General features: G+C 42.3%; 7 protein-coding genes and 3 long non-coding RNA genes across 43 annotated transcripts; 5 read left to right on the top strand and 5 right to left on the bottom strand.

Annotated features, from left to right (window-relative positions):
• Positions 1 to 2,718: 2,718 nt before the first annotated feature.
• Positions 2,719 to 42,629, bottom strand: DENND3 (DENN domain containing 3). Of its 7 annotated transcripts, none has more exons than XM_065054483.1 (23): positions 42,436 to 42,629; positions 37,301 to 37,577; positions 36,560 to 36,675; positions 35,924 to 36,063; positions 29,645 to 29,756; positions 26,959 to 27,078; positions 24,761 to 24,979; positions 23,429 to 23,550; positions 22,813 to 22,968; positions 20,834 to 20,930; positions 17,899 to 18,002; positions 17,404 to 17,585; positions 15,713 to 16,234; positions 14,554 to 14,816; positions 13,894 to 14,064; positions 13,336 to 13,465; positions 12,986 to 13,093; positions 11,725 to 11,864; positions 10,032 to 10,192; positions 8,519 to 8,652; positions 6,492 to 6,607; positions 6,227 to 6,364; positions 2,719 to 4,152 (listed from the first exon to the last, which is right to left on the bottom strand). In XM_065054483.1, the coding sequence occupies exons 1-23, from the start codon at positions 42,517 to 42,519 to the stop codon at positions 3,952 to 3,954; spliced, it is 3,813 nt and encodes a 1,270-aa protein (XP_064910555.1). In that variant the 5' UTR covers positions 42,520 to 42,629; the 3' UTR covers positions 2,719 to 3,951. The 7 variants fall into 7 exon arrangements, with proteins under 7 accessions (XP_064910555.1, XP_064910556.1, XP_064910557.1 ...); XM_065054484.1 differs by having other exon boundaries at positions 17,410 to 17,585; XM_065054485.1 differs by having other exon boundaries at positions 42,454 to 42,612.
• A 139-nt stretch (positions 42,630 to 42,768) lies between these two features.
• On the top strand, positions 42,769 to 55,252 carry LOC110360332 (uncharacterized). Its single transcript, XR_002416145.2, has 3 exons — positions 42,769 to 42,937; positions 54,933 to 55,034; positions 55,135 to 55,252. It is a non-coding gene; the product is annotated as an uncharacterized LOC110360332 (long non-coding RNA).
• LOC135578714 (uncharacterized) lies at positions 46,744 to 58,237 on the bottom strand. Of its 2 annotated transcripts, none has more exons than XR_010470812.1 (3): positions 57,821 to 58,237; positions 57,251 to 57,441; positions 46,744 to 56,722 (listed from the first exon to the last, which is right to left on the bottom strand). It is a non-coding gene; the product is annotated as an uncharacterized LOC135578714 (long non-coding RNA). The 2 variants fall into 2 exon arrangements; XR_010470813.1 differs by having other exon boundaries at positions 57,251 to 57,376.
• Positions 58,238 to 126,966: 68,729 nt separating this feature from the next.
• Positions 126,967 to 335,525, top strand: PTK2 (protein tyrosine kinase 2). Of its 19 annotated transcripts, XM_065054514.1 has the most exons (36): positions 126,969 to 127,133; positions 141,623 to 141,681; positions 166,476 to 166,502; positions 204,042 to 204,268; positions 220,731 to 220,897; positions 227,555 to 227,642; positions 246,478 to 246,557; positions 247,772 to 247,834; positions 253,922 to 253,976; positions 257,832 to 257,972; positions 259,508 to 259,585; positions 260,526 to 260,633; positions 262,909 to 263,026; positions 268,665 to 268,695; positions 271,894 to 271,946; positions 281,233 to 281,316; positions 282,356 to 282,373; positions 285,016 to 285,072; positions 286,273 to 286,293; positions 287,234 to 287,331; positions 290,535 to 290,619; positions 294,468 to 294,568; positions 296,148 to 296,263; positions 298,051 to 298,151; positions 299,353 to 299,442; positions 300,522 to 300,726; positions 308,291 to 308,402; positions 310,238 to 310,324; positions 311,441 to 311,578; positions 312,914 to 313,045; positions 322,926 to 322,988; positions 328,253 to 328,292; positions 328,898 to 329,004; positions 332,074 to 332,229; positions 332,692 to 332,772; positions 334,286 to 335,525. In XM_065054514.1, exons 4-36 carry the CDS (start codon positions 204,074 to 204,076, stop codon positions 334,496 to 334,498), a joined length of 3,282 nt encoding a protein of 1,093 aa, XP_064910586.1. In that variant the 5' UTR covers positions 126,969 to 127,133; positions 141,623 to 141,681; positions 166,476 to 166,502; positions 204,042 to 204,073; the 3' UTR covers positions 334,499 to 335,525. The 19 variants fall into 19 exon arrangements, with proteins under 19 accessions (XP_064910592.1, XP_064910586.1, XP_064910587.1 ...); XM_065054515.1 differs by lacking the exon at positions 166,476 to 166,502; XM_065054506.1 differs by lacking the exons at positions 126,969 to 127,133; positions 141,623 to 141,681; positions 166,476 to 166,502 and adding an exon at positions 180,790 to 181,055.
• Positions 335,526 to 337,194: 1,669 nt separating this feature from the next.
• RPLP1 (ribosomal protein lateral stalk subunit P1) lies at positions 337,195 to 338,956 on the bottom strand. Its single transcript, XM_065054527.1, has 4 exons — positions 338,737 to 338,956; positions 338,565 to 338,639; positions 338,299 to 338,416; positions 337,195 to 337,315 (listed from the first exon to the last, which is right to left on the bottom strand). Exons 1-4 carry the CDS (start codon positions 338,806 to 338,808, stop codon positions 337,236 to 337,238), a joined length of 345 nt encoding a protein of 114 aa, XP_064910599.1. The 5' UTR covers positions 338,809 to 338,956; the 3' UTR covers positions 337,195 to 337,235.
• A 3,327-nt stretch (positions 338,957 to 342,283) lies between these two features.
• LOC135578716 (uncharacterized) lies at positions 342,284 to 352,491 on the bottom strand. Its single transcript, XR_010470815.1, has 3 exons — positions 352,154 to 352,491; positions 348,570 to 348,626; positions 342,284 to 342,564 (listed from the first exon to the last, which is right to left on the bottom strand). It is a non-coding gene; the product is annotated as an uncharacterized LOC135578716 (long non-coding RNA).
• Positions 352,041 to 411,817, top strand: AGO2 (argonaute RISC catalytic component 2). 2 transcript variants are annotated; one of them, XM_065054526.1, is made up of 19 exons: positions 352,041 to 352,223; positions 371,384 to 371,579; positions 375,009 to 375,129; positions 380,306 to 380,487; positions 381,968 to 382,104; positions 382,231 to 382,365; positions 383,955 to 384,042; positions 385,771 to 385,918; positions 386,076 to 386,195; positions 386,544 to 386,666; positions 387,855 to 387,988; positions 390,913 to 391,097; positions 392,797 to 392,956; positions 395,283 to 395,373; positions 396,973 to 397,167; positions 398,238 to 398,372; positions 399,260 to 399,361; positions 400,724 to 400,923; positions 401,254 to 411,817. In XM_065054526.1, the coding sequence occupies exons 1-19, from the start codon at positions 352,193 to 352,195 to the stop codon at positions 401,360 to 401,362; spliced, it is 2,592 nt and encodes an 863-aa protein (XP_064910598.1). In that variant the 5' UTR covers positions 352,041 to 352,192; the 3' UTR covers positions 401,363 to 411,817. The 2 variants fall into 2 exon arrangements, with proteins under 2 accessions (XP_064910598.1, XP_064910597.1); XM_065054525.1 differs by having other exon boundaries at positions 380,303 to 380,487.
• A 3,197-nt stretch (positions 411,818 to 415,014) lies between these two features.
• Positions 415,015 to 418,276, bottom strand: CHRAC1 (chromatin accessibility complex subunit 1). The gene is made up of 3 exons (XM_013370477.3): positions 418,043 to 418,276; positions 416,992 to 417,118; positions 415,015 to 416,022 (listed from the first exon to the last, which is right to left on the bottom strand). Exons 1-3 carry the CDS (start codon positions 418,208 to 418,210, stop codon positions 415,877 to 415,879), a joined length of 441 nt encoding a protein of 146 aa, XP_013225931.2. The 5' UTR covers positions 418,211 to 418,276; the 3' UTR covers positions 415,015 to 415,876.
• A 6,523-nt stretch (positions 418,277 to 424,799) lies between these two features.
• Positions 424,800 to 950,035, top strand: TRAPPC9 (trafficking protein particle complex subunit 9). Of its 8 annotated transcripts, none has more exons than XM_065054498.1 (24): positions 424,801 to 424,904; positions 427,082 to 427,682; positions 431,393 to 431,413; positions 437,434 to 437,579; positions 440,082 to 440,210; positions 443,930 to 443,956; positions 445,328 to 445,449; positions 447,308 to 447,433; positions 453,217 to 453,433; positions 456,600 to 456,743; positions 475,997 to 476,123; positions 479,683 to 479,828; positions 487,196 to 487,281; positions 499,976 to 500,102; positions 502,024 to 502,156; positions 507,687 to 507,850; positions 514,269 to 514,421; positions 526,090 to 526,214; positions 591,582 to 591,724; positions 607,339 to 607,449; positions 661,962 to 662,115; positions 674,712 to 674,802; positions 939,193 to 939,416; positions 946,766 to 950,035. In XM_065054498.1, exons 2-24 carry the CDS (start codon positions 427,099 to 427,101, stop codon positions 946,943 to 946,945), a joined length of 3,480 nt encoding a protein of 1,159 aa, XP_064910570.1. In that variant the 5' UTR covers positions 424,801 to 424,904; positions 427,082 to 427,098; the 3' UTR covers positions 946,946 to 950,035. The 8 variants fall into 8 exon arrangements, with proteins under 8 accessions (XP_064910572.1, XP_064910570.1, XP_064910574.1 ...); XM_065054499.1 differs by having other exon boundaries at positions 424,803 to 424,880; XM_065054500.1 differs by lacking the exon at positions 431,393 to 431,413 and having other exon boundaries at positions 424,800 to 424,904.
• A 56,648-nt stretch (positions 950,036 to 1,006,683) lies between these two features.
• Positions 1,006,684 to 1,105,843, top strand: KCNK9 (potassium two pore domain channel subfamily K member 9). The gene is made up of 2 exons (XM_005510813.4): positions 1,006,684 to 1,008,564; positions 1,093,808 to 1,105,843. The coding sequence occupies exons 1-2, from the start codon at positions 1,007,979 to 1,007,981 to the stop codon at positions 1,094,647 to 1,094,649; spliced, it is 1,428 nt and encodes a 475-aa protein (XP_005510870.2). The 5' UTR covers positions 1,006,684 to 1,007,978; the 3' UTR covers positions 1,094,650 to 1,105,843.
• The last annotated feature ends 47,590 nt before the right edge of the window (positions 1,105,844 to 1,153,433 follow it).

Here is a 1,153,433-nt window from a genome sequence, read left to right as displayed (position 1 = left end):
GTGGGATTTGCAGGGTCTGCAGAGCCCTTGGGTGGGTGAGCAGTGAACACTGGTCTTTGTTGGGCTGTTTAGGACCTTCAGAAGCGAACTTTAAGCCCCTGAGAACTAATCAGTTACACACTCAGGTCAGAAACACAACAGTGATACGGCCAGGGAAAATCCAAACTTGTTGATTATGATTTTCCTTACTTCTCACTTCTCTCTTTACACCCAAATAAAGGGGCAGGGGTACAGCTATGTGGTGGGCAACCAGCCCTGGAGGGGCACAGCGATGAGTTAGCAATAGGACAAGGGGGCATGGGCTTAAACTCTACCAGGGGAAATTTAGGCTGGATATTAGAAAGAAATTCTTTGCAGAGAGAGTGATCAGGCATTGGAATGGCTGCCCAGGGAGGTAGTGGACTCGCCATCCCTAGAGGTTTTTAAACTGAGATTGGACATGGCACTTAGTGCCATGATCTAGTAAACGGACTAGAGTTGGACCAAGGGTTGGACTCGATGATCTCTGAGGTCTTTTCCAACCCAGTCGATTCTGTGATTCTGTGGGAGTTGCAGGAGGATGGTGGCTAAAATCCTGGGCTCAAGCTCCCAGCCCTAAGCGGGCAGCGTTTTCCTCCTTTTCTGGTCCAGTGCCAAGTGGCATTTGTGCATCATCCTCCGTGTCCTGACACCAGGGGTGGCACTAAAGCCACCCACCCCTGCTGAGAGCAGGGGACCTGTGGGGTAGCCAGACATTGGGGAGGATCCTGCAGCTCACACCCTAACTTCTCCTCAGCCCCCAAACTGCAGCTGACCCCTTCACAGCCAGGACCCACATGTGCCAGCCCTGCCATGGGGTGTGCTGTGTCCCAGGGCAGTTGTGGGGAGAAAGCTGAGAAGGCAGCAGCTGAAATGGGTGTAGAAAGAACAAGAGGTAAGTAACTCGTGACGGGGGGGGAGGATGGGGTCTTGCTTCATTCACTCAAAAAAAGCTGACGGCGAACAGCTCGATTCCTGGAGAAACGAGCCTCTTCCTCCAAACTGGCGCCGATGGGAAGGCAGAGGACAGGGATGTCTTGTACCTCACCACGTGGCCCCACTGAGATCACAGCAAACCTGAATTTCCAAGCAGCTCCTGCCTGTGCCGCTGGGTTTTCTTCTCAAAGCAAACACTGCCATCCCTTGGTTTGAATGGTAAAATGACAGACAATCTCAAACTGGAAGGGATGCATAAGGATTAGCGAGTCCAACTCCCTGCTTCCCGCCATAAAACTAAAAGCATCATCCAGACGCTCCTTGAACTTGACAGTGCTGGTGCCCCAACCACATCCCTGGGGAGCCTGTTCCAGTGACCAACCACTTCTGATCACAGAATGTCAGGGGTTGGAAGGGCCCTGGAAAGCTCATCCAGTGCAATCCCCCCATGGAGCAGGAACACCCAGATGAGGTTACACAGGAAGGTGTCCAGGCGGGTTGGAATGTCTGCACAGGAGACTCCACAACCCCCTGGGCAGCCTGGGCCAGGTTCTGCCACCCTCACCAGGAACAAGTTTCTTCTCAGATTTAAGTGGAACCTTTTGTGTTCCAGTTTGAACCCATTACCCCTTGTCCTATCATTGGTTGTCACCGAGAAGAGCCTGGCTCCATCCTCCTGACACTCACTCTTTACATATTTATAAACACTAATGAGGTCACCCCTCAGTCTTCTCTTCTTATTACAGCTTCATCGCTGCCTACATGAAAAAAAATCAATAAAGGACAAAAATCCAAGGGCCACACCAGGGTAGGACGTTTTCTCATCACATGTTTAACTCAGACTTTCCTCAGAAGTGGGTCCAGTCACCACACTGGGCCTTTTGTTCCCCACAGAAGAGTCTCCTGTGACAATGACCCATCTTTTGTTTTGACACCGAGCGCAGAGTGACTCAACCTTGGTGATACCTCCCACCCAAAGGAACCATCGTCCCCATCGCTGTTTGGTTCCTCTTGCAGAGCCTCGTACCTGTTAATCGAGGCCACCTGCGAAGGTGGGTGGTCACAGAGGAGAAGCCCCCACCGCACTGGGCAGGAACTTGTCACCATTGTCCCCACAGGCAGTGTCCCAACACGACCTTGTGCTCCTCAGGTCAGTTGAGTTGGTATCACCAGCGCTCCTGCTCTTGGCGATGGGTTTGTTCTGTTCAAGGATCTTTACACCTCATGGTTTGGTCTGACGTGGTTTAACTCTTCTCCTATATACTGGTGGTCAGCCTGGTATTAAAGAAAGCAAAGTATTTAAGAAGGAGACATCTACTCAATAAATCACATTCCGATTCAATAAATTACTTTGGAGTTGCTTATCAATAAAATAATTTACAAGCATGAAAATGTCCATTTCCTAGTTTTGCCATCTGACATTTTCACAAGCTGGGTACGAAGCATTTAAGACAAAACCAGGAATTAAAATCACTGCGGTGGCAGGTTGGTGCCATTGGGTTCATCTCTGCAGCAAGCGGAAGTTCATTAATGGCACTTCCATGTCTCTGTAGAGAGAAATATTTTAATTCAGTAAATAATTCATATCACTTACCAGCACCAGCTGGAAGTTGCAGACAAGGGGCTCAAAGGAGGACACGTTACTGGCAGGGATAACCCCAGGGAATGACTCTCCATAGTACACAGGCAGGATGCAAATCAGCGCTAAAAACCATCATTCTTGTATTGAGTTACACAGGAAAAAGAACAAGGTACAAAGAGAGGTCAGAGTATCAATACAGTGTTTAATATTCTTAAACTGATTTAAAAAACAACTAAAAAAAGGTAAAATTTCAGTTACCAACATATGATAAAACCTTTCATCGGCACATTGAAAGAGTTAGAAATATAACAGGGAGTATATTTCCAGTAGTTGACACTTCTATTAGTCCTACACTCTTATATATTTGTTAACAAAAGTAGCAGCCCCTTTTTTCATCTATTTACAATATTTTAAATATCATATTCCACTTTATTCAGCACTGACACACATAAAACTCTTCTGCATAGATTGTTTTACTTGTAGAGAACTGTCATCAATGGAAAATCCAAAGTACATCAGGAAGTGATTAGAGAATCTTCTAGACCGCAATCCGATGGTGCTCACTTCGGTAATTAAGGAGTGATTGGATGACTTTGCAGAACATCATAACTTAAAAATTAAGCAGGTTCTAGACAAAATAACAGCAGTTCCTCTGATTATGGACATGATGACTGAAGGGAGGAGCGGCACAGGTTTGTGTGCACAGTAACAAATACGTGGAAGTGAAATAAATTAAGTGCTTCTGATGAAACAAAAGTGGGATTCACGAATTGTTACAAACGCCAAGTGCTGTGCATTGTTTTTAAAGGAAGAAACAAGCTTAAAACCAGTCACTAAGAACACCCAAGTGTCTTGTTTCACCAGCAGGGAGCTCTCAGTGTTGTCGAGAGAGCCTGTGTCTAGATTTTAATTAATACATCACCATAAATATCCATACGGGGTAACGGACAGTCTTCCCAGCTAAATCCAGCTGCTAGTTCAGAACGATACTCAGCATTTACAGTAGTTCTGCATATCCAATAAATGTGCTTGGCTCCTTTCTTTTTATAGGATTACAGAATGATTTTGGTCGGAAGAGATGCTCCAGACTGAGCCCAACCGTTAATCCAACACTGGCACTAACCCATGTCCCCGAGAACCTCATCTCCGTGTCTTTTAAACCCTCCAGGGACGGCGACTCCACCACTGCTCTGTGCAGCCTGTTCCAAAGCCCAACGACTCTTTCTGTGACGAAACTTTCAGTGACTTCTAGTCCCTTCTACTTTGATTTTCCACAACAATGTAGGGACTAAAATAATAAATACAAAACAATAACACTGACAGGTGGTTGAAATACATGCAAAACGCTGGAGTGAATGCAGCCCGGGGTCTTCGCTTATTTTCCAGCACGGGTAGATGTGTTTTGACCAGCTGAACTATTCAGCTTTCCAAATAGCGATCTTCCCTTCGTCCTTCCCGGAGCCGCTGAGGACGTATCTGTCCTCAGCCGAGCACAAGGCCTTGACCGTATCGGTGTGACCAACCAGCTCCTTCTCCACTGTCTTCTTCTCAGCACTGACCACGTAGATCTTCCCTTTGCTTTTGCCTTGCGATTTTCCATTGCTGCCGACCCACAGCTGAAGGAAAAACAAAACAAATCGAACCCACGATCATTTTCAATACTTTACGTTTCAGCCTAGGACACAGTCGAGGGGGTTTTACGTGTCACATCGATACAATTAGGGTTCTCTATGGGTGGAAAAGGGAAACACTGATATATATATATATATATATATCTGTTAGGAATTCATGTCTATCTCCCTCTCAGACTCCCTGATACTCCTCACCCCTTCTCACCTCCTCCTGAAGTTCTGTCACCAAGCAGAAGTTCTGCTCTTTGCACTGTGAGAGAAGATCCAGGGAAGAGAAACTAAAAGGAGATGCTGTCATATGAGCAAAGATGGAAAAATGGAGGACTCCTTAGGCTGGAGAGAAAGCAGCTAAGGAGGGATCACATTCAGGTTTACAAAAATCACACAAGTGCAGATAAGAAGGATGTAGAATCACCGTTCCAAACATCCCACAATTAGAGAAGTAAGAGAAGCGTGTGGGAAGGAGTAAGAGTTCGGTTTCCCTTCTAAAAAAGTATTTCTCTGTTCACAGCTGCAGTGAGCTGCTGCTACAGGAAACAGCAGCACCGGCAAATTCAAAATGAAATCAGACCCACAGAGATTTGGTCCAAAAATAGATAATAAAAGACTGAAACAGAGGTGTACCCTCTGGTACCCCTGAACAAGAACCAAGGACAGGGAGGGAGCTCCAGAGGAACGGGCTGCAGACACAGGCCAGGCTCACACGCTCTACTGTCACCGTTCGAGGCAGAATACGGAGTTCACCTACATCTGGTCCAACCGGAAGAAAACTGTGGTCTTCTTGTGCAAGGTTTTGCACTCACCATTATGTATTTGTAATGCTTAGCAGCCAGAACACATCCTATTTTGATTAGACACATTGTGTGATCGGTTTTGCCTCAGGTTTCTCAAAGGCAACGGTCTGATTTTAATTAAAGCACTTTAAAAGCAAGCCCGTGGCACACATCCCTACCGATGATGTTCTTAAGCCTTCACCAGGGTGCAAGTTCATGCTCGGTAACTGCAACGCTGTGTAGAAGAGTAGGAGTAGGGATGCTCCAGCTATTACAACGGGCTCCAGACTCCCCCTCGGACCACTGAGTCATTGGGAGGCTGAACACTCAGTTTTAGGAGACTGATCGCACAGGGATATTTTCCAGTTGTTCCTTTTGTGTCAATGAGTTGGACTAGAACGTTAGCTAAGGTGGAGCTAAGTGAGGAATAAGTGGAAAAGCAAAGGAGCAAAGTTCTTAAGTAGAACAGAAGAGAGCTTAATGCCTTGGGGTTTCCAAACAATGCCCTAATTCCCTTAGAACAGGGGTTAAATACATTCATCTCTGCCTTGGGGAAGGGTATCTCAACAGGTTTTTCCATTTCGGTTTACAAATCTAACTGAATACACAGAACACTTCCCTATTTCACAAAAAAAAATCATTTTTGATGAAGGAAGGAAAATCTGGGCAAAGGATCCCCAAAATTGCCTTCCCAATAGGTACAAATTAGCTATTTATTTGCAAATTAGCCCTAAACTGGTCCATGTGGTATCACAACAACAACCATTTGCACAGCACCATGCAGAAAGAGCAGGTTCACAGCCCAAGGCCAATAATGACACAGACACGAGATATTAAGGAGCTGTTGGCGCCTTTGGTCTCTGCTGAGTTAGGAATGTGGTAACTAAACAAGAAAAAGGTCATCTATAAAAATAGGCATCTAATTGGCATTTGTTGTTTGTCTATTAACCTTTCCCAAGGCTTACTCTTAGGAGCCTTGAGATTAAATATCAAGGGACCTAAACTTTCAGTTTCTATGGTTCCCTGAAAATGTCAATGGCTAATGAAAGTCATCACGCTTTTAATTACTGATGAGGCTTTTGGCTTGACGTGTGTTTTGGGGCACACCTGTAACAGCCACTTGTGTTGGGCAGTCATTAGCTATTCCGATTCCAAAGAGGAATCAAAGTTTCAAACCAGCAAACATCCAGCGAGGAAGCCAATGCCAGCCCGTGAGAGCTGCAAACAAACACAACTTTATAGTAAAAAATCCCACAAGAGGTAAAAAGAGCCCAAATGTCTCTCACCTGATTTTTAACTCTTATCATACAAGTAATCTCGGAGCAATCCTGTAGATGAATCTTTTGAGGTGCACTTGTAAAGTCTTTGGTGTTCCAGATATACAGGTCGCTACTCCCTGAATAAGACGCCCACATTTCATGTCTCTAAAGCACAGAAAAATACATGTAACGTGAGCACTGCTGACAGGAGTTATATTGCAATAAGTAAGTATGGCTTGTAATGCCACATAGTCACACTTCCTTTAAAATCTATTTAGGTTAAATGGAATACCTCGGGAAAAAGCTGGAAGCAGAGAAAGTAGGAACACACATCCTTCAGGTGATGCTCAATTTTCATCTGTAGTCGAAATTCGTGAGTCGACACTACAAGTATGCAACTTCCAGTACCTTCAATATTCAAGATAAAGAGTTAGTAACAGAAGCACTAACTTCTTCCACCTCTATAAACTATGAAGGTAAAAAAAAAGGCAAAATAAAATGGATGCATCTAACAACTGTCTCGTTTCTCAATCAACAGTGAAATCTTTGAGGTACTTCTTGCAGTTTTGACAGTATCTGTTTCTTTAGATCTGTTGCTTCCCCAAGCACTAGTTGCTATTCTGCAGCACATACACCTGTTAGTTTACAATCCAAAAATGATGAGAGGAGAAGAAACAAACTCCTTAAAATTAGGATCTCTCATACTTAGATTAATCTAGAACTGAGACCAAGTGTGCTGCAAAGTGAACAGGGCTGAATCCTCACCCCCCACAGCAGGACCAGGGATTTCACAAGGTTTAACTGCTGTTGTGTTAAGATCCATTTGGACCCAGGCTCTAGCGTATGGCCATACTGAGAATCAGTGCAAAATTCTTGAATCGGTCACCAGCTGTGAAACAATCTCAAGATGACCTTTACTTTATTCATCTCAAGTCTTACAGAGGGGATGACAAATTTCTAGAAGGTCTGGGGATTACCAAGTCAGGCCGGTACCATAAAGCCTGGCTGAAATACCAAATGCAATTTGCAACCACTGTTGCCACTCTAGACTTTATTTTCTCAGAGTTTTCCATTCCGATTTACAGGCATTGGCAGGGGAGGTCAGACAGATACAGCATAGCTAGAAGTCTCACCCTGCAGCAGGGGCAAGACTTTCAGGAGTGATCCAAGCCAACCACCTATGGAAGTGTTTTCATAAAAATCACAGAACAATTCGGGTTGAAGGGACTTTCAAAGTTCATCCATTCCCACCCCTGCCATGAGGGAAAATAAAGCCGGTCTCTGTCCTCTGACTCCTACACGGAAGGATAAGCCTCCCTAATTGTAAGTTGGGGAAAACCCCTCTTTTCCTTTCTTTTACAAACCCGAATGCAGGACTTAATCTGATTTGGAGTTATTACAAGGCTGACCTTCAAAGTACTGAAGTAATGCTGCCTGTAAAAATCACTGTGTTTTTTAATAATCTTAGGATATTTCTATGACAGTTCGTTAACTGTGGCTATAAAGCATTAAAAAAGCCCTGTTTGTTTGTCTCAGTGTATGTCGGAATATTAAAATCAGGTCACTTCATTGGATCCATTTTATTTACATCTATCTATTTAAGGCTGTTTATTCATATAAAATAGGATGATGCTTTTAATGCTACTACCAGAGCTCTCGGCAGCCTAAAGCCCTTGTGTTTATGTAAAACAACTGGATGATTTACTACAAAACCTTCCCAACATCTCTCAAGTGTTTACTGATGGATGAACTCGATCGAGATGTCCCAGCTCATAATTCACAACTCACAACATCATTCAGAAGAGAAACTTGTGTTCCCTGGCAGTGATACGACATCAAATGATTTTGGATGTTGGTGACAGCTGCAGTAAAGATCAGTGACGTTGGTTAAGATAGATCTGTGTTTAAACAACACTCACGACAGGGAGTTGGCATCGTAGAGCAGTTTGGGTTGGAAGGGACCTTCAACGCTCATCCAGTGCCACCCCTGCCATGAGCAGGGACATCTTCACCAGCTCAGGTTGCTCAGAGCCCCGTCCAGCCTGGCCTGGGATGTCTCCAGGGATGGGGCATCTACCACCTCTCTGGGCAACCTGGGCCAGGCTCTCACCACCCTCAGTGTACAAAATTTCTTCCTCACGTCACGTTTTAGAGGCCTTATCTATAGAAGGCTGGTTAAACAAGCTACGTGGAGAATGAGTAAAGAACATCATGTACAGATAAATCTGGGTTTGAGATTAACATATTGTTCTGTCTAATAAAACAGCGTATTAAGTGAAGATGTAGTTTGTTTTTTTTTAATTTGAGGAATGAACTTACAGCACCACAGTTGGTCATTATGAAGCTGGATGGAAGTGAGATTTTGGCAGGGCAGCTGAAAGACACGATTAACTTTCAGAGTGCTGATGTTCCAAGCAATCACTGTGCCGTCTAAACTGCTTGAGTACGCTTCACTGTTGGTACAGATTAAAATAGAAATAAAAACAATAGAGTCTACATTCATGCTCAGAATAGAGTGCATCCGTAGGAGAGACTTGCAAAATAACCAATTTTACACTAATGTTCTTCATTTCAGAGACATCTGCCTTTCAGGCTGCTTGTGTCTCCTATTGGAACAACAGTACTCTAGTACAGATATTCTTTTCTTCTTAAGATTATCCTTTACACACTCTGTATCATTAGAAACACCGTAGGCTAATTCAGGGCTCTAAGAGAACTAGAGCACACATTACATCACACACAAGGAGTTAAGTGCAACAAAAACTTTCTCTATAATTCTCCTGAACATTGTTGCCTGTTGGATTTTCTCTCTTTTTCTCTCAAGTTAGGACAAAAATACCATATTTCCCCAAAAATAAGGCCTACTCTGAAAATAAGCCCTAGCATGATTTTTCAGGATGCTCGAAATATAAGCTCTACTCCAAAAATAAGCCCTAGTTACAGTTCATTTTAAAAGTCAATTTAAATAGTGTCCAGGCAGCTATATATGTAAAAAAGTAATATTAATTTCCAATAGAATGCAGCAGGACAGATATGGTTTAAAGAGTTATGATGATGTTCCAGAAGACAATGACGCGACTGTATTTGAATAAATGTTGATTTTTGTTCATGAATACTGGTAAATGTAGATTGTTGTACACGGAAAAAGGAAATAGAGTCACAAGAAATTCATGATGGAATTCAGGGAAGACAGAAGGTTGAGGCCTCCAGCCAACAGTCTTCCCCGTGCTACCAAAAGATCAAAAAGGTACAAAACAATAAACGTATTCTTTGTTTTACGAACAGGCAGGAAAAGTCCAGAAGCAGGCTGTAAACATCTAGTCGATGATGTGCACAAAGCAAAAAATGAAGTGGTCTTTAAATTGCATCTGCGTTGATTCATCGCTGGGTGCTGCCAGTTCCTGGCTGCTCTCATCCTTGTCCAAAAAAGTGTTTTCATCCTCTTTGTTTTGAAGTACATAATGCTCTTTCTTTAACAAGGAAATTCTTCCTTTACTATATACACTATGGGAGCCACAAAAATGGGCTAAATGAAAGCCCAGTCACTGGTTTCCTATATGGGCTCTTTTTCCTTGAGCTCAAGTTCACTTTTTGCCTTTGTTTCAGTCAAATAACTAAAGCACAATAGTATATCATTTGGATCTTAAACTAGTTTTCTGCTCACTGCTGGTCAAATTCTCTAGGCTAATAAATACTGTTCTAGCTATATAAAATGGCTTTTTATTTAATGACAGGAGGATTCTGCACACATCCAGGACTCTTCTGGTGGTACAGACATTCTACACATCTGCTTTTATATGTATTTTTAAGGAGAAAATGTCATTAAATATACCTGGGTATTCCGTTCTTCTTCTCCACAATGATGTCTGTAACATCAGAACGATGATCATTTAGTTGCTTATTACAGGACATACTGTGGGTGTTGATTATATAAATTATGGAGTCTTGAGAACCGATCCACACTTGACTCTGTTCTACCATTATCATACACGTCTGGGGAGAAAAAGCAGGATTAAATAAAAAGTAGAAGAAAAAACACTCTTTAATGTAAGATGGAAAAAGGCTTATATTAAGATGCTACAGCAGCAAGAGATCAAGAATCAGTGCACCAGTGTTCTATCCTCTGTAAATAATGAGAGATCTCTTTGCTGAGTTTATCTTTCAGTAAATAGGATTAATAATGTCTTGGTAACCGACTCAAAGCTGTTTCCTGGCCCAAAGTTACAAAGAGCATCAGGGGAAACCACAGACGTTCGTGCACTTCTCTCTTCTGGACTGGAAGCCATCCTAACCACCTGCCATAAATATACTAATTCAGTTAGAAGTGGTGCCTAAGAAAATACTTTCTTCTACTGTCCTTGGAACATACTGCCCCCTTTCAGAAGCTCTTCATTTCTCTCCCTGCTGAGTCCCATCAGTTCCAACTTTCCTCCTCTTTTCTTTCTCTTCTTTAGAATAGGTCGGTATCAGGCTCTTCTCCTGGATTTCCATCTTCCCTCCACCCAGCCCTTCACCATCAGTTTTACCTCTCCCTTTTTGACTTTCATCCCCACTGATGTTTCTGGCTTTCCCACAGTCTGCAGCTCTGGGTCACCTTCCCCTTTCATGGAGAGAATTATTCTTTTCAACTGGTCTTTCACAAGCAACTCTCTTTAACCTGCTGGTTGAATCATGTTTTAGAGCACTCTAGCTCTTTCAATATCATCCACCTGGTTTCCTTACACCTTTCCCAAATTTCCAGTTCTTCAGCACAGGTGACTTTTCATCCATTCTTGAAGTTCGTCCCATCTCAGCCTGGAGAACAGGAGGCTGAGGGGAGACCTTCTGATCTCTATAACTACATAAAAGGAGGCTGGAGCATGGAGGGGGTTGGTCTCTTCTCCCAGGGAACAAGCAATAAGACAAGAGGAAATGGCCTCAAGTTGCACCACAGAAGGTTCAGATTGGATATTAGGAAAAAATGTTTTCATGGAAAGGGCTGTCAGGCATTGGAACAGGCTGCCCAGGGCAGTGCTGGAGTCACCATCCCTGGAGGGGTTTAAAAAACATGTAGATGTGGCATTTAGGGACATGGTTTAGAGGTGGACTTGACAGCGTTGGGTTAATGGTTGGACTGAATGACCTTAAAGGTCTTTTCCAATCAAAACGACTCTATGATTCTATCTTCTCTTTAGACTGATTCTCTCTATTATTCTTTCTCTTCAACTGTTTCAAACCCACCCTCCTGCTCCAAGAAGCAATGCCGTTAGGCCAGCAGGCTCTCCTGAGATCCAATCCTTCACGTCCCACCCGTTGACTTGTTTCATTATGAATCCATTTTCTCTCTTTTTATTTTCCCCTCAAAAAAACCTCTAGTTCTCCAAGTTAACAGCAGCCCAAACAACTCAAGTGCCTTTCTATAACTGTTAAGGAACAACAGTACAGCCTTCCTTAAACAGATCTGGCGGTCTGGGGTCATATATATTTTGCCATAGCAAAAAAACACCAAGCTAAAGGAGCATTAGTGATACATGCGTCAGTCTTACCAGTTTAGAGCGGCCCATTTTGAAACAGTGCTGTTGAATAGACCAGGTAGACGCATCAAAAACCACCACTTTCCCCTCATTTAAAGCACACCATAGTTTTGGATGAGCGTTGCCAGGTCTTTCTGAAGGGTCAAGATGTCCTAGAAATGAAGCAGAGAAGATGAGAGAGAAACCATTATTAGGCAGAGCAGCTTTCTAATGAAACACACCTGTGCTCTGGAACTTAAGACCACCAGTTAATGAACAACACAGTTCTCACAATGAATTTGTGCTCGTTCTCATCTATTCCTTAAGCTCAACTGATGGTTTAACCTTACGCTCCAAAGTTATTCAGAGCAGAGAGAATCTTTTCCAAGCTGACTGGGACTGCAGGAAGGCTTTTAAGCCCTATGATATATTAGTACAACTAATAAATCCACTCATTCTATCTGCTCCATTAGATCTCCACTTAGAAGCCTCGTACTACAAAGAAAGAAAAGCACCACTGAACCCACCACCACCCACCCAAATACAGCTGCTCCTGCCCACTTTCTTAACCTTGGAATTTCACTAACTTTCCTGGTTTGTCTCAAATTGTGCAAATACTGGGAGTTACAAATGAACTTAGATCAGAAGACTAGTAAGGTTATAAAGTTAAGAGTTCGGAACTTGCAGAATTAACATATTTGCTACCTAAATTCATGCCTGTTGCACACAGTCCTTAACTTTATTTTCCCCTCCAATGCTTTTTGAATTAGGTATAAATGTCGAAGTATCAGATAAAAGCCCACATGGAAATTGATAATGCTTTCTTTAGGCATTAAATCACGTAATATACAGCAGGAGTTAAAGGCATATAGGTCTGGCTGGGATTTCAAGAGGTGGATTTCACTGCTCTGTGGGTCAACCAAACACCCCCATATGACTTAACTGAAACAATAAAAAAATAACAATGAATATTGATCAATGGCAGAGCACCATTCATCCACCCCGCTCAATAAATGAGGCAGAAATCTTAATGAGAAATCAGCACATTAACACATCATTGAAGTCTATTATAATGCATATACACACAGGGAGACAAATTAAGATTGTGGAAGCTGTGCCTTGTATCTTAATATGCAATATCCCTCTTCTTTTTTAATGATTTTCTCTTTTAGTATTCAACGCACAACCAAGGCACGTCAGAACGTGAACAAAATCAGGCAGGTGTTATGAGATAACATGCTTTATAGGCTAATTAAAGTTGGGCTAACGTAAAGAAAGCAATACATCACCTTACCTGGCGTATAAAGTAAGACATCTATTGCCTGTGGAAATGTCTCACCAGCTGAGGGGTTGATCTTGTGCTTTAATGTCTCTGAAGTTGTTTTGGGGACCATCATAGGCACTGAAATAGATTTGTAAAAGGTTATTAAGTGCATGCTTAAGCCTGAAATAGATCTATATTTCTTATAAGAAATCTGCACCATTTATTCACATCTTGCTTTTTCTCCCCTCTAGCTTTAGCTGACTGGGGAGCCCAAACACCATTTGTATGAATTCTGGTAACACCCGAGTACCCAAAACCACCAAAAGAAAAACACAGCAGCCAAAAGAGAGATGCAACAACAGCATCGCTCTGTGACTGACCTTCATTCTTCATCCTGTCAAAATACGACAGTTTGGAGGCTGCGTAGATGGCTTTGGGGGACTGCAGGGCACCCACCACAGCGTCCATCAGGAGAACATTTGTCAGCGCTTGCTGGATATACTGAGGATCCTAAAGACAAAACAGCTTTGCTGTAGGTTATACATTGCTCATTTTTCTCAAGGTTTCTGCAGCAGAAAAATACATCTTGCTCTATTCACTGAAAGGATCCAAGGTTCCAGCTCAGCAAAACTCCTTGTGTGCATCATATTTTGAAGCAAGGTGGAGAATACTCTGTTAGGATCACTATTCTGATATGTTGTGGACTTAAGAAACTATTTCACAGAACAGATGAGAAAAAATAACGTACATTTTTAAATCTTAGTGCTCTTTTTTGTATTGTTCCAGAAGTAGTATATTTAAAAGTAACAACAACATAAAAGGTTTATTACATATAGAATTTCTATGCTTCAGGAAACTAAGACTGATGCATGAATTAAGAACAGAGACAGAAAGCACATACTTCATACTTATTTGGTTAGAAATTCCCATATTTCTACCTTGTGATCATCGGCCATTTTCTTTCCAGCCCACATTTCCTTCACTATCAGGTACCAGAGATCACACTCGGTCTTAAGGTTTGCCTCGAAGACTTCCTTTTTAGATAACGTTTTAATCCTCAGAGTAGGTATTCTCAAAAGAAGGAAAGCTACAGTCGTGCTCTTAACATCCTGGAAATGTAGGGAAAACAAGGAAGATACATCAGGCAACCACAGGTAAGGTGCAGTGCTCATCCTACAGGGCAACTTTATATATAAACTACAGCAAATTATTTCAATTGTCCACACAAAATGTTTTATGAAAATATAGGTTTCAAGCAACATCATAGAGACTGGCTGGCACCACAAATAAGCATATTTAATGTTCATGTTACTAAACTTCTCTAGTTCTAAACCCCACGTGCTGCGCTTTACGCCTTTGTACATCTAAATGTCACAATCACTAAAATGTATTCTACATCATCCTAGCACCCAGCAAACTACATCAACCCCAAAATTCTTGGTTCAAAGACCCAGAATTTTATCTAATCACCCATAATTCACTGACTTCAGAGGTGTTGCCTACACTCCTTCCTGCAACTTTAAGTTGAGAGATAGATATTTCTGCAGAACGGAACATCCAGATGCACACAACAGAAATACAAGTTATTTGATGCTCACCTCGATATCCCTGAAAGCAGCGATCTGGACGTAGCCAGGACGTCCTCCTTCAGTTAAAAGGAACAAACGCTTTTGGGTCAGAGCTATTTTCCCTACACCGCAGTTAGTTTTAACCGAGCAGGATAACTTGTAGACACATTCATTTTTATCTAGATGTTCTATTACTGTTGGCGGCAAATTCACCTCTTGAGCTTCGGCTTCAGTTTCTTTCCAGTAGTTGTAGAAATCTCTGAATGTTTCGGGATCGATTTGTTTCTGATGTCCTAAAACAATTTTAAAGCTTGTTTACTATGAGAAACATTTACACAGATTTGCACAGAAAGCCAGTTTTAAAAGACACTAAAGTTCAAATTGTGCCCATAATAGCAAAATGGGTAAGCGAGGTGCAAAAACTACATGAAACAGGCCTATTCTACTGAATGCTACTATATCACATATTTACCAACCTGGGATAAAAGCTGAAGTTATAACAGTTAAAGACTTCAGCAATAGGTATTCTAAGTAATTAATTATCCTAATTCAAGCGTTTGGACAGCAATGCAAATTCTTGTTAAATGTGTGTTACCTCTGGCTTCAGAAAATCTTGCTCCAGTTTTGCTATTTTGAGCAATGTTTAATTTTGAGGCCACAAAATATTTTACAAAAGCACCCTCAAACTATGCTTTTGAAATCAATCACAGGATTCAGATCTCATTCAGGAGGGACGTTCTCTCAAATATGAACGTAACCTTTCCTTTTGCTATGATGGTTTTATAAAAACAGAGGTATTTTTCCATTAGCAATTAGGACAGTCTTTATTCACGTTTCTCACAATCGAAGCCCAAAGCAGAACTGCACACTATCAGATCACAAAACTGCCTCACCTACACAACCTGGAAAACTGTAAATTGTGTGCCCAAATATAAGTAGATTCCTTGTTTTTATTGTGGATGTAATTACAGACATTGATGTATACATTAAATCTATTCTCCCTAATTAACCTATTTAAATAAAATTGTCCATAAAGTTCACATATTGGGAGTTTTTAGAGGCCCAGAAAATATTGAATAATAATTAAAAAGAAAAACAGACAAATTTTATTTTGGTCCATTAAAAAAAAGAGTTTGAAATTGTCATTGCAAAATTGTTGATGGTCACTAAAAACGCATCTTACACTCACCTACTGTTAGGGCATCAAATAACCGATGTATAGTGTCTATATCTTTGACAATCCCAGATTCCTGGATCCTCTTCACAAAATCATCCAGTTGCATGTGTGTTTTTGGCAATTCAAAATTTTTCACGTGGTCATCGACTTTGAGAACTTCTCTTTGTTTTTCCATCACTCTACTTATCAGCTTCTTCAGCTCGGGTTTGCGATCTGCTTGAGAACGCTCTGAAGGAGGCATGGTTTCCACTATTTTCCTTACGAGATCAGTGGGGAAAATTCTTAAATCTGTTTTATCTAGGTTCTGAAAGTCAGAAAGTGCATTTAGTAGTTTCCCTTGCATCAAGCAAATAAGGCCCCGGAGGTAGAAGTACCTTGCCAGCAACGCTGAGTTATCAGGTGGTGAGGTATTTATAGCTTTGCTGAGGTGGTTGAAGAAGTCTGTGTAGTAGGAATGAACACACTGGAACATCAGAGGAAAGTGAATTTCTGGGATTTTGAATGTGCTCACTGATTTGGAGGGCGCTTTAACAGCTAAAACCAAAACAAAAGCGTAGTGATTAGTAGTGTTAAGCAGTAAAAGTGCGAGTATTTTCACAACTACAAAAAAGACAGCAACGAGCAATTACATCGCATGAAATTCAAGTAAGATTACAGCTGTGCTAGGGATATAAATATATTTTTATGTCCACCCTTCTTATTATCAGAATGTTGATAAAACCAATTCTGGGAAAGAACAAAAGAAAAAAAGGGACCCCAAACATGCAGTTTCTATAGGATTTGCTTTGTTAAACAAGGATAAGCCTAAGCCTATATTTAAACGTAGTCGGGAACTCACAGGATCACAGAATGCCAGGGATTGGAAGGGACCTGGAAAGCTCATCCAGTGCAATCCCCCCATGGAGCAGGAACACCCAGATGAGGTTACACAGGAAGGTGTCCAGGCGGGTTGGAATGTCTGCACAGAAGGAGACTCCACAACCTCCCTGGGCAGCCTGGGCCAGGCTCTGCCACCCTCACCAGGAACAAGTTTCTTCTCAAATTTAAGTGCAACCTCTTGTGTTCCAGTTTGAACCCATTGCCCCTTGTCCTATCATTGGTTGTCACCGAGAAGAGCCTGGCTCCATCCTCCTGACACTCACCCTTTACATATTTATAACCATGAATGAGGTCACCCCTCAGTCTCCTCTTGTCCAGCTCCAGAGCCCCAGCTCCCTCAGCCTTTCCTCACACGGGAGATGCTCCACTCCCTTCAGCATCTTTGTTGCCCTGCGCTGGACTCTCTCCAGCAGTTCCCTGTCCTGCTGGAACTGAGGGGCCACAACTGGACACAATATTCCAGGTGTGGTCTCCCCAGGGCAGAGTAGAGGGGCAGGAGAACCTCCCTCGACCTACTAACCACCCCCTTCTCATCCACCCCAGGTACCATTGGCCTTCCTGGCCACAAGGACATAAGGTGGACATAAGGTTGGTGAGGATTGAACGTGGTTACCGATGCAGGAAGCAAATCTACATTATCAGTCCTGTTGTGACCAATCAGTCTTTTGTGGCAGAGCAAAACTTACAGCAGGCTCAGCTCAAAACGACCCTGCTCACCATTTCTTTTCAGCATGTAACACTATTTCGGTGAAAATTATTCAGCAATGTCACCCATAAAGATAAGAAAAAAGACGCTGTATTTGTTCAACACGTTCTTCCCTTACCGACACCTGTTTCTATTCGTCGAAGCGAGGAATTTCTGGTTGGGCCCTCTGGCAGTTTGATATCTTGCAGATTAGGCATACTGATTACCATGCGCCTGCTCATCTTGTATTGTGAATTAAACAGTTTCGAAGCCATTTTCTCCATAGTCATTCTTCTCGGGGTATGAAACATCAAGTTGAACCTAAGAAAAATGTTAAAAATATATAACTAGTTTTAAAATTCAGTATATATACACACACTAAATCACTACCTGATTTTATTTTTTTCTGTATAATGCTATTAAATTACAACTATAGTACCAATTTACAATGTCAACAGCCACAGCTGGATATGTTCGTGTCACTCTTTTGCAATAATCTTAATAAAATGGCCTATCAATTAGTCATAATCTTATTCATAGACAACCTGATCTCATACCAATAGATTCAAATGGACTTTTAGCAGTGATATCAACAGAAGATTCAAAATCAGCATAAAGAATGAGAAAACTTCACCTGTCCTCTTCAGACTGGGTACTCAAGTCAAGCCGAGCAAACGCGTCCATCTTTCTGTTCAGACGAGCTTTGAGAAAAGAGTGAAACATGTAGGTCTCTAAAACCTGCGAGACACAAACTGGTTAAGTGTGGATCATTTCCAAGCTCCATTTTTATCACTGGTACATATGCAGAGCTGAGAGCTTCTAATTTAGCAATCAAAAAAGCAAAACATTTGAAAGGTTCAATAACAAAAAACTGACTCTGTTTCCATTCACATTCTTTACCTTCACTGTATTAGTGGCAACCAAGAATCTCAGACCACCTTCCAAACAAAATCAAGAAACACTGATCAAAACAGAGTTTTAGCTACTGAAGTTTAACAGTATATTTTCTGCTAACTAAGTGCTGACAATACTCTCTGTGGTTTGGAATATGAAGTTCGTGACACTCGAGATTCTGTTATCAAATTGAACAGAAGAGTGAGCCACCTTCTCTCTGGTAACCCCCAAAATTGTGCCCTGCTCAAGGTAATTATCATGGAGTCAACCAGAAATAATTTCTAAAAAGTCAAATTGCTACTTTTAGGAGCGAGGGCATCATCAAAAATGCCAAGTGTGAATTTAAATCTCCCACCACTGGAAATTTATACAAGATAAAAAGTAATCTGTTCAGAAAATCCAAACTGCATCAGGAGACAATATTGCTATAACCAGGAATACTGTCTTTATGTTCATACAACCTCCAGCTTTTATAAACTTACTAACAAAAAGACAGTTGTGTCTTTGATTGTCACTATGAAAACACTTTGATTAATTATGTAGTTCAGCAGTTTGCCTAAGGTACCTTTCTTAGTCTTGGAATTGAACACAGGAAAAAATAAACAACATGACACTGATCAGACGTCAGTGTATTCCTGTGATGTATTTTAAAAAACGAATGAGCAAGATTCAAAAGTAATTAATGGAAATATTTCACCAACAAATAGGTCGTTCCAATTCAAGATGCCTCTTATCAATGCATTTGCAACGTAATCTGTAAAATGGCATCTACAAAAGCATTAAGATTTCTGCTTTCAGGTATTTCTCCAGTAGATGGCATCTGTTGTTGGCAATTGTGCGTACAGCGGATGACAAACTGCAGGAACTGCATGAGTCCTTTCTAATGATTTTTGGAGTTCTGGTCAGAACATTTCTAATTAATTTCTCTCCTGATGACATATTAATAGGTTCTTTTTAATTTTTCCTTTTTGCTTGTTTTTAAGTATGTTTCTTAGCAGTGCAAGTTTGAGCCAACAAACATTATTTCCTATTTAGGATTCAGTTTGTTATCTTCGAATTGCCAGATATTCTGCCAAGCGCAATCACTACCACTTAGGTAAAATCAGATATTTTTCTGATCATTTCCTTCACATACCAACATCTCCTTTAAACAGATGTTCAGAAATTATTCTTATCATATGTTTGAAGTAGGAAACAAAAGAGTTATCAGCTGTGGTACATTGATGTTAATGAAGAGATCTTTTCACCAGGTGTAAACCAGTTACACCAGAGAGCAAACCGCCAAGTTCCAGTGGCAAAGGAAACCTCCGTAACTTTCATATGGAGCATAATTAAAAGGAGATGCACTTCCTTACATTCCTTGTTAAACATTTGCTTTGACCCACAAGATGGTTAAACAACCTACAGTATCACCAAAAAAAGTGCAATAATATTTTACTTTTGAGAAGCTGAAATGGCAGCACGTTTTACAGTAGGGTATAATAAGAAACTACTTAATAAAGTATCTGTTAAAAACTATAATGTAAATGTAAATACCAAAGGGTGCAAGAAGCTGAGAAAGACATCTTGCATCCCTTCAGAACTCAGGTATTGACCACAGAACCACAGAATCATTTAGTGGGCAAAGACACTTAAGATCATCAAGTCCAACCAAAAGCTAATTCTGGCACTAAATCATGTCCCTAAGAACCTCATCTACACATTTTTTAAACCCCTCCAGGGATGGTGACTCCAGCACTGCCCTGGGCAGCCTGTTCCAGTGCCTGACAATCCTTTCCATAAAGAAGTTTTTCCTAATATCCAATTTAAACATCCCCTGGTGCAACTTGAGGCCATTTCCTCTCATCCTGTCCCTTGTTCCTTGGGAGAAGAGACCAACCCCCTCCATGCTCCAAGCTCCTTTCAGGCAGTTCAGAGATCAGAAGGTCTCCCCTCAGCTCCTGTTCTCCAGGCTGAATCAGAGAAGTATCTAATAAGCTGAATTAGCAGAAGGTTTAAGAAAAAGCAAGCGGGGATTCCAGGTTGTCCTTTAGCCTCCAGCACTGTTGGACCTGGCCTGAGGCTGCACACTGAATATCACTTTATAGTTTTCTCCAGCACGTCAAAGTAAGCTACGGTTATACTACGTGGTAAAGCACGTCAGCTAAATCAATTTATGTCCCGTGTGCCCTGTCACTCTGCAAGCCCTGAGGACACCAGTGTCACATATTGTGGGAAACAGGCACACGGCCTGGGGCCACCCGACAGCAGAGGCCCCACGCGCTATTGCGGATAAAGCAGGTTTTAATACCTCCATTTGTGTCATCTGAGCTCCTTTCTACTGTGCTCACAGGCTCGCTGAAAACTCCTGTCTACATACAGGCTTTGCTCCAAACAGTTTGGACAGATGCCTGTGCTTAAAATACAGTTTAGACGTAGCTTTACTGACCATCTGCTGTAGGTTAATCTCACCCCTAAGGAATTACGTTTAATTTGCTCTGGAATTACATAGTACCTTGCTCTCCAAAATGTTTCCTAATATCTGTTTACAGTAAATAAATTAAATTTGGTAAAGCATTCTGTGAAAGTTCATGGTTCAACACCACCATACTGTGACCATTCTGTTAATTTTTGGCGTTAATCCTAAAATACAGATTAACAACAAAGAATCACAACACATTTAACACTGAATTTACCTTTTTGTAAAATGGCTGGTCTCCGACTGCCCTTGTTTTCAGAAATTCTTCACTGTTAAACACTCTATGTTCATAATTTAGATGGTCTTTTACCTCCCTGGAGACAAAAATAAACAAATAGATAAATACGCTTGGAGATTTGTAAGTAGGTTACACTTTTGCAGTAGCAACAGCCCACTGGTACAACTAGAAATAAGCTGCAGCATGAGAAGGCAAAACAGAAATACACTGCAGTATCAGAAGGCAAACTCAGTTTTAATGAACAAGTCTAAGTTACTGAATCATAAGAGTTTGCATTCTTTTTCTATTAGAAAGACAGGCCACCTGCTGCCACAGGCATTTCAAATCAGCAAATTCACTTAGAGTCTGCGGGATCAATTTTACTGACCCACAGGGAAGAATCTATATATTTAAGTCATGACTTGGGCTTCAATCCTGGTTTTACATTTACATACACAGTTCTTGAACCACATAAACCCATCTGGAGCACTAAAAAGACAAGTGTACCCATCCACATCAGCAATTTGAAAGATGAAGGCCTATAAATCAGTGATAAAAACCCATTACCAGTTTACCAAGCTATAGGAGTTCAGAGAAAAAGATTAGTGAAAGTACGGAGTTCAATAATTCTACATAATTTAGCATTGTTTGCTTTAAACACAGGACCTCCACACACACAAAAACACTACAGTGCTTCACTGAGGATGGTAGCAACTGGCAGCACAATTGCATCAGAGATTTACTTTCCTTCGATTCCTGGCCGCTGGTAGATAGAGCATTAGGAGACAGAAGAAACAAGGCTGAAAAAAAGAACAAAGAAAGCAAGTTTGAAGGAAAAGAGAAAGAAAGCAAGAAAAGATTCACCCCCATTGCAAAACATATTCTCTCTTAGAGAGCAAAGCATCTGTTCATTTCTGTAGCCGAGCGTTCAGTGCGTTAAAGAGTTCAAGCTGTTAGCAGCAAAATGCCTTTCTCCGCGTCTTTATTTGGAATTTATTGTTGCCAAACACCATAATCCACCAAATCCCACAGTGGTAGCGCATCAGGTTGTAAACGGATTTCATTTTCCTTATCCAGCTGTTGTGGCTGCAAGGTCTGTTCATTTTCATGGTCTAGTACGTTAGAATCTACATGAAAATAAATGAAGCATATGCAAACCAGCCATCCATTTGCTGCATTTTTTGTACAAATCACCTACCACGCTTCCCTCTCCAAATACTAGTACGTTATATAATAGCAGGATTTACAACCAGTACCCAGACTGATATGACAAAGCAAGTGTGGGTATCAACACATTACATTAGATTAAGAACAAGGAAAATTAGCATAGCTCGACCTTTTTCTAGAGAAAAAGAAAAATACAACACAAACAAACTACTTCACACCGTTATTAAAAAGTCAGTCCCAACTGCACCCAAGACGCGTCTTTGCTGTGCCAGCACTCTCTCCCTGAGCTCCTCTTGCTCCTTCATCCTCATGTGGTTGCGCTCTCCAGGTATCTCTCCCATTCGCAGCATTAGTTCATTTAACCTAAACACACCCAAGTGTTCTCAACTCCTGATTCCTGCTTTCAGCTCTTCTACCCTGTCCCAGTTCAAATTCATTTTCCTCTAACAGGAGTGACTGTTTTCCTGTAACAAATTAATATCCATACTGGGCCTTAGGCTTTTCCTAATCACGAAATATGAAGACTGCACTTCTCTTCCTGGAATCTTCATACAGAAGACATACAAGTCCAAATAAGGACAATTTTATCTAAGATGTCCTAGCGATGTATATGTACCCAAATACATTAATTATTGCTATTCCAGCAGGCTAGTAGGACCTCCTTTTCATATTCCCTCACAAAACGTAAGATATTCACTAAATATCTATCCAGTAAGACAAAATAAGAATATTTTCAGTGACAGTGGAAGTGTCTTAACCAGTACTATATGCTCTTATAATAAAAAATAATAATAATAATAATATCTGCCCACCTGAAGATATTAACAATTAACTGCAAAGCTGTTTGCTGAACTTCTGTATTCAGCTTCTGCTGCCAAGCCCTTCTGCGCATTTGGAGCTCACCAAGATCCACACTGGCCCGGAGATGGCAAAGCTCTAGGTCATAATGCAGCTGAAGACTCTCCACTCTACACAGGGAAGAGAATTAGCAAGTTACATTGTAACACCAAGCATTTTTTTTCATGCCTTTTAAAGAAAAAGTCATTTAGGCCTCGTGCATCTTCCAGCTAGAGAAAGTGCAAGATTGATTTGCAAGTGTTGACAAGCTAAGAAGGTTCCTGGAAGTCCTACTAGTACGTGTAAATCACAGCGTGCTCAGTCTGCTGTGTAAAGGACAGTAAAGTTCAGAGAATAATCCCTATCAGCAATAAAAAAGAAGCAAGAACTCCAAGTAAAATAATATGGTTATAATTATAACTGCTTAAAGATACCTGCATGTTAATTAGTTGGAATTTTCAGTTTGCCCTTACCAAAAGGAATTTATATGAATAAATTAATATAATAATAAATAATACAAATGTACAATTTAAAAAGAGCACGAAGCATGATTTATACACTAAGATAAACACAACTTCGACATCTTTTCACCTTTTTATGAAAGTTTCCGCTGCTTGTGCTGGAACATCTGGAATTTCAGGTTCCTCTTCAACCATTTTTGAATGTGTAATATCTCCATTATCTATATTAATTAGAATTAAATCTTCAGTTTCCTTTTAACAAAAGAAAATAGAATGACTGTAAATATACGTATATTGTTAAAACATTTACTCTTCCTTTGTGTACTCCTCAGACAGTGAATTGTTTCACCAAAGAGGTAAACTAGAAAGTGATTGACTTGTTTTCCCCAAGTAGAAGACTGTGTGGATAACTAAATAATTACTTTCAATAAAAACAAATGTCATTAAATTGAGATTAATCTCAGTACATAAACATTTATTAACCTAATAAGCTCTCCATGGAGAATTAAATTCATACTGGATGTCTAAGTGCATCCTTGAAAAGCTATAAATTATAAGGATATGATGTACAAAACTATATATCTGTACACCAAGAAGCTCCCAGAAAGATTTCTCTATTGAGTATTTACTCTAATCTCTACTTATTTCTGGTAGTGACATCATCTTACCACTAACTAAAATAAGTATTTATCTGCTTCATTTTAACTTAATTCTTTGTTCATTTTGGACTTGCCTGGATGGACCAGTTTCACTTTGGCTTATAATCAGATGGATTCATCTAATATAAATTCATATAATTTTTCTCTGTTTGATTGCTCAAACTCACAGAAACTCTATGTAACACCTTCAAAAAAGTATATTCACATTAGCCCTCCACTATGAAACTGAGCTTTCCTTAAACCTTTTTAGGTGACCAGGATTAACGTTACCCACTGAGAAAGGCTTAGTTAACTAAGAATCTAAAAAAAGAATACAAAAAGCCTCCAGAAAAATTGTGAAATTCTATTCTTTACATTGCTTTTTCCTTTTTAATTGTATTAAATACTTAACATCACTATGGGGAACAGCAGCATTATCAGAGTATTTCCAAGTGCATGCTCAGTACTTAACCCAGATGCTTGGAAAAGGTACCTAATTGATCCCACACAACTCCAAGCAAAAAATAACCTCGCCAATCTGAAGGGAAACTCTTTATACTATACAAATGACATGTTGGTAGAATATTTCCCCAAATGAACTCACAAAAATAATTATCCTGCAAAGAAAAGAAAGGTAAGGGATACAATAATAAGGTTTTTTTTCCAGTAAATCAGTGGTCACATCACTATGTTCCATTACTTTTAATTTCTTCTTGTCTCACACATCTAGAGAAAAAAAGCAAGTTTTGAAATGCATCTGAAAGAAGTTAGGGGACAAATGCACTGAAAGTGAATAGCGAGAGTGGTAATTGTCTAAAACATACCGTGCTAACTACTTCAAAATGATCAGTATGACATCCCATAAGAAAAGATGTTGGGGCCATGACAAAATCCAGCATTTGACGGGACAGAATAGGCACAAACGTGTGTTGCCACTGAAGAGGGTGGAGGTACAACATAAAGCATTCAGCAATGAGTGTCAGCAGAGCCCAATCCGAAGAGAAGAAAACTATTCTCCGTTCAGTTAAAATACAGGTCATAATCTGGAAAAAAAAAAAAAAAAAACCATCCAAAATGTTAAATGTTTACTGAGTTGTATTAGACTGTAAAACACCTGTAAAACACACCCAGATGAAGAATATAAACAAACCAACCTTTGGTGGTGAACACAAAGACTACTGAGGTTTTAGCCGTCTCAGCCTAACATTTATTCAAGACTAACTGGTCAAATTCCTCATGGTGCCACTGGAGAGCAGTGTTTCCACAGAGCAATTTGGGAAGGTACCAGGAGATGCCCACCCTCTTCCACTGAGAGAAGGGGCCCCATCTAAGCACCAAACTCAGATGCTACAAGTTAGGTGGGATGAATTCAAGCCAAGAAGCCTTGAAGACACACGGGACATCTCACAGAGGTGCTAACAGATAAAACTCCATGCTCAATATGCACTAGATCAAACAATCACAGAATGGTTGGGGTTGGAAGGGACCTCTGGAGATCATCCAGTCCAACCCACCTGCTAAAGCAGGTTCACCAGAGCAGATCACACAGGAAGGTGTCCAGGTGGGTTTGAATGTCTCCAGAGAAGGAGACTCCACAACCTCTCTGGGCAGCCTGTTCCAGGGCTCTGGCATCTCAAAGGAAAGAAGTTTGTCCTCATACTCAGATGGAACCTCCTGTGCTTCAGTCTGTGCCCATTGCCCCTCATCATATCATTGGGCACCACTGAACAGAGTCTGGTCCATCCTCTTGACACCCACCCTGGAGATAATTATAAACATTGATGAGATCCCCTCTCAGCTTCTCTTCTCCAGCTGAACAGCCTCAGCTCCCTCAGTCTCTCCTCATACAAAAGACACTCCAAATCCCTCAGCAACTTCGTAGCTCTCCACTGGACACTCTCCAATAATTCCTTGACTTTCTTAAACTGGGGAGCACAGAACTGGACAGAGAACTCCAGATGTGGCCTCACCAGAGCAGAAGGGGAGGAACAACTTCCCTCAACCTGCTGCTCACACTCCTCCTGATGCACCCCAGGTACCATTGGCCTCTTGGCCACAAGGGCACATTGCTCATTGCTGGCTCATGGTCAACCTGTTGTCCACCAGAACTCCCAGGTCCTTCTCTGCAGAGCTGCTTTTCAGCAGCTCCACCCCAACCTGCATTGGTGCCTGGGGTTGTTCCTCCCCACTTACAGAACCCTACACTTGCCCTTGTTGAACTTCATCAGGTTCTTCTCTGCCTAGTCCAGCCTGTCCAGGTCTCACTGAATGGCAGTTGCAGAGGACCATTTAGGATTTGATATAGTTTTATTCATAACATGCACACATGGCAGAATTAAAACCAAAAAAACTAAGCCAGGGCTGCCTGCTCTCAGGACTAAGGAGGTTTGCAAGCATCCCTTGAAAGAGGACTCCAACCTGCTCTTTTTAGAAGCATCAATAATACTGATGACCTTGAGCAACCTAATTTACCTTCACAGTTGGCCTTTAGCAGGGAATCAGACCAGGAAACCTACAAAGGACACTCCACACCAAAATTATTGTGAGATTCTATGAAGCACTGAAAAAATTCTTTGTAAATAGCTTTTTGTATTTTTTTGTCTTTCTACAGCATTTACACTTTATCTATATGAGAGTGTCAACTGCTACCAATCCATCCTACAAGTCCCTTTCTTATACACAAAAAAAGTTCTTATGAATCTTGTAGAATTGCATGTAATGAGAATTCAAAATAAAATCTGTCAATCAGCTTGGGTATTTATATCTTAAAATATACTCTTAAGAAATTCAGCACCTACCGCTAAGCCACAGGAGAAAGAATTCCAACATGCTTTAATCTAATCCCGTCTATAAATAAAGTATCTTAGGGAGAAGTATATTTTATTGTCCCAGAGCTCTAATATGCAGAACTAACACTATTCTGAATTTCTGGGTTTATAACTAAACATCTTGTTTTTTTCTAAACCACAAATAACCATTACTGTCAATCTCTAATACATTTTAAAGCATCAGTTAGCTTTACCTGCAGCACTTGCTCTGGCTTGAAACACAGCAATGGAAGGTGAAGATCCAAGTCAATAATTGGACCGTCTGGATCCTCTCGCGAAGGAATAATTATTTGAAGAGGTTTCATATTAAATACCTGTAACAGCAGATGTTTCCCATTTACTTCTTAAAGAAAATGTTCCCACAACACACATAATTCAGGATTTTAGTTCCAACTACAAAATATTAAGATCGAAAGCAAAAAAGATATTCATGTACTGCAGAAAACTGAAATAGCGAGGGAAATATTAAAAGACATAATCAGCTTGAAAGATTAACATGGACTTTGTCTCTTTTCATTCTCATAGGTTATTTAGTCAATAAAATTTTATATATATATATATATATATATACATATATTGCTTTAACAGAATTAAACTTGTTTTAGAGTCATAGAATCAAAGAATCGTTTCGCTTCAAAGAGACCGTCAGGATCACCGAGTCCAACCACATAGGCATAACAAAATAATAGAATTTATATTCATATTTGTAGATACATCTGGAAAATCAGAAGTACTGATAAAATTCAGACAGGAAACAGAAAAAATATGAACAGAAGAACCAAGCATGGGTGCTCACGTTAGAAAATAGAACAAGCCAAAATGAGTGAGCTCATCCAGTTTTTCAAATTATCCAGCCACATCCTGCACGTGCTCCACATTTCAGCACTCAGCAGCTGGGTCAGCCAATCATTCAGACAATTTTCCAGCTGTGATATTTTTTCCTAACCCATCATTCCAAGGTCAAGGAAAGCAGCTAAGGAAAAGTCCGTGGCTCAAACATTGCTTCCCTAAAATCCATTTCTGTAGATAAAAGGGAGAGTCTGCTGCAATCACTGACTAAGCTAACATACAGTTTGACTTGGGAAGGGTTATGAAGAACAAAATACAGTCCACACACCTCAGCTTCTACAATGAATACAAATATTTATGTGAGTTTCTCTTCTCAGCAAGGTTTTATCCAGGCAGCAGCCAACCCAGAATATTTGATCCACTTCACACTGTTCTGCTTCGCCAGTCATTCAGATACAAAAAAATAACAAGTCCAGAGCTTTATGTGTTGTTCTAGCAAATTATTTCTTTGGCCTCTTTCCTCTCACAGGGACTACACTGATTCTTAGTCACACCACTGCACATCCACCCATCACACAATCAAGATGACAGGCACGAGCATCCACAAGCTGTGATTCATCTCAGTCACACAAGGTTTGCTGTAGGAAAATCTGGAATACACTGAGCTCCACTGACTCTCCTCACAAACTTTCTACAGCTGTACACAATGAAGAGTATCGGAGTTGCAATCATAGAAATCATAGAATCATTTCAGTTAGAAGAGACCCTCAGGATCATTGAGTCCAACTATAACCTAACTCTGGCACTAAACCATGTCCCTAAGAATCTCGTCTAAATGCCTTTTAAACCCCTCCAGGGATGGTGACTCCACCACTGCCCTGGGCAGCCTGTTCCAATACCTGACAAACCTTTCCAGGAAGAAATCATTCCAAATATCCAATCTAAACCTCCCCTGGTGCAACTTGAGGCCATTTCTCTCATCCTGTCACTTGTTCCTTGGGAGAAGAGACCAACCCCCTCCATGCTCCAAGCTCCTTTCAGGCAGTTCAGAGATCAGAAGGTCTCCCCTCAGCTCCTATTCTCCAGCTGAACCCCCCAGGACCCTCAGCCGCTCCATCCATCCTGTCACTTGTTCCTTGGGAGAAGAGACCAACCCCCTCCATGCTCCAAGCTCCTTTCAGGCAGTTCAGAGATCAGAAGGTCTCCCCTCAGCTCCTATTCTCCAGCTGAACCCCCCAGGACCCTCAGCCGCTCCATCACACTTGTGCTCCAGCCCCTTCCCCAGCTCCGTTCCCTCCTCTCAACTCGCTCCAGCACCTCAAGGGCTTTCTTGGCATGAGGGGCCCAAAACCGAACCCAGGATTCAAGGTTTGGTCTCCCCAGTGTCCAGGACAGGGGGATGGTCATTGCCCTGGTCCTGCTGGCCACACCAGTGCTGATACAAGCCAGGATGCTGGTGGCTTCTTTGGTCACCTGACATACTGCTGGCCCACGTTCAGCCACTGTCACCAACAACCCCAGGTCCTTCTCCTCCAGGCAGCTTTCCAGCCACTCTTCCCCGAGCCTGTAGCAGACATAAGACATGGAACTCCCACACTTTGGTTGAGTAATACTTACTGGAGTTTATACAGATTTATTCAATGAGAAGGCAATGCCATTTCAGGTGAAAAGTAAGCTTTCATTCTTATAGAGCAGTTGCAGACTAGTTCCAACCAGTTCTAGCAGATGATATGTGGGGTGCCCCTCTAGAAACCAAAAACTAGATAATGCTGTCCCCAGACCTACTCAGGCATCATCTCAAGACAGTAAATAGTTGCGATGTGCTAAATCCTTCCCAGGAGTGTGTTGAAAATTAAACAGCATGACTAACTGGTATGGCAGTGCTCACACCTGCACCCTGGTCACACTGTTATTTTATGTACAAATAATGCATAGCCTTATTTTCAAAGCACAGGTACTGACATTAGTTTTCTATCAGCAATATATCTGACCTGACACTGAAGAATGTCCCCAGATTTATAGAAAACAACATCTTCATGCTTTGTAAGACATAACGTTACAGTAATTATGAAATTCAGCATCAGTAATTACCAAGTGGAGTGGTCCTGGTGGCGGGCTGGGTATTAAAAATAACTTTGCCGCAAATTCTTTTATGTGCTCCTCAACATCTAAATCCTTGAAAGGCCGCAGTTGCACTAGTAAGCTGAAATTAAATTATAGCAAATTAGTTATAAATAGTAACATGCAAACAGAAAAAAAGCCTTTTTGCTGATAACCTCAAGCTACAAAAAATTATTAGGAGCAACGAAGCTATTATTCCAGCTAATTAAATTCTAATTTATTAGATACTTTAGCAGCTCCATTTAATTTTAATGATGCTGCTGTGTCAGAAGCATTTTTTTTATTATTTCCATGCATCAATAGTGCTCCATCATATAAATCAGAGGATTCGGACAGCACACTGGGTGTCATGATGGCAAAGAAAACCTAGAGGTGAGACGCACCTACAAAAAGTGTCTTCTAGATATTGCTTGAGGAACAAAACACCCACGAGTTGTAACATAGCGCCACGGTGTTTCTCCCACCCCAAGCATCAGACATCAGCTCTGGGATAAAAAACAACATCAAAGGAAAAGGGAGGGTTTAGACGTGGGCTTAACTGTAGAGGAATGTGAAGCAAGAGCCGTATTTAGCGTAAGGCCTCGGCCCGCATGAACTTTGCTCGTTGCTATTGTTCCTACCCTTACAAAGAACAAATACAGTTGTGCAAACCTGCCAAATATTTCCATTTTAGACCTGTATTACCCTAGCTGTGGCAAAGCCACAAAGGTCACGTGGTTTATATTATACGTCAGATCAATTCATGAACATTTAAACATACACGATATTAAGACTGCAAACCATTAAGTCCAACAGCATTTCTGAAATGTAAATTAAGTTAAATATTTGTAGTCAGAAAGGGGATTTTGTTCAATATAAGATTCACATGCATGTTTATAGAAAAACAACAGACCCCAAGCCTTTACAAAATCAGAAATTTAAGCCTGAAAATCTACACATACAGAAACTAGGAACTTAATATGTTTATATCCCCCCTTGAGGTTTTATTTCAGTTTGCAGTTTTATTGGTTTCCTGCTGCAAAATACTTGTTCTTCAGAAAGAAAGGGGATTAGAAAGCAACTGAATGGGTCAGGAGATTTATTAGAATCCAGGACATCATATGTGCGTATGGCATTTAGATTCCCAAATAAAAATATTGTCATATATTACTGAGCTTTTAACTGGATTAATGAGACAATTCAGTTTGCTAAAGCCACATTTGGACTGTGTACTATGCTGTTAAACATATTCCCAAAAAGTCCATCAGCTATTTAAGAGTGCAAAATGGGTGAGGGGGGCAGAATTCAAGAATTATCGAAGAAAACCAGACAGTAGAGTCATCAGTTTAAACAACTATGTTGTCACACTTAGTAATGCCTTGGATGTGACCTAACAGCATAGGTAGACCTGCTGGGTTTTTGTTTTGTTTTGGGACAAAAAAGCACATAGCAACACATCCAGTAAATGTTTCAACAGAAACAACCTGACCCCCATGCTGAAAAAGCAGCAGATGTACAGAAAGGACATAATCTGATCACTGTGCCCAAAACGCAACGTAGCAGCAGCTGACAGCTCCGCACTACAAACGCCTGTTGAAATAAATGAAGTAATCTCTGAAACACTAAAGCAGAGAGCTAAGGAGTTTATGAACCTTCCATTACCTCTATTAACTGTCCACAGACAGATTTTTTCAGAAAGGTCCTTTGTACTTCCTCAGTGCTGTGAGCTATTTGCAAACTTCCACCGTTTTTCAAGGCAGCTGAAAGGATGAACGCACAGCTTGGAAGATTTACTGTTTGAATGGAGTCTATTCATCCAACCAAGGTGGGAGTTCATCCAGAAAGAGATTACTGCCAGGAATATTTCACTTTTCATGTAGCTTAATAGATTGAGGTAAAACTACCTGTGCAAAGTGCCCAAACCTCTCAATTTCAAACTGAACCTCTTCAAATAATGTTGTAAAATAATCCAACAGTTGTGAAACAGTCTAGATGCACATCTGCTTGCTTTGGAGAGAGGCAGACACATTCCATTCAAATTGTTCTGGATTTGGAAGCGCTGTATGCTAGTAATGTGAATTAGTTATAAAATTAATTACAGAGAATACAAAGACCTACGTTACTATGATGAAAGTTTGCAAGTTCCCCTGGCAGTTCAAAGCACCTACAGGGATTTATATTTAGACGTTGCCTTTGTATCTCAGTTTAGTCTCAGTTTTTAGCTGTGATTTCTTCTATGACATTTGAAAAAGTTTAAGAACCTGGATTTTATCTGGGAAGGCTTATAAAAATAACAGACTTTTGAGGACTCTTCTGAACGAAAACAAGTACCACCCCACTTATGAACAACCCTGTGCACTGCAGGTCCTGGAGAGCAGAATTCTGGAGGAAAATGAAATATCTTGCTGCAAAAAGCTCCTGAATGGAAATAGAACTCCTTTAGACACTACTTCAACATCAGGCCCTTACTAGCAATTACAAATAGTGTTTTTTCACTAGTTCTCACAAGGGAAGGGCTATGCACTAGAAATAGGTGGTTTGAGGTCCACCAGCAAGTGTTTTGAAATCTCCAGACTTGCAGAATGATTCAGCAGCTGAAACATCCTGCAAAATACCAGTGACGCATTCCAAGGATACAAGTGCACTGCTGAACAAGTTATTATTTGTTAAGTATAGGAGGCACTACTACTTGAGTGCACTCGGTCAAGGAAAACATTTAATTAGATTTGTAACCCATCAGCCACCTGATTACAGCCTAAGGCACCCAAACTGAAAATAACTCCCTTTCTGGTTTACAGGAAAACTATGTCAATGTTTTGTAGCGCTACAAAAAACTGCAACATCTCCATCTTTACAGCTGCTCAAAATATATCACTGAGGTCTTTAGTGTAATTGCTTGTATTCCATTCAGAACAGCCACACATCCCAGCAGTTGTTTCATGCCATATGGAAAAATTTCAGTAACCCAACCAAGATAAGGAAAAATGGTACCTCTCCACCCCTTCCTTTCCTCCCACTCAAGTATACTCTGGCACAGTAAAATACGTAAAAAAAAAAACCATAAAGTAGGGCAGACATTCTGCAATTATCTATCAAATAGTATCAAGGAAAATACGTGGTGATAATGAGCTTTAAATGAATAAATAAAATCCAGCAGAAAATACCATGGAAACTTAATCAGTGAGTTCCCAGTACAGGGGGGAATGCAGGTTTGTCACTTGCTTACCCCTTGCCTGCCAGTTACACACATTTGCATGTTACATGCAGATGCAGCAGCAAAAATGAGTGAGAAGAGCTGAAATTCCCCTGCTAAATGGCCAGAACAACACATGCTACTCACATGGAAGGCTATTGAGCTGTTGATAACTCCATTTTAATTTAATTTATTTATATATTTACAAATGACTTAAAGCTTAGATAGTAGGTTACTGATAAATCTGAACTCCCCTTAGAAACCAGTACAGCCTCAACTTACAGGGAAAAGCCATTCATAGTAGTTAGCTTGGACATTAATGCTTTAAATAGGTGCAAAAACCTACTACACATGATCAAGGCAGAAACATTTAATTATAATGTTTAAAAAACACCCACAGAGGTGTAAGCTTTTATCTCTAGAGAATTAACTCCACCTGGTTCCTGTCTGCTCTAAACAAATAGAAGCAACATTTTTGTAACCTCTGGAATTTTCCTTGGTTTTCCTGAACACTTTCCCACCTCTCCCTTAGTGGGCTAATTAAAAAAATCCGTTTGAAAACTGACTGCTTCTTCCAGCTCAGAAACGTCTCACTTGAGAAGAGATTACTCACTGATGAATATAGTGTATAAACCACTGATGAACACCATAACCGTAAAGCTGAGCCTATATTCTTTTCCACCCAGTGGAGGACTAGTGTGTTCACAGTATAAAAAAAAAGAATGAATGCTATTTTCAAGACTGGATATAAACAGTAGAGCACCACAGCTCAGGTATTCAGCTGTAAGAGTTAGAGTTTACTTTGGATTTGAGACTATAAAAAGGCAGCAATGAATCAGTTCCTGCAATACCAACAGCTGAGGTAATTGGCTTAAACATAAGGAGTGGAAAAAGTGATCTAGGCAGGAAAGGAGAAAGGGAAACAAACATTCCCTTTTTATTAATATTTTACAGATCACCTTGATTTCATACTAACCTGGGAATACCTAGTTTCCATCATGTCCCTTGTGCACATTAAACCAATTTTAAAATGACCGAGCAGAGGTAGCATGAACAGCGTCAGTGGTGTTTGCTCATACTTAAGGGCTGCCAGAGTGTCTCACTTTTGATATCACAGCTTTTTTGGAGGCAACATCTGAATTGGCCAAGAAGGCACTGCTTTGCTCCTCCAGGGCTCCCTCTTCATCTAAACCAGGGCAAGGCTGTTGGTGCTCCAACCAGATCCAAGCCCACAGCACAGAATCATAGAATAGTTCGTGTTGGAAGGGACCTTCAAATCTCATCCAGTGCCATTCCTGCCATGAGCAGGGACACCTTCACCAGCTCAGGTTGCTCAGAGCCCCATCCAGCCTGGTCTGGGATGTCTCCAGGGATGGGGCATCCACCACCTCTCTGGGCAACCTGGGCCAGTGTTTCACCACCTTCAGTGTCAAAAATGTCTTCCTCATGTCCAGCCTGGATCTCTCCTCCTTTACCATCACCCCTTCTCCTATCACAACAGGCCCTGCTAAAAAAGTCCGTCCCCACATTTCTTACAGGCCCCTTTTAAGCACTGAAAGGCCGCAATAAGGTCTCCCCAGAGCCTTCTCTCCTCCAGGCTGAACACCCCAACCCTCTCAGCCCGATCTCCCAGCAGAGCTGTTCCAGCCTCTGATCATTTCTGTGGTTCCTCTGGCCCCTCTCCAGCAGGTCCATGTGTGTCCTGTGCTGAGGACCCCAGAGCTGGACCAGCACTGCAGGGGGTCTCACCAGAGCGGAGCAGAGGGGCAGAATCTCCTCCCTGACCTGCTGTCCACGCTCCTGGTGATGCAGCCCAGGATACAATTGGCTTCTGGGCTGCAAGTTCACATCTCCAGCTCACGTCCAACCTTTCACCCACCAGTGTACCCAAGTTCTTCTCTGCAGGGCTGCTCTCCAGCCCTTCATCCCCAGTTTGGGTTGATACCAGGGGCCGCCCAGTTGAAGAATCTTATGCTTGGCCTTGTTGAACCTCAGGCGGAAGGTTCATGGGGAAGAAGAGCTGCACAGGGCGTGGAAATGAAAGCTCATGTCTTCTCCTGGTACAGAGTCAGGTTAGGGACTAGTGATGCACCTCAGCTTGTACCAAGGACACACACCCTCGCTTACTCATCTGCTCAGCATACCGACCGCTGGCAGTACAAACTGGAAGATCCAAGTTCCAACCTAAAACTCTTAACATCTTTCAGCTTACAGGTAAGAAGCAAATACCTGCAAAAGCAAAACACCTCACTTCAAATTTGACTCTAGAAAGCTTGACTGGGATTCAGTGAAAAAATGAGTCTGCTACCTTTGGACTACAGGTCTACAAGTGAAGATTACCCAGGAATGTCCAACAGAGACAGGCTCCCTGATGCAAGGACTTTTTAATCCACTTCAGAATAGAAGTGCATAAATGTTAACAATTTAACCATAAAGCAACACACAACCTGAAGTAGGTTAAATTACTAAATAACAGGAGAGACCCATGTTCACTTATCTTTTCACTCATCTACACTGCAGAGTATTTGACTGTTTCTAACCCCTGAAGTACTCGGTATCTTAGGACTTTCTCTCCTAGTTCTACAACAGTCAAGTAACCATTGTACTCACCTCAAGTAACTTGCATTATTTAGCTGAAGTGTCATTAACAGTTTATTACTACATACATTCATGTTCTTATGACATTTATTTGGTGCATTATGAAAAGGTTTTTGTGCTTTCAAAGTGATTTTCACCAGTGTGGCAAAATTATAGTGAACCCTCTTCCAAAAAAATAGCAAAATCTTTGAGAAATCTGTTCCCTGCAAATTAGTATTTTCTAGACTCACCAAAAACCTTGAAAAAAAACAAAGACAACATCATAACTAATTTGTTTGATATTCAGAACTTTCACTTACTGTCTGGGTAACATTCACATCACATTCATTCTTTTCCTCTCCGACAGTCTCACACTACCATAATTTAAAGCTAACGCCTGTTTTTGCATTAAGCAGCTATCCCAATCACATCATGTAAATTCATGTATTAAAACCTGCACAGCTATTTCCAGAAGAAACAGACAGGAAAGCAAATCTTACCAAGAGAGACAATCCTTGAGGGCATTGAAATATGGATATCTGGATATAACACAAATAGCAAATGGTACAAAACAGACAGGCATCTTCCCAGTCTGCACAGATTCCCAGTGGGCCTGTCCATTCAGGGAAATACAGCCATCCTGCAAGAAAACTACAGATTAATGTGTTTATGTTAATCATGAATATATAGCTGATATTTTCTTGAGAACTCTAGAGATACAATACCAAATTCCCTCTAAATTTCAAGGGAATTTGGATACCTATATCCCTTAAGCCCTTCAGAAAAACATCAGCTCGCAAGACAAGCATATGTATTAAAACCAATTTCAGCGCAAAAGACATTTAGAAAGAACGCAGGATACAATCTTCACCAAAAACATGTCCAAGGGACAAAGTCTGCTCCTAAATATTCAAAACTCCTAATTGAAATCCATAACAGTTTTTCCTAATACAATAAAGCTCCAATGTACTTAATTTACAATGGCAATATAAAGTAGGATTTGTTCTGTATTCCTACAAACATTAAAAAAAAAAAAAATCTGTTAACTCACTTCATAAATCAAACCTGACATTATTCTCAGAGTGTTTTGTTTGATTTTATATATTTTAATATATTTTAATAAAAGCATAACATACTTGCATAGGCTGGTAGTACTGTGCAACAACACCATACGTTCTGTTACCACAGACATCTGTGAAGACCAGGAAATGAATGTGGTCTTCTTTTGATTCAGAAGTTACAGAAAGTCCTCCTGCAGTGAAGACAGAAACCTCTTTTTTAAACTACATATTTAATTACAACTGCTTGAAAAGTAATTCATGACAAATACTGCACATTTCCACTTAATTTCAAGAGAAATTTCTCATTTTAAGAGATTAAAATACACATCCATTTGATCTTAGGGTTGTTGCAAAGGCTGTAAGCTGCACACTAGAAAAGAAACAAAAATATTATATGAACTATTGAGTATTTTAAGGGGCAAAATAAAATAGATGGGGCTTGTTCACTTTTTTCTTTCAAGGTATTTATAAGCTCTGCAACAGCAAGATGCATATTAAAACTTCTGCAATTAAACCTGGAGCAACAAGTCACTATTTTGGGTATATCTTAATACCAAATGAAAAGTGAAAGAGTACTCAATCATTTTGGAAGGAAAAAAAAGAAATTAACAGCTACTACTGTTCTTAGATGCATTACACACAACATAGCCACAGAGTAAGAGCACCTCATTCAGGTAACAGCTGCTTTCATCACTGACCTGCTCACAAACACTAATTTTTTAGATTGTGGAACATAAAGAGATAGAGAAGACAATCATTTAAAAAAATGGCTGTACTATGGATCAACAAATATATATTAAAACAGTTCTCCTGTACCTGGGAAGCAGAGCTGTGGCAAACCAATAAGATCAATGTCCTTTGGAACTGTAATATCTTCGGTGTCAGGTGCTTTCTGCTCCCCATTGAGACTCTTGAGATTTTCAATCTTTGGTCTCTCTTTCTTCTTTCGGAAAGACCGGCGTTTGCTTTTATTCAAGTGATTACCACTTGTGTTAGTCACCTGAAAGTCATCTCGGCTGATAAATGGAGGCACAAACACAGAAAGAACTTCTGGATCAAGAGGAGGAACATTTTTGGGTTTTCTTTGAGTACCCTATAAAAACAAAACAAAATCTAAATTGACACTCATCCTGATAATTTATTTCAAACCATTTTTAGCCCTGTTTTCTCTTTACTCCTAAACTGTGGGTTTAGAATATATTTTTCCCTCTTCCTAAATAGTTCCTTCTAATTTCTTGCTTTACCTATGTTAATGCAAGGGGAATACTCTCAGCATTTTCAGTAGGCAAAGAATCATTCTTCATCACTCAAAATGTACCATATCAATATTATGCCTTTGGCACAAGAAAACTAACATATCAAATACGATATATGCTACTTCAAAGTGTCAGGATCAAGCATAAGCCATACTTAAAATATACACTGGCAGTAAGAGAAACCAGGCAACAAATACACAAAAACAAAGACAGACAGCTGAACTCTCTAGATAAGTCTTTGTTTAACTTGAGGAAAAGCTACATTTTTAACTCAGAATAAGTGCTACAAAAAAGAAAACAAAAGACACACACACAAACTTTCACAAGACAACTTTTAAGTTTATAAGGCAATCAAGAAAGTACACTGTTACAATAAACACAATTTTAAGACACTGTACCACATGAAGTCATAAAAATTTCTCCACATACTGATGACAAAGTGGAACAGGCATTCCAAGAACATGTACGAAATTACAGCACCTTTTAGTAGGCAGCTTTGTAAAAGTACTACTGCACTGAAAGCCCTCGGTGCCCCGCTATGAAAAAACTTGTGGAGGAAGTCATCAGAAAAGGAGATTTCCTTGTACTTGGGAGCACTCTTTGTATTCTTGACCACATAGTAAAGACAAGCAGCTGCATTTTCAATTACTTCACTGCAATTATAGTTCTTCCTGTAAGGTCAAAACAGCAAGTAAAAGCTTTGTTTGGTCAGCGGATATTTGGAAACAGGAAAGGCAAACCTCACTGTGGCTGAAAAGCTGTTTCGTTTTCAACTTTGTGCTGATTCAAAGATCAACGAAGCATATATGTTGCTTTTACCTTCAGACATGATGCATTGGTAATACTTGTATTTAAGATATTCCTTGAGAACCAAGGCCTCTCTCACAATTTCCCTAATTTTTAAAATAGCTACAACATACAAAACTCTATTGCTTCACTAAAGCAAATCCTCCACCATCCAAGTTTTGGAGCAGAAAGCCTCAGCTAATTTGTCCTAGTAGATGAGTCCACCAGTAGTTTTCTTCTCATTTGAGCATCATAGGAAAAATAGTTATTGCATCTTAAGCTCTATATTCTATACTAAGATGCTTGCAAGTACTTCAATAAATATAAGAAGTGAAAAAACAGTCTTCTAATGATCACACAGAGTCTGAACTAGAAAGAAGAGTAGAAAAGATAAAAGTTCAGATAAGTATTCACTGGCATACTCAAAAGATAGCAATGGCTCTGAAAAGCATGTTATAAATTGGGTACTGAGTGCTATATCCTGCCGTGCTAAAATCTTCAAGTGTCCTTTTCCTTAGTTGGCAGCTGAGATCCATTTCAAGCAAAGAAACTGGAAATGCAGATAAATCCAACATGATCGTGCACAAAATAACACGCAGCTAAACATTTCAGAAGGAAATTAAGAATTAAGACTCAGCCCTGAGGCTGTTCTGCAAAAAACAAAGCACAGACCTACTCAAACACCAGCAATCTTAACTTGGCAGATTTGCCCTGCAGAGGTTTTCATACAAAGTTGCTTTGACAGGGCAACTCCCAATTTACATTGAAGGCATCTCAGGGCTACCAAGCGCTGGATGACAGCCAGTGATTTAAGAGCCTCACAGTCTAACAGCTTCTGAAATGGCAGGTCCTTGATGTCTTGAACTACAACATAGGAATTAAACACCACTTTTTTTTCCCACAGAACAGCACTGTCGCTGACTCAGTGACTCAGTCGTAGCATTCAAGTCAGCTCCTATTAACATCTATGGCCAAAGTCGTATTTTCTTACCCTTTCAGTTCAACGAGAATGAATGGCAGCAACAGAACAATACTAACTTGTTTCTACTGTTCTTCAAACATTTTATATTCTCTGCTTCTACTCTTACTTCTTCATTTTTGAAGTGCTTCTCTTTTACTATCAAATGTCCTTGCATCATACACAGCTTCTTATAAACATTAATGCCTTTTCTTTCCTGCAAGATTCCAGAAGTCAGGGATTTTATTGCATCCCCATTTACTGATTGTGTTCCTGTAACAACAGTGCCATATCAGACACAGGTGAGAGACAGACTTTTTACAATGACCACACTATTTTAGACAAAAACAAGAAGCAGTATATTGAAACCACAGCTTGTAGTGTGATCTCAGCTATTTGGTGTTTCCTTGATCTCATTCTCCTCTTCCCATCACTAAAGAAGTTAATTTCATTTTGAATGTCATGAAAGAACTAGGTTCTTTAAGGAATAATTGGGCAGGAAAAAGTATGAAGCTGTAGAAAAATGAGGTTGGAAGCAGCCCCTGGAGGTTCTAGTGCAACACTTTGCTCAAAGCAATGGTAACTTTGACATTAGACCACCTTGCTCTGAGTCATCCAGTCAAGTTTCAGAAATCCCATCAGAAGGAGATTCTTTCCCCATTGTCCTCCAGCCCTCTTACAGCCCCTGGTCAGCAGTTCCCTGGTATCACAGTACCCAAATGTCAGTGAGATGTGACCTCAAGAGCGTTGAGTAATAACAATAATAGCAATAATCCCTTCCCTTCACCTGAGAGCTTTGGTCATAGAATCATGGAAATCACTTCAGTTGGAAGAGACCCTCAGGATCATGATGCAGTCTTTATACCGTTACTTTTCGCTGCCAGAACCTCATGCTGTTGACTAATGCTCAACTTGATGACACCTGATTTCTTTTGCACAACGTGACACCCAGGAGGGCATCACAAGACAACAAAAAGTCGTTTGGTAGTTATGTCTACATTAGCAGGGCCAGAAAGCACGATGCAAACACTCCAAGAGACAAGATCTGCACCACTGACTGTGGTGGGTAGATGCGTAACCCAGTGCTGGGATAATAGGAAGATCTGTGGCATCTCGCAGGCAGCTCGTACATCATGCTTGCCATATCAAAATCCAGCTTTATAGCTGAAGATAACTTGGGGGAAAGAAGTCTTGTCAAAGACACTGTATAATCTTCACTATTGTACATCTCATTCTTACAAAATACATGCTTCCAACACCTTTAGCTGCAAAGAGCAGCCTCTGATCTCTTCAAATTCAAATCTTAGGGTGACAATTATCTTGGCAATAAGCACAACTGATGGATGACAGCCCAAAAACTTCAGTTTCATGATCTTCAGTGCAAAACTGTATCTTTCTTCCTGGAATCCCCATGGACAACAGGTCAGTCATATAAGAGTTTTTTACTTTGGGAGTGGTTTATATCATGCTCCAACTGACTTCATTGACTTTATTACCCTGTATTGCAATAAAGAGTGCACAAACACACGTTCAAGACCAAGATTTGAAGCACTCTCAAGATTTTTACTGAGCTGTTTCATCTGTAAATATCAGAGGTCCACTACTTTCCATTGAAATGTTATTTTTTCCTGTGAATAAGATCTCTTTTTTTCTACCCTCTCTGAAGTTAGACACAAAACATATTCCACCATTTCCTCCTGTAGATAGTGCTACAAAAGGAACAGGAAGAAGAGTAAATCTATTAACTTGTCCTAAGACAGTGACTGAAATCCCTGGGGTGTAACAGCTTCCAGGGGCACCACTATAGTTAATATTGACAAGCATAGGGAGTACTTTCCTTTCTGACACTCCATTTTATACCTTGAGCAAAGAAATAATTCAAATCTGCCATGCAATTGGAATATCAGGATGGCTGCTACTATTTGTAGCCAGTTTATTTGCTATTCTACAGATTTTTTGGAAGCAATGAGACCAAACTGAGCCGATTGAAGGAAAAGATAAATTCCCCTTCTTTTGGGTTTCCTTGTGTAGATGCCGAAACAACACATAAACAACGATTTCAACAGTCTGGTGGCAACACGGCACAATTACTTCCCCAGTTTGCATGTATACGTGAATGAGATCGTGGAATTTGAACTTGGCTGATATCACCTAAGAAGCTGACATCAGCAAAAGCCGTCTCCCGAGTGAGTAAGCAGCAACCAATTTAACAAAGACTTCTTTATCTAATGCTATTAGAGCACACAATCAAATTTAATTTGAAGCAAAACACCCAAAAACCCTGGGAGCAGCTTGGCTGTTCGGCACGTGCTGGCACCGCAGCTACTCCCACTCATTGGTATCTAACAAAACCATCGGAATATTTTAACAAAGTAAAATCAAGAGAAGGACTTTAATTATTAACTCACATGGGACATGGCTACAGTCATAAACAAATTACAAACCACATATTCAAAGCAGAAACCAACTGATCAGCTTCTGCTCTGTCTGATTTGGCCGGGTTGTGCCGAATTCAGAGCATTAATTTCACAGGGATTCAAACCTCATGTTGTCCTAAGGATACAAGTTACCAGGCTTTATTTTTCTATCTTTGGCTTTTATCTCCAACGGAAGATGGGAAATGGGATGTCATCCAATAAAGGATATGCATTGTTCAAGAGTTTTGCTGTTCCTGCTTATACAAAGCTACATTGCATCCTTCATCTAAGCTCAGACCTTTGAAAAGTGTAATTACTTAACGCTGCTACAAAATTATCCCTACTTTGATCTTCCGTCAAAACAAGTTTTCTTTCAAGTGTTTCTGCTCTCTCCGATGGTAACAGCAACGAGGCAACCCCTTGGTTTTAGTCAAATTCCTGTGAGGGAGAGAGGCCCGGCCAGGGAGGAGCTGACCCGGCTGGGACTCCCAGCCCCGCGCTGACAGAACCTCACCTCACCGAACCCCCCCTCACCTGCAGCAGCGCTCTCACCCGCTCCCTGGGCACTCCGACCAGCAGACAGATCTCCAGCAGGCCCGGGGGCAGCACGTCCTCCATGGTACGGTGGCACACAGGGGCCGCCGGCACCGCGGGTTGCGGCGCCTCCTTCCCGCTGGGCCGCTCGCTCCCGCCCCGCGGGCCGGCCCGGGCTGGGGCGGAGCTGCGCCCTCACACAGCTGCCCTCCCGCCCTCAATTCAACCGTGTCTTGATTGGCTGCTTCTCCTGTCGCTCTGAGGAAAATGACCAATCAGAGCGGCAGGACGTTGGTGGGCGGGACGCGGAGGCTGAGGTACCCTCTGCCCAGTTGTCTTTCTCTCCTCTCTCTTCTCCCTCACATCATCTCTAACTTTTACTGGTAGAACCGCTTCCCGACCCCAAGGGGAGTTTATTTTAATCCCGTTCAGCAGCGGGCTGGTTTCCCGGTGGGGCCGTTGGCCCGGAGGAGCTGAGGTGCCTCAGGGCTGCCCTTCAGAGGTGGGTGAAGTCATGACCTGGTGCTTTGATAAGCGGTGCCATTCCCTCCTGTTTGCTGCAGGTGACTCAGCAGGTGACAGTATATCATTGCAACTAAATAAAGAGTCTTATTTTTATCACGGGTCATAGTTTCAGTGAACTGTAAGCACAGAGCTGGTTGCAGACTGTGTGGTGCTTTTCTTTGTGGGAGCTGCCTGCACAACAGAGAAACAACATAGGGGACTCCTGGACTTCTAATTGAGCTGTTTAATCTAAACAGGCAATGAGTCACTCTGTATGTATTGGCTCTGTGTAGATTTTTCACTGAGAGAAATGTGTTTTCCCCTGGGACCTGAGACTGTAGACGACAGTTTCTCTGAAACTGAAGGTATGAGACATAGTTTCATCACAGCCACAAACTTTTTCTGTGGACAAGAGATCACGTAATTAAAAAAAAAAAACAAAACAAACCCAATATAAATGGCTCCAGGCTTTCACGAGTCTGTTTTCAGTTCGGGGTTCAGAAGAGACTTCTGCAAAAAGTATGAAGAACGTCAGAAACACGAGGTGTGTTCTTCATGGGGATTTTATGCATTCTTGTGGTGGTAAAGCTCAGGACTATATGGCTTCTGGTGTTCTCAAATAACTTACTTAGAGGAAATCACAAATGCAGAATATAGGAAAGTATGTTTATATAACACCGACTACAAGAAGGAAGCTCTTGAAAACCTGGAAGTTCAAGGATCACTTCTTCAAAGTGACAGAAGACAATCATAGCCTCAGAGATTTATGTTAATGAACTTTAAGGCCATGAGGGATTGTTAAAATCATCTTGTTTAATTTGTTTAGCCCCATCCATAGAATTGGAGTGATTCCTGTATTAAATTTGTAACTCCTGGGTGATGCCAGGAGTTCCTGCAATAGGAATTACTGTCACTGATAAAAGTTTGGCGTCTCATTTTCTGTTTAACTGTTCAGCTTAGCTTTTTGCCACTGGCTCATGTTATGGTTTGCCTGCTGCTTGAACAGAATCTTTACTACTAAAAGACTGCAGACTTCAAGATAATTAATTCCAATTTATTTTTTAGAGGTTATAGAACTCATATTTTTAATTTTCTTTTTCCTAATCACTTGTGTGCATCTTTTCTCAACCTTTTCAAAATTTTCCCAATATTCTTTTTGGATTATGAACACCAAAAATAAGTTTTACTATTGCTGAATATGCAGTGGGAAGTCAATTTGCTATTTCTAACTTATTTCTCCACCTAATTAAAACAGAGAAAGACCAATACAAGAATCATTCAAAAAGGGTGTAATGTTTAATGGGTTATCCACTGTAACCCTGTACGGTTTTGTTAGGGTTATTACTTCCAACATGACAGTCCTGCACCTTATGTTCATTGATCTATGACTACGACCTAGCATTTGACCACATTAAAAGAAAATTACAAATGAAGCGAAGCTATTAAGCAATCCAGGTCACCCTGTAGTTAATTAATCTGTATCATTAGTTTCCGATTTCTCTGCTATCTGCAATGATAAATACTGGATGATTTCTGTTCATAATTAATGCAGCCCCCGAAGCAATAGTATGCTGAACTTACTATTGAAACAGAACTACAAGATGAAAGGTACTAATGTGAATCTGATACAATTTCAAGAACTCTGGGGGTAGGAAATCTGCTATGGGGTCACTGATAAGAGACAAAATAACTCACATAGAGAATAATCCCTCTGTTCTGCGAAAAAATCAATGTAGTTAAATCAATCTTTTCCTAAGAAAATTTATGAGCTGAGGAAGCAATGCTGGCTTCTATCATGTGTTTTCTTTTTGTGAGGTCACAAATACAATACAAGTTTGTTTGTTTGTCAACTGTCTGCTGTGGTTCTCAGCTCCTTAGAGCTATATGCAGAAAAAAACTGCTGATCTTGATATATCCTGAACATGGATAAGGCGTTTTCAGACCTGAGGGCCTTACCTCAATAATTAACTATTCCCTTGACATAGAAATCTGCTTCAGCTTCCAAATAGAATCACAGAATAGTTGGGGTTGGAACAGACCTTCCAAGGTCATCTTTTATATTTTAGCCAGACTGCCTCTGTTAAGAGGAGAAAATAATTGTACAAGTCATGTGTTTCTTTGATGCCATCTTGCTTATAAAATATAACCTACCTAGTTAGATGAGAAGCCTTGAGTTGGCTCAAGGTTTAACAAGGTCACTCTTGAAATCTCATGAGTGATAATAATACAGCCTTTCAAAATCATCTCTAAACTTCTTCCCTGACCTCTTTCAAATTAGTGCTGTAAATTAGGAACTGCCAATGGCAATCGTGCTGTAGACTGCATGGGAATGGTTGAGTTGCTCTCCATCAGCCCTGAAGGTTGCTCAGAGTGACTTGTTGAGTTACAGACACATATATTATGAATATCTCAGTCTTCAGGGATATGGGCCAGGTGAAGAGCAGAGTCAGGACCCTGAATTTGAGGAGAGCAAACTTTCAGTTGTGAAATTAGTGAATTAGTGAATGGGACCCCTGAGAAACTGCTCTCAGGGATGAAGGAGCTGAAAAGAGTCCCCGCCTGTGTAATAGTGAAGCCATTCAATGTATCTTCATCACATCATCTTCCCTCACGCCTATGTCTTCTTTTATCTTTGGTGTCCATGATATAGGACTGAGTCCTCAACTCTTTAATGTTCCCTCCCAAATGACATGATAAGACCACTTGATAACAACAGCTTTGAGGTAAAGCTGAGAAAGGAATTTGGCCTCCAGAAGCTCTAGGACTGTAAGCTGTAAAGGGCCTGAGTGACTTAGGGAGTTTCAAAATATTGTGATTATTTGACATGTTATTTGGGTGCTGATTTTTATTGATATAGCTTTTCCAATAGCGCTAAGAACTATACGCAGTCTAACTCAGGACTTCGTACATGAATTCTTGCAGAGTTTCATTGTCATGTGTATAAGGACTGCAGGAATTTCCTTTTGAAACTGAATATAGACATCATATGTATTGTGCAGGTTTATTGATACATTGCTGAGTTCAATATCCTCTCTTTCGCTTACGATGAAGGTTGTTGCACAGCAGTATCTTTAGGTGAGAACTGAAACTTAGATCACTGCTTCCTTCCACTGCATGGGTCACAGGAATATACATTTTTGTGTCTCTGCTAAGTGAGATTGCATAGATAAGAAGTATTTATTCTGTCTGGTAAGAACTGTATGCTCTAGCCAAAGAGAAGACAGGGACTACAGAATGAAGTATGATGCTCTAATATGTATCTTCGCAGTTTAGAAGTCCATGAAATATCACCACACCTCAGGATTTTGAACCCTTTGCCTCTAAGATCAGTTCTTATCAACAAGGTCATTCATAGGGGGAAGGATTTGTTTTGAACAAAACTCAAGGAGGTCAGTGTAATGTATTCTCTGCAACTTCAGCATTTCTCATTTTATATTCCTGCTTCCAAAATCATGAAGCAGGAGAATTCCCTGAATCTGCAGAGAAAGATCTTTATTGGCAGATACAACATTTATTTCATTGCAGAAAAAGACAAATTCTAAATTTACACTGATATAAGCAACGAAGCAACCACTTGGTAACTGACTATGCAAATTGAAACATCATTTTCAAACTAGAGCCCTGCACAGACTTAAAATTCCTCTCTCGGTGTCTCAGACATTTATTCCCTTTCTTAATAATGCTACAAAAACCTGCTATGAGAGTTCTTTATTGTTCAACTGAGTACAATGACTCTGACTCCAATATTATTCTGTAAAAAGTCACCAGGTCCAGCATAAATGTTTTAAAGGGGAAGGAGGACAGTTCATGGATCTTTGCATCTATTAACGGTTCCATTTGCATCTTCTTTCTTTTTTACTTGGCTTGTCTGGTTTGTGCTGCCATCGTTTGTGGTATAACAGAAGACCATTTTTTTTGCAACATTGACTGTAATTTAGCATGTATGCCTTTAATAATACATAAATATAGTTGAAATACTTTAGTCTATTGTTTTGTTGTCAGAGGACATCTATACCATGAGTTATATCAGTTTCCATCCCAACTTGGATTTCCAAATTTTGTAATAATTTTTGATAGGCCTTTATTTGTAAATTAAGTTCTTTTCTGAGATAAAAATTATTTTTAGAACACTTAAAACTGGTTATTTTGTGAATCTCAGAGACTGAACATAGACATATTTCACTAACATTACAGAAAAACAGTAGCAAAGGACCAGTTCTTACAACCTATCACCAGATGGGATTTGTTGTCTCCACAGGAGGAAAATCCTCAGCCAGTTGTACAGTCAATGACCTTTCAATTTAACTCTAATAATTGTTTTGTGATGGGATAACTGAGGCCCAAGGAAATAGCTTTGGGTGTTAATGCAACACTTATTCCTCATAGTCTTTATATTTCTGATAGGCTGTAGTTCTATTTTTCTGAAGAAAAAAAAGTCTGTTGAAAGTCCTGGGAGGGGCAAAAAAAAAAGAAGCTGAACTTTATCACAGCCCCTGCATCTAGAGAAATGTACCAACATTAAGCTGTCAGGTCTTGGCAAAGAACCAGACCAATGTGAGTGCTCTGAATATTAGAAACACTTTGCATTGTAGATATTGTGAGATATTCCTGAGGCTACAGAAGAGCTTATTCCTGAATCTAGTCACTCGAGGCTCAGTTTTAGCATTTAGATATGCGGGATGCATAACAAGTCCCTCAAATCTGACTTGCTTGATATGACATTTATTATACTTCCATCTGGCACACTCTCAGGCAGCCAAAGAGATTTTGCAGCTGCTTTTATAGTAGCATCAAGACTTCGTACCATATTTCTTTTTATTGCAGTGCTGGCAAGTGGTGCAGATTCAGAATTACTGAAGTGGTGAGACGAGAGAGGAAAGGTCAATTAGTGAGCAAAGATAGTCAGATACAAAAAACAAAATTTCAGGTCAAACAGTTTTTGTGTAATAATTTATTGTACATGTCAATGTAAGAAACTTTAAAGTACATAAACACAGATGTAATAGTTCACAACTATGAACTGCCTTTTTTTTAATAATAAAGTAAACTTGGTTTTGCCACTGGAATCTGAAGAATCTCTTGAGATGCTCCACTGTGTTGGAAAAGACCTATCAGCAGTTCATAGCTCAACAAAAGTACGATATGGTAAACTTCACCAGTATTTAATGTTAGCTTAGTGAAACATATTAAAAGCCAAACACTTTCCCTCTTGATCTTTTTGTAGCTGCCCTTATATCACTCACTGTATGAAAAAAAACAGCATATATAAATAAAATTAACTTAGTTATATAAACCCCAATCTTCTCTAAGCTTGGGAACTGTTTAAATATGATAAGATTGTTCATTTTTAAATATTCACATTACAAGGCTGTTGAAGAAGATTAATTCAGCTTTGGATCCAACCAGAATACCAAGCAGTTGTATTTTCCGTATAAAATGTTTACCTTCCAAGCGACCTTGGTTTACCCCCAGATAAAAAATGCATCAAGAAGAGCAGCATACGGCGAGTATCCTTTATAGCAGCCTAATGTAAACACAAAAAGAAAAGAAACCATAGACACGGGACAGTATAGTTATGTATAATGTGAGGCCATTCTAACTTGACAGCAGTTCATGCTGATGCTTCTCGTTCTCTAGCAGGCAGTGCAACATTGTGGAGCCAAGAGCTCAAGAAAATCATTTCTAAGCACAGAAGGGACAGAAGGTGCCTGGAAGTGGTGCGCATAGGTTCACCGAGGGCAATCGCCTTACTGACCTGCGTGCCGACCCTGTGGAGGAGTGGGTTGAAACAGATGTCATTTACCTTCTCACAAGGTGCAACACAGACTCCCATCCTTGTAGGCAAACTAGGAAGATACGGACTAGATAGGTGGACCACAAGTTGGTTGAAAACTGCTGGTTCAGAGACAGCATAATCTTGTTCTTCAGAAATTTTTGAAATTTGGCTGCATAAGAAGCGGGGCAGCCAGATCTAACTTTAAAGTTATCACTGCTTTGAGCAAAGGGTTGGACTAAAGACCACCAAAGGTCCCTTCTAAACAACATTTGTCTTTTAGTCTATAATTAATTAGGCCTATATTGTCTTATTTGCATCCAAGGGGCCTTGGAGATCTAAAAGTGCAGCAGACAGTGAACAAAGTTCAACCATTTGCATGGCTAAATATATAATGTATTTTAGGTGTATTTCTGTATCGCTATAAAAGAAGTACATTTAGATGTTGCCCGACACGTCAAATATACCAATTAGGCACATGTTGCTGTATCACGTATGACTGAAACTGGACAGAACATAACTTCTCGTAAATAAGTAACTCCCGTTTACTGCTTCAAAATCCCTGATTTGCATGAGGACATCATGAGGCAACTTCGATCATGAAAGCGGTTATGCTGTGCTGCCACACGGCCAAGGGGGATTCTGCACAGCTGGCTCTATAAAGAAAACTCGCAGCAGTACAAACACCACTCAATAGCCTGTGCTTGTTTTCTGTGTTGCACTTTTCCTAATATTAAAAAAAAAAAAAACGATTTGCCAAATTTGGGGTTGGAAAACTTAATTGACAGCGTGTCCCCACTGTCTTGTTTTTTATACTTCTTGATTATCCCTCCTTTCCGTTTTCTGGAGGGTGTCCAGTTAGTTGAAAAGCAGAGAGAATACTTCATCTCCAAATGCGAATTATTCATCAAAGTTATTTTAAGAAATAATTTTTAGAGCCATTTAGGTGGTTTTTGGTTTGGTTGGTTGGTTGGTTTGGTTTAGTTTTGTTTGTTTTGTTTTGTTTTTCTGGTACAGCTGAATCTAATGCTGTCTTTCCTTATTTCAATTGATCTTTTTTTGGTGTTTGGAGAATTTTACAGAGTTGATTTACCTCAAATCTTCTAGTGGAGAAAGCCGCCAAAATACAACATTTGAATTTGGTGAAGTAACGTAACCTGACAAAATGGCAAAGACTGAAAATTATAAAAGTAGGTTCATGATCCACAAAGATTAACTGCAAGTGTCAGAAAGTGCAAACTGTTGATGACAACTCTGGCCTTCTCAGCATAAGATGATCTTTCTGAAGGTGGCTCTTGGTTTTCTGTGTTTGCAGAGCACACACAGTGTCAGCTGGCAAGTACTTCTGTAATATGTTACAAGAGTCCTCATGGTGGTTGTCCAAAACGAGAGTTTTGTAACTTACCCAGAGTTATTGTGAATGCAAAGGCAATTATTGAGTTTTAGACCGGAAAAATAGTTTGTCATGTGAGCTGAGAAAGCGTCAAGAGAAGCAGTGACTCAGAAAACACTGCTTATAGCTTCTTTAATATTGTCACCAAAACTGTTAACGTCCTGAGGGTAAATTATGTAATATAAAAATACAGAGTATTTTCAGAGCTTGTATTAAGTACATTTGTATTAAAAACTAAAAATAGATACAACCCAAGCTAGGGCTGGAAACAAATTTATTAGCTCTTTCACAGAGGCCAGTGTTTATTTTAAAGTCCTGGCTAAAAGAGACAGAATTTTGGAGTTTTCAGGTTATGCAGACCAAAGGCTTAAAAAACTTTTGTTCTCATCCACGTGTTATGTATTGACAAGTTCACTTGCTGCATCCTTTCTAAAATTAAGCTTTCAGCCCTCAATTTCTTCCTCAGGATCAAGCCCACACAACTCTTTATTGCATTGCAACCTTAGACCGTAAGTGCCTCAGGGTAGGAGCCATTTCTCCCAGTGTGGTAATAACATCTTGTATACATCAGTGTAAGGAACTTGAAAATACTTAAGCACATAACTATGAACTGCTTTTCTTCTCTTTAATCCTACAGAGCAGGGCACTGATCCAAGGCATGCAGATAACTGCACGGCAACAACAACTCATTGCTTTCTGGTATTTCTTTGTTAAAGTTCTGCCACTGCTTTTAAAGAAAGCTGCTTTACATCTTTGAGCAGATTGCATTGTGGCCCTTTCCCCAAACATGGCTGAGAGTGAGATTAATATAAATGGTGAACTAAATCATTCCACACTGTCCCATATTGCAGCAAAAGAGAGGTAATTTTTAAAGCATGCCAGGAATGGGTAGTTTGGCACAACCACATGAGGCATTCCCTTTCAGGCCTTTCTTCAGGCAGTGCAAGCTGCTTATAGGTCAAAAAGTTGATCATACGATGATAGAATCCATGTGTCTTTAATGACCAGAGCATGCGCTTCTAGTAAATGTTGGTTCAACACAATTTCTTGTATCTTTCCTATTTTTCCTTGGCTATTGTTATAAGAAAGGAAAGCAGCATTGTGTGTTTAACTCCATGCTAGTGGAGTTAATGAATGAATCTATGAACAGATTTTCCTGCCAAGTCTGTTATTTGATTCATATTTCCTTGGGTTTTTCCCTGGATTTAACAAGATTTTTCATGGAAGCTTTCCTACAGCAATTTGCTGCCAATATATTGCAGCACCAGTAGAGCGCTGACTGACTTGAACAAGATATGATCACTTCGTCATAATGACATGCGTGATTACCCCTGCAAATCATGTAATTATGATAAAGATTTCAAAGCAAAGAAAGTAATTCATTTACGTCCTGTGCAGAAACTTTTAGTCTCTTGATGTGGAGCAAAACCTGAATCTTAATATGGAATCTTTAGAATTACTGCAATAAGACTGATCTGAGTTAACTGGGAAGGAATCAAAGAAGCTGTTAATAAAGCAGTGCTGAGAAAAGTGCTGCAGGGCGTGGTGCTGCAGTGTATCTTAACAATATGTGATAAATACTGCATTTATTTCAAAATTAACATCTTTAAAAAGGCAGTAAATTTTGTTTGGGAGAAAGCAACCCTCAAACTGAGTTTCCAAGTGATCTGAACCTGTCTAAATCTTGTGAAATAACAACAGCAAAGCCTTTTGTTTTTCGGCTCAGCCAAAAAGCAAACCTTAAACATTAACAGCACAAAAGCTTTGGTACTAAGCAGAATCTGTAATTCAGCACTGAGCCAAGTATTGAGTCCCCAGGACTAATATTGTTGTGCTCCGATTTATTTTCGTAATATCTGAATACCCCAGGGGGGCTTGAAACACCATTGATGCTACAGACCTATGACACAGTATTTTCTCCAAAGAGCTTTCAGAACCAACAGCCAAGCATCACGGGCTTGTTTTGGTTTTATTCTCTGTGTACAGATGGTGTTCAGTTCTGCTAAGTTAAAATATATATCAGAACTTAAATATAAGAGCTACATCCTCCAGACAAGTGATTGCATAAATATGCCGAATTAGCAGCTTTGCTTTTGTATTAATTCTAACTGCATCTCACTCATATCATAAAGCAATGTTTTGCCATTATTATCATTCACTACAGGTCTCATTTCAGACAGCAAATCCAGCTCCAAACACATGGTCTCTGATAACAAAACACCCATGGATACTTCTGCAGTCCATGGCAGAGCTCTGAAAAGCTGTGCTTACCCCTCCAGCTGCCAGCAAGGAACAGGGAGAAGGTGAGAAGAGGATTCAGAGGTTGCCAGCACATAAACCACAGCTACTGACTCCTACTTTCCCATTCTGTTCCAGGCAGAAAGAGCAAGCCCAGCTCTTCATGGTTTCCCCATGAGTTTTCTAGCCCAGGTCTTCTCCTTCACCTATTCATCCTGTTTCCCATGCCAGGAAGTGCTTGGTCTCAGCCAGCCGTCTGTCCTCACTCCTTAGGATGACACTATTCGCATCGCAATAACGGTCACCCTGAACTATCCCGAAAAAGAAGGTTTATAGGTATCCTCTGATTTCAGAGCTTAACATTTGCTAATGTTGCTTTCATTCTGTAGCGCCACTCAAAAGCTTGATTGAAATACCCAATGAATCATTATTTCCTTTTGTCACATTACAAGATATTTTCTGATTTGCATTGGGGGAACATTCAAGGTTTCTGTCAAAAAAACAGGGTCGGGTTGTCCGTTTTTTCAGTTACACATGTTTTTCTCTACAGACTGCGTGACCCTTACCTTTGGCGATGGAGCTCAAAATGACTCCTACAGAAGTCATTAGTCCTTGTTCTCCAGTGATACCTAAACCCATCAGGATCCAGAGTTGGCTTAAATGCAGTATAAACTCATAGTCTTTGCCTTAGGGGACATTCACTCTCCATCTTTCCTTACCCTCATTGCATATTCTGCCCCAAGGCAGAGTGGAAGCACTTAATGGTGGCTGTGACGATGACTGCTGTTACTGCTGTTACGTGAACACTTGCCACTGCAAACTGTGTGGATGCCAATACTGATTTGTCATCAAACACAGTACTGATTTCATGGCATCCAGCCACCCCCAGTAATGGCTAAGTCCGAATTGCAAACTAGGCTCTAATCTCCACTCTTGCAATCATTTACCCATCCAGATTTTCTTCCTTTAATTGACAAAGAGAGGTGGTGAAATGCCCATTCCTGGATAACTTAATCTCATTTGCATGTTACACCTGCTTTGAGCAGGGGATTGGGCTAGAGACCTCCAATTCTACATTTTATAAAAGCAAGTGTATCAGGTGTCCATGTCCAGGGGTGTTCTCAGTGAGAAGAGGCCAAGGGCTACCACTGCATCAGACAGAGCCAACTCCAACCAGCTTTCCAATAAAAGGAGTGAGAAAAATGTGAGAGAAAAAATGCTGAAGACACCAAGGTCAGTGAAGAAGGAGGGGGAAGAGGTGCTCCAGGTGTCGGAGCAGAGATTCCCCTGCAGCCTGTGGAGAAGACCATGGTGAGGCAGGTTGTCCCACTCTGGCCCATGGAGGACCCAGCTGGAGCAGAGATCTACCTGCAGCCCATGGAGAACTCATGCCAGAGCAGACTCCTGGCAGGAGCTGTGGCCCTGTGGAGAGAAACCCATGCAGGAGCAGGTATTCTGGCAGGACTTGTCCATGGCGGACCTGCACTTGAACAGTCTGCAGGACTGCACTCCATGAAAACAACCCACGCTGGAGCAGTTCTTGAACAATGACAGCCCATGAGAAGGACCCACACTGGAGAAGTTTGTGAAGGACTGTATCCTGTGGGAGGGACACCACACTGGAGCAGAGGAAGAGCATGAGGAGGAAGGAACAGCAAGGATGAAGTGTTATGGACCTACCACAACCCCTGCTCCCCATCCCCTGTGCTGGATGGGGAGCAGGAAGGTAGAAGAATTGGGAATGGAAGAATTAAGTTAAACCTGGGAAATAGCGGGGAGAGAGGAAAAGTTGTTTTAAAGTTTTATCTTAGTTTCTTACCATCCTGCTACATTTTTAATTGACAATACATCAAATTAGTTTTCTCCAAGTTGAGTCTGTTCTGCCCATGACAGTATTGCTAAGTGATCTCTCTGTCTTCATCTTGACCTGTGAGCTTTTTAATCTTATTTCCACCCCCCGATCATGTTGAGGAGGGGGAGTGAGCGAGTCTGACAACAAGGGGTGGGGGTCTGACAACTGGCCCAGGTCAAACCCACCACAGCAGGTATTGAATTTTACAAGCAATTGCCCTGATGACTTTGAAAACAAGAACAACACTATAGAATTCATAGCGGGATTTATTCAAGTGCATAAAGGCATCAGGATATGCCCTCTAATGATTGTACTAGATCTCCACCACTACTGAATCCCTTGAACCTGTGCCCAGCAGAGTTCAAAAAGTGTTGCACTCTGCCCCTTACAGAATAAAATGCTAACGTATAAAAATATGTGTCTCATATGCTACAACTGTAAACCTGGATCTCCTTATGAAATCATTGAAACAATGCTAAGATTTCAATGCTACTATATTTTGTATACGATATTGAGGAAAATATGAGTGAAAGAAAATCTTGCAGCAAGGCTTTTCTATTTACAGTTAGACAGGCTACTTAAATCATTTAACATCACTCAAACCATTTAATAATTTCCTAATTTAATTAGGAAACACTTTCAATTATCAATTTCAGTTCTTTGCCTTCATTGCTGATCTTTTGGGTGAATAAATACAAACATGATACATAAATGTAACACGGACTGTTTCTCAACAGGGTTAAGTAAAACATGAAAACCCAGTAGTAAGGCAATACCAGAGATGGCAAACCAGTGTTAATTACTCCAAACTGAAAGACTGATGGGTTTCACACACAAAGGTAAGCAGGAGTTGTTTTTATCTCCCTTCCTTCTCTCTCTGCAGCTATTTTCTTTGTAGGTTTTAATCCCCTGCTCTCACCAGTGTCCACTTTTTTCCAGAAGGAGGAAAAAAAGTACTTCTTGAAGCACGGAGGATGGAAGGAATAAGGAAATACAAGCTTGGGAAAAGGCTGCACACATTTACTAGTGAGTACTTTGGAGCATTTATCCTGTATATGTTGGTTAAAGCTTTGAAGGTTTCAAACCTTGGCACTTACAGATCAAAGAAAAGCAAAGCTCCAAAATTTAGCAGCTGCAGAGCAATTACATGACAGCTAAGGAATCAGCAAAGCCAAATTAAGTATCACAGTAGATCACATTAGATCACATTAGATTCACACTAAATTCACATTAGATTCACAACATCAAATCTAGCCACCCCTTCTTGCAACATGTACCAGCACTAGCTCCATGTGAATAATAGGAAAAAAACAGGAGGTGAGTTGGTAAAAAAATGTGGATGGAAACATGACTTTCCCTGGAGGAGAAAAAGGAAATGCTATATTACTATTGATGTATTTCATATGACAGATATGACAGCTATTTGTGACACGTCATAGACAGGCAAGGTCCTACTGGAAAGAACCTGTCTGTATGTGCAAATATCCTGGATGCAGACCATGAAAGGGCAAAGAAAGATGTAAAGCTCTGATTTTGAGTAGTAGTGGTGTGTGCAACAGTGGCACGAGACAATAGTTGTTGCTCTGTAACCAGATGTTCCCTGTCTACCAAGACTACACCCAAGTAGAGAAGGACCTGGGAGTTCTGGTGGACAACAGGTTGACCATGAATCAACAATGTGCCTTTGTGGCCAAGAGGCCAGTGGTACCTGGGGTGCATTAGGAGGAGTGTGACAGCGGATCGAGGGAGGTTGTTCCTCCCGCTCAGCTTTGCCCTGGTGAGGCCGCATCTGGAGTCCTGTGTTCAGTTCTGGGCTCCCCAGATTAAGAAGGATGAGGAATTACTGGAGGGAGTCCAGTGGCTACGAAGATGCTGAGGGGTCTGGAGCATCTTTCTTATGAGGAGAGACTGAGAGAGCTGGGGCTGTTCAGCTGGAGAAGAGAAGCTGAGAGGGGATCTCATCAATGTTTATAAATATCTCCAGGGTGAGTGTCAAGAGGATGGACCAGACTCTGTTCAGTGGTGCCAAATGATAGGATGAGGGGCAACGGGCACAGACTGAAGCACAGGAGGTTCCATCTGAATATGAGGAGAAACTTCTTTCCTTTGAGGTGCCAGAGCCTGGACCAGGCTGCCCAGAGAGGATGTGGAGTCTCCTTCTCTGGAGACATTCAAACCACCTGGACACCTTCCTGTGTGATCTGCTCTGGTGAACCTGCTTTAGCCGGTGGGTTGGACTGGTTGACCTCCAGAGATTCCTTCCAACCCCAGCCATTCTGGGATTCTGTGAAGTTACCAACTCTGCAAAGAGATGTTCCACAAGCATTTGAATTTCTGAGCATTACTGCCACTAACTTATGTGTTAGCAGACCAGAGCAAGACTTTCCCTTCTATCCTGTTGTGCTCCAGGCATGTCGATATTGCTTACACACAGCAGTATATAAAGAGGATCGGCTGGTTTTGAGCTCGTAGCAACTGTGGAGCAACTTACACCAGGATTCAAACTACCAGTGGGATGAAGACACCGCTGAGAAGAGAAGAAGCTTAGAGTGAATTTCAGTTTATTTGCTTCAGCTGGTACCTACAGACCAATGTGATAAATCTCAGCTTAATTATCCTAATAAGAGTACAGACACACAAGAATAACTAATAAATACATACAGGAAGTTGGCAAATTTCTCAAGAAGCATTTGCACATCTGCATCTTTTCGGTTATAAATGAGGGGAAAAAAAATCTCACACCTATGTCATCTGTGCATTTAGAGCTTAGATGGGAATGATTAAGAAGTTGCAAATTATATAGGGTTTTTTTCACCTGTTTTTGATTGCTAACAAGTTACTAAAACTAGCAAATGATGCTGCCTGAAAGATTAGTCCAACGTTTACGGTTCAGATGAACAAAAAATAACAAACTGGATTTCCCTTCCCTGCCAGCCCATTCATGTTGAATAGTACCAGCAGCATTTTCCATATGATTCGTAGTAATTATGTTATTTGGTTCCTCTAGTTTATAAATAAAATACATGTATCTGCACCTCTCTTTACCATCACTCACCTCTGTGATGTCGCATGGGAAAAATCAGTGCGCTGCTTTCTTCTCTATCAGGCAAACAGTGTTGGCTGCCATCACTTCTTGGCTTTCAGGACCTGAGCTGTCTGCTTCCTCGTTTCACCTTCTGTGCTGAAAAAGCAGGTAAAATAGCTCCACAGGATTTGTTTTTAAGCAGCTTATTTACCTTGCTCCATCTGTTCAAAGCAAACAAACCCAGTGAACAGGACAGGTAAGAGGCTGGGCCAGATGTACGGAGGTGGTTACCTCTGTTCTATTTTATGCAACTCCTGATCTTCAAATTTAATAAACAAGGACTTCTTTCAAGTCTTGCGTGTTAACTCATAAACATGCCATGAAGGAACAGGTAAGAAGCAACCATTTCACAAATAAGACAACTGAAAATATGGACAATTTGAGCTAAAACCGCCATGAGTATGTCAACTGTGAGGTTTTTAACCTGGTTTGGTAGTAAATGTAAACTTAAAAGGGAAATTTGAGGATAAACCCAACCCCCTTCACACTATTAAAACCCCAGCTGACTTATCTTTATCTTAGCAGAAATTAAGAGCATACCTTTGTGTTTCATTCTTTCTTTGGAATGTAAGCACATCCTAAAGGAGGCAATGAAGTTCAGAAGTAGCTACTGATTTTGATTATGTTTTTATATGTTGAGTTTGAAGCGGCTTAAGAGAAATGTCTGGAAATGTTGTCTCTCCAGCTGCAGTTGTATGGCCATGATGGCTTCTTGGCAGCCGAAGACATCTCTGAGGAAGTTTGGGGGAAAATAACTTACCCTGTCTCTGAAAAACAGAAATCAGCTAAAATGCTGGTGAGCTGTGGACTTCCCTAATACTGCTGATAACAGGACAAAACGCTGTGATTATTTGTTCCCTGCCAGCATGTGCAGAGACTGAAATCAAGGTCCTGTCTTCTACAAAAGGCCTACTCAGGGTGAACTGTTTCCTACAACTGAGATCGGGGTTTCCCTCACCACCAAGTACTCCTTTTATCTTCCTTTTTCTGTGCAGTATGTTCCAGCTGAGAAAACCCCAGCCTCTTTTGTTCACTGTCGCTTAACTCTTGGTAGGCCTAGTTCCAGATTCTCTGGATAAACTGTTTGATTTTTACTGAGACTCAAGAATCCTGGTTTAGGTTTCACAGAGACTTAAAAGAATTTGACTTGATAAAATACCCTAACGCGTGTGTCCACAATCACAGAGGGAGCTCATAGAACCACAGAATAGAATCATAGAACACTTTGGGTTGGAAGGGACCTTTGAAACTCATCCAGTCTCACCCCTGCCATGAGCAGGGACATCTTCACCAGCTCAGGTTGCTCAGAGCCCTGTCCAGCCTGGCCTGGGATGTTTCCAGGGTTGGGGCATCCACCACCTCTCTGAGCAACCTGGGCCAGTGTTTTACCAACCTCACTGTAAAAAATGTCTTCCTCATGTCTAGCCCAAATCTCCCCTCCTTTAATTTAAACCCATCACCTCTTGTCCTATCACAACAGGCCATGCTAAAAATTCTGTCCCCGTGCCCGAGCTAGCCTTGAACTAGAACTTCAGACTTATTAAATTAGTTCCCTATGATGTCTACACAGATCGTCTAACCCACCACCTCTCTTCAAGGACAAGGAAATACTTCCCATGTCATAAACTTCCTTTTTGGTATAAGGCGATCAGACTTACAATTGTCTGAAAGAGGAAGAATGCTGTTCTTCCTCTGAAGGTCATGAGAAGAAGGCAGGAGTTATTTCAACTGGTAATGACAGAAAATATTCATACAACTACATTCAACATGTCAAGTGGCATTTTAAAAATCCTTTGAGGGCAAGATGGACACAGCTGCAGGCGACTGCTTTTGTCTAGGCAGGAATGGGGCACAGAGGGGTCACATTTGCTCAGGCCTGAATTGTCTTGCACAAATCACACTAAAAAGATCTTTCTACAGCCTTCTTGAAAAAGATCCGATTTGACAACCTCAAGTTCAACTCTTAAAACTAGGACAGAGAAAATCTGGTAAGTTTAAAAAAAAAAATCATAAGAAAATCTTTGCGGTAATTCAAAAGGACACAAAACCAGAGGATCTGTTTTTCAGGAAACACATTTGAGCTGCTATTGTGTGTCAGAAATAACTGTAACTTCATACAAAGTCTTTTTCACAGTGGTCCCCACAGTTGTTTTCACTGCAGACAGCAGACCAAGAGTATTCGGGGTCAGGGGGCTGTGTCAGGAAATGACTCGTGGGAGCTTTGTGAGATTAAAAGTTGGAATCCTTTAGAAGTTATTTTCTCTTCCAAATAATAGTTTCAAAATCAAATTTTGTGTGGCACTGAGACACGCTTAAGAGAAATGCTGGGTTTAGATACGATGCTTCCTTCGCTGTAGTTACCTCACTTGTGCTGAGAGCAGCTCACTGCTTTGACAATAATGTGCTGGCTGTAAGTCTCACGGAGTATTTTAATTCTTTTATGCCAACACATGGGTTCTCTCATCCCCAGTGAAGCATCTTTTACTTCCTGAAATCAAAACACATACTAGTATTCAAGTCAAAGAAGCCACAACCAGTATTGTAGCCACTGCAAATGAAAATAAAACCCAATCTGATATGGCAGAGTCTGCAATTGCTAAAAGAAATCCCTTTGGCAATTTTCATCTTAATGACCTCCTCTGCTCATATCAGAAGGTTATGGCCAAGCGACATCCAATTTCTTCCCTCAATGCCTGTCTAAAATCGTGCTGCCTTTCTTTAAAATGATTCTAAGACTTTTCCCTGGAATTATTAATTTAACAATACTCTGCTCTTCAACGGTATTTAAACACACTTAGACATGCTCATGAATTAACCTTCATAACCTCCATTACAAATTCATGGCTATCATCCTTACTACTCAAATTAGTTACTGTTAGATGTTAAAACAATCAATTTCATGCTTTCTTTTATGCTTTGGGCTTACAAAAATATTTACAGAGCTCTCTCATTAGCTTTTCTCAAATCCATCATGATTGTTATTTTTTTTGCCTTGGCAGCAGCTTATACCCGGTGCTGATTGCCTGTCACACTGATCAGTACCGCTCACATTCACCTCCGTGACTGTATCCATCTGTTGTTTCTTGTCTTACACCTCAAAAGCAATTTGAGGCAGGGATTACCTTTTCATTTCAGATTTTTATTGCTCCAGCCAAAATGAGGTCATTTTCTGTGACTGAAATTCCAACACACAACAGGCAGAGTGTTGAACAAATGGGGAAACAGCAAGGAAAAGGCAAAATGACTTGCCTAAAATATCCTGTGATGGCACTAGCCATCTCCCTGGGTTTGCATCCCTTTTCTATCAGTTGTTTATCCTTCTCGTTACAGAGGAAGTTCAAGCATTCTAGTGAGGATGAAAAATCGAATTTAAAAAAGGAAGATTACTATGGGTAATTCTGGTGAAAGGGAAGAGTTGCTCATCCAAATTTCCAAGAGCTTTGAAAGTCTAGGAAAGCTCTTATGAAACATGTCATGGGTGCTTTTAACCACTAGGAGCCGTATTCAGACCATCTCCTGTCCATAATGGACCTGGCAAATCTTAGCGTTTAGGTCAAGAGAATAGTTAAAATAAGATCTGTCATCCAGGGCTGCCAGATGCTGCAGTCACCTACACCTCATCCACCCTTGTGTCTGGGATTTCCAGGCTCCCAAGATGCCAGGGAGTGCTCAACATGTCCCAGCCTGAGCTGAGACATCAGCTCCGCTATAACATCAACTCATAATGAGGTACCTACTTCCAGGTTAGATTTCCTCACCATCCTAGTGTGATCCCAGCTCAGGCAGCCAGTATTGACAGAGCTGGAGGGAGAGGAAGTGATTCCACTTAATCTCACACAAAAACTTCTGGTAAAATGTGCAAAGAGAGGGGTTTGTAGCTCTGACTCCTTCTCGGGAAGTCACTTCAACCAAAGGCCCCATTGTCACTAATGACCCATCCTGTTTTCACAAAGCTCTGGACTCCACAAAGGTCTGGAAAGGGAGCAAACATAGCTTGGCTAGAATTGCTAATTGGCCTAATGCACTTTGTTTGCCTCCAGTTTGCCAGAAACCCTGGTGACGTTGGGCGTTTATTGTTTTAACTATTAATTCTTGCAAAGCTTGGCATGTCTCTTTTGGGGGATTTTGCACTCCTGTGATATTCACCATTTCAAAGCTCAGATATCACAAATTCCTTTAGAAGAGTGTGCCAGGTCAGCTGCAGAAAGAGGAATCTCTGTCCACTGCCTGTTTTACCAAACAGGCTTCAACATATGAGGAGCTTAATGCAAAAAATCCAGATCTTTGCTACTTTTCTCAATTGAATTTTCTCCAGTCTAACCAGTTCGCACACACAGAAGTTTGCAGGACAAATTCACAAGCTTGCACAGAATTCAAAACCTCAGAAAATTACTTTGAAAGCAACCCTTTTGGTTACTTTTTCATTATCCAAAGATTTACATAATAAACAAAGCTACATTTGAAATGCATATGCAAGTTTTTAGATATTATGACCATTATTTATTATAGCAATTTCCACAGCCCCACTATGTTGGCCACGTTCCTCAAAGCTGAAACACATCATCTCCTATTTCCCTGCCTACCACAGATGTGAGCGAGGAGCATGAATTATTTAATGCTTTGTGACGCATTCGACTTCTGTGTGATGCAACAAGATTGCAGTGCTGTGCTGTTCTCATATTAAGAACAAGCACTTAACAAACACCTAAATAATCTGCAGATTAAATTTGGTCCCATGACCAAGTTCAATAGGTACAAGGCAAACACCACTTGCTACAATTGCAGGAATGAGAAGCAGCGGCATTGAAAGCATCTTTAATGAAATATGTGGCATCAGAGTGACCAGTATGTTACCGTTTGGACACAGGTTTGAACTTTGCTTGGCAAAAAAGTTGAAATTCAGCTGGCTTAGCTGTCAGCTGTGAGCATTTATACCTGATCATTCAGGATAAAGCCTCGTAGTTGGCTGGATATGCCTGTCAATATTCAAGAAGAGACTGGACAACATCCTCAGACACCTGGTGTGAATTTTGGGGTTGTCATATGCAGGGACAAGAGTTGGACTCGATCCTTGTGGGTCCTTTCCAACTCAGGGCATTCTATGATTCTATGATTTGAAGGTCCCTTCCAGCCCAAACTATTCTATGATAAGAATGCGAAGGCTTCTCTTACTCATGGGGATCACTTCCTACCACACGCAAAGTGCTACAAGAACCTCTGATTAAAGGGGTAAGTAGTAGATGAATTACTTGAGAGATCAGATTGCATTTGTAGTATGTGATGTTGACACACGGACAATCTTTTCTAAAAGGAAGCAGCACCATGGCTGTGAGCAATGTTTCTTAAACCAGCTACACAAAGAAGCCTTTCTAGCAATCTCCAGAACTTGCACAAGTAATTTTTGAGCACCAGCACCACTGAATCCTGATTTCCTGAAGACTTGTGCTCTGGCTTCCATATCTAAAGAAGCAAAACCACCAAGTGAAGCTTTTCCCACAATAGAAGCACCTACAAGACGTCCCAAACATCAGGATTCTCTAATGATACATGAGTTTCCAGTTTCTTCAGTACGTATGCTTACTGATCCTTTATTTTCTATCCATCTGCCTATTTTCATAAAGGTAGCATGAACTTCTGCTCAACATTTTGCCCTTCTGTCAAACTGGACTGAAAACAGATTTAAACTTTATTAGCAAGAGAAGGAAAGATGGGGGCAAATCCATCAGGCGCCGTGGATCTGCAATTGTCCATAGGAAACCGATCAGAAAATAAGCAATTAAACTCCAGCCAGCATCAGTGAAAGACAGGAAGACCCAGCTCTCATCAGACAGAATGAAAATGCTCCGACTGTAAAAAATAACAACTGTTTTACTCTTTTTGATGGTCTTTTTCCAAGCAGCACAGAACATCGAAACACAACCTTTTCCACTGCAATCCAGCGCTGATTGGGTTTTTTGCTCAGCTTGCCCATGTTGTTGCTGGATGCCGGAAACACCCAGGACTTTCTCCGATCTCCATGACAAAAGGCAAGAATAGAAAGGTAAACTTGCAAAATCTGCTTTTTACTTCCCTGCTTAGAGAAAATAAATTCTGGCAAAGGGACACAGAGAGAAGGGCTGACAGCTTTCTGCAGACAGCAAGAAAACCACCTTTGGCTACATTCCCAGTAGAAAAACATTAATTGTCATGATGCTAATTATGTCACACACATCTGTACATGTTTGTGCTTTTCAAGGAGTTAATAGTTGCTGCCACAGATGCAGCTCTTGTGGAATCAGCCTCCCTACTCTGCAGGGTTAATGTTTGCAAACAGATGCACAAGCGTTTGTTTCTGCTCAGCTGCATGGACAATGCCCACACAGTTATGTGCAAACAACACCTCGCCTTGTAGGCAGCAAGTCACATGCTTGATGTTAAGTGTAAGTCGTGTGCAAACTCATCACTGGCCCTTGTCCAAATCCCTGGTTATCCTCCCATATACAAATATACAACATTAAACAACACTGAATACCTAAATCGAAACTCTTCTTAGTTTTACTGAAGTAACAGAGTGCAGCTCCTTTTGGTCTTTGTCACCACATGGGTGAAAACAGACATCTTGGTCCCAAAATACATGCAGAAGGCAGCACTTAAGCATCTTGTGACATTACTACAGCATCCTAAATTACTTGTAACAACATTTCAGAGACCTCCTACCCAGGTTTGGCAGAGCCTGGCCCCCATGGCCTCGTAGCCGTGGGAGCAGGTGGCCTGAATTGCTCTTGTGATCTCGGTATGCTGTGTTATTCCATCTGTCACGGGCACCAGAGGGTATGGCCACCCTACGTATTAAACCTGCTGTGCGGGGTGAGCTGCCCAGCTGAGGCTTTGTCTGCTTCTGAGTCCCTCTAACTCTCTCATTTCTCTGTCCCCTGGATCATCGAGCAGTGCTGAGCTCAGGGATCAGCTGAAGCAGAGAAAGCAGCAGCTAAACAGCAATTAGGAGCCATCCCAGCCCACCAAGTGCTGACCCTGGGCTCTCCTAAAGACTTTGACCCTTGACTAAAGGGCACTGTGGCCTGAGGATGGAGGTTTTACAGTGTGATCACCTGTAAATCATGGTCATCATCATTTCATACAAGATGTGAACACAGCCATAGTCTTGAAAGTTACATATTGTAATAAATTAATAATAAAGTAAGTAAGTAGGATTCAAGGAGGGGGAGTCCACTGATAAAACTTGCTGAGATGTGGCTTTGAAATGTTCTGTGCTTGACAGTCCGAGTGCTGTTTGTGCACAGCCCAAATGGTGCGAGGGGTCAGCACAGCAAACAGCGCTTCACCCGGGAAGAATCGCCTCCAGGCTCCCGTGGGAGCAGAGATTGCTTGTACCCATCGCTCAGCAGAGCGTGAGGGTATCTCAGTGCCATCCCCTCACTTGACAGGCTTTGAGAAGTGGTTTCAGTGGGTATTCGCTAATTTAAATATTCTGGCTAGAGGTTGCAGCACTTGAGATATGCTTTTTAACTTCAAAAAAGGCACACCTGACAGCGCAAATTAGTCACAGTTAAGGAAAAGCTAAGAAAATGCATTAAAATTAGAGCAAAGACTTGGCTCCCAGGAGAGACTAGTGTTTTCATTAGCTGCAAAATACAGATAATATTTTGTGGCTGTTCCTTATTTACATGTTGAGAGCCAGATTTGCTGGATATTCCCTTCAACCAGGAGCTCTTGAGCGCTTCACACCCCAGTTGTTTTCCGTGATTTCTGTACTAATCACTTCTGGAAAATTCAGTTCAAGCCTATGCCTGCCTCTAATGCAGGGAAGCTTCAAGAATCTGAGGTATTATTCTTTTTGCATCAGTCTATTTTTGTACCGCTACAAATGTTTTCCTGCTGTGTGGGTCTGCAGAATGAAACTCTTACCTTCCAAGGTACAACAGAGAAGGAAACCTGAAGGGAAATATCCATTTTGCAGGTCATGGGGAGTCTTTGTAAGCCAAAGCACAGCCGAGACGAAGCGCAGATGAGGCTGAAAGGATGCACACAAGTGCCAGACATGTCCACCTCTCACCACTCGTGCCCCATGCTGCAGCTGGAACGGGATATTTTGCCAGGAAGTCAGTCACCTCCTCACCCCAGGTAGGATTTCCCTTCATAAGCAGATGGCTCGGGTGTGATACCAAAGTCCCACGGCTTCCTGAGCAATTCCTCATCCCCCTCCTGTACCATCAGCTGCTGCGGAGGCTGCTCTTGGGTTTTACAGGGAGATAATCACAGCAAAGGGTACTGGGTGACTCTATCAGCCTTGCCCAGGCAGCAGCATCCATGGGATGAGCAAGGATCTGGCTGCAGTTCCTTTGGGCCTTTGATTTGTGGCCCAGCTTTAGGGGTCTGCCAAGGAAGGATTTCACTGGGTTATGTTCAGGACCAGTAATGAGACTCTGTTTCCAGATGTTGCCTAGAGAGGGGCTCTGAAGGAGGAAAAAGAGATAGTGGATTTTTTTTTTAATACAAGGTAGAAGTTTGTTTTCTGATAGCTGGACTGCATTTAAACAACCTGGCGAAAAACTCATATTGGTTTTAAATACATGCTTTACTACAAAGTGATTTCTCCTATAAAAAAGCCCACTGGGAAAGTAGACTCTTTTTATAAAAATACTTCAAATTCTCATTCTAGCAGAGGAAGCAAGAACAAAGGCAAGCTCAAAGTTTCACATTGGCTTCCCCATGGAGGATAATCCATCCCTGTCTATCGCATGTGAAAAAAAAGGAGGTGAGCTCCTGCTGGACAAGGACATGAGTTCAGACTCTGAAAGAAGATGTTACATTCTTTGGTGTTACATACAGGGGCAATATTTAGCAATAATGTCCCCACAACACAAAATACCACCAGATTTTCGTAATGAAGACAAAGCTGATTAGCCATGAAGAAACAATTACTTTGAAGGACAGATAAATGAGAGGTTGGCCATTACCTGAAGTCTCATATCAACACATTAATCAGGAGGAGAGCGAGGGACGGATCCCAGAGTGAAGGAAACGCACAGTGCCAAAACCAGTTCTGTGAAGATAAATCACCACCACCACAGAGTAAGAACATGAATATGAATTTAGCAATGAATATTAATTTCTCGTGTGTGCTCCTTAGGGGCTTGACATAAATCCTGTTTGGGTGCATCTTCTAGAGTCCTGTGCAATGCTGGGGAATTTGCTCTTGAAATTCAGGGTTGAGATCAGAAGCTCTGTGGTCATACAGATGGGAACATACAGCTATATATATATGTTGATATATATGTAAAGTTTTGCACTTTGGACAGGTGGTAAGCAACGTCTGTAATAGCTTTAGGTCTTTTAAACTTTATAGTGAAGTACACTGAAAATATGAAGTGAGGGCAATGGGCTGGACAAGGATGAATGATTCTGGATCAAAGGGTCTGAGTAAGATGACTGAAAGTACAGATTTGAGCTAGAGATCCTGAAAAGACACTGGAACAGGACAAGACCTGGGAGATTTCACAGAATCACGGAATGGTTGGGGTTGGAAGGAACCTCTGGAGATCATCCAGTCCAACCCACCTGCTAAAGCAGGTTCACCAGAGCAGATCACACAGGAATGTGTCCAGGTGGGTTTGAATGTCTCCATGGAAGGAGACTCCACAACCTCTCTGGGCAGCCTGTTCCAGGGCCCTGGCACCTCAAAGGAAAGAAGTTTCTCCTCATACTCAGATGGAACCTCCTGTGCTGCTGTCTGTGCCCATTGCCCCTCATCCTGTTGTTGGGCACCACTTGAAAAGAGACTGGTCCATCCTCTTGACACCCACCCTTGAGACATTTATAAGCATTGATGAGATCCCCTCTCAGCTTCTCTTCTCAAGGCTGAACAGCCCCAGCTCTCTCAGTCTCTCCTCATAAGAAAGATGCTCCAGGCCCCTCATCATCTTCTTAGCCACTGGACTCCCTCCAGTTATTCCTTCCTCCAGATCTGGCTGAGCATGACTGTTCTTTCCACTGCAGCTGAGACAGTAGTTTCCTACCTGAGCTGTTGCTCTAAGCATGATGGCTCATTCTTATTCTGCATATGTTTCCTTCTGCCCACCATGAACATCTCCCTGCCAGCAGCACCTGCATCACCTCTCACGTGGCTTTCATCCAGCTCCCAGAAGACACAGCACTTGGTGCTTCTGACTGTGAACTGATGCACGATGTGCTGAAGCATGCGAGCCACCCGTCAGACTACCTTTCCCCACTTGCTGTCCTTCAGGCAGCACCAAACCTCTTGCCTTTCGTCAGGTGGCCCTTTGGCATGTGGTCCCTTCCCACATTGCGGCAAGTGGCAATTTTTTCCTCTGCTCAGGTCTCTTCCTCCCTCTGCATGGGCGTTACTGCAGTGGTACTGGATACCAGCATCGTGAGTAAAAGCTGGGAGACTACCAGCAGAGGAAATGCTTTGAAAATGAGATCTCCAACTTCTGTGCGGAGGAACAGGCTATTTTAGGATCAGATTGTGTTGGAGATATGGGCTGGGACAGGATTACTGCAGCTGCTAAAGGAAATGCTGTTATATCCAAAGCTTCCCAATCAGCAAGACATGTAAAGGAACCCTCTGGGCTCAACAGTTCCTCTCCTCCCTCTTTGACGTGACCTCTGGACTCAGAAACGATAGGCAGCAGTTGCCTTAACCACAGAGATCATAAGGAAGCAACCCCACCATCTGCACCTTCCTAGAAGAATAACAATTTCCACACAGGGTTGTCCTGCTGTCAGTCTGAAGGCAGCAAAAAGGAGTGTGGTAACAGATAAAATTCCAGCAGTCCAGAGCCTGTTTAGCAACATGGTGAAGAAAAATTCAGTCCTGAGCAGCTCCAGAGGAAATCACACCCCCTGTCTGCCTGAGATTCACTGATTCGTCCTCCCCAGCCATTTGAATGACATCAGATAATTAAACGTACTACGAAAGCAGCTACAATACGTGCCAAAGCTCTGTTGGGTTTCACCAGAGATGCTTCAGCTGAAACCTTCAGTTCTTAAATTTTCTCATAAGCAGCCTAGTGGGACTGGCAGGTTACATCCATTTGTCATCACCTGTCTCTTCGGTACGCGGCTCCTGTCTGCCGAGGCAGCAGCCTCCAGCACATGGTACCCAAAAGCAATCCCAGCAGCCTGACTCGGTGCACACCTCTCCAAGCTACACCCCTCCACAAAGCCCTGCGGACCTCTGTCCATCATCGTGCTCAACGGTCGCTCTGAGAATTACCTGCAGATTTATTATCTTTCAACATAACTTAGGGAATAGCATTGCTGTCTCTATTCCTACAGAGATTTACAGCTCATTCTGCCTAGAAATGGGGCGCTTTTTTCTTTTTTTAATTGAGTAATCTGTCTTTTGGGGAAATATTTTATTTTGCTCTGTATGTTTCAAGGTCTTTGACGGTGTCACTTCCACTTTATTTAGCCGCCTTGTCATACCAGCCTTGTGTACTCCCTGCTCCACTATCCATGCCAACCCTCATACATTCATTTTTCTTTTTATGAATCTCCATGATTCTTCCCAAACCAACTCTCGAGACTGGAATGTGGCCCTAAATTAGGATTTATCTGCATGGGAGACTTTTCCAGAGATTTTGGGAAACCTTCTCTCTGTGGAATGAGTTGCTGCAGCATACGTGTGCACAGCTGGGAGTTAGACCAGTGAGCTGTCAGAGTTCACTGTGCCTCTGTGCCACGATAAATTAATACAAGCACTAACTCAGAAAAAGTCCTTGGCTGTTACTGGAGGAAGGTCAGTTAAGAACTGCGTTCACTGTATGGCCACATCCAGAAAGCAAACATATATGAGGCTATATAAAGGATGGGATGAAGGGTTATGTAATTCTGTTACACAATGTATGTGATTGCTGTCGTCAGAAGACTGTCTTCAGTGCTTTTTACCCTGTTTCAAAAATAAATAACAGAGCTGGGGAGTTCAGGGACAAGCAGCGTTCATGTAGCAATGAACAACAAAAAAAGCTCTGAAAGAAGGATTGGAGTCATTTATCTGGGAAGGATAAGATGTAATAAATCAAATAACGCACAGTCTAGGACATGTAGATTAAGAATGTCTGTTTTCCCTTTCATATAATAAAAGAGCAAAGTGTCATTCAAAGAGATGAGAAAGAGCAAATTTCAATTGTGCAGCTGAAGCACTTGCTCGACATAATTACAAAGTATGGAGCTCTGGAATTCACTTAAAACCCAAAAGTAAGAAATCTTGATGTGGTAACAGGAACATACACAGTTGCAACACTGAAAGCTAAAAAAAAGAAACAAACAAAACAAAAACCAAAAAAACAACAACAAAAAGCAACAACAACAACAACAAGGTAAGGGAGGGAGATAAATGCTTCAGTATCTATTGTATATAGGGGACTAATCTTACACCATCAGGGAAAAAGAGATACCAGGGCTTGTTCTCAGCCTCTACTGATGTCTCCATCACTAAAACCTCTCAGAGAAAAGCCACCCCACCAAATGTCCATGCATCTGACAGGACAGTGATGCCTGTGTTCCTAAGGAACAATAACAGCACTGAAGGCAGAGGAGCTGCCTCTTATTTCCAGAAATGTGTAACGTCTGCCTATTGTGCCCTTGCTGATACTGAGCATGTCTGCACACACTAGAGCCACTGTTCAGGAACAACTTTCAAAGATGCCAGCTCGACCAGTGAAAAATATTCTGTTTGAAAGAGCTCAGATTCGGTGAACTTTCATCAGATCTGAATTCCAGCTCTGGTTGCCTTGGAAACACTGGGATGCTGAAGACACCTCATCTCAGGACAGCTTTGTCTGAGGGATCTGCTCAGCACCGGGAGCATCAGCCACTGCAGCACTTGCTGAGACACCAACGAGAGCATCGATTTCACCCAGCAACCCCAGGGCAGACCAAATTGCTCCTTCCTGGAATTAAGATGGAGTCACATCCAGCCCAGACCTTTTGAGCTGAGTTTTCATAGTACGAATGTACTTCTGTGCCATATGGCAGCTGTTCCTGTCTTTGAGTTACTCATTTCCCCAGGTGGGTGCAGACACCGTGTCTCTTGTTTGCCCTGACAAAGCGGCAGAGGGAGCTCAGGCCGTTCAAACATATCCTAGGAGAAAATGAGGAGTGAATACGCTTCTGGCCACTATATCACCATTTGCTACCAAACACCCAGCTGTTCTCCAGTTGCATTGTGAGATGGACCCAGACCAACTATACTTTTTGGCTCCATTACCAGTTTTCGACCAATCTAGGCTGCCTGACCTCAGTGCTACATGAAGCTGAGAAACTGCAGCATTTATAGATTTCAGTAGGAGTTACGTGTGTTCAGTACCTGGAGGAGCAGGACCTTATCTTGTTCTGTTCTACAGGATGATATTTTGTGGCTAAGTTTCTCCCTCAATCCCAAGGTTTTGCAAAACTCGGATAAAAAAGTTATGCAGCCAGGATCCAAATCCCCAGATTATAGGGCATTCTAGGAGCTAATCATAGAATCATTTATGTTGAAAAAGTCCTTAAAGATCAAGTCCGACTGTAAACATAACACTACCACATCCACCACTAAACTATGTCCCTAAGTGCCACATCTACACGTCTTTTAAACCCCTCCAGGGATGGTGACTCCACCACTGCCTTGGGCAGCCTGTTCCCAGAGCAGCAAACCACAAGAAATGTAATCCTGTTCTCCTGTGGCAGGAACCGACTGACTCGAATTTAGTGGTATTCTCTTGAAATTAATTCTGATATTTAGTTAGTGAACCAATCTCTCCTTCCAGTGAAGAGGAAATCAGAGAATCATTTTGGTTGGAAGGGACCCTCAGGATCATTGAGTCCAACTATAACCAAACTCTGGCACTAAACCATGTCCCTAAGAATCTCGTCTAAATGCCTTTTAAACCCCTCCAGGGATGGTGACTCCACCACTGCCCTGGGCAGCCTGTTCCAATGCCTGACAAACCTTTCCAGGAAGAAATCATTCCAAATATCCAATCTAAACCTCCCCTGGTGCAACTTGAGGCCATTTCCTCTCATCCTGTCACTTGTTCCTTGGGAGAAGAGACCAACCCCCTCCATGCTCCAAGCTCCTTTCAGGCAGTTCAGAGATCAGAAGGTCTCCCCTCAGCTCCTGTTCTCCAGCTGAACCCCCCAGGTCCCTCAGCCGCTCCCATCACACTTGTGCTCCAGCCCCTTCCCCAGCTCTGTTCCCTTCCCTCAACTCGCTCCAGCACCTCAAGAGCTTTCTTGGCGTGAGAGGCTCAAAACTGACGCCGGGATTCGAGGTTTGGCCTCCCCAGTGCCCAGGACAGGGGGATGGTCACTTCCCTGGTCCTGCTGGCCACACCAGTGCTGATACAAGCCAGGATGCTGGTGGCTTTTTAGGCCACTGGCTCATGTTCAGCTGCTGTCAACCAACATCAAACCTCCTTAGCCACTGGCTCCTGGCAGGTCTCTCTGCTCCCCTCAGGTTCCCCTGGCTCAGGAACCCCCTGAGCACTGTGCCAGAGCTGCTGCTGATCGTACCGGCACCAGTGCTGCTCACCTGGTGACTGAGTGGAGGTGTCTTCCCTGCAGAGCACTGCATAGCTCTGCTGTGATAGCTGCAGAGCACCCGCCAGAACATCATGACTATGGCTCAACCATAACAGATATGTGCTTGTTTTTTAAAAGAAGCAAGCAGTTAATGACTACCATGATTAATTATGATAATTACTGTTCTCTCTGGAGTGCCTTCCGCTTGAGAATCTCCACAAGCATTTTCTGCACTGGTTCAATTGATGACCCTGTTGTGTGATGTATGTGATGTCTATGACGATGGGCAAGCTACTTAGCAGCCCTTTAACTGCCACACTGATATAATGAGGTTAATGAAAACATTCTGCTTCACCAGCAGGAATGTAGTATTCAAGACTATAATATATTCAACTTAGAAGAAGATGGAAACCATAGCAGTATCTAAGTAGGGAGACCCATGAAGGAAACAGAGTTGAAGGAAAGCACCGGAGCTAGAAGCTTGACTGTCCTCCACACATGCTGTCAGACCACGCCAGTGACATCCCAGCTTGAGACAACCCACGGGCAAAGTGGGTTTGGAGACTGGCTGTGGGCAAGGTTTCCGCTGATACGTTTCTGGTAAATGCCTTCAGGCTAAGTAGCCATTAGGACTAAACACAAGCTTTGGTTTAGATTTTTGTTTTCTCAAGCCACCCAACCCAAAATGGGCTTCCTAGTTGTTTCCTTAGTAACCAGCCCATATGTCAGAAATATATCTAAAATGGTTATGTATGAAAGAAACAACTCAAGATCAAAACAGATTCAAACAGTATCCCATATCTACCTGATTTAGGGAAGAAAGCCACAGATTTTCCCTGATTGCTATTCTTTTACATATATGAGAGAAAGTGTTTCTGCACTAGAAATCATGAAACCGTCAGCTCTGCTGTGGATTTATTGTCCGAGTAGAAAAAGAAGCAATTACAGCTAAGGGAATGATACGAAAAATAACTGTTTCTGAGTATTTAATTCCGATTTTAATCAATGTGAAATATAACAGTGGAAAACTTAGTGTTTATATTTAATGTCTAAGTTCATAAGTCTGCAAATTATAAAGTTATTTTCAGGTGAAAGCATTGATAAGGAGCATATTTCACATTCAGAATGAATGGCTAAGGAGAGTTTCATCTGCAGACAAATATTCCTGCCTGATCTTTCATGCCCTTGAATATGCAGGGAATGGAAACAGCATCACATTACTTCTCTGACGAGGTGGAAATAACACGGTTTTAATGTTGAATCAATTCACAGAATGAACTCTGTGAATAGCTGCTGAGGAAATCAATACGAGGAAACAGTGAACTGAAAATAGTCAGAAAAAGAAAACATATATTGTCTCTGTCCTGTTTGGGGTATCCCTGAAAAGTCTGGGCCTAAAAGCCAATTGGGTGCCCAGTTCCTATCTAGATTAACAAATTCATTGAGAACCAAGTGGGCAGATTGTGTAGAAAGAAACAAAGGAAAGAAATTGAAGTAAAAGAAGGAGGGAAGTTGGGCTGTTACAAATAAGCAATAAGGTGGATAAGTGAGGGGAGAAGCGTATCAAATGAAGAAAGTATTCAAAAGATAAAGAGTGGAAAGAAGTTTCTTTCTGATACAAGATAGGAGTAGCAGCAGGGACTGCCCTGTAAAAGAAAGAATGCTGGGTGAAGAAGACAAGACCTCTGAGAAGGTGTAGAGAGAAAGTTAAAAGAAATAGAGCCAGATGTGGTCGTTGGATTTGATGCTCTGTGTTGCACAGCCCTTAAATTTCACCCTGCTGCCCCCTCACTTTTTGACAATGGCAGATTTCCCTGAAGTGATGCAGTCTTAAAGACTCGAAGAGTTGGGGAATGATCTTGGATTGCTGTGATCTTGTATGTGATAGAGGAAGGATTCCAGAACAGCATAACCAGAAGTGAAGGACAGGAGGAAGGTGGCTGTAAGGAGTGAGAGTACACAGAGGTTATGGGAGGGGAGGATCAGAACAGGGAAAGAAGAACAGCGTAAGTAAAGCTTTATGCTGATGAGAGGAGGGGAGGAATGGGGTGCAGAAGGAGAGAAGGAAGAGATGACTGTTCTAATGTGGACTAGAATGACATCAGAAAAACTGTCTGTGCATTGATGCTGACAGAGCAACCAGTTTGCCCATGCTAGAAATAGATAATTGATGGCATCCTTTGGGAGCTGACATTCATCAAAGCACTTTAGTATAACCTTAGAAACTGCTGGTCTCTCTTCACCTTGAATTTGTTTTAATGCAACACTTTTCCTGCTTTTTCCTCTATTTTTTAGGAACTCCTTGGAACGTTTCTTTATCCTCAGCACTTTAAGCAAGTGATAAGCTGCTGGTAACCTTGTTTGGAATTTGCAGTTCATTAGAAGTTTTAGTGGCAAGTGCAGCACTGCACCTTCCTGCATTGAAACAATAAGTTCTGCAATAAAGTTAATAATCTGGGAAGTGAATCCTTTTTCTCCCACTGCTGCTCAGTCTGTTCATGCAACAGATGTACAAACAAACCTAAGAACCTCCTGTATTGTCAGCTGTTGCGTGCTTTAGAGCCTTGTATCTCCACAACTTGCTGTTCTTTTTACTTTAATCTGCTGGACGGAGGTAATGAGGATTTCAGTACTGGATGTAAGCCCGTCTGCCCTGGCAGAGCGGCTGGAGTTGCGCAGAGCTGCCGAGCTGGGGATCAGCGTAATCGCCTCAATGGGTGGTTCTGCCTGCAGCCAAATGGGTTCCATATGTGAAATCATCTGTCATGCAGAAGGCACCATCATTAGCTCCCTTTCTAAGAATTCCTTCTGCTCTCCTAGATGAAATACGCTGTTACTTACCTCAGCACGTTGACTTGCCATGATGGTGTCAGTATAGAGTGAGATTTTCTCTGTTAACTTCCAAAACTACAATTCCAGTTCCAAAAGTTTTTTGGTTAGGTTTTTATTTTTGGACCAAAAATAGATAATGTTGCTATTGTATTCACTTTATTCTTGATGCAGGTTTGAGGCTTTGAATGAAGATGATTCCGGTGACCTTTGAGGAACATCATCTTGGGTGATGAGAGTAGTCTGGATTGAAGGTATGCCATACCTGTGCTTTTAATTTTAGGCTTAGACCATTAACCAAAGAGCTGCCATTCTGCATATCTGTGTAACATGCTGGACAATCAATCTATTGCAGCACCCACCTTCATCCTCATTTCTCTTTTTATAAGGAAGGCAGGTTCTTGTGCCCAGGGATCCTCAGAGAATTTTATATGATAGTGGACAAGGTAGCTGCAGAAAGGGAGAGTCTAAACTGCTCTCCATGTCCTCTGGGGGTGTCTCAGACGTAACAAGTTTAAACTGAAGCAGAAAAGTTAAGTTAGAGATACAGAAACCTGTTTGATAGAGGAGCGGACACTGGATAGATGCCCAGGAGGCTTTGAAACATCCAGCACTGGCGATTTGTCCAATCTGTTTCTCATCTTTTTACTAGCCAGTTTTTCAACCCTGCTTTCTGCTGTTGTGGTGTAGCAGCAGGTGTTCAGATTCTAAATACTTTCCAAAGCAACCCAATAATTATTAGGTATAATTAACACCAGAATCCTTAATCCACAAACTTGCTTTAGGTTGGGCCCAGTGCTTACAAAAATAAAACCTCAATGTGAAGATCACCTCTTTGAAAAGCAAGAAGTAATCCTAGATCTTAGTCTCTCCCTGTGAGGGAGAGAAATACTTGTAGAATATAAAAAAGCAAGGAAAATTACTAAAACATGGAGCTGTTTGCCATAACAGTAGCACAACTTAACACTTACAAACTCTCCAAATATATTAGTGCTGAATTAATTACCTGGCCGTATATCTAAACTCAAATGTTCAGGAAAGTGATTGTTATTACTCAGAACTACCCGTTTACGGATCATTGTCTGTAATCAGCTTGTAGTAGTTCAACGAGACCCACATTTCCTGTGGTTTACAATGGATTATTCACATAGGATGTGCAGCATAATCGAGTTAAGGTTATGGAAGCAAACACACCTTCTGGAATTCGCCCAGTCTGAGTCACATAATAATAAACTTGCATAATTCAGGGATATTTTTATGCGCTTGCACTGAACAGACACTATGATCATGCTTTCTGAAGAGTAACAACAATGTGATACGAATAGTCTTGGTTCATACTAGGATCTGGTTAAATAAACTAGAAGTACAGTGCAGCGCTCAGGAGATTTCAATTATAAAGCTATTTCAAGAAACCCATGAGGATTTCAGTAAACTCTGCAGCTGCAATGTGCGCAGGCAAACAGGATGCTGTTCTATCACCAAAGGAATAACAAACAATTGCAAAAGAGGGGGTAATTTAGTTAAATATAGCGCTTGAAATAATATACTGAGAACTCATGTCTTTTGTGATCATTCTACCTTTTTTATGCAGTGGATAGTGGCAAAATCTTCAAGTTGCTAATGATTGCAAATGGTGTTCCCTTAAGAAAATAAGCAAAGATTTGGAGATTAACAGGCCAAAAGACAGCAAGGCGAGCACAGGCTCTACAAAAAAATAAGATAAAAAGAAAAAAGCACCCGAGTGTCTGAGATCATTGCTGTGTCTGCTTCCTAGGCCAGATCCTTGAGGTCTTAAATGCACAGCAGTGCCGAGAAAAATGTGCAATACTCTAACCGCTGTGAAAGCTTTGATGATCAGTGCAAGTGCTTGTTCCCTGATTTATTGCAGCCCAAGGACCGTTGTCTCCAAGAATCTTCCTCTGGCAGCAGCAGAAGTAGATGCTTCAGGAAGAGGGCAAGAATTGGACTAAGCAGACTCCCAGTTTGCAATTATTTGCAGCTCAGGGACTTCCTGAGAAGGTGGGCTCGGTATATTAATAACCCTCAACCTCTCTCTCTTCCTTGAAGGGATGCTGCTTTTGAAGCCACATCAGCTTTTAGTTCCCACTCCACACCATGGCAGGAAGTTCCAAAGTTTAACTACAGTCACAAAGAGTCACTTCCTTCCGTTTGCTCCGAGCTCGTCCTCTCCTACTTAAAATTGCCGCTTCCTTAGTCTTTTGTGGGAAAATGTGATGAAAAATCAATCTCTTCACCTTCCACGATGTTACAGATTTATCCTGGTCATCTCTCGGATTGAAGAGGTTAAGCTATTTAGTTTTTCCTTATATCGAGCAGTTCCATACTCTTATCATCTTTGTTATTCTCATCTGAATCTTTTTAGCTCCATTGTTTCCTTTTGAATGAGAGGACCAGAGCTGCGCACAAGATTCAAGCTGGAAGAGCCATAGATTTATAGTTGTGTAACAACATTCTCTGCTTTGTCCTCTGTCCCTTTCCTGGTGATTCCTAACATTTGATTTGCTTTATTGACTGCCAGTAAATGCTTAGCTGACGTTTTCATGGAACTATCAATTATAGCCCCAAGTTTTCAGCTCTGGCCAGCTCAGGGCAACAAGCGAGCTGATGGGTATTTTTCCCCTTGCGCATCATTTCACTATCAGAGATTCTGCAATTCTTCACAATCTATTCTCATCTTTAATACCCAGAGTAGTTTTGTCTCATGATTAAACCTTGTGCACTTCACTGCTTACTTCTTTCCGGCTCATGTATATGTTTGCTGAGCAAATAGAACATATCTCCAGGGGACACCACTGCTGATCGACCTCTGCCGCAAGACCTGACCATAAGCTCCCACTCTGTTTCCCAGGTTTTTTCATTAATTCCTTTTTTATTCATCGAGGGACCTCTCGATTTTACACCTTGATGGTCCTTAAAAGCCTTTGGTGAGAGATGTTGTCCGCAGCTCTCAGGAAATAAAAGCTGGTTATTTCAACAGGATATCCTTTATCTGAAGGCTTGTTGACACCTTCAGAGAACTCCAGTGGGACCATACGGCAGGACTTCCCTTTATAAAGGCCATGCTGACTCTTCCATGGCAAATCACATTTACTTATGAGTCCATTAATATATTTTTTTCCCTGGTTTCTACAAAGCAGCAGTACAATACCAATCTGTACTTGGTATCTTACGCACCTGGAAGAGCTGAGACCTCATGTTAATCTGAAAGGCTGGGACAAAGTTGCTCCTGCTGGATCTGTATTTTCCAGACTGCAACTTTCAGGTGCCGGAAGCGCAGGAGATGGGATATTTTTTCCATAATTACCTCCTAGTATTTATTGTTGGTTTTGGTCAGATATACAAGTGCACAACACTCAGAGAGTAGCATCGTTTCCCCATGTCCAGATTCCTCTACCTACCCCAGAATGTTACAAGCAAAATTCCCCACTGCGGTCAGTCCTCTTGCATTGATGAGCATCCGCCTCCCTTTGGTTACATCTCCAAAGGGCAGGAAATTTCTCACTGTATCCCTTAAAACCTGGGGGTGGGAATCCTGCCAGACAAGGGGGAGGAAGCACCAGACAAATTACTTGCTGCCAGCCACCACTTGCAGTCAGTCCCCAAGGGAAAATGGTTATTTAGCGTGTGCTGAAATGATTCTGTGCGGTGAATCAGGGACACGTTTGTAGCTCCCAGACAGCCAAACCTCCCCCTCCCTTTTGAGAAGGAAGTTAATGCGGGTGACAACCTGGCTTCATCGAATGAGCCAACATTAATTATTTCTTGATCATTTCAATGATGATTTTTGGGTTTGGAGGTGCAGATTCATCAGTCAGTTTATCTGCACCAATTGCCTGGGAAAGCAGAGAACTGGGTAAATAATCCAAGCAGTCTCATGCCGCTGTTCTTCTTGGGGCGGTAGGGTTATGACTTCTTTAAATTTTGGGAAATACTGAAAGGAAAATAAATGATGGGAAAAGAGCAGCTGCTAAACAGCTCAACAAGGGCCTTGTGGTCATTTCCTCAAAAATAAACCAGCACAGGGTAAACAAGCATGCTTCCCTCTCATGAGGAACACGTTTCAACCCTTTCTAGCTTTTAACAGCTTTTGAATGAAGTGAAACGCCAGCACTTTTGAGCCTCGCGCTGACTGCAGAGACCTTTCTGGAGCCAAGGAGTGTATTGCTCTGACTCTTTTCGCAAAGCCCATTCCCAAATGTCGCGTGGGGCTCACAGCACAAATCTGACCTCTCTGGGGAGCCTGAAGAGGTGTGAAGGTTTTTTGCAGACACCGGTAGGAAGCAGCTGTCGCGCTGCAGAGCGATTCATGTTACAGAGCGCTGCTGGCAGGAACACAGCTGTGCAGGAAGCAAACCTGCCTCAGAATGAGTAATTCAGGTGAGCAGGACACCTGGAGGCACGTACATGCTGGGTGTGACGCGTAGGGTTGTGCAACCTCATGTGTCCTTGTTATAGATGACCTTAGGGGTCTAAATTATGGCTTCCTGCTATGTGAACCATGCAGTCCTGTGTCATGGAGAAGAGCTTTCACTCAGCTGCACCAAGGGAAGCTCCTGCCTCTCTCCCAGCAGCCCTGGGATGCTTTCAGATTACCAAATTCAGAAGTCTCTGGTTTTGTTCAGAAGGTTCCTGAGATTACCCGGTGTGGGGGAAGATGGGATCTGTAGGCTGACAGACCTCAGGATTTGCTTTATTCCACTGTTTATCTCATTCCCTTAGGATGGCAGAGGTAGTGCAGATCCCATCTGACTTACCAGGGCTTGGAACACTTCATAGGTCATAGAATCATAGAATGGGAAAAAGCTTTAAGTACAAAGGTCTAGAACTCAAACAATATCCTAATTAAACGGTAATTTCTCTGGCAGCAGTGCCAGCATCCTTCTCACTGTTTGTTTTCTTGTGCTGCCACCTTAGTTGTGCTGGTAGACGTGTTGTGACTGTTTGGCAAACTAATCACAAAATCATAGAACAGTTTGGGTTGGAAGGGACCTCCAAAGCTCCCCCAGTGCCACCCCTGCCATGAGCAGGGACATCTTCACCAGCTCAGGTTGCTCAGAGCCCCGTCCAGCCTGGCCTGGGATGTCTCCAGGGATGGGGCATCCACCACCTCTCTGGGCAACCTGGGCCAGTGTTTCACCACCCTCAGCCTCATTCCCATGAACTTCAGTAAGGAGTATCCATATCCTGTAGGGAGTTTTGAACATGAGGCTTTGACATGTTTTGATTCAAGCCTTTCTCAATCCATCAAGCAAAGGAGTAACCGTGAATGGAAAATAAAGGACTTGGGAGCATCTTAAACAAAAACCTAAGCTGTATGAATTCAGAAGACCAAGATCTACCTAAAACTTTGACTGTAAGTGAATGATGATGAGAATAAATTTTTGGAATAAATGGATTTGCATTTTTTGAATAAATGGAAAAGCCATTAAAATAACATGGACCGCGGTCTAAAATACCAGCACAGGCACAGAATAGCAGCCATGAAAATGCCACAATAAATGATCATGGAATCTGAAATGTGAGTTGTCAGCACCATCACACCTTCATTGAAAATAATGGTACAAAATCTCCTTTTGCTAATTTATTTGTACTCTACCTTCAGAGAAAGAGGAACAATTCTTCTAAAAAGAAAGAGGAGCATTCTTCTAAAGCAATCTTCCTAAAGTTAGTGTAAAGGTACCAGTTATGAAGTGACATTTGTTCCAGAAGAAGTTGCCCATGCAGGACAACTTCCTCTGAAATGTCCTAGAAGAACTTTCCAGCAGGTAAAAACCTAAGTAATTTTGATAAAGAGCTCGATAAATGAACAAACCACCCTGCAAATCATGACTGTCCTAGTTAGGAGAATATTGGATTAATTTGGTTTCCAATTTCAGACTTTTCTGCTCCTGTGTTACTCAGTTTACGCTGGACCTGTACAAAGCACAAATTGTACGCACCAGCATTTTGACAGCAAAGGAGAAAGGAGAATTTGAAATATAGCTGCTATGATGATCTCCTGTTCCCTGGCTGCTCTGTTCTTCCAGATATCTATTGAGATATATTCCAATATGCAGAACAGTTTCTCCTCTTTGCAGTGCAAAGAGCTGTCATTGTTCACTCATGCATGGATATCTATCCTGAAAGCCAGAGGCAGCAAAGGAAGTTCTCCTATGGAAAACTCGCAGTGTTGTCTTAATATCTTGTTTTCTGTCCAGCTGCAGGGATGGCTGCACATCTATGGGAGCAACGAGAGATGAAAACAAGCGACTGTATGAAAACAAGCAGCAATAGCAGGGGATGGAAAAATCCCAGAGCTGCCACTTACATCCCTGTATCAACAAGCTGTGATTCAACTCAGTTACACAAGGTTTGCTCTAGGAAAATCTGGAATACACTGAACTCCACTGACTCTCCTCACAAACCTTCTACAGCTATACACAATGAAGAGTTGCAATCATAGAAATCATAGAATCATTTCCGTTGGAAGGGACCCTCATGATCATCAGGTCCAACTATAACCTAAGCCTAGCACTAAACCATGTCCCTAGGAACCTCGTCTAAACACATTTTAAACCCCTCCAGAACCAGTGATTCCACCACTGCCCTGGGCAGCCTCTTCCAATGACTGACAAACCTTTCCATGAAGAATTTTTTCTTAATATCCAATCTGAACCTCTCCTGGTGCAACTTGAGGCCATTTCCTCTCATCCTGTCACTTGTTGCTTGGGAGGAGAGACCAATATCCTTCTTATGATGAGGGGCCCAAAACTGACTCCAGGATTCAAGGTGTGGCCTCACCAGTGTCGAGTATAATCACTTGGTCTCCATTTGCTTCCAGGTTCTGTTTGCTACTTTTTGCCTTTTGTGCAGTTCACAGTGAGGAATGTTCATATAAACGCAAATTTGAAGGAAATGCCTAGGGAGAAGCTGCCTGCTATGGAAATGCATGTGGAGGTCATTTGTGAATATCCGCGAAGGAGCGCTAGTTCTGGACTAACTTCTCCAGCCAGAGAAGGTAAACTTGACTTGGGATTCACACATCCAGTCGAAACTGAGCACAGCTCAGTTTAACCCATCTGCCATGAACTGCTAGTGGATATTTTATCAGCCATGACTTACAGAAAAAAAAACCTGAGAAATATGAAATCATATAATCATTTTGATTGGAAGAGACACTCAAGATCATCACGTCCAACCATAACCTAACTCCAGCACTAAACCATGTCCCTCAGAACCTCATGTGATATTAATAATAAGCTGCTCTGTTAACTTCTGAAGAAGACATTGTGTTTTTTGAACCAATTTCAGTGCATCACTTCTCACACTGGTACTGAAGGGCAGCTGTTACAGGATACACAGCTCCATAGGGATTTGGGTAACCACGATTTTATTGCACAGTGGAGCCAACCCGCCTTTAATCACTTCCACAAAGGATGTCCGGCTCCCTGATGCTGTCCCTGACCCCAACGTGTATCCTGCAACTTCCATTTCACCACACCGCTATGTCCCTGACCCACACTGCCAGTGCAGGGAGCTAAACCAGCACAGAGCCCTCCAGTTTTTATTCCACAGAAGGTTTTTTTGCTAGTGTAGCTCCCAGCAATAACATACAACAGGATCAGCACAATGGATGTAGTGGAAATGTGCAGCCTGGTAAGCCTGACCACAAAAAACTACCCATTATTAGGATCAAAAATACGATAAAATCTCATTCTCATCCTCCTAAGACTAACGTGTCGTGCAGAGAAAAACAGTGGATGACAGGGAAGAAGTAAAGGGTTGTAAGGGGAAGAAACATGCAGTCATGAATGACCGTGAGAATTAATTGCTGCCATAAAATACAGCTCATGGTATGAAATGTCTGAGAACCATCTTGAAACCTTGTCCTCTAGCAGTTAATTTTAAAAGTATTAATTATGGCTTAACATCACCTGAGAGCACGTGAATGCCTCGCAGCACAGACTGACGGGCAGGGCTACAGACCTGGGGACTTGCCATCCAATTACCGTCTGATGGCATGAGGGCCACTGTTGATAAAAGAGGAAAGAAAGGACAGAAGGTGAAGCTGATTGCAACAAGTCCCGGCATGTGGCTTAGTCGCAGGCATTGGTTTGCTAGACAGGGAGGAGGGAGAACCTCCAACGTCTGGCAGCGAGGGGACCAGGGGAATATCTGGCCTATGCTTTTTAAAGTTTTCCGGAACTTTTTCCTGTTGATTTGCTCCATGGGGATACGTGGGGAAAGGGCAGTAGTTGAGGAGGAATCTGAAGGAAAAGGGGCTGCAGCACTCTACCCATGTACCAAATTAGTGTGCAGAAGTAGAGGGTGGCAGGGACATATCTGGTCCCTGAAAAACTGACCAGAAGGGATGTGAGCAGCTGGATATGTGAGCGTGTATCATATCAATGAGTGAACGGGCTCCTATAACCGTCAGAGTTACGCACAGCATCAATACAAGTTACGCAGAGTTACTTCATTTAAGAGAAAAACCAGTAACAAAAAGACCTTTCTGTTCTTGAGAAACACCAGCAGAAGAGGGTTGTTTCTAAATCGCTGCCCACACTGAGTCTTATTGTTCACACAAATGAGCTTGGCCTGAAACAGAAAGTTCAGGAACTGCCAACGGCAAAGCCAGCCATGGGTACGAGCTCACGAGAGGTAGAGTTAGGCTGGTCCCACCATGGATGGGAAAGGTCTAAAGAAAGGCTTGGGTGTGGGAAGAAGATGTGTTGAGCGACCTGTTTCCATCGGACATGCTGAGCCAGGGACTTCATGTGGTGATAAAAAACACCTCCGGGGGAGCAACATGGTCTAATCATATATATAACAGACATCGTGCATCCTTTAAATCATAGAATAGAATAATAGAATCATTTTGGTAGGAGAGACCCTCAAGATCATTGAGTCCAACCGTTAACCTAACTCCATTGCTAAACCATGTCCCTAAGAATCTCATCTACACGTCTTTTAAACCCCTCCAGGGATGGTGACTCCACCACTGCCCTGGGCAGCCTGTTCCAATGCCTGACAACCCTTTCCAGGAAGAAATTTTTCCTAATATCCAATCTGAACCTCCCCTGGCACAAACTGAGGCCATTTCCTCTCATCACTTGCTACTTGGAAGAAGAGACCAACAAATGCTGCATCTCCCTCTGCAGCCTGTGGGATCAATTGTTTTGTTCTGCTCCAGGCGGCACAGCAGGAAACCACTCGATGCAAATACACCTTTACATTCTTGCTGTCATTTCCAGAGATGCCACTGAAATTCCATTAAACCCCCTAACCCATGCTCAAAGAAAAACTATTCAGGTTTCTCCTACCTACCATTATGATTGGTGTAAGGAATAATCATTGCCTCACACTTGCATCTCTCTGCTCATACAGCATTCCCAAGGTGTATGTGCTTTTCATAGTCACCCAGGCTGTGTTCATCCATTTTGGCTCTTAAATAAGCTGTTATATTCTGACATCCTCTAAACTGAACCCAGAAGTGTTTACTCCGCCGAAAAAGACATCACCAGATGGCTCCAATATCAGCCTAGAAGGATTTCTGTTCTTCAACAGGCACTAAATGTGGCTGAAAAACCAGCAGGCTGTAGAGTGTCTGTGTCGTCAAATCACCTCTAAGAGGGTTTGTAATTGCGCTCGGTTCTCCCGTGCTGGAAAATGAGGATAATAAGCTCAATGTATTACAGTTAAACTGGGGCTAGACTCCGTAGATAGTGGTAACAAGAAACACTGGCTGAGGTTTTAAACGCAACTAGTGGGGCTCAGCAATTTGCTCAATGGAAAAAGAGATGCTGGGCTGCCTTGGTTCACTTGAGAGTCATGGCCATGGCCTCTTGAGTTTCCAGAAGTCCCCAGTGATGAGGGATCAGCTGTTTCAGATTATGTGAAAAGGCTCAATTCTGAGAAGTCACGTCTTATGGTCTCTCTAAAAATCAGGCTCAGGTAGTGATTTCAGGATAAGAAGATAACAAACTACACATACAAAATCTGTAGGCATTTTTTTTGACATTCAGATCAAAAAATGTTATTTTATTAGTCACTAGCTTCAAGCCTACAATGTTCTTTCTAACGCTGAAGCTTTACTAATCATGAAGGTGTTTAGTTTTGTCTTGCTTTGCCTCACTTTCATTTCTAGCTTCCATTTTCTGGCTCTGCACATGAATTACACTGAGGAGTTGCCTAACTGTTGGCCATACTATCTTCCAAAAAGTATTTAACGCATTTCCATTAACACCTTCTCTGTGTATCAAGTTCTTTCCAACAAAACTTCAAAAAGGTTTAGCCTTCTGCTATCTTTTGTCTTTTTCTAATACACTGGGTGGATAAGTCAGTAGTAGATAAATCAGTGAGTAGATAAGTCACTCCACTGGGTTTCACTTTAAAGGAGTAGTTTCTCTTTACACCATAGGCTGGCAAACACTTTTTCCAGCTACTATGGCAGTTTGAGCAATTCCAACATCTCCTCGTGCTTCCCACTCGATTGTGCCAGTAGAACTTTCCATGGTCTGCCCAATAAATCCTGCAGGGATTGATCTGGGGTAATAATAACCTGACCAAACACAGCTCCCTTTTTTTCTTAAAGCCCTTTTAAACCTTGTTGAGTCTACTTAGATCAGCGCTACCACTGAAAAATTGCACCAAAAGCAAAAGGGAATAAATTTGAAAGTTGGTTTCAAATTACATTTGTGAGTCAACCAGCCACATCGTTGTATGGAAATTCAGTGCGAAGTCTAATATACTCATTTATCATCAAGCTCAAATCGGAGAACGTGCAGCACCGCAAACTCTCTCTCTGTAGGTGTAGCCATGTTCCAGGCACTAAACAACCTATTTTTAGGTGTCAGAGTAAAGACTCACAAAACCTTCAGCAAAATTGGTCTCACCATGGATTGGGGAGCCTAATGAGGGATGCTGAAGTCCTTCTGCCATCCCTGGGGAGAGCAAGGCGTGTCGTACATGTGACGTGACACCATGAACACCAACCAGGGGGGTTGGATGGAATGAACCAACAGGAAACACAAAACAGATGGAAGCACCAGAACAACTCCCCTTCGGTCAGCCTGGCTTTCAGAGCCTTCTTCTGGGCTCAGCACTGTGGAGAGGAGTGCAATATTCACTAAACCCATCCTCTGGTGGTTTGTAACCCTAAGTGCCCTCTCTGGTTTTTGCTTAGGGACACTCAGAGGAATTTTGAAGAAGACTTTTCAGATCAGACAATGACATTTAGGTTATGATTCATCTCACCTCACTTTAGCAGTCCACAAAATGCAGGGTTGGGATTGAGATGCCTGTCTAGATACGAGATACCTAACACTATATGGGATATTCTGTGTCACCCAAGACCCTCTATACAGGGCTGGCAGATGTGACACAACATACAGGACACCTGCACATTCTGCGACAGCAGCCAGCATCACTCTTGTCACCCTTGTTAAGGCAACTAAATGTCACCCAAGAAGTCTACATCTGAACTAATGGTCATCATGGCTAGAAGAGGTCTAATCATCGGGATTAAGTGTAGGGTTTCATTCACCCAAACTAATATAGGTGTCTTCTTCAGGAGACTGACTACATCCTGTGTTCAACTTATTGGTGCCTGTTACCTTACTGCTTACAAGGGTGATCCGAGTGATTTCTCAGGACCCACACTGTAGATCCACATATAGAAAAATTAATCCCAAGCCCAGGAGTTTTCAGGATGTGGCAGCTGCTTAGGCAGGGTTGGTTGGACTGCAAGTGTGCCAGGATCATTTCTTTCACTGAGAAGAATTAGTTGGATCGGCCTTTGGACCGCTCAGGTCACAGACTATCACCAGCTTGTGAAGACAAGAAAAATGGATGTTTCTTGTAATGGTCTTCAAAGCACTTCACAAAGATCACTAAAAAGACACTGCCTTATTCTAAAATATTTGATTGAACTGGTTTGCAAGTTCTTGAGCCCAGTGTAGAACACTCTGAGGCCTTAGCTCCTTGGATGTCAGTGGAGAGGGTCATCTTGGTCCTTTATGACAATTGGTGGCTGTTAACTGATTGCTGCCAGCTCAGCCTCCCTAAAACAATGATGATGTGGACCACAGGAGGTCAGGGTTTCTTCTCACAACCTTGTCTGTGAGCTTCGGCAAAGCCTGCAAAGAAAGCTTGTGGTGCAGTAGTGACTTCTGACTCGTGTCAGCCAAACTTTAGCAGTGGTGCTCTCTGTGGTTTGCACCTTCTCACATCTCCTCATATACTCATTTTCTCATCTGTACCGTGTAAAACACTACAGGATCTCCCAATGTTTGGAAACTATCTTTCCATCGTGGTTACCTGGAACTGCAATCCAACCACCGGCTCTCAACTGAAAGGTTTCAAGCCACTCAACCTTCCGTTGCCCAACACATCCTTCAGGCTATTCATAGTTGGACATTTCTGTACAAACCAGACTATACGTCCCTGCTCAGAGCAAGTCCACTGTCATTACACAGCCTGCATCATGCGTTTGTTTGGCCCATTCAAGACAAACCGAATAACCGGGTACTGCTTCATGCTGCCTGCAACTTAAATTAGAAAGAACAGACCACAAGAACAACTGCAGCGGTAAGAAAAGTGACTATAAATAAGCAAAGGAAAATGTTTCTTTTAGAAACGTTCGTTCCATGGAGGGAAATCGTAAAAGTAGTCCAGGATATTTTTGTTGCTGCTTTTTAATTTGGAATTTCATCTCTGGAAGCATTTACAGATGTGGAGCGTCGCGCAATGTTTTTGCTGCAGTGTGGTGATTGCTAAGATTAGCACAGTAACCGAGCTTTTCAGAGTAAATTGCATATAATTAATAGGAAGCAGGAGGAAAAAGGAATAATTGTACTTTAATCTAAATGCAAGTTCAGTTCTCCCAGAAGGTGGAACCAGCACTAAGTCCATGCTACAGCAGGGCCTTTTCTGTTCTTTTCACCTGAGTAATAAACAACAATTACGTGCCCATATTGCAAATTCTCATTTCCATTTTAAGATGAGTTTTACCAAAGTACGGGGATGTTCAGAGCTGGAACTTGTTTCAGATCCTTCCTAGCGACCTTGGAGATTATTGCTTTGTGCTCCTGACTTCTTTCCCATCCAATGTCAAAACATGTTACAGCCATTAAAACAACATTTCCTTGTGAAGAAACTACATAAAACTTATGCAACACAACTTACATTTTGACCTCTGAGGCAGGACTTCATTGGTAACCTAAGCATGGCTTCAGATCACCGTTTTTGAAGTGAGGCATCAATGTCCTGTGGAAGGAAAGAACAATTCCTCTCTAGGGTGAAGCACCAGCAGAAAATCTCCTACACTCCGGACAGGGCTTCTGTGCATTATGAACCCTGTGACACCTCTCAAGATAGGATCAAATATCTCATTCCAACAGGAGTAATTACAGCCTTCTCCCCAAATCCTTTTGGAGCTCATGGTCAATATGGGACCTGCGCTGATGTTTTATGATGTGCTTCCATCTTCCATCCCACTGAACCAAATTTCCCAATGGGTCATTGTGTGCAGCAATAAAGAAGGACAAGTCATAGAATCACAGAGTCATAGAATCATTCCAGTTGGAAGTGACCCTCAAGATCATCGAGTACAACCATAACCTAACTCTGGCACTAAACCAAGTCCACACATCTGGTTGAATCAGCATCCCTGGGAGTGTTTAACAGATGGGTAGATGAGTTTCTTGGGAACGTGGTTCGGCAACAGGTTAATGGTTGAATTTTGTGATCTTGAGGGTCTTTTTTCCAACCAAAATGATTCAATGATTCTATGAATCACCCAAAGCGTTTCTCAGGTCTTCACTTCCCCACACAGACAATCCTCCCTGAAGACGTTAGAGCATCACAACATTGCCAGATGCACAGCTCAGTAAAAGTACTGAAATAAATCATTGCAGCCAAGGTTTCGCTGAGCTGCTGTTATTAATCATTAGCAATAGCTGTTGCTAATTAATGTCATTACACATCATGACTATTAATCATAATCTGCTGATGCAAGACATATTGTTTCTTGTAGGTAAGAAAGAGGCAAGCAATAATCAAACTTGAAAATTATGATGGGCAGTGTCTGCAAATTCCTATTGCAAACTTCATGCTAGAAGGAAAACAACATCCCTGCCTCGGTGGCTGCATCTCAGCTGTGTCACAAAACCACACACCACCAAACCGGGCCAACAGCTTTAAAATATTATTTAATATATGACATCTTTTGGAGATACAAGCTCTTAGCCATGTAGGAATGAGATTTCAATTAAACTAATTGTTCCATATCGCTACACTGCTCCCCCACGTGCCCCAAGAACACCTGCATGCTGCTATCTTTATACCCAGGTCTGTCAAAGAGAGTTAAACTGGCCGGTTCAAATAGAAGCTGTTAAGCTGTATGCAAAAATCAGGAAAATGCCCATGACCCTTGTTAGGTAGAAGGTGTGATTAGCTGACCCTAAAGATCCTTTGGTCCATGAAGTCTACAAAATGTTACGATGCAGTAAATTATTTGACATCAGAAATGCTGGGTCATTAGGATTTGATTGTCATTAGGATTTAAACCCTCATTAATCACTTTTTTTTTCTCCTCATAAGGAAGGAAAGGGAGATTTCCTTCATTTTCTATTTCAATCTCAAATGGAAATTTAAAGGCAGGTGTCTGAAGGTGAAACGCAAGAGTGGAATCAATTCAGCAGCTCACAAATTTGATTCGCCCCAGACCTGAATTTGTAATATATCCCCCTGAGCATATACCCCCCTGAGTTGGGAGCTGCAAGCACTCCAGCACGCCTGCTTTCCCCACCGAACGTGGACATTGCCGGCTCAGAAATGGAATCTCTACACAGGAAGTTATTTGCGGTGCCTTAAACAGAAATTTGCTGTAATAGCAATCTCAGGCATGGTGCAAAGAATAGGACGTATCTGCTGGTTTTGGCGTAAAGGGGTGCCAAGGGCAGCTGTACGGAGGAGAAGGTGTCAGTCCTCCGAAACCAAACAGGAGGCAAAAATTGTATTAAGGGGAACTAGTGGGAAATGCCTTCTTTGACTGCTTATACTGACACTGCATATAAGATCTTTGGGCAAGGGTTTATTGCAGCTAATATTTATGCAGGATTTCCTAAAAGGTCTTTACTTTGGTCTGCTGCTGCCTCATCACTGAAGAGAAGAAAACATTGATGCAATCTTTCAGTACTTAAAATGAGCCTACGAGAAGGATGAGGGTAGACTTTTTAGAAGGGCTTGTTAGAGCAGAAAAAGGGGTGATGGTTTGAAACTAGAAGAGGGGAGATTCAGGTTAGACATGAGGAAGAATTTTTTACAATGATGGAGGTAAAACAGGTTGCCCAGAGAGGTGGTAGATGAACCATCCCTGGAGACATCTCAGGCCAGGCTGGACGGGGCTCTGAGCAACCTGAGCTGGTGAAGATGTCCCTGCTCACGGCAGGGGTGGCACTGGCTGAGCTTTGAAGGTCTCTTCCAACCCAAACCATTCTGTTCTATGATTCTATGACTCTATGATTCTATGATTCTATGATTCTGTGGTTCTATTTCTGCCCCTCCTTCAGGTGGCCACATCTCCATCTGCTCCGAGAGAAAGGGCTGTTTGTTGATCACAGTGGCGAGCTCATTAAAATGAGATCAATAGAGATTTAATGTAATGCTGAGGATTATTCGAAGGGGAATGCTCAATTAAGTGTGGCGAAAAAAAACATGTAGCGCATCAAATGAATTGCCAGCTGATTCCCCCGCTTTATTTGGAATTTAGCCCAATATCAAGGAGGGCTGACCAGCTAAGGCAGAACTGTGAAAAACAGCTGATGCTGGGGAGTTCTGGTCAGCAAACACAAGTTAAATGTGCCACATGGTTACTTGAAAATTTTGCAGCAAGCTCCACAGGTATGTAGTGTTTGATTAGCTTTATATACCTGCCAATTTCCAGTTGCATTCACACCAGTGGCTCTAAGAATATTCAAAAGCTGCCAAGGCGCCCATTTGTATAAATAGGTTTTACCGTGGCTCCTGAAAAATCGGAAGAGTGAAGTGTGATGAGTGCTACAAAACTTGCCTTTTCTTTGCAGTTCATCTGTAATCCTGACCATTTCACCCTCCCTCCCCGTTCGGCCCCAAATCAAAACCGCTGCCGCCTCCCTCACCTCTCCAAGCAGCGGCCACACACACGGACAAAGAGGATTCTGTTTTGAATGAAGTATTTTCTTCTTGAGGCACGAAAACGGAGGCAAAAAGCCAAGAAGCGGGAAGAGAGAAACAGATCCATTAATTAAAACAAGCATTGCTCGCTTTGAAGTAATAAAATCAATGTTTAAAAAAACCAGAGCGATGAGTTCCCGGCGTCTTGCAGAGAAGATGCTCCAGCCCGAGATGCGTTCCCCAAACTCACTAACAGCGCAGAGCCCTGTGCCGCTTACAGAGAGAAGAATTAATCTTAACATGAACAGCTATGTGGCCTGTTGGCACAATATCACAGCATTATTCTTTTTTTCCTTCCAGCAAGTAGCGTTTAATCTTTGCCCAGACATTTCAAGGCAGAGCTGTCTTATTTCTTCCCGTTACAGCAGGACACCTTCCCACGCCGTTCCCTAAAGTCAGGATGAGGTCCAGCCAGTCGTGACATCCCTCATGCGTTTTCTTTTCTTCTTCATCTACGAGCCTTGCTATCCCTGAGGCTTGCAATTGCCTCTAAGAAGTTCAGCAATTTGCCATCCTGACTATTTCACCCAAACTCCCACACTCTGCCCCCATCTTTATGATCAGAGAGGTTAAAAACAACCCGAGGCTGCACATAGTTAAGGGTGGATGAAGCAATGGTGCCTCGGAGGCTCTCCACGTTCCTCTGCATTCCGCACAGAGAAAGGCCAAGCACAGAATTACCTTCTGCTGCCTGTTACCACCAACCCATGGCCCTGTTTCTGTGCTATTTATCGCTATTGTTATCACTATTTATCACTCTTATTATCATAGCTATTTATCTGTGGCCCAGGGTACACAGCAGGAGTCTTCCTCTCACACCCTCCGTGCTGTTCTACCCCATAAATATGTTTTATATAATTGTTCAAATATGTTTTATATGTTTGTATGTTTTATACAGTGGTTCAAGATGTGCTGTGGAGGATGGGAAACCATGAGCCAAGGGAGTTAAAAGACCAAACGGCACCTATGGCTACAGATTTCTCAAAACAACTGATTTGGGGATGTTTTGTTGCAATTGCCCAGCAAGTGGGAGCAGTGGTTTTGCAGGCCCTCCAGCAGCAATCGCTCAGCTGTCTGTTCTTCTGCTTCTGCAAAGTTTTTCCAGGGTTTTATTGCAAAGCTTGTTCAACTCAGAGGGACAAGAGCCGCACTGACACTGGGGGGTTGCATTACCCCATCTGGCCCCAAACTGAGGCAAATGCCTGTAGCATTTGTAATCTCTTCTGTCTTTGTCCTCAGGAGCTTCCCAACTGATCCTACAGACAACAAACTGGATTATCCTGTGCTTATAATGCAGCAGAGCATTCTATCATCCCCTTGTACTGGGTGCTGGTGAGACCAAACCTCGAATCCTGGGGTCAGTTTTGGGCCCCTCATCATAAGAAGGACATTGAGGAGCTGGAGCGAGTTGAGAGAAGGGAACGGAGCTGGGAAGGGGCTGGAGCACAAGTGTGATGGGAGCGGCTGAGGGACCTGGGGGGTTCAGCTGGAGAACAGGAGCTGAGGGGAGACCTTCTGATCTCTGAACTGCCTGAAAGGAGCTTGGAGCATGGAGGGGGTTGGTCTCTTCTCCCAAGGAACAAGTGACAGGATGAGAGGAAATGGCTTCAAGTTGCACCAGGGGAGGTTTAGATTGGATATTAGGAAACATTTCTTCATGGAAAGGGTTGTCAGGCATTGGAACAGGCTGCCCAGGGCAGTGGTGGAGTCACCATCCCTGGTAGGGTTTAAAAGACATATAGATGAGGCTCTTAGGGACATGGTTTAGTGCTAGAGTTAGGTTATGATTGGACTCTGTGATCTTAATGATCTCTTCCAACCAAAATGATTCTGTGACAGTCATTCCATATCCAGGCTACTGTGACAAACTGGTAGAACAGCACCAAAAAAAAAGAGCTGCTGTATGATGTAACATAGAGATTCAAGGGAAATTTCCTCCAAAGTCTTCTCAAATGTTTATATGGAGGAAGAGCATCCTGCAGGACATACTGTGGGATGTGGGGTACATCACCCTGCCTTGTCCCAGCACTACCCATGCCCGTGGGACCTGCTCAGCCTCAAATGGAACCAGCAGGAACCCTGCATCTACCAGAAGATCCTCCTGGCTCCACAACACAGGCAAAACATCTCCCTGACAATGCTTCTGGTGTCAGCACATTGTCAATAGCTTGTAAAGTCTGGGCTAAAAGCTCTAAGGAAGATCAGCATTTAAAATGCAAAAAAAACCCCTCCTACATCACAGAGTCTAAGCTCCTTGACCCCACAATGAACATGCTCTGGATGCCAGTAGGTGTGATACTAGAAAGCAGATGAGCAAATGGAGCTGGGCATGAGATACCATGGGGTGCAAAGCAGAAACGCTTGAGGGACTCGCTGTTTTAGTGATGGTGAATATGAAACCCAGAAGCACTTTAACTTTGTGCAAATGCAGCAGTTAAATAAAAAGCAAACAGCACTTGCTGGAGAAAACGATAAATTATGAGGGAAAAAAAAGTCATTTATATATAACATAGATCTGTATGCTTGGCATTTTTACAGTCATAAATTCTATAAGACTTTCTATAGTGTTCTGGCAATGTTTTGTCTTATTTTGAGGCTATTAGAAGGGACAGACTGTGCCCAGCTTCACTGAAATTTGAAGCAGAAGAGTTGCTGGTGCAATTCCAACCCAACCACCTTGCAGCGGCCAAAGGGAAACGGCACCGGCCCCAACGCCTGTGTGCATCTGTCAAGTGCCAGGATTAATATCTTCATCGAGAAATACGCTGTGACTGAATGCTCCTGTCGAGCAGCCGAGGTGCAGCTAATGCTCTGCTCGCTGTGTCCTTGCTACAGTCAGCATCAGGAGAAGCTGTAGAAGATGAAGATAAATGCCTAGGCCAGATGTTTTCAAGGAGAAAAGTAAGCAGCAGAATTCAGTCCTGAATTGATGCAGAATCTGGCATGTCTGTGCTGCCCCAAGCATGCTGTGTTGTCCCTAGTCATGCAAGTCTTGAAAAACAAGCAACCTTTTGCAATTATTTGCTGGCACTCCATGAAAAGCAGTGCCCCCTTCAATTCTTCCTTTCTGGACTTTTGATTGAAACCAGGCGGTCAAAAAAATGCAGCTCTATTGGAAACAGGACGCGAGGACGGTTTTTGCCTCTGTGGCAATTTTCTTGGTGCGATCTGCTCCCGGCAACAGCCCATTCTTCTCCAGGACTTGAACAATAAAGATCTCAAACAAAGGCGGGTCACACAGCTGGAGAAAGGATGCTCGAGGTCAGGGCTCCCTCCTTCACCTCCAGCGAGGTTGGTAAGACAGGCTGTGCCGGTCCCGCTGTGGGAGCTGCTTCGCCAAACACAGGAGGTGAAAGAAACACAAGGTCTCCTGCAAGATGGGGTTCAAAGCTCTCATAGACCTTTGGGGTTTTGCCCCAGGTGCTGCAGAGAGGCTGTTTCCACCAAAGTCCACGCCAACCCTGGGCTGAGGGGCTCCCTCCATCACTCTAATCAGACTCCTCTACTTAAAAGGGTAATTTTGTCAGCTGCAGGCATTTTAAGCCAGAATTTTAGAATTCCTGGCTGTGTTTTTTATTCATTTAGGAAAACACAGACATACAGAAATCACAGAATCCCGGGATGTCAGGGGTTGGAAGGGACCTGGAAAGCTCATCCAGTGCAATCCCCCCATAGAGCAGGAACACCCAGATGAGGTTACACAGGAAGGTGTCCAGGCGGGTTGGAATGTCTGCACAGGAGACTCCACAACCTCCCTGGGCAGCCTGGGCCAGGCTCTGCCACCCTCACCAGGAAGAAGTTTCTTCTCATATTTAAGTGGAACCTTTTGTGTTCCAGTTTGAACCCATTACCCCTTGTCCTATCATTGGTTGTCACCGAGAAGAGCCTGGCTCCATCCTCCTGACACTCACCCTTTATATATCTGTAACCATGAATGAGGTCACCCCTCAGTCTCCTCTTCTCCAGCTCCAGAGCCCCAGCTCCCTCAGCCTTTCCTCACACGGGAGATGCTCCACTCCCTTCAGCATCTTCGTGGCTCTAAATGCACAAGTATATATTTTGTGTGCAGCTCTGTACCACTTAATAACCCTTTCTTTCCCCCTTTGGACTCCATGCCCCTCTGTAACACAGAAAACCCATTTATCTACCTCGCTGGACACTGAGTGGATATATACATTAAACACTCTGAAGAACATTAGGCTGTTTTTTACCTAGTCAGAGCATCAACATATCTGCACCACAGCCAGACTCAGGAAAACCAGTGAACCATGTAAACCACAACACCACAGAGAGACTGAACTGAGCTAATGCTCAGTTTGCACAAAACACGTGGTTGTTCAAAACTCGGGATGGAAAAGAAATTGGTGACAGAGCCAGGTAAAACTGGCACAATCCAGCATATTTGTGTAATTAAACTCCTATTTTCCTTGGCAAGGCAAGACACAAATGGCAGGGACTATCTTTGCTCCCTCTGTTTTTATTCCCTCCCTGCCACTGAGTGCCAAAATGCCCATTTTTTTTTTTGTTGGAAATGTTGTCTCATCCATCGCAGAGGTGACACTTGGTGTTTTCCTGCTGCCTCCTCCAGCTGCCCTGCAGCCTTCTGCCTCCATTCCACGTTTTCATAAAAGAATAGTGAGCAAAACCCCCAAACCAGCCACCCCAAGCAGAGACTTCTTCTTCTGCCATCTAACTTGTACGCGTCCCCTTCTGCAAACCTGGATTTGCCCTGACCACAGCTCCCCATCCTGCGTGCTTTGCCCACACTCTCAGCATTCACCAAGAGAGACATTTGCCCTTGGATATAAGTTTGAATTAATTATATATTAATTATAGAGAATCTTTTAATTCCATTGCAAGCATTACTGTACAATTGACATGGTGGGACTCTGGCTTACAGATGTAATTTCTTCAAATCATAGAATGGCTTTGGCTTGGAAGGGACCTTTAAAGATGGAGTTGGAGCATGGAGGGGGTTGGTCTCTTCTCCCACATAACAAGTAATAGGATGAGAAGAAATGGTCTCATGTTGCACCAGGGGAGGTTTAAATTGAATATTAGGAAAAATGTCCTCCCCAAAGGGTTGTCAGGCATTGGCACAGGCTGCCCAGGGCAGTGGTGGAGTCACCATCCCTGGAGGGGCTTAAAAGATGTATCGATGAGGCTCTTCAGGACTTGGTCTAGTGCTAGACTCAGGTTAATGGCTGGACTCAATCTCTAGGGCCGTTTCCAACTAAAACGATTTTATTGATTCTATTATTTCAGTCCCTGGAATCTCATATGGTGGGAGTTTGGCAAGAACCAAGGGCATTTCTCTTTGCAAAGGGCATTGCGAGGCATTTCTCTCTGCCCCCACATTTACAGTAGAGTTACCTCTTTCTTTTCCTTACCACTTTCTTTTTACCCCTCTTTTAGACGTCTTCAGCCCTTGCAAGAAAATCTGCCTCCACACTCGCACCAGGCGGCATCTGTTGACACCCAAACGCCATTAGCAGCTTATCCACGGTGCAGCTTCGCTTGACATTTTGTCAAGGACATTTCCAGATCTATTATTGGTAAGATTGTCATTTTGAACTCAAGTGGCAACACCCATCTTCCCCAATGGCAGCTTATTAATCAATCCGGCTTTTTGCTTTTGAGTTGTTTGCTTTGTTGAGATAAAACACACAACGTTTTCACTTCCCTATGCATATATTCTTTTACAGCCAATTTGGATTTTTGAAACAGCAAATAAGAGGGTTCATTTAGGTGTTGAAAGATATTGGGCTACTTTAACTTGGTCATTTTGTGAGATCACAGAGTTCAGGTGTGCATTGGAGCAAATTCTTGTGGATTCCTTTGGCATCAGCTGGATATCTGATATCTGGATTTTGATGACCTCCAGGGTTTTTGGCTAAAGGCACAGCCCTACATTAGGTGTTATTGTAGATAAAACCCTGGATACCTTCAGCTTGTAATCATTTCACACAACAGAAGTCCAAAATGGTAGAAAAATTTAGGATTTTGAGACTTTAATATGAGAAGAATTTTTACCCTGTGTGCAAGCACGCAGGTGTGTTTTTATGCTATCAAAGCCTGGTGGAAAATCCCCAGGGAATGGTAGTAATAAAGACTCTCTCATGCTGAAACACCAAGAAATCTCCACGTGTTTGTCATTAAAAAGAGCATCCCTGGCGCATCACCCTGTAGCTCAGGCTGGGAGGGATCTGTGCCCACGTCTCTCCTTTGGTAAAGAGGCAGGTTGGACTCCTCACTTGCAACACTATTGTTATAAACATCAATTGTGTGGCAGCAGAAGCATCTCCATCCCAGCTTGGGACTCTTCTCCTCTCACACTTGGGTACAGCTGGAGACCAAACTGTACTAATACCATTCCCAGTGAATTGCTACCACAAACCCATATTTATTTTTCTTCCTTTACATTTGCACGTGGGACATTTTGCTTCTTTCCTAATTCCAAATATTTACCATATTTTTACTCCGTTGGCAGAAAGGATTTATCTATTGCCATTATGCCAAAAAGCAAGTCCGCACCTGGTAACTTTGGCCCACGTTGGTACATACTGGTAATTTGATTGTGTGGAGAGTGGAAGAGAAATACCAAGTCATTGATGCAGGGATGGCTTCCCCAATGCCACTTCTCATTGCGATAGCCCAGGTGGCAACTGAGAGAGCAAGCATGGGGCTTCATTTCTTTTTACAAAACAGAGTATGAAATGTGGTTGCTTATGCTGGTTGGGGGCCGCCTGGTACTGTTCAATTTTTTAATAACCTTCTCGGCTGGAGTCAGTTTCCCCTTTGATGTGGTGCTGGTTTCATTAGTACTCGTTCAAGGTGAATAACTGATTAGCTACGGGGAGCTGAAGGGGTTTTTATTTCCCTTTTTCTTTTGACTTTTGTAATACTTACCGCAGAAAAGATCGCCCCTGCCCTTCCCATGTTGGAAATTAAGTGCCAGAATAGCTGAGTTTGGGTACGTTTGGCAGTTCAAATAAACTAATTCATGTAGCCGCAGTGGAGCTTTTCATGCCAGCTCTTTCCCTGCTGCATTTCATGATGTTTTCGGTCTTTTGGGGCTCTTTTCTCTTGCAAATCCAGGGCAGCTGCAGAACGGCTCGTAGCAAATATTTCGGCTCTTGTGCACAATGAGCGTGAGGGATTTGTGAGCACACGAGGTCTGATTTCCACACCTGCAGAAATAGAGCTGTGCAGATGGATGAGTTTCAGCAAGATCAAGGCTCTTTCCTCCCAGTTTTCACAGAATCCCAGAATGTCAGGGGTTGGAAGGGCCCTGGAAAGCTCATCCAGTGCAATCCCCGCATGGAGCAGGAACACCCAGATGAGGTTACACAGGAAGGTGTCCAGGCGGGTTGGAATGTCTGCACAGAAGGAGACTCCACAACCTCCCTGGGCAGCCTGGGCCAGGCTCTGCCACCCTCACCATGAAGAAGTTTCTTCTCAAATTTAAGTGGAACCTTTTGTATTCCAGTTTGAACCCGTTGCCCCTTGTCCTATCATTGGTTGTCACCGAGAAGAACCTGGCTCCATCCTCCTGACACTCACCCTTTACATATTTATAATCATTAATGAGGTCACCCCTCAGCCTCCTCTTCTCCAAGCTCCAGAGCCCCAGCTGAAATAGACCCATCAACCCACTTGGAAACAGTTCTTCTGAAATGCTAGATAGATCCTAAACGTCTCTTTATTCCTTCTTCCCCTGGGAAAGCACTGTTATAAAAAACAGATTATCCACTATTATATGTGAGACTGAGAAAAGGTTTGCAGTTTTGGGGAAAAAAGATAAAAAAACTTTTGTTACCTGAGAACTTCAAAGGAACAAATTCATCTGACCACTTGTAAAAAATTCATACATTTCTCTCTTTGATTTTCTTCATGATTTCAAAGGCAGAAGACACAGCGATAAGTACTCAGAAGGCTTCCCAGAGATGCTACAAGCTGTCGACTGAATTTCAGGCAGGTGTAGACACCACTCCTGCTCCCTTTCCAGAGCCCATCAATGTGTCATTCTTGGATAAATTCAATTATTGGTGCAAAGGAACTATTTTCTCCCACTTTCGAATGATAATATAGTGGTAATAGCAAGCACTCAAAAAGCTGTTCTCCACAGGAGATGCCAACGTGCTCTGTAGAAGGTTGTTTTACAGCCAGGCCAATGGAGATATGGGAAGGCCGTGACCTGATAGTTGCCATAGAGCAGAGCTGAGATGAGGATGCGGGTCCCCCAAGGGGGATGTCGTGGTGTAGCTTTGCACAAAACCTCCATTTTTTCCCATTTTCCTACCCCTCTCTTGTCTTCCTCCCCTTTCACTCATTCAGCAAGTAGTTTTTTCAGCTTACAGAGACCAGGATATTTACTCCTGCTTTGTACCATATGTTGGGGTAGATCCAAACATGCTCCACTTTGTCCTCAGGTGTTTGGGGGACAGAATTGACCATTTTTTGACCATTTTTTCACATCCTGCCAGGCAGGGCAGGAATACAAGGACCTCACAGCTGCCACGGTTGGTCAACATGTGAACCCCATCTACTTAGAAAACAGAAATCAGGAAACAACAGGAACCAAAGCGCTGCTTTTTCTGCCCAACATCCTCACCTTTTCTCTTTCCATAGTAGCATGACAGGACTCCAGGACCCAAAATTCCCATCTACCGCCTCCAACCTGGCTTTGAATAGATCATGAGGCTCAACAGAAAAGCAGAGAGCCTTTGAATAACGTTCCCCCAAGCGTATCTTGCTGGAACCGGCCTCCCCCAGCACCCTACCGAGTCTGCCGTCTGTGAAAGACAATGCTGCGTCATTCCAGAATGCTGCACGGAACACTGAGCAGACTTTGTGCAATAAAATATCACCAGGGTTCTTACCAGCTTCTTGCAGATTCAGGGGGTTTTTAAAGGCAGGAAGAATGACCGGCTGGCTTCCCGAGAGCACACAGCGCAGTGTCCTCCTCTAGCCCCGTTTTCAGCCCCAAACCTGCTCTTTAATCCACTGCACCATGCAGAACTGTGCTGCATGTTAACCCAAAGCTATCGAGAGATGGAGAGTCCATCACCAGCCAGTTATCATGCTCCTGTTTTTAATTAAGCTCTGACTTCTCACTTCAATTTGTCCAGCTTTAACCTCCCAGCGCTGGCTGCTGTCGCGCCTTTCTGCCCCAGATTAACGAGCCTCCAGTTATCTGGTACAGACACCAAGTCATCCCTTGGTCTTCTTTTGGATGAAATAAACAGACGGAGCTCCTAAATCTGGCTGTGAAGCATTTTCTGGGGGGCTCAGGTTGTCTCCAGCTTCTCCCTCCCACCTCAGCCCAGTTTTCGACATTTTCACCATCTGAACATGCAAACTGGACACAGCTTTTCGGCCACCAAAGGCAAAAGCTCAGCATGGCACTGCCCTCCGACATGCCCTGGCAACAGGGCTGCTGTCACATCTAACTTTGCACCTGTCCCCTTTGAGGTAGGTTTTATTTGTCCCAATGAGCTTATTAAGTAATTTATCTCATACCGTGTGACATTCTCCCTTTTTAGCAGGATGGGTTTTTAATCAAAATTGCCCTCTCGCATCACCGTGAACCCGAGGTGGTTGGTCAGCGGGTAAAATCCTCTTATAGAAAGCCCAACTTTCATTCTTTCATAGTCTGCTTCAGTACTGGGAAAATATCCCTTTCGAACTACCCAATATATTCATTACCGCATCGGTCCATCCTCTGCCTCTATCAAAAAGGCGTCCCAGCCATATGTTCCTAAGATACCGTCAGCTTCCAACGCACGGACCAATCTGTCAGAACGAAATCTGAAATACAGTTATCTTGCATTGGGTGTAATATCTTCTGGGCTAGAAAATGATCACACATCATTTGAGAAACTTCAAAGAGATTTATTTCTGGTTATATGAGACTCCCAGCATACATCTTTGTGATTGAAATCTCCCATTACCCAGTATTTCTTTCCATTTATTACAGATAAAAGCTCCAGGAGCAACTCACCTCTCAATCTGAACACATGGTCTGTAATCCCCTTTGCAGGCACACGCACACTCACCCCTCACTCCACCCCCTAACTTCTGTACTTATAGCTTTAATATCTCTGTATTTAACGGCTAAACGGGTCATGGTCTCATTCCCACTCAGCCTTTTCTCTTGGGCACACGCTGCTGTTCACACACAGGTTGTAGTCAGCAGTTTTACTGCTCCGGTTGTATCAGTCAGCCTCTTCTCACTCCATTTGGGCGATTATTTCAATTTATTTTAATTAACAAGCGTTTGCGATTGCTGTCATTGCCCACATTCCTAAAAAAAACATGAGGAATGAAGGAGGGAAGTTGTTCATACAGCCCTGATAATGGAAATTGGACAATTTGCTTGGGCATGTGATCTGCCCCGACGGATGAAACAAATCTGCTAGTCCCATTTTGGTATTTGCTTTTAGGCAAATAACAGTTCCTGCCCCGCAACGCCAGGCAGCATGATTGGGGAATGCTATTAGGCATTGCCAGTCAGTCATCTAGGGAATAAGAAATAAAATTCATAGAAGAAATAGGATGAAGGTAGAGAGATGCAGAGGACTCTATAGCATCTGTGAAAGATGTTCGAGTTAACCTGACAGCATCCTGCTTGAGTGTACTATCAGCAAGTTTGCTGGTGACACCAAGCTGGGAGGAGTGGCTGACACGCCAGAGGCTGTGCTGCCATCAGAGACCTGGACAGGCTGGAGAGCTGGGCGGGAAAAATTGAATGAAATATAACAAGGGCAAGTGTAGAGTCTTGTATCTGGGCAGAACAACCCCAGGTTCCAGTGTAAGTTGGGGAACGAGCTGTTGGAGAGCAGTGTAGGGGAAAGGGACCTGGGGGTCCTGGGGACAGCAGGATGACCATGAGCCAGCACTGGGCCCTTGTGGCCAGGAAGGCCAATGGTACCTGGGGTGGGTTAGAAGGGGGTGGTCAGTAGGTCAGAGAGGTTCTCCTGCCCCTCTACTCTGCCCTGGGGAGACCACACCTGGAATATTGTGTCCAGTTGTGGCCCCTCAGTTCCAGCAGGACAGGGAACTGCTGGAGAGAGTCCAGCGCAGGGCAACAAAGATGCTGAAGGGAGTGGAGCATCTCCCGTGTGAGGAAAGGCTGAGGGAGCTGGGGCTCTGGAGCTGGACAAGAGGAGACTGAGGGGTGACCTCATTCATGGTTACAGATATATAAAGGGTGAGTGTCAGGAGGATGGAGCCAGGCTCTTCTCGGTGACAACCAATGATAGGACAAGGGGCAATGGGTACAAACTGGAATACAAAATGTTCCACTTAAATATGAGAAGAAACTTCTTCCTGGTGAGGGTGGCAGAGCCTGGCCCAGGCTGCCCAGGGAGGTTGTGGAGTCTCCTTCTGTGCAGACATTCCAACCCGCCTGGACACCTTCCTGTGTAACCTCATCTGGGTGTTCCTGCTCCATGGGGGGATTGCACTGGATGAGCTTTCCGGGTCCCTTCCAATCCCTGACATTCTGTGACTCTGTGATTATGTGATTCTGTGTTTCTGTGGAGGAAGCTCCTTCATTGTTGTTTGGAGCTTGGCAGGAAAGGATGTTTATAGGTTGTGTCTTTCAAAATACACCATGACCAAATCGGAGGCTGTGTTTGTATTAGGTCGTCAGGTGCTTTTAATATCAGCACCAAGTCCAAATAATACATTTACTACAACAAGAAAACAAGGTAACGCCACTTTTTACTGACACAACAAATGTTAGTGATGCAAAGCTAATGGGTAACGGGGCAAGTCTTTGTTTATTTACCTGGTGCTGGGATTCCTGTCCCTGCTGGGGAGCAGTTCCCCTTTGGCAGAGAAAAACCTCTTAGAGACCCTCAACCAGCCCGGGAAGAGTTAAAATCTCACTGTAATTATTAGCTCAGACCTAAAATAAATAAACTCTTTAATATCAAACAGTGAAACTCAGCACAATGTGACGCTGACAGGGACACGGAGCACTCTCCAACCATCACAACGCCGTGTTATTCTAGAGAAGATGGTTCCAAGATATTTTGGACTGTGGAGACCACTGCTGAGTAACTCCCCAAAGCAAAGCTCAGGGCGAGCAAGAAGAATATCTCCATTTTCCCCCAACCGGCTGCTAGAAGCCTGGGTAAAGCTTAAGAGAAATTAGTCTCAACTTAACAAACAGGTTTGCACATGTGTGAAACCCAAAAGAACAGGCAGCAGAGATGGATTTGGAGGAGAGGTTTTTAAAGAAGCTGTCCCAGTGTTTTCATTGGAAGAGGCTTGTGTTCTGTTCAAAACGATTTCCTCCTGTTATGTTCGTTTTATTCTGTGTTTTTATACACCGCTGATACGGTGGAGTCCTGCCAAAATAGGATGTTTAACTGCCAAAAGGGGGAGAGGTTCTGCTGGGGCCCTTCTGAGTCAATAGGAGCCAGGAAGCGGGGAAGCCACAGGCACTTCTGTTCACGCACAAGTTCCAGCCCCAAACTGCCGGCTCCGGAAGCTGGATTTTAGTTAATCACCTGAATTAAACCTGTAATGGTCCATCCTGGCTTGTAAGCAGGTGCACTTTTACCAAGGATACTAATTGCTCTGGAAGTAACACAGCCCAGAAGCCCAAGAGAGTCCAAACCCCTATGTGAGGCACTAAGAGCATTAATTTCACACAGAAGACCTTTTTATGTTTGTTTTTTAACATGAATACTGTCCTTGGCATCCTATAAGACATGCTACATTCCTGTGGGGATAAAAGGAGGTTTGTTGCAGCTTTAACTGGTCTCTTGTCGGACACACAATGTCTAATTCACGCCGGTATTTCTACTTGTCCCACTCTGGTTGGACATACATAGTCCCGCTATTACACCACTGTTAGCTGGGAGGGTTCATATCTTCTTTGATTGTTTTATTTCCTGTAAAACAAAGGAAAAAAAGGATGATCTTGGAGATCAGTGTGTGGCTCAGCCCCAAGGCCAAGGCAACATGTCTCGAGGGACCTTTCCATTCCTACAGAACGATAAAGTGGGATTTGCCCACAAGTAGCACCCAGTTTCTCTCCCCGGGTTATCAACCCAACCTGCAACAGCCAAGCTCAACTCTAAGTGTCTACACCCAGGCTTGTTTGATGATTTGCCCTTTTAATCAGTGGGGATAAACAGGTTCATAAAAGATGCACTTCATCTCATCTTGAGTTTGGTGCAAAATACCCCCAGGATGACTCTTTGCCCTCATCCATGAAAAGCAGAGTCCAGATACTTAAGTAGGGCTGTTCTTTTTGTAAGGACCTGCTTTTAGGTTATGTCTGAGGGAAAATACAGAGACCTTCTGCCCTCCAATCATCCTTGCTGAGCTGGGAAAGAAAGGATCTCAGTCACAGTGTAGGAAACACTTCCCTTCCCACAGCCTTTTCCTCTCTTGTCATTGAGAAGATGACATTTTTATTCGCATAATGTTTAGCACAAGGGACCCCCACTCTCATTTCATCCTTGGGCGCCGCTCTAGTAAAAATAATAAACAGCCGAGTGCAGCGGTGGGGTTTGGGAATGATGCCAGCTGACATTTAAAGGACGGGCCCAGCTATTTCTTGATGAATAACAGCATTTTACAGAAGGCCTTTCACCCCGAGGTGCTTCACAAATTATAAACATACATCACTACATCACAAAACGGGCAAAACACCCAACTTCAAAGTTTCGGCTGGGAAAATCCCACCCCGAGCCGGCTGCAGGGAGCGATTCACCTGCCAGATACCGCAGGGCAAAGCTGCTCAGTGCACAAGAGAAGGTTTGCTGCTGGACTCACGGCATGTCCAAGCTGCAAAACAGACCACAGGATCATCTTTCTCCTCTCTGGAAGTTATTCTGGTTCTCTCTGAGTATCTGCAGTTGAACAACATTGCGCCCTTACTGCCAAAGTTGGAACCATCTATGGTTTATTGTGTTTCAACACGTTTGCGAGGCTGAAGATCCAAACTGTTCCTTTTGGTTTCCTTCACCCCTTCCACGCAACCAGCTGTCCTGCAACGCCACACTGATGAAAAGACCCAAAGAAGAAACTAAAAAGATGCGTCTGTGTGAAAACGCCAACTAAAGAATCCTTAAAAAAGGTGATTCTGGAGTTGCAGCTGAGAGAGTCTGCGAGAGTCGGTCCGAAGATGGAGCAGTATTTGCCTGAACATCGCCAACAAGAACTTAGAGAACTGAAGCTGAGACCGAAAGAACAGATGGACAATGAATTGGAGAGAGGCCCGAGGAGAAGCATTGTGTTGCACTGTTTCTCTGATTCGGAGGGGGCTGCTACTAACAATGGCTGTTGTGTGGACTTTGCCTGCTGCTTTAACCAAACCAGCCCCAGCCTCCTGAAAGTGATTGTTATGAGGGTCTCTTCAACCCAAGGACAACAGCTGCCAGCCAGAAGATGTGTCCTCACCTGCAGCCTCAGTTACACGTGTCCCTCACCTGCTCCCACAAACAATGGCCAACGAAAAGGAGCATGCCCAGAAGCTCACCAAGGGTCCTGAGGTCACCCAATGGACCAGAGAAAGACCGCTGAATGCTGGACACGTAAGCGTTGGCAAAAGAAAGTGTGAATCTTTCGAGCCTGCGCAGTACGAGCCTGGGTTGCGAAATTGAGACTGGCCCAAAACAATGGGAGCAAGGGGGGGTGAAGAAGCATAAATGTGACTCCAGAATGGACACCGTTGAAGATCTTTTCCAACCAGAGGATCCCGAAACACGACGGAGGACCAGCAGGACTCCACGGGACCCAGAGACCAGAGGGACGCTTCTGGAACAGGACTGGTGATAAACGCAACCTTATTTCTCATCTTTACCTTTACTTTTGCCCGTTTCTTTCCCCTTTCTCTTTCTTACTCCCTCTCTCTATCGCGTGCCGCTTTACGGGCAAATTAATAAAGTAACACTGCTTGATTGAATTATAACCCCTTGGCATTTTGGTCACCTTAATTTTGCGCTCTGAGATCAAGTTAAAAGAACTGTCACGAGTCCATCGCCAAATGGACCGTGACAGCCTCTCCGGACAATTCAGCTGCTGGGATTTGTTTTGCACCTTCTGAAAGACTCGGGGAGTGAAAGAGCTTGAAACTGAGCGTGAAGGTGAAGAGCAGGCCCTGAACACGGGTCTGGAAGGACAATGAGTGTGCGGCCACCTTCCTTCCAGCAGCAAACATAGGATGGAGGCAGGACGGCCCACGCACGCTACGTCGTGGACGTTTCCCAGTATTGCTGACCACCCGGGCATTTTTCCATCTTGGATAGGGATCAGCAACTCAAATGTCGTGCTCCAATGAAGTGACGCTTTTTCAGAGAAGTCACAGGATACAAAACGTGTCCAAAAAGCCAACGGTCCAGAGAGGAACCTCAAGGTCCAACTGGCATCCTTTAATTTGGGTTCAACAGTTTATACCGGGACTTTGTGCTCTCTGCAGCGCTCCCTGCCCATCCCAGGGAAGATCAAGGGGCTTCATAATGAGGATTTTTCTCCTGTTGTAGGTAGCACAATGCAGGTTCATTCATTCTCGGCTGGACTAGAATGAATCAACAGATAGACGGGACAGTAGGAGGACACCATTACAGTCGGAAGTGAGCAGGGAATAACAAAGAATTTGGATGGAATTATCCAAAGGAAAATGCAGATTGTGCAGAAAGAGACGCTTCTCGACAGTGTAATTTATGAAACTACAAAATAATCACGCAAGAGAAATACCCAGAGCAAGGGGAGGGGTGGATTGGACTGGATGATCTTTCGAGGTCCCTTCATGTGATTCTGTAATATGGGAAACCCCAAATTAGAGACATCAGAGCATCTAGAAACCAGCTGAACTCTTTCTTCTTCATTTCCCCAGTGCTCTGATTGCACAGTTAGTTCTGCAAGGCCAGGTTTGTGTTCAGAGCAATTAACAATTAGCAGCACCAACTGGTTTTTTCAATCCCTTTGCACATCAAGGGAGGGAAGAAAAATACGCAGCTGAGACAGAATTTCTGCCTCACGCTTCCTGCTCTCAGCAGGGCCGGACGCTCCCGAAAGCAGCAAAAGCAGCTACACGTGGTGGCATGGAGAGCGTAACCAGGAGAGGATTTGCTCCGTCTCACCACCCACCCATCCTTCCAGAGCTGATGTTCCTTTCCTTTGAATTAGATTCACGAACTCCACCCCAAATAGTTCGCTGCGTGATAAGAACTTGGATAATCTATTAACCGCTTCGCGCCAGGCGGCTGCCCCCGCCGAAATGGGATTTGCACTCCTGCAATACAGAGCCTCCCCTAATTGCATTCTCATGCATATTAGAATGAATTAGAGCCTGGTCGCAGAGATCTTTGCCTTCCTATTTCGTTCCTGTAATGGTTTTTGTTCTGGCTGTTGCTGTCAAATAATCCCCGCTCTGGCAATCAAACTGAACCTGAAAGTGCTATTGGGCTTCATAGCGACCGAGTCCATTTGAGGCAGCAGATGAAGTTTCCAGCAGAACAGTTTTGCCCTTGATGAGTTAACCTCCCTCTGCCTCCGTGTTTCCTGTGTTCCCATTGTCCTTTAAGCTATATACTTATTTATAAGCATTGAATCGGAATTTACGTACACTAAAAAATCTTGAAATCATAAATAATCCAACCCTAGTAAATGTAGAGAAATAAATAGGTATGGAATAGTGAAAAGGTATCATTAGAGTTTGTGCTTTTAAAGAGACAGCGTAGACAACATTATTATGCGTTCTCATGCCAAGAGGTGAGACCATATCATGCCCAGACATTATCTCATTAACATCCTGTTCATTCTCAAATCTAAATCCAGATTACAGTTGTTTCATTTTGTGTGTATATGTAATTTGTGGGTTTTCTACCTTTCAGAGAAGTCAAGAGACTCAAGGCTACTGCAAATATGTGTAATTTCCACTCTCACAGAAGACTGTCACATTCCAGGGGTCCCTCCTCCAAGTTCAAAAGGTGTCTTTGAAAAGGAAAACTCTTTGAATTACACTCTTTGCATCCAAAGAAATTACTGAATTTGCAGTGACCGTACCACTTAAAGGTATCTAAAGATAGGTACCATGACCTAAAGCCTATTCCATTCATCTTCAGCAGGGCAAAAACATTCAAAGCATATCATGTAATATGCTGCTATAACTGGAAAAAAAAAGAAAGACAATCTGATCGACCTTGTTCCCTGATAAAAATCACACCAAACACCGTGAGAGAAGAGGATAAACATCCTGCCTCATAGTTTCATTCCACCGTGTTGCCCTCCAAGTGCTTGAGAAACCAGAGAGGCGCTGCCCTTTGTCCAGAGCCGAACGGAAGGATGGGGTTACCTCCGACATGCCAGGATTGTGTTATAAAACCTTCAGCTCACAAATCCTTTCTGGAATTATAAACGAGAGAGTCTCTGGTTACCAAGGGGTGTCATTAGCCCTGGGAAAACAGACTCTCCTCCAGGACATATCGTGTAACCGGCTTCCGAGGAGAGAATGAAACACCAGCACCGTCTGCAGCAGCTTTTCACCTCCCAAGAGCGAGGCCGAAGGGGATAAAGATATTTTATATAGCGCTGTACTGGTGTGCCCACCTCACCACTGGCAGTTTAATGCTGTTGTAGGTCTCCCTGCCCTATGCTGCTGTGTAGTGGGGCAGATATGGCCTCTTACCCCATTTCTCTAGACATGAGGAAGATATTTTTGACACTGATGGTGGTGAAAAACTGGTCCAGCTTGTCCAGAGAGGTGGTGGATGCTCCATCCCTGGAGACATCCCAGGCCAGGCTGGACGGGGCTCTGAGCAACCTGAGCTGGTGAAGATGTCCCTGCTCATGGCAAGGAGGTTGGTCTAGATGAGCTTTGAATGCCCCTTCCAACACAAACCATTCTATGACTTTTACATGCAGCTCTGGGGAAGTTTGCATTGAGCTACAAGTCTGGCTGACGAAGGAACTGATGTTTAGGCTTCTGTAAGAAATGGGCCTTGTACAGTACAGTACAGTACAGCATGTTGATGAAGTAACTGTAACAATACAAAAGCACTGTAAAACACATTAAATGGATTAAGAACTGGCTAACTTCAGGTCTCTAATATAATTATAACCAGAGAAATTTTCTTTGAGTGGGTGTGTGTTTGGAGGGATCCCACAGGGACCGGTTCTTGGCTCTACGCTATTGTATTTTATCAACAGCTTAGAAAAAAAACCTTTAAATAATTATCAACAAATTTTTCAGATGAAAAAGGCTGGAAAAATGGTAGGAAAAGAAGGAATACAGGTCTCTGATACAAATGAGTCATTGGTAATCTGAAGGTAAGCAAGTACAATCAAGTCACAAAACCAGAGAAAGAAGATGTTTGCTTGTCGGGGACTGCAATGGTTCTACATGGGAAAACCACGACCAAAAAGTGGTGCAAGTCACAGTGAGTAAGCAACTGTCCGTGAACTGACCCAATCTGCATATGTATAAGCAGATGAAATCCAGGGAGAAGAGGATTTTGTTGTCTGAATATTCCCCCTCTCTCAAAACACTGTGCCCTGCTCTTGCATCTGCAAAGCAAGCAGGAGGTTGACAAGCTGGAGACGATTCAAGAGACACAAGAATGAAGACAAGTCTGAAGAAGATGACTTGCAGGGAGAGATTTAAGGAGCTTGGTCTATTGAGCTGGTCAAAAGAAAGCAAAGGGGCGGCTGGACACTGGTCCAAGAGCCTCAAGGGAGAAATCTGATATCAGAAGTTGTCTTCAGTTTCGCCAGCAGAAATGTCCCATGCCACCAGGCTTGGGCGGTGTTCCCATAGCAGGCACACACCTTGGCCATGTCCTGCAGCCATAGATGGGGGAGACACTCACCTTCCTCTCAAAGAGAAATCCAAGTTCCTGGTCCAACCAAGACCTCTGGTGGATGCTCCTACCTCGTCAAGCCAGGGACCGGGAGCCTGTTGCGCACCAGATTTTGAGTACGAATGTGGCCAAAGAATTTGGGTCTGGGATCCTCCGGCTCTGTTTTCATTCTGTGGTTTTTGTCTCTGTTCTGATCCTGGTGCCAAAAAAATGTTGCATTGTTTGAGAGATTTGAATCTGATGGCACAGCCTGTCCCAGAACTAGCACTTTCAAAGCTCTCATCTAATCTCTCAAGAGAGACGCTGAACCAAGAGACGAAGATAGCAGGCGCAAGCAAGAAAACTTCCCAAATGAAGGAAGAATTATGTATCAACCAGTTTGAGCGGGAGAAAAATGGAAAGGCTGGAGAGCAGCAACACTCTGGTATGCTGTACATAAGAAAGACATTAAAAATAAGTTATTTACTTGGCCTATATCTCCGCAGCATTTATTTCCGTCATCCTACCTGCCCCTTTTGGAGACCTCTCATCCCATCACTTCAAAGGCCAGTAGCCAAACGTGACACTGAAAGGTCAGAAGGGGGTGGAGAACATCAAGTGACTCCATCTGGCTGCGGATCCTGCTCCAAGTGCCGTCCCTCCCTTCTCATGTGTGGGTTTTCCTCTTCAGCTCTGCTGGGAGATGGCGGGAAGCAAAAAGACGGGAAAAATAACCGGTGAAGATGTAACAGGAACAATTTGTTCTTGGATTTCGAGCTATGGACAATATGTAAGCCAGTGTTTTTAAATCACCATCCCTATATATTGGACTGTGGAATAATTAATGCCTAGAAGCGATATATGGGGAAGTGGGAAGTTACACAACAGAGTGGGATCATGGCAGGATTTGAGAAAAGCCCACACCGTTGGAGGCAGCTTAACACGGGGGAACAAGCTGTGAGGGAGGAACATGGTAAAGAACAAGCTGGATGCTTTAGCACACTTTTCAAGTGTCTTTAACACATTACAAGAACGTGCTAAAAACAATATTCCTGTATTTTGCAAGCAAACACAATGCTAGTTGCCTACTTTTAATTGCAGCAAATTATTGACTTGCACAAGCTTTGCATAACACTGATGAAAATCAGGCCATTATCCTTCAGAATAATTGCATGAACTACTTAAATATTCAAGCATTGGTGAATAAACAAGTATTGTTCTGTGCTAAGTTCTCAACAAATTGTTGCTTCTTCTGGTTGAGCCCTGTGTTCGCTGTAAAGACCACTTTCTTACGGCACTTCTCAAAGCTTATGTGCAAGTGCAACATATAATTTAAGGTTCTTTTAGTTAATTGCCCACACAGCTGAATTCTACACAACTGCTGAATTCCACAGAACTGCTGAATTCCAAAAAGGCAAAAGCGGAGCTGTGTGTTTCTTGTCTCTTCGGTGGGAACTAAGCTTTCTACTAACCGGTGACTGCAGCTGAAATGAATTCATCGGCACGATAGTGAAACAAGAAGTGCATTCAGTTACCAGCACGTTAAACTGTGGATGTATTTTAGCCCCTCGGCAATGTGGTTGCTATGGCATTTGTGGGTGGCGGCGAGGACGACAGGAGATTCTCAACATAAATGCCAAACCACGCTCTAATATATGTCATACTGACCCGTTATTAATTCAGTGGCTGCTCTTTTATCATTAAAAAAATAGATTGGCTCAACTTTCAGTTCAAGAATTGATGTGAAATTCAAACCAGCAGCGGCTATAAGAGTGTAAATCACATGAGAGAAACTTTAAAGGTTGGGGGTTTTGTTGTTGCTGGGGCTTTCTGAAACCATAGAAGGATTATAAAGAAATGGGAATAAGTCGATGGCACACTAAAAATTTGGTCTGTGCACCTGCCCATGGACTTAGTTCTAGCAATTTCATCTTACCATGAAATGTAATGATTTTTGGGAACATATATTAGCTTAATTATGAGATTTTAATTCCCTGTGTGTTTGTTTTCAGGTGGATGTGAACCCTATCACGGAGCTGGGTATTTCTTCAGTCCCACACTCTTTATTTACAATAAATGTCAAAGTTTGTTTTCCTTAAGCTCGAGAAGAATCGAAAAATGGAAAGATCTCTTTCATGGTTCTTTTCCTTGGGGCTGTGCTTATCATCTTCGTGCAGAAGGTATGGATCTGTGTTTTCTACTCTGAGCAGTAACTACTAGGAGTATTCCCGGAGAACACACAGAGGCAGCTGGAGTTTCTCCTGTTCCACATGAGCATTTCAGCTCATCTGGCATCTTCCATTCAAGAGCATTAACCTACAGCCCAGTATAATAATGTACTATATGCTCTTAAATTCTTAATTAGTTACATACACTTGAGAGCAAATGGTCCCTTTTTTTTCCCCCCATATATACACATATAACTCCTTGCAGCATTAATGGGGTTTACATGGGTTTATTATAACAGCCTAAACATCAGCTTCTGCTAACATTGACTGTGTAATTTCCTGCTCTGTCAACACACAGGGAGTATAAATGTGAGGAGAAAGAACACTGAAGGTTTATGCTTTGCTTTACTCACGTGCTTGTTGGAAATCTGAAGTGTTGTGACAAATCACACAGAACGAAGCAAATCAAAGGGAAAACTGATGTCAAAGTCATGGACGGGGCTTTTCTTCCCTGCAAAAGGGCACGTCTGTACTTTGGAACCCGCGGTGAGCAGAAGGCTTTGTAGGAGTCTGCGTGTGGGAGGTTGCGGAGCAGAACGGGAAGGTCCACGCAGCACCTTGCTGGGAGGGGAATACATGAAGAAGATAACACCAGCTGGGCTGATTTAATCTGCTCTTACGTGCCGCCAGGCTCCCATGGGGCAGGCGTGAAACAACAAGTCTCTCAGTGCTGCCTTGGCATTCCTTGGGGCTGAAACAAGGTTTAGTCCCAAAGGTTGGGACTCATCTCTCCCAACTTCAGCTGTCTGCAGCCGAGGGGCCTTCCATGGCCGCCTTGTACCCAAAGCACCTACATATTTCCCCCAAGTACTGAGGAATAAAACTAGAACACATGAAGTTTGGTGACAGCAGTTCCACCTGAACTGTGCATTAATGGCCCTGGCTTCTCGTAGAATGGTTTGGTTTGGAAAGGACCTTAAAGCTCATCTAATCCAACCCCTGCCATGAGCAGGGACATCTTCACCAGCTCAGGCTGCTCAGAGCCCTGTCCAGCCTGGCCTGGGATGTCTCCAGGGACGGGGCATCCACCACCTGTCTGTGCTCTGTTTCTTCCTCTGGAAGTGCCTTAGTCTTCAATGATGAGACGAAACCACTACAAATGGGTGTGCACACAGCTTGTCTCACCCTTGCTCCATCCAGGCAGATTTAAGGTAGAAAAGGCTACATTATAAACCACAGAATCATAGACTGGTTGGGTTTGGAAGGAACCTCTGGAGGTCAACCAGTCCAACCCACCTGCTAAAGCAGGTTCACCAGAGCAGATCACGCAGGAAGGTGTCCAGGTGGGTTTGAATGTCTCCAGAGAAGGAGACTCCACAACCTCTCTGGGCAGCCTGTTCCAGGCTCTGGCATCTCAAGGGAAAGAAGTTTCTCCTCATGTTCAGATGGAACCTCCTGTGCTTCAGTCTGTGCACATTGCCCCTCATCCTTTCACTGGGCACCACTGAAAGGAGTCTGGTCTATCTTCTTGACACCCACTCTGAATAACTGAGTCACAGCCTTTCCATAGTTGTTCAAAACAAACCATTTAAAAATCTCTTCATCACACATTTTAATGCTTTGAGGGCTGAATTTTGCATCAAGAACTTCCTTTCTATGAAACGCTTCTCATGAAACGCACAAAAACACGTAGCCTGGGTACATTTTATACACCGTTTCAGTGTCAGAGTCTCAATATTGTTCTTCCAGCCTTTTTTTACGTGCTACAGCAGAAGTGACTTGTGAAGAGGAAGCCGAATGGGGAGTATGGAAACACAAGCAATTCTAGTAACCGCTAATACAAATTCTATCCACATGCTTAACCAATTTTCAGAGAAAATCAGATTAGCATTAGCAGGAACACCGTGCAGATCTGTTTATTGGAAAAATTGGAAAGGAAAACCTCAGTAGAGGGCGAGTGCTCCAGGCTGAACTTCTGTTGGCCAGATGCTGAAAACTGATCTCCCCGAGCACCCTACGGCCAGAAGGACCCGCATGCGTTTGTTGTGCCACCGTAACACGGCTTGATGGAGCAGCCATGCGACTTGCTGCCTTTTGTCTGGAGAGTGAAATAAAATAGGAGAAAGGGTTGGTTTTGCTCAAGTTTCGTATTGGAAAACTCGCCTGTTCGGAGGGGAATGTTGCGCTGCCGGCAAATAGGGCCCGAGGCATCCCACACACATACCAGCGCGTACACAGGGAGCCGTACACAGTCTGCAAACACCCTCAAATCCCAAATAAATATCTCGAAAATCAGTTGTGCTCCAGGGGAAACAAGGGGCCTGCCCACACACAGAATTAAGAAGTTAATTAGAGTTTAAATATTTCATTGCAAGCTTTGGCGCTGTGACTGCTTCAACTAGCAAGAACAAGTAACTATATGGGAGAAGAATGAGTCTGTTTTTCAGGATGCTGGGATAAATGATACACAAACATCACACAGGTAAACTCCGCATGTTTTTTATTACAGCTCTAATCTGGCAGGATTGGGAACCGAGGGAAAGACTTTTTTCTAGAAGCATATTTGTTGTGATCTAGCAGTGATCTTTTCATATGTTCAGGTCTCCGCAGCGGAGACGAAGCTACTTATGGTCTTTTGTAAGAAAGGATGAAGAAAAAGGCACTTCAGGATCACAGAAAATCAAAGATCAGCCATGTGGAAATAAATTTGCACCCTCTGAAGTATTTCACCGGACTTGCTATTTCATTTTGATACATCCACCTGTATGACCCCAAGGTGGGATGGGTTTTGTTGGGTCTGCCAAGAAGACTCATCTGTCACCCATCGTTAGGGAAGAATGGGGTGTCTCTAGCTGAATGAAACCCCGCTCACTCCACCCTGTAGTCATTTTTATATTCAGTTTAGCTAAACCTGTATCTACAATAGAGAATAATGGAATGATTTGGGTCGGAAAGGACCTTCAAAGGTCATCTAGCCCAACCCCCTGCAATGAGCAGGGACATCTTCAACCAGATGAGGTTGGACAGGCTCTGAGAACCTGATCCTTGAACATCTCCAGGGATGGGGTATAATGTGCTTTGAGCTCTTCAGATGAAACATCACAGAAGTGCAGGAATTATTGAAACAAACAAGTTGAAGCCAGGGATAAAACAGTCTTTCTGGAATTACTCTCACGGTCTCCATTGCCTCTATGCATTATTTGTCCTCAGCGCATTCTGGATGCAAAGGTCTGAATGTGTTTTTTCTTTTAGATACAGAGAGGTGGATCAGCAATGAGAACGTTCTTTTATTTTGTTAGAAATTTGTGCTACTGTTTAACTCTGAGTAAGAGGAAAAGTAAACAAATGGAAGTAAATCCCCAGTTTTTTCCTCCCTCCTGGCTTCCACAGCTGATATGCATGCTTGCGTGCATTTATCTTACAACTTATAACTATATTTAAGAAAACTGTGTAACGGTTGAGAACCCCAACATGTTTTCTTCAGCCAGAAAAGCTCCCCAGTTCAGTCCCCAGCCCAACCCCTCAAACAACTTCACTGAGACGGTTGTAGTAGCACGAGGTTGGAGTGAAAAGCAAGGAATGAGCAGGTTTTAGTCGAATATTCCTGTCGAGGACTCAGCATCTTAAAACTCTGGCCCAAAGGATTCTCTGTCTTCAGCCGGTAAAACTGCAAACTTGAGACTACTACAGATGCCAAATGTGTCTGGCCCCTATGGAAGGGAGCGCAAAGCGGTGAAGGGCTTTGTCCCACCATTGGAAGGTCCAGGCCAGGCTGGACAGAGCTCTGAGCAACCTGAGCTGGTGAAGATGTCCCTGCTCATGGCAGGGGTGGCACTGGGTGAGTTTAAAGGTCCCTTCCAACCCAAACTATTCTATGATTCTATGATGTACAAGGTTTCAGGATCAAACCCTCTCTAGGCAGATTGACACTGGGCGCCATAGGTTAAAAAAGATATTAAGCTACTAGAGAGCGTCCAGAAGAGGCTACGAAGTTGGTGAAGGGTTTGGAAAGGAAGCCGTATGAGGAGTGGATGAAGTCACTTGGTTTATTCAGCCTGGAGGAGACCAAAGGGAGAGCTCATGGTGGTTACAGCTTCCTCACAAGGGGAGGAGGAAGGGTAGGAGTCGATCTCTCCTCTTTGACCACCAACGACAGAACCTGAGGGAATGGCAGGAAGATGTGCCAGGGAGGTTCAGGTTGGACATGAGGAGAAGGTTCTTCACCCAGAGGGTGCTGGACACTGAACAGTTTCCCCAGGGAGGTGTCACAGCCCCAAACTTGACAGTGTTCAAGAAGAGACTGGACAACGTCCTCAGACACATGGTGTGAACTGTGGGGTTGTCACATACAGGGACAGGAGTTGGACTCGATGGTCCTTGTGGGTCCCTTCCGACTGAGGACATTCTATGACACAACTACTTGGGGCTCTTCCCTGTTGCCATGAGGATTAACTGAATGTATATTGAGGGTGTAAAGTCTTTTAATAGGGTGTTAGAGGACCTGTAGGTATAAAGGACCTATAGAACTGCTTATGCACTCCCCTGGGAGTGATCTTTGAACAAACCCAAACCCTCCAGTTAGTTTTTATTTCAGAGTGAAGTATCTGAGTGAGTTCCAAAGACAGTTTGGACAGAACTGATGGGTTCGCATTGTCCTCTCAAGGCAGAGGACCCAAAAGTGAAACTAATTGTTTAAGAGGGTAGAGGCATCTCAAGGGAAGAGGGGGAAACTGGCTGCTGCCTGTAGATATAAGAGAAAAGAGGGGAAGAGAAAGCAAAAAGCTGTTTAAACTAAGGTTCAACCCGTGGAAAACTCAAACACACAACACAGACAAATAAGTATGAATAAAAGTGTAAGATAAAGGGCTCATTCCAGAGTCGGAAGGAATTGGGGGAGATCTGCCCACTTCTGTGGCCACCTTATGGCAACGAAGGATTTGGTTCAGATAAAATTAATCGCCAAAAAAGGACCCGATCTTCTTTTGGACTTGGAGCGTCATTATCTCCTTCCTTAGTCTGTTCTTCCAGATACTGCTGAGCAAGAGGGGAAAAGGATGAATCATAACAAAACTGCAAATATTTGGCTGGTTTAACAGTGGTAAAAACCATTCTCTGATAGGAATCTCCTCCTCTGTGGGCTCATTTCAGTTTATTTTAGTTTGTGAATGAATGTATCAAGTATGTCTCTTGAAACTCAAGACAAAGACTTTAATTTAGAGTGAAAAGGTAAAACAACGAAGGATTGTTGATATATGTACCTAAAAATAACCATCACCAAGCCCGTATTTAAGGACATCAAATATTCCACGGGTGACTTTCCAGTAATTCTAATACATGACACTACAGAGAACAGAAACCTGATGGATGCTAAAACCGTCCTCATTTATTGTGGTAAATAGTCCAGTACTTGTACTTATTGACTCGTAAAATGGTAACAAAAACACCGCACCAAAAAATGGCACAAAACATCAGAAGTTAGAAATTGGTAATGAAGTATAGTTAGAAAAAGAAATAACTGCTTTGAAAGTTGTCAACTCACAAAGAGAAATCCAGCTGTAAGAATGAATACATAAATGTGAGATCAAAATAGCAACAACTGTAACATTAATAACTGATTTAATTTTAAAAGTTTTGTAAAGGAAGAGTACTCACGTATACCACAAGCCAGCTGTATTTCAAATACACTGGCATGTTTTACTGTCTTATGGCTGAAATGCTGGATGCAATTTGCCTTCAACAAAAGAAAAAGTCCAGAATTAATTTAAAAGTCTAGAATAAGCTTTATAACATGTCTGGAGAGTTGGGCAGGGAAAAATTGAATGAAATATAACAAGGGCAAATGTAGAGTCTTGGATCTGGGCAGAACAACCCCAGGTTCCAGTATAAGTTGGGGAATGACCTATTAGAGAGCAGTGTAGGGGAAAGGGACCTGGGGGTCCTGGGGACAGCAGGATGAGCGTGAGCCAGCACTGGGCCCTTGTGGCCAGGAAGGCCAATGGTACCTGGGGTGGGTTAGAAGGGGGTGGTCAGTAGGTCAGAGAGGTTCTCCTGCCCCTCTGCTCTGCCCTGGGGAGACCACACCTGGAATATTGTGTCCAGTTGTGGCCCCTCAGTTCCAGCAGGACAGGGAACTGCTGGAGAGAGTCCAGCGCAGGGCAACAAAGATGCTGAAGGGAGTGGAGCATCTCCCGTGTGAGGAAAGGCTGAGGGAGCTGGGGCTCTGGAGCTGGACAAGAGGAGACTGAGGGGTGACCTCATTCATGGTTACAGATATATAAAGGGTGAGTGTCAGGAGGATGGAGCCAGGCTCTTCTCGGTGACAATCAGTGATAGAACAAGGGGCAATGGGTTCAGACTGGAACACAAGAGGTTCCACTTAAATACGAGAAGAAACTTCTTCCTGGTGAGGGTGGCAGAGCCTGGCCCAGGCTGCCCAGGGAGGTTGTGGAGTCTCCTTCTGTGCAGACATTCCAACCTGCCTGGACACCTTCCTGTGTAACCTCATCTGGGTGTTCCTGCTCCATGGGGGGATTGCACTGGATGAGCTTTCCAGGTCCCTTCCAACCCCTGACATTCTGGGATTCTGTGATTCTGTGTGAAGTTCTTTTCCAAACTTCTAATTGTAACTCCCGGTTTCTTCCCATAGCTACCCAACTATTACACCTATTTTTCAGGCAAGAACAGGAACCATTAAAACATTAAATGGCATTAAACCCCACATGAAGTTCATAGCAGAAAAAAAGACCTAACGCTGCTCTGCTTCTTCTAAACTATTCGACACTTAAATATCCTGTGTATGGATTATGCTGATAAAAAAGAAGTGTCTTATGCTCTTAGAAAGAGAAATCCATAACTTGGTACACTTCTCTCTTGCTGTTCCTAAAGTAGCCTTCATTCAGTGCAATAATTCTGTTGCAAAGCTAAATAATCATACTTTTTAAACTTTTAAACTTTTTTAAACACAAAAATTAAAACTATCACAGTTTTTTCTTCTGTTTTGGTAACATTTTCAAGAACAAATCCTGGTGAAAAGCTGCATTATAGATTATAGATTATAGCTGCCATCAATTCACTTTTCTAGAGCTGATAGTGATGCAAGAACGTTACGATTGCCACAAAGAACTAAAATCTTTGTGCAAACTGGAATGCATCTGGCTGCAATTTTTCTGTTATAGCAATTGCTTTCGGAATAAAGAAACCCAGGAGAAATAGTGGTGTTTTTTTGGAAATGGCAGCCAGCATGGGGATATATAACATGACAATAGTTATGGAATGCAGCCTGTTCTTCAGAGGTTATTGCAAGTATGAACTCACCCCTACATGTGCTGCAACCAACTCATTGAATTCTCCAAAGCAAAACTCCCTGATTTAAGTCAAACGACAGGTCTTCTCTCTTATACCTTTTTTGTGTGTGTGCCTTATTTTTCCTACGAATTAAATAAGCTTGAGCATGGTATTGAGGTAGGCAGATACATAGCACTTCACAGAACACCCCAAAAGACACGAAATTTGTGTTCCTGTACTGAGAAAACTGGTGGGTAGAACTATATGTGTAGCATGGAAAAGAAGATAATGCAGCCAATCTCTTATTTTTCCATACTGCAAATGCCAGTGGGTGACATCCATGAACTGGGTGACATGAATTCACACAGGTCAGCAATATCTTGCCTATAATTTAAAGTAACTCTTTATAATGAGAGGAAAATGTAACACAAGGGGATTGCCTCTGAAACAAGATACAGGATAGGAAGATTCACCCTACCCCAGGAGTAAGCACTAGAAAACGTCCTTTTTACCATGTCCTACAGTGCAATTATTGGATATTAGGAAAAATTCCTTCATGGAAAGGGTTGTCGGGCATTGGAACAGGCTGCCCAGGGCAGTGGTGGAGTCACCATCCCTGAAGGGGTTTAAAGATGCATAGATGAGGTTCTTAGGTAAGTGGTTTAGTGGTAGACTTGGCCTAATGTTAGGTTAACAGTTGGACTTGATGGTCTTGAAGGCCTTTTCCAATGGAAATGATTCTATAATTCTAGGTACCAGTCCTGTAGCCCACTCCTAAAATCCAAACCGAGGTACTATCAAAGTCTTCGTGACCATGGGACAGGTTCCAAGATGACTGGTCACGTTGTCTCTTCAGAACTCCTTCCATCTAGAATTAAAATTAGGTTGATAATAAATACATAGATACAACAGTTGAATAAGCAGAGACTGGAAAATAAAGAAAATATTAGAAAAATCAATAATCACAAACTTTCAAAATAATCCACAGAATATGAGCAACGACCAATTAACACCCACAGAAAATAATCTCCCCACTTAATGTATTTGGTTCTGTGTTCGAAGAGAAATGAACAGCAAATTAATCTCTGATGTCTAAAAAAGTGAAAGAAAAAAGGACAAGTTTTCCCAAATGTGGTCGTTGTAACCTTCTAGACTACAGGTGTTCTGGTCTTATCAGAACTAGATAAAGCTTAACACCGCCTTAAAATAAACTAAGTTAAAATATTCCTCAGCAATCATCCCTGCCCTTCTCATGAGCTGGATTGATGTCCCACGGGCTCAGTGGAGACCAGGAGGGTATTAGATCTATACATCCACATCTGACTGCTCGGAGCGTGCTGAAATTTGCATTACATACAAGAACCCCTTTGATCAAAACATCACATGCATTTTGCACATCAAGGGGCTCTACAGAACCAGCGTAAGCTCAGCAAAGCAGCTGAAGGGATTTGGGGAGGGATTTTTGACAGCGAGCAGAGCAATGACGCTACTGTCACCGCTCTTGCAAAGAGCTGAATTGATCTGATTAATGACAAAGGGCCAGAACTGCGTAAGGACAACATTTAAAATAAAAAATGAGGTTTTTTCAATGCCAGTTTGACTAGATGAAAGCATAAGGATGGCGGGTTGGTTCAGAACTGGGAAAGCCACCAAGTGCGCTCCTGGAAAGTAAATCACGTCAGAAAACGAAGCAGCAGCACGGGGAGGGTTCCCTTGCTGCCACATTTGGTTTTAGCCACTTATATCCAGGAAAAAAGAGTCTTGTTTCATTATGGTATTTTGTTTCCCACAGGGAAATCTAGGAGGTTATTACCCCGCTTCTAATTAACACATTAACATTAGGTTTGGACATTTTAGTTAATAACAGCGACTCATTAAGTGGGTCCCCCAGCTGCTAATTAGTTTTTTCACACCAAACTTTCTACCTGAAATTTCTTTCCTGATCCCGGGTAATTTTGCTGATTTCCCTTGGAGCTTTTCTTAAGAATTTATTTGTGTTTTGGTTTGGTTTGGTTTGAACCCTCACCAGGAAGAAGTTTCCTCTCAAATTTAAGTGGAACATTTTGTATTCCAGTTTGTACCCATTGCCCCTTGTCCTATCATTGGTTGTCACCGAGAAGAGCCTGGCTCCATCCTCCTGACACTCACCCTTTATATATCTGTAACCATGAATGAGGTCACCCCTCAGTCTCCTCTTGTCCAGCTCCAGAGCCCCAGCTCCCTCAGCCTTTCCTCACACGGGAGATGCTCCACTCCCTTCAGCATCTTTGTTGCCCTGCGCTGGACTCTCTCCAGCAGTTCCCTGTCCTGCTGGAACTGAGGGGCCACAGCTGGACACAATATTCCAGGTGTGGTCTCCCCAGGGCAGAGCAGAGGGGCAGGAGAACCTCTCTGACCTACTGACCACCCCCTTCTCATCCACCCCAGGTACCATTGGCCTTCCTGGCCACAAGGGCCCAGTGCTGGCTCATGGTCATCCTGCTGTCCCCAGGACCCCCAGGTCCTTTTCCCCTACACTGCTCTCCAAGAGGTCGTTCCCCAACTTACACTGGAACCTGGGGTTGTTCTGCCCAGATACAAGACTCTACACTTGCCCTTGTTATATTTCATTCAATTTTTCCCGCCCAGCTCTCCAGCCTGTCCAGGTCTCTGATGGCAGCACAGCCTCTGGCGTGTCAGCCACTCCTCCCAGCTTGGTGTCACCAGCAAACTTGCTGACAGTCACTCTGTTCCCTCATCCAAATCATTGACAAATATATTGAATAATATAGGCCCCAGTACTGACCCGTGAGGCACTGCACTAGATACTAGGGGTTCCTGCTCCATGGGGGGATGGATGATCTTCCGAGGTCACTTTCAATCCCTGACATTCTGTGATTCTGTGTGTAATTAGAAAAACCTCCACCGGTGACTTTCCCTTCAGCTTCTACTCCAGACACTGTCCCAAAATTCTAATAAAATAGTTTGCCTTTTTTTTTCATATTTAATCTAGAGAGAAGCAGAGATGTGTATATTAACATTATTAACATTTTAGTGCCTTTTATCGTTCAGCAATGAGGCTGCACTTACCAGTGTGCCCTTCATTGCTGTAACATTCTCCAGCTGTGTGACATTCTTCCCTGTAAAATGCAGGACCTGATCCCTCCGGGTAACCCATGAACCTACTGATTATATGTAAAAATTCCCATATTAGTACATATTTCAGCACCAGGTTTGCAGCAAATTGTAACTCTGATAACATGGGCACTGACATTTTATTTCTATCTACTTAAAAAATAGGTATTTACTATATATTTTTCCTTTATCTGTGTCAGAGTAGTATGTAGGTTCCTTATGTATAGAGTTGGCATGGGCTGGGCAAATAATACCATTAAGTATTAAACTTAATGTCTTACCTTAATATTAATCACTAGATAATAAATTATAGGGGGTAATATCTTTTCCACCTACTAACAACCTCTATGTAGACAGAGCGGGTGAGGAAATTATTCTTGAGAATCAGAAGAAAACGGGGACCTTAGAAGACAAAGGTGCAAGTTGCAACTTATAATAGCTATGTAAGGATTTAGGGTAATTACCTGGGCTCCTCTGTCGTTAATTGAGAAAAATAGGGGTAACGAGAGTGCGATTCATTGCATTTTCAATAGGTAGGATGGATGAGCTGCTGAAGAGCTTCATAGGCAACAAGTTTGGGTGAGGCCCTGAAGTTGGAGGGGAAAAAAAGTCACCTAGAGACAGAGCGGAGAGTTTAATCTGATGATTGAAAACTTGATGATTGAAAGCATCAAGAAACCAACCAAAAAATCCTCATCAGGACCTGAAATAGAGACTTGTCAGGAACTGCTACAAACCATCCATTTGATATATTATTTGGGGCTTGCCTTTATCCCATTAAAACTAATGGGAAAACTCTCAAAGACTTCAGACAGCTACTTCTTTTCCATATGAAAAACTACTAAAAACTATTAAAAGACTGAGCAGAAATATAAGAATTCACAATTCTACCGTTGGTCCTGCTTTACTTCGTCTCCTCCATAAATCATCCACATATCTCTTAATAGTTTTTCCATCTGTAAAATGGAGAGAACTGGTACATCGATGTTGCTCAGAGAACCTGCAGAGGATAAACTTTTAAAAAGTCAGGAGTAGAAATTATTTATTAAAGCATGGATGTTTGAAAATATACCTAAATAATGTTTATTAAACCTGGATATAAAATCAATAGGATATGACAAAAAGTAGGTATTGCTACCACCTTGTATGCATAGGATACAGCCCTGAAGAGGAGTTATTTGCTTTTAGGCTTGTTCACCTAGTGAATAATGTGTGAAATTGGCAACTCAAATACTGTCTCAGCTTCCCAGTGTAAAAAATGGGGATAACGAGCATCTTCCCAAGCTTGCTCAGAGGGCAGAGCACTTTGGCATCTCTGAACCAAGCCTAAGACAAAGGAGTAATTATTAATAACTGGGATCAAATGCTTAGAAGGGCCATTTATTGCAATTCCCTGCTTTTGCTAACAACTATATAATAAACATTTATGATGCTCCATTTTCTCTTTCCAGTATTTATACCACCTCTTCCCTGTATATTAATCAGAAAACATGCTCCTGTTTTACTCATCCCATTTTTACTATCCCAGTCCTCAAGAGCATTCCCTTTTTCCTGTGTGTTACTGCAAACATCTTCTTTGTTGATGTCTCCCAACTTTCTGTCATCGGTAATTTTAATCAGCACATTTTTACCTTTTCTGGCAAGAGCATCAAGTCACCCCAAGAGCAATAATTATAAAATAACCGAAGCCTCCTTCCTTCCTTCCTTCTTTCCTCTCTTTCTCTCTCTCTTTCTTTCTCTCTTTCTCTCTTTCTTTCTCTCTTTCTTTCTCTCTTTTTCTTTCTCTCTTTCTCTCTTTCTCTCTCTCTTTCTCTCTTTCTCCCTCTCTCTTTCTTTCTTTCTTCCTTCCTTTCTCTCTCTCTTTCTCTTTCTCTCTTTCCTTCTCTCCTTCCTTCCTTGCTTCCTCCCTTCCCTCTTCCTCTCTTTCTCTCTCTCTTTCTTTCTCTCTTTTTCTTTCTCTCTCTCTTTCTCTCTTTCTCCCTTTCTCTCTCTCTCTTCCTTTCTTTCTTCCTTTCTTTCTCTCTCTCTCTCTTTCTCTTTCTTTCTCTCCTTCCTTCCTTGCTTCCTTCCTTCTTTCTTTCCTTCTTTCCCCTCTCCCTTTCCTTCCCTTCCCTTCCCTTCCCCTTCCCCTTTCCTTCCCTTCCCCTTCCCTTCCCTTCCCTTCCCTTCCCTTCCCTTCCCTTCCCTTCCCTTCCCTTCCCTTCCCTTCCCTTCCCTTCCCTTCCCTTCCCTTCCCTTCCCTTCCCTCCCCTTCCCTCCCCTTCCCTCCCCTTCCCTCCCCTTCCCTCCCCTCCCCTCCCCTCCCCTCCCCTCCCCTCCCCTCCCCTCCCCTCCCCTCCCCTCCCCTCCCCTCCCCTCCCCTCCCCTCCCCTCCCCTCCCCTCCCCTCCCCTCCCCTCCCCTCCCCTCCCCTCCCCTCCCCTCCCCTCCCCTCCCCTCCCCTCCCTTTTTTTCTTTCTTCCTTTCTTTCCTTCTTTCCTCCTTTCCGTTTCTCTCTTCCTTTCTCTCTTTCTCTCTAAGTCACTGAATCTCCCATTTTCTCAGTAACTACTCTAGTGCCCAAGCACTTCTATAAGAGACAGATAGGAATCCTATACAGTTTAAAAGGGAGTTTCTAGGACTTATTTTTATATGGTGCTAAATGCATCCCCATCACGTTCAGAGCTCACCTGGAGGACTGGATCCTCTAGGGGCTTGGGATATTTTAGGTGAGATTCACCTGAAAAATGGGATTTACAATCTAGGTCCCTACTTCTTTTGCAAGTATCCCTTGGGTTTCTTTATAGAGTCTGGAAAACTAATAAACATAGAGAAGTTTTAATAGTGGGACTTGTCCTACCCTGAAGGAAACTACCCGTGACTGTATTGACTAGTTCTCCATCAACTGTAAAGGCAGCTCAACCAGGTGTGAATTTTTGAATTTTCAGGACTATAATTGAGGAGCTGGAGAGATTTGAGAGAAGAGAACGGAGCTGGGGAAGGGGCTGGAGCACAAGTGTGATGGGAGCGGCTGAGGGACCTGGGGGGTTCAGCTGGAGAACAGGAGCTGAGGGGAGACCTTCTGATCTCTGAACTGCCTGAAAGGAGCTTGGAGCATGGAGGGGGTTGGTCTCTTCTCCCAAGGAACAAGTGACAGGATGAGAGGAAATGGCCTCAAGTTGTGCCAGGGGAGGTTCAGATTGGATATTAAGAAAAAATTCTTCATGGAAAGGGTTGTCAGGCATTGGAACAGGCTGCCCAGGGCAGTGGTGGAGTCACCATCCCTGGAGGGGTTTAAAAGACACATAGGTGAGGTTCTTAGGGACATGGGTTAGTGCCAGTGTTGAGTTATTGTTGGACTCAATGATCTTGAGGGTCTCCTCCAACTGAAATGATTCTATAATTCTATGAAATGCATCCCACCTCCAGTTTCCAGACACATCAGCAACTTCCAGAGATGAAGGTTTGGAATCTGCTCAAGCTCAGGCTGCCTGGGGTACAAAGAGCAAAAACTGAGCTCAACTGCCACTAGAGGTGAGCGATGGATTAACAGGAGCTTTTAAAATTACTATTCCATATTTAGGTTATTAAATATACTCAATGACTGACAAGCACGCAAACACTGTGGTCGCATATAAGTAAACACGCATGCATTTATTTGAAAGAGAATATCCTTGTGTTGAAACAAGAGAAAAAATGTGCCAAGCAGTGCCACTGTGGAAACAAAGCGAGGCCAGAGGTCACAGAGTCTGTGTGAGCCGTTTTCAGCCTCCAAGCAGCTGGGACACCTGTTCACAGATCATAGAATCAGTTCAGTTGGAAGAGACCCTCAGGATCACAGAATCCCAGAATGTCAGGGATTGGAAGGGACCTGGAAAGCTCATCCAGTGCAATCCCCCCATGGAGCAGGAACACCCAGATGAGGTTACACAGGAAGGTGTCCAGGCGGGTTGGAATGTCTGCACAGAAGGAGACTCCACAACCTCCCTGGGCAGCCTGGGCCAGGCTCTGCCACCCTCACCAGGAAGAAGTTTCTCCTCATATTTAAGTGGAACCTCCTGTGTTCCAGTTTGTACCCATTGCCCCTTGTCCTACCATTGAGTTGTCACCGAGAAGAGCCTGGCTCCATCCTCCTGACACTCACCCTTTATATATCTGTAACCATGAATGAGGTCACCCCTGAGTCTCCTCTTGTCCAGCTCCAGAGCCCCAGCTCCCTCAGCCTTTCCTCACACGGGAGATGCTCCACTCCCTTCAGCATCTTTGTTGCCCTGCGCTGGACTCTCTCCAGCAGTTCCCTGTCCTGCTGGAACTGAGGGATCACCGAGTCCAACCATAACCTGACTATAGTACTGAACCATGTCCCTAAGAACCTTTTGATGAGTGGGGAGACAGCAGGGAAGCGAGCTTGCGAGTTGCTTCTAAATGGTGGAGTGAGGATAAGGGGTTAAACTTTCCCTTTTCCACCGGCTCCCCAGGGTCTGCGCCGCCTCGGGGAAAGAGGGAAGAGGACGGTGTCCGCCCCGCCGCCATCCCTCGGCCGCCCCGACAGGATCCGAGGCGGCGACTGACGGGCTGGAGCCACCTGAGCCCCGCGCCTGCGCAGGCGGGACGGGGCGGCTCCCCCCGGGCTGAGGGGCGGCAGCCTGACCCCCCCTCCATCCCCCGCAGCCATGTTAGTGTGGGGAGCGAACCGGGGAGGGAGGGGAGGGCAGCCGCCATCCCATGGTGCAGCGCGCCGGGAGGGCGGGGGAGCGGCCTGGAGTGGCCGGGGTGGGCGGGCAGGGGAGCAGCCGCCGCGCTGATCCACCGGGAGCGGGCGGCAGCCGGGCGGCCTCCCTCCGCAGCCGGCGCTGGCGGGGACGTCTCCGCCGCTTCTCCGCCTCTCCGCCCCTCGCCCGCCGGGAGCCGGCCGGAGGCGGCTGCCCGCAGCGCGGTGAGTGCCGGCGGCGGGGGCTGCCTGAGGAGGGGATGAGGGGGCGAGGGGGGCGGGCGGGGTGAGGCGCGGCGGCCCCAACTTACATAACGGGGTGGGGGGAGAGGGGACGGCGGGGAAGCGGCTTCTCCTGCCGTGTGTGCGCCCGGCTCGGGGTGTGACGGCGGCTCCTCAGGGAAAGAGCCGCCCGTTTCTTCTGTATCCCTCGGGAGGGGCTGCCTGGACACCCCCCCGGGGCACGCGTGTGTTACCCGCCCGGGGGGGCTGCGAGCAAAGGGCTCCGGCCGACCCGCCGGACGGGGCTGGGGATCCGGGCAGAGCCGCTTCCCTCCCCGCGGTGCCTGCGAGGGAGCCCCGTGGGGAGGGTGGGAAGGGAACGGGAGAAGAGGCTGCGGGGAGAGGTCATCTGGTGCACCGCCTGCCCCTTCCCCGCCCCGGGGCTGTGCCGGCCGCCCCCTCCGGCCCGCCCGGGCGGCCCCGCTCCCCGAGCCCGGGCCGGTCCCGCCGGATGTGCCGGCGGGCGGCTGGGCCGGTGCTGGGGCTCGGCCGGGCGGAGCGGGACGGTCCGTAAAGTAAACAAAGGGAAAGGGAAGGGAGGAGATGGGGGGTGTCCCCTCGCTGCCGGGGTTGCCCCTTCCTCCCCGAGCCGCGCTGCTAAATCTGTGCTCGCCTCGTACAGCCCGGGTGGGGGAGTGCAGGGGAAGTGGTTGAGGTCGGTTCTTTTTGTGCATGTTGGGGTTTTGGGGTTTTTTTTTTTTTGTTTGTTCTGTTAGTGCTCTCGCTGCAGTGGAGGGTTATATCATCCGAAGAGAAGCGGGGTCATACACACACTCTTTGGGGTCTCACACATGCGCTTTTTGGGGTCCCCCACCCTCTTTCTTTGGTCACACGTTTTAACCCAGAGCTATCTCCCTAAATACCTTCCTAAACCCCTATGGTCGAAGGGGGAGCAAGTGTTGCTCAGACTCAGCTGGTGCCGCAGAAGTTGGATTAGATGGACCCTTTGCACTTCGTGAAGAAACTTGATATTTTTTGGTGGTTGTTTTCTGGTTGTAAACCTGGTTTTTGGACTATAGTGAGCCTTGTTTCTGCAGCCGTACCAGAGTATCTTTCTCCTCAACACCCTGGGACTGATTTTGAAGCGTGTGCCATGTATTGCCATTTTTCACATCCAGTCTCCTTCCAAACCTTTACTCAGATGATGCTTTTTTGGAACAAGTGGTTAGTCTTTGATTTCCCTTTATGTTTTTTTCCTGGCTCTGAGACTGTTCACCGTATATTTTCTGTGTTAGTCGACTTGCAGTCAGTCTTGTTTAAGTGCTCTGAAATCAAAGCATATCCCATAGGCCTTAGAACCAACGTTGGACTCTTGCAGCATCGGCTCAGTTTTTGGCAGTTTGACTTGAAAACCAGGAGTGCTGTAGTAAATGCATTGAACAAGAAATTCACCTGAAAGGAGAAATGCTTGGGGGTTCATATTGAAGTATTTAATATAAGTGTTAGCTTAAAAGTGAAGGGGAATCGTAGCGTCCCTTTAAAATTCAGGCTCCTTTTGGCCTTTGGTTGCTTAATGTCCTTTTTTCCCCCCTGTGGTAACTGGAAAAGTCCCACATTCCTCAAAGCTAATCTGCCTTTATCATCTCTGGTTCTATGAAACCTGGGTAAGGTCAAGAGCGTAACTGGATTGGGGCCAGAGGATATTAAATGTTACACGGTTATTCAGAACAGCTTGTTATCTTACCCACGTTGTGCATGTCCAAAATTCCACCCCTTCCTTTCCCCACCCAGCGTCTTTTTTGTTACCTCTGAAATCAGGCTGTTATTTTACCTCCTATCTTTGTCGCAACACCTTTGCCCCTATAGTGTGATGGGGGCCACAATCTTTGGGTTTTGTAAAGCAAGATTGATAGCTGAGATCCTGTAAAGAATGTATATGTGTATGTTTGAGGTAGGACCCTGCGCAGTGTATTTAATTGACCTAAAATCTGAGGTGCTCTTAATGAAACAAACCAAAAAAGACCCAAAAGAGGGAGGAGACACTAGTTGCTGGGAAACGCTTTCACAGAACCGTGAACTATTCAACAAGAGCAAAACAGGTCTGAAATTAATTTGTCTTTTGTGCTATTATGTATTAAATGCTGTTTTTGTAGCCCGTGGCTTGGGTTGGTGTTGGTTGACCTTTGATTTTGTGGGGAGGTTAAAATGTGCACAGAAGAGGAAGATGACACGGTACTTACTGGTCAAAGGCTCTGAGCTTTATTTGGCCGCAGCCTTAGGTATTATTACAAGTACTAAGCGTGTGTGGTTGACATAGCAATCAACTAGTATTTTATTGGGGTATTTAATCCAGTAATGAATATCCTTAGCGCTCTTGAATGTGTCATTTGCTGAAATAGCTTTAAAACTTGTTTCAACATCAATATGTTTAGTGATGTGACTTTGCTTCAAAGTATGTTACGTGTTGTGGAAATAAAATAAAATGTAATGGTTTAATATATGGTGACTGATAGTTGAATGGGGGAACCTTGGGTTTGTAAATTCCACCAAGCTCACAGATATTTGGTGGGGATTATAGTGGGAGAGAAAAGTGCTTTTTGGAGGTTAAGTAGTAGACCAGGTTGCTTTGATAGTTTAGGAGCTTATTTCATATTTTTCAATGTATATATAAATGTGTTTTTCAGTAGGAGGGTAACTCAAGAAACTGAGCGTCTCTGGAAACAAGAAGTTATTTCTTGCCATTTGTATAACAAAATGATTGTTTTCTTCCTCCGGTTCGCATTGCTGTGTGTTGTGGTACCATCTTTCATACGATATAACATTCATAATAACAATACAGGTTATTCCCATTCCTTTTACATCCTCTCAGGATTTTTGGACAAGTCTTTTTCACCATGACAGAACTTTGTGTCCTCAAAGTAGAGTTTTAAAGTACATTGTATTGCTGGTTGTGCTTAAGTATATGTATTCACTTAAAGGTTTTCCTTTAAGTGTTTAAACAAAAGTCACCTTTGCAGAATACTGGTAACTAACTAGGTTGTAGTTTTGCTGTGCAGTCTGTACATGCAGATCTTATATGTTCTTGGTCTTAACTTGAACACTTGTAGCTTGACATTTCATGTAGATAATTGCGTATAGCGCCTCCATATTCTCAGATTCTGGATGCATTTCAATATATTGATAAAATGTACTTAGAGAGGACACTCTATGCTAGAATTTGTGCTCTAGGTTTGTTTTTTGTTACATCTACCACTCTTGAAAAACATGGGGTTTGTTCACTTCTTACCAATAAGCCCATGAGTCTTCATTACAGAGAGTTGTCAATGAAAACTCCAGTGTGGCGCTGATATTTCGCCCCATCTAATGTGGTTCCCAGACTAAATCTGGTTTTCCTCTCATGTTAATTGTGAAGTTCCAAGTTCTGAGTAACATGAAAACGTGGACATGTGGACTTAATATCTCAAAAAGGTTTTAATTATAGGATTTGAAGAACTGCAGGAAACAAGCCCTTGCTGTATCACTTTGTGCTCTCGTACAGAATGATCGCAGGAATTATTTAGGAGCGCTCTAAACCTCTTCATTTTGAATCTGCTTCCTTAGCGCCTGAACTACAGTCATTGTCTTCCTGAATGATGATTTTTTACGAAAAACAGTCGTTTTATTTTTTGATGTGTTCAAGAAAACTGTGGGACTTAATACAGATTAATGCAAGATTAGGGTGTGTAAATGGTGATGGATTTTCGAGTGTTTTGTATATACCTGACACTTAAATCTCGGCAGCGTTCCAGTGGCGTTCAGTCACTGTGGTTTATTGCATCTGTTAGACTTGAAAGAATGGGAAATTAAATGGAAAATGGATAGATATCTGGGTTTAAATAGTCTTTTTAGTGTAGGAAAGGAAGAACTTGTGTGGAGATGATCAAGTAGACGTTTCTAAAAGCTCTCGGTGTCGTGCCCTGCTCTAAATTCAGGCAGTGGTTGGTGGCTGATGAGATGAACTGTTGAACAAACTGGCTATTTATGGACTGAACGGCTTAAAAACCTGCGGGTTTATGTTTTCCTCTCACCCTTTAGTTTTAAACTTCGTGTTCTCTCTGCTGTGTAAACTTCCTAAGGTGGGAGTTTGCTTGTTCCTGACACTGGGGTGCAAGTCTTGCAACTGGTTGGGACTTTAGAGTGTCAGGGTAGCACTTGAAATCTAGAGATGCCCATCACTGGTGTCAGTGCTTCGTAGATTAGAAAGAAACTGGAGAATAGTTTCTGAAATATGTTTTACGGGGTTTGAATGAGATTTCTGTCAAGTACAAACCAGAACAGAAGACAGAAATAACAAAAGGCGACAGGCGTTGCTAGAGAGAACATCTGATTTGCTCACATCAGCGTTAATTGTGGTTACGTCGAGATTTCCTTCAGCTCCACAGCTGAACTGGTAGAACTCTCCTGTATTGGGTTTCCTTTGTCCCCTAGGACTTCAAACCTTTTCTTATTATGATTTTTCCACCCTGTAACTCTCTGCATTGATCCTCTGCCCCTTTTTTTATCACGTTCAGAGCACAAGGGGCGTGTAGAAAAAGTTTAAATAGTTTTTCTTAGTTTTGTATTGCGTCGAAGAATTGCTTTGTGGGCTGGTTTTTTATTTATATCTATTTTTCTCTTCTAGGAAGGGTCACCGACAAGCACGGAACTCTGGTTTCGTTTTGCTGCAGGCTTCTAACTTCACACAATAGATCAATTTAGAACTTGTAGTGATTATTCTTGACCCTTTCCCTGCCCGTGTAACTGTAGTTTAACTCATTTGAAGACCCTGCACTAATTTCATTCCTTTTGCCCCAAAGTTTGCAAGCACAGTATGTGTATCAGTTATCCTGGGGACAGCACCGTGAGATGATGGATTTATGCCGCTATCGCTCTGGGTATGTTGCCGAACAATACATATAGAAGCATTTAGACGATGTATGTCGGGGGATTGTCGTGACGGAGGCCAGAGGGCTCTGCTGGCTCCTTCCTGCTGCCAACCTTGGGCTCCTCCATTGTTTGCCCACACCAGAAAATGTGCAATTCCTGCTTTTGTTTGCTTTGGTTCGGGGGAGGGAAGGGGGAGCAGAACATCCCAGGCTATAAAGTCTCTTTGGAAGGCAGAGTGAGTTTTTCCTTTAGTCCCATTGAAGTTCCTGGGAAGGAATCAGCAGCAGCTGATATTTTTGATGTATTTTTTTAATATGGGACGAAGGAGCTGTTGCTCTTTCCTGTTCTTTTTAGTTGCAAGGAGGCAGCAGAAATCTAGTTTAGCTGAAGCTCAAAATGAGCTAAATAATGTATTTTGGAGAGCTGGATGCACCGCTTCAACCAGGTACCCAACTCTATTTTAGGCCTTTCTTAATGCTACGATGACAGTTTATAGATACTGACTATTACACCTGCCATAGATTATAAGGTCTCCATTCCATCAGCATTTGATAATTAGTTTTCTAGTGTTGCCTTCGAGATTACTACTACAGAAGGTATTTGTAAGAGACTTATCCCAATTTCTGAGTTATACCCGGTGCTAGGTATTTATATCAATCAGTCAATGCCTATTTCATCCTGTCTGGTTTAGGTTTTATGTTCAACATATGTCCTTGTAAAATCCTGTGACATTGAGGTTCAGGAAGTCCGTGATCTTTTAAAGAGAATTTCCTCTTAGTGATTTTAGGCAATCTTTTAAATTAATGTTTTATGAAAGGTAGCATGAAAGCATAAAATCTTCTGTTGTCTTATTTTCACATGGGTATTTATTCCTGATTTCCTTTTTTGCACTGGGCAGCTGTGATTTTTCTGTCCTTTGAGAGAAAAATTGTCTGTGTTCTCATTTGGAGTAGCGGAGTTTTTATTGCCCACTTTTCTCAAAGGTTAATACAAAACGGATAAAAAAGTTTGTTTGAAACCTTTTTATTTTTGGTTATTTAACCAAGCTATTCCCCATCTTTTTCTAATATACTCATCATTCTTTTATCCCTGTTTATGCCTCGGTTTTTAGCTGTCTCGTCCTTGGTCCCATTTCTCCTTTGCTGATGTTCCTGTGCAGCGGCAGCTGTTGAAAGCCAAGTTACTTCTTCAGAACTGATTTTATATCCTGGGCAAGAGTTATCATGTGTAACATGATAACACAAAGTTATCATGTGTAACAGGTACCTTCAGAATTCAGTTGCTTGAACTTACTTGCTGGAAAGAATTAAGAGTATTCCTTTAGTTTTCTATTAGTCCTTATCTCCCTTTCTTCACCTGTGCCAGCAAGTTCCAGAACTTGGAGGAGGTTTTCTTGTGTTTTTGCCAGTTCCTTGGACCTCTCGTGCCTGATACCGCTGATTTTTTAACCGGTGGTGGAAAGGGATATACGAGGTAATAATAAATAATAACATGTAGACATTAACACCTCGGGAACACGTTTAACTTTCCATCTAGCTATAGATTTATTCAACATGACTGTAGATTAGGGTAGCAACAAACAATCATTGAAGCTTAAAGAATAAGTACCAAGGCCTCATAGTTGTTCTGAAACAATTGATTTTCAGGGAAAACTGTTCAATTTAGTGTATGGATGAGATGGGAAACATTGATACAAACACAGTATTGGGAGTCAGGAGGCAAGAATTTTATTTCTATTTCTAATTTATTGTTTTTCCTTTTGATGTTGACTAAACTAATTTATCTGCTGTGCTGTTGTTGATTCCCCTTTGAAATAAGGCCAGTGTGTTGCTCAGGCTTCATCCACTGGCACATAAACGCGTAGCAATTCTCAAACGCTTTTTGTACGGTTTCAAGTGCTCTAATATGTGCTCAGAACGGACTTTTTCAAGCTCTAGAACAGGTCCAGGTTACTGATTGATTAGCGCTCAGGTTGTGATTAACCTTGCGCAGAAAGAAATAGGAATACTTGGAATAATCATTCTACTGAATTCAGTCCAGGAAGGATTTAGTGCGAGTGCTGCGTTCAGTTTTGGGCGCTGCACATCCAGGAAGGGTTTTCTTCTCTTTTGGATGCTTTCAGTAGCAGATCAGGTGCCTGAAGAATATGACACGCAAGACTTGGGCAAATGAAGGTGAGACTCCAAGAAGACAACAAGTTAACAAGTTGTTCATGTGCATTGAACACAAGCCCTATGGGGAGAGGCTGAGGGAGCTGGGCTTGTTTAGTCTGGAGAAGAGGAGGCTTAGAGGTGAGCTCAGCACTCTCTAGAACTACCTGAAGGGCAGTTCTAGCCAGGTGGGGATTGGTCTCTTCTCCCAGGCAGTCAGCAATAGGACAAGGGGCCATGGGCTTCAACTCTGCCAGGGGAAATGTAGGCTGGCTATTAGAAAGCAATTCTGTGCAGAGAGAGTGGTCAGGCATTGGAATGGCTGCCCAGGGAGGTGCTGGACTCACCGGCCCTGGAGGTTTTTAAACTGAGATTGGACATGGCACTTAGTGCCATGATCTAGTCAATGGACTGGAGTTGGACCAAGGGTTGGACTGGATGATCTCTGAGGTCTTTTCCAACCCAGTCGATTCTGTGATTAGGCTGCTACAAAGTGGAAGAAGATAAAGGCTTATAGGGATAAAACGATAAATAATTGACTTTAATAGTAGAACTGAAGACTTGAGTTACTTACTTGGGCAGGGAGACTTCTAAAAATAAGAGTAACAAACCATTAGAATAGATTAGGGAGGGGGGCTTGTCACTGACACTCTTTAAGAACAAATTAGGCGTCTGTCAGAAAGGAAATGCTGTTTATCCCGACCTCAGGAGTGGCAGATTGACAAGGTGACCTCTTGAGTCCCATCCAGCACCAATTATAGTGACGCTGACAGGTAAAAAACATCGAGTTTTTATTTCCAGGTTCACGCCGATGGTCAAAAGGTATTTGTTCAGTAATCCCAGCAACTAATAGTGTTCTCTGAGCTCTTGTTATCTTGGTAACTGTTGCCTGAGACTCTGCAGCTTTGATGTAGCATCTTGTATTTTCGTTGTGGAATGTTATTCTCGGTTATGGTTTTAAAGGTCAGGGAGAGAAGATCCTTTCTGTGAATGAAACTGCTGTGCTTTTTCGTAGATGCAGATATTACCTAGATGTGGCTTGAAAAACAGCATTATGAACTGGTTACTGGTGAATTTATACTTGTCTTCCACTCTTTAATATGATAGCTTGTGTTTTCGATGCTGCACCAGTAGGCTTTCCCTTAATTGTAACTTGGATTAATCTGCTTTAAAGCAAGTCAAAATATTGCAGAGCGTTTTGTCACAGCGGGAGAAAGTCACCAGTGAGGAATTAAGTAATCTTAGGTGCAAGTATTTACGGAGACAGATGAAAACGTGGTACGCATGGCTGGCTCTGCTTGTACAACCGATCTTAATGATGCACCCCGCACGTGAGATGTTGCTGATGAACGAATAAACTCATTGATTGGATTGCTGTTTAAAAAATAGATGAAAATTCAGAGGCGGGAGCTGCTGGGATTAACATTTTAGTGCTACGTTTGGCTTTTGGGAAGCCTCTGAATTTCAAGGTGGAGTTGACAGTGCGTTGTTTAAAAATATACCTATGTGGTGTGAAGGCAATGGGAAGCTGCTTTTTCATCACCTACAATGAATTCTGCTGAATCGGTTGTAAAAGTACCTAGTCAGACTAGATGCTTAATCTTCATTATCTGGATAATCTGATAAATTAGAGATTTATGTGGATTTCTTGTCTTTGGAAGTGGCAGGATTTGGGCTGTGGGAAGGGGTATCTCCTCTAAGGAGGAGGATAGCGTTGTTATATATTATACATGGTGCATATATGCGGCGCATACATATATAAATTGGTTTGGACATGTTAATTAGTGCTTATCAGGAAAAAACAATCCATTTCCATTAGAGAATAATATTCCTTTTATTTTGCCTGTGTCTTTTGATGGTGCAGTTTAAGGATTGAAGTTTATAAGAGAAATAGGGGGAAAAAGTCTATGGCACATGCTTCTCTTGTGGGAATATTCTGCTCTGTATCCTCTTGAACGCTTTCTAATATTAGATTGAATTTATTACTTGTATTTCTTGGGTTCTAGATGGAAACAAAAAGAACTTAAAACCCCTGTAAAACCTGGGTGAAGAATGGAGGCAAAAGGATCGGGATATAACACTAAATACACTGCTGTTCCATCTTCTGCCCAGAGTTTGTGTCAGTATTTCATTTTTATAATAAATTAAGCTTTAGTACTCTGGATTTCATTCCCTACACAAAATGAATAAACCACCGAGCGGATTTCTTCAGCAGATGAGGCACTTTTAGAAGAAAATGGTGTGCGTGTTTGGCGATGAATCCTCCGATGGGGATTTAAATGGCGGCCAGTCACTAGTGGTGTTCCCCAGGGATCAGTGTTGGGTCCTGTCCTGTTTAACGTCTCTATTGATGATTTAGATGAGGGGATTGAGACCATCATCAGCACATTTGCTGATGACACCAAGTTGGGAGGGAGTGTCGACCTGCTGGAGGGCAGGAGGGCTCTGCAGAGGGATCTGGATAGACTGGAAAAATGGGCTGATTCCAATGGGATGAAGTTCAATAAGGCCAAGTGCTGGGTGCTGCACTTTGGTCACAACAACCCCCTGCAGCGCTCCAGGCTGGGCACAGAGTGGCTGGAGAGCAGTCAGACAGAAAGGGACCTGGGGGACTAATGGACAGGAAGCTCAACATGAGCCACCAGTGTGCCCAGGTGGCCAAGAAGGTCAGTGGTGTCCTGTCCTGGATCCAAACTAGCGTGGTCAGCAGGACAAGGGCAGTGATGCTTCCCCTGTGCTCTGCATTGGGGAGGCCACACCTGGAGTATTGTGTTCAGTTCTGGGCCCCTCAGCTCAGGAAAGAGATTGAAGTGCTGGAGCGGGTCCAGAGAAGAGCAACAAGACTGGGGAAGGGACTTGAACACAAGCCCTATGGGGAGAGGCTGAGGGAGCTGGGCTTGTTTAGTCTGGAGAAGAGGAGGCTTAGAGGTGAGCTCAGCACTCTCTAGAACTACCTGAAGGGCAGTTCTAGCCAGGTGGGGATTGGTCTCTTCTCCCAGGCAGTCGGCAATAGGACAAGGGGCCATGGGCTTCAACTCTGCCAGGGGAAATGTAGGCTGGCTATTAGAAAGCAATTCTTTGCAGAGAGAGTGGTCAGGCATTGGAATGGCTGCCCAGGGAGGTGCTGGACTCACCGCCCCTGGAGGTTTTTAAGCTGAGATTGGACATGGCACTTAGTGCCATGATCTAGTCAATGGACTGGAGTTGGACCAAGGGTTGGACTGGATGGTCTCTGAGGTCTTTTCCAACCCAGTCGATTCTGTGATTCTGTGAAGGGAAAGTTTAGTTGTATCGTAGGCTACAAAGGGAGAGTTTGTGTGGCTTCAACTTACAACTGAATCAGGTGTTTCTTTTCTTAAAGGCAAACAAAACCTTTAAAGTGTTTAACAATCTGAGTGGTGGACGTACGGGATTCCCTTCCTAGGAAGCAAATTGTGGAGCTCTGTAATGTATTTATCAAGGGGGAGTAGGAACTTAAGTGGTATTACAGCAAACAGGACATCACAATGTGGAACTATGGGAAGGGTGAAAATTGATGTACGTGAAGCACAGTTGCTTTAATAACTTATTCTTGAAGTTGATAGAAGTAGGAAAATAAGGCAAGACTAAGTTGAGAAGAGTTTTGGAAAGGCAGGATGAACATAGTGTATCTCGAGAAAGGATTTGAAGCGGAGCCAGAGTGAAATGGGGAGGGGGAAACTGTGGTGCCCAAGTGCAATAATGGGAGCACTTAATGCCCAGCTGTCACTTGAAATAGGATCGTTTTTTCGACTGAGTGTGTGTCACAGCGGTTTTAAATGTTATTGTGTTGTGTTCTGTTGTTAATTCTTTTATAGCTGATTTTGTATGATGGCCCTTACGGGTAGGAGGTGATAGTAAATATGGACTCTTATTTTGTGCTGGTTTTAATATGGTATAGAAGTGAGATCTTACTGAAGCTTGCATTTCTTCCCCCAGTGAAGTTATAAGGATGGTATTAAAAGTGTCAGGTGGTGGGGCTGACAGTGGCCACATGGATGTGTTTTGTGGTGAAATGTGTGTGTTGGGATCACAATGCCTGTTTTTCCGTCTGTACAATAACTGTATCATGGTTTGGTACCCAGCTACCATTACCCTCATTGCTCGATGTGTAGAGAAGCTGTGTATAAACATCTTTTAAGCAAGATATAGAAGAACAGCTAAAATCCTGTGTGTACTGTATAACTGTGAGGGACAATAACATTGCAGGTAAATTAGTTATAATTATGTCTCATCTCTCCTAAAGAAAATATTGTGTCTAGAAACTCTTCTGGCAGTGCTCTTGAAACCTTTCCTGTATGGATCCTGCTATGAAGAGGATATTAATGAAATAATGAGAAAAGAGGACAAGTTTTCTTGACAAGGATGATCAAAGAGCATTGGAGGTAGCTGTATATGGAGGTTTATATCTAGAAGTAAAATGCTCCATATTTTAATTGAAAACCAGGTAGGATTATGTGTGGTTTTTAATAGGAAAATAAGGTACCCTGTTTCCACCCAAATAAAACATGGTCTTATAATAATTTTTGCTTCAAGAGATGTGTTAGGGCTTATTTTTGGGGCAAGTCTTATTTTTACATGAATAACAATCTACAGTTATTCTTGAACAAAAAAAAACCCCAACATTTACTCCAATATAGTCATGTCATCACATTCCTGAAAAATCATGCTAGGGCTTATTTTTGGGGCAGGTCTTATTTTCAGGAAACTGGGTAATACGGAGTGACGGATAAAACTGGGTAATAAAGTGAAACAAATAAAACTGGACCAACTAACCTACTTACAGTCAGTTGGAAAAAGTCTAAAAAGGAATCATTTTCCCCTACAAAAAACTGTGTTAAACTTACCATGTAAGTAGTGTTAGTTTGCTCAAAATCTTTCCCTAGTGGAGAAAGGTAGAAAACCTTCAAAAGCTATGAAAAATTTCCCCTTCTCCCCCCAGCAGATATATTTGTGGTTTGATTTACTTTAAAGAAACCATCTTGTTTGTATACAAAAACTTGAAATAAAAGCACCATATTTTGCTCAACCCAAACCACTTGTTATGTTCAATCTCCTTTTTATGGCTTTAGAAGCTTTCAGCCTTTATCGCAATTAGAACGAGACTAATTGACATTTTAAGAAGCGTGCCTGGTCAAACTGGAGTTGAGAACAGGATGGTTCTTGCCACCACTTCCTTCCTAACGAATTGATGGAGTAAATCTGTAAGTAACCTGGAGAGGTGGCACTTGGCACATTCTCCCACAGCATCCTCGCTGCTAAACTGAGGGAGTGCGGTCTGGACGATCGGGTGGTGAGGTGACTGTGAACTGGCTGAAGGGAAGAAGCCAGAGAGTCGTGGTCAATGGGGCAGAGTCCAGCTGAGGCCTGTATCTAGTGCAGTGCCTCAGGGGGCAGTGCTGGGGCCTGTACTGTTCAATATATTCATCAATGATTTGGACGAGGGAATAGAGTGACTGTCAGCAAGTTTGCTGGTGACACCAAGCTGGGAGGAGTGGCTGACACGCCAGAGGCTGTGCTGCCATCAGAGACCTGGACAGGCTGGAGAGCTGGGCGGGGAAAAATTGAATGAAATATAACAAGGGCAAGTGTAGAGTCTTGTATCTGGGCAGAACAACCCCAGGTTCCAGTATAAGTTGGGGAATGACCTATTAGAGAGCAGTGTAGGGGAAAGGGACCTGCGGGTCCTGGGGACAGCAGGATGACCATGAGCCAGCACTGGGCCCTTGTGGCCAGGAAGGCCAATGGCACCTGGGGTGGGTTAGAAGGGGGTGGTCAGTAGGTCAGAGAGGTTCTGCTGCCCCTCTACTCTGCCCTGGGGAGACCACACCTGGAATATTGTGTCCAGTTGTGGCCCCTCAGTTCCAGCAGGACAGGGAACTGCTGGAGAGAGTCCAGCGCAGGGCAACAAAGATGCTGAAGGGAGTGGAGCATCTCCCGTGTGAGGAAAGGCTGAGGGAGCTGGGGCTCTGGAGCTGGACAAGAGGAGACTGAGGGGTGACCTCATTCATGGTTACAGATATATAAAGGGTGAGTGTCAGGAGGATGGAGCCAGGCTCTTCTCGGTGACAACCAATGATAGGACAAGGGGTAATGGGATCAAGCTGGAACACAAGAGGTTCCACTTAAATTTGAGAAGAAACTTGTTCCTGGTGAGGGTGGCAGAGCCTGGCCCAGGCTGCCCAGGGAGGTTGTGGAGTCTCCTTCTGTGCAGACATTCCAACCCGCCTGGACACCTTCCTGTGTAACCTCATCTGGGTGTTCCTGCTCCATGGGGGGATTGCACTGGATGAGCTTTCCAGGTCCCTTCCAATTACTAAAAAAAACAAAAGAAAGAAAGAAAGAAAGAAACGAAGTGAACCTGGCAACAGCTGTTGGTGGAAGGGAGATGAAATAATCTGATTTTTTGGATCATTTCTGACTCTGTTACTCTTGTAATGACCAGAAGAGACTCCCCTTTTCCTGTGCTCTGGAGTTGCTGTCCTGTCCAACATCACATCACATCACAGTAGCATGCGTTTGTACATTGGATTTTACACACGTGGGTGGTTCTATTGGAAATCAGTGGGATAACTTAGCATGCTTGTGTTTGCATTATTGATGCCTAAGCAATTAAGAGAATATTTTTCCAGTGTTTGTGTTTGGTGCATTGTTGATGTTGCGTTTAAGTCCCATGGTATTACACACACGATTATTTTAACAAATGCTTTGCTGGTGCTATTGACGCAACTTCCCATAGCGGTAAAAGGTCGGTACTTGGAAATGAAAAGTAGCTTTTGCCTTATAGGAAAACATCTTTATTTTAATCAATAACTGCGCTGGCTTCTCAGTCTGAGAAACAGCCTCATGGTGATTTCCCTTCTCAGAAAGGACTTTGTCAGGATGTCGTTCCCATTGTGTTAATCATTGGTGTGTTCACAAAATATCCCAAATCGTGACTAATTCCCTAAAAATACTCAGAGCAGACATGATTCTGGGGAAAGCTGCTCAGTCTAATGTAGATAGCGGGACAACCGGCTGGTTTAACAGATCCTGTATTCACTTTATAATCAGTATTTTGAGGCAGTGCCACCATAAACCAGTTCACGTTCTCAGCGATATTTTTCCCAATGGTATGACAATGTGTTTTGGGTGAGTGTCTGTGGTTCGTTTTTCTGACTTTCTTGTATAAATTGGAGTATTTTCTTTATTTCTTTAGTTTATTATAGCTTAGATGTACAGTTAAAAATCTCCGCACAGTTCATTTTTCCCCATTCTAAGGTCTTCCAGCTAAATAACATGCGCTTGTAAAGCAGGCCGTGTACTGCGGCTCCTTCGGGCAGTTATATTATCATCATATTAAGAATATCAGTGATTTGTGTTTAAGTTGGTTGGGTATTTGACTCCAGAAAATATCCTCATCAGTTCTGTTTCTTACAGGTTTCATGTTTCATCCCGTGTTGAGCACAAGCTGCTGAGAGCTGGAAAATCTCCTTAAGGTGAGTGGAACAGCTGCTGATTTCACTTCTGCACAAGGATTTATTCTGGGTAAAACATTTCAAAGTTGTTGCTGTTCTTTCCTTGTAATTCTTGTTGAAAATCCAGATTTTTAAAAGGTGAATGTTAAAACGGAATTCCCTGGTTTATCTTTTTGGCAGCAAGTGATTTATTGTGTGGGGGAGGAATTTGGAAGGTGTTTTCTCGCCAATCAAAACCACTTAGCCGGGGATGGTCTGACCGAACTGACGTGCTGGCTTTGGAGCAAAATATATATATGTGAAAATGTTTTTCACATTCTGCTTTTTTGTAGTACAGAATATTCCATTTTGAGCAAAATCTTCACTATAGGGACATCTGGCCTCATCTGAAATAGTTTTGCTATAAGCAGGAATATAGAGAGAATTAACCACAATACTATTTGTATTATAGGAACCTATTTCTGCTCTTTTGTTGTTTTTGAGTCCTTGTGCTCTCCCTCCTCTCCCAGGGTCAGTGGTTGTACTTGCAAACTTCACTCTTATTCCTCAGTATACTTGGTATTTCTGCCTTGTGCTTTTATTGGTGTTGACATATGTAGATGCTTGGAATATCACATGTTTCTGTGTGGCTAGAACAACTTGGATCCATTATTATTATTATTATTATTATTTATTATTACTATTTTTTGTCTTGACGTGATCTACCTTGACTTGAGTAAGGCATTTGACACATTCTCCCACAGCATCCTCGCTGCTAAACTGAGGGAGTGCGGTCTGGACGATCGGGTGGTGAGGTGACTGTGAACTGGCTGAAGGGAAGAAGCCAGAGAGTCGTGTTCAATGGGGCAGAGTCCAGTTGAGGCCTGTATCTAGTGCAGTGCCTCAGGGGGCAGTGCTGGGGCCTGTACTGTTCAATGTATTCATCAATGATTTGGACGAGGGAATAGAGTGACTGTCAGCAAGTTTGCTGGTGACACCAAGCTGGGAGGAGTGGCTGACACGCCAGAGGCTGTGCTGCCATCAGAGACCTGGACAGGCTGGAGAGCTGGGCGGGGAAAAAATTAATGAAATAGAACAAGGGCAAGTGTAGAGTCTTGTATATGGGCAGAACAACCCCAGGTTCCAGTGTAAGTTGGGGAATGAGCTGTTGGAGAGCAGTGTAGGGGAAAGGGACCTGGGGGTCCTGGGGCCAGCAGGATGAGCATGAGCCAGCACTGGGCCCTTGTGGCCAGGAAGCCAATGGTACCTGGGGTGGATGAGAAGGGGGTGGTCAGTAGGTCAGAGAGGTTCTCCTGCCCCTCTACTCTGCCCTGGGGAGACCACACCTGGAATATTGTGTCCAGTTGTGGCCCCTCAGTTCCAGCAGGACAGGGAACTGCTGGAGAGAGTCCAGCGCAGGGCAACAAAGATGCTGAAGGGAGTGGAGCATCTCCCGTGTGAGGAAAGGCTGAGGGAGCTGGGGCTCTGGAGCTGGACAAGAGGAGACTGAGGGGTGACCTCATTCATGGTTACAGATATATAAAGGGGGAGTGTCAGGAGGATGGAGCCAGGCTCTTCTCGGTGACAACCAATGATAGGACAAGGGGTAATGGGTTCAAACTGGAACACAGGAGGTTCCACTTAAATTTGAGAAGAAACTTGTTCCTGGTGAGGGTGGCAGAGCCTGGCCCAGGCTGCCCAGGGAGGTTGTGGAGTCTCCTTCTGTGCAGACATTCCAACCCGCCTGGACACCTTCCTGTGTAACCTCATCTGGGTGTTCCTGCTCCATGGGGGGATTGCACTGGATGAGCTTTCTAGGTCCCTTCCAACCCCTGGCACTCTGGGATTCTGTGCCTCTGCTCTGTATTTTCACCTTCATGAAACACCAGTGGGTCATGTAGCACATCCTGACTATTTCAATTTTCTGGGGTAAATGTCTTTATTTTGCAGTAGCTTTTTCACTTCTTCCTTCATGAACAGTCTGGATGTTACTCAGCTTCTCTTAAACTTCAATTTTTACGTTTATGGTGACTAATTGCTTCTCGTTTCTAATTTCTCCCTTCCCTTTTCTGCTATGGATGATGTTTGTATTATGCAATTAGTATTTTCCATGTAATTCCATTTACTTTCACTCTTTGAGGAACAAGTTGAGTCATTTAAAAAGTAGTTTTGTCGCCTGAAGTGAAAACAAATGAAGTACTTTATTTGGAACGAAAAGCACTAGTATTATATTTTTATTAATTAAGACTAATCTAGTAAACCAGTTTATTACTTATAAAAGCCTCCAAATCAGACCTGCGTCTCCACGTATTTTACGCTTCCTTTCATTTGGTTTGACCCTTGCAAAGGAGCAGCGATGGCTCTCGTGATTTTGCAGGCAAAAAAGCACATCTGTATGTTTTATGAAGCATTTGTTCCTCGGAGCAGACGGCTTGTCCAAGGTTGTGGTGAGTCATATCCTGGTCAAACCATGACAACAAAGTATTTATGAGTTTCTTAGGTAAATATCTTGTGGTACCTTCCCAGATAAGCAACCCTGTGAATAACAAGGCCATGGAATATAATGGAGAATAATAAGAAGAAACAGAGGAAGATCTTAAATGTAAATTGCAAGTACTTGTGACTTGGCTGGTTTACATTGTATGTGTATATTTGGGAGGAGGAAAAAATTAGTGCTACTTACTCTTTGCATTTTTCACACCAATTTCAAATACTGGAATGCCAGTTTCAACACAAGATCGTAGTGAATCTCTCGCTTACCCAGCTGCTTTATAAACTGTTATTGTAAGTCGTGTATTCATGTTGCAAAAATTCAAGCTCCCATGTGTATCACAATAGTCTTTTCATCCCAATACTTTGTTTTGTGGAACCACGACCTTGTTTCGGACCAAAAATACATTAATACGTGTGTATTCATTGCAGTTGTCAAACCCTTTTCTTACAGGATGGGTTTTCCCTGTTAAGTTTGCCATGGTTAGTGATTTGTAGTGTATTACAAGGAGTGATTTTAGGATGAAAGGTTTCAGTTGTAGGTGATTGTGGAAAACTAAATGACTCCGTTAACATCATCCAGAAACGCTGAATGTGTAGATGGCACTGAACTACTTCAGCTCATCATGTATTTTTAGTTCCTAGTTATTTACTGATTATTTATTAGTGGGTGAGGAAGACGTGTGTCAATAGGAACAGATTATGAGCAACAGTTGCGTTTAGCTTTATAATTCTGACATTTCAGGCCGCTGAATCGGTGCAGGGGTTCTGTGCGTAGAAGTAGATGTCATTGTACAGGTATTTATTGTCTGTTTTCAAAGAATTTAATTGATGGCAGGTGGTGCCAGCACTTCCACCTACCAACAGCTTCCAAAACATCTTCTCCTGGTTGTATCCCTATTGCAAGTGCCATCGGATGTGCTCCGACTTGGTGGTTTTATTTCGGTTGGAATTAAACTAGTATTTGATGAGCGACCCTGTTGTATCCAGTATAGTTTAAAAACAGCATGGCAGATCGAGAAATTAATGTATCTTTTTCTCTCCTGCAGGAAGAAACGCTTTTCTAATGAAATCCTAAAGGTCCGTGTTTTCTGTAGATTTGGGATGCGTTGCGTGGAATCTTGTTTTAATACATTCATCTTCCCTTCCAATCCCTGACATTCTGTGATTTCAATTTGCACTTAAAACTGTAAAGAATAACCACTCCGTTCTCAAGCGTCAAGATAATTAACGCATATTGCATCTCACCAATAACACCTGTGAGCTTTGAGCTCCTCCTGGCTTCTGAAAGCGGAGTTTAATAAAACCTCAGCCGCTCTGAATTATCTCGGAATACGTTACCAAGGTAGAATGAAGTAAGAGTTTTACTCATCCCTTTAGTCTGTATACCAAACAAATTGGTTTTCTTCATCCCAGCCCTGCAAACACACATTAAATCTGTGCAACCATGTCAATATGTTGAAATCAGTAGTTCTTATATCTGAAGTCAAGCATGTCTATCCATGGGGGGGGTTTTAGCCATTATGGTGATGGGTTCTTAATTATAGTCATAATGAAGGTGGGTGCGACCTGTTTTATTAGTCTAAAAAGCAAAACTAATTCTATTTCGCTTTAGCTATTCTGTTCCATCCCGCTAGCGTACTTAGCGCTTCTTTAAAAGTAAACTTACTGCTTTTGGGAAACACAGGGTTATATTTGCAGTAAATTTGGCTGTTTGTATAGGGGGACGTGGGGCTCCGTTGGCTATAGGGGGACGTGGGGCTCCGTTGGCTATAGGGGGACGTGGGGCTCCGTTGGCTATAGGGGGACGTGGGGCCCCGTTGGCTATAGGGAGACTTTGCTCGCTGGTGACGTATGATAGTCCTTTGATCCTGTATTTTGGTCAATGAGTTAATATCTGTTATTTGCTGCAAGAAATCTACAAGAGTTAAAAATTTCTAACAGCAGCAAATTATTCTGAATCCTTCCCCAAGACCATTTTGTAGAAAATAATCAGTGCTAATGTGCATCTCGTTGCATGTTTTAATCTTTCAGTATGTCCAAATTTCAGTGGATCGATTCCGTGTCAACCTTCAAAACTGTGTTATATTCTTGCTTGTGAAAAGAAAACTTGAAGAGAATTTTATAAGAGCGTCAAGAAGAGCAAAACTCAAACCAGACTGTAATCTTTTCAAGTTCAGTTTTTGCCTGTGAACTGAATTAAGCATGTGAGGCTTTCTGTTTTATCCTTTGTGATCCTGTTATTGGTGTCGCATCTTGTAGTTGTAGACCAGGTTGAACGTACTCATAAAAGAAGGGAGTAGTGAATACAAACGTACTGATGAGTCATAAAATATCCTGGAGAAAATCATGTCCAGCCCGACGAGCAGCAAGTGACAACGGGGGGGTTGCCGAGGTTGGTTTGTGGGCGCTGGAATAAGGAACTATCTGGGTTGTTATTTTTGGCAGAGCTTCCTCGGAAGAGCCGCGGTCTTGGGTATGTTTTAATTCACAGGGCCTGCGATGGGGAAATTCCACTCCTGAGGAAATTCAGGGCTTGTAAATATTGTGCCGTGCTCAAAACATGCCCTGATGTTCTATCTTAACCATTCGCAGCGTTGCGTACGTGGAAAAGGTGGCTTGTCTTCCTTATGTTTGGCACCTTTGTTCACAAGTCCCAATGTAATAATAGTTTTCTCATTTGTTTTCCGCTTCTCTCAGTCATCTCAATGGTGGTTGTTCACTTGAGATTCACAAAACCCCCCCGATATTCTATGATATGATCGTCTTGCTAGAAATCTCATTTTGTATACGTGTGGTTGGTTATTCCTATGTAATGTAAAGCTAGAAAATAACGCAGTGCAGTGTTAGAAGCCCCCAATGTGACATTTTTCCTTCTCATGTATTTATAAGCCACGTTACCAGTTACATTTGAACAACCACTCTAAACCTTCCAAGCTGACTCCCCTTTATGTCTAGATGCTTGCAGATAATTTGATTGGCTTATTCTCTTATTTCTTTGGCGCCTTGACATCTTCCTTAGGCATCCTAATTCTTTACATGCCCAATTATCTTGAAATTATTAATAAATGCTTTAAATACGTTTTCTGAGCTTGTAGTTGAGCGCAACACGTTAGCGTTCTTGTGTTTGGCACGCTGTCTCTGTTTAAAATGTTCTACCTCGACAACAGAGTTTTTGGTAAGTGGATTTGCGGACCACAAGCATTGACTATTGAATTTTGGAAATAACGCTGTATTTTCCTGTAACGCTGTATTTGGAGGGAATAGCGGTTTATTTTTGATTATATTGCCTACTGTCCACACATAGACTGTCAGAAGTTACATGATTTCTTTTGCTTGTTTCTTATTGGTACCTATGGATCAGGACTTTGTATTTTTCCATGGCAAGAAGTCAAGAAGATGACTTGAATTCCCTGTGCAAATGCGGCTTGGACAGTGTTTCCTTATTCAGGAAGATGAAGAGCACGTGAGAAGATAAGAGTTTACAACCGCACCCATAAATGAATGAATTAAATGGGATATAATGCTCTGTACCAAGAGGAGCCTTGATTGCCGAGCAGAAATTATTAATAGCTGTTCCAGGTGCCACTAAAATCTGCCCTTTAACGACACGTGTATTGTAACACAGTCCGCTCGAGCTGTATTGTGCGGTCTTTGAATTGCTAACCAAGGCTCCCATTAAAACCCCAAAGGTCATTTCTTATTTTAGTAAAACAGTATTTGGGATGCAGAAAGGAAAAGGGCACTTAAAGTCACGGTTGTCAACGGGACTCCAGGTTTGGCATCCGCCGTGTGTCTGTGTGGGTTGGGAGCGGGTGGTTGTGTCATTTCCCTCGCTCGGGATCCGTCTCCCGGGTTGAACTTTGAGGACAATAAAACCTCAGTAGAACAGCAGCAGGTGTCGATGTCCAAAGGAATTGAGGCAGCTGTGATTGTGAGTTCTTCATTTCAGGGTATTCCTTTCTTGTAAATAACTTCTGCAGTAACAGCGTCCAAAAGGAACGGTTGGTATTTTCTTATAGTCAATGTATTTTAACTTTCTCCTGTTTCTGGAAGTCTTGTAGTGTTGTTTTAGTAGTTGTAATATTCACAGAATCACAGAATCGACTGGGTTGGAAAAGACCTCAGAGATCATCCAGTCCAACCCTTGGTCCAACTCCAGTCCATTGACTAGATCATGGCACTAAGTGCCATGTCCAATCTCAGCTTAAAAACCTCCAGGGCCGGTGAGTCCAGCACCTCCCTGGGCAGCCATTCCAATGCCTGACCACTCTCTCTGCAAAGAATTGCTTTCTAATCTCCAGCCTACATTTCCCCTGGCAGAGTTTAAGCCCATGCCCCCTTGTCCTATTGCTGACTGCCTGGGAGAAGAGACCAATCCCCACCTGGCTAGAACTGCCCTTCAGGTAGTTCTAGAGAGTGCTGAGCTCACCTCTAAGCCTCCTCTTCTCCAGACTAAACAAGCCCAGCTCCCTCAGCCTCTCCCCATAGGGCTTGTGTTCAAGTCCCTTCCCCAGTCTTGTTGCTCTTCTCTGGACCTGCTCCAGCACTTCAATCTCTTTCCTGAGCTGAGGGGCCCAGAACTGAACACAATGCTCCAGGTGTGGCCTCCCCAATGCAGAGTACAGGGGAAGGATCACTGCCCTTGTCCTGCTGACCACGCTAGTTTGGATACAGGACAGGACACCATTGGCCTTCTTGGCCACCTGGGCACACTGTTGGCTCATGTTGAGCTTCCTGTCCATTAGTCCCCCCAGGTCCCTTTTTACGTGAAAGGGCATCACAGTTTTGCATCACAGTTATTTTAAGCAGAAAATTGAGGTTATACTCCACTGCATTTAATGCAAACTCTTACAAATCACCTTACATATAAATTGTAGTCGGACTCTTATTACACTGAGTAATTCAGCTTAGAAGCCTCTACTTAGTATTTTCTTGCTTTTTAAAACAAGCGAACAGGCTGTTAACTTCCACCTCCTTTTGCATGGTGTTAGTATGGATTAATCCTTCTTTGATACCTCAAATTCCTGAGCGTGTGATATATTCGTGTCCTTGTGCTTCTGGTTCTGTGTTAAATCCTAAACAAATGTGACCCTGAATTGAGGTGGTTGGTAAACAGCGACCTCTAACTCTTGTTTTTTTGGGTGGCTTTTGTTTGTTTGTTTCATTTAGAGACCCAGTTTCTCAGAACACCTTGTATGGATGAAGAATGGAACATGTGGTGACATCTGGGCCATTTCTTCAAGGAAATCCAGAGTTCAAGTGATACTAATACAACAAATAAATATTTTTTAAATATTAGTTTAATATTTTTATACCAAGCATTTAGCTTTGGAGACATAACCTTTAAGTATTACCTGAAATGCACAAATACACAGTTAATTATGCTTGTAGCATCTAATGCTTTCCTCCTGAAAATTCTGCATCCCCTGATTCTTAGTGGGTAAAATGCGGGAAAGGTGGGGAGGGAAGGTTGTGATCATCTTATTTTTCAGTACAAAACCATATAATCCCTTCGTTTTTATTCCTCACCTGATATATCTTCAGTTTTTTAAGAGCGATGAGTGGGAACCTGTGAGCGTTGGAGCAGTTCGTATGAAGGGCCAAAGCTCAGCCTCGAGTTGAGAATTTTTGCTCTCATAGAAGTTATTGTTAATTGTAGAAACTGAAAAAAAAAACATTTGTTATGGGGATGATAGATGTATTATTTTTCTCAGCTCTCTTAAGTGGCAGCAATGCAAAAATTGCTGCAAATCGGTCCGTTTCGGGTAATATTGGTTTCTGTGTTCGCAGCATCAATATTTCTGTAAAACTGTTACAGAATCCCAGAATGTCAGGGGTTGGAAGGGCCCTGGAAAGCTCATCCAGTGCAATCCCCCCATGGAGCAGGAACACCCAGATGAGGTTACACAGGAAGGTGTCCAGGCGGGTTGGAATGTCTGCACAGAAGGAGACTCCACAACCCCCCTGGGCAGCCTGGGCCAGGCTCTGCCACCCTCACCAGGAACAAGTTTCTTCTCAAGTTTAAGTGGAACCTCTTGTGTTCCAGTTTGAACCCATTGCCCCTTGTCCTATCATTGGTTGTCACTGAGAAGAGCCTGGCTCCATCCTCCTGACACTCACCCTTTATATATCTGTAACCATGAATGAGGTCACCCCTCAGTCTCCTCTTGTCCAGCTCCAGAGCCCCAGCTCCCTCAGCCTTTCCTCACACAGGAGATGCTCCACTCCCTTCAGCATCTTTGTTGCCCTGCGCTGGACTCTCTCCAGCAGTTCCCTGTCCTGCTGGAACTGAGGGGCCACAACTGGACACAATATTCCAGGTGTGGTCTCCCCAGGGCAGAGCAGAGGGGCAGGAGAACCTCTCTGACCTACTGACCACCCCCTTCTCATCCACCCCAGGTACCATTGGCCTTCCTGGCCACAAGGGCCCAGTGCTGGCTCATGGTCACCCTGCTGTCCCCAGGACCCCCAGGTCCCTTTCCCCTACGCTGCTCTCCAACAGGTCATTCCCCAACTTACACTGGAACCTGTTCTGATGACTGATTTGGGTCTGTTCAGAAAATCCTGATAACTTTGAGTTTTCTTATTTTTACTGTTCTCTCCTACTATTTAAATTGCCAAAAAGGTATTTTGGAGCGAGGACGTGTCTTAATTTATCAGTGACATCTCTAATTTCTGAAGAAATTTGTTGCTGTTTGTAGCTGAAATGGGATGGTTATTCCCATATATTCTGTGAATAGCTTGATAAATTTTAAAAAACACATTGAAATATTTATTGTGTGTAATTGCTGAGGCTGTTGGTAGCGCGCACTGGCATTTATTTCGCTTTGTGGTTTACAATATATACACTTTGTACATAACTTCTGTTACGTTTTCACCTCCGACACTGACTGCAGATTAAATATTGATTTGCGCATTGCTGGTTTTTAAGCTTCAAGGCACTTTTGAATTGTTGTTAATTGATCTCCAGCTCCAGAGTTGAACACCCGGTGGTGGTTTGGGTAGCAAGGCATCTGAATTACAAATTACTGTGTGTTTTACATACACGGTTCAGACATTTAACTGATTTTGTGGACTGGAGACTCACTAGTTTTGCTGTGCAAAATGCTTGTAAATATGCAAGGAAAATAAGCACAGTACAAAAGAAGAAATAAACTACTGTCAACAAGTTTGCTCATCTGAAAGTCAGGTTGCTTGTAAAATATGTAGAAATTCCAAACTCTGATCCTTCACACTCGTGGCTACTTAAAAGCATTTGGATGCGTCGTCTTTCTTAATCAATATTATGATTCATTGGTTATTTGTTTGAATAACATATGGAACTTTAAGGGGTGTTGGGGGGACGTCAACCAGGTCTCTAGTCATGATCATAATGTGAAATTTAAAAGCCCTGCAGGAACTTTGTTGGACACAGAGAAGCTGTTGGGTCCAGCGGTTGACAAGAGCTACTGACAACCTGGAAGCCTTGTCCGTGGTGATGGGTTGATAAAAGGTGCTGTAATGCAGTGAGGTGATCTGAACTCTTCAGGAGGTTGAGTGGGGGCTCCTTGATGTTGATTGTTTGTTCATCTCTGAGATGGTATTGGAAACAGGCCGTGGCAGGAGAGGGACAGCAGGTGTAGTTGGTTGACTCTGTCAGTTCTGTGGTTCTCTCTCTCTCTTCCCTTTTCCTCTTCTCTTTCTTTCTTCCCCCCCCCTTTTCCTCTTCTCTCTCTCTTCCCCCCTTTTCCTCTTCTCTCTCTCTTCCCCCCTTTTCCTCTTCTTGCTGCCCCCCTTTTTCCTCTTCTCTCTCTCTTCCCCCCCCTTTTCCTCTTCTCTCTCTCTCTTCCCCCCCCTTTTCCTCTTCTCTCTCTCTCTTCCCCCCTCCTTCTCCTCTTCTCTCTCTCTTCCCCCCTTTTCCTCTTCTTTCTGCCCCCCCTTTTCCTCTTCTCTCTCTCTTCCTCCCGCTTTTCCTCTTCTCTCTCTCTTCCCCCCTCCTTTTCCTCTTCTCTCTCTCTTCCCCCCTCCTTTTCCTCTTCTGTCTCTCTTCCCCCCTTTTCCTCTTCTTTCTGCCCCCCCTTTTCCTCTTCTCTCTCTTCCCCCCCCCCTTTTCCTCTTCTCTCTCTCTTCCCCCCCCCTTTCCCCTTCCCTCTCCCTTCCCCCCCCTTTTCCCCTTCCCTCTCCCTTCCCCCCCCTTTTCCCCTTCCCTCTCCCTTCCCCCCCCTTTTCCCCTTCCCTCTCCCTTCCCCCCCCTTTTCCCCTTCCCTCTCCCTTCCCCCCCCTTTTCCCCTTCCCCCCCCCTTCCCCCCCCCCTTCCCCAGGTTTCCTTCTGGCCTGGTGATTTTTGTCACCGATCTGTGTTTCGGGGATCAGGAGAAAGGCTATAAATGGAGTTAGTGAAACCACGTTCATGTGGCCGCAGCGTTGACATCCCCGTCACTGAGCCTGCAGAGAATTCCCTTGTACTTGGCGCCTCCCTGGTTCGCTCCGAGCTTTGTGTCCATTAGTAAGAACTCACACGTTCCTTCTCATGCGGATCTGCCGCAGACAAATCCCGAGCAGGAATTATTTCAGCTCCAATTCTGTGCCGTGTGGCGAGCGTATGCAGCCCAGGATTCCTCTACACTGTCACAAATGCTTAATTCACAGAACAACAAAATAAATATTAACCCTACCGATATGACACCGCAATAAATACACACTCGAGTTCTTTAATTTAATCTATTTCCGCACATCAGCAGGTTTGTGCATTCAGAAGGTCCCAAAATACCGGCGTCTTTGTGGACCAACTCGATGATTTTGTACCAGAATTACCTGAGCGTAATCACTGGTTATTTAAATAGGTTTTTAATTTGAACCTTAAGCTGTGTTCTTTCTCATTTATCAGCTTGAACCCAAATGTTTTTTAGGATGCAATACCTGATATGTGATGATATGAAAACTAGATCACAGTAGTATTGCATTTTATACACGAACAAAGCAAGTTCAAGTCCGATGTATTTGGACAAGTGTAGATGCCATATGATCCCTTTGTGTGCATGGAAAAAAAGCTGTTACTGCAATATTTGGCTTTGTACTTTCTTAATGTCAGCAGAAATATTACATTTTAGACTTTTTAAAGTGGTAGATGCATTTTGTATTGACTTCTTCTTTAACTTAGGAAGTCGTGTCTAGATAGAAAACTATGGTAGTGTTAAAATCCATTTAAAATACACCCATGACACTCGGTAGCACTTAAATACTTATCAGGTAAGTTGAAGTTACTGAGGGACGCGGTGATTTTTAGCCGAATAAGAAACGCTACTGTTGGGATCCTTTTCCTGCCATCCTTACAATTGGTTTGTTAATTATTTGTGAGGAAAATGGGTTTGACAGCCCTGATGGCAGCGTTAATGTCACCGTGGCCTTGGCTAATTTCAATGGAGGTTTGCAAAATTTTGGGATAGGTTTGGAATCTCCTTGTTATCTCATTGTGACCTGGACCTCGCTCTGTTCCGATGTGTGTTTATTCAACCTGGTTTCATCCAGGGGGTGTAAATTACAGAATCGACTGGGTTGGAAAAGACCTCAGAGATCATCCAGTCCAACCCTTGGTCCAACTCCAGTCCACTGACTAGATCATGGCACTAAGTGCCATGTCCAGTCTCAGTTTAAAAACCTCCAGGGCCGGTGAGTCCAGCACCTCCCTGGGCAGCCATTCCAGTGCCTGACCACTCTCTCTGCAAAGAATTGCTTTATTAGCAATGATCCCCATATCAGACTGCCTAACATGTTCTTTGTGTTGGCACTTCTTTTTGCAAAAATGCGAAAGAATAATGATGATGATGATAAGTCCAGCTCTAAGAATGGATCTACACCATTTCTTTAAGAGAGAAGAAGAATAAATAAATGATCTGTATTTCTCTCCTGGGTTTCAAACAATCTGGTCCCCCCGGTGCAGTCCAGGAAAACACCTGAGCAGATACCCGAGAAAACTCAGCCAGTCTACATTTCCCCTGGCAGAGTTGAAGCCCATGGCCCCTTGTCCTATTGCTGACTGCCTGGGAGAAGAGACCAATCCCCACCTGGCTAGAACTGCCCTTCAGGTAGTTCTAGAGAGTGCTGAGCTCACCTCTAAGCCTCCTCTTCTCCAGACTAAACAAGCCCAGCTCCCTCAGCCTCTCCCCATAGGTCTCGTGTTCAAGTCCCTTCCCCAGTCTTGTTGCTCTTCTCTGGACCCGCTCCAGCACTTCAATCTCTTTCCTGACCTGAGGGGCCCAGAACTGAACACAATACTCCAGGTGTGGCCTCCCCAATGCAGAGCACAGGGGAAGGATCACTGCCCTTGTCCTGCTGACCACGCTAGTTTGGATACAGGACAGGACACCATTGGCCTTCTTGGCCACCTGAGCACACTGTTGGCTCATGTTGAGCTTCCTGTCCATTAGTCCCCCCACATCCCTTTCTGCCTGAAAAGTGTATATAAAGTGTATATAAAATAAATCACGAGCTCATAGAACTATAGAATGAGTTGCCTTTGCCATCCTTGTTCTTCCTCCGCAGTGTCTGCGGAGTTTGTTGCTATTGTAAGAAATAATAATTTATGAGATTTTTACTCCAAAAATCCCAGTGTAGGAGGCACAACTTGGTTTAGCTGCTGGGGAGGTAATTGCAGTGTTAATTAAAAACCCCACAGCTCTTGGAAACAGTATTGAGGCTACAGACTGTAGGGTTTATAGCGTATCTAATGTTTATCTGCCACCTTAGATGTAATGAATCTTAAATCTTTCCACAAGTATTTCTGGTGGTCTTAATCCCTTTCGTGCCAGAGGCAGGGAGAAAGAATACATTCAATTTTGTCAAATTAGGTTTTTACTGAGCATTAAATTGATTAAACAGAGCGGCGGGTAAAGGCGAAAATACTATCCGAAATAGCAACTGGGGGTTGATAGAATCTTAATGATGCCGAGCTGTGGATTTTCAGCAGGTTCTTGATTCTTTCCCGCTGGAAAACTGGATAAAAGGGGACAGAGACAGAGAAGAAATTAGGGAAAAGGTATTTTTCCGTCTGTTTGTGGTGGTGCCGCTGCTGTGGAGGTGGGAGGAGGGAGGATGGAACCAACCCAACGCAAATACTGTGATGAAACATAGCAAGAAAACTTAATTATATCAGTTTAGGTGAATGCGTGATACACAGGTCTATAATGATTCTTTTGCCCATTCCTGATCTGTTGTCTTTATTGCCCCTAAATTCCTATTTAAGACCCTAAGATAGCCTCTTTTTGGCTTATAACTAATGACGTGTTTAATGATAGAAGTAATGTTTCTTCTGATCTCCTTCCTAATTCTCATCGCCCTCTGTGTGCACTGTTCTTGGTCAAATAACTGACTCTATCTGGCTGGTTCTTGAAACAACGTACCTTTGCGACTTAGGTTTTCTTAAAATAATAATACTAATGAAATAAACACACCAGAATTACACTTTGCAGCATGTTACACTTCCAAACAATAGAGAAGTGGGAAGCCCTGTGATCTGTGTCCCTATTAAGATGTGCGAGACTTGCTGAACCAACAAGGTTCTATTAAAATATTCATCCCTGTGCCTGTGCTGGTAAATTTGTTGGAAGTTTGTCTGGCACGCTGAGCATGTTGACCTTATTTTTCTATTATTTCTTACATTAAAACCCCAAACTCATGTTTCACCAGAGAACTGGTTTCAGACTCTGTAGCTCTGGCCCCAAATCCTTGTGGAAATGCCCATTTGTATAAAGGGATTTTCCACTTTGCTTTGAGAACCAGCTCTAACTGCAGCAAATTTTTTCACCATTCATAGACTAAGTAAACACCTGTATTCTTGATAAAAGTAGATGTTATCTTGTTTATTGGTGTGGCTTTCTTTATAGAACAAAACTGCAGCTGCTGTCAAGCTCATTTTTTGGCTACCTTGCATTAATCCCATTGACATCATGTGTTTGGGTATTTTTTTAGGCACTGAACAGTCTTTTCACGCATGCAAGTGTTAACTATTAAGACCTTTTTTAGTTAAGTACAATGTATGTGCAGAGATTAAAACCTTGTGTTAAAACTTGGGACAAAGTGCTTTGTGTTGTACTTTACTGGAAAGCCTTCCCTTACATTTTTACCTTCCTCTGTGCTGGTTGCACTGATTATATTCAGCCTTTTTTCACTCATCCTGAATGTTCTGTAGAGGCTCTGTAGGGCTCTGCAGAGGGATCTGGACAGACTGGAAAAATGGGCTGATTCCAATGGGATGAAGTTCAATAAGGCCAAGTGCCGGGTGCTGCACTTTGGCCACAACAACCCCCTGCAGCGCTCCAGGCTGGGCACAGAGTGGCTGGAGAGCAGTCAGGCAGAAAGGGACCTGGGGGGACTAATTGACAGGAAGCTCAACATGAGCCACCAGTGTGCCCAGGTGGCCAAGAAGGCCAATGGTGTCCTGTCCTGTATCAAAAACAGCGTGGTCAGCAGGACAAGGGCAGTGATCCTTCCCCTGTACTCTGCATTGGGGAGGCCACACCTGGAGTATTGTGTTCAGTTCTGGGCCCCTCAGATCAGGAAAGACATTGAAGTTCTGGAGCGGGTCCAGAGAAGAGCAACAAGACTGGGGAAGGGACTTGAACACAAGCCCTATGGGGAGAGGCTGAGGGAGCTGGGCTTGTTTAGTCTGGAGAAGAGGAGGCTTAGAGGTGAGCTCAGCACTCTCTAGAACTACCTGAAGGGCAGTTCTAGCCAGGTGGGGATTGGTCTCTTCTCCCAGGCGGTCAGCAATAGGACAAGGGGCCATGGGCTTCAACTCTGCCAGGGGAAATGTAGGCTGGCTGAGTTTTCTCGGGTATCTGCTCAGGTGTTTTCCTGGACTGCACCGGGGGGACCAGATTGTTTGAAACCCAGGAGAGAAATACAGATCATTTATTTATTCTTCTTCTCTCTTAAAGAAATGGTGTAGATCCATTCTTAGAGCTGGACTTATCATCATCATCATCATTATTCTTTCACATTTTTGCAAAAAGAAGTGCCGACACAAAGAACATGTTAGGCAGTCTGATATGGGGATCATTGCTAATAAAGCAATTCTTTGCAGAGAGAGTGGTCAGGCATTGGAATGGCTGCCCAGGGAGGTGCTGGACTCACCGGCCCTGGAAGTTTTTAAGCTGAGATTGGCCATGGCACTTAGTGCCATGATCTAGTCAATGGACTGGAGTTGGACCAAGGGTTGGACTGGATGGTCTCTGAGGTCTTTTCCAACCCAGTCGATTCTGTGATTCTGTAACTTCAAATGAGGAAAAAAAAAACCCTTAAAACTTTAATTCTAGCTTCTGAAAAACTGCTGTGACAATGGAATTTGTGTGTGGGCCACAGCCATGGGAACAACATAATTACAATGGTGGAACACGAAGGGAAATGACTCTCCAAACTTTCAAAGAATTTGTCTTTAAAAAAAGATTTCAAGATAGTATTCCAAAAAGCAACTTCTGGGTGTGTTTTGGTTATACTGTTATGCTCTAAATCTTTTTAATTAGTTATCCTTTTAAAACCAAAGTTCCCCTAAAAACACACACAAGTAAAAAGTTTTCTCTTGTCGTGGTCTGGTATGTGTAGCTCCAAGTGAGTTATTTTGTATTATTTCGGCTGAAGTGCGTTGTCCTGACTCTCCTGTTGCTACTTGTGTCCTTGGTTTTCATTTCTGTACCTGGAAAAAACCATTTATTGTACATTCTGCAGCATCTCCACTCTCTTGCAGAATCCCTGTTGTACCTGGAGCGCAAAACAGCTTTTCCGGCACTAATTTCTATGCGAGTAGAGGAGCTATAATATCCTGTCACCTTTGGAAAACGTGGGTGGCTCGTGGCGGCATGAAATGACAAGGGAAATTCAACGCTAGCAAGCAACGTCGCTCTGTAGTACAAATGGAATGTCGAGGGCTTTCCCCGAGCTCGCCCCAGGGCTTGAATTGTAGGTTCGCACAGTGTCACAGTGTTCCCATCAGGATTCCGTGATCATGGATGTTCCTGCCAGCGCACACATCCCTCCTTCAATGTTTTAAGTGGTTTTAAAGTTTTCTGGGCTTATTCAGAGTTCAATGCATCTCCTTGTACTCTAAGCCATCGAAGGATAAATAAGAACATTCCTATGATGTAGCTGACGTGTTCTTAAAACTGCTCTTGTGATGAAGTGGGTGTCCTTAAGGGTTGTGTTTAAAGCTTGTGACCCTCCTCCATCTTTACAGAACCTTTTTCCCCCTAATTACATCGTGTCTATCTGCATCAGAGTGTATCCCTTGTCTTCTAGCAACTTGCTTCATATTGTGAGATCCTTCTGGATTTCTTTTCTCATTGCAAAGGCTTTTGTCTACCCATAAGTGCATAGTATCACCTGTAGACTTGATGATTTCACCTGTTTTGTGATGCTGAATAAAATCAATTCTTGGGGCCCTTAATTCAGACTCTATCCGTATTTCTTTTTTCCCCATAGGCTAAAGATTTCTATAGAACTTAGGTAGATATTGAGAATAAATTCTTAATCTGTATTACAAAGATACTGGATGTTCTATAACTCAGTGTGTAATGAGATTGATCCCACCTACCCTGAGTAATGATTGAGTAACTTCTCTTGAGCATAGTTTCCACCAGAACTTTGTCATTTAATATCTTACCTTTCAGTATCCTGGTCTCAAATTTGGCTGCTGGATAAGGAACTTTGTGGACAGACTAAATTCTGTGGTGTAAACGAATTTAGAGTTTCCAGGTTGTCACGGAGGCACCCCGAGCTTAGTTTAAGGGACAACAGGGTCCAAAACAACTTTTATTAAACCAGTGAGAAACAGGGCTTTAGCACTCCAAAAGTGACTTGAATACAGGTTCGGATATCAGTTGAGGGAATTATTAAGGGGCAGCAACTAATACAACAGGCGGTCCACAGTGTGCATGCACGTGGCTTCACCAAAACAATACCGGAGCCGGCCCTGAGTCCGGGAAGAGTCCACACTTGCCTGAACACGGTGTGGGATTATTTAAGGGATACACGTACTCGTATTGAGTATGGAAAGTGTACACTGGAGATTCTGCGAGGGTAAATTTATAATACACTCGTAATCCTGCGAGGAGAAATACACATGCATATGTGCACGGAATATTACACGTGCTCGTGTGGAAGCACGGGAGGAAAATACACTCGCGATTATGCGAGGAAGTAATTTATACACGTGCTCGTATTGAGCACAGAAAGTACGCGTGCAAATGTGCACGGAACGTATAAATACACGTGCAAATGTGCATGGAAAGTAGATACACTCGCAATCCTGCGAGGGTTAACTTTACTCACACCCGTGGCGGCAAGGCGAGCGCAGTCTCCATCCCGGGGTGCAGGGGGAAAGCGGCTCCTGGCGGCAGCGGCTCAGCTCGTAACTCCAATAGGATCACGAGCAAGTGGTGGAGCCTCGGCGAGAATCCCGTTTTATAGCCTGATCAGATCTGACTGTGGGCATTCCAGAAGCTTCTCTGCACCCCCACCCTGGCTGTGGGTGCCCCTGAAGCTTCCAAACATCCCCCACACTGGCCATGGGCTCCCAGCGGCTCCCATCTCTTAATGACCCTGACCAGCTGCCCCTGGGGTCAAACGAGAAGCTGTCAGCCTCAAGCAGCAGAGCTACACCTTCCATATCGAAGGAGGGGAGGGGGAGAGAGCCGCGTTTGCATTCTGCTACACAAGTACTTGCTTTTATTACTTCGGGGCAGAGTTCAGCTGCGATGAAGGAATATCACACAGCGTTAGGGATGCGTGTGCATTTCTCTCACCGTCTTAATCACATTTTTTTTTCCTTAATTTCAAAAAACAGTGTTTAACAGCCGTAAGCCCAGTGATTCAGGAGGATTTTTGTCTCTGTGAGAGAGCAGAAATTGTGTAAAGACCCTTAGTGTTCTGTGCAGTACTTCAGCTGGTCCTCTAATTTCTCCTTGCCTTAATTTTCTGTTTCAGAGGCAGCCGCTTGTGTTAAATCGAATAACTGATTAAGCAGGACTTCTCAAAATAACGTAGGCTGTGCACGAGGGTCTTGTTGCGGTTTGTTCTTGGCCATTTGCTAGTTAACCTTTTCAACAGATGCAAGTGAAAATGTTAAATCATTACTGCTGATATTTGCGGTTGAAGCAAAGATTTAAATGAAGATAATAAGGACTACAATGCAGCGTGGATCTGTGATGGAACAGAATCACAGAATCGACTGGGTTGGAAAAGACCTCAGAGATCATCCAGTCCAACCCTTGGTCCAACTCCAGTCCATTGACTAGATCATGGCACTAAGTGCCGTGTCCAATCTCCATGTCCCAACCATCCTCTCCCCATAGGGCTTGTGCTCAACAGAAAGGTGTAAAGAAAAGGTGTGTGGGTTTGTACGCTGAATTTCTTCTGATCTGGCCCAACAACAAACAAATACCAGCAAGTTTTGTGGATGGATGAGTCTGTGCTGTAGTATTTCCCTCCCACAATAAGAGAAAAAAGTGTACAATTAATAGCGGATATTTAGCAAACGGCAAATGCAATAAATACGTTAATAGCGGAAAAAACTCCTTAGTAAGCGAGTGGTATTTTTGGTGCTGTTGTGGTTGATTGACAAATACTGCGCCGGGGGTGGTGTCTGCAAATCGGGGAGGTGCTAAAAGCAAAGAGAGTTGAAGCAAAGACTTGTGAGGATGATGAAAGGTTTAGAAAAATGGGCCTTTATAGCGGGCCGCTTGTTTCTCATCCTCCATAGCTCATGAAAGAGAAGATTTGATTGAGTCACTCTTGAAAATTGCCCTAAAATTGCCTTAATGGGAAATGATATAATAAAGGGCTGTTAACATCAGCTCTGCCGACTGCTAAATGAGAAGTAGGTTAGATTTAGGTTAGAAACAAGGGATGCACTTATAATGATGAAGGAATAAAAAATGCATGTATAGAACAATCTAATCGGTGGTTTCTGTCATCTTTTAATTATATTGTAAAACTTTTTAACAGCTTTTCCTTAGTGGGTGTGCTGTCAGAATGAATTCATCGCACCGCCAAGGTCTTTGCTCAATAGGTTGGATGATCATTGAAAAATCCTTGAGATTCTCAGCAAACACTGTAATTTTGCAAAGCAGGTTGTTTGAAAGGTGACTTGTGTATTCTGCTTAATTATTTGCTCTTTATAAAAAGGAAAATATTTTGATGTAGATAATGAGATCTCAACTTCATTAAAGATTAGAGGAACGTCCAGCTCTCGCTTCGTAACCTGAGAATAATAGGAAGGGAGAATTCCAAGCTGTTGAGTCCAGCCTTTAAGCCAACATCCTTCAGCATCAGTCGCACAAAGGTTAAAAGCCGAATACACACATATTCCTGAATGATTCTGACTCTGGTAGATAAACAGGAAAATGGCATTTTGCGTTGAGTCTGTGGTATTCCTTGTTCATTTGGAAGGATTGTTGCTGAACTACTTGGCAGCCCAGCGACCGTGGTTTGTGGTTCCTCATGTGCCTTCGGATGCAGTGGGTGGATGTTGTGTACTTAGACTTCATTAAAGCCATTGACGCCGTATCCCACAGCATCTCCTGGAGAAGCTGCAGCTCGTGGCTGGATGGGTGTTCTCTGCCGTGGATACAGAACTGGCTGGAGGGCCGGGCCCAAAGAGTTGTGGTGAACGGAGCCAAATCCAGTTGTTGGCGGTCACAAGTGGTGTCCCCAGGGCTCAGTATTGGGGCCAGTTCTGTTTAATCTCTTTATCAATGATCTGGATGAGGGGATCGAGTGCACCCTCAGCAAGTTTGCAGATGACACCAAGGTGGGTGGGAGTGTTGATCTGCTGGAGGGCAGGAAGGCCATACAGAGGGATCTGGACTAGCTGGATCATTGGGCTGAGGCCACTTGTCTGAGGTTCAACAAGGCCAAGTGCCGGGTCCTGCACTTGGGTCACAACAACCCCAGGCAGCGCTACAGGCTCGGGGAAGAGCGGCTGGAAAGTGCCTGGGGGAAAAGGACCTGGGGGTGTTGGTGACAGCAGCTGAACATGAGCCAGTATGTGCCCAGGTGGCCAAGAGGCCACCAGCATCCTGGCTTGTGTCAGGAATAGCATGGCCAGCAGGCCCAGGGCAGTGACCGTCCCCCTGTGCTGGAAACTGGGGAGGCCAAACCTTGAATCCTGGGGTCAGTTTTGGACCCCTCACCATAAGAAGGACATTGAGGAGCTGGAGCGAGTTGAGAGAAGGGAACGGAGCTGGGGAAGGGGCTGGAGCACAAGTGTGATGGAGCGGCTGAGGGACCTGGGGGGTTCAGCTGGAGAACAGGAGCTGAGGGGAGACCTTCTGATCTCTGAACTGCCTGAAAGGAGCTTGGAGCATGGAGGGGGTTGGTCTCTTCTCCCAGGTAACAAGTGACAGGATGAGAGGAAAGTGCCTCAAGTTGCACCAGGGGAGGTTTAGATTGGATATTTGGAACAATTTCTTCCCGGGTTGTCAGGCACTGGAACAGGCTGCCCAGGGCAGTGGTGGAGTCACCATCCCTGGAGGGGTTTAAAAGACATGTAGACGAGGTTCTTAGGGACATGGTTTAGTGCCAGAGTTCAGTTATAATTGGACTCGATGATCCTGAGGGTCCCTTCCAACCAAAATGATTCTCTGATTTCCTCTTCACTGGAAGGAGAGATTGGTTCACTAACTAAATATCAGAATTAATTTCAAGGGAATACCACTAAATTCGCGTCAGTCGGTTCCTGCCAGAGGAGAACAGGATTGCATTTCTCGCGGTTTGCTGCTCTGGGAACAGGTCGGTGCTACAGACGGAGCGACAGTCGGAGCCTCTGGACTTGTGCAAGGAGCCAAATTCTCATTTTACCTTAAGCCGGGAACACGAAGCTCACAAAATATTCCTGTTTTCAATGATGAGATGTTACTCTTGTAAAGTAGATGTTAAATAGAGCGTTAGAGATTAAATCACAGAAAAACCTGCTTGTGGCAGGATCCACAAAGCCAGTACTGCCCAATTTCATCTCAATACTAGTAACACTAGTATTCTTTCTTTAAAATATTCCTGTTTTTAGCTCCTCAGTGGATTCATACAGGTAATTGGTTTACTTGGCAAGGGTTTTTTTGGCTGAGGAACAGTGTTATTTGGTAGCCTCTCTAATGTCATTACAGCTTCTTTCCTGTTCTGTTACTGTCATCTATGTGCGGTATTGCAGAACCCTGGGTTGGAAGGGCCCTCTTGAGGCCATCGCCTCCATCCTTTCATATTTGTTTAGGATAAAAACCATTTCCCTTGAGGGCTGGTTGACCATTACGTAGTATGTAAAAGTTTGTAAAGAATATGGTCTGAAAATTCTATCTCTTCAAACTGACGTCTTTCAGTGTTCAATATTAATTGAAAAACCATATTTAGAGGGAAAAATAGCTAACAGTTTCAAGGCAGAAGACCCAAGGGTGATAAATAAACAAGTTGCTGATACGACTCTGCAGCGAACATAAGTTTGGTGCAAAAGGAATTGCAGTTTTTGCGTCGTTGAAGTTTGCGTTTGATGTTGGAATACGTTCTTAAATCAACGTGGTTGCGTTACGCATCATTTTAATGTACTTTTCTCACTTGATGTTGTTTTGCAAGTCTTATTACTTTCTGTTTAGTTTATATTTATTATAGACTTTGGAAATTATATTAGAGACAAAGCAAATTGAACTTATTCAAGTTCAAAATGGGCCGTAAATGGAGGTAATGACCATTTCACTTGCTCTCGAGGTGTCTGGATACACCAACACACACAATGGAGTGGAATTGTTACTTTTACCTTTGGGACCATGACAGCCTTTGCTTCATTAGGAGTTGATATTTCTGGACTTCAGCTGCATTATATGTGTTTGATTGCAATATAGTAACAGAGCTGATTTTAGAGATGCTGTATTTAGGTCCCGGTGCAGTGATGGGGGGAGATCGCAGCAAACACAGAATATAATGCAGACGTTCTTAAGTTAAAATTACGTGCGTGTCTTTGCCTCAGAGCTTTGCCTGGAGGGGTTTGCGTGGCGAAATTTCTGGAATGTAAATGAATATCGTGTGTATACGATAAGGTATTTTTCTGGTGGTTTGCAGTTATTTTCTTGGAATCTGTTGTGTAGGCACACTTAACCAAGAGGGACAATTTTAAGTTTCCCCCCGTGGTTCCCCCCGTGGTTCCCCCCGTGGTTCCCCCCGTGGTTCCCCCCGTGTTCTCCCAGGTTCCCCCTGTGTTCCCCCCTGTGTTCCCCCCTGTGTTCCCCCCTGTGTTCCCCCCTGTGTTCCCCGCTGTGTTCCCCGCTGTGTTCCCCCCCGTGTTCCCCCCGTGTTCCCCCCGTGTTCCCCCCGTGTTCCCCCCGTGTTCCCCCCGTGTTCCCCCCCGTGTTCCCCCCCGTGTTCCCCCCCGTGTTCCCCCCCGTGTTCCCCCCCGTGTTCCCCCCCGTGTTCCCCCCCGTGTTCCCCCCCGTGTTCCCCCCTGTGTTCCCCCCTGTGTTTCCCCCTCTCTCTTCCCCCTCTCTCTTTCCCCTCTCTCTTTCCCCCTCTCTCTTTCCCCCTCTCTCTTTCCCCCTCTCTCTTTCCCCCTCTCTCTTTCCCCCTCTCTCTTTCCCCCTCTCTCTTTCCCCCTCTCTCTTTCCCCCTCTCTCTTTCCCCCTCTCTCTTTCCCCCCTCTCTTCCCCCTCTCTCTTCCCCCTCTCTTCCTTTCCCCTCCTCCGTTTTGTAGTCAGGTTGCTCCAATTGCTCTCTTTGCATAGCCAAGTGACAAGCAGGAATTTTTTCACAACTTTATAAACCAAAGTGCCCAAGAACCACCACAACACCTGTAAAAAACCAAATAAAACTGACCATTCCTTGTGGTTTATTTCACTTCCCGAGCAGATTGGCTCTGCGGCTCATTGTCACCGTGCTGCTCCGCATTCTGCACAGAAACGGTTGCAGGACGCGACTTGAGATTTTCCTTCCTGCAGCTTATGCAGCTTCTTCCTGTCGAAGTTTTTCCTTTCTCAAGGCATTTCTTCTTAAATAAACTGTTTGTTTTATTTCTCATCAGCACGAGCAACATACTAAACACCTTTGAAGTATCTCTAAATGATTTTTCAAGCTTTGTTCGGGAAGAATAAATCACACCATGTTTTCTCTGCCGGGGTGTCCTGGTGCTATTTCATTTTGCATTGTAAGCGTGTTATATTTATTCTGCCTTTTCATTATCTGCTCCGAGAGGACCACAAGTCAGTTTTGAAGTTTTTAGTAGGCAGCCTTTATATTTCAGGTGTAATTCTCTCTGGTTTTCAAGTTCTATCACGTTTTGCGGCCGCAAACACGGATTATAAATGAAAGCGAGCGTGATGGTGAGAGCGGGGCTAATAAATGGATTAAGCCTTGGTTGTTCCTACAGGTAGCAAAGTAGTTGTCATCTGCTCTGATAACCTATGAGTCTGTTCCCGTTGCTCCACCTGTGGTTAAAGTTCATTTTCCATGTGGATTTTGTACCCAAGATGACAATTTTATTGCTCAATGTTCTCCTTTTAACCAAATCACTGCAGAGCTTTTGCATAGGGTGAGCTCAGTTTTTTTACTCGTTTGTTTTACTAATTCTCCTTTCTTGTTCCCCCACACTCATGTTTATGTGTCCTCAAGCCTCATCCTTATAGACTTTATGTCAAATTCTTTCTTTGTGGCTTCTGGTCTCTGTTTTGAGCTGCGATCGACACCTCAAGTCCCCGTTAGGATCGTGTGTATTGAGATGACAAGTGGACGTAGTAAATGCCGGCAGAAGGAATATAATGAGTTCTAGCTTATATAATTACCTATTTAGGAAAATTTCATGTATATGCATTCATATGCATCTTTCCTTAGGGTATAATTTTTAATAGGGTCTATTTAGACTCTGAGACAGTGATTCTTGTTGCAGCTCAAGGGCGGCGTTGGCATTTACTATAAAAAAAGTGTCTCATGTGCCTCCGTGACCAAAATCAGTTTCATCTTTTAATGTTATTTCATGTCTTCTGTACTTATCCATTTCTAAGCCGCCTTTTCTCTCCTAAAGAAAACATACAATAACATCCTCTTCACGTGCAAAGACTGACCCTGATGCTTTCAGCTCCGAAATGATGTAGGTGCCAATGGTGAAACCCGGATATAACGCTTAATTTGTGGTGCAGTAATTACACCCATTGCCTGGCAGTGGCATCTTTGTCCTTTCGTTAACACAACCTTGCTAATGAACAGGGCAAGACGAGGAAAACGCTTTTGATTTGCGCATAATGTTCTTTATTAAACAAGTCCGGCCTTGCAGAGAAATGATTTGGCAAACGTGATGTCCGAGTAATTTTTCCTTCTGTTTCTAATGTATTTCTTTATCATTACAGATATTTCAAGACTCTCCTTGCCAGCAGGTAAGCTCTCTTATTTTGTTTATATCTTTCTATGACAACAGGCAGCTTTTTGAGACTTGTTGCAATATAGTCGCGCTTTTATATAATCAGAATATTGGTTCTTCTTGGCGCTGTCGTGGTTCTGAGTCGCGTGGGCGCACGAGGTCAAAGCAAAACCTGTTGAGGTACGGGTCTTTTTGCCATTTAAATCATGTGTTTGGAGACGGGGAGGAGGCAACAGATAGAAATATATGCAGTTGTTAAGTATGTGTGTGATATACTTAATGCACATGATATGGGAGAATGGATTAACGGCAGCCACGAGGAGTATTAGTGGTGAATCAGATGTGGATGGGGGGAAGGAATCCCACCAAAAAAGAAAAGACGTCTTAAAAAAAGACCTGATTTATAAAAATAGAACTTTTTGTTTATTGTTTGAGATATTTGGGGTTTAACCAAGTGTGAAGTGTTATTCTGTTCCCAGTCTCTTATCCATCTCTCCACCATTTATAATGTGAGTTGTGGAATCACAATCATAGCGCGTTTTTAGTGCTGGTTGAACAAGTTTGGGGTTAGATGTTTATTATCAAATCTCCCGCCTTTTGTCCTTACTCTGCACTGGTCATTTTGCATATGTATCTCTTATTTTGTACCAAGTTGTTTCATATCTGTCCACAAAATATCTCTTAAAAAGTGAGTATCTAAAGTATAACAGTGCTTAATCAATATGAACCTGCTCTGGAGGTGGTTGCTCTTTCCCATTTGTATCAAATGACAATTTCAATTAAAAGCTTGATAGGTCACGTCTACTTGTTAAGTTTGGTTTTTGTTTTAAAAGAAAGGATATTTATAATAACTTAAGTCAGGAAGGCAAGTACTTGTGGAGAATATTGGAAAAATGAGTGGCAAGAGAGGACAAAAGTGAATGAGCACGGTAGCAGATATCACGTCCCAATTCAAGACAAAAAGAGTCATGAGCACATTGCCTGATGGGATTAAAACTCCAAAGAAACTGGACAAATTGGAGAAATAGCCAAGATAACAAGATATAACACATTTGAATAGAGATGACCTTCAACATGAAGTTCAGCGATCACAGTATCACAGTATGTTTGGGATTGGAAGGGCCCTGGAAAGCTCATCCAGTGCAATCCCCCCATGGAGCAGGAACACCCAGATGAGGTTACACAGGAAGGTGTCCAGGCGGGTTGGAATGTCTGCACAGAAGGAGACTCCACAACCTCCCTGGGCAGCCTGGGCCAGGCTCTGCCACCCTCACCAGGAAGAAATCTCTTCTCAAATTTAAGTGGAACCTCCTGTGTTCCAGTTTGAACCCATTGCCCCTTGTCCTATCACTGATTGTCACCGAGAAGAGCCTGGCTCCATCCTCCTGACACTCCCCCTTTATATATCTGTAACCATGAATGAGGTCACCCCTCAGTCTCCTCTTGTCCAGCTCCAGAGCCCCCGCTCCCTCAGCCTTTCCTCACACGGGAGATGCTCCACTCCCTTCAGCATCTTTGTTGCCCTGCGCTGGACTCTCTCCAGCAGTTCCCTGTCCTGCTGGAACTGAGGGGCCACAACTGGACACAATATTCCAGGTGTGGTCTCCCCAGGGCAGAGCAGAGGGGCAGGAGAACCTCTCGACCTACTGACCACCCCCTTCTAACCCACCCCAGGTACCATTGGCCTTCCTGGCCACGGGGGCACATAATTATGGTACATAAACGTGTCCTTTACTCCAGCCTGTGAGCGATATTCTGCCTATGCCCATGATGCGTTCACTCTAGTTAAGATTAGTCCACAGAATTTCTGCTGATTTTTGTAACCTCTCCAACTTTTGCAGTCCTTTCAGCCCCGATGCAGAATTAGTGTAAGAGCTTTGTGTGCAGGTTTCTGTGACATCCACAGCCCACATCAGTCTCCAGTCCAGTTATATTTGCATCCTACTGTGGAAACAACCAAAAGGAGCTTTGTTGGGCAAGCACGTTGGAGATGCTCGTTGTATTATCTGTATATGGTAGTACCTGAGGTTTCCATAGGAGCAGCTAGAAGTTAGAGGAAGGGTGGGGATGAGAGTGTTATCAAAAGAAAGGTTCTTAAAATCAAGTTGGATCTTGTGTAGTTGGTTTATTTAAAACATTAGAGTGTGGGTTTTGTTCTTTGGGAGCGGCTTGGGATCTTCTCCCAAAATACACAGAAGTTTGTTTGAAGTCGAACATCCCGGGCTGCAGTGAAACAAAAGGTAAAACATTGCGTGGCTGAACTTTTACCGACTACTTTGTTTAAGTTACACCTCAAATGACCTTAAATAAAAGGCTCTATGAGTTTTCCTTTACTTTATTTGTGCATCCCTGGCAGCCCTTAATGTATAGTTCAACTACTCTGCTTCTATAGTTTGCTGATAACTTTGGGGGATCAATAATTCGAAGATGAAAAACCTCACAAGTTATTTTGTCAGGCATAAAGCTGATGTTCTTCAGGTTTTCATATACAAGGGTCAAACTTAAAAGAAGAAAAAGTCTATTCCTATCGTGAACACATTTTTCCTTTGGAGTTTATACTGACAGGGGGTCAGAATAACAGAATTGGGGTGTTAAACACCCATTTGGGGGGCTGGAATTATGCTTGAGGTGGATGTGAAGCTTTTTAAATACTTAAGGAATGGTTTAATGGCACAAAGATGTTTTGCACATTGTATCTTCATTCATTGATTATCCTTTTAAAAAATCTTTATTAGTCTCTCTTCAGATTACTTGCTGGAATGTTTTCACATGATTTGATTTGGTTTTGCATGGCGATGTGTGATAATTCTTTCTGTAAAAGGCTTAATGTAGGGAAATATTGGAACTGTATTTCCAGGATTAATGGACTTTGTTGTGATTCAGATTTACCTGATTTTTAAACTGAATCTATAGGCTGAGCCAGGGGATAAACACACGTGGTAGTGGTTGGTTTTGTGCTTATTCTGCAAATCCTGTACAAAGCCCCAGCAAAAGGATTGTATACATTAGTGGAAAACTTAAATGAGGAAAACTTAAAATGCAACTAACACATTATTGATTAGCATGGAAAGTGCCCGTAACCGCCGAGAGGAGTAAAATGTGTTATTGGAACTTGAGGCGTTGTGAACCCAACGATACAAGGGTTGAGGTTCTGGAAACATCAATAGCTGATTTATTGATATTTTTATATAGAACTCCTTAAAGGAGGGTTTTCAATAGAAATCTGAAGGGCATTAATCCAGCTTGGTTTAATGTCGCTGAGGGGGAAAGGAGATCTGTCCTCCTACCCCAAGGCAGAATTGACCAGATTTTAAGTCACTCCTTGAAGATATTTAACCCCTTAAGACGGGAGTTTCACAATGGAAAGATTTTCACTCTGCTTTTGTTTCCGTGTACTTGAACTTCTCTACCACCAGCCGAGTAGACTTTGTTCTCCATATATCGGTGGCGGGATAAAGTCTTCCTCTGTTTATGCATTCATGGCTTTTTGTCTCAGTCTCTTGTTCTCTTAAAAGCTTTAATACCGTGTCTTGGTTGAAATGCATCAAATGGGATTACGGAGACTAACGCCACAAGTTTTTGGAAGTCGCGCTCAACAAGAAACGAGCTCTGGGGCCTGTCAGATGATGTTACGTGCCCACAGTGTTCCTGTGGTGTTTGATGTAGCTCATTCAGGCTGCTATCAGAAAGGTTGGTTTGGGTTTTTTTAATGCTCTGCCTACCATTTGAAGACGTAGGATACTTATTTAATTCCCTTATCCCCAAAGAAAAGAGGTTGTATTGGTCTGCTCATAAATTCATGTATAATAAAAGGATGCAGACTGTCTTTGAAATGTGATGTTGTTTGGTAGCTGGCCACCTAAACTAACTCGAGCTTTATTTGCTGGTGAGCTCCTGGAAGCCTTTTTGAAACTAAGCAACACGTGCTTGTGTGTTCTGAACACTTTGCTATCGCTCTGCGGGCATTTCCATAGGGAAACACGACTTGTTGAACAAAATCGCACAAGCTTGTATCAGAGGAACAAATGAAGGTGGTGGATTTTGCATCAAAGAAAAGCTTTTGTGTTAGCTGAAGATGACCTTTGATTCCCATAACAGGACAGAAAACACCTGAGGAACTGTTCCATGAAAGTTTATTGCTGGTGTCACGAAGGTGAAAGCTCTTGAGAAGCGAGTGTCCCTTCCTGGTTTGAAATTGGGTTGATGAAAGTGAACAGAGCTGAATTTTCAGTGGTTTAGTGGCTCAGCTATACCTGGACTCTAATAGAGCTTCTCCTAAACAAACCATCAAACTCTATTTATTGTTATATCTCATGCAATTTTTGAATACAGATGGTGCGAATTGGAGAGGCAAAGGGGCGTTTGTGCCTATTTAACAATATTTTCTTGTGTTTTAAATACACCAGTGTTTGCTTAACCGGTGTAGCAGAATGCAAACCCCCGTCCCTCCCCCTCCCTTCCTTCCATATGGAAGGAGTAGACACATCTCCCTCTCTCTGTGCTGTTTGAGGCTGACAGATTCTTCTGTTTGACCCCAGAGCCCCTGGCCAGGGTCATTAAGAGAGAGGAGAAGGGAGCACAGAGGCACCAGGGAGCCGCTGGGTGCCCATGGCCAGTGTGGGGGATGTTTGGAAGCTTCAGGGGCACCCACAGCCAGGGTGGGGGTGCAGAGAAGCTTCTGGAATGCCCACAGTCAGATCTGATCAGGCTATAAAAACGGGATTCTCGTCGAGACTCGGCCCCTTGCGTGCGATCCTATTGGAGTTACGAGCTGAGCCGCTGCCGCCAGGAGCCGCTTTCCCCCCCTACTCGGGGATCGGAGACTCCGCTCGCCTTGCCGCCACATGTGTGAGTAAAGTTAACCCTCGTGTATTTCTCCTCGCAGGATTGCGAGTCTATTATAAATTAATCCTCGCAGAATCTCAAGTGTACGCTTTCCGTACTCAATACGAGAACGTGTATCCCTTTAAAATAATCCCACACCGTGTTCAGGTGAGTGTGGACTCTTCCCAAACTCAAGGACGGCTCTGGTATTGTTTTGGTGAAGCCACGTGCATGCACACTGTGGACCGCCTGTTGTATTAGTTGCTGCCCCTTAATAATTTTCCTCAACTGATATCCGAACCTGTATTCAGGTCACTTTGGAGTGCTAAAACACCGTTTCTCACCGGTTTAATAGGGTTGTTTTGGTGCCTGTTGTCCCTTAAACGAACCTCGGGGAGCCTCCGTGACAACAGCTTACGCACAGTATTCACTTGCTGAATAGAGCAACCTTAATGTTTGTATTATGAAACTTTTAAAAGATGTTATGTGCAAATTAAATTGTAATTTTCTATTTTCTTAGAAGGATGTCAACACTGGCTTGTGGATTTGGTCTGTAACACTGAAACAGCTGTTTGTTTTAACCTGCAAGTGTTTACCTATAGGGGATTTATGCTCCGCTCATCCTTCACTAAGAAATATAGTGGTAACTATTCTACCAGTACATTTTAAAATCTAAATGGAATAATTTGCATTATTGTGAGCTCATGGATTATTTTTCTTTATTCAGTTTGTAATTACGTTTAATGGTTTGAAAGTCTGAGGAACTGCTGGTGTTATATGTGTTTGGTGTAGCACTTGGTTTCTTCTGAGATGCAGTGATACATAAATCAGGCGCAAGTCTGAGTTGTAAACTGTTGTTGTAACTTTGTATTCAGTGTATGTAGGAGAATCATGGAATGGTTTGGGTTGGAAAGGACCTTCAAAGCTCATCCAGTGCCATTCCTGGTAAATTGTTTGGACCCTCTGTGGCTGCCCAGCTTTCTCACTTGCCTTTGTGTAACTGGTTACTCCATAGATGAGAGAGAAAGCAACCGAGGTGAACAGACACTTAAGAGACTTGCTGAACCACAAGCAACTTCCTTTTCCCATATCCCTCTTAGCAGATGGGACTAATTATTTGTAGGTTACCCTTGAATTAATGGAGAGTGATTTAACAAGCATCTATAAGGTCAACTGATGTACTCATGGATCCCCTCCACAGAACAAAAGGAATCATTGCAGGATGTGTTTCCTTTAAACAGCATCAAGGGGGTGGGTCATCCCCCTTCAGATACCTTTGCTGTGGTTACCTCCTAAATAGGTTTTCCCCATTAATAGAAGCAGTTTTATAAGGTCCAGAAGGGTTCTGATGACCATTCTGATGACCATTCTGACCATTCTTTGTCTCCTCTTCCTCTTTCCCCCACCTGAGAAGGCTGAAGAGAAGCAATGCAAATGGATAAGCACAGCGAGCTTGTCACAGCAAATTTATCGGACTTTATTTTGCAGTGAAACAAGAAGCAGAATGTGTAGGGTGCACTTTTTCTTCTCTTAGTTTTCTAGATCTACACAAAGCAGATTTGCTTTGAGCGCTGGAATTGAGTTGTGAAGAAACTTCTCAAAGATGGCTTCATGGTCAATGGGGCAGAGTCCAGCTGAGGCCTGTATCTAGTGCAGTGCCTCAGGGGGCAGTGCTGGGGCCTGTACTGTTCAATATATTCATCAATGATTTGGACGAGGGAATAGAGTGACTGTCAGCAAGTTTGCTGATGACACCAAGCTGGGAGGAGTGGCTGACACGCCAGAGGCTGTGCTGCCATCAGAGACCTGGACAGGCTGGAGAGCTGGGCGGGGAAAATGTAATGAAATATAACAAGGGCAAGTGTAGAGTCTTGTATCTGGGCAGAACAACCCCAGGTTCCAGTATAAGTTGGGGAATGACCTATTAGAGAGCAGTGTAGGGGAAAGGGACCTGGGGGTCCTGGGGACAGCAGGGTGACCATGAGCCAGCACTGGGCCCTTGTGGCCAGGAAGCCAATGGTACCTGGGGTGGATGAGAAGGGGGTGGTCAGTAGGTCAGAGAGGTTCTCCTGCCCCTCTGCTCTGCCCTGGGGAGACCACACCTGGAATATTGTGTCCAGTTGTGGCCCCTCAGTTCCAGCAGGACAGGGAACTGCTGGAGAGAGTCCAGCGCAGGGCAACAAAGATGCTGAAGGGAGTGGAGCATCTCCCGTGTGAGGAAAGGCTGAGGGAGCTGGGGCTCTGGAGCTGGACAAGAGGAGACTGAGGGGTGACCTCATTCATGGTTACAGATATATAAAGGGTGAGTGTCAGGAGGATGGAGCCAGGCTCTTCTCGGTGACAACCAATGATAGGACATGGGGTAATGGGTACAAACTGGAACACAAAAGGTTCCACTTAAAATATGAGAAGAAACTTGTTCCTGGTGAGGGTGGCAGAGCCTGGCCCAGGCTGCCCAGGGGGGTTGTGGAGTCTCCTTCTGTGCAGACATTCCAACCCGCCTGGACACCTTCCTGTGTAACCTCATCTGGGTGTTCCTGCTCCATGGGGGGATTGCACTGGATGAGCTTTCCAGGTCCCTTCCGACCCCTGACGCTCTGGGATTCTGTGAGGATAGCAACTGTTTTGTTGTCTGTGGTGTGTGTTTTTTTTTAATAGCCAGGGACATGAAGAGGCAGGAGGTTGGAATCGGTGCCCTAAGGAGGGAGTAATTTTAAACCATTCTCAGCTTTTATGCTTCTCTACAAAAAGTAGATGGAAGGAATTGGGAGAATACAAGTGGGTTAGTCCACCCACAAGAAAATCTGCTACCACTTTCATGCCTGAGAATTAATAGAACCCATATGGGTTGAAAAAATGGCTAGTCATTATTTATGAAATACTAAAAATAAGGTTAACTTAGTGGTCCTTGTAACATGTGTTGTCTTAGCAGCACGGGCTGGGAGGCTGCGTGTTGTTGGCTGTCAGAGAATCCTTTGGGAAATGCCGTTAACACCACGTTCCTCCTGCGCCATTTCCCTTCCCCACGCTTCTACTACCAAGATATTGGATTTGAAAAGTAATTAATTCTGTCGATCACTATTTTAAAATGTAGTTCAGAGGACGAAAAGGATAATGAGGTGACTGTGGGCCAGAAGGTGAGGAAATGTTGCTTGAAAACTCTGCGCTTTTCAGGAGCACCCTACATGAATTCTACTCATAAAGCTCACCAAATGGAGGAAGGTAACAATAAATTGGGTATTGGGTTAAATTTATGCCAGAAGACAGAGATCCAAAGCAGTTTCTATTCTAGAAGGAACTGATGTTGTGATACTGGTGTCTTTTTCTGGCCGGTTGAAGCACCGTAGTGTAAATCTTGCAATGGATTTTCTTCTCTTTCTGGCTATTGAGCGGGTCTGTCATACTCATTCCAATCTCAGGCTTTCTCTGAGCAAGAAATCTTAAAGCAAGTACCACTAAGAAGCCCAAAATGAAGACTAAAATAATGAATCCAAATTTATCATTTGATTGATGGGAGCTTCACCAAAAACCCGTAGTTTAGGGCAGCGGGTGTTATTGGTAGTTTGCTTGGCCTTTTTTTAGTTGATTCTCTAACGTTTATTTCCTAAATCATCTTTCCTTCAGGAGAAGAATGGCCTAATCTGATCTAGAGTGGGGAATTTGAGTTTATTTGTATTGCAGAGAGTCAAATTAATTCATGGAGACGATGTTGCTTCTTGTTGTGTTGAGTTATTTCTGTCGGAGAAATGAGTTTGGATTCTGACACTCCAAGTAAAGGGTCTTTGAGGACAGGGATGATGGATGTAGAGACCAGGTAATCCAAGGCAGAGTTCCAAGGCAGGCTTAGCAAACCTGAGCTTAGCCTAAGGTAGAATTCAGGAGCCATAATTCCACATTTGATAGCGTAGTTTTCAATAGGAGATGTTTGTTTGACTCTGGTTAAAGGGAAACTTAGGGCAGATAATCTTTTCCCCTCTTAAATATTACCAAATGCAGACAAAATAATTATAGTCATTAAAAAAGAACCATCCAGAACAAGCTTAAGGGAATGAAGATTAATGAACATGACAGTACAGTTTCATTATTTGGAGAGCATCTCTGTAGAATTCTGGATACAAACATGGAAAAGCATTTGTGGCTTTACGAAAAGAAAATCCTCCACTTTTCCTAAGGGCAAATTTGGTTTGGGAGCTCCCATTTTTTATTAGTGAAATGAACATCATGCAGAAATGTTCTTCTTCCATCTCTGACACCAATACGCAGAGTTCTTGAAAATAACACGCGCTTGTTCTTCAGCATCAAGTGACTACCAGGGGGATAAACAGTAACCCATGAAGTGGAGAAGATATGAATGATCAAGTGGAAAATAATAATAATGATGATGATGCAATTGCTGTGCCCAAGGCTGTACCTCTTAATTTTTGTCCTGACGGGCTCTTTCCCCTCTCTTTCCCCCCTCTTTCCCCCCTCTTTCCCCCCTCTTTCCCCCCTCTTTCCCCCCTCTTTCCCCCCTCTTTCCCCCCTCTTTCCCCCCTCTTTCCCCCCTCTTTCCCCCCTCTTTCCCCCCTCTTTCCCCCCTCTTTCCCCCCCTCTTTCCCCCCCTCTTTCCCCCCCTCTTCCCCCCCTCTTCCCCCCCTCTTCCCCCCCTCTTCCCCCCCTCTTCCCCCCCTCTTCCCCCCCTCTTCCCCCCCTCTTCCCCCCCTCTTCCCCCCCTCTTCCCCCCCTCTTCCCCCCCTCTTCCCCCCCTCTTCCCCCCCTCTTCCCCCCCTCTTCCCCCCCTCTTCCCCCCCTCTTCCCCCCCTCTTCCCCCCCTCTTTCCCCCTCTCTTCCCCCTCTCTTCCCCCTCTCTTCCCCCTCTCTTCCCCCTCTCTTCCCCCTCTCTTCCCCCTCTCTTTCCCCTCTCTCCTGCCACTCTCTTCCCCCTCTCTTCCCTCTCGAGATCTCTGCTGCTGGTGTGTTCATCTGGTAGCTGAGATGTTGCAGAAGAGACACTGAAAAACCACATCTTTACTGTGCTGTCAAACACTCTTTTGATCCCAATCTGCTTTCTTCCCAAAGTTGCTGAATGCTGAGTCTGCTTTCTCAGGGCAGTGAAAGTTGGGCCGGTATGATGGGTTTGTCCTGTTCCCCTTCTCAGCGCCTGAGCTCATCTAATCAAAATTTGACGGAGAAAGATATTAACTGATGTGAAAATAATGGGTTGAATAGGGGGGAGATGCGAGCGCTGCCGTTCCCTGAGAAACCGGAGTCGGCTCCGCCGCCGGGATCCCCGAGACCCCCCGGGAGCTCCGTCTGCAGCCGTAACCCCAGAGCTGTGCCGGTTCATCTCCCAGCCGTTCGAGATCTTTGTGTGGATAAGCATGAGCGGAAAAAATTATACAGCCTTTTATGTGCCTCCCCGTCATACAAAACCCTTGTTTAACCCTTTATTCCGCGCGGCTTTGTGATTTTTTGCATTCGGCTTCACTCGGGGGCGGGATCAGCCCTGCAGGCACAATTAAAACCAAAACGGGATGCCTCCATACAGTTCAAAAGCTTCTGATATTTATATTCCAAAAAGCTGATGCTGATACTTAGTAGTCGTTAAAACCAGGCTGAAATGGAGCAACTAAAGTCGTGGTCACAGTAGCAAAGTCTTGACTTGAATTTCCATGGAGGCAAAATGCCGTTTCTTAGCTGAGGACCTTGACCTGTCTGTTGTTATTGGGGTAACCCGAGTTTTTTCTGGTTCGAATGTGAGTTTTAGGAAAGCGGCCAATGCTTCTGCACGATCTTAGTAGAAATTAACGCATTTTTCTTTAAATAATTGTTATTTTTTAGAATTTTCTTTGATAGCTGTTGGCATCCTCGCTTACCCAGCGAGTGCTGTGCAGATACTATCGGGGTATGTCGGCGTACGCATCTTACACAAGGACAAACATCCCCATTCCTAATTCCTGACAGACCATCCTCACCTTGTGAATGTTATAATCTGATGGGCATTACACGAAACAGATTATTTTACATAAATGGTTCTCAGATACCTCCTTGATGAGCAGTATTTTGAACACAAGCCCTATGGGGAGAGGCTGAGGGAGCTGGGCTTGTTTAGTCTGGAGAAGAGGAGGCTTAGAGCTGAGCTCAGCACTCTCTAGAACTACCTGAAGGGCAGTTCTAGCCAGGTGGGGATTGGTCTCTTCTCCCAGGCAGTCAGCAATAGGACGAGGGGCCATGGGCTTCAACTCTGCCAGGGGAAATGTAGGCTGGCTATTAGAAAGCAATTCTTTGCAGAGAGAGTGGTCAGGCATTGGAATGGCTGCCCAGGGAGGTGCTGGACTCACCGGCCCTGGAGGTTTTTAAGCTGAGATTGGACATGGCACTTAGTGCCATGATCTAGTCAATGGACTGGAGTTGGACCAAGGGTTGGACTGGATGATCTCTGAGGTCTTTTCCAACCCAGTCCATTCTGTGATTTAGAAAATGTTGCTAATACTTGGTATTATACTGGAGACATATTCAACTTCTCCAGTTGTTTTGCATGTGTGTGTGTGTGTGTTCATGTTTTACTTTGTCCCTTCTGCTCTTTCCCTGTTCCCCTTCCCCCCTCCAACCTCAAGTTTGGGGTTTCTGCCTTTGTCCATAACACAAATTTTATACTTCTGGCTTTTTTTTGTACAGAAATATCCATCATGTTATTTGACAGAAGGGAATGAATACAACATTTTCTCCTGTTAGTAGCACTTTGTTTTCAGCTTCATTTTGTAGCCCGATATTACAAGTCTGTCCTTGAGGAGAAGGATTGTAACACTCATACCATTGTAAGGACAGATGTGGTGAGCAGGCTGTAACTCTCGACACCTGGATTGATCATCTCTATTAGTCTCATCTGTTAAAAGTATAAGGAAAAATACGAGTCCACACATTCTGTTTATTAAAATTCTCGGCAATGCGCTTAACAGTTGATATTTAAGGGCTTTTGTGCTTGTGAATGAAACTTAGTTTACACACCCCACCATTTTTAATGCATTTTTTTTAAGCTGCTTTTCTGCAAAGTGCTTTATTTTTATGGGCTTTTTATATTTCAGACCCTAAAGCACAAACCAACTAAAGAACAGCTAAAGAAGTATCTATCTGCCTTTTTTGTAATGGAACAAGGCCGACTGGCTCAAGGTCACTGAGGAACCCTGTGGCAGAGCTGGATGTGTTTAATAAATAATAAAGTTAAGAAAAAGGCAGTTTTCCTGCACTGAGAGCACCAGCTTGAACCAGAAAGACACTCACCCTGTGCCTCTGCATCTTCTGTAGACGCACAAATACAATAATTTGCCTTCTAAATATTACCCTAACAATCCTACAACGTGTTTCGCTTTATTATTGGGGGTAAATAGCCCTGACCTTGGTGCTTGGCCGTATTGCACTTGAGGGCTTTGCAAACTTTAGCACGGGGGGAGGACGGCGAGGACACATCCAGGCACGTCTTGAGTTCCCTTCGGCTTTTCCGCAGCCCCAGCAAGATCTTTGTGCCTGAGCAGTGATGCAGAACATCTCATGGGCCTGGTTGTGGCCTCATCGCCGTCTCCTTTTTGTTGTTCCCCCCCCCCTCTCCCCGCTTACTGAATATTTGTTCTCCTTTAAATATAGAAGCAACGCTTTAAAAATTAAGCAACTATCTTTATCAAGAGCTCTGACATACACCCTCTTGTTCCACATGAAGACGGCTGTGTTTTAGTAAAGAATGGTAATTAAACATATGCTGCAGACGAGTGCGTGCTGCTACAAGTAGGCAGAGAGGGTGAGTTGAAAGCTGCTGGCTTTAGATTAATTCCCTTTTGGATATAGGCTTGGATAAGCCTTATGCTTTACTGCTAGGAGCGAGAAAAGATTACCGTGGAATATTTAAAAAGCTTGAGTGATCAGGGCGAGTCTTGTTCCCGTTGATTTTTTTAAATCCATCTTTTAGCTGAATCCGTTTATAGTTTTGGGGGAATCTTTTGCTAGGAGTAAAATCAGTATTTTCATTGTTTATTATTTCTTTATTCTCTTGCTGCCTGAATTTTTGTTTATGAACATACGCTTTTGCAATGGTTGTGCTCACTTTTTAAAAGGAAAATAGTCTTGAGAGCAGTTCAGATGTTACGTGCTGCGAAGTTAAGCAGCAAATGGCATGTATGTGTGTGCCGACCTTTGCCTTCTGATCGCAAGTACATAAAAAACAGGGGTTCAGAGGAAGGTTGGATGAGCTACTGAGTAATTACCAGCGTAGGCGGCGATATTTGCTCTTTATTTAAGGCGAAGGGCCACGACCAGGGTTGTTTCATCGATAATCTTGTTGGTGTGAGGTGGAGCGGGTGGTGATGTCGGGTCTAACCCCGATTCCTGCTGGAGTTCATGGGAAATTCTCCTGCCCTCAGTTCCAGCAGGACAGGGAACTGCTGGAGAGAGTCCAGCGCAGGGCAACAAAGATGCTGAAGGGAGTGGAGCATCTCCCGTGTGAGGAAAGGCTGAGGGAGCTGGGGCTCTGGAGCTGGACAAGAGGAGACTGAGGGGTGACCTCATTCATGGTTACAGATATATAAAGGGTGAGTGTCAGGAGGATGGAGCCAGGCTCTTCTCGGTGACAACCAATGATAGGACAAGGGGTAATGGGTTCAAACTGGAACACAGGAGGTTCCACTTAAATATGAGAAGAAACTTGTTCCTGGTGAGGGTGGCAGAGCCTGGCCCAGGCTGCCCAGGGAGGTTGTGGAGTCTCCTTCTGTGCAGACATCCCAACCCGCCTGGACACCTTCCTGTGTAACCTCATCTGGGTGTTCCTGCTCCATGGGGGGATTGCACTGGATGAGCTTTCCAGGTCCCTTCCAACCCCTGACATCCTGGGATTCTTTTAGGGTGTAATTTTTGTTCGGTACAGCCGTGTGTAAGTACAGATGTAAAATACATAGAAGAGATGCTGAAATTTGAAGTGCTTGTGGGGAAGGTGTGATGTGGTGAGAAGGTTCTAAATCCAGAGGGTGCTGGACACCTGGGACAGGTTTTCCCAGGGAGGTGTCACGGCCCCAAGCCTGACAGTGTTCAAGAAGTGACTGGACAACGTCCTCAGACACACGGTGTGAACTGTGGGGTTGTCCTGTGCAGGGACAGGGGTTGGACTCGATGATCTAGTGGGTCCCTTCACTCAGGCCATTCTGTGAGTCACTGAGGCTATTCAGTGAGTGGGTGTCATTGTGCCGAGGGCACAAACCCGCCGGGGGAAGCGCATCCCCGGCCACGACCCGGCTCAGCCTTGATTTGCAGCTCAAGTCTCTTTCGAGCAGCGGCTGTCAGCTCGGTAAACAGGAGGCCGCCGGGTGAATGGAACAGAAGGGGGGAGATTAGCATATTAATGCGGCTAATCGCCTCCCCTCCCTCTTCCCCGCCTTCCCCTCGCCGCTCTGCCCTCCCCTCAGCTCCCCGGGGAGGGAGCGACGCTCCCCGGCTCCGAGGCGGGAGAGGATGAGGCGGCAGCGCGGGCTCCTCCCGCCCCCCGCCCGGCCGCGGGTTCGCGGCCCCGCCGCCCCCGCCGGCAGGTGAAGGGTTGCGGTTCTGCTCCCTGCTCGGGGATCGAGCACACGCTGCTGGGGCGCCGAACCGGGACGCTGCTACCGCCACTGGAGCTCTATGTGTGTGTGGCTGCTGGAGGGGCCCGGCCGGCAGGGCCCGGAGCCCGCAGGTGCTGCCTGGATGGAGAGGAGCGGCTGTAGCCCCTTCCCGATGTGCTGGGCTAAAGGTACACAGACCTTTATATATATATATATGTATTTCTCTCCCACCGTCTCTTAATTCAGTGTTTTACCACCTGTGGGTCTGTAGGTTTGGTTTTGTTTTTCCCTATCAAAAAGCAAAGCTGGGAAACACAATATTTCTATTCCGATGGTGTGCTCGTGATGCAGAACAGTCAGAGGATCTTCTTTCTCCTGACAGCTGCAATGCCTTCCTAAATTATTTGTTCTTCCCTTTCAAATCTTCCTGAAAATCAAAGAGCACTCGGGCTGTTGTTGCTCCCACTGATGTGAGGATCTGAGGGCTTTGTTTTTGATCTTTGTGTCTTTAAAACCACTGCAGGTTTAATTCTGCTTTCCCTTACCTTTTGGAAGAAGTAGTTTGGAAGTGGTTGATGGTGGGTGGTGTTTATAGCGGGGAACTAACATGTTTTTACTCGATGTTTCAGAAGTTGCCCCCCCTATTCACCACCCCCAAAGAGACAATAACCACCCACAACACATGGACTTATTTGACGTGAGATAGAGGCTTAGTAATAATTAGATGGAAACGCAAAACTCATTGACGTGATTATCTTAACTCGCGTCCCAAGACGTTTATAATATTATAAATATCCCAAAGGTATTTACCCTGTTTGTTGTTATGTTGGTGTGGGTGAGAGCGTGTACATAAAGATGCGGCCCAGGGATAATGCTTGAAATTGTATTAGCCGAAGAATCAAATCTTCCTTAGATGGAAAACAGCTGGGAAAGGTTGAGCGTTGCTGATCGTAAGCATAACTTTCCTCGTGTTCACTTTCATTTCAATCTACTTTCTTTTTTGGAAGAGGAACCGGCAGCAGAGTTTGAGTCACCGAAATGTTGGATCACAGACAGGGACAGAAGTTCAGGGGACACTGATCAGGACCAGGAGCTGGTAGATGCAGCTGATGATCAGTTATCTCGGGAAAAAAAGCAGGGAATTTATTTAGATTTTTAGTGTGTTGTTATTTGGAGCACAAAGGAGCATTTAACACTTGGTTTTGTGCTTTTTGTACCTTGCTGAACCGCTCGGGCTGAACTAGAGTTTGCCACACACTGAGACATTATAGCAGCACATATAGTAGAAATCACTTAAAAAGAAGAAATCGCAGAGCTTGAGCACCACAGTTGATAATATCTGATGAAGTTCAGTATCTGTCAGCTCACTGGGGAATAATACTTAATAAAACAGTAACAGCAGCTGGAAGCAAAGCTAAAACAAAGCTTTGCTTTTAGTAAAACTCATTTACCAGGAAGGGGTGACGGTGACGCCTGTTTCTGTGGGACATAATCTGGGTAGGAAAACTATTGGATGAAATTGGGGTTCAGCTGCTTTTTGGGCTCTTCTGAAGGGACTTCTCAGAGGATAACTTTCAAAAATACAGAAGAAAAAAGCAAGAAAAGGGAAGATGGGTCATCCAGCCTCCTCTGTCCCGGACCAGAGAACAGCCACGTAATCTCTTTTTATTCCCGTTGGGGGGAGAAGGGGACACGGGGAGTTGCATAAGAGGACAAAGGCACCAGCAGCTCCGCAGCTGCCAATTGTGGTGATTTCGAGAAAAAAAGCCGCATCTCAGCCTCCCGAAAAAGAAGAAAAATAGGACAGATGAGAAATAGCTCGTGCTATATTTGTCGTTGAATGGTGGCCGGTCCTTAGTCGATGAATACTCCGTATACCGCTCGCCAGCTTAACCTTAGGGAAATGAAACGGCTCTGGCCTACTTTGATAAGGGCTGTGAGATATCTGCAGTCAAAGAAAGGTAATATATTAATGAGAGAAACGCTCTGGATGGCTTTATTCTGGCTCGTGGGGGTTTTCTGTTAAAGCTTCGTGTTACCTGCAGCAAAAACTGGTAAAACTTCTTGAATTATTTGGAAATATCTTAAAGTGTGATCTTGGTGTATGTTTTCTCGTCTAGAACATCTTTCTAAACGGTGCTGTTCTCTGTTTGAATGCGACAGATTGAGCTGCTGGTGTGTTAGTTGCGTTCTTGGGAAACGCTTTGGGATATTTCAATGAGCTCGTGTTCACATATAAGATTTGCTTTCTTTATAAAGTATTCCTATAAGCTGTATATGATACAAGCTAGATTTTTGCCTCCTTAACGCTAAAGTCAGTCCTAAAGTAATGTTGCTGAACTCGGTAATTTAGTCTGGATCTGCATACTGTAGATTTGAGACTATTTTCAGTGTCAAATGAGAGTGTGGATTTTGTTCACCGGTTTTCTTCTCAGCAAGTAAACCTGTGTTACTGTATTACCTGTATTTTTGGCTGCTTCCCCCACCCCTTAAGCCATTTGAAACTTAACATCTCTTGATCTTGTGGAATAAACAGCCTCAAGCTCCGTTCCAACTTCGGGGGATGCTGAGAAGGTTCTTGCAGATAAATACTGAAAATTTATGCCAGGATCATAGAGAAATGGGTTTTTTTTTCATGACTGTAACAGCAGACCAGAGAGTGCTTCGGTTGCCTTAAATTTCACCTTTTATTTCCGTACCAAATCCCACTGGCTGTGCGATGATGATACTTTTGCAAGTGGCCTTTTCCCTGAGTTTCCCATTGAAGTTTATGAAATAACCCAGTGGAAGAAATGTCAGGGTAGCTGGGCAGCTCTGCTGTGGAACCCCGAATTATCCACCCTGGATAGGAGGAAGTTTCTGGAATCATCTTGCACGAGCAAGCTCTGTTTAATAATTCACGGGCAATAAATTGACGTGATGTTGGTAAGTGTGCGTCACGTGAATAGCGAAGGGTGATCCCGGTTCTTTAATTCAGCCCTTCAGACTAACGTGCCAAAATCTATACTGTGTTAAGATGAAGTCAAATTAAGTCCAAAACTTCGTCTTGGTTTAAAGAAAAAATTAAAGCAACTACGTTGTGAAATTTATTTAATCAACTGAGGAGTTTCATCCTATTTATTGCACGTTTTGTTAGAGTGATAAGCAATTCCAAGTGAAATGTTTTTCCTTCTGATGAACCCTGATGTGTTCAGATGGGACCTGCCGCTGATCTGCCCATTATAAACGATATAGCTGGATGTATTGAATTTCAGTGCTGTTTTTCCTTCATCTCACAAGTCTCTGCGGTTTTGCTTTGACAATCTGTTGTTGGTGACACATCAGCCCTTTCCTTCCAAACCACAGATTTGTCGCAACTTTTGTTAAACTTGACTAACTTAGCCCCTTCTTAAGCTGTGAGACTTAAGGTGTCTGTTATTTCAATCCATTTCTTCCCTTGATATTCTTCAATGTATAGGAAATACACAGCCCTGAGACTACTGATGCGTTTCCATGAGGGTGATTAGTGTCTTATTCAGAGATTACTGGAATAGAAGATGGAGCTGGAGATATTTTGACCAACAAAAAAGGCAAAGTGATTGTTTGAAGCTCTGGGGGAGCATTTGGTGTAATGGAGATGGATGATCTTATCAATTGGAGCAGCTGCAATGACCCAGCCTGGGAAAAACTAAAACTTATGCGAGGAAAACAAAGTGTTTTAAATACCTTTGTGAAGCTGCCTTAGAAAAAGGCTCAAGAGCAAAGTCGGTGTTGAAGAGGGTTGGATGAGTAAAACTGGCTTTTTGCTGAGAAGTCAAACAGGAGTTTGTGGCTGTATTCAGCTTATAGTTGAAAGTTTTAATCAGAAGTCACGTTGTGCGTGTATTGATTTTCTATACAGCACATATATACAGATACGTAGATGCACACACAGAGCATCATTTTCCTTACCCCGTCAATTTGGCCACAACTGCAGTATTTCCAAATTAGCGTCCGTAGATAGTGTGGATGATCCCTTACTTGTTTCTGCATTTTTAATGGACACAATTAATTGGGCAAGTTGATCTTAATGTACAGTTTTTATTGGAAGGATTACTACAATGAAATCAGCTTTTCTGGTTGCTTTTACATTTGTGAGAAATATATCAGCTTGTATAATCCTTCCACTTGAAGCGTTGCTTGAACAAAATAGTTGCAAATTGACGTCTTGTAAAAATGTTGGTGTGTCAGCAAAGAGTGTGTAGTTTACGTTAATTATTAACCTGAAAAAAGCCTCACTAGTCTCCTTAAATTCATGACTGGACGTGGATTTGTTAATGAAAATCTATTAAAAAATGGCGACTTTTTAGATTAATTTGATCCCGTTACAGTGGGCAAGCCTGTGCAAGCTACAAACAAGACAGACATAAGGAAACGTCTTTGTAAATGTGGTTTTAAACCAAGCCTAAGTACAGCACATCCTAAACGTATTTAATTATAGCGTTTATAAAACTGTTGTGGCATTCGTGAGGATTTCATCATCTCGCAAAATAATGAATCACTGTAATATCTGCTGTCTCATCCTTGCTGGGGGTATCAATGCCAGTTTATTTCCACCAGGATTGCGGAGATTTTGGGGTTCGCTGTTGACGTGACACTCGATTTACTGACACAGCAAGGCGGTTGGATTTTCCTCTCCTGATATTGAACGTAGCTTAGCAAAGATATTACGAAAAGTAAATCCTACTGAGTCATTTCATTGAAAATTAATCTGTTTAACAAACTCTATTTTTTTCATTTGATAACCAAGGTTTGTGCCTTTGCTTATTTTCACAAGCACCGTCGCTGCTTCCAAGATAATCTTTTCCTCGCGGTGATTTGAGGTCTGTAAAACGAAGCACTGCTAGCTTGGTTTGTCTTTTATTGCCTCATCTCCAAATTAAATCTTGTCCCTTGTTTTATTGAGGAACCTCCTAAGGAAAACCAGCTTTTTCCATGGCCTAAGTCTCCGTTCAATGTTTGATGGTTCGTCTTGCGTTTGCCGAGTTGGGCCTCGGGATATGGTGGTTTCCTTGCCGAACTGGAAGAGGTTGTGGATACGATAATTCTAAATGTGTCCCAAACATGGGAAGTTTTTGCTTCTCATCCTTGTGGAAGATGCGGATCATCTTCATTGTCTGTAACACTAATGATTAAAGATCAGGAGTGGCTTTCATTGCACGCTTTTTTCTTCCTAATTCCTTAATTCCTATAAGAATTTCGTTTTCTACCCAAAACTGTCAGTAAACCCAGACTTTTCTTCATTTAAACACTACTTCTTGACAAAGCTGGACTAATGATTTTATTGCCAGTATTTGGTGATGGATTCCCATAGCGGTTACGTTTTCTCCTTTAATAACCGTATGGAGGTTATTGCAGCAAAGAACTTTGTCATCACGAGTGGTTGCAGCGTGAGTGATGGTCTGAAGTCCTGCTAAGTCGTGGTAAGGAGGAGGAAGGGAAGGAACTGGATATATTCCTGAAGCTTCTGAAGATAAGAGGCAATAAGATTTAAGCTCTTCTCGTAGGCTTTCTGCTCTTACATTCGCAACTCAGCAATGATCTCTTGTCCTTGCTGTTATGGGGAGATACTCGTAGGAATCGTATTCCTGAAATCCACCCGTGCTCAACTCAAAGCGGGTTTTGTCTGGTCTGTGAGGCGATGGTTGGTGAAGATAAAACTGAAGAATTGCAACAAAGATACTTTAGAGTAGAGCAACCTTTTCAATTTGATCATAGCAACTGATTCCCAGACAACTGGCATTGCCGGTCGACCTGAACAGCAGCTTTTTGTCTGTTCAGGTGTTTGATTGCAGTGGTTGTGAATCACTTGAATTAAAGGTCTGTGACTGATGGTTGTGTGGGGCTGTACCTGTCAAATGGAAGCGGCAGCGTGCTGTGGGTTCCATCCCAAACCCTTCCCAGAGGACAGGGAGTTCACAGAATCCCAGAGTGTCAGGGGTTGGAAGGGACCTGGAAAGCTCATGCAGTGCAATCCCCCCATGGAGCAGGAACACCCAGATGAGGTTACACAGGAAGGTGTCCAGGCGGGTTGGAATGTCTGCACAGAAGGAGACTCCACAACCTCCCTGGGCAGCCTGGGCCAGGCTCTGCCACCCTCACCAGGAACAAGTTTCTTCTCAAATTTAAGTGGAACCTCCTGTGTTCCAGTTTGAACCCATTACTCCTTGTCCTATCATTGGTTGTCACCGAGAAGAGCCTGGCTCCATCCTCCTGACACTCACCCTTTATATATCTGTAACCATGAATGAGGTCACCCCTCAGTCTCCTCTTGTCCAGCTCCAGAGCCCCAGCTCCCTCAGCCTTTCCTCACACGGGAGATGCTCCACTCCCTTCAGCATCTTTGTTGCCCTGCACTGGACTCTCTCCAGCAGTTCCCTGTCCTGCTGGAACTGAGGGGCCACAACTGGACACAATATTCCAGGTGTGGTCTCCCCAGGGCAGAGCAGAGGGGCAGGAGAACCTCTCTGACCTACTGACCACCCCCTTCTCATCCACCCCAGGTACCATTGGCCTTCCTGGCCACAAGGGCCCAGTGCTGGCTCATGGTCACCCTGCTGTCCCCAGGACCCCCAGGTCCCTTTCCCCTACACTGCTCTCCAACAGCTCGTTCCCCAACTTACACTGGAACCTGGGGTTGTCCTGCCCAGATACAAGACTCTACACTTGCCCTTGTTCTATTTCATTCAATTTTTCCCCACCCAGCTCTCCAGCCTGTCCAGGTCTCTGATGGCAGCACAGCCTCTGGCGTGTCAGCCGCTCCTCCCAGCTTGGTGTCACCAGCAAACTTGCTGACAGTCACTCTATTCCCTCGTCCAAATCATTGATGAATATATTGAATAATTGCTGCGCGCAAGGGAAAATGGATAAGGGATGTTTTTCACAAGTAACCTACTACATCATAAATACGAAGTATATCGAAACTAAAACACGTTTTTTTTAAGGGCTGGTAGCAGTTGTCTCTGTCTGTGGAACATTTGAGCTGTGAGTTTCTTTGGTTTAATCAAAATAATCAAGGATATTTGGTTGTCCGGCTTAAAAAATACGAGGCTCAGGTTTAAGGGGTGGAAACCTCAGTGAAGTAATCTTGAGAAAACACAACTTTCTGCCTTTCAACAAGATACATTTTTCTGCTGTAAGATGTTTTCAGTCTCTATTAACTGACTCCTTAAACGAGGAATTAATGTTGTGCATTAATGAATCAGAATTAGCTCTTCTTAACGTTTTCTAAATGCGTCAGTGAAATGCGGTACATGAAAGATGGTGCCTTGGGGGTGTTTGTTTAGGGAGCTGGTCTTTATTTGAAAGGGTAGAGTAAATCACGGTGTCTCATCATTCTGAACTGTGGTTATAATAGCAAAATATAGCGAAAATGGGAAAACTAATTTCCTTCTGGGGTGTGAAAATAACCTGCAGCTTATTTCTTTGGAACAAATCTTTATTAACCCCTAATGTCTCGAATTTTACTTTTCTGTGGTAGGAATGTTGGCATCACACCTACCAGACCCCAGCAGCAGATAGATATAGATATAGATATATACACTGTGACAACAAGGACTGTTCCTTGTTGTCCAGGTGGAACAAAACTGTTCTGGAAGCCTGAAATTCTCAGCTTTTGACTCTTTGCATCTGCATCGTAGGAAAGAGTTTGAAGTGCTGGAGCGGGTCCAGAGAAGAGCAACAAGACTGGGGAAGGGACTTGAACACAAGCCCTATGGGGAGAGGCTGAGGGAGCTGGGCTTGTTTAGTCTGGAGAAGAGGAGGCTTAGAGCTGAGCTCAGCACTCTCTAGAACTACCTGAAGGGCAGTTCTAGCCAGGTGGGGATTGGTCTCTTCTCCCAGGCAGTCAGCAATAGGACAAGGGGCCATGGGCTTCAACTCTGCCAGGGGAAATGTAGGCTGGCTATTAGAAAGCAATTCTCTGCAGAGAGAGTGGTCAGGCATTGGAATGGCTGCCCAGGGAGGTGCTGGACTCACCGGCCCTGGAGGTTTTTAAACTGAGACTGGACATGGCACTTAGTGCCATGATCTAGTCAATGGACTGGAGTTGGACCAAGGGTTGGACTGGATGATCTCTGAGGTTTTTTCCAACCCAGTCGATTCTGTGATTCTGTGATCCCCATTTTTCGTGTCCATTGTTTCTCAGAATAGCGTTGTCTTTTGCAGAGGAATATAACTGTCTTTTAAATGAGCTTTTCTCTTTGAACACCTGTCATCTATGAAACCCACATCACTTGGTGATTAAAATGTAATGGAATCATGTTTCACTCTTTAAAAACCATACTTTGACATTTACAGACTATGGGAGATAATTAGGGGTGAGGTGTGTTTGTGCTGCCATTGACTGCACCAGACATATTTCAATTAACCTTTTTCCTTTACGCTTCATTGCAGCTGCTTGTTCTATGGTGTGTTCCAATGGTCTCTGCCAAAAAGTTGCTTTTAACAGGTAATGTGGTGCTTCTCCCAACTCTTGAAATTCCAGTCCTGGGCTAGAGATTTGTAGATGGTGCCATGATAATGAACTATCAGATGCCCTGTTGATTTTGGTGCTAATTACAGGTGCTTTGTATCAGGTGCAAACGAGCTTTACTTGTCTCTCCTGTTCCCCAGGAATTTCATCAACTTCTGCCCCTGTCCAAATTCTTGGCATTCAGAATTTCCTTGGTAGGAATGTAGCAAATGATAAAACCTTCTCTAGTACCAGAACAAACTGTCTAATCTGGTGTAAACACTCTGCTCCGAAACAAATGGAACTTGTGGCTGTTTAGAGTGAAACTCAATATTTAGACCATTGGAACCCAGGAGGTGCCGCAGTTTTCAATAGTAACGATTTCTAGAGGTAGGAAGTTCTGATACATGAATGTGTCCATACCTTGTTATTCTTCCTTCATGTACATTTTATAATACCGTCAAAGTGCATGTTGCAAAATATAGCATTATATAGGGATTTTGTGTGTGTTTGTGTTGGTTTTGCTTCTATTATTCCTTTATTTTTAGGAGGTAGTTGTGTCTCAGAATGCTGGATACTAGAGAGCCATAATTGTCCAATTTACAAACACTTCACATCACAACAAGGTGAATTTCTGATGCTGCTCCACTGTCAGGAAATACAGGAATAATCCTAAATTAATGATGAACAGTTAATATATGTCTGAGGCCTATTAGATACAATCTTTGAAAGTCTCGTATAGAAACAAAAAGTTTAAGCTCAGCACAGCCAGTACTGTAAAAACGTTTTTGATGATTAAGATGTAACACATGTGTAGTTTCCATTCGTTTTTAATTTAATTTGCTGGGTAGGGAGTATAGATTCTATAGGTCTGGCAGTGACCCAAAGACCTGCTCAGCTTTGTTATTAAACGTAAACATCTATCTATCTATCTATCTATCTATCTATCTATCTATCTATCTATCTATATCTATATCTATATATATATATATATGTGGATCAGGAAGATTCTCCGTGATGAGGTGGAAATGTTGAGTGTTATTTCAACCATGAAGCCGATTCTCGTTTTTGAACCAGGAAAGTTCAGTCGCTGCCTTGATGGTATTAAGTTGTTTTTCTTCATGTTTTTTCCCCCCTTCTGTCCATTCTGACACTTACTGGATGTTTCTCTGTGCTGTTTCAATATATTATTGACAATTCTTGGTTTCTTTGGTGGTGAATTTGCCCACTTAGTTGATGAAACTGAAGAGAAGCTGCTAAATTAATGTAGAGTGTGATTAAATTACAAAATACATACTTGTCGTTAACCGATTGATAAATGCTTCTGACCACCAGCGAAACGAGGGGATATTCTTCAAGTTTTAGATCTTTCTGCATGAAAAGGAGGCAGATTAATTAATACATTGTTTAGAAGCAGAGTGCTTAGCTTATATTTAACTAATAATAGATGTATTGTAAATAAGAAACTTAACAATTATACTGAACATCATCAGTTATTTCTTAGTATAGATGCATGTCAACATTTTCAAAAATTGTAATGCACGTGTAATAATTATGTGAATAAAAGCACCACAAGAGCATCCAGCACTTATGGGGGATGGTCCTCAGTGTTCCCCAGCCCTGGTACAATAAAGAATGACCCTTCATAGGATCATTGATTCTGCCGTTAAGTTGATTTCTTCTACCAGCTAATAGTTGATAAACGGCTTGAAAGGAAGAGGGGAAAAAAATAAGGTTGATGATGGTGTTTGAACCAAATTAGTTTTGCCTTCTTTAATCTCTGCTATCAGTTTCCCACTGATGTTGGTTTGGGTGATTTTTGGGGTTGTGTAGTCACAGAATCCCAGAATGTCAGGTGTTGGAAGGGGCCTGGAAAGCTCATCCAGTGCAATCCCCCCATGGAGCAGGAACACCCAGATGAGGTTACACAGGAAGGTGTCCAGGCGGGTTGGAATGTCTGCACAGAAGGAGACTCCACAACCTCCCTGGGCAGCCTGGGCCAGGCTCTGCCACCCTCACCAGGAACAAGTTTCTTCTCATATTTAAGTGGAACCTCTTGTGTTCCAGTTTGCACCCATTACCCCTTGTCCTATCATTGGTTGTCACCGAGAAGAGCCTGGCTCCATCCTCCTGACACTCACCCTTTATATATCTGTAACCATGAATGAGGTCACCCCTCAGTCTCCTCTTGTCCAGCTCCAGAGCCCCAGCTCCCTCAGCCTTTCCTCACACGGGAGGTGCTCCACTCCCTTCAGCATCTTTGTTGCCCTGCGCTGAACTCTCTCCAGCAGTTCCCTGTCCTGCTGGAACTGAGGGGCCACAACTGGACACAATATTCCAGGTGTGGTCTCCCCAGGGCAGAGTAAAGGGGCAGGAGAACCTCTAAGAGGTCCAAGAAGAGCCCATAGACACTGAAACTGGGAATAGTGGCTGAGGAAACTCTTGCCAGGGAGAGAAGGGGCAGTGAGATTTGGCAGCAACAAGGATCAGTTGGTTCTATTACATTATTTCAGCAGCCTGTGGTGACAACTTACTCGCCTTTGAACACTGAACTCAAACCTCTGTGCAAATTCATCAGGAATAACCATCTATCGATTCTGTAGCTTCTTACAGATGCAGATCTGAGAAATCAGACTGAAATTCCTTTAGTGATATTTGAATGTTGAACTGTCCATGACAGCACAGTGCAAGAAAATATTGGACATTTAAAAACAACCCTCTGAAATTATTGCGTTGAGTGATGGGCAATCTTTAATTTTGTTTTTTGATTGTATATATTTTTAAACACGACCCCTTACAAGGATCAGAAGATACAGTGTAGACTTTTCTCATGCTTCCATAGATTCGTTTCTTTCTAGGATTAATTTTCTGATTTGTTCTGTGCAAGCAAATCGCCAAAATATTACGTGACTTCATTTATATTTCGGCGTGACATCGTCAGCCTTTTCCAAGCTGGGAAATCATCATCTTGGCAACTATTGACTTGATAACTGTTGTCTATAAAACATGAAGCATGAGTTAAAAATATTGATCAAGTTTTCTGCTGGAGTTTTGTCTCTTTTATGTTCCCTCCCATGGCCGCTGTTTTGCTCCTTTATCAGTTGCACTTTTCTGGACTTTCTGGATGTGGTAGAAATTCCATTGACACAACAATATCCTGATTTTGTGCAGAAATTGTGTACTTTCATACATCCTCCTTGTTGAAAGGGGTTGCTTTCCTATTTTCTCTCTAGCTACTATTAAGTACTTATTTTAAAATACATTTAACCATATTACTTGCACAGGTTGCAAATATCTAAAAGCTCTTGGCTTCCTGAAGCTCAGGTGCAAAGATGTTTTAATTACTGGATCCTTTTGCATGACATTGTGTTTCCAGGTTGTCACGGAGGCTCCCCGAGGTTCGTTTAAGGGACAACAGGCACCAAAACAACCCTATTAAACCGGTGAGAAACAGGGTTTTAGCACTCCAAAGTGACTTGAATACGGGTTCGGATATCAGTTGAGGGAATTATTAAGGGGCAGCAACGAATACAACAGGCGGTCCACAGTGTGCATGCATGTGGCTTCACCAAAACAATACCAGAGCCGTCCCTGAGTCCGGGAAGAGTCCACACTTGCCTGAACACGGTGTGGGATTATTTTAAAGGGATACACGTACTCGTATTGAGTATGGAAAGTGTACACTCGCGATTCTGGGAGGGTAAATTTATAATACACTCGCAAACCTGCGAGGAGAAATACACGTGCAGATATGCACGGAATATTATACGTGCTTATGTGGAAGCACAAGAGGAAAATACACTCGCAATTATGTGAGGATTAATCTTACACGTGCTCGTATTGAGCGCGGAAAGTATAAATACACGTGCAAACGTGCACGGGAAGTAGATACACTCGCAATCCTGCGAGGGTTAATTTTACACCCGTGGCAGCAAGGCAAGCGGATTGTCCATCCCAGGGGGGCTCTTGGTGGCAGCATCTGGCTCATGCTCCAAGAGATCCGCAACAAAGGGTGGAGACTCGACAAGAATCCTGTTTTATAGCCTGATCAGATCTGACTGTGGGCATTCCAGAAGCTTCTCTGCACCCCCACCTTGGCTGTGGGGTGCCCGTGAAGCTTCCAAACATCCCCCACACCGGCCATGGGCTCCCAGCGGCTCCCTGGTGCCTCTGTGCTCCCTTCTCCTCTCTCTTAACGACCCTGGCCAGGGGGTTCCTGAGGCCAAACAGAAGAAGCTGTCAGCCTCAAACAGCACAGAGAGAGGGAGATCTGTCTACTCCTTCCGTGATGAAGGATGGAGGGAGAGAGAGGGGGGTTTGCATCCTGCCACACAGGCAAAGTACAAAATAAAGTGCACATGGTCGAGTATTCCCCCAAATTAATATTTCTCCATGTTCTAATAAGGACTGAAGGAGTTGGGTTGATGGCTCGGTGTGTATTGTTGGCTCCCAGAGGTGTCTTGTTTGTGTAACACCAACTTCATTTATTATCACCTGCTGTTTCTGCAAAGGGTCTGATGGTTGGACACAAATGGCCGATTTAATTCACCATGATGTGGTGGGGATATGGTTTATTGTTTGTAGGGAAATAACGGAATAGAAAAGTTTCATCTTTATGAGTCTTCTTTATGCCCACCCATCATCACATATATTATAAAAAGACAGAATAAATTCTTGTGGATGTAGTAAAAGCTGCTTACTTGATTTCTTCAGGTTTATCCTACTTTTTTGGCCTTGAAGATGTTACCCCAACCATCCCTTGTCTCCTTCGATACCCTCTTGTGATGCACACGGTAAATACTGACAGATCCATCATTATGTTCATGCTGATGGGCTGTCAAAGAATGTGCGAAAACTGAATTTTACCGCTGATTTTTGTTTTCAAAATGTGCAGCAATTAAATTACTTGACATGTCTGACCCCATTCTAAGTAACTAACTAATAAATATCTGCATTTGTTCAGTTGGGTTGGGTTGTATTAGATGAAACACCACAATTACTTTAATGGAAGAGGCTGAAGGTGGTTGTGGCAAAGACTCTTGTATTTATTTCCCATGAATTGCCAAGCAATGTCTAATTTTGACCCAGGACATCCGTTATCATGGGAGGAGAAAGCAAAACAGCCCCACATGTACCATGATCGAGCATTCTCAAGATGTTCCTGCATGATTTCTTTCGCAGTTTAAAGTGACAGAACCGATAAGGCTTCAATATAACACAACGTGTCTGGCTGTAGGGCATTGAACCTGGTTTGTCAGGGTTCCAATTCATTTCTTCTACCGCAGACTGAATCTTGTCTTTTAAAGTGTTAAATCTCTCTTCCAGGGAACTTTGTTGTGCATAAGTGGATTTAAACTGATTAATACCTAATTTAAGAATGGCTTTTTTACCCCCTCATTGAGAAACTTAAGGAAATAGCGACTCAGTTTGGAATCGTATGGTCCGATTGCAGCTGTTACAGATCAACTCCAACCTTTTCCGTGGCTTCTGTCTCTTATAAAACAAAAGCATTGACTGATCCGACATATATATTGGAGATAGTTATAGGAAAAAGAAGTTTTTATAGCATTGTTTATTTGTCTTCTGTCCCATTTTATTGCTTGTTGAGGAAGCCCCATTCTGAACCCTCTTTATATCCTTGTCCAGATACCCAAGTGACAGTTTTCCCTTATTTCTCAGAGCAATGCAAGTGTTGACCTTCAGAAGCTCTAGTGTGTTAAAGTTGCTGCTTTAATTAATATAAACTCAAGGAAGATTCAGTAGCCTGGTATTTGCAGGCAAAAGCCTGAAAAATGCCTTCAGTGGGGACCAAGGATGGTTTCTGGGGTGATTTTGGTCTTCAAAGCTTTTCAGCATTGATGGTTCTGCTCAAAGAGTTCCCTGGGAAAACCCGCAAGGATCAGTAGCATAAACTTCATTGGAATTAAAAAGAACAAAGACTGAATGCCCCTCACAGTAGATGTTTGTGTAACGCCCAGTTTTGTGGGAAGAAGTTGGGCATGGGAACTCTTAACTCGGTGCAAAAGTAATTGCGGTTCCGGACTGTGAATTTTAAATCATTGTATCACAGAATCACAGAGTGTGAGGGGTTGGAAGGGACCTGGAAAGCTCATCCAGTGCAATCCCCCCATGGAGCAGGAACACCCAGATGAGGTTACACAGGAAGGTGTCCAGGCGGGTTGGAATGTCTGCACAGAAGGAGACTCCACAACCTCCCTGGGCAGCCTGGGCCAGGCTCTGCCACCCTCACCATGAAGAAGTTTCTTCTCATATTTAAGTGGAACCTCCTGTGTTCCAGTTTGTACCCATTGCCCCTTGTCCTATCATTGGTTGTCACCGAGAAGAGCCTGGCTCCATCCTCCTGACACTCCCCCTTTATATATCTGTAACCATGAATGAGGTCACCCCTCAGTCTCCTCTTGTCCAGCTCCAGAGCCCCAGCTCCCTCAGCCTTGTAACCGGGCTCAAACACATCTTTATTCATCAGAATAGGAGCCATTAAAATCAACACATTTTTGCTGCCAAGAAATAAGTTTGTTCATTCCTGTAGCATAAAAATCTGTGCTTTGGGATTCGATGAACTCTTGGGAAGCCTTTTCTGCATCCTGCTGGTTGCGGGGGCGTTTTTGCTGCAAAAAGCTGTCGAGATGCTTGGTGAAGTGGAGGCTGGTTGACAAGAGGCCAGGCAAATATGGTGGACAACGCAAGACTTGGTAGCCCGATTTGTTCCACTTTTGCAGTGTTGCTTGTGCAACATGCAGTTGGGTGTTGTCATGGAGAAGAATTGGACACTTTCTGTTGACCAATGCGTTGCAGTTCTTGGTGCACCTCATCGATTTGCTGAGCATCCTTCTCAGATGGAATGATTTTGCTGCGATTCAGAAAGCTGTAGCAGATCAGACCAGCAGCAGAGCACCCAACAGTGACCGTGACCTTTTGTTGGTGCAAGTTTTGCTTTGGGAAGTGCTTTGGATGTTCTTCTCAGTCCATCTACTGAGCTGATCGTCGTTGGTTGTCACGTAAAGTCCAGTTTTTGTCGCACGTCACAATCTGGTTGAGAAATGGCTCGTTGTTTTTGTGTAGAGTAAGATAAGATGATGCTTTAAACGATGGTATTTTTTGGTCAGCTCCTGAGGAATCCACTTCTCGAGCTTTTGCACCTTTCCACTTTGTTACAAATGACAGACGACCTTAGAATGGTCAATGTTGAGTTCTTGGGCAACTTCTCCCGTAGTTGTAAGAGGATCAGCGTTGATGATTGCTCTCAATGGTCATTGTCACCTTCCCAAGGTGGCCACTGTGCTCCTCATCTTCAATGCTCGTCTCCTTTGCAAAACTTGAACCACCACCACCACCACCACCATCACCACACCATACGTTCATCAGCAGTTCCTGGGCCAAATGCGTTCTTGATGTTGCAAGTTGTCTCCACTGCTTTACAACCCGTTTTGAACTCAAATTTAAGAAAATCACTCAAATTTGGTGGCGAATCCATATATCTTACTCTGCCACAAAGCAATATGGAATCATTGGTAATGACCGCAGGCATGTGGAAGGAGCCCTGATGCACTGTTTTGAGTGGATTAAGAGTTTCAAATTGCCTTTTTAAGGTTATATCAAGTGCGTTAGTTTTCTGTTTTAATAGAAACCATGAAATATTTATATCTGTCTACTCCTAGTTTGCCTTCACCAGTGTACTGAGACTTACTAGTCATCATTGTGTAGAGTAGGGGTGTCAAACTCATTTTCACTGGTGGCCACGTCAGCCTCACGGTTGCCTTCAAAAGGCAAAATGTAATTTTAGGACTGTATAAATGTAGGAGTGGTTACATGTATATGTAGAGGCTTGGACTTGTGCCTCAGAATCCCAGACTGGATGGGGTTGGAAGGGACCTCTGGAGATCATCCCGTCCAACCCACCTGCTAAAGCAGGTTCACCAGAGCAGATCACACAGGAAGGTGTCCAGGTGGGTTTGAATGTCTCCAGAGAAGGAGACTCCACAGCCTCTCTGGGCAGCCTGGGCCAGGCTCTGGCACCTCAAAGGAAAGAAGTTTCTCCTCATGTTCACATGGAACCTCCTATGATTCAGTCTGTGCCCGTTGCCCCTCATCGTATCGTTGGGCACCACTGAACAGAGTCTGGTCCATCCTCTTGACACCCACCTTGGAGATATTTATAAACATCAGTGAGGTTCACCTCTCAGCTTCTCTTCTCCAGGCTGAACAGCCCCAGCTCTTTGTCTCTCCTAAGAAAGATGCTCCAGACCCCTCAGCATCTTTGTAGCCCACTGCTGGACTCCCTCCAGTCATTCCTTGTCCTTCTTAAACTGAGGAGCCCAGAACTGGACCCAGAACTCCAGATGTGGCCTCACCAGGGCGGAGCAGAGGGGGAGGAACAACCTCCCTTGACCTGCTGCTCACATTCCTCCTAATGTACCCCGGGTTCCATTGGCCTCTTGGCTACGAGGGCACATTGTTGGCTCATGGTCAACCTGTTGTCCACCAGAACTCCCAGGTTCTTCTCTACAGAGCTGCTTTCCAGCAGCTCCACCCCAACCTGTACTGGTGCCGGGGGTTGTTCCTCCCCAGTTACAGGACCCTACACTTGCCCTTGTTGAACTTCATCAGGTTCTTCTCTGCCCAGTCCAGCCTGCCCAGGTCTCAGTGGATATCAGCACAGCCCCTGGTGTGTCAGCCCTTCCTCCCACTTTGGTGTCATCAGCAAACTGGCTGAGGCTGCACTCGCTCTCTCAATCCAGGTCACTGATGAACATCTTGAACAGGACTGGACCCAGTACTGACCCGTGGGGAGCCCCACGAACTACAGGTTTCCAACCAGACTCTGCACTGTTGATCACAACCCTCCAGCCAGTTCATGATCCATCTCATGATGGATCCTCATTCATGTAAGTACACAAACCTTGGAGGCCACCAACTGATTTCTCACCAGGCATTATGCCTTTGACTTGACTGTTAGATTGAATGTCATATTTGAGAAGGTATTGCTTCTGTTCTTTTTAATGAAGCCAATTCTGCTTACTCTTCTGTCTTTGGGTGCATTAGAAAGAGACTTTAGGAGAGACAAATGCCAAGCTAAAGAGTGATGTGCCTGGTGTTTAGGTCTTCAAACACAGCACTGAATCTTGAGCTCTTGAGGAGCTTTGATTCCTCAGGGCATCCAAGGGAGCATCACAATTTGCTCTTCAGGATCCTACATGGGGGTGGAAGGAGACACTTGGTACATGCTTTGTTCTTCATTTCTGTGTATACACCAGGGGCTGTAATCGCTGGCTTTGCAAAACACTTGAGCCAGGATAGACTTAAGTAAAAACTTTTGACAGGTGATTGGTTTTTGTGAAAGGCCATTGTGATGCAACACAACATGATCTGTTCCTCTCCAGCACTTAAGTGCCTTTTATCCAAGGACTGCTTGTGGTTTTCATGAGAAACAGGGATAACACAAACTGTTAAAACTGTATTAAAGAGCTTCAAAAATCAAAAGCCTCTAGAGTTGAATGTTTTGAAGTGTAGGGTTGAGATAACAGAATTATTCAATAATCTACAACTAGGAAAGGTTTAAAGTCAAGTAGTAACCGAACCCAACTGCATTAAGCTGTGATAGTGTGTAACCTGGATCCCTTATAACTTTTTATAACAGTTCAGACATTCCCACTTCTTAATTTCTGAGTGGCACACTTGCTTTCTCACCAATTCCAATTTATGTTTTGCTTTTAGTATCCCTGAAGGACAGGATCCACTCAGTGCTTCTATTTACCTCCTCTAAACCTGTTTAGAAGAAGACTTGGTGTTATGTAGGGTTTGGTGTTATGTAGGGTTTGGTGTTATGTAGGGTTTCCATAGAGCAGATATTAAAACAAGATCATTTGAGTTTGTGTGGCTTATTCACCCTCTTGGTTTGATGGTTGTAAGTTGGGCTGCTGCCAACCAGTGGTGCAACTTCAAAATGGAATTGTAACCTTATTTTTTTAAGAAATACGGAATATCTAGCTGGATACCTTGTTCTAATTAAAGCGTATACAGACATTGATTTTCTTATATTCCCAACAGGTTTCCTCATTAATTTTTTAAATATTAAAACCAGAAATTGGTGCCAACTCCCAAGGGAGTTGCTGGTAGCGCAGGTTATGCAATGTCACAGTAAATTTGGGTTAAACTGAGTGTTTTAAGTTATATCAGCACTGAAACCTGTAGGATTCTGGGTGGGAAGGATGGGAACTGTTTGGGATATCGCAGCATGGACAACAAGGTGCGAGACGTCTTGGTGAATGTGATTTGCTGCTTGACAGTACAAATAGTTTGGCTGATTGTTGATACCCTGAAACTTGTCTCTCTCTCTTCATCCCAAGGTGTTGTGCTACCCAAATATTAATATCAGGCTCCCGTTTCTCTGGGTAGCACTTGACACAAGCGACGGATGAGTCCTCAAGACAACGTCAATAATAGCTGTACATAGAATGTGCCCTTGTTCAATTAGTTTGGGTCATATATGCATTTATTAATTGATTTTTGCTGAGATACGCTTGCCTTGTGTTTAATAGACCCCACATTCCCGAATTGCTTTGGATCATACAGGTCTTGTAATTTGTGCTTTCTCCAAATTCCTCCTTCATTCTCCCCTGGATGTTTAATCTCTTAAAACATTGATATCATTGAACTAAAATTTCCCATGTTCGCAGCTTGCATTTCTAAACTTATTTTAACTTTGTTCTGTGTTTTATCTTTTCATTTTGATTTTGTAGTGTGTTTCTAAAATACTTAAGTCCGCAAAGAATGCTAAACTATACATTTCTGCTTTGAATTATATTGAAATAAATGGGGTAAAATAAATGTTCAGAGGAGTTGCCATCCCAGCCCAATCTTCCATTTCGTGTCCATATGGTGAAATATTTACTGTGTCAATTTAGACTAAAGTAGATTCTAATGACTCACTTTAGAAATTGTTTTAATGTGTCTGGCCAGGCTGCTTTATACTTTGACCCGAGTGCTTTTAGAAATGCTTTTGACTGCAGTTAATGTACTTAAATACATATATGTCTGGAGGAGAGGGAGGGAATAGTGACCATGAGGGGTTAGAGAGGAGGCAGCAAGAGGAATCAATGTGTTTTTGAATGTAGCCATAGCAAGTATTACCCAGAAGAGTGAATAATAGAGCCACTGTGACTGTTTTCATAGAGGAAACGTGTTTTAATTCATGCTAAGAAGGATTCCAGCGAGTCATCCTGTCCAGCAGCACCGGGACCACATGTTATCATAAATAAATATATGTCTGTCAGAAGATGGTCTATCAAAAGTCAACCATGTACTGACTCAACCCAACCTCCTGAAAATATGAGCTTTGTCGTGGGGAACATAGAAAATTGGATTTAATATCCTTATTTTCTGTGTGATCGCCATAGACAAGTTAATATTTGCAGTGGGATTTAATACAAGCTGTGAAAACACATTGAGCTTGACCTTCATGAGATGTTTACTGCCCCATGTGAGACACGTTATGGAGGATTCTAAGGATTTCAGAGGGTGGAAGTCTCATATATATATTTATATAGATTTTTATAGGTTTGAAGTGAGATAGACCAAGTTATTTTGTGGCAGTGCAACCAGAAGGGATGTTATTTCCTAGATGTTGATGCCTTTAGTCTGGAGATGGGGATCAGAATATGGAGGTTGGGTGACATTTTTAGACTTAATTGTACCTACAAAGGACAATATGAAGTCCCGTTGTAGTAATTACAGGTTGGTTCCTTGTCCCATGGACTTTTTAACACCGGTGTGTTGGCCTCTGCCAGTGCTGGTATGGAGAACAGTTTGGGGTTTTTTAATGTATGTCTGTGGGGTTAATTATTTTTAATATATTATCAAACCACTAATGTTGAGTACATTGACATTGAAAATATTTCACTTTACCTTTTCCGTCGTTTTGCTAATAAATTCTTACATTATCAATCGCAATACTTTATGATTTTTGACTCTCATTAGTGGAAGTGATTTAGTTTCTAAGTACTTGGAGCTGGTAGCGAAACATGACTTTGAACTTTGATCGTTTGTGCTGGAAATCATAATACTGACTTGGTATGGGAATATGTGTCAGCAAATGACTTTTAGAAGGATTCAGTTACTTATATCCTCATTTTGTGTTTGTTTTTTGTTTGATTGGTTTTGGTGTCAAGAGTTTTTGGCATTTTGGGGTCTGTATCTCTTGGTGTAGGGTGAATATGAGGAAAGGTTTTAACTAAGTTTGGCTTATTACGTTTGAATTAATTGCCAGGGAAGGGAAGAGTAAAGCAAGGTAGGAAAACTAGAATGGTTTGGGTTTTGAGACAGAGGCAACTAAGGCAGCACTTGGCAGGTGGGACAAGTCCCTCCAGGGGAATGTTTGGGAGAAGTGTCTCCTCTTTCCATGTCCCCTGAGGGCAGGACATTAGAGGCCTTTTGTCTGACCCAGTAATGCCCATTTTAACTTAAAGTTCTCTTGGGTGAATGCAATTCAACCATTTATTCAAGAGGTGAAGACACCTACACAGATGGGCTGTTTGTTTCCCCTTTATCCTGTGGGTCTGAATCACATCGTCCTGGTTTTAGCCTCTAGCAAACGATGTTAATCTACAGTCTGAAGATTTCAGGCTGTGATATTGCTGGTGCTGGATTCCTCTTGGCTGAGCTCATGGTTTACAGGACTGGTGACCTGGTGTGGCTGCTGCTGCTGGAGGGGAGATGGTGTCTTCTGTACCTGACCACTGGCTCTTCTTCCCCCTCTCCTTCCTCTTCCCCCTCTCCTTCCTCTTCCCCCTCTCCTTCCTCTTCCCCCTCTCCTACCTCTTCCCCTTCCCCTTCCCCTTCCCCTTCCCCCTCTCCTTCCCCTTCCCCTTCCCCTTCCCCTTCCCCTTCCCCTTCCCCTTCCCCTTCCCCTTCCCCTTCTCCTTCCCCTTCCCCTTCCCCTTCCCCTTCCCCTTCCCCCTCTTCTTCCTTTCTCTCTCTTCTCCAACTTAGCGTAAAGTATTTCTAAATCCATTTCTTCCAAAGTCACTGGGTTTTGTTCTGGGATATTTTGGGTTTCCATTATCATGGAAATCAGGTTCACAACTTCCCAGAGCTCTTTCCATGATTCTCCTTTGCTTCATAAGTCTCACTTGGCCTCTTGAATAGGACAATTACTTTTATCTGCTGAAGGGTCAAGGCAACCCCCCTGGCTTGTGAAAAGAAGGCAGAAAATGAATGTGAGTGGGAAATATGGAAGGCAATACGATTTTTCATCTTCTGTTCCTCTCACTGCCATTCCCCCAACATTTTAACATCCTCTTCTGCTAACCACAGCTCACAATGAGCTACGTCACGTTGGATATACCGTGTTTCCCCCAAAATAAGACAGGGTCTTACATTAATTTTTGCTTCAAAAGATACTTTTTTTAAACATGTACAGCTGCCTGGACACTCTTTAAATTGACCTTATTTTTGGAGTAGGGCTTCTATGTCAAGCATCCTCAAAAATCACGCTAGGGCTTATTTTTGGGTTAGGTCTTATTTTTGGGGAAACAGGGTAGGCAAGATCAACAGAATATACATAGGCCAAAAAAATCTCCAATCTCAGAACAAGTCTCTGAGCTTTCTGCACAGAAATAACTGTGTCAGAGATAGGGAATATAGGATCAAGCTCCATTGAGGAGCAACCAGATGTTCTAGAGCATGGGTCTCTCTTCTGCTTCCTACTGAAGCAAACTAAGGCTCAGGCATCAATTTATAGAGTTTCACTCCCCTTAAACCCGCTTTTGCAGGCCAGCTTTACTACCAGAAAGACACTGTGCCAAAAAGATCAAGTTTCTTTTATTTTTAAGGCCTCCAGAACTGCGTTGGGACAGAGATCTCCAAGCCCTTGGAGCTTTTCCCTCTCTCCAGCCTCCGCCTGGAATGATGCTTGGGAAGAGCTATTTAGGATTTGCTCTTTTTCTCTTTCACTGCATTGATTTCTCAGACACCATCTGCTTGTGTTGACTAATTTGGAGCAGTAGCCAAGAGGCAATTAGTTTTGTTTTGTTTTCCTTTGAGATGCACATTCATAGCGCGGTCACCGACCTTGGCAATAATTTGGAAACCGGGTTGGTCGATGATAAAATTTAGCCCCGTATTTATTCTTTGATAAGAGGAGGGACAGTGATGTTCTTCCTCAGTGAATAATTAATTTAGCTCGGCGTGCTTTGGGGTCTCACTGGCTCCCAAAATAGCACAAAACAAGTGATGTGACAAAGTCTAAGCATTAAACACGAGAGCGTGGTGCTGGTGGAAAGTCTCTGGTTTGCTGCCTGGGCTGTCAGAGTTTCCCTGGTTGATCTTTAAAGAACCAGAACCAGATTTGGGGGATTTTAGGGCTGCGGAAGGTGCTGGTCTGGCCTGAAGGCTTTTGCAGTCTGTGTTAAGAAACTAAAGGAAGAATTCTTGCCAAAAATAGCGCTTTTCATAATGATTGTGGTGCCAAAATGTGGACCACTTGCTGAAGGGGCTTGCAGCTTCTCTGGTAGTGGGTTTTTTATGTTTGTAAGTATATAACTATTTGAAGAGGAGACTCCAAAAAAGGCAACTAAACGCCCCTTAAAAATGCGTCTTTATGGCTTTCCAGTAAACGCTTTGTACGAACCGCTGAAAGATTCCTGTACAACTAAAACGAATGTATTTCTTTCTTACCCTTTTGCAGAATATGACAGATACCTAGCATCCAGCAAAACCATGGCAGCAGCTTACCTTGATCCCAACTTAAACCACACGCCCAGCTCAAGTGCCAAGAGCCACCTCAGCAGCGGGCTGGAGCGTTCCCCAGGGGCCATGGAACGGGTCTTAAAGGTCTTTCACTACTTCGAAAACAGCAGCGAACCCACAACGTGGGCCAGTATTATCCGCCACGGAGACGCTACCGATGTGCGAGTAAGTCTGGTTTTAACGTTCTCGTTTTAGGTTAAATATTAACGTCGCGCTCAAAAAATGAGAGGTAGAAATCCGGGAGCAAACACACGCGGAAGTTTTATGGGTTGTTTTAAAAGAATCTTTACCTGTTGTGATGAGGAGCTGCCGAATTCATATATATTGTGGTTAAGTTACAAAAGACGTACCCATCATTAACCAATTGATAAACGCTCCTGATACCTGCAAAACGAGGGGATATTTTTCAAGTTTTAGATCTTTCTGCATGAAAAGAAGGCAGATGAAGTAATACATTGTTTAGAAGCAGAGTGCTGTGTTTATATTTAATTAATAATAGATGTATTGTAAGGAAGAAACTAAACAATTATACATAACTTCATCAATTACTTCTTAATATAGATGTATATCAAAATTTCCAAAAACTGTAATTCATTTGTAATGATGATGTGATTATAAGCAACACAAGAGCACTTATGGATCATGATCCCCAGTGTTCCCCAGCACTGAGAAAACTAAGAATGATGCTTAACAGTATCATTATCTCTGCTGTTCAGTTGATTTCTCTGTTTCAGTTGTACATCATAAGCTCAGAAAAAGCGTTAAGTGGTACCAGCTTTCATTGAGAACAAGAAAACCTCATGTATGTTATTTATTGTCTTAAGGAAATGAGAGCTCTTCTCATTTTTGCTGAACAGAAGCCCGAAATTTAGAACCGTGATGATCAGTCTGGACACAACTACTGATGGACATCACTTGACTTTTGCCACTTTATGTTCCCCCAAAGCCTGTGAGAGCTGAGATGAAAGTGACATTAAATATTTGTAAAATAATAAGAAGAAATTGTATCACGTTTAAAAGTAAGATTTATGTATTTACGCGCTTTCAATGTGATTTATACATGACTTAAAAGAAAAATAGTCTTGTTTGGTAACTGGTTCCCTCACAGCGTGGGGAGATGCAGCTGTAGAGTCATTGCTTCCCCCAGTGTGTCCGTTTGTCCGTCCCCCGTGCCACCCTGGTAGTCGCCTGCTATTTAAACTGAACTGAAGCTCAGTTTAACATGTCAAATGCTTTTAAACTTGGTGGTTGGCGTCTTTCTCTACTGATGCTCCCAGAGCAGCGTCCTGCAGGTGGGAGGTGGCGTGTGGGTTGTTTCCTTCTGGAAGGTTCTTGCTGTAGGAGCAGGTTCCTTCCACCGTTTGTATCTCTTCACTATAATTCAAATTCCACTAGGAAGACACTATTCCAATCTGTTGAACGTGGAATTATCAGAGTTAAGGAGACCTGTTGCTTCCTCCCGCGCACTATTAAACTTCATTTGTACAAGAGAAAGCGAAGTAAAACCCACTAAATCTTTTTGAATGTTTTCTCTTCCTTTCCTATTTATTTTTTAGCATCACCGCATATGAAAAAAGAAACCAACAGCATTCTGCAGAGTAGATCTTGAGACCGTGATCATAGATCAAGGATGTTCATTGGTGGTGATCAGCAAATCTGTCTCTTGCCATTTTAATAAGCTCCTATCTGTGTCTAGAGATAATTTGCTGAGCGGACAGATGAGAGATACAACAACAGGAATCATTATCGTCACTAACATACACTTATTTTACATGAAATGGGTTTTTATGGGGCCTGCTTGAAATGTCTTTGCTCTCTGGGTTGAACATAGTGGTTTCGTCTATCTGATGTGATTGATTTGTTTCATAAAGCGTATTACGTTGTACAAGGGAAATAAAACTGTGTCTCAGTAGGTTTGGAACCTTGCAGGACCAGAGTTCTTCACATGGTGCTTGAAATCGAGCTTCTCTTTCCAAAGAAGTCTGTAGAAACTTAGCAACCAAAGCAGAGATTACATCTCTGGTTTCTGCAGCTTAGAAATACCTGTGGTTTTGGGCTTTAAAGATACAAAACTTAGAGCTTCTGTAAGAAATTCAGTGCCGAGTTCAAATCCTTGGCATGAAAACAACAGGCAAGTAGTAGTTACTTGAGGCTGATGTTTTAGATTTGTTAAATGCACATTCAGTTGGACGGTAGTTTCTAAAAGTGACAAGATTTTTGCATTGTTCTGCTTTCCTAATGAAGAATAATGTGATGAGTCACTGTTAAACTCCCTTCTTTTGTGGTTCTTTTTAATTTATTTTTATCTGGTTGAACTAGGACAATGACTGTTGAATGTGCAGGTACTCCATAGTAAAAATAGTAGAAATCTGATGTCTTAGCATGTCCTGACATTTATTTTAGAAACAGTAAACCTTTGTGGAGGACAAGCCTGCATTCCATTGGAATGACTGCTGTTTGACCAAGCTGAATAATTTAGGATTAAAATAGACTTTAAGGGTTTTGTGCCTTAGTTTTACACTCCCTCCCCGGCCTTTTGTGGAGGGGACACTGCAATAGGGCTTCCATTTCTTCTGAATTTCATACTGGGAAAGGTGCTGGTGCTGGGTTTGGCCTCGGGCTCGTTTCCAAAAGGAATATTCAGAGGTGGATGCCTGGGAGCCAGGTCTGCAATGAAAAGGGACAAATCAAGGTTTTTCGAGGCTACTCGCGGCTCAGCAGAACGTCTGGGATGGACGCCCAGGAACCTTTCCCGGGTTCAAAGAACTTGGACTTGGTCTGAGATCTCCAGAAGAGCCAGTTAAAGGTATTTCTGCTGGCGCTTTGCGGAATGTGCGAATATGAAGGGAAAGCGAGGGTGGAATTTTCTGATTTGGGATTTCTTCTGTTTCTGGCAAAGCCAAGTTTGCCTCTCAATGGAAAGGATGTGTTGGATGGTCAGAGGTGAGGAAAGCTCCTTTTCCCTAAAAACAATTAAAAACTGAGATCTTCTGTGCCTTCCTAAGAGTGGAAACATTGGTTTAATGTACACATTATGCACAAAGCCTCACGAGGGGAAACCCTTTTCCTTAAATAACTCAGAATCACACAGAACCCCAGAGTGTCAGGGGTTGGAAGGGACCTGGAAAGCTCATCCAGTGCAATCCCCCCATGGAGCAGGAACACCCAGATGAGGTTACACAGGAAGGTGTCCAGGCGGGTTGGAATGTCTGCACAGAAGGAGACTCCACAACCTCCCTGGGCAGCCTGGGCCAGGCTCTGCCACCCTCACCAGGAACAAGTTTCTTCTCAAATTTAAGTGGAACCTCCTGTGTTCCAGTTTGAACCCATTGCCTCTTGTCCTATCATTGGTTGTCACCGAGAAGAGCCTGGCTCCATCCTCCTGACACTCACCCTTTATATATCTGTAACCATGAATGAGGTCACCCCTCAGTCTCCTCTTGTCCAGCTCCAGAGCCCCAGCTCCCTCAGCCTTTCCTCACACGGGAGATGCTCCACTCCCTTCAGCATCTTTGTTGCCCTGCGCTGGACTCTCTCCAGCAGTTCCCTGTCCTGCTGGAACTGAGGGGCCACAACTGGACACAATATTCCAGGTGTGGTCTCCCCAGGGCAGAGCAGAGGGGCAGGAGAACCTCTCTGACCTACTGACCACCCCCCTTCTCATCCACCCCAGGTACCATTGGCCTTCCTGGCCACAAGGGCCCAGTGCTGGCTCATGGTCATCCTGCTGTCCCCAGGACCCCCAGGTCCCTTTCCCCTACACTGCTCTCCAACAGCTTGTTCCCCAACTCACACTGGAACCTGGGGTTGTTTCTGCCCAGATACAAGACTCTACACTTGCCCTTGTTATATTTCTTTCAATTTTTCCCCGCCCAGCTCTCCAGCCTGTCCTTCTGTTAAGCTCAGACGAACAGAACTCAGCTTTCTGTCGGAGTCTCTTAAGTGGCCAGACTAAAGGTACAATTTTCTCACTGTTTGACTTGAAATATCTTCAACCAAGGCAACTATACATAGTCGTGGCTTTGAGGAGAACTCCTGGCTGCCAAGCTCTGTTTTTTCTGGATGGCTTTAGTCCCTCAGAGACGAGTGTTTCCTCTGAGGATGAGTGCGTATTCTGCAACGGGGCCGCTTTTCAATTCCTCAAAATGCTTTCTTGGATTTCAAAGAGCTGGAACGCTCTACCCTTCTTCTTGGTATTATACTAAAAACATGCTACATTTCCAAAAGGAAAAAAAAAATAGACTTCTAGGAATGTGCAAACAGGTCTCCTACTGCGAAATGTGTATTTCCAGAGAAAGAAAGGTTGTTTATCTTCCCTATTTATCTTGGTATGTCTTTGCTGGGATGTGTTGTCTATGGGCATGTTCACAAAGAGGGATTTGGAGCCGGGACGTGCTCTGCCCTGTTCAGCCCCAGGTGTGCTGGGCGAGTAGGTGGAATAGGCGAGATGGAATTGTTTTGGTCTCCAGTGCGCCCTGAAAGTAAACACAGCCACGGTTCCGAGTAAATCACCTTCCTGTTCTCAGAAAATGTGGTTGAAGCAGCATTGTGTCAACCGTATTTAATAGAGGAATGAATGCACTGAGCAGCCTTGGGTGGGTAGGGAAGGGTTGGGTTTTTTATTAAACAGACATTAGGAAACCTTGTGTGAGCCCTTTGAGACGGCTTTTGGTGAGATATAGTTGTGCCCTGCAGTCTGTGTTCCCACCCCAGCTTGTGTCCATTACACTTGATTGTAAACTTCTGGCCCCCGTTACGGTTTAACCCCAGCCCAGAGCTCAGCACCACGCAGCCACTCGCTCACTCCGCACCCGTTTGATGGGGAGAGAAGCAGAAAGTCCAAAGTGAGAAAATTTGTGGCTGAGATAAAGACAGTTTAACAGGTAAAGCAAATGCTGCGTGCACAAGTGAGGCAAAACAGGAATTTTTTCATAGAGTAGTAGAATCATTTTGGGTGGAAGAGACCATCAAGATAATTGAGTCCAACCATAATGTACCTCTGGCACTAAACCATGTTCCTAAGAACCTCATCTCAATGCCTGTTAAGCCCCTCCAGGGATGGTGACTCCACCACTGCCCTGGGCAGCCTGTTCCAATGCCTGACAACCCTTTCTGGGAAGAAATTGTTCCAAATATCCAGTCTAAACCTCCCCTGGTGCAACTTGAGGCCATTTCCTCTCATCCTGTCACTTGTTACCTGGGAGAAGAGACCAACCCCCTCCATGCTCCAAGCTCCTTTCAGGCAGTCCAGAGATCAGAAGGTCTCCCCTCAGCTCCTGTTCTCCAGCTGAACCCCCCAGGTCCCTCAGCCGCTCCCATCACACTTGTGCTCCAGCCCCTTCCCCAGCTCCGTTCCCTTCTCTCAACTCACTCCAGCTCCTCAATGTCCTTCTTACAGTGAGGGGTCCAAAACTGACCCCAGGGTTCGAGGTTTGGCCTCCCCAGTGCCCAGGACAGAGGGATGGTCACTGCCCTGGTCCTGCTGGCCACACCAGTGCTGATACAAGCCAGGATGCTGGTGGCCTCTTGGCCACCTGGGCACACACTGGCTCATGTTCAGCCGCTGTCCCCAACACCCCCAGGTCCTTTTCCCCCAGGCACTTTCCAGCCGCTCTTCCCCGAGCCTGTAGTGCTGCCTGGGGTTGTTGTGACCCAAGTGCAAGACCCGGCACTTGGCCTTGTTGAACCTCAGACAATTGGCCTCAGCCCATTGATCCAGCTGGTCCAGATCCCTCTGTATGGCCTTCCTGCCCTCCAGCAGATCAACACTCCCACCCACCTTGGTGTCATCTGCAAACTTACTGAGGATGCACTCGATCCCCTCATCCAGATCATTGATAAGGAGATTAAACAGAACTGGCCCCAATACTGAGCCCTGGGGACACCTCTTGTGACCGCCAACAACTGGATTTGGCTCCGTTCACCACAACTCTTTGGGCCCGGCCCTCCAGCCAGTTCTGTATCCACGGCAGAGAACACCCATCCAGCCACGAGCTGCAGCTTCTCCAGGAGATGCTGTGGGATACGGCGTCAACGGCTTTAATGAAGCATTCACTGCTTCCCATCGACAAGCGGGTTCGGCCATCGCTGGGAAAACCAGGCTCCATCATGTGAAGACACCCACCGTAATATCCCTCTGCTTCTTTCCCCAGCTTTACACACTGTGTGTGACACTGTGTGGTGTGGAATGTCCCTTTGGTCAGTCAGGGTCAGCTGTCCCAGCCGTGTCCCTTCCCATCCCTGTGGGTGGTGTGAGGAGCAGAAAAGGCCTTGGCTCTGTGTGATCCCTGTTCGGCAGTGACCAAAACATCCCTGATTATCAACACTGTTTTCAGCACAGATAGAAAACACGGCTCCAGAGTAGCTGCTGTGAAGAAGATAAACTCTACCCCAGACAAAACCAGCGCACCCCCAAATCTAGTAGTAGTTGTGAGAAATAAAGGTGACATTTTCTATGTGGAAATAACCACCAGAAATCTCGAATCAGGTTGTTGCCAGACACCCATCGCACCTTTATTCTTACCCAGTTTGTTTTTTCCCACTTCTTTAAAACTGTCTGACTAAAACGTAAACTGGATAGAGAGATCATTAACACATCTGGCTGTTAGCTTGTCCTTATTTGTGGAGGTAAAAGAGGTGTGATTAGAAGCCTTTCACAAATCAAGATGCAGGTTCAGGGTCTCTTGGCTTGTTCATCGTTCAGATGTCTTTCTCCCTTTTCTATGCAGAACCACCCTGAAATGTCGGCTTCTCTAATGTTGGCAGAATGAGAACTCAAAAAGCTGAATTAAAAAAAAGATCATGGGCTAAGGATAAAGATCTATCTAACTTCAGGGAACAGAAGAAGTCTGAACTCAAGGCGCAGTGTCTTGGCTGTGTCCCATCTCCACATCAGGGGAAAAGACCGGAGTGAATTCATCAGCTTCCCTGCCCACCTGCGGAATCTTATTTCTTACGAGCAGAAACCGTGGGTGCAGGGTTGGGAAATGGTGTATTGCAGCCATTTTCCCTATTTTGAGCTTTTTAGAAGAGCCAAAGCACATTCAGCTAAGACATCGCTAAAGCGGTTTCTTAAACTGCATTGCTACATTAGTATTTGTTGCTTGCTTTTGTTCTCTTTGCCCGTCCCTTTCTATTTGTATCCAGTTTGTGTTTTCCCAAACCATTTCAATTTGCAGGTCGTAGTCCATCCTGCGGTGTCTGTATTTCATTCTGGTTTGGCTGTTCGTGTGGAATTTCCATTCCTTCCAGGTTTGTCTGCATTAGGCTCCTGAGTTGGGACGGGATGTGCTATGGATCGTTGCTGTATTTTACCCAGTGATACAGGAGACCCGAGTTTTTGGACATCTAGTTTGTGGTGGAGGAATGAAAAAAGCCTTGAGTATACGGGTCTAGAATTTAAATGATATCCTAATTTAACAATAATTTCTCTGGCAGCAGTGCTAGCTTTTTTATTGCAGTTTGTTTTCTTGTGCTGCCACCTTAGTTGTGCTGGAGACGTGTTGTGACTGTTTGGCAAACTAATCACAGATCCCAGAGTGTCAGGGGTTGGAAGGGCCCTGGAAAGCTCATCCAGTGCAATCCCCCCATGGAGCAGGAACACCCAGATGAGGTTACACAGGAAGGTGTCCAGGCGGGTTGGAATGTCTGCACAGAAGGAGACTCCACAACCTCCCTGGGCAGCCTGGGCCAGGCTCTGCCACCCTCACCGGGAAGAAGTTTCTTCTCAAATTTAAGTGGAACCTCCTGTATTCCAGTTTGTACCCATTGCCCCTTGTCCTATCATTGGTTGTCACCGAGAAGAGCCTGGCTCCATCCTCCTGACACTCCCCCTTTATATATCTGTAACCATGAATGAGGTCACCCCTCAGTCTCCTCTTGTCCAGCTCCAGAGCCCCAGCTCCCTCAGCCTTTCCTCACACGGGAGATGCTCCACTCCCTTCAGCATCTTTGTGGCTCTAATCACAGAATCATAGAACAGTTTGGGTTGGAAGGGACCTTCAAAGCTCACCCAGTGCCACCCCTGCCATGAGCAGGGACATCTTCACCAGCTCAGGTTGCTCAGAGCCCCGTCCAGCCTGGCCTGGGATGTCTCCAGGGATGGTTTATCTACCACCTCTCTGGGCAACATGGGCCAGGCTCTCACCACCCTCAGCATAAAAAGTTTCTCCTTCATGTCTGTCCTGAATCTCTCCTTTTCTAGTTTAAAGTCATCACCCATTGTCCTGTTACAACAAGCCTTTCTAAAAAGTCTGTCCCCATCTTTCTTACAGGCCCTTTTAAGCACTGAAAGGCTGCAGTAAGGTCTCCCTGGAGCTTCTCTTCTCCAGGCTGAACACCCCAACCCTCTCAGCCTGTCCTCCGAGTTAAAACGAATTCTTGCTTTAATGTTCCTTTTAATCCAGATCAATTCCGCACTCTTGTCAGCCGCATCACCTTGCAGACCGACACAACTTGGGGAAGAAAGGAAAAAACCCTGTTTATTCTGGCACCGCAGTGTTACTGCAGCACCAGGGTTTATTTATGAGCATCTCTCCTCATCCACTGCAGCATTCCTGGTTTCCAGACACTTCTCCAGAAGTATATTGTTTGTCTTGAATCAAGAGGTTTCTCAGTCGAACTGCAGTCACCGAAAAGACCAACTTTAACCACAGTTCCACCCATTCAGCTTCATGTCTGTCCTGCAAGTGTCTTCCCTTTTCTCAAACCTGCTTCATTTGGACATGATCTCTGGACAAAAGGTCTTTGTCCACCTAAACCAAGCAGATAGCCTGAGGATTTCAAGTGGGTTGGGCATGTGGTGGGGCTGTCTGAATGTTCCTATTGCTGTCTGTAAAGGAGAACGCTCGTGTATTACACAGAAAACTTCTTTAATCTGCTGGGTTTCCCTTTAAAATAGATTCTTATGAGAATACAGGATGGGGGTAGCAGGTTGGCCACAAAGTTCTTCCATGTTGAGTGGAAAGGGCCTTTGAACACTAGCAGGACCCAAACCCATTTTTGGGGTAATAAAATCTGCTGTATACGTACATACATATATTTCCACATTGAATTCTACATATGTGCAGTCATACATTGCCTGGAGACGATAGAATTGTGGAATACGGAAGCAGAGTGGAGAGCACCAATTTCTAACATAATTAGGTATGAGTACAAATGTATAAAATCATTCCGTATGTATTAAAAGAGCTAGAAAACCGGTACCGCTTACCAGCTTTATTGACATCCTTTGCTGCATGCCCATGTGCACTGTACCAGCTGACAAGATGTATAGATAGTTAATATGTGCCTCCCTTCTGAGAACATAAAGAACCAAGAACTCAAAACTACAGCCCTGCAGATCTAAGCAACATAAAGAAGGTGATGGTACTGCGGTAATCAGGCTAATTATAACAGAAAAGAAATACCTTTGCTCTTTAGAATGCCTTTTTTTGTGCAAAATACACATTTTGGAGTTGTGAGGGTGTAGTTTGCTTTCATGGAAATGTTACATTATTTCGCATCACAGTTTTGTAGTTTAATTTTGTCCAACTCTTCATTTAAGGTCCCCTCATACATCTCTCATCAGGAGTTATAACAGTGGATATATAAATAGCATTTGACATATTTTAAAGTGCTTTAGAAATACAAACACCCCGTCCCTATATTAGAAGTGCTACTTAAAGACTTTTTCTAGTGCAAGACACTTTGTCCTTCCTACTAAATAGGGAAATTAGGTTTGTAGTCACACTGGGAGTATATTATTCTAACTCCAATTTATTCATAGTAGGACATGAGCTTTATTAATTGACAAGCAAGCAATTCCTTTTCACACATTTACAGAAGCACAAGGTATTGATGAGGGATACTGAGAGGCCTTTCGGCCTTGATTTTTTAGCAGCCTTCAAAATATCCTCTACTATACATTCTATTTTTGGACGGGTTCTCCTCATTTAGGACAGACATTACTCTATTTTTCAGATGAGCTGTGTTGAATATCTGTGGGTTCTTTAGACAAATGAGTAAAAATAAGTGCTGTTTACTGTTGTAGGGGCTGTAAATGCGTTTTTTCCTCCTCTTTGGGTTAAAGGGAGGGAAGGGTGATTTGACACTTGCCTATTATTGATTGGGAATTCCTCCCTGTTCTCGTTTGCTCAGCTACACTAACCTGTTCTATGTTTGGGGTGTAAATGTTAGCTCTGGAAACCTGATTAGTGGCAATGTGATCACAGTAAACAGCATTCAACTGGTATACGATTGTGTGACTTCCTTACCGGGTATTTATGGGAATGACAAGAGCCAAGTGAAAACTGCTGGTAGAAATTATGACACCAAGCTGGGAGGAGTGGCTGACACACCAGAGGCTGTGCTGCCATCAGAGACCTGGACAGGCTGGAGAGCTGGGCGGGGAAAAATTGAATGAAATAGAACAAGGGCAAGTGTAGAGTCTTGAATCTGGGCAGAACAACCCCAGGTTCCAGTGTAAGTTGGGGAACAACCTGTTGGAGAGCAGTGTAGGGGAAAGGGACCTGGGGGTCCAGGGGACAGCAGGGTGACCAGGAGCCAGCACTGGGCCCTTGTGGCCAGGAAGGCCAATGGTACCTGGGGTGGATGAGAAGGGGGTGGTCAGTAGGTCAGAGAGGTTCTCCTGCCCCTCTACTCTGCCCTGGGGAGACCACACCTGGAATATTGTGTCCAGTTGTGGCCCCTCAGTTCCAGCAGGACAGGGAACTGCTGGAGAGAGTCCAGCGCAGGGCAACAAAGATGCTGAAGGGAGTGGAGCATCTCCCGTGTGAGGAAAGGCTGAGGGAGCTGGGGCTCTGGAGCTGGACAAGAGGAGACTCAGGGGTGACCTCATTCATGGTTACAGATATATAAAGGGTGAGTGTCAGGAGGATGGAGCCAGGCTCTTCTCGGTGACAACCAATGATAGGACAAGGGGTAATGGGTACAAACTGGAACACAGGAGGTTCCACTTAAATTTGAGAAGAAACTTGTTCCTGGTGAGGGTGGCAGAGCCTGGCCCAGGCTGCCCAGGGGGGTTGTGGAGTCTCCTTCTGTGCAGACATTCCAACCCGCCTGGACACCTTCCTGTGTAACCTCATCTGGGTGTTCCTGCTCCATGGGGGGATTGCACTGGATGAGCTTTCCAGGTCCCTTCCAACCCCTGACATCCCAGGATTCTGTGTGATTATGTGAAATTGATATTCCTGCATCAGATGTGTTCCCTCCCTCATAACCATTCACTCCAGAGTCTGTATTTTAGAACTCCAGCAGCAAACTTTCAGGTGAGGCCCAGTAACCATATGCAGAGCAGACTCTCAGGAGACAAAATTATTTGAGAAACAACAACTTAATGGAGTAGAATAGCAGGAGGGCCGGCTCGAGCTGGGTACCTGCCTAGAGATCCATCCTAGCATAGAAAACTACACACTTTTGTATCTTTACAGACCATTCACACCAATGGCGATATTTCACCACCAGGTCCTTTGCTCCCCGTTGGACCCTTTTTCTCTGAGGCCTCTGTTTTGTTCAGCTTTAGACACTGGTTTTGGTCCATATCCTTGAAGGTGCTGTTTTCTCTGGATAAATCCTTTATTCTCAGCGCAGTGCAAAATAGGCCCCTGTGATGTCTCTGCGTTAGCTTTGGATCCTTGTTTTCCCAGTTGCTTCCATTTTTCCCAGCAAAATGCAAGCCAGACTTTACCTTGCAGGTGTTTAGTGTAGCCTGTGGTTGCTTTTGGTAAATACAAGTTTAAAACTTTAGCAAATCTACCAAGTAACATGAAGCAAAGAGTATATTAAAAATCATACAACCGTATATCTCTAAATAATCCACGACGTTTGGTGTGCACCTGTTTAAGTGAAATGATTAAAACTGAACTTGAATTGTGCTCATCCGCTGACCTGTGAGTAGTAAAACCATCGCCATACAGGTCACTTATTTACAGGGAAAGCTCAAAGTGGGCTCATCCAGGCTGTCGTATTTATAAAGTGGTTGATTCATAGTCAAATTGAATACAGTAGGAAAAGTCTGTACGAGACTCATTCACTCACAAGTTACCGGTGTCTGTGTGTCCTTCTGCTTCCCTGTGGTTCTCCTGAAGGAGTTTTTGGCCTGGCTGTGGCTCAGGCCTTTCCCTCTGGAGCCTGAACCAAACTGCTGCTGGTTTGTCTGGGGGGTCGAGTGCATCCGCCACAAAAGTCTGGAGAGATTTCAGGTTTCTTTAGCTGTGCTTCCAGTTAAAAGGTTTGTCGTGACGTATCCCAGCGGGATGTCTTCATCACTTCCATGCCGTGGTTGAGCAGTTAAATTGTTTGTCTGGAAACCGGTGATTAAGCGTTCTGGTCACTACCATGAAAAGCATCAGACGTCAAAGCTCCTCATGCGTTGGAAGGTGGAGAAGCTGTCGCCCATCCCGGAGTGACGGCGGTGGCTTTGTCACTTCATGGAAGCCGTCCAGAACCCGAGGGAACTCTACATAAGGTTTACTACCTGGTGGGAATTAAACAAACTGACCCTGTTATGGCCGTGGTGCCAATTGGATGTAAATCTTGTGCTGTTTGGAAACAGGAGCCAGAGAAAACAAACCCCGTCCCGCTTTGGCGTTCCTCTGATTGTGAGTTGGTGTCGCTGGTATCACAGAATCCCAGAGTGTCAGGAAGGGACCTGGAAAGCTCATCCAGTGCAATCCCCCCATGGAGCAGGAACACCCAGATGAGGTTACACAGGAAGGTGTCCAGGCGGGTTGGAATGTCTGCACAGAAGGAGACTCCACAACCTCCCTGGGCAGCCTGGGCCAGGCTCTGCCACCCTCACCAGGAACAAGTTTCTTCTCAAATTTAAGTGGAACCTCCTGTGTTCCAGCTTGATCCCATTACCCCTTGTCCTATCATTGGTTGTCACCGAGAAGAGCCTGGCTCCATCCTCCTGACACTCACCCTTTATATATCTGTAACCATGAATGAGGTCACCCCTCAGTCTCCTCTTGTCCAGCTCCAGAGCCCCAGCTCCCTCAGCCTTTCCTCACATGGGAGATGCTCCACTCCCTTCAGCATCTTTGTTGCCCTGCGCTGGACTCTCTCCAGCAGTTCCCTGTCCTGCTGGAACTGAGGGGCCACAACTGGACACAATATTCCAGGTGTGGTCTCCCCAGGGCAGAGCAGAGGGGCAGGAGAACCTCTCTGACCTACTGACCACCCCCTTCTAACCCACCCCAGGTACCATTGGCCTTCCTGGCCACAAGGGCCCAGTGCTGGCTCATGGTCATCCTGCTGTCCCCAGGACCCCCAGGTCCCTTTCCCCTACACTGCTCTCTAATACGTCATTCCCCAACTTACGCTGGTTTGTATTGATTGAAGTTGTGGCTCTAAAGGTTTGAAATTCGACTTCTCTGGTTTATTAATAAAAAGGTAGATAAGCTAATAGATGTTTTACTCTGACGGCTTCCCCTGCAGACCGGCCTTTTTGAGTGTCTTTCTCACTGCATTTCCTTATGTCTCCATTTGTTACAATGACTACTATATTTTTTTAGCATCTGGAATATAGCATTCCTAAACAAAAAAAGTAGACACTTGTATATTTCTTTCACATAAAGCATCACTTCTTCCTTTCTGGGCATCCATAAGTTTTTATAATGTATTTTCAAACGCTTGCACTTGGCCTCATTTGCACCGGTGCTGCCATCTCCTTAATATTTACATTGAATTGGACTTTTTCTTGAGTTGCAGCGTGTACTAATTGTTGGTGATTATTTTTGGGGGGTGATACCAACTACTTGGCTAGAAGGAACGGGGTACGCTTCATCATTTAGAAAACATATTTACTGTTTGACTATTATTTTGGTTCTGTGATGGGTTTAGAGTTGATTGATATAAAAAGGTTAAAAGGCTTAAAAATCTCGCTCAGTTTTGGTGGGAATTAAGACACCTGATTGTTTCTGTCCTGTTGAAATCTCAGCCTGAAAATCAGATGTTCTGAGGTATCTGGCTTGATTCTTTCCTGAGTCAATACCGATGGTTTCAGCTGAGCCTAATGCATCAGTATTCTTGGTCATAGACAATTTGACCTTAATTTCTTCTCTTTCCAAAGCCATTTCATATCACAGGAGGTGTAAGTACTGCTTAAAACACGTACCCCCGTTATCATTATCAACCAACAGAGCTGGAGACAAGGGAAGGGTGGATTTCCAAAAATAAACTCTTTGCAGGGTGCAGAAGGAGATGGAAATGAATGAATTTCTTGTGTTTGCATGTGTGTAGAAAAGCTGGCAGCGATCCCTTCAGAGGAGAGCACGCCTGCCAAAATGTTGGGCTTTGCTAAGCTGAGATTGTCCTTTGGGCGTGAAGAAGAGGTTCAGTGTGCCCCTGGCGCTTCTGAGAGCACTCGGTGGTTGTCGTGTGTTTCCCGGGATACAGACCAGGAAATACAGACAAGAGATTTTTGTACGCTGAGGTCAATATGTTTAATTCAGATTTAAAGCTCTTTGCCGACCTGATGTTTGGAATTTGCTGGGGAAGGCTGCAAAAAGCTGCTTGAAGAGGAGACGGGTGAGGAGCTGGTGGATTTCCCTTGGAGGTGGATGAATGACAAAGACAACGCTTGGCTCAGGAAATCCGCTCGGATAAAAGTAGAGGCTGGACCAGCACTTGGGGGCAGTGTCATATGTGTCACCTCTTCCCCCATCATCCCTCTGAGGCCACTGTGGTTGTTCTTCAGTTGTTCTACCAGCAGGTTGCTGGCGTTTGCATCGGATGTTTGTCCCGGCAACTTGGGCTCCTTCCAGGACTCTGCTGCTGGTTCCTCCATGAATTGCCACCTGAAAGTTTGGATTTGCCACTGTGTTGAAGTGTCCTTTGTGTGTCATAGTCTTCTGCAAGCGTCTTGCGTGTTTTGCTGTTTGTGTCCAACTTCCTTCAAGCGTGGGGCTTGTCATCCCCTGGATGGCCGGCTCCTGGGTGTGGGACTTCTCATACAGGGGTCACGGAATCACAGAATGTCAGGGGTTGGAAGGGACCTGGAAAGCTCATCCAGTGCAATCCCCCCATGGAGCAGGAACACCCAGATGAGGTTACACAGGAAGGTGTCCAGGCGGGTTGGAATGTCTGCACAGAAGGAGACTCCACAACCCCCCTGGGCAGCCTGGGCCAGGCTCTGCCACCCTCACCAGGAACAAGTTTCTCCTCATATTGAAGTGGAACCTCCTGTGTTCCAGTTTGTACCCATTACCCCTTGTCCTATCATTGGTTGTCACCGAGAAGAGCCTGGCTCCATCCTCCTGACACTCACTGTTGATGCTGAAGCAGATGATGCTTCTGAGGGTGCTGGGCTTGGTGGAACCTCTTCTGACTTTGACTCCATGAACAAGCAATCACTGGAGGGAGTCCAGCGGCGGGTTATGAAGATGCTGAGGGATCTGGAACATCTTTCTTATGAGGAGAAACTGAGAGAGCTGGGCCTGTTCAGCCTGGAGAAGAGAAGCTGAGAGGGGATCTCATTGATGTTTATAAATATCTCCAGGGTGGGTGTCAAGAGGATGGATCAGACTCTGTTCAGTGGTGCCCAACGACAGGATGAGGGGCAACGGGCACAGACTGAAACACAAGAGGTTCCATCTGAATATGAGGAGAAACTTCTTTCCCTTGAGGTGGCAGAGCCTGGCCCAGGCTGCCCAGAGAGGTTGTGGAGTCTCCTTCTCTGCAGACATTCAAACCCACCTGGACACATTCCTGTGTGATCTGCTCTGGTGAACCTGCTTTAGCAGGTGGGTTGGACTGGATGATCTCCAGAGGTCCCTTCCAACCCCAACCATTCCGTGATTCTGCAGCTTACTAAACGTGGCTTGTGTTTCGTTCTTTTAGGCTTGAAATATTGAATTTTTATCACATTTCACTATGCACCGTGTTGCTTCTGGGAACTTATTTCAAGGCTGCAGTTTGCTGAGACGTGTGAGCTGATCTAACAGCTCGCCATCACCTCACCAAAACCATGATCCCACTCCTACAGGTGTCGTCTTCCCCATCTATTCAGATTTAGTCCTTCCTTCATTTTCTTTTTGCAATTACTTTTCTGTTTGCCTGATTTGCAGAATCAGTGTCAGAAGGGAAACAGGAATATTAGGATTTGGGTTTTGAAACGTTCCTTTCTTGGGCCTGAGATCCTCAAACTTTGCCATTGACCACAGGACAAACCAATGGGATGTTTGGTTTTTTTTTTAGAATCTTCCCAAATAATGGTCTCACCCCATTTCATAAGGGAGGAAATGGGTGAGGAGAAGGAAACCAAGAGACTGTGACGTGACCTACCAAATCCCGGCTGTCGGGGCACTCAATAGGATGAAATTCTTAATAAAATATTCCATGGAGAGTGACTTTTAAAGACCGGTGGAGGGTTTGTTTGCACAAATACGTTTTGATTTCGTCCATCAATCTGCTTTTTATATTTTGGCTTTTATGCTATTGTGTTCTACATAGTGGCTTAATTCTAAAAAGATGAATGGAAACGTATTTACCGCTACTTGTAATATCTGATTTATTGCTTAATGTTTTGTATAGACTTTGTTACACTTCCAAGCCTTACTGTTGAATGTACGGAAAACGCACGTTGGCGTTTTACGGCTTGTAAGGAGTGTGTGTTTCTCTGTTTTAGGGCATAATCCAGAAGATCGTGGACAGTCACAAGGTGAAAAACGTGGCGTGTTACGGGTTGCGGCTCAGCCACCTGCAGTCCGAGGAGGTTCACTGGCTGCACCTGGACATGGGGGTGTCCAACGTGAGGGAGAAATTCGAACTGGCCCACCCGCCGGAAGAATGGAAGTAAGAGCATCAATCTGTTCCATGTCCAAAGCGAGCCCAATGAGGCTTTGTTGAGGGTTTTGATTGCGGGGTGACAATAAAACTGCGGCAGATGTATTGTTAACCTCTTCTCCCCCCTCTTCAGCCCCTCCCTCTCCCCCCTTCCCACTAATCGGGAGGGAAAGAAGGACACAGAGAAGAGAGTTGGAAAAATTAAAAGTGTTCTCCTAACGCTACTAATAAGAATAGAGAAAATAATTCAAAATATACAAAACCAATCTGGAAAGTCTCAGCAACTGCAGAGCCGGCACCCAAAGTCCTGGACTGGACTCTGCAGCCAACCGGAGCTGGATTCGGTCTGTCACTAGGCCTCAGTTCACAGGGACGACTAGCAAGGTCCTCTCCTAATGTCGCCATAAGCAAAAAGGGACAAGATCCTCATGATCTCCCACTTTCATATGAAGTATTCACGTGAATGGAATGTTATACACTGTTGGTCAGTTCCTTGGCACCTGTTTCTCATCGCCCCTCTGGCGAGATGTCCATCCATTCATTATCAATGACCTCGCATTCCATTGCTGTGTTTACCAAAAAAATGGATCTGGTTCTCCAGGAAAATGCAGCTAATAGGAAGCTTTAGCTGACAGGCAAATTCACTAAAAGAGAAACATGTTTTTAACAAAACCAGGACAGTCTTTTTAGCTTGTCGTAAAAAATGAGGCTGTAATTCGCGTTATGAAGCGAGATCCTTATGTGGTTGAATAGGAGGGCAAGGGAAGAAAATGGAAAAAAACCCAAGCAAACCAAACCATAAAACCAAACACCACCAAAAAACAAACCAATAAAACCCCGCAAAACGCACAAGCTTTTCACAAGCAGTCTTGGGTTTACTTTAAGGGATTTTTGTCGTTGTCGGGGGTTTTCTGCAAACCGAACAGGTAACGTGTAACCCAGGATTTAGAGGATGCGTAAAGTAGGAGCAGAAATCCCTTCAAAATCTGCAGAGCTTCTCCCTCCAAGTTGGGAGGGAGTGTCGACCTGCTGGAAGGCAGGAGGGCTCTGCAGAGGGATCTGGACAGACTGGAAAAATGGGCCGATTCCAATGGGATGAAGTTCAACAAGGCCAAGTGCCGGGTGCTGCACTTTGGTCACAACAACCCCCTGCAGCGCTCCAGGCTGGGCACAGAGTGGCTGGAGAGCAGTCAGGCAGAAAGGGACCTGGGGGACTAATGGACAGGAAGCTCAACATGAGCCACCAGTGTGCCCAGGTGGCCAAGAAGGCCAATGGTGTCCTGTCCTGTATCCAAACTAGCGTGGTCAGCAGGACAAGGGCAGTGATCCTTCCCCTGTGCTCTGCATTGGGGAGGCCACACCTGGAGTATTGTGTTCAGTTCTGGGCCCCTCAGCTCAGGAAAGAGATTGAAGTGCTGGAGCGGGTCCAGAGAAGAGCAACAAGACTGGGGAAGGGACTTGAACACAAGCCCTATGGGGAGAGGCTGAGGGAGCTGGGGTTGTTTAGTCTGGAGAAGAGGAGGCTTAGAGGTGAGCTCAGCACTCTCTAGAACTGCCTGAAGGGAAGTTATAGCCAGGTGGGGATTGGTCTCTTCTCCCAGGCAGTCAGCAATAGGACAAGGGGCCATGGGCTTCAACTCTGCCAGGGGAAATGTAGGCTGGAGATTAGAAAGCAATTCTTTGCAGAGAGAGTGGTCAGGCATTGGAATGGCTGCCCAGGGAGGTGCTGGACTCACCGGCCCTGGAGGTTTTTAAACTGAGACTGGACATGGCACTTAGTGCCATGATCTAGTCAATGGACTGGAGTTGGACCAAGGGTTGGACTGGATGATCTCTGAGGTCTTTTCCAACCCAGTCCATTCTGTGATTCTGTGATATATGTAGCGAACAACCCCATCTCAGGTTTTGTCATCCTTGATGTGTTGCCGTAATCCCATTTCTATTTGTGATATGCGCACACCTCTGAAAATTTAAAAGGATAAACCTTGCTATGTCAAGGGAAACAAGAAAATATTGTTAAGGACTGGTTGTATTTAGTTATAGACTTAAGTAGCAGAAATGTAATTTGAAGACACTGAAAAGCAGAGAATAGATCAATTTATTCCTCTGCAGACGTAAAATTGTTCAGTTTTATTATTTATTGGTTACCGAACTGCGGCCCAGAGCCATGAGTGACATCCACCCTCCTCCTAACTGGGATTTCTTCAGTTATTCCAGGGGCAATAAACAATCGAAAGGTAATTGCAGAATCTTGTTTTTCATAGCTTAGGTACTTTGGGATATTTTCATCATACTAGTTGATAGAAATATAAGAGGAAACTAACATTTATTTGCAGAAAGCCCCAATAGTCTACTAGAAAAGATGGGGAGCTCAGAGCTTTAAAATAGCATTAAATAAGTGTAGGACTAAACTCACACGGAAACAGCAAAAAGCAGATTTTGCTGTGGTTACTGTTTCATTAAAGGGGTTTTGTGTGTGTTCTTTAGTGGCTTATGTCCATAACTATGATTTTAAGCTTACACATGTCCCCTGCAGAATTATCATAAATAATCTATATTTAATTTCTTGCAAATGGAGTTATTCTATAGTAGCAGACATCCCATTTGGCAACCATCGGTTTATAAACGCTCTTTAGGGGCCTGGTTTTAGCAAATGCAACAAATCCAAATGAATTAGCAACATTTAAAACTCAAAGTGCATGTTCTATGCATGCTACATTTTATTGTTTGTGGCACGTGCATCGATATTTTTCCTTCCGTAATTTACAATACATTTTTAATTGATAATACAGGGAAATTCCAGCTTAGAAAGCAGGGGGTCCCCTAGTGCTTTTCATGGTAGGAGTGCTGGGGATACGGTTTTAATAATTTATACTATGGAAATTTGTTACATCGTGTACAAGCATCAGTTCCGATTCTATTAAACGGCGCGTTGTACACGTTGCAGAACAGACTGAATCATTTTGAACAGCAAAACGAGGAGATTGTTTTGAAGTTTGTGAGAAGGAACGGTATCAAATGCTCATGAAAGAGCTGTGGCGAGATGTAAATTATTCAATACCCTCCCAGAGTGTCGTTGAATGTTTGATGGAACACACACAGCCTGACATACCTTGGAAACCTGGGGAGATTCGCTGCGCGTAATCCCAATGCCGCTGTCATGTTTGCGATGGTAACACGGGGCGTTTCAGATCATACGGCAGTACGTGTGAAAATGTTTAGATTACAGGGAGGGAAGTCTTGGAATCATCCTTAAATTAAAAGCCTCCTATAGTGTTAATAAACTGCCTCTTGCGTGATGATTGTTTCTTTTTAATAATTTAAATTAAAAGGGTTGTGTATTCCCCGTCTTCAGAAATTAGATCTTAGATGTTCTCCTGGATTAATTTAGATACTGGAAGTCGCAGTGATTGGCAGTAGGTTGTGCAGAAGATACTCAGCTTTTGTTTGATGCCATACTGCTCATAATCCTGTAGCGGAATGAAGGGGAGAAACGATATGAGATGATAGAGCTGCAGTTAGGGCTTGGGAGGTGGAAATAATAGTGGATTTTAGGGGTAGAGTCACTCAAAATTCGGTCACTTGCAATTTTCCCTCATGCAGCAAACAGTTCAGGTACAGGAACACGCAGAATTAAAACCTCAATTATGTTGCGAAGGACGAAGAGGAAATCATTGCTTACTGGAATTCTTCTTTTCCCATCCTCACATTTGCTTTTATATATTACTCTGACCACCTTATCCCCATAAAATAGTTGGTATTTTACACGAGATAGCAGAGGTTTGAACAATCATGTCGTGGGTTTGTCGGTTGGTTTATTCATTTCAAATAAAAATCAATAAAGACCCAATACTACTTTTTTTCCTACAAAGAAGAATATTGACCCTAAAGGGAAGGTAATGTACATCTTCACTGTACGTTTACTTGAAGAAAATTCATGCTAGTTAACTCTATAAAATGTTTTATTTGATTCTCTGGCAATGACGATAATTCCGTCCAGCATCAGATCATGGTGCCCAAAATGATCCGAGTTATAATTGTTGGAACTGCTAGCTTCTTATTTTGGTAATAATTTGTTCAGAAAATAAGTATTCTGGAGTCTGCTGTGTTTTGGGTCACATTGGGTAATACTGTTGTATTTCTTTGAGTTACGCAAGATTTAGCACTACAGAAGCATTGTATAATTGGACTGTAATTCCATACAATTGCTTTAGAATAAGTCTAGTCTTCCAAATGCAGTTTGAGTTTTATTCATTACTGATTCTCAGTAATGCTGCTGCTCTTGGGTTTATCTTATGGTAGCGTAAATTGTTAATTATTCCTTAAGCATTTGCTTGTATGACATCCCATATTCCTGTGCGCGGGAGATGATCCCAGGTGAAATACTTTTTAATGAATAAATTCCTCTTCCCTTGTAGTATTATTATTGTTTTAATGAGTGGGTGTCTCATCCCAACCAGTCTGTGATTCTGTGACAGTGGTCTTCCAGTGCCAGTTTTATCAAACATGAGGGGTGATTATCAGCTGGGGTCAGTACTGGGGCCTGTACTGTTCAATATATTCATCAATGATTTGGATGAGGGAATAGAGTGACTGTCAGCAAGTTTGCTGGTGACACCAAGCTGGGAGGAGTGGCTGACACGCCAGAGGCTGTGCTGCCATCAGAGACCTGGACAGGCTGGAGAGCTGGGCGGGGAAAAATTGAATGAAATAGAACAAGGGCAAGTGTAGAGTCTTGTATCTGGGCAGAACAACCCCAGGTTCCAGTATAAGTTGGAAAACGACCTATTAGAGAGCAGTGTAGGGGAAAGGGACCTGGGGGTCCTGGGGACAGCAGGATGACCATGAGCCAGCACTGGGCCCTTGTGGCCAGGAAGGCCAATGGTACCTGGGGTGGGTTAGAAGGGGGTGGTCAGTAGGTCAGAGAGGTTCTCCTGCCCCTCTACTCTGCCCTGGGGAGACCACACCTGGAATATTGTGTCCAGTTGTGGCCCCTCAGTTCCAGCAGGACAGGGAACTGCTGGAGAGAGTCCAGCGCAGGGCAACAAAGATGCTGAAGGGAGTGGAGCATCTCCCGTGTGAGGAAAGGCTGAGGGAGCTGGGGCTCTGGAGCTGGACAAGAGGAGACTGAGGGGTGACCTCATTCATGGTTACAGATATATAAAGGGTGAGTGTCAGGAGGATGGAGCCAGGCTCTTCTCGGTGGCAAACAATGATAGGACAAGAGGTAATGGGATCAAGCTGGAACACAAGAGGTTCCACTTAAATTTGAGAAGAAGCTTCTTCTCAGTGAGGGTGCCAGAGCCTGGCCCAGGCTGCTCAGGGAGGCTGTGGAGTCTCCTTCTCTGGAGACATTCCAACCCGCCTGGACACCTTCCTGTGTAACCTCATCTGGGTGTTCCTGCTCCATGGGGGGATTGCACTGGATGAGCTTTTGAGGTCCCTTCCAATCCCAAACATACTGTGATACTGTGTGATACTTACTCAGAAAGCAAACCTGGTTTGTGAGAAGGGGACTTGGCATCCTCATCGATTGCTGCATTTGAAGGACAGTAGATGTAGACGATACTGAAAATCAAGCCCTTCCTTGAGTTGGCCGTTGAATGTCAGCTTCTTCATTCCCATAGGCCTAGTCAGAGATTAGAATCATAGAATCATTCCAGGATCATCGAGTCCAACCACAACCTGACTCTGGCACTAACCCATGTCCCTAAGAACCTCATCTAAATGCCTTTTAAACCCCCCCAGGGATGGTGACTCCACCACTGCCCTGGGCAGCCTGTTCTAATTAAGGTCACGCTAGTGACTGTCCCAGCCAAGCTCTTTTGCTTTCCTGATTTTCTCCTGCGATCCTATTGCAAAAAGCCAGACTTTTCAAGGCTGCTCAGTTAGGAAGGCAAGTCCCTGCAAAGGAGAGAGATTGCTTTACCTATATTTTTTATTTAGTCCAGAGAATAAAGACATTCTACATGCTGGTCTAGATCAGAACGACTGAGACAGTCCGAAGACTCTTTCTCGTATAAAAACATGTTTTCTGTGCACAAGTAGACTGAAACATGCATTTTCCTTTATGAAATAAATTATAAAACCCCATAATTCTTAGTATTTCTGGTTTGTATATAGTTTGTGTGCGGGCATATACAGTTTCTAAATATTTTCCTTATTTTATTGATTTCTTACTGCACAATGTATTTCAACGATTCCAAAGCAAAGAAGAATCCGGTAACTTCTCTGCTTGCAGTGGAATCCTAAGCAGCAATAACACCTATTTTATCAAATCCTGATAGAAATCTTGATGCCAGGCAGCCCCCGAAACTTGTTTGAAAAGAAGTTCCTGCCCTGTTGAACCCAACAGGTTGAAATGTTGCAATATTTGCTTTCACCAGCATGAGTAGGTTGTTAAATACACTTATTTTGGAGAAGGGCTGTTTGATAGGATATGCTGTATCGGTGCAGCGAAAGTAGCAATTCAGAGATGGAAACACCTTTATAGAATGTCAGGAACTACAAGTAGTCAAAGAGGAAAATTTTCCCTTAGTTTTCTGCGTTTGTTTTGATTTGATCCTTATTTTTAAGAATCTTCGAACGCGTCTGTAATTTGGGAGGAAATCTCGATTACTTTTGTCTCGCCAATTTAATTCTCTCTTTGTTTTTCTTGCTTTTCAGGTATGAATTGAGAATTCGCTATTTGCCCAAAGGATTTCTGAACCAGTTCACTGAGGACAAACCAACTCTCAATTTCTTCTATCAGCAGGTACGTTCAGTTCTGCCACTTTGCTGCATTTTGCCCAATTGAGAAAATTCTGGATTCTTTTATGTGAATAACATATTACAGCAGAAACAGAAACTGGTAAAACGTTGCATATATAAAGCAGAAAGGGCATGAAGCCCTGGCGTCTTTCTTTTTAAGACAAAAACAAGGTAATTCTGCTGTAGTCGTCTTAATTCAGATAACATTTTCTGTTGTTCAGCTGGCTTATTATTTGACACTTACATTGATGAGTTTGATTTTACAAATGCAGATAGGTCGGCAATTTCACTAGAATGTGTTTTCCACTTGCCTTGTTAGGTTATTTTCTTGATTTGAGTATCTCTTATTGATTAGTAAAACTGCATAATAGTGACCATTTCTACCAATTAAGCACCTAAATCTTCCTTTTGTTCACTTAAATAATTTTAAATCATCCGCTTTTAGACTGACAAGGTCAAATTAAAACTATGGGGGTGTCTGTTAGAGGAGATGGGTTATAGTATCTCCTAACTTTAAGAATCCACGTGTCTGTGAAAAATCAGATGTAAAGTTATTTATTTGCTACGTCTTTTCGGTACATTGTCTATATTAATACACTGAAATAGTGTTTAACACATTGTGGTACTGATGACAAGTTGGTGAGATATTTCTTTGTTATAGTTTTATGCAGCTATTTGGAAGATTAGTTTTAACCAAGATTATTTAAAGGAGTCATGAGAGAGATGGAATAAGGTAGGATTAGTTTTAATCTAGATTATTGAGAGGAGTTATTTAATGCAGTATTTTCAGGATAGAGGTGGAATGAGGTAGAATGAGAGGGGTGTGAATTCCGCTGGAATGGCAGAGCTCCAGAACTACATCATGAATGGGGCAGAGTCCAGCTGAGGCCTGTATCTAGTGCAGTGCCTCAGGGGGCAGTGCTGGGGCCTGTACTGTTCAATATATTCATCAATGATTTGGACGAGGGAATAGAGTGACTGTCAGCAAGTTTGCTGGTGACACCAAGCTGGGAGGAGTGGCTGACACGCCAGAGGCTGTGCTGCCATCAGAGACCTGGACAGGCTGGAGAGCTGGGCGGGGAAAAATTGAATGAAATATAACAAGGGCAAGTGTAGAGTCTTGAATCTGGGCAGAACAACCCCAGGTTCCAGTATAAGTTGGGGAACGAGCTGTTGGAGAGCAGTGTAGGGGAAAGGGACCTGGGGGTCCTGGGGACAGCAGGGTGACCATGAGCCAGCACTGGGCCCTTGTGGCCAGGAAGGCCAATGGTACCTGGGGTGGGTTAGAAGGGGGTGGTCAGTAGGTCAGAGAGGTTCTCCTGCCCCTCTGCTCTGCCCTGGGGAGACCACACCTGGAATATTGTGTCCAGTTGTGGCCCCTCAGTTCCAGCAGGACAGGGAACTGCTGGAGAGAGTCCAGCGCAGGGCAACAAAGATGCTGAAGGGAGTGGAGCATCTCCCGTGTGAGGAAAGGCTGAGGGAGCTGGGGCTCGGGAGCTGGACAAGAGGAGACTGAGGGGTGACCTCATTCATGGTTACAGATATATAAAGGGTGAGTGTCAGGAGGATGGAGCCAGGCTCTTCTCAGTGACAACCAATGGTAGGACAAGGGGTAATGGGTTCAAACTGGAACACAGGAGGTTCCACTTAAATTTGAGAAGAAACTTGTTCCTGGTGAGGGTGGCAGAGCCTGGCCCAGGCTGCCCAGGGGGGTTGTGGAGTCTCCTTCTGTGCAGACATTCCAACCCGCCTGGACACCTTCCTGTGTAACCTCATCTGGGTGTTCCTGCTCCATGGGGGGATTGCACTGGATGAGCTTTCCAGGGCCCTTCCAACCCCTGACATTCTGGGATTCTGTGAAGAGAGCCCTGGAGTTTTGTTTTGAAATAGGGTTTATGTCAAATGAACAAGAATATGAAGTGCTGATACTATTAATCAAACGCCAAAGGCTTCCACTAAGGAAAATTATTCCCATGGACTATGCTCTGTTTGTTGTGTCTCTGCCACATTCCAAAACATCCTGATTTTAAGTTGCAAACTGTAATTCTCGAGCAACATCCCCTCGAATTAGGATATAACTGGAGCTGGTCCAGATCACGGAACCCTCTGCCCTTGCGAACAGAGCAGAGGAAGCAGGGAACAGCACTTCTGATTAAGTTTTCATTGGTAATTTCTAAAAAGAGGAAAACATGATCCTCCCCTCTGTCTGATGCTTCGTCTGAAAGCAGAATGGAATTAACATGCTTATGTCATTTCTTGTCTTCTGGCCTTTAACGTGTGTTGATATGTGGTGGAGGTTACTTCTGAGAAGACAATTCTGGACTAGCTTAACTGTGTGATAGGCTCTTTTCAACCTAAAAATATCTGGATTTTGGCAACTTTTTGGTACTGCCAAGGTTTCTTGTAGAAACAATAAATAAAATACATTCCCTTTCACTTCAGCGGTGAGTGACTTTCTTCATACCGGCTTTCAACACACATTTGTGTTTCACATGATGCAAAAGCAGGTGATGAGTTCCAAACTATTTTCCTAAACTCCGTCATTCACCCATTTGAGAGCTGGGAAACCTGCAACGTCCTCTCATTTGTGCCTCAGAGAGCCGTTTCTTTCAAGCCAGGCATTTAAAATGCCAGAGGAATATTTTTTAGGTGTTTTCTGAGAAGCACACGTTTACTCGCTTGGGGGAAACGATTAGAAACAGAAACGAATGGCTCGGAATAGCAAGAAGGAGGATGAAGGTCGTCGGGAACTGAGACGCGAAGATAACACCTGCGTGTATCTGACAGTGCCCTAAATCCTACTTCTGAAATATATTTATATATATATGTGTATATATATATAAAATGAAAATCAGAGGTTCTTGTCTCCTTGCTCTGCACACCATACCAATTTTTTTCTCTTCCTCTTCTTCCTTCTTCTTCTTTTCTTCATCTACTTTTCTTCTTCATCTTCTTCTTCTTTTCTTCTTTTCTTCTTCTTTCTTCATCTTCTTTCTTCTTTTCTTCTTTTCTTTTCTTCTTCTTCTTTCATCATCTTTCTTCTTTTCTTCTTCATCTTATTTTTCTTCTTTTCTTTTCTTTTCTTTTCTTTTCTTTTCTTTTCTTTTCTTTTCTTTTCTTTTCTTTTCTTTTCTTTTCTTTTCTTTTCTTTTCTTTTCTTTTCTTTTCTTTTCTTTTCTTTTCTTTTCTTTTCTTTTCTTTTCTTTTCTTTTCTTTCCCTTTCCTTTCCCTTTCCTTTCCTTTCCTTTCCTTTCCTTTCCTTTCCTTTCCTTTCCTTTCCTTTCCTTTCCTTTCCTTTCCTTTCCTTTCCTTTCCTTTCCTTTCCTTTCCTTTCCTTTCCTTTCCTTTCCTTTCCTTTCCTTTCCTTTCCTTTCCTTTCCTTTCCTTTCCTTTCCTTTCCTATTTTATTTTATTTTATTTTTTCTTTCATCTTCTTTTCTTCTTTCATCTTCTTTTCTTCTTCATCTTCTTTTTCTTTTTTTCTTCTTTCATCATCTTCTTTTTATTTTCTTCTTTTCTTCTCTTCTTCTTTCCTCCTTTCCTTCTTCTTTCCTTCTTTCCTTCTTTCCTTCTTTCCTTTTCTTCTTCTTTTCTTCTTCTTTTCTTCTTCTTTTCTTCTTCTTTTCTTCTTCTTTTCTTCTTCTTTTCTTCTTATTTTCTTCTTTTCTTCTTTTCTTCTTTTCTTCTTTTCTTCTTTTCTTCTTTTCTTCTTTTCTTCTTTTCTTCTTTTCTTCTTTTCTTCTTTTCTTCTTCTTTTCTTCTTTTCTTCTTCTTTTCTTCTTCTTCTTTAATCTTCTTTCTTCTTTTTTTCTTCTTCCTTTCTTCTTCCTTTCTTCTTCCTTTCTTCTTCCTTTCTTCTTCTTCTTCTTCCTCTTCTTCCTCTTCTTCTTCTTTTCTTCTTCTTTCTTCTTCTTCTTCCTCCTCTCCTTCCTTTCTCTCTCTTCTCCAACTTAGCGTAAAGTATTTCTAAATCCATTTCTTCCAAAGTCACTGGGTTTTGTTCCGGGATATTTTGCGTTTCCATTATCATGGAAATCAGGTTCACAACTTCCCAGAGCTCTTTCCATGATTCTCCTTTGCTTCATAAGTCTCACTTGGCCTCTTGAATAGGACAATTACTTTTATCTGCTGAAGTGTCAAGGCAACCCCCCTGGCTTGTGAAAAGAAGGCAGAAAATGAATGTGAGTGGGAAATATGGAAGGCAATACGATTTTTCATCTTCTGTTCCTCTCACTGCCATTCCCCCAACATTTTAACATCCTCTTCTGCTAACCACAGCTCACAATGAGCTACGTCACGTTGGATATACCGTGTTTCCCCCAAAATAAGACAGGGTCTTACATTAATTTTTGCTTCAAGAGATACATTTTTTTTTTTTACATGTACAGCTGCCTGGACACTCTTTAAATTGACCTTATTTTTGGAGTAGGGCTTCTATGTCAAGCATCCTCAAAAATCACGCTAGGGCTTACTTTGGGGTAGGTCTTATTTTTGGGGAAACAGGGTAGGCAAGATCAACAGAATATACATAGGCCAAAAAAATCTCCAGTCTCAAATTTCTGTGCTTTCCGCATAGAAATAACTATGTCAGATAGGGAACATAGGATCAAGTTACAGAGTTAAATCCAACAGAATAACACTTCTATAATCAAATTGGCTTTTGTAGATATAAAAATCAAATATATTCTTGTCTTGTGTGATATAAATGAGAGAAAAAAGATTTGGGGGACCAGATGCTGCGCACGACTAAATCTTTTCAAGCTGAGGCTGAGAACACGTTGCGAACTGGTAATGTCTAAACACACGTTGTCTGACTTATTAAAAATGTACAACATCGAATTAAAACGTTAAAGGAGAAGAAAAAGGGACATGGTGACCTCTGTCACCCACCTGGATTTTTGAAAATGTAATAATTTTCTCCAATTTGAGTGGCATGATTGTTGAAAAGGACGCTGAGTCCGGGTCTGAATCCTCTTCATCCTCCAGCAAAGCGCAGAACCTTTGGCAAGACAACAAGATGTTACTTTAATCGCCATCAACAGAGTCGCTTTATTCACCCGCTCGACCCAAAGCGCAATTATCGGCTGTTAAACTGAAATCTGTGTTTGGAAGTTCACACGCATGACTACTCCTGTTCCCCTCAATGGGTGCAGCGCCCCGGATAAATTGCTGCAAGCTTTTAAGTAGTCTCAGCTTCCGCTTAATATGTGAAATAGTTATTTTCCTTTTTATTTTTGCCTGTTTTTAAATAATTTTAATAATAATTTTAAATATTTTGTGGCTTGACGTACAGCGTGTGATCGGCGCTCGTTCCACCATCTGCAGTGGGTGGAAGCTGCTCTAATTAAAATTAGAAAAGCCTTAACGAGAGCTTTCCTAAGGGTACCTCTGGTTTGTGATCTGTACCGTAAAGGATTAAACTGGTGTGTTGGGGGCGACTGTGCAACTTGGTTTTAGCGTCAGAATTAGTCATGTTACTAATAAAATCATATTGATGGGATGAAACTAATGATAAAACAATATTGATACCATTATGCTATTAATAATATTGATATCATGACATTAATGGCAAAATAATAGTGATACCACGATGCTAATGATAAAATAATATCGATACCACGATACTAATAATAATATAATGATACCATGATGCTAATGATAAAATAATATTGATACCATGATGCTAATGATAAAATAATATTTATACCACGATACTAATAGTAATATAATGATACCATGATGCTAATGATACAATAATATTGATAACATGATACTAATGCTAAAGTAATATTGATATCATGGTACTAATGATAAAATAATATTGATACCACGATATTAATGGTAATATTGATACCATGATACTAATAATAAAATAATAATGATACCATGATGCTAATGATAAAATAATATTGATAACATGGTGCTAATGATAAAGGAATATTGATATCATGGTACTAATGATAAAATAATATTGATACCATGATGCTGATGATAAAATAATACTGATACCACAATACTAATAATAATATAATGATACCATGATCCTAACGGTAAAATAATATTGATACCATGGTGCTAATGATAAAATAATGATACCATGATGCTAATGATAATATTGATACCATGATGCTAATGATAAAACAATATTGGTAACATGATGCTAATGATAAAACAATATTGATACCGTGATACTAACGATAAAATAATAATGATAACATGATGCTAATGATAAAATAATATTGATACCACAATACTAATAACAATATAATGATACCATGATCCTAATGGTAAAATAATATTGATACCATGGTGCTAATGATAAAACAATATTGGTAACATGATGCTGATAATATTGATACCATGATGCGAATGATAAAATAATACTGATACCACAATACTACTAATAATATAATGATACCATGATCCTAATGGTAAAATAATATTGATACCATGGTGCTAATGATAAAATAATGATACCATGATGCTAATGATAAAATAGTGATACCATGATGCTAATGATAAAACAATATTGATACCGTGATACTAATGATAAAATAATAATGATAACATGATGCTAATGATAAAATAATATCGATACCATGATGCTAATGATAATATTGATACCATGATACTAATGATAAAATAATAATGATAACATGATGCTAATGATAATATTGATACCATGGTACTACTGATCAAATAATATTGGTATCATGGTACTAATGATAAAATAATAATGATACCGTGATGCTAACGATAAAAATAATATTGATACCATGACATTACGAATAAAATAATAATTATGTCACGATGCTAATGATAATATTGATACCGTGGTACTAATGATAATACTGATACCATGGTAGTGATGAGAATATTGATACCACGATACTGCTAGTAAAATAATATTGATATAATGGTAATAATGATAAAATAATATTGATACCATGATACTACTAATAAAATAATATGAATACCATGCGGTTCGTTGAAGTATCTGAACTTTAGGCTGTGCTTTGGCCTTGAGATTTGAGGCTGATGCTTAAGCCATTTTCTCTTGACTAGAGGAGTTCTGTGTTTGAGACACGTAATTTTCCATTGCGGTTGAGAGCTCTGATCAACCCACTAATTGTCTTTGTTCACTTTTTGACCGATCTGTTTGGAAGGTGTCACGGGTGGTTTTGTGACAGATCTTCAGAGGTGTCCTCTTTTGTTCCGTTCATTAAATGGAGCATTTAGGTGGTGATTCTGTATTGACTCCGTTACTCCCTTGGGTCCAACCGCGCAGAATTTCAGCCAAATTACCCAAATTGGATCCCACCCAGGGCTGTTGCAATTGTGAGGGTAAAGTAAAAATGAAGCAAAAATGGGGAAATGCCACATTTCTGTAGGTTTTATATTCCAGCGTCACTTGTGTCCCGTTGGATTGTGCGCCCAAACCCAGCGGCGCTTGGAGGTGGAAATAAAGGGGACAGACTTCTCTCATTTGCCTTAATAGCGAGTGAGGAATGAAAGCCACATACCGCATTGGGATAGAATACAGCTCTTAAAAACATTCCTATAATGAGAATCAGACGTAAGCTACTTGAATTGCCTTTTATTGTGAGACAAGAGCCTGCGCGCATTTCTCCTTCAATAAATAACACGTTGGCCTCCAGTAATTGGAGATGGTTTATCCCTTGATGAAAGGGGAAAAGCATCTGAATGGGGTGGAACTGGCTCTTGGGCATCAGCTGGTGCATTGTTGCCGTCCTTGTGCTGGAAGAATTTAGAAGTAACTTTTATAGAATAAGAAAAAGGCATTTTTTGTCAGCGTGTGATTTTCTCTGTGCTGCCTGGAGTTGTATATATATATATATTTAAGTGTTTAGCTTCTTGTGGTCAAACGGCATCTTCTTACTCCATAATGTTTGTGAAGATGATCTTATTTAAAATATATTTCCTTAAATTAAAATTATCTTCTATATTGCGGTAGATAAATGCATCATGCAAATGAAATTAGTTTTAAAACATTGTCCCCCAGCATGTAGGAAATTTGAAGTGCAGGCAATTGCTTTAATAACTTAATGATAGAAGTTTTATAAGGTTTAGGCACGTGAGATATAATTTGAAATGCAGGCTGGGAATTGGGCTCTTTAACCTAATTAAATAACCACATCTCTTACACCTTAATAAAAATAGGAGACCTAAAGCGATGATTTAGGCAGGACAAGCTTTGAGGACAATCAAGGACATAGGGAGAAGAGCTGGTGCTGTTTCTTATATTGGCAGCTTGTTCAAATAAGAACATAAAATAAATAAAAAGGTCTTTCAGGAGCAATTAATGGTTGGCACATAAACTGTGCCCTAAAGCGAAGTGGTAATAATGTAAGAATTATTTTAAAAGGATATTTTAAAATATATATATATATATATATATATATATATATATATAAATCAAATTGAACGTCGTAGATCTTGTTGGTATCCTCGTGTGGCTACTCGGGCGTCTCCAAATGTTCCGTGTTAAATGCTTGATTTCTGGTTTACGATTGGAACGTAGAACTTACTCTTATTGCTAAATATCATTTAAATAGTCAAGATCAGTCCACAGAAAAACGGCGGCTTTGGTTTAAAATTCCTGCCTGGCAAGCGGAGCGGTGGGAATGGTGCTCGTGGGCTTTCATGCGGTCATATGTGAATTGCTCTTAATTTAAGACCATAAATATAAACTGCACGGGAGAGGTTTCCATGTATTGATGCGTGGATGTGTGTTTGTTAGTGATCTCAGCCAAAATGTTATTCTGATTAGTGTGTCAAGTTGTACATAACATTCGTTGGACCAAATAACGGATTATGTTGGTAGTTTGGCTCATTTCTTTCTGGAAAAAAAGGAAAATTCTGTGTCAGAAAAGTATGAAATGAGCTGTTTGCAAGGCCGGGCTTAATAGGTTGAGTTACTCTACGGCTCCCAAGAGTATATATAGTCCTACTTAGCGGGGGAGCGGGAGGCAGCACTGGGTATTGCGGTGACAGCTGGAGCTCGGCCCGCTTGGCCAGAAGGGCCCGTTTTTAGCCATTTCCCCCCTCGTCCCATCCCTAATGCCCTTATTATTAACAGAGGAGCTTCCAAAATGAGTTAGAGATGTCAAAGATCACTGCTGGATAATAGAGAGGCCGTGACCATGGGAGAGGAGGAGGAGGAGCAGCCGAGGGCAGATGGCAAATGGATGTTGTCCTGAGACCGAATTGGTGCTTTTAACTCCACTGGCAGAGGCCAGAGCCTTCATTTTCCCTAATGTAGACTTATCTCCTGCCATAAATCTAATATTATCAGATGGGTAAATAGGGGTGGAACCACATATGTGTTTTCATTCTGTGCATCTTTTAAAACCTACCATTATGATCATTAAGGTGACTCCTAAAGCTTTGGGCTTTTGTGCATATGGTCCTTCATTCAAAGCAGATGAGGGACAAGTCTTTGAGGGTTAATTTTCCCTAATAGTTCTGAGGCTGTAGTAAGGTCGGTTGGGACCCTGTTTTTTGAAGCTGCTTATTCTGATGTTGTGTACTTAGACTTCATTAAAGCCGTTGACGCCGTATCCCACAGCATCTCCTGGAGAAGCTGCAGCTCGTGGCTGGATGGGTGTTCTCTGCCGTGGATACAGAACTGGCTGGAGGGCCGGGCCCAAAGAGTTGTGGTGAACGGAGCCAGATCCAGTTGTTGGCGGTCACAAGTGGTGTCCCCAGGGCTCAATATTGGGGCCAGTTCTGCTTAATCTTTTTATCAGTGATCTGGATGAGGGGATCGAGTGCACCCTCAGTAAGTTTGCAGATGACACCAAGGTGGGTGGGAGTGTTGATCTGCTGGAGGGCAGGAAGGCCATACAGAGGGATCTGGACCAGCTGGATCAATGGGCTGAGGCCAGTTGTCTGAGGTTCAACAAGACCAAGTGCCGGGTCCTGCACTTGGGTCACAACAACCCCAGGCAGCGCTACAGGCTCGGGGAAGAGCGGCTGGAAAGTGCCTGGGGGAAAAGGACCTGGGGGTGTTGGTGACAGCGGCTGAACATGAGCCAGTGTGTGCCCAGGTGGCCAAGAGGCCACCAGTATCCTGGCTTGTGTCAGGGATAGTGTGGCCAGCAGGACCAGGGCAGTGACCATCCCCCTGTCCTGGGCACTGGGGAGGCCAAACCTTGAATCCTGGGGTCAGTTTTGGGCCCCTCGCCATAAGAAGGACATTGAGGTGCTGGAGCGAGTTGAGAGAAGGGAACGGAGCTGGGGAAGGGGCTGGAGCACAAGTGTGATGGGAGCGGCTGAGGGACCTGGGGGGTTCAGCTGGAGAACAGGAGCTGAGGGGAGACCTTCTGATCTCTGAACTGCCTGAAAGGAGCTTGGAGCATGGAGGGGGTTGGTCTCTTCTGCCAGGTAACAAGTGACAGGATGAGAGGAAATGGCCTCAGGTTGCGCCAGGAGAGGTTCAGATTGGATATTAGGAAAAAATTCTTAATGGAAAGTGCTGTTGGGCTTTGGCACAGGCTGCCCAGGGCAGTGGTGGAGTCACCATCCCTGGAGGGGTTTAAAAGACACATAGATGAGGTTCTTAGGCACATGGTTTAGTGCCAGAGTCAGGTTGTGGTTGGACTTAGTGACCTTAAGGATCTTGACAAAATTATTCTATTCTATTCTATGATTTCTGTGGTTCATTTAAAGCTACAAGAAAGGAAACCACAGAATACCGGAATTACTGGAGATAACGATATCTGATGGGTACCGCAGAAGAGCTTTGTCATGGACTGTAGTGGACTCACATGTGGCATCTGATGCAAACACGGAACAAAATGCAGCCTGAACAAGAACAAGAGAAACGTTGTTCCTTTGGAATGAGAAGTTGTGGGGACAGCAAATGTGGTACATGCTTGTGGTGTCTAAAAGATGCGGAGATGAGGTTCTGAGGAACATGGTATTGTGACAGCGTTGGGTTAACCATTGAACTTGATGATCTTGAGGGTCTTTTCCAACCAAAATTATTCCATGATAGAAAAAGCTGGAATTTAAGAGTTGGTAAATTACAGGAAATATTTCACTGGAGTTTCATGGGACCAGTGTCACCAGAACTGTTGCGTTTTAGTGTAAAATGAGAATCCTAATAGAGCGGTTTTGTAGGGGGTGACAGTGAGCTGTTACCCAACAAACCCGCACAACAAACCAAACCAAAAAGCGCGACCAAAATACCTTCGGGTGTTAGAAACCTGAATGTTTAAGAGCAGGTGTCAGAACTTACCCGCAGCTGTTAAAAAGGAGAATATCCGTCCCTCGTTAAAATGTTTTAATTACGATTTTATGCTCCTTACTAATAGTGTACTGAAGACCTTTTGTTTCTTTGTTTGCTGATCTATTAGGGATATTTTCTGTGTTGTGATGGTGATTTATTTTTGTTACGTACTTAACTCTTTAGGGGGTCTGGAATCACTGAAGTGCTGTTGAAATGTGGTTTTCAAAGCAATGCCAATTGGAAAAAAAATATATATATATAAAAGGGCTAAGTTATGTAAGTGGGTCATAGATGTTGGAAGTAAAGCAGGAGAAGTAGATTGCTTATTTTTAAGCTGTCCTCAAAATCTGGAGGTTGTCCTGTGGGAAATATCTGGGTAACATTAAATGAGCTGGGAAAGCTGGTGTAGTGGCTAATTATTGATTTTTGAGATGCTATTTGATAATACTCTTGCTAAAGAATTTCCAGAGTACTTACGCTTGAAAACTCCATCAAAGTTTGATCGTTTTGTTTAATAATTTCTAATGATATAAAGGAGTTTAAACCTGAAATATGTTTTTAAGACACAGCAAGACGGGGTTTTGTTTTATATCCCCGCAATGCATTCAGTACTAATTCCAGAATGATTTTACTCTTGTTCTCATGGAAGAAGCTGAAATGCAATGTGGTGTTTCCATGAGCTGCCCTGACAAGTTGTCTCGTCAACCCGAGCGAGTGTTTTGCAGCTGCGTTAAATAAATGGGGTGCAGCAAAATGCAGCAGATGGCTTTGGAAAGCAGCAGCTGGGACGCAAAATACGAGCCCCGCGATTGATTTCTTCTTTAATCATCTTCTTAAATCATTTCGCCATCTCTCATGCGCTTTCCTCTCTCTCCAATATCTATTTTCAATGATACCAGCTGGGGTTTGCTGGCCATTTACAGAGCTGGGAAATTGCGCGTTATTTTCTAGAAAATGTTAAGAAGTTGGATGTTGCACCCTCAGTAATTTGCCCGTTCAACTGAAAGAACAAGTATTTGAAAAGCCTGACATCAGGAATAAACCCGGGCTTTTGTTTCCGTGCCTTCCTTGTGGAAAAAGCTCATTAGTTCGTGGTTCAGCGTTCACCTCTTTTCTTTTCGTGCAATTTAAGAGGATCTTCAAACTTTTAATGATTTTGTTTCACGTTTTATTTTATTGGGACGCGTAAAAGACTTTTCCTACCTCTGAGAGGGGCATTTGTGCTTCACATCTGTGTTTTCCATATATTGCATCCCTTCCTTCTATAACAGTAGCCTGTTTGTAGCTGTCGTGGCCACGAATGTAACTGCAAATGTGAAGCGTAGTTCACGCTTTAATTTTTATTGACCAGCCTGTGAATGAGCAAATCCAAGTCCAGTTCCTTCTAACACGGACGTTGCAGTAGGACCCATCTAAAACCCTCAAGTATTTCCATATTACTATGTTTAATGCAACTTAATAGACTCATCCTTTCCCCCCACAAGCGTACAGCGACTGTAAGTCTGATTTAAACTTGTTGGGACATTTACAATAACAAAAAAATCGGAGGGAAAAGGTACTTGAAATGAACACCAGCTTGTAGCAAGGAATTATTTTTGCCTCTATCCTACTTTAACGTGTTTTACAATATATTTTTCTCTGCGAATTCAGATAAGCACAATCTGCTAGAAAGCAAAATGAGTAAGTTGAACTGAGTGTGTTGCAAGCGATTTAAAGCTTAATATTTTGGGGGTTTGATTGTTACCACATAAGAATTATATAGACTTCTAGCAGTATAACACTTGAATTCATAATCCTAGTGTAAGTGTTGGCCAAGTTAGTGTTTATACATCTTTATTGCTAAAACATCGTGACTATGAAGCATTAGAGATGAGCGGAGACTTGACGTGGTCGTATTGTTGCTGGAGTGTCTGCTTTGCCATGTGTGGTATAACTTAAATAACAGCACATGGATTTAGCAGGAATTCCTTAATGGCATCATTGGGCTGGTGGAAACTGGTAAGAGTTGTTGCTTTGCTGTTTCTTATTTAACCACAGAATCCCAGAATGTCAGGGGTTGGAAGGGACCTGGAAAGCTCATCCAGTGCAATCCCCCCATGGAGCAGGAACACCCAGATGAGGTTACACAGGAAGGTGTCCAGGCGGGTTGGAATGTCTGCACAGAAGGAGACTCCACAACCTCCCTGGGCAGCCTGGGCCAGGCTCTGCCACCCTCACCAGGAACAAGTTTCTCCTCATATTGAAGTGGAACCTCTTGTGTTCCAGTTTGTACCCATTGCCCCTTGTCCTATCATTGGTTGTCACCGAGAAGAGCCTGGCTCCATCCTCCTGACACTCACCCTTTATATATCTGTAACCATGAATGAGGTCACCCCTCAGTCTCCTCTTGTCCAGCTCCAGAGCCCCAGCTCCCTCAGCCTTTCCTCACACGGGAGATGCTCCACTCCCTTCAGCATCTTTGTTGCCCTGCGCTGGACTCTCTCCAGCAGTTCCCTGTCCTGCTGGAACTGAGGGGCCACCACTGGACACAATATTCCAGGTGTGGTCTCCCCAGGGCAGAGCAGAGGGGCAGGAGAACCTCTCTGACCTACTGACCACCCCCTTCTCATCCACCCCAGGTACCATTGGCCTTCCTGGCCACAAGGGCCCAGTGCTGGCTCATGGTCATCCTGCTGGCCCCAGGACCCCCAGGTCCCTTTCCCCTATGCTGCTCTCTAATAGGTCATTTTCCAACTTACACTGGAACCTGGGGTTGTTCTGCCCAGATACAAGACTCTACACTTGCCCTTGTTATATTTCTTTCCATTTTTCCCCGCCCAGCTCTCCAGCCTGTCCAGGTCTCTGATGGCAGCACAGCCTCTGGCGTGTCAGCCACTCCTCCCAGCTTGGTGTCATCAGCAAACTTGCTGACAGTCACTCTGTTCCCTCGTCCAAGTCATTGATGAATATATTGAACAGTACAGGCCCCAGCACTGCCCCCTGAGGCACTGCACTAGATACAGGCCTCAGCTGGACTCTGCCCCATTGACCACGACTCTCTGGCTTCTTCCCTTCAGCCAGTTCACAGTCACCTCACCACCCGATCGTCCAGACCGCACTCCCGCAGTTTAGCAGCGAGGATGCTGTGGGAGAATGTGTCAAATGCCTTACTCGAGGTAGACCACGTCCACCGCTCCGCCATCATCCATCCACCTTGCTATGTCCTCATAAAAGTCAATGAGGTTGGTCAGGCACGACTTCTCCTTGATGAAGCCATGTTGACTGCCCCACACCCCACGGGTCAGGATTCATCCTCCCTCTCAACTTCTGAATTCGTAGTGAACAGAAAAAACAAAATTCTTTAGATTTGTCAGAGCTTGATTTTTGTGTCTATTTCTATAGGCTTTATGCTCTTCAAGAGAGGGCCTTTTTTCTCTTAAATAGACAAAAGATCTTCTCATTTAACTGTATTAACACCAATAATAAAAATAATAATTGAGCAAGCACAAAAGACTTTTAGGAAAACTATTCAATTGCCTTGTGGCATTGCACTTCATTACCATTAAATTATCCGTTCTGTCTCTTCCATTGAAGATTTGTTCAGGTTTTTTCCTTAGGAGGTTATGGGGGCCGTGCTGAACCTCCTGCACAATTCTTATCTAATCTCTGCACGAGCATTAGTTTGTGCATTGATCTAATGCCATCTCAAAGAGAACAGGCCAGAAGAATTGAAGGTGATAAGAGAAGTTCTCATTAGTATTCTGGGAGTAGAAATTAAATCTGCTTTCTTTGCTTTTTCCTTAGACGTACTGAAATTTAAAGAAGAATGTGTGCGGACAGGTTGCGGATAAAAAATGAGATAAAATTAATTCCTGCTATCAATTTATTGCATTTACTATCCATAATAAGATGCTACTCATTCTAATTAGACCACAAGATTAGAACCACAGGCTCCCTGAGTCTTAGAATCTCTCTGTACACCTTCCAAAATTGAAGCACTATAATAAATAGGTGTATGTAATGTATATGGAATGTTTTAGGATAATCAATTAATTTTGATGAGAGGGTGTGATGACTGATTTTGTGAATATGTCAGTCACTTGTGGACACCAAAGGAGGGTATTATTTCCTATGTTTTCATCTCATTTCTTAGGCAAAGGCATTTTTATCCCACTCTTCAGGTTGAATATTGTAATGAATTTGAAAGACTCGAAACTCTGCGTTACTGGACCGAGGAACTTCAGATACAATAAATCAGCAAAGGGAGTTTCTATTGGCTGAATTGTGAGGTGAAAGGATTATTTGTAATTTACTCCACCTTTATGGAATATCTGTATCTATATCTATCTGGACTGGGATGTACTATCAGCAAGTTTGCTGGTGACACCAAGCTGGGAGGAGTGGCTGACACGCCAGAGGCTGTGCTGCCATCAGAGACCTGGACAGGCTGGAGAGCTGGGCGGGGAAAAATGTAATGAAATATAACAAGGGCAAGTGTAGAGTCTTGAATCTGGGCAGGAACAACCCCAGGTTCCAGTATAAGTTGGGGAACGAGCTGTTGGAGAGCAGCGTAGGGGAAAGGGACCTGGGGGTCCTGGGGACAGCAGGGTGACCATGAGCCAGCACTGGGCCCTTGTGGCCAGGAAGGCCAATGGTACCTGGGGTGGGTTAGAAGGGGGTGGTCAGTAGGTCAGAGAGGTTCTCCTGCCCCTCTACTCTGCCCTGGGGAGACCACACCTGGAATATTGTGTCCAGTTGTGGCCCCTCAGTTCCAGCAGGACAGGGAACTGCTGGAGAGAGTCCAGCGCAGGGCAACAAAGATGCTGAAGGGAGTGGAGCATCTCCCGTGTGAGGAAAGGCTGAGGGAGCTGGGGCTCTGGAGCTGGACAAGAGGAGACTGAGGGGTGACCTCATTCATGGTTACAGATATCTAAAGGGTGAGTGTCAGGAGGATGGAGCCAGGCTCTTCTCAGTGACAACCAATGATAGGACAAGGGGCAATGGGTTAAAACTGGAACACAGGAGGTTCCACTGAAATATGAGAAGAAACTTCTTCTCAGTGAGGGTGGCAGAGCCTGGCCCAGGCTGCCCAGGGGGGTTGTGGAGTCTCCTTCTGTGCAGACATTCCAACCCGCCTGGACACCTTCCTGTGTAACCTCATCTGGGTGTTCCTGCTCCATGGGGGGATTGCACTGGATGAGCTTTCCAGGGCCCTTCCAACCCCTGACATTCTGGGATTCTGTGAATTCATTAAACTTCAGTGTGGATGATATCAAGAAGAAATAAATTGGTTGTAGTTTCTTTTTGCTCTGTATATTTCTGGATTATGGGCATCCATATAAGAACTGAACTCGCATGGAATTTGCATATTCAGTTTGTTTCTTATTTTTCAAATATCCCCACGTAGCCTCGGGGACAAGATCTGGTTGGGACTGCGAAGGCCACTGATGGTAGTAACGTGAGAGTCTGGAAATCAAATTCCTGATTTAAACACTCTGATCTTGGCTCTGACATCAAAAAGGCAGGTTTCATCTCCTCACTGATGAGCAGAAGTAATCTGATTTTCCGTTCAAGTTATTATTCTGTGCCGTATATGAAGGTGTCGAGGTGGCTCTGATTTGAAGTCAAACAAAACTTTGGTTACAGAAGATTTTCTCTTAGAGAAGCACTTCACTATTCTGCAATAGAATGAAGACTAATGGCAAATGGAAGAATAGAGGGCCCTGGATATCTTATGAGTTTGCAGAAATACCTGAAGGAATGGGGGAAAGAAACCAGTGCTGGGCTCTTCTCGGTGGTGCTACTTGATGCTGAAGAATAGGACGCTAAATGCCCCATGCAAAAGACAAATGTTTCTGCACTGTCTTCTATGCTGAGTCGTTGAGATGAATGGAATATTCTGTCATATCTTATAAATAAATAGAAAACACGATAATTTCATTTCATTTAGGTTGGACGAGACCCTTAGGATCAAGTCCATTAACCTTACGCGGCCATGTCCCTAAATCATGTCCCTGAGCACCACATCTACACATCTTTTAAACCCCTCCAGGGATAGTGACTCCACCACTGCCCTGGCCAGCCTGTGCCAATGCCTGACAACCCTTTCTGGGAAGAAATCATTCCAAATATCCAATCTAAACCTCCCCTGGTGCAACTTGAGGCCATTTCCTCTCATCCTGTCACTTGTTACCTGGGAGAAGAGACCAACCCCCTCTATGCTCCAAGCTCCTTTCAGGCAGTTCAGAGATCAGAAGGTCTCCCCTCAGCTCCTGTTCTCCAGCTGAACCCCCCAGGTCCCTCAGCCGCTCCCATCACACTTGTGCTCCAGCCCCTTCCCCAGCTCCGTTCCCTTCTCTCAACTCGCTCCAGCGCCTCAAGGGTTTTCTTGGCGTGAGGGGTCCAAAACTGACCCCAGGATTCGAGGTTTGGTCTCCCCAGTGCCCAGGACAGGGAGATGGTCACTGCCCTGGGCCTGCTGGCCACACTATCCCTGACACAAGCCAGGATGCTGGTGGCCTCTTGGCCACCTGGGCACACACTGGCTCATGTTCAGCTGCTGTCACCAACACCCCCAGGTCCTTTTCCCCCAGGCACTTTCCAGCCGCTCTTCCCCAAGCCTGTAGCGCTGCCTGGGGTTGTTGTGACCCAAGTGCAGGACCCGGCACTTGGCCTTGTTGAACCTCAGACAACTGGCCTCAGTCCGTTGATCCATATCCATGATATGTTCTGTAGATACATGTGACACGTGTGTTTATATAACCGATAGTTCTTTGTAAATTATTTCTTAAATTAGATGTTTCCTCCATTGGAGCAATGACTGTTACTTGGCCAACACAAGCGACTCTCTGCACTTATGGGCCTTCGGGGTTTTGTATAAAAATACAACATCGAAATGTCTTCACTTGCTGGATCCATCTCTCCCAGTTTATATCACTTGCAGCCATTGTAATTACCAGATATATAGTCTACGATTTTGAGGGGCTTTTTCTTTAACCTTTTATCAGATAACTCTTTGTAAATGTTACCAGAAAAACTCAAATGCTGTTTCACATTAATTGTAAACGGAATGAAAAAATAGACAATTATTAAGTCTACATATTTCAATTTGTATTAGTAGCTTATGGTTTCATAAGATAGAGGATAACAGGAGGTATTGAAGAAAAGTTGTATTTCTGTAGAGATATGTTAATGGTCAAAGGTGAAGACAAGATTCTTCAGCTCTAGTTCTCTTCCCTCTTATTGTCTATTTCTTTTTAATAACTGTAGAAATGACTCCAATGTGGCGCCAGAATGGATTTTCAGTTTCACATTAATGTGCGGACATTGGTCTGGTTTATATCCATGATTAGATACACCTAAAATATTAAACCCTGTTGACCAAGACGCTTCAGAAACACAACGTAGGGTCCCATATCTCGTCTGCAGGTGCCACCATCTGCTCAACCGCCTGTGAAGATTTGTATTATATTTTAATAAAACATAACTAATATTAATGTAGATTAGGAAGGGTTTAAGATGTAATGATTGGAAAGTTGTTTGGTCAATAATTTAGTCTGTATGGGCACTGATCTTCTGTGATACATACCTGTTTCTTTTGCTGTAGGTGAAAAATGACTATATGTTAGAAATAGCGGATCAAGTGGACCAGGAAATTGCTCTGAAACTGGGTTGCCTTGAAATCCGGTAAGCCCATAATTTCATTTATTATTCAACGTGTTTCTGACAGAATAGATACATTAGTTTGAAAACTGTTTATTGTTCATTGATTTCCAACTGGTACGTCTGAATAAAACATCATAACGCTTTTTCCCTACAAAGGAATCTGAAGAAAAACGCAATAGACGGTATTGTAAGCAATTTCTAGTGATTTTTAAATTAACATTAATTTTAACATTTTAATTAATTACATCTTGATACTGCCTTTTGGGTGAATTCTTCGTTTGAATAATTCAAAGGCCTGTAAAGAACAGCGAAATAGACTTTAAAAAAGAAGCATCTGTTGTGTTATTTAGCAAATAGTCTTATTGTGCGTATGTCAATCCTACAGCTCAAGAATTTCTTTAAACATAAAATGCTGCTTCCTTTTCTCTCAACACTTACTCATTTTTAATGTGCTATTTTCAAACCATTACGTCTTAAGGGTGTTTTTGGCGTTCTTGTCCACCCTTTGGACAGCTGGAAAACGAAGATAAATGTATCAGATGAAGAGATCTTGAGAGAGTTCCCAGCGCGGCTTTTGAAACGCGTCGTTTGGGTTTTTGCTCATTTATGGCGAATTTCCAGCCTGAAATGTTTTCTTTAGTTACGCCACGGGGAGATTTGGGAAGAAATAAAATTGATAAGAAATTAATGGCAAATATCAGCTGGTTAACAGAGAGCAAAATTGTCCTTTGAACAGTATTTTCCCAAAACCAGCAAAATTTCAGCTTCTAAAGTGGCCGAGGTAGAACGTGATGTCTTTGCTTAAATATTCCTGGTAGCCCCAGAGCAAACAAAACTTCTTTAGTAACCACAAACTCCTTATACATCTACAAAGTTGTAGGTGCTTGATTTCAAAATATGTGATGAGTATAATAATCTATGATTATTTTGTCAACCAACTTGTCAACCAACACTAAGACCACCTTACCATAAGCACTTTCTCGGTGTAAACAATGATCCCAGCCCTCCTCCAACAACCATTTATTTATTAGCTTATTTTTTCCCCCCATACATTAAATAACTTTTTAAAATAAATATCGAATCTAGTGAGGTAGGAGAATAACGTCCTAATATTGAGCGTTGAATTTATTCCGCCGGTGTTTTCTAATGGGAAGTCTCCAGAAGATTTGGCTGCATCGATCTTGTAGTTTGATTGTCCAATAATTGTCGCTTTCCCATATTTTTCCTGACTTCAGGAGATCCTATGGAGAGATGAGGGGCAACGCTTTGGAGAAGAAGTCCAACTATGAAGTGTTAGAGTAAGTATTGTGTTCTAGCTTGAGGGTTGAGCTGTTTCTTCCTCGGGAACATTAAATTCAGTTCAATAACGCACCGTTCCTGTTGAAATCCTTTATTCCACAAAGCTTGTTGAGATCTTTGAATGCTTTAATATAAAGATGATGAAACCTATCAAGGTGTGGAAGTAGAAGAAGCACCTTTGGTTCAGGAAAACAAAGTTGGGACTTGTTTAAACTTCATCATGAGGCTTATTACGATTTTTTGTTACGACTTTGCTAATGTTTCTGGGTTCATCAAGTGTAGTTCTAAGGTGGTTTGTATTTCTAAATGCTTTTCTGTGCATAGTCCCATTTTTCAGTTGCGACTCATCTGCGGTAAAGTTTGGGCTACTTGTAAATGTTTGTGATATTCTTTTTATTATTTCTGTTTGATCCATATGTGAATTTTCTGAACTGTGACCTTGCAATTAGCAAGTTCATTATTTGTGTGTCCCGAGCTTCAAGAAGACCAAGAAACATCCTTATACTGGAAGCATTTTGGTTACTGAATCATGTTGTACATTAAATGGCTTCACTCCAAACAACCCGAAGTCCTTTAGAAGCTTCAGGGATTGAAAACTGGGTTTATCTGTAGTAATTTAGTGGAATGATGTTTTGTACATACACACCCCAATGGTTTGCCCATCACTACTTGGTGAAAAGATGCTGGCCAGTTAAACATAAAATTGGGATTAAAGGTTGATGTAGCAGCATAAAATTAGAATACTTAGACATGGAAGATTATTCATCACAATTAATAAGTTCACAAGGATTTGGTGGGAAACTGTAGGATTTTACTCAGTATAGACAACTCTAATGAATTACCTGCTTGTTTCTATAGTGCCTGCTATGTATATAGTGCTCCTCTGTGCAGAATTTGTAAAGCTTTGGTTATGTTTTTGTGTCAGTAGCCACTAGTAGAGATATGAGGAGATGCATTAAGAAATGAGACAGGACTAATCAAGGTGAACAGGGTGAGCAGATGAGCAAAGCTAAAAGGGGATATAGAAAATATTTCAGTGTCCTGTGACTGGAGACAGAGAGTGCTGGTGAATGGGGCTGCATCTGGCTGGTGGCCAGTCGCTAGTGGTGTCCCCAGGGGTCGGTGTTGGGTCCGGTCCTGGTTAACGTCTCTATTGATGATTTAGATGAGGGGATTGAGACCATCATCAGCACATTTGCTGATGACACCAAGTTGGGAGGGAGTGTCGACCTGCTGGAGGGCAGGAGGGCTCTGCAGAGGGATCTGGATAGACTGGAAAAATGGGCTGATTCCAATGGGATGAAGTTCAACAAGGCCAAGTGCCGGGCGCTGCACTTTGGTCACAACAACCCCCTGCAGCGCTCCAGGCTGGGCACAGAGTGGCTGGAGAGCAGTCAGGCAGAAAGGGACCTGGGGGACTAATGGACATGAAGCTCAACATGAGCCAACAGTGTGCGCAGGTGGCCAAGAAGGCCAATGGTGTCCTGTCCTGTATCAAAAACAGCGTGGTCAGCAGGACAAGGGCAGTGATTCTTCCCCTGTACTCTGCATTGGGGAGGCCACACCTGGAGTATTGTGTTCAGTTCTGGGCCCCTCAGTTCAGGAAAGAGATTGAAGTGCTGGAGCGGGTCCAGAGAAGAGCAACAAGACTGGGGAAGGGACTTGAACACAAGCCCTATGGGGAGAGGCTGAGGGAGCTGGGCTTGTTTAGTCTGGAGAAGAGGAGGCTTAGAGCTGAGCTCATCATTCTCTAGAACTACCTGAAGGGCAGTTCTAGCCAGGTGGGGATTGGTCTCTTCTCCCAGGCAGTCAGCAATAGGACAAGGGGCCATGGGCTTCAACTCTGCCAGGGGAAATGTAGGCTGGCTATTAGAAAGCAATTCTTTACAGAGAGAGTGGTCAGGCATTGGAATGGCTGCCCAGGGAGGTGCTGGACTCACCGGCCCTGGAGGTTTTTAAACTGAGACTGGACATGGCACTTAGTGCCATGATCTAATCAATGGACTGGAGTTGGACCAAGGGTTGGATTGGATGATCTCTGAGGTCTTTTCCAACCCAGTCAATACTGTGATTCTGTGTGATTTGGATCCCACGTCCTCCTCTTCGGGTAAAGGATTTTGTGTGTGTTCCAGCATGAACTCAAGAAAGGTATTTTTAGGTCAGCAACTCATAAGCTACAAACATTAATAATTAGGTTAATAACTTTGGAAACGTTGAGACGAAGGATACGAGGGTTGTAAGAGGTGACATGAAGTATTAATAATCGCAACAGGAATGGCACATGAAATTAGAAGTGCAGACTTGTGCACTTCAAGTTCTGTTCGTTAAGAAGCAAAATGCGGGTTTTGTGGGATTCAGCTGGGAGAAATGAAGGATAAAAGCACCTTAAAGTAGCCAAAGATAATTATAAACCAGTAAGAGTCTGCAAAAAGCACCAACGATCCCCAAAACGTGCTCCTTCGATTTACCACCTTAACAGCCCGTAAAGCTTTATCTACACAAGTCATATTTCTTTCTCAAGTGAGGCTTTTTGTTTGTTTATGGGTATTTTTTATGCTCGTTTTAGTCCATCATGAGGCACTTAACCAGCTGAGTGCAATTTTTCAATGATGATTTTTGCATTTGGTGGGATCGCTTCTCTCCCGCCTTTGTCCGACGTCTATTTGATGTATATTCATCTTTGATCAGGTTTACATACGAGACCAAATCTGGATGGGAAGCGCTCGATAGAATCGAACCGTTAAGTAGCCTTTCATAGTTGGGCCTTGATGGAATGAAAGAAGAATTTGTTCATAATAAATGTGAAGCCTTTTAGCATAGAACAGGGATAATTACACTTATAGAAAAATAGGAGCTATATGAAGGAACAGCTGCAGCCACGATTTTGTAAAAGGCGCTTTAAAGTCTATTATGTTAATTTAACATTACTTTTTTGTTGCAACTTCAATTGAGATGAGAGATAGAAATAAAGATATATGTAGCCTAGAGCTGCCTATCTCTATATGACAAGTGGTATCATCTATCCCTAGTTGGTATTTTATTAATCCTATTGAAGTTTATGCATGAAAAAATGAAGGCCACAAGTATGATGGAGTAGATGAGGTTAAATACATGACGATGAACCAGAATCTCGCCGCTAATTATCTCTCCATGGCAATTAGAAAACCATTGTCTGAGGTGTTAATTTGGAGGATGGAGTTGGTGTCTGTCCCGAGGAAGAGTTTGTAGGGTTGGGTGTTTACAACTGTTGGGACGTTCCAATATCCCGTGTTTATTCTCTTTACTTAGAGGAACGCACAGTTTGTTGTTGACCATGGAGTTAAATCCAGTTGCCTCTTACGTTAAATTCTCCTCCAGTAAATAAATCTGCTGCTCAGTGAAACGCAAGATACTCTTTGTGGACAATTTTATGAAGAGTTGTGTTTTGTTGTTAGTGACTAAGAATTCTTTCTGAGTTTGTTCCACGCAGATTTGGACAGAATACTCTCCATCTTTTAATAACGAATCAAATCAGAGTGTGGCAGCCAAATTCCGCAGCACCATTAAATAATCCTGAGCATTGTCGGGCACATCATTTCTGAAAACGCCATTTCTCTCCCATGTTTAACTAATATATTCCTCGTCAAAATGTCTTTGCATGTTATTTAGATGGTAATAGCCTGTTAGCTTTATTTAACTGTGCGGGATGATAAACCACGTGTAATTTGCATTTGAGAAGAAACGCATCAAAGGAATTAACATGTAGGGAAGTTTTCTCGCTGTCACTGCACAGATGCTGTTCCGAGTCGTGAAATTTTATATGATTTGTCTTTAAAAACACTGGTTTATTGTTTGAAGTAAGCTTCTTATATTGACTTCAGTGTTGGTTTTCTTGCACTGTTACGTCGCGGTAAATATATATACTGGGTATCTCAGGCTTGCTAACATGTCAGAATTCAAGGTGAATTTCGGTTTCTGTTCAAAGCATCCAGTTGTGCAAAGCTTGATTTCATACTGTTGCTATACAACTAGCTTACAGTCGTGCAAAATTTGACATACGTGGCTGTCCCATCCCAACAGATGGGATGAGGGATGAGTTAACTCTAGACGTGACACGCGCCCTGACTCAACAGATGAGACCAGGTGTGAGTTAACTCTGGGTTAATTCTGCGCGGTTATGTGAAGTGGGGACAGACAATCACCTCCGGGGTCCAATTCTGTTGTGAGTTTTACTAAAAGTACTTGTTGGAATATTGGTTACAGCGAATGGTGGCGTGGCAAAAGTGTAACAGAGCTTATCAACACATGAACAGCAAAAGTCCTACTACAAGTGATATATTGGCAAGCATCAGGAGCTATAACATGAAATTTAACCAGAATCCAACAGCAGAGCTTAAAGATAATGTTACCCTTATATGTTCAAAAGGGGAGTGGTAGAGAGGGAAGGAAAACTAAGGTATAAGAGAGGGAGAAAGAGAGTAATATATCACCACGCATGGAAGGATAGACAAAGATATAGGGGTATAGAAAAAAGGAGAGAAGGAAAGAGCAGAGAGAATCACAGCTCCCTTTAGATATCTGTAACCATGAATGAGGTCACCCCTCAGTCTCCTCTTGTCCAGCTCCAGAGCCCCAGCTCCCTCAGCCTTTCCTCACACGGGAGATGCTCCACTCCCTTCAGCATCTTTGTTGCCCTGCGCTGGACTCTCTCCAGCAGTTCCCTGTCCTGCTGGAACTGAGGGGCCACAACTGGACACAATATTCCAGGTGTGGTCTCCCCAGGGCAGAGCAGAGGGGCAGGAGAACCTCTCTGACCTACTGACCACCCCCTTCTCATCCACCCCAGGTACCATTGGCTTCCTGGCCACAAGGGCCCAGTGCTGGCTCATGGTCACCCTGCTGTCCCCAGGACCCCCAGGTCCCTTTCCCCTACACTGCTCTCCAACAGGTCATTCCCCAACTTATACTGGAACAAAGGAAGAAAGACAAAAAGTGAGGGATCCAGTCTCTCTTACGGCCCCACAGCGTGGATGACAGGACTTGTATGATGATGTATGGCCTCCCGTGTCCTGCGGTGGGGATGCTGGGGTTTGCAGCTCAGGAGTGCAGCGTCCTCCGATGTCTGGTTCAGTTCCCTCGGTGAGGCTGGTGGGCTGAGGGTCCTCAGGGTGCTGGATTCCCTACCTGTGCTGTTTTAGCTGAGCTTTTTTATAGCTCTCCGAATAGAGAAAAGACTGGGGGGGGAAGTGGTGACTGCGAAAGATGGACAAGTGTCAACAAGTCCCGGGCGGCGTTGGGGGGGTCTCAGCTTTGCCCCTTTGTTTGCCAAGCTGGGCATATCAGAAGATGTGGCTCTGTGCCTTCCAGCTCATCCCCCACCTCCAGTATCCCTGATCTGTGGCTCGTTAGCTTGTAATTGATAGGTAAATTGCAGTTCCCTCTATACTGAATGAGTTATCTCCTGTGGCTGGATAAACTAGTTTCACCACAATGTCTTCAGCCGTGATCCTTATCGATACGCAGCAATGGTTGTATAATGATCTGCACTGACATATCTCTTCTCAAAGCTAATTGTTGTATAGTTGTAGTGATACGTACACCCATCGGAAATAAGTTGGTGCAGCACATCTGAGCCACAAACAATCTTTAATCCTCGTGGCTCTGGGTTTCAAACTGAGGTTCAGCCCTATTTCCAAGTGTAAAAATGACCTCGGTGGAATTCAGTTTGCAAAATCGCAGCGAAAATCAGGAACCTGATCTATAGACGCGGAATGTGAGATCACCCACAGTGTAAAAAGTTGGGAATTTTAACACTGGATGCTGATCATGAGGAAAATGCGACAGTAGAAAATTGAAAAGCGGTCACTATGGTGCTGCAAAGGGTAAAACAGTAGTAGGATGTCAATCAGCCTGCTCAATAGACTACTCATGGGACTGCGTTTGGTACTCAGAGATTATCACGGACTTTACAGTGAAAATAATTTACTGTATTGCATGTGCTGCTTAAAAATAAAACCAAAAACAAACCCCAAACGCCACCCTAATAACGAGCAATAGAATATCACACAACTTTTTTTCTATTAATCCTCTGTGTGTTTTTGTTCCAGGAAAGATGTTGGCTTAAGACGTTTCTTTCCGAAGAGTTTACTGGATTCAGTGAAGGTAATTACAATCCCAGTCAATTATCTGCTGCTTAAAAAAATAGCCAGATATCAAATTGTGTTCACATTTTCACCATATAGTTCTACGGCTTCTGCAGAAAGAGAAGAGCAACCTAGAAGAAACCAGCATATTGATTAACCATATTCACCTTCCTTGCTCCAGGCTGTATCTGACCCATTTGAGGAAGATCTCCAGTAATTTCCACTTATATTAATCCTAGTTAAGGCTATAAATATTAGTCAAATCTCACTTCCATTGATGTCCATATGTTCCCAGAGTGAAAAAATGCTGATTTTTCTTGACATGTTTCGAAAAGGGGGGTTAAGAATGATCACCAAGTCTTTTCACAACTATCGCTGTCTTGCTAAAACATCTCTCACCATTCATATGTGGACGTATAAATCACAAATGGGCATTTTCGAGGTGGTTTTGGTAAGCAGGAATGGTTTGATAGCACTAATAGAACTCAGATTTAGAAAGTTTCTATATCATGATTTAAAAGAACACAAAAGATCTGTCGTGGAGGGGTTTTGTTTCAAAAGCCTTTTGCAAATGAGAAGTTAATGAAGTCAAGTGGATTTCAGTAATCCATCTGCATTTTAATTGGAGCACTTATCTGAAACTGTGTTCCCTGCTAACGGGAGGAATTGTCAAAGACTCCAGACATAAAAGAATGAATCTCTATATCAAAAAATGATGGTACGGAGCCAGAAAACTGGCCAGCAAAAGAAAAGTGTTCTTTAGAAATGTTGTAATGGAGATGGGAGCAGAACGACGTTCTGCAAGAAGGTGAAGCTGAGGAGAACCTTGCAAAGACATGGAAAAAATATTGGACATATGAAGAGGAAAAACAAGGGAAGGAAAAGTGGGTCTGCTTTTTAATGAGAGTGAAATCCCTGAGAAAATAATCCAGGATGGGTTCAGGTGGTTGAATGACTGATGGTTTTGAACTGGTGGGTGAAGGAGGGATCGTGATGGCCACGAAATAGAAAATGAATTATTTCTTAGCACGTAGCGCTAATCACATTTGTTGATGTTTTAAATGTAGGAGATGCCAGTTACAGAGGATATCTCCATATATAGGGAGAGCAGAAGACTGGAAAAATGAAAAAGCAAAATATTTAACAGTGAAAAGTATGGTGGGGTTTAAAAAGAGAAAGTACAGCTTTATTTAGAGAGCTCATTAAATAAAAAAGAAGTCAAAGGTTTAAAGATGGCTATATATGAGCTGGTCACAGAGTGTCTGTAGGAAATAATCAGAGAATCCCAGGATGTCAGGGATTGGAAGGGACCTGGAAAGCTCATCCAGTGCAATCCCCCATGGAGCAGGAACACCCAGATGAGGTTACACAGGAAGGTGTCCAGGCGGGTTGGAATGTCTGCACAGAAGGAGACTCCACAACCTCCCTGGGCAGCCTGGGCCAGGCTCTGCCACCCTCACCAGGAACAAGTTTCTTCTCAAATTTAAGGGGAACCTCCTGTGTTCCAGTTTGAACCCATTACCCCTTGTCCTATCATTGGTTGTCACCGAGAAGAGCCTGGCTCCATCCTCCTGACACTCACCCTTTACATACTGATAACTGTGAATGAGGTCACCCCTCAATCTCCTCTAAGCTCAAGACCCCCAGCTCCCTCAGCCTTTCCTCCATTTTTGTTAAGTCACTAGAGAAGAATCACAGAATCATAGAATGGTTTGGGTTGGAAGGGACCTTCAAAGCTCCCCCAGTGCCACCCCTGCCATGAGCAGGGACATCTTCACCAGCTCAGGTTGCTCAGAGCCCCGTCCAGCCTGGCCTGGGATGTCTCCAGGGATGGTTCATCCACCACCTCTGTGCCCAGCCTGGGCCAGGCTCTCACCACCCTCATTGTGAACAATTTCTTCCTCATGTCTATTCTGAAAAATGATGGGCAGGTCTCCAGCACTTGGGCACAAGCAGTAATGAGAATGCACTTCCATGCAGCCTTGCCCAGCACATCTGAGCTGGGGAGGACCTGTTTGTCCATGCTGTGTTTGCCGTTGCCGCCAGATACCTGGAGCACAACTGACCTGGCCCAGGCTGCCCAGGGAGGTTGTGGAGTCTCCTTCTGTGCAGACATTCCAACCCGCCTGGACACCTTCCTGTGTAACCTCATCTGGGTGTTCCTGCTCCATGGGGGGATTGCACTGGATGAGCTCTCCAGGTCCCTTCCAACCCCTGACATTCTGGGATTCTGTGGTACTGTGACCTGCAAGTCGTGAGGACCCTGCGGTGGACAATTCAGTTCTGCAACCATTGTGTCACCCTCACAGCCATATCTCCTCTACAAACCTCCTCTAGAGGTCAACCTTGAAATACCAGAGCAGCAGTTCCCTGTGCCAGCTGGATGATCGCCAAGTGATAGCACAAGAGGAACCTGGGCAAGCTGGGCCAGGGTTTGACCACCCTCAGTATCAAAAATGTCTTCCTCATGTGCAGCCTGAATCTCCCTCCTTTAGTTTCAATCCATCACCCCTTGTCCCATCACAACAGGCCCTGCTCAAAAGTCTGCAGGGGGTCTCCCCAGAGCGGAGCAGAGGGCAGAATCCCCTCCCTGCCCTGCTGCCCGCGCTCCTGGTGATGCAGCCCAGGACACGATTGGCTTCTGGGCTGCGACTACACATTGTGGGCTTAAAATGCCCAATAACATACGCGTGGAAATCAAGATGATGCTGAAACAGGCTGGGAGAGAAAACCACGGGCAGAATAAAGTACCTTTTAACAACCGAGTGCCTGAAAACCTTCATTTCTTTTTTATTTCTTTTTGCAGTGTCTCCTGGTATTTGCTGTATTTCCTTGTATTCATTTAAGGCTGAGGCCTTTAGTTCCCTTAACATTGTTTTTTCTCTGTACAAAGGAAGAAATTCTGGCTATTTAGAGTTCGGAATATTCGTTATAGACTGATAAAAACAAACGTCTAATCTGACTGGAAGTGCTAACGAATAAAGGGAGTGTTTGTGGTGCCTGGAGCTGTTACAGGCGCCCTGAAAGAACAGTTTGAGTGCTCTTACAATAAAACATTCCTGTATGTTTTGGGAGAGGAACGATGATGATTCCTGTCTTAACCTTGCAAAATTGTGAAAATAAGCATGGTTTTGCTCTCTTAGTTTAGTTATCCTTTTATTTTTTGAAAGCCTGGTTGTATCCTCTATGTACTTTATTTTCCAGGGTATGTCATGAGGGGTCTTGCTCCATCCCAGATGTTGGCAGGATGGTTTGTGCTGCTCTTTCTAAGTGGTTATTTCTACCCTGAAAACACTTAATAAAATGATAGGCAATATAGTTAAAATAGTTGAATTTAAAGGTTTGTTTTACCTATTACATTAATTTTTATTTTCTATTTAAATGTTATATTTTTATATGGAGATTACTTTGCATATTACCAGGCTATATCCGCTATATTATGGGTAGTCTAAGGTACTGTGCACAGAAATTAAGGTGCAGCTACAACTGGGTTGTTATTACCAGGTGACAGATGGTGATTCAGATTTAAAATCCAGTATAAAGATGTAAGTTGCTGTGGGTTTGCATGGGTACACAGTTAAGAAATTGGGAGAAATAAAGAATCTAGAACAAATAGTTCCTGCAATGGTTAACATGTTGTCTTTTATTACAATTTATTCAAAACGTGATTAGATATTCGCTCTATAATGTATAGCAGAAGTTAGAAGGCGGAACTGTTAACTTATATTTTGAAACTTCTTTTTTGTTTCCTTTAGAATTGTCTGCATCTCATTGATAAAGAAACTATTAGGGATCCTAAGTGACCAAAACTCTTCAAATGCGCCGTCACTGATGAGATTTAAAATAATGGACCTTTAAACATTTTAACCCACAGGCCAAAACGCTACGGAAATTAATCCAACAAACCTTTCGACAATTTGCCAACCTCAATAGAGAAGAAAGCATTCTGAAGTTCTTTGAGATCCTCTCTCCCGTGTACAGATTCGACAAGGAATGCTTCAAGTGCGCTCTCGGTGTAAGTAGACGAATGTGACGCCAGAATACGTGCCATACTTACGACTAATTGGTTTTGCTTAATTCCGCACCTAATTGCTTGCCAAGTTCCTGTTGCGATGTAGAGACGAGTCACAGAATCCCAGAATGTCAGGGGTTGGAAGGGACCTGGAAAGCTCATCCAGTGCAATCCCCCCATGGAGCAGGAACACCCAGATGAGGTTACACAGGAAGGTGTCCAGGCGGGTTGGAATGTCTGCACAGAAGGAGACTCCACAACCTCCCTGGGCAGCCTGGGCCAGGCTCTGCCACCCTCACCAGGAAGAAGTTTCTTCTCATATTTAAGTGGAACCTCCTGTGTTCCAGTTTGAACCCATTACCCCTTGTCCTATCACTGGTTGTCACCGAGAAGAGCCTGGCTCCATCCTCCTGACACTCACCCTTTATATACCTGTAACCATGAATGAGGTCACCCCTCAGTGTCCTCTTGTCCAGCTCCAGAGCCCCAGCTCCCTCAGCCTTTCCTCACACGGGAGATGCTCCACTCCCTTCAGCATCTTTGTTGCCCTGCGCTGGACTCTCTCCAGCAGTTCCCTGTCCTGCTGGAACTGAGGGGCCACAACTGGACACAATATTCCAGGTGTGGTCTCCCCAGGGCAGAGCAGAGGGGCAGGAGAACCTCTCTGACCTACTGACCACCCCCTTCTAACCCACCCCAGGTACCATTGGCCTTCCTGGCCACAAGGGCCCAGTGCTGGCTCATGGTCACCCTGCTGTCCCCAGGACCCCCAGGTCCCTTTCCCCTACACTGCTCTCTAATAGGTCATTCCCCAACTTACACTGGAACCTGGGGTTGTTCTGCCCAGATTCAAGACTCTACACTTGCCCTTGTTCTATTTCATTCAATTTTTCCCCGCCCAGCTCTCCAGCCTGTCCAGGTCTCTGATGGCAGCACAGCCTCTGGCGTGTCAGTCCTTGTGTTTCATTAACAACAAAATATTTTGATTCTATTTAGAGCTTTCTCAGTTGACTGTTTAAAAAGCACCGTTCATTAGTAGGGTAAGAACTGTACATGATTAAATAGTTTTATTGGTGCTTTGTTTGTGAAAGTTACCTGAGGAAATGGGGCTTCTTGGCTTCTTCTGTTGGTCAGTTTTGCCCTGGTGCCTTTTAAAATCTACCAATGTCAAGCAAATTTTGAGCAAGGACATTAAGTCTGCAAGCTTTGTGAAAACAAAGTAGAAAATAGAATATGAATATCAGTGTGCACCAGAAGAGGAAATATAGGAAATATATAGTTCTCATGTAGACCTCAGATAAAGCCCATGGAAACGCATTTTGAGTAGCACACATCCCCAGGAAACCCGTCATGAGGAGTTGCTACTTATAGTATTACTTGATTTTCATGTTATTAATTTAAAATGTTTGAGGAGTTTGTGACAGCTTGTAGAGATGAATTACTGAAGGCTGTAGTTGTAACGGTGGAGATGGTGTTCCATAGCGAGGTCTTGTCTTCCTATTGAAACGTTGTCCTGTCTTTCTCCTCCCATTCTGAAGTCGAGCTGGATTATTTCAGTGGAGCTGGCGATCGGCCCCGAAGAAGGGATCAGTTACCTGACGGACAAGGGTGCAAACGTGAGTCTCCTTCAGTCATTTTTCTCAATTAGTATCTTAACATCCATGACCTGTTGTGAACTGAAGGGAATGACCCGTCTGTTCTTTGAGTTAAGCACAGAACAGCTGGGAAATTCGGTATATACAGCTGTTATTCGGGTGTTAACTCAGGACACTGTCAGCGTTAGCGCTGAATTTGTTGGCTTGTGAAGTGCTCGCTTGTGGAATTTGAAGCGTAAGTGGTGACTTTTTAACAATCAAACGTGCAAATTTATTCTAAATTATCTTCCCGTTTCTTAGGGAGAATAAATGAAGAACTTGTTTAATCAGTTGGTGCGTAGCTGTTGTGCAGTCATTGCTGGCTGATTTGCTTTATTTCATATCCTTAACACCCTTTTCATTACCTGATACTGACTCTATTACAATATTTCCTGCACAACTTTGTAGCGCAAGGAACTTATATTCAGGTTCTTCTAGCAAAATCTGTGGGACCTTCACAATCTCGACTTGAATTGAGCCCATGTCCAACTAATATTGACATTAATTCAAGGGTGGCGTGAAGGTTTGGAGATCAGGAATACGTAACCAGTGAAAAATGTACCTTTTACAACAGGCCAGAGGAATGTTAAGTGTGCCCGGGGTGCAAATACCGAGTGTAAACCTGTTGAGTCTTCCGTCTTGACCTCCAAGAGGTTGTTTCCACGATGTACTTCAGTATGTGCCTGGAGTTACTCAACAGTGACCTCTGTAGGCAAACTTGGCTTGGTTTAATTTGCAAATCATGTAGATATTTGGATATATATATATCACAAAACTGTAAAGAGACAGAGGAACAGGTTTCTACAAGTGTAGCTTGGAGATCGAAGCCTACACATGCTTTTGTAATAGCAGGAATAAAGGCAAAGTGTTTTATTCTTGTCATTTTGAACTGTTCTCCAATTTTTCCATTGCCTTTCTGCAGCCGACTCATCTCGCAGACTTCAATCAGGTGCAGACAATTCAGTATTCAAACAGTGAAGACAAGGACAGAAAAGGGATGTTACAACTCAAGATAGCGGGTGCACCTGAGGTACGATACGACCGTTACTGGCTTTGGGTTTCCTGGGAAGGGCTGGAGATTATTATACTCTTAACGAAGATATTCTCTATATTGTGATTTCAGTCTGGTCTGTAACATCATTCTGGGTTTTTCTATGATGTACTAAAAGTAAACTCAGTTTTGCACGCACGTATTTAAACTCGGCATTGCTTATGTGTGAGTGTGTATGAAGATTTAAGTTCTTGGTAAACTCTTGCTCCTCCTGTAATTACAGTAGAGTTCAGTATTTTGCCTTCTGATCATTCTGCAGTCGTTTGATTTTTCTCATTCTTTAAGGGGAAAGGGAAGTTGAGTGTGAGTGTGAGTTGAGTTGAGTGTCATCATACTAGTCAGACATTCTGGGGTTTTAAAATAGGTTAAGAACGCATTGCATGTCTTAGGTTTTACATCCGGTGCTCATACACTTTAGTAACTGAGACTTAATTTAAAAATAATAAATGCAGCTGAATAGTTACATATGAATATGATGCTCTATCCTAAAGAAGAAAATGAACAACTTTAATTTTGTGAAAAGGGGAAATATGAAAGAGGGAAAATTTGTTCACTCAGGTGTTGTGGAGGCAAAGCTGGGAGTGAAAGAAAATACTTCCCTTGGTCCAAAACAGTCACTGTGCTGGAGAAGTGCTGGGGCAGGTTGGCAAATCTGTGCTGAGGGTGATGAATGTTGGTGCTATTACAATTAATACCTTGTCCGTATGTCTCTCATCTCCTTTTCCACTGTCTTTTCAATCTTCTTTGAAATTGGTACGGTTACTTTTTAGGGCAAAGAATAAATTACAGAATCCCAGAATGTCAGGGGTTGGAAGGGACCTGGAAAGCTCATCCAGTGCAATCCCCCCATGGAGCAGGAACACCCAGATGAGGTTACACAGGAAGGTGTCCAGGCGGGTTGGAATGTCTGCAGAGAAGGAGACTCCACAACCTCCCTGGGCAGCCTGGGCCAGGCTCTGCCACCCTCACCAGGAAGAAGTTTCTTCTCAAATTTAAGTGGAACCTCTTGTGTTCCAGTTTGAACCCATTACCCCTTGTCCTATCATTGGTTGTCACCGAGAAGAGCCTGGCTCCATCCTCCTGGCACTCACCCTTTATATATCTGTAACCATGAATGAGGTCACCCCTCAGTCTCCTCTTGTCCAGCTCCAGAGCCCCAGCTCCCTCAGCCTTTCCTCACACGGGAGATGCTCCACTCCCTTCAGCATCTTTGTTGCCCTGCGCTGGACTCTCTCCAGCAGTTCCCTGTCCTGCTGGAACTGAGGGGCCACAACTGGACACAATATTCCAGGTGTGGTCTCCCCAGGGCAGAGTAGAGGGGCAGGAGAACCTCTCTGACCTACTGACCACCCCCTTCTCATCCACCCCAGGTACCATTGGCCTTCCTGGCCACAAGGGCCCAGTGCTGGCTCATGGTCACCCTGCTGTCCCCAGGACCCCCAGGTCCCTTTCCCCTACACTGCTCTCCAACAGCTCGTTCCCCAACTTACACTGGAACCTGGGGTTGTTCTGCCCAGATACAAGACTCTACACTTGCCCTTGTTAAATTTCATCAGGTTATTCCCCGCCCAGCTCTCCAGCCTGTCCAGGTCTCTGATGGCAGCACAGCCTCTGGCGTGTCAGCCACTCCTCCCAGCTTGGTGTCATCAGCAAACTTGCTGACAGTCACTCTGTTCCCTTGTCCAAATCATTGATGAATATATTGAACAGTACAGGCCCCAGCACTGCCCCCTGAGGCACTGCACTAGATACAGGCCTCAACTGGACTCTGCCCCATTGACCACGACTCTCTGGCTTCTTCCCTTCAGCCAGTTCACAGTCACCTCACCACCCGATCGTCCAGACCGCACTCCCTCAGTTTAGCAGCGAGGATGCTGTGGGAGAATGTGTCAAATTGCTGTAAAAGGGTGGAAAAAAGATGCCACCCATGTGAGAATTGTCATAATTATAGCCGTAAAAGTCATAGAAATTGTAATGAAGAGTGGTTGAGTGAAAGTTTAGCTGGCGGCCTCTTAATAAACCCAGATTAATGTTACGTCTGGGTGGAGGGTCTTATCAGCTGTGCTTTCTAAACCTTGCATTTTACATTTGCTACATAAAAGGTAAAGCAAAAACCGCACCGTTCTTTGCTCGCCCGCGTTTCTCTGTCCACCGCGCGTGCCGCGTTCTGGCGCGATGACTCAGCCGCTCTGCTCAGCGCTTGCAACCGCAATAAAACCTCTTTGTTGGTGCCGTGTTTTGTTCCCCTCTGTAGCCTCTGACAGTGACAGCGCCGTCATTGACCATTGCGGAGAACATGGCTGACCTGATAGACGGGTATTGCCGACTGGTGAACGGGGCGACGCAATCCTTTATCATCCGGCCGCAGAAAGGTAAGGAGGTGTTTAGTGCTAATACATATATTTACTGATGGATTATTTTGTATTTGAATCGAAGGCATGAGATATCAGCAAAAACCTCGCTTGGAGGCTCTGTTCTATCAGGGAGGAACCATGAGGTGTTTTTGTGACGTGAAGCACTAATAGTGAATGTTACGCTGTCAAAATCACTTAACGGCTGGTAATTTAAACCAGTTTTCAGTAATCACTGCTTTACACTCCTCTAAACTTGTAGCAGTTATAGATCAATTGTAATTAAAGGCACTTCTAACAAGGAGGTGTTGTCCTGAGGTGTGATTCCCTAATAAATAAGTAGAAACTCAGAGGCTGGTTAGAATGCGTTGGGTACGGTTCTGACTAGTGATAGTTATTGGAAATTTCTGCCTTCCTCCTGCATACTAAAAATGTCTCTGGGTTTATTTTTATAACTTTAAGAGAAGTCTCATAAGCCTTTCTCATAAAATAGAACTAAAGAAGATGCGTTTTGTAGTGTCGGTCGGTTGTTTCTGTAGCAACCCACAAGCGGTGAGACGAGGATGCAGGTACACCTAACTTTAAAGAGAAGACTTTAATTACATTTCATTAGTATTTCTTATTTCTACCAGCTTTAACTATTGGAAAACACCCAAGCAAAGCTGCTTAGGAATGGAAATTTCTATCCTCCTGTGCTAATCTTTAATTCTGGAAAATAATTCACCATTTCTGGTATCTAAAACAATAAGCTCTTTCCCTATTTGTAGTATAAGAAGCACACAAACCGTTCCAGCATCTCTCCAGTGTGAAGCTGATTCTCTTTTTAGCCATAATATTTTTGCTCCTCTGTGCCCTGGTTTTCCCTGGTCTGTAGTTGTTCAAATGGGGGGATGTTATTGATGTAGTTTGGATCTTTCACAGCTCCACAGAAAGAAAAATGCAAAACCTTTAAACTCGGACATTCAGTAATGAAGAAATGAGACTTAGGGTGTTAGGTGTTTTGACAGCATTTCGTAATGGCTTGAACTAGTCTTAAATTTGCATGTTTGTTTGTTATTTCTGACCCTTAGCATGTGTGACTGACTTAGCTCCAACAGAAGCTGCTTTGTTAAATGTGCGTTAGTCATGCAGCCGTATCCCCAACCAAAGGAAAATCTCCCTCAACACAAACTCAGCTTTTCCAGCCAACCTGCTGCGCAGGTCCTTGGTGAAAAACCACTGGCACTAAGGTTTGACACCAAAACGATAAGCTAGCAACAGTGATAATAGAATCGCAGAGTCATTTTGGTTGGAAAAGACCTTTAAGATCATTGAGTCCAACTGTTAACCCAACACTGTCAGGTCTCTAACCCATGTCCCTAAGAACTTCATCTATGTGTCTTTTAAACCCCTCCAGGGATGGTGACTCCACCCTGGGCAGCCTGTTCCAATGCCCGACAGCCCTTTCTGCAAAGAAGTTTTCCCTACTATCCAATCTGAAAATAAAATAGGCAGCACAAAGCAAGTTTTTCACTCCATTAGTCTCGTCTGTACCTGTGAGCAATTGCCATGTGCCTCCTCTTCTCTGAAAAACCATGCTTTGGAGTTTCTTACAATCTCTGATATTCAGTCCCAGTGCTTTCTAATACCCAGTGGATTGGCTGTTTTTCTGCCTGAACTGTAGTAGCCAAAGTTGAGCTGTTAAAAATTTTTCATATATTATAATCATTTAATCATTTTGCTTGGAAGAGACTGTCAGGATCATCAAGTCCAACCATTAACCTAACCCTGGAACTAACCCATGTCCTTAAGAACTTCATCTAAATGTCTTTTAAACCCCCCCAGGGATGGTGACTCCACCACTGCCCTGGGCAGCCTGTTCTAATACCTGACAATCTTTTCTGTGAATAATTACTTCCGAATATCCAATCTGAACCTCCCCTGGTGCAACTTAAGGCCATTTCCTCTCATCCTGTCACTTATTCCTTGGAGAAGAGACCAACCCCCTCCATGCTCCAAGCTCCTTTCAGGCAGTTCAGAGATCAGAAGGTCTCCCCTCAGCTCCTGTTCTCCAGCTGAACCCCCCAGGTCCCTCAGCCGCTCCCATCACACTTGTGCACAATCTTAACACGTTACCTGTCCCCGCCTCTCAGCTGTACTGAGTTAATGGGCAGCCCTGACCCTGCCCTATGCTCTTTAGAGGCACATGTGTTCAGTTATTGCCACTTCTGCACTGGTGGTATTGCAGAAATTGAGTTCTTTCAGTCTACATTGCCTGTGTGATAATCAGCATGTCCCTCTGCTGTTAGAATTACTTTTCTTACCTATATACACATGCCCTTAACTCGACAAAACACCTCTGCCCACTGTTTTCCAGTTCTGTCGTTCACAACAGCAGCCTTGGGCTACCGAGGCTTTTGTTGAGTCTCATCTCTGTTCATCCTGTGTACAAGCTTCCAGTGCTGGGCATGGTGGCATCAATTATGTGTTTCTGTTTCTCAGCCCTGCTCTGCTCTTCTTACCCAGACATGGAATCATTTTCATTTATCGTGGAACCATTTTGGTTGGAAAAGACCTTTAAAATCATCAAGTCTGACTGTTAACACAGCCAAGTCCACCACAAAACCATGTCCCTAAGAACCTCACCTATGCATCTTTTAAACCCCTCCAGGGATGGTGACTCCACCACTGCCCTGTCCAGCCTGTTCCAATGCCCAACAGCCCTTGTGTAATACAAAAGTCCAAAATACCTCAATATATCCATCAGAAAAGTTGTTCTTCAGCTACCACTTATGTGACCAGGACAATGATTCAAAGAATCATAGAGTCACTTTGGCTGGAAAAGACCCTCAAGATCATCAAGGCCAACCATTAACCCAACACAGACACTAAACCATGTCCCTAAAAGCCTCATTATGCATCTTTTAGACACCACAAGCTTATACCACGTGTTTTCCCCACAACTTCACATTCAAAACCAAAGTCTCCACAGAATTTACCATGTCCTCTTCAGTACTTACTTCTTCCACAGTGCATAGAAGCAACCACCATCTCAGATTAGCAGGACACATGGGGCCTGACTTAGTGCTGCTCTAAGTCACGATAAGAATTGACCCAGTCTCTTTGCACTTTCTAATTCTTTTGTGACCTACCTTCCTTATTGTTTAGCTCTTATGTCTTCCACGCTCACTAAGCTCTATTGAGGGTATGATCTCTGATTTTGCTGTGGTTCGTTCAGTACTAGACACAGCTGTGCCTTGCAGTGTGGTTTGCCGGTAGGCACGAATGCAGAATAAATCAATGCTTTTAATGGAGTGTGTTCATTTGTGTGATATTCTTACTTGGTGTATTTTAACACAGAGCAAATGAGCGGTGATTGAGTTAAAGGAACGTTAAACAGAGCTCTGGTAACGCTCCTCTTCAGGCAAACATTAAGACAGTCCCTCCAGTTAAAACAAATTGTGGGGCTCTTTTGTCTGAGGTTTCTTGGGTTTGGAGTTCAGAGCAATACGCAGCATGTTAATTAAACATTTCATAGAGGAGCTGGCCCCACCATGAACTGCATTCCCAGCTCCCTCCTACCGTGAGCTTTGATTATACACAGCACATTGAAACAAATCATGTAGCAGCTCTCCATCCAACAGACGGGATTTCTCCTCTCTTGGAGCTTCCCCATCCCCTCTTTGTTGTAAATTTACATATTCATTGCAAGTGTCCTCATAAATTATCATTCTTGATTACTAAAACAACCTGCGTTTTTGTGATATTATGTGTCTCGCTATCTGTTAATAATCCGGTTTTTCTTAATTTGCCGAGGGCGCTCAGTAGTGTTTAAGACCTGGGCGGTGTTTGGCATATTTCCATTCAGTTTGTTTTATTTGTCACGAATATTTTGGTATATAGGTCCCTTTAGACCAATATGGAAACTTTAAACTTAATAGTTATGTTTCCATTATCAAACTTAACTCTTACAGGCAAAAAGCATAGATAGAAATATAAACTGATACTACAGAGGGTTTTACTGATTGGACTATGCACTAAGTAGCTTTCCTGTGATCTGAGTTCAGTGGCTGAATTTTCTGTCTGTTAATCACTTTAAACAAGATTTATAGGTAATGCAAAATGCTCAAAAGTCTTACAAAAGGATAAAAAGACTGGGAAAAAAACCCCACCTGAACAACAGCAATAGTTACCTGATTCATTCCTTTATACCAGAACCCACCTCTACATTGAAACATCCCTCTGAATCTAAAGGGATTATAGCTGGATGAAAACTCGGAATTTTGAGTTTCAGAACACCAACATTTAAAAATCTATGATGTTCTCCAAATAAGTGTTTTCTCTTTTCACACAAATTACCCGTGAAGACCATTTTTGTTTAGCGGAATGGCAACACACGTTCTAATTATGACAATACTGTCATTGCTTTGACTAATTTAAGCCCTCACTGATTTTCCTTTCACGCTAATTTCCGTCGGGTGAGGGCAGTTTACATAGTGGTAAATCAAAATAGCTGAGAATATTTCACATCTCCTGAAGCCAGGGGTTAGAGGAACGTAAAATGAAGGTCCGATGAGGGTGGTGAGAGCCTGGCCCAGGTGGTCGAGAGAGGTGGTAGATGAACCATCCCTGGAGACATCCCAGGCCAGGCTGGACGGGGCTCTGAGCAACCTGAGCTGGTGAAGATGTCCCTGCTCATGGCAGGGGTGGCACTGGGGGAGCTTTGAAGGTCCCTTCCAACCCAGACTACACCATGATTCCATATACCAATAGAACTCCTTTCCTTGACCATCACCACTTTATGATGACAAATTCCCAACACCGGCATCCAAGCTCCCCACAATTATTGCACTCTCTGGAATTCTCCAGTCTTGACTTTTGGCCACGACCTCTTCCAGTTACTGGTGTTGCCTTGAACTCCTGAAGCGCCATGTTGGGCACCAAAAAGGTGTTTTAGCCATGGCTGGTGGCCAACCTGAGCCACCAGCTTGTCCACCTTCCCTGCATGTTTTGATCTAGCAGAAACTGTTGGTGTTTTACTAAAGGATTAGTAATGTCCCCGTCATCCTTCCCCATAGGAGACCAAGTGTCTCATCGAATCCAACAGGGAGCAGAAAACTCCAGTATGTGCATCTACGCTTTTATACACAACACCATTATCGAAGAAAGACTTGGAAAATAGTCTACAAAACACACATTTCATCTTTGGCTACTAAGTATTGCTATAGTCTAATCTCAATGAAATGTGAAATCAATATGATAAGTTACATGCTTCAGTGATTTATTTCAGTCGTCTTACTTGGGAGACCATATTGGCTTCAATTGTTTTATTTACATGGTAGCACTTAGCATATCTTGGAGATAAAAGCAAAGCATTTGTTACCAGAGAGATGAGATGCTGTCAGACCTTCTGCAGGTGATTTATTGGAGTTATTTGTTAAGAACAAAAAGGAACTTTTATGTTCTGTATACGTTGTTCTCTCAGATAAGAGTTTGCCGAAAGGTCTGAGAAGTTGTGATAATATCCTGCTTTTAATAGATGTATAGAATGGGCTTTTGAATGGACATAAGTTTCCCTGAGAGATTGAGATGATGATTGTTTCGGGCATCTATACATTGCACATTCAGAGAGGTTATTTGGAAACTGTCATTTAATCCTGTTTTCTTTCTGTTTACACAGAAGGTGAAAGAGCTTTACCATCGATACCAAAGTAAGTTTTACCATTTCTTTTATTATATATTAAAAAAAAAACCAATGTTTTAGAAATATAGTTTTGCTTAAGCGACGCTTTAGGACTTTTTGTACGTGCTTAATGTTCATCGTTGCTGTTGCGTTGTAGGACAAACAGCAAGCGGGCATTTGGGACCATGGGGCATAAATGATTGACAGCAGCATGAAACTATAAAGATACCAGAACTAAAATCTGGCAAAGAAAGTGCATAATCCATCGATCATATTTGACAGTAACAAGGGAAGGATGTTTTGGAAAAGACTTGACTAGGATCCAGGCTGTTGATTTTGAGTGCACGAGTAAATTGAATTATAGGAGTGATGCTAACCAGTTTTTGAATTGGGCTTCAATCTGTGAGTCTATGCTTTTGTTTTTCCTATTTCTCCCCATTTCTGCTTATGTGAAATACAGAAAAGGTGGTTTTTCTCCTATCATAAATCTATGTCACCTTTTATTAATAAAGATCTCTATAGTGAGGCCAATCTAAGTTGGAATCTCTACATTCATTGTAATAAAGAGTATTGCTTATGAAGCCAATATTTTTTAATCTCTATTTAAAGTATAGTAATGTAGGAGGATTTTTCTCCGGCAATAATTATGAATTTATAGAAAATAGCAATCTGTGACAAGTAAATAGAGTTGCATTTATTTCTCCGGTTATTTTATGGTGATAATGTGTCCAGGTGTGCTGAGACTCCTTATAACAATAAGAATTCTTACATAAAGTATGCTAAATTTACCTCTCTGCATTTTTCTCCTTCCCAAGCTTTAAGGTAAACAAGATATTTCTATTTCTAATTTAGAAATATATATCAGTTTGAACTAAGAATCCTTATTGTTGGAGTTGGTGGTTGTCGCTCTTGAGCCACATCAACCAGTATCACCAGGATCCAGCAGCAGGAGATAAAGCTGAAAAACCCAATGAAATTTAGCAGTTTATAGCGTCTTATCTCACCCTTTTCTTTTGGGACCCACGGCCTGTGCTGACTCTGACCTTATTCTATTTCTTCCATGATTCCTGGGAGGAGTCCAGAATTATTATTATTAAGTCTACAGTTATTGGGTGGAGTATAGAACACGAGAAACCGGCCCCTTAGATACCAGTGGTTGCTTTTCCTTCACAGGTCCTGCTCCCATCCTCACTAACCAGGGAGTTTTATCATGATGCAGAACAAGTTAAAATGCAGGGAGGAAAAGGAAATTCAGTTTAAGGCTGGAAGCATTAAAATTGGTGAACTTTAGCATGCACTTCACAGAATCCCAGAATGTCAGGGGTTGGAAGGGCCCTGTAAAGCTCATCCAGTGCAATCCCCCCATGGAGCAGGAACACCCAGATGAGGTTACACAGGAAGGTGTCCAGGCGGGTTGGAATGTCTGCAGAGAAGGAGACTCCACAACCCCCCTGGGCAGCCTGGGCCAGGCTCTGCCACCCTCACCAGGAACAAGTTTCTTCTCAAATTTAAGTGGAACCTCTTGTGTTCCAGTTTGAACCCATTGCCCCTTGTCCTACCATTGGTTGTCACCGAGAAGAGCCTGGCTCCATCCTCCTGACACTCACCCTTTAGATATCTGTAACCATGAATGAGGTCACCCCTCAGTCTCCTCTTGTCCAGCTCCAGAGCCCCAGCTCCCTCAGCCTTTCCTCACACGGGAGATGCTCCACTCCCTTCAGCATCTTTGTTGCCCTGCGCTGGACTCTCTCCAGCAGTTCCCTGTCCTGCTGGAACTGAGGGGCCACAACTGGACACAATATTCCAGGTGTGGTCTCCCCAGGGCAGAGCAGAGGGGCAGGAGAACCTCTCTGACCTACTGACCACCCCCTTCTAACCCACCCCAGGTACCATTGGCCTTCCTGGCCACAAGGGCCCAGTGCTGGCTCATGGTCATCCTGCTGTCCCCAGGACCCCCAGGTCCCTTTCCCCTACACTGCTCTCTAATAGGTCATTCCCCAACTTACACTGGAACCTGGGGTTGTTCTGCCCAGATTCAAGACTCTACACTTGCCCTTGTTCTATTTCATTCAATATTTCCCCGCCCAGCTCTCCAGCCTGTCCAGGTCTCTGATGGCAGCACAGCCTCTGGCGTGTCAGCCACTCCTCCCAGCTTGGTGTCACCAGCAAACTTGCTGACAGTCACTCTATTCCCTCGTCCAAATCATTGATGAATATATTGAACAGTACAGGCCCCAGCACTGCCCCTGAGGCACTGCACTAGATACAGGCCTCAACTGGACTCTGCCCCATTGACCACGACTCTCTGGCTTCTTCCCTTCAGCCAGTTCACAGTCACCTCACCACCCGATCGTCCAGACCGCACTCCCTCAGTTTAGCAGCGAGGATGCTGTGGGAGACTGTGTCAAATGCCTTACACTTATGGAAGAGGAAATCTTCTCTTAAATAGATACAACTGAGAAACACAAAACAACTTTCCAATTACGTGGGGTTGATCCTTTTATTTCTAGGGATTTCTGGGCTACAGTAAGGTTTGAAGGAAAAGCTTCTTCCCATTTTTTGGGACACTTTACCAGAACTAAGTTTGTACATTTAAGTCAGTTTAAACAAGGGCACCTCATACGCTCTTATTGTGGAATGGGCTTTTATCAGATATACAACACGATTAGCAAACACCTTCTTCCATCTGGAAAGATTTGCCTTTGCCAGATGAAATTCCAGGTTTCTGAAAGCATGAAGTGCTGTAATTTTGCTGTCTTACCACCAAAATCGTGTTTATTTATGTACCTGAAAAAAGTCAGTATAATTCATTGGAATTTCTGTTATTAATGAACATTTACAGCTAACCATATTTATATTTGCTTTTTAAAAATTTACTCAATGTGCAGATCAATTTGAAATTGCACAGGGTAGGTTCGTCTTACAGATGAAAACTCAATCCCTACTTTATTTCCAGTAAATAACACAGAAAATAGAAGCACCATCAAACTATGTACATTGGCAAAGTATAGACGTTGCATCGTTACGCTAATTAAAACAGTGACGTTCTTCCTCCCCGGGATGGGTTGGAGATGGTAGATTCCCTTCTGCCTTTCCTCCCCCTCCAAAAGGCACAGTGGGAGATTCCTTGGCCCCGTTATTACTAATTCCCGGGTAGGATGAATTCCCAGCCTGTGCGCCCGTGAAGAATGTTCAGCATTCAGCGATTCCAACCTCTCTTTTCCAGGCTGGCCAACAATGAGAAGCAAGGAATGAGGTCCCACACGGTCTCGGTGTCAGGTAAAACTCGTTATTTATTAAGACAATTATTGCATCTATCCTATGTAGCATCGCTTGTGAGAGCACCCGGATCCGTGCGGCAACACGGGAGCAAAATACTTCAAAGCTACTCATCAATATTTTCACTTAGTTTTACAATGCAATAAAATATCGCGGGCTAGCACTTGGATTACCTGAGTACGTGTGAATTACGAAGGAGCAGCTTTGAAAAGCGAAAATAGGCAATTAAATATTAATCGTTGCTCTGCGGAAAGAAGAGACTTAATTGCTGGGTTTTGTAGCTGCTCTTTAGATCAAAGCATTTAATTTTTGCTATTGAAAATCGCAGGTTAATTGAAGGATGAGCATGTGAGGTAATACATGTTGTTTCTGTGGCTTTATAGGCTTCTAAGATTTCTTTTAGTTACTTAGTGCCTTAGTAGAACACACATTTCTAATTCCTTCTGTGTGATATTTATTAAGGAGATTTTCAGTGCAAAAGTGTGTTAACGTGATATGCTCCTATGGATTTCTAGTATTTGTCCCCAAACTTCAATATTGTGACCCAATGGAGTGTCCACAGCCCCACTTCAACATTTATGCATCTGCTTAGTGACGCATACACCAAAAAATGCCAGATTTCATACAAAAAGGAGGAAAGCTATGCAGAAGTTCAATGGATTTCCTTTTCAGATCCCTTTCCCCATCCCTGACCTTTTATCAAAGATGTTTGAGGTTTACCCCTTGGTATAGGAAGCCCAATGGACCTTGTGCAAGAAAATAGATGAGAGGATCTGGAATGAAAAGGTGTCTCAAGCTGCAGAGTGTAATGGAGCTTCATCGGTTACTGTTACCTCTCAAATTACAGCTCTTGTGCCTCCAGTACCTGTCAAACAAGCATGGGGGATGAGGTAGATAAGCACAAAGCGTGGTCAGCGTGTTCTCTCGGTTCTTACTTATGTATCTGCTGCATGATGCATTATATCCGATGCATTATATTAGTGCCTCAGAGTGCAAACTCTTTTGAAAGAGTGTTTGGATATTAATGTAGGGAAGTTGGTTGCGATAACGTGTCACTCGTAAAGGTGGACGACGGGCAAATCGTTGCGCTTGATTCTTATTTTTGTACCACGTTACAAACCACCAGAAACACTGACATAATTTATTACTTGTTCTTATGGGTTCGTCTTTTTAATAAGAACACTGACGGACTTTGGTGTGTTTGGTGATTTGGGTCTTTTTGCCCCTGAATCATTTGAAATGCACCGAGCGTGGTGTGGATGTCAGTATATTCAATTTTAAGCCATAGACAGGTTGTGGAGATGACGTTGAGTGATACAGGTTCTTCCTTGGGAGTTCCTTTCTATAAGAATCTTTGAGTCCCCAGAGGAATCCGCTTGTTATAAATGAAGTAACACTTCATGTAGATGTGGAGAATTGTCACTCCTGTTGTCACAAATAACTGATGGAACAGCGGAGGCAACAGATGTACATGATGCTGAGTTAACCCACGAGTTCCAGGTCAGCAGAGCTGACAGCATCCAGCGCAGAGCACAATAAGAGCCTTTCTCTGGTGACATTTAAATGACGTAGAGCTAAGGACTTTGAATATGACACATTTTTATAACTTAGCTGGAACATCCTTCATGCCTTTGATAGGTTAAATCATAATTTAACTTTGCCGTTTGTTTTCAGCGAGATTGCCCCCCTTTGTTTAGACCTCTCCTGATCCTAAATAGCAAAAATTGGGGACATTGGCAGGTGAGTTAAGCAGGCAGACATATTAATACCCTTCATTTTAAAGGAAAATTTGACAGTGAGTTCCCCACCAGTTAAGAACTGGCTGGAGGGCCGGGCCCAGAGAGTGCTGGTGAATGGGGCTGCACCGAGCTAGTGGCCAGTCACCAGTGGTGTCCCCAGGGGTCAGTGTTGGGTCCAGTCCTGTTTAACATCTTTATTGATGATTTAGGTGAGGGGATTGAGACCATCATCAGCAAATTTGCTGATGACACCAAGTTGGGAGGGAGTGTCGACCTGCTGGAAGGCAGGAGGGCTCTGCAGAGGGATCTGGACAGACTGGAAAAAGGGGCTGATTCCAATGGGATGAAGTTCAACAAGGCCAAGTGCCGGGTGCTGCACTTTGGTCACAACAAACCCCTGCAGCGCTCCAGGCTGGGCACAGAGTGGCTGGAGAGCAGTCAGACAGAAAGGGACCTGGGGGACTAATGGACAGGAAGCTCAACATGAGCCACCAGTGTGCCCAGGTGGCCAAGAAGGCCAATGGTATCCTGTCCTGTAGCAAAAATAGCGTGGTCAGCAGGACAAGGGCAGTGATCCTTCCCCTGTACTCTGCATTGGTGAGGCCACACCTGGAGTATTGTGTTCAGTTCTGGGCCCCTCAGCTCAGGAAAGAGATTGAAGTGCTGGAGCGGGTCCAGAGAAGAGCAACACGACTGGGGAAGGGACTTGAACACAAGCCCTATGGGGAGAGGCTGAGGGAGCTGGGCTTGTTTAGTCTGGAGAAGAGGAGGCTTAGAGGTGAGCTCAGCACTCTCTAGAACTACCTGAAGGGCAGTTCTAGCCAGGTGGGGATTGGTCTCTTCTCCCAGGCAGTCAGCAATAGGACAAGGGGCCATGGGCTTCAACTCTGCCAGGGGAAATGTAGGCTGGCTATTAGAAAGCAATTCTTTGCAGAGAGAGTGGTCAGGCATTGGAATGGCTGCCCAGGGAGGTGCTGGACTCACCGGCCCTGGAGGTTTTTAAGCTGAGATTGGACATGGCACTTAGTGCCATGATCTAGTCAATGGACTGGAGTTGGACCAAGGGTTGGACTGGATGATATCTGAGGTCTTTTCCAACCCAGTCGATTCTGGGATTCTGTGATTTGGGGAATCATAGAGTGTCCTGAGCTGGAAGGGACCATCAAGGATCATCGAGTCCAACTCCTGTCCCTGCACGGGACAGAACCCCACAATTCACAGAGAAATCAGCACTAGTAAAAAACCCCTGTGGAACATGATTTCATAGTCTAGAAGTTCAGATATTTGAAGTTTTGTAGGTTTAAAAATGAGCCTGTTAATGAAAGACGCCTTGTCCTTCTTTTTGAAATATTAACATACCTCGAAATATTTCTGGTCTAGTGAAACGCGAACTTGTTCTTTCCAAGTGTTTCAATATTCCAAAGCACACAAAGACAGAAGGGTTTTTAAATCCTTTTTTTTTTTTTTCTCTAAATAAAGACCTTTTCTACCCAGTTAAGGGTGAGGTTGGTTCCGGACTGGGAGCCAAGATGTGTTTTCTTATGGCTCTGTGTTAGCGAACCAGGTTTCACCACACACCTCTTACTGCATCCTTGCTTGCCAGATTTCCCCCTTTTTTCAAGCGTAGTAATAATTTTATCCCTCAAATTTTACATGTGTGCAGGATTATAAACAAATATCAATAAGTAGCCCAATTAAATGAGGTGGAGGAACTTATTCTGGCCAGCAGTTTGTTTGGAAATAGCAAACATCAGCCTTAGTAAGGTGGTGCACATATTTCCTCATACGCATGTTTCCAAAAATAATCTTTCACTTAGTCAATTAGATATTATAAAAAGTTGACATGAAATCAATAAAGCCTTAGTTTGCTTGCTTCCTTTTTACTGAAATTTGGCCTGACACAGAGTTCTTTGTTTTCTCCTGCCCCATCCTCGCTTATATAAATACAACCAGGAAGAATAAATACGCTTTTGCTTCCCTTGGCTGATTCCTGGGCCTCCTTTGCACTAGAAAATTCTCTGGATGTGATTTTTTTCATCATAGCTCAAACATTTATTTACATGTAGCGCTACAGAATATGTCACTTCAAGCCCACTCGCTTTGGCGAGTATTGAAGAAGCACAATGTTGAAGAAGTCTTGGCAGTGTTGGGTTAATGGTTGGACTTGGTGATCTTGAGGGTCTTTTCCAGTCTCAATGATTCTATGATTCTAAGCAGTTGCTCTTGGCATTTGGATATGCAGGTACTGCTCAATAAAATAAGGTGTTTCTGGGGTGGGAGTAGCTGGGAATGTGGCAGTGAGGAAGAAGACGAGTGGTTCTGGAGGACCAGAACAGGACTTGGGACTGAAGGGAGTTTTTAGGGCCTGTCACAGGGTTGGTCTTGGTTCAAAGCGGGTGCCGGTTTTGTAGCTTGAGTATGTGCTTATTTGGTGAAGGAAATTAAAAGGTCTTTAAATTGTTGTTTCATGTAAGGAAGGCTGTTCAAGCCATAGAATCATGGAATAGTTTGGGTTGGAAGGGACCTTCAAAGCTCATGCAGTGCCACCCCTGCCATGAGCAGGGACATCTTCACCAGCTCAGGTTGCTCAGAGCCCCGTCCAGCCTGGCCTGGGATGTCTCCAGGGATGGTTCATCCACCACCTCTCTGGGCAACCTGGGCCAGGCTCTCACCACCCTCAGTGTCAAAAATTTCTTCCTCATGTCCAGCCTGAATCTCCCTCCTTTAGTTTAAAACCATCACCCCTTGTTCTATCACAACAGGCCCTGCCAAAAAGTCTGTCCCCATCTTTCTTACCAGGCCCCTTTTGAGCGCTGAAAGGCCACAATAAGGTCTCCCCAGAGCCTTCTCTTTTCCAAGCTCAACAACCCCCACTTTTAAGTATTATAACACAAGGACACACAGTTTTAGTAGCAAAACAGGTATCTTAGAGAGAAATTAGTTTGTCATTGCCTCTCCATAGAGGAAAAAAAGAGAAACTGTTTGCTTGCAGTGACTCTGTAAGAAATCAACTGCACCTGTGGTTGAGGTATATCCAGTAACTCTATAACTACCTGAAGGGAAGTTCTGGCCAGGTGGGGATTGGTCTCTTCTCCCAGGCAGTCAGCAATAGGACAAGGGGCCATGGGCTTCAACTCTGCCAGGGGAAATGTAGGCTGGAGATTAGAAAGCAATTCTTTACAGAGAGAGTGGTCAGGCATTGGAATGGCTGCCCAGGGAGGTGCTGGACTCACCGGCCCTGGAGGTTTTTAAGCTGAGATTGGACATGGCACTTAGTGCCATGATCTAGTCAATGGACTGGAGTTGGACCAAGGGTTGGACTGGATGATCTCTGAGGTCTTTCCCAACCCAGTCAATTTTGTGATTCTGTGAATAACATGCCCTGCAAAGGAGAAATTTGGTTTCTTGGAGAGAGCTTCCTCATTCTGCCTTAGAACCGCAGATTTATAGTACAATATCATAAATCACATATATGGTGAACTTCTTATCATGGCAGTGAAGTGGCATGAGAGTTCTCTAAGCTGCTGCTTATGAGCAGACCCTGAGTTGGATGTAGTTGCCAATTTAGTCATACCGTATAGCTGAAATTTCTTTTTGAATGAAAAAATTTCTCTTGAAGGAGATGAGCGTGATTTAAGTGGTATAGTGAAAGAGACTCCCAGTGGATTACCTAGAACAAACTGAAATATAGCAGGAGCCAAGTGTCAAAACGCAACAAAGGGGAGAGAAAAAAATAATACATATATTAAGCTGAATTCAGTATTACATTTCTTAGAGATTTTCTTAGTGAAGGGGATGTTCACAGAATCCCAGAGTGTCAGGGGTTGGAAGGGACCGGGAAAGCTCATCGAGTCCAATCCCCCCATGGAGCAGGAACACCCAGATGAGGTTACACAGGAAGGTGTCCAGGCGGGTTGGAATGTCTGCACAGAAGGAGACTCCACAACCCCCTGGGCAGCCTGGGCCAGGCTCTGCCACCCTCACCAGGAACAAGTTGCTTCTCAAATTTAAGTGGAACCTCCTGTGTTCCAGTTTGAACCCATTACCCCTTGTCCTATCATTGGTTGTCACCGAGAAGAGCCTGGCTCCATCCTCCTGACACTCACCCTTTATATATCTGTAACCATGAATGAGGTCACCCCTCAGTCTCCTCTTGTCCAGCTCCAGAGCCCCAGCTCCCTCAGCCTTTCCTCACACGGGAGATGCTCCACTCCCTTCAGCATCTTTGTTGCCCTGCGCTGGACTCTCTCCAGCAGTTCCCTGTCCTGCTGGAACTGAGGGGCCACAACTGGACACAATATTCCAGGTGTGGTCTCCCCAGGGCAGAGCAGAGGGGCAGGAGAACCTCTCTGACCTACTGACCACCCCCTTCTCATCCACCCCAGGTACCATTGGCCTTCCTGGCCACAAGGGCCCAGTGCTGGCTCATGGTCATCCTGCTGTCCCCAGGACCCCCAGGTCCCTTTCCCCTACACTGCTCTCTAATAGGTCATTCCCCAACTTACACTGGAACCTGGGGTTGTTCCTGCCCAGATACAAGACTCTACACTTGCCCTTGTTATATTTCATTACATTTTCCCCGCCCAGCTCTCCAGCCTGTCCAGGTCTCTGATGGCAGCACAGCCTCTGGCGTGTCAGCCACTCCTCCCAGCTTGGTGTCACCAGCAAACTTGCTGACAGTCACTCTGTTCCCTCGTCCAAGTCATTGATGAATATATTGTATAATATAGGCCCCAAAGAACTTGAAGGTTCGAGTGAATGATGTGGGCTAATCGCAAGCAAAGCTGTGAGCAAGGGTGGAAAGACAAATACGACTTCATTGAACCTCTTGTGCTTGCAAAGCACAGTGTGTGCTCTGTTCTGTGGTTCCTCTGCTCCACACGAAGCTCTGCCCCATGCTCAGCTCTTTCTGAAAGAGTTTCTTGTGCAGAACCAGTTCCATTTGAATTGGTAAGCAAGAAAAAAGCTGCTCTTTGCTTCAGGTTGTAAAGCTGGGGTTTATTTTCCATCTTCATTCTATCAAGTCAGCCCAGAAATTGTAAGTAAACTTTTAAGATGAAAAATTGTATCTTGAGTGCTTAAGACTGTGTCTGCTGGCTCCATTATATCATGCTGTGCATCATACTTACACCTTCCGAAAATACTAGCAGTCTTAGCATAAATGACATGCAAATTATTAAGTAATTAGAAGAATATAAAGGCTCTTTACAGCCGTAGCTCTGCCATAGGGTCACAGGATGGGGAGACATTCAAGCCTAAGGTTTTACTGCATATTAGTTTTACAAACCTTGAGCGAGTCTTTAGCCTCCACGTTCATGAAGGGAGTTACTACTTAACTCACCCAGCTCTTCTGCTGGTTAACAAGATAACGTAGTTAAAATACCCTTAATGCTAATAAATTACAGTATTTGAGATTCCCATTGCAGTTAGTACACTGGTGGTGGTTTGGTTTTGTATTTTCAACTGACTAAAATGCTTTTATTCGTGCACAGGAAGACGGAATGAACTGTGGGGACAGTCTGAACAGATTTCCTCCAAATCAGTGTCCAGAAGTTACCGCATTGATTTTTTCAATCTGTGCTGTTGGGTAAAGAGTTCTTACCCTTCTACACTCCTCCTTTGCCATCTATTATTTGGATTTGAGCAAATGCTTTTGCTCTGCTAATAATACCACTAATAATACACTGATTTTACTTCAAAACAATTAAATGTATTTCTACAGATTTTTCCAACAGTTTTTTCTCAAACTGGTTCAGGAATATACGATTGAAATAGAATGGGACATTAGGAGTTTCAGCCTCCCAGTGTTGGTGATCTACTCATACATTCCTAACAAGATGCTCCTGTAGTAACTGCTCTCCAGCCTGGTCACATCATTTCTAACACAGTCTGGTGTATAACACGTGATTTTTTTAAACAAGAAATTCAGTGAATACTTAGTATTGAGAATAGGAACCAAATACAAAAGAAGCCCAGGGCAGTTTTCAGCAGTTTTGAGCATTTAAGTAGACACTAATAGAAGCCAGTTCAGAATGGTGTAAATTCTTTGAAGTAGTATTAATTTCCAACAGGTGCTCTCAAACCTCCTGAGAAAGTGTTGGAACTAATTAGTTTTGTTGCTTTTTTGCTTGTTTTTTTAAATTATAATCAACTCTTTACCTAAATAAACTTCCTTTTGTAGCTAAAGATGTGGTGAGTTTAGGAAGACGCGTTGGACCGAGTGTCACGGGGACACATATACAATGAATTAAAACCTTTGTCATCTTGCTGTGCCATTCCTATGGCATAGATCAGTCACGTTGCAGCTTCTGCTGCCAATGGGAGAGTCAAGCAGCATTTCCAGCTTCAATTGGGTTTGTAGCCCGAGCAGATGGGTCAGGACGTCTCTTCCCTTTCCCATCGCTCGCATTGCACCCGGTGACTCTACCCCTGTTCTTCTGTTTCAGTCCCCGGGGTCGGATTCCTTGATTCTCATTTCCTTTTCATCAATCTCTTAAAATAGCTGTAGTAGTTTTTTCTTTCATGCTATATCTGGAGGTATTTATGGGTGTTGTCTCAGGTGTGTGTTAGAATGATGGCGCTGAAGATCGTGCTGATGTACTCACTTATTCAATAATTTTCCCCTCTCCTTGCACCTCTTTTATTTTTTAGCACCGAATCTCATTAACGCTCCATCATTTTCAATTACGTGTAAATTTTCACAATTGATGAACAATTTTCGTTGGGTTTTTTTTTAATCACCCCACAGGTTTTTGTAATTGTTTAGGACACAGTGATGAATCTCACCCTCTTGTTTTAACTTGGAATTAAATCGGCCACCTTGGGCAAGCAGTACATGGGAGAGCATCACCCTTTTAGTCGCGCGGCTTTTTAAACCACTTCTCGCATTTCTCGAGATAGAGGAGAGAGGGGGAAGAAGAAAGAGAGGAGCAAAGAGATAACGAGAAATAAAAGGAGCAGCTGTCCTCAGGTTCTTGGTGTGGCCTCGTGTCCTTTCTCACCTTGCCCACTCGCTCCTGGCTGGTTGTATTTTCCCCTGCTCAAAAATCTCTCTTGTTAATCACTTTGCTAATTAAATACAGTAGGAAAGGGGACAGTGGGGACGGTACATGGGGCATCCAGAGATGAGGGAGAGCTGGAATATCCATTGGCAAGACAGGGATAAATCTCCAGGGGCAGATTTCAGATCATCAAGTACATCGGTGGTGTGTTTCGGTGGGAGGGAGAAACTGTTCTATATGAAATACCTGTTTTGTGTGAACATTCTTCTTTTGTGGGTCTAGAAGGTCAATGCTTCCATGTTGAAGTCCGCTACGTAAATCAGTCTCACTTTTAAAAAGCGAAATAACTTCGCTATAGAAAAGAATTGGAAGGGAAATACCCAATGTGCTTTAGAGTTTCAACAGCCTCCGTGTATCCGCGTGCAGAATTGTAATGTGAAGCTTTACTCTTAATGTTCACTTGTTGTAGATGTTCTCACCGGTCTCTATTCTTGCCCAATAATTTGTTTCTGTTGTTTTCTCTCCCCTTTTCTCGCCTCTGTCAAGGAGTCAGTCACTGTCAGCACAAAGCAAAGAAAGCTAGACGCTTTCTCCCTTTCGTCTTCTGTGCCCATGAGTCGCCGCCCAAGGGTACTGCACCGCTCTTTGTCTGGGCTGCCTTATTCACCCAAAAGCTGAATAGACTAACGCAGTTTTAAACTACTTTAGCCACAGGAAAACAGAGTTCCAAGAATAATTCCATGATATTCCCGCTTTCTTCCCATCGATTTGAATTTTCATGCTGGTCCCCGTGTTGATGGGGGGATTTGTTTTTCAAGCATCATATGCTGTGATGACAAACGTATTGATTTAATTCGTATGGGTTTCTATTCATATGTTTCGACTTCATTCTTGGACCCCTGATCCAGCATGCTTCCCAATGAACTAGAATAGCAACAACAAGCATCAGCTGAGGTCATTTGGAATGAAATCCTGACCACAGCGATGCTTTTGGCTGCGTACGGTTCGGAGCTTGGTCCGGACCAGTTTGGCTGGAAGAATCGGAGCAATAAGTGCATTACTTGCCCAACATTAACGCGCACTTTTCTTTGACTTCTAAATAACGCGTAAAGCGCATCAGCTTGTGCCGTGGGTGTTGTTGGCGCGCGATGGGGACGTGCGGAACACGGTGCTCGTTTCAGTTTCAACTCGGTATAACTGCGATATATTCCCTATAATTAACACCTACACGGTTCCGTTTCTTCCTCGTGTCTTAGTGATAGCACAGGGAGATGTTTCCTCCAAAAGGTCCAACACCCAACGCAGCCCAAGTCATAAGTGTATGTGCAAAGTCAAACTGAACTGACTCACCTGGCCGTAGATCTATTTTAAATGCATTAAACTAACTAGTCCCGCTCCCAAATTTCATTTCATTGTAATTTTGTGTTCGAAAGTCACTATTTCATCTATTGAGTTTCTTAGAGCGTATCTTTGTCCCTTGGGTTTTAGGTGAGAAGCCTTAAATTCTGCTACTTTTCTGCTTTCTCGTGCGTCAGGTATATAAGATAACTGCAGACTGAATACTTTTGGATTACTCATGAATTTAATAGTGTATTTTCCCCTCCCCTTCTCTGTCCCTTCTCTCTCCCCTCTGTTTTTCTCTCTCCTTGCATGCCACCTGGATCTGCAGATGAAATTAGTGGGGACGGTAATATGTTTTCTAGTCTGTGTATTACTAACGTGCAATATACAACTCTTATATCCATACGCGCATCTCAGTCATAAATTTGCCGCGGGTTGCAGTAATAAAAGCAGCCGATTAATATTGTCTTTCAAAGGCTGGGCAACTAATACTGCTAAGCTGGAATTGGAAAAGCGATTTCAAACACGCAGGGGTGCGGGATTGCATGAGGTTACCCTGAGATTCCTGGCGCGGTGCAAAGAAGGTTTAGAGGTTGATTTTCGATTGAAATGGTTGTATCACAACCGTTATTTGAGGCGGTGGGTGAGATCGATGGATGTAACACTGAGAAATGAGTCTCCTAAGTGGTGCTTTAAGGCTCGGAAGCATCAATGTGCTGTGTGCGCCACAGCGGGAAAAAGGACAGACAAACATACATTAAATACACAAATTGGCTTTTGGCCACTCAAACGTCTCACTTTAAAGACAGATTGCAATGTTTTCCTTCAAAACTTTGACATTTATTCCCAAATATTTACCTTTTCCAGACTTTTTAAGCCTTTTTTTATCGAGGATATACTGACTTGCTGTGCTCTGCAAACAAGTTGGCTTTGGGTTGGGTTTTTTAAAGAGATTTATAGCGCTTTTTGGAGAGGATTCCATTGGATGTGGGGAAAAATCAAACTGCTTCTACTTGGAGTGTATGTGTCTTTATTCTTATAAGTACGAGGCACTAAAAGGGCATAAAAACTATGTGAAGGGAGATGAAAAGAAGAAATAGATCATGTCTTGTGGCCTTCCTCTCAGTAAAATGTAAAGGGGGTATGTAAATCCTCATCTCCTTTCTGTCCTCCAGATATAAATCATATGAAGGTAATTCTAACTAAATTTCATTTCTCTTCTTATACATTAAAATATCAAAAGGCGTTTTTTTCCTATCATCAATTCAGAATTTGTATTTTAGACCCTACTTCGCTTTTATTGGTGCTTATCAACCTTTATAAATTATGGGAGAAAAAACCTCATGGGAAGGGAGATATCAAAAGAGCTGGTTAAAACTATAGATTGGCTACTATGGATTTCATACACTGAGATTTTTTTCCTACTGTTTAGTAAATACATTCAGATTTAGTAAAGGGATTATTTTCTGAAAACTACTTGTTTGGTTAATTGCATATATTTAAATTCTTCTCAAATTTGTTTAGCATTTTGGGTCCATTTTTTTAGTATAGACGAATAACTTGCTGGCGTCCTCAAATATTAGCTTGTAACAATAATTGATAGATATCACACTTACCGCAATATTAAAAGAAAGCAGATTGATTTATCCCCAGCACGTAGGTGTCACACTGATGATTTCCTTCAAACAATTGCTTATTTTTTAGATCAAACTGGATATTATTCTCTACATAAACATGAGTTTATAACGTAGGGAGGCCAAAACACACCACAAAAGCCTCTGGAATACGCTGCCTGTTTAGAACTGCGCATGGTCTTGGTAATTAATTGACTTTTCATTAGGTGATACTGTGTCCTAAACAGGAATTGCCCAGCAGAGGTTTAAATGGCCTCGTATTGCCCGATTCTGTTTTTACAAGACACCGTATATACCCCCAGGGCCTTGAAAGAAAAACAGCTTTAATTTCATGTTAGTAGTACAAAGTTAGGGCAATAAAACTACATTTCCTCACTCAAGAGTGTTGAATTTCGAAGGTCGGAGGCAACCTGGAGGTTCCTAATCGTCAAATATTCGGTTTGTATGAAAATGAAGCCGCTTGTTTCGGTGCGTCTATAATATTTATGAGCCACGCTCTGCTTTCAGAGTTAAGTTGGATGAAGTGGGGGCCTCTCCTTTCTGCTCTCATTGTCCAGCCAGCAGAAATCACACCCCAGAAACGCCACCGGGGATCTAAAATATGGGGCAAAAAGGGGACTAAAGATACACGATCTACAAATGAAACAAAAATACGTGATCACCCAAAACCAACCATGCAAAACCGCATCCCGGCTTGGAAACGATGCGATTTTGAGAACCTCTCTTTGCATAAGTTGCAAATAGAAGAAGAAAGGTGCTTGTTTTTCGGGAAATGTGGAGAACTGGTTGTTCTCCAGCGCTGTCCATGAGATGCTGGTTCTTGACAGTGGTGAATAGCCACTAAACAAGGAAAATTGAGTCTAACGGAAGAAAAATAGGTGATTAAAAGATCTTTATGCCCTGGAAGACTCTGGAAAATAGCCACACTGACAGTAGGTAGATGCTGCCCTGGAACATCTTTAGTGTCTGTTCTCCCTGTTTGACATTAAATAAAAATGGCAAACTATTATTCACACTTTATTAAAGCAATTTAATCTGTTAATAATGTTTTCTCCTTCCTGTGGGGGAATTGGCTGTTAAAAAGATAGAAGTCAACAGTTTAGATAGGTTTCAATGAACTTGAGCTTTTTTGGATACACATGAATCTCTTATCCCCTATCGAATGCATCCGTGTGACGTGGAATAATTGGCACCGGGGTCATTATCATCCCATAAATTCTGCATGAGCGAGTTTTCTTCACGCTGTTGTAACTGCGACCCAGCAACGTTGAGATTGGGGGTTGTGCCGTATAAATGTTGTTGAGAATTGTTTTCATCTGCTTTTCCCGAATCTCTTCAATTCCTCCCTTTACAGAGACAGACGACTATGCGGAGATTATAGATGAAGAAGATACGTATACGATGCCATCAAGTAAGTGGGGTGGTTCATTTGGGAATTGTTCTATCCAAAAGCTTCTTTGGGTTAAGAGGGATTAAATAATATGTGCGCAGAGAAAATATTCTGCGCGTTAGTTTGAAAACTCAGAGTTCGGAAGCAAATAGAATCAAATTCTGGTTTGTGGCTGCCAGTGGCTTCAAAAATCCCTTTGATGTCTCAAAATGTCAAAAAGGAAGAATGGATGATGTTTCTGGGATAAGGGCAAACAATTGGGAAAGCTTCTGTGTGTTGCTGTCTAACTGTATGTCACCCTATCGCAGGAAAGCCATCGCTGCTCCATGCAATTTTGTTAAAGATGAAAGACTTCGGGAATGAAAATACCAACGCAAAGTTCTTCTGAGTCTTCATCTTTCAAGTCGCTAAAACGATGCGTTAGCCACCCCCAGGACTTTTGTCCTAGGGCATATTTGGGTTATATTCTTAAGCCCTCGTGGCAAACGAATTCAATGCCAAAGTCGAGTTTTGGGATTTGAAGAGTTTTGTGTCCACGTTACGGTTGTGTTTGGGCAGCCGGGGATTTCTCTAGAAATAGATGCGCAGAGCTACAAAAATGCCACTTTTGGTTCAGCTGAGAGGGGGTGATGGTTCTAAACCAGCAGACCCACACGTTGGGATGTATTTTGGGAGTTCACCACGTGCCGGGAATGTTTCATGATCCGTGTTCCCAACATGGTTTCCACTACTCTGGAAAATACCTGAAAAGCAAGAATATATGTTTGGAAAAACATATATATCGGGATATAAGTGTTTGAAAAGCAGGGATATATGTTTTCCGGGAATAAGCATGAGTTTGCTAAAATAATTGCAGGGTCAAAAAGCACTGTGCTAAATTATAGCCTTTCTTTTTTCTTCATGTATTAATTTGTGTGGTTTTTTAATTTCCCTAATATTTTAATTGAAATTCTCATCAAATAACTTGTGCTGAACGGTATTCCGTCCATTCCCAGCCCATGATGGGTTGTTGAGGTGAAATACATTCAATTCTTTGCTGGGTTGAAGTGAAGTGGAGTGTTCAGCTCAGGACAGATGACGAGAACAGCCCTGTGACTTCTGCTGCTGTAAATTTAATATCGCATCGCTATATTTCTTTCTTTTTAAAACAAATATGTTTGTCTTGATTTTAAGAAGCTCTATCTAAGTAAGCATTTGATTTTTCTCTTAATTGCACTGCAGAAAGCTATGGAATAGATGAAGGTAACAGGAGCCCCTTTTCCCCATCCCTGAATGCTTGCAGTTTGGAATGATGTGGCATTTTTCAGTTGACTATTCTCTTTCATTTCATAAACATTATTTGTAGTTAAACCAGTCAGCTTTGGGATTTTAAAGAGGAAAATGCAGTACTTGAAAAAAGAGAATTGCAAAAGGCATTGATGACTTCGTTATCCGGCTCTAGATGACATTATTTCTCTAGCATTAATGAATAATCAGCTGGTTGATAGAGGTGAAAACATATACTGCACATGCTTTTCTGGAATAGTTTTCCACATCTGCTAGAAATAAAATTGCAAATGAAGTCATTCAATTGCAATTGGTTAAATGCTTTGCCGAAGTACTGAGCCATTTCTATCAGTCTGGTAAACCACAGAGTTAACAAAATTGCATCAATCCGCCAAACCGATCAATTGGACTCCAGTTCCAGCGGTGTCGTGCACCCAAAATTTCGCCCTTTCATTGTAGCTTTATTTGCTGTGCTCTCTCTTGTGCGTTTTCTTCCTTGCAGTTACCTCTTTAAAAGTTCTCTGGGCTCGTTTGATGGTGCCAAGATCTAAAATACCACACAGTGGATTTCTCTTCAACTGGATTTAACATCAGCATCACCCTGGGCTATTGGTTTTCTTTGTCTTTTTGCGGATATAATTAAGGATTCAACTGTGTCTATTGCCTTGAAATAAATAATACGTAGCAGTTAATTTAGCAAATTAAATTTCACAATCCCTTTGTCATTGCTTTAATTGAAACACATAGTTTAAGAGGCTTCCACTGTGCGTATTCAGCGTTTGTATAGGTTGGTGTGCGTTAATCTTAGTGACACGCGAGACATTTGAGTGACTGACTTGGAGTTTCTGTATCTTGGGGATGATTTCTTTGCCCTTCATCAGAAGTTTAATGTTTGAAGCGTGTTATATTCTTATAGCCAGAGATTATGAAATCCAAAGGGAGCGAATCGAGCTGGGGCGCTGCATTGGTGAAGGCCAATTTGGAGACGTGCACCAAGGAGTTTACGTGAGTCCGGTAAGCATCACTTCGCAAATGAAAATGAACAATAAACTCTTCTAGTTCAAACATATAATTATATCTGTTCCTTAGATACCTCGGTCTGGATCTTCCAGAACAACTCAAAATGGACTTTGCGATTTATAATCAGCACATAGAGAATATTTGCCGTGTTTCAGATACGTGGAAAACAAGCTCCAGGGTAGTGGTAGATTGCACTTTAAATGGATGAAAAATTCAATTTGTGGAGAAAAACAAGAGAAAGCTGGAAGATTATTCCATTTCCATCGATTTCAGGCTTATAACAAACTAATTGTGGGAGTATAAAGTGAAGATTTATTTCTCATTTGAAGGAATTCAGTCTGGATTTTCGATACGTGTGGACAACAGACCAGTTGTGACCTCAGAAACATCGTTTCCCATAAACATCTGGTTGGCGTCCTGCGTTAAAGAAATAAATCTCTAAGGCAATATTGAAGTAAATACATACAGATAAATGTTAGATATTTCAGACAGGTTCAAAGTCCGTTCTGATACATCATTTAGAAAAGCAGTTCTGATTTACTTTGCATGAATGGAGACTCTTTATTTTCATTTAATCCGAGTTAACAGGAGTACTTGAGCAGTAACGTTTCACTGGGCTTGGGGCACAGCGGATCAGTCTGTAAAACCCATTAAAGACCCGTTTTCTTAGGGACTGTTTTGAAAATTCTGTCTCCATCCATTGAATTAGAAAACAGATTTTTATTCAGTCATCCGGTGTCTGGTATATTTTTAAATGCCTTTTTAAACCTTTTGATTACTTTTATTGATAAAATTTTACACTTAAGACACTTAAGCATGCGAAGGAACAACGGAAAGGTATTATAATTAAATTTTAATATACTAGTCACAGCGTGTAATGTAAAATTTTGGAAGGAGTGCTCCAATAGGTAAAGGATCGGTTACAATAACACTGATAGTGTTTCCATCCTCGTATATTTTCAGCTTGCATGTAAAAATATAGGGCAGATTTGTGGCCTCTCGTTCTGCGAGCTCAAATTTCAGTCTGAAAAATCTCATTTGTCCCTATTCAGTGCAAAATAAAAATGGACTTTGTGATTTATTTTTGAGAATAGTCAGCGTGTAGGGAATATTTCAAATACGTGGAAAACAAGCTCCGGAGTAGTTTCTCTGGTCCTATATCCCCATTTCACAGAATCACAGTATTTTACATCCACGGAATCACAGCATGTCAGGAGTTGGAAGGGACCTGGAAAGCTCATCCAGTGCAATCCCCCCATGGAGCAGGAACACCCAGATGAGGTTACACAGGAAGGTGTCCAGGCGGGTTGGAATGTCTGCACAGAAGGAGACTCCACAACCTCCCTGGGCAGCCTGGGCCAGGCTCTGCCACCCTCACCAGGAACAAGTTTCTCCTCAAATTTAAGTGGAACCTCCTGTGTTCCAGTTTGAACCCATTACCCCTTGTCCTATCATTGGTTGTCACCGAGAAGAGCCTGGCTCCATCCTCCTGACACTCACCCTTTATATATCTGTAACCATGAATGAGGTCACCCCTCAGTCTCCTCTTGTCCAGCTCCAGAGCCCCAGCTCCCTCAGCCTTTCCTCACACGGGAGATGCTCCACTCCCTTCAGCATCTTTGTTGCCCTGCGCTGGACTCTCTCCAGCAGTTCCCTGTCCTGCTGGAACTGAGGGGCCACAACTGGACACAATATTCCAGGTGTGGTCTCCCCAGGGCAGAGCAGAGGGGCAGGAGAACCTCTCTGACCTACTGACCACCCCCTTCTAACCCACCCCAGGTACCATTGGCCTTCCTGGCCACAAGGGCCCAGTGCTGGCTCATGGTCACCCTGCTGTCCCCAGGACCCCCAGGTCCCTTTCCCCTACACTGCTCTCCAACAGCTCGTTCCCCAACTTACACTGGAACCTGGGGTTGTTCTGCCCAGATACAAGACTCTACACTTGCCCTTGTTCTATTTCATTACATTTTTGCCCGCCCAGCTCTCCAGCCTGTCCAGGTCTCTGATGGCAGCACAGCCTCTGGCGTGTCAGCCACTCCTCCCAGCTTGGTGTCACCAGCAAACTTGCTGACAGTCACTCTGTTCCCTCATCCAAATCATTGATGAATATATTGAACAGTACAGGCCCCAGCACTGCCCCCTGAGGCACTGCACTAGATACAGGCCTCAGCTGGACTCTGCCCCATTTCTTATAGTTAGGGAAAAGAATCAAAAGTCTGGAGTCTTTGCTGGTTGCAGATGCTGAAATTCTATCATTTAATGCTAATGCTGGTTATGTGATGTTACAAAAACTCCATCTCTAACACCAGCAGAGGGGTTGGTCTGGTCCAGCGTTGATTCTGGAACCCTGGTTTCAGGAGGGAATAAAATTATACTAATTTACCACCAGTTTTTCAGTCACTTTATGGGCACGTTTCTACATGAGAGAAGGTTTTCATCTATAATTCCCTGCAAAGTCAACTCGGAAGAGCTACGTTGTCACTTTGAATTAAGCCTGCAAAATAGAAACACTATTCTAATGATGTTTGTCTGTAGAGAGAGATTTAAAATAGAGCAAGTATGAGGCAGACGTAAGTTCTTTTCAGGAGAACAAACACGTGCAGGTTCCCTGTAATTCTGGAAAGGGAGTTTTTAAAACACCATTTTTGGGGACTTAGTGGATACACAATATCTTGGTGAAATCTGTTCTGGTTCTGAATACCCATGTTCAGCTTAACTCAGCTTGAAGCCCTTGATATAAGTGATTGTGAAGCTAATATGTAAGAAGTTTGTTTTACTTGCCTTTGTATAGTCTGAGTTCAAAACTATCGCTCAGCAAGAGCCACAAAAAGTCCTTTATTTGGCTTTCCAGATAAGCCAAGTGTGGCTTTCACAGGTATATCGACTTGTTTGCTAAATATCGCCAAGAATTTACCATCTGTAGCAACACAAAAAGTTTACAGTCTTATTCAGTTAAACTTATTACTTTTTGTCGTAATTTCTGTAGGATGTAGCGTAGTATTTCCTCGGTGCGATAGGTGTAAATGCTGCACACTGCGTGTCTTTAATTATAATATTTTCAAATCAAAGCTTTCAATAATTGCTTATCTAAAGATTTTAGTTAATAATGATTTATTCCAAAGTGGTTTTGCTGGGATTCTGAAGGACTCAGCTTTTGATGGGCCATATCTCAGTTATTTCTCAATGATGTCTTTCAGGAGAATCCAGCTATGGCCGTCGCCATCAAAACGTGTAAAAACTGCACCTCCGACAGCGTTCGAGAAAAGTTCTTACAAGAAGCCTGTGAGTATTAAAATACTCTGATTTCCTTCTTTCTCCTTAATGAATTTCTTAAAATGCGGCGCTTGTTTCAGTGTGTTCCTTTAGAAAGTCGTAGCTAAAAATGTTACGTCTAAGAACAGTTTTGAAAATTCAGAATGACAAATTCCGATGGGATAAATCAGTTTTCTAAATAATTACCCAGAGATGATAAATACCAACAGAACACTTCAATAATATTCCAGATGTGAGACCACATCTGGAATATTGTGTCCAGTTGTGGCCCCTCAGTTCCAGCAGGACAGGGAACTGCTGGAGAGAGTCCAGCGCAGGGCAACAAAGATGCTGAAGGGAGTGGAGCATCTCCCGTGTGAGGAAAGGCTGAGGGAGCTGGGGCTCTGGAGCTGGACAAGAGGAGACTGAGGGGTGACCTCATTCATGGTTACAGATATATAAAGGGTGAGTGTCAGGAGGATGGAGCCAGGCTCTTCTCAGTGACAACCAATGATAGGACAAGGGGTAATGGGTACAAACTGGAACACAGGAGGTTCCACTTAAATTTGAGAAGAAACTTGTTCCTGGTGAGGGTGGCAGAGCCTGGCCCAGGCTGCCCAGGGGGGTTGTGGAGTCTCCTTCTCTGCAGACATTCCAACCCACCTGTAGGTGCTGATTTCTCTACCGCCTGGTTTTGTAAGCAAATTAAGATTTGATACTTTGGCCTTCATTTTTGCCTCTTATCCTCTGCTGTTGTTTATGGATAATTCTTATACAGGGTATTGTGTTATATCAATAAATGATTTGCTTATGGCCAGATGTTACAGGATACTTTTATTCACTCTTCCTTTGTTCAAGGATTTTTTCTAATTGCTCCAAAAATCTGTGTTAGTAGCTAATAGCTTCTTATTTTTAGATGTCAGGTTGTTCTGAAATGACTATAATTTTTTCCCGTTACGTTTCTAGCTGTTGGGAAAGTAAATACCATTGCTTATAGTAATAACTTAGCAGTCAAAGGTAGGCTGCTGTCTCCTAACAATGTAGAAGATAATTGCTCATTGAACACTCCTTATTACGCTTTGAGCTTGACAGATTAGGAAATGCCCACATAGCAGACAGATAAATAGTGCTTTTCAATTTGGATTTAATCATTTTGCCATTTCTTCTTTTATTTTTTTCCTTTTTCAATTCTAATTCCCATCCGTTACCTTTCTCTGGTTCGGGTTCACGTTGCAAAATCTCTCCATAGATGCTGCCTCCTGGTTTTTGAGAGCACTCTTCAAAAGGCCAAAATACAATATCTAAAGGGGAAAGTTGGTTATTTCACTGTATTAAGACATTTATTTCCTAACGTTTTCATATGAGCGCTATTAAAGTATTGTCGGGTTTTAGTTGTTTGCTTGTGGTGACATTTCCAAAGCCGAAAAGATTTAGTATTGATTCTTGCAACACCTGAGAATAAAAGGTAAATGGAAGAAAACGATTACGTGAGCAGCACCTGTCTCTGCATTCCTGCCCATTTTTGCATAGTAGTGTATTGCTATTAATGCATTTTGCTATTTGATATTAATAGCAAATGCATTTTGCTATTAATACGCAAATAAAATACAAATCACCAGGCTTGGGGAGATTTTTATTGATCTTTTATTGATCTATTGATTGCTCCTTTCTGGACGTAGTTCATTCCTCTAGGAGGTGGATGGCAGAGTGATGTAAAAACTCTCCTACCTGTCAGAACTTGTGAGCTTGTCAGCCAACATTGATTAAATTCATTTCTGGATTATTTTATATTTGAAACTGGTGAGGCCATATGATACAAAACCATTTGTGTTAATGGCCTTTCCAATGCTTTGATAATTATACTGCTTCTTTTTCATATCAATGAAGCAACAGTTCCGTGTTACAAGACGTTGTAAATTGCATCAAGTTAGATTAACCCAAGAGAACCGTAAAGCTGAATAATTGGGGTTTGTTTGGAATATACACTTTATTTACCAAGAGTTTAATACTAACACAGGGTTCAGATAACCTAGTTCAGCAATTTTCGAGGTGCCAGAAATAGCTTTGCTCTGAAATTCCATTGACTTCAAATTGGAAGAGGGGAACTGGATGGTTAAGGAATCCAGCTTCAATTCTGTGTAGTATTTTAGCAGTCACCATATTATTTATTCATTTCTGTTAATGCATTAAGGTGTGTCATTGACAGGATTGCTTGTTTTAGTGATTTTTTTCCTGTATTATTCATAATGCATTAATATTTTAAAGAATATGTTCTCTGAAGTTTGTCTGTGCAAGTTTCTTGGCAGGAAAATATGTTATTGAACTATTAGAACACCAGGTCTTATAAACAGCGTTGTCCAAGGATCTTTGTTGGGGTCTTTGGTGTTGCAAGATGTGTTGGTTATACAGCTCTTGTGGGCCAGTGAACAGAAGTAGAATTCAGAGTTGAGCAGAACAGGAATCCAGAAAAACCTGCTGGTATGGGCTTCTGATTAGTTCAAAGCCAAAAGATAGCGGGTTTTATTCTTGTCCAGTTTAAGAGACTTTCCAGTTTGATAATTACCATGTATTTGTTTTGACTCTACAAACTGTAAGTCGTAGAATCACCGAGGTTGCCAAGGTTAAGTCGGCCTGTGCCCTTTGTCAAAACCACTTCCATGAAGAAGAAAAGATGGGTCTTTGTCACAGGAGACTCTTCTGTGGGAACAAAAGGCCCAATACGGTGACCAGACCCAGTTTTTAGGGACATCTGTGGTGCCTCTGGGGCTCAGGTTAAAGATGGAATCATAGAATCACAGAATCATCTTGGTTGGAAGAGACTCTTAAGATCATCAAGTCCAACCATAACCTGACTCTGGCACTAACCCATGTGCCTAAGAACCTCATCAAAATGCCTTTTAAACCCCTCCAGGGATGGTGACTCCACCACTGCCCTGGGCAGCCTGTTCCAATGCCTGACAACCCTTTATGTGAGGAAATTTTTGCTAATATCTGATCTGAACCTCCCCTGGTGCAACCTGAGGCCATTTCCTCTCGTTTTATCACTTGTTACCTGGGAGAAGAGACCAACCCCCTCCATGCTCCAAGCTCCTTTCAGGCAGTTCAGAGATCAGAAGGTCTCCCCTCAGCTCCTGTTCTCCAGCTGAACCCCCCAGGTCCCTCAGCCGCTCCCATCACACTTGTGCTCCAGCCCCTCACCAGCTCCGTTCCCTTCTCTCAACTCGCTCCAGCACCTCAATGACCTTCTTATGGTGAGGGGCCCAAAACTGACCCCAGGATTCGAGGTTTGGCCTCCCCAGTGCCCAGGACAGGGGGACGGTCACTGCCCTGGGCCTGCTGGCCACACTATTCCTGACACAAGCCAGGATGCTGGTGGCCTCTTGGCCACCTGGGCACACGCTGGCTCATGTTCAGCCGCTGTCCCCAACACCCCCAGGTCCTTTTCCCCCAGGCACGTTCCAACCTCTCTTCCCTGAGCCTGTAGCGCTGCCTGGGGTTGTTGTGACCCAAAATGAAGGATGTTTGTCAAGATTAAATTAAGGATGTTTGACATTCCTATGTTGAAAGATAAAAACTTAATAAGAGAACTGATGCTTCATTTAACCCACCAAATACCCTTGGGGTTGTGGAAGGAGCCCCAACATTCTGTGGTTCTGTGTGACATGCCAGGAGATGTCATGTCCCTGCCCATGGCAGGGGGCTGGAACTGATGATCTTTAAGGTACCTTCCAACTCAAACCATTCTATGGTTTGTATGTCTTATTGCTTAAAATATACTGTGATCACACTGCTGAGACTGAGAAGTCATAGACTAAATTATTCTTAAACAGTTGTTTAGTTTTGATGTATAACATGTTGAATTTTGCTTTTCCTTTTAGTAACCATGCGTCAGTTTGATCATCCTCACATTGTGAAGCTCATTGGAGTCATTACGGAAAACCCGGTTTGGATAATCATGGAGCTCTGTACCCTTGGAGAGGTATGAAAAGTCCTCCTGCATCTTTGGTCTCTTTTAGCTCACAGATGCCTTTACAAAAGACTGAAAAGATGGTTTCTCAATACTAACGTGAGGCGCTCTCCTCAAAAATCATCCTTGTTTGTAGAATTACACGCTCAGGACCAGGAGTGTCAGAATTTGACCTGACTCCTCCGCCGAGAGAGCTGCATCAGCTGATACCAAAGCGATTCAGTCATAGTTTTCAGAGAATTCAATTGCTATTCCAGAGCGAGAGCACGACCTGTGTCAAGAGGATGATAATGTGATATCATTTCAACCAAGATACCTTCTAGAAGTGAAATTATGTGCTCCATCTTTTATTCTTCCGTCTGATACTGTGTTTTCCCTTGGAACACTCAATTTCTGAGCGTTTTTTTCTGTAGTCTCTGCACTTTCAATAAGATGACTTTCCTTGTTATTATTTCTTTTGGATGAATGGTTTAAAGGCAACTAGATCTCAATTTTTATGATCGATTTCTGAAAACATGAGCAGATGTGATATTTCATACTGCATTGCAAGGTATTCATCGTAATTATCAAATTGCAACATGCTGTCCAAGAAAAGAAAAAGGCAGAAAACCTGCAGTGGAAAAGTCATTTTCTTTCAACAAATTATTTCCTTCCAGTGCCCAAATCACTTTTCAAAGCCTTTTTTTAATGTATAAGGAGGCTCTAGTGCCACTTCCATTAGGTCCTAACTGGGAATACAGCTTATACAAATTCTGCATTGATATTTGGTACTCTGAGCTAAATCCAGTTGTTTTAGGGAACGTAGATTAAAATGAATGCTGCCAAAACAATACTGATCTAATCAGTCTTTGGCTTGTCCGTGTACCATTTTGTTCTGAAATTATTTAGGCCAAAAGCATGCCACTGATTCTCATGTCAGCTTTACCATTTGAGATACACCTTGTTTTGATGCTACAAACTGTAAGTCGTAGAATCACCGAGGTTGCCGAGGTTAAGTCGGCCTGTGCCCTTTGTCAAAACCACTTCCATGAAGAAGAAAAGATGGGTCATTGTCACAGGAGACTCTTCTGTGGGAACAAAAGGCCCAATACGGTGACCAGACCCAGTTCTTAGGGACGTCGGTGGTGCCCCTGGGGCCCAGGTTAAAGATGGAATCATGGAATCACAGAATCATTGTGGTTGGAAGAGACCCTTAAGGTCATTGAGTCCAACCGTAACCTGACTCTGGCACTAACCCATGTCCCTAAAAACCTCGTCTAAATGCCTTTTAAACCCCTCCAGGGATGGTGACTCCACCGCTGCCCTGGACAACCTGTTCCAATGCCTGACAAACCTTTCTGTCAGGAAATTTTTCCTAATATCCGATCTGAACCTCCCCTGGTGCAACTTGAGGCCATTTCCTCTCATCCTGTCACTTGTTACCTGGGAGAAGAGACCAACCCCCTCCACACCAAATTATTTAGGCCAAAAACATGCCCATTGATTCTCATGTCAGCTTTACCATTTCAGGTACACCTTGTTGAAATGTTGTATTTTTTCCCTCCTAACTTCTTTCCTTCTTTTCTTTTTTCCCTCTTCTTCATGCAAAAAGTTGCGATCGTTCTTGCAAGTAAGAAAATACAGCTTGGATCTGGCTTCTCTGATACTCTACGCTTACCAGCTTAGCACAGCACTTGCCTACTTAGAGAGCAAAAGATTTGTACATAGGTAAGATGTTATACGTATGTATGTGTGTGTATTGTTATACGTAGCTACTTGAAACCTGGGGAAGACGAGGTGTCCCAGATTACCGGAGTTATGTCATTTTTTCAGATGCTGCCACCAAAATTAGGCCCTTTCCAAGAGTGACGCCTGCTGGCCTGATCCGAGATTGACTTGGATTTTAATCAGATTTCAGCTTTTTGGTTACAATACTGTTTTTAAAGCTGCGAGGCAAGTGTAATCTTAGCAAACCGAGGGGCATCCCCCTTCTTAAGTAAAGAACAGGCAAAACGAAATATTAATAAAATACAAGAACTTGCTTAACCAGAAAGTGAACCTTGATTTCCTTCTAGGTGTGTTTTGAGTTGTATTCCGTAGAATATGAACATGAGCTTTCTAGGGAGAAGATCCTGGCTTTGGCCTCCTACTGTGTGCAATTAAAAGTTCACAGCACTCCAGTTATTGTGTCCCGTTTAATTTGGAATTTGAGCTTTTTACTTGCATTTAAAAAATTCTATTCAAATTCTATATGTTTTATATAGCATGCAGATACATATATAGCGTTACGGATACTCGAATTTTGGCCGAGGAACTGTTTATTTTAACTCTAGTGATACAATTTCAAACTACAACTTACTGGTACCGCAGGGAGCTGGAAGGAAGCAGCGCAGCTCAGTTTGCTGCACTTAGTTCATAGCTCAGGGCTGAATGTGTCAATACTGAGTCAGCCCTGCGGAAATCCAGAACCTACAGACACACCTGAGAAAATGCAGGAGAAAAACGCCCCCAAGTCTTTTCGTAATCACAGAATCCCAGAATGTCAGGGGTTGGAAGGGCCCTGGAAAGCTCATGCAGTGCAATCCCCCCATGGAGCAGGAACACCCAGATGAGGTTACACAGGAAGGTGTCCAGGCGGGTTGGGATGTCTGCACAGAAGGAGACTCCACAACCTCCCTGGGCAGCCTGGGCCAGGCTCTGCCACCCTCACCAGGAAGAAGTTTCTCCTCATATTTAAGTGGAACCTCCTGTGTTCCAGTTTGAACCCATTACCCCTTGTCCTATCATTGGTTGTCACCGAGAAGAGCCTGGCTCCATCCTCCTCACCCTTTATATATCTGTAAACATTAATGAGGTCACCCCTCAGTCTCCTCTTGTCCAGCTCCAGAGCCCCAGCTCCCTCAGCCTTTCCTCACACGGGAGATGCTCCACTCCCTTCAGCATCTTGGTGGCTGCGCTGGACTCTCTCCAGCAGTTCCCTGTCCTGCTGGAACTGAGGGGCCACAACTGGACACAATATTCCAGGTGTGGTCTCCCCAGGGCAGAGTAGAGGGGCAGGAGAACCTCTCTGACCTACTGACCACCCCCTTCTCATCCACCCCAGGTACCATTGGCCTTCCTGGCCACAAGGGCCCAGTGCTGGCTCATGGTCACCCTGCTGTCCCCAGGACCCCCAGGTCCCTTTCCCCTACACTGCTCTCTAACAGGTTGTTCCCCAACTTACACTGGAACCTGGGGTTGTTCTGCCCAGATACAAGACTCTACACTTGCCCTTGTTGTATTTCATTAAATATAAGCATTAAATATAAATATAATCCCCGTGACATCGCTGAAATACAATCTCCTTATTAGGAAGCTTCGGACTGAGATCTTAAACAAGTTCCTTACCAACTCATTCCTGGCAAAAGCATTTGATACTTCTGGGTTTTAACATATATATATATATATATATATATATATTTAGATGATATTTCACCACTTTAAGTTTTTAAATGACTACAAATAATGTTTGGCAGGGATATTGCTGCTAGAAACGTGCTGGTATCTGCCACTGACTGTGTGAAATTGGGTGACTTCGGTTTATCCCGATACATGGAAGACAGCACGTACTATAAAGGTGAGTTGACACAGTTGCTTCTCACAATAGAGAGTTTGCTGTCAAAAGGAATTAAACAGATATTCTTGGTCTAGCTGTTGTATAAAAAAGCAAACTATTCAGCAATGAAATAGATGGCAGTATATTCCTACATGTGTGCTAAAGAAGAATCACAGAGTCTGGTTTAAGTTGCAGGAAGAAGGAAATTCATGTGTAGGTAAAATGCCACTTTTTAGGACAAGCTTACAGTGCTTCCTTCAGGAGTTTTAGAATACTGTCCACATTTGAGGCCTGTTTGAGATCGTATTTATATTCATGGTATATAAGTATATGGTATATAAGTAGCCTCCAATGAGTTCAGCGTACCTACAGATACATATGGAGTTGGTGCTGTCATTGTATGCCGAACACATCAGATGCCACCGGACTAGGGAGACTGAGTACAAAAAAGTCCTTGAAGTCCTGAAAAGTCCTTTTTCCCCTGTTTTGGATGGAATTTTCCCCCTATTTTGGATGGAACGTTGATCGTGAGTGGCTCCGAGGTGTCCTGCGGTGCCCGATAGATGGGAAACACAGCAGGAGAGCAGAGATTGCATGTAGGGTACAAACAGCAGCGCTTTAAATCTGGTGTATATTGTGAAACCACATATTCATAAATCTGATCTTCAATATATTTCTAGTTTCAGTCATACATTTTAAAATCTCTCTTATCTGTCCCTTACGCTCCATTATGTTTCCTCATTTCATTTGTTTCGTATCACTGGGATCTCCGTAGCATCATTTTAATTTCTGAGAGGAGAAGGGGAACGCTTTTGGTGGGATTATTTCTTGTCGTGATTTTGGGGGCTTTATTGGGACGTTTGGGGGATTATTTGGAGCGTTGTTGCTTCTTTTTTCTGTTTGCATAACACCAACCAACCTACAGTTTTTAATGAATCATTATAAAACTCGAACACCTACACCCTCGCCGAGATTTCAGATTTGCTGCCAGTCGCTTAACTGCAATAGTTGCATCTGGAAATAAGAATTAATTTAAACCTTGAAGGAGCTCAGTCAGTCTCAATATATAGATAGAGGACACTGGCCAAACTGGTGAGACTGCGGAAATCTCTTGTCCAAAATGAAAGAGATGGGGTTTGCCTATGAATTATTTCCCTGAGGATAAAAATCGATGTTTGGGCTCAGTAGGAGGAATAAACCCCTTGGCTTGCCTTCCCTGTAGCTTCCAAAGGAAAATTACCCATCAAATGGATGGCTCCGGAGTCAATCAACTTCCGACGGTTCACCTCGGCCAGCGATGTCTGGATGTTTGGTGAGTGAACACCGCGTGGTGCAGTTCTTAAGTGTCCTATCGGACAAGTTCAGCGCTTCATTTTAACTGTAAATGACAAATTTCCAAACATTTGGCACTATTTTTACTGTACTTTCTGAAATTCAGGGTTTTTTCCCTCTGATTTCTATCATACTGTTATTACTGCTATTTCTATTCTATATTTTCACTCCTATAGTGATATGTCTGCATCCTTGCTTAATGCATAAATCAGCCTACGCTATGTCTCGTTTCCAGGTCTTTAATGCTAAATTCCCACTTAATTAGTCTTTTGTAACTCTTGCTAGCTTACAAAATATGACCAGGAGCTGAGTTAAAAATAAGGGTAAATGGGAATATCCTGAAGCCTTGGTCCTTTTTCTTAAATATACAAGTTTTGTATGTGAATCTGCCCATCTGTGCTCAAACTGATCCAAACTGCTGGGCTGGACAGAGCAAAGATGGTGTGGGGGAAGAAGGGCAATAAGACTTGAAATAAAAGCAGGACAGACAAGATAAGCGTTCACCCTCTTTACAAAATAAAATCTGAATGTTTTTAGATATGTGAATTTTAGCAGGTTTATGGTAGTTTAAAGAAAACTCCCTAGTCAGCAAAATGAAGCCTGTGGAACATTCTGGGCAGCCCTAAACCCACAGACCATTTTTCCATGTGCGCTTTTACCCCAGTTTCAACAGAAACTGATCTATTACATAGTTTCAGCGCAAAAAAATGTGGATGGCCGCCAGGGTTAAAACACCCTCCGAGTGAAAACGCGCTCGGCGTGTCGTAACAAGCCAGTTGGAACTGGTCGGAGGGAAAAGCAAACACGGATCATAGAAAAAGTAGATTTGAATATGAGCAAGCGCCGGGATTTACGGGAGGTAGAAAGCGGCTGAACGGGGAGCCGGTCGTGACTCCTCATAAATAGCTGAGGTTGATACCGTGTGCGCGATCCTACCCGGTAAGTCAGAACCGATTCCTTCGCTGTGGATTTCAGAAGAAATCACCGCACAAAATGGAAGATTTGGTTCTTTTTCTGTTCGCTGGCGTGGGTGAATATTCTTGCGTGTGTTTTTCCCAGGTGTGTGTATGTGGGAGATCCTCATGCACGGGGTAAAGCCCTTCCAGGGAGTGAAGAACAATGATGTGATTGGGCGGATCGAGAACGGTGAGCGGCTCCCAATGCCTCCAAACTGCCCTCCCACCCTCTACAGCCTTATGACCAAGTGCTGGGCGTACGACCCCAGTAGACGACCCAGGTTTACAGAACTTAAAGCACAACTCAGGTAGGGTTTATTATACCGCTGAAAGGCCGTTTCCTTGTTCTTTTTTGCTGTATCGTCTGTTAGAGTCTTTTCTTTGCATGGCAAACGCAAGGCGTAATGTATTAAGTTTTATCTTTGGAAGGTCAGGTTGGAAATCTGGACCTTATCTATTGGAGAAAATTAGGCATAGAAAATATATAACTGGAAATATGACTCACCTTCTTTCCCTCCCAAGAAAAACTTAATATTTTACTAGCAATTTGCTTATAATTTTAGCGATATATACTGCGATTTTTCAGGAAGGGAGCAAAAAGGATTGAGGAGTGATTACATGCAGTGTATAATTTTGGGGTTAGAAATGTCCTGTCTTAAATAAATGAACCGTCAGGTGAGCGCTGTTATTTTCATACCATCCAGAGCAGCTTGGTCACCCCGTGGCAGCTGCGTCTGCGATAAATGCGGCGGCGTTAGCTAGAAATTCCTTTGCCCTTCGTAAAGCAGGATATAGGCTGCCTTGTGTTTATCTTGGAATAAAAGTGAGCACACACTTTTGAGACCTGTCTAAATGCACACCCTAGTTTATTCTGCAATAATTTATTCCCTATCCATATCCATTTCACCAGCAACAAAACGGGAGTGATATTTAAACTTTGAAACATCGCTGAGCTATCGTGTAGACACAATTGATGTCAGTATCTATTTTGCCTGTGCCAATTTAAGCTTCTAGCAATAAGTAGGTCTCATACAATGTAAATTCCCTCTTGTTGTAATTCATTGCAAATTCTTCAGTTTCAGCGTTGTGCTTCAGGGCGTGTTTTGTTTTCATAATGTCATTTTGTGCTATCACTGGATGTTCATGGTACAAGAGGTGGTTAGAAAAGGGGGAATTTTTAATATGATGCTATTTCAGAGTCTCTGTGTGGATAACTTCTATTTCTTACAATGTCAAACTGTTCCGCCGTCTGTTATGCTGGGAACACCTGTGTAAACTGATAATTTCCATAACAAGAGGAAGATGTAGCTCTTCTCACAAAGAACTTCTGCTCTAGACTGTGTGGAGTTCACTGCAAAGGAAGGAATTCTGGGGCTTGATACGGATTGCAAGGAAAAGAGAAAAGGGATTTGGGGTGATAGGTGCAAATTGGCGATCACTTGCTTTTTCCTTTGGCTCTGGAAGGGTAGGATTCTTTTTAATTAGCAGTCAGATGGCACTGATAACTTACAACTGGCTGGCACGGAGAATAAAGCCCTAAAACATGTGAATAGGTAGATGACTATGGTGTGTAAAGCCAAGTAGGAGTAAAGTAAAAGGAAAAGAGTAAAGGAAAAGTAAATCCAGAGTAAAAGTGGTTGTGTTGGGGAGTGAAATAAATGTAGGCTGGACTCAGAAGCAACTCCTTATGAATCTATAGCGGGAGAGGGGAAAAAAGTGAAAGACGTAGAAGGTGTCGCTGGATAAACAGGGTAAACCAGTGCCCAAGAGCTTGGTGCTGCTCAGAAACGCGCAGCCAAAGGGGAAGAACTGACGGTCCTGACGTGCAGCAAAGAGAATTCTCATGAGTTACAAAAAGTGTTGGGGTTAAGCCCTGGGGCGGGTCACACAGAGTGACGCTGGACTGTCCATGCTGGGAGACTTTGAACCCTTGGCTGGAAAAGTCTCCGAGCAACATGAGCTCGCTGTGCTGGAGCCCAGTGTCACCGGGAGAGGGGACACGAGACCTCTGGGAGTCACAGAATCACAGAGTATCAGGATTTGGAAGTGACCTGGAAAGCTCATCCAGTGCAATCCCCCCATGGAGCAGGAACACCCAGATGAGGTTACACAGGAAGGTGTCCAGGCGGGTTGGAATGTCTGCACAGAAGGAGACTCCACAACCCCCCTGGGCAGCCTGGGCCAGGCTCTGCCACCCTCACCAGGAAGAAGTTTCTTCTCAAATTTAAGTGGAACCTCTTGTGTTCCAGTTTGAACCCATTACCCCTTGTCCTATCATTGGTTGTCACTGAGAAGAGCCTGGCTCCATCCTCCTGACACTCACCCTTTATATATCTGTAACCATGAATGAGGTCACCCCTCAGTCTCCTCTTGTCCAGCTCCAGAGCCCCAGCTCCCTCAGCCTTTCCTCACACGGGAGATGCTCCACTCCCTTCAGCATCTTTGTTGCCCTGCGCTGGACTCTCTCCAGCAGTTCCCTGTCCTGCTGGAACTGAGGGGCCACAGCTGGACACAATATTCCAGGTGTGGTCTCCCCAGGGCAGAGTAGAGGGGCAGGAGAACCTCTCTGACCTACTGACCACCCCCTTCTAATCCACCCCAGGTACCATTGGCCTTCCTGGCCACAAGGGCCCAGTGCTGGCTCATGCTCATCCTGCTGTCCCCAGGACCCCCAGGTCCCTTTCCCCTACACTGCTCTCTAATAGGTCGTTTTCCAACCTACACTGGAACCTGGGGTTGTTCTGCCCAGATACAAGACTCTACACTTGCCCTTGTTCTATTTCATTGAATTTTTCCCCGCCCAGCTCTCCAGCCTGTCCAGGTCTCTGATGGCAGCACAGCCTCTGGCGTGTCAGCCACTCCTCCCAGTGTCCCAGAGTCCCTACAACCTACCGGATTCTCTGCTCCTGGATGGGGAACGCACCGAGGAGGAGGTTTGTTGCTCCTCTAGTCATGCAAGGAGATTGTTGAGAGGACAGGCTCTCTCCTGAGGCCACAGCAACCCTAAAATCCAGTTATTACTCTCTTCTCGCCAAAGCAGGGAGTTTTCTGCCTCTCCAAAGCGGTGACCTTTATCTCCTGGAATTCAGACACCACGCTCATCCTCGGGTCTTCTTTGTGCTGCTCAGCCTCTTCCTGGAACAACGCCAATTCCCTGGCGATGAGGCGTCCTCGGGCGGCGAGGCAAAGATTGTGTGTCAAAACTCCAGTTCCCATGAACTCGGGGAGACAAGTCGCTGCCCTGGTGGCCTCTGCTGCGTGTTGCTGCTGCTCGGTCTGGATCCCATCCAGGCTTATCTTTTCGAGCTGAGAACAGACTCCTTGTTTGCTTGAAGCCAGTGATACAGCTCCTCTCTGTTTCAAAGAGAAAACATTCGTGGCTTTGGGGAAAAAAAAAACCCTTCTTTAGCGTGTCTGAAATAGCATAAGAGATTGTGTGTTCTCTGTTTGTTCTTCGATGCCTTTCCCATTTCATAGTAACATCTGCTTTGCACAAACTGGATTTGCAGCTGCCTGCGCAATGCGAAGATGCTGATTTCTGTAGAACTTGTATAGTGTTATCAGATCGGTAATAAGGCCTGATATTTGATAGTGTTTGATCTTTCCGGAGTGGATAGAGATGCGTTCGTCTTCATGGCAAATGCAGAAACCAATTAGTGGATTGTGGGTTTGCAAATTTAATTCCTCCTCACATCCCAGGTCCCTTTTTCAGTTTTGGAAGGTGGCAAAATGCAGAATAAGTCAGGAAAGTGAGGATAAGTCAGGAAAGTGAGAATAAGTCAGGAGAGCGAGGTGCTCCCTGCTGCTCTGTGATTCTGTCACTGACCAGACCAGAATTGCAATCTGTGGTATTTTAATCAGGAAATGTGTGTTCCCTTGCTGATTTTGTCTATAAGAGACTTTTAGGCTTGCATGACATGGTAAATAATATAAAAGACCCTTTGCAAAGTGTTTAACACACCCAAATCACACAATATCAATTTTTTTAGCATTTTTTCTCAGAATGAATCCTCACTACTTATATTACTGTGTTTATACACTCGCTGTAACCATAGGCGATCTCATACATGCGTGTTATTAAATTTAATTTATTCTTTGCTATCTTCAGTAGCTGCAGGTGTGTATCACTAAGGTAGCACCTGTATAATTACCAAATTTCTTATTAGTCCAGGCTTGTGTTTGTGAGTTGCGGTGCCCTGGGTGGACTAAGAAATGGCTGAAGGGAAGAAGCCAGAGAGTCGTGGTCAATGGGGCAGAGTCCAGCTGAGGCCTGTATCTAGTGCAGTGCCTCAGGGGGCAGTGCTGGGCCTGTACTGTTCAATATATTCATCAATGATTTGGACGAGGGAATAGAGTGACTGTCAGCAAGTTTGCTGGTGACACCAAGCTGGGAGGAGTGGCTGACACGCCAGAGGCTGTGCTGCCATCAGAGACCTGGACAGGCTGGAGAGTTGTCACATAATGTCAGGGATCAGAAGGAACCTGGAAAGCTCATCCAGTCCAATATTCCCACCGGAGCAGGAACACCCAGATGAGGTTACACAGGAAGGTGTCCAGGCGGGTTGGAATGTCTGCAGAGAAGGAGACTCCACAACCCCCCTGGGCAGCCTGGGCCAGGCTCTGCCACCCTCACCAGGAACAAGTTTCTTCTCAAATTTAAGTGGAACCTCTTGTGTTCCAGTTTGTACCCATTGCCCCTTGTCCTGTCATTGGTTGTCACTGAGAAGAGCCTGGCTCCATCCTCCTGACACTCACCCTTTATATATCTGTAACCATGAATGAGGTCACCCCTCAGTCTCCTCTTGTCCAGCTCCAGAGCCCCAGCTCCCTCAGCCTTTCCTCACACGGGAGATGCTCCACTCCCTTCAGCATCTTCATTGCCCTGCGCTGGACTCTCTCCAGCAGTTCCCTGTCCTGCTGGAACTGAGGGGCCACAACTGGACACAATATTCCAGGTGTGGTCTCCCCAGGGCAGAGTAGAGGGGCAGGAGAACCTCTCTGACCTACTGACCACCCCCTTCTCATCCACCCCAGGTACCATTGGCCTTCCTGGCCACAAGGGCCCAGTGCTGGCTCATGGTCACCCTGCTGTCCCCAGGACCCCCAGGTCCCTTTCCCCTACGCTGCTCTCTAATAGGTCGTTCCCCAACTTACACTGGAACCTGGGGTTGTTCTGCCCAGATACAAGACTCTACACTTGCCCTTGTTCTATTTCATTCAATGTTTCCCCGCCCAGCTCTCCAGCCTGTCCAGGTCTCTGATGGCAGCACAGCCTCTGGCGTGTCAGCCACTCCTCCCAGCTTGGTGTCATCAGCAAACTTGCTGACAGTCACTCTATTCCCTCGTCCAAATCATTGATGAATATATTGAACAGTACAGGCCCCAGCACTGCCCCCTGAGGCACTGCACTAGATACAGGCCTCAGCTGGACTCTGCCCCATTGACCACGACTCTCTGGCTTCTCCCCACCAGGATTGCTGTTTCTTTGGAAATGGGAGGTTACGTTTTAATATTTCAGATAATCCTCCACGGGAGCTCCAGTAAAATGTTTCATTTTTAGTGTCACAGGCCGATGTCAGTAAAAAGATTCTTTGGCAATGAAGTAACTTTTATCAGTTCTGCAAACTTGCAGTGGTTGAGATTTCTCGTTTGCGTGTCCTTCCCCAAGATTTGCACGGGAAATCATCTCAGTAGAAACACTTCTCTGCTCGTTCCTCTTTGCTGCTAAAAATACACGTAGTTTGGGAAACTATGCCTAGATCTGACTTCCCTGACCTTCTGCATATTCTAGTAAACTGTTCAGCGTGTTCAATAGTACTGAGAAAAGGTCAAAAATATCTCTCGGCACGTTCTTGCTCTGGCTGTGGATTGTGGGCTTCGCTTTGGAAAAACAAAGAGACGTTTCTGTGAGTCATTTATATTCTTGGGGGGGTTATTTTCAAGTGATGCTCCTCGGAGGCATTGCTATTTTCTGTTCTTGTCAGTGATATTCAAGGGCATCCCGGTACAAATTCTGCTGGGGCTCCTCACTGGTGACACAGGCTAAAAGCTGAGCCCGTCTTCTATAAAACAAGTCGTTTCAGGAGAAATTTGTCATTTCCGGTAATATGATGGAAGTGAATGATATTGTATGAAATAGTTTTGATAGCCAGGCAGGTAGGTGTTGGTGTTTCATTCCTTTTTATGATAAAACCAGGACTAATTAAACTAACAGCCCCTAATTGTCAATAAACCACCTCTAAATTTAGACAGCTGCTTTCAGCCCACTCCTGTTCCATTCCTTTTGCTCAGATTGAAGCAACTACTGTATCAACAGCTTGTTAAAACTCTGCGGTTTATTCCTCCAGTGTCTGGGTGGGTTTTTTGTGCTGTTTCCTCGTGGTTTTTCAACTTGAGGTTATTTCTTGAAATACACAATGATGGTTCATGGCTGCAGACGCACGTTGGCCGGATTCTCACGCTACATACAAATGCATCCCAAATATCTCAAGTGTGACGTAGCTCTAAAGCAGTGGGGGGGGGTGTTTTGCTAAATTCAAATAGGAATTATTTCATTTTCCTTATTCTCAAGGCAGGGAAAGGGGAAATAAAAGGATTTGCTCCTTCTAGCTGCTTCCATTGGGCTGTCGCTGTGTTGCTGTGACATTTATATCTGGATGACTTCTGCAAATAGCCCGATTTTGTTTTTGTTCCACATTCTTGTGTTCCTTCAGCAATGATGGATTGAAACTGCAGCAACACTTATAAACCCGGTTCAGCTGCAGGGAGACGAGACGACTTCTCTGCTTTTAAATGGCAGAGATTCTTTTGTTTTGGCTGAGTAAGGAAAAGCAAAGTTCTCGTCTCCAAGCAGGAATTTCTACTTGAAATAAGCAGTAAAGTTCCAAGATTAAACCAGATTGCTGCAGCTGATCTCATCCCCTGCGTGAGTAATTCTGGGTGGTTATTTAACAGACAGAGCAGATTATAAACCCAGAGCCCGGCTTTGTTTCTTGAAACCGGAGCGATAAAGAAGCTGGAATCGCTCTTTACAGGATTATCTTGACGTTAGGGAGAGCGATATGGATATAATCCACCCCGCTCCCATCTCCAAACCGTCCCCGTAACGTGCGGCTCCGGCGCATTTTTGCAGCTCCTTATTTCCAAGCTTCATTCTGGGTATTTTGCACATGGCAAATATCCAAGGTTAATAATCCGCATAGCGGGACGGGGAGGCGGCTGCTGCGGGGGCAGCAGGATCACGGGGAACTTCAAACAGTCTGGTTTAATAGGCAGAACAGCGGTAAGTAGCAAACTCGTTTTTCTTCTGCTTTGGTGAAAATGTTGCATTTTGGCCTGAATATTTAGCAGCTGAGTGAATACCGTCAGATATTTCAGTTTGGCTAAATTACTTTGGTCCTGGTTAAACTGTAAGAGCTGAAGACATAGGATTTTTTGACCGCTTTGTTTTAAATAAATCAATGATGTGAAGCTGTTGTTGCGTTTCAGTAAAGACCATTTTCAGTTTGCTTTGCACCTTCGCAGCACTGCGGTCGATTATTTGCTTGAGAAAAATCAGTAACTGCTCCATCTTTGAGGATTTCTGCGTGTAATCACATATCAAAAGAATGGTTAACATGCGAAATATTTTGGTGCAAGATCAGCTTTCTCAAAACTCAGTGCTGCTGCTTTTATTCAGAGCTCGCTGGAAATCCTATTTCTTCCCGCTGTTGATTTTCAGAAATCAGAGCAATATAAGGAAAAGAAGTTTGTGTTTCAGCGCTCGGTCGCTTTGTCAAATAACGTTCATTAGTCTGAAATGTGAGAGCTCTAGGGAGATGTTTCTTAGGCACCAAACTGGAGTTTTACTTGAATAGAATACGTTTTTCTTAGTACAATACTGGAGGAAGAGAAGCTGCAGCAAGAGGAACGGATGAGAATGGAATCCAGGCGACAAGTCACAGTGTCCTGGGACTCCGGAGGATCAGATGAGGCTCCTCCCAAGGTACCTAACGCTGCAAATTGTGTGTGTTTAAATATATATAATAATAATTCCATTTATTTCTTCAAAACCTCCTTGAATGGGTTGGTTCAAACCAATTCTGGCCAATTTTGTCATCATCTTCTCCTTGCCTGAGATGACCCAGCTCTCCTTGCCACGCTGTAATATCACACGAGCCATTTTCTGTTTCGGAAACCACCCGTGATTGCGACTAACTGCATTTTCCTTATTCTGGACAGAAAATTAGGGCTTTGCTTCCGAGGCCAGAATGTGTTTTAGTTAATGATTTTGTTCCATTACGTATCTGCCCCATTTGGATGTCACTGCGGTGAAAACAACTTGGGTTTATTATGTTTAATTTCCCGGTACCAGGTTGGTACCTGATAGATCGGTTCTGCGTTTCGGTAGCTTTGTGGCCACCAAGAAATATGGGCAGGGAAATTGTTATTTGCATTTCAGAGGTAAAGAACAGAAGCCAATCCACCAACCTGTTTAGTCATCTGAGATTAACTGTCAGGATTTGGTGTATATATTAAAAATTATGTTCTGAGTTACACAATTGGAGCAAAATGCTACTTCATTATTACAAACTCATTTGAAGGGTTTGTTTAGTCTTGAAGCTTTGAGGCTAATGCAAATAAATGAAGAATAAATACCCTTAATTAATGTATGATATGAGCTACACTGTATTAGAAATTATCATCATTAGAGCTTTGGGTGTGATGCATAAACTGGAACTTGACAAAATATGCGTTAAGTTTGAAATGTATAGCCTTTTTGTGTAAAATACGGATGTGCAAACTAATGACATTAGCACAAGTTAAATTTCATAGCTAAGGGATTTTAAGTATCTCATTTTCTAATGACAACTTATTTTTACTCAGGTCTTTATAGGGCTTAAACTATATATTTTTTAATAGCCTTAAACTTCTATATGTTGTGAAATAATGCACAGATACCACAGTTTGTACTGTGAGATTACTTGTGTCTCACAGTGATATCACTTAGAAACCTAAGCCAAAAAATAGCCTAGTACAGAATGAGAATACATTGATGATAAAGGAGTGCAGGAGCTCATTGGCAGAATTATGAGATTGGGGGGTTTATATATATATATATATATATATATATATGTATATATTTGTATTTTTATATATATATATTTGTATTTTTATATATACACACACACACACACACCTTTGGAGGTTAATATCAAACAAAATAACAGCACACTTCTGCTTGGAAGGTAAAAGTACATTGTTCTGAGCAACTTTCTCCTACGTTACTGCTTTCAGTAGTGGGGAATTCCTATAGTTCAGAATATGATCAAAAGCACCTTCCATTTTGAGGCAATTAGTTCCACAGAAGTTAATTATCAACTCTCTGTTCCCCAGAATAACACGTGGAAATATTCACACTGAACAAACCCGTTGGATTTGTGTTCTGACTGAAGCAAAAGAATTGATCGTCACAAAAACAACTAATTAATAGCAAGACTCTATGTACTGCAGATTGTCAATTTAGGAACGATGCTGAAATTGCACCTGGAAACTTGATTTATGTCCTTAGCTGATGTCATTTTTAGAGTTAAACCAAACAGAGCTGGTAATTTAGTGCAAGAAATTAAATGTACCCGAAGAATTCACATTTATTGACGTACCCAGCAAACAACTCAGTCGCTTCTATTTCCAAGCAATGTGTTAGTCATTTGAGAATAGTTATTTCAGGGGGTTTTTGAGCTTGCTGTTGTGATGGCACCACCTGTAATTGTTCGTCTCGCCAAAGAGTAATTTTCTGGGTTTAGTTTAGTGTTTTTAAAGGCTCTTTTCCACTTTCAGCCCAGCAGGCCTGGTTACCCCAGCCCGAGATCCAGCGAGGGCTTTTATCCCAGTCCCCAGCACATGGTCCAGCCAAACCATTACCAGGTAAATACATTGAACACTGGCCACGGGTTTTGTCAAACGTGGGGTTTATAACTCAACGGCAGCTGGTGGGGTTGATTCACTTCTTAAGCAGTTGAGTCTCTATTAAATGATCACAACAAACACCAAACTGAGCCTGGTAGCTTCACCCCAGATGGCAAATATATTTACAGCCGATATGGTGCTCAGATACCTAAAACTACAATGAAACACATCAGACATCTCCGTAGTTATTTTCATGTTAAAGTTTGTCAAATTACTTTTCTTATAAAAAAATGACATTAAATGGTGGACTCGCCTTGGGCTTTTTCACTCTGCTCCCTCACGTTTCTGTGCAACAGTTTAATTTTCTGTTGGCTGACAGAAAATCCACCGCATCATATAGTTCCAGGTTTCTCTTCCTAACACCGCTGAAGAAATTTAAAGCAGAATTTGTCATAAAAGCACTTAAAGCATTTTAGGTTTTATCAATGCTCCAACCATACACAGCAGCCTCAATCAAGATGGTTTTTTCCAGTGGAGAGAGGGAGGTTTTCATTGTTTTAACAAGTGCTTCAAACTCATTAAAACTCCTTTGATTTTCCTGTGGAGAAGTTCCCAGGCTGTGCTAATCACACTAATTACATGGTGTCACTCGGGACTTAAGCTTGTAACGTACACTGGGGGTACATTTTTCTATGGCTCCATAGGGCGATGTGCACAGGCTCCTATTGAACGTGAGCTCTGCATGTGGCTCTTACAAATGTACCAATGGCTTTATTTTTGCTCACCAGATGACTTGGATCTTCATATCATTTAATGCTGCTGTTTTGCTAAGCATCCTCAAAGAGTTATCGTTATCATTAGCCTCAAACTTGTAGCTATATTTCTATATATTTATCTATTGTTGTGGCTATTCTCAAGTTATTGTTACGTTGGGCATCCTTAAAGAGGCTTTGTGCCATATTTTGACTTGACTTTCTTATTCTGGTGTTACATCCACTCCTCTTCCTCCCTCTCAGTCACAGCTTGAATTGAGTCATTTCTGTGCTCTCATATTTGCTCCCGGGGGGGGGAAGATATTAATTAGGGTCTTATTAATATAACTCTTTGTTTCTTTCTCTGTTTCTTTCCCCAAAGGTGTCTGGCTACCCCGGTTCTCATGGTTTACCAGCCATGGCCGGCAGCATTTACCCAGGGCAGGCTTCTCTCTTGGATCAAGCGGATTCCTGGAACCATCGGCCTCAGGAAATCTCAGTGTGGCAACCAAACGTGGAGGTATCGGCACCTGACGCAGCTGTTGTTGCGCTCCTTACCATATATACGCTTTTATATCATTTAGATACATTTGGAGGCGATTGCAGGAAAATGATTTCTCTGGTATTTTTTTAAATTGCCTTATTGCAGTGGGGCGGGAGTCATGAGCGAATTAGTTTTGAAACAAATGTGAAGTTGGGCATGAAGTGTACACAAAAGTTATTGCTATTTATTATCCTATCTGAGCGAGCGATAGCAAATATTTTGTGTTTATTAAAAGAAGGCTTTACCGAAACTTATTGCTCTTAATAGAGATGGGAACATGAATACAAAAATATGGAATCTCTTTAAAATTACCTCTCCTGGGAGATCCCCAGCACAGCTGAAGTATCTGAGACTTCTTCTTAACTTACCCAGAGCATAAAATGAACTGGTCCAGCAAAACTGTTCTTATGTTCCTGTCCGGTGCTTTTAGATTGCACAAAGTTACTGTGAAGAACATCAAATTAATTCCCCTTTTAAAATCCCATTGGTTTTTTTTATGTTTGCCTCCAATATTTTCTACTTTTTTCATCCCATTTTATCCTCCCGCAAAGATTCGCTCGGTGCAGCTTCTGTGTTCACTCCGTTTCCTCTCCGACCAAAGCTCTGTGCCATGGATAAAGTGCCATATAAAGTGCTCTGTGCTTGGACAAAGTGCCATATAAATGCTTTGCAAGTGTTCCTAATAATTACAGCCAAAGTTTATACAAAAGCTTAGGAAATCGGTTACCTAAAAACAACCTCTGGGAAGTTTGTTACCAAACTCCCCTTGGCTTCCTTTACAACATTGATTTATACGCTATTTGCTACTGATTTCCAGGCAGCACTGGGGTACAGTATATGGAGTATTGTGAGCTTAAGACATGCATAAATACTCGTTCCAAAATGCCTTAAAAATGTTTTTGTGACATGTTTTGCAAGTGTCAGCTAAAACCAAAAAGCATATTTGCATTGGGTAAAATATGTATCTTGCAGCTTGTAACAACTGGATGGTCGCGTTATTGCTCAAGGCCAAGAAAACAACATTGATAAATGTGTTTTTCTTGTCCAGCTTCAATGAAGTGACAACGTTACTGAAAAACAAAGCAGGATTCCTCAGATCTTTTTGGTTCCAGCGATTAGGAGCAAGGCAGATAAAATGTTTATAGTTGGAAAGAGTTGCTTCTGATGGTTTGCTTCAGTTTATAAGGAGCTGAAGGAACTCCGCTTGACCGCTGTGCTTTTAAAATCTCTTCTTTTATCATCTAGAAGTTTTTGGAGCCGTTAATACAAATTTTAAGTTGTGAGACTGAATAAACTTACTTTGTTTTGTAGGATTCGGGCACTTTGGATGTCCGAGGCATGGGCCAGGTTCTACCCACACACCTCATGGAGGAGAGATTGATACGGCAACAGCAAGAGATGGAAGAAGATCAGCGCTGGCTTGAGAAAGAGGAGCGATTCCTGGTAATGCTTCATTTCATTGTGCTTCTTCATTCAGTCGGATTTTTCTCTTTTTATTGCAAATAAATCACTTCTGTGAAATGAGAGGGTTTACTGCGCATAGAAGTCACTACCAAAACGTAGGTTTGGAAGCGGTTTTTAAATTCAGTTTTCGGCTGCGAGTCCTGGATTATAAACACCTCGAACAGCTGGTTTTTCAGTCTGTCTCGCTTTATCCCGTTGAGTATTTCTGAGTGGGAAGCTGTGATTCTGTGCCAATCTGGAGATTGCCTGTTTGTTCTTAAGGGGCCAGATCTGCGCATACTCTGCCCCTAAAAAAGGGATAAATAACCATCAGCCATGGAACAAGCCTGACTGTAGGGAGAGGTGTGAGCAGCCTTGCACTGGAGGAGTGATGAGACACATCAGAGACAGGAGACACATTTAAGAGAGAGCTTTGTGAGGTGGGGAAAAGCTCTGAACATCAACAGGAGAAAGAAGAGAGGCGTTGGTAATGGGATCTCGTGATGCTGTTTCTCCGCAGTTCCATGTTTGCTTGTTGGCTGTGCCATTGGTGTGTGTTTTTTCTAGTTCAACTCTGACTTCCCAGTTGTCAAAATTCAAGATCTGTGTTAAAATTCTCCTATTTGAGACCGATGGTTACAGACAGGAGTGTATTACCCTGTACAAGCTGGGCAGCCTCACTTGAGAGGTGGATGATTGAGTTGGGACAAACATCAGGCAGAAAGGGACCTGGGGGTACTAATGGACAGGAAGCTCAACATGAGCCAACAGTGTGCCCAGGTGGCCAAGAAGGCCAATGGTGTCCTGTCCTGTATCCAAACTAGCGTGGTCAGCAAGACAAGGGCAGTGATCCTTCCCCTGTACTCTGCATTGGGGAGGCCACACCTGGAGTATTGTGTTCAGTTCTGGGCCCCTCAGCTCAGGAAAGAGATTGAAGTGCTGGAGCGGGTCCAGAGAAGAGCAACAAGACTGGGGAAGGGACTTGAACACAAGCCCTATGGGGAGAGGCTGAGGGAGCTGGGCTTGTTTAGTCTGGAGAAGAGGAGGCTTAGAGGTGAGCTCAGCACTCTCTAGAACTACCTGAAGGGCAGTTCTAGCCAGGTGGGGATTGGTCTCTTCTCCCAGGCAGTCAGCAATAGGACAAGGGGCCATGGGCTTCAACTCTGCCAGGGGAAATGTAGGCTGGAGATTAGAAAGCAATTCTTTGCAGAGAGAGTGGTCAGGCATTGGAATGGCTGCCCAGGGAGGTGCTGGACTCACCGGCCCTGGAGGTTTTTAAGCTGAGACTGGACATGGCACTTAGTGCCATGATCTAGTCAATGGACTGGAGTTGGACTAAGGGTTGGACTGGATGATCTCTGAGGTCTTTTCAAACTCGATCGTTTCTGTGATTCTGTGATCAGTGACATGTTTGGCCTTAAGGAGCATATTGGAAGGAATATTTTGGTTTGGAAGTTGTACAAAGCTACAAAACACGCCTGTATAAACGCAGGCGCCACAGGTTTGTTACGCAAGGCCGGTTTGAATCAATGCACCCTCTGTTTAAAGGAGGTGATGATAATGGTCTCTGGTTTCCGTAACAGTTCTCTGCACTCTAGAGCTGTTCTCCAAGACAATCTTAGTTGGACAGATGAAATGTTCTCACTTTGGACACCAAAGGTGCTGGTCGTGATTGTCTCACTGAACTTCAAACAGGCTTTTAGGGATCTTGAAGCCAGGACGTTGAGTTCTTCGAAAATAAGAGTTTGTACTTTATTCTACAGGAAGCTGGTGGGCAGGAATGGAGAGCAGATCTTGTATGTAGATGATGTTACCAAGACCTTATTCCTCGCCAGTTTAGTTGTCTTGGTCCCTCAGGGTTTAGTTCTGTGTGGTATTAGAGCTGTTCAACCAAGGTGGAATACGTCTCTATCAGTTCTTGTGATGTCTCCATGTCCAGTTCATGTTCCAGCCAAGATCCAGATTGTGCCAGAGTTAAGATGTTACTTTTCGTTCGAGGATGCTGAAGTTGGCTTTTGGCTGGATTCCTCCTACGTGCACTTGGGGCTTTGCCGTTTGCCATCGGACCCAAAATTGCTTTGTCCAAGCTGAAGAGAGGGAGGGGAAAGGAAAATTTCTTGCCTAATTTAGGCATTACTTGAGTGGAACCAGTTGCTTTGTGGCTTTCACAAGCCCAGGAGGTCAGATTGATCCCATTGTCAGCTAAAGCTTTCAAGATGGTCAAGAACTTTGTGAGGAATTACCATGCTTACTGAGAACGAGGTGTTGTGAGTTCAGTAATTTCTGCAGAAAACTTTCTGGCCTTTCTGGCTTTTTCTGCAGAATGGATGATAATTATTGGTAGTGTTTGCTATTCTGTTTTGGTTCAGCCTCTGGAGCATTAGGCTGTTCACTGTCCCCCAAACTGCTGCTTCAGGAAGGACTTGCTGATTTTTCTTTTGATCTGGAATATGGTCTTAGCGTATGTTTGGAAAAGAATTCATATTTTCGTTATGTGTTAGTTTTTACGGGGAGGAGACACCATCTCTATTGCTACCCCTTACTCAAAGGAGACCCAGCACTGATGAACTTGTGCAGCTCTGCAGCTTTGCTACGTTTGGTTGACATAAACCTTTAGAGGGTTAAAAGGGCAAAAACCAGAGAACATTGGAGTGGAATTGAGAATGAACTTGACTGGCCAACATGAGCGATTGAAATCCATAGGAAACTTGGGGTTTTTTGTCTCTCTACACTTAACATTTTGACTTTACAGACTTAAAGGTTGAAACTTGAATGCCCATTAGAGGTTTAGTGTGTGGAAAGCTGAAGAGGCTGATGAAGCCACGGGGTGTATTTGAACCCATAGCAGGGTGGATGGTGGGGAAATCTGCTGTTTGTAGACGGGTGTTTCTTGGAATGGGAACGTGGTTTTCTAGGTTCAGCCCCGGAGAAATCGAGACGGTAGAAAAGTCATTGCGGGGAGTCACTCCTTGCAGATACCCACCATTGGTACCTGAGAGCACAGACACAGGAGTCCTATAGGGTTATAGGAGCCCTAAAGATCTGTAGGAGCCCCATAAAGTAGAACACTCCTATAAAACTATAGGAGCACCCAGGGGTGCAGAAGCCTGATGGGGTGCGGGAGCCCTATAGAGCCATAGGAACCATAGAGAGCTATAGGACCCATGGGGTGCATAAGCCGTATAGAGCTATAGGAACCATAGAGAGCTATAAGAGCCCATGGAGTGCAGGAGCTCTATAGAGGTATAGGAGCCATAGAGAGCTATAGGAGTCCTATAGGGTTCAGAAGCTTCATAGGATATGAAGACCCTATAGAGCTATAGGAGCCCCATAGGGCTATAGGTCCTATAGGGTGTGGGGCCCCTATAGGGTGCAGCCCTTCGCGGGGGTGTGGGGACACTATAGGGTGTCTGGCCCATATAGAGCGCATGTCCACCATAGGACAGCCCCTATAGGGTCGACCCCACTTGGGGGGACACCCCAAGACCCCCTCCGCCCCAAAAGGGACCCAGGCGTCCGGGTGGGGAGCACTGGAGGACCCACACGCCTTGGCCCGTGTCCTCTAGCGAGTGACAGTGACGTATCTTCCCTTGGGACTGGGGCCTTCCCGAATTTCACTCCAGCTGGTTTAGGGAGGAGAAGCAATTTACTTTCTCTCAGTGTTTCGAGACTCCTTTCTGCACTAACCTTTAGGTTTTGATAAAACGGATCGCTGAAGTCTGGCTCTCCCTCACTGCTCTAGGCAGGATATAGAATAACATCTCTGAGCCCAGAGTAGAGCCAGATTTTAATTCTTCTCAGTTTAAACTTAGAAAAGCAGCTCTATTTACAGAGTCTTCAGGCTCCGACAGTAGAACCCACGTCTACTCCTGAGAATTGGGCTCACAGGCGAGCGACCGCGAATCATTTAATGTAAGACACTGCAAAAAGAAGAGAAATCCCTGGGGTTTCTCTTAATACTAGTTTTGATTCCCCAGAGTAAGGCCGACTTGCTCATGAGTCGGAATTTATTGCTGCTTCTCTACAGGGGGAAAAAATACAACTCAAAATATGTTAGTACGCATCTAAACAGCACTGATGCTGTTTGCTACAAGAGACACCCCAGATGAAGAATTAAACTGCAGTGGCATTGAAGTGGAAATGTGCCGGTCTTGGGAGACGCTGTTATCTGTGTAAGCAGTTTGCTTGAAACTCGTCCTTTGAGAACACTTTACTAATCAAAGAGACAGAAATTTTGTATGCAAGCTGCAGCCTCAACAGCATCCAGGATTCTGAAATTCTGCTGTAAAATGAGGAAACAAACAGATGTCTCTTCATGGGAAGCTCCCAAATGAAAAGAGATCTGCTGTGTAAAATCTGAAGAGTAAAGTGTTTCATATTAAGTTGTACCAAATATATCTATTGTCACAAAACTTGAGGTGGGGGGTAGTTGATTTTGGGGGCGCTTATTTCCAGGACTGACATTTCCTTCCACCTCCTGGTCCTGTCATGTTGCTTTGATGGACACTGATTAAACGTGTGGGTTTCCTGTTCTCTGGATCAAAGCGCTTTGGATATCAGCATCTCCAGGAAGGAGGATGGAAATATCTGGATTATTTTTGAAGCAAAGACAGCGTTACTGTGCTTAAAGCCTGATACAGGGTACTCTAGAACACAGGTGAAGATGAGATGACTCTAGAACAAATGTTACATCAAACCAGTGGAATTCTCTTTGGCCTTCTGTATAAGGAGTCTTATTTTAAGGAGTTTTTAGGTGTTGCAGTCTTGAGGACTGAGGTTTTCCCACATTTACATCCTCTGACGTTTGGAGCTCGGTCACACAGGCAATATCACTAGAAATCCTTCAAGTTTTCATTCTGCACTTTCTTCCAAGTTATGAGTTGGTTTTTTTCTTATCATATGGGTACTTCCACCCCCCAAAAATGACATTGACGAAGATCAGTCAAAATTTTACTGGGACATAGTGCATGTAGAAGCTGATGAAGCAAGCTCCATCCTCAAAGCAGCGCGAACAAGCGCTCGCAGCTCATTGTAACCAGAGGATTTGGCCATTACCCCCCTGTGATACTTGCACTTATGGCCTTATGTTCCTTTACAGTATTCATGCACTCAGAAAATCAGCCCATAAGGACCAAATGACTCCCTTAGAGCTACAATATGTGTACATTCATCTCCCATACCTGACTTCTTGTATGTAGAACTAATTTAAAAGCAAATCAGTTCATTCATTGAGTTTCAGTCATTTTAAAAGGCCCCCTGAGGGTGCTTTTATTGCTGCCTTTTGACAGAAGTTTGGAACTGCCAAAAGCTACCGTGGCTTTTTTTTTAGGAGACATTATTCTGTATGTTAATACAGAGTTTCGCCCAAATGGAGAATTATCTGTACATAGAGGTAGGAAAGTGGTGGTGTCATCCAGAGACCTGGACAGGCTGGAGAGCTGGGCGGGGAAAAATGTAATGAAATATAACAAGGGCAAGTGTAGAGTCTTGGATCTGGGCAGAACAACCCCAGGTTCCAGTGTAAGTTGGGGAATGACCTATTAGAGAGCAGTGTAGGGGAAAGGGACCTGGGGGTCCTGGGGACAGCAGGGTGACCATGAGCCAGCACTGGGCCCTTGTGGCCAGGAAGGCCAATGGTACCTGGGGTGGATGAGAAGGGGGTGGTCAGTAGGTCAGAGAGGTTCTCCTGCCCCTCTGCTCTGCCCTGGGGAGACCACACCTGGAATATTGTGTCCAGTTGTGGCCCCTCAGCTCCAGCAGGACAGGGAACTGCTGGAGAGAGTCCAGCGCAGGGCAACAAAGATGCTGAAGGGAGTGGAGCATCTCCCGTGTGAGGAAAGGCTGAGGGAGCTGGGGCTCTGGAGCTGGACAAGAGGAGACTGAGGGGTGACCTCATTCATGGTTACAGATATATAAAGGGTGAGTGTCAGGAGGATGGAGCCAGGCTCTTCTCGGTGACAACCAGTGATAGGACAAGGGGTAATGGGTTCAAACTGGAACACAGGAGGTTCCACTTAAATATGAGGAGAAACTTGTTCCTGGTGAGGGTGGCAGAGCCTGGCCCAGGCTGCCCAGGGAGGTTGTGGAGTCTCCTTCTGTGCAGACATTCCAACCCGCCTGGACACCTTCCTGTGTAACCTCATCTGGGTGTTCCTGCTCCATGGGGGGATTGCGCTGGATGAGCTTTCCAGGTCCCTTCAACCCCTGACACTCTGGGATTCTGTGACTCTGTGACAGTGCTGTGAGAGATCCCGCAGCACCAGTACCTGGTTATTTTGCTTCGCAGAGGTTATGGGAACAAAACTCTGTCCCTTCCCAAGGCCAAATCCTTTCCAAGTTCAGTGTAGCACAGTCAATGACTTTTCTGCCGCTAACTCTGGACGTTTCACAGAACGCTTTTCTTCTTTGGGGCCTGTTTAATTATCGGCTTCCTCCTTTATCTTTAGTTCCCAGTTTGACCCTTTCTTCTGTGGCTGTATTGGTGGTATGTGTTGTTTTTAATCACATAAAATAAAGATGTATATGTACGTGCCTTTTCGTAGCTCCTCAGCAGACAGCGGGCTGTTGTGTTAAGTAATTTATAGCCCTTTCCTGGGATAGGTTAAGAAGAAATAACTCGCATAGTTTCCTTATCGTGTTTGGTTTGCTTTTGTTGTTTTTTTTTTTCTCTGAAATTCCCACATAGTTGTGGCTTTGTGCTATTTTGCCACTGAGAACTGCAATTCGAATATAATTGATGTGAACCGTTGCTAAAATTAGGCTTTAATTTTTAGCCTGAGAAAATCCCACCAAGCCATGTCCTGAGAATGCCAAGGCTGACATGTGCTTTTATTAGGGGCCAGAAACACTGGACATAAAGTAGGTTATGTTCCAGTTTGTCAACATATGCATCCTGTCTGAAAATGACATTTCCAATGATTTCAGATAGCAGCCTATTCATTAGAAAAATCACCCTTTGCTTCTCAGGGGTCTTGACTCTCTGCGAGATAAATACTTCACAAAATATGGTTTCTTCTTGAAATATAGATGTGTAATGAAAATGGTGGTAAGTGGAAAAGACTTTGCTTAAACTTGCAGTTTAATTTAGGACACTTGGCACCGTTGACCTCGAGAATATTGCATTGAACACATTGTGTAGTACCAGAATGAGGGGCTGAAATTAAAGCTCTGTAGAAGCATAAGAGTTGATGCTGAATAACATTTTGAAATACAATGGGAATTTGATCTTAAATATCACCTTTATTTTAAAATAGTATTGAAATTTCCACAGCTACGCAAATGGATAAATCAGAATATCCTTTATTAAAATGGGAGTTGTTAGCATTAGAACACGGTCAACTCACTAGAAATACATTTGGGCCTCTTCTTAGTCACTGGACACACAAGTGTGTTGAATATTTCTCTTTTGTTCCTCGTGTTTCCAACTCCCTGGGTTTTGATGACTATAAAAGTGCACAATATTTCATTATCTTAGGGTGTAATAAGCTCTTAAGAGAGCAAAGAACATTAAAGACCCCTGTGGTCAAATAGTCCTTGTTTCCAAAGGCTTCAGGCACTTCCCTGGCTGGAAACAAACGTGAAGCAAAGGCAGATTGTGAACGTCGGTGCAACGGGAATGGGGTTAATCAGAGGATTAAATGAACAGGGGTAGCGATTTGCGGTGTAATAAAGTATCTAACATACCCGTATCAAATGTGGCTTTAATCAGAAAAAAATCCTTAATCGGAATAAAACAAAGAAGGAGGTTTCATCGTTAAATTTGTCACACATTCCAGGAGAAGCGTTGGGAAATCGCTCGCCGTGTCTGCTCCGCTTCCTCGTGTTTGAGCTGGGGTTAAATATTTCTAGGCTGGTGCCATTTGTCTATTTTTAGTCTGCAAGTTCTTCTCCAGCCAGCGACTGTTCCTGGCTCTGCCTCCGGCTGAATGGAAGCCCAGGGTGTCAGCCCTTCTGATGGGCTGCTGCACCATTTGGGGGGATTTTTAGTGAGAAAAGATCAATTTTGGTGTGTCTTTGCAAGTCCTGTCTTGTCCCGCTGGCTTTTTAGGCTTGTTCAGCAGGAAAAACGAGGTGGAAATGATTCTTTGGTTCTTTTAGAACACAGGAAGGAAAGGGATCCGGAGCAGCTTTGAGCAAGGAATTCATAGATTTGTCCCCCAAAACGGACCCTGAGAGAACATGTATCTGTTCATGGGCTCTGTTTAGTTACCGTCAATATTCACACACCTGCAATTCTCTACATAAATAAGAATTCAGTCTCATTCTCTGTGTGTCCATTTTCCATCGATATCCATACAGGTATATGGAATAAGTTGCCTTTACGCTGATGCAGATGTGGATTTTCTGAAGAGAACGAACCCCGAGTCTGATAGAATAGTGAATCACAGAATCCCAGAATGTCAGGGGTTGGAAGGGCCCTGGAAAGCTCATCCAGTGCAATCCCCCCATGGAGCAGGAACACCCAGATGAGGTTACACAGGAAGGTGTCCAGGCGGGTTGGAATGTCTGCACAGAAGGAGACTCCACAACCCCCCTGGGCAGCCTGGGCCAGGCTCTGCCACCCTCACCAGGAACAAGTTTCTTCTCAAATTTAAGGGGAACCTCCTGTGTTCCAGTTTGAACCCATTACCCCTTGTCCTATCATTGGTTGTCACCGAGAAGAGCCTGGCTCCATCCTCCTGACACTCACCCTTTACATATTTATAAACATGAATGAGGTCACCCCTGAGTCTCCTGTTGTCCAGCTCCAGAGCCCCAGCTCCCTCAGCCTTTCCTCACACGGGAGATGCTCCACTCCCTTCAGCATCTTTGTTGCCCTGCGCTGGACTCTCTCCAGCAGTTCCCTGTCCTGCTGGAACTGAGGGGCCACAGCTGGACACAATATTCCAGGTGTGGTCTCCCCAGGGCAGAGCAGAGGGGCAGGAGAACCTCTCTGACCTACTGACCACCCCCTTCTAACCCACCCCAGGTACCATTGGCCTTCCTGGCCACAAGGGCCCAGTGCTGGCTCATGGTCACCCTGCTGTCCCCAGGACCCCCAGGTCCCTTTCCCCTACACTGCTCTCTAATAGGTCATTCCCCAACTTAAACTGGAACCTGGGGTTGTTCCTGCCCAGATATAAGACTCTACATTAGATAAATCCTTTTTCCTTGTCGTTGTGGGCCAGAAATAGAGCACTAAAAAAACGCCCTCATTTTCCTGAATTTGTGTCTTCAGATCAGTGTCAACCTTTATTCCTTCCTTTGTCTTTCCCTGCACTTAATGTTGTTCCCAGAGAATAATATACCAAGATTTGCTGGGTGAGATGAGCTAAATTACCGGTTTCTATGTGAAAAAATTGGGCCATTCTTATTAAAGCAAGCAAGCCCCGAGTTCTTACATCTCGCTTAAAATGTACCGAATAGAAATTCATTTACTTGTCGCTTGTATCAGAATAGTACATCTGGATGTCTTTATTAGCTTTCTGGATCCAAATTTAAAGAGCTGTGGTAATTGGCCCCGTTTGCCGGCTTGGAGATGGAGCCAAGTACATTTAAGCCGTTCTCGGGCAGGAAACGGGAATTAATGCACAGAGCATCGCATCCCGGGCTTGACATTTTGCTGTTGGGAAGAAAACGATTTTAAAGAGAAAGTTAAAATGCGGGTTTTCCGGTGTTGTCTTAGAGAAACGGTACTATCGGTATTTATTAGAGTGTTGGACGGGCGGGTTGTGGGGGTTCAGCAGCTGCAGTCGCAGACGCGGGGGTGTTCAGGCTGGAACAAAGTGACATCTGCGTTTGTCGCTGTGAATTTGGAGCAGTGTTTTCGCCGTGTTTGCGATGGTTTTGAGCCCAGGCGGCGTGGCTGGGTAGGGAATGACGCGTTTGGTTTTGGTTGCAGAAACCCGACGTGCGGCTCTCCAGAAGCAGCATCGAGCGGGAGGACGGGGGTGTCCAGGGCCCGGTAAGTGCGACGGAGCTTTTCCCATCCTCTGCGTTCCTGGCTTGAAGGATTTAAAGGGTTGTGCTAAATGTTTCCACTATCGTTATACAGTTCTGGAGCTTTCCAAGAGGCTGTGGGAACAGCAGCTGCGGCAAATTCTTCATGCAGCACTTTGGGGGATTTGGGGGTTTTGCCTTTTTTTTGTCGTTATTTTTCCCTTGAAGCTGAAACAAATACTCAAAACTTTCCACATACGTTGCAATAACTTTTTAAATATTCATGTGCCGTATAGTTGGGCCTCTCATTTAAAAATGTGGGTAGTTTTCTGAAAGTTCTATCAACAGGAAGCGGGATTAAAATAACTTTTGCAGTTGTTTAAATATCTGAAGGGTTTTCTTACTGGGAATGTAAATGTTGCTGTTGTATTACCCAGAAATCTGTTTGGGGTAAATGATCTGCTCGAAAACAAAGGGAATAGACCCCACAGCCATTCATTTATTGCCAGAAAACAGCTGCAGCTCTGCTGTTCTTTCTTATGGGATTAAATCCTGTCTGTTTAACTAAGGACATCTCCCCAGTTGTTTAATTGCCATCGGAATCTCTGAATCATACCTATCGAAAGGTGGGGAGTGTTAATGACAGAAACCTGATGCTTCGCCTGTTCTTTGTCCCCAGGGATCACCTTTAAAACGTTTAAAGTTAATATTTTAAATTCATTTTCCCAGTTCAGGTTGTAAACTCCTCGTTTGGCTTCCGTATTTCTTCACTACCTAAGAATTTAGGGAGTATTCCTGCATTTGCAACCGAAGTACAATCAGGAATTAATGACACACCGCAGCGCGGTCTCTAGAGACCATTGGAAAAAGGTGTGAAGGAAACACGTAGCGATCCTTGGCAGAACGAGTTTTAAAAGAGGTTCCAATTCATGATAACTACAGCTCTAGTTCCACAGTTTGGTTTTACATTTGTATAGACCTTAGTACATTCAGAACATAACTCTGACTTCATTGGCAGTGGAAAATGCCTTATGCTCCTGTGAGTCGACCTCAGTTTCCCGTCGTGAGGATGAGAAATGGGCAGCAGGTGTTTCTAGGAGAACTGGGATTAAATAATTGCCCGGCGTTACAGACGTTTCTGTTATGGTGGTGAGGACAGATTCCAGTTCACCAAGGTCACTTAGGTCTTCCCCACAAAGCGACTTTTAGTTCGATGGGTTGTTGTGGCGTTTGGAGGGTGCAGAGCAGAAATCACAGCAGCTCAGGGATACGGGAGCGGTGAGGAGGAGTATTCATACATATATTAATACATGACCCTGTTCTTGTGGTACAAATGACCAGTTGTCACATGCATTTTAGTAGCTCCTAACCAATGAGCACGTTGCTCTATAACTTTATGCACGTTCTTTTGACGTATATTTTTAATACGTGATTTTCTGGAGGTCAAAATGCAAGAATTGGTTTTGTGGAACTTTACCCTCCTTCCCTTCCCTTCCCCTTCCCCTTCCCTTCCCCTTCCCCTTCCCTTTCCCTTCCCCTTTCCCTTCCCCTTCCCTTCCCTTCCCTTCCCTTCCCCTTCCCCTTCCCCTTCCCCTTCCCCTTCCCCTTCCCCTTCCCCTTCCCCTCCCCTTCCCCTTCCCCTCCCCTTCCCCTTCCCCTTCCCCTCCCCTTCCCCTTCCCCTTCCCCTCCCCTTCCCCTCCCCTTCCCCTTCCCTTCCCCTTCCCTTCCCCTTCCCCTTCCCCTTCCCCTCCCCTTCCCCTCCTCTCCTCTCCTTTCCCCCAGGCTTATCAAATTTGAAATATTTAGGTTTAACAACACAAATCAAAGTTAATGACGTGGCCAGTGGTGCTGGCAGGAAGCAGATTTATTTCTAGCTATACAGAGCAGCCTTAGGACAGCATGACATGATCAACCAGTGGGTGTTAGAGCTACGTGGTGACAGCAGGAGAGCTTCAGGACTTCAGATCTTTGATTTCTACACCTGGCTCCTGAAAGCAAAGTTTGATTTTTGTTTTTCAAGCCTGTAGTTGCAAACTTGGACTTGGTGATAACTCTAAAGTGTTAAGTTGATAGGATCTTTAAGGTCCCTTCCAACCCCAACCATTCTGTGATTCTGTGAATATCATCTATGAAACTCAGAAGAACTTCAGATTTCTCCCTGTGCAATACATTTTATGCACCCTTAGACACAAAAAAGTATTGTGACTTTGCAGAAAATCATCTTTATTTTACACATGAATGCCTTTTTGAGATGTTTCAGTACTAGACCTCTTGAATTGTAACCGCCTTGAGTGTTTTACTTTGCAATGGACACTCGTTTATACAGCTGCACTTTGCATAAAACGTGACTGTTGGGATTGTAAAGCTTTTTATGACACGACAACTGCAAGTTTTGTCTGAAGTATTAATTTGGTTGTGACCAAACACAGAATCACAGAATGTCCTGAGCTGGAAGGGACCCACAAGGATCATCGAGTCCAACCCCTGTCCCTGCACAGCACAACCCCACAGTTCACACCATGTGTCTGAGGACGTTGTCCAGTCTCTTCTTGAACACTGTCAGGCTTGGGGCTGTGACACCTCCCTGAGGAGCCTGTTCAGTGTCCAGCACCTCTGGGTGAAGAACCTTTTCCTAATGTCCAACCTGACCCTCCCCTGGCACATCTTCTGCCATTCCCTCGGGTCCTAAAGAGAAGAGTTCAGTGCCTGCTCCTCCTCCTCCCCTTACAGAGGAAGCTGTAACCACCATGAGGTCTCCTCTCAGTCTCCTCCAAGCTGAACAAACCAAGAGACTTTAGCAAGTGACAGACTTTCATCTTTCATAGAACAACAGAATATCTAAAGTTGGAAGGGACTCGTAAGAATCATCAACTCCAACTCCCTGCTCCTTGCAGGACAACCTAAGAATAAACCATATGACTAAGAGCGTCGTCCCGGCGCTCCTTGAACTTTGTCAGGCTTGGTGCCCCAACCACGTCCCTGGGGAACCTGTTCTGTGACCAACCACCCTCTCAGTGAAGAACCTTTTCCTAATGTCCTATCTGAGCTTGTCCTGACGCAGCTTCGTTCCATTTCCTCATGTCCTATCGCTGGTCACCAGAGAGAGATCAGCACGTTCCCCACGCTGCCCAACTTGGAGTAGTTGTAGACTGTGATGAGGTCACCTCACAGTGATGGGGTCACCTCTTAGTGATGGGGTCACCTCTTAGTGATGGGGTCACCTCTTAGTGAGCAATGGGGTCATCCCTCAGCTTTCTCTTTACAAGGCTGAACAAACAAAGTCACCGAACACACCTCAGCCACTCCTCGTAAGTCCTGCCCGCAAGATCTATCACCATCTTGGTTTCCCTCCTCTGCACACACTCCAGTATTACAGTTTGATGTCCTTCTCGTATTGAGGCACCCAGAACTTCACACAGTACTTGAGGTGAGGCCACAGCAGTGCAGAGCGGGCCATGGTTGGCCAACTTGGACAGCCGGGACGCACTGTTGACTCATGTTCAACTTACCATCAACCAGAACCCCCAGATCTCTTTCCATGGGGCTGCTCTCCAGCCTCTCGTCCCCCATTTTTTATGCATAACCAGGAACATCTCATCCCAGGTGGAGAATCCTGGTTGGTGATTGCCCAGCTCTCTGGTCTATCCAGATCTCTCTATAAGGCCTCTTTACCCTCTAGGGAGTCCACAGCTCCTCCTGGTTTAGTTTTGTCAGCAAACTTACTTAACGTACATTCGATTCCTGCATCCAGACCATTTATAAAAACATTAAACATAATACCCAATGTATTATGGACTTGCCTAGTGTGTGCTGGATGTTTTCTCCAGAAGGATTCAGTGCTAAAATCCCAAACCATCGCATTGACTTGCTTCCCTTGGTCAACTGGATGGGTGAGCTTGTCATAAAAGGAAATTAAGTTGGTTAAGCAGGACTTTCCCCTCGTGAACATGTGCTGGCTGTGACCAGTGACTGAGTTGTCTCTCAAGTGTTTTTCAATAACACCGTGAATAACCTTCTCCATAATTTCACCAGGCGCTGAAGTGAGACTGACATGCCTGGAATTGTCAGGATTTTCCTCCTTAGCCCAGGGTTGAAGTTTTACTGGTACCAGGGCAGGACATTTTCTTATCACATCTCGTAACACTGAGGAGCTGGAGCGAGTTGAGAGAAGGGAACGGAGCTGGGGAAGGGGCTGGAGCACAAGTGTGATGGGAGCGGCTGAGGGACCTGGGGGGTTCAGCTGGAGAACAGGAGCTGAGGGGAGACCTTCTGATCTCTGAACTGCCTGAAAGGAGCTTGGAGCATGGAGGGGGTTGGTCTCTTCTCCCAAGGAACAAGTGACAGGATGAGAGGAAATGGCCTCAAATTGCACCAGGAGAGGTTCAGATTGGATATTAGGAAAAAATTCTTCCTGGAAATGGCTGTTGGGCATTGGAACAAGCTGCCCAGGGCAGTGGTGGAGTCACCATCCCTGGAGGGGTTTAAAAGGCATTTAGATGAGGTTTTTAGGGACATGGGTTAGTGCCAGAGTCAGGTTGGACTCAATGATCTTGAGGGTCTCTTCCAACAAAAATGATTCTGTGATTCTATGATTCCATCTTTAACCTGGGCCCCAGGGGCACCACTGACGTCCCTAAGAACTGGGTCTGGTCGCCAGATTTGGCCTTTTGTTCCCACAGAAGAGTCTCCTGTGACAATGACCCATCTTTTCTTCTTCATGGAAGTGGTTTTGACAAAGGGCACAGGCTGACTTAACCTCGGCAACACCTCCCCCATTGCCCAGGAGCCCCCTGAGCATGAGGGCTGTATAAATAATTACCAAGGAAACTCACTTCAATCTATTATTAAATACTTCAGATGAAAAATTGACCTTGACCAAGAGCTTTGTAACAAAACCAACAAGTAAACCAGCTTAGAAATCTGTTGCCATCGTGGAAACCATTTACGGTGTGGAAATACTGTAGTCTTCTTTGCCATTTCTTCTTCACCACCATAACTCCTACAGTCAGATCTCTGAATACGGACTAGAAATTATTGTGAATATACCACTGCATTGGATTAATAATGAAAGATAAACTGTAGAGGTCAGGGCTGTTGTGAGTGATGCAAAATAAGCGCAAATTCTTTTTTTACTCTATAAATAATATACTTGTTGTTAGGAGCTCAGCTAATGGTGAATAGGGATGTATTTTTAACTGCTGGGGGATGTGCTGAGATTGTGCTGATGGAAAATGTGAGTGCTGCAATAACTAATCTAACTGTATCTTTTCTTTTCTTTTCTTTTCTAGGCTGGTAACCAGCACATATATCAGCCTGTGGGTAAACCAGGTAAGCAGCGCATTCATCTTAAATCCTTGATTCCAAGTCTTCTCGCAGCAGCAGCGAACCAAGTTTTACGCCAGTATTATCATACAAGGGGTGGATTCAATTCCAGGTCGCTACACACTACGTGTTTAATTCCCCGGGTTGTCCCCAGAGGTGTAGTCAGCAAAGCCACGTAAGTGTTGAATCACCATGCGGGAAGCGTCTGGAGGAGGCTGAGTCACCGTGTGTGCCGTTCAGACGTGTAAAACAAAAGCAGACGCTTAAATTTAGGTTTCTCAGTCTCAGATTGAATCACAGCTGGGATTTGTGCCATGGGGTCTGGTTTTCCCAGGCGTGTGTGGGGTGAGAGCTCTCAGGTCTGGGCTGGGTGTACTGAGATAAGTAGTTGCCCCACAGCCGTAATCGCAGGAAAACTCGATGAATTCCACAACCTTTTCTGTCTGCGTTTCCTCAGTAGAAATACAGGTTCAAGTGTAGCTCCTACAATCGACGGAGACACAACCGGGTGTCTCAGTACAGTAGAGCACGTGTGGCCTTTGTAGCGTTGACAGACCAAAATTCCGCAGGTACTTATGTTGATCTAAAACACAAGTTGTTTCGTTCACCAGATCACGCAGCTCCACCAAAGAAACCCCCCCGGCCCGGAGCCCCCGGCCACCTGGGCAGCCTGGCCAGCCTCAACAGCCCCGTGGACAGTTACAACGAGGGCGTCAAGGTACGTGTCACATCAGATACGCTTCGGAAAATTGAAACCTTATCGCTCCGAGACACGTTGGTGTTCCTGGAGTAGGGACCGCGGAAAGGAAAAGTGACTAAACTTCCCAAATCAATGTTGTCACAGGGCAAACGTGCCCTGGCAGCTCTGTGGGGTGGTGGGGAGTTACCTGGTAGGCTCATATCCTCCCTCCCTCCATAGAACCCTTCCAGGTGAGCTTATTTCTGGTTTGAAGAGCATATGGGCTCTCCCATATGGACTCAGCCTCCCTGCTCGGCAGGAAGGAGCACACCCAGGGTTCCCACTTACTCAGATAGGACCAAAGTCTCCTGTCCTTGGTCATGGAGAAGTAAGATGTGTCTCAACTCCAAAAAGCTCTTCCAGGGCTCCTAAAACCCTCCTAGATCTGGAGAACCGGGGAAGAGGGGAAATGGGTCGTCTGGCTTGGGACTGGGAAACTTTCTAAGGGGTTGGTTCATCTCTGATAAATAGGCAATAAAGCCAAAAATGACACTTTACAGTTTTGAGGGGAGCCGGTGGAGCTGTTTTTGATGCGAGCGGTTCCAAGCAGCTCCCTACAATATTGGTTGGGAATTCTCCATCAGACACGGCTGTTCCATCATCTCACGGCCTCTGGATCAGTCCTGCCCTCAATAACCGGAACCCGTGTTGCGGGGGACACGACTGTTGTGATGAACGATGCTTATTTTAGGTGGCTTTAAAAAATACAGAGAGAATCCACGTTCATCTGGCCACGAAATTCAACACTTGCCATCAAATCGATCTCAGCCACCACCTGCCTGGCTCACTCCTGCTCTTGTTCTGAGATTATCGGAATATTTAGGAATCGGTGTAAATAGCAGTGGCGGATTTGAGCAGGATTATTTATTATGAAGTGATGCCAGTGCTTTCCAAGCTGCCAAACCTCAGATAATGTCCAAAAGCAGTAACAGATGCGTTACTAAACTTGGATTCCTTAAAATTTCCTTTCTAAACGCTGATGCTGGACCATGAAAAATGCTCTTTGAAAGAAATCCTTTTGACAACAGACAAAAGCCAGCAGTAATAACAAGTGAACAAGATGTGTGTATTAAATAGCGTCTTTAGGACAAAAGAAGGGCTGAGTTTGTTCTTTCCGTCAAGAGTGTATTGAAATTTGAGGGGTTTATGCCCCTTCAAGAAAACAGCCCATTAAGCATATAGCTTGGTTAATATCTGCAAGCCTAAAGGTGCTTGGGTTCATTTCAGACTCCCTGTTCTGTACACCCAGTTCAGGCTCCCGTTTCCACAGAATACAAATAAAGAAGAAGGTTTGAGCTGCTCGCCCTCAGGAACCTTTAGGACACGCACCAGGAAACAGATGGTTTTGTGTTACTCACTGAGGCAAAGCCAGACCGTCCCCACAAAGAAAGTCCTGATGTCTGCAGGGCAGCACTGCTGATGTTGGGTATAAACAGGAAAAAATGGAGCGTTGAGACACGCAGGTGTCTGTACTCAAAGCGTCAGGGCCTGGCGGTGGGAATTGAGTTGGGCGTAATCCATCTAGAGCGGCTTCTTGGTCGATGTTACCCACGACTGATTAGTTATCACGAATAAGAGTGAGGTGACCACCACGACTTTTCTAAAGAGAAAGATAAGAATTCAGAAGGATGAACGCAACGTTTTGTTCAATCTCCCGGTCGCCCCGTTTTCCCCTTTGCTGCTGGCCGGCCTGGTTTGCTCCTGCCAAGCTTTGCATGATCTGTGCTGAGGACACGTCGCATGGGTGCATGGCCAAAACCCCACCGAGCACCGGCTAACACGAGTCACCGCCCGCGCCGGCCAGGATGCGTTTGGATCGCGGGCTTTTAACTGGTCTCTTATTGCTACACATGGTTTGGTTTTGGTTTTCTTTTAATTATTTTTTTTTTTTTCCTGCTGAGTTTTATTAATATTGTTTTTCTTTTCTCCCTTCTTTTGGTAAATTTCTTTAACCTCCCCCCACATTCTGCTCAACCATAGCCATGGAGGGTAAGCAGTGCGCGAGCGTGTCTGTACGTGCCCTGTGCCAAAATGTCTTTGCATGTGACTTTGCCAGGTGACTGTTTAACTTCTCGATTGCTGGAATTGATGATAATCACGCTGGTAATTGAAGCGATTAGCGTCTTTTTTCCTGAGGTGGTTTGCGATCGATGCGTTAAATCGGATCTCTGTAATATTTGTCGGTAGCCGCTTAATGAAACGCACCGAGATGGAATCGCTAAATCCCGCACTCCTTGCTTAGGCAAAGTTTAATCTGAGCATTCTATATTTCCACAGGGTGGGATATCAGGTGTAGCTGGGACCGGTTGTAAGAACCAGTAGTGACCCAGTGATCATAAATCAACCATAAATCAATCAACCATTTCTTAACGTTCTGCTCCCACCGAGTGGTCGCTCAGGCATCCCAGACCACTGAGGGAACTGGGAGACACTGTGAGAACCCCACAGAGTTCTCAGTTTGTTTCTAATTTAGTCTGGCTTGGATTTAACTCCAGCCAGATCTGACTCAATGGAAGTTTCGTTGAGGGTTTTGAAACCCATTGTGGTTTTCTTGTGGTCGATTGGAAACAAACGGTATGAAAACATTCTGTGTTTCCCACCGGATTTTTGTTAATCTGCTGTGAATTTCACTAACAAAACAATAATGTGCACCGCAATATCCTCACTTTATCAATACGTTAATTATATAGTCTGATGTTAAATGTGTTAATTATGTAGTCTGATGTTGTTTTGGAGCACAAAACCTTCTGGGACAAGGTTGGTGGAACTTGTCCATCCATAGTGAGCCACTTAGATGTGCTCCTCTAATTATTTTCTTCTCTGTTATGGGAGTTATACTGGAAGCTCTTCAGGGTAAAAAGTCCCCGGTGTCATTTCACCCATCAGGTTCAGTCAGAAGAACTGAAAGCTCCTTCAGATTCAGGCAGGATGGGGACCCAGGGCTTGGGGAGGGGACGCTGGTGACTCCGAGACCTTCCCCGTGGCTGGGAAGTGACCGAGCCCCATCTGCTGGGGACAGGAGGTGACACAACCCCGCTGTGCTTGCAGATCCAGCCGCAGGAGATCAGTCCTCCTCCCACGGCCAACCTGGACCGCTCCAACGACAAGGTCTACGAGAACGTCACCGGGCTGGTCAAAGCCGTCATCGAGATGTCCAGTAAAATACAGCCAGCTCCGCCGGAGGAGTACGTGCCCATGGTAAAGGTACGGCGGCAAGTCCTAAAATCAGTGGCTTAGTTCCCTCCTGGATGAGCTCTTCGAACTTGCTGGCAAGCTGGAAGTAAAAACGTTCTTTGCGTTGGGGATGGTGGGGAGTAATTTGTGGCCAAAGGGCTGGAGCTCTGGGTAATTCATGTTCCCGCTGTGGTGGGAAAAGGTTGTTATTCCCCAGCTTACCTGTGCAAACTCAGCGGCGGTGAGTTGTGCGCTATCTTCTCTATGTTTCACTTGTTAAAAAGAGCTTTTAATTCCCCTTTGGCGTTTTGTTTTGATGGTGAAACGTGGAATTGCAAGCGAGGTTTTCTAAGTCCCTCAGCTGTGTTCTAACTCCCCTCTCGCCCAGATGAGGAATTAATTGTATCAGTTGCTTCCTGCGCTCCAGCTCCAAGTCCCCCATCCGTTCGTTCCAAGTTTTTAAACTTCATTTGCTTAATTTTCTTCTCTTAGGAGGTTGGTTTGGCATTAAGAACCTTACTGGCAACAGTAGATGAGAACCTCCCCGTGCTTCCTGCAAGCACCCACAGAGAGGTACGTAAAGCTCCTGCACCTGATGCTTAAGCCGGGCTGGACGGGGCTCTGAGCAACCTGAGCTGGTGAAGATGTCCCTGCTCATGGCAGGGGTGGCACTGGATGAGCTTTGAAGGTCCTTTATAATTCTTTATGAAATTAATTTAATTGAACTGCAGCTTGCATGTAAAGTCATTAGACGGGGAACTGAGCCTAAGTTGGTGCAGCTGGAAAGTTCTGATGGGATGTCCCATAATAGAATCATAGAACAGTTTGGCCTTAAAGGGACCTTCAAAGGTCATCTAGTCCAACCCGCTGCAGCTCCATCAGGTTGCTCAGAACCTCGTCCAACCTGACCTTGAACGTCTCCTCTGAGCAACCTGATCTAGTTGATCATCTTCATGTCTAACCTGAATCTCCCTCCTTTAGTTTAAAACCATCACCCCTTGTCCTGTCACAACAGGCCCTGCTAAAAATCTGTCCCCATCTTTCTTATTGGCCCATTTTAAGTAAAGAAAGGCCACAATGAGGTGTCCCCAGAGCCTTCTCTTCTCCAGCTGAACACCCCAACTCTCTCAGCCTGTCCTCCCAGCAGAGCTGTTCCAGCCTCTGATACTTTGTGGCTCCTCTGACAGGTCCGTAACCTCATTCTGAACGAGACGTAACTGAGACCTTTCAGTGAAGTTCATCACTCAGGAATAAAACTGCTTTCCTCCAAACCTCAAATAGAGTGGCCATGGGAAACCCCACGAATGGCTCTTAGAGAATAGTCCTGACTGAGCCACATGGTTCTGTTCAGTAACCTCAATCTGGCTCCTTGACACGTTTGATGCTTTAGAGCTACTTCAATAATTGCAATAAATAGCAGGGGAAGGACCTGGAAAGCTGTCGGCTCCCAAGACGTGGCGCTTTGGGTCTTGGAGCGTTGGTTTGGGTCTCGGTGCATCAGTTTGGGTCTCGGTGCATCGGTTTGGGTCTCGGTGCGTCGGTTTGGGTCTCAGAGCGTCAGTTTGGGTCTCGGTGCGTCGGTTTGGGTCTTGGTGCGTCGGTTTGGGTCTCAGAGCGTCAGTTTGGGTCTCGGTGCGTCGGTTTGGGTCTCAGTGTGTCGGTTTGGGTCTCGGTGCGTCAGTTTGGGTCTCGGTGTGTCGGTTTGGGTCTCGGTGCATCAGTTTGGGTCTCGGTGCGTCGGTTTGGGTCTCAGTGCGTCAGTTTGGGTCTCAGTGCATCAGTTTGGGTTTCGGTGCATCGGTTTGGGTCTCAGTGCGTCGGTTTGGGTCTCAGTGCATCAGTTTGGGTTTCGGTGCATCGGTTTGGGTCTCAGTGCGTCGGTTTGGGTCTCAGTGCATCAGTTTGGGTCTCGGTGTATCGGTTTGGATCTCGGTGCGTCAGTTTGGGTCTTGGTGCGTCGGTTTGGGTCTCAGTGCATCAGTTTGGGTCTCGGTGTATCGGTTTGGGTCTTGGTGCGTCGGTTTGGGTCTCGGTGCGTCGCTGTCACGATCGCGGTGTTTCTAACAATGGGATCTTCTGGTTCTAGATCGAGATGGCGCAGAAGCTGCTGAACTCGGACCTGGCCGAGCTCATCAACAAGATGAAGCTGGCGCAGCAGTACGTCATGACCAGCCTGCAGCAGGAGTACAAAAAGCAGATGCTGACGGCGGCTCACGCGCTGGCCGTGGACGCCAAAAACTTGCTGGATGTTATCGATCAAGCCAGACTGAAAATGATCAGCCAGTCCAGACCGCACTAAAGACCGAGGGAGGAGTTCGATCGGTCTAAGGATTCTGCTCGTGAAAGGATGTTCCTTCACCTTCCACCAGCGGTGAGGATTAACCCGGCTTAGTCCTGGCTTTCCAGCGCCTCTTGCTTCAGCAGACCCGACTGACAGCTGCTGGTTCTCTCTCATCACAAAAGTTTAACCGAGTTTTTAATCTTCAAGCCGAGCTGGTCTGGGATTCAAGTGGCATTATCGGGAGGTGAAGTTTGTGCGGCGGGTCCTGGGGAAGCCGCGGCACCGCGGTTTTGCCGCCGGCGCACGGGACGCGCTTCGCCTGGAGCTGCCCCGGGTTCCGGCCTCGGAGCGGCGGCTGAGAGAACGATATTGTGAAGTGAAGAATTCGGGGAAACCTCAGGGCTGAGAATTCTTGCCCACAGTATATGAACTATCCAGACTGGAATTGTTTTTTAATTAGAACACTTAACGTCGCAATATGCTAATCACGATTTACAGAGAAAAGAATAAAAAGCTATATTTTCAAGACTTCAGTCATTTCAAGACAAACTAAAGCCCTCTTCATCTTCCTGCCTTTTACTTTTACGTGAATGTGTGAAGCATTTGTTTGGAAGTAGCTGTAGGAACAACCCTAAACTCGTCTCTTTCACCACAAAAACGTGCCAGTTCATTTGTAGCAACGTTGTTTTCCTTGGAAGCAAAAATGCTGCTTTGTACCAGAGCAATTCAGAGCTGCATTTAGAGTTCTGTAACCATCCATGTCCCCCCTTTTTATATAATTTATAAAGACAGATTAAAGCCATGTTGAATATTTTGAAGCCACCATAGTTAACTAACCCATCCTTTTGTCTGTCTTGCCTGGGAGGAGTTACAGTAGAGCAGTGTAATGACTTTTTCCTTGGGTTTTTTTTCCAGTTACGCCATCTGTTCTGTTAAATAAAAACCGCACTCCCTTCTTGCTGTTGAGGGATATAAATTATTCTCAGGAAGAATATAATGAACTGTACAGTTACTTTGACCTATTAAAAAGGTGTTACCAGTGAAATTCTGGCCATTTCTCTCTCTCTGTGTGTGTGTGTGTGTGTGTGTGTGTGCACTGCAGAAGAAACCACTGTCAATTATCTGCTTGGAATTTTCCCCCACCCTAACCCCAAACTTCTAAGAATTTTCTTATGTAGGATTTGAAGCAGCAGGAAGAGATCAAATGTTTCAGCAGGAATCCAGAGAACAGCTTTTTCCTCCAACTACAGAGCACAGGAACAAGTTCGTGTTATCACCTGTGTGACTTGTGATTCAGTGTCACTCCTTAGTCCTTTAAACTTTTCAAGGTGATTTTCACAGAATCCCAGAGTGTCAGGGGTTGGAAGGGACCTGGAAAGCTCATCCAGTGCAATCCCCCCATGGAGCAGGAACACCCAGATGAGGTTACACAGGAAGGTGTCCAGGCGGGTTGGAATGTCTGCACAGAAGGAGACTCCACAACCTCCCTGGGCAGCCTGGGCCAGGCTCTGCCACCCTCACCAGGAACAAGTTTCTTCTCATATTTAAGTGGAACCTCTTGTGTTCCAGTTTGTACCCATTGCCCCTTGTCCTATCACTGGTTGTCACCGAGAAGAGCCTGGCTCCATCCTCCTGACACTCACCCTTTATATATCTGTAACCATGAATGAGGTCACCCCTCAGTCTCCTCTTGTCCAGCTCCAGAGCCCCAGCTCCCTCAGCCTTTCCTCACACGGGAGATGCTCCACTCCCTTCAGCATCTTTGTTGCCCTGCGCTGGACTCTCTCCAGCAGTTCCCTGTCCTGCTGGAACTGAGGGGCCACAACTGGACACAATATTCCAGGTGTGGTCTCCCCAGGGCAGAGCAGAGGGGCAGGAGAACCTCTCTGACCTACTGACCACCCCCTTCTCATCCACCCCAGGTACCATTGGCCTTCCTGGCCACAAGGGCCCAGTGCTGGCTCATGGTCACCCTGCTGTCCCCAGGACCCCCAGGTCCCTTTCCCCTACACTGCTCTCTAATAGGTCATTCCCCAACTTACACTGGAACCTGTTTTTTTTTTTCCCAGGGGAAGGTTTAGTTACAAGGGACAGGGGGATGTGGCAGCTGAGCAGTTTGCAGGAGCTATTTTGGAAGCCCAGGAGCAAATCTCAGCAGCATCAGGGGCTGCACAGACTCAATTCTCCCTGGACACCTACCTGCATCTTACAAAAAATAGAAAAACAAGTTCCCTTTCTATGGGAAGATGGGACAGCACAACGTGCATCAATTTTTCATCAGGACTTGGCACAACCCTCCTGTACAACTCCGGCTCCTTCTTATACGATGTTATGCTAATGCATAATTTTTATCTTTTAGAATATAGAGCCCTTACCTTGCCCAGTTGCTCTGGGAAAGTCCCATTCAACAGTCAGTTTAGAAACACACTTTGTAAGTTACACAATCCTCCACCCCCACCCTTCAAAGCCCTTTTCAGAGATGCTTCTTACCTATTTCTTTTCTGGAAATGCAAAAAAGTTACCCAACAAACATTACTACCCACTAATGAATAAAGAATATCCTCACTTCAGCCCCCAACAAGGGCTAAAAAATAACCTAAAGGACCTAAAAATTAACCCCACGTGAACACGCAGTGACAGCAGTTCTGGTTCCTACAGGTACCTTTGCCGTCCTCTGCCTGCCCCACTTCACACGCATCAATACTGGAGCAAAGTGTATTTAAATGGTGTTTATTACAGGCGGGTACAAAACTAATTAGTCAAAAAGACCAAAGCCCATGTCGTCATCAGATTCCTCTGATTCTTCCTTCTTTTCCTCTTCTTTCTTCTCCTCAGCTAGAAAAGGAGAAAGGGATCAGACTTTGTCCACATTACCAGCACACAGTCACATGCCACAGAAACCTCACATCATCACACCACTATAATACCAAGAAGCAAGACCCGAGCGATCCTAACAGCCTGAGGAGATCGCTCTTTCTGCTACGGAGAAAGCAGGTTTGTGTGTTCTAAATTAATTCCTATACATTTGAAAAAGCTTAGAAAGCAGGTGTTCTCCCTGCGCCCTTCATGAGGGGATCCTGATGACACACAGGAACATCAGCCTGAATTCTGAGCCAAGCAATCCTGTGCACAAAGAGCACCTCCAGCCTTTCTAAAGGTGAGCGGCCGTTTGCTGTACAACACCCATGCGCACACTACAACTGCAAGGGGAAGAGCCAAGCTAATAATGAACAGCTCTTTACCCCGTGTTTCCCCCACCTGGATGCAGAATCCCAGAGTGTCAGGGGTTGGAATGGACCTGGAAAGCTCATCCAGTGCAATCCCCCCATGGAGCAGGAACACCCAGATGAGGTTACACAGGAAGGTGTCCAGGCGGGTTGGAATGTCTGCACAGAAGGAGACTCCACAACCTCCCTGGGCAGCCTGGGCCAGGCTCTGCCACCCTCACCAGGAACAAGTTTCTTCTCAAATTTAAGTGGAACCTCTTGTGTTCCAGTTTGAACCCATTACCCCTTGTCCTATCACTGGTTGTCACTGAGAAGAGCCTGGCTCCATCCTCCTGACACTCAGCCTTTATATATCTGTAACCATGAATGAGGTCACCCCTCAGTCTCCTCTTGTTCAGCTCCAGAGCCCCAGCTCCCTCAGCCTTTCCTCACACGGGAGATGCTCCACTCCCTTCAGCATCTTTGTTGCCCTGCGCTGGACTCTCTCCAGCAGTTCCCTGTCCTGGAGCTGAGGGCCCACAGCTGGACACAACAGGGACACGCGGTCCCCGCGGGGGGCACAGCGGCACCCCCGTCACTACCGTCACTCACCCGGGGCGGCTCCCCCCGCGGGCGCGGCCCCGCCGGCCGGAGCAGCCGCAGCCGGGGCTCCACCGCCGCCGGCGCCCACGTTGCAGATCAGGCTGCCGATGTCGATGTTGGCCAGAGCCTGCAAGAACAAACACTCAGCGCGTTTCGCAGCCGTTAACGGGCACACTCCGCAGCGGAACGCGGGGGACGCACCGCCCGACCGGCGCCACTGGTGTGATCAGGCGCCGCCTCCTCCCCCAGCGCGGCCTCCGCTCCCTCCGGCCCACCTTGGCGAAGAGTCCCGGCCAGAATGGCTCCACGTTCACTCCGGCCGCCTTGATGAGCGCGTTGATCTTGTCCTCCTGTAACGACAGCGCCGCTCAGCAGCCGCCCGGCCGCGCCGCCTCCCGCCGCCGCCATCTTGTGGCGCCGGGCCGGGCCGGGCCGGGCCGCACTCACCGTGACGGTGACCTCGTCGTCGTGCAGGATGAGGGCGGAGTAGATGCAGGCGAGCTCGGAGACGGAGGCCATGGCGGGGAGGGGCGCGGTGCCAGTCGCCGGGTCGGCCTTAGCTTCAGCTGAAGGACGCAGCACCTTGGGCCGCCAGGGACGAAAGGGGACGCGTGCTTGCGGGGGAGCTTTATAAGGGCGCCCTCAGCCAATCGCGGAGCCGGAGAACCGAGACACCGCAGAGTGTCAGCGCCGCTGGCCAATCCGCGGCCGGCAGCGCGGCGCTGGCCAATGGCGAGGGGAAGAGCTCTGCCAATCGCGGCTTAGCGAGGGATGCCGGGAGCGCTCCGGGGTGGCTTCCGGAGGCCGGGGGGCTCCGCCCGGGCCCGTTTCCGCTCGGCGCCGCGGGGCCGGTGCAGCCGCCGCCGTGACGATGTTTCCGAGTAGAGGCCTCGAACCCGCCTTATTGTCAGAGGAAATAAAGCCTCGGATTTGTCGTTATTGTAAGCAAGGTTTAACCAAGAACTGTTGCTTTCACAGAACTGGGGACCTGGCGCCTGACCCCGGCGGGGAGGGACCGAGAGACCTCGGACTCTGAATCCTTAATGTAAAACAGTGTCTTCCCCGAATATATACAGATACCTGTCTGCATACTGGTGCCCGTATTTACAAGTTAATTCAGGGGAAAGTGTAGCCGAACTACCAGGAATCCGCATCTTAAATAGAAGGATGAGCTGAAGGGTGTTGTGTGCATCAGGGTGCTCTGTAAAGCGTGAGGTGCCGCCCGGTACCGCAGCCCGAGGAGCTTTGCGGTGCTGGCACCCCGCGGAACCCGCGTCCTCCGGGCGCGCCAGAGAGCGAGCGGCAACCCAGCCCGGGCTCCGGGAAACCTGCACCCGAACGGGCCTCAGGGGCTCCCACTGGTGACAACACCTGAGCGAGCCGTGACCGGGTGGGCGCTGTGCGCAGCCTGGTGGTGGGTGTGAGAGGAACCGGGATCCTGCTCTGCCTTGAGACAGAAACGAGAACAGCCGCCAGAATAAACCCAGGATCAGCGGGATCCTGTATCTTCTCCCACCAAGATGTAGCTTAAAGGAAAGGAGTGAATGGAGGCAAGTCACACAGAATCCCAGAATGTCAGGGGTTGGAAGGGCCCTGGAAAGCTCATCCAGTGCAATCCCCCCATGGAGCAGGAACACCCAGATGAGGTTACACAGGAAGGTGTCCAGGCGGGTTGGAATGTCTGCACAGAAGGAGACTCCACAACCTCCCTGGGCAGCCTGGGCCAGGCTCTGCCACCCTCACCAGGAACAAGTTTCTCCTCATATTGAAGTGGAACCTCCTGTGTTCCAGTTTGTACCCATTACCCCTTGTCCTATCATTGGTTGTCACCGAGAAGAGCCTGGCTCCATCCTCCTGACACTCACCCTTTATATATCTGTAACCATGAATGAGGTCACCCCTCAGTCTCCTCTTGTCCAGCTCCAGAGCCCCAGCTCCCTCAGCCTTTCCTCACACGGGAGATGCTCCACTCCCTTCAGCATCTTTGTTGCCCTGCGCTGGACTCTCTCCAGCAGTTCCCTGTCCTGCTGGAACTGAGGGGCCACAACTGGACACAATATTCCAGGTGTGGTCTCCCCAGGGCAGAGCAGAGGGGCAGGAGAACCTCTCTGACCTACTGACCACCCCCTTCTCATCCACCCCAGGTACCATTGGCCTTCCTGGCCACAAGGGCCCAGTGCTGGCTCATGGTCACCCTGCTGTCCCCAGGACCCCCAGGTCCCTTTCCCCTACACTGCTCTCCAACAGCTCGTTCCCCAATTTATCCTGGAACCTGAGGTTTTTCTGCCCAGATAGAAGACTCTACACTTGCCCTTGTTATATTTTGTTAAATTTTTCCCTACCCAGTTCTCCAGCCCATCAAGGTCTACACGGCACTAGGCCTGCTGGCATCAGAAGGGATTTGCCATTCTCAAAGTGGGAAGAGAGTCTTTGCTCAGGAGCTAGCAGAGCTCATTAACAGAGGTTTAAACTAGGCTCGAAGCGGGAGGGGGATAATATCAGGCTGGCCCATGACTGACAAGCCATGGGACAACATGCAAAGGTTAGAGGGATGGGGTGCTAGTGGGCACCCTCAGCCTGTTGCTCTGAGACTTGCTGGGTACGCTGCAGCACACTTGGAAATCTTACAGGGATGAGCCAGGAACTCCTGAGATAAAAGCATCCAACAGGGGAACACCAGTGAAGTATCACAAAGGAATTAAGGGGTGTTTCTCCAGGTGACATGGCTGACAGCCCAGCTGAAGCACCTCTACACCAATGCACACAGCATGGGCAATAAGCAGGAGCTGCAAGCCACCGTGCTGCTAGAAAGCTACGACCTAGTTGCCATTACTGAAACTTGGTGGGATTCGAGACAGCCGGCATGGCTCCATCAAGGACGAGTCTTGCCTGACCAGCCTAGTAGCTTCTATGATGGAGTGATGACAGCAGTGGAAAAAAGAAGAGCTATGGATGTTGTCTATCTAGACTTCTGTAAGGCTTTTTACATGGTCCCCCACAACATCCTTCTCTCTAAATTGGGGAGAGACAGATTTGATGGCTGGACCATTCAGTGGAGAAGGAATTGGCTCGATGGACATATCTGTAGAGTAGTGGTCAACCTCTGAGTGTCTAGGTAGAGATCTGTGAGGAGTGGTGTCCATCAGGGGTCTGTATTGGGACCAGTGCTGTTTAATATCTTCATGAATGAAGCCTGTGCATGACACCAAGCTGAGTGGTGTGGTTGACACGCCTGAGAGACGGGATGCCATTCAGGGGGACCTGGACAAGGTTGAGAAGTGGGCCCATGCAAACCTCTTGAGGTTCAACAAAGCCAAATGCAAGGTCCTGCAACTGGGTTGCGGCAAACCCCAGTATCAGTACAGAATGGGTTATGGATGGATGGAGAGCAGCCCTGAGGAGGACTTGGGGGTACTAGTGGATGAAAATCTGGACATGGGCCAGTGCTGTGAACTTGCAACCCAGAAGCCAATTGTATCCTGGGCTGCATCACAAGGAGCGTGGACAGCAGGTCAGGGAGGTGATTCTGCTCTTCTGCTCCGCTCTGGTGAGACCCCCTGCAGTGCTGGTCCAGCTCTGGGTCCTCAGCACAGGACACACATGGACCTGCTGGAGAGGGGCCAGAGGAACCACAGAAATGATCAGAGGCTGGAACAGCTCTGCTGGGAGATCAGGCTGAGGGGGCTGGGGTGTTCAGCCTGGAGGAGAGAAGGCTCTGGGGAGACCTTATTGCAGCCTTTCAGTGCTTAAAAGGGGCCTTTAAGAAATGTGGGGACAGACTTTTTAGCAGGGCCTGTTGCAAAAGGACAACGGTGATGGTTTTAAACTAAAAGAGAGGAGATTTAGATTAGATATAAGAAAGAAATCCTTCACCGTGAGGGTGGTCTCCTACTCTGGAGGCATTCAAGACCTGCCTGGACACCTTCCTGTGTAACCTCATCTGGGTGTTCCTGCTCCATGGGGGGATTGCACTGGATGAGCTTTCCAGGTCCCTTCCAACCCCTGACATTCTGGGATTCTGTGACTCGTCTCTACATCGCAACAGGAACTTGGCAAGCAATTAGGTTCGGAATTAAGCAAAACCAATTAGTCATAAGTACAGTGTGTATTCTGGCGTCACGTTCGTCTACTTACGCCGAGCGCGCACTTGAAGCATTCCTTGTCGAATCTGTACACGGGAGAGAGGATCTCAAAGAACTTCAGAATGCTTTCTTCTCTATTGAGGTTGGCAAATTGTCGAAAGGTTTGTTGGATTAATTTCCGTAGCGTTTTGGCCTGTGGGTTAAAATGTTTAAAGGTCCATTATTTTAAATCTCATCAGTGACGGCGCATTTGAAGAGTTTTGGTCACTTAGGATCCCTAATAGTTTCTTTATCAATGAGATGCAGACAATTGAAGCTTCAAAATATAAGTTAACAGTTTCACCTTCTAACTTCTGCTATACATTATAGAGCAAATATCTAATCACGTTTTGAATAAATTGTAATAAAAGACAACATGTTAACCATTGCAGGAACTATTTGTTCTAGATTCTTTATTTCTCCCAATTTCTTAACTGTGTACCCATGCAAACCCACAGCAACTTACATCTTTATACTGGATTTTAAATCTGAATCACCATCTGTCACCTGGTAATAACAACCCAGTTGTAGCTGCACCTTAATTTCTGTGCACAGTACCTTAGACTACCCATAATATAGCGGATATAGCCTGGTAATATGCAAAGTAATCTCCATATAAAAATATAACATTTAAATAGAAAATTAAAAATTAATGTAATAGGTAAAACAAACCTTTAAATTCAACTATTTTAACTATATTGCCTATCATTTTATTAAGTGTTTTCAGGGTAGAAATAACCACTTAGAAAGAGCAGCACAAACCATCCTGCCAACATTGGGGATGGAGCAAGACCCCTCATGACATACCCTGGAAAATAAAGTACATAGAGGATACAACCAGGCTTTCAAAAAATAAAAGGATAACTAAACTAAGAGAGCAAAACCATGCTTATTTTCACAATTTTGCAAGGTTAAGACAGGAATCATCATCGTTCTTCTCCCAAAACATACAGGAATGTTTTATTGTAAGAGCGCTCAAACTGTTCTTTCAGGGCGCCTGTAACAGCTCCAGGCACCACAAACACTCCCTTTATTCGTTAGCACTTCCAGTCAGATTAGACGTTTGTTTTTATCAGTCTATAACGAATATTCAGAACTCTAAATAGCCAGAATTTCTTCCTTTGTACAGAGAAAGAAACAATGTTAAGGGAACTAAAGGCCTCAGCCTTAAATGAATACAAGGAAATACAGCAAATACCAGGAGACACTGCAAAAAGAAATAAAAAAGAAATGAAGGTTTTCAGGCACTCGGTTGTTAAAAGGTACTTTATTCTGCCCGTGGTTTTCTCTCCCAGCCTGTTTCAGCATCATCTTGATTTCCACGCGTACGTTATAGGGCATTTTAAGCCCACAATGTGTAGTCGCAGCCCAGAAGCCAATCGTGTCCTGGGCTGCATCACCAGGAGCGCGGGCAGCAGGGCAGGGAGGGGATTCTGCCCTCTGCTCCGCTCTGGGGAGACCCCCTGCAGACTTTTGAGCAGGGCCTGTTGTGATGGGACAAGGGGTGATGGATTGAAACTAAAGGAGGGAGATTCAGGCTGCACATGAGGAAGACATTTTTGATACTGAGGGTGGTCAAACCCTGGCCCAGCTTGCCCAGGTTCCTCTTGTGCTATCACTTGGCGATCATCCAACTGATGCAGGGAACTGCTGCTCTGGTATTTCAAGGTTGACCTCTAGAGGAGGTTTGTAGAGGAGATATGGCTGTGAGGGTGACACAATGGTTGCAGAATCAAATTGTCCACCACATTGTCCCCGGGACTTGCAGGTCAGTTGTGCCCCAGGTATCTGGCAGCAATGGCAAGCACAGCGTGGTGCCCCAACAAACAGGTCCTCCCCAGCTCAGATGTGCTTGGCAAGGCTGCATGGAAGTGCATTCTCATTACTGCTTGTGCCCAAGTGCTGGAGACCTGCCCATCATTTTTCAGTCTAGACATGAGGAAGAAATTGTTCACAATGAGGGTGGTGAGAGCCTGGCCCAGGCTGGGCACAGAGGTGGTAGATGAACCATCCCTGGAGACATCCCAGGCCAGGCTGGACGGGGCTCTGAGCAACCTGAGCTGGTGAAGATGTCCCTGCTCATGGCAGGGGTGGCACTGGGTGAGCTTTGAAGGTCCCTTCCAGCCACAACCATTCTATTATAAATAAGTCAAACTTTCAAAAATAAGCTTGAGCAAAATTATTCAAGAATTTGCAAAACACCTGAAAGCTTAGAATCCTAAAAAGGACAATTTTCCACTACCAGTAAAGTGCATCCAACAGCCCACTATTGTAATGCTCCTTCACAAAAATCTGAGGATTTATTAGACCATTACAAGTGAAAATGGAGATAGGCCAGAGGGACTTGACCTCTTGTGTCCATCCCTTCCTCACGATCACAAATCACTCAAAGTTTCACTGAATGAAGATTTGACCCTGCCTACTGCTGGAGATGATAAATGCAGAGTGTTGCAGCACTTACCCTGTGAATTCTTAACCCTATTAGTGAGGTCAACAGCTCTGAATTGAAACATGTACTTCCTACACAAGGCAGACGGCAAATGTCCACATTTTTAGTATCTAACTCGAAGTAGCAAATAAATACATGCTACCATTAGGATGTAGTATCATGGAACCTCTATCATTGCTTGAGGTGGGATGGGATTTCACAAATGACTTGCATGAGCTGGCCTTGTCTGTCCCTCACAAAGTGATCTGACCGAAAAGTAGCAACATGACAAGAAAAGATTCCTTTTCAATCAAATGAACTCACCAGTGAAGGTGGCCTGGGAGATGAGTAATGAGAGTGTACAAACAAGCAATGAAATTAGAGGCTTAATAGACATCAGGCATAATTTACTAATGAAGGAAGTTCCTATATAGTATATATCTATATTCCAAGCATCAGGAAGCAGAAACTGGAGTTTGTTCAAGGGCATCAGGATCTCAGAGTAACTCGCATTACGCCACCTCTGGAAACGTACAGCTTGTCAAAAGGCTGAAAACACCTGTGGGACCGTCAAGCTATTCAAATAAGAAAGATTCCCTCTAAGTGGATCCCACAGCAGATTCCATTTGAAGCAACTGAAGATTAGCCAAGCCCAGATAAGGAGCTGCTCAGATAGCTTTTCCTTTTTGTCTAGAGGTACTGCCAGCTAAGAAACTCAACAGTGTTCCATTCAGCATCTGAAACATCTGCTCCACAGAAAACATCCTGCATTAAACAGAAAGGAGCTTATTTTGCAGGATTTATATAGTGGCTACTTAGAATTGCTTTCTTTAGACAGGTTTTCTGTATTCCAGGGATTCTTGTTGCAACAATGAGCACGTTTAGCGCTGTGGTGCTGAAACCAAATACATTTGGAGACACAAGCATTCCAATTGCTGTTGGATAAAGAGGTGAATGATAGGGGCCAGCTTCTCCTATTCTGTTTTAGTGGTGAAAATAGGAATGGAAACTCATGTGGGCTCTGATGGAAGGAGGAGGAACACTGCTGACAGTTCTGATATAACAGTGCTTAAGCTAAAAATTATTCAAAATGCCGACACGTTGTTATAAAATAAAACATGAAGACTCAAAATTTAAATGTGACATTCACATAAGCTTAGGATCAGGGTGGTAAAGACGTTAATTAAATGAGATTTGCCTACATCCTTGCTTCATGGTTGTCTTGCTGCATTGAATGAGTGACACTGATACGGCTGCTCTGTCGGGGCTCAGAATAAAGTTATGATGAAAACAATTTCCTATGTAATAAGAAAGCTAAAAAAAAGAAAAATAAAGTAGTGCTGTTCCCAAAGCTTTTTGAAGTCTGGATATCCAGTCAGGAATGCTGGTTAATAAAACCCAGTTCCGAGGCAGACCAAGGAGTAAGGTCGAGAAATATGCAGCGGGTATGTACTTCTCACTTCTGATCCTGTAACTGTCTATAGGGCCACAAGTTGCACGAGGGAAGGTTTAGATTGGAATATATATAAAAAAGTTATTCATGGAAAGGGTTGTCAGGCATTGGAAGAGGCTGCCCAGGGCAGTGGTGGAGTCACCATCCCTGGAGGGGTTGAAAAGACGTGTAGATGTGGCACTTAGGGACATGGGTTAGTGGTGGACGCAGCAGTATTAGGTTAATGATTGGACTCACTGATTTAAAGGTCTTTTCCAACCTAAATGATTCACGCCAGCACCTTCGCCCAACAGCAATGGGTGAAGTCTTTCCCACTCTCAAGGGAGGAAGGTGTTGGTAAATAATCATGTTGCCCTGATTTCATTTTGAGCCACTGTTTATGTGCCTCAGACACAGTATTTGCTTCCCGTATCTTCTTTTTGGAAACTCCTTTTCTCCCTAGCTGGGTTTTTGTTTTCCTGAACTAAGTTACTATGACAAAGAACAAAACTCTGTTACTACTTAAAACTGTAATAACCAGCATACCTAATATATCCCCAATAGGTGGTGCTGCATCTTTTTCATAGCGCTTAATTGTTGTATTGTTGGCCCTGATCACCTAGAAAAGTCTTTCTTGAATGAAGTTAGTAATCTAATAATAATTAATACTTTTTTTAGTAAGTATTGCAGTTGGTTCGGCAAAAGAAATCAAGTGTGGCTTTGTAGCTCAGTAATTAGGACACTCGTCTGGGGTGGAGAGACAAAAATCAGGTTTGGGTCCCTCTACCATGGACTAATTGTGATTAAATCAGTAACTGTAAAATAATAAACAGTCCCTGGGGAGGGGACCAGAACCCTCAAATCTTTGTAACCGTGTGAACACATTAGACCATAGAGTTGTGGTCTTCTTCACTTTTGTCCTGATCTCACTCATATATTCTTACGCAAAGCAGGACACAGATTATGTGATGGCTGCTAAATGCACTCCAGGATAATATCTTAAAAGATATTCCAGCTGAGAACAGGAAAATGTAAGTTTAAATCCCATCAGAGTCAAGCCACTGTATCGTTATCAATGACTAAAAGACATTTATAAACTGTGGGGGTTTTGAGTTAATTCAGCTTAAAAAGGGAAAGGTTGTTGCTCGGTGAGATCGATGTATGTTCTCTCATCAAAAGAAAAGCCGTTTCATTTGTCACTAGCCTGTTGGTACGTAAAATATTTTCCCCAGATTGCTCCTGCTGATATAAATGATTTTAAAAGCTGTTCCTAAATACCATCTTTGCTTCCAAAATTAGGTGAAAATGCTCCGTTTTTCCAAAACTAATAATTCCTTCTTTGAGAGATATCAGTTCTGGGAAATGTCAGCTTGAAATCCAGCAGTTATGATAGGTATCATGTCCAACAGGCACTCAATTTTTTCTTTAAGGAAACCTGATTTTAAGTGCTTAAGCAGTTCTTCTTATACCACTATATAATGGTTAAGATAACATATAAAGGGCATGTATAAAAGAATGCTTTAATAGAGCTTTCAAACCTATCTTTAAAACCAAACCTCTTAAAAAACTAGAGGTCTTTTTAGGGTGAAATTGCCTGGTAAGACATAACTAGGTTCCACCATGCTCCAGAATATCGTCAGTGACAGAAAGCATTAGAAATAAAGCCCAAAATGAGTGTTTGTCATGTTACTTGAAGAGCAGACTTAGGAAAGAGCTGCAGCTCTCCTCAGTGACACAGAAATGCTGCTGGAAGTGTGCGGTAGCATGAAAATAGCCTGCAGGATTTCTACACGAGAAAATAATGCTTAAATGAAACGATGTAACTGATTTATTATTTAACTGATTGTGCAAGTCTGCAGTCATATATACACAGCGATAAGCCCCTTTGCTTATGAAGTGCTAAATCCACAAAAATCAGCTTTCAATCAATAAGAGTATGTTGCACTCTCGGTTGTTCCAGGTATTAATTGTTGGTTTTGGGATCCCTGTTTTCCAGGGAATTTCTGAAATGAATTGCAGAGTATCCTGTGGAGCCCGAAAGAAGCGTGGGGTATGTATTTATTGTTTTGTGAACCCCCCCCCCTTATATTTCACATATCTTTTGCTGGTTGTTAGCTTGTCATTTTCAAACAGATAACAGACTCTCACAATCTATTTTTTGTTTCTTTTTTCCAGTTACACGGGGTATCCAGTGAAGTCCCATGTGAGTACATCCCTTCAGCACGTACGCTTCACTGGCTGTTGCTTTCAGGCCAGGATTTCACAAGCAGAATGGTGTAGAAAGGTGAGATGGAATTACCTGTTTCTGTGTCCAACAGTCAGTTTGGTTTGTGTCCATCTATACGTGTCTCTTTTCCTGGAATCACAGAATCACAGAATCGACTGGGTTGGTAAAAACCTCAGAGATCATCGAGTCCAACCCTTGGTCCAACTCCAGTCCATTGACTAGATCATGGCACTAAGTGCCATGTCCAATCTCCTTTTAAAAACCTCCAGGGCCGGTGAGTCCAGCACCTCCCTGGGCAGCCATTCCAATGCCTGACCACTCTCTCTGTAAAGAATTGCTTTCTAATATCCAGCCTAAATTTCCCCTGGCAGAGTTTAAGCCCATGCCCCCTTGTCCTATTGCTAACTGCCTGGGAGAAGAGACCAATCCCCACCTGGCTAGAACTGCCCTTCAGGTAGTTCTAGAGAGTGCTGAGCTCACCTCTAAGCCTCCTCTTCTCCAGACTAAACAACCCCAGCTCCCTCAGCCTCTCCCCATAGGGCTTGTGTTCAAGTCCTTTCACCAGTCGTGTTGCTCTTTTCTGGACCCGCTCCAGCACTTCAATCTCTTTCCTGAACTGAGGGGCCCAGAACTGAACACAATACTCCAGGTGTGGCCTCCCCAATGCAGAGTACAGGGGAAGGATCACTGCCCTTGTCCTGCTGACCACACTATTTTGGATACAGGACAGGACACCATTGGCCTTCTTGGCCACCTGGGCACACTGGTGGCTCATGTTGAGCTTCCTGTCAATTAGTACCCCAGGTCCCTTTCTGTCTGACTGCTCTCCAGCCACTCTGTGCCCAGCCTGTAGCGCTGCAGGGGGTTGTTGTGACCAAAGTGCAGCACCCGGCACTTGGCCTTATTGAACTTCATCCCATTGGAATCAGCCCATTTTTCCAGTCTATCCAGATCCCTCTGCAGAGCCCTCCTGCCTTCCAGCAGGTTGACACTCCCTCCCAACTTGGTGTCATCAGCAAATTTGCTGATGATGGTCTCAATCCTCTCATCTAAATCATCAATAAAGATGTTAAACAGGACTGGACCCAACACTGACCCCTGGGGAACACCACTAGTGACTGGCCGCCAGCTGGATGCAGCCCCATTCACCAGCACTCTCTGGGCCCGGCCCTCCAGCCAGTTCTTAACCCAGCGTAGAGTACACTTGTCCAAGCCATGGGCTACCAGCTTTTGCAGGAGTATATTATGGGAGACAGTGTCAAAGGCCTTGCTGAAATCCAGATATACCACATCCACGGCTTTCCCCTCATCCACCAGGTGAGTCACCTGATCATAAAAGGAGATCAGGTTCGTCAGACAGACCTGCCCCTCCTAAACCCGTGCTGGCTGGGTCTGATCCCTTGTCCATCCTGAAGGTGCTGTGTGATTCCATTCAGGATGATCTGCTCCATAACCCTGCCAGGCACTGAGGTCAGGCTGACAGGCCTGTAGTTGCCAGGGTCAGCTCTGCAGCCCTTTTTGTCTGTACTGAGCTCATTCCACGTGTCTACAAACACAATCTGATGGGAGGACACCTTAGTGCTGCTCATCAGGGTGACCAAACTAGTCAAGTAGACTTTTCCAGAAACTATTCAGTGTATTTTTGTACTCCTTTGTACTTAAATGTCTGACAGGAATAACAGTATTTGTAATGTTAGAGTTATCTTCCTAATTAGACTGAAGAGATTAATTTAAATAGAGTATCAAAAAAATTAGATGTCAATACAGGGACTGCATGGTTTCCTCATCACCTCAGCATTTAGTACTATCTGTTAGCAAAAAGGCCAAACTTGCCTCAGATAACTCTCTTCTTTTGGGGATCCCCCCCCGCCTTTCAGCCTCTAACAAGGATATAGAGCAGAAACCAGAAATTATTGGTGGTTGTGCAAAAATGTTACCCAGCTCCTCACAGAGGGGAAAACAACAACCCCTTTGTCAGCTCGCTTGGCAAATACATCTTTGAAGTTTATAATTTTGCTAGAGCTACTTGGCTTTACTCTAGCACTAAATTTGACCCACAATTTTGTCCTTTATTTGTTTATAGTTGCTGCTAAACTGTTACTTTCCAGCAACTTGAGGAGCTTGGAATGCAGACAAATACAAAATCACTCCTGTGGAAACTCCAGTGGTGACAATGGTTTCAGGAACAGTTCCCTTGAAGGGAAAGCTGAGCTGGAAACAGCAGCCCTCGAATATCTACAAGTATGACCCAAAGAGAAGAGTAAACACGTAGCTGATGTAACTTTGGAACAGTGAGATGCTTCTGTATCACTTCAAATATGAGCTGACGAAAGAGGATATTAATTGGTTTGACGAACCATACAAGAGGAATAAAGGCAGGGAGACAATCAAATGCAATTTTCGAGTAAACAGGGCATTCAAGAGTGTAAACTACATGTAATATTGATGCCATTACAGCTCTCATTTTAAACATGCGTAACTAGGTAAACTGCCTTGAAGAAGAGGTAGTGGATACAGAGCCAGAGGCACACTGTTGATTTTTCTGAGGTCTCATTGAAAGACAGAACAAGTCTCCAGCAGTCCTGGCTGCAGCACACACAGAATCCCAGAATGTCAGGGGTTGGAAGGGACCTGGAAAGCTCATCCAGTGCAATCCCCCCATGGAGCAGGAACACCCAGATGAGGTTACACAGGAAGGTGTCCAGGCGGGTTGGAATGTCTGCACAGAAGGAGACTCCACAACCTCCCTGGGCAGCCTGGGCCAGGCTCTGCCACCCTCACCAGGAACAAGTTTCTTCTCAAATTTAAGTGGAACCTCTTGTGTTCCAGTCTGAACCCATTGCCCCTTGTTCTATCACTGATTGTCACCGAGAAGAGCCTGGCTCCATCCTCCTGACACTCACTCTTTACATATTGATAACCATGAATGAGGTCACCCCTGAGTCTCCTCTTGTCCAGCTCCAGAGCCCCAGCTCCCTCAGCCTTTCCTCACACGGGAGATGCTCCACTCCCTTCAGCATCTTCGTGGCTCTGTGCTTTGTTTTAGTGTGACTGTTGATATTGCACCTGCCCAAGGGTAAAAAGCAGCCATGGTGGGTGACTCCAGGGCCTAGAAAGGCTCCTGCTCCAAATGTTTCGTGTCTGGTTAGCCACGCTGGGAGGATGTAGTAGGGAACCACAAGGTACTGATGGCAGGACTGGGGCAGAGCTGCTCAGCTCCAGCGTGGGGAGGAGCGGGAGGCGGCAGGAGAGCGCTCAGCTCCCCGAGGGGAGCGCGGCGGGGATCAGGGATCGAGGAGCGGGGATCGGGGATCGGGGATGGGGGATCGGGGCCCCCGGGGCGAAGCGGCCGCTTCCCGCCCGCCGCGGGCAGGAGGAGGAGGCGGGGTGGCCCTTCCCCGTGACCCCGCGGCTCCTCCCTTCTCCCCACCCACCGCCCCGCTCTCCAGTGCCGCTGAGTAACCTGGTTTCCCGGCGTCCGCCCGGCCCTCCTCCCTCCTTTTTTTTTTTTTTCTTTTTTTTTTTTTTTCTTTTTTCCCCTTTTCTTTCCCTCCCTCCTCCCCTCCCCTTCCTCCTCCTCCCCCTTCCCCCGACAGCGCAGCCGGGGCTCGGGCTCGCTCCCTTCCCCCCCTTCCCTCCCCTGGAGCTGCCGGGACCTGGAGCGAGGCGCCGCCTCCGCCGCCGCACACGGAGACATGTACCCGGGAGCCCCCTCCGCCGGACCCGGTGAGGCTTCGGACGGTTCGCGTTCCCCTCCCGGAGCGACTTTCTCTGGCTCTCCCGGCTGTGGGGAGCGTGTGAGGCGGGTGACCGTTGGGGCACGAGGCGCCAACGGCCGCCGGGGAGCCGTTTTGTGAGGGCGCGGTGGGGGGGGACACCCGGGCCTGGCTGGAGCCGCTGAGGCCGCGGCCGCACTGGCCCGGGAAGGAGGGGTCAGGCCGCTGCCGCCACCTCGGGGAGGGCGGCCGAGCGAGCCTGCGTGTCCGGAGGCCCCTTTTAGGGGAGGGTCGCCTTCCCCTGCCCTCCTCTCCCCTCCCTCCAGCGCGGCGGGAGGCCGGGCCCGGCCTGAGGAGGGGCCCCTCGCCGGGGCTGTGTTCGCCGCTGCCGGGGCGCTGGGACAGGGCAGCGATTCCCCCTCCCCGGGTGTCCCCTCGGCTGAGCGCTACGTGCCGCCTTCCCCAGGCCAGGGCTGGGTTGTGCCAGGTCGGCCTCCTGCCGGCTGGGGCCCGGGGTCTCCATTTCCTCACGCCCTGATCCCGTCGGCGACCGCAGCCTCCCGGGGTGGTTGTGGACACGAGTGGTGGTGGTTTCGCTAACGGCGTGTTTGTCACATAGCTGCGCTGGTTATCATCTCCCGTGTGAGGAAAGGCTTAGACCATGCCTGGAATATCATGTCCAGTTGTGGCCCCTCAGTTCCAGCAGGACAGGGAACTGCTGGGGAGAGTCCAGCGCAGGGCAACAAAGATGCTGAAGGGAGTGGAGCATCTCCCGTGTGAGGAAAGGCTGAGGGAGCTGGGGCTCTGGAGCTTGGAGAAGAGGAGACTGAGGGGTGACCTCATTCATGGTTACAGATATATAAAGGGTGAGTGTAAGGAGGATGGAGCCAGGCTCTTCTCGGTGACAACCAATGATAGGACAAGGGGTAATGGGTTCAAACTGGAGCACAGGAGGTTCCACTTGAATTTGAGAAGAAACTTGTTCCTGGTGAGGGTGGCAGAGCCTGGCCCAGGCTGCCCAGGGAGGTTGTGGAGTCTCCTTCTGTGCAGACATTCCAACCCGCCTGGACACCTTCCTGTGTAACCTCATCTGGGTGTTCCTGCTCCATGGGGGGATTGCACTGGATGAGCTTTCCAGGTCCCTTCCAACCCCTGACATTCTGGGATTCTTTGATTCTATGGTTTGTGGTGTTTGGAGGGAGGTGAACAGTATCCAGATGTCGGGGAGGGCTGGGAGAGGTTATCGGTGCTTTAAGTGTCTTCAGGTTCAGATGTGTAATGAAAGCTGGGAGCAAAGGGAAGATGAATGTGGAGGGAAGAAAGGTTACCGACTCGCTCAGGGGCATTTCATGTTATTTAGGGGAAAGATAGGTTAGTGCTGTGGGAGTTTGTGCAGTTAATGTGGGAGAGGTTTTTTCTTTTTACTGTTAGACTTTCTGTGGTGAGGATTCTCTTCTAATGTAGAAACTGATGTTTGGGTGACTGGTACTCAGTTTTCATCTAGAAAAGTTTCCAAATATGTGGAACTTTGTTTTATATTACTGTTCTCAACAGTTCTGCATCAAGTGTTCTCCCTTAGAGGGATAATCCAGCAAAGAATAGTGTGGTGAAATACAGGACCTGTTGCTGAGGTGTCCTTTACCTCTCTTACAAGTGATTGTGCTGTAAGAGCATTAAGTCTTACCACAGTTAGGTACTCAATTCTTTTTTTTTTCCCTGACTTTCCCCTTTTAAGGGACAAAAATCAAGACAGACAACCAGGATTCTGGTTTTCCTCCTAATGGAACAGCTCTCCTGTTTTTGCTTTCTTTTCTTTCTACAGTGCACAAAGGCTTTTACTAGACACACTGGGAAGATAAGTCTCTGCAGCTCTGTATGTTCAGACTGATGTTCAAGATTTTGATTTCGTGTATAGCATAGTTTTCGCCTTTCAGTACCAATAACTGTGTGTAACTAGTGATGTATCATTTGGTTGCTTCTAGTGTCAGGTTCTCTTGCTAACGTACAGGTATTCATGGTGCTCAAATTGTGCTGTTGTTGCTAAGGCTGTTATATTCACCTCCTACCAGTTTTCAGAAGTTATACCTAAGGAGCTAAATCATTGGAAATATTGCCAGTGTATGGGCTGAGAGTAGTTTACCATGTGAGAGCCTCTATATCTTCCTTGATTTACTCCCTGTCTATCCTGTGACTCAGAATGATCTTACTTTCCACGGCACCAGCGTTGGTGGCTGCTTTTTGCCATCAGGGACCCACCTTTGGTGTGTAAAGGTATTTTCCACATATTGGAACAACCCTGTCTTGATGGAACAAACTCTATACTTATTAGAGTCCTAGGGTGCTATGTGTTACTGGTGTGCATCTCAGGCTCGTGCTATTCTGCTCCCTCCAGACAAACTCACCTTCTGTCTTGTTCACCTCCTTGTTTATCTCCACGGCTCAGCCTTTTCCCCTTGCGCAGTGACCGTGTCTGTTCTGGGGTATGAGCTGTGAGTTGTTTTCCGCATCGTGAGGCTCTCCGTTTCCTTCCTGTGAAATCATCCACCGAGAGCCTTCGCGGCACAGTGGCTTCTAGCAGTCCAAACAGCTTCCTCCTCCACACCAAATCATAAAACAGGGCATTTCAGTAGAGGTTTTTTGTTTTTAAGAGCACATGGCTGTGCTGTGAACCAGCCTGGAAACAGGGACTGTCAGCAGGATGCTTAGTTTTCTTAGGTAAGGCTACACATGGCCCGTGAGCTGCCAGTGAAAGTCCCTTTCCATATGTTAATCTGATACCTATAAAATGAATGTACACTGAAATCCTGTTCCGAAGAGCGAGCAAGAAGTGTGAAGCAGCAGCTGCCACGAATGTACAAGAGCTCCAGCCTCTACATGTCTGTCAGCACATCCTTGACACCGCTTCAGCGCCCCGTTCTTATCTCCTGTAACTTAGATCTTGCTGCCTATTTGCTTCTCCGAGCGCTGCCGAGCACACGAGCTACTTTGTGCTTCCAGCTCCCGTTGCCAGACTGGACACCGCAGCCAGCCCTGTGCTGTTGGCCTGCTGCCCGTGTAATCGCTCAATTTGCCACAGGGTTTGCTATTTTCATCTTTATTCTTTTTCTTTCTGGAAAGAGTATAAAGCAAGTTAGGAGGCCGTATCTGACTAATTTCAAAAAATTGCTGCGGAACGTGGAAACTTTGTTCGAACATGCTGTTACATTGCGAGTAAGATGTTTTTTATACAAGAAAGGGTCATCATGAAATTGCTGTTTTCATGGGTAGGAAATCTACGGTCCCCGTTCTTTTTTTCCAAATACTGTTTGAGTTCTCAACTTGGTGTTGAATTTGCTGAAACATTGCGCTCTTACGCCTTTTTTTGCCTTCAAGAAAATCTGAAAATATAAGAGAGAATGCTTTTTTTTAAGATAAAAAAGTTTGACACTGCTACATTTTGGTATATCTTTTTCTAGAAGCACAGAAAAATGTCAAAGCAGCATAATAAAAATCCTGTCATTCCTTTGAAAGAATTGATTAAAACTTGTGAAAACTTCTGTAGCTTATACTACTTGGTATTCATGTATTTCTAAATTCTAAACTTTGCATGCTATATCTTCTCTTTTTATTCTTTGATAGAATATTTGATTTTTGCCTGCTGTTTAAGGTCTTCATTTACTATTGAAGCAGCAGTTGTCTGAAAAAGAGTGACTTTGTGAAGAGGATTATGGCTTTATATGTAAAATACAAACCACTTTTTCTAGTGCAAGGAACCATTTTTGAGCCCCCTGTACCAAAGTAGTGAAACTAAGGTTATTTTCCCACTTGTCATTTAGTTGTAAGTTACCTCTTTAAAATTGTTAGTGGACTTTTCAAACTTCTAAGATCTGAACCTGCTCTTACTGCGCTCGCTCTGCTGGTGTCACAGAGTCGCCCAGTTTCTCTGGCTTAATTTTAGACAGTAAATTATGTGGAAACCCATTGTAAGCTGCCACAGATGGAAGAAGAAATGAGACCTTAATTTTAGCTCTTTTCCTTTTTGCATGGGAAATTTTCCTTAAATTTGGATTGTACTCAACAACGTTAAAACACAGTGTAACTTTTTCAAGTGTACTATTGCTGTGGCCGGTGTATTTTCCTAAAGAGAAGACTGTGTATTTTTATGTTGCTTCAGCTAGTCTTAAAGTGGCTTAAAGATGAGGTAGTCATTTGATGAAAAGATAATTGTAGTTGTCATGCATGTGAAGCAAACTTTCTCCTTTCCTTAGTGAACTAAAGCGTATTTGCTATAGGAAAAGTGAAACATTTCAGCAGTGATTCTCTTACCGACGTTGCAGTCACATGGGATTTTGCACGCTTAATTTGTCTTGATGTTTTGCACTTTTGGAGCGTTGTTATGTTTATGTATATAGTGACATGTTGTAATGTATATAGAAAAAGCCAAACAATCCTGACTTCCAGGAAACTATGGCTTTCACAATTTGTGTACCCTGTGCTGCACTGCAATCACTGCCGGTCTTCTGTTTCACAGAAGGGTGGGAAAGGGAGTGAAATCCTTTAACTCTGAGGCGGAAAATATGTGATAAATTATCATATGATGGCCCATTCTTCTACTTAAACAATATAGGAGGGAAAGATTTTTCCATTAGAGCAAACAGCCTCTCTGAATACTTTTGGCTTTCCAGAAATTGCAAGGATCAGGGTGATGAACGCGGTAAACTTCTACCTGCTAAATTAGCTTTGCGAACATACACAGTTCTCGCTAATTAGGAACTTTACATGCGTAATGAAAGTCTGGTTTGTGTCAGCTGAGCATGTGCCGACAACAGGTTTATGAAACTTGTAAGACTTGTCGAAATTTTGTTGTGTGTTGCCTCCCTGATTTCAAGTTTACTTGGTCATATTTTTAGTGGTGGAATTTCTAATGCTCAGGCTAACAGAAAATATTACTAAGTTTGAAAATTAAGAAAAGTCAACCTCCAATGTCTTATTTTTGGTAAGTTATGAACTAGAAAAAAAAATAGCTGGTGGAAAATATGATGTAGTTTTAACTGTAGTGGCTGTGGGTAGGGATCTGTTCCATCCATTGTCCAATTAAATTGCTTTAGTATCGTGCATCCTCTCTGATGTACACACAAAGGAGCCCAGTAGATTGAAAAGTATCTCTTATCCTTTCGTCTAGGGAAATGCTGCACTCAGCACAAGGGGTTTTTTGCTTTATTTTCCTATTTATTGTAATACCTGATGTTGAACTTAAACATTTCCATATCAGTTTTGATAACATAAAAGACAGACCTGAATATCACCATCCCCAGATACACTATGCAAGTCCGGTCCGTCTCATGTCTTACACCAGGGTTGTAATTTGTCAGTACACAGTTCTCTTTGATAACCATTTCTAGAAATAATGCTTCAAAGAGACTTTTTACTTCTGTCCAGGGAGTGTTTTTCTAAATCTGAGATGATGCCGTGTTTTTGCATACTTTTAATAAGTGGTGTCTTCCAGTGTGTTTAGCGAGCACCGTAGGTTATCACAATTCATTTTCACTTCTCTGTTTCAATTTGCTTCGCTTTTACTGTTACCTTTTCAGAGCAGACTTAGTGCTTTTAAATAAGTTTTAGTATCAGCGTTATTTCATCTGTTTCTGTAGTGTCTTTGCGTTTTGTATTTCTGCTAGCTATCTTCTTTATAGCCTTGTTGTGGCTGCGAAGCCGTGTGATACCTGATGACCAGGCTTTCCAAAAACAAGAGTTTTCTTTTATAGACTGCATAACTTCATAAAACTGGACACAGCAACATAAAAGGAAACCACTGATTTAGATGGGAAAGTACCATTGATAACGATGTTATCAAGTCAGTCCATAGTTTACTTTGATGTTTTCCTCTCTCGCTGCCCTCAGTGTTGTCTCTTCAATTCGGTTCTCATTGAGCTGTCCACAGTGCTGCCAAATTTTGTTTGTGAAACTGATGTTTTTAATCACACACGTGGGAAAAGTCATTAATTCTCTCCTGTTGTAATTTGTCCTCTTCAATTTTTTTTGTCAGTGCTGCTCGGTTGTGTTTTGTCTTTGTTGTAGATTTTAGTCTCCATTCAACCTTAGTTAAACAGGCAACTGAAAAATAAAACTCTTTGCTGCTGGAAGTAAACTTAAGTTTAAGTAAACTTAAACTAGGCTCACCCAGCCCTGCTGCAGAAAGAAATGGTTGTTCAGATGTTACTTTGTGCAGACCAATCCCAACTAAAACCAAGTCTTTCTCCTTCCTTGATTTAGTCCCCCTCCTAGTTAGTTTTAGCTGCTTTGCCCCACTTGTGTTTCCCAACAGTTCTTTCAACAACAACCCGTTTACGTTCCCTTGTACAAGTCATCTTATAGTCGGAATGTGGAGAATATGTTTAATGTTAACTTTGCACCTGTGTGAAGAATGAAATGGCGCTCCACATAATTCCATAAAGCACGTATAAATCTGAAGCCTGTGTGTTTTAAATATATGTGAATTGTATGTCTTGTTATGTCACTTCCAACCTGTGTTGCAGTGTGACCGAAGCAAGGAGGCTGTGGAGTGAAAATTGAGTCTTCGGTCTTTCGAGGAGTAAACTAATCTCGGCACGTCATCCCGGGTAGTGGGAGTATATGTTGGTTTTACAACACAGATGTGCATATAGCGAATTAAATTGATGATTTTGTGTGTAGTTTAGAAAAAAAAACCCAACAAACTAAAACTGTGTGGCCAGATGAGGAGCTGATTTGGCAGGTGGTGTTAGATACCGTAGGTATCTGTTCAAGCTCCTAATGGCACAGATTGGAGCTTTAGAACTATTTTTTCTCAGCGGTGCTTTTTTGGTGTTCTTAGTTCGATTGCAAAATTCACGTTAGAACTTCTTAATGTGAGAAAATAATGAAATTTAAATTTTCATTTAGTAGCAGGAAGTGTGTGACTGTGCTAATTTAGATTTATTTTGAATAAGCCAATTTTAGAAGAATTCCCAAGAGGGGAGGTTTCACTGGCTTAGCTAGATCAATCTAAAAATTGTTTGAAGTTGAACTTGTCATGTAGATGAATAAGACTATAAAACATAATTATTACTCAGGCCTCGTTATATACCTTTTGAAACTTGTTTAGCAAGTGTTTAGTATTAAAGGACAGGCGTCTATTCATACAGAGGGTAAATTCCTATCTAAATGTTGCTTGGCTTTGCTTATCCTTTGATAATGAACTTATTATTTCATTGTCCTTTTGTACAACTTGTGGTTTGCAGAAATCGCTCCTATTCTTCCAGTTGTTTTAAATCAGTCCCTCTGTTGGTTGTGCTCTCTTGCCCCATCGTGCTCCTCTGTTGTTTCTGAAATCCTTGTTTGCTCTCATGTGGGTGACAAGTCAGAGGATTTTGGGATAGCAGGGGATTTCTAATTGCTGGTGCAATGTAAGGTTTCTAAAACTATAGTGCTTGTCACCTTCAGCTCTTCTGACTGGAGGATTTTTGTTGAGGAAGCTAATGAGAGTCAAAGGTTTAAAAAGAAAACCCAAAACCCCACCAACCCTCCAAACCACAAACAAACCAAAAATCAACCAGAGAAGAAACCCAAGTTCACCTAGAAATGACAATGCCGAAGAATAAATGTCTCTGTGAACTGGGCCAGTGGTTTTTAGTTTGGGTGTTTAATGAGGGAATGCTTGGGAATAATTTGTATGGATTCGGAATATTTGCATAAGGGTGTGTTGTTTAGAAGGGGAGAGCTTCATTCAGAAGGAGGAAACTTCCCACCAGGGCAAGGAAGTGGAGCTGTATTGTGTGGGTCTTGTTATGTGATTAGAAAACAGTACTGGTATTTTTTCCTAATTGTTTCTGACTTGCAAATCCCCTTTAATGTAAAACTTCAATGGAGATATAGGCCTCTCTGTATGAAACTCGGATGTGCCTTTTTTTACACTTTCACAGAATCCTTAAAATAATGCACAGACCAAAAATGGGAATGTACAGGACTAGATACCCTGTGGAATAAAGTCCTGATAGTGACACTGCAGGAGAAAACTGTTGCCAGAGGAAAAAAAATCTGTGGGGATTTGGATCTCCCTATAGTAAGATGCCATTATTTGCCATCTCCTCCCACGTTGTTGCCATCATGACTTGGGTGGCACCGAGTTTTGGTTTGTATCAACTCAAACCAGAACTTAAGTTGCTTACAAGAAGCAGGTGGAGGGAAAAAACCAACAAAAAACCCAAGATGTAATAGGAAAAATAGATTCTCATAGGTGAGTTCTGCTGAAAGCCTACGCTCTCATCAGATCTCATTCCATTATTAGGAACCTGTGTTTTACCCCGTTGCAGTGATGCTGAAAACCACAGCCTTATCTTTGAAACCGCATTAGATACTTATTGGATCTCTCGCATGTTAAAGATGCTCCTGCAGCTGCTTTCACTATCTAAAGTGATAAAATAAAGCATATCCTCAGCTCTTAACTGTGAATTTTCTGTTTTGAAACTAAACCGTGAGAGTGTTCATGTGTTTCCGAGATAAATCCCGTGTGGGTATGGGGGAAAATTTCTTGTTCAAGGAAAGCACGACTGCTTCTGAGTTGTAGGTCACCAGTTGAGTTTTGTAAATTAAAAACTACTTGTTTTTAGATTTTACACAAAAATCCTGCCAGCCAGGGGTATGAATATGCTTGCAGAGGTACTGCACAAAATACAGCCATCCTAGCTTATTTCTTTAAGTGGAGGACAAATAATTTCTGTGTTTCATTAAACTGTATACAATGTGAATACCAGAGGGAACGTGGATTCAGGGCCTCTGTGGCACCGGTTTCCAGACATGCCAGTGACAAAGGAGTAAAGCTCAAGGCATTAGAGCTCATTAAGCTCAGTGGAACTTGTGTTCATGTGGGCACTAATGTCTCTATAAGGCCGGAGGAGAGACATGGGATGTAATGACAAGGGATCTGGAAGGAGAAGGGAGGGAAAGGTGTTGGTAGGAAGGCTGGGGAAGCAACAAGTGATGTTTTACCAGCCTTTTAGTGACTTAAAGAAAAAGGAAAAATGAAAACAATAAAGATAATGGAGAGTGGGTTATGCTGTTTCCTACATATCTAAGTGGGTGCAAATGTCAACTAATAAAGGATGGGGAGCCACATTTATTTGCTAATCTAAACACTACATCTAAGCAAACAAGGGGTAAGGGAAGGGACATATGGGATGAAAACTACAGAATTTCTGGTCTTACCTTCTGCGGGGGAGAAACAGCATAAAAGGAGGAATAGGTGCTTGTGCCTGTTGTTTAGTTGTTTGGTTTTGGGTTTGGGTGTGTGGTTTTGATGTCTCTATTCACTACATAGGCCTTTTGCAGTGGTAAAGAACAGAGATGGTATTGAATGGAAGCATTGCTCTTTACAAGTGCAGAAAATACTTCAATTTGTTTCGAATTGTTAGAAAAGGCATCTGGAATTAGTTCAAGATCGCTTTCTAAGGTATGGAAAACTGAATGCATCATTGTGTTCAAGTGTGATAAATAGCACAAAGAATGTTCTCCATTTCCCCCTTCGTTGGCTAGAGGTTTGCCTGAAGATGGAGTTATTTTGTAGTTTGAATTCACATTTAACATTCAGCTGGGTTGCTGACTTGTGGGTAAGCCCTAAGCATCCTCTCCATTGTTTGGATGAGGCTTGCTGTTTGGATGACTTAATTCAACATTGCAGTTTGTAATTAAAAGCATTTCTCTGCCTCCCTTCGGAAGGATTGAAGTAGTAATTTGTACAATTCTGTGTAGAGGGATCGGTTAAGCCACCTGGGTAATAACAGCGAGGACAGATGTTTTGTGCTGTGTGCTCTCATGGTGCTCTTCTGCCACTCTGCCCATTTGCAGGTGGCCAGTAGATTGGTGAGAACCAGCTTGTATTTGAAAATCTGAGGAGAACTTTGAAGTTCTGGTCTGAAAGGACAATGTGGGAGGAAAAAAGTACTAACACTTGGTGGCTTTTGCGAGTTGACATTGTCCAGAAGCAGCTTGTGGGCTGGAAAGCACCATTCTTTGTTTCTCGCCTGCTGATTTCTGCTGGAGCATTGATGTCTTTCTCTTTGGTTCTCTGGCATTTTGTTCTTGTAGCCTTTCACATATTCATGTTTGAAGCGTGGTCACAAGTCACAAAGCAAACTGGATTGATGTCTTGTTTCTCCCTTTCAGTTCTGACCCCAACACCCACTCATACTGTTGGTGTCTGGGAGTGATTCTGGTCTCTGTGAATCATATAACTCCTGGCACTATGGAGAGATCACATCACTGTCTTACAAAGGTCAAAGAGTAACCAGGATAACTAAGAGAGCTATAGGTTATTTATTCTATAGAATAAATAGATTATTTATTCTGGATATAAAAATCATAGAATGATTTGGGTTGAAAGGGACCTTTAACTACCATGTAGTTAAACCTGCCTGCTGTGGGCAGGGGCATCTTTCGCTAGATGAAAGGATTGACGTGGGAGTTACATTTCTTGAATTCTTTTGCAGTAAGTGACAATTACTCAATAAAAATCATGTCTAGATTAGGTCTATTGGACATCATGAGATTACAGTTTGAGATAGTGCTGCTTATCTAACACTTGGAGTCCTTCTTCAGGCACTTAATTTCATACTACAGCACTAAGATGTTAGAAACAATCTGTCAGAGCGGGATCCCTAAACTTCTCAATGGTCATACGTGAGACTTAAATATGACCAAATATGAGGACAGCGCCTTCGTTTTTGCTCCTCAGTGTTGAAGCAGCCCTAGCTCTGGTAGCCCACATGCTGTGGTTAGAAAACAAGAGACCAGAAGAACTTTTACAGAGGGGCTCCATCAAAAATGATATGAGAAGTGTCATATATGAACATTTGGCTATCCAGGCACAGTTTACATATGGTCAGAGTAAGAAAAGAAATAACAGAAATGTAACATGCAGAAAAAAATGAGGACTGCAAGAAGATAGTTGAGCTAAATGTCTCTAAGGGTTGGCTTCCAAGTCTAAATGGAGACACGTGGTGGCCTGGGATGAGCAGGTGCTTGGGAGAAGTAAAGGAACAGACCAAACGCTGTGGGGAACGGGGACACTCCATCCTCAAATGATCTACCTGGATAACATTTGAAAGAGCATTCCAGGAAAATAATGATTTACCAACTGTGGGGTGATATGTGGCTTGGAAACTTGCAGCAGATATAAGATGGACATTCAAAAGGGGAAGGAACAAGATAAAAAGAGTAAAAAAAAAAAGGAATAAGTGACCTTGAGCTTTGGAAAAGGAAATTGAGATCTGCAGGCTGGGTGATCCCAATGGATGGATAAAGGTGGCAACTTAAGTCCACATTTTGGAGTACGCATATGTGTATGTAGCTCTGGTTGCAACCTGTTTTAAAGCAGAAATGTGGCTCTGGACAAGTAAGAGTTCTAAAGCGTTGTTTACTTTGCTACTAAGTAAAAGGACATGCAGATTCGGAGGTTGAATTTGGTGTGTCCAGTGATCACTTTGTGTATTGTACAGGCATTGTGGTGTAACTCCAGCCAGCAACTGGGACCACACAGCCGCTCACGCATCCCCCCGACCAGTGAGATGTGGGACAGAAATGGAAAGGGGGGGGGAAAAACCCCCAAAACTTTAGTGGGTTGAGATAATTTGACAGGACAGCAAAGGGAGAGAAATAATAATAGAATATACAACACAAGCAATGTAGAATGCAATTGGTCACCACCTGTGGCACTGATAACCTGTCTGTTTCTGAGCAGAGGCATTTTTCCCCCTAGCCAGCTCCAGTTTGACATCATATGGTAAGGACCACCCCTTTGGCCAGCTTGGGTCAGCTGTCCTGGCTTTGTCCCTTCCCAGCTTCTCGTGCACCTGGTAGAGCGTGGGAAGTCGAAAATGTCCTTGGCTCCCCAGCAACAACCACAACATCAGCGTATTATCAACATTCTTCTCATACTAAATCCAAAACGTAGCTACTAGAAAGAAAATTAACTCTAAACCAGGACAGCAACTTATCTGGATCTTACTTGATTTGTCAGGCGATAAGGCTTTTACACTTAATTTATTCTTCATAGTGGATATAGATAAGGCCTCCCCACCTGCTGCCCTTTTTTTCCGAGGACACCTTTAGAACTCTGTTAGCCCTCCATCCAGTGTCCTGATTGGTACAGCTAAGACAGCAAGTGGCAAACGGAGTGTTCTAAGCAGTCTTAGATATACTTTATTTGCATTAAAAGATAAGAAGAACTGTTTTTTCATTTTGCTCTTTACCTGTTTCTGTTTCTTCAGATGCTTCTCAGGTTATTTGCCATGCTGGGCTCTACAAAGTACTGTTTTTCTATAAGATGCTTTATTAGCAGAAAACCTCCTGAAATCTTCTGGCAGTCATATCTTAGTGAAGAACCTTCAATAGTTGATATTTAAGATAATGCTGTAACAGATCAGAGAATGGTTTGGGTTGGAAAGGACCTTAAAGATCATCTGGTTCCAACCCCCTGCCATGGGCAGGGACACCTTCCACTAGACCAGGTGGCTCAAAGCCCCATCCTTGGACACTTTCAGGGATGGGGCATCCACAGCTGCTTTGGCAGCCTCAGCAGCCTCATGGGGATAAAAGGTGATAAAAAAGAAAAGGTTGTTACTTCTTGTTCTATCACTATACGCCTCTGTAAAAAATCCCTCTCCAGCTTTCTTGTAATTCCCTTCAGGTACGGAAAGGCTGCTCTGAGGTCTCACCAGGGCCACATCTTTTCCGGGCTGAACAAGCCCAGCTCACTCAGCCTGTCCTCCCAGCAGAGCTGCTCCCTCTCATTGTCTTTGTGCCCCTCCTCTGGACTCGCTCCAACAGGTCCATGTGCGTCTTATGTTGGAGGTCCCAGAGTTGGATGCAGGACTCCTGGTGGGGTCTCACAACAGCAAAGTAGAGGGGCAGAATCACCTCCCTGACCTGCTGCCCACACTCCTTGTGATGCAGCCCAGCATACAATTGGCTTCTGGGCTGCAAGTGCACATTGCTGAGTTCTGTTGAGCTTCTCATCAACCAACACCTTCAAGTCTTTCTCCTCAGGGCTGCTCTCAGTCCATTCTCCACCCAGCCTGTATTTGTGGTTGGGGTTGCCCTGACCCCTGTGCTTTTGGCCTTGTTGAACCCCATGAGGTTTACACAGGCCACCTCTCAAGCCTGTGAAGGTCCCTCTGGACGGCATCCCTTCCCTCCAGCGTGTCGACTGCATCACACAGCTCGGTGTCATCACAGACTTGCTGAGGGTGCATTGATCCCACTGTCTGTGCCATTTACGAAGATGTTAAACAGCGCCGGTCCAAATACCGACCCCTGAGGAACTCCTCTCAACACTGGTCTCCAATTGGGCATCAAGCCATTGACCACAACTCTGAGTGTGACCATCCAGCCAATCCACCAAGTGGTCCATCTGTTGAATCCACATCTCTCTGGTTAAGAGACAATGATGTTGTGCAGGACAGTGTCACATTCCAGGTTGATAACATCAGTCACCCTTCCCTTATCCACCAAGGCCTGAACCCCATTGTACAAGGCCACCAAATTTGTCAGGCACAGTTTGCCCTTAGTGAAACCATGCTGGCTGTCACCAGTCACCTCTTTATTCTCCATGTGTCTCAGCATAGTTTCCAGGAGGATCTGCTCCATGATCTTGCTGGGCACAGAGCTGAGATATTAGATACAAATGAAGTTCTGATTCCATCATTTCTTCTGCTTCCATCCAGCACTTTGCTCATGGTTTTCTGAATTCTTGAGGATAATAGATAAATTTCCTTTATTTGTTGTGCTTCATTTAATCCAATAATGCTGTCGCTTGACCATAGAACTTTTGATTTCCATACTCTAAAATATGCTTAATGAGCAGCAGAGGCAGATGTACAGGTTCCGTACTACCCCTGTAATATCAAGGGAATTGGAGCTGCAGCTTTGAATTTTCCTTATCTCGTAGAAAACACTGCCAGCCTTTTTCCTATCAGTCTCTAACGGTTCTTAACCGAAAGCCAAAAGTTAAACTTCTCTATATACCCAGACTGTAAGAAAACTTGAAGAGCCCAAAGCTTTTTTATTTGGGTCCTAAAAAGAAAAGGCTGAACTCTGTATTCCTTTTCTTGCTCTGAACTTATATATATGTAAAGAAAAGAAATAACAACTCTATGCAGACCCTGTCAAGGATTTGTATTGGATGTTTTCCACATTCTTTCCAAATTCCTTCTAATGCTGGTAGTTAAATAACTATTTGTGGAAATCCTGTTTGCCTCCCCATGGAGTGTCTCCTCCCCAAGTCTCCCATTCTAAGCCTGTCCTCCTAAAAGGGGATGTGACCTGTTTGCATGCCTGGTGACAGTCCACCAAGGTGGCTGGGGACATGAGGTACCAAGAAGGGCTGAGAGAACCAGGTTTGTTCAGCTTCAGGAAGGCTAAAGGGAGATCTTCTGGCTTGTTGGAACTGCCTCAGGGGGCACGATGGAGAAGACAACACCAGACTTGTGGTGGGTGCACCAGAGCAGGGCAGGAGGCGATGACCAGAAGCTGGAACACAAGAAACTCCGGTATAAGGCAAGTTTATTTGACCACAGGGTGATCAAACACTGGAACGAGTTGTAAACGATGTTGTGGAAATGATCCTTGAAGATACTCAAAACTTGACTGGACAAGTCAACCTGGTCGCTTCCAACCTACTTCATTCCATGTTCACGCTACTCAGCACCTCTACAGCAGCCGCTGGAAAAGCCTTTTCAAGCAGATGTGTGTGTTCATTTGCCAATCTTGGTTCTTTTTAACCTAAACCCCTTTGAAAAGCGCATCTATTGCGCAGCAATATCTGAAAACACTCGTCGTGATGATGCAGAAGAGCTGCCCTGTTGTGTGCTATTAGGAATGATAAAAACCTAAAGTGAAGCTTCCAAATAAGGCTTCCTTCCTCCACCTCAGCTTCATTTAGAGACTATATTTTTAGAAAAATACTCTTGGAGACTTCCTATTGACAACTGTAGGTTGCGATAGCCTGATGCTAAAGCATGTGTTGAGTTGTGAAAACCTCACCTGTTTATTAAATATACGTTAGGACTTGCCATACAAAGAAACTTATTGATATAATTACAGCAGTATAATTATGCTCAGACAATCTCCTGTGTCGACAAGCCCTTAGATGCAACTAGCTTGGCCCCTTCTTGTGTAGTAACTCATTAGGCCTCTCACTGCACATTAAAATTGCATAATTCTTTGCTAAAAACCCTTCAACGTGCAGGTTTGGTGCTGATTGGCAGCACTTCCAGGGTGCAGTTAAGCTTTAAAAAATTACAAAGAAGGACAAAAATTGTCTATTTTTTTCCAGTAGACATTACACTTCCTAAGATTAATAACTATTAATCCTGAGTTTATGTAAATTGGAATTTTAATGGGAAGTCTGGGGTTTTTCCTTATGAAAATAGGCTTAAGGACAGTGTACTGGCACCTCATTATTCAATACGCAGCTTACTTTACTTCACGCCTTTAAAATGGTGCTCTCGATGGTCCCAGTCATCATATCGAGGCTGAAATGTTCTTATTATTCATATTATCATCTAGTAAATGAGCGAGGAGCTTCTGATACTCATTACCAGTTTATTAGTATTTAATCCTTGTTCTAATTCATTCTCCCCTTGACAGGAGCTGGGGCAGCTGAATCACTTTGAATGTAGCGATTGTCTTTTAAGATTGAAGCTCGTGGTTTTTTCTTTGATAGGGAAGAATAAGAAGGCTCTATCCTCTCCATCAGCACCAAATTCAGTATTTCGTGACTCTACACTTCACAGCTGTAATACATTTTACACAAGATAATTTGACTTTGCCTTCTTCATCTGAGGCACTCGTCCAAAAAGCAAATTCAGATCACCAAATTGCAATATATATTCTTTTCCTCTTGAAGTTTAATTCATATCCCTCAGTTCTATAGTTAATGCATATGTATCTGGTTTATGTGGCAAAAATATAGGTTGACTGCTTATCGGGTCAGCGCTGCCGTTCAATAAACAGCACTTATCTCCTTGAAGCACCACCCTGCCCTAAATAAGTTTGCCTGGGTAGTTGAGCCAGAAATAGCTTCCTTTTTAAAAACTTACACTGGATCATTAAAAAAATCACTGAAAACAATGTTGAAAATGAAAACACAGCGTTCTGAAACAGTTTGATAATTGTATTTTATTCTCCATCAGATGTGCAGGTTGTAAAACTCTGCGGTCACGTCTTTGCCCAGGAGTTTGTGCTTCTCTTAACATTTTGTGTTATTATCAAAACTGAATATATGCCCTCGCTTCTATTTACAGTTTGTCACTTAAAACTACAGCCGGGGAACATAATGATATTATTGAGCAACATGTGATTGTGTCGATCCCTGAACGGCTTCGTTACGCCCCTGTGAGAAATAGTGAACGATCCCATTTTAATACAGTGGGAGGAGGATGTTTTACTTACTATTGCAGCATAAATAGTTTGTGGAGGAGTTCTCCCCTATGTGATGCTGCTCTTTGGACTTCTAAATCTTGTAAGCTTGTTTTTGTTTATTTCATATTTCTAAAAATGAGTCGTGACGTACCAAATCTGGCACAGAAGCAGGAAGGGCAGCGGAATTAGGTTGTGGCAGTAGATACCGAAATATTAGAAGGCATCAAAATAAACAGCAAAGAGAAGGCGAAGGCTTAATATTGATGTGATAATAGTAATAAATATTGCAGCTTGAATACAGGGTGTGGTTAACAAGGAATGGAAATGTTAAAATGCAAATGCCAGGAAGAAATGGTAGAAAATTCAAATATATTTGAATATGGAATGGCCGAAACCAGAAGTGGGAACCAGATTTCTTTGGGAAAACTGTGGTGAGCAAGGTTCTGGTAGAGTAGAGGTCGATGCTTGGTGCACATCGTCTTGAACTCATTTTGAGGTGGATAATAGAAATATTGGTTATATAGCAAGTCTGAATGTTTGTGGGAGTATTTTTTTTATGTTACTTTCCAGCTGTAGTGATAATGCTATAAATAAATTGGTTGTGTTATCCACAGTAGAGGGTTCTTTGTGATTAATGACATGGAAACTTGGCCAACTTGCAATACCAAGCAAGGGGACACAGTGGCTGAGGGGGCCGCTTGGATGAGTTAAACACCTTCCAAAAAGCATTTGAAGCAAACAATGAGAATTGCTGTATTTCCATTAAAAGCAAAACTGAAGGGATGTTTATAAATTAGGGAGACAGAATAATCTTTTATCACAGACACCTGAAGTTTTAGGTGATGGAAATGCCAATCTTCAGCAACAAGCGTCTTTAACATATTGATCAAGTTAGCGTTGGAGAAGTTTCCCAAATGTAAAACGAATGAGAACTCAAGAATTTTTAAAACAACTAGCTAACAGAACCCTCTTATCATATTCCCAATGTCATTGTTAAAACAACTAACAAAACCCTCTATCACGTTCCCAATGTCCAACTAAACTCTCTGGATTCTGATATATGGGGAAATTTGGGCTGAAAGGTTAGAAAACAGTAAAAATAAGTAAGGAGATGCTGATGGGTGGGAAACTGGGAGTGTGGAAGGGTAAAGTGTGGAAACGGTGCTACTAAGGTTGGAAATGGTCTTGTTATTATTTTATTAACGATCTTTGCATAAATGTTAGGAATTAGTACACGATGCTTCATCATGGGGCGCAGGAGGGGTTGTCAGAAAAGGAGGATCCGAGCATCATCCAGAAAGCAGCAGGGTAATAGAAATGGCTTAAAAATATATATACATATATATGTTAAGGATGGTGTAGGTTGACGTTAATAGTGAACTGGGAGATGATCGTCCCTAAACAACCGCATGTATTGAGCGGTCACTGGGTGGCCAAGAGCTGCTGGTACAAGGCCATGGTACAACAGGCAAATGCAGTTTAGGGCTCGTTAACCTGACGTTTCCAATTGAGAGGTGAGAACATCAGTGTGATTGTGCTGGACTCTGAGACCTCGTGTAAAATAACACTTGGTGTTCATTAGAGATGAGCTGAAAATGTATTAGCTTGAAAAAAGACTGGAAAGATGAGGGGGGGAAAAAACAGGTTTATGAGAAGAGACTAATAGAAGTGGTACAGCCTGGAATTAAGAATTAAATAGGAATTTGGTTTAAACCTAAAAATACTATAAGGAGTGCATAATCTGAAGGTCAGTGAGTATAACCTGATAATGAGTAAATAAAAATGGAAGGATGTTTCTGAGTGTTAGAGCATCACAGTTCTTAAATAGGAGAAGTGAGGGTGGAAAAGTGGCGTCTGATCGCTTAATGAAGGGATGTGCCTCCTGAATTTGATAATATCCGGGAAACCACACCTGGAGAGATAATACATATGTAATATGTAATAATATTAAGCAATACTTAAGTAATGAGAATCCTCCTGGGTTATTTCATATGTGATTTTGCGGCAAGTCGTTATTGCTCTAGACCAGAGAAGACCTGAGTCCTGATGCTGAGGGAGTTCTGAATACTTGACTTGGTACCTTCCGTGCTTCCCCATGGATTTTTAATGGGATTTTGTAGATTGAAAAAGCTGCAAGCAGCTATTACGCTTCTGCTTCACGTTGTGTGATCTACAGCTGGTGTTTGAGCTGAAGAATCCACTACAGCAGCACTGGACTATTTGCTGTTTGCTTGCTGGTCAAAGGAAGCAGCAGGACATAGTTTAATGTATGTAGCTGAAATGCATGCATTGCATTTGCTTTAGGTCCATGCAGCCCATCTGAATGTGATCACAAATGCGGTTTAGGTGCTAGAAACTCAACTTCATAGGCGTTTGCCCAAATAAACGTGGTTGGATGATTCACTTGAGTGTCTGTTTTGGAGTGGAGGTTCTCAACAAAGAGCTGGTTCTGGCTTTCCCAGCCGTGCCTGCTTGGTCTCTCAAATTCCCACCCAGCTGACTTCTTGTATAGGAAAATGCAACTGATGTGAAGGTTTTGTTCAGTAATCGGGGCTAGAAAATAACAGCAAATGGTGAACCAGCGTGGGAAGAAAAGAGCTAGAACTCCCAGACTCCTAATAACAGGGTTTTTTTCATATTGCTTTAAAAAGTGACCAGTTTAAATATCAGTGCTTCATCGGTCACATAGTCTGTAAATTTGTTTACTTGTCGATTTGCAATAGCTGATGGTTAATTCGTGCTTTCTGTTTTTTTCAGTGCTTGCACCTCCTCCACCGTTGCCACCACCAATCCAGGGATATGCCTTTAAACCCCCTCCTCGACCAGATTTTGGCACTTCTGGGCGAACAATCAAACTGCAAGCCAACTTCTTTGAAATGGACATTCCTAAAATAGATATCTACCATTACGAATTGGATATAAAGCCAGAAAAATGTCCTAGAAGAGTTAACAGGTAATAACTGTGCTTTGCTTTCCCTCAGTTTACTTACATTCTTGTTTTCCTTTGAAAACTGTGGAGCCGTGTGCCAGTTTTCACTGGTAGCTTCCAACTTTGCTGATCCATCACCATTTTTGCTCCAAATCTTTCTCTACCAATTTAAGACTTCGGTGCTAATTGTCCCTTATTTTGATTGAACTTGTCAGCATCTTAAGATGCTGCTGCTGAAAGCCACTGGTGACAGATGGATCAATTGGATTAACTTGAGCGGAGCTGGTTATAAATCAGCTTGATAAATATGATTTTTCATATTGCTTGGTTAAATATTGGAGTGCAATTGGCTGACGAGTCCTTCAGCGCGGAGCTGGTGTTACCAGCCTGTTTTCCCACCTTCTCCTGCCAAGGGAAGGCAAAACCCATTTGTTTGTGCTGCTGCGAGAGGATCGTGGAGGGACTAAATTAGGTAAGAAATTATCCTTCATCAGCAGATTCTATATAAGGGAAAGATATGCTCCTGAAACAGATAGCAAGGTGAAAACATGATCAGTTGGCCAAGGAAACAAGCAATTAGGTCTTGCATTTTGCATTTGTGCCCTATTAGTCACCGTGTGGCAACCTCATTGACTTGGAAAACAGCGGTGTTGCCAGAAGCGAAACTTGAGAACAAGACTTGGCACTAACTGGAAACCACAAGTGTCTTCACCGTAACTACCTACATCTTGACTCTAGAGGATCGGAATGGCTTGTTTATATATTCAAGAGCAAACCCTTTCCTTATTAGAAAAGGTTACATGGGGAGAACATGCAGTTGTGAACATGAACGGAGGGTGAAGTTAAAAAAGCCACCCGAAAGCCAGAGTTTTCTTAATGTGAATTAATAGACTGGAATGCATTATCTGTTGTTATTACTGAGTCTTCAGTGTAACAGCATTTTCATCACTACGCTTTGCCGTTCTGTTCTGTTTTTTTCCTCTGGTGATCTATGATAATTTTTAAGCTAGGCGAGAATTGAATTTGAAAGCAAACACTGTAGTGAGTGTATTAAGCCGAACTCTCTTCTTGCCCAAGGGAAACCCTGCTGATTTTTCACTGAAACACTGCGTTGGAGCGCCGAATAAAAATGTCGCCAGTCCCTTTTTTCCTAATGGGGGCTGTGAGAGCTTTGCTTTCATTAACCAGTATCTCTGCCACCAGCTCCAGCCTGGCAACTGGTTTGCTGCTGTGGGTTGTAGTTCTGTGTGTGGGTGCTTGCACATCAATGGCAGAGAGCATAATTATTCAATAATAAAGCCCTTTTTCTCACTGAAAAGGCAAATTACGTTCAGTAGCAAGTTCTTTCTCCGCTGCCAGCTTCCAACCTGCTCTGCTTTGTCAGGTTAGTCACTCCCTCTGTTGTGGTAACAGGAGCAGGTATGAATCTACATAGATTCAATGCCTTTTGCAGTAAACAAGGATGTCATAAACGCATCTGACAGTGCTGTGATGCGTGTTTCTCAGAGCAGTGTGGGAAGAATACAAATCAGATTCACTTGATGAAGTGCATGCTTTATTTCTTTTGAGTGCTTATTCCTGCATGTACATGCACCTGGGTTTTTGGGAGCCAGAACCTTTCAGTCCTACATGTATACCTATATTTTTGTGTGTGCTTGTACGTATATATACAAGTAATGGTAGTTTTTCAGCTGGCTTACACATTAAGAATTGGACTGCATGTGCATCCTGCATAATCCTATGTGTGTGTGTATATATATATATATATATATATATATATATATATCCCTCGGTTTAATTCATGAGGACAGCTGGGACTTGTACAAGGTTCAAGATGAGCTTTGCTTGCAGTTGCTGGCCCTCAGTTCTTGGTATGTTCACACAATCTCAGTAGAACCGTAGTCCCAAAGGGCTGAAGTTAGTAAATTGGTAAATAACTCTCTTTATTTAACTTCACAACTTGCTTTTCGTTAAGATGTCTCCACCCACAGCTGAGAAGCACCATCACTTAATGTGCCTTGAAGCTGGAAAACCTTAATTAAGAGGTGATGCTCTTTTTTATATAAAGTAGTTCACAACTGTCTACAACTGCCTGAAAGGAGCTTGGAGCATGGAGGGGGTTGGTCTCTCCTCCCAAGTAGCAAGTGATGGGACAAGGGGAAACGGCCTCAAGTTGTGTCAGAGGAGGTTCATGTCAATATTAGGAAAAACTTCTTCCCGGAAAGGGTTGTCAGGCATTGGCACAGGCTGCCCAGGGCAGTGGTGGAGTCACCATCCCTGGAGGGGTTTAAAGGGCATTTAGATGAGTTTCTTAGGACGTGGTTTAATGCTAGAGTCAGGTTATGGTTGGACTCGATGATCCCCAGGGTCTCTCCCAACCAAACTGATTCAATGATTCTATGATTCTACAATCGGAAGAACTTGCTCAGTAAGAGAATGGGTTTTCCATTGCTCAGTCTTCAACTCAAGCCTCCTTCTTCCCACCCTCCAAACTACGTCCTTGTTCAGGCACACATTGCAGACCTGAGGCAGGACTTACCAGGTCAAGTTTTACTCACATCTCTTAGGAGGTCAGGCAAGTTTCTTTCAGCGGTTACGTCTTGTCTTAAAGCTTTGGCATACAGCTAAGAAATTGTCAATTAAACCAGTCTTCATTCTTTTCTTGAACGAATGTAGTTTCATCTCACAATTTTACATCGCTGTAATATCTAACTCTAGGCTGGGTTAATTGCCTTTCCAAGTCAAGGTGTATGAAATAGTCACCTGCAGCGTCTCTGCGCTGCTGCTTGGCAAGGGTATTGAAGAAAGAGGATGCTGTGGTTTCCTTTCTGTGTCAGTTTAACTTCTTAATGCCCTTTTGCCCCGAGCTGTATGTTAAGGATCTTATAGGCAGCGTATTGTAGGTGACTGATGGATTTCAGATTTTACAGCCTTGTAGGGACGTGTCTTTGGGACATTTGGACAAGAGACCTTTGGCATCAGAAGGTGGTGTTATCCCAACAGACCTCTCACGGGCTGGTGAACTGCTTTGCATGACCAGTGTGTAAACACTGTGGTTTGACAAGAACTTTGTAACCTCATTCATACAAACACGAAACTTAATGCCAGCTACGCTTAAATGCATTTGTATTTTTAATATTCACCGGTCCCAGTGAATGTACACATCCAGTTCTATTGGATGGATCCCAGTTCCGTTGCAGAAGATCACAGAAAAGAGGCAGGAAAGTTTCAATCTGAAAAAGGTAAAAACAGCTGCTTTAAGAAAACAGTTTAGTCTGTGAAACTGTGTCTTTAATTCAGATCAGTCAAACAAATCTTGTCTTTAATACCCACCAGTGGACAACCCTTTCATTTACCTAATGCCTCTATTCATAAATATTAGTGTTAGTGTTCATTTGGTACTTAACATCAAAAGTAAAAGGTTGAATTAATGTAATCTTTTTGTATTTTCAGAGAAATAGTGGAGCATATGGTTCAGCACTTTAAAACCCAGATTTTTGGGGATCGCAAACCGGTGTTTGATGGAAGAAAAAACCTTTACACAGCTATGCCGCTTCCCATTGGGAGAGATAAAGTAAGTTTTAAATATAAGTTTCTAATTGGAGATTTTAATGTCATATTTGCAGAGCTTTTCTAGTAACTGATAGGAAATGATTTGCTATTTCTGGCACAGATGTCTCCTTCCATTGCCACTTTGCTCAGAGTGTGTTTTGGCAGGACAGCAGCGTGAGCTTGTTGCCATCAGAATGGTCACTCCCTTTTCCATCTTCCTTCTTTCCTTCCTGTGATTCTCACTCTCCACCAGCCGGAATAAACTCCCCCATCCCTCTGTTGGTGGTGTGGAACCTCTTTGCTAATCCTTCACGACATGAGAGCCAAATTAATTCGAACCATGCAGGTTGAGACCTGCTGGCTCAGCCCTGGGGCAATTGGAAAGGACTTGTTTTGTTTGCCAGCTCCGTCTGCTGGGGGGTGGTGACCTCTTTGGTCACTCCAAAGCTGCAAATTGTACCCATCGTTGACTGCTGAAGCACAAGGGGCTGTGTTGGAACACGCTAACGCACAAACCGTATAAAATAATTGAGCCTACACTTCTGCGGTCTAGTATCAGATGGAATTTTCCGTGGCCTTTTTTATTTAGGTGATGAACACGTGAGGATACAGTCGTTCTCGTTACTCTACGGTAATTCCCAGAGGTCGTTATTCCTTCTGCTCTGGGTGCAAGGTGGGGTGTGCACGGTTACAGGGGCCGACTGTCCCATCCCGTACAAGTTGATTACAACCTGACTAGACAAAATAAAATTAAAGGGGGAAAGGGAAATACAGAGAAATGTGGAAACCTGCTTTTGTGACTGGGAACGGAGATGAGGTCTTCCGAAATTGAGTAGCAGCGTGTTATAATACTGTTGATGCTGTCCTTCGATGTCTCGTATTGTGTGCCTGTGCAGTGCTTGACATAGCTAATAGTTCCACCTGAATCCAATTCTTAATCTCGTGTGTGTAATTTTTATTTCCCCCCAATGTATTAAAGTGAATCTCATGCAGTAAAGCTCAGTCTCTATTCCAGTCTTAATTATTTTTCATGAACTGATAAGCTAGTGTCTAGGGAAACTATAAAGGAATCATTTAAAATGATTTATTTTTCACTTTCACATATGGCGTTCCAGTTCCTACAGGCTGGAAATACAAGATTGCGCAGTGGTTGCTAAAGGGGGAAAAATACTCAATGAGCATCTCCTAGGGGTTTAAACAAGTTCTCTGGATACACACAGAGCTCTTTCTAACTAGAATACTTTCCAAGTTGTGGATGGCTGACAATACCTTTTACGACAAGTATGCAATTCTGCATTTCATAAGGTAAATGAAAAAATGGTTGATCTACGGAGGATAAACTGGGATCAAATGAATCCTCAGATCTTAGACTTTGTGAGGTGCAAGTTGACCCTCCTCTGATGGGAACGGGAGCAGATGAAACACTCCTGTTCCTTCCGTGTCTGGATTCCTGCTGACCGAACAGGACTCGATTCGCTTTGGATTTTCAAGCCCACGTGTAGTAAATCGTCCACCGTAAAAATAAAGTCTAGTGACTGCATCAGCAGGAAATGCTTTTGATGCCCTGATTCCTTCGTGTCCGTGCAAGCCAGTGTTGTAACCTACACCTGGGAAAAGGCTGACTAACAGTTTCATTAACCATTTTGGGTGGGATAGAATTATCCAGCCAAAGCAATGATCGTTTGCAAAAGGCAGTCGCTGAGGAGGGTGTTTTTAGTGGAGTTTCGCACAAGCTGGTTCACATAGTTCCATCTGTGGCTCATATTTAGGCTCGCTTTTAATAAACTCCTATTTTTGCCGATTTCCCATGGGATCTGGGACTTTGTCAGTTGTTCTGCCTTATGTATATTAATATTAACACGGAGGAAAGACGTAGTAGTAGAGATGAATCTTCAGCTGGTTTAAATCAGAAATATAGCTTCATGAGGGAAATTTTTACATGGTGCTAAATTGGTTTAAGCACAGTTTAAACCAGTGTAAAGCTTTTAGGTGTTAGGACTTTCCTCCAGCATTATTAGATGAGGTTTCTTTGGGGTTTGGTGGTTTTTTGGCCATTCCGTACATAACAAATGTTGCGCGTTTACTGCGCATCTGATTACATATAGGATCATATAGAAAAGATTAATGAACATACAATGATTAATAGAGGATCCTTACTCTTAGTGGAAGAAGGTTGTGATTTCTGGGGTTGGTTATGTCTTACGCCATCTTTAATTAGGAAAACAGTAATTATGAATGAACAGAGTTGCAGTTTGATACAGAAATCCTGCTTAGCTCCAGATTTCTGAACAAGTCCATGGGAGTTCGGCATCCAATACTTGGTTGGAAGCTCATTTCCTCTGGAAAAGATTGAGAAAAGACACATTGAATGCTCAAAGCACCATAAAATAATCACGTAGCGTTGCGTATATTTTATAGAGGAGTACTAAGAACTCCCCAGAAACACATGGACAAGTTTAATTTTCAATTCTGATTGCAGTATGACCTTGAGTACGTTGATTAAGGACACATTTTTCAATCCTAATGTATTTTGATTATTTTGTTTTAAACACACACTCTTCAGTAGCGTGTAATTCAGGTGAGATACTAAAGGAACATAAACCTGAGAAGTTGAATTTAAACCTTATTTATCTGAGCAGTGACTGCAACTGTTTTGAAGTGGGATAGACCCAGCAGCAAAAACTGTTTGGGCCGAATTGAGTGGTGCAAACTTCATTGATAGCAACTGCAGCAGAAATTCTTCAATCCCAGGTCTTTTATTTCTACCGGGGACACAGATACTGCAACACAATTAGTCCTGCTCTTCATCTTTTCCATTCCATCACGGTGAAGGAGCTTCATAAATTGAAGATGTTAATAGTCAGCTGAGTTGTGTTTTAACAGCATCGGCGAGAATAGAAATTATGAAACTTGGAGGAGTTGAAAGAAAAGCGCAGTTGAGGAGTGACGGATCTTCCATCCACTGTAAATGAGGTGCAAGTTGAAGACCTTTTGCTGGCATGGTGGACAAAAAGGCTTCATGGAAAGCATCCAACCTGAACCTTGGTTTGCACAGGTTTTCAGTGGAGTTCACCTTCCGGGCCCCAGTCAGACCAGCAAACCCGTAATTACCGACTGTTGCTCCTTCTTCTGCTCCAGTCTCCTGGTGAATAATGTTTGTACTAGAGGAGATGCGGCTGTAATGCTAATTTTGACTGCGTACTATTGTCAGCTTGTTTTTTGGGGGGGATACAGGAAGGTTTGTTTTTTATCTTTCCTATTTTTTGACTGAAGGCGCTGTTGCGAAAGACCAGATGATTGCATCTAATAACTTGCTGCTACCCATGTATTATTTTTGCTAGCCCACTAATTGCAGTTTTTCTGTCAGGCGAATGCCTTTGATATTTAAATTGTCAACTCCCTAGGACAGGAAAATGCAATGTTGTTATTTGTATATAGCACAAAGGATTCTCTCATCTTGTTGTTTCTTGTAGTCGCTCCCAGAACTACTCATTGCTTTAGACGAGCCTCAGTTTTAGTCCAAGAACTTCTGTGCTCAGGCTTTCTTTGGTGTAACGAGGAGAAAAAAATCAGCATTACAAGTAATTACAAGTGATCGGCTAAAGTAATTTACCATAATGTAGTTTGCCAGCGGTTTTTAGGCAAAAAAATTCAGTGTAGGGAACAACATATCAAAGCAGTGCCCTTGTTTCTACCTGATACCATCACCAGTACTTGGGGGGGGGTCATAGTTTGTTCTTGCTTTGGTATTTAAAAATAAGAGGTTGGTGGGGTTTGTGGCTTTTAGAGAGCAAATACCAGAAATTCATGAATCCTGGCAGCCAGCGACAGACCCCTATTTATTTCATGGTCAATGGGGCAGAGTCCAGCTGAGGCCTGTATCTAGTGCAGTGCCTCAGGGGGCAGTGCTGGGGCCTGTACTGTTCAATATATTCATCAATGATTTGGACGAGGGAATAGAGTGACTGTCAGCAAGTTTGCTGGTGACACCAAGCTGGGAGGAGTGGCTGACACGCCAGAGGCTGTGCTGCCATCAGAGACCTGGACAGGCTGGAGAGCTGGGCGGGGAAAAATTGAACGAAACAGAACAAGGGCAAGTGTAGAGTCTTGGATCTGGGCAGAACAACCCCAGGTTCCAGTGTAAGTTGGGGAACGACCTATTAGAGAGCAGTGTAGGGGAAAGGGACCTGGGGGTCCTGGGGCCAGCAGGATGACCATGAGCCAGCACTGGGCCCTTGTGGCCAGGAAGGCCAATGGTACCTGGGGTGGATGAGAAGGGGGGTGGTCAGTAGGTCAGAGAGGTTCTCCTGCCCCTCTGCTCTGCCCTGGGGAGACCACACCTGGAATATTGTGTCCAGTTGTGGCCCCTCAGTTCCAGCAGGACAGGGAACTGCTGGAGAGAGTCCAGCGCAGGGCAACAAAGATGCTGAAGGGAGTGGAGCATCTCCCGTGTGAGGAAAGGCTGAGGGAGCTGGGGCTCTGGAGCTGGACAAGAGGAGACTGAGGGGTGACCTCATTCATGGTTACAGATAGATAAAGGGTGAGTGTCAGGAGGATGGAGCCAGGCTCTTCTCGGTGACAACCAATGATAGGACAAGGGGCAATGGGTTCAAATTGGAACACAAGAGGTTCCACTTAAACTTGAGAAGAAACTTGTTCCTGGTGAGGGTGGCAGAGCCTGGCCCAGGCTGCCCAGGGAGGTTGTGGAGTCTCCTTCTGTGCAGACATTCCAACCCGCCTGGACACCTTCCTGTGTAACCTCATCTGGGTGTTCCTGCTCCATGGGGGGATTGCACTGGATGAGCTTTCCAGGGCCCTTCCAACCCCTGACATTCTGGGATTCTGTGATTTTAGGTGTTCAGGAGTCGACATGAGCAGTGATGCATTAGCATGTGTTGGGCACTGGAAATCACATTATTGGATCTTCACAGAGACCTCCCTGTTGCTACGCAAGCACTTCTCAATTATAACGTTACCTCAAAGATGTACATAAATGCACGGCAGCTTTCTCAAATACACCTTTGGGAAGATCTAGCTGGAAAAAGAGGCTGTACCTAATGAATATTGTTTCTTCATTACTGCTTTTTGTCTCCTCCTATGCTTTGTAGCATTCAGAGGAATCCATCGTCCCGTCCAAGCCCCATTTTCCCATTGAAATGGAAAGAATCATCTTGGTTTGTTGTTTGGCATTGTTGCAGGTGGAGCTGGAGGTCACGCTGCCAGGAGAAGGAAAGGACAGGATATTTAAGGTGGCCATAAAATGGATGTCCTGCGTGAGTCTGCAGGCTTTACACGACGCTCTTTCTGGTCGGCTGCCGAGTGTCCCGTTTGAAACCATCCAGGCACTGGACGTGGTGATGAGGCACTTGCCTTCCATGAGGTGAGGGGAAGACCCTGATGGTGTTTAGGATGTCGTGTTGTTCTTTGAATCATTTCAGTGGCTTTTTGGGCAGGCCACGCTTTTGTAACTCAACCAAAATAATAGCTCTGGTGTGCTCAAGCGAGAGGCAATATGTTGCTTCTCTGCTCATCGTGTGGGATTAGGAGCATCCAGCCTGGGCACAAGTCCTTTTCCCTGCTGGTTTGTGTGATGTTTGCTGCCATCTCTATGACATTTTATGATAGGACAAGAGGTAATGATTTTAAACTGAAAGGGGATAGATCCAGAATAGATGTAATTAAGAGATTCTTCATTATTAGAGTGGTGGAACACTGGCCCAGGTTGCCCAGAGAGGTGGTGGATGAACCATCCCTGGAGACATTCAAGGTCAGGTTGGATGAGACTGAGCAACCTGAGCTGGTGAAGATGTCCCTGCTCATGGCAGGGGTGGCACTGGGGGAGCTTTGAAGGTCCCTTCCAACCCAAACTATGATCTCTGTCGTACCCCGTTTCTCTCTAGGCTTCAGGGAAGGAACTTTCCCTGTGTGGAACGTAGTAGACATGTAAGGATGTTTTTAAAACTTGTTCCTACATGTCCTTGGGCAGATGTTTATTCCCAATTTTATATAAAGGCTACTGTGCTAGGAGGACATGAACACCACTCAGTGTAGCTATTTTTATAGAAAATAAAAACTTTAAAATGATTTTGTTTTTCCAAGCCAGTGAGATCTGCAACATTTGCCGTCCAACCCAAGAGACACTGCGTTTAATTAACAAGTTGCTCAAGACCACTGTTTGAATTACATTTGATGGGAAAGTAAAGAACAAAGCTTAGTGGAGCTGAACTTTCCCATTTCAAAGGGCTAAACAGGGAAAATGAGTTCAATTTATGTAAATATCTTTAAATAGCTTTATGTTACATTGACTTTATCCTTACAATAAGGATAAAAAGAAAATCCCTTTAGCCAGGTTTTATGACACCCAGCCCAAACTAGTTAGGCACAAATCTTTGTTCAGAGAAACATATTGACGCTGGTTTGGTTAATTTGATATAAAGCGTGCAGGACTGAATTACCAAGGTGAAAGATGCCTCAAAAATATTTGTGAGATGAGTTGTTCACCCACGCAAAGTTTCCATGGATTTCAGATCAAGCCATACACAAGGGGAGATATTATTATGTCGTTGTATTAGTAGTGGAGATGTTTAATTATTTTCTTACTGAAACATAGCTGAAAAAATGTTATTATTGCCTTTAATTTGAATTAGAAGGTGTATTAAGAAACGTGCTGGAAATAAACCAACACAAGTTACAGCCGATTTCTTGCTGTAGCGATATGGATTCTGAGAGTTGTAACCTGAATCCTGACAGGAATCTCAGATTATTGGTAATTTGAAACACTGACACTTCTGTGCTTTTGAATATGAGAATTTACGTTAGTTATGGCTTTTCATGCTCTGAATTTCTGTTGTTTATTGCAGATATACTCCTGTGGGGCGATCTTTCTTTACAGCTTCAGAAGGGTGCTCAAATCCATTGGGTGGTGGCAGAGAAGTTTGGTTTGGCTTCCATCAATCAGTCAGACCTTCCTTATGGAAAATGATGTTGAATATTGATGGTAGGTCCTATAAAAATATTGGCGTGTCTTTCTCTTTCATTGGAAAGCCGGAAAGTTGGTTCTGTTTGTTGGATTCTTGAAAGTTTCCTCGGTATTGTTAAATAACAGTAACATTTTCGCCTACAGTGTCTGCAACTGCGTTTTACAAAGCACAGCCAGTTATCGAGTTTGTATGTGAAGTTTTGGACTTCAAAAGCATTGAAGAACAACAAAAACCTCTGACAGATTCCCAAAGGGTAAAGTTTACCAAAGAAATAAAAGGTAATAATTAAATTACATAAAACTGCTTGATTCTATCTGATGATTTGTTACCACTACGTATTCAAAATACTCTCTAGCAGTTGCCTTATTGAGAGGCAGCTTATTGCACCAAACGGCGCATCATTTTTTGAGCAAAACTAAGAGGCAAGAACTATTTTGTTACTTATATATATTTCAAGACTTTCGGAAGTTTACTGATTGTTTTAAGTTTCAATCTACTTGGCTTTTTTTCTTACTACATGGGTTAATCTCTGTAGCTTGACAGGCCACTTTGTGAATAAAAGCAAAGTTGCGTCAGTTCAGGCAAATATGCGTCTTCAGGTTTGATGAATCACCAGCATAAAAAGTTAAGTGAGCGTATTCATTTGTTATTTCTTTTTCAACTGGCCACATTTAGAGCTCAGTTATGCACACAAGTGCATTATCACAGACTCGAGGCACTGCTGAGATCTTTTCAGCATGTAGAGCAACATCCCTTGCTATGTCAGTCTCCTTAAAAACAATTTATCTCCCCAAGTGAGTGTTGCTTCGTTATATTGAGAAGCTACATTTACTGTAGTACTTTACTCTTTTAAAGTATCTCTTATCTCTAAAGTAAATACAAGTTAACAGTTAGAAATACAAAAACTTCATCTTTTTCACTTTCGGAACATATCGACAGTGCCAGTTCCATGACAAAGATACTCCAGTTCCTCATCTAATGAGTTCAAACTGGTCACAAAGGCTGGGATTTCATGTTTAAAAACATTAAAGAATTACCAGACCTTAAACTTTTCCAATTATTACTGTCAGGATTTTCATATTCCAGATTTTACTTGTAATTTAGCAATGTGGTTTTGCATATTGAGATATCTCATAAAGGATACATATACTCTCTTGATACATGTACTCTCTTGGAAGCTTACTACACTTATTCTAATATGTAAAGATTGAATCAAAGAGGAGGAAGGAATCTTACTGTTTGTGATCACCAAAGGTTGTGGAAAATCAAGGTCCTTCCTTCATGATACAGAAGAAAACAAGTTAGAAAAACAACCCCCATAAATCCATCTTGCAGCTTCCTTCTTTCTACGAAACATCCGCAAAAATCATCTTTGCCCAATTAGAAGTCGGCAGGAAAAGTATAAATACATCCCCAGCTTGCACTGGTTGTAAATGTTGTGCAAATATCATCAGGTGCTGAACTGCCAGCTGCTTTTGTCCTTTTTTCCACAAGAGTTTTCCTTCTCCAGATAGAAGAAGTCGTCTGGAATTTGCAGCAAAGCTGGTTGTAAATGGAGGTATTGCGGTAGCAGTTCATCTTTTAATGAAAATACCATCGTGCAGGTTTTGGAGGGATTCATGAGAACTTGGTACTTCTTGGAGGTTTCATAATAGGTGGCGCTTTGAGCCATAACAAGTTACATAGGAAGATCAGGGTGGCGTTTGGCAAGTTATTGGCGCTTTTGATAGAGAGGGGAAATATGTGGCATTAGCATCCTGAATTTGTGCACGTGTGCTCATTTATTAACTCTCAGAACATGCTAATTAGCGAATGGCTTTAATGCACATCTTGTAGCAATCAAGGGCACCTATTTTCCTATTTTTAGGTCTGAAGGTGGAGATAACACACTGTGGACAAATGAAGAGAAAGTACAGAGTGTGCAATGTCACCCGACGACCAGCAAGTCACCAAACGTAAAGTGTTTTGCTTCTTTTTAAGCGCGTGTTTACTGTCAGGCTGGTAAAATATCTTGCCTGCCTTATTAACACAGGAAAAGTTGTTTTGGAAAACGATACTTTCTTTGATCAATGTATTTAAAATACCCCTCAAAGTATTTTCCCAGTTTTGCTCTTCTTTTTGTTCTATTTCGATCCTATAATGAATGTCACGGAATCACAGAATCGACTGGGTTGGAAAAGACCTCAGAGATCATCCAGTCCAACCCTTGGTCCAACTCCAGTCCATTGACTAGATCATGGCACTAAGTGCCATGTCCAATCTCAGCTTAAAAACCTCCAGGGCCAGTGAGTCCAGCACCTCCCTGGGCAGCCATTCCAATGCCTGACCACTCTCTCTGCAAAGAATTGCTTTCTAATAGCCAGCCTACATTTCCCCTGGCAGAGTTGAAGCCCATGGCCCCTTGTCCTATTGCTGACTGCCTGGGAGAAGAGACCAATCCCCACCTGGCTAGAACTGCCCTTCAGGTAGTTCTAGAGAGTGCTGAGCTCACCTCTAAGCCTCCTCTTCTCCAGACTGAACAAGCCCAGCTCCCTCATCCTCTCCCCATAGGGCTTGTGTTCAAGTCCCTTCCCCAGTCTTGTTGCTCTTCTCTGGACCCGCTCCAGCACTTCAATCTCTTTCCTGAACTGAGGGGCCCAGAACTGAACACAATACTCCAGGTGTGGCCTCCCCAATGCAGAGCACAGGGGAAGGATCACTGCCCTTGTCCTGCTGACCACGCTAGTTTGGATACAGGACAGGACACCATTGGCCTTCTTGGCCACCTGGGCACACTGTTGGCTCATGTTGAGCTTCCTGTCCATTAGTCCCCCAGGTCCCTTTCTGTCTGACTGCTCTCCAGCCACTCTGTGCCCAGCCTGGAGCGCTGCAGGGGGTTGTTGTGACCAAAGTGCAGCACCCGGCACTTGGCCTTGTTGAACTTCATCCCACTGGAATCGGCCCATTTTTCTATGTCCTCGCATTGGAAACAATCCTTTTGTTTTAGATCTGTGGTAGGTTGCTTTGTTTGTGGCTTTGTTTTTTAATTTACGGATTTCTTCAACACTGGTGCCCTATTGGTAGCGTAATGTTTCCCACAATTGTTGAGTAGAAAAGTGGTGCCAGTTGGGATCAGTTTTCTAATCTTATTACCAGTCTGTTTTTTCTCTGGAGAAGATGTTTGTATTTAATAACTAAATCACCCAAGATTTGCAGAGACCTTGAACGCGCAGGTATTTATTCCCATTTTTAAGTAGTATAAAGAACAAAACTGATACCAGCTCTTTAGAAGAATGTAACTGATCAATGTATAATTCTGGTATTTAATTGTTTGGGCTTTGTTTTGTACTCTTAGTACAAGCTTACTCATAGTAGCTTCCTACTTTCTGTGCATGACATATCATAAAATGTAGAACTGTAAGTATCCCAGAAAAGCAGAAAACATTAATCTTTGTCTCAAAGGCTCTTAGGAAACTTAATTCATAGCTTCAGGTATCGAGTGTTAGAGAAACAGCCTTCTCTGGTGTTATTAGAAAATACACAGTGGTGACAACAAGGGAATCCTAATTATAGAACTTGCATCATTTAAACAAGATGGGTTTAATCTCCATTAAGTTTAATTTACACCAAGAAAGGCATTGAGCAAGTGTGGGAGAATATGCTGCATAAAGTAACGTCTCCTTTTCCTATTTGATTTCCAACAGATTCCCGCTTCAACAGGAGAACGGACAGACAGTTGAATGCACTGTAGCTCAGTATTTTAAAGACAGGCACAAATTAGTTTTACGCTACCCTCACCTTCCGTGTTTACAAGTTGGGCAGGAGCAGAAACACACGTACCTTCCTCTCGAGGCAAGTAAATGTTGAGATAATATTCTGGGAATGAGGGTCAGAGGGAAAAAAGGCTCAAATGGTAACAAACCTTTTTGAGCAGCCCTTTGGCAATTTAGGAAAACAAAATATAGTTGAATTGTGGCTTTTAACTTTGTTTTACGCGGGGATGTTTTAGGTGTGCAACATAGTGGCGGGACAAAGATGCATCAAGAAACTCACTGACAATCAAACTTCCACTATGATTCGAGCAACCGCCAGATCAGCGCCTGACCGCCAAGAGGAGATTAGCAAATTGGTGAGCGTTCCGCTGATATCGAGAGAAGTGGAGGGATGCACTTAGTGTCTGCTAATAGTAAAAGAAAGATTAATCTGTGCACTGCACCCAGGTTATGTTTTTGTAAGACTTTCTCCATTAATCGCAGAGAAATACGTTCTCACAAAAGGTTTTTCAAGTGCATTTATGCTGCTTCACTTCAAATTTTGAGGCGTCCGTGTATCCGAGTGGAGTTAACGATGGCTCGGAATGCTTACCACCTATATATAAGGGATATGTGCCAAAATGCAGGTCATCTCAGAAGGTATTCGTATCTCATAAAAAGAACTTACTTTTCTACAAGAAGTACCAAATTCCTTTTAATTGCAGATGCGGAGCGCGAGTTTTAATACCGACCCCTATGTTCGTGAGTTCGGAATAATGGTCAAAGATGAAATGACGGATGTGACGGGTCGAGTCCTGCAGCCTCCGTCCATCCTCTACGGAGGCCGGGTACGTGGAACATCAGTTACCAGCTGTGATAACTTCCATCCTATGGTTACTTTAAATGAGTAGTGTTGGGTGTAATGGCATAAAGTCATCACACAAGTAATGTTCAGACTTCAGTAATTTCTCCAAGTCCTTCATCGTATTGGGCATTTTACTTGTGATGATCTGTCCCTCCATAGCTTCTTTATTTTGGAAAGTATAGCACTTATATAGACTTGAGACAAATGTTTGTGAGCTGTGTTTTGTCTTTCACGCACTGTTTTATTGTGTGGTGCGAGAAGAAACCTGCAAATAGATTAAATTGTGTGCAGAGAAGAACAGAAACAACTTGAGTTATTATTGTTTGGTTTTGCCTCCCCGAACTCTGAAATCTCCCTGAACTTCTGGTGGGTTTTGAGTGTCCTGTGTAGAGCGGCCGTATTTAGGCAACTATCTTAAGCTGTTATCTCTATCAACATGTTTTTCTCTGAGCCATCTCGTCCTGTTGGAGTATTTACTCACAGCTTATTTCTCTACAAAGGCTTTTCAGTCGACCTTTCGGACAAAATCTTCCTATTGTGGTGTCTTTCCAAAAAAAGATATATATAAAATATGTCTTGTTTTTATGCAAGAGGAAAGCCTTGATACATATTAAGCTAATGAACATTATCAGAATTAGTCATCTTATTATATCCCTTGTTCTCTCCATCACGGTAATGTCTGCTTGATGGGAGAAAAGACATGTTGCCCAGGTCAAAGCTGAACAACCTATTTCCCTCTGAATAATCACTATTTCCCTTTATTCAGTGTTGCATAAAACATCGATAACACTGAAGTTGCTCGGGGAAAGTTCACTGAGCAGTTGTAAAGTCACTGTAGAAAAATACCTGTTAACATTACATTCCAAGCATGAGTCTGACTTACTGTCCATATGTAATTTCTATCCGCTGCTGATATATATAACCAAGGGAAACCATTGACAATAAAAAAGAACGATATGAGCTTTATTTTTATGAGCTTTATATTTCACCAAGCTGTCCTGCTGCATCAATAAAATGATCTTTATAAGACAGGATAGATGTTTGAACAGTGGAGAGAAAGCCCTGAGAATATAAACATCCTGCTAGTTGGAGGGAAGCAGAAATAGAACTGGTTTTTGTTAGCATGAATCAATCTCTGCATTGATGTTTTGGGGTTTTTTTTGCCTTCCAGAACAAAGCAATTGCCACACCAGTTCAAGGAGTCTGGGACATGAGGAATAAGCAGTTTCACACTGGAATTGAAATCAAGGTTTGGGCGATCGCGTGCTTTGCTCCTCAGCGCCAGTGCACTGAAGTTCATCTGAAGTAAGTGTGTTTCATGATTATTAATTATGGACATATCATCATTTCACTTATTTAGGAAATCTATTTTGTTAAGTATGGCAATATGTCTTGAACAGTGCTCTTGGAGTTCTGTCTCTTTGGCTTTTGAGTTATGCCAATATGATTTCAATGCTGGAATCATGAAATCCTCCAAGTCAGACTTACCACAACCAATCTATACTGTATGGCGGGTTTCTAAGCAGTGAGGCCTTAGGACCGAGTTTAAAATGACTGAAATGATGTAATGAAGGGTGTTTATCACTACGTGTTTGTCGAGTGAAAACATGTCTGTCACTTAAGTTCTTTTCCTGGTTATATGGAACAGATGTATTCGTGCAGAGCTTATTTAAAAGGAAAATTTTTAAAAAGCAATCCAGCTTTTGTCTAAAACTTTGTAATCCCTACAGTGACCATCATGTGCAAGTTGCTGTATTTGCAAGATGAGGGGGACTAGTTGTTGTTTTGTTGACTTTGAGCGTTTGGACGTAACTTTCACATTTGGTTTCTCGGTCTTGGGACGGAACGTGATTGTTGAAAGGCTGTTGTTCAAAGTGACATCTCCCATTCTTAGATCAGGGACAGCGTGCGTGCTCGTGTGGATGGGTTGTCTGTTCTTTTCAGGCAGCTGCTTTCCCTTCGTGCACAGGCAAGTGCAGCTCTTAGAGCTGAACCCTCACAGGTGACTCAGCTGCTCTTTGTGAGGCGAATGCAGGACAGTGATTTATTCATAACAGCAGCATTGCCATAGCAGTGTTCCGTCAGATGATTTGCCAAATAGCTTGGAATTTTTTCCAAACAAGCGGCGAGCAAACAGCGGGGATCTTACCTTTGATTTTTCTTCCCATTGTGTAAGGCCAGGGACTTGTTCTCTCCATGGACATGGCAGAATGAGAGAATGTCCTGAGCTGGAAGGGACCCGCAAGGACCATCAAGTCCAACTCCTGTCCCTGTATGTGACAACCCCACAGTTCACACCGTGTGTCTGAGGACGTTGTCCAGTCTCTTCTTGAACACTGTCAGGCTTGGGGCCGTGACACCTCCCTGGGGAGCCTGTTCAGTGTCCAGCACCCTCTGGGTGAAGAACCTTTTCCTCATGTCCAACCTGAACCTCCCCTGGCACATCTTCCTGCCATTCCCTTGGGTTCTGTCATTGGTGGTCAAAGAGATCGACTCCTGCCCTTCCTTCTCCCCTTGTGGTGAAGCTGTAACCACCATGAGCTCTCCCCTCAGTCTCCTCTTCTCCAGGCTGAACAAACCAAGTGACTTCAGCCGCTCCTCATACGGCTTCCTCTCCAAACCCTTCACCAATTTTGTGGCCCTAAACAGGGAACTAAGCTGCCAGAGAGTTTTCTTTTTCATGCTGTTGCTTCTAGTGGAAATGCTGTGTAGGAGAGCTTAGTTTTAAGAGATAGGAAGAAGTCTTCAATATAATGAGCCAAAATAAAATTATCTGATGGCTTAGATGGAGTTTGTTGAGGGTGGTAAAACACTGACCCAGGTTGGCCAGAGAGGTGGTAGATGAACCATCCCTGGAGACATCCCAGGCCAGGCTGGACGGGGCTCTGAGCAACCTGAGCTGGTGAAGATGTCCCTGCTCATGGCAGGGGTGGCACTGGGGGAGCTTTGGAGGTCCCTTCCAACCCAAACCATGCTATGATTCTTACCGTGAAAGGACATTCCTTCACACTAGGAACATGGCTGCGTCCAGCTGAAACACGTTGTCTCTTGTGACACCTTGATGAGCAATTCGGAACATGACAGCTGTAGATCCGGCAGAGTAAACACCTTCCAAAACCCTAAAAGTCTTCAAAATTACCCTGTTTTACCTGTCCACTTAGACACCAGACTTACAGTTGAACTGCTAAAGGCTCAAAACCTGCACCATTTTAGACTTGCGTGTTTTGCCGCTGACTCTTTCTGCTTACAGTGGCGAGTGCCTGTTCCGCCAGGGAAAACAACATGTTTTTCTGCAAGAAGCCACAAGCTGCAGGGTTTAAGCTTACAGGCTGTTACGATTCATGAAGTTAATGATGGGTTTGGAAGAAACTAAATCTTTGCACCCTCTCAGTGGGTAAGATTGGATTACCTGGCACCTTTTGGTGAAGACAAGCAATGGTTTTAGATACTTGGGGTGACATCCACTTCGAAATAATACAAAGGGCTTTGTCAGTGTTGATGCCACTGAAGTATTGCTACCTGGGATCACATTTATGATGCTGATCAATAATCCAAGTGCTGAAGAAGGACATCTCTGAGTGAGCACTGTGTCCCTTCAAAAGGAAAGAGAGCCAAATGCTACCACAGTATTAATTAATATTAATAACGAGTCAGGAGAAGCAGTCGAGCTTGCAACTCATCAGGGGCTGAAGGACTTTGCACTGATAAAAGCCTTTGACAAATCAGGTTGTCTCAGTTTCTCACCAGGTCCATCAAAGAGCAACTTATATTTGCACCATCCTTGGAGAAAGTTTGTCTTGACCCCCATGAAACACCTTTTCTCTGATATCTAAGCAAGGTTTTCTCATTCATTATCGCTAACGTTAGATCCGTTGCGACGCGATTGTTGGTACCTTCTATTGTTTTTTTCCTCAGCAAGAGAAAGGAGGAACATGAGACACATGGAAGTTGGGTAGAGCAGACTATCCAAAATACCATCATTGCCCTGATGTTCCAAATATACTGAATCTCCCATAGGAAGATTAAGATGGAATTTGGTTTGGACGTGAAGCTTTTATACAGGGCATTTCTTTGTCTTCCCCTGTTTTTCTTTCAGTGACTACATAGGCAGTTAATTAAAGACGCAGCTAAATTCCCAGAGGGCGCCACTCTGCGAGTTTTACCTCATGGTAAAACCAAGATGGATTTTGCTACCGGAGAATCTAACGTATGTTCTTTCCATCCTCCAGGACCTTTACAGAACAACTGCGGAAGATTTCCAGAGACGCGGGAATGCCCATCCAGGGCCAGCCGTGTTTCTGTAAATACGCACAGGGGGCCGACAGCGTGGAGCCCATGTTCAGGCACCTCAAGAACACTTACACCGGCCTGCAGCTCGTCGTGGTCATTTTGCCAGGGAAAACACCCGTCTATGGTGAGTTCAAATCACGAGCGCCCATGCTTCCGTCACAATTCCATGTATTTTTGTTGGGGTGTCTGAATGATATATAGTTAAACCAGATTTAAACTTGTAAATTCCGCTTGGAATGGGCTGTAAATTAATTTTACCCTTGTGCTGCATGATGTTTTATAATAAGGCTTTAATTATTTTTGGCTGTGCTTTTAATTTGCTTTTCCACGTTCTTCCTGTTGGTTGTGAAAAAGTGAAACCAGGGCTTTTGTGGAATTGATGGGACTAATAGGCAGTGGATTAAAAATGTATGTACTATACAAATTATTGCAGATGTAACGACCTCAAGAACTCTGTAGCCTCTAGAGCATCTTTGCTCACTCACACCATCATCCTTTGGCAAAATAAGTGAAGGGGAAGATTTCTGCCAATTGATTTATTTTCCTGTTCTTTTTTAACTCTTGGGTTGCGAGGACACAGATGCACGGAAGGCGAAAACTCAGCAATTAAACTTTCTTTTGGAAGCAGGTTGACAATTAGTGCATTTTATATAGAACATACACATAGGTTTGAATATCTTTGAGGCAAACGGTTTTGGTTTTACGCAGCTCTTCCTACAGGCAGGACTGCTTGTTTTCCTGTCCTACCTTCCTCCTTTTTCGCTCACCTTGACTAATTGCAGCACCATCCATTATTTTTCTCTCTCTCCTCTGATGTCTGAGATTTATTTTATCCCATCCCTCACCCTCAACAATTCATTACAGCAGAAAATAATCTCCTAACTTTCTTTTCCCAACTTTATCTAAGATAAAGAGATTAAAAAGGGAACCTTAACAAAATAATACCTTTTCCCCCCTTGAATTCAGCCTTGCAGATGAAGTTGCTCGTCTCTAAGTCGTTCAATAGAAATTCAGTGCAAACTGCCACTTTGGCTTTTCTGCTTGGCATTAACAGGGGGCTGTTTCCTCTGTTTAACCACCAAGAGGCTGCGGTACCGCTCACATCTGCTTTCCTTGTCATTATCTTTAATTACAGTTCTTTCTGCCCCCTCTGATCATATCTCTGTGTTTTCCCTGTGCTCTTGTTCCTCTCCCCCCGCTCTTTTCCTTCTTCTCTTCCCAAAGGGGTTTGTATCATCTTGGAGCCTAAATTTCTTTGTTTCCTGACTGTAATACTGTGGGTCACTTACAACCCTTAAGTCTCAATGTTGTTGATAACAACAGGACTTATTCTTAATTAATTTCTTTTAAGCTTTTATGGGCCATCCCATAAAACTGGACAGTTCTTATGCAAGTGATGAACCGGTTGTCTGAGTATTCCTTAGCACATTACTGTTATTAAGTTTGCATTACTAGTCCAGCGTTTAATAATAAAACAAGCGCTTATCATCCTGATATTATCCACGTTACCTACTTTATTAGCCATGCTGATAATAAAACACTATAATGCTAAAATTACAATTAGTGTAATTTTAAAAACTCTTATAAATAAGCTAGCAGTGCCTTTAGTTGTATTTATGCCCCAATTCCTGCGCTGTCGGCGGGTAGAGCAGAACAGAATTAGGAGGAGGTTTATTGGAGGCTGGGTTTAGTGTTAAGTTTTATTGTTTAAGCTTTAACAGTCACTTTGCTAAAACTCAAGGTGTAGTTAATTACCACTGAATTAATGTCTCCTACGCTGTTAGATTTGCAATACGCCAATATATTCTCCTTTTGTTTCGCAGCGGAGGTGAAGCGCGTTGGCGACACGGTGCTGGGAATGGCCACGCAGTGTGTTCAGATGAAAAACGTGCAGAGAACAACACCCCAAACACTTTCCAACCTTTGCCTAAAAATAAATGTCAAATTAGGAGGCGTAAATAACATTTTGCTGCCACAGGGAAGGTAAGGTGTATTCAAAAAGGAAGAGGGTATTTTACTGTAAAGAGAGTGTGTCATATCAAGAGAGCAGTGTAGGGGAAAGGGACCTGGGGGTCCTGGGGACAGCAGGGTGACCATGAGCCAGCACTGGGCCCTTGTGGCCAGGAAGGCCAATGGTACCTGGGGTGGATGAGAAGGGGGTGGTCAGTAGGTCAGAGAGGTTCTCCTGCCCCTCTGCTCTGCCCTGGGGAGACCACACCTGGAATATTGTGTCCAGCTGTGGCCCCTCAGTTCCAGCAGGACAGGGAACTGCTGGAGAGAGTCCAGCGCAGGGCAACAAAGATGCTGAAGGGAGTGGAGCATCTCCCGTGTGAGGAAAGGCTGAGGGAGCTGGGGCTCTGGAGCTGGACAAGAGGAGACTGAGGGGTGACCTCATTCATGGTTACAGATATATAAAGGGTGAGTGTCAGGAGGATGGAGCCAGGCTCTTCTTGGTGACAACCAATGATAGGACAAGGGGTAATGGGTTCAAACTGGAACACAAGAGGTTCCACTTGAATTTGAGAAGAAACTTGTTCCTGGTGAGGGTGGCAGAGCCTGGCCCAGGCTGCCCAGGGAGGTTGTGGAGTCTCCTTCTGTGCAGACATTCCAACCCGCCTGGACACCTTCCTGTGTAACCTCATCTGGGTGTTCCTGCTCCATGGGGGGATTGCACTGGATGAGCTTTCCAGGTCCCTTCCAACCCCTGACATTCTGGGATTCTGTGTGTTTTACACTGGATTCACAAACATAAACTCTATGAAATGGCGTGTGCTGACAAAACTAATGCGGCCAGAAAGTTGAATTCTGCTCATTGTAGCAATAAGCCGTGAAAATGGAGTTAAAGGAAGGAAAAATATGATACAACTCCACACAACACCTGGGAATTCTGCCTTTGGGGTATTTAAAACAAAACTCCTTGATCATTACTTTCTATTGGTTGAGGGGATGGGAATAGAACAGCTTTTTCTTTGTATAATTGCATTATAAGTGATATTGTTATAATTACCTTCAAATTCCTATTTAGAGAAGGTCTGAAAACAGCAAAATCTGCCTACATAACCCCCCCACATACACAAAAAAATTCTGGTGCCCTAAAGTTTCTCATGTCCAGTTGTCTTATTAAGGAAGGAAACTTAAAATTTCCAATGTATTATTTTGTTCTACTCTCAATGCAGTGGATTAGTATCTTAATTAAAGGATTCTTTAGAACGTAGAAGCATAATTAAAGACCAAAACAAAACACACTCAAAACCGCCCGAATCTTTAAAAATCGTACCTATGGTAACCACAATTTTTGCACTTCTTACCAACGCTGTTGTTTTGTTCAGAAACAAAATCCCAGCATCTGTATATGTGCACAGGCCTTTAATTTTCTCAGGTATCATTTGAAGCCAGGCAATCAACTTTTATTCTTGTCTATAGCCTGATTAATAAAGACTGCAGTTCTCCAAGACTGGAAAAGAAGGCCAATGGTGTCCTGTCCTGTATCCAAACTAGCGTGGTCAGCAGGACAAGGGCAGTGATCCTTCCCCTGTACTCTGCATTGGGGAGGCCACACCTGGAGTATTGTGTTCAGTTCTGGGCCCCTCAGCTCAGGAAAGACATTGAAGTGCTGGAGCGGGTCCAGAGAAGAGCAACAAGACTGGGGAAGGGACTTGAACACAAGCCCTATGGGGAGAGGCTGAGGGAGCTGGGCTTGTTTAGTCTGGAGAAGAGGAGGCTTAGAGCTGAGCTCAGCACTCTCTAGAACTACCTGAAGGGCAGTTCTAGCCAGGTGGGGATTGGTCTCTTCTCCCAGGCAGTCAGCAATAGGACAAGGGGCCATGGGCTTCAACTCTGCCAGGGGAAATGTAGGCTGGCTATTAGAAAGCAATTCTTTGCAGAGAGAGTGGTCAGGCATTGGAATGGCTGCCCAGGGAGGTGCTGGACTCACCGGCCCTGGAGGTTTTTAAGCTGAGATTGGACATGGCACTTAGTGCCATGATCTAGTCAATGGGCTGGAGTTGGACCAAGGGTTGGACTGGATGATCTCTGAGGTCTTTTCCAACCCAGTCCATTCTGTGATTCTGTGAAGTTAATTATTTTTACTAATTTAATGACAAATTACAATTAGCTACGCTTTTAAAATACGCCTAAGCATTTAGTGTCAGAACCCTTACCAGGACTTCTAATTATTGTCACACTACAAGTGACCGACTCCGATCAAGTGCAAATTGACTCATTCGCTGCAAGATTCCAAGTGCTATTTACTGGAGTTATTATTTGCTTTATTAAGCGTTGCTTTTCAAGTTGTCTTTCTCTTTCCCAGGCCACCAGTATTCCAACAGCCCGTCATATTCCTGGGTGCGGACGTAACTCACCCGCCAGCTGGAGATGGAAAAAAGCCTTCGATCGCTGCGGTGAGTCAATTGCGGGCCCATCTTTAAGCTCCGCTCTCGCTGCTCAGCAATGAGCCGGCGTGTGCTTAAATCTGCTTTGTCAGCAGTTGAAAATGTGAAGAATTTATCCTGATGGGGATCTAAGCTGGTTCAGTTGTGGTTTGGGGGGGATTCAAACTTCCTGACAACCCATAATGTGGAATAAACTCTTGGAAATGTGCTACTTAAATACAGGGAACTGCCCTTGGTTTGTGTTTGTCAAACACCTGTAATAGCTTGTTTAATAATTGAGGTGTTTGACAGTGCTAAATGAATGAATACCTGTTTTAACAAGTTACACCCGTTTGTCCATGGTGGGAAAAAAACAACAGGTGGAATTGTGCTTAGTTGTGATTTTTGGACATAAGGAATTTGCATTTTGTTTGTTTGTCTACTTTTGAGTGCCATGGCCATGGGTTTTGGTGCTTTGTAAGCAGGGCAATCCTTCCCTTGGCGAGCGGTGTCTGGTTGGGGTGGGTATTTCTGTGGGACGTGGGTTCATTCGCAGTGTCTCCTGTGTCCCAGTCCTAATTAAATCAATGGTTTCACGGTATTAGTGCTTCAAATTGTATTTAGGGTTTTTTTAACTGTATAGAGGTGCAAATAGGATATTAACTGTTTAGATTTAAAGTAAGTTTTCTGTTTGCTGAATGTGAGACTAAACTCCAAGCTCTTTGCAATCATATTCTGATTTTGGCCGCGTCTTTGCTCAGTCAACCCTTTAGATGCTGTTAGAAAGATCCTGCAGTGATCTTCATGAAATAACTTTAATAAAGTGCTTTTAAGTTTGCTCATTGTCACGGTTTAAGGCAAGGCGGCAATAAACCGTGGCAGACGCTCCCTGGTATCCCCTTTATGTCCCGTCACCCCTTCCTTTAGATTGGAAAGATGATAAGAAAGATAAGGGGAAAGGAAGAGAGACTTAGACTTCAAGTTGGAGAGTTGTAAAGGGTTTTACTAATACTGCTAATAAATAGAGAATATATATACAAAATATACAAACCCAGTCTGCAGTGCTGATGTGGCGCTGGCGTCACTGCGCAGCAGAGCTGGGGGTGCGGGGCTGGCGGCTCCAGCAGCTGCAGCGCAGGCCCCTGGAAGTCCCGGGCGGGACTGCACAGCAAAGCGGAACCTGGGTGCAGGATGCAGGGCCTGAGGGCTGGGGATCACAGACAGACAGACAGACAGACAGGGGCCTCTCCAGACACCGGCCATGGGCGAAGAGAGCGTGACCCTCGTGATCACCCTCTTATACAGGGGGTATGACGATTATGGGGTGGAATTCTTCCGTTGGTCAGTTCTAGTCACCTGGTCCATCCACCCCTCCTCAAACACGCCCGTCTCACAGCGGAACGTGGGAAAACTTATCGGTCTTTCTTGGCTACCATAGTAATAAACCTAAACACGAGCTTCTTCAGCATTCCCTTGGTCTCTTATCAGCACCGCGTGAAGCATCCGAGGAAAAACATGCAGGAAAAGTACAGGCACCTAGAAGAACTGAGCTGAAAGAAGTCACTAAAAGAGAACCGGTCTTGTTTCTAACAAAACCAGGACACTGGGATACTAAACCTATTTTAACAGGTTGTAGGGAGCATGGACGCTCATCCGAATCGCTACTGCGCCACCGTGCGCGTCCAGCAGCACCGCCAAGAGATCATCCAGGATCTGGCCGCCATGGTCAGGGAGCTGCTCATTCAGTTCTACAAATCCACGAGATTTAAACCAACTCGCATCATCTTCTACAGAGACGGCGTCTCCGAGGGGCAGTTCCAGCAGGTCAGATGTTTCTCTTTGAGGTTTTAATGATGTAGTTTTCTGGGTAGTAACGTAGTTGTAATTAGTTGGAGTTAAGAAATATACCCTTGACAAATTTCTTGGATTCTACCAAAGCAAAGCAGGCAAAGTGTGTTCATATTTTCCATAAGCTTTTTTTTTAATACTTTTCCCCTTCAAAATACTTTTCCTTTGCAAAATTTTAATTGATGTAGGTTTAGCGCTCAACTTATATTCAACATCTGTGATCTATTGAAGGTGTATTAGTCAGACTGTATCCCAGAGAACTTAGACAGTAAAGAAAAATAAGTGTAAGCTGATTTACTTCTTAACCAGGATTAATAAATGCATTGTTTTCACACTCAATTTTAATCCATTCCAAATCAAATTCAACAAATGCTTTCTTGTACTTATTTTGTTTGCTTACAAGTACCATATTTGATGAATATTTTTCTCTCTGTTTTAACGCCATTTCCATCAGCTTTCCACTCTTTTTAGAAGTAAATTAAGAGATGCAGAATTAACTGACTTCTCAAAATCCAAGGGGAAGGGAGTTAAGGTCGCTCAGTCAACTTGAATTAATCTTTGTATGAACTTTTGCTGCTGTTTTCTCATTTAGCGCTGTTTTTCACTGATTTTTTAATTTATAATTAACCCAAATCATTGGGGTTTTATTACACTTCCCCCTGGTTTTATTGATGCCTTCACAAAGCCAGCACAGAACATGCAGTTGAGCAATTCTGGATTTTATCCCTTGTGCTAGCCTGAAAAAATAATTAGGCTGTTTGTATATTCAACAGCCTAATTAAATGTTCATTTGTATTTGGCAGTTAAAAAGATTTTGACATAAAGCTTATTAGTCCAAGCCTCATGCTTGGAGCTGAATGAATACAGAACCAGCTCTCGCCTGGCACAGGAGGCTGCTGATCTAATTTGTTCTCGTTAAGTGAAGAAATTAAGGTTTGATCCTTGCATCTCATGACTCCGAGTGCCAATGCAAGAAAGAACGTGATAAATAAGAGTAATCTGTGTATTTCCTGCTTATCACACGCGTCTTGGTGTTTATGATTCAGGTTCTTCATCATGAATTGTTGGCCATCAGAGAAGCCTGCATTAAACTGGAAAAGGATTACCAGCCTGGAATTACATTCATAGTCGTGCAGAAAAGGCATCACACCAGACTCTTCTGTACGGATAAAAATGAACGGGTACGTTCTGATTGAGCAGGCAGCAAGTTCCCTGTTAATTACTCCTCAATTCATTAGAACCGCAGAATGGAGCGGGTGAGCTCTTTCTGCAAAGGAAAACCTTCGTTTTCCATCCCATGTAATGAACCGGCAGGAAGCTTTTAGGCAGTTTGAGCAGGACATGCTTTTCAACAAGTCTGTCCGTCCTTTTTGAAGTTCAAAGCTTTTGGTTTTCTTTTCAGTTTATTTTTGTGCTGTCCAAAGATCCTGAAGGGCCGAGATGGATCTGAGCAGCGTAGGGTTTATAATATAGGTGTGGAACGGTCACTCGACCGCTCTTTGTTGTAACTGGAGATCCGTTTAGTGTTCCAAATGCATTTTAAGGCACATTCTAGCACTGGTTTGGTTGCAGTTACCAGCTATGTCAACACAAACCTCTGTTCACACGTTCTTTTTCCTTCTATCAAGCTTCTCTATGTGAAACATTTGAAGCTCTTTAGGCTTCAAAGCATCTTTTCATAACTTTAGATGCTGCCATGAAGGTGGGGTTTGTATTGATAACATGCTCTGATTACAGTTGTTAAATTGTTTTAAAGAGTATTTTTAAGTTCTGCTTTGAAGTAAAGTGTTTAGTAGGGAAGAAGCAGCTGGATTGTCCCCTTTCAGGTATAAAGAAGAAAAGTTAGAGAGGAATAACCTATCCCAGAATGGGAAGGTGAAGACAACTTGACAAATCAGTTGCAGGAGATTCTTTTTACGTTAAGCAGCAAAGCTAATTTTGTAGGTAACTTCCACAAAGATTTTGCTTTATATGGTTCCTTTTTTCTTGTATTTTTTCCTTCCTATACAGCTGAAAAGGAAAAAACTTTGTGTATACCTTATTATATTTGCATTTGCTGTTCACGCAGGTTGGAAAAAGCGGCAACATTCCAGCTGGTACCACAGTGGACACAAAAATCACCCATCCCTCAGAGTTCGACTTTTACCTGTGTAGTCACGCTGGTATTCAGGTACAGCGTTTCGTGTTTAATACTGAGATTACCAGTGAGTGAAGCACACCCTGTTCATTTAGTTTATTGTGCTGCTCTCCTGTGTGCTGTCTGAGTGGTAACCAGGTATTTGGACTATTCTACAGAGCTGCATCTGGCATTAAATTCTCTTGAAATGTGCATCAAGTTCCTGGGAAACAATTAATACCTTTAGATAGCACCACTGTATTTTCACATTTTCTTGTGATTTCTTATTCTTATTTCTTGCTCAGAAACAGAAGCTGTTAAACAGCAGCGGTATTGAAAATCAAAATTTAATATTCTCAAAAAAAAGCATATTCAACAGGGGCACAAGTGAGATTGCTGTCAGCTAGTGATGTTTTGCCTCAAGCTACTTCATGTGGTGGCTTTTTGTCAGACGCAAGTTTCACAAGATGAAAGTGCGATTTAATTTCGGTAAAAGCCATTAAACTCTAGAAAATACAATTCTATCAACAAATACAATGGGAAAATTTAATGAAATATAACAAGGGCAAGTGTAGAGTCTTGCATCTGGGCAGAACAACCCCAGGTTCCAGTATAAGTTGGGGAACGAGCTGTTGGAGAGCAGTGTAGGGGAAAGGGACCTGGGGGTCCTGGGGACAGCAGGGTGACCATGAGCCAGCACTGGGCCCTTGTGGCCAGGAAGGCCAATGGTACCTGGGGTGGGTTAGAAGGGGGTGGTCAGTAGGTCAGAGAGGTTCTCCTGCCCCTCTGCTCTGCCCTGGGGAGACCACACCTGGAATATTGTGTCCAGTTGTGGCCCCTCAGTTCCAGCAGGACAGGGAACTGCTGGAGAGAGTCCAGCGCAGGGCAACAAAGATGCTGAAGGGAGTGGAGCATCTCCCGTGTGAGGAAAGGCTGAGGGAGCTGGGGCTCTGGAGCTGGACAAGAGGAGACTGAGGGGTGACCTCATTCATGGTTACAGATATATAAAGGGTGAGTGTCAGGAGGATGGAGCCAGGCTCTTCTCGGTGACAACCAATGATAGGACAAGGGGTAATGGGTACAAACTGGATCACAGGAGGTTCCACTTAAATTTGAGAAGAAACTTCTTCCTGGTGAGGGTGGCAGAGCCTGGCCCAGGCTGCCCAGGGGGGTTGTGGAGTCTCCTTCTGTGCAGACATTCCAACCCGCCTGGACACCTTCCTGTGTAACCTCATCTGGGTGTTCCTGCTCCATGGGGGGATTGCACTGGATGAGCTTTCCAGGGCCCTCCCTGACATTCTGGGATTCTGCGAATAGGTACATGGGGAGCAAGGAGGGAGGTTGTTTGTCTTTTTAACAGCGGAAGTGGAAATGGAAGCTGTTTTTGCAATGCTGACGTGTGCAATCTGCCCCCAGGGAACAAGCAGACCTTCTCACTACCACGTCCTCTGGGATGACAATCGTTTCTCTTCGGATGAGCTGCAGATTCTCACTTACCAGCTGTGTCATACGTACGTACGCTGCACTCGGTCCGTTTCCATCCCCGCGCCGGCCTATTACGCGCACCTGGTCGCCTTCAGAGCCAGGTACCATCTGGTGGATAAAGAACACGATAGGTGAGTCGTGCGGTTTTAAATTCTTACAGGATTTGAAAGGAAGAAGGAAAGAGATGGGCTTGTTAATTGTGGGGTCAGCAGTACCCTCAGTTTGCAGCCTGAGGGTCAGTTTGGTTGCACCACTGAATTATATTATGGAAAAAAAGCAGGAGGTGTTCCTGTTCGCTTCTGCACTTGCTTCAGTGGTGGTGTCAGGGTAATTAACTTCTCCCTGTTCTGTTCACAACAAACGATACGAAAACATTCTATGTAAGCAGAGAGAGATGCAACAAGGTTTTGCCCCCTTCCTCCCCAAACCTCTGTGTTTTTCCCCGCTCCGTTCTCTTCCAGCGCTGAAGGCAGCCACACGTCCGGCCAGAGCAACGGCAGAGACCACCAAGCACTTGCTAAAGCAGTTCAGGTTCACCAGGACACGTTGCGCACTATGTACTTCGCTTGACATGTTTTAATGTTCGGCGACTCCGTACGACACAGAGTTGGATTCACACGAGACCAGCTGCACTTAGACCAACGTTGAGTGATGATGCATCTTCCGATTTGATTCGCTTTCCCATTTGCGAGAAAGCCTTCCGTCCAGAATTTCACGCTCGATTCGAAACCGCGTTCTTGTACCAAACCCCGCTGTTTCTGGACATGTGGTTTGCCAAAAATCTCTGAGCTGCTCGGTATAAAACAGACCCATATTTTATAATTCAATCAAGAGCTGTGATCTCAGGGCTTAGGGAAAAAAACAACCCAACCCACAAAATTCCTCATTCAGTTTGTTATTCATCCAATTGCTTTTAATGAGTCAGAAAGATCTAATTCATATTAACGTTTGATGGGCTAAAATGCTGCGGATCAGCTTTTAATACAAAGCAAAGCGTTTTTAGACTATTTACAAAGCCTCGATTATTCTAGATGCATTTACAAAACCTTTATTTTCAAAAGCAAAGAGTGGCAAAATTCTGGTTTTCAGCTGTCTTATAAAGATTATTCTCTGTGTGTCTAAGGGCAAATGTATTTTCTGAAGCTTGTTCTTGAATGTTTTTTATTGTGCTGCATTTGAAAATGTTTTTCATAGACTAAAGAATTTAAACAAACAAAAAAAATGAACTTGTACCTTCAGCTTTCAATAGGTCCAGTTCAATTGGCAAAAGAAAAGGTGCCATTTAATTAAAAACACAATGTAAAGAGTTTTTTTAAATCATAGGGACAGCTAACTTTAGAATTTGTCATACAGGACTGTGACACTTACTTTCCAAAGTCTCTAAAGAATACGGGTCTGTGGTGATAAATACAGTACAATCCTTTTTTCACTGTTGGAGTTAATGTAAATTTTATATATGTTTCACAGTATTAATGTGATAGTCTAGATGCTATTATTTATTTTTATTTACTAAGGAGTGCTCATTATACTTCTGTTCACATATCAAGAATGCTTTGGATTTAGAAATCAAAACCTTCTCGTGGGGACATGACTATTCAACCGCAAAAATATGCAATTGCCGAGTTACATCCAGTGTCTGTTCTAGACCAGCAGAGCAGGCTTGACCTGCGCAGTCCGGAGACGCACACGAGACCAACACTCGACGTCCATTCAAGCACAAAACAATGGTATTTTATTTATATGGTGGGTATCGGGGGAGCAGGAGCTCTGGGAGAGGAGCGTTCACTGTTTGTCATTGAGACAGAACTCAGAGAATCTATGCAGTAAAGAGAAATCTTAGAAAACTGAAGTTTACTTACGGAGGGAGGCGAAACTCTCTTCATTATGCATAAGGTCAATAGTAAATGTGAGAGTTTTGACCTTCTCTTAGGAGAAGCATTAATTAAAACTGATGACTAGTAGACAAACTCTTCTGTTAGTTTGCACACTGGGTTCATAAAGAAAACATAGTACACGCGTAAACCATTGCACTAATTACGATGCCACAAGCAGCTTTAGAAGCAAATGGAAAAAGCCCAGGAAACTTGTTGATGCTGACTTGATTGTGTTTGTTTTCCATAGTATAACGGAAATACCGTTTTTAAAATCCCATTCTCTTCCGCTGATTCGTTTCGCTTCACCTTTTCTCTTGGCAGATGCTCGGTCGGTGTTTTAACTACATTTACCTCTAGCCAGTGAGATGGGCGAGTAGCTTTAACCAGTACCGAGGTCTGTGCCGTGTCGCGGATAAACCACAACCAGCTGCTGTCAAATAAGCTAAAAAATGCCCAACCTTTGCTGCGTAAAGTGTTTTAGGTACATACATACAAGATCTTCACCCTGTAGCAGTGCGGTGGTTGTCGGTGTATAGATGAAATAACAGCACAAACCCCGTTAATTGTGTTTGTATGATTCTGATTTGGTGGTTGTGCTGCTGGGTCAGGTTTTTCTTCTTGGTCGTAGTTCTGTAAATCCAGATTTTGAAGTTACGCTGGTAGAACAGAAAGCAAGTTGCAGGTTGCGTTTTCTACCTTTCTGTGTTTCGTACTTACCTCCCGTAACGTTCCCTACAGACCTTTCCCTGGTGGGTATATCGCATTCCTCTGCGCGTTCGCTTGCGAGATTTCAGTGAAGATTTTGAATTCGGCAGAGTTTTCTAGAAGAATTATTTTTTTATATGAATTATTCTTAACAAATAGAAAAAAAACAAACTATCAACCGTTTTAAGACACCGTTTAGTTTCTTTGCTCTTTGTTATGCAGAGACCTCTTGGATGTGAAATCCATCCTCCTCTTCCCTCTCTGCGCAGATCGGGACTGAACGATTTCTCCGAGGGTCAGATGGGGCGAGGGGGGCGGAATCTGTCTTGACCTCAAATCTTAGTGCTGAAGCAGACTCTGGGACTTCACTCTTTCTTATTTAGGGCATGTTCTTGGGGCTGGAGTAGTTGTTGCGGCTTCTTTTTGGGAGGAAAGGAGTATTTGGCAGACCCTGAATCTAGAGCAGCTGTTGTCTGCGTGTCATTGGAATGAACAGGAATTTCGAGTGGTTTCCTTCCCTGAGTGTGAAGAACTTGGGATGGTTTTATGCATTTCAGGCTAGGGACGTTTTTACCTTTTAGAGACCTTCTTAAACCTCTGATACCGCTGATTATTCATGGCTTGATTCCTCCCCATTTCCTTCCCCGTAAGCATTGAATTAGTGGATAATTTAAAGCATTTTCTAAAACAAATATATTGACTAAATATATCCTTTGAAAAGCAGCTAGCAGCTATCTTTCTGGCAATATTTTGAATATAAATGACGTATTTTAAAATGTCTCCTATCCAAAAAAAAGCCACCATGAACACCTAAAACCCTGTTTTTTTTATCTTTCCCCCCTTTACCTCCCACTTGTCCTTCCAGAACAGCAATATCTCAGGTAAACTCAAAGCTCAAGACGTCTCTTATCTCACACACATTCCTGCTGTCGAAGTCGTGGTTATAACCACTATGTCTCTATGCAGCTCAGGTCAGCAATAACCAAATGCACGTTACGCTCCGGTAGTTCTTTTTTAACTTATATTTCGTTTTTCAGCCCGTGCGAAGGAGTTCTCTGACTCCTGTTGCAAAAACAACAGCGCAAAAACCTCACCCCTTCCGTTCCTCTTGCTCTTCGTTGTGTCCCTTCGCTCAAACGCCACCATCGGCGCAGTCGATCCTGGTGCTGAGCAACCTGAAAACTCACAAGAGACAAGAAGATCTCATTCCCGTCACAGGCGCGGTGGTCAAACTGACCACCGTTGGTATTTTACAGTATTTCTATCGTTTTAAAGGAGAGATGAACAGATATTAAGGAGGAAATGTCAATATAACACGTCCAGTCCACCTCTTGTAGAGTTGAGTCAATCCTGTCGTGAAATGCTGGAATTAGGTGGATTTGTCTCTGCCTTATTGGAGTTTTTGGCGTTGGAGAGAGAGCCCTATGCAACCTCAACACTTATAGTTTGTATATATGCACTGATGTACAGAGTGAGATCACTCGTCTTTATTAGAACTTGCTTTGGGTTAGAATATTTCTGCAACCGTCTTGAGTTACAGTCCGTGCTCTTCCGTGTTACAGAAGCTCTGGTGTGTTCATCTTGTTTCTACATCTGTCAGGTTTGGGGTGAGCGACAAAGGTGTCGCGGCTTAATCTGCTGGAGCCAGCGTGAAAAATGGACAGGCAACTATTGTGCTTAAACAAGGAATCTGTCATCAGTATTTCTGATCTTCGCCCAGGCAAAAAGGTTGTGAAGGTTTAGCTTTAATACTGACTCCCTCAATGACTCCCGCAGCCTTTCTCCGTTCTTACGTTGCGTTCAGCTGTTGTCGATCATTTGTATAATTAAGAGAGAGAATTTCCATGAGGATTTTAAATGGAAATTGAGGTTTGTGTTGCTTTCCGAGAAGCCCGAAGTTTCTAATCAAGTTAATGCTTCTGAAGCTTCCATCTAAAACCTCGCGTGTTTGTGCCCAAAGGTTTTCTATTAAGTAGGAGATTGTGGTTCTACAAGCTGCACTTATTCCAAATTACAACTACTAGAAATGCAGGACTGGGACCTTTGGAGATTTGGATCGACACACTTGTCTCTTCATATAATCCAGGGAGCATCTCTGCTGGCACAGATAACCCATAAGGGACTATTTGCTTTTCTCCTTAAATATCTATTTTACGCATTAAAGAAACGAATGTAAAACACAAGTTCTCATTCAGTATTTCTCACGCTCGATACCAGACTTTATTTTCCAATTCCTTTTAATCCACTTCTACAGTAGCATCTCTGTATATTTGTCCTGCCTGCTTTCTCAGTTTCTAATGCAGGACTGTACGTTATTTTTTACTTTTATATTACACTTGCTAACACGCTTCTCGATGCATACATGCAGTCTTTTCTAAGGAAAACTTCAAATAGAAGGTAATTGCACTGATTTATTGTTTTTTTAAACTCCCTTTTTACTGTAAGACTTTTATTTTGCATCTGCTGTAGGTGTTTGAGAATACTGTAAATAGTGCTACGTATAGCGAATACTGAAGTGCTGTGGATACCATTCCTTGGCGGTGTATTTTTCACAATACTGCCGTATTTTACAGTATCGAGAGACGAGATTTGGGGGTTAAACGTTATTCTTTCTGTTTGCGTTATGCTACAAATCCAAGGGCACAGTTGCTTTATTACGGCGGAAATATTTAGGGTTCATCTGCATTTATAAGATATTTCTTCCTTCTCCGCGCGTATTATTCCCACGCCATAAAAATACAGTTTTTCAGCTGCCAATGTGCAACATTCAGATGCCGATTTTTTATATAATCGATAAATAATAGAGATAACGTAATATCTGGACTATCAACTGCAGCTGTCGCGTTTTCCGCAATCCTTCCAGCGTTTTATTCTTGTGTTGTATGAAGAACTAGTGGGATAATGAATTTGGGATCCAGGTTCCATGGTCTTGCTCTTGTTGAGTGCGGCGGATGTTTTAGGGCTCTGGACTCAGCAATAGTGTTGTTGCCCATGAAAAGCCGTCGATCTCCTGCCCGTCAAAAAATGCCTTCATTTTAATTCTATAACCCTCCAAAACAGGAAGGACCCAAATTCCAGCCCCGTTGGGATGCGAAACACCAGGTATCACCTCCCGTTTCTGAGGGTTAACGGCTGGATTTATTCCTCCAAGGTGGTTTAAATTGGAGGGATACGTGGCGTGTGTGCTTGGCGTGGCGCATCATCCTTTTTATCTCATTTAATGTGTTTCAGTTGCTTTCTTAGTGTTCTTTTTTTTGCCTGAAGCGTTAATATGAATGTAACGGCTTGGCCAAATCACTACAAAAGGTGATTTTGTGATAGTCTTGCAGGTGCAGTTCAAGGCTACCTCCCGTGTTCCTCCACAGAGATATTAATCCTCCAAGTGAGCCAAAATGCGCCGAACAAACTGTATTCTTACCGTATTGTTTCTAGTGGTGCCATGATTTGGGGCAGCCGCTCCTCGCTCCTTTTGTCTTCCCGTTGTGGCTCGTGTTGACCCAAAGTATTCAGAGAAGACGCGGCAAATGGCACGTTGGGCGCGTTGGCGTTTGCGTGACCCCCTCCGGACCCCGTTCCCCTCCGTGCTGTTGTTTCCCCATGAAAAGTGAGTTTGCAGTTTAGCCGTTGGCCGAAAAATGTCGCGCTTTGGACTGAGAAATGACACGAAGTTGCTCGAAATGGATTTGGAACCCGAGGCAAAACGATCTATCAGAATATTTGGTTTTAAACGTCTTTTTTTTTTAGATAAATCGACGCGAGGCCGTAACAGGGAAAATAGTACACTTGCAAATCCAAACACCAAAAACAACCCCAAACCTTGAGCGTGTTCCTATGGTGAATATTTAATGTCAGTTATGTCCAATCATTGGCCATAACTTAAATCAGTGCACGCAGACTAAAGGTGCTTTAAATAACCTGCAATGAAACTGTAGGAAACCGTGTTAATACATCACGTTTCGTTTACAACAAAGCCAAACGAGCTTCCTCATGTTATAATTAACCACTCTGCTGACAGAAATGCTCCATTGAAGCGCAACGTGCTGGCGTGTGGCTTCCTTTCAGTTTTTTCTTAATTTAAAAGTAACTGGGCTTAAGTTTGGGATTATATACTATAGTTTGTTATCTTAATCTTTGGGTATAGACACTAATGAGGTTTATTGGAGGCAGTTGTGACTTTGTGGAAGCCAATTATTGAGTAGACACTATTGCTGTGGCCAGGATGAGATGGAGCTGAGATAATGAGGTCAGGTGAAACATTTTCATACAAAGCTGCTAATTAAGCGCTTGTTAAGGTGTTTAATAATTATACTCTTGGTTTTCAACCACGGCAGACGCATCTTAAAACAACCTGTGGCTGCTCTTCAACCGACCTACCTGTGTTGCTTCAAAAAGACCAATATTTGCATTACAAATGTTTATTAGAGGGTGTATTCATTTTGACGTGGCTTTAAGAGTGCACAGATTTATTATTAATTATTATTATTATGATTATTATTATCCCTGCCACATTTTGGATGTGCTGCTGTTTTAATTTTTATGTCTTCCCCTCTTCTTTATGCACAAATGAAATACCTGCTGGAATAACTACAATCTAATTAGCAGGGATTTACAGATGCTACACTGCAACCAGCTTAGGAATTAACCCCAAAATACTAATTTAAACCTTTTTGGCCATTTTATGGGGTTTTTTGAGTGTGCTTGGCAAGCAGGAATTGCAGAAAGGTCAGTGAGCAAGACTGGGAGTTTGTATTTGCTTTGTTAGATTGGATTTCCTACCAGAAAAACAAAACTACATTTAATATGGACTCTGTTCTGTATTTATCAGCCTTTCTTTAAATCTGCGAAGCTTCACTCACGCCGCTATATGGAAAATGGCACGTTGGTGCTCACCATGTACTTGCCCCGCAATCTCAGCGATTGACTCGTGCCCTGTGCGTAGGATCAAACCCATCGCGTCTCAACGCAGCATCCAAAGAAATTTCTTCCTAGATTTCACCCAAGTTAATTCTGTTTATTATATATATTTATATAAACCTTAATTTTGTTGGTCCTGATATGTTTTCTCATGGAACGGAGCCCATAAATCGCTCATCTTATTTACAAACTTGGTAATCCTGGTTTGGGGCAGTAGAAATAATTTGGGGGGGAAGGATTAGCTATTATGTGCTTTTCTTTAAGGAGGTTTATTTAATAATCACCAGTAGGCCATTTGGGAAAGGAAGGGATTTGTTTAGGGGGAAAAGAGGAAAAAAGTGATAAGAAATAGTTTAGAAAGGTGTAAGTTTCAGAAGTATAAATGGTGAAAAATCAAATTTTAGATTGGGTACAATGAGGACGTATATTTGGCAAAGTTATGTGTTCTCCTGAGGAGAGGTACCACTTATTTTCTGTGATTTGTTGATAAATCTTAGTAGATATATATATACATATATATATATATATATAGAGAGAGAGAGAGAGATCTATCTATCTAGATAGATAGATATCTAGATGGATAGATAGATCTCTATCTATCTAGATAGATAGATATCTAGATAGATAGATTTCTCTCTCTACATATACATATAATGTGTGTTTGTGTATCCATATATGTGTATATACACACACATTGATGAAAGGAAAGTGGGACAGTTTATAGACTCTTTATAAAAGATATAAAGGTGGCGTTTATTGGGAATAATACGCACAATTTCCCAGGTTTCCACAGTACTTCATTAGTTTGTCACAAACCCTTCCAAATTTCAGGCAGTTCATAAATCCAAGGTGCCCATTTCTGTGCAGCAAAGTGGTTAACGTGATGGAAAGCAGAATGTATTGATTAAATAAGTTAAGGGCCTCGAGTGGTACTAAACGCGTTTGTGTGCGTGTTGAGCTCTATTAAAACGTCGTGCGCTCGCGATACGAAAAGCAGACGCAGAAACACGCCGGGTGGAGTTTCCCACGCGTGGTGGGATTTTCCCCGTGGGGTTTAAGCGCTGCTTTGTGGCTTTGCGTGAATACGTGAGCCTTAAATCGAGCCTTAAAACCATGAGTTTGGCCCGTTTTTCTCGGAGGATGCGAAAAATCGTGGTTTAATAAGAGGAGGGTGTTGCTGTAACGCTGAACTAGTTAAGATTTTCTCACCTGAGAAATGAAGGGAAACGCGTCGGTCTCTGTAGCGACTGACGGCTCGAGGCGCTGGCTCTTGCTCAAATCTCAGCTTCTCTTTATTATTATTATTATCATTATTATTTGGTTGAGCGTATTCTCCTCCCCCTCACTAAGAAACATCCGCCTGAAGGAGGATTGGGATTAACACTTAGAATTTCCACCCAAAAACCTGCTTTTGAGTTCAGATAGTGCCATTGTTCTCCACTTCTTCCGACTGACGTAAAATCCTTAACAACATTGGAAATAGAGGCGAATCGAGTGTTGCGGACCCAGCTTGCTTGCTTTTCAGTTCCTTTCCCATTTGGATCTACCTCATTTAACCAGTTGGGTGCTATTTCCTCGTATTGACATTGGCAAAAGCGACCAAACCGTGTGGAACGACCGGCGTCCGCGAACCAAAACCTCTGGCTTTATTCTGCAGAGACACCGATATTGGATTTGAGTTTGATTCTTTGTGCCTTTGTGTTTTGTTTTGTTTCTCCCAGTGCGTAACAATCAAAAGCCGTGTTGTAATTAAAACCAGCAAATGAATTTTAACCGCAAAGTGATAAAAAGAAAGAAATTTAGCAAATCTTAAATATTTTTCGGTGTATCAAGTCGTAAAATGTACAATATTACAGCAGAACTAGGCAAAGAGAAATACCCAATAAATATATCATCCCGACCCTTAATAAATACATCTGTGTATCTATATATGCACACATGTAATACCCAATATTTGTGTGTGCATATCTATATATATATATATATATATATATATATATATATATATATATATATATAAAAAATGAAGGGATACACGTGTAAGGGTAAGGGAATAAAACGTCACGGACTTTTCCACTGTTTTGTATGTAACAGTTTACAACTCTGTGTAAGTTTTTCTACTACGTGAACCTTTTTTACTTACAAAGTTTCAGTTGTGAAATGCTCTGATTTTTTTGAAGTTTAAAAAAGAAATAAAGACTTTTTACCAGTACCTAATGCAGAAGGGGAAATCTTGTTTTCTGTCAAATTGTATTTAGTTGAAATACTAAAGGAAAATAATCTATATATGGAGTCGTATAAGCGCTGACATTCTGTCGCGGCAGGAATTCCTAAGGCTGCAGAGAGACTCGAACGAAAGGAAAACGCCTCTGGTCAATGTTTTTATAAACCAGCTCCATCAGGTCTGGACTTACTTAAGCTCTATTTTCTAAAGCCTGATCATCCTTTGATATGCTGCAGAGAAATTATCAGCATGGTTGCACTTTCTCAATAGTAACGGCCGCCCTGCGATTGGCTCGTGATAAGGACTTTAGTTTTATAACAAAACAAATAGTACTTTGGGCAGAAGGTAATATTTATATAGGTACCTCAAGAGAAAATAAAAAGAGCCTGAATATGCTGCATTTTGTTCCTTTAACATTTTCCATGTAGCATTTGTTTGCTTTGTTATTATTTTTGTAGGTTACTAGCTACCTATTTTTGCTTTGGGGGACCCTCGTTAGTCGTTTTCCGTCGATCCCGGTGAATTTTCCGTCGATCCCGATGGGTTTTCAGTCCATCTTGTAGAACGCGGCGTCCTCGGTTTCACGCGGCCGTGCGGGACGGGGTTTGCCAGCAGGAATAACGCGTCGGGAAACGGACGCCGCGAAAACAGACGATGCGTGTTCCTCGTTCTGAATATCTCGTTGTCGCTCGTGCCGCTTTCTCGACTCTTTCCTCCATCCTGAGCTTATTAAGGGAGGGAAACCAAACGCACCAACGCGCCCCGTCGCTCCGTGTTTGCGGGCGACGGGGACGCGGTGCCGGTTTGGGCAGGAGCTGTTCCCCGTGCGGTCCCGTTCGCTGCTGTGAACGCGTCGTTTGCTTCTTAATTGCCATAAAAATCTACAAATACGCGGATTTGGGGAGTTTCTTAGATGAGAACTGTTGAAGGAAGCTTCAAAGGCTGTGAAACTGAGCATTTATTGTCATGTTTGTTTTTTTTAAGCTTAGGTGGGTCCTTTTCCAAGTTTGTTTTACAGCTTGCAAGGTTAAAATAGTTTGCACTACTTTTGCAATAAACTCATGAAAAAAAACCTAACAGTTTCTGTTTTGGTTTCTTACTGTATATATATATACAACTAATACTAAAGATTTAGCGTAGTGTTTTTCACCTCAAAACGTTAAGACTTGTAACAGGCTCAGAATCCTGTAATTCCTGACAAAATAAAAAAAAAGAATGATGTGAATGATATTTTATAAAGTTATTTTGTATGGTGTCAATTTTGTTTTGCCTCATAGTATGTCAATAAAATACGATTCCTCATCTTTACACGCTTCCATTTGATGGCTTTTTATTTAATGTGGCCTAAATCCATGGTGAGCAGAGTGGTGGAAGCTGCTGAATTGCTGCTAAATGTAGAAAAGGGTGAAAAGTCCCTGTGTGTTCTGCAAACAGCACTGAGGTTCCAGCCCTGACACTGTGTTTTCCTCTCTGCCACCGCTCAGAGTCGAAACTAAAATCATCGATTGCTTCGACTGCTTCACAAGTTATAATCCTGAATATATAATCCTACAATTTTTAAATAGAAATCAAGTCCTCGGTGTTGACTATAAAGCGTCGAGTGAAGGGGAATATCAAACAATCACAGGTTTGCTGAGGACAGGGAACTGCTGGAGAGAGTCCAGCGCAGGGCAACAAAGATGCTGGAGGGAGTGGAGCATCTCCCGTGTGAGGAAAGGCTGAGGGAGCTGGGGCTCTGGAGCTGGACAAGAGGAGACTGAGGGGTGACCTCATTCATGGTTACAGATATATAAAGGGGGAGTGTCAGGAGGATGGAGCCAGGCTCTTCTCGGTGACAACCAATGATAGGACAAGGGGTAATGGGTTCAAACTGGAACACAGGAGGTTCCACTTAAATAAGAGAAGAAACTTCTTCCTGGTGCGGGTGGCAGAGCCTGGCCCAGGCTGCCCAGGGAGGTTGTGGAGTCTCCTTCTGTGCAGACATTCCAACCCGCCTGGACACCTTCCTGTGTAACCTCATCTGGGTGTTCCTGCTCCATGGGGGGATTGCACTGGATTTCCAGGTCCCTTCCAACCCCTGACACTCTGGGATTCTGTGAGCTCCCAACGCTGCAAACACCGATTAGTTTTACTCAATACGAAATAAAGTCACCGCTGTTTTTCCCTTCCAGGCGGAGCTTTATTGGTGAAAACAAATCGTGGTTACTGGTTTTTAATGGCAACGAGCTTTGGTGAACGTGAGGCCTCGGAGGTGGTTGTGGCGAATTTTGGCAGCTCTCAGGTCCCTATGGAGGACTCTGGCTGAACTGAATCCCGAAGGGCGTTTGAGTTCTCATGGCCTCACTAATCAACAGAATATATTCATCCTCCCACAGGAAAATCCTAAGAGGCATGAAATATGATGATTTATACTTAGTAACCGCACTTCTTTTGGCATTTTTTTTTTCAAGATCTCACAAGCTGGTGGAAAAAAGTAGAACGATGTGTAAAATGACAGATTCACCCTGGAAAGTGACCCCTGGCCTGCGTTGGGCTGTATAAAAATTGCTGAACACCTTAGGCTGCGACAGACCCGCAGGAACGTTCAGCAACTGCAGAAAGTGGGGAGAAAAAGCCCTGAGCTGTAAAGGGAGAAGCGTGAGATAATGGCTTTTTCTTGCTTTCTCAGTTGTTTTGAGCTGTAGGGTTCAGGCAAATTATCCAGTCGCAAGGTAAGACACGGGCGATTTGCTTTATTTTGTTCAAATGTTCCTCGGTGGCTTTCAGAGCAGCCTGAGGAAGCTCATGTTGAATGTTGCGGTTTTAGCTGGCGCTTTATAATCGCTCCTCAATGTGGTTTTCGATTTACTGCAAGGGATGAAGGAGGCTGGGGGTCGGTCACTTGGAATCTTGCCCTGGTATCTTGCTGTATTCATTACTCTACTGGCACATCGGATATCACCTGAAATACATTTCCTTTAGTGTGTAGCCCAGTGTTAATGTGCTCTTTTGGTATTTCTGGTTGCGGAGGGTGGACCTTGGGGCCAGGTGCTCAATACCTTTCCTCAACAGGACAGAGGGAGAAAGAAAGGATAAAGAAGCTCATGGGCTGAGGTAAAGACATGGAGATTGCTTATCAGTGCAAAACAGGCTCAACTGATGGAAAATCAATAGAATTTACTGTCAAGTAAAACAGAATTAGATGGTAAGAAGCTGAGTAAAACATTAAAATCTTTACCAGTCCCACCCTCACTCCCGACTGCTCGCCAAGGGGCTCAGGACATGAAGCACCGTTGGGTGTTTTGGGGAGACCAGAGCAGATGCTGCAGGAATGGGGTGATCAGAGGACAATGAGGAGAAACTCGTAGGAGCGCTGCATGTTCGTGGCTTTCCTTGTGTGTGTCCTTCCTTACAGCACAGCTCCTCCACCCAACCACCGCCCGCTGGGGTTTGTCTTTCCCTCCTAATTGTGTCTTTCATGTGACATTCAAAGACACCAGTTGTGTAGAGCCTCAGAACTCCTGGTCTGTGCTTGCTCCTTCTCCCCAGGTGCAGCGTTCTGCAGCCCGGCTGTGGCCGTACCAGCTCTCCTCCCGAGCGCTCTGGTTCAGCTCAGGCTCTGGAGGTGCCGCTTGGGCTCCAAGTCCAGGGCGGCAAGGACGCGTTCCTCTCTGCCGGAGTGAAGGCGGCTCGCAGGACAACGCGGCACGGCAGCCTCCCGGTGTGGGACACCTCTGAACGCTGTGGGCGTAGCCCAGGTATGTGGATAACGTTGTCAAGTGCTGCACTGGCCTCTTGCTCAGGCTCTACAGAGGGATCTGGACCAGTCCCTAAGAACCTCATCTCCGCATCTTTCAAACCCTCTGGGGATGGTGACTCCACCACTGCCCTGGGCAGCCTGTTCCAATGCCCAACAGCCCTTTCTGGGAAGAATTTTTCCTAATATCCAATCTGAACCTTCCTGGCGCAACCTGAGGCCATTTCCTCTCATCCTGTCACTTGTTACCTGGGAGAAGAGACCAACCCCCTCCATGCTCCAAGCTCCTTTCAGGCAGTTCAGAGATCAGAAGGTCTCCCCTCAGCTCCTGTTCTCCAGCTGAACCCCCCAGGTCCCTCAGCCGCTCCCATCACACTTGTGCTCCAGGACCCTCACAAGCTTTGTCACCTCCTCGGCACTCTCTTTAGTATTTCAATGTCCTTCTTATGGTGAGGGGCCCAAAACCGAACACAGGATTTGAGGTTTGGCCTCCCCAGTGCCCAGGACAGGGGGACGGTCACTGCCCTGGACCTGCTGGCCACACCAGTGCTGACACAAGCCAGGATGCTGGTGGCCTCTTGGCCACCTGGGCACACCCTGGCTCATCTGGGTCACTTGTTGTTCAGATGACCCAAGACTATTCAAAGCATCATGGAGCCTTTTGTCCCCCATTCCTTCCTGGAAAGACCAACAGCGAGCACGCCAGGCTTGTACGCTGATCACATACGTGACTGAAGCTGGGAAGAACTAGAGAAAGTCTCTGCATCAATTGTCACTTTTCATACAAAAGATTTATTTTAAAAAGTTGCATAAAAATTTCTACACAGGACGGTGATCATTTTTACCATAAAAAAACGAAACAAAATAAATGAAAAATCCAGCTCTGTCACTCACATGGTAGAAGGGTTTCTCATTCTCAACAATCCACATCTAAGACTGCAGTGTGTGTTCTGGTAGAACACCACAAACCAGCCGCAGGAGTTCATTAGAGAAAAACGGTTCCAGATGTACATATTTACATAGTTATTTCACACCTGTGCTTTTGACCACCACAGAACCACCTCAGCTCTTAGAATGGATCTCATTCCCCACCCTGTTTCTGTGCCAATGTGGCTATTTCGGCTGTGTTACAGAAGTAGCTGTTTTTGCAGACTTTTTTAATGGTCTTGGTCCACTGCTAATGCCCTGGCACTGCTCTGAAGACAGAAGGAGGGTGTGATGGGTTACTGGCTCCCCAAGGAGTAGACACGGTGTACAACACCTCCCCTCATCTTCTGCTCTGAGGAGAAACACAAACTGACTTCTAGTCAAAGGGTAGAAGAGCTTCTGGACTGAAAGCTGCCTGTCAGAAAATTTAAATTTGGACAATGATTGCCTGAAGGAGTAATTTTTAAATCACCTGAGCGAGTTCTGCTGGCAGATCGACATGAGGTCTTCTCACCCCACCACGGTTCTGAGGGGAGAATTCCACTCTTCAGCAAGTATAAAGTTTGGTTTCTAAACTTCTTAAACAAAGCAAAAGCAGATGGCTCAGTACATAAATAGATCCAGCATCTGGATTCTGAGTCACAAAAAGAATATCCTTTACACGACAGAAAATGGATCAGCTATGAAGCAATTCCCCATTGGTTTTAAGATCCAACATCTTCATCAACAGTTACATCTTCATTGTCTTCTTCCCCATCCTCTTCATCATCTTCCCCCAATTCCCCATCTCGCTTCTCTTTTTCCAGCATTTTTAGGTATTTGCTAGCTAGGATCTTCTTGGGCAAGATATCTGGAAGGGAGAATCATTTCTTTTGTAGTCAGTTGAATACTTATATTGTCTCATTAATCCTGTTGCATCCATATCAGTGACAAAATGAATTTGGAAAGAGGTTTTGTTAAAAACATCATTATTTAAGTGAATAACCAGGTAAGTCAGTCTGACCTGTACAGCTGTATGAAGAGGGAATTACCCACTTATGGTACAAGTAAGTAAAGATAAGGAATATATTTTACAACTGCTTACTGGCAACTGGTTGTACTATCTGCTCGTACATTATTTATTGGATGTACAATAGTGCTCGGTTACTCAACTGCCTGAGATTCATCTCATTTATATCCTGTAAAACGTTTTTCTGCATTAAGGTAAGACACTTGTTCAGGGTGATAACAACAGACATGAGACAAAGCAGAAGGGCGCGCTCTCAAGGTGTGTCCATGGGGAACCCAGAGAAACCCCGGCCTAAGAATATCTTATTCTCGACCTATGTCCTACGCCAGTGCCTTTTCTGAGCTAAACGTCACAACAGAAATCCAAGTCTGAGTACAAACTGTGTGCACACAGGCATGTGTGTGCACATATATATGTGAGGAGAGAGGAACCATCTAACAAATGACTTTGAGAGACAAGACTTAGAGATTTAAACACGTAACTTTGGAGCCACATAATTTCTCACATAAAGATGTGCAGCGTTCTTGCTTTATAGGCTGAAAGCTTTCCGATGGAGTTCCTGGAATTTAAGACAGGCTTAAGGCAAAACGCTGAGAACTAATTAGCCTTGTATAATTTTGAAGCACCAGAAAAATCCCCATTCACAAAGAAAGGTTTTCAGTGATGCAGTTTATGAGTTCCAGTTGAACGTTATACAGGAAATTAACGACCAGGAGAATTGTGTCCTCATAAAACAAATGAATAAGAGCAAAATTTCTTTTTTTTTTTAAATCACATTACATACTGGATTCACCATCACGCTATAGATACCTGCAAGGAACTGGAAGGTCTCACACTCCTCTGCTGTATGAGACAGGTCACTGTAAGTCAGAGCGTTCTTCTCCTTGCCTCTGCCATGTTTGTAGGAATGTGTAGCCAAATACTGAACAAAAAGCTCCTAAAAAATTAAAACAAAAGAATTAAACTATGCATTCATACCTATAGTTGGCAATTTTCTTTAATTCCTGTTTAAAGACACAAATGCCATATTTAAGTGTGTATATGCTGGTCACTTTGTGGAGAGACCCATTTATTTCAGAAGAGCCTCAGCTCAGGGTACAGTTGCATCTCCTTGCAGCACTGACCATAGATTTAGGTTCTAGTATGCAACTTAATTTATATTGATCTCTTTAACGCTTTCCACAGCGCAGCAAATGACACTTGGGATACTGAGGGCTATGAAGCTGGTGAAGGGTTTGGAGAGGAAGCCGTATGAGGAGCGGCTGAAGTCACTTGGTGTGTTCAGCCTGGAGAAGAGGAGGCTGAGGGGAGAGCTCATGGTGGTTACAGCTTCACCACAAGGGGAGCAGGAGCAGGCACTGATCACTCTTTAGTGACCAATGACAGAACCCGAGGGAATGGCAGGAAGATGTGCCAGGGGAGGTTCAGGTTGGACATTAGGAAAAGATTCTTCACCCAGAGGGTGCTGGACACTGAACAGGCTCCCCAGGGAGGTGTCACAGCCCCAAGCCTGACAGTGTTCAAGAAGAGACTGGACAGCATCCTCAGACACACGGTGTGAACTGTGGGGTTGTGCTGTGCAGGGACAGGAGTTGGACTCGATGATCTTGTGGGTCCCTTCCAGCTCAGGACATTCTATAATTAGAAAGCAGCCAGATACCTTTTCCACACAGGTTAATTTATCGTAATGGACAGTGGTGGACACAAGATCTCTGGGAACTCAGCCGGACGGGACGATGCCCCAGACAAACCCCTTCTGGGAGCCCGGAGCGGGCCGCGGTACCTCAGGGAGGCGCAGGCCCGGCGCGGCGGGAGGAGCGGGGTCGGCCCTGAGGGAAGGGAGGGAGGAGGGAGCCGGTACCGTGGCTTTGGCGGTGAGGAACAGCGCGTCCTGGTTGATGCTGGACACCTCCGGCGAGCTCTTCATGATCACGCGGATCCGCGACAGCGGCAGCGACACCAGCCTGTTCTCCCCGCCGCTCAACCGCGCCGCCATCTTTCCCCCCCGGCTGGGGCTCCAGCCCTTCATCCCCAGCCCGGCGAGCGCTGGGGCAGCCGCCGCCGCAAAGCCCGCTGGGAGTTGTAGTCTCCGTCCGCCAGGGAGGACCCCGAGCGCTGCTGGCGGCGCGGCGCGGCGGGACTACAACTCCCATGAGGCTCAGCGCTCGGCGGGGGGACTACACGTCCCAGGGGGCACCGCGCCCGTCCCGCCCGCTCGTCCCTGTGGCGGCACCGCGGGGGTACGGGGGCGCTCTCGGGGTCCGGGGGCCCGGCTGCCGGTTCGCTCGGGGTCCCCTCGCGTTTCCACAGCCCGGTGCCGGCCCCAGCAGGGGCCTCAGGGCTCCCCTTGCTCAGCCTCCCAGCGTGGGCCTTGGCTCCGGCTGAGCCCCTGAGTTTGGGGAACTTTTTAATGGCAAATAGGCCCGTCCTGTATTTATTCCAATTACAGGCCAGTGGCTACAGAATTAAGTCAAACTGTAATTACAGGCTGGTAAACACCTCTCGCCGCTGTAGTACAGCTGAAGGGAATGGTGTCTGGTGTATTGAGGTGCAGAGCGCACATGTAAACTATTCAGTGATTATGGGCCTGTGTGTTTATTATTAACGCATTCCCCACATACGCAGAATATTTAACCTGGGTGTTTACCATGTAGATAACTTGTAACACGGTGTCAGCCTAGACCTGAAGGCAACAGGGGTTTTGCTGCTGTTGTCTCCAGAAGTTTGTGCCTGTTTGGGTAAGAAATGATGACACAGAATTTGCATTTCGTTAATGGTTTTAATCAAAAGTTTCTTTAGAAACAATTGTGTTGTATTGGTAAGGATTCTGCTAAGGCCACTAATTCCATCGCTACTTAGCATGAGAGGGAATCACAGGATCATTTTGGGTGGGAGATGCCCTCAAGATCATAGAGTGCAATGGAAGAATAATTTGTGTAGAATTTAGGGTAGAAAGGGATGTACTCATAAAGAATCCTAATAGATGGAAAATAAAGGCAGTTTGTTAATGGTAATTCGTTATTATTAGCTTATATAGAATTTTCCCAGTACATAAGGCCAAGGCTTTCCTATAGATGAGGCTGCAGCTTGAATAACTGTGTTCAGTTTTGGGCCCCTCATGCCAAGAAAGCTCTTGAGGTGCTGGAGCGAGTTGAGAGAAGGGAACGGAGCTGGGGAAGGGGCTGGAGCACAAGTGTGATGGGAGCGGCTGAGGGACCTGGGGGGTTCAGCTGGAGAACAGGAGCTGAGGGGAGACCTTCTGATCTCTGAACTGCCTGAAAGGAGCTTGGAGCATGGAGGGGGTTGGTCTCTTCTCCCAGGTAACAAGTGATAGGGTGAGGGGAAATGGTCTCAAGTTGCACCAGAGGAGGTTTAGATCGGATATTAGGAAAAAATTCTTCCTGGAAAGGGTTTTGAAGCAGTGAACAAGCTGCCCAGGGCAGTGGTGGAGTCACTGTCCCTGGAGGGGTTTAAAAGGCATTTCGATGAGGTTCTTATGGACACGGTTTAGTGCCAGAGTCAGGTTATGTTTGGACTTGATGATCTTGAGGGTCTCTTCCAACCAAAATGATTCTATGATTCTATACTGATTTATTAATAAAATCACCTTAAGCAGCTGTAAGCACCTCAGTGCACGGTTCGCTCAGTGATGGGTTCACTGGCATCCGTTCCACCATTACCGCATTTGGAGACCTCTTTTACAGTTAGTCGTTACAGCTAATGTAAATCTCTCAGGCTGCATGATTCCCTAGAGGTTACAGCTTCCGGGAGGTCGTTCTGTGTTAAGTTGTACCTGAAGTGAAGCATAATGTCCTGTGATGCCATAGGGTTATCTAGCAGGCTCAGCTTCCTCTTTGATCTTTATCGTCTTGTGACATCTGGTGGAAACAGCCAACATTACCGTGAATTTCTTATAAATACTACTGGAGCCTGAATTCAATACAAATATAAAAACCCATCAAAGTACCAGGATTTTGGAGGGCATTGAGCCATTTAGATATAGATGTAGGATCCTTATATATCCCATAGGATCTGGGGACCTGTCTGCAGTCATTTTACTCACCTGTGGACAACGCAGTGTAAGTCCTGAGTACAGCAGGACTCACTTTCTTCTCCTCTAGCTCCTATTCTCATTATCAGGCATTTCCCTTTTCCTGTGCAGCTTTTAATAATTGAACTTTTTTTTAGTATCTTTCCAAATGGCAGAATTAACATCATACGAGCAATGGAATCGAAGCTATTCCTAATTAAAAACAATCACACCCATAGAGCAGTTCATACTAGAATTATTTCTCTTGAATCAGAACTGAATTGGTATTGTTATCAAGAATTCTTTATCAAACCTGACGGGGAACACAGGTAAAATAAACCTCTCCTCTGGTAGATTCAAAACAACAGATTGTCTAAAAATTAATATGCCTCGTTCACTATAGGGACTAATTACAAACTGCAGAGAAGAATCACGTCTCAGTGTCTCCTTTTCTGCTCTCCTGTCTGTGCTGCAGGAGTCTGGTTTTGCTGTGCTTTGCAGATCTGAGTAAGAAACGGCTCAGTGCAGGTATTTTTGTGCCTTTTGAGCTCTCGAAATAAATTAGGTCTAATAAAGGAGTGTCCAGAGATGCTGTTCCTGTCCTGCAGTGGAAATACAGCAATGGCAGAAATAAAACCCGCTGCTCCAATAAACAACCTGCTCAAATGGGGACAATTTATTCATGTGTACTAATGGGTGACCCGAAAGCAGAAAAGAATGTTAAGTCATTGAAAAGTACTTCTCTGTATCAGTTGTTGTATGGTATTAGAAGAAAAAATAATGATAAACCTCATATAATCAGAATTCCCCATGGAAAAGAATCTGGAGAAGTGCCTGCAGAATTCCCCAAAGTTACTGGGAGATATTAAGAGTACTATTGGAGTAAGAACACGTAGATTAAAGAGCATGAGGCAATTCCAGTTGCAATAAAATGTCGCGGTTGAGACGGACAAACGACATGGACCAAGTTCTTCCAGGATGAAAGTAGTAGATGCCATTTATTGCTACAAGTGCATTTTTATACAATTCTACCAGTTCATGTGTCTTTTCACTATTGGTTACAAGTTACAGCACTAACATCTCATTGGCTAATTTTGCTATCATCCATGTTATTCTTCTATCCCCTTCTCTCTCACAGGTACAACCCCATATCTCTGGATACTCCTTTACTCCCATCTTTCTCAGGGATAAACCTTAATATCTTCAAGACTGATGTCTACTCCCATGCTTTCTGTCAAGGATTCCACAGACCCGCTGCAGTTTCCCACAATAAAGATCTTCCAGTTTTCCCAGAGAGAATAAAACCTCTCAATTTCTTGGCAAAACCAAAAAAAACCCCTGAAGAACACATTTTCTTTCCATAAAAATAGAGCATAGCTAAAAAAACCCTGGCCACTATGTTGCTGAATGAGGTTTTAAAATTGATCCGTGCACATTTAAGAAGTTAATAGATTAATGAGAGATTTAATGATTTATGATCTGTAATCACACACACACACAAAGAAATTCACCATTATTGTGTGAAGAGCAGTGGATAAATGCTGGGTTAGGGAAAAATCTGACAGTATCAGCAACCAAGGGAAGGAGCTGCAGTCAAGTCTGGCAAACATGTTGTGTGGGTAAGCAGTTGGCACAGACAGCAAGAAATGTAAAGTTATATTAAAAGAAAGAGGTGTTTAGCACAGGATACTACCACAAAATATCTTCTGTATTAGCATTCTCTGAATTGGAAGTATATCAATACAAACCCAGCTTTTCTAAACTGAAAACAGACAAAGCAGAAACACTTTTTTGCCCAAAAAATACCCCAACCCTATTCTGAAGTGCTGCTTGGTAAGGATGAGAAGGCTGTGTCATATCAAAACTACAAAGTAAATCTGAGTAGTGGGTAAATTATATGTTGGTGCACAAATGCAAAGAAAAAATGACTGAATTGGCAATGGTCACTTCAAGATACATAAACGTGGAACTCTCAGGTAAGCAGAATAGCTGGAGCAATAAAGGTTTTCAAAAGCAATAATAAATTAATGGAAGCCAAGCTTTTAGGCAGAGAATACCATGCCTAGTCTTCCATTTTTTGATTGATATACATTCAGGAAACTTCTCTTCAGAGTCGCTCCGCCACTTGGAATTATTCAGAACATGACACATCCTCATCCTGGAGGATCTGAGGAGAAAGAGCAGTTTAATGGCCATGAGAAAACTCCAGATCACAGTATTTACAAAGCCACAATCTAAATTATCTTCCAGAGATGGTAAAATATTCAATGCTCTGATGTATATTTGGTCATAACTATCTTAATTGTGCAAAGCCATGTATTATCACCATCACTTTTTTGTTTTGTAGGGAAGAAGTGAAACAATAAATTATGTAAAAAACCATGTTTCTAAATGGTCTCTGACCTAAGCTATAGGGCAGGTTGATGAATAATGCTGAGCACTGGCTCTGTTCACAAGACCAAATCTTCAAGGTGTTTTGGTATCACTGATATCACAAACAAATCCAGCATCAGCATTTGCCATCCACCTAGTACTCACCTCAATAATGTAGAAATAAATGTAGCAATTATTTTTCTGTGAGAAATATCCATAGCTGCATTTCTGACAAAAATTTGTGAGACAAAAACAGTCATTTTCTTTACTTAAAACTGTCACCCTCTGTCTTCTCCATCCTAATTCGGCCAAGCTTGAACATACCTTTTTTCCTCTTGATAGGTGTGTGCAGCTCCTGGCTTTGTATTATTTCTGAACCCCGCAGAGCTGCTTTACTTGAAACCTGCAGTTTAACCTCTGTCATCTTTGAATTCATGTTAAATCAATTTACACCAGTTCAAGGAATACAGCTTTGAGCGCAACGGCTTGTCCATAATCCTCAAATAACTGTGAATTCTACTGAAGTTACCTTGTTGGACTGCCACTGCCTTTAAGTCATAACATGCCCCTTTCTACTCCAACAAGGATTTGCACTGGAAAAATAAGCAACAGAGAAGCTGAGGATGCTCCGTGCCAGAGGATTTGCAAACTGAGGCTGGGAGCAGTTTTCCCTTCACTTGCTTTGGCTGAATGGGGGGGCTTGTGAGAATAGATGATATGGCTTTCTTTCGCATTCAGACAACAAAAAGATGGTTTGCTTGATGATCTGTCTTGATAAATGGATAAAATACTTGGGGCAAGCAGCTCCATGGGGGATGGAGTAGCAGCAGGTAGAGCTCTTCTGTGGGGAGAAAGAATGTTGGAAGAGTTGGGGGCAACCAAGAATGAGTGTCTGCTCTCCTGTGTTATTATGGAATATGAAAAAAGCCATATTGGAATAAGAAAAAGGTTGTCAGAGGTGATTATTCCTGATATTTTTAAGTAGGGATATATCTAAAATCATATATATGTGTGTCGATATATATAAAGTAAAATTATAGAAGAGTCTGGCTGCTGAATGTTGATTTCCAACTCTCCCCATAGCTGGCACATGAGCAATGTGCAAAGAAGTAAGTTTGCAGTATGTCTCTCCGGTTTTCATGTGCATCTGTAAAGCTGATAAATGCTGCGTCGACCTCTTCTCTTTAGTGGCCAGTGACAGAACCTGAGGGAATGGCAGGAAGATGTGCCAGGGGAGGGTCAGGTTGGACATTAGGAAAAGGTTCTTCACCCAGAGGGTGCTGGACACTGAACAGGCTCCCCAGGGAGGTGTCACAGCCCCAAGCCTGACAGTGTTCAAGAAGAGACTGGACAACGTCCTCAGACACACGGTGTGAACTGTGGGGTTGTCACATACAGGGACAGGAGTTGGAATCGATGATCCTTGTGGGTCCCTTCCGACTGAGGACATTCTGTGATTCCATGTGCAGGACCTTGTTGAACCTCATGAGGTTCTCAACTCTGGTACTAGAGAAGCACCGTAACACTTAACAAGCCTCATGCTTCCCAGAGGGCAATGAAGATGATTAAGGGAGTGGAGCACCTCCCTTATGAAGAAAGGCTGAGGGAGCTGGGCCTCTTTAGTTTGGAGAAGAGGAGACTAAGGGGGCCCCTCATTAATGTTTATAAATATATAAAGGGTGAGGGCCACGAGGATGGAGCCAGGCTCTTCTCAGTGGCAAACAATGATAGGACAAGGGGTAATGGGATCAAGCTGGAACACAAGAGGTTCCGCTTAAATTTGAGAAAAAACTTCTTCCTGGTGAGGGTGACAGACACTGGCCCAGGCTGCCCAGGGGGGTTGTGGAATCTCCTTCTGTGCAGACATTCCAACCCGCCTGGACACCTTCCTGTGTAACCTCATCTGGGTGTTCCTGCTCCATGGGGGGATTGCACTGCATGAGCTTTCCAGGTCCCTTCCAATCCCAAACATACTGTGAGTCTTCAGTGTTTTTGAAGCTACAAGACATCCATGACCGATTCCAGGATTTGGAACGTTCACTTTTGGCTCTTACTGAGTGTTAGAGCCACCAAGTTTCAATCACACAGCAGGTTCCTGCCCCGGCGGGGGGATTGGACCGGATGAGCTTTCGAGGCCGCTTCCAACCCCTGACATTCGCTGACTCTGTGACAAACAAAACCCGCCACCCGCCCGCCGCCGCTGCGCATGCGCCGCCTCCCCGGGCGGGCCGGGCTGCGAGCGCCCATTGCCGTCAGTTCCGCCGCTCCCGCCCCGCGCGTCCGGCAGCAGGAGCAGGTGGGGGCGGCTCCTGTCCCGGCTGTGAGTCGTTCCCCTCCCGCGTTACCCACCCAAACGCCCGAGGCAGCCGCTCCCCACTCCCCGAGAGATTCTGTCCCTCCCGCTGCCCCCTCACCGGCTCTCCTGGGCTTCCCCTCCCTCTGCCCCTCAGCCCCTTCCTTAGGGGCGTGTGCGCTGCTTGCCGCACCTCCTCCGCGCTTGCCTCTCGCTTTAAAAATGTATCTATTTTCCCCTCGTAAACTTTGTTGCGGCCGGGGAGAGGGACATGGGTTTGGGGGAACGGAGCGGCGGTGTCCCGGTGTCCCGCCCCCCTTCCCGCCCGGCCGGTGCGGCGGGACGCGGCCTCGGCTGAGGGGAAGCGGCGGGACGGGCGGCGCTGACAGCGGGAGGCGGGAGCGGGGATTTGCACTGTATCCCCTCTGCCCCGGTGAGACCGCATCTGGAATATTGTGTCCAGTGGTGGCCCCTCAGTTCCAGCAGGACAGGGAACTGCTGGAGAGAGTCCAGCGCAGGGCAACAAAGATGCTGAAGGGAGTGGAGCATCTCCCGTGTGAGGAAAGGCTGAGGGAGCTGGGGCTCTGGAGCTGGACAAGAGGAGACTGAGGGGTGACTCATTCATGTTTATAAATATGTAAAGAGTGAGTGTCAGGAGGATGGAGCCAGGCTCTTCTCGGTGACAACCAATGAGAGGACAAGGGGTAATGGGTTCAAACTGGAACACAAGAGGTTCCACTTAAAATATGAGAAGAAACTTGTTCCCGGTGAGGGTGCCAGAGCCTGGCCCAGGCTGCCCAGGGGGGTTGTGGAGTCTCCTTCTGTGCAGACATTCCAACCCGCCTGGACACCTTCCTGTGTAACCTCATCTGGGTGTTCCTGCTCCATGGGGGGATTGCACTGGATGAGCTTTCCAGGTCCCTTTCAATCCCTGACATTCTGTGATTCGGTGTTCACAGTGTTGGTAGTTCCAAGGAGCCCCTGCTCCTCACAACGCTGCTCTGCCAGCCAAGCTCAAAACTTTTCCTTTGTTGCATGTGGTGAAACTATTAGCGTCCCTCTGAAGCTGCGCTGTGTGTTTTTGTTTGTTTTGGGTGTATGTAAGTTTTGGAGGGTGCTTCAGAGCTGAAATCCACCCGGGGATATGGGAGGTCTCAGAGGAGATGTGAGGGCTCAGCTTTGTGCCTCTCCTCGAATCCTGGGGTCAGATTTGGTCCCCTCATGCCAAGAAAGCCCTTGAGGTACTGGAGCGAGTTGAGAGAAGGGAACGGAGCTGGGGAAGGGGCTGGAGCACAAGTGTGATGGGAGCGGCTGAGGGACCTGGGGGGTTCAGCTGGAGAACAGGAGCTGAGGGGAGACCTTCTGATCTCTGAACTGCCTGAAAGGAGCTTGGAGCATGGAGGGGGTTGGTCTCTTCTCCCAGGTAACAAGTGACAGGATGAGAGGAAATGGCCTCAAGTTGTTCCAGGGGAGGTTCATATTGGATATAACAAAAATGTCTTCCCAGAAAGGGTTGTGAAGCAGTGAACGGGCTGTGGTAGAGGTAGTGGTGGAGTCACCATCCTTGTAGGGGTTTAAAAGATACATAGATGAGGCTCTTAGGGACATGGTTTGATGCAGGAGTCTGGTTATGGTTGGACTTGATGATCTTAATGGTCTCATCCAACCAAAATGATTCTGTGATTCATTTAAGACACAGCTGCAGCTCAGTGATCAATTTCAGATACCTCAGGGGAGAAGGAATTCTAGATATGTACATATAAAAGCAGAAAACATTTCCTGTGCTGTTTTTTGTTTTTCTTTTTTCATGAATTGGGCAGGTGTTCTGAGAAACTGATGAGCACCTTTTCTCAAAAATAAGCATTCTGGGCCTGATTTTCCTCTGCCTGGCCATGTGCAAGCGCTGGGAGCTGCGTAAGGTCTGGTCATTCCTATTGGGTGCGGGTTTACATCCCACCTCACACGATTTTCTGTATTTCGCCAGGAGTGTTGTGAAGACACAGCCCGAGTCGCAACAGCCAGTTCCTCTGAGATGGTGCTTTGACAGGAGTTTAGTCTCTGGCTGTGGTAGAGACTCTTTTGCCTCATGAGTTTGTTTGGCTTTTGTAGCACAGGGTGGAGAAGTGTTTAAGTCCTGGTTTGATTCAGCAACCACATGTATATTTCTCAATGTTAAAAAATAATGTACTTTTTTCTTCCGCTAGCCTGCAGTTGATGCAAAATGAGCGTTCCTGACTACATGCAGTGTGCTGAGGACCATCAGACTCTCCTGGTCGTGGTTCAGCCGATCGGCATTGTACCCGAAGAGAGCTTCTTCAGGATCTACAAGCGAATTTCAGCAGTGAGTCAAGTTAACGTGCGCGACTCTCAGCGTGTGCTGTATATCCGCTATAGGCACCATTATCCCCCGGAGAACAACGAATGGGGGGATTTTCAGACACACCGCAAAGTTGTGGGACTGATAACTATCACAGACTGTTCTTCTGCAAAGGAGTGGCCGCAGACTTTTGAGAAATTCCATCTGCAGAAGGAAATGTATGGTTCTACTCTCTACGATTCCCGGTTGTTTGTCTTTGGGCTTCAAGGAGAGATTGCAGAGCAGCCCCGCACTGATGTGGCATTTTATCCCAGTTACGATGAATGTGAAACCGTGGAGAAGAGAATAGAGGATTTTATTGAATCCCTCTTCATAGTGCTGGAGTCTAAGCGGCTTGACAGAGCCACTGACAAGTCTGGAGACAAGATCCCATTGCTCTGTGTTCCCTTTGAGAAGAAGGATTTTGTAGGTCTGGACACCGACAGTAGGTAAGGAGCTATTTTTGTCAGCTTGCAGGTCTTGAAAAGCTACGTGGCAATTGCTTGTGTTTAGAATAAGCCTGTTAGGAAGGACAAAGTGTACTTTGTTACTACAAAGGTCGTGCTGTAATTTAGGAGAGTTTAAGTTGTAGCCTGATGATACTTAATGTTTTGAGTTATATATATATTTAATTTATGAGGCTAATCAAATGGGAGAAGGAAGTCATAGGAAAGGTTTGACAGATGCTGCTATAAAGAGGTTTCTTGCTGGAAAGCTTGAAATGTTTTTATAGACCTACAATATTAATAAGGAAATTCAGTTATCATAGATGAAAAATTATTTTATGTTGAGTAGTATTCGACTAATCCTACCTGTTGTGTTTATTTTCCCTTAAGCTTCTGTCTACTTTTTCATCCTATGAAACAGTGGTCGTTTCTTTTGGTGACTAAGTCCAGCATGTTTCCTTGTGTTTCATTTTTGTTTATTTGATATTCTCGACCCCTCTTAGTTTGTTACTGTTCTTCTCACTGTTCTCTTTGGTTTTGTGTATGTTATAGTGTGTTTTCCCCCCTCCCCATCTTTCCAATCTGTTTGGCTCCGCTGTTTGTGGCCAAATCCAAAGGACGGAAGGAACCATCTTCCTTTTGGTTTGGAAAAGACAGAGGTGTGGAAGCCCCATCAAAATACATAGTATGCGTGGGAAGAGTATTTTTCACATCTGTCTTGAACTCCTAGGGATGCCAGCGGTGGTTGTTGTGTGTAAAAGCTCAGAGGTATCCAGGCAGGTTTGTGAAGCTTTCCGATCACATTAAATAGCTCTTCATAATTAGTCCTAGCCTTCAAATATCTTTATAAGAATGCAATATACTGGAAGAAAGTATTCTAAGTTTCTAATGAAGTTGAAGCCCTCCATTAAATTCTCTCTGGTTGCCTGAAGGACCAGCAGAACCTTTCTCCCCTGTTCCTGGTGAACAGTGACTTTCTTGTTCCAATTAGCTAAGAAAACTGAGTTTTGGCCAAGAATTATTCCGTTCCATTTTGTCTTCTAAAGAGTGTGCTTCCAAATTTCTCTTTGGAAGTGAGTTCCTGACATAAAGTACTCATTGATGAGCAGTGGCTGTGTTGTAGCTAATGGCCAAATATTTTCTGTGAAGTTCTGAATGGGTTTGGAGCTCAAATAACAGGCAGTATGTTTGTCCACATGTATCCAAGGAGATATTTTATGCTGTTTTGGTGAAGAGTTGAAACAGATTTAATGTAATGCTTGAATTCTTTGTGAAGGAGTGTGACCGTGGTTCTGTAAACATGCGGTTTTACACAATTAATTGCTGGTTCATATACATCCAACCTTGCTGGGTGGTCCAACTACCAAATACTTTTTCAGTAAGTCTAGATCCATGATCGTACTTTAAATGTTTGAATATTTGTACTTAACTGCTTAAAGAAAAGGTGTTAAATATTCTAATCTTTCCTCTTTCAGTTCAGCAGTAAGAAAGTTTTTCAGCTTTATTTTGCTGTGGAGTTAGTACTGCTGATTGTTTTAAAAGTTAGGATTTACATATGAATAGCATAAGCCTGCTGAATTAAAAGATCTTGATATTTGGTTTAGTGTTTTGTGTGGATAAGTAAGAAAATACTCTAAATGCCTTGAGCGTTTTAGGTGTTTGTTTTTTTTTGAGTTTTGTAGCAAAAAGGAGAAATGTATATAATCCCAAGTAAACGTCAGGAAAGGAGTTGTCCTGGATTGGGTTAGAAATATTTTCATATGTATATATATGTGAAACAGGTAGTGTACTGCATTTTATTTCTTTGGTTGCAATAAAAGGTTTTTATTGTAGTGTGTTCCCTTATACAGTGGCAGATTGCCAAATGAGGAGGAAACCATTGCATTTAGTCATAACGAGGTGACACAGAACTAGGAAGGACCTTCTTCAATGGAGTCCAGTTTCTGTTTTTGTAAAACGTGGTGTTGTATAATTCTGTTTGGGGAGGGGTGAAGGTTGTCTGAATGCACAGAGGGCATATGGGAACATCTGGTAGAATAACTTTGCTGCTTTGTTGGTTTTTAGCCTGTGAGCCTAAGGAGTTTAAAGAATGAAATAAAAAAAAGATGGTGGTGTTGAGATATTGAGGCAAATGAAACAGCTTTTTTGTAGTACAGGCAGACATTTCTAAAGGACTAAAAGCAAAGATTATCCTATTTTTTTATATATATATATACCATCCATCCTTTTTTTTGTGTGTATAATTTATCTTTACCTCCTGTCAGTGTGCAACCAACTGGTTAAAAGGCACACAAATTCTGTATTAAGTAGATGGAAGAGAAGACAAACTCTTTGTGTTTGTAACAGAGAGTCTCTGTCTTTACTGCTGTAGTTACAGGTGTCTGCTTGGGCTAAATAAGCACAACTTTTCCTGTGACTTCTAAAATTGAAGTTAAATTTCACAGTGTGTAGCAAAGGTCTCATTAAATGTGGAGTGGAGCTGTAACCTTGAGCTAGTGAACTGGGATGATATATTCAGTGTAAATATGTTAAGAAGTTACATGGGACGTAGTGACATTATGGGACATTATGATCACATGGTTTGAAGACTAATTAAAACTACTTAACTTTTTTGTATCTCAAGAGAGACTTTCCTCCAAGCAATTTATTGTAAAATATTTTGTTTAATACTGATGTTATGATCAGGACTAGACAGATAGAATTGATCTCTCTTGCTCAGTTAGTAAGACTAGCTTTAATTTGGTTGCATAATCATTGCAATATGATTGGCTTCTTTTGAGATGCAGAGCTCATAAATGAGGAAGGCGGATTATTGTGCTGCGTTTCAAATAAGATAATTCTTGGAATAAGTGGAGCTGATCTTTGTATTTTGCAAGTTCCTTGTCTGAGGAGCAGAAGAAACGGCATTCCCAGAGCTCGTACTGAGATGATAATATGCACAAAACCACTATATTATCTGTGGAGAAGAATTTTTTGGCTGGTAGAAAACTTGATGTATGAAAAACAGTGAGCTTAAGTCCTAAGACGTTTTTAAGAAAGTTCATCCCGTTAATTAAAACTTGTAAGACTGGGCGTCTGCCCTTGGTTTAATTTCTAGAGAATGCTGCCAATAGGTGATCTTGGCAAATCTGTTAATATTTCTCTTCCAGTTTCTTCATCTGCAAATTGGGTAAAATATTTCTGTGGTCACAGGGCAGCTGAGGACAATTGAAACTGTTTCTGAAATCAGTTGCACTTGGTAGTTGTTTGTAAAACTTGGGGGACTGATTGAAAAGAATGGAAATGCATGTTCCGATGGTGACACAAAGGTCCTACAAACTTGAGACTAGGAAACCAACTTGCCAGAATTCCAGTTATTTTTTGTATTTTAGTTTTATTTTCCGCTAAAAAAATAAACTTACTCATGTATGGTTATAAATCTACTTGGATAAGCTCATTTTGCTGTTGTTTACATCAGTTTGTGTCTTAGGTTCTTTCTTTTTTTAATACTGGTAAGGCATCCACGTGATAGTATTGAGTGCTGAGAAATTAGGGCACTATTTATAGATGTGTCTCTTGTAGGTGGGATTTGTTCACTGATTTATCAAAGTTTATGATATCTCAGTATATGTATGTGGCTGTTAATTTTCTTTCTGTTCTCTGTCTTTCTAATTTTTGTTTTTTGTTCCTTTCTTTTCTTTTCTTCTTCTTCTCCTCTCATACTGCCCTGTGAGTTTGTTGTTGGGTCTAAAAAGGTAGGCCGCCATTGCATATTTTAAAAAATAGTTAGCTTTCTTCCATGTACTGCCTTTCCACTTGCCTTCATTGCATATTTTAGTGTTGCTTTTATATTTCTTTTTCACTACACACAAAAATAATTGCTGCCTGGAGCCCTTCTACTGTGGTTGACCCCCTTTGGCGCATTTGGCAATTATATTTGGGAGCAAGGCTGAATTTTGTTGTAGGACACACATAATTTGCTTAGGCGGCTGCTGGCCTCTGGAATTTGCTTTATTTTTTGAACCCCAAAGCCATGAAGCTGTTGCTGCCTGTGTTTGGTTTCCAAATTCAAAAGTTCTGGCAATCGATCAAATGTCGTAGCCGTGTCTTTTAAGCCTGGGTAATGTTATGATTGGTGATACCTGTAGTTCTGCATGCTAATTGGAATTAGTGGAATTTGATGGGCACTTTTGTTTTTTAAGCACTTTGCATGAATACTTTTGCAAATTCATTTTGCATGTTTCTCGTTTTAAATTTAGCCACTTGGAAGTCTGGGGGACCCAGAAATTCCTTCCAACCTGTTGCTGGATGGTTTGTAGTGAAAATAAATTCTGTCTTGAAATATAATATTGTTACCCTGAATTTTCCATAAAATTATCCTGGGATCCTAGAAAAGAGTTGGGGATGAAGAGGTAAAGTGTGTATTGTATATAGCAAATGAGATAGAAATGGAAATGGGGTCAAGAAGTGCTTTTTGGTTTCTGGAACAGGTTTATTGTCCTTCAATTTGAAGGAGTAGTGGTGGTCACTAATGGTACTGATTGTGGTTATTATTCTGAAGAGAACACCAGGGGTGTGTTAGGTACCAGATGAACACAATTAACTTTAGAGAGTAAGATCTTAAACTAGTTTTGTAGTCAACTGTATGTGTTGAAGACCTTCTGAAGAGCAGTTGACCAAGGAGTTGAAGGGGTTTGTGGTGTGTTTTTGGGTGGGAGTTGCATGTGTCTTTGAAACTTAATGTCTTAAATGTCTCCTAGAGGGAAGTTAAATAGAAACAGCTCTTAAAGTCAATACTAGAAGGAACTGATCTAGAAAAAGGTTGTCATCTTATCCTAGAAAAAGTAGCAATTAACTTACGCGGACTCTCTGCCATCAAATAGATGTGGATTATGCAGTAGAGAGCCAAAATAATTAAGCAGTGTTTACATAAAAGAATTGAAATAAGATATCTATAAGCTTCTCATTTTCAGCTTTGTGGTCAGATCCTCCAGTTAAAGCTGTGAAGCAAAACAATCTGGGTATTAAAATGAATAATCGTAATTTTATGCATGTATGACTTTTTTCCATTAAGTTTGCACCCCAGTATGCATTGAAAAAACTGTCAGTCACTTAGATATGCTTTCAACAACCTGATATTGTAGATATTAGGGTGTTTTTTTCGAATCAGACTTCCCAAATATGAAGTAAATCAAGTTTTGCTGTCTGTGGAGAGTGGGTTTTATTTCAATGAAATCTTTGCCTTTTGTCTTGCAGTAATGGGGGAAGAAAAAAAAATAAGCCTGAATTAATTGTACTTAATTGTGAGTGCTAAATTGCGACACAGTTTATACATTTGTATGGTACAAACTTACTCTATAATTAGTATGAAAATGTTTCCCAGGAGGGTGGTGAAGACTTGCAGGGGCTGTAGGAGGTAGATCCAGTCTTGGCACCACATAGAGGAGCTTAAAAGTAGGTGGAATGAATTCAGTCTTTGAATAATTAATAGTAAATTTCTTCAGGAATAAATTACCTGTTTGTTCATAAATCAGGAAAGTTTCGAAAAGGGAAGAGTTTTGTATAGACAATGTTTTTTTCATGGCTAAGTGAATAAATGCATTCAAACTTTGCATATATTGCCATATATGTGAATCGGCAGCAAAATGAGGTGTTGGTCAGGAGAGCAGCGGCCAAGGCAGCAGGAACAACGATTCTCTAATTATGCTATGTATTCTATGTAAAAAAGAAAAGTTAAAAACAATATATCACAATCTTAATTTCATTCTTGAATGCAGAGATTAGTAAAACCTGACTTGTAAACAATTTATACTCTCTATACAGTTCTGATTCAAGATTAGAAAGTAACTTTTTGACTGAGGTTTTTCTCTATAAGCCGAAGCTCACACTGAAATCATGGCAGGATCTGGTGCCCTTCCATAGTTGTGCAGAGCAGCTTTAGTTTTCACTTTGAATTTTCTTGTGTTTTTTGCTTACGAAGATCTGTAAAGTACATGCTTGTTGAAAAAGAGAAGAAATATTACAATTTCTTGACATGTCTGAAAGCACAACAGTTGTCTGCTGTTTGGCTTCATTTAATGTTGTCATCTTCACATCAATTGTGAATATGATGTGATAGATCAGAAAAATGGGAGCATTTATATAGGAGTTATTTGTACCTTTTTAGATGGAGAGGAACAATAGGAGTTATGTTTCTTTTCTCCTTTTATAATTCCCAGTTTGTCTTGTAAACGATGACACTGGTTCTGATTGCTTTTGTGTTTGATTTTTATAAGGACATTTGATGTAGTTCCATAAATCTTTTTCATTTTCTGTCCTCCCTCCATATAAATCGGTAACTTTCATCTTCTTGATGAACTATTCTTCTTTCAAATCTGCTAGAGGTAATCAGGCATTATTTGGTGGCTCAACACTCTGGTTATCCTTGGGACTTGATGCGTCTGTTTGGGTTAAGAAAAAAAATCCCAACCCAAAACAAGAACCTCAAAAGCAAACAAAGCAGTATCCTGCAATTGTTTTTATTACCTTTTCTCCTAGCCTTTCTGCCTTAAAATCGAAAAGAAATAAATTAATATGCTTATTTGCTTATTCCTACCCTTATATTTCATATGTTTTGTCCCCCTTTTGCTTTTTTCCCCCCACTTTATGGACTCACGAAAACAGTCCGTTCAGATGTGTTGTGATATAATTCATCCTTAGGGTTCTTCACTGGGAAAAAACCCCATGACCTTAAACTCCTTTTCATTCCATAATTATGATATTTCCTCTTATATTCAAGTCTTGCTCTGGGATCTGAGAGTTCAGCAGCTGGAGGATGGATGTTACCCTGGGTGTGGTTTTATTTATTTCTTTTTTGAAGTTGTGAGGTTCAAATATACTGGATTGTCACCAAGGTTTTGGTTTCAATGATCACTGGTAGATTTTTGATGAATACAGCTTATTGGGAAGAGGTAGGATCCACCTGCCTAGGAAAGACAGGAGAATCTTTGCTAGCAGATTGGCTGAGTTAATCAATTGCACTTTAAAGTAACAAACCAGCAGGGGAAGTGTCCAAAATGGTGACACCTGCATATTCATAAGCAACAGGGTAGATGATAGCACCTATGGGAGTCATTAGGGATGCTCCCTAAGCCTCTCCAAAGGCAATAACCCCAAGTTCAGCCACCTTGAGTGCACGTCTGAGAACACATGGAGTCTGGGCAGCAAAACTGAGGAACTGGAACTGCTTGCCCAGTCTGACAGTTACGATGCCCTAAGAACCACAGAAACGTGGTGGGAGTATTCATGTGACTGGAAGATGACAGTGCGTGGCTATGAGCTCTTTCAGAAAGATGGGAAGGGAAGAAGAGGGGATAGAGAAATGTGAATGTATGGAGCTGAGCTATGGAGACAATAAAAGTTTTATTGAATGTCTTTGTATGAAGATAAGAGGGATTGTCACTAAGGGACATCTTATGTTGACTGTGGATAAGTCCATGCTGCAGCAGGTACGCCTTGGAGTGGCAGTGGCTGTGCATGAAGTCATGCTGGAGCACCTCAAAGTGTGGCCATGGATGACTCTTGTGGATAACTCTCATGGATACTCTTTGGCGACCAATGACAGAAGCGAAGGGAATGGCAGGAAGATGTGCCAGGGAAGGTTTAGGTTGGACATGAGGAAAAGGTTCTTCACCCAGAGGGTGCTGGACACTGAACAGGCTCCCCAGGGAGGTGTCGCGGCCCCAAGCCTGACAGTTTTCAAGAAGAGACTGGACAACATCCTCAGACACACGGTGTGAACTGTGGGGTTGTGCTGTGCAGGGACAGGAGTTGAACTCGATGATCCTTGTGGGTCTCTTCCATCTTAGGATATTCTATGATTCTATAATCCCATGAGCGAGTGGGTACATCCCTGGATGGATTGCAGCCATGGGTAAGGCTATGTTGGAGCAGGTTTACTTCTCCATGTGGCCCATGGAGAAGACCATACTGGAGCAGTTGTACCTCAAAGTGACTGTAGATGAGTCTGTGCCACAGCAGGTGTCCTCTTGAAGAGACAGTGGCTCCACTTGGAGCAGGTACACCCCTAAGAGACTGCAGGTTCTGGAGGAGTTCAAGCCAGAGCAGGGGCAAGGGGAGGAGTTCCCTGCAATGGTAAACCCTATAACCTGGCCCAAAAAGGGATCGGGGTGGAGACTGTAATGAATATGCCTTTAAATTGTTGTGGCTTACAATGCGAGTTGCATCTTATAGGAATTACTATAGCAGGAACCACCTGAACCAACAGAGGACAAACCTTACAGGAAGCTGCACAAGTGCAGGAGTGACCTGACCTGAGTTGGCTTTGGTGGCCAATAACTTCACACAGCACATCACCTCTCCTGTCCTGAGTGACCACCAGAAGAGATGGAACCCATAGTCATGGACTAAATGAACTCAGTGCATGTTTTGTGGATGTTTCTGGATATTTTATGAACATTTTACAAGGGTGGTCCATAGACTAAGGGAATGATACCTGTCTGTCAAATGATGGGAAGGGTGGTGGTGGTTAATGAGGCCATATTGGATAGTGTGGGACCCCATCCTACTGGTGCCTGTCTGGTGCTTAATTGCCAGCTGGGGTTAAACCATGTCAATCAAGATCAGAGAGATCATCACCAAGGGTCATGTTATGTCAGATATCTGTTACCAGTGTCCTGGTCAGGATGACACGGCTGACAAAACCTTACACCAGCTGCTGGAGGAAGTCTCAGGCCAACAGAACCTGCTCCTCACAGGTGACATCTACATGGACATTTGTTGGGAAAGCAATGTGGTGGTGCACAAGTCATCCATTATGTTCCTGGGATGCATTGAGAACTGCGTCCTGCTATAGATTTCTTCATGGAAAGGGTTGTCAGGCATTGGAACAGGCTGCCCAGGGAAGTGGTGGAGTCACCATCCCTGGAGGTGTTTAAAAGGCGTGGAGATGTGGTCCTTGGGGACATGGGTTAGCACTAGAGTCAGGTTATGGTTTGACTCGATGACCTTAAGGATCTCTTCCAACCAAAATGGTTCTGGGCCTGTGATGAGGAGCAGCACAGTGTTAGATTTACTGCTCACAAATCAAGAAGACTTGTTTGACAACATCATTACCAATGGCAGCCTTGAATACAGTGATGATGACATTGTGAAGTTTGGGATCCTGCTGAACGGACTGAAGATCAGTAGCAGGATGAAGACCCTGGATTTTGGAAGAGCCAGCTTCAATATGCTGAGAGCCCAGATGCGAGGGATTCCATGGGAAGCATTTGGGTGTGCTTAAAAGCCCCAAAGAAGCTATGGAAAGGCAGTCAAAAACCTGTTGAGAACAACAAGAACCTTGCTTTCGAGGTTTTTAAGATATGGCTGGACAGGGTGCTTGATAATCTCATCTAGGCTCCCTTTCTCATGAAAGGTTGGACCCAGATGATCTTTCGAGATTCCTTTCAACCTGGGTGATTCTATGATTCTGTTCTATTCCATCTGTGACAAGGCTATTGAACTGCTCTGCAGTGCAGTCTGTTAACTTTGTGAGTCTTATCTGTCTAAGTGCTAGGCAGGCAAAATATGTGGTGTGTTGCTTTTTTACCGTCTATACTCAAACTGTTGGTTCTTTTGCATTTTATGCTGGTTAGAATTAGTGCTGGCTGTTTGCTCAGGGAGAGTAAATTAATTTTGTTCTCCTATTAAGGAGGAAAGAAAATTGACTTTAGGTGTTTATTATCTCAATTAAGCATTTCCTGTAAATAACTAAATTGTACCTTTTATTTTGCAGGCACTATAAGAAGCGTTGTCAAGGCCGGATGCGGAAACATGTTGGTGACCTGTGTTTACAAGCTGGGATGTTACAAGATTCCTTGGTGCACTATCACATGGCAGTGGAACTTCTGCGGTCTGTGAATGACTTTCTGTGGCTTGGAGGTAGGATTAATTGATGATATCAAATTAATTGATGATTATCAAGTAGTTAGTTCCTAAAACCAAGTAAATCAAATTATCTTCAATAACTTTTCTTCTGTATTGTGAAAATGATTTCGGTGACCAAAATCTGAATATCAGGTGTGGCTAAGAATTAAGTCAAAAATAAGGTAATAAGACACAAGGAAGAAATGTGTTTAAGAAAACATGCAGCATAAAAGGTATTATTGTACTAAAGCATATACTTAAAAACAATACTGTGTGTGACTTCTAACTATTTCTCTGGATGGTGTTTATTTTTTCAGTGTATTTTATGGATGTTTTAAAAATCTTTCTTGCAGATATCTACTAGGGACTGTTAGCAAAAGATTTTTGCCTTTACATCTGTCAAAACAGCAAATGTTTAACTTCCACGAGCATAAATTCCTTCCTTTGACACTGAGTTCCCAGACTTCACTTTTTCCCTTCCTCCTGTCCTTTTCCTTTTTCCCGTCCCTTTTTTTTCCTATTTATTTGATCTATAAGTTATCTTTGAGGACAATTTCTGCTTCTTGGTTTCATACCCTTTTAGGAAAATTGCCATTTCCAGTTCTGCTTTTAACTTTCTCATTCTACTTGGAAATCTGTTTAGCTTCCTAATGGCTCTGTATGTTATATATTATGAAAACCATAACACCTTCTGACTTTCCACTTCTTTCCTTTTACTCTTTCAAAAGGTGAAGTGGCTCAGGATTCTTCAAACAAGGAAGGAGAACTTTTCTACTTCTGCAGAGCAAAAAAAATATTTTGAGACTGAAATACGAAATTATACGTATAGACTCAGAATAATTTGGATTGGAAATGACCTCTAGAGGTCTTCAAGTCTGATCTCCTGCTCATGTCACATCCACTTAAATCACGTTACTCAGGGACCCACCCTGTTGAGTTTTAGGTATATTTAAGGATGGAAGTTCTTTAATCTCTGAGCAACCTGTGCTAATGTTTTGCTGCTTGTAGTTTGAAAAAACCCAGCAATAAAACAGAAATTGTTCCTACATTAAAGCAGAATATTCTGTATCAACTTGTGTTGACTCTCATCAATCACTGCACCTCCAAGAAGCATCTGATTCCATCTCTTCTCTACCTTCCCACAGGGTGTTTAAAGACAGCAAGATCATCTCCCCTCTTTAAGGCTGAACAAACCCAGTTCTCTCTACTTCTCATACATCACGGCCCCCAGCCCCCTGATGGTTTTCATGACAATCCGCTGGGCTTGCTTTGGGGTGTTAATGTTTTTCTAGCACTGGGCAGCTCAAAGCTGGTTGCTTTGCTCCACATGTGGTCTCTCAGATGCAGAACACAGGGGAATAATCCCTTCCCTTGACCTGCTGTGGCTTTCACAGCCCGGTATGCAGTTGTTACCTTTGTTGCAAGGGCCTACTACTAACTGCTCTTGATTTATCCACCAGGACCCCCAGGTCCTGTCTGCAAAGCTGCTTTCTGGCTAGTCATCGTAGGGTTATTCCATCGGAGATGCATGAGCTCTTCTTGAACTCCACGAGGCTCTTGGTGGCCCATATCTCCAGCCTGGCAAGTTCTCCCTGCACTGAAGGCCTGCCCTGTGGTTCCCCTCGATTTGGTGTCACCCAGGAGTTTTCTGATTGCTCTATGCAATCATCTATGTTGTTAGTGAAGACAATAGATCATTGTCCTTGGTATTCATAACTGGGAGACACCACTAGTAACTGGCAACCATTTGGATTTCACACTGCCGATCACAATCCATCCTATTTTCCACCTGCTTTATACGCCAGCTGCCTAAATCTTATAGATTTGGCTGTAAGCATGCTATGGGAGACCCTGTCTGAGGGTCTCGTGAAAGTCAAAATACACAACATCCACTGCTGTTCCTTTGTCCACTGAGCTCATCATCCCATCATAGGAAGCGGTAAGGTTGCCAAAGACTGATTAACCCTTGATAAAACAATGTTTGCTGTTCCCAGTCACCCTCTTGTCCTTCATGTGCTTGGAAATGGCTTCCAGAAAGATTTTTTTACAGCCTTGCCAGGGAATTGAGGTTGACCTGCCTGTAGGCCCCTGATGCTTCCCTCTAGTGACTGGACAAAGCAAAACATCACAAGAAACCTTCCCCAGTTGGCGTGATCTGTTGAGGGGATGAGTGAGTGGCCTCACATTGGCCAGCTCTCGTCATCCATCGATGCTGGTTTTGTAGATTTGTGTCCAGTTGGATTAAGTGCTTTGTACTCTTGTTTTCCTCTGCTGTGCCTGGTGCACACTCCTACAGACTCTGCTTGTAGTTTTGGGGACCTGTGAGGTCTGAGCGTAAACCTGACCAGTAAAAGCAGAGATAGAAGGATATTGAGTATCTCAGGCTTTTCCATGACCTTTGTCACTAGGTCTCCAATTTGAGGCAGACTTTGTGTTTGTGTAAGTAGACTTTACTCCATGATACTTCACTTGCAAGCATCTCTCCTAATCTCTTGCCTTTTTTTCTTTGCTTTCCAGCTGCTCTCGAGGGGTTATGCTCAGCGTCAGTCATCTATCATTATCCTGGTGGTACTGGAGGTAAAGTTGGATCTCGCCGGGCACAAGGGGGTTCTCTTTCTGCTGAGGCAGGCAACAGGCACAGACCAGGTAAGGACGGGATTTGCTTTTTATTCCATTTACCACCACTGAACACCTGAAAATTTCCTCCATGCTTCCTAACTCTGATATTATACCCATGGGAGGATAAACTGGAGGGGGGTGGGTGAGGGGAAGGAGCTGTATTTCTTCTTAATATTTTTACATGAGTGACATTGCTGCTTTTGTATTAATGTCGACATGTGTGCTTGGCATAGAGTTGCAAAGCTTTTGATCTCTTCATCTGATTGTTAATAGCGTCTATTTTAGTTTGAATTTTGTTGGAGGAGATGCAGACAGTTTTCATAAAGTACATGTGTGGCAGAGCTGCACATGTTGAGAAGAATAAGTTAGGTACATTTATTCAGAGATCTGTTGCTATTCTAAAGTCAACATTTAATAAATAGATTTGGAAAACTAAGTTCCAATAAACTGACATAACTTTGAAGATTTAATATACTTTTTCTGAACTCTCAGATTGCTTATTAGTTAAAACAATGATTGTATTGACATCAGTATGGTCAACGTTCTTTGAGAAATGGTCTACTTAAAGTATTTGAGGAATTACTAGGAGACTAACAGAGAGGAAAAAAAATAGGAAGTATTAATAAGTCTGTGTTTCACCTGCATGCAGAATATTGCATACTGTTTCAGTTTCCCACCTCAAAAGGTTGTTCATGTTCCTATCCCCATTTTTCAACTGGAAGGAGATTGCAGGTGGGCAACAAAAGTGATCTTGACATGATTTCTATACAAAGGATAACTGAACAGCCTAGAACTCCAACATTCTGCAAAAGAGATGACTGAGGAGAAATAGGAGAGAGCTCTAGAATATGTTGGACGTTATGGAAGAGAGTGGGTGAGGATCAGTGCTGCTTTTGACACAACTAGAGGACATCAAGCAGATGGAAAAGCAAATGAAAGGAATTATTCTGTATTGTCTTTGGTTCATCCCCTACAGATCTTATAAGAAATCTTGTGCAATCCCAGAATGTTCTTTCCCTGCATCCTGTAGTGAGTCCCATGCTCACATGAACTGGTTGTGATGGGTTTCGCCCCAGACAGCTCTGTTAGGTTATTGGGGTTCAGCTGCCTGACACTGCTCTTCTCTGCTCCTTTGTGTTTGTAGGATAAATGCTTAATCTCAGAACTAAGCACTTGCCACATGGTTTTAAGGCCCCTTAAAATTTCTGTGGCTTCCAGGAGCGGCTGACTAGTGTCCTGAAAGAAAAAGACGTTGATTATTATTAGCTAGATGGGCCCAGCACAGCTGTTTTTATGTATATAACCAGGTTCTTAAGCAGTGCTGAAGCAAACACAAGCTGGGTTTAAGTGCTGGTGTAAGTACACTTGTGTGTAATGGGGTGAAAATGAATTCCTTCATCCAAAAAAAAGCAAGCCCCCATCTTTATTCATCTGTAAATCACAATCCAGTAAACACTTGCTTTGTGTTATATTTATTACAAAATGTGTACGTTGACACCAGATAATTGCAATAGTAAAGTTATCTTATTTTGGGACAGAATACTGATTTTTCATATAATGCCTAGTTGTTAAAATCTGTGCATTTGGTTCCATGACTGATAAGTGTATTTTGTGTTGGCTGTTACGGTATAATTCACAGTTTTTATCCACTTTTCAATGAATATTTAGGAGTAGGTGTTGCAATCTGTTGGTAATGGGTACTCCTTGTTACCAAAGAATGTAACAAACAAGCCACAACTATCAGAATAATTGAATAAAATACATTTTTGGTATATTATTCCTGCTCTTCTGTATAAGTTGTCTTGTAATTCAAAGTCCTGTTTGCAAACTTGTTAGCATTGTTATATTTTAAAAATATTTTAGTTTCATGTGACAAGATTTTTCAAAGCACTTTTGTGTGAAGAAAACCCAGTTACAGGGGTTTTTTGTCATCCTTTCCAGATGAAAATGTTACTTGATGGTCCATTAGATATTGTTCCCTAACTAGTTACGTTCTCTTCATGTTTTGAGATCTGAACTGTTTAGACAAACAGCTATTGTTGTGATGTCTTTTTCTTGCAAGCTTTCCTGAAAGTTGCTTTTCAATACCTATTTTTGACTCTGCAATGTCTTTCATTTGAAATCTTTACAAACTGCACCTTTGTTTATAATCCGCTTTGCTATAATTAATTTTGTGAGGACAGTATTTAATCTGGGGAACAAATTCCAGTGTGTTATCCCTTTCTGTAGCATAAGTCTAGAAATAAAAGGGGTTTCCAAATTATACACAAATGGAGAAATGCTATGCTTGGAGCTGACATTTGATTTGTACCCACTTTTGAAGCATATAGATGTCATAACTACCTTTATTGCTCCCCGATGTGGCTGGAATTGTGCCTCTTCTTGTGCCTGCACTTCAGCCTTGCCAGGACAGGCTTTCTTGGTACTGACTTTGTGCCCTGATCAAGAGAAACACTGTTCTCTTGAATGTCTTGCGACTTCCACCATTTGGCATTTTTAGGGGATAGCACAGGACCTGGCTGCTCAAAACATGTTGTGGTATTTGCTTTATATAGAAACATTAGTGGAAAGAGAAGCATTAATATCTCTCTATATCGTGTAGAGAGCACAAGCTTAAGAGGGCAGCGTTAAAGGGTTTTTTTAGTACACATAGTGTGAACTGTGGGGTTGTCCTGTGCAGGGACAGGAGTTGGACTCGGTGATCCTCGTGGCTCCTTTCCAACTCAGGACATTCTACAAGTCTATGATTCTATGATTCATTTTTGCAACCTTCAGCATAAAAGCAGACTTGTAGTTCTTGTTGGCCAGGAACTTGGCCGTGATCTGTTGACTCCATGACCTCTGTGTTGAATAAGCTGAGCTTAGATTGCTTTATGTTTAGCTTACCACCTGCTTTGGGTTTCTCTATTTTATTTTGCTTGTTTGACATACTAAACTTTTAATTCTGTTGCCTGACCTGCCTCTTTCCCCAAGCAGACTTAGGACACCTGAGTGAAGTGCTGGAGTATCTTTCTGATCTCGCTCTAAATCTCTGCTTTACTAGTCTGGAGTCAGAGTGAATCAACTAAAGGGAGGTCCCGTCTTGCTCATAAAGCAGTTTTTTTGACGGATTAACTCTTGATCATCACAATTTTATTGCCATGTTTAATTGAAGTTTAGGGCAACAAGGTTACGTATCTGATAATCCAACTGTGCAGGATTCTTGGTGACTGTTTTCTGTGAATAGTCCGGCTTGTTGGGTTGGTATGACTCAATTATTCAGAAAATTTAATGGAGTGAAATTAGTGACAATTGAAAGGGATACAGTTACTTGAAAATGTTATTTGAGAGTATCGTGTAGATTAAACGAGCTCCCACAAGGAGATTTAAGTTCTGTAGGACCTGATATTAAAATATAAGAAGTCGATTGGGATGGAAACCCATGAGCTAAACCAAAAATAATAAAGAAAAAGAAGAAAAAGGCTATGGCTTTAAATTATACACTCCAAATTCTCCAGTTCTTCTTGATGTGTCCTAGAATAAATTGCAAGTTTATGGGATTTTTACATATATTTTTTCACAAAATGAGATTTAACTTATGGTGACTACTTGAATTATCATTGGTAGTCCTTCAAAATAGCAGTGATGATCCTAATATAGCTTATAATTTTGATCAAGCCTGATGTTAGTTATGAAACATTGTAAGAACTTATTTTGTTGGCTGTATTTAAGGCTGAAAACAAAATCATTTTTGTTCCTCCTTTTAGGGGCACAAGAAGTTCTCATTGATCCAGGTACAATATTTTCATGCATGTTTCCAAAGTCTTTTCTTTTATTACTTGCATATGTTTTACATTTGTGTAGATAGTTATTGCCATGGGCCAAAACTGGTTCTGATTTCTGATGCTTCAGTTTTTGGCGATAAATTCTATGGAAGCAAAGAGACTGAAGGGTGACTGACACAAAACAAATGATGTAGTTCCATGGTTGTGTCCCTGTAAAATCGAATCAAGATCGTTTCTTCCCCTGAATAACGAGGATTGTATATTCTTTTAACTGATGAACCCAAATTGTCACACACAAGCCTTATAGTGTGGTGGTGCTCTTGCCATCGTCACTAGCAAAAATTTTGCACTAAACTTCCATAAAAACCCTAAGAGGTTAATTTACAGATGTGCTTTAAGGCTGATAAACATATTAAAAAGTTGCTTTGAGCATGTAGAATATTTCTGAATATATAGAGGGAGTTGAAAATATCTTTCACAGTAATTTTTATCTGTCTATGAGAGTTGGGTCCAGCTCTGAAACCCAAAGATTTCTTTGCCATCTTAGTAGAGAAACCTCTTGGAGAAATGAATTATCATATAATGCTACAGATTAAAGGTATAGAGCCTTGCCAAAACTTTCATAAATGTTTTCAATCTTATTATGCTAACTCTGCAATTAAAATAAAATGCTAGAAAGAACATTTTCCTGCTCTTTGTAATACCTCAGGTTTCCTTGGCTTCTATTTCAGATTCTTATCCTTTCTGTATGTAAAGACTCTTTCTGTCTCTCACCTTCTTTCTTGTATAAGAAAAGCAATTTCTTACTGTTTTGTCGGAGCCTCATCTAATTTTTTATTTTTAAATATGGAAGGTTCAGATTTGATGGCCTTTGTTATAATGTAACACTTTATTTTTTGTGATTAGATATCAGGAAGAGAAGTATTTGTTTTAAATGATTGGAGGAGAAGGTCACTGTTCCAATAATCAGTTTATTAAAAATTTGCACAGGTTTTTCTTAGGTGTGCTTTAGAAATATAATTTTTGAGTAGAACAAGTAATAATTCAGAGGTTAAAACTGCATATTTGAACGTGGCCATAATCTGATTTTAACACTTTTTCACTCATAGTCTAATTATTCAGATAAGTATAAAACATTACAGATATATCTGTTTTTTACTAAGTGGAAGATTATTCCCTGTTGGCCGGTTTATGATTGAATCCATTTTTCATTTGTACTCTTTTAAACAGCATAGCAAAACAGAACTAGTGTTTCCTAGGTAGGGCGAGTATTCTTTGCGTATGCTCTACTCAAACCTACAACACGTGCGTATTTTCTTTTTAGATATTTAGTATTTGCTCAAAGACCTTCTGGTCATTTCATCCCCTGTTCTGTTCCAGGTGCGCTGACTTCCAACGGTATCAACGCGGACACCAGCGCCGAGATAGGACGTGCCAAGAATTGCCTGAGTCCCGAAGACATCATAGACAAATATAAAGAAGCCATTTCTTACTACGGCAAGGTAACCCTGCTTATTTTTTAAAAATGAGGGTTAATTGGATTAATTGTCTTATATTTTTCAAGCACGCCAAGTAGAAGTGTTAGGTATTTGAAGGTTTGTTAATTATTACGTACGTTTATGGTCCTTAACACGTACATTATCAACTCCAGTGGTGCTTCTATGCATTTTTAAGCTGAATAATTATTTACTGGACCTACTGGAATGGTTTCTGGGGATTTCAGGAGTTTATGAAGGTGTTGCTGGTGCTGGATACTCCGTGCATAAGGTATTAAGGTAGATCGATGTTTGCATTCATAATATGAAGAGAAAAAAAATGATTTCATGCTATAACAATAGTGGCTCAGTATCCACATGAACATTAAAGACAAGTTCAAAAAGTGATTAAAGCATAAATAACTACACTGCAGCACAATTAATTTCAGATATCTCGTTTGATATGGGAGGTATCTTTAGACTCATCTGTGTAAATACTATGTGGCATTTCCATGTCTGTGGTGAAGGGAGACTGTCCAAATGAAACATGATAAATTGTGTGCATGAGTTAATTTATGATCAGAAGCAATGAAATGTGATAGTTTTGGGGATAGTTTCAGACCCATTTGGATCCATCACTATAAGGATGATTCTTGAGGGTGCATTCAGCTTTTTATGTTACCGTAAAGGCAAGTTGCTCATCTAGAAAGAGTGTGATTTCTTTAAAAGTATAGATATTTAGGGTAAGATATTTATGTTTTGATTATAATAATGTACATTATGCTCTTAGCAAGTAATCACTGCAGCTTCTTTTGCAAATAATGAAGAGCTTTGTCTTGGGATGATCTATTGGTGTTCAAGACAAGCATGGTTTGGTTTTATCTGTTTAAGACCTACAGACAGACTAACTCCGAGCTCTAATGCTGAGGAAGCAGCACTTTCTACGTATTTTATCACTTTTGTACAATCTTCTAAAATGAATTCAATCTCCAGTGATTTTTTTGCTGATATAAATGCACAAGAAAGGAGTATGTAGCTCTTGCATTTCATTCTGAGCTTTATTTCTCCCATTAGATTTCAAACATGATAAATACCTCAGGAGGAGACGGGCCAACTCAAATATCCAATGTTGGCAGAAATAATTATTAATAGATCAGATTGCTTGTCTAGAAATCGCCTCGGTTTGTTGTCCAAGCTCAAACAGGTCGATGCACATCTAGGTTGTCTCTTGTCTTTAAGCGAGCTAAATAACTGAAACAGAAAATGTATTGGAAATGGATCGTAAAAAACTCAGAATGGTTTGTAATTCACTTGTCATCAGTGATACTGTTTTAACTGAAATGTAAATGGATGCAGTAAAACTAAAGCTCTGTTGCTACAGCTTCCTGTGCTACATCGCATATTTTATAGTAAATAGAAAAGGCAAAATTAATCCTTCATTTGTCGTGACAGAACAGTTTTAGATGCTGCTGAATTACTGTAAAATTGACCCTTTTTCATCCATACCTATTACACTGTGAGGGTAGAATTTATTTCTTTGTTGCAGATTCACCACCCACACTCAGCATATATGAGGTTATCCAAAATCTTACTAATATTCCCAACTTTTCTTTGTGTCTGAATTCTCAGATTGAAGCTGCGCTGTGTCTCAAAGTAAGAAAAGCGGGAGAAGAGGCTGAAAACTGTAGTTTTATGTAATAAAATTTTAGACGACACCTTAATTTTCACTTGGGCATATGTTGATAATTTAACAGTATAGTCAGTAGCATTAAGGAATTGCTGGGTTTGGAAGATGTGACAGCTAATTTATGTGTTGAGCAGAAATACTTATCAAATCTACCCGGTGCAATAGTTCAATATTATTTTAAATTTCTCCATTTTCAAGTACAAGAACGCTGGCGTGATTGAACTGGAAGCCTGCGTGAAGGCGGTGAGAGTCCTTGCGATACAGAAAAGGAGCATGGAAGCCTCTGAGTTTCTTCAAAATGCCGTTTACATCAACCTTCGTCAGGTCGGTGCGGGAAGTCCGGTTATTTTCCTCTTCTTCTTTGAGAGATTATATTGAAGTGTGGAAGGTATTTAGATTCAGGAGACTCCGGTTTATTTTTCGCGTCCCTACCTTCCTTCTCACTAGGAATCGACTCCTGAGGATTTTTGCATCTGTGAGCCTGGTTTAAAAAGTGTTCAGAATTTGTCTAAAAATGTCGTGACTTAGTTTGAGATTAAAGTCTCTATTGGCTATTCTCCCTTGTGAAGAGAAAAAATCCCATTGTTGTTCTGTTGTGATATTGGGCAAGGGGAAAAATGGCTGCTTGGGACAGATCTGCAATGGATTTGCTTTTCTTGTTTTGATCTCGTTTAGTGAAACAGTGAGCAAATTAGAAATGGCCTATTGAAAAGTGAGTGTAAGGGTCTGACTAGTGTTGTTAATCACAGACTGGTTGGGTTTGGAAGGGACCTCTGGAGATCATCCCGTCCAACCCACCTGCTGAAGCAGGTTCACCAGAGCAGATCACACAGGAAGGTGTCCAGGTGGGTTTGAATGTCTGCAGAGAAGGAGACTCCACAACCTCTCTGGGCAGCCTGTTCCAGGCTCTGGCACCTCAAAGGAAAGAAGTTTCTCCTCATATTCAGATGGAACCTCCTGTGCTTCAGTCTGTGCACATTGCCCCTCATCCTGTCGTTGGGCACCACTGAACAGAGTCTGGTCCATCCTCTTGACACCCACCCTGGAGATATTTATAAACATTGATGAGATCCCCTCTCAGCTTCTCTTCTCCCAGCTCTCTCAGTCTCTCCTCATAAGAAAGATGCTCCAGACCCCTCAGCATCTTTGTGTCACCTGCCACTGAACTCCCTCCAGTAATTCCTTGACCTTCTTAAAGTGAGGAGCCCAGAACTGGACACAGAACTCCAGATGTGGCCTCACCAGGGCAGAGCAGAGGGGGAGAGGAACAACCTCCCTTGACCAGCTGCTCACACTCCTCCTGATGCACCCCAGGTACCATTGGCCTCTTGGCTACGAGGGCACGTTGTTGGTTCATGGTCAACCTGTTGTCCACCAGAACTCCCAGGTTCTTCTCTACAGAGCTGCTTTCCAACAGCAAAACCCCAACCTGTACTGGTGCCGGGGGTTGTTCCTCCCCAGTTACAGGACCCTACACTTGCCCTTGTTGAACTTCATCAGGTTCTTCTCTGCCCAGTCCAGCCTGTCCAGGTCTCAGTGGATATCAGCACAGCCCCTGGTGTGTCAGCCCTTCCTCCCACTTTGGTGTCATCAGCAAACTGGCTGAGGCTGCACTCGCTCTCTCAATCCAGGTCACTGATGAACAGCTTGAACAGGACTGGACCCAGTACTGACCCGTGGGGAGCCCCACGAACTACAGGTTTCCAACCAGACTCTGCACTGTTGAGGTTTTTTTGTGTAGTTTGAAGACTTTGTTAGGCCAAATCAGAAAGGAACATGGAGGAGAAAATGAGTAAACCAGTGAGAAAAATGCTCAGAACTACCCCAGAGACTGAGACTAAGCCCCTGTTGCTGATGGAGTGTCACTTGGTGTCACTGGTTACTGAGAGACTGCTGTGGTTGAAAGAATTCATAAAAAGCTGTTCGTTTTCTTACTGTTTTTCCATTTTTGCTTGTTACATCTTGGCAAGACCAGCAGTTCAAGTCCACACCATTGAGCTTATTAAGCCCTGATGGGGACAACAAATTTATGAGGGAGCTAAAATACTTTCTTTCATTTGCAGAGAAACTTTTCGGTGGAGTCAATTTTCTAAACCGACATAAATGAGAAATTAATTAATCAATAAGCTTTTATGAAAAGAATCGATTTTGTTGCAGAGTACCTTAACTGCTGTAATTGTTCCACTGTAGTTGAGTGGGTCCTGATGAAAATCATCTTGTGAGGAAGCGTTGGTTTGGTCACCTGCTGTGTTGGAGAGAACCAGAGGGAGGGTGTTCTGGAGGCCCTGCTGCTTTTGTTCCTCACTGGTTGATCCATTTCTCTTTGCTTTGTTTTTCCTCTAAAGGAACTTTGAATTCGATTTATGCCATCAATGACCCTGGAAATAAATACTCATGCATGGAACTCACTGAGGGTAACTGTCATTTGCACAACATGGGAGATCAAACTAGGTGGGGATGTGTTCTGGAAAGAAAGATATGTTAAACTGGATATTAAGAAGCGTGATCGATTTTCTTCTCAAGTCGTATTGGTATTCACTGATTTAAAAGCAATTAAAAATTTTATTGATAGTTTGAGATGGGTCTTTTCCACTGACTTCTGCTGTACCTTGTATACCTAATGATCACTCTTTCATTTCCTGATGTCAGCTATATCTGATATTATCATTATGCCGCTGTGGAAGTTCAGTGTATGGTTGCTTTAAAAAGAAAACCAACCCAAATCAACACCTTGACAATACGGATTATTTGGGTTTTGAGGCCCACTGCTGAGCTGAGAACCATTCTGTACCTTTATTCACTTCAATCAAGGATAACATTCATCTAGCTTGTAACTGCACATCTACTATTGTGTCATTTTCTTGAGCAGAAGTGTTTCTAGAAAGCATTATTATGAGAAATAAGAGTAAGATAATCCCTCCAGATGAGAGTTATAATTTGGACTAACTCAAAGAAGTTGTCATCCTGTGACAGGTTAGAGAAACAAAGTGTGGGACGGTGTTTTTCTTTCACAGGTTGATAGAACAGCAGCGCAACTGATATTCAACAGGAGAAAAAACACCTCGCAGGAGAAAAGTGTATGACTGACAAATAGAAGAACTGGGTGGTTTCCATATATTCAATCTCCTACCCAGTCTGGTAACACTATGTAATTGGTGTTTTCTGGTTATTAGAGCCGCAGGGTAACACGACTTATCTTTGCATTCAATTGTGAGGAATAAATTGTCACATCTAATTACAAGTGAGATTACAGAATTTTGATATAGTAAGAAATAATTAAAAAAAACCCAAACTACTCTCTTTAAAGCCAATCTTAAAACAAGCCTGTGGAAAAAACTGACTCAGTTGCTTAGAAAGTGAACTGCAGCCTTTACAGGTGCAATTGCGAGCTCGGTTTGTTATAGCAGTTAAATGAAAATTAACCGGTTAGAAAAGATGCTGTGCTTCAGGTGGTGGCTATTTCGCAGACACTTTATAGGCTTTTATAAATTTTTGAGGCCAGGAAAGCTGATTTTGCTGTATTTGTGGTGCTGAAAAAACAGTTTCCTGCAACTGCAGAAAATATTTGAGTAACTTTGTGGGCAATCATTAAGCAACATGTGAGGTAACAGTGTTAAAAACCTACTCAGATGTGCCTCTCTGATAGTTGTTCCAGTTATTACTGAGCACTAAGTGTACCTAAATATCATGACCAGGTCTCTTCTTATCTTAAAAATTCACACATAGATATGTGAACACTGACAGTATTATGTATTTGAGGAACATGTTTTGATAGTGTTTGGTGTTTTTTAAGCTTTTGTAACTTCATAGAATCATTTTGGTTGGAAGAGACCCGCAGGATCATCGAGTCCAACCATAACCTGACTCTGGCACTAAACCATGTCCCAAGAACCTCGTCTATGCATCTTTTACGCCCCTCCAGGGATGGTGACTCCACCACTGCCCTGCGTAGCGTGTTTCAATGCTCGACAACCCTTTCCAGGAAGAAGTGTTTCCTAATATCCAATCTAAACCTTCCCAGGTGCAACTTGAGACCATTTCCTCTCATCCTGTCACTTGTTCCTTGGGAGAAGAGACCAACCCCCTCCATGCTCCAAGCTCCTTTCAGGCAGTTCAGAGATCAGAAGGTCTCCCCTCAGCTCCTGTTCTCCAGCTGAACCCCCCAGGTCCCTCAGCCGCTCCCATCACACTTGTGCTCCAGCCCCTTCCCCAGCTCCGTTCCCTTCTCTCAACTTGCTCCAGCACCTCAATGTCCTTCTTATGATGAGGGGCCCAAAACTGACCCCAGGGTTCGAGGTTTGGCCTCCCCAGTGCCCGGGACAGGGGAATGGTTGCTGTCTTGGTCCTGCTGGCCACACTATTCCTGACACAAGCCAGGATACTGGTGGCCTCTTGGCCACCTGGGCACACACTGGCTCATGTTCGGCCGCTGTCCCCAACACCCCCAGGTCCTTTTCCCCCAGGCACTTTCCAGCCGCTCTTCCCCGAGCCTGTAGCGCTGCCTGGGGTTGTTGTGACCCAAGTGCAGGACCCAGCACTTGGCCTTGTTGAACCTCAGACAATTGGCCTCAGCCCAATGATCCAGCTGGTCCAGATCCTTCTGTATGGCCTTCCTGCCCTCCAGCAGATCAACACTCCCACCCACCTTGGTGTCATCTGCAAACTTACTGAGGATGCACTGAATCCCCTCATCCAGATCATTGATAAGGAGATTAAACAGAACCGGCCCCAGCAGTGAGCTGTGGGGATACTCCTGCCATATTTTCTTCTTGTGCTCACTTTTAAAAAATGACATAAATGGAAGAAAGGGAGGAAAAAAAAAAGGTGGAGTAGCTTTTTTTTCTGACACCTCATGTTCTTCCAGAGTTGCAGCTTTTGGGCATTCTGATCAACTGGCTTAAACTTGTCCTGTATTTTCTTATTATGCTTCAAGTTCTTTCCAGCTGTATTGATTCAGGAAAGTTGTTGGCTCAGTCCAATCACCTTTTTACAGCTCTTGTTACAGAGTTTGGTCTCTTATGTGGATGGGAGTTATTTTTCCATTGGGCATCATCTTGTATTGTCAGTTCTGAGCGAAACAGCAGCTTCAGCTTCAAAAATTGTCCGAAACGTTCTAAAATAATTTGCTAGTCTATCTGTCTCTTCATATGCTGAAGCCCTAAGATTTGAACTCTCACATAAGGTCATGGTGCCTTCTGAAAATTCGGCTTCTTTGAGGTCTCCTGTATCTCTACGTCCAATATTTAAGTATCTGAAGTTAAACACAGAATTCACTGGTTGATTCTTTCAGTTTTGAAGAACGAGTTGCAGAAATGCTGTTTGTGTCCTTTAGTGCTATTTCTGTGTGCAGTTTGTAATTTTAAACACCTTCGCAAAACGTGTTAGCGGCTCTGGAGTAATTTAAGATATTTTATGTCACTTTTGGTTGTGCGCACCAGATATTGTGCACTAGGTGTCAGCATTGGACCAGCCTTGGAACTCAATATTGCTTCCAGAATTTCCATGACAATTTCTTCCTGGCCGGCTGATTTCAAAGCAAGATTGTCCTTCAAACCAGGGCGGGAAAGAACAGATACGTGGGATTTTTGACAATATATTAATGAGCTAAAGCAGCACATGCTCCTAATCAAGTTTGTTTCAACTTTAAGCCTAATGGGGCTTAACCTTTCACTAAATTTTTCCTCAGTAGTCTGTGTGTGTATCGTATAATGGTATAAATATGTTGTGGTTTACAAGATCAGAGACCTATAAAATTGGGACAGTAGTTTCTTTGCTTTCGCAGCCTGAGATTTCAAGATTGATGATGAGATTTAATCTTAAAGGGATGAAAATGTTTAACTTGGTAAATCAATAGATTTTAGAAGTGGTATATTTTTGCGCTTTTAAATGAATATCATGTCAAATATCTTCCATAAAATATGGAGCTGTTATTGTGGCTATTTACTTGTCAGTACTACTGACAGAGTTGCTGAAGAACTCTCTTTGCTGATTTATTAGCTGTTTAATTTGAAGCAAGTCAAGTTTTCCTGCCATTAGAAGCCGTCATAACTAACTCATATATCCACTTTTTGATTAAAACCAACCCTTTTTTCCCCTTTAAATCCCAGCTTTCAGAAGAAGAGAAAATCCAGCGCTACAGCATTCTCTCGGAGCTCTACGAACGGATCGGTTTTCACCGCAAATCCGCTTTTTTCAAGCGGATCGCGGCCATGCAATGTGCTGCGCCCAGCATTCCCGAACCCGGCTGGCGGGCCTGCTACAAATTGCTTTTGGAAACTCTCCCTGGCTACAGTTTATCACTGGATCCTAAAGATTTCAGCAAAGGTAAGTGTCTCTGGGAAATTATGGATATATTTTGTAGCGTTGCCGTCAATAATTTCAGGTTTCTGTGAGCTGCTGCTGAAGGTGTTGCCGTATTCCTCCGCTTGGAGCAAATAATTGTGTTTTATTTGCGAGACCTTAATTTCTACTCTGAAAAACGTCCTTGTATTTTTATGAACACTTCTCAGTACAAAAAGGATCATACTTTGGTTTTGAGTATTTTTTACAATTCAAACGCCTTCTATTTGTGTATCAGAAATTGTATTTCTTTTAGTGTTTGTTGCTCTTATATAAAAGGCCATTCTTCAAGTATATTTTTGTATATAGGCACACACACACACACATAGATGTATAAAACATAATTATATCGGTATCTGTAGGGTTGAATATGTCACATTTTTCCACAAATCACATCAGAGTGATGTTATCTGCAAGTCTAGCATTTGCTTAAGGCATTTAAACAGTTTTCAATATGCTATATATCCTTTGAATTACTATTTGATTGCGTCTATTAAAAAAACAAAGGAAAAATAGCCCATTAGAACACATGCCAGTTATTGTAGCTGTTAAATACGGTGTTAACCTTCTGTAATGTAGGTAAGCTACGTTTCAACAATTTTTATCAATATTATCCAGAGCTGTATATAAAGTAATAATGTAAAAAGTTATCTTGATTTTAAGATACTGTGCTGCATTTTTTCTCTGAAGGAAGAGGATTTTAAGATACTGCGCTGCTTGGGAACTCCTTTTGAGTAAACCATTCCACGTTGCCCAAAAACATGTGTTCTTTTGTCTAGTTGGAATTTTGGGGACCATTCACTAAATGGTGGAGCAGCAAGTGTTGGTGGAAAGGAGACAGAGTTCACCAATATGAAAACTCTGAACTGGTTTGAATATGAATGAACTGCGAACTGGCTGAAGGGAAGAAGCCAGAGAGTCGTGGTCAATGGGGCAGAGTCCAGCTGAGGCCTGTATCTAGTGCAGTGCCTCAGGGGGCAGTGCTGGGCCTGTACTGTTCAATATATTCATCAATGATTTGGACGAGGGAACAGAGTGACTGTCAGCAAGTTTGCTGGTGACACCAAGCTGGGAGGAGTGGCTGACACGCCAGAGGCTGTGCTGCCATCAGAGACCTGGACAGGCTGGAGAGCTGGGCGGGGAAACATTTGATGAAATATAACAAGGGCGAGTGTAGAATCTTGTATCTGGGCAGAACAACCCCAGGTTGCAGTAGAAGTTGGGGAATGACCTGTTGTAGAGCAGTGTAGGGGAAAGGGACCTGGGGGTCCTGGGGACAGCAGGGTGACCATGAGCCAGCACTGGGCCCTTGTGGCCAGGAAGGCCAATGGTACCTGGGGTGGATGAGAAGGGGGTGGTCAGTAGGTCAGAGAGGTTCTCCTGCCCCTCTACTCTGCCCTGGGGAGACCACACCTGGAATATTGTGTCCAGTTGTGGCCCCTCAGTTCCAGCAGGACAGGGAACTGCTGGAGAGAGTCCAGCACAGGGCAACAAAGATGCTGAAGGGAGTGGAGCATCTCCCGTGTGAGGAAAGGCTGAGGGAGCTGGGGCTCTGGAGCTGGACAAGAGGAGACTGAGGGGTGACCTCATTCATGGTTACAGATATATAAAGGGTGAGTGTCAGGAGGATGGAGCCAGGCTCTTCTCGGTGACAACCAATGGTAGGACAAGGGGTAATGGGTTCAAACTGGAACACAGGAGGTTCCACTTAAATTTGAGAAGAAACTTGTTCCTGGTGAGGGTGGCAGAGCCTGGCCCAGGCTGCCCAGGGAGGTTGTGGAGTCTCCTTCTGTGCAGACATTCCAACCCACCTGGACACCTTCCTGTGTAACCTCATCTGGGTGTTCCTGCTCCATGGGGGGATTGCACTGGATGAGCTTTCCAGGTCCCTTCCAACCCCTGACACTCTGGGATTATGTGAACAGCAGCCAGAATATTCTTTTGTGAGAGTCCATTGACTATTGTTTGGATTCCAGTTTGATGAAGTCTTGTAAATTCATTTCTTTCTGTACGTGCTGGGTCATTTAGCCATTGAAATAGTTGAGTCATCTGGTCAATTCAGTCAAGGGAAAATATAGAAAAACTCATGTGAAGAAGGAAAAATACGCTCTGGCCTACGATGGAAAAGGAAAAGACTGGGATGGGGCTTTGTTGGGAGAAGAGGTCACAGAAATTCTGCAAGAAATGACAATTACACAAAAAAACACGGCATGATTGGTGTTTATCTTCCATTTTTAAGTGACCTTTATGTTGCGCTGAAGTACTTTGTCAGATTTTATCCCTAAAATGGCAGTTTTGGAGATGTACGGAAGGGTTGCTGTAAACAGTAAGAAGTGTGGAATAAGAGCGATGTTTGATACCTGAAAAATAATGAGACTCATATGTGTGCAAAAGAGAAACTCTCAAGGTTTGGTCATAGTAAATATTTCTAGACAATTTTGCCTAATGCTCAAGGGTAATAGAAGAAAAGCTGTAGAAGTTTATGAAATATTGCACACCTTGGAATATCTGTTATTTAAAAACTATTGCTCTTGCTTACTCCTAAAAGGAAGTTGCATTTCATGAAGAGTAGTGCAAATTACATTTTTGATCTGTTTATTATTACCATAGATACTTCGCAAATTTATAATCCCAAACTTAGTTTTTAAAGATTGAAGATCAGGAAATGTGCCTCATGTCTCGTAGTTTTACTCCTTTTTATTTACTTTTAGTGGCCAGGAAAGCATTTAGAGAAAACATATTTTGTTGGATCTTTAAAGAGCGTTAAGAACTACTTGATTTGGATAAAAATGAAGTTCCTGTATGAAATCTCACGTGAAGTTCTTGCTCAGAGAATTTAAAATGATAAAACTTTCAAGGGTTTGTGTATCATTTTGGTTTCACTTCATGAGAAGGATTAACTTCATTTTCTGGATTCTAACGATAAATTAGTTGGTAAGCATATAAAACAAAAATTGCTTTCACATCTAAACATTCAAGCAGACTCACAGCTCCTAATTTTGACAACAAGATTGGGATTTTGTAATTATTGGTTCCATCGGATGATGCGTCATTAAATTAGTGCTTTGCATATAAAGAAAACTAAAAGAAAAGAGTTGTTTTGTGATGACTTTTAGCTTTAAAAAGCACGAAATGCCTTCTTGCTTTGTAGGAACTCATCGGGGATGGGCTGCGGTGCAGATGCGTTTGCTCCATGAACTGGTCTACGCTTCCAGACGAATGGGCAACCCTGCTCTCTGCGTCAGGCATCTGTCTTTCCTTCTCCAGACCATGCTGGATTTTCTTTCTGATCAAGGTATGATTAACAAAAGAAAGAGATATTTGTCCTTTTTCTGCCCTGAAATACTGAATTGGAGGAGTAACGGGGAGCACAGAAGTTAAGGAATTCTGCGTACGCATGAAGTAGCTTGTTGTGCGTAATCCGTCACGTATATTGTGTTATAGGTTTTAAATATTAATATCCTGATCTCTGTAGGGTCTAAAATAAAACTTGCTTTAATATTTTCCACCTGTAGATTGCCTCAAGCCTAATGCTCTATTTCCTTTGTAAATATTAAGAATACGATCAGAGGGCTTACTTTGCATTTGGATTCAAAAAGAGAGTATCATTTAAAAACACCAGCAGCTTTCCTAAGTGCTGTAAATGAAGAGATTGAGAGGAGTTGAGGTGGAAGAGTAAATTTAGAAGCGTGTACAGTAGTTCAGACTCAATGGAGCATGAGCTTTCTGATGAAATACGTTTTCTAATGAAACCTTTATAGTGCAGATACAGAATCTGACTAAGGGAGTACGACCCTTGTCTCTGTATTGGAGATGATGAACTTGTAGAAGCTGAATGTGATGGGATTGCATTAAATAGTGTTTAAGTAGGACAGTAAGCTTAACTTTCTGTCAGTTTCTGTGGTTTCTTTCCAAATTTTAACTCAGCAATGAATTTCAGTGGGACTTAGTAAATTTGTCAGTGGATGACAATGGGATGAATGTGCCTGTGGCTGATTCTCATGGCACTGGTTGTGCGAGGGCCACGTAGCATTAACAAAATCACCTGGAAAAGCAAAAAGTGGCAACTTATGTTGGTATTACATATTGTAGGAAAGATATTTTGAACAGGTGTATCACCCAGATTAATAAGATCGAACTGGTAGTGCAAGGTTTGAAAAAATGTTATTAATACACTAGGTAAAAAGTCTATTTTTTTTCAGTTATTCCCTCATTTACGATAAAGAGAATGGGAATAAAATAGCGTAGGTCTTTACCTGCCAGTGAATTTCCTCTGTTTAGTTGCTCAAATCAGTGATGGAGGAAGGGGAGGAACATCAAAGAACTGATAAACTGTAATAAATTATCGTTTTGTCTGTAGATTTTGTTGTCAAAGGGTCCTTGGATTTTTAATGAAGCTTCGTTGATTTGTGCCTGAGGAGTTTGGCTAAAGACAATGTTTTAAGCTCTTTTACTGTGCGTGCCCACATATTAAATTTGCTCATTCCTAATCCTAAAAAAGTGTGAAATCTTATAGAGAAGCAACTTTTGTGATTCTTGTCTTCAGACATTATACCTTTGAGTAAAGCTTCCAGTTTCATAACACCTCTGATGTTTAATGCCTTTGAAAAATCAGACTAGATATTCTCCAGTGTGTTTGAAGAGCAGCTGAATCGTTTTCTCCTCTCGTGACAACATCCAAAATAGAACTTGGTGTTGCGTTCGAAGCCTTTTATTGACGGCACGTCGCTCAAACACGGTTCGTGGTGTTCTGGACTAGCTGAAGTGTGGATGGTGACAGTGCCAGAAATGTATTTCTGGTTGGCAATTTTTTTGGTAGTTCTTCTGAGATTGCTATCGTGTGATGTTGTGCAAGGGTCCATTTAGCATAAGAAGTTACTTTACATTTATAGTTTCAGAAAAAATATCAGATTAGGAAAAAATAAACCAACAAAACGCCTTCAACGTTGGGTTGTAATAGAGGACAGTAGCAAGATGATTTGAATACATAGGATTATGGTACTTATATTTTAAATCTGTGAATATTTTCCTCTGTTTTAAAAGAGTTGTAAATCCTAGGCTTCTCTGAAGATCACGACTGAAACTTCCAGGTTTCCTTAAGGAATTAAGATCGAACTAGGAAACTGAAGTAATACATTACCACTGGAGTTTAAGAATCCCACAATTTTATTACTTTTCTGTGCAGAAAGTTGCCAAGTTTCCAGGTACAAGGTGGAATCACACTCTCTTGAAAACAAAGTTTTGACCTGAATATGTTTTTTCTTAAATGGAATAAACTTCATGTTTTTAAAGCTTGTAATTCATAATACATCTTAAATCCTACGCCTGGATTTAAAATTCAGGTGGTTTGCAAAGTGCTTCTCAGTGTAGCTCTGCCATTAAGATCCTCTTGTCCTGTGACTGTTGTTGCGCGTTAGTTCTTTCCAGTTTTCTGGTGAGTTTTGCTGATCTGGGTCTCAGGGCTTCTTTGTTCCCCTATTATAAGATTTTGAACAATTTTGCCTTATTTATTTTTCTACTGATGCCATGAAGGAATTTGTTTTAGCTCTAGCAAACTAAAAATGATACCAATGCACCCCCCAGAGTGGATGCTCATCACCCTGGCCACACTCATTGATTCCGCTGAAAGACACGGAATCTTTAGTGAAAGAATTAACTCATTATGACACTTCCGTTCAACCCGAGGACAGACGAGGTCCTGCGTGTGATGAAGGACTTGGGGGACATTTCCTTCCTGTCACTGGATATTTTATTTTCAGAAGCAAACCTCATCGACAGAGCTCATCAGTCTCCATGAGGAGGGATTTCAGTGCGTGGATTTTGATTTTCAGTTTGCTGGCTTTACAAATATACATACAGGCGTTGCACCACGGGGCGGCTGAGATCATTATGTGGTCAGCCGTTGTTTTTGTGGTGTATTTTAGATAGTGATTGCACTTGGTCAGCGGGATGATAAAAATATCACTCTACCTACAAAAAAAGGGTTTTGTTCCTTGCCCCTCAGTTCCAGCAGGACAGGGAACTGCTGAGAGAGTCCAGCGCAGGGCAACAAAGATGCTGAAGGGAGTGGAGCATCTCCCGTGTGAGGAAAGGCTGAGGGAGCTGGGGCTCTGGAGCTGGACAAGAGGAGACTGAGGGGTGACCTCATTCATGTTTACAGATATATAAAGGGTGAGTGTCAGGAGGATGGAGCCAGGCTCTTCTCGGTGACAACCAGTGATAGGACAAGGGGTAATAGGTTCAAACTGGAACACAAGAGGTTCCACTTAAACTTGAGAAGAAACTTGTTCCTGGTGAGGGTGGCAGAGCCTGGCCCAGGCTGCCCAGGGAGGTTGTGGAGTCTCCTTCTGTGCAGACATTCCAACCCGCCTGGACACCTTCCTGTGTAACCTCATCTGGGTGTTCCTGCTCCATGGGGGGATTGCACTGGATGAGCTTTCCAGGGCCCTTCCAACCCCTGACACTCTGGGATTCTGCAAAATGTCCTGAGTTGAACTTTCAGAAATATCTCTGGTTGTCTAAATTTTACTGATGTGATTCTGAACTTGTTTGTGACAAGATTCTGCACCTGCTGCAGTACTGGCTGTTATTTGGCACTTCAAAATAATACGACACTTTGACCCGCGCCATGCAAACCTTGGAGGTTTGTAAGTTTGGCTCTCGTGAATACAATCTTTCACTTCCAGAAGATGCTTTATTCTCATTCTGTCCTTACATCATCCTCCCTGATGAAGAACCTCTGCCAAAATTTATGCTGAATGCTGTTTCAGTTCCCCGCATCCTCTAGATCAGTTGTGATGGACCTGTCGGCATTGGCTGGGCAGACACTTTGATCACTCAACAGCTTAGAGGTGATGGTGGCTGGAGGACCAGGGACCACACGCCGATCACCTGAGGTCGCTTTCAGAACCTTTTCATCCTCCTTTCAAGTCTCCTGTGCTCAGGCAATGGCTGATGTGTCAACGGCTGGGGTGAGGCCTGTGCCTTTTGTGAACAAGTGATGAGTTAAGAAAGATATCCTTAAACCTTGTTCAGCTTCAGAAATGATGGTCAAGCCTGGGCTGATTGTCATGTCTGACAGCTCTTAAAATATGCCTTTCTATCTCACAGCTTGAAAGAGGAAACGATGCTGTATTTTACAGGCATTTCTATTTATAGAACAGATTGCATATGCATTCACTTGGTGATATTTAAATTTCAAATTGCCTTATAGGAAATAAGAAAGAATATTAAACTGAGGTTGTAAAAATTGGCAGCTAGATCAAAAGTAAGTGTGAAAATGCCTTTAAGAGTAACCCTCTGCCGAGCCTGTATTGGCAGCAGTAAAGACCAGACTCGGTTTCTGAGGATCTTTACTTAAAGCATTGTCTTGAATTCTCACTCAGACAGCTGGGAAAATGGAACCAAGCTACGTGGGCGCTCGGTGAGTTCTACTTCCCCACACAGATTGAACTAAATGATGTTTCACTGGAGAAAGGGATCAGAAAGAGCCATGACCCTATAAGCACCTGCCGCCACTCTAGAGCATGGAATAATTTAAACCCACCTCTTGTTTTGAGGGGCTGCTGGAACAACTTGTTATTTTATGTTCACCTGACTGGATCCTGTTTATGTCTTGCTATGACTCTCTCATTTTTTACCCTGTTTACGCTGCCATAGCAGGAGTTCTTGAGAGCTTCGGCTTATTTTGTTTAGTTTGAGCTGGTTGCTTGATATCGCTCCTCTGTTTGTTTTTGCTCCGACCTCTTCCCATAGTGATGCTTCTCTTTTTTCCCCTGTTCTTCATATTTAGGTCACATGAAACCATCATAGAATCATAGAAAGAAGATTATAAGTATAGAAATGTAAGCTAAACAAATATGAATGCCCGATTTTTAAATAAACCACCTTGACTGTAGTATTTGACTTTGAAAAGAGGAGATATATTAAAGAAGCTAACTGTAAGAAATTAATGGAGTGGTAGCATGGAAACTGCTTAGAGATGTCATAGTAGATTCTCAGTAAGTTTATTCTAGTCATTAAAATAAATAAAAAAAAAATAAAAAGCAAGGGGAGTTAATCAGCAAAATAAATGCAATTTAGGGAGAAAAAGAAAAAAAGTTTGCTGTATAAAAGTGGATGTTGTGTCCAAGCATAGAAAGTAGAAGGGAATGTCAGACTTGATAAATTAAATGATGAGGGGGGCAGTGAGGAACATAAGCCAAGAGAAGATTTTTGAGGCGTAACTTGCTGAACTCATGAAAGCAAATATCTTCAGATGTATTAGAAGCAGGAAGGCTGCCAGGACTGGAACATAATCGGGGTTTAAAAACACTCAGGGAAGATTGTGCTGGATAAGAAAGCTTTGATCAAGGTTTTATTTTCAGGAAGGAAGATTCTGAGCTTTGGTCCTTCCTGTACAGAGAAGAAACCTGTGGAATTCTTTCCAAGTGTAACTAGAAATGGTTTATGGTGGAGACTGATGCGAGATGTTGGACTTGATGATCCTTGTGGGTCCAACTCAGGACATCCTATGATTCTGTGAGCAATAATAAATGTCAGGTACCACAAAAAGTTCAAAGATGCTTAAAGAGTTTTAAAATCAAATTGTTGAACCGCTAACACTTCCAATTAGAGGATATCTTAAGTTGTCTTCATTCTCCTTCTAAAATTACGAGTGGCAGGTGTATCTCCGTGGTTTTTAAGAGTTCAGAGGGGGAGGAAGTTCTAAGTAGATCAGGTGAATGTATCTTCAGCGGTGGTGTCTGCATTGTAGTCAGCCTCTTGCTTCTGGCCATCCTGGTGATTTTTTGCATATTTAGTTGTCTCAGTACTGACTGAGGCAAAGTAAACTGAATTAGAATGAGTCTGGAATTCAGTACATTTGATACCGGTACTGGGTAAAGTATAAGAAACTATAGTAAATCATCGTATGTGTATGGATAATTGTGTTTTAATGGGAAGAAATCAGAACATCCTTGAAGTGTGATTTCTTCCTATAGATGTTCTTTCCAAGGAATGATGGAGCATTTAAATCAGTGTGATTTAGTTAATACAGTGTTCCTGAATTAAAAAATTACAAATGATCAGAAGTGATAAAAGGAATCAATAAGTGAATGAGGTTATGGTGTTGATGGAAGAGATTATTGGTCGTGCAGTGGAGGCTCTTGCTTTTCAAACCAGTCATAAATGGTTACGAAACCAGCAAAAATGATCATATCACAATTTGTTGCTGGGCCAGAGCTGTTTAGAAGAGTTTCTAGAGCAGACTTAATTGTGATATTGTTTCTGGAGAATCACAGAATCCCAGAATGTCAGGGGTTGGAAGGGACCTGGAAAGCTCATCCAGTGCAATCCCCCCATGGAGCAGGAACACCCAGATGAGGTTACACAGGAAGGTGTCCAGGCGGGTTGGAATGTCTGCACAGAAGGAGACTCCACAACCCCCCTGGGCAGCCTGGGCCAGGCTCTGCCACCCTCACCAGGAAGAAGTTTCTTCTCAAATTTAAGTGGAACCTCCTGTGTTCCATTTTGTACCCATTACCCCTTGTCCTATCATTGGTTGTCACCAAGAAGAGCCTGGCTCCATCCTCCTGACACTCACCCTTTATATATCTGTAACCATGAATGAGGTCACCCCTCAGTCTCCTCTTGTCCAGCTCCAGAGCCCCAGCTCCCTCAGCCTTTCCTCACACGGGAGATGCTCCACTCCCTTCAGCATCTTTGTTGTCCTGCGCTGGACTCTCTCCAGCAGTTCCCTGTCCTGCTGGAACTGAGGGGCCACAACTGGACACAATATTCCAGGTGTGGTCTCCCCAGGGCAGAGTAGAGGGGCAGGAGAACCTCTCTGACCTACTGACCACCCCCTTCTAACCCACCCCAGGTACCATTTGCCTTCCTGGCCACAAGGGCCCAGTGCTGGCTCATGCTCATCCTGCTGTCCCCAGGACCCCCAGGTCCCTTTCCCCTACACTGCTCTCTAATAGGTCATTCCCCAACTTATACTGGAACCTGGGGTTGTTCCTGCCCAGATACAAGAGAGTGGAAAGTAAGAGATCCTCTGTTGGAAACCTTCTCTTAGAAGGTTTAGCTTGCCCTGACTGTCACAAATAATCCCCTGAAGTACATGTAGCGGCAGCAACAACTGCTTTGCTCTGTAGTTTCTTGCCTGTGCTGCAGTATTTGCTGATACAGATGTAGCCTGTCAGCACTTTGCAATGTTTTCTAGGCATAAGGAATGTTATTCCTGAATACTGCGTTTAAATTAGGGCAGCATTTCCCCTGGGATCCTTTACATTGTGTAAATTAATTTTTAGAAAGGTAAAAGTTATTGATTTCAAGGGCTGAGAAGAACAGTTTTAATCATGCTGAACAGAGAATATAATGCAAATTAAAACTTGATGTAAACTTCAGAGTTGAAGTGACGTTTACTTAACTGACACTAATGAACTGGTTTTAATGCACTGCATGGTATTTTAGTTGACAAAGTACCTGCCTCATCAATAAATCTTTCAAAAAGGAGCTGGTTTGGTTGGTTTTGCAGTATTAAAATTAACTGATCTCAGGATGGAGACTGAAATCTTCAATATAATACCAGGGAATATTTATAGCAGCATGGTAGGTTCTTAGCCATTAGTTGGAAGTCTTTTTACAACTTCAACACAGCGCTGTATCTTATCCATGTATGGATATATAAAAAAGTATATGTGTTTGTATATATAAAGAAATGTAATTGAGCAGACTTGGCACCTCATGCGTGTTTGATCTATAGCAGCGGCACGATATGGTGTAAGCATTAATACATTAAAAAAGCTTGAATATAAACGCTTTCTGACATATTGCGATAAAAGTCTGAGATTGCACATGGAGGAGAAGGAAACTTCTCAGAAGCGACTTAACTCTTCTCATTCATCACTGTGCAGTGATTTTTGCAGCTTTTCGGCCAGTTCTGTGATTTCTTTAGCCGTGTACGGTAAAACTTGAGCACTGCTCCGTGCTCCTGTTGTTGGGAGCTGTTAATCGGCCACACGTTTTCCTGCATTCTTAAAATTCAAAAGAGTCGCGGCAGGGTAAAACTCACTGGGCTTGGTTTATCATTTTAAAGTCTCTCTCTGGAGCTGGTCTTGTCTAGAGACAAGCTGGCTCATTAAATATCTTCGCTCAAACTGCTTTATTAAAAAGGTGTAGTTTATTTTCCTGAAGTACGCATCTTTTAGACGATGTAGAAAGTGAAGAGGAAAACCGCAATGCCTGCGCACATTTATCTGTTTCTGTCCTGGTTTTGTTAAAAACAAGACTGGTTCTCTTTTAGTGACTTTTCTTTCAGCTCAGTTCTTCTAGGTGCCTGTACTTTGCTGAGTTTTAGCCTGCATTTTTTTCCTCAGATGCTGCACTCGGTGCTGATAAGAGACCAAGGGAATGCTGAAGAAGCTCGTGTTTAGGTTTATTACTATGGTAGCCAAGAAAGACTGATAAGTTTTCCCACGTTCCGCTGTGAGACGGGCGTGTTTGAGGAGGGGTGGATGGACCAGGTGACTAGAACTGACCAACGGAAGAATTCCACCCCATAATCGTCATACCCCCTGTATAAGAGGGTGATCACGAGGGTCACGCTCTCTTCGCCCATGGCCGGTGTCTGGAGAGGCCTCTGTCTGTCTGTCTGTCTGTGATCCCCAGCCCTCAGGCCCTGCATCCTGCACCCAGGTTCCGCTTTGCTGTGCAGTCCCGCCCGGGACTTCCAGGGGCCTGCGCTGCAGCTGCTGGAGCCGCCAGCTCCGCACCCCCAGCTCTGCTGCGCAGTGACGCCAGCGCCACATCAGCACTGCAGACTGGGTTTGTATATTTTGTATATATATTCTCTATTTATTAGCAGTATTAGTAAAACCCTTTACAACTCTCCAACTTGAAGTCTAAGTCTCTCTTCCTTTCGCCTTATCTTTCTTATCATGTTTCCGATCTAAAGGAAGGGGTGGTGGGAGGTAAAGGGGATAAAAGGGAGTGTCTGCCACGGTTTATTGCCGCCTTGCCTTAAACCGTGACAGATTTAATTGGTGGCCCATACAGGGAGAAAAGAGACTGTACCGGGGAAACAAGACCGTACAGAGAGATAGAGCGTGCGGGGATGAGATAAGAGAAACTGTGACAGTTTCAAATAATGATCTGCTTATCCTTGTGTTGCTTGATTAACTCTAGTTCAGATCCTGATTACAGTATCACAGTATCACAGTATGTTTGGGATTGGAAGGGACCTCAAAAGATCATCTAGTCCAATCCCCCTGCTGGAGCAGGAACGCCTAGGTGAGGTCGCACAGGAACATGTCCAGGCGGGTTTTGAATGTCTCCAGAGAAGGAGACTCCACAACCTCCCTGGGCAGCCTGTTCCAGTGCTCTGTCACCCTCACTGAGAAGAAGTTTTTTCTCAAATTTAAGCGGAACCTCTTGTGTTCCAGCTTGATCCCATTACCCCTTGTCCTATCATTGTTGGCCACCGAGAAGAGCCTGGCTCCATCCTCATGGCACTCACCCTTTATATATTTATAAACATTAATGAGGTCCCCCCTTAGTCTCCTCTTCTCCAAACTAAAGAGACCCAGCTCCCTCAGCCTTTCTTCATAAGGGAGATGCTCCACTCCCTTAATCATCTTGGTTGCCCTACGCTGGACCCTCTCCAGCAGTTCCCTGTCCTTCTTGAACTGAGGGGCCCAGAACTGGACACAATATTCCAGATGTGGTCTCACCAGGGTGGAGTAGAGGGGAAGGAGAACCTCTCTCGATCTATTAGCCACTCCCCTTCTAATACACCCCAGGATGCCATTGGCCTTCCTGGCCACAAGGGCACAGTGCTGGCTCATGGTCATCCTGTTGTCCACCAGGACCTCCAGGTCCCTTTCCCCTACACTGCTCTCTAATATGTAATTTCCCAACCTATACTGGAACCTGGGGTTGTTCCTGCCCAGATGCAGGACTCTACTCTTTCCCTTGTTAAATTTCATCAGGTTATTCCCCGCCCAGCTCTCCAGCCTGTCCAGGTCTCTGATGGCAGCACAGCCTTCTGGCGTGTCAGCCACACCTCCCAGCTTAGTGTCATCAGCAAACTTGCTGATAGTACACTCTATTCCCTCGTCTAAATCGTTAATGAATATATTGAATAATATTGGCCCCAGCACTGACCCCTGAGGCACTCCACTAGATACTGGCCTCCAACTAGACTCCACACCATTGACTACCACTCTCTGGCTTCTCTCCTTAAGCCAGTTTGCAACCCACGTCACTAGTCTATTGTCTAGACCACACCTCCTCAACTTAGCTGTGAGGATGCTGTGGGAGACTGTGTCAAAGGCTTTACTGAAGTCAAGGTAGACCACGTCCACCGCTCTGCCATCATCCATCCACCTTGTTACATTCTCATAAAAGGCTATGAGGTTGGTCAAGCATGACTTACCCTTGGTGAAGCCATGCTGACTGCCCCTAATAACCCTCTTATCCTTGATATGCCTTGAGATGGCACCAAGGATTCATTCAATGTATTGATTTTGAAGTGTAATGAATAAATTCAACTAAGTAAAATAACAGCGGTAAGCTTTATGTTCGTATTCATTTGCAAAGCACAAAAGGTGAAGACCAACAGTTGTTTGTGTCATGTTTTATCTGAAAGAAAAACATTGTAATGTCAATGAAGATTGATCCAAATTGTTATTACCAAATCTGAAAGTCTTTCACTCCAGTCAACACCGTCTTCAAATTCTTAGGTAAAACAAATGGGTGGTTACGATAAAATGGTGCATTTCTTTATGACAAAAGTTTCCTATTAATTTGCATCGAGTGATTTACGAACAAAATGAAGTTTCTGAGATTTAGCTCAAAATCCCTATTGTCACGTAGTTATCTCTGATTTTTGAAGAAGCCTATTTGATCAATTGAGGGAAAAGATACAAATGTTCACATGCAAATATTCCAGGAAAAAAAAGATATTACTTTGGAGAAGGCAAACTTTAACCGGCGATGTAAAGACATGAAGAATTTGTGCTGCCTTTTTAAAAGCCAGTGTTTTTCTATTGAAGGAAGCTATTTTAAGAGGTGCTATATTAACTATATTGCTAAAATTCAGCTCAATTTTATGTGACACTTAACAGACTCCATACTGCTTCTTTAGCCTAAAGCCAAATGGAATGCAGGTGCTACTGAAAGTAGCAGTATATGTGTATTAAAAAGAAATATCCATGTTTAAAATAGGAGCATCCATGGAGTTTGGTGATCTCCCTACACCGTGTCCAAATGATTTAATGTGCTAAGAGAAGAAGAGGAAGGTTGAGTGATAATGAAGAATTGTTTTAATGATTGGAAATCTCAACTATATGTTAGTTGAGAGAGCTGACATGTTTTCATTGTAAGTTTTCAGTCAGTTGTCTATTTCTGTAAACAATTAAATTGTCCTTTTCTGAAGCAATTCAAAGAGAAAGCACTTGCTAAGGGATAAATTGAAACTTAAATCAAGTTGATCCTCTCTGGCCAAATTCCTGCAACTTTGCACAACAGTGTATTGGGAAAAATGTCCTGCGTGTTGTTTTTGCTGTCTCCTGTCTCTGTGCGTCTTCACAAAATCATAGAATGGACTGGGTTGGAAAAGACCTCAGAGATCATCCAGTCCAACCCTTGGTCCAACTCCAGTCCATTGACTAGATCATGGCACTAAGTGCCATGTCCCATCTCAGCTTAAAAACCTCCAGGGCCGGTGAGTCCAGCACCTCCCTGGGCAGCCATTCCAATGCCTGACCACTCTCTCTGCAAAGAATTGCTTTCTAATCTCCAGCCTCAATTTCCCCTGGCAGAGTTGAAGCCCATGGCCCCTTGTCCTATTGCTGACTGCCTGGGAGAAGAGACCAATCCCCACCTGGCTAGAACTGCCCTTCAGGTAGTTCCAGAGAGTGCTGAGCTCACCTCTAAGCCTCCTCTTCTCCAGACTAAACAAGCCCAGCTCCCTCAGCCTCTCCCCATAGGGCTTGTGTTCAAGTCCCTTCCCCAGTCTTGTTGCTCTTCTCTGGACCCGCTCCAGCACTTCAATCTCTTTCCTGAACTGAGGGGCCCAGAACTGAACACAATACTCCAGGTGTGGCCTCCCCAATGCAGAGTACAGGGGAAGGATCACTGCCCTTGTCCTGCTGACCACGCTATTTTTGCTACAGGACAGGACACCATTGGCCTTCTTGGGCCAAAAATACAAAGTCAGGTGTGTTTAAGTTACACCATTGTATCTGTAAATTTGTACAAAACCTGCTTTGCTCAAAAGCAACTTTGCAGCAATCCTTAATTTTTGTTTATCGTTATGGAAGTTATTGATGCTTCATTTGCTCCGCTTTACATTAAGGTAGATCTTCTGGTCTTTCTTACCATGAAAGAAACCATTAATATTGTCCAGTGGTTTGCACACTGATTTTGTATGTACAAAACATATTTTTGTAGTGTTCAGAGTATACAGACATCTGAAGTTCTCAGATACAGCGGAGAACGAGATACTGGAATTTTAATGACCTGTTTCTGAACTCTGACTTCAGCTGTGTCAATTTTTGATGAGATTTTGACTAAAAATACTTTTCTGCTAACCGTGAATTTCAATCTGACTGTGACTCTGTGTACACATTGTCTATAATGATTAAAAAGCTAGTAACAGGAGACTGTGACGTGTTTCTCTCTCTTTGTGGTGGTCATCTTGGAAGCAGAAAACACTCTGCTGCTGCCAGACAACTCATAGTAGTGAAGCTGATAATTTATTTTTCAAGGCTGAGCTATTAAACAACAAATAAGTGAATCCTTTTGCTTTCATTCCCCGTTTTGTATGGATGGAGCCACTGATTTTCCCCATAAAAGTCACTCTTGAGTCCATTGACAAAACCTGGTGTGGAGAACACATCAGGGGCTTGAATTCTGTTTGAGTTTCACGACACCTAAATTATATCTCAATGGCTTTGGTCCTTTTGTCATCCAGTTGGCTGTTCAGTTTGCATTTGTGTCCTGTCTAACTGATGACCTAATTAATATAGGTAGGAATCTGAAATGTAGCTGTTCAGGGCAGTGTAAAAACATCAGTACGTGCTGAGATTTATTGCAGTAGAGAATATTAGAATGAGAAGCCATGAATTCCTTGTGTTGCTTCCAAAGTGACTTGGTCAAGTATCGAATCTCTGAGCATCTTGAAATTGTGTTTATTTTCTCTGTGTATTTTGCAGAAAGATATTAGAGGTGCTGTTTGTTTGCTAAAAATTTACGTTCATGATTTTTTGGTAAAAATGCTGTCATCTCATACCTATCAGATTTAATGTCATGGAAAAACAGGTGACACTTGCCTGCAAATTAGAGGAGACCCGCTCTTTTCTGCTGAATGAAACAACCAAAATACTGAACTAGAAGATTGATCCTGCAAGTCTTTGGGTACTGAGCATCCAAATAGGATGTTTACTGTCCATCCGCATCCATCCCAAACTAGAGTTGAGGGAGTACCTGAAAGGCCGTCAAGAGCTTTGCATGCATCCTATTAATATGATCTTGTGATTAACATCGAGGTAAAACATTTTGCTTTTTTTCTGCTTCCTGGCTGACTTTTCTGTCTTGCTACATGTTACTAGTAATTTATCAAGATGTTTGCTGCAGGACCTCTCCTTGGATTCCCCTTTATAAACAGTATTTCTTGTTTTCAAGGGGGAAGGAAAAGCTCCACCAGCCCAAAGAACCCTAGTTTTCGTTAAAACTTCAGTTCTGGGCTTATCACCATGGGAAAATGGAAGTCAGAAGGCTTTTAGCTATTTGTTTCCCAACTTTTCTGATATTTTAGCAAGTCATGTAAGGAAATAGAAAGTCATTTGTCTTTTAGTGTAACTGACAGGTCAGACACCAAACGTTCCCTTTCTTCATTCTACCTTGCTGGGGGTTGTTCTGCAGGAAACACAATGACTTGATCAGAACAAGATCAACCCATTGTTCGCCGCAGAAGAAATGCTGTATTCTTAATGTTTGACTTAGTTTTTAATGGGTAGTGACTGAGACCAAATACAGATATTCTAAATTTCTTCAAATATTTAAGAGCCAAAACATAGAGTTATAGCAATTGTGTTCTCATTTTCTCCGTTATCTGCCAAGGCATGAAATGCTTTTTGTACAATACTGTTAAATCACGGTTAGTGAAGTGTTTCAAAATGTTAGTCTGTAGCTGAGCTTCTTTCTGTCCTGCTCTGATTTTTCAATGGCTCCATTATTATGAAATACTGCTTCACATTATTTTGAAACTAGCAGAAAGACTTTTCTCTTTCACATTTAGTAGCTTTCAGGTCCCAAATAGTTTCTAACTGAAACCTTCAGATTTTGGTGTTCTCATATTAATGGAAGGTTCAAACCAACTGTGGGGCAAAATTATTTCTCTTGGCTTGACTTCTCTTGACTTGGCTTGACTTCTCTTGACTTGGTTTGACTTCTCTTGACTTGGCTTGACTTCTCTTGACTTGACTTCTCTCGACTCGACTCGACTCGACTTCTCCTCTCGACTCGACTCGACTCGACTTCTCCTCTCGACTCGACTCGACTCGACTTCTCCTCTCGACTCGACTCGACTTCTCCTCTCGACTCGACTCGACTTCTCCTCTCGACTCGACTCGACTTCTCCTCTCGACTCGACTCGACTTCTCCTCTCGACTCGACTCGACTTCTCCTCTCGACTCGACTCGACTTCTCCTCTCGACTCGACTCGACTTCTCCTCTCGACTCGACTCGACTTCTCCTCTCGACTCGACTCGACTTCTCCTCTCGACTCGACTCGACTTCTCCTCTCGACTCGACTCGACTTCTCCTCTCGACTCGACTCGACTTCTCCTCTCGACTCGACTCGACTTCTCCTCTCGACTCGACTTCTCCTCTCCTCTCGACTCGACTTCTCCTCTCCTCTCGACTCGACTTCTCCTCTCCTCTCGACTCGACTTCTCCTCTCCTCTCGACTCGACTTCTCCTCTCCTCTCGACTCGACTTCTCCTCTCCTCTCGACTCGACTCGACTTCTCCTCTCGACTTGACATGAAGTAGTTAAGCAAGAAATTACCAAGGATATTGGGGGACCTGCAAAATTTTCAGTTGTCAGAAGCGGCCCAAAAAAGGGTAATGAGACGACTTGATATGAAAGGGGGAAATTGTGCTATGAGGTTATACTGAATGAACTGAGAAGTGGCAATACTGCCTGTGGCTTTGTTCAGCTTTATTCAGTTGCAGCTGTTTTATGATCCTGATTTCCCAACGAGTCTGGGAAGAAACTGGAGTAAAAAAAAAAATCATGAATGTAGTTATTCCAGATGAGAAAATAACCCATCGTTTCTCACTCAATAAATGAGTCTTTGCGATACCTACACAAGAGGATCCGCAGTGTTTCCAGCCGCGGTGCAGGCTTTTAAAGCTGTTGAGGTGAATTCACAGGTCAAAGGATCAAGTGGTGATTACTGTTGTGCTGACACACAAAAGCATGAAGAGACCAGGTAGGTAAAGACCTCCAAGAGTGGCTGTTTTCTCTCTTCTTTGCAAAGAGAAAGAAAAGAACCAGTGATAACTGTTTGTCACAGTCTTCTAAACTGTGGGTCAGGAGGCTTAGTCGTTGAATTGATCCTCTCTGGAGGCTCCCACAGCTTCTGATTGTGTCAAAATACAACAACAGCCGGGGTTTTGGCAACTATAAGGCTTTGCAAATTTGACTGAGCAGAGAAGTTTGTGTCATTCATTTGTACCACAGAGGGCAGGTAGCAAAAGTGCTCGGTCAAGGGAGGAAGACTCCAACATTTGCTTTCAGAAGTGGCGCTTAGGGAAGATGATGCAGCTCTTGCTCTTTTGCATCACGAATGTTTCTCAATGCAGGTTCATGAGCGTCTCAGCAGAAATGAAGTGCTAAGTAGCGGCCAGTCACTAGTGGTGTTCCCCAGGGGTCAGTGTTGGGTCCAGTCCTGTTTAACATCTTTATTGATGATTTAGGTGAAGGGATTGAGACCATCATCAACACATTTGCTGATGACACCAAGTTGGAAGGGAGTGTCGACCTGCTGGAAGGCAGGAGGGCTCTGCAGAGGGATCTGGATAGACTGGAAAAATGGGCCGATTCCAATGGGATGAAGTTCAATAAGGCCAAATGCCGGGTGCTGCACTTTGGTCACAACAACCCCCTGCAGCGCTCCAGGCTGGGCACAGAGTGGCTGGAGAGCAGTCAGGCAGAAAGGGACCTGGGGGGACTAATGGACAGGAAGCTCAACATGAGCCAACAGTGTGCCCAGGTGGCCAAGAAGGCCAATGGTATCCTGTCCTGTATCAAAAACAGCGTGGTCAGCAGGACAAGGGCAGTGATCCTTCCCCTGTACTCTGCATTGGGGAGGCCACACCTGGAGTATTGTGTTCAGTTCTGGGCCCCGCAGCTCAGGAAAGAGATTGAAGTGCTGGAGCGGGTCCAGAGAAGAGCAACAAGACTGGGGAAGGGACTTGAACACAATCCCTATGGGGAGAGGCTGAGGGAGCTGGGCTTGTTTAGTCTGGAGAAGAGGAGGCTTAGAGGTGAGCTCAGCACTCTCTAGAACTACCTGAAGGGCAGTTCTAGCCAGGTGGGGACTGGTCTCTTCTCCCAGGCAGTCAGCAATAGGACAAGGGGCCATGGGCTTCAACTCTGCCAGGGGAAATGTAGGCTGGCTATTAGAAAGCAATTCTTTGCAGAGAGAGTGGTCAGGCATTGGAATGGCTGCCCAGGGAGGTGCTGGACTCACCGGCCCTGGAGGTTTTTAAACTGAGACTGGACATGGCACTTAGTGCCATGATCTAGTCAATGGACTGGAGTTGGACCAAGGGTTGGACTGGATGATCTCTGAGGTCTTTTCCAACCCAGTCAATTCTGTGATTCTGTGATTCTGTAAAAAGTAGTAGAGCTGCTGGCTTGGTGGCAGCATGTTATAAACTGCATTTCATAGCGTATCAGCATGGAAAAATGACTCGTTTTAGCCTTGTCTTTGCAGAAAGCACACTGAGCTCCTACTGTGAAATAAAAATGGGACTCTCAAATCTATAAACAAATCCTTCTTGCAAGTGGCAGCGTGCTTTCTTTGAATACAATAATTGATGGTGTTTCACGCTAGGAAATGAAAGCCAGTGCTTCAGAATGACAGACCTGTGGTTTCAAGCAGAATTAAGCACACGCTCTAGCGTTGTCTTCATCATTCTTGGTAGCTGTGACATTTTCCGTCTCAGTGGTTTCTACTTGTACTATGCGCCCTTGCTCACGTAACGTGCCAAATAACAACCTGAATGCTGTAGCCTAAAATATTGATGAAAATACTCACTACAAGTGCTGGTTCAGTCTTCAACCACTAGAACTGGCTGTACAGGTGTATGTCTAATGATCTATTTCTGGGAACATTTACTTCACACGATTAAAATGTGGTGAGTGGCTTAAGAGCTCAGTGAAATATTGACACAAATGAGGCAATTTGTCAGTTATGTGGCATTAATTTAATAGTGAAGATGCTTAAAATCAGTGTTTATTTGCTTTGAAAGAGTGTGTACTTGTGGCCTTAGATGCTTACAAACTGAGCTGGATTGATGTGGGCAGCACAACCATCAGGGGATGTTTGGGCCTTGAAAGGTCCAAGACGGTGTTTTGGGCAGTGGAAAAGCTTTATAGGGTATATTCATCTCACGTTTTTCTCAGTCTTCCCTCTCACAGCTGCTACACAGCATTTTTTACCCTTTCTCAAACATATAATCACAGAGGTGCCACCAGCAGAGCTTTGGGGAGCAACCAGTCTGGGGTTGACTGGAACTGGAAAGCAGCTCTGCAGAGAAGGACCTCGAGTTCTGGTGGACAACAGGTTGACCATGAGCCAACAATGTGCCCTTGTGGCCAAGAGGCCAATGGTACCTGGTGTGCATTAGGAGAGGTGTGACCAGCAGGTGGAGGGAGGTTGTTCCTCCTCCTCTGCTCTGCCCTGATGAGGCCACGTCTGGAATTCTGGGTCCAGTTCTGGGCTCCCCGGGTTAAGATGGGCAAGGAATGACTGGAGGGAGTCCAGCGGCTATGAAGACGATGAGGGGTCTGGAGCATCTTTCTTATGAGGAGAGACTGAGAGAGCTGGGACTGTTCAGCTGGAGAAGAGAAGCTGAGAGGGGATCTCATCAATGCTTATAAATATCTCCAGGGTGGGTGTCAAGAGGATGGACCAGACTCTGTTCAGTGGTGCCCAATGATATGATGAAGGGCAACGCGCACAGACTGAAGCACAGGAGGTTCCACCTGAATATGAGGAGAAACTTCTTTCCTTTGAGATGCCAGAGCCCTGGAACAGGCTGCCCAGAGAGGCTGTGGAGTCTCCTTCTCTGGAGACATTCAAACCCACCTGGACACCTTCCTGTGTGATCTGCTCTGGTGAACCTGCTTTAGCAGGTGGGTTGGACAGGATGATCTCCAGAGGTCCCTTCCAACCCCAACCATTCTGTGATTTGTGTTGCTCTCTGACACGGGGCTGCTCCTGGTCTCACAAAGGCCACTTGCTACCAACCCCCTGTATAAACCAAATATACTTATTTAAGCAGATTTTTTGGAAAGCAGTATTTGCTATAACCCTTCCCTTTCCTATTTTTGTTTTATCATTGACTATTTCAATCTCCAAAGCATTTTCTAGCAACACTTTAGTTATTGAATAGTTATTTTTATTGTAGCACATATATTGAGGAATATTCATTGTGCTTTACAACAATATAGGTCAAAGACTTTTAATCTATCTCATTCTCCCATCTAAACACACACTCTCAGGCTTATTTATGTTTGCAGACTCCCATTTAATCAGATAAATATATTTTTGTGTTCTGGACGTTAATTGCCAAATAACCTTTTATTTATTTTTGGAGACACAATTGTATATATATTCTAGAAAATAATTGTTGGATAAAATTGTTAAGTGTTTATTGTTGAAGATAACCTGAATGTCATATGTTTGTTGGAGTGTTCCTTTATTTTTAAGGGAAACCAAAGCAATTTTCTTACCGGTTGTTATGATTTAGTAGCATAATATAATAAAGTTAGTTTATTAATAAGAATTAGGTAGTTTTAACACAAGGTAACATCAGAAGTAATTTGTATCTTTTCTTTGCCTTTGGTATTGTTTCTGCTAACATTTCATAAGAAGGCTCATTCACATAACAATGCTCTTATTAATAACCTTTACATGTTTGAAGCCAATGGTATCGGATATGTAGATTTACTAGATAAATTGTAGAGATTTTTATCTTGATGATGAAAAAATTAACAAAAATGAGAGATAGATCAACACTGCAATAATTCTGAAAAGTCCAGGAAACTGTATTACTTAAGGTCACTAAATTATATTTGATTCTTCCCTTATGGCTTTTGGAGCATTAGTCTGAGCATCCTATGCAAAAATTAGTTGTCATTCCCTTAGAGTTATTTATATAAATACAAAAAAAACCCTAAAAATTTGGGTTATAGCTTCATCTTTTGTTACATGTATGTTTGGAATTGGTTTTAAATTTTATTTTAAACAAATTTATTTTCTAGAAAAGAAAGATGTAACGCAGAGCTTGGAAAGCTACACAGCAAAATGTCCTGGTACGATGGAAATCATCACCCTTCCAGATGGTTTGAAGTTGCCTCCTGTTCCATTCACCAAATTGCCTATTGTGAGGTAAGACTCCAAAATACAGTCTTTAACTTTTCCATGGTACCTGTTAAAGGATGCTGGAAGATGTGATTGTCTTAGTTTACATCGGTTGCTCACAATAACATGGAAAAATGTCAAGATGTCAAATTGTTTTGAGACATTCTTAGCAAAAATTGAGCCTTTGAGCAGAAAACACTTTCTGTGGTCTTTATTTTTTTTTTAAACTGTCTTTCAAGAGTTTCTCACACAATCCAAAAAATGTATTTTGTAATTGCAGCTGAGACTCAAGTTTAGATACGTGATCATACTGAAGGTCCGTGGAGCTCGGAACTCAGCTGGAACTGATGCCTTTTGTAGCTGTTCCTTTCCAGATGCTGCGTTTTCAAGCTCGCGCCATCGCTGGCCTGTTCTAAATCACAGAATCACAGGATCGACTGGGTTGGAAAAGACCTCAGAGATCATCGAGTCCAACCCTTGGTCCAACTCCAGTCCATTGACTAGATCATGGCACTAAGTGCCATGTCCAATCTGAGCTTAAAAACCTCCAGGGCCGGTGAGTCCAGCACCTCCCTGGGCAGCCATTCCAATGCCTGACCACTCTCTCTGCAAAGAATTGCTTTCTAATCTCCAGCCTACATTTCCCCTGGCAGAGTTGAAGCCCATGGCCCCTTGTCCTATTGCTGACTGCCTGGGAGAAGAGACCAATCCCCACCTGGCTAGAACTGCCCTTCAGGTAGTTCTAGAGAGTGCTGAGCTCAGCTCTAAGCCTCCTCTTCTCCAGACTAAACAAGCCCAGCTCCCTCAGCCTCTCCCCATAGGGCTTGTGTTCAAGTCCCTTCCCCAGTCTTGTTGCTCCATGTTCCTTTTTGTGCCAAGACCATGCAGTCAGTCTGATGAACAGACACCTTGTTTAGATTAAAGCCTGGCATGAAGTATTAGAGAGAGACCGAGAGAGAGAGAAAACAGCCATTGGGCATCAGTAATAAAAGGCTAAGTGAAAATCTTTGTCAAGGAGTGGCTTTTTGAAGTGAAGATAATTGGTATTCACAAAAAAATATACTAGAAGTTATTAAAAAGAGTTCTCATGGAGATTTTTGTTCTCAGTGGGATGTCATCAAACATTTCATGAAGTCAGAGTTCTGCTATTACAAAGAGATAATAGAGTGTGTAACCAGAGCGAAAATCATATTGATTTTCAGATTACTTTTAGTTTCTAAAGTCATCAAAATGAAAATGAAAATAAGTGTTTATGAGCATTTTTCATGATACAACTAGTTTTACTATGTTCTCTGTAACTTCTTCCATTCACATTTAATGAAGAAGGAGACCTTGTGTGACTATTTGTGGGACATTTAACGTGATATGGTTGTGTAGAGTCAGAACGGTCACACCAGTTCCACTCGTGTCCTGGAAACAGCGTTTTTTCTTCTGCTTGGACCAAATACAAAGAGTAACTTGGGTCACCTCACTTTTAATGTGTATTCCAGGGGGAAAAATACATCTTTCCTGAGTAAAACTGTAATTGTTAGAACCAAAGCTCCATATTACATTGAGACAGTGTGAATAATTTCTTATTGCCTGACCTTGGGCTTGATTTGCTTCACAAAAAAATCTATGTATAGAGCTAAACAAGTCATATTTGACTCTCCTAGGTCCCATTTGCAGTCAAGACATATAAGCAGTCGCTTCCAGGTTTTTTTAACCTATTTAGATACCTGCTTTAGCATGAGTTGAATTACTAGCATATGTATTAAAACACTAATTAAGCAAACTCATATAGTCCTTTCTAGTACTTGATTTACATGATTGTAGAGAGAAGTTAGAGCAAAAGTTCCCGTGAAAACCTTTTTAAGGCAAAAATGATCTTCTGAGAGCCGGAGTGTTGTCGAGCCACTTGGTGCCTCTTGCAGATCTTTATTCTAGGAATAATCTTAGTATTACACAGTATAAATCAAAACTGCTTTCCTTCATCTGACTGTGTATGGTGTCTGGCTGCCTTGGCTGTTAAATAGGTGCAGAAATTCGATGCTAAAATTCCTTTATGAGTCTAACCCTTAACTTGTACTAAAACAGCAGCATTGAGTTTAGCTGTGAAGTGTTTAATCCTGAATTAGTCTCAGGTTTTTGCTTAACTTTTAAACCGTGGAGGAGGTGGATTGTACTGGATGTATTTATAGCGCTTTCTTTTTCTTCTCCATGCTGAATATTGAAGAAGTTTCAAGTCTGGGTGATACAGAAAATACCAGTCGAGTCCTTTCTTCTTGTAGGAATCATGAACGTAGAGACCGGTCAAAACTTGAGCAACAGATTACAAAGACTTTGTGGGAAAGGCTCTGCCTCACTTAAAATGTTTTGTATGCCGAGAGAAGGAGACAAGCACACCATATTTACTTGTATTGCTAGGCCTAGCTTTAAGAACTTAATTACCATCCAGGTGCTTAATTTATATGGTCAGCTTGTGCTGACCTGGCTGCGCTTGGGGCGTTGAAAAAAGTTGCTGCTGTTTTGCCATGGGGTGAGGAACCCCAAATCACCATTATTTTAGAATTGCTGCTCTTCTCCTCTCTCCTTCTTGAAAGTTCTATAAAAGCCACAGTGATAAAACTCCGTGAGTTGTGTCCATACGTAAAGCCTCCCGTCCCGTTACATCTCCACAGCAGATGTAGTGAATTGTAGGGCTGTCCACATAGCTGGAAAGCAGCGATGCTGCACAACTGCAGAGCTCTTTGAGCTCAATCATGTTAATTTTTGAGACATAAGTTGTTAATGTGTTGAAACACAACTGCCTCAAAGGACGTTGGAGCATGGAGGAGGGGGTTGGTCTCTTCTCCCAAGTAACAAGTTATAGAACGAGAGGAAATGGCCTCAAGTTGCACCAGGGGAGGTTTAGATTGGATATTAGGAAAAAATTCTTAGTGGAAAGGGTTGTGAAGCATTGGAACAGGCTGCCCAGGGCAGTGGTGGAGTCACCATCCCTGGAGGGGTTTAAAAGACACATAGATGAGGTTCTTAGGGACAGGGGTTAGTGCCAGAGTCAGGTTATGGTTGGACTCGATGATCCTGAGGGTCCGTCCCTTCCAACCAAAATGGTGCTAGAAGTCTAAATATGGTTTTGATCAATGTTGAACAATCTAAGCGTATGATTCAAGCCGTGCTGGAGCCCTCCAGAAACAAACACATTCACTGATGCTGAAGACTTGTGTTTACTGTTGGCACTTCACGGGCTACCAGTTTTTAATCCATTTAATGTGGGGTGCTTATTTGAGATGCAGATTTCTTAATCAAAATACTGTCAAACATTGCAATGCCACAGTGAAACTGGAACATATATAGTTGCCCCATTACCTTTTTCTGCTCTATAAAGAAATAGGAAAAATTTGGCTTGTCAAAATCTTTATGTTCCATTACTCATGTTAAGTAGTACTTGATGTCAACCTGTCCTTTATTTAAGTATGTTATTCTTTACAGTCTTTTCACTTTTTCCATTTCAGGGGTTGTCATCACTACCTACTCAAGAGTGTCAATTAGTATTTATCAGTTTCTTTATAACACAACCATCTATAAAATTCTGTTTACTCAACAGATCTGTGAAGCTCTTGAACCTCCCGACCAGTCTCCGGCCTCACAAAATGAAAAGTCTACTTGGTCAGAATGTGTCAACCAAAAGCCCTTTCATATACTCTCCAATTATTGCTCATAGTCGTGGGGAAGAACGGAGTAAGAAAATAGGTAAGAATATTTTGCAGTATTTCCTGTTTGTTTGTTAAATTAGAAAATCTTTCTTGGTCAAGGAAAGCAAATGTGAACATTACTTTCTTCTGTCTGAAATAATCACCTTTTTAACCTGAGATTCTAAGGGAGAAAACCTTTGTTCTGTGTGGGACCGTTTCAAATTCAAAAGAGGAATAAAGTCTCATAGGTGATAAAGCTGATTTTCAGAGGAGATAAAATAGTTTTATTTCCCTTTCAAACAAACAAGAAATCAGAGAGAACTTATTTCTGACACACTCACTTTGGCAGCAGCCAACTCAGCCCCTTATCATGTGTGGTCCCCTGAGCATCTTTCCGATATCCTATTATGATTTAACTTAAACAGATTAACAGTCTGATTAGTTGGTTTTTCTTAAAGGCAGTTCCGCAAAAATCACAAAAGCCTTCTAATCAATGTTTAGAATACTATAGCAATTTTCTGCGGGAGGATTATTTCATTTGTTATAAAGCTCTTCATTACAGTAATTTTGTCGTTGAAAGTAGATTACAAGGCTTGTTTTGAATCCTGGATTAAGTTACAAATATTAGTAGTCCTTTTTGTTGCTTTTGTGCATATCGCACGCGTGATTACTTTTAACATAAGCATTAGTGTCAGCACCAAACTGACTTGTGTGACTGCGAAATAGAACTGACTGTAAAAACTTCACTACAGAAATCTGCAGAATGCTGTTTATCTTAAAGTGGCTCTTTATGTTACTGGTTTTAGTACTATGTAGTCACCAAAAAAAGAGAAGTAGAAAATCAATAGTTTAAAATGTCATCGAGGTTTGTTAGGTTTTCTGTATCACATTTTGAATTGTAAAATACTAAACATTCAGCAGGTCATCGTCACTAGTGGCTCCAACTAATTCTTCAAAGAGCTCGTTCTCGGACAAGCTAGGGCAGAAACTTGTGAGCAGTATGAGCATGTGGACTCCTCGGTGCTTGAATTTCACGTTTCCCCTCTCCGTGCCCCTTTCAAGTGTGAATGCAGAGCAGAGACGGGGAATATTTTCCATTTCCTTTATTCTCCAGTTATCTTATTACTGGTACCTCGAATCCTGGCGGTCAGTTTTGGGTCCTCACACCAAGAAAGGCCTTGAGGTGCTGGAGTGAGTTGAGAGAAGGGAACGGAGCTGGGGAAGGGGCTGGAGCACAAGTGTGATGGGAGCGGCTGAGGGACCTGGGGGGTTCAGCTGGAGAACAGGAGCTGAGGGGAGACCTTCTGATCTCTGAACTGCCTGAAAGGAGCTTGGAGCATGGAGGGGGTTGGTCTCTTCTCCCAGGTAACAAGTGACAGGATGAGAGGAAATGGCCTCAAGTTGCACCAGGGGAGGTTCAGATTGGATGTTGGGAAAAATGTCTTCATAGAAGGGGATATGAGGCATTGGAACAGGCTGCCCAGGGCAGTGGTGGAGTCACCATCCCTGGAGGGGTTTAAAAGCCACGTAGTCGATGTTCTTGGGAACATAGTTTAGTGACAGTGTTGGGTTAACAGTTGGACTCAATGATCCTGGTGCATCCCTTCCAACTCAGGACATTCTGTGATTCTATCATAGAATCATTTAGGTTGGAAAAGACCCACAAGGATCATCGAATCCAACTCCTGTCCCTGTATGTGACAACCCCACAGTTCACACCGTGTGTCTGAGGACGTTGTCCAGTCTCTCCTTGAACACTGTCAGGCTTGGGGCTGTGACACCTCCCTGGGGAGCCTGTGCCAGTGTCCAGCACCCTCTGGGTGAAGAACCTTTTCCTAATGTCCAACCTAAACCTCCCCTGGCACATCTTCCTGCCATTCCCTCGGGTTCTGTCATTGGTCACTAAAGAGAAGAGTTCGGCGCCTTCTCCTCCTCCCCTTGTGAGGAAGCTGTAACCACCATGAGGTTTCCTCTCAGTCTCCTCTGGCCTGAACAAACCCAGTGTATTTGTATCGTAGCATAGTGCATTGCTCTCTGGGACTCCTTCTTTTTTTCCTCTCTCCTTTTTTACACATCCAACAGTTCTCTTTCATCTAGTTTTACAATTGTTGCCAGCAGCGTAGCCACCACTTGGCCCATTCACCTGGATCATTCCTGGCCGGAACAGCCAGGACTCGGAGAATCTCTGTGCAGTTTCTTTAGTCTAACCCAGGGGCGCTGCAGGCTTTTTCTATGCTAGATGTTGGACTTAACCTGTGTGCCCTGATTATGATTAGGATTATATTCTTCACCATGAGAACATGCACATTTTCTACGTTGTTTTATGATGATATGTATTTTCAATAGATAGTTGAAACCTGGTGAATTAGGAGATAAGAAGAGGTTCCAGTATAAGTTGGGGAATGACCTATTAGAGAGCAGTGTAGGGGAAAGGGACCTGGGGGTCCTGGGGACAGCAGGATGACCATGAGCCAGCACTGGGCCCTTGTGGCCAGGAAGGCCAATGGTACCTGGGGTGGATGAGAAGGGGGTGGTCAGTAGGTCAGAGAGGTTCTCCTCCCCCTCTGCTCTGCCCTGGGGAGACCACACCTGGAATATTGTGTCCAGTTGTGGCCCCTCAGTTCCAGCAGGACAGGGAACTGCTGGAGAGAGTCCAGCGCAGGGCAACAAAGATGCTGAAGGGAGTGGAGCATCTCCCGTGTGAGGAAAGGCTGAGGGAGCTGGGGCTCTGGAGCTGGACAAGAGGAGACTGAGGGGTGACCTCATTCATGGTTGTAAATATGGAAAGGGTGAGTGTCAGGAGGATGGAGCCAGGCTCTTCTCAGTGACAACCAATGATAGGACAAGGGGTAATGGGTTCAAACTGGAACACAAGAGGTTCCATTTAAATTTGAGAAGAAACTTGTTCCTGGTGAGGGTGGCAGAGCCTGGCCCAGGCTGCCCAGGGGGTTGTGGAGTCTCCTTCTCTGCAGACATTCCAACCCGCCTGGACACCTTCCTGTGTAACCTCATCTGGGTGTTCCTGCTCCATGGGGGGATTGCACTGGATGAGCTTTCCAGGTCCCTTCCAACCCCTGACATTCTGTGGTTCTGTGACTCTGTGACTGGATTATTTTCTGGCAGTTTGGCTGTATGTGGTTTAGTGCTGCTTTGCTACAGTACTGCTGTACTGTATCAGAAGATAAAGGATAACAAATTAAAAAAAGGATGAGAAATAAGAGTTAAGTAAAGGGTAAGACATTTAGACATGTGGAAAGATCTTCAAGTGCTTCCATGTTAAGGAAATAATTATTTAGAAAATAGCTTATATTATTTCTCTTAAGAATTTGTTTAAAAATGGGTCACAATTAAATTACTGAATCCCTTAGGTATGCCTTGTGAGTTTTTTTTGTTTAAATAAAACCTTATTTCTAATCTTGTCAGACAGCTGTATTATGCACTATTCTTGTATCTCGATGGATACGAAAGGAACCTGCATTTTTTGAAACAGTTTAAATTAGGATTTGCTGATGTGCTGTGTGACTGTAGGAGTTTTATGTTATACAGGGCAGTTTTTCCTTTTAGGTTTTTATTAAGTGTAAGGACATGTCTGAACTGCTTGTGATCCTGTAAAGTGTTTGCCTTTTGAACTACGTACACAGTCCATTCACTTTTAAAAGCCTCTAATGTTTCATTCAAAGTTTCGCAAACAAAAGAATGTACAAAATAAAATCAGATATTTCCATTGAAAGAAGTTGAAAAATTTAATAAACTTTGAAACTAACAAGTATATTTTAATGATTTATACCTAACTTTAGTTAAAAACAATGACAATAACAAATGAACTGTGTTTTTCTTACACGGGAATATGCTAAATGGTGGTTAAATTATTGTTACAGCAAAGGAAATCAAGTGCTTTTGATAAGCCAAAGTGAAACAAAACCCTTTAGAAAGCCTCGAGGGAAAGTTTTCAGCTTTGAGCTTGAGAAGCTTTTCTGATTGGAAACGATAAATAGGATAATTATATTCTGGTTAAATTGCTTTAATAGTACGCTAGTCATCAGAAATAAACCTACTGATTTTTGATATGAAGTGTTTTTTTGTTCTGAAGTGCCGATAGTCTATGGGAGCAAGAAGACAAAACATATATATATATATATATATATACAGAGAGAGAGAGAGAGAGATATGTGTGGTTTTTCCTCCTGCAAATAAATCAGAGAGTCGTAGAACAGCCCAGGTTAGAAGGACCTCAGAAGATCGTTTGGTGCAACTTTTTATGGGAAAGGGAGCCAAGACAAGACCATCCAGCACCGTGTCCAGTTGCTTCGTGAAGAACTGCATCAGTGATTTAGACTCCACCACGTCCCTGGGGAGGTTGTTCCAAGGAATGATTGTTCTTACTGTCAAAAATTGATTTCTTACATTGTGATGAAACCTCTCCTGGTATAATGTGCACCCATCACCCTTTGTCTTCTCCATGTGACTTCTTGTGAGGAAAGAGCTTCTGTTTTCTTTGTAGCTGCCCTTTAAGTACTGAGATAGTGTGATGAGGTTCCTCCAGAGCCTTCTCCAGGGAGAACAGACCCAACTCCTTCAGTCCTTCCTCATCAGGCAGGTTCTCCAGCCCTTAGACCATCTTTGTGTCCCTCCTGTGGATCCTCTCCAGTCTGTTTGTCTTTCTTGAACTGCAGGGACCAGAACTGGACATGGAGCTCCAGGTGCAGCCTCACAAGGACTGAGAAAAGGGGGCTGATCACATCTGTAAAAAATAAATGAGCTTAGATTCCTTTCTTGTTTGAAGAAAAGATACGTTAAATCATCAGACAAATGTTTTGTGTTTGTTTAGAGATCCTTTGTCACGGAGGCACCCCGAGGTTAGTTTAAGGGACAACAGGGTCCAAACCAAACTTTTATTCGGTAAAAAAAGGTGCAGCAGGTATGACTGGTGGAAGATGGGGTTTTAGCACTCCAAAGTGACTTGAATACAGGTTCAGATACCAGTTGAGGGAATTATTAAGGGGCAGCAACTAATACAACAGGAAGTCCACAGTGTGCATGCACGTGGCTTCACCAAAATAATACCAGAGCCGTCCCTGAGTCCGGGAAGAGTCCACACTTGCCCGAACACGGTGTGGGATTATTTTAAAGGGATACACGTACTCGTATTGAGTACGGAAAGTGTACACTCGCGATTCTGCGAGGGTAAATTTATAATACACTTGCAATCCTGCGAGGAGAAATACACGTGCAAATGTGCATGGAATATTACACGTGCTTATGTGGAAGCACAGGAGGAAAATACACTCACGATTATGCGAGGAAATAATTTATACACGTGCTCGTATTGAGCATGGAAAGCGTGCAAATGTGCACGGAAAGTGTAAATACACATGCAAATTTGCACGGAAAGTAGATACACTCGCAATCCTGTGAGGGTTAACTTTACTCACACATGTGGCGGCAAGGCGAGCGGAGTCTCCGATCCCCGAGTAGGGGGGGAAAGCGGCTCCTGGCGGCAGCGGCTCAGCTCGTAACTCCAATAGGATCACGCGCAAGGGGCCGAGTCTCGACGAGAGTCCGTTTTTATAGCCTGATCAGATCTGACTGTGGGCATTCCAGAAGCTTCTCTGCACCCCCACCCTGGCTGTGGGTGCCCCTGAAGCTTCCAAACATCCCCCACACTGGCCGTGGGTGCCCAGCGGCTCCCTGGTGCCTCTGTGCTCCCTTCTCCTATCTCTTAATGACCCTGGCCAGGGGCTCTGGGGTCAAACAAAAGAAGCTGTCAGCCTCAAACAGCACAGAGAGAGGGAGATGTGTCTACTCCTCCCATATGGAAGGGAGAGAGGGGGCTTTGCATTCTGCCACATCCTTAGAACATGTTCTTCTAGTAACTTGACTTTTTAAGAATCTCTTCTAACATAGTTGCGTTGAAAGTGTTTTCAGAACAGACATTGTGATCTTGTGGCATTTCTTATAATGTCAAAATTAATTTAGAAGGAAGGAAGTGCCCACTTGGGCTACTCCAAGTGCCTGTGTTGATCCAGGTCACTGTAACGGGGCTTCAGTCTTCAGAGGAGAAACCAATTTTTCTGCATACCGCAGAATGCATAAGACGTTGTGGACACCAATAAGCAATTAAATAAGAAGAAATTTACAGGAATGCTTAAGACATTGTGGACACCGATAAGCAATTAAATAAAAGGAAATTTACAGGACATCTCATCCAGTGGTGCTTTTGAATGTTTTGTTTAAATCAACAGTTTTGCTTTTTAGGTTGTGTAGTAATATAATCTGTTAATATCTCTGAATGTATGTTTTTAATTTCCACTAGCATTAATTGGAGTTAGACATTTGCATTGAGTGCATCTCCCTTGAGCTCTCTAATATTGCTTGTAAAATGTAATCAGATAGTAAATGATTGTGGATGTACAATTAGAGTACAGATGGTTTCAACGGTGAACTACAGTCTTAATGTTAATAATCCTGTTTGTTTACCGGACACTTTCTAGTAAAAAACTGTTAGTAATGCATGTTAAAATTATTGAGTAAACTGGTGAAAGTTAATCCATATATAGTCAGGATTTATTTAACAAATACAGTTAAACCACCTTTTGTTTCTTTGGACTGCGGGTCCTCAGGTTTTATGGAGTATCTTATCACATTCAGTTTTAAGTCTGAACGTCAGGTGCATGTGCTTAACTGTGAGAAATTTGGAAGGCAGACAGGACCTTGTGGGCTGAAAATATAATGAAGTGCTGCTATAAAATTATCTTTCTGCATTGAACGTTTCTTCTGAACTTGCATCTCTTGCATAAACTTCTTGCCTTCTTAGAAAAAAATGAACAAAAAAACCCTAAGTCTTTTTATAAGTTACTAAATAATTTGTGTTATTGCTTTGTGAAGCTCAGAAAAATCTGTATCTGTAGATCTTAGTGTCATCTTCCCCTCCCACAGCATCTCCCAAACTACTGTCTCCCAAAGAAAATTAGTGGGAGGAAACTAAGGTGGCATCTCGTTAGCGAGGAGTTGTTTCCTTCTTAATTTAGGACTTTTTATTTACTCTGTATCATCAGCTGTGTCTATATGAAGATTTGTTTCCATTAATTTAAATTCCCTTCTTCCTGTTGTGTTCATTCCTTATCTGGTTGCTTTTTATATGAGTCTTAATTACCCAAGGTGATGTGTAAGTATGTAAGCCTCTAAATGTTGAACATTAAAGATGTGTTTAATTACTGTTTTGAATTGATGCCCGAGTTAATTTTGCCAATGTAATGTTAGTTCGTTGGGGCTTTGGAGCAATATTACCCATTGCTGTGAAGATTATAGAGGTGTTAATTTAAAACATGAAGATAATACTGCAATCTGACAGCTCAGACGATGCTACTTTTTCATAACACTGCAATTAGGTAATTCTTGCATTAATTCTATAATCATTTCCTGTAGATTTCCAGTGGGTCCAGGGAGATGTGTGTGAAGTCCAGTTGATGGTGTACAACCCTATGCCTTTTGAGCTCCGAGTAGAAAACATGGTATGTACCTTCCTAAATTTCCCTTTTGAATTATTTTCTAGAAACTAAATAGTTTAAACAATTATTTAGATTGGTGTAACCTCAGCTTAACAGTGCAGCACTGTCCGTTTTCTCATATTTGCTGGTAATGAGGTGTTGAAATGAAAATCTCTGCCAGTCTGAGTGTTTAAACGCTTTACTGTTACTGACCCATAAATCAGTTCTGTGCCTTTCTGCATTGACTAGAGTTCATGCTACATAATTTCCATATACTGCTTTCCGAATAATAATTATATCCTGAAACCTAATAATTAGTGGATACTTACTACTGTAATTTAAAAATCTGCATTCATCCTAGCTTTTCCAATTCCCGTTTTGACCACCATCTAAAAAATCTGAGGAATTAAAATAGTTCTGAGAAGCTTTGTTTTGTAATAGAAGCTTCATTGCATGGATCTGCTGCTCCCAAGGATACTTGTTATATGAAAACACCAAAAAGGAGGAAAAAAAGGCTAAAATACCAGAGAATCGTGTACGGTTAGAAAGATCAAGCCCAAGCTGTCTGCTGCTTCAGTCGACAGTATGATATTAATTTCATGGACTGCTTGCAGTCTATCGTAAAGCAAACTAAACTGGGTTTTTTCTCCTCTTAATGCCACGTAATGTTAAATATTTTTACCTTTAATATTGCTTTAAAAAATAAATCCTATCTCTTAGAGACCAATTAAATCTGTCACGGTTTAAGGCAAGGCGGCAATAAACCGTGGCAGACGCTCCCTGGTATCCCCTTTACCTCCCACCACCCCTTCCTTTAGATCGGAAACATGATAAGAAAGATAAGGGGAAAGGAAGAGAGACTACAAGTTGGAGAGTTTTAAAGGGTTTTACTAATACTGCTAATAAATAGAGAATATATATACAAAACATACAAACCCGGTCTGCAGTGCTGATGTGGCGCTGGCGTCACTGCGCAGCAGAGCTGGGGGTGCGGGGCTGGCGGCTCCAGCAGCTGCAGCGCAGGCCCCTGGAAGTCCCGGGCGGGACTGCACAGCAAAGCGGAACCTGGGTGCAGGATGCAGGGCCTGAGGGCTGGGGATCACAGACAGACAGACAGACAGGGGCCTCTCCAGATGCCGCCCATGGGCGAAGAGAGCGTGACCCTCGTGATCAACCTCTTATACAGGGGGTATGACGATTATGGGGTGGAATTCTTCCGTTGGTCAGTTCTAGTCACCTGGTCCATCCACCCCTCCTCAAACACGCCCCTCTCACAGCGGAACGTGGGAAAACTTATCAGTCTTTCTTGGCTACCATAGTAATAAACCTAAACACGAGCTTCTTCAGCATTCCCTTGGTCTCTTATCAGCACCGAGTGCAGCATCTGAGGAAAAACATGCAGGCTAAAACTCAGCAAAGTACAGGCACCTAGAAGAACTGAGCTGAAAGAAAAGTCACTAAAAGAGAACCGGTCTTGTTTTTAACAAAACCAGGACATTCCACCCCTTATTCCATACCATTTGAGTCCTACCCAAATCACTACTGCTTTCTGCCTGTCTTCAAATGTATATACACACACATACAAAAATATGTGTATCACTAGTTCATGAGTGCAAGTCTCTCTGTCACAGCAGTCTCTCTCTAGGCAGGAGAGATGATGTGCAATCTGTTAGGCTGAGGCAGCATATATTTATTTGCCTAGGTTTTTTATTTTTTTGATAGTTTTTTAATCGATAGCTCTACCACAGTGGCTAGACCTAAATTACTGATAACGTACCACATATACTAAAGTGTTTTTCCACAGGAAATGAATATACCCTAAGAATCACAGAATCCCAGAATGTCAGGGGTTGCAGGGGACCTGGAAAGCTCATCCAGTGCAATCCCCCCATGGAGCAGGAACACCCAGATGAGGTTACACAGGAAGGTGTCCAGGCGGGTTGGAATGTCTGCACAGAAGGAGACTCCACAACCTCCCTGGGCAGCCTGGGCCAGGCTCTGCCACCCTCACCAGGAAGAAGTTTCTTCTCAAATTTAAGTGGAACCTCTTGTGTTCCAGTTTGTACCCATTGCCCCTTGTCCTACCATTGGTTGTCACCGAGAAGAGCCTGGCTCCATCCTCCTGACACTCACCCTTTATATATCTGTAAACATGAATGAGGTCACCCCTCAGTCTCCTCTTGTCCAGCTCCAGAGCCCCAGCTCCCTCAGCCTTTCCTCACACGGGAGATGCTCCACTCCCTTCAGCATCTTTGTTGCCCTGCGCTGGACTCTCTCCAGCAGTTCCCTGTCCTGCTGGAACTGAGGGGCCACAACTGGACACAATATTCCAGATGCGGTCTCACCAGGGCAGAGTAGATAGTGCTTATAGCATAATAAAATTCATTCTGGGGAGCTGGCATGCTGGTTTCTTCAGCATTTTATCTGAGCCTCACAGAAGTTTTCCAGATTGTTAAGAGTGAATAGAAAAAGTAATTGCAAAGCTGTGCATGAGAAAGGACTCTATATAGGAATTAATTTCTTTAAGGACGTTTTGATTCAGAGCCTAATTTGTATTGTGTAAGTAATGGTGTAATTATATATTTAAAAAAAACCCCATGAGTTTGGATAATTTCTTAATTTCTTAATGAGGAAATTTCTTAGGAGTGTTTTCATGCACTTCAGAATTCCGAATACAGTTATTTGCGTAGATGTGCACTCCATCCATTCCCTGAGCAAATTAATTGTAGTAGCGTGCATACTTGTTTTTACTGTTCGAGTGATAAAGTTCTGTCTTTGAATTAACACTGAAGTTTCAGTTTCATTGGTAAGCAGAAGAAGGACGCATGCAAACTAGATACAAAGAATTGAAGTGATTAACATAATTCTTTAGTCAGTGCTCCATAAATAAAGAGCATTGAGACGTTCTGCTGTCATCTCGTTGGTAGAAATTAGTTGATTTTGCTTGATTCGTCTGTGCTCTTGAGACTGTAGCCACCAAGTTGAAGAAAGTAATTAATCCCCTCGATTTGGAGTTTGAGGGACAACGTCTTTAGGACCAAGGCCAGTTTGGAGCTCCCTCTACGATAGAAATATTGATATACAGTGGTATTACTAAGATGATCGGCAGGTTGGAGCATATGACAGTTGACGATGGGTTCAAAGAGCATGCCAGGCTGTAGAAAAGAAGAATATTGGGGTAATTCCTGTTCTTTCCTCCATCCCAACATGGGAAGGTGGGTGAAACTGGAGCCAGACTCTTCCCAGAGGTGCCCAGCGTAAGGGTGAAGAGTCAGCGAACCTGGAAAACTTTCCTGATAAAAAAATGCCCTTTTTCCAGTCATACACTGGAACTGCTTGTCCAGAGAGAATGTGGGCTCGACATCTTCAGAAATCTTCAGAACTTGAGTCTAAAACCCAAGCTGAGAACCTCTGGCATTCTTTTCCAGCCAAAATTGTTCTGATTACCCAGTCTATTCTGTGAACTTTCTAGAATGTGGAAACAGTTATGACTTTCATCCCAAGAACAAACTCTTTTGTTTTCAATTTAATAATTCAAAGCGGTGTTTAATATTTTAAAATGTTTTGGTTTATTACGAACACGTCCTCCTGCCTGCAGTCCCCGTGTTGTCTGAATTCTCACCGTGTTTCACATTCTCTCGGATTATTTAGTCTCATAGAATCAGTTTCATAGCCAACGTATCCTTTTCTGTCATTTAGTGGCAGATTCAGCTTGTTCGTCCCACAACTTATTTCCTTCTGGCTGACTCAGCCCCTCACCGTTACACTATGACTCATTTTTCAGGCTCGTTTCCAATGACGAGCAGTTCTTGAGTTCTCCATTGCTTAATTACCTTTGCTCTTCACCCTTTTCGTCGTTCACCTTTCATCAACATGTACCTACCTTGAAACCTGTAGTCTTATTCCTTATGTTTAAATTTTCCCTTAGTCTCTCAGTTTATGATTTGCTGTTCTTTCAGCTTCGCGTTTCATGTAAACCTGTTTCCCCAAAAATAAGACCTACCCCGAAAATAAGCCCTAGATTGATTTTTCGGGATGCTCAACCTAGAAGCCCTACTCCAAAAATAAGCCCTAGTTACAGTTCATTAAAAAAGTCAATTTAAGTAGTCTCCAGGCAGCTACACATCTAAAAGAGCAATAAGTTTTGGAGCAAAAATTAATAGAAGACCCTGTCTTATTTTCAGGGAAACAGAGAATTACTGATCCAAACTTTTAGCATGATACTTTTCCTAACGTTTCTTCCTGTTTATTGTAGCAGAAAGTTGTGATGGTATTAAAAACACATAAAAAATTTTGTATTGAGCCCAAGTTATTAAAGGAGATGATTCCTCAATGAAAGGCTTCTCTAGCTTTTTCATTATTTGAAGTATTCATTCTAAGTACATGCAGTTGAATTGACATAGAACTTTGAGACTTGACATGAGACTGTGGAGCGAAGACTTTGATCAGTGTTGCTCAGAATATGTATGAAAAGTTGATTTAAAAAAAAATCAATTTAATTTTATTGTTCTCAGAGCTTTTTGCCCATTTTTGCTGTTCATGCTGTTTATTCCTTGTCATGTGTATTCATGATTTGGGACTCTATTTAGATACCTGTTCTTCATGTGAAGTGATCTAATAATACTGAGCAGGTACCTTAAATAACAGAGCGCAAGAGAAACAAAAATTGAACCTAACTAGATTGACTGCAATGGATTACACTGAATATTTTTGCTGTGCTAGTCGTGGAGCCCAAATTAACAGATGTGATGTTCAGCTGTAAATAAGTGTATTTTATCCCCCAAATATTGATTTCTGTATAGACTTGTTCAGGTGTGTGAGTGCTTCTGTCCCTTTTGCAGTTCCAAAGCCTTTTGTCTGTCCAGGAAAAAAATGACCTGAAGATTTCAGACCTTCAGAAAAGAACCACAATTCTGGGAAATCCTTTATAGATTTATTTTGTATCTTGGGACAAATGTTTAAAGCACTAAGTCACGGTACAGTCTAGTGAGAATTACTATTAAAATAAAATGCATGTGAAGATGCATTGCAAAGTGTGTTGAGTCCTCTAAGATTTTAGCTAAATTTTCCTCTTTGTTCCTCAAGTTTACCCCAGGTTCCAGTAGAAGCTGGGGAACGACGTGTTGGAGAGCAGTGTAGGGGAAAGGGACCTGGGGGTCCTGGGGACAGCAGGGTGACCATGAGCCAGCACTGGGCCCTTGTGGCCAGGAAGGCCAATGGTACCTGGGGTGGGTTAGAAGGGGGTGGTCAGTAGGTCAGAGAGGTTCTCCTGCCCCTCTACTCTGCCCTGGGGAGACCACACCTGGAATATTGTGTCCAGTTGTGGCCCCTCAGTTCCAGCAGGACAGGGAACTGCTGGAGAGAGTCCAGCGCAGGGCAACAAAGATGCTGAAGGGAGTGGAGCATCTCCCGTGTGAGGAAAGGCTGAGGGAGCTGGGGCTCTGGAGCTGGACAAGAGGAGACTGAGGGGTGACCTCATTCATGGTTACAGATATATAAAGGGTGAGTGTCAGGAGGACGGAGCCAGGCTCTTCTCGGTGACAACCAATGATAGGACAAGGGGTAATGGGTTCAAACTGGAACACAGGAGGTTCCACTTAAATATGAGAAGAAACTTGTTCCTGGTGAGGGTGCCAGAGCCTGGCCCAGGCTGCCCAGGGGGGTTGTGGAGTCTCCTTCTGTGCAGACATTCCAACCCGCCTGGACACCTTCCTGTGTAACCTCATCTGGGTGTTCCTGCTCCATGGGGGGATTGCACTGGATGAGCTTTCCAGGGCCCTTCCAACCCCTGACACTCTGGGATTCTGTGATATGAAAGGCCAAAAAAATAACCCAACAAACCAAACCCCCTCAAAAAGCTGAGAAATTTCAAGGCAATGTTACTTATTGAGTGAAAGCATTTTTGATGCACTTATTGAGGAAAATATAGCCAAGATTCTAAGAAGGCTACAATATATACAGAGCAGGGTAAACTATATTTAATAAACTAAAAGAAACTAAAAAAATACTACCCCAAAACATGGGGATAATGTAATTTATAGTATTAAAACTCAGTATTCAAAAAGAAAGTGTTCTGTAGTCCTCTGTCTGGTGCACGAATCTATTTGAAGGCAATTTAAGTGTGGTATATTGATTAATGATATAAAATTCAAGCTGTACTATTAGCCAAGAAATCTGTGTTGAAGTTATAAACAAACCACGTAAAATTTTGATAAATCTTGATGTATGATCAGCCCCATAATTTAGCATATGATCCTTTAAATTGTTTCCACAAACAGCTCTTTAGTGAGTTCACATCTTTGTAGTTTTTTTGCCATTTGGAGAGAAAATTCACTTATGGATAAACTACATTTAACTCAAGCTACATTGGGCAAGTATGCACACAAAAAAGGTGAGGGGGAGAAGAAGAAAAATGATTGCTTAGTATATAAATAATTGCATTTCAAGATTGGGAAGTAAAGCCAAAATAAATCCCGTTACATCCTCATGTTGTTTTAGCAGCATCCCCAAATTTACCTCCCCCGTTTACATTCAAGTTGTTTTGTTTCTCTGAAACTGAATCAAGGTTTGAAGCAACTGAACGACATGGTGTGGTAATAACCTGCATATATTTACTCTAAGAGAATTTAAATTGCTTTCGAAGAATACAAGGAAATGCGATTTTATTTTGTTTTGTGTGATTCATATATTTCCTAGAGGAAACCTTATATACAGGTAAACTTTTCCTATAAAGTCAGAAAGAGCAACAATTACTAAATGATTCCTTGAAATAAGGTATAAGAGTAGGGAAAAGAAATGTAACACTGTTAATCTAAAGGATTTTTAGGCACCAGAGGGCAATGTTGGGCAAATATTGTTGAACTCTGCTCTCCAGCAAACAGGAATATTGCAAATGTCTTTCAGATATTCTACATATGTCATTGTTGTTTCAAACTTATTTGTGTGGGTTAAGTTTTAAAGGTGTCTTGATTTCAGTGTATGTCTGGAAACCTGAAGCCTAGTTGATGTTTCTGTATATATAGATATTTTTTTCCAGTTTCAGTGAGTTTTTATGCTTTTAAAATTTATTTACTTTGAAAAACTCGAAGTTTTACTGAACAGTAAAACTCTATTAGTGAGAGAAATGAATGCTGCATTCTCCTTTGCGTGATAATACACTGGAGAACCTTTAATTTCTAATCCATAGTGTGTACTTAGTGCAGGTGTTTTGTTTGGGTTTGGATTGCGTTTGTTCTCTAGAAAAACTCTTCGTTTTCGAGGGCTTTGTTTTTAAAGAATAGACTGGGAATGCATTCTTAATGCATTATAGGGCCAATACATTGTGCTGAGGACTTACTTTGCTTTAGCAGTTGTGATCAGCATGATGCAAGGATGTCATTTTGATATTTTCAGGGATTAGGGAACAATATCACAGTATCACAGTATCACAGTGTGTTTGGGATTGGAAGGGACCTGGAAAGCTCATCCAGTGCAATCCCCCCATGGAGCAGGAACACCCAGATGAGGTTACACAGGAAGGTGTCCAGGCAGGTTGGAATGTCTGCACAGAAGGAGACTCCACAACCCCCCTGGGCAGCCTGGGCCAGGCTCTGCCACCCTCACCAGGAACAAGTTTCTTCTCAAATTTAAGCAGAACCTCTTGTGTTCCAGCTTGATCCCATTACCCCTTGTCCTATCATTGTTTGCCACCGAGAAGAGCCTGGCTCCATCCTCATGGCACTCACCCTTTATATATTTATAAACATTGATAAGGTCCCCCCTTAGTCTCCTCTTCTCCAAACTAAAGAGACCCAGCTCCCTCAGCCTTTCTTCATAAGGGAGGTGCTCCCCTCTCTTAATCATCTTCGTTGCCCTACGCTGGACCCTCTCCAGCAGTTCCCTGTCCTGCTGGAACTGAGGGGCCACAACTGGACACAATATTCCAGGTGTGGTCTCCCCAGGGCAGAGCAGAGGGGCAGGAGAACCTCTCTGACCTACTGACCACCCCCTTCTCATCCACCCCAGGTACCATTGGCCTTCCTGGCCACAAGGGCCCAGTGCTGGCTCATGGTCACCCTGCTGTCCCCAGGACCCCCAGGTCCCTTTCCCCTACACTGCTCTCTAATATGTAATTTCCCAACCTATACTGGAACCTGGGGTTGTTCCTGCCCAGATGCAGGACTCTACACTTTCCCTTGTTAAATTTCATTAGGTTATTCCCCGCCCAACTCTCCAGCCTGTCCATGTCCCGCTGGATATACACTCTGTATAGCAGTTATTTTTTTTTCTCTACTCTTATTAGATCATTTTAACACTAGGAATTTATAGTAACGCTCCCGTCTTGTCTGTAAGCAGATGCTTGTTTTAGGTGACTGTACTCCAGACACATTCACCTGCCTTTTTGTCTCCTACTGTCCTTATTTACCTTGTTTTTTGTCTGGATTCTGTCTGCCGTTAACATGCTTGGTTTAAATCCTTTGGCAAGGAAGATGCTTTCTCTGACAGTTGCTTTTCATGAGCCTTGACCTTTAAAGTATTACTGATTATACATCAAGAAGTGAAATTAATGTATAAATCTATGTCCAGACATACAGCTTGATTAAAAATGTGAAGTAGAATAAGCTCTTATTTACTCATTGTTTCCGTCTCCCCCTTGCCTCAAGGAAAACTGTGCTAATTAGGACCATGGCTTAATGAGGAGCTTTCCATACTTGCGAAAAGTGACCTGATTATGGTTTGGGAACTGTGTAATTTCTTAGTGTTTTGTATCTGTTTATAGGCACTTGATGTACTGGCTAAGTTGCGGAGTCAGATAGGAATGGAAAAGTGGTTCGTATTAATTGTTCAAAGTTAAATTCAGTGTAGTTTTTTAGGTGAAAGTTTGAACTGGGAAGGTGTTCAGTTAAACCGCTGCATTAAGTTACCACTGAGAGAAGTCATTGCTGGGCCACTCTCCATCATCTTTGCCAAGTCTTGGGAAACGGGAGAGGTGCCCAAGGACTGGAGGAAAGCAAATGTCACTCCAGTCTTCAAAAAGGGCAAGAAATAGGACCCAGGTAACTATAGAATGGTCAGCCTCACCTCCATCTTTGGTGCCATCTCAAAGCATATCAGGGATAAGAGGGTCATTAGAGGCAGTCAACATGGCTTCACCAAGGGGAAGTCATGCTTGACCAATCTCATTGACTTTTATGAGGACATAACAAGATGGATGGATGATGGCGGAGCGGTGGACGTGGTCTACCTTGACTTCAGTAAAGCATTTGACACAGTCTCCCACAGCATCCTCACAGCTAAGTTGAGGAGGTGTCGTCTGGACGATCGGGTGGTGAGGTGATTGTGAACTGGCTGAAGGGAAGAAGCCAGAGAGTCGTGGTCAATGGGGCAGAGTCCAGTTGAGGCCTGTATCTAGTGCAGTGCCTCAGGGGGCAGTGCTGGGGCCTGTACTGTTCAATATATTCATCAATGATTTGGACGAGGGAACAGAGTGACTGTCAGCAAGTTTGCTGGTGACACCAAGCTGGGAGGAGTGGCTGACACGCCAGAGGCTGTGCTGCCATCAGAGACCTGGACAGGCTGGAGAGCTGGGAGGGAAAAATGTAATGAAATAGAACAAGGGCAAGTGTAGAGTCTTGTATCTGGGCAGGAACATCCCCAGGTTCCAGTGTAAGTTGGGGAACGAGCTGTTGGAGAGCAGTGTAGGGGAAAGGGACCTGGGGGTCCTGGGGACAGCAGGATGAGCATGAGCCAGCACTGGGCCATTGTGGCCAGGAAGGCCAATGGTACCTGGTGTGGATGAGAAGGGGGTGGTCAGTAGGTCAGAGAGGTTCTCCTGCCCCTCTGCTCTGCCCTGGGGAGACCACATCTGGAATATTGTGTCCAGTTGTGGCCCCTCAGTTCCAGCAGGACAGGGAACTGCTGGAGAGAGTCCAGCGCAGGGCAACAAAGATGCTGAAGGGAGTGGAGCATCTCCCATGTGAGGAAAGGCTGAGGGAGCTGGGGCTCTGGAGCTGGACAAGAGGAGACTGAGGGGTGACCTCATTCATGGTTACAGATATATAAAGGGTGAGTGTCAGGAGGATGGAGCCAGGCTGTTCTTGGTGACAACCAATGATAGGACAAGGGGTAATGGGTACAAACTGGAACACAGGAGGTTCCACTTAAATTGGAGAAGAAACTTGTTCCTGGTGAGGGTGGCAGAGCCTGGCCCAGGCTGCCCAGGGAGGTTGTGGAGTCTCCTTCTGTGCAGACATTCCAACCCGCCTGGACACCTTCCTGTGTAACCTCATCTGGGTGTTCCTGCTCCATGGGGGGATTGCACTGGATGAGCTTTCCAGGTCCCTTCCAACCCCTGACATTCGGGATTCTGTGAAATTCCAGATCTCCCTAATAAACATACTGGGAATGGTTAATGTGGAGTTGGCTCTGCTTCAGATTAGGAAGATGTGTTAGATAGTATTTAGGGGTCCCTGTCATTTTTTTTTTTTAAATTTATATTTGCTAGTGTTGATAGTGAACAAGACATTGGAAGCATTTTATTTGGTCCTTGATTTTTTAGGACTTTAGGTCCTTGTATGAAAGTATTTAGTTGAGGTGGATCCTGAATAATTAAAATAAATTTCAATATCTGGCCAAGTGATAGTTCAGTGCTTTTGGGACTGACGTAATCTTACAAAGCCCTCTATACCTGTTTTAAACCTGAGTTTTGGAGTGTGTATGGGGTCACCTTTGGTTTATGTTCTAGGGTTTGCTTCAGAGGAAGCAAAAGCAGAAAGATTATGATGAAGACTGAGGCTAAGTCAGTATTAAAGTGTGAACATTCATCCCATGCCTGTGGGGTCAGTGGCATTGAAGGATTCATGCTCAGTCACTTGCAGTCAATTATAATTTGTTGCATCATATATAAGATTAGTTTGTATTGGCTAGTTATTACAATATTTGTTTTGAATACTTTATTCTGAAGAATTGCAAGGAATATTTCCCCAAGAACGTGAACAAGGTCTATATGAGCTCCCAACTACGTTAATGTCCGTGTTCGAAAAGTAGTGACCAAACTTGACTTTATGGAAACGGAATCAAAAAGCCTCAGTGCTCTGATACGGTGGCTGGTGAATGTTGGTTGGATCAGGTGTTGATACAAGTATCAAGTCTACAAAGAAATAATTGCTAGAATTAAGGATTTTATGACTTTTGGATTTATTATAATCCTGATGACTTCAGGTCTTCAGTAGAAGAGAAATGAAGAACCTGACAAACCTGTTCAGTTTGGTTTCTTAAGCTTCTGGGGTGTTTAGGACTTGCCGTTAAAAATCTTAGATGCAAAGCATTTATTTAGTTGTTATGTAGCACTTAGATGAAAAATGTGTGTTAATTTTCCATAAGAGAAGACATTCTGATAATGGCTTTTAATTTAGCTCAGTTTTTGATTACCGGTGGGTCAATTTTTGGTGAATATGTAGGAATTGCTCGAAGACGACTTGGCGGTGGTTGCTCCTAATGCAAATCAGGCCATTAAAACTTAATGTACAAGACAGGTCAAGTTTCAGTCCTTGGCTGGGTAATTGCGGTGGTGCCATTTGCGTTTCTTAAGTGCTTGTTACACGGGTATCAATGTTCCTAATTTCTAATTGAGAATTAGAAACACAAGAGGGCTGGTCTGCCTTCCTAACTAAACTCCGTGTTGAGCCTTCAGTCCCTTTGTGGTTTTCTTTTGCTCAAGCCGTGAGTTTTTATATCGGCCTTTATAAAAATAGCATCCACTTCTTTCATAGATTTTTGAGTTGCCATGAAGCGTCCTCATCAAGTTGAGGTTTAATCCGGTTGTACTTAGTACATTAATTGATGGAGATATTTGCACAGTATCCTTATTAAAAAATATAAATAAATTTCCACGTGCATATAAAAGCAACTGGTAACTTAGGCTTAAGTGCCTTGCAACATTACATTTCTTATGTGTTAACAGTACACTTTGTGTTCAAGCATCTTGAATTCATTAACCAAGCTTAAAAAAACCCAAAATAGTCTACTAAGGACAGTAATGTTGTGTTATTTCTTATTTTATCCAATATTTTAAATTTAGGATGCAAAGAGGTTTCTCTGACGTAAACTAAGGGAGTAAATCATACCGTCTAACTACAGACATCTAGGCTTGATAGAGGATCGAGTTAGCAAAGTAAATACTTACTCCAGTTTATTGAGATGTTCAGATTGGACACTACACTTGCTCTATTATCCATAAATATGAACATTTTTTTCGCCCCGTAGATAAATAATTTCTGGCCGTTTCCTTTAATCAAAGCTAAACAGGAGCCCCCATCGATGTTTGATTTGCACTGTTCAAAATATAAGCAGATACATAGGAGCTGGACTTGATGATCCTTGTGGGTCCCTTCCAACTCAGGACGTTTTATGAACATAAGTAAGCTCACAGGTAGAATTAAATCTTGGTACAACACAACACCATGAAGATTATACTGCTCATTCATTTTACTGTGCTTGGGTATAAATTTTTGTTAGTCTTTCATAGGTTGTTCCCACCTTGGATCCTGAAACACGTTTCACTGTTGAATACAAATCTTGCCGCAGTTCAAGATGCAGTCACTGGAACTTAAAAACCAAAATAACTGCTGTGAGCAAATCGGAATAAATCATAAAAGTTTGGGTGATAGAAATAAGTATATATCATAAAATATAAGTGCGTATCATAAATGTATTTACCTATGTAATATGACTTTTTCAGGGTCTCTTGACAACAGGAGTAGAGTTCGAATCTCTTCCTGCGGCTCTTTCTCTACCTGCGGAATCTGGTCTGTACCCGGTGACTCTGGTTGGTGTTCCTCAAACCACCGGGCAGATCACGGTCAATGGTAAGGGATGTCTTCAGTCATGCTCTTCCTAGCAAAACACCAAAAAACCTAAACAAGAAATGTGTTTTCTCTACTAGACTTCATTAAAAACAGCCCGAAAAATCTCTTGGTTGTAACATCAGTAGTGAGCATGTATTTACAATATCTCACATACGAGAGGAAAAGGATAATGAACTCAAACTCCTCTTTATTAGGACTTTCATTTGGAAAGCTTCTGAGGAGGATTACTTGAACTTTTTCCTGAGAATGCAGAAGATAATCTTGCAGTTCATTTTTCTTAATTAATCAGTTTCATGTAAGATTACAGAAATTTTTGCAGATTGCTTCTGTAGAAACAATTCAACAATTCAAGGCGTATAGTCTGTCGCAGTTGCGATATCATTTCATTAATAAGCCTAAATAGAATTGTGATCATGGTAAATAAAGAGAATTAAAGAGCTCTTGTAGAAGACGAGCAGATCAGTCTCCTGGAAAAGGAAGTGTATGTGGTGATGATAGATTCAACAAGTAGTAGCACTGAATCATATCACCAACACACAACTTTAGGTACGTGTTCCGGGAATACAGAGTTACGGTAAAACAACCATTTTAATAAAGATCAACACCAAGAGAAGGTGCCTTTGAACTTGAAGAAGCTCTGTTCTCACTGAAATTTTCTTAAGTGCTTTTCTGTCTGCTCATAAAACAATTCTTTGTTTGATTTGGTTTTTTTCCTAGAAACTATTTCAGTAGATACAGAATATCATCAAAGCATTCAGAACTTTTGTAGTCATCTGCGTTTAGTTTCCCATACTAAAAATGTATTGCGGGTAGAGGAGTTGATTTCTGTACTTGTCGGCTGTTTGTGCGTCACTGTATCAAATTTTTCCTTCCAATATAGCTTGTATATGTTGCCTGATAACGAACCAGTGCAGAGGTACTTTCCTATTAAATTGAATTTTTTGAGGATAAACTGTGGTCTTCTATGGCAGATGTCTGTGTGTGTATGGATACATAAAATCCTTTTCTTTTCCTAATCAGTTTCCTTTAGGTTTCTTTTATTATTAGTTTCTGGCTATGGTCGAGGGAACTGTTAATGTATGTTTAAAGGTAACCCTCTACTCTGCCCTGGGGAGACCACACCTGGAATATTGTGTCCAGTGGTGGCCCCTCAGTTCCAGCAGGACAGGGAACTGCTGGAGAGAGTCCAGCGCAGGGCAACAAAGATGCTGAAGGGAGTGGAGCATCTCCCGTGTGAGGAAAGGCTGAGGGAGCTGGGGCTCTGGAGCTGGACAAGAGGAGACTGAGGGGTGACCTCATTCATGGTTACAGATATATAAAGGGTGAGTGTCAGGAGGATGGAGCCAGGCTCTTCTGGTGACAACCAATGATAGGACAAGGGGTAATGGGTTCAAACTGGAACACAGGAGGTTCCACTTAAATTTGAGAAGAAACTTCTTCCTGGTGAGGGTGTCAGAGCCTGGCCCAGGCTGCCCAGGGAGGTTGTGGAGTCTCCTTCTGTGCAGACATTCCAACCCGCCTGGACACCTTCCTGTGTAACCTCATCTGGGTGTTCCTGCTCCATGGGGGGGTTGCACTGGATGAGCTTTCCGGGTCCCTTCCAATCCCTGACATTCTGTGATTCTGTGCCTACCACATGGTAAAAATCACGGGCACTTAATTTTTTTTAATTGTACATGTCACACATGCAAAGGTGTACATGTGCGTTGTTTGTATGTTGTCACATAATTATAAATTTTGTTTTTTACGGAGTTTGAAAATCTTCTCTATGTTTTGTGTGCTGAGAAGATTCTCCTGTAGAAAGGGTGGTGTTTTGGGCAGCAGAAATATTGGTCAGATCTGACTAGTAAGTTTAGTACTTTTAGACCTTTCAGAAAATAGACAAATTCACAACGTATTGGTGTTTTTTTCTAAAAATCAGGTTACCATACTTCAGTTTTTGGAGTCTACAGTGATTGCCTTCTGGACAACCTGCCAGGAGTGAAGACCAACGGCTGTGCGGTTGAAGTCATTCCAGCTTTGCCAAGGCTGCAGATCAGTACCTCCCTTCCAAGGTGAGAAACGGCATGAAAGGATCATTTATTTGGTCATATTTAAGCGTTAGTCATGTGCTGATTAAAAACTCCTTAATCTGAGTATGTAATCAATGCTTTAGTAAAATAAAATGTGAATTATATCAATGCTTTTTACTTGAGAAACCTTGGAATTCATAGAAAATGTTTTGAGATTTAACTAACTGAGGGAGTGTAATGATGATTCATTATTAAACTCACACTTGTGAATCCTTGAAAGGCTGAATGTTCATACATGTAATCCATGGAGTAGCGTAGGTTGGAAAGGGCATCTCTGGAGATTGGCTGGTCCAGGATCTTGCTTTGACAAGTGATATGACTTAAATGTTAGGTCAGGGGCATGATCTAGTTCAGTTTTAATTACCTCCATGGACAGTGTTTCCATCACCTCTGTGACAAATCAGTTCCAATGTCTGACCACACTCACAAGAGGCAAAATTACTCCCTCTTCTTTATTTCAAACTGAACAAACCCAGCTCTTTGAACGCGTCCTCATACGTCGTGTGCTCCAGCCTTGTCATCCTTTTGATTAAACCTCTTCCAGACTTGCTTGTTTCCATTATTCAGGAGGGGCCCAAATATGACACCATGCTACAGAATCAATACCTTTAAGAGGTACAGGAAGACTCAACTAAAATAACTTCTTATACACTCAACAAAAAGGACATGGTAGCAGTGTGGGGGTTTTGTGGGGTATTTTTTTGAGCTGCTTTTTATGAAAAATTGAACTAATTCCATCATTTTAGGGGGAGCTGGTAGGACACTGATTCAACTCAAATTTTGGAACTTTTCAATGCTCAAGAGCATTCACCTACATGTCGATCACTATATGTTGGAGTCTGGCCGTCTGTCTACTGTTTTGCAAATAGTTGTAAAAGTATGGAATTTCAGTTTTCCATTTTTTGGTTCGGTTTAGGTGTTTTTTTAGTGTTCCTTTTGGCTACGGATCAGGAAACAGCCTTTTCGTACTTACTGCCTTGATAGCTCCAGTACCACAGGGATCGTTCTATTGATTGAAAGATCTCAGCTCCACTTCTGATCCTTAGTAGGGTGATTATCAGTATCATATGACACAAAGACATATATATATATATCTATATATATGTAATTTTTTTCTGTTGTTGTGCTCTTCAGTATGGTTTACTTAGTAAAGGAAAGGAACTGGTTTGGTTCTGATTTTTCACATCTGAATTCCATTTTTCTGATGTGGAATGGGCTGTGTCGATGGCTTTATATTACAAATATACGAGAGTAATATCCCAATGAATACAGCGAAATAATAAAATGCTGCGGTTGAGTTACACGTAGGTAAATTCCCTATAAAAATTCTGCTAGATATGGAGTCTGTGTGGTTTGGCTGTAATCAAAATTAATATTGGCTAGCCAAGGTTATGAATATATTAAAGAACATGACTTTGAAATACAGAGAGAATTACAAATATTCCTAAATGTGCATAAAATCTACTCTTTTTGGATGTACGTTCAGCTGATAATGTGGAAAATCAACAAGGTTTTCATTGTATATTGGTGTGTATTTACTCGTTGGTGTTAAATTGACTTTTAGTTCATTCGGATGCTTTGGTTTTACTACTCAGGCTCAGTTCTTGTAACATGCTGGGAATTCAGATCCATCTCCTTGTTTCCCATTACTTATTCCTTCTCCCAACCTCTGTGATCCCACCAAATTGCCCCACGCGACTCCTGCCAACTCTTTTCCGTCCTTCAGACTCTCCGGCCGATGATGTACTTTTAAAAGACATAGTGAAGAACTGAAAGAAAGATCGCTCTTCATTTACAGACAGCAGGATAAAATCTGAATCTCATTTCTCTTCTTGCTTCTTGTGGCAGAATGCAAACCCCCATCTCCCCCTCCCTTCTTTGATATGGAAGGAGTAGACACATCTCCCTCTCTCTCTGTGCTGTTTGAGGCTGACAGCTTCTTTTGTTTGACCCCAGAGCCCCTGGCCAGGGTCGTTAAGAGAGAGGAGAAGGGAGTGCTGAGGTGCCAGGGAGCTGCTGGGCACCCATGGCCAGTGTGGGGGATGTTTGGAAACTTCAGGGGCACCCACAGCCAGTGTGGGGGTGCAGAGAAGCTTCTGGAATGCCCACAGTCAGATCTGATCAGGCTATAAAAACGGGATTCTCATCAAGACGTGCAGCCTTGCATGCGATCCTATTGGAGTTACGAGCTGAGCTGCTGCCACCAGGAGCCACTTCACCCTCCCCGGGATGGAGACTCCGCTCGCCTTGCCGCCACATGTGTGAGTAAAATTAACCCTCACAGGATTGCGAGTGTATCTACTTTCCGTGCACATTTGCACGTGTATTTATACTTTCCGTGCACATTTGCACGCGTACATTCCATGCTCAATATGAGCACGTGTATAAATTAATCCTCACAGAATCGTGAGTGTATTTTCCTCCCATGCTTCCACATAAGCACGTGTAATATTCTGTGCACATTTGCACGTGTATTAACCCTTGCAGGATTGCAAGTGTATTATAAATTAATCCTCGCAGAATTGCGAGTGTACACTTTCCATACTCACTACGAGTACGTGTATCCCTTTAAAATAACCCCACACCGTGTTCGGGCAAGTGTGGACTCTTCCCAGACTCAGGGACGGCTCCAGCATTGTTTTGGTGAAGCCACGTGCATGCACACTGTGGACTTCCTGTTGTATTAGTTGCTGCCCCTTAATAATTCCCTCAACTGATATCTGAACCTGTATTCAAGTCACTTTGGAGTGCTAAAACCCTGTTTCTCGCCGGTTTAATAAAAGTTGTTTTGGACCCTGTTGTCCCTTAAACCAACCTCGGGGAGCCTCCGTGACACATCTTGATGATTTACTTTACATTTATTTCCTTTGACGCCCATCAGCACATTAGCCTCTGGACTTGTTCCAACAGGTCTATGTGTGTCCTGTGCTGAGGACCCAGAGCTGGACCAGCACTGCAGGGGGGTCTCACGAGAGTGGAGCAGAGGGGCAGAATCACCTCCCTGACCTGCTGCCCACACTCCTGGTGGTGCAGCCCAGGACATGATCGTCTTTCTGGCCTTTCGTTGCCAGCTCATATCTGATTTTTCTCTACCAATATCCCATGGCAAGCCTCAGTCCTGACGTGTTGCAAGTCCAGAGCAAAGCTGATGGCTGTCTAGTACTTAAACAAGAATTGCGATGGTTTTTAATAGAACTATATCACAGAAAAGGGATTGCGTACACTGAATTAGCTTGGGCTCAGGTTTCAGCTGTACGTTCATCCAGTGATTGAAAGTACCATTCGTTTGGTTTGTTACTATGCAATTCCTTGACACATTTGTCTAAATATGAGAAAAGAAATTCCGTTTCTTCCTGCCACTCCAAATGCCCAAACTCCAGAGTGCTGCAATGATAATGATACATGACAGTAAATTCTAAATTATCAAAAAATATGTGTTTTCAGTACTAGTTGTTATAGATGAATTCTGAAAGACTAAAATCTGCTTGTTTGTGGAGGCTTCTTATCTTGTACTAGGGAAGGACAGGATAGCAAGGAAGGATAGCAGAAATATCTGCCAAAAGAAGGTAGTGAACTCTGCTTTTTCCAACAGATTTATTGTTCATTAATTGCTGTAGCTTTTGACCTCGTATCCTTGATCCCTTCTGACCACCTTGCATCAGCATGAAAAATACAGTCAGAAAGTGAACCGCTGCCCATCTGTCTTGTTCCGCAGTCCTCCTTTCCTCATTCATGCTCTAAGGAGTTCATTTATATTCACTATTTCACCTTTCACACAGTGAATTTCTTCCAGGATGGACACCCAGGAGATTTGTACCCTCTGCTGTCCCCTAAAACTGCGTTCACTCAGCTCCCGTATTGCTGCTTCTGAGCAAAGGTCAAGGTTACCACTCAATTCTCCTTTATCCGCAATGTCTTGTCATAGCACTGTGCACATCTGCTGTTTCAATAATTGACTGGCTTGATGAGTTGGTTATTTTAAAATGAAATGCTTGATATTTATTTAAAGATATTATCTTGTTTCTGAAGCTTTAGACACCCATGCATTTCACAGAATCACAGAATGTCAGGGATTGAAAGGGACCTGGAAAGCTCATCCAGTCCAATACCCCGCCGGAGCAGGAACACCCAGATGAGGTTACACAGGAAGGTGTCCAGGCAGGTTTGAATGTCTGTAGAGCAGGAGACTCCACAACCCCCCTGGGCAGCGTGGTCCAGTTTTCTGTCACCCTTACTGAGAAGAAGTTTCTTTTCAAATTTAAATGGAACCTCCTGTGTTCCATTTTGTACCCATTACCCCTTGTCCTATCATTGGTTGTCACCGAGAAGAGCCTGGCTCCATCCTCCTGACACTCACCCTTTATATATCTGTAACCATGAATGAGGTCACCCCTCAGTCTCCTCTTGTCCAGCTCCAGAGCCCCAGCTCCCTCAGCCTTTCCTCACACGGGAGATGCTCCACTCCCTTCAGCATCTTTGTTGCCCTGCGCTGGACTCTCTCCAGCAGTTCCCTGTCCTGCTGGAACTGAGGGGCCACAACTGGACACAATATTCCAGGTGTGGTCTCCCCAGGGCAGAGCAGAGGGGCAGGAGAACCTCTCTGACCTACTGACCACCCCCTTCTCATCCACCCCAGGTACCACTGGTCTTCCTGGCCACAAGGGCCCAGTGCTGGCTCATGGTCACCCTGCTGTCACCAGGACCCCCAGGTCCCTTTCCTCTAACACATCTAACTGGTAGAATATTTTTTGTTTCAACAATACATTGCTGTATTAAATATATCTTACCTTGTATTTCATGGTCCCTTAAGAACACATTTTCTGGGTGAACAGCTGTGTAAAACACTTAGTGCCCCTCATCTCTCATTAAAGGTATTTCTGTCTTCATTCTGCATTTATCACACGTTGGCGGAGTTTGGCAATGCCTGACAGTGTAAGATAACGATTCCTCGCTTGTGAGGACAAAGTTTTCGTCTCTTCTGAGGTTTCTTCTACCGTTTCACTTGAATCCCGCTTTGGGTCTTGAGTTTGGACTTGAGGATCTTTCTCACACTGGTTTCTCCACTTCTTATTCTCCTCAATTTCATTTTTGATTATTTCTGTTTTATGTTCAGCTCTCGGTACTCATTGTTACTCAACCCTAGTGTTCAAACGCTTGGTAGATCAAATATCACTTTTTGTTTCCACGTTTGCTTATTCTAATAACCCGCTTTTGCTTTTTTTGCTCTCTTTCCTTTCTTACGATCTTTGCAGCAATTTTTAACAAGCTTTCAGAGTTAGGAATGCATATTTTATATTGTTTGAAGTCTGACCTGTCTTATGCCTAAAATATTAATGTTTGTCCTCAACGGTTGTAAAAAATGACCCTGACTAATGTGAGGATGGAAAACGATACCTGATGTCTTCAAGAACGCAAAGCAGTGGGTTTTGAGTCTTAAAGAATAGTTCATGTAACTCGGAGAGGATTTTAACACCTCAATCGTAATACTTTGTATGTGTGTCACATTTTGTAGGTCTGCCCATATGCTCCAGCCTTCTTCAGGGGACGAAATCTCCACTAACGTGTCTGTCCAGCTTTACAACGGAGAGACCCAACAGCTTATCATAAAGTTAGAGAATATTGGAACAGAACCGCTGGAGAAACTGGAGGTCACAGCCAAAACAGTCAACACTAAAGGTGTGTAAGCGGCTTTATATATAGAAATAATAACCATCACTTTTTCTCTGCTAAAAAGGGAACTACTGGTATTTCTTTTATACATCGATTTGAAATGAATATCATAACCCCCTTAAGGAACTGGAATAATTCAGTTGGATTTTATTGTAGGAGTATAGAAATGAAAGAGAGCATCGGAAAATGTAGAAAGAAATTGTAGAACCATTTATGTGTCAAGAGGGTCACCTGCTCTTTGGGAATCTAGACTTCATTTTAATAGTACTTGGGAAAAAATAATCCTGGGACAATAACAAGTCAAAAGCAAGAATCTTGGGTCTTAATTGTTTTATTTTTATGTCTAACAAAACTGGTTAGTTAAATAAATTCCCATTAGCAGTAGTGTTGTCCTACTTGAGGGAATGGAAGTGAGCCAACCTCTAATCTCACTCAGTGAGCAATAACGAAGAAAATGGGATAAAACCCAAGGCAATAAATAAAATAAGCTGTTGTGAGTTAAAAGAATAGTGAAGGTATGGAAGAAATACAGTACATCTCCTGGTTCTAGTTATTTCTCCTAAAATTTGTACATATTAGTATTAAAAATATCCTGATAGGTGAATCTTGTTTCTGTTTTGTGATGTGTTTTATAAGTTTAGTTTGTCCTCGGGCATCGTTATGGAAAAGATATTAACAGCAGAACTGCAGACAACAAGTTAATCTTTACTTACAATAGAAATACCTTATTTTATTGCAGGTTTTATTCTGACAGTGACAAAGCATTAAAATGCAATGTGGTTTTTGTTCATTTCAGCATTTGAATTAGTGATTTCTTTTCAACAGAGTATCCACTTCTCTGCAACCTCAGCGAATACAAGTTGCCAGTCATCTAAGAATAGATTTGTCTGAGACTTGTGACCAAGAACAATTTTAGAAACGGAACTGTACGATAACTGACTGTTCTTATTGCAGTAATTCCAATGTGCTCCTGTTGCGCTGGGTGCTGCGTGTGTGTAAGAGAAAGACCAAATACAGCGCACAAATTACACGCTGAAGTTCATGCTATGAAATGTATTAAATGGAGGAATATATGTGCCTCTGAATCAGGTGTTAATAGACTTTTGATATATAACATTACGCAGTTAATTAGTTCAGAATTTGGAAAGAGAGACTCTTGTCAACTTCAAACCCATCATCTCTCAGTCACAGTTTTCACTAAAAACAATGCTGAAAAATGGGAAAAGTTGATGCTCAGCCATGAGTTCAGTAAAATTTGGATTTTACTTCATCTTTCATTTTCTTTCTCAATAGAAAATGTTGACAATGAAGCCTCTTTGTGTATTTGACAGTCTCTTAGATATTATTAAGCACAATAATCGTTGTCTTTATCAGAAAAAGGAAAAATTCTGAGGAGTAACCTATAAAGATGCATACTGAAAAAAAATATTAAAAAAGAGTAAGTAATTTGTTCTGAGTGTATGATCAGAATTATAGAATTGTAGAAGTTTGCATGGGCAAAGGCCTCTGGAAATTGTCTTAAACAACCTTATTTTGAAAGGAAAGTCTCAATGAGACTCTCCAGGCTCCTGACAAGCACAATCTTACCTTGTCTCACAGAAGCAAAATTCACCCCTGTATTTGGAACTGTGTGCTCGAGATAAGCCTTGTTTTGGAGGAAAATCCATACGTATTAAGTATGAATTTTACATAACTCTGTGCTGTGGGTATGACGTAAAGCGCTGAAAAACGCCATCCATGGTAAAAGAATTAATGGTCTCCATTAAGCGTGTAATAATTGTGTTATTCCAAATGTGATTGCACTCTGGTCGTAAATTGATATAAATGCATGAGCTTGGACTCATCGTACAGTGTGACGGGATTGTGGTCATCAACCGGGAGCTAAAGATTTGTGATGTCAGCAGCTCAGTTTGGTCACTGATATAATATGGATATGACGTTAAACCGTCTCTAATAGCAACACAAACTATGAACTTGATATTATAGATCAAGATGAGAGCATATGCAGACACAAACCAGTGCACTAAGAAGTTGTCTCGTGGATGTTCTTCACTACTGTGAATTGTGGCTGTGATTTAAACTGCTCAGGGTCTCCTTGAAAGCCATTGGGTACTTACAGAGTCACAGAATCCCATAATATTAGGGATTGGAAGGGCCCTGGAAAGCTCATCCAGTGCAATCCCCCCATGGAGCAGGAACACCCAGATGAGGTTACACAGGAAGGTGTCCAGGCGGGTTGGAATGTCTGCACAGAAGGAGACTCCACAACCTCCCTGGGCAGCCTGGGCCAGGCTCTGCCACCCTCACCAGGAACAAGTTTCTTCTCAAATTTAAGTGGAACCTTTTGTGTTCCAGTTTGTACCCATTGCTCCTTGTCCTACCATTGGTTGTCACCGAGAAGAGCCTGGCTCCATCCTCCTGACACTCACCCTTTAGATATCTGTAACCATGAATGAGGTCACCCCTCAGTCTCCTCTTGTCCAGCTCCAGAGCCCCAGCTCCCTCAGCCTTTCCTCACACGGGAGATGCTCCACTCCCTTCAGCATCTTTGTTGTTCTGTGCTGGGCCCAGAACTGGACACAATATTCCAGGTGTGTTCTCCCCAGGGCAGAGCAGAGGGGCAGGAGAACCTCTCTGACCTACTGACCATCCCCTTCTCATCCACCCCAGGTACCATTGGCCTTCCTGGCCACAAGGGCCCAGTGCTGGCTCATGCTCATCCTGCTGTCCCCAGGACCCCCAGGTCCCTTTCCCCTACACTGCTCTCTAATAGGTCATTCCCCAACTTACACTGGAACCTGGGGTTGTTCTGCCCAGATACAAGACTCTACACTTGCCCTTGTTCTATTTCATTACATTTTTCCCCGCCCAGCTCTCCAGCCTGTCCAGGTCTCTGATGGCAGCACAGCCTCTGGCGTGTCAGCCACTCCTCCCAGCTTGGTGTCACCAGCAAACTTGCTGACAGTCACTCTGTTCCCTCATCCAAATCATTGATGAATATATTGAACAGTACAGGCCCCAGCACTGCCCCCTGAGGCACTGCACTGGATACAGGCCTCAGCTGGACTCTGCCCCACTGACTGCATCTTGGGAGCCCATGAGAAGTTGTCGTCCAATTTCAGCCCAGTACAAAGAGCTTTCTGTCATCCTTGATTTCACCTGATGTGCTTTTGTTCTTTCAGTCTTGCCAGTTGGTCATCAGTCTTTTGTAGCTGCTGCGTGCAGGCCTGTCTGACTTCCATTTCCATTTTCTGGAGCCACAACTTTCAGTGCAAAGACGAATGCTGTAAATGGCAAGCGTTCTGATTTTTGGGGGTGTAAAATACTGGATGGAATTAGCTGTTGAAATGCGATGACCTGACCTCCCTCCTTTGTTATGTTAGCTATAGCCAGTCACTTTTCTTGAGGAAGCCCCATTCTCTGGCATCACTTTTGATCATGTCTTATTAATGAGAACCTCTGAAGATGAGGCTTTCAAAATTGGCTCTCTGTTACTTCATTTATTCTTTTTCTTTCAGGCGCAGCTCTTTAGCTTTTCCACTCTGTCCTTCAGATAAACGAGCAGAACTTGCAGCTTGGCCTGTGCAAGTTCATAAAGGACATCACGGGGTTTTCGAGTCCTTTAGCAGCCGTGCGTTATGGAACAGATCCTGAGGCAAAACCAGTGAAAGAAACTTGTCATATTGCCACAGTGAACGTGTCTGTCATGTCTTTTAATGTCTCATTGCACCACTGTGGCTACCAGGCTGTGCTATCTGTAGGCTGGACATCACGTGTGTACTGTCAAGGTCAACTCTGTGTCACCTCAGATTGTCCCTCACCAGGTCAGATGGTCTAATCCTTCTTTTAGAATGATGACATGTGCAAAGCTGGACCCCTTTCCATCCTTTGTGTCCAGTCAGCTCTCGTCAGAGGCTTGTTATGTCTCAGTTACGGGGTAGACTCCAAGCTTTGATAACCCAACTATTTGATCCACTCTGGCAAATACAACACTGATGTGCTGGGTGTTCTTACCAACGTCACAGGTCATTAGGTCTAGGAGTGAGCAACAGCTGCACACACTGAATGAACTTGGGTGATGAAGCAAAACCTCCCTGATGACCTGACCTCATTAATGTTTATAAATATATAAAAGGTGATTGTCCGGAGGATGGAGCCAGGCTCTTCTCAGTGACCTGGGGGTCCTGGGGGACAGCAGGATGACCATGAGCCAGCACTGGGCCCTTGTGGCCAGGAAGGCCAATGGTACCTGGGGTGGATGAGAAGGGGGTGGTCAGTAGGTCAGAGAGGTTCTCCTGCCCCTCTACTCTGCCCTGGTGAGACCACACCTGGAATATTGTGTCCAGTTGTGGCCCCTCGGTTCCAGAAGGACAGGGAACTGCTGGAGAGAGTCCAGCGCAGGGCAACAAAGATGCTGAAGGGAGTGGAGCATCTCCCGTGTGAGGAAAGGCTGAGGGAGCTGGGGCTCTGGAGCTGGACAAGAGGAGACTGAGGGGTGACCTCATTCATGGTTACAGATATATAAAGGGTGAGTGTCAGGAGGATGGAGCCAGGCTCTTCTCGGTGACAACCAATGATAGGACAAGGGGCAGTGGGTGCAAACTGGAACACAGGAGGTTCCACTTAAATATGAGAAGAAACTTCTTCCTGGTGAGGGTGCCAGAGCCTGGCCCAGGCTGCCCAGGGAGGTTGTGGAGTCTCCTTCTCTGCAGACATTCCAACCCGCCTGGACACCTTCCTGTGTAACCTCATCTGGGTGTTCCTGCTCCATGGGGGGATTGCACTGGATGAGCTTTCCAGGTCCCTTCCAACCCCTGACACTCTGGGATTCTGTGATCTTTCTCAGAAGTGATTGACCTCTGGAATTTAAGCAAAGTTTGGACTGGAATTCGAATTACTTGTTTGGAAAGATCCTTAATTCTAGATTGCAATTGTTGGGGCAGTCTTCCCACCCTGTTTTCTCACACATGGATCTTAGGTGATGGTTTTGGAAAGGCTCTGAAGTGGTGGTACACTAAAAAATGATTTAATCTTGCACGAAGTTAATAAATATATTTTTTTCATTGCTGAAGGTACTTAAGTGTCCGTGACTCTAGCTTTTGCCATACTACAGCGCTTGAAATAACACATAACTAACTCATAACTAACTGGTGCTTCATCCTGAGCACAAAACCCTCTGCTGCTCTGTATTCCAAGATGGATCTTTTGGTGTTACTGGAGTACTAAGGAGACTGAATAAGTGGATAAAGTAGCTCAGTGTATTGGTAAATAGTAATCTTCTTTCTTCTTCTTTCTTCTTCTTTCTTCTTCTTTCTTCTTCTTTCTTCTTCTTTCTTCTTCTTTCTTCTTCTTTCTTCTTCTTTCTTCTTCTTTCTTCTTCTTTCTTCTTCTTTCTTCTTCCTTCTTCTTCTTCCTTCTTCTTCTCTCTTCTCTCTTCTTCTCTCTTTTCTCTTCTCTTCTCTTCTCTTCTCTTCTCTTCTCTTCTCTTCTCTTCTCTTCTCTTCTCTTCTCTTCTTCCTCTTCCTCTTCCTCTTCCTCTTCCTCTTCCTCTTCCTCTTCCTCTTCCTCTTCCTCTTCCTCTTCCTCTTCCTCTTCCTCTTCCTCTTCCTCTTCCTCTTCCTCTTCCTCTTCCTCTCTTCTTCTCTCCTCTCTTCTTCCTCCCTTCCCCTCTTTCCTTTCTTTTCCCCCTCATATTATCTTCTGGCATGTCAGGCTTAGGAGAGAGGAGCTAATTATTACCAGTGCCCTATTTCATGTGGACCAATGATAAATAATTTATCAAACAAATATCTTTTAACACAAACTAGTCCTGTCTGTCTGGCCCCATCCTTAATGTTTGGATCATGTATACTTTGGGTCTTGTATACTTCTTGGTTTTCACGAAGGACTTTATTTTATAAAGAAATGAAAGCTTATAGTCTTTTCAGCCTTCTCTGTTGCTTAATGACTAAATACTGTTATTACAGGTGCTTCAGAATTGTGATTTATTTATTTTGGTGTAGTGTTTTGATGAAATGTTTTTGCATTCCTGTGCCATTTCCTGAAGTTGGAGTCTGTATGAGCTTTTAGGTCTCCTTCAGGCTATATTCACAGAATCACAGAATGTTAGGGATTTGGAAGGGACCTCTAAAGATCATCTAGTCCAAAGTGGATATTTAATGCTGCCTATTGTGCAGTATTTTTTTTCTGGTAGTGGTCACCTTCGCTTCACTATTTTGAGCTTTGTGATCTACATGCTTCCAAGTCCATGTCAGTAACCTTGCTAATATAATTCTGATGTTATATTAATTTTTAATGCCTTAATTGTAAATATTTTGGAATTCAAACAGAAAATGAGAAATAATATTCTCTCCAGCAGATGTAAACTTCAACTTTGTTAACCACGGGTGTTGTGCTTACGGAATATTTCCTTATTTGAATACAGAGAAGCTGTACGGGGACTTCTTGAGTTGGAAGCTGGAAGATACCCTCTCGCAGTTCCCTCTAAAACCTGGGAAGATTGCAACGTTCACCGTGAACATTAAAGTGAAGCTGGACTTTTCATGCCAAGAAAACCTGCTGCAGGATCTCAGCGATGGTGAGTTTTGAATTGCTCCTGGCTTAGGAGGGTTGTGTGTTCTGCTGAGAAACACTCATCCAGTTGTTGTGCCATTTATTTTAAAATACGGTGTGAGATAGGACTGTGTATTTTCATATCTCTGTCTTGTAAAGGAAAGAGAACTGTTCAGCGAGCTGTGTGGATTGAAGACTGAATGTTTGTGACAAATAAGGGCAACGTGTGACCAAACTTTCCCATCATGAGACCTTGCCCTGCTCTCTTTTTAAATCTTCCTTGACAAGGGAGTGTTTTTGACGTGCCTCTTTGTATCCTTATCTTATGAAAATAAATAGTTTGCAAACGTCAGGAGGTTTTAAAGAGAAATAACATGAAGTTGATGATTTAGTTATCTAAGACTGTAGGATTTTATATCTGCAGTTTTACCAGAAGTGACATACTACAATGTAGGGCATCGTCCCCCTAATATTTGTAGTGTAGAGAAAGTTTCATGTCCTTAAACTCCTAGTTTCTTTTGGGTAAAAAAACCCTAAACAATGTTTGCTTATATTAGAATTATCTGGAATTACAAGTACCATTTATTTGGGGTAAAAAAACCCCAAACAATGTTTGCTTAGATTAGAATTATCTGGAATTACAAGTACCAGATACTTGTAATAAGGATTTCCTTTCTATAACAAACACAGCGTCTCACCAGACTCTTTGCTACACTCTGTATTTTTTCAATTGCCCGGTATATTTACGCTGATTGAATTATCTTGACAAAACAAGATATTCCTGTATTAAAAACAACAAGGAAAATATCATTATTATGATTTGGACTGTTTCCCAGCATCCAGTTGCAGGTATGCATTATCAGTATAATTAATCTTTAAAAAATACATATTTGCAGGATAGTAAAAATACAACAGAATTACATGCACAGCTTATTTGAGCTGAATTGGGCTGATTTCTGTGAGTTATCTTGCAAATGCATTTAGACAGAAATTATATTAATTTTTAATAAAGATTAAAAGAGTGGGTTGTTTATTTTTTTTTTAAACCTCCCTGGCGTGAAATACATAAATTATAAAAATATTTTAGGATTTAAAGGTACAAAATCCATAGTGTTGCTACACTGAGGTTTAATGTAGAACTTTTGGAAAAAAGCTGATATTGGAGGAAGAGACACAAGCAGCCAAGGAATTGAGGCTTCGAGAAACACCCTTGGTAGGAGATTTAATTCCATACAGCTCTAATTTGTGCCACAAATTCCCAGCAGCGAGGGTGTGAGGCAGCAGATCCAACACTCAATGTAGGGTGATTTTGCTGCTTCAGGAGCAGATGATGCTGTTTTACTTACAGATCGCTGAACTCTTGGTCCTTCTGCACCCCGTAGATGTCCCATCTTTTCCATGGAAATTCTAACGGCTTATTGCGTGCTTATTTTATGAGAACTTTCCTTAGGTCATAATTCAACTCATTATCTATTACGTTGCATGGAAAGGGTATAGGCCAGTTGATCCCAAATGTAAATTAAACTTTGGAAGCAGCCTTTATTTGTTGACAGGTTAACATTAATAGGAGAGAAATCAGTGGCATGGAAATGAAGGAACTTGATTAATGTCATCAATATAACTTGAAAAATAATGAGGAAGGTCAATATTTGAAAAGCCACACATTTCTGTCTTTAGTGCAATGGCATCCTCGGGTGTATTACGAGGGGGGTGGTTAGTAGATCAGGAGAGGTTCTCCTGCCCCTCTACTCTGCCCTGGTGAGACCACACCTGGAATATTGTGTCCAGTTGTGGCCCCTCAGTTCCAGAAGGACAGGGAACTGCTGGAGAGAGTCCAGCGCAGGGCAACAAAGATGCTGAAGGGAGTGGAGCATCTCCCGTGTGAGGAAAGGCTGAGGGAGCTGGGGCTCTGGAGCTGGACAAGAGGAGACTGAGGGGGGACCTTATTCGTGTTTATAAATATACAAATGGTGAGTGCCACGAGGATGGAGCCAGGCTCTTCTCGGTGGCAAACAATGATAGGACAAGGGGTAATGGGATCAAACTGGAACACAAGATGTTCCACTTAAATTTGAGAAGAAGCTTCTTCCTGGTGAGGGTGACAGAACACTGGCCCAGTCTGCCCAGGGAGGTTGTGGAGTCTCCTTCTCTGGAGATATTCAAAACCCAACTGGACGTGTTCCTTTGCAACCTCACCTCGGTGTTCCTGCTCCAGCAGGGGGATTGGACTAGATGATCTTTCGAGGTCCCTTCCAATCCCAAACATACTGTGATACTGTGTGATACTGTGTGCCAGTTCTGTTGATTTCACTTTTGTAACTCCTAAGTATATTATTTGTATGTATATATATCTAATTTCCTTCATTTGTCCTGTCTCCAAAAAGCTTTAAAGACACTCTGAAGCTGCACTTGCCCAGCATTTTTTTCAGATGAAATAACATATACAAAATATTCTGTGGAAGGAAAAGATTATGTATTTACTTCTCACTACTGTCGTAGAACCGTTGTGGATTTTTTTACCCATATCTAACTTTTATGGGACCTCATACAACCAAAATTTTGGAACAACGTTTTTACGTTGGTATTTCTGCCTGCGGTTTCTTTGAAAGGTTGTGTGTTTGAAACCTGGAAGCATTTCAACCTTTTCTTGTGCAGGGATGATAAAGGAGTAGAATCCATGAGTGTTTCTCTAGAACTTCAGTATCATTGGCTGCTGTGTATTACACTATGTTGTGGTTTAATCCCAACCAGCAACTAAGCACTCTGAACATATTATGGAGTATTATTAGAGATGCTAAGTACACTGATATTTTTACTCACTACTGCAGTTTTGCTATATTGCTTTTAACTTTACAGATATTGCATTTTCTAAAGAGAGAGGTAAGATCCTGTCGTGAAGAACAGTGAAGAGCCAGAAAAATCAATGGCAACTATGACATGACTTTTAATCATATGGTACCTTTTTCTTTTGAAGACCAGATTTACAGTGATGATCAAAATACTTCTGTCTTTTAAAAGTAATGCCCTTAGCAGGGCATCTGTTACTTTGATCTGTTTGATGCTGAAATTGTTTCCTTTTACTCTGTAATAAGGACATAGTACAGAAAGGATAAATTACCGATGTTTCTGATGGTACACTTATCCAATTGGAAAGTAAACTAAGTTATCAATCAAAATTGCTGATCTAATTCTTGTGTGTTGATGGTATACTGCATGTAAGGGAAAATGTTAGATGTTCTTCTAGATTAAAGGAAGCAAAAACACACGAGTGGCTGTACAGGATCAGGTCAATGACCGTCTAGTCCAATATCCTGACTGTGAAAGTGGCCAAGAGCAGATGCCTGTGGGGGAATATGGGTCGAATCGTGAACATAGATGCTTCTTTCCATTAGGTTTTTAAGCTCCAACTGTTGTTAGCTGAGGAACTCCCAGAGCCTGATAAAGTTTCTCTAGTTTTAGGCACTGTTAGTGGCTTTCTCCTTCATAAAAGCTCTTCATTCTCTCCATCAGCACTACAAGGAGAATCGCAGCTGAATTTCTTTTAGCAGCTTTGCACCTTCTGGCGTCCTTCCAATATTACATGGTTCCGTATGTCAAGAAATGGCTGATGGTTCATCTTCTACACATCTTTCCTCCACTCATGATTTTATGCATTTCCTCATGTTATTGCCACAGTGGTCATGCTCCTAAACTGAAGATTTCTGACTGGCTCAGTCGTCCCTGTTATGGCAACAATTCCATACATTGATCAGCCTTGTGGTCCATTTTGAAGCCCTTAGGTTGTGTTTGAGATAGGTCGTACACGCTACTTGAAACGTGATCTATGTATTTCTGTAGTGACCTAATGAGCACTCTTTATTTTTATATTACTTTCCTTATAACAATGCAATAATGCTCAATTTGTCATTCGCTTTTTTGACTATTGCTGAACGTTGAGCTCGTAGATTCATGAACCTGCAAACCATAATAGCTCCAGGATCCTGCTCCTGAACAGCCACGATATGCTGAGTGACTTATTTCACATATAAGTTTAGTTTTTCTCTTCCCTCCGTCTCCTCCGTCTCCTCCGTCTCCTCCATCTCCTCCATCTCCTCCATCTCCTCCTTCTCCTCCTTCTCCTCCTTCTCCTCCTTCTCCTCCTTCTCCTCCTTCTCCTCCTTCTCCTCCTTCTCCTCCTTCTCCTCCTTCTCCTCCTTCTCCTCCTTCTCCTCCTTCTCCTCCTTCTCCTCCTTCTCCTCCTTCTCCTCCTTCTCCTCCTTCTCCTCCTTCTCCTCCTTCTCCTCCTTCTCCTCCTTCTCCTCCTTCTCCTTCTTCTCCTTCTTCTCCTTCTCCCTCTTCTCCCTCTCCTCCTCCTTCTTCTCCTCCTCCTTCTTCTCCTCCTCCTCCTTCTTCTCCTCCTCCTCCTTCTCTCCTTCTTCTTTTCTTCTTCTTCTCCCCTTCTTGTCCCCTTTTCTCTCCTTCTTCACCCCTTCTTCTCTTCTCCTCTTTTCTTTTTCCCATTTATTTATACTGAATTTCATTTGTCATTTTATTGCCCACTCATTAAGTTTTGTAAGGTCCTAGTGGTGATGTCAGGAACATGCTATTGCCTGTTGTGTGGGCTTCTGTTCTGGGACTTGGCTTTATGCAAATGAAGCCTAATAACATGCCAGAAAACATTGCAGAAGAACATACATCCTATTAAAGCCTGTAATTCAGGGTTCTTGTCACAATCTGGATTGCCTTGGTTTGTTGTCTTTTGAATTCATGGTTGGACTTGATGATCTTAATGGTCTTTTCCCACCTAAACGATTCTATGATTCTATTCTATGGATTAATTACTTTGCAAACACTTTGAACAGCTGTGCAGGTGCTCTAGAGACACTTCATTAATTAGAATTAAGAAGACCAGGCTTATGTCTTGAAGTCAATTGACCAAGATTTAGATGTACCCTGTAGAAAATCCGTTTGGTCCAAATGTGAATGAAGTTTTGTGTCTCCTGTCCCTCAGCTGGGTGGTTCACGATTCCTTCTACTTATGTTCTTGGTTCTCTGGTCAGGGAAGTCAGTGTGTGTATTTAATTTGACTCTAAGGTCATTGCAGTAGGTAAGACAGGAGGAAACACTCTGTCTGTGTGGTAGGACCAGGCTTAAGGAGCCTAAGCAGTAAGATCTCACCTGATAAATGAAAGAGCTCAACACAATTTTCACATTATGAGCATAATGAATTCTCCTTCCCAGCCATTATACTATAATTTCTGAAATCCAGGGTTTCCCTGATGCTAAATGGAAAAGAACAACGGCTTCTCTTTCTGGATGGCATTATAAATGATATATTATTATAAATGATAACTTGTTAGTGGAAAGCAGTCTTTTAAAAAAGCTTCTGTTACACGGGGATAATGTTTGGCAAAGTTAATGAATTAATCTATGAGGGCTTCATTATGCTAAATGTTAGTGTTCATTCGTTCTGTGTATAGGGAACCTAAAGACAGGTGTGAAAATATTTAAATTCATAAACTCATCAAAGGAACTAATTAATTACACTCTAAGAGAGGCGCAAATTTATGTCTTAAGACTCCTCTCGGGGAGAAAAGGTTGCAGAGAAAAAGCCTACCTAAAAGCAGTGATCCTTAATATTTTTAATATTGATATGCAAGACCACTTAATCGTTTCATACTGATTTCATTGCTTTTCTGCTTAAATAGTGAGATTTCATCTGCTTAATTTTTTTCCTACACCTTTATAGCATATAGACAATATATTTCTTTGTTGGAAAGATACCTCGTTATGAATTTAAATACAGTCTTGACAGGTCTTCTGAGAAACTAAGTAGCCTAGAGGACTCTGTTAGGATAATTGTATTACTGGTGATGATGATGGAAGTCCTCAGAGACAGCTGAGTATGATCATTTACATGTTACGCTGCTTGGTTGCCTTGATTACATTTAACCATTCAGAATATATTTTCAAAGTGACTTCTTTCCTAATGAGTTCCTTGTCTCTGCCGTTTGAAGATGTCAGTTTTCATTTTCATGTTAATCTGCGTAAATGAGTGATTTTGTTTGGTTTGTGTTTCTTTTTTAACTAGAAACACTTCTGTGTCCGCCATAAATTTATCACCGTGTTACTTGAAAAATAGTCTTTATTTTTTGGGAACTTTTCTTAAAGAGTTCTTGAATTTCAGCTTTAGTGCTTACTGAATATGACTTTTTCTCTTCCAACTGCCTTTTAATCCAGATAATTAATCTTGTCTCATAGTTTAACTGATATAGCGTGTATTTTATTTTAACAATATGTAAGCCTCATAGGACCTGAGCTTATACCAGTTGTACCAGTTGCTACACAGACGTGTAGTAAGAGGCCTTTTGTGCCCCAAATCTTTACAATGTCAATAGGTAAGAGAGATATGAGGCAAATAGCATTACATTTATTATTGGCACATACAAGCTAATTGACCTGCTATCGTGTTACGCTGTTTCTTTGCTGAGGTGTTTTATTTTAGCATCTAATGTAGTGTGCATAAAAACCCTCTAGTCTTTGATTATGAATTTCTTTACACTTCATTTGCTGCCGTTATAATCACCTCTATTCTAAATATAACTTCCATTTCTAGTCGAGTTAGTTCGGCAGCCTCAGGAAGGAAGCCTTCCTTACCGTGTGGTTTTTATTGTTAATTATTTTCATTATCACCCTCTTCCAATGCAATGGAGTCTCAAAGAAGATGCTTATTCTGCTCCGTGTCGTCTCTTGCTGCTCCTGGGAGCCCAAGAGTCGATACATCCCCAGTAGCTTTGCCTGGAGTTCTACTCCCTGGGGTCTCGTGTCTAATGGTCTTAAAGATGCAACTCCATCTACTCTTGTGTTATTCCCCTCTATGTTGCAGCAGACAGCAAGTTTCTACGATTCTTCTTACTTTCACCAGAATACGAGTCTGTTTTCTAGGAAGGAAAAAACCCAACATATTGTAGTTTGGGAAACATACTGTCCTATCTTGAGTTGTTTTTTTTTTTTTCCCTCTTTTGTTCTGTACTTTAAGACAATTACTGTATTCTTAGGAGAGGTTGTCTACCAAGAGGCTTTTTGTTCTGAAATTTCTATCAGGTTGACAAAACAAACAAATGGGCTGAGGGGGCATTTAGTTTTCACATTTGTTGTGTAGTTTCTAAAAGTTATTATTTCCTACTGTTAAAATACTCATGTAAGAAAGAAGTTTCTATAACGTTATTGCATTTTTTAATATGTGGTGGTTAACCTTGACTAAGGGCCAAATGCCTCCTTGCTGTGTCCCCCAGACTCTTGCTCACTCCCCATCTCTAACAGGAGCGGGGTAGAAAATAGGATGAGAAAACTCATGGGTCAAGATAAAGACAGGGAGATCACTCATCAGTTACTGTCGGGGCAAAACAGCCTTGGCTTGGGGAAAATGGCGTGATTTAGAATGAGAGGAAAGGGCCTCAAGTTGCGCCAGGGAAGGTTCAGATTGGATATTAGGAATCATGGAAAGGGTTGTGAAGCACTGAACGGGCTGCCCAGGGCAGTGGTGGAGTCACCGTCCCTGGAGGGGTTTAAAAGATGCATGATTGAGGTTCTGAGCAACATGGGTTAGTGCCAGTGGTGGGTTAATGGTTGTACTTGATGATCTTGAGGGTTTCTTCCAACAAAAGTGATTCTATGATTCTATAAGTATTCTGGAGGGAAGAAGCAGTTCAACTTAAAATCTTACACTGTTATACGTGTTAAATGACATCCAAGTTGAACCAGGGGAGATTTAAATTGGATATTAGGAAAAAAATGCTTCCTAGAAAGGGTTGTTGGGCATTGGAACAGGCTGCCCAGGGCAGTGGTGGAGTCACCATCCCTGGAGGGGTTTAAAAAACATTTAAATGAGGTTCTTAGGGACATGGTTTTTTAGTGCCAGAGGTAGGTTAAGTTATGGTTGGACTCAATCTTATGGGTCTCTTCCAACCAAAATGATTCTATGATTCTACGATCATATTGCCAGTTACCTGTAGACTGCCTTGGAACACTTATTTCCACTGTGTCCTGGCATGAGTGATAAGGTTATTTAAGGGTTTCCTGGCTACAGAGTTTACACAGGAGCTGTGCTGCTCCTGTTGGAAAGTGTGTATACTTTTGTCACCTGGATCAGGCCAACAATTGTCGTAGAACATGGCGTTACAATTAGATCGGGACGGTAGATATCCTGTGCCACCTCTTTCTTCAGTCCTTAGTCACCATGTTGTAAATCTCCACCTTTAACTCCCTCAGTAAACTTTCCCTTATTCAAATATGAAATTTGGGATTGCACAAGTAGCACATGGAGTTAAATTGCCTATTTACGTAACGTTCGAGAGGAGAGAGCAAGCGCTGGTAAGAGATTTTGCTCTGTTGTGACAGCAGCGAGTGCGATGTTGGAAAGGCAAGGTGTGCTCTTGTGGTTACCATGGAAAAAGTGTTGGTCATGTGCTGTTGCCATGGAAATATTCAATGTGGCTTCTAGAAATTAGGAAGATTTCTGGACAGAGTAAAAAGACAATTGTCCTTTTTATAGTGAAAGGCTGCTCAAGCTGTTTCACAGTATGGATTGACAAAAGAAAACGGTGGGGGATGGATCCTCTTCAAATCTCTAAACTTCAGGAGAGAAAGTAAAATGTGTGAAGTCTTAAAAAATATAAATATCAAGTAATAGAAAACTTCTTTGATGCTCTAAATTTGTCAGTTCACTGTTTTCTTCTGCCGTCATGAAGTTCTGCAGGGCTTTTAACAGGACGTGTTTTCCCGTTCTTTAATAGTTATGTTTTAATGTTGAATGAATTTCAGAGGAGCTGGACAATGTTGAAGCACCTTTGCTGTCTGGTCAAAGAACAGAAGAGCTAAATAATTATAAAAAATTGCTAGCAGCAGAATGTTATATATTTTTTTGTTGTACTCTGGCAGTCAAGTCCCCTTGCACGAAGTTGTGAAGGGGTGAGTTATTGGAGATATAACACAGTGCATGGTGCTGGGCTCTATTCTGTGCCAAGTTTGAAGGCAGATAAAACATTAGTTGTGTGTCTGTTATGTTATTTTAGGTATTATCTATTCCTTTCTCAAAACAAAACTTGTTTCCTTCCATCAAATGGCAAATCTGACTAATGCCGTGCAATTTTTCATTCTCGGTTCTTCTCATGGTTTTCTTTTCAATGTTATGTACCAGTGTCCAGTTTTGTTCTAAATATATAACTGGTGAAAATCATTCATCGGTTTAAAAAAATATATATATTTTTCCTTAGAGAAAACTTTACATTTTCATTCAAAAAGAGTGGATTCCAAAGCCTGCACTCAAATCTACTCATGATGCGTTTTGTTCACAAGCTGTCTTCAACTTTTCAGTGTATTATTGCCCCAAATCTTAGGCCAATAATTACGTTTTCTTTAATATCAGTTGGCTTCTAAGAGATGCAAAGAGCTTGTCTAGGGATGGTTTGATACTTTGTCTTTTCTTGTGCATGTTATAAGTACCTATTAGCCCATACAAAATCATTTCACACTCTCATCTCTCTTCATTTTGCTTTGTCTTCATGGGCTGGATTAGTGCACAATTTAATGTAGTTATATTATTAAATAAAAAGCTTCCTTAATTTTAGTGGAATATTAAGGTTATTGACATTTTAGGAAGCAGATGATGTTGATGATGGTTAGCCATGGAAATATTAATTTCTTGAGAAGTAGTAATCTGTCTTTTCACTTTTTGTTGTTGTTGGTTTTCCATATGAAAAAAGTTAATTAGAAATTAAAAACTTCAAGCCTGCTGAATCAGCATCTTCACGTCTGATGTTTGTTATGGTGTTTTATCTTTAAGACTCGACTAAGGTGCATTTTAAAACTAGTTAGTGAAGGAAAATGGAAGTAATATGGGAATATGCCCATTGTTTTCTTATTTGGATACCTGTGAATTTAGAATTCAATGGAGCAAAATCATTTTATGCTCCATCATATTCTTCTGTTTTCTTCTTTTTTTCAGTCTTTTGAGGAGTTCATCCTCAACAGGTCCAGATTTTAGTTTATCCTTGGAACTGGAATATGATATTAGCAAATATAATTTGATGGAAATTTCCACAAAGGAAATATGTTTATGGTTTTGTGTAATAATTTGGCATTTCCCAGTTGTTTAGATATATGTGTCTACTGCGATATGCAAGATTTTGCTCGTATTTAATTGGGGTTTATGAGTTGCAGTTGCTTTGCTCATCATAAAGCAGCAAACGCAGGAACACCCAGATGAGGTTACACAGGAAGGTGTCCAGGCGGGTTGGAATGTCTGCACAGAAGGAGACTCCACAACCCCCCTGGGCAGCCTGGGCCAGGCTCTGCCACCCTCACCATGAAGAAGTTTCTTCTCAAGTTTAAGTGGAACCTCCTGTGTTCCAGTTTGAACCCATTACCCCTTGTCCTACCATTGGTTGTCACCGAGAAGAGCCTGGCTCCATCCTCCTGACACTCACCCTTTATATATCTGTAACCATGAATGAGGTCACCCCTCAGTCTCCTCTTGTCCAGCTCCAGAGCCCCAGCTCCCTCAGCCTTTCCTCACACGGGAGATGCTCCACTCCCTTCAGCATCTTTGTTGCCCTGCGCTGGACTCTCTCCAGCAGTTCCCTGTCCTGCTGGAACTGAGGGGCCACAACTGGACACAATATTCCAGATGTGGTCTCCCCAGGGCAGAGTAGAGGGGCAGGAGAACCTCTCTGACCTACTGACCACCCCCTTCTCATCCACCCCAGGTACCATTGGCCTTCCTGGCCACAAGGGCCCAGTGCTGGCTCATGCTCATCCTGCTGTCCCCAGGACCCCCAGGTCCCTTTCCCCTACACTGCTCTCCAACAGCTCGTTCCCCAACTTATACTGGAACCTGGGGTTGTTCTGCCCAGATCCAAGACTCTACACTTGCCCTTGTTCTATTTCATTACATTTTTCCCGCCCAGCTCTCCAGCCTGTCCAGGTCTCTGATGGCAGCACAGCCTCTGGCGTGTCAGCCACTCCTCCCTTCAAGTTACACAAGCTTGTCAGTAATAAAAGATCCTCCTAAGTTTTCATGTTGTCTTTTATTGCTGTACTATACACCAGAACAGACTGCTAGTAAATACCAAAGTGAGGACATTCCTCTAAGAATATCCATTTCTGATGAGCTTTTTCATGACTATGACAATGTAAACCTGGTTTGCATTCTGCCTTTGTTATGCATGAGAAATATTTTATGTATTATTCCATGAGTAGATGGTACAAAACATGACTTCTCCATTTTCTGTTCTTTTCTACAATATATGCTTGAACAACAAATCTTGATGCCTCATATTAGAAATTAAAGTTACTAAGCAGTCACTGTCATGGAAAAACACTAACTTTTATCTTTGTTGTTTTTTAATATTGTAAATATTATGACTAATTTTATATTACTAACTCTGCCATCTCTGGTGTGATATTTGAAATGCAGGTACCTTCCTTTTTCTGTGACCTTCGCTGAGTTTTTCAGTGTATTCCTATTTGAGTATTTCTGGCCGATAGAGAAAAATAGAGCAAACTAATCCTCACCTTTTCTTTTGCCTTTCTGTATAAAACGTTCGTATTTCTTTTTGCGTCTTTGCTCTCCCTTTGATAATACAGATATGGATTTGTTGGAATAAAGCAGAATTTTAGAGAAGCTAAAGTAATTCCGCTTATTCTGTTTATAGATGGAATCAGCGTTACTGGACTGCCGCTCTCCAGCCCCTTTCGGCAGGTTGTCAAACCGAGAGTAGAGACCAAACCTGTTAATCCCCAAGAAAGCAGCAAAGTCGGTGATTTCAGTCACGTGAAGGTAAGTAAGTGACATCCAAATAAGTAAAAGATGCGATTTTCATTGTGTCGTCTTGTGGTTTGTTGTGCGATTCAAAAAATAAAGGTGTCTTTGTCTTGTAAGTATTTCCCGTTGGGTTTTTTGGTTTTAGAACAGCTTGATGTGCTGCAATTGGGTTGTTATAGTAGAACAAAGAAGCAAAAAGGTGAAACAAGATGAGGAGAACAGTAGAAATTGTGAAGATTTGTTTTCCGGTATGGTATATTGCAGGAACTGTTGGTTCACAGTATCACAGTATCACAGTATGATAGGGATGGAAGGTTCTTCACCTCACATTCCTTTCTTATACTATTTACTCTGCAAGAAGGTGCTTCTGTGTAAATTCTTGATCTTGTATTAAAATGCATGAGAGGATTTGTTCCTTCTAAACATTTTGGGGTCAAGGCCTTATCTTCACACTTCCAGTAATAAGCTTTTTAGAAGCGTTCATATAAGTAACAAAATAGAGTAATTAAGAGAAGCGAAAGAAAAGCAAAAAGAGGAGAATGGAAGAATAGTTGTGTAGGTAGAAGCTGCACCGTGTTTATTGAGAGTCTTCCCTACTCTTTGATTTTCTGTTGAAGATCTTACCTATGGAAGACATAAACTTCTAGTATTGACCAGTCAAATAAGAACAGTTTCCCACTGGCCAGATTTGCAGGATCTATAATTTAAGATGAAAATAAAATAATTGTCAAAAAATGTACTTGTAGCACTTCATTGGGCTCTTCCATAGCTTTGGTGAACATTTCACGTGCCTTGTAGTATTTGCTACGTGTCCTGTGTGGATCCATGATCTACATTAATTAGATTGTTGTACACGGCAATATTTGGCTCAGCATGACTTTGGCTAAGAAGCAAACACAGGCTTTGCCTTTCTCATTTTACATGTGAATTTGCTTTCTTCCCAGTAATGTTATTTACAATTCTGTTTGATCAATTAACAGGTGAAGCTATTAATTCTTAAGTATGCTTCTTTTGGCTCATTAGTACTGCTAATTCACGGTCATTTGATTCTACAGTGCAAAAAGGGTGATGACAGCATAGGAAAGATGATAAAAAACTAGTAAAGCCTTTCTTTGTATTTTATGACATAACAAGGTATTTCCCAATTACTCTTAAATATAAATAAACATGATTGATGAAACAATTTGATATTTAAGTGGCTAAAATGTCCAGCATGAATTAAGTTTAGAACCTTGTGTAGAATGTCTGAGCTCTACACACTGATGACTTAGAGAATTGAGGGGAATTTTATTTCAAAATTGGACTAAAAATCCAGAAATGCAGAATTTCTTTGCACCGAATACATGAAAAAGCCCCTTTTGATGCACTTTGTGCTTGTCAGCCCGTTGTCCTGGCAACTGAGAAGCTGCAGGTTCCCAGTGACCTATGTGATGGAATTAGGAGGATGTTGGGGAGCTGTAAAGCAAGAATTATTTGTTTATTAAATAGTGTATAGTGAAATATCCTAGTGGGAATGCACATGCTCGATTCTGTTGTTAGGCTTATGGAGTGAATTTTGATTTTAATTAATTGGGATTTTATGATGGAAGGACCTTGCAGGTGATCAAAACTGCGTTCAATAGAGAACACACGTCCCAGTAGCATCCAGGCATTCCCTGCTCGTCCTTGTTGAGCCTGAGTTGTGTGAGTGCTGTACAGCATGCTCAAAATTAACGGTTTACTGTGTTAACATCTATTTAAACCGGGCTTAATCACTAACCTTGCATTTTTTGTCATGTTTAGAAGAGGTGATTTATAGAGGGGTGGAAATGAAAAACCAGGTGTTAAAACAGCCAGCAGGATAAAGCTCTGGAGGAAGTCTACACAATTCTATTTCTAATTACTTAGATTATTATCATTCTAATCGTATATTTGCAGACGACATCCATGACAGGAAAAATATGACACATATTTTTTGCTATATGTGTAAGATTGCTCTATTGCGGATGAGGAGCGAGAAAACTGCAGTGAGGTATTGCCATCTGTAGGGTGATTTACCATTGTGGTTCATTCCATTTTAACAAATGTTCATTTCTATAACTTCTGTTTCTATTTACCGTGTTAATATATAAATAAATATAATAAATAACCCATAAATAATCTCATCCCGGTTTGTCCCAGTTAAACTCCTATCACCAGTCTCTCTGGATTAAAAATGCTTATGAAGTTCAGACCTATTTAGAATGTCTTAGGTGTATTATTTAATTCAGCAGACTACCCACATAATTAATTATCTGTGGATATGGACATACAGGGTCGGTATTGGGCAGATGAACAGTTTGCGTCCTCTCTACTTGGACAGTGCTCTTCAGGAGGAAGAAATCTAAGAACCACCAGTAGCTTCAAATCAAAGCCAGACAAATTCCAAATGAAATATCAGGAGTTATTGTAACTAATTGAGTCAATTAAGCATTGAAAGATATAATTAGAATGTATTCTGGTCCAGTTTTCTTGGCTGGGTTGTGAGGAATTTGATGTATTTCAGGGTTTGACTTACTTGGTTTTAGACTGGGTATCTTTCAGAGCTCATGAATATATGTTTGTTGTCAAATGCAAACGCTTCTGCTTGGTAAGAACTTTGTCTAAAACGTAACAAACTGTGGTATATACATGAGAGTTGATCCAAGGTTCTCTATGAACCCGAGTCTCAAAATATTTGATATTTATTAATATTTTTGAGTGCCCTAGAACCTCCTTAAAAGTTACTTCAGTTGCTCTCTATTGCTGCAGAACAATTCATTGGGTTTTATTATCTATGTCCCACACAGTGTCATTTAAGATGATTAGTGAGGTGACTGTGAACTGGCTGAAGGGAAGAAGCCAGAGAGTCGTGGTCAATGGGGCAGAGTCCAGTTGAGGCCTGTATCTAGTGCAGTGCCTCAGGGGGCAGTGCTGGGGCCTGTACTGTTCAATATATTCATCAATGATTTGGACGAGGGAACAGAGTGACTGTCAGCAAGTTTGCTGGTGACACCAAGCTGGGAGGAGTGGCTGACACGCCAGAGGCTGTGCTGCCATCAGAGACCTGGACAGGCTGGAGAGCTGGGCGGGGAAAAATTGAATGAAATATAACAAGGGCAAGTGCAGAGTCTTGTATCTGGGCAGAACAACCCCAGGTTCCAGTATAAGTTGGGGAATGACCTATTAGAGAGCAGTGTAGGGGAAAGGGACCTGGGGGTCCTGGGGACAGCAGGGTGACCATGAGCCAGCACTGGGCCCTTGTGGCCAGGAAGGCCAATGGTACCTGGGGTGGATGAGAAGGGGGTGGTCAGTAGGTCAGAGAGGTTCTCCTGCCCCTCTGCTCTGCCCTGGGGAGACCACACCTGGAATATTGTGTCCAGTTGTGGCCCCTCAGTTCCAGCAGGACAGGGAACTGCTGGAGAGAGTCCAGCGCAGGGCAACAAAGATGCTGAAGGGAGTGGAGCATCTCCCGTGTGAGGAAAGGCTGAGGGAGCTGGGGCTCTGGAGCTGGACAAGAGGAGACTGAGGGGTGACCTCATTCATGGTTACAGATATATAAAGGGTGAGTGTCAGGAGGATGGAGCCAGGCTCTTCTCGGTGACAACCAATGATAGGACAAGGGGTAATGGGTTAAAACTGGAACAGAAGAGGTTCCACTTAAATTTGAGAAGAAACTTCTTCTCAGTGAGCGTAACAGAACACTGGCCCAGGCTGCCCAGGGAGGTTGTGGAGTCTCCTTCTGTGCAGACATTCCAACCTGCCTGGACACCTTCCTGTGTAACCTCATCTGGGTGTTCCTGCTCCATGGGGGGATTGCACTGGATGAGCTTTCCAGGTCCCTTCCAACCCCTGACATTCTGGGATTCTGTGTGATTCTGTGATTTCTTGATTATATTTCAAGATTTTTCTTGTAACAGTCAACCTCTTTAAAATGGTTTGAAGACTAATATAAGAAGCAGGTGGGGGTTTTAAGTTAAGAAACAAGATTGATCTTAAAAATTGGTATGTGAGGTGAAAATGCTGTTGTTTATTCATGATTTACCAATAGGTGTCGGTGAATATTCAGTAGTAGTTATTTTTCAGTCCTGTATGCTGTGCATAAGCTAGTCTTCAAATAAAGGTGATTTTTTTTGGAAATGAAAATTAATGTACATCAATGTTTCTCTCGTTGCTGATTCTGAAACATCCTTGGTCAGATATTTAGGAGTCTTAATGCTTAAACCTTCCTTCCCTACGTGTTTGCCGTACAGTTTTTGTGCTTCAGCGTTGGATATTGCCAGTGTTGAACTTCTCTGCAACCCACATTTTCAGTTTTGCTACGGGCTTTCTTCCAATAAACCAGTCAGTGGCTTCTGGAAATGACTGGTATAATGATCTCATAAATTCAGTTTCAAAATTGCTTTATGACCACATCATAAAGCTTGCTCGTAGCCTTAAGCTGAATAGAATATCACAGTGTAATATTACGTTCAGATACTCTTCGCTCATGTTCGCTGCTGAGTAGTTGTGGTAAGTGTGGCTAAAACCCTTGGTCATTCTGGGCCGCATCTGGACATTGCTGTGGTAATAATGGCACGTGAAATAGACAATTTGAAATCTGAATCTGTTAGTTTTTGAGTAACACTGCAGTCTGTTTCGATATTTAACTATTCTGTATCTTAATGGAAAATCTGTGGAGAGAAACTTCAACAAATATCACAGTCTCTCAGCAAACAATGTGTTATTTGTATCCTGGTGAATTCTGTACTGGTTTTCATGCTTGGAAGTGGTTTATTTGGCTTAGTCTGGTTCTTCTCAGCGATAGAAGAAACACACCCTTACTCCATACCACATATTATGGACTTGAGGCTTAGAGATGAGTCTGATCTATGGAAATTTGGTCCTTAAATTCACAGTGATTACCATCACTTAATGGTAATTTGTTGGTAGCTCCTTTTTGTCACAGGGTGAAAAGGAGAATTATTCATCAAGATATCTCATTTCAACAGAATGTCCATGGTTTCATTGGAATAAATCTGGAATTAAGAAACATTACGTGACCCTAACTGGAGAAAAGCCCAACTCAGGCATTGAAATGGAGATGTCTTGTGGTTGGGGGAAGAAAACTCTGGAAACATATTGTTCTTTTTTAAAAATCTTAGTTTAAGATGTTAAACATAGACATTGATTACTGGCCAGATTTCTGGCAGACTGAGGGCTGCTTATTAATTTATAAGGGCCTCATCTAATTTATTTGTTTTGAAACTTGTATGTTCAGGAGAATTTGCCCCTGCAAACTCAATGGGAGCTGTAATTCTAGAGATTCAACTGCAGAAAGTGGAGAGGTTTAAGTAATCTTGTTGAACTGCTCTGTTCCTGCACTATCAGTAAATGGTAGGAAATGTCAAAATACGTTATGTAGAGCTAATCTAATTTAATACACTATCTTTAGTGTATCTTTTCTGATTTAGCAATGTATTAAAATGAGACACAGGCCTTAATTGGATTTTTTCCATGCAGTTCTCAGGCTCTGCTCTTCTAGTACGATTCTATATTGTTAATCGAGATAAACTTTATGTTGTTGAAAGTTTAAGCTCTAACTTTTTACCTGTAAGCCTTAAATCCGTTCTAAGTTTAAGCCATTAAACAGAAAAATTGATTTTTAATTTAACTTTTGAACAATTCTGGATCCTGCTGATGTTAGTGGGGATATTGAATTTATAGAGCACAATGGAAATTTAGATTCCTTCTTTTTGGTTGGTTAAATGTGAATTTAGGAATGGGATCTTAGGCACAAACATACAATCCTAAATGTCCTATGGTGGAATTCAATACTATGCTTGTAAATTCTGTGTCCCCGAGTTCTTCAGTATTAAACACGTCAAGTCTTATGAAGACCAAAAAAAAAGGAAGACACAGGTCTCTGTTTCTCTAATAACTTTCAAGCATAGAAAAGAAAATAATCCCAAAGCTCTTTCTCTTCTCAAGTTGATTATTATAAAAATATATATGTACTTTTTAATAATTAATTGACAGTTATGAGAGAACTCCCAGAAAGCCACTCACATTTCCTGCAGTCTGCTTAGATTGGAGCCATGAGCCAGATTAACTTTGCCAGGTCAGTGAGCTGGTTTTTGTTGCTTTTCTGGCCCAGAATTAGAGTTTCCCTTCAGATAAAGATAATAATAAAAATAGAGTTGTTCTGTAAAAACGAGAGAGGGCTGGATTCTTGGTCAATAGTACATGCTTGGCAAAGTTTGATTATGATCTGGCTTTAGACGAAAGCCTACAGTTTCTGAGTAGTCTGGGTCTAAATGCCCTAAACTATTCTTCCCTTGCTAGTTGGGCATTGCTTAGATTCCTTTTAGTGGTTTTAGGCTCTATAAATAGTTGAGTATTCCGCACCATTTCTGCTCACCAGCCCAGTTCTTCTTCAAGTTGTTTCACCAAGAAACAAACACTCTGTTTTGCCCTAGAGATGATTGCACTTAGAACACAAAGAAAATATTTTCCTAAAGTTGATTTCTAGAGCCACGGGAAAAATAGATTTGCTACTCCTCTGGATTTGAATAAATTCGATTCATTCATCTCATCTAATATTTTACATTGGGTATTATTACTGCAGTAGCTGCAGTTTCAATTCAAGACATTTTACAACTTGAAGTATTCCTATTTTTGCTGTTTTTATTTGACATGAAAGAAGCATTAAAATTTTTGTATTGTGTGGATAGAAAAAAATTTGATAGATTCACTATGTGCCTCCGTAGACACTGTTTTCTTCACACTTTAGTCATTGTCACTTGGTAAACAAGAGATGATAGTCTACTGATACCCAAACAAATGTCTCATCAAGGGTAGTTGCAGCAGGTACAATCTACTCTATGAACCACACTTCATCTTTCTTTCTCTCGTCTAAAGATAAATGAAGAAAAATTGAAGTTGACACCAACACAATAAACAGAGCTCGTGTGAACAGCAACAGATTCTGCAGTCATGAGAGCTGCTCTCCCCAAGGTGTCATCCACAGCCAGCGTTGGCCTCATTATTCATCTGCCATAAAATCCCATTGCTATAGTTCGGAACGTGTTGGTATCTCTTGAGATGAACAATTTTGGGTAGTTTTTGGTCACCTTGCCAGACTACATTTGAGTCATTAATATAGTCACAGAATGCCAGAATGTCAGGGACTGGAAGGGACCTGGAAAGCTCATCCAGTGCAATCCCCCCATGGAGCAGGAACACCCAGATGAGGTTACACAGGAAGGTGTCCAGGCGGGTTGGAATGTCTGCACAGAAGGAGACTCCACAACCTCCCTGGGCAGCCTGGGCCAGGCTCTGGCACCCTCACCAGGAACAAGTTTCTTCTCAAATTTAAGTAGAACCTCCGCCTTGTCCTATCATTGGTTGTCACTGAGAAGAGCCTGGCTCCATCCTCCTGACACTCACCCTTTATATATCTGTAACCATGAATGAGGTCACCCCTCAGTCTCCTGTTGTCCAGCTCCAGAGCCCCAGCTCCCTCAGCCTTTCCTCACACGGGAGATGCTCCACTCCCTTCAGCATCTTTGTTTCCCTACGCTGGACTCTCTCCAGCAGTTCCCTGTCCCCAGGTTCCAGTATAAGTTGGGGAATGACCTATTAGAGAGCAGTGTAGGGGAAAGGGACCTGGGGGTCCTGGGGACAGCAGGGTGACCATGAGCCAGCACTGGGCCCTTGTGGCCAGGAAGGCCAATGGTACCTGGGGTGGATGAGAAGGGGGTGGTCAGTAGGTCAGAGAGGTTCTCCTGCCCCTCTACTCTGCCCTGGGGAGACCACACCTGGAATATTGCGTCCAGTGAGTATCAAAGCAGAAATCATTCTGATCTATCTGTTACCTGTGTTCAGAGTGTCCTAGTGCTGCCACACCAGAGATATTCCAGACAAAAGAAGTTCCCTTTGAGCAGCTGTTGTAACAACAGATGAACTCATTTGGGGATGGGAATGCCCTGAGATCATTGTGAAATCCAAAAGTTGTCATAGAATGGTTTGGGTTGGAAGGGACCTTCAAAACTCATCCAGTGCCACCCCTGCCATGAGCAGGGACATCTTCACCTAGATCACGTTCCTTTGGATTGTTTAGCATGGTAATGCCCAAGAAGTGCTGTCTACACATAGAAGAGCAGTAGGTGATTAATTTCTTAGTGACATTAAGATATGAAAGCAGAAAATCTTCATCTTGAAGTGGGCATTTGTCAAAGAGCTGGATAGAAAGTGAGGGAAAAAGTGTAGGGGAGGGTGACTGGGTCAAAGTAATGGAGACGTATGTTAATAAAAGATGGGCTTATGTGAAGACTCACCGAGATCGAAACTTGAAGAGGGGAGAGGGTTGGACCAAACATTTAGAATATGGTGGTGAACGTCCAGTCAGCTTTGTAAGAAATTTTTAAGAATAATTAGAAATGGAGGTATTTTTCTGAATGCTCTGCTTGCATTGGTTGATACATTTCATAGGATTGTAGAATTGTTTTGGTTGGAAGAGAGCCTCAGGATCATCAAGTGCAACCATTACGTAACTCTGGCACTAAACCATGTCCCTAAGAACCTCAGCTAAACACTTTTTAAACCCCTCCAGGGATGGTGACTCCACCACTGCCCTGGGCAGCCTGTTCCATTGCCCGACAGCCCTTTCCATGAAGAAATCTTTCCTAATATCCAATCTAAACCTCCCCTGGTGCAACTTGAGGCCATTTCCTTACAACAGCTGCTCCAGAGGACAGAGATCACCCATAATCTAGAGCTCTCAGCATTTAAACTACGTGCGTTATGGTCAAATGACATAAATTCAGGATACCTCTGGATAGATACACTTCGTTTTTGCTGCTGTGAGTTCATGTTTTGTTTTCTTAATGAGAACATATGAGATACATCAGACACAGGGTTTAGACCAAAGACCACTGTGTATTTTAGGTACCTTATTTATTTGTTTCTCATTCATCGAGTGTTTTTACTGCTCTTGGTGTTGATCCCGTGTTGCTCCGCTAGTCTCATGATTGCTTCTCCAAGTGGAGAATGTTTCAGCACCAAGAATAAAGAGCACAGTTGATCAGCCCTCTCAAGACTTGCTCTACTTAGCTCACAACAATTAACTGCCTTTATCAGTACTCAGCTTCCCTACTCATACTTTGGATTTTATCCAGTTTAAAATGTTATTTTCATCTCCTCTACAGGTGGTTTTTGATTTATTTTTGATGTATTTTACATGCTTCTAAAATGGGAGAATCCCGTCCAGGTCTGAATCAGAAGCCATGTGGCATGTTTGGTGTCATGCTACAGTTCAGCTAATAAACCCTTACTTTCAACAGTGCTTACTTTTAGTGCTAAACATCTTTGTCTACATGTCTTCCAGTTCTTAACTGACTCATGGTCAGTCATATCAAGTTCTGAACAGAGTGAGTTCAAGTATGTTAATGACAAAAGCTATAGGTAACATTTGAAAGATCTGTTTTACCCCTAAGCATATAAAGTCTTACTCTGCAACACAAGAATTCTTCCCAAATGACGCACCTGAAAATGTGGAAGAGACAGACATTCTGTCGTAAGTAGTGACTCTTGCAAGCATTTGACATTTAGATTTCAATTATAATAGAAATTCTGGATGCTATATTAACTTTATGGCCAAATGTATTTCCACACTTCATCCTTACAAAGATTTGTGCGGTATTTTAATTTATGGGTGTTGACAAACATAGCATCTTGCTGTGCTCATTTTTAATAGACTTGCGATGATAAGTTCTAGCATTTTAACTTAAGCAAAAGTGTGGAACTGGCTGGGAGGCAACTGGTGGGAAAACGTGATGGCAGAACCTGAAATGCACCAGAAAATAGAATTATAGAGACCAAGCGATGGGGCAGCTGGAGTGTTCTCCAGTGCCTGCAGAAATTGATCCTGTGAATTTATTCGGGTGCTTATGAAAGGATAATCGAGATTTGAATTCAACCTACGTGAGCGTGAAATTAAATGCAGAGCACGTCGTGCAGTTGCTGTCTTACTACAGTTAACTGTATCCTACTTTAAGGATGTTAATGTTCCTGACACTTTCAACAAAGTAATGCCATTTACTGAACAGTATCATAGAGAATGTAATTCAAATCTTTAAATCTGTGCATAGAAGAAAATGTTACGTGACATAAGATTAGAGTTTCAATGTAATGTACATCTTCCATCAAACAGGTGGAGAAAAGCTGGAAGTGCGTTAAAAGTAATTTTATATATTTTGATTATTCTTTTACGTAAAGCAAAATTCTGAATACAAAAAATAGATGGAATCATACTTCTTATTTCATTCTGGAACTGCTGTTATTTGCTGCGTTTCTAAATCCTGTTGCTACTCGGTACGACACAGAGTTGTCCTCAGTTGAGTATCTGTACATTCCGTTTAGCAGCTTTGCATTTGTGAGTTCCGTGGAAGTTCGTTAAAATTCATGGCTGCATTTTCATTTTTATCTAGGCATCCAAATCAAAATCATTTAAAAATGAGCTGTAATGTAGTCAGTATTCTAAGAACTCTCTTGGACAATCTTTGTTCTACCACAATTGAGTTTGTGCAGTTCCATCGGTGCTTTAACTGAGGAAATTTCATCTGCAGTTCTCCAGCTTGCATTTCACCTACATCCTACATTCCTCCATTTCTTTTCACATTGTAAGTTTTAATTTATAACTCCAAACTGAAGTATTATCACCTTTTTCCTTATAGCTGTTTGCATCTTTAGAACCTCGTAGATAACACAGTAGGTAAATCATATAGCAAATAAATACTACTCATGCCTTGTTTACTTTTTTGGTATCTCTTTCCTTCTTGTTTTGCACCTGAAAATAAGGGAGACTTCTATAGTTCTGGAATACTACTACTTGGAGGAAATATTATAGTTTTCCTAACTTCTGAGTGTTTTAGTCAGAAATGTAACTTTACATGCAGCATCGTGAGTGTACATTATATTTCCTCTGACTTAAATCCTAATAGTGATGTATTACCATTCTACATCTTTCCCTGAAACAATAACCAATGGTTTACCTCAAAAAAAATCATCCTGATGTGATAAACTTAACCAAATAGTAACTGGAACAGTTGCTCTGTAAATGAAATTGCACTTTTGATGCTGTGCTTTAATTTCATTATGAGTTAGTGGTAGAAAACAGCATCTCCAGCCTCGTCGTATTAATGAATATGTATTAATGAATGTAGCCGCTGCTATTAGCACGTTTTATTTCCAATTCTTGTCAGGAGCCAAATACCAATGGCCTCTTTGAATATATGGAAGAAGACGTGGATATGAAAGGGTAATTTAGGTTCTTTTTGCTCTCTTTGTAGCATTTTGTTCTGGTCACTAAAATTAAGTCCGTGCGTTATAAAAGGATCAAGTTCCAAATGTAACGATCTAGAAGTTTGCTGCTGAAATTGCTTTCAACTTCTTGTTACATTTTTGCCTAGATATTGCTCATCCTGAGTATGATAATCTCTGCTTGCCAGATGTTTGATGGAACCTTTTTGAGATTACATAAATTTTATCAGTTTGGTCTTTTTCTGTGCTCTTTTAACCACAGGGAGCCAGTGCACAGCAAATAATGAACAGCAGCTTTTCTGAAGGCTGAGATAAACGCCACGTACCATGTGCAGGACTTTCTTAGCACCATATATTCGGTTAGTTTGAAATGGCTCAGTTTTTATTCTGTTCTTTTTTAAAACTATAGATCAATTCTTCTCTCAATTTGAGATTCAATAAATCCTCAAGCAACATGAGTTTCTTAAGTTTTTACTTAACTTCTTGAAACACTCTTGATTTCTCCACCACAGGCACAGATGATAGTTATTCATGGAGGTTTGTTCTGGTTTTTGGGCGACCAGCCAAAGGAGTTAAAGTGCAGCTTAATAAAAAAGAAGAATCTTTAGGCTGCAGATCTTCTGTTTAGCTAAAAGTGACATTCTTAATAGCTCCCTTACCCAGGAGTATGAGAAAGAGAATGAAGTTTAATGATTTATCACTGTGGGGACTTGGAAAGAGTAGGTCAAGTGTGATAGTTTTCCACAGAAGAAATTGAGAACACAGAATATGAGAGCTGTAATTGATGCCAAGCCATTTTTGAAAGGGCACATCACTATCTACTTCAGCAACTTCATTTCACCCAGGGAAACGTCGGGATAATAATCACAGCAAGCTCCACATTTACTGTTTATGGGATAAACCAAGTTTTAAATGTCAGAGTTTGCAATTTTTTAGTAAGATGGTCTGGACTAATATTCTCATTGAGGGATTTCTTAAGAGAATTCCAGTTTTATTTATTTATTTAGGGCTTTCTACTGCTATCGGTGAAAACAGGTGTGAAATCCCAAGCTTTATATCTTAGCATATTATTAAGAATAGTGTTATAACTTTATCGTTGATCTGTGTCAAAGGCTGACTCTTTGTTAGGTCGAGTGACAAGTTTGGCTTTAAAAACTTTACATCCAAGGTATAACTCCTATTTTTTGGCCATTTTATGAAAATGGATGCTGTGCAATGTCATTAAACTGCTGTTCCTGTGCAAAAAGCATTTGACAGTTTCTCACATGACATTCTTGTCTCTAAATTGGAGAGATGTGGGCTGGATGGATGGACCACTTGGTGGATGGTGGATTGGCTGGATGGTCACACTCAGAGCTGAGGTCAATGGCTTGATGCCCAATTGGAGACCAGTGTTGAGAGGAGTTCCTCAGGGGTCGATATTTGGACCGGCGCTGTTTAACATCTTCGTAAATGGCACAGACAGTGGGATCAATGCACCCTCAGCAAGTCTGTGATGACACCGAGCTGTGTGATGCAGTCAACACGCTGGAGGGAAGGGATGCCGTCCAGAGGGACCTTCACAGGCTTGAGAGGTGGCCTGTGTAAACCTCATGGGGTTCAACAAGGCCAAAAGCACAGGGGTCAGGGCAACCCCAACCACAAATACAGGCTGGGTGGAGAATGGACTGAGAGCAGCCCTGAGGAGAAAGACTTGGGGCTGTTGGTTGATGAGAAACTCAACAGGACTTGGCAATGTGCACTTGCAGACCTGAAGGTCAGCTGTACCCTGGGCTGCATCACAAGGAGCATGGGCAGCAGGTCAGGGAGGTGATTCTGCCCCTCTACTTTGCTGTTGTGAGACCCCACCAGGAGTCCTGCATCCAACTCTGGGACCTCCAACATAAGACGCACATGGACCTGTTGGAGCAAGTCCAGAAGAGGGGCACAAAGGTGGTGGGAGGACAGGCTGAGAGAGTTGGGGTGTTCAGCATGGAGAGAAGGCTCTGGGAAGACCTTAGAGCAGCCGTTCAGTACCTAAAGGGGACCTACAAGAAAGCTGGAGAGGGACTTTTTACAAGGACATGCAGTGACAGGATAAGGGGTGATGACTTTGAACTGAAAGAGGGTAGATTTTTCCCCTTGAGGGTGGTGAGAACCTGGCCCAGGTTGCCCAGAGAGGTGGTGGATGAACCATCCCTGGAGACATCCCAGGCCAGGCTGGACGGGGCTCTGAGCAACCTGAGCTGGTGAAGATGTCCCTGCTCATGGCAGGGGTGGCACTGGGGGAGCTTTGGAGGTCCTTTCCAACCCAAACTATTTTATGATTCTTGCTGTAAATCGCAGTGAATGATGATGTGACAGAGAAAAAACAGTTGATGAAAAAATTATTCTATGAAGTGGGGAAGTGGAGGAATTTGGAGATGCTGATCAAGAAGAGTGTCATTTTTGGATTTTTATCTGTGATTGGTTCAGACCTGATTTTTTGTAGGTGTAAACTTACACTAAATTAAATTTCAAATTTTGCTGTATTTATATGGAATAAAAATCCAATTATCTTGTGGTAGAAGATGTAGAGAAAAATATTATGACTATTAATGTAGAAAATTTACAATAATCCTTTGCACTCGTGCATGTTCCTTTTGCGTTGAATATTTTCCATGCCTTTTGACTTAGATATCTGTAGTTTCATGATGATTTAGTATAAATATTACTGTCTGTAGCCTTTAAGTACAGTGAACATAATATATACTTCTCTGCAATTACATTGGTAAAAATGGAAATTTCAGAATGCCTAGTTAATTTTAAGCCTTAAAACATTATCAATTTAGCTGAAGTAGGTCCGAGGAAGAGGAAAAGATGAGTGAGAAGAAGCGATTAAAATGCATGTTTTTAAACAACGCGTTTCTCAGGAGGAAGGAGGCTTCTAGATGACTTTGTGGTGGTAGGTAGTTTGTGTAACTTCTTAAGAGTTTTCTTTCAGTTATGTTATATCTTTGTGTAAAATGACTAGTAAACTGACATACTTTAACGTACTATACAAGTAACTTTATTAATTACTCCACTCATTTTTTGTTAGATGCTATGAAAATTCAAGTAATATAGAATTTTATTAGTATTGCTGCCGTTGGATATAGTGGTTGACGGTCCAAAACAGGGACTAAATGGTTTGCCCAAGATTTCCCAAGATATACAGTTAGGAATATTTTTGATATAACTATGAAATGTTCCTTGCCATGACTAGGGTGAGAAAAGGGTGATGTAATCCTGTTGCTTAAGAATGTAAGAAAAAGAAGTCTAAAATCCCACATTTTTTACTGCTTGAGAAGTTTGACATGTTGTTTTATCTGCTCAGAATTTTGATACTCCAGTGTAAGTTGGGGAATGACCTATTAGAGAGCAGTGTAGGGGAAAGGGACCTGGGGGCCCTGGGGACAGCAGGGTGACCATGAGCCAGCACTGGGCCCTTGTGGCCAGGAAGGCCAATGGTACCTGGGGTGGGTTAGAAGGGGGTGGTCAGTAGGTCAGAGAGGTTCTCCTGCCCCTCTGCTCTGCCCTGGGGAGACCACATCTGGAATATTGTGTCCAGTTGTGGCCCCTCAGTTCCAGCAGGACAGGGAACTGCTGGAGAGAGTCCAGCGCAGGGCAACAAAGATGCTGAAGGGAGTGGAGCATCTCCCGTGTGAGGAAAGGCTGAGGGAGCTGGGGCTCTGGAGCTGGACAAGAGGAGACTGAGGGGTGACCTCATTCATGTTTACAGATATATAAAGGGTGAGTGTCAGGAGGATGGAGCCAGGCTCTTCTAGGTGACAACCAATGATAGGACAAGGGGTAATGGGTCCAAACTGGAACACAGGAGGTTCCACTTAAATTTGAGAAGAAACTTGTTCCTGGTGAGGGTGGCAGAGCCTGGCCCAGGCTGCCCAGGGAGGTTGTGGAGTCTCCTTCTGTGCAGACATTCCAACCCGCCTGGACACCTTCCTGTGTAACCTCATCTGGGTGTTCCTGCTCCATGGGGGGATTGCACTGGATGAGCTTTCCAGGTCCCTTCCAATGCCTGACATTCTGGGATTCTGTGATTCTGTGATACTTTCTTAAAAGTTATTTCTAGATTTTGCCACCTGCACAATGCTTGTTTCCTATGGGTGATTATGTCTATTTTTTTTAATTCTTCCCTGTTAATTTCTGTTGTGGCTCAATATATTTTTCTACCTCTTACTTGGTCAATCCAAACCCTCATTTATCCAAACCTTGAGTTTATCTGATTCCTTGTGTCACGGTCCATTCGGTGATGGACTCGTGATGGTTCTTTTAACTTGATCTCAGAGCGCAAAATTAAGGTGACCAAAATGCCAAGCGGTTATAATTCTATCAAGCAGTGTTACTTTATTAATTTGCCCGTAGAGAGAGAGAGTAAGAAGAAGAAAAGGGTAAAGACACGGGCAAAGGTAAAAGTAAAGATGAGAAATGAGGTTGCATTTATCACCAGTCCAGTTCCAGAGGGTCCCTCTGGTCTCTGGGTCCCATGGAATCCGGCTGGTCCTCCGTCGTGGTTTGGGATCCTCTGGCGGGAAGATCTTCAACGGTGTCCATTCTGGAGTCATCTTTTATGCTTCTTCACCCCCCCTTGCTCCCATTGTTTTAGGCCAGTCTCAATTTCACAACCCAGGCTCGTACTGTGCAGGCTTGAAAGATTCATGCTTTCTTTTGCCAGTGCTTTCTCTGGTCCATTGGGTGACCTCAGGACCCTTGGTGAGCTTCTGGGCATGTTCCTTTTCGTTGGCCATTGTTTGAGGGAGCAGGTGAGGGACACGTGTAACTGATGGTGCAGGTGAGGACACATCTTCTGGATGGCAGCTGTTGTCCTTGGGTTGAAGAGACCCTCATAACAATCACTTTCAGGAGGCTGGGGCTGGTTTGGCTGAAGCAGCAGGCGAAGTCCACACAACAGCCATTGTTAGTAGCAGCCCCCCCGAACTGGAGAAACAGTGCAACATGATGCTTCTCCTTGGGCGTCTCTCCAATTCATTGTCCATCTGTTCTTTCTGTCAGGGCCTCAGTTCTCTAAGTTCTTGATGGCGATGTTCAGGCAAATACAGCTCCTTCTTCAGACTGACTCTCACGCCTTGGTAGCCACATATAGCCTATATTGTTAGCTCGTGCTCCAGTCTAGAATAGGGGGAAAATAGCTACAAACAGAGAGCAAATGAATTGAATTTTTTTTAAAAAAAGGAATATTATCTAGATGCTATGGATCCATTCTTCTAGTCTTGGTGGAAAACTTCCTACTGATGATCCATCTAATCTGATCCTGATACATTTACCTCAGTAGTTACAGACAAGAATTCTGAGCTGAAATGTGCATTTTGGGAAGTACTCTGACTTCATTAAAATATTTGAGTGGTGGAAAACTGTCTCCATCTTTATAGCAGTTACTTTCGTGGTGGCGAACCTGCGCCATTGAAGAGTGGATTTTATCATTGGCCTTAATTTGTCCACCTTCAATTTCCACCACTGGATTTTGAAGCAAATAAAGGGCCTCATGACCAATGTATCTTTTATCTGCTTATTGTAAGTGCGCTCATGTGACACCAATTATTTTTAGGGTTTAATTTTGAACTTCCATGTGTGACAGAGATGTCAAATTCAGGAAGAGGGAGGACACTACTTTTCCAGCACTATTTTATAGCCCAGTGATGATTTCCCAAAAAGTGCTGGTTGTGCTTTTCAAGCTGGATCTCCGTAAAGTTTTAAAGTTTTACGAATTCTCGTGAAAATTTTTTAACGTTGCAGTTTTGAAACGAACCTTTTGGGTTTCCTATATGCAACTATAACGCGTACCTTCGCCCAGATAATTACTACGAAAGGAGTAAAATAGTTTGATTGAGTTGTAATTGTTCTTTGTATTTGGTATCTAAGTGCAAGTTACGATCTTCCAGTCTAGATGGAATGGAATTGAAATGTTAGGTGTTCATTATTTTAACTGAAAAATCAATAAAAATAATATTTGTGTTATCATGTTCTATGCCACGTAATTCAGCGAGTATCGTTGTTCAACTTAAGAGAAGTCAGTTGAGGAAAAGAAAAAGCTGTCCCCAAATTTGAGCATTATAACCCTGTATTTAGCAGAATAATAACTTTTAATATGATTTCTGTGGAGGAAAAAACAAAACAAAACAAAATAAAGCACCTATTTTGGGAAAGTTACTCACTTTAGTAAGTCCCCAGTGTAAAAGGTAACTCCTGTGGATACGTGAGTCACAGGTAACAGTGGAACCAGTATAACCAGTGGGGACCCTTTCTAACACTTACCCAGTAGCATTTTTTCAGTGCCTATTTTGTTGGGACACTTAGCATTGGATTTAAAAGCATGAGAATGAGGACATGGATATTATCTATTTATATATTATGTGTAGCCAGGGGACCTTGTTCCCTTCTGAACATAAGGGTTGGTGACATAACTGTGCAAAATAGGACCTGATGTTTCTCTGGGTGGCGTGTCCGTCAACATGGGCTCTCCCAGTTGAGTGTGTTGAATCTGCCCTGGAATGGTGAGGCACAAAGTCAGGGATTTATGTTCTAAGAACAATTCTAGAGGCTACTGGTGAAAGAGAAAGGGAGGAAGAATGCACACATCAATTTAATAACAATTTTGCTTTGTGAGAAGAAAACACCTGCATTCTGGGCAAAATTTGCAGATGATTCCAGCTCACTCCAAGGAGGAGTGTAGCAGAAGGACAACTTGGCAGCAATAACCTACAATAACTCCATTTGTCCTTCAGAAAAGGGAAGAACTGTCATAATTGCTACTGTCCAGTGACAAGAGAAATGACCCAGATCAGTTCTGATACCTGGAGAGTGTCTCCAATGCAAAAGGAACATATGGAAGAGCAAGGGCCGTGTCACTGATGTGGAAGCATCTTCTACTTCTATATCTACATCTACATATCTGTCTGCAATTTCAGACGTGCATACCACAGCCTTATCCTTTCATGTTAAAATTCAAACATTAAAACCATTTCTAGAGTTGTTTTTGTTCTCTTTACCTCTTCTGTTCAGCTTACAGGCTTTACCATCTTACTCAGAAAGAAAATCAAACTGTGTGGACATTTTTAAGGCTGTGCATGAATATGTAAGAATATGAAATGCAAAAAGAATTCAGTCTATAATGGCGATTGTAGTACACTTTTGGTTTATGTCTTAATTTTTGGCTTTGTTTCTAGGTTCAACAAAAAAACCTCCCTATTTCAAAATACTCATGTATATGGTTTAGACTACAACATAATGAGACCATACAGTTTGGAGTTCAAACTTCAGTTTGTCTCATATATTTGAATATACTCAAATGTGAGTTGGTTGAGAATCACTGAAATAGAGAGTGAGCATAAATTTAGTGTTAGAAGTTTTCTGACCCTTTATTAAATTTTAAAAAAAAGGAGAACTTTTAGGTAAGCCAACTTCTTTGAAGTCTTCAAATAGACATGTAGTACTTTGTTACTGAATATTTTCTTTATAGAAAGTTTTTTTTGTTTGGTTTGGTTTGTTTTTCTTTCCTTAGCTGGTAAAAAGTGTCATAAAATACGTGATGTGGTGAATGTAATGTGTTCTTACCCAGCTCATGTCCCTCCAAAAAAGGACTAAAATGTAAAAACGTACTGGAATATTTTCAGTGAACATGTAATTTCCTTTGAAAGAATAAGAAAGTCTTTCTTCACATCTCAGGAAAGAGAGGAAGGTGCTCGGTTACTATTCCCTGCAAACAATTTGAAATTTATAAAAGTGGAATGTGCTTTTTGACACCCAAACCTTCAGCTCAGAGGATTAGGAAACCAATGGAAAATGCCTTTTGTGAACTTGCTCTCTGAGACAAGAAGGAGATACCGTTCTTTGAAGAAGATGAAAAAAAAACAACCTCAAAATGCTGCAAAATGAAGAGCGGTTAATCCTTTGTGCTCAACTAGTTAAAGTCTCCGGTACAGTGGAACATTCTTACAATTCTGTTAGCCACGCTGAAGCGTTGGCCTTGGACTAACCCAACCCAATCCAATCCAACCCAACTCAATACAACCCAATCCAACCAACCCAATCCAATCCAACCCAAGCCAGTCCAACCCAATCCAGTCCAACCCAACCCAATCCAACTGAACCAAATCCAATCCAGCCCAATCCAACCCACCCAATCCAATCCAACCCAAGCCAGTCCAACCCAATCCAGTCCAACCCAACCCCATCCAACTGAACCAAATCCAATCCAGCCCAATCCAATCCAACCCAATCCAATCCAACTGAACCCAATCCAATCCAACTGAACCCAATCCAACCCAACTCGAGCCAATCCAACCCAATCCAACCCAACCCAATCCAACCCAACCCAATCCAACCCAACCGAGGACAAGCCAACCCAACAGGATGGATTGGCACAGGGGGGTCTTGCAGCTCTATGTCTCAACAGACTTTCACAGTTTCTCTAAAATACATTCTTTTTTTTCCTGCTGTATTCTTCCCTTGAAGGAAGGTACATTTTATTTTGATCATTTATCTCCTATGCTTTAAAAATTTATTCCTTCCTGTTTGCTTGGCTACCCGTTTGGAGTTATGGTGGGCCTTTTGTTTTATTTTACCTTCCTGACCATCAAATAAGCCTTGAATTTTAGCTTTTCATACAACATAAACTGAAATTTTTGATACTTGTCTGTGTGTGAGTAGGTTGCTGGTTTATGAATTGGGAAAACCTTAAAGAACAGTAACAAGTTTTAAAAAGATATTTCTATATTATCCTCTGCGTAACTGGAAATGAAATTTTCTTGTGGATTTGTCTGCGTTTTGTTCAGGGCTCGGTTTGGTTGGAAAGCAATTAAACGGAAAATGGGCACTACAGTTTTTCGAGTTCCTCTGCAGATTTCTCTGCAGGTTTTAGAACCGGAGTGGTTGGCTGAATATCAAATGTGGGTTTTCAGTAGAGGACAGGAGAAGGACCGGGCTCCTGAGGTTACCTGGGGAATTCAGAACTGAAAGGAATATGGATTGAGTGAAGTCTACTGTTAAATGCATTTTAAGGTGAAGAGATGAGGAATATCTGTGCATCTTTAGGGAATACTGTTGTTCTACAGTATCTTCTGTATTTCTGTAATAATTTTCTTCAGTGCAAAAAGCAGGGACCAAAATTTTCAAGACAGGAAGAATAGGAAAGGGTTGTCTGGTTATTGTCGTAGAAATTGGGTTATCGCTCAAGTTTTGCTCCGTATTTGACTCCAGTGCATACACGGTTCCTAATTTGAGTCGTGCTTTATATATGTTGAGGCAAGGAGGCACTTTCTTATTGAACTAATGGTGTTACGACAATACTTCTCATCTACTCATGGTATTTTGTTCTCTTTGGTATTTTATTTCTGATTTCCTGCCGCTGACACTTTTTTAAGTCTTTCTATAGGTTTTCTGATCATATAATCTATGAGAAATTGCTACCCTGCATCTTTAATAAATGTTCAGGGCACAGATTGAAGATAAATCTGTGACCTCATAGAAAGAATTAAGATTCTTCTGCAGCTCAGCATTTTAATCTGTAATAGAAACAAAATTATTGAACCGCAAATAAGCATAAGTGAATTGTCAACATACCCATCCCCACTTGAATAACTTAGTTTGCTTCTGGGTAGGTTTTTTTTGGACTATAATCCGAGTGTCTTTTTAAGAAATCTGATTGAAAGTCAAGCCTCTTGATATATCCCTAAAATGAATTAGCTTGGAGAAGAGGAGACTGAGGGGTGACCACATTCATGGTTACAGATATATAAAGGGTGAGTGTCAGGAGGATGGAGCCAGGCTCTTCTCAGTGACAACCAATGGTAGGACAAGGGGTAATGGGTACAAACTGGAACACAGGAGGTTCCACTTAAATTTGAGAAGAAACTTCTTCATGGTGATGGTGCCAGAGCCTGGCCCAGGCTGCCCAGGGAGGTTGTGGAGTCTCCTACTCTGGAGGCATTCAAGACCTGCCTGGACACCTTCCTGTGTAACCTCATCTGGGTGTTCCTGCTCCAGCGGGGGGATTGGACTGGATGAGCTTTTGAGGTCCCTTCCAACTCCTGACGTTCTGTGATTCTGTGAAATTTACCCCTTAAGATAATAGTTTAATTTTTAATAAATTTCTATTTCCGTTAACAAGTTATTTAAGATAAAGTTGAGTTCAAGTTACAAACATAATTAATGATAACTAGAGAACACTTGTGTGAATTAACTCATCTGTTGTGCTTCAAAGTGACAGGTCTAAGAGTTATGGTACTTAAAAAAATATATCAAAATCACAGAATCACAGAATCGACTGGGTTGGAAAAGACCTCAGAGATCATCGAGTCCAACCCTTGGTCCAACTCCAGTCCATTGACTAGATCATGGCACTAAGTGCCATGTCCAATCTCAGCTTAAAAACCTCCAGGGCCGGTGAGTCCAGCACCTCCCTGGGCAGCCATTCCAATGCCTGACCACTCTCTCTGCAAAGAATTGCTTTCTAATAGCCAGCCTACATTTCCCCTGGCAGAGTTGAAGCCCATGCCCCCTTGTCCTATTGCTGACTGCCTGGGAGAAGAGACCAATCCCCACCTGGCTAGAACTGCCCTTCAGGTAGTTCTAGAGAGTGCTGAGCTCACCTCTAAGCCTCCTCTTCTCCAGACTAAACAAGCCCAGCTCCCTCAGCCTCTCCCCATAGGGCTTGTGTTCAAGTCCCTTCCCCAGTCTTGTTGCTCTTCTCTGGACCCGCTCCAGCACTTCAATGTCTTTCCTGAGCTGAGGGGCCCAGAACTGAACACAATACTCCAGGTGTGGCCTCCCCAATGCAGAGTACAGGGAAAGGATCACTGCCCTTGTCCTGCTGACCATGCTATTTTTAAAGGATACCCAAATTCACTATGTTTTGAAGCCTGTCCTACCGCCAACATGTGATAGGTTTTAAAGAGATGACTCTAGAAAAATCACTGCTGGGAATTGAAAAGATTTGTTACTTACATGGAATTACACGTTATGTTTTCATTTAAGTTGAGAAATTTCTGCCTAAACTAAGCAGGATTCTGAGTATGAATTTGGTATTGCAAGGAAGGAATACGTATATGATCTAAACAAGAATCCCTAATGTTAATATTATATCTTAATGCAGATTGATTTGTGGATGACTGACCTCTATGTCATAAATATGTGTAAATATGTATAAAACACATGATTTACTCATGTTCTGTTGAAAGGAGTGTTTATTTTTAGTCTACTGCACACAAGACTACTTAATTGAGATAAAATACCATGTGCATGTGTCTAGGTCTGAACCATGAGATGGTGGGGAATACTCCAGAAATAATAGACAGATCTTCTACAGACACGTTTGTGCTTCCATTGGAAGTAAATGATCCATCAGGTGTTAAATAATTGTGCTGGAAAGGAGTGAAATTACCAGTTTTAAGGCCGTTGGGAATTTCTGCACTTCCTAAGACTTCAGTAGAGGAAAAACCTGAAGAAAATATCGCACCAAAACAGCTGGGGAATAGTCAGACTATGTAATATAGAAGAGTTTTCATTTTCTTAGAAGTGAAATACCTCAATTTATTTAGTACCCACGATACACTTGTAAGCCCGTGCATTCTACATTTAGACTTTTCCACAGCTGAAAGACTCTCCAGACCTTACCTGGTTAGTAAGCTCAGATTGTTGCTTCATGTAGCCTTCATGTCCTGTTGCTGTTTCCTTTCCTTTTGGTCATATAATTATATTATAATTATAATTATATTCCCTGGAAAATTCTACTACTTTCATGAAATATCAGTGCTTTGAGTGTTCTAATCTATGGCTGGGGTTCTGAGCCACGTAAGCTACAAATAACTTGGAAATTGCAAGGTGAAATGAATGAATTCAGCCTTACAGAAAACAGTTTTAAGCTGATTAATTCCGCTTAAGATTGTATACAAGTAGGTAGATTTAAAAAAAAAGAGAAATACAGCTTGTTTTTATAAATGAAACTGGAGATATTTCAGTGTTACATGATTTATATTTAGAAAAAAATACCATGACTGTTCGACTGCTTTCAGTTGTCATTTTTGTCAGTTCTTAATTTACTTCTTTCTAAACCAGTTTACAAATGTGTTCATTTAAAATTGAAAGTTGGCTGCTGCCGTTTCTGTTTAACACATGCTTGAAAATGTGCTACTTTTGAAGACGCTTATTTAGGGAAAAGCTGAAGTCAAGCATTTAATGTGCTTGCTTCCAGAAATCTGTCTCGATTCTCTGCCTAACTAGGGCTTCCAGTGCTCCTGTTTTCTAGTCTTAGCTTGAAAGTGAAATAAAAAAACAACTATTATTTGCTTAATATTAATTTGGGGACAGGTTTGTTTCTGCTGAGTAATAGATTACATGAAGTTATATCCGTATAGTTATATATAGTTGTAGAGTTTCTTCTTACGCCTTCTCAGTACTTAGTAGAAAGTATGAATCCTTACGTTGTAAGCATTCTGTGAATTGAATTTTTATACTGTGGGTTTGTGTTGAATATTCTGGGGGCTTACATGATGTGTAGTGGATGGGATTCGATGGTTTGAATGAAGCTTTGTGGTAGATTTGTCTTGTTGAGAAGCAATTTCTAGTTACAGCAGGATACCAGTGCCGTGGTATTGGATAGGATGGTAGTAAAGGCAATTTCTTGGGGTGGTTCAGCTTTGATCATGGAAGAGATGGGTTTTGAATAGATTTTCCCTTACTGTAAAAGTGTTCTTCATCAGGGTTGACTTGACCGATATCTTCTGTTAACTGTACTTTCTTTACATAAATGTTTCTGTAGAAGACCCATTGGCTTAACACAGTCATTTTGGATCAAGAGTCTCATCTTCCAGACCTTACTCAGCCTTATTCGGAACCATTATGTATTGATCACAGAATCCCAGAATGGTTGGGGTTGGAAGGGACCTCTGGCCATCATCCAGTCCAACCCACCTGCTAAAGCAGGTTCACCAGAGCAGATCACACAGGAATGTGTTCAGGCAGGTCTGAATGATGCTAGTTATATTCTACATTAAAATCATCACTATCAGAATGGAAAGCATAAGTTAAAATATGAAATTATTTGATCTTTCAGGTTCTAATTCATTAAGGAAAATCAGTAGTTGCATTACTAAGTCATATTCACTGGCTAGGAGCTGCACAGCACAAAAGAGAGTGGTATCTGTCTATAACACAGAACAGCTGTAGGTCCAAGAAAAGGCTGAAGAGCTCAGGTTATAAGACATCATTCCCAGATTCAGCCTCACAGAGTGGTTGAGGTTGAGGTTGGAAGGCACCTCTGGACACCATCTGGTCCAACTCCTCGCTCAAGCCGAGCCACCTAGAGCTGCTTGCCCAGGATGGCTTGTGAGTATATTACATTACAGAAAGAATAATGCAGTTTGAACTGTTATACACCGACTTCTTAGCACCGGGAAAAGGGGTAGAAACTGTGCTCACCCTCCCACTGCTCCTCTGGTTGTAACGTTGGTCTCCTCCGAGCGCTAGTGGGTTGTCAGGTCCTGGTGTCCTTCACTGGGAGGAATGTGACATGGATGGTTTCTTCTCTTTGGACACACTTGGGGTCTTCTCTGTGTGTTTAAAAAGATGTTCTTATAACTTTTTCTTCACAGAACTTCTTCATGAGTTTCTTCATGAACGTCTTAATGAACTTTTTCTTCATTGGTCTGCAGTGCCATGTTGCAGCCAAAATCACTATACATTACACTTTTCACATCTCTCGGATGTAATTTTTTCTCCTCGTTACCTCTCAATAATGGTTTTATGCAGCTCTGTAGCTGAGATTCTTTGTTGGTGAGTTCTCTACAGCCTTTGGGGTTTCCAGTGTTGAGTGTGTGTCCCGTCTCTTACCATTCCATGCCAATGCTCTTCTGTGCCGCAGCCACCTCTCAAAGCACCTATTATCACGCAAGGCCTGTGTTTCTTTACACTACATCGTTATCTTGTTCATAAATACCTCATTCTACATAGAGTAATTGCTTCTTACAGCTATATATATATATATAACTCTGCTGGACAAATTGTTGTGGCAGCTAAACCTAACAAAATAAAGTTGCAAGCAGGTCAAGAGAAGTTCAAAGCGAGCTGAACAAACCTCAGTCCTGAGCTCTTGCAAGCTTAAAAAATGCAAGAGAAAGCCAATTTCTGTCCCGTTACGAGTGAGGGCAATATGGTGTTACAGGACTCCCCAGCTTAACGAGACAAACTTCGTAGATAATTAGTTCATGAGGTAGGTGGACATGAGTTCCAGTCACTTCTTTGATGGATGTTCATTCAGGTGAATAGAACATGATTCTGTGTCACTCCAGGGTATTAATTTAGGAGGACAGATGACTTGAATTACTATTCCTTCAGGAAGACTGGTTCTTTTTTCCCTCCAATTTATCGAATAGTTGTGTATGCTCATCATTGCCAGGACAGCAGGATGACCATGAGCCAGCACTGGGCCCTTGTGGCCAGGAAGGCCAATGGTACCTGGGGTGGATGAGAAGGGGGTGGTCAGTAGGTCAGAGAGGTTCTCCTGCCCCTCTGCTCTGCCCTGGGGAGACCACACCTGGAATATTGTGTCCAGTTGTGGCCCCTCAGTTCCAGCAGGACAGGGAACTGCTGGAGAGAGTCCAGCGCAGGGCAACAAAGATGCTGAAGGGAGTGGAGCATCTCCCGTGTGAGGAAAGGCTGAGGGAGCTGGGGCTCTGGAGCTGGACAAGAGGAGACTGAGGGGTGACCTCATTCATGGCTACAGATATATAAAGGGTGAGTGTCAGGAGGATGGAGCCAGGCTCTTCTCGGTGACAACCAACGACAGGACAAGGGGCAATGGGTTCAAACTGGAACACAGGAGGTTCCACTTAAATTTGAGAAGAAACTTGTTCCTGGTGAGGGTGGCAGAGCCTGGCCCAGGCTGCCCAGGGAGGCTGTGGAGTCTCCTTCTGTGCAGACATTCCAACCCGCCTGGACACCTTCCTGTGTAACCTCATCTGGGTGTTCCTGCTCCATGGGGGGATTGCACTGGATGAGCTTTCCAGGTCCCTTCCAACCCCTGACACTCTGGGATTCTGTGATTCTGTGAATAGGTTATATTACCCTTGAAAATCAAAACTGGTATCTTTGGCTTGAACTGCTTTCTAGGAAACAATGGGAAGGTGATTCATTATTTGATTTATGGAGAGAAAACTTGATCAGAAATTATTGACCTGTGTAATATGTGCAGAATGATTCTACTTATTGGCTGTGGAATCGGAGCAGTTCTTGCAGTGAAACTTTCGGACGCGGTGGCTTTTGTTTTGTGGCATAACGTTTCCCATTAGGTACAGTGAACAGGATGCCTGCTCAAATTTCTCACCTGAAATGGAACCTAAAAGTGTCTTCTACAGGAAAATAGGAAAAAATTGTTCTCTTTGAGTACCTCAGCTGTTTTTCTTATGGGAAAGGCGAAGCATTTTGTTACTGCTTTGAAGGAAAATGGGAGCATCTGAAGTAATACTTGGTGGTTTACACATGTTCCTTGTGGATATATTTCATAGTAGAAGAGATATTAGCCTGGAAATGGAGGTATTATTCATGATTGTAAGCACCAATAATAAGATTTCATTTTCTAACTCATCAGCTACGCACAGTTTGTTTCATATGAAGTTGAGATGTGATTACTCCTATTGAAAAATGGAAAGAAATGTAGTATTACATGGCATTTCTTTATTCAAGGAGAGACAGAAGTCTACTTGTAATTTTTGTTCTATTATCTATCCTTTTTCTTTTATATAACAGTTTCTGGGTGAATTGTTTGTACTGTCTTAACTTCCAATCAGATATTATTTACAGCACGTCTATATTGAGTAAGAGTGTCACCAAGTATAACACAGTATTTCCCTTGATGATCCTCTTTTATAGATACGCAATATATTGTAGTGTTTTCACTTATTTTGTTGTGGGAAGGGGTGGGAGGTGAATAACGATGGGAATATTTGTTGTGAGGTTGGGGAAGGGGAAAAACTAAAGGTCAACACCAATATGAGAAATCTTTCTCTCATGTTGCCATCTTCATCAAAGTGTCAGAACTCAGCTCATCACTTCTGTACATTTTTGGAAGAGATTAAATATATAATGATCCTGGGACATCTGTTTGCATTTTTCCTATGTGGACAGAGTAAGCTGGCCAATCAATTTTATACTCGATTTTCCGATTTATCTTCACTAAGTTTATTTATCTGCCAGCACCTTTCAAATGCAAACCATGGTAATTTTAGCAACAAAGTCCAGCTATGTTTGTCCTTCCATCGCTGGCTTTTAGAGGCCAAACTCCAGGGAAAAGCAAACAAAAAGCAAACCTTTCCATTTATCTCATTCTTGAGATCATACTGTTCGTTCCTGTCAGTAGCGACTTTTATTATTTTATAGCAAAGTGATTAAAGTCCACTATGTTCCTAGTGCACATTAAAGTTTGTAGGAAGAACATACAGACTGGACATTTTGAACTATTCCAGTTCATAGAGAATCATTTCTGTCCTTGCCTTCAGACAGAACTTAAGACAGGAGGAGGCGGTTAATGTAGAGTAGTGGATGACATGAGCCTGAGACACACCATCTATTTAAAATGTATAAGAGTATAAATAGTCACCAGATGGCACTGTGACTGAAATTTAAACAACGAAGCTGTAAATATAGCCAGATCTTGGAATAAATGTTCATTTTCTCTGAAGTTGTTTTATCAAACAGTGGTTGTTTTGATTTTTCTTGGTTTTCTTTCTTCTATTTCTTCTGTATTGAATTTTAACTGGACCTTTTCTTAGCTTCAGCAGCCATGGCTTAGGAACTGCTGGTTTATCCAACCCAAAACATTCATGTAAGTTGAGCCATCCAGTTGAACTTGCTAACGATCAATTTTAGACGATGCTATTAAATTCTAATAAATTCAGAAAAATGATGATATTCTGCTTTTACCTCTAAGGGAATATAGGCAACAAATTGAGGAAAACAGTTGTTTTGATCAGATTCAAATGCTATTTGATAGAAGACTGATACCTGAATAGCATCATAAAATAATAGTCATAGTATTCTGCTTAAATTTGTGGCACAAGTTTAACTGGAACTCTTATCAAACCCTTGGAATAAAAAAAGCCAGGAATTCTAATTATCCCGAGAGCTTGATTTTTCTTGCCTGAATATTAAAGTCTCATCCTATGGTATAGTTTAGTTTTTCAATATTTAATTATGTGGCAGATTACATTCTTTTACCAAAAATAAGATGGACACAACTGATACAAGTTTTTCTATTTAAACTGCGGTTCATCCTTAAATAATCTTCGAGGTGGATGGAAAGTGTGATATAAACCTGCTCTAAAACCTGTTTTCATTTTGCCTGGGAGATACTTTTGCTTTCCTAGTGTCTTCCTTCCACTTGCATTTGGAAGTCCACATCAAAGGTCTTCCTTTACTGCTGAAGAACACAAATGCAGTACACTTTGAACTTTGATTTATTATTTTTTTTATGTGGAAATATCTGTTAAATCCCTATTACTGAAACTTAATACACACATATACACTTCTAAAATAAAAGTTCAGATTAGATATTAGGAACAATTTCTTCACGGAAAGGGTTGTCAGGCATTGGAACAGGCTGCCCAGGGCAGTGGTGGAGTCACCATCCCTGGAGGGGATTAAAAGATGCATAGATTTGGTTTTCAGGGACATGGTTTAGTGCCAGAGTCAGGTTATGGTTGGACTTGATGATCTTGAGGGTCTTGTACAACCCAAATGATTCTATGATTCTAATAGACATGGACATGCTGGAGCACATCCAGTGGAGGACCACCATGCTGGGTAGGGCATTGGTGTCCATGATGTAGGCAGAGACTTAGGAGAGACTTTGATTTCTGTAGTATGAAGGAGTTAACATAATAGGAGAGTGTAGAGAGGAGGGAGGTGGAGTCACCTGAGAAGTGCACAGTAAAAATAATCACAGAATGGCTGAGATTGGAAAGCTCATCTGGAAGTCACCTTGTCCAACCCACCTGCTCAAGCAGGGCCACCAAAGGTGGTCCAGGACTGTGTCCACATGACTTGAATATCTTTAAGGATGGCAACTCCACAGCCTCTCTGGGCAGCCTGTTCCAGTGCTCAATCACTGTCCCATCACTGGGCAATACCCAAATAATAAGCAATAGGCACAAGCTGGATCATAAGGAGTTGCAGTCAAATGTTAGGAAGGTTCTTGTTGACAGGGAGGACTCTCAAACACAAAGTGGTTGCTCAGAGATGTTGCAGAACCTCCATCTTCAGAGGTGTGTTCCGAATTTGACTTGATGAACCCCTATACAACCTACCCTGTTTTGAGCAGAGGGTCACACCAGATAACCCCCAGAGATTCCTTCTCAGCTAAAATACTCTGATATATGACATTATTTACTCTGCCAGCTCATCTTTGGTTGTGAAGACCTTCTGCATTTGTACCGTGTTTTTAAACGGCCACATTTTCCAATCTACAGTTACTCATTAGGAAATTAACACTCTGTATTTTCATTCGATAATTTAATGAAATGTAAATATTTCCCTGAATAATAAAGGAAGGTTGTTTGTTTTCCGTGAGCTGGCCTAACCGGCCGCAGTGCTATTACTGCACTCTTATCAACTGCGATCACCAAGATTTTGACTCAAAATGATGGAAATACTAAAAGTAGCGAGCGGAAGATATCTCTTTTTGAGAATGTGTGTCTGAATTCATGACTACTGAATTTAGAAGGCTGTTTTTAGACAGTTTTATTTTATTCATTTTGAATGGTGGCTCGTACGGTTGGTAACAACTGCGTAACCATCATTTCCTTGTTCCAGTTATCTGGAGGTATATTAGAATGAAGCTGAACCCCAGCAGCTCAGATTTGTGTGCTGTTGATTGCCATGTATTCTTTATTTTTCTTTTCCCTGAAAAATGATTTTTGATTCTGCCCTTGCCTCATATACTTGGAATTCCAGGCATTACTTGATGTTTTACAGCAGCCTTTTCAAGGTTTTTCCCATTGTGCTCTTATTTGTGGTGTTCAAGGGAGGAGGGAGGTCAACAAATGTCATCCTGTCTGTCTCCCGTGTGCCACAGATGTTCATTTTCAGCTTCATGCCGAAGAAAAAACCATCAAAATTCGCTATGTGTATGTGACAAAGTGTTTCTGAGGACAAGTGTTCAAATGCAATATTGTCGGGCTATTTTTAGCCAGCTGCTGTCCCTATAGTGCTGTTTAAAGATTCAGCTCAGGCTGCTAATAGATATATTTATAACCATTCTGTCAACTGCCACAGCATGAGTGCTGTTACAGATGATAATTCTATTCTTGGAAGCAGTGCCATGGTTACCATTCCCCTGGCTGCTCAAATAGAAGCTATACATCTGTATACACTTAGTAACATTTTAATATACTCACACGTTTTTACTCTGCAAGGAAGAACAAAGCCAGACGTGATGCTGAAAGAAATCATACATGCAGAAAAGCACACGAAAGAATTGAAATCAGTGTATTTACTTATTAAAATAATTTAATTTCCTAAGTATTACATATTCTGAAGATTGGGTGTGAGAGAAACTGTGTGAGGGTTTTTTAACTGCATTGTTCCTGACATTTATTTTTAATGTAAGCAGTCTGACTTTGCTGGTTTTTGTTCCATATCAGCCTGGAGAAGAGAAGCTCTGAGGAGACCTTATTGCAGCCTTTTAGTGCTTAAAAGGGACCTGTAAGAGAGATGGGGACAGACTTTTTAGCAGGGCCTGTTGTGATAGGACAAGGGTGATGGTTTTAAACTAAAGGAGGGAGATTCAGGCTGATCATGAGAAATTATAGACATTGAGGGTGGTGAGACCCTGACCTAGGATGGCCAGAGAGGTGGTGGATGCTCCATCCCTGGAGACATCCCAGGCCAGGCTGGACGGGGCTCTGAGCAACCTGAGCTGGTGAAGATGTCCCTGCTCATGGCAGGGGTGGCACTGGGTGAGCTTTGAAGGTCCCTTCCAACCCAAACCATTCTATGATTCTATGAAGTACAGTATGAATGTGTGTAGATGTGCTTCCAGTACTGTAAAAAGTCATTATGCTGATGAAATCTGTGTTGTGCCTTCTAAGAAATTAAGAATTTTACTAAATTGGAGATTCAGCTTCTTAAAGGTGAAGTTTGATATGAAAAGTTTCACATGGCTTTACATTAGTGTGTTGTGCTCCAAGTGCGTGTTCATGAGATGTTCTTTCCTTTGGAAGCCTCCAGCAGTGGCTTTAGGTGACTCCTGGGCATCACTGCAAGCACCAGAGTCTTTTCCAAGGCCAGGTATAGAATCATAGGAGAATTTCAGATGGAAAAGACCTTTAAGATTATAAAGTACAAACATTAACCTAGCACTGCAAGCCCACCTTTAAACCATGTTCCTAAGAACCTCATCTATGCGTCTTTTAAACCCCTCCAGGGATGATGACTCCACCACTGCCCTGGGCAGCCTGTTCCAATACCTGACAACCCTTTCTGGGAGGACATTTTTCCCAATATCCAATCTAAACCTCCCCTGGCACAACCTGAGGCCGTTTCCTCTCATCCTGTCACTTGTTCCTTGGGAGAAGAGACCAACCCCCTCCATGCTCCAAGCTCCTTTCAGGCAGTTCAGAGATCAGAAGGTCTCCCCTCAGCTCCTGTTCTCCAGCTGAACCCCCCAGGTCCCTCAGCCGCTCCCATCACACTTGTGCTCCAGCCCCTCACCAGCTCCGTTCCCTTCTCTCAACTCGCTCCAATATCCTGTAGAAGCCTTAGATACTCCTTCATTTGGGCCAAAACCCCATGTGATCCAAGGTTCTGCAGCTTTCTCAGCCATATTTGCTCTTAGGTTTGCAGGGAATTGGACCATAGGGCCAGAAGTAGCAGCAAAAGGCTCTGAATAGCATTGGCAATACAGGTTTTGAGCTGATGTTCTATCATACACCACGCTGGGAAAGTGATGACCCCGTCTAGTTTTACTCTATTGTGTCTGCAAATCACAGGCAGCAGCGATTAATTTTTGTTTGCTTTTAGATTCATTGGGTGCGGTTAAAAAAGCCAAGTTGATTTTTATACAACTACTGTAATCATAAAAAGATCAATATGTTTTTTTAGTACCTCATTGTTGTCATTGAATGTATCAGTTTTCTGCTTGATGTTGACACGAATTACAGCTCATGCCAGCCTGAAAAACTGCAAATAAAATGAAATTTGTTTTTGTAGGAAGAATTCTGGAAAGATTAATATTTTGAAGACGATAGCGTCAATATTACTAATTTCTATGGGATTTACCAGGTGAAGGTTTGAAATAAGCCAAAGGAAGTTTGATTTTATAATCTGTGTAATTTAAATTGTAGATTTATTAGTAGTTGCTACTAAATGTTAGGATAGCCAGAAGAACAGACAGATTTTACATGGAGCAAGAGGAATGGAAAACGGGATTTGATAGGTAGCTGTTATCTGGATTATCCAAATGCAGTGTCTGCGCTGAAAGCTTTTGATTTGGATACTGAGAATAAATGAGAGTGATGGTAAAGCTATTGCTGATTTTACTGGTATTCTCGACGGTAACTTTTGTCGTAATCGTTCTGTGTCTTCTAATTGAATGAAAAAACACAATTCCAGGTTGTTTCCATAGGTTTGCTCCAATTCTGCATCAGAAACGTGAATCAAACTGCAGCTTGTCCTTCTAGTTGATTATTGGAATTGCTAATTGATTGTGTCTACAAGTGAAGCGGGTATCCAGCCTGTATTGAGAATGTGAAATACTTCAGGCATTATTATTAAAGTATTGAAAGTATTAGTATTAAAAGACTAAAATCCAGTTTGAGATGGACTGAATATGGCTTGGGATGCTCACAATATGTACTCTTTACAAGTTGTGTGTGGTTTTTAGAGTGTACAAGAGGCTCAGCTGTTGAGTAAGATAAAAATCAAGAGAGCAAATAAGAACCTTATGTCCTGGTTTTGCTCATCAGATCGAGAAAGAAGGATCAGGAAGAATGTCATGTCAGTGATTAATAGTGATTCTGCTTCTATGAGAAGAAAAAGTGATGGATTGGTAGAAGAGTTTTACATGATATATACCTTAAAGCGTATTACATCTCTGAGATTTTCTACTCTTAATCATGTAATGCTATCAAAGCTATATTATGTATTACAGTGAAGGTGACTGTGATTGAAGCTGCCCATGTTCCAAAAGTGCTTGGAATAAAAGTATAAGAGGATGATGCAAAGTGAAGGGTGTGTAGGGTTCCAGTTTCTGAACTGCTGAGATTTGGTTTTTATTAATATTATCATGATAATGTTAATATTATTAATATTATCACATGTTAGATTCATTTAGTAGGACAACAGGAAAACGTGTATGAATGGTTAAAACAATCTATTGGATAATGAAGAACTTTGCTGCATTAACTGTTGGCTTCTCACGCCCAGAATTCTGGATACATATAAATATATATATAAATTATTGGAGGTTTATATATATATATATATATATATATATATGTATATACACCTTTCTCTGTGTGTGTGTATGTATTTGTATATGTATGCACCTAGAAACAAGCAGGGGAACTTGATGTTTGGTCCTGGGCATGTACAGAAAAAGGAAGACAAACTGTCTGAAGATGAAGTTATGATATAAAACAAAGATTTGTGAAGATGATGCTGGAGACCATGAAAAAATACGTTGGTAAAGATGAGAACTTTGAAGGAAAGAATTACTTTCTTGTTGAATAATGTACCATGAATGGCATCCAGATGTGATTTCTGAAATGATGCAATTTGTGTTTTGAAGGCTGAGGAAGAATATGCTGTTTTTCTTGTTGAGAGGACAAAAGCAGATTTGAGATTGACTAAGAAAGGTTCCTGATAATTGGAAAACGATTAATGTTGTGCCCATCTAAAGGAAAGGTAACGAGGCAGATTCAGGGTTGCGTAGGCTGCTCAGCCTCATTTCAGTTTCTGAAAAGATCATGGAGCCTCTTCCAATCAAGCGAGACAAGAATGTAACTGAGCACAGTCAGTGTGGATTTACCAACCTCAGCTCAAGCTTGGCCAGCCTGATTGCCTTCTTGGATGAAACAGCTGGTTCTTTGGTGATAATGAGGCTGATATCGTCCTTTGTCAACAGTCCTGATGGGGCAACAGAATGTGACCTCAGCAAATTGGTGGGTGATGCTGAGTGTTGGGTAGATGTGGTAAGTGGTAGAGATTGAGTCCAGAAGCATCTCGAGAAACTTGAGGTTGAGGCCAACAGGACTTTCAGAAGTCCAGCAAGGAGAAATGCAAGATTCTTTTGATTAAATGATCTTTGTAATCACAGTGGCTGCCAAATTTAATAGGAGCCTCTTGGCTCACTGAGAATAAGGCACGACTATTCTTGATTCTATATGTTCTATATATTATGGAGTCCTTTATGGAGGTAGAGCAAATTTGATCATTGTTCTCAAACACATTTCATCTTCTTCCTCCTAACATGCAGCAATCGCACTGGTTTAATTGTTAATAATAGTATGTTAATCACAGAGAATGTCAAGCGTTAGTGCCATATTCACTTTCACTGGCCATAAGAGATGGTTGCCAGGTCTCCATATTATCTTTGTGTTTGGCAGAACCATACTTTAATTATTCCCTTTTTATTCTTCTCTGAAACAACTGAGTTGTTTGAAGCTTCTTCTCTTCCAGAAGTTTTCCCCTGGAAGTTTTTAGATTCCTGCCAACCTTGTCTTTTATGTGAGACTGCGGAAGAGGTTGTCACAGATTGGTTTGTGGTTTCATCAATATGTTGCTAATACTCATTTTTACATCTCCATTTCATGAAACACAGATGGTCAGGTTTTTTAGATGATCAGCATGTGACTGAAATTGGGTTTTGGCTTAGAGCTTGTTGGCTGAAACTCATCCCAACTGAAGCAGATGACACTGGATGACTAAGGGGAAAAGATGGGAAGGTAGGTGTTTGCTTCTTCAAGAACGCGTAGCTGCATTTAGTTGTAAAGACATATGATGCTTTGCTTATATTGTTGCTTTTTCTTTTTGGATATGAAGAAATAAGAGGCATTGAATCATATTTCCAAATGTTCATTTAAAATGCAATTTTCTGCTTTTATTTTACTGATGAGGTGCTGGCTTGAGCTGATGGTGTCAAATATTTTTGTGGCTTTGTCTTCAGATGTATTGAATTCTAATTGTCTGTGATACAGCATGTACCTTCCTCTATTAGGTGTTCTGCATACAACACTCTACCTCAGTTTCCTTTTCTGTTGACTGAGAACAGATAGAATTCTTAAGATGCGGTTTGTAGATTGAGCTGCTGTCATTCATCTTCTGCCTGCCATATTAGTTTCTTTCTATTTAAGAAATCATGATTTCCATAGCTCAATTACCAACACATTGTGGCAGAACACCGTGTCCATATCCACATTATACTGACACGTTCTGGTAGAATTAGTTCTTTTGTAACACTTATAAAATTAAATGCCTACTCGTCTCAAGCAAACACCTGGTATTTGAATTAAAGTTTAAAAGAGAGATGAAGTTATATAAAAATCTCTCTAAGCCTAAAATATTGTGTACTCTTTGAAAACTTTATAAAGGGGGATCCAGTTGCATTTGCTGGAACTGTGCATCAAGAATTCCACCCATGTGTGCATAGAAATCACTCATTTTTATGCAACTCTCACTTAGATTTGTTTTATATGTATTTAGATAAAGGAGAACTTTAATTTGCAAACTTCTCCTTGGTGGGCATCGTCTAGTTTCTGTGGTGATTTTTTATATGTGATGTATTTAAAACCTGATCTACAACATACCAAATGATGAAGCCAATTCTAACTTTTAAGATAACTCTTGAGTTCAAAGTGATGGTTTTCTGGGCTTGATTGTTTAGAAGGGTGTCCCATACATTAAAAAAAAATGCAACAGTGAGTAAAATCCACTGTATTTTAGGATTTAATGGAAATTGGAGTGGTGTGGTGGACTGAAAGGGAACAGTGCAGCTTGGCCATCCATGGGAGAGCTTCTCTTTCATTCTATCAAGTATGAAAGAAATAGAGTAGATGTCCTTCTGATAAGAGGAGGATGTATACTATGAATAGATATATACTACTCGCCTCAGCTATTGTTTTCTCTGTTCTTTTTTGTTGTAGTAGGGCCTTGTGGTACAATGCAGTTTTACATAAGAATAACAGCAATTGGATTGTTTTTATTGCGACTATAACTTATGTTGATATCTGGTGGCAAATAAGTGACATATATGAATTTGGAAAATTCTGGCAGTCTGATTTGCTGTTTGTTTGTTTTTTTCCCTTCTCTTTAAAGAAAATATCGATGGTAAGAGAAGACCATCCTTTTTTATTTTCTCTCTTTCTTTCAGAAAGTCTCTTTAATGACATTTTAAAAACTTTCAATCGTTATTCCATAACCTGCAAAATCACAACCTAGTATGTGCATTTATCATGGCCCTGCCTTTAAATCTTGACCATAACTCTTGTTCGAAGGGATCAGGTCCTGTAATTCCCAAATTGTTTGGTAGAAGTTAAAACCTCTTATACCCAGTCTTTGCGAAAGAGAAAGGAGGAACGTGATTCTCACCCTGCAGATATGGACTGTGCTCCTGGATGTTCTACTTGGTATAATAAAGGCTTTTCTCTTCATCCTGGTCTCCTGAAGAAGATTGATGAACTATTCGGTCAGATTTCTTTGAGGTCACCAGTTAATGGCTTTCTCAAAACCTTTTTTTCTGTACATCCTTTTCTATTGACACTTAAGTTTTGACGTCCACATCCTCTCTTCCCGAAGCCTTGAATTCTCTGCTACGTTTTTCTCTAGCAGAACTTGGCACTGTTTTACTGCAAGAGAAATCCTGCAAATGATCGGTTATCCCGCTGTCCCGTTCCTCATCCTTTCAAGAATCCATCATTAGCAAGTTCTTGTTTGTCTGAAAATTCATGGCCAGCTCAGCATCTCTCTGCTCTATCGTTATTTAAGAGAAGATAATTGCTACTAAACTCCTTGTAAGGACTCATCGTGGTTTTTAGACTGTCAGCTTTAGGATCATTAGTGGTAGCACCACTGATGAGCACTGAATGCTCCATTATGAGAAAAAGGAGTAAACTTTCTGCAGAAAGCTGTGAGTCATATGGATGAAGAACTAATTTTTATACCCTTAACATAAGGCCATTCATCTTTTCTTCTTGATGAAACAGCAGCCAAGAATACATCTATCTATTAAAAAATGCCATGTAAGCAGATCAGTGCAAAAAGTATTTGTTTTACCAAGGTAAAAGTAGTTTATTTGACATACGGCAACAGGACATTTTTAAGCAGACAGAAGTTAGAGAAAGTTGAGCTGTTCAACATCTGTGATAAAACATCATCCCTTTCACACTCCAGAAATCTGGATTTCTTGTGTCCTGCCATGTTACCTTCCTAGTTTTTTGTCCTCCGTTAGAAGAAGGGCTGCAGTTGGGAGGTGTCTTTGGTTTGTTTAAATAAGACTTTGTCCACTCTTTGGTCAGGCAGTCTGGATTAAAATGTCCACTGTAACGTTCTGTTGCTGGTCTCTCCTTTGATCTTGGCTGGTCGTCCATTCTGTAGCAGAATTCCATGTATTTAATCCTTTCTGTTCAATTTTTCTCTCAATCTTGTCAATTCTGCATTTTGTTCTCAAAGCGCCTCTGTCTCTGTTTATTGCAACACTGGCAATGTGAGCTATCCCGCTGAGTCTCTGGGATCCCAAATACATCTGGAATATTGTATCCAGTTGTGGCCCCTCAGTTCCAGAAGGACAGGGAACTGCTGGAGAGAGTCCAGCGCAGGGCAACAAAGATGCTGAAGGGAGTGGAGCATCTCCCGTGTGAGGAAAGGCTGAGGGAGCTGGGGCTCTGGAGCTGGACAAGAGGAGACTGAGGGGTGACCTCATTCATGGTTACAGATATATAAAGGGTGAGTGTCAGGAGGATGGAGCCAGGCTCTTCTCGGTGACAATCAGTGATAGAACAAGGGGCAATGGGTTCAGACTGGAACACAAGAGGTTCCACTTAAATTTGAGAAGAAACTTGTTCCTGGTGAGGGTGGCAGAGCCTGGCCCAGGCTGCCCAGGGGGGTTGTGGAGTCTCCTTCTGTGCAGACATTCCAACCCGCCTGGACACCTTCCTGTGTAACCTCATCTGGGTGTTCCTGCTCCATGGGGGGATTGCACTGGATGAGCTTTCCAAGTCCCTTCCAATCCCTGACGTTCTGGGATTCTGTGATTCTGTGACTATCTATTTCTAGGCACAGAGTTCTAATTCCTTCTGCTTTTGTCTATAGGCACTCATTATGGGACCCTGGTTGCACGGCTTTCTTAAGGGCAATTCAAAAACCTCCTTTGGGACTCTATTTCCTGCTTGTTTTTCATAGAATCATGGAATGGTTTGGGTTGGAAGGGACCGTCAAAACTCGCCCAGTGCCACCCCTGCCATGAGCAGGGACATCTTCACCAGCTCAGGTTGCTCAGGGCCCCGTCCAGCCTGGCCTGGGATGTCTCCAGGGATGGTTCATCCACCACCTCTCTGGGCAACCTGGGCCAGTGTTTCACCATCCTCAATGTCTATAATTTCTTCCTCATGTCCAACCTGAGTCTCCCTCCTTTAGTTTAAAACCCTCACCCTTGTCCTGTTGTAACACGCCCTTCTAAGAAGCCTGTCCCCGTCATCTACTGTCGGAGTCATCCACTTCTCTTTAGGCTTTGGTCTCCATCCTGCAGTGAACCTAGCTTAGAAGCATTCCTCACTGGGGTAGAGAGCTTGTTCACAAAGACAGAATCATAGAATCATTTTGGTTGGAAAAGACCTTGAAGATCATCGAGTTCAACTGTTAACCCAGCACTACCAAGTCCACCACTAAACCATGTCCCTAAGTGCCACATCTATGTGTTTTTTGAAAACCTTCAGGGATGGTGCCTCATCCACTTCCCTGGGCAGCCTGTTCCGGTGTATGACTGCCTCTGCTACAGCTGGCTACCTCTGTCCTTCACAACTCAACATTTTACTACTATGTGTACAGTTGTTATTGAATAATTCAGACATTTGCTGGGATATCTAAAGCAGTTCTGCAGAGGGATGGGGGACTTTTCATCTCGTGAGCTGTCATGCAAGCCCTTGAGTAATTTCCTCCGTATTTAACTTGTGTATTAATAAAATGTGGTAACAGGTTAGTAGATGTGTCAAGAGTGGCTTAGAATAAGTTTATATGGAGCAATAGGAGAAACAGTGAGTGCTCCACATAGCAATTGAAGATGCCCAGTTTAGAAATTATAGTCTAGTTAGTGTGCAAAATAATTTGTAGCAAACATGATATACAGTAACTATTTCATTGTGTTTTCTTCCTACTTCGTTTTCTACATTGACAAAGGATGTGTATACTATGTATATATGCATATATATTTAGACACGCACATATATAAACAGTCTTTTTTGTGGGACTTGGTTTATGGAATCAGTAAGAATATTAGGAAAATCCCATTTAAATGCTATTTCCTAGGTAGTTTTTTTCAAGGAAAACTTACACATGCTATGGCTATAACAGAAAATGGTCAGGTTGAAAAAAGTACTCCTCTCCTGCCCCTCTGCTCTGCCCTGGGGAGACCACACCTGGAATATTGTGTCCAGTTGTGGCCCCTCAGTTCCAGCAGGACAGGGAACTGCTGGAGAGAGTCCAGCGCAGGGCAACAAAGATGCTGAAGGGAGTGGAGCATCTCCCGTGTGAGGAAAGGCTGAGGGAGCTGGGGCTCTGGAGCTGGACAAGAGGAGACTGAGGGGTGACCTCATTCATGGTTACAGATATATAAAGGCTGAGTGTCAGGAGGATGGAGCCAGGCTCTTCTCAGTGACAAGCAATGATAGAACAAGGGGCAATGGGTTCACACTGGAACACAGGAGGTTCCACTTAAATTTGAGAAGAAACTTCTTCCTGGTGAGGGTGGCAGAGCCTGGCCCAGGCTGCCCAGGGAGGTTGTGGAGTCTCCTTCTGTGCAGACATTCCAACCCGCCTGGACACCTTCCTGTGTAACCTCATCTGGGTGTTCCTGCTCCATGGGGGGATTGCACTGGATGAGCTTTCCAGGTCCCTTCCAACCCCTGACATCCTGTGATTCTGTGAGATGCTTCCTGATACTTCTTGATGTTTCCTTGATCTTACGAACGTTTAGCACAGTGATATATTCAAAGGTTAGAACTTGAAAAATTGCAGATTTCCTCAGAAACAGTGGATTACTGATACGGAGACAGCACCACTACAAAAATATTCTCATTATGCTTCACTCTGTCTTCTTTCTTCTCATTAAGAGGAAAAGTTACCTGTTCTGTAGCTGCTGAACACATTCATGTTCTTTTTGCCGCTGATATCCGAAAGTCAGAAATTATTTTAAAATTGCTGGTTAACAAAATTGAATGTACTGTTCTTTTATGTGCACGCCATTAAAATACAATAGCTTCAGTTAATAATGCTGCTTTATGATAAGGGTTTTTATCAGAACCTTTTAAAAAACCTGCCCATTCTGCCTGGAGAGAAAGTAAATTTTGAGGAGAAAGCAGGATTTCAGGCTGCTTGTACTCAATTTCATTACCGGCTTCTTAAACAAATATACCAGCTGCAGTTATTATAATAATTTTTCCCATTCGTGTTTGTCCAAGAGTTGCTACAAATCCCAGAACGTCGAGCCGAGAGGGACTTTGAAGAGAACATCCAGTCTCTGTCTTGCTGCCTCAAAGCTCAGGTTACAGCCATGTCCAGACCATTCTAAATGAAGATCTGGTGGTGGAAATTCCACAGTTTTTATTTAATTATCTCAAGCCTTTGCTGTTGCAGAAAGCTGTAGAAAAAATGTCATATTTTTCAGTGGTAACTCTTCCTTTCATGGTTTACATGTCTCCAGTGGAAGCTGTTCCCATCCTCTGCTCATCAAACTTTTAATTGCTTAAAAACTGTTATTTGATTTGTTATTTGAGGTTCTTATGGTCATGGCTTAGTGCCAGAGTTAGGTTATGCTTGGACTCAATCTTAAGGGTCTTGTCCTAGCAAAATGATTCCCTGATTCTATGGTCTTTTCTATCAAACCTCCTTATTAGTTGTCTCTTCCAACCAAAATGATTCCCTGATTTTATGACCTTTTCTATTGAACCTCCTTGAGTCTTAGTTAGAAGAATGGACTCTAAATAGGAAATAGCTCGAGTTTTAGTCTGAAACTGAATCACTAGTTCATTTGTTGACTTTGGGAGAGATGTCTAACACTGTCATTTCAGGGAAAATCCAATTCAGAATGAAGATCTTCTGCTATGTCTGGTTGAGCATAGTTAGATTAATTTCCCGGAGTGGAAAGTGATTCTGTTACAATCACCAAACTCTTTCAGTTGGAAGCCAAAATTGAATTATAAAAACCAACACTCTAACTAAAAACTGTGGTCCGTATAAGTAGCAGACTCACACTACTTCCACGGATTAAAAGACCTTGTGCTAGTTCAGAAACTATTATTATGGAGATGTATTATGGAGATGTATGGTTGACTTGGCAAATTTTTAATGGCAGAATGACTTTGATTGTAACTTGAATAATACCGTATAATCTTCTGTTCCTTTGCCATCGGGTGTAATGTAGTTCCTGGAACTACAACAAACTGTTTTAGTAATGGTAGAATTAATCCTTAGGTTTTTCCAATTCTGTGGTTTCTTTTAAAAAGGCTTTTATGCTGTAGTTATAGTAAGAAGAAAGGTCACTGAGCACTGTCAGAGCACATTTGGAGAAAGTCTGGGCAAACGCTTTGGTCATCTGTGATACAGAGTTTCTTGATGTCATATAGTTGTAATTTATGACTTTATTAAAAAGTTTGTTTGTTTTCTTTACACTTCTATAGACCGACATACCTGATGGCAGAAAGCTCACAAATAAGTAAAAGAATAGAGAACATAAATGCCTGTTATACTGATTGGAGCTTAAGAAAAAAATATGATATTCTTATTCCCTTAGAGTTTTAAAATTGCTTCACCAAACTGCAAGAGGTGGGAAACATGGAATAATCTCCATTAAAAGATGTGAGAGACTGTATTAATTATCTGGTGGAGTTGTACGTAACGTCAACATGTTTAACAAAAGATGCACTGTATAAGTTTGAACTAAGATGAACAATAACTATTGATTACGGAGACTCAGTTCAATAGAGTCCTTTAAATAAATACTTTGCCCTTTAATATATGGCTTAAATATTCATAAATTCCATTTCGCTCAGTTTCCTGATCAGTTTCAATGGCTTTAATCAATTACAATTTGTGACGCTTCACAACTAAACGGGGAGATGAAATCAGACAATACATTCTTCCACTTTTCTTTCCCTTTCTTTCCCTTCTTTTCTTTCTGAAGGTCTTAAATGTTGTTTAAATGAAATGTTGAATTTATTATCCCATACAGCGGTTCCTTGCAGGGATGAAGATGTCTGGCATGAATATATTGGTTGCCTATAAATGTATTTTCAAATACCGATACGTTGAGCGAGGCCAAGTTAGCAGCGTACACTAAAAGTGTATGAAGGTTCAGATTTACTTTATATATACATGGTGTATGCTTATGGAATTTATTTTTACTATTTGTGATTTAATACACACTGAGCACTAGTCCTGTTATTTTTGATAAAACTTGGCATATTGCTGGAGGCATTTTAATTTAAAGAAGACTGAATCCTTTTAAATTTGGAGTAGCAAAGGGATACACGTGGAGCTGGTTATTCGGTTTACCTGAGCAGTTACCTTATTAAGCTGTCACCTTGGATGGAATATATTAAATGATTTACTACAAAAGAAAACATTTTTTCCTAATTGCCATGAAAGTTATAAATATTTTAGAAGACATTATAACTCATTTGCTCTGAACCAAAAAGTGCCTTTGTATGTCACCAATTTTTAAGCTGTAGAAGTTTTTATATCAACAGTGGAGGATGAAATATCGGATAAAACATTCTGGAGTTTAAAATCTCTTGATGTGTTTGATAATGTGTGAATGCATAGTGCTTTACGCGTTGCCTTTTTGATGGAGAGAAGAAAGATTTAATATAATACATCTTTTATTTATGTCAGACTTCCCCAGGTGTAGCCAATTAGATTAGTGTTTCTGCAGAATTTTGAGGCTAAACTATACATTTCAGTGTAGGTGTTAATCCTTTTACACATTGTTAAACATTTTTAACTTAGGCTGGGATTACATGAAGGCACATGGTGTCCTGTAAAGTCTTTAAGGTTGTTTGAAGTTACCGTCCCAAATTTCAGCCATCACCTGATTTGCTCGGCAGTTCCCGATGTTCTTGTACATAATTACACAAGATAACCTAGGAAAGCAGATAACTCCTTCCTGTGTAGCTACATGTTTGCATTACGCACAGTAATATTAATGTGGCCTTTATTAGATGTTCAGATGTAAAACGGTGATAGCTTTTTGTTTCTAAGAACATATTACGTTGGGTTTAGTGGACTCAGCTATAATTGTGTGCTCGCAGTTGACATGACTGATTAGAACTGTTTTTTCTGGTTCCTGTTATAATCAGGTATGTAGTTACTACCATAAAGAAGAAGAAAGTGTTTAAATTACTTGCACATATAACAAATGGAAACCCCCTTGAGATTCTATAGACAAATTAAGATTTTGATCCAGCAGGCTTTGAATAGAAAATGTCTAAATTCGCATTGATCGTGTAGACTTATTCACACCATTAAATGCTCAAGGCTGGAGCTTTATTTTTAGACCAGGTAGTGTAGACAGACAAAGCACAGCCTGTGTTCTTTCTGCTTAGATGTGTGGTCCATGTGCAATAGTGTTTTTCTCTCTTGGACTTTGCGGCTGTTGATTTCTATTGACTTGGGACGGAACATTCAGCTGATCCTCTGCAAAAATTCTGTTTGCTTTGGGTATCTGAATATGATTTTTCTCATGAACTTCATTTGAGCTCTTTCTTCCCCCCCTCCCCCCCTCAGTGGCTTACGCCACTTTTAATATGCTGATTTTAATTTCTTAACTTTAATTTTTCTTCACAGAAAGTGCTGTCAGGCATTGGAACAGGCTGCCCAGGGCAGTGCTGGAGTCACCATCCCTGGAGGGGTTTGAAAGACGTGTAGATGAGGTTCTTAGGACATGGTTTAGTGATTGTGTTAGGTTACCTGTTTGATTTGATGATCTTAAAGGTTTTTTCCAACCAAAAGGATTCTATGATTCAAATTCTAAAATCTTTCTGTAACATGGTCCTCTTGACATTTTGTTTTGTACTTCCCATAGAATTCACAGAATCCCAGAATCCCAGAATGTCAGGGGTTGGAAGGGACCCGGAAAGCTCATCCAGTGCAATCCCCCCATGGAGCAGGAACACCCAGATGAGGTTACACAGGAAGGTGTCCAGGCGGGTTGGAATGTCTGCACAGAAGGAGACTCCACAACCCCCCTGGGCAGCCTGGGCCAGGCTCTGCCACCCTCACCAGGAAGAAGTTTCTTCTCAAATTTAAGTTGAACCTCTTGTGTTCCAGTTTGTGTTCCAGTTGAAACCATTACCCCTTGTCCTATCACTGGTTGTCACCGAGAAGAGCCTGGCTCCATCCTCCTGACACTCACCCTTTCCATATTGATAACCATGAGTGAGGTCACCCCTCAGTCTCCTCCAAGCTCTAGGGCCCCAGCTCCCTCAGCCTTTCCTCATTCTACTATTTGCAATGTGCAAGGCCTCCATTCTTAATAAAAATATAGACCATGAACAGTTCCTTTAATTTTTGGAACTGTTAAGGGTGAGTGCAATGTAAGTGACAGATTTATTATGGTTGCCCACCTATATTTAACTGGGATTTGATGATCTTTCTAACAAGCTGCTTGCATTTAGACCAAGTCAGCAGTTCTCCATGATGAGACATGGGCTGGGACAGGAGAACAAATCATCTGGAAGGGACAGAAAATAGAATATTCCATGGCAAGATGTTAGGGAAGACAATTTAAAGTAAACATTGCAAGTGATATCATTGTGAATTTTAATCTGTCAGTTTGATATCTGCGAAATGCTGAATGCTTAACTTCTTTAGTTACACAGATATAATGAGTGAAATGAGCAATAGTGTCAAAGACACAGGAATAATTAGCTCTTTACAGTCTTAACAAGCAGAATGATGTAGTGCTTTAACAAAAATATAAGATTCTACATGCTGTATTGTATTTATTAACCTTTTTGAGTTCCTATTATGATCCTGAATCAGTTCTGTGTGTGTTTTTCTGCTTATTTCCAGTATATGTTTTATTATTAACAAGTGCACTGGACTCAATTGGGACTTTTTTAGAATTATGACACTGAATGGATTTATTTCTTAAATATGAACAAATTTTCATTGTGAGGTGGAGAAAAACCCTTTCAGTCAATAAACAACTTCCCCCTCAAACTTGGATGCCCCTTTCCCCCCATTGTTTGCTGTTCTCACATCTTCCTGATAAAGTTCCTTTAATTCTCAAGTTGAGTAGACGGTGCTGGTGAATAAAGCAGATCCTTTGTGAGACGATTCAGTGAAAAACATCCGAGAGCTCCGCTGAATGTGTGTGGAATTAAAACATTAAAATATTGCTCTGCAAAACACTCATTACACCATCCATCATGATCACTCAAAGGAACTGCTACTTTAATAGCAGGACCAGATTTTGCTTTGTGTGGCTGTGAATTTAACGAGCAATTTGCTGTTAAAATATTTGGAAAATTTGAAGGGAGAAGACGTGCAGGTCGCATTTTGACTGTTGGGCTTTTTACAAGAAAAACATCTTATATTTGAAAGATAAAACTTGTAAGTATCACACAGAAAATCCAACTACAGAACTTTCTCCTGTTTCTGATGCTCTCCTGTGTGTGGTGCTGTGTATCTACAGCAATACGAAGCTGAGGTTTTTTTGAGAAGCTTTTCTATACGTTAAAATATTTGACACCAACTTCTTCGCTTGCATGAAGTAGAAGAAAATATTCCACATCTATAGAGAAATCGGCAACCTGGGGCTTTGCATGCGTGAATTGTCTGTCACATCTCTTATGTTCTGACTGATATAATAGCACTTAAAAGATTAGTGGGTTCTGATAATAATGAGTTAAAATATATTGGGTTAGCCCTGAATTTCTTACTTATCACGTAATTCTAAGCTTAGAGATGAGTGCGGAGATGTATACCAAAAGTGAGGAACACGCACTGTGTTTGGGATGAGGAAATTTGTTAGACAAGTGTGCAGGTATTTGAGCTTTGAAGTTCAGGACCATTCTCTTTAGCGTAACTACAAACTACGGAACAATCACTTTACACATTTTTTAACATAATATAAAGTTTCTAACTATTTCCTCTGCGTTACAATGGTGGGTGTTTCAGCGAACGTGCGGTTGGGTTTTTGATGGCGGTGTAGTGCTACGAATTAGGAAAAACTTTAAGCAAAACAGACTAATAAGTCAATCAATTAATAAATCACTGGGTAACACTGAATTTCTTTGTTAAGAGCTTCAACAAATAACACAGAATTCTAAGCTTGAAATCTCAGTCCTAAATAGGAAGAAGACGGTATTGAATCAATGCTATGGCCTGGTCGGCATGGTGGCCTGTTCAGGAGACTGGTTGATACGGTCCCTTGGGAGGCAGCTCTGAAGGGCAGAGGAGTCCAGGAAGGGTGGATGTTCTTCAAGAAGGAAATTAAAAGCGCAGGAGCAGGATGTCCCCGTGAGCTGAGAGATGAGCTGGCGGAGAAGAGGATCAGCCTGGCTGAACAGAGAAATCTGGCTGGAACTCAGGGTAAAAATGAGAGTTTATGACCTTTGGAGGCAACTCAAAAGGATTACAAGGCTGCCGTGAGGTTATGCAGGGAGAAAATTAGAAGGGCCGAAGACCAGCTAGAAATTAATCTGGCTACTGTGGTAAAAGACAATTCAAAATGTTTCTATAAATACAGAAGGCTAAGGAGAATCTCCATCCTCTATTGGATGTGGAGGGAAACATGGCCTGGAGAACAGGAGCTGAGGGGAGAACTTCTGATCTCTGAACTGCCTGAAAGGAGCTTGGAGCATGGAGGGGGTTGGTCTCTTCTCCCAAGTAACGAGTGACAGGATGAGAGGAAATGGCCTCAAGTTGCACCAGGGAAGGTTCAGATTGGATATTAGGAAAAATGTCTTCATGAAAAGGTTTGTCAGGCATTGGAACAGGCTGCCCAGGGCAGTGGTGGAGTCACCATCCCTGGAGGGGTTTAAAAGACGCATAGATGAGGTTCTTAGGGACATGGTTTAGAGGTGGATTTGGCTGTGTTGGGTTAGTGGTTGGTGCTCTTAAAGGTCTTTTCTAACCAAAATGATTCAATGATTGTACCGACTGCATGATCTTAGGGGAGATTAGAGGGGTTGTGAATTTTGAATACAGTAGTAAAGATGACTCCATCTGTTCTCTTAAATTGGACGGGTGCTGCACTGGGACGTGAGACAGACTAAATGTGCTGACATGTGTTTTATGGAGCAGTTGATTAGAAAGCAAATGAAAGTCAATCCCTTGCATTTTCCTGGGGAACATGACCTGGTTGAAAATGTGATTTTGGAACTAATGATTTTGGTATACTTGGAGACAGCCCTACCAGTCAGTGAAGCAGTGCACAACTTTGTAAAGCTACGTGAAGGAAATATTCGTACAAATGACAAATGACAAAAGAAACAGAGCAGCTGAGAGTTAAACCTTAGGCAGTGTGGAAACTCTTTGAGGGCACCTTCTCAGAAGTTCTCAACTGTAGTTTGTCACGTCCTGCATTCAATCATCTTCGTGCTTGAGGAGTGATTGATAGATGGCAAACATGATGCCAGTACTTTCTCAGAATTCAGATCTGGGACGCTCTGTACTGCTAAGCCTGATGTCTCTATTGGACGCTTGGATAGAAACTGTAATACAGAATTAGTGGACGCGTGAGCATGTCCGATACGCTGGGGAAAATGCTTTTTCATGTTTATTTTAAAGTCAGTGCTTCACAGTCCATATGTTCCACGCACTGGAGTTGTTTGAAGATGTGAAGAAACACTTGAAGAAGGGAGATGATGGAAGTTTTCCTGGGTTCTGAGAAACACTGAGCAGGCTCAGAGGGGAGAGGTTCAGTGGGGGTCACTAAATACGTAGAATTCACCTTTGTTTCAAGGAATCTCACTCTATTTGCACCTGGGAGAGTATAAACTTATAACAACTTTCTCTGGGGGCTGTACCATTGGTGAAATCTTATCACAGTTGTAAGACTCTTCGATTTTAGATTATATTAGTGAGGCTCAGTAAATTTAGGTGAGTGGGTGTCTACATAGGGAAGCCATTGGACTTGCTGCCTAATGGTTCTCTTTAACTGGAAAATACAGAAGAGTAAATGAGTGTTAAAAACACACTGTCTCAATTATTTTTGAAGACGATGCATCCTGGCAAGTACCAAGAGCTGGATCTTCTGATGCAAAAGGTCTGGAGTAAAAAGCATCTAGTTTTTACGTTGTTGTCCTGATCATTAACTTTTTAAGATGTCATTTGCATTAGAATTGTTAGTGCAAGCCAGGGTTTATTTTTGTTCCCTGTTTGCATGTTCATGTGTTGATTCTTGAATCAGACAATTCAAAGAAGCATTTCAAAATGTGAGAGTGAATATAATGTGATGTTACAGTTTTGAGAGAATGAGTGAAAACGTGCAGCTACTTTTAGCACATTTGGTTAAGTTTCTATTATAATGTCCATTATATGGAAGATGCCTAAACACCCTAATTATTCTCTCCCCAATGAGTTCTATGTTGTCTTGGCCTTTCTTTATCTTTTTAAACGAGTGTCTGAGAATATAAAAGGATTTCATTTGTATGAAGCAGGAGAAAGGGAGAGCAAGGCCTGCAATGTCTGAGTAACATGGGCAGAGGGTGAATAGTGTGTAATAACTATATATTTGCTCTGTAGAACAACATTTATTCTTGATGTCATTCATAAAGCTTTTGTGCCCACACCACAATAGAGAATTACTTCCCCCTACAAATTTCACAATCTCTTGCAAGCTTGTTTGACAGGGCACATGACAGGTCGATCAAAACTTGGAACCTCCTGTGACAAAATTCAAGACAAGTGGCAATCCTGTGAGTGGAAAAGGTGGAATTTCTGTACGTCAAAAACAACCCCATTTTTATTTAAATTAGTAAGAGTCATCTTATCATTTTTCCTTCGCATTTTTCTATCTGTAGGATTTGAAATATTAAAATGAGAAACACGCTAAAATGCTGCCTAGCTGTACTACGCTTTTCTATCATCTTATTTGAATACTTTCTCACTGTAACTTTGGATCCCTCCTTTATCTCGTTTAGTTGGACGGAATGAAACTACAAAATAAATGTCAAAAAACAGTATTTTTCTTGTGGTTTTCCCTCAAAATATTAGAGGTTTATGGTCAATGAAACAGGTGGCTGAAGCCTGACCTGCAGACTGCTGGGTGCTCGCAAAGCTTGTGAGATCTTCTGCTTGAACAGGTGCTTTAATGAAGCCAATTAAAAAGAGCAGAGAAGCCACAGGCAACAGTGGGCAACGGTGGACAGACAGTCCATAAATCAAGCACAAATGCTACATCGCGGTGCCTGAGGACATGAAGGATTTATATTTGTTCATTGAGGGTATATTTAGAATGGTGCAGGTTCCAGTTCAAGCTGGGGAATGACCTATTAGAGAGCAGTGTAGGGGAAAGGGACCTGGGGGTCCTGGGGACAGCAGGATGACCATGAGCCAGCACTGATTAGTGAGGTGGACTGTGAACTGGCTGAAGGGAAGAAGCCAGAGAGTCGTGGTCAATGGGGCAGAGTACAGCTGAGGCCTGTATCTAGTGCAGTGCCTCAGGGGGCAGTGCTGGGGCCTGTACTGTTCAATATATTCATCAATGATTTGGACGAGGGAATAGAGTGACTGTCAGCAAGTTTGCTGGTGACACCAAGCTGGGAGGAGTGGCTGACACGCCAGAGGCTGTGCTGCCATCAGAGACCTGGACAGGCTGGAGAGCTGGGCGGGGAAAAATGTAATGAAATATAACAAGGGCAAGTGTAGAGTCTTGTATCTGGGCAGAACAACCCCAGGTTCCAGTATAAGGTGGGAAGTGACCTATTAGAGAGCAGTGTAGGGGAAAGGGACCTGGGGGTCCTGGGGACAGCAGGATGAGCATGAGCCAGCACTGGGCCCTTGTGGCCAGGAAGGCCAATGGTACCTGGGGTGGATGAGAAGGGGGTGGTCAGTAGGTCAGAGAGGTTCTCCTGCCCCTCTGCTCTGCCCTGGGGAGACCACACCTGGAATATTGTGTCCAGTTGTGGCCCCTCAGTTCCAGCAGGACAGGGAACTGCTGGAGAGAGTCCAGCGCAGGGCAACAAAGATGCTGAAGGGAGTGGAGCATCTCCCGTGTGAGGAAAGGCTGAGGGAGCTGGGGCTCTGGAGCTGGACAAGAGGAGACTGAGGGGTGACCTCATTCATGGTTACAGATATCTAAAGGGTGAGTGTCAGGAGGATGGAGCCAGGCTCTTCTCAGTGACAAGCAATGATAGAACAAGGGGCAATGGGTTCACACTGGAACACAGGAGGTTCCACTTAAATTTGAGAAGAAACTTGTTTGGGGTGAGGGTGGCAGAGCCTGGCCCAGGCTGCCCAGGGAGGTTGTGGAGTCTCCTTCTGTGCAGACATTCCAACCCGCCTGGACACCTTCCTGTGTAACCTCATCTGGGTGTTCCTGCTCCATGGGGGGATTGCACTGGATGAGCTTTCCAGGTCCCTTCCAACCCCTGACATTCTGGGATTCTGTGAATAGCAAGAATGTGATTGTTAGCTCTCTCTGATGACAGAATGGACTGTATGAGTAAGTAATGTGGCCAGAAAATGCAGATTTTTAAAGTGAAGCAGTTACTGCTAAGGATGGGATGTCTGTGGTAGCAATGCTTTTGAGGATGGAAGGGATTTATTTCGGATTGTCTCTAATCTGGTATTATGGACTTGAATTCCCAGTAGTGGATAGAATACACCTTCCAATTTGGTATCGCAGAGTTGTTTCTGTTGGGAGGGATTTGTGGTGATGGTCTAGTCCAACACAGCTGGTCAAAGCATGGTTAGAGCAGATCGGATGCCTCACAAGCTCTTCGGACAACCTGTTCTACACTTCACTATGCTAACAATACTAAAACTCTTCCTTATAATGATAGGGAATATTCAGTGATTCATTTGTCCCTGTTGCCTCTAGTCCTTCTTTCCATTGGAACCCACTGAGAAGAGCCTGGCTCCATCTTCTTTGCTCCCTCCCATTGGTTTTATATCCTTCAAGAACACTCCACAATGTGAACAAAGACTCAGTAAATAAGAACAAGTATGAGATTGACCATAAAAGGATCTTCCTGAGCCAGATAATCCAAATCCTGACAAATGCACCCAGAAAGACAAACAGTGGATTGTGTGGAGTTCCCATGAAGTCAGCAAGGTGGACTGATAGAAAATGTGAAAGAATAGAATAGGCAGAGGGAAATTATTTACAAAGGTTCTAAAAAAGGAGGCTTTTAGGAGAGAGAAGTCTAAATAAATCCATCTCAAAGTTTTAGTTTGAGGTCCCATTGTAATTTTGTGGTTCATTTTATCCTGTTCATTTTAAACCTCGTTATTCTCTTCGTCACATTTTGTGTATACTGCAGTTAGCTTGGCGCAATTTTAGTACCAAGTATTTGAAATATTACATGTAACTCTACTAATTCCGATTTTTCAGAATTCCTTTGGACTTCTCATCTTCTTTGGAAAAGTTAGTTTCCTTTTTAAAATCTATATAGCTTCATTTTTCTCTGGTACAGCTTGAATGCATATAGGTCGCCTTAGGCAAACAGTTACAAATCAACCCTCAAGCACAGACCTTAGGAGTGATTTACACTTTCCTGTAGTAAAGCTGTGAGGCTTAAACTGAGTTCTTAAGTGCCTTTTATTGCAGTAGGAAAAACTTACCCTCAGGTTACCTGGTAAAAATAGATTACGAGTTGCTAAACAGATTGTTTACCATGTGGTGTGATTAAAATGTTAGAGAAGGACAAGAACAACGTAATTCTTTATCATTTTATTATTCTTTTTGAAGCAGGGTGCGACACTTATCATCTAGATGCAAGAATATGTAGTCAACTCTTTATGCTTCATTGTTGTTTGACTTTGAAATTAAGTTTTGACCATTATTTACTTTCTGTTGGGAGAGTATAATACAAGTTTATTGGTAAATTAATGACTTACATATTATCCATTCAGTAAAAGCCTGTGTGTAATAACATGAGTGTGAAAGATTCAGTGCTTGTAATGTCTCCCGCTATGGAACTAAAAGGAATTAGTTTGTTAATTGGAAGGGAGCACTTATTTTAGCAAAAATAAAATTTAACTATCACCTGATTTCAAACATTCATCATGAAATAAAAAGGGGGAGAGGCCATAGGAGGACTTCTGAATGACTGAAAGCATGCATTTTGATACTTCAACTAAATCTAATTTTCATGTAATTACTTCTCTCTTAGGAAAAAGACCCCACACAACAACATAAAAACCACCAACAACAAAGCCACAACGAACTAAAGAGAAAGGTTTAATTTGGTTTTGAATGAAGCAAAGCACCATCATTCCAGTGGATTCAATTTGAATAAAAAAATGAAATCATGATCTCATCATTTACATTTTGTTGTTGGGTGTTTTTTTGTCTCAAAAACACACATGATGGAGCAGGTCAGGACTCTCTTCAGGTTTTTTTGGTGAAATTATTAATAAAGTGGCTATAAAAAAGCCAGTATTTTACTAAGAATTGCCAGAATGAGTTTATAAGACATTCTTGTCCATTTTACAGAACTCGCCCGCTTTACGTTGATTACATATATTGTTAATACTGATAAACTTGAAAAATACACTATTTTTTCATTTCAAGACAAAATAGGAGTATTATGACGATATTTAGCAATAAACCATTAAACATTTATTCTAAGAATCATAATTCTATAAAAGCAGGTATCTAGAAGATGTCAATGCTTTTTCTAACTAGGAACTCAACAGGATGGTTGAGTTTTCGGGTCTTTTTAATCATTCTTTGATAAGATGAAGACACAGTCCATCCACACAGCAGTTGTAAGGGAAGGAATAATTGCCCAATGTGTTTTTATATGAACTAGTTTTCCCGTATAAACTTTTGAGAATTAGCACTTTCCCCACTTATCTGATTGTGGTTGGTTTTTCCCAAAGCACTCTTCTTTCTGTAGAACTCAAGGGATGGTCAAGTGGAATTCACAGAAGCAGGATGGTTTTCGCTTAGGATTTAATTGGATATGAGTAACAGTTGGAAAATTAGTGATTATTTGGCTGTTTTAAACCTCTGAAGTTATGAGTCACTGTTTGGGAGTTTCCTGCTGCATATTTATGAAGTTCTCTGAGTGGGCTGACTCAGTGTGTTTTTCAAATAAGCATTTGTAATCCTTTTAAATGTGTGATAACCACTTAGACTGGAAATCAAGTTAGCATCCCTCATAACATCAAAATAGTGATTTAAAGATCAGGCATCAGTACATTCTATTTATCTATCTGTCTGTCGATCTATCTGTCTGTCGATCTATCTGTCTGTCTATCTATCTATTATCTATTATCTATTATCTATTATCTATTATCTATTATCTATTATCTATTATCTATTATCTATTATCTATTATCTATTATCTATTATCTATTATCTATTATCTATTATCTATTATCTATATCTATCTGTCTGTCTATCCATCTATCTGTTATCTGTCTATTATCTATCTGTCTGTCTATCTATCTATCTATCTATCTATCTATCTATCTATCTATGTTATATCATAGAATATCTCTAGTTGGAAGGGACCCATAAAGACCATCGAGTCCAACCTAAAACTAAACCATCTTAGGATCATCATCCAAACACTCCTATATTTATATATTTGAATATAAAATGTGTATATATGTATTTAGCAAAAAATCTTTTACACTTAGGAATTTGTTTAGGTCAGTTCACCTCTGGAGATCCCTAGAGAGTGAAGTGGCCACATGAGAAAGAGGTTTTTGAGATGTTATTTATGTGTAAGCAGGTGCTGGAAGGTGGGGAATATGTTGTTAATGGTTAGTTATGACCTAATAGTAATGACCTCCAATTGACTTTTGAAAATGTGTTTTATTGGAGGGGGAAAACCCAAAAGTAGCAACATATATTAAGCCTTTTTTTTTTTGTTATTATAAGACATTCAGCTACTTTTAGACTAGCCCGAATAAATCTATTATTTGGAGGGAACATTTTGTGATGCTTTTCGTCATCTTTGAGACCTTTGCCTTTGTAAAATTTGTCTGTTTTCACTGTAACGTCACGGAATTTAAAACACGTTCTCAGCCTTCAAGAGTCTTTGGTACAGGTGGGATGTGGATGATGCAGGAGCTGTTTCCTGGTCTGAATTACGGCAAAATGGGATCAGCGACGAGAGGAAATTAATTTTAGTGTCGTCACTACTTCTGATTCATATCTGCAATTATCGTCATGTGTTTACTCAAGAGCTAAGTCCAAATTCCCCATATTGAAGAAAACCATTTGAGGAAATCATGGACGCTGAGTTTATTAAAAGAACCGTATGTTTTAATAATGCGAGTGAGTGCTTGGTTGCTTGGCTTATTGGCTTTTGGATAGAATGCCCAGTGCAAGAAAGATGGTACATTAGAATGGAAAGCAAGAGGGGCCTGATTTCTAGCAAAACTAGACAAATTTAATTTCTGAAGCGTTAATCCCTGAAAACTAATGTCGCTATTTTTTTATTCTGTTATTTTTTATCATCGTACAAAGAAGTAGGAATTTGCAATATTAGTTCCATATAAAACTTATTAAATCAGTGATAAATTTAGCTCAATAATTTTACTGATTTCGAAGATGATTGTGCTGCTAGAGCCTCTATTTCCAACCCAAGTAGCAGCTGAAAAATCTGAAGTACTCAGTCTTCCATATTTATATGTTAATGGATATGCTGAGTAAACACATCTATTGATTTAAGTTGTTCAAGAATTCCTATTTTAAAAACCTCTTTCTTCACTTGCTGCTACTTTTGAACAGTCATTTAATCAGGCTTATCCCTCCTAATCACAGGAATTCCTGAAGAAAATGAGGATTGTTTAAAACAAGAATGCCAAAGAGCTCTCATGGAAAAATCTGATCACTCAGTTTCAAGGATCATTTCTGTATGTGTTGATTTCCTGATTTGCTGGATGCATTATTTCTTTTAAATGTACTTCAGCTATCGCAGAGGAGAATTTGTTTTATCTTTCCAGGTTGTGAATACCAATTTTGTTTAGAGTACAACACAGCAATATTACGCATAAAAAGTACACAAATAGTGAATGGAGCTGGATTCTTCAGGAATCGTTATGAACAATGAGTTGATTTGAGATCTTCAGGAAACATTTGTACTTTTCTTGTGTCCTTTGTATTGAATGGATTGCTGTGTTGTAAAATAGGAACTCTGAATTTTGCTTCCTTGGGTCATGGTGATGGTCTTGGACCTGTGTCAGACCATAGACCCATAAGGTCTATTGTGATTGTGTCTTCTTTGTCTAAAATATATTCTTCTTTGTCTAAAATATATCCTTCATGTTCTCTGGTGCTTTAGAATTTGTAAACTTTGAAAGTTTTTGGTTTTCATTTTGGTTTTTTTGTTGCTATTGTTGAAACAGAGTAGCTAATACATTTGATTTAGTCTTATTACTGGAAAAGATAGTAAAACTAGAATGGTAACAGCAGAGTTAATAATAATAAGGTATGTATGTTGGGTTACTGTTGATTTTTTTTAAGGGCAGTCATGGTAAACGAATCTGTCAGAATTCTTTGAAGCATATGCTGAACAAAGGGAAAATCATCAATACTGCGTACTTGATTCATTTCAAAAAAGACTCTCACAAAAGGCTGTTTGAGAGAAACAAACAGGCGGTGAGATAAACTGGAGGTCCCATCATGAGTCAAGAGATGGTTAAAAGCGGCATAAATGTCCCATTTACTCACAGGAAGGTGTCTCCAGACTAATTTGTAGGGGTCTGTATTGTGCCTGTCCCCATGCTCATAGAGGATCTGGATATTAGGGTGATAGAGATCATATCCAAGTCGATCAAAATCAGCTTTTAAGGATTATCTTGCGACATAATCATTTTGGTTGGAAGAGATGCTCAGGATCATTGAGTCCAACCATAACCTAACTCTAGCAGTAAACCATGTCCCTGAGAACCTCATCTAAATGCCTTTCAAACCCCTCCAGGGATGGTGACTCCACCACTGCCCTGGGCAGCTTGTTCACTGTGTCACAACCCTGTGAAGACATTTTTCCCAATATCCAATCTGAACCTTCCCTGGTACAACCTGAGGCCATTTCCTCTCATCCTGTCACTTGTTACCTGGGAGAAGAGACCAACCCCCTCCATGCTCCAAGCTCCTTTCAGGCAGTTCAGAGATCAGAAGGTCTCCCCTCAGCTCCTGTTCTCCAGCTGAACCCCCCAGGTCCCTCAGCCGCTCCCATCACACTTGTGCTCCAGCCCCTTCCCCAGCTCCATTCCCTTCTCTCAACTCGCTCCAGCACCTCAAGGGCTTTCTTGGCATGAGGGGCCCAAAACTGACCCCAGGATCCGAGGTTTGGCCTCCCCAGTGCCCAGGACAGGGGGATGGTCACTGCCCTGGGCCTGCTGGCCACACTATTCCTGACACAAGCCAGGATGCTGGTGGCCTCTTGGCCACCTGGGCACACACTGGCTCATGTTCAGCCGCTGTCCCCAACACCCCCAGGTCCTTTTCCCCCAGGCACTTTCCAGCCGCTCTTCCCCGAGCCTGTAGTGCTGCCTGGGGTTGTTAATATTGTTTGGGTTGTTAAAATTTGAGATGAAGATCAGCATTGATGATCTTGGGGGTCTCTTCCAACCAAAATGGTTCTGTGATTGTATGTTACACAGCCATGGCTGGGAGAAGCATGAGTTGGTGGTCTCCACATTGTTCATCAGTATCTACCACTGCATTCACTCTCCTTTTGTACCTTCCTACTTCAGAATTAGGGCAGGATTTCAGAATTGGAGACGTTATTGAGGAACATGCATGATGACTTGCTCCTCTGTTTCTTCACATCTTCCATGAACAGAAATCAGGGCTACCAAATTCCCCGGCACACTTTTTGTCGAAGAAATTCTGCAGTTTAGATGGAGAACTCTCGATGGGAATGTTCCGCATGAAAGTTACTTGTATTTAAATGATTTTTAATCTTTCATCTGTATCTCAGCCAAGAATGAGATTCTGCGGTAGCTGCGGTCAGCAGGGTTTGTATCTAAGTTGACAGAGATGAAACCTTTGAGGCATTTAAGAACATTCATCAGCCACTTGGGTGTTCGGCTGCACTAGCGCTGCCCTGGAGGCCTGGATGTAATTTGCCTTTAATTAAAGAAAGCAGAATTCTGTGATTAATATTACAAGAAGTAATATGTATTATATTTCCTCAATGTTTCCAGATGGGAATTGAACTCTAGGAGGGAATACTGTCCAGAGGAATAACTCTGTATTCTCTTTGCTTTCTCCTGTATTTTAGAAGAGTTCTAGCTAAAAAAATGCAAAATAATTTGTGAATGTGTGGCTGCAATAGCCAATTAGCACAGAGTTTAATGTGAGATGAATGCTCGTCAGTGAAATATTGCTGCATATTGCATTTTATCCGTCAATCTGTCTGTCTCTTTGTTAGAATGACCTTTGATTCACCCTGCTCGTTAATGCGGAACAACTACAGCATTCCTGCCTTTAAACTTAATATTATTCTGCTCACATCTCCATTCTCATTATAAACATGGCTATTTTTAGCTAGCACAGATTCAGAATATGCCTTGTAAGCTTAAGGGGGATTTATTAAGCTCCTGTGTGTATTCACCAGAGATTCCTTGTTGAAGCTTACTCGTTTCGCATCGGGGAGGGGTAAAATGTACTATTTAATTCCTGCCATATGCCTCCAGGAGCTATATTTAGCTTCAGCTACTTGCCATTGTGCTATTTTTACAAAGGGATGCAGCAGTTTCGTTGTTCTGGGGCTTAACTAGGCAGAAATGTAGATGGATGAGCTCAATAAACCATTGGTGTGCTGCATAAATTGCTCCTGAAAGTCAGTGTGTATGCGGTGGGTGTATCGAGTAAAACCACAGCAGAGCATGAACACAGCAGGCACCTTGTTCAATAGACTGGGTCTGATTAATACATGTGCTAAAAATGATATTTAATTTTGTTTTAGACTGATAAAGTAGTTTAACAGGAATAACAATGTGGGCTTAGTTTGTATTTTTACATAAAGGGTCTGACTTACTGCAGCGGCACCGTTTATTTCATTGCTTAATCAGTTATTGAAGATTTTATCGTGGCTTTTGTAGCTGCCATGTATAGTTTTAAGGGAATACAGTGGAGAAAAATTAGTATGGAGAAAGCTTGCTGCAGTTTGGTCCTAGAGGATTATTACATATGCACTACAAGATGATTACATATTCATATCCTTTTGATAATCTACGTATCAGGGCTCTTGCTATCAATTGCTATACTATTTGGTACTTTAAGGAACAATATCTACTGGGAAAGTCTCCTCTTCCTATTTGGATTCTACCTTGATCAGTTAAGTATTCCGGTAGATTTAGATTTACTTCATACTTTGCATTCACAGAAATCTATAGGTACTTTCTGCCCTTTCTTTGCTGTTTAATTTCTCCTTAGAAATATGGAATTTATTTTTTAGCTAAAAAAAGAAAAGAGAGCGTTGTTGTTTCATTTATATAACTAAGGAAAAGCTAAAGTGTATTTTGTGTATCAGAAAATCAGGCAGGTTAGCTGTAAGTGAAAAGATGAATATTCTCCACTGAGAGACACAGCAATTAATAGCTCTCATTTGGCAATGTTGCGTGTTATCACGATGCACTCATTCCATCCATTAGTCTCACGCAAAAATTCAATTTATGATAAAATTACTCTTTATGAACCATAATGTGGTGTTTTCTACAGGTAGATAATTTCAAATACGGTTGTTCATGTATTCCACTTCTCATCTTCATTTCTTATTGTGGACCCTTCTTGGTCAGCCTAAGATTTGTGCCGGATGCCTAAGGTATCAGGGAGCACTAGTTTATTTTAGATTTTCGAATAATACTCATCTTGAAATAAACCTTGTCAGGTATAGGAAGGTCTAATTGTTTGAGGCAATGATGTGAATTCCTTCATGGAAGAAGCTTTGAAGAGATCAGCATCCAAGTCCCTGTGGTCTGAGTTTTGTGGTAAGAGTCTGGTCCAAAGAGTCAATACTGAGAAGTGATTTTCCCTTTTTATTGTAATTCTCCTGAGAACAGGTAGGCAGGAGGTTATTCAGTTTATGTACATAACACCTGTTGCTTCTCCCAACACTGCTGTTAAGCCTCATTTATTTATACATCCTTTAAGACTGATTTTTAGACAGACTTTATCCTTTGTCAGGTTACCCTGTGGAATCGTGGAGTGTAGACTCAGTAATGAGAGAAAGAGGCAAAAAATCACAAGTACTTGTCTTTCATGGAATTGTAGAATCATTTTGGTTGGAAGAGACCCTCAGGATCATCGAGTCCAACCACGTAACTCTGGCACTAAACGATGTCCCTAAGAACCCCATCTAAACGACTTCTAAACCCATCCAGGGATGGTGACTTCACCACTGCTTGGGCAGCCTGTTCCAATGCCTGACAACCCTTTCCGGGAAGAATTTTTTCCTAATATCCAATCTAAACCTCAAACTATTGTAAATTAAATCTCAAGAAAGTGCTAATCTAAATTAATTTTGGTAGGCAAATGAATACATAGGCAGTGATGTGTACATGTCTAAATGCCAGGGCTGATTTTTTTAATGAGTACCACTCGAAACATAGACACGGTCTTTGCATTCACAAGTCCAAGGACTAGAAGCTTGACGTGTTTGAGTCCCACAGAATCAGAGAATATCAGGGATTGGAAGGGACCTGGAAAGCTCATCCAGTGCAATCCCCCCATGGAGCAGGAACACCCAGATGAGGTTACACAGGAAGGTGTCCAGGCGGGTTGGAATGTCTGCACAGGAGACTCCACAACCTCCCTGGGCAGCCTGGGCCAGGCTCTGCCACCCTCACCAGGAACAAGTTTCTCCTCATATTTAAGTGGAACCTCCTGTGTTCCAGTTTGAACCCATTGCTCCTTGTCCTACCATTGGTTGTCACCTGACATTCTGGGATTCTGTGATTCTGTGAAACAACAAAACCAAAAAAACCCAAGGAAACAAAGAGTATCTGATGAGAAAAGAGGCTAAAAGTCAGAAAGAATGGCTGAACATTCCCGAGTACGTGCAACATGTTCTGCAAATGCTAATTTATATGAGAAGCAAGAGGAGCATGGTGGGATTTGGGAAGAAAATGTGTTTACTGTTGGGAAAGTTGTATGTTTTGTTATTTTAAGGAAGGTATATTTGAAGATTACACACCTAGAATAAATCATTTTTCAAATTTCAACCCCTAATCTCATGAGAAATCACACTCACTAGTAAGAATTGTTTTCTATAAGCAGTTCAGAAACTAAAAATGGAACAATTATATTCTGAATTTATATATTTTTATTCTGGTCTTCATGCTGATATTTTTTTTTAATGTTATATCTTAATGGGTGTCTGCAGTGGTACATTCTGGTATTTCTTTGCAGTTATTATAGTCAGTATCTGCAGTCTCAGGAGTAAACTGCCTGTAGCTAAGTACAGGCATTTCATCTTGTATTAAATATTGAGATCTACTTAGTGTTATTTTTACTATACTAAGGGAATTTAGAAAAAAACCTGAAAACACAGCGTATGTGAGCATTTCTTACAAAGTGAGATTTGTTAATTTAATTATGGAGAGCGCTGATAATGAGTATTTAAAAAATTAATGTTCCACTTCGGAAGGAATTTGAGGACAAAATCTGGCTTTTCCGTCTGCAACGCTGCATGCGGCATGTGTGGTCATACGATACCGTAATCACAGAAGCACAGGATCGACTGGGTTGGAAAAGACCTCAGAGATCATCCAGTCCAACCCTTGGTCCAACTCCAGCCCATTGACTAGATCATGGCACTAAGTGCCATGTCCAATCTCAGTTTAAAAACCACCAGGGCCGGTGAGTCCAGCACCTCCCTGGGCAGCCATTCCAATGCCTGACCACTCTCTCTGCAAAGAATTGCTTTCTAATCTCCAGCCTCAATTTCCCCTGGCAGAGTTGAAGCCCATGCCCCCTTGTCCTATTGCTGACTGCCTGGGAGAAGAGACCAATCCCCACCTGGCTAGAACTGCCCTTCAGGTAGTTCTAGAGAGTGCTGAGCTCACCTCTAAGCCTCCTCTTCTCCAGACTAAACAAGCCCAGCTCCCTCAGCCTCTCCCCATAGGGCTTGTCTTCTGGTTCTTCTAGTAACAAGATACAGGGCTAGAATCACAGTTAGTGCTGGTAAAATTGCTTGGGAATAAAGTTAAACTTTTGCTTAAAGAAAATGAGAAACAAATCGTTAGCTGCTTTGGGGAGATTTGATCTCAATCTGGAAGGTTCTACCTTGTGTATAAGTAGCAATAGAATGTAGAATTCTATGGAAATTCCCTTTAGATTTTGCTCTCTGCTTCTGGGTAGGAAGTTCCATAGTCGTAGTTCAGTAGAAATAATTGATCTGAGTTGTAGATTATAATTATTTGAACTGACAGTTAGAGAAAAAATCAATATATGAAAGGAGTTACTGTTCAGAGTCACTGCTGAGGGACTGGCAGAAGATTTCTACCTGTTGTCATTCAGATAGGAAACTCGAATGCCAAGTGTTTTCATTAATGGCATAGTATTCTTCAAATATCAGTTCTTTTTCTAATTTAGCTGTTAATTCAATTATAAAGTGAATGTGGGAAGGATCTCCATGAGCAGACTGGAGAGAATGATTAAAAACTCCTCAACAACTGGTACCTGCTCTATGCAGAAAATACGTTTGAGGACAAAATGCGTGAGAGAAACCAAGATGGTAATTTTTTGACAGTTTATCTGTAAAATATTTCTTGTTAATATAATAGGTGGTATTAATGTTTGGCACCATTGGATAAGAGTCTTGTCATCTGCAATTTAGCCTTGGAAATACTTTAATTCCCTTTTCTTCATCAACAGAAGAAAGGACCAATGAACTAGTAAAAAAAATATGAAGCCAAAGTGCTATAGGTTAAACAATTTATCCATATTTTTACTGTCAAGTTTCCAGAATGCAACTCTGCTTAAAAACAAGAATCCCTCCCCGGTTTGTAGATATTCCAAATTCCAGATGCGTTCAGTTGAGCCTTTTCCTGACTACCTGCCCTGAAAGGCCGGTGAACTCCATCCATCCTTTCCTTCCTTCCTTCCTTCCTTCCTTCCTTCCTTCCTTCCTTCCTTCCTTCCTTCCTTCCTTCCGTCCTTCCGTCCTTCCGTCCTTCCGTCCTTCCGTCCTTCCGTCCTTCCTTCAACATTTCTTTTTGGTCTGCAGTGATGCAGTTTGGGGGAATCAAATAAATTCTATTGATATTTGTAAAGATGAATGGAATCTGCAGCTCGCTCCGTTGTTTGTGTGGGTTTGACAAGGCCACTGCAATATTTCTACAACGATATTTAAATGGGGGGTCGTAGCATTTGGACCGTTGTGCTGCGGGAGAGGGTGGTAAATGGTTTTAAGATGGATCTTTGTAAGCTTATGAAAGTGTAAGGTTTTCTTTCTATCCTAGACGTAGAAAATCAGTCTTTCATATAATATGTGGAGTCCTTTCTAAGGTATGTGTGCGTAGAGGGGTTTAAAGGAGATTCAATCTACATGAATCCTAAACAATAAAACTCTCTCCGACCGCCTGAGCGCTCCTAAAAAGATTATTTCCTTCAGTCATTCTCCCCCATCAGAGATATTTACACTCCTGATGTAAGGTCTACCTGATGTTTTGTGTTTGTGCATGTGTGTTCATCCCTAGGAAGCCTCCAAATTATCACAGCCAGGAAAAGAAAATAGATTGGAGTGTTCTGTGGTTTGCAGAGATATTCAAAATCTCTTGTGGCCCCAGTATTAAGTGTCCCCAGTTAGATCTTACATTTTGGGTTCCTCCTGTTGTCTAGATTCATAGAAGACCATTAGGTCTTCTGGAACAGGCTGCCCAGGGCAGTGGTGGAGTCACCATCCCTGGAGGGGTTTAAAAAGTGTTTCGATGAGGTTCTTAGGGACATGGCTTAGTGCCAGAATCAGGTTATGGTTGGACTGAGTGATCCTGAGCGTCTCTTCCAACCAAAATGATTCTATGATTCCATTTTTTCCCCTGTTCTCTAGCATGGGATGTGGGACACTCACATAGGGTCATCAGCAAGTTTTCTTTGACAAATTCCTCACTACAACAGGACCAAGATTATGATGATGCCCTTAAACTCTCCTGGTCATCAGTGACTGTATGATTGTATTTTTTAGCCATTTGCTGGAGGTTTTTCATTTGGTGCAGGGTGTCAGGAAGGGTTTTACCTATGAAATGATAATGCTTTGTGACCTTTGGAACTAACATTTATTATATGTTTATCTGTAATTATATGGGACTGGGCTTAATAAATCAGCTTTGTCATATGGCCCTATGCAGAATGAACCACGGATCAATACTACAATAGTTTTCCCAAGCAGGATAGTGAGTATTACAGCAATTATATTGAACATACATAGCCAGGATTCAATAGAAATTGAAGGCGATTCTCCAGTTATGATGTCAGTAGTGTCAGATCCCTGTACCTGTGGAGTCCAGCTCTGGCTTTTATTAAGCGGTCCAGCGGGTTAATTAGGATGAAGTATGTTTTGAATGGGTTTGCACTTCTTTTATTTTTGTATTTAATATTGATTAGCTCTCCTGACATAACATAAACTTGAGTTTATTAACTGCAAATTAGAAACTGACATAAACAGAGTAGACGGGTATGTCCAGAGTATCCAGTGAAGGTTTTTATTTGTATTACAGGATGACTCTCATGAATTTTAATGAAACTAAATTAGGAATTGGAGTTAGCCCACTTGACTTAAAAGCAAGCTGGAAATAAGCAAAACATTTAAGTGTGAACAAGCAGCAAAATGTGAAACTCTTGATTTTGATGTTCGTTAAATCACTGGATTGTGGTTATTTTGAGCAAGCGACTGTATCAATGTTTCTGTTCCTTCAGCCCGACTTAGAAACATGAATGTTATTTCTAAGTTAGAAAATCCTTAGATTGTTCCTTAAAGCTTGTGAAAAACATGAATGGATTTCATGAAGTGTTTGATATATCTTTAATGACGCGATGTGGGGTCGGGTACGCTGAGAAGCTTCCCACATGCTGTTCATTAAGGAAAAGACAAAAACCCCAAAATTTCTTCACAGAAATAAAGGCTTAGAATTACTAAAAAAAATGAATGGATAAGATTAATGCTAGAGAATCAGCCTCATTTTTTAATATTTGCTACCCAATCACATTGTATAAAATGAAGGTGAGTGTATGTCTACAGCAATTGTTGAGACCAGATGCTTTTAGTTTTGTATAATCATCTTTCCACGCTCAAGAACTTCAAAGGTTTTCCATTTGATTTTGAATGTAATGAAGTGTTGAATATTCTTCAAGCGTACGAAAGAGCGCGGCATTTAATAAACCTCAAGCTCTTCTAAGGGAAAATGAGCTCTTCATTTTTCTGTCTGTCGAAGGTGGTGTGGAGAGGAATTCTGTACTGGGAAGTCCTGCTGACTTTGTTCTGTATTCCTTAGTTTTTAAAAGGATTAGGAAAAAAAACCGTCTGTTTACGTAAAATGCAGTTATTAGTTAGATTACCGTTTTTCTTCAGATAATAGAATGGATGGGTTGGGAAGATGAATTCTTGAAGGCACAGAAACTTTGTTGGTAAATCACTTCTGTGGCCTAATGTAATTGAACTTGTGAAACATAATGAAACACCGCTAATAAGTAATTTACTTTTATTCCTCTAGATGCTGGAAGCCGTTTTGAATTTTAAGTATTCTGGTGGACCGGGACATGTTGAAGGATATTACAGGAACCTTTCACTTGGCCTTCATGTAGAAGTAGAGCCGTCTGTTTTCTTTACCCGTGTCAGTACCCTTCCAGCAACAAGGTAAGCCCTCTTTTGACTCGTGTATAATATATTTGACTCGTTATCTCTCTTATATTGGCTATAACTTAAAAGACCATGCTGGAAAATGTCAATATTATCAGCAAAATGTAGGTAAATAGTTATGTGAACAAATTTTCAAATTCTTTATTTAGGTGTTTAGGCTTTTTTAACTGCAGACTATAGTTAAAGCAATCTTTGTGCATTGGGCGATTTCTGAGGTTCAAACATTCTTTAATGATGGTTGATTTTACCAGGGACAGGATTTATGGTAAAATTTGATGCCTCCTTCCTTCCTTCCTTCCTTCCTTCCTTCCTTCCTTCCTTCCTTCCTTCCTTCCCTCCTTCCCTCCTTCCTTCCCTCCTTCCTTCCCTCCTTCCTTCCTTCCTTCCCTCCCTCCTTCCTTCCTTCCTTCCTTCCTTCCCTCTTTCTTTCCTTCTCTCTTTCTCTCTCTCTCTCTTTCTTTCTTTCTCTCTTTCTCTCTCTCTCTCTTTCTTTCCTTCTCTCTTTCTCTCTCTCTCTTTCTCTCTGCTGTTGTGGTGTGTTGTGCATTACATTTATTTTGTGCTTGTCTAACAGAATCTTACCCAAAATCCATGTGTTCATCTTTGGATGTGAGAAATAAATTGTAATAATGTTCTCCTTCGGTACTTGCTCTCTTGTGTAAGCCACAGAGTAGTTTCATATATATTGTCGCGAGTTTTAAAGATCATGGCAACACGTGATGGTGGTCAAATGCCATAATAATGAAACCTGATTACCTAAAATTCATCAACCACTGTGTGCAATCACTTGTAATAATTATTTTTTTTGTGCTAGAATTGTCTTTATTTGCTACTAAATACGAACTTCCTATTCTATATGGTTTTAGTAATTTCATATTTCTTTACATACTGCTTAAGCAAAACAGCTTTTGCAAAAATGAATTCTCTAAGTTAATTATTTTATTGACCGTTAATCAACATTTTTTTAATATAAGTTCATCTGTGCTAGTAGTTAAATACTCTATAATCTTTAACTATTTGGAATTTATTCAAACTCTGGCAGTTCCAGAGGTGACATTTGAATAACTGTCATTCAAAAGATGAATAGAAGAGCTTGGCTTTGTTGGGAAGAAATAAGGCTGAGAATGGACTTTGTTTCATTGCACAGACGTGTGCGAGATATAAATATCAAGGAGGAGGAAATACCCTTTGAGACAAAGGATGAAATTAGTGCAAGAAAAGATTGTTAAATTGCACAGGAATATGACTTTAGAAATGAAACCCAAAGATAGGCAAGAAAGGGAGGTACAGGGTGTTTCAAAAAGATGGACTCAATTGAGAAGCATTTGGGACAAATTCAACTATCATCTCAATGTTGTCTGTACAGCAGATGGAAGCAAGATAGAGCATTTATAACAAGGTTACTAAAACGTGGTAGCTCATTAAACTGTTTGTAAATTTTTGTGCAATTGTTACATGTCGCCGTTGTGAAATTGGGTCCAACTTTGTGAAACACCCGGTAAGTCTAGGAGATATTGGGGGCCTATTTGATTTTCAAAGGGAAGAAATGAATCTCCAATATCCCACCATTGCAAAACTATCCAAGGACGGATGGACAGCAACGTTGCTTGCAAAACACAAAGTGTTTACACAGCAACAAAAGAAGTGAAACCTCAACAAAAGTTACCGTATCTAGTTTAGGGCTTGAACTTGGAGACACATGAACAAACGTGGGCAAGTTGGAGAAAGTGTAGAGCACGAAGGGTGATAAAATGTGGCATATACTACAGCAAAAGTTTAAAGAAGCTCTTGGTCTTGCTGAAGCCAAAGAGAAGACTGACCATGGATTTTAGGTACATAAATGGCACCACCAAGAGGACAGGTATCTGTCTTTCACAGTGGGCCATACAATAAATAATGACCTTTACATATAGCAAGTGAATTTTAGGTTAGGCAAAGATCACAAAACGCTGAAGTAGCTTTTGTAAAATATTTTTAAAATGAGACAAACAATTGTTTTGAATGAGTAGGTCATGTCTAGTTTTTATGACAGAGACTTAAACTGTATGGCTTTATTGATAAGCAAGTTTATCATTTTGCTGCTTGTAAGTGTAGCATAATAGGTATAAATGTATTATTTTAGGAACTGCTCTAGTCAAGTAAATCCAATGCTACTTGCAAAGGCAGAACAAAGTATCTGGAACAGCTGTTTGCAAAACTCCAGGAACCTCGTTAATGATGGTCAGAATTTCCTCCCTTCAATGGCACATTCTTAGGCCTTCATGAGGTTTTCAAGGTTTAATAAGTGATCTTTCCTTATCAACCTGGAAGTACCGCAGCATCTTTTTCAAGAAGATTCATTACACCAGTTAAAACACTCAGTTTGTGTTAATTATTTGCACGTATAGTCCCCTTCATTCGATGTCAACAATGTCCTTTGTCCTCTATGCGTATTTTTAAATGGACAGCATGACTGCTCTTTGGTTTGCTGCAATTACTTTCCTATAATCACAGAGTGGCCTGGCTTTGAACCTTCATAAAAACTTCAAATACAATGTGATGCTTTTATTTGAAATTCTCTCCTTGCTAAGCTGGTTTTTGTGCTGGGTTCTCCCAACTGCGTTTTGCGTTAGACGAGGTTATCCTACCCCTGCCCTGTCAGCCTGTTCTCAAGAATTTACGATGCGAGGAAAGCATTTAATCCTGAAATCTTTAAAAATAGATGGAGGTGCTAATACAAAGGTGAATTTTCTGCATTATTGGCTGTGCACAGTTTCACAAGTCCTGCAGCAAGTGCTAAATATAGTGGCTCCAGTTCAGCCAAGTGCTTCAGCTCCTATTGGATGCGTTTGCTTCATTCTTTGCTTGTTGTCATACTGATCAGTGTTTGCAGAAGAGGAGACTGAGGGGTGACCTCATTCATGTTTACAGATATGTAAAGGGTGAGTGTCAGGAGGATGGAGCCAGGCTCTTCTCAGTGACAACCAATGATAGGACAAGTGGTAATGGGTACAAATTGGGACACAGGAGGTTCCACTTAAATTTGAGAAGAAACTTGTTCCTGGTGAGGGTGGCAGAGCCTGGCCCAGGCTGCCCAGGGGGGTTGTGGAGTCTCCTTCTCTGCAGACATTCCAACCCGCCTGGACACCTTCCTGTGTAACCTCATCTGGGTGTTCCTGCTCCATGGGGGGATTGCACTGGATGAGCTTTTGAGGTTCCTTCCAACCCCTGACACTCTGTCATCCTGCTGTCCCCAGGACCCCCAGGTCCCTTTCCCCTACACTGCTCTCTAATAGGTCATTCCCCAACTTACACTGGAACCTGGGGTTGTTCTGCCCAGATGCAAGACTCTACACTTGCCCTTGTTATATTTCATTCAATGTTTCCCCACCCAACTCTCCAGCCTGTCCAGGTCTCTGATGGCAGCACAGCCTCTGGCGTGTCAGCCACTCCTCCCAGCTTGGTGTCACCAGCAAACTTGCTGACAGTCACTCTATTCCCTCGTCCAAGTCATTGATGAATATATTGAATAATATAGAAAATTAGATATATATTATCTGCTAAATCATGAAAGCTGCTTTTTTTAAAAGTTATCTCTTTCTGTCTGTTCCATACTATTGCTTTAGTGATCAGTAACATCATTCCTTTGCTCTTGCAATTCTCTGTGTAGATTCTCCATCAGAAGGAGAAGTCATGTCATTTGATATTATGTTATAGAGTGAAAAATAGGGGAAATATGTCATCTTCCAATCTGCTAACCGTTTATCATTAAATGAAACAAAGTTTGGTTTTGGGCTGTTGATTGTCTCTGCCAATATCTGAGACTCGATAACAGCAAATTATAAGTAAAATTTTCTACTTGCTCGGTTAAAATCTTGATTTACGGCTGAGATTTCCTTGGCTGAATGCTGAGGCACTGAGCTATTTTTGCTTAGTCATGAGGAGAAACTGTGTTTTATAATGTACCTTCTCAGCTGTCATTTCAGAATGAAATTTGTCATTGCTTTCATTTTCTGGATTCAGTTTTTTCCCTTTTATGGTGTTTGTCGGTTTTGTTCTACATTTTACCTCAACAAAAGTAAGAAACAATAGCTTGTTAGCTACTGAGCTTAAAAACTCAAAGTAAAATACAAAAATATGAACATTGATTTTTCCCTTAGGCCTCTATTGAAAAAAACCCAAGAAAAATGTTAATGAAATCCCCCCTAATAGTAACATAAAGATTATGGTTTATGTAAAAGCCTTCCAAACTTAATTGATGTTTCTTTATTTAGCTGCTTGAGCACATATACATGGGAAATATCACTGAAACAACTGGGGATTCAGGTTTATTTTTTGTTTTTCTAAATATCTGCTTGAGCTCGCCCAGAGATGACGGACCCAGGGTACATAATCAAGAACACAGTGGTTTGCAGCAGCTCAGGGTATAGGAGAGAATGAGTTAATGTTGAAAGTTTTCCCAGTCTGTCCTACAGCTCACCCACAGATCACCCCAGTCTTAATTGGCTTCAGGTATCTACTTGCTTGACCACTTATTTACCATAAAATTCAGATAAAACTATATAGGAAAACTGTACCCACTGCCTCCTGTAATTAGGTATAACATGTTGTGCAGATGAGGTTCTTAAGGACATGGTTTAGTGACAGTGTTGGATTAATGGTTGGACTCAATTTTGAGGGTCTTTTCCAGCCAAATGATTCTATGTAATTGATTCCTTATCAGGTCTTAGCCCAAAAACTACTGACATGATTCCGGGCCTCAAAACAGTTCAAGTGACCAACTGAGATCCGATTATCTGATCCCAGACTGCCAACAGAGATCTTATGCTAACGGTTCGGTGGAAGGGAAGCATTCTGTTGACAATTTCATGCAATATATCTTTTCATTTTGACATAGTCTTAGTTCTAAGAAAGTCTGACACTGGAGCTTGTGCTGACTAGATTGTCTCGAACTGTCTCCTTTGTGGTTACATCACCATCCCTGCAGGTGTTTAAAAGACACGTAGATGAGGTTCTTAGGGACATGATTTAGAGGTGGACTTGGCAGTGTTGGGTTAACAGTTGGACTCAATGATCTTAAAGGCCTTTCCCAACCAAAATAATCCTCTTCCTCTTCCTCTTCCTCTTCCTCTTCCTCTTCCTCTTCCTCTTCCTCTTCCTCTTCCTCTTCCTCTTCCTCTTCCTCTTCCTCTTCCTCTTTTTCCCTGCCTGTTCCTCTATTTCCCTTCCCTTCCCTTCCCTTCCCTTCCCTTCCCTTCCCTTCCCTTCCCTGCCCTGCCCTGCCCTGCCCTGCCCTGCCCTGCCCTGCCCTGCCCTGCCCTGCCCTGCCCTGCCCTTCCCCTTTTTCCCTTCCCTTCCCTGCCCTTGCCCTTCCCTTCTTCCTCTCCTCTCCTCTCCTCTCCTCTCCTCTCCTCTCCTCTCCTCTCCTCTCCTCTCCTCTCCTCTCCTCTCCTCTCCTCTCCTCTCCTCTCCTCTCCTCTCCTCTCCTCTCCTCTCCTTTTCCTTTTTCCTTTTTCCTTTTTCCTTTTTCCTTTTTCCTTTTTCCTTTTTCCTTTTTCCTTTTTCCTTTTTCCTTTTTCCTTTTTCCTTTTTCCTTTTTCCTTTTTTTCCCTTTCCCTTTCTCTTTCCCCTCCCCTCCCCTCCCCTCCCCTCCCCTCCCCTCCCCTCCCCTCCCCTCCCCTCCCCTCCCCTCCCCTCCCCTCCCTTCCTCTCCTTTACACATGTTGATTCTCTCAAAGGCATTATCTGCCAATTTTGGCAAGCACTGAGTGTCCTTCTTTATTGCCTTTATCAAAGGGCAGAGAGCATGAAAAAAACGCTGTAAAAATACCGTTTCACTCTGCACATTTGGTAAGAAGTCAAGTAAGACGCGCTTTCCATGCTCTGAGGTCTCTGTTGGTCTCCTTGTGTCCTTTGCCATTATGCCATCAGTACAAAAGTGTCTTAAGAGCCATCTACAAAGGTTAGAAAATCATGGTCTTGCTTATTACAAAGGTGGTGAGATGGTCTGACTTTGTAGGTGAAGTCAATCCACAGCGCAACAGGGATGCTGCCTTTACTTTTGGGCAAAGTTCAGGAGCCAGATACATAAGAATATTCTTACCTGTAAATTCTAAAAATTCAAGATGACGAACAAGGTAATTTTTGTTAATTTTTTGAGGCAGTGGAATTTTCTTCCTATCTTACAACAACCATACAGCCGATGAGACACCAGCTGCCGATTGCTTTTGGCAAGTGCAGCAGCTTACGCTCTGTTCTTGTAATTGAGTCAGAGACAAAAAGAAAAAGGAACTGCAGCAGGTCTGACACTGTTAAATTCAAAGTGTCAGTTCATCTAACTTGAGGTTCAAGTTAATTTTCCTTTGTACCATTAAGGTATATCATTTAATGAAATGGTTCAGTTTGGTAAAGAAGGCATCAGTTTATAGTGAAGCCTACAGTGTGCTCCCTAGTTTAAGACCTTTCATCGTTTTGGGTTTAAAGTTAGGATCAACTTTTTCCAATTTGGTTTCACTAAAGTGTTTGGAAGGTGAAAAACAACAATCTTGACTATGGTGGGAGTTGTCAGGACATCCTTAGTTTGGTGGGCAGAACTTTGAGACTTGATGAAATAAAACATAATTTTCAGAATTTGCATTCCAGTTTTTAGTGTTGCCTGTAGTTTCACTACAATAAATTATAACACATCCTCTTCAGATTTGGGTTAGAAATTCTGATCGTTATATATTTACAAACTATACAAGGGAAAGAGTAAACAGAATCACAGAATCAACTGGGTTGGAAAAGACCTCAGAGATCATCCAGTCCAACCCTTGGTCCAACTCCAGTCCATTGACTAGATCATGGCACTAAGTGCCATGTCCAATCTCAGTTTAAAAACCTCTAGGGACGGCGAGTCCAGCACCTCCCTGGGCAGCCATTCCAGTGCCTGACCACTCTCTCTGCAAAGAATTGCTTTCTAATAGCCAGCCTACATTTCCCCTGGCAGAGTTGAAGCCCATGGCCCCTTGTCCTATTGCTGACTGCCTGGGAGAAGAGACCAATCCCCACCTGGCTAGAACTGCCCTTCAGGTAGTTCTAGAGAGTGCTGAGCTCACCTCTAAGCCTCCTCTTCTCCAGACTAAACAAGCCCAGCTCCCTCAGCCTCTCCCCATAGGGCTTGTGTTCAGGTCCCTTCCCCAGTCTTGTTGCTCTTCTCTGGACCCGCTCCAGCACTTCAATCTCTTTCCTGAGCTGAGGGGCCCAGAACTGAACACAATACTCCAGGTGTGGCCTCCCCAATGCAGAGTACAGGGGAAGGATCACTGCCCTTGTCCTGCTGACCACACTAGTTTGGATACAGGACAGAATACCATTGGCAGCCTGTTTCTTCAACCACACTCTAACAGACATTTTTGTTACGCAACAAAAAGGTTCTTTAGTGTTTTCTGAAATGCTTCTTGGTTTTAGGTAGCTGAATTTTTAAATTAAATGTTGGCATTTTCTATATTCAGAATGAGAATCAACTGCCTCCTGACAGGCTGCTCTTTCTAGTCTTCTCTTTCTCAATATTTCAATGTCATAGAGCTTCGAAGGGTGGAGAAAAACTCTTGTTTTGGTGCTTGAAGAGCATTCTGTTTAATTTGGAGGAAAGCTGGGATATGGCCTGTTTAAAATGAATGGATGTCTCTACATGGAGAAAATATTTACTCGTAAATTTGTTTTTATTTTAATGAAAAAGAATTAATAATAAAAGCCAGTCAAAATGGAAACCAGGCAAATTCGACTACAAGTAAAGCCCTCATTTTGATCAATTCGCACAATTAGCCATTAGAAAAAACTGTCAAGCAATAGATATAATAGCCATTTTTAAATGTTCACAGGACTTGATGACTTTCTAGAATATATTCCTCATACACACAGCAGTGAGCTCAATATAGATTCTACTAAGTGGGAGCCCAAGACACGTGGGACGTTACAACCAAGAGTTAAATCATCTTGCTAACCTTAAACTCTGCTAATGCTATAATGTTGCAGTGGGTTCATGGAAGAGCAGCAAAAAGCAGCTTACAGATTGAGAGAATTGATTTTTGAGATCAAAATGTTAAATATGTACGGTTTGGCGCATGAAGACGCGAGAACATAAATCTGCAAATATTTATAGATGTGCTGGGAATATTTAGCGTAATTGAAAAGGTTTACAACTGGGAGAAGTCAGACGAGGACAGTTCTTGGAGTATGTGAAGAGGCCTTTTAATAGTAGGATGGATAATCTGACTTAATCATCTAAAGTTAGTCTCAGAAGCTTCATTTTTAGCCAACTTAATAAAAATCAAATTGAATTAAAGCAACCCTATTGAAAACACAATAGCTCCAACTAAGATGCTGTAGATCATTGTTTTGCTTTGTCGCTCGTTGTGTTTGTCGGTGGATTTTGGAGAGAGCGTTGATATCTGCCACTCCATTGCCTCTCATCGTATCCAATGCTTCTCCTCCCTTTTGAGAAGGGGAGAGATATTGAGGGGAGATGTTGCATATGGCTGGTTAAAGGAAACAGAAAAGAAACAGCAAAAGCGCGGATGTGAAAAGTCTCTGTGATTTCAGTCGATGGGGAAACGGAGCTGAGTCAGGATGTCGATAACTTCCCAAACCCCCCTGAGCGTCGCTTGTTTAAACCGACTTTAAAACTAAGCTAAAAACAGCACTGCAATAAGATTATTCACTGGAGTGAGCCGTCGTTAGAGCACGGCAGCTGCGTCTGGTTTTTAATACCGCGTTCAACGTTACTAAAGAATATCCTCTGCTGTCGTTTCAAATTGGAGCAGTAATCACAATACCCCTGAAAGAAACTTCTAGATTACAGTCTAATTGTCTGATGCCTTAGGTTCCCATGGCCCCAGTTTTGTGACTTATTTTTGGCATCGTAACGGTCGTCGTAAGATTTATAAAATACAGCATGATTCATCATGTCGCTGAGTTTTGTTTGTGCCGCATCTTGAATTCTGCAGTAGGGGATAAGAGTAATTAATTTATGCAATAAATCTTCTAGAGCTGTTGAATTAACTTTTAAGAAAATATTAAGAATTTCTTCTTTAATGTTTCTATCAACTTAATTTTCTATGTTATTTTGAGACTTTCAGATTATAAATCACTTATCCGAAAATAAGTTTCCTTGTATTCCAGTTTTTTGCATGTACAGCTTTCTGATGTATAGATTTTGTGTTACTTGTAAACTAAAATCTTCAACATGAAATTTATGGTGGATTGATTAAAAGGAAACATCATGGACAAATAAGGAGGATCGTTAGAATGGAAAATGTTTGCACGTTGTGATTTTTAGTATTTTTCCATTTGGTCTCTGAAACTGTTTGTTTGACCCGGTTTTGTTCCCTTTCCATTAACAGCTGAAATGACAGATGGAAAGAAGAGTAAAAGCCTTTCAAGAACTTCTATTATTTATCCCAGTGTCTATATACAGTCCAGGACAGCTTTAATTCCTCTTCATTTAATTTGGACTTTTAAAATAACGCAATAATTTGTATATCATTCCATCCATTGTGTATGGTTCCATTCAGAAAAGACAGATGTTGTGTTTGTGGTGGCTGCTGTGTTTTCCTGGATAATTTTAGGGAAATTAAGTTTGTATGATCACTTTAACTGTTTCGTCCTCTCCCCTCAGTAAATTTTGATTAATTTCAGCCAGCTATATAGGGATAAGTTAAATATATTCCTGCAGACTGGGCGCTGGGCAGAGAAGAGACATCCTAATTTATGTCACAGTGAGGAAAGGCAGAAGCACGAGTTTTGCAGAAATGGGAAACTCTGTATTAAATCCCCTGTCCTGGGCACTGGGGAGGCCAAACCCCGAATCCTGGGGTCAGTTTTGGGCCCTTCACGCCAAGAAAGCCCTTGAGGTGCTGGAGCGAGTTGAGAGAAGGGAACGGAGCTGGGGAAGGGGCTGGAGCACAAGTGTGATGGGAGCGGCTGAGGGACCTGGGGGGTTCAGCTGGAGAACAGGAGCTGAGGGGAGACCTTCTGATCTCTGAACTGCCTGAAAGGAGCTTGGAGCATGGAGGGGGTTGGTCTCTTCTCCCAAGGAACAAGTGACAGGATGAGAGGAAATGGCCTCAAGTTGTGCAAGGGGAGGTTCAGATTGGATATTGGGAAAAATGTCTTCACAGGGTTGTGACACAGTGAACAAGCTGCCCAGGGCAGTGGTGGAGTCACCATCCCTGGAGGGGTTTAAAAGACATGTAGATGAGGTTCTTAGGGACATGGTTTAGAGGTGGATTTGACAGTGTTGGGTTAACAGCTGGACTTGATGATCTTAAAGGTCTTTTCCAACCAAAATGATTCTATGATTCTAATTCATATTGTTTCCTTAAATGCTTGTCAGTTCATGCATATATGGAATAAAGCTAGATGACCGTTTAATTTTGTGTGTGTTAATTTGCGAAGATACCATGCTATCTCAACAGATATTCTGGAGGAGCGTCATTAATGGTTATCAATATGGAAAGGGGGAGTGTCAGGAGGATGGAGCCAGGCTCTTCTTGGTGACAACCAATGATAGGACAAGGGGCAATGGGTTCAAACTGGAACACAGGAGGTTCCACTTAAACTTGAGAAGAAACTTGTTCCTGGTGAGGGTGGCAGAGCCTGGCCCAGGCTGCCCAGGGAGGTTGTGGAGTCTCCTTCTGTGCAGACATTCCAACCCGCCTGGACACCTTCCTGTGTAACCTCATCTGGGTGTTCCTGCTCCATGGGGGGATTGCACTGGATGAGCTTTCCAGGTCCCTTCCAACCCCTGACATTCTGTGAATCTGCGAAAAACAACCACCAATCAACCAAACAAAATAACCCCCAAATGCACACACCCAGGCACAAACTGAGTTCATTCAGATGTGTTCGACTCAAACTTAAGAAGAAGGAGCTGATAACAGCAGAATGACCCCAAACCTCTGAAACAACTGGGAAGCCACTGATGATGCAGCACATTGTGTGAAATGTTAAAGTTCTCATCCTTCTCTAGGATGAATGGTAACTCACATCTAGTTGACTAGACTTAGAGGACTCAAAATACACTCAAATTGGATTTTTTCCCCCAGTAACTCACCCTGTACCTCCATCCCCAACCCACTAAATAACGTACCCTTTTATATGAAGGTGGATAATTTGGAAAAGGAAGAAGGAATTGTGGAAATGTGGGATATTCTTCCCCATTTCCAGGCATCAGTGGCTTACGACTGGTATTTCTCAGCCAAACTTTTGAGTAGACCATTATGGTATATAATTTAATCACCTTTAAATCCATTTATTAATTTGAGTGGTTTAAGTTTTTTATAAGCTTACACAGTGGGCTTTTTTTGTTTTTTAATTAGTTTGGATAGTACGAAGATCAGGGTTAATGGTCTAAGATTTTCTCAGTTGCTTTAAAATTCATTAAACAATGTGATGTTGGAAACTTCTCTGATACAGAACATAGTTTAAGCAGCAGGTTGTTGACTGAATAGTAGTTCAGTAAATGCATATTGGAGTTCCTTTATCACACTTGCGTAAATACGATTTGCCTCTCAAATCTCATTTACTGAAACTTTGAGACAGGTCCTTACTTGAATACAACTTCCAGTATTTGAAACTTACTCTTTTAATTGAAATATTTTTGTAACAATTCATTTTGTTTGGTTTTCTTTGCTCTAATAGTCTCTTTGATACTGTCCTGTATTTACTCTGAACATCTCATGCAATCTTTTTCTACAGTCTTAATGTTACTGTCAATCTTTTTTATACCTGTATCTCATTCTACATTTTCAAAGTGCTATAATAATTTTGTAACATTGATTTTTACTTATTAATTTAAAGACTTCCCTGGAGAATTAACTTAAAATTGACAAGGAAAGAATTGTTTCCCCTGCACATCTATTTCATGTGGTATTTGAAGAAGCTGAGATAAATGTTGTGATGATGAGTAATTTTCCCTGCATCGTCCAAGAGTTTATATTTGGGAATTTTTAGTATGAGTGGTCATGGTTAGTCCTGATGGGTTGCAGCTTGTATACATCCTTTATATTTATGGTGTGAATTGTTTTATTTACAAAACTTTGCTTCTGCTGCCAAAAGTTACTGAGCAAGGCTTGAATGTTATTTCAGACAGTTATTGGGTTTTGCTGTGGGATAAATAAAAAGTTCCTTTAGTGTTGAATTTTGTAAACACTAGAAGTCTCTCTTGCAGATCACAACTTCATATCTACTGGAGAGGCAGAAGTTTGCTGTGTCTTCACAGATCTTGTCCCACTCTCCCAATGATGAGATGGAAACGGGGCTATTATTATTATTATTATTATTATTATTATTATTATTATTATTATTATTATTATTATTATTATTATTATTATTATTCGTCCTCTACTGGTAACAGGACAGCTATTGGCTCAAATGCTGCCCTCCCAGTCACTTCTTTCTTGTGAGCTGTTAAAGAAGGGCATTTCTAATAAGAACCATGACTCCTTATTTGCTCTAAATTCTTGCTTTTTGACATGTTTGCTTCAGGCAGTCAGCTACCTTCCTGCTTTCTTTTCCATATTCTTTATTCATCGAGGTTTTACCCAAAGCCTCCATCCCCACTTTTGCTTTTGACTTTTGCTAAAAGACATGCTACTGTCCCCAAGCAGTGCTTGCTTGTCATTTAGCGCCTGATTGTACGTGATGTTGCTGTCACTTCTGTGACCTGAACCTTAACCTCCCCTGCTTGTCCCATGGGTGGTCCCATCTCAAGGGTTCCTCCTGTAGATGCTCTGAAAATGGATATTGTCCCATCCCACCAGGTGAGATCAGGTGTGAGTTAACTCTGGGTATTTCTGCACGGCAACGCAAAGTGAATGACACAATCACTCCAGGGGTCCAATTCAATTACGAATTTACTAAAAGCACTTGGGGGAATAGAAATTACATCAATTAGTGACTTGGTAAAAGTGTGTTATAATATCACAAAACTTATAAATACATTGATAGCAAAAGCCCTTCTAAAAAGGGTGAATTGGCAACAGTTAGTGACTATAATGCAAAACTTAACAAGACTTTAGCAGTAAACTTAAAATGATGTTACCTTTATCTGTTCAAGAAAAAGGAAAAGAGAGAGAGAGAAGGAAAACTAAGATATCAGAGAGAGAGTAAGATATCACCACTCCACAGGTCAGTCGGTCCCACCATGTCCTCTGGAGGGGGGGACGCATTGAAGATTTTGATAATGCCACCATCTCGTGTCACACGTGAGGTTGTTTTATAACCCAGTTCATTTACATGCGAGATAGGAGAGGGCTGTTCGTCTCCTCCCTCTGTTCGCTCTTCATGCCAATTATAACAGCTCTTCTGGAAACGGGTCTAGGGTCTTCAAACTAGTTGACAATGCTGACCAGAATTGAGTGGTTTTGCACATCAGGGGTGGCTGTTGGTTTGTGGTTTCTTCTGGTAATTAGTTGTCTGACAGATGCTTCTTCTCCATCATCCCAATTAGGCCATGAGGCCTTCACAGCAACAGTGTAAATTGGCTCTATCTTCACAGAATCCCAGAATGTCAGGGGTTGGAAGGGACCTGGAAAGCTCATCCAGTGCAATCCCCCCATGGAGCAGGAACACCCAGATGAGGTTACACAGGAAGGTGTCCAGGCGGGTTGGAATGTCTGCACAGAAGGAGACTCCACAACCCCCCTGGGCAGCCTGGGCCAGTGTTCTGTCACCCTCACTGAGAAGAAGTTTTTTCTCAAATTTAAGTGGAACCTCTTGTGTTGCAGCTTGATCCCATTACCCCTTATCCTATAATTGTTTGCCACCGAGAAGAGCCTGGCTCCATCCTCATGGCACTCACCCTTTGTATATTTATAAACATTAATAAGGTCACCCCTCAGTCTCCTCTTCTCCAAACTAAAGAGACCCAGCTCCCTCAGCCTTTCCTCACACGGGAGATGCTCCACTCCCTTCAGCATCTTCATTGCCCTGCGCTGGACTCTCTCCAGCAGTTCCCTGTCCTTCTTGATCTGAGGGGCACAGAACTGGACACAATATTCCAGATGTGGTCTCACCAGGGCAGAGTAGAGGGGAAGGAGAACCTCTCTCGATCTACTAACCACTCCCCTTGTAATCCACCCCAGGTACCATTGGCCTTCCTGGCCACAAGGGCCCAGTGCTGGCTCATGGTCATCCTGCTTAATGCAGCTGCATGCTTGTATTTGGCATTTTGCTATCTGTTTCTGATATTTTTCCATGCGTCTTATATTATAATCACTCAACTCTGCTATTTCTGCTTCATTTCACAAGAAAGAAAAGTTTACAAATAAGAATAAAAATTTACAATAAAATTTATTCTCTGTAGTTTTCTCAGTATTATTTCCTAAGATTACCAGAAATGTGGCTGGTATATTTGTATTGTGTGCTTATAGGGAAATTTGGATTTGAAGGGCAGTAGCTGACAAATATAAAGTATTCTGTGAGAACTGCCTGTGTTTGCCTTTTGCACAGAAGGGATAGAGTTGTCTGTCTCAGAATAATTGATATAATGGAAAAATAATCTAGTTCCCAGCTTGCTTTGGTCTCCAGACAAACCAGCTATTGCAGTAAATGGAATTACGCAGAATCACAGAATCGACTGGGTTGGAAAAGACCTCAGAGATCATCCAGTCCAACCCTTGGTCCAACTCCAGTCCATTGACTAGATCATGGCACTAAGTGCCATGTCCAATCTCAGCTTAAAAACCTCCAGGGCCGGTGAGTCCAGCACCTCCCTGGGCAGCCATTCCAATGCCTGACCACTCTCTCTGCAAATAATTGCCTTCTAATGGCCAGCCTACATTTCCCCTGGCAGAGTTGAAGCCCATGGCCCCTTGTCCTATTGCTGACTGCCTGGGAGAAGAGACCAATCCCCACCTGGCTAGAACTGCCCTTCAGGTAGTTCTAGAGAGTGCTGAGCTCACCTCTAAGCCTCCTCTTCTCCAGACTAAACAAGCCCAGCTCCCTCAGCCTCTCCCCATAGGGCTTGTGTTCAAGTCCCTTCCCCAGTCTTGTTGCTCTTCTCTGGACCCGCTCCAGCACTTCAATCTCTTTCCTGAGCTGAGGGGCCCAGAACTGAACACAATACTCCAGGTGTGGCCTCCCCAATGCAGAGTACAGGGGAAGGATCACTGCCCTTGTCCTGCTGACTATGCTGGTTTTGCTCCCTGATTTATATTTTTCCTTGTAAATTTGTTTCTTAAAAAGATAATGTCAAGGTAATCTGAAATAAAAAAAACTTTGCATGCGAACACTCAAAGAACTGAAAAAAAATCTGGGGCATTTTCCATAGAAGTGATTCTGAAAACTGGGTAAGGAGAATTTGTACAGGGGATCAAATGCTATGGGGCTTAATATTGTGCAAGTCATAATGGCCATGGAACCTTCTCTTTTTAGGAGAAGTGCTTCTGTCTAGTTTTAGTGAAAAAAGAAAGTTATTAAAAAACCCACGGTTTTATAGTAAAAGAGTTGGAGTAGGCTATAAAACGTATGTATGCGAATGTATGCATATTTATGCATATATATGTATACCTATGCATATATATTTATGTATAAGTATTAATTCTGTGTTATTGAAATGGTGCTGTTCTTTTTTCCCTGCATCTGGCCAGCACCCGGCAATGCCATCTGCTTCTCGATGTCTTCAACTCTACAGAACACGAGTTGACCATCAGCGCTAGGAACAATGAAGATTTAATTCTGCATGCTGGGGAATGTCAGCGGTAAGTGCTTTCAGTGTTAAAAGGGCCTTGGTTTAACCCCAGTATTTATTTATAGGCAATCGGTGATATTTGGATACTATATTTCTTTTTAAACATGTCAAGTAGGCTGTTATGTGTATTGGTTCTTACAACCCTACTATGGTGATGTAAAGGTCATATTGTAGCCATCTATAACCATTATTTGCTATCATTTATCTACCTGGGATTCCTATTCCCTGGTTGCTTGGCTTATCTATTTCCAATGATCATTACATCTAGATGACACCATTTTCGGCTTAAAAAGATGAAACTGTGAAAAAGGAAACATTTCTTGTTCTGCACAGTTCTCTTTAAATGAGTTGTGCTGCCGTCTTAAATCATGCACTTGATAAACTTATTTAAAGAGAATACTTGGATATCTTCAAATCTCAGTCTGAATATTAAATTCAAAGTAAAAACACATCAAATGCAAGGCAAGCAATTGTCGAAAAGAAGTATAGAATCTGTAACAATAGCAGTAAATTCAGAAAGCTTTTTACCTTAATGACTCCAGAGCACAACCACGAGAAAATACATTGACCCAAACCAAGGCTGAATTTTCTCAATTTTACTTTACCAAGGGTTGGACAAAAATATCAGTAACATACAGAGCTTGTTCCCTTTGTTTAGAAAGAATTGGGTTATTTATATATATATATATTTAGGTAGTCTGAAAACAAACCAAAACATTCATGTTCTTATCCGTACTGTTTCATAATTTTGTTTTTATGCCTCTTGCTATTTCTCATCATTTTTGTAGTTGGTAAACGCCTTGAAATTTTTCACTCCCATTGTTTTGGACAGCATGTAACAAAGAGAAATAAAGCTACAAATAACGTTATAAAGTTCACTTTGCATCTCCTCGATCAATTTACTTTTATTTTCCTATGGATTTAATAATTTAAATATCCTTAGATCTTTATATTGTAATGGATATAAACCCTTTCAATAAGTCTTTTGAAATATTCATTTATCAAGGCAAATTGTGTATTTGCTGCAAGTATTTAAGCCTCTTAAGGACAGTGATTTTTATTCTTACGGCAAGATATTTTATTTGTACCTTTTGTTGGAAGTTGCACTGAGTTATCTGTGAGTTTTAAGCTCATTTATGGTCTCTTTCTTGAATGACAAATGCTTTGAATTGTGACAATGTGTATATAGCTCCTATGTTGCTTAGAATTTTAATTATGAATTTGATGGACTGGCTACAGAATTTAAGATTAGCTTACTCCTCCTAGCAAAGGACTTTTGTAAATCAAAAAATATCAGAAATCTCCTTTTTGGAACAATGTTCTAGATCTTTCCTTTTAAACACGGGACAGTTGTTCTCAGGAGTTCATGTTTGAACCAAATGTTTTCAATCCAAATATACAATGCTTTTCAACAGGGCCTACTCTTAGATTCTCCTTGTATAACTTTTTGCCTTGGACATCGATTTTTGTTAATATCTGATTAATATTTGAAGAGAGGCTCTTCCATTAAGTTCCATTTTATCTTCCACTTCTGTCTACCTTCTTGATTTTGGCCTCAATCTTAACATTTTCCTTGATCCGTTTTTATTTAAATTATAACTTAATAACTTGGGTCAGTCTTGCTTCCTTTTGTGATTTATTCTCCCTCCATAATTTTGAAATGTTCTGTTCTGACCAAGTGTTTTCTTTCTTCGTGCTCTTATTACTGGAGACTACAAGTGTTTCTATATTCTCTGCCTATGGACCTACAAAGGAGCGTAATGCTGGTGTAATGAGGAGGGTGTAGGAGACGGAGACAGAAATGCCAAAAAATCTGGGATTGTCAGCACTGCCAAATCTTTCCAAGTCCACACAAGGCATTCCCTGGTATCCATCTTATAGAATCCATATTATTCGGTGCTTTCCACCCCCATCCTGTTCTCCAGGTTAATTATGTTTCTGTAAAATGGATCAAATGCATAGAATACTACACACCCTTTATACTTGAAGGTCTGAAGTTTGCTTCCATTAATTTAGAGGTAGGGAAATAACAGCTGTTACGATAACACTGCACGAAGCATGAAAAATTGTATTATACTGTTAAGGAAAAGTGACATCCGTTAGACCATTAAAATATTGTCTGGAAAATATATGCCTTTTTGTACAGTAAGATAATTCTGCTGACTAGTAAAGACTATCATTTTGGCTTGCAGAAAACCTTAATCTTACAATTTACTGTCATTTTTTAAGCCATTAGTTGGGAATGTTTAGTGTGTGTGTTTTATCTGTTCTTGGACATGGATATAAGCAGTGTTTCTGAGAAATGATGCTCTTTTCCCTCTGTTTCAGCAGAGAGGAACACATAGTTTGCTCCCTATCATTTTGTAGTAAGAAATGATAATTTTGGCTCACTGATTATTTTGTTCACTCCTTTTTTTCCATCTTTTATTGTTATGTGTTCTGCAGACACACAAATGGAAAGGATCAGCCTTTCATTTTTTTCCTGTATCCCAAGATGTTACTTAGTGATCTTCATACTCCTCCTTTTGGTTTCCACATGACTTGAAATGTTCCTTTGTTTCCCTCTGTGGGACGATTAGTGATATATTTTATTTTGAGGTCTCTTGTTCTCAGAAGATTGCGGTGGGAAAAGAATTAAGAGTCATTTGGAGGAGAGAAGGAGAAGAAAGGAAATTTTCCTTCCCTCTCCCATGAGGTCATATGTTGAAGAAAAGCGAGGAGTGAGGGTTTTGGAGGGTCCTTTGTTGAACTCCTGAAAATAAATTTAGGGTTCATTACTGTGGCAGGATGCAAACCCCCCTCTCTCCCCCTCCCTCCTTCAGTATTGAAGGAGTGGGCACATCTCCCTCTCTCTGCTACTTGAGGCTAACAGCTTCTTTTGTTTGGCCCCAGAGCACCCTGGCCAGGGCCATTAGGAGAAGGGAGTGCCGAGGCGCCACTGAGCCGCTGGGCACCTGCGGCCAGTGTGGGGGATGTTTGGAGGCTTCAGGGGCACCCACAGCCAGTGTGGGGGTGCAGAGAAGCTTCTAGAATGCCTACAGTCAGATCTGATCAGGCTATAAAAACGGAATTCTCGTCGAGACTCTGCCCATTGTCGTGGGTCTCTCGGAGCACGAGCAAGATGCTGCCGTCAAGAGCCCCCCAACCCGGGATGGAGACTGCGCTTGCCTTGCCGCCACGGCTGTGAGTAAAACTTCTCGCAGGATTGCGACTATATTTATAATTTTTGTGCACATATGCACGTGTAACTTTCCGTGCTCAATAGGAGCACGTGTATAAATTATTTCCTCACACAATCGCGAGTGTATTTTCCTCCCGTGCTTCCACATAAGCACGTGTATAATTCTGTGCAAATTTGCATGTGTAAGTAAATTAACCCTCGCAGGATTGCGAGTGTATTATAAATTTACCCTCGCACAATTGCGAGTGTACACTTCCCGTACTCAATATGAGTACGTGTGTCCCTTTAAAATAACCCCACACCGTGTTCAGGCAAGTGTGGACTCCTCTGGGTCTCAGGGACGGCTCCATCATTGTTTTGGGTGAAACCACGTGCATGCACTCTGTGGACCGCCTGTTGTATTAGTTGCTGCCCCTTAATAATTTTCCTCAACTGATATCCGAAGCTGTATTTAAGTGACTTTTGGAGTGCTAAAACCCTGTTTCTCAACAGTTTAGTAAAAGTTGTTTTGGACCCTGTTGTCCCTTAAACCAACCTCGGGGTGCCTCCGTGACAATTACAAAGCTAGTTTCAAATTCATCTGTAAGAATTTTTTTTTAAGCTTTAATATATGCAGGGAAATACACTTGAGAACTGATACCCCAAGAAAAAGTTGTCAGACAAGTTACTCTACTGAAGTTCTTGCTGCAGAAAGTGATGCTGAGATGGTGGCAAAATCTTCAGTTAATAACAATATGTTTGATGGACCACAGAACCACAGAATGTCAGGGATTGGAAGGAAACTCAAAAGCTCATCCAGTGCAATCCCCCCATGGAGCAGGAACACCCAGATGAGGTTACACAGGAAGGTGTCCAGGCGGGTTGGGATGTCTGCACAGAAGGAGACTCCACAGCCTCCCTGGGCAGCCTGGGCCAGGCTCTGCCACCCTCACCAGGAAGAAGTTTCTTCTCAAATTTAAGTGGAACCTCTTGTGTTCCAGTTTGAACCCATTGCCCCTTGTCCTATCATTAGTTGTCACCGGGAAGAGCCTGGCTCCATCCTCCTGACACTCACCCTTTATATATCTGTAACCATGAATGAGGTCACCCCTCAGTCTCCTCTTGTCCAGCTCCAGAGCCCCAGCTCCCTCAGCCTTTCCTCACACGGGAGATGCTCCACTCCCTTCAGCATCTTTGTTGCCCTGCGCTGGACTCTCTCCAGCAGTTCCCTGTCCTGCTGGAACTGAGGGGCCACAACTGGACACAATATTCCAGGTGTGGTCTCCCCAGGGCAGAGTAGAGGGGCAGGAGAACCTCTCTGACCTACTGACCACCCCCTTCTCATCCACCCCAGGTACCATTGGCCTTCCTGGCCACAAGGGCCCAGTGCTGGCTCATGGTCATCCTGCTGTCCACCAGGACCCCCGTGGTGTCAACATATTTTGTTAATCTATCTGGTTGAATATACTTAACGTGATAATGAGGGAAACAAGATCTCTGATACACGCTGTCGGAAAGTTTGTTCTTCAGATATTTTCCTCGAATAGCAGAGCCTCCTGTCTGTAAAACCGTTTCTTGAAATAGTCAACTGCACACTGTTCAGCGGGCTTTGCTATGAGTGTAGAAATATTTTGAATGTAATCAATAGTAAAGCTGAGCTTATTTATCATAGCGATATGGCATTCAACAAGTTGTTCTTAAATGGAAAAATATATCAGCCAACTCTGGGAAGGGAATTGTATTATGGATGTTAATAAAAAAGTGTTGCCACTAGCAGTGATTGAAATTTATTGAAAAACCTAGGTATGGTAATTATTGTGTTTCTTACTTGATTATCAAACCATTAAAATTAAATTTCATGACAACCCTCATTTATGCACAAATCACTTCATAATTTATGGTAATAGATGTTATCTCATTACATGCCCCAGGATATCTCATTTCATACAACGTACCCTGCACTGCCTTTACATTTCCATGCTGTGCACGGTGTGTTTGGCATTCGGGAACCGAAAACATCCTCATCAGTGGAAGATTTATCATGGTGATGGTCTGAGTAGATCAATCCTCTCATATATCCTTGTGTTACAACACAACTGAGTGGTTAAAGTCCTCCATGTATATGAGAGTCCACAGTTGGAGGTTGTAGATGTAGCACTGTTAGTTTTCAGGGTATTTTGGCCTCAGTGTGAGGACTATATGGTTTAAAGCTCAGGACTGGCTAAAGGAGAGAAGCCAGAGAGTCGTGGTCAATGGGGCAGAGCCCAGTTGAGGCCTGGATCTAGTGCAGCACCTCAGGGGGCAGTGCTGGGCCCTGTACTATTCAGTATATTCATCAATTATTTGGACAAGGGAATAGAGTGACTGTCAGCAAGTTTGCTGGTGACACCAAGCTGGGAGGAGTGGCTGACACGCCAGAGGCTGTGCTGCCATCAGAGACCTGGACAGGCTGGAGAGCTGGGCGGGGAAAAATTGAATGAAATATAACAAGGGCAAGTGCAGAGTCTTGTATCTGGGCAGAACAACCCCAGGTTCCAGTATAAGTTGGGGAACGAGCTGTTGGAGAGCAGTGTAGGGGAAATGGACCTGGGGGTCCTGGGGACAGCAGGATGACCATGAGCCAGCACTGGGCCCTTGTGGCCAGGAAGGCCAATGGTACCTGGGGTGGATGAGAAGGGGGTGGTCAGTAGGTCAGAGAGGTTCTCCTGCCCCTCTACTCTGCCCTGGGGAGACCACACCTGGAATATTGTGTCCAGTTGTGGCCCCTCAGTTCCAGCAGGACAGGGAACTGCTGGAGAGAGTCCAGCGCAGGGCAACAAAGATGCTGAAGGGAGTGGAGCATCTCCCGTGTGAGGAAAGGCTGAGGGAGCTGGGGCTCTGGAGCTGGACAAGAGGAGACTGAGGGGTGACCTCATTCATGGTTTCAGATATATAAAGGGTGAGTGTCAGGAGGATGGAGCCAGGCTCTTCTCGGTGACAACCAATGGTAGGACAAGGGGTAATGGGTTTAAACTGGAGCATAAGAGGCTCCACTTAAACTTGAGAAGAAACTTCTTCATGGTGAGTGTAACGGAGCACTGGCCCAGGCTGCCCAGGGAGGTTGTGGAGTCTCCTTCTCTGGAGGCATTCAAGACCTGCCTGGACACCTTCCTGTGTAACCTCATCTGGGTGTTCCTGCTCCATGGGGGGATTGCACTGGATGAGCTTTCCAGGTCACTTCCAACCCCAGACATTCTGTGATTCTGTGACTGCTCAGGAATGGCACTGGAGTGAGGAGTTAAGAAATGAAGAGCAAACAGGACCTGGGTAAGAATGGGCTGGGAAAAAATGTTTAAATGGTGTCAGTCCTGGAGGACCTGTGGCGGATTTTTCCCCACCAGAGAGGACATCTTCTCCATTAGATGCTTCCATGAAAACTTACAATTTTTGAGAACTTTCTTTCCTTGAGAACCATTAGTAGCCCTGAAGTGTCTGGGTAGGTGTATCACTGGTATGGTCCATCATAAGTGAGGAAATACTTTTATTGGTAGTTCAAATGGTGGAGGCTTTTGTGCAAAATGTACAAGTTCTGAAAAGTACTGGTGACCCATGGGAGGGCTGGTGTAAATTAACATGATGGAATCTTAGGCCTTTTTTTTGTTTGTTTGTTTCAAATTGGGAGATGCAGAAGAAAAAAACGGGCTAAAGGAGTACTGCAGTAGCAAACTCAACACTCCCAAGCTTCTTGCTGGGTTGGCAGTTCCTGCCCTTTTAGCAGACTGTAAGTGTTTTCATATTTTGTGCCTATGGACCTACAAAGGAGGATAATGCTGTGTCCTGCTCACTGCTTCCCTCTCTGCTTCCCACTTGGTATGTTTAGAAAGTAAAAGGACTTGGAAGTCTCTGTTGTGCTGGTTTTTTTTCTATACAACAGAACCATCACGGTAGAGTATAAGATTTGCCTCCTGTGCCTGGGGAGAAGGAATTTGTGGTGGATTCTTGCATTGCTTTTCTGTAAAAAGAAGGGTCCTGCGCTTGGGTCACAACAACCCCAGGCAGCGCTACAGGCTCGGGGAAGAGCGGCTGGAAAGTGCCTGGGGGAAAAGGACCTGGGGGTGTTGGTGACAGCAGCTGAACATGAGCCAGTGTGTGCCCAGGTGGCCAAGAGGCCACCAGCATCCTGGCTTGTGTCAGGAATAGTGTGGCCAGCAGGCCCAGGGCAGTGACCGTCCCCCTGTCCTGGGCACTGGGGAGACCAAACCTCCAATCCTGGGGTCAGTTTTGGGTCCCTCACACCAAGAAAGCTCTTGAGGTGCTGGAGCGAGTTGAGAGAAGGGAACGGAGCTGGGGAAGGGGCTGGAGCACAAGTGTGATGGGAGCGGCTGAGGGACCTGGGGGGTTCAGCTGGAGAACAGGAGCTGAGGGGAGACCTTCTGATCTCTGAACTGCCTGAAAGGAGCTTGGAGCATGGAGGGGGTTGGTCTCTTCTCCCAGGTAACAAGTGACAGGATGAGAGGAAATGGCCTCAAGTTGTGCAAGGGGAGGTTTAGATTGGATATTGGGAAGAAATTCTTAACAGAAAAGTTTGTCGGGCATTGGAACAGGCTGCCCAGGGCAGTGGTGGAGTCACCATCCCTGGAGGGGTTTGAAAGGCATTTAGATGAGGTTCTCAGGGACATGGTTTAGTGCCAGTGTTGGGTTAATGGTCGGACTTTATCTTGAGGGTCTTTTTGAACAAAAATGATTCTGTGGTTCTATAGGGTTAAGTGAATGAGTTTACTTACATATATCCACTCTAGTAATATTTTTTTTAGTCATCAGAAGTATAGATATTTTTCTCAGTTTTGATAACTGAACAATTGTGTCTGTTGACTTAACCTATTTTTAAATACCTTTTGTGCTAAATTCTAATGAATCAAGAAGAATTAAATTATAATTTTCATTAATGAGGGCCATTGACTACTACTTAATTTTTGTATTCAAACTCGTTGAATAATTGAACTGTAAAGTCTGTGATGTTTTATGCTGCAATTTCTGCAGAATTGGTTAACAATGCACGTACATATTGATAACATTTTGAATAAGACCTCTTTCAAAGTGTATGAGAATTAGGAATTCTGCCACTTTTAAAACTGTCCATTCCCTTAATATATTTATCGTCCATGTGTAAGTAAATCATGATTGTTATTTCTCGTAGCTGCCAAGTCAGTGTTTAATTTGTGTGTTTGTTTATGAGAGGGCATGTTGTCTCTATGAGAGATTAATGATTTTTTCCTTGTATTGCTGTTAAAGTTTATGTTTTAAACACAAAGCTGCTATGATTAAGGCTTTGCATGGCCTCATCAATAGAAAATAAAGTTTCACAGCAATTTGCATGGGTCTTCATTTTAAATCCATGGCAAGCTGGAAGTTTCTGAGATACCTTGAAGTCAGATTTAGAAATACCAAAGCCTGTATTAACTAAATCATTAAAACCACCTTCTGTTTTCAGGGTAATCATTGTTATTTTGTCTTTTATTTGATATTTGTTATATACACATTTGATATTTTTAAGGCTTTTTTTACTACTAGCCAAATCAATCTTTAAAAATATCAGATAATTTTAAGTGAATTTGTTTTCAACAAAGAAAGTAGAAAGGAAATGTTTGTTTGAGTAGGAAAGGTTGGTGTGTCCAGCTCTGGTCAGATCCATAGTATGACCCAGTTCTTATGTTCATAGTTCTTAGAGAGCAGTGTAAGGGAAAGGGACCTGGGGGTCCTGGGGACAGCAGGATGACCATGAGCCAGCACTGGGCCCTTGTGGCCAGGAAGGCCAATGGTACCTGGGGTGGATGAGAAGGGGGTGGTCAGTAGGTCAGAGAGGTTCTCCTGCCCCTCTGCTCTGCCCTGGGGAGACCACACCTGGAATATTGTGTCCAGTTGTGGCCCCTCAGTTCCAGCAGGACAGGGAACTGCTGGAGAGAGTCCAGCGCAGGGCAACATAGATGCTGAAGGGAGTGGAGCATCTCCCGTGTGAGGAAAGGCTGAGGGAGCTGGGGCTCTGGAGCTGGACAAGAGGAGACTCAGGGGTGACATTATTAATGTTTACAAATATACAAAGGGTGAGTGTCAGGAGGATGGAGCCAGGCTCTCCTCTGTGACAACCAATGGTAGGACAAGGGGTAATGGGTTTAAACTGGAGCATAAGAGGCTCCACTTAAATTTGAGAAGAAACTTCTTCCTGGCGAGGGTGCCAGAGCCTGGCCCAGGCTGCCCAGGGAGGTTGTGGAGTCTCCTTCTCTGCAGACATTCCAACCCGCCTGGACACCTTCCTGTGTAACCTCATCTGGGTGTTCCTGCTCCATGGGGGGATTGCACTGGATGAGCTTTCCAGGTCCCTTCCAGTCCCTAGCATTCTATGATTCTATGATTCATAGTTATAGCCAAGCACTTTTCTTATCGATGTTACAGGAAGGATCTGCCAAAAATGTAGGCTGGCAAAATAATAAACCCAAATGTGATCCAGGAACAGGACAGGCAAATAGAAATGGGGAATAATTTACGAGTATTATGACATTCAGTTCTGGCCACATGTGTACAAGACAGAGGAGATTAAATGGTAGAAGACGCAGATAACTGATGAAAATAATGTTGTCATTGAGTTTTGTTTGATAAGCGCAGTAAAATTTTAAAGAGATTATGAATGTATTCTGTGAAGTCAGCGGCAGAGAAGGGCTCGCTTTTAAAGGTTAAGAAGGTGCGGTCACCAAGAAAAATTGAGCTTTGAGCTTTCTATTAATATGGCTGGTAATGAAGAGATTTCCAGGCCGCAGAGATCATGAGGTTGTTCAGTCATCTCCCCCACAGAGAAGAGGAGGCAAAGAACCTGCCAGCTTTTGAGGTGTCCTCATGGAATCATAGAATGTCCTGAGCTGGAAGGAACCCACAAGGATCATCGAGTCCAACTCCTGTCCCTGCACAGCACAACCCCACAGTTCACACCATGTGTCTGAGGACGTTGTCCAGTCTCTTCTTGAACACTGTCAGGCTTGGGGCCGTGACACCTCCCTGGGGAGCCTGTTCAGTGTCCAGCACCCTCTGGGTGAAGAACCTTTCCTAATGTCCAACCTGAACCTCCCCTGGCACATCTTCCTGCCATTCCCTTGCGTTCTGTTGTTGATCATTAAAGAGAAGAGTTCAGTGGCTTCCCCTCCTCCTCCCCTTGTGGTGAAGCTGTAACCACCATGAGCTCTCCCCTCAGTCTCCTCTTCTCCAGGCCAAACAAACCAAGTGACTTTAGCTGCTCCTCATACGACTTCCCCTCGAAATCCTTCCTAAAGACCTCCCTGCAATTCCAACAAGACCTTTTGCAGTGTTCTCTCCCTGAACTGATGATGGGAAAACAAATGCCCCTGTAGGTTTTACAGCATCAAATATATGAGTAGATGCTTGTTGCTCCTTGTTCCCTCCTCAGTGCAATACCATCCTTTTGTTCTGAATGTGTAGTTATGATGTATTTCTGTAGGCATTATACAAGAGAATCTCCTGCAATTTGCCTTTGAATTTAGCATTTCTGTTTCTGTCAAAAACACACGTTTGCAACACAGGTAAACCTCCTTTCTCTAATAGTTGGCATGGAGACTTTCCCTTTGGGTGCGCTTTCTTGGATTTGCCCTTATTAGATGTTTCTACCATCTCGCAGCATCCTCAGTGTATTGATTAGATCAGTTGGAGGATGCCACACTGGGTAGGCAACTCTTTTGGTATTAAATGACTTCTCATAAGATTCTTCTTCTCTTCCCACTTCTTCAGTAGTAGGTCCAAGTGAAGTGACTGTTTTCCTGAATCACAGGTGAATAACTCGCTGGATCTACACTACATGGAAATGTTTATGACCGCTTTGAACATTGATTTGACCTCAGGAGACCCAGTTTGCACTATTTCTAATATCTTGTGTATGCAGCAAGGGAAACGGGAGGTTTGTGAGTGGAGGCCAAGTTTGTCCCTGACAGGATTTATTAAGTTTAATAGGGAACAGCATAAACAGGGCCAGATAAGTTGGCCCTTGTACAAAATATTGCACTGATATAGTACAAGTTTGCTATCCCAGTATTACATGATCTATAAATCATTCAAAATCTAAAACAGTTGTCTTCATTTGCCCCTTAAATCATAGATAGATCACAGGTTGTAGGAAGCGCAGGATTCAAAAGCTGTCTCTTGAAAAAAAGTCAAAATAATTGGTTTCAAAATTCACATTTAGAAATTATTAAAAAAAAATGAGTTCGTTTTTGTTTTTCCCCCACAGAATAAAACAGACATTTTCCTTTCTTCATTTTCTTCAGTACTTGGAAAAAAATATTTATTTATTGAAATTTTTGGGTGCTAGGTGTGTTTATAGAAGTTGTCCTGGTGGACAGCAGGATGACCATGAGCCAGCACTGGGCCCTTGTGGCCAGGAAGGCCAATGGTATCTGGGGTGGGTTAGAAGGGGGGTGGTCAGTAGGTCAGAGAGGTTCTCCTGCCCCTCTACTCTGCCCTGGGGAGACCACACCTGGAATATTGTGTCCAGTTGTGGCCCCTCAGTTCCAGCAGGACAGGTAACTGCTGGAGAGAGTCCAGCGCAGGGCAACAAAGATGCTGAAGGGAGTGGAGCATCTCCCGTGTGAGGAAAGGCTGAGGGAGCTGGGGCTCTGGAGCTGGAGAAGAGGAGACTGAGGGGTGACCTCATTCATGGTTACAGATATATAAAGGGGGAGTGTCCGGGGGATGGAGCCAGTCACTCTTCTCAGTGACAACCAATGGTAGGACAAGGGGCAATGGGTACAAACTGGAACACAGGAGGTTCCACTTAAATTTGAGAAGAAACTTCTTCCTGGTGAGGGTGGCAGAGCCTGGCCCAGGCTGCCCAGGGAGGTTGTGGAGTCTCCTTCTGTGCAGACATTCCAACCCGCCTGGACACCTTCCTGTGTAACCTCATCTGGGTGTTCCTGCTCCATGGGGGGATTGCACTGGATGAGCTTTCCAGGTCCCTTCCAACCCCTGACATTCTGTTCTTCTGTGATTCAATGAAGTGCTATCCTATTAAAAAATACTACTTTTAAATTGGCTTTTCATTTTTATGCAAGATACGTGGAAGAAAAGAAGGAACGTCAGAAAATTCATCAGCATTTCTTTTGTTAGATAACAATGGAGCAACAAGCTAAAGAGGAGAAAATACTGCTTCCTGAAGGGAATCAGAGTTGAAATGGCTTGTGCTTGCTCTTCATTCAGACATACTCAAGCCAATCGATTCATAAAGTGTTTCTAGTAAAACATGTTTCGACGTTGGTGGGTGATGGAAAAAATGGAGAATGAAGGTGAACATTATCAACTAGGCTTTAGTCCCCTCATTAGAACTAAATAAAAAATACCAATATTCACAGGAAGAAATGATTACGTGGAAAAATTGGGATGTGTGTGTGTTCTGAACTCTCTGAACACTGACGTTCAGAGTGGACTCTCTGAACATTGAAGGAGAAAGGTGAGTAGTATTAGTCAACACTGTTATGTTTTCTTTTTCTACCAGTTTCTCAGTATTTCTGTGAGATGGAAACTTAATCAAAAATTCTAAACATGAGAAAGAAATTATAGACACTGAGGGTGGTGAGAGCCTGGCCCATGTTGCCCAGAGAGGTGGTGGATGAACCATCCCTGGAGACATCCCAGGCCAGGCTGGAGGGGGCTCTGAGCAACCTGATCTGGTGAAGATGTCCCTGCTCATGGCAGGGGTGGCACTGGGGGAGCTTTGAAGGTCCTTTCCAACCCAAACCATTCTACAATTATATCATTTTATAAGTGAAATGATAATAGAGAACCGCAATGTAAAAAGAGTTGTCATACCTACCCAAGTACATATCTGCAGCTCTGTAATATAGCAAATTTCTGTAAGACTTGGCATTACCATGTAAATTGGTTCCTCTGTCACTTTCTTTCGTCCTTTAAGACTTTCAACGTTTGTCTTATTATTTTTTTTCTTTTATTGTCCCCCTACCCAAGGATTAATTTCTTCCCTTAGCCTTTCTTCCTTTATTTTTCTGCTGTTACAGATGGCATAGTGTTAGTTAATGGTAAAGCTCTTGACCTCCAGGCTCATATATTACTTTAAGTAGTGTGTTATTGGGGGTAGGGTGTATTTGCACAATCCTCCCTCATATATCTGATTAGATGCATTAGTTTTTCTGTTCATTCACAACTAAACCCTGGTGCTTTAGATGTTTATGGAACAGATGAAAAATTGCCGTGGAGTTTATTTTGCAGTTAAATTGCTCTAATACAGTATTTGGAGACATGGAAATAGGGAGTGAAGGGTATCTGGATGCATAAAACTTCTATAGGTTGAAATGGTGATGATAACTGAATAGTTTTAGTCCATTTCCTAATTAACCATCATTTTTATATTCAGGGAAAAAGCCACCGAACACATTTCAGGGTATTTTTGTTCATGCTGCCAGTAACAGAGCAAACATTTGGGTGTAGGTGCAGCTCCGAGTCGCACCTGGTTTGATCGATAGCTGTAAATAAATAGATTAATTCAGCCTACAGCCCTGTCTGTATTCAGGAGCACTCGCTGTGTTTTGCAGCTGTGGTGACACGGTGGCTGCATTAATGGGATGAAAGAAGATTGTCTTGAGTGGCTGCCAGTTGCATCCACTTTAATGGCCAAAGGATTTATTAAAGTTACTCTGATGTTGCGCTGATTTGGCTTTCTGCCTGCCGTCTGATGTTCTGTAAGATCAGGACGGTACCGAATAGATTTCCTGAAGTTGGAAATGAAAATACCCAATTGCTATTAATTTAGTTTCGATGATCAGACGTATAATTAAAATAGCTGCTTTATGAGTCTTTCCTTCAAAGAGAACGGTCATTTAAAATTAGTGCTTCAGCAGCCTGGATTTATTCTTCAGTCTTGACGTCCATTTACTTCTTCCTTCATTAACTGGAGACAAAAGCTAAAACAACAGGGATCTGAAAGGATCACTGAAGGATGTTATGTAAATGTTATAGTATATAAATCCATATTTTTATGATATTTCGATTTTGCAGTTACAAAGGTGTATCCAGAAGTCAGTCTGGAGTATTAGTTTCCTGTTTTCTTCTTCTACTGCTACTATGTAAGTGGGATCATAAGCAAAAAGCTGAAGCCTTCTTTGAAATAACGCAAGGATTTATAGGTTCTAAACTAAGAAAACAAACAAAAAACCCCACCAAAATAATATTCTGCTCAATTTGATTACAATGTGTGATTCGCACTATAGAAGTGTATAATTTTGGCGGGGAATGGGGTGATGTTAAGTCCTCTTTGGCCACTTTGTCTTCCCACTCCAACCCACTCTTTTGGTGGCTGGATCTTCTTTACCCACCTTAGCTTGGTGTCCTCTTAGTCCACAATTGAAGCATTTGCAGCATATTTGCTGTTTTCAAAAACACATACTGCTTCTAATTCATTTTCTTATAGTTGTAATAAGAATTAATTCTGCTCTAGGTTTGGATTTTTAAAGAATAACAGACAGTTCTCAAAGAAAATCATTGGCGTTGTTTAATTTTCTGGCCCTCTGAAGAACTGTTACTTGAAGGAGAGAAACTCTAAATCTGAATCCTGTAGTAATTTGATTTCTGTCTAGTGCGGTAGGTGCGTTTACAACCTCCATATATGCACTTTTAAAATTACTCCTTGGCTTATGTAGTGCTTTCAGGCTGAGAAAGATCCTGACATTATGGATACATTCTAGATTTAATATGTCGATTCGTAAGTGAGCACCCTCAGGAAAGAGGGCGGCTTGTAATAAAGAAGGTTAATTACAGGTTTCTTTCAGGTTTCTTTTTGCGAACATCTGGATTGGATAAGTGTGCTGAATTGGAAAGTGTAAACATGGTTTTATGCAGGGAAGATGTAGCTCGTAAATCCACTGGAGTTCTTTTAAGGAGCTAACAAGCCTCTGGGTAAGGAAGATCTAATTAATGTAATTCTTGACATGCGGCAGAGTTCCCCATCAAAGGCTTATAGAGAATCTAAGCTGCTGTGGGATAAGAAGGGAAAGTTATTAATTGGTGAAGAGAAAGAGGAGTGAATAATCACTTGTAGAGACCAAGTCATTGTCGGGGACCTTCTGGCATGTGGGTTGGGCCCTGAGCTGCTCAGCCTTTTTGGGAAAGGGGTGGGATGGGAAGGTCCCCAAGGGTAATTTCTGGGCTGTAAAGGGGGAAACTGATGGTGAGGAATTGCAGGAGATGATAATAAACTGGTAGGTGGCCTTCGGTCTCAATAAATCCAAAGTGATGAACAGGGTGGAGAAAGAATTTGAACTTTGAGTAGGGAATGATGAGCTCAGAAGCCTCTTTAACCTCTTAGGGGCTGGATGCAGGTTTTAATACACACATCTATAAAAATGCTGCCCAGGGTTCAATAGTTGAACACAGAACAACCATCTTTTTGAGGAGGTGTATCAATGCAGGGAAGGACGTTTTCACTTCTTTGGTATGATCTCTGAGAAGATGATACTTGAAAATTATTTAATTTGAAAGGAAGAGCTAGGAAGAAAATATTCACAAAAGGGAAGAAGCCAGAGAGTCGTGGTCAATGGGGCAGAGTCCAGCTGAGGCCTGTATCTAGTGCAGTGCCTCAGGGGGCAGTGCTGGGGCCTGTACTGTTCAATATATTCATCAATGATTTGGACGAGGGAATAGAGTGACTGTCAGCAAGTTTGCTGATGACACCAAGCTGGGAGGAGTGGCTGACACGCCAGAGGCTGTGCTGCCATCAGAGACCTGGACAGGCTGGAGAGCTGGGCCAGGAAAAATTGAATGAAATATAACAAGGGCAAATGTAGAGTCTTGTATCTGGGCAGAACAACCCCAGGTTCCAGTATAAGTTGGGGAACGAGCTGTTGGAGAGCAGTGTAGGGGAAATGGACCTGGGGGTCCTGGGGACAGCAGGATGACCATGAGCCAGCACTGGGCCCTTGTGGCCAGGAAGGCCAATGGTACCTGGGGTGGATGAGAAGGGGGTGGTCAGTAGGTCAGAGAGGTTCTCCTGCCCCTCTACTCTGCCCTGGGGAGACCACACCTGGAATATTGTGTCCAGTTGTGGCCCCTCAGTTCCAGCAGGACAGGGAACTGCTGGAGAGAGTCCAGCGCAGGGCAACAAAGATGCTGAAGGGAGTGGAGCATCTCCTGTGTGAGGAAAGGCTGAGGGAGCTGGGGCTCTGGAGCTGGACAAGAGGAGACTGAGGGGTGACCTCATTCATGGTTACAGATATATAAAGGGTGAGTGTCAGGAGGATGGAGCCAGGCTCTTCTCGGTGACAACCAATGATAGGACAAGGGGCAATGGGTTCAAATTGGAACACAGGAGGTTCCACTTAAACTTGAGAAGAAACTTCTTCCTGGTGAGGGTGCCAGAGCCTGGCCCAGGCTGCCCAGGGGGTTGTGGAGTCTCCTTCTGTGCAGACATTCCAACCCGCCTGGACACCTTCCTGTGTAACCTCATCTGGGTGTTCCTGCTCCATGGGGGGATTGCACTGGATGAGCTTTCCAGGTCCCTTCCAACCCCTGACATTCTGGGATTCTGTGAATTATAAAGCTATTTCAGGTTTAACAGCCCCAGATGATCAGTAGTATCTCCCCCTGCCTCCCCACTTTCAATTGTGGGATGAAAGTTTTCCTGTCTAGTATAACTATTGGTAAGATTGTTAAATGGAAACTGGTTCACCGATTTTTACCTTCACCAGCTAAATAATTTACTTCTTGATGGAGGTTTTGCTGTTGTCTGCGGATCTGTTTGTGACTCCTGACCTGACGGTTTCTGGAATATTTCCACACATGCAGTTAAATCAGGATTTGCGCTACTGAAAAATATCATTAAGTAGAAGAGCTGGTAATGGGTAGGGGCCTGTTTATACTAGATTATTTGGGGACAGAGTAGAGATTTTCCCCACCGATGACAGTTGCTCGTTCAGATTCTCCGCAGTATCTCTGTTCCCCAGTTGCTTATTCTCCTCTTCCTTTCAGAGTCTTTCCTGTGAATTGTACTGACTCCAGTCAGCTGAGTGTAGGTCTGTCCTTCAACCAAGAGGGGAGGATAGTGGAAAAATAAGAACAGGAACCTTTGCTTTAATATTTTTGAGGTCAGCTGAAAGCTTTATAAATTACATGGAAAAATTATAAAACATAACCTGGATAAATTCAGGTATGTATTGAAACTAGATGTACTCAGTATAGCAGAATAGAGTGGTTTGTGTGGCGACATGCCTTTAATACAATTAAAGTAATTTTTCCTCTTTGCTGTACAAGTCTCCAGAAACTAATCTTGTTTTGGAAAGTATCTACTGAGTCATTGCTTGTGTGAGGAAGTCTTTCTCTCTACATTACTCCTGCCATAACAGTTTACTAGGTCATCTGTATTGTTCCTGAAGTGTTTATTCATATTTTTTTTTTCAGTTCAAACTGAAATCTATGTCAACTCCTCAGAACACATTGCAGAATATTAATGTTGCTAATAGCTTCTCTGAAACACGTGGTAAACTCCGAACCATGGATTTATCTCACCTAAAACCTTTCAATTTGACAAACGATGGCCTAACGTGTAAATTACCCACACTGATCACCAAAGATCCCCTCCAGGGTTACTTCACCAGCAAATCTTTGTTCTCAGCCCTATCTTTTCTGTCAATATGGTGTTAATCAGTTATGCATCTCCCAATGAGTAGGTAGAGCTTTGAGAGCTTCAAGGAAATTTAACACCTGCTTATACCAGTGCAAAAACTTGGCTGCTAAGTTGCCAAGGCCACGTTTAACCTATTTAAATCACAAGCTACCGTTGATCTGGTTTTTGAAGTGTGTTCTCTTGAGTGCTTTGGTTTTAGGAGACTTAATTTTTAAAGAAAATTTTTAGTATTTAATTTGCAGTATTTAAAAGGAGAGAAGCTGCCTCATGGGATTGATAAACGTAACAAACTACAGTTTAGTGGTAGTTTATTGATAATTATTTCTGAGCTCATAAAGATCCCTCTAGTAGGATTCTTCTACTACATGAAGATTCAGTTTGGTGTGAACAAAACCAGAGTTGACCAAGAAACAAACTTCAAATGGCATGAAGAGAAAGTTTTGAGAACCGTACCTGCATTAACAGTAAGGATGGGAGTAGAGAATGACACTTTATGTAAACCAGGTGTCTCCCAGTGGTTCTGGCACAGTTGAATTACCCAGGTTTTGACAATGGTGGTGGTATTGAACAGACCTTTCCGTCCACATGCGTAGTTTGAAATTGTAGAACTGTAGAATAGTTTGAGTTAGAAGGGACCTTTGAAGGTCTTCTAGAAAGTCTCTCTCCATCTTTCTTATAAGCTAGTTTTACATATGGAAAAACCACAATAAGTTCATAGAATCATTTTGGTTAAAAGATACCCTAAGGATTATTGAGCCCAACCATAACCTAACTCTGTCACTAAACCATGTTCCTAAGAACCTCGTCTAAATGCCTTTCAAACCCCTCCAGGGATGGTGACTCCACCACTGCCCTGGGCAGCCTGTTCCAATGCCCGACAAACTTTTCTTTTAAGAATTTCTTCCCAATATCCAATCTAAACCTCCCCTTGCACAACTTGAGGCCATTTCCTCTCATCCTGTCACTTGTTACCTGGGAGAAGAGACCAACCCCCTCCATGCTCCAAGCTCCTTTCAGGCAGTTCAGAGATCAGAAGGTCTCCCCTCAGCTCCTGTTCTCCAGCTGAACCCCCCAGGTCCCTCAGCTGCTCCCATCACACTTGTGCTCCAGCCCCTTCCCCAGCTCCGTTCCCTTCTCTCAACTCGCTCCAGCACCTCAAGGGCTTTCTTGGTGTGAGGGGCCCAAAACTGACCCCAGGATTCGAGGTTTGGCCTCCCCAGTGCCCAGGACAGGGGGACGGTCACTACCCTGGTTCTGCTGGCCACAGTATTCCTGACACAAGCCAGGATGCTGGTGGCCTCTTGGCCACCTGGGCACACGCTGGCTCATGTTCAGCCACTGTCACCAACACCCCCAGGTCCTTTTCCCCCAGGCACTTTCCAGCCGCTCTTCCCCGAGCCTGTAGCGCTGCCTGGGGTTGTTGTGACCCAAGTGAAGGACCCGGCACTTGGCCTTGTTGAACCTCAGACAACTGGCCTCAGACCATCGATCCAGCTGGTCCAGACCCTTGTGTATAACTGGAGCTTCTCTTCTCCAGGCTGAACACCCCTGCTCTCTCAGTCTGTCCTCCCAGCAGAGCTGTTCCATCCCTTTTGTCATCCATGGCCTCCTCTGGCCCTGCTCTAACAGGTCCTTGGGTCTGGCTCATGCTGAGGGCCAGAGCTGGACATGGTGCCCCCTGGGGTACTAAGGAGTTGCAGCAGCATGTTTTATTATATTTTTAGTCCTGAAAAATACTTTTTCATGGTTCTGATGGAAACCGTGTCACTTTGTGTGTACAGTCATGAGTTAATACAGGCTTGTCTTTAATGTGGGTCCCTGTGGTGTCAGTGACAGTCCAGGTTTGAAACTGGCACTAGAAGTGAAATGGACTTTGCGTAGAAAAAGGAGAAACCTCATTTTTTAAAGCTATTCATACTGAAAACTTGTTTGTGTGCATGTGGAAAAAGTACCAGACATATATCTGAGATAATATCCAACTGGTCGAATATATTTTGTAAACATAACATCTGCATATTGTATTGGCAAATAAGGGAATTTAAACAATTTTTTAGACAAATCTTTGGATTAGTTTCTGAATGTCTTGTTGCACAATACTGTAAAACTATTATTTTACCATAAGTCCTGTAACTGTATCTTTTTGGCTACCCGGGTGAAACGTTTCACCTTTTGCTACTTGAAATTTTCATCCGAGTTGTGAGCTAAATTTATTTCGCAAAGAGTAGCCAAACCGTGGGTAATGTCTGCAAATCTAACCTGTTCGATTTGAATCAGGCTCAGGTTGAGGTCTTAACAGTTCAACGAGTGGAGAAGTGGAAAGAGAATACGAAATCAGGAAAATATACATATTAAAGCAAGGTGTGTAGCAGTTTACTTTCCTGCTGCTCTTTGGAAAAAAGGGGGCAGGGAAGAAAACAGCATCTTTAAATAGCCTGTCAGGCTGCTGCTGCATCCACTGCCGTGTGTGACAGATACTGCATTTCTCATTAATGGTACCTTGCAAGTGCCTGCGGTTGCCATAGGAACTATCTCCGAGCCTTATACCTTAAATTTATCCTGACAAAGGTTATTGTGGCAATTCCTACTAATTGGCGCTTTTTTTCCTATTCTTTTTTTATGATGCTATTTATAACTCATCCCCTCCTCCTCTATTTAGGTTACAGATCCTAAATGGAATGAATTGGCAGAATGCTCAGTGCTTTACGGGGCAGGACTAATTGGCAACTAAACTCTACATATTGTTCTTCAGTGCTTGCTCAGAAAAACCTAAATCAGTTACTTTCAGTAACTAAACTGCTATCTGTTTTGTCCTTCATGTGTTTCGATAGGAAATAATATAGATGCCCTTAAAACACAGTTTTGGTTCATACAGACTTCTACTATTGTTTATTACCAGATATTAGTCATGTTGTTTATCACCAGATATTACTACCAGCAGAGATACCAGGAAATAAGCCACATCCTGAAGACCTGAAGAGCTCATTTAGAGTAAGTCTCTAATAAACAGAAGATTGCACAATAATGGGAGATAGTCTTGTGCTATATTAACACCTGGGACAGGTGCTGTGTTAATACGGATGCGGTTACGTGGCATGTGCTGGTACAGCAGATTGAATTAAAAAGTTATACATAGGCTGATGATATCATCATTTAATTTCCTGTAGGTGTTTTAGAGGACTACGGCTACAATATTTCCAGGGGCGAAGAATTCTCAAATTTAATTACTTGATTGACTCGAGTTAAATTTTTCAGGCTCGGGACTGAGACAGCAAAGCAGTGACTTGATGAGAAGTGCCAGAATATTACATTTCATGGGTACGGAGAATCAGGGAAGAAGAGTTACTGGTAGAATATGGGGCTGACAAGCACTGTAACTTTTGATAGTGCAGAAGAAATAGTTCAGTTCTGCTGAACAGTAAGAAATGTGATCGCGGCTGTGATAAGGCACAAAATGTAGCCATAAAGAAGGCAGCAGAACAGGAACAAATCAAACCGTGTGATTACAGGAAGGGAAGGGGCAGAGGATTCTCAACTTTTCGGTAAGGTGAAGGATACAGATGCCCATTCAACCCTCTCTTTTACGCTCAGCCAATTTCTGCGTGGCAGATTTCATCAAAAGGTGCAGCCAACAGTCCTTTGACCTTCTTCTTTCTGTTGAGAAATACGAGAAAAACTCTTAAAATTTCACAACCTTTAAACATTGAACTTTCTCATTTTAATACCTTCAGTCCTGATGTAGAGAAGCACTTAAGTTTAGGGCACAGAAAACCTAAAATATGTAAGAAATATCTGTTCACAGCTGACTACTATTGAAACATTAAGGCTGATGCATTCAGTTGCCTTGAAGCCCAGGAATACATCCACTAGAACTTCTTAGAACAATTTCATTTTCTTTCCATGCTTTGTCAGAAGGAATTTACAAGGACTGTAAAGTCATGTCTGGGGTTGGAAATTTGCTACAGAGCTAGAAAGATTTCTATGGAAATTTTTGGGGAAAAAAAAGGAGATTTGAGAATTATACACCTCCTCAAGGGCTATACAGGGGTGTGTTTCATTCAGTATAGTTTTTTCTGGTGTATAACTTGGACCAGAAGCCTCTTTTAAATGAAAAACAAAGTGGAAAAATTGGGAAGATTTTCATTGGCTTTCAGTATTTTTAAGTCTCCTCCTTCAGCTTGAAGGATAACATGGAGGACAACTCTATTCCAAGTAGGTGGATGGGATTTATATCTTGTTTACGGTAAGTCTGCCTTTCATATAATTTAAACTGAAGGTAGCAGAGCTTTGTCACTATGAAGCCAGTTCAACGGGCTTATTTATAAACCTCCTTCTCATGTATTTGATTCTACAATTCCTAACACACTGGTGAGCTTCCTAGATTTTCTTATATTCATCACTTGGTGTGTCTGAACAGGAACAGAATTCAGAATCGGTATTTGCTCGTTTTTTGGAAACATCAGTCGTTTAATGTTAACAGGTAATGAGCTGGAATGACAAACCGTGTGCTTTAATGTAGATATACACGTGGTAATACCAAGAGCTGCGATGTGTAAAGAGCAGCTTGAAGATTTCCACAAGTTTTTACTTTAAATACATCAGCAATGTAAATGGTGATTTACAGTCATGGAGAAAATAACAGCACTGGTAAAGACAAATAGTTTATTCCTGTGGTCAGTCCTGGAAATACCAGAGACCTGTTGGAAATATAAAATAAAATATGGATTGAAGAAAATGACATTGACATGCTGTTATTATTTTTCAAACTTTCAAAGCATTTAGACTTGAATTTTATACATAAAATTGTATTAATTTGCTGAACACATACTTTTCTTCTTGTGTTGACTTCTCTATAGTATTGACCATTAACTCTAGTTTTTGTTCTCAGCAATTTTCTGTCTTTGTTTGCTTTATAAACCCATTGACAATGGGATGTCTTTCCTGTGTGTGTGTTCTCAGTGACACAAAGTGATTTTGATCAGTACTTAGGTGTTATACTTGCTGCTGCTGGAATCACGAAAGATAAAGGAATAATACAAAGTTATGGGAAAAAAATGAATTTAAGCAGTGAATGTATTCTCAGATCTTTCACTTAGGCATACAGAATGTATCTAATATATCATAGATACTGATTTTATTGTTGTTGGGGGAACTGTTTGTTTTTTGATACTGTGAGAGAATATAATACATTATACAGAATTGTGAACTTCATGTTTTATTCTTCATAAAATACTGTTCCATCCTAAGACCTACAGTCTAAGAACTACAGTCAGTACTTTGTGCAACACCCCAGAAAACAGGGAAATAACAGAAGCAAAACAATCTGTAAAAATAAGATTGCATCCTGACCAAACAGGTAGCAGAGTTTTGGAAATACTGCATTTTCTTGCCTAATAAATGTTGGGAGTATCATGATCAATGTATAAAACAGAACAGTTTTGGATTCTGGCTGCTGGGACAGGGAACTGCTGGAGAGAGTCCAGCACAGGGCAACAAAGATGCTGAAGGGAGTGGAGCATCTCCCGTGTGAGGAAAGGCTGAGGGAGCTGGGGCTCTGGAGCTGGACAACAGGAGACTGAGGGGTGACCTCATTCATGGTTACAGATATATAAAGGGTGAGTGTCAGGAGGATGGAGCCAGGCTCTTCTCGGTGACAACCAATGATAGGACAAGGGGCAATGGGTTCAAACTGGAACACAGGAGGTTTCACTTAAATTTGAGAAGAAACTTGTTCCTGGTGAGGGTGGCAGAGCCTGGCCCAGGCTGCCCAGGGAGGTTGTGGAGTCTCCTTCTGTGCAGACATTCCAACCCGCCTGGACACCTTCCTGTGTAACCTCATCTGGGTGTTCCTGCTCCATGGGGGGATTGCACTGGGTGAGCTTGCCAGGTCCCTTCCAACCCCTGACACTCTGGGATCCTGTGTGATTCTGTAGTGGGGGAGAGATTTTTAGGAAGAACTATTTGTGATAATTCAGTATAGGTCTGGCCTAGAGTGGAAACCGAAGGAAAATCCACCTCTTACTAAAACACCAACCAAACCTTTGTCAAGCAGAAGGTGCTGAAGAAAAGTCTAAGCTAACACTGAGCTTCAATGGAAGTCAGTAATATACCCAATTTTAGAAGGATTTCAGTGAGTGCACAAGAAGTGTTCAGTGTGATTTTCCAGAATCTGCTTTGCAGTCTGTATTAAATCCTAGATCTAGATGATTCCAGATAATTAAGCAGACATAGAAACACATTTCTGTGTCTTCTTGCCATATAAGTCCAATTTATGAGTGACTCACTGTAAGAGCTTTGCAAAAGCTTATGCAGGGTAATGGTATAACAAAATCTGCAACAAAAATTAATTTATTCAAATTGACATTAAATTTTATCTTCATGCATTAAAATATAAATCATAAGCTCCTGACAGCTTGAGCTCCTCAAAGGTTTTTCTTTGTATTATTAATGACAGTAGATATGCTTGAAACACTCAGGAGATTTAATCAAGACTGTTTTGGTATGGATGTGAATGCTCCATCAAAAATATTAATGAAATATGTTTTCATAGAATGATTCACAAAATCCTTTAGGTTGCAATGGACCTCTTGAAGTCAGGTTGTCCAACCCCCCTACTCAAGCGAGGTCACCTACACAGGTGCCCAGGATCATGTCTAGTTGGCTTTTGAACATCTCCATGACTGATGATTCTACAACCTCTTTGATAACTTGTTTCAGTGCTTGATCATCCTCACACTGGAAAAAGTGTTTTCTCACTTCAGATTGAATTTCATGTGTTTTAACATGTCCTGTGCCACTGGGCACTACTGAGAAGAGTCTGGCTCCCTTGTCTTCATGTCCTATTGTATATTTAGACAATGATTACATCCAGTTATTTTACCAAAAATAGTTTAAATCCTGCAAAAGGTAGTTAACTTCGTGTCCTGTGAAGTCACGCTTGTGATTTAAACACGACAATTTTGTTCTCATTATCAGAACCTGGAATCTAGTGGTTATGGCGAGGATTAGCGCTCTGCCTGACCTTTCCAAACTCCCTTTAAAAATCTGGTTTTCTAACAAAACAAGTTTGATGCCGTTGCTTTTTCTGTTCTGTCACCACTGAGTTTTGAATTCTTCAGTAAAATTAAGACTAGAGGTCTCAAAGGTAGATTTAATTGTAAAAAGTTCTGTCAAAATCATTGATGGGTAGAGGGGAAAGAGAAAAATCGCTGCCCCTGTTCTGAGAAAGACAGATAAATTTAGTGAATTTATATTTGATTTGGCACCTGGGGCTTTTTGGTTGTTTGGCAAAGAACCCAGAGAAATCAAGTCTGAGGTTAGAGGATGAAGAACAGTCAAAGAACACAGATCCTGATTAAGCAGACTTCATTATTCTTTCTGCTTATGAAATAAATTCTTTGACTAAAAGCAGCATTGTGTAAAATTTCTCAAGTGGAAGGATTTTGACCAAATACTTTTCATGCGTCTGATTTTCTTTTGTTAAAAAAGATTCTAAGTTTTTATCTCCACCTGAGATGACTTGTGATATTGTCTTTAAGGAATATAGTAACCTGGCACAGAACAGGATCCTAGTATCAAGTGTACTCTTTCTGTTAAGGACTGAGCTTTCTAAGACGTGATTCTTTCAAGCTACTACGTGCCGTCTGCTCCTGTGTCTTTGAAGCACAGTTTTTAGAAGTCTGAGCATTTATCTCCACTTGTGATGGGACTCCATCCTGAATGATGAAAGGAGTGGGAAGGTTCCCCACAGAGCAGCTGATGAGTGAGTGGTGTAGGATGCTCAGAATCCCTTAACTGACAGTGATCTAGTGGTACCCAACAAAAATTAGTCCTTCTGGGGTCCGCCTGGTGACTTTTTACCCCTTATTTTTCAATTAAAAAATAGTTTTAAATTATTTGTTTTCTTTGATGGCTTTTTATTTTTTTTTTTTTTACTTTTTTTTTTTTACTTTCATAGATTACAAATCATTCTAATATTACATTTATTTTCTTTGAGCTGTTCTTTATCGCTTTTAGAGATGTCTTTACTGACGTTGCTGATTGCACGTGAGATCTATCCATTCTTTTTTCTAGATCCAGAAAAGCCAGAGATTCTTTCCCTTACTTTCATGGTGTCATTTTCCCAATGTCACTCGTGTGTTTTCTTATACTAGCAAGTATACCTGACTGTTTCTGAGTATCTAATGGGAAATTTTCATAATGATCAGATCTTCTGTTTTCTGAAGATCTCAGCACTCTCTAGAACTACCTGAAGGGCAGTTCTAGCCAGGTGGGGATTGGTCTCTTCTCCCAGGCAGTCAGCAATAGGACAAGGGGCCATGGGCTTCAACTCTGCCAGGGGAAATGTAGGCTGGCTATTAGAAAGCAATTCTTTGCAGAGAGAGTGGTCAGGCATTGGAATGGCTGCCCAGGGAGGTGCTGGACTCACCGGCCCTGGAGGTTTTTAAACTGAGATTGGACATGGCACTTAGTGCCATGATCTAGTCAATGGACTGGAGTTGGACCAAGGGTTGGACTTGATGGTCTCTGAGGTCTTTCCCAACCCAGTCAATTCTGTGTTAGTATGGAAGAGAACCAGGAGGAAAATGATGTAAAATTATGTAAAATTATCCTCTCTCAGCTGCGGGCTCCCCTCTGACATCCCTGAGAGGACTGGACCTTGTCCATGTGGATTGTGTTTATCTGCTGTCTTAGCCTCGATGTTCCTCGGGGTAATTCTGAGTCATCTTTGAGACCTCAGTCTGCGAAAGCAATAAAACATCTTCCTTGTCTATAAAATAAAGGTTCAATTTTGCATGGTGTGCCAGAAGAGCAATTACGTTTGACAGTTTCAATATTTTGATTTTGCACCGTGCCCCATTTTGAATTGCATCTGTCAAGGGAAAGGAAAGGTTTGCTCCTACAGAGAGCATTGACTGTAAGACATGATAGTCTTTTATTATGCTGTTCAACAAATTTGTGCATTTGTCTTCAGCTTTGTCTTCAGAGGGCAAAGAATCAGTTTCATTTTGGTTATGATTAAAAAAAAGAATCAATAAGGAGTTAAATGGTCGTAAGTCAGGCAAGGCCTGATTATGATGGAGAGCTGTATTACAGGTTTCTGACTACTTTTTGCTAGCTGGTGAAATGAAAGTGGAAGAATTGGAGGTAGAAGTTACAGAAAGTAAATTAAAAGAAATACTCAAATTATCTGAATTACTGTGATTTGATGGTGGGATACATGGCCGGCAATTAGTTCTGTCTTCTGCTTGCACTCATCAGTAGTAATTAATACAAAATAACTTGTGTTGAATATACTGGCATCACCTCAGAAAATTGTTTTAGTTTTATTGATAATTTGCTCCTTGTTTCTGTTATTTTAGCCCTTTACATTGGAGAACACATTATTATATGATGTAGTGGCTTCCAGATGAAAGAAATAATGAGTCTGGTCAAGGACTTGGTAACTGCGGTAAAGACAGGACGCTAATTAATTACTATGACATTGTTCATAGTCTTCAAGCCTTTTCAAACCAATAAAGACACTTTCAAGTTTCTTGTTGTGAAGTCTCCTAAGTGTCCTCCTCGTTTGTCAGGAGGGTGTTAATGGAGGCAACCGGTCTTAATCCAGTCCAATCCAGTTAATCCAAACCAATCCAGTTAATCCAACTGCTGTTCTTGAAGGGCTTCTTTGATATGCTGGGATGTAGAAGGAGATAAACAGCAAGAATTGGTTAACACATACACTCACATGCACATAATTTCTATCTCTGGTTTAATTGTTATGAGTGGAAATAAACAGAAGGGGACACTAAAGAAAAATCTGCTTATACAACTGATCTTTGAAATGCTTCAAATTGTGGAGAGTTGTGTGAAAGAAAATGAATTTTGTGGAAATGTGTGAAAACAAATAAATGCTTTATTTTGTTGAAAAAAAAGTATTTACAACCATCATCTTGAAATTCACTTCATGTGCGTAATAAAGGAACTACAGATAGTTACTGCTATAACGTGAAGCATTTTTAGGAATAAAGATTGAGGTGTGGAATTTCACCAAGAATCCTTTATGAAACCGTAGTAGAGGGAACATAAGGATCTGATGGGTTTTTAGTGGTCTCTGCTACAGAAGTGATTGTTGTGAATATTTTTGTGATACAAGAGTCAGATATGAGCTTAGATCTCAAAAAGAGAATGTGAGAATAATCAGGTTTACAATTGTAGTGGGTGAGAGCTGTCTCTAAACAGAGAGTGATAACACATCCGTAACATTCCTGTATGAAAACTAGCGTGGTCAGCAGGACAAGGGCAGTGATCCTTCCCCTGTACTCTGCATTGGGGAGGCCACACCTGGAGTATTGTGTTCAGTTCTGGGCCCCTCAGCTCAGGAAAGAGATTGAAGTGCTGGAGCGGGTCCAGAGAAGAGCAACAAGACTGGGGAAGGGACTTGAACACAAGCCCTATGGGGAGAGGCTGAGGGAGCTGGGGTTGTTTAGTCTGGAGAAGAGGAGGCTTAGAGGTGAGCTCAGCCCTCTCTAGAACTACCTGAAGGGCAGTTCTAGCCAGGTGGGGACTGGTCTCTTCTCCCAGGCAGTCAGCAATAGGACAAGGGGCCATGGGCTTCAACTCTGCCAGGGGAAATGTAGGCTGGCTATTAGAAAGCAATTCTTTGCAGAGAGAGTGGTCAGGCATTGGAATGGCTGCCCAGGGAGGTGCTGGACTCACCAGCCCTGGAGGTTTTTAAACTGAGATTGGACATGGCACTTAGTGCCATGATCTAGTCAATGGACTGGAGTTGGACCAAGGGTTGGACTGGATGGTCTCTGAGGTCTTTTCCAACCCAGTCGATTCTGTGATTCTGTGATATTAAACATACTATTTTGAGTTCATGTAGCTGCTTTGCAAGCACTGCATGTTGATCTCTTGCATTATGATCAGCAGTCTGAGAGAATAATCAAAGAGGACTTTCATTTTTTCGAAAGTCAGCCTTGAACCCCAACTTGGGATGGTTTGTCTTGCATCCCAAGTCTTAGTGATTCAGGATGCTGCCAGATAAATGATACTGAGCTTAGAAGCACTAACTTCTGTGGCCTTCTCGAATGAGAAGAGAATAGAATTTTTACTCTTACAGCAAATTCTTCATGTATCTGAAGTTTAACGATCCGTGTTTCATCTGCACTATTTTGGTGTATTATGGTTAAATTTACTTAATGACTCTCTGAACCAGCACCTTCTGCCTTTCATGATAGAACTTGGCACTTCAGGAGATTCGCATTAGAACCCAGTTTCCTATTTATTAAGAAGTCCATAAATAATGTGCTTTATCGATACAGAATGTGGTTGAGTAAATTGGCGACCCCAAACACTGTAATAAGTTTACTTATGTTCACATTATCTATTTATTTGTCCCCGATCAAGTGATAAATTCTGCAGACTCTGTTCATTGGCGACCCCAAACACTGTAATAAGTTTACCTATGTTCACGTTATCTATTTATTTATCCCCAATCAAGTGATAAATTCTGCAGACTCTGTTCATCAGATGTACCTACTGGGTTGTACTCAGGTGTTGACTTGAAATATGTATTACAGTCTGCCTTGTATCAATTCTGGGTATAAGCCACATATAACAACCAGCACTATAGTATTCCTTAGGGGTTCCCTTTTTGCCTCGCTACCCATCTCTGTCTCATTTTTTCCCCAGCTTAACCTCTCTTTTCCTCTTGTCCCTTCCCCTTCAGCCCCTCCCCAAGTTGAATGAACAGATTTCTGAAGCAAAAGGTTTTCCTTTTATATTCTTCCCTTTCTTTGGGTAATATTTTGTGTAGATGTTGGGAATAACTGAAGGTTGGAGCTATCCTTACAGAGAATTCATTTTTTTGAAATTAATAGAAACAACAGAATGAAATGAATGTAGAAGAAAACTCTTATTTTTTTGAGGGCAGAGATAATGAGCAGGAGATGATGCTGCAGGTTCTTGTGTTTTCGTCCGTTGTGTTAACATGTTTTCTGACCTGACTATGCCTTATCACAGAATCATAGAATGTTAGAGATTGGAAGGGACCTGGAAAGCTCATCCAGTGCAATCCCCCCATGGAGCAGGAACACCCAGATGAGGTTACACAGGAAGGTGTCCAGGCGGGTTGGAATGTCTGCACAGAAGGAGACTCCACAACCTCCCTGGGCAGCCTGGGCCAGGCTCTGCCACCCTCACCAGGAACAAGTTTCTTCTCAAATTTAAGTAGAACCTCCTTTGTTCCAGTTTGAACCCATTACCCCTTGTCCTCTTATTGGTTGTCACCGAGAAGAGCCTGGCTCCATCCTCCTGACACTCACCCTTTATATATCTGTAACCATGAATGAGGTCACCCCTCAGTCTCCTCTTGTCCAGCTCCAGAGCCCCAGCTCCCTCAGCCTTTCCTCACACGGGAGATGCTCCACTCCCTTCAGCATCTTTGTTGCCCTGCGCTGGACTCTCTCCAGCAGTTCCCTGTCCTGCTGGAACTGAGGGGCCACAACTGGACACAATATTCCAGGTGTGGTCTCCCCAGGGCAGAGCAGAGGGGCAGGAGAACCTCTCTGACCTACTGACCACCCCCTTCTCATCCACCCCAGGTACCATTGGCCTTCCTGGCCACAAGGGCCCAGTGCTGGCTCATGGTCATCCTGCTGTCCCCAGGACCCCCAGGTCCCTTTCCCCTACACTGCTCTCTAATAGGTCATTCCCCCATATGCAACCAATCTTTCAAGTACTTGAATGTAAAAATAAATAATCACCAACCCAGTTCTGTATAACTTCACCTGATAAATAGAAATATTCTTTTACACATGGCATAAATATTTATTCCTATAAACATACTAAATGTTTTATTCTGTGTTTTGCAGTGCCTTTAATGTTTGGGAATATTTTATTTATCATCAATTGAATGTTTTTTTCCCATTGCTTTCTAATTATTGATTAGTAAACAAAACCTGGAATCAGTAACTATTAGATTACAGACATTTGGGAGTAACCTTCAGACTGGCTTTTTGCCCTTCCAGGCTTTCTAAGCAGTTTGAAGGTAGAATTGATAATTTTTTGAGTAAGGCTACAGCATCACATATGCAATCACAGACTGCATGGAGGCTGCACAAACTCTCTGAGCTGTTCCACCATTTGACCACCCTGTGAGGAAAAAATATTTCTGCTATGTCTAGGTGGTATTTCCTGTATTCTGATTTTTGCCCATTGCTTCTTGTCCTGTCACTTGGGATCCACTGAATCAGAGAATTACAGAATCATAGAATCATTTTGGTTGGAAGAGACCCTCAGGATCATCGAGTCCAACCATAGCCTGACTCTGGCACTAACCCATGTCCCTAAGAACCTCATCTATGTGTCGTTTAAACCCCTCTATGGATGGTGACTTCACCACTGCCCTGGGCAGCCTATTCTAATGCCCGACAGCCCTTTCTGTGAAGTAATGTTTCCCGATATCCAATCTGAACCATCCATGGTGCAATTTGAGGCCATTTCCTCTCATCCTATCACTTGTTCCTTGGGAGAAGAGACCAACCCCCTCCATGCTCCAATCTCTTTTCAGGCAGTTGTAGAAGAGCCTGGATCTGTTTTCTATAGTCTTTGCCTGCATCAGGTGTTTATTCACATGGGTAAGATCCTCCTGAGCTGTCTCTGAGTTGAACAGTCCCAGGTCTCTCTGCCTCTCCTCGTATGACAAATTCTCTCATCTCGTCATCTTCTTCATGACCCTGGGCTGGACGTGCTCCAGTATGACCATATCTCACTTGTACTGGGATACGCAGCATTGGGCACCTGATGTGTCTCACCAGTGCTGAACAGGAGGAAGGATCACCTACTGAATCATAGAATGTCCCGAGTTGGAAGGGACCCACAAGGATCATCGAGTCCAACTCCTGTCCCTGCACAGCACAACCCCACAGTTCACACCATGTGTCTGAGGATGTTGTCCAGTCTCTTCTTGAACACTGTCAGGCTTGGGGCTGTGATACCTCCCTGGGGAGCCTGTTCCAGTGTCCAGCACCCTCTGGGTGAAGAACCTTTTCCTAATGTCCAACCTGACCCTTCCCTGGCATGTCTTCCTCTCCTGGGGTAGGACTTGACATTACATGATATATTGCTTATTGCAGCTGGACCCTGGCGAATCTTTCCAGCTATAGGTTTTAATTAGACTAAAAAGAAGACTAATGATCATGCCTGCTCTATTATTATTACTATTATTTTTTTTCTAAGAGTTTAAATTCAACCTGTAGCTTGTTTTCTTCATTTATATATATATATATATATGATACAGTAGAGCCACAGAAACATGCATTTTTTACATCTTAGGAAACAGTGATGCAAAAAGTCTTTTTGTCAAAATGCTGCTGTATTTACTTTAAAAAGGGAAAAGAAAACGCTGCACATTTTTGCCATGTAGTTTCCTTTTATTTGTTCCTTTATTTTCAATGAAAAATCAGCCTGGTTTTTATTTGGTATACCAGCTCAAACTTCATTCCTTTCTTTTCACCTCTTCATCTGCTTCAGTGGTAGTCCTTAGTCTTCAATATATACTTTAGTATTTTTATCTACTAGGATAAGACATAGGTATAATGTTTTTAAGAGATTTTCATTAGAATTTGACTATCTTATAACAAAAGTGTGGTAAACCATTTGAAAACTCTTTTCGAAAGTTATCAATATTTGAATTAAAGTTTCTGATTTAGAAGAGTATCTTGACTTCCAGGAAGCACTAGATAATTCTGTTTTCCCTATAAGTAATTAACCTCTAGTTGAGTAGTACTCTAAAACTTCTCCATGGGATGCTGCAACTTAAATTTTCTTCTCAGTGACAGTATTGTGATTTAATTTTTCTTTCTGTCATGAATTCTGGTAGCGTTATATTAACTTCTTCTGATGTTTGATGTTCTGATGCTTGATGTTCTACCAATGAAGAAAGGAAATGGGAATTTAACGTCTCATGGAAAGTGTTCTTTTCTGAGTTGCAGTTGCCAGTAAATCAATTCAGCTTTCCTATTGTTGTCACCAATCCGATCAACATTCTACAGAGCAGAGCCATTTATTTCCATTACATCAAGAAAAAAGATTTATCTGAAAATATATTTGCTCTTTTCAATGTTTTTTTAAGATTTCCACCCACGTCAATATATGATACTTCTTATTTTTAATACAGTCAGTCACTTGAAAAAATACCATAATCAGAAAAAAGAAGCAGTGAAGAATTTGATCAGACATTATTAACTGGCTACTACAGACACTTTCTGTCCCAAAATGTGCAAGAAGAACTTTGTTAACACGCAGCAAAGAGCCTAACTTATTTTGACGTGCATCAAAGTTTGACTGTATCATCCTTCTTCAAGGATCTAACAGCCACATTCATCTCATTTAATTTAATACATAGTTCTTAATGCATTTCATAATTTCTCCCAGGAAGGTAAGGTTTAGTCTTCATGACTCGTTTTAGGTCATACTACCCGAATTTAACAAATATTATCAGTAACATTGAAACTGCAAGTCAAATATAATTACTGAGGAAAGTAGTATTTCTGTCCGTAGCTTTAGCAGAAAACACGAAAGAACCTCAGGACACCATGGTGGTAAATCTATTTTTAAAGAGAGCATTGCTGTTTAATGAAATGCCGAGCCCAGGGAATTGGGTCTGGGATAATCAGAGCCACTCATCACCTTTGACAGCTGCAGTATTTCTTACGGCTTTGTTTCAGCCCATGACTTCTTACTTTGGTAATCAAATACTTCCCGTGCCCATTTCCAGGGAAAACATTAAAGTTTTAAAAAAGTAGAGTAAGGAAAAAAATGTGTAGCTGGAAGGGGTGGCAGAATGCATGAAACATCAGAGCTGAAATATTTTGACTCCATAAATCAGAGGTTCAAAGTCCAGGAGGATTGGCTTAGCCCTTCATCTTTTGCTAGGTAGGTTAATTCAACTGGATACAGAATCACCAAAGTCCCTAAATTGTTGTATCAGTGAATCACTTTACTGATCTTCAGAGCACACTTATTGACCGTCTCGTTAGATTGTTTTTCAGGGTCTACAAAGAGGATCTCTTCATCTTGTGGTACAATACCCTGTTTCCCCGAAAATAAGACAGGGTCTTATATTAATCTTCGCTACAAAACATACTGGTTTTTTACATGTATAACTGCCTGGACACTATTTAAATTGACTGTTTTTTATGAACAGCAACTAGGGCTTCTTTTTGGAGTATGGCTTATATTTCAAGCCTGAAAAATCATGCTGGGGCTTATTTTCGGGGTAGGTCTTGTTTTTGGGGAAACAGGGTATTCTACTGAGCGTAGACCTGCCACAGCCACCAAAGAAACCCCAAAACCTCAATGAAGTCTGAGCCAACCATCATTATCCCTGTTTTCACAGTGTTTTTAAATAGAGAAATACGAAGTATGGTAAAGTAACAGTTGTTCTGTGATATGGCTGGTTTAGTTTCCACCAGGAGCTAGAAAATAATCCATATAGAAGATTTTCATGGGGTAGGTTTCTCACATCGTGTGATCAACACTTTATGTGTTCTCTTCATTCATAGCAACTGGGCTACACTGAATTGTTGAAAATTACTGGTTTCTGCCTTCATGCATCTCAAATACATTTATCCTTGTTCTCCTTTAGTACATCGCTGGTCAAGAATGGAAAGGGCATGCACGGAAATTAATTTCAGTTAATAAATTCAAATAAGTGTGCTCTGAACACCAGTATTTGGGATTACTACCACATCTCAAGCCATTTTAGCTTGAGTCTAACTCAGCGTGAGTTGAGACTGATGAAGTGGAGAGAAATAGCTGTGAACTGGTGGCAACGCTTCTGTCGATAGTATTTTCCTTATTGGAAGCTCTTTGTAGAGCTTCAGGTCTTTGTGTGTCTTTTGTAGGCAGCTTAAAGTTATTTTTAGACCATTTGTGAGCATGTTTATGTGACACCAGCTCTTTTACATTTGAAAAGCTTTTTAGAACGTTATTAAAGGGGCAACAGTCATGGCTCGGTAGTTAAAATTGAATCCTGTTTTGCACTTAAAAGCTGAGATTTATCCTTTTAAGCCCTGTGCTGGCTTAATGAATCAATACAACTGTATGTTTGCGGGGAAATGGTTTCTGGCTGCCTTGCCCTGTCTGTGTGGATTTCTCCCTTAAAAAGACCATGGATAATTTGTGCTGTGTATCATCTTTATGCTAACTTTCCCTGTTTTAATGGATATTCATTTCTGACATTGTAGATATTTTGCAAAACGACAGAATTTCAGAATAAAACCAAAACCCTAGTTATACAGTAAATAGCCTAAGATTTGAATGTACCTATTAGCAATTTGAACCAAAAAAAAAGAAGATACTGTAATTATCCCTATATTAATCACTACATTGTCAATAAATCCACAGCACTTAGCCCAGAGGCTGATGTGTAGGGTACTGGAACAAGGGCAGTTTCATCATTCCATGACGTGCATTTTGTCTTCCTAATTTTTTCTTTTCCCTGATGGAATTGAGAGAAGCTTGTTTTGGAATCTCATAAAACAGCTTATTTGATCAAAGTCTGGGATCTTCAGGTGTTTTTCTATTAATGAAAATCAGCAGCGGAAATAACGCTTTAGATCAGCTATGTCTGTTCTCTTTGTATAGTTTGCTTTTGATGCAATTTTTTGTTGTTAAAATAAATTACAGTTTAGTGGTGTGAGGGGTTTTTTCGGTGTCTTTTTGTGTTTGTGGGGCTTTTTGTTTTGTTTTCTGTTTTGGTTTTGTTTGCTTTTTTCTTGAGTGATTGCCCCACGTACACTTTCCAACAAGGGTGTGCGTGTTTCCAACTCCTCGCCACCGAACACTTTATCTTCTCCTGTACTGAATTAACTAATACCTTTAAAATACATGGGTACCTTCTGAAGGAGACTTCATCTACCTGTGCCTTCTTGGCATGACGTTGCACCTGCATTTTTCTATTTCCCTTAGAATGTTGCCTCGCTCATGTTCTGAGTGCTTAGACAAAAATACTTGCAGACGATTTGCAGTTTTGGATGTTGACTTCAGAGCTGTTGGGCTTTTAGAGTCTTGTTTCAATTTCTGCCTCTCAATCTCAATTTTTGATGTTTGATCCCAGAGCGTGTAGATTTTATTTTCTTGATTTCATCTTTTGGAATGAAAAAGACAAAAGGTTCCAGAATGCCTGTCTTGAAGAAGGTTGTTGAGTCAAAGGCTGCTCCACCCCATACATCTATGTCTACATCTACAATTCCTACAGGGCCAGAGAAGTTAATTTTGCTATTCATGACAGAGCACTAACCAACAACATCTTGGAAACTTTTTCTTGGTAATGCAATTACCTTGATAGAAGTATATCCTCTAAATCGGTGTCCTTGAGTTACCTGGAATTATTCCCGTCAGTGACATGTTTAAAACATATCTGTTGTTATAGTCGATGCACTGAATTAAGGCAAATCTGTGTCATCACTACGTCACAGGTTGATGTGATGGCTACACCCTGCAGCAGATACTATTTCTCAGAACTGTAAGAGACCAAGTACTTTGCCAACAAGAAACCCCATAGTGGAAGAGCTCGAGATGCAGTTCCTTGTGCTTAATGAGTGTCTCTGAGGCTGGAGCCAGCTTACAAAAGCTGTGATTTGTTCTTTGCCTCCCTAGTAGGGCTCCATTAAGGTTCTTCATGTTTGCAAGGTGGTTCTTAATCTCTCTTGGCTGCAGTTGTTGATTCGCAACAGGAAGAGTCATCCTCATGGCATCTTTGTTAGGGAACCACCCTCTTTGTCTCCTCCCTTGAGTTTAATGGGTATTTAAGCACCTGTGTAGACACCAGTAGAGGTTACTTTATTTTGAAGTAAATCCCACTGTAGATCCTTTACCAGCAAGAATGACTTCTACCTACCCATCTTTCTCTGTCCTTTTCAGATATACTTCTCATGGAAGCCTGCTTAGAAACACTACTAAATGTCTTCCCCACCAGGTTTCCTCTCATTTGAGAAGAATGGAGCTTTACAGCAGCTGTTTTCTGGTAACAAAGAGGAAAAAAATGTCAGAGCCTTATTCTGAATTTCGTAACAATTTTTGTAGTTTGAGTTTAATACGTAACTGCAGTTGGAGTATTCTGTCACTTCATAGGTAAAGCTGGTTTGTTTCTATTCATTTTCTGGGGGCTGTGCTCTTCATATTTCGCATCTTCTTGTGTAAATATGATCGGTTTTTCATAGGTCAGGACCACTATCAGTACAGGGACATGTAGTTTGGATTCTATAACTCCCAGGCTGTCCCTGGAGGTCTCTGCACCAGTAGATATGTACACGTCCAGTTAAGTGGAGTTATTTTCTTATCATTACTTCAAAGAGGTACAAAGATTCCTTGACATGATTGCGCAGCTGTTTCACTTACTCGAGTTAATTTGAGCTGTGCTTTTTGTTTGATGATGAGGCATGGGTAGCGCCTGCAAATAGGAGCCTTTCATCTTCAGCCCTTACCCTGCTACTTTTTCTCTTTTTCTTTGGTTAGGACACACAATTTCTGATGTACCTAAGTGCACTGCAGCTCTTCCTTTTATATCAGCAATGATCATGTTGCAGGTCCTGATGGGTACCAATAGAACTGTGTGATATGCCATCAGGAAAACAGTGTAAAATGAAGCACAAACCATTTTGATTTCTTGGAGTAATTTCTGGCTTCCAATTAAAAGAGCTAACATCAAAGATAATCTCCTTTACTTAATTTTCAGCACTGGACATGTCTAAAATTTCATTTGTGTTGGATACCAACAGAAGGTCTTACTAAATTGTGGATGCTGTGCTGCTCCAGATCAAATGTGTTTCTAACTCACTGATTTGTGTTCCTCATCCAGTGGGTGTAACTAAGGATGGATGCTTTCCCCCAATTCCAACTCTGAAAATAGCTTAGGAAGAACACAATGAGGCTGCTATAGTAATTATATTCACATTATCGTATTGTTGCTATAGTTATAATGTAATATTAACATTATATTCCTATTATCAGCTGCTTGGTCTTTCGAGTTAAACAATTGTCCCAAAGTCTAGATCAAAAGTCTGTGGTCTGAGGAGCATCTCTGCACTTAACTGAGTGGCTCACAGAGCTACAGGTTTCATTATAGCCTGGACCATGTATTATCTACAGAAATGTCAATTGAATTCTGATCATTTGGCCAAATTCTGACCTTTCTTTGCACCTCATCATCTTCCGGGCATAGCACAGACTTCAGAAAAACTGCTTGTTGATGGTGATGGATGGGACAAAGATTATAGACATTAATAATCTGAGTGTGGGGATTAGAAGACTGGAAGGGAGAAATTAAGTGATAAATGAAAGAAATTTGATTGGAAGCACTGACCGAATAAACCATAGGATAGTTGTTTAGAATGTAAATGCACATTAAACAAAGGATTATTATCCCCCAAGTGAACTTAGTTTAAGCAATGAGGATTTATGGACAGGGCTGAAATTTTGTCTAAAGACTTGTCTCTATTTTTGGGAACACTTTTGTGTTATGAAAAATCATTTTAATTATTAATAGAACTGAGATTGATATTAGATGATTTCTTCACTGCAATAAACAGGGTACATCAAAACACAAGATGGTTTTGTACCTTGAGATCAGTAAACCGACATCTCCTAGAGCTGTCACACAGAATAATTTAGTTTTCTAGAAAGGTTTATGGCAAAAAAAATCATGAAACAATCAAAATTTTCACCCTTAGAAAAGAAACTGGTTTATTAATTCCGCAGACTTCTGAAGAAATGGGAGTAAAAGAATGCAGCAACATCTGTAGACCTAGTAAATATTTTATCATTATTAATTCCATGCATTTGCAAATGTTTAGTGTGTTGATTTTTTTTTCTCTTATATGTTTGATATCCCTTATTGTTACAAGTGGTGTCTTTTTAGCTGCTTGATTGGATCTTACTGGTTTGGATCCTGACATGAATGTAACAATTTAGCTGCATTTCCCTCCCTGAATTCAGTTTAGATTTATTCCTATGCGTTACACTTTATGTTGTTTATTATTCACTATGCACTGGAGGGAAAAGCAAAGTACATATATAAAATGAAAGGTGAAAGGTAAGAAGTTCGGAAACATTAATTTAATGATAGGAGAGCATACGCGACAAGCTTGAAGTCAGGAGCAGAGGTTCTGTTGGTTTTGGTTTTAATTTAGAGTTGTAAGTACTAACTTAAACTTTGAAAGTGAAGTTCATCTTAAGTCATTGAGATATCTTAAAAAATATCCATAGACTTAAATATTAGGCTGTGCTGTGTTCTATTAATAATGCTCTAAACTGCTTTTTCTTAATGTATTTTTTATTACTCATGAGCAGAAGAAAGTTCAGTCATAACCTCTTTAATGTGAAATAGAGAATTTCATGAAAGTTATGGAGCGATGAGTGAGCGCTGATGAAATGGTGACAACAGGCAAGAATTACATATGCACAGTCTTTAATAATGGAATTTTAATCTAGATGAGGAATATTCTTACGTCTATAATCTTTGTTGTTTGTTTCCCAGGCTGTTCTATGTGTGTTCAAGTCAACTTCTTTCTTCTCCTGTGTATTTTGATGCTAGGTCTTTATCTCTGGAAAGAGCTGGCCATCTGTAGTTTTGAAGGAGAGCTTCTTGTCTTTCATCTGGCATTATCTGAGAGGTTCTGCAGGCTGGACTCCTGTACAATGATATTTTCAAGCAGGCGGTGACATTAGACAGTTGGTTGTGTCTGAACGACTTGTCCTGAAAGGCGCTCAACAAAACAAGCCATGCTTTTTGTCTTTCAGGTTGTGTCTTGTTCCTCTCAGTGCTGCCATCAGCTACACAAATTCTCTTAGTTTTGATCTCTTGTGCACAGGAACTGATTTAAACCAATAGTTAAAAATTGGTTATTCTTTTTTCCTAAGGCCATTTAAACCACGTTCCCATTTCTTTTTCTGCGCTTCCTTACTGTTCAATTGAGAAAGCAAATCACTTTATTTCCTTTCCAATTCTTCCATTTTAGTTTGTGTATATGTATGAAATGAGCAACGAGCTGATATTTCCAATAATGAAGTAAGGACAGTGATTTAACCAGGGTTTCTAAGCCTACTTGGCAAATCTATTCCAATAGGATAGGAACTTGATTGAGACAGGTCATGGATTTGCTATTGAAATGATATTATGTAAAGAAATATAAAAAGAGATAGATAAATATGAGTTATTGGGAGTTACATGAAAGAAAATATCGATTTGCCTTAGGGTGTGCAGGTTGTCCCGAGTTTGTGAAACAATTGCCAAACTAATTTTGTTCCAAAAGGCAACTTGTGTTTAGAGCTGTTAATCCATATCTAATATTCTCATTATCATCTAGATGAATGGTTATTGGTTTAACTAAATGCTGTTGGAGTGTTCTCAAAATGAGGTGAAGACGCCTTTACGTTTTAACTGATTTAGACAATTTTCAGAAAGCAAAAGTGTAGAGAAGCACCGTGGGGAGAGGTAAGTGTTGCTCATCCAGTCCAACCCACCTGCTAAAGCAGGTTCACCAGAGCAGATCACACAGGAAGGTGTCCAGGTGGGTTTGAATGTCTGCAGAGAAGGAGACTCCACAACCTCTCTGGGCAGCCTGGTCCAGGGCTCTGGCACCTCAGAGGAAATTTTCTCCTCCTATTCAGATGGAATCTCCTGTGCTTCAGTCTGTGCCCGTTGTCCCTCATCCTGTCGTTGGGCACCACTGAACAGAGTCTGGTCCATCCTCTTGACACCCACCCTGGAGATATTGATAAACATTGGTGAGATCGTTTCTCAATCTTTTCTTCTCCAGGCTGAACAGCCCCAGCCCTCTCAGTCTCTCCTCATAAGAAAGATGCTTCAGACCCCTCAGCATCTTTGTAGCCACTGGACGCCCTCCAGTAATTCCTTGTCCTTCTTAAACTGGGGGAAGCCTTGGAGAGTCACCCACATCTGCCTTCAGGATCACATTTTCCTCCCAGCCTGAGTCCCACTGCCTGAAATAGCTGCCAAGGGCTGGACCAAAGCACCTGTGTGGTGGTACAAGGACAGGGCTCCGGCCACTCATGACCTGCAAGGAGTAATAATTGGCTGAGAATGGCCAAAGATGGAGAGCCCAAAACCTTGTAGATGAGAATTATCTGCACTGCATTTTTTTTGTCCCCACTGCATTATTCTTTTTGATGTTCACCATCACAAGCCAAAATTATCCCTATTTATTTTCCCTCACATTACAGTTGGCAATTAAGGTGGTGATTTCATTTAGTGACTTCCTGCGTATGGATTTCTGTAAGAGAACAGTCTAACTGAAAAAATATGTGTAGGCACCTATTAGAAGGATAATACAGCTAAAAAGAAAAAGATGAAAACTCTCTTATGACTTTTTACTCAATTCTGCATCATTAGAGTCTTGTAGATTTAGGGAGAAATGCTGCTATTTAGCCCATTTCCTGCCACCTGGAAGTAACTTGATTTACAATTAAGAAAACTGCTCTTTTTAGTAATATCAAAACTTAATGTGCTATTTCAGTGCCATGTCATACAATGTGCCATGTGCTGATTAAAGACAGGTTTTGTCCTTTTTGGGAAAATAATTCTAGTGCAGTCTAGTCAAAGAATTTCATTTAATTACATGTGTAATACAACTTTCTGCCTTTTACTTAATTGGTCTCGCCTACGTTGTTTCTGCCTATTAGATGATAATTTAGCAATTTCCAATTTGTGTATCCCTGAGGGAGGCTCAATGGGAATAAATGGGAGTAAAAAAATCTCTGCAGCTTTTTCCTTGATTTACTGCTTGATAGTGTCCCTTTTAGTTGTACAGTAGAGGAGAAATGGAGAATAGTAAGGAATAAAAAAGGAAATCTTTTGTATAGAAAGCTTAGTTTCAGAACAAAGGAGATTGTGTAATCTTTTCTTAGTATATTTTCAGTATTATTTGCTTATTGTAGGATATATGAGCCTAATTCTAACATTATATGCTTCCACCTTTAATATTAACCCTATAATCTCTTTAGACTTATATAATTGAAAACTCAGAGCAAATCAGCACGTCAGAAGTGTTGGGGACTTCTCAGCTGGGGATGAGAAGGTTTATAAAACTACTACACAATTCTGGGACACAAGTTGGGGAACAACCTGTTGGAGAGCAGTGTAGGGAAAATGGACCTGGGGGTCCTGGGGACAGCAGGGTGACCATGAGCCAGCACTGGGCCCTTGTGGCCAGGAAGGCCAATGGTACCTGGGGTGGGTTAGAAGGGGGTGGTCAGTAGGTCAGAGAGGTTCTCCTGCCCCTCTGCTCTGCCCTGGGGAGACCACACCTGGAATATTGTGCCCAGCTGTGGCCCCTCAGTTCCAGCAGGACAGGGAACTGCTGGAGAGAGTCCAGCGCAGGGCAACAAAGATGCTGAAGGGAGTGGAGCATCTCCCGGGTGAGGAAAGGCTGAGGGAGCTGGGGTTCTGGAGCTGAACAAGAGGAGACTGAGGCGTGACCTCATTCATGTTTACAGATATATGAAGGGTGAGTGTCAGGAGGATGGAGCCAGGCTCTTCTCGGTGACAACCAATGGTAGGACAAGGGGCAATGGGTACAAACTGGAATACAGGTGGTTCCACTTAAATTTGAGAAGAAACTTGTTCCTGGTGAGGGTGGCAGAGCCTGGCCCAGGCTGCCCAGGGGGGTTGTGGAGTCTCCTTCTCTGCAGACATTCCAACCCGCCTGGACACCTTCCTGTGTAACCTCATCTGGGTGTTCCTGCTCCATGGGGGGATTGCACTGGATGAGCTTTCCAGGGCCCTTTCAACCCCTGACATTCTGGGATTCTGTGATTCTGTGACAATTTCTCAGGTAGTATTAGCCTGTCATTTTGAGATAACCCGAGTCTGGGATTTGCTGTGTTAAATTGTTCTTTGTAAATGGGAAGGAATTTTTATTTAACCATCAAACTGGCCTAATACTTTGTGTGTAAATATGTGTTCGCCTCTATGCATTTGTTTGGGGGTTTTGGGTTCTTTGCAGGAAATGGGAACCAAGTGGGACAGGATGGTTTTAAACAAATATGTTGGTAATCTATATACAAGTGAACATCAGCTCTGTTGTAAGCTGGAAGTGAAAATACATTGATGTTTTCCCTTCCTAATTCTGGAGAATAAGACTGATTCCTAAACTGGGATTCAGTTTGAAATGGATACCTATATATGCTTTTATTATACTCAGCAGAATCTAGTCTTTGAGTGGAAAGTATATGCAGTTTTCACGAAAGAGATCTGAAATAATTGTTTTCTATTTTGACACCTTTGAATTTTACCTCACAGTTTTCATTCTTTTAAAGGAAAAACTGTCTTGCAGAAAAAATGTCTTGCAGAACTGTAGATAGCATCATCTTCCGAGCTTTTATTATCTCTAAAGGAATACTACAAAGAAACAGAGATTCATTGAATTTTGATTCAAGTCTTTTCTTAGGCCATAGAATTTTTATTTAGATGAATGAAAATACTTTTTAAATTTCTAGATTTAAAAAATGCTGAAAAAACTCACCTTCAACATTTACCTATTTTAAAACCCTACCAAAACTCAATAACTTCAAGTTAATTTTTCACTTATGATAATGATTTCTCCGTTTAAGAAACACTGAAAAGATTAATCTAAAAATACACATTTTTAAATCTAGACATTTCATGTAGACGTGAGTGAAATACTTAAATGAAAAATTACTCAACTCTTGATAGGTTATTCCTTGTTTTAAGAAGCATACTTACTCTTAAAAACCATGAATATTTCGAAAAAAGTTAGTAGCATACTTAAAATGATGCCTTCAGTGTGAACTTTTAATTGGAATGTCATAATTTGGGGGGGTTCTTTGAAATTGTTCCTTAGCTGAGGTTTTTGTGCTTACCATGACAGCAAAGGGTACTCTGGAATTCTATCAAAACCAAAGCATATTTATCACCATTATTTGAGCGCTCATAACTTGTAGTATTTGTAATCCCCCTTCCCTCCACTTCTTCTAAATGTAGTAAAGGAATCCATTCTCCTATAAGAAATTTGTATATATGAAAATTCTTATCCTCATTTTATTACTGGCTACAAAAATCCCGGTTTTACCTCAGCTATTTTACACCAGCTACATATTCTGTGAAAGCTTCCTGAACTCATGGGTGAAATTTTACTTTCTAAAATGCAAACTACTACACTCAAAGTATTTCTGAACCACAGGAAAGAAGAGTAAAAAGGCCTTTGATCTTTTTCAGATTGAATATTAGGAAAAATGTCTTCACGGAAAAGGTTGTCAGGCATTGGAACAGGCTGCCCAGGGCAGTGGTGGAGTCACCATCCCTGGAGGGGTTTAAAAGACGCATAGATGAGGTTCTTAGGGACATGGTTTAGTGCTAGATTTAGGTTAATGGTTGGACATGATGATCTTGAGGGTCTATTCCAAACAAATTGGTTCTATGATTCTATGAATACGGTGGGCAACTACTCCAAAATGAGTATTTATCCATTTTAATAATAAAATAAATACTGAATTTCTAGCTGCAGGGTTCACATCTGAGGCTGGTGGCCATTTAGCTGGACTGCCCTTTCCTGTGGGAACCCAAGTTCAGAAGTCTCTGAATAAGGGGGCAACTGGCATTTATTTGATAAGATACAATGATTTCCAAATGGGAAGATAAAGCAGTTGAATTGTGGAGTTGTTGAGGAGAGGTTGTGGAGTCTCCTTCTCTGCAGACATTCAAAACCCACCTGATCTACTCCAGGTGAACCTGCTTTAGCAGGTGGGTTGGACTGGATGATCTCCAGAGGTCCCTTCCAACCCCGACCGTTCTGGGATTCTGTGAATTTTGGCAGAAATAACAATGTATTCTTGAGCTGTGCTCATATTCCGATATTCTAATCAGGCAAATCAGACAACTCATGCAACACAGCAACACGTGGGGAAAAAATTTGCAAAGCTAAATCAATATCAACACGATGAGATACAAGTGAAGACAATCCTAGTGCTGCATTTTGCTTAAATTGGATGCCAGGCTGCTGAAGGCTGAGTATAATTAACAGTAGAAGCAAACCTTGTTTATCAACCCAAATGTCCTGGGCAGAGAAGTGCTTTGGGGCTATCACAGCTATCACAGCAATGTTCTTTGATGATCTACCCATTGACAAGAACTGATAAGGCCAATGTGGTCTTTCAGGCTGCTGCACTGCTCAGTGGGAGATATTTCTTTTCTGAAAATAGCTTGTTTCTCAGCATGCTTCTAAATATACGTTCAGGTGTTATTGGTGGAGGATGCATTAAACAGACTTCTCATGCACACTGTTTTGTGGGAAATACGTTGTTTAGGTGAAAATTTTGTGCGTGTACTTTGAATCCTGGGGCCGGTTTTGGGCCCCTCACCATAAGAAGGACATTGAGGTGCTGGAGCGAGTTGAGAGAAGGGAACGGAGCTGGGGAAGGGGCTGGAGCACAAGTGTGATGGGAGCGGCTGAGGGACCTGGGGGGTTCAGCTGGAGAACAGGAGCTGAGGGGAGACCTTCTGATCTCTGAACTGCCTGAAAGGAGCTTGGAGCATGGAGGGGGTTGGTCTCTTCTCCCAGGTAACAAGTGACAGGATGAGAGGAAATGGCCTCAAGTTGCACCAGGGGAGCAATGTCTTCACAGAAAGGGTTGTTGGACATTGGAACAGGCTGCCCAGGGCAGTGATGGAGTCACCATCCCTGGAGGGGTTTAAAAGACATGTAGATGAGATTCTTAGGAATGTGGTTTAGAGGTGGACTTGGCAGTGTTAGGTTAACAATTGGACTTGATGATCTTAAAGGTCTTTTCCAAACAAAATGATTCTATGACTCTGATTCTATCAGATGCGTAAAATTCTTTTCATAGTGCTGAGCAGTTGACCGCTATGGAACCCGTACGCCTCATCAGACGATTTAGAGAGCATGACTAAAGCTACTTGTGCCCCCACTCATGTTTGTGAACATTATTGCTGGTAATAGTTACAAAATAAACTCTGTAGATCCAAACTCAAGAACCACGTTGCTACAGTGCCAGATGTTTGCTATTGTACCGGTGCTTTGGTTTCTTCAACTGAATATGTCCTGACTGTTCCCCACCTTTACTCTGTGGCATCACCCGCAAAACTTCCTTTTGGGACTTGAGAATCTGTAGTAAAATCTGAGTAACTATATACTGAAAGAATCAATAAGGCCATGACAAAATAAAAATGTTAAAGTTTGTAGACTGGGCTAACTTGAATATGAGACTCTTGAAGGAATTAACCAAAGAGTGCTCTGAATACCTGTTGTTTTTCTAAGAAATCCAGGAAATGTGAAGGTTTTGTGTGATAGACATATACAGGTTATACATCTAAAAAACCCAATAATTTGGGAAAACATTGGCTTGGAAAAGAATTTGGTTCTCACAGTAAATCATCTCAAGGTGAATTCTGCCATGGTGCTCTGGGAATAGAGGAAATATTATCTTAGTGTATAAAAAAGAAGACAAGCACTTAGGTTGTAAATTAAGAATTCACTATGAATGTAAAATTTAATTGCATCTTGAAGTGACAGTTCATGGTGAAATGTGTATGCTTGCACACTAAGCATTCATGTGTCCTATCATTTTGCCCCAAAATTGTTTGAATCACTTCCTTTATGAAAACTTGCAATTCCTTTATGAAAAAAATGTATGTAAATCTCAGTATCACTTAATTTTCTCTTGTAATCACTGAGATGGGCAGCTTCATGTATGAATGATTTCTTAGTTGTACAGGCTGTTCTGGTGTTTTGAGAATTCTGAGTTTGTTTTTACATGATCTCGGTGTCTTCTCTGAAGATACACTTTCAGATGCACAACCTGTTATGGTCAAATTCTTTTAAGAGAAGAGCATTGCCATCAATTACATGATGTATCAAGCATTTTTAAGGCTTTTTTTCTAAAGAGCGGGTTGATGCTCCAGGTTTGTCATGTACAAGAGGCTGTGAGACCCCTCTGAGGGTCTCGTTGACCCATGTTGGTTCTATACGGACCCAACTCCCCATGTCCCATCCCACAGTGCCCTGTGACCAGCAACAACCATCGCTGTTGGGACAGGACAGAGACCGTGCTGTGAAGTGATCCGGTGGTCGTTCCTGATCATGGTGCTGCTTACCAGTGTTCCTGGCTTTTTCTGGGGTGTTCCAGAAGCAGAGACACTTGGTGGTTTTGTCCCATGTTCTTCAACACGAGGTGTGTGCAGTCAGAAGGAAGACAAGGGTTGGAACAGGTGGGTACCTGGTTCTTCCACTTGGCACTACCTGGAAAAGATGCTCTGAACAGAACAGAAACACCCTATTCTACTGTATTTTTCCTTTATTTTTTGGGCTGAGCAATCTTGTCAATCTTCTCCTGAGAAGACAGAGAGGTGAATTGTAGATTCATGATTGTAGAATGAGTTTTTTTGGTGTTGTCATATCTGGCACAAAATTCCACATTTTTAATTTCCATATGTTTTCTTTTGAACTTTCTGCCGTATAAAGGCAACATTGAATTGTACAAATGAGCAACTGAATACGAACATATATCTTTTGAAGTTTATTTCTCTGATTATTAATATTCCACTGAGAGGTGGGTGGTACAGTATGGCATTATTTTGAATAACAGGATTAGAATCCTTGCATAGTTCAGCAGTGATAAAAAAGGTAGGATATTCAACTCAATCTTCAAGTATTATCATGCTGAGGCTTTTCTACATTTCTTAAGAGTGAATGATTATTGATTATCCATCTCTTATGACCCCAATAGAAATTGGCGTTTTTATTTAAAGTGTAACGTATAACCGTTATTGTTTTAAATTTCTTATTTCATTATTAGCTAACAATTTTGCTGCATGGTGATTGCCATGGAAGTCCAAATTATTTAAATGGGCAAGTGAAAAAAGATGCGAGTTGAATCTAATCGTTACGCCACTTCATTTCCAGTTTATGGTTTTCAGATTTGGAGTTACAAATTAAAAAGCCAGATTCTCAGCATGCATAGTATAATCTCATTTAAACCAAAGATTTGTGTAGCTAACTGTCTCTTAACACTGTTCCATTTTCAAATATCGCATTATATGCAGTGGAATTATTCTCTTCTAGTTTAACTTTTTATCATCCGAAATGTTGTGGATCAGATAAGTAGAAGCTGTTGAATTTTACAGACTTCAGTGCTATAGTTTGACTATTATCTTCTCTTCAATTATTTTAAATAAATAATTAAGTTATAAATGCAAATTTTTAAATTCAATTGACTTTTCCTTTTATCTTTTACTCTGCATAGTTCAGATATTAAAGCAATCCTTTACGAAGTCAGTTTTAAGCCAGAAGGAGAGATCATTACTTATGGGCCGCTTGAGCTACTTATTTTTACAGTTGTATTTTATAGTACTGAATGGAATATATATTGTACTTCTAAACCAGTGAAATCCTTAGAAGTAAACACAAGGTATATGTTAATTTGCATTACTTTACTTTCTCATTTTAATCTAGTGATACATATGTATTACTCTCACAAGAGATTATTGAGGTCCCTGTTTGCCTGTGAATTATTATATACTGGGGTGTCACTACTCGACATTTTTTATATCAGCTACAGAACCTACATTTAGGGGAGAATTATGTGTATCTGAAACATGATTTTATAAAAACTGAGATTGTACAATGGAAAAATCAGGTGACGTTTCTTTTTTTAAACTAAGTTTTTCTTTAGGCATTTTTTTCCCCTTGTGAAGTTGAGAACAAGATTATCATCCTCACTTCTGGCTTTTTCTTGAAATTTAAAGTCATTGACTATATGGTGATTATTCATACACATAAACATTTTGCATAAGTAGTAGTAATGTGGTCTGACTCTGTGTCCCTACCGTCTACTTTATATAAGAAAGAAGGATGAACAGGAAGCGTAATATTGAATAAAGTCTGCAACTGCCTTCTTTCAGCTTGATTATGGAAACAGCTTGCGAACTTATCTGTGGCTGGTAGTATTTAAATAGGCACTTAGCCATGAGGAAGAGTTTTTGGGTTCCTGTTGTATCATTTCTTCCTAAAGTTAATTCAATCAGGACTATCTCTAGATTTTATTCTTCCAACCTAAGCAGCAGTATTTTATTTACTTAACAAAAGATAAAATCTACTTATGCTAACTAGATTGCTGCTTTCCTTTTAATACCATGCCTGCTTTTAACCCTGTTTTATTTGGAGAGGGTGACATTTAATTTCACTTTATAGATTCATCCCCTTACGTTAGATGGGGACATCAGCAGAGCCAAGATGCATCAAGGGGGTGTCCCTGGGACTTGTCCGCTCTCCTGCCACCAACAAGCTCAGGAGTTTATAGCACTACAGGCAATATTTCCTTACTGAATTTTTCACTTATTCGTTTTATCTGCTTCTCGCCACTTCTGTGAAACTCTTGGTATTGACGAATTGTAAGCAATGCTGCTTTAGTTCAACGCTGCTTTAGGCGGATGCGCAAGGTGCTGGTTCAGGGACGGTCGTGATGCCATTTAAAGGAATTTCTTGATGCAAAGTCCCTCCTGTTGTCCATTTATGGGGAGAGGCTGAGAGAGCTGGGGTGGTTTAGTCTGGAGAAGAGGAGGCTTAGAGGTGAGCTCAGCACTCTCTAGAACTACCTGAAGGGCAGTTCTAGCCAGGTGGGGATTGGTCTCTTCTCCCAGGCAGTCAGCAATAGGACAAGGGGCCATGGGCTTCAACTCTGCCAGGGGAAATTGAGGCTGGCGATTAGAAAGCAATTCTTTGCAGAGAGAGTGGTCAGGCATTGGAATGGCTGCCCAGGGAGGTGCTGGACTCGCCGGCCCTGGAGGTTTTTAAGCTGAGATTGGACATGGCACTTAGTGCCATGATCTAGTCAATGGACTGGAGTTGGACCAAGGGTTGGACTGGATGATCTCTGAGGTCTTTTCCAACCCAGTCGATTCTGTGATTTCTTTTGTCAGGACAGAATAATATTTCCAGTAAAGTCTGAACTCATGAGAAGCGGTGAAACGATCTGTCCAATGTTTTTAATAATTCTGTACTGCGACTTTAATAGGATTTTGGATAAGTGTCATTGAAACGTCTGCTGCACCATGAGAAGGTTTGTCATGTTTTTTCCCCTGTAAGTCATCCTGACAAGTGACGTGAGATGATACCGTGCAGACATACCATCAGCATTGCCAATGAGCTGACCTTTTCCTCTTCATTCGCTTAATTTGTATTTGAATAATTTGCATCCCTGTAATGACGCTTGGTTGTCTGAGTAGCTGTCACAACGGCTCGGGCTCGTTTCGTGACAAAACCCAGTGGTTTCGCAACATGGTTGTTTCATTATTCATGAAAACTGTTGTTACTTTATCCCTTCTCCCACACAAGCAAGGTTAGAAACAAAACCTGTTTTGCATTTGCAGGATTGGCTATTAAATATTTTTACATAATGCAGAGTTTTTATACAAATATCTCATGATTTATTAAAAACTCTTCTTGTAGGAAATTTGGATAGCTACCCAGGAGGCAAAGAAGGTTACAATGAAATTCTAGTCCCTTTTTCTGGAACAAATATATGTTTAAACTTGTGCATTTTAAGCTTTTTAATGTTTTCTCTGATATGTAATTACTGTGAAGGGCAAGGTACTGTGTATATAGTTACCCTTACACAATGTGTGCTGTCGTTATCCCAGCTGTTTGTATGTCTGCTTCAATCCAAATTGTCTTTTTCTTTTGACTTCTTTCTATGTAGATTCTGTAGATTCCTGTCTATTGCAACAGACAATGACAATGTGGGGAGGAAACAGGTTGTAAAGTAACTGTAGGTAGAAGTGGAGAGAGACTTCCATGGCTAAAACCCATTTCAGTTGGGTGATGGCCAAGGGGTTGCCTTTCGCTGCCTTCAATTTCTTTTAGGATAAAGCCCATGCGATCTCCACAGATTTAAAACGCTGAAAAATCCTCTTTTTTAGTGGGTGTTTGTAACCCTGCCTCCAGCTTCTCCATTTTCTCCATCAGTCAACTTGCTTCAGGAATTGTTTGTCCATTCGTCAATACCACACTGGGGAAATGCATCTTTGGAGATGGGAGGAATCACTGTATTTAAAGTCGAACGAAGCAGCTGTGTTTGTGTAGGGGCAAATTTTTAAGGGTGAGTGACTGATTTAGGTTAAGGTATTTATATTTTGTTTTGACTTTTATGTAAAGCCTTCCGTTTTACTACACATTCCGCAGTCTGAGGAATAAACACTGAAGTGATATTATTGATAAAAATTGCAGAGATAAGAATATTTTCAGCAGAAGAGGAAGCAGAATATTGATGATGAAAGGCATATATGTTTAAGAAAAATCGCTAGGATTTAGTTTTGTCATGCTTTACTTTGAGTGTAATGACAGTCTTGAGCAGTTTTATTCTCTCTCTTTGTTGCTTTCATATATTCTACCTACAGCTGTATTCATCATATTATTTTCTGTGATTTTTTCCTCCCTCCTTAGTTTTCTTTTGCTCAGTCCTCTTCACTTTCCAACTATGTTGTTGGGGATGTTTTTGAATCTTAAATACATTATACACAGCATAAATAAAAGCATGGTTAAAAACTTTGAAAAATTAATAGAGGTTCTGAGTACTAGGTTAGTAGTAGTAGTACTAAGCCCTATTTACTTAAGTTTTCCCTGCCTTAAAGCTTAATAAAAGTTGTTTCAAGCAGTTGTAAAACCAGCTGTTCCTAAGAGTAATCTAAGCTTTATTTCTGAAGCTGATGTGGATTTATTGTAGACTGTTGGGGGAAAAAGTGCCTACATGCATATCTAATTTCCAGGGAAAAAATTGACCATGTTGCCAGTAATGATCCATTCACAGAAGAATGCATTCTGAATGCCCTTCATTAAATATATTGTTAGGCAGGATTGTTTTTCTAATATATTATTCACATAGAAAAATGTGGCACAACAATTAGATGAGACCTGTTGTGCAGGTCTGTTGGGAAATGGATTCTTAATACGTTTGACTCTTCAGAAACTACGATAATTTGCTGTCAAAATATGGCTAAAGGTGACCAACTATGAGTATTTATGTGAGAATTTAAGCACTACCGTGTATATAGTAGAAATCAATACTGAGTTTGCATCTCTTCACGTACCACAGGGTGATGAAATAATCTCAGAAACAAAGGCAAAAATGTTTTCAGAATGTTCCAGTTGCGCCTCTGTCTTCCACACACATTATGTATTCAAAATCCAGGAAAATTAAGCATATGTAGAATTAAATTATACCTCAGTACCACTAAGAACTGATGTTGTTAGTCATAGTTTCGAGCCTATTTTTTTTAATCTACTCCACAGATTGTATCTAGGTGGTTTTCATTTGATTCTTTATTTCTGGCTTGATTTCTGTGGTTACTGTGATATACTTTCATAGGTCGTGTTAACTTCTTTTATATGCCCAGCGCTTGCTGCTCTTTGCATACAAATGAAGAGCTCTTAATGATCTCTTGCTGTAGGAAAAATAGCCCAAACAAAAACAGGCCTTAGAGAGGAATGGATTATCTCCCCTGCCTTTTTTGATTTTTAAATGTGAAGAGCAATAAAGATGCGCTTTGCAGAAGATGTTACAGAAACAATAATTGTGCCACCTTAGTCTCAACACTGTGTTTGTATTTTTCATGATAAAGTTAGTTTGGAACATTAACAGTTTCTCCCGAAATGTCAGGTTTTGCTCAGGGTAAAGCACGATATGCCTGTTTGAATTCATCTTTCCACAGTAAAATTAATAAACTTGAGATTATTCCTTTTCTTGTAATTGCCATGTATTTTCTCCTAGTTTCTTCCAGGGTCAAGATTCTCTCAAATTAATGCCAATTACAGAAAAGCTCTTCTGGTCTGGAGGGATTTAAAAACCCTTTCTTGTTGACTTTTGTTGCTAGTGTTGGCAATATTTATGGAACATGTTTCTATATGTAGAAAGAGATAAAGGAGTAATAGTAATCCTGTGCTTTTGTTAAATTCCCTCCCCATAGCCTTTCATAGATTGTAGCTGCATTTCATCATGAATGATTTTGAAAGCTGTTGCTTGCTCTTCTGTTTTCCTTAAGTGCAAAGTCATCTCAAGAGCAATATATTTTAATTCTTCCCTAATTATTTTTCTATTTCAGACGATTCAGGAAATTAAAGCTCTTTTGGCAGCACAATATATTAGATCTGCTATAACCACATTTCATGTGATGTGAGCTGGTTTAAAATCCCTTTTCTATTAGATTAGTGATTCTAGTTTAACATATAAGTATTTAGTATGCATTATAGCATCATATAGTTAATTTAATTTGCTTTTATGCCTTACAGTACATTTAATAAAGTGATTATTTAACCATTTACTACCAACGAATTACACTAGGATACAGAAATTAACATTGTCTGTAATACATGAATATATATAAAGCAAGTTGCAAGTGTCTTCTTAAAGAAAAAAACAAGGACCACATTTATGCCCTAGTACTGTGGTTATTTTGTCTTTCCTGCCCGAGTTTTGTAAGGAAATTTTTAAAGGAAAATTTAGGAGGTTGGCTTGTACAACCAATGGTGTGCACATGGCTTTCTAAATGTGCTACTTCAGGAGACACCTCTGTATGTATTTTGTTTTACTTGTATATAGGTGGGGCTTAAAAAACTACTTTAAATAGTATGTTTAGCAGCATGTGGCCTGGTTTTGTTGCTTTTTTTCTGCAAGTCTTAAGCACCCCAGGAGCATTTACATACCAAGAGAGAAGGCAGATGAACCTCTGCAGAACCTCTGCAGAACCTCTGCAATAAGGTCAACTGGTTGCAACTGCAACACAGTTATCTTGTGTATCACTCAAAAAGACATTCATATGTCGATTACCAATTTTTTAAAAATCTTACCAGTGTGCCCAGGTGGCCAGGAAGGCCAACGGTATCCTGTCCTGTATCCAAACTAGCGTGGTCAGCAGGACAAGGGCAGTGATCCTTCCCCTGTGCTCTGCATTGGGGAGGCCACACCTGGAGTATTGTGTTCAGTTCTGGGCCCTCAGCTCAGGAAAGAGACTGAAGTGCTGGAGCGGGTCCAGAGAAGAGCAACAAGACTGGGGAAGGGACTTGAACACAAGACCTATCGGGGGAGGCTGAGGGAGCTGGGCTTGTTTAGACTGGAGAAGAGGAGGCTTAGAGGTGAGCTCATCACTCTCTAGAACTACCTGGAGGGAAGTTCTAGCCAGGTGGGTATTGGTCTCTTCTCCCAGGCAGTCAGCAATAGGACAAGGGGCCATGGGCTTCAACTCTGCCAGGGGAAATTTAGGCTGGATATTAGAAAGCAATTCTTTACAGAGAGAGTGGTCAGGCATTGGAATGGCTGCCCAGGGAGGTGCTGGACTCACCGGCCCTGGAGGTTTTTAAACTGAGATTGGACATGGCACTTAGTGCCATGATCTAGTCAATGGACTGGAGTTGGACCAAGGGTTGGACTGGATGATCTCTGAGGTCTTTTCCAACCTAGTCGATTCTGTGATTCTGTAAACTTCTGTTTTCAGTAGTATAAATCGTATGGCTTTTATTTCGTACATACAGACTAGATCCCATTGAGACAAATACAGCGATATCGCAGTGCTTGGTTTCACAGCACTCTGCATTTTCCGCAGAAGTAATATCTGTAAAATTGTGCTACTGAAAACCCTGTTTGCTTTCTTTTGCCTTTGCTACAGCATGGCTATCCAAGTTGACAAGTTCAGCTTCGAGAGCTTCCCAGAATCCCCCACTGACGGGACACAGTTTGCGAATGCGAAGCAGCTGGAAGAAGAAAGGCAACAAGCCAAAGGTCTGGAGATTAACAGCAAGCTGGATATTTGCTGGAAAATTATATCCTTTCATAAATACTTGCTTTAAAAAACGTATAAATATATGCCCTATGACGTGTTTTATTTTAGAATTCAACTCACTTTATAGCAGTGTTACCGAAAAGTAATTAGAACTATGAAGCTTATCCTCATTACAGACTGTTTAAGGTTAATTGTGCTTTATATTATTTAGATGATGCTTGGGTCTTACTAGAAGGCTTTTTCTAGAGTCAACGAACCTGCTACAAACCCTTTTTTCACAACTTTTTGCAGAAATATAATTAGGATTGATGAGTAATAGTTTTATAGGGTCAGATTTTTCTGTTCTTCCCCACACCGCGTAACTGAATCATACAGAAATGCACAAATCTGGATTTAGAGAGTTTTCATGTAGTTAATTACATTTGGGCAGACCAGAACATATTAGAAAAATCTATTTCCAAGTCCTCTTTAGAGATTTAGTAATAGATCTGATCTTGAGTAGCCTTTTTAAGGCTTGGAAAGGACTTGCGTGATGACTTAGTCATCCTAAACAGAAAATCCCCATCATCATTCTAAATTCAATAAAAGTTTGCCTTCTGATTGTTAATAAGAAATTGCATTCAGTTTAGAGTTGAAATAAGCCACTGTTGTTGCTGTAAATTTCATGACTTCCATAAAAAAGCTTGTGTGCTTGTCAAAAGTACAATTTTCATGATTTTCATCAGGGAAACGTCCTGTGCAGCCAACTCCAAGTCAAGGGTTGATACTCACCATCTTCCAGGACTCAGATCATCCTCAAATTCATGTGATGGGTGGCAGGAGATGAGAGAAGAACATCGATCAAATCATGTTTTATCTTTAAAGTCTTTTTGTGGTTTTAATTGTACTTTTATCTAGTGATCTCAAATGATTTTTTGTTACTAATTATTAAATTAGCTGTACAGGATTAGTCAAGGGGAAGATTTGAGACATAAAGGAGATTCCTGGTGCCTGGTTCCGTCCAGGCTCCCTAAGCAACATTTCAGACAGAGTTTGTTTATGCAAAAATGTCAATATTTAACCAGCACTCACTTATAAAATTTGTGTGTTGTGGAATGATTTTAATATTCTTTGATAGCATAGTTGAATTATCACACTGGCATTGAATGCATAGTTGTAATAATTTTGTCAGGATGTAAAACTGCATCTTCATTCATTTCTGTTGCTGGGCAACACTGTTTACGTCCATTCTGTGTTGTGTATTTAAACCTAATTTTGATACAGAAACTGTCATGACTGACACATAGGTCAGTACCATAGAAAACCAGTAGAAAAATGCATGAATTCCATGTGCTAAATTCAGTACAAGCACTGGTTTCTGTGTTTTTAAGATTTGTTACAAATGTTCTCTCTGTTCCTAGAAGAAAAACTATCCTAATGCAAAGCAATGCATTGCGCAAGTACTTAAAAATTCTTGAAGAAACATGTACATTGTTTTCCAGACTTCATGTTCCAACTAGAATCAAGTCTTGATCATCCTTTTATTTCTTACAGTAACATTTAGATGTGAAGCAGTACCAAAAAAAAAAAGGTAAAATTTCCTCTAACTTCTGTTGAATTTGAGAAACTTTGTTTCCAAGACATCTGTCCTCCCACCAGACTAATTTGAAGCTGGCCAGCAGCATTTATTTTGGACATACTGATGGACAGACTGGGAGAAATGGATGGATGGCTCAACTGGATAAGCCTTTCTTTCCTTCTGAAACCAACCTAAATGCAGCCAAGAGATAAAAAGTATTTGCAAAAAATACACAGGGATATTGTTGCTTATATTTCTTACTAGAGAAGGCGGTTTTGAATGTTAAGAGTGAGCGGTCTCTTTGGTGTCTACCATCCTTGAGCTTCTTTGAGCTCTCCAGCTAACCTTTCTCTCCTAAGTCTATGCATGAGAAGGGGAATGGATATTTTAGAGAACATGGTTCTGACAAATTTGTTGTAAGTAACCTTATATTGCTTACAAGGGAAGGGCTGTATTATTGAGCTTGTGATTCCTCAAATTCTTATTGTATTGGTTGATATGATATGAAACCATCACGTAAACAAAGGCTCCAAATTTTAAATGTGCGGATTACATTGTTTGCAGTGAAAAGTTAAGTATGTGGAACTCCAATGATGGCCATAAATAGTTCACAAAGGATGGGGACTTCAGGCTGTTTCTGTGTCTTGAGGAGCACCAGAAGTATTTTTGAGTATGGAAAGTCCATTTTTCATGGCTTTATCCATTGAAATCTTCAGTATTTCAAGTAATGAGATTTTTAGTGCTTTATATATGAATGTATTGTAAAACTTGATTGATATTCATATACTTTTGGAGAGATGAAGGCAAGAGGTAAAGACAACACAGCATATTATTAAATTCAACCTTTGTAAATTTTTGATAGAATGAAAATTATTAGGAAAATAGACCTTCCTATGAGAAAGCTTTCTGCTATGCCATTTCAATTAAGAAAAATTTTGGAGTAATGTAATTTAGTGTATCTTTGAGATTATAAATGTACTGAAATAATTTAAATTAAGAACATGCTGTCTTCTTTTTAAGCAGCTGTTAGATGGCATCTGGTATCAGCTTAACAACTGGGGTTTGTTTTAACAGGATTTGAACAGAGAGAGCACATGTAGTATTAAGCTGGCCAATATTTACAAATTATACTTTTCTTCCTATTTTCTAAACATTTTAAAACAAATTTTTTATTTTATTTGGGGACCTTCTATGCATTCTGGCTCATGGATCACAAAAACTGTACAAAGTATCCTTGGAAGTTCCTAGAGTGTTGAATTTCCTGCTGGGTGCTCTAAGATTTCCTTCTTTTTACTGATACTTAGTACCTGAATTATTCAAAATCTTGAGTTAAAAAACCTCATGTTCCCCATGTGGAAGGTGAAGGGCAGGTTAAAATTCTCTTTGCGGCCTTTGCACACTTGGTATTAGAACCACTGTCAAAGAATCACAGAATCACAGAACTGTTGGGGATGGAAGGGACCTCTGGAGATCATCCAGTCCAACCCACCTGCTAAAGCAGGTTCATCAGAGCAGATCACACAGGAATGTGTCCAGGTGGGTTTGAATGTTTCCAGAGAAGGAGACTCCACAACCTCTCTGGGCAGCCTGGTCCAGGCTCTGGCACCTCAAAGGAAAGAAGTTTCTCCTCATATTCAGATGGAACCTCCTGTGCTTCAGTCTGTGCCCGTTGCCCCTCATCCTATTGTTGGGCACCACTGAAAATAGTCTGGTCCATTCTCTTGACACCCACCCTGGAGATATTTATAAACATTGATGAGATCGTCTCTCAATCTTTTCTTCTCCAGGCTGGACAGCCCCAGCCCTCTCAGTCTCTCCTCATAAGAAAGATGCTCCAGACCCCTCAGCATCTTCATAGCCACTGGACTCCCTCCAGTAATTCCTTGTCCTGCTTAAACTGGGGAGACCAGAACTGGACCCAGAACTCCAGGTGTGGCCTCACCAGGGCAAAGCAGAGGGGGAGGAACTACATCCTTCGACCTGCTGCTCACACTCCTAATGCACCCCAGGTACCACTGGCCTCTTGGCCACAAAGGCAGATTGCTGGCTCATGGTCAACCTGTTGTCCACCAGAACTCCCAGTAGATTATTACTTTTCAGAGTATTCCATTGATTGGTGCCATCTGCATTTTTACTTCAGAAATTCATATATGTTCACAATTATTGCAGAGAATTTGCTCACATGTAGGTGGTCCTCAGTTTTAGAAGAATAAACAAAAAATTTGCTATGTTCAGATGGTGGGATTCTAAATAGGAAGCACAAATGTGTTTGGCTTGCAACGGACCCCAAAGCCTGTAGAGCGGTGCAAGAACGGGGAAGCATGGGAAAGGGAAAGTAATGGGTTAGGATCACCCAATCTACCCTGAGGTGTGATCGGGAACCCACATCAGATGCTTACACCTGAACTTGGAAAAGCATGTGAAGTTGGAATTAAAGGTCAGTGTGTGCTTGCAGAGCTGTGGTGTCATCGGAATTTCGGGGTCAATGGGTAGTTTGTGTGAACAGGATGCGCTTATGGGTGGATGTTGGTTATTTAGGGAGACTGGGCAGAGGTGATGAGGAGGGGTGGCTGTTCTCTGCGTAAAGGATGGCTGAAGTGCACAGGGAATCATGAGGAGCTGAAGGATGGGCCAGCTGAAAGCTTTTGGGCCAAGGACAGCCGAGTCCAACAGAGTGATGTGGTGCTTATTTGTTACAGACCACCCATCAAGAAGCACCGGTTTTGGGCCCCTCATCATAAGAAGGACATTGAAATACTAGAGAGAGTGCAGAGGAGGCGACAAAGCTCGTGAGGAGTCTAGAGCACAAGTGTGATGGGAGCGGCTGAGGGACCTGGGGGGTTCAGCTGGAGAACAGGAGCTGAGGGGAGACCTTCTGATCTCTGAACTGCCTGAAAGGAGCTTGGAGCATGGAGGGGGTTGGTCTCTCCTCCCAAGTAGCAAGTGACAGGACAAGAGGAAATGGCCTCAAGTTGCACCAGGGAAGGTTCAAATTGGATATCAGGAAAAATGTCTTCACAGAAAGGGTTGTCAGGCATTGGAACAGGCTGCCCAGGGCAGTGATGGAGTCACCATCCCTGGAGGGGTTTAAAAGGCATTTAGATGAGGTTCTTAGGGACATGTTTTAGTGCTAGAGTTAGGTTATAGTCAGACTCGATGATCCTGAGGGTCTCTTCCAACAGAAGTGATTCTTGGATTCTAAGAATTTAGGAGATTTCTGGAGTACTTCAAGGACACTTTTTTTGCACAGGTGCTGGATTTCATGAGTGCTCTGCAGGATCTGCTACTTGAAAATGATAAAGAACCATTTGGACGGGCACAGTTTGATGGCAGCCTTGGCTACAGTCACCCTGACATGGTGGAGTTCAATATCCTGAGGTGCAAGCAGCATGATAGTGACTCTGGCCTTCAGGAGAGGAGACTTTGGGGAACTAGTAGGCAGATGGACCTCCAGGGGCAAGCTTCTCAAAGCTTCAGAGTTGCAACAGTCAACAAATACATCTGACTGTTCAAACAAGACATATCATGAGGTGACTGTAGCAAGTTGCAGCCAGGTAAATTCCCAATTAGGTACTGGGAAGAATACTTTTTCATAACATGGGTCCTCAAATAGCAGAACACATTGTCCAAAACTGCTATAAAATTGATGTCTTTGAAGATATTGAAAAATTCTGGACAAGGCCTTGAACAACCTGATGCCATTTCAGTATTTTACTTGCTGTGAGCTCAGGGTTGGACAGTGACTCTGGAATTGCCTTTCAATATAAATTTTGGGATTTGTGCAGCCACGCAGAGGGCAGAGAATGCTGACAACTGAATTCCTGTTCTCCCCCATCTCTTGCCTCTCCCCAGGTATGATTGCAGCCGGAGAAATTTTCTAATCTCCTGTGAAAGAATTGCTGTTTCAGTGAAATGAGACTGTGACATTTTGGAGTAATTTTTGTGAAAATATTCCAAACCTGGCACTAACAGCCTTTAAAAAATGAGACTTCCAGTGCTACCTTAAATATCATGTTCCATTTCTAACTTTTCAAACAGTTAGACCTTTTTTTTCTTACTTCACTATTAATTTCTGCGATTTATTTGAGGCCTGTCCTATTTGCAATGTTTTCTTACATTTTTGAAATTGTATTCTGTATACCCCTTCCTCATTTTTTTCTTTTCTATATTTAAACCTGATTGCCAACATTTTTCAAAGCACATTTTCTTTCAGACGTATGATGACATTCTCCTGCAGTATAGCTATATTCTTCTCGATGTGTGGGATCCAAAGCTGGAAGCAGTGCTTCAGGTGAGGTTTCTAATAGAATAAAATCCTTACCTTCCATGTTTCAGATATGGTGCTTGCTCTGAGAACTATTCATGACTCATTTTGCAAGTGTCCCATGTCTGATTGATTTTTTTTTTTTTTTTTTTTTTTTTTTTTTTGCATGTGTATAAGTTGGGGTATAAGTTGGGGAACAAGCTGTTGGAGAGCAGTGTAGGGGAAAGGGACCTGGGGGTCCTGGGGACAGCAGGGTGACCATGAGCCAGCACTGGGCCCTTGTGGCCAGGAAGGCCAATGGTACCTGGGGTGGGTTAGAAGGGGGTGGTCAGTAGGTCAGAGAGGTTCTCCTGCCCCTCTGCTCTGCCCTGGGGAGACCACATCTGGAATATTGTGTCCAGTTGTGGCCCCTCAGTTCCAGCAGGACAGGGAACTGCTGGAGAGAGTCCAGCGCAGGGCAACAAAGATGCTGAAGGGAGTGGAGCATCTCCCGTGTGAGGAAAGGCTGAGGGAGCTGGGGCTCTGGAGCTGGACAAGAGGAGACTGAGGGGTGACCTCATTCATGGTGACAGATATATAAAGGGTGAGTGTCAGGAGGATGGAGCCAGGCTCTTCTCGGTGACAACCAATGATAGGACAAGGGGTAATGGGTACAAAGGGGAACACAGGAGGTTCCACTTAAATTTGAGAAGAAACTTCTTCCTGGTGAGGGTGGCAGAGCCTGGCCCAGGCTGCCCAGGGAGGTTGTGGAGTCTCCTTCTGTGCAGACATTCCAACCCGCCTGGACACCTTCCTGTGTAACCTCATCTGGGTGTTCCTGCTCCATGGGGGGATTGCACTGGATGAGCTTTCCAGGTCCCTTCCAACCCCTGACACTCTGGGATTCTGTGATTCTGTGGTCCAGTATAACTGACAAAATAATTATTCTCAACTACTGTTTATAGATTTGCTGATTCCTTCCAGGATGATACTTGGAACTTTTCTTCATTAAATTTCGTATAAGTGACATTCCACTCATTTATTAGGTTTGTGAACAGTGACATCTTTTCCAGATACATAAATTTTATGAATGTTTTTGTATTTCATCAACTAAGTAGCCAATCAAAATTTTGAAATTATTATGCATTGGAGAGAACCTTGAGTCATCTATTTGATATAATGTCTGAGCTTGACAGCAAACAACTGATAACCATTATTGACATTTACTTTTCTGTTTGTCTGCTCAGCTTTTGATGACTTTATCTTGAGTCTACATCATAATTAAGAAGCTTTGATTATGAGAATATCGCATGTTGTGGAACTTTTGTACATTAGGAAAGGTTTCCTTAGTTGGATAGAGCTTTACATTTCCATGCAGCTTCTTAGCATCACAATTGCTTGCAAAAGTTACTATTATTTAAGAACCTCAATAACTGCTTGTAATTAATCTTAATAATAAAACACCTCAATGATAAACAAGAAGTAAGCTTAAAATATGACTAAAGCTACTGCTATAAGTAAGCCGTGATCATTAATCATTTAAATTTGTTTTTCATAAGTATAATTTTTTTTTATGAACATTTGCTGATTTGTTTCTGATTGTGTGCACACTTCCACCTGTATTTATTTGCAAAGGAACTGAGAAATATGCTATTGAAAATAAATCTTCTTAGAAGGATGCAAGATGTGAAATGCTGCAGAGAGAAAAAGCATGAGTAACTGTAAGATAAAAAACATTTTTAAAACTCTATTATATTTTTAAGCAGTAGGTTTTAAAAAACACGCTGTGTTATAATTGTGTGTACCCAGCTACACATTAGACAATCAAGATATTATAAAACACTAAAGTTTTCCTTGGGGAAATAACTAGTTCATTTGACTGTCACTCAAGTTTTCAGTATGAAACAGTTTATATCATATTCAATCTGTTGCTAAAGAAACGTGAAATAAAAGTGTCTACTGTGAAAAATTAGGGTTTGGGTTTTACTTTATTTATTTTTAAACAGCATCTGGTGGTTGTGTGTTCATTGGCTCTGAGGTCCTGGTTGAAATTCACCTGATTGTGCAAATGAAAATGTCTTGAACTGCCAAATGTGAACAGTTGCGGTGGAAACTGGAAATCAACTCAGTTCTGGCTGGTGAACATGTTGTTAATAATAAGTATTTGACCATTGGAAGTGAGGCCGGGGTCAGTAAATGCATTTAAGAATCTGATTCCTCTGGAAGAGCAGGTGTATTATCACAATTTCTGCAAAACGGTTGTAGGTTTGGTTAAGTAGATTCTACAAGGTCAGACTTAGTTTTGACACACAGAACTTTAATTTCTGAATGTTACACTTCCATCTTTATAAAGTTCCACTGTGAGCTAATATTGAAAGAGTTTATTGGCAACCCTTGTTCCAACTGCTTTGATTTCGTTGACTTCTAAAGGCTTGTCTTAGAAAACAGGCGAACTCTTGAGTTAAGCTTTTCTCTCTTTTTCCTCTGACATTTTATTGCTGCATATTTTGGTTACTTTTCGTCTCCAAGAAGATGAGTTTGCTGCATTATTCAGTTTCTATTTGCATGATAGCGAGCAATTCTATATAAATGCCTGATATATAGTCAGGAGATAAAAATCAATGATACGAAATTTCATACTACAGTATTTTGTCCGTTAGGAATGGTTAGATCATACCAGCTATACTGAGTTTCTTTATCAGCTTCAGTGATTTTTGTCTTTGAGCCTGTTTGGCAGCGGAGCTTAAGCTGGACTAGATGCTTAGTGAACCCTGTGGGCAAAATTTGGGTAGTTGTTAAAAACACGACACATTTTGGGGATTTTTTCGCAAGGTAAAGCAACTTCTTTGAATCAGTTTGTGCAAGTTGGGGCATTTTAATGATGTCTGAGTCCATTTTTCCATACGTGTGGGAACACTGCACTGAATTCCTCTGGTACTGCCAGGTCTTCCTGCGAAATAATCTGAAGACAGCAAGGTTGTATTGATTAAATAATAATTTAGGTTGGAAGGAACCTCTTCGGATTGGTTATAACACCCTGTCATGCAACTTGTGTCCATTGCCCCTCTTTGTATCACTGTGTTTCTCCAAGAAGAGTCTGGTTCCATCTTCTCTATAACTTCATGCTATGACAATAAAATTTCTCCTTAGCCTTCCTCTTCTTCTCAGGACCAAACAAACCCTATTCTTTCAGCTTTTAATGTTTCATGTGCCCCAGCCCTGTAATCAGGTAATTCTCCATGGAATTTTATCCTGCATTTCAGTGTCTTGAACTGGGGAAGCAAAACTGGACACAGGATTTCAGAAGTGTCCATCTGTCATTTTTCTGAGGTATGGCTATACATACTTTTGACACCCAATCTAAGAAGTAGTTGGTTTCCAAAATAATCCGGACCTGTGTTGAATTTGAAACTGCAAAATGTATTTTCCTTGCGAATACATGAATCTGCTTGGATAGCGCTTACTGTGATAAAGTATGGAGAATCACCTATTTTATAGTCATTTTATAATGGTATCTGAGACATTAAGCTTTCCATGGAGCTTTAAGCAGTAAAAATTTGTAATATTCCAGGCACCACAGTGAGCCAGTTGTAAGTACATTACAGTTAAATTAGTTTAACGTTACAGTTAATGGCAGCCACTCTGTTTTAAAACTTCTTTTAAATACTACCTTTTTATTAGTGTTTTCTCTCACTTATATTCCTTACATTAAAGATGTGATAACAGAATTATTTATCTGCTGTATCTATAAAGTAATCCAAGTTGTGTATTCTCTATCCTATAGCTTGGTTTCTGGAAATCATTCTGTTGTGTTGGCTGTCCTGGGTCTAATTTTTTAGCAGCAATGATTTTCTAAGGTCATATTCTGCTGCCTTCAATTTTCTGAAGAGGTGCTTTGCTTTAATGGTGTTTACAGCTTTCAGACTCTTTGGGATTTGTGATTTCTTCATCTGTAGCACTTTTAGGAAATAAAAAGCTATTTAAGCTTTTTTTTTTTTCCTGGGCATAATGAGAATATGAAGAAAAAATTTGTGAGAATGCTATAAAATATATAAATTTTCCTCTTCTCTCATCTTCTAGAGCTCCTGAGTCTCAATCGCGTGTTGTTAGATCTCATTTTGATCTGAGGTTTCAAGACTTGTCTTTTAGATTTCCTGGAGAGCCTGTAAAAATGTGTCCTGTGGTCAAAATTAGTTATCTACAGTACTTGTTAATTTTCTTTGAAATGAAACGGTTGAGAATGGGATGGGATGAAGTTCAACAAGGCCAAATGCCGGGTGCTGCACTTTGGTCACAACAACCCCCTGCAGCGCTCCAGGTTGGACACAGAGTGGCTGGAGAGCAGTCAGACAGAAAGGGACCTGGGGGACTAATGGACAGGAAGCTCAACATGAGCCATCAGTGTGCCCAGGTGGCCAAGAAGGCCAATGGTGTCCTGTCCTGTATCCAAACTAGCGTGGTCAGCAGGACAAGGGCAGTGATCCTTCCCCTGTACTCTGCATTGGGGAGGCCACACCTGGAGTATTGTGTTCAGTTCTGGGCCCCTTAGCTCAGGAAAGACATTGAAGTGCTGGAGCGGGTCCAGAGAAGAGCAACAAGACTGGGGAAGGGACTTGAACACAAGACCTATGGGGAGAGGCTGAGGGAGCTGGGCTTGTTTAGTCTGGAGAAAAGGAGGCTTAGAGGTGAGCTCCTCACTCTCTAGAACTACCTGAAGGGAAGTTCTAGCCAGGTGGGGATTGGTCTCTTCTCCCAGGCAGTCGGCAATAGGATAAGGGGCCATGGGCTTCAACTCTGCCAGGGGAAATGTAGGCTGGCTATTAGAAAGCAATTCTTTGCAGAGAGAGTGGTCAGGCATTGGAATGGCTGCCCAGGGAGGTGCTGGACTCACCGGCCCTGGTGGTTTTTCAACTGAGATTGGACCTGGCACTTAGTGCCATGATCTAGTCAATGGACTGGAGTTGGACCAAGGGTTGGACTGGATGGTCTTTGAGGTCTTTTCCAACCCAGTCGATCCTGTGATTCTGTGAGGAGAACATACTTTACAGTCCGATGCTGTGCCTGAGTTTTGCAGAAAAAGGACTGATCATGTTTAGGAGATGTTCATAGAAGCTCAGATTCTTTCTTTTTTAACCTATTTTGAGGAGGGTGGTTCCAGTACTTTTGGAGTTGTTGGTTGAAACCTTGATCATCTTGCTGGGAGTTTGACTCTTAATTATGGTGAGAGAGCACTTCACCTATGGCTGTTTCATTTGAAGGTTACGAAGTTGGAACAGGAGTCTCAGGATCCTACTTGTCTCTTGAATTTTGTTTCTGTGTGATGCTCCCGCTCTGGGAAAGCATGAGCCGAGCTGTAAAGACAATAGAAGTTTTGCCAGAGGATTTCTAGGGTAAGGACACAGAAGGTCATATGTTTTGTGTGTGTTCATGAATGAGCCGTCCTTGCTCCACCTCCACTTCTTTCAATCTGGCTAAGATAGGGACTTGTTGTGGTACAAAATGGTACCAAAGCCAGCAAATGAAGCTTTGTCCAAATATTAGATGATGCTTCGAATCCCTTGTCTGAAGTCAGGGAATTAGATAAAAGAAATCCAGTGCTCTTTCTGTTAAAGATACATGTTGTCTTGGTTGATGCATCACACGTGAAATTATTATTATTATGCAACTTGTTTTGAAGCCCTTCAAAAATAGAGATGTCTCATTTTCCCAACAGGCTGTTTCAGTGCTTCACTGTCCTTAGAGAAAGAACATTTCCTAAGAACATTTAAGACAGACCTTGAGGTGCTGGAGCGAGTTGAGAGAAGGGAACGGAGCTGGGGAAGGGGCTGGAGCACAAGTGTGATGGGAGCGGCTGAGGGACCTGGGGGGTTCAGCTGGAGAACAGGAGCTGAGGGGAGACCTTCTGATCTCTGAACTGCCTGAAAGGAGCTTGGAGCATGGAGGGGGTTGGTCTCTTCTCCCAGGTAACAAGTGACAGGATGAGAGGAAATGGCCTCAAGTTGCACCATGGATGGTTCAGATTGGATTATTAGGGAAAAAATTCTTCATGGAAAGGGTTGTCAGGCATTGGAACAGGCTGCCCAGGGCAGTGGTGGAGTCACCATCCCTGAAGGGGTTTAAAAGGCAGGTAGATGAGGTTCTTAGGGACATGTTTTATTGACAGAGTCAGGTTATGGTTGGCCTCGATGATCTCGGGGGTCTCTTCCAACCAAAATATTTCTATGATTCTCTATGATTCTAATTTTTCCTCATTTTAGTCTGAGCGTGGTCCTGAGCTCCTCATACAGGGGTGAGTAGAATGGGAACCAGGCTCCGTGCCTCTGTGATTCTGGTGTGATGTTTGCCCTCAATACCGTCACTGTCGCTGCATTGTCCAACAACCCTGTATCTCCACAGAATCGGCATTGAGACGGTATTCACAGCTCTCCTAGCCCACATTTGTTCTGTTTTTATTGCCTGATGAAATGTTATCCTTTTTGTTTTCAGGTTGCTCTTAATTTGTCATTTTGAATTCTGATCCTGCACCACATAGTTACAGGTTCTGCATTTTTACAGCTTCCACGCTTTTTTTCCCTTGTGTTTTAATATGATTCAGGTACATTTTACCTTTGCATCTTCATATTAACACGCCTCAGTGGAATTAAATTTTTATATTCCGAAGATACCAACTGCTCTAATTATTATTGTTAGCCAATTCATGGGTTAATAAACCAAATATGTAGCATTAACCTTTAATGAATCTCTAGCTTGCAGTTTTGATTTGCAGTAATAAAAGTTGTACGTGTTACATGCTCGTCTTCTCTCCGAAACAAAATTTTCCTTAATTCCAATTTACCCTTCCTTGAAGCGTGAAGGGGAAGCCAGTGTGGAGGGTGTTCTTAATCAACTGGTCCTGGAGCATCTACAGTTGGCTCCTCTCCAGTGGGGTGAGTAGTGTCAACATCTACTGATGATCTTTTTCGAGGATATACTGGCAAGTGATTTTTAGCAGCATGAGAATTATAATGTTTTCATTTACTGATAATCTACGATACAGGAGAATTTGGTATGAATTTTATTTTCTTTTAGATATTTTACTTAGCTGAAGATAAACTTAAATTGATACCTATTTTATTTTAAGTATCACTGTTCAGTGGTTTAAATATGAAACCTGAGTATTCACTTCTTTCTGTAATTTGCAGTCCTAGTTATGTTGTATGGGAGATGGCTGCTACTTAAATTTTCACTTTGCCTGACAGTATGTGTTTTGAAAGGAATTTCTCTAAAATATTTTCACATGGAATTGTAATATACTTTGTGGCATATTTGCGTTACTAACTTTTTAGGTACAGAAAAAGTTGTTATTCTGTGTAATGGGGAAGAACAATTTCTCTTAATTTTGCTTTTAGAATGATGTTCCAACAATGAAATACTGAATTAATTTAAATTCGAAGAGTCCTAATAGGTTCTTAGCAAGGCTTGTTTAGAGGCTTTGGAACATGGGATGGTTTATCTCCAGCACTTTTATGTCAGTTACAAGTTTCAGAACAAGTACCCAGTAGCAAATTTTGCTATATGCTCCTTATTTTAATTCATTTGATGACCTGGAAAGGACCAGTTATAAGGAACAATGATCCATCACTATTGTCTGCATTCTAAAATGACCCCAGTCTCCAGTATTTGTGTATTCTTCGGAGTATTTAGGTTGTTTTCAAGCCTGTGGATCATCCTCAACTCATATATTAAAACTTGTAAGCCCTTTGTTTGTACACAAGAAGGTTAAAACTGGTAAAGTTGTTTGTCATAAATCATCTGTTTCTTAAATCATGCTTATCTGGCTTCTGTTCTTCAGAGGATTCAGGGATTTGGTGGCATTTGCTTGTATGACCAGTTTTGGCTGTGATTACCTTGGTCCTCATCAGTAAAACAAGTGGTTTGCATCAGATGCGTGTGATTTCCTTGGTTTTCTTCTTTTAATTTTCCTTTTTAAAATGGCAAATTCTGCTATTTTTGTAGTAAAATAAGCTTTTAGAGTCATAGGATGCTAGCTGGTATTCCTGCCTAAATGGTGATTTTCATAGATACTTTGATGCACTAGTTGGAAAACATGAACGTAGCACCGATTTACCTTAAAATCTTATTGGCTATGGAGCTGATAAATTCCCAGGTTGTTGCTTAATTCAGTTAAAGAATTCCGGCTACTTTAGTTTTCAGAATGTATAACCAGCAGACAAAACTCTGTGATATTCTCTGCCTCACAACCATAAAATCTTTTCAAGCACAATCTCTTGGCTAATTATGGCTTACATGTTAATTATCTTCGTTAAAGCAGGGAAAAGGAGATCATGTGGGATCTCAAATATTTGGTTTCCCACAACTTAAATACAATATGTCCTTTTTGAAAGTTCTGGTGGAAGAAAATAGTGGTTTGCAGAAGTCTACTTTATTTTTATGTCTAATATCTTCTCAGTATGAAGTTACTATTTCATATATTATCTATATTTTATAACACAAAGAATATGTCCATGTAGAGATTATCCGTGGAGATTATTGAAAAGGACATTTTGATTAAAGGCCTGATGTTACCTGAAAACAAAAATTGAAAATTAAACCATAACTTCAAATATTCAGTAGTTAAGTCTTTGCTAATTGGTTTCACAATGTTGTAACCACATATCCCTGCCTGGAGTCATCATGTGGAAATCTACTGCAATCCATCCAGAAAGTGAACCATGGCAATACGGGCAGATTTTGGTATTATTGATATGTGGGATGAAGGAGGAATTAAAAGATTGTTGTTTTGTTTTGTTTTGTTTTTCACTTTGGTGTGTGGGAGTAATAAGGAGTTGTTGGACTGTCTGGACAATCAAGAGTGTATGTGTACATGTACACATGTATTTAGACAAAGTGACATGTCTGTTGGAGTTTAATTTGTCTTTCAATGCCAGAATCTGTGCCTTATTTAACACTTAAAGGCATGGTAAAGTGTTACGTGTTTCAAATGCAAGTTTTGTTTTCTGTGTGTTTTTTATTTTTCTTGATATTTTGAAGCGATCGACCTTAACTATTTTGTAAGAATCAGCTATTTTAGTAGTAGTAGTCTGCACTGAGTACCAGTAATGAGATAACGTTGTGCAAGCTAAATTAATTCTTTGACCATTAACATTTCTACTAAAAGAGAACTGTAATCTTAATATGTATAATTCATAAGGTGTGCTGGTTTTGCTGAGATCGTGTTAATTTTCTTCATAGTAGTTAGAATATTTTTAGTAGCTAGCAGTGTATGAGAATTTAGTATGAGAATAAGGTGATGACACACTGGACTTGCCATGGAAAAGAGTCCATGTTCTTGGGACAGAGTTAATTCTTTCTTTCCAGTAGCTGTGCTGTGTGTTCAAGTTGATATGAAAAGAATGTGAGAACTCACTGATGTTTTGGCTCTTGCCAAAGAGACCAAGGACTTTTTCAACTCTCCAGCCACAGGTACTCATAGAATTTGGGATACTGCACAGACTGGACAGCATCCAGATTGATATCCAGGCTGGCCAATGAGATATTCCCTTCCATTAGCATCATGCTTGGTATTTGGCTGGAGCTTTCTTTTCCAGGTCATCAGTTCAGCTTTTTCCCTTTTTACTCTCTTTCTGGGATTTTCTGTATGGGACAAATGTTTGAGAGCAATTGCATTGTGCATCACTTCTATCTATCTATAAGTATCAATAATAATAGCAATTAATATTATTTTATCTTCTCTTGCCATCATATTAAACTGTTCTCATCTCAACCCGCGTATTTCCTCCCTTCCCTTTCAATTCTCTCCCCCATCTCACTTTTTGGGTGGGAGGATGAGTGAGCGGCTGCGTGGTCCTAATTGCCAGCTGGGGTTAAACAACGACATAAGGCAATAGTCTACAGATCTTCTTTTCTCTTCCTGCCTTGTCCAATATTTTGATGTCATTTATAAGATGACATCAAAATATTGGCATCAAAATGCTGTAATATTATGGTGTCTGATTTTTTTTCCCTTAATTATAACACACTGTAGTCACATCCGTGTTTTGCTTTTCTGTGTGTTAAGGATATATTTTATTTTAATGTGAATCCTTTAATACTACTCATCATTATGATATAATCTGTGCATATATTGCCTGAAAATTTTGCCTTAGTGTTATGCAATAAAATTGATTCTATGAGTATTCCGAGGCTTTTGCTATATTGATGGTTACATTGAAGGGTTTACTTCATTATAAATGCTCACACTGAAACACGAATTAATATTTAACATGGTTTTGATTTTAAAAATGACTGGCTCTTGTTCAAATCCGTAGAATCAGCACTTCAAAATTCCTTTTAAATTTGGCATATTTAATTCATATTAGAGTTAATATTACATTTCTCAAATTAGAAAAGCATATTGAAATAATTTTTCATGTAAATTTGACAATCCTGTCTTTTTTCATTAAATGCCAGGCAAAAAATAGAATTAGAAGTTATTGGCATTGAAGTTTTGGTCTGAAGGTTACAAGTCAGCTCTGAAGTTTGTCAGATAGAGGGGAAAATGGCTTTTTGTGAACAGTGTTGGTTGTGATTTCATACAATTAAATGACTGGGAAAGGGAAAAGTATTAAAATGTGAGGAATAATAAAAAAGAAAATATGTCAAAGGCCAGAGAGAGGGTTCTTAATATGTTGTTAAAATTGATTTTAAGATTTAGGACATCTCTGTAAAACTGAGTTGTCTAATAGGGAGGTTAGTAAATCACATGTAATTGAAAAACATAATCTTGCTCAACACCACCAAGTTCAATGCTCTCTAAAATTTATGACATATTTTCTTTTTACTGCTGGGCAACAAACCAAATGTAGGAATAGATGTGGCTTTAAGGCGAATATATTAATATCATCAAATCAAGGAAACATAGCCTGTGAAGTTTAATGAGAACCAAGGCTCTTCAGAGGTGTATGTCGTGCAAGTTCTTTGGTTAGATTTGAAAATGATCCAATGGAGGCGTTTGTAGTTGCTGGCGGTGTGATATTTCTTCAATCCTTGTTTGACTTATGTTGCTACGTTTTGCAAGCAAGCAAAATTCCAAGACCCAACACTGATCAGTTTCATGCCACTTTTCTGCATTTCATAGCAAAATTATCATAGGTACAAATGCTGTGCACGAAATGTTTTTATTGAACTTGAAATATCCTCAGTTTAAAATAGGCTGTCGATTGAACCTTGAGTAGGCTGGACCCAGGATATTTACAGAATCACAGAATCTCAGAATCCCAGAATGTCAGGGGTTGGAAGGGACCTGGAAAGCTCATCCAGTGCAATCCCCCCATGGAGCAGGAACACCCAGATGAGGTTACACAGGAAGGTGTCCAGGCGGGTTGGAATGTCTGCACAGAAGGAGGCAGCCTGGGCAGCCTGGGCCCCTGCCCTGGGCCCCTGCCCCCTGGGCAGCCTGGGCCAGGCTCTGCCACCCTCACTGAGAAGAAGTTTCTTCTCATATTTAAGTGGAACCTCCTGTGTTCCAGTTTGAACCCATTACCCCTTGTCCTATCATTGGTTGTCACCAAGAAGAGCCTGGCTCCATCCTCCTGACACTCACCCTTTATATATCTGTCACCATGAATGAGGTCACCCCTCAGTCTCCTCTTGTCCAGCTCCAGAGCCCCAGCTCCCTCAGCCTTTCCTCACACGGGAGATGCTCCACTCCCTTCAGCATCTTTGTTGCCCTGCGCTGGACTCTCTCCAGCAGTTCCCTGTCCTTCTGGAACTGAGGGGCCACAACTGGACACAATATTCCAGGTGTGGTCTCCCCAGGGCAGAGCAGAGGGGCAGGAGAACCTCTCTGACCTACTGACACCCCCTTCTCATCCACCCCAGGTACCATTGGCCTTCCTGGCCACAAGGGCCCAGTGCTGGGATCCCCAGGTCCCCTTCCCCTACACTGCTCTCTAACAGGTTGTTCCCCAACTTATATTGGAACCTGGGGTTCTTCCTACCCAGATGTAAGTTTCTACACTTGCCTTTGTTATATTTCATTAATTTTTTCCCTGTCCTACATTAAAATGTGAATTACCTCTTGCACAAGAGGTTCCCAACACTTTGCATGCTGTACACAAATTTCACCACAGAAACTTTCTTTAGATTCTCCTAGGTCAAGTGAAATAAGCTTAACTTTCTTCACTACCTGCAACCACAAGGTAAAGATATTTTTTCATGATGATCATTAAATGTTAAAGAAGGAAGATTTATTAGAGAAGTTTGATTTAGGAATTTAGAACTGTCGACACCTGAAAGTGCTAAATGTTTTTATATATTGGGCAAATAATTTTCTTTCTCTGTAGAAACAGAATAACTGAAAATCGGTGATTACACATGAACTCTAGAGATGGTATTTACAGTAATGTTCTAAGAAATATACATTTGTCAAGCTTCACCATGGGAAAAGTCCAGAAATAGCTTTTTGCTTTCATTCATTCTTTTATTTCTTTCACTGATTTCATGTGTTCTTCATGTCTTTGTTCGTAATAAAGATGAATTTTAAGACAGTTTGCAATGTTTAAATTAATCATGGATACCTTTTGTTACATGATTAAAGGGAAAGCTAACAACACTGCTGCTGCGTGCTGCCCAGATCATAATTTAAAAAAGGGATGGTTGGTAACCAAAGTCTTATTTCCTTATAGGTAGAGAATGCTACACATTTTCTTGTGAGTTTGCAATAAACCATGTGTCTACTCGCATCATGTAGGCATGTTGTACTTACAGAAAACTCAAAAACTCAGAATTGAAGGGTAGTTTTAAATTTTCCTTCAAAGAGAGTTGGAATCAATAGGGGAGGTAGATTTAAAAGTGTTTTGAAGTGGTTTATGAACATGTGGTTCATCACAGCTTGTTTGGAAGGTCTGCCTGGTTAAATTTCATGTAACATCTTATGGAACCATTACTTTAAAATAAATTATCTTAATAGTTCGTTCTATGTTTTAGAGAGCACCAAATCAGAATCAATTTTCACAGTTTATATATTTCATGGATCTTTAATTACTGAAACTACTCACCCATTTTATTTTACATTTTCCAGACTGACCTTAGGCTTTAATTAAATCTTTCTTAGCACAATTTATGTGATTAACTCTTAGGGATCACAGCAGTGTCAAATCACCACATCCTGAATACAGAAGAAAATACTTTAAAGTATTTGTCAGTGGACAGATGAGTAAATGATACATTTATTAGCCCATGTTTTGGATGCTGTCTTGACACCATGGCAGGTTGTTGTCCCCAATGACCTGGTTAAAAAGAGCCAGATCTCTGCGACATGATCATTGATAACAGTTAGTCGGGTCAGTCCTACAATATTGCTCTGCCGACATATTTGAAATTCCAAGGTTGTCCTGGATGTTTGTTCAAAGAATAGTTTTAATGGGGAACTCTTTTAATAACCCTTTCATAGACCCTCCACAGAAACATGTAGAATGTATAGGTATAATCTGGGAAATATGGAAAGATCAGCAGGGTACACAAAGGTCTGCCTTTCAAAAAATTTATGAATGTTATTCTGTTAATTTATCAAACTATAATATTCTTTAATTATATCTATTTTTTAGAATTACAGTAAACTGGCCATTATTATCGTTAGAAAGATGAAACCAAGAGTGTTAGCCAGAAAATCTCAAAGAGTAGAGAATCACAATCTGATTCGTAGGCAGACCGAAATCGAGGAACAATCTGGCGGTAAATGGATTTTACTAGGTAACCAACCTTTCTCATCCATTTATAAAAATCTTCATGTTTTTCATTTTTATTTTTAAGATGCGGGAGAGGTGGGAACACTTTTGTATCTGAACAGCTTGTGTGCAGGCTGTTTTGGAGGATATTTTGGCAATGTCAAGCAAGCAACATGCTTTAGTTACGGGGAAGTGTTAAGGGACTGGGGTAGTACATTGAAAAAATGGACAAACTCGATAAAACTGGGGCATCTGGCACACAAATAATGTTCTCGCATGTCAAAACGACATGCCATTGTGTGATATGTTTTGAATTGGCTGTTGTTTCTAATTCTTACCAAAGCCTTGGTACCTCTAAACTGAGAGGTAAAGTTTGTAGAGAAAGGGTTTTGGACATAATGGAATACTAAATACTAACGGAGTTGTCTAGGACCAGTTTCACCAGCGTGAATCATTAGGGATTTGAAAATTAGGGAAAATGAAAATAGATAGGAGGAGGAGGAGGGATAAACTGATGAAATATGCTGATGGCTCGAAGATAAGTGCCACCATCTTCCCAAAAAGAGTTCAGGCTGCTGCACAGAATCACAGAGTGGTTTGGGTCAAATAAGACCTTTTAAGATCATCTAGCCCAACCCCTCTGCAATGGACATCGAGGACACTAGGCCAGGTTGCTCTAAGTCCCATCCAACACAACAGGTTGACCTTGTGTTGTGTTGATGTTGAACACACAACAGGTTTTCTGGGCAACCTGTTCCACTGTCTTACCACCTTTGTTTTAAAGAATTTTGTCCTAATGGCCCATCTGAACTTCCTATATTTCAGTTTTGGAGGTGATCAAGGAATGAAGACTTACTGTTAGGTTTAGGCTATGGAGGTATTGTGGAATATTGTGTCCAGTTGTGGCCCCTCAGTTCCAGCAGGACAGGGAACTGCTGGAGAGAGTCCAGCGCAGGGCAACAAAGATGCTGAAGGGAGTGGAGCATCTCCCGTGTGAGGAAAGGCTGAGGGAGCTGGGGCTCTGGAGCTGGAGAAGAGGAGACTCAGGGGTGACCTCATTCATGGTTATCAATATGGAAAAGGTGAGTGTCAGGAGGATGGAGCCAGGCTCTTCTTGGTGACAACCAATGGTAGGACAAGGGGTAATGGGTACAAACTGGAACACAGGAGGTACCACTTAAATTTGAGAAGAAACTTGTTCCTGGTGAGGGTGGCAGAGCCTGGCCCAGGCTGCCCAGGGAGGTTGTGGAGTCTCCTTCTGTGCAGACATTCCAACCCGCCTGGACACCTTCCTGTGTAACCTCATCTGGGTGTTCCTGCTCCATGGGGGGATTGCACTGGATGAGCTTTCCAGGTCCCTTCCAATCCCTAACATTCTGTGATTCTGTGAGATACTACACTGAGTAGAATTAGATCAATTCTTTAAAGCTGAGTAAATCTGGTAGGTGAGTTCCATGGTCACTACTTAAAACGTCTTAATACCTTCCTGCTTGCTTTGAACTGCACTTTCTCTGAGACTGATTAATTTAGCAAAATCAAGAGCTGACTGATCTCCAGGAGTTCAAGGTCTCAAGGAGGGGAAAAGATTGCTGAAGTAGGGCAACTTTTGGCATAAGAGGACTCTGAATAGAAATGATCTGTTAATAAACACAGTTTATATTTTTTAAAGACCATTAAGATTTTCAACACAACGTGACAGCAGAAATACTGGAGGAGAAGGAAGTACCAAATAATGATGTTTAATTGGATATGAGAAGGAGTAAAAGAAACAGGACATTTTGATAGCAGAAGAATTAACCAATTCAAGCTTCATCCAGACATATGTGCCTAATACATTTTATTATATTCAGTGGGTGACTTTGTTTTCAATATTTCATTAAGAAAACCACTGTATTTTCAAAGGAAAAACCAACCGCAAACACTATGCATAGTTTACTTCTTTATACAAATACAGTTTAAAATATTTTAGTTAAGCCATAACAGGTGATTGAGGAGCACCATAATGATGATAAATTGTTACACAGTTTTGCAAGGTACTTAATTTTCTATATATTGTTAGAGTAAATTGAATAATAGATTAATTGAACATCCAAACTGAAAAATGAAAAGCTATCAAAATAATTATGAAAATGGGTTAGACTTTTCAAAGGAGGTGTGAAGATAATTGTAAGGAAGATGGAAAAGACAAAAAAGTCAGCTTGAAAAGAAGTTGGTGAAAAGTATCACTGAATCTGCAGAGAAATAGATTTCTATAATTTTGATGGACACAGAAGATACCATCTGAATAAAAAATTAGAAAAATATGATTCAGCTTGTGGACAATTAAAAAAAAGATAAAAGGAAAAAAAAGATCAGAAGACGTATGTATTAACAAGAGAGACAAGAAAGAGGCTTTGATCAGGCAGGATTTTAATTACCCGCAATTAAATGAATTGTACAGTTAAGTGTGTAAAGAATGAGAAATGGAAGATATGCTAATTGTAGTGGAGGAATATTCTGAATAGCCTATGTAGAAAAGGTTCAACATGTAATTGTTTTTGGGCAGTAAGTAAGAAGGGAGAGCTCATTCCAGAACGCATACGCTGAGCTTTCCTTATCTGGCCACTGACATTTTTCAGCTTTGGTTTTATTTCATTTGAAAAAATAATGCATATGGTTGGAACTGAATGCCATGAACGTGGTAAATTAAAGCAGTATTTTCACTGACTACGCTGTACTTTCAGTCAGACTCTTTATTTTGCTGATAAAGTGTGTTGTTTAAGTCGACCGTTACTTCTTGGTAAAAGTGCAAGTGTACTCTGTTGTAGTTTAAGGTTTGTGCTTAAATAAGTGAAATGGAAAGTTTTGTATTTACTAAAAGCCAAATTTTCCAGGTATTTGTACATGCTCTTCCCCCACCATCATATATTTTGACTCATCAGTTAAGGCCATTGTGACCTGTCATCAGTAGAAGTTCTCCGGCAACCAGATGTTTTGAGGGCAGGGAAGTTGGTTTAATTTTCAGCATTCATTCTGAAATAGCCCTTTAGTTCATCAAGGAGGCAGAAGTGAATTAACAACCGTAAAGAACATAAATCCACCTCAGTAAGCCTTGTAATACTGAAATTAATAGCTTCCAACTGTCAAAACCTCAACAGTACAAGTACAGACCAGAACAGATTTGTAGGAGGAAACATAAGCTTTGACTGAGATATGCTCTTTCATTTTCTCTCCTTTTCTCCCTTTTAGTTTCTCTCTCTCAAAATTGGCAGTTAATTGTCTGGTTTTTAGCATAAGAGATTTTCTTTTTACCATTTTGTGACTTCTCTTAGCTTATCCCTTTTCGGTAAAACAATGTCAGAACTTGATGTTACTTTTCTTCTGATTTTGTGTCCCGGGCCTTCGTATTAAGGAATCATGAATTATTGTTTGAAAATAAAGGTTGCACAGTATTAGACCAAAAAGAGGTTAATTTCATTTGATTGATTTGAGTCATTGATTTGATTTTACAAAGGAAGCCAGTCAAACAGAAAATAATTTCTGAGTTCTGATCCTGTGTGTTTATTGATACTGTACACTTGATAGTGAACTTAGACTTTTATTTTAGTATCTGTTTCCTTATTAAGCAGAAATTCAGGCTCTCTTTAATAACATTTCTGATTACCTATGGATACATCAGAAAAAGTTACAGGAGAATGGCTATTTTTTCTGTGTCTTAGGATATAAAAGAAGAGATGAGCAAATGTAGGATGGCTTTGTGCAAAAGGGATTTCATCAAAATATACTCAAGTTGTTTTCTGTTTCTCATTACATTTTGTAGAGTATCATATGAAGTTGTGGCTCAATAATATCACACATGTACAGAGTTGTTACAGAACTTTTATGTCAAGGCCAGACACAAGAGATTAAATAAGGAAGAATCTTAATTAAAATTTTTAGGAGTATATAGAAAGGGTAAAATGTCTCGGCAGTGTCTGGAATTACACGGAGAAATAATTGGTTTCCTCGTGAAAACTTCAGGAAAGACAAAAAGGCGGCGGCAGCAGCAGTCCTCAATAATTAGAAGAAGTGTTAAGGAATAATTACATTTCTGTGCTTTGATAAACAGTCAATTGTCAGTTACCTGAATGAATGATGGAGTTGGGTTATTCAAGCTAAAGGAAAAACACAAATATTAAAAGTGTTGGAGACCATATCTCAGAAACTTAAGAGGACATGAAGGCTCAGAGCTGGTTTTATGCTGCACCCAAGCTCCAGGCTCCAGCTGGAGCTCTGCGCAGTGAGGGGATCAGCAGCTCAGACCTACCAGGGCTTCTTGGCTTGGACTTTGCCTTAGTTGGAGCTTAGACTGGTAGACCGGCCAAAACATGACTGTGCTAGTTTGACTGAAAATGGGTTAATTTTCTTCATGCAGTTAGAAACCTTTCTTTTTCATAGCTAGCATGGTCATTATTTGGACTTGGTTTGCGAACAAGAGATAACACCCCAGTGCAGAGTTAATGTTGTTGATTGCTCTGGTCTGAGAACCAAGGACATTCTGAGCACTCTGCCCACAGGTGTGAGGCATCCAGGAAGAGGGGCACGGGTAGGGCAGAGCTTGACTGACATCCAGACTGATCAATCAGAGTATTCCATCCCATTAGCATCGTGCTTCATATTTAAGGAGTCGTGGCTTTCTGTTTTCTCTCTCTCTTTCTGACGTTTTCTCGCTCTTGTTCTGAGGCGCTTTCTCTCTCAAGCCAGGGGAGTTCAGTGCAGGACATTTAGTTCAGCTTTTTGCCATTTTGCAGAGGCCTCTGGGGCTTTCTGCCTTTTTCCTCTTTTTTCTCACTTTGGGATCAGCTGTTGGGACCGGACGCTGCTTCCTAGGACTGGCTGCTCAGTGTGGATGGAGTTTGAGGGGAATTGCATTGAGTATCTTTTATTTTATATTCTATTTCTATTTTATATATACATTTACTAGTAGTGTATCAGTATTTTGTTATTTTATTAAGCTGTGTTTATCTCAATCCTTAAGTTTCTCCCTTCCCTTTTGATTCTCTCCCCTGTTGGGGAGGGGGTGAGTGATCAGCTATCATGGTTGTATTGCCAGCTTGGGTTAAACCACGACAATAACTTCGCATCTATAAATTAAGACACTTGGATTCAGAGCCCTTGTTTGGAATGAGGTGTTTTTGTAGATCCTTCATTCTGCCCAGAAATTTAGGCCCATGTATAAACCCCCGAAGTAGGAGCTGACCCCACGGGGATGGGTCTCCCCACTGGTCGGTTCCTTCATGGCATCTAACTCCAATAGCTACATCACCTCTTGCTTTACTATCACAGTTTTTTCCCATATGTGCTTCACTTAAAAAAAGAAAAGACAACATACAGGTTTCTCTCACTTATGAAATTGCCAAATAGTGGCAGTGACACAAAGAAAAAGAAAAATGAATGAGAAACCAAACGTAACTTTTGAGATTTAGATGATAATAATGTCAGTAAACAGCTGCCAGTTGGAATGAACATCCTGGACTTTCCCTGTTAGAAGCAAAATGATCTCTTCTGGTTTCCTAGTGATCATAATTTTGTATATTTTGCTGGAGCAACCAGTGAGTTTCTGAACATCTGTTCCTAATGAAGGTATTAATCAGCAGTGTGCTCAATATTCGCTGTTTATGAACTGGTTTTTCTTAAACAGATAGGCTGGATTTGAAGACAATTATTTCTGTTTATGGGTACTTAATAGAAAGTGATCAGTATTGTCCACATATTTTTAAAAATTAATCTCACAGTATAAAATAGACATCTTTACGTTACTTCATTCCACAGTAGATTGCAGAAGGTGTCTCAATGTAATTTTGTTTGGAGAGCCTTTTGTAAACTTATTGAGCTCTGTCTGAGAACCGTTCCGTGAAGAGGAATTTCGAGATCAAGTTTATTTGTGACTCATTTCCAGCCATTTTGTTCTCGTGTCAATATTGTTCTTTAGTTTAAATAGCTTTTCTCAGTCTCTGATGTTTGCCTTTTCTATTTTCTCTTTATGCATTTCAAGAGAGCAGTCAAGACAACCTCTCCCAGTCTCCATGATAATACAGGGTTGTCTTTTATTGCCCACCTCACAATTATCTCAGTAGCCTCTGTCTGCATCTGTTGTCAAGTGTGTTTTTTGTTTCCTTAGATCTGGACGGCAAGATTAGATCTGCAGTAGTCCTGACGCTGGTCCTTAATGATCTCTACCTTAGTAAACTAAATCTGTGCTTTCATTTTCAAGACTATCCGTTGTCCTTTATCAATAGCTAAAATTATAGTGAATATTTAGTATTTCAGAGAACATGATGTAGACTATTGAAACCAATACTGCCTCTCTCACAACCATTACTATGAAACTGGCAATGATATAGTAAATCCAGGTTATTAAAGCTTCTGGCTCATTTCAAAATTCATGTACAAAGATTACAGTGAATTTTGTTGGTTTCTGACCACAATACAGTGGTTAGGAATTTGCTCTTGCCTCATATAGCAGGATCTTGAATGTTTAAGGTGGATAATAATGTAATCACTCTGAGTAAATACAAAATTATTAAACCACCAAAAGTTTCAGAAGTTGGGTTTTATTACATTTCAAGTTTCGGCAACTCAGCATCATGATCAATAGTGTAGCAAAGCAGTATCAGGCCTTATTTCTGTTAGAGATTGATATAATATTGTGAAGAAGCATCTATATTTCAAGAGTAGTACAGTTTGTCCGTTGATGTGAAATTCCTGTGTTAGGGTTTTTCATCACTTAAAAGTCTTTTTTAGCAAACAGCAAGGAAGATGCTCCACATGTATTTGGGAGTCATTTCTCCAAACAGCTGGAGCAATGTCATATTCCCCAGGTCTGTGACATTCCCCAGGTCTGTGACGTTCCCCTGTTTGTGCTGATATTGGTAAAGAAGATATTTTCTGAAGAAAAGGCTTCTTCCTGCTGTCGTTTGCCCTGATGCTGAGAAAACCTCCCATTTGTGGCTGTGAACCCTGCGCTTGTGTCACTGTCTGCTAAGAACTGGATTGATGCCTGCAGCTCAATCACTAAATGGTCAGATACGTAACAGCTTCTTTTCCTGTTATCTAGGCTTGTATGTTGAGTGGCAAAGTGACATTTGTCTGTCCAGGTGACTTATTTTGTCCTTATGAATGTGGAATAAAAGACGTGTTTCTCATGGTATCCTTTGGTGTTGCTAGCTGGAAATTCAACACTTGAGGATACACAGATGAATGTCAAGTTTAGGTTAGTTTTCAGTGCACAATAATTACAGTTTTTGCCACAGGTTGGTCTTGCCTCTGTTACTGTCTGTTTTAATCAGTAACAAGTTAAATGTTACCCAAGTTGAGTCTGTTTTGCCCGTGACGGTGACTGTTAAGCAACCTCCTTGTTGTTATCTTGACCCATGAGCTCTTTTATCCTCCTTCCTTCCTCTGTCCTGTTGTGGAGGGGGGTGAGTGAGCGGCTGTGTGGCCACCTGCCAACAGACCAACGTCAACCCACCAAAGGTTGTTACTTCAATATCTGGATAGTCCCTTTCAATTATTGTCGTTTGAGGTTGTTGTAGTGTAGTCTATGCAGTCCCCTGGAGCCGGTGATACTCAGAAATCTCTGCAAAAGCAATAGATACTACACAAAGCTAAAAAATTACGCTAGGATGACACACAGCAAGGAGGGAAATTGTGACAATACAGGATTGTTTGCTTGTGAGAAACTGGTTTTGCTTTCTAGCTGTCGCAGTAGTTTTGGTAGAGGAGGTCTGTTTGGAAAGCTGTGCATGATTCAGTCAAGTAAAAATGAGCAGAGACAAACCAGGACGGTGACATGATGTGACACGTGCCTGACAGGGGAGACAGCTTGTAAGAGAGGCTGGCGATGATAATCTCAAAGCTGTTCTTCAAAAGGCACGGTGGCAGACAATGAAATCCGTCTACTGTTTTGAGACAGTTAAAAAAATCCAGCTACTTGATATCATCAGAACTAACCTTCACAGGTTTTCTCCTGTTCTTGCAATAAATTGCTTCTTAGGCAATGTATTGTGTGAGATTAAGAACAACTCTGACATACTGTATAGCATCAAATCCTTCTTGTTCTCTTCTAAAGTATCTTTTCTATTGCACTGGTGCTGGAAACTTGGTCATAACCCAGTAGCGTTGCTTCCTTTATGTAAAATACCAGAAGTGGTGTTTGCCTCTATCTTTCAGCTGGAGTTTCTGCCTGTGGAGCTGTTTGTTTGCCATACATAATACCATAATAATCAGAAAACCTTAAATTAAGCTGAATAGTTTAATTTCCCAGGTTGCCCAGAGAGGTGGTGGGTGCCCCATCCCTGGAGACATCCCAGGCCAGGCTGGACAGGGCTCTGAGCAACCTGAGCTGGTGAAGATGTCCCTGCTCATGGCAGGGGTGGCACTGGGGGAGCTTTGAAGGTCCTTTCCAACCCAAACTGTTCTATCATTCTATGAAGATGGTATGAACTCAGCAGAAAATTGTTACATGTATAAAGATGAAGTGACCAAAGCATTACAAAGAAATAGAGATTTCATTTAGCCCAGGAACTACATTTTGTTCAGATCTTATTGTCTGTAGATACAGACTGGAATGGTGATCCATTGAAATTTTGAAGCAGGTTGTCTGTGCCTTCACTTATCTCACATTATATGGTTTACTATTCTAATTAGAAACTCACCGTATTAATATTCTTTATGGGATAATGGATGTTTCTCAGTTGCACAGATTCCTAACGTGACCCATGATTGTTCAGTTCTTTTCATTTTTCATGGAAGTTCATACTAACAACATTGAATCATAGAATTATTGAATCATTTTGCTTGGAAAAGACCTTTAAGATCATCATTTTGGGGTTGTTCTGCCTGGAGAAGAGAAGGCTCCAGGGAGACCTTATTGTGGCCATTTTGTACTTAAAAGGGGATGATAAGAAAGATGGGGACAGACTTTTAAACAGGGCCTGTTAACACAGGACAGGGGGTGATGGTTTTAAACTAAAGGAGGGAGATTCAGGCCAGACATGAGGAATGAATTTGTTTAACTGAGGGTGGTGAGAGCCTGGCCCAGGTTACCCAGAGAGGTGGTGGATGAACCATCCCTGGAGACATCCCAGGCCAGGCTGGACGGGGCTCTGAGCAACCTGAGCTGGTGAAGATGTCCCTGCTCATGGCAGGGGTGGCACTGGGGGAGCTTTGAAGGTCCTTTCCAACACAAACTGTTCTATCACTCTATGAAGATTCTATGATCAGGTCCAACCATTAACCTATCACTGTCAAGTCCCCAGCATGTGCATATACCCCGTACACCAGCCTTTGGATATCATTGGGTAGTGCTGTCAGATAATACTATTATTTATACCCAAACTTGCAGTAATAAAGTTTCTGAACTACCTTTGGGAAGAAGTTTTAAACTGAAATTCTGTAGCGATGACTCCTATGCTTTTCCTGGCCTGCACATTCTGGAGAGGAGGCTTTACGAAGGGCTTTACTGAGCTCTGAGATGACACTGGAGAAACAGAACATGTAAGTGCAGGTTCAAATATTTTCAATGCTAAGGTGGAATTGCCCTGAGCGTTTCACTAGAAATTGAATCTGAGTACACAGTATCTGGCAATTAATGGCAAATTAAAACTATAAGCAGCGATTAGACAGACTTTAATTGTCATTACTTCTGATGGCAAAGTGAATTTATTGAAGTTTGCAAACACTGAAATAAACACAAGTAAATATTTTGTTCAGTAAAATTATACTAGTATGTAATAATGTCTAGGTGAAAAGTCATTTAGAAATCTTTCTATTTTGAAGCAGGGATTAAAATGAATCTGAGTCATCTTGCTATTCACGGAGTAGCTCACTCCTGTTCCATCATAAATAATAAATGATATGATGGGAAGACTCATCACTTGTTCGTGAAATTTGAATATCAGCAAGTAAGTTAATAGATGCAAATAAAAAGTAAGCTAGTGTCAGCATAAAATATCTTTGAAAGTTTCAAAACTCTATGATGAAGATTGAGATTGGGTACTTTCTACTGTCTTGGAAAGTGGAAATTTCCGAGATCTACCTGTAGAGCTGTTTCCTGATTTCTCCATTCCCATAGCCCATTCAAACTAGTTATGACTGGCAAGAATATAGAATATTTAGCGTCTTGGGCTTACCCATGAAACTGTTTGATATCAAATGTTCAGATAAGCTCATTGTATAAGATCCTTAAGATGTCAGAAATACCTGTGTATTTCTTCCTTTCAACCCCTGTTAAAAGAGAAACCACATTGTGGAAGATGAAGGCATAATGAATATACGTGGATTACAACCACCACCCCCAAAAACCCAAACCCCAGCTCACCCATAAAACTCCACCATGACATCTCTACCCCATTCCTGGCGTTGAATATCTTAGAACTGTGATGGGAAATCCCGGGAAGCTAAAAGGACGGTGCTATTGGTGAAAATGCATCTTTCATTGTGTCTTTCGCCATCCTCTCCTTTTCAGTCTCCTGCGTGTGGAGGTCTCTTACCAAAGCCAAATTGTGTTTGTGATTTGGAAGATGTGTGGATTAAAATATTGTAGGCTCTGTTGAAAGCCTGAAAGCACCGACGACACCAGGAAATTTATGCTTTACCCTGCTAATTGTTGGAAAATATGAGCCGTTGATTGGTATGCAATTAGAAGTGTAACATTCTGTTAAACATACCACACAGCATATGGTATGTTAGTAGCAAATCCTCTCATTTAAAATGGAAAAAATATATGTAGTTTTGCATATTAGCAATTTTTGCAGAGAATCAAAATTTACCATTTATCTAAATGTCAGAGGGGGGAAAAGCCATCCTTAGTTATTTTGGTAGTCTAAATTTGGTTTATGTTTGATAAAATGTCTGTTCTCTAACAATAAACATATATAAGAGTGGAATAAACATAATATAGTTAAATGTGCCGTTAGTTCCAACTGATCAAAACTATGCATTTTATTGAAGAAACAAATTGAATTACCTTACCACACCTGCTTTAATTCAAGTTAAAAATGCTGAAGCAAAAACATAATTGCAGAACTACAGAAAAAAAAGAAGTCAGAGGCCCAGGAGTAGAATTTATTGATGGGCTCTCTGTTTTGGATATTAAAACCAAGTGTTGATCCACAGACAGATGATCCTTTCTTTAACAAACTTAATGTTTCGAAGGCTCGATATACCCTCTAGTCTTACAGTACGTAGTCTCTGGTCACTATTTTTGGGTGGTGTGTTTTGGGGCATTTTGGAATAACGTTTTCACATATATAGCAAGGTACTGCAAGAAATACCCTTCTGTTAGAGCCTGAAGTCTTGCTTGTGTGGGCCCAGGTGTTAGACGACGTACTAACCCATTTATAAGGCTAATTGTAAGCGCTGCTAATTGTGGGCATGGTTCATTGAGCTTGGTAGTCTGGGCTAAGATGGGATCAAGTAAACTGCGTTTGAGAATGAAATAGTTTCACAGTGGATGTGCAGGGTTTCTGTGTGTCTTCAAACACAATTAGTCTTGGAGGGGATTGCTTTTCATCGACTGACTGCACATACACCACGATTTTTATTAGTGAATCTTTGACACGTTTTTGTTAACAGGGTATTCAACAAGCTTGTTATTTCTCATATTGGTAGATGGTAATTTTATCTCATGTTTGGCAGGTAATATTTATCTTCTTCCTCAGAGTTTCTCACTTCTTAGTCATTCTTTCACCATTGCTCTGTTAGGATAACTCATCACTTAAAAAAAGTGCCTTATTCCTCCTTTAATTTACATCTTCTCTCTGGCCGTTTTCCCATGACATAGTATCTCTGAGACATCAATCTGATGGTGCATTTACCAACGCATCTCAAAGGAACCTCCTAACGCTGGCGTTATTAAGTGTATATCCTGAAATGCTGAGCAGGGTTCCCATTCTGCTTGTCCCCTCGTCGTCCCTGGCTTTGTCAATCTCCTATTTGAGTCACCAAGTGTGACCTGACCACGCTGTAGCAGAGTGCTGCTTAGCCGCAGCATCCCTATCTTTGCATCCCTATCTTTGCATCTCTATCTTTGCATCCCTGTCTTAAACCAGGCAGGGAAGAAAATTCTTCTGCTCTAGCAGATATAACTGATCATTTTTTTATGCTTGAGCACTGACTTCAGTTATGTTGTGACTTTGTACTTCGTTTTGACATTGTGTTATACAGTCAATTTGGCATTGAACTGGAGAAAATGAGACTACTAGGAAGCCGATTCCTCAAACTATTAATTTTATATCAAAGGCATCTCTCCAAAATGTTGTGCAGGGAGGAGACGGTTCTTTTTCATTCTGGTTTACTCACCCGATCACGCCGTTACTTTGGAAATCTTAAATCTAGTACATTTAAAATCAGTTTGTGCTACAACGCCTGAGGTTTGGTATCAGTTGTTCCTGTTGTGTGTTGTAGCCACTAATCCTTTTAATGAAGAGCTTTTAGCATTGAAGAGATTCTATTTATAGTAAAGCCATTAGAGCATAAAGCTCCTCATTGCTATTCTGCAGAATGTAGCCATAATGTTTGTCAGTGGAGAAAAGGATATTTTTAGCTGCAGCATTGAAAATCGAGGCTGAAAGGTCAAGAATCCTCGCGGGGATATGTTCTGCTACATCAGTGCCATCACACAGCTGCTGTTTACTCTCTTATCGTTCTTCAGTAATAAGAAGATTTCTTTATTGTGACACGAAACGTATAAAACATCCAAAAGGATTTTGTGCATGAAATGATTACTTGGAAAAGGATGATGTATCCAATCACATTAAATGTTCTACTTCTCCTTAAGTGAATGATTTTATTTTCCCAAAGACTGTCTCAATAGCTATTCATCAAAAGATCCATTCTAGGAAAGTTTTTTATTAAAGGGGGATAAGACCTAATGCAAGCAAAAGGCAATCTGCTGAAATAGTGAAGAATTTTTAAGTACACACTATTCTGCCTGACATCTACACCATTCATTTTCTTAGCAGCGTACTGCACGAACAGAAGACATAATATCAACATGTAGTTTGAGCCTGGAGATTTCTATTGGTAATTTGAGGAACAGAATAGTGGGTGGTGGTGATTATAGCTGCTCCAGGACAGCTTGTAGCGCACTGGATAGGTACTCGCAAGCACAAAAAGATCATGTGGTCCTATTGAAACGGGATGTGATGGATGATATGTAAAAGGGAGAAAGGAGGGGGAAAAAAGGGATAATTATAGGGATACAAGGCTGCATATATTAGCTGAGCGTACAATGTGGAGGCTTCAGAGGATTTTCTAATATCTTCATATAAAAAATCAGGGGGAAAAGAGATTAATTGCAACGTTGAGAAAATTACGGCTGTATGATCAAAGGAAAGGCACAGAAGAAATGGCCTGTTGACAGATGGCTTATAAAATGAAAAGATTTTTCAGAGGATATGAGGCTGGAGTTTTGTGCTGCTTGGGGAGACACAGGCACTGTCATCATATTTTAATAATAACAAGCTGCTGTGTAACCCTTTTTATTCACCAAACCCTATGTAGCGTATGAGTAAAGTGATACACTGATAGGTACACATTCTTCTCAGGGTATAATGAAATTAATTGCACTTCTGTAAGAATTTCTTTCAGGTCTTGCTGCTGGAGGTTGTTCTTCTGACACAGAGAGTCCATTCCCATGTATCTTTTAAAACAGGTTCCTTCATATCAGGGAATTACTGTAATTCTACTGTTTCTGCATATGCAAAAGAGTTTTTAGCACCATCTTTTTAAGCTTTTTCTGTTGGCGGTATTTGACTTAGTCCGTACATAAATAAACCAAAAATTGAAAGATTGTCAAAAAACAAACTGGGGAAACTGAAGGGAAATTTTCTTTGTAATTATATGGGATTCTTTTGTAATTGAATGGGATTTAGGCAAATAGGCATTGGTTGAAGGGAATGACATAGAAAGGGAGGGTATGGCTTTATGAAAAGACAAGACATTAATGGCTTGTTCCTATCGGAGCCGACACATGTTGCTTAGATTCACCACCTCTCGTCTCTCACTCTTATGTGGAAGAATCTCGTGTTTCTGGCTCTGTTGCTTCACAGAATCACAGAATCGACTGGGTTGGAAAAGACCCCAGAGATCATCCAGTCCAACCCTTGGTCCAACTCCAGTCCATTGACTAGATCATGGCACTAAGTGCCATGTCCAATCTCAGTTTAAAAACCTCCAGGGCCGGTGAGTCCAGCACCTCCCTGGGCAGCCATTCCAATGCCTGACCACTCTCTCTGCAAAGAATTGCTTTCTAAACTCCAGCCTCAATTTCCCCTGGCAGAGCTGAAGCCCATGGCCCCTTGTCCTATTGCCGACTGCCTGGGAGAAGAGACCAATCCCCACCTGGCTAGAACTGCCCTTCAGCCTCCTCTTCTCTAGACTACACAACAAAGTGACTCGGTCACTAAAAAGGGGCTGTCAAAATCCGTCCTGATGCCATTTGAAGGGCTTGAATGATACCTGCTTTTGCTCTTCAAACCTGCACTGGTATCTGCTCCTCATCACTCCAGGTCCTCTTGCGCCAGGATATTGTTTTTCAATTTTACTGATTTCTTCAAATATACATGACTTGGAAAGAGGAAGACATAATATGTAGAACAGAGGAATTTATCCTGAGTTCTTGACTTCATGATGTGTATGTATACACAATTGCTTAATTAAAGAGAAACTTCATTAACATTGCTGATGGATATAATATATTGGGAGAACTGGAAATTCCTGGGATTTTGATGGTAACAAAAAGATTTATTTCAAAAGAATGAATTCAAGATGTTTTTCATCTTTTTGTGTGACTGCTGGACTACAGAAGGAATCAGCAGATAATCCAATAAAAGAAATTATGTAAACTCATAATCCATGATCTGAACTGCAAATTAAGAAGTTCTTATTTATAGATTTCATAGCCTGTAGAAGTAGTCATGGTGTTTGCAGGATAAAAAGAGAAGCAGTAGGTCGCAGACTGATAGAATAGTGTTAAATAAATTGTTGATATTTTGTGTTAAAATACATATGATTTTGCTGTTCTATCTACTAGAGTATTGTGGAAAACCTGATGTATATCCCAGTTTTCCTCAGTCTCCCTAGTTAATCTTGGTGATTTTAATACTTGCTAGCCCTGTAAGATCCCATGTAGGTTTTCTAGCTCTACTGCATCCTCCCTTTTCTAGACTATTTAATTCTTATTTGGGCTTAGACCAACTTCAGTTACTTTAATGGTGGTGTCTTTGTTGCAATTTTGCAGTCACTACTTTGTTTTTTGTAGTTGCTTTTTTTTCCACAGTTATCTGTTCATGTAGTACCTAATTTGCTTTATTAGCTGAGTGTTTTTGGGAGAAACAAACGTGATTTTGTTCTTTTTTTTACTATTAGTAGCTTTGGTAAGTAAAAACAAAGGCCACTCTTTTGGAATCTAATGGGCTAATGCTTCCGATTCATCGTGCATTGGATGAAGTTGCAGACTGGTAAATTTTGGTATCTATTGACATTCAACTTTGCTATAACTTTGTAAAATTCAATGTGAGTCACTTATTAAACCACTTTGTTTTCATTAAATTCTCCCCTGAATCTCTTCCATGTGCAGAGATAGGTTAAAAATAATTGAAAAGTAGACATGCCAGGCTTTGTTGACATAGATTCAATGAACATGCAGCAATTGACAGTTGCCTTTTATGAGTTCCATATTTTCACTTTAAATACACAGTTTCTGTGAGAGAGTGGAAATGTCAAATCTGTATCTGTAGTGAAGACAAAAATACTTGCCTGTAATTACTGTTCTCTGGGTTTTTTTTGTGAGAGCAACTTTATTTGTTCTGCTTTCTGCTGTATCTGAGGTTTGTATGTTATTTTCTTAATTTGTTTGTTAACCGAGGGGAATTTTTATCACCTTAGTCTCTCGTGTTTTGAAATCTATTGTGTGATTGCCTCTGTTATGAAACTTGGCAAATTTTATGAATGATGGAATCGTGACGTAGTTCTGACCTCATTTACCTGCCCTGCATTTTTGTAGCAATGCCACCAGTACATTTGATGGCCCTGCAGGTCCTTTTATTTGCAGTCTGTTTGCAGCCAAATACAAAATGTATTTGGCTTCTGGTTGCTTCATAAAAGGATTCACAGTTCCTGACGCAGCTGAAGTTTCGGTTTAGGAATCTCATCTTAAATCTCCGCACAACAACTGAAATATGAAGGGTTGTTATTAAAGATTGAGTTGCTTTAAGAGACATGTGAAGACTTGTGCAAAATTGTACGTGCGTGGGAGAATCTCATTGTGTCAACTGCACTTTTCTGGCTGGTACAGAGCGGTATCTGGAGAGTTCAGCTTATCCACTTGAGCTAATCCATGACTTCAGTTTATTCTATATGCAGAGCCTATGATGTAGATCCAGTTCAAATTAAAACAAAGTCCTGGGTGTCAGTGTTTCATTCTGTCTGCGGCAGCAGTTGTTTTATGGTAGCAATGCTGAGAACAATTCACAAATAAAGCTTCAGGCAGTGGCTAACATTGTAATTGTCATGTCCTTTAAATTTGCTCAACTTGGGAGTCTTGTCGATGCTAATGCTGTCTCTGCAATACAAAGCCAGGATGACTTGTGATTCCAGTCCTGGTTGTTAAGTGGATTTATTTTCTGTGTAACTAGTGACTTGCTGGTAGTGGAAGGCAAGTGTAACTACTGACTTGTTTTATTGTCTATTTAAAGCTCTCATGAATCTCCGAAAGTCCCAAGATACATTTTTGCTGTGGTTTCCTGCTTGTGATTGGGGCCGTTGAAGATTTATAAGGAATTAAGAGCTATAGGTGGCCTTCACTGACTGCTTCTCTTTCTATTTAGCATTTGGGATCCAGTGGAATTTATGTTAACAAAATCCTAAATTGGGATCCTTAAGGGTAAAACATTTCTGGGAATGAACTTTGTTGTTCTTGCTGTCAATTAAATGACCAGGTCTCAGTGTAAAATCTTCCTCAAGATTCTGACTTGTGTGCAGTTGACATGCTGGAAATGTAGATAAAATGTTGTAAAAGATACTGTTACTATTGCCTGCCCACATATATAATTTGTTTGCTGCAAAAATACACCTACAGGCTTGTTCTATACAGGGGCCTAAATAACTACACAGAAAAATATATTTGCTTTCTTAATTCACAGAGGTTTTCTTTGATGTGTTCAACATAAACATAGATAAATAAGCCAAGATTTCATCAGGGAAAACCATGTTTCTGCCAAATTGGGTTACAGTAGGCCAAAAAATCCCTTCCAAAACATTCCTCGAATGTTTTGAAGGGAACACCTCCTCCAACAAAGATGCTGAAGGGAGTGGAGCATCTCCCGTGTGAGGAAAGGCTGAGGGAGCTGGGGCTCTGGAGCTGGACAAGAGGAGACTGAGGGGTGACCTCATTCGTTAACGGTTATCAATATATGAAGGGTGAGTGTCAGGAGGATGGAGCCAGGCTCTTCTCGGTGACAAGCAGTGGTAGGACAAGGGGTAATGGGTTCAAACTGGAACACAGGAGGTTCCACTTAAATTTGAGAAGAAACTTGTTCCTGGTGAGGGTGCCAGAGCCTGGCCCAGGCTGCCCAGGGAGGTTGTGGAGTCTCCTTCTGTGCAGACATTCCAACCCGCCTGGACACCTTCCTGTGTAACCTCATCTGGGTGTTCCTGCTCCACGGGGGGATTGGACTGGATGGGCTTTTGAGGTCCCTTCCAACCCCTGATATTCTGGGATTCTGTGATTCAGCGCGTGTGGCTTATAAATCATCAGTCTGTTCCTCAGGAGTAAAAGTTGAATATGAAAGAATAATTTTGTCTTTTCACCTAATGACTCTGAGTCTGGGAACTGTACGATGAATAATGCCAACTGATTTTTAAAAACAATGAAAGAGATGTAGGTCTGTTATTGGGGAGCCAAAGCCTATCAAGATGTCTAATTTGGATATCACGCATTGCATTTTAGAACAAAGTGAAATACAAGATAGAAACACAACTACATAAGCAGATAGCCTTTTTAATAGCTCGTGCTTCTCACTAGTTCCCAGAAGAAAATGTTGCAAAATTCTGCTCCTCTTTTGTATTGTACCTATCTGAAGAAGCATCTTGGCAACTGCATTTGCTGGCCAAGGCTCCATTGCCATTTTGATAAAATAAACTAGCACCTCTGTTTAACGGCAGAAGCGAATCTTCAACATGTCATCTGGTCCTTCCCCTGAACGTCTTTATTCTGGCCAACCTTATGTGTATAAGGCTAGAAGCTGACTTTGCAAGCTGATTTTTTAATTTAAAAGCAAACCAAAACCAACCAAAACCCGCAAACCTTGGAGATCTTGATACTGGAGGATGGTAAATCTCTAGTTAAAGTTTGTTGTAACTTTTAAATCGTCCGTCTACACTGGTATGAGGAGACAGCTGTTTTGACTCTGTTGCTTACCTCTTGTGAATTTATGATGCTATTTTTCTGAGAACACTGAAATGTTTCTTATCATCAGTGAGCGAATCATATCCCTGTGAGAAGCATAATGTGCATATTACATATAGACAGCCTGAGAAAAGATCATTACTTTGCCTCGGGCTACAAAATAAGACAGTAATATAGTGGGAAACTTAGTCTCACAGTCTCACGGTTTAACCAGTGAATGACTCATTTATGATACTGGCTTAAAATGCACTAGGAATGAATGGTGGTGAATAAAGCTTAGAGAATGATTGGTCAGAACAGTGTCTCCTATTCAGGATTTAATAACGTGTGACTTTCACACCAGTTTTGAAATTAAACTAAAACTATGGGACTATATTTTGGTTCTGGCAATATCCCTGATTAATAAGCAAAGCAAATGTATTGTTTTTACACTGAATTACTTGCAGTATTTTTATTTACTCAGCAGTGTGTCAGAGTAGCCCTTCCACTTGTAATTTGGGTGTTTCACAGATCTGGTTTTTGTTAGTCCATTTAGCTGCCACTGGCTTGGCAATGGGTGGCATTAGGCTCATGTCCTTCTGAACGTGAAGTCTTCCAAATATCCTCCTCAGCATCCCAGCAATATTTCTGTGCAGACACCTTCCTTATTCGAGAATTCCAAGATACCACCTCTAGGAAGAGGTTTTATTTTTAATAACATCAACAAATTTACACTCAGTTTATTCCAAGCCCAGGTCAGTATCAAGGCTCAGAGGAACTCCAGTTGGGATGCCCAATTTCTAGTGTCCTAAGAACCTCCAAACCGCTGCCTTTGTTCTCCTTCCTCAAGTGTCGTTTGAGCAGGACTTTTGATTGATCTAAGATGAGGGCTGCTATGAGGGAGGATCTGTGCATTCCTCTCTTATCGCAGAATCCCAGAATGTCAGGGGTTGGAAGGGACCTGGAAAGCTCATCCAGTGCAATCCCCCCATGGAGCAGGAACACCCAGATGAGGTTACACAGGAAGGTGTCCAGGCGGGTTGGAATGTCTGCACAGAAGGAGACTCCACAACCTCGCTGGGCAGCCTGGGCCAGGCTCTGGCACCCTCACTGAGAAGAAGTTTCTTATGTACTCCTTGGTTTTGGTGCTAGTATTTTTAGAGCTGCAGTGTAGGTCAAATTAACGAGTTGACCTTTCTGAAAATGTTTTTCTCCCCTCCAGATTATTTCCTCGATTACTTTGCACACTTTTACTACCTAGGTTGGTCCAACTTTGCCTCTTGCCAGGCTTGCCTGCACTGATTTATCACACCAGTCCGACAGGAGACAAACCCAGTGAGGAACGCGGGTAGTTTTCTGTAGTGTTAGTGATTGGAATGATTGGTGGACAGATGGTCTTGATTGCTATGAGAACTGCAGACTCAGATCCTCTGTTCCCAAAAAGAGAGGGGAAATAGTTTGCTAAGGAGGTGGAATCTCTTTAATCCCTATCCCAACCTTATTTATTTGATCTTCATTACAAATTGTGTCTTACGACCAATGCTCTTCACCCTGGATTTCAACGCACCAAACGTAAGACCTTCCACTGCTGGAGTACATTATATTCCAAGGTTAGCTCTGTGCACATGAAACTCCATCGCAGAATATCCTTTGATCTGTGTACCTATTCAGCTAGATATTTTACAATACAAATCTTTTAAGAATTGACTGCTCAGTTCTAACCAGCGTTTGCAAATTATCTGGTGAAGTTTCATGTTTCTCCAGAGTCGTGTGACTAAACACGAGAAGGAAAAACAGAGTAGTCATCAGTGAAAATAAACAAATAATGACTTAATAATCACAAACCTAACTGAGAAAGCGGTAATTATTGTTCATAGAGGGGTGATTTATCTTAAAACTTACTGTTAGGCTGGCAGCTGAAACAAAGGCAGATGTTCTTGCTTTGTCCCAGAGGACTGGAAATCCAGAACTAGAGTCAAATTTGATATCCATAAAATGATCTGTGAGGGTGTGGAGGTCTGTATAGTTGTTATTTGTGTATGAAGTTTGTTTTGAATCACAGATAGAAATACTTTCTTGCAGTATTTGTACTGTTCCTAGTTTCTTCTATGTGGTGTGTAGAGATTGCACTGTAGCATCTTGGATTTAGCACTCTTGCTGAATATTTTGCAATAAATATTTACAGGAATAAAGACAAATGAGAAATGCTATGTATTGAAGTTGTAATAGATATGTTAAAATTCTGATAATCGCTTCTAACAGTTACATTTCACTTTTTAAGTGCTTTGCAAATGCGCTTAGATACCACAAACCCATAGTTTCAGATGACGATGTTTAGATTAAAGGTGGAGGCACTATAGCAAAGCAGAGTGAGAAGGAAGAAATAGATTTGAAACAAGAGGTTGAAGGTTCTAGGTCTCAGAACACGTCTTCCACCTCTATTGTAAATATATTGTGATACTTTGAAAAGCACTAAACAGTACAGTATGGAATCACAGAATCGACTGGGTTGATCAGAGATCATCCAGTCCAACCCTTGGTCCAACTCCAGTCCATTGACTAGATCATGGCACTAAGTGCCATGGCCAGTCTCAGTTTAAAAACCTCCAGGGCCGGTGAGTCCAGCACCTCCCTGGGCAGCCATTCCAATGCCTGACCACTCTCTCTGCAAAGAATTGCTTTCTAATAGCCAGCCTACATTTCCCCTGGCAGAGTTGAAGCCCATGGCCCCTTGTCCTATTGCTGACTGCCTGGGAGAAGAGACCAATCCCCACCTGGCTAGAACTGCCCTTCAGGTAGTTCTAGAGAGTGCTGAGCTCAGCTCTAAGCCTCCTCTTCTCCAGACTAAACAAGCCCAGCTCCCTCAGCCTCTCCCCATAGGGCTTGTGTTCAAGTCCCTTCACCAGTCTTGTTGCTCTTCTCTGGACCCGCTCCAGCACTTCAGTCTCTTTCCTGAGCTGAGGGGCCCAGAACTGAACACAATACTCCAGGTGTGGCCTCACCAATGCAGAGTACAGGGGAAGGATCACTTCTGGACTGGACCGGTGCCGTCATCTGGTCCGGACCCCACTCAGCGCAATCTTAATATTAAAAATAAATTCTGAGCCGGCACAGATCTGAGGGGACTCGTCGTTATTTTGCAATTTCCCCAAGGTCAGCCCAGCAGTTAGTGACAAATCTGACTGTTTCCTTCCACTCTGTCTTCTGGCTAACTTGCTTATAAATAACTCCAAAGACCTCTTATGGGCACTGTAATTTTTCTTGAGTAATTACATTAATTATGGTGAGAACTTCAGGTGACATGAAGGACATGGGGTTACAATGAGGGAAGAGAAAACACGTTGTGAAAGCTAAATAGCTTTACTGGAACAGGAGGCCTGAATCTGTTGCCTTAGTTAAGATGTTAACAAGGTGCAAGATTAACACTTTGTTGGTAGATAACTGTTTTCATGTCATCTTTTGTTTTAAAATAATATGTATTTAAAATTTCAACTAGTGGGTTTAGCTTCTCAGCATTTCATTTCATCTGGTTGAACTATATGGCATCATCTTTGTTCAAAATGTGGCAACATAATCTTTCTTTATAAAAATCCAAACCAAACCCGAATCAGCATGTATTTGCATTCAGTGCTTATCTTACTTATGAGCATATTCATGTGAAAATAATCCAGATTTACTTGAGCACATTGGGAAAAGCTGTGATATTCACAGTTACGTGTTTGTACTTTTCTTCTTGTCCCTAAATTTTGGGATATGCGCTATTACAAATAGACTTTATTAATATATATGAATAAATCATGCCATGCGCCAGAAGGGAGCCAGCAGTGCCTACCTCTCTCTCACCATGAAATTTTCTTGTCTTGTTCTATTGATAATGCACAGAATTGCAACAGGTACGTATGGGTGTGCAGGTAACTACAGTAAAGTGATGCTGTTTGCCTTCCTCCAATGCTGTGCACGTATTTTTGCAGACCCAGGTTTGGACAACATTTTGTATTTCTTAGATGGGGCTTTGGATACAGAGACCAGGATGTCTCAACTGTTTCTCTCGTGGAAATACCGAAACAGTAATAGTTTGACTTAAAGATGTTACAAGAAAGCTCCTCTTGATTCAGTTCAACATAGAATATGATCCCGTGGGCTTAAGACATCTAGAATTATCTGCCATTATTAAATAAAGTTCTATATGCCATTATGCTATACTCAAGTTTTCCAGTACTCATTCCTAGGATTCCTAATTTTTATCTGAGCTATGGCAAAATTTAATAGCTTTTTACATATTTTAATTCACATTTTTCATGGGCACCCCGAGAATGTTTCTTAGCATCTCCATCTCTGAGATTTTAATGATTTTTCTCTAACATTTTCTTTAGAGAGTAGGTTCTTTTCTGGAAGCTTCTTGCCAAGCTAACTTCATTATGTTATTACTATTTAGTAGTACAGTAACGCCAGAACGTCTAAGAAGTTCATTTTATGAAACTGGTTGACCTTTTGTGGTACTGAAACTGCACAGATTTTATTTGGGAAAATTGTTATATTTTATCTGTAGGACACAGTCTGGAACTGCTTAAAAAAAGAACTTCTTCCAGCTACTTTTCTGTACTGATACCTAAAATAAAATTGATAATAATTACCAATGCCTCTTCTCAAGGCTTAATAATAGAACCTATGCTAGAACAGCCTATCAACTGAAGATTCCATTTATCATTTCAAGGGGAGAGATGCACATGGAATTTTAACAGCCTCAAGCTTTGTCAAAACAGGCAATTTGAAAAATTTTAATTTTTCTATTGAAGGCAGCAGTTCATTTGCTTCAGCGTTAGCGCTATTTGGGTCATTGACTATTATTCTGCACCAACATACACTCAGTTTCTCAGCTCTTAGATGGACTCAAGTCAATGAAGTAATAGGATGAGGGCTATTGGCTCTCAAGTGTGTATATTCTTTTATATTTTTCTGTAAAAATAAATTTGGAATTATGTCCACCTTGTCCAGGAGGATGATTCTATTGTGTGTGTCAAGTAAAAAGAAAGCATGAGACTAATGGCTATTTAGTCTCTTTGGAAAAACTGGATTTTACCACATAATGACCAACTATCACTGCTCTTAGTGTTACCTGTGGTTGTCACATTGAGGCACAGATTTATGTTTCTGCCAGCTAAATCAAAGTGACCATGGCAAAGAGAATGAAATTGGGTATTTCCTTTACCCAAATCATCATAGTATCCATTTGGAGAGGTTCACGTTTCTTGTCTCAGCTTTCACATTTTTCTATAAAATGTGTTTCTTGCTGTTCGTATTTCTAGACACAGTTTTGCGTTTGTATCTATAGTGTTTCTATCGCACGTGTACATGTGCAAAAAATTTACTGAGATTATATGCAGGTCATTTTAGTTTATATGATTAGTGTGTGATTCTGCAAAAAATATACAATTTGGAGAAGAATAGTTGGTGGACAACATTATGGAATCCAGGATACAGAAACTTGCTACTTTAGTCTTTGAAGACACAAGTGATATTTTCACCCTGTATCCACTTGCTGAATATTCCATAAATAGACTTTATTCATATCCCGCTAGGAGAGACGTGGCTGCAATTTATGGAAACCTCATCATGCTTCATGAAAAAGCTGAATGCTGCAGCTTTACCCGAAGCGTGCTTGTTCATAAATGTTGCAATGCTATGAGCAGTATAAAAGTATACTTTTATTTTCCCTTTCCAGCACGCAATGTGGTCTCATTGCTTGAAGATGATTCCTACAGTGTTCAAAGAGGAAAAAAAATATATATATCTCAGTTAATTTTTTAAAGATTTTGGTGCTGGCTAGTAAAAACATTTTCAAAATAATCATCTGGCAAGGTGTGGTTTAGTGGACCCTGTATCCTTCTGTTGCTTCTGTATATGATGTCATGTTGCAGTCAAGTCCTCCATTCTTGATTTCACAGAATGTCAGGGGTTGGAAGGGACCTGGAAAGCTCATCCAGTGCAATCCCCCCATGGAGCAGGAACACCCAGATGAGGTTACACAGGAAGGTGTCCAGGCGGGTTGGGATGTCTGCACAGAAGGAGACTCCACAACCTCCCTGGGCAGCCTGGGCCAGGCTCTGGCACCCTCACCAGGAACAAGTTTCTTCTCATATTTAAGTGGAACCTCCTGTGTTCCAGTGTGTACCCATTGCCCCTTGCCCTACCATTGGTTGTCACCGAGAAGAGCCTGGCTCCATCCTCCTGACACTCACCCTTTATATATCTGTAACCATGAATGAGGTCACCCCTCAGTCTCCTCTTGTCCAGCTCCAGAGCCCCAGCTCCCTCAGCCTTTCCTCACACGGGAGATGCTCCACTCCCTTCAGCATCTTTGTTGCCCTGCGCTGGACTCTCTCCAGCAGTTCCCTGTCCTGCTGGAACTGAGGGGCCACAACTGGACACAATATTCCAGGTGTGGTCTCCCCAGGGCAGAGTAGAGGGGCAGGAGAACCTCTCTGACCTACTGACCACCCCCTTCTCATCCACCCCAGGTACCATTGGCCTTCCTGGCCACAAGGGCCCAGTGCTGGCTCATGGTCATCCTGCTGTCCCCAGGACCCCCAGGTCCCTTTCCCTTATCTGTTAAGAACTGAAATTCAGAAAAAAATTTATTCTGGGCCCCAGCTCTGCATGGCTGGAAACCCTTGAGCTTTCCTACGTTAATGATGGTATAAAAATTCATCAATAGAAAAGAACTGTACTGTGTAGTGGTTTTTTTCCCCTGAAGATGAAAGCTGTTAGTGGCAACAAATGATATTCTTTTCTTATACCAATAAGTGTGTAAATGCTGAGTGGAAATACTACCATGGTGAAACTGGTCCTTCTAGTGTCCTTGGCAAAGTGCTTGATGGATTAGTGAGGGAGTGGTTCTGTTACATAGATTAGGGGCAACTCATTCTTCATAATAACAATCGATTATGGTGCATTGTTATTTAGCATTCCATGCATGCAAAATTAAAGTTCTAATATATCTATATTAAAGCCACATATTAATATAAAAAAAAGATTCACTGTAGTTTTAACTTGCTGGTTTTGAGTTTGTGAAGCCCCCCCTGGTCTCTGGTGGGGCCTCAGGTTCTCGGTAACTTCTGAGGTTTGGGTGGACACCAAGGATTTTGAGTTGTCTTTCAGGAGGCACCAACCCTCTTGGCTCAGATCTTGTCTCTTTAAGTGTTTATGTCCCTACATAAAGAAGATTTGAGAGTATAGATGATATATAGAGGGTATAGCCTAATAATGCTTTAGATGGGACACAGCCTACAACTGGTTTCTCTTATTCCTGTAACCTGATTCCCACCTCTGTTCCTTCCAAAACAAATATACTTATTGCAAAGAAAGCATGTTCTAGTTGGGTTTTGGCTTTCCACTTAATTGAACAATCTAAAGTATTAAGAAGATGTAAGAAAGCCCTAAAGAATTATTGAAATGAATGAAGATTTCAAAGGAAGAACCTTTTTTTTTTTTTTCATTCCAGAAAGTAATTAAGAATCATTAATATTTTGGCTACTCTGCAATAAGCAAATCTGTACGGGATGAAAATAGGCTGTTACTAGCTGCTTTGCAAATGTATAAAATTCATACTGTGATTAAAACTTCTGTACCACTTACTTAAGCTTTTCACAGAATTCTACAAGCATTTCATATTGGGTGGTTCATAAATCTTATAAGGTACATTCATTACCTCTGTCAAAATCTGATAGATGCAATGTTGAGAATTTAAATAAAAAATGTACCAAACTGAATAGAAAGTTAGAAATACTGCAAAGAAACGAAATGGTCCTTGTATTACTGAGACCTTGGGCAGTGCTGGGACTTCATATTTTTGCTTTGAATTGCTTTGTATATGTGATATTGCAAATATACTTAAGCATGCTAGAGATATGTGATAGGGGATGAATGGGAAAGCAACACAGAAAATAGGGCAGAAATATGGAACTTGAGTTCTAAACTGGCAACAGATTGTTTAAGGCATTTCTGCTTGATTTATTTTCATATTTTAAATATAGAATAGTTAGGATATATTTACTGTTTTTCCTGAAAACCTTTCATAGACTTGCCATAAAATAAACATTTTCATCCCTAATTGTGAATCTGTGGGTGAACAAACTAATGTGATCCTCTCAGTACAAACAGTTACAAGTCAAGTTAGCAAATTAGCTTATAAATTCTTCTGCTGAATGCGAGTTGCATAATACTTAGAGGTTATTATCAAGTCTTAAATAAAGTGAGTTTATCTAAATAATACATGTGCTGCAAATGCTGTTAATTCAGTGATTTTCAATAATCTGTTTCTTGAATAATTGTCTCTGGGTCACCTGCAATACCCTTCTTACCTCTTTCTTTGCTGAATTTTATTATATAGCCAAGTGATTTTCCAACTCAGAAATAGAAAAGGGCCATAATGACATTATTGCTGTGGGTTTTGTTGCTGAAATTTTCTCCAAGCCCTTGAGCAAAGTGAAACGGAACCAGAATTGGCGGCATTCATCAGCCCCAGCAAACAAACAGGATCACTTTTCACGTCAGAAAGAATTTTAATGTTTCATTACAATCCATAATTAAGTGCCTGCTCTTTCCTCATCTCCCTCTCTCCAACCTGTTTACTTGGCCATTCATAATAGTGACATTTATGCTGACCTGTTTTCCTTAAAATTGTTTTGTAGGTCTTTAATTCCATTTTCCACATTACCCTGAGGGGAAAATTTTTGCCGTTCTCTTCAATGAAAACGGCTGTTAGAAACACCAGCTACTTTCAGTATAGCCTTAATCGCCAAAAATTTGTTCCAAAAGCTTCAAGAAGAAGAAATACTGAACAGAAAAAAGGGGAGGTCACAGGAAAAAAAAATGTACAATGTTTCACTTGGCGGGGAAGAAAATTCAATTGTATGTTTTCATGTGTTGTGATATTTGAAATCTTACGTGATGCAGAAAAAATCACAAGTGGTAATTTTGATTTAAGAAAAGGGTAAATCACAGTATGAAAGAAGATTAATTTATGTAAGTTTAATGTCCCTGAGAAAGTGGCGGAAAAAAATAATCAATCTGCTTGCATTTCAGATTGCATTAAAAAAATGAAGAGTGATAAGTATGAACTTGAAAGAAATCAAACTTTGAAATGTTTCTGAATGTCTTTGTGGTTAATTCTTATCATTTAGCAATTTCATTCTATACTTTTATTGTAATCAAATAGTAATATTTGATACAATAAAGTGCGATAGAAAAGCAGCGATGAGTTTGGATTCCCAAATGCTGCGCTCTGCTCAGTGCAGAACTTGCAGCAGCTGCTTCTGGTTTTCACATTGGTGATTCAGAGCAAATTAAGTTTGGAAGCCTCTAATTTTGCCTTTCTAGTATAATCTAATGCATGGTGCTCTTGTTGAGCCCAACTATGACCAACAGCAGATCCATGAGAACTTCAAAATTCAAGAGAGTTATGATACAGATTTATAAGAAATTTCTTTCAACCCAAGAGGAACACAATAGTTGCTTATTTAAACAAAAAATGTAATAATTGGCAGAAGCTGATAGTGTTTGCCCAGACATTTGATCAGTAGGCAGGGGAATATTTAAGACCTTTTAGTCTCACAAGGAGGTATTTTAGCTATACCTATCAACCTAAACAAAATCCTCCCATGAGAACAATTACCAGTTTCAAATTAAAAATTTTATTTTAAGACATTCAGAGTCAGATCATCTGGAAAACAAGCAGTGATCTGATTTTAGTTCAGAAATGGCAGGTGTCGAGGGTTAGATTGCGGGGTGACAATAAAACCCTGGCAGATGTATTGTTAATCTCTTCTCCCCCCAACTTCCCTCTTTTGCACTTCCCTCTCCCCTTTTCCCACTCAGGACAGGCGATCGGGAGGACAGAGGAAAGAAGGACAGAGAGAAGAGAGTTGGAAAAATTAAAAGTGTTTTCTTAATGCTACTAATAAGAACAGAGAAAATAATACAAAATATACAAAACCAATCTTGAAAGTCTCAGCAACTGCAGAGCTGGCACCCAAAGTCCTGGACTGGACTCTGCAGCCAACCGGAGCTGGATTCAGTCTGTCACTAGACCTCAGTTCGCAGGGACAACTAGCAAGGTCCTCTCCTAATGTCGGCCATAAGCAAAAAGGGACAAGATCCTCGTGATCTCCCACTTTTATATGAAGTGTTCATGTGAATAGAATGTTATACATGGTTGGTCAGTTTCTTGGCCACCTGTTTCTCATTGCCCCTCTGGCGAGATGTCCATCCATGCTTATCAATAACTTTGCATTCCATTGCTATGTTACCAAAACATGTATCTGGTTCTCCAGGAAAATGCAGCTAATATGAAGCTTTAGCTGACAGGCAAATTCACTAAAAGGGAAACTTGTTTTTTAACAAAACCAGGACAGCAGGTTATTCTTTGTTTTAGCTGCTTTGGCATTTGCGGATTGCTGAGGTTATGGAGAACTTGTTTTCACACGTTGACTCTATTTTCCCTTATGGGCCACTTTCAGATTCGTGAGGTAAGAGCTGTTAGTAAAACAAAAGCATGTAGAAATTTATTAGGAATATGTGCACGTTTTGGAACAGTATTGATTTGTATTGGAATGATCAATTTTCTTTGCTGTTAGTTGCAAAAACCAATTTTAATTTAACTGATTTTTTTATTGCAATTTGGCACTGCATGTGTACATGATCGCTGGCACAAGTGTTTTTGTAAATATGAATCAAACTCATTAACAATCATTTAATCCCAGGGAGATTTCTAGTTCTGAAGACCTTTTTTTTATCATTAGCAATGGCCAACAGTATTTTAACAAATGTTCTCTTTAAATAAAATATTATGCATGTTTTCATTCATAAAATATTTAAAAAATAATCTTGCAGTGCCTTTTTTTTGCAAAATGGAAATACATGGTGTTGCACATAAGAAGAATACAAAGTAAAGATATTAATTAGACTATGAAATTGGGCACTTGCAGCCCAGAAAGCCAATAATCTGGGCTGAGGGACCTGGGGGGTTCAGCTGGAGAACAGGAGATGAGAGGAGACCTTCTGATCTCTGAACTGCCTGAAAGGAGCTTGGAGCATGGAGGGGGTTGGTCTCTTCTCCCAAGGAACAAGTGACAGGATGAGAGGAAATGGCCTCAACTTGCACCAGAGGAGGTTCAGATTGGATATTAGGAAAAAATTCTTCATGGAAGGGGTTGTGAAGCATTGGAACAGGCTGTCCAGGGCAGTGGTGGAGTCACCATCCCTGGAGAGGTTTAAAAGACATGTAGATGTGGCACTGTGGACATGGTTCAGAGCTGGACTTGGCAGTGTTGGTTAATGGTTGGACTTCAAGATCTTAAAGGTCAACTCTATGATTCTGTGATTCTAATAGTTGTATAGCATCAGTTTAGTCTTCAAGTCTTCCAGCCGCACGGTGTCTTCATAGGCCTGCTAAAGAAACTAGGGGTATCCAGACCTCAAGTCCTTTTGGGATCCTGCTGATATTTGTAAGGGAAAAATCTGATACTGCATGTCAAAATATTCCAGAATTCTGCTCCAAGAAATGAGGAGCACAGCAATATAATAAATTCCTTATCTATCAGCTCCTCATTCTGGGCCTTATCCTTCAAGACGAGACCTTCTATCTTTTTTTTTCCTTGAAAAACTTGCTTTTACCCTTCAATTTCTTGCAGGAAGATTGACCTTTAGGAAGTCTCCCACTGCTTCCCCAACTTATAAATCATTACGTGACAGTGCAGTTCTTTCTATCCTATACATAAATGGAAAAGAGACAGATCCTGAAGGAGACCCGTAATGAAATTGCTATTAAATCCAGAAACAGTGTCACACTTGAGCTAATTCTTCTTTCTTAGGGATGCTCATTCAGGCATCTTATCCTGGTGCACACTGAGCTGCACTATGACTTGTCTTGGGATTTTCTGTTTGCAGTTTGCAAGTCTGCAGCAAAACTGTCACAAAAGGTGTTATTTTAAGCTGGTTATTTTACTGTTTCTGTCTGTACCTAATTCGTTTGTGACATACTAGGAGAGCTTAAATTTTATGCGCTATTGCTTTCTGCCTCTGTTGTAAAAAATAGCTGCTATGATGTCTACATTTTTGCCTATTCTTCCTCTCGTAGGAAAGAGTTGATAGAAGTTGAAAGTCAAAATAGGCACAATATCAGCAATCAGTTCTTCTTGAAGTGTGTTAGAAACCACATATGGCTGACTGGACAAGGATAGGGGATATATTGGTGAAAAAGATGTGAAGTGGTACTTCTGGGCCATGGCTCATACCGCCCATGGGAGCAAAACGGCAATTAACTGTGTCCAAAGTGCAGCTTTTACCTCATTTGACATTTTTTCTGCCATCAGACTCATCAAATTTGATAAGTTTTTCAAATGAAATTCATTCTAGTGACTTAGCCCAGGGCTTAAATCTAGATGCCTGCCTAACTTTAGGAAATGGGGGACAACAAAATCATATTTATTATATAAATTGTTCACTGGCAGTAGGTTACTTTTCCTTCAATTTAACATTCCATTTTTTTCCTTCAATTTTTGAGTTAAGCAAAAGGCAGGCTGATCTTAAACCTACCAGATCTTGCTCTCAAATGAGATTTTTGGGAAACATCTTATGAAAAAGTATGTACTGCAATAAAACGAAGTATTCTACCAACTGCTGACTATGTAGGGAGACATTCGGAAAGAAGAATAATTAGAAAAGGCAGCAAGACTTGTTTCAACCTCTATTTTCATACTTTTTTATCCGTTTGTTTGGAGTGAACTCTATGTAAATTTCTAGTTCGTATTGTAGGGAAACACAGTATTGGTGGTAATTCCACCAGAAGTTCTGGGGGTTATAGAATCATAGAATGTCCACAGTTGGAAGGGACCCACAAGGATCATCGAGTTGTGTCTGCATTTGTGATTTTATTCATCCTCTTACAGCAAATTGGGCTTTTATTACTACAGCATATTCTTGCAAGTTTACAATTTGCTACAGTATTATTTTGTCCAAGACAAAGAATTTATACTGAAGAGACTTTCAGGAAGAAGATTCTTCTCTCTGTTTTGCACTTGGGGTTATTCATGGTTCAGTCCATTCCCATGTGCAAAGTAGAAGAATTCAAGTGAGATCTATCCTAGTTTTAAGCATCATGTTTTTCTACTGAATCATTCATCAATTGTTTTTGAGTTACTATTTAAGATCTTTCAAAGATGTCTTTGGTAGAGGCTGAAGTTGTCAATTTTTTTTGGTCAAAACGTGTGTAATGATGATTTTTTTAGTCAAGTCATCAGGTTTTGCTTCTTGCAATGATGTGCAGTGCAACATGTGCAGGAATTTAGAGATGATTTTATTTTGGTGTCAGGTAACCATCCTATTCTGGTTCATTCTGAGTGATTCTGTACCCAGAAAAAGGTCTTAAAATACTAGAAACCTTTATAAAAATGGCAATATTTTAAAGAGCATCCTTGCTGTCCGTGTGTCTGCTTGACAGTGTGGACAAATAGGATGGTTATCTTGGCAGAGTTTCTCTTCCAAATTGAAGGTTAACAGCTGCTTTGTTCAGCCATGGCATGAACTTGTGCTTTGCAATTCGGTCTCGCCAGTGATGGATTTAACGAGTTCATATTCAACCAGTTGTTCCCCATCAGAGCATTTCTCAGCTGTGAGATTGATCTCTTGAGTGGTGGTTATTCCTATACACCTGCGTTTTACTCCCATAGGTTGCTCAGGAAGCTTGACACAAAGTCTGGCCTTTCTCCAACAGGTGATGTAAAAATAGATGGATTCTTCCAACATTTAAAAAAATATATATTTTTCTTTTTTTTCCAGTACCATGTACAGATGAATTCTAATGTGCTCATCAGTTAGGAAGATGATAATACAACATATATACTGTACTGGTTGGCTTCCCAATTCCAGTATTTATGTACTAGAATTTTGACATTAACAACAAGTCCACTGCTTTGAATTACATCCTGACACTTTTTTCAGTGCAGGAGAAGATATTTACCCACACTCGTGTCTGAAAGTGGAATATGTAGAGAATTAGGATGGTTCTTACTGAACACACTAAGCTGTGCAACTGCAGTGTGGCAAATAAAGAGGGAATGCAAAAGAAAAAGAAAATTTAAAAAAAAAGTATCAATGTTGTGTTGAATTTATTTAGTTGGAGTCCAGGTTCCAGTATAAGTTGGGGAATGACCTATTAGAGAGCAGTGTAGGGGAAAGGGACCTGGGGGTCCTGGGGACAGCAGGGTGACCATGAGCCAGCACTGGGCCCTTGTGGCCAGGAAGGCCAATGGTACCTGGGGTGGATGAGAAGGGGGTGGTCAGTAGGTCAGAGAGGTTCTCCTGCCCCTCTACTCTGCCCTGGGGAGACCACACCTGGAATATTGTGTCCAGTTGTGGCCCCTCAGTTCCAGCAGGACAGGGAACTGCTGGAGAGAGTCCAGCGCAGGGCAACAAAGATGCTGAAGGGAGTGGAGCATCTCCCGTGTGAGGAAAGGCTGAGGGAGCTGGGGCTCTGGAGCTGGAGGAGACTGAGGGGTGACGCATTCATGGAGATCAATATGGAAAGGGTGAGTGTCAGGAGGATGGAGCCAGGCTCTTCTCGGTGACAGCCAATGATAGGACAAGGGGCAATGGGTTCAAACTGGAACACAGGAGGTTGCAATTAAATTTGAGAAGACACTTCTTCCTGGTGAGGGTGGCAGAGCCTGGCCCAGGCTGCCCAGGGAGGTTGTGGAGTCTCCTTCTGTGCAGACATTCCAACCCACCCGGACACCTTCCTGTGTAACCTCATCTGGGTGTTCCTGCTCCATGGGGGGATTGCACTGGATGAGCTTTCCAGGTCCCTTCCAACCCCTGACATTCTGTGACTCTGTGGAGTGAAGCCATAGTAATGTGATTTTCACTTGGGAATGGGGATTCCAAAAATTGGAAAATTTAGCACCTCTGCACAAACCTTTCCTGCAGGATTGCCATATAGGAAACCTAAACTGAGAGCTCTGTGCATTTGAATTACAATAAATCGTCACCGTTAGGGGAAATCTTAGTTTTTTTCAGAACTGGACTTGGAGATGCATAATTTGTTAACGAGATGTGTGTGCTGTTTTGTTTTAGAAACTTAAAATGTTGGTTTTGGAGTAAGCATCAGCAGGAATAAAAGGAATGGTCCTAGGAAGTCAAGGGATGGGATGTGAGTTCAGGAACTGGTTCAGTCTCTGGTTTTAAGAAGCACCAAGTAACATGCTTATCCAGGTTCCCAAAGCAAATAACAAAATATTCCTGCCCATAAAATATGAATAAATTATAAATATATTTTTATACTCGTCCCTGTGTATGTTCCATTATATTGTGTGTTCATCTATTTTTTATTATTTTTACCTTAAACTTGTCAGCATTTGCACTCCTAAGAAATGTATCCTCTTGCCAGGGGAAAAAGGGAAACAAATCATTCTCTGAATGTTGATGGCAAATAGAAATGGGTGAGATACACATAAATAATGGAAATAGGTTTCTTCGCTGGTTTCAGACCACCAGTGTGTTTTACCGAGGATTTTGGTAGCAAAGGGAATGGGTGGTTTTGAAGTTGAGCGATGTTGCCAGGGGCTCTGATGTACGTAGAGAGACCTGGGGACGCAAAGCAGGTGGTTCTTGTGCACATTAATTCAGTCTTTCCTAAGCTACGTGTCAACTCCTTCAGCTCAGGGCTTTGTGACTGGATTAAATGGAAGAGGGTAGCTGTGAGTGCCCCTGGCTTTCAGCAAATGTCAAATACAACCACCGGTGTAAAAATAGTAATTGCAGAAAAAAATAATCCATTTATTGGTATGGGTTGTCAAAGGGAAAGCAATGAATCTGTGTATGTGTTGGCAAGTTTGCATAGTGCAGAGAAAGAGATTTCCACAGAACAAAGTATGTTCCTTGCATCCCAGGTTGTCAGAAAGGGGCAAGATAAAGAAATCATGTTTTCATTATGAAGCAGTCCAGTTCTTCTAATAAAACCCAAACATCCAGCAAAGGCTCGGAGGGATTTTATTGTAGTGCTCCAGCCGTGCAAACCTGTTGCCAATTGTGTCGTTTGTGTGAAGATGACTTAGAGAAAACAATATTGACTTTCTTATTTAAAAATCAATTTTCATAAGACCTGGAAGAAGAGCGTATAATTTCAACCTGTTTTCTGAAGTACAAATTTGTAACAGTATTTTTAATTAGGACGAATTTTATGTGACTCTCTTTAACAGTCTTAACAATGCTGGCAGATGCTTCCCCTGGTGATACAATTTTTCTTGGGAAATACATAGTTCTGCAGATTTTTCGGGTCATTTGGTAATCTCAGCTCCTGAAATAAGAGCACACTTGTCTGCTCTACAGAAGTCATTAGTTATCTTGGGTCAACTGCCTTGTGCAGACTAAGCAAAGGATACACGTGATGTTCGATGATGTTAAATATGATGGTTTATTATGTGTATTGTATGAAGTGTAGTAGTTTGTACTATAGACGCGTAGTCTCAGGTTGAATAATCCCTTAGCGATTTGCAGGATGCTGATCTAGTGACTTGAAGTTGTCATTTATTGGGAGGATGAGAGAACACTTAATCTGTGGGTTTTATTTTGCAAGTGTTCATTAACATCATTAATTCCTCTTGGGGTGGGAAAAGCAAACAAACAAACAAAACAACAGAAAATGCTGAATTGCGAATATGTCATAAGGTGGCAAAACAGTTTGGAGCTAGAAATGTGAAGTATAATGGGATGCCGTAGATGGGTACTTTGTGTTTAGTGCACATGAATATATTATTATTAACATGCTGTAGGATGTTGAGGGAAGAAAACTCTGATCTGCAAATGGTGTCTCATACTGGGCCCCTCAGTTCCAGCAGGACAGGGAACTGCTGGAGAGAGTCCAGCGCAGGGCAACAAAGATGCTGAAGGGAGTGGAGCATCTCCCGTGTGAGGAAAGGCTGAGGGAGCTGGGGCTCTGGAGCTGGACAAGAGGAGACTGAGGGGTGACTCATTCATGGTTACAGATATATAAAGGGGGAGTGTCAGGAGGATGGAGCCAGGCTCTTCTCGGTGACAACCAATGATAGGGCAAGGGGTAACAGGTTCAAATTGGAGCACAAAAGGTTCCATTTACATTTGAGAAGAAACTTCTTCCTGGTGAGGGTGGCAGAGCCTGGCCCAGGCTGCCCAGGGAGGTTGGGGAGTCTCCTTCTGTGCAGACATTCCAACCCGCCTGGACACCTTTCTGTGTAACCTCATCTGGGTGTTCCTGCTCCATGGGGGGATTGCACTGGATGAGCTTTCCAGGTCCCTTCCAACCCCTGACATTCTGGGATTCTGTGACATTGGCAGAAATGTCTTTATCAACCACCAAGGACGGGAAATTATCAATAGAAAGTTCTGTAAAGTTCCTTCCCCACATTTAAGTGGAATATTGGCAAACACAACCTCACTCTGAAGCTTTGCTTTCAGAAAAATTTGCCATTGTCATGAGCAGTTGTAGCGTTTTCTTTAAGACAGCTTCAAAAAATGTCCAAATCACATCCATTTAGTAAAATAGCTTAGCTCAGTGGATTTATTTCAAACTATTTTTCATAGTTTACAGCAATATGGGTCTAAATTAATGTGATTTTGTCGTGATGAAATGACAAATGAATACCAATCAGATCTTAAAAAAATTAAAGGATAAGACAGAGAGATAATTGCAGTAAAATGCATCGATCATAAAGAACCCCCAAGTGAATATACAAGATATATCATTGAATAACTAACAGAAGGTATCTGGTTAGTGCTAATTTCAGCTCAGGAGGAGGCAGGTGGCAGAGGAAAAGGTTCAAGTCCACATCTTGTCTCTGGTTGTTCTGTTGGTTATAAAGTGGAAGCTTCAACATGGATTTAGAAAATTAATTTTTATTATGTTGATTTTTTGTTTTTTAATGATATAAGAAGCATTTTTTCCTTTTCAAAACACTAGTTTTCTTTTTTCAGCTCAGAGAGAGTGAAAGAGTAAACTTGAACATAAAAGCTGCCATAAAATCTGAAATTTCAGACAGCATTTCAGATCTGAACCAACTCTGATATCTTTGGTTTTGGTTTCGGACACTTTAGAAAACAAAACGCAAAGCCCACAACAGCTTTTATTTGCATTCATGAAATATACCATTAGATATAGCTATTGTGAGCCAAGATAAGTTGTATTTAGAGTATGGAACTGGAAATATTTTTTATTACAATCTACTTAATCTGCCAGAAATACAGTATATATTTTATTGAAATCGTGTAGGTGCACATGTAAGCCAGCTTTGGCTAGTTTTCTCCTCTTAAGTTCGAGATTTGCTGTTTTTCACCCGGATCGACTATTCTGGTGTGGATCTGAGTGCTATTTCCCTCTTCCTCCTTCATCAGGGATGAAGGAAAGAAAAGGAGAATAGAACAGACATGGGGATATATTTCCCTGCCTATAGCCTTGCTAAATCTTTCTGCAGATGTGATCTCTTTGCTGTCTAGTGTCGATTTTAATGTCCCATTTTCAGCGTGCGCATATGTTTCATTCATTCACGATCACCGCAGCCATGACAAGAGAGGAAATGTGATCTGCTGTTGAGTGTGATGAGCTTAAAGTAAAAAAAAGAGGAAAAGAAAAAACATGGAATATTGAGTCGAGATATCTTTTAGTAGTTTTATATTAACATGGTTACCTCTTTTTTGTTCGGGCTTTTTTTTTTTGGAAACATGAACCAGATTTGACTGAGGTTGGAAGGTGAAATTGCAGAGATTTATTTTTTTCATGCTAGGTAGGGATGGAGGGGACTTGAAGGGACTTGAACACAAGCCCTATGGGGAGAGGCTGAGGGAGCTGGGCTTGTTTAGTCTGGAGAAGAGGAGGCTTAGAGGTGAGCTCAGCACTCTCTAGAACTACCTGAAGGGCAGTTCTAGCCAGGTGGGGATTGGTCTCTTCTCCCAGGCAGTCAGCAATAGGACAAGGGGCCATGGGCTTCAACTCTGCCAGGGGAAATTGAGGCTGGAGATTAGAAAGCAATTCTTTGCAGAGAGAGTGGTCAGGCATTGGAATGGCTGCCCAGGGAGGTGCTGGACTCACTGGCCCTGGTGGTTTTTAAACTGAGACTGGACATGGCACTTAGTGCCATGATCTAGTCAATGGACTGGAGTTGGACCAAGGGTTGGACTGGATGATCTCTGAGGTCTTTTCCAACCCAGTCGATTCTGTGATTCTGTGAGGGGGGTAATTGAAAACTAAAGGAAATCTTGTTCTTTCTAGCAGCATGAAGAATGTTGGATTTAGTAGCTAGAGGATGGCCGCTTTCTTCTTGCCTTTAGCTTAGCGTGAGAATTGGTGGAGATCCTCTCCACTTTAGCATTTATTTTTCAATAAACTGTTCAGAATATTATACTTTTAAGACCTCTTCTCATTTTGTCAGATTTAGTTGGAATATAAAAAGTATTTCCAGAAAAAAAAATCACCAGAAAGGGACAAATTAATTTGGAGACTGTTACTGGATAAACCTTGTTTCATTGTGAAACCTGGTATACATGAGCAAGTCTGAGCCAGATGCATCGTGATTTTTGCCTTTTTTCTCTGCAAGCATTGTCATCAAACTCAAACTTCGCTGGATTGTCTCCATAGTTTCCCCCAGCCAATCAATTAGCAGAAACATTAATTTTTTATAAATGTCACACTGTTATAAAATTACTTTATGTCAGTTGTTTTTCCCCTGGAACTAATTTTTATAACACAGGGAGAAGTATTAAAGTGTATCATTTTTTGGATCTGAACAAGATTTGTTGCAGTAGGATAATAACCGTATGCTTTTAAACAGATGGGATGTCATTTGTTTTCTTTGGTCCTGCTTGCTTTCATCACAAAGCATTTAATTAAAAATACGACTGATTATCACTGAAGTTTTTCTTCCCATGTGTGCCAGTATCATCACCACGTATGAGAATAAAAATCACTATCACGGGTCATCCCGAGCAAGTATTGAGTGATGAAATTCTTTACATTTCTTGCTAATCCAAGGAAGGTTTATTGTTGGGGTTATAAAGGTCTTGCAGTATGTTAAACTCTTGTTACTTCTGTTTTGCTGCTATTTTTGCTTTGGCTAAAGGAAATAATTAGGAGCAGAAAGATGTCTAAGGATGGGCCATTAGGGTTGACCCCTGAAATTTTTTATCGAAAGAATCAATTTTCCCTGAGGAGGTTTCAACCTCTGAAATTCTGCATAATGCATTTGGCATTTTCTTATGACTATAGGGAAATATGATGATCTTCTTGACATTTTATTTGATTTTTTTTGTAAATTTTGACTGTTGCATGGTGAAGGTGTTAAGACTAATACCATGCTCTTGAGCACTCTGGAGTAAGTATGGAAAAATCTCAACTGGAGACCAATACTCACTGCTTTTCATGGACTCTGCACAGCCTTCCATCAAAAGCTCTTGACCGAAGACAAACTTTCTTATCACAATGCTCAGTATTCACTCACAAAAAGCTGAAGTTTCCTTTGGTTTTGGGTTTGCAAGCTCACCTGAGTGAGCTGTGCTAAAGGAGACATGTGCTTGTGATGCGAAACTCTAAGAATCCCTGTTCGCTCAGCTCTTGAAAGTGCGAATTGTATTTCACAAAAGCAGGACAAAATGTTTTTTCTCACTTTCATCTGAATTTCTGTTTCAGGAAAGAGTTTGCACTTTCTAAAATCCCTGTACTTCCGTAAAGCTTTGCCCATAGAGATGATGTTTGTAGAGGCAGGAAGAAAGAAGTTCTTCAGTAATTCTGCAACAGCGTTTCCAATTTCTTCTTAATATTCTTATGCAAATTTTACTCTACATCACTCAGATTTTTTTCTATAATGAGGCCTAGGGAATCCCAGCTTTTGAACTAACGTTTGCTATACTCCTGCTTCTTGTTCTCTATAATTTATTGTTTCAAACTAGAATCTGAAAGCTATTTTGTACTTCATATTAAGAATACGGTTAAGATATGGCATTAAAAAGAATCAGTATTTCAAGAACACATAGCAGCTGTCCTGGTGCATATTTGCTTTCAGATAAGGCAGCTGTATTTTGCAATTGTTTGTTTAGAAAATATAAATCTGTTTCTTTTTATATAATACTTTGTTCAGGTACAGTGTGTCATGTTCATTCTAGATGACAGCTGTATCAACTTGAGTGTTCATAATTATGTGAGGGTTGATAATTGGAAAAGTAGTCTGTTAATTGTACACTCAGCAGGTTGATCTACAGTCATTGGCAGGCAAGAAACACTGACTCACAAAAATATCAATGTTCCATAATACACCGCACAAAAGGAGGTGTAAACCTGAAGTCCCCCAAGAACAAACACCACACTCATTTTTTCAAGTGGTCAACAACCTATTTCCCATAATTGTGTTGTAAAGGATATAATGTGTTCCATTTGTCTGCTCTTCTGTACAGCTAAACTTCCCAGGTGGATTTGTGCTTTGGCACTTCCAGTGAATTTTGAATGTGCGCTGCTCATCAAACTGAATAGTAATACAGGTTCTGATATGTTGGTGTATCCACCACATTATTTGGAACTAATAAGAGTAAAATCTTTGTTATCCTTTTGAATTTAAAATCATCAAAGGCATTAATACCCTCAAAGAAGGCGATAAAACTCAATGAACAGCAAGTAGTCAAAAAGAAATGTCTAATTTTTCATGAGGAAGTAGCAAGCCTTATGGAGAGAGAAGAATTTGTATCTTGTGGGTTTCTTAAGGTTTTTGACATTCCTTCTCGTGACACTTTAGGCTGAAGAAACATGGTTTATGTTGCTGTATGACAAATGCAAAACTCACTGGAAAACCACCTATAGAAAACAGTTATGAGTGGTGTGTAGTGAGACTGGAAGGATATGTTGAACAGAGCTTAGCAAAGGAAGTTTCTAATTAGTATTTTCAGTAACAACCCAGATGTTGGACTGGGAGGCATTCTTATAAAATTTGCCTATGCAAGGCATCATAGAATCATAGATTCATGGAATAGTTTGGGTTGGAAGGGACCTTAAAGACATCTAATTCCAACCCCTTGCCTTGGGCAGGGACACCTTCCACTGGACCAGGTTCCTCAGAGCCCCATCCACCATGGCCTTGGACACTTCCAGGGATGGGACATCCACATGTTCTTGCATCCTCATGGTGAAGAATTCCTTCCTTATATCCAATCTAAACCTACTCTCAGTTTAAAGCCATTATCCCTTGTCCTATCACTACTGTAAAAAGTCCCTCTCCAGCTTTCTTGTAGGTCCCCTTTAGGTACTGGATGGCTGTTATAAGGTCTCTCCAGAGCCTTCTCCAAGCTGAACAACCCCAACTCAGCCTGTTTTCATAGCAGATGCGCTCCAGCCCACTGATTATCTTTGTGACCTTCCTCTGGACTTGCTCCAATCTGGAGAAATTGCAAGTGTGTCAGAGTACAGCATTAAAATTCAAAATCATTTGAAGAACTAGATTTAAAAATGTAAGAAGTCTTATAGGAACAAATAGAAACTAGTAAGTTTAGGTGGGAGCACTTTGTTAATTCGCTGGTGTGCCTTTGCAGTAGAGTACAGACTAATTATAGAGAATTCGGAGTTCAGTCATGGTTATGGTTATGATTAGACATTTACACAGCATAATCAAGGAAGAGTGAGTGATTTGAGGTTATTTAACTTGACGGAAAACCACGAGGTACATAGCAACTCTAGAATGTGTTGCCTCTTTAACTGATTTTGGCTGGGGTGAAGTTAATTTTCTTCATAGTAGCTTGTGTGGGGCTTTAATTCAGATTTGTGACAAAAATAGCGTTGATAACTCCGGGATGTTTTAGTTACTGCTGAGCAGGGCTTAGAGAGTCAAGGCCTTTTCTGCTCCTCACAACCACTCACCAGTCAGTGGGCGGGGGGTGCACAAGGAGTTGGGAGGGGACACAGCTGGCACAATTGACCCCAACTGACCAAAGGGACATTCCATACGATGTAATGTTGTGTACAGCAATAAAAGCTGGGGGAAAAAAGAGGAAGGGGGAACACTGGGAGTGATGGCATTTGTCTTCCCAAGTAACCGTTTGGCGTGATGGAGCCCATGTTTCCTGGAGATGGCTGAACATCAGCCTGCAGATGGGAAATAATAAATGAATTCCTTGTTTTTCTTTGGTTGCACACAGCTTTTGCTTTACCTGTTAAACTGTCTTTTTCTCAACCTACGAGTTTTCTCACTTTTAGTCTTCTGAGTCTCCCCCCATCCCACAGAAGGGGGAATGAGTGAGTGGCTGTGTGGTGCTGAGCTGCCTCATGGGGTTAACCACAACACCTCTGCTGTAAAAAAGGACAAAAATAACAGGTTACTTGTGTTTCTGATTAAAACAAACGTTGAAATAAAGTTGCAGGAAAAGAGATTTATAGAGGATAGTTTTAAAAAATAGTAAATTATCCCAAAGTTATGGAAGAGATTATCTTGGGAGACCATGGTGACTTTACCATGGAAGCCTCTGATATCTGACTAGACAGAAATGTCTCACGAATGACTAGACTTAACAAGATCCTCTTTTGGGAAAAGGAGATGGAGCAGATGTCTTCTTCAGGATCAAGATCTTCTAATTTTCATTATAATCTCACAAGGTTGCCATACGTGGTACACCAGAAATTTATGTGATCAGCCATCCTTACCATTTTAATTGGTGGGTGTGTGCTCAGGCATATAAACTTGTCAAGCTATATCCTCCATTGTTGATGAGTGAATAAATTAGATCTTTTATTTTTACGTTTATGAGCCTGTAAAGGCTTCCCTTGCCTATCAAAACAGAAACTTACACATTTACTAATGGGTTGTAGGAAGCAAATGAAGCTTGAATTCAGTTCCTTTCATTTTGACAACTGTTATTGATATGAAGTGTAATGAAAACAGCCTGTCTGTTGTTAGGCTTTTAGTTATTTGGTATGCTGTTTCCAGCCTTTAATTTACAAGGATGAAATAATTGACCTTGTATCCTTACAGGGCTGATAGGGAATTACTGGCTGCAGTTATGTTTTATTTAACCAGGAGCGCTGTGCCATTGAGAATAAATGGATGTGTGTCTTTAATAAACATAGAGGATGGTCTGGTTAAATGTTCTAGAGATTTTTGGTACTTGATAGCCTTCTGATTGCACAAATGCAGGCTGCAAAACTGTTGCAAATGGTGAGCAGCGATAAATTCAAAAGAATTGAAGCAGAAAATATACGTTTTATCACTACTGCTGAGTTCATGTTCTCATGGCAAATATAGAATATTAATATTTGATTTTAGCATCCTACAGCTGAGCCTTGAGATACTTGTGATACAGCATGCTCTTTGGTGTAACAATTATAATTATTATAGTGTAATTACTGTTTCCTTCAGTTGGATTTGATTATCACAAAAGTTGAAACAACTTAAATCTTGTTTACATCATAGATGTGAATATCCTTCGAAGAGAGTCGGAGGATAACTACTATACATAAGCCTTGTGGAGTTCCGAAGGACACAGTCACACAGCAAGTTAATGGCTTTTTAGTGTTACAATTAGGGTCAGATTTCTATCAGTTTAACATATTTGAGTTGCATGTCAGTTGTATTGCCACTGAATTTTGGTGAGGAGATTACGTGAGCTCTGTGATTGACGTAGCGAAGGATGTGACCTGGACATCATAAAAACCACCTCTTGCTGACAATAACTTGACACCTCCCCCTCCTCTAGACACATTTTTGAGCTATGCCTCATCCTGCTACTCTGATGCACGTATCTCATTTGGGTATGTCTAACCAGAATTAACATGTAATTATTTTTAATTATTAATTTAGGAGTTATGTAAAGAGTGGGCTTTCTTGGATCAGGAGGGTTATTGGCAGCTGCCAGCAAAGAGTTTTGCTAAATTTGCTACCAAGAAAGCCTCGTGTAGAGTCTTGGCAGGGAATAATCTAGAAAGAGAAGCCTAAAGATTTTAACTCAAAGCACCCAATCGCCTTTTGCCTTTCCATTACACCAGCATTATCCTTTTGGTTTTGACTCATTATGAACTATCCACATTGCTGACAGGCATTTTAGTACCAGCATTTCACATTTGCTCTCCAGCAACCTCGCTTGCTCCAAGTGCCTTTCATCGTCCGCTCTCTGCTTTTTATTTATCTCCTGCTCCTAAATACTCATCCTTGAACTTCCCACCTCTCCTCAACTTGCTGCTGCATATTGTATTTCCTTCTTTCTGTGCTTTTTCTGCCATAATTATTTAAATGTTAAGGTATACAACAGGAGATCATCCCATACTATTGTGGGGGCCTTGCTGCAATATTTAAGGGACATGTCACTCTTGGTTCTTTCTCTCCCTTCCTCCCTTGGACAGTGACCACTGCCAGATTATTTTCCCTCAAAGAGTTTACTTTTCTGTTAAACAAGCAAAGCCATATTGGCTAATATGTTGGTAGTTGTTTACTGAGGCTTCATTTCCCATCTTTTTGCCATGCATCTGCTCCTTCTCTTGCTTAAAGTCTGCCTGGTCTCTTAAATCCTTACATAGTTTCGCAAACAGATTTATGGTTGAAAGTATATTATTAGAACGGTGCCTAACACAGAGCCTCTGGGTGGCACCACAACATGAATAATGATAATTATAATGAGTCGGGTCAGCCATTAAATCACTTCACCTTCAAATCTTGGCTACGTTTGGAAGCCTTTTTTTTTATTTCTAGAGCTGACTTCTTCCAAATCTAAAATTCATTACTCTGTGTATTTTTCATCTCCACAGACGTGCTCAGAGAAAATTGGGCCGCAAAACAAAACAAAACAAAACTGAAAAAGCTTTAATTAAAAAGCAAATAGCATTTTTCAGCAGGGAAGAGAGGTGGTGAGAACTCCCCCAGTTTTTTCTTGCTATAAAAAGGTCCTTCTATTTTTGTTTCACATGCACAGAATCCCAGAATGTCAGGGGTTGGAAGGGACCTGGAAAGCTCACCCAGTGCAATCCCCCCATGGAGCAGGAACACCCAGATGAGGTTACACAGGAAGGTGTCCAGGCGGGTTGGAATGTCTGCACAGAAGGAGACTCCACAACCCCCCTGGGCAGCCTGGTCCAGGCTCTGCCACCCTCACCAGGAACAAGTTTCTTCTCAAATTTAAGTGGAACCTCCTGTATGCCAGTTTGAACCCATTGCCTCTTGTCCTATCATTGGTTGTCACCGAGAAGAGCCTGTCTCCATCCTCCTGACACTCATCCTTTCCATATTGATCTCCATGAATGCGTCACCCCTCAGTCTCCTCCAGCTCCAGAGCCCCAGCTCCCTCAGCCTTTCCTCACATGGGAGATGCTCCACTCCCTTCAGCATCTTTGTTGCCCTTAAAATCCACCACCTACCTTATTTATCCATCCCCCAGTTGGGGTTTACTGATCCATTTGTAAGCGAGGTGTTCAAAACGAGCAGCTGTGCTTTGGCAGCCTCCAGGGGTGTGTGACTTCCTTCTGTAACAGCAAAATTGCAGGCTCTGCACATTGCTCGTACAGCTACTCAGCCAGGGGGATGAAGCTCTAATAGTGTCAGTACCTTTTATTTTCAATATTTAATTGCCCAGTGTGTAAAGCAGATTACTTTTGGCAATAAATAGAGCAGGTAAGACATGTTTTTTTAGTCTTTATATTTCAGACTAGGCTGATTGGAGAAGACGATGTGAAATGCTGTGGTTATCGTTTCAATTTTCACAATTTCGTTTAGGATGGTGTGGGTTATCCACTATTGATATTCTGCGGAGAATTATGAAATTAAGCATACATATCTTTTAGAATATTACTTGCTTCTTTGAGTAGATAACATACTTATTCCATTTCCAGACTTTGCAGAGTTGGATGAGTTGTGGTAGAACTTCTCTGATGGCATCTGTATGCACATTACTCTTTTGTATTCAAAATCAAAGCGATGAAAGCCCTTTATGATTTATTAGCTATTTGATGGCCAATTTGAAATCAGCTGTGATCTTTCTTTGTAGTTCACAAGAGCATATCTTGTTGTGTTATATTTAGCTGTAATTGGCATCTTTATTGGCAGTCTTAAGAAAATGAAATGGTGAGGTGGGCCCTGGGAGCTGATTAGACCCTATTAATTACTGAATGTTTGTGCTCCTGGGAGACACTTGACTGTAGCTCTGGCAAAGGGGATCTTTACCCTGCCGCTCTATTTTTTTTAATTATCTTTGCAAAAATGCAGCAACTAAAACTCTGCTGAGCTTTCAGTCAACCTTCCTTCATATAAATGAAAGAAAAAATAAAATATTTAATTTCTTAAAACCATTTAAATTGCTTCTTTCTGAATCGTGGACAGTGTATTTCTAAGTGGTTCCTCAGATGTTGAATGCTTCCATGTACTGGAACATGCCATCCATCCCATGGTGTAGTTTGATCTTCTCAGGGGTGAAATCTTGGTAAGAGTTTGATTTTTGGTTGAGTGACAACAAGGATTTCACCTTTGATGTGATGTGTTGAGACAGCCTGGACATCAGCTCATGTAGTTTAATACGTCTCTGTGCACAGTCTTGATGTAAGATTTGACTTCTGAATTGTGTCTCTTTATGGCTGTTTTGAAATGGAGAATTTACATGTTTATGTTTTCCAAGTGGCATGGATGTGACTTATGAACTCTCCTTCTCTGCATAGCATAGACTTCAGTCAATCAATCAATCAATCAATCAATCCATATTTTCTTCTATATCAGGGCTTTTCTTCATACCCATAAAAATGGACTTGGTCCTGATGCTAACTCAGAATATGCAGAGTGATGAAATCACAGCTGGACCTGATTTGAATTTTTTAGCTCAATACTCATGTTAATCACACATACAAGGTCTTCTCTTTTGTTAGGATATAGATTATAGGCAGCAATCCTTCTACAGAGCTGACTCTTTTGTATTTGAGAGAGTATAAAACCATGAGAGTTTGCAACTACATTTCACCTTCTGCCATCAAATGTGTGCATAAAACTTTAAGGCCTGTGGTTTAAATTCTTTTGGTAATATAAAAACTTGAAGTCATCAATTTTATTAGAGAGTTTTAGGTGTCTTTCAAGTCTTCTGAGAGACATTACCTTCCTTTTGTCTGGTGGATCCGAGTGCCTGTTCCTCTAGTCCTTCGGTACATAATTATTAGTGATTGCATTGAAGTTTCCATCTTGATTAATGTTCTTTTATTAAAGACTGTTGATAAAATAAACTCTGAAATGGTATAGTGAACAGTGTTGAACCAAGTAACTGTTCAAGTGGAAACTCTACTCAGAGTTGTTGTAGTAATGGATAATATGGACTTCGAAAAGGTGTTTTGCACATTGCAAGTTGGTTGACCTTATTCTAATTATATAAATGTACTGGATGTGTTAAATGATAGTGTGATTTTTATAAATAGAAGTTAGTTCACCATGTTACTAGATGGAAATATTTTACATTTCAGTCTTTTAAACAATTTTTGACATTCTTTCATAGTGAACTTGGACTTTCAAAGACTATGTCAGAGACCATGAGAGACTTTAAGTGTATCTCTGAAGCTTCTGCTTTTCATTTTACTGCCTCATAATTCATGTTTTCTTTGCTTTAAGCAGCTTTTCTCCTCTTGTAGCTTGAAACAGACTATTCTACATGTGCTTTGATTTTTTCCTAGTCCCTTTGTTTCTAGCTTTTTAGGCAGTGTCCATCACCTTTGTTGTATCAAGCCTCTTGTCTCTTCTTTTCCTTGCCTAGCAATCTGCCCTTGTCTTTATTTCTTCTTTAGCCAGGCCAGTGCCTGTTCTCCTCATGACATTCAGATCCCTTCAGGAGATGTATTTCCATTACAGTGCCAGCAAAACTGGTGACAAATTATAACGGTGCATTTTAGAGGCATTTATTTATTTTAAAAGCCTTTATTAAGAAGGGCAGCATAACCACGCCGCCTGTTTTATTTATACACTGTACCATCCTCTCTAATTCTCCTCTGGTTTTAGATTCCTAAATTTGCACATTGATTACAGAAAAAGAAAAGGAAAAAGTGGGAATTTGAGCAGTGTCCGAGTAACTGTCTTTGAATTGTCAAATTTTTGAAGGAGTTACCCACAAATTACCCACAAATTGTTTAAGCAACTGAGATGAGCTGCAATACTAGAAATAAAGCCCAAAATCTTCTTTAGAGAGTGTTGGCAGACCTGTTAGACATTAGCAGTACTCAAAGCCTTGAAAAATTATAGTTTAAAATCAGCCTCTCTAATTAAAATATTATTAAAGGAAAAGATAAAGTGGCAACAGAAGTTAATGATTTATGAGGTATCCATGTTAATAAATGTGTATCACAGGTTTAAACCACCAGAATTTTATATCAGTACTTAAAAATAAGTATTTTCGACTTATTGGGAACACTGATGGTCTCTCGCAGGCTTCAACTGTTAGACTTGGAGATAAATAACAGCATTTCTTCCCAGTGATGAATGACCACTTAGATTTTCCTTTCAGTTAAAATTACTTTGGTGTAAAATGCTGCAGATTTTAAATTGAGACAGGATACTATTTATCCAGCCCTTGCTATTTGTTATATTTCTCCTTTTATATTGCATGGAAAAATGATCCCCTTACACAGAAACAGATTGTAAGCGTTAGACAATTTGGTATCATAAACTATATTTCTGCCCTTAAATATTCTCTTGGGAAAGAAGAAGTGACTGTCTGAAGTTCTCCAGGAGCAGGAAGATACATCTGTGATATCTGAAGTTCAGTAAATTGAATAGGAAATGAAAAGGATCACATGGCACTTGAGTACTTAAAGTAGGAGGAACTGTGTGGCAACTACTTAGTAAATCAAAAGTCAGATTCTCCATTGCAGACAAATGGAGGGAGGAGGAGGATGGGAGTTTGTGTCCTGTGTCCTTTTAATTATCCCATTAAATTTGTTCCCCTTGGGACGCTCCAGTTCACCTTCCGAGTGGTCGGGCCCTTCAGCCAGTATTTGCTCACCTGCCCAGATAACCGATGGGAGCAGCCATGCAGGTGGGGGACACATTTATCCGCCCCACCAGTTGTCTTCTGTTGGCCTCCAATTATCACAGAATCCCAGAATGTCAGGGGTTGGAAGGGACCTCAAAAGCTCATCCAGGGCAATCCCCCCGCCGGAGCAGGAACACCCAGATGAGGTTACACAGCAAGGTGTCCAGGTCGGTTTGAATGTCTGCACAGGAGACTCCACAACCTCCCTGGGCAGCCTGGGCCAGGCTCTGGCACCCTCACCATGAAGAAGTTTCTTCTCAAATTTAAGTGGAACCTCTTCTGTTCCAGTTTGTACCCATTGCCCCTTGTCCTATCATTGGTTGTCACCGAGAAGAGCCTGGCTCCATCCTCCTGACACTCACCCTTTATATGTCTGTAATCATTAATGAGGTCACCCCTCAATCTCCTCTTCTCCAAGCTCCAGAGCCCCAGCTCCCTCAGCCTTTCTTCACACGGGAGATGCTCCACTCCCTTCAGCATCTTTGTTGCCCTGCGCTGGACTCTCTTCAGCAGTTCCCTGTCCTTCTGGAACTGAGGGGCCACAACTGGACACAATATTCCAGGTGTGGTCTCCCCAGGGCAGAGTAGAGGGGCAGGAGAACCTCTCTGACCTACTGACCACCCCCCTTCTAATCCACCGCAGGTACCACTGGCCTTCCTGGCCACAAGGGCCCAGTGCTGGCTCATGGTCACCCTGCTGTCCCCAGGACCCCCAGGTCCCTTTACCCTACACTGCTCTCCAACAGGTCGTTCCCGAACTTATACTGGAACCTAGGGTTGTTCTGCCCAGATACAAGACTCTACACTTGCCCTTGTTATATTTCATTAATTTTCCCCGCCCAACTCTCCAGCCTGTCCAGGTCTCTGGATGGCAGCACAGCCTCTGGTGTGTCAGCCACTCCTCCCAATTAGATTATCTTCTAATCCCAGCTGGTGGCTCAGAAGGGAGTGTAAGGACCAGGGAAAATAGAAAGTGATCCTTCCCTTCCCACATGTACGTGTACAGGATTTACATTCTCAGCTTCTGGGAACAAATGAGTTCAGAACTTTCTCAGCTGCAGCTACAATGAACGTAATTGTTAAACTACATAAATTAGCCGAATCTCTTTTTAAGCCTCTATACTCTTGACCCATAAGTAGTGCCCTGTGGTGGTGAAGTCCCTTGGATCAGCTGTGCTGTCTGAAATGTGTTTTCTAGGGTTGATTTACCTTTGTCGCTTGATAACTTCATTCATGTCCCAGTTGTGTCATGTGGAACTGTTAAAGAACTGCTCCCTCGTCATCTTTAATTTATAATTTGTGATGTTATACATCTGTATGGAATCCTTTTTTTTTTACCAAGTGTAGAATCAAAATATTGGTGTTTTTAATGTTAAAAGTGACTTTTTTTTTTATCTTGTTTTTTTTTTTTTTTTTTCTTATTCTGCTCTCTTTAATATCACTTTGCCAGCAATGCTTGAGATGGGGGCACACCATGGATTTCTGTACAGCAGCACACTAGGGTTTTCTATCTTGCTTTCAATCCCATTCTTTATTAATGTCCTACGTGCTGTTTTCTGTTGTGTTGTCTGCTGAGCATTCGTAATTCTCCTAGTTCTCATAGACCTGTCTACCACATATCTCAGATGTCTTTCCGGAGTGGCAATGACTAAGAACCTGTCAGGACTTACATTATATTTCAGACCTATCTGCCCTCCTTTGCATTTCATCTGCCCTTTTATCACCCCATCACTTAGGTGGTTTATGCAACACCACAATTTTCCACTGTAAGCTTTTGATTTTTGTTATTCTGAACAATTTCCTGTTGTCAGCAAAATTCAGCCCTACACTACTCAATCATTTTCCAGATCACGCGTTAATCTTTTCAGCTGCAGAGATCCCACGTGTGTTTCTCTGCTATGGAAACATAGTGAGCTATATTTTTAGCAAACTTATAGATTTTTCCCTATGATATCCAGAAGTTTTTCTCTTTTTGAAGCTTTACAGTGATCTGTATGTAAAGATTTTGGTCTTCTCTTTGGTCTACTGAATGTTGCTTTCAGCACCATCATGGTTACAAGCAAGAAGGAGCAGGGACTTGAGCAGGTGTTGAAGGAACCTCCCTTCATCTGCTCTGGGCTTTATCTTGGTTAGGACAGAAGATCATTGCATCCACACATTGTGAGAGATTCACCTGACTATGGCCTGTACAGCCCCTTTTTTGTGGATTCAATGGGGATTTAAGGATGAATCACCATCAGCCTTGAGCTATTGCTCATAAATTCAAAATGCCTTCTTTTCTTTTTTTTAAGAAAAGTTTATGAAGCTGTGCAATGATTTTTTTGCTGCAGCCATTACTGTGTTATGAATCTTTAGACAGCAAAGCAGCAAGCAAATAACTATTGATCATCTGATATTCCCCGTAGTTAGATGCACATAAGTGCAATTTCCCTTTGTTGGTTTGCTCTATGGCCCTAGTCTGGCCATGAGAATGAAGTAATGTTGACATATATCAGTTTTATGGTATTTTTTTTTCAAAGTCAAAACTTTGATCAATGCTGCTATATTTAATATCCATTGCTGTATTTCCTTAAGCAGTAGTGTTTGCCACTGTGGCAGAATGAAACTCTAGAAAACATAATGCATCAAAAGTTTATATTGAAATACTTTTTAGTACCATTCCAGCAATGGATTTTAATGTCCATTGTGTGAGCTGTTTACCATAAACATATTTAGCTTGCTGGTCTTTTTTCAAGAGAAGCCAAAATCTGTCAATGTGAGGAAAGTCCCCACAGAACCGATGGCGGGCAGGGTGCCCTCTCTTCAACACTGCTGCTGTGCAAGTGTGGCAAGTGTTAAACTGCCCACATATGTTTTGAAGTTAACATCTCTTATTGTGAACGTTTCTCTGGTATGAGGCAGAGCTGACGACAAGTCTGTAGTTGATCATGCTGTTCAGAGCCAAAGGTGTTTGTGGTATTGTAGGTTTATTCGTATTTATTTCTACCAAGCTTTGATGGGTAACAACAGGGAAAGAAGGTCCAGTTTCCATACAAGCATTCCAATGATTTAGCACTCACGATTGCTACAGAGATGGAGTCAGAGGCTTTGCTGGTCCTGCCTTTGCTGCTGCTGTTATCCTTCCTCATCACAGCACAGATTAGAATCATAGAATCATGGAATCATAGAATCATTTTGGTTGGAAGAGACCCTCAAGATCTTTGAGTCCAACCATAACCTGAATCTGGCACTAAACCATGTCCCTAAGAACCTCATCTACGCATCTTTTAGACCCCTCCAGGGATGGTGACTCCACCACTGCCCTGGGCAGCCTGTTCCAATCCCTGACAACCCTTTCCATGAAGAATTTTTTCCTAACATCCAATCTAAACCTCCCCTGGTACAACTTGAGGCCGTTTCCTCTTGTCCTGTCACTTGTTCCTTGGGAGAAGAGACCAAACCCCTCCATGCTCCAACCTCCTTTCAGGTAGTTGTAGACATCAATAAGTTCTCCCCTCAGCCTCCTGTTCTCCAGGCTAAATAACCCCACTTGTATTCATTGAATACGAGTTGGTTTGGTGTTCCTGCAAGTAGATCAGCTGCAGGTTTGCCATTACTCGGTGTGTTCTTTGCAAACTAAGGTAAGGTATCATATGGCAAGTATTGAATTATGTATAGTTAAATTCAAGGAATTTCACTGAATATATGAAGTTCAGCTATCTTTTCTTTCATTGTCTCCTTTTTGTGCTAGGAAGGTTTAAGTGGAACCCTTGGAGGCTCCGCTGATTAGTGTTAGGGCTTGAATTTGTGTCCTCTTGGAAGCAGCTAAAAGCAAAAATAGCCAATCTCAATGCGTGAAATACTGTTTATGCAAGAAAACTGTTTTGTGTGCCTATTCATCAGAGAAACAGGCACATCAATTTTGAAGACTGGCACATTTCTTAGAATTTGGGCACAGACACTTTTAAGATTTATCCGGGTGGGGTGTTGGGCCATCTCATCTAAACTGTGCATTCTCTCAAGAAAGGTTGGACCAGATGATCCTTGTGGTCCCTTCCTAACCTGGTATTCTATGATTCTGTGATTTTGAAGTTTATTAAGTGAATATAGCATGTTATGTAAAGCCAGAGAGCTTTTTTTGTAACGTGAAGTGGCATAGAACTTTTGATGGCCGTACACTGAAATTCTTTGGGAAGTCTGGTATGAACCACACGCCGTTGTGAAAACTTCTGGCGAATTACAACTGCCATTGGTGTTTGCATCAAGGATATAGTGCTGTTAGGTGCTTCTGTGTACTCGTTACTTTCCCTAACACTGAATTTTGGTTCGCTCATACATTTGGCTCCTCTTCCCAGTACTGTAAGTTGGGATCTTAACAGATTGAAAAAGCTTGGCAGGGTTTTTCAACTGATGAGCCACGAAGAAGGTTTTGCAGAACACAGTCTGGAATTGGGGTGGGTTGTATTCCCCAATTGTTTCTTCCTCTTGTATTGATGCTAGTTCAGTCTTTTCTCTTTTGGATGTTGTCATCTCTCAGCTCTGAAGAACTTTTGGAAGAAGGGTCCATTCTGGATTTGAGGGGATAAAGCTTCAGTCTTATTTCTGAACACTAAGAAAAATGTAAATGGGTAAAACGAATCATGAAAACTCCTTTTAAAGATTAAATAGGACGAGAGTGCAAACATAGTATATTTTTTAAGACATCCATTAAAATCAAGATATAAGTGTTTTATTAGAGAGCTGCAGAGACAAATTAGAGATGACACCTTTCTGGCATGGTAACAGTTGTCACTTTGTAATGAAAGACTGAAAGATTTTAAGCTGTTAGAGCTGTTCATTACTTTATAGACTGAGACTTGTGAACTACTTGTTACGCTGCAGGTCAGGCAGACGTGTTGCTGCGGATGTGATTCCTGTTACAGATGCAGTTGGCACTTTTCTTCCCAGTCCTATTAGCAGTTATTTTCCAGCAGTTTCACTCCACTGTTTATTCAGTTACCGTCAGCTCTTGTTTCCTGGGACCCAGGGCTGCACAATTTATTCTAGAATGACTTTCGAATGCTTTCGAGTCCTCTTTTTTTTCTCACCAGTCTTGTTTCAGATCCATGGTTAACAAACCTCATTGCAGATACACACTGGAGGTAGTTTTGTGCTGAAGAGAGCAGCAATGAGGGAAGCGGGAATGGCTTTTACTGGATATACCGGTTAATAATTTTGCCAAGTGAAAGAGTTTGAAGTGTTTTCATACTTGAGGAGGAGGTTACCTATTTCTAACTACTGCAGGATCATTCCTGCAGAGAACAGTATTGCAGGAAAACACGCAGTTTTCTAAAAAGTAGGTTCTTAAAAATACTTTGTCATGCACATCATGAAAGAGGAGGCAGGAGGGTAAGTGAATAGTGGAGGACATGCTACTATAGTTTCTTTACATTCCTTCAAATTACAAAACCTGAATGTTGAGTTGTGCAGTAACACACTACAAGTGTTTAGAATCCTAGAATTATAAAATCATTTCAGTTGGAAGAGACCCTCAGGATCACCATGTCCAAAATAACCTGATTCTAGAACTAAACCATGTCCCTAAGAACCTCGTCTAAATGCCTTTTAAACCCCTCCAGGGATGGTGACTCCACCACTGTCCTGGGCAGCCTGTTCCATTGCCTGACAACCCTTTCTGGGAAGAAATTTTTCCTAATATCCAATCTGAACTTCCCCTGGTGCAACTTGAGGCCATTTCCTCTCATCCTGTCACTTGTTATACAGTATCACAATATGTTTGGGATTGGAAGGGACCTCAGAAGATCATCTAGTCCAATCACCCTGCCAGAGCAGGAACGCCTAGGTGAGGTCACACAGGAACATGTCCAGGTGGGTTTTGAATGTCTCTAGGGAAGGAGACTCCACAACCTCCCTGGGCAGCCTGTTCCAGTGTCTGTCACCCTCACTGAGAAGAATTTTCTTCTCCAATTTAAGTGAAACCTCTTGTGTTCCAGCTTGATCCCATTACCCCTTGTCCTACCACTGTTTGCCACCGAGAAGAGCCTGGCTTCATCCTCCTGACACTCACCTTTTATATACTTATAGTCATTAATAAGGTCACCCCTCAGTCTCCTCTTCTCCAAGCTCCAGAGCCCCAGCTTCCTCAGCCTTTCCTCACAAGGGAGATGCTCCACTCCCTTCAGCATCTTTGTTGCCCTGCGCTGGACTCTCTCCAGCAGTTCCCTGTCCTGCTGGAACTGAGGGGCCAGAACTGGACACAATATTGCAGGTGTGGTCTCCCCAGGGCGGAGTAGAGGGGAAGGAGGACCTCTCTCGATCTACTAACCACCCCCCTTCTAATACACCCCAGGATGCCACTGGCCTTCCTGGCCACAAGGGCCCAGTGCTGGCTCATGGTCATCCTGTTGTCCACCAGGACCCCCAGCTCCCTTTCCCCTACACTGCTCTCTAACAGGTCATTCCCCAGCCTATACTGGAACCTGGGAGAAGAGACCAACCCCCTCCATGCTCCAAGCTCCTTTCAGGCAGTTCAGAGATCAGAAGGTCTCTCCTCAGCTCCTGTTCTCCAGCTGAACCCCCCAGGTCCCTCAGCCGCTCCCATCACACTTGTGCTCCAGGTCCCTTGCTAGTAGTACCTCAACGTCCTTCTTATGATGAGGTGCCCAAAACTGAACATAGCATTCAAGATGGATCTTCACCAGCGCCGAGTGGCATGATCACTTCCATAGTAGTGCTGGCCACACTATTCCTGACACAAGCCAGGATGCTGGTGGCCTCTTGGCCACCTGGGCACACGCTGGCTCATGTTCAGCTGCTGTCACCAACACCCCCAGGTCCTTTTCCCCCAGGCACTTTCCAGCTGCTCTTCCCCGAGCCTGTAGCGCTGCCTGGGGTTGGTGTGACCCAAGTGCAGGACCCGGCACTTGGCCTTGTTGAACCTCAGACAGTTGGCCTCAGCCCATCGATCCAGCTGGTCCAGATCCCTCTGTATGGCCTCCAGCAGATCAACACTCCAACCTGTTTTTTTGTCATCTTCAAACTTACTGAGGGTGCACTCAATCCCCTTATCCAGATCATTGATAAGGAGATTAAACAGAGCTGGCCCCAATATTGAGCCCTGGGGACACCACTCGTGACTGGCTCTGCCAACTGGATTTAACTCTATTCACCACAACTCTTTGGGCCTAGCACAACTCTTTGTCCAATACAGTCTATTCATTTGTTTGCAGAAGAGGTCCATAACATGCTGTCAGTGCAAGGTGTTGGATGCTTGGGACAGGAGATGATGGGAGTTGATGCAAAATTCCCTTCTCTGAAATCCTGGTAAAAACATCACTGTCATGATATAGTTTGGTTGCATTGCTGTAATGCACAGTTTTTAAAAAATCATTAGAAATCCATAGTTAGCTTGGTGCCTGAATAAACCAATATTTGTGTGCCTAAATAAGTAAAAAGACATTTTTCAATTATGCCAAATCCCCGTGGCTTCCATTGACTCAATAATGTTGTCGCTAAATTCAGCTGCCTGTAGCAGATTCCCATGCCATTGCAGATGACTTGGACTCCTTAATTCATTACATTCCAAACCTTGGAGAAGATTTGACACTTACTAATCTGTTCAAGGGGCTGGGTGAAATCAGTTTGCACTTGTATGTTTTGTTTGTTTGTTTGTTTTCCTATATAAATTCAGAAATTAGTAACTACAATGTATCCAAAGACCCTCAGGGAAAAGTATCCTGAGGAATAGAGCTTTATAGCATGGGGTACGCTTATTTAATGTCTGACATAGCATGCTCAGTAATGGTTTTCTCAGAACTTTTTGGGACTTCACAGCCAGACTTTCAGAGAAGAAGATACGTTTTTGAATTAGGAAAAGTATGTGAAGAGGGGAGGAAGGGATTTTTCATTAATTTTACCAGGATGAATATGCATTTAGACACAGATATTAGAGCCAGTGCCTGCAGAAACCTGCTGAATTTGCCAAGAAGCATTACCAATTAACGTAGTTAATTAACAAGAAGCTATGTTAAAATTAGTTTGGGGTTGGAGGAGGGGAGAGTGAATTGTAATTAGAAAAAGAAATCACAGCTGCTATTTAGAGAACTGATAGGGAAGTTTGCAGGTCTCGCTGTTGGAAGAAGCACCGCATTGCGGCTATGCCCATTCATTCATTCCATCCCCAGTTTTCTAGGAAAGAGCTACTTTGGTCTTGCGTGTCACGATTTCCAAGCAATATTGATTAACCTAATCAAATTTAACTTTCTGCAGGCTAACATAATAATAATAATGAAAAAAGTCTATTTTTTGGGAGCTTCTCAGGAAGGTGAGGTTCTCAGAATTTCTTGAGCGTCTAATGTTCCAGAAATTATGCTGATTTACTCCAGTGAAGGATTTGGGTCCTGCTGAGTAGAATTTGCTCAAAGGAAAATGCCAACTTTCGCAGCTTGTGTTACCCTGCACGCTGTTACTAAGCAGAGTGGAAAAATCAAGGCGTTTATCTTTGCAAATTGAAATGAGTTTCGCACTAGAATTATATGAAAGTTACCCATGAAGGAGTGAATCTCTCACGCACATCTTTTTATTTTCCCATTAAAAAATAAACTACAATTTATTTAGCAAGTTCCTGAATAGGCCTGATGTGAGCCCATGGAACTTTCAGATCTTTTTCAAATATACTTCTTTATTTAAAAAAATGAAATTGGGCACACAAATTAGGATGTCAGTCTTAGGCTCACCATGGTACAATGAACCACATGACCAATGGTCTACTTTAGAAAGGTTTGAACAGGATAACTATGGTGGTATAGAGAAGGTGTAGTTTCTCTTGTCAAGAATTGTCCTTTCTTGGCTACTGTAATCAAAATTTCCATGAAAGGTACCAAACTTATATGGAAAAGGACCCTCTTAAGAATGTATTCTGCATAGAAGGGGAAGAATTTCCTGCAATGCCCTTCAGTCAGAGTTATAATATGATCCGTTCAGCTTCAAGAGAGCAAATTCCAACCTTGCTGTTGAGGCAGAAACTTGATTAATAGAAGCCCATGAGACCTGGACAACTCATATTCTGGTTTCTCCAGCCAATGCTGTTTTGAGCATCTCGAGGGGAGATAGTGTGGGTTTAGGTGGTCAGGGCTTTCAGGTTTCCCTTCTCATGTGCTGTTCATAATTCCAGTTCAGGAAAATCCAAGTCTTTTGCTCCTTTTGTGTTCCCTTGTGGATGTGTGCTTTAATCCCCATTGGATTTGATATTGGATGTTGGATTGATATTATTTAAACAAATATGACCCAGCCACCAAAGGAATGGGACTGTTTGCGCCCAGTCAGTTTGTAAATAACGTCATTGATGAATATAGATCTGGAGAGACATTATCGTGAAGAGCTCTGGTTACTGTGTTTAGTAGAATTAGCTTGGTGTCTTCTAAACACCTTAAATAATTACTTATTCCTCTGTTTGTGTTCAAGAAAGGTTAAAAGAGATAATATTTTTAGTAATTCTTTAAAAGATTTGCTTTTTGGTTTGACATAGCATTTCTTTGACTTTTTAATGCAGTCGGTACCTCCTGACAAGGTCTGTATGTACAAGCTGTACTACTTAAGGATTATTAGAAGTGACATTAATAGCAAATATAGTAGCTTCTCCTTCCCATTCTCCACTAGAAATCACAATCCTTTGTTTTCGCTGACATAATTACCTCCATATGAGCCAGTTGTAACAAGGCAGAATTATTCACATTATAAATGAGCAGCAGGAACAGATGGACTGAGAAAAGACTCGGGTTTCATGCAAATATCAATAAAGGTGATTAGTAAAGCAATAAAAGCATTTGGCTCATATGTTCCTTCATATTAATAAGAACTGCCTAACTGGAAAGTTTTTGAGGCCATTCGGAGGACCAGGGAGTTAGATGTTCTGCTTCTGTACGTCACAAAGTCAAGTTTTGGTTTATGAGAAGAAGACACCACCATGAGTGGTGTCACTGCCAGGCCCAATATTAAAATATTATTCATCATTTTCACAGATTCACAGCGGGGCTTATGGGCCGTACGCATTGCATTTCATCCAGTGAAAAAGATACTGAGCCAAGGAGCTTGAGTTTGATTAAAGCGCTAGGTAAAATGGGACGAGGGTCCCTTTTGCCTGGGTTTCAGCTTTCTGGTTTGTGAACCTCTGCTTGCAGGTCCCCCTGGCTTTGAGCTTTCCCACCGTGCCCTTTTCCTCGCTTTTTCTGGAGGTATCAGTCTTCTGCAGCACTTCAAGTTTGTTGTTTTGTGGTGATGCTGGTGCACTCCCGTAATTCTCTGTACCATATGGATCTGTGCCCTTTGGTAGATCACTGGTGTGTTTATCCTGCATTTTCTCTCGCTTCTCTAACAGCCAGAGACAGGGAAGAGCAGCAGAGCCCCTGGCAACACAGAAGATAGGAAACAGCTGGAATATATACACATATCAGATTTATAACACATTTCTATTCCTGTCCAGGATTTTTTGAAGAGAAGCATCTTCGTACTCCAGCATTGCTTTTCATAAGAAAAGTTCTATCCATTTTTGATATTTATTTCTAAAGCACGTACAAAGACACAATGCTTTCATTCCACCCATTAAGCAGTTTAAAACATAATTGAAATAAAGTCACTGCACTTTGAGAATTTATTTAAGGTTCCTAGAATCAAGAAGTCTTGCGAAGTCTATTCAGCTGCTCTATTCAGGTTCTCAAACATAATATAGTGTATAATGTCTCTATAGAAACAAGCAGCTTCCTTGAACTTATTGCTGGTCACTTAGCTCCAACCTTGACCCTTGCATGACTATACGTATGAAAAGTTATTTCTTGATTAGTTTTACATCTCATAAACACGTACTAGCAAAAATAAAGGAGAGGCATATTTGCTTTTTACTCTCAAGTTTTTAAAGTCAGTAATTCGAAACAGGGCAGCTTGACAGTGACCTTAGTTGTTCACAAGCATTGGTTTGTTGACTCTCCTGTGTTCTGGACTCATCAGAATATCAACACACACATTTGGACATTACTGATGTGCTCTTCATGGGTGCTTTGGAATTGCTGCCCATGTAGCTGATGCGCAGGTACACTTGGGGTTGAATTTCTGGACAGCCAGATTGAGTCAGGAGCTCAGATGTGCCAATCGGCTATCTAGAAAAACATCAGAAGTCCTCAGAATTTGTCTGGACATTGTTTCCTAACAGAGGTATCTGGGGAAACCTAGTCAGCCCTTATCTAAATCAGAAGGCTAAGATTGCCTCCCCCTTCTTCTCACATGCCCAGAGCTGCTAAGGGTCATGCCAATGTAGACATGTATTTTTTGGGGGGGATATTAAGTTTATGTGTAAAAAGCTCTATTTACTCTGAAAAAAAAATACCCAGTCAGATAAAGCATACTGTATGGAAAGGCATCCATTGATTGTGCTCTTATTTACTAATGATTAAACACCTGGAAGAAAATAATTATTAACTTAAAATTCAGTTGGCTAATGTATTTCAGTTGTAAATATAGGAAATGGTCGTTGTTCCAAGTAAGTCCTTAGACAGAGTGAGGTGATACAGTAAGATCTTTGGCAATAAGCTCTTCAGATGTATGTTCTAGGTTTACCTTCCTGGAAGAAAATCTCTTATGACTGTCCCTGAATCTTGCAGATATTCTCAGTGTTTAATGTGGGATCTTGCGAGGAATTCAGAGAGGACTTTGAAAAATAATACTGTGGAGTATTTTCAAACTGTAGATGTCTTGTTGTCTTTGAATCCCTTTGAAATACTGTACATTTATTTTTTTTTTCTTCCACTTAATAACATTTTTTCTCCTCAGTATTAATAATGGATAGGAAACCTTGGCTGTAGCCTTGCTCGCTGTACTTTTGCTTCTAGCCACAACCCACTCTCGGTTATTTTTTGCATTCAAGTCTGGGAGGACAGGAGAGTTTTCTCAGCTAGAACCAAAGCTTCATGCATTGCATTTAGCTTTTGATCGATTTTGTTGCTGTTCACTGTTGGTATGATATTGAAGTTGTATTTTTATTGTTGTAAGCTCCTGTGTGCTGTGGTGGTTGGCAATCTAGAAATGTGTTAAATAATATTGATTTTCTTTTTTCCCTACTTGGCAAGTATTTTATTTTACTCTGTCTCTAATACTATTTTAAGTATCATTTACTAGTTTTATTTTTTCTTATTTATGGCTCGACATCTCATAGAGCACAGAATCACAGAATGTCAGGGGTTGGAAGGGACCTGGAAAGCTCATCCAGTGCAATCCCCCCATGGAGCAGGAACACCCAGATGAGGTTACACAGGAAGGTGTCCAGGCGGGTTGGAATGTCTGCACAGAAGGAGACTCCACAACCCCCCTGGGCAGCCTGGGCCAGGCTCTGGCACCCTCACTGAGAAGAAGTTTCTTCTCATATTTAAGTGGAACCTCTTTTGTTCCAGTTTGAACCCATTGCCCCTTGTCCTATCACTGGTTGTCACCGAGAAGAGCCTGGCTCCATCCTCCTGACACTCACCCTTTATATATTTATAAATATTAATGAGGTCACCCCTCAGTCTCCTCTTCTCCAAGCTCCAGAGCCCCAGCTCCCTCAGCCTTTCCTCACATGGGAGATGCTCCACTCCCTTCAGCATCTTTGTTGCCCTGCGCTGGACTCTCTCCAGCAGTTCCCTGTCCTGCTGGAACTGAGGGGCCACAACTGGACACAAGAGGCCATCGTAGTGCTTGGAGAGAAGTCCTGAGAGACGACGTTCACGAGAATATTCTTTCCTATTCTGATGCTAACTGCCTTCAGATAACAACAAGTTGAGTTTCCGTATTATATTAAATTATTATTAAAAAGCAGGTTTACATATTTGTCTCAGAAAAATAATTATTTTGCTTTTCTCTGCACTATGTGTAATCTGTTAAGGAATTCCTCTGAATTGGTGTTTTGACAAATCATCTTTCAGAAAACAACCTCCTGGGACCTCCAAGAGCCAACAAGGAGATATAAGACTGGTTCTTTTCTGATATCTTTCATAAGATGGGGATTGGTCTCTTCTCCCAGGCAGTCAGCAATAGGACAAGGGGCCATGGGCTTCAACTCTGCCAGGGGAAATTGAGGCTGGAGATTAGAAAGCAATTCTTTGCAGAGAGAGTGGTCAGGCATTGGAATGGCTGCCCAGGGAGGTGCTGGACTCACTGTCCCTGGAGGGTTTTAAGCTGAGATTGGACATGGCACTTAGTGCCATGATCTAGTCAATGGACTGGAGTTGGACCAAGGGTTGGACTGGATGATCTCTGAGGTCTTTTCCAACCCAGTTGATTCTGTGATTCTGTGTGATCCTGTGAAAATAAATAGACACAGTTAAGTGTTTTTCACTTAATGATAAGATATAGGTCCATCTGTTAACAGCAACTTTTTCAGAATTGTCTTTATTTGGCATATGAAGGTATTGGGGAGATGTTTTCAGGAAAGAAAGGCCATGCTTTATGAGGGGGGAATACAGATATTTGTTTTTGTAGTACAGGTCCTGCCTAATGCTACCGAAGTTGTTACTGCGTCTTAGAGCTTTCCACAACGGTCTTGTAGTTTTATCCTGAGCTGGAAACCTGTGCTGAGCAGAGCTGAATAAGGTACAGAAAACAACTGGGTGATAAAGCTGTGGTTTCCAACAGTAGTTTTCATTGCAGCTATTAAGGGAGCACAATGGCCTTTTCAGATATGATAATTGTCTGTTTCTGTTCAGACTCCTCTTGAAATAATAGTGGGAGGTTAGTTTTTAGATCAAAAGCGGTTAATATGGTGGTTTTTTGTCACCATTTATTTGTTTCACTTTTGCTCCGTACAGTTTCGCAAAGCTCCAAGTTGTTTGTGACAAAGACGTGCTTGTTTAATAAGCGGTGCTTCCATCCCACATTTTGCACAACAACTATTGAAGCGTTTCATTTTGCATGAAAAATGTAGACTTCAGGTCAGGCTGTTATGACACTTCTCAGAAGTTCTGTGAGTGTGTGGGAGAGGAAGAGGTTAACTGGTTTTCATGAAAAGGTTTCTCTATTTAAAAATTCTGAAGACATCTTTTCAGGAGAAATTCCATAATTATGGAAAAGTACTACCCATTCTTTTTCCATTAGAAAAACTTATATTTTACTGTATGGAAAGAGGTGAAAAGAGAAGCTATTCATCAACTTCGAAGGAATTTCCTTTTTATGTAGTAAAGTAGGAAGGGATAGAAAAGGGGAATCTGGAGAATGCTTGGAAAGCTCTCCATGGGTACATGAACACTCACATTTTTCACTGGATTTTCCCCCCATAAAAATGGTTGAAATGTGAACTTGGATCCAGTTCTCCATCATTTGAAGTTGTAGTTAAGTAAATACGTGAGTTTCCAAGCGAATGGTACAATATCAATTTTCCCAGTGCGGAGTACAGGGGTATGATCACTTCATAGTCCTGCTGGCCACGCTGTTCCTGACACAAGCCAGGATGCTGGTGGCCTCTTGGCCACCTGGGCACACGCTGGCTTATGTTCAGCTGCTGTCACCAACACCCCCAGGTCCTTTTCCCCCAGGCACTTTCCAGCTGCTCTTCCCCGAGCCTGTAGCGCTGCCTGGGGTTGTTGTGACCCAAGTGCAGGACCCAGCACTTGGCCTTGTTGAACCTCAGACAATTGGCCTCAGCCCATCGATCCAGCTGGTCCAGATCCCTCTGTATGGCCTCCCTGCCCTCCAGCAGATCAACACTCCCACCCACCTTGGTGTCATCTGCAAACTTGCTGAGGGTGCACTCGATCCCCTCATCCAGATAATTGATAAGGAGATTAAACAGAACTGGCCCCAATACTGAGCCCTGGGAACACCACTCATGACCAGCCGCCAACTGGATTTAACTCTATTCACCACAACTCTTTGGGCCTGGCCATCCAGCTGTTTTTTTACCCAGTGAAGAGAACATCCATCCAGGCCATCCAGTTTCCCCAGGAGATGCTATGGGATACACCCATCCAGGCCATCCAGTTTCCCCAGGAGATGCTATGGGATACGGTGTCCAAGGCTTTTCCACGTACACAACATCCACAGTCTTTCCCTCATCCACTAAGCTGTTCATCTTGTCATAGAAAGAGATCAGGTTGGTCAAGCAGGACCTGCCTTCCATAAACTCATGCCAACTGGGCCTGATCACCTGGTTGTCCTGTACATGCCATTTGATGGCATCAGGATGATCTGCTCCATAACCTTCCCAGCACCAAGGTCAGACAGACTGACATGTCTGTAGTTCCTCACATGCTCCTTCCAGCTTCTATCATTCATGATATATCATTATCATAAATACTACTACATAAACACTCATATTCCTGAATATGTCATTTTACCCCAAGTAATTACTCATTAGTGCTATTATAAAAAAATTGTGGGTGTCGCATACAAAGATAAGTAAAAGAAGTTAGGCCTAGCCACCTTATCATTAGGAAATTTGCTGATAAATTTGGAAGGTGAAATGAAGCTTCCTGGAGCCCAAGATGAGTTGAGACTGATTCTCCTGGGCTACAGTGCTATGATGGATGATAATGTTGGTAGAGCGTGAAGTATGAAAAGTAGCAATTGAGACTGTCTCTAGAAAAGAGTTTCCCAGGCTATTTGGGCTGGGAATTGACATTGATTATTTTGGGTATCATCAGTGGCAGCAGTAGTTCTCACCTTTTTTCACTGCGCAGACCGCTTTGGTGGGTATTGCTACAGATGTTTGTACTCATTGCTTCCAGATCCCTTTCTGTAATAAAGACCATGCGGAAAACTGAAGCTAGAAAGGACTAATGCCATTTCACCTCTGACTGCCACTATCCATGACTAATTATAGGTATAGGCAGTAGAACCAAGGACACCAAAACACCCAGCCATGACTCTGGTCCATTGTGTTTCCCTCCTCTAGGATAGCCAGTGGCACCATGAATGTTAAATATAGAGGAAATTCAGCTGATTCACAACTGTACCTACTGCATCCAGTCTTCCCCACCATGTCTTTTAAAATGTGCATTAGTTGAGATGTTACAAATTCGTCTCAGTCATCTGAGTAGTGAAACAGGCATCTCCTGTCAAATATCTCTTATGGATAGATACTATAGCATGTCTTATTGAGCCCTAATATTGGCTTTGGCTAACTTCAAAGGTACCACTTGGACGAATCCGTAGCATTGCACCTGTGTAACTTACCTTCTAGTACACACAAAGTACATCTCACTCCCTTTTACTAATGTATATGGAGTGTTTTTCTCAGATCTGTTACACAGCTCATTTACAATTTTCTTGAAGGGGAGTTAAACTTTGGAGATAATGTTCAGGCAGATTATTATTTATGTCTAATGCTGCGACTGTATGCATGACAATTTGCAGATGAATGTAAGAAAGATGGGAATCCTAATTCCTTTATAACCTAAACTGAATACAGTACAGGGTACAGCACTGGGGCAGTAAGCAAAAGGAGATGGCAAAGTAGATCCTGATGTTACTTCAGTAAAATACTGTGGCAAAGGTGTATTTCCAGTGTCCATCTCAGTATCGGTGACCTGTGCTTCTAAACCAGACGCACCCCTTGTAACCATCAATAACTCCCAATGCCTGGACAAGTGTTTATTTTAGAACCTATTTGATAACCTAATTCTCCTTACTCAATTGATTTCTGACCTGACTTTCATTCTCCATTCAAATTGTTTTCTTAATAGCTTAGCTAACTACAGTTGCCAGTAATTGATCCTTATTAAAAGTTTTTTTAGCATATCTCAGCTTTTTTTGCCACCCATCTGCTTTTAAACTGCCCATTTGTACGGATTCTTTGCATAAATATTTTGTGGCTCATTTGATTCTCTGCAGAATAAATTAATTGCTTCTCACTTAGTTTTCTGCATAACTAATCTACTGCCACATAATTAACAAACTTTAATTCCTTATTAATTATTTACTGTTCTTTTGAATATATGAATTAATTGACTGTTTAAATTTGCTGCTGTGCTGATTTGACATCTAGTTAATTGTTTTGATTAATCAATTAATTAGCTGCTTAATCTCTGCTTAAAATTGTAACCCCATGACTGCCTTGCAAATGTTCTAGCGCCCTTCCCTGTTCTCATTCAGTGCTATCATCTCATCCACATCTGGATGCTCAGCGTACTGTCCAGGCACACGTGGACCTTTTGGGCTTATATGTATCCCTGTGGTGAAGTCATCTCTATAATCCTGGCAATACTCCTTGTATCTCTGATCTTCCGTGTTTTTTTTCCACGTAACTCACCGCTCATACACTTGAACCTCAAGAGAGATTCAACTCTGCTGAGTTACAGCAAAATGAAAAGGGGAGACTTGTGAAGAAAAGCATTAAAATATTGAGAAATGAAAACCCGTGAAGTAAACATGATACAAGAACAGACCCAGAGAATTATGCACGTTTATGGCACGTAGGGTGAGGGTGTTTCAAATGCAATATAACTACTGCAGACATTTGTTTGCAGACTGGATGAGATTTTGAGGTCCCTTCCAATCTCTGGCATTCTGTGATTCTGTGTGACTAAATGTAGATGTGTTAATCTTGAGCCAAATCCTACCCCCAGTGGTTTTGATTAAACAATTTGGTAAGAAGGCACCAGCTGGGCCATGAAAAGTCGCCTTCAGCAGTGATGTCTATGGCCAAATGTTTGGGTCTTGCTCCTCTGGTGGAGAATGTTGTGGAATATGCAGAAGTTGTTAATATTTCAAGACATGAGGCAATACGCAACAATCTACTAGCTTGTTGATGTAGCTGATAAAGTTCCTGAAACTTTAGATTTACGTATAGCTCTTCCACTAGACTTACTTGTTCAGGCTATTTTTCTCTGATTCTTCACTACGGAAGAATTTTAGCAAGAAAAGAACCTTTTTCTTCACGCTTTATTTATGTGCTGATCCTGGACTTAAGGCTTCACAACTGGTTGCTGTAGAAACTGCTGTTCTCTTTGGGGACAAGACCTTTGAAAGAGGTGTTATCTTAAAAAGTAGTTTGGGGTTATATATCACAAATAAACCAAGAGAAAATATGCCCAATATGAAAACTGCTTCAAAATATTTTCTTCCAGTTTTCCACAAGGTGTCAGCTGCTCTTCGGAGGTATTTAATTGTGGCTTCTTATACAAGTGGAAGTGTGAAAAGTAAAATGGCTTTATCAAACACGCAACCTGAAACATGGAGGGTACATTTACGTCTTTAAAAGAAGGCACTAAATTGAGTATTAAATTTAATAGCAAGAGAATAACCAGATCAGAATCAAAATTGGTTGGACTTATGGATATGTTTGATGGGTGCTCTTCTAATTTATTGTTTGAGGTTGATCAATCTACAACTTAATAGTGAGAGTGGTTACCAGAAATATAATACTTTTGGTGCACAGGAAAATGTATAAAAAGTGTGTTATCAATGAAAATTTTCAAATACATGGTACGATAGGTTGTAATGTTATGTATTTTTAAAGTTACAGTCTGCGTGATATGTATGTTATGATATATCTTTAAAGGACCATTTAGAGTGATGATGAGTTGGCTGACATATATTAGACAGTAAAAGGCTGGAGCTCATTGAGGAATTCCCTGGATCCTCCTATGTGCCTTCAACGGTGGCAACTGAATCTCCAGTCACTACTGTAGGACCACAGACACTTGAGTGCATGTGGACATACCTACATGCAGATGAGGGACTAGAGTGCACTGTCAGCAAGTTTGCTGATGACACCAAGCTGGGAGGAGTGGCTGACACGCCAGAGGCTGTGCTGCCATCCAGAGACCTGGACAAGATGGAGAATTGGGCGGGGAAAAGTTTAATGAAATAGAACAACATGTAGAGTCTTGTATCTGGGCAGGAAAAACCCCAGGTTCCAGTATAAGTTGGGGAACGACCTGTTGGAGAGCAGCGTAGGGGAAAGGGACCTGGGGGTCCTGGGGACAGCAGGATGACCATGAGTCAGCACTGGGCCCTTGTGGCCAGGAAGGCCAATGGTACCTGGGGTGGATGAGAAGGGGAGTGGTCAGTAGGTCAGAGAGGTTCTCCTGCCCCTCTGCTCTGCCCTGGGGAGACCACACCTGGAATATTGTGTCCAGTTGTGGCCCCTCAGTTCCAGCAGGACAGGGAACTGCTGGAGAGAGTCCAGTGCAGGGCAACAAAGATGCTGAAGGGAGTGGAGCATCTCCCGTGTGAGGAAAGGCTGAGGGAGCTGGGGCTCTGGAGCTGGACAAGAGGAGACTGAGGGGTGACCTCATTCATGGTTACAGATATATAAAGGGTGAGTGTCAGGAGGATGGAGCCAGGCTCTTCTCGGTGACAACCAATGATAGGAAAACGGGCAATGGGTACAAACACAAGAGGTTCCACTTAAATTTGAGAAGAAACTTGTTCCTGGTGAGGGTGGCAGAGCCTGGCCCAGGCTGCCCAGGGAGGTTGTGGAGTCTCCTTCTGTGCAGACATTCCAACCCGCCTGGACACCTTCCTGTGTAACCTCATCTCGGTGTTCCTGCTCCGGTGGGGGGATTAGACTGGATGAGCTTTCCAGGTTCCTTCCAGTCTCTGACATTCTGTGATTCTATGTGACTACATGTACATGTCTTAATCTTGAGCCGATTCCTACCCCCAAGTGGTTTTGATTAAACAATTTGGTAAAAAGGCACCAGCTGGGCCATGAAAAGTCACCTTCAGCAGTGATGTCTATGGCCAAATGTTTGGGGCTCGCTCCTCTGGTGGAGAACGTTGGAGAATATGCAGAAGTTGTTAATGTTTCAAGGAAGTGGATGCAAGGGCTTGCTAATCTTTTTTAATCTTAAATTTATGTGAAGCTCGTTATCAGGAAAACTTGCCGTGAGAAGACATGAGGCAATACGCAACAACCTGCTAGCTTGTCTTTTGGCTGTGAAGTGTGCAGGTGAAGAATTGAAAGTAGTTTGCTTTTCTTAATTTCCCAGAGGCAAATTAACTAAGGGCTTTTTCTGGGCTGTTTCACAATATGTTGAGTCTAATTCATAAAGAATCTGAAACAATCAGATTCCTTGAACATATAGTGAATAATAATGAAAAACAAAAGATGAGGTGGTTGTTATTCACCTGATGCTACTATAATTAGTCTGTGATATGGTGAATGTGCTGCAAAGTATAGATAATTTCTTAGTCTATATGTATCTCTGAAGAATGAAACTTTACTCTTAATATTTCCAGGCAGTTGCTGATACAAAAGCTATCAATAACTATGATCACCGTTAAGCATATATAAGTATTACACTTCAGAAAGACTATTCATATGATTAAAATTAAGCATTAAAGTTAGATAATTTGATGGACCCAAGCCCTAAGAATATTCACATTGGAGATCTGCCATTGCAAAGTTTATTTTGAAAAGAGATACGATCTGAATGAAAAATGAGCTTTTCAAAAAGCTAAAAAAAATAGCAGGAGATGTGTCATAACATGATATGGAAGAAATATGTGAAGAAGTTGTATAAGTGGGAGTCATTATGATTTTTATTATCCAGAAATCATATATATTTATATATTTATTGTCAATATTTCTTATATTTCTTGAAAGTGAGAAAAAGTATACGTCAGCAACCCAATGGTCCATAGGAATTATTAGAGAAGGTGAAACAGCTGAGCCTGCAGGAATATAGTTCCCATTCAGCTCTGTCTCACTGCATTTTTATGTCAGCATAAATCCACAGATTCAGTGAAATTCAGCCCACACCTTGATTTCTGTGTCTGACTGAAGCTGTGCAAGCAGAAGCCCGTACAGAGTTCCTGTTTCATTTACTGCTGATAGAGCATCATTCCAGTGTGGTACAGAGGATAACATTGTTATTCACTATAATATTTGATTTATTTATTTTTTGAAACTAAAACTTCTTCCCTGGCTTCCTGTATGTTCAGTAGCTCACTCTCAAATTTAAGTTAAGTTTCACAATAGTGTATTCAAATTGAATTTTAGTATTCCTTTAGTTTTCTTAGGTAAATCTAGAAGAATCACATCAAAAAATGTGTTTACCCACTCGTTTAAAAATCTGTCACAATCATGACACGTTGCTTTTATTTTCAGCAGCAGAGTTGGGTGACAACATTTCAAATAAAAGCTTCTAAAAACACTGGCTTCGCATTATACGCAAATGTGTTGGATATTGAATCACCTCTTTTTCAGGTGTTTACTTCTACTAGAAGTGAAAGGTTATGAAAACACGTAAAATGTAAAAGATACATTTCTTTTTTTGCAAGATTAGGCATATTACTTTGTACGTGGTTGAGCAGTTGTGGCTGACACAAAGGATTGAGGCAGAATATGAGACACCATTCATTTGTCATGGCTTTGTGTTGAATCTCAACCTCAGTAGTTTATTTTTTTAATGATTATATGCACTTGATAACATTTGAAACAGAGGATCCAGTGTTGATATGGGAAGTCTATTAGCCTTAAAATTAGGTTGGCAGAACTTTGAAAAATAACTTTAAGTGCTTAATAGGGAAAATTGTCTTCCTTTACTGCTTTCTCTTCACTTTATTTAGAATTTCAGTTTGTTTGAAAATAAGATTTTGGGAGAAGCTTCGTGTTCAACAACATAATACTTTAATTACGTAGTATTAAATTTTGCTTAATTGCAAAACAATGCATAGAACAGAACTTTTTGACAGATCAACAAAACATTACCAGCAGCTTTCTTTGAAACCTAAAAATCCGCAGGAAAAAGCAGGTGCTGAGACATTTGCTAATGCTCAGTCATTTTACAAAACTCCCTTGGAAGACAATGGAGTGTTTAAGTGGATGAATTAGAAATAATTTAGCTGTTAGCATTTAATTTATGTGAGAAGCTGAATAGCAGATTATTCTAATGTCTGTGTATGTGCCTCAATACTTTCAGAAAAACAACAGAATTCTGTCTTTGAATTTGACTTAAGGCAGCTCAGTAATGTCTGACAGCTTTCCAGAAAGTAGAGAATCACCTGTAACCCAATAGCATCACTTTTGCTCAGCTGCTCTTGAGCATTCAAATCAGATAAAACTAACAAATGGCCTAAATTTAAACATTAAGTTTGGTCTTAGAGGGTTTATTTAGCCCAGCACTTGAGTCAAGAATTAATTACTAAAAGAAATGCCCCTTCATTGCAGCTACAGTTTAGCTACTGCCCATAATTCCTTTTTGCCTAGTATGGTAGAGGGGGTCGCTGGCTTTCAAACCTGGGGAATAAAACACTAATACTGGAGGTACCTCCTAATTGTAATGTTTTGGCAGAGTTGTGGTTTGAGCACTTTGAAGGACGGCGTGTTCATCTCTGTAATATGGGAAGTCAAAGTAGACTTCTTCCAGGTCACTTCCATATGAGATGTAATAGTGTATTTGATTAAAAAGGTTCTGGAGTTGCTCTGGACTTGAGCTTCAAGAAATTGAGAAATACATTTTTCTTTAATTCCTGCTGCCAACTGTCAACTGGGAGCTGCAGAGATCAGAATGAAATTGTCCTTCAAGGCATCATAACTTCTCCCAGGCAGTCAGCAGTAGGAGGCATGGGCTTCAACTCTGCCAGGGGAAATGTAGGCTGGCTATTAGAAAGCAATTCTTTGCAGAGAGAGTGGTCAGGCATTGGAATGGCTGCCCAGGGAGGTGCTGGACTCACCGTCACTGGAGGTTTTTAAGCTGAGATTGGACATGGCACTTAGTGCCATGATCTAGTCAATGGACTGGAGTTGGACCAAGGGTCGGACTGGATGATCTCTGAGGTCTTTTCCAACCCAGTCCATTCTGTGATTCTGTGATTCTGTCAACCCTAAGCCCAAGCTCCCTCATTTTCAAAGGCTTATTTATTTAGGATGAGGGGCAACAGGCACAGACTGAAGCACAGGAGGTTCCACCTAAGCATGAGGAGAAACTTCTTTCCTTTGAGGTGTCAGAGCCCTGGACCAGGCTGCCCAGAGAGGTTGTGGAGTCTCCTTCTCTGAATACATTCAAACCCACCTGGACACATTCTTGTGTGATCTGCTCTGGTGAACCTGCTTTAGCCGGTGGGTTGGACTGGATGGTCTCCAGAGGTCCCTTCCAACCCCAGCCATTCTGTGATTCTATCATTTATAACTGAGAGGCTCCAGGACATGCAGCGATGCTGGATAACAGGAGCTACTCATGGGTATCCATCCAATGCCATGCTGGCTGATTTGAGCTGTGCCTCTTTCCTATAAATAACAGATTTCACAGAATCCCAGAATGTCAGGGGTTGGAAGGGACCTGGAAAGCTCATCCAGTCCAATCCCCCCATGGAGCAGGAACACCCAGATGAGGTTACACAGGAAGGTGTCCAGGCGGGTTGGAATGTCTGCACAGAAGGAGACTCCACAACCTCCCTGGGCAGCCTGGGCCAGGCTCTGCCACCCTCACCAGGAACAAGTTTCTTCTCAAATTTAAGTGGAACCTCCTGTGTTCCAGTTTGTTCCCATTGCCTCTTGTAATTTCTCCAAGAAACATGCCCATCGAGGTGTGGGAAATGACACGGACAGAAGGGCCAAGTGAAGATGCTTCTTACAGGGAAGGAGAAAAAAAAAATTTGGGAAACATGAAGAACACAGGGCTTTAAGAGTTGTCTTCACAACTGACCATGTGTTATATGTTACACTGCAGAAATAGATTTGCTTCTTAAATAGTTCTTCTATTCAAAACACGCCACTAAAGTTTAAATTCCCCTTGATGGGAACATCAGGCTCTCTGATTAATATGCTGTTAACTGACAAATCAGAACTTGAGCCCTGAGTGCATGGATGCAGCTGAGTTTTGGTTGCAACAGCTTGTTCCCCTGTCTCAGGCAACCCTCTCGCTTCGGCAAAGTCCTGAGCTGCCAGATGTTGTCTTCAATCTGAATCGTTGACTTAGTCCTTATCAAATCCTTGAGAGTAACACCGTGTCCCAAAATCGCTGAGTGCCAGCTCGTTTGCGAGGCACAATTTAAGTGACTAAAATTAATTTGAGAGGATCAGAAACATAATGTTGTCCTCCTCATGTATTCAAATAAATGGTGAGTAATTAATTCTGATCTTGTAGATGAAAACATTATTCTGGGAGCACCTTGCTTGAATTAATCCAAATGTGAACCTTTAATCTGGCCTCATTTGTATGTGACAAGCAGATACCAAGATTATCTGGGTAAACGTGTGGGTAAAAGAACATTTAGGCTATGGAATCATTCAATGAAAGGTTCTAGGTTCAGTTCCTCACTTTCCAACTCAATAACTGTTGCTCTGTTGCCTTGGGCAGTCTCTTAATGTTTAACTTTAGAAATTGTGGGGTTACTAAAAGATACAATGGAAATCAGGAGGACTTGTGAGGGCATCTTCTTCGGCCTGAAAAGCTTGTCTTCTTTCTTTGACATGTACGATGATTTCTTTTTCTTGTTTTTCATTCATCTTCTGCATGTCTACAGCATCCATGTTCTGATAATATAATTCTATATATGTTAATTATCTTTCTCATATATATATATAAAAAAATAATCTTTTGGCATTAGAAATAATCACTGCTAAACAGAGTCCGCAACGATGAATTTATTTAACGACTTTCTGGATTATGGTGGAATCAAACCAGGATTTGTTTAATTTTCATATCTGTATTAGTTCTTTATTCAAGAAAAATCAAGACATATATTCAGTTAAATTGATGAAATATGAAGATACCAATCAGAGTGCTCAAGGTATCTTTTTATAGAATGAACAAAAATATTACTTCTGAAATTTGTCGCTAGACTGTGAAAATTCTCATTACAGTACTCCTGAGATAATGCGATTTTATTAGGAGATATCTGGATTTTCCAAATTCTTCAAAGAATTTGAAAAATATGACAACATATCTGCTACATACAGAAAGGGATGTGGGTTTTACTGTTATGCAGGTAAATGAGGGGTGACTTCATTCATGTTTACAGATATATGAAGGGTGAGTGTCAGGAGGATGGAGCCAGGCTCTTCTCGGTGACAACCAATGATAGGACAAGGGGTAATGGGTACAAACTGGAACACAGGAGGTTCCGGGAGAAGAAACTTCTTCATGGTGAGGGTGGCAGAGCCTGGCCCAGGCTGCCCAGGGAGGTTGTGGAGTCTCCTTCTGTGCAGACATTCCAACCCGCCTGGACACCTTCCTGTGTAACCTCATCTGGGTGTTCCTGCTCCATGGGGGGATTGCACTGGATGAGCTTTCCAGGTCCCTTCCAACCCCTGACATTCTGTGATTCTGTAAATAATATTTGGAAGAAATATCAGCCAGGAAGTTGCTGGTTTTGACACTTTCCAATAGGATGATGTTTTGGGGTTTTTTTCCAAGATTTTAGGTCTTCTCATAATAATTTTTCCGACCTTGAGCCACTTATTGATCCATGATGATTTTAAATGGAAGAGGCACAGCAGAGCTGCTACTGTTCCGGTTCACTGATAAATATTCAGTCCGCTTTTGTAGCTGCTGTCTGTGACAGGAATAAACTGAAGTACAAGGGTTTAATGCTGTTTGGAGCTGTTCCTTTGCTTTGACTCATTTTACTCTTAATTTCCAGTTATTTTTGACTCTTCTTCCCATCGACGTCCTCACATCCATCCCCAAAATTTCTCCTAAGCTTCAGTTACCCAGTGGATATTCTCTTCATAGACAAGTTGATGTCAATAACAGGAACCACTGTTGTTCTCCTGCTGATTTTGGTGTTGCACGATAGTAACACCACATCTCGCAGAACATCATGGCAAGTAGCTCAGTACCCTTGGCTTTTCTACAGCATCACATTTTATAATTGCATTCCAGCAGAGTCGCAGGACATGGATGTCTTTATTTTGAACTGTTAATTAATAGCGGAAGCAGGACGTGTAGTAAACTGCACAGATTTAACATCTAATTTGAAAGTGGTGAAGTTTCGTTCCAGGTTCTGCAGAAAATTGGAGAAGGAGCAATAGAAGGGTTCCAGTTTTCCTCTTTCTTCAAAAACAATGCACTGAAGTCACATGAAAAGGATAAATAAGAGAACAGGAAAAGAAAGAACACCTGAGTCTGGTCATGTTGGAATTTAGCAACCCGAGAGATTTTCTGAAGGCTCTGGGTTTCAAAAGTCCCATCAAATCATGGTTTAAGACGTGCTGAGAGCAATACCCCAGGCAGTCAGCAATAGGACAAGGGGCCATGGGCTTCAACTCTACCAGGGGAAATGTAGGCTGGCTATTAGAAAGCAATTCTTTGCAGAGAGAGTGGTCAGGCATTGGAATGGCTGCCCAGGGAGGTGTTGGACTCACCGGCCCTGGAGGTTTTTAAACTGAGATTGGACATGGCACTTAGTGCCATGATCTAGTCAATGGACTGGAGTTGGACCAAGGGTTGGACTGGATGATCTCTGAGGTCTTTTCCAACCCAGTCCATTCTGTGATTCTGTGATCTCCAGCAGCTTGAATTTGAGTAACAGGTGACAATACGGAAGGTTACCAAGCATTTATTTGTGTTTATGTGTTAACACTTGTTTATATTTTTAGTTAAAGTAAGCTAACTACTAATATCTACACCATAAAACCAAGACAAAGCGGTGAGGTGATTCCAGAACAGAATAAGGGACTGAGCATAGGCTCCCAGTAGCAAAGTGTATGGCCATGAGTAAGAGTTCAGGGTCTTCTGGATCATTGCCTGTACATGTGAGCCTTGGGAATGGGAACAGTCCTATTGCCTATGGCCCAGAAAAACTGAGATTTAATTTTCAGAAACTTGAGATTATTCTTCTGTTTCTCTAAGTATTTTGTGCAAAGCTGATGGTCTTGGCGTGGAGTCCTAGTTGGATTTGAGCGTCTTGCAAAAGTAACATGAGTTTTAATTCCGTGTGTATATGCACCAGCAAAATAGCTTTTTGAATCAGGGAGTGGAGCCTACTGGCTCAGTGAATATGTTAGGGATAGGAGCTTGATTGGGCCTTCTTTTCTTTCACTTTTAAAATTACTTGTGAAGTTAATTTTTCAGGTATTCTAAGAGGTTTTTTTCAGTTCTTCTGAGATAAAGAAAGTTATTTTAAACAGAGATAAGCCTATTACACTGTGTAATAGGAGCTGGTGAGGGGCTGGAGCACAAGTGTGATGGGAGCGGCTGAGGGACCTGGGGGGTTCAGCTGGAGAACAGGAACTGAGGGGAGACCTTCTGATCTCTGAACTGCCTGAAAGGAGCTTGGAGCATGGAGGGGGTTGGTCTCTTCTCCCAAGGAACAAGTGACAGGATGAGAGGAAATGGCCTCAAGTTGCACCAGGGGAGGTTCAGATTGGATATTAGGAAAAATGTCTTCACAGAAAGGGTTGTCAGGCATTGGAACAGGCTGCCCAGGGCAGTGGTGGAGTCACCATCCCTGGAGGTGTTTAAAAGATGTGTAGATGTGGCACTTAGGGACAAGGTTTAGAGGTGAACTTGGCAGTATTAGGTCAATGTTTGGACTCAATGATCTTAAATGATGATCTGGATGGTCTTTTCCAACCAAAATAATTCTATAATTCTATGATTTAACATCACTTGCAAGCCATAAGGTAAAGGATAGTGATAAAAATCCCTCCAGTGCCATATGCAGGGCACATTCATAAATTCGTACTGCATTGTGCCAGCAAATAATGAGGAGATGCTCTATAGTGACTGTTTCTAAAATAGCTTCTACTCTTGATTTCAAACATTATCAAATAGTTATTTCCCCCTCAAGTCAAGTAATCAGTTTCAAATCTTGCTTGTTTGAAAGAAAATGCAGGTTTCAGCATGTCCTTGTTTTTTCTCCTGCACTTCGCACACTTGTATTGTAGTAAATTAGAACCTGTGTTTGTCTTTAAGATCTCTTGATACTCCTGCAATTTCATAAAGCTAAGTAACAGAACAGTTTTGATAAGCTGAATACATTGTTACATTATGAGTAGTGCTTTATTCAGGGTTTTTTTCCAGATAGGCCTGAAAACCGGTTTCTGGGCTTAGAGCACTCCAGTCAACAAGTTAGAATGAAAGAACCCAAAGAGAACTGACTTCAGAGCTGCTCTTTCATTAGGTGATGCACTGTTATTTTATCTGTCTCTGCTTGTTTTTTGCTGGTAGCCATTTGCTGTTTTGAACAGTTTCCTCATGTACTGTGTTAGAAAAAAACCTGTCAGTCGTAGATTTTATATCTTACATCCTGTGTAAATCGAAATGGTCTTGTTTGCACCAGGACATAAAGAGTTTGCACAGCGTGTGGGTGTCACGGATCTGTCGGGCGAGAAGCCAAAAAGCCCTTTGTTTACAATGAAATGTTGCGTTATCGAACTGTGTCTTCTCACTGCTGGAAGAAAATCTCTCTGGCTGGTCATTCAGAGCTATTTTAACGGTACAAAAGGCCATAATCAGACATCATTCTGCTCTGGAGGTAAAACAGGAGCTCTTGTCCATGTGTTCTTACTGATGCTGTGCTGCAGACCTGATATGGGAGAGAGAGGTGAATCAGCCCTGTATGGACAGCCTGGCACTGGCAACAAAACTAAAGATAGCTTTGGTGTATCTATATATATATATGTATGTATATGACTATGTATGGCACTCCGGTCACTTCTGGGATGGTGGGTTTGACCTTAAGTATGAAATAAGGCAGTGACAGCCCAGTGTTGACCATACGGTTTCACAAGAGTTCAAGGTTCAGGTTGGATATTAGGAGAAGGTTCTTCACCCAGAGGGTGCTGGACACTAAACAGGCTCCTCAGGGTGGTGTCACGGCCCCAACCTGACAGTGTTCAAGAAGAGACTGGACAACGTCCTCAGACACACGGTGTGAACTGTGGGGTTGTGCTATGCAGGGACAGGAGTTGGACTCAATGATCCTCGTGGGTCCATTCCAACCTGGAACATTCTGTGATTCTATGAGTAAGATTCTATGCTCTGCTGGCCAGAGGAGCAGGTGTTTTTCCATGGGATCCAAGCTCCCTGCCTCTGCAGGAGCTCTCTTTGCTCGTACAACTCCTATAAATATATTCTGAAGAGACAGTTTAATGACCTGAATGTGCATCTTGTATCCTACCTAGCAAAAATGCAATCTGAAGATTGAAAATCCTGTATTTTTTGATATTTCACTCTTGAATAGCATTTCTGTCTTCAAAATAAGTCTAGAGACTCTGCATAGCTGATGCTCACAATATGTGGGATGCAGCTGCTCCGTGATGTACTGCTCGGAAAAAATTAGCCTAAAACTGGAAAAACTACAGAGTTGGCACCAACTTTAAGAGTCAAGAACTGTCCCTTTATTCCTTCTTTCTCCATAAGGAAGAGATGGAAAAAAACCCATTTACTTTCATGTGATAGGCTGGGTATTTTTTGCCACATAGGAACTGTGGTTCATTCCACAACTATGTGATTACCAGAACAGTAATGAAAGATGGAAGTTTTGTTTAACTCTCAGCAGGTGGATGTACAATGCCCCCGAAAAAGTAAATCACCTTGAAATCACTGAGTTAGACAAGCAGAGACAGCACACTGCTGTCACAGGTTGTACAATCAGAAATGGGAGACAAAATGAGAGCTCTCCTTCGTTCAAAGCTGAGCCTCAAACTCCAAACGTTTCAAGGACTTTGTGTGGATTTGTGAATCTTTTATGTGGAAGCTAGTTAAGGATGCTTGACACTTCATAAGGGCACACTGCTATGCTTTTAATATTCAGCCTCTAAGCTAGAAATAAATTATAATAGAAATGCCATAAAACTCACGTTCTTGTCCCAAAAATTAAAGTAGACAACGTGAGGAAAGAGGGTGGAACAGTCTGAATTTATAATGTGAATTGCTAGTGTTTGCTTGATCCTAACGCAGACTGCCAGTTTGAATTTGGGAGACTTCCTACAACATTTTAGAGACACGTTTCTTCCAGTCTGGAAATACCGGGAACACTTGATGCTGTTGAGACTGGTCTGAGCATGATTTTAGTGAGAACGATTCTTCTCCAAATTTTGGAATCACCATCTAAAGCTGAAGAGCAATAAAAGACAAAATAAGGCTGTTGAAAAGGAGAGCAATTTTTTTTCTTCTTCTACTCCTCTTAAAAGAGTGGACTCTTCTCATGTTAATGTCTTTCAGAAGATGTAGATTTTTTTTTTGGTTCTTTTTATGTGTGTAGAGTGTGAACAAGGGTTCTCCTTGTAGCTGTTGCGTGGTGCAACTACCTCAGCTATCAGCTGCAGTCTGAAGAAATGAGTATTTTTCATACTGTGCTCATTGTTGATGATAAAAAAGATGATCAAAGAAGGATCAATGATTAAGTGCTGTGCCTATTCCATAAAGACTCTTCTACGCTATATGGAAGGTTTGGCACAATGTGCTTTGAGATCTCTGCTGTGTGTTAAATATTGAACATATAAGTTGAATCTGAGAGTATTAGATTTCATGATAAACTCTATTTCTAATCTCTTGTATCCCTTCATGCCAAACCACTTCTTGTGGATCACAGTGGAATGAGGCAGCTGCCATCATTGTTCTTTTGCTTTGGACGGCAGGAGTGCCTTTTGTGGGCTCACAGCTCCCTACCATTTATGTAGCTAAAATTTCCTTACTGATTTTGGTCTTTGCAATAGAAGGGAAGTAGTTCTGCATCCTACCTAAAACTAATAATCAAAATCACTATTTCTTGTTTTCTTGATTTAACTTCCTTAACTCTTTCTCTTTGCTGTTCAAAGCCATTCAGCACTCTGACAACGTTACACATTCAGGATACCGGTTGGGCTTGAGTTACTACATGGTCAACACAAGTTCAGAGGGTCCCCAAAATTTGGAATGACGATTCCAAATGTGCACTCACTCATAAGGTGAGGACTTTGAAGGGCAGCCTAGAAGACACAATCACTCAATCACTCACCAATAGTCTTCAAGGAGTTTCCCGAGGTGGTTTCCCAGCCCAAGAAGAGAGTCCCCAACTGCAAACCTACCGCTCCAAGGAGGACCTGCTCAAAATGGGGTCTCCAGCAGGACTCATTTATACCCATGTTGAACCTGATCTGTGGTCATATATTCTCAGTGGTCTAGAAACTTCTCTTAACTGAGGCGTTTCATTGACCAAGAGGCATGTACATGACCATAGTGGTCCAGGAAAGGTTCAGATTGGATATTAGGAAAGATTTCTTCATGGAAAGGGTTGTCAGGCATTGGAACAAGCTGCCCAGGGAACTGGTGGAGTCACCATCCCTGGAGGGGTTTAAAAGATGCTTAGTTTCAGTTCTTAGGGACATGGTTTAGTGCCAGTGCTAGGCTGATGGTTGGACTTGATGATCTTGCAGGTCTCTTCCAGCTGAAACGATGCTATAATTCTATGATCAGTCTAGAAGTTTCTGATGTTGTTGGGGGCAGGGGTTGCACCTGCCACATCATCCCAGTGGAGGCAATGCAAGAAAAACCTTCTCTGCTCATGGTGCGGGTAGTTTCTGCAAATTGTGCTCTGGAGAGTCTGTTCTTCTCCCTTGACATACAGGGATGCTCACATCCATACTCTTTCACACATAATGATCTTACCTACTGATGCATTTTAGCTAATGAACTCAAACTGAAATGGATTTTATTCAATCATTAAAACTTAAAAGAGCAAAAAAGCCTCAAAGCCAAACAACCAGTGTTGTGAGATAAGTTGACTGTCCTTTATAGCAAGAAGCAAGTTCCTGAGTGTTGAAATTTGCTTGCCTAAGGTCAAAGTGAATTGACAACAGATCCCAAACCAGGACCTAGAAACACAGTTTCAAGGCTCTAATTACAAGTTGGAAAGGGAGTAGTTGTCTTAATCTATTTTATTGCATTGCCTCTCTGACCTGAACATGGGCAAGAAAAATCAGTATTTCCCATAGACTTCCAGAGTTGGCTTTGTGGGCGGATGAGGATGGACTGATTTATTTAACGAAGCCAATGACATGTAGTAAATGCTGCCATGGGGTTTATCACCAGATATTGGATGGAAAGCAATGATTTCTAACGAGGCTGCTATTTGCACATTTATTGATCCTTTGGTGAAGCTGTAGCCACCGGTACTTTCGCGATGCCAGATTACTTTGTCAGTGACATGTCATGTGTTTCCTCCTCGATCCATTTATATAATATTCCCTTTAGACACTGGCAGGGCATGGCAAAGCGGTCTCAGTTTTCTGGCAGAAGGTCGTGTTCTCTTTCTGAGTTGATGCATTCACCCTCAATCGTTGCCATGCTAAAGATGTCTGATAATTAAGAACTGATGTATGTTTGGTTAGAAGGAGCCAGTGGGTTCTGACTTCAGGCTCTAAGGTTGTTTCTAAAGGAACGTGCTTTGTCTTTATATCATAAAAATGGGAGAGTCTCAATCTACTGTTCAGTGAAGCACAAACTTCATCTCAGACACCCAGAGGATCCCAATAAGTCACAAAAGGCTAAATAAGAGAATCTATATTGCTGTTCTTGACAGCAATAAAAGTCAACTCATGATGTGTTTTGGCTCATGAATTTAAACACCAGTGGAATTGAGAAAGCCTCTTAGAGTGTTACCAGGATGATGATTGCCAGTTGCGAATTACAGGGCTTTTTAGATCTGCTTACTGTGCGCTTCGAAGTCGCTTACAGAAAAATTGACTGGATGGCATATTTTAATATTCTTAAACTGCTGAATGTGCGACATAATGAGTCCCTAACCTTGTTTGATCGAAGTGAATCAAGCAAACTTGTTAAAGTCCTTAAAGTCTCATAATTTATGAAGTTTAAAAATGATTTTAAAAATAGAGTCTAATTGAGGTACATATTGCCATTTCTCTTTCTTCATGCTCCACAAAGCCAATTAATTCTCTCAGCAAATCAGAATGTGTGACAAGGCAGAACTGAGCACCGCCCAAGGGTACTCGTATCTTTGAAGGTTTATTTTTGGATGGGATGCAGGCAAGAAACATTTGAACCTGTGAAATTTCATGAGTGTCTAAGTAGTTGCAAAGGCACTGAATGCCATTGATGTCTGAAATGGGGGAGATGCATGAGATGGGGACATTGCCTCAAATGGAAACCTGAGGTTGGGTGGGCATCATACTTCGTGCTGGTGGATGTCATTTGGTGTTGTAAGTTGACCACCCTTGCAGATGTTAGTGGTTTTGAGATCGTATATTCTAGCAAAATCAGTTTTTTATCTTGAATAAGCAAGCACAGGGTTTTTATGTGTCACATCTCTTTTAAGGGAGCTTGGAGAGATGCAAACCTCCTTTTCTTAGAGGGTTTTCAGCTGCCACTGCACCACTAGAAGGAAAAGGAGCCTGCCTGATCTAGGGAAATCCTTATGCAGATTGTTGGAGGAGTTTAGTAGCCCAGATCAGAAAAATATTATATCAGCAAGAACTTGCTGCCTTTGAGACAAGCTTTGTCATTTATTTTTAATATTCATAACTTCCAGGTAGCTTAAGTCAGTCCTCCTAACTCAGAGCAGAAGACGCATAAAATATTTCAGCAGTGACTCATTAATGGCACATGGCATCTTCTTAATCCTTTTCCTCCTCGGAGATTTCAGTTTTAAAAGCCAAAGTCTCATAAAGCAATAGGCTTGTATTCAATTAATTATCTGAATTCAACAAGAGTATTCTAATGAAAATTTACTTTCAGTTCCTCCGTGTCTGTTACTTGTAGACGTTACATCTAAAACAAGAAAATTGTCTATTTACAGCTCACAGGATAATTTCTTTCCTACCTGGTGGAAAGATTTTGGTCTTTGTACATAGAATAAAACAACCAGTTGCTTCTTTACTGTCTTTACTGTCTGGAGAAAGGGACCTGGGGGTCCTGGGGACAGCAGGATGACCATGAGCCAGCACTGGGCCCTTGTGGCCAGGAAGGCCAATGGTACCTGGGGTGGGTTAGAAGGGGGTGGTCAGTAGGTCAGAGAGGTTCTCCTGCCCCTCTGCTCTGCCCTGGGGAGACCACACCTGGAATATTGTGTCCAGTTGTGTCCCCTCAGTTCCAGCAGGACAGGGAACTGCTGGAGAGAGTCCAGCGCAGGGCAACAAAGATGCTGAAGGGAGTGGAGCATCTCCCGTGTGAGGAAAGGCTGAGGGAGCTGGGGCTCTGGAGCTGGACAAGAGGAGACTGAGGGGTGACCTCATTCATGGTTACAGATATATAAAGGGTGAGTGTCAGGAGGATGGAGCCAGGCTCTTCTCGGTGACAACCAATGATAGGACAAGGGGCAATGGGTCCAAACTGGAACACAAAAGTTTCCACTTAAATCTGAGAAGAAACTTGTTCCTGGTGAGGGTGCCAGAGCCTGGCCCAGGCTGCCCAGGGAGGTTGTGGAGTCTCCTTCTGTGCAGACATTCCAACCCGCCTGGACACCTTCCTGTGTAACCTCATCTGGGTGTTCCTGCTCCATGGGGGGATTGCACTGGATGAGCTTTCCAGGTCCCTTCCAATCCCTGACATTCTGTGATTCTGTGATTCTGTGGTGCTCTTTAATCAGTTACCATCCTATTTTCCAGCCAGGGTTTTCTTAGTACTACCAGATACTCTGAAGATAGATTTTTTTTTTTTGGCTACTGTATCTGTAAATCACCTTGAGCACAAAGTCATTATCTTGAGAGCTCCAAACTAGAATTGATCCATTTTAGGCTTAGCATAATTTCCATGTCTGAGTTGACCCCTGTGTTCTTGTCTAACAGGTTCCTGAAAATGTCAAGAGCCAGAGGGGAGGTCCCAGTGAAATTGAAGTTCTTCTTCCTTCCCTCAGAGTAACTGAATTCTAAAGTCCCCAAGCCCTGTAAATAAAAGAGAAAAATGGGTAATGAGAAAGGGAATTAATAGGGTAGTCTTTCACACAATTTATATAGCTTTCAAAAACTGTTGCATTATTGTGTTTAAAAGTGCTGGTCTACAGCACTTTCACACTACGAAGATAAGATTAAAAACTCGAAGGGGCAGCTCTGGGAATTCGAAGCTAGAAGAGCTGATGGATTAAAAATGAAATAAAAGCTGCTATTGGGGAAAATTTATTTTGAAGCTAAAATAGTGTGGCTGCCAATAAAGTATTCAGGGAACTTGGATGTTTACCTTGATACAGATGTCACATTTCAATTTAGTAGATAAGTACTTTTTTTGCAGCTACTGTTGTCATTATGGAAATCAGGCGAATGAATCTCTGCTGTGTAATACATTACAGAATAAATTGGAATCTGAAGGAAAGTTACGATCATGCAGATGAGATATCCTGTTCGCATGTGTGTACAAAGTCGTGTCATTGCAGCCCTCTGGAATATCCTGCACTTGGGCAGAGAAAATTTCAAGCAGAAGTTAGAATTGTGGTTTAATTAGAAGGGAGAAAAAGGAACAGGCACTGATGCCTCTGCAGAGCGTCTGTCTTTAATAAAGATCTCTTTTTGGGGGAAGCGATTTTAAACTTGTCACATTTATAATGAAATACATCTTATTGCAATGAACCTTATTTTAGTGAAACAAGGGCATAGGTTCTAGTATTGGAGGTTATGTGTTCGCTCTTCATGTCTTTATTTATATTTCTGCACGTCTAAAAACTCCACTACTCTGCCCTGGTGAGACCACAGCTGGAATATTGTGTCCAGTTGTGGCCCCTCAGTTCCAGAAGGACAGGGAACTGCTGGAGAGAGTCCAGCGCAGGGCAACAAAGATGCTGAAGGGAGTGGAGCATCTCCCGTGTGAGGAAAGGCTGAGGGAGCTGGGGCTCTGGAGCTGGAGAAGACGAGACTGAGGGGTGACCTCATTCATGGTTACAGATATATAAAGGGTGAGCGTCAGGAGGATGGAGCCAGGCTCTTCTCGGTGACAACCAGTGATAGGACAAGGGGCAATGGGTCCAAACTGGAATACAGGAGGTTCCACTTAAATTTGAGAAGAAACTTCTTCCTGGTGAGGGTGGCAGAGCCTGGCCCAGGCTGCCCAGGGAGGTTGTGGAGTCTCCTTCTGTGCAGACATTCCAACCCGCCTGGACACCTTCCTGTGTAACCTCATCTGGGTGTTCCTGCTCCATGGGGGGATTGCACTGGATGAGCTTTCCAGGGCCCTTCCAACCCCTGACACTCTGTGATTCTGTGATAATTAAGTTCCCACAGAAAAAAAAATTGCTAGTGTTAGCTGACTCATCTAACGCCTGGAGGTGACCCTTAAAATCGTTCATATTTGTGCTGTGTAAATGGTGCTTCTTGAAATGTTTCTGTTGAGGGGATGTGGATTTTTTACATGGACAAGATTACTGCTTTGGCGCGTTAGCTTTGCCACAGGCAGTGCAATAAACTTCCAGATCTTCACTGTCACAGCAGAGTTACCGACCTAGGGTGAATTTAGGTTGCTTTTCAACACATGGCTGCGAGATCAGGCTGGAAAAGCCCAGGAAAATCTTTTGGGTGGAGCATATCAGTCACCCCATGCATCCAGATGTACTTGTGTCTCACAAAAAAAGGTCTTGTGATGTTAATGACTGGCTACAACAGGACAAGGGGCAGTGGGTACAAGAGGTTCCACTTAAATATGAGAAGAAACTTGTTCCTGGTGAGGGTGGCAGAGCCTGGCCCAGGCTGCCCAGGGAGGTTGTGGAGTCTCCTTCTGTGCAGACATTCCAACCCGCCTGGACACCTTCCTGTGTAACCTCATCTGGGTGTTCCTGCTCCATGGGGGGATTGCACTGGATGAGCTTTCCAGGGCCCTTCCAACCCCTGACATTCTGGGATTCTGTGATTCCTGTCTCCTCCTTTCTCTCAAATGTGTGTATGTTCTCATCTATTTTTGCTGTGAAATTGGCTGAATTTATAGGCATGTGCATAGAAGTATTGTCTTATTCATAGCTTTGTTGTGCAGTTATTGCATTGCGGTTGAGATTAAGTTGATTGCTTCTGAACTACGGTGAATGATTCCAAACTCCTGTGGCTTTCCAGTTTTTACCAGAAAGTCTTCTGTTTGAGTACAGCTCTTGCAAATAAAAAAAAACCAAAAAACTTTGGCACTTATTTTTGATAATTTCCTGGATGAAGACTCATGCAAAAGGGGTCAATGCTGCTGAAGTAAGGATGGGGATGTTAAGTATTATTTTTAATTGAATATGTGGTCTTTTCATTGGAAGCTTTCTGGTTTTTTTGCCTGTAATTTGCTCTAGGGAGCTTTTCTAAGAATTTCCATCTCCTGATATTGTTGAGTTGTCTTGTCTCAGCTTTTCTTCCCTCACAAGAGCTTTAGAAGTTTTCTAGGCAAACAAATTGATTCTTACACCGCAGTGTAGGAGGATTTTGTGTTTGAAAATGTTATTGCTCCTGGAACTTTGTTGTTAAACTAAGAAACATTCCTAGTCCTTGCTCTGTTTTCTGTTCCATTTGCACCTTTTTTCTTTTTCCTGACTGTATGGAAATAATCTATAGTAGTGTTGAAGTTAATGAACATAACATAAGAGTGCTGCAGGAATTAGAGAACTGTGAGTAGGAAATGCGTATTCTTAGAAGTTTGGTGTCAGCAGAAGCCAGGTTCACAGGATGAATTATTCCTTTTCTAATTTTAATTTATCCTCAGGCTATTTATCTGCAGTATTTAGTACAAAAGGAAACAGAATAAGGTTTCTATCAGCATTTCCAGGAAAACAAACAAAAAAATAAGGTTGTTTGTTGTTTTTTTTTTCCATTTATAAACAAAGTGAAACAAAAACATACAAAGCAGATTGGGGCTAAAATTCTCAAAAGCTAACCTGTTTTTTCTAATATACAATTGCTGTGCTGTTTACTCACAGTTAACCTATTAAGACCATATGCAATACACAGAAATAAGTGTCTCTAGGTATGTTGTACCACTAACAGTACCGTAGGTGCTGTGGGTGACATAAAATACATGTTTTGCAAAGCCCTGTGCACCTGAACACAACTTCCACCTACCAACAATGCTCCTCCGGGAAACTCAGCTGTAATTTTAAGGACCTGCTGCAATACACACAAGGCTGGAGAGCTGGGCGGGGAAAAATTTAATGAAATATAACAAGGGCAAGTGTAGAGTCTTGTATCTGGGCAGGAATAACCCCAGGTTCCAGGGTAAGTTGGGGAACGAGCTGTTGGAGAGCAACATAAGGGAAAGGGGCCTGGGGGCCCTGGGGACAGCAGGATGACCATGAGCCAGCACTGGGCCCTTGTGGCCAGGAAGGCCAATGGTACCTGGGGTGGATGAGAAGGGGGGTGGTCAGTAGGTCAGAGGTTCTCCTGCCCCTCTGCTCTGCCCTGGGGAGACTACACCTGGAATATTGTGTCCAGTTGTGGCCCCTCAGTTCCAGCAGGACAGGCTGAGGGAGCTGGGGCTCTGGAGCTGGACAAGAGGAGACTGAGGGGTGACCTTATACATGGTGATCAATATGTAAAGGGTGAGTGTCACGAGGATGGAGCCAGGCTCTTCTCGGTGACAACCAATGATAGGACAAGCAGCATTGGGTTAAAACTGGAACACAAGAGTTTCCACTTAAACTGGAGAAGAAACTCCTTCATGGTGAGGGTGGCAGAGCCTGGCCCAGGCTGCCCAGGGAGGTTGTGGAGTCTCCTTCTGTGCAGACATTCCAACCCGCCTGGACACCTTCCTGTGTAACCTCATCTGGGTGTTCCTGCTCCATGGGGGGATTGCACTGGATGAGCTTTCCAGGTCCCTTCCAATCCCTGACATTCTGGGATTCTGTGATTCTGTGAAATATGGCACACCAGAGAAGGAAGGTCCCATTGACCATAGCTACTGATTGGATGCAACCCTACATCGGAATGTGCATTAAAATCACTACATAATTGCAGCATATGCTGGAAGAAGGAAACTACCCTCTGTCCCACCTTTCTAACACCTCCCCAGCACTGGTGGATGTATTACTGAATGGAAACTTCACATCAGTGCCAAAAATTAAGAACAGAATACAGCCTGCTGATGCTTCTTAAAAACAATCGTCAGTGCTATCTGCAGAATCATGAAATGAGACTTTAAAATGTGTATCCCCTGCTATGTGTTTCTACCAGTGAGCATAATGCCTTGTGGAAGCTGAGGGAAAGAGGGTGGTGAGACTCGCTTTATAGTTTATGCATCAGTTTGTGGTGTTTAAAGTGCTTCAGAACCTGTTCCAGTAAACATCCTTATAAAATGTAAGAACCTTGGTATTAATTGCTTTGTCAATAGCCTGAGAAGATGGTAAAGAAGAGTACTTATCTGATAGCATTTACACCTGCCAAGAGAATAAATTGAATATTTTGTATTGGAAAAAACATTTTAAAAAGTAGAAAAAACCAAAGAAGCTTCTGAAGTGCTTGTTGTGCCTCTTTGGTTCTGCGTGAGAGGCATGGAACGAGAACTGGAAGTCAGCAAAATTTGATTTCAGATAGAATTAGTAGATATATGTAGAATGAAGCAAGAATGGTACTTGTAGGTACAAAGTTATGTTCTTGCCAAGCCTGGCTGCTCATCTGAGTGATTCATTTGCAGTGTGGATAAGTTAACCTCAGAAAATCTGTCTCTGTGTCAACCATTAATGGCATCAAGGTGGTTATGCAATACAGAAAACAAAACCTAAATGTATTGTCATAGTTAAAAATAAGGATTAATGGTCTGTTTCGTGCTACCGTGGCATGAATAGCTCTGAATTACTGTGATTAGATAAGGGGAATATTTGTTGTCTAAACACAGGTGCAGTGTTTTCATCTCAGCACATCACTCTCAAAGCAGCGGTGTCATCTCTTTGTAAAATGCTACGTGCCTTGCAGCGTTTCTTCAAACAGAAATCAGTGCTTGAGAAGGGGTGTCTTTAATGACTTGGAGGCTTCTTCAGCCAAGGGACCATGAGAGAACTAATAAGAGGAGGAGAAAGTCCATCTCATGGGAAATCTCACTTTGTTGTAGTTGAGATAGAACGCTCGACCATGCTTTAAATATTTAATACTTCCCAGAATGAGGTGGAAAACTATGTGTCATCGTGATGCTATGTGAGACACGGCATATACACAAGGTAAATAGTACAGGCAGTACTCACACTCTTACCTTGCAGCGCTGTTGTATTCTCAATGTTCAGTTTTACATCGTAACAACAGAAAACATATTTGGATTCAGAGTAAGTCAAGCCACACTTCACAAAAATCATGCTTTTCTGGGTAGCAAATCTAAGCATTTGCGCTACAGGAAAAAAAATTGTTATGCCTTAGGCTGTCAGGCAAGCTCTGCCCTTCAACCCTCCTGCTATGAATATATTCTGTATCTGAAGCCACAGGCATCACTCTGACTCCCCTAAGTTATTTTCATGCCCTGAAATTTTGGGTCCTTATTGTCTGAAAGGAACTGGCAGTCAAGACCAGAAGAAGATCCCTGTGCCTACATTGTTTGGTTTAGTTTTCGGTCTTATATGTTTTGTGCTGTTTGTTAGCAGGAATAATCAGTATATTCAAGAAGTGCTGCTATCACTGCTTATTTTTCTGGCAGTATCCCTGATACAGAGTATTTCCTCTGCCTAAATAGACTATCCTCTCATTCCTGCTTCCTTTCTATTAGAGATTTTCTACTCTTCACAATGATGCCATCCCCTGATTACTCTTCCAATTGAAATTCAGCTGTTTCGCTCCTGTAGACTTAATTTCTTCTTCTTCCTTTGCTACATTGTGAGGAGATTGCCAAGATGATGAGAGGTGGTGAATTGAGATGGGAGACTTCCATCTGAACCTCAGGTGTGCTGGTACGTGGGCTCCCCTAGTAATGCTCAGTCTTCTCCTTCCATGAGTGAGAGCCTGGACTATATCTGTCTCCACACTCTGGCTTTTTTTCTGTCTTTGTATGAAGTTGTTTTGGTAGTTTGGGCTTTACTTGTCTCACAAGAAGAGCAGAGTTCAAAGTCCCCGTGGGTGTATCGTCAGTGTTTCGAATAGGCAGAAAATAAGCAGGTGTGGGAGCTCTGAGACCACAGTAGGACAGCTGCCCGGTGGACACTGCAAAAGAAGCACCACTAAGAAGAAATTAAGGTTTTCTTCAAGTGCAGCAGAATGGAAGTGGGTAACCTGGCCCCTAGCAACGATTTCCCATGCACATCAAAAGTTTCCAAATCAATGAACTTTAAGCAAACCGTGGTAGAGTTGGGCTCATTACCAAGTCTTCATAAAAATGAAATGTAGGCCTAGCATTTGCAAAGACAAACTACAAGCTTGGAAAGTCAACAGGAGGATGTTTCCTGTAGAAGTATTATTCTCCCATGAAACTACTAAGTTCCTTGAGTTATCTGAAGTTCCTTGAATTATCTGAAGGGTTTGGAGGCGAAACCATGTGAGGAGTGGCTAAAGTCACTTGGTTTGTTCAGCCTGGAGAAGAGGAGACTGAGTGGAGAGCTCATGGTGGTTACAGCTTCCTCACAAGGGGAGGAGGAGGAGCAGGTGCCGAACTCTTCTCTTTAGTGACCAATGATAGAACCCAAGGGAATGGCAGGAAGATGTGCCAGGGGAGGTTCAGGTTGGACATTAGGAGAAGGTTCTTCACCCAGAGGTTGCTGGACACTGGCACAGGCTCCCCAGGGAGGTGTCACGGCCCCAAGCCTGACACTGTTGAAGAAGAGACTGGACAACATGCTCAGACACACGGTGTGAACTGTGGGGTTGTGCTGTGCAGGGACAGGAGTTGGACTCTGATCCTTGTGGGTCCGTTCCAACTCAGGACGTTCTATGATTCTGTGATTCACCGTAATATGCCTAAAACCCCTCTAACTGAAGTGATCTCCCAGATTGACACAGCACAATCTGTATAGAGTAACCTTTGCTACCTGGTCTAGTAATAAGAATAGCAAAATATAAGCAAAGCTTTGGTGAAATAAATGAGTAATTAGTGAATTCATACTAGAAAAACTGTTATGGACCAGCACCTTCTTGTTGATGAGAAGGGATTTCCCCAGAGAGGCAGTGAATTGGCTCGGCTTGTCCTTTGGGCAGAGAAGGTCTCCAGAAACTAGCCTGCATGCACAATGTGCCCCTTGCGATGTTGGAAAATGCTTGATTTGGATGTGATAGGTTTTAAATATAAAATTCTGTGAAAATAACCTTTTTTTTCTTTTTTTTTTTTTTTTTAATGAAACGAAATAATTAGCTTTAGAAGAAAAAAAAAGGCTACAGCATATGTATCCCGAAAACGCACGAGGGAAATAAATTGCCTTTCATGGAGATAAATAAGAGAAACATTTCCCCTTAGTTAATACAGTAAAAAAAACCCAAAAAGTCTACATATGGATGTTTTTTTAATCTGACCTTGATAATGTTAAATTTGTAGAACTGGACGAACTATGCATCAAGCTAATGGTAATGATAATCCCCAAAATCAATACAGAAATACCTTGCTTATTTAGTAGAAATGTCTTAATTGGGACATTCAAGGAATAAAACAAAATTAACCATTTCCTCCCCAAATATATGTTGAAAGGAACATGTACTTTCTGACTAATATAATTTATGGGAGAAGGGATTTCATTTCTTGTCAAGTCTTTAGGCAGTTATCTCAGCTGAGACCAAAATTCAGTTTTGGTACATCTGTACTATGAATTTGCTTGCTATTCACTCCATATATATGTATTTTTAGATTGAATTCCTGTGGAAAGAGGCTTTCTGTGCTTGCGCTTATCTCTGTCACCCTCTACTATCTTTTTAACCTATTGGGCAACCTAAACCAAATTTTAAGAGAGTGGTGGAATACTCACAAGTAATTTAAAGATCTAACAGTTTTACAAAAATCTGAAGAAAGATGCACCAGTACAGGTTGGGGTGGACCTGCTGGAAAGCAGCTCTGCAGAGAAGGACCGGGGAGTTCTGGTGGACAACAGGTTGACCATGAGCCAACAATGTGCACTTGTGGCCAGGAGGCCAATGGTACCTGGGGTGCATTAGGAGGAGCGTGAGCAGCAGGTCAGGGAGGTAGTTCCTCCCCCTCTGCTCTGCCCTGGTGAGGCCACATCTGGAGTTCTGTGTCCAGTTCTGGGCTCCCCAGTTTAAGAAGGACAAGGAATTACTGGAGGGAGTCCAGTGGTTGTGAAGGTGATGAGGGGTCTGGAGCATCTTTCCTATGAGGAGAGACTGAGAGAGCTGGGGCTGTTCAGCTGGAGAACAGAAGCTGAGAGGGGATCTCGTCAATGCTTATAAATATCACAAAGGTGGGTGTCAAGAGGATGGACCAGACTCTGTTCAGTGGTGCCCAGTGATAGAATGAGGGGCAATGGGCACAGACTGAAACACAGGAGGTTCCATCTGAATATGAGGAGAAACTTCTTTCCTTTGAGATGCCAGAGCCCTGGAACAGGCTGCCCAGAGAGGCTGTGGAGTCTCCTTCTCTGGAAACATTCAAACCCACCTGGACACCTTCCTGTGTGATCTGCTCTGGTGAACCTGCTTTAGCAGGTGGGTTGGACTGGATGATCTCCAGAGGTCCCTTCCAACCCCAACTGTTCTGTGATTCTGTGATTGTGTGAAATGTTCTGCTGCTTGCTCTGGTGATTTTCGGCATTCCTTTTACAAATTATTTTGTGTCTCAAAGGAAGATCTGAACAAACCAGTGTGGGAAATAGTGGCCTTCTGATCTGGATACCTGAAGTGTATCAAGGACTATTTCACCCTGTCCACAGAGTGAGGAAGCCTGTGGCTATCTTATACTTTCTACTCAAACTCTCATTTTCAAAACCAGATGACTGTGCTGTTGTTGTGTTCCTAGATTATATTTTTTGCTTATATTGTTAAACTTAAATAGTAGTTACTGTTGTGGGTAAGTGCTGGACAAAATGATTCCCTTAAGCTTGATCAGTATTATCAGATTGTGAAGCATCTCTGAGATATGTCTTGAAGTACATTCTATACTCTACTTAAAAATCAAGTAAAACCCCTATTCTAAGTCCTACTTCAAAAACTGGGTAAAAACCCATAACAGTATTATTTTAATGATATGTGCCTACACTGTCTTATGTGCAACAACTGTCTTAACTTGGTACTGTCCTTCAACACAGGTTGAATCAGTTGGTTTTGCTTCCTGATGCTCCTTTGCGCTAGGAAAAGAATTGCACATTCAAGTCCATTGAGGAAAGGGGGCTTCATCCTTTACAAACCAGTACAAGATAATTGACTGTGTGTCAAAGAGCAAAGCATCAGAAATACAGTTTATTAGCAAGAAGGTGAGATGAACAAATGGTTTGTTGTGACGGATATTGAGTACAGAATAACAAAAAGTATCTGCAGGTGGTAGCCAAAACAGTTAAATTTAATGCATTGTGAAATATTCCTGTTAAAAAAAAAAATACAAAAATCTCATCAGTTGTTTTGAATTTCGGCAACTGAATCCACACTTCTACTGAGATGGCAATCAGCTGTACTGGGCTGGTGATGTACATTAATTTCTTGGCTGATGTAATGAGGCATATAGTTGTCATGCAGGGTCACTCTGAGCAAAGGAAATGGTGCCAGTCGGAAGTGATAACTTGCATTCTGTCCTGCCCAGGTGGAATCGCAAAGATTTGGCTGCTCCAGCCCAGGATGTAGCCAAGAGCTCATTGTGCCTGCAGAAACTTGAAAGATCAGATGGCGCCTTATGTGAATGGCAGGGGAGCAGAGATTAGTCAGGAACAGATACACTTCGCATGTCAGCGTATTTTATATTTCCATTCTTCATTCTTTTTTCATAATTCAAATCCGTTGATATCTATCACGCCATCTTCTGCTGGTTTCTTTAGCTTATTTGACTTCATTTTCAACTTTATTGGTATTGCGGTCCTTTCGCCGCTGTGCTCTTGACACAAGCTGAGGATGCATCATTTACCATGATCCTTGTGTTTTGCTTTGTTCGATGGAATGATGACAGCAGGATGATGTATGTTGAGCTAAATATATCCTCAGGCTTTAAAAATGGCATTTGGTTGGACATATGGGGCAGTGTTGTACGACATCAAAAGTCACGCTTAAAAAGTTTGTTTCTTCATAAAAATGATACATTTTTGGCAGTTCTCAAGGTGTGCTATAGACCCAGTTATTTTTGCTACTTATGTGATCTTCACAACATGTTTCTTTGGGGTCTGCTCTGTCTTGTGTGGTAAAAAAAAATGTTCCAACCCATATGTCTAATACTGCAAGGGCATTAATATAATAAAAAAAGAGGCCTTTACAAACTAAAACTAGTTTTAATAGCAAATCAGAATATTTTTCTAATATCTGTTGAAGAATTTGGTCAATTATTAATTGAACGGCTGTAAATCTACGCTCTGATTTTCAGAGATATTTATTTCTCTTGCCTGATTTGCCATATGACTTTGAGCTGTCATTGAAGGGCTTCTTTGCTGGAATCAGTGATTTAGTTAGAGCAGTGCAATATCCTTTAGGTTAGTAGAATTTTTCCATAACTCACTTTAGCATCACAATGTAAAGAATTGTTCTTGTCACCTTTTATAGTGAAATAAAAAGAATAACTGTCATTTCAAAGGCATCCTGCATTATTGATGGCTAATCAGAAATAGGTATTTTGAATTTTTTAAAAAAATGGGTAAGAATAAAACCTGTAAAGCCTGTAGAATCCAGACTTAGATTATGAGAAGATGCTTTATACTACTTCTCATGGCCTGCACACAACTGATACTTTGCCCCATGTTCAGTTGTTTCAACGACTGTTGAATCAAAGTCATGTTTTGCCAATACAATTTTAGTATGTGATTGGGAGTGATTCGCTTATTGACGGGTGTAGCAGAACATTCAATGCAATCTGGAGGTGCAGGGTCATTCCTACAGCTCAGCCACACTGGGATACGACAAGATTATCAGCATGTGCAAAGTTATTTGGAAATAATGTTTTGGCCTTCGTTTGAACTGCTGGACAGTGATGAAAACGGATGGGAAAGAGAAGATGTTTTTCTTAGGCAACCCATAATCCTTTACCCCTTAGTGGCTAAAGAAAAAGGATATTATCCCTGGGAAAATAACATGGCATACTTGAATTTCAAGGGCATTGGGCTGAAAACAAGCTCCTAGCTGGGGAGGACAAAGACGTGATGACAATAAAGGAAGGAGGAAAAGAACAGCTGTCTTTCACTCTCAAAGAGTTTGCTTTCCCAGCATGGTTTCACTGGCAATAGTGAAAATCAGTTACTACGCAGCTTCAGAGAAGATATTGTGGTTGGCTGGTCCTTGGTTTAGTGTAGCTGATATGATGGGTTCACCTTAAGAAGACAAAAATCACAGAAATGGGCAGGAGGTAGAAATTAGCTGTTCTGGGGTTGGCAGCTCTCATCACAATGGTTTAAGCTACATTTGAGAGCTCCAAATTCCACAAAAAAAGAGTATCTGGTGACTACTAGGTGAGTGAGATCTAGTGCAGCCAATACTGATTTATTTTCACCCAAAAACATGTCCTTGGAAAAGATACCTGTGCCCAGCCGATTGCTCCAAATAAGAGGGTGAAATTTCTCATCTGTTTCTCTCTCCTTCCTCTGCCTCTGTTGTGGCACTCGTGTTCTAAATACTTGTATAAGGACTATTTTCCATTTTAAATTTCTGCCTCTTGAAGCAAAATGAGAGGTTTTGCTATTGTATATAAAATCACGGAATCATTTTGGTTGGAAGGGACCTTCATAGCTCACCTAGTCACCGTCTTTCCTGTATTGAGGGCTCTAGAGTGGCTTTGGCTTTTATTCACGTGGAAAGGGAAGAGTACAAACACAGTCAGGGTTATCCATTTCAAACAACAGATTGAAACTGTCATCCGGAGATGAGTTGAGAAGTCATTTAGTCAAACTTTTATCTGATGGATTTTCCTGTGATTAGTTGTACTGAGGGACTGGGGAAGAGGAAGCAGGAAGGCTTTGGCATATGGACTAAACTGTATTTGTTTGTGCTTAAAATGGGGAAAAAGTTTGTTGTCAGCTTCTTTTGGGGAAGTTAGAGAAGCTCCTAGCATGTTAAGCAAGCTGTTGAGATTACGTAGTAATGAATAATACATGAGTACCAGTGGAGAGATCTCACTGCTGATTATTTAAGTGGATTTTTTTCTGGCCAAAGTACTTGTGAAATATGCGGAGAATTTTTTATTATTAGCAGAATAGATAAAGAGAAGACTGGAGAAAGTTGTTGAACAATTTGAAGTGCATTGATTTGTTACAAGAAGTGGTTAACTACACTAGTTGCATGATTTTTAGAAGACTGGCCATATGCTTTTGCAAGCAAAATTGTCATGTTGACCCGTAGCGTATAGATTCTTGAAACTACCTGGCTCTGAGGAACTCATCTGGAAAGTAATACCAATGTTCGTCTTAAAATCATAGAATCATTTAGGTTCGAAAAGACCCTCAAGATTGAGTCTGACTTAAACGTAACACTATGAGGTCCACCTCTAAACCATGTCCCTAAGCAAGACATTCATGTCTTTTTAAACCCCTCCAGGGATGATGACTCCACCACTGCCCTGGGCAGCCTGTTCCAATGCCTGACAACCCGTTCTGTGAATAAATGTTTCCTAATGTATCCAATGTAAACCTCACCTGGTGCAACTTGAGGCCATTTCCTCTCATTGTGTTACTTGGGAGAACAGACCAACCCCCTCCATGCTCCAACCTCCTTTCAGGTAGTTGTAGGAGTGATAAATTCTCCCCTCGGCCTTCTGTTCTCCAGGCTAAACAGCTCCCTCAGCTGTTCCTCGTAAGGCTGTTGCTCCAGATCTTTCACCAGGTTCGTTGCTCGTTATTGCTCTTCTGAGCCAGGGCTGTGGTTTACAGCTGTGCTCCCTCTTAGCCCATATCCAGCAGCTTTCATGGGTCAAAGAAATTTAATTCCAGGCAGCTCACATCGCTCTTGGAAGACCACACAATATGTAGCAGGCACAAAGTGATAAACATCTAATGTCCCTACTGCACTTGCAAGGAATTGATACAGGTGAGAAAGAACCGGGTATTTGAAGACACAAGTCAAGTAAGTCCTGTGCTACAAAAAAATCTGAGAAAATGAATGCAAAGCTCTTTATTGCAAAAGCTTTCTTGGCTCCTGCCTCATTAGAAAGCCATGGTGGGTTTGTACGCAGTAACCAATGGTCAGAATGGTACCTTGACACATGTTCAACTTTTTTCCACACAGAACTCTACTTTCTGCTGACCTGATTTTGCCCTGTAGCCCAGTTTTTCTCGCTGTGTGTAACCATCCAGGCTGCATTTTCCAGGAAAAAAGTTGTTCATCCGTACAATAAGACCTGGATGACGGCAGTTGGTTGCCAGTTTTAGAGCATGCCGTAACATAAGGGTTATATAGATCCACATACAACTCCAGAGTCAATAGCTGTAATAGGAAGGACGGGGAAGGAAGTCATCTGGCCTTGACCCCTGGCAGCAGAGTGTAATGGCTCCAAGAGGAGATGCAGCAATGGAATGTATTGAGGACTGATTATTGAAATAGTTATTTTCAAGGAGCGCTACTTTCAAAGACTTTGTGGTTATCTAACAGCTGGGTTATACTTAGGAGAAAGCGGCTGTTTTTTGTCAGGCTAACAGGCTCCAGGATTACTGGAAAATGTTATTGTGGATTAGGTGAACTTTCCTTGGCTGTTGTAGAGTCTTGTATCTGGGCAGGAACAACCCCAGGTTCCAGTATAAGTTGGGGAACAACCTGTTGGAGAGCAGCATAGGGGAAAGGGACCTGGGGGTCCTGGGGACAGCAGGATGACCATGAGCCAGCACTGGGCCCTTGTGGCCAGGAAGGCCAATGGTACCTGGGGTGGATGAGAAGGGGGTGGTCAGTAGGTCAGAGAGGTTCTTCTGCCCCTCTACTTTGTCCTGGGGAGACCACACCTGGAATATTGTGTCCAGTTGTGGCCCCTCAGTTCCAGCAGGACAGGGAACTGCTGGAGAGAGTCCAGCGCAGGGCAACAAAGATACTGAAGGGAGTGGAGCATCTCCCATGTGAGGAAAGGCTGAGGGAGCTGGGGCTCTGGAGCTTGGAGGAGACCGAGGGGTCAGGTCATTGAATAACTGGGCCCTGCAAAAAGCTATGACTACTCATCAACATTCAAAGTCAATAGAATGAGCCTTAATTTTTGCATTTTCTAACTTCTTGGAGATTTGTCTTTGCAATTCAGTCTTAAATTTCCTGACTTAGTGTTCTTCCAGTGTCATTTTCAGAAACGACAGAGCCGGAAATCGGCTCCAGCAGCAAACTGGCTTTTGGGTGTCTCATCACTAACATGTTTTTTGCAATGAATCAAAGAAAATCTGACCAAGAACCTCACTGCTGAGATTTATAGCTTCACAAGCCTCACCTTGAAAGTGTCTTGAATATAAGAAGCTTAAATTCTCCTTCCATCTGCAGAAACGGATGTGGCCACATTAAAGGGTGAGGAGGATGGAGCCAGGTTCTTCTCGGTGACAACCAATGATAGGGCAAGGGGCAGTGGGTGCAAACTGGAACACAGGAGGTTCCACTTAAATATGAGAAGAAACTTCTTCCTGGTGAGGGTGGCAGAGCCTGGCCCAGGCTGCCCAGGGAGGTTGTGGAGTCTCCTTCTGTGCAGACATTCCAACCCGCCTGGACACCTTCCTGTGTAACCTCATCTGGGTGTTCCTGCTCCATGGGGGGATTGCACTGGATGAGCTTTCCAGGTCCCTTCCAATCCCTGACATTCCGGGATTCTGTGATTCTGTTGGTGGATCACACTTATTTGCACTTACCCTGAAAGGGGTAAAATGTGTCACTTTTAGCTGTAGCGAGTTGTCCGCATCCTGTTGTCTTGGAAGACGTAGACTTTGAAAGCTGAATCTTGCGCACTGTTCAGTGCTTCCCTCTCCCCTTGGTTAACTGGGGGCTGACTGGGATGCCTGCAGGTCACAGCTGCGGTCTTTTGAAAGCAAGCCACGGACTGTGGTTAGAAAAATCAATTTTCCTGTAGCAATAGGTAACAAAATGAAATACCTCTTGCAAAAGCCCTCTGTGATCTGTAATCATTCTGCTCGTCCGTGGCTCTGGTTTTGCTGTGCTGCAAGCAGGAGGCAGCACTTGAGACTTTAATTTTGTGCTATCAGGAGAGTGCAGTCTGAACTGACTTGACCAAAATGAAAAATTACCATGAACTTGCAACCACCGGACAGATACCAAGAAGAAGCAATTGTTAACATTTACAGATTATTTTATATTTAGAATCTGAATAAGCTAAATCCAGAATGAAGGATTACAACAAACCTTTCAGATAGAACATTGCTACAGTTGTTTTTGAAGAGATAAAGAAACTGTATTTCTGATAAGGTTTGTGTGAGGAACCCTCGAATCCTTATAGCAATGCAAATGAAAACTCAGTATATAAGGGGAAAGGGTAATGTAAAAAACACTCCCTTGTGTCATAAACCTTAGAGAGCAAAACACTTTCATAGCCATAATGTGTTCAGGGCACTACTTGTGCTATTTGTAAATTGTCTTGAAGCTGGAGAAAATGAATCTGTGCATCTCCTGACCATGCCTGATGAGTTGGACAGACGTCAGAGTTTTCCACTGATTTCATTTCTCCCCATCTGTACTTTCGATGTTTCCATTTCCTTTAAGGTAGACTGAACTCCCCAACTTTCTATTATTTAGAGTTTATTTCTTTTATTGCTACAAACTTTTAGAATTACTGCGTTTACCAAAATGAGCCTTCAGGCTTCACTTTGTCTTAGCTTTTATTTGCAAGCGGGTAGTGTATTGGGGTGCATCCTTGTGACACTATAGAGTTCAACTTTTAGCAAACACTGCAAGCTTTTATTTGTAAACATCTCACTGAAACAACAACTCTCAGAGTGAAAAATTGGAATACCACTTGAACTTTCCCTGGAATATTATAAAAAATGTATGAGACTAGAGAAAATAATAGGTATCAACAATTACCTCTTTTTCACATTTTCCTCAGAAAATCTCCTTGCTTTGAGCCCTTTTTGAGGGAAGAATAAACATTTCGTGTCCCTATTTCATATCATTTAACCATTGCTTGTTTACCGGCTTGTAGAGTGTCAGTTATAGTTCAATAGCTTTTGTCTAGAGCTTGTTGTCTGTAATTGAATGTATGCAACAAGCTGAATATGTTTATTTGTAACTTGATAATTAAGCTGCTGCAGACACTTGTTCTGGGAGAAGGGGGGAGACAGCCAGCCAGTTATCCCACAAACACCGCTCTGGCCTGAAAGGGGAAAAGTGGAATGTGCTTGGAGGTGATCGAAGTTTGCCTGCCAGCATTTACAACCACTGGTGAAAACTCGCTTAGGTCCCATTTGTTGGTTTATTAATCTTCCCATCTCCAAATTAACTGGGCATTGAGGAAAAGGGGCTTCATCTTTCTTTTTATAGATTATATTGGCCGGAATGTTAATTAAGAATGATGTCTTAACATTGTTTAAGACTGATCCCTCCTGATTTTTACCACTGTAGCTCCTAATTTTAATATACACAGTGGGTTAAGAGGTGGTGATTTCATGAGTTCTTAGGCGAGGTAGGTGCGATGTGAGGGAGCATCTTTTTGTTTTTACAGCTGATACAGAAGTATGAGAAGCTTCTTTTTTTTTAAAAAAAAAACAAACCTAAGAACAAGTTTGATGGGAGTATATTACATTTTGGTATTTCTTGGTGATGAAAATGAGAGCCTACTGACGTCTGGTAGCCATGGTTGCTAACATTGCAGGAAGCACAAAGGCAGAGATGAACGTGAAAGTCTCTCTTTTTCAGTTCGTAATTCCTTCCCTATGAGGTTTTGAATAAATCAGACATATAGTTCCACCTTAATTTTTATTAAATATATCTTAGTTTCCTAGTGCTTTCTCAGAGCAGACCTGAGATGACACTGTAGAACATAACTGCTTTGTTTTTGCTCTAGATACCCCTATGCATTTTTTAAAGTAGAGCATGTTCACTTGCATTTTTATTTTCCGTCAAGTGTAAGAGCTGGTACTACATTATGTCCCATTAATCATGTTTTAAAAATAAGTCCAAATCCTGAGAGGAAAAACACTACATTCACTGATTGATTCTCTAGGTAACAAAATGGGAAGAAAATATATTGGCACAGGAAGAGCTACATTGCTGCAAGTACCTGAACATGGGTTATATTCTTGCAAGGCACTGAAGGGCACATTTAATGTCTGTGTGCAAGTTGTCCTTCTGAAGCCAGTGGGACCAGAGTTTTTATGAACCTGAAAGAAGAAAGATGACGTGACTTGTAGAGGAGTGTGGTGCCTGAGACACGAGTCTTTCTGTTGCTGAGTTTACTGATCTCCTTCCATGACAAGATGACCAGCTTAGTGGATGAGGGAAAGATGGTGGATGTTGTGTACCTGAACTTCAGGAAAGCCTTTGACGCCGTATCCCACAGCATCTCCCAGAGAAGCTGCAGCTCGTGGCTGGATGGGTGTTCTCTGCCATGGATACAGAACTGGCTGGAGGGCCGGGCCCAAAGAGTTGTGGTGAACGGAGCCAAATCCAGTTGTTGGCGGTCACAAGTGGTGTCCCTAGGGCTCAGTATTGGGGCCAGTTCTGCTTAATCTCCTTGTCAATGATCTGGATGAGGGGATCGAGTGCACCCTCAGTAAGTTTGCAGATGACACCAAACTGGGTGGGAGTGTTGATCTGCTGGAGGGCAGGAAGGCCATACAGAGGGATCTGGACCAGCTGGATCGATGGGCTGAGGCCAATTGTCTGAGGTTCAACAAGGCCAAGTGCTGGGTCCTGCACTTGGGTCACAACAACCCCAGGCAGCGCTACAGGCTCGGGGAAGAGCGGCTGGAAAGTGCCTGGGGGAAAAGGACCTGGGGGTGTTGGGGACAGCGGCTGAACATGAGCCAGTGTGTGCCCAGGTGGTCAAGAGGCCACCAGCATCCTGGCTTGTGTCAGGAATAGTGTGGCCAGCAGGCCCAGGGCAGTGACCATCTCCCTGTCCTGGGCACTGGGGAGGCCAAACCTCGAATCCTGGGGTCAGTTTTGGGCCCCTCACGCCAAGAAAGCTCTTGAGGTGCTGGAGCGAGTTGAGAGAAGGGAATGGAGCTGGGGAAGGGGCTGGAGCACAAGTGTGATGGGAGCGGCTGAGGGACCTGGGGTGTTCAGCTGGAGAACAGGAGCTGAGGGGAGACCTTCTGATCTCTGAACTGCCTGAAAGGAGCTTGGACCATGGAGGGGGTTGGTCTCTTCTCCCAGGTAACAAGTGACAGGATGAGAGGAAATGGCCTCAAGTTGTGCCAGGGGAGGTTTAGATTGGATATTAGGAAAAAATTCTTCCCGGAGAGGGTTGTCAGGCATTGGAACAGGCTGCCCAGGGCAGTGGTGGAGTCACCATCCCTGGAGGGGTTTAAAAGTCGTGTAGATGTGGCAGTTAGGGACATGGTTTAGTGACAGTGTTGGGTTAATGGTTGGACTCGATGATCCTGAGGGTCTCTTTCAACCAAAGTGATTCTATGATTCTATGAATTTAAAGCCATCCTTATACACAGGTATGCAGTCTATGACAGAGAAAAATCCAAGGAATAAATTCCTATCGCTTGGTTGAAAATCTTTTTAAACTCCTAGTTGTCGTTGGCTCAATGTGTCAGGTTTGCTTTACCAAGTCGTCAAACTTAGTGTGCTCTTAAATAGTAAAACATATTGGAGATAACTGTTTTAATGTGAGATGTCATCACTGAAATCTCACTGCCAGGTCTGCCAGTACCAGGTTGCTGTACCAGAGTTGTTGGATTTGGACTCTGCAGACATTTTTGCAAGCTAAAATGGACCCTAATACACTGGTATAGGAGGTGTTGAAAACAACTCAGTAGCATCTGTGTGCAGAACATCTTAAAAAGGGACAATTTGGCTTCAGGCTGAAATCCTATCAGTATTTCTCATTAGCCAGGTAAAAACCGGTTTATAATCTGTACTGTCGTTACTTATGAGTTTATTTCGTGGAAGTAGAAAAAGGCAACAAGGAGCACATGATGTGAATGAGCAATGGCTGTAGAGCACCTGATAGACACTGGTAGTATTTTTTTTCCCAGAATTTATGGTGTGCATATCTAAATATGCACATAACACAAAAATGCACCAGATTCTCAAAGACAGGATTTATTACCCAGGTTTGGTCTATGTCCTACTTGGTTTGGGGAAGCTTCAGATGTTGGGTACATAGTCTCATGACTTTATATATACACTTTTGTCATCTCCTGGGTACTGCAGCTGTCTGTGATGATGGCTTTGGTCCCCAGAGTTTTAATGACAGGACTGCTTTCTGCCTGTTTTCTTTAATAACTGTTGTTTGGGGATGTAACTTCGTATCTTGATGTAGGATAACAGCTCAGGGAGGATTGATTTGAATCTTGCCCCCTTGTCTTAAGAGTTATTTTAGTTTTTTGAGAAAAAAATTGTACCCAAAAGCCATTCTGAATTGATGCATCTTTACAGACATAAATGCAAAGAACAATTATATGAGGCTGCAGACGGATTTGTGGTTTAATTTCTTCACCTTTTTCTGATGCTGGTATTAGTGACCCAAAAATTAGGCATTACTGCTACATTTTTGCATTTATAATGTCTTAGAATCAGTGCTATGTTCTGGAATAAAGTGGAATATAAGGGAGAAATAAATAGTTGCCTTTAAATACGCTTTCTTCCCTGGAAGCCATGTAAGTCAAGTCTCTGCTCGCATTGTGCTTGAAAGATCATTAAAATCATCCATTTGATATGACACTGTGAAAGCTTTATTAATTCTGAAAGGTTGCCTTAATGCAGAAAAATGAGCTTAATATATGAAATTATTAAAACTTCTGAATTTGTAGAATCTTTGAGCACGGCAGATTTTTTTCCTGGACTGACTATTGCATCATACTGCTATAAATTATTCAAGTACCTGGAAAGATGTTTTCTCTGCAGGGATTTACCACCCTCACTTCATCATGTAAGGTACTTGCTTCCTTTCCATAGAATAATTTCAGTTAGAAAGGGGAGATCATCTCATCCACCCTCTGCCTGTACAAGTTCACCGATCTTCTTATATATTCATCTATAAGAAAACTATTGTGCCAGTGAAAAAAAATGTGGATAATAAATCTGTTTTCTTACACCTGGATTTCCTCAATTTTATTTTTGCTGATCTTTTGTAGAACTTCTTCAGGTGTCTATCTTGTGGCTTTCTTCTATGGTTCTAATGTTCCTTGTGTGATAAAATAGTTGTGAAGGTTACTTCTCTGCACAGGATCACAGAATCACAGTATGTTTGGGATTGGAAGGGACCTGGAAAGCTCATCCAGTGCAATCCCCCCATGGAGCAGGAACACCCAGATGAGGTTACACAGGAAGGTGTCCAGGCGGGTTGGAATGTCTGCACAGAAGGAGACTCCACAACCTCCTTGGGCAGCCTGGGCCAGGCTCTGCCTCTCTCACCATGAAGAAATTTCTTCTCAAATGTAAGTGGAACCTTTTGTGTTCCAGTTTGAACCCATTACCCCTTGTCCTACCATTGGTTGTCACCGAGAAGAGCCTGGCTCCATCCTCCTGACACTCACCCTTTATATATCTGTAACCATGAATGAGGTCACCCCTCAGACTCCTCTTCTCCAAGCTCCAGAGCCCCAGCTCCCTCAGCCTTTCACATTTCAGTGTAATGTGAAAGTCTGTGGTTTTTCTGTTCAGTATTCTTTTGTGCTTAGAAGTGGGAACAGGATTTATTTCTGGGTAGGAGGATCTTAAGAGTTATCACATGGTGGATTAATTTCACCTCTTTGAATACAGTGAACGATAATTCACTGAGGGATTGCTCATTGCTCAGAAAAACAGAAAAAAAAAAGCAATTAAACCCTTTAAATATTTTTTCTTTTTTTCCAAAAGGATACTGTCCTAGAGACAATGGATAAAATGACACAGTTTTTAAAAGCATCCCACCCAAACATGGCAGCATTTCAGCTGAGAGTCAACAGTGGAAGCGTGTGTGAGGTTCTGTATTGTCTCTCTGTATATACATGCATATACAGGTGTGTGTATACTTGTAGGTATATAACTCACATGTCCACTTTCCCAATCTGATTTCTTACCCTATGCCTTACATTTATTATCTCATACTATTAAGTGCCAAACACACTGTAAATAATATATGTTGATCTCTGATGTTGTGATAGCAAATCAGCAAAGCAACCATGTTTAACATCATCTATTATCTTAGATTATAAAAACCCAATAGTATTCCTGAGCAACTTTGTCTCCTTACTGTGTTTTCTTTTAATGTTCTAGTAGCTTGGTAAGGCATCGCAGCAAATGGGTGATGAAGCTGCCTTTGGGGTAGATTTTATGATTGGGGAGACTCGCTCTGTGGTCCTTTCCATTTGGGAAGGAATCAGAACACCTTCTAAATTAAGTATTTTGACTCCATGAGGTAGCAAACTGAAGTTAAATTATCAGACAAAATGCTTGGCCCATTGGCTTCATAGCCATCTCATAGCCAAATATTTGTACAAAACCTGTTTATTTTATTTTTTTATTTCCTTCTGCCCACAGATATGCACTAGTTTTGTATTCTTACTAACAGGGCTGACATCTGTTGCTGAAAATTTACCCACTCCCTACAACGGTATAAACAATTGAAGTAGGGTTTCTCGCACGTCTCCCCTTGCTTAATTCCCAGGCCATTATTAAATCTTCAAAAAACATAAACTCTGGGAGCGACTGAGCCAATTTTCAGCTTTTATAATTACACTGGAGAGTTAGACCTATTTGATGATATCTGAATGGATGTTTTTAGTTTGAAAGCTTCACCTGTGATTTCCATAGTGACTGCTAGTGATAAAAAAAATCCCCAAATAACCAACATCCCCCCTAAAAAAACAAACAAACAAAAAGCCCAAAACAAACCCCAAGCTTAGGAGTTAGGCCATTTTGGTCATAAATTATGAAAAGGACATTTCGTGTCTCTTGCTGTGCAAGAACAAGGTGCTTCATTTTGATCTGAGTGTTGGAATGGACGTTGCAGGCTGGGACACGGCTGAACATCGTTTTCAAATGGGAGAAAAGAGCAATTTCCAAATCCTCTAAGCAAAGTTGGGCCTCCTCCTGAGCCTCTGACAAAGTGCTAATGCGTTCCCTGGCTGGCTTTAATTTGGATGGCTTTGGTAGGTTTGTACATATCGGAGTTTACAGCACATTTTCCAGACCTTTTGGAGCAACTGTCTGGATTTCTCTTCTTGCTTGAAATGCAAATGTTAAGATGTATTTGTTGCCAACTGACAGAAAGGAAGAAAAATTATTTTAGGAGAAAGAAATCAAGCAAGCAAGCGTAGCCATTCATTATTTAAACGGTGGTGTTTCATGGCAATTTTGTCTTGAAATAACCTTCTGGTTTTGTAAAATGTGCAGCACTGTTTTTCAGTAGCCAAAACTCTTTTTCACGCCCTCAAAGCCCTTTGTGATACGTGCATTGCTATCTCAGTAATGGAAGGTGAGAGCAGATAATTGACAAATAGAATTAACCAGATGTATGTTCTAGTGAGAGTAATGAATCAGTATTTTGATTTGGTAAATGCGTGTTGGTATCCAAGCAATTTGGCAATACTTTTGATTTGACCTGAGAAAATAACTAGAAGAGGATTTTTTTAAGTGTGTGTCCCCAGGTTCAGTATCTTTGAGTCTTACATCTGGGCAGGAACAACCCCAGGTTCCAGTATAAGTTGGGGAATAATCTATTGGAGAGCAGTGTAGGGAAAAGGGACCTGGGGGTCCTGGGGACAGCAGGATGACCATGAGCCAGCACTGGGCCCTTGTGGCCAGGAAGGCCAATGGTACCTGGGGTGGATTAGGAGGGGGTGGTCAGTAGGTCAGAGAGGTTCTCCTGCCCCTCTACTCTGCCCTGGGGAGACCACACCTGGAATATTGTGTCCAGTTGTGGCCCTTCAGTTCCAGAAGGACAGGGAACTGCTGGAGAGAGTCCAGTGCACGGCAACAAAGATGCTGAAGGGAGTGGAGCATCTCCCGTGTGAGGAAAGGCTGAGGGAGCTGGGGCTCTGGAGCTGGACAAGAGGAGACTGAGGGGTGACCTCATTCATGGTTACAGATATCTAAAGGGTGAGTGTCAGGAGGATGGAGCCAGGCTCTTCTCAGTGACAAACAATGATAGGACAAGGGGCAATGGGTACAAAGGGGAACACAGGAGGTTCCACTTAAATATGAGAAGAAACTTCTTCATGGTGAGGGTGGCAGAGCCTGGCCCAGGCTGCCCAGGGAGGTTGTGGAGTCTCCTTCTCTGCAGACATTCCAACCCACCTGGACACCTTCCTGTGTAACCTCATCTGGGTGTTCCTGCTCCATGGGGGGATTGCACTGGATGAGCTTTCCAGGTCCCTTACAGTCCCTGACATTCTGGGATTCTGTGACCTCAGAGTCGTCTTTCCCATCTTGCCTTTCCACCCAGAAACATGGAATCAGGAGCTTATTCCCCACCAGCGCAAGAACTTCGTTGCCTCTGGCTCCTTCATTAGGATGACTGTATGAGAGGGACATTCTTGGTGTGGATCAGTCCCTGAGCTGGAGTCATGGGATGTGCCAATTTTTGAGGCTGCCAGCATGTTTCAGAAGACAAGTTAGAAAGTGGCCGTGTTGTACGTTCAGTATTTTTTCTTTGCCATCTGCCTGAAAGAAGTACCTTTAAGTAGATTCAAATCAGGGAAGAAATTGCAGTCATTGTTTCCAAATGCTTCATTTTGTGCAGAATCAGTTGTTTTAAAGATATGATCTTTTACAACTTCTCTATTAGAGATGCTTGGCTGTTTTCCCGTCCTTTTTATTACCCCACCAATATTTCATGGGTATCCTTAACGTAAGAACAGAAGGTTATTTAAAGTTAGGTCTAATTTTTCATTAGGATAACATCAAAGAGCTAATTATATACACAAAATTTGTTGGTTCTCCCCAAGCTACTTGAATTAGAAAAGCGTTAGTATCTGGAAATTGTTACAACATACCTACATGCAGCCATCTAAACACTGCTTTTCCTCGGGTTTTGAGGCTAAATATCTGACTTTCAAAGCCACTTTTAGATAACAAAATAACTGCCTTAGGACTCCAGTCATCTTCTCTTCACAGGTGAAGTTTTGCTATACCCAGAGGAAACTTATTTTGTTCATATCTCAGCTGTTTTGTGGCCTGTGCAATTTTTCGCCTCTGTCTTTAGGCTTACAGCAAGTTGATGCGTGTGTTATTAGTGAACTCTCTCCGGCGGTGATCTCTGTCTCTCTTATGGTATGAATGAGCCCTACAAAAACTCTCATAAAAGCCCTTGTAAGCACTTACGTGGGAGAGTAAAGGGCACCTTAGAAGGTGTGTTGTATTTCCCACGCACTAGTTTTCAGCCTCTCGGATCAGGAGTTGTTCACAGAAATTAATTTAATTTTATATCTGATGTTAACAAAAAAATTGACACTGGTCATTATTTCTTTAGTCGGGTATTTATTTTGTTAATTTAAATTTGGAGGGGAGGAAGAAGCTCTGATACACCTGTGTTAAAGCCCTCAGGTGTTTATAATGACTATGATGCTGATGGCCATTATCACAGCCCTTACTCATCACCGTTCCCTATAAAATCAGCCTAATTTTAATCACTTATCATAGACATTTAGTAGAATTTTCTTGGACCCAGCTGAGAAGGAATCGAAGCTGCTGCTCTCTTGGCCCTTCCTGGACTCTGGGTATGGAGCTGCTGCCTTTTGGTGTGCAGTGGAGTATTTACCCACGGACAGGGATAATAAACAGTGCTTGTACTGCACATTCAGGTCTTGAGCAAAGCGGTGCTTTATATTGGCTTCAAGAAATACGATAATAATAAAATTTAGCTACCACGTTTGTTATATTTCACGATAGCGCTATGCAGAAGTATAAATAAAGAATAAGCACATTGAGGAGAGGGGAAGGAGATGGCTGTTAAGCAGAGCCCAGCGCCTAAAATCACAGCTATGTCATTACGGGGGCCTCTAGGTATGGTCACTATTCAAAAGAATTAAATAATATTTGTCAGTCAGTATCTCAGTCTTATTAAATCAATGTTTCATGACTCTATGCAACAAAAACCTATTGTTGTCTGTGGACGAGTGGGCTGCGTTCTAGACCTAAAAAGGGAAATTAAATTAATGAATTAGTGTTGATATCCAATTTTATGTTGTAATTTCTTTTGTGGTTCTGATGCTGAAGTTGCAGTATTGGCATCTTACACAGATGCATGAGAAAACACCTGGTGTAACAGCTCAACGAAGTGGATATTTTACGTTCCATAAGAACATGTGACTACGGCAGGCAATGAAAAAGAATTAGACCATTATTAGCAAAGATTGTATGGACAAAATGCATTTCCTTCATGCAGCGGGAAGGAAAAATGCCAGCAAGGATGATGAAGACTTTTTTAATAAGATTTCTCTTTTCAAATATTCTGCTTCAGACCTTTTAATGAAATGAATGCGTTAGATGCACAGAGCTAAGATCACTGTTGAATGAGATTATACTCTTGTCCATTTAATAATGATGCAGATGTAGATTTTTTTCCCCTGCCTTCTCTTGTAACGTCAAATACTTAATACTGAGCAAATTTTGCTTGGATTTAAATAGGTTGATCTATTTATTGTTCTATTTTTCTTTCAGTTTATGTAGTCTGGATGGTACCTCATCTCTCAAAAGGCTAAACGTTGTTTTTTTCTAGTCATCTTGTGACTTCGTTGCGTTTGTTTACTGCAGAGGCCACAGGGCCAGGAGCCTTTGTAGGACAGCATTTGAAAATTGAATTTGAAGAGAGCATTTTGGTTTAATTTGCTGGGCCAATTTGTTTGAATAGGCAATAATCTTGTATTTGTCCCGGTGAGACCTTGGACAGAGAGTACATTTGGGCATCATTTTTGACTCTGCAGAATGTAGCACTTGTGCTAATAACTGCTGGTAAACCGATACGTTTATGTATTTTTACCCGGAATGACCGATTTTTGGCTTATGTATTCTTTGTGATTGACTGCAGGTTGCCTTATTCATTTTCTTTCTGGCTGGGCTATGGAAAGAAGAATTACTCTTTCCCTTTCCTTCCTTGCTCCCCTCTGTTCTCAGCCACCTCCCCAAGAGATCCGCTCCAATCTCAGCACCGCGTGACACTGAGCGGTTGTGACAGGCTCGCCTATTTTTGGAAGTCTGTCCCCACTCTTTCCCTGCTGGAAAAGAATCTTGAAAAACGAATCCATCTGGAAGAGGAGGAGAAAGCTTCACCAGGCGCTTGCTACTCAGTACCTGGGCTGTAGTTGTGCTAATTATTTGTTATCTCGCATCGCGGGATCGGAGAGGTTTGCACTTTGGCTGGCGTTGATCACCTGCCCTTAAGCTCTGCATGAACCCTTCTGAAAATACAGCATAGAGCTGCATGGATGATGTCCAGTCATGTCTTATATTTCACACGTTTCTGAGCTGCTTCTGCAAAACCAGAAATACTACTGCTTGTCTCCAAGGAGCAGAAACAGAAGTTCAGTTTTTGGCAGTTAGGGTGGAAAGATATTTTTTTTCTCATTTATTTTGCCCCTTCTTTAGACTCTGCAGGCTCTACAAGTAGTAAAATGTATGTGTTAAATTGTACTCGCAATGGGGTAACATTCATAATGCTGTTCCATGCAGAGAAGCAACTGCTATTGTGTCCAGTTGTGGCCCCTCAGTTCCAGCAGGACAGGGAACTGCTGGAGAGAGTCCAGCGCAGGGCAACAAAGATGCTGAAGGGAGTGGAGCATCTCCCATGTGAGGAAAGGCTGAGGGAGCTGGGGCTCTGGAGCTGGACAAGAGGAGACTGAGGGGTGACCTCATTAATATTTATAAATATATAAAGGGTGAGCGTCAGGAGGATGGAGCCAGGATGGAGCCAGTCACTCTTCTCGGTGACAACCAGTGGTAGGACAAGGGGCAGTGGGTACAAACTGGTAAACAGGAGGTTCCACTTAAATTTGAGAAGAAACTTCTTCGTGGCCAGGGTGGCAGAGCCTGGCCCAGGCTGCCCAGGGAGGTTGTGGAGTCTCCTTCTCTGCAGACATTCCAACCCACCTGGACACCTTCCTGTGTAACCTCATCTGGGTGTTCCTGCTCCATGGGGGGATTGCACTGGATGAGCTTTCCAGGTCCCTTCCAACCCCTGACATTCTGGGATTCTGTGATTCTGTGCTGTGTGCCTAGTGATTACATCTCTTATTTTTATATTTATAATCAAGCTGCTACATCTCTGTGCATTGCAAACCCAACCCAGATAAAGCAGATGTAGTCCTGGTGCTTTCTCAGGATTATCTATTTAAAAAATATAAAATAAATGCTAATGTCTGGTAGGGGAAGTATGGCAGCAAAAATACATTGTCAGTGACTAGTGTATATTGTATCAAGAAAGCAATAATTTCAAGTACGTGAAACTATGACCAAAATGGCTTTTAAATTCTCGCTCTGTGTTGTCAGTGTCCCTGAGACTCAGGAGCACCTGGACAGCTGATGTTGGTTTTGATCTCCCGAAGCACTATTATTTTGTTTTCTCATAGGTGGTTATTATTGGAACTTTAAAAATAGACTCTGCTGTCTGTTTAATCTATTCATTTAATCTTGTTCTAGATGCTTCACTTCATTTCCTTATATATGATGATAATACATCTGTGCCTACACTTTATATCACTAGACTATCAGAACGCCTTTCTGTGGAAAGCCACTGCTAAGTCATCTTCAGAAGGTGCTCATCCTCAGCTTGGTGTACAAGAAATTAAATATCCAAAATATCATTGATGTAAGGAGCACAAAAGGAGTGAGGAACACTTGGTCATTCAGGGCTGATCCTGTATTTTTAAGATCTGTGGCAGCTGTGTTGTTTCAGGCTCCTGAACCACAAGGCACAGATTTATAATGTTAATTGACTAATGATGCAGATGCCATGAAATCTCCAAAATAAAGTGCCTTTGGAGGCAAGACTGTGGTGCCTAATCCCAGTGCTCTGTTTACATGGGCAACATTTCCTGAGTGTGGCTTTTCCTTTGTCCCTTTAATCATTATAATACTATATGGCTGTTTCTGTCCCCTATACCAACCGAATCTCAAAATGTATGTAGGCTTACCTGATGAGAATGGGCTGGATTGATAGTGAAGCAGCAAATTAATTTACAGCTACAGTAAAGCATGTCTTGATTCCTTCAACTCTAACACTTTTTCTTCTCCTTTCTACCTCCCAAATAAATAAATGCATATGTTTCACATTTTAATCCTTCAGGGTTAAGACCTTCATGAGGAATATAGCTCACCTGATTATGTTCTCACCTAAAGACTTTTTTTATTATTGTGTGACGTTAAATTCAGAGTTCTCTCTTATCTAAGCCTTCATTGCCAGAAGGAGATGCCCAGGAGTATGTAGGTACACACGCCATGTTTATACTGTTTAATATTAACAGGTGTAATACATGTGAACGCTGCATTAATTCAGATGAACCAGCCCCACGTATCTGCAGATCTTTGGTGTGCGCCCCACATGCTCTGAGGCATAAACTCTATATACGTAATTCCGTGTATTTTTGAGACATTTTATCACACCAGTTAGATGTTCTTATGGAACAGCAGAGTTTCATTGTGGAAGACAAAAAATAGCAGAGGATAAAAAGATTTTAGGATAAATTTTGATACGTATCTATGTGTGTTTCTTTATATTATCTGTCATTTGGCAATATAGGTCAGTGAGGGGCATCTTCCTGCCGCGTGTTGCGTTCCTTTTGCATGGTTTTCTGCATGAACTGGAAATGGTTCCTTAATTCTAACCCCCTTATTATTTACAGAAGAGTAAGCATAATTAGACCCATAAATTAATGATTACTCTTTCATATCTGTCACCGCTAGGATGCAGCATTTTTAAAATATTCATTTGAAGCCCATGTGAACTACCAAAGTAATGAATGGGCTGTGCTTCTGGACTTTGTCTTTTCATATGCTAAGTAGCAATAGTTAATCAACATTGGTATGTGGTACAACATCAGATAATCAGACCAAAAACATCCATCTGCTTCTCTTGAAGTGAATCATCGTTCCAGCATCCTTGCTTAACATCTTCTGCAGGGGAGAAATGAAACAAACTTCTTTTAGCCTAAAAAGTGTTTGTTTGCTTATACTAAATGAATATCTAAAAGAAGGGGGGAAGAAGTGAAGTGATACAGGTATGTGTTTTCACAAGGCTGGCCAATCTGTAACATTTTCTCTATGTCCTTTCTATCAGTCCACAAGAAGCAAATGTGCTTCTCTGTGCATCATCTTGCCATCTGGGGAAACGTCTGTCCCTTGAAGTTTTCCTCTGCTCTTAATTTGTCTCTTCAGTTGTCTAATTTTCCTAGTTTGTATACTTTTTAATATGAATTAATTTAATATAATTTTATGTATTTCAGTCAATAGCTTTCTGCACACGGTGATCAGCCTTTTGGCCGTATGTGTAGATTTTATCTTTTAATTTGTGTTTCTTTGAACATGTAGACATCATACTGGCCTGAATTTCCTAAGTCAGTTCTGTGGCTATAAAATATCATGACAAATTCCAAGCCAGTCTATATTTGGACACACAGAACAAGTCTTGGGAAGTTGCTCTGAACTATTTACATGTTGAAACTGTTGTCCTCTGCTTACAAAAATCATTCTTCTTGGAAGAGGCGAGGACTTTTGCCTTCACTGCTCTGCAATTGCTCTGAGAATAAATGCTACTTGTATTTTTTTTTTTGTTTGATCAATGTACTTTTAAAATTTTTTAAATAGTTATTTGAGATGGTAGTTAAAATAGTTCTAGTTCTGTATTACTAAATGCCAAATGGAACTGCAAGAAGTTACAGCATCTAATACTTTACATGTGGGCATATTGATGGTCTGGTAGCTATAACAAAAATGCAGCTCATTTTTGAGCTTTTTTTTTGAGGATATGTGACTTTGTTCTGCATGAATTTGTGCTCTGAGGTTGTCATTGGCCAGGTTGTAGCATGAGTGGTGTGAAAGGGGCACGTTGCCCAACACCTCCTGCTGTGCCTGGTCTAATTCAAATGCCTGACAGGGTTGATTGACCGACTGGATGGAGCATCCCAAAGACTGTCCTGGGTTGTTCTTCTGTAGAAGGGATCAGATTGTACAAAAGACATTTTTTAACAGTCAATAGAAACTTTTCTGTAAACAATAATTACAGAATCACACAGAATGGTTGGGGTTGGAAGGGACCTCTGGCGATCATCCGGTCCAACCCACCTGCTAAAGCAGGTTCACCAGAGCAGATCACACAGGAATGTGTCCAGGTGGGTTTGAATGTACCCAGAGAAGGAGACTCCACAACCTCTCTGGGCAGCCTGGTCCAGGGCTCTGGCACCTTAAAGGAAAGAAGTTTCTCCTCATATTCAGATGGAACCTCCTGTGCTTCAGTCTGTGCCCGTTGCCCCTCATCCTGTCATTGGGCACCACTGAACAGAGTCTGGTCCATCCTCTTGACACTCACCCTGGAGATATTTATAAACATTGATGAGATCCCCTCTCAGCTTCTCTTCTCCAGCTGAACAGTCCCAGCTCTCAGTCTCTCCTCGTAAGAAAGATGCTCCAGACCCCTCAGCATCTTCATAGCCACTGGACTCCCTCCAGTAATTCCTTGTCCTTCTTAAGCTGGGGAGCCCAGAACTGGACACAGAACTCCAGATGTGGCCTCACCAGGGCAGAGCAGAGGGGGAGGAACAACCTCCCTCGACTTGCTGCTCACACTCTTCCTAATGCGCCCCAAGTACCATTGGCCTCTTGGCCACAAGGGCACATTGCAGAACAATCTTTTCTATGTCATTAAGATACCAAAGAGATGTTTGGTATCTAGTCAAGGTATATCAATAAAGACAAATTATGCATGTGCTTGCGTGGTCACAGAACATCATGGTCATCTGGATTAAATAACAGAGCAAAAGTGGTTTGAGTAGTCTCCTGACCAGCTCACCCATACTCCTAGGGGGAGTTTTGGAAGTGTTGGAGAAAAAGGAGGCAAAGTATGCAAGGGTATAGGTTTGAGTTGATCATTTTGAGTGAGATCTGTGCAAATAGATGTATAATCTGCCTCTGCACTCAACTGACAATAGTGACTGGCACTTGGAGCAGGCAAGAGAATCTACCCAAAGAATAAGGCAGAAGATGTCAGGTTTCTTCCTCTTCCTCCCACCGCCCTTGGTCTCCAGCAGTGTCTCTCTTGGGGTTCCTTCACTGTATCTTCCAACAACTAGCGCGGGTCTGTCCTCTATCATTTCTGCTACTTGGAGCCTGAATCAGGGAGTTCTCAGTGCACTGGAAGATGCAGAGGAAATCTCACTTTTGCCAGCCTAAGGTTAATTCTTCTCTTTGGCCAAAGCTTGTTATTCCTATCCACAGATACGTTCATTTGGTTTTAGTGTTAGACACTTACCAGTCCTTTTGTTCACTTTTTGTTTATTACAGTCTCATTTGGATATAAGGCAATGCTTGCTTTTTTTTTTTCTTTTTCAAATTCTACTATTTCAGTGGCTTTCAAAGGGCTAGTTATGCATATGATTGTAATTCTGCAAATCATGTGTGTCACTGAAATTCCAAAGCATGAAAATTAAAGTGCTTCCATATGGCCACCTCAGCTTTAGCTCTTTGTTAATCGGTAGAGGAAGGGGCCTAGCTGGACTTCTTTTTGCACATGAACATCCATCTGTTGTACGATCATCCTCATCTCCATGAGTTTGTCATCATCATGCTTTGCTCTGGCACTTATCTGATTGTAAAAAATGCTTCTATATAGATTTGCTTGTTATACTTGTTTCTCTTTGATTACCAGCTTGAGTGTCAAGAAGTTTCCATAGTGTTTATTATAATACAGACTAAATCAATATCTGTGTAATGGAACAAGAATATATGCATTAAGATTGTGAATCATGGTGGTGTCTCTGATGAAGGCTGGGATGATGCTGTCAGAAGTAAAAAAGAGATATAAAAGAGCTGGTTCATGCAATTTTTCTTTACCTGAACTCCCAGGTAAAGAGACCTGTTTGCTGTTCACATCACCTTTTAACAGGGTAAACCAAAGTACTTTATACTGTGATATCTAAAACCCTCTGTGTAAACAATTTATGGTTTATTTATCCTGGACCTGGGAGGAATACTCAGCTGTCCCCCTGTTGATTGAAAAACTTCCATGTTTACATTTCTACAAAACTTGTCAAAACACAAGTGAAAGCACTGATTTCTAATAGCCAAATATCACACCGTTAGTGAGCTTTGTTCTCCTGCTCTACAGACTAATGGTAATGAAAACTAGAATGACATTGGCACACTTGTACACTAGTGTGGAGAGAACTGGAGTTAACCTCAGATATAATAAGAAAAGACAAATGCTTGATTTCACCCAATTACCTAGAAGGGACCTTTATGCCGCACTACAAAGCTTGCTCGTGGCTCTGCTTTTCACATAGTTACATCTGCTGATTTGACTGACAAAGGCTTTTTTTCTGCTTATTACTCGGGATCCTGGAAGCCAGTTTGCCAAAGAGAACCAGCTAATGCCTTCTTATCACCATCACGAGGTTTTTATAACCTTACTGAAAGGACCGTGCTGGGATTGTTGAAAAACATCATCTTTTGTTCCCTTGGGTGCACTTACCTGTGTTGCATCCATCATGGCATCTCGTTTATAAACACTAGCGCTGTTCTTGCTATGTTCCCAAGAAAAAAATGATGTAAGGTAACAAAGGAACTATTTAAGTGAATAATTGATTAACATGATATATTTTTGTTGACAAAGGCAAAGCTGTAGAAGTTTGCCTATGTTTGGAATGTAAGGACATGGCCAGTGACATCCAGGATTTTCTTCCCTTCAGTCCTCTGACTCGGGCAATTTTCTCCTGGCATTGTCCTATCTGAGGAGTGGATTTCTTACCCCCCAAACGCGTGGTATTTGGTCATATTTTGGGTGTCTTGACTGCAAACCATTTGGAGGCATCAGCAGCTGTAGGGCTGTGTGATGTGGCGTAGAACTGGCTTTGTAAGATCTTTACTATTGGTGATGCTATGTGAGAAGGCGATGACACATGTTGGCTTTTAGATACTGTTTAGAACCTGGCTTGATCATGAAGCCCTAACTTTTAGGAAAAGCAGAATTGATGCATTAACTATGGCATTATGGATTCTTAGCGTGGAAAGCCAGAAGGCTGTTTTTCTAGGAATATTTTTCAGAGCAGAGTCTGTTTCTTATCTCCAGCGTCCTTCATATCGTGTACATTTATTACATATTCAAATAACACAGGGAAGGATATCCCTACCCTGCTAATTTGGTCTCCGATCTTTCAAACACTTTCTTATATCCTTATGTTTATTCATACGAGTTCTTCATTTGACTAGTCTGGTTGCAGAATATGAGATGCATAAATAGCGCGTTTTCAGTTTATTATGCAAAGTTAAGAAAGATAAGGGAAAGTATGCATATGTCATTGCAAGCTCATTTATTTAATGGTGTGCTGTACGGAACACAGCAGCGTGTTCTACAAGGAAATTTATCCTTGCGCTGCTGGTGGTACAGAGGAGCGAATAAAATACATTTGTTACAATAAATCGTATTAATACCGAATAAAATAGCATAGGGATCTTGTTATAGATACTGTGCCTGCAGTATTACCCAGGGTAATATGTGAATAAGTAACATTTGTTATTAAGTGTAATTTTTATGCTGCTTTGAAAGTGACAAACGTTTGACATGTTCAGTTAATAGGTTTAATTAAAATTCAAGATTAATTATGAAGATGAGTAACTCTCCTTCATTACCTTGTAGGAACAAAAGATACTTACATTTTGAGAAAGAAAAGATGATTAACCCAGTAACATGTATCAGAAGAAGTGCAAATACTCCCTTACAGGAGCAGAGATCATAAATATTAAATTCTGCCTCCCCCAACAACGAGGGAATGAGATTCAAAGCAAATTGGGCTTGCAGAACTGCTGGGTTTTGAAAAAGTGATTTTAAAATAACCGTAAGTGCACTTGTCACAGAGGTGAACTGTTGCTTCAAACAAATCAGAGGTGATTGAACCAGGAGAAGGTGTTGAAGTCTTGCTCTAAATTTCAACACGTTATTGAAATATAACTCAGATGTAAAACACTGAATGGGAGATTGGTTCCCTGGGCTTAAGTTTTGAATGTTCATCCCGTGGTCATGCAAAAAACTTGAAAGAGGGTATTAGACAACTATTCTGATTTCTTCCAGTGTTTCCAAGAAAGTGATAACACCAGCTGATGTATTGTAATATGCTATATTTATAGGTCAATTTAGCAGCTTTTTCTATTAAATCTTGTCAGGCTCTGTGATTTATATGGTATTTGTTCAGCACGCCTGTAGCAGATATGACTGGGTAATTTGAAATATGAAATGTGTTAACCTCTGAGTTGAGCTAATGATAAAGTCAAATTAGGCTAATAACAGTTTAAACCAGCCATATGTTTCTTTTCAACTTTGTAGACTTTGAATCTTAGATATATTTTAACCTCGTATAAAAATATAAACTGTTATTTCTTTGTAAGTGCACCATGCTGTTCTGAAGGGTCACCCCCGGGTCTTCAACTTACAAGCAGGAGTAAAAGGATTTTGGTCTTAATATGTTCTGAAATTCCAGCTTTTGAAAGATGTCTTCTCCTATTGCCTGTATCAGTCTTCAGTATTTAGCTTAGATTTTTAATCAATTGCCAGATCTCACAACTGCTTTAAAACAAATAGTAGAGTTGTTTCATCTCGTCAACTTTTCTATTGGGTCCTGTGAATTAGCTCAAAATAAGCTGTGAGCACCACAACTCTCACACCGTTTTATGGATTTGATGTGAAAACGAGGCATTGCTGTACCTGTCACACAAAGAAACTCTCCGAAGTCATATAATGAGAGAAGAATGTGTTTTGGCCAGGATTCAACCCCTTATTGTCAATCCTGATGGGCCGGTTCAGCTTTCCAAAGCTGCCCTCATGTCAGTGACATCTTGGGTGGTTGGTGTGTCCAGTCTTTTAGTGTTATGTTGCAGTCAAATTATTTTAAATGTAAAATATATCCTGCTTTTCCCACTTTTCCGTCTTGCCAGTTTTCTTATGTATTCCCAGAGAAACCTGCATTACGGGGTTCATTTAGACCTTGCTTCATCCATGGTAGTAGAAATTTATGTTTGGCGATGTGGAATTATTAGTGGAGCTACTAGACTGGGAGAAAGCAAGGTGCAGATCTGAAATGGGCTCTTTTATTCTACAGGTTGGGAAATTCTCATTTCAATTAAGAAGTCCTTACTGGTGACTCCTTGAACTGCTGTATGAGTATCCAGGTGTAGAAGTGAAGCTTTTCGTGTCACTTCAAATAACCACTAATGACTAGAAAATGCAGAAAACTTACAAAATCCCTCCCTCTTGTTCTTTTTCCAATAATTAATTTATATACAAAATTAGCCTGTGTTGATTAACAGCCACTTTATGTTTTTAACCCCAGTAGCTTTTAGACAAATTTTTGTATGTAGGTCTAGATACACTTGCTGTGTTCAGTGTCTTACCATCGCTCAGACTCTAAAGCTCGTGGTCGTGAACATTGGCTGTAAATCTGGTATAGAGGGCATTAGAACACAATAAAGGTTCCGGTATAAGTTGGGGAACGACCTGTTGGAGAGCAGTGTAGGGGAAAGGGACCTGGGGGTCCTGGGGACAGCAGGGTGACCATGAGCCAGCACTGGGCCCTTGTGGCCAGGAAGGCCAATGGTACCTGGGGTGGATGAGAAGGGGGTGGTCAGTAGGTCAGAGAGGTTCTCCTGCCCCTCTGCTCTGCCCTGGGGAGACCACACCTGGAATATTGTGTCCAGTTGTGGCCCCTCAGTTCCAGCAGGACAGGGAACTGCTGGAGAGAGTCCAGCGCAGGGCAACAAAGATGCTGAAGGGAGTGGAGCATCTCCCGTGTGAGGAAAGGCTGAGGGAGCTGGGGCTCTGGAGCTGGACAAGAGGAGACTGAGGGGTGACCTCATTCATGTTTACAGATATATAAAGGGTGAGTGTCAGGAGGATGGAGCCAGGCTCTTCTCAGTGACAACCAATGATAGGGATAGGACAAGGGGCATTGGGTTCAAACTGGAACACAGGAGGTTCCACTTAAACTTGAGAAGAAACTTCTTTATGGTGAGGGTGGCAGAGCCTGGCCCAGGCTGCCCAGGGGGGTTGTGGAGTCTCCTTCTCTGCAGACATTCCAACCCACCTGGACACCTTCCTGTGTAACCTCATCTGGGTGTTCCTGCTCCATGGGGGGATTGCACTGGAAGAGTTTTCTAGGTCCCTTCCAACCCCTGACACTCTGTGATTCTGTGATAATTAAGTTCCCACAGAAAAAAAAATTGCTAGTGTTAGCTGACTCATCTAACGCCTGGAGGTGACCCTTAAAATCGTTCATATTTGTGCTGTGTAAATGGTGCTTCTTGAAATGTTTCTGTTGAGGTGATGTGGATTTTTTACATGGACAAGATTACTGCTTGGGCGCATTAGCTTTGCCACAGGCAGTGCAATAAACTTCCAGATCTTCACTGTCACAGCAGAGTTACCAGTTTAAGTTGAATTTAGATTGCTTTTCAACACATGGCTGCGAGATCAGGCTGGAAAAGCCCAGGAAAATCTTTTGGGTAGAGCATATCAGTCGCCCCATGCATCCAGATGTACTTGTGTCTCACAAAAAAAGGTCTTGTGATGTTAATGAGTGACTACAACATATTTCTTGAGTAAGCTGTTGCCTGGAGGCATGTGGTAGATTTGAAAGAAAGGAAGATTATATGCAGCAGAAATAAAACTGAAATGGAATCCCCTTCTTGGACACAGCTGTGCTGCAAGTTGTTGAGGTATCTTGTGTTTCATTGTCCCTACTTCTTTCTGATGTCCTTCATTAACAACAGGGGCTGATGGTCCCTTGGTGTCCTGTATCTGTTCAGGCCATCTCAAATACCTTCACAGCTTTTTGCCAGCAATGATGTAGAAATTCGCTCACTTCCTGCATTTTGGGGAAGAAATAGAAAGCTTTCATGTTTTCTAGTGTAGACAATTATAGGCTGAACTGGGGAGATTGCAAGGTTAAAGACAAGCATTTGTGTGGGATGACAAATGATAGCTTTTGTGCATTGTTTTACTGTCGTTATCTTTTGTGTTAGGTAACAAACACATTTAAAACCCAAGCACGTCTGCATCTTCTTCGAAATGCCTTGAAACACAGAGCTAGGCTGCATTTCAGTCTTTACAATGCGTAGTCCAGAAAGTTGGCTACTCTGACAGATGTTGTTGAGAAATGCTTTTAGTTCAGAGGATCTCTTAGAACATAGCACAAAGAAAGTTTTCAGCAAGGGAAGGAGCCTATCCCTTTTACATTTGAAAAGTTCATAGTCTAGCAGCATATCAAAATAACAATTGGTCTGTGCATTTCAGTCCCTCAAAAGGGGGTCTGTAGACATCTCATCCTTATTTATTTTTCATTTTTCCTTGAAAGACACTGGAAAGTTTTTATCCAATTTGGGTTTTGTATATATTTTTTAGTAAGATTTTGTGTGCTTTCCAGGAAGGTTTGGCCGAAAAGCAGTCAGATCATACCTCCCTTAAAACTGTTATTTAATAGGCATGTTGAAAAGGAAGTGGAGTAGGGATGTTGAAAAGGAAGTGGGTTTTCATTTATTTTCTGGTCAGAATGATCTGAATTTTTCAAAATGGAGATGCCATTCTGCCACTTTTGTTCTCTGCCTGGTGCCTACCTATAAATAACAGACTGTTTTCTACATTTCCTGCTGAACTTCTCAGTAACGTTCCCCTACGTCTGAGCTGGTGGGATGTCGCATCTCAAAAAGTCTCACTCTTCGCCTTCTGTATTTTCATCCAGCAGGACTAAGACCTTTATACAAATCAGAAATAGGTACCCAGAAGTTACACACAAAAAATATGTGTTCTTATAGACCACTTAAATATTTATCTTCTCTTCAACTTTTTGGGGTCTAACCATACCAAGATCCAACTATACCACAGAATCACAGAATCACAGAATGTCAGGGGTTAGAAGGGACCTGGAAAGCTCATCCAGTGCAACCCCCCCATGGAGCAGGAACACCCAGATGAGGTTACACAGGAAGGTGTCCAGGCGGGTTGGAATGTCTGCACAGAAGGAGACTCCACAACCTCCCTGGGCAGCCTGGGCCAGGTTCTGCCACCCTTACTGAGAAGTTTCTTCTCAAATTTAAGTGGAACCTCCTGTGTTCCAGTTTGTACCCATTGCCCCTTGTCCTATCATTGGTTGTCACCGAGAAGAGCCTGGCTCCATCCTCCTGACACTCACCCTCTATATATCTGTAAACATTATTGAGGTCACCCCTCAGTCTCCTCTTGTCCAGCTCCAGAGCCCCAGCTCCCTCAGCCTTTCCTCACATGGGAGATGCTCCACTCCCTTCAGCATCTTTGTTGCCCTGCGCTGGACTCTCTCCAGCAGTTCCCTGTCCTTCTGGAACTGAGGGGCCACAACTGGACACAATATTCCAGGTGTGGTATCCCCAGGGCAGAAGTAGAGGGGCAGGAGAACCTCTCTGACCTACTGACCACCCCCTTCTCATCCACCCCAGGTACCATTGGCCTTCCTGGCCACAAGGGCCCAGTGCTGGCTCATGGTCATCCTGCTGTCCCCAGGACCCCCAGGTCCCTTTCCCCTACACTGCTCTCTAATAGGTCATTCCCCAACGTACCAACTTACCAGAGGTCCCACCCTAACCCACTGTCCTTTATTGGACAGTGGCCAGTCTCATGAGTCTTTTTTAAAGGAATAAAATGTCTAAATACAGGAACAAAAGTCTAATATAACACTTTCCCAATGTGTGCCCTTCTAGTTTTGGAAAACTGCATCCTAGTCACTTTTTGAGCCTGAGGTTGTATCCACGGCTTTGTGTTTATTAGGTCATGCTGAACTTTCCTTGATGGATTTGTCTAATTAGTCTTTGAAACCACTTGTACTTTTCAGTGCCTGTATCACAGTGACTAATTTTTTATGCATGTTTTATAGCAGCATAAAGGACCTCCTATGACTACCTACATTTTTTTTTATCTACCATAAATTATTTTCTAAGTGCATAAATCCAATTAGTATAGCTTTTATTCGATCTGTTGACGTTTTGGTAAACATCTCTGCATCAATATTTTTATCAACAGGTTTATATAACAAGCCATTATTCCATTTTCTAAGTACAACTGCCCTTTCTTAATTGTGAGAGAAGGAAATATGTTTACTTTGCCAAATTTTATATTAAAAAAAATCTACTAATAAAGAGTTAAAGCTCTTTTAAAGCATGTAAACTTCAGATACGAACTCATCTATATTTGGATTATCCAGCCTCATCGTCTCATCTTTTTCTTATTGAAACTGGTGTCAATCCAGAGGACAGTTGCTTGTTTTTTGTGTAAAGGAAATGTACCTGTTCCACATAATCCTTTATAGAACATGTCCAAAAAGTTTTACTTTTTATTCTGAACTAGTTATCAGATAATCCTTGCTATTTCTAATGAACTGACTGGCCTCTTTGTCCCTTTTCTTCCTTAAGCTTAGCATCCTATTATTTTCTCTACATTGTTTTCTGCTGTTGAAGAGATGTGGTTTCTCTCTCACTTCTGTATTTTCTTTAAAAAGTTTTAGATCTGCTTGTGCTTTAATTCCAGGGATAATGAGATTTTTGTCAGATAGCATTCAGTCCTTGGTTTTTAGGATTGGAAACTTTATCAATTAAGGGTGTTTTTCATCATATACATGCTGGTATCAAGTTCGGGGGTTTTATGTATTTGTTCTTTATCTTTTTCTCTTAGTTCTGAAAAACTAGTTCATAATTTTTTAAGGTGCACCATATAAGGGTGTGTTGAATCTCTAATAATATTACTTGTTTTTTTCTTTCCAGTCTTTTCACCCTAAATTGGTGGCTGATCTTGTATCTACAGTGCTCAGCGTATTTCTTACCTGCCAGAAGGGAACAATAGGCTTGTTTTAATATTTAATAGGATCTCTCCTCTGGGAGCCTTTTAACTGTATGTTATTCTTTCATGCTTTTCTTATCCTTCATGTTCTCTGTAGGGTGCCTTTTTTTATTATTTTTTTAATATATATTTTTTTAATCTGTAGTTTACTGGTCTTGTCTGAGTTGTAGCTTTTAAAATGTATTTATCTCCAGCTTAGGGACTGTACTTCCAATTCCTCCTGTCTCCTTGATTCAGTTTTGGAGATACAATTTCTGATCTCAGTTATCTGGGGACCTCTCTCCTCGCTGTTTTATGTCTCTTCTGGATATTCTGTTTCTCACTTGATCAACCATATTCTATTTGCCAAATTCCGTGTGGTATCCAGAGCTGTGATCCTCCCTGGGAATTTCTTTTGGGAAACAACACTTGTAATTGCTCCCTTTCAAAGAGTATCTTTCATAACCAGACGAGTAAAGGTAGGGAGTGAACAGGGAGTCCTATTTTTGGAAGATTTTGACATCTCCCCCTTCAAATTCCAGCAACAGGCAGTGATGCTGTAGGCTACTGATCTCTTAGTGTTTCTTTTCCTTCTTATAATTTTTGCAAGTTGACCATAAAGGTGAATTCAGAAATTAAAAAACTGTTTGGATGCTACTAACAGACTGTTTTAAAAGATGAATACTGGAGACCGTGTCTTATGGATTTTAAAGTACCTACACTTGCTTTTCAATTGCCAGGCCATGTTGCCAATGTTCTTTACTGTCATAATCTGTATCTTTATTAAAAAGGAAATAGTAAAAGTTAGCCAGGTAATGATTTCTGCAAAGGAGAAAAGTAGGAAGAGTTTTTAGAAACCAAAGTGTGTTCTTGTTGTAAAACACTGGTTTTAAGATTGTAACATATTAAGTGTTCTCACTTTTTTATACAAAGCAATTTGCCTGGAAAGCCTTGTTCTTTCCCTAGAATTAAAAGGCCTTTAATGGAAAACCATGCAGTGAGAGATCCTCTGCAGTTTCATCTGTGGAATATTGAGGGAGGATAACCAAGGAGCAATAAGGACAAAAGTGAAGAGAAAATAAAGGCTGTGAGTTTTGTGGCTTAAAGAAGGAGCAAAGGGCCACAATAAGAAATGAAAACCAAGATACGAGATCACTGCAGAGCCAAGAACATGCACATGCTGTTGTAGACATGGTGTGTTGGGTGGGAGTGGAGGACTCTGTAGAGTAAAAGCACAGGCTGGAAGAGATCAAGTGCACCCTCAGTCAGTTTGCTGATGACACCAAACTGGAAGGGCTGACACACCAGAGGCTGTGCTGCCATCCAGAGACCTGGACAGGCTGGAATGGGCAGAGAAGAACCTGATGAAGTTCAACAAGGGCAAGTGTAGGGTCCTGTAACTGGGGAGGAACAACCCCTGGTACCAGTACAGGTTGGGGTGAACCTGCTGGAGAGCAGCTCTGCAGAGAAGGACCTGGAAGTTCTGGTGGACAACAGGCTGACCATGAGCCAACAATGTGCCCTTGTGGCCAAGAGGCCAGTGGTACCTGGGATGCATTAGGAGTGTGAGCAGCAGGTGGAGGGAGGTTGTTCCTCCCCCTCTGCTCTGCCCTGGTGAGGCCGCATCTGGAGTTCTGTGTCCAGTTCTGGGCTCCCCAGTTTAAGAAGGACAAGGAATTATTGGAGGGAGTCCAGTGGCTACGAAGATGCTGAGGGGTCTGGAGCATCTTTCTTATGAGGAGAGACTGGGAGAGCTGGAGCTGTTCAGCTGGAGAAGAGAAGCTGAGAGGGGATCTCATCAATGTTTATAAATATCTCCAGGGTGAGTGTCAAGAGGATGGACCAGACTCTGTTCAGTGGTGCCCAATGACAGGATGAGGGGCAACGGGCACAGACTGAAACACAAGAGGTTCCATCTGAATATGAGGAGAAACTTCTTTCCTTTGAGGTGCCAGAGCCTGGACCAGGCTGCCCAGAGAGGCTGTGGAGTCTCCTTCTCTGGAGACATTCAAACCCACCTGGACACCTTCCTGTGTGATCTGCTCTGGTGACCCTGCTTTAGCAGGTGGGTTGGACTGGATGATCTCCAGAGGTCCCTTCCAAACTACAGAGGTCCCAACTACTCTGTGTGATTCTGCTAAAATCATGTGGGAATTGGATGCCAGGTAGGAGGGAGCCGTAGTAATTGAGGTAGGAGATGATCAGGGTGAGGATGAATGATTTAGCCAGGTTGGTAGAAAGAGTGTTTGATATTCAGTATATTGCAAAGCAAGGAAGTGATGTGACCTGCTGAGCATCCAGATGTCATGCCAAGGGCAAAGCAGAGCAGAGTAGCACAGCGGGTTTGTAAGGATATTGCAAGGCTGCTTGAGCGGGAGGTTGGCAGTGACGATCCCACACATGGAAGGAGGAGATGTAGGAGGGAAAAGAATTCACCCATTGCTAGTGTGTGACGTGCCCTGCTGGCTGGGAGGTCTGGGGGCTGTGCTGGGAGATTGTGCAGCAATGTTTGTGTTGAATTTCCATGTGAATGTTGAAGTTACTCATGAATGAATGCACTTGTAGGCAAGGGAAGAAACGTGGAGGTTAGAACTTATGCACACAGACATTTTGCAGATGGGAGAGTGAAATGAAAGAGATGTCAAACAAGTGCTTGGAGGGGACATTGAAGTTCACCAAAACTGTGGCAAAACCACATACTGCAGCAACAAAGAAAGCGTTTTAGTGACATGTAATAATATTTACTCCAGCAGGTTTTGATTTTTTTTTTAACAAAGTAATCGTATGCTGTGTTTTCAGCTGGAGGGAAGTGACATATGGTGTTGTTTAATAATTGAATTTATTTTAGAGCATCATGTAACATAATTGCCCTGGAAGTACTGTACATACTGCTTAGCTGCCTCTGAGAATGGAGAACAGTGCTCGTTCCTTACCCACAACTGTGCTGTTGTGCTGCTAGATAGCTGTGAACATCGACAAGTCAAGTAAGTGGTGTTAAATGATGGAAGCGATTCTGGAACCACTGATGTGCGAGGAGGGAGAGACTTTTCCTGGCTTTCTCTCTGCTTTGCCTCTCTCATGGTTGTGACCATTTGCCACTCATGACGAGACCAAGTTAAGGCACCTGATGGTCACTGGCTGCAAATGCAATAAATGCCCAGTAAATATCCAGTAAATAGCCAGTCACTAGTAGGGTTCCACAGGGATCCATCTTAGGGCCAGCACTCTTCGATGTCTTCATAAATGACTTGGACACAGGACTTCAGGGATTGCTTAACAAGTTTGCTGATGACACAAAATTGGGGGCAGCTGTCAACACTCTCGAGGACAGAGAGGCCCTGAAGAGGGATCTGGACAAACTGGAGAACTGGGCAATCACCAACCACATGAAGTTCAACACAGGCAAGTGCTGGATTTTGTGCCTGGGACACAGCAACCCTGGCTGTACATACAGAATGGGGGACGAGATGCTTGAAAGGAGCCCTGCGAAGAGGGATCTGTGGGTTCTGGTCGACAGCAAGTTGAACATGGGCCAACAGTGTCCCTGGCAGCCAAGAGGGACTCGTGTCCTGGTGCATCCAGCACTGCATGGCCAGCCAGGCAGGGAGGGGATTGTCCCGCTCTGCTCTGCACTGGTGCGGCCTCACCTGGAGCATTCACACAGGATAAAAAAGATATAAAGCTACTGGAGAGTGTCCAGAAGAGGTTACGAAGTTGGTGAAGGGTTTGGAGAGGAAGCCGTATGAGGAGCAGCTAAAGTCACTTGGTTTGTTCAGCTTGGAGAAGACTGAGGGGAGAGCTCATGGTGGTTACAGCTTCCTCACAAGGGAAGGAGGAGGAGCAGATGCCGAACTCTTCTCTTTAGTGACCAATGATAGAACCTGAGGGAATGGCAGGAAGATGTGCCAGGGGAGGTTCAGGTTGGACATTAGGAAAAGGTTCTTCACCCAGAGGGTGCTGGACACTGAACAGGCTCCCCAGGGAGGTGTCACGGCCCCAAGCCTGACAGTGTTCAAGAAGAGACTGGACAACGTCCTCAGAGACACGGTGTGAACTGTGGGGTTGTGCTGTGCAGGGACAGGAGTTGGACTCAATGATCCTTGTGGATCCCTCCCAACTCAGGACATTCTGTGATTTTATAAACCCGAACATTTTTTATTCTTCACTCTTCTTTGTCCATTAATATTTCCGTTTGCAAAAATAGATGGAGAAAAATTGACGTTGACTCCACTTGTCCTTCCTGTACCTACAAATTTTTCAGAGTGAGGGGTTATTTTAGGCTTCTTTGGCCCTGGCATCGTCCTTCTAACAGGGCTGGCAATTAGGAAAGCATTTGTAGAGCTGTTTTGGACAGCACTTGAGGCAGAAACATTCTCCCAGAACAGCTCATACCCACTGTAATTAAAAGACTCTTTACAATGGGGAGAATCTTCTGCTTTGTTCCCAAAAGGTAGAAAATGTCTGAAAGCAGTGGGAATCTTCCTAATGTGAGTCCCTGGTTGTATATTTTTGGTCCTGGAAACAGAAACTTTTATTCTAATTGGATTGTGCTAGTGTGTTATTTATGAATATATTTTAAAAAAATCTTCGTTCCATCTCTTCATAAGATTGAATGCAAGCCAGAAACAGCAGGATTGATATTCTGCCTTGGTTAGATATAAATTTTTTATCATATTAGCAATTTTGTTGTCATATTGGTTTTCGCTTTCTTCAGTACACGGTGTTCAGATGTTTATTTTCCTTTTGAGTTATCTGAACTGAATTATAACTTAATAAATGCAAATAGCTGCATAAAAACAACATTAGGAGTGAGGGGGAAGAAAAATAAGAAATCATTAATATAGAGGTAAAGATTCTAGTTTCTCTCCTTCTTCTGCTCCCACAGGGTCTCAAAACAGGTATTCTTATTGCAGGCGCTGCTTTGTTTTTTGGTGTACAAGAAATTTCCCTGTGGAAGTGACCACAATATGGTCCTTCCTCTGAACCAAGTAGGGATGTCATGCGGTTTGTCAAGCGGTTTCGCACCCTCTTGAATTTGTGCTTTATTACGGTATAGTATTTATTGTATTTCATTATCTATTATTAATGCTAGTAACTGCAACAAATAACTTCATTCGTAGCCTCCTACACCATGCTCAGGTCCATAGGTCCTTAAAAAGGTAAATTGTCTTTTTTAGGGACCGTCATGGACCAAGTTATGTTGCTTCTGTAGTTCAGCTTTGGGTCTTTAGAACCTCAATTGGTTCTCCCAGTACTCCTGGCTACTATTTTTCTCATTCAGCAGGAAATTCCTAAGTATATTTGCAACCTCTAAATAATTATTTCAGGGTAGGGATTTGGCTCCATAATGTGTTTTTCCAGTCCCGAATTATATCTGCAACTGTACTTATTTTGGGCGAAGACAGTCCTTTTGCTGAGCGCTCTCAGGAACGTATTTTTACCGGCTCATGTTTCAGGAAGGAAAGCCAGAAAATCAAAGGCATCAGTCTCTATGTCCATTATGAGCCCTTTACTCCTCTGTTACAATGGGTTATTTCAGCTTTTTGGCTGATAAAAGAGGCAAAGAAGAGAACTAGAGTAGCTGGCTCCTGCTGAGGAATCGCCCCTTCTGTCCTTCCCTTCTATTTCCTTCAAGAGAAAATGAGAAGGACAATATGAGAGACATTATCTATATCTCATGTAGATATATATATATATATCTATATCTATATATATATATCTATATATCTATATATATATATATATAGATATAGATATATAGATATAGATATATATATATACCAGCAGTTCTTCTAGGCATGGCTGGCAGTTAGAAACACACCGTACACATTGTCAATCTTACAGAGTAAAAATTGATGGTCAGTTTTATTTTTTTAATAAAAATTTAGCATTTGAGGGCTGTCAGAGTTCTTCAGGCAGTTGAATCTGCAGCGTCTTCCTGGAGAGATTCATATGTGACCTCTTGGGAACGGAAGACCATAAACTTAATCTCCGGGCTCCCTGGTAGGAACATTTGTGGCCAAACACAAATGACTGGACTTTCAGGAGAAATGAATGAAATTATATGTCCTGGGGAGTCCAGGAGGTCAGAGAAGAAGATACAATATTACTTGTTGGCTGTAATGTCTATGAATCAAGGACAAACTCTCAAAGGGAACATTCATAAAGCTGAAATAGTCCTCCTGCTCCATTTATTTTAAGCCAAACTGACAGGTTGGTGGTTGGCCTCTTTGAATCATGAACAGCAGGAAAGTCCCTTCTTTCCACTTGATACGTATGAACCTGAAATCTCAGATTATCTTTGCAGAAATAATAAATGTTTCCATGTGGTATTTTCCTACTGATCTGCATGGCTACATAAAAGCCATGAAAGAAGAAAGACCATGCATATGATTTCTTAATTCCTGACCTGTCTAGACCCTGCATGGCAGGTTAACATCACATTGTACTGTTTGATGATGCTGCTTTATGACAGGCTATTATTTCCCTGTCGCTTTCTACCCAACAACAAAACCCTAAAAATATCCCTCAAAACTAATCCACCCTTTGCCATCCAAGAGGCCCACAGGAAGGTTATTGGATGGAAGGCACGTCACTGCTATAGGCTGTAGAAATAAAGAAACAAATCAATAAATTTATTCCACACAAAACTGGGTTTGCGATTTGAGGAGTTAAGAAGAAAGTGAATAATAGCCTTGCGTTCGAGACATTTCTCATTTGTATCAACGTCCTAGAAAAATGATATTTTTTTTAATTAACTCAGGTAATATTCCATGAAAGGAATATTTCTTCAAACAGAAACAATAACGATAAGATTCATGGTACTTGATGTCGATGTCTGTATTTAATCCTGTTGCACTAGGCTGCCTTTGTACTGAAATGACAGTAACAGGCATTTGCAAGATTGGAGTAGCTTGGCCTATATCATTGTCTGGGTCAGGACCAAAGACATTGACATTGACCTTGAGTGGAGCATAGAGAGATGTAAAACTGGTGAAAACCAGCTACATTTGCTCAGCTGAATTCTGCCTTAATTATTTGATGTATTAATGAATTCTTTTTTTTCTAGCTCTATGAGTTATAGAAAACAAGCTTGGAACAGCCCCAACCATGCAGCGTGCTTTAGTATGATATAACGATAAACTCATAAGAGTTATTAAGAAATCAAGCAAAGTTTACACTAACTACCAATCCAAATGTTGCTTTACATCCTGCAAAGAGTCGTTGGCATGTATGCCATGCCAGAGCAATAGCAGTATATAAATATTTAAATGTTAAAGGAAATATGGAAGCACTGCACATATAAGCTATAAATGAGAGAGGACTGGTAATGCCAAAAGGCAAAATCATTTGAAGAAATCTATTTTAATAGTTGCTTTGTAAATTAAACTAGTTTGGGCAGTTTTTACTGTCACAGATAAAATTTCACAACAGAATTTGCTTCTAGAAAACCTGCATCACTGTGTAATTTTCCCTAATGAATCTGAGGGCAGGATTAAAGGACACACAGAGTATTAAACACTGACATGTGAACAAACCCTTGATTCACCGTTTTGTGGACAGGAAGAGCAGAATGCACATTGATTTCATGAAGTTATCTTAAAACTCCAGCATGTTGCGTTTAAAGGATATTCAGAGGATTCAGGTTAGTTTTATTGGATCAGACCCAAACTGGATGTGTTGTTAAACATACAAAATTGAAAGGAGGAAAAGATTTTGAGTGTGCCTTGAAGTCTGACAGCACAACTACTGTAGTTTGCCCAGGGAATATTAAAACTCTGATTTGTTTGCTGAAAATGTGAAAGTAAATGAAACTGGCTGCTAAACTGTTGATATTTGTTCACTTTTCTTTGTTGCCTTTGGAGATGTTGGTGTTATTGCAGGTTTGAAGTTGAGTAACTTCCTTTGGTATAGTTTATTTTAAGCTGTGTCCCAGAACTTAGGTGCCACTCATACAAAGAGAGGTAATTTCCAAGGCAAATGAGGTCTTCTGAGTTGAAGCCTCTTTTGATGGCTTGGTAGGGCTCTTTCTAGGGCATTGCAAGAGGTAGCTATGAAGTATGATATTGAATTTCTATACATTCAGTAAGCAACTGTTTTGGCGTTTGTTCTTCTGCAATACCTGCTTCCCATTGTTACGACTGTGCTTTACTGCTGCCCATTTTTACATGTCGCAGAAAAGGTAATTAAGAGCAAAAGGAAAATGCTTTGTATTGGGAAGGCTGTTTGTTTGAGGTGTGGTGTATGGTAGGTCTTCTCGCAAGAGAGGTTGTGGTTATCCCATCACTGCACGGATATTGTGGCTGTTTAGGAAAAGAACATAGGAAAATGTGGACCAAGTCATTTCTGTTTCATATGCTTGAACTCCTCAGCCTACTTCCTACCCCAAAATGAAATATTTAGCTAAAACTGTCTTGGCCTCATGATTTCGTTCACTTCCCTCCTTTTGACCAGGAATTCTTTCACCTCTCTCACTAAGCAGAATATGACACATTTAGCCACTAGACAATTCAGGTAAAATAACATATGAAATTATTAATCCAAGCAATTATTAAAAAAGAACCCAAACCAAAACTCACAAAATCAACACCAACTTTAAGCCCCTCTATTCTATACAGCACTGACCATGTGGTAAAGCATATGTGAAAACAAAGTATCCCCACCAAGGAAAGTATTGCAATTAAACGAAAGATGTGACAGAAACCATACCTGAAGTAAGGAATTACTTGGATTTCAAGGTAGTTTCTGGGTTTGGAAAACTTTTGTGACATTCGAGGTGAGTCCATTAGCAGCTTCTGAAATGTGTCTGCAATATTCAGGTCTCCCTTCTGTGGGTGTCTCCCTGTTCTTGGGGCTATAGGAATGATTCTTGCACATGCTGAGTCAGGACTTGTATGATTCAATAGGGTGTTTTTCTCCTTAATTCATAAGATTTTTTTTCCCCTCAGGATTTAGCATGTGTCTGAACTTTAATGGGTTTAAAATTGCTCTCCTCTAAAGGTATGTGTGGTATATCGACTGTAAAATGTTCCTTCTGAATAACGGCCTCCTTCCAGCAACCTAAAATAGCACCGCTTTTTCTGTCCATGTCTATGAATCCTGGTGAGGATTTTGAAAAGCCAGCCACTAGGCATAGGTATAAATATCACCCATTTGACAATGAAAATCCCATTGGTATCTTCAAGCAAGAATGTATTTCCATGTGTCTATCTCTAATATACGGAAATAGTTTTAGTTGTAATATTAGGAAATTCATATTTTTTACTTCAAAAGAGAGAAGAAGCAGGAGAAATGTAAAATATAGTATCAGTTTTTTGAAAGAGTTAGTAAGTGCTAATGTGAGAAAGTAAACTAGAAAACATGATCCATGAAAAATGGAAAAAGTTTTTCTTTTCTTAGACTCCTAATAAGTTAATTATTGAACCCATAAATTATAGAACCTATAAATCCTGCTAATCCTGCTGACTAACTGATGCATTGCAAGCAACAGGAGAAAACGTGTCTAGAAATAACCGTCTGTGTACAAGAGGAAAAACAAAATAACTGAATGAGCTGGAGAAGGTTTGAGAAAACAAGGAGATGCTGTGGTTCTCCATGTCATTACCCTTGGGAAGCCTTTGTGGTCATCATGCCAAGGGAGTGCTTGAAAGAGGGAGTAAAGCAATGTAAACCTGAGAGTCAATGAGCAGCACGTGCAACAGTTTGGGAAAAAAGCTTCATTTAAAACGAAACAGACGGGTGATGGATGTTCTTGCACGTCAGCAGGAGGTGAGCACGGCTATCCAGTGTGGCATGAAAGAGAAAGACATGGGAGGACAGACTGCGGGAGAGGCTGAGAGCAACAAAATGTGGCAGGCATTACATTTCTGTACGTCTTGTGTGACAGTATGAAGTCAGAATTCATTAAAGCCTTTTTATAGGTACAGTAGCAACACCATATGGAATATTTCTGTCTTGGCTATGGCCACATGAAGAATACCATGTGTGTTCAGTACATGATCTGTGGCACTGAAACTTTAGATGTACTTTAAAGGGATATATGCACAGAATTAAATGTATCTAGTAGCCAAGTAATGTCTAGTAAATTCTGTTCTCCTTACTACTTACTACTACCAAGCAGCTATTTCCTGAGGGGTGTGCTGGGTTGACCTTGGCCGACTCTTATTCCCCCACCTCAACGGGGTGGGAGAGAGAAAATATGAGATAAAGATCATGGGTTGAGATAAAGGCAGGGACATCACTTACCAGTTACCATTACATTTAAAGAAGGCTCAATGAGGGGAAAATTAATTTTATGTATGGCCAGTTAAAGTAGATTGGGATGGTGAGAAACAAAGACAAAAAACTGAAATACCTTCCCCACGCTCACCACGCTTTTTGCCTCCTTCCCACCTTCACCCATCTCTCCCAATTTCTCTCCCCTGAGGGGTGCAGGGGTGGCATGGGGGTTGTGGTGAGTCCTGGACACAGATGGGCCCTAATTATATTGAATTGAATTATATTGAATATATATCAATATATACTCAATTTAATTCAATATATGTTAATTGAATTATATTGAATATATATATATATATATATATATAAAAAAAATTATATACTGACCAGCATACTGTTAATCTGCAGAATGAGTTTCCTTTCTGATTGTACTATTTTTTTAATTTTTGGTATGTGATAACAAGCTCCTTCACTAAAGTTTATTTATGAATTGAGAACACGCAGGCCACAATGCCACAGTCTTATTAACTGATATCTGCCACTTATAAAAACCCCACAATTTAGTGTGCTGCTCCTTAAGACAGCATGTGAGGACCAACCTGTGGGAAATTACGTCTTCCATCCCCAAATATCCCTTTTCCACATGGATTCCAGGGAGGAAAGAAGGAAAGGAAAGCATTCCAAATTGTCTTTGCACTGGCTGCATTAGGTGTGGTAGGTCCTGTTGGAGAATTAACCTCTTTGGTCTGCACAGAACTTGAAAGAAGGGAGGAGCAGCCCTGGGCTAAAACTCTGAATTCCATATCTCTAAACAGACAAAAGAACTGCCTGCCTAAACATCTATAAACTTAGGAATGCGAATAAATCAAACTGTGGGGGGTGGCTTTGTTGCTGCCCTTCTTGATAAATATCAAAATACTCAAATTTTACCAAACCAGGGAGTGTTTGCAGCTCTTCATCGCAGGAAGCCCATTTTAAAGCATAAGATAAAAGAAGGCTGATGCAAGTCTCGGTGCAGTTTGCAGATCTGGGGCTGAAACCGTTTCCATTTTCAGTTCAGCTAATTGGTTTCCAATTGCCTCTTTCATTTCACTGCACCCAAATGCTCATTTTCAAATCTAGAAGCAACTGCATTGCTAACTCTATAAAACAGGAATATTTTTGCTTGGCTTGATGATTATCTGAAGCATTTTTTCTGGTATCGGTGAAATTAGAGCTACTTATGGCACTGATAACTAGAGTTAGTTACATTATTCCTACAAAATTCAAATTTACAAGGTTCAAATTGGTCCCTCCTCTAGTATTGTAGCGTTGTCAGTTCATCACTTGAAACTACCATTAAGGCAGGACAAATATCTTGATGTAAAAAATGTTTTAGACTGAAAATAAATTCACACCAAAGAAACATACAAGTTCTGTAGGCTGCCTGCACCGAAGTGGCGTGACACACACGTACGTCAGATGCAGGTGTTTAATTTCACAGGATCCCAGAATGTCAGGGGTTGGAAGGGACCTGGAAAGCTCATCCAGTGCAATCCCCCCATGGAGCAGGAACACCCAGATGAGGTTACACAGGAAGGTGTCCAGGTGGGTTTTGTATGTCTGCACAGAAGGAGACTCCACAACCCCCCTGGGCAGCCTGGGCCAGGCTCTGCCACCATGAAGAAGTTTCTTCTCAAATTTAAGTGGAACCTCCTGTGTTCCAGTTTGAACCCATTACCCCTTGTCTGTCATTTGTTGAAGAGCCTGGCTCCATCCTCCTGACACTCACCCTTTATATATCTGTAAACATGGATGAGGTCACCCCTCAGTCTCCTCTTGTCCAGCTCCAGAGCCCCAGCTCCCTCAGCCTTTCCTCACACAGGAGTTGCTCCACTCCCTTCAGCATCTTTGTTGCCCTGCGCTGGACTCTCTCCAGCAGTTCCCTGTCCTGCTGGAACTGAGGGGCCACAACTGGACACAATATTCCAGCTGTGGTCTCCCCAGGGCAGAGTAGAGGGGCAGGAGAACCTCTCTGACCTACTGACCACCCCCTTCTCATCCACACCAGGTACCATTGGCCTTCCTGGCCACAAGGGCCCAGTGCTGGCTCATGGTCATCCTGCTGGCCCCAGGACCCCCAGGTCCCTTTCCCCTACACTGCTCTCTAATAGGTCGTTTTCCAACTTATACTGGAACCTGGGGTTGTTCCTGCCCAGATACAAGACTCTACACTTGCCCTTGTTATATTTCATTACATTTTTCCCCACCCAGCTCTCCAGCCTGTCCAGGTCTCTGGATGGCAGCACAGCCTCTGGCGTGTCAGCTACTCCTCCCAGCTTGGTGTCATCAGCAAACTTACTGACAGTCACTCTATTCCCTCGTCCAAACCATTGATGAATATATTGAATAATACAGGCCCCAGTACTGACCCCTGAGGCACTGCACTAGATACAGGACTCTGCCCCATTGACCACCTTTTTTTCTTACCTTTTAATCATGTACTCGTTGCCAACTCAGAAAAAAGAATCATTTATACATTAATTATGGTAGATTTTGGACATTTTTATTTTTTTCTTGAATGTTTGTGTGCTGAGGAAGACTTGGTGCTTTGGACTAGAGGTTTACCCTGCTGTCCACATTTCCAGTTTGCCAGGCTGAGGTTGTCCATGTCCATCCTTCGTGACACTCTCCATGCCAACTTGCACCGTCACACTGTGCTTTAACAGCTGATCCTTTGAACCAGCAAGTTACTGGCTCCATTTTCAGTAACATCAGGAGAGATGTAAATGCATCAATTAAGCTTGATATACTTCATGTAGAAGCAAAGTTCAGCACAAGTAACATCCAAGGTGGGATTAATCACAGAAATAAGAACAGCACTAATACAGTTTATGAGTTTAAGATTGTTAATGTTTCCCTGAAGAAGTTTTTACATTTTTGTTTGCCAGATTTGTGATGCTCTCTTTCATTTTAATATTCCAGTTTTCTCTTTTACTTGCCTACCTGGAGAACATCTGAGACACCCCTTTATGTTTATTTGAGCACTTAGTAAAATTAATGCTGGTTTACTCCTCTCAAAGATAATTACATTTTACAATTAGCTAAATTATATTTTATTTCTTCTGTCTAATTGTTTAGATGGCAGCAGTACTAAAATTGCCGTGGTCTTTTGTATCTCCTCTGAGCTTGTCCATGTTTATTACAAAAAAAACCTTTGGGAAAACATTAACCAGCAAAATTTTATTGTTCAAAGTCAACCCACATCATGTACAGTGCATTAAATTTGGTCATTTTCCAGTTATCTTATGTAACAACAATATGGAAATCTTGATAAAATCTGAATATGGTAATCCAAATATATATTTATAAAAATGTATACTCTTTGCTCATATTCAGTTGTAGATTATTTTTATGTTTCCTTTTTTTTGTAAAGTAATACTTTTATATTAAAGATTTTCAAATCTTATGTTAAATCTATATAGGCTCCCACCATATGTACAGACTGTGATGTTCTTATATGTTTAGACCATCATGCTTACACCAAGCCTTTTGTTATAAAGAAAAATAGGTATGGTTTTGAAAAATTGAATGAGATTCAGAAATGCTCAGATGACTAAAAAAATATATTAAAAGGATTGGGAGGGAGCTCAGTTTATTTAGTTTTAAGAAGGCGATGTTATTAGATGTTGGTTGCAATCTATGCATAATATCTTTTTGAGGAGCAGAAAACTGGTGATGGGAAGAAAAACTGGTGGTGGCAAAGAAAGATCTGGCAGCTGGAGACCGAGGTTAGATACGTTCCGACTTGAACTGGGTATCTCTTCTGAACGGAAGGGATAACTCACTAATGACAAGAGCACTCCCATGAAGGGTGTTGGATTTACCATCGCTCAGCATTGATGCTTTTCTCGAAGTCGTTAAAAATTCAATAAATTGGATGAATCTGCTGGCATGTTGCATAGGTCACAAGTTCTGAGAAAACCTGTTTTCTCTCTGAGTTACAGCTGACGTGGGTGGATGTGTTAGAGATGGTGCAACCTGTAGAAATGACGGTGTGATCTGTGGATGAGACGAATTGGTTGATCTGGTGTCGCGTCTCCTCAGGGGTGTGATTGCTCTCTGAAATTAAATGTTTTGTGAATACTCTTAATGGCCTAATTCCTGTATAACAGGCAGCCTGACAGGAACAGTCACTGCAGTTAGAGGGATGAAGTGTGTGTTCCTGTTCTCCTCTTCATTACTAGGTCATATTCTTGGTATGAAATGATGGTAGCCAACACACATGGGTAGTCGTTTTTCAAAGTGACAAGCTTTTCTGCTCTGCTCTCAGGCACATGATTCATCCCATCGCATGACTTAGATTGAAAATAAGCATGCCACAGTATGCATTTTTTTTCAATGCAAGCTTAATTCCGTGGGCTGTGTTTTCCTGAGGAGGTTAAAAAAGCCAACGCTTCCTGATGGTAAGAACTGTGCCTGTTGTATGTCAACACTTTTTGTAAATACAGATTTGATTTATTCATTCTATTTTATTTTCTTCCCAAATTGAGGTCTTCTGTACAAGTCTGCAGTGATCAGAGACAAGAATGTAGGATTCCTCTAAGTTTTTTTTCATTCACACCTTGCTGGATTTAGCATAATAGTGGAAGGACATGATAAGGAATCAGACTCTTGGTTATCAACTCCATGCTACCAGGGAACCTGTTTTTCTTAAGACTCTGCTATTATTCTGCATTTAACTTGTGTTAGTTGCTGGAAACAATCCATATATTAGGTTGAATAAAGTTGAAATCCTAAATATTTAAAAGGAAATGGTGGGAATTTAAGTCAAGGTTTTATTTTTTTACAAGTGGACAACCAATCAGAAGCAGAAATGTCCCTTTTGGATATAAGAAGCTTGAGGATTCTTGGTAGACATTGGTGTCTGTGCTCATTTTTAATGTGAATAAAAGTGACTTTATGGCCTTGAGAAACAGTACTTCTGTTTCATATATGAGCTCTCTGTTTTGCAAACAGAAACCTATAGCAGTGACACATACATGTAAATATATTCATATTTGCAAGCATCTGTGAATGTAATTTAAAATGTTTTGGTATACAGATTTAATACTGAAATGAGAAAACCATTGCGGAGCAGTGAATCATAATAAAATATATATTTACTCATCATTACTAATCAGTGGTAGGTGAAAGACTGGGTTTTCCTTACATTGTGTCATCCATTCTAAGAATATCTCAGTACCACTGTGTTACAAACTCCAATATTAACTTTTATTAAAAGTACATTTCAAAAAAATTACAGCAATATTTTTACCTTCAAATCCCACATCTGGACTAACCATGACCAGATTGCTACCAAGCAGTGTTAAACAAGAAATCCCAACTACACTCCAGAGACAGAAGGTAGGCAAGTGGTGACAGGCTTCTTATTGGAAGAAGGGAAAATAATCTCTTTGTAGAGATATGGAGAAAAGGTTTAATCTGTTTTTTAACAGCTTCTTCTCTTTTTCAATCAGTAATTAATTTTAGCAGTTATTATGCTTTTGCAAATCTTTTTAATATATAATATTTATATATATTCCATTTAGTCCAGGTAGAATGGTGAACCCAACAGCAGGAACTAGTAATCCTGTATATTAGAAGATACACTGAACTCAGAATTTATTTTTTTGGAGGAAAAATACTATAACTGTTTTAGTATTCTTAGATTTGCACTTCTAAGTGCTAAGTCATACCAATCATCATGGGTTTATTGCATTATTTCAACGGTGGAGATAATTAAATGAATGATGACTAAAAGAGGACATTTATATGACATTCAATTATTTAACGATGTAAACTGTCAATGTATTTTATTCCAAGACTCTAAAAGCAGAATTTAGAAGCCAATCAAGTGAAGTCTTTGGAACAGAATTTTTCATTAGCTTTAATGACTTTTTTTCAATGGTTATTGTATGGGTCATCTGCAAAATGCAGTAATTAAAGCACTGGTCGTAATTATAACTTACAGAAAATAACTGAGACTGAGTTGGAGTATAACGTCTGTCTTTGTGCCACAGGACTACATCAGAGGCAGGTATCCACACTTGATTTCCAGTTACCATGCATTCCTTTCTGTGGTGGAAGGCATTGGGAAATAATTGCTCAGAAATTACGAATACCCTCCACTGCATTATATTTAAGGTTATGTTGAGGGTTTTTTCTAGTCTAATTTTAAAATAAGCTTGCAGTTGCTAATATCAGATGCGTGTCCTTTGATTTAACAGCCTTCAGTGATTCAGATTGATTGATGATCCTCAGCATGTTATAGCTTTGACCCCCAATGGTTTATTGTCTTTACAATCCTTACTATTGGGGGACAGTACAGTTGATAAAGTGCAAGGCTAAGACTCAGAAGACCTTGTTTTCCAAGTTCTTCTCTGCCCTACCGAATGAACACAACTTTCTATGTCTGTAAAAGAAGGGAACATCTTCCCCTTTGAGGTACTTTGAGCCTGGCAATATGAAAAACAAATAAAAGTAATTTTAAAAGGCCCTTTTTTATTATCTTAACTTGGACTTTATTGGAAAGGAATGCACCTAACGTATTCTCTTAAATATACTCTTAGATTGATTTTGATCTCTGCCATTTATTTACAGTGAGCCGGAACAGTCACTTAATGGTATGTTCCTTGGTTTCTGTCTGTAGGCATAAAGGTCTACAGAGGAGATGGTCCTGCACTGTTGTGCTTCACATTTGTCTTGATGACTTGAAATTACTGAACAATTTTAAGTAGGGATGGTCATAATTAGTGCTATGTTAACTAGTGCTATGTCATTCAACAGTTTCAAGGTGCACATCAAGTGATTAAAATTCACAACCGTGTTGTTCCTACTAGGATAACTCCTCTTGTTTTGAGGCAAAATTTCTTATTCAGCATCAGGCAGAAAGAAGGGAAAAGAGGCTGCTGCTGGTATTATGGGCTCTTGAAGTGCGCCGATTAGGGACGACGCATACCAGGACACAGAGATTCGCGCAAAGGCAGAGATCTTGTTCAGGAAGGAGCGCTGAGCCTGGCCAAGCAGAGAGCTGACCTAGGCCGCCTTCTTAATTCACCATTGACAATTTATAGGATTTACAGGTACAGGCCTGGACTAAGATGTTTACAAAAGGTGTTTTTCCACTAATAGTTTTAAAAAACATACTAAACTCATGTGATGTTTGTCTCACTTGTTTTTCCACTCATTCACAGACCAGGCCCAAGGACATTCACACATCCCATGCACTTGGGGGTGGTTATCCGGCCCGAGATACCATTCTTGCGAGTCTGGGCTGTAACTTTTTACAATTATTTTTACAATTATTACGTACTTCAAAATAATCTGTCCATAGCTCTTTATAAAATATTATGTTAGTATTATGTCTTTGACCATCCAGATGGTCATGTTAGTATTGATCTTCCTTTATCATCCAGGTGACTGGAACTGCACGTCTTGCTTTCCCACATTTTACCTTCCAACATTGAAGTTCTGCAGCAGAGCCCCAGAAATGAACTATCAATTGCAGTGACAACTAGATTAGCCTGATCGAATAAGCTTTGAGACCCATTAATATGCATAGTGTTCCTTTTTAAGGGTTAACCTTGAAAAGATCTATAACATGCTCATTGGATAGAACAGAAAACACTAAATGCAGTTGAGATTTTTTTCAGTTTTGTTTTCTTTCTAACATCTTGAAAAACAGATGAGAACCGTGTTGTTTGTTTCATGAGTGTGCAGAAGTTATAAATGTCTTAGCTTTGGGGGGTTCCTCAGGAAATACAATTATTGTTTTGTTTTTTCCTGGGTTTTGAATCATTTGTTAAAGTCACAGGTCCTTGTTTACAAATCAAGATCCAATATGTGAAGCAGAATTGTAATTTCCTGGATATTACTCTTATTTTTGTTCAGATTTTTACAAAGCGCTCTAGTCTCAGGGAAGGGTATTATTAATACTTCACGGTTTTAATTTTTTTTTATTGTTTGGCTTCCAGAAAAAGTGCAAACTCTTTACTGGGAAAGCCTGTTTTGAGTTTATAGCAAAAAGGGATTTAAAGTTTGCAGATGATCCAGGTTTGGAAGCAGGCCAGACTAGAGCTGCAAACTTGATTTTATACCCTATAAGGGTAAAGAGATTGGAGAGTTTTTACCAAGAATACTTTACTAACACACTGGGCTTATCTTCAGATAAAGTTGCCAATTAAAAAGACTCCCTCCAATACTTATTTATGTACTTTGCTTCTAAAGGGCAGAAGTCATGCTCCCATGTTGGGTTCCTGTTGAAGCGAAGGGGATCTGCCCTTAATCAGCAGTTGACGTTGAGGTTGGGAGAAGCTTTTCATTCTGTCCGTGTGTCACTGAACGCTCAGGACCCGGCTCTGAAGATCTGACTCAGGGTCTACCTCAGGCAAGCGTAAACGGATATCTTGCCCAAGGAATGACTATTTATTTCATACAGGAATCCTTAGGTTATGAAGTGATTTGTAGTAAACCAAGGGAATCGGATTCCTCATAAAATGCTGGCACGCAATTTCTATCGGCTTGCCCAGGGAGAAATTATTCCTTTTTGTCTGATCTTGTGAAAGTTATGCCTGCAGACCCTTAAAAATCCTGCTTTGTGCCACTGGCAAGCTGAGAAGGCAATTGCCAGCTTCTTTCTGCTGTTTGGGAGGGAGTGGTTTGGTGCAGAGCAACGTTCAGTAAAACACTTGATGCAAACCTGAGTGGCATTTCAGAAAACTGAGAAACTTTTGGAAAATAGGTAAAGCTATGGAAAGTTGCTGTTGGCCTCATGTTTTGTAGATGTTTTGTGAAGAAGCTTTCAAAAGGCTTAGTACCATTGTCCAGCACTCTGTTGGAAAATTCAAGTTTCTTAGGACCAAGGCAGAAGAAGTAGAAGGGGATGTTGCTCATTTTTCATTCCTCACCCCCCTTCCACAGTACCAGAAGATGAAGCTCTTTGTCTTACCTCTGAAGTGTCTGGTTTAGAGGTACTGTTGGACTAGATGAGTCTTGTGTGCAATTCAGTACAGTGATTTCTAGATAAACCACCATGAAATTACATTACTGATCTATCCAAATAGCTGTCAAAGGGTTGTATCCTTATGATGCTTTAAAAAAGCACAATGTCCTTAACATGTGTGGTTTAAACTTATGGCCATTGGCTACTCCAATCACAATGGGAAGGAGGAAGGACGTACAACTCCTTCTACTCTTAAGACACTACAATGATTTGTGTCTCAGCTGTCAGCAACTGAAGGTTCCAGACCTTGGTAAGGAATGCAAGAAATACATATCACAACATAAATGTTGCTTAGCAAACCTGCCCAATATTTTGAGCCTTCTAGATTCCTCCAGTGACAAGTGTACACACCATTTTGGTGGTAATAGAGAACTTTGACAATAGCAATCTCTGTTCATGTACTGAAACAATAGATTCCTTTAGACAGATAAAGATAAATGAAATTTGGGGCTTCTGAGGGGGAAAGCATTTCATTTTCCCATCTTGACAGAAGAGTTTATAAAGAACCAGCCAAAAGCTCCAGCTGAGGTGGTTTTGTGTGGAAAATGATAGGCTCAAAGAGTATAAGCAGCCTCATGGCTGTTGTTCCCATTGGAGACTGTCTTAAGCAACTGGTCTTCATCTAAGTTGTGAACTTGGTCCACCTTTGAGAGAGCAGCAAGCAGTTCCCAAGACAGAGCTCAAGCAAACAAGGGCAAGAAGTGTCCAGCAGGATGCTCAACCAACTCTTCTCCTTGGAGTCGCTCGCATATGTACTCAAATGATGGGTAACAATACAGTTTTGTGAAAATCTGCTGAAAGTTATTTCAGGTAGACGAAAAGCTACCCTGAAACATTTCTATTACTGTGCCAATAGTTGGAAGTAATTTGTTGGCCATCGAATTCTCAGATAAAGAAGTTGGAGGTCTAATTGGAACCTCGGTTCTTTGGGATGATTTTCTCCTCTGTAATTACAGACTGTCAAAAGTCAGTGTTTGAAGTGTTTGCAATCTGAAAGCTCTGCGTTCACTTGATATTTGGAACTGCCTTTGAGCAAAGGCAACATTGTGTTCCCATTTGAATGTATAGATTTAGATATGTAGGTTCTTAATTTACAAGGTAAATTTACTCTGCAGTTATGATTGCTTTAAATCTATCTACTAAATTATTGTACTTGCTTTGAGACTGTTCTTCAGAGAGGGTTTTTTTTGAGAGAATGATGATCGAATTTGTAACTGTGTTCTCTATAGCAACATCAATTATGCCAATAAAGGCCAAATAAAAAGAGCTATTTACTTGTTTTCTCAGACAAAGACTTGCTGGGACTTTCAAGTAGCTCAGATGTCTGTATCGCAGCAAGCCTGTGTAACTCAATGGATTCTCATGCTGCCTTCAGATGTGTTCGCACACGATTCGGTGGAGAAGTCCATGAGAAGGCACTTGATGCCCTAGAGACCAGCTTGTTATCCTCCTCTTTATAGATTATTTCCCCAAATAATGCAGTTCAATGCAACAGGACTTAAAATAGGAGTCAACAGTGTTGAAAATGGGTTTGGTATTTCACTGAGAGAGTGACTCTTTAGCACGACCTTGTATTTGGTCTGCTGGACTGAAATAAATTTGTTGCTGTTGAATGTGAAAAACTAGGAAGCTCCCTGCTGTTTATTTTGCAACAACAAAAGATTGTTGTTGTCTTTCTGTTGGAGTTCATAGTATCCTTCTACAGAGTAGAGGCACGAAATGTTTTTAAAAGATGGAGAAATCTCCATTTCTGCTGATACGAGGCAATTCTATTCAGTATGAAAAGAGGGAATAGAGGTCTTGTCCTATGTATATGCCAAGGGGCTACTTAAGGCTTAAGCATTAAGACAAGATCACCTCGCTGATTCACCTGGGCTCTGTTATCACTTTTTATCTGTTTATTGCACAGCTGGTTGCTTGGCATCAAAGTTACAGAAGTGAAATTTCTCAGATGTTGTTTTTTTAAAACTATGAGGAGAATGATAATTAACACAGGATTTGTTTAGATTTTCTTTTCTAAGAAGTTTCATTTTGATTATCTGTCTCACTTATACTTTGACCATGATTTCCCTGAGCCTAAAACAAGGGACATTATCTCCCCAATTTAACATTTTCTTTTGATTGAAATTGTGCAGCTCATGCTGAGAATAGTAACATGTTTTACAGTTGTTTTTTCTTTGTCTGTACCACTCAAAGGGGTCCATAAAGAGGCAGGTGGCATTAACACCATTTTGTGGATATGAAATTGAAACAGAGAGAAGGAAATGCCTTTCTGAAGATTTCACTCAGTTGACCAGTCTTGTGCCCTGTGTGACAATCTAATGCTGTTTATCTGTAAATAACTCGACTGAATGCTGGTGAATCAAATAATTTCATGCTTCAGCTCTCTTTTTGGTGATTTAGCTGTGTGCTAACTTAGTCCTGTTTTGCAAACAGTGTGGCCTGTGACATGCGAGTGGTCCTAATGCTAGTAAAAGAAAAACATAAGCACCTGATTTTGAGGGTTTTGGTTTGTTTTTTTCACCCATGATGGTAACAGAAACCTACATATTTCTAGAAAAATCACAGTGAACTGTAGCAGTTGGGAGATACGAGCTGCTAAAATATCCCAAAGTTCAACCTCAGTGCATGGGCATTGAAGATGTAATGCAACCAAATCTTGAGAGGAAAAGGTGTTGTTCTGAGAAACAGCCAAAGAAGTGATACCTGAGGGACATGGATGTCCAGCAGTACCCCTGGCAGCACTGTGGGTTCCTTCACCCACCTTACTACTGGCTTTCTCTTGGCAGCAGAGGGTGAGATGTCATAGTTGTTCCAATAGCTTTGGGTCTGTTCTGGAGCTCACTGTTGGACTTGGTTTCCAGTCAAGAAATATTTAACACTGGTAAAACATCTTCATCCACAGTGTATTCTGAAACACTAAGATGAAACAAAAGCTGAGTTTCTCTAGATTCAGCATGCTCTGGATGTAGCAGGTGAAAAGTTGGAGCAAATAATATAACAAAGATTGGTCTCTTCTCCCAGGCAGTCAGCAATAGGACAAGGGGCCATGGGCTTCAACTCTGCCAGGGGAAATGTAGGCTGGCTATTAGAAAGCAATTCTTTGCAGAGAGAGTGGTCAGGCATTGGAATGGCTGCCCAGGGAGGTGCTGGACTCACCGGCCCTGGAGGTTTTTAAACTGAGATTGGACATGGCACTTAGTGCCATGATCTAGTCAATGGGCTGGAGTTGGACCAAGGGTTGAACTGGATGATCTCTGAGGTCTTTTCCCACCTAGTTGATTCTGTGATTCTGTGAACAGTACCTGATGGGTGGCCCGACCCTCTTCAGCTTTTGATGGGTTTCAGTTTGTAGGCAGCTGCACAAGAACTGCCTCATGCACAGAATTGTTTGCAAAAGATGACTTCAGTAACATTTTACAAGTTTTCAAAGGCAACAACTGTGATAAGTTGTTGACTCCTAAATTCCATAGCCAGGTTTGATTAAAAAAATCTCCTTTATTTGACTGCATTTACTCACATGAAAAAGAACTCTTCATAGTAAACTTCTTGTAGCCATGATAGTCTAAGGATATAAATGAAGTAAAGTTTGTAAGAAGAGGTCATCTCTTCTATTACTTCTCTCTACAAACCCTTCATTTTCATTAATATGCATTCCTGATCCTTCTACTATAGAAAACGTAATCATGCACCAGAATGACTGTTCCTTTGAGCTTTGTCACCACAGGCTTTACAATGTTATTTCGTTTTGCTTCTCATTTAAGAAATTACTCAAGTTCTGTTTCTAAAAGAGGTATGGAATGTTAATTAGGTCCATTAGGTGTATGCCAAGGCCATCAAATTAATTTTGCTTCTGTCCTGTGTAGATATGAATCTCAGTTTCCTGAATTGAAAAGGCTGTTACATTATATACAACTCATTGTGCCCTGGAACTTCTCAATAATGCATTTATAGTACTTATCTGCCCCAAAGAAATATTTCTGCTCATTCAGGATAAGTTTAGAATTCCTGCTTTGCAGAAGAAAGCAGTCTCCTCTGTCTCCTTTTACTTCTGATTTGTGGCAAAGGTCTAACTGAAGTTAAACTGGAATAATAAACGTGTTCTAGTTTAAAGTATAGGACTTTTATGGGGGCTTCAGACTTCCTGGGCATTTTAAATAAAATGAATAAAGAATTCTGCATCTTTAGTTCGGATAAAAGTGCTTATTTTATGTGGAGTCCAGCATACAAACTGCATCTAAAATACTTTTTGAAGCTGAATGGTAACAGATGGGAGAATTCGTGTCCTTGGTGTGTTTGAAGGAGGCAGGACTTTGTATCATCGGTGTCAGAAGTCTATTCTGATCCCACCAGAGAAACAGATATGACATTAAAGCTACTAGAAGATATGACAGGTTTGCATCTAAGGCCCAGAAGGATGACAGCCTCGAAGGACTGCCAAAGGAAAGTATTATTCATGCTAGCCAAAGACGGCACATTTAAAAACAAGTAGCCTGCTGGGTAAATGGTTGTCATTTCAAGTTTCAACCATTATTGCAAATTTCCCTTTAAAGAAAAATCTGGAACAGGGGGCTGTAGTACATGTTATGAGGTAGGGAGCATTGAAATTTGTCTCAGGACTCCTTTGGTTATATTTCCACAAGGGCTTTGGTTTGTGCTTCACATCTCCTCCTGCTTCACCTACATCTCATGAGTATCTCATGTACTCATCCAGCAAGACCTGGCCAGGCTGGAGAGTTGGGCAGGGAAAAATTTAATGAAATATAACAAGAGTCTTGTATCTGGGTAGGAACAACCCCAGGTTCCAGTATAAGCTGGGGAATGACCTATTAGAGAGCAGTGTAGGGGAAAGGGATCTGGGGGTCCTGGGGACAGCAGGATGAGCATGAGCCAGCACTGGGCCCTTGTGGCCAGGAAGGCCAATGGTACCTGGGGTGGATGAGAAAGGGGTGGTCAGTAGGTCAGAGAGGTTCTCCTGCCCCTCTACTCTGCCCTGGGGAGACCACATCTGGAATATTGTGTCCAGTTGTGGCCCCTCAGTTCCAGCAGGACAGGGAACTGCTGGAGAGAGTCCAGCGCAGGGCAACAAAGATGCTGAAGGGAGTGGAGCATCTCCTGTGTGAGGAAAGGCTGAGGGAGCTGGGGCTCTGGAGCTGGAGAAGAGGAGACTGAGGGGTGACCACATTCATGTTTACAGATATCTAAAGGGTGAGTGTCAGGAGGATGGAGCCAGGCTCTTCTCCGTGACAACCAGTGACAGGACAAGGGGCAAAGGGTTCAAACTGGAACACAAAAGGTTCCACTTAAATTTGAGAAGAAACTTCTTCATGGTGAGGGTGGCAGAGGCTGGCCCAGGCTGCCCAGGGAGGTTGTGGAGTCTCCTTCTGTGCAGACATTCCAACCCACCTGGACACCTTCCTGTGTAACCTCATCTGGGTGTTCCTGCTCCATGGGGGGATTGCACTGGATGAGCTTTCCAGGTCCCTTCCAAACCCTGATATTCTGGGATTCTGTGATTCTGTGACTCACCTAGGAAACCTAATTTGTTTATAAAAGTAACGTCAGTCGGAAAAGAGAGATTTAAAATCTTCCCAAAAATGATCATCCCCTGTCCCTGATTTGAGATTTACTAAGGGGAGATAAGCAGTAATTGCTTGATGACACTGGGGATTCTTACAGTGTAATTAATGAATGACTGCAGGTGCAGAGAGAACATCTGATAAAAGATACCCAAGGCAGAAAGTATACTTGCTTTAATGTCTCATTGCAAGGACTCTTTCTTCAAGTGAATATCCCTGGATTAATGTAATTGTCATGACAGTCACTTTTAAGTCTGTGTAGTTCTTCTGGAATTCCTTTTTCTTTTCTAATTGTCACCTTAGGAAGAAATTCTTTCAGTTACATTTTTTTACAGCCAATCTGTAAACTCTAAGTTCAGCTTAAAGGAGGCTCGTAAGGGAATGCAGTAAGAAGATGTGATTTTAAATGTGCTGTCAGGAAATACAGTATAATGGGGATTTTTCTCTCAGAGGGAGAAAAAGTAGAAGTCCTGGTCTGGAGCACAAAAAGCCCCAAATTTCCATTTTTGATATTTCAAATGAGAAAGAGATTAAAAAATTCTGAGATGGAAGCACTTCAGTGAGCTCTGTACTATGGAGACAAGTTATCCAGTGGCAGGAGGTGGAAATAGGAGCTTGGCACAGATGTCTTTTCTGGCCTTGAATAGGCCATTGAACTGTCTCTTGATTTCTTTCTTCATCAGCAAAATTTAATTAGAGATTGACATTTTAGTTCAGAATATTGTGATGAATGTAGGTGAGGAAATTTGAGTAGTTTTTCAAACATGTTTGCCAGTAAGCTGAATTTAACCATCCAGATAATCACAGCTGATATTAGTAGTACCTTAAATCAATTTTATTTTCTATGTTTTCCTTGAAGCAATCAAAACTAAAACAATGTACAATTTGATTTAATGTCTTTGAAGTTCTCCTTGGGGACATATTGGGGTTTTCAGCCTACAATATGCCCTATTTTTCTGCAAAAGAAATCTCAGTTCTTTTCCCCAAAAAGTTTACACGGTAAACAAAGTGGTAGAGTTGGCGATACGTACCTATTTTGATTTCATAGGTGTCTTTTTCCCACAACCTTCAATGTTAATTCCGAAAACAAATTTGTACAGTTTCTTTTGGGGGCTGCAGGGCTATGAAGCTGGGTTTTCCCAACAGCAGATGGATTTTCATTTCTTTGTTCCATTTAATTCGTTGTTCTTATTAACCTGATCCCTGAAGGTATGCAGCAGTCAAGAATGCACCATTCCTTATTGCTTTCCTTTCCCGACGGTAAAGTAACCAAATATATCTTCACTAAAATTTGGATCAAGGAAAAGTTGAACATTACTGCTGAGAGACTTACTTGACATAGCTAGAGTTGTCTACTGGGCAGGTGACCAGAGATAGATAGATAGATGTCTTTAACTTTGTAAATGTTATGATGTTAGAAGCCTAAGATGAAATACCGCTGTGTCATGAGCTCAGTCATCATCCAGGAGATGAATGCATCCGTCATTGGTGTTGTGATTAAAAAGCATAAAGTGGAATAAATCCAATAAATTATTCCAGAAGTTTGTGAGTTTTTTTTGCATCTTTTTAATAAGAAAACTTATGGTTTCATTGTGACAGGGGTTAAGAAATATCTCAGTGAACTACAGAGTAATAGGTTCTCTACTTAAAAATTATGATCCATATCATAATGAATATATTGCAGAAAACCTCCTGGCAATAAAGGAAGACAGCCAAATCCATGACAAAAAGCCCTGAAAACATGCCCGATAATATATCCAAAACAGTACGTGAATTATCAAAACTAGAGCATGAAAACTGAGCTGGCTCTAATGTAAGTAAATTGGGTGTTTGAGGTACTAGCAAGAACTTAGGTAAATTAATGCTCTGAGGCAAAACTCTGCTGCTCTGACACATCCATCTGTGTCCACGTTGCCTCCAGTAATTTCTATTTTGACTTTTTGCTGACAACGCTTGAAAGGAATACAGTCTACCCAGCAGAAATCTGGCTTTCCTGGATTGTACGAGCACAATATAGAATTTTGCAAAATATTTCCTAAATGTTAGGTTTGATTGGAAGGAAAGAAATGCTTTTTCATCTTCATATCTTCTGAGATAAACAGACTGCGGATTCCTCCTATATGTATTAATGCAAAGAACATGCAAAGGATTTTGGACCTAGGACTGGAATTAAGTGTTGTTCCAGCTCTGCAGAAAGGATTTCCAGAGTGGAAATGAGAACAAGTGCAGCATGAATTACATATTTGAAGGTGTTGGTCTCCAGGCAAATTGCTGTTTGGCAAATAGCAAATTTTCAGTGCAGACTCAATGATCAAAATCAAGGCATTTGAGCCTTGTAAAATAATATCCTTGTTAAAATGGAGGGTCAAGAGAAACCAGATAGGAACTGTACTCTGTGTGGGCATTGCTGCTAGAGGACTGTGCATATATGTGTCTTAAAAGGTCTGGTGACTGAAATGTGTGGGGACATAATGAGGAATAATTCTATCTCTTTAATGTGTGACTTTTAACGAAGTATACACCATGGTATTACTGTATTTGGCACTTATGCATTTTTACATATCCAAGGCATGGTTAAGCCATTAAGGGATCCTCATGACATGTCTGTGAATGAAGAATAATTGCTGATAAATTCACACTCTTTGGCTTAAAATTGTATGCCTTGATCTTTGGGAAATTGCCTGTCTCTCTGTTAATGAGTCAGTGGCAGACTGTGATTTTAACTTAGGTGTGTTTCCTACCCAGAATAGACTTATTTGAGCTGCATATGTTGAGGAGCCATGAAAACCTAGTTGGCTTCAAGGGAAAGAAAACAGAAAAAAAATCAATTAATTAATAAATATATCCCAGGCAACAACACAGTATGTTCATTGCTATAAATGTCAATCCATTTAACAACAATGCTCTCTTTTTTCCCGTCTTGTTTTCTTTATCCTGGATACCCTCAGATCTTCTTTCTGTGTTGAATTCGTGGCTTCAAGTGGTGTGTCTGCTGCAGCGTGTTAACAATGTGAGAAGGAATCAGGGTGAAAGCTTACTAGGGCCATCTCCAGTGCAATTCTATTATTAATATTAATATTAATACTTCCTTTGTTAGTCAGGAGGCGTATTTGTTTAGTACTCTTCTTGAATAACTGAATTCCCCCCACAAATACTTTTTCTGGGGAAGGGCAGTGAGTCCTTCAGAGAGCCTGTGGCTTCTTGTCAATGTAGTTAGAAATTCTGTTGCTAGGAAGCATGTAAAGGAAAATACGATATGGATAACATGAATACACACTGTAGTCCTCAAATAGCCCTTGTATCCATCTGTCACATGTCGGCATTTGTTTATGGAAGTATCCTTTCCCAAATGTCAGTGTAGTTCATCCAAAACTTCACAAGTTTGCTGTGAAATTGTCATCTTTAGCTATGCAGATGAATCCAAATAACTCTAGTGCAAATAATAGGCTTTGACCTCATGCAAAGCACTTTTATTGTTGAGTTGCTGCATTTCTTCTTTAGCCTTCACTACCTAGGTTCAGTTATATGTGTAATTTATTCTTTCTTTAATTTTTTCTGTTATGGATTTCATAATTGCAATTGAAGCATTACACTGGGACAGGGCAAAGATTAATTTGATATTAATTCATTTTTAATTGCAGTTTTCTCTGAAGCTTGAGTTACATTTCTCCGTGTATTTAGAGTTGCTACATTGAACTAACATAAATATTAACCCACTTAAAGCTACATATTACTTTTACTCTTCGAAAAATCCTCTCTTCAGTTTAGGAAGACATTTCATCTCTGTTCACGGTGAAATTGCCACAAATGAGCAAGAACAGAGTTGTGCTGTTAATTCTGTGCGTACAGCATTGAATCATTATTCTTTAAGGCATTTATTTATTATCCTTTGAATAGGGAATCTATTTATGGATTTAGTGTTATCTGGACTAATGTTTGTCTGGGCAAGGGCTGTATGCTGCCACTTGGTGTCACAGGAAAAGGTTAAATGCACTAGAAACAAGAATAGATAGGACAATCTGGAATAACAGTTGTCACCAGATTGCCCCACTATCCAAATGCACTTTGCAACTCAAAATCCATTTCGGAATTTAAGTTTACAACGGGATCTCCATCTTTGTCACCAGGTACCATATGTAAAATAAAAAAATCTTGTGCTCACTGGATTAATGTTGTTATTGGCATGCTGTTAGGTTCATAATATGTGCCCATGTTAGTGCTCCTTCTCAGAAAAGCTTCCACATGGGATGTTTCTACCCATTTGGTTCTCATGGGAGAGATGTCCCCATTGTATATCACTTTCTTTCCTGGGAAGCTGTTGGGCCAGGACAGATAACAATGCTCACAGCAAATAAAAATGATACAAGTCATAACAGAGCAGAACTTACCTGATTCCTAAACTTGTCTGAAAAATTTAAAACAACAAAATGATAGCCTGTTATGATAAAAGCCTTTTTAATTTGTACAATCTCAGAGTTCTCTCACTGTAAATGTATCTGTTTTGGGAAATGGTGTTATTTGTCTGTTGAACAAATCCGAGGATCACCAAGATTGCCAACCTTTTCATTCTCACGTTAGCAATCGTGCTGCTCCTCATAAGAATAAAAATTCAAGTTAATAACTCTTTGTTCCAAGCACAGGTAGTGTTACCTCCTGAGGTTTATCATCTCATTCAAATGAGATGGCTTTGAAAGAGCAGATTACACCTGTCAGGCCTTAGTCATGTGAAAAGACATTAACTGCTGTGTCACATCGTGATCCTGATGTGCCTTCCCTGGGTTTGCTTTGTTTTCAGTAGCAATATTTCAGGGCCATTTATGAGAATTTTAGGTGCCTCTTGATCAGAAGCGAGAGCAGATAACACTTCGAAGGCCAAAGGGTGCTGTGATGGCTGGCAGCTCCACCAGGAATGGGGAAACATGGTCATGGTGAGGAACACAGGAGTGTGGAGCCAGGAGACAGTGTGTGAATTAGGATGGAGTCTGTCTCTGGACAGTCTGGAGACACTGCTCAGTGCCACCCACAGCCCAGTAAATCCATGGCCATGAGACTGCTCCAGGATCAAAGCAAGTAGCCGTGACATCAGGTCTGGGTTTGGATGGGGGAAGCAGAACACCAAATGCATATGTAGCTGCTGCACAGCTGCAGCTTGAAGAGAGCTCCAACATTTTCACCACCTTCCTTTTCTGCAAAGAATCATAGAATCATGGAATGATTTTGTTTGGAAAAGACCCTCAAGATCATCAAGTTCAATTGTTAGCCTAACACTGGCACAAAACCATATCCCTAAGAACCTCATCTTTTAGACCCCTCCAGGGATGGTGACTCCACCACTGCCCTGGGAAACCTGTTCCAATGCCTGACAACCCTTTCAATGAAGACATTTTTCCTCATATCCAAACTAAGCCTCCTCTGGCACAACTTGAGGCCGTTTCCTATCACTTGTTTCTTGGGAGAAGAGACCAATCCTCTCCATGCTCCAACCTCCTTTCATGCAGCTGTAGACAGTGATAAGATCTCCCCTCAGCCTCCTGTTCTTCAGGCTGAACATCCGCAGTTCCCTCAACCGCTCCTTGTCATATTTGTCCTCCAGACCCCTCACCAGCTCCGTTCCCTTCTCTGAACTTGCTCCAGCACCTCAAGGGCTTTCTTGTGGTGAAGAACAGTATCTCGCAGCATCCCAGCAATGCCATACCCCTGCCTACACACATTCATTTGCCAAGTGTGTAGTGCACAGTGGAGCATTGAAGATCCTGGCATTAAAGAGAAGGACTTACAGGAACTGTCCAGAGACAGACTTACAGGAACTTCAGACAGGTCATTTTAACGGATTCATGACATTATTTAGCTATTCTGAAGAATCTTAGAAATGCATCTATTCCCCAGCAATTTAGGGCCCATTTATTAAGGTGTCGTTCAAGTGGAGTATTCTTGCTTGTAAAGTGTCACCTAAGCATGACCCTGCATACGATGTTTCCTACTTGGTGACAGTGATGAAGCTTTCTGATGTTGTTACACATTTGAATATCTACTAAGCTTTTATGTAAGTACCAAGGTAATTCCCATAAGTTTCCGGGGTTTTATGTGCTGTTTTCGGTACTGGCAACTTAAGTGGTTTTATGGGTAGTTTGTGCTGCCACTGTAACATTATATCATTTGGAAAGATTTTGGTGAATCTCTGCCCAGTGCTATGTCCTTCTTTTACATAAAACCTTTTCTTGGTGAAGATTAAGATATTATGAAGGAACCTACAATTTCCACATTTATTTAAAATGTTAATATATTTATTTATTGATCAGGTAGTCAATCAGAAGAGGTATGAAGATATCATCTCAGTGAACTTTCCCTTCCACCACATAGTAAAATATAGCATTGTGGAGCTGCCTTGCCAGCAAATTTTACTGTGACTTGCCAATTTTTAATAAGGCAAATGGGAATTACTGTGGTTTTAAACTGCTTTTGGGACTGGTTTACACTTACGCTTTGAAAAAGAGAAGTTAAATAGATAAGGATAAGATAAAACTATTAGTAAAACTGTAAATCAAAAATTTGTACAGCAAGTGCTGCTAGCATGCCCAACAATTGTTGGTGTAGATACCAGTGCTTAGCCTTTTTAAAATTTGCTGATGTTTATTGTATTTCGGTGTCAGCAAAGAGTTGTTTTTTCATGTTTCACATTAACAACAAAGCCGAAGCTTTGCCCAAAGTTTCTATGAATCATACAATCATAGAATAATAGAATAAGAGAATTATTTTGGTTGTAAAAGACCTTTAAGATCATCAAGTCCAACTGTTTATGTAACAATACCGAGTCCACCACTAAAACACGTCCCTCGTCTACATGTCTTTTAAACCCCTCCAGGGACGGTGACTCCACCGCTGCCCTGGACAGCCTGTTCCAATGCCTGACAACCCTTTCTGGGAAGAATTTTTTCCTAATATCCAATCTCAGCCTCCCTGGGAGCAACCTCAGGCCATTTCCTCTCATCCTGTCACTTGTTCCTTGGGAGAAGGGACCAACCCCCTCCATGCTCCAAGCTCCTTTCAGGCAGTTCAGAGATCAGAAGGTCTCCCCTCAGCTCCTGCTCTCCAGCTGAACCCTCCAGGTCCCTCAGCCGCTCCCATCACACTTGTGCTCCAGCCCCTTCCCCAGCTCCATTCCCTTCTCTCAACTCGCTCCAGAATCTCAAGGGCTTTCTTGGCATGAGGGGCCCAAAACTGACCCCAGGATTCGAGGTTTGGCCTCCCCAGTTTCCAGCACAGGGGGATGGTCACTGCCCTGGGCCTGCTGGCCACAGTATTCCTGACACAAGCCAGGATGCTGGTGGCCTCTTGGCCACCTGGGCACACGCTGGCTCATGTTCAGCCGCTGTCACCAACACCCTCACGTCCTTTTCCCTCAGGCACTTTCCAGCCGCTCTTCCCCGAGCCTGTAGCGCTGCCTGGGGTTGATGTGACCCAAGTGCTGGACCCGGCACTTGGTCTTGTTGAACCTCAGACAACTGGCCTCAGCCCAATGATCCAGCCCATCCAGATCCCTCAGTATGGCCTTCGTGCCCTCCAGCAGATCAACACTCCCACCCAATTTGGTGTCATCTGCAAACTTACTAAGGGTGCACTCAATCCCCTCATCCAGATCATTGATATAGACATTAAAGAGAACTGGCTCCAATACTGAGCCCTGGGGACACCACTCGTGACCGGCCGCCAACTGGTTTTGACTCTGTTCACCACAACTCTGGGCCCGGGTCTCCAGGTGTTTTTTTTACCCAGTGAAGAGAACATGCACCCAGGCCACAAGCAACCAGTTTCCCCAGGAGATGCTTTGGTAAACAGGGTCAAAGGCTTTACTGACGACTAGATACACAACATCCACAGCCTTCCCCTCATCCATTAGGAGGTCATTCTGTCATAGAGAAGATCAGGTTGGTCAAGCAGGACATAAACACATGCTGACTGGGCCAGATCACCTGTTTATCCTGCATGTGCCGCGTGTTGACACTTGGGATGATCTGCTCCGTAATCTTCCCCAGCACTGAAGTCAGACTGACACACCTGTGATCCCTTGGAATGAGCTCAGGGCTCTGTTTCTCTGGTAGCTGAGCAAAGAGATCCAAAACAGGAATATAAATTTAAAGGATTTTGGGAAGTACCATTTGGGTCTGCTGATTTGACTCCTTGTGCTTGCACCATGAGTGCCAAAGTGGTTTTTTACATTTCTTTTTCTGTTTTTGTTTGTTTTGTGGGTTTTGTTGTTGTTGTTTTTCATGCTACTTGCTATGGATTTTCTCTCAATGAGGTTTTGAGGGTTTGATATATGAAAGGATCTCTTCTCCAAAATCTGTATAATCCATATTATTTGCTATATGCCTTGAACCTTCTGTGTGGTCATGTGTACTCTTTCTGGAAAGATGACAGAAAGGTTTCTGTGAAAAATTGGGTGATAAGTCAGGATTGTACTGACTGTAAGGTAATTGCAATCCTGAATTTGCTCAAGTCTTCAACTTTTTATACTACTTTATTCTAAACTTAGAGGTGATCTGAATGTTGTTTTTTCAGCAACCAAGATGAGTGGAAATACTTATTATGTAGGTGGCTGGCTACGGGGTTTTATCATATCTCTAAAATAGAAACAATATTCCTTTTCATTTGCGTGGAGACTTTTGCCTGAGGATGTTAATGCAGCTTTATAACATTCTTGGGAAGGAGAAGAGTATTATTAAATCTAGTCTGCCAATAGAGTAGTTTTAGTCACACTCCAGCAAATAGTGTGTACTCCAGTGGGGAGCAGAACCATGTTTCCCCCAGTCTCTTGAGTTTAGAGCTTATATTGGACAAAGTCACGTGCTCTTGGTGTCAGATACATATGTATTTGTAGATAAATAAGTCCTTTGAAATGTTCATTCTGTCTGGTCAGTGTGGTCCATCAAATCATAGCAAACTACTTGGAGATCATCAGGATCAAACTGGGATTATTTTACCCGAGCCTGTGCCATCCTAACAGCAATTTTCTGTATTTTATGGAGTTATGAAATCTGACTTAAATCAGGGGATGTCTTTTGTATGGTATGAATAAAAATAAAACAGCGTAGCACTTCCAAGACCTCCCTTTGAAACTCTGGGAAACCAGTAAGAGTTGCCTCATTCAGGAATCAAAAGCTCATGACAATCCCTTTACCAAAGGAATACACAGGCTCTGTTATGAAGTTTTAAAAGTCATAATAAGGGTTTATCTTTATTAATTGTGACACAGAGATTAGCATCCTGAACTGGCTGATGCTGTGGGTAGTTCTCTTTCTGAAATGTGTTTCTTTTTCTCACTTTGAAATACCTTTTCCTTCCCCTTGTTGTTTTTCCCCACCTTATTTTTTCTGTTTGGCACATAGAGACTGACAGAATTTTGTTGATTAGACGCTGAGATGATACTGTTTCTTTGGTACATTGGTCCTGGCAGGCCTGTGAAAAGCTCCTTTCCTCAGTGATATTTTATACCGGTCAATTTTGATGGAAGACGGAGGTTTAGCTTTGTCTCCATAGATCTTCCCTGCGGTCTAGTAACTATCGTTGACCGGCTGAAGCATATAATGACCACAAGCTATTTAAGGCATTTACTGGAGGCATTAAGGAAAGAAGATGTGCAATTTTATTCTGTCAGTAATTGGCTGAACTTTTTCAGGACAACAAATATGCTGAAGGGAGTGGAGCATCTCCCATGTGAGGAAAGGCTGAGGGAGCTGGGGCTCTGGAGCTGGACAAGAGGAGACTGAGGGGTGACCTCATTAATGTTTACAGATATATAAAGGGTGAGTGTCAGGAGGATGGAGCCAGGCTCTTCTCAGTGACAACCAATGATAGGACAAGGGGCAATGGGTACAAACTGGAACACAGGAAGTTCCATTTAAATATGAGAAGAAACTTCTTCCTGGTGAGGGTGCCAGAACCTGGCCCAGGCTGCCCAGGGGGGTTGTGGAGTCTCCTTCTGTGCAGACATTCCAACCCGCCTGGACACCTTCCTGTGTAACCTCATCTGGGTGTTCCTGCTCCATGGGGGGATTGCACTGGATGAGCTTTCCAGGTCCCTTCCAACCCCTGACATTCTGTGATTCTGTGATTCTATGACATGGAAAATGTAGTGACAATGTAGTAAGACAAGGCTGCAAAGTGTGGTGGTAGATGTGGTGTTGGAACAAGGCAGGTTCAGCCATACCGTGAATTATCCCTGTGCTTCAGAGCACTTGGCTGTGTGCTCACTCCATTAGACCAGCTGAAAAAAGCCCCCCTCATCTTCTCAACTTCTTCTGCTTTCTGAAAAATTCACACAAGCCGTACCTGCCTTAGAAACGCCTTGTTGTTGGCAAGCAGGATTTATAAATAGACGTGTTTATGTGGCAGTTGATTAAAAAAAATATAATCCAAATAACAAACTTTCTGTGTGGCGGATTCTACGTGCTCGTCTAAGGAATCAATACTCTCTTTGATTTTCACAGTATGGATTCAATCTATGTGTGCTGAGAGAAGCAGGAACGCACTTTTCTAAAGGAAACAACATGATTCTTTCAGTTGTTTATGTAGAGTATTTTATTTGCAGATGAAGAATATCATGTGTAAGTGTAATGGATCTGTCAGTTGCAAATGATTTCTATGTATATAAAAAGAGATCAAAGATATAACCTTCCTAAAATAGACCTCCTTATGTAATCATTATAAAGTACTACCACGGGGAAGATAAATAGAGACTCATCATGGCGATAATATACTAGAAAGTTGAGTTCAAGCCTAATAAGGCAAGTGTTTTGCTATTATTGATGTTCATATATTTTAATTATTTATAAGCATACTATCAAGAACAAGACAGGGACTTTATAGATAAAAACATTAGAAAGCCAGTATCTTTTCCCTTTCTCTTTCTTAAAGGTTTTGACCATTATAATTTTGTGCAAAATGGTTCTTGTGGACTATCTGATGTCTGTTCAAAGTGGGAAGGAAATGAGAATAATATCACAGAGGTTTGAAGTGAAAGGAACCAATAAATTAATTGAAAGCATGAAGCATCGTTTCAGTTGCTTTGGCTCGGGAAATAAGATATGTGCTTTCAGGCTGTGTTTTATGAGCAGTTTTATAAAACCCATGTATAGTTTCAGCAGACATGGAGAAATCAGAGTTAGGATCCTGGAAACATTTATGCAGAAACCTTAGCTTGGATGTGTAGAAGCAGAAAATCAGTGCTGTTTGTACATGTTTCCAGGGCTAGGGCCTGGAAAGAGACAAGAACTAGTGGAGTTTTTAGTTTAGCACATTACCAATATGTGAATGTTCAGCAGAAGATCCTGTAGCTGATTCCTGCCCCCTCCCCACCTTCCATTAACAAAGCGGTGGTTTAGTGCAATCTTTTCTTTTCTTTTCTTTTCTTTTCTTTTCTTTTCTTTTCTTTTCTTTTCTTTTCTTTTCTTTTCTTTTCTTTTCTTTTCTTTTCTTTTCTTTTCTTTTCTTTTCTTTTCTTTTCTTTTCTTTTCTTTTCTTTTCTTTTCTTTTCTTTTCTTTTCTTTTCTTTTCTTTTCTTTTCTTTTCTTCTCTTTTCTTTTCTTCTCTTTTCTTTTCTTCTCTTTTCTTTTCTTCTCTTTTCTTTTCTTCTCTTTTCTTTTCTTCTCTTTTCTTTTCTTCTCTTTTCTTTTCTTCTCTTTTCTTCTCTTTTCTTCTCTTTTCTTCTCTTTTCTTCTCTTTTCTTCTCTTTTCTTCTCTTTTCTTTTCTTTCTTTTCTTTTCTTTTCTTTTCTTTTCTTTTCTTTTCTTTTCTTTTCTTTTCTTTTCTTTTCTTTTCTTTTCTTTTCTTTTCTTTTCTTTTCTTTTCTTTTCTTTTCTTTTCTTTTCTTTTCTTTTCTTTTCTTTTCTTTTCTTTTCTTTTCTTTTCTTTTCTTTTCTTTTCTTTTCTTTTCTTTTCTTTTCTTCTGCTGCTTTTGATGTGAAGACCACTATGCAGAAAAGGAATAAAGTGTGTTTGGACTGGGCTGATATCTGTATTCCATCAGAAACCTGAAAACCTTCCTGTCTTCTCCAGCTGTAAGCATGTGTCTGAGCTACTGTCTTTTTTTCCTCTGGGGGCTCTGGTGTTGCTGCTTTCAAGGTCTTTTTGTCTCCCCTAGAACATATTTTTGATATTATTCCCCCTTGGTGTTACTCTAATTCTGATCACTCTATATTCAGACCTTTATTTTAACCTTTTCCATCTTGACAATATTAGCAATACTTACTCCAATTACGTATACAAAACCATTTCCTTTTAACTAAATCCAGGTCCAGTATTTGCCTCACAGCTCTAGCTTTTATTACTCAACCCACTGCCATCTACCATTATGACTTATCCGTTATTTGACCAATTTTTATTTCTAAATAAAAAACTGAATTAATTTTTCATCTGAAGTTCAGTAACACACAGCAGGGAGTGCTTTCCTGGAGTTTAGACAGGCACTTAGATGCACCATGTCCTCCTCATTCACTAATTTGTGTAGGTTGATCAAAAATTACTTTCTGCATGAAATTAAATATCCTGGGAGGGAGGATGTTTTGAATGTTGTGTGGCAAGAAATGTTCATATGGAAATTAATATTCAGTGCAGAATAGGAGTTGGCTGTTAATTTTCACAAGTGTTTTATGATGGCAGTAGTACTTTAATACAGAAAGCACTTCATTGCTATAGAAAATAGATAACTCTATTATCTGTAAACAACAATAGGAACTATACATCAAGTTGTTTATGTAGCCATCCCATTTTTAAGATTTAGTGAGGCTTACTTTTAATTTTAGTTTCTACCAAGCATTCCTGATTTATCGCTTCAATGTCTCTCAGTTTATTGCAGTGTCGAGCTGAGCATGGTCTCCCCTCTGTAAATACACATTAATGTATCGTCTGTTAGTGCGAAACTCAAAAGTAATATTTAGGCAATAAACTTGCATAAAATTTGGTTGTTGTCTCCTCTAGTTTGTTCTGCCTTCTCATTAGCAGACCTGCTTGACAGTAGATAGTGAATCAAATAGAAACACAAATCTGGTTTACCAGCTCGGGTGGTCCTTGAAACCCACAACAGGACCAGTCTCTGAGCAAAGATGAACATACCTGAAATCAGGTGTTACTTTCCAAGAGACAAAATGTCTTCATAACCCTCCCAGAGTCCCCCCTGTCCCCCTGAAGATGAACACGCACATCTCTGCCATCTCTTCTTTATTAATTCGACTAAAGGTCTATTCCTTTGGAATGTTTATGAATTCTTACCGAGACATTGGCTTTACTCAGACCTTGGAGAAATGAGCTTAAGATATCTATATGAATTTCTCTTTTGATTTTACTGCATCTAAAATGCGAGCCAGCTAATTGATATCAACATGGGTTGTTTTTGTGTGTGTAAATTTTGCATTTGGAATTGAAAAATGTCTTTTGAAATCAGATGCAGTTGTCAAATGGCTGCAGTAAAGGCAGAGGCCGCTGTACATTGCTCTGTCTGCTTGAACTTGTTTTAACTGCTCTAACATTGCCCAGCAAATAATTCAGGTCTTAATTTTTAGGTGGAGGTTACAGTCCTAATAGCAGAGTATCTTCAATGGCAAGTAGAGGTTGAAAGAAAGGAAAAACAACTAAAAAAATGACAATAAAAGAGAAAACAGGTACCAATGGCTATTTGTGCTGCCCTCCCACACGTGCGTATTCTTTCTGCCCTTAGTCAGGACCTTTTTATCAGTTTATGGAATTTAATTTAAGTTATGGCTCTGGTCTTTAACCTCCAGAGAAAAGATGAGGTCGAATGTAGAGGAATCATCCTGCACCTGCTGGGAACCTGTAGATAGCACAGCATTGTAGAGATGTGTTGTGAGTGTGATGGGTTATAGTGTTGCATCCTTGTTAGACCCGTTTTTCTCAGAATTGGGGAAAAAGCCCAGCAGCATAAATTAAAGTGTGTTTATTGCACAGAGAAGTGATTTTATAGCTGGTAATGTTTAGGAACCACCGCTGCAAACTGTCACCACCATGCATCTTTGTCTCCAGTTAGGTATTCACAAGGGCTCTTTTTAACATCTTTAGAGCTTCTGGATCCAATGTCGGCTATCGCTTTGTGATGGTGAAATTTGTCTCTTCTCAACATTGGTCCTAGTCTTCTATCTCACCTTCCTTTCTAAATGCACTGGAGGAATATGGTGACACATTGTGGCTTGGTGGGTCCTTGTTTCAGTCTTTAAACCTGGGAATGGGCAAAGAATTGTGAAGGTGAAGGATGGGGAAGACTGGAGAAGACTGGGGAACAGGGTGTGCCAGGGTCCTGCAAATTTGTCTTGAGTTCCTTGGGAAGGTGCCTTATGCACGAGTCAGAGTGGATCATCCCGATGAAAATGCTCTCATGAGAGGACAGAGGAGGATGTTATCGTGTGTGGTTTGACTTATTACTGTGTGTGGTGGGTTGACCCAGGCTGGACACGAGGCACCCAGAAAAGCTGCTCTGTCACTCCTCTGCTCAACTGGAGAGGAAGAAAAAATATTATATATAATGAATATAATAAAATATGTTAAATGTAATATATTAAATACAATAAAGATAATGAAAGGTCCACGGGTTGTGATAAGGACAAGGAGATCACTCAGCAATTAGCATTATGGGCAAAACAGACTCAACTCCGTCTGCCCTGGCCTTGGTGTCTGCAGGGCTGTTTCTCTCACATGGTAGGAGAAGGGATAATGGGTTCAAACTGGAACACAAGAGGTTCCACTTAAATTTGAGAAGAAACTTCTTCTCAGTAAGGGTAACAGACATTGGAATATGCTGCCCAGTGGGATTGTGGAGTCTCCTACTCTGGAGAAATTCAAACCCGCCTGGACACCTTCCTGTGTAACTTCATCTGGGTGTTCCTGCTCCATGGGGGGATTGCACTGGATGAGCTTTCAAGGTCCCTTCCAGTCCCTGATGTTCTGTGATTCTGTGATATTCTCACTCCTCTCTCTGGCTCCAGTTGTGCAGGTTTTTTTTCCTTTCTTAAATATGTTATCACAGGGGTGCTACCACTGTTGCTTGATGGGCCAGCCTTGGCCAGTGGTGGGTCTTTCTTGGAGCAGGTGGCATTGTCTCTATTGGACATGGAGGAAGCTTCTAGCACCTTCTCGCAGAAGCCATCCCTGTAGCCTCCCCATGACCAAGACCAGCCACACAAACCCAATACACTATTCTTTCCCAAGTCTATTAAGCCTCTTTTGGGGGAGGTAGAAAGGTGGGAAGAGCCAAGCATACCAAAGACTAAGTTTGGGGAGGTCTCATGTGAAATACTGTTTTTTTTCAAGAAGAAAAATTCTTTTTGAATCTAACCAAAGATATTTTTTTAAAAAAACTATTGTGTAGAGGGAAGCAAAATGAAAATAAAGCAAAATGAAAACAAAGTTTGGCCTCTAAAATGCTATGGAGGTGAAAGCAAGATTTGCATGTTTTAAAGAAATACACAGTGGCACATGGAATTAAATATGGATCCCTTCTGCTGGTCCAGTACCTGCATGTACAAAGGGTTCTGTATAATGTGCTGCTGTGGGGAGGACCTGATGGAGATGACTCTGAGATCATCCTCTAGCCAGGAGGTTAAGTTTCATGAGAACTGGGAGACTAGTGGAAATCCCAACTTTGTGTGCCTGGAGAGTGGATATTAATATAAATAATTGAATTTGAAGCTTTATCAATTTTTGAGCACTGAACTTTTGAGACTCTGAAACAAAATCTGGCCTATTCCATCCCCTCCATGGAAAGCTGATTTCTTTCTTAGGGTTTATTTTTGATGTACTCTTGAGATCTAGAAATAGGATTTCTACCACTTGCTCAGCTGGTGATTTGGAGGGTGATCTATTATTTCAAGCTACGTTTGCCAGCACTCATAACTTTCCTGTTCTTCCACATACTTAATTCAAGCTACGAATTTTAAAGGTAATCATAGAGGTTCTGAAAAAGCAAAAAGAGAATGGTTTTAAAGCAGCTGGGCTACAGCCATTCTCTGAAAGGGAAGAGGAAAATTATCAATATTTTATTTGAAATAATGCAGAGTATCCCTGTTAATGTCAGATAAAATATCCTTACTTGCACTCAGTTAATGGTTGTTCTTTTTAGTATTCATAAAACATGGAAATATTTACATTTCTCTTGTAATTTGCGTAAACTTTGGGCCAAACAGCATTTGGCAATGGCCCTTCAGTTACTGCAAAGGTTTCTTTTGGTCCTTTCTTGGGAGGAATAAAACCACATTAGGAAAAGCTGTGGGTGTTCATGGTTCTTCCTAGCCAAGCACTAAAGCATTCAGCCTCAGAGCTCCAGACATGAACTAAGCCATAAAGCGTGGATACAAAGCTGTGCTGTAAAGCACTTTATAACCTACCAGCACAACGTACTATTTTGCAAAGCAATTTATAGCACTATTCAAGCCTGGCCAGAGAAAGCACATTACCACCTTGCAGGTGAGAAATGTGTTTTAAAACATGTCAGTCACGATAATTTTGAATCCTGCTCTAATGAGAGCCCTCTAAATGTACCAGAAAGATGCTCAATGGATCTTAAGAAGGAGATGTAGGCTTGTCTGTAGTCTAGGGAGATGATGTTTGATGAAATTGCATCTGTACTTCCTCATGTTATTTATATCCAAAGATATTGCCTTCTATGCCTGATATAATCTCCGTATTATCTCTGGTACATATAGTCTCCCTCAGGCTTCTCATGAAAATGAGGCATTTATGATTTCCCTGGAAAATTAGGTTTTACCTAAATACATCGATACTGATTACAAAAAGCGCTGCAAAAATCTTCATATGTAGGGTTGCATGAATGTTTCCATCCTAATTCCTTGAATGCAGCATTAAACCTTTCTAAATTTTCCCTCTGAGGAGAATTTTTCCCCATCATGATATCTGCCTGAAGACTAAAAGTTGTTTCAACTTTTGAATAGAAGTTGTTCATCTGCTTTTGAACAGAATGGTAGACAGAAATATTGTTTTTCTTCCTACTAAATAACCAAAAGCAAATAGATCATGCAGCTCAGGTTATATCCTTGGTTATATAGTGCACCACCATCCGCAACTTTAATACCTTTAGTCTTTAAGTGATAGTTCAACCCTTAAAGAGTTAAGTGGAATTTTTTTGTGGTATTACAATAGTATTCTTATACTATTCTTATTTTAGTTTTGCAGCTCCTATAAAGAAAGCAGATAGCTTAAAAACAAAACCAAAAAACCTATCTTTTATTTAAAAGGGACTGCATTTGAAAGAAAAAGGCTTTTGGGTAGAACTTTAGCAGTTTAGTGACCACTTTGTATCAGACAATGGCATCATGAGTGCCCACAACATGATCTGGAAGACAGTACTTTGTAGGAAGCAACCCAACCTGCTATTTCTATTGAGACTATTCAGCCTGATTTACATGTATTAAAGTACCACCTTAGGGGACCACCAAGAGGTCTAGGAATTTGTTCTATTAAATTTTATAACAATAAATGCAACAATATTGTTTTGGAAAAGAGCTGGAGTGGGTACTTAGCGCAGCAGCTGGTATTTCGAGTGGGAAACCACTTGGTTTTGATCATTGGCAGGGTACTCAAAATTGTCAAAATGCTTGGAAGTTACAAGATTCGTCTGGATTTATATTGCTTCGATCTGTAGAAAAAGGGCCAGCAAGGAGATTTCTCTGTCTCCACAGAGGGTGGAAAAAGTGTATTTTGCCAGTTGAGATGCCTGGCAATTGCAACTAAAAAGAAGCGTCAGCGCCAATGTGCCACTGCTCATGTTTGTTAAAATGCAAGTGAACAAATTATTACCTCACTTCCAAATCACCAGCAGCACATGAAGTCATAAAGACAGGATGTATTTTGGATTTTGGCAGATATTGATGGAGAAGGACATTGTTTGCCAAATTTATATTATCTGCTGTGGTTCAGCCTTTCAGTTTTTTTTCCTATTCAGCTCTAGTGAAGAAGGGCAACCTTTAAAAATTAATGAGTGTGGTGATGATAAATACAACAGTGGAAGGGAAAGGAGGAGAGAGTCATTTAAAGGGAGGCTTGGCAATAATACAGGAACATCCTTAAGCAAAAATTTAGAATTTTTATGTAAATCAGACCACCGCATTTAAAAACACAACAGAGTATGGAGCCCAAGCAACTGAAAGCTAATTTTAATCTTTAATGATAATGTTTCTGAAATTTACTGAGCAGACTTAAGCAAAGCCTTCACTTTTCAAAAGCAGTATCTTCCTCATCCTCAGTTCATAGTTGAAAACTTTCTGTGCCTATGAAGAGAGTTGTATGGTGATGCTTGTTGCTGGCAAACCTCTGCCTACTCATTCAGTATCATCAGAACGTGTCTGAGGTTCTTGGGTAAGTTCTAAAAGTAAAAGCAAATCAGCAGCTTCCAATTTCTTATATTAAATTCTTTATAGAATTAGGGGGAAAAAAATAAGAGCATTGGAGATGTATATTGGTAAAGCAAAGATACACCAGCTACTGCAAAATTCAGTAGGTTTGCATGCCCTGAATAGTTGAAAAGAAGTATGTCTAGCTAAGTTATGTATTTGCTAGCTCTCTGCATATTTAAAGTAGAGCCTAGTTGCAAATTTTTATATGAAAAAGATCATCATTCTAATTGGATAAAAGGAAAGAAAAACTGGAGAAGGTGAGTCACAAGGTAGGTAATTAATATCTTGCACTAAATCACTGCGCACTGCACAGAGGATGTGGGATGAGGTGGAGTAAAGGGGCTTAGACCAAAGAACGAAGGTACCATTTTGGAAGGGAAAAGGGAGCTGGGTGTGATGAGTTTGAGTAGTTATGAAGTTGAGGAGACCACAGACAACAAACGTTGTTGGGAAGGAGCTTCGCGATGCCTCCATACCTCTGCGCTTTGGTGTGCCCAGAAAATGGGGAGTTTTCTTAGAAGTAACTCTTGAAAAGAGCAAACTGGGCACAGCGGGAGCACACGGCTGAGTGAAATAAAGATGCCTTTAATCAGTGCTTGCTGTTCTGTGTTGTCAAGTCTATAGCAGGCACGGAAAGACAAATCCAGTTTGAGACTTCTGAGCGAGTCTGATGTAAAAGGAACATGTTTTAGTTGGCGCGGCTGCCTGACTCAGAGACGACTTTGAAGTATGTGCTTCGTCTGCAATAGGTTGGCTTGTTTTCACCCAGCAGAAACTGCCTTTTTGTTCTCTCTCCAGTTCCTTCATGTAAATGGTTCTTAAATAACAAGAACCTTGTCCCCCCTCTCCAAATTATGGGAAAACTTAAGCTATTGATGGCAGTTTGATGAGAAGTTCATATTCAGGGTTGTTTCTGAGCCCCAGTGCTCTGCTTCTCTTGTTTGACTCTCTAATGGGGCAAGTTCAGTGGAAATCAGATGCTCGATCCCAGATCAAAACACGTCATGTTAATCCCCCTGCATGATGAACTTGGATTAGAATGGTTTCTTTAATCCTGTTAGCTAGAAACTATTAATTCCTTGCTCATCTTGAATGGCATATTGGAGATAATTTCTTCAGACCTCATGTTTTAGATTAAGGCTGTGATGCTAAAATTTAGGGTATGTGCTCACCTTCCTCTTCACGAGGCATTCACAGGATCCAAAATAATTCCCTAAAACGTACTGCTGTCATTCTTTTGTTTCATGCTATGGAAGTGACTACGTGGGGTGTGCTGATGGTTTGGGTGCTGCTCTGTTGTGTTTCTTATGGCACGTGAAATGTGCTTTTTGACATCATTTAACTTGTCTTGGGTTGTTTTGTCTACTCCGAGCACTTCAGTGAACACCATACAGAGTTAATGAACCAACAGTGTTAGAGACCAAAAAACTGACACTGCTTGGGAAGTGGTACAGTATATTTTTTCCTGGCAACACTATGTCATTGGTGAGCCTGGGCAGAGATTTACGGTGTAGGCACCTGTCACTATGGAAGTAGGCAAAGGCCACTATATTACACCATGAAGCAGTCTGGAAAGCTGCAGATTTTACTCTCTAGATTAGTGGCTTTAGTTATTGCAAAGAAAAGAAACGCCTGAAGCCTGTAATTGAAGTCTTTGCACTTCTGAAGTACACCAGCTTGTCTTACTTTTGAAACTCGTCCCATTATTGTTAATGGAACCTGTTCATAAAATCTGCTTCCCCAAATGCTCACCAGAAAGAAAGCACCACACAACAAAACTTATAATTATAGAGAGATGTCTCTGTTCTTTTTTGTACTTCTTAGTTTATTTGTGCTTTCTCTACTATACAGAAACATATGGAAGAGCATAAATAGAAAAAAACATATGATGGGGGGAAGGCAGAGAAATTAGGACACATAGCTGAAAGAGAAAAAAAAAACGTGTCTCCATGTATGTCATTTCTATCACTACAGTATATCAAGTTAGCTTATAATCTGTCTCATTGTTTGTAAGAGTATCACAGTGTTGGCCAGAACATGACAGACTGAATCAGGGACACTTGAACCGAGAGCACCAATCTGTGCCCCTCACTGGTGAGCTGAGATGCTCCCGCTGCCATTTTGGGTCATGTTCAAAATGGCCAGCAAAACACGTACCAAGTGGAGCGCTCTGTGGTGACAGGTGGTTGTTTTAACAAAATACGGGTGGTTTTACACTGTTTCCAGTGACAAGATATTGCAGATTCTTTGGGGCTTTTGGTTTGTCTGTCGGCTCAACTCTGCTTTCTGAAGAGTTTGTGGGGATTTGAAATGAAGGCCGGACTGAAGGAAACGTGAGGAGAAGGAAGATGAGGTATTTTTGTACGCAAGAACTGAAGCGCTTACCCAGTACTGAGTTTTCGTGGCAAGCCAGGCCTGGTCAGTCCAAGGCTCTGGGAATTTAAATTAAAATACCTCCTCGTGACTGACATGGATTTATAGCTCTCCATCAGTTCTGGTTTAGCACATAAGTATCCTTTAAATACCCTTATTAAGATACATACCTTGCATAAAATTGGGCAAACATATTGCAAATATTTAGATAAATTAGAACCGCTTCACTTAATTACTGTGTGTGGCTGAAGGACAGTGAGAACAGACAGAATTTAAACAGGATGAACTGAAATGCAGAAGCAAGTGAAAAGTTTTTAAATCTCCCCTGTCAAATACAGAAATTCTTGCAATACTGAACCCTTGCTTTGTATTAGTTTAAGTGGTAGAAATGCCCCTTATGAAAATTTATGAAAGTACTTCGGAAATATCTCTTCAGTTTTCAAGGCTTAGCTGTAGGATTATTGTTACCATTGATTATAATTTAAAGTGACTCATCTGCTTTCCTGTATGTTAAGGCATGAGATCTCTTCATTTGTACACAGATCCACTCCTCAGCTTGCGGTTGATGAAATATGTACCCTTTGCCTTAAGAATAAAAAAGCAGCACGAAACATTGAGCATTAGCTCCAAAAATAGCTTCTGCACTATTGTGTTTAGGACTTGCTTTGTAGAAAATTGTTTCTCTTCGCTGCGATTTTGCTGTTGCTAAAAGGAAAGGTAGCGGCACATCGAGCCATGGCAGGGCAGTCTATTAGAAATTTCTCTCTTTAATCAGGGTAAATGCATAAATAATTGCACCTTGTCCTGTCACCCAGCGGAATGAGGCATTTCAGGCTGCAGTGGCATCTGTCTTTTTGAGTTGTGGTGCGGCCGATAGAGATCCTTTTACTTCTAATAAATGACTGAATCTCCCTGGCTAGCAACCTGTGAAATGGTGGTGATAATTGTTAGCTAAGCAGAAGCGTTACAAAGTCTGATTAGTGAAAGTTTTAGTATTCATGGGGAAAAAAAAAATATATGTACAAATGCTGCTTTGATTTTTCTCTTTTAAGACTGTATCTATTAAATCTGCTATTGTGCAATTGTTCTCAGTGCTTTCAGGTATGAGATCAGTAATCCAAGAGGGCTTTGCCATCCTGAAATATCGTGGGTCTTGACCAGCCTTAGGCACAAAGGCTTTTTCTCACAAATGTAAGGAAAATAATGCTTCAGAGCCCTTCGCTTCCTTTCAATAGGATGTTCTAAAGGGAAACTATTTTAAATAGGGATGCAAAGCAAATCACAGCACTTCAGTAAGGGCCTCATCTTGCCACTGTTTAAGGATGTAAGTAACTTTGTAATTGTGAGTTTTCCTGTAAGTTTGCAAGGTCTACTCGAGTAGAAGTGTTTCCAAGACTGACGATGTTACCTGCCTTTCTGACAAGCTTAGATGATTCTTCTCTGATCTGTCTTTGTTCTTTATGGCTTTTTTTTCTTCTTTTTCTTCTTTAAGCTTTTCTCTTTGTCAGTATTTCAGCACTTCCTAGTTAAATTAGACTTAGCACAGCAAGCCTTCCAGAAGACTTCATGGACTCTTCTTCTAAGTGGCTTGTTGCTTTTAAATAAGCTGGTTAAAGTAGTTAGTCATATAAAGTATGGGTAAGGTACAGAAAAGATAAAAATTAAAAAGTAATTAAAACAAAATCTTACAAGTTGTCCTGATAGTAGAACATCTCTCAGCTGGGTGTTCTTGGCTCTGCTATGTTTCGTATGGAGCTCTGTTAAAAATATCCTCCCTAAGGAGGACTCTTTCCTGATTATCACACACTGGGAACAATAAATAAAATTATAGCCAATGAAGTTATAACCCTGATGATATAAATAGTTGAAATAGAAAAATCAGATCAAATGTGTTATAATTGCCTTCCAGTTGAAGATTGCGATACGGAGCCAGGTAGAGGCCTGGCCTCCGGTTTTCTCCCAGTTTACCATGTAATCATAGCAGACTACGAAGTGTGTTGTCACCTAATGCAGCAGCGTGATTGGGAATTCAGAAATCTGGCCCTGGTTTCTGTTGTGAGCTGTTAGCTGTAAGAAAAAGTAAATGGGACTTTGACAAGTGACCTCCCTGCCTTCTCCTCCCTGTGCATCCTCAACCAGTTCAAAAAATCCATGAGGGACTTGGTCCAGTTGCTGTGGCCTGATGTCCAGTGTGTGATAATAATATGTGACATAAGGGCACTCTCTGAGAAAAGGCTGGTTAAAGCTTTTTGGGTGCTTAATTTAATGAGGTGCAGGTTTCAGTGAGGAGAGGATGAGCTTGAAGCTCCGTGCTGTGTTCTCACACATCGCCCCTTTCCATCTTGTGCACGCAAAATAATAGATGGGCTGATTTTAACTTGCTGTTGGTTTAACAGCATAGTGGCAGAAGATCTTCCTACCATATCTTTAGATTTAGGAAAAGGAACAGTTGTCCTTTGGGATGTCATTCTCGGAAACCATACGCTGTTGCCCACTATTTTGCCTACCTACACATTTATGGTTAAGACCATCTCCTCTGTACCTTCTCCTACTGAAATTAAAATCTCGCAAGGGCATCTTGAAGTTTAGTGAGGTGATTATGCTTCCAATTTAATTGTTAGACAGGCCATGATTTTGTTATTATTTAATTATATAATTAATTTCCATTAATTTCTTAAGCCATTAAGGAAAAAGAAGTATGGTTAAATATTTGACCATAATTTTGACAGACTAATCCTTGCCCAGAGCAAGGCCTTCTCTTGGCTGTTCTGTCCTTCTAAGATTATGCAAACTCCTCCTTATTTTTAATTTTACACTTGATTAATTCTACTTTGTTTATGAATTTGTTATTTGCGGCTGACTCCCCAGGATGCTAATTGCCACTGTAAACTACAGATACTGCTGAGCTAATGCATTCTGAAAATATCAGGAAAATAAAGGATATCTTGAATGTACAGTTCAAAAATGAGCCACTGATTTCTAATTGTGAGTTCTTTCCAAAATAAAAAAAGAAAAAGAAAAAGATCCCTTATTCTTTGCTTTTATTGGAGAAAATGTTCGTCTCCACTTTATTTATATCTGTGAAAGGTGAGAGTGAATCTGGTAAAAAGAGGTTTTTTCTTTATTCAGTCTTGTATTTGATATGTTTTATTCCATAGTTATTGAGAAGACAGTAGGATGGCAAATTCCAGTCAAAATTTCAAGGTTATTTAGACCGCAATAATTAGGAATTGAGTCCTGGGTAAAGTTTTAATCTAAGTGGAAGGAATACAAAAATTGATGGCGTCAAAGTTGCAAAGTTTTGGCGTTGTCCTTTCATTGCTGCCCTTTTCCTAGCAAAGAGAAAGTAAGATGATCAGTGGAGTGCAGGGTAGCTGTAAGAAACACAAATCAAGACATCAGTCCTTTCATGGGGAGAGTTGTCCTGTTGGGTGTGTGATCTTCTGGATGAGGATCATCGAAACCTTTCGTTGCTATGTTGACCTTCCAGACCAAGCCTGACAGCCAAAGGAGAAATGTCCCATGCAGAGGTTGGCTCCTGGTGGAGGTGTCTGGACGGACACCCAGATGTTGTGAAGCTTTTGAACAACCTGAGGCAAATCAGTTTAATCTATTGGACTTGAATTTCTTGTCTTCACAAGTGTAGGCATATTTGTGTTTACTCACTGCTACAAGATGTCCCAGGGATCTCTTTTTCCCTGCCAAATGTCAAAGAGATTGTCTAAATGACAATGATTTTCCCTGTTTCTCTTAGGTTTTAAGGTGGCATCTCCTTTTCCCAGTTCAGGATGGATTTTGTCTGCCTTTTCCACCTTTCTCTGAAATACAACTTGTCCTTCAGCCCACCCTCAGAAGTCTTATCTTCATTCTGTGGGCAATTCTGAGATCCCTTCCCTCCTTCCTTCCTTCCTTCCTTCCTTCGTTCCTTCTTTCCTCCCTTCCTTCCTCCCTTCCTCCCTCCCTTCCTCCCTTCCTTCCTTTCTCCCTTCCTCCCTTCCTTCCTCCCTTCCTCCCTTCCTTCCTCTCTTCCTTCCTCTCTTCCTTCCTCTCTTCCTTCCTCTCTTCCTTCCTCTCTTCCTTCCTCTCTTCCTTCCTTCCTCCCTTCCTTCCTCCCTTCCTCCCTTCCTCCCTTCCTCCCTTCCTCTTCCTCTCTCTCTTCCTCTTCCTCTCTCTCTTTCTCTCTTTCTCTCTCTCTCTCTCTATCTCTTTCGGATGGGCAGTGAATACTACGAGGCAATGAGCAACACTTCGTAGTAGCCTTTTCCTTTCTTTAGTCTTCATTCAGTACATTAATTAGCATTTCTCTGGCTTCAGGTCGCTTTTATTATTATTATTTGAAGCCTACAGAAGAAACACTGGTAATACTTTATATGTCAGTTTATCTCAGCTATTAGGACACACTTGTCTTCAATGTTTGACTATTTTCTTTACATGAACCTTGATTATAGAAAAAGAAGGGTGCTTAGACCAAGTACCGCATCATCCTCCTCAACAAGCCTTCTGATACAGGATGAGTTTTGCTCTGGCTCATGATTCCTCTTACACCCACACTTTGAGAGTGTTTTGAGATCAACAAGCAAACAGTTGCAGTTAAAAAGCATGGTGCTGCTTCTCAATGGGGGACACATAAATTAGTTGTAAAATAGATGAAGATCCTTACAGGAACTGCTTAGTTGGCCGTGACTTTCCGCAGTGGGGTTTGTAGAGATTAACAATCAGGGTAGCAAAATATTTGCCTGCGGAGCAGACAGCCCTGTTGTAACAGCATCTACCAACTGTGGGAATTTCATTTACAGCCCCAAGGAGTTGTGCCGTGCCACGTTTTATCAGTGAATTACCACAGCAAAGGTGCTAATAGCTCGTTATAGTGCAAACAGGTGGTGCTGGTTCTTGCTGTTATATCCGGAAAGGCTGCGGAAATGGGGTGGTTTGGGTAGAAAGGCATCGCTCTGGATATTCTGCAATTTCTGCCAATATCTAAGCGGAATATATTGCAATATTTGTCCAGGAGCTAGGGCTAAGCACTGTGTTTTCATGCTGCGTTTGGGCCGAGACTTTGAATTTTCATTGGGAAACATTAACATGCTGTAATATCCTGAGGATGAAACAATTACCTTAATAGATGCTGCTGTCTTATTGTGTGGTCTAGAGCGCGTTACTTGCCGTCCTTTTCTCCATGTCGCCTTCCGTAAAATGAAATATTTACCACCAGACTCCTGCAGAGTCTTCAAAATACTGAAAAAGTATTGTATTGCATATTAATGTAGCATAATAATAGTAGTATTCAGAGATTAGAGACTGGCTTAGTATGTGCAGAATCAAAAAAAAAAGATATTTCATTATCTTTATTTAATTTTGCAAATGGGAAGTCTGTGTGGCCTAACATTCATCTCTCTGCCTCTAGGTTTTTCATTAAACTTGGGTCCAAATGAGATGATTTCTAGACCTTTGCTTGCTGATCCTTCATTTTTATGATAACTGGGTTCTCGTGGCCTCTGTCCTCCTCTCCTCTCCTTTAACGTAGTATTGTGAACTTCTAATAACTGAATGCGGAGTTTGCAGGTACTGAAATCAAAGCAAATGTTAAATCAGGATGTGCCCAGTAACTATTTAATGTGATTAGCATTTTGTCTGCCTAGGGAACCTGAAAAGTGCTTCATAGGTACAACATAAGGTTTCGTGGTGGCAGTAAAAGATGTTACTTGTTTAATGCCAGCACTAAATAATGTAATGTTGATCCTGTTGTCAAATGTCAATTTTCATTGCTGTCTTCCGTGCAGCTTGATTGCTGGAAAATTAATACATCACAGTTTCAGAAATTCTCACAGCTTTTTCATGAAAAAGTAATTCTTATTCTGAAGAAGGAAGGCTTCTTCACCCCAGACACCAAATTTTAACATTAATTTTTAGGTTTTATTCATTAAGGTCAACAGGGAAGGAGTAAATCTCAGGCTTTTAGATTTTAGGTTGTCATTTCAAAAATCTTGTGATCTGAGACTGTTTCTTTGGAAAGAAAAGCAGCTCTCTGCTTTACATAATTAATGAAGTATCAGACTTCTCCTATGAATAATATCCTGGCTAAATTAAAAAGTATTTAACCAAATATTTAAATCAGAGCAAATGTAGGAAATGTAACACCCTGATTCAATTAGAAACCAGTTAAAATTATTTAAATTAGTGCAAATCTGAGAGGTGAATAAAATATTAGAAAGTAGATACTCCTGCCTTAGAAAAGTTAGAGCTTTGAAAGTGGCTGCCATAAAATACTAATGATTGTTTTACCTCTGGGGCCAATAAACATCTTTGTCTTCTGTTCCCACCACCAAAAGCCTTTGTATGGAGACATCAAGCACCTGCAATAGATTTTGTTTTAAAAGAAAGCCAGACACGATCTCCTCCAGCGGCAGTCTGGCTTAAATGTGCTTGTGTCAGTTGTTTGTGTACATACATTATAAATATTTCTTCAGCATATTTTCTTCTGACACAGTAATTCAATGGCTTTCTTTCAAAGTACAAGTGAATATTAGTCTGCTAAATTGCATTACTTCTAGGGAACTCCCTTTGGTTGCTTTTCTTAGTCATTAAATATACCACAGCAGTCTAATGCTGCATTTTACTTGAGTACAGCTAAGAACCCTTTATTTTCTCAAGCGTGGCACAGGATGCTCAGCTATAATCACACAAAATCACAGAATCACAGAGTGTCAGTGGTTGGAAGGGACCTAGAAAGCTAATCCAGTGCAATCCCCCCATGGAGCAGGAACACCCAGATGAGGTTACACAGGAAGGTGTCCAGGCGGGTTGGAATGTCTGCACAGAAGGAGACTCCACAACCTCCCTGGGCAGCCTGGGCCAGGCTCTGCCACCCTCACCAGGAACAAGTTTCTTCTCAAATTTAAGTGGAACCTTTTGTGTTCCGGTTTGTACCCATTACCCCTTGTCCTGTCATTGGTTGTCACCGAGAAGAACCTGGCTCCATCCTCCTGACACTCACCCTTTAATGTGGCCACATCTGTTTCTGCAGATGGAAGGAGAATTTAAGCTTCTTATATTCAAGACACTTTCAAGGTGAGGCTTGTGGAGCTATAAATCTCAACAGTGAGGTTCTTGGTCAGATTTTCTTTGATTCATTGCAAAAAACATGTTGGTGATGACACACCCAAAAGCCAGTTTGCTGCTGGAGCCGATGTCCGGCTCTGTCATTTCTGAAAATGACACTGGAAGAACAGGAAATTTAAGACTGAATTGCAAAGACAAATCTCCAAGAAGTTAGAAAATGCAAAAATTAAGGCTCATTCTATGACTTTGAATGTTGATGAGTAGTCATAGCTTTTTGCAGGGCCCAGTTATTCAATGATCTGACTGAAAATACAGATGTAGGACCTACTGTGGCTTTGTGCTAATTCTTATTATTGTATCCATTCAAACTCATTTACCAGCAGAGTCCATGAAGGCCATCTGTAAGAGATCTCGGCAAAACCATCGCTTTGCATGCTGCAATTTTTCCCAATTCCCTAATAAGCTCTGTGCATTGTGACATTCTATTTGAAGTTTCTTTGCTTTTGCTTTCTCAGATGTAGATTTTCTGCTGAAAATCGCATCGCTGTGGGGCTGACAAGGTCTCCTGGGCTTCCTGACCTGAGACCAATTGTGTGCCTGGATGTATGGGGAAGCGCATAAGGGAGGACTGGATTTGCTTGACAGTCATGCTGGTTTCTTTCCACTCTCGTGGCATTGCTGAGACCTTGCTGCAAATGTCCTTTTCACTTTTGGAATGGATACACTACAGATCCGGTCCTTAACGGAGGCTTAGACGTTAAATCTTTTTGCGGCACTGTGTATACACACGATTGTTCTATTTATTTGTGCTGTGAAAGCACTTTGTGCCTCTGCTAATTGTTTCTTTACCCTTCCTAAAGTTACGTTGGCAAAATGAACATACTTCCCTTCTGCCTGAGCTTGTGAAAAAGGGAGGAGGAGAGCAAGCAAAATCAAGATTCCTGCCGACTCGCATGGCAACAGCGATCTCCTTCCAGTTAGAATTAATCAATTGGATGGCTGTGTTAGTCGATTTGTCTGCAGCATGCTGTCAACTTATTTTTAAGAAAGTGAAAATGAGTGCTGGATAATTGCTTGGAACAAATGAATGAAAGGGTTAACTGCAGGCTTGGTACTCTGAAATAAAATTATGGAAGAAATATCTTCATGACATGATGCAGTTCTGCCTTGGGATGCACTAATGGGCCAGATGACCACACTATGGAGTTATTTGAAATCAGTGCTAGGATATTTTTTCTCCAACTTTGAATGAATATTATGGTTTTAAGTGAATTTCAGAGGAATACATTGATTTATATCTCTCATCAGTTCAGGGTTAGATGTTAGGCTACAAAAAATATAAAACCAAGAACCGCTGGGTCTGAAAAGGCATCCAAGTTCGTTACCGGCTGCTGCATCTGTACAAGGCAGCATTTTTCTTTATGACCTTTTCAAGTTCCAAAAGCTTATAAGGAAATCAGGAGTTCAGTGAAATAAGGGAAATAGGCACAATTGGTCATTGGAACCAAATCCATTTATTGTTGTTTGTTGGGTACATCTGCTCCTGTGCAGACAACATGGTTTGGTGATGTTTGTCTTGACACTTTGCAACCACAATGAGAGGTGCCTCAGCAGCGCTGTAGGAAAAAAAAAAAAAACACGTGTATTATGAATGAACAGGTCATGGCATTTTGTTCTTTTATTTTGGTTTTGCTCAGTGCATGTACAAACAGAACGCTTTTTTCTTTTTTCTTTCCCCTCCAACTTTTCCTGTATTTTGTGGTTGATCTTAAAGGGAAATAACTCCTCACTTTGCACCGTAAATAGTTATGGTCTCCGTCTATGCCTACAAGGAAGATAAACATAATAAAGAATGCAACACAGGCACTACAAAGACATAAATGAGAGCTGAACGAAGATTAGTAATTTTGGGGATTCATATGGGAAAATGTTCTCAAGCTGCTGTTACCAGGACATTGCCATTCTTGATTCAAATATATATTTTTTAGGGTTTTACCAGAAGGTCTCCCACTTATCCCAAGATAGTACATTTAAATTTGTTTCATAACTGTCATTTTGATCTCTGGTACAAAATTCTTAAAAGTTCTGTGGTTTAGGAATGGAAACTGGATGGATGTTCACAAAACCACTTTTGTGGGGATGCTGACTATTCAAGACTATTCAGGTGATTCAGAACTTCTGTTAATAATGGAAGAACCTGTTGTCTTTAAATAATGAGAGTGACAGAGCAGAGGAAAATCAGCCTCTTACAGTAAACAGAAAGCAATCAGAAAAACCCTCAATGTTTTCTACAACATGAAGTCATGCAGTATATGGATTCTTTGTTCAACAGCTTATCATACCTCCTTTAAAATATAATAATAATTGTAATCAAGTATCTGTGACATTAATGGCACAGAGATATTTTCATGTGTGCCAGTAATTCACCACAGCTGGCAGAAAACCTATGAAGTTGTATCAATCACAATAAGTATGCTATCATCAAAAACTGGTTAATGAGAAATAAGAGGAACCTGAAGAAAAATTGGAGACAACAAAAAGTTGTTACTCCTTTTCAACTAAGAATATGTTATTTTTGTTTAAGAAGAGTGTTGTCATCAGAAATGTACTGCACATTGGCCTTTTTTTCTATTTTATATGTAGATAAAGAAGGATGTTATATGTTTAAATACTTGAAATATGGCATTGTTCCATATTCTGACACTACAGGAGCTCGTTTGGCTTGTGCCAACTATGTAGCATCGTAAATAGGGACACCAAGGTGCCCCCTGAATTTATCCATGGCTTGTACCAATGTCTTCAGGAGAAAACCTCACTGAGACTGGTGCAAACATCCTGCATTTGAACTGGCATCTTTTGCAGCCAATTAAATATACTGTACTATGAATGCACTATAAAATGTTATATTGTCTCTGCTAGTAGGTACTGTTTGCGTGTAGGATATTGAGCAGAGCTTATGCTGTGATACTCACTTAAAAAAAAACCAAAACTGTGAAGCTTCAGATTTAAGCAACCTAAAAAATTGGTTAAGGCTTCTTCGCTAGCTTGTTGTTGGAAGTTCAAGTGTTTTCCCAGAATCACAGAATCATCTGGGTTGGAAAAGACCTCAGAGATATCCAGTCCAACCCTTGGTCCAACTCCAGTCCATTGACTAAGTGCCATGTCCAATCTCAGTTGAAAAACCTCCAGGGCCGGTGAGTCCAGCACCTCCCTGGGCAGCCATTCCAATGCCTGACCACTCTCTCTGCAAAGAATTGCTTTCTAATAGCCAGCCTACATTTCCCCTGGCAGAGTTGAAGCCCATGGCCCCTTGTCCTATTGCTGACTGCCTGGGAGAAGAGACCAATCCCCACCTGGCTAGAACTGCCCTTCAGGTAGTTCTAGAGAGTGCTGAGCTCACCTCTAAGCCTCCTCTTCTCCAGACTAAACAAGCCCAGCTCCCTCATCCTCTCCCCATAGGGCTTGTGTTCAAGTCCCTTCCCCAGTCTTGTTGCTCTTCTCTGGACCCGCTCCAGCACTTCAATCTCTTTCCTGAGCTGAGGGGCCCAGAACTGAACACAATACTCCATGTGTGGCCTCCCCAATGCAGAGTACAGGGGAAGGATCACTGCCCTTGTCCTGCTGACCATGCTAGTTTTGATACAGGACAGGATACCGTTGGCCTTCTTGGCCACCTGGGCACAAGTTTTTTTTTTTCCCCATTTTGTTCATGTGTGATGCTACAGAGAGGTTTAGAAAACAGCAAAAGCATAGCGTAACATTGAAAAGAGTAAAACAGCTGTTAAAGATATTGAGGCAATCAGACAAACAACGTGGCAGTGAATGTTTTCTGATATGTGGGAAACAGCCCAAAAGACCTCTGAAATACTGCTAAGATAAATTCAGTGGATATTTATTTTATTCCAAGAGTTTAGAAGTCCAACAAGCATATGAATAAAAAGTGATGGACACAAAGCTCTCGAATGTCTTCATGGCTGGCGGCTGGCATGTAGCATATGAGATTAAATTTCAGCGGCAAAGAGCAGATCGAAAAATATTTAACTGTCCATCCATTTTGATATTTGGTTGCCAAGGCTATCCTTCAGCAACAGAAAAAAAGGAGATTGGTTATGATGTGTTGATGGTTTAGAAAACTTAATTAAATGTATGATTTTTTTTTTCTGTTTCATCCAAGTGAATCACAGTGGTTGAGGCTAAACTTGGTTTGCTTGAAGTATGGAATACTTAGATAGTTTAAATTACACTTTAGGTGTAATAGTTTAGAGAACAATGTGAATTTTGGTATCAAAACTGTATGAAATCAGAAGTTCTTTTTTACCCTCTGGTAGGTTTCTATTTCTGCTGTGTTAACTAAATCAGACTCCCAAACATACTGTGATACTGTGATAGTTTGGAAGTTCAGTTCCTGGACTCCTTTCAGTTAATTTTTCTTTTGACAACTGCGCATCTTCAGGAATTCATGATCATGCTATGGCTGTATTCAAGAAGTTTATCTGTTTCTATGGACAGTGCATGAGAGTGTGATGAAATTAGAGTGCCCTTCAATTTTTGTTATTCCATAATGGTTTAAATAAACCTGTAAGTATAGCTTGTGCTTAAGCATTGTTTTGACCACAAGTCCTTCCTTGAAAATGAATTTCTATATTTGACTTTTTAGAGTGTAATTTTGTTGGAGTACCCGCAATATTTTGTATGGCAGTGTTCTCCTAAATTAGGGAGGAACTTTATCTGTGCTGTGCAGCTGAGGAGCAAGAGGAGACAATTCACGGTGTTCTCTAAGGTGGCCAAGGGTATGGTGGCAGAGCAGGGAATGAAGCCTGGGTCTTCCAAGTCCTTGACTACAGCGGCGTCACTAAAATTTTAAACTCTGAGCTGTCTTCTTGATTAATTTCTTTGTATGTAGCTGCTCAATCCCACTTGGAGCAAGGAGGGAGAACTGATTTTAGATATGAACGTTTACTCCTCTACTCTGATTAAGGGCAGACAGAAAGTACATGACAAGTATGAGCATTTGCAGCCAGCACTTAGCATCATAGAATCATTTTGGTTGGAAAAGACCTTTAAGACCATCGAGTCCAACTGTTAACCTAACACTGCCAAGTCTACCTCTAAACCATGTCCCTGAGCACCACATCTATGTGTCTTTTAAACCCCTCCAGAGATGGTGACTCCACCACTGCCCTGGGCAGCCTGTTCCAATGCCTGACAACCCTTTCCAGGAAGAATTATTTTCCTAAAATCCAATCTCAACCTCCCCTTGCACAACTTGAGGCCATTTCCTGTCATTCCATCACTTGCTACGTGTGAGAGGAAACCAACCCCGTCCATGCTCCAAGCTCCTCTCAGGCAGTTCAGAGATCAGAAGGTCTCCCCTCAGCTCCTTTTCTCCAACTGAACCCCCCAGGTCCCTCAGCAGCTCCCATCACACTTGTGCTCCAGCCCCTTCCCCAGCTCCGTTCCCTTCTCTGAACTTGCAACTACTTCTTGTCTCAATGCTGGAAAAAAAACTAAGCTGTGGCTGACTAGTATTGCTTTTTCTTAAGCTTTATAATCCCCATTGAACTCAATGTCTGAGTTCCCTGGGATAGCATTTGTTAGCCAAACTCTGGGCTAAACCATCCTTTTTCCCCAGTTATAGTCCTTGTTTTTGTAAATCTTTTCCAACACTTTTTTTTTTCCCCATGGATAAGATTGGGATATTGAATGACTACCTTTCTGTAAGCTAATCTAATAAAGCAATGATTTTCAGACTCTTAGGTACAAAACGAGAGAAAAGCCTCTTTAGACTTCCTCCTTAATAAGATTTACAGTGTTTCCTATTAACCGCAGACATAGTTTCATTCCTAGCTCGGAGAATGTTCACTTCACAGTCAGGCTTCCTAAATTAACGCCTGATTCTTTTTCCAGCAGTTTTTCATCTCATTTAATTGACATCAGTTGTCGGTCTCTCTTATCACATTTTACCACCTCCACTCAGGCTCGTGCATTATCCTCTGTTCATCCCCACCTTCCTCTGTTCATCTCCACCTTCCTCTGTTCATCCCCACCTTCCTCTGTTCATCTCCACCTTACTCTGTTCATTTCCACCTTCCTCTGTTCATCCCCACCTTCCTCTGTTCATCTCCACCTTCCTCTGTTCATCTCCACCTTCCTCTGTTCATCCCCACCTTCCTCTGTTCATCCCCACCTTCCTCTGTTCATCCCCACCTTCCTCTGTTCATCCCCACCTTCCTCTGTTCATCCCCACCTTCCTCTGTTCATCCCCACCTTCCTCTCCTTCAGCCTTTTCCATTACATCCCACCTACATCTGCACTACGAGACTTTCAGAGCTTATCCTGCTCTTTGTCATGTATGCAGGTACCTGAGAAAGAAATGGCTTATTTTATTCAGTTTACCCTTTTTAGGTGAAAACACCTTGGAAAAAGTAAGCAAGATCCAGTAGTCTCTTGTTTCAGATAAACTTCTTATCTTTTTCAAACTATTAGGATATCAAATATTGAAATGATAGCCTTAACGGCAACATTAAATTCCGTAATATTCAACTTCTGTGTCCTGTGAGATTTTTCTACAGCAAAAAATGGCAGGTGTGTAACCTTAATTTTCAGTCATATAATTAAAATTATGTAGCTTGCTGATATATATTTTCAGTATATAACGTTTCATATATATAAAAATGTTTTTTTTAAACCAGATCCTAATTATATGGGTAACAACCAACACACACCTACTCCTCTTTTCTTTATGTAGGTGGTTGTTAGAGTGCTCTCCAGCAGAAAGCCTATGGTCTGTTTACTTCTATTTTGCCTATTCCTTACTTTTTAAAATGAATTCTTTAGACTTTACTCCAGTTTATCTTACCTGACACCGACTTTAATGCATTGACTTCAGCAGAGTTAACCATAATCTTCATTTACGTAGGAGGTAAATTGTGCACATTTAGCTAATTCTCTAGGTGTCTGGGCTTGAAATGGAGTGTAATGGATCTTAGTCACTGCTGTGTTTTCATGCAAACTGTTATAACAACACTTTATTTGCAGAATTTCCCAAAGCAACGGAAAATAAAGAAGTTCACGAGCAGGCTTTTGGCTACAGAAATGCAAATCTAAAATGTGCTGATTTCACAGCAAATGGCCTGGGGAGAAAGGAAAAAACTTCAGTAGGATCAGGAAAACTCAAAAATACCAATGGTCAACAAACATTTCCAGCCGTGACTCCTTACTAAGTATTTTCTTAATATTTTCATAATGCAACCTTTTCTGGTTTTACTTTTATTTTCCATTTGAAGCCAACATAGGTTAAACATGGTCCCTGCAAGTGCAGTGAGGAAGCTGCAGACTGTAGCTAAATAGGGAAGGTCATAGAGTCATTTTGGTTGGAAGAGACCCTCAAGATCATTGAGTCCAACCATTAACCCAACACTGGCACTAAACCATTTCCCTAAGAACCTCATCTACACGTCTTTTAAACCCTCCCAGGGATGGTGACTCCACCAGTGCCCTGGGCAGCCTGTTCAAATGCCTGACAACCTTTTCTGTGAAGAAATTTTTCCCTAATATCCAATCTGAACCTTCCCTGGCACAACTTGAGGCCATTTTGTCTCATTCTATCACTTGTTACTTGAGAAAAGAGACCAACCCCCTCCGTGCAGACCAATGCAGACAACACTGTCCTGGTGTCTCCCTGTTCAGGGAGAAGCAGATGAGACCTTCTTCAGATGACCAGAAGAAGCCTCACAAGGACAGGCACTGGTCCTCATGGGGAACCACCCAAAAAACTGCTGGAGGGACAACAGAGCAGGGCACAAACAATTCAGGAGGCTTTTGAGGTACATTGGTGACAGCTTTCAGACACAGGTGATCAAGGTGATCACAGGTGGGAGGACATGATCTGCCTGGACCTGGCGTTTTAAACAAGGAATAACTGTTCAGGGATGTGAAGGTCGAGGGCAGCCTTGGGATGGTGGAGTTCAGGATCCTGATGAGATGATGGTTTTCAGGACAACAGTTTTTGACACTGTTTCCCATAACATTCTCATAGACAAACTGAAGGAGAATGTACTAGAGAACTGGGCAGTGAGGTAGATGGGAATTTAGGATCTGACCGTCTCCAGTTCACACAACAAAGTTTCAGAAAGCCTAATGATCCTCTCTTTTCTTGCTTCTATTCTTGGGTATTAATCACTGTAAAGGAAAGAATTTGGAAAAGGACTTGTACGTTATCTAGTTCACCCCTGCCCACTGCTGAGCTATTCCCAATAATTCTTCAAAGTTGCATGGGGAACTATAACTTCATGTAATATGATTATATTTGGAATAGGAAAAGGAAGAAAACAGCTGTTAGTGAAATCTCTTGGTCCATGGGCCAGCCTGCTGGGAGACCCACTTGGTGTAGTTATTTAAAATCACATAAAACAATGTAGGGAACACAACACAGTAATGGAATAAGAGGATGTAATTTAAGTTTCACTTAGCAGGGGCAGCAGCAATGCCTTCAGGCCCATGCTCTGCTCACAAGAGCCGCAAACTGTTTTCCACTTCTGCCTCCTGTGCGATACAGAGATTAACATACTGCTTTTTCTTCCGAGAGACGGCATCTCTGTGTGGCAGCACAAGTCCAGACATACCCACCGCTGCTTCCACATCAGCTCTGTCTCCAGACTGCTCTCCCTGGCTTCCTTTAACTCCCATTTGTTTTTCGATGCTGCCTCCTTTCTTATTTGCTATGAATATTTTTACGTTCTTCTATTTGTTTTCAAGAAGTCTAGATGAGGTGTTTGCCATTCCATGCTCACGCCGTCTTATATTAGCGAACATCCATTGTTCCCTGTTTACCAGCTTTTGTCTCTGCTGTACAGGCATTGTTGAATTGAAATAGCCTTTTGGGGAATCTGGGCTGCCAAATGAGTAAATACGTGAGAGAGTGAGCAGTGAATCAGTTTTAAGAAAAGCTCTGAGTCTGAGAAGATGGAAAAACTCCTACTTCTTGCAGACCTCTGATTGGATCTCCCCTCCCTTGTACATTTTATACAAGCCAATATGCATCTGATGTCTCTTTGTAAAGTGTTATATTTATGGAAAATCTTTGGGAAATGTTCTCCTTTTCTGTAGACAACTCTTTGTTAATGGCTCTTTTGACCCAATAAAATTAGATGCTTGACAGAGACCTGCTGCTTTTCCAAAACAACTCAGTTATCATCTATTTTATATCTATGAGATCTAGAAGAGCTATAATTTCTGCTTTTGTTATAGGCTTAATGCTTTGTCTTTGTCTTCTCTATCTTCCATGGACATCTTTATGAGTATGTGTTTCCCCAGACTCCTGTCCTCCCCCGCTGTTTATCTTCAGAGGTGACAGCGGAGTAGGAACACGCTGAGGAATTTAATCTCTATCTCAGGTGAGGGGCTGGTTCTCCATGTTCCCTGACTTTCCCAAGCTGTCCGAGCTAAAGCCGCTCTTGTCATTATTCACTGCTTGGGTCACTTCAATGATTGCTTTAGTTTGAGTTATTTGCATTCACCCTTCGCATCCTTCACCCCTCATCCTCCCACCCAGCTTCGCCTTTCACATCTGCTAAGTGCTCATTTTTGTCAGACTCTTTCTCCAATTTTAACAACAGACTTTCTCTCCTTTATCCCCTGGTAAGCCCCAGCTCACTGCTGTCTTTCCCTTCTCTCCTGCTAACCACTGCAAATGGATATCCTTGAGTCCATGGGATTTATAAACATCTTCAGTGAAAAGATACGATTCAGTCTAATCTCCCCCATGTTCTGGGAGCTTATGTGTCACTTCTTGCTAATACATTGAGCTCAACAACTCGAGTTTGATTGTAGAAAGGCACCGGTCTTCATATGGAGAGGTCAGGATTGGAGTAATCCCCCTCTTCCCTGCCTCATTTGAACATCTTCTGCTCAGGCTTCCAGCTATTACTTTTAGTAATGTGTTTCTCCAGTAAATTAAAGAGTCCTTTATTGCTCTTCGTTTTCTCACCGTAGAGATACTTACACACTAATCAAGTCATTTTTTCAATCATTTTTTTATAAGCTAAACAGATTAAGCTTTTACTGAACAATATTTTCTCTAACCTTCAGTTATGCTTTTTCTTTTTTCTCTCTTCTATCTCCTTATTGTTCTGCATTCCCTCTCAAAAACGGTCACCAGAACTGCATGTGGGTTATGTTAATCTTACCAATGGCAAATACAAAAGTAAATTATTTGTTTCTACTTGTTACCTGTTTAAGCGTTTTGCTTTTTTTTTTTTTTATTGCAATGTAGCATTAGAAGGGAAAGTTACTTATTTCCTGTGGCTCTTCAAACACAGGAACATAGAAATGGCCTTTCAGGGTTAGAATAAAGACTCATCTGGTCCAGGATCCCATCTCTGACAGAACCCAGTGGTAGATACTGGGGAATGATATAAGAATAAAATGAGCACAGCAATTTATAGCGATTGCCATAGCAGTTTATGGCTGACCCGAGAAGTAGCAGTGCTGTATTTAATAAGTCGCGATGACTCTCTCTTCTGATCCCTTTGTCCACTCGCTTTTTTTGAACCCAAGGAAACCTTTTACATTGATAACTTATCTTGGCAAGAGACTCTAAGGCTTGACTGTGGATTGCGTGGTGTGGCACAGAGTCTGCAGTGCACCATCTGCTATTTTGTTTGTGTTTCTCTGCTGCTCCTCATAGAAGAGCCTGTGAACCGTTGTTCCCTGCTCACCTACTCCGTGTCACTTTTGATTTTATAGACCTGTATCGTGACCCTCCTATATCAGTTTCAAAACTACTGATTTTCTTGGCAGGTCTTCCACTCTCTAAGAAGAACCTTTGTAACTTGAAGAAATACAGAGGTTTTCTTTTCTTTGTGTTTGTATCACAGTAAATGCTTTTTTTGAATGAACCAAGCTCTCTGAGTGGTTTGCATTGTCCTTAACAGTTCCCCTGTCCTCATTATTTATTATTATGTCCAAGCTTGCTAAGAAATAAAAGGGGTGTAGCTTTGTTTCTGTGCAATATTTTCTTCATGAGCCTATTTTTAAAACTCTGACATTTGGTCTTCTTTACACTTTTTCTCCCACACAGGTTGACAGTAACCGCAGCTCAGTAACAGCGGCCACTTAATTAAGTCCAGCTTGTGATGTTACTTACACGGGATTAGTAAAATATCATCTGTCTATTTATGATCATTTTTGCGATGAGCTTTCTTACAGATTTTTTAATATAAATGATTGCAATACTTAACACAAAACCCACTATTGATTCTCCTCTTTTAGCGAGGCAGACTAGGAAGTCTTTAATGTAGCTCCAAGGTTTCTGGTGAACTTAACCCACTGAAACGCTGTTGCTGCAGGTTTTTGTTTTGTGTACTTAAAATACATTCTTGTCCATATAAAATACTAAGGGTTCACTTTTAAACGGTAAGAGCAGCTCTGCAGATCACATAATCACAGAATCGACTGGGTTGGAAAAGACCTCAGAGATCATCCAGTCCAACCCTTGGTCCAACTCCAGTCCATTGACTAGATCATGGCACTAAGTGCCATGTCCAATCTCAGTTTAAAAACCTCCAGGGCCGGTGAGTCCAGCACCTCCCTGGGCAGCCATTCCAATGCCTGACCACTCTCTCTGCAAAGAATTGCTTTCTAATAGCCAGCCTCAATTTCCCCTGGCAGAGTTGAAGCCCATGCCCCCTTGTCCTATTGCTGACTGCCTGGGAGAAGAGACCAATCCCTACCTGGCTAGAACTGCCCTTCAGGTAGTTCTAGAGAGTGCTGAGCTCACCTCTAAGCCTCCTCTTCTCCAGACTAAACAAGCCCAGCTCCCTCAGCCTCTCCCCATAGGTCTTGTGTTCAAGTCCCTTCCCCAGTCTTGTTGCTCTTCTCTGGACCCGCTCCAGCACTTCAGTCTCTTTCCTGAGCTGAGGGGCCCAGAACTGAACACAATACTCCAGGTGTGGCCTCCCCAATGCAGAGTACAGGGGAAGGATCACTGCCCTTGTCCTGCTGACCACGCTATTTTGGATACAGGACAGGATACCATTGGCCTTCTTGGCCACCTGGGCACACTGGTGGCTCATGTTGAGCTTCCTGTCCATTAGCACCCCCAGGTCCCTTTCTGCCTGACTGCTCTCCAGCCACTCTGTGCCCAGCCTGGAGCACTGCAGGGGTTTGTTGTGGCCAAAGTGCAGCACCCGGCACTTGGCCTTGTTGAACTTCATCCCAGATGCTGACTTGTGTGGAGAGGATCAGTTATGAACTTCTTGTTGGAAAAAAATAAGAAGCAAATCTTGTCTCTTCTTGCCTGCAACACACGCTGGCACAATGCAACCTCCTGAATGAGTAGCCTGTTCCATATGCTTGGTCTTCTAAGCCAACAGCATTGCATAAAAGGGTTTTGGTGTGTTTTTTAACATTGTGCTGGTGATAATCTGAAAGAAACCAACCTGCAAAGTATTTCATAGACCTAAAAAGAGCCTTGCAGTGAAAATCGGGTTGCTTCGTGTCTGTATTCTTTTACAACAAAAGAAACCTTATTAAATGGGGAACATTAGGAAATAATGGGTAATTGCTTGGCGCTGGTGTGTTAAGAGTGTTCAGCGTGTAACGCTGAATGCACCTTCTCAAGAAAGTACATAAGGAAATTAATGAAAAGATTTGGAAAGAAGCAGGGTTTTGCAGTCTTGAGGAGATGACATCTTAACCTGGTAATGACAACAGTTCTGGGGGTGTGGAAGAAAAAGAAAAGAAGGACTATTAAAAGTAGTTCAGGTTTGCCAGTTACTCATAAAAGTTAGAATGAATGGTAGCCTTCTTTTCTCAGCGGCTTCTAATGGACTTTATTCTTCAAATTAGAGTTTTTTTGTGTGTGTTTCTGTGGACTTTGTATTTCAAAATAGTGCAGTTAGGAACCAAATAAGGACTGTATCCCTTCTCAACCAGATAGTCACTTCAGAAGGCAGCTGGTTTGCTCGGTGCTTCTTGGGACACTTTCAGGATTTGCATTATCGAAAAGCACTGAAGATGCACTTAAATAGACTTTTGACTCCAATATACATGAGTACAACAACAGGAATGTTACCAAAGAATAATACAGGCTCTATACTGTGTTTGCCTCTTATTACCATATTGATACACATAGAACTAGATGCCTTTGATGAGTACCTGCACAAAACCTAGAAGAAACATATGCAAAAACTTGGAAAAATTCCTGCAATATGCTGAAAAATGTGTCTAGAGCCTGTCCATAGCTCACTGCCCGCGTGAAGAGAGAAGATAAGTCTTTCAGGCACTTGTAGCTGATATTTGGGAGAGGCAAAGGTTCACCAGTATAGCAAGGATGGGAAAATGCAAGCTTGACTTGTGGAGATGTTGTGAGTGAAACCACAAAGTTTTGTATTTCAACAGTCACTCTGAGATCCGTCATCATTTACAAACCTCACAGGATTTGCAGAGCTGGATTTCTAAAGATTTTGTGTACTTTATAAAACATCAGTTAACCGTGAGCTACATCAGCATTATCTTATGAATGTGCGCTGCTTTTTGGCAGTGTTCTTAAAAAAATGTCACTTCTTATAAGGAAGATAGGTGATGGGACTCAATACCATTGCTATCCAAAGTAGTGACTTTTTGTTATGATTTTGAGAAGGTGATTTCCCTTCCCCGTGCAAGAAAATAACACCTTTTTAAAACGAATTGTTGGAAAAATCAATTGGTCTGTTGATCCAAAATCATAAGCCAATTTGAGAGTGAGAATAGACTCGTGTGATACTCCACAGCAAAAATAGGTGCTGTGAGAATTATATTTAAATATTCACAGTATAAAATGTTTCCTACAGAGGGACTGTTTTAAAGTTTCCTTGGTGCATATCAGTGTAGTAACAGAGACTCAGACTTGCTCTCCCACTTTTCTCTTAGGTCCATAACTTCTCTTTTACCAAGAGGAGGGGAAGAGTAGAATAAGCTCTCTGTCTAAATATATAGGAATTAGGGCTAAAAGTAAATAATTAATTATTCATTCTCCAGCTTTTCGCACTGAGAGTATAAATGCACATGTATGTGCATTTATACTCTCAGAAATAACATGCTCTTTATGCAAAGGCTTCAAAACCAATATGCTTTTTAAACATTTCATGAGCAGCAGAGAATTTGATTACCTCATACTCCTAAATTCAGCTGTTAATTATTTATTTGGAAGTGTTGGGTGGGCTACCACAATTAGCCTTGACATATTAAATAAATGTTTTTTTACAGTAATTGGTGGTTGATGCCATGCTGCTTAGAATAGGTTTCAGTATTTCGTTCCTGTCTTGGAACTAGCTGTAATTTTTAATTTTGCAAAACACTTTAAGACACCGTAAGAAAAAATAATCACATTGCAAGTGAGAAGTGTCGAGTAAATTTCTTTTACGAAAAATGCACCCGTTATGAATTTAGCCTTTAATTGGTAGCATTACAAAGTGCTGAGATGGAAAACAAACAGGAGGAAACCTAATAACCCGTAATGTCAGGAGTCTGCACCTGCAGCTTGGTTGTGGTCTGCTTGCCAGGTCGCATATGGGCTGTTCAAGAGGTAGAAGCTTTCGGTAGTTGACTAAAATAATCTTCAGATACCCTGCGCCTGTTTTGGAAAGGTGTCCAGCTGAGGAAACAAAAGGTAGGCAGTGACCTTTCAGTTCTTATTTAGTTTCACGGTCTCAGCCGAAGGGTTTTCCTCTGCTGTCGCTTCCAAGACAGCAGGACAAGCCATCGGTTCTCCAGGTTTTCTTGCTGCCAGGCTGCATGTTCTCCATGGGCAAGCTGGCCTCTGTGGTTCATCCAGTCTGTTTGCTTTCAGCTCTAGGCAGGCAACTTGGGCTTCTCACGCCACCATCAACTGAATGGAGAAAAAGCTTGAGGTCTGGCTGCATGGTGATAGAGTTGGGCTGTAGATCTGGCTCTATCATATCACCTCACTGACTGGAAGATGTCCAAGTTAAAGGGCTCCTATCACTCTTGACCTTCTGACAGAACAAGAGAGCAGCAGGATTTGGGTTTGTGTGACAAGTCTACTCATCTAGGAGCACATTTGGCATTCCTTATGCTGCCTCTCTCATTCCATCAGCATCTAGGTAGTCTGTACCTTGAAAGATGTACGAGGATGATAAAAAAAGGGCATTTTGAGAGCTTTGCTGTGTGTCAGGCTTTCATACCTCCAGCAGAGTAAGATGTTATTGAAATACTTCATTTGACATGTTCCTCAGGGATCTTCAGCACTCTGGTTCTTTCTGTTTTCCCCTGGGTTACATCAGCTTTGGAGACTCCTTCCTTTCAGTTCAGTCACGAGTTCATAATGTGTTGTCTGTTGTGATGGACCCTTCCAGTAGCAGGTTCCTCATAGTCCTCCACGTTTGGGTCCAAGTTTCAGAAATATGCTCCTGAATTACTCACCAGTTTGAAGAACAATTTTGTCTTCTGAAGTTCTCCAGCATCTCCATCTCCAGAGGGCTACTGGTTGTTCTCTGTGGACATCACTTGGGCAACTGGCTGCAAGCTTCTATATTGAAAAATGCTGAGACTATAGTTAAAAGTCCCAGAACTATCATTTTTATACTGAAAGTCTGTAAGCCATAGAGAGCCAATTATGTTTCTCCTGTTTTCTGCTTGTAGGAGGATGCATTTCAAAGGTGGCATTGAGTGAAATGGTTCTCTCTGCTCTGCAGCACTGGAGGTTTGATGGGTGCACATTTACAAATGATGGACTTTGTGCAAGGTGGTCTTTGTCTCAGCATGTCCAAAGACATGTTCTTTTCTACCATCCCTCAGTAGTTGGCGTTAGGGCAGTATTTTTAGCCCTGTCTTCCTTTCCTTACCAAAAAGAATTCCGTTTCATTTTGCAAATATGCAGTGATTTCTCTGTACAGCTAAAGCCGTTGACCTTGGTGTTTAAAGAAGCTTTGAAGGAGGAGATACAGCAGCAGGTGTGATGTGCGGAACCATGATAGACTTTGCTGCTTATTCTTCACTTCTGGAGAGATAATGTCTGACCTGGAAGGATTCCTCTTACTGTAAACCCCTGCTGCACCGATGATTTGTGATGGTATTTCTCTAAGTCGCTGGTCAGTCAGTGGAGGGAACAAGAAGAATCTTGTGGGTTTTTTTTCCTCTTCAGAAGTTCCCAGTAAATTATTGTGGCCTCTTACACCAAGTTGTTTTTCTTCCAGTGCTCTCCTCACATACGAAACTGCCCTTTTCAAGGGATTGAACTTCTGATGAGATAAACTTGTGAACTGACTCTGACAGACTGTTGTTGCCTAATACTGGAGGAGATAAGGCAAGGCTTTTTAGCCTTTACCTGTTCCCTTAAGTGTCTGTATAAATTCAGACAGTGGTGTTTGATGTCATGATTGGTTGAATTTTAATAGAAGCTTGAACTGAATCTTAATAAAACTTTTATAGTGGCAATTATGTACAACAGGTCAGGAAACTGAAGTCATCTATCTGTTCAGCCAGGGGATGAACTAACTTCTACCCAGTGCTCTGTGAATATGTTTCCTTCCTAAATTGAATCAGTTATGCAAATACTTATTTCTCCATTTGAATACCCTCATCTCTCTATCGTAACATTGTTAAAATACATAGTGGAAGAGTATCTACCTAACAAACATCTCCCACTTGTAGAAGATTTTGGTAATCCAGTGCCTCATAGCATAAATTTGGTTTTGTGTACTCAAAAGTCCTATGCTAGCAGTAATTACAGGCTATAGTGCAATGCTTAGTGTAAATCTTAATCAAGATGTGCCATTCGAACACATTTTTTCTGGTGTTTCTATTATTGTAGAGCTCACAGTCTCATTGCAGTAGGGACAGCATGCATGTGTAACATGTAGTGAGCCTATCATCCAAACACCAACAATGAGACTCCAGTTATTAACAATAAAGAGGAAAAATGACAAAATTGATTATAATTTGCTCTTGCTGCTGTGTGCTCATGGCCTGGCACAGGCATTTAGGTGAGAAGTCTCTGAGACTACTGCTCAGTGTAAATAGGGACAGCTGTCCCAGTAAAGGTTTGAAAGACTGTTTAGTTTAAATGCAAGGGGAGAACTGAAATGTGAATAAATTCCACAAAAAGCTGCTATAATCTATCTCCAGTGCCTCATATGTATTATCTTTCTACTTTTCTGTAACCACTTGAGAATGGATTTCCCAGTGGGCTAATTAAAATCCCCCTGTGAAATCTCATTCTCTCAACAAACTGCTGTCTCCCTGTGTGATATTGTCACTGGGAGGATAAGTGTGGATTGTGTGGACTATATGGCATAAACATAGGTTTCTTTGATGTTGGTCTTGTTTTGCTATTGCTGTTTGCTTTGCTGGAAAGGCTGAGAGAGTTGGGGTGTTCAGCCTGAGGAGAGAAGGCTCTGAGGAGACATTATTGCAGCCTTTCCATACTTAAGAGGGGCCTGTAAGAAAGATGGGGACAGACTTTTTAGCAGGGCTTGTTGTGATAGGACAAGTGTGATGGTTTTAAACTAAAGGAGGGGAGATTCAGGCCAGACATGAGGAAGGCATTTATTACACAGGGGTGAAACCCTGTCCCAGGTTGGCCAGAGAGGCGGTAGTTGCCCCATCCCTGGAGACATCCCAGGCCAGGCTGGACGGGGCTCTGAGCAACCTGAGCTGGTGAAGATGTCCCTGCTCATGGCAGGGGTGGCACTGGATGAGCTTTGAAGGTCCTTTTCAGCCCAAACCATTCTATGATTCTGTGCTAGAATGTGACTGTATTGGGTGGCTTTGGCAGCATGTCCAAGATGAAAGTAATGGAAGAACTGATAGCAGCAAAATTTAATAAAGTCAGAAGAAAATGCTGTGCCTGTGACTTACCTGAAGAGAAAGACATGAACTCAAATGCATAATATTAATGAGTACTGAGGCAATCTTCCTCATTCATCTCTGAACTGGTCTCTGCAAGCTCTGCATTCTGGCTTTCTGCACATAACTCAATTAATTTAAGCAAGTTTTGGGTTATCTCCCGGTAGAAAGTATGATATATTCTTTTCCTTTTTAAAATCATAAATATTTTTTAAATAGTGGGTATAATTATGGAGTAAGGAAGGCAAATATTTTACAGCAGATCATGAGAGCTGATTTTGCCTGCTCAGTTAGCTCCTCTGCTGTGTGGCATTTCCTTTAATATGCCAAAGGTGAAGCTGGAGGTCACAAATAATAAAAACAAGTAAGAATTTGTCTTAATTCAGGTATGCTCTAATTGTCAGGTCTCCTGTTTGTAGTAGAGGATTGGTCCTTTGGGGAGAGGAGAGGTCATTAACGTATTGGTAAGACCTTTTTAAAAACTATGGTGTTACTTAAAGGCCTCATGACCCGGTGAGGTTTATTTGTCGGGTGGTCATGCAAATTTGATGGGGAGCATTTCCAGAGTAAAACGGACACTTTGAAAAATTGTGTAGACTTTGATTGTGTTTCCAACAACTGTATGATGAACAGAAATGACGTCCAACTGGACCCCAAATAATCACTGGAGGTTGTTCAGTAGTGTAGCAAATTTTCTTTCAGAGTGGTATTACACATATGGAAACACACAGTATGTGAAGCAAGTCTGATTTCCTATAGGAACACATTGGTTTTTAGAGTTTTAATCTCATGGATCACTGTTATGGTTTTCCATTTCTGTCCTTTCTCTGTAGTCTAAACAATAAGTCTTGCTATCCATAGGTGATTGTATTGTTTCCTCAGGGTCCCCATTCCACGGATTGCTTTTTACAGGATTTTATACTGCACTAAAAATGAAGATAAAATAAACTGTCCAGATGGGGCTTTAAAGATATGGACTGTGGAGATGTACGATCCACACATACTGTGAATGGTTTCTGATAGTCCCGCAGCGTTATAAGGGAAATGCACTTTCTTTGTGCTTCTTTTCTACCTTGGAAGCCAAGTAAACAGAAACCCCCCTTTTTTTTTTAACCATCATTGCTGTTGCTTTCATTTTAAACAAATCCAGGAGTATGAGAAGGATGCAGATAAAGGAAGCTTCACAGCACAGATGTAGGCCATGGACAGGACCTCCCAGGCCAAACAGCCAGGAAATCGCAAGGATCCTTTTCTTGGTTTATTAGATTTTTTCTGCTGAGGTTACACTAAAGGGGTGAATGTGAGGACAGTTTCTCTGATGGTTCAAAGAATCACATGGTGTCAGGGATTGGAAGGGACCTAGAAAGCTCATCCAGTGCAATCCCCCCACCAGAGCAGCAACACCCAGATGAGGTTACACAGGAAGGTGTCCAGGCGGGTTGGAATGTCTGCAGAGAAGGAGACTCCACAACCTCCCTGGGCAGCCTGGGCCAGGCTCTGGCACCCTCACCATGAAGGAATTTCTGCTCATATTTAAGTGGAACCTCTTGAGTTCCAGTTTGTACCCATTGCCCCTTGTCCTATCATTGGTTGTCACCGAGAAGAGCCTGGCTCCATCCTCGTGACACTCACCATTTAGATATCTGTAACCATGAATGAGGTCACCCCTCAGTCTCCTCTTGTCCAGCTCCAGAGCCCCAGCTCCCTCAGCCTTTCCTCACACGGGAGATGCTCCACTCCCTTCAGCATCTTTGTTGCCCTGCGCTGGACTCTCTCCAGCAGTTCCCTGTCCTGCTGGAACTGAGGGGCCACAACTGGACACAAGATTCCAGGTGTGGTCTCCCCAGGGCAGAGTAGAGGGCCAGGAGAACCTCTCTGACCTACTGACCACCCCCCTTCTCATCCACCCCAGGTACCATTGGCCTTCCTGGTCACAAGGGCCCAGTGCTGGCTCATGGTCATCCTGCTGTCCACCAGGACCCCCAGGTCCTTTTCCCCTACACTGCTCTCTAATAGGTCATTCCCCAGAATTCACACAGAACTGTGTGAAAACATCTCAGCATTTTCATACTGGGTCCTAGAGTTGATTAATAGTGATTTTTAAGCTGGTCACTTAAAGACTGAAGTCTGAGTATTGTTAATAATAAGACACTAAACGTCCAACTCTGCTCTGACAATCCCTGTTTGTACACTGAAGCTTTAAATGGAGGCTTAAAATGTCACCTTTTAAAATGATTCATCATTAATAAGAATTTAAAATCTCATGATTTTCATGAAGTTATATTCTAAGTTTCTCAGTAGTCAGTGAGTTTGCAAGAAAGGAAGGAGCCATGGTGCATCCCAACAAGACTCTGCTTTAGGTTTTGGGTGACCAGGACTCTGGAGCAGGGCACCTGTGTCCATCAGTCAGGACATAATCAAGATGAATACCCAAAATTATATGGCCTGTAGGTCCTATAATTCACATTGTGGGTGCAGGGTGACATTCCCATCAAAATACAATACAGCAGCAAAATCTAGCAAAACTGCACTTCTGTTACAGAGGCCAAACCTGAGCCTTATGTTTTCCTAGAAACTTAAACCGTGTAACTCTTCAAAAGCCATTTACTTTACATTAGACCATTTCTTAATGCAAGCAAATATCTCTTTGTACTAGCAGTATATTCTCGTAAGTGCTGAAAACCTTGCTTTTGCTTGGCCGTGCATCAATGGTTTAAGTACAGGATGTGTTTGAAACAACAGCAACTGCAAACAAAGTAGAATTTATTAAGTGTGGGTCAGATCATACATTAAAAACCCTAAAATCGGTTGACTAATTTCAAACTGCTGAAAATTGTGTATGAAAATCACATAGGTGCTGAAGGCTATAACTTAAAAACTGAAGAAGGTTGTATTTTCAAGAGGATATAAAGGTTCAGTGGCAATGTTAACATAAAGGTGTTAAGATGTATGGACATGGGCGTGTTGCTGATGGGAGTAATTTCTCTCTTGAATTTTAATGTCTTTCAATAAGCTGTTCTCAGTTACATTCACAAATACTTCAGCAGCAACTAGTATAAAAAATGAAATAATATTAACTGAATACATGAGTGTCTTTTTTGGTGATTACCAGTACATTTATGCTCAATTATTTGACGAGCTGTCATGGGCAGTTACTGTTAGAAGCCACGTTTGCCCAACTCTTATTCCAGCACTGATTTAGAGGAGATTGAAATAATCTTTTACAAGTTTATTTTACAGTCTGGTCAAAAGGTTGAGAGCTAAAGTTTAAATTGATAATGTCCAAGTGAATGAAGGCATTAGGCGGAATATAAAGCTTTACTCGACAGACATACCTAAAAATAAGGGGAAAAAAATATCATTTGAAGCCAAAAAGCTTGTCAGTGAAATTTATAATGAGTCAAGGCTTATCACTGAATGCTCACCAAACATGTAGGAGCATGAGGAAGATGAGTATCAGTATGGCCTCAACTCGGCCATTTCTTTGACAATTTTTAGTGGAATATGGGTTTGTAGAGACTGTATCAGCAGCCTGGCTGGGAATTGCTTGGTGCACAACAGGGTTTTTAGGCTGATGAATGTCTTGGGTTAGAGGACCCATATTATCAGATAAGCTGTTCTGGGTGGGGAACCACAGTGGTCTTGGGTTGATAACTCTGATTCGTTTCAGGAGCCCGGTGCTTCTGCATTACAGAGCAACACGAGTGGAGAAATTAGAGAAATTTGCTATCCTGCTGTTTCTAAGTCTCCATTTTATGAGCACGCAGGGTGGTAAATTCTCCCTTTTCTGCTTCTTTCACTTGGCTGTCCAAGTGATTTGTGTGAATTAATTATTTTTTAAGTTATCTTTTTCAAAGAAGTAATATTTTACTTGATAGTCTTCCTGTCAAGCGCCTTGAGCAGAAGGGACCACACAACACACTTGCTGCTACTGAACAGATCAGAAGAGGTGGAAGTGGGGAGTTAGAAATCTTGTGTGTTAAAGACCTTGGGGTTTTGCACTGTTGTTTTTTTCCCTGATGATTTATTTTTTAAATAAACTTTCTGACTGGAGCAGTGTTCCAATGTCAAAGTCTGATTTCTTTCCCCTTAAAATATCTTTAAAAATAGGAAGCAGTGTTCTGCTTGCCTGTTAATCTTTGCCAGGGTCTTCTTCAAAAGGAAACATACACGATAAATTCACTCAGGCTGAATACAGTTAATTTGGTGTCTTCTGCAGAAAACGTGGCACAAATTTTTTAGACAAAAGAGACTTTCAAGTTTGCTGTGTCCTGCGGAAGGGGAGGAACCGAGGGAACCATTGTTAGATAAGAGAAAGCACATCCCAATTCCCTCTGCAGTAAAAATGAACATAGGAAAGAAAATCTCTTCTATATGTTTTTGAAAAAGTTGTTTTTCTGTTCATTATAGGTGGATGGGATCAGCATATTATTTCATAGCAATACTAAAAGATGTTCCCAACCAATGATCTAATTTAATTCTTGATCGGGAGCCTCTCCTGATGCATTCCGGAATCCCTAATTAAATGTCAGGTTGTGTTCAGAGACTTTAAGGGGTTGGCAACTATTGGTTAATTCTGAAATAGTGGCATTAGTTGTATTAATAATGACATTCTCTTTGACAACATGTGCAGCAGTCAATGAAATCCTCACTCATTCAGTTTTCTTCTGCTATGTAGTAACCAGTTTCCCAAAGCACTGATAGAAAGCAATCTATAAACACCTTTGGCCTTTGGAAATAAAAGACCCTTTTTTGCAGTTTATATATCCTAGAAGTATTTACTGAAGCAGAAGTGCCTCCATTTTGGAGTGTTTTGCTCGTTGCATGTTTCCCCTTCCCATTTAACAAGATATTAAAAAGATATCCTTGAGGGCAGTGAAATGTAACAGCAGAAAGGTCACTCAAAGAGCAAGAAGATGGCCTTTGAAGAGCTAATTCTGCGGGAAAGATAAAAGAGAAAGATTTGCTTTCTAAAATTTCATTTCAGGTATAAGGTTTTCTTCTTTATCCTGACCTTTTTTTTGAACCCAGCATTGCCATTTTTGCCCCCGCATGGCTTGCAACTGCTCTGGTTTTAAGATTTTTAGGATATTTTTCTTAATATTCTGGCTGTTTTAGGGACCTGGGGTGCTCAGGATTATTGTGCCTACCGCGTCTAATTTTGGGTTGGGCTTTAAAGGCCTCTTTTAGCTTGTGGGAAAAATTAATAGGCCTCTGTTTTCTTAAAATGCCATTACTTTTTATAGCTTTGATATAAGCTTCCCTGTCCGATTGTGTTAGCAAGAGGATGAGTCCTTCTAACTCTGAAATAAAGGAGTGTCAACAAGGACTGCATGTGGAACTGGGGATGGCAAGAGTTTTAAGACTGATGGTGGCTGGTTTGCCTTCACAAATCCCTTCTCCGTAGTAAAGAACACTTCTTCCATGGTGTTGTTAATCCTTGGATTTAAGTGAAAGTCATCACACTTCTTTGTGTATGAGTGCAGGAAAGAAAAGAGTTCACAGAAGAAGGAATTGCAGCCAGGCTTTTGATCTTTTTTAATTGCTCCAATTTAAAGACATTATTGGTGTCAGTTAAGAAATGTGTGTCTAATTTTCACAGAATCACAGAATATCAGGGATCGGAAGGGACCTGGAAAGCTCATCCAGTGCAATCCCCCCATGGAGCAGGAACACCCAGATGAGGTTACACAGGAAGGTGTCCAGGCGGGTTGGAATGTCTGCACAGAAGGAGACTCCACAACCCCCCTGGGCAGCCTGGGCCAGTGTTCTGTCACCCTTACTGAGTAGAAGTTTCTTCTCAAATTTAAGTGGAACCTCTTGTGTTCCAATTTGAACGCACTGCCCCTTGTCCTATCATTGGTTGTCACCGAGAAGAGCCTGGCTCCATCCTCCTGACACTCACCCTTTACATATCTGTAACCATGAATGAGGTCACCCCTCAGTCTCCTCTTCTCCAAACTAACGAGAGGTCACTGAAAATGTTCATTTCATCTTTCTTCCCAAATTTCCAGCTCACTTTGATATTATTGTTAGGGAGGTGAGTTATTGGAAATGTCTTTCCACAGATGAAAAAACAAAAAACAGCTCTGGTTTGAATGAAAGCTTTGGGCATCTGGACACCTTAATTAAAAAAAAAGAAGCGGGGAAGAGGACAAGATTGCAATACCCCAGCTAATTCATCGCTTAACAAAATAAGTGAATAACAGAACTGAAGCTGTTTTGATAGTCCAAACACATTAGTCAACACAACAATGACACTTCTCTGACTCACCAGTTAAAAGTAGTAAAGGAATCATGATAGATTGCGTACATGCAATAAAAAAAATAATCAGAAACTTCTCATTTTGTTTTTATACTTTGACTTTTGTTCCATTTTCTGCTACCTGTATAGGAATAGCATTCCTTGGGGTGCTATTCAGGTGCTCTGTTATTATGAAGAAATTGTGTTTGTTTCCTTATTGCAATTTTCAGACTGTCCATTGAGGAGCTTTTTACTGGAGGTTCCTGTGTGAATGACCTGTATATATGATGCTTTATAGCGTCGCATACTCTGTTAGAATTCCAGTTCCTAAATTTGGATCAAAAAGTAAAGACATTTAGTTATGCCTATTTGCTAGGGGCATATCTTTCATAAAAATGAGACGTGTTCCATGATCCCAGTATGAAAAGTATTGCAAAGAAATAGCCAGCTTGTAATTCAACTGCTTCTTACTTTGAGTTTTGAGGATGAATGCTGCAAGGTACTAAAACTGTTGAGGTCTTGTGTGGGGTTATTTTTGGTTTGGTTTGGTTCTTTTCTCCTTTTCATTTTTTTTCTCCCAGTTTTTCTTTGTTTGTTTGTTTGTTATTATTTCCATTTCTGTATTTTTATTTCATTGATCACCTTAATGCCTCAGAAACTTTAAAAATCCAAAAATAAAATAAGTGCTGTTTTTCTGGTATGGCAGTGACTGTATGATGAATTTGTTAACCTGCCACCCAAATTATTGTCTCAATTAGCCATCTTAGAAGAAGGGGCACAAAGACTCGAGGAGCTGCCTTTCCTTTGTTACTCTACTTCCCTCATAATCAGAGCACAGTCCCTCCTCATATTCTATCATTGACTCATTCCACAATTACTTTGCTTTTCTCTTGAATATTTTGAAGGAATTACTCTAACTCCACTTAGTCTAAATTCAGGAAAACTTTATCGTTTTGCTATGTGTTAAGCTTTCTTGAGGTCGTTTAGAAATTAGTATTGTTGAGGCAAAAAACTGAAAAAATTATAATAAAAATAATTTTATTTTCAAGCTCCATTGCTATTAGAGTAAATCTTTGTCAACAGGTTGCTGACTTAGTAAAGCATGCAGATCCTTGATTACTTACATTTAAAAGTACAATATAGGATATTGTACAATATAGATATCATGTCTTGCCTGTAGCACAATTAGAGCCATTTTTCTCCAGCCTAATTTGTAGTGAAATGATTATCTGGAGTAACTAAATAATGCTACAGTACTGCTTTGTATTGTGATCAGGTTTGCGTGCGTGTGCTGGTCTCCATAAAACCTTCTGTCGCTGTGGGTCCTGGAATTTGTCACCATTACCTTGGAAAAGAAAAATAACCCTGCTCTTCCATCTCTGTTTTTTTTCAACTTGAAAAGTAGGAGGGATATTCCAAAATCATTCGGCAACTGAAGTGATATTGCTGTGCGATGAGCTGACAGCGTGCAGTGGGCTGCATAGCAGGGGTGCTGGTTTTCAAAATGATCTAAGCATCATACAGCGAAATAGAGGCCCTGTTGCTGTCATGAAGAACAGTAGGTCTGTAATTCTCTACATACTTGCAGTTGCCTTCTGAGCTTTATTTCTCAGTCCCTCGAAAGGAAAACTGGGGAAAGAGTCACAACAAATCAGCTGCTTTCGGTCATACTGAGGTCCCCTGGCTGCATGGAAGCTGAAGACTCTCTTGTAAAACCAAGAGAAAGAAGGAGGTCGCCTCATCTCTTCTCTTACGAGCAGTAAGTTTTGTGTGTCCTCTCATCCCTCCATTTCTGGAGTGCTTACAGATGTGGATAAGTAGTGCCACGGATGACTTTGACCCCTCTCTCCTTGAAAGGTGATGATGGCAACCTGGCTCCTCTGCCTGACTTCTCCTCTAACAGCCATCACCAAAAAACAAAAGTGCATGAATACAGACCTAGATATTGAGCGTCATACAAAATTTTTGGTTGGAAGAGCCTTCTGGAAGCCATGTAGTCCCACCCTCTGCTCAAAGGAAGCCTAACCTCAAAATTGGGTCAGAATGCTCAGAGCTGTCTCCAGCAAGCCTTGCAGATCTCCAAGGATGGAGAGTCCACACTTTCTCTTAGTGTGAATTTTGATTTCCTTGTCTCTGATCAAGATTTATAATAATGGAATCATAGAACTGTTTTGGTTGGAAAAGACCTTTAAGATCATGGAGTCCAACCATTAACCTAGAACAGCCAAATCCTTCCCTACAACTTGTAACCGCTACCTCTTGTCCTTCCACTCTTCACCTCTGAGAAAATCTGGCCCTGTCTTCTCTGTAAGCTCCCTTTATGCAGCAATACGGATGGTGAGAAGCCCCCTGAGCCTCCTCTCCCAGTTAATTTAGTTTTTCCATTTACGCTGTCCATTCCAGCCCCCAGCCATATGAATTCACTCCAGTTTTCAACATGTCTCTTGTACTGGAGGAATCCCAAAATTCGACACAATATCCCAATTAAGGCAGGTGAGTAGAGGGGAATAATCACTTCCAATTGACTTGCAGGCTCTCAGGAAAGCAATCCAGCATGGTTTTAGCTGTTTGAGGTTGCTCCTTCCCAAATGTGGGACTGTACTTGTGCAGTTTCTGACAGCCCATTCTTCCAGCTTCTGGATGTCCCTCTGAATGGAAAAACCCTCCAGTGTCTTGACAGCTCTCCCTTCCCAGTTGGGGGTCATCTGCAAATTTGCTGAGAGCACATTGCATCCAATGAGCCAGGTGAAGATAGGAGATGGTATCACCCCCAGTGCTGACCCCCAAGAAACATCCCCTATAATCAAGCTCAGTAGCAGTACCCTTCAGCTATGGTCTTATAATTTCTTTATACCCATGGAAGAGGAAAATAGTTATAGCAAGCAGGGTCTCTTTCTCCCTTGAAATGAAAAAGTTCAGTCCTTGATGTCAGGGTATTTTTCTCAATGAGAAATTTCTTTGCTGGCTTTTATGGCAATGTAGTAGAACAGAATCATGACATAAAAAAAGCAGAAAAGGATCATTCTTGTAAGTTTTTGTATGCAATATGATATTCAGTTTTGTCCTAATAGACTTACTATTGCCCCTCATCTGTTTCAGCTCAGCTGCAAAAAGTTGAAAGTACTCCTGCAGATATTCTAGACAAAATGCCCTTTTGAAAACCAGCTTAAAGCTTCACATAGCCACTGGTATGGAACTGCCAATACCGGTCCTCGTCTGCATAATATTGATGTATCCATATGCCTGTGGAAGATGAGTGTGCTGAGCCTCAGATGAGTTTGATTGCCAAAAGGTTACGTGCACTCAGCTGAAGGATTTGGGGAAAAAAGGAGGAGGGCGGCTTCAGCATGTTTGCGGTCTGGAGGGCTGCCCGCTCCTTATCACAGCCTCGGTCCCTTGTGATTCTTTTCACTTAGATCAATTTAATAAGCTGACAGATACAAATTTTCATTACTGTCAGCACGGCACAGCCAATACAGGAGCGAAAGATCACGCTCCATGCTGCTCCGCTCCCCCTGTGCAGCGCGGTCACCAGCCCGGTTGTGTCTCTGGGCTCCTTGCTGTGGGGACAAGGATGGACTGATGATGGGAAAAGGTCATCGGCTGATTTTTCGATGCACCAGCCTGAGGTTGCAGGCTGAACAACATGAAATGTTTGGATTTGTAAACCATCAAGCCAAGAATGAGACATGTTGGGAGAATAGATCTGAAACTGGAACACAAGAGGTTCCACTTAAATTTGAGAAGAAACTTCTTCCTGGTGAGGGTGGCAGAGCCTGGCCCAGGCTGCCCAGGGAGGTTGTGGAGTCTCCTTCTCTGCAGACATTCCAACCCGCCTGGACACCTTCCTGTGTAACCTCATCTGGGTGTTCCTGCTCCATGGGGGGATTGCACTGGATGAGCTTTCCAGGGCCCTTCCAACCCCTGACATTCTGGGATTCTGTGAAACCATGTAATTCTGTGCCGGTGTGTGGCTTTGGTACACAAAGTCAATCATCGAAACATTGAATCATTTTGGTTGGAAGAGACGGTCAAGATCATCGAGTCCAACCATTACCCTAGTACTCCCAAGTCCACCTCTAAACCATGTCCCTAAGAACCTCATCTACACGTCTTTTGAACACCCACAGGGGTGGTGACTCAACAGCTTCCCTGGGCAGCCTGTTCCAATGCTTCACAACCCTTTCTGTGAAGGAATTTTTCCTAATATCCAATCTAAACCTCTCCTAGTGTAACTTGAGGCCATTTCCTCTCATCCTGTCACTTATTCCTTGGAGAAAAGACCAATCCCCTCCATGCTCCAAGCTCCTTTCAGGCAGTTCAGAGATCAGAAGGTCTCCCCTCAGCTCCTGTTCTCCAGCTGAACCCCCCAGGTCCCTCAGCCACTCCCATCATACTTGTGCTCCAGCCCCTTCCCCAGTCTTTCTTGTAGTGAGGGGAATGATTCTCCCTTTGCTTTATAAACATCTTTTTCAAATAGACCGAGATGACTTTTTCTCCTGCCGCCCTAAGCAGCTGACTTTTGCCGTGGGGTGATGATTATAGCTAGAGAAAATCCTCCTCCCCTTGCCCATCCCCACAAGCAATTTTATCTTCTCCTGGGAAAGCATTTGTGTACCACATCTGTCCACCTCCACACCTGGGACACAGTTAAAGGTCTGACTTGGCCACTCGTGTTTTTGTGGGTGCTGCTGAGCTGTTGTGCTCCAGCGTGCAAGCCCAACATTTGGCTTTTTAATTGTTACTGTTTTAATAGAGTCAAATAAATAACAGTGCCCTGCTTCTGAGGAGTGCGTGTTAGCTTTAGCCTGGGCGAGTTAATAATTGATGGAGAGGTGGTAGCTCCTGGCCTGTCTCCTCCTTCCCTCCCCTTGCTTTCATTCTCTCTCCCCCATATGAAGCTCAATTAATATGCTACATTATTTCAGGACAAAAGCCAATCTTAAAATATGCAAAATAAAGTTTTCAATTTTATGTCTTCACTCACCTTGGCAGGGGGTATTTTTAGCCTGATTTCCACATGAATATTACATCATAAAAGGGCTGATTAAAATGAGGTAACATGACAGGATTGACTCGTAGTGAATGGATATGTTATTTGTCCTGTTGAAAGGACACTGCTGTAACCTTGCCTGCAATCCTGCAGACTGTTTCCCAGTAACTTATAAGCCATCTAATTTTCCCTGAAATTTATTCCTAACAATTGACATGTAGATTATCAATGCAGTAGAAGACTTTTATATTCTCTTTAGAGCAGGGGATGGCAAGTAAGCAGCCTTTCAAACAGAAATCCAAAGCGCCCATTGATAAAACTGGAGATACATAATTGAGAATGATATACATTCTGGATTTCAGCAGAGGAGTAAAAGAAAAGCATTGGAAGAATTTTACAGTCAAAAAAACCCCTGAGCTTTTTGTTCTCATTTCAAAGGGTTTTGCCTTCACTTGAGTAAGGTATTTCATTTCTAAAGCAGGTACCTGCTATAGTGTGAGCCTATTATTTTAGAAAAATTACTGTTATTGAAAGTTCAAAATTAACTGATAAAAAAGTTTCCTGGGCTAACAGTAACATGACTTTAGTGGAACATTTTTCAGCAATAGATCTTGAAGTACTGAACAGAAGATATCAGGGTCATCTTTCCCACTTGATGGGTGGGGAAACCAAGGCAGAGATTGAGCCCCCAGTTTGCCCAGTATATATGGATGGCTCTAACCCAAATGCAGGTTTTCAGAGTTCTGCTCTGGCATTATGTGCTCGATGGTGTTGCTGGCATCGCGTGCTGAGGGACAGGGACATCTGCAGTCGTTCATCTCCTATTTTCAAGAAACATCAAGGAAATACTAGAAATATAAAACTACGCTTAAAATCTCTCTGCAGAACCTGCTGCCAGAATCTTCCACCCAAATACCTTTTTCTTTTAAGGCTTCCCACTTCTCCTCATTCCCTTTTCTTCACACATCTGATGATTGAAAGGTCTGAAGGAGAATTACTGTGGCTATCTTGTCCCTAAATATCACAGATGCTACTACTTCACTTCTTGATTTGTGCACTGTACCCGGTAAATTCCCATTAATGTACTGCAGGATTTTCAGAAGGAGATGAGAGTTTGCTTTGAGTTTTCCAAGTCCTGTAAAAATCAGCCACCCCTGTGATTCATCTTTTATTTCCCATTCTAATTTCTCGAGGTTTAACCTCTGCTGCTGGATGTCATTCCGCCTTTGCTAGAGTGGAGCACCTTTCCAATATCAAATAAATGAAAGTAGCCTCTAATATCAGTTCCCTGAGCAGATAGGGTGACCCAGCTGGTGTTTCGTTTTTTTTGCCATTCTGCCTTTTAGTTTGTGCCCAACAGAGTCAAGACTAGTTGAGAAAATGACACAAACCTTTTCTGTATTCGGTGATAAAAGGCTTTGAGGAAGTCCCCAATGTAGTGATTTTTTCCTCAAAACGGTGACTTGTTTCTGTGCTGATTGAGAATTAAAAAAAAAAAGCCAAAGGCTATCTGCAGTCCTAATGACAAATAGATACATGTGCTTTGTGCACTTATGTTATCAGATGCTGTTATGTTAATGATCGATGTAACTAAGGCTGTGGCTTGTTTATTTATCTCAGAAAAGTTAGGATAGCTGTAGGTAGAGGTAGAGACACATGGGGTTAAGGAAAATGGACTTCTGTCTGGAAATATAGGCAGGAAACTGTTATTTTAGCTTTATTTCCTGAGGAAATGAGTATCTGCGCTGCTCTCTGTCTATATGCCTGTCCCCAGTAATTTTTCAAGACGGTGGTTGATTTCAACAGTATTTGAAACAGGACAGAAATCTCAAATCTAATTATGTCCCTACAAGTCAGCAAAGGTGAAGATCTCAAAGGGTCGGAGATGGTTTCTTGTACCCTTGAGGGGGGTCACAGAGACTGGGCGAGAGCCGGGGTGGTTGCAGGAGCGACAGTGCAGGACATGGGACAGCAAGCACAGGTTTTGCAGGAAAACGGGCATTTCTTTTATTCTCCTCACAGGAAAACCTACTGTCTGTGTAGGCATGGGAGGGCATCGTGCAAGGGAATGGCTGCTGTTGTACATGGCATCGGGGCCACTTCGAGGGGAGCGAGAAGGACAGATTTCCTGACCACGTGCTGTGGTTTTGAAGATGAGGTGGCCAGCCTGTTGTCTGGGGCTACAGATTGAAGCTGATGTGCCAATGGGACACAATTTAGTGCGGATTTTATTTCTCTTTCTGTGCTTTCATTCTCTTTCTGTAAAGGAAAAGGTATTTGTGGGAGAGGACTCATCTAACTCAAGGTTTGTAGCCAGCGAAGCCAGATCATCCTTGGGATAATTAGGGCTGAGGCTCCTGGTTGGGCAATAACATGCAGTTTCTTCTGGCACAATTATTTTTGCTCATTTGGTTCAACACACATGGAAGGGAAGTGGGTGCCAAAGAGATGGTTAGGATGAGCTGTTTGTATCTGGTCTTAAATAGGAAACAGTTTCTCCATCCTCGATTTCTTTCTCACTTTATTTGAGCTATATTAAGTGAATGTTGTGCACAAGCTATTTTCAGAAAGTGGTAATTATATTAAATTATCTTCTTCCGGTATTCTTTCATTTTGTAATGTATTCAAATGCTGGTAAGATATTGTCCAGACAAGATGATGATAAAATCTGATCATCTGTTACTGTTTAGTAATGAAAGCAAAATTGGAAGATTGTGTAGCAACTTTAAAAAGGGTACTTTGACAGTTTTTATTTTATTGGAGTTGTTCTAGTCTATTATTTAACAAACCGTCTCTTTATTGCTTAAAGAAGTGATTGCAATATTTCACAAGGCGCTCATTTTTCTTCAATTTCTATTCACTTGTGCAGCACTCTTCTGATAGCTTTGTGCTCTGCTTCTCATGCTAATTCCCTTTACAGCAGCTGCTGGAGAATCTTAATGAAATTTGGCGTCTCATGCCCCTTCACCGCCTGCCATAGACAGTGCAGCGGCATAACTTGGTTGAATATACGCATTACCACCACATGCTGGTGGTAAATCTGGCCACTCAGTTCCTGAGCTTTTGATTATCATTTATTTATATGCATACCCCTTTTAAGTCACTGTGTACGATGCAAATGCTATAACATCTTTTAAGGACCACTCTGGTATTGCTCCAGCAATGGCCAAAGCTAAATGTTCATAGCAAAGGGAAAACACATATAAGGCAATTACCATTCAATGGTGGTGAAATTTTAATGCAGTTTTTGACCCAATCCATCCATCAGTTTCTCTCTGGTGCTGCAGACTACTCTGACATTTTCAGTCTAGTGAGTTACATGGTGAAAACTGCATTAACACACATGAAAATCAGCCCTGATTTGAAACTCTTGCCTGGGAGTTCTGCAGGTTAGTTGAATTAGAGTCTGTGCATGCTGCTGTATCCTATCAATTTTTATCTTTAAGTTTTATTGTTTTTTTTTTTCTTCTTGCATAGTCAGGAGAAAATGAACGTGAGAGTTCACCCAGCTTTCTCATTCTTTTTCTGGTGTTCAATCATCAGTGTTTTTTCATTTCTCCTCTATACGGAATTTATTGAAACAGGTTTCTATGTTCCTGCAAACACAACAAGGCAAATTTCATTTAGGCTGCAAAGGTTTGTTTGGTCTATCTCCAAGCCTGCTACTGTTTCTCTGGGTGAAAATAGTAGTCTTATTTTCTTTACGCTTACAGATATATATGAAAATATATATAAATATGTATGTTTTGCAGAGATAAGAAATTTTGGAATTTTACAGTTACTGATTTAAGGTGTAATAAATAACTTATATCTGTCACTCAGGCTCTCAGAGGAACTTTTATAGAGGTTAGAAATGGCAGTTAAAGGGTTATCCTGTCTTAGTATAATATATCCTGTCATTGACTCTGCAGGGCAGGTCTTATAAAAGGATTCTCCTCTGTTTATTCTCTAACATACACCAAAAATCAGCCCTGAACAGCAGTTGGCAGTTGGTGGTTGAACACAAAGAAAGCCGGGAGGTGGTGTTTCTTCAGCCACCTTCTTCATTCTCAACCTGGCTTGAAGAATTTGCCACTAAAAAGCCATTTTACACTCAGCGCCGTTTCACTTATCTGAAAGACAAACCCATTTCAGGGGGCTTTTAGTTGCTTTCGCCTCTGCTGTTGCTGTATGCTTCTCTTAGCTGTTATTTCTGAGGCTCTGGCTTCTTGCAAACCCCCAAAAATGAATTTTCTGTTCTGTGCTGTGGTCTAGGTGATCCATAGGCTGGTGTACATCGCTGGATAATATTTGTTCTTGCAGCCACCCACCTTCAGATATTGCGTTTCACTATAGCTCTGCATTCAGTTCCCCATTAGTATTACTATTAATCCTACTATTTTTAATATTGGTGCTGATGCTGTATGTGTCAGGTGGAGTCCGAACAAGGCTCTTTTCTCAGTACCTCACTGTACTTTGCAATTTCCATGCAATCACCACACATTTAGAGCCAAATCTTACTCTTGCATTCACACTGAGCAAAGTGCAAGTATTCTGCTTTACTTCAGGTGGACGGAAATGTGTTTAAGGTAGAATGAGCCATAAAGCTCATCCCACCCATTTCCTCCCTTCAGCCCCAACTCTATACTCATAATTTGTCCATTTTGTACTCACAGATTGATAGAAGTTGAAAATTGTGAAATAATTGTGAGGTTTCCCTGCCCTGCCCCTAAGGTGAGCCGGGGGGGGAATCCATGCTCCGAGTCCTCATCTGCTTTTCCAAACCTTGGGCCAAAGGAACACGGGGAACGTCTACAAGCAGAGTCTCGATGGCGTGTGCAGTGGTGTGATGTTGCCGCAGTGCTCAGGAGCGATTCTTGCGGATGGTGAAAGGCGCTTTTAATGAAAAAATAACCATTTAGCGCATGCTTTTTTGAGGACCTGGATTGCCACTGGGGTAATCACTCTAATGGAACTGGAAAGGTGTTGTGCTACAGTTGTTTTCATATTTATGTGGTGCTCTCTTTGGCTATTATTTTACTGTTAGTGGGTCCACTATTATATTTCCCAATTGGAGCTAAACACTCCCGAGCCCTGGGGATTTTTGCAATTATTGCCACTGACGGAGCAAACAGGAGCGAGGAATCCAAGCCGTTGCTATAGCGGCTGTATATAACACAATACCCGTGGAGAACTGGGCATAATAACCATAACATGAAAAATGAGTTATTGATTCTCTGCCCACTTCCCGGGAATGAAAAATTTCCTCCCAATCTGTAAGCCAGTGCGCTGACACCATCGTTCTCCTGAGTGCTTGTCCATAGAGGTCTGACTCCGTCCTCTGGTCACCATTTAGTTTGAACTAATGAAAATGCATGTGTATATGAGGGAAAAGCTTGTCATAGGCTTATTTAGCGGCTGTATAACGTCACCCATGCAATGATTTCACAGCACTTAGGCATGCAAGACGCTGTTTGGACTTCGATGGGTACCAGTCATGCCTTATGTCTCAGGGAGGAGCGAGGGCTGAATCACAGAAAGCGTCAAGAGGCAATTCTGGCATCCTTACTCATTCAGAGCATTGTTTCAACCTCTGCATAGCTGCACTGTGCATTTATGTCCGACTTGATGTGAGGAAAGATGTCAAGGTTTAAGTGATTTTAGCCTAATCATGCAGGAAATGTTCAGGATTCCTTAGCCCCCAGTCCCATGTCATGAGTAGACGCAATACGAGGAGTGATCACTCCCATCCTCACAAGCTAAAATCCAGCTGTTTCCTTTGATGTGATCAACCATTTAGTCAGTCTTGAAATTTTGCTTTTGCTTCTTATCATTTTCTATTTGCTTCTCAGGATTTTTGGCGCTGCCCAGTGTGGGTTTGCTCTGACCTCTCCTGTGTTCGGTGGCCTGGGAGGTGATGGCCCATGGACACATCTGCCACAAGAACTGACATCAGTTTTCCTTTCCTTGACATTCCTTTCATTGGTTTTAGGTACCAATTACAGGGCAAATAGCCCACAGAAGGCAGCATTAATTCTTTGTGGGCAACTGAAAGAGAAGCGCAGTCTGAATAGCAGTAAAACTTGGCCGCGTGTTCCACCGGCATCAGTGCCAGCATTTTCTTTGGTTTGCTCCATGCAGATTTAGGACCTTGTGTTTCATTTGGAATTCTGCTTGGGACTGAACCCAAGCTTGGGAAATGATGCTGCCAAGTTTTCTCTGGTTTTGTGTCAAGAGCAACTTTGGATTGAAGCTGGAACTGAACCAGGCACGTGATCGAACTCCTATACTGTCTCATATGTTGAGGAACACCAGTCTCGTCTAGCCATAATGGAGTCAGACAGAGCCTGTTATATATTCCTGGTGTAAGATAAAAGTAGCATCCGTGGACATTTTTACTCTCCCTTTGGTCTTACAAAAGAACATTTGCGGAACAAACCTTCAATGTGAAGGTTATGGATGTTCTGTTTTCCCCTCTCCATTTCTGAAGTAGCATGTTGAAGGATGATTCTGCCGTTTTTGAGTGAATGGCTGAAGGAAAAGGATGAGGAAGCAGTGAGGGAAGCCCAGTGTTTGAATGCCAGGTGCCTGGAGCTGCCGCATTCCCGTAGCTCTGGGGATTGGTCCCCAAAAGCAGCATCTGACCCCTCTTTGGAGACTTTGAAGTGTTCTGCTGGGCACTGTGCTCAAGTCTGTCACCTGAGGAGGATATATAAGAAGCCAAGTAAATGGTTTGATGTGTCAGCATTTCTGTTAATACAAATAATTAATGAGAAGATTGATTTTTTGGACCAAATTCCTTCTTCTCTCATGGAGACAGATGATCTCACTAAAGGTATCTTGCCATTTATTTAGGCATTTTCTGCACTGTTCGTCACTTACCAAAACAAGCACTGCAAAAGACAATTGGGATGGCATTTTTAAACCTGTTTTCAACAAAGTCCATAGCATAAGACCCTCAAATGTGAGCAGTAGCTCTGCGTAACCCCACAAACAGTCAGGAGCAACAGGCAAACGATGGCTCTGTTATCTGCAAACACCTTTTGTGCCCCACCGTTACCTCTCCTGGATCATTATCCCTTTGATTCGTGCCAAAGCATCCGTGTGCTGCTGTGCTGAACATTTCTGCCTCAACGCTGAGTCTCCAAAACCTTCCATGGTCTTCTGCTGAGCTCTGCCTGCAGCACAGAGGGAAGACCTTGGGCACAGGCCATTAGGTTTTATGTTCCCAGCTGTAGCTCCTGTTATTTTCTTGCTCATGCAAAATATCTGTGCTGTTGACAGGAATTAATTGGCCCAAATTGTGAAGAGCAACAGAGATGTTTTAGGGTATATTTTTGTTTTGGATGGAGATTCAACTCCCACCTATTCATAACTAACAAGCTTTATTTTTAGCGTTTGGATGCAGAGTGATAAACAGGCATGGAAAAAAAGCGACCTCAAGCTCTGTTTTCAAATATATAGAGATATCACAGTGTTTTGTGGGGTTTCTGCTATCTCCTGTCATATCAGTGAGTGTTTCTCAGCTCTGTGCTGAATCAATCTATTTGCTTTCCCTCTTGTGCTGCCTTTCAAGCAGCACCTGACCGATGCTGATCAGCCGAGAGAGATGTGATATGTGACCTACCCACTCGACTTACAGCAAATCAAGCTCCACACAGTCTATTTTTAGAAGCCTGGTTTCTGTGTTAGGCTCCTGGAATTCTGTATTTGCTTCATCTGGAGTACAACAAAAAAAAATAATCTTTTGATTAATTTTAGAGGCAAAGCTCCTTGGAATAAAATTTGGTTTAATAATGGAAGTGCATTAAAAATTTATATGAGAAATGGGAATTTATATCTCTCCGGGAACTTAAATTTAAATACAATCTACCTGAAACAGACACTCAGGATTTAATAAACACAAGATTCACATTGAACGTTTGAGGCCTGTTGAGGTCTCCAGTCCCACCCTGCTTAAACCTTTCTGCATAGGAGCTGGTTACCATGCTTCCCATTCAGCCTTTTTCTATTTTCTAGCCTAAATGAACACATTCCCTCCAGGTTTTTCCTTGGTCAGGTGAAAGACTCCTTTCTTGTTACCATCTTCTGACCGTTTTTCCCACTGACCTATGCTGAGACTCAAAGTGTGAGCCAAACCCAAACCTGATGTTCATACTGAAGTGCCAGCAATGCCAGTCCAGATCAGAGGGACCTGTGGGCATTTCGGCACTGGCGAGGCCAAAGCTCAAATGCTGTGTCCAGTTTTGGGTCCCTCACAGCAAGAAAGCCCTTGAGGTGCTGGAGCGAGTTGAGAGAAGGGAACGGAGCTGGGGAAGGGGCTGGAGCACAAGTGTGATGGGAGCGGCTGAAGGACCTGGGGGGTTCAGTTGGAGAACAGGAGCTGAGGGGAGACCTTCTGATCTCTGAACTGCCTGAAAGGAGCTTGGAGCATGGAGGGGGTTGGTCCCTTCTCCCAGGTAACAAGTGACAGGATGAGAGGAAATGGCCTCAAGTTACACCAGGGGAGGTTCAGATTGGATATTAGGAAAAATGTCTTCATAGAAAGGGATGTCAAGCACTGGAACAGGCTGCCCAGGGCAGTGGTGGAGTCACCATCCCTGGAGGGGTTTAAAAGGTGGTTCTCAGGGTCATGGTTTTGTGACAGTGTTGGATTAATGGTTGGACTCAATCTTGTGGTTCTTTTCCAACCAAAATGATTCTATGATTCACTATACAAGCCATTTTATTAGGTGGTCTGTTAGCAGATAGCCTTCCATGGGCCGCTGGTCCCTGAGCCACGTGGGTTTGTTTTTAGCTACTAGATATTTACATTTGCAGTCTCCTGCTGAGAATTAATATTCCGTCCTTGTCTTCAGTGAACTGCATTTTACTGATGAAAATCCCATTGAATTTTGTGTACTTCAAATCAGCAGTAGCACCTTCCAGTTTGAATCAGTTTTCCTTTCTTTCTTAGTTTTGCTTTGATTTGGTTGGTTTGTTTTGTTTGGGTTTGTGTTTTTGATTTGTTTTATTTTTTTCCCCCATAGGACTTAAATTGTCAATGAAGATATTGGCTAGACCTCAGGACTCACCCTCATGGGTTTCACCTCTTTGAAATATTCTGAAACATTTTTGGCAAAGATAACAGATTTTCAACGATCTGTCTTTGAATACAGATTTTCAGTTACCTTTAAATCACGTGTGTTGAATACCAAGGGAGCTGGGCTTGTTTAGTCTGGAGAAGAGGAGGCTTAGAGGTGACCTCATCACTCTCTAGAACTACCTGAAGGGAAGTTGTAGCCAGGTGGGGATTGGTCTCTTCTCCCAGGCAGTCAGCAATAGGACAAGGGGCCATGGGCTTCAACTCTGCCAGGGGAAATGTAGGCTGGCTATTAGAAAGCAATTCTTTGCAGAGAGAGTGGTCAGGCATTGGAATGGCTGCCCAGGGAGGTGCTGGACTCACCGGCCCTGGAGGTTTTTAAACTGAGATTGGACATGGCACTTAGTGCCATGATCTAGTCAATGGACTGGAGTTGGACCAAGGGTTGGACTGGATGATCTCTGAGGTCTTTTCCAACCCAGTCAATTCTGTGTGATTATTTTCTGGTTCAGCTCTATTTTGTAGCCCTGCCTCAGCCGGACCTTGAGCTCATGCAAGGATTCAAAAGCAGATAACACAAAAGAATCTTTTAACTGTGACAATATGAAGCAGGGCACCCTGAGGTAGTGAGTGTTTTTAAAGTTGGGCTTAAGAAAATTAAAAGAAGATATAATGTCTTTTAATTCTGGGGTCTAAACGCAGGACTGAGAATCCAGAGGCTTAAAGCTTTAATCTGACTCAATGACTCGGCATTGCAAAAGGGAAATTGTGCTCTGTATCACATTGTCTTCTTCTAAAAAAGATTTGTGTGGGCAAAGTGCACTAATTTACCACTGCGAAGGCATAACATTTTTAAAATTTACTTGTGCCCACACAAGTTGAAATGGAAACTATTATTTTAATGTTAAGCATTACCTTTTTTTTGTTGTTACACTGCAAGGTCTAGATCCTGCACTCTTTTCCAATGAGTGCTGGACTTAAATCAACTTTTAGTTTTATATATCAATCTTATTTTTTTCTTCCAACTGTCTTTTATTCCGGATTGTTTCTTGCCTTTTACAACTCTTCTAAAATGTGTTTAGTATTTGTGGTCTGCTTAATATATTATCCTAATATTTAATTTGTTGGAGGTTAACAGCATTCTGATTGAAATTTCCATCAGCTCAAAAATAGTTATTAAAGGAGAAAATAATAGACAGGGGAAATCTAGGGTATTTTTTAACCTAAAAGGCTAATTCAGACTAAATGCAAAATGGATGTGAACAACTGCCCTAGTATCTTCACAATAACCAACCAGATGCTATCTAAAAGAGAAAAAAAAGGGCACTAAAATATTCATTCATTTTTATGCTAAAACATTGGCAGGTATGGATATAGGAGGCAAACTAACTAATTTGAACTAAATTGGGCAGTTCACACTGAACAAAAGGCATTCAGCTGCAGTTGCACAAAACATGGTACAGAGGCCTCTGGACACTGGAAAACTGTGTGAAATTGCCTCAGAACCACATGTTTGTCAAATTACTGTTTTTCTGTAAATATCACTCACTTTGGGGTATATTTTTTTCTCTCCAACTCTCACTTGCAGCGTGCAGAGTGGAGTAATCGCTGAGGAGCAAGGTACTCTCTACACTGACCAGCCTCTCAGTAACTCACTTGGACGTAGAGAAGTCACAGCAGAAAGCTTTGAATATTTGCCCAGGGATAAATTTGGGGTTTGCCATGGGGACAATGGTTTGCCATTGCCATGGCAGTAAGAAATTTGGTCTTGACTAAGATGGTTGTCTTGAAAACCCTGAAGATTTAAATCCTCTATAGATGTGATTGTCACCACAGCAAAGAGACTTTGGGTAACAAGAGTGCCTCTTTCCGGTGTATTTTTAGCATGGATCATTATCTGTTCAGAACAGGTGTGAAGTGTTGGGTAGGATATACCAATTTGTTTTTATTTTCACAAGGTATTATTTTTCCATACCTTATGAATAAGCCCTGCATGTAGCTAAAGCTTCCTGCCTAGCTCAGTTAAATCCTCTCTGAGGATCAGTCCTTACGCCCCTGACTATGCTATAGTCACTTGTCAGCTCGTTTTTGGTTCTGGGTTTTTGTTTGTTTGTTTGTTTTGTTGGATTTGGGTTTTTTCTCCCATAATACATCCACCTTGAAACACTCATCCCGTTGTTAACAGAACAGTCTATTATCGAATTTGATCTCTAGATAGGCAGATGCACTGAAAGACTGTCTTCATTCAGCTCTGTTAATTCATTAAGTGCACAGATATAAAGAAGTTGCACAAATGTATTATAAATGCAAGTAACATCAGAGTCAAGCCTACAGAAAAGCCATCCCTACCACAGTAACTGGAAGATTCATTCAAAGCGTGGAATGAATAGATTCCATCAATAGGTATTTGAGGTCATATTCTGCAACTTTTAATATCAGGAAGATTCACTGTGAGTGAGCTTCTTGAAAGTTCAGTCACTTTCTAATCTTACGGTTTGATCCAAGCCCATTTCATGAAGAAAATTATTTTAAATGTAATTGATTACTACAAGTCACATTAAGGACGATGAGGATTAATTGTCTTTGTCTGTGAGCTTTTTAGATCTGACAAATGTCTTTGCAAGAAGCATCACATAAGGCCAAAACAAAACAAAACAAAACAATGTACTAGGAAATCAAACGAAGAAGGAAGAAAGAGCCCACTATGTGGTCTTTGAGATTCCCTTTTGTCGCATGATTTATTGGTCTCTCAGTTTTGTTTCAAGCCCCAGCTTGGAGGATGGTAGCTTATGGTGCGACCACATAGGCTGGCTTGACAGAGATGCATGTTGGATCTGTAATGTAGAGACAGCTGGAAGGAAAGGTGGCTGAGAGTTCAGGGAAATAAGACAGACTTTTCTTTTTCTTCCTTTCTCACTCTCTTTCTTTGTTTCTTTCTTTTTTCTAAAAAGAGTTTGTGCGTAACATCACACATTTGCCAAACCATTCATTTTCTCTAGGCCTTTTGACTTTGAAATGTTATATCTGCTTGTACTCATTATATTTTTGCATTACTACTTATACAGAAGTCTAGCTTCATGTCATTGGTTCCTCTCAATGACCAATAAACCATAAATCAGCATCAAGGTAAACAACTTCCAGTAGTATCACCATGCATTGATATTTGTCTTTACAGTGGTTGTGAAATGAGATGAATTATAGAAACCCCACCTACACTTGCAACACCTACACGTTTCTCAACTGTTTTTATGCCCATGCTATCTGAAAATGGATTTGGCATTAGAAATGTGCCTTCAAAATATTGATGACAGTAAAAAGGCATCCTACTCCATTACTGTAAAGTCGTGACCATAGAGAAGTTTGCACATAATTGTATACTACAGGAGACGTTTATCTCCCTTAATTTGAATTGCCTGAAAGTCCAGGCTCTATCGACCATCAGTGGAGTGAGATAAGTCGTCCCAGGGTAATTCCTACCATCCTATGTAGAAGACATTGTAATAGTACATATTTTATGGGGCAGGTCTGAGAAAGGAGTGTATCGTACCTGACAAAAAAACTCTCCTGTGTGCAAATGCTCATATAGATTAATTTGAAATTAAGGACAGATCATCAACTCTTCTTGTCACAGGCCATTAAGTGTCACTGAACTACACTATTAGCAGCCTGAAGACGTTGGGGATATGTGTTTCACTTTTCTGGGAATTCAAATGTAGGCTTCAGACAGAAAAAGAAGAAAGAAAAATCCTAGTGCTCATGGCCCATGTTAAATTATTGTGTAGGTGTAGTTCCCTCAGGAAAACCTATCGCTGTGTTATGTCCCATCTTCCAGAGAAAGCTGAAAAATCCCGAAGGATGGAATGCTCAGTCTACTCCAGCATCACTGTGCATTAAAAACAGCCATCGCTGTCTCACACGATGCCTTCCAGGCCCTTTTCTTCACAGTTTTTCTTAAAATGCAGAATTTGTTGTTGCCTTCCAAGCTGTCCTTTGTGATGCCTCTTCAAGGAGAGGCTGAGGTTCTTCCTTCTTTATATTCCTATCATGGCTTTTTATGGGATGAATAAGTTGGGGATGCAATTCATCTGGAATTGTTTGAAGCAACGGATGATTATGATTTTCCACAGTGAATGGAAGTCTTGGAATTGTCAGACAATAACTCGTCCAGGGTTCTTCTGATAGATTGGCTCCATCATGGCTGATGAGCACTGTGTAGCCACAGTGGCTGTGGCAGAGAATCTTTCAGAATCATTGAAAATGTGTTCATCTCCGAATACAGCAATAAAGGCTTTTTTTTTTAATATATTTTTCGGTGAAACCTTTGTGACTGATGCCACAGACTGGTTTGGCATGACTGAAAATTCACTCTGACCATTTTCATTCAATATCTCCTATTCAGGCTCACAATGTCCCTTTAATGAAACCATTTAGGAAAGTGATTCTACTCCGTGGTAATACTGGCAGGCCAGGGAGGTTCATGCTTGTTAAGCAAACTGGCTCATACACTGACCAAATCACTGCTGCAATACTCTCTTTGAGAAGGCATTTACCACTAAGTGTTTATTAGCACAGAGAGAACCCAAGCTGCTTCCAAACCTTTGCAAATCTAATACAGAGCAGTCTTATCCTGGAATATCTTTTCAGGAGGTGAACTCAGGAGCTATTAAGAGGCCAGGGTATTGTTAGCAGAGAGAAGAAAATAAAATACAAGCTGAAAAGAGAACATAAGATTAAAGATAATAGTTCTGCTGTAGGGGCCCCTTTAGGCGATCAGGAGAAAGAGAATAAGGCTCGTAGCATTCTTCCCTTTCTCTCATAGCCTAGAGAAATCTTCATGTGCAAAATATTTTTAATCTCATTTTCTATTTCAAGACTCTGTTTCACAAAGTCAATTTTATGCATCCCAGTATAAACACTGCAGCAGATTTAAGAGGGATTTTGTGTCTGTCAAAATTAAGTGCATCAGTCTGTGTGCGAGGCTGGGAAATGTTAGGAGGCAATCGTAGTGAAAAACAAACATACAAAAAAGGCAAACATCAAGTATGAAATAGTTTTATCTTTCAGATAAGTGACTTTATTCTGAAAGCTGACTAATGATGGGGGAAAAAGAGGTTATTCACTGGTTATCACAGACGATGGATGATTGGGCTTTTGGGTTCTTTTTCTTTGCTGACTCATTTTCTGGCCTTTAATGAGTCAAACTCTGTGTCATTGTAGTCTGTAAAAATGGGTGTAATAAGGATGTGTGTCCCAGAAGCATTCTGAGTCTTAATTGACGTTGGTAAAATATTCCGATATTTTTGCTTAAAGACACTAAAATGAAAATAACATCGCTAACAGAAGCACCAACTCTTTCCGTGTGAGCATTTCTTCATGGAACCACACTCATGTGGACCTAATTCTTTTGGATTTTCTTTTCTTTCCCTTAGTTTTTGTACTTCATGCAGAAAGCTGAATGTTTCCACTGGTGCATTCAGCAATGCCACTCGAATCTAACATTTGTATCTTCCCATGTTTCTCCTACTTTTTCCAGCATGAATGCTTTTATATTAAAATCTAAGGTTTCTCCAAATTGAGCTTTCTTGTTGACAGTCCCATGAAAGTCAGGGACAAAATTCCATTGATTTTCAGTAAGGCAGGATCAGATTCAATATAAAGAAAACTTCATTTCCTGCTAATAATCTATTTCTGTCTCCAGACAATTTGCAGAGTTGCCTTTAAAACAGATGTCTAAATCTGATCGTCTGCTTGTTTTGTTCTCTTTAAATAACCTGCAAAAAAAGAAAAATACGTTTGCGAGGTTCAGTCCTGCAGATTCTTCTCAGCATTGTTGCTGCTCGTTCAAAGGTGACCCTTTTTATAAATAAGGATTACTTCTTAGAACAGAGGCTGGCAGTATCAAGCGCTAAAATTCTCGCAGCTGTTTGTATTTCAGACCGAATTTCATGTCAGTCAGCTGACTACATTCACTGTGACTGCAGCGGAGCCTGGCAAATAGAAAGCAGACAAATGAATTAATAGTGAACTCAACTAAAACAGGAAAGTTTGAAGAGATTCTAAAAGAGAAGAAAGGTGTTGGGCAAGTAGACAGCACAGCTTGAATGACAGAGCACGTTCGTCATGTTAGAGGGCACTTGGATTACATGGTCAGTAATAGTGCAACGCCACCTCTATTCTAAGCAGCAGTCCGTAAATTGCATTAAACAGACCACAAGCAGGATCTACAAATCATTTCCACATAGGAACTGCATAATGCAAATTAAGGGACCTACTAATGGAGGGGGGTAGAAATTGTGAAGCAGGGACATGGTTATGGCATGGGTTCCAGGAAAGAGACGCTCCAGTGCTGAGCATTTCTTGTAGCATCTTTGATGAGATTTTGAGAGGTTCGGTGCTGGGCAAACACAAATCATAGGAGAAAAACTGGCAGAGGCACGGGGCCACATTCAGACTGTTTTTCTACAGAAGCCTATCTTTAGCATCTGAATTTGAGAAAGTGATCAGTGATTCAGGCCACCTACAAACCAGCGCTGCCAGACCCGGCTGTCTGCACTGTCAGTGGAGAAAAGCAGTCATGATACCTAAATTAGCTACTGGGAGCAGATTATTCTGAATACAGCCGTGAATTTAGGAATGGAAGTAAGTCCTTGTACTGTTTGCCTAAAGGCAGCTGTTGAAACAGCCGGGGACCCAAAAGGATGGAAGTGTGCATGTTGCTTGGCTCTGATTTCCTAATTTAATAACTATGGAGGAATATGAAAATCTGATTTACCTTCAGATAAAATTTAGGGAAAAGCGTATAAAGAGAAAATAGATAGTAAAGGTGGTTTCTCCAGTGCCCCTACATATTTTGGGCAAGGATTTAAAGTCATGCATAATAGGAAAATTCTAGGTTTTCAGTGAGGAGCCTTAAAACAGAAGTGCAATGAACAGGGCAGCACAACAGCCTGTAGCAAAAAAAGGCCACGTAATTTCAAATAGGATTGTGTTTAGCTGATATGGTGATTTTGGCGAACATATTTATCAGGAGTCACGTATTCACTGTTGCTTTTTTATCTTTTTAATATGGTTGTCTAGGTGCTTTTGCGTTGCTTTGCTTTTTGTAGCTGTATTTTGGTTTTAACTCATTGTCACGCTGTAAAATTTTAGCACTAATAATAATTACAGACAGATTTTAGTTGCCCCATGTGGGTCCATTAAGCTCAGTCTTCCTTGTTCTTCCCCCCCGCCCCCCGCCCTCCCCTGCTTTATCTGGTATGTTGTGCTTAGAGTTCTATACGATAATGCCTAATGAATTTCATGGGTGAATACAAAAACTTGTGCAAATAAAAGACAGAGAAAAGAGAAAAAGGGGAAAACGGGCATACTTCAGCTCAAAAGCTAAGAAAATTGTAGAAGAAAGCCTGTATTACACAATTCTCTTACATATCTCTGGCAAAGATGATTTTAGCCTCTTGATTTAAAAAGAAAATAAATTGGAAGTCAGTGGGTGGCTTTTCTAATGGCTCAGTGGGTTTTGGCTGACTAATACTCTGAGTCTTAAAGAATATGAGCAAAGTACTGTTGTTATCTGCCAGGGAAGACCTGATTGCCCAAGAATTAAGCAATATTTAGGGTGGAATACACTTGATGTTGGGTGGCTACATCTGAGCTGCTTCTTGAGCTTGTTCCACATCCAGGAGAAACCTCATCAGATCTTTTGCATGGGGCCCCTGGGGTCAAGAGAACAAATGCTGTCTGTCTCTAAATCTCGGATTGCTTCAGATAAGCCCAAAAGATCCGCGTGGTTTTTAATGATGTAACGTAACAAGACTCCTTCTGATTGTCCCCACTGCTCATGGAAGCAGTAGGTGGATCAGAAAGCTCCAGACACGCTCAGCTGTGGGTGAGGGATTTGTGACACTAGAGATCTGCCTCTGGAACGAGCCCGTGGGCAGATGATGTGTATCCAAGCCTTGACTATCATTAAGAAATAGTGCTAAGCTTCTTTCAAAAAAATTAATTCTACGAATGGCATTCACAGCGCTGATGCCTTCACTTTCCCGGCAGAAAAAAAAAACAAGCCAACTTTGTCAAATAGCAAAATAAAGATCAAAAAGCTATTTCTATTTTTGGGTTTTTATCAAGACTGAGATTGCTGTCAAGAAACCCTGAGGACTTTTGGTATTGATTTCCCACGGAAGGTTTGGGGAGTCTTTTGTGAAAGGTGGTGGTAAATCAACCATGTTTTATGATAGATGAGTCGGAGCTCAAAGGACTCACTGGAGTCCTATATGTCTTTTCCTCACTGACTGGGCCAGCATCCCTGTTGGGGAGGGCAAAATGGACACATAACCTCTTCCAAGCGAGACAAAATTGTCTTTTCTCAACCCAGTGGATGTAATGACTGGTATTTCAGGCATCAGTTCATGCAGTGTGTGAGTGCATATTGTGCTTATCGTTAAGTGTGGAAAAGAACAATTAAATATGTGAAGTATTAAGTAAGACTTCCACATTCTCTCCTCAACAACTTCCCAACATGGGCATCTAGATGTTTCCCACTGAACTCACTCGCTGACAGTGCTGGTATTTGTGATGTGCAGGAACATCTTTCACTCAGCGTTTTTATTACGCTAACTTTGATTTCTGCTTCAGCATCCTGAAGAGCCTGACATTGTAACGTGCTTTCTCGACTCCGTCAATACATTAGGAGAAATACCACTCAGAGGTCGTAACATACTGTTCCATCTGCTCTGTCTTGGCCTATATCCCCAGCTGGATTTGCAAATCGGGTCATGGATATAAATGTTACACGGGAGCCAGAACATGGGAATTACAATACCAGGTCAGAGCAGTTGGCTGCCTCATCTGGGATTGTGTCTGGTGGAGCTGGCACGGAGTTGCCTCAGGACAAGGAGTGTGCTGGAAAGCAGGACCATCCATGTGTTGGGAAGACAAATGGTGGTTTTGTGCCTTCATATCTCTGTGTTAAGGACATAATGAACAGGACAAGAATTCCCACATGCTCTGCCCTGTGGCAAACTGCCATGGGGGAACAAACCAAAACATAAAACTGTGTGATCATTCCTCTCTGGAAAGAAAGAGAGAGGGAGTGTGCTTACATCTCTGTCCTTCTGTCTCTCATTTCTCCCTCTATCTCCCTCAAATCTTCTGAATTTGTTCACCAGTTTTTTAATATAATTTGATAAAGAGGAGGTCTTGGTGGACAGCAGGATGACCATGAGCCAGCACTGGGCCCTTGTGGCCAGGAAGGCCAATGGTACCTGGGATGGGTTAGAAAGGGGGTGGTCAGTAGGTCAGAGAGGTTCTCCTGGCCCTCTACTCTGCCCTGGGGAGACCACACCTGGAATATTGTGTCCAGTTGTGGCCCCTCAGTTCCAGCAGGACAGGGAACTGCTGGAGAGAGTCCAGCGCAGGGCAACAAAGATGCTGAAGGGAGTGGAGCATCTCCCGTGTGGGAAAAGGCTGAGGGAGCTGGGGCTCTGGAGCTGGACAAGGGGAGACTGAGGGGTGACCTCATTAATGGTTATAAATATATAAAGGGTAAGTGCCAGGAGGATGGAGCCAGGCTCTTCTTGGTGACAACCAATGATAGGACAAGGGGTAATGGGTTCAAACTGGAGCACAAGAGGTTCCACTTAAATTTGAGAAGAAACTTCTTCCTGGTGAGGGTGGCAGAGCCTGGCCCAGGCTGCCCAGGGGGGTTGTGGAGTCTCCTTCTCTGGAGACATTCAAACCCACCTGGACACCTTCTGGTGTAACCTCATCTGGGTGTTCCTGCTCCAGTGGGGGGATTGGACTGGATGAGCTTTTGAGGTCCCTTCCAATCCCTGACATTCTGTGATTCTGTGTAAAGAGCTCAGTGACCATGAAATTCCTGCCAATCTGTGAGATCTGGAGGAGAGGACAGGGACTTTGAATGAGGGAAAGGCACTAATGAGCAGACTGCAGTCTGGACAAAGGCCTTTGCAGGCACCACCAAGTTCATATCACAGAAGGCAGAAGTGTCCCTTGGAAGGGGCTGCTGGAGGTCTCCAGTCCAGCCTCCTGCTCAAAGCACCAGACTACATCAGGTCAGCTTTACCTGGGCTGAGTCTCAAATACCTCTAAGTCTGCAGATTTGACAGCTGCCCCAGATGGCCTTTTCCAGCGTTACACTATTCTGCAAATGAGGAATCTTTTCTTGATGTCCAGTCTGAACCTCCCACTTGGGGCCATTTGCCCATGATTGAGAAGCATTTGTCTTCATCATCTTTACAATTCCCCTTGGGGTAGTGGTAGGCTGAGATTAGATTGCCCCTTAGCCTCCTCTTCACAAAACAAGTTGATGTTGAGTCAGTCACCCCACAAGAAAAAGAAGTCGTAGGCAACCCATTCTCTTGGAATTACTTTTTCTTTTATAAATGGGAAGACAGAGGAATGAGAATTCAATGTTTCTGCACTTCCTGCAAAAATTTATAAATGCGGCTCTGCAATGCATTGATCTCTACTTTTTCCTACAGTCCTTGAAGAATAACAGCTATTGCTACAAGAACAAGTGCTTTCTTTCCAAACAAATGATAAAGTGTCTTGCCTTATGTCAGCATTAAAGAACAGAAATCAGTCGTCTTTCTGCCAGCATTATGTGTTTCATGACAAGTTCAGATACTCTAGGGCAATTTCAAATCAGTACCTCATTTGCAGAGTTTATGTAATGTCTCACCATAGTGCTCCATTAATGTTTGCAAGTTTGCATTTCAGAACTGGGTTTTAAATAATTTCAGAATTATTATTGTTTTGCTGTTTCCCCCGTTGCCTTTCAAAACATCAAATTTTGTTTTAATTATTTTTTTTCATGGAGAATTATAACACCTGTTGGTTACACAGGAAAATCAAGGCATCAAGAAACTGCACAGTGTAAAAGAAATTTAGAGATTTGCAGTATTTCCCATTAAATGTCGATTTACATTGTTTAGGAAAGTGATGGGCTAGGATTTAGCCCAACTCTATCTCATTGTAACCTAAGAAGCTCCACTGGCAGCTTGTGTATTGTTTATACACAACATTGTGCTCTTCTCTGTACTTCCACAGAAGAAGAAAAAGAAAAATAATAAGAAAAAAGGGGAAAAAAAGAAAGAAAGGGTGCTTTGAACACAAGCTACTGTGGTTCAGGGCATCCGTGAGGACTCAATAAACCCATGAGGTGAGCACAGATACAGCCAACTCATGATCAGATTCTGTGCTTTCCTGGGAACTTCTGGGGCTGTTGGAGGACTCTTGGGAGCTCTTCAAGGATGTTCAGGGTACCGGCTGCACTTGGGAAATTCGGGAAATTCCATTTAGACTTAAAGAAACGTTTTTGCGATGAGGGAGACTGAACACTGGCACTGGCTGCCCAGAGGGGTTGTAGACTCTCCATCCTTACGCCTATTCAAACCTGGCTAGACGTGGCCCTGGGAAACCTGCTGTAGCTGACCCTGCTTTGGGCAGAGGTTGGACTAGATGATCCTCAGAGTTCCCTGCCAGTTTCAGTGGTCCTGCAACTCTGTGAGAAACCACGTTTCTTCTGTTCCTTTACATCAGTGAAGCAGCACACAGCAGTGAGGAACAAGGTACCTGATTTCTGGGGCTGAGCTTGGAGTTTACATGAAGAGACAACAACTGCAGCACAGCTTTCCCAGAGTTTATTTGCTTAGAGCAATGTAAATTTTTTTGAGTGAAATAATCTACCTTGAATTGCTTAATTATTGGCAATAAAAGAACCCACAAATCTGACCTGCAAATTACAGGGATAAAAAAACTAAGTGCAGGTTTAGCCTTCACTGAAGCTTTGTTGAAACTCCGTAGGTATTCCAAGTGTGTGTTTAAGAATGTCAAATGAGTAAATAACAGCTACTTGAGCCGTCTATTCTTTTTAACTGCAATTAGTGGTACACTGCAATCTGCTTTCTGAAATAATTGGAAATCTTCCAAAGGCAGAATAGACCACAGGAGTTTGGTACAGTTGGTAGAGATAGTGATGTCCTTGCAGGATGGAGGAAGGAAGGACAAAGGAGAATGAACAGGCAGATGTTGGATGGTAAACATCTGGGTTTCAGCTCAAGCTGGGCAAAGGAAAAGATTCACAGGCTCATAGTCAGAGAATAGCTGGTGTTACTCTTAAAGCAATACTTTGAAGAGATCTTGAACATCTCTTCTGAGAAGTACAGCATAAAATGAATAACAAATTAATGTGTTTCAGTAGCAAACGATATTCAATATAGGTCATCTGCGAAGTGCTCAATTCCAGTAACTCATACATTATGTGTGATTTAACATAGTTTAGGAGAAGTAGGTTTAGCGCCTACAGCAATGGTTTAGACACCGTTCAGGGAATGTAGGAAAAGAAGCTGTTGGGTTAAATGAGAAATGGTAGCAAAGGGAAAGTGAGTGTCACATAGTAAACTTAGTTAACTGAAGAAAGTTGTGTTTTGGACTGAATACAGCCCTGGAAACGAAGTCTCTTTAGATCCAGGAATTCATCCAAGTTACCTGCAGTCAGAAGCACGTTGGGTGGTAGATTAGATGGCTAAAGCCATGACCAGAGTAGTTATAATAAAAAAAGTCATTGCCAAGTGCCTCAGAGCTGCCTTACGGATAAATAGGATCAGTTCTTTTCTGCTGTGCCAAAGGAGGAGGTCCGTTCCCGTGTTCTGCCTCTAGGGCTCGGGATCACTAGCAATGAAGTAGATGTGGAATTGTGTATTACAGTTTTGGCGGGTGCCGTTAGGGTTCTGCCAGTTTGCTGTAGCTGTTCTCTGAATGACAGGCCCAGTCTGTCCCCTGTTCTTGCACGTAGTGCAAATTGCTTATGTGTAAATGGTGACTCATCGCTACAGCCTCTCTACCTCTTGTTCCTCCAATTGCAAGATCCAGCCAGTGCAGATGCAGAGACCAGCAAAGGTCCCCTTTTATTCTTGCTTATTTTTCATTCTTCCAATACTCAATGAGTGACAGAGACTTATCCATTCTTTTTCCCTCTAGCGTCTGCACCTGCCTCTGGCCCTCATTTGCAAGATAATTTCAGGGTCTTCATTCATACACCCTCCCTGTTCCTTCTCATCACCTTGATGTCAAGATGTCACCTCTTTCTCTTCTTCTTCTTGTCACCCCCATTTCATGAAGTCTGTTTTGCTCAGGGCTATATTTCCTTGTCTACACTTGGTAGATTCGTAGAAAATCCATTATTATTTATTATTGTGTTGGTTTGAAAGTTATCCATAAAAATGGTTACACAATGCAACTGCAGCTATTTACAGAGACATAGCAAATAATATCGTAAACCTATCCCAAACAACTCTGCTATAATTCACCCTTCCCTATTGAAGAGAAGAATTTTCTCTGTAGCTAATCCTAGTGTGGGGAAAAGAAAGCAACTTCAAATGAGTGGTAAGTCTGTTGGTTGCTCTGCTGAAAGGGAATAAACCATGAATGAAATGGAAACAAACCTCAAAAGGTGACATTCTCCTGAAAAAAAAAAAAACAAAAACAAAACAACAAAAAATTAATAAAATTGTTTTTCCCATCTGCATGTGAAGTTGTTCTTTTGCTTTTGTGAAGTTTGGAAAAAACTATTTCTTACATGTGTCGGAAACTAGTTTATTGGGCAGGGTTGAGGAGTTTGGGGGTGCTATTCCCATCTATATATCTGGTGTATAGTATAATTGTGAGCAAATTATTTCACCTCTCTGTCCCTGTTTCTCACTGTTAAGTAGGGCTAACGATCCTTCCTTCCTTCATAAAACTTCTTCAGTCTGACAGGAGATCCAAGCTATGAAAGGTACATGTCCATGCTGTCATTGCACACCAAAACATCTTGAAGGCTTCTTTTAAAATTTAGGAGAGGACGCATCCACATGTATCTGAAGTCAGCATGAAACATTATGGCTGTAACATTAAGACCTAAGAATCCAAGTAAACTAGAGTTGGTGCCTAATGCACATTTTTATGCTTTATGTGGCTGGTTGTTCATATGAATAAGAAGATATTTCTTCTATTACCCACCATCCTCCTTTCTCTCCGTAGAGCTTTTTCAATTGCCCAGAATAGAAATGAGTACATAAATGGATGTATTTCTAAACCACCTTCCCCTTTTTACAGAATTTAAAATGCGGAGGTTATTTCTGCTGTGCTATAAAACATGTGGAATTGCAGTGGCTTTAAAATGCTTCAGCACCATCAGCTTTCCAGTTAGTTTAAGGGATGTTGTTCTGTTACTGGGACACTGTAGCATCTACCAAAAAATAGTGAAAAATAGTCCTTTTCTTCTTTTATTTCTCCAAGGCATTGTATTTGTATTACAGTACAGAGTGATGTGATCAGATTACTTCAAAGGCAATCTAACTTTGAGCTCCTTGTGTTTGCAATCATTTGGTCATCACACATTGGTCTCTCTGAAGGTCTTGGGTAATGATGTTGCCATCAGAGCTTTTATCTGTTAAACATTTTAGGGAATTCATTCAGAGCAGCTCTCCTGCAGAGAGAGCCCTGACACTCTGCTTTCCTTTTCTGCCTCGCTGTTTGCTTTCTGTGATAGCCGTATTTTTAGAGAAAACCCTCTGTGTGTCTAAACAAAAAGCTTGGTCACTGTAAGTGTATGCAGGTGGAATGAGATCTGCAAACAAGGAGGACTTTGCAACGCGACCTGTTTTTTTTGAGTAGATCCCTGAGGAGATATATGGGTGGGCGGAAATAATACGCTTCTCAGTCCATTGACTTTCTGGAGGGGTTGCAGGTCAGCCTGACTAAACCTGGGATCTTTTGAAAAACATTGCTAAGGAAGAATGTTTCAGATGTTTTTACTGAAAGGGCCTGTGTGACTCTCAGCACTGATATTGGAGTGTTAATCTTAGCTTAAGCCGTCAGTTGGTACTCAGCACAAATTTGCGAAGCGTTGTCTTCTGAATAAAGGTTCGAGACCTCAGTACTGGTTATCCACCTGACGTCTGCACCTTCTTTATTTGACATTTTAGCAGAGACAGTAACACTTTGGTGCAAAAATTCACCCTTTTCAGAGCTAAAATCAGCTTCAAATCAAAAGTCATGTCATTCTACTAGGGCTAATAGTGGTTACATTGCTTCCTGTGATGTTAGGGGATTCAAAGCCCAAAGCCCAAACTCATTTATAATTTGAAAAGCTGCAAATCCTTCTGCCTTGGAATATGTTTTCATCTTTAGATTGTATCTGCCAAAACAGAATAAATCCTGTACACAGTTGTCCTATGGATGAGTTGGACGCACAGTAATGTGTTTGGTGTTTTTTCTTTTATATCTACATATTAAACAATGAAATAATTATGAAAACATAAATAAATTATTTCAAATGGTACCTGTAAAGAAGTGAGGCTTGATGCTCTCCAAATAGCTTTCTCACTTCAAAAGTTAAAATGAAAGTTTAAATTCATGACTGAAACTACACGATAGACCAGTCAAATAGTTTCTGAAAGAATGAAGGTCAGGAGATACGTGGTCTGGTCGTGCTAATTAATTGCTTTCAGTTGTGCCATAAATCTGCCTGAAATCGAAGAAGTTGTAGAGTTCCCTTTTACGATGGTTAACAGCTATTAGCGATTAAATGTAATATCTGGAAACTGATCGTACACGTCTGTTTTAAAGTGTTAGTGTTGATTGTTCTTCTTGTTTGGGTTGGACAGCCCTCGTGAGCTCATTACTTGGGTTCTTCTGACAAATGTTATTTTTGCATTTTAAGAAAGGACAAAATAGTACTAAAGACCATCAAAACTTGCATGTTGAAGTTTCAGAATTAGGAAAAGCCGGATTGAAAATTGTATCCCTTGTCTTGTTTATGAAAGCAACAGCATTAATGTAATGCTGATGGATGGTGAGTTAGGAATGACACTGCTCCTTCTGACTTTCGATTATTAGTAAAAAGTGTATCTAGTAGGTGAGGAGGGTTTGGATGATCACACACCGTTATTGAAAGTTATTGAAAGTGTCTCTTGGCTCTTATCCCCCATAAATTAAGTGACATGAGAAGATCTCTATGGTTTTCCATAGCCATACCTTTCCTTTACTCATTTAATTTGAAGTCAGTCATGCAGCTTTGGGTGAAGCTGGGGGACCCCTGAAGAGCCAGGTTGCTCTGACCTTCCATACCTTGTGGTGTGAGAAGTGGGACTAAAGGGAACATTGGGGCTATCTGGCTAAAAAGTCTTGACTATGAATACAGAAATGTTCACACAAGCTTATAAATTACAGGCATTTGGACTGAGCAGGAAAAATATAATGCAGCTGTACCTTCCCAGTCAAATCTCAGACCTCAGCTATAATGCCTGAAAATGCTAGAGCTGCTCAGGAAAAAAAAAAAAATCTGCAAATTTGAAGCTCATCTTAGAAACTTTTGAGTCATACCAGACGCTATACTAAAAAAAACCTGCTGTAATTGCGCTCAAACTAATTCATCTCAATGGTGAAAGACAGAACTGGCATCTTTGGTCAATATTTATCCAGGAATATTGAAAAGAAAAATCTCTGCTGTCACTCAGACCACTGTATTATCAGAAGGAATCTGTGGTAGCATTCAAGAAGCAAAAATTAACCAAAATATGATTCTCCTTTTGGAGAAAAGCAATTTAACATTTAATAAAAAAAGTAACTTCAGTTGGAGGGTGAATCTGCAGCCTATCAAGCCTGCCATATCATTTTAAAATTTATAACTCTCATGATTAGAAAATGTCAAGATAATCAAAATACAGGGGAAATTACAGCTGCTACAGTAAATGAATGGTCTGAAAGTACTCAGATTGTGCGATGCTATAACATCCATACAACAATTCCAACTTTTAAAACACTTTTGTCACACAGTTTTTTTGCTTATACATTGCTTGAAGGTAGTGAAGATTTGGGTCTGATTTCACAGCTGATCTTAAGAATGAGTTATTAAATCCCTTACATTTGATACACTGCTCCAATAATGAACCCGCACTGCACAGAAAGTGCCAAAAAGTTTAATTCCTTTTGTGCTCAAACCTTCCATAAAAATCTGCGTGGGTAATAAAATTATAATCACATATTCATACCTCTTTGCAAAATAAATGTAATGATACTTTGTATTCCCACAGCACCGGCTCTCTCAAGTTTTTCAGGCACTTTATAAACATTAATTAAGACTCGCACCTCTGCGTTGCATAACTGCCATACTGATCACCTTCATTGTTTTTTAAGTGTCTGCCATATTTTGATTAGTCCAGAACCACTTGTTAATATTACACACATCAGTAAACTGAGGCAGGGCGGTTAAGTCGCATGATTGAATTCTTGCAGCGAATGAGTGATTAAGGTTGGGGCTGCAATTAGGAGAGTTGTGCTTTCCAGTTCCTCGTTGGGCGAACTCCTATGGGGACATCAAAACACTTGCAGTGATTTAAATTGGTTTCTGTGTTGGAAGAAATGTAATTCATAACTTTAATGGGTGTAGGGTTGTTAATGCATTATCTCCTGGGATCTCTTGAGGGCAAACGTGACAGGAGGGCAGCCACGAACCCTACCGTGACACCCATTGAAGGCTCCTTTCCTATAATAAACTATAATAGGCAGCTGTCTGCAAGCATAAGCTCTGTTTTATTATCATGAGTCTATGGCTCATTTATGACTAAACAGACTCCTTTCTTGTTGGTCCTTAGCTTCCAACGTGCTACTTTTCCCTTGTTTTCCAGTCAAGAAAATTGTACCTTCTCCTGGAATCGGTGTTTCTCTCCTCTCTTGCCAAAGGCTGTTTTATTAACTCCCGTTTGACTTCTGTTTCCTGTCATTTTCTGCTGCTTTCCCGTCTGAAATAAGACAGCGGTCATGTCATAATTATTTTCTTTAGTAATTGCCACAAAGATGTTGAGTGTTTCCTAATTAGATCAGGCAGCATTCATGGCGAAACCTCAGAGATGCTGTCCGAGGACGCGAGTTTCCTTCAGATCTCGGTAATTGAGTTGTACAGCCCAGGCTTGTGCAACCCGAGTTTCTCCCCGCAGCTCTTGAAGCACACCAGGGGCTTGGGAATTGTGGTATTTAAAGAGAAAGAGCGAAAAAAGAGCTTAATTTAGGAAGTAATTGGATTTTTTTTTCTCCTTTTCCTTAAGTATGCCAGTCTGTGGAAATCTCGGTTGTATCTCGTCACAGTCTCATTTTGCAAACAGCAAACTGGAGCTAAAATACTTCTGTATAGGTGAGGATCAGCTAAAAAAAATTGAAGATTTAAATTAGGTTTGGGGGCAGATGGATAAAACTTACTTAGGGACTGAAAACACATTTTTCAAATGTAGCAGGATTTTGATGCAAAATAACTTTGCAAAATGTTCTAAATAGTGCCATATTTTGCTGCTGGAGGGCTGTAAAATTATAGATCATTGCACTTTGAATGAGATGTTAATTCAGGGGAATTTGTGAGCAATATAGAATTGCTGGATGCATTCAGTGTGCTGCTTGCTTTCATTTTTTATTGGTCAAAATGAACAGCGGGGCGGTCAGCATTTGAGTGCGCTAACCGTGCGGATGTTCTGCCGACAGGATTAATGGTCATGGCAAATGCCAGAAGCGATGGGAGGAATGGTAAAACTGCCCTTTATCTAACATTGAGAGGGGATGGGGGGGAATATTCCCTTTGCGCTGCTATTTGTGTTAACAGCACCTCCCTTCCACCTTTTTGTTTAATGGACAGGAATGGGGCGTTTATCTGGAGATAGAATCATTTAGGTTGGAAGAGACCCTTAGGGTCATCGAGTCCAACCATAACCTGACTGTAGCGCTAAACCATGTCCCTAAGAACCTTGTATAAATGCCTTTTAAACCCCTCCAGGGATGGTGACTCCACCACTGCCCTGGGCAGCCTGTTCCAATGCCCGACAACCCTTTCTATGAAGAACTTTTTTCCTAATATCCAATCTGAAACCTCCCTGACCAACTTGAGGCCATTTCCTCTTGTCCTATAACTTCCTCCTTCGGATAGGAATGGAACACTCATCCAGAGATAAACCCATGGAGCATCTGAGGGGCTGTGATCTCGTCCTCCCTTTGACCACTGCTGTGCCTTTCCCATGCCATTTTGGTACACTGGATGCTGGGGCAGAATTAAGTAACTCCCTGTACTTTGTAAGCAGAATTACAAAGTAGATGATGAGGGAAGGTGTTGAGGCTCAAAGCTGAGGTAGGCCCAAGATGATCTGCCACCTCTCAACTTCACGTTTCCTTTGAAAATTGTGCTTTTAATTGTAGATTCTTGAAAACAACTGCAGCCGATCAGTATCTTGGATTCGTATTTTCTGTGGGAAACCCATAGCAACACTATGCCCAGGCATTTTTGGGGAAAAATATTACTTTTCTCCTTCATCATGTTTCCTTGAGCTCTCCCCATTGCATGATGGCCACACTACATGGAGCTTGGCTTGTGACTCTTATTGAGCTTTCAACTCTACAGGGCTAAAAATTAACTTAATCCTTAAAAGAAAGGGTTAAAAGTTCAAATTATCACTTAAAAGAGGACAGTGAACTTATGGTGATGTTTATGTAATCACAGGTAAAATGCTGGAGAAAAGTAAGCCATGGGGTAGTCGGGAAAAGAAAAAAGATAATTCACTTCTATGTTAATAGCGGTGTTTAATAATAATAATTATATCAGATTATACTTTTCTGCTATGATGAAAAAAAAAAAACAAAGGCTGGCCTTCTAAGTCTGGAGTGGCAGTTAGATACCCTCTTAATGCTAGTTATTAAACCCTTCATTTGATGAGATACTTAGTGTAAGTGTCTTCATAAAACATCTAAAAATTACTCTGAAGCCTGAGCCACAGGCAGGCAGAACACAGCTAGTCTTGCTAAGGAGGAGGACAAAAAGGCAACCAGCCCCTGGAAAACAGGAAAAAAGATATTATAGGAGAAAAACGTGAAATCTCTACTTCTCTCCTATCAGTCTTTGTGGTCTAGTGGCTAGCGATACAAAACGGTGCTGAAGGACACCGAAGCAAAGTAACCTTTTCTTTATCCAGCAGGTGATAGAAAATGTCGTTGTCATTTCCAGGGCTTAGTGGATTCATTCTGTTTACCAAAATTTTCAGCCTGCCGATGCTATGTATACTATACAATAGCAGGGGAAAGCTGCTGCAGGCTGCACAAACAAGAGGCACGTATCAGCAGCACCGTTCTGCTGTGGTCTGTTGGCAATGTGAGTCAGTCATCTTTCTCTCTTAAGAAAGATTAGGAACAAATTCAAGAAACAGGCTACTTCTCGCAGACAGAAACCACTCTGATATATAGGATGACAGAGCTTCTGCATATTAGCAGGGCTTTTATTTATTTTTTTCTTTTCTTTCTTTTTCTTTCTTTCTTTCTTTCTTTCTTTCTTTCTTTCTTTCTTTCTTTCTTTCTTTCTTTCTTTCTTTCTTTCTTTCTTTCTTTCTTTCTTTCTTTCTTTCTTTCTTTCTTTCTTTCTTTCTTTCTTTCTTTCTTTCTTTCTTTCTTTCTTTCTTTCTTTCTTTCTTTCTTTCTTTCTTTCTTTCTTTCTTTCTTTCTTTCTTTCTTTCTTTCTTTCTTTCTTTCTTTCTTTCTTTCTTTCTTTCTTTCTTTCTTTCTTTCTTTCTTTCTTTCTTTCTTTCTTTCTTTCTTTCTTTCTTTCTTTCTTTCTTTCTTTCTTTCTTTCTTTCTTTCTTTCTTTCTTTCTTTCTTTCTTTCTTTCTTTCTTTCTTTCTTTCTTTCTTTCTTTCTTTCTTTCTTTCTTTCTTTCTTTCTTTCTTTCTTTCTTTCTCCTTCCTTCCTTCCTTCCTTCCTTCCTTCCTTCCTTCCTTTCTTCCTTTCTTCCCTTTTCTTCCTTTCTCCAGTTAGAATTCACATAAATAATTTAAAAGAAAATACAAAACCTGGTTGCCCAGCAGATGAGAAATAAATATTTGCAAGATTGAAAATGATGTTGTCATAAAACAGACTTGTATCTGGATTCTTCCCAGCCTTTTGTGGTCTCTTTGCCATTCCCAACTGTTTTTGCCAATTAGATTCTCCCCAGAGTTTGTAAGATCATACATATATTTGAGACTTTCAAGTTCTCACCTTGGTATGGAGATAGCAATCAATTCGTAGTGACATACACACACACACAAATCAGGTTTTTTTCCTGCAGTGTGTGATAACAGTGAATGCAGCTTCTTAAACACAGCCCGTGACTCAGGATGCTGTTCGCAAAATCAGAATCAAAAGAGTTGGAAACACTATCAGAATTATACCAGTCAGACCTCTTTTAAGGGTCGCTTGCAAAAATAATTGGCCCTGCATTAAAATTCAGGAAATCTGAATTGATCCCTTTGACTTTCCAAAGATTGGTGAGCATCTGAACTCATGTTCGGGGCATGTGTTTCAAGCTACAGACTGTCAGGCATATCTTGGAAAAAAAAGAACATTTTTTTCTGGATACTGTAGGCTTTTATCATCATGAATAAAAGGGTTTTCTTTGTTCACAATCTATCAGATCTATTTCATTGCAGTCTCCAAGTAAAAGCTGATGTAATTGTTGCTGTAGACACTAGTTTTTCTTTAAAGAACAGAGGATTGTTATTCAAGTGCTTGCCTTCCATTGTATCTTAAAACAAAAAGGCTAAAGCAATGACTGGCTTAAACCAGGTGCTAAAGAAACACAAAGCAAAGCATAATGATATTTTCTCTAGACTGTAGATACTGTATTGTGGTTTAGATGTGGGATGTCCTCTAATCTTTCAGGACAGGTGAAGTCATTACATTACCCATTTTGAGTGTTTAGAAACGAAGCTGGAATGTCTTTTTATGTGCTGCTTATACAAGAGGGAGGACATAAGGTCCAGCTCAGCACCAGAAGCCCACCATGGCTTAGGTTTTCCAAGAATAGGGCAAACGGGAAGACCTGACCTCAATTCTTGCTTCCTCTGTGCTTTGTGAGAAGAATGAGAGTATCCTCACTGAAATGATTTACACGTGTCAGCAAACGTCTCTCATATAACAGGCCTGAAGAGGCTGATAATAAAATAAAGCGAGGTAATTTAGCAAGGAGACAAGGCAGTTTGGTTTTCCCCCAGTGGTTAGCAATGACTGCAGTTTTTCCTGCTTTGCTTAAGTTGCTAAGGAACCTTATTTGCTCTTGAATCTATTTTTAATTGACACAACAATGAAGTGTTTTGTTACAAGAAAATACTTTCTTGAAGCTACATTTGTGAATCGAGATAATTGAAAGAAACAGAGTTCATTCTCGACTGAGATGGCTTGTATTTTCAAAGCAGCTCTTCAGTCCTTAAGACAAATGTTTAAAAGTAAATATAGACTGCAACAGACTGAAGCCTGTTAGATATGTTGGAGATTAACTGTGGTTTATCAGTTTAAAAAGTTTAGGAACAACTTTACTGTTCTTCCTTGAGAATACTCTGTTGAAATACAGGAAATTACTTCTATCTTGAGCTAATTCAGGCACAACCACAAAGAAAACTTAAAAGAATCCCCAATTGATGTGGGGTCATTGGTGACCACAGTCATACTACATGGTCTGACTTTTGGTATATGCATGTAAGTCTATCTTCCCTTTAAAATAACTTTCACAGGACTTACAGATTTGAGATTTTGATGTATTGCTGTTTCATTTCAACCATCTGTCTTCTGATATCCCGAAATGGTATTTCTTGTAACACAGTTCCTATCAGAGTTGTGGTGTTATTAAAAATTAAATTTCATCTCTTTTTTATATTTTTTCTTGCCAGGCAAAACTGCTTGGCATCAACACTGTTGGTAAACAAACACAATCAAATATTCTTCCAGTACTGCATTCCCATGTGTGTTTGTTGAAACTGCAGCTCAAATGAGGTTGGATGCAGCAGTTCTACCTGACTGCAGACAGGCACAGCAAAATTTCCCTTTGTACTCAGTTTGAAGAAAGCACAAGCTTGACAGATAACTGTAGTGAAGTCCTGTCCAAGATCTTCACGTTGGGGATAGCTTTACTCTAAGACCAAGTTTTCTTAAAGAAAAATATAATAATTTGATTTTTGAGAAATAAAAACACACCTTCAAGTGTTCATGTATTAGCATTTTTAGATATACTATATAAAGGCCAAGAAATTCTAAATTAAAAAGATATGCAACATTCTGCTTGACCTTTTGGCTTAGATCACATTTAACATCAGATTAATTTAGGACATCCTGTATTCAGGGATGCATTCAGTAATCTAATAGGCCTTCTCTATTTTCAACTGCTCTAATTGTATTTATTTTTAAATTATCTGGCATACATCGTTTTTTCTGACAATTTTAATTTATTCTGGTGTATTTTTCTAATGTCTTTCTATGCCAGAGGCTAATGGAGGCTAGAAATATTAGAAGGATATGAACCCCATGTGGGAATGGAATTATTTCAAGGCTAGAATATAGGCTATAACTAAGACTAATGGGATAAAATGAAGATGGGAACATACAGAGTGAGACTTAAGGAGCCTTGACAATAAGATCCATTGAACTGTGGAGGTATTTCATACAAGATATGGTGAAAGTCTCATTATTCTGAAGCTGCAACTAGACTGCATAAGTTAGAATTACTGTACATGGAGCAATCATAGACTTATAGTTGGAGATTACCTCTCTTTTCAATCTAAATTTTGGCTATTTCTCTTCCTTGACTTTATCCATCTCCTTCAGAGAAGAAAGTATGATGTATTTGAATATAGGATTACCTGAGGAAGCTGTACTGCTGTGCTGCATCAGTAGCTTTTTCCAATAGAGCCAAGAAGCCACCAGAGATTTGATTTTTCTTTAACTCCACCTGCTAGGCAGAAAAGTGTTAGTACTGTTATCTGCCTTGCTGCCCAAAGAACTAGTAAGACTAGTTGTTTTCTTTGCTAATATCATTTTTGAGACCAAAAAAATGCAGAATGCAGAATTAAAGATGGCTTCCTTGAATGGCTATGGTGGCACCAATAACACAACAGAAGTGAATTTTGATATCTTATTTAAGAGATGTGCCTTTCTGAAGTGCTGAGTTTGATTCTCACTGGGAATTTGTATTGTGGTGATGAAAGTGTAATGCAGCAGCACCTGGATGTGGTGGGATCTGAACACCATAGTGTTATCACTACTATGCACACAACAGAGATCTCTGCTGCCCTGGTGAAGTTGAGGAAGGTGCAACAAGTGAGCAAAGTGCTCGACCTGCAAGCCTGTAGAGAGGTGGTCTTGGAAAACTCTAGTTTAACTGAGATTCCATCTTGGGCGCACTGGTACACTGTTTTAGATCTGACAGGAGCTTTCTTTAGCATACCTGTAGCAGTTGCATAATACCTGTTAGAACCCTATATAATGACTAGTTATACTGCTGTATGATTGTCACTCTTTGAGGAGGTGACCCAACGCTGCTGTTCCTGTGAATCTTCTACAATAAATACTGCTCAGAGTAACCCACAAGAGTTCGAGTCTCTACCCAGCGCTTACCTATGACCTTTTTTCACTAGTCTTATTTGGTGAGGCCATCACATGTATAATTGGCATTTTAGGAGACAGCTGGAGATGAAAGAGCATTTGAGACCAGCCTCGATGGCAGAGCAGAGTGTGAGATTTAACAAGGCCGTGGTCATGGATGGAGATGGGGACACAGCTCTAAGGACCATCAGAAGTAGCAACTGTGACATTTTTTGAAGTGGACAATAGGCAGTCAGGGACAGAATCCAAAGACAGTGCAATGCGACCAGAATGATGGTCTGGGAAATAAAACCAGGCTATTTTACTATATTGGTTAAGCCCTTTTTTTTTTTTTCCTTCAAGCACATTAAGTGTCTAATGTGTAGTGATCACTGATTTTTGGTGTACTACATATGTGACATCAGCTTTAAGTAGGGAACTTTTTCCTGAGGTATCTGTTTTGGTGCTGCCATTTTTTTTGAAAAAGTGGCAATTATGTAGTGAAAATAAACAGAAGAAATAGAAGAGAAACCAAACAGACAAGTGAACAAATCTTTAGGAATTTTTCTCTCCCCCTAACTCAAGTGATCTTCTGGGATAATAACCATTTCAGAAGTCTTAGGACTCATTTACTCTAATCACTGTTATCTTCTTTGATACAGGTCTCTTGCTGCAAGGTGATACAGTAACTTGAAAAGTAGCGATCCTAAAACCAACTCTGCTCATTAGTATAAACAACAAACTTCAACTATTTTATTAATTAACAGCTGTAATGTTCACCCTTGGAAATCTCAACAGAAAAGGCCATTCTTGTGGCTGCCCACAGAAGTTGCTCAGCTGTCAGAGCTGAAGGTGGGAGGTGGTTTTCCATGGCTTTCAATAAAGTCTGTGTCATACTTTTATTCTACACAGGGCTCGGCGAGTGGGCAGTCAGGGAAATGGTGTTTACTGGTTTGATGGCAATTCACACTATGGCCAAGCAATAAAGAGACGCGCGTGCAAATAATCCAAGGGGAGATTACAGTCCCCGGTCCCACACAGTGCAAATTCTCATACAAGATTCAAATATTTCACAGAATCACAGAATATCAGGGGTTGGAAGGGACCTGGAAAGCTCATCCAGTGCAATCCCCCCATGGAGCAGGAACACCCAGATGAGGTTACACAGGAAGGTGTCCAGGCGGGTTGGAATGTCTGCACAGAAGGAGACTCCACAACCTCCCTGGGCAGCCTGGGCCAGGCTCTGCCACCCTCACCAGGAAGAAGTTTCTTCTCAAATTTAAGTGGAACCTCCTGTGTTCCAGTTTGTACCCATTACCCCTTGTCCTACCATTGGTTGTCACTGAGAAGAGCCTGGCTCCATCCTCCTGACACTCACCCTTTATATATCTGTAACCGTGAATGAGGTCACCCCTGAGTCTCCTCTTGTCCAGCTCCAGAGCCCCAGCTCCCTCAGCCTTTCCTCACACGGGAGATGCTCCACTCCCTTCAGCATCTTTGTTGCCCTGCGCTGGACTCTCTCCAGCAGTTCCCTGTCCTGCTGGAACTGAGGGGCCACAACTGGACACAATATTCCAGGTGTGGTCTCCCCAGGGCAGAGTAGAGGGCCAGGAGAACCTCTCTGACGTACTGACCAACCGCTTCTAATCCACCCCAGTTACCATTGGCTTCCTGGCCACAAGGGCCCAGTGCTGGCTCATGGTCACCGTGCTGTCCCCAGGACCCCCAGGTCCCTTTCCCCTACACTGCTCTCCAACAGCTCGTTCCCCAACTTATACTGGAACCTGGGGTTGTTCCTGCCCAGATGCAATTTAGGACTGTTTTGATAGAGTATTAGGTCCAGGTAAAGTAAATTGTTGCTCAGTGTTATTAACAGGCACGTAAGATCACAGAGCAAAGATTTGTGAAAATATTTCAGTGGGCTGCAAGAAAAGAAAGAGATTTTGCCATTATTTCTGTCAGATGTTTAGATATATTGTTGGGGTTATTGTGATTCCATGGATTCACAATGCATGAGAAAAATAAGTGTGAAATACTGCATTTGCAGGGGAATAGCTAACTGAGTAAACGTAGCCTGTTTTTCATCTCAGTGTCAAATAGAAATATTCCAGATATAATTAGACCACATACTTTTAGGCACAGAAAAGCTGCTACTGGCAAAGGATGGAATCCTTCTGGAGAGGCATAATTTGAAGAAAGTTCTGTACTTAGTGAACCGTGGACAGGGATGGACAAGACATACATGAAAAGGCCCAAGATTTGAAATGCTACAGTAATTTTCAAATGAGTGTGTCGGTGGGCAAAAGGAAGCTGACATGGTAAAAAGTATATGATGTATCTATACATGTAGATTGCTACTGGCAAATAATAGTGAATCAATTAGCTATCTTAACTATGAACCTGATAGCCGGAGTGAGTGACTACATATATTTCTCTGTAAACTTAATGGACATATACATGGATAATTATACATATCATGAGTTCAGCAAGGTCCTAATACCAAATTTAAAATAAATGCAGGAGGCCTAAATGCCCAAGCCACACAACAAGAGTGCACAGGTCATGTATATTAATTACAGTTATCTTATGTGTCAGAGAGCTGGAAGATCCTTCCTTTCTAGACCATCAAAATGTAGGCAAGAAAGAAATATTAAAAATTATCCCAACAGATCGCTATCAGAAAGCATCTCCATGGATTTTTGATCAGGTTAATTACTGTTTACTCAAAGAAGACATAACTACAGCTTGTATTCTATTAACCAAACTACAGCTCACATTTTAGGAACCACAGGCATGCTCCTAGGTTGGAAAGGGGTTGACAGCTCTGTTAATTTTTATCCTCATTCTCACTTTTCTGAACTCCTTAAATCATGTTTTCTCTTTAGCAGAATATACTTGATTAACTCACTTGTTTAGTGAGTTGTTTTGGGAAGATAAAGACAGCAGTCCTTCCTGCTGAATGACTTTGAGATGTTAAAAATAAATAAAATTTGTGAGTGCCAGTAGATGTCCTGTTGGTCTTTACTGACAGTTGTTCTTTGATGTGGGACAATATTCAATTCCAGCTAGTGGCCCCCTTCAAGAAGTGTTGGCACGCTGTGGCAGGTACTGGCTTTATTTTCTTAGACAAATACTTAAATAAGAGTAGGTCAAGCTTGCCCAATTTTCAACTAATTAACAGGTTTATTAGTTTTATTTTTTTCCTCCTTTTTAGACAGAAGATAGCTATATTAATTTAAATTAGATCTCAAAGAAAAGTGTCAGAGGAAGTGGACCTTTGCTCTTAGAAAGCACTTTTTACTTGAGTTTGCCACGCTCCACAAAGTAAATCACAGAATCACAGAATGGTTGCAGTTGGAAGGGACCTCTGGCGATCATCCAGTCCAACCCACCTGCTAAAGCAGGTTCACCAGAGCAGATCACACAGGAGTGTGTCCAGGTGGGTTTGAATGTCTCCAGAGAAGGAGACTCCACAGCCTCTCTGGGCAGCCTGGTCCAGGCTCTGGCACCTCAAAGGAAAGAAGTTTCCCCTCATCTTCATGTGGATCTTCCCATGTTTCAGTCTGTGCCTGTTGCCCCTAATCCTGTCATTGGGCACCACTGAAAAGAGTCTGACCCCATCTTCTTGACACTTGCTCTTAAGGTATTTATAAGCATTGATAAGATCCTCTCCCAGTCTTCTCTTCAGCCTTAGCAATAAAGACAGAAGCAAACAAGGCATTCAGTAACTTCACCTTCTCTGTATGCTCCATCACCAGGGCACCCACCTCATTCTGCAGCAGGGCCACATTTTCCTTACTCTTCCTTTTGCTACTGATGCACTTGAAGAAGCCCTTCTTGATATCCTTGACATCCCTTGCCAGATTTAATTCCAAGTGGACCTTAGCTTTCCTCACTGCATCCCTGCATACGCTAACAACATTCCTATGTTCCTCCCAAGCAGTCCGACCCTTTTTCCACATTCCATAAACTTCTTTCTTCCATTTGAATTTGGCAGAATCTCCTTGCTTATCCATGTAGGTCTCCTGCTCCCTTTGCTTGATGTCTTGCACATGTGCATGCATCTTGAGCTTGGAGGAAGCAATGCTTGAATATTAACCAGTTCTCTTGGACCCCTCTACATTCTAGAGCCCTAATGCATGGGATTCCTCCAAGTAGGACCTTGAAGAGGCCAACCTTAGCTCTCTTGAAGTCCAGGTTTGTAATCCTGCTTCTTCCATGCAGGATCCTGAACTCCACCATTTCATGGTCACTGCAGCCACAGCCGCCCCATCCTTCACATTCCAAACCAGTCCTTCTTTCTTTGTTAGTACAAGGTCCAGCCACACACCTCTTCTTGTTGGTTTCTCTACCACCTGTGTCAAGAATGGAGCCTAGCTACAAATAGAAGTGGGAAAACAAAAGGATGGATGCTACAGTTGAGTTTTATATGATTCAGGTCATTAAAGACAACTGGAACTGACCTTTCCCATCAAAGACAATTCTCCACTATTTTTCTATAATTTTTCAGTGTTTCATGGGTTTGTTGCTTCCGTACTTGCATAAGAAACCTGAGAATAATGTTAAATTTGTTGCATTTTATAGTAACAAATATCATGGCTCAATGTTTTTAATACAAGGAGTGAGTTCCCTTTATACTGAAAGGTTGAATATTTGGAGTTTATTGTGCTCAACATCTCCATGTCACTTCAACAGCTGGCAAACTCCTTGTGGAACATCTGCTTTCTATTACAGCTGCTCTTCATTGAGGCAGATTGAATGTGGCATCTGAAAGGGCTCTTTGCATATGTGGAGATTTCACTGGTCTTTATGGGACAAAGTGATTATTTAAGGATGGAGATTTTGCCTGTTTTCACATTGTGGTTGCTGTCAGAGACAAATGCAAGGGACATTAAGAAATGGTCAGGAACAACATGGAGAAAGATGAAAACAAAGAAGAAAAGATAGCAAAGTTCTACATCTTCAGAAACTCCTGAGTTTCTAAAATGCTTGAATTTAACTTTATAGACTTTGAATGCTTTTTGATGTTTTTGAATGAGATGCTTCACTTTAATGCATTATCCTGCTCTTTTTTAGATGCTATTTTTAGAATTTTTTCAAAGTCACACCTCTCATGAAGGTGAACAATTTTTCACCTCTGATTTTTGATTAATTTGTTTTGATCAGGGATACTCTATTGACCAATTTGGTACTTAAATCTCATGAAATCTCATCTTGCTTCTACTCTATGTGCTTTTATCACTAGGTGTTTCTCAGGAATATCAGTGATACTTTAATAGCAGAAATAATAACTGGGATTTGGCCAGTGATCTTCCCAAATTACCATCTTGTGATGCCTGTCGTTTCTCAATAAAGGATTTTAAGAGATTCTTGTTGAGCGGGCTCAAGCGAGAAATCTCTTCAGAGAAGAGGCCCATGAATGGTATACTAATAGGTGCTTACATAGCTATGGGCTGGAGGCTGAAGCCACCTGTATGATATTCCAGAAATATTGTCTGGCAATATGGGTCAGAGCAGTTTGTTGACTCCTACTAACATCTATGAAGATTCGATGCACCTTCTTCCTTCCTTCCTTGAAAGCATCTTTTATTTGAATCACCTATGCCAGGTCAAGCTGGATGCCCTTTGCTTATCCCCATGCAAGTGGCTGTCATCTCCCCCATGCTGTCCTCTCTTGGAGTTCCCTCTTAGAGCACAGGGGCTCATGTTGCACATGTTTGACAAGTGAACCAAAAGGGAACCAAGATTCACAACTGAACTTTCCTAAAGCTCGTGGTCAAGTCTCTGAATGTGAAGATCTTCTAGGAGGTGACTGCAAGTTGTTTTCTTCTTACTCCCATCCTGACATCTGGCATCCCTTCTGAAACTTTTAGCCGGGAGCCACAGTTTGTATTCTCCTAGTGAGCTCAATTGTACTCCCTGGTTTACAAGGGGGACTATAATATCTCTTTAGGACCTCTATGGAAAAACAGTTAAATTCTGTTGTTGCTTGTTACTGCTTCCCCGTAGCTGTTCATCCAGTTGTCATGTTCTCCTGTGGTCTTGCCACTAAGCATGCTAATGCCATTAATGGAAATGGATGAGAGAGAACTTCATTTGTTTCAGAGAATTTTCCAGAAGAGGGCAGCCATAGTTAATTCTGGGTCAGTTCATGTAATACAATGTGAAGATAGATTAGTGGCAGCATTTGGCTGTGACACTCTGTTGCCCAGCATGGTTTGTGTGCTTAGTTCTTTTAATTTGTTCTTTTGTTTGGATTGCAAGTGCATAAAATATAGACTTTTTCACAAATTAATGCTGGAAAAGACAAACCACATAATAGAGTGGTTAAGTCCTAATGCCCTGTGCTTGCTGAAATTGCAAATGCTCTCGGGAACAGTTTTGATTATATGCCACTGCTTGCTTCATACAGTTTCCAACTGGCTCAAAAGCTTTTCTTCACTCTCTTACTCAAAAATATTTGTGGAAAAACATACCCTAACTCTTTCTAGAGACCTGAAAACTTCAGCAAAAAAATGCCCTTGGACAGAAAACTTTTACTTCTTTAGGAGTTTAGAAAGGATCAGGACACAATGATCCTCTCTCCTCTCTTGTTTTACATAGTGTGGATACACACAAAACCTCTCTGAATTTGGATGTAAGGGTGATAAATCAGTGGTGGAGTCACCATCCCTGGAGGGGTTTAAAAGACACATAAATGAGGTTCTTAGGGACATGGTTTAGAGGTGGACTTGGCAGTGTTAGGTTAACGTTTGGACTTGATGATCTTAAAGGTCTTTTCCACCCAAAATGATTTGATGATTCTATGAATGATGTAAAGGGCATCACATTTTTTAAATACTGCCCTCCCAAGGCTGTTGCTTTGCAAGAACTGCTTCTGGGACTGAGGTTGCTACCAGGACCCCTTGACATGCACCCTCAGTCTTTGTATTAAGACTGCAAGGAAAGTTGCTTTTTCATAAGAAATGTGTACCTTAATTTCTTGCATCAGCTCAAAACAGCAAAAGCTATTTTTCTCTTTGCTTCCTTTTTGTTGTTGTTGTTGATTAAAAAAACGCCAACAACTTAGTTTTGCTGTACCACCGAATAAAAACTCCATGAAATACTTTTTGACAGGTCCCCAGGCAATGCAAATCAATGGATTTTTATAAAGCTAAAAATCTGATTCCTGTAGGTATAGAGGTGATAGGGTTTGGGAGGATTTTTTGTTTGTGTTTTGTAGGAAGGAACAAGGTGCAGTCAGTATTGCTTCACCTGTAAATCCACAAAACGATGCATGACTTCAGAGGTATGACTAAGGAAGCCATCAGGTCTTTCCATACGTTGGATTTTGAGGACTCATAGCTTCGATTTTGTCAGCTTTGTCAACTTCTTATGCTTTACAACCTCTCTTCATTTCTTAGACAATACACTGATGTGTATCAAACATACACAGGTAATCTCAAAATACATAGACCACTAAAAGATTGGACCTGTGAGAGCCTGTCAGACAATGCAGTTCTGCTTTGCCTGCCATGGAGGGTGAGGAGTTAATAATTTCTCTGCTTTTGCGTCTGTGGGTCTCTAGAAGGTAGAGCAGACACAATACTGATTCTGTAGATGAGCTGATAGCCCTGGCCAGTCTGCACACAAAGCCTTGTGCAAATAATTCTTAGAAAAGAGACCTAATCAGCTGCCGCACTACGCTGATTTGCACATAATTGTGTCTGTCTTTTAAAAGCCGAAGATAAAAGGACAGAATTTGACACCTGCTCATTGCTTATTTTTCCAGCGGCTCGGCGGGTTGGAGCGCAGTGGCGGGTTTTGAGCAAGGAAGGGTTTTGCCACCCGAATGGTCAATTAGAAGGAGAAGGGTTGGCAGGAATGCTTTGCACCTCTTGACAGGTGAAGCCCAAGGCATGGCTCGCAGCCCTGGGTATGGAAAAGATTTAATTCTTTACTTTCTCTAGCTGAACTGGGTGTTTCTTTCTTCTCTCCTCTCCCCTCAATATTTAATTTGCAATTTTGTTTAAACTTGAATTTTTCATCCTCTCTGAAGTTCACCATTCTACTGAGTTCTCTATGCCTTCAAAATGTAGTGATGGGGAAGGAAGGGTTTCTGAGTGCTTACTTTAACTCTGCTATCAAAGAGTTCTGCTTTAAATAGCATTATTTTTATTTCTATTTAATTTTTCTTACGGTTGAGTTTCCTTTTAGCCTCTGTCTCCCTTCCTGCGTGTCCTAGAAATCCTCAGGTTTTACATTTGGTTTAATGTAAGGTTCTGGTGCCTCGATGAGCCAGCACAGGGATTTTGAAAGCTTACAATTAAAATGTTTTTCTCTGTCTTCTGGGAGTCACCTTCCCCTCTCAATTCTACTGGCTAGCTAAGGCATCCATTTCTGCTCAGGAAAAACTCCCGACTGCTCTTCACAGGACAGGTTAACTCCTTCCCAAAATGTCTCAGTGTCCCCATTTGGAAAACTGGTACAGTGCTCACTTCCTTACCTCACCAAACAGCCTTGAAATTTGATAAGTGTGTGTGTGTGTATATATATATAAATGTATGTATTTATTACTATTATTAATAATAATAATAATTTTATTTAAGGTGATTTTTTCTATTGTGTCTGTTTCTCTAGCAGTGCTGGATGGGCATCCCAAGAAAATAGGTCTGCGTAGTTCTAGGTGCTACACAAATTCTTCTGCTAAGCTCTTAGGAACACAAGTAATTATTGTCCTTAAGAGCTTCTTGTCTAGTATTATATATACATATGAGTGTGTATATATATGTGTATGTATTTTATATATGTGCTATAGAAGTATATACATTATATGGAGGAAAATTATTAGCAGGGAAGTAGAATAGGGAAAATAGGGTAACACAGTCTAACAGGAGGGAAGTAGTTTTGCACCAATGTTGTAGCCCATGGGTAGCAACGACCACAACTTGCCACCTCTGTAGCAATCAGGTAGCAGGTTTCTGTGGGTATTATTGTGTGACCTGAGCAAAAAGCTTTCAGTTTGCACGGGAAAAGTTGGGTCAGTCTGGGGGGATTTAGCCCAGGCTGAGCTCTACAACTACAGCTAGGAAGTAGACAAGCTGTGAATGATGTCTGTGCAAGGTGCCATGTAGACATAACCAGGTCATAGACCTACATGAAGATCTTTGAAGCAAGGTCTTCAGTAGGTTAAAAAGGCATTTATCTGGAGGTGTCAAAAGCAGAGATGAAGAGACTTTAACTGTTAAGTCTTCTCATCCAATTAGATCTTAGACAAGGGTTTGGCAATGTAGGCAGAGCGAAAAGGTCAAATTTGGAGAAGCTTTGTAGAAAGTGGCATCAGGATTTAATCACAGACTGGAGGTGTGAGTCATGAGAGGAGATCAAGTCAAAGAGAAAGCCAAGACTGGCAGAAAGGTGTCTGATTTTATTTCTGAAATTAAGACAGGTATGGAAAGGAAAGGACTTCATGAAAAATTCAGGAGCTAGGTTTTGAGCATGTTCAGTTTTAGCAAGTATTAATAATAAATTATTAACAGAATAGTCCGAGAGGCCAAAAGTTGTTTGGATTCATGATTCTAAGCTTAAATATTTCTTGATCTCAGTAAGTTGGTTGTTATTTGTGTGTTCATATCCTATCTAACAAGGAAGAATATGGATTTGTGTCACAAAGGATGACCGAAAGCTTCCATCTACATAAACCTTCTGTTGTGGACTCAAATGGGATTTTGAGACAGGCCATGATGTAGAAGAGGTTACAATCAGAATTAAGAAGTCATAGCACCATAGTAGGGCTTGGTAGTTTCCTAGTCACATCTACCTAGATTACTGTCACATGTCTTAACACAAAAGTGGCAGAATGGACTAACCATACCTACGGAAAATAGTACGAATTTAACTCTGTCCACTGGTAGGTAAAACAACTTGGAGTCATTAGGCTGAAATATACTGTGACTGAAATGCAAAGAACCTTCATTAAGAATCTGTCCGTTTTAATGTGCACCTCTGCTTTTGAGCAACTCTGATCTGTGGACATTAGCCACGTGTAATCTGGTAACAACACGTCACACCTTCCCTGTACATAAAGTGCTGTGATACAGCGTTTGTACCTGGAGTCACTTAATATCTCTCATTTAGCTCAGCTCATTGCACTTCAGTTATGGTTGGGCTAAAGGAGACCCGTGATGCTCAGTGTCCTAGTGCCCATATTTGCACAGTTGCTGCAACATGGTAAATCATCTACCTGCCTGTTAATAGAAGGTTATATATTATCTTGTACCAGCCTTTGGCTGCTCTACAAGGATACAAAAATTATTATGGCCTGGACATCTCGTGCAATATTTCACAGTTCTTTTTTTTAAGACAAGCATGGAAAATGGGTCATGTACCTGTAATTTTTCTTTACATAATAAGTATCACTTTTTTTTGCTTTCTTAAAGCATCCTGCCCCCATGTCTCTATACATGTGCATGTGGAGATAACCTGATGTCTCAGCTCTCTTCTCAACTACATTTGAGTTCCTTCTGCTTCAGACAGTACATCACATACCTCATCATACAGCAGCCCCAAATACTCCTCCAATATGCCAATTATACTACGCAGAGGATTAATTTGATTAGGAGTTTTAAACATAGCTACCTGTTAGGTGTGATCCCTTATCTATGTAAGAGTCCAGAGCACCACTATGTATCAGTTGAATGGGAGAAATACTGTTTCCACTTGAAACAGAAAATCCAGAAAAAGGTTTACACTTCCATATTGCCATATTCAGGGAGAGTTTAGGTAAGTAGATTGTGTGGTGAAATCCACATATTTGATTTTGCGTGCACAGAATTGAGGACAGGAGCCTAGATTTGTGTCTCTGCTGTGAATTAGGCATCACTTCTTCTGTGATCGTGTGCTGGTTCACTACTATCTCCATTTGGGATGTTCCACAATCACCATCCTTATCACTGATTTCTGGAGCAGATAACACTCCCTAGAGGTCTCCCGTCTACTTAGTCTCTACTTTAAACCTGCTTTGAGATCAGAGAGACTCCCAAACCAGCACATAAGAGCTACAGACTCTTTTTTTACCATTAAGTTTTCAGCCACAAGTCAGAAACTTTCACAAAGGTTACATGAGACCTTTAAAAATCTCCTCTTCAGAGGGAAACGTTTGTCTCACATCCATCATTGCAGAATCACAGAAAGAAGAAGAAAATTTCAAGTCTCATTATGCATCCAGTGAGGAATAAGTTGATTTTCTTTCAGTAAGCTGTAGGTTAAGCCACGCTTTTCATGACCTGCAGCGGTTTTGCACTAAGCTGCCACTATAAAAAAAATAGTGTTATGTGATATATCCTGGTATGGATTAGTTTTGTTCAAATGTAATATAGGCCTTTTTTTATTTCCTTTTTTCCTTACATTTTTTTTTACACAACAGAGGGTAAGAATGCTCTGAAAATAGTCCTGCCACAAACAAGCTGTAGAAATAAAGTTTTCAATAACCTAAAATAATGTGCAAATCCTGTAATAGTGACATTTCAAAACATACGCATACAGTGTATTCCAGCCTGACCTTCTGGCTGTGTAGCAGATAATCAAAAGAAGCCTTCTGCAAATCCACTTGTGATAAATAGATAAAAAGGGGTTGTCCCACATTCAGAAATGAGACTATTTAAGCAAGCTGGGTCAATGCCATGGTATATTTTAAAATAACTCAGGCTCACTGGGAAACACATAGCTTTGAGAATTTAAAATGTTTGGGGTCTGCCTTTGAGCATTTGGATTGGGACTGGACACAAGCAGTACAAACTCTGAAGTGATTTTCGCTTTGATACCAAATTGGCCAAATCACCAAATGACAGGTTATCTCGGCTGCCAGAGGAGAAATGAGACACACAGGTACCAGCCACGTGCCAGCAATTTCACATGGTAGGAGATACGTCTATCGTAGAAGGCATGTGCAAAATCAAATAACTCCCACCAAAACCAGAAAAGTTGCACTGGACAACTAATTTCTTAAATAAATCTGTAGTTAATGTGCATTCAAGTTTGCTGTTTTAATCACAGAATCACAGAATGACAGGGATTGGAAGGGACCTGGAAAGCTCATCCAGCGCAATCCCCCCGCCGGAGCAGGAACACCCAGATGAGGTTACACAGGAAGGTGTCCAGGTGGGTTGGAATGTCTGCACAGAAGGAGACTCCACAACCTCCCTGGGCAGCCTGGGCCAGGCTCTGCCACCCTCACTGAGAAGAAATTTCTTCTCAAATTTAAGTGGAACCTCTTGTGTTCCAGTTTGAACCCATTGCCCCTTGTCCTATCATTGGGTGTCACCGAGAAGAGCCTGGCTCCATCCTCCTGACACTCACCCTTTATATATCTGTAACCATGAATGAGGTCACCCCTCAGTCTTCTCTTCTCCAAGCTCCAGAGCCCCAGCTCCCTCATCCTTTCCTCACACGGGAGATGCTCCACTCCCTTCAGCATCTTTGTTGCCCTGTGCTGGACTTAAGATCCCGAGTAAAAGCTGGAAACAGTCAAACCTCAGAGCACTAGTCACGTTCATGCTTCTCTTTTCAGCTAGTGTGACCCTGGTACTTAGAATTAATTGAAGAAGATTGTACTATGTCTAAATGTTTATAGACAAGATTGAGTAGAACTGAAACCGAATGCTGATTAGGTGTCTGCCCAGGATAGATTTGGAGATCAAAATTGGACATAAACATTATACTGATTTGGAGGAAGAATGCTTGCTCGATCCGAATGAACAATGTTGAGAAATCCTTTTGCAAGCGAGTCCTCTGGGGATGCTGCAGCATCCTCGGTCCATTGTCATCACAGAGTTAAGCACAGACAGAAACTTGAAACAATTTGGCAAGAGCAATAATCGGACCAGTCGGGATCTGTCATCAGCATACCGGCCACTGCAAAAGAGTGATTAAATAGGAAGACACAGACAATTATCGAAGACTAATTGCTTATTGTTGCTAGAACTATATTTTAAATGTGTTTTTCTTTTTTAATTGCTTTTGGAGCGAGTGGAGTGTCCTTAATTCAATTGTAAAATATTTGGGAATGGGAAGCCAGCCAGGAATCAGGCAGCTCAGAGGTCTTCTGAAGGCAATTGCCTCTTTCACCAGCCTGTATTCATGTTCAGTCATCCTGTCCTCTGTAACTTCCCTGTTTTCAGGTCCATGCCCCTATATTAGCAGAAGGTCTCTGGGTTGTTGGTGCTTGCAGGAAGCAGCACTACTTTGTTCATGTCTTTTTCTGTATTTTTTATTCATCCCTGTCCAAGGACCTTGACCCAAAGAGGAGCTGAACTCTTCTGGTCCATCAGGGTTTTGGATCAGCAGGCTCTGAGTATAAGGGCACTTTCCAGGACAGGACTAGCAGGGGTTGGCAAGGTGAAATATTAATGTAATTTGAACATGTTACAATACAAATATCTGTATACCTCTGTGCTCTGTTACTATTGACTGCAATTAAATTATGCAGGGGATGGACTTGGCTCAGTATTTTGTCAGTATAATGATGAATGAACACGAGGATGTTATTCCGAGTTAAGATGTTCAGGTTTGGTGTGAGGAGCAGCAGATCCGAACCACATACAGAAGATTTTATGCAAATATCTACGAGGCTCTTGTGCTGTTAAATAACCATTCAGCATTTTCATGAAGAGAGTGACAGTGAACACAGTTTTTATATTCATAGAAATATCTTTTGTATGGATGTATTCAGCTGTGAAAATAGTGCAGGACCTCGTAATGGACGAACAAATGTAACCAGTGCGATATCTCTATGTGTAAATAATTTGCATGAATGGTTTGGAAAATGAAAAGAAACTGGTCTACATGAGGGAGAATAAGTGGGAAGAGGAGAAACAGAAGCAGTGTTTAGGTTAATATATTGGAAGGGATACATAAAAAAAATGAAGGAACCTGTTGTTTTAACGGGATGCCACATATTATCTGCCAGCTCCTCTGAACAGCTGAATGAACCCCAAATAAAAACTGGTAAAACTGTTGCTGGCTTGAAATGCAGCATGAGAGGAGGGACAGGGAACTTGCTTGTTTGGAGATAGGCAGGATCAGTTTGCTCTGTATACGGAGTCTTCCTGTAGTGCAGGTTTTTTTGTCTTTCTCCATTCTGAACTTTCATCCATCTGCATAATTTGTAAGCTCAGAAATGGACAGACTGGCTGGTCCTTTCATTGCTCTTTTAGGGCAATTAAAAGTAAAGCTGGCCTGGGCAGGCATTTTAATCAGCACTTTAGATTTGGTGAACACAGGAAAACTGAATCATTCTGCAAGACTTTCACTGCAGCAGCTCCGGATTGGGCTCTTGGTCTTTGGCTTTTCTCCATCAAAGCACATGATGGACTTTATCTAGACACATCAGTGTTGCTGCTCCCTTCTCAGACCACGGCTCTCCCAGTTCACAGATGAGTGAAACTACTGTTTTGGAACAGCTCTAACAGCATAAAAAATGGTTGATTGACTGAAATTCCCCTACCACAGTAGAGCCGATGCTTTGCTGGGCATGAAGATCTCTTTTACCTCTTTTGTGAGATGTATTTACTCATCTGGGCATCTCTTGCCTTGAATTTTGTTGACCTACTTGTTTTGTGTGAAGTCACGGCACTTGGAGGTGTTTGTCTTGAGCCAGGTTCCCAGCTGCAGCAAACATCAGGGCCCAACACATCTGCATCAGCTGGGGATTCAACATCAAGTTTAAGAGCAAATATACAATGGAAATTTCTCCACCTCCCACGGTAAAGATGGGCACAAACACCCTGCCTTCCTATGCAGCCCGTTCTTTAAAATCAACCCTAACTTGAGTGAGGAGAGTAAACAATCCTGGAAGATGCGTTTCCACTGAGATTAAACATGTATTTGTATACGGCTTTCCAAAATTAAACTTTCACAGTGGCAAACAGGGAGTTGAGTGTGGAAATGTAATTAGCCATGACTCAGGACTCTTAATGTACAGGTGGGACGATGAGTTGCGAGTGCTTACACGGAAACTTGAAGTAGCAAGATTGACTTACTGTCTCTTAATATGAGCATAATAAATAACGTGAAATGTTAATAATGTGGTGTTCGTTTCCAAGCTGCTCCTTTGGGTAACGTGCACCTGGCAGGTGACGGTAAATGATGTTTTTCTTGTGGGATAGTGGTTGTGTTCCTGTTAGTAACATTCATTCTTCCTCCTTGAGAGTTTTGAGATCCTGAAAGACACTATAAAAATTCTGGTCTATTATTCCGATGTATTTTTTTGTGTGTCAATGAGCATCACCTATCAGCCAGGCTGTGAAGCAGCTTTTCCAACTCAAAGATGGATTCATGGAGGTCCCAAAAGGCTTGGTTAAAGGCCAGCAGTGAAAAAGCAAGGCTTTCCAATCACCTTTCTTAGTGGCTTATATCATTCTAATCCTCTGCCTTCCAAATGTGTTGGGCAACATTTCCCCCCTTGGTACAATAATTACTTAGAGAAGGTCCTAGAGACAAACCAAGAGTGTTCCTGTGCCTCTTCATTGGTACGTGGCCAAGACTCTGTCCTTCCTTTCTTTTGTGACTATCAACGATTGCAGGTTAATGTTGGCACCCAAGGATGCTTCCCATAGGGGACATGTGTAGGTAAATGAGCAGGAAAGGGAAGAGAGAGAGGGGGGAAAAGCAGCATTCTGTTGGCTTATTAAAGTACTTTTTAAAGGATTTAACTTTTAATTAGAATGAGTTTGCTATGTGTTTGTGGGTCTTTTTCCCCTGACAGCCAGAGTTTACGCTTCCACATTTTTTATGTAAACATGCTGTTTGCATTAAACTTCTAATTTTCTGAAATACTGTTTATCTCGTATCTGAATCTTTGGAAGATGGAGATATGGCCAGGACTTTCTTCTGAGTGACTGTATCTTCCGATCGAGAGCTCCTGTGTGCTGAAGCCAGTAATGATTCACTCTCGCAGCAGTGGTGTGAGCAGTCTCAGCTTTTATACGCCATCTGTGTGAGTGAGCTGAATCTGCAGAAATGGGACCCTGTACACATGTCTTTTCCTCTGCTCATGGATGAAAATATTAAAGCAAAATCCGTATGGTCCACGAGATGTTTTCTGTGTCAGGAAGGGAGTAAAACTGCCTGTCAAACCAAGCTGTTCTCTCTGATGAGAGGGGACTGTTTTTAAACACTCCTTTCCATAGTATTTTGCACGCCAGCCGTGTGTGTTTTCTCATCTGACATCTCATTGAGAGACTTCAGCTTCAGTACTTCAGGAAGGAAGGGTGTGCTGGGAGGGAAGGAAATAATCTCTTAATGTGTACACAAGCACGTGTGCACACACAACCTTAAATTAATGAAAGAAAAGTAATCTGCTCGAGCCAAGCTTAATTGCTTTTCTATTTTTTTCGGATTTTCTATTTTCACATGGAGATATTGGGAAGCAATGCTCTGAGCTGTTATTAGATACAAAGGTGGAGGCAGAGGGCAAAGGATTCATTTACAATTCCTACAGCAAAGCATTGAATTTTAAAGCTAAAGGGAAAGTTGATGAGCAGCTTGAAAATAAAGGTTCATCCACTTAGCTGACTGAGTATTTCTAAAGGTTCATGCTGGTCTGGGGAGCCAAGTGTTCTCACAGCTCTAAGACCTGCTGGCTGGAGGAACCAGGAAAAAAAACAAGGGATTTATTTACATTTTCTTTTTTAAATGAAGGCACCTTGCAGGGAGAAACTTGAAAACATGAACTGCTATAAAGTCATGAATTAATATAAATGCATTTCTTTTGAGGGAAGCTTCACTTCTGTGGCAGTGAAGCGTAAATATGATACACACACACAAGCGCACACACTGTTATAACCACCACTTCTCCTTCATGGTCCTAGGGCAATCCTGCAGAAAGCAATTTGATCACGTTGGGCAGGAGAGCCCATAACATTAGAGTGTATTGCAAAGAAAACCAATTCCAAACAGGTTTTCTAGCTCTTTCCTAAAATGCAATGGTGAGTATCACTTCCTTTCACAGAATCACAGAATCATAGAATGGTTGAGGTTGGAAGGCACCTCTGGACTCATCTGTTCCAACCCCCTGTTCAAATGGGGCCACCTAGAGCTGGTTGCCCAAGACCGTCTTCAGATGGCTTTTGAGTATCTCCAAGGATGGAGACTCCTCAACCTTCCCGGCCAACCTGTGCTGGTCAATGCTCACCCTCACACTAAAAAAGCTTTTCTTGAAGTTCAGAGGGAACCTTCTGTGTTTTGATTTGCACCTGTTGCCTCTGATCCTGGGACCGGGCACAACCGAAAAGAGCCTGGCTCTGTCTTCATTGCTCCCTCCCTTTGGGTTTTTATAGATATTGATAAGATCCCCATGAGCCTTCTTTATGCTGAACAGCCCCAGCTCTCTCAGCCTCTCCTCAGAGGAGAGGTGCTCCACTTGCTTAATCCTCTTCATGACCCTTCACTGGACTCTCTTCACTATATCCTTGTCTCTCTTGTATTGACGAGCCCACAACTGGACACAACACTCCAGCTGTGGCCTCACCAGCGCTCTCATTGTCAAAAACTGGGCATTTCCTTTGGAAAGGGTAGATTGGCACAGGGACTGTTCCAACTGGGACACCAGCATTGGTTTTGTGTAGCTGCAGCCTGAGCCCTGCAGGGTTTCTTTGTGCCAGCTCTGCCAAGCCTCTTGTATCTGGGACTTGCTGCTGCATTTGGGCAGCTTTGGTCAAGGAGGGGTTTTCATCTGGGTAGCTCAGCTTTGCTGACCTAGCCTCTGGAAAAACACTCCCTTTTTGAACTTGTTTCTTCTTTGACACAAGTATTTTTTTAAATTTATTTTATTTCCCTGCCCCGAGATCCTGTGATAAGGCTTGTTCAGTTTGCCAGGCTAAAGGACATCATGACATGCATAATTTTGTAGTGTTTTTTTCTGTGAAAGCTCCTGAAGCATAGTGTCTTTTCTTGAAGAGGGGATATTACTAATGTAATTCCGATGCTGTTGGCAGAGGAATAATATGGTGTATGTCATAAGGCAAGCAACTGAGGAGGAGCTGGAGTGAGTGAAATGCCTCATGGGTGTATGAGATGGTGGGGATAGGTATTCACACAGAGGATGCTTTCTTACATGTGCCCAGGGCTTTCTCTTATCTCTGAACATGAACCCGTAGTGAAATAGAAATGTTTCTGTATTAATAGTGCATTGGAGATAACCCTCATCTGAAAAATACAGTAATGCTACACAACTGGGAATCCTTTCAGAGCAGGGAATTGGACCAGCAATCTCATAGTGTATTGGTAATGAAACATTTTGGTTCTATATAAGCAAATGGGCAAGGTTAGTGGACACATTACTCCAGCTGTCATTGTCCCAGCAGTAACCAATTTAGAGGCTTTGCATTTTCTGCTATCCCAGTAAGGGAAAGAAAAGTAGAAAGTTAAAAATAGAAATCCCAGAATGAGTTAAAGCGGAAAGAGTGAACAAGCTTGTAGTATTGCTGTATAATTTTAAAAACCCTTTTTTTCCCTATAATCTGGACCTTAATATATGTATTACTGTGCAAATTCTAGCAGTGTCTCTTCTGCTCCAAAAGGTCATCTCCATACAGGAGGGTTTATTCTGGCTGTAACATGTGAACATGGGCATCCAGCCCTGGATTATCTAGCTGCCATTTGTACCGATGATTCCTGTTTGTATTTCCATTCACTTGATGCTGTTGATTTGCAGGAGAATCATGAGAAGTTGCTTGTGACTTTTGCCTGTAAGGACAGAGGTTAAAAAGATATGTTCTGGTGCTTGTGTATAGATCATAATGGAGTGTTTTCATAGCTTTTTCAACCATTGTGGACAGATATTGGACCTTCATGAACTGGTTGTTGCAAGTGGTTTCCCTGCAATGGTACTCTACACAACACTGCAGCGTTGGGTCTTCTTTCCTAAGGTTGACCACCACGCACTCTTGGTTTCACTTAGGTTACTTTTTCTTCTTAAGTCTCCTACTAATCCAGCTTAATACAGGTTCTAAAGCAGGAGTCCGAAATAACGTGGAACTTTTTTCTTGATTTGCAGATATCCTCGTTGACGGCAAGCTTTGCGACTGCGATATCGTGGTGGACTGCAAAGTGGGGGATCCCGTCCCGTTGGAGGTGAAGCTGACCAACTGGAGCAAAAACAGCGTAGGGCCCTTTGCGCTCACCGTGACGCCCTACCAGGATTACCAAAACGGGGTGCACAACTACGAGCTGCAAGATGCCATCACCTTTGTGGGATCCAACACCTTCTACATCGATTCAGTAAGTCTTTCTATCAAGTGGGTCCCAATTCTGGATTATGTATATTTGCAGAAAAGGGCTTTGTTATTCAATTGTGCATTTTAAGGCACATTACTTCTTGGAAAGCACCACGATTGTGGCAGCTGTTGCTAAAGGTGCTGCTAGGTTTGGGGACATAGAATCATCTCTCTGAGATGGTTTAAGATTGTAATTTCCTGTTACGTGAACAACTAGCAAACTATCACTTTTGTTGACTCCAGATCTGAACCTAGATAAAATGTTTAATACCATATTGCCAGTCCCTTGAGCCATCCAGTGCAGCCTGCAGTAGTAGATTTTAAGTAACTTTTTCTCTTTAGTCCATAAGAAACATTCCCCAGGCTGAGCCAAGGAACTCAGCAAATCAGTTTTAGTCAGGTCCTGAGGAAATGCAACGGACTACAGAAAGAAGATGTTAACCATTAATGACCAAAATTATGAGATGCTTCATGTCCTTGTCACGACAAAGAAAAATTGAAAACATGCTTAAATGAGACAAAAAAGTCTCTTTTTAGAACAATTGAGACTTTTATGTTTCTCTCAATTTCTTCTTTATAAAACTCAAGTCTAGTAGCTTTTTGCTTCTAAGGCAAGACACTGAAAATACAGATACAGCTACACTTTCCCACATCCTTCCTCCAAAAAAATGCAACAACACAAAATCAGGAATGAAAAACATATGGACAGTACTGCAGAGTGGAATAAGCAGTATTTCTGGTAACTTATAAAATAAACATGAAGAAGAGGGTGAGTGTTTGGGATAGTGCTTAGGGCCTTTGCTTAGGTCAGCTCTTCGGATAGGTAATAAAATGTACCTGTCAAAACTGAATATTTAAGTGAGCCTTAGTAAGAAGAAAATTAAAGGTTAACCACAGGAATAGTCGCCATGCTTATTTTTCAGAAACTATTTCAAAAAAGCTAATGAACGTGGAGTACACCATCAACTTGAATTTTAATGGGGGCTCAGTATATTCTTGGCTGAATAATTTAGGTATGTCAACAGAAATAATCAAGAGATGTCTTTCTTTCTGACAATGTGGATTTTTTAATCAGAGTGGCAGTGTTTGGATGTCTGGCCACCCAAGGGCCTGACCCTCCAGGCTAATGAGGGAAAAGGGAGATGTCAGCATGATGTATTCTTACCTTCTGATTGAGTCTTCTATGGCGGAACAAGTCAAGAGGTCACATCTCTTGTGCCTTCCCATATGTTACAGTCCCCGCTTTTGCCCCATTATTCAGTATTGAGAGATTTCTCCTGTAAACACAGTCCCCAGTAAGTTAAAAATAGAGAGTTTTGTTGGGGTTTTTTTTCTGCTATTTGTCCTTCTTGTCATCCATAAAGGTGAAATTAAGAAACCGTTTACTCTTAGACATGAAGTGTTATCTTTCACGGTATGTAGTGTTGATACTTGTCCTACACAGGCTCCCAAAGAAAATGCTTAGTCTGATTTCTTTGAGGCATAGAGCCCTGATAGTGGAAGAAAAATCTTCAAACAGTGTATCTAATTCTGTCAGAGGCCTTTTTGTCCCCAGTAATAACTAATTCAGTAATGGAAAAAAATTTCAGAAAGCTGCACCGGTTTCGGAGACAAGTAGAAAGTCCTGGTTTGTGCATTTGGTGCTTCAGGGAAGGATGAACATACTCAAAATTATGTTCATGCTCTGGGTCTGGCAGAAACTCAGATGCTGGTTAAGAAACTGAAGAAGTTCATGTTTGGGTGAGGTGGAAGATTATTGGAGTTTCTCTTTTTCATAAAAGAAAGCTGAGACACTGGACCAGATTCCCTGCTGGTGTAACTCAGTGCTGTTCTATCGAAGCTATTAAACATCTGCCCATTATTTTTGTAAACGGAGGTCATGGGCACATGATTATTTTGCTTGGTTAATGGAGGTGGATTGAGATGCTCCTGTTTCCCAGCTGCTTGTTTCTGTCCCTCTGCGGGAAGATGCTCCCCCCTTCCCCAGCAGACCCAGCGGGAAAGGTGGCGTGAGCATTTATTTGCGTGCAAACTTGGCCAGTTTAGCAAAAACTATGTTTGTCAGCAGTTTAAGCTAATTGGGCTGACTTTACACTGACACTGGCAAGGAGGTGGTGACATGATTTATTGCACTGCTGAGCTGGGTGGGAGGAAGGGTGGAGAACTGGCATATGGTTTGGTGTATCAGTAATGTACAGTCAAGAACAAGTGGGAGCATCAGGTATTACAGCATGAGAATATACTTCTCACGCCCTGAAAATTTCGCCTGTTGTCATGCTGATGCGGAAACTACAACATCATTGGTCCTCAATTCAATATGATCTCTTTGGGGAAAAACAAACCCAAACCCCCTCTTCTTTCCCAAATGTTAATTTCATACTAAGGCTGATGCTCAGCAAATCACAATTATTTTTGTTTCCAGATTAAAAAGTTAAAAATCAGTTTCTGCTGCTATCTGAAAGACAGGGGATATATACAGGACTTTTCTGTGTACACATGCTACTTCACGGCATTAATATAAATTGGTTAAAGGGTAAAAGTCATATGATTTTATAGTTCTCCTTTTTTGCAACTTGAAGTCTGGGTTAGATGAATTATCTGAAGGCAATGAGTGTTTTTCCGCCTTTTTGTGCTCCTACTTCAGTTTAGCGCAGCAGTCTGGGTTTATGTCACAAAGTCTGCTGGAATGTACTACTTCAAAAAGCAAATTCTTTTACTGAAAATTTTAAAATATATGGAGGTATTTCCATGCATTTTAAATTAAGTAAAATCTTTATTTTTAAGCACAACTTCTAATTTGGTTAACATTACCTTTCTATGTATTTAAGAGAAAAAAAAAGTTACTTCATCAGTTGTCGTTTAGATAGGAAATATTTTTGTTTGGTGTGGGGTTTTGAAACATGAGATGACACGGTAGGTCCCCACCCATTAAAATACATTGCACTGAATTGGTTTTTTATCTGAATTCACAACCTGAAGTATATCTTCAGCCATATTATTAAAAATCCTTAGTTCTTACCAATCTTTTCTTTTGACTAATTAGTTGATCAGACAGTCGCTTCTTGCCAAATTAAAACCAAAAAAAATCATCTTCTTTGAAGATTCCTGTAACTATCAGCAATTCATCTTTCCTTGTTTTTCCTGCTATTGCTATTACAATTCTCAAGCAGGTTTTTTTCCTGCGGGTGTTGCCCCGCACTAGCTCAAGTGATTGGTAGTGGAGACGAGGAGAAATTCATCAGTAGATGGTCATTTCGAATCAGCTCAGAAGCTATGATGAACATTTGCCCGCTTCTGGCAGGTCCTCTGTGGCCCATCTGGAACAAATTAGTTTTCTTGGCACCGTTTTACTTGCACTGTAAACTCTTTGGGGCAGCGAACAGTAGCTGGCACTAGCCCTAATCTCCAACTGAGCTCCCTAAGTACTACAGCAGTATAAATAAGTAGTAATTAGTTCTAAGCAATCTCAGTCCCACATGGTAACCTGAATCGGGGAAGGATGAGGCTGGAGCTAGAAACTTCATTTTTCTTCTGTCTCAGTGGAACAGAGGAGTAATGTGGGCATTTTTTTCATGATTCCTCAGTCATGCTTTTCTAGGGTAGAAACTTCCCATCTTTGGTTGCCATGCGAAGGATTTGGTGGAATTTTAGTGGAATCTCTTTTGCCTGACTCAACTCAATGGCACCCCAGGTTGGCACAATGTATAAGCAAGTATCCAGGTGGTGTGCTGCTCGATCAAACAATACAAATTTGGTCTGGATCGGACACAAGTATGTGATCTTCGTGTTTCTCATGGGTTAGCTGGATCGTGCATTGCAATCAGTGGGATGGTGGGTACTGTCATCTACAGCAGGAAATGTCTGACTTGTGTAGACATCAGAACAAGTCACCCTGAGCTCCCCTCATGGGCAGTGGAGAGCTGGTCATCGAGGTTGATGGAGTTTAGGGGAAATCTTACCTCATTCTACATTTGATCAGATGAATCCTTGTGTGTTCAACAGCCGGCTCAGATGTGGACATCCACTTTACAGGCATTTGGATGCATTCAGTTCCAGACTGAGACATCTGAATGAATAGGTGTTACCATGGATGCTGGTCAGCTAAGCTCCCATTAGTCAATGGAGATGGAGTCTTCATCCAGTAGAACCTGGCTAATGCCAACATAGACACCAGGGGTGAGGTTCTGTTGCCTAGTGGTAGTTGTCTACTATCATTTAGGTGCTGTGGGCATCCCACTTGGCCTCCACCTACTGCCAAAAATCCTATAAATCATCCTGCAGATCTTGCTAGCCCTTTAAAGATGTCTCAGTGACTTAGGTCATACCAAATGTCATGAGGTACCTATGTTTAGGCAACTGTATCCTGACTCTGTAGGCTTGCCAGGTAGACCACTGTGTGTTTACTCCACTGGCTGAATTAAATAGGTGTCTTCTTTCTGTAGTAGGAACTTAGATACCTTATGTGCAGGGAGACACCTAGAAGTAGGTGGTTTAACCTTAAAATTAGCCCTGTGCCCAGTATACTTGTTGGTTTGGACCTGGCCCTTCACTGACCTGAATGTTGCAGATGTACTTGTGGTCTTCTGGGAATGTTTGTAAACAGCCTCACTAGAGGGACAGCCTGACTTCCCAAAGTTATTTTGGAAGAAACTTCTTGTAACTTCTGCAGAGCCACTTTCATCTCAAGAGTGCAGAGGTTTCAAGCTACTTTTGCTTCCCTGTTTCTTCCTCAAACCACAAATGTTGAAGTGGTTGTACAAGCGGTCATGCAGATGTGGATAGACCCCAAACCATGAGCACTGGTGTCTGGTCTGTGTATACTGTGCATAGGCAGATGGGCAGCAGACAGAACTGGGCACATACCACTACCTTCCTCGCCGAGTCTTCTCACTTTTGATGAAAAAGATGATGACTGGTGCAGAGACCTGTGCTGTGAAGGCAGGAGTAACCAGCAGCCATGTAGTCAGAACTTCAAATGAGTGAAAAGACTGTGTTTATCCCAATGTGCCTGAAGCCACCTTCCTGCCTGTCAAGGCCTATGATCAGTGCTGTTACAGATATTTCTTCATGGTGCAGCTAGATTTGTAAAAAATGGACTGCGAGCTTGAAAATAGTATAGAATCATAGAATCATTAAGGTTGGAAAAGTCGCTCAAGATCGAGTCCAACCATAACCTAAATCTAGAACTAAACCATGTCCTTAAGAGCTTCGTCATGAGTCCTGAGGAGGCTTGATTTGCTGTTTGCCTCCACCCATTGCTTGCATTAGTGCCTGCCTCTGTCGTCCTCTGGATGCAAGTACACATCTGTTCCAGTGACGTGGAAATAAGGCAGGCAGCCCCGGGAGGAGGGGAAGAAAGCAAGAGGGGATACTGCTTGATGTTGTTGTGCATGTCCAGATGCAATGCCAGAGGGCAAGAACTTCTACCCAGTGAGGAGGGGAGATGCCAAGGACAGGGGTCAGGAGAACAGCTGTGGCTGTACTGGTCGCTCATGTGAATGATATGATGCTGATACAAGTTTTCTGTAGGTCAGCAAAAGTGCTCAGCACCAAAGCCGCAGCGAATGTGGGCTCTGCCAGCTCTGGTGATGTTGCTGCTTATGGACAGCCACGCCTCTATGCAGGAGGAGCAATTTAGGGAGGTTCAGCAAAGAAGCCTGATGCTCCAGAGGACTATATGGGGTGCATGTATAGAAAAACCTAGTATAGGAGAAAACCGAATGAAACAGCTTGTTCTCCTCACACCTGAAAGCTACAGAGAACATTCCTCACTGGAGGTGTTGACAGGCAATTTTCATCCCTCTGGAGTCTTCTTGCTGTGCCCCACACTCCTGGAAACTTTTTCTAGTGGTTTGTCTCTCTTCTTTTCCCCACTGTGGTTTAGTCACCATCTTTGTTCTGATCTTCCTATGCAACAGCAAGATGCCCTTCAGCAAAGGGTATCCATAGGCACTTGCCCAGTTAATACCCCATTGTTGATGTTCCAGTTTACCAATTTTTTTATAGTGGGCAGTAATCCTGATAACCTGTCTCAGAGCCTCAGCCACATTCCATCACTACTCCAGGTGCTCATGTCCCATCGGTTCCCAGCGATGCCCCTTGCAAAGATTTTCTCTCCCTGAATACAATCAAGTCCAGAACATCTGGACAGCTCAGTGCTTGCCGATCCAACATCAGAGCTTCTGCTGTGGTTGGGCTTGGGTCTTGGCTTAGCTAACTAGTGGCATGTGATGCTTTCATTTGGAATCAACGCTGGATCCTGTAACATGGTAGGCACTGAGTTTTTTGGAAATGGACAAATAAAGGCCCACTACCAGTGAGTACTCACATAGAAAAGAAAATATATGGGCACAGGGCTACTTGTAAAAGTGGGGATGACCCCATGAGTATATTATTAACTGGTGGTTTCAGAGTCCACAGATCAGAAGGGAACTGGTAAGATGATCTTGATTGAGTAAAGACCAGTACGAAGGAGCATCAGGTGCCCTTTATTATGTCTTTTCTACTGGCAGTTTTTTTTTATAAATTCCATCCAATAGAATGGCTTTGTACTGATTCTGTTTTTTTCATCTGCAGCAACTCTAAACGACTTCCAGGCACCCTGAAACCGGATTTAACATATACAGATATTAACATAAATAGATATTAATTCAAACATTATCACATGCTGAACAGTCGTGGGAATTTTGAAGTTAGAAATTATTTAAGTGTTTTGCTGAAGTGATGGACCAAGATATATTATTTGTTGTAAAGATATGGTTAACATGAATTCTGTATTTCATCGGACAAGTTAACTCAGAATGGCTACTTTTCATGGAATGTTTCTTACTAAACTGAATTGTTTCAATAGTAGTGAATATTAAAGATTCCTGATAGAATTGGCAGTCAGATTTTGGCTGAATAATAAGTCAAAATGAACTTATTTTATTATAGCTGAGTTGTTAAATAGTGTTTAACCATGTGTTAATAATTCAGAGCCATTATTTAGACCTTTAATACAGATATTGATAAATGCAATGTGAGGAAAGATATTCTTGGATATTCAAGACATTTTGGGTGACTTCTGCCTTAAAGCAACTCTGTTCTGGCATCAGTGGCTCCTGAAGAGCCTGGTTTGGGCTGTGCCACAGCCTTGCTGCATGAGAGAATAACAGAGGATTTCATTTTTAGTGCTCTGGTTTTACCATTGCTAGAACAGGGACAAGATTTTCGCTCCTTTTCGTGAGAAGGCAACGTTGAGATGTGAATCTAGAGTACTTTGAGATCAATTGAAGGAACTACTGCATTGCAAAGTGCAGTTATTTTGTTTTGTTGCTGGTTTAATTATACTGATTTTCACGTTCTCTTTTTCAGGTGAAGCCGACCAAAGACTCTGTGTACTTTGGAGCACTTCTCTTTCTCTACACAGGCGACTTCTACCTGAATATCAAATTCCATGAGGACAACTGCAGCAAGGAGCTGCCTCTCTCCTGGTTCTGCCTTCCTAGTGTCCACATCCGGGCTATGGAGCCCATGGTCCAAACTCAGCCCTAAATGTACTGTGCGCTGTCTGATTAACCACAGCGCACAGAAATGCTTGGCACATCCTCTGCTTGACCCCAGCTTGTTTCTGTCCAACCCCAGGCCACAGTTTCTACTTTGGAGGAACAGCTGAACACTTTCTGAATTGGCTGATAGTCATTTGGGCAGCTGCTTTAGCTAATTTCAGAGAGAAAGAGAGTGAGATTATAACTATGCTAGAGTTTTCCTCTATTTCCAAAAAAGCCTTTGAAACTGCTAATATATGCATTATACTTTTATATACCCTATTGATATCTGTGGGTTTGAAAGGGTCTTGAGGGTTGAATTTAAAAGCACTGAATTTAACCATGTGTTTGAGGGTCACAATTCCAGCTTGAATAATCTCGTTTTAGCATTTTTCAACGAGAGCTGTATACCTGTTTGAAATGCCTCCTGGCTTACGCTGGACCCATGGCACATACCCTTGAGATGTAGTTGTCTCTCAGACTTGTTCCCAGGTTTGTTCTTCTTCACTTATTTGCGGAGTATTTGGTGTCTTTGGTAGTAAATAGCAGTAGTGATGCTTTTTGCTGTGTTACTGAAAGTAGGAATAGAAAATGTGCCTCCAGTTATTCTCTTCCTCCCCTGAACCTAGTGCCACTTGCTCCTAGTAAAGTCACTGCCTTTAGTTTGGTAGATCTATGAACAAGAAATGAAAGATGGCAATGAAGACCTAAAGAGTTTTGTCCTTGAAAAAGGAAATAAGCCACCTGTTGGGTTGCCTAGGGCTTGCTTGTGAATTTGGGCTTTCACAGTTCTGTTTTATACAATGACAATTGCTTGAAACGTTTGCAGACACTTAAAGAGCCACCAGAATTAATCAGCTGGTCATTAATAACACTTTGCGTGAGTTTTTTGCAAACTCTCCTTATCAGATTTTTCATGCTAATAGACTGGGTTTGATTACGCGGTTGTTTTTCTTTCTTCTTTTTGTTAGAATGATTAAGTTTAATTATTAGGCAATTAAGGCTGTGGAATCCTGGCCATAAAAGTAGTTGATGAATGTACTGAAAATTTAGCCTGTTGTCTTTCAGAATAACGTTTTGTATAAAGAGACCTACATCCACACCATGTAAAGCAGGGAGATGTCTTAGTTGTATGATTAATATATTCTTTTATGGACCATATATTTCAAACCTGTCTCAGTCTTTTCTTACATTTACAGCCTGCAGCTCTTATATTTGGTGACAGCGTACTTTTGGGGGTAGATACACCAAGATGTGGCAGGGGTGCTCCAGTTTGCTCCGGTTAGCTCTATACGTGCTAAATCTACATGCACAACCTCCTTGCAGATTCTTTTTGTTTGTTTAGGCTTCATCCAAATGTGAGCACACCACTTCACGCCTGACCTGGTCCATCCTGCTCATGCTGTGGAGCACCAACCCAGTTTGCTCATTCTTGCTCCTTGCACCATCCCCAGTTGTACTTTTAGATGTGACTGGTGTTTTCCATAGGAAAGACCATGCTCAAAACTCCATGTTTGCAAATGACTGTAATGTGTTAATCCTAAATATATTTATAAATAGAGGGAACTATAGCTGTAGCATGATAGCTATATTTCCACTGTATGCGGGGTATTATCTCTGAAAACCTATATTGTGGCAATGTTATCAGTGTTTGCTCTTGAGCTGTGGCTCTGCACACAGCTTTGAATGCCAGAGTGGAAGTCTCTGGTCTTAAACTGGTGGACATTTGAGACCAATTGAAGATCTACTTGCAATGATGTATTGCTCTGTCAGCTGCCAGCACGCCATGTCCAGTAAGAAAACTGTTCCTTAGAATTGCACAGCGGCTCTGGGCCAGAGACACCCGTGGAAAGAATGTCACGGGAAGAGGGTCCAACCAGCCAAGTAGGGCATTTTTTTTGTTGGTGGAGCTTAGTTGACCAGTTTGTGCCATGAAGCCGAATTCTCTGTCACTACATAGGCATATACACAGAAAAATAAGATACCAGGAGAGTGGGAATTAAACCAGTTAATCTTCTCCATGAAAGCTTGCTTTAGACATGTGTCTCTGGGCTATGTTACATAGCACTGTTGCGGCAAAATCCAAATTGGGTTTTATTCAGTATTCCCAGCAGGTAATCTGCAGATGCCAGGGATACAGCTAAGGGTTTGTACGGATCGCATTGCATTTGAAACAAAAATATTGGGAAGCAAATGCTGCTTCAGTGAGGATGCTTTGGTTTACCCAGTTAAGGTATAATTTCCTAGTTTATTTTTGAGAGCATTCTCTGAGAGCAGAGGATATTGTTCTGTGAAACCTGTACTGGGATGCAGCACTCCTGTGTCCTTTACCTGAAAAGGATCCTGATCCACAGCCTGATGAAGCTGTTGGAACCGGGACAGATTTTATTATAACAAAAGCAAGTGGCGTATTTCCTCGTTTTCCAATATGCCATCATAAATCTCCCATATGAGCTCATAAATATAAATCCTTATGTGCGAGCTGACCATTAATGGTCTATCTGTTCATTATGTAGTAGACCACTCTGTCCCTTGTCAACTTTGATGCTTAGTTGCTTTTGGCATTTATTATATCTTTCCCGATTTTCTCACACTTCTACTTGTCTTGGTAAGAGAGAGAAAACACAAGAAATCAAGAAATTTTTCCTTCTGGGAATCATTTGTGACTTGTCCAGAAGGAGTATATTTAAGTGTCAGTGTAATTTGGAAAAGGTGAGGGGTACTTGAAATGAGAATACTACATCATTTTTTGTTTTCTTTTTAATGGACGTTTTCACTGGGCTTGCTGTCAGGATTGGTCCTTGCAGTGCTTGAAAAGAAGGCTGATACTTTTCTGATCTGCTCTCCTTTTCTGGAACCAATAACTTGTTTTTATTTCTCTGAACCACCCAGCTATTATTTTGAACACGATGAGCCAAACTGCACATTGTTACACAGATGTAAATCTGATATGATCCAACTTGGTTGAATTAAATCATTCCTAATTTAAATCACCATTACTGAGAGCAGATGTTGGTCCAATATATGTATGCATTAGAGAAGTATAAGTAATGTAAATTTAACTGTCTGAATAAATACTTACCTTGCATTATTTACACCTCTGCCTGTCTCTTCTGTCTATAATTCTATAGTGTTCTTGTATGATTTTTCTGGTAATAATAATGTATCTCTTGGTGTTGCATTCTGTCTCTGAAAGGAAAAAGTATTAGACCCTAGAACTGAAGTTTTGGCCTCACTCAAACTTTCTCTTCCTATATGAACTCAGAGCTGATGGAAGATGTATATTCCATAGTTTGGCTCCTGTGTCAGTGTCCATTAACTGTCAGCTGTAGGAGGAGATATGCACTCATGTGAAAGGTTGCTTGTGCCTCAGTATCCTGATATTGATGACAAGGGTAATGAAACACTGGCTCAGGTTGCCCAGAGAGGTGGTGGATGCCCCGTCTCTGGAAACATTCAAGATAAGGTTGAACAGGGCTCTGAGCAACCTGATCGGGGTGAAGATGTCCCTGCTCATGGCAAGGATGAGCTTTGAAGGTCCCTTCCAACCCAAACTATTCTATGGTTCCATCATCCTTTCCATCCTCCACAGAAACAGCTCAGAGACTGGAAGGAGGACCACTTACGGAGGTGGTGCATCTGGGAAGAGGGATTGTAAGCACTTATTTTGTGTGCACCATCTAATGTCCAGCCCTGTTTGAGCTTCTTCTGTCCAGCGGTCCTGAGGCTTCTTTGTATGGGTTCCCAGTCTGGAAGATCTTAAGCTCTCATTAGTGACAGACAGCTACACTGTCCCTTCCTTGGATTCTCTGGCTCTCTTCTGAATGTGGGTACTATGACTCCTCACTGAAGTGGGACTGTGCATCCATCCTGCTTGCACTACATGCATTAGAACAGTGCCATCTACCAACTCCCTGGGATGTTAAGCATGACTTCCAGAGTGCTGGGCTTGCAATTCGGCTGTTTGGGCACAGGTAGGATTTGAAGGCTTTTCTCCACTTACCACCTTCACAGAGATTTGTAAAAAATAACACATTTTACACAGAATCATAGAATCATTTGGGTTGGAAGAGATCCTTTAGATCATCAAGTCCATCCAAAACCTAAATCTAGCACTAAACCATGTCCCCGAGAACCTCATCTACATGTCTTTTAAACACCTCCAGGGGTGATGACTCCACCACTTCCCTGGGCAGCCTGTTCCACTGCTTCACACCCCTTTCCATGAATAAATGTTTCCTCATACCCTCTGAACCTTCCCTGGCACAACTTGAGGCCCTTTTCTCTCATCCTAAAGAAGACAAACAGATCTGAACAATTTTCTGTAGTCAATGATACATGTTTACCTGTGGAGGTAAGACCTTTCTTGGACTTAGGTCAGGGTCCTTGGGTTGTTCAGCCTTTTTCTGTTTTAGCTCTCAGTTTTTCATCTCTCTCTTTCTGACCTCATCCTTCTCACCAACTCTTCCACTTGCTGCTCTTCTGCTTTTCTTTGGTTGGTCCCAACAGAAAGGATCAACATGACCCTTTCTCTCTCCTTCGTCTGCATCTCCATCAGAGCTATCCTAACACTTTGATCATCTGGGGAAGACAAAAAAATTGCTTAAAACCCTAATTTGGTTGTTAAATTGGAGTTTGGTTTTCATATTCTCACTTAAAAGCATCTCGAGATATTTCAGTTGAATGAGACCTTATCTATTTTGTTACCATCTGATGTTGCTTGTTGGAATTATAGAGTCACAGAATGTCCTGAGTTGGAAGTGGCCCACAAGGATCAAGTCCAACTCCTGTCTCTGCATACGGCAAACTCAAAGTTGACATCATGGGTCTGAGGGTTTAGTCCAATCGCTTCTTGAATACTGTCAGGCTTGGGGCCGTGACTACCTCCCTGGATTGATAGTTAGGCTACTAAATTTATGATGCATCAGTCCCGTGATACCAACGGGATTTGTTCTGTATGTAGGTGACATGTCATTTAACATATATTGATTCCTTATTGTCCCTGTGTTCCTGATTCAGCAAAATATCTACACATGTGCCTAAAGTTAATCACATTAATAGACCCACTGATTGTGGCTGATTCAGTCACACATCTGCCTGGGGAACTTGCTAAACCTGTGTGAACCTGCGAGTCTGAGATTGAGGTCCTGTCCCATTATGTTCCATGGGCCATCACCACTGGCTCCCAGGAACCCCAGTATGAGGAGAAGATATGTCATCAAAATCAGGCACTGTCATTTTAGTATGTAGGGGATAGATATACACAATGAGTCTGGGAGTGCATAAGATCCTTCCAGGACGCTATGTTCTCAGTGTATATCTATACCAACCTTGAAGGCATAAATCATATTAATAGACTTGCTTGGGAAACCACGCTATACCCAAAGGCTGTGCCCAGGAGCTATGTACTGGGTGAGACAGCATTCATCCACCTCCTGCTTGCAGTTGTTCTTCCAAGTGTTCCTCTTCCCAGGGCTGGTACCAGCACAGGCTGCACCAGCATCATCTCAGCCTCCCCATCTCCACATCCACAAGAGAACTCCCCAGAAACTTCTCAGGAATTACTTGGCATAAGGGAAGGTGTATTTTGACAGTGAGGGAACACAGCAGCACTTTTGTGATGGGGGAGTGCTGGATCCTCTGAGGAGAAGAATTTGTTATGGCTCAATGTACTCTGGTATCATGACTGAAGAAGGGCCATTTCAACCCCTTTTCAGCATGTATTCAGTTTGAAAAAACAACAGACACTGCCAGAAAGAAATCAGGCCAACTATTGAAACAGTTTAACAATGAGCATCTTGTTAATGGCTGTGAGGATGTCATCACTCATCTGTGTCAGAAACAGGGCCCTTCTGCTCTCCAAAGTCTGCCCATGTTTTTGGTCCAGGCCGATGGCTGAAGTGATGCCATGGTCTGGTTTATCATCTGCTTACCACCTCCTCCCCCAACAGCTCAAAGCACAGATGTGATTGTCACCCCGTTCCCTTGCCTTATTCACCCTTTTGTGGGGCCACACCAGGCTGAACCCATCTGATGAGTGTGAGTTAAAATGGGGAAAGAAAAGGCAGGAGTGTTTTCCTTTAGTGTGCATACATGTGCATGAGTGGATTATGGATGTGCAGCTCGATCATTGCACAGACTGTTTAAACTTGTGAGGTTGCAGCATCCCTCACAGACACATTTGCAGAGCTTTTCGGGTCAGCCAAGGGGTAAATAAGCAGTGGGATGGAGGGTAGAAATGCATAAAGAAATGGTACAGGGCTACAACCAGAGTCACCTCCACAAGATGCCCGAAGTTAATTAAGATGAATCAAGGCCAAATGGGTTATGTAACTGTCATGGCATTAAAAATAGGTTAGTCTGTTTATTAAGATTTCATTTATGAATTGTTTATAAACAATTCATAAATGTTAGATGTGGTAAGCACGTTATGCACATGAATACTTTGTGTTCCAACATTATTGATGGCTGTATATATGACAGCTGTAGGTATTATAGATGGTTAAGTCACAGCTCTAGAGACCAACGGTTCAATAGCAATATACAATAAATGATTCATCAATCACTTAAACATGTATTAAGCATTTATGTATTCTTTATAAATGGAACCTTAATATGAAGTGTGACCTTAAGAAGTGTGAAACAGAGAACATTTCCCCTTTCATACTTCTTTTCTGTTCTAAAAAAAATAATTTAAAAAAAACTCTCAAATCACCAGTTTAATAATATTTTTCTTTTCCCTCCCCTCTGGCTTGAGAGGCCACAGATTCCTGAGAACTAAAAAGGGCTAATGGAGTGAGTGTGGCTTTTGGATGTGCTTCTCTCTCCCTGCAAATATGTTTTGTGTTGGGTGGGGGTATGAGTGCCAGGGATGCAAAAGGATGTCACCCCAGAAGAATGTCACCTTGCAGCCAGGGTGTCTGCAGATCCCTGGAGAAAGCACAAGAGCCAAGGTAATGTGAGTGTAAAGTAAGTAAAGAGCAGAGGAGAAGATATGTGGAATGAGACTTAAACAGGATAATTTAATTCATTAAAACAAACCCTACTGTTAGCTGTGGCTATTTTCTTGCGTGGAAGATGCTAGCAGAGAAGATGCTGACATTGCAGACCCCCAGCACAAGGTAGACCTGGTAGGAGGTTTCTCTTTCGCTACCATGGAGTCTGCGGTGTAAACGGAAACCTGGAGGAAGGTGTAAAGGAGTAAAGCCCAGCTTACAGTGCCTTGGAGAGGCTGAGCCCCTCAAGACTCTTTTTATTAGATACAAGATGCTCCTGTCTTTCCACACATGGCTGAAGTCCTGGCCAGGGCTGTGTCTTTACAAGTCTGTTGAGGAGGACATGTCAGGGACTTGGCCCAGGCCTGTAGTATTTGACTTGTATATAGATATTAGCCTCTTCCGTGTGGTGTCAGAACAAAGGCCTTGAATAATGAGCATGTAAATTTAGACCAAAAGTAAGACGAAGTATGTGCAAATGCTTTGGGCTATTGTTTTCAATAAAAATATTGGGTAAGTCCACCAGATTTTCCCTTTTGTATAGATGTCCAAATGCTGCTGCTCTTGCTTTCAATATAAAATCATGTCCTCTAAAGCTTGTGATCAGTCCATACTGGAGGCTTGGGGTTACACGAGCTCTGCTGGGAGGAACAATGGGAAGGATCAGTGATGTTATTAACACAAGCCTCTTTATTTAAAACCACTATGTATGAACAGGAGCCACAAGATGAGCTGTTGAGATTTACAGAGTGGTCATCTAATCCTGCTCATGGCAGGGGGTTTGGACTAGATGGCCTTTAAAGGTCCCTTCTGACCCAAACCATCCTATGATTCTATGATCTATGCTGTCCAGGAAATCCCGAGGGACAAAGAGGTTTGGTGAGGAAGAAATCAAGGCATCTTAGAGAGAACACCCACCCTGCATCGAAAAAGTCATGTTTCCAATCCAAAATGCCTAGTTTTTGCCAGCGGCTATAAAGAGAGGCTGAAGCGACTAGCTGAGATGGAGACATCCACTTAACAGACCATACATTAAAGTGAGATAAATCCTCCTACTCTGTCCCAGATGAAGTTTTGTCTAAAAGTTCGAAAGGATGCAGGGAGACACCCCTGCACACCAAGAGCATGAGCATGGGGGCCTCGTTTCTTTGGAGGATGGCTGGAGCAAAGCCCTTTCCCTCCCTGTCCATGGAGTAGCTCCATGCAGGGCAGGTTTGTACATGGGCTCTTCAGCATAGCTGTGCTACAAATCCCAGGACTGCAGCTCGTTCCCAGTATTTTTCCTCTTCACTGTGCACACCATTGGCCAGGTGCGCAGTGACCTTCCGGGTGACCAGGACATCATGCGCCAAGTCAACGAGGAACCACGCGATGGGGAAATACAGGTCTCCTGGGGACCACTGGTGTCAAATGACCAGGGGAAGGGGGAAACCTGCTGCAGCTTTATCTTGGCTTTGTGTAAGCCTGTTCTGACGAGACCCTCAACTGAGAGGCATTTTGAGCCATTACAGCATGAGCACACTCACATTTTCCCCTCTCTCTTTTCCCCGCACCCCTTGCTGCACGGTAGATAAGGCAGTGTTTTGGCAGCTGGGAGGTGATGCTCTATCTGTTTGCACATATAGGATGCTAATGGAAATCTGCCACCCATCACTCTTACTGGGGTTTAGCTTGCCTCTGCTCATTGCGTTGGGGCCGTCGGCTGGTTCTTTTTGGTGGCAGCGCAAAGGGCTACGATGCTGGGCATAGATCACAGGCCAGGCAGACGTCTGCGTTGAAACTGAAAAAGCTCCTGCACTAGCCTTGCTTTTTGCTGTTGTTGCTCCAGGCTCTGTTGTAAATCTTGGCTCTAAACCTATTTTTCCCCCCTGCCTCATTAGGTTTTCAATTTCAGGGAATTTTTTTCCAACATCAGATTTATTTATTTTGCAATCCCTCGCCCTTTGTGTCTCTTTTCTGCAGCTACACCATACCGTTTTGTCTGCTTGACCTAACCCTTGGTTTCTAGATTTGGAGCTGTCAGGAAGAATCCTGAGGTCCATGGCTTAGATGGAGTACTCCTCTCTGTTTTCTAGTGCATCCTTCACCTGCTCAAGGCTTGTCCACCCCTGCTCTGCTGCCTGCCTTATTTCAAGGTTAGGCACTGGGAGGAGAATAAGACCCCTGCTTGGATGGGCTCTCCCTTCAGACCTGAGACATCTGGTTTGAACTGTTGCCCTCTCTTCCCTTACTTATCAGTCTTCCCACTAGTCCCGACAAACATGTGGTCAAGACTCTGGCTTCTGGTGACCTTGGTGCATTGAAGAGGAGGGTGGAAGAAAGGAGATTTATTATCACCTTACTATCTCCTGCAAAATCCTTGTTTTGTTGCTTAGTGACAGTATCTTTATACGCAGTCCCAATGCTACATGTAAAATACTGAATGCAAAGCACTGCTGTGCAGCAAGAAGTTAAGCATCACTAAACACCACGTTTCCCTGCTTGGTGCTGGTGATGTGGTTTCCAGCTCCTCTTCTAAACACTGAAGGGCACATCAGGTCCTAGCACTGCAGACTGGCACAGCATTTACCCCCATCTCCATGGCTTAGCTGAAGCAGTGGTGGTGATCTCGGTCTCTCTGCCGTATTTGGGACATCCCAAATATTGCTGGTGTCCAGGTGGGTGGGATCTGGGGGCAGATTCAGGTTGCCTAGGAGGACAATGTTCCTCAGACCACCCTACAGAGCCCAGGAGGAAGAGGCAGCTGCCTCACAAATATGTACACATGACCTCTCTTAGCTTGACCTAAAGTTTATTTTTACTCTGCAGTCTTTCCCATGAAGAAACATTTCAGCAGCTCTCTTTCTCACTTCCGCCTAAAGAAATAAAGATGACTCCTAACTGTTTTTGAGTCTCCATCTTGGTGATACTATAATTCACATTAAGAGAGGAGGCCCTGGAGCTAAACTTGGTCCAGCTCTGTGGTAGCAGCCGCAGTATGTACCAACCCTGACAACTCAAGCAGGGGAGCACATTGTCCAACAGTGTGCCCTTCCCTCACCTTGTGCACCTTGTGCTTGTGGATCCAACAAAAACAATATAGAATGGAAATGGAATGGAATGGAATGGAATGGAATGGAATGGAATGGAATGGAATGGAATGGGATGAAATGGAATGGAATGGAGTAGAGTAGAGTAGAGTAGACTAGACTAGACTAGACTGGACTAGACTGGAATAGAATAGAATAGAATAGAATAGAATAGAATAGAATAGAATAGAATAGAATAGAATAGAATAGAATAGAATATTTCAGTTGGAAGGGAGCTACCACAATCACCTGGTCCAAATGCCAGACCACTTCAGGGCTGACCAAAAGTTAAAGCATGTTATTAAGGGAATTGTCCAAATGCCTCTGAAACACTGACAGGTTGGGGGCATTGACCACCTCCCTTGGAAGCCTGTTCCAGTGTTTGACAACCGTCTCTGTGAAGAAATAACCCCCCGCACCCCAAAGCCAAGCAATGTGAATTGGCAACGATCGATGAATCAGAATCGGACCACCCCCTCCGTAGCAGACAGTGGCAGTGAGAAGTGGAGAAGGTTTCCTGTGCCTCCTCTGTGTCTCCGCTCCCATAGGAACAATTACCAGCTGCTCATTTCTCACTCCAGCAAAGTGAAACTGGAAGTCACAGATCTGGCCTCTGGCTTGTGACCCACCTGGTTACCGGTAACTGGATGTGCAAGATAAATAAGCCAGAACCAAAACAGTGGCAAAATTTGCCAGCTGCATCAGGGAGAAGAACTTAGAGATGAAAGCCTGGTTCAATCGAAATGAAGTGGCTGCTGTATGAAAATACATTTTTTATGGGTTACCTGTGACTGACAATGCACCAAATGTATTTTGGGTGGTCTGCCTTGCTAGTAAACTCTGCCTAATCCGCTCCTGGGACTGAAGTAGTTGCAGCAGCCTTGGCTACACCAACACAATATTCCATTTCTGTCTTGTTTGATACCATTTCATACAAGGCAGCACACTCTGAGCTGAAAGCCGCATTGCTATTCCTATGACAAAAGAAAGATCTCCTCTCATTTTAGGTGAAGTCTCCATTTGCATTAAGAATGCTCAGGGGATGTGGATACACGAACACACTTTATCCGAGGGAAATGTTGAGCAGGGTTCCTGGTAAGCCCCAGCTGATGTGTCTCAGAAAAAGGGTAAAAATCCAAGTCAGGGCTGTAGCAATACAGTCAACCTTTTTGTTCAATCTGTCATGCTGGGCAGCAAACCTGCACCTGCGATGGTGCACAGGAGGGCTGTAACAGCACGAACATGCCTTTGGAATGGATTTAGAGATAACAAGAAATCATCTTAATGCGACTGTTGAATGTACAAGGGATCGAGTAATAGTTATCACAGGTACACTTTCATTAACTCCCTTTAATTTAAAAGCTCAGTGTTTGCAGCAATCTTTTACAGGTAAGAAAAAGTCAAATCAAATAATAATAAAGAAATCCTGCTGAAGTGCAGTGCTGCTGCTTCCCCCAGCAGCTGTACAGCTAAGCCTCAAATCCATCTGTGATGAGCCCTCCAGCCAGGTCCCACAGACCTTTAATGGGCCAGGCAGGAACTGCCGGGCCTGCGGTGCCACTAAAATGTCCCCTGTCATCTGTCACCCCCTTATCTCTTTACAGCAGGGACCCACACTCCCTGACTACAAATGGGGCTTGGGTGGGACTTTTCCAGGGAGAGGAACACAAGTGACGGCACCCACCATGTCAACAGATCTTCAGCTTTCCCCGTGCTCCAGGTGAGATCAGGAACACAGCCTGGGTCTGCAGTGATAAAGTTTCTCCACCCAGGAATAACCTGTGTCCATATCTGTGGCATAAAAGAAAAGAAAAGAAGAAAATAGATGGTTTAATACCCAAACGTAGTATAGTTCTGCAACAAAAACCTAAATTATATAATCAGGATGCAGTGTAACTCTCCTGAAACTTAATAAACTATTCAACCTACCCAATACATGAGCTGCACAAATCAAAAAAACATGTCAGAGAAATGAGGGATTTCAAACAAAAGCCCACAGCTTGTGAAACCTGTGATTGCTGAGTGGGGGGAGACAGACCATTGCTTCAACACAGCGTTGTCCCCATCTCCTCCTCCACTCCCCACCCTACACCCTGCAGAGGTTGCACCAAATGCTGGCAGGGAACAAGGAGAAAAGCCGACTCAACTATGTGTTGGCTGACTTTACAACAGCTTGTTGATCTTTGCCCCTAGTTTTTCTGTGAGCAATTCAGCTTTATGAAAGCTTTCATACATATTCAGGCATTTCAGAGGACAAACGCCGTGCGGGCTGTAGGAAATTTCAGTGCAGGGATGGAGTGTTCCCTGGGCTGCAGTAGGAAATGCCTTTATTTGCGGAAGCAGGATGAGGGGTGGGGACACAGAAAGGAAAAATAGTTTGGTTCAGGAAAGGATTATTAAAGGAAAATAACCCAATGGTTAGATGCTATCTGTGTTGTGAATCACACACATTTCCAGCTCAGCTTCAATGGAGGACCGATAGTAGCAACCTGTTCCATGGTGTAAAAGCGTGGTGACATTTGGGGACAGCTGGGGGTTTTAGGGCTAAATGCACCATAGCTGCTTTGCTTAATGTGTCTCCTCATTTTGTGGTTGAGACTTCTGCCACAGGTGAATTATTAAGAGAAATCATTGTGAGGTTAACTAAAATGGTTTAGTAATGAACTAAGAATAATCAAATGGTAATCGATGATTGGATGAGAAGCAAATGGTAATCCAATGGTGATTAGGCAATAATTAAATGTTAGTGAAAATGATTTGACGATTTAACAATTATTTAAATGGTAATTTAGACGGTGATTAGACAACAATTTAGACAGTGGTTTAGACAATGATCAAACACTCTACTGTTTACTACACACCTAATAATTAAGCTATAGCTGGATACATATAAACATCGTTAGCATACAATATACTTTTAACCCAATGTAAAATATTGCTTACCTCATTCTAGATATCAGATGCCAGGTCTCTCATCTTCAGGGAGCAACCCCGAGAGATGATCGTGCTCAAGGGGAAGATCACTGTTGTGCAGGCTGATGATGTCTAAAAGAGCTCAATAGACTCATGGGGAGCTGCACATTTTTGTAGCATAATGTGATGAACTTGTAGTTACCTGCACCTTTGGTATATATGCAGCTGTGCAGCCATGACAGTTTTGGTTTTGTCTAGTTCCAGCTTGGGCTGGTACTGTTAGCACCTGATCAGACACAGCCTACATTCCTTAGTTCCTGAGAAGGTGGAACCTAGCACAGTTCTCATTTTTCACAGCAGGGCTGATTTCAGTCAGGTCTGCTTGTCGGTGATGCCTGGATCGAAGTGCTGTTCATGCACTCAAAGTGGGGGGATCCATCATGACTTCCCGTGCCCTGTCTGCTCTGGACGGGCATGAGCATCCAATGGCAAGACTTACAGTAACGCTAACAGGAGGGAGACAAATGGATGGAATATATTAAAATAATTTGAAATGAGGAGCAGGAGAGAGGTGGGGAAGGAGGAACAAAGAAAACAGCACCTGTATGGCATGTGGAGAGATGTGGGCCTTTGTGGAATGTAGGGAGCTTGCCTTGAGCTGCTCAAAAGAGACCTAGCAGGAAGCCTAAAGCCGAAGTCACTTTCTCTGGAAGCTGAATCCCATACAAGGCAAAATTGACTTGTGGGGCTGGAGGGAGAGGAATCATGGCATGTAACAGGGGTTATGGCATGCACTAAGGAATGGGTTATACCTGCTGTCCCCAAGGTAGTGTGCAAGGGCTGCTCTGACCCTGCTCCAAAAACTGACTCTGCAGGGAGCTTCTGTGCCTCCTAGTGCCAGCACTGGGTCTCCAGCAAGACCAGGGCTTGGATGCTTGGGCAGGAGCAGCTCCAGACTTATGGGATGGATGTCCAGTCCAACAGGCAAGTGTCTGGGTTAAGCCCTGTCTGGCTTGGTTTTCTCTGAGCTGGGGGAATTCTGGGCTATGGTTTTAGCTGGAGACATGGTAAGTCTTTTGATATCCTTCATATTTTGACCTATACAATTGACAATTGTACCAGGGTGCAATTCAAAGTAACCTGCAAGAAGCTTTTGGGTGGATTGTAGGTCATTTAGATAAGGGTATATCTGGGTCTTGCTTTCTTTCATTCTACTTGTCCTTCCCCCTGTGACTCCTGCAGGCTGCAAGGACACACTGCAAGGACACAGAAAGCTGGTGTCTTTCCCCGCCTCATCACAGAAGTTTGTAGACACTTCCAGCTGGGCCCTCCTGGCAAAACACAAAAGTTCCAGGGCTCAGAGGTTTTATGTGGTAAAATAGGAATGCAAAGGTACTTACGGTTATAACAGGAGAAGAAAATATTTATATATGAGTATCTTCTGGTTGCTTTCTCTGTTATCCTGGACATCTTCTCGCCCTTTGCCGTCCATTACATCATCACTAGCTTGAGCAGAAGCTCACGTTGTCTGTGAGCAAGACCCAGATACGCCCTTATCTAAATAACCTACAATGCACCCAAAAGCTTCTTGCAGGTTACTTTGAATTGCACTCTGGTACAATTGTCAATTGTATAGGTCAAAATATGGAAGATATCAAAAGACTGGAAATGCAGGCTGAGGGGTTTCTTGGACAAAGAAGATCTGAGATCTCTTCTTCTTGAAGAAGAAAAGTTCAGATGAAATGGAGGGGCCGTTACCCATTGTCATGTATCCGCTTGTAGGCAATATCCAAGTAAGGGTAAGAGTTCAACATCAATGAAGCTGATTGATAGACAAAGCAATTATTTTATGCTAAAAACAGTGTCTGGAGAAAGGACTTGGCAAAAAAATCTGGGTCACAAACCGAACATCTCCACACTGCACGAAACAACTCTCAACAGAGTCAATCTGGACTTTACTACCTGTGCTGGAGTCCTCGCAGGGATACTCTGGGCATGGCAGCCTGAACGACACCACTATCTCCTCTCCAGCCCTTGTGTTGCTTTCTCACCTCTCCTTCCTGGCTCATTCGCACTCTGGTTTAGCTTCACCTGCCATCTGCAGTGGTGATGTCCCCTTTGCAGTTGCATTCCAGGACTTTCTGGGCCCACAGGAGCAAAAAGGAGGACCTTGTATGGAGAAATGGCAAAGACCAAGCTACAACAGGAAGTCCAGGCAGGTCTGACCCCAACCCCTGAAGAGTGGATTATCATCCATCTAAGAGACTCTGGTTTGCAGGTTGGGCAGGAGAACAGGCATCTCAGTGGAAAACAGCTCTGAGAAGGCTCTTGCCTTTGTGAAACCCATTCCACCATGGGCTGTGAGCCTGACAAAGCATCTCATTATGGGAAATGGCTTCTCATCCAGACCCTTCTCTTGTAACCTCAAATGCTTCACACCAGGCTCAGCAGGACCATCAGAGCCATCGGGTTTGGTCTCTGCAAAGTGAAATGAAATCCACCTTATCTTGCAAGGGGCTCTATAGGACACAGCCACCCCAAGGCTCTTAGTTTCAACCACCTACACCCAACTTTTCACCATCCCTCCCCTAGCCCTGGGTGAGTGTGACAGCCCTCCCTGACAAGGGTTGTCCCTTGGAACATTTGGTAGCTTTGGCTGTGTTTCTGAAGGACCTTGCAGGAGTGAAGGTCTCTGAATACTGATTTTCGCAGCCAAAGCACCAGCACTACCAGAAACTCCTGCAGGCTTCGGATCTACTGAAGGATCACGAGCAAGGCAAGTGCTACTGAGTCCCTCCACGAAAGCTGGAGGAAGCCTGTCCCCATGCAATGGGCAGCTGGCAGATGGGTTTTTATCTGAGCAAGCTGTAGAGTATTTCTTAGACTTGCAGTGTCTCATCCATACGCTGCGGAGCGGCTGGCACGCGTCTTGTCAGGGTGAGTCACACCTGTACTCCACTTTTTCACACAAGGCACTACATACAAAATGCTCTCGGGCAGTTTTGGCAAGTGGCTTCATCCTCGTACCCCCTTTGCATCTCCCTTAGCTACAGCACCTTGTGTAACTGAGAAATATGGCATATTTATCCCATAACTCAGGCCGTCTCTATGCTCTTCCACTGTACCTTGGAAACCAAACTTCTATTCTTGCCAACAAATCGCTTTCAGACGAACGAGGGAGTGTGTGGTAGCTTGGATTTCTTTTTCTTTTCTTTTCTTTTTTGAGAAATTTTTTTCCAATCTAAGAAAAGACTTGAGGATCTATTTTTGAAGATTATATCCCCCCTCCACCCACTGTGCTGCAACAACTGAACACTTTGCCTTGCTGAGAATATTAGTAAAGCAGTCACAATCAGTAGGGTGCACTTCTTGAGACTACATTGCATAATGGGACAAGTAGTGAGCATAACAAAACAAAATGCAATGGAGGCAGGGATTTTATGTAGTATGTGAACTAAAAAGCCATCTTCAGCCAGAATTGATCACCGAGTAGTTTGCAATAGCCCATTCCCTGACCTTTCCTGCTTTTGCCTCCCCAGATTTAAACCCATCTGTCTTAGAGGTATGCTAGAGCATGGTTAATATGATGTTTTAGAGGAAATCTAACTGCTGAAATGATCTCTTTCTCCTGCTTGATATATTTTGGTATTTAAGGAAACCAATAAGTACAGCAATGGCAATCATACACACGTAAGATGATTTGAATTTTTATCATTAGAGTCTGGAAGAATTGCATTAGCTCTAATAAAATCCTATAGGACTTCAGTGAGGATAATAACCTTAAAATGCTGTTATTAGTAGCATTGTCAATTTTATTCTGAGATCTGCAGTGTTAACAAATTAGATGTGAGAAAAAAATCCATTTGATTTGGTTGAAGGCTACTGCATTCAAGGAAAAATATAGCGCTTTCTAGATTTTATCAAGAGTCCTTGGGAATCAGCCACCCACCCGGGGTGTACTGAGTGATTAATGTGGTCATGTGCTATTTATTCCTTAAAATGTAATCACAAGCTGATTATTTTGTTCAACACATTTTTGGTGATTTGATTAAGAAGCTGCATGAACTTAACAGATTCAGAGGAAAACACATGGAAAATATGTTGAAAGACAAAGGTTGCTGCTAGGTAAGGATGTTCTTGGGACCTTGGTATAATCAAATATCTCTGATTAATTATCAGCTTTTGCAGCGCTTTAGATTCCTGTGTGTTTGCATCTAACTTGAAAGAAGTGGGCTAAGTTGTTGAGGGAGTATGGCCTCATTCTGCAGACCTTTGTGCAGCTAAAAGAAATAATATTGAACTTCAGGTCCACAGAATGTAGAAGGGGAGAATCACAGAATCACAGAATGTTAGGAATTGGAAGGAATTGGAAGGGACCTGGAAAGCTCATCCAGTCCAATCCCCCCACCGGAGCAGGAACACCCAGATGAGGTTACACAGGAAGGTGTCCAGGCGGGTTTGAATGTCTGCAGAGAAGGAGACTCCACAACCTCCCTGGGCAGCCTGGGCCAGGCTCTGCCACCCTCACCAGGAACAAGTTTCTTCTCATATTTAAGTGGAACCTCCTGTGTTCCAGTTTGTACCCATTACCCCTTGTCCTATCATTGGTTGTCACCGAGAAGAGCCTGGCTCCATCCTCCTGACACTCCCCCTTTATATATCTGTAACCATGAATGAGGTCACCCCTGAGTCTCCTCTTGTCCAGCTCCAGAGCCCCAGCTCCCTCAGCCTTTCCTCACACGGGAGATGCTCCACTCCCTTCAGCATCTTTGTTGCCCTGTGCTGGACTCTCTCCAGCAGTTCCCTGTCCTGCTGGAACTGAGGGGCCACAACTGGACACAATATTCCAGGTGTGGTCTCACCAGGGCAGAGCAGAGGGGAAGGAGAAAAAGGTGAAGATTTAATTTGAAAAAATTTGAAAAGGAAAGGTGTTTGCTCCCAGCTGAGCTCCCATCTTTGAACAACCGCTCTCTATGACTGGCTTGGAATCCAGGATACAGGAACCTTATGATAATAATTAAAAAATCATGTTTGTGTGGCTCTTTGCATCTGCAAATAATGAAGCACATTGAAAGACAGGTATGCGTGTCTACCCCTGCTATCGAGCTAGGGGTACAAGAGCACACAAAAAGCTTTCTCTTTTGATTAGCTAGCAACCGCAGCACCACCAAGTCCTGGGATGGATGTTCTCTACTCCACTGCTTGTTTCTGATTTCCTGACCTAATCTTTGGTGGCCTACAAGAGAGTCAAAGCTATCTGCTTGTTTGGGATGAGATGATAAAATATATTTTCTTATTTGACAACTTTCTTGTCTTGTTGTTGTTTAGTTTACTTTTGTATAGTTTTGTCGTTGTTGGTTTTTGGTTGTTGTTGGGGTTTGTTTGTTTGTTTTCATTTTGTTTTTTAAGGCTGAGATGTGACAATTACAACAGAGATGCTCTTTCCAACAGGTGTCTAGAAGAGTCTTGTGAGAACCAGGAGGTGGGTCTGAATTAACCACAGAAAAGCCATGGGGCATATGTCTAGGAATCCACTGGTCTTACACTGACAATTGCAGGAAGCAGAAGAGGTGACCACACCTGCATGTGAATGCAAAATATTTGATGTGAGAATGGAAGCTTATCCTAATTAACTGAGTGAAAGCAAATTCAATTTGTCTGGCAACATGTGTGTGTTGGATTCAGTTTGCCTAATAAAGGTTTGAGCTTAACCCTGTTAAGAAAATAACTGGGATCCAGGATGTAATGCCTGAAATTTTATGAGGTGTATGTCCCTGTCCGAGGGAGCAACTCAGGAAGAAACATAGAATAAAAGATGAGGCAAAGAGTTCTCAATTTTTATCTTCTGTGTGGCAACTAGTTTTAAAATTAGAGAGACTGACTGTGTTGAGCTTAAAAGTTGGTTAATGTTCAGAAGTCCACAGACAGTGAACGGTCTTTGGCACTTTTTGGCTTTGCATGGGCTGAGATGACATTCAAAGGTGTTGTGTTCAGCCTGCTAGCTGGAGGACAGGAGGGAGGGTTTGACAGGTCTTGACAGTAGCTGTTGTTTCAGCCTGGGAGCTTAAAACGAGGTGAACTTATTCATACAAAAATCAAACTTTTGTTGAGTCCTGTCATTCACAGTCTCTGAAATCTCTTTGATTTGGAGGCAGTTATTTTGTTGTTTTCTAGACAGTGTTTCTCCTGGAATTGTTTCCTCTTTGCTTCCTAAGCATCCACTGAGATTTTCTTGCTGAATAAATGTGTCTGCCTGTGCTTTCCATGCCAAATCCCTTCCTCATCACCTCTCCCTTGCCCTCTTCTGGAATCCCATTCCTACCTTCCACCACTTGCCACCTTTTGGATGCTTCTCCCCTCTATGGCAGGCACAGAGCATCACCTAAGGACCCTTGCAAGGCAATACTTCTCTCCAGGTAGCTTTTTTAATGTATTCCATACTCCTTGCACCCAGGCCTTCCCCAAGACACTGCTCTCCAGCCCTCTCCTGCCTTTCCAGGCCATCCCACCAGCATGTATTTTGTCCTTCTCCTTTTTCCATTTTTCACTGAACCTGTACGGAAATTCATACTCTTCTCACATTTTGTCCTGTCAGTGACTACTCTGGATCTCACGTGTGGCACTAACATTTCTAGGTAGATGTTTTGTGGGCACTCTACTCCCAAACTGCTCCTCCTGGCTCATTGTCTTTGCTCATTGCAGGGGGGTTGGACTAGATGACCTTTGACGGTCCCGTCCAACCCACACTATGATTGCTGCATCTAGAACAGAAGAAAATCTCATGCTGCACTGTTGGCTGAGGTTGATGATGCAGGACTTTTCTGTCTTCTCTCTGTCATGTCTGGAGCAGCACTGTTCTCCGCATTACCTAAACCCACAATAGAGCTGCCACATTTGAGGTTGGCCATCCCTGTCCCTCAGATCCCTGCCCTCAACAAATGACCAGGCCACCACACTGATGCACTGCTGGCGGTAACAGCTTTACCTCACAGGTTCCTTTACTGCCTGTCTGAAGCTGTTAAGGTGTGTGAGAGTGAGTCCAGCTCTTTCCATTTGTGGTGGGAGGTGCCTGCAACAGTTTTGGGTACCAGTAAAATACTAAAGGGCAGAGATTATCTCTACCTGAAGCACTAAATAAGAATATCTTGCAAGAAAAATCTCTTTTCAGGAGATGGCCAGCACAAAATCTAGAAGAGAAATGAGTCAAATACACAAAAGCAGGGCTGTACTTGGTGTAATATGGCATGGGTCCACTTAAGTCAAAGGAAGAACACAGAATTACAGAATCACAGAAACACAGAACTGGCTGGGGTTGGAAGGGACCTCTGGAGATCATCCCGTCCAACCCACTTGCTGAAGCAGGTTCACCAGAGCAGATCACACAGGAATGTGTCCAGGTGGGTTTGAATGTCTCCAGAGAAGGAGACTCCACAACCTCTCTGGGCAGCCTGTTCCAGGGCTCTGGTACCTCAAAGGAAAGAAGTTTCTCCTCATATTCAGATGGAACCTCCTGTGCTTCAGTCTGTGTCTGTTGCCCCTCATCCTCTTGCTGGGCAAAACCCAAACCAGCTGAGTCTCTGGCACCTGAGTGACTTCATATGAGCTTCAGTTGAAACTGATTTTGCACTAAATGAACCAGCAGTTCACAGCCAAGCTCTCTGCCTTTTTTTTTTTTCATTTTCTTTTTTTTCTAAGTGCAACATAACATTGGAAAAAAATAGCTGCTAACAACAGCAGAGAAAACTCTTGCAGGAGGGAAGGAGCCCAGCACAGGCTCAGCTGCATCAGGGGATTTTAGGCAATTATTGCATCTTGCGTGAGATCAAGAGACTTCTGCAGCATCGCGTGGCCCAGTGTGGGACCTGGGGAAGGTACTGCAGGGAATAGGTTGTGCTGATGCCGTGCTGATTTCGGCTCAGTGGAAACACGGTAGAAGCAGGATTTCAGCTGCGCATCTCTTTGAGATTACCCCATGTCACAGGATGCTGATGAGACGTGTGGAAGTTTGCTGCTGTCAGGGAATCAGAAGTGTGCTGGGATCACAGAATAAATCCAAAGTTGTAAAGGAGAACCAGAGACCATCTTGCTATTCCTGACTCCTAAATATTAACACAGGGGAATGAGAGATAAGAAACCAGAGTGTCATTTATTGCTGCTTAAGAGAGAGAAAGGCGTGTTCGACACTGACAAATTTCTGCTTTTTTTTCCATTATTCTTTATTCCTGAAGCCAGAGAAGCTGTTTCAAAACTGTTTCCCGCAGAATTGCAAAAAGCTGAGAAATGGAGCTGAACGGAGGAGACGGCTGTAATTTCCAGCAAACTCAAGTAAAGAATTGTTATCGACAAGGTTTCTGCAAGACCATTAAAAAACCCAGCAGCCATTTTTTCGCTCCTGATACTGAGTGAGATAGTGGAGTCGGCGACGGCACAGACAACTCCTGCCTCATTACTCTGACACTCTGCTCAATAGGTTCAAACAAGTCACTGCCAGAGATGAGACCACAGGGACTAACTGATACATGGGGCCACCAAAGCAAAGCCGGGCATTGCAGGATGGAGACTTCTGCTGGCAGGGGGTGTTGTAGCTAAACAATAAAAGTGACCCTGGTTCTCTCACTGACTGGGTGACAGCTGCTTCTTTCTTCCTTTGAGAAACCAGTTTCTAAACGGCGAATAGTCTGAACCCCTCTAAATGATAGTTTAAACTCTTCATAGCTCTTCTAGTTACTTCTGCAAACTGAATTATGTGAAATTTTCATATGATGGCTTAAATTCTTTTTAAAGCTCAGTTTGTCAGAAAAACCAAGACCTTTGTTGATTTTCTAGAAGGAAACTCCAGTAGGAAACTTTGGTGGAGAATGTGCCTGTGTAAGGACAAGGTTTCTGAGTGATGGTCAGGGGGAGAAATGCACCACCTGTGGTCTGTGATCCCATTTCTGTCCACGTACATTTGATACTGCACCAACTGAAATTATGGAGAACTCCCACTGCTTTCAGTAGGGTTAGATTAAGACCCTAAGGAGAATGGTTTGGAGGCAGAAGAGTGGCCCATGTGGTCTTTTCCCTTTGATGTCTCATTAGGATTCCTTCAAAAAGAGTCTGACACGGGCATTTCACTTTTATGCCACAATCTTGGAGACAGTTCAGATCAATAGTGACTAGATCGGTTGCCTTCTCTTGTGTGATCAGAGGGTTTTGAGACATGGACAGATAATCTCAGCACATCTCACTGCTTAGATGTCCACATCCTCCTAACCAGAGGCTTTGTTCTAGGCTCAGGGGTGCAATGAAGACATGACTGGACCTACATGCTAAATTATCGTCTCATCCTGTAGGTGATCCAATTAAGGCAAATTTGAAGAGAACCAGAGAAGTTCATGATCTGCCTTGCTGTGCATGAAGCCAGCAAGTTAATAATGGACATTGATCTCTAAGGCTGTCAGTCTGTCTAGGGCTGGGTGGAAGAGATTTCAGAATTTTTTTTCCATCACATCATTAGGTTTCATACTGCAAGCAATAAACTCTGTAGCCTGCAGCTGTGAAAATACTAATTTGAAAGCTATTATTTTTTTATATTTTTGAGAATTTGCTGCTGGTTTTAGGTATATATATATTTCCCTCCATACCCCGCCCTTTTTTTTTTCTTTCCCAGAACTCCGGTAGCTCTTCCAGTTTACTTTTTCCCTTTTCTGATTTTCTGGACTTTAATCTCAGTTAGGATATCTCTTCCCCTCCTTCCCTCTGTCCCCCCTTCTCTTTTTCTTTCTCTCCCTCCCTTTAGTTGCTAGAGCAACAAAAACATTCAGAGCAGAGGGGATTTACTCAGTACAGATTCCAAACATACGGTGACACTGAAGTTTTGTCTGTTACTTATGAATATAAATACAAGTTCCTCCCATACCTGCATCCCATTCTGGGTGTGTTTAATATCTTCTTCCCCCTTTCCAACACTGTAATTTTCCATACCTGTTGGCCTCATTCCTACATCTTCAGCCTTGTAAGATCTAAAGAATAGCCCTTGGCTAGGACTGAGTGACACTATCTAGGAAACAAATTGCCACCTTAAACTTTGGCACATTCAAGAGTTTCCTCTCTCCTCTTTCTCCTGTGTGTTTACCCCCAGAGGTCTCTCTGCTTTATTAGCCTCTACAGTTCCACAATCCTGTGATAGCTATTAATAGTAAAGACAATCTTCTCAGGATAGTTCTCCACCTAATGTGTCAGAGGGACATAAGTGCAAAGGCTGGCCCTGGGATAGATGTTTTGAAGGCAACAATAATATTAAAACTTGAGACAATTTCGACAGCCTGTGTGTTTCACATTAAAGAAAGAAGGTGCAATACCTGCTCTTCTGCTGTTGTGGGATGGTTATGGTTAAACATGCTGGCATATAACACTGGGTGATGAAAAGCCACATTTCTGTCTGACTTAAATACAGGCTTGGAAAATAATAACAGGAGTTAAAGTGTGACTAAGCACTTCCAAGGACTGTCATGCTTGACACTGAAGGCAGCTGGTCATGCCCTTAAAGTCCTTTTTAATAAGATTACTGTGTTGCTCATTATTCAGTTCTAGAAAAAGCAATACATTGTTGTGTTCTTATAAAGGTAACTAGGTCCTTGGGTATGTCCTTATTCCTTCTGCAGCAGGGCTCCTGAAGAACCTTCTCTGTGATGGTCAAGCTGGACCCATGATGTTTAATTTAGGCATACCAACTTCTGAGCTGTACATTTTGTAATGAGCCTTTAGTTCATCAAAGTCCTTAGGTTTATGTCTAAATAATTCTGAGGTAGTAGCAGATGTTTTATGCATAGATGCATAGAGGTTCTTAGGGACATGGCTTAAAGGTGGACTTGGCAGTGTTAGGTTAACGGTCAGACTTAATAATGTTAAAGGTCTTTTCCAACCAAAATGATTCCATGATTCCATGTGCCTGACAAAAGACACACCGGTGCCATAGTCGCTTCCAACACCAATCCTGAATGGCATTATGTGGTCACCACTATCCAAGCCAGGGCACAGTCGACAGGAAGAGGTGCATGATCTGCCCCTGTTATTAGTGATCAAAAAGAAATCTCTCTCCTGTCTGAATCTGTGCTGGGCTGGAGAATGAGACACACAGGAAATCCGACTATTTTGCTTTCTAATCCTCATGTTCAAATCTCCATGACTGTGATTCATTACTGAGAAATGACTCTGTTCTACCTTTCTATGTTGTAACTAGATTAATACAGCCATCTTGCATGTGTTGGGGATGATGGCCAGTGGTTAGCACACCTGGGATTGAATTAAAAGCCTCTGGAGCTAAGAGCATGAGTCATATGTGCAGTCTGAGCCCAGGCATCAACCTTTATAGCTGGGACTGAGAAACACATCTCCCATAGATGAAGATGTGAGGCCTCTGCACAGAGCTAGGTGATGATCTTGGCCTCACCATGTTTCTGGGAGTTACTGGCTCTGCATCTCACCCACCAACACCGACACATTCACAAGACTGAGAGGCCAAGTGTGTTGGATGCTGGAGCTCTGGGTACCAACTCTTCCCTTCTTTAATCAGGCTCTCTGGAAAGGATAAATACATCTGAGATTAGATGCATGGAAAGTTTTGAAGTTGTATCTTTAGTCGCAGATTGTCATTCACAAGGGTTAGCCTCCACCTGAATTCATCTTCCAGTGTGAGTGCTGCTGGTACCACCAAGGGAGACAGAAGGAACCACATCTGTGTGGAAATACCAAGCACTGAAGCAGCTGGAATCAAAACTGAATTTCATTTCTGAGAGAGCTGGGGTTGTTCAGCATGGAGAAGAGAAGGCTCTGGGGAGACCTTCTTGTGGCCTTTCGGTACTTAAAAGAGGCCTATAAGAAAGATGGGGACAGACTTTTTAGAAGAGCTTGTTATGACAGGACAAGGATTGATGGTTTTAAATGAAAGAAGGGGAGATCCAGGCTAAACATGAGGAGGACATTTTTTACACTGAGGGTGGTGAGAGCCTGGCCCAGGTTGACCAGAGAGGTTCTGGATGCCCCATCCCTGGAGACTCCCAGGCCAGGCTGGACGGGGCTCTGAGCAACCTGAGCTGGTGAAGATGTCCCTGCTCACGGCAGGGGTGGCACTGGGTGAGCTTTGAAGGTCCCTTCCAACCCAAACCATTCTACAACCCTATGAGAAAAGGAACTGGGAAATGCAGCTTGTCCTGAGCATCTGGGTAGAGCAACATAAGCACAACAACAACAATTAAGAGAGGGTTACTTCACTTGCCTGGGGCAAATAGAGATGCTCTATTAGACAACATTTAATCTTGGAAAACTTTGCCAAGTCTTGTATTATCTCTATAAATCATTTGGATCCAGAGTATGTCCATGGATTTAGGAATAATTGTGGTGAGGCTGACATTTGGCAGGAAGCTCTAGTTGCTCTGGTAGGAGGGACTCAGCACCGGCACCTTGGTCCATGTGAACAGGATTTAATGCGTGGAGACCTGGTCCCTGGCCCCCACCTGGCCCAGTCAGTGTTACTGAAAACCCTCTGCAGCAGCAACAGGATCAGCAACAAATATTTAACTCGTTTCAGCCTTTGAGGGAAAATGTGTATGCTACTAAAAATAAAATCACAGCAGACAGCTGCTGCGTGGACTGGCCAGGCCACAGAAGCTGAAATCCCCTCTGCTGACCCCCAGAAGCACCCTCCTGAAGTGGGGCTGATGGGCGTTAAAGTGTTATCATTCACAAATGCCAAGCAGCAGAAATCACTGTGAATTTTGAAATGAATGATCTTTTTTGTTTTGTTTTGTTTTTCAATGGATTAGGCTGCTTTTGGATACAATGAATTCAGGTTCATTTTCAGGTTGGAGAATATGAGTTTAAGCTATCTCTGATTTCTTTGAATCTATGGAAATCAGAATAAAACATGACCCTTCACAGCCTCAATGGTTCAAACTGAACTGAAAGAGATGATTATTTAAGGCTCAGAATAGGTTAGCTGTCTCCTCCAATATACTGACAAGTCTCTCTCTCTTCATCTCTTTCTTACTTTTCTTTCCTCTGCACTCTGGCCAAACCCTGGGAAAAAAGACATGCCAAAACCAAAAACTTGGATTATATACATTCTTACCCAAAACAGAACAAGGGTGCTAGAAATTCAGTAAGAAAATGTATTTTCAGAGGCCAAGTAAATTTGATAGTCAACAAAGCTTCAGAATTACCTAGTGACTGATGTTTACTGTCACTGTTGGTTTTGTTTGTTTGTTTAAAGGTGAAATGTTTGGGGCAGCCTGGACTGGACTTACTTTTGTTATTAAAATCAGTTTCAACAGAGAGGCACACTGAAAAAATCCACTGCTGTGGTGCAGCCCTATCCATCTCTAATGGATGCAGTCTACAAATCTGAATCCACCATTAAATTTTAGGGTTTCAACAAAATTTACTGGCTTTCTAACCATTTTTTTTTCTGTCACTGGGAGCAGCTGGCATTTGAGATCTATCAGGAAGAACATCTAAAATCTGCTCTTTCCATATTGGTAACTTCTTCTGTAGGCTCGCTCTAACTCCTGTGTGCAGAATTGGTGTTGAAAGGCTTTTAGTGCCAGTCTCAGCCATCACAGATCAAGGCACAGCCCTTTTTGCAGTTAGAGGCTGGAGCATTTTCTACTGTTGCATTTAAGTAGAAGTCACTCTCCCTTTTTTTTTTTTTTTGTGTGTGTGTGGCAGAAAATCAATGCCGTAATAGCTATTCCTTTTTGGCAAGAGACTGATAGCATTGGCTAGAACCCAGAATAATGCAAGCTGGAGATATAGAGTTCTGCCAATGTACCTTAAACCTCCCGACCTTCAGCGTCTCAGGATTTCCAGCCCTGAGAAGAGAGCTTTCAGGAGAGGAGATTGATAATTCTGCCTGGCTGCAAGATGGTGTCCAAGAATAAGCCTCAGTGGGAAGCTGAAAACCTCTGTGTCACTTCTACTTTCACAGTAAGGTAAATAATGGCTGAGGCCACTGAAGACAAGGGAACTGACTACCAAAATTAGGGCAAAAGACAGCAAAATCAGTCCTCCTAGACACTTTCTGGCTCCAGGACTGCACTATGCTCAGTTCACTCACAAAGGTATATTGGATGAAACCAAGCATGTGCTTCGTGTGATAATTTTTTCCCTGCAGATTAGTCTGTGTTTTGTATGGTGGCTCCTTGTGGTTGCTGATGTGCTGTTCCCTGTGGGGTACCCACTTTGCAAAGGTCCCCTTGACGCTCCGAGGCAGCCAGGCTGTCTGACCCCTGTAGATTGTCATAAGACTGCAGTTGGAGTTCAGCATCTCTTGGCTTCTGGGAGTGCAACTTGCACTGATTTTGCCCTGATTAACCTGCTGTGTTGCTGATGTGCCAAGACAAACTCACCCCATTCCTCAGACATTAACATTTTACTTCTTGCTGAACAGGAAGGTTTGGTTCACTAGTCAAAGCACGGCTTTGGGAGCCAAAAGCGCTGACATCTCAGTCTGCCTGGAGCAATGACTTAGCACATGACCTTGTCCCAGATGCTCTGCCTTTACTTTCCCATCTGTAAAAATCGGTTTACGAATCCTTAGCAATCCACCTTTCCAAGACTGTTTACTAACATGCAGAGCTGTAATATATCCAGTTTACTGCTCACTTGACTTGCCTCATGAACTAGCGTGAGCTGCTGGACGTAATGATGCAAAAGAACCATTGCCCCAAGCTGATCCCCATAATATAATTCCACCATGAAATATGACTTCTGAAGAGATATTGAACACAAGGATACTTATGTGTTGCTATATCTTCTCACTCCTTTCAGCTTTAAGCTTGCAGTCCTGTTGTCTACAACACGGCTGCTGCTCTAATCCTTCACGTATTACTTTCACTTAATCTGAGAAAATTCCTTCAAGGGGATATTGTGTTGTGTGTCTGTATAATTTTTTCCTTTATAGTGAATGAAACCATCCTGCTCACATGCAAACAGACTTCTGAGGGGTGAAAGGGTACTGTTATTTCAGGGGTCTTAGATCAAGCGCATCCATTATAATTGTTGAATCTGATGTTCTGTATAGCCAGACTGCTGAATTTCACCAAGAGATTTCTGCATCAGAGTATCTTTATATAAAATATATACTTTTTTTAAACAAACAAACAAACAAACAACCTGCAACAGACAACATCTCTTCAGACACAAATGTTAGGAAAAAAGGAGATGCAAGAGTTAAGCTAAACGGAAAAGTGACAGGGTACCAGATGCATTGACACTATTGTGCCTCTTTAGAGTTCACACCTAAAGGCTTTGTATGCCATGATAAATATATTTGTTTTGGTTGCTGGAAGTGCCCTTAAATTATTAAAAGACAAAACAGAAAAAAGGCTCTTCATTTTCTAGCCCCATTAGCTTTTTTCAGTGTCCATGAGAGACTCAAAAAAGGGTTCAAAATCAAAAAATCAGGCCTCAAACCACTGTAAATATAGTTAAAATTTTCAGCCTTTTGTTGTGTTTCTTGTTGCTATCTGTCTTGGTCCAGTTAAGAATGCCACTTAATTATAAAACTCACCACCTCTGGCTGCTGCAAGGGTCTTTTTGTAATAAAAAATGGAAAATAGGGCATTTTCAATATTTCCTTCTATTGATTTTGTGTATGTGTGTGTGAGAGAGAGAGGGAAAGACAAAAAATGCAGTTGTGACAAAATAATACAGTAGCATATAATTTTGGGTAAAAGAAAAACGTTAAAGGGGCAAAATACTTCTGGGTCCGTGAAGTTCTTTGACAGGATCAAAGACATATTTTGGACTCAACTTTTTAAAGTGGAGATTCATCCCCATCATGTGTTACCTTCTATCTATTAAGGCTGCATTTTGCTTGCTGTTGCCCCTTCATTTAACTCTTTGCTACCCACATAGCTCTTCAGATCACAGAGCTTTTTAAAAAGGCAAGACCTCACCCAGATCTTGTGGAGTTCCATACTGGCTTTTTATTTTTTACCCCCAAAACTGAAAATCAACCATTTGGTTGCATGCTGCAGATCTTTCTTGGCATCCCTCCATGGTACACTGAACTTGTGGCTCAACTCAGCCTGGTCGTTATCAATGTAAATACATGTATTTCTCAACTCCGTATATCCTTGTGCATCTCTCTCGGCTTGCTCTCAGGTACAAAGTGCATGTTAATGAATAGAAATGAAGCTTCTCCCAGTTCTGAGAATCACTAATTAATGAGACAGATGACAACTTCCCCGGCTCAGTTAGTAACGCAGACTGTCTCAAGGTCCTTGACCGTTTCTGGCAGCAACCTCCTGACTGATGCCAGTAAGAGAACAATATCCCACATAACGACATGTGCTTCTGCAGGAAAACCAAGTAAATCAGATACATCTACTGTCATGAGATCTGTGCAATGAAAAGGGATGAAACTGTGCAACTAAATACCACATGGAGTAAGGCGGGGGGATCAGGAACCTTGCAGTCCTACAGATTTTGATACGAGCAAGGCCTATGGCAAATAGATGTGTAGAGGGCACTAGACAGGACTGCTTGTCTTGGGGCACAGGAATGCTTACCAGCATTTTCAAAATCAAGGTGAGATGATGGGGGCTAAACTGAAGACACAGAGTTGGTGAGATTCATGGTTAACAAAACATTGATTCAAAGAAATGGAGGTGACTTCTTTCATTCTGGCAAGGAAAGTTTGCTATGCTCTTCACCCACAGCTTTTGTTACCCTTTCTATATGTCCCCCCACAGCCTTTCTATGCATACATCAAAGGCCTGTATGCAAGACTGGTCCTACTGACACCAGCTGATGTATATGTATTATATATGGGCATGAACTCTGATCAGACTAGGAGCAAGAACTCAGAAGGTTATGAACAAAAAATATCAAGCAAATGCCAGAGCAGACAGCAATGGTAGGATGCCTGGGGCTGGAAAACACCTGCCTAACCATCCTGAAGTGAAAAGCTGTTTCAGGGCTAAATAAAACTAAATGCAGTGAAGTAGACTCAGTTGTAAGTAAAGTCTCCTACAAACTTTCAAGAAGCTGGCTTTACACAGTAAAAGCTATTTATTTGTTGTTTAAGCTATGTTCTTTCAGACTAAGAAAGGCCCTTAACTCTGATAACCTATGATGAACTTCATTCCATTAAGTAAATAGAAAACAGTATTACATCTCCCTTGTTAGTGGCTTTCTCAGTACATTGCATTTTAAAATATCAAGTCCTGTCATTTCATAGATACCTTTAGCTACCTGAAGGAGCAAATGGAAGTAGATTTAATGTTAGGCTTTAAATCTTAGCTGGGTCTTTATTCAGGAACAAGCACAGTCAGAGCTGACAGTGCAGCCTATAAAGCTACCTAACACATTCACTTCTGTATGACCCCTCTTTCCAAAAGTTTTGCCAGACTTTCACACCATCATGGGATAACTTTAACTGCTTTGCCTAAAATATTCTGCCTGCTTATTTCTGAGCTACTTCTTTCTGTGTTTTTTTTGGTTGGTTGGTTTCTCTTTGTTTGTTTTAATATTATGTATTTCCCAAAACTCATGCCTTACTTTCAGCAAAAATTATTTGGCTGTGAGATGTAACAAGGAAATGGAAAAACTGCTTGTTTTGTCCAGGTCCTGAGGTTCATTGGGAAGTCAAGCACCCAGATGTTCCACAGCAGACAAGACATCCCCCTTGCGCCAGCGATGTGCTTTCTGCTACTCCTGTTAAAATTCATCCTCATTAATTTTTAGTTATGAGCTGCTGAAATGTCTGTTTGCACGTACTCAGAAGGGATATATTGGAGTCTGCATGCTACATTTTACTAATATGCCACCCACCCTGACTATGCTCTACTCCCTCACTATACCTCCTTGTTGGCAGGTCTGGGTGTACAAATGTCTAAAATACATATGGCTAAATGTGTTCATCTACAATGCGGACGTCTAAATCTGTGAAAGACTCTTCCTTTCTAGATAGTGCAGAGCTGATCTGTATGGTGAGTGGAGCTCAGCATATAACATATTGTACCATATCTTTGGTCAGATCTATCCTGAGCTCTCCGTAGGAAAAACCACTAGTTCTCCATGGGATGCTAAAACCTCAGGTGCAGACACCTATGTTGCAGACAGGTGAAGTTAGCTGAGATGAATTTTGACTGAACTGATTAGTCCAATACCATAGAGACTTAGCAGTAACATGTCCTGGGAATCTGTCATGTTGAAATATTTAGAGGGAGAAAACACTTGCCTGAACATTTGTTGAGCATCATTTCTGGGTGGAATTTTTGACACTATTTCTTCCCAAATTAACTCAAGTTACTAGGGACTTAAAGCCCATTCCAACTTCTCTAATGGAATGAGAAAAAGAAGAAAGAAACTGCAAATCTATGAAAGTATCAAGCTAGCCAGCAGTAGTGAGATGCCAACAGTAATTTTTCTTGTGCAAGGATTAAGAGCAAAAGGAACAATGCTGTATAAACTGACCTTTTGTAATAAAAACTCATAAAAAAAGAAGAAAGAAAAGGGTTTAAACATTTGGAGAACAGTTATGGAAATAGGTTCTAGGAGGAAATATAAGACCCAGACTTATAAACTCATGTGGGATTCCCTACTGTTAAAATATATCTAACAGGTGAACGGGATATAACAACTTAATTTAGTTTATATGTGGCTCTGGACTTCCTAGGCTTAAATTCTGCTGATGCTGTGGTCTATCAAGCTTGTTAAATTAGCTTGATGAACATTACCTAGTGCTCAAGAAGCCAAAATGGCACTCCAGAAGAAACCGATGAAGCACCAATAGTGCCTCAAGATCCACATTCTCCTTTCTCCCAAGCCTGCTAAATTAATTTTAATCCCTTCCCCAGCTTCCAAACCCGGCATAAGTTCCAGAAGGAGCCTAGAATGGGGATGATCTTCTCTTCTCCAACAGGCAGGAAAAGCAAGAACTGCAAAGATGCCAGAAGAGTTTGCTTTTACTGCAAAATCTTGACTGAGAAATGCTTGCAGAGAAATGCTGTTCCTCTAGAGGTGGATACACATCTACTCCCTCAGCACAAGAAATGGCTGTTCTTGGGCATTTCTCTCCACGAGCCAGAGAAAGAGGAAAGGAACCTCAATCCATAGAGAAGCTTCCTAAAGACCAGTTAAATATGAGAGTAAACACCAAGCAGTTCTGTTATTTTTGTGAGAGACTGAGGATGCAGATACACAACCAGAAAATTCCCTGCTCTCCCCGTCTCTCAGTTGTCATCCGTCTGCATGTTAGTGCTGTAGAAGTTGGATTCTCAATAAGTGACATCTGCAAAGTAGCGGGAGCCTTGGAGGAGTGATCCCTGGTGACAGACGGTGGGAAGCTTCACCAAACCGGTAGCCTCTGTTGCAGCATCTGTGAACTGCTCATCCAGAAACTTCTCAGCTGTTTGTTAGCTACAGCACTTGAGAACATGACTATCCCTGGTGTTGCTGAAGAGCCTGTTTACCGCTACAACCCTTAATGGGATACAACATGTCTCTGCTGCGTGTTCTACCAGCCCTAACTGCAAAAGGGAGGAGGAGAAGAAAGGGGTAGGGCTTTGCTTCTGATTCCCTTCTCCATTAGGACAGCTGGGAAGGAACCAGTCCTCAGATGTGAATGGGTGCTCCAGGGCGTCCGCCAGTCCCTTCAGTATCTCCACACCTTGCACTAAAAAAATGTGGAAAAGCTTGATTATCCAGTAGCACTGGCCAGTTCTAGGCATTTCCAGCAGCCTAAAGAGATTCATCAGTAACTTTATAATTTTTGTAATTCTAATATTGCTACTGGTAACCTTGTAAGCCATCATCATGGGTTTGTGCAGGGTGTCAAGGAAGAAATGGAAAGTATCTGCTGGTGCATTTTATCTGGAGGTCCCCTTTGCCAGCGGCATCATATACTTGGAAGATCAAGGAGGAATCAAGAATGAAATGGATTACTGCAGATGGTGAAAAATCTCACTTATTGATCACCATAAGTGAAGGATGTGTCTCCAACATCTACTCCTCTTCTGTTGCCTGGTCTCAGGCTTCACAGGTATAGATGAAGATTATTATTTCTTATTTGTAAACTTGCAAAAAATGTGCTGAGGTGTTTCATGGAAAGGAAATTAATAGTTATCACATGGCTTCTACACTGGAAGACTTTGCAACCTGAATTAAATATGGTGCTCAGTGTGAGTAGAACAAAGAATAGGGGGACTAAGGCTGAGGGCTGAATTGGTCTGAACGTGTGGTGAGTTAGTCTGGTGTTTGTGGGTGTCTATATGTGCGTACGTTGCTGGCTCTCTTCCATGCATGAAATGGGCATCCAAAACTAATGAGTTTGTCTAAGACAGGCTATGTTCTTCCTCTCTTTCGAAATGGGAGGGGTGTACTGTCCACTCCCAGAACACGAGTGCATTTGAAAATAAAAATAACTATTTTTATCCATTCACAAGGAATATGTAACCTTAAAAAGTATCCTCTTCTCTGACTGCAAGAAAGGACTTGCCCCTCTACCTGCCGTTCGATCTTTTCCATAGCTCTTGCTACTCTTTTCCTCACTTTCAGGCTCCCTCATGCATCCAAACATTTCTTCATTCCTTCAGCGTCCCTCTGATTTCCCTTCATCCTTTAACAGAGACATTACCCTGAGAACAAGGAAGGGATTGACCTGGCCAGAAGACACCATACCAATGAGAAGGGTCTACCTCCAGCCAGGTGGGAAATTGTACCTTGAAGAAAGTCACCACTTCTCCTCTGTTCCCTGCCACTTGAGTCGGCAGAAAGGATCTGCATAATTACCGAGACTCACAGCCATCAATGTTCTCATAAGGTTATTTTCCAACCAAGGGAGTCCAGTTAGGTGGAAAATATTCCTTTGATTTATGGCCCTCATATAGTCAGGTCATAAATTAACATTTGCGTTGGCAGCTTCAATATGTGCCTTTTACATCTGAAGGCTGCAGGTAGCAGAGAGTGACAGGAAGGCATCAGACTAAGATGTGTAAAACATACAGAAACTGCATTTATTTTCTATGTCTCAACTGAGAAGGCGTTTCACTATGAGTGTTATACCATGGCTCTTTAAATGCTTTATTATTTGTAGACATGAGTTGGATAGTATTGAAAGCAAGATTTCTGGGTGACAGTAAATGGTGAGGAGAGGTAAATAATGAAGAACAATGCAGTTAGACACAAAAGGTCTTAGATCATTTAAGTAATTGGGCAAAAAGATGACAAATCTAGTTCGGTGCAGATAAATGTAGAATAATGAGTCTTGGAGCAAAGAATATAAAGAGAGAATATGTTAACGAGGAGAATGCCACTGCATACTGACTAGCAAAGTGATCTGGGGAGCTAATGGAAAGAAATCTCCTTAATGCTCAGGATATAACTGCTCCCGAATGGGTGGAGTCACAGAGGAATAAGAAGAGGGTCAAGAATTTAATTTTTCATAGACATAAAACCCACTTAGGTTATCTTGTCCATCCCCTTGCATCAGCTGAGAGACAATTCTTTCTGCAAAGAACCCTATTATGTTGAATTATGAGGACTGTCAAGGTGATTTATAAGACAGATTTAGTTTGAGTGTGCACATTTTTGTTAGCCAGCACAAAAAGCTGAACATTCTGGATCAGGCTCTGGCCTCACTGACACAGATGTAAACAAAGTCGCCTGTGTAATTTTGAGCAGAATCTCTCATGCTATACAGAAGTATATATGCACTTATTCTCAGAACTGGAATTTTACCCCAGGGTTTGCAATATTGGGATTTTAGCTACAGGTGCAGCTGAGGCAGGTGAAGATGGGCTTTTTTACCAGGGAAATTCATAGAACCTGTGAAGCCCAAGCTGACTTAGGGCTGGTGCTTGGAATCCTATTCCCTCTCTTGCATGGCTGCTGCATGGTGACCTAGTTCAGATGTTGATCTGCATTAAACAGTTATCATCTGCTTTCTCAGCAGACCCATTGACTTTAGAAGATATTATTGGAGTGTGAAAAGAGTAGGATCTGACTCTTGCAATAAGAATGTAAACATGAAAAGCACAAATCGAAGCCCAAAATTGTAAGCTTAAAACCCTGCGTTTGACTCCCACCAGAAACATCCACATCTTCTATCAGTGAGTATTTGATATCAGTGTTCTCCAGGTTCTTGAAATTCTGCTCTGTTCTTGTTCTCTGCTGCTAGAACCTGCATCAAAGTCTGTCTGGGATCCAGAAAAAAGTATAAATTCCTTGCCTTATCTGGGAAGAAAAGCAAGGTTCTGATCTTCCTCCAAGGTCTGGTCATACACTTCACATTTAGCAGGCACAGGAGCAGTGAGAGGAACCCAAGCCTCCCCTTTCCCCACGAAGTCAGAGCAGACTATAGCCCTTTTGTGCTTCTGCCCAATGGGTCAACAAAGGTTGTGCTCTTTTCTTCTTCTGACACAAGGGGTGGAGATCTCTCCTTCTGAAGCTTGGATTTACAGACATGGGTAAGATATCTCTTGCTTTGTGGGGGGCACTCATCTCAGCATTTCTTTTAAGTAACACAGAAATTACAACTGTGAGTAGTACAGCATTGCTCTAAAATGGAAACAAACCCCTGCCCGTGTCTTTTGGAGGATAGACCTATGTTGCTTCTTCAGGGAGGGCTGGGGGTCTTCAATACTTTCAGTTCTGAGAAGATGGAGGAATTGTCCTGCTACCCTGTACTGGGTGAAGGAAGGATAAGAAAATGAGGCAGCAGAACCCAATCTCACTGTGCAGTGCTGTAGGGAATCAGCACTGAGTGCTGGGTCCTGGATCACAGGTGCCTTGGATCCTGCATACCAGGCAGGTATTACAGTGCCTACCTATTTCCATGGAAAAAGCCTGAGATCCACAGTGAGCTCAGTGCAAAACTAACAGGGTAATCTAATCAGTGCGCCATCATTTTGTTAATTCAACCTTGGAGAAACTTATCTCTAGGTAAACAATAGCTGCAATATCCTTTTTTCATGTCAATGAGGTGTATATTCTACTGCATCATTCACCCCTGGCAGTTCTTATTTCCAAACGTTGCTGGGGGACCAGAAAATGCTTACACTGTTAAACACAGGCAATTTAAGAAACTAACGCACAATTGGAATTTGAGATGTTAATTAAAAAGACGATTTCCTGATCTCTAGTTCCTTTTTTCTTCCCTGTTTGCATCAGGCTGGGCAGTACTTCTGAGGGGGTAAAGCAGAATTTGGGTGAGGTAGAAATAAGTAATACGGGGTGGGATAGAAGCAGAACTGCTGTACTGCTGGGAGCAAGCCATGCACATTGCCCTACAGTGGGCAGCAAACAGCTCCCTTTGTGTAAATGCTCCATTTTAACAGGGATTTTCTAAGAACTGTAGCTGAGATGTGGAACGAAGATGCAAAACCCTCTATCCACTGCAAGCTTTCCATGTCACCGTTGCAAAGGTACGTCTGGTTTTGTATCGCTGTCTGTAAAGCCTATACTCATACAAACACACAGCATGTATACAGAACTCTTCCCCATCTCCCGGGGACAGCTTACCAATAAATGCATTAAAACTCTCTATATGGCATTCAATGACATGGTTTAGTGGTGGACTTGGCTGTGTTAGGTTTACAGTTAGGCTCGATGATCTTAAAGGTTTTTTCCAACCTAAATGATTTTATGATTCTATTATTTGTGATAGATTGACCTTTGGAGCCTTTAAAATGCTTGAGAGATTTTTTTGACACTTAATTACTTTTACTAAGAGATGTTCTTTTTCCATAATGTGTGTTGTTTGTGGGGAGACACTAGACCTGGCCGAAACCCACTGCAGCTTTGAAGTTTTGTGGAAAAGTAATTTTTCTTTGTGATGAGGCACTGACTTTTTGGAGCAGTAGCAAAATAAAGCTATTTTATTTTATTTTATTTTATTTTATTTTATTTTATTTTATTTTATTTTATTTTATTTTTCAAAGCTGGGGTTACTGTCTATGTCTAATAACGCTGCTAACAAGCCTCTGTGGCAATTTCTTTCCTTCTGATGCCTCGTTTTCAAGGCCCTTGAAGAGTGAGACATCACATTGGCTTTTCAACATCTAAATGAAATGGTTTTTGCTGCTCTCTGATCTACTGTGGGTTCTAAATACCTTTACTTGGTTATCAAATGGATGCCAGTGTCCAGTTACATGATTATCAGGTATTCATTTAACCTCTCTGCCACACGAAAATGCCAAATGGTTCAAGGTGCCTTCCCATTTTGTATACAAAGCTGCAGAACTTTCTTTTAAATTCTGATGTGTCTTTACAACTCCAGGATGCTGTTGTTTTAAATGCTATATATGGTTTTAAAATAAAATTATACCCTGCTTAGTACTAATGAACAGCTCCTAAAGCCCGCCAGCTCTATAGACTAAGATAATTACAGTTCCCCTGATGGGAAATCTCTGACTGCAGCCAACCACAGAGTGAATAGGACATTGAAGAAGCTTTCTGGTAGGCAACTAGTATCCCAGCTTGAAAATTTATCTTCTCACGAAGCACAAAGAGCAACTCCTGACATGGGGCACGAAGAGACTATAAACCCTGGGTTTCTGCAGGCGTGGGAGATAACCTGACCTGAGGAACCAAATAGAGCAATTCTGCATGAGGTTACTGTAAATTATCTATCATTTCCTCCATCAATGAACCTTTTCTTCAGTGCTGCAGGTGGCATTCCCCTTTTTTAGAGGAGAAAATGCAACACACATAGAATCTCCAAGACATAATGATATTCATATAGCCGCATCCAGGATCATTTTCCACTACCCCAGACTCTGGATTAATATTACTTCGATAAAGAAATTTCACATATGAAAGACACAGTAAGATTCTTCTTAAAAAAAGATCTGTCTGAGGTATCTTGGGGGGATGATATATTGTGCTGAGTGAGAAGGAGCAAGAGAATTTAACATGGATACACAAGATAGCAAATTCTATAGGATAAACATGTGGCATATAGCACATTCTACTGGAAACAAAAAACATATCTCCAGTAATTAACTTATGTAGAGGAAAAATGGTGTTCTTTCCCTTCATTTTTAAAAATCAAGACTAGGTATCTTTCCAAAAGACATGGCCTGTTTCAAAGAGGAAGGAGGAACTGAATGCAGTGGTTTCTGGCTGGAGATCATGATAGGTGGTTACTGTAGTCACCTGTCAAACTGGAAACCCTGGGTGAAGTCTTGGCTTCACTAGAACAGGAGAGGATAGGATTTTACCACATCAGGTGATGCCTTGTACATCCAGAAGATATATGCATATGATATTTTATATTAAATCAAAATTTGAAGCATAGTTGTTTTGCATCACTCAATGCAGAAAGAACTCCAGAATCAGCTGCAAGAGGCAAGTACAACTAGTGATTTGATGGAAAGGTGTCCAGTAGCATCACAGATGGATGAAGACAGCAGTTGTTGAAATGCTGGAGTTCAGGCAGAAAGGCCAGAGAATATGATCTACAAGGCTTGCTCCTGAACTTTGACAACAAGATCAGAGCAGGACAAGAAGTAGTACTGCCACACAGGAGGAGCAGTGTGGGCTGATTTTTGAAAGAATGAGCTGAGATCAGCTACGCTGCTGCATTTAGTGTCAAAGCAAGCTTTCTAAGTCTGGGACTGTAGTGGGACATATCCTCATGGATTGGCATATTTACAGTGACGGAAATTACTATCTAGGCTTGAAGGAAAGTGTATAAAATGTGTTGTAAATGTAGCATCTCTATGTATTGTGTGTATATATGTATAAAAAATTGTTTTGCATTGACTGTGTGGTGTTTCAAACACCTGAACATAAAATAAGTGTACAGGGGGCATTTGGACCATTGGCACCTGTTTCGTACATGGTGCTGTGGTCCAGTGAAGGAACTGGACAGGGCCTACACTCAGGCAAAGGAGACCTGAATTTTCCTATGAGTTTTATTGAGATAACTTGACCTAGGGAACCATCACTGTAAATCCGTGTGCCTAATTTTTGCAATCAATAAAATGGAGACTTTGGAAGGGTGCTATGGGAACATAATGAAATCTACAGTGACCAAAACTTTTGTGTCAGAGTTAGGAGGCTCAGCATAAATTTGTGGTACAGGGCCTTGTGGATGACTAAAGGATACACTCCTTGTTCAAAAAGAGGATTAGAACCTTCTCGTGCCTTTTACAGCTCCAGCAGGACATTGCTATTGATGAAGCCTCTGATTAAGAAGCAGTACTTGAGAGATAACAAAATTTCAGTGATTACCATGGGAACCACAAACGATTTCATAAGGGTGGAGAAATTATAAAAAGTTCTAATTGAGAGAGGATCAGGCTTAAAACAGTTTCTATGGAAACCAGAGGTGGCATCCAAAAAAAGTGTGTGTACTAATCTGATAGTCTGATTGGCAGGTAATTGGTTCAGTGCTGGAGTGGAAGAAGCTGTGGGATGTGAGATGAAGTGTCCACCACACAAATATATAAAACACATCATCTTCTGAAGAGGAGCTGGAGTCTTGAACTCTTTCCCTCCCAGCAGAATATGATCATCCCTCAATTGGTGATTCAGTTTCATTCTTGTCTTTGTGCTGAGTGAATCTTTTAAAATTATTTTTTTATTGTGGTGTGGAACAACCTCAACAGAGGTGATGGATGGAGCTGCTCCTTCACCTTACCCAAAGGGCAGAAGTCATGAGGGTGCTTTTATGGACAGCAAGACACAGGATGCTTTTATGGATAGCAGATGTGGGCTCCAGTGTCCTCAGACAGAAAATAGAAATGAACACAGACTTCCAGCCTTCAGTGAGCACTCTGAATAGTTGGATAAGATACTTGCCTGTGTTTTCCAGGACTTCAATTTCTTCTGACTGACTGGCTAATGTCCAACTAAGCTCAGTTCACAGAATTCAGGATTTCTGCAGTACTTTTACTTGTCAAATCACATTGGGAATCCCAAGGACACAATGTCCTGTATGACCTGTGAAGGCATACAATAAACCAGCTAACCTAGTATTTATATCTACCAGAACCATTTGCTTTTAGGGCAAGTTGAAAACTGTTGTCAAGAGTTTTGGGGAAGACATAGGATGAGCAAATCAAATGTTTGCTCTCTTTCATGGGGCTACAGCCCAAGTACATTACAATATCCTTCAGGCTGATGCCTGAAGAAGGAAAATAACATAACACCGTTGTCAGTAAATTAGATAAATACCAGACCTTTGGCCAGCTGCAAGTTGCTGAAGCCTTCAGCAAAATCTTTGCCAGCTCAGTGGTTTGGCAGACACATACTTTCCTACAGTATTCTCTGAGCTCACCAAATTCATTTCTCCATTCAGCAAATGTAGACAGAAAAGCCTAGAACTTTGAAATATTTTATGGATCTGAGGTGTTTCGAAAGAAGATAATCCTTTCTGTTGAAAGACTGAGCAGGCTGGTCTGCAATTTCTGTGACACCGTGGTTCATGGCACCCCCACTGATAACCGTTGTAGTGACCTAAATGAAGTATTGCAAAAATATTAGGAGAAAAAAAAAACCAACCTTTAAGTTAGCCAATGTGCATTTGGAGAATTTACTTTGTCCATTTTCTGATCATAGAATTACCAGTGCCAGCATAAATCAGCATGGTCTACACTGGAGCCATTTGCAGAACAGCCACACTTGCCATGGTGTGTGGCCAAAGTTTTAGGCAAATTCGTGTCTAGAATAGCTGCTATATCATAACCTCTGTGTGCTACAGCATAAATTGGATTTGAAGAACAGTACACAAAGGTACTCAAGGAGATCAGGAAGATTTTTTTTTGCTCCACTTTTAGTCTGTCCATTTTAGATTAATCCTGGGTTAAACTTCACTCTGTTTTTTATATATAAGACTAAGTTTGGGTGAGTTTTATGCATATCACACCTTTGCAAAACATTGAAGTGTCTGCCTGGATAACAAGCTTAAACTGTAACCTTTCAAGGATTCTGTATTCATACTACGATAAAAAGATCATTTTCTGTAGACTGAAGGGCTCAAAGGAGCTCTGAGGAAGGTGGTGGCATCCATTTAAAGATGACTCTTAGAATAATGCCACATTAACAGGCATCATGCAACTGAAGGGGTTCTCAGGTGGTCACCCTGCTTTTTGGTTCAGTGAATCCATTGCTGCTTGCACCACACGTCCTTTTTAATAGCATTTCACAAAAATAAGGCAGCGAACTAAACACCTGAAAAAAATTACAGGAGATGTAAGAACACCCAGGGCTCCAACCTGCTCACTCAGCCTAGGTAGCCTTATTGTTGTTTTTGCCTTTCAAAAACGGTGCATTTTTGAATTTTCATGTATGTTTTTATTCCCATTGCCACCTGTGGGCAAGAAGACAACCAGAGAAACAAACTTGACCTTGCCGTACTTCTAGCTGGATCCTTGCACATCTGCTGTTTTCCTGTTGCATTGACGGATGCTGCTGGTCTGTGCTTTGTCTATTATGAACCATGCAAAATTTTCCTCTCAACCGAATCAGTAATCTATATTTCATTTCAGATCTTGCACTTGCTCTTCTCAGAAGTGTGTTCCTGCCTGGGGGAAGGTGTGTAGTAGCTGTAGTAGCCTTATTTATACACATGCACAATAAGAAGCAATAGCAAAAGTTTCTGGTTCCCAGAGGTGAACATTTCTGTGTGGGCTTTGCAGGTCACGCTTCATCGTTTCCAGGACAGTGTGCCAGTAGTTTTAAGCCACTCTGGAAACTCTCTTTTCTATGCAAAAGTGTTCCACTAGCTACAGAGCTATCAGAGTTCTGTAGCTGCAAAAAAAGACAGCAATCTTCTACCATAGTGGACAGGAGACAGCATCTACCACATTTTGTGAAATCAGTATGCCAGAATAATCACTGGGTCAAGATCAGGTGAACTAAATGAAGGTACCTTTGAGGGGCATAGACAGGAGATGCTTAGCCTGTAGAGATTAAGAGATGTTTGAGCACATGCAGAGTTGTTTATTATCACTTAAAAGCAAAGTTTTAAAGGTAGAAAAGTACTTTACATGAAAATATAACTGTGCTACTCTGTAGGGTTCAAAAATACAAACCAGATGTTGGAAGAAGGAGCTGACAACATGAGACAACTTGGCCATGTCTGCATAAGTCCACACTACCCATATCATGATGACTGTATGGAGCTGTGTTCTGTCTATCTCAAAACAGTACAGTGGAACTGAAAGGCATGGAAAGGGTGACACAGCAAGGGATAACTGTGTGAGGGATGATTAAAAAGCTAAGGTTCCTTTGCCTCCAAAGAGAACAGCAGAGGAGGAATTTTAAAGAGGCCTTTAAGAACCTGAGTGGTGTGGAGAAAATGAAAGGCAAGAGTTTTCTTCATGTCCTCTTTCAGTACAAGGACTAGGGGATAATAATGAAACTAGCGGGCTGCAGATTGCAGATCCAGTGCAAACAAGAGGATACAGTCCCTTGTGTAACGTATAATTAGGCTGTGAAATTTCTTCCCATGTGATGCTGTAGATGCTAAAAGTTTACATGGGTTCAGAAAGTGATTAGGCAGTTTCATAGAAGAAAATATTTGCTAAGGACTACTAAATTCAAAGACACAATGTCTGGGTCAGGAATTCCTAGATGACAATTTACAGAAGCTGGGCGAATATCAGCACATGCTGACTTGGCTCTTTCTCTTCCTTAAGAATCCACTTCAGGGCAATGTCATGGCTGGCATAATGAACCAAAAGAAATTTGTGTCCCATCTAGAAAAGCTGTTCCTCCATGAAAAGAAGTGGACATTTGCAGGGATCTAGCTGTGAGAAAGAGAAGCTGAATGTGGAATGTGGAACAAAAGAAACTAACACAGGACAATGATGATCCTCTGATGAGAAATGCAGTTCGGAAGTACCAGGTAGTGTCTCATGACACTGTTCATTTCTGTTTGAGTTCAAAATCACAGCCCCGGCTGCACTGAGAGGCCTTCAGAATTCTTTGCAACACTGTGAATACATGGCTCAATACATTATTTGCTGCAATTTTTGGAGCTCAGCTCAAAACATATTCACAGAGCCTGATGTTCAGATAGTTGGTATTCCCATCCCTGCTCAATAATGCCATGAAACCCAGGACTAATCAGGATCCTGTGAGGAAATTCATCTGAAAGAAGCTGACATCCAGATGTTCGTCTAATCTGTATATTCAATGAACAAACTTTCTTGAGTTTCTTATTTTTGTTTTCAGCTTTCTTTTAGATCACAGCACAACTTGTATGTCCCAGAGTACAACTTCATGCTTTTTGGCATGATTAAACAAATTGTGGGGGAGAACGGAGTAAGAGCATTCATAAGATTTGAAGTCCTCATGTAACCATGGCTTATGCAGAACAGGTGCTTTTAAAATATAAAACTAGGCCTGTTTATAGTTCTGGTCTGAACTCAGTTGCTATTTAGGCCTTAGCAGTCTAATGACACCATTATAGATACTTGTGTAGATTTAAACTAAAGGATAAGAATTTGGCATTTTATTAAAAAAAAAAAAAAAAAAGAACATACAAGTCCACAATAAATCAAAATTTAAATTCAACAGTGCCAGTTCTATTTGCAGACATGCCAAGAGTTACATGAGAATGAAATCAATGTGCATGTTCTTGAAGATTGCTTACAGTGATTTGCTTGCAGAGTTTGCAAATATATAATAAATAAAATATATATAATAATAAATATATATAATATACTATTTATAATATTAAATATAATGATTTGCTCATTTCTTGACTGACAGTTAATACAGTAGCCTAGCTAATACATTAGCCTTCCTTCCTACACGCTGTGAGGTGAGCTAACATTAATGGAGTACAGGGAACAAGCAGAGCTGGGAAAGTAATTTGCCATCAATAATTTTTCCTGATAAATGTTACCTTTCTTATTTTTTTCTTGTGTTCGGAAACTGAGCTAAATAGGCTAGGATTGGAAATATGTGCTGAACAATTTCTGCCACTGCGTTTCCATCTATCATGAACTTTTTTCTATGAATGTATGATTGACAAAGGTCAAGCAGCTTTGACTATACACATATGTTACACGGATTGTTTCTTTTCCATCATTGGATGGAAGGAAACCTCAGAGTAAAGCCTTCTGGATAAAAAAACAGCTGTAAAAACAAATTCTGAGACTGCTTGCTGATTGATTCAGTTATATTTTGCTGTTCTTTTAAGCTTTTCAAAGTGTATTACATGTTCCCTTCCAAAAGCTGTCATTCACAAAGAACCTGGTAGCTCTTCAATTCAAAAGCTGAAGAAACTCATGAGCTCAAGTACAGAAGCCTTCAGATCCATATTCCATGTATTTTAAATGAATAGTATTGCTATTTGCCTAAGCACACTGGACAACAAATTATTTTACTGATATATTTTAGATTCAGGGATTACTACAGATTGGAAAGGACCTCTGGAGGTCTCTAGTTCAACCTCCTGCTCAAAGCAAGGCTAATTTCAAAGTTGGGTCACGTTGTTTGAGGGCCCCTCCAGCTGAGTTTAATATACCCATAGGCTCTCCGGGTAACCTGTTCCTGTGCTTAGTTATCCTCACTGTGAAAAACATTTTTTGTAAATAGCTGAAATTTCTCACATTGCAACCTGTGTCTGTTGCTTCGTCTTTTCACTGTGCACCCCAAGAAGAATCTGTCTCCATCATTTTTGTAAGCACCTACTAGATAGTTAATAAATTTGTCAGCTTTAATAAGGGCAAATATGAAACACTGGAAGCAATACTTGTCTGTATAATGTTATGTCCAAAGGTGACTTACTATTAAAATTAATAATTGGGGTGTTATCCTTACTTTGAATGGCAAAATTCATCAGCACGTATGTTATTGAGATAGGACACATGGAGAGATAAAAGAAAGTGAACAGAGATATATTTAATGAATAGGATGGTTTCTATGTCTGTAATGTTTCTTTTTACAGCAAAGTTCCCCGTCTCCCCTCCATAACACTCAGCCCTCCCCTGACTGACACTTCTGTGTGTGCACGCAGTGCTCACATAACCTGTTTCAAATGTGCGTGACTTTCTGCAATTTGCCAATACTTTAATGGCATTAAAAGATTCCCCTATAGAACATCACAGGAAAGGATGAAAAAAAACATCATGTCCCATTGAAACTGTAGGGCATTTGTTTTGTGGGAAGTAAATCTGCTCCATAGGCCATACCATATGCAATGTAATAACAGGAAAAATTCAGAGTGGTTTACACTAGTCACTAATGATAGCTATTGCCAGGGAAGATTTTTCAGATGATATTAGCGTAGACACTTACAGTATTATAGCCTTCAATGGTACCGGTGGTGCAGACCACCTATTGCACACTGCCTACTTGCTGATGCTGGGCGTCATGAGGGACAAGGTTTGCTAATGCAGCTGAAAGATGGGTTTAAGGCATGTGGGTGGTGGTTTTCCATCCCCCTGGAGGCAACATGAACTTCAAGTTTAGCTGTCCAAGGTGTTTCTGAGCTCTCTGTTCCATCTCCCCTTCCCCACATTGGGAACAGCAAGACCCCAGTGTGGTCATTAATATTCATATGAATTGTAGAATCATTCAGGTTGGAAAAGACTTTAAAGGGTCTTGAGCTCAACCATAAACCTAACACTGCTGAGTCCACCACTAAACCATGTCCCTAAGCACCACATCTACATGTCTTTTAAACTCCTCCAGGGATGGTGACTCAACCTGTGACAACCCTTTCTGTGAAGAATTTTTTTTTAATATCCAATTTAAACCTTCCTTGGCATAACTTGAGGCCATTTTCCTCTCATCCTACCACTTGTCACTTGGGAGAAGAGACCAACACCCACCTTGCTACAACGTCCTTTCAGGTAGTTGTAGAGAGCAATTTAGATTTGTCTGTATAAAATTCACTTTATTCTTCATGGGGTGCACTTAGAAAAAAAAGGGTATCAAATTCCTCAGATGACATGCTTGGTTCAGCAGTTGTTATCAGAACTGAGTGTTTAATTTCTGAAAAGGCAAAGAATATATCAGTTTCCAATGATTCATTTTTGCAAAGGCAAAGAATAAAACAACTATTAAATGCCAAAGCCCATTTTCTCCAGTGAGTGTTAACCTAGACCTTCAAGGAAATTTTCAGCACGAGTGTGTCCTTGGTCAAACACACTCTCATTAGAGTACAGCTGTTTTTAGTGCCTTTTCATAATCCTCATGGATCCCTCCTAGGCACTGAGTCAATACAGTAATTTTAAATGAACTGCTCTACCCAGCATTCATATTTGGGGTCTTGTAGTAGCTCTCATGGGGAAGAAGGAGGTCAAGGGCAGAGCAGTGCTGCTTGATAGCTATTCATGGCTGGTGGGATGTCTATGATAACCTCAAGCCTGTTTTAACCAACAACATGAGGAGACAGATTAAAGGCTGCCACTAAGACCAGAAAGGTGTGAAGGTAGGTTAAGGCAATCTCAATTCATACCAGACAGCTGTTGTGCTGAATGTGAGCAAATGTGACAGAAACTAAATAACTCCTGTGAGATTTTTGAGTGGAGGCAGTGGAATACTTAGTCCTGGCTACTGAAATTACAGCAACTGGTGTAAATCATCTTTTTTTCCAGCTCAATGGTGTCAAATTATTTCAGTTAGGTTCAGAGCTAACTGGTACCTATTCCAACTGATGCTGGTGCATGTTAAGTGCTGTGCACCTTCATTGCACTGTATGCTGATGTTAAATTATACTAAAGGAAGAGTTCTTTTAACAGTCTGGCCATTGACTTTAATGAAATAGCTAATTTGATAATTTTAATTATGAGCTGAGGAAAAGCAAGAGCATAAATGTTAAAATATCATTTCATGCCAGTAGAGAGAAAAGTTGACATTTACCTAAACCAAAGACTAGATTGCTGAGAATGAAGGAGAGAGATAATGAGCAAGTACAAAGGAAAATAGGAAGGAAAAGGTGAGACAATCTGAAAGCTGACAAGACACTAGAAGGACATGACCTAGAGCCAGAGATGGCTGGAAAAGCCTTCAGGCAGGGAGAAGGTGAGAAGTTTTGTAAAAAGGTTTCATGTGCTTCTTGAGTTGGGGAGGAAGAGTCTTGGTGCTGGAAAATGGAGCCTCTATTTCTTGCAGTTCTGAAAGAACATTCGATATCACACACATCGCAAAATCTCTGGATTGTCTTCTGAATGGGATTATCTTTGTGTTTCTGAAGGTAAATTTGATCAAATTTCCACAGGAAGAAAAGCAGACACACAGACTCTCTTTTTGTCTTTTTCTTTTTTAATAAAGAAAGCCATACTTTCATTGTGAGAGGCTAACAGCTACAACAGGCTAACAACAACATTAACAGAAAACAGATTTCTAAGAGAGAAAGAATGAAAGAATAATGGGATTACATGATCCCTTTGATACCAAAAGCAGAGTGGAATTACCAAAGCACTGCAATTGCAAACCGTTCTGGCACCAAAGCATCTCCTCCTACACAGGTTGAGATCTTCCTTTGCTTTGGTGATTGATTAGGTGTGTGGATTTCACATGAATCATCCAAATTCCCCAAGTGATCTCATGGAGCTGCTGAAATCAATGAGAATTTTACCACTGGTGTGACTAGGGGCCAAAATGTTGGTGTACAGTTTTGAAAAGGAGGTGTAAGAATATTTACTGACTTTGCAGGGATGTTAGTCACTCACTGTTTGGTGTTCATGTAGCACTTGAATGGACATGGTGCTATGGGAAGGCTAGCTACGATTCAAGGTTGATCAAATCCTGCTTTACGTACCTCATGCTAGGGCTAGATTTTCCAAGCTTTTTTTATTGGAAATATTTTTGTCTTTATCAAGAAGAAAATCAATGACCTGAATAATTGCAGTGAGCTGCATCAATACCTTTGCCCAAAAGCTGAGAGGTCGAAACCACCTTGAGAGCTGGAGCCCCATACTGTTTTCCCAGCTTTAAAGGGGTCTGAGAAAGATGCTGTTAATCAGCATCCTCATCAGGAGACCCTGAATGATATTTAATGGAAATACAGAGATGAAGGAAAGTTCCTTCATAAGCAATTTCTCATGAGAACACATTTCCTCACAAAGGAAATTCCCTGTTTCTAGTAAATTTAGTAGCGATATTGTAAAAAGAGAATCCTTGCCTCACATTAATTTTTTTTTTGTTCTTACCAATTCAGTAGAGAGAAATTCCCTAAGATCTTACAGCCTAGAAGACTGCTTTGATCTTATACTAAAGATATATAATATCTGACAATTTCAGTGGTTTATCGTCTGTGTAATTGGATGCAGTGAATGGACTGGGCCAGGTTCTCAGCAGGTGTAAATTGACATTGTTGGCAGCTTTGAAGCTGTGCATTTCCCCCAGTTTCTGTCAGCTAAAGATTTCAGCATGGATTTGAAATCTCATTCATGTGGGCCTGCCCAGGGAGCAGTCTCAGGGAAATATGGTCCCCATAGGTACTAGGAAGAGGTAAATGGGGAGGCAGATTTGGCTCCTGTTTATAGCCTTTGCTTTTGATCGAAGTTTCTGATCTGCACAGATTTCCTGCATGCTCCTGATCAATGCTGTAATTTCTCCGTCTCTAAGATGAGGATAGTAATTCAGCACTGAATTTCTCCTCACTCAAGTGATGCAAGGAGAAATCCATTAATGGGAGGCATTTAGGTAATAGAGTAATGGTGACTATGAGCATCACAAATAGCTGGGCCTAGTCCTGCGGAGGGATGAATTCTGATATTTACATGGAGATAAGAGCCATGTTTTTCTATCTGCTACCAAACCATTTGACGTTCTGTGTTGAAAAAGCACAAGACAGGGAAATAAATATCCTAATTGCTGTTCCAGAGAAGAATTGTGTGGAAATAAAAAATGGAGAATTGGAAAATGCTGTTTTAACTTTTGTTGTCATTTGCTCTGCCAAGCTGTGGGAAGGTTTTGCAAAATAAAAGTGCTGTTTTGTGGCTCCTGCTCTCCGTCCGTAATCACCTGCTCTCTTTTCCTCTAAAGCACCATGACAGCATCTCAGTTAGTAGTGATCTTACATAGAATTAAATTCTTCTTCCCTCCTCAAGTTCCTCAGACTGAGCTCCAGGTCAGGCCTGGAGCTCCTGTCCCATTCCTTAACCATACAAGTTGTACTAGGGTAGATTCAATTACATATTCATAACAGATGCTTTGGGCTGAATCCTAGAATTCTTTTCATTCATTCTCAGTCTCTGCTCATGCAAACTACCAGTGAAACCAGCCATTTCCAGCAAACTCAGACCTTTGATTTATTAAACCTCAAGAAACACAGAGAAACAAGCATCTGCTCCAAGTGATGTTTGGATATCAGGTTATAGGTTCTTCTTTCCATATGTGAAGAAACTGAGGCCAGAGGAATGCAGAGAGTTGCACCATGCCATAGAGTCACCCTGTGCAGTGCCAGGAACACAGACCCATGGTGGCAGCCCATGAAGGGCATCCAGAGCTTTTGGCTGCTGTCACAGCAGACGTGGTTTTTACATAGGACTTACATGAGCTGATGGCAGTGGGGGTCAGCAGACAAACTGAATCCAGGAAAGTGAGAAGCATGGAAACAGTCCTGCAGTCAGGAGAGGAAGAATAAGATAAACAGAGCACGAGGGCCAGAGTAACTGTGAGGTGGGAGTAGAAGTTGGACTATGGCGGAGGATGTGATAACAGATGAGGCTGCTATAAGAAGCCTCAGCCATTAGTAGTATATTGGTCTTCTGTTTTACTTAGCAGTGTGCTGGAAAATGTGATGAAAGCAGCCTTGTGTATCTTGTGGAAAGGCAGCTCTACGTATATTTGAAATGCAGGAGATGCCGTGATCTGGAGTGGAGCTCAGCCCGTTTTATCTTGCACACCTGACATTTACCGTTGAAGGAAGCCTGCAGCAGGAAATAGAGTGCAGTTTATTTCACAATGTTTATATGAAAAACATTCAATCATATGCCCTGCTGTTCATACAGTTGCTAAGAGGATGAGATTGATAGTAAGTGGTCTTAGGAAGCTATCAAGCAGCTTCATATTCAGAGCTCAGATTTCTGCCTTTTCAATCTGCCCAAAACAGGCCTTTTCAGGGCTTTCCAATCTGCCCAATGGGACTTTTCAATCTGCCAGAAATTATTATCCTTGCCAAGACATGATCTTCAGGGAAAACCAGAAAGTCCCAACCCCCTTCTTCCCCATCTCCTTTGCCTGACTCAGCAGACCAAAAATACCATTTGCTATTTTCTCATAGACTTATGACCTGCAACTCTTGCCTGTTATTTAGCGTGACTTCAGAGCAGGTTTGGCGAGGAAGAGCTCAGCAGTGCCCCGAGCACACACGCTGTAAAACCAGGGCCAGCTCCAGCCACACTACTTGGCCGACATCAACCACAAGCTTTTTGCTGGCCGAGCGACATTGCCCGGGGGTGTGAGGAGGTGTGAACCGTGACTGTCTAGCTATGCTGGCACCAAGTCCTAAAAGCAGTGTGGCTATATAGCAAAAGCTGTGTGCTGCAATAAGACAGCTTGCTTTGCTGATGGGGAAAAGCTACTAAGCTTGTGCAAAGCTCTGCTTTGCAGGCAGGCATCTGCGGATACTTGCAGAGATGCTTTGCTACTGTAATTTAGCAGTAAGGAAATGCATCTACTGTAGACATAAAAGTAATTCCAGGGAAAGTCTATTTAAACAGCAATTTTCCTTCCTGAACGGTGTGTCCTGAGCAGTTTTTTCAGGAGAATGGTGGGAAAGGTTGTTTGGAAGGTGCGTTAGGGTTAATGTGTCTCAGCTATCAGCACACACAAGGATTTTCCAGCTGTGCTCAGGGAGGCTGGGATCAGAAAACTGAGAAGTTGGGGGAGCCCTCATTCCTTTTCTCCCTCACACCATCAGTTGGACATGAAAGCACAAGCAAATGTCTCTGCAGTGTTTCGTTCATGCAAGAAAAAACCCTTAGCAAGAGATGCGCTCAGAAATCTTCAAGGCACGATGCCTGTTGGAAACACAGTTCAGGGCTGAGAGCTCACTTTATTCTGCCAGTACAGTGGAAACTTCACTGAACATAATGTGCCTTTCCCAAGAATACCCTAGATTTTGAACACTACACGACAGACTACCTGCTCCCCCTGGGCAACTACAATGCGGGTGCGCTCTGTTCCCTCCTCTACTTTGTTGCCTTCAAGAAAAAATGCCAAGAGGATTCAGACGGAGTCTCCAGACAGCTGGAAAAGCTGCAGACACAGCTGAAGTGGACATTGATAAACATTTTCTACAGTTCTGACTGCACTTTTTTCCTGCCCAGTGCCAAATAGCTGATTACACCAACCACCTCTCCCCTTGCCCCTCATCCTCAGCTCCTAATTTCTCTGCCCACTTCCTTCCTCAGTCTCCCACACCTTCTTTCCAGCCTGCTTTTTTTCTTCCATCTAGATTAGATCCCCTATATGTCAACCATCACTGTCATATTCTTCCCACTCTTCATGCATTCTGCCCCTACCACTGATCTTTCCTGTCTTGCACATGTAGATTGTGAGCCATCAGTGGCAGCTGTCCCTAGTCTTGGCTAGTCCTTCAAGATTGCCTTCCCAAACCTGTGAGCAGTTGAGCATCTCTAAACCTACTAGTAGGTACACCTTCTCAGCTCCTATCTCAGCTACTTAAATGGAGGGCATGCCATGGCAAAGCCATGGGTCTCAGAGTGATAAGATGTGACACCATGCAGATATAAAGGCAGCAGCACCACGACAATGTTAAGTCACAATATTTTTTGTAACCAAGAGAGACAAAACTGCAGAAATTCTCTCTCTACTTAGGTATTGTCGTAACCTTATTTAGACAGTCAGACTGTCCCGTACTGAGCAATGGCAAGGAAGAAGTGCTGTCCCAAAGCACTGCGGGATGATAGTTAGGATGTGGCAACCTTCCTCTGGTTCTTGCTCTGCCTATAATGAATTTGTTTGGTTTGTAACCATATAACAGTGCTGTACTTTAGAGCAACCATCTGCAAGCTGGGTATAGTCCTTACTGAATCACAGGGATGTTGTGAGGCTTCATCAATCAATTGTGGTTTTAAAAGGACTCTCAACTCCTGGCCCCAAAGTGTAAATCATCATAATTTATGTCCTTGTTAGAATTTTTGTATACAAGCCTTTGTCCTATTCTTTTCTCATAACAAATGTACAGCAGGTCAGTTCTCAGTGCGTTATTCCTGATTTAAATGTGTGTAACAGAGCTGAGAATCAAATCCCTCATCTTCAGCCAGAGGAAGGCTCTTAACACAGTGGCCACTTAGGCACCCTCGAAAATGGAAGCTATTTAAAAGCCTTATTTGACTTCAACAGCAGGAAAATGTACACCTCACTTTCCTCAACATCAATCTCTTTTAAAGCATATTGTGTGTTTACAAGCTGTCTTGAGCACTGAAATTGATTTTAGAGCTGGGCAGTTATTAAAGGTTCATTTTCTTTCCCTCCTCCAGTTTCAAAATAAGTGATAATATGAGGTGGTGGAAAAGTCTCTCCATGAGATGGTACTGCCTTTGCCCTGACTCAGGAGAGATTTTCACTAGAGTATATATCCTGCTTGATTTCAACAAGTAAAACTATAATCTTCCTTTCAGAGAAACAGTTTAGCCTTATGTGTATATACAGGTTGGAATTTATTTTGAAAAATAGCTAGAAGAGACTCTGGCACAGCAAAATGTAATTGAATTAGCTGGGGTTTAAGCTACTGATATGCTCTTGCTTCCATTTCAACACAGTCAGACACAGTCATAACAATATTTAGCATCAATTTCTTAATTACTAGTTAGTCCAGCTGCTGCCTGATTTTGGTGAGATAAAGCTGACACGTCCAGCATGTCTGTAGAAAAGAGGGAAGATGCTGTTCTTCCACTTGCCCTACAACAGATTTGTTTGCTTGGCCCCAGTCTATCCTAAGTAGATTCCAAAGCTGCACCTACAATTGGAGCGTTCAGGGATTACGTTGGGATATTTAGGCTTTGGACCACTGAGACAGGTTTGCAGGAGGTGCAAGTGGAGACATTGGGGACACCCCACAAGATGCCCATCTTTGTTTTTGGAGGATTTAGACCAAGGCTGCAGCTGGATGCCCCACCTGCCACAGGCTTTCTCTATGGCTTAGGTAAATCTCTCTGTTCCCTGCCTGAAAAATGGTATATACAGTAGGAAAATGTTGCTGGAAAAAGTTTTTCCGTTACTGGAAGGTAGTCAGGTCATAAATGATGGGAATAGAGACCAGAAAAAAATATGTTAGAACAAAATGCACTCTGAAAATTACAGATGTATCTGGAGGGTGACTGTAGTCATGTGTCCTCAAACAGGAAAAAAATAGAAGGAGGTGTGGAGGAGCCCACTTAATCTCTTCCAAATGAAAAGCATGTATATACATTGGCCATTTATTCAAAGAACTTAAAAGCTAGGTCCTGCTCCTCAAGCAGTCAACACAGACAAGCCAGTAAGGTAAATCGGCACATTTATTCAGCATTATTTGAAATATTCCAAGCAATATGGAGTCTTCTGGACAAGACTATTCCACAGCAAATGTTCCTGATACCTCTTATTATCCCTTTACAGTGCCATTCCATTAGCAACAGTTGTAGCTTATTGCATCAGCTAGGAAGCCCCCTAAGCAATTAATTTCCTTCTTCAGTGGTGATTTTAACAAAATGCACACTGCCACAAATTCATTCAGAAGTTCTTGCATCAAATTATAGTACCCGTTGTTACAGGAACTCTGTTGTCTCTCCCAGCGTTCTGGATCTTTGCAGCTCAGTTACCTTTGGTAATGATGGAGAGGCTGCACTGGTACAGGGATCTTCCTTCCTACTTTTCTGGATTCTCCTTCAAGACTTATTCTTATTCAGCAGCAGTTTTGGTATGCAAGGTAGTAATCTAAACTATGCATCAAATACCAAATTGAGGCATCAGCTGCAGTAAATGCGAAAGTGACAGCCACACTGTGAGCATTTGGTAACCTACAAATAGATCTGGAAGTCACATTGGCTCGAGAAAATTAGGTGGGGTCAATTCAGTGACAAATGCATCAATAATCAACACCTTTGCTATAGTAATTTCTCCAAGGCAGCCTGTTCCTCTATAGTGTGCCTACAAAACATGCATACATTACTGTCACTGACTGATGCTGCCCCCTTAGCTGCTCATGTTTAATGAAAGCTTTGTGCCTATATATAAATTCTGTGTTTGAGTGAAACATCTTCCAAATCCTTCCCAGCGGTTCTGGAAGAGACCTTTGGCGTGTATACTGAGAAGCAAACTCACCCCTTCCGCCATGCACAAGCTCTGCAGAATAAAAATGATACATGAATATAAAAATAGAACAGAAGAGACTATTTAGGATGGACCAGATGCTCACATTCCTGCCACCTAGATTGATTTAGTGTTAGTGAATTCCCTGTAAAAAGAAATGAGTGTGGGAAAAATACGAAGCGTAGGTCTAATCTTGTTCTTTCTTTCTCCCACATGTGAACTTGCCTCACACAAGCACCCTCTCCCTAAGTCAATGAGACTCTTCGTGCATGTTTTCTGTCATTGCTGATTACTTTCAAGAGGACTGTCATGTTGCAGGCACAGGGAGGGATGAAAGCAAGAATTAAAGCACCAGTCCCCTGTTCTACCTTCTTCTGCATAAACACTGCTCGAGGAAGGGAACGCTATCGAGTCACTTGAGACCTGCCTGAGCGTATCGAATAGAGGCTGCCCTCCTTTGAACATCAATGGGAAAAAGGTACAAAGAATAAAACAAGAACTGCACAGGGAAGGTTCCCTCCTCCATCATTTTCCTGAGCTACTGCTCTAAGGACACAGGTGTATTCACCCAGTAACCCCAGCTCGTCTTCCTCTCGCAGGAAGCCAAATAAGTCTGTGGCCACAAAAGCTTCGGTGACTGTGCAAATGCACAAAGCTGGCGGAAGCAAAGGATGTGGAGAAAGCTTGTGAAGCTAAAAGGAAGTTGAGCTCCTTACAATCCGGTCTCTTAATACTTGCTGTGACAATCTTTGCAATTCTGATAAGAGCCTGATCCAAAGGCCACCAGAGATGATAGATATTGCTATGACAGGTTTTGGGTCTGGCATTACATTTTTAAAACAAGGCACTTTCCAGTTGTTAAAACTGCAATGTTTACCTCGGTGCTGCATCTACATTATGGTGGACAGTCTTCATTCGTGGTCAGGACATTTTGTGAATTAGTTCTTTAAACTTGCAGGGGAGAATTTTTATGGGGGACCTGTAGTGAGCTATTCTTAATCACTGAAATCACCATGTTTTTCTTATGCATCCCTGATCTCATCAGTTGTTGGAATTGCTACAGAACTGAAGCACTCCTCTCATGTAAACAGCATGGCAACCACGCCTTGCGTGTGACCACCTTCCAGGAATAATTGCCAATTGTCACTCAAAAGAACATACACAGAATATTTCAATGCCCATCAGGTGTCAATATATATCTCCTGCTTCCTTAGGGCATGCAGCCTTGGAGACCACAATGCCTCCCACCAAAATTTTATTGCAGTATTTCAAAGAAATCCCCCAAGGGGCTGGAGACCCTTCATGGGGCAAGGTGAGCCAGGGCTACACCTCTGCCTTGCTCACCAGTACACACCAAGCCTCTTGCTCTTATTGCTGTGGCAGGCAAATGGGGAAGCCACACAGAGCTGTCACATCATGTCCCTGCATGGGAGGACAGTGGCTAAAAGTGGTGTTACTTTCTTGAACTTCAAAGTCTCTACCAACCATGAGTGGCATGGAGAAATTGCACAGTTTGCTCTCTCTTCCAGTACAGGGGCTGGGGACCATTGAAGGAAGCCTGGTCTGAACAAAGAAAAGGGAGTTATTTCCTGCTCAGAACAACAGATGCGTTGAAGTTCTCCTTAAGGGCAGATGAGAATTTTTGCTGAGCATGCAAAAAATTTTAGCTGGATTTAGGAAGAGAAAGGACAAATGCCTGAGAGAAAGATCCATCATGGATCACTAAATAAAGCAACCAACCGAGACTCAGAAAATCCCCTAAATTAAAATAGTCTGAGGTTAGGAGGGTGTTTAAGGAAGTGAAAATGAATCACAAATACTCGTTCTGTTTGCATTTCTCCCTACGTGTCTGTTACAGCCTCTGTAGAAGAGACTTAGAGGCAAAATGGACCTTGGCCCTGAACCAGAACTGCTGTTCTGATCATCTTCATGCCACTGTTTCAAGAAAAAGAAAATGACTTCTTGATAACGTGTAGAAAAATAGACAGGTTAGATCTTTTTCTTTGCAGTTTTGATCATGTTTTTTGGTTATTTTTGTGGTTTGGTTTTTCTTTTCCTTATCTGTTTTGTTGTGACTCCTGTGGCTCAGCTGGAAGATGGATTGGCAGCTCTCAGCCCCTTCTTGCAGAGAGGGAGACATTAGATTTCTCTCAAAGACCATCTCTGACAGGTCAACAGGAGCGAGTGGAGACATCCACAAAAGCAACTCAGAAACCAGTTGCCTTTCCTAGTAGCTCCTCCTTCATTTCAGAGTAAACTCAAAGTAAAACAGGAGAGATACTATAACACAACAGCACCCACAGACTCTTACCATCGTGGTAGACTTCTAACTCCCATTGGCTTCTTGCAGAGGGACTAGGTGAAACTCTGGGTTAGCACAGCTGGCAGCAGCCAGGGCAACCACCACACAGCTCAGGGCTACCTTCCAACCTCCTTGCTCTCCTTCAAGTTAGACTAAACCAAGAGGAACGTGTTGACATTTCAAATTAACCTTCCTTTTGGTGACTAACCAAGGTTTGTTTCTTTAGTAGCTCTGTTTACAGCTGTCCAGGTCCCCACAGTCAGTCATTTTTCCACAGAAAATTTTCGGCCAGGAAATATCTTTCTAGCCACTTCCATCTATATTGAAGAGAGAAAAGCTCTTCACTCATCCCTTACCACTCCAATCTTTTCCACACCGGCTTTACAGAAAGAAATTTTCTAGATTCTTCATCTTCACAGCTTCCTTCTCTTTCAGACATGTTGTGCACCCCTGGGGCCTGATCCTGCACTCAGGCTGACAACAAACTTACTGTTCCTGAGCGTATGAATCTCTGCCTCTCACTTGGGTGATGCCAGCTCAGACCCTGCGATCACTGATCATCCTGTCCAACATCAATCCTTCTCCCTGAAGTTTGCCTGTTGGAGATGGAAGGGTTGAAGGACATTTCTTTCAGATGTTGTTTTCTCTGTAGTGCAAATATGGACTTCTGCTGGTGAGTCTGGATGAGCAAAGACTGGTCCTCAGAGAGGCAGACAGTTTCTAACACTAACCACCACTTTCCAGCTAAAGGTTAATTACTCCAGGGGACATTTCCATCCAAGCTGTTGCCCGCAGGTTGCAATCCCTGCCTGAGCACTATTTTTAGACCAGCTCCTTGGTTGCTATTGATCCCAGTCACCCTCTGTTAATTAGATACACACAACACACACAGCATTTGCAACTCATTTATCAATGCCGTTCAGCACCTCCCTCCCCTGAGATGTAATTTGGAGCCCTCCTTGAATCATGCTATTGATCTTTCCCAGCAACTTTGCTATAGGATTTTCTGCGTTGCGAACTATTTATAGATCCTTCTTCTTCTCCTGCTCTCCCTTGGGGAATCAGAAATGGGCAACGGTAATCAGACTTCTATTTTTAAGGAGCTGATCGAAACCAGATACTTCCTCTTTTCTCATTCTTTCCACTCTTTCCCCTGTTGCTGTTGTATACAAGGCAAGACCTTCCTGCTCCACCTGTGCTGTAATGATTCTGGTAATGCTCAGGTGATGTGATGCCAAATTTGCCCTGGGTGAAATCTTCTTTGCTGAATTAATGAAATTAATTCTTCCTCCTCCCTGCATCCAAGAGTCTCATGGAGGGCTTTGTGACCTGTTTTGTCTGCTCAGCTTGAGGTGCTCCTTTCAGAGGGCTTCAGTCTGAGACTGCCCTCTCAATCTGCACATTTGATCCATTCGGAAGGCACTGGGTTCCCATTGTCCCCTTGTACCTCAGGAAAGGCATCCAAAGGCCTTAGACAATGTGTAGTGAGGAGATAGATGGGAGTTGCTTTTAGGGACAGAGAATGACAGTCACAAGCCCTGTGGTCCTAGGATTTGGGAAGACCTAAAAGAGGGAACATCACCTGAGGCTCAGAGAGCTCAGAAGCAGCTCAGTCTTCACTGAGTAAGGTTGAAAATCCCACGTGTAATGCAGGAGGAGGCCTACAGTTACCACGGGCAAGGTGGAACCTTGTCTCACAGAACACGCTAAAGCAGTGCTAAGCTTCCATGGTGGCACCTGCTGCTGAATAGCTGATGGTGAAGTAGGAGAGAGGTGTGCCTGGAGGAGCTGGGCAAGAGAGGCCCTGGCCTGAAGCCCTGGGTTCACAGTGGAACCAGGGCAGCCATGGGGTTTGAAGCCCCCCCCCAGCAACGTGGTGGCTCAGGGATCATGACACTGGGTGATGTGGAGCAGATCTGGTTCCTCTGAGCCACTGGGAACATGCACTCTGTGCATATGTTGTGTGTGAGGATTTATGTGCGTGCCTGTGCTTGGGGAGGTTGAGCTGCAGTTGGGGAAGGGGCCATGTGGTGTGGGTGAGATGGGACTGGTGTGGAAGGCTGGGGTGTGTGGGGTCTGTGATGTGGTTGCACAGTTTGTATGGGGCTGTGTGTTGGGGGGAGGCTTTTGTGTGCATGATGGGCAGGGAACTGTTTGAGAGAGTCCAGTGCAGAGCCACAAAGATGCTGAAGGGAGTGGAGCATCTCCTGAGTGAGGAAAGGCTGAGGGAGCTGGGGCTCTGGAGCTTGAAGAAGAGGAGACTGAGGGGTGACCTCATTAATGTTTAGATATATAAAGGGTGAGTGTCAGGAGGATGGAGCCAGGCTCTTCTCAGTGACAACCAATGATAGGAGAAGGGGCAATGGGTACAAATTGGAACACAGGAGGTTCCATTTAAATATGAGAAGAAACTTCTTCATGGTGAGGGTGCCAGAGCCTAGACCAGGCTGGCCAGGGAGGTTGTGAAGTCTCCTTCTCTGCAGACATTCCAACCCACCTGGACACCTTCCTGTGTAACCTCATCTGGGTGTTCCTGCTCCGGCGGGGGGATTGCACTGGATAAGCTTTCCAGGTCCCTTCCAATACCTGACATTCTGTGATTCTGTGACGCTGTGGTGGGGCTGACTTGGGACTGGGGGCGGGGGGCTGTGGTGCGTGCAGCTGTTTTTGGAGGGCTGTGTTTGTGGAGCTGTGTATAGGAGAATTGTGGCTATGGTGTGTGTGGGGGGGGTTGTGTGAACAGAGCTTTGTTGTGTGGGGGGCTCTGTGTGTGTGGAACCGCGGGGTGTAAGGGGCGGTGTGCGCAGAACTGTGTATGGGGCTGTGGTGTGTAGGGCAGCACTATACGTGGAGATGCGGTGTACGGGGCTGTGCATGGAACTGCAATGTATGCAGCTGCGGTGTGCGGGTCCGTGTGTGTGTAACTGTACTGCGTGGAGCTGTAGGGCTGTATCTCATAGAATCACAGGTTCGGGTTGGAAGGGACCGGAGCGGTGGTGTGTGTGATGCAGACCTCAGCGTGTGGCCGCGGTGCCGCTGTCCGCCGGTCGAGCGCCGCGCTGCCGCTTCCTCCGTCCCTCTCCCGCTCCCTTCGCGGGGAGACGCGGCAGATCCTGCGGCGCGGGCGGCCCAGAGGGGGTGAGGAGAGACCGCCTGTCCCAGCCGTTACCCGCTCCGGGTTGTCCCCGAGGGAGCGCTGCGGACCCGCTCCGCCGCCACCGCCCGGCCCCGCTCGGCGGCCGGGGCGTGGCCAAGCGCGGGGGAAGAGCCGCGCCGGGAGAGCCCCGCGGCTTCTCCGTGACAGCGCCGAGGGGGTTAACCCGCTCCCCGCGGCGGGCCGGGGCGAGCCCCCGCCTCCCGTGCCAGCGGCGAAGCGGACACGCACACACACACACACACGCTCACACACACGCGCGGGCGATGGCTGAGGGGCGCGGGCTCGATTTTCCCCGAGATGATGTCAAGAGCTTGGGAGAAGGAGGAGGAGGAGGAGGAGGACGGTTGCTCTTTTTCTTAACGGCTTTGTTCTAAAATCATCCTAAATAAAGCAGCCCCAGCCCCGAGCGCCAGGGAAGCAGCCGTTAAAGTAGCGCTTTTTTTTTTTTTTTCCTTCTTCTTTTTTTTTTTTTTTTTTTAAATTTTTCTCCTCATCTCTGGCTTTGTGTCCGACTGGGGCCGAGCCCCCTCCCTGCGCTCCCGGGCCGCTCTCTTCGCCGGGGAAGCCGCCGGATTTTTTCCGCTCCTCCCGGCAGCCCGAGCCCGGAGGTAGCGCCCGCCGCCGTCCCGCCCCGCCGCTGCCCCGGGCAGGTGCTCCGCCGCTCCCGGCGCCTCCTCGCTGCCCTCCCGCCTCCCCCGCCCGCCGGCCGGGGCGGCTCCGCGCCGCTCCTCCCGCTCGGCGCTGGCTCCCCGCCGCCAGGGCCACGCCGGCGGCCCGGCGCCCCCGCCTCCCGCCGGAGCGGCGGCGCTGCCCGCCGCGCCCGGGGATGCTGCCCCCAACTCCCCGCCCGCCGCCTGACACCGCCGCCGCCGCCCTCGCCGAGCCGGACGTCGCTCCGCTGCCCGCACCGCGGCCACCTGCAGCAGCCCGGCTCCCCGCCGCCCGCCTCGCACCGCGGCGGAAGGAATAAAGCGCCCAGCCCGTCCCGACCCTCCCGACCGGCGCTCCCTCAGGCAGCCGGGGCCGGGGCGGGCCTGGCCCCCGTGGGCCGCCCCCAACGGCCGGAGCCCGGGTGCCCTCCGCCCCTCGCCCCCTGCGCGGCTCCCCGCGGATGGGCGCGCTGCCGCCGCCCGTCCCCCCCCGGCCCCGCCGCGCCGCCTGAAGAAACTTGGGACGGCGGCGGCCTCCGCCTCCCTGCCGCGCCCCGCCCGGGCTGCGGGGGACCCTTCCCCGCGGCGCCGCGCCAACTTCGCGGGGGGACCCGCCCGCCGCAGGACTCCGGGCCGGGTCCGCCGGCCCCTCGGCGGGGCGCCGCCCAGCGCCCCCTTCCCGCGGCGGGGACCCCCTGCCCCTGGCCTCGGTGCTGGGGAGGAGCGGGGGTGCCCTGGATGGCCCTGCGCACTGGGACGGCTTGGTTTGGGCAGGTCCTGCGCAGAGTTTCCCGGCTCCAGGGCACCTGGTCCCGGCGCTCCAGCAGCCTTCTGTGTCTCTCCTCCTCCCAGGAGCCCGAGCAGGCGGGCGGAGAGCGGCCGCCGCCGCAGCACAAGCTGCCCCGGAGCAGCGGCAGCGGCGGCGGCGGGCGCCGCCAGCCCCCCCGGCAGCTGCCCTCCTGCTGCGGCTGCTGCGGCCTGTCGGATCCCCGGGCGGCCAGGGGGGGACATGGTCCCCTCACTCGCCCCTTGCTGGCGGCCATGAAGAGGCAGAACGTGCGGACCCTGTCCCTCATCATCTGCACGTTCACCTACCTGCTAGTCGGGGCTGCCGTCTTTGATGCCCTGGAGTCCGACAACGAGATGCGGGAGGAGGAGAAACTCAAAGCCGAGGAGATCCGGCTGAAAGGAAAGTACAACATCACCAGCGAGGACTACCGGCAGCTGGAGTTGGTGATCATGCAGTCCGAGCCGCACCGGGCCGGCGTGCAGTGGAAATTCGCCGGCTCCTTCTACTTTGCGATCACGGTCATCACGACCATCGGTGAGTGTCTCGCTTCGGGGAGGCCCTTTGAGGCCAGGACCAGGGCTGGGGCAAGAGCCCCCCTGGTTGGGAGGGGCAGGGGGGCGTAGCATGCAAAGGGTTAAGTGCTGAATGATTTTTTTGGCTTCCCTCCCGTGTTATATAAGTCATCACTCTTCACAGGGCACTTGTTGGACTTGTTGGTGTCCCGCATCGCTTCCCCTGGAGATGGAGCCTGTGTCCCCTGGGTGGTTCTGGAGAGGAGCTGGCCTGGTAGTGGGGTTGACACTGGCCAGTTGGGTGCCACCGAGCTGTGGCTTGGGTGGCAAGGTGGAGGGTCACTCTCTTCTGGGGTTCCCCTCAGGAAGCATGAGGCCCTGTTGCCATGCTTCTCCTTGCATCTTTGCTTAAGAGATATGGGGAAAACTTAGGCAAAAAGCAGTTGAATGAGGAAGAAAACAATGAGGGCATGGAAACTGGACCAGCTGCGGAAGACCTTGGTGTGGCCAAGCGTGGCCCTGCTTTCACAAACTTTGTTTTGGTGTTGGCAAAGGCTGTGTTGGGGGCTCCCACAGCTGTGGTCTCGACACTGAGCCTCTCCTGGGCATTCCCAATGCGTTCCTGAAGTTTTTATTGCAGCCGGAGTGTCTGATGTGCCAACAGGTCACAGTCTGCGTCTCCTCTCTGTGGGCACATGGTCCGATGGGCAGAATGATGCCTGCTGTCACATCCATGCTGCCCAGCTTCCCAGACATGCCATTTCTCAGGACGGTCAAGGGACAGTCAGTGGACACAGCCACAGGCTGTCTTCTTGTACTTCTCTGCTTCCCGCAGCTAAAGCGCAGTGTTTCGCCTAAAGTCGCTTCCCCTGTTTAAAAATAAACACCACAAGTGCATGCAGAACTGTGCCACAACTCTGGTTTTGGTTTGATGAGCAAGTTTGTTCTTCCTGGTTTTGTATTCAATCAGACGGATTTACTGAGGCAGTTGATAACGTTCCTCTCTCAGCACTTGTAGATGTTCCCCCCTAACATCTGGGGAGATCTGAAAAGACCTGTCTAGCTCAGTGGCTGTTTGATAGTGCGTTATATTGAACAGGACATGAAAAACTATCTCTCTTATTAATACAGCAGGACCCAATCTTTTTACAGGTTAGGGCTTGTTACAAGAAATTTGCACATTGCCACCTGAAGATAGGGACAGTTTTCAGCTGTCCACTGCCTTTGAGCAGCGTTTATTCATGTTTATATTTGACTGCATTGAAGCTGGGGGAGTAAAAGATTTCCTTTGAATGACCATCTGACAGTATAAAGCCTGTTTTCTTTACAAAGATGAGATTTTTAAGGCATAATAACTTTTTTGTCCTCTGTTACTAGACTTATATATATAAAATTGCATATATGAATAGGCTATAGAATGTAAAGTAGAATGCAACTTTGGCTAATGACTGAGGTTTCCTGCTGTTCATTATGATGTCAGAACTCTCCTTTCTCCTTTGGTTGTCGATTTTCTCTTCCTCGATCTGTGTCTTGTCATGTATTTGTGCTAAGTGAATAAATACGGGGCTGTTGTCCTCCTCTGGATTACAATAAGGCTTCTGTGCACACACCTGTGTACGCACAGTGCCCTATACTCCTGCCTGTGAGGTGGTTGCAATACTTTCTGCCTTGTTAAACTCAGTTGGTGACAGGCAGAAAGAGCTTTACAGTAATTTGCTGTTTTGATTGTATTTTACCTGGAAACAAGTACAACTTGCTTGGGAAGCTTTAGCATTTTCTCCTGCAAAGAGCTGGGATTTGTTTAGGAATCTCGGAGCACATCAGTGTGCAGAGGATAGCATGCATTTTTGTAGGCAGAGGTGCTTTGGGATGTCAGAATTGTTCAAATTTAAAATGTGAATAGCAATAGGGAACCACTGGGAGGAAGAGTGATAATAAAGAATGGTGCAGAAGAAGAAATGATTGTTCATCTGGGAAACTCTGCTCCAGGAGGAGATGTGATCCGTCTTTCAAAAGTTTATTAATAGTTACTGTCTGGATCTTGCCAAATGCACTTCTATTTTGTGTGTCATCTCTTCAGTACTAAAGTAGATTCGTGGTGTTATCTGATCTACTGATAGTCTGTAAAAGTGAGCATGGAAGGTTTTTCTTTAATATCCTAAAATAATTTGGTTCACAGAGGGGGAAAAATGCCTTTCTGTGTTTAAGTTTTAAGGAAAATAAGAGAAAATTTCTTTATGTTTCTTGCACAAGGCAGTGATCTAAAATGTTCTTATTAGCCTTTTATGGTGGTTCTTATTTTTCGTTTGACTGTGTATATGCTGTCACACGTATTTCCTTCTTCCTTTGACACCTTCCAGACAGACTCCAAGACGCACATGCAGTGGTGTATGCATTAGTGAATGTGCTGTAGTCAGTAGGTGCTCCTGCAAAAGTGCATCTAACTAACCATCGCAGGCTGATTTTGAAAACAGAGTGCATAAAAATCTTTGCTGCCTAATCTAGAGTGATACAACTGTGTCAACAGAACTTCAGAGGAGCGCGACAGGAGTCAGCGGACCACAAAGTCCAGCAATATGCATATGATGGCAGACTAATTTATGTCTAACTTAATTGTTCCCCTTGATACTGCTGTGCTAGCGACGTGTCTGAAGCGATTACCTCTTCACCGTGTTGATTCGAACTGCTGTGGCTTTAATTTAATTGCAGCCGTTTATCACTGGTGATGGACCATGAGCCAGCAGCGATCGGTAGCCTGGCGGGGGACGGTTCCGCAGAGCCGGGGCTGGTTCCGCGGCGCTACCGGGGGGCTCCAGGTGGGGAGGATGGTGCTGATGAAGGAACAGCTCCCGTGGTGCTGAAGGGACAGCTCCCGTGGTACTGAAGGAACAGGTCCCAGTGGCGCTGAACGGGCTGATCCTGTGGTGCTGAACGGACAGCTCCCGTGGTGCTGAACGGGCAGCTCCTGCCTCCCCGCCGCTGGCTCTGTCCTTTCCCCACCCCCGCCCTGTCCCGCAACCTCTGCGGCTTGTTGCTTATTGTAAAAATGTCCTTCGAAACCTTTTGGGACAGGAGGATGAGAAACCGAAAACCTCCTGTGAGCGGCAACGTGCTGAGGTTGGATCAGCTCTCCCATTTCCTCTAACTGATGGCATTTGGGGTGGGAGGGGGTTGTTGCTCGCTTGTGAAGCTGAGCACTAAACAAAGAAGAAAGGGCTGATCAAGTCAATGCAAACTCTTTTTTTCACCTGTGGGACAACATTTTTTTCAGCTCCTCAGGCAAATGTTATTTTTTAAAAATTATTTATTTATTTATTTATTTTTAAACTGACCCAACAACAACAAAATAACAGCAGGTGCTACAACATTCGGTGACTCTGCTCCTAAAACCCATTAGCAGAATAAAAATATCCTGCTTTCACAAAGTTTTGGTCATGTTTGAATTCTATGAAAGTTTTTTAAGTGATCAAAAAGAACTAATCTGTTCTTGGCTCTCACCAGTTGCTGAGTTTACTTCAGGATTTTTCTCACTTCAGAGTTAGCTGGTATAATTTTCTATCTATTTCCAGTTGCACAGCCAAAATGATGGCAGAGAGTGATTTAATCGAGTTCTCAATCCAGCTACATTTCTTTTATGAGATACACTGTAGAATACATTGCAGAGTTCATCAAGAGGCTGGATATGAATAAAACCACCAACTTTTGAAAACAAAAAGTAATTCCTAGAATTCCTACTAAGTTTTAATGCCCTTTTCTACAGGTTTAGACTAGTGAGTAAGCTGCATCTATGTAAGCAGGTGTCAACACTGTCAAAATGTGTTATTGGTATGGATATCACTCCATCATTTAGGCCTTAAAGGGTGATAGTCATACTTGATTTAACACCACCAGGCTCTAGTAAACACTGAATATTTCTGGAGGCTTCTGCAGAATGTAAAGAACTGAAAGCTGTTTATGTCACCCTAAAATGAACTGAAACAACAAACAGATTGAGAATTTTTATTTATTTATTTTTTCCTGAGAAGTGACTGTAAGGGGACCAAAATTGAGACAGTGTGCACAGTGAATAGCTAGTCTCTTTTTCTAGCTTTTAGGCCTTTACGTTTCAAACCTACAAGCAGTGACTGAACTATCCTGGTGAACACGGACAAAATATTTTTCAAGAATGTGGTGCAATACCTGTAATGGTGGATGGAATATCCACCTATTTGGCTATTGAGTAGCTAAAAATTCAGGAACTGCCTGCATCCAGATGTGGAGATTGCATGCTTCTGGCAGATGGTGGCCTGACAGGGAATTTGAACCTACGTTAATGAACTAAGCCAACAAATGCATATATCCATTTCAGGATAGTAGCAAAGTCTCCATATCCTTACTCTGCATCACTTTACCCTTCTATAAAATGGGTATAAAAATACGAAACTGGTAGTGTTGGGATGTCTCTAATTTGGGTTAGAAAAAGATGTAATTGTTTTCATGTGTAAATTATTTTGTTAGTATTGCTCTTCCTTTCAGATCAGCCTCTGGTGTTTTGAGTCTACTCTTGGGTTTTGATGGATGGTAGTATTTAGAAGCAGTCCATTTAAAAGCTTTGAGTAGGGTATCATGGCAGATGAACAGTTTGCAAATAAAAGAAAAGAAAGGAAGAAAACAAGACATGAAAAGGGAAAGATAGAGAATAAAGATACCAATGCTTTGGTCAATTAACTGCTGCATTCATGGCTTGCCAGGACCATGAAGGTCTTATCTCATATAAAAAAAACCAAACAAGCATAGAGTAAGTTATAGCCAGTCTATGATTAATAAACTCATGTGAAAATAGAGGACAAGATTTTTTGGTGGTATGAGTTCTTGTAGATGCGCTGAAATTAGGAATCTATTCATTCACACCATCTGAATCTTCAGTGGAGAGTAAAGGATGACCAGGACTTGTAATATCTGCTGGTGGTATCTCCCAGGCAAGGAGGAGGTCAGCTTCAGTGAGCCTCGTGAAGATGAACTGTGTGTAGCATTGTGTTCCCCTGCATAATGAAAATATTCTGCAAGATCTTGTCACACTATATTCTTTGTCTCGTGGAGATTAAAAAAACCCAGACAAAACAGCATTCTGCTAACATAGAGGGGACTTTGTGGCTGCTTTACTCACATATTCATAGAAACAGTTACTGAGTTCTTGAAAACTGGTTTTGCAATGATACCTCACATTCCTGCCAGAGGCACATTAGCAAAAGCTTTTAAATAATCACTGATAAGCAAGACAAAAGTACAGCTCAGACTGATGCTGAACAGCAACTTCCCACTGTATGGCTTACTGGCAGCGCAAATGCAATATCCAGTAAGAGTCTGAAAGCAGTTTTGGGGAAGCGTAGAGAAGACTCCAGCCACTCAGCATATTTCTTTAGTGTAACCAAGCTTGAGAAATCAGTGTCTTGCAGTTTGAGTGCACTTTGATTTCCTTCTAACTATTTGTAACTTCTTTCTTTAACTGAAGCAAGTGAGCTTTAGATGAGAAAACTCCAGCTGTTGGGCTGGTTGCATGCTGGAAGAGATTGCCTAAGGAGGATGTGGAATGTGGAATGTTTTAAAAAGAGTTTAGACAAAAATTTGTCAGGAATGGTTAAGTTATAGCTGCTTTTGCCTTTGGGGAGCAAGGTGGACTGGCTGATCTCTTGAAGCCTTATGAGCCGTATGTTCTATGATTTTCTGAATCTTCCTTTTTCTACATCTTGAGCTCTGATAGTGTCAGCACAGAAATATCTGTTTGTCCACAGGGAAGGCTAGAAGTTAGAGGTGTCAGTGATTCTTTTGGGAGAGAAGTTAACTGAAGAAAAAAATGATCCTGCTAATACGAGGATGGCAAGCAGAAATTTACAGGGCAGAACTGGGAGGGATAGAAGGTGTTCCAAGTGTAGAAGTTTAAATGTTAGCTATGGGCTCATGCCTGCTTCCGCTAAAAAGAGTAAAAATCCCCTCACTTTCTCTGGGAACAGCATCAGAACTGTAAAGCTTGATCTAAAGGAAAACTGATTAATGGAAGAGCTTGGCTTGTAGACACCATGGGTTTTCAAACAGATGACGCTGATCTGGGACAAAGCGAAGACTGAGTGCTGTTGTCTCCCCTTGAAGGCAATCTGAGCTGAGGTCCTGAGTTCCTTCAGTGCCAGAGCATATTCCTTCATAGATCCTGAAAGCCATGCTTGTGGCTTCGAGGTGGAGTTACACAGCACTTTATATTCAGAATGCTGTACTGACATTAGGTGATTCATCTTCAACAACACCTCTGTGTAAAAATTATCATCAATTTAGAGACAAGAAAGTAAAATGACTTTCTGAAGATTCAGGTTGGGAACTATTTCTAATTGCCAAACAGCTCACTTCTCTCTCTTTCAGACCACATGCCGTTAGTTTATAGCCAGATTAAACAGTGAAGATGAACCAAAGGCAGAGATCCATAATGAATTCAAGGTGATATTAGAAAACTCCTGCAACTTAGGTCTTTTGACATGCAATAACAGCAGAACCTGGAGCTTTACTGGAAGAAGGAGCATGCGCGATTCTGGATTATTACTATGGGTCTTCTATCAAAGGCTCTTTAGGATTTTTAGGTATACGGTTTCTATGGATTTTTGCTAGAAATCCTTGACTGGATCTGGATAAAGGCCACATGAAATAGCCCTTTCCCTGGTAACAGATGCTAACAAGGACGTTTGCTGGTGATGCAGAACTAATCAAGTAAGAGTCCTCACTGCCTCTGAGTTGAACTAAGAGGTTACTGTAGACTTGCAACAGATGTTTGCTCTGTGTAGAAGACCTATTCACCTCTTTTTGGCTTGTGGATATTTTTGGGTGAAGCCATGGACTACTTCTGAAATTTCACATATGTAGATTGCTGTGACTCAAATTAATTTGAAATTGTCACCTTCTAATTGATTATAATCCATGGAATCCACTGACGTCAAGTTAAAATGTATGCATAGAGTCCTTTTCGATGGTTACCTGTTCCCTACCACAAGTCTGTGACTTGATGAGCTACAACTAACGTTGATATTGTTGGTTTCTTGGACTTAAGTGAGAGGGTGTATGAATCAGGGAATATTAGGGAAAAAAACCCAACAGAAATTAGGGCCTGATCTAAAGTCTGTTGTAAATAATGGAGATAATATTTTGAATCACGGTAGTTTTGAATCAGGCCATTATTTGACATGAGTCCTACAATGCAAGGAGCTATATTCTATAGCAAACCAACTCCTGGAAAATATTTGTAATAGCACTTTACAGATTTTTAGTTTTTAAATAATGAAGCAAACAGAGCTTGTGGAGTTAAAGCGTATATTGACTTTGGCATTTATACTGATTTTTATTTTTTTAATTGAAAGCGAAAGGCTGAACTACATGCTTACTGCATACTTTAAACTTTGAGCAAAGTGAAATCTTAAGGAAGAACGGTGATGCTTTTTATTCAATTTATTTTTTTATGTTTTTTTTTTTTTTTTTTAAATTTTCCTTCCTTTCATTACTGCCAGACAGTTAACAGCCTCTTCTGATCCAGCCTCTTCTGATCCACTGACATGCCTTTTTTTGTTTCTTTTTTATTTTTATTTTTTTAAAAATTTTAAAGTGCATTGCACACTTTTCAGTTTTTGGGGAAGAATTCCTAAAGTTTTTTTTTCAGGAGTTAAGTAACCATTTTTTTTTAATATCTGGCCAATTGCCACAAAATACTTCTGCAGTCATCGGTTGGTTAGAGGTTTCATTATCCTTTTTAACTGCTGTCATTATGGAGGTGATTAGAGCATGTCAGTGAAAGACTATCTCTATTAAGGACTGATGTATTTGTTGCTTATTAGGGTGATTAGGAGGGAATAGACTACATTGTCCTTTCAATTCCCTGGACCAGTAAGAGAGAAGAGCTTCAGAGAAAAGCAGGCAAGTAGTGAGGTTAAAAGGTATCTGATGGGAGGTTTATTGTCTGCTTGCTCTCCCGTCCCAGAAGAGGATCGCTCCCTTTGCCAGCTGCCTGAGCCTTATCAGACAAGAAAATTTCACAGAGCTTTAGTGCACAGATTGGTGAATGAAACGTGCAGCAGCTCTCTCTAATTGTACAGAAGATTAGCTACAAGGAAATGTTCATAGACTCCCAATTTAGGGATATTCTTGACATATTGAAGGGAAGGTAGAAGTAAAAGAGATCTGCTCCCAAGACAATTGGCTCTGTCAGCAATTTCCAATGTGTGCTGCCATTATCTCATTATAGAAGTGTTGTGGGTGCAGATGGAATATTTTATTTCATCCACCCTCTTTTCTTTTGATGTCCTCTAGGGAGGATGTTCTCCTCCTATGTTTAAACCATCACAGACCATTGCTATGGGAACTGTATCAGAAATCAACCATTGTTATGAACCTGTGACCACACAGAGTTTTGAGTTGTCACTTTGCTGTATTTCACAACAATCTGGAACTTTTCAGGACCAGATGCAGCAGGAAAAGGTGTCAAATAACTCTTGTTTCAAAGGTTTAGGTCTCCGTTACTTGAACTAATGAACAGTTGCTGTTAGATTAATACAATCACAGAATCATTTAGGTTGGAACAGATCTTTAGGATTATCGAGTCCAACTGTTAGCTGTTAACTGTTTGGGCTGTATGATGAAGCAGTTCTGATTTCATTCAGGGAAAATAATGTTACTGCCACTAAAAATTTCAAAAATCTGCAGTTTGGTACTTATGTTAACTTTGCTCTAGAAGCTAGGAGACCTCCAATTAAATGAACTCCAGCAGCAGAAAGGGCATGAAACCCTGACCATAAGGCCCTGCATGCACACTGTGTTATAATAGAATTTTAGAATGGTTTGGATTGGAAGGGACCTTAAAGATCATCGAGTTCCAACCCTGCCATGGGCAGGGACACCTTCCACTAGACCAGGTTGCTCAAAACCTCATCCAACCTGACTTTGAACACTTCCAGGTGTGGGGCATCCACAGCTTCTCTGGACAGCCTGTTCCAGTGTCTCACTACCCTCATGGTGAAGAATTTCTTCCTTGTATCTGATCTAAATCTCCCCTCTTTCAGTTTAAATCCATTATTCCTTGTCCTATCACTACATGTCCTTGTAAAAAGCCCCCCTCTAGCTTTCTTGTAGGCCCCTTTAGGTACTGGAAAGCTGCTCTAAGGTCTCCCTAGAGCCTTCTCTTCTCCAGGCTGAACAGCGCCAACTCTCTCAGCCTGTCCTCATAGGAGAGGTGCTCTAGACCTCTAACCATCTTCCTGGCCCTCTCTGGACTTGCTCCAACAGGTCCATGTCCTTCTTATGTTGGGGACCCCAGAGCTGGACGCAGCACTGCAGGTGGGGTCTCACATGAGCAGAGTAGAGGGACAGAGTCACTTCTCTTGACCTGCTGGTCATGCTTCTTTTGATGCAGCTCAGGACACAGTTGGCTTTCTGGGCTGCCAGTGCACATTGCTGGGTCATCTTAAACTTCTCATCAACCAACACCTTCAAGTCCTTCTCCTCAGTGCTGCTCTCAATCCATTCTCTGCCCAGCCCCTATTTGTGCTTGGGATTGCCCTGACCCATGTGCAGGACCTTGCATTTGGCCTTGTTGAACTTCATGAGGTTACTGAGTCTGGAATGTCTGAAAATTGTTCATGAAATAAACATGATTGAACATTACAGTTTTGCATTAGAGAAACACCTCATACCTGCACAGGCGTCTTGAAGTCTCAATGCTCCCCCACTGTTTTTCTGGCCTCTGGGAACTTCTTGGGCTTCCAGAGGTAGACCAGGAGTTTTAGAATAGTTCCTTACAAGATAAAGCACATAATATTTCCTGCTGAGGACTGGAAACAGTAGAAAGATGCCCTTTCAGCATTATTCAAGATTGTTACAGGGCTGTCATGAAAAATCTGGATTGCCCTAGACTACCAAAGAGGAAAAAAACATATTTTGAGATGTGGAAGTCTGGGGACTGTTTGGGGAGTGAGATTATCTCCCAGCATTTGAAAGGATCTACCCACCATCACTCTGCTGCATCCTCCACAAAAGTCCCTGATCTACTGTTTGTTTGCTCCTGGACACCAAATATGATTTACTATTGCAGCCTGTTTTGCACTATTACTTACGTGTGTTAGAAATGAGATAAAGCTAATTCTGGGCAACTGATAGTTTAAACAGTCACACTGGATCGGTGCCATCAGAAGCACCTGGAAATCCCAGTGATTTGACCTGAATTCTTCAGCTGATCTTTTAACTGATATATTAAGAATTCAATGATCTTCTCAAACTCTCTCTTTCAGACTTTCTCCCCTCATTTGGTGTTTCACATGGGAATGAACATCCCAAGAAGAGGGAGGAAATGGTAATGTTCAGTCTGTACTGATGCCCTTTCAGCTTTTGCGTTCTTTTCTGGTATTTTTGTCTGACAAACAAATAAATGATCATCCAGTCTTTTGGCAGCAAAGGCTTAAGCTCATGATTTGCTCTTAAAACTCATCCTGCCTAGCAGTAAAAGGCCTGTTATTTAAAGGGCACTTTTCAAAACAATTAGGGCTTTAGTAGCAATGTGTTTGCCTTAATGAGTGCAGTCTGCCAGTCAGAGGAAACAACATAAGCTGATACCTACTAATGTAGGCCAACCGAGGCAAATTATCAGTGTTACAAGTCAGTTCATGAATGTACTGCACATCCAAGAGGTTTATTTTAATGTTTGAGAAGCACTAGATGTGATTCAGAATGGCTTCAATTTTGTTTTCTTCCCAAATATCCACCCCTAATTATATTTTCATTTAGAAGCCTTTGTACCACTCCTATGCTTGTGATAGATTAATCTGTATGGGTTGCATTCAGCTCTGGTTTGACTTGTTGGACAGGCACCAGAGATAATTTTTCATGAAGCCTCGGTCTTACTACATTGCTGTTTTTGCCTGACGTTTGAAGTCAGTGTCCTTATGATATAGGCAGGTCAGCTACTGGCATTTTGGTGCGATATAGATTTCTTTTTTAAAGGTTTCAAGAGGTTTTTCTTTCCTCAAGATGGGCCACAGTAAAGGTTGGCAGTGCTGAAAAGGTAGATGCATGGGATGGAAGCTTGGCTCTGAGAATCTAGTGATCGCTATCACAATGGAAGTTGCTGGTTCTTAAACATTTTTTCCTGCTTTGGATGACCAGTTGAAACCTGACTGCAAATTGAAAATAATCCAGCGTGAGGAAGCTTTTCAAATCTGATCAAAACCGTGCTCTGTTTCTAAAGAACTTGAGTGTGGTACAGTGAAAAAGAAAAGCTGTCAAACAACAGCAAGAGAGTGTTAAGAGTGGACACAGAGCAAAACATTCTTTCTAGCAATGATACTAGTGAAACACTGAAATACATTGCCTGGGGAGGGTGTGGGCTCTTTGCTTGGTCTTGAAGAACAGGACAGACAAGCATCTGTCAAGAATGGCCCATGAATATTGTCCTGCCTTGCGGCAAGGTATGAACTAGTCTCCTCCTGCCTTATTTCTAATGGTCCTGTACACACACAGGCTGTTTGAAGTTTGTCTTGGATCTTGCTTGGGATCTATGTAAGTTTATCTTGTCCTTTTTTTTGCTGAAGGTTCCTGCTTCCCTGAGGGATTATCAGTGCCTCCCACAATTTTGTCTCCAGCTGAATATCTAGATAAGAATCAAACCTCTTCTCTAAGCAGCAACCGTTCACTGTCAGCAGTCTCATCAGTTTTTTATGGCTGCTGTTTGAACAGCTCTACCCGTGGCTGTTGCAAGGAAAAACAAACATGCTGCCTATCTTTAAAAAAGGGACAGGAGAGAACATGGGAACTTAATGCTCAGTCAACCCAAATTTGATACTCAGAAAGATATTTGACCAAGCTGTTAAATATTCAGAATGAAAATACCAAGGGGATAACAAGGGACAAGCTGGAACAAACACATTTTTTTCTTGAGTAACTTGCGTTGGACTTCTGTGGGTTGTTGTTTTTTCAATAGAGGAGCAGGTGTAGCTGATAGTGGAGGAGCAGTAGATCTTGGCATTTATTATGTACGTAGCATTATAATAGCATCATAATTACAGTAGAAAAAACATAAACTGGGTTGAATTGCCACAGGTGGGTGCAAGGTCTGGATGTACACACACTGTGGGCTGGAGGTGGCTGCATTTACCACGTGTGTGAAAAGCACATAGAGTGTGCAGGTGGCTGCAAATGGGGCAGAAAATACAAACCCAGTTGCCCCCTGCTAAATCTGCCACCAGATAATTTCACAAGAGGATATTTATCAGTAGTTTTCTGTCAAACTGGATAGGCATAACATGTGCAGTCTTACAAGGGTCTGTGTTGTGGTTGGTACTATTCAATGTTCCCATTAATGACGTGGCTGACAGAACAGAGAGTACACATATTAATTGTGAGAGGAGTGGCTAGCACTTTGGAGGGCAGGAGCAGAATACAAAGTTATTTTGACAAATTGGAGAAATGGTCTGAAATCAATATGATGAAATTCAGTAAAGATGAATGCGAAGTATAACGTTGCAGAAGACACATCAAACGCACATATAGAAAAATGATGTGAACTGACTAGATGCAAGTAGTGCAGCATCATGCTGATAAAATAGATTACAATCTGAATATGAGTCTATGCTGTGAGATGTTCAAAACAGGCAAGTGTTGGATGTAAGTCACAGGAGGTATCTATCCTGTTTTGTTGGTATTGGTAAGGCTTCAGCTTGAAGACTGGGTCCAGTTTTAGATACACAGTGTTTTCTGACAGGAACAGAAAAATCAAAATACTAAGAGAAAACTTGACCTGTATTCAGCGTGAAGTGGACAGAGGTTGTTTAGTCTGGAAAAGAAGTAGATGAAGGGAGGAGTAAGAAGAGTCTTCGCATATATGAAAGATTGTAAAGAGGACAGTGATGAGTTTTTTCTGCATATCTACCCAAGGTTTATTTTTCAGCATGGCAGATGTATATTCATTGTCAGCTGTGGAAACAGCTGCAACAAGATCTGCAGGGAAGCTCCAGGGTGCCAGTCACAGAATAGTTATCTGGATGAGTTAAACAGTTGCCTGGTATGCATGGGCTTGGTATACTTCAGCCTGCCTCAGATCTGAAGGGACTAGGCCACTCATTGAGGTCCCTCCAAGACGTTTTCCTAGGAGTGGGTGGTTGGTAGCTGCAATACAGGACTGACTGATGAACTGAGTAAACCTTAAGTGATGGACTGAGCATCACAAAACAGGTCAAACAGTTAGCTGAGGTTTCTCCCAGCCCTCAGCTTTTGGGATTATACACTCAATGGATGTTTCTGAGTATCATACTAAATCTACAGCAACGTTTGCTGTCTAGCAGTGGACTTCATTATGATCAGGGCTGAGTGTGCCTTGAAGAGAGCTGTTCTGCTAGAACGGGCATCAGTGTTCATATTGCAACCGTCGCACATTTTGCGTTTTGGGTAACAGATTGTGTCAAGCCGAAACAAAGAGGTTTCTCCTCTTTCTCTAAATCCCATGTATACAAACCAGCAATTTCCATAACACAGACAATCATCCAATCATGCCTTTCTACTTTGGAGAAAGGAAATCTATCCCATAATACACCTGTGCAATATATGGCGATGGTGATTTCGTTGCTAACCCCCGCAGCAATCAGTTTATGCCCTCAAGCATGCGATTTGATTATCCTTGTCATTATCTTAGCTACAAATGTTATTAGCAGCCATAAAATTGTCCATTAAAGTGAGAAGAATTGCTTGCCTGCACCAAGGGGAGAACAGATAATTTACTACACAGATTTTAAGCCCAAATGCACTTTTTTCCAGAAGAACCCTCTAACCATCTGTACAGCCTCCATTCTTGTGTTTCAAAACCTTCTTCCGCCTCCATGGGCTCCAAGTCTGTGTCTTCATGCCATAACAGTGAAATAGATATGTGTTGTTCTTAAAATAACTGGGATTATGACCATATAGTTCTTCATGTTCCATGGCATGAATGAATTCTTCCCTGAATCTGGAAGTGTAGATGCCCAAACTTTGCTTGGGTTCCATAATTTCTAGACTAATTGGTTGGGGCTTCACTTTACAGATGAACAATCCTGAATGCCTTGGGTTGACTTGGCACCCATGGACTGATTGTACCTCACTGATTCAGTGTAGGATCAGTTGATCTTGTCTTGGCAGAGTCATTTTTAGAGGTTTTCTTGATACTGTGATACTAGGCTTTTATGAGAGGAAGAGATGATGTATCACAGGGGCCAGGAAAAGTTGCTGTGTCTGAGTGGGTGAGAGCCAGGGTAGTGTCTGAAGAAATTCTTTGTCTTTGCGAGGACTGGCTGATTCATTCCCTTCCCACCACCCTGTTAATTCTTGTTCATATATCAGTACACCATAAAGCTGCTTTTTTATTCCCATGTGGTATTGTGTTCCCATCCCCTTCCATCAACAGGGAGTGGGAGAGACCACCTACATCTTTCCCAACAGACAAAAATGGTGGATCCTGACAGACTGGGTCAGATTCTGATCACAGTTACTCTCTGTAAATCCTATGGAACTTCGTTGTTTCAGTGTATTTGTTGTCTTTAAACTGAGATGGATATGTGAAGAATCTGGTCTGGAGAGCCTGTGTTTTGAAGGAAGCATCCCCTCCTACTCACCCAACAAATTCACACACTCACAATGTAGCATTCAATATTAGCTCCTGTAGCAAATGGAAAATGTGGCAGTAGCCTGAAAGGAACAGAAAATGTTCTCAAACAAGGCTTAAAAAAGTAAATAAACATAATATAACCAACAAAATCAATACAGTTCCGTATTAGCCATTACAGATATCTCTGTTTTTGTCTCCATCACACTGCAGACATTTCAGTGCTGTGGAAAAGGGAACCTCATTTCCGAACCTGGAGATGGTATATTAAATGCAGGGTCTGGGACAGAAGGCCTGAAAGAGATTGATGTTAAATAACAGAAGACGTTTTTCCTTTCCACCTCCCGAAAGAGCTTTAACTGAACTAAAGTAGTGTAAATATGTATCCAAAATGGATATATATTCATGGGTGTTACAACGTTATTATTAGAAACAACTCCTCAAAAGCTCTTTTCTCCTGAGTCATCTCCACTGACTTAGAAAAATTATTTTGCAAGAAGAACTGTTAGGTTCAAGACATCCAAGAGGGGACAGCCTTTCAGCTCTCTGCATTCTAAAAGCTTTATATTCCTCAGCTCCTCTTCTGCTTGGAGGGAATCCTAGACGCAGGAAAGTTCTTATGCTGTCAAGTCAGGTGCTGATCTCTTCTCTCTGGTGACCTGAGGAGTGAGTAGGAAAAATTGCCAAGGGGAGGTTTAGGTTGGACATTAGGAAAAGGTTCTTCACCCAGAGGGTGCTGGACACTGGCACAGGCTCCCCAGGGAGGTGTCACGACCCCAAGCCTGACAGTGTTCAAGAAGAGATTGGACAGTGCTCTCAGACACATGGTATTAATTTTGGAGTTGTCCTATGCAAGGACAGGAGTTGGACTTGATGATCTTTGTGGGTGCCTTCCAACTCAGTGCATTCTGTGACTCTATGATTCTATGAGTCTACATCTCATGGCCTTCTTCCTTAACTCTTCATGTCTTTCAACACAATCAGCAATATTAAAACTGTTCTTTTAGGCTTCTCTATTGAATTTGTTCAAGCCAAGCTGCTCTTGCTACTGAGGACATTCCCTCTTCTCCTCTTCCTTTGAGAACTTGATGCCCCTCTTGACCCAGGAAGCAAGAGACATAACTGTGGACTAAGCAGGTGGCTGACAATCTTCTTAACAAGAAGACTGTGTCATCAGCTGTCTCAGCGGAAGTTTTGTTAGATTTAAAAGGAGGAACTACTCCCATGACCCAGGACCATCCTTTGGTTGCTTGTCTAATACACGTAATATTGGGGGAACATCTCGTGTCTTTTGAATTGTGACTTTTGCTTCCATTCACAGTGCAAAGCTCTTTGCCAATGAGAGCCTGGCAAGTTTTCCTGCACAGCACATTGGCAGAGACTTCAAAGAAGAAGAAGAAGCTGGAAACATCTATTAGGAAAAAACAGACCATTACTTGGAATCCTTCAATCAGGTGATTTGCTGAAACAGAAATGTCTTGCTTTGTTGGTCTTCAGTCTCCTGAAAAGGTGTGCATGCTCGCTGAGACTATTGGAGACCCCACAGGAGCTGTGCTTCACTATGTTTGCTTTTCTATTAGAATGATAGTATTACCTGAAAGATAGATAGATAGACAGACAAATATATCACATTTTCTTTTGTATGTGAGCTTTTAATGTGACACGCTCCAATGCTTTTGCAAGGGTCTGTAGGTCCCCTGAGAGGTCCACAGCCTTTCATCTTGAAGGAGAGACAGAAGACTTTTGTCTCTCCTATGGCTTCTCCTTCACCTTCCAACAGCGGTGCTTGATGTCAGTCTTGCTACTCAGAGTGCCTGCAGCATGCACGAGACCTGGGTGCCTGGGTTTCTTGTCTCTTTAATGGCATTCTGTGAGCATGTGTTCAGAGAAGGACAGAAAGATCAAAGGCTGTGCAACTGCACTGTGCTTGATTTTGCTTACACCAATATGAATCGATTGACATCACCAAGTTATGAGTGATTTACAGCTAGGGGAGAACGGATTCTGACCTAATGGCTCCAAAACAGGCTTTTCTTGGATGAGCAATGTAATTAAAGCACTGGAACAGACAGATTTTGTGACTCATCTGTGGGTCTGCAGTCTTTGCTTCTAGTAGGGTGTTCACTAATGTCACCACACTTTCATTTTCACCCGTGGGCTGATCTAATGACGGACCAACCTTTGCTTCAACAGAGCTCTCTATTCAGCTGCAAAACATCCTCTGATCTTGATGTCACTGTATAAACTTTATTTACTGCAGAGCACACTAGGAAGGGACCAGCAAGCTCAGGGCCAGACACTGGGGTAGCGAAAAATTTCCACTTTCTTCATAGAATCATAGAATAGTTAGTGTTGGAAGGGACCTTCAAAGGTCATCTAGTCCAATCCCTCTGCAATCACCAGGGACATCTTCACCCCGATCAGGTTTCTCAGAGCCCTGTCCAGCCTGGCCTGGGATGTCTCCAGGGATGGGGCATCTACCACCTCTCTGGCCAACCAGGGCCTGTGTTGGAGTAAAGCAGAGGGTTAAAAGAAATAGTTTGAGGCAGTGGCCAGGGAGAATGGATTGATGACCGGGTTCACTTACTAATTCCAAATATGTGTCTTAGCAAGGAGAAGAATGGTGGAGCATATGTGCCAATATCAGCCTGCTCTGTATATCCAGCTGGAAAGCAGTATGTGCATTTTGAAATCAGTAAAGCTCATTTTCAGAGCTGCTTGGAGGTCTGAGGATGAAATATTTTTGTGAGATGATACCAATTCACTCAGACTGCAAGGTATTAATTTGGGAAACTTTGCTGAGGCCATCGCTTAAGTTTGCCGGCCTGATGGAGAGGTGGCGTCACTCAGGAGGTGGAAGTGGTCCAGCTTTGTCTGCTCATTATCCTTCAGTCCCAGTGCAACAGGAATTGGAGTCAGAGGCCAGCTGTTGCAGTTTGGCTGGTGGCAGTGACCATGACAATGCTTTCTCACCCTTCTTTCATTTCAGCTGAGCTTGAGCTGTGAGGCCTCTTCAACACCAGGGCTCTTAAGTGGCAGACCGCAGTGGCCTTGCTTTGGTCCACCAAAATAACAAGGAATGAGAAATTTCACAGGGGTTGGAAGATCTGGAGATCACCTAGTCCAACCCACCTGCTAAAGCAGGTTCACCTAGAGTAGATTGCACAGGAATGTGTCCAGGTGGGTTTGAATGTCTCTAGAGGAGGAGACTCCACAACCTCTATGGGCAGCCTGATCCAGGGCTCTGGACGCCAAAGTAAAGAAGTTTTTCCTCATATTCAGATGGAAGGTCCTGTGCTTCAGTCTGTGCCTGTTGCCCCTCATCCTATCGTTGGGCACCATTGAAAGGAGTCTGCTCCCATCTTCTTGACATTCACCCTTGAAATATTTATAAACATTGATTTCAGGTAAGGCTAGGGAGACAGTGATGACATGGACTGGAGTTCAGCATGGGATGGTAGAGGTGAGGCAGAAATACCACATTTGACCTCATTGAAGATTCCTCCCAAAAGACTGGGGACCATTGATGTGGGGAACCCAGTGGAGATGCCTGCCTTACATGCAACCCTATCCTTTTTGCTTATGTGTTATCTTCTGAATCCTTCAAGACACCAGTGTGCATCTGCTCTAAAATCACAACCAACTGCAGCTATACCCTTGCTAGGTTTCGACTTACTAAGTGGGTTGCTGCTGGTGCGGTACTCGGCACAGATTGGAAGACCCACCTGGGAAGAAGGTGAACTGTTATGTGCCGAACTGTGTGCCTCACCACTTGGCAGTGACAACAGCACAGCTATATCTGCAATTGGATTTGATGTTGGTTTTCTTCTGATTTCCCACTCACTGAAACTTAGAGCCAGTCATGATGATTGGTCCTGTCCTTGGATTTAAGCCCTGATGCACCGGGCTCTGTACCAGCATGAAATTCAGGGTAATTTCAAAAAACAGTCTCTAGAAGACCACAGAACTAAAGCTCAATTTTCAAAAGTAGCTTTTGCACTTAGGAGGCTAGTTTCCAAGCCAAGTAAGCTGGTACCTGCCAAATAAGGGTTTAGAAAACAGGTTGGTTGGGGTGTGAAGTCATTGAAGAACATGTGAAAAATATGCCTTTCAGGACAGTTTAAAAATAAGGGGTACAGGTGCTGGTCCTTTGGTAATCCACCTCTTCAGCTACCTGTAACACAAACATCCCTTGGAAGATTTTCCTCTTCTCTTACTCCTGAGTGGGTAAGTCACCATGTGAAGTATTAAAGAAAGCTGCACTAGGTGCTGGTGTTCTTGTACATAGATGTTAAAACTACTTTTTCTGCATGTTGACTCATGAGGTACCAACTCCTGTTGATATTCACAGGAGATTGAATAATACCTGTAAAACAGAGGAGTAAGTCACTGCCTTGGAGAAATTTCTATTGCTTTGAAACAAGACACAAATGAATGCAACAAGTAATAAGATGGAAGGAGAAGAAATAATGTAAATAATAATAGCTATGTTCTGCTAATCTCTCTCAGTTGCCACCATCACTGACTAGCTGAAGAATTTATCCCAAGAAAGATACTGGCCTCGTGGGTTAGATCGGGACATCTTTTGTGTCCAAGATGATGTGAGAAACAATGCCTGGAGACATTTCTTGGAGAAGCCAAAAGACACTACTCACAACTGGCACACATGATATTGCAGATGGGGAAGTGGGTGATGAGAAACAAGAGCTGAGGGAGGTGGAGCAGTGCTGTGTGGTCATGAAAAGCTTGTGGATGTGGAAAGAAGAGAAGTCAATAGAGAGGGAAGGATGAAGACCTTGAGATACTGTGCTGCTCAGAATAGAAGTGTTGAAACTTGGTTTCCTTTGATGTTTTTTTCAAGACAGGTGAAGATATCTCACCTGAATGGTGTAGCCTGCAGGTACAGAACACCACAACTTCTGCACGTGTTGTTTAAGAACAGTTACATCTTGATCGACCTTCCCTGGGATGCCAGTGGGAATTGGACTTGGCTGAGGACATTGTTGTGCCTTGCCCGTTGTGGGGATCTGGACGTGGGATGCACTGTCATTTCTGAAAGAGTCTGAATCTATAGATTTTATTTTTTAAGCCTTCAGAGGTAAGCACTACTATACATTCCCAGGCTATTTGCACTGCACAGCTATCTGAAAGATGGTCTAATACAACATCAGACATTCACACAGCTCACAAAGCTGCGACATAGGCAGGGTTCAAGCATCCCAGCACTGTGTTGCCTGAACCTGCAGGTTTTGTGTGCTCTCTGCACCAGGTTTAGCATCCCAGTGTCAGCCTCGTTAGTAGAACAGCTGTTTTTAATGGTCTCTAACACTTTTCAGCAAACTTCGGGGTTACAACACTGGTGGGAGAGTTGTAAACCCTTCCCACTGTTCTGACCTGTGGTGGAGTAGAATACTGGACCTATGTCACTGAACCCAGGTTGCTGAACAATAATCTGCAATCCTAATTTGCCAAGTTCAGTTACTTCTTAAATGACTTCAGCTGGATTTGTGGACACCTTCCAGCTTTAGGTCTCTTGAAAACACCTCCAAGGAGGGAAGCTGCTGTGGCAAAGGTGTGGCAAATATGCTGATGCTTCTGTTTTTGCTCTGAAAAGTGGGGGCAGAGCTATGTAAGCCTTCCTGGAGCTGTTCTGTAGGTTAAACCACACCCAGGGAGTACTAAATATTGTCCTAATTACTTGTGTGACTGAAGAGAGCAAAATCACCTCGGGGAAAAAGGAACTGGCCAAATCCACTCTCTGGGCTGCATTGCCCTGAAGAAGAATTTTGATAGTGAGCAGCACAACTCCAAACTGCTCTGATGTTCAGCTGCCGTCCCCGTAATGCTGAGGCAGACGTGCCGCTTCTTCTCCAGATTGTGTATTTTGATCACGTTTCAGTAGTGCTCTGAGTTAACATTTTTTTTCTCTTCTTCTACAGTGCCAGTCATTGCCTTTTCTTCATTTTAGTGATTAATTGCTCTAAATACTCCTGCTCCTGGGCTGCGGGAGTACGATTTCTGAGCTGTATTTCATTTGAACTTGCTATGCAAGTACAAGCAAACTTGGGGGAGTGCACACACCCACGTATTGCTAGGTAGAGATGGTTGCCAAAAGGACACCAAGTAAAAGAACAGTTAGTTCTTAAACAAGGGTATAATCTAATAAGCCAAAAAAGAGAAAATTACATGCTGGAATCTTCAGTGCTTTCCCCCTCCCCCCAGTTTCAAAATTTACGGCTAGTACAACCCCTGACTAGAGCAGTGATTTAAATATATATAAGACATCTGTGCTTCTAAGAAAAGGAAATGTGTCTGTTTGGGGAGCTGTGTGGAATGAGTTGGTGGATCTCAGTCCAACTTCTGGCAGCCAGGTTTTCACATCACTCAAAGCCACCCCCTTGCCCAGCCCCCCTCCAGAGCTCCTGCCAAGCTCTTCAGCTTTTCCTTGTATGATGCCACCTGCCTTAGCACCTTCTGCAAAAAAAAGTGCTTCTCATTTTTGGTTGTGGACCTTCTGGGCAGGCGCTGATACATAATGCTGGCCCATCAACTCTGCATGTGGAGGACAGGGTTGGTTGACTTCTTGGTTTTTCCTTCCACTGGATGATCCTTTGCAGATTGCTCCCCGTGATCCCCATGTATTAGACACTTCTAGACATCCCAATGGCTGTTTTTGCCTGGCATGTGGCATCATCTTTTCAAGACAACACGGTGCTCTCTTGTGTTAGGACCGTGCAATGTCCCCCAACATAGGGCAGGCATGCTGACATGCACCTCTCCTAAGTCAAGTGTATCAGATATATCAGGAGCATGGATGTTGTCTAGGATGTGGAAGGACAGCACTTCTTCACCTTTTCTACACTGTGGTTCTGTTTTGTTACAGGCAAAAAAGCTTCAGGACTTGCAGCAAATTTAGCAGCTCAGAAATAAAAGGTTATTTCGTGCTGCCTGGGGGTTACAATTTCCTCCTCAGCTTCTAGGTGGAAAATCCATGGCTTGCTTCTCCCCTCTTTCATCTGTTCTTAGAATGTCCATTGCCAGGACCCTCAATCTGGTCTTGTTTATGTGCTGCCTTCCAAACCTGACTGTGCGAGTTATTTCTTACAAAGCTGTCGCAATGCCTGGGTGTATTTAGCTGTTTAACGATCCTCTTGTGCCCCTTGAAAAGCACAACAGCCCTTTCTGATGAAAGCGGCACTCTGCAGGCTGAGTGCTTTTACCTTGACTCAAAAACTTGAAAGGAAATGTTAATTACTTTAGTGGTGTTATTGTTGAAAAAGGCAGACTAGCTCACAAAGATGAGTGACTCCTGGTGCTGATAAGGGCGAGTGCAATCTATGAGTCTGTGAGAAGTCAGTAGTGCCCAGAGCAAATTCAAAAGTGGAATGGAAATATCTCAGTGATTTTTGTCCTTTTGTCCGTTGGTGACAGAACTGGCTGGTACCTCAGGGGTGTGTTAACTCATGCGCTGCTTTGTCACAGGCTCAGGGCTGCTTCTGCATTGCTGCCTGTGCTGCTTTTCTCCGTGATGGCAAGAGGCCAGCTGGAATGGAAATGCAAAGGGGAGAGGGAAAAGAGACACTTTAGAGAATGCGTTAGTTACAGGAGTCACGAAGGACATGGGAAGAGCGCGTGCTTGCTCTTCCTCCAGAAGCAGAGCTGTTGTGGGTAGAACAGCACAATCAAATTCAATATTAATTCAGTTGAAGGATTGATTGAAAAGGTGACACAGCTATCCAGGAGCCTGGGTGCAGAATGGTGGCATACAACCCCAGAAACGCGAGGATGTCCCAGCAAGTTCCCTTTCCCAGCTCCCATTTGCCGTAAAGACAAATCAACACGGCCTCGAAGCTGCTGGTGATTTGAGATGTAGATGATGTGTCTTAATGTCTTGGGCTTGCTTGCTTTGGTGCTTAAGTGACCTAACCAATACTATTCTGATGCCTCTGCTGTTTGTTTGATTGTTTTTCCCCTTGACTTCTCGAGCTCTTCCAGTTACAGCAGTTGCAGTTTTCTATGTGTGCAGAACTACCACTCTCTTATCATCCCAACACCTAACACACTTTTAGGCATGCTCAGGATCACGGGTGGCGGTTACTTGGAGCAAAAGAAGGTAGGGGGTGAACACTTTCTACCTGTTCTGTTAGTACTGAGCCATTCTGTAGAAAATAATCCAGCAAGAGAGTTTACATGGGAGGGAGCATTTGATGCACTAGCATGGTATTCAGATGAGGAGGAAATAATTGACTCTGTTTTTTGTTCCTTGCACTGATTCTGAAGTTTTTATTTGAATACAAAACTTTTAACAGTCATGACAGCCACATCTCCCAAGCCCCTGGGATGAGGTTTTGTATTGTACTCTGTGAACTTGACACATAAAGCATATGCATTGCTATACCTCTGTTGTGGGTGCCCAAGCACCTTACTGCTTCTCCCCTTAATTTGACTGTATCTCAGTTTCCTAAAAGTGAAGTAGGTACAACAGTGCCTCCATCTTTCCCTACACGTGCAGTCTACACTGAGAAATAATCCTTCCCTTTTCCTACATTTATGCAGTGCATAATATGTAGATGCTTGGCTGGGGTTATAAAAGCCCAGCTCCTATCCAGTGAACTAGTGTGCTATTTCAATTTCTGTGTGCACCTGTTATTGTTCTCCAAATTCCTGGATTTTTTTCTTCTTTTCTTCTACAAATTCATGCTTGTTCTCCCCAAAGAAGTTTTAATGTGCGTAGAGAATTAAGGTAGACAGCCTATAAAAATTCAGACACTTAAGAAAGAGCAGCAACCTAAATTATCATCTGAAGTTATTGCTGTACTGTGTTACTTCTTACCCTACAAAGTGCTGTGAGCTGCGAGGAAGCAGCTGGTTTGAAATAGTGGAGTTGATGGGTATCAGGTAGAATCAGAAATGCCCCATTGCACGCTATGTTGTCAGGGTGGTCTTCTGCATGAGAGCATGGTGGAAGCTCTCGTGTAGCAGAGAAATGCCCGCTGACTTACATGGCCACAAACTGGCTATAAATGGTATTTATTTAACAGTACCTCCAACTCATACTTCAGAATACTCACATGGGATAGCTTGTAATCAGTTAAATATTAGTGCTGACTGGTGGGTCAAGAAAAACAGCACAAAAAGCATCCTAATAGGCAAATGGGAAAAGAAAGAAGTAGTATGTAAAGTGGGGAGTAAACTTGCCTTAGCCAGTCTTGGAAAAAAGGTAGCCTTGTGCTCTGCAGACTTCCAGGCAGCCAAATCATCCTCTACTTGTTTTCTTCTTGCTCTATAATTCACTGATAGACTCACTCACTTTGCATTATTATTATTATTAATATTATTATTAATATTATTATTATTACTATTATTATTTACTATATTTCAAACTGTTCCCCCATATTTACTCTCTTTTTGATCCTTAGCCCATGTTATATCTTGTTGGTGGAATTTCACCTAGGGTCTGATACTGAAGGGTTATATAGCATGCAGCAGTTATCTGTCAGGACTGTTGCTGAACAGTGATGGCTATTAAGAAATGCCAATTAATGCTTGTTTGAACTATTCAATAACTGACAAAACTGGGCACTAGCCTGAGACATTCATAACATTCCCAGAAAGACCCAGACTCCAGGCTTCACAGGCAACTATGAACATTTAATCCTAGCACCAGATAGTGTTTTTCCTGCCCTGTGATGTTTTATTCATGAGTAATGAAGACCACAGCAGAGTGGCAAAAGTGCTGTGGCAGAATGTGGCTGCTTGGGTTTAACACAAGCGTTGTGATGGTGTTTGTGTGCATTTCCCCTGATTTTCAAATAGCTCTTTTTTTATTGGAATGGTCCTTCTTGTACTTGTCATTGCTTCAAACAGAGCAAGCATTCAAGAGGTGGATGGACTAAGTCTTGCGGTAAAGTAGTGACTTGGCTGAGATTCCTGTTATCGCTCTGCTACTGGCTGTGTGAGATGCATAGAGAAGAAAAGGTCCAAGGGAGAAGTAAGGAAACACTTTTGTTGGAAGCTTGAGGATGAGATGCCAGGGTTCAAATCCTTCCTGAATGGAGCTGTATCTCTTTAAGAATGGTGATTTTCAGCCTGAAATTCCATCCTACTCCTAAGAATAATGCTATATGCCAAAAAGTGGTGTATTCACAAGCAGGGGAGCAATGACTGAATTGACACTTTTAATAAAAATGCAGGAAAATTACTGTATATTCAGTGTCTGTCCTCACTGCTGCAAGGGAATCCAGCTGTGTGTCCAGCATCACCAGTGGTGATGTTGAGCACAATCCCAGTGCAATCAGTTCTGTTCCTAAAGTGAGTGGAGGGTTCTTTAATAAGTGTATACAAATGCAGTGGGAACCCCAGAAATGCATGTTGAGATCTGCATCCCTCCGTAAAATCTAAGCAGGCACAGAGGAAGAGGAAAGAGTGAACCTTTTGTTCAGCTCAAGTGATGGACACAGGTCTGGCCTCACAAATTTGCTTAAGGTATGTGTTGTAGGCAGCAGACTGACTGTTCCCCACACTCTGGAAAAGTTGTTACTGCTGGACGGCCCCAGAGGGTAATCTAAATATCATAGAATAGTTTGGGTTGGAAGGGACCTTCAAAGCTCATCCAGTGCCATCCCTGCCATGAGCAGGGACGTCTTCAACCAGATCAGGTTGCTCAGAGCCACATCCAGCCTGGCCTGGGATGTCTCCAGGAATGGGGCATCCACTACCTCTCTGAGCAACCAGGGCTAGTATTTATATATATAATATCTGTCACATTATTATGGCTGCTTTTTCTGGCCACTTGTAAGCCAGGCAACTGTGAAAGGAGCCTAAGAAAACTGCATGGTACTTTAAAAGGAGTAGATGCAGTTACAGGGAACCTGGATGCTGGGAAGGCAGGTGGGACCTGATGGGCGGACAAGGGCTCCCACAGGATATCCCCTGGCCTGTTGAAGTAGGACCTTGGTTACAATGAACTTCAGGGAGCCCAGTATTGTGCTTCAGCCAGTTTGAAGTAATCTAATGCACTTTCCAATATCCTGTGAGCAGGAATAATGTAACTGTAGTGCTTTTTCTTTTATCCCTGACATTCATCACAAAGACGAAAGCAATGATGTGACTCAGCCAACCTGAACGAACCTGACAGTTCGTCTCTCTGATGGGCTGGGACTGGGTTATGATATGGAGTAATTTACCCTTAGTTGGCTTTCAAACACTAAGGACTTCAGAAATGTCCCTGGTGAGGTAGGAAGGAGGGCACTTAGCAAAAGCTAGTTCTTATCTAACTGGCAAACAAAAAGTTGTAAGAAGCTCCTTATGCGCGGTAGAAACGTAACATTGACACAAAGAAGACAGAGTTGGAAAAATGCCTCATTCCAAGAGTGTTTATCTGTGGTAAAGTGCTTCTATAAAAGGCATCTTGGGACTCCATGTTTATTCCCCCTCAATGACTTCTAGACTGGGTTTGCTTGATTTTTAAGTCAACAGCAATGTTTTTTTTTCCTACTTCCAACTGTATAAACTCAGCTGGGTTCTGGAGATCAAACAGTGCTTTCTCCCTCACCACTGTTGCCTCCAGTAATCTCCTGCAATCAGCACATGGGAAAGAGCTTTATTGGCGATATGTGAGCCAGTTCAGACACGGGTTTATACCCTACTAAAGTGACCCTGTGGTGCTAGGAACAGTAAAAACCCGTCCCTCTAAACAACATAGGAAAACCTAATTTTGGGGACATGCCACCTTGAGAAAGAAGGAGCTGCTTTTTACTTTGACATGGTGATAATTGTGGACTTCTAACTTTTTTTTTTCCTGGTTCCCATATTCATATTTCAGTTCACTATGGTGAAAAGCTGATACGGTTTTGCCTGTTTTGTGGTGGAGAAGAAGAAAAGCACATGAATGCATGTATTTTCCCTCTTTTCGGAGGGTCATGTGGATTCCCCACTTGTACACTATAGAATCCGTAGGTTGGGTTGTGCTGTGTCCTGAAGGCAGCAGCTCAGAGAGTGATTCCCAAAGGGGAGCATGCAAAGGTGGCATCAGATTTCCAATTGAATCTTTGAGATTTTGGGTGGATGTCTGGGTCAGTTTGGGTCTTCAACAGTGTTATGGGGAGGGGAGGTTGGAGAACAGCTTCTGTGAGTTGTTTCTGATTCAGATCTAAGTCCATTTTGTGCTTCTCAGGGCTCTCGCTCCTCATTTAGCTCCCAATTTTGGTTCAGGTGATCTCCTTACATAGAACCACAGAATGGCTTAGGTTGGAAGGTACCTCTGATCATCAGTCCAAGTCTCAGCGCAGTTCCAGTCCTGAGTTCAGAGCCTTGTCCAGTTCCATTTTAATAATCTCCAAGGCAGATTTTTGACCAGCTGGAGATTGCACATCTTGGCCCCTCGTCAGGTGTTGTGAAGATTTTTATCCTGATACTGAACTTGAATTTCTCTCTCTGCAATATGTGAACATTGCCTCTGATTTTGCCATGCACCTCCAGGTGTACATCTCTCTCTTCTCTCAACCTACCAGTTATACTCTTCCTAAACAGTCTTGATGATTTTCAGGCCCCTCATGACTGTTCCCAGCACTTGCACTTGCAGAGGATCACAGGGGCAAGAGCAAGGGAGTAGGGATCCATCTGGATGAATACTAGAAAAAAGGAGTGAGAAGGCCTTCAGCGAGGGATCTGTCACCAAGGAGCAGAGCAGAGCTGCTTCCTTTCATAGCTCGAGTGATGTTTTTTTCCTCCCTTAGTGTAGAACTGCTAAAAAATTGCACAGTATCAGTTGTAACAGCAGCTTTACAATTTGCAAACATGCGATGCTAAGCAGTTAGTGTGAGGCTGCGTGCCACAGGTTCCTCCACTGATTTCAGACGAATCCTTGTAGATGTTAGATGGTTCTGCAAGACTATGTCTGCATTAAATAAAGTCTTTGCTTTTTCTGAGAAAGGTTATTCTCCTTGATGGGCTGTTCTCCTGATGCTTAAGTACAGCATTTGGAGTAAGCTCCTAATTTTTAGCCTGCGTTTTGTGTTTCATAAATTCCCTAAATTCTTGCTAGTTTTACTGCCTCAGGTGAAGTGTTCACATCCTTCCAGTATTTACAGACTGTCGTAAAGTCCTCACCAGAGGTTATATTTAGTCAAACTATATGTTTATTTGACTGTTTAGATCTTCCTGTGTTAGTCAGTTCTTTCCCACATCGAAATAATTTCTTGTGTCTTTCTTTGGCTTTCCTTATTTCAATATAAGTAGTTATCCTCCCTTTCTGGGCTGTGGAGTAGTGTGGAGAAGTAATCACAGGCTAGCTTCTTGCCTCTCGCTTTTTCACCAGAACATTCATACCTGTTATATTTTCTCAGTGATTTTAGTTTTTGTAATTTTGCCTTCCCTGATTAAAGTGTGAATGCAAGAGAGGTGCAGCTACATCAGCAGGTACCACATTGAACTGGGGACTCCTGGAACTGAAACCCACATCTACAACTTAGGCTGAAGTAGAGGAGGAATGTGCTGACCGACTGCCTTCACATTTCCCTCTGCTCCTCAGAAACGTGGCTTTTCCCAAGTTCAGCTTAACTCACACCAAGGACCATCACCGCTACAAGGCCAAAGTCAGACCAGCATTAGGGACAAGGACAGGAGGGTCACAGATTCTCTTCCCCCATGGGGTGAGGGGACATTTAATGTATATGCCCCAATAGTCTCTTCTGAGCAAGAGGTGTTCAAGGACCTGTGTTTCACCGAGACATATGATTGGACTGCTCTGGTCCTCAGCGATAATACTGATGGAGGTAGCAGGGACAGGCACCCGAATGACTATGGTGAAAGATGTTGAGATTAATTAATTCGGAAGCCATTCAAAATGCCTGAGGTTCTGAGAGATCACACAGGAGCTGGTGGAAAAACATGCCACAGACTTCAACATCGCTGCTGGTTCTCATGGCAGTGCCGAGGATCAGGGTCTCAGGTATGTCTTCCCGTACACCGATACAACTGGTAGCACCCCAAAGAGACACTTGTTGAGAACAATGTTGTGGGGCCTGATACGGGTTTGCTCAGTTTTTCTATTTGTTCTCCAGTCGGTTGACAGAACACTGTGAAACAGATACCACCTGCGCTTCCAAACTGAATTTCCAGGGGAAGTGGGGTGCTTATTTCTCAAATAAGAAGGCTGTTTTCCCTCCCTCTCCCAGTTTCACAGCAGAGACAGCGAGATGGAGAAAGGCCCGTGGGGGGGTGAACTGCGGTTCCCGAGCTCCCCCCAGAGGCACGCCGGCACCCGCTGCCTCAGCAGGGCTCCAAAACCTCTTTTTCCTATTTTTCCACCTCTTTTCCTTTTATTTCTTCCTCCAAGAAAGCCGTAGGTAAGTAGAGCATTTCTGATCTTCGGCAAAACTAAGCCCCCCACCTCCATTTCTCTTCCTTATGGATGGATTTTGTTTATAGAATAAGGCATTCACCATCATCTGCATTGCAAAAAAACCCCTGCAACCCCAGGTACACTCTGATGAATTGGTCGTTAAGTTTGTTGTGGACTCTGGGAAAACAAAAAAACAACCAATCAAAACCAAAAACCACACAGAAAAGGAAAGAAAACCATCTAAATTTCAACTTTAAACAATTTTAGCTACTTTATTTTTGGGATTAGCTTTTTTTAGGAGATTTGCAGATGGCTGAGGGTGTACAAACATTTCCCGTTTAGGCTGTCTGCTTTAGTACAAGCCATCATTGGAGAGAGGGTATAAAAGGCGGAAGGGACACTTGTGCAGAGTCCTTTGAAGGGTGTGATTGTACTTGGCTTTTGCCTTGTGCAGTATTTGGATATCCTCATATTGGATCATAGAATAGTTTGGGTTGGAAGGGATCTTCAAAGCTCATCTAGTTCCAACCCCCCTGCCATGAGCAGGGACATCTTCACCCAAATCAGGTTGCTCAGAGCCCTGTTCAGCCTGGCCTGAGATGTCTCTAGGGATAGGGCATCTACCACCTCGCTGTGAAACCTGGGTCAATGTTTTACCACCCTCATAGTAAAAAAATTATTTCTCATGTGTAGATGGATGTTCCTATTGACTCTGGATTCCTGGACAAACCGAACTCCCACTTTTTGGGAGTGCAATCGCATTTCTCTAGGTAACGCCTGTTTCTGGCTGAGTTGTTCAGACTTCTGCAGGTTCGAGGGATGTGGTTGATTAAGTTTGTGTTTTTCTTTTGATTTTGCTGGGGAATTTTGGATCAATTCCTCTTCCAATCCCACTCCTCTTCCTTTCTTCCACAAATGAGTGCGTTACTGTAATAAAGAAAAATGAACCACAGAGAATTGCAACATCAGTTAGACTGCAGTGTGGGAACTGTTTGGTCAAGCTTGTGAGTGGTTGCTGTGGAGGAGAGGGATGATACAGGCATTAAAGTGGTGTTTTGTAGGGGGTCTTCAAATTACATGTGTTTCTTGCAAGGGATTAGAGGAGGAGATGCTAATGCTTTTACTCATCTCTTAAGCCTGTGTTATGGTGTTTGGTTAATATTATGGCGAGATTTGAATGATGCCATTAGCTTCTCCGCGAGGAGGAGAAGACAGAAATCTTTGCCTTGTCAGCGAGGCCGTGGCCAAGTCCTGGTAAGTCAGTGAACTGAAAGCAACATGTAGTTGGGGAGCTATGGGGATGCCAATTTATTTGTAGAGAGTTCCCATTTCAGGATGGTGGCATTTTGACTATCCTTTCTTGGCTTCTATTGGTTTTGCTTGGCACTCTGCAGACACAGTCTTTTCGCCTTTAAAATTTATTCTGTATTCAGCTGGGACATGCACGGACTGATGGATTCTCTATTAGATTTCTTTTTGGCACCTGGGTTAGATTTTCACAGTGGGCTATGTACTCACCAAGGATTATTTTCTGGTATTTCTCTCTTCAATTTATGCAATCTGACTGTATTTGTCCTGCTTGAGCACAGGCTTGAAATCACTCACCTGACGTGATTCAAGTCACTTAACAGCTTGTAACAGGCAGTAGCATTTGAGGTGGTTTCTTCATGTCTGCTGAGGAGTTTCTTCACTTGTTGGCAAACTTTTTTATTCCAGACTTGAGGCAGAGTGGGAGCCAATGTGAGACCATTTGGGAAGTCTAATCTCAAGCCCTGAGTAACCTTATTGTATGATCATATATTCACAGAATGTCCTGAGTTGGAAGGGACCCACAAGGATCACCTGCCACGTAAATGTTCTCAGGATACTTGCATGTTTCATGTGGCAAGAAGATGTTTTGTGGTGAAGACTGGTCCGTGTTGTGCGTGTCCTCCAAAGCAAATCTCTAAGCTGCTGTCAGGAGTTTCCACATCAGCATGAGAGGAAAGAGGAGGTACATTTTTAGGCCACGTGTTTTTCTAATCAATGGCATTTATGTAGGAAATTTTTGTCCCTTTATGGCTTGAGTGGTAAAGACTGGAGCGTGTTCTTCAGTAACTACATTTGATGTCAGTTCACCTCCACTGAAGAGTTGTTCCCTGGGGTCACTGCAGCTACTGGTCATCAAAATAAATCTGGTGGACATCAGAGAGGCTTTGTCACCTGTTACAATAAAACATCTACTGGAGCAGACCTGGCGTGAAATTGGCTGGTCTGATATTTCTTACCAACAAGCCCACCTCCTCTGTAACCATGAAGCTCAGCGAGGATGGAACTGGAAGGCCTTTCTTTTTCTTCTTTAAAGTATAATGCCAAAATTTTTGGTAAATGATAAAAAATTAACGAGCTTTCAGGCAGTGGTGTGTAAACAAGAAATAAATAGCTGGTAGCTAAGTCCCCTGAATGCCATTAGTAATGCTGTGTTACACTAAAAGGACAATAATACAATCTAAAATCTTTTCAGTATGTGTAGATTTCATTTGGAATAAAATATTACATTCAAAATGTCATTTGTTACCCAGTATCTAGTTAAATTTGACCTGTTTAGTGAGTATGGAACACCTAGGAAATCAAAACTCCTGTACCTCTGAATGAGTCAGTAAGTCAATACAAATCATACTATGTTCTGGTTAATAGATGTTTAATAAAACAGGATAAGCAAATGCTACTTTTATACTTTTAATTTAGAAGACTACAAAAAAAACCCATAAAACCTTGTGGAAAATACATACGTGTTTTGGATAGATGCACTGCATCTACCTCAAGGAGGTTTTAGTACCAGAAGTCATGAGCAAATGTACACCAAAGTTCTTCTTTTAAGTATACAATCAAATACATATTGAAGACGATCAAGGAATTCCACAGGAATGATGCACAACTAGGTCTCATTGATATTTTGTTAAGGTAATTATTTTTTTTCCACTTTCCAGAGCATCAAGTTTCAATAAAAGAAAGTGAAATTGAAGAACAGTGACATTCACATTCTGATGGAATTGACTCAAATAATCAATTCCCTTGTCTGAATCATTCAACTTTTCATCAACAGATTCACTTCTCTTATTTTTCCCTTGATTTGACTATTCAGAAGTGCCACTACTTTATCATAATCGTAAGAGATCATTTTTAGTATCTTCAGTAAGACAATGTTTGGTGGGAAAAGGAAATTAAATAGTGAATCCTGGCAAAGACAAACAAAGCTGTCTTTGTTTTTTTTTTTTTTCTAGTGAAGATGCTACTATAATGTTAAGTGAAAATTATGAGATGTTCAAAATTGGAACAATACTTGCTGTTTGCTCTTTCAACGAGGAGTATCAGTCAGTCATGATCTAACTTCCACACCAAATCTTGTCTTTTTCATCTTTAGGGTCTCATGGTTCTTCACTACCACAACCACCTCCAAGCTCTCACAACTTTACCACAGGGGAAAGACCACCAACTAAAATCCACATAATTCTCATTTAGTCCTCATTTTTTCTTCTTTCAGACTTTCCTCTGCTGTAGTGCCTATTGAACATTGTCTGTTGACAATTTTCCAGCAAGAAGGAGGGTGAGCTTGTATTTATGGCATTGCTGGAAGGGATTTAGGGTTCCTTCAACACATCAGGTTCTGGGACCTGGTTGTGGACATGAGGAAGGAAGGATATAACCATCCCTAAGAGTGCTATGAGCTGCTCACAAACATGGGATCAGTAGTCTCAGGAGTACCTGCACTGACATGATTGCTTGTAATGCAATTGTGCAATTAAGTAATTGCTGCCTTACAGTCTTCGTTAGCACCGTCTATCTGCCTAGCTCAGGAAGCATCCCAGGCCTTACAGCTGCATCCCATTGGGTCCAGTCACAGAACTGTAGGACCAATGAAGGGGCCTGGGCTGCTTTGTGCTCCAGGAAACCTGCCCCTGCCTATAATAGAATGATTGGGGTTGCAAGGGACCTCTGGAGATCATCCAGTCCAACCCACCTGCTAAAGCAGGTTCACCAGAGCAGATCACACAGGAATGTGTCCAGGTGGGTTTGAATGCCTCCAGAGAAGGAGACTCCACAACCGCTGTGAGCAGCCTGTTCCAGGGCTCTGGCACCCTCAAGGTAAAGAACTTTCCCCACATATTCAGGAGAAGAGCCTCTTGTACCTGCAGCACTGGTCCTTAGAAGCTGGAAGGCAAAGGTTTCTCCTGGAAGCCACGTGAACAGTCAGAACTGCCAGAGTAGTCACACTAGTATTGCTCTGGCTTTATCTTTCTTTCTAGAAACATTTAGAGGGACGAACGTCCCTGAGAGGTCAGTCCCTGACCTGACAACCTGGTTCAGTGGTTAGATTTGGGGTAGAACTATCCTCTTAGTTTTGCTCCTTCTCTCCTTTGCTTTGTTGGGTTATTCTGTGCAACTGACTTAAATCAGCCACCTCAGTTTCCCCCTCTAGCTGCAATGGTCCCCACTGCCTGTCTCCCTGAATCCTCGCTGAAGATTATTCAGCAAATGTTGGTACAGTTCTGTGGGAGTGAAAAATACCTCCAAAGCTGCTAATTGTTAGCTCAATTGACAAAATGCTCCTGTGCACAATTATCCTTTTTTTTTTTTTTTTTTATGAATTGGCTAGTGGCAAATTAGCTAATATTCAGAACCATTCCCTCCAACGCCCTGCTTAGCTGGGCTTATGAGCCATTGAATTATTAGTCAGCATGTTACGTATGACACAGTGAAGCTATCGAATATGCATCAGCAAAGCCTCCATTAGCAAGACAGGATGGGTGTAATGCTGTAAATTGCAGTCAAGCCCAATTACCACATGAGAACGCCTTTCCTGTTTGGTGGCTGCCCACCATTTTGTTGTGTATTAATGGCCTTTTCTCCATTTAAGCAGCTTTGCCATCGTGTCCTTGGCTTCTGTTTCTCTGGCGGTGCTGCATGACAGTAAGCTGTGACTGGCATGTTCAGAGGTTGCTTCAACTTCAAGGTGGCATTAATTGTCCTTTGAAGACAAGGCAGAGGTTGGGGGTTGACCATGGTCAGCAGCAATGATTGCTGCCCCAGCCACCTCCATCATCTGGTGGGGTAGGAGAAGCAAGCTTGCTCTGTAGCCATCTCCCCCAAAACTTTCCTTCCTACCCCCTCTTCCCCAGCTTTCAGTTTGGCATTTGCTCTGAAGAGCTCCAGCTTGCCTTCTGAGCAGAGAAACCCATGCTGTTGGGCTTGTCTGTACCAGCTTTTTCAAGCCAATGTGAGATGACCCATATCATGGGGTTTCCGCTATCTCATCCCTCTGGTTGTTGGTACAAAAGAGGGATTAGGTCCACGCCTGATCCTCCCCAGTAATCTGAGGCCAGACATGGTCTTTTCTTTCAAGAACAGTTGTTGAAAAAGATTTTAAGGATGTTGTCACAGCCACACTCACAGGCAAATGGAATAGTTTTGGCTGCTTCAGGCTGTGAAAATTTAACTGGGCTTTGAGGGAAGGCTGGGAGCTGAATTCGGTCTTTCTGATGGAGAACAAGGTCTGCTATAAATAGATTTTCCTGATGGTTCCCTACATGCTAACTACCAACCCAGGACCATCTCTAATCCAGCCCAGAGCAGAGTTTGTGCTGAGAAAAGGGCTGTTTGCCTTGCTGGAGTTCCCACAAGGAAATAAACTGTTTTATTCTCTGTTCAGCATGTGAAAAATACATTCAGAGCAACTGAACTGCCCTTTTTTAATTACTGTTACTCTGTAGCTAGAGATGGTGAGATCTGCAGGCTCTCAGTCGAAATGTCATAGCAAGATTGCTCCTTATAATCGTCTAAGAAGAAACAGCATATGTGGGAGAGATAGGCCAAAAGAGAATAGTTTATCTGTTTTCCTTAGTAATATAAGGATGACACGTGTATTTATTTTGGAGCAGACTGTGGAGATTTGTTGTAGAGTTTTACTCCTGAATACTCAAGGAGTAATTCAATACTAGCACGTTTTGAGTCTCAGGCCAATTTTTCAGCCTCCTTGCTACCTTACTCCTTAAAACCAAAGGTACTTGACTTGTCCATCCCTGTAAGGATTAAGTTTGGAGATCCTAAGGGACTAATTTTATGCTGATTACTTGGAATCAATTCCCCTGTATTTTTGCACAGTCTTTATGCAGTGTCATCAACTGACGTGGGTTTCCTATGCTTTGTGAAAACTAGTATTATTTTTTTTTTTTAGGATGTGTATATATATACATTTATATATACATTTATTTTTTAAATGAGGAAAGGAATACTGAAAATCTCTTTAAAATTCATCTCTCTTTTTAAAGTGCTTTGGCAAAACCTAGAGGTGCAGATGTCTGAGTAAGGATCAGAACTGCAGGATATCGGTGTGAATGAAACTTTTGGGAATTTCTAAGGTACTGCTTTTTGTTACTTACTATAGAGATACTTGCTGAGAAGGTATTTTTGCAATCATATGATCTTTCTATGGATTTAACAAGAATTCAGAGACGAGGTCTCCTGGTACCAGATCAGTTCATTAAGATACTCCCAAACTTCAAGTCTCCTAAAGACTTTCTTTCTTTCTTTCTAATATATATTTATGTATTTATGTATTTATTTATTTTTTTTTCCCAGAGACCCTGCTTTATAATATGTCTGAAAACATTTTCATTCAGGTTTAACTCACCTTAGACCAACACTGAGGTGCCAGAAGTATTTAAATTAGAGAAGAGTTATTACAGAATTCAACCTTGAACTACCTTGGGTTCTAGGAGAACACAGAACTAGGCCTGAATTATGGGGAAATAGATGTGAGGTGAGTGATAGGTAATATTCTCGGAGGCTTAATGATTCCAGGAAAGTGGGAAATGTGAAATGGAAGATGAGACAAAATTAAGAGTCAATTCAGAGACACTAATAAATCTGAAGGGTGCTGATAAGTGCAAGGTTTGTGAGCAGCTTCCCATCTTTTGTGCAATCGAGGGGAATCCTTTCTAAATGAGTGCATGCTAACCTGGTTCTCACCTTGTACCATCATTTATACAGGCACAAAAGGTGACATAAATCACAGATGTGGCCTGTTTTGGTAGTGTTTTACCAACTTTCTGCACAGATAAAAGCAAATGTCATGGTGACTAAACCTTATTTTGCCCAGTGACTGGGGTTTCATTGCATAGTTCTGGGTCTTTTCCGTTTCTCTGACATGATGAAATGACAGGTGTCTAAACCTCATCTGTACCAAAAGATGAACCAAATCTAGTGCAAAACTGAACAGGCTGGTGCCTGTGTCTGAACCTTGCGGATACCTCATCTCTTTTTATGCTAAAACTTCACTGGGGAGGGATTACGTGTCCTCTAAGAGATCCAGGGTCCCATTGTGCTGTAATTCTCCCTGGTGATTTAGATACCACATCGAATAACCCTGAATGTAGCTTATAGCTGGAGCTAAGGCTCTCTGTGACCTTGGTGAGATTAATCCTCATGTGTGCCAGCATGAAAACAGAATCCAGTCCATATGCTCAGCCTTGCATGTGGCTCCAGGAAGTGCCATGGATGGTTTCAATATTAGAGTCATATCACTGTCTCCTTGGGTAGATGGAAGCTTGCCAGGGCTGGAGGGGAAAATGTTAGCTGATATTCATGAAAGCAAGGACATTAATGATTTTTCCTTCTCCCACCTAGGTTAGACACCTGGAGAACCTGAGAACTTTTCTGTTTTGTTTTGTTTAATGAGCGAAGATATGGAAGGATTGATTTTGATTTAAATGTCAGATGACAGAATTATAGCCTTGCCAATGTCGTGGGTGCCCTTTTGTTTAAAAGAAGCATATGTGCAAGAATAGGTACCCACAGCAAAGCCAAGGTCTCAGACAGCAAAATTAAAGTGACTCTAGCCACATGGTAAATGAAAGGCACAAATATGCCTGAATCTACCTCAAAAACTTCAGCTTCTCTTCAAGCTGCAGGATAGAGGCCGCAGATTTTCTTAATTCTCTGACTCACATACCAAATTGTTCTGCAAAGCCTGTGAGCCATGGGATGTATCATTGTCCCTGGGAGATGAAGGGACGGGAAGATTCAGGAATAGTTACAATGGGAGATGATGGTGGTTTATCAAGGGTCAGTTGCTCATTTTTGCTCTGCTAGGTGATCTGATGGTCTCAGTAGTCCTGGGAGCTTTCTAGGATCCTGTGTCCAATGCTGGGCTCCCCAGTACAAGAGAGACATGGACATACTGAAGAAAGTCCAGTGAAGGACCACAACGGTGATTAAAGGGCATCTCACATATGAGGAAAGACTGATAAAGCTGGGACTGTTGACCTTGAAGAAGAGGAGGCTCAGGGAGATCTTATCAATGTGTATAAATACCTGAAGGAAGGGTGTGCTGGTTTTGGGTGAGATGATTGTCTTCCGAGTAGGTGGTAGGGACCCATGTTTTTTATTTGTTCTGAAAACAGTGTTGATAACACAGGGATGTTTTAGTTACTGCTGATCAGTACTTGCATAGTCAAGGCCTTTTCTCCTTCTCACACCACCCCACCAGTGAGTGGGCTGGGGGGGACACAAGAAGCTGGGAAAGGACACAGCTGGGACAGCTGAACCCAACTGACCAACATACCATATGACATCACGCTCTGCAAGGAGGACAGAGCTGCACAGTTTTCAGTGGTACCCTGTGGCAGGACCAGAGGAAGGTCCATCTTAACATCAGGAAACACTTCTTTAACTGTGGAGGTGACAGAGCACTGACACAGGTTGCCCAGGGAGGTTGTGGAGTCTCCATCCTTGGAGGTATTCAAAAGACATCTGGAAATGGTCCTGGGCAAGTGATTCTAGGTGGCCCTGCAGGGGGATGGGGCAAGATGACCTCCAGAGGTCCCTTCCCACCTTAACCATTCCATGATTGTGTGATTGTTTGTAAACATAACGGTGTGGTTTCCTGAAAGGTGCAACTCACCCAGCCTTGTTTCTGAAATGTGAGTGGCTCTTTCAGCCTATTCAGCCTATGTGCCCCTCAAGAGCCACAGCCGTGAGTCTCCTTTCTTGGGTTAGAAGTAGACTTCACCAAAACACATCGTATTTATTCTGCAGTGGAAAGGAGAACACATTTCACACCTGGCAGCCCTTGCAAGGATAGACCTCGCCTACTGTAGAGAAGGATTTACATATGACCACACCAATATCTCTGTTAGAGAAATCTCTAGTAGAGGTTATCTCAGTTTCTAGAGCTCCACTTGGAAACACATAGCTACCCCAGATTACAGACGAGGATTTGTTGGATGGTTTTGAGGCAAAGGCTCTGTAAACTAACATTTCACTGTGTTTTCCTCCAATAAATGGGCTTTGACAGAGGCAGTTCCCTGTAGGGGGGCAACCCACCAGGACCACAGGCCTTGGGTAGCAGCAGCGTCCTCATCGGAGGGGTGAAGCTTCAAACTCTCAACCTCTGTCCCAAGTGGGCTTTCTGGGAGCTGTGCAGAGTACCCGAAATAGCAGCACAACGTGTCTGACTCACCTGATGCACCACTGAAATGCTGCACAACACTGCAGGTGACTCAGCAGGGGTTAAATAATATCTGCAAGCCCACGGATGTCTTCTGGAGAGGTCTGAACTACTGGCATCAATGTAGTGCAGCAAAATAACGGGAAATGAGTTTTGATGGGAGGGAGGGTAACAGTAAAGACAAGAATCCCTTCTAGATCAAGAGGTTAATACAGGCCAGGCCAGTGAAGCATTGCTGATAGAGGTGCAGATAGGCCATGAAAAATTCACAAGCTAACATCCTGATCTCCTGTCAGACTGCAAAATGTTGACCTTAGTCCCCTGAGCCCGTCATGCCATTGCCAGGCAGTAGATGCCTTTGCAGAAGGGCAAGATCAGGTGCTGGTGGTCATTCTGCTTTCCCTGCAGTGTTCTTCTAGGATCTGTGTCTCACTCGGTGTCATCCCGAATATGGCTAGATGTCTGATCTGTTTGCACCGAAAATGCAGAGCTGAGGCCTTACTGGAGGGTTGTCAGGAAGGTGAAGGGTAACTGGTCTCTGCTGGATCTGCTGAGCTGTGGGCTTCACTGGAAACATGAAGAATACATCTGGTCCTAAAAGGTCCTAAATATCTCCCATTCCACATCAGGCAGGGGTCTCTTTGACACAGCAGCAGTGTTTTAACTGCTTAACATATCTTTCTCTTTGTTGATGCTTTTTCTTCATCATAAAATTACAGAGCTTGCTTCTGTTTATCTGAAGGAAGACTCACCAGCTCTATTCAATTAGAGGAATACTAACCTAAAGCGTTCAAAAGTTGTTCTGAGGATACAGATTTAACACTTTGTGCCTTGTCTAAGCCCTGGGTGATAATGGCCAATGGAAAACTTGGAATCTTCTAACCTCTCAGTACCAAAAGAGGAGAGACTGGTTGGAGAACCAGGCTAAAAATTGACTCAGCTCTGTCTTCCTCCCAGTTCTGATCCTGACTTGCTGTGATGGTTGTGTATCTGTAAGCACTCTCCCCCATCTCCAAAGCAGCTCACTGTCTCGCCAATGTCAGAAGATCTGATTGCCTGGTGTTTATAAAATGTTGGAAATCCTCCAGCGAAAGGCTGAGTGCTATTTTACTCCTTTGACAACCTACCATTTTGCGTGAGCTGTAACTCCAGTGACAATGGTATGTCACTCTTATTTTAAGCCTAATCTGATTTAAACTTTCTTATACAAAAGCAGAGAGAGAGATGACCCCATACATATCCACTTAGATTTCCATTTTAAAGACAGTGTAAGTAAAGAGTAAAATCTGAGCAGGGTCTTCAGGACTTGGCCCCCAGGGAGCCCTTTTTTCACCCCATAGAATGAATATAATGGCAGTAATGGGAGTAATGGCAGTTATGGGAGACCCTTGTCTCGCATCTCTGACCCCACCTCTTCACGTGCTCTTGGAAACACAGGTTGTTTGCACCTCTCCAAGATGCAGGCCTCCCCACCATGGGCTGTCTCACACATGCACCATTGAACTGTGACAGAAAAAGCCAAATCCAGCTGATGCTCTGGAGTCCATCAGCTGTCAACCAAAAATGTGGTTGTCTCTAACTAATGTGCAAGGTGCTAGCACTGGAGATTTTGGCCATGAAGCTTGTCAGAGGGGTAAATGGGTACTAAAGATAGGGCCCAAGCCAGCTGGGGTCTCCAGGCCTGGCAGTGGCCAGGCAGTTGTTTGTCTTGTGAAAGATGGAGTATCTGCTTGCAGGGTAAATCAAACAGATAGATGGGAGGTATCCAACTGAAAAGTCTCCTAACACATGCTGATTGAGTATTGGCTTATACAAGCATAGATTTTGTGTCTTCCATTGAACTGTGTGACCGCAGACCTCAGAGATTTTACTGCTCACAGTCAGGGAAAAACATGGGTACATAAAGTAGTGATAAATCAGATCCTTAAAAGTTTTTTGATTTAGTGAGGCAGTGAACAGCATGGAAACAAGAACAAGTATTTTCCCTTCTTCCATGTCTCCTTCTCTCCCTGTCTTGCTTTGGCTTTTGTGCTTTGCCATAAGGAAGTACTGAGGGAGGCTGCACAACATCACTTTTGCTCAAGATGAAGTCCCTAATTGTTGTTTTCTCCATTCTGCAGGCATAAAATTTATGATGACAATAAATCAATGGTGGTAATATGCTCCCCAATTTATTGGTGAATTAATGTATAAAAATGAGTGTGAAATACAGGACTCCTACTGCTGACTTGTAGTTTTGTAGCGAGGCAGCCAGAAACTATAGCTCCCTTTTCCATAGAAGTGTGAACCCCTCTTAGTGGCTTAATTCATGTAGAGGTGATCAGGCTTCTCATAAAGCTTTGTGGGCTTCCAAGTGATGCATCATTTTCAAATTACTTTTCTACTTGGGTTAATAAACAGTTGATTCATCTCCATCCTGGTTACAAGCTAGTTGCAATGACTCCAAATACTAGACCGTCAAGGTGAAAGGGAGGTGATCATGGGCAATAAACAGACTGCAGAGTTCAATTACTGGTTTGCATCAATCTTCACTCCAAAGCTGTGTTCATTTTGAATAGGAAACCATTTGGGTGGCAGGGTGAGAAGAGATGTGTGGGAGCGAATCCCTTTCCTCTTCTGAGTTTTAATTTCTGAGTACCATTGAACTATTCCCACCAGCAAAGCTCCGTGCCTGTTAGCCAGACTATTTCTGACATAACATCCCCCCTGTGAGTGCACCACATTGAAGCAACTAAAAGACTATCCTGACACTGCAGCTGCAGGTAATCCCGGATCCCATTTCAGAATGTTTTTCCTGCCTTTGTTTATACTTCGCCAATAGAATAATTTGGGAGGGGACGAAAATTCAGAGGCTGAGAGACGGAGCCAAAATCAACATTATGTTGGAACAAATGGGAATCGTAAGGCTGTGGCACATTAAGGACCACATCATGGGCACATCTCTGTTGTACCCCGCAGAAGGTGGCTGGGCACAGGCTTTGTCAAAAGGATCAGGTTCCAGAATGGGAGCATAAGAGTGCTGTTTAGCATCAAAATCAGCTGGATAAATGGAATTACAATGCGATTAAAACAGAGTTTTTGTCTTTTGAGACTGAGCTCTCAAGTTCCCTTTGCTTTGCTTAGTTCACTTGATGCTGTTTGCAAGTATGCTGAGGGCCCCAAAGGATTCAGGAAAGCATCTTTCAGTCTCCAAAGTCCAATGATGCTAAATCAGTTTATAATTGACCAGTGATTTTTACAGAATTTTTTCCCTTCACAGAATGGTTGGGGTTGGAAGGGACCCGCTAAAGCGGGTTAAGCAGAGCAGATCACACAGGAATGTGTCCAGGTGGGTTTGAATGTCTCCAGAGAAGGAGACTCCACAACCTCTCTGGGCAGCCTGGTCCAGGGCTCTGGCACCTCAAAGGCAAGAAGTTTCTCCTCATATTCAGATGGAACCTCCTGTGCTTCAGTCTGTGCCCGTTGCCCCTCATCCTGTTTTTGGGCACCACTGAACAGTCTGGTCCGTCCTCTTGACATCCGCCCTGGAGATATTTATAAGCATTGATGAGATCCCCTCTCAGCTTCTCCACCTGAACAGACCCAGCTCTCTCAGTCTCTCCTCATAAGAAATGTGCTCTAGGCCCCTAATAATCCTTGTAGCCTGTTTCCAGTGTAGCATGTGGCTTCTCTAATAAAGCAGTTATAAAATATTGTGGACAAGGGGAACCAACCAAGAACCAACCATTGAAAGTGAAGAGTCAAGCAAAATTGTTTGAAAATATCTTAAGGTCTTTTTGCCAAGTGCTTATAAACAATCAATACATTTAAAGAAAATCAGGATTGTTCCCAAACATTCTGCTAACCAAAATGGGCCTTTATTCATAATAAATACTATTTATGATGAATAATTTGCCTAGGGAGGACTGGAGAGTTGCCAATATATCCATCTATTTAATAGGAACTCTGGGTGATCCAAAGAATTATAGACTTCTCAGTCTTATTTCAGTTGCTGAAAGAATAACTGGGAAATTAATTAAGGAACAGGCAATAAAACACCAGGGTAAGTATAAGTTTAGAGTCAGAAAACTCCATGGATTTTAAGAGTAAAATTCTGCATGCTTTGATTCACATTTTTCTAAAGCTGAGGTAAGAATTGTTCCTTTCACTGGCATTTCTGTATCTGCTAAGATCATGAACAAACAGAGATGAGGACTTTCACTTGGTGTAGACAAAGCTTAGCATGTTGCCACCTAATCTTTGCTGATGTCTTTGAACACTGGAGCACTTGAATGCAAATAATAAGTTATGTCTCTAATGTTAATAACTCCTCAGTTTCTTTGGAAAGATTAAGAGCAGAGCAGATAAAGGAGGGCTGGTAAATACAGTTAATTTAGATTTTCAAGATTTTTTTTTTTAAAGTCTCTTACAAGAAGATATTAATGGGATTTGGTGACTATAGATGGAGAAGGAAGGCAGAGGCGTTTCTTCAGAGGTGGTGAAGAGTAGGGACAGAAAGAGGAGGGCTGAGTTCAATTCTCAGCATGGGAAGAGGTTAATAACAAGGTCTGCCCAGAATCAGGTTCGCGAAGACCAGTGAGGAATAAAAGCAACTCCATAAAGGCCTAATAAACCTAAAAAATTGCCAATGTGAACTTCAGCACAAGGCAATGCTGCTCGAAAGGACTGGTTTAAATGCTTTGTGCACACTGGTGATTTCTGCATCGGTTTTAACCCTCCAGGACTTGGGACATCATTGCCAACAGCTGAAAGAAGGGATTGGGGCAGCGGGGGCTGGATCAGTGAAAAGACCGCTCAGCTGAGTTAAGGAATGGGTGGAGGAAGCTGTGTCTAATAATAATGATGTGGCTAATAATAGTCCAATGAACTAATGCTTCATCTGTACCACCTGCTGTACTGAGTCCTGATCGCTCTTCTGTTGAGAAGAGGAATGGTAGTGCAAACAGGAAAAAAAAATTAGGATGATCAGCAGCATGTGGTTCCTCTGTATGGTGAGAAGGGAAAGTGATGGGGTTTAATCTTTAGGCAAAGAAGATGAATAAGTTAGAACTGACGTATTTTACAGAGTTAATACTCACAGGGAAGAGCTTGTCTGCCACTCTCTGGTTTTGCTTTTTGTCTTTTAATCCTTTCTATAAAGCGATGAGTACAGAGAGTACAAAGAAAGCTAAAGACAGCTTGTTTCAGAGAGGAGAAGTGTTCAGAGGCTGGATGACAACTGTTTTCAGTTTGTGGACCTCAAAGGGGGAAGTAGTTGTTGGAGGCAGCTGTATATTTTTATAACATATACTTTTATATATATATATGGATATATATATTTTTAGTTAAGGATCTAGTATTTTAAGGACCTAGTACTTTAGTACTCAAAAGAAAATAAAATGTCCTGGGCTGTGAAATTTTAAGGTGCCTACTGATGTTGAACTGGGAATAGAAAGGGATGTCACGCCATGAAAATATCACCCTGTTCACAAGTGACACTATACACAAAATCCCTTGCACACAGCCGTGATTGCAATGTGGGTTGCCTCATTCCAAACCGCACATGGTTCAGTTGTGATTCAGTCTCAGGCTCAGTTTTCAAGCTCAGTTAAACCCCAGGGAAAAAAACACAGTCAGGCCTGTTCCTTCCAGCTCTTGGGCAGCAAAGCTCCAGATCAGTTTTCCTGAAAAGGTGCAAAGTGAAATCTCTCCAAAGCTGAAGAGTGCTTTGAGCAATCTCTTGTGATCTGACACTCCTGTTTGTGCTGATACAGGCTGGGACACTCCTGCTGTGCACAGACGTGCTGGTGTGGAAGGGACACCGAGCTCCAGGCAGCTGTGAGGTGCTTGTAGGTGGTAGGACTGCTGCTGTGAGATCATAGAATTTCTAAATCACAAAATTCTTTGGGTTGGAAGGGACCTCTGGAGATCATCCAGTCCAAATCGCACAGGAATGTGTCCAGGTGGGTTTTGAATGTCCACAGAGAAGGAGACTCCACAACCTTTCTGGGCAACCTGTTCCAGGCTCTGGCACCTCAAAGGCAAGAAGGTTCTCCTCATATTCAGATGGAACCTCCTGTGCTTCAGTCTGTGCCTGTTGCCCCTCATCCTGTTTTTGGGCATCACTGAAAAGAATGTGGTCCATCCTTTTGATACCCACCCTGGAGATATTTATAAACATTGATGAGATCCTCTCTCAACTTCTCTTCTCCACCTGAATAGACCCAGCTCTCTCAGTTTCTCCTCATAAGAAATGTGCTCCAGGCCCCTCATCATCTTCATAGCCCTCCGCTGGACTCTCTTCAGTAATTCCTTGTCCTTCTTAAACTGGGGAGCCCAGAACTGGATGGAGTTCTCCAGATGCAGCCTCAGCAGAGCAGAGGGGGAGGAACAACCTCCCTTGACCTGCTGGTCAAACTCTTCCTAATGTACCCCAGGTACCATTTGCCTTATGGACCACAAGAGCACATTGCTGGCTCATGGACAAGCTGTTTTCCACCAGGATTCCCAGGCGATGTCAGTCCCTTGAGCCAGCTGGAGGACTGAGCATGTGCTGTCTGTTCTTCTTTTTCCTGAAGCCACTTGATGTACATGTTAAGTTGTAAGCACCCAAGATACCTATTAGGTCTGTTTTGTCTCTAACGATGTTTGCTGCCCCAGCCTTATGCTAATAGGAGTCCTCCAGCTGGTGCTGAGAGGTCATCTGCTGTCCTCCTGCCTCACTTCCTTTCTCTGCAGCACTTTTACTGTTGCTGTTAACCACAAAGGTGGCAAATAGGATGAGGAGAGTCTAGCTGGATGCTAAATAATCACTTAAGACACTGATCAAATACGACACAGGAATCACCTCTTCCCTTTGCCTGAGAAGGCAGGGAAGTGCTCTATCCTTCCATTACCACTGGAGACCTCAGGCACAGAAAATGTCCTGGCTACACCATGAAAAATTTCAATGCCACCAACTGACTCTGGCTTTCCTGGTTCTCAGCCCTGGGTGTGAAGCAGAAGCTTGACTCCTCATCAAGGCTGCCTGTTTGTCACCGTGCCTCGTTGCATCGTGCTCAAATTTAGCATCCACGTGTGCTGTGGACAGGTTGGGTCTTTCTGGGGTGCTCTGTGGGGAATGAGCCTTGCTTCAGGGCTGTTATGCAATTCCATAACAACAATGATCCAGAAATTATAATCATTAATCATGGGTAGTTTCTAAAATGAATCTAACACACTCCTTTCTAAAGAGTAATTCTCTTAATACTGAGCATTAATAATGATAAGGACTTCCTAGTGTTCCTACAATATGTTTTTAAAAGGCATCAGACTCTCCTTTTAATAAATCCCCTTTGGAAATGTTCTGTTTAATTTGAAAAACCTTAGAAAATAGGAAGGATCTGATTGAAAGCAGTCACTGCTGTATGGCCTTAATCACATCAAGAGGGTTTTCATCTGCAGATTTAATGCATGCGTGTGGATGTGTGGCTCAGACCCTTCCTTAGGCATGCACTGACTTGATAAGTCTTAATGGCCACGTCAGTGATCCATGGATGACAGGTCATGGGGAGATGGGGCATTTTGAAACTGCACCTTTCAATCCGTACTGCTATGCTTTCGGGAAGTTTCTGAGGCAGCCGCAGGAACCAGCCAGGTAGTTGTGATTTTGTACCCATCAGGGAGCATCCTAGAAACACCTTGGGCAGTGACTTTCATCACACCCCTGGCTTTTAAACAGCTCTGAAGGACAACTCTAAACTGCAGGATGTCGAGCAAAATCAGAAAGCCAGGGGAGGTAATATTGAACCACATTGCCCTGCACTGGTGTTTCTTTGCTAATTGGGGATAAAGCTGCTGCAGGCCTGATGAATAAGTGTAGAAGTAAATGCATGCGTGTAGTCTGTCCTGGAGGCATTTGTGGAGTCGGTGGAGGGATGCCAGGAGGCATCTGGCTGGAGAGGTCTGCCTTGAAGTGCTTGGACTCCAAGGGGGGATATAACTGAGCCGGGCTGGAGAGACAGGGGCAGACACACACATGCAACACGTGCACATGTCCTCGCTGTCAGGAATGTAATGCTTTCAACTAGTATTGATCTTTTCTTAGTACCCTTCTACTTTTTCCTCCTGCCAGCCTACATGGAAAAAAACCCCACAGATTGTTTCCTTAGAGCTGTGAGAAGGAAAGAGCAAGGGAGGAAAGTTTAATGGATGTCATCAGGACTCAAAACGCTGAAGGGCTATCAAGGAAAAACACAGATGCTTGTGGCTCTGCAGATGATGTGGTAACTGCATGTTCAAAGTGCCTGAGAGCACCAACGTGCCAGCTGCCCCGCTGCACGGGGAGGCACGATCTCGTGGTGCTCTCCATGGATGTGCCCACAGGACAAGTTTGTGAGAACAGTGGTGGTGGTGTACACTCAGTCCCATCAGCAGGAAGAGAGAGTTACACTGGTACTTCCTGGCACTTTGATTCACACTTCTCCCATAGGATGCCCTGACCACCTGCCACAGTAGTTCTTTTACCAACTTACTTTTGGTAAGTCAGAAGTAAGAAGGCGTGGGATTAATAACAGAAAACCTTTATCCCTTTCAGGAACGTGTTTCACAAGGAATTGAGAGATTCTCCCAGCATGCAGTGCCTGAGTTCCAGAAGTCCATTGCCAAGGGTCCAAAGCTTCCTGCTTCTGCAATGTGGCTGCACAAAATTCGCAGCAGGAGCATATGATCTTGGTTTTCCCCTCAATTTTCAAGATTGTCCCACAGATGGCAGTGAGATCTCTATATGGGGGTGCATGCAGAGATGCATTGAACTCTTGCTCTATATTGCTATATAGTTCACTCTTCGATAAAGAATATGTAGATAGGGAGGATATGGCATCATGTCACAGACCCAGAAATGTGAGTTTGAGCTTCCCTTTATGCCCCTACTGAAGGTTAAACATGTTTCATGGTGGTGTGAAGAGGAAGCCCCTCATCTGAAGAGCTGGTGGTCCAGCTGGACAACATTCAGAAACAAGGGGAGCAAGGGAAGTGAACATCCAAACCAAGAGCTGGATAAGGAAACTTACTGCCCTTCTAGCCTGTCCAGTGCTGATTGCATGTTGGTCTTGGTGCTTAGGTCACTGGAACTGGTAGCCTTTGATAAATAAGCTGTAGGAAAGTGGTAGCTAGCTTGAAAAAATAATATCACTATATTTGAAGGTGAGGAAAAGGTAAGTACCCTATGATGAAGTTTCTTGCTGTGATTGACTTGTTTTTTTTAACAAATTGGCTTGCTTCTAATAGCATGGGTGCTGGAGAAATGAACTGTGGTGTATATGGCAGCAGGAGAAGGGATGGTCAAAGGCAGGCAGACAGGAACGTGCGGTTAGGGTCATGGGTATCTTGAGAACTGGATTTGCCTCTGGAGATGTTGTCATATGAAACTTCAGCATCAGTGTGTCAGGATGGTCATCCTCCTTCTCCATATCCTTTAGGATAACCCAGATGATTTTGCAGTAGTTTGCTGTCGTTAAACAGCAGCTGCACCTTGGCTTTCCATTTGCCGGTCCGTGCTGCAAAGAGCGTGTAGATCATGGGGCAGGTCATTCCTGGGCACTGCTTGGTTCTTCTCTCAGTCCTCCTGCAGCCCTGTTCCCCTTACCCAGGACTGCAGTACCTGGGATTTGTGTGGGTTCTCCGCCTGGATCTGCTCCTTTCGTGCTCTCACCCTGATTATGACAAAGAGAACCTCTAAGTATGCAGAGTTAGTGGGATAATTTGACTGAAAATTATCCTCTACCTGATTTGGATGTCATGCAAGACCCAATGTGGCCCTATAGGATGCAAGAGACAATTAAACTCTTGGTGGGAGTAGTGGGTTAAGTAGTGCATAGGGGCTTAGAATTACAGAAGGCAAACATCTATTGACAAATTCTTCCTATCCTGCCCTCTAACACTCATTCTGTATGTGCTCTTGTACAGAGAAACTATTCCGCAAACATTATAGAGAGCTGTAATGTATTAAAATTAGGTTCAGATTAGCATCCTCCCACCTGGAAATCCATGTGCTTTACTTACCATGAGTTGAGCCCTCCAGAGGTTGGAGACAACTGTAAAGCTTCTGTGAGCATCCTTAAATAGCTGTTCTGCACATGTAAGTGATGCTTCTTTGAAATCAAATACCTAATTCCCAGAGCAAGTGATAGGTATTGCTGTATGTAGCTCTCTCCTTCCATGGGTATGAGTTGCTCTGTTCTTCTGCTGAAAAACATGGACTGGGGCCCAGAGTGGCAGTTTTTCTGTTATATACTTCTGTCTGGTTGAATTTTCCTCCTCCATTTAGTGGAAGGTGCAAGTGGGCAAGAGAGAAGAAATTATATAAGAAACAGTGTGTGTAACATCTAGAAAATAGTAATCAGTGGTAGTCATTTGGAGGTGTCCAGATAAGACGGTGGAGGGGCAACATCACAATGTATCAATGTTCTTGTAATTACCTGTGTTATCTTAACGACTCTCCAGCTCATCACAGGTGTATCATTTCACCAGGTGTAGAGTATATCAGCTATTTTTAAGGGCACTCTGAAATCTAAAGTGTGTCTTCAGATGCCGTGGGGTGGCATAACTACATGACTTCAGCAGAGCTCTGTGGATTTTTTCCAGCTGAAGTTCTCATTTATTGTCCAATTGCCATAAAAGAGCCCTGCACGTTGGTTCAAAGTGGCGAGCACAGAGCGCTGCATCCAAGGGAAATTTTAGGGAAGCAGAAATCACACAAAACCGGTTCACCGCAGCTGGCATCCCACCAGGATGCTGGGATTAAGCCGACAAATGCTTATAAACAGCACGGCTGGCCCTGGTTGTAGCTTTTTCCTTAATCTGCACAACGTGATTCACAGAATCACAGAAAGTCAGGGATTGGAAGGGACCTCGAAAGATCACCCAGTCCAGTCCCCCCATGGAGCAGGAACACCCAGATGAGGTTACACAGGAAGGTGTCCAGGTGGGTTTGAATGTCTGCAGAGAAGGAGACTCCACAACCCCCCTGGGCAGCCTGGGCCAGGCTCTGTTACCCTCACTGAGAAGAAGTTTCTTCTCAAATTTAAGTGGAACCTTTTGTGTTCTAGTTTGTACCCATTGCCCCTTGTCCTATCATTGGTTGTCACCGAGAAGAACCTGGCTCCATCCTCCTGACACTTACCCTTTACATATTGATAACCATGAATGAGGTCACCCCTGAGTCTCCTCTTCTCCAAGCTCCAGAGCCCCAGCTCCCTCAGCCTTTCCTCACACGGGAGATGCTCCACTCCCTTCAGCATCTTTGTTGCCCTGCGCTGGACTCTCTCCAGCAGTTCTCTGTCCTGATGGAACTGAGGGGGTTCCTCCCGAGTAGCTTCCTGAGCCTTGGGTTCAGTTCTCCTTCTGATGAATAAAAGCTGCCAATGAAGGGGCTGATGCCTGGTGTCCCCTTCTTGTGGCTAATGTGTTGCGAGGCTAATTGCAAAAAGTTCCCAGCTTGGGGAGGAAAAAAAAAAAGTGGAAAATTGGGAAAGATGATTGAATTTTGCTGGCAGCCTGAGGAGGCGAATAGTTGGAGTGTGGAGTTTATTGTGAAATGGAGCCCTAACCCAGTGGCCTTTGAAATCAATAGAAAGCTTCTGACTGGCTTCAGCATTTCTTTGTTCTAAACGAGGGGAAGATCATGGAAACAGGAAAGCAAAACAATAATGGGCTTTGGACCTGCAGAATGAACACTTGTCCTGGACTCTACAGAGATGCAGTTACCTGTCCAGGCACATGGAGAGACAAAATACTGGTTTGCCTTAAGGCAAATGATTTTTTAAAAATCAAAACCAAATAATGCATTCAGCAGAACTGGATGGAACTGTCTGCAAAAGATGAGGATTAAAGGCTTCATTCTGCCTATTGCACTCTTGCTCAAACTCAAAGTATAGAAGCAAAGTAAAATAGTGCAAAGAACAAAGGAACCTGTTCCAGTTCTGCAAGGAGATGTTGGGTATCATTATCCAAAAGATGAAGAAAACTGAAAAAAAACCAAGCAATAACTTCTTATTGTAGAGCCAGCGAGCTGAAAAGACCTGTTAGAGAGCAGACAGGCGGGACAAAACCCAAATTGGCAATAAATTGAGGGCAGACAGTTTGTCTTAGGAGTCTTCAATCTACCTGGTTGTCTGTGCATACATCAGCCATCTTATACATGAGGCATCCTATAGCTACAGTAAAAAATCACATAGGCCATGACATACACAGATGGTGCTGCTTTGCACACGTATAGCTGAACAATGCCTGGTTACTGTGGTGATGGACACTATAGAAAGTGTTCATATGGATTCCTTGACAAGTTGTAATCCAGTGGGGAGAGTGAGCGGTCTGGGAGGGGGTCTTTGCCAGATGGACAGCCTTTAGAGCACACCTCCACAGGGACTAACGGGTCTTCACTGGACACCTTTGGCTCATATGTTGAATTTATATTCTTTAAGATAAATAAAATGAACTCTGTGCATCTGACCTCTGCGGCTAGCGTATTTGTGGTGACACATGGCTAGACTTTGGCTCAGAAACTTACAGATGCCTGAGATGTTTAGTGATGCCCATCAGGTACTTAAATGTGTATCCGCTTTTAAACAGCTAAATCTGTTGCGTAGGTGGTATTAATATCCTTGAACAGCCAATAAACTGGGGTGAGCGTCATGTAATCAGAGAGTCATGGAGCTTTGAAGGGACCTCTGGAGGTCATCTAGTCCTCAGCTCAAGCAGGGTAAGCTCAGGTTGCTGAGGGCCACATCCAGCTGAGTGTTGAATACCCCCAAGGAAGGAGACTCTACAGCCTCTCTGAGGAACCTGTTCTTGTGTTGACCACTCTCACAGTAAATAAGTTCCTTATGTTTAAATGTAATTTTGTGTGTGCTGTGTTGTGCACGTTTTCCTGTCAGTGAGCATCACTCAGAAGAGTCTGGCTCCATCTTCTTTACATCCTCCTATCAGCTATTTATACTTATGGATAAGATCCCCCTGAGCCTTCTCCAGGCTGAACACTCCCAGCTCTCTCAGCCTCTTCTTGTGTGACAGATACTCCTATCCCTTAATCATCTTCATGGCCCTTTGCTGGATGTGCTCCAGTATGTCCATGTCTCTCTTGTATCAGGCAGCCCAGCACTGGACGACTTGGCTACAAGCACGGTCCTTTGGAGAGCACCCACATTGTCCATCAGAAGATGATCAAGGGAGGCAGAATCTGGAACTGTGTGTCCCAGCTCCCTACTCTGACAGTGAGGCCACATTTTCTAGTCAGGCTTGGAGATGGTTTCCTCCTCTGGCTTCTCCTTTTTATTGTAATAAAAACCTGTTTGGACTGATCGTGAGAAGCAGAGAAGTTGATGAGTCACTGTCTTGTTGAGCAGCACAATTTTGTGTGGAGCGCTGCACCGATCTGCCTACCTATCTCAGGCGAAGATTTATTTATGGGGCTCTCCGAAGTGATACTGTAATATCCTTTTCTAGCCCACATTCCCTCTGGTGCCTGCTCACTACAAGATTTCTTTTTTTTTTTTTTTCTCCTTCAGTGTGTTAAATAAGATCACAGAGTATTGAGGGTGAAGAGAGCAGGATATTGTTAGGATTTTTATCATCAAATTACTACTTTAAGCAAACTGGAAGTATCTGATCAATCATGTAGAGCACAGTGTACTGGTCCTGGCCTTGACGTCCTCTCTCAAAGCCCCAGCAAGATTCAGTGAGGACCTAGAGGTTACTCGAGGTAAAGGTGGAAAATATTAGTGTGAACAGCTGGTGCTGGCTCTTTCACTCTCAGGGAGAGTTCAGAGGCAATAGATTTGTCTCAGTGAAACATTTCTCCTGCTTGGTAAGCCGTGCTTCACTAATGTACTTATCTACCAGGATACTGTTTTCAGTTGATGCCCATTCCAGAATTGAAACCACATCTCCTCACTCCTCCCCAGCCTCCTTACTCTGCCCTGGGATGGCTCGAGGGGCTGGTGGAGACGTGATGCCTGCAGGAATATGTGGGAGCATTACCGTCTTCTTCAATGAAGTGAGAGAAAAGTGATCTGAAGGTGTCTATGGCAGGCAGGCCAATAGTTTATCCTGGTCTGTCACAGGCACAAAGGTAGTCAAGTCACATTTAATTTTGATATAAAATTAGGAATGTGTTTAGAGGCATATTCAGTGTGTTTTTCCTGGCAAGACACTTGCATTGCCTTCAGTGCTTCTAAGTGTAGATTGATAAGTGCAAACGATAAGGTGGTACCATCCCTGCTTCAGAAGTCCAATGTCTCTCTTTCTACAGTGGGCTGGTGGATTCATGGTGGCGATGTTCCTTTCGCCTCCTGAAATATGAAATTTGCCTTATTTTGACTCATGCCATCCGTCAGTCAGCATACAGAGGCTACTCAGTGTAGTACCCAAAAAGTTAACCCAGAGGGGCAGCAGTTAAATGGTTAACAAGAAGGCCAGGGAAGCACAGAGGGATGGAGATGAAGAGGAGGTGAACCGGGATTATCCAGGACAAGTTGTTTCGGTTTGCTGCAGGGGCATGAGTCACTGGTGATGGTGGCTAATGTAGACTGTGAGAGACGTGCGTCTTTTTTTTTCCGAGTGAGATTTTCAATGGAAAATGTGGTTTAAATGTGGACTAATGTCAAATGATGCAACAGGGACAGCGAAGTGCATATGTTAAACTGAATAGCTATGCAGCTGGATGCCCAGTGAAAGGATTGATGGTTTATTTATTACAGATTATATGACAGGGGAAGAAATCGGGCTCATCAGGGGCCAGGGAAATTAAATGTTATTCTCCTGTCACGGTAGGTGCTGAAATGAGTCTGCTACCTCCTGTTACCTTTTTTGATGAGCATGCAAAGCAGCCTGTTGCTCGGTGGACGAGGCCGGTTTTTTAGAGTTGTAGCTGACAAATTTTGAGGGCGGCAATAATGTTTCTGATTATGAAATTCAGAGCATAAAGTGTTTTCTGTATAGATCAAGAAAGATGACATCCTTGCCAGGTAAAATATTGATTACCCATTATGGAAGTGTTTTTACATAAAGAGAGCTTCTTTGAACCATCAAATAATGGTGCTACTAGAAGCATGATACTGAAGTAAACCTGCCTTTTTTTTTCCTGTTTTATGCAAAATTTTGTCTTCCATGGGCTTCAGGAGAGATCACCCATTTTACAGCCTTGTAAGGCTTGACCCTGTTTCCATGTCATTTAATTCTGTGCCATTCTATGAATACCGTTTCTCTGCTTCCCTGCGGACATGTAACAACATTTGTCAAAGTCAAAATACATGTCGGGAATGTGTTAGCCAGGGCAACTTGTGTCCTGTGCTTACCATCCATTCAGCAATACTGCTCCCCAAACCCTCTTAGATCTTTAAGCCTTAGATCTTTAAGTCTGAAAGTCACACTTGGTGACTGATTTAGTTGGCCCAACTTCCTAAAGCAGGAAAAGATATCTCCTGCTTTGAAAACTATAGTCACTTCTTTGCTTATCTGCCAACATCTGTTGGTGTGTGCCAGTCATAACATGTGTCTTAATCCAAAGTATACAATGCTCTAACACCTACCAAAACCCAGGCCTAAAGTGGCTTGGCTCATGGCCTTTGGGGACAATTGCTGTATAAATGTTTAATAGTGGTGGTAGATGTGCTGTGGTTCTCTGTTAATATCAACATCTGGCAGATTTTGGCAAGAGTGTTGAACATGGAGGGGTGACTTGTGTCCATCCTTGATGGGTTATGCAGTGCAGATAAGTGCTAACAAGTACCTGAGCAGGTAGAGCTGGAGAGATGTAACTGCTGCTTTTCCAGTGGAGGGACAGACTACAAATCCAAATCTACTCTGTGGTAACACACAGCTAAATTTTTGGGGGAGTCTATGTGCAGACCGATTGCCTTTTACTGGAAAGAGTTTTCTTCTGCACTAAGGAACCAGGTGGCTTGTACCTGGCAATGGGGTTGATTGCATTTGGCTTGTAAAAATGTTATTTATGTATCAGCACAGATTAAGGACCTTAGTCTGTTCCTACTGAGATGACTGCAAGGTTACCAAGCACTCAGCATTACGAAGCAATTTGGTAAATCTGAATGAGATCAGCAGTGGTTGCTGAGAGCAGCCTAAGGAACACAACAAACAAGGCAATCTAAATGCGAGCTGAATAGGTGGGACATATTGCTTTATGCAAGAGACAGTCATATGGAGTCAGGACATGGGCAAAAAGCAAGGCTAACCAGCTTAGGAGACAATTAGGCTGTGGCTGAGCGGAAGGACAGTCTTGTGATTTAAATGCCAGCAGAGCTGTCGGATCAGGGTTCTGCTCCTGACTCTGCCGCAGGCTCACAGGCTCCTCTGTTTGCTATTGATGGTCTCCCCTGAACAGCCTTATTTCTGCTTCAGAGCTGCCCAAGTACAGGAGTGGCCATATGGGGAGGAAAATGTTTTGTTAAAGACTTTGAGCTCATTTCCAAAACAGTCAGGTCTTGGTTGAGAGAGGCATGCTGGCGGCAAGGCTGGTTCCTACAGTATCTTCAGCAATATATGCATATATATGTGCGTATATATATATATATTTACATAGCTCTCTATGTATGTGTAGCTGTAAGGCTGTCATTCTTGCTTCTGCCTCTCATTCTTGCTTCTGCCTATCACAGAGGGACTGCCTATCACTTGGAGGTGCTTTTCCAGAGGTGGCAAGGGAGGTAGGAGCATATCTGTACTCTGCAGATGGGGGCATCTGCACCAAGTTGTCCAGCACGCTGAAGCAAAAGCAGTTGGACAACACCCTCAGGCATGTGTTGTGACTCTTGGGGTTGTCCTATGCAGGGACAGGAGTGGGACTTGATGATCTCTGTGGATCCCTTCCAACTCAGGACATTCTGTGATGCTATAAAAAGCTGAGACTGTGTGCTTCATAGGAAAAAACATTGTAAAGCAAGGAACTGGTGGCCTCTTGGGTAGAAGAAACTGCTTTCTGTGATCACCGAGCAAAATGGGGACCCTTTTGTAATACCCCTGGTACACAGCACACCCGTATTGGGAAAAAAGATCAATTGCCCACTCAGAAAGCAGTATTTGCCAGCAGATTCTATGCTGAAGTGTCTGAGTCAGTGTTCTGTGTGTGGGGAGCTTCTGGTTTTCCCACCACAGCCCAGTGGCTGGAAAAGCCCAGTGGTGCAGAAGCCAGCACTGTCCTTTGGAGGTGGCCAGTCTTTGTGCCACGGGCCACTAGCACCTTTCATGCAACAACCTCAGGAAGCTCAAAATCACTCGTGCTTCTCTCATGCACATGGAAACCTCTGTAGGAGCACAGAGCTTGCTGTGCAAAGGGGAAGGGAAAGGGAGACACAGATGGGGAAGAAAGTGGCAGGTGGATGAAGAGAAATAGGGCAAATGCAGGACAGACTTGGAGCCATTGGTGGCCGAATGTGTGAGCCTGAACAGGCCAGGAGAAAGTAGAGATCATGACCAGCTGTCAAAAAATCCCTGGGATCCATTGCCACTCATTTCTCCCTAGAAAGATAAAGAAAATAGGAGGCTCATTGACTTCACGTCATGCCAGGAGCCTCCATCACTGTGTCGTGAGCCGTAGCATGCCTTAGGCTGACCTTCTCTACCCTGAGTCAGACTTTGTCCTCTCTCGGTTTGGAAACCCTCTCTTGGATGGGCTGGGGAAGATCAGACTGTCAGGAGCCAGAGTGTGAAGGGCTTGACGGGCCGTGACAGCCATGTCCTGCATGGCCGGGAGCAAAAACGAATGTGACATGGCTCTTCAGCTGAAACACGAGGAAATGCAAGGAGCACTGTCCCTAATTTGTCAGTCAAGCAGAGCTCTGGTGACGTGAGGAATGGGAGGTGACACCCCATGGCACAGCCACTGATAGGGACGGTGTCTGCATGTGCTGAGCTCTGTTCTGCGTCAGCAGGGCAGTTGTTTCCTACTGGCCCCCCCTCCCACAGATGTGCCAGAAAAGATCTGCCAAATAAGCTGAATTAGCTATTTGACTTCAAAAGACAGTGGAATAGTAATTCTGGCAAAGAACAAATTTTCTGGAAATCAATTACCTAAAATTCAACCTCCGTCTGGGTGAGGTCCTGCAGATTACAGTACAGTGTTAGCATTGCCTGATGGATTTGCATTGGGGGTTTCTCTCCTCCTTTTAATTACAGCCACTTCCAAAAAATGCAGCAAGGAGCACCCTGTAAAACCAAGTCAGGCAGCTCTTCTCCATGCACCCTTCAAATATGGGCAATGAGGCTGTTGATCTTACCACCTTATTACATCCAGAGATCATAAAATAAGAGTCGTGCTTAAGTGGATTATGTAGATTTGCTCAGTAGCTTCACGTGGAGAGTGGAGACTGTCAGCCAAGATTTCAGGTTCCCTGCATTGCCTGTTGGGAATGGCTGGGCTCTTCCACCACTTATGGCATGGCCACTGGTTTTATTATTTGGTAGCAAGCTGCGGCTTCCTTTGAATGCACCTTCCTAGAGGCCTGTCCTCAATCCCTCCCACAGAGCTGGATTTCTTCCCTGTTTATTTTTTTCCTATTTTCTTTGTATGCTTCAGTCTTTAAAACTGTAGAATGCAAGTGGAAATATGCTACACGGATGAGCTTAGAATTTTCAGCTTGTGTGTGAATCTCCCTGGACTCTTGGCATAACCTCCAGATATGCTGTAGGTGCTAGGACATGAGGAGATGGCTTCATGCCATGAGAAGGAATGTGCAGCTCTTCCTGCAAGAACAAGCATGGTGGGGAGAAGCAATCACCAGTACAACCACTGGGAAGGAAAAGAAAGAGACTGAAGGTCTTGTACTCAATTAAGAAAGAGGAGTTCCCCACTCATAGTTTCAGTAAAGGCATGTATTTAGGCCTTGTTATGCTGTTACCAAAAAAAGGAAATGCACAAAAAAAAGAAACACACAAAAAGCAGTGGGAAGGCAATGCAAAGTACTAGCGGAGGGTTAAATCTGGAGAGCTTGCTCAAGGGATGAGTAAAAGGGCTTGTACTACCTAGCTACAAAAATTTAATGGATATAAAAAATGAAGAAAGAGGGAGATGATTTGGCTTAGTCAAAGGGCATAGCACTTAGCAGTAATGGGGGGAAATTATGGAAGGTTAAAATCCAGGTTGAGTACAGTACGGATTTGCAGTCAGATACGTTAGTTTAAAGAATAATCTCCCGTGGAGGTGTGTGGCACTTCTTTGGCATTTTATAACTAGGTAAGTGCGCAGAAGGGGTAAGGGCAAATGGGCATCTGGAGAAAGGAACGGTGCATGAGCAGGTCTGTTGAGTATGAATGCGTGTGAAGCTGTGTTGTAAGGACCCATGGGTATTTTGCTCATAACTAATATGAACAGAAGAGCTAGGAGAATCCAATGGGATGGCTTCCCAAGCAGCTATCCCAAGGAAGACCCTTATGGGAAAAATCACAAATCAGTAGGGTTTATTGGAGCATTTTTATTTCCAGTGCTTGCTGTTCAGAGATCCTACAACCCTTTTCACTTATTGATGGATGATAGGTACCACTGTTTCCAATTTACAGAGGCAGTAAAGAGAAGGCTTGGAGGACTAAGACTCTCTGTAGTCATTTGGTTAGCAGCTGACCTGAAAAAAATTAGTATTTCTTCTCATTTATTCTTTTCTCTGAAGTGTGCCATCTCTGAAGCTCGTGTCTTTTTACCATTTCCAATCAGTACTGGAACCTGCTGTATCTTGAGTGCTGCTGGGAAGCTGTTTCTTGGAGAGGGGTAATCTCCAACTGAATCATGAGAAAGATTGTACCTGTCAGATTTCCAGTACAACTTTTGAGACCTTTTAAAATGCTTTTAAAAAATATTTAAATCTGTAGATGATTTTCCAGACCCCAAAGGAATGATGTGTGAGATTCTTTCAGCAAACATGCTGGCAACTTCATCCAGGAAACAGCAGTTTTCTTGACTTCCCGTTGTATATGTTGTAAAGCCCAGTGTGAAGGAGCTGCTATATTCAAAGTTCATGTGTTAATTCATTTATTTTTCATCTGTGCACTGAGCAGGAGGCTGCCAACAGCTCTTGCACCAGGATATGTAAGGGAGGAAATGGCAGCAAATCAGGGATTACAGATAAGTCCCTCATCTGGGTGGAAGTGACGTAGAATTTCCAGGTGAACAAGTCAGAAACAGAGGTGTCTGTAATTGTTAAGGAGCCGGTCCCTAGCTAAGCAACTGGTCTGATGATGAGTCAGTCTGGAGCTCCAAATAAATGTCCAGAGAACCACAACCCTGGAAATCTTGGAGCAGTTGTGAATTTGTCCAGAGACAGGGAAGTCTGGTGCTGATGAGATGTTACATTGTCTTTCCTTTCCTTGCTCATTTGATTTTCCCATTTATTTGTAGCATCACATCCAAGACACAGTCAATTTCCCAATCCCTTTTAAGCCCTAGGATCCAGTTCTGCTAATTCTTCACTCTGTATTTATTTAATATGTACAAGCAGAAGCTGGTTGATAAATATGCTACTGAACTGAATGAGGCCACTGCATGAGAAAACTGGTTTATTTTTTTCTCCCTAATGACAATTGTGGTAAGTAGGCAATGACTCCTGGAGGATTTTGCATTGAGATCATGGAGTTACAGGCAGTTCTCCTTCCACAGTTCCCCTCAAATCCTCAGCCTTGGACTTAATGTGTCACGTTAAAATACTTTGACCTCTTGGTACCTATGATGTTATGCAGTAAGATGCATTTGGGACTTGCAACAAAGCAGCCAGCATGGACTTGGTGTTCCAGGATTCCATGCTGATTGCCAGGCTCCCAAATGTCAGTAAAAAACTACTACCAGAGCGTCACACCTCTAAACCTGAACAGAACCATGGAGCCATGCCCTTCCTCTCCATCTGTGTGTAGTGTTGATGAAGGAGGTGCTATCTCATACCTAAGACCAATGTTTGAGCACAGCAGTCTCCAGAGTAGTATCTGGGGAGATAGTTCCTCCAAAGGCTGAGGGAGCTGGGGCTCTTTAGCTTGGAGAAGAGGAGATTGAGGGGTGACCTCATTAATATTTACAAATATATAAAGAGTGTCAGGAGGATGGAGCCAGGCTCTTCTCGGTGAAAGCCGACGATAGAACAAGGGGTAATGGGTTCAAACTGGAACACTAGAGGTTCCACTTAAATTTGAGAAGAAACTTCTCAGTGAGGGTAACAGAACACTGGAACAGGCTGCCCAGGGGGCTTGTGGAGTCTCCTGCTCTGGAGACATTCAAAACCTGCCTGGACACCTTCCTGTGTAACCTCATCTGGGTGTTCCTGCTCCATGGGGGGATTGCACTGGATGAGCTTTCCAGGTCCCTTCCAATCCTTGACATTCTGGGATTCTATGAAGTCCATGGGCATCCAAAGGCACTAGTGTGATATTGATGTGAAGACAGGCTTTGACATACAAACAGTCGGCAGCCTAGGTCCCTGCTGCAGTGTGGTGGTTAGTGGTTGGCATCATGGCTGAACAGACCAGGGGTTTAACCAGCTACACAAGATTAGATTAAAGAAAAGCTGTGTAGTGTTAGAACTTCTAGGACTGGCCATTGAAGAGGATATATAACACACAATGCCATGTCCCAGAACTCTATCTTACTATATCTGACAACCTTTACTGTTTAACTTCACTTACAGACTTTTCAGGAGCAAATATCTTAGGCATGCAAACAGCAAGGACTTCTTCCTGTCTGAGATGTGTTTTTTTTTTTTTTTTTCTTTGTAAATTGGTTAACACCAATTGCCTGCGCTTCCTGCAGTTGGGATCATCTTCATGGAAATTTCCATATGCCCCTTGCAGAGAAGCCAATAACCAGCTGTCAAGCAATGAACCTCACCTCAAACAGCCAACCAGGATGGCTGCTAAATGGGTGTGGAGGGAGTGATGACTCCCCATCCACATCCAGCTCCTGCCTCTGCATGATGGCAGGGTTGACTGCTTGCACAGTGGGTTTGGGCTGCTATGGAGTGACTGTCCCAACTATGCAAGAAATTCCCAGGTGGAGATACAGGAACTGCTGCTGTTGGACTGCCCATAAATTCATCCCAATTAGGGATGGAGAGGGTGTCATCTTCATTTGGTCCGCATCCCTTTTTCGCTGCAGAGGTGGAATTAAATGCTGTGATCGTCAGTGCTGGGTTATTGTAGCTCTTCCTTGGTGGCCAGCAGTCCCTGAGTGGTCTTACCTCCTCCAGCCCCATCAGTGCTCCCACGATTGATAGCAGGGTGAGCTTTTCTTTTGTCACTTGTCAGCTCTGCAACAATACAGTTTTTATTGCATCTTTGTTCTTTCTTTCCTTGGAAAGTAGGCTAGTGTCTCCTGTTTCCCTTATGCTACTCAAGGAGTAGTAGAGATGGTGTATTTGGAGAATTTAGAGTAGACTAGACTACAGTTACCTAATCTGCAGCCTGAGAGAAGTAATGTATGTCATTCAGGAGTATAGAGAGTTGTTTTGTTATTATTTTATTAAAAGTGCATTTTTTGGTAAAGGGGATCCTTAGCCAATAATCAAATAAGAGAAGCTGCAGATCATTAGGAAAACAATAAAGGATCAGACTAATGACTCTTAGGGCCTCATTTGCTCTCCAGTTAATTAAACAGACAACACAGATGCTGCTGCTGTTAATAATATCATTCAATTACTGTGCTGCTAAGTATTATGGTCCCTAGGAAACCATTACCCAGTGCTGATTGAGAAGGGGAACCTTGAAGGGCTACTTAGGGGGCAATAAACCATGTCTCTGTTGAAAAGGGGTCTGAAAGCAGTGTTTACTGGAGACACTAGGTGCTCTGGTACAAGTAGGTGCAAGGTTGTTTGAGGTGATGGAGGAGCTGAAGGGCTGATCTGTAAAGCTGCACTCCTACCCCAGGTGTGCTAATGAAGCTCAGAGGAGCTGGTTGATATCAACAGGAGGCATTTTTGTGAAGAAGGGGCTGCGGAGGAAGTATTTTGCTTGTGGAAAGAAGATAATGTGTTCATATAGCAGCCATGAGATGGATGGTGAATAAAAAGGGAATTGGAAATGGAAACGAATGTTATCTCAACACCCTAGAGAACAATAAGCATCTCTCTAAGGGGCACAAGGGATATCATAAAAGCCTCATTGAGGAGTGCAGGTAATAGATTCACTTGTTTGATATTTCCACTCTCCTAGTTTGAGGGTGAGTGTAAAATCCAAGAGTGGCAGTAGAAGACCTCATCTTAGCCCCTGGGACTTTATCAAACTCAGCTTTCTTATCCCAGACATTGAGCAACAGGCACTATCGAGCCGAAGGAGAACAGCTCCTCTTCATGGCACAAACCTGCTTCCCCCTGCATCCCAGGAGAGCGATGCACAAGCTTGTGAGATGGCAGACGACAGGTGTTGAAAGGACACCCAGACCTTCCCCAGAGTCCTGATTGCACCATTTCCTCTGTCCCAGTCCATCGGGTATTCCTAATTTCTCCCAGAAGGGCCAGAGGGTGCTATTTTTTCTTATTTTCTCATTTTCTCCGTGTTTTCTTGTGCAAAAGGAGCTTTTGTAGTATTCATCTATACTGTGGTAGCAGCTGGATACCCTCACCAGGGGTGTAGGAGGACTTATGCTTTGATGCTCAAGCCAGCAGGTAACGACAGTATGGTGTTAGTGTTCTCTGGTCTTGGATCGTCGTTGTAATAGCTTAAGCAATATGAAGAAATGTGTTGAAAAATGCTCTTTGTAAGAAAACCCCTCCTGCATGGCTTGCACTGACATTTTGATCACAATACGGAGGAGTTTGCTTCTGTATCAGGCTACATCTTCGCGGGTGCTCAGAATGAGCAAGTGGATATAAGGGTTTGGGATGCAAACACTCCATTGGGGGGATTGGACTAGATGGCCTTCAAAGGTCCCTTCCTACACAAATTCTATGATTTTATGATCCATAAGGAGATATGGTGGTGTAGGGGGCTGCCCTGCTGTGGTGTGGCACCAAACCCCATTATAACTGGTTTTGCTAGTTGCAGAGGGACCATTTTCTGGCCTCTGCTGGAACACTGCACCAAGATCAGGGTTTCAGTTTGCATGCTGAGAGCTAAAAAAATGTAAGTTTGTGCATGGATTTGATTTTGATACAAAATGGTTCAACCTCAAACCAGTAAGAAGGAATTATATTAACTTCTGAAAGATGCTCTGAGGAAAGTGTTCTGTTTTCTTTAAAGCTCAATTGAAAAAAAAAAAAAAAGAACAAACTATTTTTTTTTTTCTCGATCTTACATTTATTCATTCAGGTGCTCCTTTGTTACTCTCTCAATATATTATGCCAAAATAGTTTCCAATGGCTTTAACCCCACAGATACCTGTGCCCCCCAGTTAATGTCTTTGCACCTCAAATCCAGAACACAGAGACTATTCTTGCTCCTGGGACTTGTAGCATCACCTGACATGTAACATCTCTTTGCTGTTCTGCTATGAGCAAGGTATGGACTTGGGAACACGTTGGGATCTGAGACCTGGGCATGCACCAGCATCTCACCAGCCCTCTGGCTGGAAGGAGGCTGTGAAAGACAAAGGTCAACCCAGATCTGGTGGTGTTGCCAGGGGGTGGACCTGCTGCTTTGTCCTCAGACTGGCACCATCCAGATGTTTTTGGCAGGTCCAGCTTGCTGGGACTATGTAACACCTGTTTCTGGAGAGTGGGGAAGCATCTTGGTGGCCAAGACACATTCCTTGGCCTAAGGCAGTGGCCAAGGACAGTGTGGTATAAGACTGAATCTCTTAAGACATGTCCTAGCACCAAGGCAGAGAAAGGTTAAAATAGGAGGATACAGTGAAGCAGTAACAAACGAAATTTGGACTCAGTTCTGTGCTTGAAACACGGTAAATTGGCACTATCATCAATTAAATTGAATTAAATGCTATAACAGCCCAGCCCCTTGTGATCGCCCCTGTTGAGAAAGGAGATTTATTGTGAATGAAATCATTCTCCGGGGTGCTTCAGTGTAAGCGGAGTGTCTCCTCGTTCCTGTACAGTTTGTCTCTGCTGGCACTGGCCTGTGGAAAGGCAGCTCCTGTGCTTTGCATCAGCAGGACGAGGATTGGTCTTGCAAGGCAGGGATGTGATGCTGCGCTCACCTGGTCACTCGGGGTGTGTGAGAGTTGGGAAGGGGCTGGGGTGGTGTGAGTGAGTGGGGCCAGGTCTGTGCTCCATGTCTGTGGAGATGAAAACTTTTCCAAGATATCATTTTCCTTCAGTTTCAGCTCTTTCCCAGCCTCCTGGAAAGTGATTGGCAGCCTGTGCCCCTGAAGACACTCACCTCAGATAATTTCAGTGGTGTTTGGTGACTGTGAAAACCTTCCCAATGCTGTCACTTTACATTTTGGTGGTATCAGCTATAGATCCCTCCTTTATTATGGATGTAATGGGGACAGATGTTTTAGCCGGGCTTATTGTGGTAGGACAAGGAGTGGTGGCTTTGAACTAAAAGATGGGAGGTTCAGACTAGATGTAAGGAAGAAATTTTTTACAATGAGAGTGGTGAAACACCAACCCAGGTTTCCCAGAGAGGTGGTTGATGCCCCATCCCTGGAGACATCCCAGGCCAGGCTGGACAGGGCTCTGAGCAACCTGAGCTGGTGAAGATGTCCCTGCTCATGGCAGGGGTGGCACTGGGTGAGCTTTGAAGGTCCCTTCCAACCCAAACTATTCCATGATTCCATCTGTTTGTAACTTGCTAGCTGGCTTATCAATGGCATTCCACTTCTGTTTCTGGAATGGAAATATTATTAATATCAGCCCCATCATGAGGAGGTCTGCATGTGCTTGCAGGGATGGGACATCTCTCCATCAAGGCTTTGGCCATGGTGCCTCTGCCACTTGCCTGGCCACCATTCCATGTCTGCAGCCTGCTGAGGTCTGTGGATCTCTGCCCCTGCTGCAGCTGTGCCTTCCTCCGTTGTTTCTTTGCTTACCCATTATTGTACTAAAGGCTTGTCTCACTCATAAGCTGCCACAGACACCTCTAACCACGGTGATGAAACACAGCCACTAACTCTTTTTGGGCAAATCCTCTTCCATCCCACACAAGGTGTTGACATTTCTTCCTTAATCCTTCAGCGTTCCTCATTTTCACAAGGGATTCCCTGTGGGGCATGTTAATTAATCTCACTGGAGTGCAACAAGAATCATGTATGCAGTTTTGGGTCTTTTATTTATTTCTGATATGGGGATATTTGGTTTCTACATTTGAGGATGTGGAGAGTTGTTCAGGACTCGTTACCAGTTCCCTATCCCAGTCATTGGTCTCTATCTGGACTTTGCCTGAGCACTAAGTAACCTTCTTTCTGCTGAAAACTAAAGCAATGTTTTCTTCTAATATATGGCTCATCCTCATCCTACTCCTGTTCCCCTAGCTGCCTTCTTTCCTTACACATCCAGAGAACCCGCTTCTATTTGTTTTTATGTCTTTTTAGGCAGTTCTCATCTTAACCCTATAGATAGAAACTTAGCTTTGTTGATTTGTCCTTTTCCCATTCCATTTAGGTGTTCCTGTCAATTCCCCCTTGCAATAAGTACTATTGTGATCTTTCAATAAGCTGCAAAATCTGTTGCAATAAGCATTATTGTTATTCAATCCTGATATTCTTTGTGAATTTGTCATGGAGAAATTTCAAGCTGCTTTTTCAAGTTATCTGTTTTCTTCATACCAAGTGATCCTTTAATTTTTCACCATTGTACTTTGGAAATTAAGGACTTGGATACCTGCTTTTGCTTATCCTTGTTTTTAATTTTAACAGTACAGGTGAACACTCGATCAAACACTTCTCCATAGTATTCATCTAAACCAAGTATCAAATAGAATTTCTTTTTGCTAGCTCCAATGCTATTTCAGGGGGAAAAATCTATTGCCTATTACATCCAGGAAGGACAGAGCTCAAGTATCGCTAGTAACAGTAATTCTCCACTTGCCATCTAGAAAATTGGAAAATGACACATTTCCCAGTAATGTTTGTCTTTCTAATAATTTCCCAGCGATCTCTTGTCACGTCTGGATCCAATGGCAGAGATCCACAAGAGCTTCCCAAAAAATCAATTGTTTTCAGATAGATCCTGTTCTATGCATGGTCTCATTTTTTAAATCCTTGTGAGCTACCATGTTATTCACCTGCACTGCAGTTTTGCTATTATGGCTTTTATTTATTTTGCAGATCATATCCCCAGTACTGCGTACCGATTGTATCATATTCCTGTTATCGCAGGAATACTCTGTTTTGCATCTGGCACCAGGAGTTCTTGTTCTTGTTCTTTCAAGCATTCATGCCACGTATCTGTCATTTTCCATGGGCAAGTTTTCCTCATATTTTTATTTTCTTATCACTTTCTCTTGTTTTATTGCCTTTCTTTTTCTTCATATCCTCCTTTTTCTTTTTTCACCTCTTCTCTCTGATTATTCCATCTCTTTTTCATACTCTTTCCCATCTCATTTTTCTCTTTTTCCTCCACCTTTCTCTTTTTCCTTTCTTGCTATGAATAGCTCCCAAACCCTTATAAATTTGTGCCTGTCTCCCTGCTTTAGGTTAGCTTGCAAAAGAGTCACAGAGAACTACACTTTAAAAGCATTTAAGTTGTGCTTAGTCTATAAAATATGGAGCACGCTTGAATACAGTGAATCTGTCTCTGCTAATGTCCTGGTACGTCAGAGAGAGTTAAGCAATCAAGGTCAGTGCAGATCGGGGCTTGTGTGCACACTGGATTACTCAAAGCCCTGCACATAATGACACTTGTTATCTCTGCCAGCTGCATTTAACTGTTTTGCTTGTGTTCCCTAATCCTGACGATTTTTACACCAACCTGCTCACCCCGGTTTACAAGCAGAGGAGGGAGGGAATGAATCCAGTCTGGGAAATGGGGGAGAGGGTGTAAGAGCTGAGAAATTGTGAGGAGGGGGACAGAAGAAGCTGGAAAGTATTGAGGGTGGAGAGGGGAAACGAAGAGGGAAAGTTACAGAATCGTAGAATCGTTCTGAGTGGAAGATCATTGAGTCCAGCCATTAACCTAACACTGCCAAATCCACCTCTAAACCATGTCCCTAAGAATCTCTGCATGTGTCTTTTAAACCCCTCCAGGGATGGTGACTCCATCACTTCCCTGGGCAGCCTGTTCCAATGCCTGACAACTCTTTCCATGAAGAATTTTTTCCTAATATCCAATCTGAACCTCCCCTGGTGCAACTTGAGGCCATTTCCTCTCATCCTGTCACTTGTTCCTTGGGAGAAGGGACCAACCCCCTCCATGCTCCAAGCTCCTTTCAGGCAGTTCAGAGATCAGAAGGTCTCCCCTCAGCTCCTGTTCTCCAGCTGAACCCCCCAGGTCCCTCAGCTGCTCCCATCACACTTGTGCTCCAGCCCCTTCCCCAGCTCCGTTCCCTTCTCTCAACTCGCTCCAGCACCTCAAGGCCTTTCTTGGTGTGAGGGACCCAAAACTGACCCGAGGATTCGAGGTTTGTGCTCACGAGTGCCCAGGACAGGGGAACAGTGACTGCTGGCCACACTATTCCTGATACAAGCCATGATGCTGTTGGCCTTCTTAGTCACCTGGGCACACTGTTGGTTCACATCCGGCTGCTGTCGACCAAGTTAACAAGATTTGAGGGGGACCATGGTGGTCAAGATGGTGTAAGAAGGGCCGTTCAGAAACTTGACTAGTGTTGAAGATGGTACACTGGCTGAGACGAACTCCAGATCTGTGCTGTATTGCACTTCTGCTTGTGAGGGAAAGGGAAAGGGAAAAGGAGTGGATATGTGAAGAGAAAGTCATGGGAGGGGACTGAGAGTTGTAAAATGTATGGAGTGGGTGGAAGGTGGAAGAGGGGCACCCCTGATCTCCCATGCATGTTTCACTCATAGTGAGAAGCCAGTGTTGTCCCACCACCCCATTCCACTTGGTCTCTGGAGGGTGCTGGTACCACCTTGGCGTTGCCTTTCTGCTGCATCCAATGAGCGATGCCTGGCCGAGGATTCACCGTTCGCTCCCGGGGTCAGCATCAGCAGCAAAGTAACAGGGTCAGCCACTGGCAAGATGCTATAGTTAATAAACAAAACAACAACAACAAAAAAAATTATATACATAAGAAAGGCAAAATGAAGCAATGATGGGTTGGACAATTAAGCTAAAAGCATTTGAGAGTGTAATCCAGCTCTCTCTATCAATAATTCAGGAGTCTAAGATCAGTCTAATTGATTGAACACCTTCCACAGTAGTCAGCCACTAATAAGACAAATGAAATGTCTTTTTTATTGTCAAATCTCCATCTCGCATTTGCACAGGCAAAATCCTGCAGGGCTTTTCATTTGAGGAGACTGGGTATTTTTTTCTCTTGATGGAGATGAATTGAGGGCCAGCGTCTGTTTTTAAACAGCAGTAAATTAAGCTAGTCTGCTCCTTTGGCTGCTGGTGGGTGGAGAAACAGAGCTGTGCTGAACAGGATTCACACGTAAAACTTGAGTGGGTTGTCAAAAGTTGAACCCAGCTTCCAGAGGACATGTTGTCACTTTGTGATGATTTGAGTGCCTGGGACACTTGCCCTTGAGAGACTCCAGGGGACCACAGATCTTTTGCCCTAAAGCCAGTGTCTCTTGCTCCCCTTCCTCTAAAGAGCCATATTGTGATCCTTGGTTTCCTAATAGTGGTGTTGATGCTTACCTTTTGACATGGCATAGATGTTTAAAGGAGGCTGGACAAATGTTTAACTTTTCCAATTTGCATCAGCAAACCATGTCACAGCTTATGAAAAGAAAAAAGAAGTGGGGTTGAAACTATTCTGTGTTTTATGGCTTTTTCCCAAAATCATGCCAAATTCAGCTACTTGGGGGGCCTCTGTGATGACAAAGTAGGGCATGCTCAGCAAATTTGTTTGATTTTGTTTTCTTTGGACCATATCCTTGAGTTGGGGTTGGAGATCACCCCAGCAGGATGGAGCTTGTGAACACCAGCTCCAGAGCATTGTTCATTGCTGATCAAAAGCTGACATGGAGAAAAGACAAGGACTGAATTGCTAGTGATGTATATACACGAGGAAATCTATGTGTCAGCAAGGGTTCTTTAAGCCCAGATACTCAACAGTTATGCTAACACATCCTCTTGTAGGCACAGAGGCTCTGGGGTTGAACTTTTAGCCAACATAAATCAAAGTAGCTCCTCTAGGGCGTTCTGCTGACTTAGACGAGCTGCAGATCCAGTCCTGGGGTGAAGGAGCAGCTCTGATTATTATGTGTCTTGTGTTTAATTAGAAAAGACCTCAAGCTGTGTGTCTGCTCCAGAGTCCTCACTGAGTTAACCTTTTAACTGGCGTGGTACAAGTTACCTGTTGAGCAAATGCAAATTCTGGAGATCTGGTAGTGACTTTCCTTATTTTCTATTATTTCATGTGCCTCTCCACAGCTTGGTTGGAGAAGGATGGAAGCAGGAAAAGTACCTAAGAGGTTTCATTTTGCCTGTATTATCTCTGAAACATTATATAATATGTCCAAATGCTTGATCTAACCGAGGAGTAATCGTTTTACTTCCTAATCTAATAACTTCATGATGTCTGCCTCCTCTTAGCTTTGCTCTAGCTTGACTGTGCAAATGCCATTTAATTGTGTTCTTGTGAAAACTAAATGCCAGTAGCTTTGCCAAGGATGGCTAATTTTATAATGTACCATGCCAGAATTAATCTTGACTGCAAAGGTAAGGCTGATGGTTTATAGTTGGTGATTATGATCATATAACAACTCTTGTATAGGGTGGTTATAGGCTATGAGGGTCTTGTAACTATTGTTCATTGCCTAAGGATGCAGGTGTTCACTGTAGTCAAGACAGAGAAGAGTGAAGAAGGAGCAAATGGGAATGAAAGTGAGCAAGAGAGAGGAGGTAAATAAAAAGGGGATGATAGCAAATGAAAACAAGTAGTGTGAAAGCATGGGAATGTCATGGGAGTGACATATAGGTGGAGCAGGGAAAGAAGAGGAATGCATATGGCCAACAAGAAGAGAGAGGCTATGGAGAAGAAATAGAAATAAACCTGTGGGAGAAATGGGCCAGTGAGTATAGAATTCTATCTAAAATTCAGTGTAGTCAAAGAAGATTTTGTTTTCTTTTGAAGGATATTTTCATCTCTGTGTTTAGGACATGTACTGCCTATCTGCATAGTAAGAAAAGCAACTTCTCTACCCAGTAGATGTGTCGATGCTTACCCAAGTCTTTTTTCCTTGGGACAGGTTCTTTCAAGCCGAGAGCTGTTTTACTGCAAAGATAAATAAAACATTGCCAGGTTTATAATTCTGCTACTGCTACACAGTCAGGAGGTATTCAGGACTCAGGCACATCTTCAGCCTCAGTGTGAGCACTTGAAACCTGTGACAACAGCTCTGTCGAACTTCTTATAGTTTTACAAAGCGAGAGCCAACAGCAAATGAGGTAGCAAGTCTGGAAGTGGAATGGTTACTTACAAGACCTGTAAAAACATAACAAATAGCTATTAATCTGTATTGGATTTATGTGGTTTTAGTTGGCAGCAGCTGCAGGGGTGCCCTCTGTGACATCAGGATCTGCCCCTTGTTGGACAGAATCAGCTTCAGCTGGCTCCAATATGGACCTGCTGCTGACTAAGGCTTAGCCCATCAATGATGCTGGTGGCACCCCTGTGTTAACATAGTTAAGAAACAGCAGGTGGGAGAGACAAGTAGTCTGTTCCTGGAGGACTGCACCCCATGGAAGGGACTCATGCTGGAGCAGTTCAATGAAAGCCTCCCTGTGGGAGGGACTCCATGCTGGAGCATAAAAAGAGTGTGAGGAGGAAGGAGCAGCAGACATGATGTGTTAATGTTTACAAATATATAAAGGGTGAGCGTTGTGAAGATGGATCCAGGCTCTTCTTGATGACAACCAATGATAGGACAAGGGGTAATGGGTTCAAACTAGAACAATAGAGGTTCCACTTAAATATGAGAAGAAACTTGTTCCTGGTGAGGGTGGCAGAGCCTGGCCCAGGCTGCCCAGGGAGGTTGTGGAGTCTCCTTCTCTGCAGACATTCCAACCCGCCTGGACACCTTCCTGTGTAACCTCATCTGGGTGTTCCTGCTCCATGGGGGGATTGCACTGGATGAGCTTTCCAGGTCCCTTCCAATCCCTGACATTCTGTGATTCTGTAATGGATTGATCACAACCCCCATTTCCCGTCCCCCTGCACTGGATGAGGAGGAGGGTGATAGAAGACTTGGGAATGAAGGAGTGAAGTTGAACCTGGAAAGAAGGGAGGAGTTCAGGGGAAAAGGGTTTTATTTTTACCTTTGTTTCTCACTATCTTACTCTGTTATTAATTGGCAATAAATTAAATTAATATTCCCCAAGCTGAGTCTGCTTTGCCCATGGCGGTAACTGTTGAACAGTCTCCCTGTCTTTATCTCAAGCCACAAGTTTTTCCATCCTGCTTTTTCCCGCAGTCCTGTTTATGGAGTGGAAGTGTGAGAGCGATTTCATGGCCAGCCGAGGTCAGCCCACCACGTGATTCTACATATCAATTTCCAGAAATGCACAGTTGAGAAAATTTGACTTCCACAAAACTGTGCTAAGATTCTTACTGAGAGTCCAAACTTGAGCATGTGTCTGCAACTCCAATCTCAAACTAAGGAGTGTGAGATGATATGCTGGAAGTACAGGGCATACATGGGAGGGGCAGCACAACTGAAGGTCATAATGTCTTATAGACAGGAACTCCACTGGTCCCTCAGCAGTGCTGCTCCTTAAACTACAAAGCTTGCAAGTGAAGCTGAAACTGAGACTTAAATCCCTACGGGACTGGTTCTGGAGGATCTTATCCAGTGTTTTGTCCAAAACAGTTCTAAATAATCCTTCTACTGGTTTTTCTCCCTTGTTGAACAGATTAATAATTTTCCAGATCACATGGCCTTTTCTGGGGGACTTTAGTCAGATCTATATTCTTCACGACTAGGCCCTCTCCCTCTCTATGTATGATCCATGTCTGGAAGGTGCAGATGTTAGTTCACGTCAGAGAAGAATTGTGAATAGCCATGGATCATCTCATGGTATTCTGTGTCATTTATATAGCTCCTGCCACTGTGGGGTCTTGGGTTACAGTGGAGGTTCTCCGGTATAAAAACTGTGCAAATGATGATTAGGTCTGCTCAGAAACGTCATATGAAGTATTTTGTCAGTCTGATTTCTTGAGCTAATTTGTATGGTGGAGTTCAGGGATGAAATAAAATGAAAAACACCTGGTTATGATATTAATATAATATAGTCGACACTGCTTTCCACCCAGGAAAAGAAAAATGGTGAGGTTTGAAGAAGTTCTGGTAAGTGGCTTCCCTTTTCTTTCTACTCAGTTTGACTACTCCTGCTGTCTGGGAATAAAAACCAGAAGTGACGGATTGTTCTGATTATGCCTATTCAGGTACATTAAATGGTGTCTCACTCTACTGCCTCCTGCAATCTTGCTGCTTGCTGTGCTTATCAGGGCTGACGTGGAAAAGGTAGACGTCTGTAAACAATAAAGAAATAAAAGGGGAGGTGAAAGATCTCAGAGTGGTCTCAGAAAAAAAGGATTTGTTGGGAACTGGAAAGGTGTCGAGATTAAACTGAGCCACTTTTAGAATAATTGGGATCTGCCTGTCAGCTTCAAGACTCAGTAGCAGACATGAACCCCATCTGGCTTTTCATGGGTCATTTGTTGGAGAGATGCTTGCAGTATACGGAAAGTTTCTTTTTAGCATCCATCTGTTTAATGCTAACATGGAGCCGAGCTCAAACGCTTGTCTCGAGTAAGACCATGAACTCATGTATACTTGAGTTATAGTGTTGTGACTTCATAGTCACCAAGAAAGATTACTCTATTTTCATCAGTATGAGACGAAATAAGATCCCATGGATTTTTAGCACTGTGAACAAAAGACAAGTAGGTTAGTGATGCAGTACTTTATTTCAAGTTTTGTGTCAGTGCTGTCTACAATATCCATCTAAAATTGTATGAAATACTATTCAAAGTCTGTACAAATGGAGCACTGAATTTCTGTGTTTCTGTATCTAAATTTGGGTTGTTGATGTACAAGAAAATTGAATTCAAGCTGGAAAGGTGCAAAATGCTATGAAAGTGAAACTGTCTACTGCAACAGACTAGCAGTGGCTGATTTATTCATCCTAGGGAAAAAAAATACAGGCTGGTGAGATATGGCTGATCTTTATTAATCTATGGGAGCAGAGAAGACAAACTGGGAGGATTGCTGTTTGAGCCAAGGACTTTACTTTTATGAGAACAAACAGACCTTCAACGAATTTTGATTGAAAATAGGAAGAGTTTTAGCTGTCAGAGCAGTGAGTTTAGGGACAGCCATACCGCTTGATTAGTGGAGACAGATGTCCCAACTGAAGTGGACCTCTGTCTTTTTAAGGAGAGTTTCACTGCATATGAACTGAAGTTCTGGGTTTAACTTCTCTTAGGCGCAAGTTCCTAAAACACCTGACTTACCTTGGACAGTTTCTGCTGGCTGGAGCAGCATCCCATGAGAAACATCTCTGGTTTTGTCTTGGTGGGGAAAGGTGCTGACAGTCTCTATGCTCCTGGTATGCGTTGGCTTCTTTCAGATAAAAGCCACTATCAGAAAAAAAAGGATGAGGTGGCTTCATTTGAAAGTGCCAGCCCAGTGAGTTAGACTGGTCTAACTTCAGCGATGTAATTACCCTGATATTGCAATTCCAGCAAATCTTCCCACAGACAACCCTGAACAAGGCTGCAAAACTTTGACCTTCGTGTTTTAGTTCAGTTCTTCTGTCTTCAAAGTGCAAGGATAAATGTACCTCAAAGTCAGTACAGGCTCAATGGAAAATTGAACAGGACAGTAGAGTTGGGCAATATATTTCTGTTAACTTTCTTCGTTTCAACTTCCAAAAATGCTTTCTCAGTCAGAACTGAACTTCTTCCTTCACAGTAGTTTTGGATGAATTATTTCAGTTTTTCAAAGGCAATTGACAGAATACACTTAAAATTTGTAAAGAGAAATTGGGAATTCTCTTTATGCTTGTATTTTCAGGCATAAGCCTATTTTGAGAATAAGAGTAACAAAAAAATTGTACATTGGTAAAATAAGCTCAGTCCAAAGCATTGGAACAAAATGCTTTTCTTGGTTGTTGGGTTTTTTTGTTTGTTTGTTTTTAATGAAACACGTGTACTGCTTTGATGAAATCTGTCTATAAATCCAACTGAATCACTGCTTGGTCTGTATGTGATGTAATAGGAGAAATTGTGATGGACTACACTTGCTTTGGCTGTTAGATCACTGAAGACAGTTTTCATCTAATAAAGCTGCTGGAAAATTAGAGTGTCTGTGGGGAAAATAGCCTTGGCCAAAACTACAGCCAGCCAGAGTCAAAAGATGTGTTCTGGAGTGTTTTTTTCAGAGAAGTATACAATAAATGCTGTAACTGATGTAAAGGAGTCTGTGATTGCAAAGACTAGAAGCAGGAAAACTTTTGTCCATCTGGCTAATTCCTTATCATGATCGTGAAGGGACAGAGAGTGAGAAGCAAAGGAGAGGGAAGAGGAACTGGTGGTTCCTTCACGCTTGACTGTTCACCTGCCAAGACAGAAACTACCCTTGAATAGGTGCTTTTGTATCTGGGCAACTTTGTCTAAATCAGAGCTTGTACCACTTTATCTGTATTAGTAAAAGTCTCCTAATTGATTTGCTGGCATGTTTTTCTAGCAGGGACCAAAGCTGAGCACAGTTGGAATTGCTGACCCTTCTTTTATCTGCCCTTTTGGATGGAGGAAGGCCTGGTTTCTCAAACAGCATAAAGGACAATCTGCTTAAAATACCATGTGTCTTTTAGTGTTTTCTAAAAGTTTGAAATATAAATATATATATATATAATTTTTTTTTTTTTCTTTTTTTCTTCTGGATGGGAGCAACCTGCGGTAGATATGACATGAAATAAAAACAGATAGGTGACCAAACTCATGGCAAGCTGTCTGTGGTCTTCTAAGTCTCTTAGTTGCATAGAGAGGAGAGTCATTGAGGCAAAATGCAATTGCTTCAGTGAAAACACAGTTGACCCGCTTCCCTCCATGTCGCCCCGCGTTTCTTGCTGGATGTGCTGCATTTTACCGTTTGAAGTCACGCTGATCTGCAAACAGAGCTCTGTGGACTGCAGTGGGCAATGACACCACAGGTTTGGGGGATGCCGTTACTATGTCAGGAGTGATTTGTGCCTGATGTTTCGAGCCACTTTGCTGCTTGCCAGCCTTCGCGGACGCTTGTTGAGCAGAGTTTTGTTCAGATTGAGCTTCTCAAGCCCTGGCAATGTCGGACTTAGAGCGGTCTCAGGCATTCATCAGGTCTGAGAGCAGAATCCTGTTAACCCTGTGAAGGCTCAGACTCGATACGTTTTTAGTTTGAAAAGAACTAACACCTTGAACAATGAGAAATCAGGAATTTCTCATAGTGCTTTTCTGTCATCAGAGCATAGTGAAGGAAGAAGAAACTCGTTCATTTTTGGCCTCTTGTTCAGATATGAGCCGCTACGCTTCTTCCTGATATATTTTCCCCCTGATCCCTCAGAGTGCTGTTTGGATCATCCTGCCAGCTCTGCAGGTGGTGAGTCCTTCATCTTCCTCCCTCATGGAGACATCTCAGATCATTGCCAATAAACTGGGAGCAACAAAAATCAGTTACAGAAAACTGTTAAAATTGCCCAAGAAGGCCATTAATAGGAGGGATTGAGGAAAAATAAAACTTATTGCAGTTGCACATGTGCAAAGGAGGCTTTGAAATGTAAAGAAGTGACAGCATCAGGAGTAGTTTGCTATACAATGAAGACAATGTTATAGTGATGGCCACATCACTATACCCAGCATACCCAGAGGATATTTTGCATTCTAGGGAACTGATAACCCTCTTGCCATGGTCCTGTATCTATAAGGACTGAGCACAACTCTAGCAAAGTTCCTGAAAGTTTCTGAAGAGCAAGAGGGATCTCAAAGAAGTTCAGTAAAAGTGATCACATAAGGAGCTGCTTCTGAGAAGACATTTGAAATCTCAGTCCAGTTATATGTTTTAAAACACCCATTGTCTTCCTTGCAGCGGGACTCTGCCTCAAAGAGCTCTGTTTATAGCTAATGCTAACTAAGGGATGAAGCTGTGACTATCTCCAAGAAGTGTAAAGGAGCAAGTAATGATGGAGAGAAGTGGGGTGTGTTGGATTAAGGGCTATAAAAGAACACTGTGATAAAAGACAGCATAGAAAAATACAGGCTGTGTATCAAAAAAAGCTTCCTAATAGCTAGATCTGCTAGACAGGGGAATAACTTCCTAAGGGAGAGAGCAGAAACCCTGTTATTTCAATCATTTAAACAAAACTGGACAAAGCCCTGAAGAATATATTGTAGGGAACAATCACATGCTGGCCCCCAGGAATGGATAACACGACTTGATAAGTCTTTTCCTAGTGGTTGCTACGATTCTCTACAGATTGAGAACTTCTTCAGGGTGTGATTTGTCTTGGGACTAGATGTGATGTGGGCCTCAGGTCAATCCCCTGTTTCAGAGAACAAAATGGAGAGGAGAAAGTGGACAAAATGTGTCCAGGGGCAGTCAGAAATAGAGAGCACGGAAATATGTTGACTCAGAAGTGCTACAGGGCTTTGTACAGTCACGCATCTCAGTGCCAAAGAGATATAAAACACACTCTGGTCCAAATGCAAAGGTTTTATTCTTAGTTGGTGGTGTGCAGGCTCCAGAAAACCTGATCATTTGAACTTGCTACGAAGCTCCAAAGATGTATGAACCCCAAGAGTCACAGTCATCCTGCTTCTCCTTGGACTTTGGAGATTTGTTTTTCTTGCTGTTACAAGAATCCAGCTTGTTGACTGATCTGTCTTGCTGCGTCCCTGTGATGCACACATGCTCTCCTGGTGGTGTGCCTGGCTCACGATTTGTACCGCTCTTGATTTCTTCAGAAAGGTGGCCAGGCTCAGCTGCAGTCCAGGGAACTGTCAACTACTGCCCAGCTGGAAATCCAGAAAAGAGATGCTGTTGGTTTCAGGAAGAGTTGAGAAATGTTATGCCAGAAACATGGCCCAAATCACTGCTCTTTTCTGTGCCAGTCTCCTCACAGAGCTGGAGAGGAACCCTGTCCCTCTTCCTATCCTCTTTTCTGAAACAGAGGAAGTCGCAGAGATGGGTAGAGGTAATGTTGTCTGGACACAATTAAGTGGCAAGTGTTGGCATCCTTGATGTCCTGGGGTACACCAGGTGTACCTCGGATGCTCTGTCATCTTATTCAAAAGTATTGCCAGTAATGTGGGGGACTACGGTGGGTCCATGGATTCCATTACAGAGGTTATGGGAACAGAAATTAGCCTTGAAGATATTAAGGCCTACCTGTGAGAAAGATGGGAGTAAAGGAGTATCTGGAGATATTGACTTTAGCAAAATTAGCCAATGATATTTTACTATTGCAGCCTGCGACCAATAGCAAAAAGACACATGAACTGGTAAAGACTATATAAAAAGGCATTTGTGGCAATAAATGGAGTCTGTTGTTTGTACTTAGGAACTTTGTCTATGTTGTTTGTCCGCCTCAACCGCCACACAGTAATCACAGAGAACTCTTCCCTAAGCAGTAAGAGGCTGTCAAAGTTGAACAAGAGGAGGTTAGAGATGATCAGGTCTTCTGTGTCATACAGATGGGCAGGAAGCTTGTCAGTGTTTTCACATGGCTATTTGGAAATTTCCACTTTCCTTCATTTACTGACATTTTTTAGTGACAATAGAGAAGGTTCATGTGAAAAAGAAAAAAGAGAATGATGAACTCAAATGTAAAACTGTCAAATCTTTACTTTTTTTTTAAAGCAATTTTTAAAAAGTTTTGTCACTTGCTAGAAACAAGAGCAGCAGCAGCAGTCAAACCTGGTTTCCTGTCAGCTCCAAAGTATCCTCCAGTTCTCTTGAACCCTGGTCTGCATCCTCATCTTCGCAGGCTGTCTTATAAGATGATGGAGACATCCTATTCCTTCAATTCTCTCCCATGCCCCTATGTCTCACTGCATCTTGCAGGACCCCCAACTCCTGTTTCTTTCCTGTAACTGGTCAGAGAAAGAGCTGTTCACATTGCAACTGTGTGTGCGCTACGTGTGTGTTGATTTTTCGTCCCTTTTATGTGTATACACAAATTAGCCAGATGGCAGGCCAAGCAGAACAGATAACTATCAAGTTCACATTACAGCTTCTTCTAAGTGATGGAAATTGGTGGGCAGCTTCAAAGATTTTGGGGAGGAAAGACAGATGGGCAGAGATACAGATATAGGTGGCTCATCCTTATAAAGAAATGAAAAGCAGAACTATTCAGAAAAATATAAGTTTCTTATGGCTCAGTTTAAACTTGTAAACCTATCCCTTCATACAGTAACCCAGTGGGTATCTGAAAGGGCCAAATGTTGTGACCAAATCTGTGCTTCCTCATTAGGCAGAAGCATTATCTCTTAAAAGGAGGGAGTTGTGCCCTGTCACCATGTAAGTTCAAGAGGAACACAAGATCTTTTCCAGGGGAAGCAGAGAAGCCCCCAGGTCTCTCCAGCTGTGGGAAGTGTGGAAGCTGCCTGGGCACACACCTGTGACAGGCACACGACCGAATGAGCAGCACTTCCAGCTTCTCTGCTTCAATGAACTGAATAATTTGTCCCCCCATTGTCACAGGTAGGCATTCAACAGGGCAGATGAGACCCTGTCCCATGTTCATGCTGGTCGTGGAGTCCAGGCAGGGAAGGGGGAAGAAAGCCCAATCTAAGCAGTCTGAGAACCTCTGAAACACTTCTGCCATGTGCCCCATAGAGGTGACCTTCTGTCTCCTTCTCTGGAGACATTCAAGACCTGCCTGGACACATTCCTGTTCAATCCGCTCTGGCTGAACCTGCTTTAGCAGGTGGGTTGGACTAGAAAACCTCCAGAGGTCCATTTGAACCCAAACCATTGTGATTCCGTGATTCCTCTGCAGCCAGGACATGGAAGTGGTCATAACAAACCAGGGGCGAGCTGGGGTGACAGGCTGTGCTGACATTGTTGAGGGATTTCAGATTTGAGGTTGAACCAGTGGGTTGGCACATCCTTCCTTCTCTCACACAATGTCCATGTCTTCACAACATGGGATGATGTTGGCCCATATTGATGTGTGTTCCTGCAGGGAGCTGTTTGCCACGCTTTGACCTGACATTAGAGACTGTCTTCTGAGCATGGAAGGAGAGGATGTCTTTGAGGGTGGAAGGGGAAGCTGTGCAAAGTAAAACGGGTTATTCAGTTGATGTGCTGCAGTGAGGTTGACTAACAAGAGAATGAAAGAAAAAGAGAGTCCTGGAGGTGTTTGTGGAGAAAGGCAGCAGAATTCAGGGAGAGCCAAGGCATCTGGGAGAGAGAAGCAGGAGCAGTCAGCTGTGCTCATATGCCAGGAGGCTGGTGTAGTTACATGCTACCTTTCATCCAGGTACAGTAGCATCCATGACGTGCTCTTGATTTCCTTACATGACAATGGATTTGTCCTGGTAAATGAGTTACTACCAATGAGATTAAACACCTCCCTGATCCTGACTGAAACCTCTTTCATCTGCACCATGAAGGCCATGTTGTTTTTTCTCCCTGCTGAAAGCACAAGCTGCAAATCCAGTGGAGAGCCAGCCTGTTCTTGTGGCAGTTTCTCTGATGTAGGTGAACCCCTGAAGTGAAGTGTGTGACATCAGGAAGATGTTTTAATCTGAATTATGTTTGCTCATCTGAGTAACAGGTGCCGTTATCTCCTTTTCATTATCTCATGGCCAGGGCTGCTGCCAGCATGAGTAAGAAAGGCTTGAGTCATGCGGATGGAGGCTGTTGTCAGAGACAAACAGGCCCAAATGTCCATCATGGAGATGAATGATATGTAGATGAATGAGAGGAGAAACCTACTCCTGAGAGAAATAAAGTGTCCCTCATGAATAACACAGTGTTGTTTCAAGATCCAAGACATCTAAAAGCTGTTGTACATTGAATGTAAATGTGAATGAGGCTCAACCTCTCTGCATCTACACACTGACCTGAACACCACCTATAAATAGCTTACCAGTCCCATATTTCATTTTTATCTTTTAACACTTCTCATGTATTTGGCCTGGTACCGATGCACATCTAGAGGTAAACCTCTCCCAATCTCTGACACAATTTGGTGTAGAAAAACAGCCTTTGCTTTGCACTACACAAGCTCCATCTGTGCTACTAAGTACAGCAGGACCTGTGTTTTGTAGGACATGGAGGCCAGCAGAGATGTCATGGAGAGTGTCAGTAACAGCTAAACACAAGTAACTGCCCCAAAGTGGTGCTTAGTTGCAGTGGTCTCTGGCCAGTGTCAACCTCCATGGGTTGACCGGGCATGGACTTTGGAACAGTGCTGGTTGGTCCAAGGTAAAGCCATGATGGGAACTGTGCTAATGATTAAAGATTGTGGACAATCATGGGTTGGTGGTAGAATCCACCCCTTGTCCCAGTTTAGTTTGCTGGAGTAGGTATCGCTTTGCAGTATTGGAGGTGGTTCTTATGTAGATGGAACACACTGAAAGTATTCAGGATTTTTTCCCATAATGTTTTATTTTTCTTATGGATTTACTTATTCTGGGCAGTCTGCATCATTGCAATAGCATGAAATGATTTACTGAGGCCCTTTTTGTCCCAGAAGCAGTGTGTCATTCAGGAGTGTTTGTGTTGGAGGACAAGACAGACGTTAAGGGCCTGTCTATACCCTGCAGCTGAGCGTGGTGCAAAGATCACTGATGTAGATCTAAGCAAGCTGGTCTGTCCACATGAGGCTCTAAAGTGCCAGAGATACTTGCCTAGGGCATGCATGCAGGCATTTTTGGTGATAAAATGTCTATAAAATCATGAGTGACACAAAGAAAGGGAATAGGGAATGGTTGTTCCTGCTCTCTTCTATAGAGGAGGTGGGGATATCAGATGATAGTAATGGGAGAGAATTAAAGAAGTAATGATTTTTTTTTTTAAAGAACACACAGATCTATGGACCTTTTTGCCACAGGATGCTGCTGATGCTAAAAGTTTATACACATTCAATGCACGATGCCCAAGATCATGGAAGAGAACTCCATTGTGTTACTAGAACAAGTGAAACCACATCTGACTCCCTGAGCTCCAAATGATGAAGCTGGGTACATGAATACTCAGGGGAAGTGTCACATGTAATTATACCATTCCTATGCTCTTCCCCAACCATCTGCTTGAGGGTCACTGCTGGATTCAGAGTAGCTGTGTGCTATGTTCCACTGCATGCTGTGGTTGTGGTACCTTGGCACAATATCCATTTAGAAGTGAGAGAAAGCTCTTTGGCTTGTTGTCCCCAATGGGCCTCACATAGATTGTAATGAGGAGTTTCTCTCTGTCTCTCATCTGAAAGACACCATGGAAGAATAAAATTTGAAGGAGGCTGATTGGGTTTTCCCCAGACTTTCGTAGCTGCATTCTGACAGATAAGAAACAGTATACTCTTTTTTTCTTAGAATCACATAAAGATGCACATGGCCTTTAAGAGTTTTCCAAGGACAAGGCATGGAAAAATCAAAGACAGGGAAGACCTCAACAGAATACTCATTTGGTGTAAGCCCTCCTGGTCTGACTCTTTGTATCCCTTGCTTACACCTTCTTGCAACCCTGCTTGATGTCTGTAGTCCAGCCCTTCTGTAACTGGGGAGAGATGACTTTTGCAGTGCATTGTTGCTCTGCAGTCCAGAATTGGAGTAATATCTGAGACGTCACATTTATTCATGCCAAACTATTCTTCTTGGTGCCAACCAAGATGAGCTCCGTCGTGAAAGCCTAAGCAGCTGGGAGATGTTACAAAAGAGAGAATACTAATGATATGACTTCCAATCAAGGTGAAAGTAATTTAGACTGTCCATCATTCAGGTTATATCTCATTAGATATTAGACAAACCTGCCTGCTGTGGTCATGTCGCTGTATTGTGGGACCTCAGCAAACTGGTTAGTAGTCTAGAGTAGTATAGGTAGTATTACCTAATATTATTTACCCAAGTGTGGTCAATGTAAAACTCCATCTATACCTTTCTCACTGTTATCTCAGCCCCAAGGCTTATTGGGGGATGCATTTGCTATACCTAATTTTAAGGTCTTCTATTTGATTTTTCTTCTTCACTGCAGAAGAGAGAAATACCAATGTCATGTTTAACCTTTCTCTTTAAGCCTTGTTTTTCTTATGGTTCATGTGGATTAATCTCTTTATACTCCTCTAAAAGGAAGTGGCATTCATGCAGCAGAATTTGGGCTGGATTTTGGTAGCTGAAATCTGCTACCAGGGCAGTTGCTTCTGCCTTTACTTGACACAAGTAAAACCCAGGTACCTGGAGACTGACCCTCTGTACTTTCTAGCACTAATGATTCTCTCTTCACCACTTCCTCTGGCAATTACTGACCTACTCATTCCTCCCAGAGACAGCCTCTAATGTTAAGATGGCAGTGGTTTGTTCTAAATTTGAGATTTGCTGAATTTCCGAGAACTTGCACTGCTGGAGTTTACTTTCATGTATTGCTGTCTGTATGGCTGGAGAGATTCTGTAATGCTTAAGTAATGGAGAGTTAAGTCTTTCTTTGGTGTATTTTGAAACCCCCTACTTCAGAGTGCTGAACACAATGACTAAGGTGCCTATTCCTTAAGGCCATGTTGCACTTGAGAAATATATGACTCTGATCCCTTATACATGAATCTATTTGTAAAGTCTTATTCCAGCTTCATGAATAAAGTCTTTTTTTTTTTTTCACCACAGCTTTATGGTGAAAATACAGTAAAAGACATTTCTCTGATATTGTGGAAAATGTGTGTGACATTGGGCAGAATAGAAACCAGAATTTCTGGATATTCTGTCTACCTATAGGAACTGAAGAGAAAATATAACCTATTGGTGCCTATACATTCCTGTCTGTAAAACAGGGATATAGATATATTCCTATTTTATGGAAGAGCTGTGAGTCCCAAGTTCATTACAAACTCTGTGACGAATCTATTCAAATGTGAAGTAGTGTGTAAGCACATAATGTTAATATTTTACAATCTCCCTAAAGTGTCTCTGTGGATATCTTTAGTGGGAAGGACATAGTCATATCAAGAGAAATCTTTTTTTGCCCCAACCATTTTCTTTAGAACCCAAATTGAAACCTGTTTCCACCAACTGCCATCTCTGCAACCATCTGGAAAATCGCATTTTCTGAAGCTTTCCTTCTTTTTATCAGCTGTAACTAAAGCTATAAAATGGGAAGATGTCCCTGGTTTAATTAACACCCCTGTAGTTCAAAAGCTGATCTTAGTAATGAGAGGCAATTATAGCCTTTATTGAGGGACAGTCAGGTGGAACTAACCCAGCATCAATCTATTGAAGACACCTCCCTTTCCAGGTAATTTGGAAACTGCTTTTTATGATGAACAGGCTACCTGGTGCAATGCAACAGGTGAATCTCTTTGATTTGTAACCTGAAAAGGACTTCCTATTTTGATTTATGTACCTCTTTTCTAAACAGATTTTTGCACCCCATCCATCTGCCAACAACTTGCAACTGAGCTAAGGCAATAACTGTTGCTTTTTGAAGGGCATTCTGGCTGATTTCCTTGTTTTATTTTTCTTGTCCACTGTCGCTTTTGATTTTGAAGGCTGTTTGGTGTTCATATTTTCGTCCTAGTAAAACTGCAGACTCTGTGGTGTGCTCACATCCTGAGGGTTATGCAGCGTTCTAGTCTCTGCACCTCAAAAATTATGTGATAGAGCTAGAGAAGGCTGAGAGACAGATGTTGAAATGATCAAGGAAATGTGATTTCTGTTATAGGAGCTGAAAAGGCTGTGGCTCCAGTTCAGGCAAGAGAAAACCGATGGCAGAGATAAAGCTGAGTTTAGCTGAAGTCATGAAAGTAGTAGGTAAGGTAGATATAGAACTTTAATACTGGAGTAAAGGGGCACTAGCTGAAACAAGGAGATCTGCTTGAAATTATGAAGTACTTTTTTATGCAGCAGATAGCGAACTTCTGGCATATGTTGCCACAGGAAATTGAGGAGGTGGGCAGTGTCAGCAGTTTTGAAGAAAGGACTGGACAAATTCAGAGCAGCAGGTCCGTGGCCCGAGTCTAAAGGTGATGGTCAGGGCTGAGGCACTACAAAGAGAATGGTCCTGCCCCACTAGTATCTCATGTGCTGTCTGACCTCCAGCTTCTGATCTGTAAGAGTGATGGTCTGCTGTACACCCTATGCTTCATCTGCCATCCCTCTATACATATCCTGATATCTCAGGGGCCTCAAATGATGCTAGATGCTTCTTTCTGGAAAGGTGATTTAAACTCCCGGTGTCTACAATGCAGGCAACTATATTGAAGCTAGTCACTGAGCATGGAGCTCTACTCGTAATTGAGATGCCCACAATTGGCTGTTTGCATGCAGTTGTCTACCTGTGCAGAAGATGTCTAAATTCTGCAGTGAAGAGATGTCTAGTCAGTCCAATAGGGACCTAATGAATATGGTCAATGGAACAGTCAGTACTGTCATTTCATCTTGCCACAAGGTAGACAAGTGTTGGGATGGTCAGTTAAATAACTCACTACCGGCTGTTTTCATTAAGTCTTTGTTGACTATAGTGGGAGCTTGGCCATCTAGGACACATACAAATACCAAAATTTAGGTATATTAATCTTGAACTGAGTTCTGTCCCAAGATTCCTATTAAAAGTACCATAGAGAAATAGGTGTCTCCTCAGAATAACTCATTGACCTGTTTTAGACACCTAGGCATAGATGAGAGGAGCTGCACTTGTGAAGTGCATATTTCTATTCATTGACTTTAAGGGGAGTCTGGAAAGTGGTACCCACATTGTCAATGCACACCATGGGCTCGTGGGTCCCAGCCATCCCATTTTGGAGACTTTAGTACTGTCACTTAGAATCTTAGCTGTAAGAAATGTAGATTTTCAAAGCTGTGCGATGTGAAAAAGTGAAATTATAATTTCAAAACAGACTTCCCCACACTTACAGTTTGATGCAGAATAAAGGTTTAGCCATGATTTTACTGTTTGTAAACTATGCTTTGAAATTTGCTACATCTTCTGTCCTGGATTAGTTTAACATCCTGACACAAATGCCTTTGCCAGACTAGCTGTAAAAGTTGTAAAAATAGAAAACAACATGATAAGTTGTTTATTCTTCAATAATTAAAGATATAGCAGGCATTAAACCCCTGAAGTCTTGTGGTGTTTGAGAAGCAAGTAGCTTTCATAGATTGTCTAAGAGAATGGTTTGTTTGGTATGGAAGAGTGTGAAAAGGAGGTTTTTGGTTGGTGGGTCTGTTGACGTTGTTAACTCCATGCTGCCAGCAGACACAGAATTTGGATGCCATCAGTGTACTCTGGTTTTGGGACAGGGCAACACCAACTCCTCTAAAAATTCTGTGGGCAAGTCCGCCTATTTCCGAAGTTTTTGTTATTGCATGTAATACAGAATGGATGTAAAATTTCTTTAGCAAATGAGCGTAGTATGATCTTGTTTAGGAGACTGAGGTAGGATGGATTGCCCATTCTTTCATCTTTCCCACTGCTGTGTGTATAACTTTGTTGTTCTATGTTTTATTTGCTCCGGATACAGGATATAGGCGACGAGATAGGCAGATTGTGTGAATCCAATGTTCCCGCAGCTTTGGATCTCGCTGCGGCATCAGAGTCTCTGCAATTCCTGTGGTCATCACCTGCCTTGCTGACTGTCCTGTCTTTTCATTCCTTCTTCCAGGTTATGGACATGCCGCCCCAGGGACAGATGCGGGGAAGGCCTTTTGCATGTTCTACGCGGTCCTGGGGATCCCACTGACACTCGTCATGTTCCAGAGCTTGGGCGAGCGCATGAACACCTTCGTCAAGTACCTCTTGAAACGCATAAAAAAGTGCTGTGGGATGAGGAGCACCGAGGTCTCCATGGAAAACATGGTCACTGTGGGTTTCTTCTCCTGCATGGGAACACTCTGCATTGGAGCAGCAGCCTTTTCCCAGTATGAGGAATGGAGCTTTTTCCATGCTTACTATTACTGCTTTATAACATTGACTACGATAGGGTTTGGAGACTATGTGGCCCTGCAAACCAAAGGGGCCCTTCAAAAGAAGCCTCTCTACGTGGCTTTTAGCTTTATGTACATTCTGGTGGGGTTGACAGTCATCGGGGCATTTCTAAATCTGGTTGTTCTCAGGTTCTTAACCATGAACAGCGAGGACGAGAGGCGGGATGCTGAGGAACGGGCATCCCTGGCAGGGAACCGCAACAGCATGATTATCCACATCCAAGAGGACCCCCAGCATGGTCGGCCACGGTACAAGGCCGAAGTAACAGACCTTCAGTCAGTTTGTTCCTGCATGTGTTACAGGTCCCACGAGTACACCAGCCGGGTGGTGTCCCACCAAAATTCGTTCAGCTCGAAGCTGAACCCCCAGTACTTTCACTCCATCTCTTACAAGATCGAGGAGATCTCGCCAAGCACATTAAAAAACAGCCTTTTCCCGTCTCCTGTCAGCTCCGTCTCACCTGGGTTGCACAGCTTTACAGATAACCACAGGCTGATGAAAAGGCGAAAGTCCATTTAAAGGGATTTTTCTTTCGCTTTCCTTGTTCTCCCCAGTTCTTCTCCGTTGTTTTGGGGTTTTTCTTTTTGTTCCTTGTGTGAGACGGAGCGAGGCCAAAGGGAGCAGAGAAAGCCAGTCCTCCTCCGAGACTCAGCTCTTGAGCATGAAGCATGGATTATTTACTGTTCCAGCAAAGTATGCCTTACATTACCCCCTCGGTGGATGTCAGAGGATTCAAGGTGACGTGAAGTGGGTACCAAATCCAAAGTTGCACACACAGCTGGGAGCCTTCATGTGCCGCTGGCACTCCTGACCTAATAAACTACTTTCCTCACGAGCAGGTTGCAGCGTGCGTGCTTGCGTGTGTGTTGGGTGTGCGTGTGCGTGCAATTCCACAAACAGTGCCATGTGACAAAAAAATTGACGCATCAGGTATTATTATTTTTTTGTTTTGTTTTTTTTTTTTCCCTTGAAGCAATTGTGTTCCAGCCTGCTTTTAACTTTTGGATTGCTTCCAAAAGAAATGGGGAGGGTGGGAGGGGAGCCAATTTGATTTTATTTATTTATATTTCTTTTGCCAAGACAAGCATGCGCCATAAGCAGCCAATATACCAGGTGTATCATTATAAATTTTTTAATGCTAGATTTTAGATTGTATTGACATTAAAAAAAGGCAGGAAAAGAAGGACCATTTCAGCTTGCCAGTTCAAAATTAAAAATAAATAAATAAATAAAATAAAGCATGCACTTTGTAAAACTGGTATGCATAATAAAAACACAAGAAAAACTAGCAATGGAATTAATAATCAAAAGCAAATAATCCTATTGATTTAACTATGTTTAGTTTTATCATTTTCAACTGTTCCAACAATTTGCAAGTGGAATTTTTAAGGCTGATCATAAGAATTGTTGGAACTAAAGAGTGCATTTCGTTATTTTTATTTTATTTATAAAATTATTATTATTATTATTATTATTATTATTATTATTATTATTATTATTATTATTATTATTACTATTATTATTATTTTGTGCAGAAATTACCTGCATGAATAAGAATTACGTTTTTGGGAATGCTTGGATTAGGATGGGTATAAATAGGCGGATGTATATTTTTTTTCTTATATAATAGTGGCAGGGCATTCCTTGTTTTAAATAAAAAAATAAAGTTGATTGTCTCTAAATGCTTTTGATTTGTAAATAATGGAAAGCCTTTGTTGGTCTCAGGAAGAATTCAAGGGACAGTATCTTGTGTTTGGCTCACTGGGAACTTGTGAGATTAGATGTGATATTGCTTTTTTGCTGGGTGGAAAGGCAAAAAGCATTTAGCAGTAATGGGCAAAAGCAGCTTTATTCCAGTGTTGGGAGTGATTACGTTGGCAAGTCATAGTGGAGGCTGTTGAGACCACGTCATAGAGACTGTCCATCACTCAGTTGTTCATCTGGACCAAACAGACTTTACAGAACCGAATTAGAGGCCTAATCCAGCTCCCTTTTAAGACAATAGGAATTTGCAATTATTACATGGGATTTAGTGCTTTTGGGAGATTTGTGTTTGATTTGACAGGGATAGGGTTGGGAGTTTTATCAATCTGCACCTTTGTCTCTGATTTAATCCTGTCTTTTAAATCACCTTCTGTGTTAATTCGCCGTACAAAACCCATCCTTTTTTGGCACTAATCACCTCCTGCTGATTCTACCATTTTGTGCTCTCAGTGTAAAAACAATAATCCTTTTTTTAAAAAAAAACTAGATGGTGTGTTTTTGTCCAAGCCCCAGCTCTGAGCTTTGTGTGCTGATGGATGCTGATATCCTTTCAAAGAGGCATCTATAAAAAGCATTAATAGGGAGAAATAAGGAATGTCATTCCTCCTCCATTCTCTTCTCCCTGGCTTTAAATTATTAGTTATATCAAAGATGTTCATGTTCTCCTAATTCCCATATCTGTGTTTCAACAAGTAAATGAAAAGCGAGTATCCATGACTTTGACTCCCCTGTACAGCTTCCTTTGGGATTATAAATTGCTGTGGCGTGAAAACCTCTATTAAGATTAGTGAAGAAATAGTTTAGGATTCTTAATGAGGATGGATGAGGATGGACTTTTTCATCCTGACATCTGGGGACAACATCCTTCAGCACAGTAGGAGAGGGTGCTGGGTGCGTTAATGGTGTGCTGCTGGTACCAAGTCCTAAGGCAAATGCCGATGGCAGAAGTATTGAAAGAAACATACCTAGAAAAGCAGTTTCAAGACATGTAAAACCACCTCAGTGATTACCACCTGGAAGCTGGTTTCCATGAGGGTGGCCCATAGGGTTCACAGTGCTGTCCAAATCCACTTTTGTAGTCTTTGCTGGTGGCATCCCAGAAGTGCAAATAAATCTAGGTTTCTTTTCCTGCTAAGCAAATAAGAAAAGAAATGTCTGGAATATACACATCTGTATAATGTACAGCTGTTGAGTGTGTTTGACACTGCAGAAAAGCAGGAAAAATTTGGGATTTTGCAGAACTCGAGTGAAATTCTCTCGGCCTAGAAAAGGAGAACGTTTGTAACAGGAGTTTCAGCAAAAAATTTAGAGTTTTGTGAAAACAGTTATATCATATAAGACATTGGTTAGCTTTTCCTTTTTTTCTTTTTTTTTTTTTTTCATTTAAGAAAAGAAGAATATTCTATTTCTGATGCATATAGAAATAATCTTTAAATATCCTATAAATAATGTTGAACTCCAGAAGTTCAAATCTGTTACATTATCTAGCCGATTTGTTGCTAAATCTTCCCTTTGGAACCATAAATGAAGAGTAAATTTTAATATATGAGGTATTTAATTAGGCAAGCAATTTACCTGGGCATGTCATGGGTTATCTGCCGCTTAGAGTCTTTGCATTAAAACTCAATGTCTTTATAAAAACTCTACTTTAGCTTTGTCAAAGTTTATAGACATGATTGAAGAATCTAAGTATGCTGATACGAAGAAGCCAGAGCAGATAACTGTAGTGGTGCTTTAAAAGCTCTAATGAGTGTGTATGTGGGAAAGTGTTTTGCTAAAATGTACCTACATTCCTTAGGATTCGAAAATAAGTTAATATCTTTTTTATTTTCTGTCTGTAGAACCTGCAATTCTATCCAACCTATATTTTTGTGATGCGTGAGATTCTAAAGTGGCAAGAGATTTCCTTCGCAAGCCTGCAGGCTTCCAGACATTTGCATGAGCTCTTGCAGAACTTTTCTTTGTGAGCAGCCAGGAATACAAGAACTCTCATCTGCACACATCAGTACGCCAGGCCAATATGCCTCTCTCTTCCATCATTTTTGTGGTTCGACTGATGTGTGAGTAATGACTTGGGCTGTCTGGAACTGGAACAGACAGTATTGTGAAAGGGAAGCTTTTGTCTGAGGTTAATCCCAGCTTTTCAGTTACACATGAAAAATTAACCAGAGAAAGGTGAGCTGATTTGTGTCTGCTCTGTCTCTGCCTTCTCTTTGCCCTACATGAATACCCATTTTCTTCCCATGACACTGCTTTTCACTGAATATTTTCTCTGGTACATTATTAGTTTTGTTCCACTTATGACATTATTTCTTTCAGCTCAACCTCTCTTCCTTGCTACTCACTTCTTTGAAATTCATATAGAAGCAGGTAATAGTGGTGTTGCTTATGACAAGGCGTCCTAATATCCAAAATATCTAACCTGTGTTTCAGTAGCACACAGACGTCTACTATCACTTTGTGATGCACTCTCATTCCCCAGAGTCTCATTTCTCCTACCCTTCCCTATTATTAAGCATTAGAAATAATAATAATAAATCAGATTACTCTATTTATGTCACACTAATGTACTCTTCATCAAAACAACACAAATTTAGCTCCCTGCTGTCGACTTTGATTATATAACAACCCCATTATCCTATCATATTTCATATTATCATCAAAGGGAAAAATCAGTTTGATCAGTGAAGCATCAAAATAGCTTTGACTGAGCATGCTGTGATACGTAAACGAAAGAGGAAACTTAGCAGAACAATGCAGGCACAACTATCTGCTTGGTCTTCATTACTGCGTAAGGAAGATCATGACTGATCTAACTGGGGCTGCTTTGCCAGAACTTTGTACATATATATGCTTTACAGGGATGACTGTAATGGGGCAGCTCTAGAGGTGGTGTTTGGATGTTACTTGAAGGGTCCAAAATAGCTTCTTGGTTGTTAATGGATGGAGAAGATGTACAGTGAACTTCAGCAATAGTCTTCTGTTTGGAATCCTCTGTAACAGCTCATTAGGACAAAATCAGCATCATTATTAAAACAAAACAAAACAAAACAAACAAACAAACAAAAGCAACAACAAGCCCCCAAAACAAATAAACAAAAACCAGAAACAAACCAAAACCAAAAGGAGGGAAGTGACCACGTTGATCTACTATGTTGTCGGTTCTCATTTAGTTTCTTAGCACTTCGCTCGAAGAAATGCCGGGGCAGTAATCAAGATTATTGCAAATCAAACCTGAGAAAGGTAATTTCTTGTTTCCTCTGACAGATTTGAAAGCTTTTGTCATGGAAAAAGAAGAAAAAAAATACTTGTTGCTAAAAGCTTAAAAAAGAGCAGTCATTGGAACTAAGATCGAGAATGAAAATGTTCCAGCATGACTTGGTGTTTGCAGACCAGAGGGCAGGGGCTTAGGTTGATGTGGCTTTCAGCTGAAGTTTATGTATGTCCTCATTTAGCTTTATGTAACATTCCTGTTAATATTGGGATCTAATTAAGACAGATGTTTAAAATCTCTGTGAGGAAGCCAGACCAGAGAGATGTGTTGGAGTGTGTCCATTACACTAATGTCACGGGCTTTTTAATGCATATTTCAACAAAAGACTATTATTGACTGGAATATTGCACAAATTACAATGAGAATCACACCACCACTACTTTCGTCATCTAGAGGTGCATAGCACTCTCAGAATCAAGAAATAAATAATGCTTTTCTGACCAGCCTGCTTGTCACCTAAGTTTAATATCAAACTTTATTTTTGGAACTCCAGCAAGATAAAGCGTATGAAAAGGATTATCCATCATAACAACACACCAAAATCAAAAGAAATAGTATAGTGACATTGGATGCAGAGAAATTGATTACAGATGGAAGGTGCTTGGGGACTCTTATACTAGTTGATCTGAGCTCTGAGGCTGAATTAAATCCGTGAAAAGTGCTGGTACCCTTCACCAAAATGCAGCATGCAATTATTTAAGATGTACATAATGAACGTTGCAAAAGAAATTTCACCCGTAAAAAGTCATAGAAGGCCAAAAGTAAAGATGGGAAGGAAGAAAGAAATTTTTCTCAACAGCAGGCATCACATTATTTCCCATTGAAAACACAGTGAGGTGATACTGAAGTCTGTTGTCCTTCAATCTGGGTAGAATCTGTTAGGGATATGTCCTCTGCTTAGTCAAGGTCTATGCCTTTGCTGGTCTTTCCTTCACTTGTACTCCCAAGTGTAAGGGCTCAGTAGGATGTAAGCAAACTCTTTCTTTAAAGTCTGGAGTGGCAGGACCTTCCTCTGAAGCCAATGGACACTTTACTAAAGCTAAACTTATTCAGCCTTGCCCTAAGTCTTTCATTAAACAGGAAATTGTTCGGTGATTGTTATCTTTCCCTCTTCCCCAAAGAGGCTTCTCCACAGCCTGTGACTGATTCTCAGTCAAACTGTATTGTCCCTCACACAAATTTCCAAGTTGTGTACAAGTACACATCGATATCCCCTTGAGCGAAAAGTCCAACATAAATCTTTGAATTGAGGAGCTTTCAGGATTTGTGTCCCTCTTACACTGAGAACTCTGCAAAGTTTCTCCTTTCTTACTGGAGAACACAGACATGGTTGGTTTTCCGCATAACCCAGGTAGATGTTGCAGCTGATAAGCTGGCACTTTCTGGACTATTTGCTGAAGTGGGCAGCTTCATATTGCTGTACATTTCTAAGCTAAAGAGAAATCAAAGTGCTGTCAGGCTAATTTTTTTCTCACACATATTTCCAGTGTGGTAACCTAACTGATTTGGGTTCAACACACTGAGTCCTGATTGATACCCCTTTACCGAAAGTGCAGTGTGAGCCTTTTTACCTTTTGCTTCTATTTACTGCTAGATACTATCTCTTGAACTTCAACTAGTGCCATGAACAAACCTTCCTAAACCTAATGGAGAACAGAAAGACCTAAAGACAACAGTCAACCTGTATACTTTATGCTTAATCGAATCCATTCATCCAAATCTGCCCGGTAATTTTAGGCTGGAAATACTATCCCTGGGGCCTTCAGCCTTCAGTTGTCCCTCCTTCTGTGAATATTGTAATTAATAAGTAAGGCAGAGCCTGTCCTCACCTTTCTTTCTGACCATGCGAGGAGGGCTGCTATACATTAACACCCACACACCCACACCAGATTGAAGGAAAAAAGAAAAAAAAAGAGGATCAATGCTGCAATTTTATTGGTAATTAATATTCACAGTTCCAAGCTGTGTTGTCTTTTAGTTCACTTTGAGAAATGCAGAGCAAACAACAGCATGACAACATTTATCATAGCTGGCTAATTCACAAGTGGAGTTAGCAAATATAATAATTGAAACTATGCTCTATAATGCATCTTCCTCATGCCTGAGTTCTGATACCACTAGCCTGGCTTTGATTCATTGTCTCTCTGGTCTGTGGAACAGCTTGCAGTAATTGCTGTATCCAGAGCACTACACTTGAGGCTAGAAGAGAGATCCATTTCACAGACATCAACCCTCTGGCTTTCTCCATATGCTCTCCTCCCCTTTCCTACCCAGACATTAACTCATTAGTTTGCCATTTCATAGATGTATGTTCAGACCCAAGATCACTGTATTCTGTACTTTTTATCCCCCTCATCTATTAATGAAAAGCATTATGCTACAGAAACTGCACCCTGGGGATGTAAATGTTCCACTCTAATTACTACTGACAAAAGAAATCTACAGATTGATTAAAAACAATATGAGGGGAATCAAATAGAAAATGCAAAGTGCATAAACCTGCATGGGTGATATCCAGTTCTTCCATGGCTGGGACACAATCCTTTAGCTCGTGAAGCAATTTTGGGAGTATGTTTGTCTTGGAGAATGCCATCAGGAGAAATGGCAGCATGAATGACATGAGCAGGCAAAGAGTCACAGTGGTGTGGCTCATTGTCTGTAGATCATTGGTCAGGTCTGTGGTGTGGTTTCAAATTAAGAAAGAGCCAAGGGTCTTCTGGGTTCAGCCTATTTGCTTTTCACCTGCCAGCATCCTCCCAAGCAGGAGTGGCAGGAGGTGTGGGAGGGATGGACCATGACTGGATTGTCAATGGTGAGATCACATTACTGATGTTGGTGTCAAGCAGGAAGCAGGGAAAATGGTGTCATCTAGAGCATCTTCCCTCTACTTTTCCTTGGAAGAGATCAGTTACACCATCCCTCCTATTGCCTGCAGCAAATGCGTACTGTGGATCAGAAAGACCTGGGTTGTGGTATCCTTGCCCATCTTTGATAGCATCTCCCCAGAGCTGTGCTATAGAAATGTGTGGGAAATGCAAAGCTTCTCCAGCTGATTTCAGGAGGTCACAACATAGCAAAGAAACCTCTTCCTATTGACTGTGTTTGGACAGTTTCTGCATGTCAAGACATGATCAAAATTGACCTTTAGAGAAATAACATTAATTCATTATTGCTGTCTCTCCCAACAGCATGGGTGTGCAGCTCCTTAATCATAATTATTGTTAAGAGGCTAATTAATCTGATAACAGTATTTAATTAGATTAGCTCAAGTAGAGTGTGTAAATTATTTTGGCCTCCCAGAGTCTGAAATCTCAAGTCTACAGAATGACTTCCAGAAGGCCTGTTTGGTAATATAATTGCTGACACAGGGGTCATGCCACAGCTGTCCTATTGACAAACATCATCTTGGCATGTTGACTGGAGCTGGTCACAGGAGTATCTGGGCAGAGGATTTTATCTGAGATCCAATATATGCAATGAGGCTCTTAATTCTCACTGAAATAAATGGATGCTTTGTGAAGACAGGCTTTGGGCCTGATTTTGTCTTACCTGAAGAGCAAATAAAACAGTGCCATGTCTTAGAGAGATGGGATGATGCAGATAGATGAGCAAGGGGCTGTATTTCAGGATGGAGCATGGTTCTGGTACCCATTTGGTGCGACGGCCGAAGTGTCTCAGCCATGCTCTCTGGGATAGATTATGCTTTTAGGAGGAAGGGTTTCTGGATATATGGTCAAACATGTCTGGGCCACTGGGGGAACAGGGAAGATACAGGTGAATTTTTGTGTCACAAGCTGAATTGATTGGGACACTGATGCTATGGCATATCTTTCTCCCAAACCCCCTCTGAGCAAGGTTAAAAATGGCAGAGGAAAAGACTGGATTTCATTATGGCCTCTGTGTGAGGGAGGAGAGGACGAACTTCTAACTTCCACACTGGGCATGAGCTCAGGGCAGCATTCTCCTTGGGAATCTAGACAAGGAGCTTCAGTGACAGAGCCTTCAGATAGTTCCATAGCTGTTTCTTCTAAATGTTTCCTTCAAAGCACATTTCTCCAATCTCTGTGATTTGAAGCTCTTCTTCTGAGAGCCCTTTCTGAACGGTGATGTGGTTGGATTGAAGTTTCTTTTTCAGCATGCAGCAATGGGGACATCTTATTATCTTCTTCGTGCTAGTCAACCAAATGGATCTGTGGGGCAGATCACAGCTATTCGCCATGGCTGTGGCCACCAGAACCTGGCCAAATTATGTTCTTCAGCATTTAAGCCCCACTTGCTCTACAGTGACTTCTTTCCATGTGACTTCTTTTTTCTTCAAAGAATTTTTGTCACATGCCTTTTCCAGAAAAGATGGATTTCATATTTGCTCCTTTTTAGCATATCTTTTCAATTCCCAGTTTGCAGAGATACTACAGTGAGAGGCGGCAGTAGGAAATTCTTCTTCATTGTTGATACTGTGACCTTTTCATTCCCCTGGGAAGATGAGTACAGCAGAGAGTGGCGTAGTCACCACCAACCAACACAACTGGTATGCTTGATACAATTTAGGGATCTCCTCATGACAGTTTACCTCCTTTTGATGGCTCAGATGCATTTACATTGTGGCAGATACTTTCTGTGTATTGGAGGACAAATATACTACCTGCATAACAAGAGAGGGATCCCAGTGTCCAGGTTACAACACATTTAAGACTCTGTTAATCTAGCAGTTGGCTTTATTAAGTAATTTCCTGGGTTCCTCTCTGAGCACTGCTCTTTTGGGCTTTAATGAATTTGGTTAATCCACACAAAGGTCATTCGGGTGTGATTACTGTTGGGTTGACCTTGTATGAAAGAAGGACTAGTACATGCTCCAGAAAGAGTCCTGTCTACTACAAACTTTTTAAACAACTAATTAATAAGCAGAGATTACAAGAGAACACAAACCTAATCTCTATTTCTTTTACAGAGTGTAAATTTCCTATAATATGCTATACAACCAATAATCCATCTGTTTCTTTATTTGCAAGGTCAGGAGTGAACTGCGAAAGAAAAAAAAGTTGTTTTCTTTTTCCTCTTCCCTTGACTTGTTAAGATTTGTGTGGCTGTTTGTTGCCATTGAGGAGTATTGACTAAAACTTTTGATCCTAGTGATATGACAGCAAGGGAAATTATTTGGAGCTGGATAGGTCAATAAAGAATGGGAGGGGGGATTAAAATTGTTTCCAGTAGGCCAAAAGAATGTGGATACTGTCTCTTCAAGGTGCAATTTCTTACTTCAACAAACTGTTCATCTATGAGAAACAGGCATAAAAGTGTTCAATTTGGGACCTAAGGAGTTTATATGGAAATTCTTGGATTTCTTCCAAACACACATACATGTTGAAATTAAATTGTGATTCCTACTTTGGAGACTGAGCCTTCCTGCTCAGACAGAAGCGTGCGTGTATGTGTGTGTTTGTGAGTGTGTGTCTCTTTTGGATCTCTTGACACTTTTTGGTGCATTTTTGTACTTCTTTGAATGTGCATATGCGGACTTACCGATGGTTTATTGACGGCATTCTAAAGGCCCTCAACAGCCTGAGATTGAGCAAACCTCTCTAAATTTCTACCCTGGTTGATACATTTTCTGTGCAGCACACAGAGTGTTAGAAGCATGATCATCTAGAAAGAGGAGACACTTGGCTGTGGAAACTGCACTGGGAATTTACCTTCTGGAAAATGTTTTCTCTGCTCATTTCAGACATCTAACTTTAATGCAGTTGTTGAGCTGGTCCTAGCAAAGGAGAAAGAGCAGGTCATAAGCATCAAGATGCGATTTGTTAAACCAGTGATAACTTGATTACGAAGAACCAAATTAAAGACTCTTTTGTGTTTTCATTTCTTTTTCTGTCCTTCTCTGTAGTGGGAGAGGATGCCTTCACACATGGCCTTAGAATGCCGTACTGGAGTTAGAATGCAACAACAGTCAAATGAAAATAAGATGTATTGCAGCTTACATAAAGAATGAAAACTGTATCACACAAATGTTTACAAGTCCAAGTAGACAGCGAACCCCTGTACAATATGTAATTTATGCAAGGGATTGCATCTTTCTTTTGTAATGAATGCACTAAGCAACCCTGTATATATTTTACAATGTCTTTACAGAGAAAAAACAAAAGAATCATTTACTGTAGTGTTGTAAAATAATGCACTTTTCTAATTTTTTCATTAAAAGTCCTATGGCACGTTTTCAAATGTATATTGTTTCTTTTATATTGAATGTGGAAATGTTAACTTCCTGTAAAATTGCACTACAGAAGTAAAATCCACTGATGGAACTTATTTTGTTAAAGAAAGTCCCTTGACAACCAACAGATGTTTATGATTATACGATATGTATGTGTGTGCATATATGTGTATATAGTGTATATGTAATGTATATATATATATATGTATATGTACACACACATGTATCTAGTGATATGTGTATATAAAATGATATAGGTCCAGATTTATATATGATTGTATTAATATAATATCTATAGATTGATAGATATATAGATATGTATATATATTCATACATACACACAAGAATCACAATGTACAAACCCAGAAAGGATTGCTCATTAAATTTAAGGGGGCTGAGGGGGAGAAACATGTCGTATACAGAAGATATTTTGCATTGCAATAAAAGCTTTTTTGACAAAAGTACGTGCAGAGTGAAGTATGAACCTTCATCAAATACCCAACCACACTGTTCCCAGGAGACTACAGCATAGAATAAGCAAAAGGAGAGTGCTTAGGGGAGGCATAAAAGCAGAGTCAGTGCATGGTGGACTGAAGTTAGCTGTTTGTGGACTCAATCACTTTAGCTTGAGCTGAAGTGCAAGATATTGGGAAACCAAAGTGAACAGTATAACTTCTGGTCACTTGAGGAAATCAGTGTTCCACTCACAAAATTACTAATCTGATGCTTCCTACCAAAAGAGGGGAAGTGGGTCTTGGTGCCAGTTTTATCTGACACATGTTGCTGTGTGGCACAAGCACAATTTCTCATTTGGGATGGAGCACTGGGCAACTATTACAGTTGTTACCATCCAGGTAAGTCACAAGTGAACTCAGGTATAGGACCTCACTTTGTCTTCATGGTGTGATTTGTACAAACTGCTGCTCATGGAAGAATTCTAAATGTTTCCAGAGCTAATGTTTAATATTTGATAAATATTTTACCAGCAGCATTTGACAAGGGAAAATGTCTACAAGAACAGTGAGAACAGTTAACTACGAGTATAAGTAACTGGTTGCAGACAGTTTGCAATGGCATGCAGTGATAAAAGAGAGACCAACTACCTTGTGCACTCTCATATGTTCAACCACTGCTTTAATGCAGAAAGTACATGGTAAAAGTTCTGTATTATAATGAGAGATTGTCTTGTCATAGCCTTCATCTGTTCTTGCTGTGTATGAGACTCACAAATGAGTGAAGAGCCAACATACACTGTGCATAGGGATGCAGTCAGTGTTATACATACCCTATATTTAATTCCTTGCTTATATAAAAAAAAATGACAACAAGAAAAGCTTGTGAAGATTTCATTTTCTGATGGTGAGGACAGAAGTTCTTATGTCACAGAAAGAAGAAAAACAGCTTTAACAATACAGATAAATATACCGAGCAATCTCACATGCGTCTTCTGTGCTACGTCAGACATCTCTGTTAGTAATTAAGATCAACAACTATTTTCTTTTTGGAATGGTATTTGCTGGCATATTTTTTCATCTCAATTTATCCAGCATGCACAGACAAGCCAAATGGTTGCTGAACCCCATCCACCCCTTTTGCAAGAAAAAAACCCTTTTAGAATAATTAATTAGGCAATCATTAATGTAGACTAGAATACTACATTTTAAAGGGCTCCAGCTAGTGCAGCAACATGCCCAGGAGAATTTTAAGATGACATTGTGTGATGAACTTTTCTTAACAAACACAAGAATGTTAGAATTCAGGAGATTGGGGGAAAATGCAGAAAAAAAACCCTCCAATATTCCATCTGTAGGTATATAAATATCTTTATAAATCTGAATCAAAGTCACAAGATGCCTGATTGTTCAGTTTGGCTGCTGCCATGTGCCTGAGTCCTGTCTCAGAAGACAAAAGAAATTAAGCATCCTGCAGCAAAATGCAAGAGCCTGCTCAGTACACATCAACTGCTTGGTTGACAGAAAACAAAATATATCAGTGGCTGAAAATGGGTTTGTGTTTGTAATCATGCTGTGACCAAATCTCTGCATCTTTCTCACCTAAGGCAATGTCTTCAGTTCAGCTTGCCCGATGTAGAAAACAGTGAGTTTTGAGAGGGGACAAATGAGGGAATTGTGCTGGGAGTGTACAAAATAATGAGCAGCACAGAAAAGGTAAATGAGCTCTTCCCTGTTGTGCTTTCTCACTCTTCCAAGACAAAGCAATATCCAATTAAACAAACCAAAACATTTAGAACTGAGAGAAGGAAAATCTTTATTTCTGTTATTAAAACAAAAACCAAACCAAAACAACCAAATAAACAAATCTACTTTTTTAGGGGGAAAAATAAGTATATTTCTAGGATCTTCACAGCCAGGAATAAACCTGTTATTTGATTAAAAGATAGAAACAAAAAGCCCTGGGAGACCTGCAGTCAGTGTATCAGTCCAAGTTCAGCCACTGAAGAAGGTATAAAAAGGCTAGTTGCTGCTTATATTCAGACTATCCTTGCCTTCAGCATTCTACTGCTGGGAAATTTTGACTGTTGAAGGAAAGGAAGAAAATGTTCTCCCAGATGAAGTCAATGTACTATGTCACTTACATAGTGGCTATTAATGGAAACTCTTGGCTTTAATGCTTGATATGGATTCAGATGAGCTGCCCTGTCGTCTCACTCTGGTTATTTGTTCCAGGTCTTGCTGGGGTGGGAGTGTGTCACTTGATTTCTAAGAAGGTGGGAATGCTAGAAACAGAAGCGACTAACCTATACCACCTCAGACTATATGGACTCTACTTGGAGGTTAATCTTCCCTTTCTGCCCCCTAGTCAAGATTAAGAGGAAGAAAGAAATCATTTGACAGCCACATTGCATCTACGTACCTCATATACTAATGGTCTTGTGTCACAACAGGCAGTTTCACACTGGAAGTTCAGTTATATGAATGAACTTGGTATTCCAAAGTGTGACACTACACTCAGGTTTGAATAAAAGGAGGATATATGGTACATTTTGGTCACAAGGAATTTCAGACCTGACCCTTAATCTGTTTCCACTTTGCACTTATCTGCTGCAGAGGACCTGTGGAAAGGGAGACACTAGATCACTGGTGCCATAGGGCAGGAAGAGCAGCTTCTCAGTAAGTCATACCATAGTCAGCTTTATCTGGTGTCCTCCTCTAGACAAAAGCCAGCAGCTGAATTTTCAAGCAAGGAAGAACAGTTTACACCATCCTCTGGTGTCCTGTGCCACACAGTGCATCATGAGCAGCAGCTTTTATTTTGCATTTCACTGTTGTAGTGTCTGATGAGTGTTAGCAGCTGCATTTTGAATAGTAGGATGCAGAGACAAACTGCAAGATGCTGACACATCTGTGGAGTTTTGGAACAGAGGTTTGCTGGGTTGTACAGAGAAATGAGAGGAAAAGAGGCCAACTCGCGACACGAGTGACCTTGATCTTGAGCTATGAGTTATACCTCTTGATGATGCTCACATTCAGCGCTGTTGCTGTGCTTTCCTTTTGTTATTTCTACTTCATAAAATGTAAGAATTTCCATGGGTAAAAAGGGGGCTGCTAAAACAGGCGGTCAGCCTGCTCTTCTAAGTCCCTTCTTCTGTCTTTGAAGATGTGAGTCGAAATTATTCTCCCAAGAGGCAAAAGGAAACAAGGAACAGCGATGGAGGAAGAAGGCAATGTCCCTGCATTCTAGACTCACATTGCCATTGTGAAACACTGTGCAATACAAGTGATCCTGGCTTCTATTTCTCTGTTTCTGTCTCTCCCTGCACTGTGCATGGGCTCTGACTCTGGGTATGGACTCTGCGTTTCAGAATAAATCCAGTATTGGTTCACTGAATTTATATTAATGTAAACAAGAGGAATATTTGGACTGATGGGTTAAATTAATCTGTATTTTGATGCAAAAGCCTTTGGAAGATATGTGCCAAACTGTTGTGTGGTCATGTAAAAACCAACATCACAGGCACAGGACATAGCTGAATGCAGATGTGGTGAAAAAAGGAGAGGCTGGAGCAACAATTAATAGAATCTGAATTATTTAACTAGTCACAATTAATAAGAGATCTTACCTCATTTTTTCAGCCTTGCACTTAACAGTTTAATCAAGGCATAACCTACACCAGGGCTCAACTTTGCTCATTTGAGTCAACCCAGAAGATTGGTACAAGTTATAACACCTCACCAGTTCTACCTGTATGGTCTTCCTGCCTTGGATACTGACACTGAGAAGGTAAATCCCAGCACTGTTCCCATCACTGACAGCCTGATTCTGCTCTCCTTGGCTGTGATTTCATGTTCATGATACATTTCTCTTCCTAGCACACTAACACAATTTGCCTATTTTTTTCCTTCCCAAAGTGTCTACAGGAAAGACATTTCCATTTGCATTGTAAATTTGCTTGCCCAGAACATGTGGACACCAAGGAAGAGCCCTCCTGCAACTATAAAACATGTAGATGGAAGACGTGGGTGCTAATAGCTTCTGGCTCATTAGCACAAGAGCAACTATCTGTGGGAGGTAATTGCTGTAAGGGTAATAATGTAGGAAACGTCCAAACCATCGATCTCTCTATGAAGGTGAATCCCCAGGTGCTTAATCACTTAAATTAATCACCCAGTGCTGTTACAGGCAATGATTAGTGTCTGCTCTCTTGAGATAGGGGGATGGAGGGGAGAAATCTAGAACGCAAATCATGCCGTCTTTGTGGACATTCTCCACTTCCTTGCAACAACTTGGAGGCCAATATGGCTTTGCAAGATGTGATTTTGTCAGGATTCCCAAATGCAAACAAGTCAATCGAGTCTGGCAGATCCACTAACAAGACAAAAAACAGGTGACCAGATGCCGATTTAGTAAAAGAGAGCGCTCTGGGAGCCCATTTGGTAAGTGGAATCCCAAACATAGTCTGTGGTAATTGCAGTTGGATAATTTCAAGATTATGTCCTGGTCTGCCCTCAATCATTTAAATCCATGCCATGTTGATATCAGGAGCAAGGGTCTTACCATTGAGTAACCATCTAGTTTCTTGTAGCATATGAGTTTTATCTGTCTGGGCCTTTACTGGAACGGCTGAAAGATCTGATGGTCTGGAGGTGTTTCTCAGCTCTCCAGACTTCACACAGACAGAGATGATACCACAGGGGTTCACATCTGTCATGAAGTTAGTGTCTTAACAAGCTGTTGTGCATCAGATGAGCTGTAAAACCTGGCCTCAGGTCTCTCCTCAGCCCATGGCCACGCTGTGTGGAGTTTTCCAATCAGTTGTGATGAAGTGTGTGTTTCTGGACAAATACACAGAGACACTTATTCTACCTCATAGTTATTGGGGAGTTGCCTGACCTACTCCACTCCAGTTAAGTCTCTGTAGGAAACTGGTGTACTCCTGTATCCAGTCAAACACCTTTACACACAGGAGCTAGCTCAAACACCATTCTGGTCAGGACGAGAAATACTCTTTCCTCTTAAACTGCTACTGGCTCTTAACAAGTTTGGCATGCCCAAAGACAGTTAAGGAACGCATCCAGGGAAACAGCAGAATTAAGGGGCAGCAGAGAGAGAGGTGTTTGTCTCCTTTTTCTAGTGACCAGCTATAGGACACATGGAAATATAATGAACCTGTGTCAGGGCAAGTTCAGATTGGAAATTGGGAAAATGTTCTTCACTGAGGGGGTGGTCTGTCACAGGAACAGGCTCCTCAGCAAAGTGATCATGGCACTAAGCCTGTCAGAATTCAAGGAGCATCTTGATGATGCTCTTAGTCGTATGGTTTAGCTTTAGGTAGCCATGCAAGGAGCAGGGACTTGGACTCAATGATCCCTTTCATCCCTTTCAACTCAAGATATTCTATGATTCTGAGGTTGTTTTAAACACACAACTCTTCAAGGTGGATCCAGACAGACTGAGAAAAGTGCCTCCTATTCTTACTTTAGTCTTATATTCAAGATTACATTTTAATTTGATTGCAGCTGTGCTTAATGCCAAGCAAAAATAGGGCCATTCAGGTTGGCATTGGATTTGCAGAACACTGAGGTGAACTGGTCTCTAAGAGTGTTTGTAATCTAATACACAAATACGCAGCATTCTCCTGGGAGTGTTACCATGAATTAATGGGGAAGTCCTCTCCCATATTCTGCTGCTGGAGTACACCAAGTAATCATAAGTAGGTAACTCTTTTGCTGATGATGTGTTGGAGAGGGAGTGAACACCACCTTAGGGCTGTTTGTAGTGAAGATTATCACTCAAAATCTACTCCAAGAAGGGAAGGCACATGTAAGGAGGGTGCTACAGGGATGAAAAGGGTGGGAAAGCAATTGTCCAGGTGAAGAGTCAACACCTGTATTGTGTGTCCATGTCCAAGCAGAAGATGAGGGCAGGAGGTGCTGCAGGCCTGGAGCAGGGATCCCCTGCAGCCCTGGAGAGACCCCGCTGGAGCACAGACCCACCCTGCAGCCCGGGGAGGGCCTGGGACGGACTGACCACAACCCCATCACACCCCTGTGCCCCTCAGGAGAGGAGCTGGGAGGGAATGGGTGAAGGTGGGAATGGGAAAGACTCTTTGGTTGGGGGAAGCTGTTTTTGTATCTCACCAGACATATCTGCTTTAATTGGCAAGATGTTAAATTAATATTCCCTGGTTTGAGTCTGTTCTCCCCATGACAGTAACTCCTAAGTGATCTCCTTGCCTTTATCTCATCCTGCAGGATTTCTGTTCTTATTTTCTACCCTGTCCTGTTGAGGACTGGGAGTGAGAGAGTAGCTGAGTGGGAGTTTGTCCCTCAGCCAAGGTCAAGCACAGCACCCAAGTGGAAAAAGCCCCAAACAACTTGATCTGACTTCAGCGTTGGCACAACTTGAAGCATGAGGTTGGGCTAAAGACCTCCTGAGGTCCCTCCCATTCTGGACAAGACTCTGACTCCGTGTTTGAATCAGTGTAACATGAAGGAGACATTTGGAATCAAGACTTGTCCCATAGATATAGCAGCAGTGACACAATGGCTAGTTAAACATAGTCTCTCAATACAGACACAATAGATTTGTCACTCCAAATGGACACAGTAGAAAATTTGAACTGATGTCCATGAATTAAGAGGAAGCTTAAATGAAGCATAATCTAAGCACACTTAAAATAAATTTCCTGCAAAGCACGGTCTCTTGTGGACACTTTCGTAGCATCCTGGATTTCCCTGGTAATGATCACACATTCGTACCCATCTTCTACCAGGCCCAAAACATCATACATGCAGCTTCTTTGCCTCCCAGGGAGAGTGGTGTGCAGGCTCTGGTAGGTAGACATTAATCACTCAGGACGACAAAGTGGCGGATGGCTGAGTGAACAGGTCACAGTGTGCTTTCATTCTCAGAGAAGACTGTGATAAGCAGGAGCCAGGGTTGTAAGGACATGATTATTAGTGTAGCTGTCTGATTACCAGAGAAACAGCAACAGAAAACACAATCTGGTTGCGACTGCTACTTGAACACCTCTCCCCTGTAACAGCTCAGGGAGAGGTGAAGTCAGGCAGGAGATGGATGGCCCTGCAAAGGTTGGAGCCCCGTGAGCTGCCTGCAAAGCAATGTTATATGCTGAGCAGAGACTGGAAGACAGCTGGGTTGTTTCCTCTGCTTCTAGAGGAAGAGGTGACCCTGTACCTAAGGAGAGTTGCAAGTCAGCCTCTCTTTGCCAATGTGACTCCATGAAAGTTCATAAAGAGACATAAGCTCTTTGACCACTGACTTGGGAAAGGGCTGGGGAAATCAGGGGCAAAGAAACAAGTGCAGTCATCAGTGCTGCCACATCGTGCCCATCCCTTGGGAAGCTGCCAGAAGCTCAATGGTGGGTCTGGACCATCTCCTCAAGTCATGAGGAATTTCCCTGTGTCCCATAGCACTGACACTAGTGCAGAGAGTGATACCCCACCTGAGAATGACAGGGCATTGACAGGCAAGTGTCTGGGTTATAAAAGCAGTATTCGAAATGATGCCTTAAATTTTCCTTAGTGGAAATCTCAATACAATAAGAAATATCAGGGATGTGAAGAGAAATGAGCTTACTTCTAACCACCTCCTAAGATGGAGTTAGGCTTCTACTGTGGCATTTAACTTGAAAAGAGACTGAGATTCTTCACAGACCTCAACAGGCAGTGGGGAGAAATGATGCTGTACACATACCCTTTGCCTCCTCCAGCTAGCTGACTTAGATGTTGTAGCTACTTATTTCCATCAACTTTATCAAAAACCATGCTCTGGTGCCCCTTATTAGAAGGCAGTCTGAATGAATCACAGTCACATCAGCAGTGAGGTTCATGCTGCTGCCTCTGCAAACAGAGGACTCAACTCTCCGCTTCAGTGGTACTTGACTCAACTAATTCACCAAGAAAGTGACCACAGAGGGAAAAATGATGCTGGTGTGTTTGTGAAGACCCTCCTACACACCCCTATCATGTGTAAAAAATGACCTTTCCCTTTCTTTTTTTGGTTGTGGAGTCTCCTTCTCTGGAGACATTCAAACCCGCCTGGACACCTTCCTGTGTAACCTCATCTGGGTGTTCCTGCTTCAGCGGGGGGATTGCACTGGATGAGCTTTTGAGGTCCCTTCCAATCCCTGATTTTCTGTGATTCTGTGATTCTGTGAAACTATAGCTAGGAGGCTGTATGACTTACACAGCCTAGATTCTCTTCCAGTAGCTGATTTCATGGCTCTGCTTGTCTCCAGTATATGTTGTCTTCCATTTTGGTTCAGCCTGTTCTTTAACTATGTAATCCGTGTTGAAGGGCAATGATATTTCTCATCTACTTAACTTCTGGACAGGAAGGTACATGGACTCACGCACCACCTCTAAGGATGCTTCTGAGGTGATACACCATGGCAGTGATTTAGAGCTCCAGAAGAATGAAAAAAAAACATTTGCATTTGATTTTCAATAAACAGATGATACACGGCTTGTTTTATACCACAGTAAATTTTAAAGTCCCTACTGAAAAATAAGAAAAGCAAGAGCATTTGTTTTTATTTCAAACTATCCCTGTTTCCATGGCAGTATCCCAGTGAGGTACCAAGACTAGATGCTGGGATAGGAGGTATTAAATGGTTATTTTTCTCTACATCATGAAAGGCAATGCTGAGATTCACGTGTAAAGAAAAGCAAGTTGGGAAATGATGCAGGGACACCGAAGAATTATTGCACCAAGGATGAGAAAATGTAACATTCTGTGAATCCACAGAAGAATAAGCTAGATTTGTCCTTTTGTTTTAGCCCAGTGCAACTCAGCTGATTTTCAGTAGATCTGAAACGGCACTCTAAAGATGGGACCATTCTCACATTGTATGAGTAGTTGCGGAGAAGGTGCAGCCAGGCTCTAGTTGCAGCTGTGCAGCAAAAGGATGAGCAGCAACAGACACCAGCTGTAGCAAGTGAAATTCCCATTAGGTACCAGAGAAAAAATAATTGCAATCAGAATGGCCAAACCCTGGAACAGGTTGTACCAACCATGAAATAATCAAAGTTTGGCTGGAAAAGCTTTTTAGTAGCTTGATCTAACTTTGAAGTTGGTTCTGCTTTATTCAGAGGTTAGATGGTCAAGTTCTGCTTCCAACCCCAATTATTTTGTTATTTTATGATTCCCTGTCATAGGCACTTCAAGAAGTCTCCATTTTCCTATTGCACGGTATTTCAGCCTAGTCTGTATTTAAGGCAACTGAAATGATGCTCCTTCTGTTTCATCCTGGTGCAGATCATTCCGCAATGTCATAGATTTCGCATATAGAGAATAGGTAAGCCAAATTTGCCTGCTGTTCCTTTCTCCTCAGTTTTAGTATTGCCCTTGGCTGACACAGTACAGTACACTTGACTGAGATCTGTATTTACTGTTTACTTCAATAATTTGACACCTTTGATACCACAACAGCCAGACAATGAGACACCTCAGATAAAATGTGTAGTCCAAGCATCATTTGCCAGTTACAGGAAAACAACAGGATCATATGATAGTTCATTTTGGTAGGCACCTCATGAGATAGAATCATAGAATCGTTTCGGTTGGAGGAGACCGTCAAGACCACTGAGTCCAACCCTAACTTAATCTAGCACTAGTCCAGCCTTGTGACTGAAACAGGTTGTGAGGGAAGCTGATTTGTACAGACTTAATGATTCAGAGAAGGGTGTGGAATATCTTAAAAGAGTGAGAGGTCCTGAAATATAGCAGGCGTTGGATTGTCTTCTCTAATAACTGTGAAAATATACATAGTAACCCATTGGTAGTGGTGGTAATAGTAGTGGTAGCATGCATTGAAATCCCAACCCTTTAAATGAAAAGGTATCTATTAAAATCTAGATGGGAAAAAAAAAAAAAGATAAAATTGAAATTAAAAGGATTATATTAGATTCATTATTTTTCAAACCAACGAATTACATGACATCTCTGAATGGTGCATACTAATCACACAGTTGGAAAGTGCACTTACATTCTCCTCAATCCCAGACTGGGGAAATCAGGGGCAAAGAAACAAGTGCAGTCATCAGTGCTGCCACATCGTGCCCATCCCTTGGAAAGCTACCAGAAGCTCAATGGTGGGTCTGGACCATCTCCTCAAGTCCCTAAGAACTTCATCTATACATCTTTTAAATACTTCCAGGGATGGTGACTCAATCACTTCTTGGGCAGCCTGTTCCAATGCCTGACAACCCTTTCCAGGAAGAAGTGTTTCCTAATATCCAATCTAAACCTCACCTGGCACAACTTGAGGCCATTTCCTCTCATTCTATCACCTGTCACTTGGGAGAAGAGACCAACCCCCTCCATGCTCCAAGCTCCTTTCAGGCAGTTCAGAGATCAGAAGGTCTCCCCTCAGCTCCTGTTCTCCAGGCTGAACCCCCCAGGTCCCTCAGCCACTACCCATCAGACTTGTGCACCTTCCCAGTGGTTCTAAGGGTTGACACAAAGGGCTGTGGATGCTCTCTGCTGGAAGGGGATCCTAAAACTAAAAATGGCATTGATTATAGTGAATAGTTTAAATAAAATCTGAGCCTTCCTTCCCAGAGAGGGAGGCACCAGCCAGGTTCTCAAGTCCTACTAGCCTTTTAACCCACCACAGAAAGGGCTAAAGGATCACCATGAGTCTTGTTCTCAGGGAGTGCAAAGCAGATCTTGGCCTGAAGAATAAACATTCAGAAAAGTGAGACAGAAACCCAGTTGGCACAGCCTCACCTTCTAATACAGGAACAACACCGCCTTCTCTTGTGCAAACAAAACCACAGCTTGTGAGGTGGGCAGTGATCCGTGACTCTGTGAATGTCTGAGTTCTAAAAATCATTTGGTTGAGACCACTTTAGCTGTTGAGGAGAAATTTAGAAAGAGCATGAGTCTTGTTCTAACTCCAGGAAAGGCGCTTTACTGGGATTCAGCCAGGTTCTGAGGCTGGGTGTGTTTTAGCAAAAAGCATGACTGAAAGTGTTTGTCTAGGCAGGTCCTGTTTGAACACTGACCATCCTCCACGAGTACCCCAAGCACCAGACAGCACCAACTGTTCAGTAACTATTTAGGAAAGTAAATGCTTTCAACAAGCACTTTCTTCCATAGCAACAGATGGCTTGAAGCTGCAGTGAGTAAGAATCCCTAATGAGATCCTTCTAGTAAAACTCCTGCAAAGGGCAGTGGAGGGAGAGAAATGTGCCCTAGATTCACAAAAGTGCTCACCTGCACTCCTGCTGTCCTTCTGCCTCTGCAAGTGAAGAAGCAGAATCTCACCGCCACCTTGCAGAGATCAACCTCAGTCAGCAAAGTCAAGCCAATGAGACAAATACAAAACCAAGCGAAGAGTTTAATAAAAACGAGCTGTAAGGTGACTTATTTTCAAGGTTCTTTGTTAGTAAAACTTTGGGGCATATGGAGCTTTCATTCTAGCAAAAGCAATGACATGTGAGGGGAGCACAGTGCAGAGAGCGTGAGGCAGACACCCGTTTGCCATTCCTGCCGCAAAATCTCAGAAAATCAATAGTAATAAGATTAACACACAAGAAGGCTGAAATAAAGTGTATGTACCAGTGCTGTGATATTTAAATATGGTCTTTTTGGTGAGCAGTGAAAGATAATGAGATATGACAGGGAGAGCCATCCTCAGGTCCAGAACTAATAAGGATCTTGCACTCCTAAAGATACTTTCTGTGATATCTGACTCTCACTCTTCTGGCTCTAATAGTAGAACTTAGATGTCCTACATCAGATTTCTGGGTGTCTGATATTATGGTCACAACGGAAATCGGTAGGTTTGTTTGAGAGACCAGAGGGTTGTGTTGCCTTGCAGAGGGACCTCAACAGGCTGGAGAAATAGGCTGACGTTATTTCATGAAGTTCAGCAAAGGGAAATGCCAAGTCCTGCCACTGGGAGGAATAACCCCAGGCACCAGTAAAGGCTGGGGAGCAAGTGGCTGGAAAGCAGCTTTGCAGAAAAAGACATAGAGGTCCTGGTGGACAAGTTTCACATGAGCTGGCAATGTGCCCTTGTAGCAAAACAAGACCAGCAGCCTCCTGGGCTGTATTAGGCAGAGTGTTGCCAGCAGATGAAGGGAGGTGATCCTTGCTCTCTGTCCAGCAATGGTGAGACCCATCAGGAGTGCTGTGCCAGGTGCTGGGCTCCTCAATACAAGAGAGACATGGGTGTACTGGAATGAGTCCAGTGAAGGGCCACAAAGGTGGTTCAGGCATTGGAGCATCTGACATGTGAGAAGAGGCTGAGAGAGATGAGACTATTCAGCTTCGAGAAGATAAGTTTCAGGGGGATCTTATCCATGTGTATAAATATCTGATGGAGTGAAGTAAAGAAGATGGAACCGTCTTGTGATGTCCGAGATAGCCTCAGTGGTGCCCAGTGACAGGACAAAAGGAAATGACAGAAACTGGAATAGAGGTAATTCCATTCAAATGTAAGACAATGCATTTCTACTGGAAAGCAGAAGATGGGGCTGAGGGTGAGGGCCAGGCTCTGAAACAGGTCACCCAGAGAGTTTGTGGAGTCTCCATCTTGGAGATATTTGGAACCTGAATGGACATGGCCCTGAGCAAACTGTTCTAGCTGATACATAGTCCTATTGACAAATTAAACAAATAAGATTTTGAAAATGGGAGAGGACAGTAAAGTCCAAGAGAATAAAGACCCTTTAAAATGAGTGAGATACAAGAAGGCATCCATTGGCAAAGAAGGAGTGATGTTCACAGAGCCAATAATGGGCTATTTGGCACTCAGTGTTCAAAGAACTGAATGTTACTGTCCAGTTAGACTCCAGAGCTGAGTCTCTCTTGAGACCAATTTTTTTCTAATGGCATTCACAAGTTTTCCAGAAAGAACCTCACCAACTAGTGTGCTGTGTGATTAGGTGGGACTAGCATGGTTCTACTGATGTTTCCCTCAAAACCAGAATTCATGGATCATTTAATCACAAATTCCTTAACATCCCAGTATAGTCTGGATCAAAATCCAACAGTAGGCCACAGGCATCGGGACCTACTGGATGTAGCTGGATGAAATGTGGTTGTCAATTTACACAGCTTTGTAGAATCTAAAGATGAATAATGAGGCTTCATTCTGGCATTTGACTATGGCCATTGCAGGGAGGAAGATAATTTTCTTTTACAGTGACTTAATAATTTTTCCCCTGACCACAGGAATATTAATTAAATATCTTCATTGACCATCTGGGCAAACAGAAATTGCACTAGGCTATATCCAAAAGACATCACTCTTCGAATGCTAGTGGGGCCAGACCATGTTGTGGGAATGGGATGCTGTAGCACTCGACTGAGTAGGAAATTTTTGGATCAGAAGAAACTGCAAACTTAAATTATAAAAGAGCGAAGGGCTCTATGCATGGGTTGCCTTTTGTGAGGCAGCCAGATGGTGAATGGGTTGTGCAAGTCCTTGAATAAGAAGGCTGAGAAGCATCTTTCAGCTTATTAGATGAATCACAAAGTGTGAAAGAAACTTTGAAACCTGCTAGACTAGAAAGTAACATATTTATAGTGAAGTGTCTGTGAACTGCATTATCTATTCCTACACTATGTATTCTATCTGGTATTACTACTATTTGATCTTACCTTAGCCCAGCATGAAATAAAGTGATTTAGAGATAATGGGCTAATACCAAATCTTCTCATCCTTTTGGCATGCCAATCGTCAAAATGAAGTTGTTGAGATAATCCAACAGTGCTAATTAATTAAAAATCCCAAGAGAATGGAAGTGTACGTTCCCTCACACCCCATAGGGTGCGTGTCAGCATGTTATGTGGGAGCTAGGAGAATCTTCTCATGGCCACTGTCAAGCCAGAAGAACTTTGATATGCAGCAGACCCAGGAGCTTTGTGCTGAGACCCTTGAGTCTGCAAGGGCTCTAAGGTAACACTGCAGACACATAGGTAACAGGCTGATGTGGCAGGAACAGACTCATTCCACTAAGACCGTGTGGTTCTCTCCCTGGAAGAATTTCTTGGCCCAGAGCCCGTTCCTTGGGTTACAGGTGTAGCCCATGAATAGTCTGGGTTTGGGGATGCTGCAGTTCATTTATTTCAATTTGCCTGAGAACAAGCATCCGTGAGTGCAGCACTTGCTGCAGACACAGCCCTGCTTTGTTCATTATTCAGTTTTGTAGCAGGTATTGTTACTAGTAAACGAAAAGTAGCTGGGTTTATCGGGCCTGATTATGGAGGTATATGCTGTGGGGTTTTTACATCTCTCCCTGAGTGTCTTAGTAATTTTCTTGATGTCAAGGGTATGAAGGTTAGTAGTAGTGTGAGAAACAGTTACATCCTTAATCAATCAAAGCCTATTCAGTGAGAAACAGATCACTGTAATGCAGAGGATTAGTCCTAGCAAACGTCCACAGCACGGCAGAATAGTAAAACCAATTCCCATGGTTCTCAGGGGACATGCAGTTAACTATCCCTGTAGCGAGCTGAATGTCCTGGCAGGGAGATTAATTCAACTTGAGACGTATCCCCTAGGGAAACAGAGCACCTTAGACATTGAGAACTGGATGAGGCACCATCTCTGTCTCTCCTTACACAGGGAGTGATGGACCAGGGCCCGGAGAGTATCCCTCTTACTGAGGGATCTGGATGCCAGGGTGGGCACCAGCTCAGTGCCAGTGCCATGGGAGACAATTGGGGAGCTCCTGGGTGGACATCCCAGCCTTGCTATGCACTGCTGGGATGGGAGGGAGAAGGAATAAGGGAGAGGAGACCTTCATGTAGTCCCTGGCACTGCAGCATCCTAGTTCTACAAACACAAACCAGAGCTGGAAATCTACCTGCAGTTTCCTAAAGAGCAACATCTAGTGAAGTTCCCAGTGGCTGTCACAAGGCAGACACACAAACATACAGCCCATAGCAGGCATGGAAAATTGTGCGGTGTAGGACAATGACAATAGGAAGGACAGAAGGAGCAATGAAAAGCTTAGTGGGAAAATACAGCAAGATGTCCAAGGGGCACTGGTATCAGAGAGCTTATGGAAACATTGCAAGGGAAGAGGAGGCACCATTTATCACTGCTAAGTCTTTATTTCAAGCCTTTTTTCAGTGCGTGGTATCAAGGACAAGCAGTAATAGCCTCAAGTTGAGCCAGGGAAGGTTCAGGTTGGATATTAGAAAAAGTTTCTTCCCTGAAAGGGTTGTGAAGCAGTGGAACAGGCTGCCCAGGACAGTGGTGGAGTCACCATCCCTGGTGGTGTTTAAAAGACATATCAACGAGGTTCTTAGGGACATGGTTTAGCGCCAGAGTTAGGTTATGGTTGGACTCCATTATCTTGAGAGTCTGTTCCAACCTAAATGATCCTATGATTCTATGAATTAACACTTACATGACTTATCTGTTCCCTGTAGCAAGATGGTTCCTGCTCTTGTCCTCACTTGTACAGGTCAGCCACTTCTGAAGTCACATCTTTCACAGAATCACAGAATCACAGAATATCAGGGATTGGAAGTAACCTCAAATGTTCATCCAGTCCAATCCCCCTGCCAGGGCAGGAACACCCAGATGAGGTTACACAGGAAGGTGTCCAGGTAGGTTTTGAATATCTGCAGAGAAGGAGACTCCACAACATCCCTGTTCCAGGCTCTGCCACCCTCACTGAGAAGAAGTTTCTTCTCAAATTTAAGTGGAACCTCTTGTGTTCCAGTTTGAACCTATTAGCCCTTTTCCTATCACTGGTTGTCACCAAGAAGAGCCTGGCTCCATCCTCCTGACACTCACTCTTTATTTATTTGTAAACATTAATGAGGTCACCCCTCAGTCTCCTCCAAGCTAAGAGCCTCCACTCTCTCAGCCTTTCCTCGTAAGGGAGATGCTCCACTCCCTTCAGCGTCTTCATTGCCCTAAACAGCATTTCACTAAAACCTTTGTAGATGTTTTAAATCAAGTCTATCTTGTGGCCAGATCTTGCTATAGGTGGGATTTGGGGGTAGGGGAGTAGGATGTTTCAGCACATCAATATGTTATAATGTCAAAGTATAACAAGGGATTACTTAGGGTGGTGGGTCAATGCATTACTGGTCTCTTCTGCCAGGTGATCACCACTCGGGGCCAGATTATGAGGTTTATAAACAGAAGTTGAGAACTGCTGTGAAAGTCGTAGTAACCTGATTAGTGAAGAAAATTATTACTTTTTAAGGTTTTTTGAGATTTGTTCCCTTAAAAGCAGTTGTGATGTTTAAAATCAAGACAAAAGCTAGTGCTTTGCAGAAAAAGGCTAGAAAAAAAAGAGTTAAAAACTCAGAATTCAGGAACTAAATCTCTCCCTTGCAGGCATCTCCTGAAATCACATGGGATCCTGGGCTTTTGGTTTTGAGTGTCTGTACTCTGCTGTAGGCAAAAGAGAAAGCCAGATCTCCTAGGGCTTGGGCAAGGCTTGTGTCCCCTCGTATCTAACCCAGTACCACTGAGCAAAGTGTCTCCACCTATCCTAAATACTAGCTGCGGATTCAATGGGAAGAGGCATACCTTGGTCTCAGGAAACTTCCAAGTCATGAATTCTAGGCCTGACATGAGTTTTGTACATCTCTACATGGACTAACACCTTCTGTTCTGGTCCTTGGTTTCATTTCACCTTCACCAAATGGCACAGGAGATCAAATCTGTTCCCTGGGGTCAGGTCTGGTTCCAGACTTTTGAACATCAGGGTGACAGTATCAGATACTATCTCTTCTCAGTTTCCCAGCCTTGTTGTGTGGTTCCAAGAGGGTTTGGAGAGGTGTTTGACCTTCAGTGCTTGCCTTGCCAACCTAATGAAGCAGTTGAGGTTTAGCTGCTTGAGAGGAGTGAAATGCAAAACTCCAAATCAATGAAGTAATTTAGTTTAATAATTTAAGCATCCATGAAGCAAGGATGAGCAAAAGCTAAGACCTCACATCCAAAGTCAGGTTTTGCATGTCTAGGGATGCAGAAGTCTGGACTATGTTGGATTTTACCTCCTTCAGTGAGTGTTTTCTCAGCATGGCTGGGCTTTCTGCCCGAAAAGCATGTTTTATACAGCCAGGACACAGTCTAGTTCTTTATATGTGGTACAGATTGTCCAAGAAGACACCAGTACCACATCTTTCACTAAGACTTGTGCATTTGCAACTTGATTATCTCCCTTCTGCAAGACAGATATTCATTTCTTGCAATAGGAGGTGGTTTGATTTCCCATTAAGACCCAAACACATCTGGGAAATGGGCTTGTAGTAACAACCCTGTATAGGGCTGAAGGGGGGAACAGGACGTGTCCAGTCGAGTAGAGTGTTTAAATTATTGGGGATCTTTGTCTTCTGTTCAAACTGATGCAAAGTGCCCAACACAGATGGCAGTAGTATCCAAGTCTGCTGCAGATATTAAAGGACAATTGAAGCAGTAATGCAAGTGAACAGTGAGCATCCTCCACCATGTAATTCGCTCATGTCCCCACTTCTACAGCAACTCACAGGTCACCAGCTAACCCAAGGTCTATTGAGGAAGAAAAAACCCACCCACATAGGCAACCATAGATCCTACTTTGTTTTAAGACTTCCTGAAGCTTACAGTGAGATTTGGATGAAAAATGTTGCTTCTGAAAATAATAACTTCAATAGTTAAGAAAAACATAGGAAGGCAGTGCAATCTCCCTGCAGGTACAGATAACCTTCTGGGACATACACCTGAGACAGAGAAGGTAAAACATAACTCACAGGCAATGAAGAAAGGCTGAAAAAAAGAGAAAATCTCTGAGAAGCTTTCATCAGAGAAAATTGAATTTAGGGGATGAATTTTCCCCATAAATCTATGACTAAAAATAGCCAAGGCTGGCTGATAGTGGTCTGAAAAATGAGTTTAGTTAGGACGGTCACATCTGTGATGGATAGAGGAGCTGCTTCTTATCAGGTCAGGCCAGTAATGGAAAGGCAATGGGATAATCATCAAATAATTCTTTTTACTACCTATCAGTTACACATAAGTGGTTGCCTTACAGAACCAGTTAACTGGTGACAGTAAATCTGAGCAGAGCCTGTACACTCCAAATGAGGATCTTCTTGTGCTCCTCTCTCACATATTTGAGTGCATTTTGTTTTTCCATCTCTGTTGTTGCCCGTGTTAACTCTAAGTGTTGTTGCCATCTGATAGTGTCTTGGTACCTATGGGAAATGTGCTAGAGATGCCATATTAGTTTCAAGCAGACACATATCACCAGCAAGTCCACTCCCCGAGACTTAACTGTTTTTTCCAGTGCGAGTAAGCTGAGATGCTTTAAGAGATTTATTTTTCAGAAGAGTAAAGTCATGAAGTCATGACTATGGCTCCTAAGAATAATGCCCTTGTTACTACTGTTATTGCTACACTACTACTCATGCTATTACTAATACAGATGATTTGGCATACTTAGTAGTGCTAATAATAAAAACAACAAGGTATAATAATAATGAAGACATTTCCCTCATTCTGAGCCCTATAACTTACCTGAAAAAAATAAGAATAATACCACTGACTCCTGGTACCATCCGACCTTGGACAGCTGCGATTTCTCCAAGCGGGAGTTTCTTGGGGAGTCACTTTGGAGCTGGTGTTCTTTAAGGTTGCTGACCCTGTGGATAATTTTGGTATGTGCTGCAGGGGTGCCTTTAAACTGGGTGGTGAAGATGTGGATTGGTGTAATTGTGAAGATATAATAAATAGTCTAGTGGGAGAGGCTGTGTTGGGGCTGTAAGGAATTATAAGCGTACTATTAAGAGTCCAGTGATAAAATTGTGACCCTGGCCATGGTCACATGGATGTGTGACAAGTAATGATGCCCATATAGCCAGATACCTTGTTGCAACCTGTGTTTCCAAAGTGAAATACATTCCTGTTTTATCAGACATTGACCCTGAGAGTATTGTGGGTCAACTATTGTGCTGAGGCGTGGTGTATATTTTGAATATCCAGGTCAAGATCTTGTCTGGCCCCTGACACTTATTTTTTCCAGTTTAAAGGACATAATCACAGAACTGAGCAGAAAAGGTGGCTCTTGGTATGGCATAGTCTCATTTGTTTCTGTTACTTAGGTTGTTCTTTAGGGAATAAACTCTCTTTTAGCATAATGATGTATGTTTGGTCATGACAGGGTTGCATCCACCAATGAAGTTACTGAGCATCTGTGAAGCAAATGGAAACCTGCAGCCCTTCTCTGTGCTCCCTGCTCTCCTCAGCTCCAGAGTTGAAGGCACTGACTTTTTTTTCATTGAACAGGGGCTGTCTTTTACTCTACTGCTTAATAACTTGTTCAGTAAAGTCCTAATTTTATTTGGGGTTTGCATGCTACTGTATTGTTAATATAACAATTGTTCATAAAAGTGAAATAATCACTTCTTTGTGCATCCCCTTCTCTTTTTAACACACACACAGAAAATCTGCTGAAAGAAAAATACCATTTGATTCCTAGTGATGTTGTCTTTGCAGTTTTCATCAGTAAATCTTCATCTCCAGAGCTTCAGCCATTCACAAAGCTTTGCAGTTTTCCTTCCAAAGCAACACACTATTTGGTGAAGCTCAAGCCAACTCATGAGTTTAATTAGTTATATGACTTAAGGGGAAACATGGTTGCAGTTTCCTACATGTCACACCACGCATCTGTCAAATAGGCTGTGGGAGCCTTCCAAGAAGTGCTTGCCCTATTATTCAGAAAACCAAGGCCTTATGTTCCTTCAGTGGCAGTTTGACTTAATAATTAATACTTAGCACTATGTAAACATGAGTTAATGAATCCTCATGCTACCCCAAGGCTAAGGATTAGTGCTTCCCTAACATGAAAGAGGAGACTGGGCCACAGCAAGGCCCATTGTGTCTTCTTCTCTGGTTACGATGGCCCAGGAAACTTCAGGACTGTGATGTCCCTATAGAAGAAACCAGCTTTAGGCAACAAACTGGAACAGAAGGTTTTTTATTCAGGGACAGTAGGAAGAAACACTGAGCACAGTAGATCTGTGCTTCTGGACCCTGATATTCTGGCCTCCTTAGAATTACAGCTGGCGAGAGGGGTCAAGGACAGCAAAAAGAACTTTTTCAAATACATAGCAGATAAAACTAATACCAGAGGCACCCCACTGATGGATGGGGTGGGTGCTCTGGTGGCAGAAGATAGAGAGAAGGCAGAATTACTGAATGCCTTCTTTGTCTCTGTCCACTCTGCCGGAGGCTGTCCTGGGGAGCCCTGTACCCCTGAGACCCCGGATGAAGCCAGGTCAATGGAGGAGTTTGCTTTAGTCGATGAGGACTGGGTTAGGGAGCAATTAAATAGTCTGGACATCCATAAATCCATGGGTCCAGATGGGATGCATCCACGGGTGCTGAGGGAGCTGGCTGAAGTCATTGCTGGACCGCTCTCCATCATCTTTGCCAAGTCTTGGGAAACGGGAAAGGTGCCCGAGGATTGGAGGAAAACAAATGTCACTCCAGTCTTCAAAAAGGGTAAGAAGGAGGACCTGGTTAATTATAGACTGGTCAGCCTCACCTCTGTCCCTGGGAAAGTAATGGAACAGCTTATCCTTGGTGCCATCTCAAGGCATATCAAGGATAAGAGGGTTATTAGGGGCAGTCAGCATGGCTTTACCAAGGGTAGGTAACAAGGTAACAAGGTAACAAGGTGGATGGATGATGGCAGAGTGGTGGATGTGGTCTACCTTGACTTCAGTAAAGCCTTTGACACAGTCTCCCACAGCATCCTCACAGCTAAGTTGAGGAGGTGTGGTCTAGACAATAGACTAGTGAGGTGGGTTGCAAACTGGCTTAAGGAGAGAAGCCAGAGAGTGGTAGTCAATGGTGTGGAGTCTAGTTGGAGGCCAGTATCTAGTGGAGTGCCTCAGGGGTCAGTACTGGGGCCAATATTATTCAATATATTCATTAACGATTTAGACGAGGGAATAGAGTGTACTATCAGCAAGTTTGCTGATGACACTAAGCTGGGAGGGGTGGCTGACACGCCAGAAGGCTGTGCTGCCATCCAGCGGGACCTGGACAGGCTGGAGAGTTGGGCGGGGAATAACCTAATGAAATTTAACGAGGGAAAGTGTAGAGTCCTGCATCTGGGCAGGAACAACCCCAGGTTCCACTATAGGTTGGGAAATTACATATTAGAGGGCAGTGTAGGGGAAAGGGACCTGGGGGTCCTGGTGGACAACAGGATGACCATGAGCCAGCACTGTGCCCTTGTGGCCAGGAAGGCCAATGCCATCCTGGGGTGTATTAGAAGGGGAGTGGTTAGTAGATCGAGAGAGGTCCTCCTTCCCCTCTACTCCGCCCTGGTGAGACCACATCTGGAATATTGTGTCCAGTTCTGGGCCCCTTAGTTCCAGAAGGACAGGGAACTGCTGGAGAGGGTCCAGCGTAGGGCAACGAAGATGATTAAGGGAGTGGAGCACCTCCCTTATGAAGAAAGGCTGAGGGAGCTGGGTCTCTTTAGTTTGGAGAAGAGGAGACTAAGGGGGGACCTTATTAATGTTTGTAAATATATAAAGGGTGAGTGCCATGAGGATGGAGCCAGGCTCTTCTCGGTGGCAAACAACGATAGGACAAGGGGTAATGGGATCAAGCTGGAACACAAGAGGTTCCGCTTAAATTTGAGAAATAACTTCTTCTCAGTGAGGGTGACAGAGCACTGGAACAGGCTGTCCAGGGAGGTTGTGGAGTCTCCTTCTCTGGAGACATTCAAAACCCGCCTGGACATGTTCCTGTGCGACCTCACCTAGGTGTTCCCGCTCCAGCAGGGGGATTGGACTAGATGATCTTTTGAGGTCCCTTCCAATCCCAAACATACTGTGATACTGTGATACTGTGATACTGTGATATTCTCGCTGATGTAGCAGAAGACCATGATACTCACCCTTTCCAGATACAGACAGGAATTTATGCTGCCGTGAGTGGGGCTGGTGAATATAAATCCAGCTTCCATGTCAAAATTATTCTTGAGAGACCATGGCTCTTATGGCAACTTCTCCTTGACCTTTCTGAAAGTTTAATGTCATAGACCGAGATACATAGTGATTAGTGAGGCTTGTCACTCTTTCTCATTTCATAAATCAAGAGAAATGGTGTATCCTTGAAAAATTCAATAATTAAGTGCAGGTGTCAGAGTAAAATAGAATATAGAACTCAGGTCAGGGAGAAACAATCCAGGTTCAAATAAGGAAAAAACTCAGGCAAGAATCCCTTGAGCACTTCCTCTAAGGAACACAAAAGACCACACAGAGTCTACTGTTCCACAGAATAAGTATGTGGAGTTTAGATACAGATGATGCCTCTTCCCTGCCCTTACCCATACACTACAGTCCCCTAAACATTCACCAGTCTTCCTGTATCGTGACACTTCCAAAGTGCAAATGCCATAGCCAGAATTCAGACCCACTGATAAGCAGGACAAATATCTGGTCTCAGACATACCAGTACTATTCAATATATTCATCAATGACTTGGATGAGGGAACAGAGTGCACTGTCAGCAAGTTTGCTGATGAGACCACACTGTGAGGAGTGGCTAACACACCAGAGGCTGTGCTGCCATCCCGAGACCTGGACAGGCTGGAGAGCTGGGCAGGGAAAAATTTAATGAAATATAACAAGGGCAAGTGTAGAGTCTTGTATCTGGGCAGGAACAACCCCAGGTTCCAGTATAAGTTGGGGAACAACCTGTTGGAGAGCAACATAAGGGAAAGGGATCTGGGGGTCCTGATGGACAGCAGGATGAGCATGAGCCAGCACTGGGCCCTTGTGGCCAGGAAGGCCAATGGTACCTGGGGTGGATTAGAAGGGGGAGGTCAGTAGGTCAGAGAGGTTCTCCTGCCCCTCTACTCTGCCCTGGGGAGACCACACCTGGAATATTGTGTCCAGTTGTGGCCCCTCAGTTCCAGCAGGACAGGGAACTGCTGGAGAGAGTCCAGCGCAGGGCAACGAAGATGCTGAAGGGAGTGGAGCATCTCCCGTGTGAGGAAAGGCTGAGGGAGCTGGGTCTCTTTAGCTTGGAGAAGAGGAGACTGAGGGGCAACCTCATTAATGTTTATAAATATGTAAAGGGTGAGTGTCAGGAGGATGGATCCAGGCTCTTCTTGATGACAACCAATGATAGGACAAGGTGGAATGGGTACGAACTGGAACACAGGAGGTTTCCACTATATATGAGAAGGAATTTCTTCCTGGTGAGGGTGGCAGAGCCTGGCCCAGGCTGCCCAGGGAGGTTGTGGAGTCTCCTTCTCTGCAGACATTCCAACCCGCCTGGACACCTTCCTGTGTAACCTCATCTGGGTGTTCCTGCTCCAGCGGGGGGATTGCACTGGATGAGCTTTCCAGGTCCCTTCCAATTCCTGACATTCTCTGATTCTGTGATTCTGTGACATATGCTCTGTAATCTTGATTTGGGCTAACTATATGAATGGCTCATAAGCTGAAGATGGTGGATTTTTTTGCTTTTTTTTGAGCATGTCTTTGGAAGAAACTTGTTTTCCCAAGGTACATAGGTTAGGTGAGGGGATCAAATGTTTTCAGTATGTTGATAATGCCTAAGCAAAGGCTTGAAGTGCCTGCATTGATAGAAGAAAAGCTGGGTATCAGTTGTTTAACTAATTCACTCAAAGCTGTGGCAGAGCCAATAACTGGGTCCAAATCTCCCAATTTCTTCCTGTGTCTGCAAAACTATCTGGACATAAAACTGAACCACGTTTGTGAGTCTGTGCACTTTCATCCTCTTTTTCTATGGCATTAAAGGCTAAAACACTGTAGCCAAAACTCCTTCCTTATCAGGCTGTGTATGAGTTTGACCTCTTTCATGTCAATGTAAAGTTTGGCAGGGAAGGGACTCCAGGGGAAGGGTAGGCCTCTTCTTCAAAGCAGCTTAATCCTGCTAGGGAATTACTTCTGAGCCCACTGCTGAATGTCATCCTCCCCTGCCCGCCTTGGCACTCTGGTGAGGTGCAACTCCATGGCTTAAGCTTCTCCTTTTGACTTGGGCTTCTCGCCAATGATTGTGGTGATGACGCAGCAAGAGCAACTCATCACTGACTCACTCCATCGACGTCTCTGGGAGAAGCAGGGGCAGGAGGGAGACCTGCGTTTCCTTCATTTAAATTCCAGATTTTCTGTGAAGCTGGCAAAGCATGCCTGAGACCGTCTGCATGCCGTGCTGGAGAAACCTTCACATACATTTCCTCTGGGAAGCTGCCTGTGGCATCCAGCACCCCCCTGAGTCAGAGCTGGCGGCTCTTCTGATCGTTTGTTTCACTGGACATAGACAAATGCATCACAGGGGAAAATGGGAAATGAAAATTCGTTCGAAGGATGGTCACTGACACAGCGGTGGATGCCGTAGCTTTTCACACAGCACAAAGGAAAACGAGACCGAACAACAGCAGCATTAATAACGTCTACGTGTGCCAAAGCACCACAAGAAACCAGAAACAGCTGCATGTTGCACTGTCTTCCCCAGTTCTCTGTGGCAATTGCCTTGGGATGTCTGATAAATCACCTTTGTCTAAAGCTGAATTAAAAAAAGGCCTCTTTTGTCAGTGTGTGTGTTACTACAATGTTCCCAATATTCTGGTTCCTTGTCTGCAAAGCTACCATGTAGCGGAGCCTCCTGGAATCCTTATCTTGGTGTCTGACACAGTTTTGCCCTGAACATGTTGTACCTTTGCAAATTATAATCCGATTTGAAAGTGATACTTATCTAAAGTGGGTTAAATGACTTACAGTTCATAATCCTGAACTTCAATAGAAGTCTAGGCATCAGACACACAATATCTCTCTGTCCAGAATGTAGTGTTATAATCTGTCAAGGTCCCTTATTGGGAGAAGGGATTGAAATCCTCGTGTGTAGCACAGGCATCATCACTTGCATGATCCTCTGGCTTTCAAGTCATTACACCACTGACTGCTCTATTTCTCAAGCGACTTCTACAGCTTCGTTGCTGTGCCTGATCCCAGGAGTTTTATTTCCCTAGTTCACAGAGCATCACAGCAGAAGTCTTTTTCATCAAACCATTGGTGACATCGATGTCTGAGAGTTCAAAGCCTTATCCAGCTCAGGTGTGTCTGCAAACAAACTTTAGCTAGGGGTTTTTGAATAGAAATGACATTGTCACACTCATAGAAACAGGAGGCTTCTCTATTACAGGGTTTTTTTTCAGTATTTTTGGCAAAATGGTGTTTTCATTTATTAATGGGAGTCATGCAGACCTCCATACACACAGTTTTTAGGACAGTGGACAAGCACTAAGACAGCCTTGGTGTGCTGATGTTCTGATGCTGTGCACCGGCTCTTGCTGTCACCAGGTGGATGATACAGTCCCTGGGAGGGAAAATGTTGCTGGTGGGGTATTTCTGGTAACTGGCCCTTGCTGGCATACAAGCTCCTGTGATAACAACAGTGATCCTGGCAAGAATCTGGAAGGGCAGCAGATAAACAGTGGCTAAGTCTGTCTACATATCTATGCCCTAGCACTGCACAGATTGCAGATCTCAAAAGCATTTGCTCCAGGGCAAGGAAATGAAAACACTGTATTATGAAAAGAAAGCAATGATTAGCACCGGGAGGCAACACCAAATGTGTTTGGTTATAAAGACCCTACAAATATAAAGCATAAGGAGAACAATATGAGGCAGTAGCAGGCAGATGAAGAATGACTGTCGAAGATCTGGAGATCTGGGTTGAATCTCTGCCTTGCTATGTCCAGTCAGCCTCAGATTGAGTGAGGACCTGCTCAGCAAGACATCAGGGTCCCATCACCTTACTGAGTGAAGTCACCTGCAGACGCTGCTGAGTGTAGCTCAGTGAGTGCCTGAGTTTCAGACAGACATTGGATTAGATTGTGAGTACATTGCAAAATTTTACTATAAAGCAATACCTGCTTTTGGCCCTTTCTTTTGCAATTCGGAAATAAGTGTTTCTAGTTCTAGGCTGACACTGTCCAGACACATAGTGGAAGCAACGTGCTTTGTTTCTGCTCCTCTGGTTGTGGCACACAAAACATATTGGAGCAGGTCTCAAAAGAGCTGCACTGAAGAGAAGAAGAACAGATTTACCTGTGTGGGATTTTTTGTTTTGTTTTGTTTTGTTTTGTCTTTTTTTTGCCTCAAGTAACTCCTGAGACATATTTGACTTCCTTTACTTTGGGCACTGCCTTTGTGGTACTAACAGGGTATATACTCCACTTCCTTAGAGCATGGGAATGACCTATTCTGCTTGCGAGACCCATTTTATCCATATTTTTCACCACTATAATGAATCCCTGCGGAGATGGCTTCCTCACTCCCTGCAGATCTCACCTTTGTTTTCTAGTGTTACTACCATGCAAGTCATCAGACTTTAAAATAGCTGTTGGGGAAAGTCTTGTCCAATAACTAGGTAAGAGTGGGCTGAAACTCCAGATCCTATGAGTTTAAATTTTTATGGCAGGCAGATTTGATTCCCCTAAGGATATCTTATTGACACCATTAAACTGGAATTTTGGAAATGAACTAGCTCATGGTTTGAAGGCAAAATGAGGTGCCACTACCAAAAATACAGTACAGGCAGACTCTAGAGACGGGAGATGTCAGGTCTGTATCCAAAGGGAGATTTGGAGATTCTATTTAACCCGTGAAAGTTTTCGTGGTGAAGCTTAGGATGTCTGTATTATTCATGAGGAGGTCTTATACTCCTGGTTTGTTTATGCCACAGATTCTTACAGAAATGAGTTAGAGAGTTATAAAACATTCTATGGTCTGCACATCCAGCAGTAAATCCAGGTTGCCTTAGTTACCATCTGGCTAACTGCTCAGGTGAAGGGAGAGAGAGAGACCGAAAGGGAAAGAGAGAGATTAGTACTAATACATTTTCAAAATCTTGAAAGATCTTGTGAGTTGTAATGTTGTGGTGTGACAGAAAGCTCTCAAGATCTGCACAATACAAGAGGACTATGAAAGCAAAGATTCAAGCTGGCAGCTTTCTGACAAGATAGTGAACAAACTTATAGGTTTTTTTATTAAGAAAATGATTAATCTAAACCTGAATATTGCCAAATCAAAAGCTTTAGTGAAGCTAATACTTAGTCCCTTCTTGTATGCTTTTTGTGTTTGGACTAGAAATCTGTGTCTTCCCTGGTTATGTGTTTCAGCCTTGGATTGTGAGACCAGGTGGCATGGCACAACTTATATCCATATGATTAAATAATCTTCCCAGCCCTCTTATCCAAATTGTGTATTGGGCCAGTCTATTCTATGTTACCTCCTGACCCTAATGGTTAAGCTGAAGCAGGCACAGGCACTGCCCATGTTGGTTATTATGGACCAAAATTGTGCCATGGGTAAGCTGATAACTAAACAGTAAAGACTGGATGCAGGATAGCTCTGGATGCTCAGAGCTGGATGCTCTGGTTAGTCTGATCTAGTGTAAATGAAGGCGGAGGGGGGGGAAAGACATCTTCAAAATACATTCAAAAGTGGTATGGCTACTTGAACACAGCAGGCTGGAATCACATGACAGTTTAAGTTTTTCTCAGAGCAAGTCCCAGCTGCCAGAATCAACAGCAAAGACTTGATATTCTCAGCCTTCATTTGAAAAGAAGAAGGGGAAGATTAAATCATGTAACTCTAGTGTGCAGATAAGGAAAGCTTGCATGAATGGAGGTCCCCCTGTGGACAGGGAGGTTAGCATTTCATAAAAGTTGTTATTTTAAGCCAAGTTTGTAATCTTCTGAGAAAAGACTTGTAATTGTGAGAAGAGCAGTAGTAGCAGATCAGATGTCTCTGACTCCTAGTTATTTCTTCATTCAACTACTCTATGTGTCCATGGTAAACCAAATATATTTTTTTTTTCTCCCTTTCCTGTTTTTCTGAAGAAAAATGTACCTAAGAAGTTTGGAAAGAAAACCAGAAGGCCTGTCCCATGTCTGTTATCTGCACACAATCTGGAAAGGTAGTCATGGCTCATTAGGCCCATGGATCGGCTTTTTGGTTAACTGCTACTGAATAGTATGATCAAATAGGTTGAGAGCTGTGTATTGGGATTCTGAGCCCCTAGGGAAGCTGAATACAGATATTTGCAGTTACTCTTGTCTGAATGATACCCTTGGGATCTCAGATATTAGTGATGATTGCTCCTAACTGTATCTTGACAAAAATAGTTTCTCTACATTAGAATGAGGAGAATGGCTAGAAATCATGACACATTTATTTTATTTTTAGTCTGAGTTTGTGCTGAAATCAGTAGAGTATGCGGTAGTGTTGACACCTGGCTGTTTGTTAGACAGCATCCCCTAATCCCTTATGAGTTTTGACCTGATGGCCAGTTTCAACCAAAACTAAAAGAAAGCTTGAAACGCCAGATCTCAATTTTCCATGTGTATAAGATAAAACATACTAGTAATGCTCTGACAAAAAGGTTGTAGGCGTGGTGACTCCTATTAGAGGTAGGAGATTTCACACAGGAATGCAACTTTAGGACATGGGACCTATGCCTATTGGCTTCCCACTCAAGGGCCTACTAGTTTCTAAATGAGGTAACAGAGGGTAGGATTCCAGACAACAAAAAGGGTGTTGGAAATAAGTGGAAGAATTTTTTTTTTAAATTACTTATTTTGGGGTAGGAATACTTAAAAAAGTATTTAATTATTTACAAGGAAACTATCTTCTTACCTGAACATGTTCAAAGGAGTGGTTATACTATTTAATGTCAGAGGTATGAAACATTTGGACACCTAGATTAGGTTCTCGTTGGTGTATTACATCTCACTGAGGTGTTTTTGACTGACCAATATTTGTCGACTTAGTGTGGTGGGTTAACCCTGGTAGGCAGCTAAGCACCACACAGCCACTCACTCACCCTCCTGCAGTGGGATGGGGAAGAGAACTGGAAGGCCCAAAGTGGGAAAACTTGTGCATTGAAATAAAGACAGTTTCATAGGTAAGGCAAAAGCTGTGCACACAAACAAAACAATATAAGAAGTTTGTTCACTATTTCTCTTTGGCATGCAGATTTTTAGCCATCTCCAGGAAGGCAGGGCTCCATTATACATAACAGTTATTTGGGAAGACACTGTAACTCCCAACGTCCTCCATTCCACCTTCCTTTCCCCAGCGCTGATTGCTGAACACAACATCATACGGTGTGGAATATCACTTTGGTCAGTTGGGGTCAGCTGTCCCAGCTGTGTCCTCTCCCAGCTTTTTGTGCACCCTCAGCTTCCTCACTGGTGGGGTCATGTGAGAGGCAGAAAAGCCCTTGACACTGTAAGCACTGCTCAGCAACAGCTAAAACATTGGTGTGTTTTCAACACTGTTTTAATCGCAAACCCAAACCATACAAATTACTAAGAAGAAAATGTACTAATCCTAGCCAAAACCAATACATTCACTAAGGAACTCAAATGTTATACATCTTGATTTAAAAATGCCCCAGATCTCTTTCTTCAAACGTAGTCATAGTGATGAACCATAATAGGTAAGGAAATCAGGAACACTATGTTGATGTGAGTCTTGGAAGGAAGCAGGATCCTCCATTCGGGTGAAGGTGAAAGGGGGACCCAGGCAGGCACTCGCTCTTCCTGCACTAACTCTGGTTGGCTGGCAATATTAGCTTTCCCCACAATATAATGACCTTCTTCCATGAAACCTGCCTGCAGGCAACCATGTGATTCTCGATATAATAGGATCAAACTAGCTCTTTTGGCAACTGTGCATGTTGAAAGAAGAGTTATTGAGTTCGCCCACAGACAGAAGACTTGGACATCGATCCTTACTTGCAATTCTGGCACTGAAGATGTGGTTCCTCAGGGCTTCTTTTTACCCTTGTCCATCATGAATGCAATCATAACCAGTCTTATATGTTGAGACCGTAACATAAAAGTAGCTTTCAAAGTGGAACTAGGAAATAATTATTCTCACTGATTGCTGAACTAGATGGGACCAAATATTGGGTTGGAAGACAGAGGTGAGTACAAAATAGTCCCCAGTACTATCTCCATGGCCCCCAGTTTCCTTTGCTGACTTGATGTCTGAAATATACTGGACAGATATTTTTTCTAGCAGTGTTAAATATAGATGAGTTATTCTTGTGGTCTTTAAAAATAGTTCAAGCAAAGAACTACCCATCTGTACGACTAATGCACTCATAACCACCACATTTTGAAATTGCGTGGCTTCCTTTAAAGGGTCCTTTTTCCTGCAATTGAAGCTTACTGAAACAATAAATATGGCAACGCTGTCATCTCTGATGGGGTGAGGAGCTCAGAACTGGTTAGTGTTAATTTACTCCTTGAGGTGGTTTGAATTTTGACAAAAATATAGTGTTTTGCTGTTGCTGTTTCAGTTTGCTGGCTGAGCATTTCTTTAAAAGCTTACCGTTTGTGCTCAGCAATATAAAAGCACAATTGTTTTTTATTACCATTGTCTCCCAGCGCAAGATCGTGTCTGGGTCTCTTACAGACATAGCTAAGCTTGTCAGTCTGAGAACTTCATTTCTGATTTGCCAGGAGCCCCTAGACCATATTTCTTGTGGTAGTCCTCTGTCTCCCAGGAGAGGTGATAGATTCACCCTTAGGAGTGTGAGATGACAAAGGACCAGCATTCATCCCTCTGTGCAGCTTCTGTTGGGGGGTTCCTACCATGCAAAAGAAGCAATTGCAGGAAAAAATAGGTCCATTTTTCCAAAACCTGGGAAGGAGCATACTTACTAGACTGAAAGTTTTAGAAGGACCTAAAGACCCTGTGCAACATATTCTGCTGAAACTGCAGCTCACCAGGCATGAAAGAGTGGACAGGACACTGCTGATAACTGAGGCATGGATATGAGCATGAAGGTGTTAGAGAATCATAATGAAAACAGCAAAATAATTACTTCAAATCTATGGAAGATTTACTTCCTTAGATTAACTTCAAATTATCTGCTTATTCCTTCTAAAAGTAAAAGAAATTTTGCTGAAATTTTCTAAGGACCCTGCTTTTTCCACAATCAAACATACATTTAAGGGAAAATGTTTAAATATTCCGGTCTACACGCTTGCTGTTCATAAATAACAGTTAGGGCGCGATGAGAAAGTTGATCTCAATGGAAGTTGAGGACAAAGAGAGAAGGCTGAGACAGCAACACAAGGGACAAAGCGGAGACATCAGTCAAAATGTGTCAGATCAGTGAACACATGCAGTCTTGCCCTGGCGGCTCACTTTCGCTTGTTTTTGTCTGGCAAAAAAAAAGGCAAAAGAATAAAAGTGTCTTTTTGTTCTCTGCTAGTACAGCTTGTGTCTTACTGAAGATGCTGAGCGGGGGAAGGGAAGGCTCAGAGAGGAGCTGGAAAGTGAAGGGAAAATTCCACTCATGATTCATTTCTGTGCTTGGAACTTGAAATTTAATGTCCACACTTCATTTAAAGGGATATGATTAACGCTTGGGGGAGTTTCCTAAGGGACTTCTGCATACAGGGGTGGATAAGGGTGCCTCACAGCACTTGCAAAAGGACCTAAACAGGGTGGGTACCTAGTCCTCTACAATTCCGTACTTAGGCTTTTTTTGTAGATCATATGGAGCTTCTATCTCACATCTTAATATGCCTTTGTAAACCTTATGTAATCTTGTACTCACTAAATTCCTTTGCTTGGTTATACAGCAGGCAGCTATTTGCAGCAATACACCATGAGCACAGCAGATGCTTTCAAGCAGCATTTCCCCAGAATAATTTCCTTTCTATAAACTGTTTTGTCCTCCCAGTAACAACAGGAGTCCTTTAGGAAAAGCAGAGCACCAGGATATTGCTGATACTGTATATATTCTGTACTGGGGCCAGTATGGTATAAGCTGCCTCTCTCTTTAGCTAACATAACTCCAACCTGGTGTTCATCCACCAGGCACTGAAATCTCTTGCTACAGCATCTTCCCATCATGCTACTTCGCTTTCTCATTTCCCTCAAAACACATGCAATTCAACATCCGGCTGTTCGCTACTTTTGGTAGGTCTGAAATATTTTTTCCCCCTAGCTTCATTGTTTGAAATGACAGAATAATTTTTGCTGAAATTTTAAAGATATCGAACTATCCATCCATCCATCCATCCATCCATCCATCCATCCATCTCTTTATCTACCTATCTATATCTCTCCCCATTTCATGGCCTATTTTTAGATTCTACTGCTGAGTACCATGAGCTACTGCATGTGAACAATGCATTACAGGTTGATATATATTGCCTTTCCCTTGTTTCTCATCTTCTACTGCAGCTGTAAAGAAGAATGTGGCTTGAAATGAAGTAAAACTGAGTAACTTACTTTATGATTACTTGGAAGAGTCAATCAGTTTTTCAAAAAAAGTTGTAATTGATTTTATATAAGAAAGTAATTCCCTAGCTAGAGGACTAAGTAGAGAGAAGTCACTTTTGTAAGAGTATTGTATTTATCTGGATCTCTTTATAGAGCTGCCGGAGTCTCAGACATTGAAAAAAAACCCCAAGCACAATAACAGAAAACAATGCTGAAAAATATCTTGGGAAGCTACCAAAGTACCCCTCTAAAAAAAGCCAAAGCAAAACAAAGATGTTTCTTTAGCATAATCATTCTCAAACCTTAGGCTACAAGCAAAGGACCTGGTCTCTGTTGAGCTCTATGAAATTTATAGGGGTCTTTGGCTCGAGCCCTCACTGATGAAATTTCATGTTGCTTTTGTATATTTATTAGCCCTTTTCCCTGTTTATCTCCCTCAGACCTTCTTCCTCTTCCACACCCATGAAACAACTGTGACACGCACTTGGGGAGACAGGCTGAATTATTCTTATATCCTTATTATCCTTATATCCTTATTATCCTTATATCCTTACATCTCCTTATTCTACTCTGTAGTGTTTTTGGCTGGGGTGGAATTTATTTTCTTCACAGTACCTAGCATAGTCTAATGTTTTGGATTTGTGATGGGAACAGTGTTGGTAACACACTGATGTTTTAGCTATTACACTGCTGAGACAGCTGAGGCCAACCGACCAAAGGGATATCCCATACCATACGACAACCTGCTCAGCAATAAAAGCTGGAGGGAATAAGGAGGAAGGGGGTACATTTGGAGTTATGGCATTTATCTTCCTAAGCCACTGTTATGCATGACAAAGCCCAGCTTTCCTAGAAATGGCATAAAATCTGCATGCTGATAGTGAATGAATTCCTCATTTTGTTTTGCTTGCACACACAGCTTTTGTCTGGCTTTCTATTAAGCTGTGTGCATCTCAGCCCATGAGATACAGTGAATCTTCTCACTTTCACCCTTTTTGATTCTCTCTCCCATTGCACTGGCGGGGAGTGAGTGAGTGGCTGTGTGGTACTTAGCTGCCTACTGGTTTTAACTCACTACATACTCCCTGTTTTCAGATGTTTTTGCCCCTGTGTAGCTGTATGCAAACTCAGCTTGGCAGAAGTGCTGTGACAGCTGCGAAGGTGTGAGGTGAGGAGAGGTTGGACGGATGTTGGGAGAATGAAGGGTCAAGGGAAGCCTGGCTAGATGTCAGACTTGGACTTGAGTGTGGCTGTGCTGAGTGTGACCAGAATAGACAACCTGTATTGTCAGAAGAAGATGGATGACTGAAGGACAGAAGGTCTGGGATGGCCAGAGGGTGCAATTTATTTGTATGGAACAAGGTGGGACTGGATGGTCCCAAGTTATTACAAGAAGAAGGTGTCAGACTTTGATCCGAAGTAGGGGTGAAGGGAGGGGTGATGAGTTCTGATCTAACCTGCACAGAAGCCTCTCCTGACATGCACCACCATCCTAGACATTCTCTTGCAGTGTTTCTCCTTGTCATATCTGTCAGCCTTCTGTGGTTATTGTAGAATCCTTCAAGCGACTCCACACACTTTTGGGTAACTGAATTGCTTGCTTAGTCAAAAAGAGCAATTCAGTTCATCCTGAATTAGCCACTTACTGACTGGTCAGACAAATTGCTGTTTTGAGTCCATTCACTGTACTGACTAGATTCGGCTAGATTATAATGACAGTCTGGGCCTCTACAGTAGCTGTAGGCATTTCTTTCAAACTGGGGCTTGGTCCCACCTGAGATGTCAGAGGACAAAAGAACAGCAAGGGCCCTGCTGTATCGCACTTCTTGGCATGTCTCCTTGTGTTGGGTTTGGATTTACACTGACATGTCTTTCCAAAGCTGCAATAAACCAATGACTTCTAAGGATGTCCCTGTTGCAAGTGACCAGCATTCTCTGTCCCTGCATTAAGGCCAGCTTTCTCATTCTTAGTCTGCAGGAAATTCTTCACTTAGATCTTCCTAAGGAATAAGGATGGAGGCCACAGCTCCAAATGGTAAACCTTATTACTTGTTTTCACAACGTTCTCCAGCCTTATTCCTGAGCTGGCCAATTTTGGGACCTGGCTGTTTGCCACAGGTCAGGTTAGATGACCCCACAGAGCATTCTTTCATACCCTCTTATTCTTCCCATCAAACACCCCTGGTATCTTTTAGGAAAGCAGGTTTGCCAGAATCCAGACAAATCTTTTAGCTCTCCACTAAGTCCTTCCTATTTTTTAATCTTTTTTTTGCAGTAGTGGTTTCTCCAGCATTCTATGTAAAAAGTAGCTAATTCTTCTCTCCCACTGGTATTTATGTTCTCCTGCTTCTATATTGTATGCATGAGTGAAAAGACAAACAAAAGGGATGCTGATCACACCAGTGTAATCTCTCAGAAAAGTTCTTAATGAGTGTTCCTTGCAAAGAAACAAAGAAATGGAAAATATTGTGTTTTCTTCTTTTGGTCCCTTCTGCAGTATGCTAAGGAATTTTGCTCTACACATTATCAGTAGTATAAATCTAATCCTGCTTAGAAACACTTGTTTAAGAGATAAGATCCAGAGACCAAAATACGTAAAAACTTGATGCTGGCTCTGCAACCATTGCTTTACAAAAATTGATAGGAGGGATTTATTTTTCCTTATTTCTCCTCTCAGGGAATTCATAACTTTTGTTTTATGACAGATAAAAATATTTTTAATAACCTTGCAACAAGGAATTTAGTGTGTAATTCTTAAAACTAGTTCAAACCAAATAAATCCTTCTCTGCCTCAGGAGTATAAGTGATCAAAGAGTGGATCTGAAACACCTCCGGTGCTGCCTGGTATAATTCCATTCATTGCTGGCTCACTCTTTTCATATGAGTGTAAAAAACTCAGCAACATTTAATGCATTCATATGCAGTCTCTTTTTTTACACTTCATTTCTTGTTCTTACTAGAAAGCATTGTCAGACAACTAGATCTCTGCACTTTATGGTTCATTAGCATCCTTGCCAAAACACTCACAGCATTACTAAGTGTCAATGTAGACTCACTATTTGCACAAACACACGTATACACACACAGGTTATTAAGACTGAATTATTATTCATAAATTAGACTTAATTAGACTGTTCATCAGTCTGAGAGATTATGCTCCCCTGTTATGAGGAACATTAAATTACTTCTTAAAATTCATTACCATAGCTTGTTTTTCATGTGTGTTTTCCCCCATGGTTTCAAAATAACATCCTCTTATTGCTGAAACAGTTGAGAAGATTTTGACATGGCTCAGCTTGGTGTTAACCCCATAATCCTGGCTGCTCCTCTAGGCACAGTTCCTCACCTTGCATGAGAAGGGAACAGTAATGGGACGAGATCTTAGCAAGCAAAACCATCTGACAGGGAAATCAAATTATCAAAATCCAGCCTGGCTTGTATTCCCAAAGTTTTCATTTATGTGTTTCCCCACCTGCATCTTCTACATCCTGGGCAAGACGCTTGCAATTCCAGTGGTGTCTTTGAAAGGTAGCTGCTATGTTAAGGAGAGGGTTTAAATGAATATTGCGCTAAGACACTTAGGTCTTGAAGATGAGAGGGAATAATCTGTCCTCAGCATTTCCTATTTCCTAGCATGTATGTTCTCGGCTTTCACGCATAACTTTTATAGATCCTTTTCAGAAAAACCTAAATGTCTTTCCTCTTTGCATGGACCCTGAACACTTATCCCAAGTGCCAGGTTTCTACTATAAAGCCACACACCAAAACAGGATTTGCCATCCTGACCCTCAAAGCGGCTGCCGGAACCTTTGGGAGGTTTTGGCTGGACAGAGAGAGTCAATGCACAGGGTTGGTGAAACCATTTCGTTTTCCCATGGGTTGTCTCATATAATTTATTGCCTGCAAATTATCTACCTGTGATGCCTTCATCTAGACAGTGAGTTTGCCCTCTTGCCCATATTCCTTAATAGACTGAACCATCAAATGCTTTTTTATTTTGCTTGTGACACGGTAAGGCAAGAGTCAAGAACGCCTAGAAAGAAATAATACCCACAAGTGCTGAAGAAGAAAAGACAAAACAAATCCTGCCACCAAGGCAGAGATCTCAGAGCTCATTTAATTTCAGCTTCCAGCTTACACTGAGATTTTCCAATTTGCTGACGTTAAAAAGCACATCGAATTTGGCTGAGGTACAAGATCTCATACTCATTTTTTTTTTAAAGCAAAATTTACATCTAGAGATGGATAAAAGAACAGGCAGATGAAGCCTACACTTTCCAGGATGGGGAATTTGTGAACACTGTGATAAATTTCTTTCCTTTGCCTTTCAGTTGTGTCGTGGTATTGAAAACCATCAAAGCTTATTTCCTTGTTGTCAGAACTGTGAGGAAGGAAAGAGACATTGCTGGGTTATTTACTTTATTGCTACCTGTCTTCCCCTGGGATTTCAGCATCTACAATCTTTCTTTATGATGTTCAGCTTGTCTAACTATGATATTAGGGTGCCCTGCCAATTTATTACCTCTCTTCAAAGAGTGCTTCCATGTACAATGAGGACCAGAAAATCTATTGTCTAAGTGTGTTTAACTTACTTTTTCTCCCCTTCAAAACTACTTTAGCAACTTGCCATACATTCAACTCAACTGAACCCCAGCAATACAGCAGGAACCAAACAGTGAGTAAACCAAATTAAGGATTTGACTCACAGTTGCTCTGGAGAGCAAGCTGAGCTGTTATGACTGATCCTTGCTGCTTAGGCTCGAGCTAAGTCCTGGTCCACATGCAGAAGAGGAGGACATGCTGTGCAGTGGTTTACCTCCTTGCCTCATTGTTGTATGCATGTGATGGGCTTCAGGGGGTTAGCAATGGGCAGCAGGCTTATTTCCTGGCTCACAATCAAACTTGTACTTATCCATGGTTGCCCTAGGCTCATGTGGCTTTTGCTGACCTTAACCGGCTGAAGAACATAAGAGTTCTGTCACTCTGACCTACCCACTCAACAAGAAACCTCTAGAGTTTATTTGTCTGTGTGAGCCCACAGTCTGAAGAGGTGAGACTGAACCTGCCCCACAGACATGCCTGCAAATATCCAAAGTTACGAATCTCCTGTAAGATCCATTAAATGTAAATGTCGTCTAATTATATAATTTTCCTTCAATTTCTTCAGATAGTATTGTATTCTTATAGTTCGTTTTTAAGCTAAAAGAGATTTATAATGCTCCTTAAACTTGAGAAGTCTTAGTCCTCATTTAAGGCTCTTCTTCTCGTGTATATTTTGTGTTCGTGCCCAGATGCTGGCAGGGGTTGGAGGGGCCTCTATGAGGAGAGATCGGAGCTACCTTGTGCTGCACACAGATGAACCCCTCACAGAATCCCAGAATGGCTGGGGTTGGAAGGGACCTCTGGAGATCATCCAGTCCAACCCACCTGCTGAAGCAGGTTCACCAGAGCAGATCACACAGGAATGTGTCCAGGTGGGTTTGAACGTCTCCAGAGAAGGAGACTCCACAACCTCTCTGGGCAGCCTGTTCCAGGCTCTGGCACCTCAGAGGAAAGAAGTTTCTCCTCATATTCAGATGGAACCTCCTGTGCTTCAGTCTGTGCCCATTGCCCCTCATCATGTTGTTGAGCACCACTGAAAAGAGTCTGGTCCATCCTCTTGACACGCACCTTTGTGATATTTATAAACATTGATGAGATCCCCTCTCAGCTTCTCTTCTGCAGCTGAACAGCCCCAGCTCTCCCAGTCTCTCCTCATAAGAAAGATGCTCCAGGCCCTTCATCAAGCTGGGGCTGCCGGGGGGAAACCAGGTTTTCAGAAGAATCCAAGGCAGCCAAGGCAGAGGAGGAGGAAGCCAAGGAGGGAGCAGCAGTGCATGGAGCCTGAGGCTGGAAGAGGGCAGGAGGTGCTGCAGGCCCAGAGCAGGGATCCCCTGCAGCCCTGGAGACTCCCCGCTGGAGCACAGACCCACCCTGCAGCCCGGGGAGGGGCTGGGATGGACTGACCACAACCCCATCACACCCCTGTGCCCCTCAGGAGAGGAGCCAGGAGGGAAGGGGCGAATCTGGGGCTGGGGAAAGGGGAGTGAAGGGTATGGTGTTTTTTGTTTGTTTGTTTGTTTGTTTTTCCTCATCATCCGCATGTACTTTAGTTGGAAAGGAATTATATTAATTTTCCTTCATTTGAGTCTATTTTGCCAATGACAGTCATTGGGAGGTGATGTCCCTGCCCTTATCTTGAGCTATGAGGTCTCTCATTTTCTACTCCTGTCCTGTTGAAGGAGAGTGAGTGAGCAGTGAGGTGGAATTTTGGCCCTTCATAGAATAGAATAATTTCAGCTGGAAGAGACCCTCGGGATCAAGTCCAACCAAACCTAACCTAATGTTAGCCCCAAACCATGTCTCTGAGAACCTCATCTAAACACCTTTTAAACACCTCCAGGGATGGTGACTCAATCACTTGCCTGGGCAGCCTGTTGCAATCCCTAACAACCCTTTCCAGGAAGACTTTTCCTAATGTCCAATCTAAACTTCCCCTGGCATAACTTGAGGCCGTTTCCCCTTTTCCTATCACTTGTTACTTGGGAGAAGAGACCAACACCCTCCATGCTCCAACTTCCTTTCATGTAGTTGTATACAGAGATAAGGTTTCCCTTCAACTCCTGTTCTGCAGAGTAAACAGCCCCAGTTCCATCAGCTGCTCCTCATAAGAAGAGCCTTTCACCAGGGCTAACTTGCCATATCATGACAAATTGATCATGTAATTAAAATAATATATTCATTTTCTTATCTTCTTAGACAACATCTTTCCTTACAATTGCATGTGCAAAACTCTAGTTCAATTACTCAGTGTTGACTCTTCTCTTGGCAGTAAAAACCACTGTCTCTTCAGTGTCCTGAAATGTAATGACTGAAGATCTTTGCTGTGTTAATGCAAAGGCTCCAGGAAAAGTGAACATTTGCTAGTCACACAGCTTGTGTAGAGACTTATAGACTTCATGAGAAATGTTTAGTATCACAAATGCTTTTGAAAGCATGTGGGACTGATACACCGCTGAGCACCTATTGGAAGCAGCACTGGACTTAGTTTCTCAAACAGCAGCTGAGGTCTCTGGAAAATGCTAGAAACTCTGTATATTGCCTTCAGAGTGCCCTTTAGTGTCAATTGTCCCAATAGGAAAGCATATTTAGCACTGCTGTGACCTTCTAAGTATTGGAACAGGTTGACTGCTGCAGCTTTCTCTTTGTTTTCTGCTAATGCTGTTTCTTTGCCTGACTGCTCATACTTTCAAGATCAAGGGACCATAACCTTATATTGGCCATTTATCTGACTAGATTTACCCTCCAAGCCAAAAAAAAAAAAAAAGGGATCTGTGATGGCCAAAGTTTCTTTTGAAAACCTAGAAAACATTCTCTCAGAATATATGGTTTTTCTCTCTCAGATCTTCACTCCAGCTAGCTACACAGATTAGACAAAGCATTTTAAGAGGCTGAGTTGTTGCTCCCTCTCTTCAGCAGCAGAAGTTAAGGGCAAGCAGGCATCTAAGTTTCTGTCATGCCAGTTTGTTCCTTGCTAGCTATGCAGGAGATAAGAGCCTGGGAAATGTGGTAAACTAAGCTTTAAATTGTGCCCTACTGCACTCCTGTTTTGGACTTAGCAGGAAAGGTCGCACTGTCTAGTTGCTTGATTGAAGGCATCTAGGACCACTTCAGAGTCCCTAAAGCATCCTGCCTGAAACTGCTTTTGCTATAGGTCCTGTGGCATACCTCTGAAGCCATCTGGGATGCCACCGTCATCTTGAAAGTCAGTACACACTTATTTTTGGGCAACTGAACCAAACCCAAAGAATGGAAATGGCACAGAAGCATGTATTTTCCTCTCAGGCTTTCCCCAGAACTCAGGCTTCTACCTCCAGATTATAAAAGACAAATAAAGTTTTAAGCTTTTCCCAGTGTTCAGATTAACAGGCAAGTTTAGGATTGCTAAACACACATATTCATGGCAATCTCGATAATGATCAGTGGAAATGTCTCCATGGCATCGACTTGAGTCTGGTTTGAGAGTAGCCTGATTGGGGTTGCATGCTTCGTGGAAAGGGGATTGTATTTTTCGCATAGCAGTGCCAACAAATGACAATGATTAAGTGCTGAGCGATATGCTGTACTCCCCTAAAGGAATGGTTGGACAATCTATTTAAAACCAAGATAAATGGAAAATTGGAGCAAACACTGTGGGAAGGCTCATGCATTGACAGTGGAGTGAATCTGTCATGCTGTCTATCTGGAAGTCTGCCAGTCTCATACTGGTGGCTCTTCTCTTGGTTGCTTTCTGGACCAGCATGGCTGAGAGCAGCTTGAGACACGTAAATACTAAAGAAAATGCAAGGAAATAAAAGTCACAGTTTTATTTTCACTGGTAGCAGGAAAAAACCTTAGTGAAACGGAGAACAAGGTAGAGGAGTGTGAAGTTCAGGAAATTACCCTAAGAGAGAAAGGAATAGCTAAAAGGGGATTAGTATGCATGTAGGAGTGAATGTGAAAGACAGACTAGGGCAGAGAAAAAACTACTAAGGCACAGGATTAGTGGACATGGAGCTAAGCTTTGTGTTAGGAAACCTAAGATCTCTCACCAGCACAGTCATGATTTATCTTCAGATGAATACTTGTGTTCTCTGGACATTCAATTCCCTTTCTGCCCTTTATCAACCATCCTTTAGATGTAAGGCTCGCTACAGTGCGGCCCTTCCTCTGTAGCTGTATGAGGACTCATGTGGTAGAGTCCTGATCAGTGACATAAATAGCAAGGAAAGAGTACATCTGAAGAGAAGACTACCTCTTGGAGGGATCCGAGATGCAAAGAAAGCAAGAAGTGAACAAGAACTGCTGGTTATAGAAGGTTCTCACTTTGTTCTGTGAACCAAGATCCCTGATGAACTCATGGATCAGGAGTTGTCTGGAGCCTCAAAATACTGCTGTGACCCTTGACAATAAGCCAAAGACGTTTGCTTCTTCAAAGTGGCTTCAGAGACAACTTGCTTTTTACTTTCCTGGTATTACTTTTCCATGATTACTATCCAAGAAGCTGTGGTAAAGACATCAGAAAGTCACTAGATAAGAAGCAGCACCTCTGGAAGAAGGAGTGGTGGGATTTACCTGTGGAGAAGTCTAAGGATGACTAAATGTGATGACAGACTCCTCTCCCATCTCTACTTGCACCCCTTCCCAAGTCCTTCATGCTGAAACTTGCTTTCCACCTGTATTCTAGGTGTGCCCAGGCTGCCTGGATCATATGGTTTTAGAAACGTCCCAATGCAAAGTAACAATAAACAAATGAAAGGGGTTATTGAAAACATTACAGGTCATAATTTTAATAAATTATGTCTTCTGTTGCTCTGTTCTCTAGTATTTATAGTTTTATATACTGCCAGCAGATCCAAGTATTTTGTCTTTTTGACAAACATTTCATGGAGTCATAAATTAACTCATTTTTCAGCAAAATCTGACATCAGCAGTTAAGCTGTCAGTACACAGAAGTAGTCGAGTTGGCAAATCCTCATCTCATAATGAAAACAAAGAGCTTTAAATGTGTCCCAGACAGTGAGCTAAGTGCGCCCAGGCTGAGTCTGCTATCGCAGGCCACATTGGTCACAGATCTGACAGGCAGTGATTCCGCAGCTCATGCATCAGCCAAAACGGCTCTTACAAATGTTTGCTGTATTAATAATCCTGCACAGGTATGCAGAAGCGGCTCCTGGGCTTTTGATGAAGCCATAGAACTTAATGCCTCTTCATTTTTTCTTTCTGGCTTGTGTTGAGCTCCGTGTGTTGCTAGTTTAGATCTTAAGAGAAGTTCTGCACCAGGTGGGTGTTTTCTTTACACATAGTGCCAATAAAAACAGACTACAGACTGGTAGAATATTAATTTATCCATTTGATGCTGGAATTTACCCAATTTCTGATTGAGTAGGACAATTTGGGAAGATAGATCTGCTACCACATGTTTTGAGGGAACTGCAGAGGAGGAGGAGAAGCCATCCTGAGCTCTGTAAAAGCACAGGAAGAGCTCTGCTTACCCATATGAATCTTCCATATGAACCTTCCATTCTGAGCAAAAGCTTATGCTTAAAATGAACCCCAGTGGTTTAGTCATATTAGCTGTTCTGTTTCTCAGTGTCTTTGGAGAGAGGTCTTCTCCACAGACTTCCTCAGGAGGACATCCTGCCTGCAGAAACCTGCCTAAGCAAAAAGAGGAAACATTTCACCCTTACAGCACGTTGGAGTACAAGGCAAAAACCACGTCTTATCTGCACAAAGATGGCAGATGAAATTATAGCAATGAGTTGGTCCTTGAAGGAGCTGAGGCAGAAGGTAACAACAAGGGGATGTACCCAGGCTATTATCAGCACAGTTGTAGTTGACATGGGGGCACAAAGGCTGTTGAAAGAGCACTTGGCAAGCTCAAGAGATATGGATGCCTACAGACCCACATAAGTCCTTCCAGAAACCTTAGTGTTAACAGGTGTAACCCAAGCTCAGACTTGAAGATCTGAAATTAAATGTGAGCAGGAATATAATCCCAGTTCTAGGCATGTATCTCTTACAGGGAATGGCTGATGTTAATATCAGGGAGTAATGTCTGCTAAACTCTTCTCTTTAGCGACCAACAGAACCCGAGGGAATGGCAGCGGATGTGCCAGGGGAGGTTCAGGTTGGACATTAGGAAAGGTTCTTCACCCAGAGGGTGCTGGAGCACTGGAACAGTTTCCCCAGGGAGGTGTCACGGCCCCAAGCCTGACAGTGTTCAAGAAGAGACTGGACAACGTCCTCAGACACACGGTGTGAACTGTGGGGTTGTGCTGTGCAGGAACAGGAGTTGGGCTCGATGATCCTTGTGGGTCCCTTCAAATTCAGGACATTCTAGGATTCTATGAATGTAGAGGGAGACCCCAGCTCAGGTTGCCTGGATATCAAACTGGCCACATGTGTGCCAGATCCAGGATCTACCAGAATGATAATGGATTTCTTGGGAGACTGATTTTCCTACCATGAGTGTGGCACTGCACAGGCACAGCTACATTTCTTCTCCTGGAAAGTGATTCACACCAAGATAACTGTGAGCAGGACTGAGCAAATTCAGTTTACTGGTGCATGCTGAAAGGGACTGACTGTTTCATTGGATTAGCAAGTCATCTAGATCAAGATTTAGGAGACAGTGTGAAGGGTTGGTGAGAAAACTTCACTTTTAATTCACTTAGTGTCCACTGCATAAGTACCTACCGCGATCTTCGACTTTTTGCCACATCCTAGTTGGTCTCTGTTGGGTCATGAATCTTCCAGGGGACCCATGTCATACCTGTGAATGTCTAGGACACGTAGGGCATTTCACGATGTTTGCAGAACTAAATGCAACCTTCAGGTCCCTGGAAACATTACCAAAAAATTCACTTTGCTTTGGAGCTGGCTTTCAAATGACTAGGGTAATTGTGACCCAGGAGAATTCTTCACTGAGGTAAAGGTTTCTATAACCATCTCTTGATTGCAGATCTCTGCTTGCATGGGGAAGAAGAAAGTGCTGGCTTCCTGCTCTGAGAACCAGTATGGAACAGCTCCTTTGCTGCAGTGGGTTGGCAGGCTGGACATCAGGTGCTCACTGCAGCCGCTCTGTCACTGCCCTCATCAGCTGGATGAGAGAGGAAAAATAGGACAAAAGGCTCATGGGTCAAGATAAGAACAGGGAGAGATCACTTACCAATTACCATCACAGGCAAAACAGACTCAACTTGGTGAAATTAGTTTATTACCAATCAAAATCAAACTAAGATAATGAGAGATAAAAACTAAGTCTTAAAACATCTTCCTCCCACCCCTCCCTTCTTCTTGAGCTCAACTTTACTTTCAAATTCTCGATCTCCTCCCTGCAGTGGTGCAGGGGGATGGAGAATAGGGGTTGCAGTCAGTTTATCAATGTTGTCTCTTCTGCTCTTTCCTCCTCAGGGGAAGGACTCCTCATGCTTTTTTCCTGCTCCAGCATGGGGTCTCTCCCATGGGAGGGTCCTCAGTGAACTTCTCCAACATGAGTCCTTCACACAGGCTACGGTTCTTCATGAACCTTTCCAGCGTGGGTCCCTTCCACAAGTGCAGCTCTTCAAGAACAGATTGCTCCAGCGTGGGTCACATAGGGTCACAAACTTTGCCCGGAGTCTGCTTCCCCACAGGCTTCTAACAGTCACAGCCTCCTTTGGGAACATCCACCTGTTTCAGTGTCATGTTTTCCATGGGCTGCAGGTGGACCTTGGCTCCACCAAGGACCTCCATGGACTGCTGGGGGACAACGGGCTTTACTATGGTCTGCACCAAAGGATGCAAGGGACCCTCTCTTCTGGTACCTGGAACACCTCCTCTTTTTCCTTCTTCACTGACCTTGGTGTCTACAGAGCTGTTTCTCTCACATATTCTCATTCCTCTCTTCTGGATGCTGCTTCACAGCAGGTTTTTTCCCCCTTAAATAAGTTATCACAGGGGTGTTACCACTGTCGCTGATGTGCTCAACCTTGGCCAATGGTGGATGTGTCTTGGAACTGGTGGCATTGTCTCTGTTGGACATGGGGCAAACTTCTAGCACCTTCTCACAGAAGCCACCCCTGCAGCACCCCCCACTACCAAAACTTTGATGTGCAAACCCAAAACACTCATGCATCTCAGGAACAAACAAAAACCAGTATTTGTAGATAATTTTTTCAGTTTCCAGCTTGTCTGTTTTGGGACCGGTTAGGGTAGTGTTGGATGTTTAATTAGAAATATCCACTATTAATTTTTTATGGAGTTAACTATTAAGCTGAAAAAAACTTAAAGTGCTTATGCTTTAACAAGTGGAAGCCTTCAGTTTCGCTAATGACAACAAAAGTAGTACCATGGTGTCATGGTCCATTTGGCGATGGACTTGTGATGATTCTTTTACCTTGATCTCAGAGCACAAAATTAAGGTGACCAAAATGCCAAGGGTTTATAACTCAATCAAACAGTGTTACTTTATTAATTTGCCCATAAAGTAGCATGTGATAGCAAGAGAGAGTAAGAAAAAGAAAGGGGAAAGAAATGGGGAAAAGTAAAAGTAAAGATGAGAAATGAGGTTGCGTTTATCACCAGTCCTGTTCCAGAAGTGTCCCTCTGGTCTCTGAGTCCCATGGAATCCGGCCGGTCCTCCGTCGTGGTTTGGGATCCTCTGGTGGGAGGATCTTCGACGGTGTTCATTCTGGAGTCATCTTTTATGCTTCTTCACCCCCCCCTTGCTCCCATTGTTTTAGGCCAGTCTCCTCCTTCATTTAGCAATCCAGGCTTGTACTGCACAGGCTCGAAAGATTCACGCTTTCTTTTGCCAGCGCTTACGTGTCCAGCATTCAGGGGTCTTTCTCTGGTCCATTGGGTGACCTCAGGACCTTTGGCGAGCTTCTGGGCATGCTCCTTTTCATTGGCCATTGCTTGAGGGAGCAGGTGAGGGACACATGTAACTGAGGCTACAGGTGAGAACACATTCTTCTGGACGGCAGCTATTTTCCCTGGGTTGAAGAGACCCTCATAACAATCACTTTCAGTAGGCTGGAGCTCGTTTGGCTGAAGCAGCAGGCAAAGTCCATACAGCAGCTATTGTTAGCAGGAGCCCCCCCGTATTGTAGAAAACGGTTCAACACAATGCTTCTCCTCGGGCTTCTCTCCAAGTCATTGTCCATCTGTTCTTTCGGTCTCAGCTTCAGTTCTCTAACTTCTTGATGGCGATGTTCAGGCAAATACTGCTCCATCTTTGGACCGACTCTCACACATGGCAATGCCTTGCATTTTTTGTTCAGTGTTCCTGTTTCAGCTAATCTCTGCTCTCATTCATCATATCTTTTTAATGTTTTGGCTTTCACCCCAGGCAGGATATGCTGGTTTGGTTTGCGTTTGTTTTTCTAAAAGGAATAGAATATAATAGGAACCATTTTTGTTTATTTGAAGTGAAATTTACAAAGAGGTAAATAGCACGTGAAACAATAAAGGGTGAGAACACAGGTCGTACTGTGTAAAGATTTAAACACCACTTATTTCTCCATTCTTCCAAAGTTTAAAAATTGTGATTATTTAATCATTTGAAAATGGTCATAGGCATATGTTCGGATAAGGCCTTTGTTTATCAGTGTCTCTGGTGTGTCGTGTTCTTCTTGTCTTCACTTGTTTAATACAAAGTCTTTCAAGATATTTTTCTGAACTGTTTGCTTGAGGAGTGCATAGAGTTTATACTCTATGCACTCCTCAAGCAAACAGTTCAGAAAAATACATACATACATAAAATGCTCAAAGTGCCAGTGACATCTCACTTATACAGTTGTAAATGGAGAACTTTGATTTTTTTTTGCTGAAGAAAGGAAACCAAGATGGAAAGCAGGGTATAAGGACAGGTGACAATTTCCTTTAGCAGGGCTACGCTAAGAGCAGATTTGGCAGGCCTTCACAGCTTTGGCTTCAGCAATTCTGGATCTTCTTTGACCTCAGACACTGCTGAGAATTGTTCTTACCATCTGCCTTGCACTCTTGGCTTCTGCTGTTGACCACACAAGAGGAAGACAAGAGAGAGGAGCATGACAAAGATGTTCCTGAGAACATCTTAGTGCTCTGTCACTAAAAGAATATAAGAAAGTTTAGGCTGGCTCATGCAACCCTGTGCTGTGTCTGCTTCTTAATAATTTCTATTTTCTGGTAAAGTGAGCTAAGGCTTATTTTAATAGTGCTCTGAGTTCAAAACTCCCACTGGAGGCTCCTTGTAAATCCAGCCATCAGAATCCCAGTCATCTCAAGCAATTATTCTTGACTGTACTTTTAAATCCTTCCCTGAAATGGGATTTTCCTCAGCTGGGCTAAGTAGCTTATCTAAATGCAGACTGTACTGCAAGTTCACCTCTTCAACAAGTGGTTAAAACTTGGGCTAGTCTAGGTTGTTGTAGTCTTTATACACAAAGGAGTGCAGCAATAATTGGAATTCAATTGCATAAGAACATTTTTAAAATCCATTGAAAGAATTTGGCTGATTAAAGAACTGGTCACACCAAAGCAAACACACAAACAGTGCACTAGAATACGTGGTTCAACAAGTTCAATTCCTTACAATTATAAACAAGTGTATAATAAATGTGTAGTATGAAAAGTTCTATAAAACAGTTATTCCACTTGTTTTCATGGGGCAGTGATCCATTTATAACAGTCTGCACAAAGACTTCCAATCAAAAAATCAAACGCCACCACACTAATATCCCACGCAAAGAAGACCAAAGGCTT

The sequence above is a fragment of the Columba livia genome, chromosome 2 (genome assembly GCF_036013475.1).
Source record: "Columba livia isolate bColLiv1 breed racing homer chromosome 2, bColLiv1.pat.W.v2, whole genome shotgun sequence".
NCBI classification, from domain to species: Eukaryota; Metazoa; Chordata; class Aves; order Columbiformes; family Columbidae; genus Columba; species Columba livia.
The sequence above is the reverse complement of the archived record's forward strand: the minus strand, read 5'-3'. Positions and strand labels throughout refer to the sequence as shown.

What these genes read in the sequence shown, in the direction of transcription:
- DENND3 (XM_065054483.1), bottom strand. Translation starts at nt 42,519, where the DNA reads ATGGAGGACGTGCTGCCCCCGGGCCTGCTGGAGATCTGTCTGCTGGTC. An exon ending in AGCCAGAGCAAGTGCTGCAG is followed by an intron (nt 24,980 to 26,958) that starts GTAAAGCTAACT and finishes TTTTTTTTCCAG; the next exon opens with ATTATGACCTGTATTTTAAC. An exon ending in GCGGAAACTTTCATAAAAAG is followed by an intron (nt 22,969 to 23,428) that starts GTGAAAAGATGT and finishes TTCCCTGTGTAG; the next exon opens with AGTGGAGAGTCTTCAGCTGC.
- PTK2 (XM_065054506.1), top strand. Translation starts at nt 180,947, where the DNA reads ATGTGTGTGTGGCTGCTGGAGGGGCCCGGCCGGCAGGGCCCGGAGCCC. An exon ending in TGTGGCAACCAAACGTGGAG is followed by an intron (nt 311,579 to 312,913) that starts GTATCGGCACCT and finishes TTTGTTTTGTAG; the next exon opens with GATTCGGGCACTTTGGATGT. An exon ending in AGAAAGAGGAGCGATTCCTG is followed by an intron (nt 313,046 to 322,925) that starts GTAATGCTTCAT and finishes TTTTGGTTGCAG; the next exon opens with AAACCCGACGTGCGGCTCTC.
- RPLP1 (XM_065054527.1), bottom strand. Translation starts at nt 338,808, where the DNA reads ATGGCCTCCGTCTCCGAGCTCGCCTGCATCTACTCCGCCCTCATCCTG. An exon ending in ACGACGAGGTCACCGTCACG is followed by an intron (nt 338,640 to 338,736) that starts GTGAGTGCGGCC and finishes CTGTCGTTACAG; the next exon opens with GAGGACAAGATCAACGCGCT. An exon ending in CGCGGGGGGAGCCGCCCCGG is followed by an intron (nt 337,316 to 338,298) that starts GTGAGTGACGGT and finishes CTCCTTTTCTAG; the next exon opens with CTGAGGAGAAGAAAGAAGAG.
- AGO2 (XM_065054525.1), top strand. Translation starts at nt 352,193, where the DNA reads ATGTACCCGGGAGCCCCCTCCGCCGGACCCG. An exon ending in AATGATGTTGAATATTGATG is followed by an intron (nt 382,105 to 382,230) that starts GTAGGTCCTATA and finishes TTTCGCCTACAG; the next exon opens with TGTCTGCAACTGCGTTTTAC. An exon ending in GTGGATAAAGAACACGATAG is followed by an intron (nt 400,924 to 401,253) that starts GTGAGTCGTGCG and finishes GTTCTCTTCCAG; the next exon opens with CGCTGAAGGCAGCCACACGT.
- CHRAC1 (XM_013370477.3), bottom strand. Translation starts at nt 418,210, where the DNA reads ATGAAGGGCTGGAGCCCCAGCCGGGGGGGAAAGATGGCGGCGCGGTTG. An exon ending in TCCTCACCGCCAAAGCCACG is followed by an intron (nt 417,119 to 418,042) that starts GTACCGGCTCCC and finishes TTAATTTTTTAG; the next exon opens with GAGCTTTTTGTTCAGTATTT. An exon ending in GACCTTCCAGTTCCTTGCAG is followed by an intron (nt 416,023 to 416,991) that starts GTATCTATAGCG and finishes TCTCCCTTCCAG; the next exon opens with ATATCTTGCCCAAGAAGATC.
- TRAPPC9 (XM_065054498.1), top strand. Translation starts at nt 427,099, where the DNA reads ATGAGCGTTCCTGACTACATGCAGTGTGCTGAGGACCATCAGACTCTC. An exon ending in AGCTCCGAGTAGAAAACATG is followed by an intron (nt 487,282 to 499,975) that starts GTATGTACCTTC and finishes TGACTTTTTCAG; the next exon opens with GGTCTCTTGACAACAGGAGT. An exon ending in CATGCTGGGGAATGTCAGCG is followed by an intron (nt 607,450 to 661,961) that starts GTAAGTGCTTTC and finishes CCTTTGCTACAG; the next exon opens with CATGGCTATCCAAGTTGACA.
- KCNK9 (XM_005510813.4), top strand. Translation starts at nt 1,007,979, where the DNA reads ATGGCCCTGCGCACTGGGACGGCTTGGTTTGGGCAGGTCCTGCGCAGA. An exon ending in CACGGTCATCACGACCATCG is followed by an intron (nt 1,008,565 to 1,093,807) that starts GTGAGTGTCTCG and finishes TCCTTCTTCCAG; the next exon opens with GTTATGGACATGCCGCCCCA.